Source organism: Ceratotherium simum, chromosome 5 (genome assembly GCF_057802395.1).
Source record: "Ceratotherium simum simum isolate JZ-2026a chromosome 5, ASM5780239v1, whole genome shotgun sequence".
Classification (NCBI taxonomy): Eukaryota; Metazoa; Chordata; class Mammalia; order Perissodactyla; family Rhinocerotidae; genus Ceratotherium; species Ceratotherium simum.
The window spans coordinates 43,790,001-44,710,000 of NC_141904.1; the positions used below are offsets into that span (position 1 = coordinate 43,790,001).

At 40.9% G+C, this 920,000-nt stretch overlaps 4 protein-coding genes across 19 annotated transcripts; 2 read left to right on the forward strand and 2 right to left on the reverse strand.

The window, feature by feature from the left end:
* The first annotated feature begins 22,380 nt into the window (after positions 1 to 22,380).
* Positions 22,381 to 59,592, forward strand: CTNNB1 (catenin beta 1). 2 transcript variants are annotated; one of them, XM_087430784.1, is made up of 16 exons: positions 22,381 to 22,548; positions 45,783 to 45,843; positions 46,283 to 46,510; positions 46,718 to 46,971; positions 47,099 to 47,337; positions 47,426 to 47,627; positions 48,775 to 48,919; positions 52,544 to 52,647; positions 52,727 to 53,065; positions 53,341 to 53,499; positions 54,997 to 55,116; positions 55,756 to 55,906; positions 56,000 to 56,121; positions 57,182 to 57,242; positions 58,300 to 58,520; positions 58,826 to 59,592. In XM_087430784.1, exons 2-15 carry the CDS (start codon positions 45,831 to 45,833, stop codon positions 58,506 to 58,508), a joined length of 2,346 nt encoding a protein of 781 aa, XP_087286910.1. In that variant the 5' UTR covers positions 22,381 to 22,548; positions 45,783 to 45,830; the 3' UTR covers positions 58,509 to 58,520; positions 58,826 to 59,592. The 2 variants fall into 2 exon arrangements, with proteins under 2 accessions (XP_087286910.1, XP_087286911.1); XM_087430785.1 differs by having other exon boundaries at positions 58,985 to 59,592.
* Positions 59,593 to 65,273: 5,681 nt separating this feature from the next.
* On the reverse strand, positions 65,274 to 599,159 carry ULK4 (unc-51 like kinase 4). Of its 4 annotated transcripts, none has more exons than XM_087430781.1 (37): positions 598,752 to 599,159; positions 593,897 to 594,090; positions 590,403 to 590,502; positions 587,919 to 588,058; positions 585,048 to 585,210; positions 580,343 to 580,444; positions 579,692 to 579,775; positions 578,048 to 578,123; positions 575,750 to 575,842; positions 573,613 to 573,728; positions 573,388 to 573,457; positions 571,947 to 572,043; positions 562,622 to 562,726; positions 559,954 to 560,014; positions 558,231 to 558,412; positions 557,312 to 557,358; positions 545,075 to 545,153; positions 520,537 to 520,644; positions 514,445 to 514,528; positions 501,154 to 501,315; positions 486,654 to 486,836; positions 463,774 to 463,901; positions 430,061 to 430,194; positions 428,498 to 428,619; positions 427,970 to 428,026; positions 420,278 to 420,329; positions 420,081 to 420,175; positions 401,241 to 401,292; positions 401,007 to 401,151; positions 387,031 to 387,123; positions 358,993 to 359,041; positions 303,902 to 304,007; positions 242,403 to 242,569; positions 236,191 to 236,289; positions 179,258 to 179,443; positions 68,444 to 68,529; positions 65,274 to 65,473 (listed from the first exon to the last, which is right to left on the reverse strand). In XM_087430781.1, exons 2-37 carry the CDS (start codon positions 594,032 to 594,034, stop codon positions 65,410 to 65,412), a joined length of 3,825 nt encoding a protein of 1,274 aa, XP_087286907.1. In that variant the 5' UTR covers positions 594,035 to 594,090; positions 598,752 to 599,159; the 3' UTR covers positions 65,274 to 65,409. The 4 variants fall into 4 exon arrangements, with proteins under 4 accessions (XP_087286907.1, XP_004419609.2, XP_087286908.1 ...); XM_004419552.3 differs by having other exon boundaries at positions 573,613 to 573,731; XM_087430782.1 differs by lacking the exon at positions 179,258 to 179,443 and having other exon boundaries at positions 573,613 to 573,731.
* Positions 599,160 to 692,351: 93,192 nt separating this feature from the next.
* TRAK1 (trafficking kinesin protein 1) lies at positions 692,352 to 808,011 on the forward strand. Of its 12 annotated transcripts, none has more exons than XM_014790916.2 (16): positions 692,352 to 692,635; positions 723,819 to 724,013; positions 763,683 to 763,759; positions 770,269 to 770,385; positions 772,682 to 772,782; positions 773,678 to 773,786; positions 775,694 to 775,772; positions 776,789 to 776,919; positions 777,580 to 777,654; positions 778,213 to 778,350; positions 782,224 to 782,300; positions 783,765 to 784,001; positions 785,006 to 785,322; positions 792,033 to 792,377; positions 801,914 to 802,016; positions 805,049 to 808,011. In XM_014790916.2, exons 3-16 carry the CDS (start codon positions 763,709 to 763,711, stop codon positions 805,845 to 805,847), a joined length of 2,679 nt encoding a protein of 892 aa, XP_014646402.1. In that variant the 5' UTR covers positions 692,352 to 692,635; positions 723,819 to 724,013; positions 763,683 to 763,708; the 3' UTR covers positions 805,848 to 808,011. The 12 variants fall into 12 exon arrangements, with proteins under 12 accessions (XP_014646402.1, XP_014646376.1, XP_004419610.1 ...); XM_014790890.2 differs by lacking the exon at positions 692,352 to 692,635 and adding an exon at positions 696,358 to 696,463; XM_004419553.3 differs by lacking the exon at positions 692,352 to 692,635 and adding an exon at positions 696,358 to 696,463 and having other exon boundaries at positions 792,033 to 792,251.
* A 16,835-nt stretch (positions 808,012 to 824,846) lies between these two features.
* On the reverse strand, positions 824,847 to 829,633 carry CCK (cholecystokinin). Its single transcript, XM_004419556.3, has 2 exons — positions 829,423 to 829,633; positions 824,847 to 825,251 (listed from the first exon to the last, which is right to left on the reverse strand). The coding sequence occupies exons 1-2, from the start codon at positions 829,631 to 829,633 to the stop codon at positions 825,118 to 825,120; spliced, it is 345 nt and encodes a 114-aa protein (XP_004419613.1). The 3' UTR covers positions 824,847 to 825,117.
* Positions 829,634 to 920,000: the final 90,367 nt, after the last annotated feature.

The following is a 920,000-nucleotide window of genomic DNA, read 5'->3' on the forward strand; positions in this document are numbered from 1 at the left end:
ACAAAAACATTTTGACTAAATTCAGATATTAATGTCTGAGAAAGTTTCTTAGCCTGCTCTCTCTATGTGAAAACAGAAGAAATACTCAAGGAACTTCTTCATGGAGAAGGAAAATGATCACAAATGGGAGGGAGTATAGGAAGAAATGCAATACTGCAGTAAGTTAAGGATGCATTTTGTCGTTTCTAGACTAACCACTAAAAGAATGATACTATGAAGCATAACAGAAAAGCTAACACAGGAGATAAAATGGGAGGGAAAAAAGGAAATTAGTAAAGGCGTGTTACTGAGGTAGAAAAGAGACCAGCGCTAATCTGAGACTTTGGTAGATCTGAGAGAATCTTGGAAAGAAAATAAGGTTTGTGGTTTTGTTTGTTTGTTTTCGTGAGGAGGGCTAGCCCTGAGCTAACATCCGATACCAATCCTCCGTTTTTTTCCTTGAGGAAGGGTGGCCCTGAGCTAACATCCGAGCCCATCTTCCTCTACTTTACATGGGACGCTGCCACAGCATGGCTTACCAAGCAGTGCGTCGGAGCGCACCCAGGATCCGAACCTGCGAACCCTGGGCCGCCAAAGCAGAGTACGCGCACTTAAGCGCTTACGCCACCGGGCCAGCCCCAGCTTTGTGTTTTTGATTCAACATTTTCTAATGCTACATCAAGACTCACCTGAAAGCCCTTCCTCTATCCCCAACGAAGTGGGTACCAGGCTCTGAAGTCTGGTCTACCCGATGGATGTAACAAAGGCTATCCCATTATTAGGAATGGTGCCTGGAGTTATGTGTCCATGCCCTCCTCACTTTTCTCATGGGACAAATGTCAGAGCAGAATTGGGCTCTGCATCTTGTATATTAAGGAACCAGATACCACTTCTAACCAGAGGCCTTCCTTCTAACCAGTAGCTCTCAAGTAGGGTGATTTTGCCCCCCAAAGGGTATTTGGCAGTTTGGAGACATTTTTCATTGTCAGAACTTGGGAGAGGAGGACTGCTACTGGCATCCAAATGCCAGAGATGCTGCGAAATATCCCACAATGCACGGGACAGCCGCAAACGACAAAGAATCATCAGGCCCAAAATGTCAATAAGTGCCAAGGTTGAGAAACTCTGCTTTAGGGCACAAGTAATCACAACACCGAACTGGAGGCTTGAGTTGAAGCCAAGAGGAAGGGAGTTGGCAACATGGATGCACCTGCCCTGAATTCCACACTGGAAGAAAAATTTTCAGCCCCACCTCCTGGGGCTAGAATCAGATGCATCATTAACACTAAAGCTCTTCTCAGAGAGTTTGGTGACTGATTCTAGAACACAGAAAGAGCTCTAGTTTCACAAAGAAGAAATCCTGGAAATAAGGTAAAGGCCTCTCCTAACATCAAATCCCAGAGAAACAGCATTGTGGAAACAGACTAATACAATTAAGAGATGCTATTTTGACGTGGCACGTCCACAAGATCTATGATGAGTAAATAAATGATGTCCCTAACTACAGAGGACCCCACGGTCAATCTTGTGCCTCAAGCAGGTTCTCAGGGAGACTGAGTCACTTTATCCAGCTTTGTTTTGCTTGGTTGTACAGGGCACAGCCTGATGTGTTTCTCTCTTTCCTTGGCAGCTGTGGATTGCACCTCCTAATACTCACCTGTGAACGACCACCACGCACGGCTGCCATTCTCGCCTCCTCCTTTGCCAGACCAGAGGCTCCTGGAGCCAATGTGCTTCCTCCACAGTAGTGCCAAGCCTCAGGTAATGCTGCCCTTCTGTCTCCTGCTGACAGCCAGGGCTCTGCAGAGCCTCAGAGGCGGGAAAGCAAAGCTCTCCAGAGGCCCAGTGCTCCCCAGAAGGCATCCCCAGGGATTCAGAGCAGGCAGAGAATTCTCTCAGGGGCGAACTTGCCTCCCACTTAATGGTGGCTCGTGCAAGGGAATGGGGAGAGAGTGGGACAGCCATGTGCAAGGCTGGGCACCAGAGGGCTAACACTCCCCTGAGACTACGAATCTCCCCAACCGCTGGCCCTGCATAGAATCTCTCTATTGCTTCTCCTCGAAGCTCTCCAGAAGCAGCAGCCTGGACCCCCTGAGAACCCCCAGAGTGGGCAGTACATGGCCACGGAGAGGCCATGCTGATTTGTCACTTGGCTGGGTTGATATCAAAGCCATTGCTGTGTTTATGTATGTTTTCTCTCCCTGGGCAGCTCATCGACAGCTGGAGCTAACCACCCTAGTGCAGATCTCACCACGCTCCGGGCCCACATCTATAGACAGGAGCTGCCACTGGGGCCTTCCACAAGCACCCAAACTCAGCATGTCCAAAAGCTCATCTTCTTCCAAACCCGCTCTTCATCCTGCCTCAGGCAATGTTATGTTCAAGCCAGAGTCTTGAGAGCCGCTCTCCACCCTGCCCCACTCATGCACCCAAGCATTCACCAAGCACGGCTGATTCTTTTCCTTGATCTCACTCAAATCCGTTCTCTTCATTCTCCCTCTCAATTCCCACTGCCCTGTCTTGGTCTAGGGGGGTCATCTCTTACCTGAATGACTCAGGAAGCCCCTACTGTTCTTCCTCACTTTCTGGCTCCTGACTCACTATATAGCCCTGAAACCTGACGATATGACCCCATAAACCTGTTGGTAAACAATGTTTCCCTTGTGATTTTCCAGAAACATAGATCTCATCCTACCACCCTCCTGCTTTAAATCTTTGGAAGGCTTGTCCTAGCTTCTAGAGAACTCCAAATTTCTTCATGTTGGCCAGAAGGTCCTATTGGAATCCGGCCCCTCCTTTTCTCTTGAGCTCATCTCTGGTCAGTCAAACCCCAGGGAGAGTGACAATTAGACAAGTCAGTCACAAGGAGAACAAAACCTTCTGCCCCATGGCTTTGCCCATGTGAAAGGTCATCCAGGCAAAAGCAGCCATCCATGCCAGGGAGGCTGGTCAGAGTTGAAGCCTCCAGGCATTGACTCTAAAGGGCAACAGCATTTGCTGCTGGGCCCAGTCCTCTGTTCATGATCCTGCACCCTTTAGGAGAGCATCTTTCAGGATTCCAGGCTCCCATCAAGCTTTTGTCTCTCTCTCTTCCAACCACATCCGAGTAATGGGGTAATGACTGACATTCACTGAGTTCCTACTGTATGTTCCAGGTACCATGCTAAGCCCTTCACTGCCCTGTCTCATTTAATCTTCACAGCATCCCTATGAGGCAGTACAATTATTATCCCCATTTTACAGATGACCAACTTGAGACCCAGAGGTCAAGTAGCTTGCCCAAGATCACACAGATGGAAAATGGCAGCACTGGGACTTATAATCGCAGGTAAGCCCTACACCACCAGGCCCTACTCTTTCTTAGATTCAGGAAGCCAAAGCTGCTTCAAAGCTCGGAATGGGGAGGGCACTCTATAGCACTTTTGTGTATGCTTCTAGCACACGTTAGCAGCTGCTGACGTGGCATCTCTTCTGAAAAGATGTTTTTGCCCCCTTTGAGGATTTATACACCCTGTTTCACGGAAAAGATTCAGAAGGACCTTAGTGGTGAGTTGTAGCTGGGCCGACCAATCCTGGAAGAACTCGTCTTGGCCAAGTTTGGAGAGAAAAGGAGGAAGCTCTACTTGGCCACTCAGATCTCAGAGGCTGCAGGAAGGGAATTTCAGCTCAGAAAGTAACCCCCCACCTGCCCAGAATTGAGTTTATAATTTTAACCTCATTGCAAGGGCTCCACTAGGGATGGGAGGAAGTGTGCTTTGGCATCTCAGAGATGGCAGCTAAGTGATGTGGGTGCTGTGTCCCCTCCAGTGCAGAGAAAGCCTTGTCACCTCCTACGGACAACAGGAGGTGATACCATAGCCCAAAGGATGCTGGATAGGGAGGGTGCCAGGAGGAGTTGTTTAAGAAGGATTGTATTAGACGGGAAGACCTGAACTTGGGAGCAGAGATGAGACTTCACAGATGCAGCTGATTCCTTAAAAAGTGACTCTCTCAGGCTGCCTTTCTCATCCTTGCGGCTGTTCTTCATCTCTTCTGTTTTGGTTTTAAGATCAGTGAAAAATACAGCACAGGTTATTCAGGAACTACCTCTGAGGATGTGGCTGCTTCTTTCAAAGTGGTAACACGTGTTATTCCCCACTCCCGGCACAGAGCAGAGGAGCCGTGCTTGAGGATTGGAGATGGAGGCGAACCTGACTGAGGGCAGTCCGCTCTGGGTGGATGGGTATTCCTGGCATTCAGGAGAATTCTTCTCCCTCAAGACTTATGACTTCATTTTATGTTTTAATGCCTTCTGTCAAAATTTTAAGAGGCTATAATGACTGATGAGAAGCAAGGAACAGGGAAGGATACTCCAGGTTGTGCAAACAGCCCAGACGAAAGTTTACAGTGAACAAGCACTAGTTCAGCGAATGTTGACTGAACACCTACAGCACGCTTCTGGCTGATTCCCAAGTAAACAGAGTTCGGGGCCACATCACTTTTCTTTTTTTCTTTTTTTTTTTTTTTTGTGAGGAGATCAGCCCTGTGCTAACATCTGCCAATCCTCCTCTTTTTTTTGCCGAGGAAGACTGGCCCTGGGCTAACATCCGTGGCCATTTTCCTCTACTTTATATGGGACGCTGCCACAGCATGGCTTGCCAAGTAATGCGTCGGTGAGCACCCGGGATCCGAACCAGCGAACCCAGGGCCACTGCAGTGGAGGGCGCGCACTTAACCACTTGCAACACCGGGCCGGACCCAGGGGCCACATCACTTTTAAGGACACCTTGAAGGCTCTTGCCATGTCTGGCCCCTCTGGGAGAATGAAGGCATGTTGTCAATTCTTCCAACCCGGTGGTAGGAAGGGGCATCTCAGAGAAACACCAGATCATGCCAACCCCTCCCCAACTAGCAGTAAAGCTTCAGAAAAGCCGAGCCCATGACCTGACCCCTGGCAGAGATAGAAGCACATGGAACTGCTCTTTGCTCTTTCCTGGTTCTAAATCCTGCACGTCCCACGCCCCTGGCACAGTCAAACACCCATTAGATGTGATTCTGGCCCTGCTGAGGTCTGCCCAACCTCATTTCTCTGAGACCAAAACACTTGTCCCACAGGCCACCTAGAACCTCTTGCAAAAGAGCCCAGAGGCGGCCCCTCCTTGAGCGTGGTGCTCACAGCAGGCCCTCTGCCCATTTCCACTCTCTACACTCCAGCCTCTCCTTTGAAATAAATGTATTCAATACAAAGGTACAAAATGGATGAAACAGTTGTTTTTAAATGCTGATTTCATGCCCCTCCCAAAGGCACTCTTTTGTTCTTCTGTTTAATTTTTATATCAGGTTGGTGATAACAAACTCTAGGGCGGATTCTTCAAAGGAAACTGATAATTACTAACTCTGTACATTTTATTTTGTTCATTATTTTGTTAACACCTGATTCTGAAAAATACTCCTTCTGAAGGGGCTGGAAGCTGGCATAAAAATTATTCTCACTAAAGAGATTTTTTTTGCATAGAAATAGGTTTATTACCTGCCAGCTGCAGTAAGTGTGTGGGACTTGCTTTGTGGCAGCCAACATCTAGCAAGAACTTTTCCACCTGCCTCCACCTGGCTCCAGGTAAACAAATACCTTATAACCCAAGGGCTGGGTTATATTTTGCTTTGCAGAAACGTACCCATATTGTCCCGGTTGGGATTCCAGGTGGGTGGAAAATAGAAGATTACCAGGGAGGTGGAGTCAAAAAGTGGGCCTCAGGCAGCTCCAAAAAGAGCAACAAGGAGTAGGCTGTCCTAAGGATTGGTTGGGGGTACACACTGGAGACCCCAGAATCACTAAGAGCAGCAGAAGGTGTGTACATCAACTGACTTACACCACATTTATGAAGTACTTCCTATTGGCACAGTCCTTAGCAGAATTCAAATGTATATAAGTAGTGAGTATTGGATATTTCTGGATGCCTCCCAACATCATTAAACCCCCTTTCTATCTTTGGGGAAATTCCCTGGTTTATGACCCCCAGGCCTCCTCAAGGTAGAAGCTGAGATCTCTCTTGCCCACCCATTCCTGTTGCTAAGGTGCAGGCAGGAGATAGGCTTCACCAATCTGACACACCCACACGAGACTTTGATTGGGAAGCCAGTGCCATGAAGAAGTTGGTGGCAGAATGGGGGCTCCCTTCTGCTGAGCACAGCGGCAGTGTATCCAGCTCCCAGTGACAGAGATTCCAAGCAGCATCCAAGTAGCACCCAAGCCCTGGACTCAGTGGCATGAGCACAGTATTTGTGCCTAGGGGTGTATTCTATTTGTGATAGAATCTGGCAACTATTCTTTGCCTTTGCTGAGCCTTCAGGTTTGTTCTTCCAGACCTCTCAGATTTAGATTCTGTGAGTTATCTGATATTCTTGAACAAACTCCTTTTCTGCCTAAACTGGCTAGAATGAGTTTCTGATGTTTGCAACTGGGAAGCCAGACTGTGATCATAGCTCTATCAGCTGCAAATGAGAGAAGCCCAAAGGAAATTTGTCGGATTGTGAAACCAAAAAAATCCAGAAGCATGTAGCTTCAGGTATGGTTAGATCCAGGGACCAGGACTAGCTGCATAATTTGCAAGGCCCAACACAAAATGAAAGTGCAGAGCCCTTTTTCAAAAATTATTCAGAATTTCAAGATGACAATGTAAGAGCATTAAGCCAAGTGCAGGGTCCTTCTAAGTGCAGAGCCCTAGGTGACTACACAGATTGCATGCCCATAAAGCTGGCCCTGCCAGGAGTGCAAACAGTATCATCAGGACTCCCACGTCTTTCTCTCTCGTCCTCTTGGTTCTGCCAAGTCCCACCTGATCTCTCACCTGCCCATGACTCCAGTGTTCCCGAGAGAAAGGCCTTTCCAGATCCACACAGCCAGTTGAGACTCATAGACCAGTTGCACCTACAGCGTGCCCAGGCAGGCTACCTCAAGCACACTGATTAGCCTCATGTCTTCCCTGTGGCCTTAGGTCAGGCCCCCAAAAGCAGCCTCTGAGATGAGGATTGGGGTGCAGGTGATTTCTAAAGGAAGTGCTCCCAGGGGAGACCTGTAGGGAAACGAGGAAGCAGGACAGGGACAGGGAGGAAGCTAAGCAAGGGTGTGATCCCCTGCAGAGACCCTCGGAGGCGGGCCTTGCCTGATCCCACAGGGAGCTTTAGAGTGTGAGTTATGCCTCAGAATTGTCTGGACCTGAGTCAAGGAAGCTGACATTTCAACTCTGCCCATGCGCACCCCTCAGTCATGGATTAAGTGCCACTTCCCGTATGGGTGGGCATGTAAATTCCCTGCTGGCTCTCTGTGCATGTGAACAACGTGGGCCCCAAAAGACAGAGGAAAATCTTCTAAAAAAGAAACTGAGGTGCTAGCTCTTGGAGGTGAACACCAAAGTGGGGGGAGGGGTCTCAAATTGGTACGGGCATTCTGAGATGTGGGCAGAGCACACGCCCTCAATTCAGTGACATCCCAGCACGCTGAACCTACCCACGGCTGCCCTCATAAAATGCTGAAGTACGTGACCCCAAAGTTCCATTGGGAATGTTCCTGTGTGATCGCTCCAGCCAGCGCATCAGGAAGTACCAGGTGATGGGCAAGTAGTAACGATAAGATTATACGTGTTTTTGGGCTTTTATTTACCTAACGTTTTAAAAATTAATCTTAGGCTATCTAAGCATATAATATGACACTCAAATTCCCTATTTTGAAATGAATGATTGCATAGCAACAGTTGTAAAAACTATATGAACTTCTGAGTCTGTCACAAGAATAAACTTTGCACAAACTCTGCTCATATCTTTTGACACCTGCACTTAGTCACAGGACTGCATATTGCCCTTGAAAGATGCATATCATTAGATTCATTAAGGATGGGATACTAGAAGAAAAGGATTAATTATCAACAATAACATATAAATTTTTATAACAGCTTTGTTGAAGTATAATTCACAAACCTTACAATTTCCCTATTTAAAGTGCATAATTCAGTCTATTCACAAAGTTATGCAACCAGCACCACGATCAATTTTAGAATATTTTCATCACACCCATATCCATTAGCTGTCATTCCTCATTTCTCCCCAAACCCTGTTTAGATCTAAGTAAAAAGTAGATAGGGCTGGTGGACCATCCCTCTTGTTCTTAATTTCAGGAACCATCCAGAAAGCCATACAGGAAAGACTAGCTCTGGAAAGTCCCCCATTATTTACTCGTGCTTGGGAGAGGCATGACTTTGGAGTGCCTTTGTGATTGCCAGGCTGAGTGACTGGCGAATCAACAGAAGAAAGAGAAAGGCTGTATTAGTTCAATTAAGCCACGCTAATGAATCTGGCCCTGTGTCACAGTCCAAGAGGAACGTGAGCATGTGCATACATGGCTATCCTGAGAGTGGCAGTCACCTCTGGCACACGAGGCAGAGGTGTGGGCTGTTTCCTTCGTGAACATCTAGGGGATGTCAGGTTGCTCCCTACAGAGGTCCTGCATCTCCAAAATCAAGCTTAGGAATATTGGGGCATTCCTTACACAGGAAGATGGCAATGCTCGTTGAACCAATTTATATATGTCTATAAAAAATTCACCTTTTAGGAGAAGAAAAGGGCAAGTGAACACCCAGCTAAGCATGTTAGAAAATCCTTTAGAAATAAATTGACAACATTACTAAGGGATTCATGTTTGACCAAACATTTTTTTATTCTTCTAACCGAAGCAAAGAGTTTAGAAAAAATCATCTATGAGACCCAAGATTATGAAGTGAATTAAACATATACCTGCATGTAACTTAGCTGCATAAAAATCTTGACTAGAGTGTGGTGTTACCAAGTTAGGTACATTAAGTAAACACTCATTTGAAGACCTTTTCCACTGGAACATAAGAAACAGGCAGTGAAAAGAATACATTTTCTGAACATCATATCGGCCCCATTAGGAGGGCTCTGTGATCACATTATGTGCTTTGTCTTCAGAGACTTCCCTGTCTTTTTCACCCATAAGTAGAAAAAGTCCTCTCCATGCTCATTATCAGGCTCCCGAGCCCGTTCTTTCTGATGTGCCTCCCTCCCTCACTTTGGAGCTCGACTTCCTTGAGATCTGTCATTGTCACCTTTATTATAATGGAGTCTTACGATCCCACTGCTAGTGACACTCAAGGGAGGAGTATTCTGATGAGGAGGGTGGAGGTTCCCAGAGGAGATGTCTGTGATGGAAGTTTCCACAGAGGCTACAGACTGAAAACTCAAGAAGAAAAAGGAAGACTGGTAGGGAGATGGGCATTTTGCCACTCAATTTCACTCCCCTGGTCTCATGCAAGAAAAAGCCAGAAAGGCTGTGGATAGCATCCATGGAAGTGGATCCTCCATTATTCTAGTTGCAGCAGGCAGGAATATTCTCTTCCCAGGCAAAGCAAGAAGAGTCTGGTACACACAGAGGCAGTTGAGTGAACAGGTAGGGGTGATGCATTGTCTTTGTATCATATGTGGACCAAAGGAGCTTAAAACACCGGTGGGAGGAAAGAATTGTAGCTGATTTCCTTTCTCACATTCAATAGAATCTCTGACTCAGTAGTAGGACAGTTAACCAGGCCAATAGAACATGACAGGCTTCTTTCATTCTAAGAAGAGACTAGGCCTCCATGGGTGTTACTCAACTAAAAGGTCAAAGATCAGTGAGTATGATTCTCCCACATTTGGGGGATAGAATTGGCCTACCACATCACAAAAAGGCACCAGAAGTGCAAGAGCAATATTTTTAGAAACACATCTAAGAGATGGCCAAACAGATAGGTTTAGCCCTTCCAGTTTGCCTGCTTTGGCCAAAACAAGAGAATCTAATCAAGTTCAGGAGCAGATGTGAATTGTGTGACTTGTTTAGCATTCTATAGATGAATATAAATCAGATCTGTCTATCTCCCTATCAATCTATCTAGCTATCTATCTTATCTATTTATTTTTGGTATTTTTCTCCCTAAGAATGAACAACTATCAAGGCAAAAATAAATTTAAAATATACACATCAAAGTACTGAGTTGCAGAAGGACCCCACAGATTTATCAAATTGTTAGTGGCACTCTCAATCTTTTTCATTACTTTTTGAGCCTTTAATTAAAAACATATTGCAGTCTTCGGAGAGATTGGGTCCCACACCGTATGAAAATGGCACACAAGTTGCTCTGCCATTTTGAACAGAATAAAACAAAAAAATGAAGAGTTGTGGAAAAGGAAGAAAATATACACTTTCAGCTGAGATAAAATATGGATGGGTTTAGTAAAGTAAAAAGATACAGGGAGGTTATTCCAGATAGAGAAATGCTGCAGCAGGAACCTCTTCTGCCAATATGGGTAGTCAAGTCCAAGTTAAGGGGAAAGCCAAGAGACCCATAATAAAGAGGAAATAGGTTGGGGCAGTGAAATATGACAGTTAGCTCAAAGTAAACCAAGAGTAGTTTCAGAGCGGTGGGTGATTCTAGGAGAGATCATAGCGCAGAAAAGGCACAATGAAGGTAAAAGTTGATGAATATCCACTAGGATAAATTCCAAATGGATTGAAGATATAAATCTTAAATGTTATGAGAAAACATGGAATTCTTCTTCTATAACTTAAAATGGAGGAAAGCATATCTCACCATGACTCAAAATGCAGAAGAGACAAAAGAAAAGATTTATTAATTTGTCTACATAAAAATTTAAACTTCTGAATGGCAAAAAAAGAAAGAGGAGAAGGAGGAGGAGGAGAGAAGAAAACAAAAAAATAAAAAAACCAAAAAGACAAACAACAAACCGGAAAAACTATTGATATCACAAAGAGCTAATCCTCCTATTATAGAGAGATTTTATGTAAATTAGCAATAGGCAAAAGATATGACCATCAGTTCACATAAATAGAAATAAAAATAGCTCAGATGTATAAAAATATGCTTAACTTCACTCAAAAGAGAAATGCAAATTCAAATTACACTGAGATATCATTTATAAAATTCCAAAAGCTTAATGACAGACTGTTAGATTGGGTTTTCCCAGAAGCAGACCCTGAGACAAATCTTTTAGTGTTAAGTAGGTTATTTGGGAGATGATCACAGGAAACCTCACATCTTACTCTGACATCCAAAAACTATCAGATCTTGGTGCCTCACTTGAAACTAGTAGGGAAGTGAGGAGGAAAGGGAAAGGAGTTATGACAGAGTGTGTTATCAAGCCAATTACCAGTATGGGTACCTGGAGCTCAATTGGAGAACTGTGGGAGACAGTGTAGAACACACTTCAGAGTTATCCCCTCCAACAGCAAGAAAGCTGGGTATTTTTCCACCAATTCTCTGACCATCATTGGTTGGTGGCTGCTTGTGGGGAATTAACTCTCAGGCATTTCTGCTCTACCCATCCCCCATGCTCACAGGCAACCCAAGCATGCTTCCTGAAGCCAGAAAGAAGCCCTGGGTCAGAGTTGCAACTGTAGTGTAGAGATGACTGTCTAGAGAGTATGCGGGGGCGCAGCAGCATCTTCTCCACAGCCTCTATGGATGAGCTGCCAGGGAACAGGCACTTGAATACATTGCTGGTGAGAATGGAAATTATTACAACACCTATGGTAATTGGGAGTGCCAATTTGTTATTGGCAATCTGACAATATCTAATAGTGATTCTTCATTCCTGGTGCATACATCCTCTGACTCAGCAACCCCACTTCCAGAAATTTATCCTACAGTTAAGATTTGCACATGTAGTAAATGACATATGTGCAAGGTTATTCATGCAGCGCTATTTGTAATGATAAACTCTTGGAAACAACCTAATGTCCATCAATGAGAAGGGGTGAGTTAAATAAATTAAGGTACCATGAAATGCCATGCAGCTATAAAAGCAAATGAGTGCTCTGTATATTGATGTTGTGAGATTTCCAAGATCCGTTAAGTTAAAAAAGTAAAATACAAGAAGAATATATTCTCTTTTGTGTAGAAAACAGGAGTGGAAGGAAAGTAACACAAGTTCATATTTGCTTATATATGCATAGAGAAACTGGTAGGACACAGAAGAAATTAATAACAGTGTTAAGGTGAAGGTTGTAGTGGTGGTAACTCGTGAGTAAGGTGAAATATATACAAAACGTGAATACATTATTTAATTCAAAAATTTAGAAATGCTGATGGATATGGATATCTGGGGGGCATGGAATTATGTAGCACTGTTTCATCCTATGTTACATATTTCTGATTTGTTTGAATGTTTTACATGATGCATATATTACTTTGCAATATGAAAAAATGGTAGAGATATAATGACTAAATACAAACTAGGGAGATAGATAGACAACAGTCGAAAATAATCAAAACAGAAAAGTTTATCCGACCAGATGCTGAGTTATAAGGAATAGAAAATGACTGGCTGGCTAAAGCAGAAAAAGAATTTATTGGAAGGATATCTGATAGTTCACAGAACCACCAGGAATGTAGAAGCAAGGGGCTCCAAATAAAAGCAGAAAATTAAGGAGGCAAGGTAGCAATACCCACAGAACCATCTGATGAGGACTCTGCTGCCTTCACCCCCGCTGGACCTGGTTCCCTCTGACATCTCTAGGGAAACAGGAACAGGAAGTCAGACCAGAAGTTTCAAGTGAGGCACCAAGATCTGATAGTTTTTGGATGTCAGAGTAAGATGTGAGTCAGGTCACCAGGAAGAAATGTCAAAGCGATGACCCAGAACTGGGCACAGTGAGGACATTAAAGGGAGGAGAGACAGAGATTGGAGGCAGACCTTGAAGAGGACCCTAAGGTTGTGGAGCCCCACCACGCCCAAGGGAGTGGCAGTCAGAGCATTACAGCAGGGGAGCTGTCAGAGAACTCACAAAATGTCCACAACAGGGCCACCTTTAAACATTGGCTGGACCCAGAGAGTGAAAGCCTGTTTATGACAGTAACCAGTCTGTTAAGAAGTCAGATTCCTCTCACCTTTTCTCATGGCTCCAACCCTAGAAGGGTCAAAAATAGCAGCTAAGTGGTGGGGAGGATGTGATGGCGAGAGGAACAAGTCAACTCATCCTCTTTGCAGCCCTAGCTGGGACAAGGAGGAGAATTTTTATCTTTGACTGAAGATAGAAGTGTGAATTAATAAACTGAGACCATGGTTTGTAACTTAGTGACCACAGGACTTTGTTACCTGACAAAGACCAGGAAGGTCATGGGCCTTCATCTCATGTGGTATCTAGTGGTAATGACAGGACCACTCCTGTGGAGAAGGCTTAAGGGGGTGTTGGGTGGGGTGGACAAAAACAAAGTTGCTTTTAAGATTACCCATGGCAAGTCCAGTAAAGCGACAGTTGTGTAGAAAGTGGATATTACTGCTGCAGTCACTGAAATAATTAAATCTGCTTTGGCTTCTTCATGTCTTCTGCTCCAGTTTCAAAGTCCCAAGCAGAAGCATCTGATTGGCTGAGCTGAGACTTCATGCCCATGCCCAGCTGCCATGCTTCATGTTGCCCACAATACTCTACTTGATGAATTCACCTAATCTAGGAAGAGGGTTCAGAAAGTGGACACGCAAAAACTAACACTATAATGGGAGGCTCTGCATTCACTTCTGATGGATATTGCACCCTGCTAACTCCTAGGGGGCGGGGGGAAGGAGAAGAGGATTCCAAGAAGAGCAACATAGACCCTGTCCTCAACAAAGTAGAGTCCCACTATTGTAACAACTACAACAGAAAAGTATCTCACTTTTATCTAGAACCTTACAGCTTAAAAAGCTCTTTCATGTCTATTTCATTTGCCCTTGACAACAACACAGTGAGAGAACTCTCCAGTGTCCAACATGGTGCCTGACACATGGTAGGTATTTAGGAAATGTTTGTTAAACGGATGAGTAACGGAATGAATGGGTAAGGAAGAATTAAATCCAGGGGTAAAAGCACAGGCTTTGCAGTTGGTCACTCCAGTTCAGCATTGCCCAGTGGCACTTACTGTGATGACAGCTCTTTACCTGTGCTGTGCAATATTGTAGCCACATATGCTACCGAGTGCTTGAAATGTGCTAATGAGACTGAGGAATTGAATTTTATTTAATTTTAATTCATTTAAATTTAATAGCTACATGTGGCTAACGGCTACTGTACTGGACAGCACAGATCTAGAGTTCAAATTCCAGCTCTGTTTATCTATCTTATAATCTGAGCAAAACCCTTAATTTCCTTAAGTCTCAATTTGCCCAAACGTGAAATGGGGAAAATAATGTTCCCTACCTCATGGTTGTGATGGTTAAAGGAGATCTTACATGTGAAAGGTAAAGTTCACTGGGTTGTAAAAGGCAAGGCTTCACACCTGGCAGAAGCTCAACAGATGGAAGCCACCATTTGGATTACTGTGCCTCCCACTACCGTTGCTCTTATGCCACTACACAGGGGATGCCAGGACTCAGAGAGGTTAAAGAGCCTGTCCAGGTCACATAGCTAGTGAACAGCCGAGTGCGATTTGCATCTCCTGTTTTCATTACTGCAGTGGCTTTCTCACTACCAAGTTGAGCAGGGGCTGGAATACCCCATATGGGCGCTAAGAATTGTCTGTGCCCTGAAAAATGAGTCTTCCACATATGTTTGTCATTAGTATTCAAATTCATGTCGATTCCACTGGGATTAATAAAACATAAATTTGTTTAAAAGCATTACTTTATAGTAGCTACTTTATAGTGGCATTTTGTCATTATGCAGATTCTTAACACATACGAAAAGTACAGCTATTATCATGTGAACTATCTCAGAATCTTTTGACATTGAAAAGGCATCCTCATCCTCTTTGTTGAAAATGTTGTTAACATCTCCTTGTTAAAACATATTTAAAGAAAGGAAAGACACAGGATACACATACACACACACACAAATTAAATATCAAGAGAAAATGGTGATGCAAGAGATTACACACCCAGTATATACCCCAGGTACACTTGCTAGAAACATGAATGGTGGCATTTACCAAAGGGGGTTTATTTAAAGTCAGTTAACAGAAAAGATCAATGTGTAATTCCCTAAGGGATTCTGCAACAATCAGCAATTATAATAAATGAAGCTGAGTTTAGTTTTAAAAAATGAATTACACACATTCAGAATGGGTGAAACAATGCTTTAAAGGAGATTTTGTGAAAGATTCCAGAATTTTACAAGAGTGGTCCTGAGTGTGGTGAAGCTAACCCAAAAAGTGCCCACAAGGATCCACTGGGATGAGGAAATAAAATACTGCAACTCCTATATTTACTTTTTATCTTAAAAAACTAGACGCCAAGCTTCATTTTTATTTAATATATGCATTGACCACAGTACATGTAAATAATTTAAATAATATACATCTAGAGGGTGCGTACTTAAAATTATTTTACTAAGAAGACTGCATAATTAAAACTCTTTAGGAATTTTTGTTTTAGAAGACAAGCAGCTCAGGATAAACCTGAGGTATGATGTGATTATTAAAAACAAGCCAAAAAATGTATCATCTTAGTTATATTAGTTAGCTTTTCCATGTAACAAACCACCCCAAAACAAGTTGACTTACAAAAACAACCATTTTTTACTGTTCAGAACCTGCACGAGGTCACTTTCACTGACAATCTAAGAATAAGGGTTCTGAAAACTAAGTCCTAGGAGGAAGGGTTGAAGGAACTGAGATTGTTATGCTTCGAAAAGGGAACACAAATAGAAAAGAGGAATATGTGTGTTAGACATTTACTATCTTGATTTCTTACAGCTTAAATTCTAATACAATTTATAGTGGAAGGAAAAATATTTTGAATGGATATCCCTTGAAGCAATAGAAATTAAAGTATTTTTTATTTTTCCTAATTGATTTCATAATTTTAGAACTATATAATTTCAGAGTTCCATTTGTGTGGAACGACACAGTCGGCTGACACAGAAATTACTGGAAAATCCTAGAGGAGATGTATATATTCCAAACTTGTCAACTTTCCTCATTTTTATCAAAGAATTGGCTATTTCTATCTCCTCTTTTTAAAAGAAAAACAATATTGTCTTTTCTTTTGTTTCTTTTCCTTTTCCCCCCAACTCAAATTCTGTAATTGTAAATTCAAAATATGAGCAGATTTAAAAATGGATTACGAAGAAAAAGCTTTAATATAAACAAAAGAAAGATGGAGTAAAATGCATGTCCGTCACTGCCTGAGAAATGGTGTGACAAATGTACTTCCGCATAAAGAATGGTGGTGACTCAGAGCATTGCTGTCCACCTGAAAGGAATATGTGAAATAAAATATATTTTTAAAAAAACCCATACAAACGCAGTGTCCCTTCTGGGTACAGCTGGAACAGTGCTCTGTTTAAATAATTTTACATCTTCTCCTAGAACTAAAATTTCTGCAAAGTGAAATCAAAATACTACAAAAATCTATACATTGTATAAGAAACTAATCTAATTTATTGTAAGATTTAGAATTAAAATTTAAGATCATTCAATAAAATAAATTTTAATAACAGTAACCCTGAAACTTTAGACCAATGATAAAATTTATATTTTTTGGCTTTTTAGCAAACAACAAACTAAGACTTCCATGAAAACAAAAATCGCATTTCCTTCAGTGGCATTACTAGCAGAAAAATCAGAGATGACTATATCCTTACTCCAAGAGAATTTTTTAGTCAAGTAGCTAAAAAAAATCAATCTGTGTATTCCTCCACTTTTTTAGACCCAAAGTTATTTTTTGCTGAGTGGTGAAAAACAGAAAATGGACATTTGCTTCTGGCACTGTGACCTCCTCCAGGCCCCTGTCCATGCTGCCCTGACACAGTGTATTCTTGGCACACACTTGTGATATAATCCGCAACCATTCTCCATAAACACTCAACTTGACAGCAAGTGAGAGTAAAAGATCTCCCTTTCACATCAATGAAGATTGCCACACTACGAACACATTTCCCTCTTTTATGAGATGGATGACTTCTAAAAAAGATTAATTCAGATGGGCAACTGCTCAACACTTATTTTTCTTCTAGCTATACACACGAATACACCAACTTTTGTTTTAAAACCAATAGAGCTCTTAAATATTATAAACTATCTAGTTTTTAAAAAGAAATCTACAGCTGGTCCATACATTTTCCAACTAAGACAGCATAAAACCTCCATGTTTAAAAATGCCATACCCTCCACCTGCGTACATACACACTCATACACATACACACCCGATCCAACTCCACACTTATCCACTAATGACTAAACAATTTGAGATGCATTGATGGGGGACAGGGGGAAAGGGGCTGGGGAGGATTTTTTTTTTCACAACAGGCATGCATAATATTTACTGAATAAGACATTGTGCTCTGTATTTTTTCTAGCATGTGGGGGGAATCATAATTGTATTTAGACTTTATATGGCATGGGTTACTCAGTTCACAGCAGAGGCACCTGCAGCAAATTAATTTGTTGTAGCACATTAATTATCTCATAGCTTCTATTTAGGCTGCAGCTGTTGCTATTATGTTAATATTTTTTATCACCACTGTATACAACAGGTTATGGCAATAATAGAAATATCCCTTTTTTTTGGCTTTCCTTCCCTATCATTTCCATTTTTCTATGTCAGAAGGGAAGACTGAAAGAAATTTAGGCAAATTAAGCCCCAAAGTGCACTATAATTTTCTATTTCTGAACTGATTTGTAAGAGAATGGGTAACTGAAATTAGCAAAGAATCACCCCACACAAAGATGGCGCGTGCAGAATTTGTGAAAGCGAAAAAGAAGACGAAGGAGAAGCAAAAGAGGGACGGAATACTGCAGTGCTGGGGTGGTGAGTGTTTGGATGGGGGCGGGGAAAATGCTGCAGTTTTCATGAAATAATAAGGTGGGGGAAAAAAGGCATACAAAGAGTAGGTTTTTCATTGTTTGTAAAATATAAACACAGATGAATTCTGTCTTTGGTTTGTTCATGCTTTTCACTCTGCACAGCAGGGATGTTCTTAAGAAGTTGCCCTCTGCGAAATTTCACTAAATGGGAACCGTGGACCCTGCATGATGGGATTATAATCACACCAGCCACTCCTTTTACATAATTTTTTGTTTAAGATCCAGTAAGACTCCCTGTTTTTAATATATATAAAGCAATAGACATGTATATGTCGATAAACTGAGGGTTTGCGTGCCTATAGCCTGGTGCAAGCTAAAACAAAAAACCGGTGATACCACATCTACAGATCTCAATGGATTCAAAAACAATATGAAAATTTTTAGCTGACAAGAACATGTCTGCTGCCTGCAGTCCCTGCAATAGCTCACCATGTTGCCTACTAACCAAAAGATCAAAAATTATCGATTTCATGGCGCTGCGTGCTCTGGAAAGAAAAGCTACTTTAAAATTTGCATTGTTTAAGAAATGAGTTAAAAGAAAAGAATCATTTTTTTTCTGAAGACTTTGGGATGTGAAAATGGCTTGTTTTAATCTTACCCATGATTTACTATAATTCTATTATTTTTAGCAGCTGGAGTCCAGAAATGATTTTTTTCGATGAATTTAGGATTTTGCCGCAGTATACATCTGCAGTCCCAGAATCCTCCGGTAAGTTAATCCTTCTTGCGTTGGGAAACGCCTTTAACCTTCTTGTGAATGAAATATCTGCAACCATTTTGAAATTTTTAATAGAGAGGTGTGTGTGCATGTGTGTGTATGTACGTTGGGGGGTATGTCTCCAAAGCATTATTTCTTAGCAATGCAGCGGTAATTGTCTTAGTTCTTAGAAACATATACCTTTGTGTTCTATGAATATCATGGATGATGTCTCCATTGCTTCTCCTTCACACTATCTATGGTAGCCATTAAAATGTACTTTCTTAGTATGGCAATGACTGCTGTGTCAAACCAATGAAGGCCTGGAGAACCCATAACTCCAAGTATGAAGAGTGTTGCCGGCATAACCGCAGTGGCCATGAACAAAACTATCACTGCTGCTGCCACTGCCACCACCATGGCCATCGCCTCCCACCACCTTCACTGCCCCTCCCTCGCTCTGCAGTGCACACCAGATGCAAGCTTTCCACGGTGCCTCTCGGCCGAATGTGCCCAGTGGGTTCCTAGATTACTTCTGTGTGCGAGAATAGCCAACCATGGATCTGACAAGAGGTATTTACAACTACTTAGCCTGTTCAGCTGGAAACAAATCAAAAGATAACACTGAACCCTGAGATGATGTATTGCAAATCAAAAGTCCCAATCCATAAATAGCCCACTTGATGTGCTGCTAAATGAAAAGCTGATCCTGATTATTGTCCAGTGTTTTCAGGTTGTCAAAAAGAAATATTTTAATAGGCCTTCTTAGAGAGTTGGGATCTATTGTTTATAAATGCATGGAATATTATTTAGTCTTACCTTTCTGCTGGGAGAGGATTCTTCCCAAGGAGATTCAGATACCGAGTCCAGAGGAGACCACACCCTCATCTCACTGTTGTCTACTGTTTCTGTTTACGTTCGAGTAGGGTTGATTAACAATTACAATTATACATTAATTTAAGGGACCTAATCAAAAGGAGCCAGTCTTCCATTTCCCTCTCTCTAAAGGAGCTCATTGTCTTAGTGCTCAATAAATGTTTAATTAATGGATTCGATAGAGTTAACTATCCAAAAAGTGAACGGACCTTCTTTACAGTCTGGCTTGATTAATGTTTCTGTAGGAAGTGCAATAACAATCTGGGCATTTATTTCTTTGCCTAGAGGTGATTTAAAAGCATGTGTTTTTGTGAAGGACGCTTTACGTTCAGGTTCCGTGTAGCCCCTGCTTGATATGACAATGGTCTGCTATCATGACAAGCAATACCTCCTCCGCTAACCCAGCTGGAGACACTTTGGTTTCTAGGAACACAGCTTGAAATTTAGAACCATTTGTCTTTTGCAGTTTCACAAAATGGATTAATTTAGGTCACACCCAAGTGGCTGACTCTAGAAGGAAAAGGTGTAAAAAGATAACCCAGTGTTTTTTTATGAAATGTATTGCCCAAGGTCAATTTTTTAAAATCATTTCTACAAAATCACTTATTTCACCCACTCATCAGGTATTTTGATGCTTATATTTCTCGTTGGTTTAATGACAATATCTGTCTTCACTTCACACAAGTTATTCATCTCATATTTTTGATGAGACAATTGGAACAATTTCTGTTTTTTGAGAGAAGCAAATAAAAATTCTGAGCAATTTGTTAAATTCAACTAATTTGTTTTAATGTCACCCAGTAATTCTTCAGTACACTTAAATTTGACAGGAAAAACAGCTTGCTGCGTTGTTGCAAATTTTACATTTCCTTTAATAACATGTGTTTGCTTAAAGTATTATTATAGATTTAAAAATCTTAATTCTAAATTTAGATTAAGATATCTAAATTACAGAAAACGTTTCAATTATTTTGGCATCTGAATAGAGAAATACAAATATAGAAGAGTTTTTTATCTTTTAGAGGTTCTAATGGTGCAAATATTTCTTAACTTGATTTAAGTGTGCCTTATTTAGCAAAAAAAAAAAAAAAACCCAAACATAGAAAAAGGAAATATCCATACAAAAAGAACCTCTAACATTAATTAGTCATCTGATTTTACATTATGACTTAAATCTACTGTATATTCTTTAACTCTGCATATGAGTTTTAAAATTGGGGATCAGTACCTGGAAATGCCATTTTATACTTTTGAGTTTATATTAGAAACAGTGCTTTGATGAAATACCTTTTTCTGTCAATCTGTTTGAATTATGTCCAGCCAAGTTAACCACAACCGTTGGCCACACTTACTTCTACAGAATTACTAGCAAAAATAAAAATGAGAAAGTCATCTTAGACAATGGATTTCACTGAACATCATCGTGTGTGCACTTTTTCCACTGCAGGGGCCCACATGTGCAATAGTGACAGATAGCAGTTGACATTATCACTGTATATAGTAAAATATCTTTCAGGCAGGAAAAAAAATAGAATTATTTAAAGAACAAGTTGGCCCTTAAGTATTAACTATACCGAAAACTACATATCCTACCGCATGAGTAAAGGAGTAAGTAGGTTTCCTGCTTGTATCTATGTATAAAGACCTATTGTTTGCATGCATTAATTAGAGGGATAAAAGCCTCAAGATAACTTTCACTGTTGCTTTTTGTACTCTCTCTATTGTTTTGGAGGGAAAATAAGCATAAAACAATAGGCTAGAGAAAGTGAATCGATCATAATTGTTTCAGCTTTGACAAATGCCAATCTTGCTGGATTACAATGGAGACATTTCCAAGGGAAATGAAGACTCAACTTTAGCCTATTAAAAAGAATTAGAAAATGTTTTTGAAAAACAGAAAATGTTTTAAAAAAATTAAAAGCTGCCTAATCGATAGTTCCTTCCATAAACAACATACTTGGATTTCTCAAATAAGTAATACCGTAGAAATGCACCTTCTCCAAAGAAAAATCCCCACAAAAAGAAAAAACAAACCTATTGATATTTAGTAATACAGTGGAACCAAACACAAATGGACTCTATAAGAATTAACCTAACGGACAGGGCTCTAGAGCTAATCCATTTCCATCAGTCATTTGTTCACAGTAGGTACTCATAGGACTTGTTGAATTGCGGGCTAGGCGCCCACTCCAACGAGAGTTCACAGCCTTCGGGAGTGCGGACAGCAGGCGGCTCGGCCCGGTAGTTCACCCAGGTTCAGGCTGAGCAGCCGGTTAGGATGCGGGATGCACGATCCGGACAGTGGGGGGCTTTAGGGTGGTGAGCGGCTCGGCTGCGAGCCACGTCCTGCAGGGAGTGTGTAGCCCAGACCGCAGCGCCGGCAGAAGCCCTAACCCGCCCGAGTCCCCCGACCGACAGCCGGGCGGCGGCGGCGCCCAGCAGCGCCTGGAGCGGGGCAGGCCCCGACCTCAGCGCCCGCGCCGCCGCCGCCTCGGCCCCGAACTTCTGCCCTCTCAGGACCTGTGCCGACCGCCCGCGCGGCCCCCGAAGGCCGAGGCCGAGATGCAGCCTCCCGCGGGCGGCGGGAAGCGCGTGGCAAGCCCCGCGTCGGCTCTCACGGTTCGGGGCACACGCGGGGCGGGAGCGTCGCGCTCCGGACAGTGGAGGATCCTGGTGCGGCCCTCCCCCCACGCCACTCCGGCCCGCGGGGGCCGCGGCCTGCCCGCCTCGGACTACGGTGCCCTCGCAGGCCGCCCTCCAGCCCCGACCGGCGGGGGAGCCGCAGGGCTCTACCTAGGAGAGCGTCCGGGCAGCTAGCGGGCGCCCCGCCCCGCCCCGGGGCGTTCGGACGGCGGCAGGCGGCTCGGCGGCGCGGGGACTACTTTCCCCCGTCCACCCGCGCCCCGCCCCTTGTCCTCGCGCGGCGGAACGCTCCGCGCTGCGCCAGTGGCGGCAGGATACAGCGGCTCCTGCGCGACTTATAAGAGCTCCTTGTGCGGCGCCATTTTAAGCCTTTCGGTCTGTGGCAGCCGCGTTAGCCCGTCCCCGAGAGCGGAGAGCGAGAGGAGGCGGAGACGGAGGAAGGTCCGAGGAGCAGCTCCGGTCCCCGCCGAGCCGCCACTGCAGGCCGAGGACGGTCGGACTTCCGCGGCGGGAGGAGCCTGTTCCCCTGAGGTGCTTGGGCGCTCCTTTCCTTACCCTTCCGGGGCTGCTCCCGCTCCCTCTTCGGAGCTAAACTTCGTCGCGGGCGCGCGGTCCCGGCGGCAGCTGGAGCCCGGCTCGGCGCAGCCGTGGGGCCCGGGTTGGGGAGCAGGGGTGCGGGCTGGGGGCGCCGGGGAGGCGGCGGGGGCGGGCCGCGCCCGGGGGGGCGGAGGGCGGCGGCCGGGCCCGGGTTCCGGTAGCGCTGCGCCTCGGGGGCCCCGGGGGCGCCGCTTGCGGGGAAGGGGCGCCGCGAGGGCGCGTCCAGGAGCTCGGATGGCCGGTGCGGGGGGCCTGTGGTTTTCGTCCGGGGCTCCGGTCGCTGCCGAGTTTGGGGGAGGGACCCTGCGCCTCGGGATGCGCCGGGGCCGAGGTGGGGGGCGGGGTGGGGACGGGGGGCTCCGCCTTTCCAGCCTCAGCGGGGAGTTGGGGTCCGGTCGCTGGGCCTGGGACGCCACCCTGGGTCCCATCTGCCTTGCGGATAGGGCCAGTGGACTTTCTCTCCAGATTCCCTCTTTCGTTCTTAAGGACGAATTAAGGGAATTCTTAAGAGAATTGTGTTTTTTTTTAACGCCCTGCCTATGTGAGTTTGGCACTGGCGCTTGTTTAAATGGAAGCAACTTTAAACCTTCAAACTATTAGTGCAGACAGTGCGATGCGTCAGTAGGGTTTGCACACAGAAAAATCCCTGTCTTGCACCTATTTTTTCTTGTACCGTGCAGGTGAGGGACAGCGGCGATGTGCAGTGTACTGGAGTCTTCTGGATTTACCGCGATGGGTGTGAGACCCTACTAAAAATAAGAGTTGGGGGGCCAGGCCAACTTGCTTGTTTCTTACCGAGCGAACCTCGGGAATTCAGCCTCTGACTGCTTCGCGAATTTTGTTCGTAGAAATTACTTATTCAGATAGTTTTTATGGCAGCTAAACTTGGTTATCCGAGCACGTTTTCTTTTCAGCGGAGTGAATTTTTCCCTCGCCACGAAATTGGTGAAATGAAATTCAAGCATTGCAGCTTCCTCCAGTGTTTTGTCTGGGGAGACGACTTTGAACAGAGACTTTCGAAGTTCTCACAGGCCGCTTTTGAATCCGCTAAACTTGAAAGCTTTGGCAGTTGGGTGTAGTTGTTTCCTTCGTTTTCTCTTCCCTTTTGGAGGGAGCATTGTTTTATACTTTGCATCTTCCAGACATCTGTGGTCTCCCCTCCCCCCGGAGCTTGTGAGTGGTGAATGAAGAGAGACCGGCCTGCTGGTATGCAGAGGTCGGCAAAAGGAAATCGAGGAGTGGTTTTAGTGAAATGAGAGCTTTGTGTCATGAATAGCGGTGGCTTAGACTAGACATCAACTTGAAGAGACGGCTGTCCTTTGATAAGTCTAGGCTAATGTTTTTCGGATCGCTAAATTATAAAATATTTTGGCATTTAGGAAGCCGTTTCATTATTGTCACTTGGGAACATTCACTACCTTCAGATATCTTTGTGTTAACTTGTTTTCGTCCTAAGAAATATTAGACATAGCTTGAAATGTTACTTACATAATGCCGTTGTTTAGTATCTGCTTAAATTAGTGACAAACTTCTACTTTGGAGGCTTTTTTTTTTTTTTTGATCTGAACTAAGGCTGCTGCTCCATTCATTTTACTTTTTTTAAACTCAAAGTCTCTGGACTAAAAATACCATTAAGGTTTATTTGAGAGTATCGTTATACAAAATTTGATTAATTTGCACCCAATATTCATTACTTTGACCTAGTCTTTGTTCTGAAGGCCATGTACAAGGACGAGGCCCTAAAGTGATTGCAACAGTAACTTGAAAAACTTGCAGAAGACCATTCTAAAGGATTAAAGGAATGCTGAGACTATTCAAGTCTGAAGTCCTTGAGGGGGGAATAAAAACCGGCACCGGAAAGTTTAGTATAGCACAAAACTTACAGTCCTTGTGGAGTCCTAGGCCTGAGATTTTCCTGGAGGCCAGAGCAGTCATTTTAAATAGCTTTCAGGAAAAACCAATTTTTTAAAAATAAGGTGGTTAATAAAAAAGTGAAGCATTTAACAGCGTTCAAGTGGCAAGAAGCATTCGAGAGTTTTGTTGCTTATGAACTAATTGCTGACTACTTCCTTTACCAAGATTATGTAGAAAAATGTGTATTCCAGTATTAAAACTTATCAAACCATGAATTGAGCTTTCTACTGTGATGACTGAAATAAAACTTGTCCATATAAATAAAGTTCTGTATGCTTGTTTTCATAGACAGTTCCCTTTGCCCCCTCCCCAAATAGGAAGGAAAACATGAAGTAGGCAGATTTGTCTAAGGGTATTGAGATGTGATGCTTAGGAAAACTATCTGCAGATATCCTTTTTTATTGTTGGGAGGGGTGAGAAGAGGAGCATAAGTATTGTTGAAACTAGGGACGTGGAGAATTCAAGTTTGAATGTCACTCTTTTATAGTTATTATAAGTTAGCAGTGAAATAAAACCCCAGAAATGGACTACATAAGTATAGTTAGCCAAATGAAACTTTTATGTTATTGAAATGAAACAATTCATCTGTCCAGTTATAACATGATTTTGTTTCTCTTTCGTGGTTTACTAGTTGCTGATAATCCATAATTGTAGATGAGTAGGTGGTAAATTTTAAGTTTGTACTTTGAGCTTGGTTGGAAGCACACTTGATTGCTAACCCAGGGCAGCAAGTTTGAATGCTTTTCGAGCAGGACAAACTTCTAATAAAAACTATCAGCAACTCTTTTGTAGTGCTACATGTTGACTTGTGACATTGTTTTTGAAAACATTACTGTATTCACCTAGTTGTTTTCTTGTAGCCCTCTTTTTATTGGGAATACAATATCTTTGTTGAAACAGCTTGACTGAAAACATTTTTATACCATAAAAGTAAATAATAAATATAGACGAGGAGGCTGCTTCTGATTAGTCCAGACCACGTAGCTATTGCCTCTTGTACCCTCGTTGAGAGGATACTGATTGCAGAATCAGTTCTCATTCTTTAACAGACTATTGTTTATGTAATACTATTGTAATTGTGACTGTGATAGTTAACTAGGTTAATAGGCTAAAATAAATATATATTTCTCAGATTTCACAAAAGGAAAATAACAGTAGTCTCCCCTTACTTGAGAAGAATATGTTCCAAGACCCCCAGTGGATTCCAGAAACCACGAATAGTACCTAATCCTGTATATACTGTTTTTTCCTATACATACATCCCTATGATAAAGTTTAATTTATAAATTAGGCACAGTAAGAGATTAACAACAACTAAAAATAGAACAATTATAACAAGATGCTGTAATAAAACTTAAGTGCATGTGGTCTTTCTCACAATATGTTATTGTATTGTACTGTACTCACCCTTCTTATGATGATGATGTGAGGTGATAAAATGCCTACATGATGAGATGAAGTGAGGTGAATGAGATAGGCATTGTGATGTAATGTTAGGCTACTATCGACTTTCTGACCAAAGTCAGAAGGATCATCAAAAGGATCATCTGCTTCCGGACTGTGGTTGAGGACCATGGTTGACCGTGGGTAACTGAAACCAGGGAAAGTGAAACTGTGGATAAGGTGAGACTGCTGTGTGTGTGAGATTTGTGTTGCTTGAAAATGAGTAGGAGTTAATTCGTATAGTTTTTCATCACTTAAACTCAGGAAAAAGGTCTCTGTTTCCTCTGTTTACTTAAGAAAGCTGCTTTTGTGTTTCATGCAAGACTGAGCTTGACTCAGGTTTGAAACCTAGATCCATCTGTTGAGGCCTGAATCCTGCTGTCCTTGAAGTATGTATATAATCTGCTTTCTCCCTAAGGAAAGAGAAGCTCTTAAAAGAGAAAGTCAATCACGTTAGGAACTCCTTTTTAGAGTTTAACTACCTTTTGAATTTGTTAATTGTGGGCATCTCTTCTTTTAAGAGACATTCCCACTCCCAAAGTCACTCTCAAACCTGATTCAGCAGAGAGAGAGTAGTGTTAGGGCATGTTTTCATTGCACGCTTTGGTCATGTTGAGTGCCCTCCAGTGGATATAATGTAATGCTTGTGATTTTTCCCCCCTAGCAAGTTTGTTTGTGTGGAGTTTATTTATGAATAGTTCTCATGAGAAAGCACCAATCAAGAAATTGTTTGAATTTTAGAATAATTTATTCATATCAATACTGCTAATTAAAAGGTTGGCTTGAGAGAATGTCATCTCAACCAGTGTTTGCAAGAGACAGGTGAAAGTTAAATTAGGGATTACATTTTAGTTAAGTCACTTTAAACAGGCAGTTCTGTTTAAATATATCGTAATGATAAACCAAAAACTCAATATAACAATTTGGGGGTAAAAGATCGTAACGTTTAGCCATATTAATGAATTAGAGAAACAAATTCTTAGAAAAAGTTAATGAAGAAATGAATTGTCAGTTTATCTAACATCTGTTACATAGTAAAACATGAGTAAGTGCTCAACTCAGTTATATTATCAAAGAATATTATGTCTGTGTTAGGAACTAGATAGAAACTAAGCCAGTTGAGTATATGTGAACTCGAGAATATAATGCCCTAGTGACTATGGGTGTCATTTTGTATAGAGTTGTGGGCTATGATGATAGTCCACAAAATATCACTATACTGATATTTTGCCTTTTAAAATTTTCACTAAAAACCTTTCTCCATGCTCCTGTGTTAAAGTTCTTGCTATTTCTATTAGTGACATTATTTTCTGAAAATACTTGTTTCAAATCAGGTTCTGATTAGTAACAGAAATTCTGAAGCCTATTCTAAATTATCTTTTGGAAGTCAAACGGTCATTTTATGGAAAATTCTCAGAGTTTAGAAACTTATTTTTTCCTTTGTCTTCCATAATGGGTGGTTGAAATGAAATTAAAAAGTTGACAGAGTAGGGAGGGAAAATGACAGTATCACTGCTCCACTTTGCTCTTGGAACTCAATATAATTTTGTGGAAACATTGATAATGATTTTTGACTATTTAAGAAATGTATTATTGTTATATCTAATTTTTTTTCTAACAAGAAGACCTCAGTTTCATGTAAATGGTGATTTCAGAATGAATTGTGTTCCTTCATAAAGGATCATATTTGGAATTAGTAATGTCCAAGTTGATGCTTAGTATTTGCAGCATTTTCTCTCTATAGGTCAAATAGCTTCTGTTCTAATTTTCCAAGATTTTGATGAGCTATAAGAGTAGATTTGAAAGTTCTTTTAAAAATTATGTACATAAAGCTTACTGAGAAAAACGTCTACCTATTAGGGACTTAATTTATCTCTTGAAATTGGCAATATAGCATACAACAATTTGACATTCAAGATATGTGACTAAAGTAAGATTGCTTTCACAAGCCATATAGGTTGGTCTTACATTACAGTGGGAATGACTGCTCAGCGTCTCCAGGGCCAGGCAGGTATAGGGTAACTGGGGCACTGGACTAAACAAGTTGGAGAGCACATGTCCCATCTAAGCAGCCATCTTCAGCAGCTCCAGCCATTATGTGGGAATATAGTTCATGTTATCACATCATCTGACTCTTTTTTTCCTAAGAGAAGCAGGACATCTAGATTAATGTGCATCCCTTGATTTGCACATGTTGGTGAATGAAATTCATGTTTTAAGATACTATTCAGCACAAATTAAATATAACTATTAGCAGGCTACTGCCAGTTTGTAACATCTGCAGTAGTGCCATTTGGAGTACAGTTTTTTTTTTGTTGTTTTTTGTTTTTTTGTGAGGAAGATCAGCCCTGAGCTAACATCCAATGCCAATCCTCCTCTTTTTGCCAAGGAAGATTGGCCTGGGGCTAACATCCGTGCCCATCTTCCTCTGCTTTATATGGGACGCTGCCACAGCATGGCTTGACAAGCAGGGTGTTGGTGCGCGTCCGGGATCCGAACCTGCGAACCCCGGGCTGCCGCAGCGGAGCACGCACACTTAACCACTGTGCCACCAGACCGGCCCCTGGAGTACAGTTTTTTATGATGATGATTATGCTAAGTGACTGAGGATAATATGATTCTGTGGATTTCTATTACTTAAGAATTAAGATTGTTAAACTATTAGGTTCATATTTAGGTATTTGAAAAATGCCTTGTATCAATGGATTATAGATTAGGAACTTAAAAGCATGTTTATGTTATTAACTTGTTTGTGAAATCTGGGAAATCCACACTCTCAGGTTTAGGAATTAAGATGGTTTGGGTCAAGGAAAAGGAGGAGAAAAAACAACTTGATCATTACTTGATCATCTTAACTATAGATTTTTAAAGTGTAGTTTTAAAAGAAGTCTCAAAACAATCTCTGAAGGCACTTAAAATGCTGGACAGATTCTGGCTGTATATACACAATCATGCCAGCCTGAAATTTTAAATCATATCCTGGTTTTTGGCCAAAGTCTGCATTTCTAAGATAAACTATTATCAGACTAGATCCAAAACTGAAAAGCAAAGTTTAGATGATGAAAAATTAATTAAATATAAGTTTTACTTAAATTAGTGGCATACTGCTATTTGGTCAGAATAAATTTCTGCAGGCAATTAAATAGATTTTGGTTAAATCTTTTACTGCTAAGGCAGAGTTGTTCATTTCTAAAGTTTGAAAAGTTGGGTGTTTAGTCTTCAGACTACATGTTTAAATGGCAAACTATGTCTGGACTGAAAATGCAAAACCATAAGCCAACATTGGTTTTAAAAAGCATCATCTGAAAATAGTGCTGTAGGCTGCATTTGTTTTTATATGATATGGTGTAGAATGCAAGCAAAACTGATCAGTGGACTTTTCACATAACATTTATCCCAGAGATGCTTACCCCCTTGCCTATGCCACAATCCCCATGTAACTTTACAGAGCCACTATAAAGTTTCCCTTGTAGTATTCCAGAAATTTCCTGCCTCTGATTTCTTTTGAACTTGTTGAAAAGACTCTCCCCCTCCTCCAATAGTTTGAAGAGTGTCAACAGCTGGATTATGCTGGGGTGAAACTGCTTCATAGAACTTCCCATTTGCTCCCGTATTTATTTCCATCTCTTAATTTCCTCACTAATATTCCTGTGGTTTTACTTGCGATGTTATAATTCACATGTTGCTGGACTGATTTTCCTTTTAACTGATTTGTAACAGGTGTGTTAAACAATTAGTTAAAAAAATTAGGGGTGGGGGAGATGATATTTTTAAACTGTTTAAGTTCTTTCAAGTTCATCAGTCCTCATGGCGTACAGATCATATCCGTGATTAATAAATCTTATCTTGAATGCTGGTAGCTGATCTACCTTGGAAGTAAAAGATGTGCAAAAGCTGAAAGGTTAGTTTAATAAGTTTCTTTTATTAACAGATATTGCTATTATGATAGCAAAAATAATTGTGATATATATATACATATATACACACACTATTGTACATTAGCCATATAAAAATATGAGAAGTTAGATTTACTGCAAAATTTCTTGGGAGTGCAATTTGAAGATGGTCTTAAATGATTGTAGTAATTTCTTGCACTGAGGGGTGGTTGTTGTAAACTGACCCCCAATCCTGCTGCCCCTTTTTTTTTTAATATAATTAAGTGGTTTGGGGGTAAGGGTGTAGGGAGTGAGTCTGTCTGTGAAGTTTTCCATATACTAGATGAATGCCACATGTATAAGGGAGGAACAAAGGTTTCTTGGAAATATTTTTCAATCCAACTATGGAGGTTTCCAAGTAGAGTTCCATTCCCCTGTGTAGAAAGTGCTGACATAGACACTTAAAATCTTTTCTGAGCTACTTGAAAGAATGTAGCCATGTCAGATATTACTTATACCTAATAGTTCATTAGATACAAATGTAGACACTAAATGTTACATAGGAAACATTGTATGCTGACAAAGCACTCTTTAGATAGTTTCATAAATTTAGTCTTTCTGGCATTTTGCTTAATTTTAAAGTTTGTTTAGTGTTTTTTTGTGTGTGTGGGAGGAAGATCAGCCCTGTGCTAACATCTGCCAATCTTCCTCTTTTTTTGCTGAGGAGGACTGGCCCTGGGCTAACACCCATGCCCATCTTCCTCCACTTTATATGGGACGCCGCCACAGCATGGCTTGCCAAGTGGTGCGTCGGTGCACGCCCGAGATCCGAACCAGTGAACCCCGGGCCGCCGCAGCAGAGCGCACGCACTTAACTGCTTGCGCCACCGGGCCGGCCCCAAGCTTGTTTAGTTTTTAAGCCCAACTATATTATTAATTTTTTTATTTGCTATCTTATTTCTGTTGGAAAAGCCACATGAGAATATGAAATAAGGTTTATATTGTTCTAACTAATAGTTATGAGTATTCTCTGTGATCCATTCATGTAGTAAAACTGTTATTTTGTATCTGATAGTTGTCCTCTGTAGGTCACTATTTCCTGCCTTAATTCTGTCGTTGTTTCCTGGGTCCTCAATCAGAGTGCCAGCCATTTTATTCCCCATAGAATGAGAAATAGGAGGCTAGAAAGTTTAAGAGATTAGAAGTCTGGAATACCAGAAGATTGGGAGTCACTTGTGAGACAAAGTAATGATTGCTAAAATGGTATTGTTGATAAATAGAAGCTGGGAAATACTAAAATTGCATTCTTTTTTGTAAGAATACTTATTAATCATGCCTGAAGAATGCCCTGACTAGATGCTAAAAGGCCTCAGGTTTTTCTTTATTGCCATTTTACCCCAGATCATATTACATTTCTCTAGAAAGCTCTAAAACAGAAAGACTATTTAGTCTTCTCTTTGCTCCTCAAATTAGTCCCCTTTCCCCCATCAGAAGCTAAGCAGGAACTCCTGTACCTTCTTATCATCCATCTGCATGAAGGGTCCATCTTTATAATGGAGGAAGTATTATATGCTGGTCAGAGGCCAGTCCTGACACACGGCTTTTCAAGGACTTTGTTCATTTAGTTATACCTCACTCTTCTGTGTTACCCTTATCCCTCCAGATTCTAATCCCATTGCTTTTTTTTTGTCTCCACCTCTCACCTTTTATCATCTTCTGAAATCCAGTCATTGTGCCTTCTGGAACTCATAGTCATCAGCAAATCCCTTTTATTCTCAATCTATTCTGAGAATCTTCCTTCTCTTTCTTGCTCCAGTTGTAACTGAGCCTCTCCCCTGATAATGCTACTTCCCTTGCAGCTCTCTCAAGTTTTCCCTTCTTGCACACCTTTTACTGCTGAATCAAGAGTCTTTGTTCCTCATGGTCACTTCTTGACCCTTTTTTCCCAGAACTTCAAGCTTTGACTCTCATGTCATCAAATTATATCACTCACTACCCGTCTTTATTTTAGTCATCTACCAACTTTCCTGGGTCATTTCTCTCCTTCCTTGAACACTTTATTAGCTCCTGGCTTACTGTCTTCTTAATTTGTCATAATTCTTGGTGATACCAGTGTCGGTGTAGAGCAGTGCTACTCAAAATGTCGTCTGGGCTGTGAACTGTTTGTATCCAGTATGAATTACGATACGGAGTTCGTGCCAGAATGTAAATCACCTATGACACTAAGTTCACTATTTAGTTCAGTTCACTTGTGTGTGTCTGTGTGTGTGAGTGTGAGTGAGAGGAATATCAGCCCTGAGCTAATATCCGTTGCCAATCCTCCTCCTTTTGCTGAGGAAGATTGGCCCTGGGCTAACATCCGTGCCCATCTTCCTCTACATTATGTGGGACGCTGCCACAGCATGGCTTGACAAGCAGTGCATTGGTCCACGCCTGGGATCTGAACCTGCGAACCCCAGGCTGCCAAAGTGGAGCACGCCAACTTAACCACTACGCCACCGGGCCGGCCCCTCAGTTTACTTTATTTGTAGCAAGACTTTTTTGATGAAGGAAGCAGTATGTTGCTTTATAATCTGGCATAAGCTCCTGTGGTGTTGTGGTCTGGCACTTTGAGTAACATTGATGTAGAGGATGCTTCCCATATTCTGGCCTCTTAGTTCCTTCATTTCTTCTCCAATTGATCTTATTTTTCACTCTGATTCAATCACACATTCTCACTGTCATATCCTAGAATACCTTGTCTTTTACCAATAACTTCCGCCCTCCCCAGTCTCATTTCAAGTGTCCCACTCCCTTATTCCTGTAGTAAATACTTTCAGTTCCAACAGCCCTTCAGCCCCACTGGAATGTACAATCTATCTATCCATCTAAGCTTTTCAGTATCCCTCCCCATCACTTCTACCCAGCTGAAATTTCACATTGAATCACTTTTTTATATACATTGTCAACAGCCTTGTCCCTTCCTGGCTTCATGCCCAGTGGTCCCTGGTCTATTAGTTCACCCTCCTTTATGACTATTCCTTACTTTTTTCTCTCTTCTCAAACCTCCCAACACCTCCTCCCCTGTCCTTACTCATCTAATGCTGTAGCTTTCTGTTTTCATTAAGCATATTGAATAATTGGAAGAATTCCTGCACATTTCCATATCTGTGACTGTGCCCTTTACCTTGTCCTCTGTCACTATGGGTGAATTGTAATCTTCCAAGATAAGGACAGCCTTTTGTCTTGCTCTCAGGAGTATTACTCTGTTATTCTCCCTTCTCTTGCATCATTGGTTTTTCTTTCTCTACTGGCTCTTCCCATAAGCTTACAAACATACTGTTTATCCTACTAAAAAAAAAAAAAAACAACTCTTCTTCCTGTCTCCCCTTTCACTCACTACCCCAGTTGCTTTTCTTTACAATAAAACACCTTGAAACAATTCCTTATATGCACTCTCTCCCCTTTTCTTTTGAACTCCTACCAGTGACTACCATGTTACAAATTTCCAGTTCTCATCTCACTTAACCTATTAGTAGCATTTGGCATAGTTGCTTGAAAAACACTTTTTCACTTGGCTTCTAGGCCACCAGGTCTGCTAGCAGGTTTTCTTTCTACCTCATTGGCAGTTCCCTCTTAGTCTCCTTTGCTTTTTCTGTCATCTCTTAACTCTATGTTGGAGTGGCTACAAGTTTAGTCCTTGGACCTCTCCTTTTTCAGTTGTCTCATTGCACTTCAGTCTCATAGCTTTAAACAGATAGTGTTTAATCTATTTGCTGATGATTTCCAAATTTATATCCCTAGCCTGGGTTTCTTCTCTGAACTCTAGATCCTTATATCTAACTATTTTTTCAACATTTTAGATGTCTAAGAAGCATCTCAATTTATCTAAAACTGAGCTCCCAATTTTCCCTAAAGCTGCTTCTCTTAGTCTTTCCTAAATGTGACTCTAACTTTCCAGTTACTCCAACTTAAAACCTTGCTGTTCTTGACTCATCTTTCTCTCACACCCCATATCCAAACCCTGTCTGCAAATTGTGTCTGCTCTCCCTTTAAAATATATCCAAAATCTTTCTCACCATAGCCATGCCATCTTAATTTTTTGCCAGGCTTACTGCAAAGGCCTTCTAACTGGTCTCGCTGCTTGCATCTTTGTTCCCCTTAAATGTACTTCTAACACAGTAGCCCTAGTAATCCTTTTAAAGAAATAGATCATGTAACTTTTCTGTTCAGAAACCTCCAGGGGCTTACCAACTCATTCAGTAAAAGCACAAACTCCTGCATGTTCGAACCACTGTCTTTATTACTTATTACTTTTCTCCTCTCACTCCTTGTCACCCATGCTGCCCTTTTTGTTTTTCCTCCAGTTGGTCAAGCATGCTGCATACCATGGCTCACTTCCTCACCTCCTTCAGGCTTTTCCTTGCCATCCTGTTTAAAATCTCAGTCCTTCTCCAACTTCCTATCTCCTTGCTTGTTTTATGTTTCTCCTTAGTCCTCATCGCTGTCTAACATAATAGATATTTTACCTTTTTTTTTTTTTTCTTAGCATCCTAGAACATAAGCTCCAGGAAGAAAGGGATTTTTGTATTTCCTTCACTGCTTTCTCCCCAGTGCCTAGAATCATAGTACCTAGTAGTTGATCGATAAATATGTGCTGAGGGAATGACTTTGAAATCTTATCACCTCATTTGGGGTCATTCCTAGTAGCATACAAATGTATTCCAGACCTTTGCGAAGATGGTTTCTTCTTGTCATCTATGGCTCATGTCAGATAGCACTTCCACATTGAGGTCTTCCCTGTTCACCCATTTTTATTTTGTCGTATTATCCTCATTTATTTGGTTTGTGCACTTAATTATGCTCTGAAGTAACATTTGTTTACTTGCTTGTTCTTTTCACCTCTCAGAGTCTTGTCCTGATTTTGCATCCCTGATATCTTCAACAGTGTCTGGAAGTAATAGGTGCTCAGTAAAGGTTTGTTGAATGGGTGAATAGTCTAGAATTGGACAACTCTTTTTTCCCTCCAGCTAATGCCCCATTTATTTTTCTAATGCCACATTTATTTTTCTCCTATGGACATGGTCTCCACTTTTCATCTCCCATTCCAGTTCATGTTCTGCTTTCATTAGTTCAGTGAGTGTGCTCTTGCTGAGCTCACTATTGTACCTCCATGTTGACCAATCAAATGGATACTTTCTAGCTTTAGTCTTGCTGGACCACTCAGCATTTGGTGCGTTTTTTTACTTTCTTCCTTCTAGAACAGTAATCTCCAGTAGAACTTTCTGTGATGGTGGAAATGTTCTACATCTATGTTGTCCAGTGTGGTGGCCACCAGTTACATGTAGCTGTTGAGCACTTGAAATGTGATGATGTGACTGGAGAACTAAATTTTTAATAAAATTAAATTTAAATGTAAATAGTTGCATGTGACTAGTGGCTACCGTATTGGACAGTACAGTTCTAGAAGCACTCTTCTCTTTTTTCTTACATTGCACTGAGCTCAGTAAGTATCACAACCTAATTACTCAAGCCAGATGTCTACCTAGGACTCACCTTTAATTCCTCTCATCTACCGTAATTTTTCTCATTTACTGCAGCCAGTCCATCAACAGAGCCTGTTATTTCTACCTCCAAACTATTTCTCCAGTCTAGCTACTTTTTATGCCTAGTGCTACTGCCCCAGCCTAAGCCACCACTGTTTATCACCTGGACTATTGCTATAGTTGCTTTACTGGTTTCCCTTCTTTCTTTTTGTCCCGTTTCAGTTTTTTCCATTATAGCCAAAACCATCTTTTAAAAACTCAAATGGGATCTTGTTCTTCACCTGCTTGTAACCTTGCATGGACTTCCAGTGGCACTTAGAATATCAAGTGCATTCCTTACCAAAGGCTAGAGAGCCCTACATGTTCTATTTTCAACTTCATCTCATTGCACTCACCCTTTCCCACTGTATAATTGAACTACTCTGTCTCAACGGTTGGTTGGTAAAAAGATGATCAGGTCTTTCATGACTGGGTTTTTGCACATGTTATTTCTTGTTTCTGGAATGTTCCTGCTCTGCTCCTTACATGCTCTTTGCATCCTTTTTCAGCTCTCAGCTTGATGGCTATCCTCAAGAAGCTTGTGGCCACTCTAAGTAGGACCTTCCACTTGTCCTTGTGTCATTCCACTCCCTTCTGTCTCATGTTTCTTAGTTATACACTTATCAGTCCTTGTAATTGTTTGTCTCCTTATCAAGAATGCAAGGACATGTCTGTTTTAATCACCACTGTATACCCAGAATCTGTTACACCTTCTGGCATGTAGCAGTTGAATAAATGAATGAAATCTATACATACATTGCATTTATGCTATTGATATTGCTGTGTCCTGGAACTATTGAGTACGTAAATGAAGGAATTGTGGGAAAGCTTTCTTGTGGAATAGAAAATCTCTTTTGATTAACATCACAATTTGGTAAATTGAGAAAACAAAAAACAATATACCAATGGGGCATTCATGTATAGCTCCAGGTTATGACTCATTTGTTGGTGTATTTTTGGATTCACAATAGAACAGAGATTTAGAGCTGTTCCTTGAAGTTCGTTGTATTGAGATAAGTAAAGCAGTCAGATTTCTTTGAAAATAAATGCTTCCTAGCTCACTTTATTTTCTGTAATATTCTGCTGCTCTTCCTAAATATGAGAGCCTCATAATTATGAGACCTATTACTATGGTAAGGCTGTCAAAGGCAGCAAAATGTCTTTCTGTTTGGGAGAGTAACATAAACTTGATATGCGTGGTGGGGAACAGAAGGTTGCTCAAGATTAAGTAAGAATCTGTGTTGTCTTAATGAATAGAGGCTTCTCAAGGAGCTGATGCGAGGGTTACTCTGTGGGGTCAAGTGTGTTTTGTTGTTTTTTGTTAACTTGGGTTACTAATTAATTAATTGGTTAATGTTATACAGAGTTGGATCGTATGGTTTGTCTACAGCTGTAGCCCTTTGCTGGGGTTAGTGGCGTCTGCATGTATGTATGACACTTTAAACAAATAAAAAAATATAATTCCAAGGTCCTCTCCCAGCCCTACTGATAGAAAACCATGGGGATGTGAGCCTAGTCTTATGTATTTTTTAAAGTTCCAGGTTAGAACTATTGGAAAGATCTGATTGCCAGTTTAAAGGGTTCTTCAAGCAAGCCTGGAAATCTGTATAGTTAAAAAAGATTTTAAAAGGCCTGTATATGTTGAGTTCAAATTGTGGATTAGCACGTGCCTGGTCTTAATGACCTTAAATGTTTTCCCGAAATAACTGGTCTTGATATGGCTTTCATAGGTCATTCGGTCCAGGTTCATTTTCCACACAACCTATTTTTGAAGATACTTATGGGAAAAAAGTGTGTGACCTCTCTTAGTAACCTGTTAACGTACTTAAAAACTCTTTCTGTTATTGGTTTTCACATTTAGGTGTAATGTACTTAATTAAAATGTAAACTCACTTGCCTTTGGTTTGTTCTCAGTGAAAGTATGTAATAAACAGACGAGGGGTTGGCCAACGACTGCCTGCCACCTGTTTTTGTATGGCCTGAGAACTCAGAATGGTTTTTACATTTTTTTATGGCTGATGAAAAATCAAAAGAAGGATAATTTCTCATAACACATGAAATTATATGAAATTCCAATTTGCAATTTCCACAAATAAAGTCTTATTGGAACATAAGCACACTCATTAGTGTGCGTATTGCCTGCGGCTACTTGTGCTCTACAGTAGCAGAGTTGAGTAGTTGGAACAGAGAGCTTATGGCCTACAAAGGCTAAAATATTTACTATCTGGCCCTTTACAGAAAATGTTTGCTGACCTCTGTTCTAGATGAGATGCAGTCTTAATAAATGAATCCTTCATGTTCCTAAAGGCACTTAAGAAGTATCTTAGGTTGTATATAGTTGCTGTTGGCTATCTAAGCCTCTGTATTGTATGTTATTTGTTCTACTGTCTACTTTTTGAACATTTTTCCTATTGGCACATTCAGTCCATCAAATATTTAAGAGATTAATATATGCTAAGCACTTTGGAAACAGTGAAGAACTAAACATGCAGTGCTAGCCATCACAGAGTTGACTTATTGATGTTTTTTTCTTTTATTTTTTTTTAATGTGAGTGTGCTTGATATGGTGAGGAAGGGAAACTTGTAACAAGTGGAGAAGAGGAAGGTTATTGTTATGGGGTGTAAAGCAATGCATTACATTACTTTTGGAAGTCGTTGAGCCCCTGCCATTAATTCTGCCTATAGCCTGAACCTAGAGATTAACATCTGGAAACTTTCTTGAAGTAAAATCCTCCATTTACTTGGCATAATATACTCATGTTTGAAAATTCTGCATTTCTTGTCAGTAGTAGTGCTATCTAGTTAGGGGAAGAGTCAAAGTATGGACTATATAGTGATTCAAATCTTAGAAATATTAATTTTTTTTGCTGTGGTCACTGTTCAAAGAATGTAGTTCTTTAGTGTTACATATGATACTTTTATCAAAATTACTAAGCCTTCTCTTGCATTTATCTGCAACATTGATTATTAAATATTAATTGTAACTTTGGGGTGGTGGTAGGATATATGATTTGATTGAAAGGGCACATGACTGAGCTAAACAGACCTGGATTTGAATTTTAACTGAATAGTTTATTAGCTACACTCGTATTTTTAACTGCTGCTAGTTACTTTTTTCATCTGATAATTTGGGGAATATTGTCTACTTTATGAGGTTGCTGGGAAGATTCAATGAGATAACATTAGGCTCAGAACTGAAGTTGCCAGGTATTTTAATTATGCTACCTTGTTGAGTATGTCAAGGGCAAAATTAGATATTTACCTGGTATTACAAGGCAACATCCTAAAATTACACTGTAAAAAATATTATTTAAAACAATATAAGTGATTTAATCAGAACTCTGGCATTATTTCGTGATGCAGTTGATTCTTAGAATACTGCCACTTTAATAGAATAAGAATTGAATGAAAATCTCTATTAAATTACTAAAAATAGGAAATTAATTGATATAATGAAATAAAATGACACTTGCATAAATATCAAAAAAAATGCAATAAGTTTGATTTCCTTGCTTTTAGAAAACATAGGCACTTTTTTCTTTTTTTTTTTAGCAATTTGTTTTTGCCTTAGGATATCAATGGTTGGCTGAGTAGTTTCCATGTTTCTTTTGCAGAAAGTTCATTTTATAGACCACTTAGCTCTTATGCTTAGAAACATTTCCTTAATCCTGTATATCAGTGTTTGGCTAACATATAGTGGGGCTAAATGATTTGAGATATTTTCTTGGACAAGTATCATTTCTAATACTAATGTATTATTTCTATACATTTGCTTCTGCAAATGTATGTAAAAATACCTATAAAAAAGTATGCAAATGATTTGCCTATTAGATATATGTTGAATATTTTTTCTTTGTACTCTTTTAATAGCTACTTAGTAATCCACTACCCCCCTCACCTGGATGATTTACTGTAGCCTCCTAACTGGTCTTCCTGCTTTGCTTTTGCCCATCGCAGTTTTATTTTCCCTTGGGAGACCAGAGTGAACTTTGAAAAACCTAAATCACAGATCGTGTTACTCAGTGGCTTCTCAGTGCACTTTGGATTTTACTCTGCATCCTTATTGATCTGGTCCCCACCTCTCTTCGTGGTTCCCTGACTTCTAGTTTCACTGGTGACCTTTTAGTACCTTTACCAAATAGCTCATTCTTTCCTTTGCACTTGTTCTCTGAATGGAGTGTTCTGCCCTATCTTACCTGGCTAGCTCCTCCTCTGTTCAAATCACCCCCATCACCAAGTCTTATCTAGAGTAGCCCTCTTCTCCCACCAGTCACTCTATTCCCACCTTATTTATTTTCTTTGCAGTAGTTATCCTTAAATTGTCTTGTTTTTATTGCTTAATTCTGTAACAGTAGAATGCAGCTTTACCAGATATATGACCATGCCTCTCTGACTCTCTTATTCACTGTTATTGCAATGCCAGTAACATAAAAGGTGCTTAAATATTTGTTCAGTAGATGAACATATATTCCGTTTAATGGATAAATTATTTTTTATTCGCTCTCTTGTTGATGCACATTTGGGTAATTTCCAGCTTTTTCTCTATGAATGCTTCACCGTGCAGACCTCTTGGCATGATTCTTTGAACACATTTCTGTTATAAAAATGGAATTTTTAAGTCAAGCGTATTTACACTTATATTTAATGGATAGTGCTAACTTACCCTCCTAAAAGTTTCAGCCAGTTTAACTATATCCTTAACAGCAGTGGGTATCATTAATCTTTTCAATCTTTACCAGTCTCGTAAGCAAAAATAATAATAATAATAATAATGTTTTAACTGAAATGCTGATACGTAACTGTTTTTTTATTTTATTTTCATTCCATTATTTTTGCTATACAAAGTATAGAGAATAATGTAGCAAACAGCCATGTACTCACCACCCAGATTGACAAATATAATTTTGCTGTATTTGTTTTACTGAAAAAAAAAACAAAACACAAAAACTGAGAAGTTGAGGCCATCTTTAATACCCTTTTCCATCCTATTCCCTTTGCCCCCAAGTATTAAAAAGCTGGTATGTTGGGGGCCGGCTCCATGGCGTGGCGGTTAAGTGTGCGCGCTCCGCTGCGGCGACCTGGGTTCGCATCCTGGCCACGCACCGAGGCACCACTTGTTGGGCCATGCTGTGGCAGTGTCCCATATAAAATGGAGGAAGATGGGCACAGATGTTAGCCCAGGGCCAGTCTTCCTCAGCAAAAAGAGGAGGATTGGCATGGATGTTAGCTCAGGGCTGATCTTCCTCACACACACACACAAAAAAGCTGGTATGTATTCTTTGTACTTTTACTAAAGTGTTGTTTACTGAAGTGTTGTTTTGTTTTTTTAACTGGTATAAAATTATATTTGGAAATTATAAAAATGTGCCTGTGATAAAGGCTATTCAGTATATACTTTCAAATAGCTATGTTTTAAAATATCAATCTTTTTGGTTGCTTATGTTAATATAAGCTGGAGAAAAACAGTGTCTACTTTTTGTAGTAATTTGTTCTTAGAGTGAATAAAGTGAAAGTTTGTTTTAAAACATTCTCTTTTTTTCCCTGAAGGATCAGGACTATTTTAGGATTGTGTCACCAAAGATTCTGTGTGAAGTTACTCTGGTGAGACTATAATATATGGTAAATGTAAAGGATATTACCTTAATCTAATTATTTAAATAGTAAAATCATATTCTCTGACATACAGTTGGCTTAAATGTGCTGTATTAATGATTATTCAAGGGGCTTCTTATGCATAACATATACATGCACTCCATAAAAATATAACTGCATCAAAAATCTGGCAAGCCAAAAGTCTACATGTAGCCAAAAAAAAAAAAAACTTCAGAATTTAATCTTCTCAGAATTTAGAAAAATTTGCAGGGTGGAATGTTGATATATACATTAGATGGGTGACATAGTATTAAAAGTTGTCTGAGATAAAAATCGATGCTGATAAGCCCTTGGCAGGCTGGCCACTACTGCAGTGCCTTCTGTGAAAATTCTATCAACTTATCCTGCATCAGTATTTTGGAGCTATGTATCAAGGCCTTAAAAGTTCTTACCCTTTAACCCAGTAGTTGAAGCAATCCTCAGGTGGAAGAGAGGTGGAAGAAATTAAGAGAATTATTTATATGCAAAGATGTTTGGCATTGTCTGAAGAGCAAATTAAATGGGGAAGGACAGACTATTCAAGAATAGGAGATATAGTTAAATTATAGTATAGATATATAATACAGTATAGATGATAATATTTTATAAGGGTCTACAACACAAGGAATTGATTTTTATATTAAAAGAATACCTAACAGTAAGTTTCATATAATACCAAATATATCAAAATGTCATTAATTGCATATCATTATTATGGAACAACAGAGAAAAGTTTTAGACTAGGCATATATTATTTTATGGATGGGGTAGGAAAGATGGTAAAATGAAGGAAGAAAAGAGATCATTTGGCGAACATCCTATCCTAATTTTTCCTAGCCACAGAGAGTTCATATTTCTATTGGCCATTTTTATACCTACATATTTAAAGGTAATACCAAGGGCATTAATGTTAGGTGTTTTGGAGGAGCAAAAGTGTCATTAGATGTTTGTGTTTTTATTGGCCAGTCTAGGAATACTCTTCCCAGAACACACACAGTTGAGGAGTAAAAGCAGAAGGGAAGTTAGAGTGAATTGTGACTTAAAAAGTGTTAGTGTTGAATGAAAAGTGCTAGAACAGGAAGATCTTTTTAAATGGCGAGGTTTTAGTGACAGTTAATAAAAATGCATATATATGTGTTTTTAGAATTACAAAATAAATTTTACTAAGATTTTTTTTTAATCCCTGAGGATATATCAAAAGTTTATCATGCTCCTGAAATAGAGTTCCATGTTCTTACTTTAAAACAATAAATAATTGACTTTGGTTCTTCCAGTACAGATCATTGGAAAACTGAATTGTTAGCATGAACTGCTACTATAAAACTGTGGTTTTATAATAGATCTGCTTTATTTTTAGATAGCAAATTTACTCCGAGTTAGTAATACTCAAACTTTTTGAAATTTAAGGTAATTAAGATAATTTCGTCCTGATGGGAACTAGAGAAATAACTTGACTATGAAATCTATATCGTGTCAAGAATTCTCATGTGGACTTTGACAAAGGCCACTTAAAGTACAAAAGGTGAAGTAGAGGCTCCAATGCTCATTGTGAAATTGAGTATCAGCTAGTAATGCTAATCTTTTGTATTAATATTGTGGTATGTAAGAAAATACCCTTTTTTATAGTCACATAAGGTACTAATGGATGTAATTCACTTTAAAATCATTCTGTAGGAAGGCACAAATATGGCACGATATTAACAATTGTTAAGTATAGGTGATGTGTGTGTTTAATTATATAGTGTGTCTACTTTTCTGCATATTTGAAATATAATAAGAAAAAAGAAAAACCTAGCATCCTTAAGTGGTCCTATTAGAAAAGCTGAAGGAAAAATTACTCATAGTAATACTTTGAATCAGCTATGGTTCAGGATGAACTCCCTACTTAGAAATTAGTATATATAAAGATATTTATTTTTCTAAACCTTTATAGAGTTTAAATCAGAAATAGCAAGATGAATATTGAGATATTCTTTACAAAATACGTAATTTGAAAGATTATATGTTTAAATAGCAAAAAGAAAAAAAGGAAGGATGCATGTGTTCACTACCGCATTAGTCTGGATAAGTTGGCCATCCCCCAGCACGCTCGTCGTCAAAGCACTCTCCCCCCTTTAGCTTGATTGGTGCTTAGTAGGCTTTCCCCATTTTTGTTTCTTATAATTCTTTCTGAAATGCCTGTTAGTTGGAGCTTTGATCCCCTGGATCGATCCTCTTGTTTCTTCTTTGGTATTTTGTGTGTCTTTCTCCCTTGTGCTCTAGGAGTTTTCTCAACTTTAGTTACCTATTGAATTTTTTATTTTTATTTATTCTCTCCAATCTTCATGAGACTAATAAATTGAAACATTCTGTTTTCTTCCCCAGCCTACTCCTATTTTTAAGTTTTGTTTCTGTGGAGTCAGGTTTTCCTAAGTGTTTAGTAAGCCTTGGTTGATTGGGGGCTCATTGGGCCCTTAATGATTGGCAGGGCGTAGTGGAGGGGAGCCAGCCCTTGGCCTGAAAGCTCTGCACAGAGGAAGAATGAGGAAAGCTTTCCTTTTGTGCAAGATTCTGCCTAATTCTGTCTAGACAGTATATTAAATTTCTTTAGTGAATAATTTTCAGATTTTTGGTAAATTTGGATTTGTCTGCAGAGCAGTGTAGGGGTTAGTTGGTATATAGATCCCCATTTTCACTTACATTGCAACTTTGCTTAGGTAAATCCCCATTTTCACTCCTACTTTTTACTTCTCTACCTGCTGATTGACGCTTGCCCTCCCTCACCTCATAGGGTTGCAGTGAAGAGCAAGAATAATTTTTAGGTATGTTGCATAAATTTTAAAGTGCTATAAAAAATAAATAGTATTGAAAAGTCCCCAACATACAAATGGATATAGTAAGTTTGGAACATGAACTTGCTTTTTTCCATAAAATCGTTATAAATCATGGTCAAGTTTCAGCCCACATAAACAGATTTTATCCAATAACATGGCTAAAATGTTTTGCCTTTGCATCAACAACAAGGAAACAAGACTATAAATTTTTTTTCCTTGAAGCCAGGTATATCAAAGAAATTCTTAAATAGCTGCACAGCCTATAAACATGACTAGTTGGTTTCTGGGCCCTGTGGCATTGGCCAAAGGAGGAGCTCAGTGTAGAACATGTTTTAAGTCCCCTCTCCCAGAAATATACGGGGGGCTGGAGTGGAGAACTCATTTTCCAGCGAGGTGGAAAAGTAGCTAAAAGGGTAGTCATAAAGATAGGCAAAGGATACAAGCTAAAACACAGCATCAGCAGACAAAGAACCTGGGTTTCTTCCAGCATAGTGTTTATTTCTCAAAGTGTGGCCTGCAGATCACTACTTGCTGCAGCATAGAATGTTCATTTAAAAAGCAGGTTTCTATGCCCCACTCTAGTCCTATTGAATCAAAACATTAAACACATAATCCTGCTTAGTAAATTACTTTAAAATATAAGATTCTTGTTGACAGGAATCACCTTTACTATTTTCTGTCCTTCATTTTGCCTTGTACGTAAATTGTCGATTGTTTCTACTGTGGACCCTGAAACAATTGTATCCACAACTCTTGTCAGCTTTAGGTGTCAAGTGATCTTTGTGATTATAAAAATCCAGTGTTGGAAGAGCAATTTTAGGAATAATCAACACATGCTTCCTTTACATAGAGCAAATAGGACTTGAGAGTGCAGTTTCCAACTTTATTACATGTAATAACTCCTTTGTACGTTGACAGAAAATACAGTTCACACTTAAATATCTTTGTCCATATCTTTGCACATTGGTAAACACTCAGTGTGTTAATTTGTAATGCGGGATGAGCTTGTTTAGGGGCAGATTTTGTAATAAAGGAAATTTTGTTATTAGGAATAGCTAGAGGCCGTGAGCCCTTAAACCCAAACTATTCATTTGTGAATAGTTCCCTGTGATTCAGTGTTTTCCTGAACATATATTACACAATGAAGCCAAAAATGCAGACATAAATTAGATGCTAAGATTTGTAAATATATATGAATGATTAATTTTTTTATACTGATCAAAACATTCCAGTCAATAAGACTTGTATTTATAGTAAATCATTGCTATAAAATTGAGCTTAGAAAAATTTTACTAAAAAGGTGCTTTTAATTTGTGTTGCAAACTTTTCATTTGACAAGGAATTTTACTTCTTAGTAAAAAATGTAAAATCCACTGTTCTGATCCAGTCACCTAAATCCGCTTTATGATGGTATTTTAGATGGCATCATATTATATCAGAAAACAATTGACCTGTTTAATGAAAACTGGTGTTTTTTAAATCCCATTGGACCCTCTGCTGTCCAAAGAGGACCTATGAATTTTTCAGTGAGAGAAGTTGAAAAGAGAGAGGCCTTTTGGTACTGAAGGAAGAGCTGATTGTCAGTAGTTTTCTTCCCCTTCCCTGGCTTTCATTACTAGAGTTTTTCTGCTTTCTTCGTGGTCTTCAATAATTGTGCTTTTTGGTATCGTTGAATGTCTGTAATTTATATTTCTACGAAAAGAGGTGCTTGTTAAAGAGTAGTTTTCACTTACAAGTTCAGCAGTGATGGAACTCTGGATGAGGTGTCTGGAGGAGACCATGAGGTCTGCATTTTACTGTATCACATGGTAAAAGAGGGTATAGGGCTTTTTGTGGATATAGTCTATGGCGTTTAGCAGGCCATCCTAGTATGAGTATTAAAATCAAATTAATTTTAAATTCTAATGACTATTGATTAAATCTTCTAGGGTATCTGAAGTACACCATACAGCAGTTTTGAAAATCCTGCGTGGACAATGGCTACCCAAGGTTTGTATCATAAGTCTTTAGTTACTCAATTGGGGCTCTGCTTCTTTGCCATTAACCCAGTCTGGCTCAGATCCCCCTGCTTTCCTCTCTCCCTGCTTACTTGTCAGGCTACCTTTTGCTCCATTTTCTGCTCACTCCTCCTAATGGCTTGGTGAAATAGCAAACAAGCCACCAGCAGGAATCTAGTCTGGATGACTGCTTCTGGAGCCTGGATGCAGTACCATTCTTCCACTGATTCAGTGAGTAACTGTTAGGTGGTCCCCCAAGAGTGTAGATATTTCATCACTGAGCTAATCCTGGCTATCATTCTGTTATTCTTGGCTGTCTTTCAGATTTGACTTTATTTTTAAAAATATTTCTATGGGTCATATCACAGGTTTTTTTTAAATTAAGATAACATTTCCATGGTAGTAATGCTAATGGTGCTTGATTTTTTTAGCTGATTTGATGGAGCTGGACATGGCCATGGAGCCAGACAGAAAAGCGGCTGTTAGTCACTGGCAGCAACAGTCTTACCTGGACTCTGGAATCCATTCTGGTGCCACTACCACAGCTCCTTCTCTGAGTGGTAAAGGCAATCCTGAGGAAGAGGATGTGGATACAACCCAAGTCCTGTACGAGTGGGAACAGGGATTTTCTCAGTCCTTCACTCAAGAACAAGTAGCTGGTAAGAATATTTTTGCCTTACTGAAAGTCGGAATGCAGTTTTGAGAATTAAATAGTTATTCTTTTAAAGTTAGTGTGTAAGAACTTAAATAAAATGGTGTGGTAAAGAAAAAGGAGTGATTGCAATGTCACCTTCACCATTTAGGGTAGCAAATATTCAGGTGAATGCTGAACTATGGATAGTGAGTGTTGAATTTACCTTTTCCAGATATTGATGGACAGTATGCAATGACGCGAGCTCAGAGGGTACGAGCTGCTATGTTCCCTGAGACATTAGATGAGGGCATGCAGATCCCATCTACACAGTTTGATGCTGCTCATCCGACTAATGTCCAGCGTTTGGCTGAACCATCACAGATGCTGAAACATGCAGTTGTAAATTTGATTAACTATCAAGATGATGCAGAACTTGCTACACGTGCAATCCCTGAACTGACAAAACTGCTAAATGATGAGGACCAGGTAAGTAATGACATGGCCAGCTTTTTAATCTGCTTTGAAAGAAACTTTCAAGGAAGTAGTTTCAAAATGTCTGCCTAGTATCAGTATTTGAAAACTAATGACGTCTCTTAATTCCTATACATTATAGGTGGTGGTGAATAAGGCTGCAGTTATGGTTCATCAGCTTTCTAAAAAGGAAGCTTCCAGACACGCCATCATGCGTTCTCCTCAGATGGTGTCTGCTATTGTACGTACCATGCAGAATACAAATGATGTAGAAACAGCTCGTTGTACTGCTGGCACCTTGCACAATCTTTCTCATCATCGTGAGGGCTTGCTGGCCATCTTTAAGTCTGGGGGCATCCCTGCCCTGGTGAAGATGCTTGGGTAAGAAAACATGGTCAGACTGCTCAAAGCTAAGAAGGAGAAGAGTGCAATCACAACATTTCTGATGAGGGTTTTTTCTTCTTCCCAGTTCACCAGTGGATTCTGTATTGTTTTATGCCATTACAACTCTCCACAACCTTTTATTGCATCAAGAAGGAGCTAAAATGGCAGTGCGTTTAGCTGGAGGGCTGCAGAAAATGGTCGCCTTGCTCAACAAAACAAATGTTAAATTCTTGGCTATTACAACAGACTGCCTTCAGATTTTAGCTTACGGCAATCAAGAAAGCAAGGTAAAAGAATTGTTCTGAATGTAGGTGTCATGGAGCATTGGAGACCACCAGTGTCACGTCCTCCTGTGGACTCGTGCAGATTGATTGTATGCCTCACCCTTTGTATGTATCCTAGAAAAGATGGACATCTCTATTCTTTTAAACATTTGAGTGTCTATATGTAAAGCACTGTGCAAGGTGATAGAGATATAGCAGGCAAGCTTCTCTTAGAGCTTTCATTCTTGGGTGGGAGATAGACACTGAAATAATAGCCTAATTACTATTTAATGCATGCGTTAGGAGGAAGTACAGGGGCTCTGAAAGCATGTGAGTGAACCAGACCCTGTTTCGAGCATTCAAGGAGACCTCTTGGAGGAGGTGACAGTTGAGTTCAGCTCTGAAGGATGAGAAGAGATTGACTAGGTGAAGGTCAGGAAGAGGAAATGGCATCTTTGAAAGTCCTGCTGAGGAAGGAATATAGTGAGTTTTAGAAATTCAAGAAATACAGAGTAGGGAAGAAGAAAAGTTTGAGGTGAGACTATTGAGATAGGCAGGGCAGATCCTGCAGGGTTTTGTATAGAACATGTTAAAAGAGCAATGGGAAGCAATCAATAATTTTCAGCGGAGGCATGAAGTGTTTTTAGAAAATTTGTTTTTAGAAAATTGGGGTAGAGTTGGGAGATAGAGGCATCCAAGGAAGTCAAGGGCAAGAATGAATGATTATTTTATGGTATCTCTTTTTAAGGTGGATATGATTAGGAAAAGCAAAGAGCCAAATCATTAGGGGTTTTAAGTGCCCATTCTGGTTTAAATTTTCAACAAATCATCTTTGATATAACTTTCGTATCTGGGCATTACTGTTGCATACCGACATGGTTTTTTTTTTTTTCCTTTTTGCTATGATCAGTGTGGAAAGAAGAAAACTGGCCCAGAGTTGATATATTCTTGGTAGGACTGGGATGCCTATATTTGAGTGGAATGCTGTAGAAGGAGGGGTTAAATAGGGCCCTAATATGGGGGTCTGGGTAATGGGGTTCAGGAGTACATTTAAGCCAGTGGCAAGCTTGCTGAAATTTTTGTATAATAAAATAGGTAGGTAATATAATATGACATTTTTCAGGCATTTGACCAAGCTTCCTGACTAACAATATATATACGTGTCTTGTAGCTAATCATTCTGGCTAGTGGTGGACCTCAAGCTTTAGTAAATATAATGAGGACCTACACTTACGAGAAACTACTGTGGACCACAAGCAGAGTATTAAAGGTGCTGTCTGTCTGCTCTAGTAACAAGCCAGCTATTGTAGAAGCTGGTAAGTATGTGTGTCTCTATTCTGAGTTCTCATGTGTACAGCATCTGCAGTTCTAATTTGATTACCTTTCTTAGGAAAAGGGTAATAGAACTTGACCCTAACAGGCTGAAAGTAAGTGGTCCTATTTAGTTTGCAGGCAAGATCACATTCAGACAAAGTATGTTATGCTTGACACCTGCATTGGTGCTATGTAAGCCTAATTTAGGCAAAATTCTTATTACCCATCAAAAATGTTGGCTAATACTTGGCTTGATAAAATTTGTTTTTAATTTTGGTTTTGGGCAAACTCCCAAGATTTGCTTTGCTAACAGACTTGTGATTATATAGGTGAAATTATGTTGCAATAAATTTTATTAAAGTACAATTGTATGTAGCAAAGTGATTCCCTTGATTTGTTAGTGGATGCTCATGAGCAGTGTTCTGCACTGGTATTCTGTATTCTTGTTTTGGTTTTTGCTGAGGAAGATTGGCCCTGGGCTAACATCCATGCCCATCTTCCTCTACTTTTTTTAATGTGTGGGACGCCTGCCACAGCATGGCTTGATAAGTGGTGCGTAAGTCCACGCCTGGGATCTGAACCTGCAAACCCCGGGCTGCCAAAGCAGAGTGTGTGAACTTGACTACTACACCACCGGGTTGGCCCCAATATTCTGTATTCTTAGTGAACAAATGGTCTAAAGTGTAAAACAGTTTTTTCTGTTCCCTGTAAGTATTTTTAATGAAGCAACTTGTATGTGGTAGTTTATATTGTTTTCATGTTGGTGACAGAGGGAAGGAATAGATGGTCCACGTGAGGGCCTCCTGTTTTTCTGTCATGAAGATATAGTTACTCTTCAACTACCCAGCATCCTTTCTCCTTTCCATAACCCACTTAACAGCATTTACCTGGACTCTCAAACCAAGCTTCAAATCAAAACTGGAAGAGGAAAAATATAAAGGCATTTAATAGAAGAAAATATTGGGAGTAAAGTGTAGGGTCGGTAACAGCTATTTTTTTCACTAGTTGAGAGTAATTTTATTTGAGAAACTATGAGAGAGAGGGGGATTATGATTGCCCAGGATAGCTGCTGGCAGTGGGACAATAGGCATGGGAACAGAAGAGTGTGGCTGAGTTCATATAGAACAAGGGGATGTAAATTCTGCTAGCTATTCCAGAAATATCTGGAGTGCTTGTGAAAAATACAGGTTTTTAGACTTATTTAATCAGAATCCCTGGAGTGTTGAAGTTACGAAGGTCAGTAGGTAGCTGGAAATGTATGGGAGTGGAGGCCTAGGAATCTTCATTTAAGAAGTTCCCCAGGTTATTCTTATGTTGTTCTGAATTTCAAGCACTGTAACAAGCACATAGTATACACTGGGTAACAGAACATGTATGCTCCCTATATTTATTCTTACAGTCTGGTGAGGGTGACAGAAATATGCAAAAAGATGGGGTGATTACAAATTGGAATGAGTGTTATGAGAGAAACAAACAGCAAATAGTGATACAGAATTAATGGGGAGAGAAGGGGCTTCCCTGAGAAGGGGATGTTAAATGGGATTGCAGGATGAAAAGGCACCTACCTAGTATCTATATGAGAAGTAGGGATTCAGCACTTTCCAGGCAGAGGAAAGAAATATCATGTGCTATGTCCTGAAGGTCGGAAACAGATTGTTGAGTTCTAGGTGCTGAAGAGAAAGTCTGTGTAACTAGAACTTAGTGAGTAATGGGATGAATAGCCCAGGATGAGACTGATGAGCTAGGCAGGGCCATTTCATGCAGGACTTTCTAGGCCCCTGTAAGATGTTTATTCATGCTTTATTTCAGCTTTTGAACCATAGATGTAGAATACTGAGGTCAGTTTGGAATGCTAGGTAGGATCCAAATTCTGAAGGGTTCCTTAAGGTTATCGTAGAGAGTTTGGCCTCTGTCTTATAGACAATGAGAAGCTATTGATGGTTGCTGAGCAGTGGCATAGCATCACAATGGGGTGTTTGGAATATTAATGCTGGCATTGTATGACAGTTTGAATGACCAAAGGCAAGCAGACCAGGCCACTGAGATGTGTTACCGGCTTCCAGGAATGAAACAGTTTGGTATTAAAAATAATATGGCAAAGGATGAACATTTGAGACTTCTGAAAGAATTCATAGATTGTAATAATCTAAGGGCTAAAGGTGCAACTAAAAGTTGTTTGCGGTGGAGAGAACATTGGTACCATGAAGATAAATGGAACTACCAGATTGGGTTGTTTAATTTTTGGAACAAGATAATTTAGGAAGCTGATATATTCAAAGTGACTAAAGGGTCAGTAGGTAGCTGGAAATGTATGGTACAGGAATGCAGGGGAAGACTGGGGTAGAGATTTGGGAGTTGCCCTCTTAGTGTTTGGGGGTTGTGGCCACAGGGAAGTGATCTGGGGGTGGGCGGTTTGCCTCAAAGTCATCTGCATGGGACTTTTACCCTAGACCTGCTGAATCAGAACATGTGTGTTTTTAAAGTCTCTACAGGCTATTCTGATGGGATAGGAGGGAGGGAATGAAATCTGTGAGGGAGATAAGGTAGAGCGGAATCTAGTCATTTAACAAATACTGAGTATCAGCCTGTGCAGGTCACTCTATTAGTAGCTGGAGCTCTATGAAGAAGGAACCAGGTGGGGATGATCTTTGTCTTGTAGGGGAGATAGACTTAATTAATAGTTGTGGTAAATGCTATGAAGGAAAAGTACAGGGTGCCATGAGAATTATAGCAAGTAGACCTAACCTAATTTGAGGCAATAAAACAGACCTGAAAAACCGAACACGGAGACAAGGGAAGGTCTCTCTCACTGCATTCAGAAGTGATTTCAGTAGGAGAGAGATGGGGAGCCAGTAGGTGGGGAATTGAGCTTCCATTTCGACTTTTCTGCCAGTGTAAATGTCCTTCATTAGGGTCCTAAATGATGGAAGGTTGTTTGCTTTGGAGCACGTTTCGGAGTCAGTACCTTTTATACAGTCCTTGGCAATAAGCATTCCAGTGCCTTCTTTTTGGATTCTTACCCAGGAGTTTACATAGCTCCTTCAGGTCTTTGCTCAGGTGTCATCTTCACACTGAGGTGACTGAATTATCCTACATAAAATTGTAGCCCCCTCCCTTGTCTTGTGTAATTTTTTTCCGTAGCACTTAACACCATCTGACATACTACATAGTCTTAGTTTATTAATTGTATATTTGTTTATTGTCTGCCTCCAACTAGATCATGAGCTCTATAAGGGTAGGAATTTTAGAATAGTTTGCTCACTAATATAGCTCCAACTCAAAACAGGGCCTGGTATTGAATAAATATTTTTGAAATGATTGAATGGGTGAAAGGAAATAAGTAATAGGAATATTACCTACAGGGGGGCAGTGGAGATGATAAAGGCTATTTCCACATAGGGAAGGAACAATAGATATTTGACAGAAGTTGTCACTAGTTGAGGTGAACTGGAAAAGAAAAGGAAACTGAGCAGCATCCTAGAAAATGAAAGGAAGTAAAGGACTTAGATGGAGGGGATAAGCCTTAGCAATAAGGAGGGTCACCCTCTAAGACTAGAGAAGGCACTTAGTGTTTATAGGAATTGCTAGCTAATGGGCATTGCCTTATATCTTTTTTAATTTTCTAGGTGGAATGCAAGCTTTAGGACTTCACCTGACAGATCCAAGTCAACGTCTTGTTCAGAACTGTCTTTGGACTCTTAGGAATCTTTCAGATGCTGCAACTAAACAGGTAAATTCTGCGTAAACTGGTGCCTTGGTGATAAGAATCAAGATGAATACATACTGAGCATCTGTTTTTATCTCCATAGGAAGGGATGGAAGGTCTTCTTGGGACCCTCGTTCAGCTTCTGGGCTCAGATGATATAAATGTGGTGACCTGTGCAGCTGGAATTCTTTCTAATCTCACTTGCAATAATTATAAGAACAAGATGATGGTGTGCCAAGTGGGTGGCATAGAGGCTCTTGTGCGTACTGTCCTTCGCGCTGGTGACAGGGAGGACATCACCGAGCCTGCCATCTGTGCTCTTCGCCATCTGACCAGCCGACACCAGGAAGCAGAGATGGCTCAGAATGCTGTTCGCCTTCACTATGGACTACCAGTTGTGGTTAAACTCCTACATCCACCATCCCATTGGCCTCTGATAAAGGTAAATTGTCAATCAAAGTAGAAGGTTGCAGAATTGAAAATGAACCACCTCTAGCTATTGGATGGCAGTCTAGGCATAAGGGATTGATAAGTAGGAATTCTATTTCATAGTAAATAGGAAGTATGGCTGGGATGGGGGTAGGGTTCCAAAGTGTTTGTGTAGTCAGTGCTACTTTCAAGTGATACCAATAGATTTGGTGTGGTGGGAATTTTAGGCTAAGAAAATGATTTTGTTGAGTTGTATGCCAGTTCTTTATTCTTCTTTCTTATCTACAGGCTACCGTTGGATTGATTCGAAATCTTGCACTTTGTCCAGCAAATCATGCACCTTTGCGTGAGCAGGGTGCCATTCCACGACTAGTGCAGTTGCTGGTTCGTGCACATCAGGATACCCAGCGCCGTACTTCTATGGGTGGAACCCAGCAGCAGTTTGTGGTAGATAAATCTTAATAGTGACACCTGGCTGTTTAAAAGTAATGCATAAATCCATAGGATCCTGAACTTATTTGGTCCTTGGCTCCTTCCCTTCTCCTTCCTGCCTGAAGAGCTGCTTACTAATGGCTAAAAAAACTAACATGCTTCTGTGGCTGCAGAGAAGATAAGGAATAATGTGGCCCCTAGAGACATCTCCTTGGACACGTTTGCATCGTCAATCTTACAGAGGGAGTTGGGCATGTGATTTACCGCTGTGGGGTTAGCACTTCATGTAGTGTTCTCATTTAATCTATACAAAGATTCACCTCTTTTAGGAAGTAGCAGAGCCATAATTTGAATCTAAGTTTGTCTGATTTCAGAGCCTCTTATCCCCCACTACAACATGGTTTTTACCTATAAATACTTAACATACCCTTTACTGTCTCTTCCAGGAGTGGTTTAAACTATTTTCGCATACCCAAGAATACCAACAAATTTCAAGAATAAGCACTAGCATTTCTGGAATTTGACTGATAATCTCAGCCTAAGGCTTTGATGTCAAGTTTGCAATCTTAAAACTAACTTCATTACAAGTATCTAAAAACATTTCTGATTCCTCAGAATTTAAGACAGACCTTCAAAGAGTTCTCTCTTATTTAATTAGGTTACTTTAGAAAACAAAGATGAACCCTACTAGAATAGATTTTGGGACTCCCTTATTGCTAGCTATTAGGTATATGCACTCATGAGGGGGCTTTGGCTTTCTCTCTTCATTACTTTTGGTATTGGCCCATGTCCATAAGATGGCTTAATAGAAGCAAAGAGTACCTTTTATTTTAAATTTCTTCTCTAGGAAGAAAGGAGTTGTTATGTCCTTATAAAAATCAAGTTGTTTATAAAAGTTGCTAAAAGTAGAATCATAACATTTTTAAAACTCAGAAACGGGGAAAGCAGACAGTACTATTTTGCAAAAAAGCTAACTTCTTTCTCTCATAGAGGCTATCAGTTGAATAGTCTTGGAGGATTTTCTGCTAGTAGCTCAGTAGAATTTTAGCAGTTGGTGATAAAACTTTGCTAAGTTTTCACTGCATATACATAGATGTATGAAAGTAGAGGGAACATATGAAAGAAAAACATTGACATAGTCTGAGCATTACTTTCCCATCTTTGTGTATCCTTTCTTTATATATCCCTTTTACCCAGAGTGGTTGGTGCCCTCACTGTAAGAAAGTTATCTTTGGGATTCAGAGGTGTATCGAAGCTGTACTTCACTGTGCACAGCACTGTGTATGGGGGAGGGATGCTACTTGAAATTAGTGCTGCCATGAGGCCCCCTTTCAGTGACATTCAACTTAATGGAATCCTCCTTCATTCCTGTACTAATTGCAGATTCTGGGGAATTTGGGTGTATAATGTGAATAACTAGTCTAGTAATTGGTACTCAGAATAGAAAGCCATTCAACTTTATAAAGTTAGGTGAGGGAATGCCCTCTTTGTTAACTGTGCTTCTTTTGGTAGGAGGGGGTCCGCATGGAAGAAATAGTGGAAGGTTGTACTGGAGCCCTTCACATCCTAGCTCGGGATGTTCACAACCGAATTGTAATCAGAGGACTAAATACCATTCCATTGTTTGTGCAGGTATGTTGGTTTTAAGTGAGGTGTTCTAGATTTTGTGTGTCCATAATATTTCAGGATTTTAATAATAAGCAAAATTTCAGGAAATTAGGGACCAAAATAGGTGCACCAACATTTAAATTTTCATCTACGATCACCATTTATAAAATGACAACACTGCCCATTCCCCCTGCCACAGTACGAAAAGTAGAATCTCAATGTGTAATGTCCTTCGAGTTGAATACATTTAATTTTATGAAAATTCCCTTCATTATTCTTGGGCAGTAGGGGAAATATTGGGAAAAGAGCCTTAAGAAGAGGGTGGAGACTTTATATTCCACTTTTCAAGGTGCTCTGTTTTGGAAGGAGGAGTGCTGGTCTGGGTGCCAGAGCACAGACCTCCAACCACCTCTGGGTTTTCCAAATCTTAGCTCCACTAAAACTGTCTCTGAAGAAAGGATTTATAGCTAAAAATATTCTAGAAAACCAGTGCTCCAGAGCATTAAAAACCCTAGAACATAAATTTTAGAGAATATGATTTAATACAAGTAGTGTGAATGCTGCTTACACTCTGAATTGGGAATGTTTGCATCACAGTGGGGTGCTTGCCTTGTTTTAACTTTAGATTTAATTAGGTTTTGTTTGTGGGTGTTTTTTCCTTAGCTGCTTTATTCTCCCATTGAAAATATCCAAAGAGTAGCTGCAGGGGTCCTCTGTGAACTTGCTCAAGACAAGGAGGCTGCGGAAGCTATTGAAGCTGAGGGAGCCACAGCTCCTCTGACAGAATTACTTCACTCTAGGAATGAAGGTGTGGGTAAGTAGAAAAGGAACCAGAGCTTTTAGCTGGTGTGTTCAGCGAAGCCTAAGCTTTTCCTCAAGGGCCCTTTTCTCCCCCGTCCTCTCTCAGCAACATATGCAGCTGCTGTTTTGTTCCGAATGTCCGAAGACAAGCCACAGGATTATAAGAAACGGCTTTCAGTTGAGCTGACCAGTTCTCTCTTCAGAACGGAGCCAATGGCTTGGAATGAGGTAGGCAGTGTGAGCACATTTATTTGGTTGTTTGCTAGAGCAGGTAAGGCAGTTTGTGGTTTCCCTTCAAAATACATTTATTTGCATTGACTACGTCCTTGGCTTGAATATTCATCCTTTATGCTATCTTAGCAACTGCTCTGAGGAAGAACAGCTTTAAACAGCCTGTTCAAAACAAACAAGTTATGCTGCTTAACATTAGAATTCATAAGGGAGGTAGATGAAAAAGTTATCAGGTTAAAGAATATTTTTCAAAAGGGTGTAAGGAAAGAGGCAGTGTAGTTGGAGGTCAATTTATTGATACTTGTTTTTAAATGCTCAATTTTTTCATCTACTTTTCTGCTTCAATTTCTATGTTTGTCTTCAGTATTTATCCCCAGTACAGAGTTGTTAGTTGAAACATTTGAACCCCCCTGAAAGTTTATTCAAGTATGGTACATATAATACAGTGGATTATATTTGTTGAATGAGTAGAAAGAGATCCTATATATTGTTAGGTGGGGAGGAAAAAAGCAAATTGCCAAACAGTAATGTATTAGTTGGGTTTTTAATAGGCAATCTTAACATGTTCTAACTTGAGCTCTAACTTCCCCACCCACCCCCTTCCTCAAACCTATTCCTTTCATAGTCTCCATCTCAGTTAATGGCAACTTTGTCCTTCTAGCTGCTCAGGGTAAAAATCTTTCCTATAATATATCCTGTTTGTCAGCACCTCCTGTTTGGGGTAGACACTGCCTGTTTTGTTTCCAGTTGTATCTCTAGCATCTAGAACAGTGCTCTGGCACATAGTAAGTGCTTATATATATTTGCTGAAAGAATAAATTAGTGAATGTTTTTAATACTATGTGCAATGAGAAAACATGTTTCTCTAGGTACCAGTGGTTAGTCTTTGAAGAGTGGAGTTGGAAGTATTTCTGTATTGTACACTAATGTATTTTGAAGTAATTCTGTATTTTCTAAGTATTTCTGTAATATTTGAGTTCTTTGTTCCTTTCGTAATCTGAAAATAAAGTATACTTTCTGAGAATTTTCATTTTGCTTCTTGTACCTGTTTATCTAGACTGCTGATCTTGGACTTGATATTGGTGCCCAGGGAGAACCCCTTGGATATCGCCAGGATGGTATGTGTCTCATATTTCTCGATTAACTCCAGATCAAGCTAAAGTTCCAAAGCTTTATCAAAAGAGCTGGTTTGCTCATTTGGGAAACCAGTGTTGGCAGGAAAGTAGTGGCAGCAATTAAAGGCAATTCTTAAATTCCAGAGTCAGCAGCAGTATCGTTAATGGAGCATAGGGAATTCTGAGCCACACACTGAGCAAGCAACAGGATCACACCAGCAAATATGTGTCACTGCTGCCAGGCCTCTGCAGTGCAGGGTGTTATAAGTCACCTGGCTTTTTATTCACTTTTCTTTGTCAGAGAATCCATAATACCTGTGTCTACAACCTACCCAGGAAGTGAGACTATGAGAAACTTCTGTCCCCAAGCTCAGATCTAGGGTATTTACATAGTTGTATTTTCAGAGTTTTCTGAAAAGCTAATTCAAATTTGGGTAATAGAGATGGAGCATGGGGTAGGCCAGTAACAGCTATAACTATTCATCTTAAATTTATAATCTTAACTGGTTTTTCCTAATTACTAAACCACCAAAGCTCATAAGGTTCTTACCTTGACAAGATATGTAAATGTCAGCCCTTAAGATAAAACAGGAAAAGGTTTAATTGGAAACAGTATCTTGAGTTTTCTCAGTACTTTTGTGGGTATCTCCTGGACTTTTCAACAGATAGATTACATCTGCCGGACCTCCTGTTATTACCTTTATCTCCTACCCATGACTTGATGCCTAGGTGGTCATGCGTAGTAGATTGCTGCCGCTCCTCCTCAGGAAACTTAGGCCTCTGCCTGGGTAAATGCAAACATTCAGGGGTAAATTGATGGCGTGACTAGAACCTGCTCATCTGCCTCTGGTGGAAACAGACTTGGTCTGTGTAGCCTCATGGGTGGCCTGGCACTGGATAATTACTTGGCTGAAGAAAGCTAGATGTTGAAAAGGTAGAAAGCAGTGCTTTCTAACAAGTGTGCTGTCCTTGGATGCCCCTAACCTCAGTGTTAACTTCTACGTCTTTCTCCACTTTTTCTCTCCTTTGCCCATTTTGTCACCACCCCTGACACTTCTAGATCCCAGCTATCGTTCTTTTCACTCTGGTGGATACGGCCAAGATGCCTTGGGTATGGACCCCATGATGGAGCATGAGATGGGTGGCCACCACCCTGGTGCTGACTATCCAGTTGATGGGCTGCCAGATCTGGGGCATGCCCAGGACCTCATGGATGGGCTGCCTCCAGGTGACAGCAATCAGCTGGCCTGGTTTGATACTGACCTGTAAATCATCCTTTAGGTAAGAAATTTAAAAAGCCAGTTTGGGTAAAATACTTTTACTCTGCCTACAGAACTTCAAAAAGACTTGGTTGGTAGGGTGGGAGTGGATTAGGCCTTTGTGTAAATCTGCCACATAAACAGATACATACTTTGAAAGGAGATGTCTTGGAACATTTGAATGTTCTCAGATTTCTGGTTGTTATGTGGTCATGTGTGGAAGTTATTAACTTTAATGTTTTTTGCCACAGCTTTTGCAACTTAATACTCAAATGAGTAACATTTGCTGTTTTAAACATTAATAGCAGCCTTTCTCTCTTTATACAGCTGTATTGTCTGAACTTGCATTGTGATTGGCCTGTAGAGTTGCTGAGAGGGCTCGAGGGGTGGGCTGGTATCTCAGAAAGTGCCTGACACACTAACCAAGCTGAGTTTCCTATGGGAACAATTGAAGTAAACTTTTTGTTCTGGTCCTTTTTGGTCGAGGAGTAACAATACAAAATGGATTTTGGGAGTGACTCAAGAAGTGAAGAATGCACAAGAGTGGATCACAAGATGGAATTTATCAAACTCTAGCCTTGCTTGTTAAATTTTTTTTTTTTTTAATATCTGTAATGGTACTGACTTTGCTTGCTTTGAAGTAGCTTTTTAATTTTTTTTTGCAGTAACTGTTAGTTTTTTAAGTCTCTCGTAGTGTTAAGTTATAGTGAATACTGCTACAGCAATTTCTAATTTTTAAGAATTGAGTAATGGTGTAGAACACTAATTCATAATCACTCTAATTGTAATCTGAATAAAGTGTAACATTGTGTAGCCTTTTTGTATAAAATAGACAAATAGAAATGGTCCAATTAGTTTCCTTTTTAATATGCTTAAAATAAGCAGGTGGATCTATTTCATGTTTTTGATCAAAAACTTTATTTGGGATATGTATGGGTAGGGTAAATCAGTAAGAGGTGTTATTTGGAACCTTGTTTTGGACAGTTTACCAGTTGCCTTTTATCCCAAAGTTGTTGTAACCTGCTGTGATACAATGCTTCAAGAGAAAATGCGGTTATAAAAGTGGTTCAGAATTAAACTTTTAATTCATTCGATTGTGTCCCTTTTTTTTCCTTTTTATTAAGTGGTTTATCAGGGTAGTAAGTTTGTTCAACTCAACTTCATCATGAGGAAAACACATAGTGAAATAAGTTGTAATGATAGAAAGAGCCTTACTTCTAGATGGGATTGTTGCCAAGTTTCTTTAGCACTTGGCCCTGAGTTAAATTGCACCAAAAAGTGTTTCAGCCTTGAACATGGTGATTGATTTCTGAGCTTGTGTCAGAGGAGAGATTCTACCATCTCCAGCTGAAGGACACTGGGCTTACAGCCTGTGGCCCAAGGCCTGGCCTCTTGCTGTGGTCATGTGTATAATTTTGCCCAAGTGACCAAAAGCCACCTCAGTTCAAAGGCATCTAGCCTTTGGGCTACATAGAGCAAAACTGAAAGCCAGATAGCCATCCTCCACCCCAAACACCATCAGATTGTTTCATTCCATTAAGGTAATAATGAATTAACTACCTGGATTGGGACTTCAAGCACCTTAACATAAGTGTGACTCATTTGGAGAGGGGAATTCCTTCAACTCCACTTTGAACTGATAATTAAGATGGTTTAAGTGTCAATGTTTATCTGAAGATAATCAGAGAGACCCAGAATGGGCCTTCTTCCACACTGTCTGCCAGATGATCCTGTGATCCTGGTGGTGGGTCTGACAAGCTTAGTTCATCCTTTAGGGCAGAGTTAGTAGACCTGTTAAGACTTGTGTTTTGGTCTTTGAAAGTATTTTGTGCTTAGGAGAGCTGATTCTGATTTACTGTGTATTTTTATTATAAGATCATAACTACTAGGTAAATATATATTCAGTTCCTTTTTGTTGAAGATCAGCTTCATCTGGGAAGGATCTTTTGTGAAAGCCTCAAATTCTTCACTGTGATCTGAAATGTAATTGGGATTGAAGAAATGTGTGTACCTGGTGAGGTGGTCTGTCTGTAGGACAGACAGAACCAAGTCACTAGTGCAAGAAGCTTAACATAACCATAGCAGGGTGTTTCATTTAAAGAACTTTTTTAAAACTAGAAGATATTTCAGAGCTTTGCCTAAAATCATAGTTTGAAGTTCCATTTAAAAACTTAATATGAAAGTTAATCTGAGTCAGCAAGGTGGTTCTGCATTGTACTTAGAAGTACAAAGGGCCAAGAATAACCAAGACACTTGTGGAGAATAAGAGAGGAAGACTTGCTCTACCAGCTGTCTTGTCTACCTATAAAGCTAGAGGTAGTTAACACTTACTGGCATAGGGACAGAAATACAGATTAAGGGAACAGAATAAGATATAGACATAGACATTACTTTAGAGGAAGCACTGGAGGTCAGTGTGAAAGTGAGGGACTTTATAGTAAAGGTGTGGAACTGACTAGCCATATGATAAATTGAAATTAATGCAGGAAAAAAAATCCATGACCAACAAAATATCAAAATTTTAAGTAAAAACAGGATCAGTATTAATGATTTTTATTTTGCCTCAAGCTCCAGTATGGCTTGGTGTAGGGGACTATGTGACAGCCCACACTGGAAGCCCATGTGTCCAATAATCACTTTATTATACAAGAGAATGGCCATACTGCAGTAGAAAAATGACAGCTTTACATACTACTACAGGTATATCAAATATAATATTGAACAAAAGCAAGTCACAAATGCATGCCATAGGACTTCATTGATCCAAAAAAAGCAAACTTATTCAAGGCCATCATCCTTGGATGGTAAAACTAAAAAGCAAGGGAGTGATTAGATTACTACAAAAATCAGAATAGTGGTTACCTGGGAACGGAGGTACATAGGACATTTGATCCCATTGCAGTGGCCACCATTGAGCTAAAGAAAAGCTTTTCCATGTTGGAGCAGATGTTCTAGACATGAGGCTTTGATCTGATTATTTGAATCTTTGACAGTGCAAGATCTTGAGATAATTATGCTCTTTAATTCTTGTTTTGATTACTGTAATAAACACAAAATATCTGAATTGTGCTGTTTGGTGTATAAAGCAAAGAGAGCCAAGTCAATTGACTGGAGTTGTTTTGTTCTAGTAGGCGAGAATCCGCCTGCCTTTCCTTGCTTTTAGTGAATCACCAACCAAATGCAACTGCAAAATTATGGGGAGAATGAGGATGGGGCTGAAAAGGTAGTGCTTCCTTTTCCTTATCCATCAGCATCCTATGTGCCTGTGTGGTGTCCACTCTACCTCCCCACCCCATGAGACTCCAGTAAGTTAGAAGGAGGTGATAGGCCTCCTTTACCACCTCCACGTCAAGCCCCCAGTAAGAGGCCAGAAGTAGGATTTAAAAGGCCACTTTTCGTAGCGGTTAAGTGCGTGTGCTCTGCTGCTAGCGGCCCAGGTTCAGATCCCTGGCACGCACCGACGTATCACTTGTCAGGCCATGCTGTGGCGGCGTCCCACATAAATTGGAGGAAGGTGGGCATGGATGTTAGCTCAGAGCCAGTCTTCCTCGGCAAAAAGAGGAGGATTAGCATGGATGTTAGCTCAGGGCTGATCTTCCTCACACACACACAAAAAAAAAGCCAGTTTTCCTTCTAGGTCACATCGGGACTCCACACTTCCCTGATCCGCCCTGATCCTTGTTCTAGGTCATGGCTTCTTGCTTCTTGTTCCCACACTTCCCTCCTCTCAGCCCTACGGAAGCTTGAGGCTGTTGAGGCTTCCTAAACTTTGGGTAGTCTTGTCCCCACCCCACTTCAGATAGCTCTCCCAAGGGGCCAACCCCTCCTTCTTTGGGCTTTTGTAGCTTCCCTCCTCCCACTCTTCCATACCAGTTCCTTCCCCAGCCCCTGCATATATCCATATATCAGATTTAGTTCTCCATCATATTTTTCTGTTGCTACGAGAGGGAGAAAAAAGGGCATCTTGCTTCAAGTGGAGGCAGGAGAGACTCAGTTCCTCCTCTCACCTTAGGAGCCTTAGCCACTAGAGCCCACAGGGATAATGGGTGCCTTGCATTCACAGAATTGACCTGAGAACCTCATGAGGTAATATGGGAAACATGAAAAACTAGACAAGTGCAAAGAATTGTAAGACAGTAAATTCTGTTGCTGCATCCTACAGACTCACCTCCTCATCTGCCCCAGATGATTATCAGCTCCTCTCACAACACCTGTGACCAGAGTCACCCCCAAATGGCTCTTCACAGGGACAGCTCACTGGACACCTACCCTCAAGGTGTAAGTTAAGGCAAGGTCTTGAAGCTTTGGGCCTCCTGTTAGTGGAGGGAAGGAAAGAAGGTAGCCCTGCGTAGCGACTCACCTGGTCCCCCCCTACTTGCTGCCTTGCTTTACCTCCTGCCTCTTCTACTTCAGTGACACCGTCTGTCCCTAGAGAGGCTCCGCCAATGGGCTGTAGCCAATTAGCAAATAGCTGAAGCTTGGAGGTGGTGGAAAGGGGAGGTGCCAGTAGGGGAGTGCCTGGGTCTGGCCCCTTGCCACTGCCAGAATCCTCAGAGCTCTTGATTAGGGAGCCAGGGGCCAGCTCTTCTCAGAATTGGAGCCAGCCTGGGAAGCCAAATACAAGGGTATGGGCATCTTGCATGGGGAAGGCAGGGAAGGGTTACTGCCCTCAGCCTCCCTCTGCCCATCCACCCAACTTGCTTATGTCCCTGCCTCTTAGCTCATTGGGACTGGGGCTGCTGCTGTCCATCTGGCACCTTTGTGAGAATGACAAAAAGGATCCCCTGACTCCAGGAGGACATAGCCTCACACCAGGGTGCAGGCTTGGCATGGGCTGGCTTTAGTGGCCCGGCACTCTGGACTGAGCACCCTTGGCAGGGCAGTAGCCCTGCTTAGGAACATCATCTCCTTGCCCTTTGCCTACTTAGATATGCCTTGCCTTAAACAGACAGTGCTGTGGGGCTCATGGTCAGGAGTGGTCCACTCAAGAAAACAGTTCTGGAATGTTAATACCTTCGTGTTTTACCTTAAACAGCAAAGATTCCTCCCTGCTCAATTGAAAAGGGAAAAGAAGAATCTTCCACTGCTCTGAAATACCTTCTGGGAGGACTCCAGGCAGGCCCAGAACTTTAGGGTGGTTCCCCTAAGAAGTGAATAAAGGGAGAGAACAGATTTCCTGGGAAAGCAGGGAGACCTGGGCCTGTTCCAGCAGGCCAAGCCAACTGGAGCTGAACGCCAAGCCTCCGGCTGTTCCATTGCTTACTCCACCCCCACCCCCCCTTCCCAGGACCACAGGCAGATCCAGCCAGGCCAGAGCCACATGGGGGCAGAGCCTGGTCATGGGCACACCATCCTGCAGGACTTAACATGGGGCTTCCTCACCATGGGCAGTAAATAGGCTATGAGAGATCAAATGAAACGGCCTGCTCCTGGGTAGGACACCCTCTTATACCCCAACTATTTACAGCTGAAGCTCTGGACACCACTGTGAGACACACGGGCTCTGGAGTCAGAGTCCCAAGTTCAACTGAGCAAGTGGACTGGCTCCTCTGAGCTTATCTTCTCATCCATGAAATGAAGCTCAGAAGGCCTGCATTACAGGTTGTGATCAAATAAGGTAACTGACATACATGCCTTTGATGGAGATGGGCACAGAGCTGCTGTTTTCATTATAAAGCCACGTGGAAGTCGCAAACTACCCAGATCCCTGTGGCAGAGTGGGAGCTGTTGGTGATAGCATGACCAGCTTCCTGTGATGCAGATGGGGCCACCTGTGCACTCACATGGATACCACTTCTGCCTGTCCCATCCATTCCACCTGCACGGCAGCTGCTGCCTGGAACAAAATCCCATCTAGGCTTGGGGCAGTGTTTATTATGGGGCAAATCCCCTCTCTAAGAACCACAGAGCTTCTGGGGCCGAGAGAGGGGGAGCAGCTATTGATTGGTCTAGCCTTTTCATTTTGCAGATGGGGAAACTGAGGCCCAAGAGAGGCCAGGGAATGGCCTCAAACTTGCTTACCTGGTTCAAGCTGCCCAGGACCCACCCTACCTTCCAGTCCAGATTTAAGAATAAGCCTTCCTCAGTACAACAGTCCCTATGCCTTTCTGCAGTGTCCACCAAATACTTTCATGGGCTTGACTCTTACATAGGAGGTTCTAAGGGCATATGTGTGAGGGAACATAAAAAGAAGCTGGAAAGGTTTCAAGGATATAAGGGGGTAATTGGTAGAAGTTGAGGGGACAATTCTACCTTGATGCCATCATCCCATCTAGATGGGCATCTTCCTTCAAGGAAGCTTGTGTAGCTTGAGCGTTTTGCATTCCTTTAGGCAAACTTTTAACTACCTGAGCCTGTTAGTGGAGTCTTGCCCAGTCTTCCCTAGGATTCTTGGAATCAGTTTGTCCCTGAAAATGAAGAAATGCCAGGTAGGTAAAAGTGGGAGGAAGACAAGAGGCTAAAACGGCTTCCAAAAGCTTGCTCTGGAGCTGCAGCTGGGAGAGCATTCATGCCTAGTCCCACCTTTTAAATCTTCGGAGGAGAGACAAACGTTTACAGGCGCCAGCAGGCTGAGGACTGCGGTTTATCATCCAGTTGATTAACACAGGCAGCACAGGCTTTAGAGGAGGCCTACCCGGCCCACACAGAGAGGAAAGGATATTCTGAACAGCTAGCAAACCTGGGGTTCCCGGATGGATCCCATAGGAACTGAGGAGGTCTATTCTGAGTCAGTTTTCTAGGGCCCAGAGTTAGTGAGAGAAGCTCAGCCGGAAGGTTCTGGGTTCAGCTGACTTTATTACGCCCAAATGCAGCTGTAGGTGGCCATGTGGCGAATGTGTTTGGGAGCCGACCTTGTCTTTGTAGTCAAAAGTTGGTGCCATAGGGCAGGCTTGTGCCAAGTGCCTTCTTGCCTAGTGTCCAACAGCTTGGAGGATTTCCAGGGCCAAGGAAGCCACCGCAGTGTCAGCAGATGAACTGTGAGAAAAATCAGAGTAGAAACACTTTGACATCTCCAGGGTATAAATGCCTCCTCTTTCAAAGGGGCTGGCCTCTCTTGCACCTGAGGACCAGCTGCTTCCTAGAGCTGCCCCTGTGCATCATCATCTTGAGAAGCAGAAACAGGATTCCCAGGCTCTGGGGCTGTGAGGTGAGAACCCTTCAACCCACAGACCCAGTGGGGCTCAGAACTGGCCATGCCAGCACCCCTAAGCTAGGCTGAGCTCCTGGCCTCCACTCCACGTCTGAACCACCTTGGGCAGGTACACTGACGCTGAGCTGTAAGGGCAAGCTAGCAGCCAGGCCCTGCCCGGGTCCTGCAGTGGGCCTGCAGCTGACTTGTGTGAAATGGCAAAGATCCAGACCCACTCCAAACACTGACTCTCCCTGTTCCATGTTGCCACTTCCTGGCCAATCAGCCAGGAGCTTTGGGTTTCTTATTCTCATAGGTGTAAATGTGCAATTAAGAGCTTAAAATGGAAACTTTGTTACTGGAGCAAATTGTTTGAGACACATTTAAACCTGTGCCTTAACAACTGTTAGCAAAGAAAAGAATGACACACAGCAGTGTGCCTTGAAGTATAAAATTAGCTTGTGGCACACTCTTGATACACAGAAATAGAGCTGTTGCCAAATAACCAGAGATGGGGGTGCTGCATAAAAGAGGTGGGTCGCAATTGAACGGGGCTGTGGTCAGGAGATGGTGCCATGCATTCCTGCTCTGTGCATCAAAGATCCCGAGGGACGGCGGGAATGCGTTTGAACTTGGCCTGCTCCCGTCTGATTCCAGGCTACTCTGGTGGAGTCATGCTGCCCACCCTGTCCACCAGAGCAGCCCCAGAGGGCCCAGTGACCGGTAAAGAGGGCACACCAACCTCTGGCAGAGCCACATCAGAACCGAGAACCCTGCCATCCACTCAGTCTTGGTCAACATAAGAAAACCTTTTCTTGTTGGGCCATCTGAACAAGCCCAAACAAGACAACTTCAGAGCAGCAACCGCCCCACCCAACACACAATCTGCCCAGTATAGACATTTTAGTTCCTGGAGTGTTGGGTGGGGGTGCAGAATAGGCCACCAACTTCATGGAGCACTGAGCCTTGTTTTGACATATTTAGTCCAATTTTGGGTCCAGCTCTCCCAAACTGGTGCAGCATGAGGATGTGCTGGCTTTGGCCTAGAGGCAGATGGAGGACCCTGCTAGGTGAGGAGTCCCACAAAGGCAGGCACTTGGAGAGGAAGGCTCTCAGGAGCTATCCACTAAACCCCACTTCTCCCAGTGGCTCTCCCATTCCCTCCTCAGCATAAATCTGCTCAGAATGGCTTCATCACGCTGTCTGCACAAGGCCAGGATCCCTGGGGATGGACATCACAGGCTCTTCATAAACCAGTCTAGCAGAAGGCCTGGGGCCCAGCCCGTGGAGTTGCTGTCCATGCCTTACACCACAGGGGTTCAACAGGGTGAGAAGGGGCCCTTCCCATCAAAGTCAGCCTGTCCTTTTCCTTGCCTCACAGGAACCACGGATAAGAACCTATTTCTTTGGCTTAAGCTAAGAGGAAAGGGGGTGGGGTAGGCCAGGAGATGGTGTCACCCTCCCCCACCCAGAATTAAAGGTAAAGTTAAATGCAAAAAGGCTGGTTGGAGCTGAGCCTTCTTCACAGATTAACCTTCTCAGCAATTCCTCAACCATGTATTTTTCTTCAAATTAATACTAAACCTAAAACACCAGGAAGCAGATTTCACAGAACACTGTGGTTCTGAAAACAGAAGCTACCAGGAAATGCCAGGCACCATTCCATGGCTTGCATGCCCAGTGAAGGCCACGTACCCCTTAGGAGGTGTGGCCTTCTCCCCAGGGCGGGGAGAGCATCTGGGGCTCAGGGGACTGTGGCCACCACAAGCTCTGGCCACCTCCCTCAGCTCTGGGGACAACAGCCTGAGGGAGGAGGGGTGACTGCATTCACTGAGTCATTAGTCAAACCTCCCAAACCCCCACCACATGCCAGGCTCTGGTGCTGTCATATGCAGTGAACCATTAAATGGCACCAGCTGACTGAAGGATGGGCACCTGGGGGCAACTTGCTCTTTATCCCATGCAATTTTTCTTTGGTCACTTGGCACTAATGTTTTAAATAAACTAAGACTTGTAAGCCCTACCCCCACCACCTGCTGCCACTTCTCAAATTCAGGGGGGGTGGGAGGGGTGTCATTGTGGGATGAACCCTTCCTGTGGCCCTCACTCCACCGAGCATCAGTGTCACTGTGGGGCTGGCTAGATGCTGGCTCCTACCTTCACAGTTTGTAACACTCCTGGGTGACAGGGCTGCCCTGGTCTCTGCACCTCAGTTCTAGGACCTTCTAGACATATTGACTGCAGAGCTAAGGACTGGGAGGCTGACCTAACCTCACACTCCCAGATTCTGGGTGTCAAATAGTCTGTTCTGTAGGTTCCAAGCTTTCCCTCTGAAGATCTGGCCAAGGAAGGCAGCCTGGAGCTGTAGAGTGGGCTGAGCTGTGGATTCTGACCCCAGCTCTGCCCAGACCTCCAGACCATCTTCAAGGTGGTGGTAATGATGCCTCTGGCCTAGGTTGCTGATGGGGGCATGTGTGGACAGGCATCTCCCACCTGGTGTCCCCTCCCACCTGATCATAATCCACCCCCTCCCCATCTCTATTCCCTATAGATGGGAATATTGCCTCCCCTAGCAGGACTAAGACATTCTTCTTTTCTCCTTCCCCGTTTACCCCACCACCTGCACAGTGGGGATTCCCAGGGGGCAGAGGGGCAGAGTGGTCCTCATGCTGGGAGGGATCTCAGTGGGCAATGACAGGCTGGAAGGTGGTGGTCCCTGGTGTGTAGGGGGAATGGGAGGAGAGGAAGGGAGAACAGAATGGCTCAGTGTTTGCTGAGCCCAAGTAGACAGCACTGCTCCTCCTGGACCTACTTACCCACCAGCCGGGGCCAGCCACTCCAGAGCCCGCAGGAGGCTGCCCGCATTCTTGAGGCTCTCCAGGTGCTTCTCATTGGATGTGATCTGCAAGGGAGGGAGAAGAAAGTGGTTGGCTGGCCCATCCCTGACTCATGCCCCATTGGATGGGCACACCCTGAGTCTCAGGCTACCTGTGGCACTGGGCAGTGTCCCCTGAGCGCCACCCCCCCAGGGGGCTGCTGACCATGGGGAAAGAGGCAGACAGTGGTGACCCTTGGAGATGAGCACGGAGGAGTCCACTGGGGCTGGAGATGTGCCACGTCAGGATGGGGTGCCTCTCATGGGTCCCTCAGGAGAGTCTGTATTCGGAAGCCTGAACTTTCCAAAGCAAATTACAAGTGAGTGAACTTTCCAGTTGTCAGGGCCAGGACCCAGTGGGTCCTTGTGTCCTTGGGGCTCTGAGCCCAACACAATCTCTTCATATGGACAGAAAGATCATGATTCTGGGTGCCTGGTGATCTGGGGAGCCCGAGAGAAGAAATACTAATAACCAAACCAGAGTACACACCCCCTTCCTGGAGGCCCCGGGAAGTGTGCCCTTGCTAACTGCCTCAGTCCTGGGAGAAACAGGAAGAACACTCAGGCATCCGTGACTCTGCAGCACCTATATGCAGAATCATAAATTCAGGGCTGGAAGGGTCTCGGATGGGTATTGACCCAGCCCGGGCTTCCAGAAACATCCTAAGTCAGCCTCTCCATAAAACAAGTCCATGTCCTGCGAGGCAGAGAAGAGAAGGCTTTAGAAATGAACCTTGATTCTAGGATTAGACTTGCTCCTCTTAATTCACCATTCATGTCCTATTTTTATCTTTGTTATTTTAAAAATATTTTGTAATAAACACTTGTACAGCACTTTGCATTTCAGAAGGCTCTGCAGTTTTCTGTACTTTTCCCATTTATTTTCAACAGCCTCACCTTGCAAGGTAAGCATGTGGTGTGTTTTACAGATGAGGTAACAGAGGCGTAGTGAGATTAAGGGCCACTACACTACACGTGGAACCTGATCTTATCCCCACCGTGAAGCTGGAACCAGGCTGGCATCAGTTGACCCCACTGCTCAAGTGTTCTGTCTTTCCACTTGATATAGCAACCAAGGCTGCATTATGATCTCCCTGGTTCTCAAGAAGAGGCTGAACATTTCTTAATCAATCACTCATGGCGATAGGAAGGTCACGGGGGTAATTAAACTTTAATGTGGACTCTGAATTACATGTGAATGGATTTGCACCTCCACTGAGATCCTATCCCACTTCCTGAGTGTGCCAGAGACCAACTGCCAGCTCAACTGCATCAGGTGTGATTTCTGCAAAGATTTGCATCTTAAAAGAGCTGCATGTAAATTTGTTCTGAAATTACACACAACTTGATGAGTTCAAAAGGCTGCTGTTTGAAAATGTCAGCTGTAGTTCAATTATGTCTGAAGTAAGCACAAACTTATACTGACAGAGTCTTCAGTGAGGATTCCCACCTGATTTTTCTCAAAACTGTGCCTCATACAGCTCAGTTGACCTACATCCAGACTCACTGCCCTGACCAGCCCTACTGTGGCATTGTGTGTAGAGAGAAGGAAATCACCCCAGGAGTTGCAAAGAAATAAGACTATATTCACTCACAAGGCTGGTTAGAAGGTGCAAATAGAAAAATACAATGAGAATTATGTGATCAAAGGAAGGGACCAAAATAGCATCATGTGCAGCTGACATAAATGTAGGCATAAACAAAGCCAAAAGAATTAATTGAAAATGATGTGATTTGGCCACTTAACTGAACTCTTGCTAACGACATCAACTGTTGTCCTGTATATAAAGATGAGTTAATTAGAAAATAAAAATTTAAAATAATATCAATCATAGGTTCTAGTTCTGAGTAAGACAGAGAAAACACATGCCACCCTCTCTCTCCCTCTGAATGCAACTATAAAACCTGAACAGAATGCCCAGGACAGCTATTTGAGAACAATGCAAAGTAAACAGCAGCAGGCAGATTGGGGAAGGACACTGAATTCAAAGCCCCACCAAATTGGTGGAGAATTTTACCACTTCTTTCCCTCCAGTGTAGCCCAGCTTGAACTCAACAAATTCAAACTCAGAAGTGAGCACTATGGGGCAGAAGAGAGAGCTCCAGAAGCCAGGCTTGAGGAATGGGAAAGGAAACTCCCAAGAGCTCAGAGAGTAGATGCAAATCCCCAGGTTTTTCCCTTTCCTTTTGCTCAGTGCTCTTTTGCCCTAGGCCCCAGGCAATTCTGTGGTGGCAGTGGTGGCAGCAACAGCAGCCAGCAACAGGAGCCTGCAGCCAAAACTTTTTTCTTTGTCTATTCTCCCAATGTTTGGCCCAGACACGACAATTGTGGAAGTAAGCAGTTTATGGCCAGACAGAAAATGGGAGACGCAGGGAACCAGAAAGTATAAGGAAAATAATGAATAGAAAAGAGCTCAAGAAAGCAACTCCATAAAATTGTTTATGAACTCCTAGGCTCACCCTCAACCTGTGCATGCATGGAACTGATCCACATGGCATACCAAAAACTCAGAGAACTGAGCTAATAAACCTCTGCACAGATCCCAGACCCACCCCCTGGAGGATGGACACACAAGATAGATCCAAATAGCATTGCAAATGCTTTGAAACTGACCTGACATTGAAATTACACTTCCAACCTGCAGCCTGAACCTAACCAACATAATTGCTTGCTAAAACAAAAGTATCAACATTCTCTGTAGGGTTTCAACAAGGCACAGTGTCTCAGAATATAATATTTAAAATAGCCAAAATAAAATCCAAAATTGCTCAGCATACAAACAACCACAAAAATCTCAACTCACATGAGAAAAGACAATCAACAAAAGACAATAAATAATAAGGTGACACAGATCATGGATTATCTAACAAAGATTTTAGTGTTATAAAAATGCTAAAACAAGCAATCACTAACACTCTCGAAACATGCATTAAAATAGAATGTAACACACTTGAAACAAGTATCAAAATAGGATAGAATAGTATTAAAATAGAATAGAATGTAAAAAAATAGAATAAATAAAGGAGAATCAAGTGGAAATTTTAGAACTAATAATATAATAATACCAAATTTTTTTTAAAAACCACAATGAATGGACTCATTAGCAGATTGGAAAGAGGCAGTGAACTTGAAGACAGATGAATAGAAGTGATCCAATCTGAGCAACAAAGAAAAAAAAGTTGAAAATACAAATGTGCAGAGCCTCAGGGACCTGTGGGATAATAACAAAATGTTTATGTCATTGGAGTTCCAGAATGAGAGGACAAAGGATGAATGGATGAAAAGGTATTTGAAGAAATCATAGCTAAAACTATTCCAAGTGTGATGAAAGACATAAACCTACAGATTCAAGAAGCTGAGAAAATCTCAAACAAGATAAACCCAAAGAATACACACTCAAACACATCATAATCAAACTTGCTGAAGACAAAGAAAGAATCATGAAAGCAGGCAAGAAAAAAAAAAGGTGCATTACTTATAGGGGAAAAATGATTTGAATTGCTGTGGATGTCTCAATCACACTGAGGTCAGAAGAGAGACCCAACATTTTTTAAGTACCATAAGAAAAGAATTATCAGGGGCCAGCCCGGTGGCTTAGCGGTTGCGTGCACGCGCTCCGCTACTGGTGGCCCGGGTTCGGATCCCAGGCATGCACCGATGCACCACCTCTCCGGCCATGCTGAGGCCGCGTCCCACATACAGCAACTAGAAGGATGTGCAACTATGACATACAACTATCTATTGGGGCTTTGGGGAAGGAAAAAAGGAGGAGGATTGGCAATAGATGTTAGCTCAGAGCCGGTCTGCCTCAGCAAAAAGAGGAGGATTAGCATGGATGTTAGCTCAGGGCTTATCTCCCTCACAAAAAAAAAAAAAAAAAAAAAAGAAAAGAATTATCAGGCCAAGCCCCAGTGGCCTAGTGGTTAAGTTTGGCGTGCTCTGCTTCGGCAGCCCAGGTTTAGTTCCCAGGCACGGACCTACACCACTCATCTGTGGCCATGCTGTGGTGGCAGCTCACATACAAAAAAAGGAAGATTGGCAGTGGATGTTAGCCCAGGGTGAACCTGTCTCAGCAAAAAAAAAAAAAAAAAAGAAAAGGAAATAATTATGAAACTAGAATTCTATATCTAGCAAAAATATCGTTCAGGAATTAAGGTGAAATAAAGACATTCTCAGATGAAGGAAAACTAATAGAAGCAGAACTTCTCTAAAAGAATTGCTAATGGAAGTTCTTTAGAGAGAAAGGAAATAATACCAGAAGGAAACTTGGAACATTAGGAATAAAGGAAGAGCAATAGAAATCATAAATATCTGTGTAAACATAACAGAATATTCTCTTCCTTTAAAATATGTTTGATGGTAGAAAAGCAAAAAATATAATATTGTCTGATGGGGTTTTCAATGTATGTAGATGTAATATATAAGACAACTGGAACACAAAGGGGGAAAGCCAAAGGAACCTATAAGGTGGTAAGATTTCTATATTACAACTGAAGTGGTAAGATACTGGTTATAAGTAGTCTGTGAAAAGTAAAGTATTTTATAATCTCAATAGCAACCACTATAAAAAACTTATATAAAGAGATAGTAAAAAATACAATAGATAAAATGTAATACTAAAAAATATTAAATAGCTTAAAAGAAGACAATAAAGAAAAAAATCAAGAAAATACAAACAGAGGGGATAAACAGAAGTCAAATAAAAAGGCAGACTATATCCTAACATATCATGAATTACATTAAATGTAAACAATCTATATGCAGCAAAGAGATTTTCTGAATGATTATAAAAATGTACCAACTGTATACTGTCTACAAGAATCTCAATTGAAATATAGTGAGATAGGTTGGTTAAAAGTAAAAGGATGAAAAAAGGGATAGTATATCAAATGAATAAAAAAAAAGCTAGAGTGGCTATATTGATATCAGGCAAAGTAGACTTCAGAATAAAGAAAATTACCAGGGATAAATAGGGACATAACATTTTGATAAAAGGGTTCTGTCACCAAGGAGATGTGTATGCATCTAAAAAGAGAAGTTAAAAATACGCAAAACAAAAACTGATACAGCTGAAAGGACAAACAGACAAATCCACAATATAGTTGGAGACTTCAAACCTACTCTCATAGTAATACATAGGGTGAGTAGACAAAAAATCAGCTACAGAAGAGTTGAACTACAGCATCAACCAACCGGATCTCACTGACATTTGTAGAACACTAAATCCATCAACAACAGAATATACATTGTTCCCAAGAATCCAGGGTAACATTCACCAACGTACACAATATTCTGGGTCATCAATCAAATCTTAACTAATTTAAAAGAACTGAAACCATGTAAATTATATTCTCTGATCATAATGGAATTAAACTAGAAATCAATAACAGAGAAAACAGGAATATCATCAATCACTTGGAAATTAAACAACACACTCCTAAATAATCCAAGGATCAAAGAGGACATTCCAAGGAAAATTAGAAAATATTCTTAGCTGAATGAAAATGACTATTCAATATATCAAAATCTGTGGAATGCAGTTAAAGCAGTGCTTAAAGGGAAATTTATACTGGTAAATACTTATATTAAAAAAGAAAGGTCTCAAATCAATAATTCAAGTTTTCATGTAAAGAAACTAGAAAAAGAAGAGCAAAACAAACCCAAACCCAAAGAAGGAGGGAAAAAAGAGCAGAAATCAAGAGTAATGTGATAAATGAAAGCCTAAATATATCAATATTCACATTAAATGTAAATTTACCAAATACTACAAGTAAAAGACTAAGATTTTCAAACTGGATATAAACAAAATAAAACACAACACAACTACATGCTACTTACAAGAAACATACCTTAAATACAAGGGCACACAGAACAATTGAAGGTTAAAGAAGAGATAAAGGTATGCTACACAAATGATAACCAAAGAAAGTTGGTGTAGCTAATATTAGACAAACTAGACTTTAATGTAATAATCAAAACTAGAGATAAAGAGGGACACTTCATATTTATTAAAAGATCAATTTACCAGGAAAATACACCAAGTCTAAATTCTAAATTCACCTAACAACAGCCTGAAAATACATAAACCAAAAAATAATAGAGCCAAAGTGAGAATCAGACAAATCCATAATTATGGTGCGATACTTTTCAACCTCTCCAAGTAACATGCACACAAAAATCAGAAGGAACATAGAAGTTTTATACAAGATTAACAAACTTGACCTAACTGACATATATACAAAAATTCAAGTAACAACTGCAGAATATGTATTCAAGTGTGCATGGAAAATTTTCAAAATACATTATATGCTGGGTCATAAAGCAAGTTCTGACAAATTTCAAAGATATCAACCTAACAAAATGTGTCAGGATCTATAAGCTAAAAACTACAAAATGCTGATGAAAGAAAAAAACCTAAATAAATGGATATACTATGTACATGGATTGGAAGACTCAATATAGTAAAGATATTAATTCTCCCAAAATATAGGTTTAATGCAATTCCTATCAAAATTCCAGTAGGATTTTTTGTAGATATAGAATAGCTGATTCTAAAATTTGAATCTACAAATCTTAGGAACTAGCACACCTAAAATAATTTTGAAAAAGCAGAATAAAGTTGAACGAACCATACGACCCTATTTTAAGATTTACTATATAGCTACAGTAACCATGACTCTGTGGTACTGGCAGAGGGACAGACACATAGATCAAGGAAATAGAATTGAGAGCCCAGAAATAGACCTACACAAATAGTTTCAAAGTTTTCACAAACGTGCAAAAGTAATTGAATGAAGGAAAGACAGTCTTTTGAACAAATGGTCCTAGAACAAACAGATGCCCATATGTAAAGACATGAACCTAGACACATATCTTACACCCTATGTAAAACATAATCCAAAATGGATCATAGATCTGAATGTAAAACATGAAACTGTAAAACTTCTAGAAGAAAATACAGAAGAAAATCTTTGTGACCTTGAATTTGTTGATGAGTTTTTAGATACAACACAAAAGCATGATCCCTGAAAGAAAAAAAATTACATATTAAATTTTATCAATATTAAAAACTTTGCTCTTTGTAAAATACTGATAAGAGAATAAGATAAGCCACAGACTGGGAGAAAATATTTGCAAATCACATACCTGATAAAGGACTTTTATTCAGAACATATAAGGAATTCTTAAAATTCAGCAAGAGAACCAACTGAATTTTAAAAATAGGCAGAAAATATAAATAGACATATCACCAAAGAAGGTATATGGGTGGCAAATGAGCACATGAAAAGATACTTAATATCATTTGTCATTAGGGACATGCAAATTAAAACTGCAATGCAATACCACTACATACCTATTAGAATGGCTAAAATACACAATTCTGACAATAACAAATGCTGGCCAGGATGCAGAATAACAGAAACCCTCATTTATTGCTGGTGGGAATGCAAAATGGTACAGCACTTTGGAAGACAGTTTGGCAATTCCTTATAAAATTAAACATAATCTTATCCTATGGCCCAGCAATTACACTCCTAGGTATTTACCCAAGAGAATAGAAAACTTATGTCCACACAAAAACCTGTATGCAAAAGTCTATAGCAGCTTCACTCATAATCACTAAAAAGCAAAAGGAACCAAGATGTTCTTCAACAGGGAAATGGAAAAACAGTAAGGAAAACATTCATGCATTACTTGGTATATAGGTCTGACTTGATTTTTAGAATGAGATATTAGTAAAGATAAGTCTGGGTAATTTTTGAAAAGAGTTTTAATTTGCCTTGCTAAATCATTTTGTCCTATGACGCCAATTTTCTATAATTAGTCAAGCTTGCAATATTAGGATTTCAAGTGACTCCTTCTCCTTCAGAGTGAATTACTCCTTTCTCCCAGAGTTTGGTCTCCTCTTAGGCCACTGAAGGTTATAAATGAAGATGGAAACCAACCTTCTTTTAGAAACATTCCACTGTATCTACCAATGTGGCCTTTAACTTTCTATTTTCTTGGTACTTAAACTTTCTTAAAAACCCAATTGTGGGTCTGCTCAAAAGTCATCCCACCTACCTCTCTTTTGAGCTATCTAAGCAGAGAATGTTTTGTGCTCACCGAGACCTATAGAAAAATCTCCTTACCATCCTGAATGAGGTAGGAGTAAAAGTGACACTTGTCCACTATGACACTGAATTCACGGCTATGCAACTGTTGGCAAACTTCTCATGGCTGTGATTATAATAGTCAAGAAAGAACATCGCAGTGAGTCTTTAAGAAAATAAATAATGCAAGAGGAGACTGGCGAAGAGTGTGAACACAATACCTTCTTCTGCAGTTACAATTTTCATTACTAGCAGTCAGTTAATTCCCATAAGTCCAGACAAGCAGACTCCATTTTATTTTGCAATACTGTACTACAGCAGAGGTTCCTGGACCTCTAAGAGTCCATGAGTGGATTCATTATTTCAAAACATCAAATGGCAGGTGTCCATTTCCTGCAAAATGAGTCATGCCTGCCTCACATTTCTCTGCTTTATGCTGAAAATATATCAACCAAATGTGGACTGCTAGTCATTATCTCATGCTGCTAAGACATCTGACTGGTAGCTGTGTGGCTAAAATCAATCTAAATGGAAACGTGAATTATACTAAATACATGCAGTTCACCTGGTAGACAGGGATCATTCAACACATGGGGTCTTTAAGGGAAAAGTCATTTAAAAGTTGGGAATTTGAGCTTAGAATTAAGATCACCTCGGAAAGATAGTTCCTCCACTTCTGTTTAATTGAGGACATATACAAAAGCTGATAATGTGCTTTGGGTAAATATGCTACTTTATTCAGTCTTCTGCTATAGTCGCTTTAACATGGCAGTCTGTCAGTTGGCATTCATGCATCACTTGGTATAAGCAAAACATTGAAAGGAGATGCTAGTGTCCTGCAGAATCATCCCTCAAATTCCCTCCCAGGCTCACGAATTATAAGGTAGTGGCTTTATACACAACACCCTGCAGGACAGTTTGGGTTGACTCTTTTCTTCAGCTTCCCAAATGCAAACTAACAAAAGAAGCCATCTCATGCCTCCACCCCATGACGGCAGGACCCTGAAGTCAGCCATCCTCCTCAGTTTGCAGGTGAGGCCGTGAGAACAGAGAGGACAGTGGCTTGTCCGGAGCAAAATGGCCATGGAGGGACAAAGCCAGGCCTGGTGCCTACACTCCTTATCTAAGGCCTTAAAATACATGTAATTCAGAATGTACTTTTATTTTCTATCATCGTGGCATGTGATGAATTAATGCTCATAAATATGACTCACAGCATCATCCTCAAGAAGCTAATAAAATGCTCTGGTGCAAGCTTCTCTATTTAGAAATGGTTTTGGGGATGGAGAGAGATTTGGCTGTAACTGAGTCAGGTGTAGGCAGGCCGTGGGACTTTGTTTATGGGTGTGTAATGATACATACATCTATATCTTCAGTGATCCTGAATGCGTGTGGCAAAGTGAAGCCAAGGTAACTTTAGTATTCTAATCCTGAGTTCCTCTCGACAGGCCCAGGCAACACTGACAGACCAGAAACAAAATCAGGAGATGAAACTGACAACAGTGAGCGCAGCCCAGGTGCTCCTTGGTGCTTGTTATTACAGACACACACCTCACACAGGGGAGGATTATTTTAATTCCGTGGCCTTCAGATCTCATAAATACAAGTAAAAACAAGCAGGTAACTATGACAACTCTACTTCAGAGAGTTTAAATTTCAAAAATAAACCTGTCCATCCAGCCCCTTTATTTTGTTCTCTTAACATATACTTTCGTCTTCTCTTCAGCTGAGGTTTTTGTGTTACTTCAAAGCCATTTCTACCAATTACGTATCGAGACTTGCTATACCCTTGCCATCAGACACCAGAGTGAAGTCCGTGGAAGAAGCTCTGGTCGGCGTGATGGAATCTGGCAGGTCCTCCCCTACTTTCTACCTGGTGTTGCAGTGATCATTCCGGGTCTCTCTGGAAACTTCTCGAGCTTTCACTTTCAGATTAAAGCAAGACTATATTAACACATGCTGCTCTGAACCCAGGCTCATATGCCCATCACGTCTTCCACGCGATGCTGAGTGCATTCGGGGCGGAATGGACTAATTCTCATGCACAGCCTTCAGCTGCCTCATGGCATCTGTGCCTTCCCTCGAGTCCATTTAGAAACTTGATGTTCCTCAACAAAAGCAGGTGGGGCCCATTCTGACCAGGGCTGGTAAGCAGGGGGATAATCTAAAAGAAATCTAGAGGTATCCCTAAGGATTCCTGTCGGTGGATCTGCTGATCACCAAGGAGTGAGGGGGTCCAGCTGGAACCTACACTGGGGCATTTCAAGGGAAGAGACAGGCTCTTGCAGATGAGGCAAGCCTAGTCACAAAGCCTTGCTCCCCTAGAGTTGGCCCAGATCCCCATGAACACAGGTTCTCTGGAGGGGACAGAGATATTACACTGAACACCCTGAATGGTATTGGCATAAGCAGCACCATCTGTGGGTCTGGGTAGACCACTATGGAGGCATTCTTCCATGCTCTGCGTGAAGCCCAGGTTAGCTTTAACTCACTGTGAGACTCCAGCAGCATTGAGGCCTGGGGAAGTGGTGGCATCTGGAATATAGTGATTTCTCAAGTTGAAGAAGGCTGGGGCAGCAGAGGAAGAAAACGGCTGACTACCTCTTGTTCGAGAGCACCCATGCATTTCCAGGTTGCATACCCAAGAAGAACTAGGGGGAGAGAGGGAGTGTGCATGGGGCATTAGCAGGTGTGTGTGGGCACAGCTAACAAAACCTAGGTTTCAGGTACAAACTGTTGGGATTCACCTTTGTCTACAGGACTAATTGAGCCAAAAGGCCTTGGAATAAAAAGAGCTTGGGATTTGGGTCAAGAAAGGAAACTAACATTTATGAGTACCCACTATATTTAGGAACAGAGTTAAAGTGCTTTCAAATATATTGTCTTTTTTTTGACAAACTTGAAAAGTAAGTATTACTATGCTCATTTTACAGAATAGGAAACAGGCTAACAGGGCTCATGTGACTTGGCGAAGGTCACCTGGCCAGCAAGCAGTGGCACTGAGATATGACCCAGTCTCCCCAACTATAACATCTGTGCTCTCTCAAGAGATCACTCCATCCTCACATATGCCTCTAAGCACCCTGCACAGCTATTGGCTGACTGGCTGATTGGCTGATTAATAGTAATAAGTGACTGACTGACTGATGAAACAATGTTTCACTTGTAGCTCCACTGCCTACATGCTGGTGACCTTGTGTGAAAGCTTACCCACTCTGTGCCACTGTGTGGGCCCCCCTTGTAAATTGCATGGCACCCTTTGCTCCCCACCATTGTTGCTGTTGATCTTCATCATTTCCAGTGGGAGCAAGGATCTTAGACAGAACCAGGAGTTCCAGGTCTTGACTGAAGGAGTCTGGATCCTACGTACTGTCCAGTAAACAGTTCCTGATGTGGAGACCACCACTCATTGGGCAATTTCTCTCAGCGTCTGGCTACCAGAAGGCTTTGCACATCCCTCCTTGCACCCTTAGGTGGAGGTCTGTCCTTGCTAGTGATGGCAAGTGAATTAACAGTTTGCTGGGTAGCCATCGTGGACCACTGTCTCCTGTTCTCTTCACAATGACCCCGTGAAGAAGGTCCTCTAGAATCCCACGGTAGAGATGGGGTGGTTGCAGGTCAGTAGTAGAGCTGGAATGGAGACTCAAATATGGCCGACTCTCACTATTGCCCCCCTCAGCCCAGTCACCATGCTGCCCTTTGCCTCCCCATAAAGGTCTGGCTGCAGGAGCACCCAACACAGAAACAGAGCTAGTGTCTCTGTGGGACAGTGACGAGGACAGTGATGCCTCTCATTAGTAATGAGGAGGCTGACATTCTGCCATGAGGAGGAGCCAGCCCCAGCTTCCAGGAGCCCAGGTCCCTGAAGGAATGGCTTGGCTTGCAGTGTTTCAGACAGCAGCCTCTAGAGCTGGGGTCAAAGTGCACTCTCCTCTCCACTGATATTTCCAGAGTTGGAAAAGCAGCAAGCAAAGGAGGATGGATGGTAAACAAACATGGGAATCATCAAATAGGATGGGCAAACTGACTTTAGTGAGAACACAACAGTGTGGAAGGATTTTCTTCCTTGACCTTGCTTTCCTCCTCCTGGGGTCTATATGCTCCTCAACTTGGCCAGACACCTTCATTCTCCTCTCCTGCCCAAACTCCTGACTGTACCTGGGGGCACCTGCTAAATCCAAAAGCCAGGGAAATGACCTGCTGAGGATTTGGATGTTTTTCTTTTTCACCCCATAAGATATAATTATTTTCTAGAAGAAAATTATCCATATCTACCTTCTTCATTTTATGCCAGCCAATTCTCTCAGCTCTCTGTGGGGCAGTAAAAATGCCCTTATTGCTTAGAAACTGTTCATAATTACATCAGTTTCTGGCCATTAAATCCACTAAGTTTAAAATGTTGAATAGAATATAGCTGGTTTGGGAAATCTTTCAGGCCTGATCCAACTAACTACAACAGCCAGTGAGGAAAAAGCAGTTTTAATTGGCAAAGAATTATGACTGTGGACCTCTTGTGGATATAAGAGTAAACTAGAGGTTGGCCCAAAGAAAGTTCTCGTGAAATACAAGATCAGGTCATAGTGTTTTCCCCAGAGGACCCAATCCAAGTGCTTTTTCTAAAGGCAAATGTGAGAGAATAGATTTCCAAGGCAGCAGCACTGGGATGTCAACCATGGGATGCGGCTGGAATCATTTCCTCACAAGAGAAAATATTCAAGGTAGTAACCCTGGTGTGATTTGGTAAGTGTGAGAACATGGGTTATAAGAAGTGAAGAACTGCGTGTGTAGATATTATGTGAACCTGATCCATACAAATCTCAGCCGATCCTTAGGAATAGTACCTGGGGTCACAATGAGGTGTCTATTTGACAATGGAATCTCTGAATGTGTAATGTGGGGGGTGTGTGTGTGTAATGGCAGGGCTTTGAAGTGGGAAAGAAGTACCTGAGAAGTGGCTTAACAGTGCCTCTTTCCAACCCTTTCTCTGAACTTTCTATTGGATGTGGGGGAGCAAAATAGAGCGATGTCAGGTCAAAAGGCTAAGCAAGCCCCACAGCTTCCTTCCTTCCTCCATTCCTCACTCCACCAAGTGACGACACTGCTGCTGGTCACCAACGGCTCTGCAGTGATGCAGCCATTATAAATAAGGACATCAGGAAAATGCTCATAATGTAACATTAAGCAAAATACATAAAATATAAAAACACGTGTGGAACACAACCGCAATTACATGAAATGAGTATGGGTACATCATCAGTTTGAGGTCTCCAGTGTTATAAGAAAATTACCCACCCAATCCTCACTCCCAAGGCCCGCAGTCCCTGAGAGGCAGGCAGAAAAGAAGTCACTATCACGCACAAGACGAGTACACATGAAAAGCTCTTTTGGCAACTGTAACAGGTCCTACAAATATTAGTTGGGATGATTCTGTGGTAGAGAAGACAGGGTGTAATGAGCACCTACTGTATGCTGGACCCTGTTTAGATTCTGGGGATATAATGTAGGGAGGGTGTCAAGTCAGAGCTTCCACTGTGAGAAATAATTAAAAAGTAAACAGAATAATTTGAGATAGGTATCATGAAGAAAATAAAGCAGGGGGAGAGGAGAAACTGTGGTGTGAGGATGGTGGCCAGGACAGCCTCCCTGAGGAGAAGACACTTGAGTTGAGGATGGAATGAGAAGCAATAACTAGCCATGAGACTATTTGGGGGATTTGAACTCTACAGAGGGGCAAGAGCAGCAGCCACACAGGTCCTGAGGTGGGAACAAACCTGGTGGAGATTGGGAGGCTGCAGAAGCAGGGACCAGCTGGAGGCAGGAAGCCAGCTAGGAGGGACTGTAGAAATGGTCCCGGTGGAGGCAACAGGGACGAGGGAACCACATCCAAGAACTCACCTGACTTGATCCCTCCTGCCCTCCCTTCTACTGAGCTTTCAGTTAAGCCAAGACAAGACGCTGCCTGGACCTGCATCCTCAATGGCAGACACGACACCTTAGTGGGGGTGTAAGGCAGCAGGTGACTGTTGGGGTGAGTGTGCCAAATGAGCCAAGCACTGACAATCCTTTTTTGTAGGGAAAGTGTCTAAACAGTTCCTCTCCGGGGAATGAGAGAAAAGTCTACATCCTAGACTTCATGATATGGAAACGGAACCCTTGAGATTTCTGTCAGAAATAAAGTAGCTCAAGTACTCTTCAGAGAAGAAGAGTAAAGGTGGGCATAGAGAGCTTAAATCTGGAAATGGGTAACATGATTACATATTAATTCTCAGAGTGCAGGGGAGATAAACTAATTGACAATTATTAGTAATCTTTTAAACGGATTTATCAGATGAACATTTTATTTTTTGGTAAGCAACCACTTTTTAATACATGGTGAAATTGTCACCTAAATGACTGAAGTCTTCAACTTCTTTCTGAAACATGTCAAAATGTGGGGAGAAAGTCAGTCGATTACGGCTGGTTGTCATTTCTGCTCATGATAACATGCTCTGTTGAGCAGAAACACCTCTGCTGCTGTGAATCCACTGAATTCACAAGTATAAAAGGGAGACTTGGGAGATGTCATGGGGTTGGAGCCTAGTACCTGGCCTGGACAGGCCCTCAGGGAAGCCATGACAAAGGACTCCAAAGGCATCAAGTTGGGATTTGTAGGGTGGGAAAGATGGCCTCAGGGATTGAGGGACATGAGAGGTCAAGGTGACCAGGCCTGGAGAATGGGCCAACATCCTGGAATCCTCAGTCTGGGCTGGGCCCTGGACCTCCACCTGGAGGCGGGGGTGAGAAGCCACATCAGGGCCACTGGGCAGATCTGCAGCCACAGGTCGCCACAGCCAGCACAAGTGTGGATGCAGGGAGTGGCCCACTTTGTGAATGATCCACATGCTTCCTGGGATGGCTCCCAGAGGCAGGTGCCTCCATGAGATTCACCATCACCTCCACAGCCTCCTCAACATGTGTCAGAACAAGGCTAGACACAGTCAGGCAGAGCTGGTGGGGATCCTTCAGCTAAGAGTCTACTCATTGCCTCTTCTGCCTCTTACTAGTGTCCTCCAAGCTTTACCTCAAACTTCTAGGACTCTCTAGTGAAACACTGGGGGCTTCTAAAATTTCCTCAAATTGCTAGAATTGGGAGGAAAATGAAATAGAAAAGAAAATTAAAGCACATTTGGTTTACATGATTAAAGCCATCAGGCACCAATTAGTCAAAATTTAGGCCAGATATTGACTGCTGGACAGCTGAAAATTCCCATGTTGGCTGTTATTTTTGTTGGGGGACTTGATCAAATACTGAGAAACTCTATTTGGAAACATTTTAGTAATGACCATTTTGAGAAAATTAGCAGCCCCTTTGAGACATCTTGCCCTCCCCTCCCTCAGGCCAGACCATAGTTTGAGGACATTCTTTGTGAGGCCTTTGAGAAATGCTGGCTCCAGGAGGAGGAAGGGGGTTCATGAAATCCCTGGATTTTCACCTCAGAGAGACAGGTCAGCTGTCAGCTGACCCCAAAGCGTCCATTAGGCACAGCTGGGTGGTGACAAGGAGCTATGTGTGTGTGGTGGTGGTTTTGGGCTTGGAAGACTCCCAGGAGAAGTCTGCTGACCCAAACATTCCCTGCTCTGGGGCGAGCCTGATGGACCACACAGAGCTGAGCAGAACTGGTATGCACAGGAAACAACTTCCTGGACAAGAGTCAAATTGGCCCTGGGATAAAATTAACTGAAGCAAGGTCTCAGAGGCTTCCGGGGCAACATCAAAGAGCCTGGATATTCCTCTATAAAAGGCTTTGGCAGGCTGAGTTGGCCAACCTCCACAGGCCTCTGCCCCTCATCCTTGTGGAGACCCAATGGGGGAAGGGGTGGATGGGGGTGAGGAGTGGCTGCTGCTGGTGACAAGACAGGTTTTAGGGTCCTGGACTCAAGGGAGTTGTGACCACCACATGGCAATCACTCTTGTGGCCTCCTTCTGGGTCACCCTGGGCACTTAAACAAACAGGATGCCAGACCCTTGGTCCCAGTGAGTCTCTAATGGGTGGGTCAGAGGCTCTAGAAAAGCCTCAGGTTAGCTGCAGACTCTGCTCACACTTCTCTTTAGAGCAAAGAGGAACACAGAGAGGGCCTTGTGGAGTTGAGATCCCAGAGCTCTGAGACCAAGAAAGACTCTCTCCCAACCCAGGCGAGCTATCCTGGGGGAATTCTCAGGAACGGGTGGTTTCGCCACAAACAGGCTAGACCATTGTTTCTCCACATGGTCCTTAATGGCTCATAATACAATGTCAGGCCTCTTGGAAGCCTAAGAGCACATCTAAGATGAAAACCATTCAGTGATATCAGATGAGGTAGAGTACTAATGACTTACAAGTGCTTCATGAGCCCCATTCAACTGCAAAAGTATCCTTAGAAGATTTTAGAGGCAGGAAAATAAACTGAGACTGAGAAAAGGATTTCACTAGAGGGGAGAAGGTGGAACTCCTAGTCCTCCTTCTAGCTAAAGAGCTGCTATACCATTCCCCCCAGTAGCCTCCTCTTACTTCCGTGGTCCCTTTACAACCACTCTGCTCTGGAATCAACTTACACAGAGCAAAGGCAGTGCTAACAGGAGGGTGGGGCTGCCTCGACATCTTCTAAGTAGACAATGTAACCCTTCTTGCCACCCAGCCCATGTGGCCGTGTGTGTGTGTGTGTGTGTGTGTGTGTGTGTGTGTGTGTGTGGAGGGGGAGTCTTAAAGTTTTTTAAAACTTAGATAGACACACTTATCCTGAAATGGGAAACATGGCAGATGGCAAAAAGGTAGAAATTCTACATACCTATAATTTCTACATGACTTTTAGGGCTTAATTTGACAACAGCCATAGTGAGAAGTCCTTTACATGCATTACCGCAGTTGACCTCAGAGCAACATGGGTCCTATGCTACTCATTTTCTAGACAAGAAAACTGCCACCTTGAGAGGCTAAGTGACAAGCCAAGGTCTTCCTGACTCAGAACCCTTGATCTCAACCATCAAATGATACTGAGAAAAAATGAAGGGGCCTTCAAGTCAGGAGTGTGAAAAAGTGATCTGTAATACACAATAAAGACTACCTGCTCAAATAGGGAGTCCAGAGAGAAGAGGTGAGGAGGAGGCACAGCCAGCTGGGGAGGACACAAACCCCCAACAGGAGAGGGTCTGAGGGTCGGGACTGGACATTCAGGTTCGGTACTCACTTCACCCTCATACTCCACCCAGCCGAGGGGCCCTGACCTTAGAGCAAGCCCTCCTCTCTCCACAGGACCCAAAGAATCGCCCTGTGCTTTTGTGGGGTCTCGGTCCTCAGAGTCAGGATGGATAAACGGAGATCTCGAGCCCCTTCCCATTCCTCCCTATCTCTCTTCTAGCTTCTGTCTTCTCTGCGTCTACAGAGATGGGGAGGAGTCACCGGCGCTCGAAAGCTCAACCTCCCGCCTTCCCTTCTTGGATCCAGGGGAACCTTGCAGCCACATTCTGTTAGTAGCTGGTAATGGTAGGAGCTAGCATGTATTGAGTGCTTACTGTATGCCAGGTACTATTCTAAGCACTTAGGAATGAATTAGCTCATTTAAGCTTCTAAGAGTTAAACGCTATTAATGTCTCCAGTTGTATATGAAGAGATTGTGGCACAGAAAGGTTACATTTCTAAGGAAGTTATTAAAAACCTGAAATAGATCAATTGAAATTTAAATCCAAAAAATGACAAAATCTGAGAATAGAGTGTATTTTTAGTCTTCTATTCATTTTTGTATTATTAAAACAATTGGTAAAAATTATTACAATAACTCTTTCTTTCTAAACATAACTATCTTCCTAAATTATTTCTTTTTAACCATCTATATGACATGTAGTTTTTACCTAGTTGATATAGGGTTTATCCGTTTTTTACATTTTTCTATGTCCTTCTCTCTTTCATTCTGTCTTCATATATTAATTTTAACAGCTTTATTGAGGATTAATTGACATGATAAACTACACAAACAAGTTGTACAATTTGCTAAATTGTACATATGTATACAATTGTGTAGATGGGTGAAACCCACAGCACAATCAAGATGGTGACTATATTCATCACCTCCAATGGTTTCCTCATGCCCATTTGTAATCCCTCCCTTCCTCTCCTTCCTACTCCCACCTCTATCTCCAGGCAACCACTGATCTGCTTTCTGTCACTATATGCTACTTTGCATTTCATAAAATTTTATATAAATGGAATCACACAGTATATATTCTTTTTTGTCTAACTTCTTTCACTCAACACAATTACGTTGAGATTCATCCATGCTGTAGCATGTATCAATAATTCATTCCTTTTTGTTGCTGAGTAGTACTCCATTGTATGGATATAGAAGTTTGTTTATCCCATCACTTATTGATTAACATTTGGGTTGTTTCCAGCTTTGGGCTATTACAAATAAAGCTACTATGAACTCTTATACATTGCTGGTGGGAATGCCATTACCACTTCTGATGATCTTCATTCCTTTGTGTAGATACAGATTTCAATCTGGTATCATCTTCCTTCCATCCGAAGGGCTTCTTGTATTGCGGGTCTGCTGGTAATACATTCTTTCAGCTTTTGTATATCTGAAAATGTCTTTTTTTGCCTTCAATTCTGAAAGATATTTTTTGCTGGATATAGAATTTTAAGTTGACAGTTTTTCCCTTTCAATACTTCAAAGATATTGCCTCATTGTCTTCTCTCTTCCATTGTTTCTAAAGAGAATTATTTTTATCTTTGTTCCTCTGTATGTAAAGTTTCTTTGTCCTCTGGCTGCTTTAGAGATTTTCTCTTTATCACTGGTTTTGACCAATTTGTTTATAAAGTGCTTGGTTTAGTTTTCTTCATCTTTCTTGTGCCTGGGGTTCATTGGGCATATTGAATCCCTGGGTTTATAGTTTTTTAACAAATTCAGAAAATTTCCACAATTATTTCTTCAAATATTTTTGCTCTCCCCCCTTTTTTTTCAGGGACTCTAATTACATATCTATTAGGCTACCTGAAGTCATCCAAAAGCTCACTGACGCTCTTTTTTCTTTTTTCATTCTGTGTTTCATTTTGGAGAGTGTCTGTAACTATGTGTTCAAGCTCACTAATTTTTATTCTGCAATGTCTAATCTGCTTTTAATCCTATCCATGTATTTTTCATCTCAGATATTGTTGTTTTCATCTCTAAAAGTTCTATTTAGGTCTTTTTAAAAATATATTCACGTCTTTGCTAAACTTTTTAAGCATATGTAATACAGTTATAACAACATTTAACATCCTTGTCTGCTAATTCTAACATCTGTTTCAGTTCTGGATTGGTTTTGATAGACTGTGTTTTTTTGCATCTTTGCATACCTTATAATCTTTGATGCCAGATATTATGAAATTTACCTTGTTGCTTGATATTTTTTTATTCTGATAAATATTCTTGATTTTTGTTTTGGGGTGCAGTTGAATTACCAGAAACATTTTGACCCTTTTGGGTCTTGCTTTTTTGATTTTTAGGTGGCCACTACGGAGGCAAGACTTTTCTATGTAGTCTACCCCACGTCACGTGAATCATGAGGTTTTCCAGTTAGGCTGGTGGGAACACTATTCCTGGCCCTGTATGAGCACTGGCCACTGTTCCCTTTAACCCCTTTAGACGGTTCTTTCCCTGGGCTCACACACATGCACTGATAGGTATTCTGTTGAATATTCAAGGGGGACCATCTGCAGACCTCCAAAGTTCCTCTCCATGCAGCCCTCTCCTCTCCAGCACTGTGTCCTGTGAACTCTAGCTGCCTTGGTCTCCCTGGACTCCCAGCTCTGCCTCCTCCACTAAGGGAATCTTCTGGGCTCCACCTCAGTTCCCCCTCCACATGCTGTGGCCTGCAAACTCTCAAGGCAGTAAGCTAGGGTAATCACAGGACTCACCTCTTAGTGTACTGTCTCTCAGGGATCACTATCTTTCACTGCCTAACGTCCAGTGTCTTAAAAACTATCGTTATATATATTTTTTCTGTTGTTGTTGTTTCAGGCAGGATGGTAGATCTGTACCCTATTACTCCATCTTTCCCCAAAGCAGAAGTCCTCATGTATTAATTTGTAACACTTATATGCCCAAAATGTATCTAACCATTTCTCTACTGTTGGATACCTGGAATGTTTCCAGTTTTTCCCTTTTTGTGCACATGCATTAGTTGGCAGTATATTTTAAGGTTGCACAGCAACACAGACAGCCAACAATACACTGAAGTTCAGTCACAGTGGTAATATTTTTCTTCAAAAAGCATAGATTAATTACCTTAAAAAAAAAAAGACCTGGGGACTGACTCATGGACTTAAAGATGGGTGGCAACCAAAGAATATTAAATTATTATTCCTAAGAATATTTTGGCACAGATATAGCCGAATTAATTATAGGCCTTGCCCCAGAATACACGACTCTAACTATATTGAATCAGAATCAAAATTCTAGTGGGCTCAATTCCCTGCACTGCACTTAGATTTCTGAAACCTCAATAAGCAGTGCAGTCAATTACATCCCATGGAGCTGTGTTCCAATGTGATACTGCTCCAATGTGTTGGAATTTCTCTGAGTCCTTTATCTCATGGCCGCATGTGTCTAGGACTGCTATCTGCGTGGTGGTAGGAAAGGTAAAGGGTGAGGGGAAAAGATGTCTCCATCATAGCTACCCAACTCTGATAACCTGGATGTAGCACTCTGTCCACTAGTAACTCTGTGTGGGGATGCCTGAGATGTCTGTGTTCTGCTGAGACCCGTGTTCCAATGGGGCCGAAGTAGAGTGAACCAGGTCACCCTACAACCCTCCCAAGAAAGACATGGGCAATCCGGCACATCCTGTGGTCCTGGTGAACGCCCTGGGAGAAGCAACTTCTCTACTACTTCCTATAAGGAATATTAGGACAAGGATGTGACAAAGCAGAGTTACTGATGTGTCATTTGCTATTTCGGCTTCGGGGATCATTAGGTCAGTGATCCCCTGTTACAGAGGAGACCTGGGAAGTTCTCCTCTTCACCTCATGCCAAAGAACAATGTAATAGCACTTTGTAGGAGGTTACAGTAAAGCACTGGTATGCTTTTGAAAGTATTAGTCTTATTTGACCTGATATTTAGGTGATTTTGAAGCAGATCATTAAGTACATAGAAACAAAACATTAGATCAAAAGATTAAACTTAAAAAGAATGCCTGTAAGATCAAAGCCCCTTGTTCATCTTCTCTTGCTGCAGGAGTGTCTAGCAGAGGGAGAAAACATTTCTATTGAGAAATACTCTTTTCAAAGAAAGACTAGAATCAGGCTTTAAGAGGATGGCCAAAGGGTGGAGAGAGAAAGCGTGGGGAAATGTCAGTAATGGCTTTCAGAGTAAACCTTTCGGCTACTAGTCCAGACAAGTTGGTAGATCTGTCAGATGTTTGAACGCTCATAAGAGAACAACCCAGCTGCTACTGAACTTGCTCAGAATCTTTCCTAACATCTGCAGTGTCCAGGGTGACACCATGTGCCCAGGAAATGTGTGGCTCTGATATGCCCTCCCACCAAGACTGACCCAGCTGCTGCTGCCATCGGTCCCCAAGCAGAGCAAGTGGTAGTGAGCTGTCCTCACTGGGCATGGGCTTTGCCACAGCTGTACTGAGAAAGGGACACCAATGCAGAAAGGATCAAGAATCAGCCCCTTTCCCAGCCTGATTGCAGGATTCCACATGACAGAATATGTAACAGGTGAGACTGCTGTTGATCCACAGGGGCCTGGCTTATCGTCTAGGGGAGAAAATGAGCTAGAGAAGGTGTGTCTATGAATGGCAGACACCTGCCCCAATGGCTGACTTCAAACTGTGTGGATTTCAATTGACTGGGTTAATTCTCTTATTCTCCTACAGCTGTCTGATGACAATAAGTGTAGAACAGGCTTGGCACCATCCGTCCAACCTCAATTTAACAAAGGACTCCTTTCTCCCGACCTCTGAGGAATCCCTGTGTTCTGGTCACCTGGACCTTCAAGCTTGCCCTCCAGGGCAGCCCTTCACTTCAGATCTCATCTGAGTTCTCAATCTGTCCCAACACTCCAAGTTTCGGACTGTCCCTTGCTTCTCTGGACTATCCCAGGTCAAAGCTCCAGCCCTTGCACCTTTCCTCAGCTGAGGGAGGAGGTCAGAGGATAATAACACATGGTAGAAAGAGGATAAAAGCTCAAGACAGACTGCCTGAAAGGCAAACGTCAGAGCCGAACAACTCTTTGTCTTCATTCTTTCTTTCGAAAGAAAATGACAGAAATTTGACTACATAAAATCAAAGTCCACATGGAAACAACCAATATGAACAAAATCAGAAGATAAACAATAAAGAAAATAGTTGTGACATATACCACAAAGGGCTCACTTCTCTCGTAAAGAGCTTCTACAAATCAATAAGTATCGGGTCAATTCAAAACAAAAAAAAAACAAGGCAAAAAATACAAAAATACAGCTCACAAGAAAGGAAACTCACAGAGAGTTTCGACAGGAAATTGTGCTTAATCTCACTTACAGTAAGTAAAACACAAACTAAAACTACAGCAAAATACCATTTCCACCTATCTGATTGGCAGAGATAAAACAAGTGGGGACGAAGTGGGAAAGAAAGTTAAGCTACCATTTGTGTGAAGGGAGGAGGAGAATGGATAGCCAACGCTGACTTGTATAGCATAAAACATCTCTGGAGTGACATCCACAACATGATAATACTGGCTGCCTCCAAAGAGAATTTGGTGACTGAAGAATAGCATTGGATGGGAGATTGTTGACTCTATATTCAATCGATATATTATCGATTGAAATTTGAACCTGAGATTGCCTTAAAGCTGAACACATTTTGTCAATATCTAGGGAAAGAAGATCTTTTCTGGGACCCCATTTTGATGACCGTGCTGATGTGCCAAGTTGAATGAGAGGCTCTGTATCTGCAGAAATCGATATATAACGATTTCCTTTAAAAAGATAATAGATTAGTGCATTATGATTTGTGAAGGTCTTATATTTTTGACGCCTTATAATAACCTCTGAGGTGGGCAAGACTTTTCTCTCTGTTTTTCAGAGAGAGTGAGTGAGGGTCAGAGAGGCAACTTTCTTGAACCAAAGAGTGAAGTTCCAGAGCCTGGATTTGGCATTAAGTTAATCTGGTAGCTGCATGAGGTTGCATTTTTAGATCTGCCCAGCCCAGGACTCAGAGGCCATGAACCTGCCATCAGCCATGGGGGAAAGCAGATGAGGGAGTGAGTGAGGGCAGCTGGCAGGCTGAGGCTGTGGTGACCAGCAGAGGGTTGTCCAGACCTTCAGGAGGAGGAGGCAGGGCACATGGTAAAGGCAGGGAGAAAAGCATCCCCAGGGCCCAGGCAACACCTCAGGCTGCAACCACAGCCACAGCTAAGCAGGAAGGGAGGTTGGAACCAGGCAAGGAAAGTTGGCCCCAAGCATCTGCCCAGGAGTGGCACAGGAACACAGACGTGGGGCATGGCTTCCTGCTGAAACCGCAGGGCACTTTCCTTCTATTCCATGCTTAGGCCTTGTCACACTCAGGGCTTTCTTATCTCTCCACTCCATCTGTCCCTGTCTCTTGCCTTCAGTCCCTCTGCAAGACTTCACCCTAGGAGTGACAGTTTATCCAGGGCACAGAGGACAAACAACTCCCAAGGACGTCCATTATTTTCACCCAACTCCACTTCTCCAGCGCCCCAAGACTGCAAGGCCTGGAGGCTCAGACTGGGTCTTTTTCTGTAGTAGAACTCTGCAGTTCCTCTTGTAATGCACTGTTCATGCAAACCACTCACCAAAGATGGTCGAGAGGCCGATGCACGAGGCCGCCAAAGTTCCTGGTCGGCGCTCCCCGCGCATCAAAGAGCCTGGCCATAACCCTAGGAGCTCGTGGTGGAAGTTGGTCAAAATCTCGATGGTAAATGGCAAGGTCAGGGTAGGGGATGCATCTGAGGGAAGAAAAATGGGAAGCCCAAGAGCAGAGGTGAGGAAGGTCACCCAGCAGGCAAGGCCAGGGGGTTGAGAAAGGCTAAGTAGGTCGAAGGGTTAGGGACTTCTTTCTCCCACCAAGTGGAAGAAATTGTTCCTGTTTAGCTTGGTGGAAAAGAAGGAAAATAGGACTGAGTGGCAGAGAGAGGGATACAATTTCCTGCTGGCTCATGAACTGAAACGATGTGAAGAGAAAAAACAACGCAGCTTCCTCTGTTGTCTGCCCCTGGGATGTGGATTTTGGCTGTGAAAGGAATATGATGCTTATCTTTATATTGACTTTTCTTAGTCCAAAATTCAGAAGCAAAATAAGATCAAATGGGGCCCCTGTGGGGTGAAATTTGGTTGTGTAATTTCACTTTGCAAAGAACAGGTCGCAGAGCTGACGGAGGACACATTTATATCCTCCTTTCACCCCTGAGACATCAAAACTCGCTGGGGGTTTGGGCACTCTTCAAATAGAGGGCTGATTTTCCGGCTGGAAATTTGGGTCTTGTGGAAGCAGAGTTTTTCTCTCAGCCAAATCCTCACAGTAAGATCCTCAAACCCTTCTAGGATGATGGTAACATTCACCAGAGTCCAAATACCCGAAGTACAGTCATCCTGGAAAGTACTGCATGAGGCCGAAGTCATGTTTGTTCATCAAGTTTAGTTTAGTGAATCTGAATCTGATTATTTATCAGGGCTACATGTGGGGACATTTGGGGACAGGGCATGAATGGCTTGTTTTCTTAAACTAGGTTAAAACTTCCTTAGGATCTTGATCCCATGAGCCTGTGTAAATATAACGTGATTGGGTTAAATGTCTTCAGAGTTGCTTTCAGGCTGCTTGAATCTGAGATGGGCGTGAAAAGACCTAAAGGGAAGATAGTGATTTCTTTGATGAGGATGAGAAATTATTCTAAAATTCAGTTTGAGTTTAGTTATTCTTTGTACATAGTTTTGTGGGAAAACTAAATTTCAAGTAATTTCCCAAACAGAAAAAAAAAAGAAATACAGCATGTAGTTTTTTTATGTCATCATAAGAAATCCATCTTCCATTTCCCTTCCTAAAGGAATCCCCATTTTGTTCGGATGTGCACTCCTCTTCCAGGCGGCTTCCTCAGGGAAGCCAAGCCCACGCAGCACCAGGGGTCTTGTTTCTGACTGGTCTGAGCGAATCCTGGTAGACTGATTCCCAGCCAAGGCACTGACCCAAATCTGGTCAATGAGACTTTAGGGGAAGTCTTCTGGGGGCTTCTGAGAAAGGCTCCCTTCTCTAAGACCTAGGCAGGACTTGGAGAACCATCTATCTTGGTATAATGTCTGGAACTACTGCAAATGTCCTGCTAGAGTCCAAGAAAGAGCTCATGTAAGGAGGAGGGCAATTCAAGAACAAGGAGCAAGCAGAGCGGAGCCTCCTGTACCTCTGGGCTCCTTTCTAAGAGATGTAACACATTTACTCCCTGCTTAAACCAGTTTGACTTGGAGTTTTTGTGATTTGCTGATAACATAATTAATGCATGACCCTAAGAATGCTTTGAGGGACTCTAACTTATCACACCCCAATGTATCAGCAGCCAGAGACCTGCCAAACCCATTCATGGACCTGCCTGGTGGCTGTGTTCACTCAGAGAAGAAACTCTCCTCCGAGTAATTCTTTGAATAGCCACAATTTCCTACCTGGTCTTGAAATGTTGTGATGGTCAAAGATGGCGAACCTTTGGGCCCCACTTTGTTCCAGTTCCCAACAGAGCAGGCACTCCCAAGCGGGGCCTCCCCTCTGACTGTCGGGGACCCACAGCACCGAGCACACTGTGGGTGTGGAGGGGGCTCCATGTCAGAGAACACTGCGGGGGGAGCATCTGAAACAGCTGGGCAATTCCTGAGGCTTTCTACCTTTTTCTATTATAGCTGCATCTCCCATACATTTTTTAAAAATTTAGTTAACCTATTTGAATTGTTTTGTTTTGTTATTGCTGTTATTATGGCAATTGTAAACCACAGACTTAAAAATGTTCCTAATTTTAGAATAAGACATCAGCATCTGAGTGCACCAACCATTTTAAAATCATGGCTATTATTTACTGAGTTGACTGTTTTGGGTATTAGAAGGAGAAGACACAATGTACTAAAATGACTGGAATAAATGATTAAATTCCCAAGGGCGACTCTCTCCTCTGAATTCTTAATTAGATTTTACAGTCTTCTGGACCCCATGCCCAATAACAATAATCATAAATACTGTCACAAAATTCCCTCAATACTTTGGCATTATTGAATATATTCACAAAATACAAGGTGAGTTTAATATGATTTTGGTGCCTGAAGACAAATATTTTATGCTGACTAAAGGCCAAGGCTGAGGTGAACTTTCACAAGGATGAGAACCTGAGCAGAATCCTACAGCATCCCGCAGAATCTCAGGTTGAAGGTGGCTGCAGAGTCCGAGGTCAACAGAGCAGGAGGAATCTTGGGGCATATTCATACAACCTCTCCTCATTGTACAGAGGAGACTCAGAGCTCAGGACTAGAGGGCAGAAGCCCAATGAAGAGAGCAAGTCAGTCTAACACCAGAGACGACCCTGACCCTCATCTTCTCCATTACAGCAACCTTATTTTGGTACAAGATCTAGTAAGGTCTCACTCTATGTTATTACAGGGATGATGATGATGAAGGTAATGACAATGATGATGACAGCTATGTTCACTGAAGACTTACTATGTACCAAGAACTTTATATGTATTAACTCACTTAATCATTCAACTGGATGCAGAAGATACTGTGATTATGTCCATTTAACAAATGGGGGAAATTGAGACAGAGGTTAAGTAACTTCCACCCAACTGAGAAGTGGAGGAGCTGGGATTTGAACACTCACAGTCTGGCTTAAAGCCTCTGCTCTTACTCTTTAGGTTATATTGCTTTTCTTCTAGCTTCTGTCATCTTTAACTGGCTTCCACTTCTCAATGAGCCCTTTCTAGCTCTAGGGTGGTATTAGACTAGAGGGCTTGCACTGGGAGGGGTTCAGAGAGGGCCAAGTAACTGGACTGAATTGTCCTGCTGAGGTACTGAATAACTGGGAGGCAACATTACAAAACATGTACCAGGTACTGCCCAGAATTATTCACACTCCTCTAGGTCATGAGCTCCCTGTGGGAAAGGACTTTGGCACATGTATGCTGAATAGCATCCCTTGATACTCAGGACCATCTCTACCCTTCCATGTTCTTGCCTGTATGCAGGAACCCAGGAAACTACAATCCCCAGACTCCCTTGCCAGCTGCTGCCAGATTAGATTTGCTGGTGAGATCAATCACACTAACTATGGAAGGCAGGCAGGGAGAAGCCATTATTCCCCGGAGGCAGCACAGGCAGTCGCCTGGGGATTAGCAGATGACAGGTGTGAGGTAGGTGGAGAAGGCTTCAAGGAGGAGGTGACATTTCATCTTCATCTTGAAGGATTAGAAGCAGTTTTCGAGGTGGAGAGAAAGCAAAACAACTCCCTGTAGAGAGGACAGTGTGAACCACGGACTGAAGGTGTGAAGGGGCGTGGTGAGTCCAGGCCCCAGCCCAGGGGCATGTTGTTGCTGGTGGAGTTTGCAGTGGAGGATGCCAAGAGATGCAGGTGGAGAGAGAGTAGGGGCCAGCTGTCATAGCTATGTTTTGTGTGCCATGCTAAGGAGCTTGCACATTATTCTGTCCGTAGGAGGAAATCATGGGACTTATTATGGAAAAGGAAGTGATCAGATTTGTTTTATAATGATAATATGACTTCAGGTCAATGTGGTCAGCAGTAGTGATGTGAAAAGTCCCCCGTTTTGTCGAAACACAGTGAAACGCTGGGTAGAATACAACCAAAATTACAAGGAAACACATTTCTCAGTCTGAAAGAGAGGGAAAGGATCCCTCGAGAGTAGTGGAGAGCAGGGCAGGAAGCCAAAGCCCCCGGGGATCTTGACCAGGGTGTCCCCCGCAGGGCAAGCTGTAGCACAAGGCTGGTGGGTGCTCGACGGCACAGGGCCCAGACTTGCTTAACCAGAGCTTAGCTCCCTGGCTGAGGCTGGAGTCAAGGTCTGTCCTGCCTGTAGAACAGGCATGGGAAACTCTGCCTGCCAGCTGGGGACAGTGTGGGGAGGCTGCCATCTCTTAGTGCCATCGGTGGAAAAAGAATTACCAATGAGACATCAGAGGCCTTTGGTGGGGGGTGATATTTGTGCTGAGGCCTAAAGGAGAAAGGGAGGCAGCCACACAAGGAGCCAGAGGAAGAGCAGAGCTCTATAAGCAGAGGGACCCCAGGCCTAACGGCTGCAGGATAACAAGGGGCCAGAGCAAGAAGCTACAGTGCTTATGGCTGAAGGCTGATCAGTGATGACGCAGCGGGAGGAGACGGGGCCAGGAGGCAAAGGGCCTTGAAGTGACACTCAGATGGAGTTAGAATACGCAGAAAGGGAGTCATGGAAAGAAGAAAAGAAGGAAGGAGGGAAGGAGGAGGAAGAATCAGGTTGGGGAAATGGAAAGTGAACACAGGGGCAGTAAGATCTAATCCCACAATTTTTCCTGAGCAGAGGCCTATCAGGCTTCAGACCTCTGCAAATGGGGCCTGAGATAGTAAGAGGGACAGTGCCCTGGGCGGTCTGATGTGCCACTCACCCGCCGGGAATGTGCTCTCTCCTCGCCTCACTGAAGCCCATCCATCCTTCAGGGACCCAATGTCTCCAGAAATTTCTCTCCCTCCTACAGCCTCTATTAGGGCCTGGTGTGCTTATTTATGGTCAGCACTTATTTGCTGCTTAATTTTCCCGTGTATGAGCTTTGTGATCCTGGATTCCTTCTGGAACCCTAGCTCCTGCCTCTCTGCCATCTCTGATGCCTGGCACAGGCAGGGTGTGTGTGGGGAGGTGGCTTCCTCCTGCTACAAACGCTTTGAAAGCAGAACAGAGGGTATACCTCAGTTTTTGATTTTGAGCCCGATGCCACACCATATGAGGGTCCCATGAAGTTTTTCAGCATATCGCACTGGCAAAGGAGGAGATCAAAGGATGCTGATGTTGTACCCTCTTGAAAGGATTGGCAGACCTTTCTTCCTCAGAACACAGGTCTAATCCAAGGGGTCTCACCCCTTGCTACACATCAGAATCACCTCTACAGCTTTGAAAAACACAGCTTTCCAGGCCCCTCCAGACCCAGCAAGTCAGAATCTTCAGGGGCTGGGGGCCAGCGCTGTCTTAAAGCTCCATGAGTTAAGAGCCACTGAAATCAATTGAAGCCAAAGAAAAATTCATACTATTAACTGATTTGTTTTCTCCAGTACCTGAGGTGCTTTCTGAGGGACCACTGCTGCTTTCAAAAGCAAACTGCCTTCCAAACACAGCCTCTCTCACCGAAAGAGGCTGAAGATGGGGAGACTGCTGGAAGTTCTTGGATGGGCTAACGCATTATCATATTGCAGAAGAGCATAAACTTCAGCTCAGTACTCCAGCTGACAAAGAGAATAAATGATGCTTTCCTGGCAATTTAATACCCACACTTTTAGCACCTATAGGTCAAAGGCCTAACACAAATCAATATGTCCTCAGTCAACAATAGACTGGGTAGCATTTTGCCTTAAGGGTTTACAGCAGACAAAAAATTGCCCATCTCTACTGAGGATACTGCATCTATGATTCTGCTAATGAATGGAAGGATCACACACCCAAATAGTAGCATACACCATATACCACAAGTGATTTTCAGCTTAAGATACAAGAGATGGAAAAAAATATTTGGCTTTCAAGGCTAATACATAAACTCAAACCAGAAAGCTACTGGGAATACTTTTAAAAATTGGCTTTTGGGTTTCCCAATGGGGGAACTTTTTTAGTTTTTCTGTCAATAAGGAGAGATAACATTGGGATTCAAAAGACAAAAGTATTAGCTTTTTCTAAGGGTTTAAAGATAAAAAAGTGAGGCGGAGTCAAGATGGCGGCGTAGGCAGACTCTGAACTCACCTCCTCCCGTGGACACAGCCAATTTACAACTACTCGTGGAAAAATTACCCCTGAGACAGAACTGAAAACTGGATAAGAGGAACTCCTGCAACAACGGACAATCCTAACTGGGGTGGAAGAGGCAGAGACCCCCTTCCGGAGAGGAAAAACGCCGCCTTCACAAGCCGCCAGCTTCACGGCCGCCGGGAGCAGCTCACAGGTACGCAGCCTCCCTGGAGGCGCGGGGCCCTGAGCCAGGGAGCGCCCCCGCTGTGGGCATTTTGTGGACCCAGCACAATCGACACCAGCGGCATAATATCTGACTTTGCCTGCTACTAAAGCATTGGGTAGCACCCCCAGAAAACCCGGTTCACAAAGAAACTAAAACTGGCTCTTAAAGGGCCCACGCACAAACTCACCCGTTCCAGAAAGCATCCTAAAATCACCAGAAAGAAAGGTGCACAGTGCTTCGGTGACAAGAGACTCACCTAATAGGCCCTGAATGCATCTCGGTGAGGGGTGAGACCTCTCCAGGGACTGGGACATTGGCGGCGGCCATTGTTGTGGCCTGGTGTGAGCGTGCTGACACAGACGCCATTGGAGTTCTCCCTGAGACCTGCTAGCCCAGGGTCAGCTCCACCCGCTAGAGCACCGATTTAATCCAGCTCAGCCAGAGCAGGCAGCCCACCCTAGAGACTGGCCCCACCCAACAACAAGCCCTCAGGCAACGTGTGGGCCTGCATAGATTGGTGACTGGATTCTCTGCAGCCTGGCATCTGAGCTGACTTGAGCGGGGCAGGGTGTGCACAAGGAGCGGGTGGAGAGTGTGGGGTGGTGGCGGAGTGTGTGGGGCTCCCGCCGTGGAGAGACTGGGTCCGCTTGGGGAGGTCGGGGCGCTCACACGGGGCAGGACTGTGTTGACTGTGTGTGTGGACCTGTGGGCAACAGGGCTTGTCAGCTGCAGAAGACTTGTGCTTCTCAAAGACCCACATAGGAGGTTTGCCCCACCTTCCAAAGCCTGAAACAATTGGGTGCTCCTGTGCCTGAGGGCAGCCCCACCCAGCTGCAATCCTCAGAGAGCTGACAAGAGACCTAATAGGCTAGAGGTTTACAGCAGTTGTAAGGCCCTGAGCCTAACAACCTGCCACACTGGGGGCCTACTCACTTAAAAGAAATACTGCAACACAAAGGTGGTATTAGAACTTACAGCCAACTGTGCTGGGGCTCCCCACACCTGATAAAGAGACTGAAGGGCCCACAACAACTACAAGCAGCTGAGCATTACAACAGCTGGCCAGGAGCATAACTCAGCCTCCCTGGGCGCCTATAGGGAGAGTTAACAGGCCACAATAGAAGGACACACGTAGCCCACATAGGGGCCACCCCTGGAACACTGAGAACTGAGGGAAGCACACTGGAAGCCTCCTAAGGCATCACTTACATAAGGTCACCTATCCAAGAGCAGGAGACGTAGCTGACCTACCTAATACGTAGACACAAGCACAGGGAAAGAGGCAAAATGAGGAGGCAAAAGAATACATTCCAAGTAAGGGAACAGGACAAAACCCCAGAAAAGGAACTAAGTGAAACAGAAATGAGCAACCTACCTGACAGAGAGTTCAAACTAAGAGTGTTAAGGATGCTCACTGATCTGGGGAGAAGAATAGATGAACTCAGTGAGAATGTCAACAAAGAAATGGAAGATATAAAAAAGAACCAATCAGAAATGAAGAATACAATACTGGAAATGAAAAATTCATTAGAGGGACTCAAAAGCAGAGTAGAGGATACAGAAGAACGGATCTGTGAGCTGGAAGAAAGACTAGAAGAAATTACCCAAGGTGAACAGGTAAAAGAGAAAAGAATTAAAAACAGTGAGGACAGTCTAAGGGACCTCTGGGACAACATCAAGCGCACTAACATCCGTGTTATAGGTGTCCCAGAAGGAGAAGAGCGAGACAAGGGGGCAGAGAATCTATTTCAAGAAATAATAGATGAAAACTTCCCTAACCTAAGGAAGGAAACAGACATCCAGGTACAGGAGGCACAGAGAGCCCCAAACAAGATAAACCCAAAGAGGCCCACACCAAGACACATCATAATCAAAATGTCCAGAATTAAAGATAAAGAGAGAATCCTAAAAGCCGCAAGAGAAATGTCAAGTTACATACAAAGGAAACCCCATAAGGCTATCAGCTGACTTCTCAGCAGAAACCTTACAGGCTAGAAGAGAATGGCATGATATATTTAATGTGGTAAAAGGAAAAAACTTACAGCCAAGAATACTCTACCCAGTAAGGTTATCATTCAAAATGGAAGGAGAGATCAAAATTTTCCCAGATAAGCAAAAATTAAAGGAGTTTGTCACCAAGAAACCAGTGCTACAAGAAATGTTAAAGGGACTGATTTAAGGGGAAAAGAGAAGACCACAAATAGGAAAAATTATCTATTTCCACGATTAGAACGTAATGGACACAAATGCACAAAAAAGAGGTTAGATATGATATCAAAAACATAAAAGGAGGGAGGAGGGGAGTTAAAGAGTACAGGTTTCAGACAGAGGTCAAACTAAAGTGACCATCAATTCTGTATAGAAGAAGAAAAGAACAGAGAAGGACTACTAAAACACTGAGGAAAAAAAAAAAAGTTAAAAAATGGCAGTAAGTACATACTTATCAATAGCTGCTTTAAACGTCAATGGACTAAATGCTCCAATTAAAAGGCATAGGGTGGCTGACTGGATAAAAAAACAAGACCCATATATATGCTGCATACAAGAGACACACTTCAGACCTAAAGACACTCACAAACTGAAAGTGAAGGGATGGAAAAAGATACTCCACGCAGATGGCAATGAAAAGAAAGCTGGGGTAGCAGTACTCATATCAGACAAAATAGACTTTAAAACAAAAACTGTAAAAAGAGACAAAGAAGGGCATTACATAATGATCAAGGGAACAATCCAACAAGAGGATATAACACTTGTAAATATCTATGCACCCAATGTAGGTGCACCAAAATATATAAAGCAATTATTAACAGACATAAGAACAGAAATAGACAGTAACACAATAATAGTAGGGGACTTTAACACTCCACTTACACCAACGGATAGATCATCCAAACAGAAGATCAATAAGGAAACATTGGCCTTAAACGACACACTAGAACAGATGGACCTAGTAGATATATACAGAGCATTCCATCCAAAAACCGAAGAATACACGTTCTTTTCAAATGCACATGGAACATTCTCCAGGATTGATCACATATTAGGCCACAAAACAAGTCTCCATAAATTTAAGAAGATTGAAATAATACCAAGCATCTTTTCTGACCACAACGGTGTGAAACTAGAAATCAACTATAGGAAGAAAATCAGAAAAGCCACAAATACGTGGAGATTAAACAAAATGCTACTGAACAACGACTGGGTTAACGAAGAAATCAAAGAAGAAATCAAAAAATACCTGGAGACATGCCAGAATTTATGGGATACAGCAAAAGCGGTTCTAAGAGGGAAGTTTATAGCGATACAGGCCTATCTCAACAAACAAGAAAAATCTCAAATAAACAATCTAACAATGCACCTAAAGGAACTGGAAAAAGAAGAACAAACAAAGCCCAAAATCAGTAGAAGAAGGGAAATAATAAAAATCAGAGCAGAAATAAATGAAATAGAGACCAAAAAACAATAGAAAAATTAATAAAACCAAGAGCTGGTTCTTTGAAAAGATCAACAAAATTGACAAACCTTTAGCTACACTCACCAAGAAAAAAGAGAGAAGGCACAAATAAGTAAAATCAGAAATGAAAGAGGAGAGGTTACAACAGACACCTCAGAAATACAAAAGATTATAAGAGAATACTATGAAAAACTATATGCCAACCAATTCGACAATCTGGAAGAAATGGATAAATTCTTAGAATCATACAACCTTCCAAAACTGGATCAAGAAGAAGTAGAGAATTTGAATAGACCAATCACCAGTAAGGAGATCGAAACAGTAATTAAAAACCTCCCCAAAAATAAAAGTCCAGGACCAGACGGCTTCCCTGGTGAATTCTACCAAACATTCAAAGAAGACTTAATACCTATCCTTCTCAAACTCTTCCAAAAAATTGAGGAGGGGGGGAAGCTCCCTAACTCATTCTACGAAGCTGACATTACCCTGAGACCAAAACCAGACAAGGACAACACAAAAAAAGAAAATTACAGGCCAATATCACTGATGAACATCGATGCGAAAATCCTCAACAAGATACTAGCAAATCGCATACAACAATACGTTAAAAAGATTATACACCATGATCAAGTGGGATTTATTCCAGGGATGCAGGGATGGTTTAACATTCGCAAATCAATCAACGTAATACACCACATTAATAAAATGAAGAACAAAAATCACATGATCATCCCAATAGATGCAGAAAAAGCATTTGACAAGATCCAGCATCCATTTATGATAAAAACTCTGAATAAAATGGGTATAGAAGGAAAGTACCTCAACATAATAAAGACCATATATGAGAAACCCACAGCTAATATCATCCTCAATGGTGAAAAACTGAAAGCTATCCCTCTAAGAACAGGAACCAGACAAGGATGCCCACTGTCACCACTCCTATTTAACATAGTATTGGAAGTCCTAGCCAGAGCAATCAGGCAAGAGAAAGAAATAAAAGGGATCCAAATTGGAAAGGAAGAAGTGAAACTGTCACTATTTGCAGATGACATGATTTTATATATAGAAAACCCTAAAGAATCCACCAAAAAACTTTTAGAAGTAATAAACGAATATGGTAAAGTTGCAGGATACAAAATCAACATACAAAAATCAGTTGCATTTCTGTACACTAACAACGAAGTAGCAGAAAGAGAAATTAAGAATACCATCCCATTTACAATTGCAACAAAAAGAATAAAATACCTAGGAATAAACTTAACCAAAGAAGTGAAAGAGCTGTACACCGAAAACTATAAAACATTTCTGAAAGAAATTGAAGAAGACACAAAGAAATGGAAAGATATTCCGTGCTCTTGGATTGGAAGAATTAACATAGTTAAGATGTCCATACTTCCTAAAGACATCTATAGATTCAATGCAATCCCTATCAAAGTTCCACCAACATTTTTCACAGAAATAGAACAAAGAATCCTAAAATTTATATGGAACAACAGAAGACCACGAATAGCTAAAGGAATCCTGAGAAAAAAGAACAAAGCTGGAGGTATCACACTCCCTGATTTCAAAATGTACTACAAAGCTATAGTAACCAAAACAGCATGGTACTGGCACAAAAACAGACATACAGATCAATGGAATAGAATTGAAAGCCCAGAAATAAACCCACACATCTATGGACAGCTAATCTTTGACAAAGGAGCCAAGAACATAGATTGGGGAAAAGAAAGTCTCTTCAACAAATGGTGTTGGGAAAACTGGATAGCCATACGCAAAAAAATGAAAGTAGACCCTTACCTTACACCATACACAAAAATTAACTCCAAATGGATTAAAGACTTGAATGTAAGACCTGAAACTGTGAAAGTTCTAGAAGAAAACATAGGCAGTACGCTCTTCGACATCGGTCTTAGCAACATCTTTTCAAACACCACATCTGACCGGGCAAGAGAAACAATAGAAAAAATAAACAAATGGGACTACATCAAACTAAAAAGCTTCTGCACAGCAAAGGAAACCATCAACAAAACGAAAAGACCACCTAACAATTGGGAGAAGATATTTGCAAACCACACATCTGATAAGGGCTTAATCTCCAAAATATATAAAGAACTCATGCATCTCAACAACAAAAAAACTACCAACCCAATTAAAAAATGGGCAAAAGACCTGAACAGACATTTCTCCAAAGAAGATATACAGATGGCCAACAGACACATGAAAAGATGTTCAAAATCACTAACTATCAGGGAAATGCAAATCAAAACTACAATGAGATATCACCTCACGCCCGTCAGAATGGCTATAATTAACAAGACAGGAAACAACATGTGTTGGAGAGGATGTGGAAAGAAGGGAACTCTCATACACTGCTGGTGGGAGTGCAAACTGGTGCAGCCACTATGGAAAACAGTATGGAGATTCCTCAAAAAATCAACGATAGAACTACCATATGATCCAGCTATTCCACTGTTGGGTATTTATCCAAAGAACTTGAAAACACCAATTTGCAAAGGTACATGCACCCCTGTGTTCACTGCAGCCTTATTCACGATAGCCAAGACTTGGAAGCAACCTAAGTGCCCATCAAGGGACGAATGGATAAAGAAGCTGTGGTATATATACACAATGGAATACTACTCAGCCATAAGAAACGACGAAATCCAGCCATTTGTGACAACATGGATGGACATTGAGGGTATAATGCAAAGTGAAATAAGTCAGAGGGAGAAGGTCAAATACCGTATGATTTCCTTCATTAAGTAGTAGATAATAACAACAATAAACAAACACATAGGGACAGCGATTGGATTGGTGGTTACCAGAGGGGAAGGGGGGAGGGAGGAGGGTGAAAGGGATAATTCGGTACATGTGTGTGGTGATGGGTTGTAATTAGTATTTTGGTGGTGAACATGATGTAGTCCATGCAGAAATAGAAGTACAATGATGTACACCTGAAATTTTTACAATGTTATAAACCAATGTTACTGCAATAAACAAAAAATTAAAGATAAAAAAGTTAAGACTTTAAGGATCTCTATTTCATCCACATTGGTCAGTCTCCAAAGTGAGAGAGAACTTCATGACCACGCCATTGCTGTCCCTGTCCACTCACGTTTTTCTGTCTTTAACATAAATAAATCAATTAACCAGAATTAGTGCTGTTGGGAAATATTTAGATCTTCCTATTCTCATTTTTCTCCCCCTTAATCTAAAAGAAACAAGATTTTGATCTAAAAATCAGAAATAAGGGTCCCAGCTTCCACAATTATGCCCTCTATCATTGAAGATTAAGTCATTCAACAATTAAATTCTCCTTCTCTAAACTGTTTATTAGGAGAGTGATACCCTGGGAAGGTTGTAAACTTTCATGCATCTTGGGGTCCTCCAATCAGAGAGGGTCAAACAGAAGAGAGATTCAAAATACTTAAGAACTGGCATGACATGGGCCTGAGCAGTCAGAATGGGCACCGTGGCCAATCCCAAGTGGTGCACACTCGAGTGTTTGGTTGGATCTCAGCCTGGGGTAAAATATTGGGTTTGGAATACCCCAACTCTAGAGAGTCCCTGAGAGTGATAAGGAACCTTAATAACTCAGAGAGTTGGTGGGGTAGAACATTTGCAAAAATGACTACAGATATTCTCCTCTCTGTATCCACACCTCTGACGATGTGACCCTGTGGCTCCTCCCATCAAGAGGTGGAGTCTATTTCCCACCCCTGAATCTGGGCTGGGCTTGTGACTTGCTTTGGCCAACAGGATGTGATGGAAGTGATACTGTATCAGTTCCAAGCCTAGGATTCAATAGGCTTTGCACACTTCTATTCTCCTTCTTGGACCTCTGTTTATGAGAACAAGCCCAGGCTAGGCTGCTGGAGAAGAAGAGGCCATGTGGGGTGGAACTGGCCCAATTGTCCCAGCCAAGGCCCCAGATATGTGTGACAGCCCAGCAGTCCTGCAGAGCCACCTACCTGGCCTGCAGCTGACCATGGATGCATGAGAGAGCCCACTCAAGATCAGCAAAAGAATCGCCAGCAGCTCCCAACCTAAATGGCTGACCTGCAGAATCACGAGCTATGAAAGTGGCTCTTGTTTTAAGCCAGTAAGTTTGAGGGTGATTGGATGTTCTGTGATCCTTTGCTCGGGAGGAGTAATTTGTAACCCCAGTGAACATACTAATTTTGTATGCTTTACTTCCAACCATCATAGCCGACATATTTTCCCACATTGTTAATCTGTATTTATTATAATAATTTCTAATGACTATAAAATATTCCACTGAAGGACTATAATCTAATGTACCTAATCATGCCCATGTTGATGAACTTTTAGATTGCTTGTAATTTCTGAGAATTATATTTTATACATACAACATTTCCCATGATTTCAGATGATTTCTTTAAGATAGATTCTTAGGAACAGAATTACTGAGTCAAGGTTATTAACAGTAATATGGCTCTTGAAACATGCCATCAGATACTTTCCATAGGGGCTGAACCAATTTTCTCTGACACCAGCAGAGTATGAGCACTAGTGTCATCACATACTTGCCAGCATTGGATTTATTTTTAGGAGGTACAAATTTAGTAGATGAAAAATTGAAAAATGAGAGCTTTGGTTACATTTCTTTGACTGGATGAAAGCCTGGGGCAACCATAGAGCTGTCTGATTTATATACCACTGGATAAATGAGGTTGGCATAAAATTTTGAAAATGCAGAGAACTAGGAAGAGGTAAATGTGACTCAGATATTTATTTCTGGAACATTTATAGCAGCTCTAAATTGTGAACACTGGTGGGTATTTGCTTTTCTAGAATGAGTTTTTAGAGGAGGAACCTTCATTACTACAGGTATAGTATTTGACTATGTGTAACTTTCCTCTAAATGTATGTTCATAATGGGCATTATTTAACATAATGATATTGAAGGGATAACAATAAATTGACAACAAACAAACCCTACAGGATTTTGCAATGTTTTCACTGATTTCTGTATTAAAATTATTCTGCGATTGCAGAACACTTTCCATATATTACGAGCACACCTGGGAAAAGCTCTATCTTAATCTAGATCTAAGGATGCACGCACACAGCCACAAGACAGCCTAGTGGAGCTCACATACACTTTCACAGCACACTCAGATGGTGGTGAGAAAACACCACATAGGTCCCAACTAGGAGAATGCCATGGTGACACCCTCCCAGGCATCGTCCAAGTGGTTTGTGGCTAATAGCAGTTAAAGCACTGACATTTATAGAAGAGTTAATTTTCTCTTCTTAGAAAACAAATCAGAGATTCAAGTTTACCATCTAGAAATGTTATGCTCACTTGCTTGCATCCTGGTAGGGTTTTGTGTGGCAAATTAAGGGTGGGTTATAGCTAATGTTCTAGGAACTAACTCAGTCTAACTTTCAGCTAATCATATCCGTGCAATAGCAAGGAATTCCAGAAGTTTCTGAGCCCCTGCACATGCCTAGCCAAGATCAAGTCAATACCAAGACTGGAAGGAAAAGTCAAATTATGCCAGTGGGACATCTACCTGAATATGTTATAGGGATCTCGAATTTAACATGTCCTAACCTGAACAACTGAACACCCGATCTTGCCCTCAAAATCTACTCTACCTGCAGTCATCTTTGACTCTTTTCTCTCTCTCATGCCCCATATCCATTCTGTCAGAAAATCCCCAAATCCAATCCCTCTGACCACACCCACTGCCACCACCCTGGACCAAGCCACAGTTATCTTTCTCCTTGATACTGAAACAAGTGACCCGACCTCACTTCTACCATTCTCCTCCTCCCTCTCTCCACTCTATCCACACTGACCCCCTGGTGTTCCTTGAACCTGCCAGGCCTTGCTGGTTTGTGAATAAGTTAGGCACACTCCCATCTCAGGGCCTTTGCACCTATTGTTTCCTCTGCCTGGATTGTTCTCCCAGACACCTACATGGCTCACTCCCTCCTTCCAGTCTGTACACAAATGTCACATTCTCACTTGCAGCCAAACCCCTTCATACCTTATACTCCCATTCCTTTGTTAATTTCCCCTGTAGCATTGATTACTTTCTGATGTACTACATAATTCACTTATTTAGCGTGCTTGTTGTTTACTCTCTACTTCCCCCCACTAGAATGTAAAGTCCAAAAGAGCAGGGATTTATGTCTGTTTTGTTTCACTAATGCATCCCCAGTTCTTGGAATAAAGTCTGGCATATAGTAAGCGAGTAAGTATGTGTTGAATTGACTTTTTTCCTCCCTTTAATTTTAGACCCTGGGATCAGGGATAAGAAAGAGCAAAATGATGAAACCTCCAACTCCCAAAAAGGTCATGCTAACATGGAGCCATAAAACAATAAAAGAAAATATTATTAATATTGACACAACCCAGTGCTTTGCACAGAGCTGGCGTTTCTATCCTCAGTCCGACTATAGATAAGCTAGAAGCACCAGCAGAGTCCCAAAGAAGGCTCAGGAGCTCAGATCTCACAATACAGACTGAACACTTTCTGGGCCAAACATAATTAAATATCAATCACTTTACAGATTTTTTTGGCTCCTGTATGATTTAGAATTCAGGGCTTGAAGTCCCAAAGAGAAGTAGCTGAACTCAAATTGAGAAGGAAGATCATGAAAATGTTTGGTGTGACAGAATTCCTCAGGCTCAGGGACCGGTCCAAGATCGTGCAGCCGTGTGGATGGAACAGGACCCAGAAAGGGTCTGAAGAGGCTGTTATATTTCACTCCAAAATGAAAAGCCATGATTTCTGAATCATTCATTGCCCAGGGATCATCCACACTGCCTGCTGCCTTCATTAATCAAGACTGAGAGCCGAATGAAATGGGGAGAAATCAATACCATACAGGGATGCTGCCATTGATGCAAAGAATATTATACTAACTAGATTTTTCTCTTTTAATCAGCTGGCATTTTATTTCATTTTTAAATGAAATGCTATTCAATCTTCTAAGATGAGGGGAAATGTGCATTTCAACATAACGACAGAACACAATGGACTGAATCTTCCCAGGACCCAAGACACCTACTAATTAGCTCTAACTTACACACCAGGAACTGATGGAACACGTGAGCCCTCACTTATCTAATGGTATACACCCAGCTGAAAAGATTTCACACAACTTTCAACTAGACAATAGCTTAAGCACAGGCTGGAATGGTCGATCACTATTTTCTACAGAAATAGGCTTTCTAATGTGCTACATTTACTGTATTGCAAAGAAATGCATCTGAGTAAATGCATCTTTATTTTAAGTATCTATTAATACAAATGAAGATCAACATGAAAAACCATAAACATAAAATCAAGAGTTTGGCTGCCATTTAATGCACATTGTCAGATATGTCATCACTAAAAGATTTCACAATCAAAATACTTACAAGGACAAAACATGTCTGTGAATAATAAGTCAGTTTGAATCCAGGATGAATGTAACACCCCTTGGTAAGGGGCACTCTAAGAGTTATTTGATGTTTATTATCTACAGTAAAACTCAGTTTAAAGTTCTAAGACAATCTTGGCCTCTTGATTAATAAATATTTTTATAATAATAATAAATTTAAGATTTCCTATTTAAGATTGACACTGAAGCCTAGGCCTAACTGATAACAAATAGTCACGCTGAGGATGTCAGAGTTGAAGGAAGAACATGGGAAAATTATAATCATCAGAAGCTCTTGGATGAAGAAAGAGGGCATTTCATATGTTCTCCCCAGGAAACTACATATATATATACTCATATATATGTGTGTGTATATATATATATATATATATACACACATGTATGCACACACTGTAAAGAATGTTTCGCTAGTGGAGAACTGAACAGACATATTTAAAGGGTTTGACTATCAGTTTGAAATATGTTTAACTTTTCTCTCAGAGATAAATGGAGTAGTGAGTGGAAACAAAATGATATTCGAATCAAGACTTAATGAGATTGTTTAGCAAGTTAGTAAACAGGGCTTTTCACACATCTGGAATCCAGGAACAAGACAGAACAGGGTCGCCACTGGCTTTTATTTGGCTTTTAAATGTCTGGTAGCCTTTTGAAGAAAGAAGACAAAAGAAAGATGGCTGACGGGAACAAAGCAATGAAAGATTATTCTCTGAATAGTCAAGTTTGTGATCTAAAGAGGTAGTTTTACGAAAACTCAGCATGTTGTAATGAGCCACTTATTTTAACCTTTTTTTTTGGTGAGGAAAATCAGGCCTAAGCTAACATCTGCTGCCAATCTTCCTCTTTTTGCTGAAGAAGATTAGCCCTGAGCTAACACCTGTGCCCATCTTCCTCTATTTTATATATGGGACGCCATCACAGCACGGCTCGATGAGCGGTGTGCAGGACCACACCCGGGATCCAAACCCGCGATCCCCAGGCCGTGGAAGCAGAGCATGTGAACTTAACCACTGTGCCACCGGGTTGGCCCCTAGATTAACTATTTTCAAAGTACCTGAAATATTCAGAATATTTTGCCCAGTTGCAGCACAGGCTTATTTACTTCCCAATTATCCTCCAAAAAGTTCAGATTCCAAGTTGCAAAACAGTCCTTATTTAAAGTGCACAGATAATTTTGAAATGAAGGGAAATAATAAAAAGCTCTGATTCCAAATAAAAAAATTTCACAATAAATGTCTGGGGAGTATGAAACATTTCAGTGATCTATGTTATTAGCTAAGCAGTTGTCTTTGGCTCTATATGTGTCAAATTTTAGGTAAACGAGTTTATTTAAATATTCAAAAATCTAAATAATCTATCCCTGACTAATTCAATGTAGACATCATAAGAGAATTTTATAATATTAAAGTGAAATTTTTCTTAAAAATGGAATATGCTAAAACAGTCTGGAGCAAAAGATTGGAAGACAGAATTGTGCATTTATGCTTGAAGGAATAAAATCAATATCATACTAAAAATTCATAAAACATCAAACATTCAAATACAAATGAGCAAATGTTATAATTATTCTTAAGTCATTATGATTTTTAAAAATTATAGCATTGCCTTTGATAATAATTATTTGGTTCTTAGTGGATTTTGTCATCATTGACTTCTCAGGGTTTGGGAGAAAAGATTTTCCTATTCTTGAAGAATTTACAGAGCTTCCAGTTCAGGAGCCTACACTGTGATATTTTATTCCACCTAAGTCAAGATTAAATCATTGAAGGTGTCATAGCAAGAAGTGAAACTCTAGGGAGGCTATTAACAATTTAGCATTTCTAGTTCATGCTGCAGTGTTAATTCCACTTCCCAAAGAAAACGAGAGAAGCAGTATTCATTAAAATTAAGATCTTGTGACTGCAGAAATGTGCCACCACATTGATATTAGAGCACATGTGGAGTAACATACAAACATTTCTGTGGAGCCAGTAAGGTCAGGGTCTCAGCTTGATTTCTCCCTAACTTACCTCTTCACACAGAAAAATACAGACAACCGACTTCCGATTATTCACCAATAGAAGTGAGTTTCTGCATACATGTCAAGCAGTGTCCTCTGAGATAAGGGGTTCTCTGGGCCAGGGAATAGGGATGGTCTTTAAGACCTCATCCATATATTTGTCTTTTCTGCATTGTAGTTTCCTTCTGACATGCTTAAGTCTGTAACTCCGGGTCACCTTGGGTAGCAAGCCCTGTGGGTATACCTGTGCTCTGAGGTAAGCTGTGTTGGGGAGGACAGCAGCCAGCAGAAATGCCCTGGATTGAATGTGCGAGCCACATGGTAGAGCACAAGGTGAGAGGTGACAATCGAGAGGTACTCAAAGATCTTCCAAAATTCTCGGGAATACCTGGGAGGGGACTGGATATCCTGCAGTCATGCCAAATGGGTGCTACTGCTCATATCTGGATACTAAGGAAAGCGGCACATTTGAAGGTTTGAAAAATGGTGGGGGAGGGGTACTCAGTATCAAGTGTAAAATGGTGAGCAATCTGTCTGGGGTTTCCTTCTTCAAGAGAACATGGACTTGTTGGCTCAGCAGAAATGAAAACTTTTAACATGGATAAATATAACGCTTGGAGTTGTAGTTTTAGTAGCAAGCTACAGAGATCAACCCTGGCTGATTTAAGCAGAGAAAGATATTGGGGACTCACAATTTTGAGGCGAGCTGGAAGACTTGAGGCTAAGCTTTCAGGGACAAAGTCCACACCAGTCACCGCCACAAGGTACTCCAGCTGGCACCAGGGCCACTGCTGACTGGGAAGGCCCTTATACTGCAACCATGACTGAAACAGCCCTGCTTCTGCTCAGTAGCGCCAGAAAGGCAATCCAGCAAACTGGGATCCTATTACTTCTCTAGAGAGCAAACTCGCCATCCCTTGCTTCTTATGTCACTAGCTCCTGTGTCAGAGTATGCAATGAGGAAATCTGAGAGGTAGAGCTGAAACCCCCACCTGTGGCCCAGCTGCAAGGAAGGCTGGAATAGGAGTACACAGCGTTATCACTAGAGGCAGTCTTGGCAGCTTCCTGCAAAAGTTATAAGGCGGGGAGCATTCCCCTGATATGAAGAGGGGTGCACATGCTGGGCCATCAAAATGACAGGGCCAGGCCTGGAGGGGGAAGATTTATACCCTGGGGAGGGAAACTCCAGCTCTCTGCAAAGGTGGGTGCTTTTTTTTCTTTTAAATTAAATATATTAATATTTTTCCTGATGATAAAGATGCATTGTGAGAGACTTCCATTTCCAATAACATAACATTAAGGCCTGGATAGACTAAAACTCTCACACTATAAAAGCCTAGATGTGCTGATAAAATATAAGCTACATGCCCTTAAATATATAGCTGAACTAGCAAGGAAACAAGGGAAATCCCCAGTGGGAAAACACAAGGAAGAAATTAAAACCTGAAGCTGTGGTTGCTGGTGTGGCTGTCTCAGAACGTGCCTATTTTGGTACCCAAAAGCTTGAGTTTCCATTTCTCTTCTCGTATTTATCCAAGGTCTCACTTTCTGTCCTTATATACTGTGGAAACTCAATCTCTGTACTAATCTCATTGTGAACTGGTACAAAAAAGTTCTTGGGTTGGCACCAATCTGTGGTCCATGCTTTGAGCAGCACTGCTTTAGACTTTGTTAAATCAATTATACCTGTTAATTTTTAAAGATAATTACTAAATAAAAGAAGCAGAATGTATACCTTTCAAACCAAAAGAACAGGAAAAAAGGCATATATTTATTTAGCTTACAACCAATTTATTAGAAGCTAGAAAAAAAGGGAAGGGGAAAGAATCAAAAAAACACAAAATAAAATGGGAGAAAAAGTTAATCCCAAATATGACCACAATAAATGCAAATGGAATAAATGGACCAGTTAAAAGACAGAGATTGTTAGATCGGATAAAAACATCAAAATCTAACTTTATGCTACTTACATGAAACTTAACTAAAGCACAAAAGCAGAGAAAGGCTGAGAGTAAAAGGATGGCAAATGAAATAATTATGATGGTTAATTTTATGTTTCAACTTGGCTAGGCCACAGAACCCATATATTTTCTCAAACACTATTCTAGGTGTTTCTGTGAAGGCATATTTTAGATGAGATTAACATTTAAATCAGTATACTTTGAGCACAGCAGATTACCCTCCAGAATGTGGATGGGCCTCATCCAATCAGTTGAAGGCCTTAATAGAAAAAGACTGATCTCCCCAGAAGAGAGAATTCTGCCTGCAGACTGCTTTTGGACTTGAACTGCAACTCTGCCCTGAGTCTCCAGCCTCCCAACCAACCCTGCAGATTTCAGACTTGCCAAGCCTCCACCATCATGTGAGCCAATTCCTTAAAATCAATCAATGAATCAATCTCTCTCATACATCTCTCATTGATTGATTAGCACATCTCACTTTGATTGGTCCATCAAGCAGCCAAAATCACTGGGAAGATTATAAAGATAGGAATGTAACAGAACCAACAAGATTAATATAATGAATATACAGAGTCCTGTACCCCATAACCAAAGCATACATTTTTTTAAACACTGAAAACTTTTCAAAATTGACCAAATCTTAGACTACAAAGATAGTCTCAATGAACAGCTAATAACTTTATCATATAGATGGTATTTTCTGACCTATGATGCAATTAAAGTAGAAAAAAATAATTAAAAGACACTTTTAAAAAACCCCATAAATTCTGAACATTTAAAACATACTTCTAAACGACCCAGGGGTGAACAAATGGAACACAGAATATATTTAATGGAACACAGAACATATTTAGAACTAAAAAAAGGAGACAAAGATTACATATTGAAATTCATAGTTTTTAACTAAAGGGCTACTGAAAGGATAATTTAAAGCCTTAAGTGCTTTAAATTATTAAGAAAATACAAGAAATTTTAAAATTAATGGAGAAAGATGGTAAAATTATAAAGAAAAGCAAAAGAATGATTATCATAAAAGTGAGGAGAGTGGTTACATTTAGGAGGAGAGAATGTAGAGTGGTTAAATTTAGGAGGGGAGCATGGTTACATTTAGGAGGAGAGAATGTGGTTACATTTAGGAGGGGAGCATGGTTACATTCAGGAGGAGAGAATGTAGAGAGTGGTTACATTTAGGAGGGGAGCAGAATGTAGTGGGAAGGGGGACACAAGCATTCCCAAGGGACTGGCAACGTTATGTTTCCTAAACCTCATCGTAGTTACCCATCTGTTTGCATTATAATTATTCTTTAAATTATGCAAATATATTTACACACCCTTCTGTATGAAAGATATTTTACAATAAAAGAGTTAAACTAAGAAAACAATTGAGCTAAAAGCGTAACTGATGAAGTTACATAAAGAATAGCAAACAAAACAAAATCCAGCTCCATGCTCTTTGTAAGAGACAATTCTAAAACATAAGGATATGGAAAGTTTGAAAGCAAAAATATGGAAAAAGACCTACGAGGAATGCAATAATCAAAGAAATCTGGTTAGATAACTTAATGGAGAGATCAGGCAAAGAGACAGAGAGCCTGCTAAAACCATGATCATCCTGGGATAACTGTGCATATGTGCAAGGCTGCACTCCTTGAGGAGCAACATCAGAGGCTTCATGCTGTGGGGAGGGTGGGGGAAAAATGGACTCCACTACAATAATCTTGCCAGTCACTGAAAAAATAAACAATCAAATAACAATAACAAGCTCTGGGGGAAGGGGACTAGTAACCAGAGCTGCTGTAACATATTATCTAAAATGTCCAGTTTCCAACAAGAAATTATGAATATTCAAAGAAACAGAAAGAATATGACCTATACACAGGAAAAAAAAAAAAAAAAGCAGGCAACAGAAACAGATACGATCCAGATGCCTGATCTAACAGACATAAACTTCAAAGCAACATTATAAATATGTTAAAAACCTTATGGAAATCATGTTGAAAGAAGTAAAGGAAAGTATGATGACAATGTCTCATCAAATTGAGAATGTCAATAAAGAGAAATTTTTTTAAAAATGAAATTCTGGTGTTGAAAAGTATAATAAACGAAATGGAAAGTTCACTAGAGACACTCAACAGCAGATTTGGATGGGCAGGAAAAAGAATCAGCAAACTTGAAGATATATCAATAGAGGTTATACAATCCAAAGAACAGAGAGAAAACAAGAATGAAGAAAAATGAACGGAGCCTTAGAGAAATGTAAGACACCACTAAGTGCACCACCCTGTGTATAATGGGAGTACCAAGAGAGAAGAGACTGGAGCAGGAAAAATATTCAAAGGAAAAATGGCTGAAAACTTCCCAAATTTGATGAAAAACAATCTACACATCCAAGAAACTCTCCAACTTAACACTGACAAGGTTGAATTCTTCTCTAAAATTGCAGCTAAAATTGCTTCTCCCCTCGGTGGTCATCATCTAGCCAACTACACATGCAAAACCTAGCATTCCTCTCTATCACCTCTTTCCCTCACACCCTATATCCAACACAAGAGCTAGTCCTGCAGGCACTACCTTGAAAGTACATCTCAAATCCTGTTATCTCTCCGTCTCTACTACTATCACAGCAGGCCATCATCATCTGTACCTGTATCTAGTGTAGTAACCTCCTAACTAGTACCCTGCTTTAACTCCTGCGCACTCCAATCCTTTCTTCACACAGCAGCCATAAATCAGAATCATTTCACTCCCCTGAGTAGGACCCTGCAAGAGTTTCCCATTGCAATTAAAATTCAAACTGTACCAAACTAACACTTGCTCTAGTGCCCAGTCACATCTCTGTCCTCATCTCCTCCCACTCCCCCATGCCTTACCTATGGTGTTTTGGTTTCACTGACCTATCTGTTCCTTGAACAAGCCAAGTTCACTCATCATAGGTACACTTGGTGCCCTATAGGCCCAGAATACTCTCCTAATCTTCTATATGACCAGCTTCTTCTCAGCATTCAGGTCTCAGCTATCAGAGACGCCTTCTGTGACCATGCCTCCCCCAGTATTTTTCAACCAAAAAATGGGTCAAGTATCCGAATAAACATTTCCCAAAGGAGATATACAAATGGCCAATAAGCACATGAAAACATGTACAATATCGTTATCCATCGGGGAAAAACAAATCAAAACCACAGTGAGATACCACTTCACACCCACTAGGATGGCTCTAACAGACAAACAATAACAAATGATAATGATAAGGATATGAAGAAATTAGAACTCTCAAACATTGCTGGTGAGAATATAAAATGGTGCAACTGCTTTGGAAAAGAGTTTGGGAGTTCCTCAAATGATTAGAGTTATCATGTGATCATGGGTGAACTGTATAGTATGTGAATTATATCTCAACAAAGGTGTTATTTTAAAAAATCCTGATATGCTGTCCCTCCTCCCCGCAATTGGTGTGCAAGCTCCATGAAGGCAGGAACCTTTCTTATTTGGTTCACCACCATTATGTCAGCATCTACAACAGTATCCTCACATAATAGGCATTGAAATCTTTGTGAAATGAATGAGTTAACATCTCAGAGGATTTCCCTCTAGTCTTTTGCTCTTTGCCCATATATTTTTCTATGCAATTTTTTAAACTTAATATAATATCAGGCATTTTCTGAAAAACACTGAAACTCTCCTTAAACATTTTAATGTTTGAATGATTGAATATTTTCATGTAAAATAGTCAATTGTATCTATTTTCTTGGCAATTCCAACTCATTTCTTCTGATTTTGAAATACTGTCATTTCACTTTTTAAGTTTTTAGTCCCTGCACAGCTGATTATTTATAAAGGTAAATAATCCAACACAAAGATTTGTTAAACTTCTATGACAGAAGAAGAGATGACACAGTCCAATTCCAGCCTGATGTCCCCCTTCCCACACACACATATTTACCAAAACACAACAACCATTTTTTTCCTGGTCAAATACCCATCCTCTAAACAACAAATGACTGATTTTATTATATTGGGAGTCTCAGGATAAATGGCTGATGTTGAATAGAATTGGCAATTCCGATGGATAAACTTACTGAAATACTCTAGGAGGCATTCTGATTTATCCCACAGCACAGTGCTATCCAAACCACAGCCTGGGGCTCTGCCACCCACTAGAACAACTTCCAGTGATTACAGACAAGAAAGATTTACTCTCTGGTCCTGAGGTTGGGAAAGTTGCTGCCAACTTCTCTCCTTTGCGATCTGCTTATTGTTAACTCACAGACGCCGCGGGGAATTAGTCACTTGACCTTCCTCCTCCTGTTGATGCAGTTTTATTGACCCTTTAACTAATGGGTGCGTCCAATGCAGTCATCCCAGGGGTTAAGGTAAATTATTAACGAGTTTAAAGGCAAAAATTGCTCTCAACATTTTATCTTACCTCTTGAGAAAATCCTAATGGGAGAAAATATAGGTGAAAAAATAAGATGGAAAAAAAAAATCCTTGTTTTAGTTCTTCCATTCCATGAGTGTTGTGAGATATAAGTGGTAATACGTGGGATTTTTCTCTGGCATAGAGGGTTGAGAAGATAATTTTAAAAATTTATGTCTCAAAACAAAATTTCAGTTTGTAGAACAAGTTTAATATTCTAATTTAAGAAGTCCACATTGGTTTGAACTGGGTTATTAGGTTAATTTTTAAAAAATGGTTGTTACGTATTTTAATAAAAATGGATACTTGGGTTTGGTTTTAAATTCAGTAAGTAGGCAAGGATATATCTAGTATTTAGTTGAAAACTTTAGTTTTCTTAAGTATAAACATAGTACTGAGGGGCAAAATAGAGATCTGGAAGCAATGTCACAAATGAGGATTTGTCTGTGTTTTGGATTATAGCTACCACTATCCTAAAACATTTTAATGAGAATCTTCTATATAGTTAGGGTACTATGCAGAGTGCTGGTAGGAAGAAAGGTCTAGGATGTGTGTGTCCCAAGGGAAATCCTGATGAACAGGGTCAGGCAGCCACCTGAGTCATCTGGAGTGACAGAAGCAGGCAACCAGGAGTGTAGTCTACAGGGTCAACGCAAATTTAGAAAAACAACCTGGACATTGTTGATCAACACTTTGTGTCCAATCACAGCTTACAGAGAAAATGGGCAGCATTTGTAATGAAGAAGTCTTTATCAGTGATGCCCCCATAACTGGTAGAAGACAGATCCATTTAGAAAATTTACTTCCAGTGTATGTTAATTCTGTTTTGAAAGGAACTATGGAGGAGTCAGTACCACTGATTACATTATGGTGGATTTTGAGGAATTAAGAATTTTGTCTGAAAAGGAATGATTAGCTGTAACAGGCTTATGAAAATGAATTTACATATTTCTTACATGATTTCTAGAAATAGGATTCTTATTTTACTTAAATGCAATATTAAAGCTAGTACAAGATGGCCCCAGAGACATTTAAGTGGCTGTGTGTAGACTGAGGCAAACTTGGGAAGGGACCTGTAGGCTGGATTTCTCTCTCAGGTGTCTGTGGGCATCTCCTCTGGGATGTGGGCTCTGTGCACTAGTACAAGGGAGTGCTCAAGACTGCAATTTACATTGCAAACCAGAAAGTTTCCATCACAAGAGCTGTTAGGACACCTCGTTTCCACTGAGATCTCAATGGCTCAAAAGATCGAAAAGCACTTTTCATGTCATATGTACATGGCTATCATAACTCATCAAGAATGAGCTGGATGTTTAAGTGTTGTCAGTTTATGGAGAGCCCAGATCAAAAACGAGAACCTGCAGGTCTGTGGCTCTCTTTGAAATCTAGGTTCTACTGAATAAGAAGAAATCTTTGCACGTATTGTTTTACTAGACTAAACATATCCTGGTATATGGTCAAAGCAAGTACATCTCCAACCTGCCAAGGCAAATGCCATCATATCACCGCATTCAGTTTTTAAAACATCTAACATGTTTTGGGTGTTTTACCACGTGCCTGATACTTTTCTAAACACTTTGTATATATTATGTCGTGCAATCCTCCTAAAAACTACATGAAATAGGCATTGCTATTACGTCTAATTAATAGCTCTGGAAACTGAGGTCAGAGAGGTTAAATCCCCAAATCACTGAATTAATAAGTGGGTGAGACGGAGTCACTGAATTAACAAATAGAGAGTCCAAGCTTTTATCTAATGATTCTATAGTGGTTTCTTCATGCCTATAGATACAAAACTTTCTCATAACTTAATAAAACTTAGTAGTAATATAAATATGCTATATTTTAACTAAGATTTTAAATAAAAATAAACATATTTTCTTTAAATTATGGAACAGGCTGCACATGACTGGAGAATCTGCTACTTGAACTCTGATTCTAGCTCGGCTGCTTACTGGTTTTGCGACTTAAAGGAAATTCTCCTAGTTATTTGAGCCTCTGTCTCCCCAACTATAAAAGCACAGACTTCTTTCTTTTTTTTGTGTGGGGAAGATCAGCCCTGAGCTAACATCCATGCCGATCCTCCTCTTTTTGCTAAGGAAGACTGGCCCTGAGCTAACATCCGGCTGATCTTACTCCACTTTATGTGGGACGCTGCCATAGCATGGCCTGACAAGCAGTGCGTCGGTGAGTGCCCAGGATCTGAACCCCAGGCCGCCAGCAGCAGAGCGCGCACATTTAACCGCTATGCCACAGGGCCGGCCCCAAAAGCACAGATTTCTTGCAAGGATTAAGAGTAATTTATTTGTGACAACATGGATGGACCTTGAGGGTATTATGCTAAGCGAAATAAGCCAAAGACAAACACTGTATGATTTCACTCATACATGGAAGATAAATGAACACGTGACTAAGGAGAACAGATTAGTGGTTACCAGAGGGGAAAGGGGTAGGGGGAGGGTGAAAGGGGTAAAGGGGCACATGTGCATGGTGATGGATGAAAACTAGACTATTGGTGGTGAGCACGATTATACAGAAACTGATATACAATAATGTACACCTGAAATTTACACAATGTGATAAGCAAATATGACCTCAATAAAATAATTTTTTAAAACAAGAGTCATGCATGTAAAGCATCTACTTTATTGTGGGCACTCGACAGAGGGCAGCCATTATTATTATGAGATAATAATCTAGGGGAAAGTCCTGTGTAAACCACGCTATATGAATCCAGAGGGCATCACCACTATGACTCTGATAACAATGAGGAATGTGATCATACAAGTCAATTGTTGGGATCACCACACACTTTCTAATAACAAGGAGAGTGGTTGGGTCCCCAGGAGCCTAATAAACCTAGCATAAGTCCCTCCAGTGTCTGTGGGACCGAGGGAACCATCCAGTTGCCTTGCCCAGGCCCACAACCCAGGCTGGGCCCTGAGAACAACTTCTGCCTGCCACTGTCCTGGACAAGAATCCTTCTCAATTTTGAATACACTCCTGAATTGATCCTGAGAGGCCCATCCTTTACATAAGCCATCTAGACTGCTTTGGAACAAGTTTTAAGATTCAGTGATTTAATGCACTTATATCTTACTGCCATTTTTTTTAAGACTGGAAACTATCCATGGATCTTAACTGTCAGGTCTTTCTGGCTCTTACTTTTTCCTTTTATAATGCAGCAAGCTCAGACACCGGGAAGGTGCTTCCTCCCAAGATCTCACATTTCCATTACTACTTCAGGGGCCCTTGAAAAGAAGAGAGGTGTTAATTACGGTGGTAATGGATTCTGAAAAATATTTTCTCATCTCCAGTGCCCGGCATTAGTGTGAAAAGGGGTAGGGGTATAAAATATCCAACAACACATGCATATAGAAGCCTTGCTTCCTCACACCCAGTGACACCCCCACTCCAATGACTGCTGTACCCAAAGGCTGCACTGGTGTTGCAGGGACATTTTCCATTGGATTCTCTTTGCTCAAAGTCCCTTATTTGGATTGTTGTGGATGGTGTTTCTTGAAGTGAGGGACCTGCCACGATTGGATCCACTGTTAGTGTCTCTCAAAGTACCAGCTACAGACCACCTGCATCCGAATCATCTAGACCTGGATAAGAAGCATATTCCAGAGCCCACCCTAGACCTAATGAACCAGAATCTTTGGCAGGGATCAAGAATCTGCATTTCTACAAAGCTCCCAGGTGATTCCCAGGAACACTAAAGTTTGAGGACCACTGGTAAAAGAAATGATGGATGCTTACTTCTGGCCAAATTATCCAACGCTCAGCATGTACTGCTTGCTGGACTACACTGCAAACACATTAAAACTATAGTCAACATTTTTGTTTCACTCAAATTAAAAGGAACAGAAATAAATGTGCATCAAAGATTTACAGGATGCCATTTCGAAAATTAAGGTGAAAAGGAATCCTTGTAAGAGGTTATCTTTATGACCAGGGATCAGGGAAAGACTTCTTAAGCAAGGGTCTAAAAGTACAAACCAAAGCCAAACAGCTGATATTTTTCTGGTCAATGAAGGACATCACAGACGAAGTTAACAAACATGACAGGCAGGGAGATAAGATTTGCCAACTTTAGATCTAGATAGAAATAGCTAGAATATATAAGCAATACCTGCAAATCAATCAGAAAAAGCCATGGATCCCAACAGAAGAATGGGCAAAGAATATGAATAGAAAATTCACAGAAGCAGTTATTTGCAGAGAAAGGCAAATTAAATTTACAATGAGATATTACTTGACATCCATCAGAAAGGATATAAGTGCCCAGCAAGCAGAAAGGTGGATAACATCAAATGCTGACAAGGAGCCAAGAACCCTCAAGAATCACTGTGGGGGGTTAACCCAGTGCAGCCACTCTGTCAAACAATCCGACAGGACTTACTGAAAGAGAGAATGCCTGTGCTTTATAGCCCAGCAAGTCCGTTCCTGGATCTATGTTCTAGATGCAGAGAACTACATGTACATATAGTAACATGAATGGAGTTTAAAAGTATAGTGTTAGGTTAAAAAAGTTTTTTTAAAAAAAGAACAAGATCAATAGTACAAAATCATCTGTGTAAATTAAAAACAAACACACACACATACATATATAAAAGAGCTCTCTGTGCATGAGTGGATATTGGAGAGGAAGAAGAAAAAATTAAATCCTGACCCCGAGCTGATTAACAACGAAAAATAGTGGGCATGGTACATCTATCTAGAGAGAGAAACGTTAAATTCAGCTCTAAAACAATGAAATGAACATTTTTGTTAATTAGGATTTAGAGGATTGACTAAATTACCTCCAGTGGTCTCAGGGCTCTTGTACTATAGAAAGCTAATTCTTCACCAGCTGGCCAGGAGCTGACATCCAGAAATCTTGTAGCCATGCATGCGGCCTTGCCTGCAGCCCACTGGGCGGGGCTGGTGGCCAGGACATCTGCAAGTTTGCGGAGCATGCACCCCCCCCCACCCCAATCTCATTCCCATGAGCACTTGCAGATGTGTAAAAGGCAGATACGGTGCAGGGGGATTGCATTCAGGGCGTTTTTACTGAGTCAACAAAAAGTAACAAGCAAAATAACTGCAATTCAAGAGCACTAAGGAATAGAGAGACTTTAGGATAAAAAAATAGAAAAAAATAGATTTGAAATGTTTCCCCTTTCTTGTCAGTGGTGTAGGTTAGTTACTTCCCTGGGTTCATAAATGGGGAAGGCAGCAAAGCCTGCACCTGGTTATCTTGAGCTGTTTCATGACCCAGCAGCATTTCGGTTATTTCCCTTTGAGGAATTATGACTGACTGTCACTGCGGGCTGAACCCAGCAGGAAGCCAGGCCAGCCTCAGCTCTGGGTTCTGAGGTTGCAGCTATTTCAACTGGCCTTTGCTTCAAGAAGGCAGCCCTTTCTCTTCCTTTCAAGTCAGCAAGCAAGTTCTGATAATCTCTGGTGTGCCTGGCCTATGCTAGGGACACAAGGGGACACAAAGAAGGTGCAGGCCTGGCCCGTGGGGAGGAGACATCTAGTTAGTGTCGCTATACCACCTACTATTCAACAGTCATTAATCAATTCTCTGTAGAATAAGAAAGCTCAACAGAGTGAGGGGGACTGCTGAACATCTGCTTCATTTACGAGACCCTTTATCAAATTCATTTACTGAGTGTCTCCTCTGCACAAAGCTATACAAAGGCATGTAATATAGGATCCCTGCCTTAACTTGGCAGGCAGAGAAGATGAAAAGTTTAATAAGAACTCAAGAATGAGAGAAAACAAGGCACAGAGAACTACCATGAGGTACAGAGGATTAAGTGCCAATTAGGGGAGCAACCACTCAGTACGCAGACAGCAGAGGAGAGGCTGATACAGCTATTGAGAGAGCAGAAATGGCAGTGGTGTTTGGACAAATGGAAAGAACAATGGGGGACAGCATAAGCAAAAGCAAAGTTTGCGGTGAAGGGCACCCTCTCTCTGGGCTCCACTTGCCAGCATTTTCCTCTCCATTTTATCAAAGCCATTGTAAGAGCATTCTCCTCCTTCACCTGTACACTGCAACCTTAGGAGAGTCTCTTTCGGTCTTTTTGTTTTCCAACCAGCATCTCATGACAAAAACTATGCACGTTCCACTCTTGAGTGGAGGAAGTGTTGTACTAAAACACTAGGTTGGAAAAACACTGGCACCACAAGAGTAAAAACAAATGATCATCTTTCCAAAGGAGGTAGCTACCAGCCAAATGAGATCATCTTCCCCAGCAGGGAGAAAGAGAAGGACCCGTAGGCCTTGTTACAATGGTAAGAATGTCCTTCATTTCTTCACAGCATAACCTACAATTTTCTGATGGTTTAAATGATATGCTTTTCATTAAAGTGCAGCTTGACACTGTATGCTAATGACTAGAAGATGGGAATAATGGCAATATTCTCCCAAGAACCCCCAAGGTAAAGCTCTCTTTTCAAAAAGTGACAATATCAGTTTGGTCACTCAGAAAAATCAGAGCTTCTGAAAGAAGCCCAGGAGGTGGGGGTGTCCTGGGGAGGATGAAGAATTAAGATCAACCACAGGAGGACTAGACACAGAAAAGACTTTTCAAAAAAATATTTATACTTAAATATAAATTATTCATTGGTTTCTTAAAAGAAAGATAAGAGTTAAACTCTAATTAAATATAAAAAAAGAAATCAGATTTTACGTTATTATTTAAAGCAGACACTTTCAAAGCAAATACTTATCCATTCAGTAAATTCTAGAATTTACGTTACTGTCTTGGTTGAAAATGGTTTTCAGAGACACTGAACTTGCATGTGAGGAGAGAAATTCCTGGCACTGAAGAATGTGTTTTTTAATGAAACAATGGATTTTATTTTACATACAAAAAATATATATATATTATATATAATTGTACGTATATACGTGCATGTATATGTATATGTATATATCTATACACATATACACATATTATAACTATACGGATATATGTATACATATATATAAAATAATGTATTTAATGTAATAAAATAAAGCCAAGACTTTATCATACCTCAGTAAAAATCACTGTACACAGTGACTAGGCTCCTGGACCACCCACTAGTTGGGTCCATTTGCTTCAGCACAGCTTGGGCTCCCCAAAAACAGACTGCTCTGATCTGCTCTCTCATTCTCTCTGCAGGCAGCAAATTCACAGCATTCTGATCACGAGAAGTACCATATACCCCACAAATCAATACGGACAGCTCTTCAAATTCGATTCTTGAATACAAGTTTGCAGCTAATTCCTATAAGAATTTCATTATTCACTAAAGTGCAATTTAGAATCTGTGATTGAAACGCCTGCCTGCCACAATTCCCAATTCTCCTCTTCAACTAGATTACCCTACATTTGTTGGAAAATATATTAAGTTAAAGAAAGCTACATTTACATGCTTATATATACACAGGAATATACATATAGTAGAATAATATTATATATTACCTCCTCTGTTAAAAAAGAGTAAAAAGAAAACTATTAGGTCAATGGTAGACTTAAGGCAAAAGCAGCTTACAGTCAATAGGGTACAAGTTTGGGGATTTTGGAATAAAAGAAAAACGTCACATGAAATGTATATTTTGGTGGTCATGTGTAAAGTCCATTTTGTAAAAGTGTTAAGCTGTTTTTAATGCAGTGTCTTCTTTTCTCTCTCCCTAAGTCAGTTTACCCTGATTGGGGTGGACAGAGTTTTACTATTCCAAGGTCATTTAGAAATGGTCCTCTTGGGCAGTGTCTGCTGCTCTGGTGGGACAAAGTAAAGGACACAGAGGACAGGGGCATCATCAGCCACACTAGGAATCAGAGGGGCCACTGACCCAGAAGCCAGATCCCCTCTCACCCCATCAAGAGCAGGGCCTGCAGAACACGGTAGCAATGTTTTATGCAAGGGCTCCAGAATGCAGTCTCTTGACCAACTAGTTTAGGAATAACTATATAAAACAGATCAGTGTTTGATAACATTGCATTTATATGTTAGGCTCTCTGTCTTGGTGTTTCCGCATATGATAAGGTGGACCTGCCCAGAATTTTTGCTTTGGGCTGAGTTATTTTCTTTTCTTTTGGTGAAATGAGAAAAAAAAAAAAGTTTGAAAATAAACCCCGGGCTTCTGGGACGGGAAGAAGAAGACAGTCTAGCATCTTCTCCATTTACCCGCACATACTGAGGAATCTGCTGGAAGAAGGCGTCTTGCTGGACCAAGTCCATAGGGCACGTTGTTCAGAAGCAAATTACTCCAAACCCCTGGCCTACGTAATGTACCTCATTACATCAAGTGCACTTTTCAATCACGTCCACAAATTGCCTCGATGACCACTTATATTCTGCTTTTCCTTTAGATATTTTTCTCACTTTTCTCTGTAGTCTCTACTTCCTTTTATGTCCATTTGCTCTCACACTGGCACCAGGTCACTGGCTACTCGCCTTCTCTGTAGTCTCCAGAACCCACTAAGAGAAGCTGCTTCAGAATACCTGATTAACATAATTAACACCTTTTCATTCTAGAACAGGCCAGTAGTCACCTTTCAAGTGTAGCAATTATGGAAATAAGACATCCAGATGTGTAGTAATTTCATATAACTACACACCTATGAAGCGCTAGAGGAGGCCTCGAGGTTTCAAACACACTTAAGTATGCAGTGATGCTAATTAGGATGATAACTTGTATTTACATGGCGCCATCCTGCCCCAGCAACCTAAGCTAGCATCAAGGCCTACAATTAACAGTCACACATAAAGAGTGACAACATTTGGAACACAAGAGGAATCTTTTCAGAAAGGAACACAGGCAGAGGAAACCTTAAGGCACATTGGCATTTCTTTTCTTGTGGAACAGGCTAGCCCAGTGAGTCAGAAGTGATGGGGCAAAAATGAAGATCAGACATCTCCCTTCCTCAAGTCTTTTAGAAAGAAGGACCATGCTACTGACAGAGATGAAGACTTGGTATGTCTGAGCCCGAGGCTGGGAAGAATGGTGGATGTGCCAGATGTCAGAACCCTGCGGGATGCAAAGTGATCTGGATAGTCTGGGACGGCCACCCTGTGAAGATGTAACTGAACAGGATAAATGTGGAATTCTGCAGTGAAAGGCAAAGAACCTACTCCTGCTGAACCTGATGGGGAGATGAGCCTTCCCAGCATCATATGTGGAAAATATAGTGCTTGCACACTTCGAGTCCACAGAGCAATATGGCTCCTAGAGATGGCCATGTGACCATCAGTGTCATTAACCAAAAAACTGTGTTAGAATCAGCAAGAGGAGGGACTGGCTCTGTTCTCTATTGTCAGACCACAGCCAGAGAAGCACATTCACTTCTAGCCAATGCATTTTCAGAGGGACACTGACAATATACAGATGTTTCTGGAGCTGTATGATAGAAGAGGGGATAGATTTATTTTACATGATGCCAGTGAGCAAAATCAGATTCCACTGGTGGAAGTTACAGAAAGGAATTATAGGGAGGAGGTTACAATAGATGGCCATATATAGAAATCCAATACAAAGTCTTGAAAGATGCTGAGCTTCCAGATATGGGATTTGCTCAAACAGAAACTGGACAATCCCTTATAGTTCCTGGTTGAGGGAACTAACGCCCTAGGCAGAGGCGAGGATGAGCTTGCCTCTGGGACTCAGCCAAGGAGAGCAAGCCCTGCAGAATGGGTGGATATGTCACGCTGAAAAACTAGTAGACCATAGCCATGTTCGTAAGGAGGGACAGACACAATCTTCTTTGGTTCTCTCTTCCTTTATTTTTTTGCTTTTTAAAAATTTTTATTTTTTTAAATTAACATACAGTAAAATGGACTTTTCTGTGTATAGTTTTACGAATTTTAACACGTTAATAGCATGTTCGCCACCACCACAATCAGGATACAGAATGGCTCCATCACCCAAAAAATTCCCTTCTGCTGCTCCTTTTCCCAAACCCCGGTAAGCACTGATCTCTTCTCTGTCACTACAGTTTTGTCATTTTGAGAAAGTCAGATAAATGGAATCATACTGTATGTAACCTTTTGAGACTGGCTTCTTTCGTTCAGCCCAATGCCTTTGAGAACGTTCCAAGTTGCTGCGAGTTCAAATTCTTAAACAGAGGATGAGGAATATCAATTGGCTACTTTGAAATTTCTTGTTTTTCAGGTTTTCCAAAATTCTTGGCTCAATTTGGGGAGCACTGAATTCAACTTAAGGAAATTATAGTATTTGGTGCCTCTAGTGATTTTTTTTCTTTCTATTGGTGTTTAATTTTAAAGGAATCTGAATTGCAAAAAAAAAGTGCATGCTCACTGTAAAAAACACAAATGCTACAGATCAGTACATATATACATGAATGAGAAAATGAAATTTTCCCACAACAACTTTCACCATTAGAGCGATACACTATTACTGGTTTGATGCCTATTCCTTATAGACTCTTTTTTAAACTTATATAGTCACACATATTCAATACTTATAAAAATGGGATCTTATTATAAATATAGTTGTACAACCTGATACCATAACATCTCTCCCTATCAATACATTTAGTTCTACCTCATTATTATTATTATTATTATTATTATTATTATTATTATTATTGTTATTTGGTGAGGAAGATTGGCCCTGAGCTAACATCTGTGCCTATGGGATGCTGCCACAGCACGGCTTGATGAGTGGTGTGTAGGTCTATGCCCAGGATCTGAACCCACAAACCCTGGGCCACTGAAGCAAAGCACGCAAAGCCATTGCGCCAGCCCTCTACCTCATTATGTTTAAGAACTGCGTAATATTCCATTATACAGATGGACCAACATTTACATGATAGGTCCCCTACTGACGAACATTTAGATTGTTTCTAAGTTTTCACTAATGCAATGTAGTAATAAACACCTTTGTTTATATATCTTAGGGTTTTAAACCATTTGAATGAAAAAATAAAGCTCTTCATAAGAAAGGGTATTTATTGGAAGAGCACATTAGATTTGACAAATGGTATTGCAATACGGAATAAAAATACAGAAACATATAGGATTATTAAAACATAAGCACCAGAATTATTAAAGTTCCCTACTTGTATGAGCATGAAGATGGTTCAGATTAATATCACATTAATTGGCCTCACCTCCACAGGCCCAGTGGTTCCTCCATAGGCAGTTAAATGTGTTTCTCCCCTGAAGCTAAGAGCTGCTTCCTGCCACAGATTTTACAATCCTGCCGTCGTTGAGCTTTCTGGACTCAGTGCACTGAAGTTGATGCCAGAGAGATTAGAATTTGCCAGCACAAGGACGCCCTGCATCTCTCTAATCCCTGCATGCCTATTTCCTCCTTGTTCCATTCAATCAACTTCTACCAGCTTATCTCCTCCCCCAAGCGTCTTGAGACTGATTTTGCTTTCCCAAGGAAACTGACCCTATACTGATTTCTTTTTACGAGTTTTACAAATTATCTGACAATCTGAACACATTTGGACATTTCCCAAGGCTGGCCACTGCTCACACACTGTCCCACTTCCTCAGGCAATGCTTACCTCAGCAATTCTTATAGGAAAACCATAGTTAGATTAGGTCTGACTACTCCCCTACTCTTCTCCAAACCCATCCAGGAACAAGGGTTCAGGGGCCCCAGCTGCACATGGACAAGCAATGACGCTGTAAGCAGCGTGTGTATCATCAAGGTGACGAGTGGCTGGGGAGTCAGAGGCTCAGAGCCGAGTCATAGACTGAGAGGCCTGTTCACCTGTAAGTCATCTAAAAACTCCAAAGAACTCTTTGTCCCCAGGACTTTGTGGCTTAAAAGGACTCTTATGCCCACAGTTTCACTAGGGCCTCATAATAGTTTCAGGCAGCAGAGCTAAGCCTACGGAAGCAGTCCAATCATGGCCACAGAAGTAGTCTGGGGTTCTGGGCTTTTCCAGGCCATGCTGTTATGCTCCCAGTGGCTGCAGAGGTCAGAGAAAAACAAGGTGAGGAGATGAAAGGGAAGCCAAGAGGAATGGCCCATCTCTGCCAGTCTCTGTAGGGACTCACATGAGCTCTGTGGCTTAGTACTCGGCATTGTAGTTTCCCAAAGACTGAAGGGTCTGCTCACCTAACACATACACACCCCCACCCACCACGAAAACACCAAAGCAGCCTCTGGTCCCTGCTCTTGGACTATTACTAAACTCCCTAATGAACTCTTTCAGGCACAGGAGCCATTTGGGTAAAAGAAGGGAGTTGCCCCCAGATCAACTTAGGTATCTGTTAGCTCTGCTGGTATGGCTACAACCATTCATTAGGGTAAGGGATCTAGTTAGTCTGGACTGCATCAGGCAAGACTGCCCACCAGGAGGCGGGGAGCTCCTTTGGGCCAACAACTGAGGAAACGGCACAGCACTGATGCATGTAAGGGAATCATCAAGACAGCAGAAACATTTGGGGAAGTCAATTCAAACTGGGCATGTACTCCAGAGTTCCCGACAGTTAATCTATTCCAATTACCTAAAGAAAATAGAGTGTTCTTGAGATAATAACATGTGCAATTATAGAATAAAACTTGACTGTTTAATATTGTTCCTTGCCTTTAGATTCTTGGGGAAAAAAGTAAAAACAACAAGAAAAATATCTACCTAAGTTTTTGGTTTTCTGTCCACTTCCCCAACTCCAGAGTACCAAAAGTGTGACAATGTGATTTAGGATTCCTCAGTTCCTCATTTTTCTATATATTTACTTATACTTTTTCTTAAGTATGTTACAGATTCGAGGTAAAAATGAACGCTTCCTCTGCAATCCACTTCCCTCATCACTCCCAACACCTTTGCCAAACTCGTAGAATATCTAAAGTTGTTCGAGACAAATTTCTTAGCACTTTGTTTTATCCATTTGGATTTAATGAGAGTTCCCTAATAATGTAATTGATCTCTGTTTGACTATCAATAACTTATGATTCTTCCTTAGTGCCTGATAAAGAGCAAGTGATCAATAAATTTGTTAATATGGAATGAGTAGATAGATGATTAGAAAGAAATATACTAAAATTATAGCCAACAATTTATCTGGCATTATAATTTTTCTTCCCACTTAAATGTCTTTTCAAGTTATCTATAAGCTAAAATAAATAGCTTTTAAAAATAAAATAAAATGTGAAAATGTGTATATTGAAGCAGATCAAGATCATAATTAAATGAAGTAACATCTTGGGACGTCAGATCTTAAAAGATCATAAGTCTTTCTTTAGTACCTACTGGAAATCTGAGCATGACTACTGTATGGCTATCAGAATAGGGCTGATTCCTCCAGTAAGCAGAGATTCTCCAGCCAAGAGGAAAAAGTTAAAACACAAACCAGCAAACCTATATTTCCATTTCAAAGCTGATCCACTCCAAAAGCACCAATTACAAAGTGGATCTGGGGGCCACATCAACATTTGTGAATTCCAATCAAATATTCAAATGATTTTAGGAAAATTCTGGAAAATAGTCAAGTCCAAGCAAGAATCAACTTGATTTCATCATGATTAATGACAGTGCTACAAAAGGACGGTATTTAGAGCTTCCCGTCTTCCCAATGATAGTCTTGGTCAGAAGCCAGAAACCTCAGCTGCTCAATGGACTAAGCCTGCACTGTGCGGCATAGATGGCCAGATGGTACAGCAGGCAAGACAAGAGTAGTTTAAGATCTTTCCTTTAAGAAGGTTGGTATCAACCTTTAAACCAACTTTAACCAACCTTTAAAAATATTTTCTAGTCATCTCATCCAGAACTTCTGAAACAAATTATTTTTTCCTAAGCAAACCATTATGCATTGAGATCCAGAGGGCAGGATGATAACATACTTCTGGATAACTCATGCATGGCCACCAGAAATCCTGACAACATGAGAAAGAATCTCTCTTGAAGGTTCCATTTCAGATTGTTTCAGAGTCAGAATAAACTGCAAAGACATCATCCGTAGATGTTTCATATCAAGTCACTAAACTGAATCATACAGACGAGTGTGACCTGGATAATTTCAAACTGCAGACTGATTGCTAGTGGTATCTATGGAAGCCGATGTTATAACAGCAAAACCCGACAGCACACACAGCCTCAGCAGGCTGCATTCACAAAGGGAACCGCTGTCTCAAGGTTCCCACTTGTTTCTGTCCGTGACTGAGATACTTTCCACATCTCTTTTAATGGAGTCGCACCGTAAATCATTGCAAAGTTCATGCTGAGGAGTTGGATACACAGTCAGAACTGGAGGATCTATCCTGGGCATCCGCTTGGGGAAAGAGAGCCGAAATCAACAGATGTTTCACACCAATCTTGGCCTGCATTACTCTTTCTTTGCCTTGGTGTCTGGTACATTTTTAGTTCCGAAATCTTTCATGTCTTACCTAACGATAACTAAGGGTAGTGCCATCTTGTGATAATCCTTATTTTTCTTTGAAACAGTTCTTGCAGTTTCCTTTTGTGATCCAGGCAAGGTTTGAACTGAGCTGTTTTACTTTTCATCTCTTTGCTATATAGAACATATAGCCAGGGTTGGGACCTGGCTATTCAAGACAGGGATGGTACAAAATAACCCATGATTGGCAAACCTGGCAGCACTTCAGAATCAGTGAGAGCATTAAGAATGCAGACCCCTGAACACCACGACTAGAGATTGTGATTCAGCTGGTCTGGACAGGGGCCTAATTGACTCCAAAGCAGCTGGGCCACGGATTGGTACTTGGGAACCACTGATCTAAGTGAAATACTGAGTGCCAGGTTATTAAAGCTTCCAGGCCTGACTTTCCTATTTTAGTGGCCAGGTGCCATTTATTATAAGATGTTAAGATCCTCAGAGGAGAACAAAAGTACACAGAATAGGACAACTAAGAAAAAAAAGCCACACACACTGGCAAAACTGAGGATAGGAGAAGATCACATTTGCAGAATTGCTTCTTTCCCTCTAGTCGTTTATTAGAAGTGTGTTGCTACGGTGACGGGAAGAGGGCTGAACATGGAGGTTTGTGAAAGGGGTTGCAAATTGGAGGCGGCTTAACCTACAGAAACCTTTGTTAAAATTGTTTCTGTGAGTTGGGTTGAGGGGCTGCCTCATCTACTCTCAGTTGGAGGCCTGTCAAGTCTCTTCAGGTTCTATTAGCCACTCTTTGTTTCCTTGCTGTCATGCTGGGGGAGCCCAAGCCTTGGCTACAAAGAGAGGGTGTCCCACTTGATAAGCTAGGTTCCTTCCAGCTCTAAATTTCTGGACCTCTATGTGGCTTTGGGGGATTCTTTACAGGCTATTTTTCTGTTTAGGCCATAAATATATATAAATATAAATAAACATATATAGAGAGATTTTTTTAAATTGGTACAGCTGTTTTCGTTGTCTTTGGAGGTTTCCTGCTTGTCCCTACAGTGAGCCATGGGAGCAACACTGATGCGGGCTCTGCAGGTGCTTCTCTCTCTGCTCTCCTCCCCCTCCACCTCCACATGGTGGCAGGAAGTCCCCTTGTGGGGCTACATGCCATTTAAACAAAGAAAGAGTTCTGGGTCTTTGAAGTTTACTGCCTAAAGAAAGATATCTGAGATGTGTATATTAATCTATGAGAGTAGATTCGAATGTTTGTGGAAAAGAATTAACTACAAATAGTGAAAAAAAATAAAGTTTCATGTTTAATTGATTTATATTTTAATTTATCCTTTGCAAGAGTAGAGATAAAGAAGATCAGACCAAGGGGAAAGTAAAAAACGGAACATGGCTGAAACTGCTCCAGAATGTCATGGCTGGGAGGAACGGGACAGTCAAAATGATGGCCCATTTCCTAGGGACAGACAATGTAAGGCAGGATGAAAATTTAGAATTGAGGGTGAAAGAGAGGAAGATCAACAAAGGTAAATTGATATTTATACGGAACTGCTGGTCATACAAATGAAAGAAACAAAACTTTGACAATTCTAAATTGATTTTTAAAAGGTGTTCTTAATGATGGTACATGATTCCTTCTTTATAATAGTGCCCTTTGCAAGACAAGTAGAATGGATAATTAAGTCATGAAACCATAGTATTAAGTACACTCATTAAGAGTGGAGTTTTAAATTAGCTTAATTTGAGTTAGGAACTAAGACACAGGTCGTTTAATGCTGGTTAACTTCATAGTAAGATGATCTGAGTGTAAAGAATCACATTTCATGACCTGAGACAGACTGATGACAGAAATCATCAGCGGCTTTGAATATTTATCCATCTCTATTTTCATTTATTTAATAAATTCCTAACTAGTTGGGTAAGGATAGCTTCATCTTCATATTATCATCAAGTTTAATGGGATTAGAAACTAAAATAAATATCTTGGTGGTAGCTGATGTTTCTTGGGAACAGACTAAAAATACAAGAAATAATAAGATAAAATGAAAGACTTTTTCCCTTTTGCAAAAAAAGTCACAACCACTAATGACACAAGATGCAAGAAAATTGTGGCCTGTGACGTGTGTAAGCAGAAAATGATTTTGTTAAAAAATACTGCACATAATGCTGACACTATGGAAACAGGTCATTACAAAACAGGTGTGTCCTGGAGGCATAAGGAATTTATGGGCGTTGGATGTCAGAAGCATGAGGACAGAAAGAAAGGATGTACTTGGTCTTTGGATATCACCTGCATTCTCATTTCAAATGATTTCTTATTTTAGGTATTTTAAAAGTATCCATCCTAAGCCTCTAAAGGAATATGCAAAAAATGGAAAGGAACACATCAACATGAGGTAACCCAAATAAAAAGTGCTCTACATTCTTGTAAAGAAATACTTAACCCGAAAACAGGAAAAACCAGAACAAGGCTTCCCGATAGAGAGAGAGACAGAAAGACAGAGAGGGAGACAGAGAGCGAGACAGAGACAGAGATACACAGAGGGAGGGAGGGAAGAAGGAACCAGCTATGCTGGCTGACTGCATATACAGTCTTTGCCACGAAGAACATAAGCCCGTCCTCCACCCAGACTCGCTCAGCTCCTCCTGGAGAGCACCCCAGCGGGTGAGTGGGAGGACCAGGCTGAGTTCACCATCCTCTGCCATAAGCTGAGTCCCAGCCTCAGGTACTCCCAGCACGACCCCAGTACTGTTACCAGGAAAACCACCACAATAATGAAACTGCCTCTGGAGGAAAGCACTTGCTGTACAAAAGAAACAACCAGCAAGAGCTCTAGGAAAATAACATGCAGTATAGGGCCCTCCACACTAAGTTTAAAGCTTGTAAGAAAATGTAACAGAAGACGATGGCAACATTACTGGGGTCTGGCTTAGGAAAGAAAAAGCAGTCAGAGGAGTGCCCTATGGACTTCTGTCCCATGTCACTTCTGCACAAGCACAGAAGTCCACTTCTCCTCAAGGAGAAGGAGTCAATGCATTGAAGGTTTAAGGAGAGACCTTGCTGGTAAAGGCAGGCATACTGCTGACTCAAAGGTGCAGAAGGAGAAACTGTTATTTCACCCCAAGTCCACACCCTCTCCCTTTTACAAATGCCCATGGTCTGTCCCCTTATTGGCCATGCCACCAACTCCCTCAGTAGGTCCCCAGCATTTGCACTTACAGAGCCTGGCATTGGGGGGTACCAGGCAGGACTGGGCCTCTGGGCAGCCTGGGAGACTGGGAGGCCATGCCCTCCTTGCCGTTCGTCTGCAGCACACAGGATGCACTGCACAGGAAGCCGTGGGGTGACAGCTCCATCTTCAGTAACTTGCTGGGGGACCATAGAGGAGTGTGGAGCTCTGCTTCCTCATCCATGAAGTAGAGATAAAGATGCAGCTCCAAACCGCTTTACTAAGTATGCTGATGGTATTAACTCTGCATGAGCAGTGCTCTATAGGTCACAGCGTTTTCCACATGTCATCTTATTTTTTTTGAACTATCAAATGGTATTTATTTATTTATTTTTATTTTTTGTTTATTGTGGTAACATTGGTTTATAACATTGTATAAATTTCAGGTGTACATCATTATACTTCTATTTCTGCATGGATTACATCATGTTCTCATGTTCACCACCCAAATACTAATTACAATCCATCACCACACACATGTGCCTAATTATCCTTTTTGCCCTCCTCCCTTACCCCTTCCCCTCTGGTAACCACCAATCCAATCTCTGTCTCTATCCACATGTCATCTTATTGGATTGTCACATAATCCTTCTACTCGAGCCTTAGCCCCATTTACTAGATGGAGAAACTGAGGCTCAGAGAGAATGCATGCCACATAATGAGTCAACAGCAAATTCAGGTCTCAAATCTATGTCATTACTTAAAATCCAGATATGATTCAATTTTTATTTTGAATTTTACATTTCTGGACTCTAAAGTACTACTATACATTTATTATATTTATTTAAAAATAGGAAGTTAGACAATTTTGGTAAAATAGAATTCACATCGTTTTGACAGCCTTCTTGGATGGGCTGGGCGTGGGGGAGGGGTTCAGGATTAAAAGCCATTGTCATCCCCCTCTCTCACTGCTGCTGTCTGGAAGGGCTTGTGTGAAGGAGGGGCTCCTTACTTCCCTTGTTCTGTGGGGTGGGCTGGGGCAAGGGCTGGTACCTGAAGGACCCATCAATACCAACTGCTCTTGCTAGAATAGGAAAAAGCACATACGTGCACATTCATACACATACACGTGCACACACACAGAAGTCTCAGGTCCTGAGGCCCAGAATTCACCACCACCAACTAAAATAGCACAGCACTTGACAGTTTACAATGCACCCTTCACACAACGTGCAGAGGTGTTGCCGTCTTCACTTCATAAGGAGGAATTTTCAAAGCCATTTAGCGGCAGAACTAGCCTCAACCACAGACAGTAAATCCAAATCTGGTTCCTCTCCCACTGTATGGGCTCCAGGCTCAGCCGCCTCGGTTGCCATCCTAATAGAAATCCTAGCATCTCAGGCAGCTCTGGATATGGCGGCCCTTGAAGCTCCATGATCAGGGGTCACAGAGAGCCACGGGGAGAAAGTGCAAGCCTTTCTGTCTAGCCTTGTCTCTGAAAACCAGAGGGAAAGATGATGGGAGCTAATCAAGTCCTCATAGCCCCACACCTTCTCTCCTCTCAGAGGCAGAGAGGTTTCTCAAATGGAACAAAGCCATCTCTCTGCCAGGAGAGCTTTTATGTTCACCTTCAAAACAGCATTCCTGCTTCGCAGAGAGAGCCTATCAGCGGAACACCTTCTCTGAAAATGAGGAAGTAAATATGAGAGAAAGTGTCTGGGGCTCCAATTTTTCTCCAATAGGATCTGAGTGCCTTGACGTAAGGGCAGCCGGTACGTGGCATTCCAGTTCCTGCCCCCTGACTGACGCAGGTATGCGGAGGCTGCTGCAGAAGCAGCGGGAGGGCCCACAGGAGACGGTCTCTGCTGCTCAGAGATCGGGCCCTGAACGCTCTGGCCATGACAAGGCAGGAATCACTACAGCATGCCCAGGCTTTATAAGGAAATCCCCAGATGCTGGAGAGAGAACGCGAATCCTTAATTTCTGCATTATGTGGGTTCCTTTTTAACTGGCCTTGCCTGTGAGTAGCTCTCTTGATCTGAACATCTGCCTCACTGGCCTTGCTGCCAATTCCCCCCACTGCTCACCCCTGTTGAAAACTCTCAAGACTGCTGTTAAAATACCAATGTGATCTGACGGAATAAAAACCATTATGAAAAAAATCCCAGTTGCCTGGAAATAATGTACCAGGAAGCTTTCTAGTGCCCCAGGGGGATGCCAGGGAAGGCATGCCAGGGAAGAGGAGCAAGGTGGAGGTGCCAACTGTGGGCAGAAGCCTGGGGTGAGGTTCTGGTGGACACTGCCAGTGCTCTGCCCAATCCCCTTGGGTCTCTTTTCCCAGGTCTGCGTGTCCTGTCCACGGGCCTGCACCCGCGGCTCTCATCAGAGGACTGCTCTCAGCCCACCAGCGCCTCTGCCTGCTTTCCCAGAGAGCTGGGAATTCACATCCCACAAGATGACTCTTGTCAGTGACTGACTGGAGCACCACGTATGAAAGCCCAGCCCCCTGGTCTCAAGTAGGGACAAATCCTGAGGTGTAACTTACATCCAGTGTCCCCTGTGGAATCAGGATGAAGACACTTACAGGATTCTGTGAGAGATTCAACTCTTGTTTGGCTTTCTCTTCTTCTGTTTCTTGTGTCTCCCACCCCTTTATAGGTTTCTCCTGGCAGCACTTCCTCAATACACTACTTGTACCCAAATCTTCATCTCAGGGTCTGCGTCTGAAGAAGCCACCTAACACAGAGTTCCTGACTGGAAGGGCCAGTGGAATGGGGCTCCTCTGGTGAGGTGGGGGCAAGACAATCTATACCAACTCTTCAGTTTTCACTTTGGGCCACCTTTAGAGCAAAGCTGGGAATTAAACTTTGGAATTTAGAATTCTGTCTGCAGCTAGTGGAAAACACCCCTTTCTGAACACAGCAGCTTTGCTTACCAGTTTATTTATCATTTTCGTAGCTGAAGACCCATCTAGTGCTGCTGCCTTATTGTGGGCAGTAGGGGTGGTAAGGGTTGCTGTTTTTCTCAACAGTTATTAATATGATTTGCATAAATTTGTAGAGGCACTTATCACAAAGAAATAAAGCATCCACCGAAGCAATGCATGAAAATCAGCATAATATTAACCAAAAGAGGAAATTAAAAAGGAAAATGTCACTGGAAATTTTAGCTTATCAATCTTCATTCTTCCCCTTTAACACTGTTTCACTGCTGCTTATATCATATTTGCATAATTAAATTGCTGGGAGCGTGTGTTTTAATTTGGATGGAAAGTATATATTATTTCTACTGGGTAAAAATTATTTGATGTTTGATTGAGTTTTTTAATGCTCACTCTTCAAATTACTAAAGATAGAAAAACAGTTTTGTTTTTCTGTTCATTTTTTTCTCCAACCTATTTGACTGTGAGGTGTTCAGATATTGTTAGAAGTTTCCAAGTACAGAAGTAAGGCCAACTGATGTAAACAGGTACAGGCCTCGAGGCGGTGTGGTGGGAAGTGCCCAGGCCAGCCTGTCCATGTCTCACGGTCTTATTTTGGCTTTGCCGTAAATTTGCTGTGTGACCTTGGGTGGGGGTCATTTCTCTCTTTCTCATTCATTTGATAAGTATCTACTGATGTCTACTCTGGGCCGACAAGGGATTAACTAGATCTACCCTGTCTAATATAGTAGTGACTAGCTACATGTGGCTATTCAAATATAAATCTAAATTAATTAAAATTAAATAAAATTAAAATTCAGTCCCTCAGTTCCACTAGACACACTTGAAGTGCTCAACAGCCACTATGACTAGTGGCTACTGTATTGACAGTACAGATATAGAACATTTCCAACTGAAGAAAGATCTACTGGACAGTGCTGAACCAGATATCTCCAAAGTCTTTTCATCTCTAATGTGCTATGATTAAAATTATGTGAAAATAAGCCCAAGTTCATACTAGTAACTACTTGCAGTGCAAAGCTGAAGTTTCTGCCATTTTATAGGCATTCACTGGAAGTCTTTTATAGAATTGGATGGGGATGAGGTGGAATATAGGCGACAAAGGGACTAGTTTCTCCTCTTGAAGGAAAGTAGACCCCCGTGGAGGAGACAGACACATGTACAAACAGTGCACTGAGAATGAGGGTAAGAGAATGGTTCCTAAGCTGAGTAGAGGACCACCCTCCTCACATTTCAAAATGGAAGCCCGGCTGTTGTGCCACCCTACTGCTGGGAACATCCCAAGCCAGTGTCATAACTGGTGTTCCCTCTGGGTTAAGAGCCTGTAATGTCCTCTAACACGTGAGTTCTTAATGCTCCTGCAAGTACTGTGGTTATACCATCAAGGTGTTAAGACTCTTCAACATGGAAAGGGTTCTGTTTCAGCATAAGTGGCAAAAGAGGAAAAGTAGACCAATATGGGATTGACCTTATGTGGCCAGACCTGGTGATGGTGTGATAGTTTATCTTATTTTTCAACAAATATTCACTTGGGCTCAGCCAAGCGACTTGATTTGGCTTCACAGTGGGTAGAGATACTTTCCATCTCCTTGATTTGGGGCTTGACCACGTGACTTGATTTGGCCAATGGGACATTAATGGACGTGACACAAGCAGAGGCCTGGAATGTCCTCACATGGTTGGGTTTGGTCTTTTGTGTTTCTCCCACCAACATGAGAAGACTTGTTCTGACTAGTCCCACTGGCCCTGAGGAATGGAGCAGAGCTGAATCCAACCCATGGGCTGGCGCCGAGCCTAGCTCAGCCTAGCCTAGCTCAGCTCAACCCACGTGACCTGCAATCTCATAATCAAGAAATAAACTCTTATGATGCATGCTACAGAGTTTTGGGGTGGTTTGCTGGATTATTGTGCTGTACATTATGGTAGCAATAGCTGACCATTACAGATGGCAACAAAAGGGAGGGCTAGGACCAGTTCAGAAAAAATACACAGTTTGAGACTGAGATTTTGTTTGGTAGCTGAGCTCTCTGGAGGAGCTGGCCTGGCAACATCACATTAAGCATGATGAGGACAGACCAGGTAAGCTTTGACAACCACAGCCCCACATGTGAACGTTTACCTATACCACGGAAACCTGCCAAAACCAAAACAGCAACTTAAAAAGAGAAACACTGATGTTGGAACCATCATTATCACTATATCATAACTTTGACTTCACAAAAGACATCAGTGCTAAGCCATCCTCATCAAACACATTATTTGCCTCCATTGTAAATTCTTTATACTCTATAACTGAGAAGGAAAGGGGAAACTTTGAAAATAATCTCATCCCTCAAAATCTTCATTTTTCTCTCTTACCTCCCACCAACTTTATCATCAGATAGGCATAAAATCACCAGCATGTGGCAGTGTCTGGCACAGTAGGACAGACAGACAAAGACACACATGAATGGCAGACGTGAGCTGCTCCCCACATTCTGCCCCCCGATCCATGGTCTGCTCCCAGCAGAGCAGGCACCACCTCTCATCTCTGCCCATTGGACTCAGGGCTACTCTTCCTGAGAATCAGTTTGTAGAGGTTGGCTGCATCCTCTGGTGGAGACCAGAAAGGAGCAGGACAAGAGAAAGGAAGGGTTGGGGGCTGCAGCCTACAGTCGAGAAACCAGGACAACTGACTTTATAGCAGCCCTGTAGGCTTCGTGGTAGAAAGCACTATTAAGCCTCCCCATGGTGACCACATTTACTTTCCTATAAAGGATGATGCTGTCTCTCTGAGGACCAAAACAAATAACTATATGAATTGCGATAATGTACTTTAGAATTTGCTTCTCATATTGTTTTAGAAATGAAATGGAAGACAAACCATCTGACGCATCTGTAAACTAGTTCCATATATCAGAAGAACATTTCCTGAACTAAGTATAAACAAATTTTGCTATATTAAAAGCCAAGAAAGCACAAAATTTCAGCAGATGTGTTACACTAAGTAATGTTTGGAGAAAAATTTTTAAACTATGGTTTGTGATAAGATGTGGATGAAGTGGAATAAACTGCCACGATGGTTTACTAAGTTTCCTTCCCTCCTTCTAAGTTCTTGGTCAACACTGAGTACACAAGTGTGTAGGGAGAGTATATTAATGAGTTGAAGGTTCAGAATCAAGCTTCTCTATTTGAGTTTTCATGCGTGGAAATAGGCTAACGCAACCAGTCATATCAGAAATGCAGAGCCACGGGCCACTTGACGTGCACAGAAGAGAGATCAGAATGGACAGGAAAAGGGCTACCCATGAGGCTAATGTCCTTGCGTTACAATCTCATGCTTCCATCTCGAGTATCTATTGAGCCCGAGGTTTCAAATAGATTTTCCTTGTCTATGTTGCAATCAAAGCTGATTTAGAGGCCCCTAATAATGAGGATGCTGCTACTGTTATTAGAGCTAAAGTCATATAAGAAACACGCAAGCAGCCACTGCCTAATCGAGAGTCAAATGATCAAAAAAGTAAACCACCACCGACAAGCTGTGGTCTTGTTTTAATTTGAATCCTCACGAATTCCCATTGCATTGCAATTGCCCATAACAGTGAATAAGCCTCTGCCACCGTGGAAGCTTCTCCCACAGCCTAATGCTAATTATCTTTCTCTTCCCCACCCCAGCCTCTGAGATTACTGATGGGGACATCAATGGGAAATGAGGAGCCGCAGCACAGCTGATGTGCTCTTCTCTTTGGTTTTACACAATTTACATGAAAAAACAGTGACTCACTTAGGCAGCAATTTGGGCATCTTTATCTTAGCTTTATATTTTTAAACACTTTAAACAGGATAATATTTGTTAATGCCCAAGTTTGATAAGTTTGTGTATACTTGCCCATCTGTATTCTTTATTACAGCAGCATCACAGCAACCGTGGAAGTTGGGCTAGCTCTGGGTAGAGGGTAAACTCTCCTCCTTCAAGGGGTTCATCAGAACAATACTAATGCTGGAAGGGCCCCCTCCCTGTTTCTGCAAGAGAGAGTGCTGGCAGCAATCAGAGGAGGGTGGTCCATGGCACTTTTCTGTGATTTGAGGCATGTAAGTCCAGAGATGCTCAGAGCGTCCCTACACAAAGCACAGGCTTGATCCAACCGTCCCAAGAGGGCGCAAAGTGGGTCCTATGGGCACCTATGGCTGCAGATGGCAAGCTCGTCAGCCAGCATTCTATCTAGGGCAATCTCATCACCCGACTGTCTGGTCCCACCAGTCGTAGCCCCCCGCTCCCAACTGGGTCCTGAAATCTGTAGCAAGGCGTCACTCTCATGCTCGGGAGCTGCCCTGAGGGGCTGCAGGACACCTGGTTTGCACCAGTATCATATGCTTTCTCATGCTGTATTTTTAATAATTTAGTATGACTCTCTCTTCCCCGCTAGGCTGCGAGCTCCTTGTGGGCAACGGGAGTTTTTAACTCACGTTTTATTTCCAGTGCCTGACTCACTCTCTTGCAAGCATTCAATTCTCTCTTTCTTCATCTTCCCTTCTTTCCTTCCTCTCGTTCTTCTGTCTTCCCTCTCGATGTCTGAGTGTCTTTTATTATGCATGTGTGTTCCATGCACTCTGCTAAATGCTAGCAGGGTGTGCACAAGACATTCCCCAAAGATCATGTGGTCAACACGCAGAAATTAAACATAACGATGCCATGAAATGCTACGATGAGGTGAGAACAAGATGTTATCCGACTCTGGTCAGAAAAGGCTGTAAACTGAGACCTGCAGAGAGAGCAGGATTTGCCAGGGAAGAAGGTGAGGACAGGAGGTAGGGCTGAGAGGGAACACTGCTCCAGGTAGAGGGGACAGCTCAACGGTGAGCAAAAGTACAGGCAACGAGGAGCACTGTTAGTGGTCAGAGGAGCCATAGGGCGAGTCCAAGGAGGGAGGAGTGAGGAGCAATACCAGAGAGAGGAGCAGAAGTCAGCAGGGACGCCATAGCCATGTTTAGGACTCCAGACTTTATCCTGAGGGCAGTGGGACCCGCTGATGGGCTTTAAGCAGGGCAGTAAGGAGCTTTCAAGAGGCGCTCAATAAATGTTTACTGAGTGCTTACCTGATGCACTGAGGACCCAGCATGGTCTTTCTTGTCAGCTTCTACATAACCCACCGCTCACGTCTGGACACATCATGACATTCAGAACTTAGTTTCACCTGCCCCTTGGAGGTTCCTAGCATCTCCTTCTTGCATGTGCCTCACAAGTGACACTAGATTTACTCTTCGATAGCATGGATCCTATCCTTTTTGGCATATTGAGGTCCCTGGTTCTTTCTCTGCAGAAGGTGAGCTCAGCAACCACTGGCTTAGTGCTCCTACCAGTGCCCAGAGTGTGGGGCCTAAGAGGGCCAGCAGCAGGTCTACTACAGTAGATGCTGGAGGGGGGAGCGGTAAAGAAAACACTCCTGCCATTTAATTTTTTTAGGCTTAGTTTAATATTTTCAAGCTTTTGGATTATGTTAATTTTCATTGTGAATGACTTTTCACAATAACTGCAAAATGAATAAGGAAGAAGTACTTTTTTTTTTTTTGCTGTGGAAAATAAATCTGAAGTAAAATAACTGAAAAAGATGACAGCAAGCAGAGATAATACATCTTTGGGCTCTCTTTTTCTAAAATAATTCATTTAAAAAATCATTTCCAGGTATTCTTGAGTACACAGCATTGAACGTGACAGAAGAGTTGCGTCAGTGCTTTGGACGTGTGGGCTCTGTCACATACAGACACGCTGATTTTTCTGATGAGCTTCCAACTTTTCTAATGGCTTAAAAATAACCTATAATACATGAGTCATTATTCAGGATTTATCTTCAAAGAACTCCAACTACAGAATTTAGGCTCTGGAATGCCCCTTTTTCAGACATAGAAACAAGTATTTAGGAAAAAAAAATCACAGGATTCACAAGTAAAGATTTATATCTTTTTCTGAATAGAACAGGCACTAAATAAAGGTACCATCACTGCATCCTAGCTGAGTTCAGAGACACACTGTATCAGCTTTAAAGTTCATCTCAATAGTAGACTCCATCCAAAGTTACACACGTGCTAACTAGAGTTGTCACGTGTGTATTGCTTTCAAGTCTTTAGCATGCAAAATGCCTCTTCATTTTTGGACAAATCAGAAAATAAAGAATTCTTATTCTGAACATAGAATTCATAATCTAAAAAAGTGAGACCTGAAAGCCGACAACATTGCAGGAAACAAGTAGGACAGATATTTTCCCCAGCTCTCAAAAATCAAAAGTTAGCTAAACCCCCACTGGATCAGGCTCTGATTCATCTCGCCAATTTCATTTCTTCTTCCCCTTCCCTTCATGCCTTTAACACTCCACCTGGAACTTCCTTTCCTTCTCCATATATGGCTCTCCCTTTCCTGCCTCCACACTCTTGCAAATGCTCTTCCCTCTATCTGGAATGCTCTTCTCTCCATGTCTGCATGTCCAAAGCATACACATATGTTAAACTCACCTCAGATACCACCTTCTCTAAGAAACCTGCCCTACTATCTCCAGAAAAAGCAGCCTTTCCTTCCAGTGGACTCATTCCAGTGCACGGACCACGTGTTGCCTTCCATTGCACTGTCTACTCCAGGCTCAGGGAGGGCAGGATAACCCCTAGTGAATTGCTTGGTTTACAACAGGCATCAGTCCCTGTTTCCTACAGGAGCAGTAAGGTATTGGGAAGATATGAACAGGCAGATTTGCTGGTTTAATATGTTAAAAAAGACAACGGATTGCAAGGAGGTAAAAAGAAGCATAAAGTCTCAAACTTGAAAAGATGAAGTTTCAGCACAGGTGTGGCATTCACCTCCAGCAAACACAACTCAGCATTTCTAGGACCTACGTGAGGTGTCCTAGCCACCAGGGAGAATGCCTCTGAAAGGCCAGGGCTTGTGCAAGTGAGTTACTTACACTGTTTTATTTATTTCTCGAGACAATTCTAGAATGTACGTATTATTATCCCTGCTTTATAGACGAGGAAATGGGGGTCAGAAAGGCTAAGTGAGCTCAGAAAGGCCCAAATAGCTAAAAATCCTTCTGCCTCCAAAGTCTACGTCCTACTCCTTATGCTGCCCCAAGAACGTTATATTCTTTTTTGTGTGTGTGAGGAAGATCATCCCTGAGCTAACATCGATGCCAATCCTCCTCTTTTTTATTTATTTATTTATTTTTTTGCTGAGGAAGACCGGCTCTAAGCTAACATCTATTGCCAATCCTCCTCCTTTTTTTTTTTCCCCAAAGCCCCAGTAGATAGTTGTATGTCATAGTTGCACATCCTTTCTAGTTGCTGTATTTGGGACGCGGCCTCAGCATGGCCAGACAACCGGTGCGTCGGTGCGCGCCCAGGATCCGAACCCAGGCCGCCAGTAGTTGAGCGTGCACACTTAACCACTAAGCCACGGGGCCGGCCCCAGAACATTATATTCTAAGAAAGAGAAAAATAACTGAACACCAAGCCGTGGGAAAACAAGGGAAAAGGTACAGGTGAGACTCTTTCAAGCGCTGCTCATTTTACAGCAGGAAAAATCGAAACTGGTTAACACAAGTCCCTTACATCTACAGAATGCATCATACTTCCCAGAGAGCTTCCACATTCCTGAATTTACTCACCTTCTAGATTTGGCATAATCTAGAAGTAAGGTATGAACAAACAGGTTTTGGCTGTGCCTTGCCAGAGAGGGCAGAGTCCTTAGTTCTCAGCTTCTGCAAGACTCAGAAAGCTCAGTGACTCGAGGGAAGTGGACATCTTCTGTAAGGCCACCCAGAACCAGGTCTCCAAGAGACGCAAGGAACCAAAGCGCCCTCGTAAAGCTGTGGTCTGAGTGGTTCACTCTTCCCCAAGTCAGACTCTAAGATATAGATCCAAACAGAGAGGGGGTGGTGGACGTCTGAAGCGCTGCAGTCTGAGCACGTCTGGAGAACTAGAGGATCTCCAGGGGTCAGGCCACGCTAAAGGTCACACGAGATGGGAGGCTGAACTCCTACTGAATTCACCACATACCCCTGCTCCCAATGTATCCTTCATAGAGCTTACTTTTCACACAACGACAAAAATATCCATCCATTCTTCCATCCAGATCTAATATAGCTCCTAGAAGGCAGTCACAGACGCTTGAGACTTCACCAGGGGCAAAATAAGTACCTGCTAAGTAATGTATGCTCAGAAACTGCAGATCTCTGCAGTCATCCTTAAGGAAGCCTGATTATCTAGGTTGGTTCCTGAGAGATGGCCTTTAAGTCCATTCAGCTTGGGATGACTTAAGCCAAACTCCTCTGCCCTCAGCCCCTGCGCCTGAGACTTCCTCAGGGGCCAGCATGGAACTGCCCCATCCACCAGCACCCAACATTTCATGGGCAGACAGATGAGGGGCACCTGTAGTAGCAGTAGTAGTAGTAATAGTAGTACTAGTAGCAGCAGCAATAGTAGCGGCTGCATTACTAGTAGTAGTGTTACTAGTAGCAGTATACTAGTAGTAGTACTAGCAGTACTGACAAGCAGCAGCAGCTTCAAAATTCCTGCCCCTTATATAGTCCTGCCCATGAACTCCAGGAGTGGCAAAGTCAGGCCTCTGAAGGGCAAAACTGGAAGAGGGTCTTTTCTATCCTCATCCCATTTATCAAATATAAACATAACCTGATTTCCCCTCAGAGCTGTGGGCACACATATAAGGCACGTAAGTTTCTCCTTGGAGGAGTCTCACTATGGAATGTAGGGCCCAAGGTACCTCATTCCTACTTTGAATGAAACAGCATAATTTTTCTTTATGTAGTTTTTTTCCTCTGTAAAGTGAAGGAAATATCACCATGGCACCACTGTCAAGGCCACACATATCTTTCTGAAAAATAAGATGTAGATTATTTTGTCCATCTTGCCATTATTAATATGGACATAAATTCTCTATACTATTTCATGGGTATATTTCCAGGCACACGGTATATATTTTATAATTTAATATTACATTATGATAAGTGTGATTTGTGAAAGTCATTCCATCACAAACACAGATCTTTTCCATATTTTATGCAAACCTACTATTCATCATATTTAGCATTCTCATACTAAACCTAAAAAGATAATAAAACTATAAATGGAAGGAATCATTTTATAAAATTCTAACTTGGCTGTCTCTTTGTCCCCTACAGAGGGGCAGCCTGTTCTTGATCTTTTTGTTTTTGATTTCGTTTTTCTCGTTTTTTGTTTTGAGTCACGGGCCTTTTAAAAAATAAAGTTATGGATCCCTTCTCCAGAAAAATGTGCATCAACAGAAATACAAAGTTTTAATACAACTATTTCATTGCAAGTTTATTTCCTTAATGGAACACAATGTAGAAATGACTCTTACAGAGAATTATATATCTTTCACTATCTTTTTCATGTACTTATTGCGCATATAAACCAAAAGGTAATCCTGTTTAAGAATAAACTTAAATTTGAAGGCTTGCTATTATTTAGTTTAAGTAAGAAGCTGAAATTAAGGCATGGTGTTTGATAGTCAGGTGTGGGTGTAGGTGTGTTTTCATAGTAAACAAAGCTAGGCTTGCATCAAGCAACTCCTGAATCTTTCAGTATTCTTTGCGACGAATTCATGGTTCACTCTTCACTATGTCTTTCAAGAAATGTCTGTGTTTGGCAAGGTCTGCCTCACTGGGGCTGCCTCTGTCATCACAGAAAAGATCCAGAAATCTGAAGTTCCATTTTGAAGTCTCTGAGCAGGAATAGCCCTCAAAGGAGTTGTGTGGTGTTGCCAGAGGTGCGCAGAGTTCTTTGTGTGGAGAAATGAACGAGGCTTCGCCCTTGTGGAGACTAAGCTGCAGGGCCTCTTCCTCCAGCAGAGGGAGGCTCACAAGATGCCTGCCTCCACCCTCCTCTTCCAGAATGAAAGCTCAGACGAAAGAACTCAGGATTTCTCAGGAGCATCAGTAATGGAAACTTAGGACCTTGTAATGAAAGATTTCCTCATTCATCCGGGAAAAATCAAAACAAAACTTCTAAGTGTATCACGTGATAAAGTTTTCCCTTTCAGATCACTCTCAGAGCAGCTTCCTTTTCACTCCAAACAGGACTGCTTTGGGCTGAAGATGAGTCAAACCACCTAAGAGCTGTTCTCTAGAATGCCAGGAAACTGGTAGTTGAGGGGAACTTTACATCCTGCATCACCACTTGACAAAGCCCTTTAGAAGCTGGTGAGTCAAGGCCTTGGCTCTCCTAAAAGACAACTTACCACCGCAGGCAATACTTATGCAGGATTGTCGGTGGAGGGTTTGGTGCCGGAGCAGGTGGAGGTAGAGACTAATGGCCCTTCCTTCTTCACAAGAGGAGTCAAACCAGGAGCTCTCTGGTTGAAACAACACACACCTGATGGACAAGAGCCACGGCCTGGTTTCTCAGAAATACACAGGAATTTCATCCAGTTGCAGCCAACGAAAAGCGCCATAACTGCCAATTCCTCCAGGATGTATTTTGAAATAATTAGAAATTAGAAATTCCAGGCATTCCAGAGTGGACAGTATTTGACAGGGCACCGCTTCATTCTTTCTCTTCTTCTTCAAGCTATAAGCTGTAGACTCCCCACCCCCCACCATCACCAGGGTACTGCTACAAGAGCCTTACTAGCTGCTTAGAGATAAGGCTTTCCCCTTGGGACAAATCCAAGTGTCCGCCTTTTCGAATGGAGCCACCTTCTTGCAGAGAAGATCCGTGCCACCTGGTGAATCTTCAGGCCAGAGGGACAGGTGCTCCTTTCAGTCTGTTGTGTCCATTGTCAGTCACTCAAGTAACTACCTGGGTCACCCCTACCCACGGGGTAAAGGATCTGACCGTCCTTCCTTTCCAGGTCCACGCACTCTCAACAGGGCGATATTGCTCCCAAATGGGTGAAAACAGGCTGGGGCGGCGGGGGTGGGGGTGGGGTGGGGCGTGCGTGTGCAGGACTAAATCTTAGATATTACAATAATTTGTGACCCTCCAAAGGACCACAATATATAAACAGACAGTATATTTGTGGTATTAAAATTTTATAGGAGGGGCAGTCCTGGTGGTGTAGTGGTTAAGTTTGCGTGCTCTGCTTTGGCGGCCCAGGGTTCACCGATTCAGATTCCAGGCATGGACCTACACACCACTCATCAAGCCATGGTGGCGTCCCATATACAAAACAGAGGAAGATTAGCACAGATGTTAGCCTAGTGACAATCTTCCTCAGGCAAAAAGAGGAAGATTGGCTACAGATGTTAGCTCAGGACCAATCTTTCTCATCAAAAAAAAAAAAATTTATAGGGAGAGGCAATTAAGAAAAATGTCTAAAAAGGTTCCTTTGGGGGCATAATAAAAAAAATACTGACAAACACTGCTCCAATGTATTTGAAGAAGGGGGTTGGGGTGTCTCTGGACTGTTCCATGACATCTGGCTGTGGCCTCGCACTCTTTACTTGGCTCAGGCATCCTCTGCCTCAGCTCCTGGTTACCACCTGGATTCAGGGACCACTGAGTCCTTCCCCCTTAAATGCTCCAACCATCATTGTATCCACAAAGGAATGGTGAGGGTCACACCTCCAGACTGCCCCTGCCAGGGTGCACATTGCTCCCCCTTCCTCTATCCCTCAAGGCACCACTGGCTTGACTAGTATTTACAGCAATATTTATTAAGAGAATCAGAAGGGATTTGCCATTCAAAAAAGAAAACTTAAAACTGTGTATCAAGTTTTGATGTTCCTCTAGAGGTCTTAGCTCGTCCCACTGTTGGGGTTCCCTGTTAACCATTGCTTTCCCTCCCCCATTCATATTGCTGGGACCCCTCTCTCTCAGGTATGAGCTCATTCTCCCCAGGCTCAGGACTGTCTGACCACCAAGCAGCAGCCAAAAATGTTTAACACCATACTAACTTCCCCTCCCAGAACAACGCCCTTTGATTTGCCCAGCAGAGCAGCTTAACCTCCCTCCTTGGACTAGGTTCCCAGACTTGGGAGCCCAAAGCGCAAACAGGAAACTGTTTCGCATGGAGGAAGGCAGATGATTCAGGGGACCTAACCTATAGTGCTGGTTAACAGGGGAATGTGCAAGCCTTGAGGTCAGACAAGGCCAACTCACAAGAGAGCAGGGCATATGCATTTTTAAATCTCAAGAAAAATAGATCATTAGTGTCTTCCACAAACTTGGGTGCCCACGGACCTCAGAATCTGCCTCTTGCTCTTTCCTCCCCAAGCTTTTACTCAGCTGGACTTGCTTTCAAGGCCAGCAGTGTCTGGTAGCCTTCCTCTTGGGGCTTGGGGTATCTAAGAAACAACTTGACTTTGGCCTATCCCAGGGACACTGTCTCCTGTTGTCTGTGGAATTCTAAGCTTGGTATCCATTGCTCCTGGGTCTCCCCTCCTAGAACCCTCTCTGGACATCAGGTTCCTAAAGGCTAGAACAAGCAAGGCCTGCCTCCATTAAGCACTGACTGTATTGATGTATTTGATTAACATTTGGAGGAGCAGAGTGTTAACATGAAGTCAATAAAAACTAAAGCAAAACAAAGAAAGGCTGTGTTACAATTTTCCATCTTATTTCCATAGGGTAACACTTACTATATTAGTTAAAATAACAATAGATTAAGTATCAGATAGTTCCCACCACCCCCTCCACCCAAATCTCAGTGGCTTAACATCTTAGAAGTTGATTTTTGTCTCCTCTAACAGTTCAATGCAAGCTTCAAAGGTGGCCTGCTGGTGCCTACCTGGTGCTTCAGAGACTCACGCTCCTTCCATCTTGTGGCTCCACTGTCCCATGGGGACCTCAGAGTCCCTTGTATCCAGCTGGCAAATGGGCAAAGGGAGGGTGGAAAAGGCACCTCTGCCTCCTAAGGAACCTCAATCCAAAAGCCACAGACACCTGTTCACACATCTTTGGCTAGAACCTGAACACAAGGGAGGCTGGGATATGTAGTCCAGTTGTGAGCCACATGAGAGGATGACTATGCTTGGCACATTGCTGGCCACCCTGTCGTCCCTCCTTCCCCATCAGTCCAAAGTGGCTGAGCAGACACTGTGCTGGGATTATGAACTCAGGGGAGGGGCCTCATGAGACCACAGAGTCCAGTCTCCTTTTATTGAAAGCTTGAGTGACTTGGCAGGGGCTTCTCTTTCCCAAGCTTTACAGCCCAGCATTTTCACAGACTGCACTCATTACAAATCAAGCCTCTCTGGCTGTTTCAGATATTTCAGTGGAGATTAGTTTTCAACCAGCTATGTCATTTATAGACCACATTTGCAGGTAATTCTCATTTTTATTGAAGTTTTTCTTGATTTCACTTTCTAATCATGAACATTGTATGGTAATGCCTCTTGCCCGTTAGACTGGGAGCTCTCTGAAGTCAAGACACAATAGAGCACTCTTCACTATACTTTCTACTTTTCACTGTACTTTTAAGTTAGGGACTACACAGAAGCCTTACAGAGGCCAGCTTATAAAAGGGTCCTGGAAGCTCAAGAAATGAGGGCCCCCCACTCTGAGATAGAGCAATCAAACTCCACTAGGTTCAGGCCAGCCCATTAAAGAAGCTGTGTTTACTAGATTATAACTTGTTTTCCAAATCTGTATTCATTAGAGACATATGTAATTGCAGATGAGATCTACTATGCAGTCTCCTCCAGGTAAACACTTGCCTTCTGTTATATTGTGGAAATTCAGAATAGCTTCCTGGCCCCACTCCAACCTGTGGATTCCTGACTCCCAGTGATCTGGGTCATCCTCCTTCCCTTCCCCCAGCACATGTATCAAGGCACTGCTATATTCCTATTCTGTTCATCGTTCTTGAAGGAGTTGCTGTCAGCTCTCTACCATGTTGGAAAGCAGCTAGAAAACTCATATTTGCCAAGGAACTAACTGTGCTAAGGGTAAAGACATCACCTTTCCAAGAGTGTCTGCCTATTAATGAGGGCTTGTTCCCCAAAGAAAGATCTCTAGTGATGGAATTTTAGGAATTGAGGATGACTTTCAGGGAGGACCTGAAAGACAGAGAAATACTTTGAGGTGGAAAGCATTTCTAGTACTCTTCAATCACTCCAGAACGGCAGTTTTTGGTCCACCCACATCTGAGATGCACTCTGGGAGGAGAGATCCAACTCTGGGTTGAATCTCAATCTCCAAACCCAAGAATGCCCTTGGGCTTAGCAAGAGCCTGCAAAACCTGACTTCTGCTCACAGTCCAATTATTGCAGCCACCGTGAAGACACAGTGATGTGTTTTTTAGTGTCATCCTCTCTACGGATACATTCATAATCGAGATTGTACGGGAGAAAGTCTTCAGGGCAGTATTCATAATCAATCAGCACTTCCTTATTGTAAGAGAGCTGATTGTCAAGATTGTTGTTTTGGAAAAATAGTTTAGAACGTCTCAAATCAAACTGTATAATCAGCACTCGTGTTTTATGCAAATTAGAAGATATATTCTTACACTGCATCATAGGAACTAATCATCTCGGCACCAACACTCAGAGAAAGCATCTGCCACCCGAAATTTAGAACAATAATTCACAGCCCATGGAACAGTGCCTCATCACAGATTAGACTTGTTATAAATTTATAATGATTTCATATAAAAACATTACATTTTAATAGTTTCAAGAAATGACAGGGTAGGGCTGGTATAAATGTTTAACTAGCACTGTCTCATATTTCACACTTTGTTTGTTTCATCACTGGAGATGCTAAAATGAAACAGCCAGCTTAAAAAAGTCATCAAATTCAAAACAGGAAAGTCATGAACAAATATTCTATGCAAACCAGATTTCTAGCCCCAAGGATATCCCACAGCCACTTTTAGATAAACACTTGGATATTTCATTTAACTATCAAGTAATTTTTCCTTATAGATAATTTAAATTGTTTACCATTCTTACCTTGGTGAAATGAAAAATAGGTCATGGCCCTCATAATTAAATTTGTGTCCATATTTGAAAGCCACCATGGAGGGGCCCTGTCCCCTTGTGTTCTCCATGCTAAACTGCTCATCAGCTCTACTGTGACTTTACGTGTTTTTCTATAAAGGAAAGAGTACCACTCAAAAAGCATCAGGCCCTGTTAATAGCAGATTGAGATGTGACAGTCATTCGGATACGTCAGACACACAGACGGGACCTGAAGCTGCCTGGAAGGAATACATTTCATGTGTTATTGTCAGGTGTGTGTCATCTAATGCCCTTTTCTCTCGACAGTCTCTCTGTTTTTCCGAATTCTCAGTGATTCTGACTGTTCTTTTCTGATACAATCACTCACAGAGGACGTGGTGGTATTCCAAATCATAGCATCAGCAACTATATCCTTACTATTTGTTAATTATAGACTAACCAGATTTAAAACTCCACCTACAAGTCAGTGCAAAAAGGCAGCTGTGAGACGGTATGTTTAGTATGACACCTTTTTCTGGGATTTTAACTTTCTTAATCATTTCTGTAATGCTTGAATTATTTTCCCTAAAAGTCACATGTTGCTGGTACAATCAAAAACTAAAAATAAAAATTTAATTTTGCTATCTAAGAAAAAAAATTGTTCCTCTGGTCTAGGTGGTCCACAAGGAAGATAGGATCAGGGTGCAAGGTAAGGTAAAACCAGGCAAAGCCCACAAGAGCCAGGAGCCTGGGAAGCTGCTTCAAGTGGCAGGGGCAAGTCCAGGGAAAGAGACAGGCAGAGGGAGCAGGAGCTAAAGGGAGGGGGCAGCCTGGGAAGTGGGGTGCTAGGTAGAATGAGGCCCAACATTTCAAGGGAAGTGGAACTTACAGGGATGAAAGAGGGAGGCTCAGGTCCAAGCTTTGGGCAAGGCGGGGAGAGAAAGGACAGCAGCAGCAAAGGGGTGATGGTGAGCAGAAAGCAGGAATTTGGGGTGTGAGTAACCAACAGAATCTATGCCCTTCCACTTCTCAGGCATCCTCTGCAACCGCCGGGGAATGCTGGACCCTAGGGCATACAAATCATTTTATTTGAAGATTAAAGGAAATGATGACCCTAAAAGCTTGGAATATGTAAGGACATTTGAGGACACATTTGATCTTCATTGTAACCTACAAGGCAGATGCTGTAATCTCTAGTTTATGAATAAAGAAAAGAATGTATGAATAAAGAAAAGAATGTTTGAGGAAGTTAAGTAACTTGCCCAAGGTCTCCCAGTGTAGAGCCGAGACTTACACCTAGACTTGAAATTAAACTCCTGCCTCCTCATGAACGCTATCTTGGAGGGAATAAGCAACAGCCTCAATCAGCAGCTTGGAGCCAACTCTGAGAATGTGTTGGTGGTGTGTGGGGCAGGACGCTTCTCTGAGTGCCGGAGCATTGGGCTGGCAGGAACACCACAGCAGCCTCGGGGTGGGTGGGAGCCAGTGAGATGAAATAACACATTGCATTTGGTCTCCTTCCCTCGTTGTCAGCTTCTCAGAGTGAGAGAGCTAAATAGGGCAGGGCTGAGAGCTCCCTGAGATGGGAGACGGTTGCCTGTGTTTGCTCATCACTGTTTGCCCAACGCCCAGCACAGAGCCCGGCACAGAGGAGGGCTCAGCATGTTTGCTGAATGCATTCATGAGATGGCAGTGGCTCAGGTATAGGTCTGCTGCTGCCAACCCAACACTCTGCCCACTCTTCCTTGGGTTGTCCCTCGACAGGAGACACGTGGGTTTGATGACTGCCCATTTAATTCAGCCAACTGGGGCAGATGTCATGGCGGATCCAAAGATAGATAAAAACAACAGAGCTGACACTTAGATAGTACCACCATGTGCTGGGCACTGTTCTAACTGCTTTTGCAGAAGTAACTCATCAGACCTTCACAACAACCCTATATGAGGACAGTACTATTAGTAGCTCATTTTACAGATGAGAACATTAGGGCACAAATAGGCTAAGCAACCTGCGGTCACAGTGCTAGTAAGTGGAGCCAGGTTTCAAACTCAGCTATTTTGGCCCCAGAGTCATGCTGTTTACCATTATGCCATCCTGCCTCTTACACAATCTCTAGCCACAGGGCTTTTGGGGGGCAAACACACCACAAAGGAGTGGGCTCTGCAGGACAGCTTGTGGCTTGAGTCCATCCAGGGAGGAGCAGGTGCATAGTTTACAAAAACCATTCATTTATTTAAACAAACCATATGCCCAGTACAATTCTAGATGCTAGGGATATGGCAATGATGCTAAAAACAGACAAACTTCTTATCCTCATAGTGCTTATATTCTAGCAGGGGAGATAAATGATAGAAAATAGACAAGCAAATAGAAAAGACACCACACGAAAATGAGTGTCATGGAGAAAAAGAAAGCCTTAGGAGGCAGAGGATGCAGAGGCAGAGAAAGGGGCACCTCATTCACTTAGGCTGGCCAGGGAAGGCCTCTCTGCCTGTATGATAACTGAGTAAAGACCTGAAAGAATAGGGGAAGCCACGAGGGTATGTGGAAGAACCTTCCAGAAAGAGGGAACAGCACTTTCAAAGGCCCTGAGGTACAAGCATGCTTGGTGTGTTTGAGGAGAAGCAAGTGTGTCTACATTGAAGTGAGACAGAAGAAAAGTGGGAGGAGAGGAGAGGAGACGTGTCAGGAGTGGAGGCCAAGTTGCAAGAGCCTTGTATATAAGATAAGGACCGGGATTTTACTCTGAGATGGAGAGCCATAATCTCACTTAGGTTTTCAAAGGATTGCCCTGGCCGCTGTGTTGAGCATAGACCGAGGTGGGCGTGAGGAGCAACGGTGGAGCAGGAAGACTAGTTGAGGCAGTTACAATAATTCACGAGAGAGGTGACAGATCAGGATGGTAGAGGTGGAGGTGGTAAGAAATGATCAGGATCTTGATATGTGTAGACAGCAGAGTCAACAGAATTTGTGGACAAATGGGGGTGGGGTGAGAGAGAGAGAAGAGTTAAAGAAGACTTGACTTGTTCCCTCACTTCCTTCAGGCCCCTGCTCAAAGGCCGCCCTGCTGGAGAAGCATTCCTTGCCATGCAAGGTCTGACCTGAGACACTTGAAGCTGCCATGACCGAGATGGGGAGGGTAAGTGGAGGGGCAGGGAGTCTGAGATACGGGGCCACTGACACTATCAGACTTGAGTCCAGGGGCCTGGGGGGCTGAAGGTGCAAACACGGAGATGACGGGAAAGGCAAGGAGCTGGCCGAGCTCCCCGAGGAGCAAACGCAGATGGAGAGGAGAAGGGGGCTCAGGACAGAGTCTCCAGCACTGCAGTGTTAGAGACACCAGCAGAGGAACGACCAGTGTGTCAGGAGGAGAAGCGAAAGAGGGTGGTGGCCCGGAAACCGAGGGAGGAGAGTGTTTCCTAAGAGAGTCGCCGGCTGTGCCAAAGGCCCAGGGAAAGGAGGACGGAGAACTGATTCTTCACCAGCTACCACGACAAGAGCTGTTTTGATGGAGGGTGGGTATGGAAGCCTGACTAGCTGGTCCCAAGGAGTTTTGCTGGGGAAGGGAGCAGAGAAATGGGGCAGCTAAACAGGGATGTGGGTCAAGAGAGCTTTTTTCTCTTTTTAAAGCTGGGTGATACAAGAGCATGTCGTACCTGATGGGAATGACCCAGCTAAGGGGAACAGTGATAGATGATGCAGGACAGAGAAAGGGGAGAAATGCTAGAGGATGTCCTTGAGCAAGAGGGAGGAGATGGTCTGCTGGAGAAGGGGAAGGGGAAGGGGAAGGGGAAGGGGAAGAGGAAGAGGAGGGCGAGCGGCACAGATGCAGGAGTGGAGTGTCGGCCGGGAGCCTGGGCAGCTGTCTCCTGATCACTTCCACTTCTCAGCAAAATGAAGAAAAGTCATCAGCTGAGAGAGAAGACGGGGAGAAAATGATGGGTTTGGATATCTTTTAAAAGATTTTAAATAGAAAACAGTAAACTTAGATTTAATTGAGAGAAAACTCTGATTTGCTGAGATAAAACTCAGGAAAAAATATACAAAATTACCGAAAGTACTAATTCCTGACCCTGCTGTTTGAAAAGTGCTCTCGGACACAAACTCATCTTTTGCTGGGATCAGGGCTGACATGGGCCATTCCCTGAGGAAGCAGGAGACTGAATCCATCAGAACTTGTTACATATACTCCATAAAACGGCTTAAATGCTCAAAAGCTATACTGTTGAAAATACATCATTACTTGGGGATTATTTGATATTACAACATTACCATAAATTTTCCTATCCTAGTATGACTAAAACATTTTCTCAAAGCAGCAAATTATTGGGTGGTGGGTTACATGAGCGTTTATTATTTTGTTCTCTGCTCAATTCTGTTGAGTGTGAAATATTCCTAATGATGATAAAATGCAGCACTTTACTCAAATTTTGATATAATGGATTTGCATTAAATGCAAGTTTCTGTCATGAAATCTTTAAAGATAGATTCTAATGCTTTGGTGTTGTTGCTAGGGAAGGTTGCTGTTTTTTGGATTTACATCATTACGAATTAAGAGCTTCAGCATTCTTGTAAAACAACAAAATAATCAAATAAGCCTATACTTGATGTTTTGTTGTTCATAACATCATGTAGGTCTCTGTATATTTAGAATGGAGTTCTAAACAGTCAAGTGAAGATTTATTTGTATTTAGAAGAATTTTGCTGATAAACATGTATTACTGTATTCTAGTTTCCTGAGACACCATTACTCAGATGCCTTGATTAACCGGAATAGCCCACTTCTCAGCCACATCAGTCAGCAGAGGGTTAGCTATAATAAGATGGTTGAGACTAGCAAATTCATTTCAGGTGTGAAATCCTAGGGCACAGACCTGTGGATTAAAGAGCATGGAAAATGCAACCCGTCAGAGTACTGCTGACTGAAGATACAGAAAGTTCCTAGGTATGACAGCACTAAATTGTTTTTGCGATTTTTTTTTTAAGAGAAAAAACAGAATTGTGATGGAATTAGAGATTGACATATTCAGGCTCTTGATAGAGCAGAGATCAGAAACATTCAAATCAGCAACACCTTTATAAAAATAGGCTCCCAGAGGAGTTTGCCAATTCTTTCTTATTCTTTTCAATTCTTTTTTTATTGTGGTAAAATACACACAAAAATTACCATCTTAACCATTTTAAGTGTACAGTTTCTCCCCTATTTGCAGTATATATGATACAATATACACTATTCATAATGATTAAAAATGTTAAGTCTGGGTTCAAATCCTGGCTCCACCACCTACTCACCTGGCCTCTGGTGCCCATTTCCTCAACCGGAAAAAACAGGGGTATTAATACCTCCCCTCATAGCGTTGCTCTAATACTATCCAGATCAATGACACAGCTCAGTGGCCAGCCCAGAGAAAGCACTCAATACATGTTGGCTTTCACATCATTATTAAGAGGGTGGTCAAAGAGTAACTTTGAAGAAAAGTGTTTCCCAGTCTTTAGCGTCATTAGAAGCCTTTAGCATCAGAGAACATTCCAGCTTCGCAAAGGCTCAGAAGCTCAGGAGATCCAGGCACCAAGAGAACTGAGCCCTGCTCTGGCTGCAGTGTTCCTGGAAAGTTTTCCTGCAGGGACACAGTCTCGGGCGTCATTCACTGCAGCTGTGGCCCTGACAATGTGCAGCATGGCCACCCTCCAGCCTTTGTAGTGGTAATGGAGGCAGCCAGCCTGTGCACTACCTCACAGTGGACTCTCTGAGCCACACTGCCCATCCTCAGAATGCCCCGGGGCCACTGATGAGACTGATACCAGAGGCTCCAGCTCTCAGTGGCCACGCAATTAAGCCTAACAAGGCACAAGGAGCTCCTTGGGGGGCACAGAGAGATGCCCACAGTAATTGGCAACGGGACCCTGGTTCCCCAGGGGCTGAGGATTATGTGCTGGCAGCAACGAAGGGCCAAGGAAGGGTCAAGACCTTGAGGGAGGCCAGATGGGATCACCCTGCTTCATGCATAAGTCATGAGCAGCTCTGTTGACTGCTCCCAGCTCTCCTGAGCAAGACACAGCAAGGCTGATCCTTGGTTTGGGGAAGCAGACAACAGAGGCCTCTTCTGTGCTGGGAGACTGCTGCTGACCCAGGGTTGCTTCCCCACATCTGACTGTGGCTCCAATAAAGCTGACTTCAGAGCTCTGGATTCTTGCAGAGGCAAGCAATAAAAATATGTGCGTTATGCAGTGTGCATTCTAGTTCAGCCATCACTGAACCCCTCAGCAGAAGGTGTGTGTCACTGATGGGAAGGATGTGCATTCTCAAACAGAAACGGCCTTCACTGAGGAAATAAGTAGGATGAAAGTGTATTATCTGGTAGGGACATATGCCTAGGTCCTGGATATTTATGAAGACACTTGCCATTTTCAAAGTATATGTGTGCATGTGTGTGTGTATGTCTTTTATGATGGCTTTCTCTGTGCCACGATAAACTATGTACTGTACTATGATAAACCCTTTGCATAACTATCTCCCAGAATCCTTACATAAGGGCCCCACCAGGCAAATTAATACTCAGCTTTGAGATGTTAAGTGACTTGTCCAAGGACACACAGCAAGTAAGGGACAGAGTGAAGGTCTGAACCTGCCTATCTACGTCCAAGTCTTTTCTCTTTATCCAGTCACTGGTACTGACTGTCTGAAAGGGCTCACTCAATACGCCCCCATCCCCATTTCCTAGCCTCTGCCCCTGAACTGATCGATCAGCAACAGCATTGGCTCAGCTGCCCTCCACAGACCCGGAGCTGGGCCCTTTGCCCACGTTACTCCATTATTAATGCATTAGTAGGTGGATATTATCATTTTAACAGATAAGAAAACTCTTGTACTTTCTGCTAGGCTGTTTCACAGGTTTATTTAATCAATATTCTCTTCCTGATATTTCTCTTCTAGTGCTGCTCAAAGATTCTCCCCTTGTGAATTCTTTCCTAAATAAATCAGCCTTTTAGAGATAGAACCTATGCAGTTATGTCAATTTAGAATATTATCATTTTCAAATATAAGAAAAATTAAGAAATAAAAAAAGATCTTCAAAAGTAGGTGTTAGCAGGACTTCCAGAAATAAATGGACGAAAATAAATTAGAGTTCAGTGCTTCTCCCCACAAGCGTAACTGAAAGTACTATATGGAACTGGCTAAAGACAGACTGGATTCTGAAAAGGAAATCGCTCAGACCCAAATCTTTTTTATGGCGTCAGTAACTACCCATTCTAGATTTCCAGGAGCAGCCTCTAGAGCTTCTCAAAGGATGCACACAGGACCACCTGGGGGACCATGTTAAAGCGCAGATTCTGATTTGGCAGGCACATGGCGGGGCTTGAGATCCCGCATTTCAAATAAGCCTCCTAGTAACGAAGCTGCTGCAGGTCTGGGATCACATTTTGAGTAACAGAGGGCTAGAGGTCCTGTTAACTCCATCACACCATCAGACTACCCTGAGAGGACATTATTTCAGCATTTTCACTACACTCTGGATTCTGAATCCAGAAACGCTTTTTACTGGATAATCTCAATATCTGGTCTGGAAATCTAGTTGTCCTACTAGGGCATGCCATGAGTAAGCGCTTCTTCACGTCACAGTAAATAGTGACACTTGCCTCATTTAAGAGAAAGAAGAAGGGAATAAACTTGACAATATGTGGCAGCCCTCACAACTTTGAACTTCAATGCAAGTTCGGTGAAGCAAATTCAAAATACCCTCAAATAACCAGAGGATATTTTTCATGTCCTAATGTTTTTAGAATTATGTGGGCAGAAAGTAATACAGATTTGGGAAATAGGACAACTAAACTTTCCGGTGAAGCCAGGAAATTAACATAATATAGGAATAAAAACGAGGATGAGGATGTTGATGATAATGCCAACAGCACTAGTTACCACTTTTGAGCAGTTATGTGCCGGCACATGCTGAGCACTTAGCTTACACTCTCTCATTTAGACCTCACAATGGTCTTACGGCGGAAATATTATTTATATTTTTTATATCACCAAACTTGACACTCAGTGAAGGTAGGTTACTTGTCCAATTGTTTACTAAATAAAAGAAGTGAGACTTGAACCCAAAGCTGCCTAAACCCCCAAGCCTCTTCACCATTATGCTAAATGAGCTCTTTTACTATGAATGCAGAACAAGCACTTTGTAAAAGTTCAGTCTTCATCTACCTCAATGTAAAGACAACTCCATCATAAGGTTATATCAAATAAACTAGAGGCTTTTAAAAATAAAATTAAGACAACTTTCTTGATTAAAGACACAAATCAAGTTGGTTTAAATCAAATACTCCATAATGAAAAGTGAATCATTCAAGAACCATTTGAATAGATTCACTGTTTATCTCAACAAAAAGTGATCCGTTAATGACACATCTGACAGGCTGCACAGGTTAAATCTTTTAATCTAGAAAAAATGGACAGTCTCACACACCAGGCTAACAATAGTACCATTGCAAAGGCTGGAGATGCTCTCAAAGCAAACAGCAAGCAGCATTTAGGGTATTCAGGCTCCCTATAGCAGACAGTCCCTAGGACCAGAGAAGGAATCCCAGTCAAATGGCTTCATGGCTTTTCTAGGAATGCATTTCCATTCTTGAAATCCTCTTAAGACTTACTTCAATGGAAACGGAAGGAACCTTGGGCTAACGAATTTGCTGGTGGTTCCCATTAGCTCAGCAAACAAAGAGAGACCAACCATTTAAGTTAAATATGAGGGAAAGAGGGTGAGGTGGTCTTTTATTTGTACATTCTAATATTGGAAATATATGGTAACTCCCCAGGAAATATGTACTTCCATGAGTAATATTATACATTTTATGTTTTAAACAGTACAAAACAATCATATTTATTTAGTCTAAATAAATAGGTGAAAGCATCTAGTTCAATAGATTCTACACATGAAATATCCAAAACACCTATCTTTGGAAAATATGGCCGAATATACATGTACACACACACACACACACACTTGTGTATACACTTACTTTATACTTATTTACACTTATATATATACTTATTGTGTGTACATTACCTCCACAGGAGAACAATTTGCATTTAGATATACAAGAAGTATATATATATACACTTACACATATACCCTATAAGCAATTTGGTCTCCTGTGAGAGATGTTCACGTGTCACAGTTTGAATGTTCTTTTTTCTCTATGCCAAGAGGGTATTTAATTTGGGTGGATCACGAGACCTGTGGTGCTAATATCCCGTTCCCATGAAGGGCTGTTGGATTTCCTGTATCCATCTGCCACAATTCTCAACATTTCTCTCACTCTGTGTTCAGAAAGAACTCTTCAAGTTGGTTTTATAAATAATTCACTTGGCTTTTGTCAGAGTTTATTCTGTTATTCAATCCCTCTACTGGGTTTTAAAATTTGAAAGTCATGTTTTGTTTTATGGATGCAATAATATTTCAAGTCTTTGTGAAGATACTAATTAGAATTTTTTTTACGTATTATTTCATTTTTTTTCTGCGGCCATTGGCTTTTTTGGTTCACCTGTGGTCACTCTTTGGCTATGGACTTTCCTCAAATGTCCAGTGATTCTTCCTTGCTCATATTCATAAATGAAGATCTATATGAGTGAATACTGGTAGCCTGATGAGCTACCTCAGGAATTTTTAGGATTTCACTTTGATTTCCTTGGGGAATTTCCTCCTAAGTGGATGCGGCTGAGAGCTGTGGGCAGCCTGGGGGGTTGGTAGTGAGAAAAGAAGGAAAAATAAATCAAGACTTAAATTCAAAGGAAGAACAGGGACAGAAAGTTGAGCATCCACTTTGGTGGAGGGCAGTGGCTCTGGGGAGCCAGGGCAGCCCAGCCCAGAATTCAGTTACTCTTGTGCCCACCATGGTGTACCTTGGGGAAGATCCTGTGGTGAGCAGCTCCAAGAATGGGGCTGGGGCTCTGCCCTTCCTCTGAGCCTCTGCTGTCCCTGAGCCGGGGATTCTTCCAGAGCTTCTCAGTATGCCTGTTTCTTTGCCTACGGTGGTCTGTGGTCTTCTCAATTCCAAATACTATTTCTGTTAAACTGATTGCATCTTCTAGAAATTTCCCAAATTAGGCATCTATTACTGATAACTTTCCTTCTTCTCAAATTGTGCATTTTCACTTATTTTTATACTTATTTTGATCATTTCAATGGAATTTTGGGAGGCAATCAAGGTAAACACATGAACTTTTTTTTTTAAATAATTTTATTTATTTATTTATTTTCCCCCAAAGCCCCAGTAGATAGTTGTATGTCATAGTTGCACATCCTTCTAGTTGCTGTATGTGGGACACGGCCTCAGCATGGCTGGAGAAGCAGTGCGTCGGTACACACCTGGGATCCGAACCCGGGCCACCAGCAGCAGAGCGCGCGCATTTAACTGCTAAGCCACAGGGCCGGCCCAACACATCAACTTTTCACCATCATGATTTAAAATCTCAACTCATTTAGAAATATATATCAGTATACGGTACGTGTTTATGGACATGTGAGTATACACATACATATATGTCGTGTGTGTGTCTAGAAAGAAATAAAACCAAATGTTAATTATGGTAATGTATGGGTTATAACTTTAAGGATGACATTATTTTCTTCTTAAATATTTCCCCAGTTTTCTACCATAACTGTATATTTCGTTTTATTTGATGCTGTAATTTTTTATAACAAATTCACATACCATAAAATTCATCATTTTAAAATGTACAATTCCGTGGTTTTTAGTATACAGGCATACCTTGGAGATATTGCAGGTTTGCTTCCAGACCATTGCAATAAGGCAAATATCGCAATACAGCAAGTCACACAAATTTTTTGGTTTCCCAGTGCATATGAAAGTTATGTTTAAACTATACTGTAGTTTACTAAGTGTACAATAGCATTATGTCTAAAAAACAACAATGTATATAACTTAATTAAAAAATATTTTATTGCTGGGGCCAGCCTGGTGGCGTAGGAGTTAAGTTCGCGCACTCCGCTTTGGCGGCCCAGGGTTCACAGGTTCAGATCCTGGGCGTGGACCAAGGCACCACTGGTCATGCCATGCTGTGGCAGTGTCCCATATAAAGTAGAGGAAGATGGGCATGGATGCTAGCTCAGGGCCAATCTTCCTCAGCAAAAAGAGGAGGATTGGCAACAGATGTTAGCTCAGGGCTGATCTTCCTCACAAAAAAAATCTTTATTGCTAAAAAATGCTAACCATCATCTGAGTCTTCAGCAAGTCAAATCCTTTTGCTGGTGGAGGGTCTTGTAAAATAACGCAGTATCTGTGAAGTGCAATAAGACAAGGTATGCCTGTATTCACAGAAGTGTGTAACCATCACCACAATTGGTTTTAGAACACCTTCATCATCCCCCCAAAAAACCCTGTATCCATTAGCAGTCACTCTCCATTCTCCTCTCTCTCTAGGCCTGGGCAACCACTAATCTTTCTGTCTCTATAGATTTGTCTATTCTAGTATTTCACATAAATGGAATCATTAAGTATGTGGCACTTTCTGTCTGACTTCTTTCACTTAGCATAATGCTCTCAAGATTCATCCATGTTGTAGCATCTATCAGTTATTTCATTCCTTTTTATGGCTGAATAATATTTCATTGCATGGATATACCACATTTTATTTATCCATTCATCAGTTGACGGACATTTGGGTTGCTTCCACTTTTTGGCTATTATGAACAATGCTGCTATGAACTTTATGTACAAATTGTGTATTATTTTTATAATTAAAAAAAGCTTCAGAAAAATTACAAAAATATCTTTTCAAAAATAGTCAATAAGTCAAACTTTCCATTAATGTAAACTGGCTTTGCTCCTATTACTCTAAAACATATAGTTTTACTATACTCTTAAAATCTGTTTAATACCTGCAAATACCTCGATAGAATAAACTAACTAGGAATAAGCAGACATTCTTGCATTAATTGCTGGTCCACTAATAAATCAAATCTTTTCAACATGGTGAAGGTACATTGACGTTAACAATTTCTATGGTACTTACAATCATTATTTCAGAACAGTAGGCCTTCCTTTTAAGAATATCATCTTAGAATATATTTCATTCTGTCACATGCAACACTCAGAAAACAATACTTGTGCACTAAATTAAAACCTACCCAGGCCACGAAAAGAGAAAAAAAAAAATCTATTTCACCACCCACTCATAGAGTGCAACCTTTCGAAAGCGATTATTTCCATTACATTTTCATCAGGGACTGGCAAAGAAAAGTATATCATGTTATTAGAGAGCCTGGAAGTGTAATGACTTCCAGGTTGCTAAGCAACGCTGCAATGGTAAAGGCCCCGGTACCTGTGATCTCTAGAGACACTCTCAAATTTCATTAAAACCCACTCATAACCACTACACAAAAGGTCCATGTGGAGTTTATAAACAGGCTTTGTTTCTTGACATAATAATGATGGCATAAAAAAAAGCCAAGTGGCATCAAAACTTTTGTGGTACTTAAAACCAAATATTTTGGAGGCCCAATTAACGAAATCTATAAGGCTTCTAGAGGTTTTTCATAGAAAAAAAGCAAGTACTATCAGTTTACAGTAAATAGAAGTATTTAATATCCTGAAAAAAATTAAACTCGGTAAAACTCTGAGATTCTCTTTGAAGAAAGGATAAATATGTTCAGTGTACAAATGGGGAAGGGAGGCAAGGATAATTTGAAATGATAGTCCCAATCATTATTTGCTTCAAGGAGGGTCATGAGAGTGGCATGCTTTCAAATGAAATAGGAAAGCAAGATGCCACAAGAAATAATTCTCAGGAACACTTTCAAAACATTTTTTTTAGGAGCTGCCCCAGTGGCGTAGCAGTTAAGTGCACGCACTCCGCTGCAGCAGCCCAAGGCTCGCAGGTTCAGATCCCGGGCGCGCACCAACGCACCACTTGGCAAGCCATGCTGTGGTGTCGTCCCACATAAAGTAGAGGAAGATGGGGACAGATGTTAGTCCAGGGCCAATATTCCTCAGCAAAAGGAGGAGGATTGGCATCGGATGTTAGCTAGGGGCTAATCTTCCTCACAAAACAAACAAACAAAAAAAAACATTTCCTTTAGCAATGGTGTTGGAAAAAGCTAATCCCTGAAACAGAGAAAGTTATGAGAGGTCTCAGTAACAAACCCATGTCTATCACCGGGATGCTGGTCTAGGATGTTTGGCTCAACTCCCTGAGATGCTAACGAGACTTGGTTTCTCTGTACTGTACATGCGGGCCACCTAACCTCCTCATCTAGCTCCTAAAGTTCTAAGGAGAAATAGCGGAAGGAGATCATGTGGTTGGCTCAGCCTTACTTTTCAAATCTATAAATCATAATATTAAAAGATCAAAGTAAACTGACAAAGATCAGAAGAGTCAGTTATTGTGATGGTTGATTTTAAAGGCAAATTCTTAAGAAGAAACTATGCCTGGATGTGGGATCATCAGATTTGCTAAGCTGAAAGAGTAGTTACAGAGTGGCAGAGGGTTCTTATTACCCAAATATTTATTTTCAATATCCAAGACCCCAGAAACTGACTGACTTGGGAAGCACATGTCCTTGGGGCATGAATAAGTTCACTGATAAATTGATGGATGGTTCGCTCTCAAGCACTCACCACAGAAGTGCCTATCCAGGCCTAGGCAAAATGTTTTTTATTAGTCAGCATCTTTGTGATACACAAATAAATTGCAAAGTGAAAATTCAAATCTTGCAAAAGACAAGGAATTTCATTAAATCATTGCCACTGATGGTGGAATAATCACACCCAAAGCCTTTGATGAGTGAAGATCTGACAGACAAGACGGGGTGATCACCAGCTGAAGAAGAGAAAAATCTCTTCAAGAACAGGACAGGCATTTCAAAAGGGTATACTAATTTGAATAGCAATGGAAAATTAATGAAGACCTTAAACAGTTATGCAAAAAGTACCCCATTTTATGACGGTGCTGGGAAGGCTAAATATGAAGGCTGTTATAATGTGCCATCATGCAATTTTGATAATGTGAAAGATGACACACAAAAAAGCCTAGAATCACTGGTCGAGCCCCATGCAACAGAGTGAAAGGACTTAGCTACAGGCCACTTGGCAGGGTTCAGGTGGGAACTGCACACTCAGAGTAAGACCAGCCCTCTGCTGACTCTCATGGGCAGTGGGATGTCAGGACACAAGCACTCTGGGTAGGTCACCTCTGTCCTAGATGGAGTCAGGAGAAGTCCCAGAACTCTGCAGGCTCCAGCAAGGTTCCCGCCCTCACTCATAACCTCACCCATCCTGTCTTCCCCAGAACAGTCGAGGCCAATCTCATGACGCACTTTATCCTAGTTTATGGTGTTCACTACACAAAGCCCAGGTTTCCCAGGTCACCCCCCTTCCCTTGGGCTCTCATCCCCATTGGGCTCTGTGCACCCCTTTCTTGGACCCCTTGTTCACCCCTCCTCTTGAACCTTGTCCATTGTGCCCTTTGGACAGTCACCAGCAAAATCTCCTGCATCCTCAATCTCTCCCCAGGATGTTCCCTTCACTTTCTTGCTCTCTCTCACACTGTTGAACCACTGGGCCTGGAGGTGGCTTCTCGGTTCTCATTGCTGCTCCCTGATCATTCTCCATCCCTCCTCTATAACGCACCACCCCCCACCCCCAGCTTTAAATCTAATGTCACCAGAGAATACCACCTGCTACTCTTCCCTGTTACCGTTATCTGTGGATCACTGGGAACCCAGCTCCCTGTCCTTGTCTTCAACACTACTCATGTCACAGCACTTGGTCCTTCTAGCACCACTCAGTTCTTTGGCTTTCCCTCCAATGATCTTGTCCTCCTCCACACTTCTGACACTCACTCCTGTGGTTTTACCCTAGACTTGGTCATTACCATTAACTGGCAGCCCTCCAGAATCCACATTCAGACATCCCACATTCTGATCACTATCTCCCACTGTTCCTCTCTCCAGTTCAGACCTCTCTTACTTGGAAATCCAGACCTATAGATCAAACAGCCAACTCGACATTTCCATTTGGATGTCTGACAGGTATCTCAAACATAACATGTCCAAAACTGAGCTCCTGACTTCCCCTCACCTCCTAAACCAGCTCCTCCTAAGTTTTAGCCATCTAGGTTTTGGCAAGGCCAAAATCGGAATCATCTTTGACTATTCTCTTTGTCTCACAGCCCATATCTAATTAGATTAGATATTCTGTTGCTCTACTTTCAAGATTTATCCAAAACACAACCACTCCAAGCCATGATCAGGACTCTCCTGGGTTCCGGTAACCTCCTGACATCTCTTATCCCTCACCCTCTTCAATGACTATTCTCAATTCAGCAACCAGATCATCTCAACCCCCTGCTCAAAACCTTCCAAAGGCTCCCATCTCACCCAGGACAAATGCCAGTCTTTATAAGGGCTTACAGGGCCTTAATGAATTCCTCCCTCCACCACACTCCCTTCCCGTTATCTCCCTCACATCTTATGTGTCTCCTACCTGCTCACTCTGCTCTGGACACACTGGCTTCCTTGTGGGTCCTAGCACATGCTGGGTATGTACCTGCCTTGCAGCCTTAGCAACCGCTGTCCCCTGCCCAGAGTGCCCTGCTCCATATATTCTCTGGCTGCTTCCTCTACTGCCTTTAGGTCTTTACTCAGATGTCATCTCACTGTGGCCTTCCCTGGCCACTTCATCTAAGGTTGCAAATGCCCTGCTGTACTTCCTGTCTTTCTTTCCTTCTATATTCTTCTTCTTAGTGGTGTCACTATCTAAAATATAACATAGTTTACTTAATAAATGTGGTTATCATCTCTCTCTCTCCCCAGTAAGCCCCAGCAGAGCAGGGATTTTTGTCTGTTTTGGTCACTGCTGTAGCCCCAGCATCTAGAACTTTGTCTGCCAGCAAGCAGGTGATCAATAGCTACTTGTTGAATGAATGGTCACTCTGTCTTAGTGAAGACTTTTTCTGCATAGTATTACAAAATGCTAAATAACTCATTATCAGAATGCCTTCACAATGTTGTTAAAAGACAAAATCAATTCATTTTAATAAATTTTAGTTTTAGTTTTCGAGATCAAGTCCCAACCAAACATTTTGTCATTATTTGCCATAATTGTGAGGTGGCTAGTTTAAATGAATTTACATTAAATGGTTAGTTTTCCCGTATCACTTATTCTGGAACAATGTTGCAAAACCATATACCTAAACCTAGTAAAGTACTTCTTTGACTGAATTCAAAACACTAGCTTCAAAGAGACAAGAGGTCATAATACATCTTTAAATTCAACTTATCTAGCAGCTTGAATTTAAAATACTCTCTCGGATAGATATTTTAAATATCAACTGAAATATTTTTTTTATCTTTAGATTTTTCAAGGTTCTTTGTTACATACAGTGTATCTACTTGAAAACAATCTTTTTAAGGAAAGAAACGTATTCCTATGAATATAATATAGATATGAACTATTGTTTCTTTCAGCAGATGGAATTCATTTCTTAAAATTAATATAGATTATGTAAAAGAAAATTATATTTTAAATATTATTTTAAAAATAAAAAATTAGGAACATTTAATGTAGGTGTTCATAAGGAAAGGGCCCCCAGAAAAATTTTCTTTGCTGTCTGCATCCACAAGGAAGTATTTTTCAAACATGTTCACCCTAATACTTAACAGGCTTTGAATGCTCACTGTTTTGAGAATGGTCTTGTTGAAAGCATGTCATTAAAGAAATCCCACTTTACCAAGAGAGTCTGTAGCATTCTGCACGGCAACAGCTGCACAGTGGGGTTGATGATGGTCAGAATGATCACTGAAAATCAGGAGAACTCCATAGTAACTCATAATCACCATAATTCGAACCAGATAATAAGGCCCTATTAATAGGAATATTAAAGGTTTAAATAAACAAATGATTCCTCACAGTAAGCTACTTTTTTTTTTCTTTTCTTTTTTTCCTCCTTGGTTGTTAGAAGGCTATAGAACATAACGTTGGGGACACTCCTAACGAATTAATCTTGTGGAAAGAAGCAGTATTCCTGGCAAGTCTTCTCTCTTTTTGAGGGATATTATATCTGTTACCAAGGAGAGCAGATTGGCCCTGTCGAGATTTTAAATGTTCCCTCTCTCACACTTAAAAATTAACTATCTCTTTTGCTTCATGAACGTTATTCCATTTTTATAGTATTTACCCTTTGCTTTAAAAAGTTGTAGGGAATACAGATATTCACACAGTGCCAGTGTATCTCTCCAAGGATTACCTAGTAATCGCAAAAGGAAACATGTCTCTGCATGATGGAGAGATGTGGCAGACATCCCCTTAACCAAGCAATCAAACTTAGCATCACTGAAAGTGGGCCAGCCTGGCATCACATGCTTCCTAATGGGATGCAATCTGAGGGACCATTACCAATGAGATATTTCAACCAAAAATGTCAGGAGGAAACAATCATACTATTCCAGAATGCTAGACATTCAACCAGACAACTGACTCTGGCTCTTCAAAAAGTTAATTTCATAGGGGGAAAAAAAAAAAGGCAAAAAGACACTGCTAGATTAAAAGAGACTAAGAAAACAATTAAATTCAGTATGTGAGCTTTCATTGGAATATGGCTTTAAAAATAGCTCTAAAACTCATTTTTTTGACAACTAGGAAAACTAAATATGAACTGGATATTAATATGAAATTGTTATTAATTTTCTTGGGTGTGATAATGTTATTATAGTTAGGGGCCAAGTGTCATGATGCCTTTATATGATTCAGAAAACACACACACAAAGAAATAAAAAGTATGGTAAAATGAATGATAATTCTTGATTGCACAGGTGTTCATTGTACTATTCTTTCAACTTTTCTGTGGTTTTGAAACTTTTCATAGTAAGACGGTGAGTAAAACTATTATCCATGACAAAGGAAATCTGAAAAAGGAGAAGGCTCTTTAGAGACAGTAGGGAACAAATTTTATTTGCCAGAATTTCTGGAAGAGGGCAGGGGAGCTGAATCTCTTGAAACAAGAAGTCAGAGAGAGGTAAATTAAGCTGCCCAGGGACCACAAACATCAGATTGAGAAAGAGGACAGGAAGGCAACCAGCCCAGTCATGAGGAGCCTCCTGTGAAAAGGGGAGGATGGAGCAGACGCTTGTAGGAAATGTGAGGGAGAATGAGACATACTCAAAGTGGATTTTAAGGAAGGTTTCTCTGTGACTGTACATCCTCAGGAAACCTATGACAAAGATCCACATGCTTCCTTAGGATCTTAAGGTGGACTGTTGTTTCACTCAGTTCACACAGAATCAACACAGAAGTCTCAGTCCTGAGAGTGACTGGCCATAAATGACTCTATTCCACTGGCCATTTGCTTCCTGATTCTGTCTTGCTCAAAATCTCAGGAATGTTTCCTCAGGGAATTAAGAAAAATTCTAGGCCAGATATTTCTTTTCTTTGTTGGAAAGAGACAGCTAAATCATTCAAAGAGTTCCCAATTAACTTGTGATCCTATGGCAATCACTGGTAGAGAATGCTTATCTAGTGTAACTACATAGTTACAATGTAAGTATGGATTTTGGGAATACCCCTCTCAGAAACTCTTAAGAGCATCCTCATAGGGTTTCAGGAAACCTTCTAAGGGACCAGATTTCACAAAAATTGATTACATTTACTTTTTACTCTTTTAAGTATATACTGTTTCTTTTAAAAATTTCACCAGTTTCACACCAATCTCCCTGTTTTTCCTTTAAGAAAATACATCAAGAACAGAAGGTCTTACCATGAGAAAAATAAGCTAGGAGGGAGAGAGGAATCATTTTGCCTTTCTTATACGTCAAGGAATATTTCCTTTTTTTTGCTGAGGAAGATTTGCCCTGAGCCAACATCTGTTGCCAATCTTCCTCTTTTTGTATGTGGGTCACCACCACAACATGGCTGCTGATGAGTGGTGTAGGTCTGCACCCGGGAACCAAACCTGAGCTGCTGAAGTGGAGGGCACCAAACTTAACCACTAGGCCACCAAGGCTATTCCACAAGGAATATCTCTTTACTTGTCTAAGGAATTTAGGTCCTATCTGATTCTATATCTACAACTCATCCTGATCTCAAAATAGAAAAAGAATGGCTTTCCTCATTGGTCTTGTCGAAGCTTTAAAGACTCTGTACGTGAAGAAATGCTGTTACGCTGATTTTCAGCAACAGAACAGCTCTGTTCCCATGTGGAATGAAAAGGACCAGGGGACCTACATGAGAATTTGGAAGGAAAATGATGGTGAGCACAGTAAGATTTTCTGAAAGCCATGGGGTAAAGGGTCTCCAAGAGATGTGGCAGATATTTGTAGTAATCTTTAATACTAATCATCTTCAGAGAGTGAGCCCAAATCGCACTCCTGCTGCCTCTACTGATGGGCAAGCAACAGCAGTTAGTAACGTCAGCATGTTACAATCACCCTCCCACAGATCGCTTCTCTGCTTTCACAGAGTAGTCAACAGTATGTGCTTAGGCTAGTTTTACAGAACAAGTTTGTGGTGGTTTATGTGTAGTCAATATTTTGAGTGTCGGAGTAAGCTAGCTTTAATTAAGAGACAAGTAGCTAATCTACAACCATTATTTGGGGAAAACTCCCATTGATATCAAGTTTAAGGGATAGGTGAACTTGGGAGCGACTTGAAGGATTGCCATCACACTTTTAAAGCTAGAGCACAAAGTATAATTAAAAAGCCTCCCAGCTTCCTGGTAAATTACAATAGATAATTAAATTCTTAGGTTTCCCCAACATTCTCTGGATGTTCTAAATACAGACCAAATAAGGAAGAGTGCCCCAGGGGCAAAACATATCCCAACTCCATTAGCACAAATTCAACATCCTATTTCTTGAATCTGTTAGTGAGACTTGTGGTTTTAGAAAATAACTTATCACAAGATTGAGACTTTAAACAGATATTTCAAGAATCCATGGCCTTTTGTGTGATTCATAGGGAGAGATCTGCCACATTATTCCTCAAGACAGCTCTCTAATAACCATGGTTTGCCAGTACTGACATACTCATTACCTGGCCTTGTAAACTATGGAGCCAAGTGTACCTCAGAGTCACCCTCTCTGAAACGATCCATGCTCGTTCAGCTTCAGGGGAAGGAGGGCACTCCTCCATCAGGGTTTAAAAAGAGATGGCCCCACAGTATAGCACCTTCTTCTGGGTGCTCCTGGAAGTGCTCCTGCAGGCAGTGTGCACTTAATGAATGTCCTTTGAGGTAGGTCTTCAAGGAACTTGTCTTTCCCTCCTAACTCTTACAATCAAGAGGCTGCATTTATCAGGACTCCTTAATCCAATTATTGACACCAGGTAACAAATCTAGAATGTTTCTACGTCTCCATCAAATCTGGTTCCTCCAGTCCACGGAGGCCAGCCTGAGAGACCAGCCTCCTTAAAGTCACAGGAAATCTCTGCTCACATTCTTTACATCTCTCAACTTCCTGTCCTGTATGCATCTGCCTATCCAATCTCATCCACTCCTCAGAAACTTGGCAGGGATACTGCAGAGAAGACTGAAACATCAGACTGTGGACTAACTAAATGGCTTTCAACGTCCCTCTCAGTCTGACCTACACATCTATAAAGCACTAAATTGAGCTCACAATATACACTGAAGACCAAAAATGAACAATTGCCAATAGCAGAGTGTAGATTTTACAGACACTTCTAATTCCACTCAGTAGATACTTATTAAATACCGATTAGGGCCGGCCCCATGGCTTAGTGGTTAAGTGCGCACGCTTCGCTACTGGCGGCCTGGGTTCGGATCCCAGGCATGCACTGATGCACTGCTTGTCCGGCCATGCTGAGGCTGCGTCCCACATATAGCAACTAGAAGGATGTGCAACTATGACATACAACTATCTACTGGGGCTTTGGGGAAAAAAAAAGGAGGAGGATTGGCAATAGATGTTAGCTCAGAGCCGGTCTTCCTCAGCAAAAAGAGGAGGATTAGCATGGATGTTAGCTCAGGGCTGATCTTCCTCACAAAAAAAAAAAATAAAGAAGAATGAATTCATTATAGAAATAAAGCTTTGTCATAGTACTTGGCATATAATCGGTATTTATTTTTATTCATTTATTTTTTTGTGAGGAAGATCAGCCCTGAGCTAACATCCATGCTAATCCTCCTCTTTTTGCTGAGGAAGACTGGCTCTGAGCTAACATCTATTGCCATTCCTCCTCCTTTTTATTTTTTTCCCTTTTTCTCCCCAAAGCCCCAGTAGATAGTTGTATGTCATAGTTGCACATCCTTCTAGTTGCTGTATGTGGGACGCAGCCTCAGCATGGCCGGACAAGCAGTGCATCAGTGCATGCCTGGGATCCGAACCCAGGCCGCCAGTAGCGAAGCGTGCGCACTTAACCGCTAAGCCATGGGGCCGGCCCCTACAAAGCTTTATTTCTCAGTAAAGATCACTGGAATTCAATTGAGATGCTGCCACTGCCCTTTTGTTTCAGAGACCAGAATTTCCTAATTCCAACAATAGTGTCAAAACTCCAAATGCTATTAAAACCCATGTTTGGTACCCTCTGGCTTTTCATGGCCCTTTTCTTACATCTCCCACTCTAGCCCCATGGATTTTGTGGCCTTTGCTCAGGATGTGCTTCTTCCTGTTTCATGCCTGGATAAAATACATCCTTCTCCACTCAGCTCAAACACCATGTCCTTGCCAACTTCCTCTCCAAAGGGATTGTTCCTGTGGAATTTTGCTGGTTCCTCCACTGTAGCACTGATTGCATTCTGCAGTGTAATGAAGCTGCATGTTTCTCTGTCTCTCCAGTTAGATATCCTTGAGAGCAGCGAATAGGAAGATCACGTCTTACTGTCGCAGTATCCCCAGTGCAGTGCTTGCACATAGTGATAACTCTATTACTTATTTTTCCATGAATGAAAGAATGAATCTCTTAGGTGCCTTCTAGACCAAAGTTCAGTCAAATTCAGCTTGAGGAATGCCCTTAGAGTCCAAATCAGTGCTGGGCAGAGCAGCTGCAAGGCAGCCAGTTACTTGGAAAGGGCATAAGCTAGGGGCAATTCAACTTGGGCTGATACCAGCTCTGCCATTTCCTACTTAGTGACCTTGGGAACGTGACTTAAGCTCTTCGAGCCTTAGTTTTTAACCTAAAGAATGGGAATAATCACTGGAGTTGACCTCTAAGGTTGCTGTGAAGATTAAATGAGATAATGCACCAGAAGGTTCAAAAACATATTTGGGGGCAAAACCTGACCTAACACAGGGACTATCACACAGTTATAAACAACATCTGCTGACAACCTTTTTTTTTTTTAATTTTTTTTATTTATTTATTTTTCCCCTCAAAGCCCCAGTAGACAGTTGTATGTCATAGCTGCACATCCTTCTAGTTTCTGTACGTGGGACACGGCCTCAGCACGGCCCGAGAAGCGGTGTGCCGGTGCGCGCCCGGGATCCGAACCAGGGCTGCCAGCAGCAGAGCGTGCGCGCTTAACCACTAAGCCACGGGGCCGGCCCTGCTGACCACCTTTTATGGGTCAGACACTGTAACATGTTGAAGATACAATGATGAACAACACCACATCACTACCCTCAACAAGGGTAATGTGAAGGTGAGAGCAGAAAGTAAGCCGACTGCTACAAAACAATGTTTAGGAAGGACAGGGAGCAGTGAGACAGAGAGGAGGAAGGACCAGATGAGTCTGGGAGTGGGGGCTGGCGTCATTCAACTCTTTGGGTAAGCTGCTGCTATTTCTCTCCAAATGTACCGAACTCAGTACAAGTTTAAGCAGAACTGAGTTTCAGGATAGGCAAGTTCAAGGCCCCAGCTGAACTAAGTGGGCCCTGGAATCCTTGATTGTGTGTTTTGTACAACTCGAACCCAACACTGATTGACCCAAGGGTAATCTAGAAAGCTTTCGGAAGATTTTAAAACACTTATTACAGGGGCTGGCCCGGTGGTATACTGGTTAAGTTCACGCACTCCACTTTGGCAGCCCGGGGTTCACGGGTTTGGACCCAGGTGTGGACCTACACACGGCTCATCAAAGCCATGCCGCGCAGCACCCCACACACAAAATAGAGGAAGACTGGCAACAGACGTTAGCTCAGGGCCAATCTTCCTCACAAAAAAAATAAAATAAAAACACTTATTACAGACAGCTGGCCTGCAAACATTATGGGAATTCTTGAACAGGTAAATTAGAAACGTCCAGGGCTTAGAGTGACCACCTGGAGTATCCTCCATGACACAGTAGGAAACAGTGTATTTGACTCTTGGGACTGTCCAGGCTGTTTTTCTTGCTAAATAATCACTGTAATTTCAGCCTAGGACATTTTTGTATCTTGCTTTCTAAATACTGCATGAAAAGGTTCCATGGTTCCTTGGAGGAACAGTTGATTCCAGGGCTGGTGCAGAGAAAAGGCAGAAGATGACCCTGGAATATCATGTTAAGATGGAAAGTGCTCAAAAAAAAAAAAAAAAAAATGATGAGGGCACATCAAAAGACACAGCAGATACCCAGAAAGGGTTCCCACTGGCCAAATATGGGACAGCAGTGGATTACCACTCACTGAATAAAAGAAAAATCTGAGTCTGAGTTGATCCTGATAAAGAGAGAGAAGAAAAAAATAAATGGGGCAGAAAAGGTGGAAACAACCCAAATGTCCATCAATAAATGAATAGATCAAAAAAAAAAGTGGTAAAAACACAATGGAATATTATCAGCCTTAAAAAGAAATGAAATTCTGATACATTCTATAACATGAATAAATCTTGAAAACATTATGCTAAGTGAAATAAACCAGACATAAAGGGGCAAATATTGTATGATTCCATTTATATGAAGTACCTAGAGTAGTCAAATTCATAGAGACAGAGAACAGCGGTTACCAGTGGCTGGGAGGAGGGGAATGAGGAGTTACTCTTCAGTGGGTAGAATTTCTTTTGGGATGACAAAAAAGTTCTGTGGATGGATGGTGGCGACAGCTGCACAACAATGTGAATGTACTTAATTCCACTGAACTAGATAATTAAAAATGGTTAAAATGGTAAATTTTATGTTGTGTATATTTTATCACAATTAAAAAAAAAAAAGAGAGAATGAGCAGCACCAGAAACTACGTCTGTTTTCACATACACAGGTAAAAGTCACTTGGATTCAACTTTTCTTCCACAAACAAACGCTACCTGGCTCCATATGTAGCAGGTCAGAAACCATAAGGAAATCATTTTAGGAAGTAAAATAAACTAAAGGATGATGAAGTCTGGTTACTTTGACCTGTTGGGGTCTAATTTGTTTTCTGCCTGATACATTTGATCAGTGTTTTAGAAAATGATGTAATTTATATCCAAAGACAGGTCCATGATCCACAATTCTGAAACCTAGAAAGCTCTGAAAAGCAAAACTTTTTTTCATAAGTTTGGTTCCAAAACATATCTGGTGGCAAAACCTGATCTAACCCACATGGGGCCATGCCTAGTCTTTATTTACCCACTTGATGTGAACGTTCATACATTTTACAGCAGAAATATTAGCATGCTTGATGATGGCACGGCCCAGTGTCACCTATGAGAGTCATATCATATTATGTATGACATACATGGTGACATACCATCTCCAAGATTTACTGTCCCGAGAAGTATTTATCCTACACTTTGGGAGACTCGCCTAGAACGTCATCGTCCTGTCACTCAGGTAATGACTCCGTTGACCCAGTCTCGTTAGGGGAGGGGGAAGACATGGCTGTACAAAAGCATAATATAGTGGGGAGGGTAAATCTCTGTATCTCCCTTCTAGTTCTGTCACTCATAACCTGTCACATAGATTTAGCCGGGTCATGCACAGCAGCTGTCTATTTATCAAATCGGCACAAAAGTCATCTTGAATATAACTCTCCGGAGGATCCATAGCCTCCACTGCCGAAGGACCCCTCAAGATAATTGGATCTAGAAGTGAACACAGACAGACAAGCCAGAACACGACACAGACTAACGGGACCTCCACTCCTGTATTAATTTCAACAATAGCTACTGTAAACAATGGCCTTCAACACCAGTAGAATGAGATTTGTTGTAAAAAGAAAATAAGTCAGTCTTCAAAAGTACTTTCAAATAAATATCAGTTATATATATTTTTTTAAAAGGTAAAATAAATGAGGCAAAGGGAAAGTTTTTCCTGATAGTAGAATACTGGGAGTTGTTGGGAGTTAGAAAATCTTCATTTTGCAACCATTACAAAACTAAAAATAACTACATATTGATTGGACCAAGTGATCAAAATTAACATCACCAGTAAGGGGCAAATAGACATCGTGAGCCTCTGAATGTGACAGATTGAGAAGGACATATCTCTTCTGGGGCTTCCTGACTCTCATCATCAGGAACCATCAGATAGACCCAAACTGAGGGAGATTCTACAAAATACCCAGCCTATATTCTTCAAAAATGTCATGAAAGACAAAGAAAGGCTGCAGGACCATTCTAGATTAAAGACACATGTCTACTAAAATACATGATTGTGGACTGGATTCTATACCAGAAAAAAAAGCTATAAAGGACATTATTGGGACAGTTGACAGAATTGGAATACGGACGGCAGATTAGTGAAAGAACTGTATTAATATTAAATTTCCCAATTTTGATTACAGTAGTTAAATTACAGTTGTTATCTAAACATTCTGTTAGATAATACACACTTATGTGTTAAGGGGTGAGGAGGCACAATGTCTCTAAACTACTCTCCAATAATTCAGAAAAAATATGTGAATATGCAGATAGGCAGAATATGGTAAATGTTAACAATGCGTGACTATGGGGAAAGGTAACTGGGAGTTCTTTTACTGATATTAGATCAAAGAGAACAACTACTCCCAGTCCACTGGCTGCCACTGAAGCCACCCATCCTGGCCCTGGTTTCTGTGTGGACTCACCATTCTTCTGAGAATCCTCAACAGAAGCTTCTGCTCCTTTGGGTCCTCCTTGAATGTCAGTAAATCAGCAAAGTTCTCTGCATTTTCAGGAGACAGGCTGTCTGGGTTTTCACCGCCATACAGCTGCACCAGTATAGACAGACACTTGGATGAAACCTCAAAAATTTCAGGATCCTCATTAGGAAGCTGAAAATTAACAAAAGGACTACTTAAGTTTCATCAAAGATGGTGTTGGTATTCCTCAAGAACTACAGTAAAATTTGGCTTCATGACGGAACATCAGTCTGAGTACAGAGTTTGACTAATTTGAATATTTTTTTGAATGGATCTTTTTCAAAATGCATACAGTAACTCAAACAAGGATAAAGTATAAAATCAGAAGAAAGTCCTGCAGTCATTTCTCTAATCCACTGTAAAGAACGATCTGTAACAAGCAGAGGATCAACAAATATTTTATATGCATATCCAACACATGCATACCTACATACAGGTGTGTGTGTGTCTATGCGTGTGGAAACAGTCTAATTTTCAGAGGCACATCCTTTACGTTTTTGCTTACTATTAACTTGCTTAGGAAAAATCCACTTCCTAGAAGATATTAAGGAATATTTTGAACTTGTCTGTGTCCAAATCATTACTGACTAAACAGATGGAAAGAAAGCACTTTTTCAGTATGTATTAAAAGATACGATATAAAATAATAATTATACTATAAGCATTTTAACCTTTTTGTTTTATTTGTAACAGCTTTATTGAGATATAATTCCCACGCCATACAATTCACTCATTTAATGTGTACAATTCAATGGTTTTTAGTATATTCAGAGTTGTGCAATCATCACCACAATCAACTTTAGAATTTTTCATCACTCAAAAAGGAAACCCCAAACCCTTTAGCAGTCACCTTGCCATCATCTCGTCCTCCCCACCACCAGCCCTGTGCTGATCTGCTTTCTGTCTCTCTGCATTTGCCTATTCTGGACATTTCAGATACATGAAGTCATACAAAATATGATCCTTTGTGACTGGCTTCTTTCACTTAGCCTAATGTTTTCAAGATTTATCCATGCTGTAGCACGTATCAGGATTTCATTTCTTTTTTATTTTTTTATTTTTTTTAAACTCTTTTTTTGTGTGTGTGAGGAAGATCAGCCCTGAGCTAACATCCATGCTAATTCTCCTCTTTTTGCTGAGGAAGACCGGCTCTGAGCTAACATCTATTGCCAGTCCTCCTCCTTTTTTTCCCCAAAGCCCCAGTAGATAGTTGTATGTCATAGTTGCACATCCTTCTACTTGCTGTATGTGGGACATGGCCTCAGCGTGGCCGGAGAAGTGGTGCGTTGGTGCGCACCCGGGATCGAACCCAGGCCACCAGGAGCGGAGCGCGCGCATTTAACCGCTAAGCCACCGGGCTGGCCCCAGGATTTCATTTCTTTGTATTGCCTAACAATATTTTGTTGTATGGATATACCACATTTTGTTTATCCATTCACCAGCTGATAGACATGTGAGTTGTTTTCACTTTTTGACTATTATGAATAATACTGCTATGAACATTTGTGTATAAGTTTCTGTGCAGACATATGTTTTTTTCTCTTGGGATATACCTAGAAGTGGAATTGCTGGGTCACATGGGAACCCTATGTTTAACCTTTTGAGGAACTGGCAGACTGTTTTCCAAAGCTGCCATTAGCACCAGCAATGTATGAGGGTTCCAGTTTTTCCACATCCTCACCAACACTTGTTATCATCTGTCTTTTTAATTACAGCTATTGTAGTGCGTGTGGAGTGGTACCTCATTGTGGTTTTTCATTTGTATTTCCTTGTTGGCTAATGGTGTTGAGTATCTTTTCACATGCTTATTGGCCATTTGTGTATCTTTGGAGAAATGTCTGTTCAGATCCTTTGCCCAATTTGTTCCTCCACTGAATTGCTTTTACACTTTTGTTGAAAATCAGTTGGGCATGTTTGTGTGGGCCTAGTTCTGAGTTCCTTATTCTATTCCATCAACCTAGGTGTCTATCCCTCCATCAATAACACACTGCCCTGTTATTGTAGCTATATAATAAGCCTTGACACCAGGTAGAGTGTTTCTTCCCACTTTATTCATCTTTTTCAAATTATTTTAGCTGTTCTAAGACCTGTTATTTCTATATAAATTTTACAATAAGCTTGCCTATTTACAAAAAGCCTCGCTGAAATCTTAACAGGAATTGCCTTAAAACCGTCTATCAAACTGGGGAGAATTGACATTTTTACTCTGTCGAGTCTTCTAATCCATGAACATGCTATGTCTTTCCATTTATGTGTGTATGTCTTTGATTTCTTTCATCAGCATTTTGTAATGATGAGGATATAGATTCTGTACATGTTTTGTTATATATATATATATATATATATATATATATATATGTAAGTACTTAATTTTCTTTGGAGCAATTATCAATGGTGCTTTTAATTTATGTTTCCACATGTTCATTGTTAGCATATAGTAATACAATTATTTTTGTTTGTTAATCTTATATCCTGCAACCTTGCTGAACTCACTTATTAATACTAAGAGTGTTTTTGTAGATTCCTTGGAATTTTCTACATGGACAATTGTGTCATGTGCAAATAGGCATAGTTTTATTTCTTCCTTTCCAAACAGTATGCTTTTTATTTCTCTTCTTGCCTTATTGTGCTGGCTAGAACTTCGAGTATTATGTTGAATAAAAGTGTGGGGAGCAGCCACCCTTACCTTGTTCTTAATCATAGGGAGAAAGGATTCAGCCTTTCACCATTAAGTATGATGTTAGCTGTAGGTTTTTCATAGATGCTCTTTGTCAAGTTGAGGAAGTTCTCCCTCTAGTCCTAGTTTGATGAGAATTTTTATGGTGGGTGCTGGATTTTGTCAAACACTTTTTCTGCAATAATTGATATGATCATGTGATATTTCTTCTTTAACTTCTTTATATGATAGAATACATTGATTTTTGAAGGTTGAACAAGCTTTGCAAATCTGCAATAAATCTTGCTTGGTCATAGTGTTAATTCTTTTTATACGTTGCTGCTTTCAATTTGCTAATATTTTGTTGAAAATTTTTTGCACGTAAGTCTATGGGAGATAGTGGTCTATAGTTTTGGGTTACTTTTTGTCTTTTTTGGTTTTGTTTTGTTTTTGTAATTTCTTTGTCCAAGTTTAGTGTCAGGGTAATACTGTCTTTACAAAATGAGTTGGGAAATATTCCAACTCCTCTTAAAATTGGTGTTAAAAATTCTTTAAATGTTTGGTAGAATACTCCAGTGAAAGCATCTAGGCCTAGAGATTGCTTTTCAGGAGCTTTTAAATTACAAATTCAATTTCTTTAATGATTATTAAGGTGTTCATCTTGGTTGAGTTTTGGTAGTTTTTGAAGAATTGGTAAATTTATTCTAATTTATAGAATTATGAGCATAAAATTGTTTAGAATACTCCTTTATTATCTTTTCAATGGCTGCAGATCTATACTGACATGTCCTGTTTCATTCCTTATATGGGTGATTTTTGTCTTTTTATTTTTCTCAATTTGCTAGTGATTTTTCAATTTTGTTGATATTTTTAAGTGTCAGGTTTTTGTTTCATTGATTTTTCTCTATTGTTTTCCTGTTTTCAATTTCATTTATTTCTGGTTTTATCATTATTATTTCCTCCTTTTTGCTTGCTTCAGGTTAATTTTGCTGTTCTTTTTCTAGTTTCTGGAGGTAGGCACTTAGATTATTGATTTAAGACATTTCTCCTCTTTTTTTTTGGCCAAGGAAGATTTAGCCTGAGCTAACATCTGCTGCCAATCTTCCTCTTTTTGCTTGAGGAAGATTCGCCCTGAGCTAACATCTGTGCCAGTCTTCCTCTATTGTGTATGTGGGTCGCCGCCACAGCATGGCCACCAATAAGTGATGTAGCTTCTCACCCAGAAACTGAACCCGGACTGCTGAAGCACAACATGCTGAACCCAACCACTAGGCCATGAGGCCAGCCCATTTCCTCTTTTCTAATGTAAGCTTTTGTTACTATAAATTTTCCTCTCAGCACTGCTTTAGATGCATCCCACATATTTTGATATATTTTCATTTTCATTCAGTTCTATGCATTTTTAAGATTTCCTTTGAGGCTACCTCTTTGACCCATGGATTATTTAGAAGTGTGTTTTCTTTTTAAGTGCTGGAAATTTTTCTACTGTCCTTCGGTTGTTGATTTCTAGTTTGATTCCATTGTGGTCAGAGAATACACTGTGTATTACTTGCATTTATTTTACATCTGTTGAGGTTTGCTTTATAGCCCAGGATGTGGTCTATATTGGTGAATGTTCCATGGGTACGTTAAAAAAAATGTGTGTTCTACTGTTGTTGGGAAGAGTGTTCTATATATGTCAATTATATCCTGTTGGTTGATTGTGTTGTTCAATTTTTCTATATTCTTGATGATTTTCTGTCTGGTTGTTCTATTAACTGCTAAGCATGGGGTTTGAAGTCCTCAAAGTAATTGTGGATTTGTCTATTTATCCTTTTAGCTCTATCATTTTTTGCTTCATGTATTTTGAGGTTCTGTTGTTTGGTGTGCATACATTTAAAATGGTTACGTCACCTCAATGTGTTGCCCTTTTATCATTATGTAATATTCCTCTGTCTCTAGCAAATTTTTTTGCTCTGAAGTCTACTTTATCTCATGTTAAGATAGCCACTCCTGCTTTTTAAAAATTAACATTTGCACGACATATACTTTTCAACCTTTTACTTTCAGTCTGCCTATATCATTATATTTGAAGTAAGTTTTTTGTAGACAACATATCATTGGATCATGTTATCTATTTAGCCATCTCTGTCTTTTAATTAGTGCATTCAGACCATTTATATTTAAGGTAAAAATTAAGATGCTAAGGCTTAAGTCTAACATGTAATTTTATTATTTTTCTTCTGTTTATTTCCTCTTTCTTGTTCTCCTGATTCCCTCTCTCTTTTTCTTAACCTTCCTGTAGATTACTTGAACATTTGTTTTATGTTTCCAATAACTATGATTAAAGTTCTCTTTTACTCCCAATATTAGTTTCCTAGGACTGCCATAAAAAGTACCACAAACTGGGTGGCATAAACAACAGAAATTTATTGTCTCACAGTTCTAGAAGCTAGAAGTCTAAAATCAAAGAGCAGGGCCATGCTCCCTCTGAAATCCACAGTGGAATCCTCCCTTGCTTCTTTCTAGCTTCTGGTGATTTGCTGGCAATCATTGGCATTCCTTAGATTGTAGCTGCATAACTCTAATCTCTGCCTCAGTCATCACATGGCATTCTCCCTGTGTCTCTGTCTTCACATGGTTGTCTTCTTATAAAGACACCAGTCATATTGGATTAGGAGCCTACCCTACTTGGTTATGACCTCATCTTAACTAACTACATTTGGAATGACACTATTTCCAAATAAGGTAACATTCTGAGGTACTGAGAGTTAGGACTTCCACATATCATTTTTGTGGGGGACACAATTCAACCCATAACACTTCCTATCAACTTCGTTTCTTCTGTGCTCAGCTGTTTAATGACGTTGGTTTCTCTGCTTCTTGCTGTTATGCTTCCCCAAATGTCTGGTAGTCTTTGATTTTCTATTTTATGAAAGAAAGATTGGGTAGATTACTATAGGCAGCTGGGTTGCATTTCCTCTGCATTTGTATATATCTGCTTCTTCAAGTGGGGCTTCCCTGTGTTCTGTGATTTCCTCAAACTCTGTGATGTTCCTTTCTAGGCCCTAACCCCACACTAGAAATCACATCAGATAATCAGTTCATCCTCTTTATGGTGCAGTTCTTGACTTATTATGCTGGAAAAAAGCAGGATGAAGTGGACAAGAGGAGGGGCCTGATTGGCCTGCCTATTCTAAATGATCTTCTTCAATTAGCCCAGTGATTGCCTAGGGCCTCTATCAGTTTTTCACCTCACTCTGAGTTTACAGATCTTCTGTATCTGTTCCTACCTTCTGGTTCGTCTTCTCCTATGTGTCTTCTGGGAAATATGTTTCTTCACTATTTCCATTCAGTCCCATCTGCTTTCTATCATCTAGTAATTGCACAAAATTTCTTTTCCATTAAGAGCTTCTCTTTCTGTTTTCCCAACATTGTAAAGTATATTTAACCCAGTCTCTATTTTCATAGATTTTGGGTAGTTGGTGAGATAGGCACAGGTACTCAGATTTAAATCTACTGTAACATTTCTCCATCCTTGAGTTAACTTTGCCACATTGTTCAAATAATTGGAGGATGTTTATCATAAGTAATATTTTCAAGGGTGGTTTATTTCCTGGATCCTTGCAAATCTGATAAAGTCTGCCTTCTTTTGGCCAAAAAAAAAAGATTGTGACGGTATAAAAATCTTCCCATCTTCCCTGGAATAACAGGGAAAGGATATACCCAACCGCCTGCAACAACAAACTAGCAGACGAATATACACAAAACAATGGTTTTTAAGATACTCCAATCTCTGCAGAACTCCAATCTCTGCCTCTGTCTTCATTGAGTTCTCTCGTGTGTCTGTGGCTTTCTGCGGCCATCTTCTTTATACGGACAACAGTCATATTGGATTAGGGAGCCCACACTACTCCGGTACAACCTCATCTTAGCTAATAACATCTGCTATGACCCTACTTCCAAATAAGGTCACATTCTGAGGTATTGGGGGTTAGAATTTTAACATATCTTTTTTGAGGGATACAGTCAACCCATAACACCATATTAAAAACTAAAAAAGAAAAACCATATGATCATCTCAATAGAAAAAGTATTTGACAATATTCAGCACCTATTCCTTACAAAAACTCAGCAAATTAGGAGTAGAAAGAAATTTCCTCAATCTGATAAAAGGCTTGTCAGAGACTGAATGCCTCACCGGGAGATCAGGAAGACAGGGAGGTCTGCTCTCATCACTTCCTTTCAACATTGAATGGGAGGTTCTGGCCAGTGCAATCAGGCCAAAAAAAGGCATCCAGATTGGAAAGGAAGATGTAACTGCTTATTTGCAGAAGACATGATCCTCTATGTATAAAATCCCAGGGAATTTACAAACAAATCACGAGAGCCAAAAATGAGTTTAACAAAGCTACAGGATTCAAGAACGACATACAAAATCAATGATATTTTCATACATAAGCAACAATCAGAAATGGGAATTAAAACAAATAATACTACGTACAATAACGTCTAAAAAACTGAAATACTTAGGGATAAATCTGACAAAGATGAAAGATCTGTACACTGAAAAATACAAAATACAAAATATTGCTGAAGGAAATTAAAGAGGACCCAAATAAATGGAGGAATATACCTCGTTCATGAGTCAGGAGACTCAATTTTGTTAAAATGCCAATTCTCCCAAAATTAATCTACAGATTCAATGCAATGCCAATCAAAATCCCAGTAGGTTTTCTTTCTTTTTGGTAGAAATTGACAAGCTGATTCTAAGTTTCATATGGAAATGCAAAGGACATAAGATAGCCAAAACAAACTTGAAAAAGAAAAAAGTTGAAAGACTAACATTACCTGATTTCAAGACTTATTATAAAGCTAAAGTAATCAAAATAACATGGCATTGACATAAAGTTAGACACATATATCTATGAAACAGAATATAGAGCCCAGAAATAGACCCACACAAATATAGTCAACAGATTTTTGACAAAGGTGCAATGGCAATGCAGTTGAGAACACATTTTCAACAAATGGTGCATAAACATATGCAAAAACATAAACTTCAATCCATACCTTTAACCATGTACCAAAATTAACTCAAAATGGTTGATAACATAGGTCAATTCTAGGGCTAAGGCAGCCCAGAATCACCAGGGAATATCCACACTCAATGAAAGAAACCCAAGTCCTCAGGAATCCCTGAAACTCATCTGATTCTTCAAAAACAAAAAAGTGGTTGATAGACCTAAATATAGAACCTAAAACTACAAAACTTCTAAGAGAAAACATGGGTAAAATTTTTTGACTTTGGATGAAGGAAAGATTTCTTAGATATGATTGCAAAAGCACAATTTACAAAAGAAAAAAAAGGTAAAATGGACTTTATCTAAATTAAAAACTTCTCTTTGAAAAACACTGTCTAGTTCATAAAATGCCCAATAAAAGGTAGATATTACCACCACTACCTGCATCACAAAGTGTCCCTTTAGTGGAGATGCATGAAAAAATGTTCTTTCAAATTCAAAAACTAGAAAATGTTTCTTGCCCCAAGGAACTGTGTTCCTCCCACTCGCCCTACTTCCTGGATAATGTACATCTTGTAAATGATGATATTTCTATTTTTGTCCAGCAACCAGGACTCTCAAGGCCAAAACTATGGCCCAACTTTAGATGTCATATTTGTATAGAAATTTCACCCTTATTGTCATTGTTTTATTCATGTTTTCTATTTTATTTAGGATTGTCAGACTTAAAAAAAAGGAACACCCAATTAAGTTTGAATTTCAGATAAACAGTGAATCTTTTTTAGTATAAGTATGTCCATTTGGCATCTTGTATTTTATCTGTCAACTCTAACTTTACTGCAAACATTCTTATTAGCCATTCAAATGCTTTGTGGGAGAGATGAGACAATATATAAATACACACACACACACACACACACCAGTTGGAAATATATCAAAGCAAATTTACACTTGAATTTTACAAACTGTTTTAAAACAATTTAAAATCACAGCTGTACTGTGTTTACTTCCCTTTAGTCAATCTACACAATATAATGCATTTCAAAATCTTTCTCATTTTATATTCTATTTTAAAAATATTGCCTGGTGCAGTGTTTTGTCAAAAATTAGATTGGAATACTTATTTTCAGAGAAGAGAATATATTAACCAAGAAAAAAAGAACACTTAATACAACGTTTTATGCTATCTAAAAGGACCTCAAGAAAAGACTCCGTCTTCACTGTTAGGTCATCTTTAACAAGATTTCACATTAGGCCATCAATTCCTGTTCCTATTCATTTTAATATATTACTCCTGCCCAAACTCAACTGAAGCGGCAGCAGAAAAGATCATTAAGCTGATGAATGGTGGTAATTCCAGATGACATCGCCCAAGGAAACACTACTGCCCATGGCCCACGCCCCCTTTCCCTTGAGAAGGATACTCTTTAGTTTCAATGACCACCCCCCTCAGCTCATTATATTCTTAAATGTGAAAATTTAGAGGAAGAAAACCTGCCACTACCATTATTGATTTAGTTGTAAGACTATATATCACAGACCAGAGTACCAGGATTAAAAAAAAAAAAAAACAATCTGAAAACAAGTTGAAAGCCACTGGTGGGTCAAATCAGCCTTGACTTCTGGGCCTCCTATGCTGCTCTGACTAACTCAAAATGAACTTCACATTTTCCTTGTCAATAACTAAAGCCTAGAAAGACATAGCTCACTAGAAAAATCATAAGTAGTCAATACAGAAGGAAATTTAAACAATTCTACTGAAGTAGCAAAGTTGCAGAAAGCATAGAGGGTAAATATGTCAACACTGTCTGCTGAGATGCTGGGGTTTGCGTAAAAGCTTTGGTCTGACCATATGACACTGTCTGCTCTTTCTCTGTCTCCACCTTAGATGTTCAGATGGATTCTGTTGCCATTGGATGAGAGAAGAATGTTCAAGACAGCCACCCAAGAAGTACCCAAATGTTCCACCATGCTTCCCCTTGTTCTTCCTACAATCTATTTTCCGCACAGGAGCCAAGACGATTTTTTTAAAAAACTTTAATCAGATCATATCACTCTCCTGCTCAAAACCTCCAATGACTTCCCAGTGCCCTTAAAATATAGTCCAAACACCTGAGTATGGCCCACAAGACCCTGTCTGAGCAATGCGGCAGCATGACTGGAGTGAACATGCAAGAAGAGGCTAGCCAATGAGGTCAGAGAGGAAAGCAAGATGATACAGAGCCTGCAAAAACCTAAGTCAGATGTTCATTCACTGCTTGAACCACCACTGGCTTAGATATTCTTAAAGAGATATTACAGCTAGTGGATATATGAATACAGAGTTCAGGGGACAGGTCATGGCTAAAGATACAAATTTGGATATCCTCCAAGTACAGATATCACTGAAAGCAAAGAGTTGAATGAGATCACTTGTGGAGAGGGTGGTAGTCCAGTACACTGTGGGTGTGGAGTTTGGATAGCTTCTCTTTAATGAAGCCTGACCATCACTTCTACCACCACCACTCCTCAGAAAATTCAGGAAAGCTTTAATCTAGGGTACTGTCTGATTTCTTCTCAGCTTCAATATCTTTAGAGAAAAGTCCTGGCATCATTTTGGGGGCACGTACTTGGTCTTCTGCATGTGGAAATTGGAGAAGAGCACAAGAGGGATCAAATGTGGAGCTGTTCTTCATATAGACTTTTGAAAATGCCCCCATTTTCATCTCCTCCTGAGGCCAGAGGTGCTGTGGTGTTTCAGTGGGAAGGCCAACTCCCACCGCCATCTGGCACCCTCACAGGATGTTTTGGGACGAGGCTTCCTCTGCCCTATTTAATCCTTCTACAGGCTTCCTTCTGTCCTCCAGAAAGATGTTGAAATCTTAATCTGCTACTGACTCCCATTTCCCCTTGCTCTCCACTGTTATAAGTTTATTCCTTTTTGAGTTCCTGTACTTTTCCTTTAAAGGCATCTTGTAAGAGACAGGAGATGAGGGTGTGAAACAGAATAGTAAAAACAGGCGTTCCTGCTCAAGACTTTTTGGCAAATCTCACATTTACTCCAGAGGATCACTTTAATGAACTAAAATAGTGTAGATAGAGTGATAAAAATTACCTTAAATTTGTATCTTAATTTGGGAAGAATTTAATTCATATTTTGAGTCTTACCATCAGGTGCCTGGCATGTCTCTGCATTCGTTTAGGTCATATTTTATGTCTTTCAAAATGTTGTACAGTTATATGATCATAGGACTTGTATTTTCTTGTTACACTTATTTTTGGCCTTTTTTATGCAGTAGTTTTAGTCACTACTGTGATAGGGATTTTCTCCCATTTCTATCCAATAAATGACAGCATAAAGAAAAGCTATATTGTTTTTTGTGTATTATATACCACCAACTTACTGAAATTTGCTTTTTAGTTACAACAAATTTTTTATTTCAATCTCTTTTTTTTCCCTAGGTATAAAAATCTTATTAACTGCAAGTAATGAGCATTTTTAGAGTTAATATTTTTCTTATCTTATAGCATTATGTATAACACCCCCATCATTGTTGATTATTATTGGTAGTAGAAGGCCATTCTTCTTTTTTCAATTTTAATGAAAATGCTTTCAGTGTTTATTTAAAATGTGTACTGGGCCGGCCCCGTGGCTTAGTGGTTAAGTGCGCGCACTCCGCTGCTGGCGGCCCGGGTTCAGATCCCGGGTGCGCACCGACGCACCGCTTCTCCGGCCATGCTGAGGCCGCGTCCCACATACAGCAACTAGAGGGATGTGCAGCTATGACATACAACTATCTACTGGGGCTTTGGGGGGAAAAATAAATAAATAAAATCTTTAAAATAATAATAATAAAAAAATAAAATGCGTACTATTACTTTCTAGGAAATAACTTACAACATGTTTGGAAGATTCACTATCTTAAATGGAGTTTTAAAAAATGAAGAATGGCGAGTTGAACTTTTTAGCATCAATTATTATTGTCATGTTTCTCCTTCAATTGCTTAAAATATTAAATTATGCTTTTATAGTGCTTGAAATATTCTTGAATTCCTGGATCAAACCCTATTTGGTTATATTGGTCCTTTAATATATTACTAGATTTGATTTACTATTTTTTTTCTTTTGAAATTTTCTTGCCTATATTCCTAAGTGAAAGTGAGCTTCAGTTGCTCTATTTATTTTAAAGCAGGTTATGGTGTTAGACTTATTATTGCTTTATGAAAATGAACCAGGAAGCTTTCCATCTTTTTCTATATCTGAATTATTTAAATAATATAAGAGTTGTCTATTCCTTGAAAATTTAGAGCTCATATGTAAAACCACCTAGGCCTGCAATATTTTAATGATAGATCTTATAGATGCAAAATATCACATCAGTATGATCCAGTTGTCTGTCTGTCTCTTTTTTTCCTCACATAAGTTTTTTCTTTCGGCAGTAACTAATGGAATTCTAGTATTTACCCTTCAAACTGGCAGCCCTTCTAACTGGTTGTGAAAGAAATCTTAGCAGGATAACAGAGAAAAAAAAACGTCCCTTCTTTCCCTGCAGCTGCAGAAAAGCAGATTCTATTCTGTGTCATAAAATAGTCCTTGACAATGTCATTTCTAATAAAGAAGTCTTGTAAGATATCTAGAAGACAGAGAGGGTAATCATGTCTTGTGAAATTGATGTTTAACTTCTAAAACATAAATAATTCTGATTGGTTATCTTGCCTAACAATGTTTGCTTTGGTGATAACACATATTGACATCTTTGAATTTCTATATGATATACATACTTTTAAGATTTCTTTGTTGGACTGGCATATTCCTCTTTTCCACCTGCTTGTGGTGAAGACAAATTAGACCTTATGGATTCCTATTTAAACAAAGAGGTTGACAGACACACATCCTTAGATGATCAAACTTTAACAACTTTTGAAGTTTGATATTTTTATCTATTCTGATGCCAATTTCAGTAATTTATAATTTTCTATAAATCATCTACTTCTCTACATTCCCAAAATTAATGTCTTAATGTTACACATATTTCACATTTTGGTGGCTGTATTTCCTTTCTCTTTCCTAATGTTATAGCCATGAAATCCAAATTAAAAGAGTGAGATATCATTTTTTCCTATTAAACGGACACAAAATTTTAGAAAGGTTCAAAAGATACAGTGCTGGTGGAGATGTAGGAAAACAGATACATTTATACACCTTTACTTGAATATAAACTGCTAAAATTTTTTGGGAAGTTATATGGTAATTAATATTTATTAAAATATAAAAGCACCTTTTAATCCAGTCATCTCTCTGACCAAAGGAAATGCAGAAGTACCTAAAACCATACAGAGATGTGTATTGTATCATGCTTATAAAAGCAAATAAGTGGAAACAACCTGAATGGCCATCCATCGGGAGATGTTGAATTGAATAAATAATAGTACATTCATTCTATGAAATATTATGCAGCTATATTAAAAAGAATGAGCTTGATGTGTAAGTACTGACTTGGAAAGATATCCATAACATTGAAATAAGCAAAAAGGAAAGCAAGTTACAAAATAGGCATACTATGGTCCTATTTTTAGAAATGAAAGCAAAAACAACAACAAAAATAGAAAATCAATGATACGAGTGCATGTGATTGTAAGCAAAATGAAAAGAGTGCAAAGACACAAGTCAAATGTGAACAGTGGTTACACCGAAGGGTAGCGCCATCGTACAGGGAGAGGGAGATTTTAGTTGTACTTGAATCACTTCCACACTATTTGAATTGTTATAATGTGCTCATGGCACCTTTTGTAACTCAAATATCTGAAGTAAATCTGCCTTTCCAACCCTAAAATTTTAAAAAGGGGAAATTTCCTGGGCATCTTGTGTAATGACCTTCATGTACTGACATGAGTCAAATACAAGACTCACTGTAACCAACGATAACGGCTGGAGATGATGTGAAGGGCTAAAGCTGCCTTCAACAGCTCTAATAATAGGCTGTCAAGATTTCTTACCACCATCAAATAAAGAACAAAGAAACTCAGGATGTGACTTTTTGGTTATAAGATTCAAAAATGTATTACAGAATTAAATAGTTTAAAAGTCCATTAAAAGTACTGTTTACTAAATCCAGGATATTGAGAAATACCCGAAGTCCTCTTCACACTAAAATAATCCCTTTCAGAAGAGCTCATATCTAAATAATATTGGTTTGAAGTAGAGAATATACCCCAAAGGAAAAAGAATAGAAGATAATACATTTATCCCTAAAAAGGATTTTTATTTCCACTAAAAGAATGGGTATTTTATAATAAAATTGCAAGGCTAATAAAATTAAAAAACACTTCCTAACAGTAAAAACTTATCAAACCAGGAATTTTTTTATGACTGGAAGAAGAAAATTCTCTGTATAAAATTGGTTAAACATCATTAAGACTTTATTATCTAGATGTTCAGCATAAATTCCATAAGGTAAAGTCTCAGCTTTATAAACTAATGGTTCATTTATTCAAAGAGACTGATCCAGAATTAAAATTAAAATGAGATTGTTTGCCTAAAATTTTCTGCAGTAGGACTTTGTTGCCCCCAAAGCACCTTTACTGGGAGCTCCGCCCCGTGTACCTTTGTGATCTGCAAGGCGCTGCAGAAGACTCCATCATTGGAGCGCAAGTTGCAGTTTTCCCACCAACACAGCGGTTAGGGCAGCTAATTTTAGAGCTACGATGAAATTGTTGGAAATACCCCCGGGTACATTATTTCAGCGCATTAATGAGGCTGTTCACAAAGAGAGTTTATTACAATAAGAGATAGATGTTTATTAGATCAGTAATATGATTACAGAACACGCTGTATGGGAAGGGCCTCTGGGAGCCATAGGCAGGATAATTCTGCAGGCATTAAACAAAACAAAAAAGCCAAACATCATTATCAAAACTGCTAACTTCACTGTATCACAGTTATGGGTAAATATCTACACTATTAAATATCCACATTATTTTCCTGCTTCAAAAATGATGCATAGGCATGTTTTCTGAGTTTACATGAAATCAAAGGGCTTTGCACGGAGTGGCAAAAATAAAACAAAGCAAACTCAAGGTGTTTACTGCTTATCCTAAATATGGTCCATTTTTAAAGACACCTGGGAATTGCATTTCGAGACTGTAGCCATAATGGGTTTTTCACCACACATTACTGTACTACTCAGCAATAAAGACAATACTACCATAAATAATGATATAACAAACAGATAAAAGCAAACACGAGTGGAGGGGGTTTACTATGTGCCAAGTGCTGTGCTGAGTCTTTCATGCTTTGCTCCTTTAGTTCTTCCAACAACCCTGTAAGCTGTTAATATTTTCTTTTTTTGACATAGAAATGGAGACTTACTAACTCGCTCACGGCCAATCATCTGATAACCAATGAAGCCAACTCAACCACAGTTAAACGAATGGCTGTTCAGGGATGACCCAACTGAATTATGGAAGTGCCTCTGTGTCTTGCCAAACAGCCTCTCATGGTTGTCAAATCAATTAGATAATGTTGTTTTATTTCACTTTTTAGAGACGCAACGATTTCTCTTTTTGTTGCTTTACCTGTAAAGGCACAGCTCCATGCCATGAGGCTATTATCCCTGCTGACAACATAGCCACAGCAGTTGCCACAGTTTAAAAATCTAGCATACATTTTAGGAGGCTGAGATCTTAAAGACCAGCATTAACAAAGTAAAAAGCAATCAGTATGACCTTGAAGTAGAGATTACATATATATAGGCATCTGTTATCTATCTGTTATCAGTTATCTATCAACAACTCAACTTAATGGAGTTTTCTTCATCACCCCAAAAGAAACAACGTGACGTCTTGAGTCTGACTGTTTTACTCTGATGAACCAATGGAGAAAGGTGTTTTTCCACAGAGGAAACCAGTTTTGAAAATGCAGCTTTCTCTGGACAATCGCATAACATAAAAGCAAGGCTATTCTGTGTAACCCTTGGGGAATATACCAGAATAGCTCTCCCACTTGGCGGCCACTACTCACCTCCATTTCTGTGGTATAAAAGAGTCACTATGGTTTTTCCTCTTTTGTTTAGTTTTATTAAGAAAACATCAAATTAGGTCCAAGAGATGATATTTTCATAGGATATGCTTTGCTATTATCTCGTAGGACACAAACTACTCCCAATTATCTAATCTATCAAATATGATTATCGAATATGATTATGGTGCAAAGAATAAACATAACCAATTGTATTCAAAGAAATGTTATTTTCATAAGATATGCAGATACTCCTCCCACTTATCTAATAATTATATGGCAAAGGATAAATAAAATGAAACAAAATCTTAATAGTCCTTGATGTTTGAAATCTTTTACAAATATACCACCACATAGATGTCCACCCTACTTCTTACAAGAAAGTAATCCTGAATAAATCAAACATTTAAAAGTAAAAAAAAAAAAAAAGGCAAGAAAGTACCAGAAGACAATATGGGTGAATATATTTATAATCCTAGAATGGGAAGACCTTTTAAAACATGACATAAAACTCAAAAGTCGTGTAGGAAAACACTGATAAATTTGACCACTAACTGAAAACTACCTTTATAGTTAAAAGTACCAATAAAAATTAGAAATGCAGAGAAAATTAAAAAATATATTTGTTATGACAAAATGGTAAGCTTCTTAATATACAAAGAGCTCTTAAAAATCAATAGAAAAAAGGTAAACCAAGCAGAAAAAAATGGGCAAAGATTACACTAAAGCAACTTATAGAAAAAGAAACACAAATGGCTAATTAACCCATAAAAAATGCTAAACTTCATTCACAATGAAATAAATACAAAACATCAAAGATATACAAGGCTTCATGTATCAGAATGGCAAAAGTGTCACAATTTCATAAAACTCATTATCAGCAGGGCTATGTGAAAATAGCTTTCTCTTTAGTGAGAATGAGAACTGATACTCTACCTTTTGGGGAGGACAATTTAGTAATATATATCAAAATTAAAAATGTACAACCATTTTACCTGGTATATTAGACAGGATTCTCCAGAGAAACAGAGCCAATAGGAGATATATAGATACATAGAAAGAGATTTATTATGAAGGATTGGCTCACACGATTACAGAGGCTGAGGAGTTCCACCATCTGCCATCTGCAAGCAGGAGACCCCAGAGAGCTGGTGGCATTGTTCCAATCCAAACCCAAAGGCCTGAAAACCAAAAGAGCCAATGGAGCAAATCCTAGTCTGAGTCTAAAGACCCAAGAACCAGAAGCTTCAATGAACAAGGGCAGGAGAAGATAAATGTCCCAGCTCAAGCAGAGAACAAATTCGCACTTCCTTAGCCTTTCTGTTCTATTCAGGCCCTCATCAGATTGGGCAATGCCCACCCACATGGGTGAGGACAGTCTTCTTTACTCGGTCTACTGATTCAAACGCTAATTTTTTCCAGAAACACCCTCACAGACACAGCCAGAAATAATGTTTTACCAGCTATCTGGGCATCCCTTAGCCCAGTCAAGTTGACACACAAAATTAACAATCACTCCTAACAATTCTATTTCTAGGAATTTATCCTATGATTGTGTAAGTACACGTAAACATCAATATATCCAACAAGGACTTTCAGTGCAGCTCTATTTGTCAGAAAAACTACCCCCACACATACACATACCTGGAAGCTTAAGTATCCATTAGGGACATTAATAGGGGAGCTAACTAACTTGATTATGGTATATTCATCCAGTGCTACAGTCATCAAAAATAGTTATATTTATATGTGCTGATACAAAAATTTTGCTTAAATATGTTAAGAAAGGGGGGAATACCAAATTAGAGATCTGTATGTATACTATGATCACATTGAATAAAATGGGGCAGATATACATTCCTTTATACACACATTTATACATATAATTATAAAAGCATACATTTTTCTTTTCTGTGGGTCTAGACAGGAAGGAAGATGTTTATTTTTCATTTTTTAACCCTCTGAAGAGTTTGAATTGTTTTTAATGTGTATATGTAATTTTTATGATTTAAAAAAGGACATTGGCACATAGAATCTCTCTGTCAAACACTCAAAATATTTGGAGAAAAATGTAAAATACTGTAAATCATGCAGATACATTAAAAACTCAGAAGGGGGAGTGATGTCAGCATCATGGCACAGTGAGCTTCCCCCACTGAACTCTCCCCCTCTAAGACACAACAAAAACGATATTCATATTCCAACAGAAGCTATTCACACAACACAGGGGACATCTGAGGCACCCAGGCACCCATACACCCAAGGACTGAGGTGCTGGAATCTCCAGAGTAAGTGGAAGGAGGTAAGAGGAGCTCCCTTCCTTTCCCAAAGACTGCAACCCAGAGACTGAGACCATGTGGCTCTCAGAGGAGGGGGAGGTGGCTCGCTGCATGAAAAACGGCGCTCTCCAAGACCCATCACAGCCAGAGGGGGATCCCCCTACGGAGGGAGTGGAACTGTTTCGAGGGTAGTTTCAACAAGCTAGCCCCTCAGGAGAGCAGAGAGTGACAGCGAGGCAAGAAACCTCTGAGATTGGGGAGGGGAAAGTAAGCAGCCCTCCCCGACCTGGCCCGCCTGACTGGTGCTTCAGCACAGCGGCGCTTCAACTCAGCCCCGTCCCCAGAGGCAGTGGCCCCCAGGTGCCTGGCCCAACAAGCAGTGGGGAGAGCCTGCACCCCGCACCAGAGGCAGTGGCAGCTTAGTCCCCACCATGCCACAGCTCCAGCTGCTCCAGCTGGACCAAGCCATGGCCCCAGCTTCCCTGGGTCCACCATGCCACGGCCCCAGCTCTTTCAGCTGGAACGTGTCCCACCCCCAGCTCCTTTGGCTTGACTGCCCACCCTCCCCCCAGCTCCAGCTGCTTCAGCTTGGCCTGTGCACAGGCTCCAGCTGACTTGGTGCCAGCAACTCTGGCCCACCGCACTCCAGTTCCAGATTCTTTGCCCCAGCAGTGCTCCAGTTCCTCCTTCTTCGGCCCAGCACACTCCAGTTCCAGCTTCTTTGGCCCAGTGCACTCCAGTTCCAGCTTCTTTGGCCCAGTGCACTCTAGTTCCAGCTTCTTCGGCCCAGCGGTGCTCCAGCTCTCCCTTCTTTAGCCCAGCACACTCCAGTTCCAGCTTCTTTAGCCCAGCGGCACTCCAGCTCTTCCTTCTTCAACTCATCGCACTCCAGTTCCATCTTCTTTGGCCGAGAGGCGCCTCAGCTGCAGCTGCTTCACCCACCTGCACCCAAGCCCCAGGTGCTTCAGCCAAGCTGCGCTCCAACTCCAGCTGTTTCCATGCTTCCCCCCCAGCAGCCTCCACTCAACCACACCACAGATCAGCCAGGGGCTGACAAGACTGCCCAAGGATTGAGGTGGGCCAGAATACACACTGGTGACCCCCACCTAGTGGCAGCAAGTAGAAACTGCGACCATATATTTTCACTATGAGGAAAGGTAAGCCAACACCAACAGGCACCATGCAAAAATATATTAAATCTCCAGAGGAAAAGGAAAAAAACAAGCACCCAGAAGTCAACCCGGAAAGCACAGAAATGTATAATCTTAACGACAGAGAATTCAAAATAGCCATCATAAAAAAGCTTAATGAAATACAAGAAAACACAGACAGACAATTCAGTGAAATCAGGAGTTTCTTCACAAAAGAGATTGAAACTATAAAAAAAAAACCCAATCAGAAATCTTAGAGATGAAAAACACAATAGAGGAGATAAAGACAAATCTGGAAGCCTTAAGCACCAGAGCTGACAATATGGAGGAAAGAATTAGCAATATTGAGGACAGCAATGCAAAAGTGCTCCAGATGGAGGAGGAAAGAGAACTAAGACTAAAAAGAAATGAAGAAACTCTCCAAAAAATATCTGACTCAATTAGGAAATCCAAGATAAGGATTATAGGTATTCCAGAGGGAGAAGAGAGGGAAAAAGGAGCAGAGAACTTGTTCAAAGAAATAACATCTGAGAACTTCCTGAAACTGGGGAAGGAGCTGGAAATACCAGTGAATGAAATCAATAGATCTCCTACATATATCAACATGAAAAGACCCTCTCCAAGGCATATAGTAGTAAAGCTGGCAAAAGTCAATGACATAGAAAAAATATTAAGGGCAGCTAAACAAAAAAATAATAATAATAATAACATACAAAGGATTTCCTATCAGGCTCTCAGCCGATTTCTTGACAGAAACTTTACAGGCTAGGAGAGAGTGGAACGATATATTCAAAATTCTAAAGGACAAAAACTTTCAGCCAAGAATACTCTATCCAGCAAAAATATCCTTCAGATATGATGGAGAAATAATAACTATCCCAGATAAACAAAAGCTAAGGGAGTTCATTGCCACAAGACCCCCACTACAAGAAGTGCTCAAGAAGGCCCTCATCCCTGAGGAAAAAAAGAGAAAAGGGATTCAAAGTTTTGAATGAGGAGGAAAATACATCGACAAAACCAGAAAAATTGCAGTCCTCTATCAAAATAGATTAGCAAACACTTCATTATAAAAGCAAAGATCAAGGGAAGGTAAGCACCAAGCATAAATATAACCTCATCACGTTGAACATGAACTCACGACACAAGAAGGAATAAGATGTGACAACAATAACATAGAAGGGGAAGAGGAAAGGGATCGAATCAACTTAGTCTAAGGGAATAAGAGGGCATCAAAAAATGGACTATCACATCCACGAGATTTTTTATACAAATGCCATGGTAACCACTAACCAAATAATCAGAACAGAATCACACACGATAAAGAAAGAGAAAACTAAGAGAACCCCCATACAGAACTAGCAAACTGTATTGGTAGTCCGAAACACATGGGACAAGAAACAAAAGAAATGCAAAAGAACCGGAAAAAGAGTGATAAAATAACAAGAACAAGCCCCCATATATCAATAATTACCCTACATGTAAATGGACTGAACTCTCCAATCAAAAGACACAGAGTGGTGGGATGGATTAAAAAACAAGAACCAACAATATGCTGCCTCCAGGAAACACATCTCAGCTTTAAAGACAAACACAGGCTCAGAGTGAAAGGATGGAAGACAATACACCAAGATAATGACAAACAAAAGAAAGCAGGTGTTGCCATACTTATATCAGACAAAGTTGACTTCAAGATAAAACAGGTAATGAGAGACAAAGAGGGGCAATATATAATGATAAAAGGGACACTCCACCAAGAAGACATATCACTTTTAAATATATATGCACCCAATACAGGAGCACCAAGGTACATAAAGCAATATTAACAAACCTAAAAGGAGATATTAACAACACAATAATAGTAGGGGATCTTAACACCCCACTCTCATCAATGGACAGATCATCCAGACAGAAAATAAATAAGGAAATAATGGACCTAAATGAAAAACTAGGTGAGATGGACTTAATAGACATATACAGAGCACTTCATCCAAACACAGCAGATTACATATTCTTCTCAAGCACGCATGGAACATTCTCAAGAATAGACCATATGTTGGGAAAAAAGGCATGCTTATATAAATTTAAGAAGATTGAAATCATAACAAGCATCTTTTCAGACCATAATGTCATGAAGTTAGAAATCAACTACAAGGAAAAAACTGGGAAAGTGACAAAGCTGTGGAGACTCAACAACATGCTACTAAACCACCAATGGGTCATTGATGAAATTAAAGGAGAAATCAAAGCATATCTGGAGACAAATGAAAATGAAAATACACCGTACCAACTCATATGGGATACAGCAAAAGTGGTCCTGAGAGGGAAACTCATAGAAATACAGGCCCACTGTAACAAACAAGAAAAATCCCAAATAAGCAACCTCAAACTGCGCCTAAAAGAATTAGAAAAAGAGGAACAAACAAAGCCTAAAGTCAGCAGAAGGAGGGAAAAAATAAAAATCAGAGCAGAAATAAAGGAAATTGAAATTGAAAAAACAGTAGAAAGGATCAATGAAACAGAGCCGGTTCTTTGAGAAGATAAACAAAATTGACAAACCCTTAGCCAGACTCCCCAAGAAAAAGAGAGAGAAGGCTCAAATAAATAAAATTAGAAGTGAAAAAGGAGAAATTACAACAGATACCACAGAAATACAAAAGATTATAAGAGAATACTATGAAAAACTATATTCCAACAAATTGGACAATCTAGAAGAAATGGATAAATTCCTAGACTCATACAACCTCCCAAAACTGAATCAAGAAAAAATAGAGAAACTGAGTAGACCAATCACAAGCAAAGAGATTAAAACAGTAATCAAAAACCTCACCAAAAATAAAAGTCCAAGACCAGATGGCTTCTCTGGAGAATTTTCCCAAACAATCAAAGAAGACTTAATACCTATCCTTCTCAAACTATTCCAAAAAATAGAGGAAGATGGAACACTTCCTAACACATTCTACAAGGCCAACATCACCCTGATACCAAAGCCAGGCAAAGACAATACTATGAAGGAAAACTACAGATCAATATCCCTGATGAACATAGATGCAAAAATCCTCAACAAAATATTGGCAAACCGAATACAACGATACATTAAAAAGATCATACACCATGATCAAGTGGGATTTATACCAGGGACACAGGGATGGTTCAACATCCACAAATCAATCAATGTGATACACCACATTAACAAAACGAGGAATAAAAACCATATGATCATCTCAATAGATGCAGAGAAGGCTTTTGACAAGATCCAACATCCATTTATGACAAAAACTCTCAACAAAATGCGTATAGAAGGAAAGTACCTTAACATAATAAAGGCCATATATGACAAACCCACAGCCAACATCACACTCAATGGGGAAAGACTGAAAGCCATCCCTCTGAAAACAGGGACAAGACAAGGGTGCCCACTCTCACCACTCTTATTCAACACAGTACTGGAGGATCTGGCCAGAGCAATTAGGAAAGAAAAAGGAATAAAAGGAATCCAAATAGGCAACAAAGAAGTGAAATTCTCACTGTTTGCAGATGACATGATCTTATATACAGAAAACCCTAAAGAATCCATTGGAAAACTATTAGAAACAATCAACAACTACAGCCAAGTGGCAGGGTACAAAATCAACTTACAGAAATCAGTTGCATTTCTATATACCAACAACGAACTAACAGAAAGAGAACTCAAGAAGACAATCCCATTTACAATTGCAACAAAAAGAATAAAATATCTAGGAGTAAATTTAACTAAGGAAGCCAAAGACCTATACAGTGAAAACTATAAGACATTAGTGAGTGAAATCAATGATGACATAAAGAAATGGAAAAATATTCCATGCACTTGGATTGGAAGAATAAACATAGTTAAAATGTCCATACTACCTAAAGCAATCTACAGATTCAATGCAATCCCAATCAGAATCCCAAGGACATTCTTCACAGAAATAGAACAAAGAATACTAACATTCATAGGGGGCAACAAAAGACCCCGTATAGCTAAAGCAATCCTGAAAAAGAAGAACAAAGCTGGAGGCATCACAATCCCTGACTTCAAAACATACTACAAAGCAATAGTAATTAAAACAGCATGGTACTGGGTCAAAAATAGACACACACATCAATGGAACAGAATTGAAAGTCCAGAAATAAAACCTCATATCTACGGGCAGCAAATCTTTGACAAAGGAGCTAAGGACATACAGTGGAGAAAGGAAAGTCTCTTCAATAAATGGTGCTGGGAAAACTGGACAGCCACACGCAAAAGAATGAAAGTAGACCATCTTGTTTCGCCATTCACAAAAATTAACTCAAAATGGATCAAAGACCTGAAGGTGAGACCTGAAACTATAAACTCCTAGAGGAAAATATAGGTAGTACACTACTCGCCAACAGCCATAAAGGGATCTTCTTGAATTCCACGTCTACTCAGACAAGGGAAACAAAAGAAAAAATAAACAAGTGGGACTTCATCAGATTAAAGAGCTTCTACAAGGCAAATGAAACCAGGATCAAAATGAATAGGGAGGATCTCAAGTCAAGATGGCGGCGTAAGCAGACTCGGAACTCACCTCCTCCCATGGACACAGCCAATTTACAACTACTCATGGAAAAATTACCCCTGAGACAGAAATGAAAACTGGATAAGAGGAACTCCTGCAACAACGGACAATCCTAATTCAGATGGAAGAGGCAGAAACTCCCTTCTGGAGAGGAAAAACGCCACCTTCACAAGCCGCCAGCTTCACGGCCGCCGGGAGCAGCCCACAGGTACGCAGCCCTCCCTGGAGGCGCGGGGCCCTGAGGCAGGGAGTGCCCCCGCTGTGGGCATTTTGTGGACCCAGCACAATCGAGACCAGCAGCATGATATCTGACTTTGCCTGCTACTAAAATATTGGGGAGTACCCCCAGAAAATCCGGTTCACAAAGAAACTAAAACCAGCTCTTAAAGGGCCCGCGCGCAAACTCACCCGTTTCAGAAAGCATCCTAAAATCACCAGAAAGAAAGGTGCACAGTGCTGTGGTGAAAAGAGACTCATGTGATAGGGCCTGAGTGCATCTCAGTGAGAGGTGAGACCTCTGCAGGGACTGGACATTGGCAGCAGCCATTGTTGTGGCCTGGTGTGGGCGTGCTGACACAGACGCCATTGGAGTTCTCCCTGAGGCCTGCTAGCCAAGGGTCTTCCCCACCCGCTAGAGCACCGATTTAATCCAGCTCAGCCAGGGCAGGCAGCCCACCCTAGAGACTGGCCCCACCCAACAACAAGCCCTCAGGAAACTTGTGGGCCTGCATAGATTGGTGACTGGATTCTCTGCAGCCTGGCAACTGAGCCGACTTGAGCGGAGCAGGGCATGCACAAGGAGGGAGTGGAGTGTGGGGCGGTGGCGGAGTGTGTGGGGCTCCTGCCAAGGAGAGACTGGGTCTGCTTGGGGAGGTCGGGGCGCGCACATGGGGCAGGACTGTGTTGACTGTGTGTGTGGACCTGTGGGCGGCAGGGCTTGTCAGCTGCAGAAGACTTGTGCTTCTGAAAGACCCACACAGGGGGTTTGCCCCACCTTCCAAAGCCTGAAATAATTGGGTGCTCCTGTGCCTAAGGCCAGCCCCACCCAGCTGCAATCCTCAGAGAGCTGACAAGAGACCTAATAGGCTAGAGGCTTACAGCAATTGTAAGGCCCTGAGCCTAACAACCTGCCACACTGGGGGCCTACTCACTTAAAAGAAATACTGCAACACAAAGGTGGTATTAGAACTTGCAGCCAACTGTGCTGGGGCTCCCCACACCTGATAAAGAGACTGAAGGGCCCACAACAACTACAAGCAGCTGAGCATTACGACAGCTGGCCAGGAGCATAACTCGGCCTCCCTGGGTGCCTACAGAGAGAGCAAACAGGCCACAACAGAAGGACACATGTAGCCCACATAGGGGTCACCCCTGGAACATTGAGAACTGAGGGAAGCACACTGGAAGCCTCCTAAGGCATCACTTACATAAGGTCACCTATCCAAGAGCAGGAGACATAGCTGACCTACCTAATACGTAGACACAAGCACAGGGAAAGAGGCAAAATGAGGAGGCAAAAGAATACATTCCAAGTAAGGGAACAGGACAAAACCCCAGAAAAGGAACTAAGTGAAACAGAAATGAGCAACCTACCCAACAGAGAGTTCAAACTAAGAGTGTTAAGGATGCTCACTGATCTGGGGAGAAGAATAGATGAACTCAGTGAGAATGTCAACAAAGAAATGGAAGATATAAAAAAGAACCAATCAGAAATGAAGAATACAATACTGGAAATGAAAAATTCATTAGAGGGACTCAAAAGCAGAGTAGAGGATACAGAAGAACGGATCTGTGAGCTGGACGAAAGACTAGAAGAAATTACCCAAGGTGAACAGGTAAAAGAGAAAAGAATTAAAAAGAGTGAGGACAGTCTAAGGGACCTCTGGGACAACATCAAGCGCACTAACATCCGTGTTATAGGTGTCCCGGAAGGAGAAGAGCGAGACAAGGGGGCAGAGAATCTATTTCAAGAAATAATAGATGAAAACTTCCCTATTCTAAGGAAGGAAACAGACATCCAGGTACAGGAAGCACAGAGGGCCCCAAACAAGATAAACCCAAAGAGGCCCACACCAAGACACATCATAATCAAAATGTCCAGAATCAAAGATAAAGAGAGAATCCTAAAAGCCGCAAGAGAATGTCAAGTTACATACTAAGGAAACCCCGTAAGGCTATCAGCTGACTTCTCAGCAGAAACCTTACAGGCTAGAAGAGAATGGCACGATATATTTAACGTGGTAAAAGGGAAAAACTTACAGCCAAGAATACTCTACCCAGTAAGGTTATCATTCAAAATGGAAGGAGAGATCCAAATTTTCCCAGACAAGCAAAAATTAAAGGAGTTTGTCACCAAGAAACCAGTGCTACAAGAAATGTTAAAGGGACTGATTTAAGGGGAAAAGAGAAGACCACAAATAGGAAAAATTATCTATTTCCATGATAAGAACATAATGGATAAAAATGCACAAAAAAGAGGTTAGATATGATATCAAAAACATAAAAGGAGGGAAGAGGGGAGTTAAAGAGTACAGGTTTCAGACAGAGGTCAAACTAAAGTGACCATCAATTCTGTATAGAAGAAGAAAGGAACAGAGAAGGACTACTAAAACACTGAGGAAAAAAAAAAGTTAAAAAATGGCAGTAAGTACATACTTATCAATAGCTACTTTAAACGTCAATGGACTGAATGCTCCAATTAAAAGGCATAGGGTGGCTGACTGAATTAAAAAACAAGACCCATTTATATGCTGCATACAAGAGACACACTTCAGACCTAAAGACACTCACAAACTGAAAGTGAAGGGATGGAAAAAGATACTCCACGCAAATGGCAATGAAAAGAAAGCTGGGGTAGCAGTACTCATATCAGACAAAATAGACTTTCAAACAAAAACTGTAAAAAGAGACAAAGAAGGGCATTACATAATGTTCAAGGGAACAATCCAACAAGAGGATATAACACTTGTAAATATCTACGCACCCAATGTAGGTGCACCTAAATTTATAAAGCAATTATTAACAGACATAAAAAGAGAAATAGACAGTAACACAATTATAGTAGGGGACTTTAACACTCCACTTACACCAACGGATAGATCATCCAAACAGAAGATCAATAAGGAAACATTGGCCTTAAACGACACACTAGGACAGATGGACCTAGTAGATATATACAGAGCATTCCATCCAAAAACCGAAGAACACACGTTCTTTTCAAATGCACATGGAACATTCTCCAGGATTGATCACATATTAGGCCACAAAACAAGTCTCCATAAATTTAAGAAGATTGAAATAATACAAAGCATCTTTTCTGACCACAACGGTATGAAACTAGAAATCAACTATAGGAAGAAAATCAGAAAAGCCACAAATACGTGGAGATTAAACAAAATGCTACTGAACAACGACTGGGTTAACAAAGAAATCAAAAAATACCTGGAGACAAATGAAAATGAAAATACAACATGCCAGAATTTATGGGATACAGCAAAAGCGGTTCTAAGAGGAAAGTTTATAGAGATAAAGGCCTATCTCAACAAACAAGGAAAATGTCAAATAAACAATCTAACAATGCACCTAAAGGAACTGGAAAAAGAAGAACAAACAAAGCCCAAATTCAGTAGAAGAAGGGAAATAATAAAAATCAGAGCAGAAATAAATGAAATAGAGACCAAAAAAACAATAGAAAAAATTAATAAAACCAAGAGCTGGTTCTTTGAAAAGATCAACAAAATTGACAAATCTTTAGCTAGACTCACCAAGAAAAAAAGAGAGAAGGCACAAATAAGTAAAATCAGAAATGAAAGAGGAGAGGTTACAACAGACACCTCAGAAATACAAAAGATTGTAAGAGAATACTATGAAAAGCTATATGCCAACCAATTCGACAATCTGGAAGAAATGGATAAATTCTTAGAATCATACAACCTTCCAAAACTGGATCAAGAAGAAGTAGAGAATTTGAATAGAGCAATCACCAGTAAAGAGATCGAAACAGTAATCAAAAACCTCCCCAAAAATAAAAGTCCAGGACCAGACGGCTTCCCTGGTGAATTCTACCAAACATTCAAAGAAGACTTAATACCTATCCTTCTCAAACTCTTCCAAAAAATTGAGGAGGGGGGGAAGCTCCCTAACTCATTCTACGAAGCTGACATTACCCTGAGACCAAAACCAGACAAGGACAACACAAAAAAAGAAAATTACAGGCCAATATCACTGATGAACATCGATGTGAAAATCCTCAACAAGATACTAGCAAATCACATACAACAATACGTTAAAAAGATTATACACCATGATCAAGTGGGATTTATTCCAGGGATGCAGGGATGGTTTAACATTCGTAAATCAATCAACGTAATACACCACATTAATAAAATGAAGAATAAAAATCACAGGATCATCTCAACAGATGCAGAGAAAGCAGTTGACAAGATACAGCATCCATTTATGATAAAAACTCTGAATAAAGTGGGTGTAGAAGGAAAGTATCTCAACATAATAAAGACCATATATGAAACACCCACAGCTAATATCATCTTCAATGGTGAAAAACTGAAAGCTATCCCTCTAAGAGCAGGAACCAGACAAGGATCCCCACTGTCACCACTCCTATTTAACATAGTACTGAAGTCCTAGCCAGAGCACAGGTAAGAGAAAGAAATAAAAGGGATCCAAATTGGAAAGGAAGAAGTGAAACTGTCACTATTTGCAGATGACATGATTTTATATATAGAAAACCCTAAAGAATCCACCAAAAAACTTTTAGAAGTAATAAACGAATATGGTAAAGTTGCAGGATACAAAATCAACATACAAAAATCAGTTGCATTTCTGTACACTAACAACGAAGTAGCAGAAAGAGAAATTAAGAATACCATCCCATTTACAATTGCAACAAAAAGAATAAAATACCTAGGAATAAACTTAACCAAAGAGGTGAAAGATCTGTACACCGCAAACTATAAAACATTTCTGAAAGAAACTGAAGAAGACACAAAGAAATGGAAAGATATTCCGTGTTCTTGGATTGGAAGAATTAACATAGTTAAGATGTCCATCCTTCCTAAAGCCATCTATAGATTCAATGCAATCCCTATCAAAGTTCCAACAACATTTTTCACAGAAATAGAACAAAGAATCCTAAAATTTATATGGAACAACAGAAGACCCCGAATAGCTAAAGGAATCCTGAGAAAAAAGAACAAAGCTGGAGGTATCACACTCCCTGATTTCAAAATATACTACAAAGCTATAGTAACCAAAACAGCATGGTACTGGCACTAAAACAGACACACAGATCAATGGAATAGAATCGAAAGCCCAGAAATAAACCCACACATCTATGGACAGCTAATCTTTGAAAAAAGGAGCCAAGAACATACAATGGGGAAAAGAAAGTCTCTTAACAAATGGTGTTGGGAAAACTGGATAGCCACATGCAAAAAAATGAAAGTAGACCCTTACCTTACACCATACACAAAAATTAACTCCAAATGGATTAAAGACTTGAATGTAAGACCTGAAACTGTGAAACTTCTAGAAGAAAACATAGGCAGTACGCTCTTCAACATCGCTCTTAACAACATCTTTTCAAACACCATGTCTGACCGGGCAAGAGAAACAATAGAAAAAATAAACAAATGGGACTACATCAAACTAAAAAGCTTCTGCACAGCAAAGGAAACCATCAACAAAACGAAAAGACATCTAACAATTGGGAGAAGACATTTGCAAACCATACATCTGATAAGGGCTTAATCTCCAACATATATAAAGAACTCATGCATCTCAACAACAAAAAAACTACCAACCCAATTAAAAAATGGGCAAAAGACCTGAACAGACATTTCTCCAAAGAAGATATACAGATGGCCAACAGACACATGAAAAGATGTTCAAAATCACTAACTATCAGGGAAATGCAAATCAAAACTACAATGAGATATCACCACACGCCCGTCAGAATGGCTATAATTAACAAGACAGGAAACAACATGTGTTGGAGAGGATGTGGAGAGAAGGGAACTCTCATACACTGCTGGTGGGAGTGCAGACTGGTGCAGCCACTATGGAAAACAGTATGGAGATTCCTCAAAAAATCAACGATAGAACTACCATATGATCCAGCTATTCCACTGTTGGGTATTTATCCAAAGAACTTAAAAACACCAATTTGTAAAGGTATATGCACCCCTGTGTTCATTGCAGTGTTATTCACAATAGCCAAGACTTGGAAGCAACCTAAGTGCCCATCTAGGGACGAATGGATAAAGAAGCTGTGGTATATATACACAATGGAATACTACTCAGCCATAAGAAACGATGAAATCCAGCCATTTGTGACAACATGGATGGACATTGAGGGTATAATGCAAAGTGAAATAAGTCAGAAGGAGAAGGTCAAATACCGTATGATTTCCTTCATTAAGTAGTAGATAATAACAACAATAAACAAACACATAGGGACAGAGATTGGATTGGTGGTTACCAGAGGGGAAGTGGGGAGGGAGGAGGGTGAAAGGGATAATTTGGTACATGTGTGTGGTGATGGGTTGTTATTAGTATTTTGGTGGTGAACATGATGTAATCTATGCAGAAATAGAAGTATAATGATGTACACCTGAAATTTTTACAATGTTAGAAACCAGTGTTACTGCAATAAATAAAAAATTAAAAAAAAAAAATGAATAGGGAACCCACCAGCTGGGAAAAAATATTTGCAAACCGTATATGTGACAAGGGATTAATCTCCATAACATATAAAGAACTCACACAACTGAATAACAAAAAACAAACAACCCAATCAAAAAATGGGCAGAGGAAATGAACAGACACTTCTCCAAAGAAGATATACAGATGGCCAATAGGCACATGAAAAGATGCTCATCACTAGTCATCAGGGAAATGCAAATTAAAACCACACTAAGATATCACCTTACACCCGTTAGAATGGCTATAATAACCAAGACAAAAAGCAACAAATGCTGGAGAGGCTGTGGAGAAATGGGAACCCTAATTCAGTGCTGGTGGGAATGCAAACTGGTGCAGCCTCTATTGAAAATAGTATGGAGATTCCTCAAAAAAATTAAAAATAGAAATACCTCATGGTCCAGCTATCCCACTACTGGGTATCTACTCAACGAACCAGAAATCAACAATCCAAAGAGGCTTATGCACCCCTATATTCATCGCAGCATTATTCACTATAGCCAAGACATGGAAGCAGCCTGTGTCCCTCGACTGATGAATGGATAAAGAAGATGTGGTGTGTGTGTGTGTGTGTGTGTATGTGTGTGTATATATATATATATATATATATACACACATACACACCATGGAATACTACTCAGCCATAAAGAAAGACAAAATCGTCCCATTTGCAACAACATGGATGGACCTGGAGGGTACTGTGTTAGGTGAAATAAGCCAGAAAGAGAAAGACAAACAGGGCATGATTTCACTCATATGTGCAAGATAAACCAACATACACACAGATAGAACTGTTTCGTGGTTACCAGGGGCTAGGGGGGTGGGGGGTGGGCACAAGGGGTGGAGGGATACACTTATATGGTGACTGATCAACAATAATGTACAACAAAAATTTCGCAATAAAAAAAAGAAAAAAAAAATAACATGAGAGGGAAGTGGGGAGGAAAATAAACAAAATAAGATTGGAAAAAAAAAAAAAAAAACTCAGAAGGGAGCTATTCTGCCCATACATAGGATGACTGACTAATCTTTCATTTTTCATTTGCACTTTTTGGTATCATGTATGTGAGGCCCAGCATGAAAATATATTACTTCATTTTGTTATTATTTTATATTTTCCCAATGTTGATAGTCAAAGTGTTTTAGTTTGAACTGATTCTTAAACAATAACCCACAGAAAAAAAGAGTTTAGTTCTTGAATATTCAATTTATTTTTCTCTCAGTGATAAATTAAGAGAAACTGATCACTGGGTTAAACACTGAATTTTCTGTATTTGCAGTGTTTTTCTGCATGATGGATTTTGTAATTATCTTGGCCTCCACATTCCAAATAGCTTTGAGGTTTCATTTACATGAAAAGTGAGCTTCCTATTTTTGCCTCAAGTGTATCTTTAATTATGTGCTAAACCATAATTATAAAAAAGTTATGAGTTGAAGATTTTACCCTTCAATTCACACTGACAAAAAGAAAGATAGGAATAGCTTAATCCAACAATTTATACTTAAATATACTTCTCTGTAAAATGAGTGATTGTCCACTGCATTTGAAGGCATGCGGTCCAACAGGCATGCTCCTGATGGGAGAATGATTGCAGGAAATGAATTCCACATGCCAAGTCTTTAGTGATGTCACACTATTGCTCCTGAAAACGGCTTAATCCCAAGGACAGAGAGAAATTATGGAAACCTAAATGCTAGTGACCATAGGGATTCCAATCAAAGTGAAAATTACAGTACCTATTAGAAGATACACATATCTGCTTACAATTCACAATAACAATACACTGATTTCCAAGAAGTATGCTAATGAGGTCAAGTCAATCAAGAGTGATGTTTCTCAATTTGTTTCACCAGATCATGTAGGCACGGCCTAAAATAAGTCAAAAATTAAGTAAAATTCTATGTGAGAATAAATTCTCACACTGAACTAAATAGGAGTCCAAATACTTTTTGGCCCAAGCAATACTTTAAAGTAGGAAGAGGGAACTGCATGTAACCAATATTCCTTAAGAATATTTTTGGTTGACACTTTTTAAAAACACTATACCATTTCACACTGATACTAGGTATTTTTCACTATCTCTTAAGTGAATTTTTAAATGATGGAACTTAAAGAGGCAAGCAGAGCTCTTCTAGCCCAACCACTGGCTTGTAGGCAGGAAATGGTCATTTTAATTTCATGGCGAATCTTTCAGATGAACTAGATGAAAAAGGTGCCTTTATACATTGTGTTAATCAGCTGCACTGGGTCACTGGATAAGGACATATTAGGGGCCATCTGCCCAAAATAGTTTGCCTGGGAAGGGGAACCAGGCAGCCAGGCTCTTTGACAGTAATTAGAGAGCAGACTCAGGGGCTGCTGCTGGTGACGTGTCTCTGTAGAGAGGGACACAATCCAGCTCCCTCAGGAAGGGCATCAAGAAGTAATTACGATTCACAACCTAGAAGAAATGGATAAATTCCTAGAAGCATACAACCTACCAAGACTGAATCATGAAGAAACAGAAAATCTGAACAGACTGATTACTAGTAATCAGTAATCAAAAACATCCCAACAAACAAAAGTCCAGGTTCAGACAGCTTCACAGGTGAATTCTACCAAGCATTCAAAGAAGAATTAATACCAATCCTTCTCAAATTCTTCCAAAAAAATAGAAGAGGAGGGAATACTTCCAAACTCATTTTATGAGACCAGCATTACCAACACCAAAACCAGACAAGGATGTCACAAAAAAATTACATGCCGCTATTCCTGATGAATGTAGATGCAAAAATCCTCAACAAAATATTAGCAAACCAAATTCAACAATATGTTAAAAGGATCATACACCAAGTGAGATTTGTTCCAGGGATGCAAGGATGGTTCGACATCCACAAATCAATCAATATGATACGCCACACTAACAAAATGATGGATAAAAATCATATGATCATCTCAATAGATGCAGAACAAGAATTTGACAAAATTCAACATTCATTTATGATAAAAACTCTCACTAAAGTGGGTATAGAGGGAACAAACCTCAACATAATAAAAGCCATATATGACAGGCCTACAGCTAACATCATACTCAATGGTGAAAAGCAGAAAGCTTTTCCCCTAAGATCAGGAACAAGACAAGGTACCTAGTCTTGCTACTTTTATTCAAGATAATATTGGAATTCCTAGATAGAGCAATTAGGCAAGAAAAAGAAATAAAAGGTCTCTAACTCGGAAAGGAAGAAGTAAAATTCTCACTATTTGCAGATGATATGATATTATATACAGAAAACCCTAAAAACTCCACCAAAAAACTGTTAGAACTAATAAAAAAATTCAGTAAAGTTGCAGGATACAAAATCAATATACAAAAATCTGTTGCATTTCTATACACTATTAATGAACTATCAGAAAGAGAAATCAAGAAAACAATCCCATTTACAATTGCATCAAAAAGAATAAAATACCTCGGAATAAATTTAACCAAGGAGGTGAAAGTCCTGGATCCACACTGAAAACTATAAGACATTGATTAAAGAAATTGAAGAAGACACAAATAAATGGAAAGGTATTCCATGCTGAAATGTTCATACTACCCAAAACAATCTACAAATTCAATGCAATCCCTATCAAAATTCAAGCATTTTTCACAGAAATAGGACAAACAATCCGAAAATTTGTATGGAACCAGAGAAGACCCTAAATAGCCAAAGCAATCTTGAGAAAGAACAACAAAGATGGAGGCATCATGCTCCCTAATTTCAAACTGTATTACAAAGCTATAGTAATCAAAACAGTATGGCATTGGCATAAAAACAGACATAGATCAATGGAACAGAATAGCGGCCCAGAAATAAACCCACACATATATGGTCAATTAATTTAAAACAAAGAAGCCAAAAATATACAATGGAGAAAGGACAGTCTCTTCAACAAATGGTGTTGAGAAAACTGGACAGCCACATGCAAAAAAATGAAACTGGACCACTATCTTACACCAAACACAAAACTAACTCAAAATAGATTAAAGACTTGCCCATAAGACCTGAAACCATAAAACTCCTAGAAGAAAACATAGGCGGTAAGCCCCTTGACCTCAGTCTTGGCGATGATTTCTTGGATTTGACACCAAAAGCAAAGGCAACAAAAATAAAAATAAACAAGTGAGATTACATCAAACTAAAAAGCTTCTGCAAAGCAAAGGACACCATCAACCAAATTAAAAGACAACCTACCAAATGGAAGAAAATATTTGCAAATCATATCTGAGAAGGGGCTAATATACAAAACATATAAAGAACTCATACAATGCAATAGCAAGAAAACAAACAATCCAATTAAAAAATGGGCAGAGAACTGAATAGACATTTTTCCAAGAAGATACACAGACACCCAGCAGGTACATGAAAAGATGCTCAACATCACTAATCATCAGGGAAATGCAAATCAAAGCCACAATGAGATATCACCCCACACTTGTTAGAACGGTTATTATCAAAAAGACAAGAAATAAAAAACGTTGGTAAGGATATGGAAAAAAGGGAACCCTTGTGCACTGTTGGTGGGAATGCAAATTTGTGCAGCCACTATGGAAAAACAGTATTGGAGGTTCCTCAAAAATTAAAAATAGAATTACCATGTGATCAAGCAATTCCAATTCTGGGTATTTATCTGAAAAAAATAAAACAATAATTTGAAAAGATATACACACCCCGCTGTTCACTGCAGCATTATTTACAATAGGCAAGACATGGAAACAACCTAAGTGTCCACTGATGGATGAATGGATAAAGAAAATGTGGTATATATATACAATGGAATATCATTCAGCTATAAAAAAGAATGAAATCTTGCCATTTGTGACAACATGGATCTCAAGGGTGTTGTGCTAAGTGAAATACGTCTGACAGAGAAAGGCAAATACCATATGATCTCACTGATATATGGAATCTAAAAACAAAAGAAAACAACAAAAAAAGCAAGTTTGTAGATATACAGAATGGATTGGTGGTTATTAGAGGTAGGGGAGGGGTAGAGGTGGGGTGAAATGGTGAAGGGGGTCAAAAGGAACCAATTTCCACTGATAAATAAATCATGGAGATGTAATATACAGCACAGAGATGACAGCTAACAACACTGTATTATATATTTGAAAGTTGCGAAGAGAGATCTTAAAAGTTCTCATCACAAGAAAAAAAAATTTTGTAACTATGGTGACAGATGCTAAGCAGGCTTACTTTGGTGAACATTTCATAATACATACAAATACAGAACATTATACACCTGAAACTAATATGAAGTTATATCTCAATTATACCTCAATAAGAAAAGAATTTATTATGATTAGCAATCATCACAAGTACTACAGATCCAAAAAACCTCATCTGCTTTTTTCTAAAAGAAAATCATACTCTTATCATTTAATGGATGTAGCACAGGTGCCAAGACACGGAACTTACTGGGTCTGCCAGTGGAGGAGCACCATTTTTAAATTCAACATACAATCTCACGCTCTGCTAGACCATATCTGGCTGCTTACTCTGGAGGCACAAAAAACAGTTTATGACAGCACTGCAGAGCCAATTTATTGCCGCAGGAAATCCAACCAACATGTTCTTAGTCTCCACTCAACAGAACAGTATGTTGACCTTTACCTTCAGAATTAAAGAGTGAATTCTGTTGACAGCAGCTACTGTGCGAAACTTAAAGAGCTGCAGAGCTGGCGAATATTTATGAAATCTTCCTACTTGTGCTGGCCACTGGCAGAGAGGGTGGGAGGGATGTATGCTTCTGAATCATCCAGGGAGCTTGGAGTTACCTATCAGATTTGACTCTGGAATTTCAAATACTAAAATTAGAAAAAAATTCACTATTCACTAAAAACGAACAGGTGTATTAGGAAAAATGCTCAAGATTCTGAAGGTAAAATTACCATCCAGATACTTCCCTCCATCTGCTAGAGAACATCAGGTATCTCTAGAGGGGGAAGAGCTGGCAGTGGGCTGCTGCCTTGCTTTGCTTCCATGCCTTACACAACACACACTCTGGGCAGAGCAAGAAGACCCTCTGGTCCCCACTGATGCAGGGGGAGACATGCCTCTGAAGCCACCTTCTGGCTACTCCTGAGTGGAGAAAGGTTTCTGAGCTGAGGCTGAACATCACTTGTCCTGTGCTCTCTCAAGAGCATCCATGCCCTAGCTCATTACACTAAATCTTTCTGTTTTATCACCCATATCTCAAATCAAAACAGAAACCATACTAATGTCATCACTGACTTGCCAGAAATGCATGCACATTAGTGTGTTAACTCTCCCAAGGAGACAATCCAAGCCTAACACTTTTATTTTCTTTCTAATTTTAAAAATCTCAAGGAGTATCAACCAGATGGAATGACTTTTTGAAGGGATGTGAGGATGAGATTCTGTTTATTTTTAAGCTCTTCTGGTCCTTCTAGAGTACCTAAGAGTTAGGTCCCGGAGAGGGATTACAGAAGATTATGTGCAAACAGGACTTGGGACATGAGAGTGGGGAATGGGGGTGGGGGGCAGTGCCTCAACTGAGGGCAGTTAAGAGTCAAGATCTGTGTTCATTTGTTTACTTTTTTCAAAATGAAAATAACTTTACCGTGTATTCTATAATTCATGTTCACTGTAAAAAAAAAAAAAAAAAAAAAAAAAAAGAGGGGGAGGAAGACAGCAGAGAAAGGCTTTTTTTTTTTTTAAATAAAAAATTGTTGAGAAATACTCTGCTAAGCCCCTGGCATAGATCACCCCACCCTCACTTCTTTTTGTGCACTTTATATACACATACGTAGAGCACGACATAAATCAGCTCATATTATAATTTTGTTTTGTAATTAGATTTTGGCACTTAGTATATCTTATTCATGCAGCCCACAATGACTTATTGAGAACTTGTCATGCGAAGCATTTTGAAAAGTGCCAGGGATAAGGCTGCGAACTAAACAGACATGAGACTTCCAGTCAAGAAAGTGTATGACTTCAAAATTTGCACCACCACCTCCATAATAACTAAAATAACAGAAGAATTTAAAGATACAGATCAATATCGCTGTGGACCAGAAATGGAACAAACACACAGAAGCTTGAGGTTCAAAAGCAGTTAGAAGTAGCAACCAGGAAATGGAATCTTCAGTGTAACTGGGGCCACCACCCCATGTAGGGCAAGGACAAAAGACAGGCACAGAATGTGAAATGGGGGTTGTGGTTCCTGGCCACAAAAGAAAGAAGAAGCTGTTCCAGCCTTGGGGCTCCCGCTAGTAACTGAAGCTCCACTGTTGTTGAAAACAGCAGCAACAGAATCTGGGCCAAATCCCCTGCAGGCTCAGTGGCTGGATTTGTAATAAACCCACTATCACCATGAGATAGAAATTTGGGCCTCGTATCTGTTTCTGGATTCGGAGGCCCAGGGCAGAGTCAAGGTAACTGTAGTACCACTGGATAGGGAAGGGTCGGTGCAGAGAAAAATGAGAGCATCACAAAGCACAAATAACTTCCACTCTTGATGATCCTGAGTTGGAAGGAAGCCTACAATGGAGAAAGAGAACCACCAAACAATGACTACCAGGTGAATTCACTCTGGAAGAAATGAAAATAATAGAGCAACCTCAAAATGAGTTATTCTTAAGTTTTCTTGAAGAAACATAATTGGCATGCAATAACTGCACATAAAGTGTATAGTAAACAAGATAATGAACATATCCATGACCTTTAAAAGTATCTGTTCACCAATATCTCACTATTTTGATTTTAGAAGCTTCATAGTAAGTCTTGAAGTTAGGTAGTGTTAACTCTCCAACTTTGTTCTTTTTCAAAGTTCTTTTGGCTACACTGAGGTCCTTTGTATTTCATGTAAACTTTAGAACTAGTTGATCAATTTCTTCAAAAAAGCCTGCTGGGATTTTGATTGAGATTGCATTGAGTTTATAGATCAATTTGGGAAGAACTAGTATCTTAACAATATTGAATCTGCCACTCATGAACAAGGTATATCTCTCGATTTATTTAGAAGTTCTTTAATTTCTCTAAGCAATGTTTTGTGGTTTTGACAACCTTTGTCAGATTTATTACTACGTATTTCATATTTTCTGCTATTGTAAATGGCATTAACTTTATTTCAACTTCCAATTGTCCATTGCCAGAAATAAAATAGATTTTTATATATTGATCTTGTTTCCTGCAACATTGCTAAACCCTTATTATTTCTACCAGCTATTTTGTAGAGTTCATTGAATTTTTGACAAAGACAATCATGTCATCTGGGAATAAAGACAGTTTTACTTCTTACTTTCCAATCCAGATGATTTTTATTCCTTTTTCTTGCCTGATGGCACTGGCCAGAACCACCAATACAATGGTAAATGGAATTGGTGAGAGCAGACATCCCTATCTGTGTTCCTGAACTTAGAAAGAAAGCATTAAGTCTTCACGATTAAGTATGATACTAACTCTTGGCTCTTCACAGGTGCCCCTTTATCAGGAATAGATGCTGGATTTTTATCAAGTACATTTTCTGCATCAATTGACATGATCATATGGTTTTTTTCTTTTTTCTTTTTCACATGTAGTGTATTATATTGACTGTTTTAAACCAATTCTTGCATTATTGGGATAAATTCCACTTGATCATGATGTATTATCCTTTTAATGTATTTATTGGATTCAACTTGCTAAAATTTTGCTTAGAATTTTTGCATCTATGTCATGTGGGATATTGGTTGGTAGTTTTCTCTTGTAAAGTCTTTGTATGGTTTTTGGTATCAGGGCAATGCTGGCCTCTTAGAATGACTTGGGAAATAGTATCTCTTCTTCAATTTTTTGGTAAAGTTTGTGTAAAATTTGGTAAATCTTATTAAATGTTTGGTTGAATTTACCACTAAAGCCATCTAGGTCTGGAGGCTTCCTTATGAAATGTTTTAAACTAAAATTTCAATTTAATAGATGTGGTTATCTATTCAGGTTACCTATTTTTTTAGGGCTTTTCAGGTTATCTATTTTTTTCTTGAGTGAGCTTTGATAGTTTGTGTCTTTAAATGAATTTGTCCATTTCATCTAAGTTATTGAAATGATGAGCATGATGCTGTTCATAATATTCTGTATTATCCTTTTAATATCTTTAGAATTTGGGCTGATGTCTCTCCACATTTCCCTCTCATTCCTGATGCTGGCAATTTGTGTCTTCTTTCATTTTTCCCTGATCAGTCTGGCAATGAGTTTAACAATTTTGTTGATCTTCTCAAAGAACTGGGTTTTGGTTTCACTTATTTTCTCTACTATTTTCACTGATTCCTACTTTGATCTTTATTATTTCCTTTCTTCTGCTTATTTGGAAGCTGAGTTCATTGATTTGAGAACTTGCTCCTTTCTCACATAGGAGTGGCTGTAAGTTTCCCTTCCTCTAAGAACTGTTTTAACAGCATCCAATAAATTCTAACATGTAGTGGTTTCATATACGGTGCCAGCCCTGGTGGTCTCATGGTTAATGTTTGGTGCTCTCACTGTCATGATCCATGTTCATTTCCTGGTTAGGGAACCACACCACCTGTCAGTTGTCATACTGTGGTGAATGTGTGTTACTGTGATGCTGAAAGCTATGCCACCAGTATTTCAAATACCAGTAGGGTCACCCATGGTGGAGAGGTTCCAGCAGAGCTTCCAGACTAAGACAGACAAGGAAGAAGTACCTGGTCACCCACTTCTGAAAAAATTGGCCATGAAAACCCTATGAATAGCAGCGGAGCATTGTCTGATAGAGTGCCAGAAAGTGAGAGGATGGTGCAAAAAGACTGAGCAGGGTTCCACTCTGCTGTACACAGGGTCGCTAGGAGTCGGAATTGACTGACTCTAAGGCACTAACAATGACAAAGTGCTTTCATTTTCATTTAGGTCAAAATACTTTCTAATTTCATTTTTGATTTTTAATTTGATGCATGATTATTTAGAAATGTTATTCAGTTCCAAATATCTTTTATTAATTTCTAATTTAATTCCACTATGGTAGGAGAATATACTTTATATAATTTGAATCATTATTAAATTTACGGAGATTTTTTTATGGCCTAGAATATGGTCTATCTTGGTAAAATGTTCAGTGTGCACCTAAAAGAATCTGTTTTCTTCTTTAGTTAAGTACTTTATGAATGTCAATCAGGTCAAGTTGGATGACAGTATTGCTCAAGTCTACCAATACCTTGGTGATTTTCTTTAAACTTCTTCTATCAATTATCAAGAGAGGAGTATTGAAATCTCCGACTAAAATTGTAGATTTATCTTTTCACCTCTGCACTTCTAACACTTTTTTGTTTCATGTAGTTTTTTTAGGACTATTACGTCCACTTGATTAATTGACCACTTTATCATCATAAATATGATGATATTCAATTGCAAAAGAATTGCAATATTCTTTGCTCTGGAATCTACTTTGCCTAATATTAAAACAATCACTCCAGCTTTCTTTTGACTAGTGTTAGCATGGCATATCTTCTTCCATTCTTTTTCTTTTAACCAATTTGTGTCTTTATATTTAAAGTAAGTTTCTTGTAAGCAGCATATAGTTGAGGTTTTGCTTTTTACCCAATATGACAATTTCTGCCTTTTAATCAGGGTGTTTAGACCATTTACATTTTACTTGATTGTTGATACTATTCGGTTTAAGTTTATCTTCTTGCCATTTGTTTTCTATTTGTTCTAGAAGTTTTTGTTCTCTTTTCCCTCTTTTTCTGTCTTTTCAATGAATTGAACATGGCTATTATTTTGGTTTAAATGGTCAATTATCCTTTAGAGAGATACGAGACATTGTGAATTTTACCTTGCTGAAGCTTGATATTTTTGTATTACTAAAATTAGTTGTGAGTTTTTTTCTGGAAGGCAGTTCAGTTACTTAGAAATAGTTTGGTCCTTTCAGATCTTGTTTTTATGATTTGTTAGGTGGGTCTGGAGCAGTGCTCAGTCTAGGACTAATTATTGCCCACTACTGAAGCAAGATCTTTCTGAGAATCCTTTCCAATGCTCCATCAATTAAGAATTTTTTCCAGTCTGTCTGGTGGTAAAAAGAACTATTGCTGGCCTTGTGTGAGTAACCAGCACTATTCTCTAATCCTTACAGGTTGTTCTGTCCCTGGCCGTGGGTTGTTTCCTCACACACATGTACTCTGCTGAGTACTTGAGGGAGACCCTCTGTAGATCTCTGGGATTCTCGCCCTGGGCAACTTCCTGTCCTGTGCACTCGAGTCACCCTGTTCTGTCCCTCCTCTCTGCTCCATCTCAATTCAGAGTCTAAAACACAGACCTGACAGCAGCATATTCTTGTTTAAAACCCTTCCACAATCCACTATTTACAGAATGAGACTAAATACAGCCATACTGGAGACCCAGTTGAGAAGAAATGATGTCTTAGTTTCCTGTAGATTCCTCAGCAAAACCCAAGAGCTGACTCTCTGTGAAACACAAAACTCGAAGAGTTGAGAGACAGGGAAGTGGCCAGTCTACAAAAGGGGTTTACAACTGGAAAATAATAAGCAGGAGGTACAGCAGCAGGTTTCAGAGGTGACCGACAGGGGGTGGTGCCTAGCTGCTGTGGACATTGAGCTCCAAGTGCCACAGCCTCGGGGAGCAAGACAACCTTCAAGAACTCTATGGGGGAAAACCAATCCAAGGAGGAGGACTGAGAGTTTTATACTAAAAGGGGTGGGTGGCACTTGGGAGCCAGATTTATTCCTGTTTTAAAGTCTTTCATTTTTAACTTTTCATTTTGAAATAATTTCAGACTTCAGTAAAAATAAGTTCATCGCACTTCCCTAAATAGTAAGATCTTATAGAACTATAGTATAGTTACTAAAAATAAGAAATTAACATTGAGATGTTAGTATTAATTAATCTACAGACCTTACTCAAATTTTGCCAGTTTTTCCACTAATGTCCTTTTCTGGTCCAGGATCCAATTCAGGATTCACATAGGATTTAGTTGTCATGCCACCTTAGTCTCCTCCAATTTGGCATAGTCCATCTAGTCTTTCTGGGATTTTAATGACCTAGACACTTTGGAAGAGTATTGGCCAGTTAGAATGCAAGATGCCTTGGTTTAACTGATGTTCCCTCATAATTAAATTTAGGTTACGCATTTTTGCCAGAAAGCCATGGAAGTGATGTTGTACCCTTCTCAAAGCATTATACCAGTAGGTATAGGATGGCAATATATCTTATTACTGGTGATATTAACTTTGATCACTTGATTAGGGTGGTATGTATCAGTTTTCTGCACTGCCAAAAAAAAAAAAATCACAATATTTTCTTTTGTAATTACTTAGTATCTTGTGGAGAGATAATCTGAGATTTTGTTTCTTGTTTCTCATTATACTTTACCCACTAATTTTAGCATCAACTCATGGTGCCAGATTTCATTTGACTTAGAAAAATAAAGTGACATTGGTTACATTTATTTATACTTAATAAAAAGGCTTATTTTTTTTTTTTTTACAATCTATCTCTGACAGTTTCTCAAAGTACATTTCATGTCACTACCCAGGCACACCCTAAGTTTCAATCCCACCATTACCTGCAGAGCCCCAAACTTCCCACAATCTTTTATGGCTATGAGTATGTCCTCTATTTGAGATGCACAGCTCTGTAGCCCTTCTCTGTCCTATCCTCGTACCATATCTACTGGCACACTGTTATCCATTCTTCAAACAAAATTCAAAAAGCCCTGGAGGATTCTAGGAAGATGGCAGAGTAGGAAGAACCCACCTAGATGCAACTATTTTGGAACTCCAGAGTCTACTGAAGGCTTGCAACCTCCAGGAGAAGACTTGGACAGTAAATTGCTGTTAATTTTGGTCAATTCCAGCTCTTAGCACAGTAGTCGTCACCCATTCCCACCTCGAACCCCATGGAAGGCAGCAATACACATGTTCCTGGAGCAGCTTGCACAAAGCTTCCAGGAGCTGCAGAGGGCAAAAACGACTCTGTCCTTTAAATATGAGGAATCTGTTCTCTTTTCACTGATTGCTGCTTCTAATCATAGAAGTGTAGACAAAGAGGCAGGCATCCACTGTTGTTGCACCTCCCTCATTGTTGCAAGTCCTTCTCCCTCCAGATGAAGTGACTTCCAGATTTACAGGGACAGTGCCCTTCTCCCCCAACCTCATTTTTCTCTTCTTCCTCTTTTAAGATCCAGACATTAAAGACTAGGACATTCAAAAGCAACTGCATATGTAAGAAAAATTAGAAAGTAGCCACACATGCCCAGGGAAAGGCACAGGTTCTAAAAATATCTGAGAAGACCTTACATTTATACCACAGGCCGATCCTTGTCATGGAGAGAGCCTACAACAATAATAAAAAAATAAAAGTAAAGAAAACAACAAGAAAAAACAGGAAATCCTGGGGAAGGCAGAGAATCTGATTTCCAGAGTTACCACATTATTAGATTCAAATGTCCACTTTTCAACAAAAAATTAAAAAATCAAGGCATACAAAGAAACAGGTAAGTAGGCCCATTCAAAGGAAAAAAGTAAATCAACAGAAACTGTCCCTGAGAAAAACCTGATGGTATATCTACTAGAAAAAGACTTTAAAGCAACTATCTTAAAGATACTCCAAAGGAACTAAAGGAAGTTGTGGAGAAAATCAAGAAAACAATGTATGTACAAAATGGAGACATCAACAGAAAGACAGAAAAATCTTAAAAGAAACCTGAAAGAAATTATGGAGATGAAAATTATTATAAATGAACTGGAAAATTCACTAGAGAGATTCAAAGGCAGATTTGAGCACGCAGAGTAAAGAATTAGTGAACATGAATATAAGCAAATGGAGATTATCGACTCTGAGGAACAGAAAGAAATAAATTGAAGAAAAGTGAACAGAGCCTAAGGGTCTTGTGGGACACTACCAAGTGGATTAACATACACAATGTGGGAGTTCCAGGAGGAGAACAGACAGAGAAAGAGGCAGAGAGAATATATGAAGAAATATTGGCTGAAAACTTCCAAAATTTGATAAAAGAAATGTATATAAATATTCAAGAAGCTCAAGGAATTCCAAGACGAACTCAGCGAGCTATGCTCTGACATATTATACTCTAACTTTCAAAGGGCAAAGACAAAGAGAGAAGCAACTTGTCACAGTAAGATTATCAACAAATTTCTCAACAGAAAATTTAGATGCCAAAAGCCAGTGGGCAGATGTATTTAAAGTACTAAAAGAAAAAACTGTCAACCAAGAATCTTATATCCAGCAACATGTCCTTCAAATGTGAGGGAGAAATTAAGATATTCTCAGATAAAAAAAAGTTGAGGAAGTTCATCACTACTAAACCTGCCCTGCAAGAAATGGTCAAGGGAAATCCTGCAAGGTAAAGTGAAAGAATACTAGACAGTAACTTGAAGCCGTATAAAGAAATAGAGATCACAATAAAGGTAAATACATGGGCAACTATAAAAGCTAGTATTATTGTAATAACTGTTTCCAACTCCACTTTTTTGTTTTCTACATTATTTAAGAGACTAACGCATTTAAAGGGCATAAACATACTAGTTTATGTTTTGGGGCACACAATGTATAAAGATGTAATTTTTTGACATCAACAACTAAAAGAAGTGGGGATGAGGCTGTAAAGGACCAGAGTTTTTGTATGTTATTGAAGTTAAGAGGGCATAAATTCAAATTAGAGTGTTATAACTTTAGGATGTTAAATGTAATCTCCATAGTAGTGACAACAGAATAAACAAAATAAAATAGCTAGACAATATACACAAAAGTAAATGAGAAAAGAATTTCAACATTTCATGACAAAAAAAAATCAACTAAACAGAAAAGAAGACACTAATGCAGAAAATGAGGGACAAAAAAAGCTATAAAGAATACAGCAAACAAGTAGCAAAATGACAGAAGTCCCTCCTTATCAGAAATTACTTTACCAGTTGGAGATTTCAATACTCCACTCTCACTAATGGAAACAACAATTAAACAAAAGATAAGGAAATTGAGAATTTAAAAAACATAACAAACCAACTAGATCTAACACATATACAGAACACTCTAGCCAACAACAATAGCATATACATTCTTCTCAACTGTACATGGGATGTTTTCCAGGACAGACCATATGTCAGGCCATAAATTAAGTCTCAACAGATTTAAAAATATAGATATCATACAAATTATCTTCTCCACCCAAAAGAGGATGAAGTCAGAAATCAATAACAGAAGGAAAACCAGAAAATTCACAAATTTATGGAAATTAAACCATATAATCTTATACAAACAATGAATCAAAGAAAAAAATCTCAAGGGAAATTAGAAAATACTTAGAGATGAAGGAAAATGAAAACACAATATACCAAAACTTATGGGACACAGTGAAAGTAGTGCTAAGGAGGAAATTTATAGCTATAAATGCTTACATTAAAGAACAGAAAGATCCAAAATCAACAACCTAATTTTACAACTCAAAGAACTAGAAAAAGAAGAAAAAACTAAGCCTAAAAGTAGCAGAAGGAAGGAAATAAAAAACACTGGAGGGGCCAGCCCCACGGCCGAGTGGTTCAAGTTCCATGCACTCTACGTTGGCAGCCTGGGTTCGCAAGTTCGGATCCCGGGAGCAGACCTACAACATTTGTCAGCCATGCTGCGGCAGCATCCCATATACAAAATAGAGGAAGACTGGCACAGATGTTAGCTCAGGGCTAATCCTCCTCCTCAAGCACAAAAAGAGGAAGATTGGCAACAGATGGTAGCTCAGAGTGATTCTTCCTCAGCAAAAAAAAAAAAAAAAAAAAAAAAACACATTAGAGCAATAAATGAAATAGAGTAGAAAAACAACAGAGAAAAATCAATGAACCAAAAGTTGGTTTTTTGAAAAGATCAGCAAAATGTACAAATCTTTAGCTACACAGACTACAAAAAAAGTGAAGAGAACGAGAAGACTCAAATTACTAAATTCAAAAATGAAAGTGGGGGGGCTGGCCCCATGGCTTAGTGGTTAGGTTTGGTGCCCTCCAACTTCAGTGGCCCAGGTTCGCATGTTCAGATCCCAGGTGCAGACCTACACCACTTGTCGACCATGCTGTGGCAGCAACCCACATAAAAAAATAGAGGAAGACTGGCACAGATGTTAGCTCTGGGCCAATCTTCCTCACCAAAAAAAAAGAAAGTGGGGACGTTGCTACCAATTCTACAGAATTAAAAAAGATTATAAGAGAATTCTACGAACAACTGTACACCAATTAATTGGATAACCTAGACGAAATGGAAAAATTCCTAGAAAACACAAAACCTACCAAGACCAAATAACAAAGACATAGAAAATGTGAATAGAACTATAATTAGTAAGGAGATTGAATCAGTAATCAAAAATCTCCTGACAAAGAAAAGCCCTGGACCTGAGGCTTCATTGGTGAATTCTATCAAACATTTAAAGAACTAATACCAATCCTTCTCAAACTTTTCCCCAAAATTGAAAAGAAATGAGCACTTCCTAACTTGTTCTATGAGGCCAGCATTATCCTTACACCAAAGCCAGACAAAGACACCACAAGAAAACTATAGATCAATATCCCTGATGAACACTGATGCAAAAATCCTCAAGAAAATACTAGCAAACCAAATTCAGCAGCATATTAAAAGTATTATACACCATGAACAAGTAGGATTTACTGCTGGAATGCAAGGATGGTTCAACATATGAAAATCAATCCAATACTACCCAAAGCAATCTACAGACTCCATGCAATCCTTATGAAAATCCCAATGATGCTTTTTGCAGAAATAGAAAACCCACCCAAATATTCATATGGAATCTCAAGTGACCCCAAATATCCAAGACAATCTTGAAAAAGAACAATGAAGCTGGAGGACTCAGATTTCTTGATTTCAAAACTTACTATAAAACTACAATAATTAAATAGTGTGGCACTGGCAGAAAGACTGACATACAGAGCAATACAATGGAACAGAGAGCCCAGAAATAAACCCTCACATATGTGGTCAAATGATTTTTGACAAAGGTGCTAAAACCATACAACAAGAACAGAACAATCTTTTCAACAAACAGTGCTGGGGAAACTAGATATCCACATTCAAATGAATGAAGTTAGACTCTACCTAATACCACATACAAAAATTAACTCAAAATGGATCAAAAACCTAAAATGTAAGACCTAAAACTATAAAATTCTTAGAAGAAACATAAAGTAAAATCTTCATGATATTCAATTTGGCAATAATGTGGATGTGACATTTCTTGGATGTGACACCAAAGGCACAGGCCACAAATGAAAGATTTGCACAGGCAAACTGGGCTTCATGAAAATTTAAAAATTTTGTGCATCAAAAGACAGTATCAACAAAGTAAAAAGGCAACCCACAGATTGGAGAAAATATTTTCAAATCATATATTTAATAATGGATTAATATTCAGGATATATAGAGAGCTCCTAAAACTCAACAACAACAACAACAAATAACCTGATTCAAAAATGGGCAAAGGATTTAAATAGACATTTCTTCAAAGAAAATACAGTCATACCTTAGAAATACTGAGGGTTTGGTTTCAGACCACCATAATAAAGCTAATATCTCAATAAAGTGAGTCACAGAAATGTTTTTAGTTTCTGTGCATATAAAAGTTATGTTTACACTATAGTCTATTAAGTGTGCAATAGCATCGTCTAAAAAAACAATGTACATACATTAATTAAAAAATACTTTATTGCTAAAAAATGTTAACCATCATCTGAGCCTTCAGTGAATTGTAATCTTTTTGCTGGTGGAGAGTCTTGTAAAAAATGCAATATCTGCAAAGCATAATAAAGCAAAGCACAGTAAAATGAAGTATGCCCATATATGAATGATCAATAAGCACATGAAAAGATGCTCAATATCACTAATCATTAGGGAAGTGCAAATCAAAACTACAATGAGATACCACCTCACATCCATTAGAATGACTACTATCAAAAAAACAGAAATAATAACAAGTATTGGTGAGGATGTGGTTAGAAATTGGAACCCCTGCACACTGTTGGTGGGAATGTAAAATGGGAGAGGCACTATGGAAAACAGAATGGTGGTTCTTCATAAAATTAAAAATAGAATTACCATAAGATCTAGGAATTCCATTTCTGGGTATATATTCAAAAGAACCGAAAGTAGAATTTCAAAGAGATATTTGTACACCCATGTTCATAGCAGCATTATTCACAACAGCTGAAACTTGGAAGCAACCCAAGTGTACATCAGTAGATGAATGGATAAGCAAAATGTGGTATATACATTATACATAGAAAGGAATGTGGTATATACATACAAAGGAATATTGTTTAGTCTTAAAAAAGAAGGAAATTCTGACATATGCTACAACATGGATGAACCTCGACGACATTATGCTAAATGAAATAACCCAGTCACAAAACAACAAATACTGTATAACTCCACTTAGAGCTACTTAGAGCAGTCAAAATCATCGAGACAGAAAGTAGAATGGTGGTTGACAGGGGCTAGGAGAAGGGGGAAATTGCGTAGTTATCATGTAAGGGTACAGACTTTCAGTTTTACAAGATGAAAAAAGTACAGAGGTGGATGGTGGTGATGGCTGCACAACATTTTGAATGTATTTAATACCACTGAACTGTACACTTAAAAATGGTTAAGATGGTAAATTTTATGTTTATTTTGCCACAGTAAAAAAAAATTGGAAAAAAATTTCAAATAGCCCTTCTTCCTCTGCCCACGTCATGAGTTATTTGTTCCCTTCAAATAGCCCTTCTTCCTCTGCCCACGTCATGAGTTATTTGTTCCCTACCCAGGGCCCCATGGCACGTATAAGTATATCACAGTATTTGCTATACACTGTATTGTGTGATAAATTTGCATGTTTGTGTCCCCAGTGGCTGTTCCTGGATCTCATGTATGACACTTATAAAGGTATATTGGAGATCCTATATATTATTGTCTATGGAGTATATGCTGGATCTCTGTAATCCAAGAATTTGTTGTCAGGAGGCTGCAGGTTTACAGATAAGAAGAGCTGCTAGACACTTCATTGAAAGAAAAGCTGTCCAGTGGACATTATAGAAGATTAACAATGGACAGAGACTTAGCAGTAAGACTATAAAAAAGCCTAAAGTAGATGATCACTTGTTGGCTGATGGAAAAGGAATGTCACTGATTTATTAGAGGATATTATATTAATACATATTCTGATATTTCATTTAACTTTATGTGCAAATATTTTCCCACATTGTTAATATGCTTGGGAAATATGATATTTAATAGCATCACAGAATTCTACCCTAATAGAATTTAATTAACCTCCAAGTGAGCAACATATAGGCTATTACCAAAGTGTTTGACACTGAAGATAATGCTGTGAGAATATGTGTTTACACAAGTCACTCTGTACTTCTTTATTTCCTATGCATAAATTTCTAGAAGTGGAATGACTACATTCAAGGATATAACTAATTTTAAGGCTTTTGAAACATATCAATTTATATTTTTATTTACCAACTTTATCCCCCAAATCAGCTTCCAACTTTGAAGATTGTATTGCATTTCTTTAATTTAATTTTCCTTTATTACTAATGAGCTTAAATGTGTTTGGTGAAATTAACATTGGGCATCTGTATTTTTGTTGCTCTGAACTGCCTATTAAGTGCTTTGTTCACTTTTCTCTTGGGATATTTGTCTATTTCTAAAGGATTTCTATGACCTCTTTATATATGTCACTTCCTTACAGACACTGTGCCTCAAAATGAACAAGTTCTGGAACTCCAAATATCATGGGTTATTACTACCTTCCTATTAATTCCTTACATGATAAATGAGTTGTGTAAATACGAAATCACACTAAACTTCTGATGTGTTTTTACCTGGTTCTAATGATTAACCTTTAGATCTGGTTATGAGAGTCCAATTACCAAGACTCACTCTCCTCATTGAGGCACATAAAAATTCGACCATTAACTATGGAAAAATATTGTTAACTTTTGTTTTTAAATCAAGGCAAGTATGTTGGGAACAGACAATAAAGTACATCCTAAAAACACTTTGTTAACTAGACTTTGCTTTTGGCATGACCCATGTTTCACAGTTGCACATTTAATACTTTCTTCTATCCTTCTAACTCTCATTTCCTCTTTTTCTTCTATCCGCCTGCCCTAGTCTTCTTTTGTGAAACAAGTGACATACATTCATATGAAAGCATTACTATTTGAAAGAGGGCTTGTAGAGAGAATAATAATGTGGGAGTTTGGGTCATCAAGGAGTGAGAATGATGTTCTAGAGAAGTTGCTTTCTGGCACCACTCATATCTCACCGCATAAGTGAATGCTTACCTATTCAACTTCGAACAGGCAGCTGTGGCCAATAACAAGTTATACTTAAAAAGCATATTGCTATATTATAACCACTTTAAGAAAAAGATATAAGAAGTAATGGGAGAAAACAGACCTGTCATCCTGGGACCTTTCTTTCCTACAGCTATCCAAATCCAAACACTGAACGTCAGAGTCCTGGGGACTCTCCTGTCAGAAAAGGTAATGATGCTGTGGCTTCTATTCTGACTGCTCAGAGGCTTTTATGCTCACTACTGCTGCTGGGATCCTAGGGCTGGGTTTTTAGATATTGTAGTTACTACAAGTAGAGCAATTTTCCAAAAACACAGAAGTCCCTGGGCAATGATAGCTACCCTTTTGTATCCTTTCTTATCAATCAAAGGTAGGGTATGGGTTGTTTCAGGAATATAGGCTGCCCAATGAAGGGCAGGGCAAACCCTGACAAGAAGGAGCCAACTTCCAACCAGAAATCCAGATGATGTGATTTTAAAGCTAGCGAGCTGGTGAGCCACCACCACAACCACCCCCAGGAGGGGCTGGCTTGACCAGGGCAGGACAGCAGGGGTGCAGACAAACTGTCTGGATAAATTTGTACTTGAATCTATGTCTTACCAGACTTGGTCTCTTCTCAGTTACATTGAGGAAAGGCAGAAAATATACTAGATTTGTTAGCACTTTGCTCCCTTTCCTGCACAAATATTAATTGAATCCCTTCTCTGCGCCAGGCCCAAAAGTGAAGGAAATAAATATGGCTCCTGTCTTTCTAGGGCTTAGAGTCTAGTGGGAGAGACAGAGACATAAACAAGCTATTTTGGCACCATTTAATAATAAGTGTTAGGACTGAGGAAGCTGAGTATGCTATTGGAGCTGGGAGCAGGGGCAATCTAACCCAGTTTTGGTGGGTCTAAGTGGGCTTTCTGAAAGAAGTGACATCTAAGCCAAGACCTGAAAGCTAAGGAAGAGTCAGCCACGTCAAAGAAGGAAGAGCATGTTCTAGGCAGAGGTTAGGGCAATCATGGCACACTTAAAGAACTGAAAAAAGTTGGGGTGCAGAACACAGAGTAGGACAAGGAGAGTTAAAAGATGAGGCTGGGACCATATGAAAGAGTCAGATTATATATGGTTTTGTAAACCCGTTAAGAAGTTGGAGTTTATCCAAGAGTAGGGAGGAACCATTCGAGAATTTTAAGTTAACAAGTGACAAGGTGAGTTTTGCATTTTAGAAAGATCACTCTGCCTCCACTGTGAATAAGACAGTGGAGAAGGCAAGCCTGGGCAGAAATCCCAAGTAGAAGGTTACTGGGGCCCTACAAGCACAGACGACAGTAGGGGCCTTCACAATGGTGTCCACGGGAATGAGGAGAAAATGACAGTCTGTGATGAGTTTGGGTGGCTTGATGGGATGGGGTAGGGTGGTGAAGGAAAAGAAGAGGCAAGGACGATGCCTACATTCTCAGCTTAGGCAACCGAATGGAAGTTAGTTTCATTCCCTGACAAACAGAACACAAGAGGAGGCACACAAGAGGAGGTGACTATGAGTTTGTTTTAACCCTGCCAAATCTGAGGTGTTTAAGGTGCATCCAGTGGAAACACCCAGTAGACAGATGGGCAGCGGCTAATCGGAAAGAGGTGTATTCCCTATTAAACGAGGTGGTGACTCCCTAGAGCAGCTGCTGAGTATAGAACTAACAAGATGCCCAATCTCTTGGGGCTGACTTGCAAATGGACTACTTACTACCTCTGGGCTCCATCATCATAAACCATATTCACCATAAACCATTACCTATATTTCACACCACTGACTTTAAGGCAAGAGGCATGGGAAAGAACAGACGAGTCCAAGTCCATTACTATTTAAAGAGAAAAATCTCCTCAGTTATTTCTTCAGAGGAAAAAATTAGAAAATGAAAAACAGAAACTGTTTTTTCCTATACTTTGTGGCCCATAATTTATTTTTAAAATTTGCACAGTGATCACAGAAACATGAATTGGTAAGTGTCATGTGGACATAGGCCAGAATCATTAAGTGTTCAGGCGATGGCTCAGTCTCTAGTCATCTAGCACAGGAAGAGCTCACACTCTGATGCTAGATGAGGACTGTGATCTTTTCAATGGCTGCAAAAGGCATAGCTAAGATGAAACATACAAACCAGTCTAAATACTGGCATCTTTGACACATAATAAAGAAAAATGCTTTTTAAATCTCTCATAAATTTGCAAATAGTATAATTTCTTATAGCAATTAATTATCTAGTTACAAAATTCATCTAGGATATATAGACTGGCTCCCCATTTTCTCTTCTTAAGAAATAAAATATTTAGGTCAAACAATTACCTTGCTTTTTTTCTTCAGGACACATGGTCAACTTGTTTTATCTTTTATGAGCCATACCTTATCCTATGGTTACCAATTGAGGGTTCAAAGATCCCCCTGAAATTGTGAATTGTGTGCAGAACTTTGCATGTAAGTGAGTCTAGGCATTTTTCTGAGAAGAGGGTCTAGAATTATCAGATTCTCTACGCAATTCACACTCAAAACAGACTAAGAATCACTGTCTTATACCCACATTTCACTATGATTCTCCTACAGTGTATGGTATAAATATAGGTCATAAATTATGAGTTGACAGGTTTCATATTCTCTTAGGGATAAATATGTTTACTTTTATAGGACCATATCTGGAAAGAACCTCAAAAGCTAACAAGTTTACTCTCTTGCCTTTAGGCAAAATACCTCCAAAATTATCCAAGTCAGAAAAAACCGAAAGTCTGTTTATTTTTCCCTGTGGGAAAGCAATTCAGCACCTCATTCTGCAACCTATTACATTTTTTAACAACCACTGTAAAATTTATCTTTGGTCTGTATGTGCTCTAGTTTAGGCCCTCAATAGCCTTATTACTATTTTTCTTCACTTTATACACAGCTATAAATGTGTGTTAACTTTTCCAGAGAAGATATATTGCAATGTTCTTGTCACAGGCCATTTTTATACCTAAAAACTCCAGTGACAAATGTGTATGTACACAACGCAGTTCACACACATTAGGCAGACGTCTGGACAATATACTAAAACCTAAGTGTGATCAAGTTATTAGCAACAGGAGTTCAGAGCCCCAAAATGCTAGGAAAAATCTCACAGAAAACACACTGCAGCAAGAAGGGGCTCTCCTGCTGTTTCTGGCAGCTGCACTGTCGGTCAGAGTGGGGTATAATGGCATTTGATGGAGATCTGACCTAACCATGTGCCCAGAAGGTGTGGGCCCTCAGCAACCCTCACCCCAGCCTGGCCCGTGGTCATGGTCCCATTGCCCTCCCCAATGGACACTGCACACTCCAGGCGTCACATGTGCACTGGCAATCCAGCTCCCCCTGCTTGACTGTCTCTCACATAGGTTTGTCTCCTGTGGCCCTCCCTACACAAACACTGGGCACTCCCGGCCTTCCACCAACAGTGGCACCCTGTCTTCCTCTGTATGTCTATCCAATGGCTAGGATTCACCTATACCATGAAAGCTTGCTTCCTGCTTTCCACTTTCCTAGGGACTGTGGACCAGCTCTGGCCTGGGCATCCCAGCAAACTTGTCCACTGTCCTGGAGGTTGCAGTCATGCCTTATCCAATGAGGTCTGATCTGCAGCTTTGGGGAAGGAGTGCCCCTTTCAAGTCTGTCCTTCCTTGGGTACTCTGCCTCAGCTTTAGGGTAGCATACAGTCTTCTTAAATCTTCTATCTTTTTCTTCTATCTACTTCTTCTTCTATCTACTCTTCTATCATAGTTTAATAATTCTTTATATTAAAATACTCCTGTTTAAATCACTGTGTGGTTTCTGTCTTCTGATTGGACCCAGACTGATACAATCACATGTCTTATTCTTTGATTGCACTCATTGATGGTATTTGCTAACAGTACATCTTTGATTGTTTTCATTTTTCCTTCTAGTTTAATTGTATTATGGTTAAAGAATGTAGTCTATACAATTCCTACTTAATGGAATTTATTGATATTCTTTTAATATAATGCATAGTGAACTTTTTAAGTGTTTTTGGAAAACTGAAAAAAAGGTGTGGTTTATATTTTCAGGGTACAGAGATGGATATATTTCAATTAGATCAATCTTGTTAAAGTTTTCATATCTTCTATACCAGAAGTCAACAAACTTTTTCTGTAAGGAGCTAGACAGTAAATAATATAGGTTTGTGGGCTGTAAGGTCTCTGTTGTAACTCCTCAACTCTACCGTTGAGGTGCAAAAGCAGCAATAGACAATGTGTAAACTTATTGTCTGTGTGGCTATGTTCAATAAAACTTTGTTTACAAAAATAGGCAGCAGGCTAGATTTAGCTCACAGGCCCTAGTTTGCCAACCCCTGCTTTATATTATTATTTTTATCCACTTGATCTGTCAATCAATGAGATAGATATGTTAAATCTCTCAACACTAATGTGTTTTTTGGATTTCTCCATGTACGTTTTTGGTCCTTCTTGGTTTATATAATTCTGTGCTCTGATATTTGTCACAAAAAGGTTCATAGTCACTATATCTTCCTGTGGATTTTATTCCTTACCATTGTAGAATCCTTCTCTTTGTCCTGTTAAAGATTTTTTTTTTTTGCATTAAATCTTATATTTAATATAGGAAAACATTTAGAAAGAAAATATAAAATAAACCAATACAATTAAAACCAAAGATAAGTTTAACAATAAATCCAATTGGAATAAATCTACCTATTAAAAGAAAACATATCTCAGAATACGGCAAACACCAAAACCATGTCTATAAGATATATATGTAAAATAGAGTAGTCCTACAAGTTTTACCTATAGTGGATTCTTCATCTGTCTTTCTTAAGCTATTTTTCTTTTTTTAATCTTATTTGCTATAAATATAATTATTATCCTACATATCATGTCTTGCATCAGTTTATATATATATATATATATTTTTTTTTTTTTTTTTATTTAACAGCGCCATTTTAAGTCTTTTATATAAAAGAGCATGTGGTTTGTGTTAGTCTTTTCTCTCTGTTCACTGGAGCCTCATCTGTTTCCTGCCCTTAGCCTATGAGAGTTCTGGCTGTCAGGTTTCAGCCCTCATGCTCCAAGCTGGAGCAGTTAGTCAGAGTTGCTTTTTACCCTGTAACTTCATGCAAAGTTCTACACCAAAGATCCTTCCACTCTGTCAGGGGCATGTCCAGTTCCCTGGGGTTTTGGGTTGTTCCCTCACTTCATTGTGAGCCCACTGCCACTTTTTTGTGACAGCTCTAGTCCACATATGCCATTATTTAATATAACCCGGTATTGACTGATTTTTTTCCCCCTCTTTTTCTTTCTCACTCAGTTAAACAAAACCCTTATTTGCCAAATACAATTGAGTCTATAGAATTATTCATCCAAACTACATCTGCCTCCCTTTGAGCCACAGGGCAGAAAAAGACAAATCCTAGCACCAACTGAAGAGTTATTTCTCTACCCCTTTGAAGGGCGGAAGCCACAAGTGATACATCCCCTCAAGTTACTTGTACCCCTAGTCCTAGGATCCACAAATACAGAGAGAATTTTGGAAGGCTTTATAGAATTTCATCACCTGACCCTCTGACTGACTGCTTTGTCCAAGAGTGGGAGCCATGTGTCTCTACGTTGGGTCTTCTTTAAGTTTGGTTACAACTATTTTTGTGGGTCCAAACTCTGAGTTTCTGCTGGGCTCTTTTCATATATTCAGTGGTCTTGTGTAGTCTTACCAGTTTTTATTTAATTTTGCTTATTTCATTCTATTTCTATGGAAATTGAGGGGAGTATGCTCTAGGTCTGTGTCTGTGACTTTAGGGAGTCCTGCATGCCAAGTATAACTCTAAAGGATTTTTTTGAAAGAGAATTGATTCCCACAATGGATTTCTTCTTTCTTCTTGAAATTCATTTCTTGAATTTTTTTAACTCACATTCATTAAGAAGGATTTGAGATTCTGCCTTACTTAAATGTGTATTTAAATTAATGATAAGCCACCCGGTTTTAAAATAAAGTAGAAATTTAGTATTTCCAGGCCAAATAATCTTCTGAAATTTCTTTTGGTTCTAGTTTTAAAAGCAATTAAAATAGCATAGAAACTCAAAACATCGTGAAACTCAAAATGACGTCAACGTCAGCAATGTTCTGATAGACACACAAACAGGCGAGCTCTTACCAGCGGAATGAGCAGGCTAATGAGGTCTGTCAGAGGTTTGCTGAGCAGCAGCAGGTCCTCCGCGGCCTGAGTGTCCCCTCCTGAGCCAGACTTCTGTGCCTTGAACAGGGGAAGAGAAAGAAAGGGGGTCTTGGAGGTCAGTCAGCTTGGCGATAAGAGACAGGTGCACTCAGTCTAGCAGGTGAAGGGTGCTGAGGAAGCATTTCACCTCAGTCCCCTGAAGAGAAGTTATGCTTCGTTATAATATGACAAAGAGTGCACACACTGCCACCGGCTCAGACTACAGAGGCAGACCTGGGTGGCCCACAAATAAAGCAATAACTAGGGCTGTCGTTGGAGGAATGATGGTGATTTTCACATACCACAGTGGGTAAGCACTTTCTTTCCAACCATCCTAAGACTAGGTGCCGTTATCCTCATTTTTCAGGTGGGAAAACTGAAGTTCAGAGAAGTTAAGTAGTTCGTCTAAAGTCCCACAGATAATGGGTGACAAAGCCAGAAGATAAACAGGCTATATGACTCCAATCACACATGCTCATCTCTCCTGGGCATTTTTATGCACACTGTATGAAGCACACCAAATGCCTTCTGCTATGCTTTCCTTCTCTATATGCACACACATGCTGAAATAACCTCTAGAATATTTTTCCAATGTACTACTGCTTGAATAGGCTTCAGATACGGGTCTATGCTGCTTAGGACGCGTGGGCTTAAACTGCAATGGAAATAAGAAATGACAAGTGAGTGACTTTAATTTTAAGCGTGTCTTCTCCCGGGAGTTTCACAGAACTGTCTAACTCCAGAGAAGATTTCTATCATAGAGATGAATAATTTTATACTGAAAACAGGCACTGATTGTTTACTCTGTTTGCTACAGTATATACACATTTCATTCTCATATTTCCTCTGTTTTTAATTTTACTCAGAAGAAACAAAACTTTTAGGTAATGACCTTTGCCAAAGCCTTTAGAGCAGGCTGCAGGCTGTCCTGCTTCAGGTCATTAAGCTGGACTCCAGGGCCCTTCTCACAAATGCCAAGTTTCCTTCTGCACTTCAGGCCTATGGACAAAACTTGAGTTGCCTGCTTCAGTTCAGAAGGACTTGGTTGAAAATCAGACACCTGCCTTTTAACAACGTGCACCTCTCTATAGCCAAGGAGAACAATGTTATCATTAGCATCAAGCTTCCCTCTCTTCTCTCTCCCTCTTTCCCACCCCCACCCCCATCCCTGATCCGCCTGACTGACTTTATCAGAAACGTAGAATTTCTTCCCAGGAAACAAATGGGTGGCACTATCCTAGAGGTCTGAACCTTTCTGAATGTTGGCTATTGATTCTCACCTTCTGAAGCACGATGTGAGATAGAATATTGGCCTTTTCACATTAACACATTACCCTTTAGAGTAGATTGATGCTCTCCTGGAAAAGATAAGGCAATCTCACCCCAGGCAGTGAGGGGCATGATGCCACTCCTTCCTTTCCAAACACATGTGAGCAAGCAGATGGGCCCCAAGCACAAGCTCCAGCTGTGGGGCGTTCCTCACAAGGATATCCAGTGGTCCTCTAGATCCTCCAAGATCTACACAGTCATTTGTTGCTGTCACCAAGCAACATCCAGACTCTGCCCACCAGTACGCAGGTACCGCCTCCTTGCAAAGTTGCCCAGAGTTCCAGAAAAGGGAACACTGCAGCTTTGCACAACAGAGGGGTTCACTCCAGGAATGTATTAGAAATTCAACTCTCCTCACAAAAGGATGGGCCCACATTGGAAGCTCTGTGCACCAAAGGGATGGATGCAGGGGTAAATATAGAAACTGAGAAGCAAGAGAAGATGGTAGACTGAGCTGGGAGGGTAGCAGTAGGATTTGAGAGAAGTGGTTGGATTTGTTTGCTATTTAAGGTAAAAAGCTACATTACTTGGTGACAGATTAGATGTGGAATATGAAAAAGAGGGAAATTTTAAGAATGACTCCCAGGTTTCTGGTTTGCATGGCAAGATGAAGATGGCAGGGCTTGCTGGCAGGAGAATGGTTTTGTGAGGTGAATCTTGAATTCAGCTTTGGACATGTTGAATTTGAGGTGACTATGAAGCATTCCAGGTGTCATGTTAAGGAAGCTGCTGGATATACAAGTATGGATCTCAGAGGAGAACTCTGAGTAGAAATATAAATTTAATAGTCTAAAACATATAAAACCTGGGAATGTCAACTTATGAGCCATATTTAATACTAAATGGCAGTACAGCATTACCCAAAATGAGATAAACGCATACAGCTGTATTCCCGGCATTAAAAATAAAAAAAAAGGCCAGGGAGAACACAATTCTACTAGATTTAGCATTGCTACATGAATCTGGTGCACAGGGGTAGGTACTCAACAGAGGTTTGAAAGTAAACACAGAGGTAACACATCTGGAGAGAACAAGAGACAGTCAATTCCTCAAGCTCTTGTTTTCTGCTGTTCCAAGCAGGTTTAAGCACACAAGGGAGCACAACTTGCAATGGTGCGGCCCTGACCAATTCAATTCAACACTCACTGTGCTCCACAGACACCATCATGCACATGCTCGCGATGCATAGCTCATACAACTCAGTCCCCACTCTATAGGACCTCAGATTTAATTCAAAGGTTGACAAGCTTCCAAATAACTGTGCTAAAGGCAGAGTGTGAAAACTGCTATAGAGGTGGAAACAGAGTTTGGGTGGTGGGGGAGGTAGGAGAAGGTGGCATTTGGTGGGTGCGGATGAGGTCTACAGGGAATAATATGGAGAACAGGTGTTTCAGGTACTGGGAATCTGACGTGGAAAGACAAGGCAGTGCATAAGGTGCAGGATCCATCTGGAAAATGCCAAGGCAACCATTTGGTATGGGTACGGTAAGCATGGAAGACTGGCAGACGAGTCTGGAAAAGCATCCTGGGGCCAGATCATACAAGGCCTGGAATGTCTCACCCATGAGTTAGAAAATTATATCATGGATAATGAGATGTCACTGAAATTTTCAAAGGAAGGGAGAGACATGATGAGGACTACAGGCTATGACAGAAAAACCTCACTTGCATTCAACTACCAGACGGAGGGTAGCTCATGGGGAAGAGCAACAAGGGGAAGGACATGGAGGAGTCAAACTGGATGATTCCGAGAGAGAGTAAAACAGAGAGTACAGCCCTCACGATGGAAAGCCTCTATGTGTATATGAGACTAAGGAGGACTCAGTGGCCACATTTCAGTCTTTCGGCAATACGAACACATCTGCAAATGAACAGCAGTTTAACTGTCCTCCCACCAGGAGAGCAGTCTATCAAGCTCCCCCATCACTTCAGAAATGACAGACAAGGCCCAGATTGGGAAGTCAGCTGACCTGGATTTTAACACTGAATATGTGCCTTCCCTAACCCCAAAGCTGGGTTAGGTTCCTCCACTCCCATATTCACTCTGCAGCATCCTGTACCTTTCAGTGATTACATTCTCACAAATGTAATGAAATAATGATTCGCTTCACTATTTGTGTACTGACGATCTTCCCTATCAAACTGTAAGCTCCCTAAGAGCTAACACCCTTCCTCTCTTGATCCCTGCTGAAATCACAGGTGCCTAGCCCTGTCCCAGGCTCATAAGTGCAAAATAACACCATAAATTTATATCTCTTAAGCCCGCTAAGAGTCAGTATAGTCACGAAATACGAACTGAGTGCCCACGAAATACGAACTGAGTGCCCTCCCACACACCAAGACACAGAAGTGAGGAAGTCTTGGTCCACAGGAAGCCCCCTGTAAACAGGAAGGTGAGGTGAGCACCTTTCTTCTTGCTGTTGCTAATGACACAGCAACCATTTATTGCTTACCTTTCCTGGGCCAGGTATGTGTAAGGCACTTCATATTTACATATATTCACATACATTTTATTCTCTCATTTAAGTTCTATGACAACCCTGCACAGTAGTTATTATCATATCTACTTTACAGATGAGGAAACTGATACTAAGACAGGTGAAGTAACTTGCTCAGGATCATAACGTTGAAAAGTCACGTGGCTGGCATTTGAATCCAAGGCATTCCAGCCTACAAGGCCCACGTGTCCCCACACCAGTGAGTCTTGAGCATGTATTTGTTTCTTCTTCCACATCTTTCACACACAATCCTCAAGGGGTTAACTTAAACCAGGACCAATTCTGAATCACAAGGCAGGTTAGGGTAAAGATTGAACTCCTAAGGGAGATTCTGACACCTGCCCCCACCCACTCCTCACCTCCCTGGTACACATTCCTGCAACCTATCACTCTTCTCCCTGAAAAAGAAACGTGCTTCATAAATCTAAACATTATTCTGATTTTAAACACTGGCAACCCTCGATTCTTCTACTTTAGAGACGGTCCTTTTAGAAGTACACAGAGGCTTTGAATGCAGAAGAATCCCCAGTGTGGAGCACGTTTATAAATGGAAGAGGTGTCTTATCGTTTGGAAAGTACTTATTGCTCAGTGTTGTAGGAAAATGTGTCTTTGATGCACACTCTATTTCCTTTCCCAATCCTTTCCCCTAATTCAGTCTCAAGGACTCTATGTCTTTCAGAGAGACACCAGGTACCATGGAGATCAAAGTCAGTAGTCAAGGTCAAAGAAATACATGACAGATATTACAGGGGAGGAATTAGAAAGATGATAGCAGTAAAATATAAAATGGTGCTGAAGAAAATGAAAAAAAAACAGTGATCTATTGGTACACTAGCAAATTGAAAACAGAGAATTAGAAAATATTTTGTATTAAGGAGTTTTCTTTTAAACACCCTTGAATATGTACCTAATCACTTGTAATAAAAGAGGATTTCTATTGCGTCTGGAATTTTTAAACTTCTGATCCTTTTTATCTACAATCTACATAATCTTTCACAGATTGACACCATCAAAGCATCTTGTGAGAGTAGCTCTCGACTACACCTTGAAGAATTATATAAAACTACCCACTAAATTGAAGTAAGAAACAATGTTCTCTAAAGAGATACTTACCAGAAAGGAGAGGAAAAACTAAGAGAAATCCATAATTCAGGATTCCATAAGTACTTAGCAATGCTTTACTGTTAATTTAGAATAATAGATGAGCAAATAAAAACAACTAGATGGTTCAAAGGCCATTTTCATTTACTGGCTTTATAAGTTTGGGTTAAACACTTGCTCACTATCATGTTTGTTGAGAGAATCTTGGAATTATTTATTAAACCACACCAGACAAGCTAAATACTTGACCAGCTTAACTGTGGATAAAAGATACCATTTATCATATTGATGAATAGCAGAGACTAAACCAGAGTCTAAGGATTCATTCTTGGCTCTGCTACTATAATTCTTGGCAGAGTATCAAAAACAGTTTGGTTTCAACTTTAGCTTCTGCATCTATCCAAGCCAGGATGCTACCATTTGATATATATCTCTTGCAATTTTACCAGGATTCTAAATAGCACAATGAATTTATATTGGCTGTGTGCTTTCACATGATCTAAGTATCAGTTGACTTGGTTAAAGAGAACATTAAATGAAATAGGCATTTCTACTAACATGAAAAGTACTCAATAAACTCACATGCCTTTCCTTCCTTAGAGCATGCTGCTAAGTAAATCCAGGTCATAGTTTGGGGCAAAGTGACGTTTCCATAGCCACTGAATACATTTCTAGTCCTCAAAACCATCTTGCAATTCCATATTATTGGTCATAAGGGAAAGCAAGTGATAGAGTTTATGTTTTGCATATGCATGTAGATGTGTGTTTATACCTATGTGTATACATACACATATACGTATGCGTATGTATGTGTGTGTATGTGTATACGTGTGTGTGTGCCTAAAATCTCTCCATTGTTCCTAGCCAGCTAATCCATCCTGTTGGGGGTGGGAAGGAGCTCCATCTCAGGACAGGAAGACTGGACACTGCTTGGCCAACCCCAACGTGCACGTAAGGCAAATGATCTCTTCAGTCGGGAGCAGATCCCCAGTTAGTGCTCGCTAAGTCTTTGCTTAGGCCTCTCCTCTTTCCTTTCAGATTTTGTGATCAAATTATCAGTTCTTGATATGGGTCACCCAAAGATGGCTTATTTGGTACTCTCTATAGAATCATATGTTCTTTATCAAAAATAAAGACACATTAGAGGAAGATTAGAAAGAAGAGAATGAAGGGAAGTGTGACATGGAGCAGGGTTGTTCAAGACACAGGAATAGGTCCTCTACCTGCAAGGCCAGCCGTACAATACTGGATGTGTAGGTCAGCATGCCGTGCAAAATATCAAGCAGTGAAAATAGCAGCGCGGCTGCCGTCTCGTTGTTGTTTTTATTGTCCACATCCAAGCACAGTGTGGCAGTTTCGGTGAACAGGTTACAGACATGACGGACCAGTCCTGAGGGTAAAAAGGAAAAGGGTAAAATATTCATCATAAATTATAAAAATAATGTGTCATATAAACCCAACAGAGCAGGCATTTGTATTCTACGTTGCATAAACTCTAAGCAGTCCTTCAACTGTACTCTGTACCAGATACATGTGGGAAAGTTTTTAAAAATGCAGATGTCCGGGGGCGAGCCCAGTGGCATAGTGGTTAAGTTTACTGCTCCACTTTGGCGACCCGGGGTTTGCGGGTTCGGATCCCAAGTGCAGACCTACACACCACTTATCAAGCCATGCTGTGGCAGGCATCCCACATATAAAGTAGAGGAAGATGGGCACAGATGTTAGCCCAGGGCCAATCTTCCTCAGCAAAAAGAGGAGGATTGGCAATAGATGTTAGCTCAGGGCTAATCTTCCTCATGAAGAAAAAAAAAATGCAAATGTTCAGGCCTCACTCCCAGGATCTGCTCAGGAGCCTGAGATAGGGCTTAAAAATATACTGTTAAACAAGCTCTCCAGATGGTTTTGATGCAAAAGTTCCCCAAATAACACTTGGAGAAACACTATCCTATAGGGACAGGCTTCACAGGGACAGAAGACTCCGTGACACTGGAAGAAAATATGTTGTATATGAACCTACTGTTCCCAGGTTCTCTGTTTGAAGGCACAGTTCTTCATGGTATGGATCAGGGACCACCAGTGAACCCAGGAGTCTATCAAGGGTCTACAAGTAATTGGGTCATCTCAAGAAGATAAAGCAATAAAGCAATTTTTCTCTCATGCATTCCTAAGAATTTGAAATGTAAGATTAATCATGATTTTAAGAAATCTGAAATTTAGAAATTGCCAGCTTCTATCATTTTGTCTATGTGAACCTCATATTAACAGTGCAGTTAGTCTTCATCACTTTTAGTTTGATGTAATCTGTAACAACAAGCACATTTTCACATTTGGGGGGCATTACTTTTTACATTTAAGTTGGCATTTTTATTGTTACTAGTATGTAGCATTACACTTTAAATTCACCAGATGTGGGGCCGGCCCCGTGGCTTAGCAGTTAAGTGCGCGCGCTCCGCTACTGGCGGCCCGCCTTCAGATCCCGGGCGCGCAGCGACGCACCGCTTCTCCAGCCATGCTGAGGCTGCGTCCCACACACAGCAAGTAGAAGGATGTGCAACTATGACATACAACTATCTACTGGGGCTTTGGGGAAAACAAAAAGGAGGAGAATTGGCAATAGATGTCAGCTCAGAGCCGGTCTTCCTCAGCAAAAAGAGGAGGATTAGCATGGATGTTAGCTCAGGGCTAATCTTCCTTACAAAAAAAAAAAAATTTTAATTCACCAGATGTAAATGTGGTGAAAACATAACAGGAATAATGTTATAAACCTAAATGGTAAACAGGACCTTCGGCATCAGTAGATCATCTGAATGTTCTAGAAAAAGTGAATCTTCAAAGATATATATTTTACACAAGCAGATGGAAAAAAAAAAGCATGGTAAGGAAGTATGGCATGTATTGTAAGCTGGATTTTATTGGACCTGCAATCCATTTGTCCCTAGTCCCCAGATGATCAATTGGAGGGAAATTCTGACAAACACAGCCATCCAAGCTTTGGTATCTCCTCCAAACAGTGCACGTTGTCATTTCCAGTAAACCAATCTAGTTTTCCTGGACACGTGCAAAGTAATTCTCAGAGTACGAAAGTAATTAATTTTGTCACTAAAGGCAGAGAGAAACCAAAATTACAGAGGCATCATTCAAAGTTGTAATCCTTGTGGTAAAAACAGGTATAAGTCACAAAGCTGAAGATAAATATACTTGAAGGGAAAGTAGAATGAATTATTGTCAAAATTTCTTTATCAAATGACAAGGTTTGATAGCACATATCATCAGTGACACATAGTACAGAAAAACAATTATTATGACACGTGCATTACACCACCAGGCATTCTCCTTAGAGTTAGAACGCATTACTCATGTGCATGCTATGAATCAGCATTTGGCATTCGTGAGCTGCAGACAGGGTAGAAGGGCTTCACAATGTAGTACTTGGTGAACACACGCTGCAAGAGAAGATGTTTTCCTTTTGTCGGTTCATGATTCCTTTGTGACACATCATGTAGATGGCCAGGGGCGTAGGGGGGTCAATACTGGTGAAGCCTAGCTACATGTACAGCAGAGAAGGACATGGCTCTTCAGAAGGTGGAGGCGGACCCCTGAACATCCATCTACATGCTGCTGGATACAGACTAAATGGCTGGTGAGCAACGTGTTGTTCGTGATCTTCACTCAGTCTTCAAGGAAGGAGTGCAAACAATGAATGCAGTCAAATCCCTGCTGGGAAGGAGAGTCTTTCCAGCCTGCTGTGTGAAAAAAACAGGCAATGAATGCCAGGCTCTGACTTTACACACTGAAGTCACCAGTGTCAGGGAAGGTGCTCTTATGAGATTAGAAATGAAGTATGACATAAAAATATTTCTTCACAACAGTGATAACGCCAGCAAAGCCCATTAATATGATGTCAAGTGGCCTATCTCAGCCATATATTCGGTGCTCTTCAAAGCCAGAACTTTCACTTCAGGGTCAAAATACATGTTTTTCTTGTCTAAACATTTTATTATGAAAACGAAGAAAGTCATGAGATAGTTCAGTAAAACGAACCCCTATCATTCTCTTCAATAATTACCAACATTTTGCCAATCTTCAATCTATCCCCATCTACATTTTTTTAGTATTTTACAGCAAATACCAGACATCATCTTATTTCTGCTGTAAATACTTCTGTGTAGTCTAACAGATAAAGACTCTTTTTTAACATAACCACAATGCCATTACCACTTAATAAAACTAACATACTTCTTAATATACTCAATACACAGTATATGTTCAAAACGCAACTGTCTCAAAACTGTCTTTTTTGTAATTCGTTTAAATCAGGATATAAACCAGGTCCACACATTCCATTTGGTTGTAGATCTTAAGTCTCCTTCAACCCCTAACAGTCCTTTCCCCATCCACAATTTTTCATGCCATTTATTTGTTGGAGAAATTAGAACATTCTTCCTGTAGATTTTCTTGCAGTGGTGTTCCCATATCCCTGCATTTCCTGTAAACTGCTAATTAGACCTAGAGACTCAATTTAATTCAAGTTCAAGTACTTTGGCAATACTGGGGGCTGGGTACTCTGTATTTCCTGTTTCATTATATCTGGAAAGATATATTGCCTGGCTGGTACACTCTTAATGATGTTAAAACTGATCCATGGGTTCAGAGGTTGTTAGCCCAACCCATCCATTATAAAGTTCCCCATCAAATGTTACCTACCAATGACCACTGTCTAATCCCATTATTTCATTAGATATGGCAATATGGTCATTTTCAAATTCTGTCATTCCTTCTGTATTTTTCAGCTGGTTTTCTTCTATAAAGAACCCTCCTTTATCATCTTATTTGATCATCATAAAATATGGTTTGTAAAGGAAAGGCAAGATAAATGTTTGATAAATGTTTCTTTGTTGTCATTTGCCAGTTTACAGAACAATGGTTTTGGAGTATTCACAAGTACCAAATGTGACCAAGGTAGGGTAGATAGGGAAGCTAGAAACTACCAAAGCTTATTAATGAGTTCATGTTGTAGCATCATTGTAAATATAATGAATTTTTAATAGTTTATGGATTCCAATTGATTTTAAACATTATTCTTTCTTATGCTCAACTTGTTCCATATTTGGCCACTGAGAGCCCCTTGAAAGTGTCCTACCTTCTGCTATGATAGTATGTCCCAAGTTCATCTTACAAATTCCTGCCTCAGGCTGGGCATTAGCTACTTCTCAGGAGCCCTGGTTTCTTTTAATGAGAAATGGTATTTAGAGACCATGATCTGAGGCACCAGGAATGCTCATGGCTACTGGGTCATTGATTTGGTGGATAGAGATATGAAGTATACATCTTTTAGACAGAGAAAAATAATGAGTTCAGACAAATATTTCCAATTCTAGAGTCCAGAAATGGATCATCATTTATAAGGTCAAATGATTTTCAGCAAGGGAATTCTTTAGGAAAAAAAAAATTCTTGACCATTATCTCACACAATATGCAAAAATTAATTTCAGATGAATCATAGATCTAAACATAAAAGCTAAAACTGTAAGGGTTCTAGAAGAAAATGTAAGAGAAGATCTTTGCAACTAGGAGCTAGGGAAGATTTCTTAGATTCAAAAAGTACTGATCATTTAAAAGTGGATATATTAGACTTCACCAACAATTAAAACTTTTGCAAATCAAAAAATGCTATAAGAAATAGATAAGCCAAAGACTAGAAAATATTTATGACATATATTTCTGATAAAGAATTTATATCCAGAATATACAAACAATTCCTACAACTCAATAATAAAAAGATAAATGATCGAATTTTAAAAATGGGTACAAGACAAACAGCTCACAAAAGATATACGTCAATAAGCATGTGAAAAGTGTTCAACATCATTAGTCATCAAGGAAATGTAAATTAAAATCACAATGAGACACCATTACACACAAACAGGAATAATTATAATGAAAAAAACGGACAACGCCCAATGTTGGTAAGGATGTAGCGTGACCAGAACTCAAATACTTTGCTGATGGAAAACAGTTGGCAATTTTCCATAAATTTAAATACACATTTACCATATTACCCAACTACTCCATTCTTAGGTATTTATCCAAGTAAAATGAAAACATATGCCCACACAAAGACTCATTAGAGCTTTATTCAAAATAGGCCAAAACTAGAAATAGCCCTGCTGTCCATCAAAAGGAGAATGGATAAACAAATTGAGATATATTCATACAATGGAATACTACTCAAAAATAAAAGGGAATGAACCACTGAATCCCACAACAGCATGGCTGATTCTCAAAAACAATGCTGAGAGATAGACGCCAGAAACAAAAGAGGTATATGAACTCAGTTGTATAAATACATTTAAAGAAAACTTGTCTTATGTTGATTGAGATCAGAACAATAGTTGCTTCTGAGGAAGGGGCAGGACAGAACTTTCTAGGGTGATAGAAATGGTCTATACTTTAACAGGGTGTTAGTTACAGGAGTGTATGCATTTTTCAAAACAGATTGAACTGTATATATAGGATTCGTACATTTCACTGCATATAAATTATACCTAAATTAAGAAGTGCAGAGTTGAAAAAACAAGTTGGGATAGACTAGAGCAGCACTGGAGTAAGATAAATGGGTGGGTGCAGTCTGTACTAGGATGATAGCAGCGTTTACTGAGTACTTGCTTTGTGCCTGGAACGGGGCCTTTACTTGGCTTTTTACATTTAATATCTCACCTGAATTCTGTAACAGCTCCAAAAGGCAGATGACGGTATCTCCATTTTGTACATGGAGAAAACAAAAACTCAGGGTATTTAAGTAACCAGTTCAGGGTCACAGAGTAAGTACGAGTCATAGAAGTGATTGGAACCCACATGTAACTCCGAAGTCCATGTGCTTTCATCAATATCATGGAGCCTCTAGGAACAGCCACTGGGGAATTGGACCAGAAGGCCAATGAGGAGGCTGCTGCGGTCACACCATAACCACGTGGTGGTGTGGTGGCGGGAAGCAAGGAGAAAGCAGCAACATCAGTAAACAAGCGTGATTTGTAACTTCTGGGCAACAGTGGGGTGGGGCCAAAAGGTGTCCATAAAGAATAGGAAAACTATACCATCAGTGGAAGAAATGGGCAGGTGAGTTTTCTAGGACCTATAAGTTAGCTTTTAAAATATGCCGAGTTTGAGATAACATCCAAAAGCCAATGCTCAAAGGCAGTTGGAGATTAAGGCTTAGGAACCAGGTGGCAGTCAAGCCTGGAAAAAGAGAGGTGAGAGATGATCAGAGAGAGTGGAAAGTTCCCAAAGGACAGGCAAGACTGGAAGGGGTACAGAGTCAAAGACTGAGGGCAGAGGAAATCCCAGACAGAGGCAGGGATTTATAGAGGAAATGGAGGCAAAGGTGCTGATATAATAGAGAAAGAAGCATGATATATAATGCCACGGATATCAGGAACAACCAAAATCAAAAAGAAAAAGGGTGTCAAGGACGTCTAATTAACACAGTTCAAAGCCTGAGAAAAGTTCACTGACTGCGTCATTTCCAGGTCACTGATGCCTGTCATTGGTAGAATTTGTTAGGTACTGTGGCCTGAAGTCAGAGTTCAAGTTGCCAGATCTTCCTCTCTGCATTTTCCCACACACCGTGTAGCTTCTGACATATTTGCTTCCATGCTGTGTCCAGAATTTCCCCATAAAGGAAGTTAGGAAATACAGTTTCTTGGAAGAAAGGAAGGCTTGAACCTACATTTGCATAAGGCTGACAACACCAGTTGTCCATATCCACCACGGAAGCAAAGGGAGGTACTGCAATTTGTCCCCTCACCTTACCCTAGGGACTTGAGGATTAGATGGCTGGTATTGGCAAAGCTCTGTGAACGGACTAACATATGATGCATTTTACTAAAGCGAAGGAATAAATCTAAGAAGGAGACAAAGGGAAGGAAAGGAAGTTAACATTCCCCTGTCTCTGAACTTTCATTCTTCTGCACAGACAAGTTCTGATGAAGAGAAAGATACTCCACCTCCATACAGATGGAGTGAAGTTCAAGGATATTGCCAGGGCTATGTTCTCCAGAGTGAAAACTTTCCAAGTGATCAAACTGTCAGTGGGCATGGGTGTATGGCTCTTTCCCACCTTCCTCTTCCACTAAGAACATTAGTGACAACAGAGCATAGGCAGAGGCCCGCACCTCTGGGAAGAGCCCAGCCATTCCTTTCTGCTGTTGTTTTTTGGGTTTTATCCCCTCCTATCCTGTCTCTCCTTTCTCCATCCAGACCCAGTCTGAAATGCAGTAGCTACCCGTGGCTTAGGTCAGCTCTGCTCCAGACACCCTGGGCAAATGCACAGCCCCTGGCCATGTCTCCTGCCTCTCTCTATGGGTGCTAGCTGGTATGCATCTGTGTGAAGGGGAGAGGGAGGCTTTCCTGCATGACAGTGGTAAGATCCAAGACTGAAGGTTTAACACTGAGGCAAAAGCACAGGGAAGGCCACAGCCAACTCTGTCTCCAGACTAGCAGGTAGACCTAGTATAGGAAGTGAGGCTAAAAGCAGCCCTCTACATCAACCAGCGTAATAAAAAGGGTTTCTGTGCTTTGCTTGCCGGTCATCTCCCTCAGAGATGCTGTCCAAGGGCATCTGGGATAGCGTTCTAGTATTTCCCAGTCCTCTGGTCAAATGCCATCATAACAACTTCTTAATACTCCATCCCAACATCTCTAAAAGAAACCAAAATTCATTAAGCCAGAGAATCCAAGAATTATTTTGCACTAATTATAACCAACTCATCAAAAAAAATCCAAGAATTATTTTGTATTAACTATAAGCAAATCTCTAACGGGGTCATCCCCATAAGTTATTTTCAAGCGTTCAATTCCCAGGAATATTGATATGCATGAGCTGTTCCCCGCTCCAGTCACTGTGTCCTTACTATATTATCACTTTTTCAAAATGTGTCAGAGTAGAGAGCAAACAGAAGAGTACATTTTGAACTTCTAAGCATCTGAAAGTACTTTATATTTCTATCATTAATGATTTGAATACAACACTCTAAATCTAAATGCCTCACCAAATAGAGGCTTCCTTCTAGATAACTTTACACTTACATCATACAAGCATGGTCATTTTCACTAGGGTTCATTCAAGTCAAACTAAACCAACAAGCCGGAAGAGGAGTATAAAAGCATCTATGAAATTCAGTGTGAGGAAATTGTTCTTTCCCCAATTGATCAATGCTTGAACCACCAAAACCAGAAGTTATACCAAGTCAGCCGAGTGAAAAGTCTGCTTTTAAGTAGAAAAACATGGTGGGTGAAAGTGGCAATGCCCACCCTGGACACAGTGACAGGGTAAACGGAGGCCCCTGTGAGCTGTGGGGCCCTGAGCCTCTTCTGGCCGAAGGTTATGAGCAGCCACCCACACAAAGAAATGACCCCAGAAAAAAACATGTCCAAACATCTCTGAGGTTAAAAATTTCTGGATCATCTCAGTGTGGGTTTTTGTTATTCCAGCCCCGTTAAGCATGTGTCCAACAGGCTTGCACAGGCTGGCATAGGCGCTTCATAAGAGGCCTTGGGGGTCTTCACTGTGCCCAGGACCAGGCCAACACCTTGCCCCGGCCATCCTCCTCCTCATGCATGTGCCCTCCCTCCGCCTTGGAACTTTGGCTTCCCTTCTCATCTAAAACCCTCACCCTCACACCTGGCCCAAACACTAAGGGCCATGGGGTTTGGCTTTCCCCAGCCAGCAGAGGGGCACTGAATAAGTTTCACTCGATGAGGATGACTAGCCAATTCATAATTCTGTGCACTGCTGAAATCAAGTAACTCACCAAACCTGAAACTGAAAAGTACCTCATGGATCATAGGCTGGGGGCTTCTCAAATATGACAGAATGCTAATGTTTTAATTATATTTTTTCTTCCAAAAATCTAACGAGACTGTATTCAGACGATTCATTTTGAATTACTTTCCTAAGAAAACTTTTTATCTGAGAGTATCTTAAAAACAAACTGTCCCCAGCTCCCTGCGCCCACAATAGTCCCTGCATCCTATAATTGACACAGAAGCAGTTCAGCACTTCCTTCCACAGATAGAGGAGAGCACGATATTGAATTATTCCAAGTATATAATTTAGTCTGGTCACCTGTTCCAAGGGCTACAATGCCCTTTTCTGGTTTAAGCAGAGACCCTGAAATTTAGCAACATGTACACCTACTTCTATGTGGCCAAAAAGAGGCTCCAGTTGCATACGTGAGAGGTAGAAGTTTTGGACAGAATGAACTCAACTATAAAATCCCCGAAAGGAAAAGTTTAACACGTAAGGGATTTATGCACTGAAGAAACACTACTTTCGATTACTCAGAGACAGCTAAAGTAGCTTAGAATTGCTTTAAACAAATATACCTGGAAAAAATTTTATAAATGGGAATATAAAAAGTAGATAGATGCTAATTTCATACCCAAATCTTAAGATACAATATTGTTTATGACTAATTTAAAAAGTAAATTTTATTAACTCCAAAGCGCATAAACTTTCTGATTTCTGCCAGGAAATGGATGAGCAATGAACAACTGATCATATATGTGCGATGCCCAGGAAAGCACTGGAAGAGAGTGGGGGGGGAGGAGCAGGGGAGGAAACCCTCTCGGAAGGGAGGGTGATCCTCACCAGCAACACAGCCCAAGGTCTGCTCCAAGAGCCTAAAATCTATGTCTAATTCAACTCTGACTTTAATGTAGCACTTGCTGAATCATGAAGGGGCTTTTATGAGCTGGGCACTGGGATAGAGCACCTCCTCTAGAGCCCCACACCCTAGAAGATCTTCAGTCCTTCCCTTTCTCCCTCCCCCATCCTGTCTCTGAGAAGGTAGGTAAACACTCAGGAGAAAACATGCATCAGTCATTCATTCACTGATTCATTTGCAATACACTGAGCATTTATAAAATTTATAGTGCTAAACAGAATAAAATGCCAGCGTGGTGCTATGGGCCAGAAGGAGTGATGATCAATGGGAGGGCAGAGAAAGAGCTTGTGGGGAAGGAGGGACTTGAAGTGGAGAGGCAGAGGGAGGAAGAGGGGCACACTAGGTTTGGTCAATAGACATGAGAAAGATTTGCAGTGGGGATTTGAACATGCTGTATTCAAGCAATTGTCAGAAGGCTAGAATACAGGGCCTGTGAAGGAGAGCAGCAAGAGGAAGGGGAGAGAGGCTGTAGTCAGATCCCTAAGGCTCCTAAAGGACAGAAGACCTTAGCCTGTATCCTACAGGCAATACAAAGTGGCCAAGATTTCTCCCATCGGTTTCTTATTATAAAAGCAATATATACTCATTATACACAAATTCACGTTTCATTTTTTCTTACACTGTAAAAATTCAAATAATACAAATATATGTATTTGAATGTAAAATATATGACACAGACAATAAGAGGTTCACTGACTTCCATTTCCTCAAAACTCACCATACATAAGAGTTTGCTATAGATTCTTTCCAGGCATACGAAATATATGTAAATACACACATACATATACGCATGGAATATATTCTATAGCTTGCTTTTTTCACTGAAGAATATATCAGATATCGTAGCACATTATATAGATATAGTGCTATCTCATTCTTTTAAATAACTGCACAGTGTCCATTTTTAAAATAAAATTCCATGATAAAATTAACAATCCCAAGAAGGAGAAACTGTGAAGTTCAGGTATCACCCGGTTACTGTACAGCAGCCACTCTACACAAGGTGACTGTGTCCCCAGCCACAGTCCACTGTTTCTTTCCTCTGGAGTTCCAGAAACCGGGCAGGGAAGGTGAGGGTGGCATCTCTCTGAGGAACACATTTTAACATTTGACACTGGGGAGTAAGGATGTAAGTGGTGACGCATCATCTCAAGGATCAAGGAGCAAGGATGCTGGGCTACAGAAAGAAGGAAAAGGAAAACAATGGGCAAAGAAGAGAAATGGGGAAAGGGGCTTCGGGTGTCACATTTGAGGCCCTGGTTCTAGCTGTTTCTGGGGCCTAGGAATGATTCTTCCCTTGAGTTCCCTCAGACATTTGTAGACTGATGCAGCTAGTTGGAGTTAAGTTTCTGATATATGCAGGTACGAGTCCTAACCAACATAACAGACTAGGAGTTCTCTGGGGTTTTCTTGTTTTTGGTGTTTTTTTGTTTTGTTTTGTTTTGTTTTTTGGTCTTCTTTTAATAGGATAGAGCAGCACTCTCCCAGTTGTCAAGTTTCAAGTTACTTAGTAATCTTCAAAAACATCCTTTCTTGACTTCTTGAATTATCTTACCTCTCTTCCCTTTCTTTCAATCTGTATTTATTTTTTTACTTTTATGAGAGTTAGAAGTCTTACTGCAATCCCAGGTCACCTTCTCCCCGGAGGCAATTAGTTTTACTTCTTTTACTTGATTATTTTATTACTTGCCTACATTTCTAACTAACACACTTGCATTTTTTGAGTTTTAGGTACTATCTGTTGACTTCCTACCATTCAACAATGAAGATGCAGCTCTCTTTCCCCACTCCCCACCTCACATGCACATAATTCCCACCCCTCATCCCCCCACTATGGTTATCTCTTACTTTTAACCAGATTGATATTCAGTGATTAGGTTGCTATGACTGTGTAACACTATTCCCAATTAAATCTTGTAGAAAACTACCATTATTTTTACTTTCCTGGGCAACTTCTTGTTTTTCCTGGAGTTAATAATTTAGAAGACTTGATTCTCATTTTAATGGGGCTTTAGGAGTGTGGTAGGATGAATAATGTCCTCCTGCCCAAAGATATCCACATCCTAATCCCTGGAAACTATGAATATTACCTTATATGGCAAAAGGGACTTTACAAATATGATTAAGTTAAGGATCTTGAATGGAGAGAGTATCCTGGATTATTCAGGTGTGTCCAATGTCATCACAAGGGTTCTTATAAGAGGGAGGCAGGAGATCAGAGTGAGTAGCAGGAGACGTGATGACAGAAGAGGCTGGAGTGATGCAAGGAAGGGGCCATAAGCCAAGGAATGCAGGCAGTCTCCAGAAGCTCTTCAGCTTGGGTTTTCAAGGCAAGGAAACAGAAGCCTCCAGAAAGAATGAAACCCTTCCAGTATCTTGACTCTAGACTTCTGACTTCTAGAAATGTTAGAGAATACACTGTTGTGTTATTTTAAGCCACTAAACTTGTGGCTTTGTTACCTTGGCAATAAGAAACTAATACAAGGAGGGAGCAAAAGTAATTCTCTTGGCTTAGTCTGTCATCTTTACCAAGAAGTCCTCAGCCACTGTTCCTAGTGAAAAGATGCACTTCCCAGTTTGCATCAACTGATAGATCAAGACCTCTGAGAACCCAATTTGATAATATTTGGTTTTTACACATTTTCATACTTTTTTATACTTTATATTCACTACATTGTTTTGTGGGAAAAGCTTATGAATTGGCTCATTTTTGGGTGGCGAAAAATAGAGAGAGAAACTATATAATTCAAATTATAGCAGAGAAAGCACATTGGACTGGGAGCCTGGAGATGCACATCCTGGTCTCAGCCCTACCAGAACCTAACAGAGTGACCGCGGTCAACTCACTCCATTTTACTGAGCCTTAATTTCCTCATTAGAAAATGAAGAAGGAGCACTATATGATGTCTGAGGTGTCTTTTAGCTCTGACATTTTATAATTATAAGTCAGAATGCGGCAAATGAATATTACTTATCCCCAAACCTATAAAACTCAACATGGAAAATTATTTCCATACACTTCCAATAAAGATGCATGTGACTATTATTTATAAATCAATACTCTAAAGCTAAAAACTAGATATTATAATAAATGAGTGCAGAGAAACAGTGATAACAGAAAAAATCTATTTGGCTCTTGTCATGTACCAGGTACTATTCTAAGTGCTTTAACAGATATCCAACCAAAATCCCCTTAACAACTCCAGTTCACAGGTGATGAAACCGAGGCTCAGAAAGCTTAGATAACTTTCCCAAAGCCATCTGGCTCCATAATCTCTGCCATTACCCACTATGCAATATTGCTTTTCTGTAACTGAAAAGACTGAAAATGAAAAAGGAGGAAAATAAGACTATCAAGTCTAATGAGTGAATGCAAAAAAAAACACAAAGATTTATTTAAAAAGATATAATTAGGAACAGATAAGGATAAGAAGGGTAAGAAAGAGGGCTTCACATACCAAGTTGAATCTTTCCGACCACTAGAGAAATATAAAGGACTAAAAAATAAGTAAACAAAAGAAGGGATAGAAAATTGCTATGGCATCAAGACATTCTGCCTTGGAAATAAATCTGCTTCATTAAAATCTTATTTTGCAAAAGTTATTTTAGCATTTGGACACAGCAGGTCTATTATCCCATGACAATCTTCTACTTCAGTGACATCTTTCAGCATTAGTTAATTAACAGGTGCCACTCACAGAGTGAGCCCATTCTAGCTGATGTAGCAGGAGATGCAGAGCAATATTAGATATTCAACATCAGTGCTGTCAAGTAAATGACAACAATCAGCAGGGAATGCATTTCATTTTCAGTTTTCTGGTGGAGAAAATAAATATTAGGAAGAATTTGATACACAGCTTTTACAAATACAATTTCTGAAAAATTTGAAGTCACATTGGAAATCAATTTAAGCTATAAAGGGACTTATAAATGCTCACTTAAACATGAACATAAAAGATGAAGCTGGAAGAAATAACCATAGAGGAAAATAAACAAGGAAGCATGGTTAAAACAGAAGAGCGTAATACTCACTCTTTACTTCCTTGCACTTGACTTCTTGATGGCTCTTGACACATTTTGGAAACACTACCTTTTTACAGGGCACCCCATTTTCTGGGTGTCCTCCCTGCCCGCTCCTTCTCAGTTTCCTGGAGCTCTTTGCTCTTTCAGCCCACAATCAAGTGTGTGTACGTATCTGATGAATGTCTGTCTTCCCTACCAGACCATAAATTCTACAAGAGTAAGAAAGACATCTCTTTGGGTTATTCCTATCTCACTTAAGCCTAGCACAGTCCCTAGCTCATAGTAGGTGCTCAAGAAACATGTGTTGAGTAACTGATATTACAATATGACCAAAAAAGGGCCCATTCTAGAAATTCAATGCTGATTAATCATTAGAAAACCCATTAATGAAAAGTATACTTAGTGTGTGGAAATAAACAAAGATTGTCCAAATGAGAACAAGCAGAGGCTATTCAGAGCTTGCTAGATAGCAAGGGAGTCAGCCACCATCACCTGCGTTTGGCAGAGACTCAAAGGCAGGCAGAGGAGGGAGAAAGTTTTATAGTGAAGAGACAGGACAGCTTTGGGTATGCACTGAGGGGAAGTTGTTGGCATGGGGAAGCTGAAGACGAGTTAATTAGAAGAAGGGCACCTTATGTTATTGGTTTGGGGAGCATATTTGGCTTTCTGTGGTTGGTCCTCAGTTGGAAGCTGGGGCAAAAATTAAGGAAACTGGCAGTTACTGACCAAGTGCTACAGAGGTGGTGGTTTGGCATCCTGGACTGGTTGTTGCAGAGGTTGTGAGACAGAGTTCTCTTCTCATATATGATCTGGCCATTGTCCATATATCTGTATAGCCTCTCAACCTCGAGGCATAGCCATTGAGGTCAGGAACCAGAAAACGATGTCTGCTCTCACAACTTGCACTAAAAATTCTGTTGGATAATCTAGTCAAGGCAATAACAATAATAGTTAACTACTTTGATAGTTAAGTTAATAGGGTTCGTTAAAAGCCTACTTAGAAAGGGAGGGGAAACAATGAGATTTGAAATGATTAAAAAAGATAAAATAGAATTGCATGTACTGACATAGAAATATGTCTATGACATATAATACGGAAAACCAAATTAAAAAACAAAACATATAGAATAATAGCATATATATTATAGGCATTTAAGAATAATTTTTTTTACTGAACACTTTCTACTTTTCAAGCGCTGTGCTGTTTTATACACATTGTCTTTACACACATTATCTCATCTAATCCTCCATGGCCATACAGTTATTATTCCTATCACTTTGCAGATAGAAAGTGGGCACCTTCCAGAGAACTGGAAGTAAGGTGTGAAGTCATGCAAGCTAACTTCACACCTGGATTCTTCCTCACTACCTATCTCTGCTTGGTAAGTTCTATACACACGGATAACTCAGGTCATCTAAGAGTTGGGGAGGGGTAAATTCACTTTTAACTTCATACACTTCTGCATTATTTAAATTTTTATAAAGAATATGTGTTGCTTGTATGATAGGGAAAGATACAGATATTTTACATCTTGTAAAAATTAAGAAGAATGATTGACAGTACTTTTATTATTTTTTTAATTGGGGTCTGAAACTTACAAATTTGCTAGCAGAGAGTAAAGGCTTCTGCTCAGGGTTCAGTATGAGCCTCTGTAATGCCAAGTGAAATTCTTCTTCCATTCTGACACTTTTGTGAGGTTTGCTCCACCTTGAAGACAGTTTCAAGTGTCTCAACTCTGAGAAAGCTTGATACCAAGAAAAGAAACACTACTTGGCAGCTTGTGGGACATTTAAGTGCTGGGTTTGCTTATCTAACTGGGATGGCTTTGGCACAGGCACAATGTAAAAATCAAGGATACAGAAAATGGAGATGAGAAAATGACATATTCAAGTCATCCTTCCTGGAGGTCTCAGAGCAAAAGCAGTCTCATTCATTTTCAGGACCCATCCCTCCTATTTAAGCCCTATCCCAGTCCCTTCTGCCTTCTCCAAACCTTCTACCCCCTAACGCCCCATCCAAGTTCACTTTCATGTAAGTTTCCTTCATCTCTACCTTTCATCTGTCTTTTCCAACTAAGCCAGTTTCTCAACTCCAATGGAAACCTTCCACTGGCCTTGGTGCCCCCTAAAAAGTACCATCCAATCCCTTTCTTTTACTGACAAGATAGATAAATCTGTTTCCTTTCTACTTTTTCTGCTATTAAAGTCATCATTAGAATTTTCAAAAAGTACTTTACTGTAAGCACTTCAGCATTTGATTATCTATTCTCAACAGTGGCTTATTCCTCATTGCTCTGCTAGGTTCTCTGTCACTCATCACCAGCTGGTTGGTAATAGGATACTTTATTGAGCACAATAGGATGGTAACAGGTTCTTTCTGAAGACCGGAGCATCTACAGGGCAGAGTGTGTCATACTTTCATTCTCTTGCTTGGCCCAGTGCTTCATAATCAGTAAGTGGATCTCCTCTAGTAATGGAGCCAAATCCTACTAACAAGTGGATGAGACGAAGAGCAGCACCATCTCCCCTCCTGGCATGATCTTTTCTCCCACTGACTCCTCCACCCCACGTAAGAGTGGATGCTTTCCCCCTGAGCTTCATCTCCCCTGGCACCACCCGCAAAGTTCTTCTTTCCAGTACAAGAAATGCACCTACTTTGCCGCTAAGCTTTCAAGGCAGTCAGCACTAACACCCTGAGATCCAGTAAACACAAGTTCTACTGTGGGTTACTTACTCAACTCATCCCACTCATGGAAGACTGTCTCTCAGATGTCACCTCCCATCCATCTTGGCTAGCAAAATTCTAGTCACTAGATTCTAATTATAAAGGCTAAAACATAGAATATTAATATTAACACCCAGGATATGATTAGGATTATTCTCACATATGAATTTTCACTTTCCAAACTTTACTTATTAATGTAATTCAGAGGACAGGACTCCCAAACTGACATCTTCAGGAGGAGGCCAAAGGCATGATGAGTTTTCCTATCCCTGAGATTTGAAACCTTGGTGGCAATGCCAACTTCTCCTCCCTCTCAACCCAAATGCCCGCTACTCAGTCCTGGCTGTGCCCCTTTTGCCATGTCTCTGGAATGACTGTATGCTACATCAGTTCCTTTCCTGTTCCAGTTTTGACTTGTATCACCACATATCTAAAGTTACTGTTTTAGCCTCCTGTAAGTTCTCTCTGCCTCCAATCTCTGTCCCACAAGTGGGGCAGCGTAATCTTGCTCAGCATCACTGATGTAATGTTCCCTGACTGCTAAAAGAGCCCAAGTGCTGTGCCGTCACTTACCTGACTGAGTCAGAGTCCAGCCCAGCATTTAAGGCCCTCCACACTCTGGCTCCAGGCAAGCCTGTCAACACAGACTCACGCCTCCAGCCAGGATGTACAGTCTCGGCCCCCCGTGCCCTCATCTTTCACTCCTGCCTCTGTGCTCTGTTCCCACTGCTCTTTCTAGCTAAGGTAGCCTCTCTTCCTCATCTTGCCTACAGCCTCTGCTTTACTTAGAATACGCGTTTCCACTCACTACTTTCTCCTTGGAGAGCTTCTATTTATGCCATCCATCCATTTTTGCAACATCATCTTGTATTGCTACTTATCCTTTCACATAAAATGTTTCTCCCCAATTAGACTGCAAGCTCCTCAAAGAAAGAAACTATAATGGAATGAAAAATATTTTTAAAATGTTGAATATATACATTTGAATGGAACAGGGTGCTTTTTGAGAGTTCCACAATGTCTATCATGATGTTCGGAATACAGACGGTGTTTGGTAAATACTTTTTGAATGAATGAATAAATAAGTTAATTAATTTAGATAAGACAGATTATAAGACCACTGGCGCTGGAGGGTACAGACTACATCATGTGCATCATTCTACCCAGAGCCCATCTCGGTAGCTGATACCCACCAGTACTCAATAAATGTCTGTGTGAATGACAGTGAGAAAAGCAGACAGAGGAAGGGGACAGTATTTAGGTTAAGGTTATGAATATCACAGGCTAGAATGTGTTGTAAAAAGAAAAATATTCAGTAGAAGAGAATAATAGCCAGTTAGAATAGAAAAGATTTCACTTACAATAACAACAAAAGAAGATGAGATATCTAAGAATAAACTTAACAAGAACTCTGCAAGGTCTACATGAAGAAACACTTACAATACTATCGAGGGACACTGAATCAGACAGGAAAACAAATAGAGAGTCATACCATGTTTTTGGATAGAAAAGCTCAAAATTATAAAATGTTGATTCTTCCTAAATTCATCTATAAAGTCAAAGTAATCACAATAAAGATAGGTAGACATTGTGTTTTTTGAAACTGGACAGGTTAATTCAAAAATATTGTGGAAAAAATCAAAAAGTAAAACAGCAAGCAACAGAACTCTTAAAAAAGGTAAAGTAACTAGAAGTGGGAACTACTCCAATCAAATATTTAAATACATAACAGTACTACAAAAATTAAGAGAGTTTGGCACTGACATGAGTAAACAAAATCAAAGGGAATATGAAGAGACCTGAAATCTACACAAAAATACATAGGAATTTAATACAATGGCATTTCAGATCAATGCAGAAAAGACGGAACATTCACTTAATAGTATTGGTACTACTGAGTAGTCATAAAATAATAAACCCTGGTCACGCAACTTAAAACCAAATAAATTCCAGGTGGATCAATGATTTATAATCAAAACTGAATCCATACAAGTAATAGAAAAAAGTAAAGAAGAATTTTTTAAGTTTAGAGTTGAGAAAGCATTCCTAATATAATACAAAACACGGAAGCCATAAAAGATTTACAAATAATACTTAATAAAAATCCCTTATTTCTGTAGCAAAATACAACATTAACAAAATTAAAAGTCCAACAATGAAGTGGTAAATACTTGCATAAAATAACACAGGGATCAATTTTCACTTATTTGTAAAAAACACTGACAAATCAATAAGAAAATACTAAAAACATAGGAGAAAAGTGGTCAAAGGAAATGAACAAATGTATATCTCAAAGAGAAGGAAATACGAATAGCTCTTAAATAAATGAAAAGATGCTCATAATAAGTAAACTTCAAATTAAAAACAGACTTATATAGGACTCTGACATCTAGTCATGACGGTATAACTGGTACCAAACCAGTCCTTCTATCATAAATAACACTAAACCTAGACAAGATATATGAGGCAACTGTTTTTCAGATGTTAGACAACAAGCAGTACAGGACTCTAGTTCCTGAAAGAAGGAAAACAAATGAAATGAACCCTAGTCAGCTTGGCATTCTGCCTAGAGGAACTTTCCAGACTAAGGCCAAGGGTGGTGGCACCCAGGCAGAGCATAGCAGTCTCACTTAGCTGAGGAAGAAGAGACAGGAGTTAGGGTTTGCTGAGGCAACTAGAGTTTGCCAGGAAGACTAATGAAGGGAGGGGAGCAGTTCAGAAAAGGAGCTTCAGAAATCTACACAGTGGTTCCCTCAAGTCTTTGGCCATGTCCTAAGATGTTCATTGAATGAGATTTCAGGAGCTGCGATAGAGAACAGCCCCCTGGAAGATGTGAGATGAACAAAGAGTCTGAAAATTGCCCAGAGCTGGGAGACAAGGAGTTCTGAGATCCCAGAGAGAAGAGACCTTGCTAAATACTCTGAGTATTCAACCAAGACCTCAGAAAAGCCACACCTTACTAACAGACTGATGGTAACAAAAACTTAAAACAAGCCTTGAAAGAATCAGACTGAACCACCAGTAAATTAAATGACAGCCAGAAAAGAACTCAACATCTTTAAAGGAAGATAACAATTCAGACTCACAATGTAGCCTCCAGAGCTAATGAAAATATGTTGAAAGACATAAAAGAAAATATGGTCATAATGAATTAAGAGATTAGTACTCTTTAAGAAATAAAAACTATAAACCAAATGGAAATTCTAAAATTAAAAAGTACATTATCTGAAATGAAACATTCACTGTTTGGGATCAGTAGCAGACTTGAGATGGCAGGAAAAAAGGTCAGTAAACTTGAACACAGATCCATAGAAATTATCAAATCTAAAGAAAAGAGGAAAAAACAAGGTTAAATTTTAAAAAATAGAGACTCAATGATATGTTGGACCATATCAAGTAGATTAATACACATAATATACACACATATCTTATATATACATAATAATTAGTGTTCCAGAGGAAAAAGAGAATGGGAGAGAAAAAATATTTGAAGAAATACTAGTTGATAGTTTGCCAAATTTGGTAAAACAAACAAAAAAAATGTATATTTGTAAATTCAAAGAGCTCAGCAAAGCCCAAGCAGGAAAATTATAAATAAGACCATAACCAGGCATATTAATAGTCAAACTTCTAAAAACCAAATATATTGTACCAGAGATTTAAAAAAAAGACATCCCATATTGATATAAGGGTCAATTTATTAGAAAGACATAATCATAAACGTAAGAGCACTTAACAACAGAGTTTCAAAATATGTAAAGCAAAAACTCATACAACTAAATAGAAATAGACAAATCCAGTCATAGCTGGAGAGTTTAACACTTCTCTCAGTGATAGAAACACTGGAAAAAAATCATTATACAGAAAATCAGTTAAAGAGAATCTCAAACAGTCCTACCAATCTCCTTGAGAACAATGATTTGTACAGACTACTATACTCAACAACTGCAGAATACATGTTTTTTTCCCAGTATACATCAAATCTCCAAGATAAACCACATGCCAGGCCAAAATAATGAACCTCAATAAATTTCAAAAAACTGAAATCTTACAGAGTGTGTTCTTTCAATACAACTGGAAATAAATTAGAAATCAATAACAATAAAGTATTTAGAAAATCCCCAAATGTATGGAAATTAAACAATATACTTTCTAAAACACCCATGGATCAAAGAAGAAAACACAAAGGAAATTAGAAAATATGTCAAAATGAATTATAATGAAAATACAATAGTGCTTAGAAAGAGATCTATAACTCTAAATGCTGGGAAAAAAAAGAAAGCTTTAAAATCAGTTCTACAAATTCCCAAGCTAGGAATCTAGGAAAAAAGAACCAGTTAAGCCCAAAGTAAATAGAAGAAAAGTATTAATAAAGACAAAGGCAGAAATCAAAAAATAGACAAACATTAGAGAGTTTCTTCTTTTAAAGACTAGTAAAATTGATGACAATTTAAATATCAGGCTCAATTAAAATGGATTCTGTTACACGTCCTTTTCACGGGCCCACTCCATTCATTCATTCTGTAATTCTCTTGCCAATACTTTTATTGAGCTAAGAACTCAATTCTTATAGGTAAAGTGCAATAGAACATTGGTTTTCAGGTTTTTTAATTGATGAAAACTCTTCTGCTAGGAAATATCATGAAGAACCCCAATATACAAAACAGTAGAGGTGCTCTGTCGAAATGAAGAAAAGGGTGCCTTGCTGTGATCTACCCTTGAATGTCCCCTCCCAACCATCCACTTTCCCCTTATGGTGGCCTGGACAATCAGGAGTTGACTACATTGAACAGAAAAATCTGAATTAAATATTTGCAAAACCTCCGAAGCACCACAATGGAATCGTAGTATTTCTTGGCAAAGTGGCAGCTTTTTTACTATGTGCAGTGTGCTGAGGGCTGCAGTATGCCGTGGGCAAATTTTTAATGATTGGCATAAAATATGTGGTGGACTTATACATTGGGTACAATCCACTGCAAGATGCAAAGGGTGGGAGTTCCAGTTTTAACTTCTACATAAAGTAGTGAAACTGGAGGATTTTTTTCAGTTGTCCCATTTCACTTTTGACTTTATATATCTGGCAAAAAAAATAATGCATTGTAAATTTAATTAATGTATTAATTCCACAAAAGCTTGCCAAATTTATGTTTAGGAAAACGGCACATTCAGCGGGACAATAAGATAACACCTGCATGGCATAGTAGAGTAAAACAACAAGGTTGTTCGTGGCCAGAGACTCCCTGCCTAGAAGCCCACCACCCCTGTCTACCCACTTGCCCTCAGGGTGAAGAACCAGTCTCTCCAGTCCATGTAATCCATGTGCAGCACAGCATAACACATGCCATGGCCAGAGTCTGAGGTCTCTCCTTTGTCTCTGCCTAGAAGATTCCTACGTAAGGATTCAGCACCTCACAGGGGCACCTCCAGCCAAGGTCTGCTGGACACTTGGTAGTTGTCTGACCTTGTTGCACAGTCCTATTTGCCCCTGCAAAAAGGGTTAAACTCTGAAATTTGTTCTGCTGTCTACTTTTACTTTTAGCTTTCAACCACTTGGCTAAAGCACTTATTAATTCCTCCATCCTGTTGCTGCTTTCATTTGAGCTCCCTGAGTTGAATATTTGATCCATTTATCTTCACTTTTCTTATTAATAAAAGAATTCAAACCTATTAAATTTAATCTGAGAAGAGGTTAACTGAAAACACATCATGTGATACATATAGTTTTCCGAGACATTATTTTCTAAATAATCTGTAATTGTAGCTCTGATTTTTTATTATTAATTTTTGTGATATTTTGATAATCAAAAGAATATTGGCATATAAATAAATTATGAAGCATAATAATAAAATGAACACCCATAAATGTTACATTCAACTTAAAAATTAGAATATCAACAACTCCATTTAATCTGCCTGGATAATCCTCTCTAGATGCATCCCCTATTCTAGATTTTGAGTGTTTTATTCCCTTGCTTTTGCTTTCACAGTCTTATTACATGCATGTGTCTCTAGATGTATTGTTTAATTTTGTTTGCGTTTTATAAAATTGGTTATTATACTACTTGTAGAACTATGCTGCTTGCTTTTTTCTCACTCAATACTTTTTTTGGCACATATAGCTTCGGTTCATTCATTTCAGTGCTGGAAAATATTCCAATGTATGATGTTACCACATTTATATGTCTATTTTCCTACTGATGTTCATTTGGGTTGCTTCCATGCTTCTGCGAATATTTTTATGTATTTCTCTTGACTCACCTAGACAAGAACTTCTCTAAGATATATTTGTAGGAGAGGAATTGCTCAAAGCATATACAAATGTTCAACTTTGCAAGATAGTGTAACTATTGTCCCTAATAGTGTTATGAATGTATGCTTCCACATAGGTGTTCACTTAGATCCATAACTTCACCAGTAATCTAGAGCTAATCTAATAGGATAAAAATGGCATCTCATTTAGAATTTAGTTTGTATTTCCTTATTATTAAAAAGGTTAAGTTTTTTCATATTCATTTGCAATTTCATATTTATTTGCCATTTATCTCTTCAGTAAATATCTTTTTTTTTTTTTTTGCTTAATTTTCTATTATGTTGCTTGTCTTTTTCAATTCTTATTGCATTGAAGGAGTTCTTCATATATACAGGAAACTAATCCTACATCAATTACATATATCAGAAATAGCTTCTCTTAATTTATGCCTTGTCTTTTCACTTTCCATATGGTGTTTTGTGATGAACAGATTTTAAAAAACTTAAGGTACTCAATCAATCAACATTTTCTTTTGTGATTAGTGTTTAAGAAATCTTTACCTACCTTGAGATCATAAAGACATTATCCTACACTTTTTTCTAAAAGTTTTGAAATTTAGTCTTTCATATTTAAATATACAAAACACCTGGACTTGGTTATTGTGAATGGTATGAAGTTTCACGAAGTCCAATTTCTTTTTTCTCCATACTGAGAAATAATTATTCCAGGACCATTTATTGAATACTCCATCATTTCTCCAAGATCTGGAATGCCACTTCTGTCTCAGACCAGGTAGAACTCTATTTCTGAGCAATCTTTCTGTTCCACTGGTTTATTTGACCATATCTGAACCAAAACTCCACTGTCTTAGCAGAGTGTGACCATATATGGCCTTTATTCTTCGACATAAATCCTGGAATCAGATAATCAACTTTCAATAACAAAAACCAAAACTCTGACAGTATAGTTATTTTAATTGTTCATAACTGAGTTCATAAACCAATTTGGGAGACTACTGGTATCTTTGCTATATCAAGTCTTCTAATCCATGAACAAGATATCTCTCTCATTTATTTAAGTCTTTCCTAATGTTATTCAATAAAGTTTTATAATTTTCTACATTAAGGCCTTGCACATTGTTATTTAGATCAATGTATTGGGACTTTATTTTTTATTGCTATTCTGTCATTTTTTTTAATTATATTTTTGATATATAGAAATACAATAGATTTTTTTATATATTGATTTATATCCAGCAAACTTGCTCATTTCTCTAATTATTTCTAATGACTTTCTTGTAGATTCCTGGGCTTTCCATGTAGACAATTATGTCATCTGTAAATAGCAACGATTTGTTTCTTTAAAATTGTTATACTTTTTATGTTCTTTAATTGCCATTCTGTGCTGGATAGGATCTTGTTGAGTATATGGGCAATAGTCTTGTTCCTAATTTTCAAAAGTAATGCCTCCTAAGCATTACCTTACATTTTAGGTTTGCTGGATGTTTTTGGTAAATACTCTTTATCAAGTTAAGGAAGTCTCCTTCTGTTTTTATTTGACTAAGTTTTTTTTTTCTTTTAATCCTAAAGGAGTGTTGAATTTTATCAAATGGCTTTCTGCAACAGTTGAAGTTATATTTTTCCTCTTTAATCTGTGAATGTGGTTAATGACATTTTATAGCTTTTCTAATCTTAAACCATTCTTAGACTACTAGATAAAAACGAATATGTTCATAACCTATCCTTTTCCATACTTCACTGAATTCTGTTTGCCATTTATGTTCATATACGAGATTGATTTATAATTTTTTGTTAATGTATTATCCTAGGCTAGTTTCAGTATGAGGTTATACTGACCTCATAGAATGAGTTGGAGATATTACCTGTTATTCTATGCAATGGAAGAGTGTAAGACTGAAATTATCTGGCCTTTGAACTCTGGTAGAACTCCCTTGTAAAAGCATCTGAGCCTGATGTATTCTTTCTAGGGAAGGTTTTTTAATTGCTTTAATGGTTATAGTTAGGGTAACTATACATCCTGGATAGTCTGGAACACTACTGGCTTACACATATTGAGCATAAATTTCAAAAGTATCTAAGTTTGAATGAGAAATTATATACTCATTTTCGTTATAATACAATTCACACTTTCCATTTCTTCTTGAGTCAAGTTTGATAAGTTATATTTTTCTAAGAGCTCTTCTATTTTTCCATGTTTTCAAATTTATTGGCATAATATTTCCATAATATTCTCTTATTATTTCTTCAGTCAGTCACTGCTCTATCAGTATTACTTCTTCTTTTTCATTCTTAATATTGTTTATTTGTATCTTCTCTCCTTTTTCTGTTGAATCTTTCTTGAGTTTTATCAATTTTATTAGTCATTTCAAAGACCTATTTGTTGGCTTTGTTGATCTTCCCCACTGTATTAATGAATTTTCTGCTTCATTCATTGCTCCTCTTGTCTTTATTATCTCCTTCCTTCAGGGTTTTTTTTTTCTTTTCTTTTTCTAACTTCTTAAGTTTGATCCCAGCTCATTAATTTTCATCTTATCTTTTTTTTATTTCCTACTGAAACGATTTAAGGCAGTGGTTCTCAATCCTGGTTGACACCTGATATTTAAAAAATATCAATGCCAGGGGGTCCCAACGTACAAACACTTTAATTTCATTGATCTAAGGTGCGGCCAGGGAATTAGCTTTCTTATTAGTTTTTACCATCTCTGGTGGCTGGAGGAAGGGTCTGTGTAGAGGGTAAGGAGAGGCCAAGCTGATCAAAGGCAGGTAATCTTTCTTCAGGAACCAGGGAAACAGAGCTAGGGTCATTATGTTCCCTGTACCTTCTGCTGCAGCTCTAGGATCAGGCCAACTTAGGAATTTCCAGAAATGCTGGTGCTGTCCCAGAACTTTCAGTCTGCCACAAACCTCAATATGACATTAAAAAGGAAAAAGAAAAAAACTATAGGGACATAAAAAATTAGTGGTTCCCAGCGGCTGAGGGTGGGTAAAGGAATTCACTGCAAAGGGGCACAAGGAAACTGGGGTGATGGAAATGTTCCATATCTTGATTATGGTGGCGGTTTCACAACTCATCAAATTGCATACTTAAACAGAGAGCATTTTATTGTATGTAAATTATATCTCAATAAATCTGGTTAATCTGGTTAAACACACATACACAGCATCTACTCATCAATTGCCTTAAAAATGCAATGCCTTTTGACACAGCAATACAACTACTAATAAATTAATCTAAGAAGAAAATACCTGTACTTTTAATGGGCTTTTCAATAGTTGCAAAAATTCAAACAAGGTACTAGGATGGTAACCAATCAGCTGCCTGATGAAGAGGACAGAAAACATTTAGCCCCATACAAATCTGAAAAAACATCTCACATACCCAAGACTAAGTTAGAATTATGAGTAGATGTCAATTGCCCAGTGCTTCAGTCTTCTAGAAGCAAATAAGTCTTTTCTCACCAAGCCACCATTTAATTTCATAACTCCCACAAGAAATCAGGTTAGGGCAACAAAACTATCTCAGGGAGCTGGACATCTCTTAAGATCTAATTGATGACCCGAAGGACCATCATTGGGTGCATCATAGCTGTGCTACAGGGAGCACAAAGGCAAATAAAGCCAACAAGAGATCAAAACTTATTTGCTAACAAACTAAATATGCATAAAACATTTCCAAGATTATTTATACAAACAATCGTGACATCAGCTCTTCTTTATACTACAGGCACACTGTGAGCTAGAGCTGACCTAGGAAGCAGAGAAGAGGACATTGGTTTTGAGTCTGCAGATCACAGCTGTCTGCTCTAGTTTTACAGGGAACCTCACCTTCCTCCAGATCTCCTCACTGATGTTAAGGAATCAGATTAGAAGAGCTTTAAAGGTCCTGTCCACTCTAAAATTCTCTGAGAAAAATTCCTGCTAATGTCACAGGATATCTAATTTTTTAGAAATCATCTATTTAGATTAGAATGTTGAAAAATATTGAAAACACTGAGTTCTGAACTGGCTGAAAAATTAACCTCAATAATGATGTCTCCTTTTCACATTATATTTAAATTAAAAATATAACATATATATAATTAGTACACATCCTTTATGAATCATTGGGTATTTTTTTGGTCTTTAAAAAAAACAACAAACCTGATGATTAACAGCTGACATTTGAATGTTCTAAAATGACATAAAACAACACTCTGTTTTTCTGAAAACAAATTTGAATCTTACTTGTGATGTAAATGCATTTTAAAAGCAAGCAAGGACTCTGAAAAGGGGAGCTAGAACTGGGAACATTGAATTCCAGAACCTCGACACTTAGAACTAGTCATTTGAATCAGTGCTTTGATTTCAGCAACAGGAAAGCCCATTCAGTTGAGTCCAAATATACAAAAACAAAGCAAACAAAACAAAATACAGCAAAAACACCCCATTGAAGTAGAGGTTTATTTTTATTCTTTTTATTTTTCTTTTTTTATAATTTTATTTATTTATTTTTTTCCCCAAAGCCCCAGTAGATAGTTGTATGTCATAGCTGCACTTTCTTCTTAGTTGCTGTATGTGGGACGCGGCCTCAGCATGGCCGGAGAAGCGGTGCATCGGTGTGCACCCGGGATCCAAACCCGGGCTGCCAGCAGCAGAGCGCGTACACCTAACCACTAAGCCACAGGGCAGGCCCGAGAGGTTTATTTTTAATATTTTTATTTTGGGTCATTTGATTTTTTTGTGTGTGTGTGAGGAAGATCAGCCCTGAGCTAACATCCGATGCCAAGCCTTTTTTTTTTTTTTTTTTTTTTGCTGAGGAAGATTGGCCTTGGGCTAACATCTGTGCCCATCTTCCTCTACTTCATACGGGATGCCACCACAGCATGGCTTGACAAGCAGTGCGCTGGTGCGCGCCCAGGATCCGAACCTGCGAACCCCAGGCCACCAAAGCGGAGCGCACAGACTTAACCGCTGCGCCACCGGGCCGGCCCCCTGGGTCATTTGATTCTTGAATTAAGACTGGGATATTCAGTTGGTCAGGCAGAGAATGCTCACCCCTTTCACATTGGTATGACTCTCCTTCCTTCACATGTCTGCTCAAATGTCATCTTAAAAGAGAGGCCTTCCCCCACCATCTTGTACACAAGAACCCCCATCTCCCAGGTCTTACGCTCTTATTGTACATGTCATGATCTGACATATATTTGACACAGATTATTTACTGTCTATCTCCTCTCCAATATAATCACTGTTAAAACAGGGGCCTTTGTTTTATCTACTGCTGTGACCAGTGCCTAGAAGAGTAGCCAGAATTAGTCAGTGCTCAATGAATATTTAAATAAATGAATATGTAAATGACTAAGTGAATGGAAATAAAAGCCATTTCTGTAATTTTGGACTATAAAATGGCTCTGATCTTCAAATCAATGTATGTAAATATAGAAGTGTGGAGCATAACTTTGAATTTCATTTTCCATCAATGTGTGATTACCTACTGATTAAATCTGACAAGCTGCAAAGGGAGAAAAATCATTATTAGATCCCAACTTATCATGTATAACAACCTAAATGTAACTAATGATACGTTTTATTATACATAATAGCTTTTAGAGGGGAAAAAAAGTATATGGCCACAATCTCATTGTAAAAAATTTTCAATGAACTCTGCTCTATATTTGAACATTCTTACATAAATATATAGTTATACTTAGGTCTATAAAAGCAAACTGTAAACATATATTTAGAGATAACATTTCATTTGCAGAAAGATCATTTTGAATCTAATCACGAGTTGTAATATAAAATTCACTGAGTTGTTGCTTTCTATCACAGATATGTGTGTATGTGTATATATACATATATTTATATGTGTGTATATATACATATATATAATTTTTACACACACACAGCAGCACACATCGTGTCTTAAAAGGAAGAAAATGAGCATATTTTCAATGACATCTATGTGCCATATTAATTCTCAATATAACTAAACAATGATGATATTATTCCCATTTTATAGATGAGGAACTAGTTCACATATGTGCTCTAGCTGGGTGCACAAGGTCACACAGCCATTATGTGGCAGTGTCAAATGACAAACCAATCTGACTTACTGAATCTAAGGGACACATATACCCAACGTTAACCTACTATCTGCGTATATAAGCAGTAATACACCTTTTTAGATAAACTTTTTATTGATGTGCAGTAGATACATAAAAAAGTATAACTATAAGTGCACAGCTGGATAAATTTTCCCAAGCTGAACACACCCACATAAATAGCCTGCAGCTTGAGAAAGAAAAAATCACCAGCACCCCAGAATCCTCTCATACTCCTTCCAGACATTATGCCCCTCCCCAAAGTCATTACTACTCTGACTTCTAACATCAAGGATTAGCTGCCTGGTTTTGTAGTTCGTACAACTAGAATCACAAGTTATGTTCATGAGATCCATCCACACTGTTCTAACAGTAGTCGTAGTTATTCTCATTCTATGTGCCTTCCATTGTGTGACTACACCACGGTATGTTTAAACATTCTAATGTTGATGAGCATTTGAGTAGTCTCCATTTTTTTGTTATTATAAATATTGTGCTATGAACATCCTTGTACATGTCTCTCAAAAATGTTTTATGACTTTCAGTATAGACATTTTGTCCATTAGATTTATTCCTAGTTATTTGAATTTTTAGATGCTACCACAACTGTAATCACCCTCAAATTTTTTTGTTTATGGTTGGTAAAAACATGATTGATTTTTTACATTGATCTTATATCTATTGATTTTTATATTGACCTTGTAATTGGTGATAGATTTATTATTTATTAGATTTATTATTTATTAATATTAAATATTAATTCTAAGTTCTAAGCTCTAAGTTCACATTCATGTCATCTAAAAATAATGGTAGTTTTATTTCTTTCCAGTTCTTATGCATCTATTTCTTTTTCTTACCTTATTACTGGCTAGGACCTCCAATACAATGTTTAACAAAAGTGATGATGGTAGACATGGACATCTTTGATTTGTTTCCAATCTCGGGGTGAAATTCTCAATATTCCAATATTGAATAAGATATTTGCTTAGTTCATTTTTGGAGATAATCTTTATCAAACTAAGGTAATTAATTCCCCTCTAATCTTAGTAAACCAACCATTTTAAAATTATAAATAGCTGTTATATTTTGTCAAATGTATTTTCCGTAGTGTTATTCTTTTAATTGTCCATATAGCTAGAAAAACTAAACTAGAAAAGCCTGTCTCACATAAATAGTACATATATTAATGCAATCATCTTAAAAATTAAATTGCAGAGCACATTAATATTTTTTTACCAGTTTACATTATAGCTCCTTCATCCTACACTGCTGGCCCTGACAATAATTAGTGCAGAGGGAGAAAGCCAGATGAGAACACCTCAGGCCTCCAGCACACAGAAACAGAAACCAAAGAGAAGGCGCTGCAAGCTGCTCTGTGTATCTTCCCCATCATATGTGGACCCTGGAGACAGTTACTCCAGAGAGCCAAGCAAGCTGAGAGGACGGTGAGGTGGGTTTCCTAAGTGTAGAAACAGTATATACTAGAGGAAGAAGGGTGAAAGCGGACACTGACTCATCCAACATTCTTTTCCAAGTTTTGAGACACGCGGCAGGCCCGTGTAGAAATCCTGGATGAGGGCCATTGTTTTCTTGCTGCTGCTGCTGTTTCCTCTTCTTCCTTTTTGCTTCCTCTTTGAAATCTTCTCTTTAAGATTTTTCATTATATTTCCACAAATTTATCAACTCCTCTGTTTCTCTGTTTATTTTTCCTCTCAGATCAATTTTCTTCCCTTCCAACTCCATGTTTTTCACTAATGAATCATTTCTGTGTTCTCTATTCCAGAAGCTGGTGTTTTTGGTATTTTAGACCATAGTGATCTAAACTCCAAAGTGTTCAATTGGAGCGCAATGAAAAATATTAGAACTTGAATTATAATTATTTTTATCAAAAAAATAACACCAACAACTGGTCTTTTCACTGGATCCAGGCATCGCCTTGCTGCACAGAGTAAGTGGTGCTTGGGTATCCAGAGGAAAGAGTTGGGCAGCACCACTCAGGGAGGCAGAGTGGGCAATCCCATGACTTTTGTAAAATTTCAGCACACTGGGACATAATGGCAGTTCCTGTGCATCTGGTTAAATGGATGCACCAATTATATTATTCAGTTTTAACTAAATTATAATCAAAAAGCAGACAAGTACCTTAAAATGATTCCCGAAAAAAAGAAATGGAATTGAAAGTAATACAATAACATAAACACAAACAACCAAACAAAAATTCAGAGAGATTCTGTTCCTACAGTCTTCCTCACCCACAGTATGATGTTAAAAACAATGACAACTTAATCAGATCTGAAAAGTCAACTAAAAAAATTGAAATTATGAAAACTACTACTGTTAGCTGCTATGTATTTTGCCTTGATATTTTAGCTAGAAATGATATGAATCCATCATAATTAGAAAGAAAATTTAAAACTAAGCACCCACCATAGAAAAATAAAATTCTATATTTCATGTGATTCTCAGTCTAGTATTTCTCAACATTTTATGAAACTTAATAACAAATACACAAAAGCCTCTATGAAGTTTCATACTTTACAGTAAAAATCAGAAAACTATAAATCGTTGGGGAAATACTTTTCTTCCCATGATAAAAATGCAACCTTAAAAAAGAAACCTGAAATTTAATCTTTATTAATAAATATCGCTGGCAACTTTTTAAAAGTAGTGCTGGAAATTTGAAGCAGCGAGTATTAGAACAAATTACATATTGTGAGAGGTTGTTCACAATACAGCTATCTCAAAATTGAGTCTACTCACGGTATTTCTAGATTCTGTTCCTGTCAAGAAATATTCAAATAATTACTTTCTCTGTGAGTCACTAAAGAAAAATGTGCTGGAGAAGAGATATTCTTGACAGTAAATAATTTATTTACTAGAAACGTTTTTATTAAAATCTGTGTAGGTGAAACCACTGATCGAATACCTGCTTTGATTTGAAGTTTTTTAGAAATTATTCTCAGGGTAAGGTTTCAAAGAAAACCCCACAAGTAAAATTTGTTCCCAGCATCATTCACTGGCAAACTACTCCACTAGGGTCACTGAAAGGCAGAAATATGTAATGTGCTAGAGGAAAAATAACAAAATTAAATTATCACACATACATACATGACTATACGCATATATAATACTTATGAAGAACAAACAACTTTGTGCAAGACAACATTCTGATCTCTTTACATTCTTTCTCCTGTAATCCTTGCAACAACCTCCTATGCTGGATATTATAATAAAACCTATTGTTACACGTGAGGCCACTGAGGCACAGAGAAGTTAAGACTTGCCCAAGGTCATAGCGGATATAAATTTTGGGACCAGGATTTAAAACCAGGAAACCTGGGTCAAGAGTGTCCATTCTCAAACACTAAGCCAGTGATGTGGTTAATTTTATAAAAATAAGATCTTGAAAAAAGGCAAATCTTTATAATATTTTGTAATAAGAGGTAGAGTGATCAGAAAAATACATGGATTTACTGCTTATCTCATGGCTCAGATCTTAAAGGAGCTGCTAAACTTGAGGATGACTTATGCATTTTTTTCTTTACAAAAAGATACTTGCTAAGGTTTTGTAGAGTAACAAACAAGTTGTCAATATGCTATCTAGCAGATAAACACGTGCGCACACACACCCCTCCTTAACATTCACACTTCACCTTTGCCTTCAAGGGAAGGAGAAGTTTTAACATTGAGTGAAAAAAGTTAACTACTATAAAGAGAGCATTTTGAAAAACGATGTTCAAAAAAGTTTCTAGCACCATCTGATGGGGTGACTGAAAGTATTGTACGATTATTCCCTAAAAATCTCAAAGCTATACCATAAGAAAAATCAGACAAAGAGGAAAGGCCTTTAAATAAATAGTGCAGAAGATAAAAAAAGAGCCAAGACCATTATATCACACCATACACAAAAATTAATTTGAGATGTGTCATAGATCTATACATGAAAGGTGAATAATAAAGCTTGTAGAAGAAAGCATAGGAGAATATCTTTATGACTTTGGCACAGGGAAAAATTTCTTAAACAAGGCACAAAAAGCATTAACCATAAAAAGTATAAATTAGATTAAATTAAGAACATCTGCTCATTGAGTTTACTATTTAGGGACATAAAGGCATGCAACAGAATTGAAGAAAATATTTGCAATACACAAATCCGACAAAGGAATCTTACCTACGATACATAAAGAAACTATAAATCAATAAGAAAAACACAAATAAGCCAGTTTTAGAAATGAGCAAAAGACACACACAGGCACAAAAGAGGATATCCAAATGGCCAATCCATGTAACACATGAAAATGTTACAAATTAAAAACACAAGATACTACTACACACCAATAGAAAGACTAAAGTTAAAAAGACAAATACCAAATATGTAGAGCAACTGGAAATCTCTTACATTGTCAGTTGGCATAAAAATTAGCACAACATTTTAGAAAACTGTTTGGCAAAATCTACTAAAGATTAATACAGATCCTCCTCAACCCACGATGAGGTTACATCCCAAAAAAAGTGTCGTAAGTTGAAAATATCGTAAGTCAAAAATGCATTGAGTAAAACGTTGAACAAGATCAATGTTCTCAGATTTTTTAAAAGCAGTAGAAACCTTTACAAAAACACAGTGTCATTTCACAAGATGATTTAAGAGTGTATTTCAAAAGTAAAAAAGAAAAAAATGAAACAGTCCATTACAACGTGGACATATTCATTCTTCAGTAAATCTTTGAAGTAAGATGAATCCCAAAGCTGACCTCATCTCGGAATTGTGCAATTCAACAATAGATTTAAACTCCCATGCTGGAATCCACCATGGTAAAATTGAAAAATTGTAAGTCAAACCATTGTTAAATTGGGGACCTTCTGTATACGTCTTCCCTATGACTCAGCAATTGCACTCACAGGTGTATGTACATGTGTGTGTCTGTGTGTATGTGTGTGTGGTTCTGCATGTATCTAAAACAAACAAGAGGATATGCCCACAAGGAGGCATGTACAAGAATTTAATAGCTGCTTTATTCATAACAGCCATAAACTGAAAACAAGCCAAATGCCAATCAACAGGAAAACAAAGAAACTACAACATACTCATACAACGGGATAATATATAGCAATTTTTTAATTAAAAAAAATTACTTATAAAAGGAACAAAGTAGATGACTCTCACAGAAATTATGCCATGAAAATAGCTGGATAGGAAAGTGGATATACTTTATATTTCTTTTGTATAAAGTTCAAGAACACACAAAACTAATCAATGGTGACAGAAATCAGAATACTGATTAGCTCTGGATATGAGAATGGGCTGGCTAGGGATTTGAAGGAACTTTCTGGTGTTGTAAAAATGTTCTTTATTTGTATCTATGTGTGGGTTTTATATGTGTATACATATGTAAAAATTCATTAAGTTGTATGCTTAAAACTAGTGTATTTTATTACCACATGTTAAAGCTCAACAAAAAGTAAACAAAATACGACAAAAAATCGGAAGCTATTTTCACACCCATTTAAATGCTTATCAAGTAAATCTCAGTAGGTCTTGAAGCTATATAAGAATGCAACATGTTCCAATTAGTTTGTAAGAATAGGCAATGTCCTGGGAAAACGAAATTTTACTAGACAAATTATTAAAAGCTCTTTGCATAACTGGTATATGGTTTTGAAAATAAGTATAATTTAGGAAGCAGAGTCAATAGCACATTTTCTCCACACAGATCTACGCACTGTTTTGAGGTTTACTTTTCAACTATAACAGCCATTTAAACCAAGTATCAAAACTAACTAAACCAGAAGAAAATAAAAAGACAGGCCACAGACTAGAAAAAAGATACTTGCAAAACACATATCTGAGAAAGGACTTGTATCCAAAATATACAAAGAATCCTTAGAGCTCAACAATAAGAAAACAAACAACCCAATTAAAAAACGGGCAAAAGATCTGAACACGTACTTGATCAAAGACACAGATGCCAAATAAGCACACGAAAAGATGCTCCACATCATATGTCATTAGGGAATTGCAAATTAAAACAACAATGAGATACTACCACAAACTTATTAGAATAGTGAAAATCCAAAACAGTGACACCAAATGCTGGCAAGCATGTGGAACAACAAGAACTCTCATTCATTGCTGTGAGAATACAAAATGGTACAGCCACTGTGGAAGACAGTTGGGTGCTTTCTTACAAAACTCAACATAGGCTTACCATACAATCCAGCAACTGTGCTCCTTGGTATTTACTCAAATGAGTTGAAAACTTAAGAACACACAAAAACCTGCACATGGATGTTTATAATAGCTTTATTCATTATTGCCAAAACTTGGAAACAACAAAGATTTTTATCAATAGGTACGTGGATAAACTACGGCAATCCAATGGAATATTAATGGAAAAGCTATGGTAAATACAATGGAATATTATACAGCAATAAAAAGAAATGAGCTATCAAGCCATGAAAAGACATGGAGGAAACTTAAATGCATATTGTTAGGTGAAAGAAGCCAGTATGAAAAGGCTACATGCTGTATGATTACAAGTATATGCCATTCTGGAAAAGGTAAACCATAGAGATATTAAAAAGATCAGGGGCTTGGGGTGGGAGGGAGGAAGGAAGGAATACGTAGAGCACAGGGATTTTTAGGGCAGTGAAACTATTCTGTATGATACTGTAATGGTGGACACATGACAAGGTACATTTGGCAAAACCCACAGAATTGTACAATACAAAGAGTGAACCCTAAAGTAAACTATGGATGTTATATAAGAATAATAATAATGTATCAATATTGGTTCATAAATTGTAACAAATCTAACACACTAACGCAAGATGTTAATAAGACGGGATTCTGTGCAGGGTGGGGGGACATACAAGGGCCTCTCTGTACTTTCTGCTCGACTTTTCTGTAAGCCTAAAACTGCTCTGAAAAATAAAGTCTACTAATTATGAAAAAATAGACCAAATCTGTAAACTGCTCTATCATAAAATGCTAAATCATATTTTCAAAATTAATGAAGCATACTCGATTAAACTCTAAAAGGTATTTCATACCATTAAAATAAATAAAATTGGTTTAAAATAATGTTTATTTCATTTGTATGTCATCATAAGGAGATCCAAGGATCCTGTCCCCACAAGGACACACAAAGCACCCCTGTGGATCCAGATTCTGTTTTAGGGAGGAGAGAGAGGGGAGAAACTGTCCTAAGGGGGAGCTGGATTTTGAACAGACTGCAAATTGACTTACAATCAGGCCATTTTAAACTAGAAAAGAATTAGACACATTTAATTGGAAAGTTTATGTTTGGGGAGGAAAGTTTAAGTTTTTTTTATTTTGGTTTTGCTACACAGTTGAGATAGGGGTTTGTGGAAATGTTTACCTTTATATACCTGTACATTTTTGCCCCTTCAACAATATATGAGTCTACAGCATCATTAGCAACACACCTTGGACACTTCACCTTTAAAGTAAAATAACCCACAATGCCGAAACCAAGTTTCTACTTCCATGTTGCCATTCTGAAAACCCCTCTGTGGGCTCTCTGGATTTGGATGACTGGTTTCCCTCAAGGGACATCCACCTTGCCTGGTAGAGAACCTGACTCAGAGGCCAACCCCATCAACATTGCTCAACGCAAGATAGCTCAGTCTTTGGAAAACAAATGCCATTTTGGGTCCCATTTCTTCTTCTTCTTCTTGTTATTATTGCTAGTATTATTATTATTATTACTACTAACAGACCTAGTTTTTCTCTTTTTGCCTGATTCACAAGCACATACCATATGCAATTATCTTTAATCTAATTTTTCAAGTTCATTTGTTCATTCCTTCATTCATTCATTTAATAAATATTTATTGATCAAAAATGACATGACTGGTATTGTACCATAGGGATCTGAACAAGTATCCCTTCGTCCAATAACAAGCACCTGATTAGGCCGAGTAAAAACCCTTTGGATTGGCCATCCAGTCAAGACATGATTAGGAGGATTAAGCATTGCATGGTCATGCCACCAACCTGCTTACTGCTTCAATTTCATAAAATGGACCTATCCCCAAACAACTATCATTTCTTCTTTATTTCGAATATGACAGCGCCTCTCTTTTTAGATTGTTATTTGAAACTTCTCTTTAAAATATCAGGTTTCCCATACCAGTTGCATGTCAGAGCATTAGAGTGAATGCCATCTCCAGCTGGAGAGTGCAGCTTCCACTAAGAAGCCCAGAATTAAAGAACACATGGCTTTATTCTCTAGGCAGAGATGCCTTGTCTAAACACTGGTCAGATGTCTCAAAAAAAATAAATGCATGCCATTGGTCACCAACGACATCAAAAGAGAAGATGGTGAACCATGTCTATAAAGGAGGGACCTGGAATCATCAGTAATATTAGCCTCAGAGAGGGCAGTGTTCCAGTCCATGTATCAATAACAAGCAAAACTAAAGCAAAAGCTTGGTTCCAAATGAGAGGCAGAAAAGAAGACCTAATGTTGCCTTGGCTAGCACTTGCTATTCTGAAGACAGAGGTAAGCCAGCCCTTGCTGAAGGCATAAGGAGGGAAGGAGGCTCATGTTAGAACCTCTGCACCTCAGGGTCATACCAGCGGCTTTCCAGCTGGGGGACCCCAGGGCAAGTTTCTGTACCTTGTAGGTCTTGCTTTCCTCATCTGAATAATGAGGCGTTTGAATAAATGATTTTTAGGAATACTCCAACTCTAAACACTCTGTGATTCAAAAAAGGGATACTGAATGAAATCGAAGGAAACAAAACCCAAAACAGAACTGTCTGCAACAGGAAAGGATGTATTCTGAGCATGGTGCAGTGAAAGAGAACTGTTAGGAGGGAGGAGAGGACAAACTATAAAGCCCAGAAAGACTTGATTATGGTTAAAATTATTAATAGAATAGGAATAAATGGCTTATGATTTATTGAGCTATTTATACCTAATCTCCAAGAGACACCTAGAGAAAAAGACTGGACTAAATCCAAAGTTTGGTGCTTATATAGACAGAAGATCATTTTATTGTTTGCCAATCACTCATTTATATATCTGTAAATAGAAAGAGCTGATACCTTACATTTCATTAAAAATGTTAATGCTAGGTCATTGCTCTTTGGGGACTCATTTTTTATGTGTGCAAAATTCTACAGGCTTTTACAATAAGATGCACATAAAGACATTTGAAATCTAAGTGATCTCTTGACATTTGACTAAAAGTCAAAGTAGTGGACCACAGGACAAATAGAACACTTCACCCATGAAGGTTGACTATTAGCTTTGTTTCATGGTCTGTAAATGAGTTATTAAACTCCTCTATAAAGTTTTATTACTGTTCTAATCTCATTAATAACTGTCCTCACTTTAAATGTCCTACTGTTTGCTGAATATGGCAGCAATGTGCTGCAATAATTGCTCCCTGACATTAGATTTTTTTTCTCTAAAACTAAGGATATAAAAGAGAAGGCGTTAGAGACACTATGCAGCACTGATTATATCATTTAAAGGAAAAAAGAAAGAGCCAGATGTTAGCTGTCTCTCCTTGTATGAGTATAACCTGCTTGATTCCACATTTCCATCTTTAGTTCCTGAGTGTCAGCAGCCTAGACATAAGGGAATAAAAGTGAATGTATGTTTCAGCACATCGCGAAAGCACGTACAGAGAAAACAATTTACATCTTAATAGCTTTCTTTCATTACATTAACTCCTCCTCTGCTTTTCATCTTGGAGACTGCAGGAATGTTTGCAAACATTGGCAAGTATAAAAAAGAATCACAGAATCTCTAGAGCTGTTAAGGGGCACCAGGGACCATAAGCCAACCTCCCAGCAGCACTCAAATTGCATCTCTGCTAGATCTCCCTTGGAGACGTGTCACTCACAGTGCAGAGCACTCACTTTGTCCAGGAGATGACCTCTCCATACTTGAGTCTTCAAGCTGTGGGGAAGATCTTCCTGACATTGAACAGGAAGTGGATGCCCTGGAACTTTCACTAGGACTCAAGGTCCCGCCTTTTGGAGCGACTCACAACATGAACCTCCTCCCATTTCACAGGAGAGGTGGACACATATCTGAAGACAGTGCGGAGAGCTCTGATTAGTCATCTGGCCTACAAGCCAAACATTCCAGCATCTTCTGCCACTCTTCAAAAGGAATAGTTTCCATTTGCCTCACCATCATAGACGCTCAAAGCTAAGCAGCCTCTAGTTTTATCTGCAGTGTTTCTTTAATGTTTCACCCAGAAGTGAACTCAACATTCTTCCCCACACAGAGCAGACATTTGACACCCCCACGGTTGGGACACCATACAGTTGTCCCCTCCTGAAATGCAGTGTGGTAGAGAATTTGAATTTGAAGCATATATAAACATGTGAGGAAAACAGGGACAGGAGAATCAAAGTAAATTAATGAAAGCCTTAATAAGAAGACCCAGAACACACACTAATAAAGAACCATTTGTTTTAAATATTTCATTCATTTTAAATTAGTAAAATGGGAACTTTAATATTTCTTTTACCTGGCTCATGTTTAATAGGAACTTTTCAGGATCTTTTGATCGATCCTACAGTTTCAAGGAGTTGCTTGTAAATTTGATGTACTATATTGCAAAATACATATACACTAAAAATCATTTTTAAATTTGGTCTTTGTGGCCAAAAGAGCTGGCTGTCCACAAAACAGATGTGCTCTTCTTTCCAAACTGTGGAATCATTGCTGGGAAGTGGCTGCTCAGTCAGGCATTTCATTGCCCAAACTCTCTGCATCTTAACATGGCTAAGACACCAGTTCTCACTCATGGAAGGTGAGCAAAAGGGACGTGTGTCATTTCCAGCTGGGTTTCTTTTTTAATTGTGGTAAAATATAGATAACATAAAATTTACCATTTTAACCCTTTTTAGTACAGTCATGCACCACTTAACGATGGAGATACTTTCTGAGAAATGTGTTGCTAGGTGATTTCATCATTGTGCAAACATCATCAAGTGTGCTTACACAAACCTAGATGGTATAGCCTACTACACACCTAGGCTATATGGTACTAATCTTATGGGACCACCATCGTATATGCGGTCTGTTACTGAGCGAAACGTCATTATGTGGCACATGACTGTATACAATTCAATGGCATTAAACACATTCATCATGTTGTGTAACCATCACTACTATTTCCAGACCATTTTCCTCATCCCAAACAGAATCTCTGTACCCACTAAACAGTAACTCCCCATTACCCCTTCTCTCAGCCCCTGGTAACCACTATTCTATTTTCTGTCTCTATGAATTTGTCTATTCTAGGTATCTTATATAAGCGAAATCATATAATATTTGTCCTTTTGTGTCTGGCTTCTTTCATTTAGTGTAATGTTTTCAAAGTTCATCCATGTTGTAGGATATATAAGAAGTTTATTCCTCTTTATGGCTGAATAATATTCCATTGTATGTATATACCACATTTTGTCATCCATTCATCCATTGATGGACACATGGATAGTTTCCACCTTTTGGCTATTATGAGTGATGCTGCAATTAACATTTGTGTATAAGTATCTGAGTCCCTGTTTTCAATTCTCTTGGGCATATACCTAGGAGAATTGCTGGATCATACAGTAATTCAATGTTTAACTTTTTGAGGAATCACCATACTGTTCTCCACAGCCACTGCATCATTTTACACTCCCACCAGCAATGCATGAGGGTTCCAATTTCTCCATATCATCACCAACACTTGTTATTTTCCTTTTTTTTTTTTAAATAAGAGTCATCTTAATAGGTGTGAAGTGCTATTTCATTATGGTTTTGATTTGCATTTCCCTAATGTTATGCATCTTTTCATGGGCTTATTGGCTATTTGTGTATCGTTTTTTAAGAAATGTCTATTCAAGTCTTTGCTCACTTTTGAATAAAGTTTGGTTTTTTTGTTGTTGAGTTGTAGGAGTTCTTTACATATTCTGGAAATTAATCTCTTACCAGACAGATGATTTGTAAGTATTTTCACCTCTAGCTGGGGCTGTTCAGAAGCAGGTGTGCCTTCACCATTTTTCTCTTCTGCCTGCTGGATGCAGAGGATTCCAAGACCCAGGGAAATGATGGAGCCATGAAATAGGAGATGGGTACCACATGGAAGAAAGCCACCCACTGACTAGGAAGGCTGCATATTCTACTATTATAGAACTGATAAATTTCTCTTGTGTTAATCCACTGAAATTTTGGCTTTTTCCACAAGCAAGCATTACCCAACCTAACACAGTCCTCTGCTAAATGTTCACAGTCTTTCTGATTGTATGATCCAGGAGTTCATGATTTGCATCTCCCAGATCTCATGTCCACTAGTGTCTCTTAAATACGGTCTCAGGCCTTCCCTGATTAGACTCTCCTTTTTCCAATTATCACAAACTAACAGCATCCTCATTTTGTTGGGAAAGATTTACTTATCTATAGTTCCGAAACCCCTCCACTGCTGTTTTCGTAACTGAGATATTTTCTATCCTAAGATCTTAGGCACTTAGGCACTCTTATTTCTTTGTAACTTCTTAAGAACAATGGGTCTGGGTATAAACTTGCAGTTATAAGATGAATAAATTCTGGGGAGCTAATGTACACCATGGTGATTATAGTTAATGATACTCTATTATATACTTGAAAGTTCCTAAGAGAGTAGTGTTTAAGTGTTGTCACCACAAAAAAGAAATGGTAATTATGTGACGTGATATAGTTTTGCAATATATTAAGCATATCAAATCAACACATATAGCTTAAACTTTGTATAGCTTAAACTTACACAATGTTATATGTGAATTATATCGCAATACAGAAAGAAAGAGAGAGAGAGAGAATCCCACAAATAAATATGTAATTACTTTTAACAAATGGTTCTGAGATCATATTTGTGGATTGTTCAGTACTCTGCACTGTAACGTATTTGAGGTGGTAAAGTTTAACTCATTTAAAATGACTGATACTGTCTTAGGATCTAATAACTCATCTTAGGCTTCATTTCTCTTGTTCTAATGATCTGTTTACATGGTCCCATGAGAGGACCACTTGGCTATTTTTAGTTCTTACTTTTTAAATACTTATGCTAATTTTATTATACATGACAAATTTACATATATTATCATTTAATACTCAAAACAAACATATGAAATAGGTTTATTTCATTATCCTAAAGAGATTAAGACCCAAAGTATCTCACCAAATAAATTGCAGACTCAGGATTCACACCCAGCTATTTCAATTACCATACCATATTACCGTCTTTCACTCACGTGCTAACTTCTCAAATTCTTTCCTAAATAATGGACTTAACATCTTTTTTTTTTGGAAGATAGCTTCAAAAGTCTTGCAGTAGCTCTTTGAGATATTTATAGGAGGCAGAACTCATTGTGTGCTACTATCTGACACTAATATAGATTCCCACGTTCTATGTCCCTCCTTCCTATTTTTAACATTTTTAATCTGATCTAGTCAAAAAGCTTATTGAATGTCTTCCTCTTTTCTTTTATTGAAAAAACTTTTCTTGATAAGTGATAATATGGCTCTGATATTTAAGAGTATTTCAGACATTACCAAGCCTACGGGAGCACTGATGAGGAGACTCTTGGGAAAGAGAGTAATGATGCACGGACCTATTCCACCTCAATGAAACATTAAAGAAAGAAAAGTGGACAGTTCTGTCAATTTAACACATAGTTCTCCATATTCAAAATTAAGGTCAGATGAAATGTAAGAAACAAAAATAACATCACTGCTTGTAAGTTTTTAGCTCCCCAAAATTGCTCTACTAAATCCGAGATTATGGTCTCAGTCACTGCCAGTGATTTTCATTGTGCTCCAAAGTGACAAGATCTGCCCCTCGGAGATTAGCCAGTTGGGTTCCAAAAGTGAGCAACTGGGTGAGAACTGATGAAAACTCAGTCAGCAGCTCAAACTTTACTCATTTCGGTGACCTTAAAAGAATCACATAATTTTTTATGTATATCAAGTTCTCAGTAAATATAGGTGGAGGGAAGAAAGATACGAAGAGCACATCACTACAGATGAGGTCAGAAGTCGGACAACATATACGGTACAGGGCATTCTGTGGCTGAGATTGTGAACAGGGTGCAGAGACTCCAAGCACTTATTCTAGAAACGGAACATGAACACTACACTGGGAATCCACTACCATTCAGTCAGTCAGTGCATGTTTACTGAGAAACTAACATGCACTAGGAACTGTGCAGTGGATTCAGTTGTGAATGGGACAGGCAGGCTCCTGTCTTCCCGGGGCCTTCACTCTAGCAGATGACACAGACATTAACCAATTAACTGCAAATAATTCAAACTGTAATTAAAATTGTGATCAGTGCAATGAAGGAGAATATGGGATATCAAGGAAGGTTTCCTTGAGAAAATGGTGTTTGAGCTGAACACTGAAGGAAGTAACAAGGTGAGAAGGGTGGGGAATGGTATGTGGGAAAGTGAGGGGTGGAAAGAAGCATGGTACCCAGCAGAAACTGAGAGAAGGTGAATGTGGCTACAGCATAGACAGCAGAGGGAAAAGTGGCTCGAGTTGAAGCTGGTGAAATAACGGCTGTATGCTTTGTTAATGAATCCAGTCTTGCTCCTAAAAGCAGTAGAAAGCTAGTACGATAATAATATGATAAGATTTGCCCCCTAAAATGATCATTCTGGCTGTCGCTATATGAAAAATAGATCAGAGAATTCTCATCTCCTACTCCAACGTTCTCCTGTTCCCAAGGTCAGTCCCCCACAAATCATCTCTGAAATTCCTAGTAGACAGCAATGCAGTTAAAACATTTGAAATTTTATGAAGTGGGTGGGTGGATGTATTATTATTACCCTCATTACATAGTAGAGAAAACTGAAGCACAGAGACATTTAGCTGGCCCAGGGTTACGCAACTGGCCTGTGCAAAGCCAGGATTTGAATGTAGGCAGTCTGGCTCCAGATCCCTGCTATCAACCACAGTGTGATATTGTCTGGCCTATTCTCTAATACTAAACAGGTAGATTAATGAATTTAATATCACACATTTATACAGACAGCTTTGGCTATTTAACACCACCTTAATATTTGTTATTGTATTGTATCTTAATAATACTTCTCTTGGGCAAGCATAAGGAAAAATTTATAAAGTTATAAATTTCTTTTTTGGAGATTTGTTATATTCTTCAAACCTGGATGATTATACCTTTCTTTTAGCACAATTATATAACTACGGTTTCTAACAACTTCTAAAGAACACATTTTATAATACTGAATAGTTTTGTGTTATTTCCTTAAAGAAGATGTCACGTCAAAACTGAGGTGAAATGCTTGGGACCATTAAGGAAATTAAGCCAAGGCAGTCACGTTGCTGCACTGGGGTCCTTGTGTCACGAAGGACTAACATGCTTATTTTGGTGGCATTGACCATGGCCACTGAATGCATTTAAGGATCGGAAGGACTTAATCAAGAATAAACGGAACTGTAGTGGAACCCAACTTCATTGGGGTCCATTGGAGTTGCCCCAACTTAGGCAATTTGTTAATGCTACGTTTCCACGGTCCAGTCGAGAGCTACGCCCCCAGCCAACCTACAGACATGAGAGTCAAAATAATAGATGATTTTTGTTTTAACTGATTGAGTTTTGGGGTGGTTTGTAATCCAACAACCACTGATAGAACTTGAAAATAAACACACTCTAGAATTAATAGGTATAACCGAATAAATTCTCCTCAATAATGGATGAAGTAAAATGAATGTCAAAATCAAGGAACACCAAACCTTTTGACAGATATGTTAACAAAGGATACTATAAACAGTTACACAGGGTAGTAAAGAAATAAATATGGCTCTCGTCAATAGTTAGCTGAAAAAAATCAATAAAACATTTCTGGCATCTTAAATGTAAGATATCATAAAACACCAATTGTGACATTACTATAATCTAAACTTTACTTGCACACCTAATACTGTATGGTGTTTTATTCCTCCTATAGGTAAACTGAAATAACAAATGTTGTCTGAGTAGTTCCAGAGAGGAAAAGTAGAATCAACTAGGGTAAAAATTACAGAGAGGCTAGCTTCAGGTCAATATAAAGAAATACTTTCTAACAATTAAACTTTTTCAAAAGTGGAACGTGCTGCCATGTGCGAAAAAGGACTTTCTAATTCCAGACCCATTCGCACAGTAATCTCTCAAGGTGACAGCACACAAGGGATGCCAGCTTGGGTGGCAGCTGAGTCTACTGTGATGCTTTTCTAACCTGGATTATCATTAGCCTCACCTAGGAAGTTCTTCGGCCCCCTTCTCAGAGTCTCAGTCCCAAACCACTGGTCTAATCCTTACATGCTAGCCAAGAGAGAGGTAAATAGGTAGTCAGTTACTACCAACCAATTATCCAATCCTCAAAACTGTGAAGTGCATTCTAGCCATAAGTTTCCAAATGATTTTAATGCTTTCAATAGCTTTTGACAAAAATGACCTTGTGCCCACTGAATGCACCAACCAGTTCTGCTGATTTTTCCTACTGCTCTTCCCAGTGTTGACTGTGGCCACATGGGCCTACCTGCTGGTCCTTTGCCAGGCCAGGCCTGGCCCCACCTGGGTTTTGCATTTGCTGCTCTCTCTGCCCATCTTCCCCAACATATCTGCAGGGCTTGCTTCTTCACCTCCTTCAAGCTTTCACTTAATCATCTTCACAGTGAAGCCTTCCCTAACTACCCCAATGTAGGATTTCAACCCCACTCCCATCCAGACATTTCAGGCCCCTTTCCTTCCTCATATTTTTTTCCTCAGTATTTATCATCATGTAACATCCAACATCATCTAATACAAACTTCAATTCATTTATTTTGCTTGTTCATTTTTTCCACCAGAATGTAAGCTCCATGAAGTGATTTTTTTGTCAGTTCTGTTCATCTCTGTACTCCCTGCACCTAGAACAATGCCAGGCATACAAACACTTGTTGAAAGACTGAATGAACTGCATCAGGGGTAGCAAATTATCTGTGCTTGTAAATAAATTTTTATTGAAACAGTCATGCTCATTTATTTATGTATCATCTACAGCTGTTTTTGTGCCACAAGAGCAGAGTGGAGTAGTTGCAACAGAGACTATGGCCCACAAGCCTAAAATAAGTCACATCTGGCTCTTTATAGAATAGTTTGCCGACTCCTGCTGCACCAGTTGTGGTCTCGGGTAAAGCTCTGATTCTAAATTTCTAGGTACCTGTACTAGATTAAAGATGGTCATGTATTCGTTGCAGCTCCTGTCCTTAAGAGGCGGAGCCTCTTTCCCTACCCCTTGAACCAGCCCGGCTTAGTGATTTCCTTCAACCAATAGAATGTGATGGAAGTGACACGAGATTTTGGACTCCAGGTAGCAAGGGCCTTGCAGCTTCCACTCGGGCTCTTCCTGAATGCTGCCATCATGTTAAGAAGTCTGAGTGAGCCTCCTTGAGGATGAGCGGCCCCCCACCCCCTTGAGGCTCCAGGCACACGAGTGAGCCCAGCCTACGCTGCCAACCACACAGAAGAGTGAGCAAATGACTGTTCTTTTAAGTTATTCAGCTTTGGGGTGGTTTATTAGCTAGCAAAGGCTACTTGACACAGTAAGATTTATTTATGATTTTTAGGTTAAACCCCTAGGGCAAATTTTCCACTTTTTCTTCATATCTCTTCATAGTACTATAAAGCCAGCAGCTTCTTTCTTAAGGTATTTGTATTTAACTTTCTGTTATTTCTTGAGTTGAATCATAGGTTTTTTTTTTTGTTTTGTTTTTTTTTTTATGTGGGACGCAGCCTCAGCATGGCCGGAGAAGCGGTGTGTCAGTGCTCGCCCGGGATCCGAACCCAGGCCGCCAGCAGCGGAGCGCGCGCACTTAACCACTAAGCCACGGGGCCGGCCCTGAATCATAGTTTAATAACTAAATTTTACAAATGTGGTGACTTGTGAACATTTGAGAGTAGTTTTTTTGTGTGTGTGTGTGTGTGAGGGAGATCAGCTCTGAGCTAACATCCGTGCTAATCCTCCTGGTTTTTTTTGCTGAGGAAGACCGGCTCTGAGCTTAACATCTATTGCCAATCCTCCTCCTTTTCTCCCCAAAGCCCCAGTAGATAGTTGTATGTGATAGTTGCACATCCTTCTACTTGCTGCATGTGGGACGCGGCCTCAGCATGGCCGGAGAAGCGGTGCGTCGGTGCGCGCCCGGGATCCGAACCCTGGCCGCCAGTAGCGGAGCGCGCACACTTAACCGCTAAGCCAGGGGGCCGGCCTTGAAAGTAGTTTTGAGAAAGTACAATGGGGGTTAGCAAAGCTTGGCCGGTGGACTGGCCACCTAATTTTGTAAATAAAATGTTATTGAAACGAAGTCATGCCCATTCACTTATAGATTCTCCGTGGCTGCTTTCCTGCTATATTGACAGTATAGAGTAGTAGTGACAAAGACCACATGACCTACAAGCTTAAAATATTTGCTGTCTGGTCCTTTACAGGAAAAGTTTGCCAACCCCTACCATATAACATTATTTTGAATGTTATTCATAAAGGTAAAAGAATCTAAAATAGCTATTAAGTACACTTTCAAAGCCCAAACAACACTCATAGTGATTTTCCGGTCTCTTGAGGAAACACCAACTTAGGCAGTTTTATAATAAACCTATTAAGAAATGAGTATTTTCTGGCGCTCCATAAATCAATGGAGACAAATATAATTTCTTCAAATGCTTCTTTGGAGGTGCTACAGGTTTTTGGCTGCTTCAGTGTGTCACGTAAATCCATTTTGCTGATAGCTCTGCTGGTAAAACTGAAGCTGGAATTAATATCCATTATCGAAAGGTCATTGCACAGGGACGAGCCAGAAGCCAGTTTTAAAATGTTAATAACTCTGATGTTTTTCAAATATAAACAAAAGGTCTTCTTTGTTTTATAATTCCTTCCCTAAACGTTTTATTTAAAAATGAAAACGTTTAAGCTAAAAACCTGAATTATATAATGCAGGTGTGTGCTGGTGATATGTCAATGACTCTACCTATCAGTTTGTGCACTTTGTGGCATGCCTATCAGGAGGCAGACACTACACTGAGGTCCTCTCGTATATTACCTACCACACTTCATTGAGTCTAAACATCATTATTTTATATACCACTAAGAAAGAAAAAGTGCTGCCAATTACATTATGTCACATGCTTTATCACTGAGATCTTCATTTTATACTCAAAGCAAGTGTTCTTTGAGACTTACTTTGATATGGTTTTTCTCATATATTGCCTTTATGCATATATAAAAAGGAAAATATAAGTAAAATTAATTGGTTTAGGTTTTCTAAAAAGTTCTTTTCATTTGGAGGCTGACTCTCCTAACTTTTCAACTCAGAATCATGAATGTGCATGTTGTTCTACATGCTTCGTTCCATCAGAGCAGTGGTGCAGGAGAGCATCACTGAGGCACACTCTCCTAAGGGGTTTACTCCCGGGGTACTCACACCCATTCTGCAAGGTTCAACACGCACGTGCCAGCAGCAAGAACTACGTCAGGAACGCCACATGGATAGCAGTGGTTGATGGACTGGTTTCAGAGATATTAAAATGTGAGGAGAAAAAATGTGTGCCTTACAATTCATCCTACCGCTAACTATTAGTGTGTGGTCTGAGGATGAAACTCAGTTTGACACTGGCCTAATATAGGACTGTAATGAAGCACTTAAAGAACAATCATTTCTACTTTATCTATATTACAGTTCACTTAATACCCAATGGTGATTTTTAAAGTATCAATATTAGAAATAACTCTGTGTGTTTGGAATAAGAACTTAATCCTGTATGAAATGTAATGTAGGAAATTAAATGTAATGAATATATAACCAATGATTGAGCCAGAATTGATCCAAAATAAAGATTAACAAGAAGACTTTATTCCAACCAAGTGCATACATTCAAGCCCATACAATGGCAGGTCATCAGTGACTCTTCATGTGGCCAGGCTCCACTGAATCTTAATCTACTCTGGGTTTGCAAACACCCATCAGACCCTTACTCAACTTTGGAAAAAATCAGCCCACACATTAAGTGATCAAGGAGTTTGGAGAGCATCAGAGTATGATGGCAAGTCAGACCTGGTGCTCATCTCTGGAGCCTGGAATCAGATCATTCTGCAGGCCACATGGGCCTCCCCTCCCCTCCCCTGTAACCTCCACTAGCTGGGGCCAGGAAAGAGTTCCCAATCTCTGTGTACTCCTGGAATTCCACTAGCCTTCCTCACCCTACCACAGTGGCAGCCTGACCACCATCCTCAGCCTAACCATCTAGACTCATCATGCCCTTTGTCTCTATTTATGCTGTGACAAGAAGCTCAGTACTCCCACGTCACCCACAATCTCCTGCAGTCTAAACAGCAAGGCCTTTCAGAGGCCACATCCCACCCATTCCCAACCTATGAACCCCTTCCTATTGTGACATTTAGAGCCATATAGTAAATATTTTAGGCTTTGTGGGCCATGTGGTCTTTGTCTCAACTATTCAACACTAGCACTATACAGCAAAAACCAACCATAGACAAAATGCAAATGAATGGACATGTCTATGTTCCAACAAAACTTTATTTGTAAAAGTAAGCAGACAGCTGGCAGGCTACATTTTACTGAATCTCAGATCAACAGTCTGTACCACCTACTTCCTCTCCCCCAATTGCCATCATTCTCAGACCACTAACTCACTTCCCCTTATTCCCCAATCCCAATGTTACCCTAACACTACTCTTGCCATAATTATTTGTGTGATTTCCACTTCACTCCACAAAACCTGGAATGGGGCTAGGTGTTATGAGAACTGAAGCTTATACAGTTCAGGGGTGGCGATGGACTACAAGAAGAAAAAAACAAAATGATGAGTGTAAATTTGCCTCTGTATAAATGAGGGGCCTTGACACTTAAGCTTCATGGCAAATATACCTGTGCTTCTTCTGGTGCTCCAACTCTAACAGTCCATTGAACACAAAATTTCAGTAGCCACCTCGATCACCTCATAGACAATCCTTCCATGCCTGACCTCTCAATACCCTAAGCTCCTGTCTTCCAGAATTTTGTCTTTCATCCTGCCTAAACCATGTAATACCATGCTTCATGGGCCAGTAGCTGCAACCTCTGTAATCTCAGTGTCAGGCATCTTATTCCCCATCCACTCTCTCAGCTAGCAAACAGAGCTACTAAGAATCCTACCAGCATTATTCCACAGTAGCCTGATTCTCAGCCCAAGTTAGAGAGAAGAAGGTTTTGAAGAGATACATGCATGTACTTTTAGTTTAATGGAATGAACACCAATAAAATTTACAGGAAACTAACAAAGATTTTGCTGAAATTGTAATCTCAAAAGCACCACTAGCTTGGATTAAAAAGAACAGGGAAAAAAAATTCTCTTTCAGAAGGAAAAGCGGTCTTAGGGCCCCAAACTTCTATGGACAGGAATCAGGCTGGGAAACATACTCAGCTACAAATATCAACCATTCTTATGGAAAAGGAACCATGATTCAGATCTTTTAATAGTTTAAGCAGTTTTAATGGTTTGTCTTTCTAGAAATTTCATCTAAGTTATCTAATTTATTTACATACAGTTGTTCATACTATTCACTTATAATCCTTTTTAGTTCTGTAGGGTCAGTAGTGATGACCTATCTACAAATTAGCTGATTCTTTTTTCTGCCAATTCAAATCTACTACTAAGCCCCTGGAGTGAATTTTTCACTTCAGTTATTATACTTTTCAACTTACAAATTTCCATTTGGTTCCCTTTTATAATTTCCTTCTCTTTATTGATATTCTTTATTTGGTGAGACATCATTTTCACACTTTCCTTTAATTCTTTAGACATGGTTTCCTGTAGTTCTTCACAAGTATTTGTAATAGCTGATTTTAAATCTTTGTCTAGTAAATTCAACATATGGGTCCCCTCTGAAACAGTTTCTATTAACTGCATTTTTCGTGTGTATGGGCCATAATTTCCTGTTTTTGTTTTTTAGCATGCTTCGTAATTATTGATGGAAAACTGGACATCTTAGACAATATAATGTGTGAACTTTGGAAATAAGACCTCCCACACACACCAAATTTTTTAGTGGTTGCTGTTTTGTAGTTGTTAGCTTGGTTAGTGACTTTCTTGTTCTAATTCTATAAGTCTGTATTCCCTGTAGTGTCTGGCCACAGAAGTCTCTGTTTATTTAACTCACTGGCCAGGTAATGACTGGCCAGAGATTTTCTTAAATACCTTGAATCAATCAGTCTTCCACCCTTGGCCAAGGGGCTCTGTGTGTGTGTTGGACAATGCCTTCGACATTTAAGCAGTTTATAGCTCTGTGCTGGTCTCAACATCAGCCAGAGGGCTTGCTCTTCTTCCTGAGATTCATTCTTCAGTTTTTCTTGAATAAACACTCCCTATATTGTTGCAAGCTGCTCGCAGTTTGGTAGTTTCCAGAGTTCACAAAGTTAATCGTCAAAATTTTTTCCAGTGTTTCACGGGACGAGAAACAAAGGAAATGCAAAAGAACCAGAAAATAAGCAATAAAACAGCAACATTAAGTGCTCATATATCAATAATCACTCTAAACATAAATGGATTGAACTCCCCAATCAAAAGACACAGAGTGGCAGGATGGATTAAAAAGCAAGACTCAACAATATGCTGCTTCCAGGAAACACATCTCAGCTCTAAAGACAAACAAGCTCAGAGTGAAAGGATGGAAGACAATACTCCAAGATAATGGCAAACAAAAGAAAACAGGTGTTGCCATACTCATATTAGACAAAGCAGACTTCAAGATAAAACAAGTAATGAAAGACAAAGACAGGCAATATATAATTTTTTATTGGGCGTTTTTTTTTATGGTGTCTTAATAGTTTATAATATTGTGAGATTTTGTTTGTACATTGTTGTTTGCCAATCACCATATACATGTCTCCCTTCACTCTTTGTGCCCACTACCCCCACCTGCTTGCCCTTGGTAACCACTATACAGTTTTCTCTGTCGGTGTGTTGGTTTAATTACCACATATGAGTGAAATCATGTGGTGTTTGTCTTTCTCTCTCTGGCTTATTTCACTTAACATAATACCCTCCAGGTCCATCCATGTTGTTGCAAATGAGAGGAATTTTGTCTTTTTTTATGGCTGAGTAGTATTCCATTGTATGTATATATACACCACATCTTCTTTATCCAGTCATCAATTGAGGGACATTTGGGTTGCTTCACTTCTTGGCTATAGTGAATAATGCTGCAGTGAACATAGGGGTGCAGAAGCCTCTTTGGATTGTTGATTTCAGGTTTGTTGGATAGATTCCTAGTAGTGGGATAGCTGGATCATAGGGTATTTCTATTTTTAATTTTTTGAGAAATCTCCATACTGTTTTCCATAGAGGCTGCACCAGTTTGCATTCCCACCAGCAGCGTATGAGGGTTCCCGTTTCTCCACATCCTCTCCAACATTTGTTGTTTTTTGTCCTGGTGATTATAGCCGTTCTAACGGGTGAGAGGTGATATCTTAGTGTTGTTTTGATTTGCATTTCCCTGATGATTAGTGATGTTGAACATCTTTTCATATGCCTATTGGCCATCTGTATATCTTCTTTGGAGAAGTGTCTGTTCATTTCCTCTGCCCATTTTTTAATCGGGTTGTTTGTTTTCTTGTTCAGTTGTGTGTGTTCTTTATACATTCTGGCGATTAACCCCTTGTCGGATATAGATTTTGCAAATATTTTCTCCCAGCTGGTAGGTTGTATATTCATTTTGATGCTGGTTTCATTTGTCTTATAGAAGCTTTTTAATCTGATGAAGTCCCAGTTGCTTATTTTTTCTTTAGTTTCCCTAGTCCGAGTAGACATGGCATCCGAAAAGATTCCTTTATGACCAATGTCAAATAGTGTATTGCCTATATTTTCTTCTAGGAGTATTATAGTTTCAGGTCTCACCAAGAAGACCTATCAATTATAAAGATATATGCACCCAACATAGGAGCACCAAAGTACATAAAGCAACTATTAACAAACCTAAAAGGAGATATGAACAACAACACAATAATAGTAGGGGATCTTAATACCCCACTCACATCAATGGATAGATCATCCAGACAGAAAGTCAATAAAGAAATAATGGACTTAAATGAAAAACTAGACAAGATGGACTTAATAGACATATGCAGAGCACCCCACCCAAAAACAACCGACTACACATTCTTCTTAAGCACACATGGAACATTCTCAAGGATAGCCCATATGTTGGGAAACTAGGCAAGCCTCAATAAATTTAAGAAGATTGAAATCATAACAAGCATCTTTTCATACCATAATGCTATGAAACTAGAAATCAACTACAAGAAAATAACTGGGAAAGTGACAAAGATGTGGAGACTAAACAACATGCTACTGAACAAGCAATGGATCACTGATGAAATTAAAGGAGAAATCAAAAAATATCTGGAGACAAGTGAAAATGAAAATACACCATACCAACTCATATGGGATGCAGCAAAAGCAGTCTTGAGAGGGAAACTCACAGCAATACAGGCCCACCTTAATAAACAAGAAAAAGCCAAAATAAGCAACCTTAAATTACACTCAACAGAACTAGAAAAAGCAGAACAAACAAAGCCCAAGTTCAGAAGAATGAGAGAAATAATAAAAATTAGAGCAGAAATAAATGAAATTGAGACCAAAAAAACAGTAGAAAGGATTAATGAAACAAAGCGTTGGTTCTTTGAAAAGATAAACAAAATTGACAAACCCCTAGCCAGACTCACTAAGAAAAAAGAGAAAAGTCTCAAATAAATAAAATTAGAAATGAAAGAGGAGAAATTACAATGGATATCACAGAAATACAAAAGATTATAAGAGAATACTATGAAAAACTATATGCCAACAAATTGGATAATCTAGAAGAAATGGATAAATTCTTAGACTCATACAACCTCCCAAAACTGAATCAAGAAGAAATAGAGAATCTGAATAGTCCAATCATGGTAAACAGATAAAAACAGTAATCAAAAACCTCACCAAAAATAAAAGTCCAAGACCAGATGGCTTCTTTGGTGAATTTTACCAAACATTCAAAGAAGATTTAATACCCATCCTTCTCAAACTATTCAAAATAATAGAGGAAGATGGAACACTTCCTAACACATTCTACGAGGCCAACATCACCCTGATACCAAAGCCAGACAAAGACAATACAAAGAAGGAAAATTACAGGCCAATATCGCTGATGAACGTAGATGCAAAAATCCTCAACAAAATATTGGCAAACTGAATACAACGATACAATAAAAAGATCATACACCATGATCAAGTGGGATTTATACCAGGGACGCAGGGATAGTTCAACATCCGCAAATCAATCAACGTGATACACCGCATTAACAAAACGAGGAATAAAAACCACATGATCATCTCAATAGATGCAGAGAAGGCATTTGACAAGATCCAACATCCATTTATGATAAAAACTCTCAACAAAATGGGTATAGAAGGAAAGTATCTCAACATAATAAAGGCCATTTATGACAAACCCACAGCCAACATCATACTCAACAGGGAAAGTCTGAAAGCCATTCCTCTAAGAACAGGAACAAGACAAGGGTGCCCATTCTCACCACTCTTTTTCAACGTAGTACTGGAGGTTTTGACAAGAGTAATTAGGCAAGAAAAAGGAACAAAAGGAATCAGAATAGTCAATGAAGATGGGAAACTCTCACTGTTTGCAGATGACATGATTTTATATATAGAAAATCCTAAAGAATCCATTGGAAAACTATTAGCAATAATCAACAACTACAGCAAAGTAACAGGGCACAAAATCAACCTACAAAAGTCAGTTGAATTTCTGTATGTTAATAACAAACTAACAGAAAGAGAGCTCAAAAAGATAATACCATTTACAATTGCAAAAAAAGAATAAAATATCTAGGAATAAATCTTACCAAGGAGGTGAAAGACCTATATAATGAAAACTATAAGACATTATTGAAAGAAATCAATGACAACATAAAGAAATGGAAAGATATCCCATGCACTTGGATTGAAAGAATAAACATAGTTAAAATGTCTATATTACCTAAAGCAATCTACAGATTCAACACAATCCCAATCAGAATCCCAATGACATTCTTGAAGGAAATAGAACAAAGAATACTAAAATTCATATGGGGCAACAACAGACCCCAAATAGTTAAAGCAATCCTGAGAAAAAAGAACGAAGCTGGAGGCATCACAATCCCTGACTTCAAAACATACTACAAAGCTACAGTAATCAAAACAGCATTGTACTGGTACAAAAACAGACACACAGATCAATGGAACAGAACTGAAAGCCCAGAAATAAAACCACACCTCTATGGACAGCTAATCTTTGACAAAGGAGCTAAGAACATACGATGGAGAAAGGAAAGTCTCTTCAATAAATGGTGCTGGGAAAACTGGACAGCCACTTGCAAAAGAATGAAAGTAGACCATCTGCTATCACCATTCACAAAAATTAACTCAAAATGGATCAAAGACATAAAGGTGAGACCTGAAACTATAATACTCCTAGAAGAAAATATAGGCAATACACTATTTGACATTGGTCATAAAGGAATCTTTTCGGATGCCATGTCTACTCGGACTAGGGAAACTAAAGAAAAAATAAGCAACTGGGACTTCATCAGATTAAAAAGCTTCTATAAGACAAATGAAACCAGCATCAAAATGAATATACAACCTACCAGCTGGGAGAAAATATTTGCAAAATCTATATCCGACAAGGGGTTAATCGCCAGAATGTATAAAGAACACACACAACTGAACAAGAAAACAAACAACCCGATTAAAAAATGGGCAGAGGAAATGAACAGACACTTCTCCAAAGAAGATATACAGATGGCCAATAGGCATATGAAAAGATGTTCAACATCACTAATCATCAGGGAAATGCAAATCAAAACAACACTAAGATATCACCTCTCACCCGTTAGAACGGCTATAATCACCAGGACAAAAAACAACAAATGTTGGAGAGGATGTGGAGAAACGGGAACCCTCATACGCTGCTGGTGGGAATGCAAACTGGTGCAGCCTCTATGGAAAACAGTATGGAGATTTCTCAAAAAATTAAAAATAGAAATACCCTATGATCCAGCTATCCCACTACTAGGAATCTATCCAACAAACCTGAAATCAACAATCCAAAGAGGCTTCTGCACCCCTATGTTCACTGCAGCATTATTCACTATAGCCAAGAAGTGAAGCAACCCAAATGTCCCTCAATTGATGACTGGATAAAGAAGATGTGGTGTATATATACATACAATGGAATACTACTCAGCCATAAAAAAAGACAAAATTCCTCTCATTTGCAACAACATGGATGGACCTGGAGGGTATTATGTTAAGTGAAATAAGCCAGAGAGAGAAAGACAAACACCACATGATTTCACTCATATGTGGTAATTAAACCAACACACCGACAGAGAAAACTGTATAGTGGTTACCAAGGGCAAGCAGGTGGGGGTAGTGGGCACAAAGAGTGAAGGGAGACATGTATATGGTGATTGGCAAACAACAATGTACAAACAAAATCTCACAATATTATAAACTATTAAGACACCATAAAAAAAACGCCCAATAAAAAAAATTTTGTTTCAGTGTTTTTGTGGGTTTTGTGGCAGACAGGCTTACTAGGGTCCTCAATCCACCATTCTGAAAGCCTGCCTAGTCAGTTTTCTTTTAAAGACTATCATGGAAGAGGAAAAAAAGATATTCTTTTATATTAAGCACATATTTAACTTTCTTGCATACTTTATTTCATTCTGTAGATTTGAGTTTGAGTTTTCCTCAGGCATCACTTCCCTTTAGCCTGAGAATTTAATTTACCCTTTATTGCAAGGCAGACCGAGTGGCGACAAATTCTTCTACCTTTCACTTATCTGAAATGTCCTTATTTGACTCTTATTTAAAGGAAATTTTTGTTAAATATAAAAATCTAGATTGGCAGCTTTTATTCTTTTGCACTTTAAAGATGTTTTTCTGCTCTTCTAGCCTCCACCGTTTCTGACATGAGGTCAGCCATCATTTGCAGTGTTTACCTCCTTTATGTAATGTGCCATTTTTCTCTGAACACCTTCAAGATTTTACTTTCATTTTCAGAAGTCTGGCTATTATGTGCTTAGGTGGTTTCTGTTTGTTTTTTTACTTTTCTAGGGGTTTTCTCAGCTTCTTGGATCCATAGGCAAATATTTTTACCAAATTTGAGGACATTTCAGGCATTATTTCTTTAAGTTCTCTTTCTGCCCCATTATCTCTCTTCTGTTTCTGGGATTCCAATTACACAGATATTAGAATGCTCGATTATTGTCCCACAGGCCACTGATGCTCTTTTAATTTTTAAAAACCTTTTTTTCTCTTTGTCCTTCAGATGGGAAAATTCTATTGATCTTACAAGTTTAGTGGCCCTTTCTTCTGCAGTTTTTAGTCTGCTGGTAAGCCCAGCCAGAAATTTTTCATTTCAGATATTGTACTTTTCAGTTCTAGACTTCTACTTCGTTTTTTTTTAATATTGATTCTATTTCTCTGATGAAATTCCCTACCTCTTCACATATTATACTCATATTTTCTTTTGGAGCCTTGGATATATTTATAATAGTCATTTAAAAAGCCTGGTCTATTAATTCCAACATCCGGGTAATCCTGAGTTTTGTCTGAATTGACATTTTATTATTGTTATGGGTCCTATTTTCCAGCTTCTTTTTCATGTCTGATAAGTTTTAGTTGTATACTGGTTATTGTGGATAATACGTTGCAGAGAGTCTAGATTGTATTGTCATCATTTAAGTCACATTGACTTTTGTTCTAGCAGGCAGTTAAATTCTTGGTGAATCTCTTGACTCCAAAAGGCCTTGTTTTATTCTTTGTTAGGACAGGTTTGTAGTGGTTTAGTCCTTAGTCCTAGGGCTTAGCCCTTACTGTAGGACATGGTCTAAACTGTAAGGCAGGTATAGAGTAGCCCTTGAATTCAGGCTAGCATAACCTCCCTCAGGTGCATAACAAGGTATCTCCCCTGGCTAGGCTGGAATTCCTACACTCCTATCTCATGATGCTACCTTTACTCAGCTTTCCGCCTTACGGCATCTGCTCTATCCTCTGCTAGACCTAACAGAATCTTGCTTTGTGCATGTGCAGCCCAGTCGTCACCAAGGACCTGTGGGAAAACTCCACATAGATTTCTGGACCCTATCCCTCTTTGCAACTCTTCTCTTATACTCTGCCCTGTGAATACTCACCAGTTCACATCCCTGAACACTGAACTTTTCCTCCCCAGCTCAGCAAGACCTCTGTGTCCTGCTTGGACAGTGTTTCCGCCCCCATGCAAAAAAAAGCCCACAAAACCCAGAGTGTCATGAGATGAACCTCATGTGTTTCCCTTCTCTCAAGGATCACAGCCCTAATCTGCCTATTTTCCAATGACTAAAAACAATTGCTTCACATATTTTGTTGAATTTTACTGTTGTTTATGGTGGTAGGGCATGTTAGTATCAGTCATTGTCATGAAAGAAACCCAACATGCACCTTTTCAAGTGCACATAATAAATCATGAAAATTGACCATATATTAGGTAAGAGAAAACCTCAATAAATTCTAAAAAGTAGAAATAGTGATGCCAACCAGTTGCTGATCACAGTGCAATAAAACTAGAAATAACAAAATTAATAAAACAAAATATACCCTCACTTCTAAACAATTCTTGGCTCAATGAAGAACCATAAACCAAAATTGAAATATATGTAGAAAACAAAAATGATGGAAGCACTACAGATCAGAATTCTGAGTAAGGCATAGCTTTAAATACTTTTATTAATTAAAAAACAAAGAGAGATAAATGAGCTAAGCATCTTTACTCAAAAACCTAAAAAAAGAATGACAAAACAAACTCAACAAAGGCATAAGGAATGAATTAAAATATAAAAGCAGAAATTGATTATTTTTTAAAAGTAGGACTAAATTCCCAAACTAGCCTAAAAAAATTATACACACACACACTAGTAACACCACTATCTTAATTACTCAATAAAAATACAAAAGTGTAAATACATAATACAAGAAATGGTAATGGGGAAATAACTTCTGAAACCTAGAGAAATAAAAAAATTATGAGAACCTATTTTGTCCAACTCTATGAACATAGATTTGAAAGTGTGTATGAAATGAAAACTTTCTAGGAAAAAAAAATGTATAATGCTGACTCTAAAAGAAAGGGGAAAATGTAAAAAGATTTATTATCATTGTAGAAATAGAGAAAGGCGTCAAAGAGCTACCACTACTACCATACTTCTGAGAAACAGCACCAGCCAGATGGCTTTACAAGGGAATTCTACTAAACTCTTAAGGAGTAGATAATTTCAGTCATACTTGAGCTATTCCAGAACCACAGAGAGAGAAAAAACTATTTTTTTAAAGAAGCAATACAATGTTAACACCAAAATCTAGCAAAGGATGTATTCCATCAAAACCAAACAAGAAACAAAACTACAGACCAATCACACTCATGAAGGGCAGTGGGAAATCCTGAATATAACATTAGTAAAGAACTTAAGCAGCACAATTAAAGAATAATATATCATGATTAATTGTGGTTACTGACTCAAACACTAGGATGGTTTAACATTAGGTAATCTATTAAATATAAGCCATTACATGAATAAATTGAAGGAAAAATTATTTGATCATTTCCATAGACACCAAATAGGCATTTGACAAATGTCATTTATTCTTGATTTCAAAAGACAAAATTAAAATAGATAAGTACTTCCTTAACCAGGAAAAGAAAAAAGATTCTGATTCAATACCAAGATATACTCCACCTCATCCTCTTTAAACCTTACATTTGGACAGGAGAGAAAAAGTAGAATTATAAAATTGGAAAGAAAGATTATCACTACTTGCAAAGGATATTACTATGTAACTGGAAAACCAAGGAGAATCATTTAAAAAACCACTACTACGGAAAATAGTAAGAGAATTAACAGGTAGAAAGTTAGACAGAAATCAAAAACTTTCAAATATATACTAAAAAAATAATTGGAAGATACATTGGCAGAAAATTCCTTATCTCTAATAGCAAGCAAAAAAGATAAAATACTTGGAAAGAGACAATCTTAATAAGAAACACATAATGCCTATATAAAGAAAACCATAACGGACACAATAAAGTCTTGAACAAATGGGAAAACATAACATGCTTTTAGATCTGAAGACAAGCAATGTTAACGTGCCTTCGTGGAAGTATAAATTGGCACATCACTTAGAACAACTTGTCAATATCTATAAAAGTTACAAATGCATGTACCCTTTGATCCAGCAATTCTAATCCCAGGAATTTACCCTATAGATACTCTTGCTCCATGTGAAAGTATGTACACATAAGGTTATTCACTGCAGAACTGTCTGTTAATAGCGAAACATTGGAGATAACCCATATCCATTAGAGCACTGGTTAATTACGTTATATCCATAAAACAGAAGAGGATGCTGCTGTATAAAAGAATAAAAATATCAGATTTGTGGTTACCAGAGGCGGGGGCGAGGGTGGGGATGGGATAAAGGTGGTCAAAAGATACGAACTTCTACTTGTAAGATTTAAGTACTAGGGATGTAATGTACAATAGGATGACTATAGTTAACACTACTGCATGGTAATTTGAAAGTTAAGAGAGTAAACCCCAAGAGTTCTCATCACAAGAAAAGAAACATCTTTTTTCTTTCTTTCTTTCTTTTTTTTTGTATCTATATGAGATGATGGATGTTAACTAAACTTATGGTGGTAATCATTTCATAATATATGTAAGTGAAATCATTATGCTGTATACCTTAAACTTAAACAGTGCTATATGTCAATTATATCTCAATAAAACTGGAGAAAAAAAGAATATACATCTCTATGTAATAAAGCCCCTCAACTGTTGGCAATTTTTATTATTGTTGGGAATGTACATTTTCCTTAGGGTCAGAAAAAAATATCACCAACATTCAAGTATAATAACTACATAGAAACAGAACTCCAATCTGAGAAGGCTACATACTGTATGATTCCAACTATATGACATTCTGGAAAAGAAAAAACTATGGAAACAGTAAAAAGATCAGTGGCTCCCGGCGGGGGAGGCAGGGGCAATGAACAGGCAGAGCACAGAGGACTTTTAGGGCAGTGAAAATACAAATACTCTGTATGATATTATAATGATAAATATATGTCATTATACATTTGTCCAAGCCCACAGAATGTACAACACCAAGAGTGAACCCTAAGGTAAACTATGGACTTTGGGTGTCAGTGTAGATTCATCTTTGGTAACAAATGTACCACTCTGGTGAGGGATGCTGATAATGGCAGAGGCCATGCATGTGTAGGTGCAGGGGTTATATAGGAAATCTCTGTACCTCCCTCTCAGTTTTGTTTTAAACCTAAAACTGGTCTAAAAGAATAGTCTTAAAAATTGTGTTCAATTGTAATATTGCAGATATGTATAAGATGTAAAGTAAAGCCACCCTCAACCCATCCAATCTCATTTGACAAGCTGCTTTTGACCACATATGTTTTTATTTTGATTGGCAGCAATAAGTCTAAATACTATGCTCACACTTCTATTTCTTGACTTATCATCTCTAAGCAGTGCCTATCGACTTTGTGCCATAAAAGAGAATGAATGAACTTAGGGAAAGTATCATGATCTAACCACACTTTTCATTTTTGCTGGTAATATTATTACTCGTAGACCCTTCAACATCTATTTTGACTGATCAACTTTAAATAGTACTTCTTGACTCTCTACTATGTAAGATGAGGAAACTTACAAATAGACCAAACTCAACAGAATCAAAGACTAATTCTAAGAAGCATTTACCTTGTTCATAAAGTAGCTTCATATTCAAATCTTTGCAGGCAACCAGATTGTTGAGCAATGCAATCACACTTTGCATGGTGTTACCCAGAATGTTATCCTGATGTTCCTGTAATAGATCATAATTTTCATCATAACTATATAGAAATAAAATTACATCATAATAAAGACAAATGATCAAATGACCTCCATCCCTTCATTCTTTGCACGGGGCTAAACCATTATCTTTTTGCACTTTAACGAAGCAGACCCTTCTGTGTTAAGGCACTTCCCCTCAGTGAGTTCAGTGAGCTGGGAGGCAGCATGAATCATTCAGAGCACCAGTGCTGCTGCACATAGTCCCCTGCCAGAGAGCTGAGGGACAATCACATAGCCCTCCATGCTTTAGATGGGCAACAAAGGAGACAGAGTGACCAGAAATCAAGTATATGGACCTGAGGAGACCACATTTGAAAGTGATGTTGAGATCACAAAAGAAAACTACTTACACAAAGAAATATTTCTACAGTTTCAAGAGTAACCTGGCACTATTATTTTCCTACTTTAGTCTTGTACATTGATGGTTATGTTGGATATGACTTATTGCATCACTGCTCCAGTGTACTGAACTACACTTGTGACCTAAAAGAGTGAATTTTGCTTTCTTCAATACTTAACACCCTATAGCAGAGAGTAACTTTGGTCCCAAAGAGAATGAGGAAAATGAGTAATTCTCTAGTCTTAATTTCTCATTTTAAAGTGATGAAGATAACTTCTTTGTAATTTTTAAAGGATTCCAAAAATAACTTGCTTTATTTCTGTTTTTCATGTCTCTGAATTTTTAAAAAAATTAAACAATTAACCCAGATTATAACTGAAATTATAAAATTCCAAATAATATAAAAATAAGGAAAAAAGTCTTTAAGCTCCTGGACTAGGAGCAGTGAAAGCCAATGCTTCTAGGTGTGTAGCTTGCCTCATGCTAGTCCTGGCCTTGCTCCTTGACACTCTGTTAATAACTAGTCTCATCCTAAAAAGTGACTGGTATATCAACTCAGTAGGCTCCATCTAGACCTCTTCCTAGTCATTTTACACATACATACACACACAGAAATATATGGTTTGCTATTTTTTAAATATAAATGATGTCACATTTATTAATTCACACAAATAATTAATGAATAGTTATTACGTGCCAGACACTGTTCTAGGCACTTCAGGTATGTTAGTGTACAAAACAAGGTCCCCTGTCCTCATAGAAATAGACAACAAGCAACAGGCATAATAAATAGGTAAATTGTATAATGTGTTAGAAAGTAACAAGTGCTATGGCAAAAAAGAAAAGAGAAGAGCAAGAGAGGGGGATTGAGAATTCAGCACTGGGGCTGCACATAATTTCAAATTGTGTGGTCAGAGTGGGACTCATTGAGAGGGTGTCATTGAATAGAATTTTTATTTTACTTTTTAAATGCTGAAGTATATTAGAATTTTTTGGATTAATTTCTTTTTTTTTTTTTTCTTTTTGTGAGGAGATCAGCCCTATGCTAACATCTGCCAATCCTCCTCTTTTTTTGCTGAGGAAGACTGGCCCTGGGCTAACATCCGGGCCCATCTTCCTCTACTTTTTATGGGATGCCACCACAGCATGGCTTGCCAAGCAGGGCATCGGTGCGCGCACAGGATCCGAACCGGCGAACCCCGGGATGCCGCAGTGGAGCATGTGCACTTAACCGCTTGTGCCACCGGGCCAGCCCCTGGATTAATTTCTTTTTAATAAACTTTTCTTTGGAAATAATTTTAGATTTACAGAAGAGTTGCAAAGACAGTAGAGAGTTTCCATATATCTATCACCCAGTTTTTCCTGATGTTAATATCTTACCAAACAAAGGCACATTTAACAAAACTAAGGACTCAAATACAAACTACCAAAACTGAATCAGGAAGAAACAGAAAGTCTGAATAGACCACTTACTAGTAAGGAGATTGAATCAGTAATCAAAAATATCCCAACGAAGAAAAGCCCAGGACCCCATGGCTTCATTGCTGAATTTTATCAAACATTTAAAGAAGATTTAATGCTCAAGAGTTCTCAAACTCTTCCAAAAAACTGAAGAGAAGGGAATACTTCCACTCATTTTACAAGGCCAGCATCATCCTGATACCAAAGCCAGAAAAGGACACTACCAGAAAAGAAAACTACAGATCAATATCCTTGATGAATATAGATGCAAAAATTCTCAATAAAATACTAGCAAACCAAATTCAGAAGCACATTAAAAGAATCATTCACCTTGATCAAGTGGGCTTTATACCTGGGATACAAGGAAAGTTCAACATGCGCAAAATCAATGTGACACATCACATTAATAGAATGAAAGAAAAAAATCATATGATCATCTCAATAGATGCCGAAAAAGCATTTGACAAAATTCAACATCAATTCATGATAAAAACTCCTAACAAATTAGGTATAGAAGGAAAGTACCTCAACATAATAAAGGCCATATATGACAAGCCCACAGCTAACATCATACTCAATGGTGAAAGGTTGAAAGTTTTTCCTCTAAAATCAGGAACATGACAAGGGTGCCCACTCTCACCACTCTTATTGAACACTCTTATTCAACATAGTACTAGAAGTCCTTGCCAGAGCAACCAGGCAAGAAAAAAGAAATAAAAGACTTTAGAATTGGAAAGGAAGAAGTAAAATTATCTCTATTTGCAGATGACATGATTTATATGTAGAAAATGCTCAAGACTCAACCAAAAAACTCTTAGATCTAATCAACAAATTCAGTAAAGTTGCAGGATACAAAATTAACATACAAAAATCAGTACTGTTTCTATACACAAACAATGAATTATCTAAAAAAGAAAAAAAGAAAATCTCATTAACAATAGCATCAAATCAATAAAATTCTTAGAAGTAAATTTAACCAAGGAGGTGAAAGATCTCTACTTTGAAAATTACAAGATATTGATGAAAGAAATCATAGAAGACACAAATAAATGGAAAAGTATCCTGTGCTTATGGATTGGAAGAATTAATATTGTCAAAATGTCCATACTACCAAAAGCTATCTACAGATTCAATGTAATCTCTATCAAAATTCCAATGGCATTTTTTTTTTTACTTCTGTAAAATTTATGGAACCATAAAAGACCCCAAATAGCCAAAGCAAGCCTGAGAAATAAGAAAAAAGTGGGAGGCATCACACATCCTGATTTCATGCTAACTATAAGTTTATAGCAATCAAAACAGTGTGGTACTAGCATAAAAACAGACAAATAGATCAATTAAACAGAATCAAGAGCCCAGAAATAAACCCAAGCATATATGGTCAACTAATATTTGACAAGGGAGCAAGAATACTCAATGGAGAATAGACAGTTTCTTCAATAAATGGTGGTAAAATTGGATATTCACATGTAAAAGAATGAAACTAGATCCCTATCCCACACTACTCACAAAACTTAACTCAAAATGGATTTAAAGACTAAATGTAAGATCTGAAACCATAAAACTCCTAGAAGAAAACATAGGGAAAAAACCTCCCTGACATGGATTTTGGCAATGTTTTTCTGGGCATGATACCTAAAGCACATGCAACAAAATCAAAAATAAACAACTGTGACTACATCAAACTAAAAAGCTCCTGCACAGCAAAAGAAACAGTCAACAAAGTGAAAAGACAACCCATGAAATGATTAAAAATATTTGCAAACCATATATGTGATAAGGGTTTAATATCCAAAATATAAACTCATACAACTCAATAGCAAAATAATAATAATAATAATAATCCAATCAAAAAATGGACAAAAGACCTGAATAGACATTTTTCCAAAGAAGATATACAAAAGGCCAACAGGTAAATTAAAAGATGCTCAACATCACTAGTCATTAGAGAAATACAAATCAAAACCACAGGGAGATATCACCTCATGCCTGTTAGAATGGCCATCATCCAAAAGACAAGAAATAACAAATGCTGGGGTGGATGTGGAGAAAAGGGAACCCTTGCGCACTGTTGGTGGGATTGTAAATTGGTACAGCCACTGTGGAAAACAGTACAGAAGATCCTCAAAAAATTAAAACTAGAACTACCGTATGATCCAGCAATTCCATTTCTGGGAATATATCCAAGGAAACGAAAACACTAACTCAAAAAGATATCTGCATTCCTATGTTCATAGCAGCATTATTTACAATGGCTGAGACATGGAAACAACCTAAGTGTCCACAGACAGATGAATGGAAAAAGAAGTTGTGAGATATACACACACACACACAATAGACTATTAGTCATAAAAAATGAAGAAATTCTGCCAATTTGTGACAACATAGATGGACTTTGAGGGCATTATGCTAGTGAAACAAATCAGGCAGAGAAAGACTATAAATACTGTATGATCTCACTTATATGTAGAATCCAAAAAAAAAAAAAAAAAACCAAACTCATAGAAAAAGAGATCAGATTTGTGGTTATCAGAGGCAGGGGGTGGAGGGCAGGGGAATTGGAGAAAGGTGCTCACAAGGTACAAACCTCTGGCTATAAGATAAGTAAGTACTATGATGTAATGTACAGCAGGATGACTATAGTTAACACTGCTGTATTATATATAGAAGAGTTAAGACAGTAAATCTTAAGAGTTCTCATCACAAGGAGAAAAATAATTTCTCTTTTTATTTTATCTTTATGAAATGATGGATATTAACTAAACATTGCAGTAATCATTTCACAATATTTGTAAGTCAAACCATTATGCTGCACACCTTAAACTTATACATTGATGTATGTTAATTATATCTCAAACTAGAAAAGAAAGATTAGAATTTTCTGCTTCACTCAATAAGCATCCAATATATTACCAGATTATATTTTCTAAATTCCTGGATGCTGAGCTGCACCATGTGTTATTCTCAAAGTGTATTACCCATAGAGATCAATTTTCTCATAAAATAACTAATGCTTTCACCCCAAGTTACATTACTAAATGCTTCATTTAGATAGAAGCAAGCCTCCAGCAACTCGAAAACATCATATAGAATGATGCTGTCTTCACCTTGAAGTTTAATAGACCAAACACAACCTGAGTTTGAAATCTATCTTCTATTTAACATCTCTTTTAAAATAAAAAGTGCATTAAAAATGAAAAAAAAAACACTAAGGAATTAACACTGGTACATCATTAATAACTAATACAGACTTTATTCAAATTTCACCAGTTTTCCACTAATGTCCTTTTCTGTTCCAGGATCCTATGCTGCATTTAGAATTAATTCATTTTTGCAACATATATTTACTAAGTGTCAACTGTTCTAGATACTTGGCTTATATCAGTGAACAAAACAGACAGAAAAAAGAAAAAAAAACAACCCTGCCCTTGTAGAGTGTATCTTGTAGCAGAGGGAGAAGACAAACAATAAACATAATAAATAATTATATGATATGTTAGAAGGTGACACACGCTGTGGGAGAAAACAGAAGAGGACAAGGTGGTTTGGGAGTGCTGCAATTTTAAACAAGGCAAGTAAGGCACACTTCAGAAGGTGACATTTGAGCAGATTTGAAGGAGGGGAGAGAGACGCATTGATTCTTTTAATATACTACTAGGTTCTGTTAGCCAATTTGTTTTAGGATTGTTGCATCAATGTTCTTAAATGTTATCAACCTATGAGTGACATCCTCACCTGATTTTAGTATCAATTTCACACTAGCCTTGTCCATCCGTTTTATTCCACAAATATATATTGTGCATCTAACTGTTTCTGGGAGATTTGGTAGAACTCACTAATAAAAGGAACTGGGCTTGGTATATTTTTACGAATAAATCTTTAAATATTTTTTGAAAAACATCTTTCTGCTCAGGAATCTACACCTTGACCCAATTTTGGTTATTTCCATTTTCCTAGAAAATCATCTACAATGTACAAGTTTTCAAACATATTTATTTTATTAAAAATCACACATAGCATTCTCTTATACCTTCACAAATCATCTCTGAACCTATTTACCTCATCTTTTACACTGTGTCCTCCCTCTTTCTTATTGATCAGACTCAAAGCTTTGTCTATTTTATTGGTCTTTTCAAGGAATCAGCTTTCCATTTTAATGATCAATCTATATTTTTTGAGTTAGTCACTATGAATGTACACAAATGTCCCATTTCTCTCTCCTAGGTATGCAGTAAGATGGCACTTCCCTGCTCACTTGTAATGAGAGATGACCATGAGACTTGCTTTGGCCAATTAAACTCACTTGGGCAGAAGCTTTAAGGGCCAGTGAGGGCTTCATAGTCCTATGTTTCTCTCTGCCCCTGTGACCAGTGATGGTCCAGATGGTAGAGGCTCCAACAGCCCAGGTCTCAGAAACAGGACACGCAGCAGCGCAACTGGGAGCCCCTTGATGGACACATGGTTTCCAAAGCTTACAAAAATACTAACAACACATCTGGTTCTTAAACTGCTCTGTCAACAGATTTGTACCTGCCACTGATGAGAGCCACTTGATTTCATGAGTCTTATCACCTATGTTTTGCTTGATACAAGAGAAGAGGTTTGCTTTCCAAATACTAATGACCCCAAATTTCTAACTTTCTTAGAAATGCATACTGAAGAGTAGATGTTAATATTTGAAAGTTTCACTGACACCAGCTTAAGAAGATTAATGTGGACGCGATGGTCTGCCACCAATTTCATCTAATTATTCTTACCGTTGGTTGGAAGGAAAGAGTGATTAATAAGCACCAAGATGACATGACATGTTATTCATGATAAAGTAACTAACAATACATAGGAAACCTATTCTCGTGAAGAAAAGAGAAGCTAATAAATCTTTTTTTGGTCCCATTCAATAAAATAACACATACCACTCCTTGTTCAAAGACCAGTCTGTCAGCAAATATAGATCAGTTTTACTGGAGGTAAATCCATTGTTCCTTCAATATACACATTTTTATGGTAAATGCATCTTTTCTATGATGCTCCTGGCAATATTTTTGGCTTTTTGTGAAGCCAATGGTTCAATTTTTCCTTGTACTCATGGGGCGAGTGCCACTTATTGATATAGACATTTCCTTTGGAAGAAAAGCCCAACTTTCCAAATCTCCATTACCCCTAAACACTAAGAACCCAGGATGGGACCCCAGTCGACCAGGTTCTGGGACTGCTGGCCTGAAGGTCCCATAGTCACTGCAGAATGAAGGCCTCTGCCAGCCCCACAACTCAATCTGCAGAGGGGCATAAAGCTAAGGTACACTCCGATTATCAAAAGCCCCCACTAATATTATTACTGGGAGTACTCAGGACAAAATATTTGATGCAGAGCATAAAGAAGAGACCAATAATCCTGTAACCAGACTGGGAGAAATGATTCCTTTTCTATTCTAGCCATTATCAAAAACATTGTTGTTTTTTAGTTTTTTTTGTTGTGGATTTTCAAACCCTTCATAGACTGTGAACTCTGTTCAATATAAAGTGGGGGCTTCATAAAAAGTATATTATGTCACTGTAGTTCTTTACTCTTCCTGCTTGTAGGTATATATGCTTCTTACATAGTATGGAGGAGGGAGGCCGCAGAACAGTAATTATTCCTCCTCAAGATGACGACATGGTTCTCTGGGGGAACTATGACAGCTACTGCTGTGGCCTAGATCATAATTCTCCCCAGAACAAATGCTAAATACATGCAAAGAGCAGTTGAGAAGGTGTAAATATGAATTAAGAATACTTCTATTAACTTCTATCCAATTGAGTTATTTCATTTCTCTTAGCAATTTTAATAAGATTTGTTCTTGCTATTCGTAACCATATTAGCCTATAGGGGATAAATTATGCACTGAAAAATATCATATTTACTTCTTAAAGTCAGAGGAGAGGATTATATGAAGGGAGAAAACATGAGGGTAAATATGTGGGGCCACAATTCCTGGGCACTTCTGGAAGACTAGTGTAAAGAGAAAAGGGAACCACAAGTTTGGTTCAAAGACCATGGGCCAGAACTGGAGGGGAGGGATGATTCTAATTAAAGACTGTGTCCTCATTAGATGCTCCTCTAGGACAGCCCCTCTCCCCAAAAAGGTATGCCTGAGTGCCAGGGTGAAAGGACTGTAACAGAAGGCGAGGTAGAATCTGATGCCTTTTTTTTTTTTTAAATCCCTCAGCTTATTAATAATGCAAGGAGTCCACACCATTGGTGCCCCAGCACATGCACAGAAAGCAGTACTAGGACAGACGGAAGCAGGGTAAGGGTCAGGGGCCCAGGCACCAGCAGCATCTGTACTGACCTTGGCAGGCCATGGCAGAGCAGCCATGGCGGCCCGAGCCAGCACAAGGCAGTAATGACCACTTACTGATGGGGTACTATGTGCCATGGCCTGTACCCCAAGCACTTTACTTACATCATCTCATTTAATCCTTACAAAAACATGGAAAGGGCTACAGTTCTCCCCTTTTAACAGATAAGGACGCTGAGGTTAGTGAGGTGAAGTGTAACTTGCCAAGGATCACCCAGCAATGCAACGGTGAAGCTGGGATTCAGTCTGTGAGATAGCAGAAGCCATGCCCCTGCTCACCACGCAGCCTTGCCTGGTGACTACAGCATCCAGAGCAGGAGAGAGGAGGGAGGGGTATCAGAGTCACCAGCCCAGTCATCACACCCAGGTTAACCAACACCCCTGAAGACCCATGGGGTTATTTGGGAGGATTTTAAAGTAGTCCAGAGTAGGGGGTGGAAAGAAGTAGAGAAATACTGATTCGGGCCTATTGTAATGCTGCCCTCCCTCCTTTCATGCCACAATGTGCCCTGTCCCTTGCCACCACTGCTGGGATCTCCTGGCTTCATAAGAGCTTTTAATGTATATCACTCTGCTGTAAGACATAACGCTCAGGAATAGGCAACCGCAAGAAAAGAAAGAATGAGCAAATTACCCCAAAGAATGAAAATATACCAGAGTCACCATTAATAGCCACATTATTCAGACACTGAGAGTTAGCATTGGCTGATGAGTGAGAAGGGAAGCTGAGCCCGTGGGATAAAGCACACTGATATCTCACAAAGCCACAGAAGGTGATCCTACCGCACTTTAAGATTATGACGAAAATATTTAACTCGTTCATCCATAACTCATCAATAAGCACGGCTGACCTAATTCGTGTGCCTAACACCATAGCATATGAACACTTAATAAACAGAGCACTTGAGAGTTCTAATAAAACATAGCATTTGCCAGTAGAGATAATTAGAATTGAAGCAGCAAAATTCTAGTGTTTGGCAACATAGATGAAACAACTTCATTAAAATGTACAGCTTCAGCAAATGAAAGGCAGGCAAGCACTGGACCCTGAAGAATCAGCCTTCTCAAAACTAATTGCTTCAGTGCTTAAAGAGGACAGCTCTGAAATACCAAGGGCACAGCAAGGAAACACTGCTGAGAAATGATCAGCCTTCTCAAAGCGGTTTCACTGTAAACAGAGTATTATACTTTATTCTAATATCTGAACATGTAAATGGCACTAAAAGACTTCAGATGTCTGGATTAAAGTTTGGCAGGGGTCTGAATAGTCAAGGTAGGAAGTACCTTTAACAATCAAAAGTCACTATGAACCACAGTCACTCTCTCCTGCCTTTGGGGTAGGTCAGAATTTACAAGACACTAACCAATCCTAGGGAGGATAGAAACCACTGAGAGAATGAAAAGCAGAAGCACACAGTGCTGTGCACGTGAAATCTACAATCTCTCAGAAACAAACACATAGCACATCCTATTCAACACCCATTTAGAATACATTTCAGGAAAAAAAAATTAATATTGCTCTGCAGGATGCTAGCCTACTGTGCACATGCTGGCACATGGTACAAAGGTGCTGCTCCAGCAACATAGTAAGGGGTCCCCTCACTTTCGTTTCATACATTCTCTCGCATGGCTAGATTCCTAGAGATATGGAGCCTGCAGAAAAGAATCTTCAGAGAATTCAAATGAAACAAACATATTTGAGGGGAAGAGGACACTTTTTCATATTATTGATTTTTCACAAGACTTTCCCACAGGCAGCACAAACTCAATGGATCTAAACTGAATTCACCATCCCCTTTCCCTCACAATTCCTCCTTTTTGGTTTCCTCTCTCAATAAATGGCCCTACAATCTGACGAGCCACTCAGTCATAAATCTTGGAATCACCCAGGACTACTGCCTCTTTCTCGTCTCTCACATCCAATGAGCCACAAAGTCCCCTTGGTTTTCCCCTGAGCCCCTCCTGAATCTACGCTATGCTCTCCATCCCCACTGCCACCACCTAAGACCAGGCAGCAGTCATCTTTGGCTGGGGCCACCACAATCTCCTAATGGTGTCTCTCCTTCCAGCCTCACTGGACCACCAACCAGGCTCTTCTTTCTAAAGTGGAAGAGACTTGCCTCCATTCCTGGGGCTTAAATCTGGGGGCTGCAGGCCTGGGGAGTACATTCGAGTCTACAGTAGGTCTAGGATGGAGGGTCATTGCTTCCCACAGTTCAGTTTGTGTCCAGAGTCCCAGTGGGATTCAGAGGCCTGAAGGGAGGGGAGGCCACAAGAGCCAGGAGATGGCAGAAGCAAGGGCATTGTTGCTCCAATGCTCTCAGTCCCAGAGAAGCACTGCATTATGATTTTCTCACGACTTACTGAGCCAAATACTGACACCTGGGGGTGAGGAACAGGGAGGGAAACAAACTGGATTAAACCGAAAGGGCACAGATTAATTTAAAATTAATTCACTCATTTACCTCACAAATATATACATGGGATTTCCTGGGAAGACAGACCAGAATTTAGGGGTCCAAACAGGGACTGTTGGGGGTATGATGAAGCGGGCCTAGGGTAACAGCCACCTGGCATTTGCTCTGCCAACAGTGAAGCAGTTAAACAGCTCCTCTGCTCTGTGGTCAGGGCTTCTGAGGGCTTAGCAGGCTCTGACAGGGGCTGAGAAGGCAAGGAAGAACCTAGAAGCATGCTCTTCTCCCACCTGTAGCCAGAAACGTATGGCGCGCTCACCCTACCAGCTTGGAGGTATAGAATTAAATCCCTTCTTTGATTTGGGTCATCATCATTCGAAGGCCTCCCTCCATCTTTCTGATTAAAGACACGAGAGAAACGAATCTAAAATTATTTTTAAATTTGACTGACAGATATTGTAGAGGCCCTCTAGCAGCAGCGAATACAAGTTATTATTAGTGATACATTCTAGCTGGCACAGAGGGAGGCTTTGGATCGACTGGTCCCATTTCCCAATCAGTATGCTGAGCTTGGCTTTCCAGTTCCAGTCGTCACTCACCACCAAGGGCCGTGTGCTGCGGGTGCCCTTCTGGCAGGTTCATTGTGTCACTTGGCTTTCCCACCCCTGCCCTTTCACATTGTTTAGGTTTCTAGCAGGAAGCTTCTGTGCTCCTGGCTCCTGAGAGGGCCCTATGCCTCAAGGCAGGCGCAGCGGGCCAGAGCCAATGCTGCTCAGGCAGGAGAACCCTGGCAACGGAGCCGACGAAAGGAAGCTGCCAGGACCAGTGCCCCTGAGGTGAATTGTGCCCCTTTCATGAGTCTGCCTGGAGTGTTGCAAGACAGGCCAGTCTGCCCCACAACACGCTATGTGAGCTAAATATAGGCCCGAGGTAGGCAGGACATATGAGAAAAAGCAAGTGTGCATCCAGACACACAATACCTTCTGCCTTCTGCTGGCATCCCTGCCACTGTCCAAAAGTAAAACAACAACAACAATAATAACAACAACAATAACAACACTTTGGCAAACTAATATTCACTCTTAAAAATTCAGGCCAGATGTTTGCTAAAGCTGGGGGCTGTGGAGAAGGCTGTCCCTCTCTGTTGCACAGCATCTTCATGACCTTCCTGTGCCTGCCTTCATCACAACACCTACCACATGTACTGTAACTGCTTGTTCATCCAGTCCTCGCCTGACGCCGAGCCCTTTGAGGGCAGAATTGGGACTTTTAACCACGTCCCCACTGCCCAGTAGCAGTGGCTTCTGGTAAATTAACAAAAAAAAAAATCTTGCTCTAAGTCGCTTGGGTGTATACAGCTGGGGAAGGGATACAGAGCTTGTGAGATTCTCCTTCAAGAAATTGTCAGCAACTAGATTTGCTTTCAATTACATAATCAATAAGTATTTATTGAGCACCTAAAATTTGCTACATAATGATGTGAAACAGAACCACAAAAAGACAAAAATGATCTTTCTCAAAAAGTTTTCAATAGGTATATATTTACTTTTGAATAATATTTGCAATAAATGATAAATTCAGATCTTTTTACTTCAAATAAAATACACAAAATCTCTCACATGCTAAATATTTGTCAAGGACTCATGAAGCATTTGCATCAGCGTGAAAAATATACACTCCAAAAATTCTGAAAGACCCACGATTTTAATGGGTCTCCCCGTTAAAGATAATTGCTCGCAATTTAAAGAGGTGTCTTGTTCTAAAGAAAGAAAATACTAGATATGGCAAAAAAAAATGCAAAGGTCAATACACAATTATCGTAAGACCGTTTTCAATTAGAGCTATATTTTACCATAAGTTTACAAAGTTTTCACAATAGGCATTTACCAGATGTTAATACTCATGGTCCCTGTCTCTAAGAGGTACTAGTAAATCTTGCAGGAAAAAGATTTTAGTGGGAATTGGCTAGAGTTTATTTTAACCTAAGGTTTTGTGTGTGTGTGTGTGTGTGTGTGAGAGAGAGAGAGAGAGAGAGAGAGACAGAGACAGAGACAGAGACAGAGACAGAGAGGAGGAGTAGCCCTGAGCTAACACCTGTTGCCAATCTTCCTGTTTTTGCTTGAGGAAGGTTGGTCCTGAGCTAACATCTACGCCCATCTTCCTCTACTTTGTATATGGGATGGTGCCACAACATCGCTGGATGAGTGGTGTAGCTCCGCACCCAGGATCCGGGCCTGCGAACCCTGGGCTGCCAAAGTGGAGCACGTGAACTTAACCGCTACGCCACGGGGCCAGCCCCTAACCTAGGGTTTTGAAGTGCATGAAGGAATGGGGCAGCAAGCAGAAAGAAAACGAGGCTGAGAAAAGATAAGAGCTCCTTGGCCTGCCCCAACCAGGTGACAAACCTGGAGCAAAGCAAAAATCACACTACTAGGCTTCGGAAGAATCTTGGAGAACACTCTAGTTCAATCCTTTGATTTTAAAGATAAAAGAATTGAAGTCCCAAGAAGGGACTATAAGGAATAAGGCCAGGATTTAAACTCAGAAGGGCATCTCCCTTTCCCATTACCTCATTTTGCACTCACAATTCTAATAATCACATCAGGGTATATAGGGTCAAGGAGGTTTAAAAACCGATAAAAAAAAATGTGCACACAGGTGTAACCGCCATAAGCCCTGCTCCCTGGAGCTGCCCACTGTTGCCCTCAAACACCTGCTCTGGTAGGTCAGCTCTTATCCCTGAACAGTATGTGGGAAGTGGGCTCTTCCTGAGGAAATAGGAACACCTCAGCATGACGCCTACTGACCCCCAGCCCCCAAAAGCAAAGACTTTCTGGATCTTTCTGAAACTCTGATAGGATTCTTCAACCAGTTTTTGTTGCAAAGGGCTATCTCTAAAGAGGTGATAGGACAGCCTAGCTGTCTCACAGTCAGAGCTGAAGTATTAAACAAGGAGCATCTTTTCCAATAAATTATTCTGAGCAAGTAACAAATCAGACACCAGGGGAACTGCAAACACGTATATGAAATGTTTAAAAATCAGCAGCATAACACAGCCCAGATCTTTGTCACTCACTCTGGAACTTGCTGCATTTGGTATTTTATGCACGATCACACTTCTGTTCTCAATCTCCATAACTGAGGGCAATCAGCTTTCCTTTTCTTAGACTCTACTTAGATAATAACAGTTATGTTTGTATAATCACTTTGGAACATTCAATAAGCTTGTTTTTAGCCACACAATGATAGAAACTATACCATCTTGGAGAATAAATTGGTTGCACTGGGATAAAATAATCTCAGGAATTTTCCATCACCTAGATAACATTGTGTCCTTACTGGCTTTTTTTTTTTTTTTTTTATGAACTGGAACTAGAAGATACCCTAGATACAAGCATAATCTGGGCAGTGTTGATGTGGGTCATGCTGGACAATGATAGGAAGGGTCAAGGGGTCTTGCGCTGGGAAAAGGTTTGGGAAAAGGGATCAAGAAACCCACAGACCCTGAGCATAAGCAGGGCATGTGCTGGGCAAAAGTAACCATATACTGGCTGGTCCCCATTTCTGAAGTCAAGAAGGGAAGACTTGACTTATTGAGAGCTTAAAATTATTTCTTAGGCCAAGCCAGGCTGGGCATCTCCTAAGGATCTTGAGACATCAACTGAAACCCGACCCTCCTCTCAATATCTATTCTGGGACAAACACCTATGGGGATCTTTGCTATATGCTAGGCATCCAAGACTCATCTGTGGAGTGCCCACTGTTTCTGCATCAAAGCAACAGTCCTACCCCTCCATGAGAAGTCCTTGGAGCTTAGGAATGAGGGAGTGGGGAGGAGGGGAAAGGGAAAGCTATGGTGTTTTCATATTTTTAATTCTTATTATAGAAGAATATTATACTTGTCATATTTATAATTCTTTCATATTTTTAATCCCAATAAATGGGCTTCAGCTTTAAGAGCTTAGATGTCAAGATGGCTTCATTACATTCTCCTCATGCAGGTCAAAGAGAAAACCAGAAATCAGAATGAATGCTAAGAATGAAGGGAGGGAGGAAGGATGGGAAGGAGCAAGACTAGAGAGGGAGAGAGGATGAGAAGAAAGAAAGGAGGGACAGATACTTCTCCTTCATGGGGAAACCTGAGGCCAGTAGGGCTGAGCTCAGGGTGTAACCTGTGGTCTGCAGGTGTTAAATCAAAAGGTCTCTGAATCACACGGCAGCTGTTCACCTGAATCTGGAACTAAAAGTGAGTCCAGTGACATCGAATTTGTCCAGCCACTGGGTGCCTCCAAATGCTGACCAGCGTTTCAAGGGGCAGTGCATAGAGACAGCAGCTCTTGTCCTTGCACATTAGCACTGCCTAGTGTCAGCCCCCATGTGACCCATGCCATCCTCAACAGACAGGGAGCAAAAAAGCAAGTGCTTCCCTTTAACTCCAGGCACTTCAAGCTGTTTCTCGATTCATGGAGCACACGTGTTGGGACTGCTTTCTTGCTACCACACTCTCACCTGGCCACCCCTCTGTGAGTATACAGAGTAAAGGTGTCACAGCCCCCTCTGCATGTGAATTTTGATGAACAGCAAAAGACTAGATGTGTGGCTTGTACTGAATCCTTCCTGCTGTTGGCCCGCATGACAACAGACAGGCACCCAGTGATGGCTGTCATGAGCTTGTATGTGCATGGCGTGAGCAGAGAAGGAGTGCTGACCTTTAGGAGACATCCCTGAACTTCAGCAACATACATAAACCGTTCACTCTCGACTTGATTTTATTATTCACCAATCTTATTGGCTAATCTTAGAATCTCATCTCTCAGGGCACAAGTAACAATTTAAACAAGCATACCAAACAAACAAACAAAAAACCTGTTTTGGAAGCAGAAGAAGCAATTAACATAGCTTCAATTCCGAAACATTTCATGTCACCATGCTCTGAAGTTCAGCAAAATGTAGGCTCTGCTCCACCAGGGCTCTGTACTCCACCAGAGAGAGAGATGCCGACAGCAATGACTCGGAGCCACAGCGTCCAAGTCATTGTCACCAGATTTATCAAGGTCAGGGAAAGAGGCAAAATCTCAGGCAGCTGGAAACACGCTGTTTAAAGACATACAGATCACAGGGAGCCTTTCCCCCACAGCAACTGAGAGGGGCAGAGCGCCCAGCTGCATCATTTGGCATCAGCTGCCGCATCCAGGTGCACAGCTGGGAGCTCCACTGGAAGCAAGCAGCAGAAGCGGAAGCGATGCCCTTGACAGATGCCGACATGGGTGCCCAGTGAGAACTAATACACCCGGAGACTCAAGCTAACCTCCAAGGACCTTTTCTGCTCTAACACCCTTCAATGCTAAATCCAGTGCTGTGTCTTTCCAAAAGAATATTTGAAGGAGAGGTTAAATAATGTCAAATAATAACAATTTCTAAGCTTTGTGACTATATTCAAACAAAACAGTTCTGCATAGTTTCAAATATTTATTTGTAGACTGTGGTAAAGTTCACTCAAATATTAGTTTTAGCACAAGATTGGTGTTCCCCATCCACCCCTTCCCAGCATGTACACTAATCACCTAAGAACGATATAAAGTTGTGATATATTGTGGGGGAAAAATGCTCAGAATCCTACCTTTCTTCAGCCCCTTAAAAGAATCTTATATACCAGAATCCAGCTGAGTTACCATGAAGCCCACCTTCATCACCATGAAGTCCAACTTCATCACATAAATATTGGGGGGACGGGGAGAAAAGAGTATGCTTATGAATTAATGTCCTCTCAAACACAGGGTTTTACAATATTGAAAACAGAGAACCGACGTGGACAGAATGAATGGATTGTAGCTAAACTCCCACATGAAAAAAAAAGAGGTTTTAATGTGAAATTCTGTAAATTTTAAAACATACACACACACAAACACATGCATACACACAGACATACACAAACCCTTCACAAAGTAATATGTGAATAATTTTTGACTAATCATCATTTTGAATAGTCTGCCTGGCTGATATTCTTTCATATTACAGAAAATGAAGTACACTATTTTGAAGAAGGTAAAAAATGAATAATCTCCCCTGCACACAACTGAATTTCATTCCTTCAATAAGCTGTATTGAAGACCAGCATATGCCAGGCCCGCCCCAGATCCTGACGAAGTACCCCAAACCTGCACCAAGATGCTTGCCCTTGGGGAGCTTCCCATCCAGTGGGTGGGCAGGGCAGACAGCCACTACAGGCTAAGGGGCAGTGCAGCATACTGATCAAGGCAAGCTGTGCTCTAGGCACACCAGGAGTGAGACCCTGGTGAACTGAGAAGATCAGGAAAGATTTTAGGAAGGAGATGGGAATGGAGCCGGGAGGATGAACCAGCAGACTTGGAGAGGTCTGGAACTTGAGGAAGAGCACAGACTGGGGACCTAGGAATGTGAGGTTGAGAGAAATGGGACGTTACAAAGGCACACTGAGGCCGATTACTCTCAACACTTGGCTAAAACTTCTGGAATCCACACCAAATCTCAGTTAATAATGAGTGCCTCATACGCACAGTGACGGATAAAAACTAGACTGTTGGTGGTGAACACGCAGTCTATACAGAAACTGAAATATAGTGATGTACATCTGAAATTTACACAATGTTGTAAGCCAATATGACCTCAATAAAGTAAGGGCCTAAGTTATTAATTTCTTTTGGATTCAGCAGAGTTAAAAGCCAACTAGAAATATACTGTCATTATAAATCACATTTGTCATTGTAAATCACATTATAAATCGGTTATGTCATCTCTGCATAGAGTGGGCAAGAGCTGTACCACGTCACCCTCATGGTCAGCTCCACAGGGCCTCAGTCCCTGCCAGCTTCTCAACCCACCTCTGACCAGCCTCCATCACCTGACCTCAACACCTCACTTTCTACTCTCACTTGGCCCCGTGGGCCTCTGGGTACTGACTTCAGATGGAACCTAAATTAACTAGACTCTACCTCTCTGGCTGGAAAGGCCAGCACACATCTTAGTCACATCAAACAGAGGTGGCAATACTTTCTGGTGGTTTTTAAGGTGTATGGATCCTTAACTATCCCTATCTACAAGTTCTACAATGTGGAAAAGGCCGATACTATTACTGATTCTATTATTATCTGCAATATGATTTAGCTGTGGATCTGCTTGAAGGCAAAGGGATAACTAGAGGAACTGTTGATCCTCAGAGCCTCTGCACTTTAGGGACATTCATCAGTTTTGTTTTCAACTCTACAATCAAACTTCTTTTATATGAAAGCTCTTAGATAATGATACTTATGGCTTTCAAGAGATGGAGTTAGGAAGAAAATATATGAAACTCTGGATGTGAGACATTGATATCAAATAGCAAAAATGAAAGAACAGCATATTATTAGCTATTTTTGTTTTTTAATGGAATTCGTAGGCTTCTATGTGCTTCCCACAAATGCCTCAGAGCTGCAGTGTGGCCAGAAGCCTAAATGAGGTCTCAGAAAAGATAATGGTGCTTTAATGATGGAAATAGTAAGAAAATTAAATCCAATCATGTTCCATTAAGCATACTCTTAGCTCCCATTTTTACTAAATTATTTTATTATGATCTTGCCTCTGTCTATTGAAATAACCTTTTATGGCAATTTGATTTGGAAGCATAAATAAGTCTCATTTATTTTCCACTATGAAACCCTGCAGGACTAATAAGAAGAGATGGATCATCTAAAATTTTACCCATTCTGCAATCAGGAAGTAGCCATTCAGAGAGCTGAATACTTTGTTTTACGTTTATGTTTGTGAGGAAAGCATTACTCTATACTCAGAGGCATATTCAACAATAACGTATCACCTGCTAGAAAGACTACCTTCAACCATGCAGCTCCTTCTACACCAGCCTTGAAAGCCACAGTCGTCCCCACTTCACATGCTGGTGAGTCGTACACTACCAGTCACCTCATCTCCTCAGGCCTTAGTCCTCACACTCGTCCTCCTCCTCCCACTCTTTGATGGACTTTTCTCATGTTTGGACTGCTTTGTTATTATTGACCGGAACTGCCAGACACTTTGCTTCCAGTAGGACACTCCACTATAGCCATCTAGGTGTGAATCCTAGAGTAGGGCGTGGTGAATTATAAACAATCATACAATCTGTTAAGGGCCTTGCAAATGTGGAATGCAGCAGAGGAAGACAAGAAGAGAAACTGTTCATTCTGGTCTCCGCAGAGAACAGAAGCACAAGTCAGAATATGCAGGTGGGGTTTTAAATATTCTTTCTAAAGCATATTTACTTCCAAAAAGTGTCACGATGGAAAAGCTATGAAGCTTAACTGGAATCACAATTCTCTAATTAAATGAATTGGGCCAAATCTCTGGGCCAAATCTTGATTGAGTTTATTAAGAATTAAAGGATTTATGAGGAAAAATTCAGAGTCAGAAAGTATGATACCTATGGGAGAAGAGGTTGGGAGAACATAACGACCAGATATAAATCCATACCTATTTTCCATTATTACAACTTTGTATTAAGGACTGAAGAGAAAGAACAAAAACATTATAAAGGATAAACTCATGAAACAAATCTTAACTGGAGATCATAAAATTTAATAAGAAGGGGCCATCCCAGTGGCACAAGCGCTTAAGTGCATGTGCTCCGCTGCGGCAGCGTGGGGTTCACCGGTTTGGATCCTGGGCGTGCACCAATGCACCACTTGGCAAGCCATGCTGTGGTGGCGTCCCATATAAAAAAGTGGAGGAAGATGGGCACGGATGTTAGCACAGGGCCAGTCTTCCTCAGCAAAAGAAAAAAAATTTAATAAGAATATAATAATTATTAATATGTATGCACCCAATAACACAACTACTACTCTCATAAACCAGGAGAATTGAGGAGAAATACACAGAAACACACTAATAATAGGGTACTATATTCACTTCCCTCAAACTAAGATGAAGGAAAAAATTAGTAAGGATATACGTGACAACATGCTCAGATATATCTTATAGATATATATCAAACCTGAACCCTATAAATAATGAGAGAACAGTTTTCAAATGTGCACAGAGAATTCATGAAATGCACCACAGCATATACAAAGAAAATACCAAAAAAATTCTCCCAAAATAGAAATTTACTCAATGTACTAATACTAGAAATTAATTTAAAAACCAAACAAGCTTTTATTAAATGCTTTTTAAAACCTCTTGAGGGAAATACAGACCAAAATAGCAAAATTTATGAAAATCGAGATAGTGAAAACATAATATATTAGAATCTAGGAGATACTGCTAAAGCAGTTTCAGAGAAAAATGTATAGCATTAGATGCAACAATAAAAATATTAAAATAAATGAAGGACTCAATTTTTAAAAGCTATAAAAAAAATTAAGTTACCAAAAGAAGTAAAAGGATGAAATTCAAAAAGATAAAAGCCTAATTTAATGAATTACGAGGCTTCTGCACCTATTAGGATATAATGGATCATATAGGCCACTACTACCTCCTTATAACAACTAGAAAACTCCAAATAAATTACAAAATCAAATTTGTAGAGATATCAGAGAGCTACACTAGCACCAAGAAGTAGATGAACTAGAATTCCAGAACGGAGAGAACTTTCCCAAGGTCAACTGATGCTTCCAATCATTTTTTTTTCCCCTAGAGCATTTGTTGGTTCTTGATGATGGCTGAAAATTAGGCCTGGAACATGCAGGGGGCCTCCACCAAGGGCATGAGAAACTAGCAATGGATTTAAAGGTTGTATGGGGCTGGAATGACAAACAGAAAATTTGAGGGGCCTAAATGCAAAAGCAGTATCTCCAAAAAACATTTGATGGGTTCTGCAGCTGCAGAAGGCTAGTGAGCTAAACAGAAAGTCTGTAAAAGGTGAGTAAAATCTCTCACAGCCAGTGGCACTTAAGAAACAATGATCAGTCAGGAGAGGCAATCCATTTCAAACATTCAAATGGTCTCTCCTTTAAGATATTTGCCAAATTTTGAAAGTACATGAGGCACAAGATTAGGTACGAGAACTAGGCTAGGACAGTCTGAAGGGTAGAGCTGAATCCCCCAGTCTTTTAGGACTGAGAGCACAGAGACCTACCAGGCTTCAATCAAAAGTCCAGAAAAGCCACACTAGAAGAACAGGATTGTACCAGAGTTAGAACCAAGTCTTAACAAAACAGCCCTGACCTAGCTTACTTTCTGATTGGATTAAGTTGATCAGCCCGTCACACTAAATGCTTAAGAAAAAAGGGGACACGGTCTCTCTCTGATGGGAGATGTAATATCCATAAACTCCACAGTTTTCACATGTAATATCTAGCATACAATAAAAAATTGCCAGACATGCAAAGAGGCAAGAAAATCTGACCAATATTAAATGAAAAAAAGATGTTGGAGTTATCAGAAAAGAATTTCAAAATAACTATGAATAATAGAATTTTTAAAAAGTGGAAAGGGGTAAAGGGATACATATGTACGGTGATGGATAAAAACTAGTCTATTGGTGGTGAACATGATGCAGTCTATACAGAAACTGAAATATAATGATGTAAGTCTGAAATGTACACAACATTATAAGCAAATATGACCTCAATAAGTTTTTTTAAAAGTGGGGAAATGAATGAAATAACGGAGAAATTCACCAGAAAACTGGGATCTTAAAAAAATCAAATGGGACATTGTAGAATTGAAAAAATATCTAGATTAACAATATCATGGATAGACTTGGAAAGCAAGTTAGATGAAACTAAATATTTATTTGTGTTCCATACAACAGGGTAATAGAGAATTAAAACTAAGCAAAAAGGAAAAGAAACGATGGAAAAACACAGTCCAGTCTATAAGGGACAAATGGAACACTCTCAAAAGATCTAACATGTGTAATTTCAGCCCAGAATGAAGAGGGGATGACAAGAATAAAGAAGCCAGAAGAAATATTTAAAGAGACAACAGCCAAGAAATTTCTGCAACTGATTAAAAAAATAACAAAAAAACCTTAACCCACAGATTCAAGAAGCTCAGTTAATCCAAAACAGGATAAAAATGAAGAAAACAACACAAAAGCGTATCAGAGTAAAACTTCTGGACACCAAAGACCAAGTGAAGTCTTAAAAGCAGTCAGAGACAGGGGCCGGCCTGGTGGCATAGCATTTAAGTGCCCATGCTCCGCTTTGGCAGCCTGGGGTTTGCTGGTTCGGATCCTGGGCGCACACCGACACACTGCTTGTCAAGCCATGCTGTGGTGGCATCCCATAAAAAATAGAGGAAGATGGGCACAGATGTTAGACCAGGGCCGGTCTTCCTCAGCAAAAAGAGGAGGATTGGCATCAGATGTTAGCTCAGGGCTGATCTTCCTCACACACACACACAAAAAAACAGTCAGAAACAAAAAGACATGAAGACATGAACTTCACAAGCACAACACTATAACTAACAGCTAACTTCTCAATGGAAACAATGAAAGTCAGAAGGCAAAAAAATACTTTAAAATAACGTAAAAGGTAGGGAAAAAAATCTGCCAACCTAGAATTCTATACCCAGCAGAAATATCTTTCAAAGATGAAAGTGAAAAAAAGTTTTCAGGCAAATAAGCCAAAAAAATGGGGCGTGGGGGGGCGGGTGATATTCCAGCAGCAGACTCACACTAAAAAACAAAAAAGAAAGGGAAATCTTTAGGCAAAAAGAAAATGGTACCATATGGAAACACAGAAATAACAGGAAGAAATGAAGAAATCCAGAAGTGTTAATATGTGATTAAATAGTATATATACAAGAGAAATTGTATATCTTGTAGTTTAAATTATATGTAAAAATAAAACACAAAAGCACAATAAAACAAATGATGGAGTATAGGGGTTCTAAACATCCAGCAACATCAAGAAAGTGGTAAATGTAATAATTTGCAAGAGATTGGAATAAGTCAAGGATACATACTGCAATCTCCAGTGTAATCACTAAAAGAATAGTAAAAGAATGTTTAATTAACAAATCAATAGAAGGGAAAAAAGAGAATAAAAAATATTTGATTAAGCCAAAAGAAGGCAAGAGAAGAAAGGAAATAAAAAAGATAGGACAAATAGTAAATGAATGGTAGGAAGGTAGATCTAACTCCCATCATATTGGTAACTTATATGCATGTGTGTGTGATTCTAAATACTTTATTTTAAAGTACAAAGATTGGCAGATTGAAGGAAAAAACAAAATAAATAATTATGCACTGATGCATATGAGACATATATTAAATATAAGGACACAAAACAGTTGAAAAAAGGCTGAAAACAGAAGGTTGGCAAAGACTGACCGGAAGAAAGCTGCTGTGACTACGCTAATATCAGATTAAGTAGAATTTAAGGCAAGAAGTTTTATTACAGATAAACAAGGACATGTCCTAATGATAAGGGAGTCAATCCAGCAAAGGGGTGTCTCAAACCTAAAGCCACATGTACTAATAAAAGAGTTTCAAAATATATAAGGTAAAAACAGAAAGAATTAGAAGGAGCATTAGAAAATATCTAGAGTCAGTGGGAAATTTTGACATACCATTTTCAATAATGATAGTTAACCATTTAGAGTGTGATCCTTTGTAAAACGTACTTGTTAAATTATAATTTTGAAATCTAAAAATATATACTTGTACACAAACCTGCCTCCAAAACATAATTTTTAAAAATTATGTTCAATTCAAAGATTAAGTTATCATGATTTGAATTTTCTTCTTTTTCTAAATTTTACAGAGAAGTAACAGGAAAAATCATGATATTTGGTGCTAGAAGAAACTATTAGGATTCTGTTCACCACTCTGAAGTTTCACCTATGTGCAATCTGAGGCTCAGAGAAGTGATGAAGAGGAAACCACAGAGCAGCAGGGGAGGCCCAGGTCTCCCATCTGCTCACCACTCAGGCCTGGCTCTACACCACACTCGCTACCTCTACGTTTGCCTAAGAACAGAGCAAGTCCAGGCCCTCTTTAATAACAGGTATCAGAGCTTATCATTCCCTAATGCATAAAGCCGTATATATCTTTTTTATAATGATTTTATATCAATAAAAAACACAGAAGATTGTAATAACTTCTATAGATATGTGAAATTTAAAAACATATTTAGAGTTACAGTTCATAAACAGAACATCAAATAATTTAAATGAATGTAGGTATGCTAGTCATATTTTTTAAAGTCATTGTGATAAAAAAAAAAAAAACACAGTCAATGAACTAACGATGAGTTTGAAAATTTCAAGATGGTCCTAAGATCTCAACTACCATCTTCATTTAGCAAGTCCTCACTGAGCAACATGTGTCAGGTCCTGGCTAGTGCTGGTGATGCTCAGATACTTGGTCCCTGCCCTTGTGTTATTCACATTCTGGAAGGAGAGTGAGACACATAATAAAACAGAGTCTTAGGATTCATCTTCTAGCCATGAGGGATTAAGAGGATTACCCACCAACCATAAAAAACTAGAAAACAGGACAAATACAGGAATCTCCTGCTATATCAAAATAAAGTGTTCCTATGAAAACTTTCATAAGCAGAAATGGCATAAAGTGAAGAACTAATTTGCATTAATTTTACCACTCATGGGAAAAACTTTTGAGCATTCCCAAACCCAAAAATAACCTACCAAAATAAATTGAGACAAAGCACAAACGCTCACTGACACAGTTCAAAGCTACGGCAGCTTGATGCTGAGTGTGGCTCTGGGAGCGTAGTTCTTGCTGCTCAGGGTATGCACTGCCTTTATAACGGCTCACTGGAAAACAAAGGCTGAATGCTATTTTCGCTTATCGCCTTTTCTAGTAAAAGCAAAAATCTTCTTCAAATTTCTTTCAATTAGTGAAAACAGGTCTAATGTAGGCCTTTCATAAAAGTGAAGTGGTGTAAAGCGAACTTTCAGGTAGTGGGGGAAACCTGTACAATAAATACATAAAATATATTAAAAAAAAAAAAAAAAAACTACTTTTGGAAATTGTAAAACAGGTAGCCCTGCACTGTGATCTCTGAAAGAAGAGAAACAAACGAGGTGAACCTACCACTGACCAGGTTTTCTGCTACGAGGCAGTTTTCAGACAGCAGCACAGTAAGAGGGAACCCCTACGGAGCCCCACAATCTAGATGAATTAAGGAGAAAGAGTCTGGGGTTTGGGGATGTCAAGGCAGTTAGAATATATGAGGTAGATTTCCACAGAGAGGAAATGTCTTGACATGAGTACAGCCATGTTTGGCCGCTCCATTGACCTACAGCCACCAGCACAAAAAGAAATATAAAAGCTGCTTTCTGCGTGGTGGGAACTGGCCTTTTCCCGGGAACTGGCCTTTCTCCCACGGAGGGAGTTGCAAGTTGTAACAGTTCAAGGCTCTTGGAGCGTCGTAGCATGGGATGGACTGGCCATCTGTGCCGGGCTAAGACGATAACCAAAGAAAACAATGCACATACACGACTACTGGGCTGGGACATTAGCCAAGGGGCTCAGTGCACGTACGCCACTGATAACTGTTTTGTGCATGGGAACACTAGATGCTTGCTCTGTAAACTCTGTAACTGCTTATATAAACTGCTGGAAGCTGAGACCTGGTGAGAGTTCCACCTGTGGAAGGGACACCTTGCCCAGGACGTGTGATCCTTGCCCAGCCGCGTTGATTGACAGGACTCTCCCAGCAGTGGGGCGTGGATGTTGTGAGTAACTGATTTGATGTGAGTAAGTGATTTACTGTGAAGTAACTGATTTGATGTGTTCTCTTTTCGGTCAACCTGGTGTTTCTCTTTCCGGTTGATTTGTGTCATTTCCCTTCAGTCGATCTGGTGTTTCCCTTTCCGATCGATCTGATGTTTTTCCCTCTTATTATATGACCTATTCGGATCTGCTGCTATCTCAGCCGATGTGGATGTTTTCCCTTTCCAGTCGAGCTGGTGTTTTTTCCCTCTTATTATTTGACCTATTTGGATCTGTTTGCAGACTATCGCCTTTACTATCCTCTATATAATAAAATATACGTTCAGTCCATTTGTTTGGAGTGGAAAGTGTCTTTTACATCTCCGATCGAATCCCCAAACCTCTCATAACGGGAAAGAAAGTTACAGAGAGAAAGAATTTGAGAAATCTGTATAAAGCTCTCTGTGAATCTTTGAAATCTACCTGCATATGTATAGGAAAAAACACCACAAAGGCCAGGCAAGAAAAAATTCCTAAGAAATACAAATTGCTAGGGAGCAGGAAGAGAAACAATTCCCAGGACTCACACAAGGCCGGGAAATCATTCATGTTCTTCTAGCCAGACTGGAGAGGCCACGCTGAATGTACAGTGTGCCTTTAGTAAAAGTAATTCAGGAGGGCAATGCCTTAGAAATGGGACACCATTAACCCTAGAATAAAGTCAATTCTAAACATGCCTTAAAAGAGCTTGAAAACAAACCACTAAAAAGTCAAAATAGTCTACAAGTAACTTTATTGCATAAAAGAAAAAAATCCAAGTCTTTAGAAAATCAACAAAATAACAGACTTAGTGCAAATTTTCCAATGTCAGGAGTCAAATCAACTATTGTTAGATAGGGGCCGGCCCAGTGGCGTAGTGGTTAAGTTCATGCGCTCCGCTTCGGCGGCCCGGGGTTCACAGGTTGGGATCCCAGGTACGGACCTACGCACCGTTTGTGGGGCCATGCTGTGGCAGGAATTCCACATAAAGTAGGGGAAGATGGGCACAGACGTTAGCCCAGGGCCAACGTTACTCAGCAAAAAGAGGACAGGCAACGGAGGTTAGCTCAGGGCTAATCTTCCTCACCAAAAAAAAAAAATTGCTAGACAAAAGAAGAAACATAAAAATGTGACTCATAACAAAAATAAAAAATCGGGGGACTTTAACACTCCACTTACACCAACGGATAGATCATCCAAACAGAAGATCAATAAGGAAACATTAGCCTTAAACGACACACTAGAACAGATGAACCTAGTAGATATATACAGAGCATTCCATCCAAAAACCGAAGAATACACGTTCTTTTCAAATGCACATGGAATATTCTCCAGGATTGATCACATATTAGGCCACAAAACAAGTCTCCATAAATTTAAGAAGATTGAAATAATACCAAGCATCTTTTCTGACCACAACGGTATGAAACTAGAAATCAACGATAGGAAGAAAATCAGAAAAGCCACAAATACATGAAGATTAAACAAAATGCTACTGAACAACGACTGGGTTAATGAAGAAATCAAAGAAGAAATCAAAAAATACCTGGAGACAAATGAAAATGAAAATACAACATGCCAGAATTTATGGGATACAGCAAAAGCGGTTCTAAGAGGGAAGTTTATAGCGATACAGGCCTATCTCAACAAACAAGAAAAATCTCAAATAAAAAATCTAACAATGCACCAGAAGGAACTAGAAAAAGAAGAACAAACAAAGCCCAAAATCAGTAGAAGAAGAGAAATAATAAAAATCAGTGCAGAAATAAATGAAATAGAGACCAAAAAAACAATAGAAAAAATTAATAAAACCAAGAGCTGGTTCTTTGAAAAGATCAACAAAATAGACAAACCTTTAGCTAGACTCACCAAGAAAAAAAGAGAGAAGGCACAAATAAGTAAAATCAGAAATGAAAGAGGAGAGGTTACAACAGACACCTCAGAAATACAAAAGATTGTAAGAGAATACTATGAAAAGCTATATGCCAACCAATTCGACAATCTGGAAGAAATGGATAAATTCTTAGAATCATACAACCTTCCAAAACTGGATCAAGAAGAAGTAGAGAATTTGAATAGAGCAATCACCAGTAAGGAGATCGAAACAGTAATCAAAAACCTCCCCAAAAATAAAAGTCCAGGACCAGACGGCTTCCCTGTGAATTCTACCAAACATTCAAAGAAGACTTAATACCTATCCTTCTCAAACTCTTCCAAAAAATTGAGGAGGGGGGGAAGCTCCCTAACTCATTCTACGAAGCTGACATTACCCTGATACCAAAACCAGACAAGGACAACACAAAAAAAGAAAATTACAGGCCAATATCACTGATGAACATCGATGCGAAAATCCTCAACAAGATACTAGCAAATCGCATACAACAATACGTTAAAAAGATTATACACCATGATCAAGTGGGATTTATTCCAGGGATGCAGGGATGGTTTAACATTCGCAAATCAATCAATGTAATACACCACATTAATAAAATGAAGAACAAAAATCACATGATCATCTCAATAGATGCAGAGAAAGCATTTGACAAGATACAGCATCCATTTATGATAAAAACTCTGAATAAAATGGGTATAGAAGGAAAGTACCTCAACATAATAAAGACCATATATGAGAAACCCACAGCTAATATCATCCTCAATGGTGAAAAACTGAAAGCTATCCCTCTAAGAACAGGAACCAGACAAGGATGCCCACTGTCACCACTCCTATTTAACATAGTATTGGAAGTCCTAGCCAGAGCAATCAGGCAAGAGAAAGAAATAAAAGGGATCCAAATTGGAAAGGAAGAAGTGAAACTGTCACTATTTGCAGATGACATGATTTTATATATAGAAAACCCTAAAGAATCCACCAGAAAACTTTTAGAAGTAATAAACGAATATGCTAAAGTTGCAGGATACAAAATCAACATACAAAAATCAGTTGCATTTCTGTACACTAACAACGAAGTAGCAGAAAGAGAAATTAAGAATACCATCCCATTTACAATTGCAACAAAAAGAATAAAATACCTAGGAATAAACTTAACCAAAGAGGTGAAAGATCTGTACACCGAAAACTATAAAACATTTCTGAAAGAAATTGAAGAAGACACAAAGAAATGGAAAGATATTCCGTGCTCTTGGATTGGAAGAATTAACATAGTTAATGTCCATACTTCCTAAAGCCATCTATAGATTCAATGCAATCCCTATCAAAGTTCCAACAACATTTTTCACAGAAATAGAACAAAGAATCCTAAAATTTATATGGAACAACAAAAGACCCCGAATAGCTAAAGGAATCCTGAGAAAAAAGAAGAAAGCTGGAGGCATCACACTCCCTGATTTCAAAATATACTACAAAGCTATAGTAACCAAAACAGCATGGTACTGGCACAAAAACAGACATACAGATCAATGGAATAGAATCGAAAGCCCAGAAATAAACCCACACATCTATGGACAGCTAATCTTTGACAAAGGAGCCAAGAACATACAATGGGGAAAAGAAAGTCTCTTCAACAAATGGTGTTGGGAAAACTGGATAGCCACATGCAAAAAAATGAAAGTAGACCCTTACCTTACACCATACACAAAAATTAACTCCAAATGGATTAAAGACTTGAATGTAAGACCTGAAACTGTGAAACTTCTAGAAGAAAACATAGGCAGTTCGCTCTTCGACATCGGTCTTAGCAACATCTTTTCAAACACCACATCTGACCGGGCAAGAGAAACAATAGAAAAAATAAACAAATGGGACTACATCAAACTAAAAAGCTTCTGCACAGCAAAGGAAACCATCAACAAAACGAAAAGACAACCTAACAACTGGGAGAAGATATTTGCAAACCATACATCTGATAAGGGCTTAATCTCCAAAATATATAAAGAACTCATGCATCTCAACAACAAAAACTACCAACCCAATTAAAAATGGGCAAAAGACCTGAACAGACATTTCTCCAAAGAAGATATACAGATGGCCAACAGACACATGAAAAGATGTTCAAAATCACTAACTATCAGGGAAATGCAAATCAAAACTACAATGAGATATCACCTCATGCCTGTCAGAATGGCTATAATTAACAAGACAGGAAACAACATGTGTTGGAGAGGATGTGGAGAGAAGGGAACTCTCATACACTGCTGGTGGGAGTGCAAACTTGTGCAGCCACTATGGAAAACAGTATGGAGATTCCTCAAAAAAGCAAGGATAGAACTACCATATGATCCAGCTATTCCACTGCTGGGTATTTATCCAAAGAACTTGAAAACACCAATTTGCAAAGGTACATGCACCCCTGTGTTCATTGCAGCGTTATTCACAATAGCCAAGACTTGGAAGCAACCTAAGTGCCCATCAAGGGACGAATGGATAAAGAAGCTGTGGTATATATACACAATGGAATACTACTCAGCCATAAGAAACGATGAAATCCAGCCATTTGTGACAACATGGATGGACATTGAGGGTATAATGCAAAGTGAAATAAGTCAGAGGGAGAAGGTCAAATACCGTATGATTTCCTTCATTAAGTAGTAGATAATAACAACAGTAAACAAACACATAGGGCCAGAGAGTGGATTGGTGGTTACCAGAGGGGAAGAGGGGAGGGAGGAGGGTGAAAGGGATAATTCGGCACATGTGTGTGGTGATGGGTTGTAATTAGTGTTTTGGTGGTGAACATGATGTAGTCCATGCAGAAATAGAAGTACAATGATGTACACCTGAAATTTTTACTATGTTATAAACCAATGTTACTGCAATAAACAAAAAATTTAAAAAAATAAAAAATAAATAAATAATAAAATAAAAAATAAAAAAATAAAAAATCGGTCAAAAAATCAAGATGCAGAAATGACAGAAATAGGCAGGCAAAAATGCTATTAAAATTGCTATTATAAATACACAAAATATGCTTAAGAATGTAAAGGACAAATGAACATAAAGAGGAGAGACATGGAAGATTTTAAAAATAAATGAATGCAACTTCTAGAGATAAAAATATATCTGAAATAAAAATTTTCACTAGATGGGATTATCAACAGATTAGACATAGACAAAAGAAACAGTGAACTGGACGATCTAGCAGTAAAATATACCCAAAATTAAGTACAAAAAGGAAAAAAATACTGAAAAACAAAATGAATAGAGCCTCAGTGTCCCATGGGACAGCATCAACTGCTCTAACATACATATAATTGGAGGCTCAAACAGGATAAGAAGAAAGGGGACAAAATGCTTTTTGAAGAAATGAGCTCAAAAAATTTCTAATTTGAGGAAAATTATAAATTCACAGATCCAAAAAAGTTCAATAAACCATATTATGGATAAACATTCACACACACAACACACCAAGACAAATCATAATCAGATTACTGATGACCAGGGATGAAGAGAAAATTTTAAAAACAGTCAGAGGGGGGAAAAAAAGACATTGCATAGACAAGAATAAACAAAAATAACAGCAGACTTGTCATCAGTAACTGTGCAAGCCAGAGGTCACCAGAACACCATCTCTGAAGTATTGAAAGAAAAAAATAACTAAATATTATAGTCAGTGAAAATATCCTTCACAGAAGGAGATGAAAAGAAAATTTTTCAGGAAATAAAAGCTGAGAGAATTCTTCACTAGTATACTTGCACTAAAAGAGATGTTAAGGGAAGTTGTTCAGGCAACTTTTTAAGAAGAAAAGATGAAATGGAAAACAAAATTTAAAGGTGTGGTACTTTCACTAGAATAGAGGTTAAATCAATTAAGCAGAGGACAAAGATTGAAGAGAGACCTAAATATGTATATGACTTCACATCATGTTAAAAGCGGCTTTTTCCAGGGGCCAGCCCGGTGGCGCAAGCGGTTAAGTGCGCGCACTCCGCTGCGGCGGCCCGGGGTTCGCCTGTTTGGATCCCGGGCGCGCACCGAGGCACCGCTCGGCAGGCCATGCTGTGGCGGCGTCCCATATAAAGTGGAGGAAGATGGGCACGGATGTTAGCCCATGGCCAGTCTTCCTCCACAAAAAAAAAAGAGGAGTATTGGCAGATGTTAGCGCAGGGCTCATCTTCCTCACAAAAAAGAAAAAAAGCAGCTTTTTCCAAACAGTGGAAATGGATGACCTATTTTAAAAAAAGGTGTAGAGATGACTATTTAACAATCAGAGAGGCACTAGACTTTAGTGGTTAACAGACTCTGGGGCAAGGCAGCACCAACTCTTACCAGCCTGTGACCTTGAGCAAGTGTTTAACATCCCTGTGCCTCTGCATTCTTCATCTGTAAAATTGGGGGTAGGGGGAGGGAAAGTACTTCATAAGGTTGTTATGAGGATTAAAAGTTAATATGTATAAAGCACTGAGAATAGCATTTTGTATAAACATCTTAAGTGTGTGTTAAATAAATTATCGGAGAAAAACAAATTTAGATCTTTATTTCAAATCACACTCCAAAGCAAATTTTAAGTAGATTCGAAAGCTCAATGTTAAAAAATAAAACCAAAACCATAAGAAAGAGAGAAATATTTTTCAAATTAGGAGTGGTGAAAGCATTTTAAAGACTAGAAGCAAAGACAAAAATTTTAAAGTAGGTAGATATAACTTCAAAATTATTAAAAATGTCTCTGTCTAAAATCAACATAAATACAACTAAAAATCATATGACAAACTAAGAAAATATGAGTCATACATGATAAATTTAACGTAATTAATATGTAAAGAGCTTTTATAAATCACTAAGAAAATAAATATTTATATAGAAAAATGGGCAAAGGCCATGAACAGGCAATCCACAAAATGTGGTAAAATTTCTAGTAAATGCGTTCATAGAAAACTTTATTGGGATTCAGAGAACTGCAAATGGAAATAAGATTTTGCCTACAAAATATTAAAAAATTTATATACTGAAGATTTATATATGAATGTGTATGTGTGTATAATAACTGTAGCCATGAATCTCAGAAATAGATTATTTCATAAACCGTTCAAAGGAATATATTGATACACATTTTTCTAGAGGTCAATTCATACCAGGCATTAAATGCCCTTTATAAAATGAACATATCAAAACTCAGAAATTCTACCTTTAGAAATTTCTCCTGAAGAATACGCATAGAGATCTAACTATGTTTTTAATCAACTATCACCTATAATAACCCAATTTCATTCATTCAACAAAGAATATTTATGAGCATCTACTAAATGCCATATTGAGATAAGGTCTGTGAATCTAGTAGTCAACAAAACAGGCATAGTTCATGCCTTCACAAAGTTTATAAATAAGTGGAAATGAGAAAAAATGGAAACTCACATCCAATGATTGCTTAAAAGCAATGAAACAGAATTGTGTTTATTAAAAGGGGAAAGATATTTGTGATAAACGCAAGTTAGAGAACATTATCAATATAAATTTATACATACAAGCATATGCATGATTGGAAGGTAATATAACATGATTATGCCTGGGTAGTTCGGAAAAGGTGATTTTCATTTTCTTCTTTCACATTTGAGCATTTAAAAATTTTTTCTATCACAAAAATTTTATACTCGGAAAAATATATAATTTGAAAAGCAAATACAACAGATCTTTGTTCATTAATTCATTCAATAAGTATTTAATCCACACTAAGGACACGCCCCTCGCTGTACCAGGTGCTGGGGTTAGAGTGATGAACGTGACAGAGAATGTCCCTGCTCTCATGGAGCTTAAATCTTAGTGAGAAGAGACACAAGGTTGATCAATAAGCTAGAAAAACATCAAAAAGTGTTAACAGCACATTAAGAAATAAAATTGGGTGATCTAATAGTGACTAAATAAGTACTTTAGTTGGGGGGAGAGAGGGAGGCTTCCTAGAGAAGGTAAGATTTAGACTGAAACTTGAATGACAAGAGGGACCAGCCATGCTAAGCTGAGGGGAAAACAATCCAGGCTAACGGAACTTTGTGTGAAGATCCCAAGTGGAAATCAGCTTGACAAGCTGGAGAAACAGGATGGCCGCTGTGGCCAAAGTGTACAGGTGAAGGGGAGAGTGCTGAGAGATGCAAGGGACAGATGACGTGGGGCTCTGCGAGTCTGGGTAAAGAGGTTTGGTTTTACTTTCAATAGGATGTTAAGCCGTGACAGGTTTTCAACTAGTGAGGGACATATAATTTTCATCTTAAGAAGGTCAAATCTGGCTGCTATACAGACCAGAGACAGTAGGAGAGATAAAAATAGAAACGGAGATAAGTCAGGACACACTAGAACAGTCCAGGTGAGACACGATGCTGGCTTGGACAGGGTGGTGGGAATGGAGATGGAAATAAGCAGGCAAAAGGAAGTATGTTTAGGAGAAGAAGAAAGCATGATCCCAGATTATATTACATTACATGGGTGGAGAGACATATATGTTACAGAGGTGGAAAAAACTATGGAGGAAACATTTGGGTATGTGTAAGGAAGGGCAGTGGGCACATAATCAAAAGACCTATTTGGCTATGTGAAGTTTGAGATACATCTAAGACAGCTATGTGGAGATTTCAAATGGTCAGTTCAACACAAGACTCTAGGGTTCAAAAGAAAGATCAAGGTTGGAGATACAGATCTGGAAGTCTGCAATATATATAGATAGTTTTGTGAGATTACAGATGGTGCGGTGATCAGATCAGATGACAGATGGCATCTCAAAAGGATTTTACTGAAAACAATTTAATGAAGGGACTCTTTACAGACGTACAGGCAAGCTGAAGAGAGCCAGCAAGGGGTGGTGAGGTACCCAGGGACCAGGAGACACTACCACCCTTAGGCCTGAAGTGACCTTCAGGGGAAAAAATGGTGTTGCCACAGCCCAGGAGGAGCTGGCGCCAGGGAGGAGGGGACCTCTAACAGAAGTTGTACTTATAAATGAATTCAGCAATTGCCAGAACTATCATCAGGCAGGGAAGGAATGAGGAGAATAAATACTCTGACCTCTTTCTCTTCCTGCCAGCCAGAGGGCTAAGGGGACCAGTGATGTAGCTGGTTGGGTCAGCCTCCGGGACACTGAGCAGGGTAAAAAGGCAGCTTATTAATCCTAGAAACCGAGGTTAATGGAGAATTACTAATACAGTATTATTTGAAGCAATGGTCATGGAGAGATTTACTTAAAGGAAAGTATGGAGGTAAAAAAGAGGAGTGGTCCAAAGACAGAGCTCTGGGGCTCTCTGAACCTTAGAGGTCAAATACAGCTTGAGGAGTGTGCAAAGGAGACAGAGAAGCAGTAGCTGGGGGGTGAGAGGAAAACTGGAGAGTATGGCACCACAGAAGCCAAGACAGAAGACTGTCTCAAGATGTGAAGGTGGGCAATTTTATTAAGAACTGTTTTCAGATCAAGGAAGTAACAACAGAGAAGTGACTACGGGATTTGCCAATGTGAAAGTCATTGGTGACATTCATAGCACAATCTCAGTAAAGAAGTGAAACCAAAACCTATGGAATAACTGAGGAAACACTATAAGGCGAAAAGAGAAGACAACACCAAAGACAACTATTTCAAGAAATTTGGGTACAAAGGTGATTAGAAAAATTAAGTAATAGCTTGCACAGGAACGTGGGGTTAAGAGTATGCCTAGTATTTCCTAATAAGAGAGCCCAAGAAGATAACTGCTAGAGGAAAAACCTTACAGAAGCAAGAGGGGATGGGCCCAACGCACAAGTAGAAGACTTGGTTTGCCTTTGATAAAAGCAGGGATATTCTAATCATGCCATCAAGGAAAAAAAAAAAGGAAGACGAGTACAGGTGCACTTGTGCCTGTATGCTGGCAGATGTGTTGGGAGGATGTGGGAATTTCTCAGTGAAGCTTAAAGGAGTGGGGCACTGGGGGCAGTCACTTTAGAGAGCAGGAATCAAACAAATGAAGCAGCATGGATTCCCAGTTGAGATACAGCCAATTAACTTAAAGAGAAACCAGTTGGTATGGTTGTGTTTTTCTCTAGGAGACTTTAATTTATTAAGCGCTGATGAAGAATAGGAGGAGGAGAGTTGGGCTTAATTGAGGCTGTGGTTCTGACAAGCGAGTAAGGGACAAAGAAGGGAGTAAGGGAACTCAAGTGTTTTCAAGGATATGAGATGGATGGCTCACAGAGCTGAGAAAGGGAAGTGAAGACATAAAGAGGTTGGCAGACAGTGCAAGTAGCTGGGTCAACGGTCTGGACATCTCCGTGAGGTTGAAGAACTCCTGAGAAGCTATATAGTAGGTGAGCTGGAAGGATAGGAAGGGCAGTCAGAGTGTGGCCTGCTCAAAGCAAGATTGTGAAGGTAGTTCACTTATGAGGGATAACAAGGTCAGAAACATGTCCCCGGACTGGGTACATGAGATGTGTGCAGGGGATGGCACAGAACATTAGAAGGAAGACGGCAGAGGTACTGAATGGGCAACCCTATGAAAATTGAAGTCACCAAAAATGATGACGCAGTCGTCATAGAAGGGAAGAAAGTAGGCCAGATTCCAAAGCAAGGTTTCTCATATCCCAGCTTGAATTTTTTAAGCAGATAGTCTAGTCTCCCCCACAGTCAAGTCCCTGCTGACACCCAACAGTGAACTCAGTGTAGGACCACCTTGTGTTGTCCTCCGGGTTCGCGGCGGGGAGTGAGTACTGAGGTTCGGCCACATTTGAAAACCCATGGGGGAGGGACCAGCTTCTGGGCATGTCCTGAGGAGACAGCACTGCCCACATTCAATCGCTCCTCTCTGATGACCATCCTGAGATAACTGGTTTGCCACTGGGCAATTTTAAAGGAGGCCAAAAAAAAGACTCCTCGATACACAAACAGATTTTTTGTGGGGTCAGAGAAGCAGCTCTGCAGAGTAGAGGAGCTCAAAGGTCAAGTCTATAACTCATAACACACCACACGGAGAAAAGTGAAAAACAAAACAAAACTCCTAAGCACAGCAGGTACACTGAACCCTCTTGACATGTATTTCCCTAAGTTTAAAAAATACTACCACCTTTCTAAAAAACACTCATTTCTGAGCATGCCTCTCATTACTGGCAGTCCCTGACTTCCCAAGGGCTCAAGCTAACAAATCTTAAGAGTTCTAAGGCCCCTTAGGGATGACTGGACCCATTGAACGTTATGAGAATCCCCACTATGCAAAACTGATCAAAGCAGAGATGTCCTGGTCCCAGCTGACCAGTGCCTCACTCCCTCCCTGAGGAGGGTCCATCGCAGGGAAGAGCGGAGAGACCCGACCTCGCTTCAGCCCGCCACCCCCACCGTCTATCTAAGCAGCTTTATGACACCACGTACTTTCTAAACTACACTGTCTAAAATATTAATTTTTAAAAAGTAGCTCAACTGGAGCTATGGAAAACTATAAAACATTTTATAGTGAAATAAAATAAAACTCGAGTGCTTCAACAGATACAGAGCATCTCAGGAGACCAGACAGAGAGAGGGAGACATATGTGAGCAATCTCCCAGAGCACACGAGTAATATATTTCACAGGAAAACCTGTCACAGAGAGCAAAATGAATCATTTTTACAACAAAACCTAGAAATTGCCATAGTTATATGGCGCAGCAGGAATTATTCACATGTGAATCATGTGGGGGCAGCATCATAATTAAAAAAGAACATTATTTCTGCTCTCACCAATTTAGATCAAAAATCATAATGTGAATTTTAATCTAAGAAAACATCAGATATTTGTGGATATTTTTATCAATCACCAAATACACAAAAACAAAAGGACCCAAGCAGATTTCATAGTTAATCTCAGTTGTTGCTTCTACAAAGATGGCTTTGTATCGTTTCTCATGATCACTTACACGGTAGGCTTAGTATAAAATACAGTAAGCGTTATTCTGTTAGTATCCCATCACTGCTGAAACAAATTACCACAAACTTAGAGGCTTAAAACAACATAAATTTATCATCTTACAGTTCTGGAGATCAGATGTCCGAGACGGTTCTCACTGAACTAAAAATCAAGATGTTGGCAGGGCTGGATTTCTGGAGGCTGCATTCCTTTCTTGGGGCTTTTTTTTTCTTTTTTTTTTTTGCCTTTTCCAGCTTCTAGAGGCTGCTGCCATTCCTTGACCTGTGGCACCCTTCCAGCGTCAAAGCTAGCAACGACCAGTTGAGCCTTTTTCACGTCTCATCACGTCACTCCTCCCTCTGCCTCTTTCTTCCGCATTTAAGGAGGCTTGTGATTGCACTGGGCCCACCTGGGTAATCCAGGCTAATCTCCTTTTTCTTACCAATCAGCTCATTAACAACCTTAATTCCATCTGCAACCTTAATTTCTACTTGCCAAGCAACCTAACGTTCACAGGTTTCAGGGATTAAGACATGTACATCTTGATGAGTGGAGGCAATATTCTGAGACACAGACTCTAAAAAGCATTCTTAACTGTAGCACAGAAGAGAATCTACATAAACATATAAAAAGACTGCTCAGAAAAGGCATTTTCAAAATGGGATGGTTAGAGAATAATTACTGGTTATCATTTACAAAAATAAGAATTATCTACTTGTTAATGCTGCTTTACTCACATGTTCTAAAATGTGCTTCCCACACAAATGGTTCCTAGGTAGATCTTTCTAAATTAAATCTGATCACGTCAAACCCTTGCTTAATATTCTTCTAAGGTTCATCAGAGGACATGAGGTAGAGTCCAAACTCCTTGGCATGGACATAAAGCTCTTCACAGGGTGGACCCAGTGCACCTTACATCTATCACTGCTCCCCTTATACACTCACTCATTCATGCAGGCATTTCCTGAGCGCCTACTATATGCCAGTCAGTGATCTAAGTGCAGGGATACAATGGTGATCAAATATGACACAGTTTCTGCTGTATGAAGTCGGTAATTCAGTGGTAGAACTTTAATCAACTCATCACCCAAAACAAGCATAAAACAGCAAACGGCAACAAGTGCAATAAAAAGGTACAGGGTGCTGTGAGCACCTGTGACAAAGGCATCTCACCTGGATGCATAGAAGAGAAGCATAGAAGATCCTCATGAAAGGCAGCTAAGAGAGAAGGGGAACCATTGGTAGTTAACCTGGAGAGGAGAGCAGAAAAAGTTATGCAAGCAGAGGCAGGACTGGTGCATACGCCCTTTGAGGAAGGGAACAGAGCAAGTACACACTTCTGCTGGTGAACAACACTGTCCATCGTGCAAACGGCAACAGTTCCTGCTCAGCACAAGTGAGTCCTCTCTCCTGAAGAGGCTCTAATCACCCCATGTCAGAGAGTTGGCCCACTGCGTGTCTGTTATAACTTACACTATTCTGTATTGTAACTGTTGAGTTACATGGGCCTCTACAGTAAACTGTGAGCTCACTGAGGCCAAGACTTGTGTTTCATTCTTCTCTCTAAACCCAGCAGCGCCTGACGGACCAACTGACTGAATAACAACGATTGCCACAAGTCAAACACAAAATGTCCACATGATAACACTTTCCACTTCTCTCTCACACACACTCTCAAGAAACAGAGGTAGCTCTGGTTGATGCCATTATTTCTCAAAAGGAAAACCGATAAATGGATAAAAGCACTTAAATCAAGAGATAGGGAAAAGAACAAAATAATTCTAATGCAAAAAGAGAAAGGAATGACCAATGATGTTTTGAAAAAGAATGTAATAGAATAAATCAGTAGAATTGGTAATATAAAAGAGCCAGTGATTGGGGGAAAAAATATAAAATAAAACACTAGCTATCTTAATGCAGACAAAATGACAGAAGTCAAAATATACCAAATTAGGGGGCCGGCCCCTTGGCGTAGCAGCTAAGTGCACATGCTCCGCTGCTGGCGGCCTGGGTTCGGATCCCAGGCACACACCAATGTACCGCTTGTCAGGCCATGCTGTGGCGGCGTCCCATATAAAGTAGAGGAAGATGGGCAAAGATGTTAGCCCAGGGCCAGTCTTCCTCAGTAAAAAGAGGATGATTGGCATGGATGTTAGGTCAGGGCTGATCTTCCTCACAAAAAATAAAAAAATAAATAAAATATACCAAATTAGGAAGAAGGCAGGGTAAATGACCATATATATTAAAATAAATATTTATATGATGCTACTCTAATAAATAATGGATTGGATGATATTTCAGAAAAATTCAAATTTCCAAAATAAATTAAAGAAGAAAAAAATTTTTGAAGAGATAATAACTAGGAAAGAAATTTTAAAAGTTGTCAAAGAGTAAACAAATAAATGAGAAGAGATAAATCTCCTGTATAGAAAAATTCCAAATAATTTATGTCGATACTCTCCCCTCAAGAAAATAAAGCTTAATTTCCCAAACTTTGAGGGCCAGATGTGCTCAGTGACTTGCTTCCGAAGAGTGAAGTATGGAAATGGGAGAAAAATAACTTTACAGTGGAGAAACCCAACAAACCTCAGCCACACAATCAAGGTTAACAGATCATGTTGTTTGCATGTACCCTTGCTATGACATGATGAAAATGGCACTTCACCTCTGTGGTATTCCTCCTCCAAACCCACAACTGTCTCATCATGAGAAAAAAAAATGGACACACTCAAATTATGAAACACTCTTCGAAACCCCATTAATACTCGGAACTACCAAGGTCATCAAAAACAAGGAAAGTCTGAGGAACTGCCACAGACCAGAGGAGATTAAGGAGGCACGATGACTATAATGTAGTATTCTGGATGAGTCCTGGAAAAGAAAAGAAACACTATGGACAACTAGTGAAATTTGAGTTAAGTACTATGTCTTTAACCGTGACAAATGTAGCATAGTAATTAAGAATTTAACAATAGGCAAACTGTGTAAGGGTATACAGGAACTCTCTGTACTACCTTTGCAACCTTTCTGTAAATCTAAAACTATACTAAAATAAAAAGTTCTTTTTAAGTGACCAAAGGAACTAGAATCTCCTTAAAATGAACCATGACCAGATAGTTTCAGAGCTGAATTTTTTAAACAGAAAATTTTCTGTAAAGGGAGACAAGGTTCCCACACTTTATTCAAACCGGTAAAATGAGGCAACTAGTAGATTATGTTATAATGTATGCATATGTATATAAGTTATGTATGATACTGAGAGTAACCACTAACAAATCTGTACAAAGAGATACACTCAAACACACTATAGACAAATCAAAACGGAATTCTAAAAAAGGTTCAAGTAATCCACAGGAAGGCAGGAAAAAGAAAACAGAGAAACAATAAAAAGGGGAAAAATAAAAAATAAAGTGGCAAACTTAATACTTAACATACCAATGATTACATTAAATATAAAAGGTCTAAAAATACCATTAAAAAGACAGATTTTCAGAGTGGATTAAGAAAAAAAAATGACCCAACTATACGCTGTCTACAAGTAATTCATTTAAAGCATAATGATAAAGGTAGGTTGAACATTAAAAGGATGAAAAAAGATATACCATGCAAACATTAATCAAGAGAAAGCAGGTGTGGCTATACTAATAGTAGAAAAAATAGACTTCAGAGGAAAGAAAACTAAATGGAACATAGAAAGACATTACATAATGATAAAATGATAATGATAAAATTACATAATGATTCAGATCACCAAGAAGACATAACAATCCTTAAACATATATGAACCAAGCAACAGAGCTGCAAAACATTGAAGCACAAACTGGGAGACAAGAAAGAAGTAAAAGACAAATCCACAAGTATAGTTGAAGTCTTCAACACCCCTCTCTCCTCCATTGATAGAATAACTAGAAAGAAAACCAGCAAGGATACAGAAGAACTCAACAACACCATCAACTAATAGGATCTATTCCACATTTATTCAACACTCCAACAAATAATAGCAGAATACACATTCTTTTCAAGGGTCCACAGAACATAAACTAAGATAGACCATATCCTGGGCCATAAAACAAACCTCAAAAAATGTACATAACTGAACTATGCAGACACAGTGTACCAACATAGATTTTCTGGTTTTGATATTGTACTATAGTTATACTAACTGAGTGAAGTACATGGGACCTCTCTGTACTACCTTTGCAATTCCTTGTGGAAACTGTAAATATTTCAAAATATAAAATTAAAAAAAAAACAGTAGTGGTTGACACAAAAACTACAGACCAATTTCATTTACAAATACTCATGTAAAAATCCTAAAAAATCTTTTGCATATTAAACCTAGCACTACTTTAAAAATAATAATGTACTGTATCTTAACTACTCAATAGATATGTAGTACGTGGCTACTTAATACCTAAGGCTACCTTGTGCCACATGATAGGCGAGGCTAGAGAGACAGGCATGGCCCCTTATTCTTACAGGACTATTTTAGATGAGGCAGAGAACAAAGGTCTCTCTGAAATCTGAAGGATGAGATGCACTCAGCCATGCAAAGAGATGGGAGAAGAACATTCTGTGGAGAGGGACTAACACAGGTCCTGAGGTAGGAGAAAAGCAGCACTTGCATAGCCTATTCAGTAAACTAAGAAGTCAATATGGTGAAAGCATAGTCAGGAAGGGAAAAACAAGTATGACACAAGGCAGGAGAGGCAGCCACAGTCAGATCAGGTAGGGTTTTGCAGGAGTTTGATTTTATGATTGATGTAAAGGGAAATCACTAAAACTAGAAGTATACTGCTGTAAGGTTCTTACATAAGATATGAAGTGGTCTTATTACTTGAGAATATTTAATTCTGACACAGAAGAAAAGAAAAAAATAAGATGAAGCCTATACAATGTGACATGTATAGACAGGTAGAGCATATGTGTGCTAAACATGAATAAAAATGGATGAAAGGACCAAAAGATACCTAGTATTCATGAGTCATTAAACATACATGAGACATCTGGACCCTAAATATTCCTCAGACACTAAATATTAACCTAAATACTAAAACAGGAAGCACCAAATATTCAGTATACATGAAGTTTTAATTAAGCCACACACTGGTGACATCTATTCAGGTCTCGTGTGTTCTTTGCTTAAGAAACACAAATACAACCCATGGATGTTCAGCAAGCTCATTGTCAAGCTACAGCCAGGGCCAACTGTACCTGTCCCCACATCTCTCTCATACAGTAAATATGTGCTGTGGCCTGAGATACCTTCCGTCAGTGGGCCATCTTTCTAGATTTCACCTCTGAGGAAGGCTAATGCAGCTGAGTGGGGGCAATATGAATACATTGTTCCCCAGGATTCAGGTGCTGTGTACTTCACCCTGCCTGCACTCTATTTAAAATGTGTTAATTTTCTTTATCCCTTGCTCCTCACTGTGTGCACTTAATTGATCCAATAAATCATGTGACGTGAGATTTTTTAAATTTGATCTGTGATCCTTAATGTTCAATGAGCTCTTGGCTACTTTGTCTGGTAGTATATTTGGCGGTGACCATTATATCAAGGTACAAAAATACTCAAGTGGGGGGCCGGCCCCGTGGCTTAGAGGTTAAGTGCGCACGCTCCACTACTGGCGGCCCGGGTTCGGATCCCAGGCGCGCACCGACGCACCGCTTGTCCGGCCATGCTGAGGTGGCGTCCCACATACAGCAACTAGAAGGATGTGTAACTATGACAAACAACTATCTGCTGGGGCTTTGGGGAGAAAAAGGAGGAGGACTGGCAATAGATGTTAGCTCAGGGCCAGTCTTCCTCAGCAAAAAAGAGGAGGATTGGCATGGATGTTAGCTCAGGGCTGATCTTCCTCACACACACAAAAAAAGAAAATACTTAACCGATCCAAAAAGTGGCTGGAAAAGACAGAAGTAAAAGAGAAAGAACAGAAGGTACAGTAGAAAACTAGTGCAAGGTGGTAGATTTATATCGAAAATTACATTTAATAAAAATGATCTAAGCACCTCAAATAGAAGACTAATATTGTCAGATTGGATAAAAAGGCAAGCCCCAACCACATCTATCTTTAAGAAAACAACTTTAAGTACAAAGGCGTAGATTGGTTAAAAATTAAGGGATGGAAAAAATATGCCTTACTAACACTAATCAAAGAAAGTTGCCATGAGGATATTATCATTGAAGTAGATTTTAGGACAAAGAATATTCCACGGAGAAAGAGAGGCATCTCATAATGATAAAGAGTTCTATTCCTCAAGATGAGATATAATCCCAAATTTCATGTTTACATGGAATAACAGCTGAAAAAAAACAAAACTCATAACTGAAAGCAAAATAGCCAAAGCCACAATTATAGTCAGACTCTCTTATCTCTCTCTCAGTAAGAGACAAACAAGAAGCCAGAAAACCTGTAAAGATATAGAAGACTTGAACAACAACAACAACCAGCTTGACCTGACATTCACAGAACACTCCAACCAAAAACAGTAGTTACACATTCTTCACAAGTGTACAAGAAACTTTTACCAAAAGAGACCATATACTGGACCATAAAATGAGTCTGAAGAAATGGTACAGGACGCAAATCATACAAAGTACGCTCTCTAGCCACAATGAAATTAAATTTAAATCAATAAAAATATATTTGGTAGGCTCCAAATATTGGAAAGCTAAATAACAAACTTCTAAATAATCCACGAATCAAAGAAGAAATCACAAAGGCAATTAGAAATGATGTTGAACTAAATGAAAATGAAAACAAAACATATCAAAATTGGTGGGATGGAACTAGGACTGTGGTTAGAGAGAAATTTACAGTACTAAATGATATTAGGAAAACAGAGAATCACAAACCAATGATCTCAGCTTCTATCTTAAAAAATTAGAATAAGAGCAAAAAATGAAACCCAACGGAAATAGAAAAAAGGATATAATAAAGATCAGAAATTAATAAAATATAGGGCTGGCCCCGTGGCTTAGCGGTTAAGTGCGCGCACTCCGCTGCTGGCGGCCCAGGTTCGGATCCCGGGCGCGCACCGACGCACCGCTCTCCGACCATGCTGAGGCAGCGTCCCACACACAGCAACTAGAAGGATGTGCAACTACGACATACAACTATCTACTGGGGCTTTGGGGGAAAAAATAAATAAATAAATAAAGTCTTTAAAAAGAGGTAAAGGGAAATAAAGTTGGAAATAATTAAGAAAAAAAAAGAAATTAATAAAATATAAAACAAAAAAAAAGGAAAAAATCAATAAAACCAAAAGGTAGGTCTTTAAGAAGGCAAATAAAGGAAGTAAACCTCTAGGGAGTAGATCAAGAAAGAAAAAAGAGAGAATATTCAATTTCTCATTGCTGTTCAAATAAGCAATATCAGAAATGAGGAGACATCACTATAGATTCTTAGATACTAAAAGGATAATAAGGGACTATCACAAACAACTTCATGCCAATAAACCTGACAACTCAAGTGAAATATACAAATTCCTTAAAAGATACCAAGAAAAAATAAACTGAATAACTCTATATCTATTGGCTAAAATGAATTTATACTTTAAAACCTTCCCACAAAGATAACTTCAGGCCCAAATGGCTTCACTAGTGATTTTTACTAAACTTTTAAGGAGAAAATAACTCCAACTCCAAAAAAAAATCTATTCCAGAAAACTCAAGAGAAGGGAACACGTTCCAATTCTTTCCTTGGGGCCAACATTACCCTGATACAAAATCAGAAAAAAATTACAAGAAAAGAAAACTACAGACCAACATCCTTCATGGACATAGCCACAAAAACTCTTAAAAGTTTTACTAAATCAAATCCAACCTTATATAAAAAGAATAATACAGTATAATCACATGAGATTTAACCCCAGGTGGAAATTTGGTTTAACATACAAAACTGAATCAATAAGTTCACCATATCAGTGTCTAATTTAAAAAAGAACTATATGGGGGCTGACCTGGTGGCGTAGTGGTTAAGTCCATGTGCTCCACTTCAGCGGCCCAGGGTTCGCAGGTGCGGATCCCGGGCGCAGACCGACGCACCACTTGTCAAGCCATGCTGTGGTGGCGTCCCATATAAAGTAGAGGAAGATGGGCACGGATGTTAGCCCAGAGCCAATCTTCCTCAGCAAAAAGTGGAGGATTGGCATCAAATGTTAGTTAGCTCAGGGTAATCTTCCTCACACACACGTACACACACACACACAAAATTTAAAAAAAAAAATGAACTATATAATCATTTCAATAGATGCAGAAAAAATCCATCACAGTGAAATTTCTCAGCAAACTAGTAATGAAAGGAAACTTCTCAACCTACTAAAAGATTCTACAACAAGCCTACAGCTCACATCAGACATAATGCTATCTCCCTTGAAGAAAATAACTATGCTCAATAAAAGAAGCCAGGAATCCATTAAAAAGAGTCCATACCTTATTCCTCATTTATATAAAATTCTAGAAAATACAAACTAATTTACACTGACTGAAAGCAAATTAATAGTTGCCTGGGTCAAAAATGGGGGTAGCGAGGGATGGATTACAAACAGACACAAGGAAATTTGGGGGGATAATGGGCATGTTCATTATCTTGATTAAATATACATAAGTAGGGGCCGGCCCCGTGGCTTAGCGGTTAGGTGCTTGCACTCCGCTGCTGGCGACCCGGGTTCGGATCCCGGGCGCGCACCAACACACCGCTTCTCTGGCCATGCTGAGGCCGCGTCCCACATACAGCAACTAGAAAGATGTGCAGCTATGACATACAACTATCTACTGGGGCTTTGGGGGAAAAAATAAATAAATAAAATTATTAAAAAAAAAAAAATATATACATAAGTAAAAACTCATCAAATTATACATTTTAAATATATGCAGCTTATTGTATGTCAAAACAGACAAAATATGGAGATATAGCGAATGAATGACAAATATGATATTTCAATGCATCGTAATGATGGATTACATTCAACCAACACTATTGTAACAACAACTCGATGACAGTGAGAAGAAGCTGGAGAGAAGAGAAAAGCTGGATTTGTACTCATTCTTTACAAAAAAGTTATTTTAAAGCAAAGATTTAAGATTTAATCGTGAAACCATAAATGTATAGAATAAAAGGTATTAACCTGGTTGAGGAGAAGTCCCTTCCTAAGCATGTTGGAAAACACAGAAACTATAAGCAAAAAATTTGATAAATTTGACTCTGATATTTAAAAGCAAACAGATCAAAATACTGACAATTTAAAAGACCAATAATACTCAGTTGTAAGTGTGACAAAGCAGCTGTTGTTTTATACCACTGCTGCATGGAAAATTTTATATTACTATTTTGGTGAGTAATATCAAAATACAAAAGATGTATACACTTTGATGTAACAATGCAACTTTCAAGAACTTATCCTACAGAAACTCACAGAGATGTGCAAAGATACGACAAAGATATTGTGTTCAGGGTTGCTCATATGACAGAAAGTTAGGGAAAAAACTTGAAATGCCCATCAGTGGGGATTGGCTAAATAAATTATGCTAATACAATGAAATATTATATGGCCATTAAATAGACTAAATAATACATATGTACATGCATACACATTTCTGCCGTGGACATTATGAAGCAAGATACATACAAAACAGAATATTTAGTATGGTCCCATTTTTTAAAAAAAGAAGCTAGAGATATACTACATGTGTGGAAAATAATGAGGAGAATATACGTTAAGCTGTAAGCTATGATATTACAGAAGACTTTCACATTCTACATTAGACATTTCTGTACTGTTTGAACTCTTTAGAAGTAGGTATTGTTTTTGTTACCAGAAAAATAAACCTAAAAATCCTATGAAATAACTTGCCCTTATTGGCTTCTCATCACAGTCTTTCTCCAATTTGGTACCTCTAATAAATCCAAAATGCAATTTCTCTTGCAAAAGCTATTTAAAAAGCTCCTCTTTTCCCATAAATCTGCAAACTGCTTTAGTGCATCATATTTCCAGGCTCAGTCTGAAATCCTTTGCAGCTTTGGGTAAACGCATCAATTCTGCTTTTTCTTGCTCATCCAAGAAAACAAATGCAAAGAGCATCAAAAGTAAATGCTAATAGATGTTTGCTGCTTTATTTAACTTTTTGCTGACATTTCCACTTTCTTAAAAAGTAGGTATTTTCAATTGTTTTGTTTGTGAATAAACTTTATGGGATTCTACATTACCGAAAAAGTTTGAGAAAAAGGAACACTCAGTGGTTACACATTGAGAATGAGCAATCACTGACTTTACACTAAGCTCTTCCAGGGATTCTCTGTATTTACCATGAGTCATTTTACTTTGTTCCATCCATCAAAAGGCTCCGAAGACACAGGGCTTTGGAGTAGTAAGACCGGGCAATGCCTGATGACCACAGTGGGCATTTCATTTTCTTAACACAAGCCTAAACCCAAAGGTGGCCAGTGGCCAATGACTGGGCATTCCCAGGTAGTCTAGAGTGAGGAAAGAAGTAAAATCGAGTGGTGTCACCAGTCATCGTCAAAATTCAGGGGAGTTACAACCAAATTGCCTTTTGTGAGTATGTTACACTGAAGAACACTGGCCCTTCCTACTATTTCCTCTTCCAATCCACCATCCAGGGGAGAAAGGTCGGCTGTGACTGCAGTCTAGGAAGGCAGGGTGGAAATTCAACAGCCATGCCTCACCCTTCACTAATAAATCAATGCATACTAACAGGGAAAACACAGGGAGGGCAATGTGCTGGGGGCAAATGAGGTTGTACATGGTGTGGTTTCTTCCCTAAGTGAAACTCACAGTGTAACCGAGGATACAAGACAGGAAATCACCTACTGCAGCACTATCCAACAGAAATTTAATGCAAGCCACATGTTTTAAAAGTTCGGAAAGCTGCAATTAAAAAAGTAGAAAGAAACAGATGAAATTAATTTAAATAATATTTCACTTAGCCCAAAATATTATCATTTTAATATAAAACCAATATAAGAAAATTCATCGCTACTTTACACTCTCTTTTACTTTTTCTTGGTTATCTAGTATGTATTTGCCAGTTAGAGCGCATCTCAATTCAGACTAGCCATGTTTCAAGTGCTCAATGTGCTTTCTGTGGCTACTGGCTACCATATGAAAAAGCGCAGGTCTACAGGGGAAATCTAGTCAATCTAATCATAACAGGCAATGAGATGACTGCAGGAGAAGCTCACAGAAGCACCAAGATCCACAGACCTTCCAACAGAAACATTGACTTTTCTTTTAGTATCACACTCATTTTTTGCTTCTTCACAATTGAATCTAACGGTTTGGTTCCTCTTGCTTCTCCTTCACTCCACCTTACTGGACCGTGCCTCTCTCTTCACTTGTCTGTAGCTCATTCTCACTGAGGTGTCACTCACTTGCTGAGCTGAAATTTTACCCTTACTTCTTCACAAGTGTAATTCCACAATCAAGAATAAAAACTGAAGGGGCCAGCCCCGTGGCATAGCGGTTAAGCATGCGCACACCGCTGCTGATGGCCCGGGTTCAGATCCCGGGTGCACACCAATGCACCGCTTGTCAGGCCATGCTGTGGCGGCATCCCATATAAAGTAGAGGAAGATGGGCATGGATGTTAGCCCAGAGCCAGTCTTCCTCAGAAAAAAAAAAGAGGAGGATTGGCATTGGATGTTAGCTCAGGGCTGATCTTTCTCACAAATAAATAAATAAATAAAAGAATAAAAACGGAAAAATACAAAAGCTTACACTCTTGGGAAGTACATTATTTAAAGTCCTATCACTTACGTAATTCTATGCTTTTTAACTAGACAGCCTCCTCAGAGGGAAGGAAGAAGGAATATTATCTGTTTCCTCAAAGTGAAGCCCAGGACCTAGAGCAGAACTAGAAACAAGAATGATGGTGATAAAACTCAAGATTCCACTGGCTTAGGAGAAGCCATATGTAGCACACTCCCCATATGTGCCCTGTGACTGGCCAAAGATATCCTAAGCTCTATTTTAGCATTTTTTCAGTAGGTACAGGATGTGGTTTTTATCTTAACAAAGACCATCTTCTTTCAAACCAATTAGGCTGATTACGCAGAAACAAGTTATGTGTTAGCCCAAGTTTACGGATACAAATTTATTTTACTTAGCTTTAGCCCATTTATTCAGCAAACCAGGTAACATGGTATTTATCAGATTAAAGTTATTTGTTCAGTTATTATACAGACAACTTCACTTCATTCAATCCAGTATCAATAGAGTCCACCCTAGCCCTAGAGAGTTATTTTGCAAATACAAATTTATGACACGAACTATCAAGAATAGATCCATGCAAATCCATTTCACCCCCCTAAAAAATAAACCTCAAAGCACATACTTTCATGGCAGTATATTAGCAGTGTGTGAAGTCATCTTTGTATACCACAGGAATTGGTTATACAGCTCCATTCTACAATCTACAGAAGCCGTGAATAGGTATACATGTAGGCTGAAGAATTAGATTTATCTCCTGCATCCAATAAGTACTCTTTGTATAACTTTGAAATATCTTCCTAAGTTAAGCATTTTGAAATTTTAATCGAATCTTGTTTTCTATTTTAGAAATTTATGCCTATATGCATAGCAGAATCTTATTAATGGCATATTGAATACAAGCACGCAGATTCTTAAACTTACAAGGAACTTGTCATTCTAACATACCCTAAGAACCAATTCACATTAGATGGGTTGCAAGCAGAATGGAGCAAAATAATTTTAAAAGCCTGATGAATGCACAGGATTGATAACATTCCTCCAATGTAACGTGGCTGCCAGTCTGTACTACGTTGATGTCTCAGTGATTAAATATTTTTGGCTCCAAGGGTCCATAAAGAGGCTCTTTTCTAAAGACACAGTTGACTTAAAAGATTTACTAAAGCTTGCTTCAACTGCTATCCAAGAGAATTATTAAAACAATATAATTGTCAAACTAGTGTATTGCTAATCCCATTTTTATTGTTAACATTTGCCACTGAAATTGCTCTTTAATTGTTTGTTTTGGAACAGACATAAAATATCATGACAGCAATATTTTGGCACATATTGGAAAATCCGCAATGAATAAAGATTTTTTTCCAACAAAATACAGTTTGCCTATATTACTTGGCATCAAAGTGATTTACTAAAATAGGCCAAAACATAAACTACTGAAATAAAATGAAGAGAGATGAGACTTATAGCAAAATCAAAAGGCTGATCCATCCAAATTCATACTTAAGACACATTTAAAAGCAACTTCTACTCTTTGGAAAGTGGCAGAGGGGGAAAAAGAATGCCTTCTCTCCTGCTCATCCGGCAACTCTGCACTCAAACACCAAGCCACAGGGCTCTTTCGATGGCTGACGTTCTTCAGAACCCACATTTATTAGGCAGATCCAGACTGCCTTAGTGCCATAGACCCTGAAGACTGTATACAGGAATCCATTCAGCTTAATCCAATGCATGCTGCTGAACATCCACTCCCCACCCAACACAGCTGCCTGTTGCCAATGAAAACGCAGTGCTCTCACCAAGATGGGCCCTCCCAGGGAAGAAGTGCTCAGCTCCCGCGACAGCTCCTTTTTGTAGGCAATCAGCAACCTGGCTTTCCCCACCACTTAGCCTGCCAAGAGCAGGAACACTTGTGGCTGGAGCTCAGGATTAAAAATGTTCTGCCTGCTCCCTGCCCTGAAGGTGGTGTTAGAACTCCCGGGCCCTTAGATCAGACCTCTGAGACCAGCTCTGGCTTTTATGCTCGCTTCCCCACGGTCCCTTTGGCTGATCTCAAAAGCCTCACTGAGGGAGACTTGCAGGAAACTCCCAGAACCCAGCTTTCAACCTGTTTCAAGTTTCCAGTACAATCCCATGACCCTAAGCCTGATTCTCTCTGAGTCCCAACCCCGTGGCTACTCAGCCACACTGCATATAGCCCCTGAAGCATAGGGGCTCTAAAAGTTTTTCTTTTTAAGATACTATGTTTGCAAATATCTTCTCCCAATTGTTAGGTTGTCTTTTCGTTTTGTTGATGGTTTCCTTTGCTGTGCAGAAGCTTTTTAGTTTGATGTAGTCCCATTTGTTTATTTTTTCTATTGTTTCTCTTGCCCGGTCAGATGTGGTGTTTGAAAAGATGTTGCTAAGACCGATGTCGAAGAGCATACTGCCTATGTTTTCTTCTAGAACTTTCACAGTTTCAGGTCTTACATTCAAGTCTTTAATCCATTTGGAGTTAATTTTTGTGTATGGTGTAAGGTAAGGATCTACTTTCATTTTTTTGCATGTGGCTATCCAGTTTTCCCAACACCATTTGTTGAAGAGACTTTCTTTTCCCCATTGTATGTTCTTGGCTCCTTTGTCAAAGATTAGCTGTCCATAGATGTGTGGGTTTATTTCTGGGCTTTCGATTCTATTCCATTGATCTGTGTGTCTGTTTTTGTGCCAGTACCATGCTGTTTTGGTTACTATAGCTTTGTAGTATATTTTGAAATCAGGGAGTGTGATACCTCCAGCTTTGTTCTTTTTTCTCAGGATTCCTTTAGCTATTCGCGGTCTTTTGTTGTTCCATATAAATTTTAGGATTCTTTGTTCTATTTCTGTGAAAAATGTTGTTGGAACTTTGATAGGGATTGCATTGAATCTGTAGATGGCTTTAGGAAGTATGGACATCTTAACTATGTTAATTCTTCCAATCCAAGAGCACGGAATATCTTTCCATTTCTTTGTGTCTTCTTCAATTTCTTTCAGAAATGTTTTATAGTTTTCGGTGTACAGATCTTTCACCTCTTTGGTTAAGTTTATTCCTAGGTATTTAATTCTTTTTGTTGCAATTGTAAATGGGAAGGTATTCTTAATTTCTCTTTCTGCTACTTCATTGTTAGTGTACAGAAATGCAACTGATTTTTGTATGTTGATTTTGTATCCTGCAACTTTACCATATTCGTTTATTACTTCTAAAAGTTTTCTGGTGGATTCTTTAGGGTTTTCTATATATAGAAGATATTTGCAAACCATACATCTGATAAGGGCTTAATCTCCAAAATATATAAAGAACTCATGCATCTCAACAACAAAAAAACTACCAACCCAATTAAAAAATGGGCAAAAGACCTGAACAGACATTTCTCCAAAGAAGATATACAGATGGCCAACAGACACATGAAAAGATGTTCAAAATCACTAACTATCAGGGAAATGCAAATCAAAACTACAATGAGATATCACCTCACGCCCGTCAGAATGGCTATAATTAACAAGACAGGAAACAACATGTGTTGGAGAGGATGTGGAGAGAAGGGAACTCTCATACACTGCTGGTGGGAGTGCAAACTGGTGCAGCCACTATGGAAAACAGTATGGAGATTCCTCAAAAAATCAACGATAGAACTACCATATGATCCAGCTATTCCACTGTTGGGTATTTATCCAAAGAACTTGAAAACACCAATTTGCAAAGGTACATGCACCCCTGTGTTCATTGCAGCCTTATTCACGATAGCCAAGACTTGGAAGCAACCTAAATGCCCATCAAGGGACGAATGGATAAAGAAGCTGTGGTATATATACACAATGGAATACTACTCAGCCATAAGAAACGACGAAATCCAGCCATTTGTGACAACATGGATGGACATTGAGGGTATAATGCAAAGTGAAATAAGTCAGAGGGAGAAGGTCAAATACCGTATGATTTCCTTCATTAAGTAGTAGATAATAACAACAATAAACAAATACATAGGGACAGAGAGTGGATTGGTGGTTACCAGAGGGGAAGGGGGGAGGGAGGAGGGTGAAAGGGATAATTCGGTACATGTGTGTGGTGATGGGTTGTAATTAGTATTTTGGTGGTGAACATGATGTAGTCCATGCAGAAATAGAAGTACAATGATGTACACCTGAAATTTTTACAATGTTATAAACCAATGTTACTGCAATAAACAAAAAATTTAAAAAAAAAAAGATACTATGTGATTTTGAAGAGTATAAATTATTTGCAAAGCCAAAAAACATGAAACAACCACAGTATAAAGCCTTGCAGGATCTGGTCCCAAACTACCACTCAGCCTCACTCCCTACACTTCTCCACGGTCACTGGTCCAGGCCCACCTAAGTCCTCACCATCCCCAAAAGCTGGAACGCCCCCTCCGCTCATGACAACTCCCTCAGGGCCCTGTCCAAAGGTTACTTCTTCTGTGAGACTCCCCTCCCTGCACTGAGCAGAGTCGTCACTCCCTCCTCTGGCATCCACAGCCTCTACCTCTCTCCCTAACAGTGCCTACTATGCTCCTGTCCAATTCCATGCTTACACATGGCCCTCTCCTTCACCGTGAATCCAGGGACCCACATACTAGCCACCCAGACAGGAGGGAGCACTGTGCTTCCCAAACAAGCAGTTACAATTGGAGACTTTTTTTTTTTTAAAGAATAAAAATTACTTTCAATTGGTTATTTAACCCATTTGATCCATACTTGGAACTCTTGGTTCTACCACAGAGCTCCAGAAATGTTTCTTTCCTTAAGATTTGTACATGGCTATTCTGTACAAACAGGACATCAAATTCAGAGATCTGCTCCCTTCATCTTCACTTTCTGTAGGCCTGCAGGAAAGACACAGAAGCTGCCTGCCATTCCCGCCCATCGGAAGAGACAGGTTTGCTTTCTTAATGAAAAACATCTAGGGGAGGATGCAGTGCTGGTAAGAGCACATCATACGAGGAACTCTAGAAAAGAAGAAGGAAGTTCCAAAGCCTGTAATCAGGCTTTAAGTACATCAAACAGAAGCTGGAAAACAGTTATGGCCTAAGAGTGATGAAAAAAGTCATCAACAGGTCACAGCGACCACTGGAGGAATGAGTCAAATGCTGTTTTGTTTTTTTAATGGGTGGCTAGAAGACATAAGCAGTAGCCAAGTGTGTGGGGTCCCCATACAATTTTTTCATTATGTCTCGTCCTGATCAAATCATTGCTAGAAGCTGCTATATAGACTAGACACCACACAGGCCCTGGAAGTTAGAAACCAAACCTAACTGAAGTACATACTGTGTTTCCTTGAATGCAGGAATCTATCGCTTCTATTACTATTACTTTATCAAGCACTAAGAAAGAAAAATGCAGACAATTAAACCGCAACATTGTTTCTTATTACTTAGAATTTTCATTTTATTTTTATTGAAAGAGCTCTTTTAGACTTATTCAGACATATATATATAGTTTTATAATATACCACTCTTGAGCACTTACAGAAAGAAAAAGAAAAGGGAAATAAATTGGTTAAGGCAATGACGACCAGGTCACCCGGCTGAAAGCAATTGTAAAATGCCATTGATTTGGAAAGTACATCCCAGTTTCAGAAATGTTAAAATCTGAAAAAGATGTGCATCATAGAATCAATAAAATACTATATTATGTCTAGCTCAGTGACAAAAATTTAGAAAGGACAAGGATAGTTCACAGGATAACAGTACGATGACATTTCATTGATTAAAAAACGCATTTATACAGAGAAAAAAAGTTGAGATGATTCAACTCAAGAAAGACAAAAGTAAAATAGGAATTTAATAAAGTTCTTCGAGGACATCAAAGTCGTGTCCCAAAAAGCAGTTTTTGGTAAAGGCAGATAACCCACCCAGGTACAAGAGAACATTTCTTTGGCTAAGGGCACTCCCCTGCTATAAGCACCAACTTTCTTTCTATATTATATAACATATCATTTAACTCAACAGAAATAAAATGCAAAGGATTTGTGAAAAGAGGACGGGTCATTAAGCAATGTCCCTATACAACTGCAGAGCTGGTCAAGACTCAGACAAGGAAACCGAAGCCCAGTAAGGTTAAGTGAGATGATGAAGGACACACAATCCTTCCGGGCAGAGTTCGGGTTTGAACCCAACCACACAACATGGTTAAAACTCTAAAAAATTTTTAAATTTCACTTCAATTTCAGATGCACATTTCCATTCTTACCAGAATTACTTGAAAAATGAGTGGGATCAGTTTGCTTTCTTCCACAAGTCTGTTAAAAAAACAAAAAGATAACCACACATTAGATAACTCATATTTAAACTGCTGCCCTGATATGGAGCACTGCAACCCCACGTTTTATTGCCTAAATTCTGTGACCGAGAAACATATGAATAAATATTCATTTTTAATACATCGAACTACACCTATTAAACATAAGAAATATGGGGCTTCTTTGCAAGCGACTATTAGCTTAGCCTTATTGATCGGTAGCAAGTATAATCTCAAATAAATTGATAATATAAAAATTGATAGATTGATAAATGTAAAAATTAATTAAAATTCACAATTATAAAGACCATCAAAACAGTCAATGCCAGCTTAAATAATGCAACCAACTCTCACTGTACAGTTAAATTATAAGCATGCCACACAGTAATCTTTCATATATGCCTCATTAGCTATCTTCTCAGCATTAATTAATGTACAATGATTTTTAATGATCTTTAAATTTAAAAAAAGTAGACACCAGGGCCCTGCCCAGTGGCATAGTGGTTAAGTTCGTACGCTCCGCTTCAGCAGCCTGGGGTTTGCATGTTCGGATCCCAAGTGCAGACCTACGCGCCACTCATCAGGCCGTGTTGTGGCAGCATCCCACAAACAAAATAGAGGAAGATGGGCACGGATGTTAGCTCAGGGCCAATCTTCCTTACACACACACAAAAGGTAGACACAATTACCCAATAGACTCTAAGCACTTTCCCTCATCAAACCTAGTGGTAAATCGTCATCTATCATAACAGAAAATTTTTTCATGCAATTTAAGAGAAAATGGCCTTGATTCAAAAGTGACAGTTTTTACTAAGAATAGTGCTTCAATCTCTAAATATTCCTTTAGTCCAGGGATCAGCAAATTTTTTTCTGTAAAGGAGCAGGTAGCAAACATTGTAGGCTTTGCAAGCCACATGAGTCTCTACAGCAACTACTTAACTCTGTCACTGTAACGTAAAAGCAGGCATAAATAATACATAAATGAATAGTCAGGGCCGTGTTCCAATAAAATTTTATTTACAAAATCAGGCAGTGTGCCATATTGGGCCCATAAGCAATAATTTGCTGACTCTTCCTTCAGTTTAAGAAGAAAAAATCAGATTCCTTAATTTTATTAGCATTTACTTTGTAAGATAAACTACAGCACTTAAGACAAGCATGTTGCCTTCCTCGTAGGTATGCGCAGTTTATCTATTTCAGAGAAAATGCCAGGTGGATAGAAAGGGAATTTATCATCCGGCCTCCCCAGAGCTTGTCTGTCTGTGATAATACCTTGATAAAAGAAAAGCCTATGAGACTAGCCACAAAAAGATCACAGCATTTAGGGATATGTGTTTAGGGAAAGAGAGATACAGAGAGAGTTCCCAAAGATTGAAGCACTTGGTATCTTAAACAAACAAATGTGATTATTTCTGTAGTTTCAGTGTATTAGAGGGAAAAAGATTTTGATTACAACTATCAAACTCATTTACATTCTCTCACTTTCCTAGGAATTGAAGGCTCAGATGTGAAGATGAAGGTCCTTATACCGTGCCTGGGTGGGATTCAAGACCAAGCACAACTTCAGGCCAGAACATTCCCAATCTTCTTCCGCAGCTTCCTGGATGTTAACCATCTCTTTTCCTAAATTGATCTTTTTAAATTTTTATGATATATACTCTTATTAGGCCCAGGCTGAAATAGCCAAGCATATACATCTCAGAGTTGCCCTAGTAATCAAAGCTAAGAAAGTCACAGGGACACAGACACCACTACTTCTCCAATGGTACCTAGGAGTTACAGCTCCCTCTACCACAGTCTACCCCAACATTCAGATCCAGAAGCACCCACTCACAACACCAGCCCTTTCATGATAGTATTTTAAAATATATTCTATTATTAAGATATGACGACACAAACTACCTTAATACATTCTTAAAAATTACGACTAGTTCTTCTGCAAGTCTCTCTGCACGATGAGCAGGCTGGCCTGGACTATGTCTTAAGTGTCCTTTAATTCTAAATTCTAACACTCCAGTCCTTCCACTCTTCTGAGTACAATCAACCATGCCAATTTTTGTTCTTTGATTTGACTAACATAATTTAGACCCACATCTGGTAAATAAAAAGGGAACTCAAGCTAAATAATGTTTAGTTTAAAAAAATTCCTAAGACATTTTCTGTGACTCATAACTAACCTCAAATGCAAGTCCAAAAAAACTCTAAAGCAAGTATGGAACAAGGGCAGCTGCAAACGTTTACAACTATCTAAGGCAGTGTTCTTCCAAAGCGTGGGAAGTGACCAATAAGTGGGCAATGAGATCAGTTTACTGCGTATTGACTAGCATTTTCTTATTAAAAAATAATAAAATAGAGAATATCCAAGGGTGACACACGTAGTATCATTCCGTCACATTTTTGCTTCAGTGATAGGTCTGCATATGTGTACCACATAGTGGTGTAAAACCCATTTTTCTTATGTGTGGGTTGTAGATAAAACATCTGAAATCCACAGATTTAAGATTGCTTTGGAGACAATATTCATTTGACCTCAGTATATTCTTAAAATCTGAATTTTTTAAAAAGATTAGTCTTTTTTTTTTTTTTTATGGTGAGTAAGACTGGCCCTGGGCTAACATCCGTGCCCATCTTCCTCCACTTTATATGGGACGCTGCCACAGCATGGCTTGCCAAGCAGTGCGTCGGTGCGCACCCGGGATCCGAACCGGGGAACCCTGAGGTGCCGCAGCGGAGCACGCGCACTTAACCGCTTGCACCACGGGGCCAGCCCCAAAAATCAGTCTTCTTAACTGGAAGCATTTCCTCTCATACCACCGTAGGTCCAATTAGTGGCTCAGGTCTCAAATGATCAAACCCTTCATGCACTCTGAGTCACGGAGCCATCTACTTGGAGCTCTCTTCCTCTGATTTGGTACTCTGGAGAGCAGCTCCAGTGCTCAGGCCTCTGTAGGCCAGGGAGGACGAGGTTTACCTCTAAATAAAGTTGACGTGGCTGAATCTCAGGAAATTATTCAGGCAGCAAGCCTTAAATCATCATAGTAGAGTTTGGAAAATCATGATGCAAAAGGCTACCCTATTTCTGGGCTCTGTTGTGGTTGGCCACCAGGATGTATTTAAATCCGCAGTATTATTTTACTACAAGAGCCTATTATATTCTAAATTCCGAAAGAATGAAAATTTCTATGGCTTATGGACAGCCTGAGGTACAGGAAGTAAAGAGATCTATCTGAATTTTTTTAAACCACAAATAAACAAAATAGGTATCTTTTTGAAATTATCCCTAATCTTCAAAGGATTGTGAAGATATTAACTACATCACAGTATACTTTTCTTCCTTTATGTTAGCCATCGAAGCACACGGCGTTTAAGTAATTCCAGATGAGTAAATTCCCAAATGCAGCTCCTGGGACCACTTTACCTTGGATTTTTCATTTTGTTTTGTTTTGGTTTTTTCCTTAACAGTACGATTTAATGATAGATTGTGTATGGTTAAAGAGTTTTCCTTACTAGGCTTTGTTTGGGAAGATTCACTGGGATTTTGTATATCTGTGGTTTACATTATTAACAAAGGAGGTGCTGTTTGAATTAGAAAATTTTGAATAAACTTATGGAAATCTCTAGGATACATTATTTGACACTTTAATTCCTCCTTGTGCCTAAAGTAAATGTTGCTCTTAGTGTTGGGAAATTTTTTTAAATTTTTTTATTGATGTTTGATAGTTCAAGCATCAATGATACTATGTAAAATATCATGTATTTAAATTTTGATAATTATTTAGTTGAGATTTATCTATGTAAGCTACAAGCACAAATTGATCTATAACAAGATTTTATCACAAAATGTGCTGTGATTAATAAAACAAAACATTTACTTTAAATAATAGGTCAACACTTTTTTTTTTTTTTCTGTGAGGAAGATCAGCCCTGAGCTAATATTCATGCCAATCCTCCTCTTTTTTGTTTGCTGAGGAAGACTGGCCCTGGGCTAACATCTGTGCCTCTCTTCCTCCACTTTATATGGGACGCCACCACAGCATGGCCTGACAAGCGGTACATCAGTGCACGCCCGGGATCCGAACCTGGGCTGCCAGCAGCGGAGCGCGCACACTTAGCCGCCACGCCACGGGGCCAGCCCCAATAGGTCAACACTTTTGATGTAAGAAAGAACAATTGCTTTTGAGGTAAAGTCATTATCAGTGGCCTATGGAACTATGATGGCCTTGGTTTTCTTTGCTGCACGATTACATTTTACACACATTGAAAATAAAGGCTAACTATAAAGTAAATCTAGCAATATTTAGATATAAATGACTGGTTACAACTTAAATAGGGAAAGTAGGAATAGAGAGATTACTCTGCTTCTGTTCAGAGAGCTATAGAAGTAGGTTGGGCCAAATTTCAAACCATTATTAACATTTTTTTAACTTTCCTTTAAAACTTAAGACATTTAGGGATGCACCAAGAACAAGAATTAAAAGGAATTAGAGTCCCCCCTGCTCCACTCCACTATACTTCTATTTATTCAGAAAAAAGAGGAGCCCTGAGGAAGTGCAGAGAGAGGAAGGCAAAAGATCTCCACCTGCTCTGGGCTCAGTTTTACAGACAAAGAAAGGAGTACCCAGGAGTCTGTGATAAAACAGATCTACGAGACACCAGGGTTGGTCCATGGAGCTGCACCGTCTTGATTTTGCTTGTGTGCAGTTTTTATCTACCCATGTGGGTAGAGACAATACACATGAAGCTAGGGCCAGAAGTTGAGATCTACAGGTGACTCTATCCATCAGGGACACTATCCTCCCCAAAGGGCTTCTCCATCCACCATCTCTCCATCTTGTCATACAGATCTTACTTAGTACTGGAGACTTTTTTCCTGGAAACTATCTCAACTGATTAACACGATTGAGCCCTTGCTATGGGCTAATCTTATAAACTCAAAATTCATGCCCTCAAACTCAGAGGCAAGTGGCTTAACAGATACATAAGCAAATATAAAAACAAAATTAAACTTCTACGAGAGACATATGCACAGGATATAACAGAATAGACATGGGGAAAACTTAGAGAGCCCAGACTGGTGAGAAGAGATGTTTAGGAGCCTTGAAAGACAGTAGGAACTGGCCAGTTAGTGTGTGGAGGAGGCAGGTGTGCCTGTATGGAAAGGGTGGTAAGCATTCTGAGCAGTACAAGGACAACGTGAAACATAGCGTAGAATGACATAGCAGTGAAAGTCATGCAAGTAAGTTTGGATTTTACCCTGAAGGTTTATGGGGACCCTCTGAAGGACTTTAAGCAGAAGAATAACAGTTGGATTTTGAACTTTGTGGCAGTTTTAAAACATGACTCCACCAAAATACGATGAAAAATAGGATAGTCGCATAGTCTTAAAAGACTTCCCCACAAGATATTTATAATGGAGAAACCTGGCAGGCACCACCTTAACCACGTGAGCACTTTACTCTTTATAAAACACCATCTGCCACAGTACTGTTCTGCAACACACTGAAATTTCAAAGACTGTTTCTTCACCACAGTTTGAGAGTACTAGTCTAGAACCAGACAGACTAGTTAATAGGCTACTACAGTGAGCCAAAGAAGTCCTGACTGGGGCCTCATATTAGTTTTCTATTGCTGCATAACAAATTACCACAAATTTAGGGGCTTAAAGCAACATCCATTTTTTAGTTCAAAGTTCTGTAGGTCAGAAGTCCAGCTCAGCATGGCTGGGTTATCTGCTCAGCATATCACAAATTTAGAAGCCAGGTTTCAGCTGGGCTAAGTTCTCATTTGAAGGCTGGAGGTGGAGGGGATACGTTTTCAATCTCATTCTCATTGTAGACAGAATTCAGTTCCATGCAGTTGTAGGCCTGAGGTCCCTATCTCCTTGCTGGCTGTCAGCCAGGGATCCCTCTCAGGTCCTGAAGGCCACTTACATTCCTTGCCATGTGGCCTCCTCTATCTCTGAAACTATCAGTGGAGAATCTCCTCCATGTTGAATCCTTCTCAAACATCAAATCTCTTTGACTTCCCTGTCTCTGACCTCTAGACCAGATTCAAATGGCTCATATGATTAGTCAGGCCCACTCGGATAATCTCCATATTTTAAGGTCAACTAGTTTGGGACCTTAATGACATCTGCAATATCCCTTCACAGCAGCACTAAATTAGTGTTTAACTGAACAACTGGTAGAAGGTATGTATACACCAGGGGCTGGGAATCTTGAAGGTCATCTTAGAATTCTGCCCACTACAGGCCTGAACTTACCCTCAGTGCAATTCCATCTTACCCCCACCTCTTAAAAAAAAAAAAAAAATCATATTTGATTCTTTGAATAAGCTGCTTCTGGCCAACTTGTGTACAAACTCAAGATAGATGCTGGACATTTTTTAGCTTTCCAACAACACTGGTTAGGAGTTTCAGATTTCATATTTGTTGTAACTGAGCACTAGAGTACAAACAAAGCTTTTGAGTTTCTTACCATAATTTACCAGTCTAGTGGACCAACAACCGTCATTTTAAACAAAAAATCTCCAACATCAAGCTGAATTTAAAATTATTGGTTCAATGAATCAGCTTCAAAAAGAAACGAGTTCATAATGTTTAGTTACAGCATGATATAATGTCTATCCTGAAAGCAAGAATATTTGTAATGTTTCTCCTTGAAATGTTTGCCCTTGCCAGCGATGCCTGCTAATCCTCTTGCAGAGAACTGCAGAAGTCTTACCAATAAAGGTACACATATGAAAGGTTTTTTTTCTTTTTTTTTCACAAAAAAAGGGCAGAGTTGAGATTTTAGCTGCTTTAGCACAGAGAATTTCAGATCTGGTCATTTTACAAAGATCTACAAGAGTCCTCCTTATGGGCAGGCATTATACGTCTTCCCTGAGGAAATTTACACCCCAGTGGGCACAAAACATACACAATATAAAAATAACTTAATCCAAGTTATAAAGCTGACTGCTTCATTTGCTGAGAAAGTCTTAGAATTAAGTTAGCATATGAGGCTATACCAGAATGCACCTCTGATATACGGAAATCTCCCATTGTCTAAAACAGCATGAAAAAAGATAGGAATTTCAGCAAGAGAAATTTGGTTAGGTAAAAAGCAAATGTTTTCCAATAGAAAGGAGATTTTAGATGGAAATATAAGAACTTTATGATATATAAGATATATAAGAACTTTATGATATATATTAGCAACTTTTGCAAAATGCTTTTCTACCTACTACCTCAATAGATGCCCAATACAGCCCTGTGATAACCCACATCTGTTGAATGAAACAAGGTGACACAATGTTTCTATCACAGAAAGTATGGAAGGTGAGATAGAAGAGCTGTAGTCAAGAGGATCTCCACACAGTGTGCGGAGCTTATTTACAAGACAGTTCTGACTCCTTCTAACTCCAGATGCTACAATATGCCTGAAAGTCCCATTTTGTCCAGGGCTTTACAGGAACTGTCCCTGCACAGACAGCAACACTCTCGGTGACCAGCCAAGGGCTCCAGCCCCTCCTTCCCACATCCTGCCCAGTGCTTTCTGCTCTGCCTGGTCCTGATTCCTCACCCTCTGTCTTTCTGAACCTTGTGGCTCTGCAGCTGGCCTCCTTTCTCTAATAAATCTTTGAATCCTTGGTGCTCTCCCCAAGACATGATTCTGTATTGGTCCCACAGCTCCACACCTTGAAACTACAGATAAGAAGCATGCTCATCCTTGCACCAGAGCAGGGAGGGAACTGAACAGAAAGAAATGCTCAGTAAGATAGAAGATTGGTAGGGGCACAAACCAGAAGCAAGTCCGTAAGAGGACCATTAGATTGTACATGTGGCCAGCATTGCTTTTCTCCTACAGACAGGAGCCCAACACTAAAATACAGCAATTATATAAGAGATGTTTTTTAAATTCTTGTCAATTTAATGAACCTGCTTATTTTCTATGGTCCCTTTTTGTCCTGTTACTTAAGAAAATGCAAGAGATTTTTGTTTTGAATCTACTTGAAGTCAGGCTAAGATTTCTCTCTCTTCTCTCTCATTCACTCAGTAAACATTCACTGGGAGGCTATTATGTGCCATGCATTGGGCTGAGAGCTACACCAAGTACCGTAAGTGCTAGGACAGACATCTATAAAGGGTACAGATGGGACAACAGAAATAGTCTTTTCTATCTGAGGGGCATAACAAAGGCTTCAAAGTGTAACGAACAGTGACTACAGTGGTAAATATGGATCACACAGTCACTATGTGGAACACACGGTTCCCAGTGCTATACATGTGCTAACTCATTGGACTCTAACAAATAAAAAGAAAAATCCTATGAGTTAGGTATGATGATGATGATTACTTTTTTTTCAAATGAGAAATGAAGGCACAAAAAATTGGTCAAGTGACAAGGAGTGGGGCTGAGATACAAACCCAGGCAGCTTAGATCAGCGTCTACATTCCATAGTATAGGTACTGCTTGAGCTGAACCTTGAAAGAAGAGTAGGTTATTGACAGGTAGGGGATGGAGGAAGGGGTAGGAGGGAAGAGAGGACAGGCAGGGATGAATTGTGTCCTGTGCAAAGGGAACAGCGTGATAAAAAGCAAAAACAGGATGGCTCGTTAATGGCAGTGAAAAGGCAAGTTTATTGCATTAGTGTAAGAGGTAAAGAGAAGGTAGCAAAAGATCAGGCTGGAGGAATAAGGCAGGGCAGATCACAAAAGATCTTGACAGCCAGGCTGAGGAGCTTGCCCTTTATCCTCTAGATGGGGTTGGTAAACTACGCCTGCAAGCCAAACCTTGTCAGCCCCAGTATTTGTATGGCCCACAAGCTAAGAATGGTTGTTAGGTTTTTAAATGGTCGAAAAAAATCAAAAGAAGATTACTTCATGACACATGAAAATTGCAGGAAATTCAAATTTCGGTTTCCACAAATAAAGTGTTACTAGAACACAGTGACACTCATTCATTTACATATTGTCTATGGCTGCTTTTACACTACAATGGCAGAGTTGGGTAGCTGCAACAGAGACCACACAGCCTGCAATGCCTGAAATACTGATTATCTGGTCTTTGCAGAAAAAGTTTGCTGAGTTAGCACATGTCCCTCCTCTAGGTGACTGGGCACCACTAAGGGGAGGATTAGGCAAAATGATGTCGTTACCAGCTTTATATTTTTACAATGATTATTCAGGCTGCAGTTGAGGAGGATGGACTGAAAACAAAAAGGACTGGGAACAAGAAGATCAGTTAGCTGAAAATGACTCAAGATAAGAGGTGATAAGAACCAAAGCAGGAGTAAACAGGAAAAGACAAAGATGAGCAAGATTAACAAGGTTGCATCAACAGAATTTGAAAATCTATTGCAGCAGGAGAGAGAGAGGAGGGAAGAAATACAGAATGACTCCAGGTGCTGGTTTTGGCCTACCTGGAAGCCACCACCATGACCACCACCAGAACAATAAACATCACAGCAAGCAATCTCATTTACAGAAGCTCCCTATGCCCTAATGCACTGGGCTTAGTGCTTTAGCTCTCATGTAATCCTTACCATGTGGTAGGAATGAGTAACCTTATTCTACAAAGAAGAAAACTAACATTGAACCTTCCAAGGTAACACAGCTAATTGGTTTCAGTGTTCATGATCTTAACTGCTCTAAGATACTATACTAAGATAATGTATAGAGGGGAAAAGCTAGTTTGGAGAAGAAGATGAATTAAGTTTGGAAAGAAGAGTGAGAAGTGGGCTGAAGGCAGAAACCAAAGGTACACCAACATATAAAGAGTTGGCAAGACAAAGAAAACCTGGTGGTTGCCATGTTCACGTGATGTAGGAAGCAAAGATGTCAACGTGGGTGGAATAGAAGAGGGTAAAAAAGAACAACTTAACACCCTGCTCAACCTCCTTGATGTTCAGATCTTAGGTTCAGTCCCAATTCCTATAAATTATACTTTTATTTTACTGAGTAACTTTAGTGTCCCCACGCTCATTTCAGAAGCTACTTCTAAGATCAATCCATGACATTACGGTACTGAGACAAAAATAGAAAGCGAGGATCAACTTCAAACCACTGAACCAAAGGCTACCTTACTGACCATGAAAACCATAACATGGGTTATGGATTGTCATTAACGTTAATGTTTGATAAGAACCACCAGCCTGTGTGTGTATGTGTGTGCTTAACAAATTTACGGGTTTTGCCTGATTATAGAAAATAATTATTAAAAGTCATAATAATTTTACATAGCTAGTTACATAAAATTATTTATATAAAATGTATAAATACACAAGAATAAAATATAATATTTTTTTGAATGTTACATTTGGGAAAAAGAGAAAAGCATTACAAAGAAAATATTATAATCCCAGCACTCTAAGAAAATCATTAATAAGTTTTGATGTATTGTCTTTTTTCTATTCATATAGGACATAGGATCAATTCATCTCTAAAATAATAGCTACCATTTCTTGTGCATGTACTCTACGTCACTTGGACAGCCACGCCTCATTCAATGTCCAATAACCCTCTGAGGTTAAGTCCATTTTACAGAGGAAGACACTGAAGATCAGGCTGGTGAAGCAATCCGTTCATAGTCACTTACAAAGCCAGTAACGGATCTGGGATTAGAAGTGGAATCTGCCTAATTTAAGAGTTTATTAGAGGGCCGGCCCCGTGGCTTAGTGGTTAAGTGAGCGCGCTCCACTGCTGGCGACCCGGGTTCGGATCCCGGGCTCACACCGACGCGCTGCTTCTCCGGCCATGCTGAGGCCGCGTCCCACATGCAGCAACTAGAAGGATGTGCAGCTATGACACACAACTATCTACTGGGGCTTTGGGGGGAAAAATAAATAAATAAAATCTTAAAAAAAAAAAAAAAGAGTTTATTAGATATATCAGAATAGGAGGTGGAAGAAAAAGTTCAAATCATACTACATATATTGGTTTTTTTTTAACACATTAAAAACATTTTCCCATGTAATTAAATATTCATTTAAAACATGAGTGCTTATATCTACACCATTTCTAATCTACAGTGTATTTAACTCATCCTCTATTGATGGACCTCCGTTTTTCACTTTCCACTAGTATACATTAGGGAAGAAAAACAAATGTACTGGTTAAGGGATCACTTCAAACGAGTTCAAATCCGCACTCAATTCAAATCAACTCAACTCTGTGCTCCTGGTACAGTACATAAACTCTAAGGGATACTTTCTTCATATGTAATACCCCTGCCTACTTCACTGCAGGATGGTGAGGAATAAATAAGGGTAGAGCATCTAGCACTGGCTAGTACATAAAAAGGTCTCTTTGAAGACAGATACTAGCTGTCTTTACTATTATTATTAGTGTTATTTTAAATAATATTTTAATGGACATTCTTAGATACAAATATTTGTGTATATTTTTACTATTTTCTTAAGATGTATTCCTAGAAGTGGAATCAAAGGATATTTAAAGTTTAATACATAATGACAGTTTGCTTGCCACAAAAGATGAACTAATTTATGAAAGTACACATTTCACTAGACTCTCAACAAGTGCTATTTTAAAAAAAAACTATCAGAACGATTTTTTTATTATCTTAATGGAATTTTCTAAATGAGGGTTCTTCTTTTTCATGTTTATTGTTAGGAATGGCCTTTTCATGTCCTTTGCCCATTTTCCCTTTGGGCCTACCCTACTTTAGAATTTCAAGATGCCTAATGAAGACTGTCCCTAAAAGCTGACCATTTTGTTTACTTTGTAAATAGCTGGGTTAAGCTGGATTATGACTCCAAGCAGAGAGAAGAACTGTACACACAAAACTGGTGCATTCTGAGGGTACAAGGTGTCTCAAAGGCATTTATCTCACTGAAGAACCATGGTTAGCCTACTTGACTGCCTGCGTTTTTTTCCTATGTAATATGCTATGGCAAAGAATGCTAAGTGATAACACATGTTCAAAATGGTAATAAAACTGTGCCAATGAAGTCACAGAACACTTGAAACTCAGACCACTGTTTAGTCTGGCAGCTCTCATGTTCTTTAATTATATGACAAAGGCACTGTCTGTACAGCAAACTCTGTAATATATTCTGACAAATAACTGTCATCACATAAAATTAGAAGACCTGATATGGAAGAGGATTTGGTGTTGGGACGTGAGAAATGAGTTGGGAGTCTGCCCTTTATGCCTCGTGTTACAGCCCATTCAGCTGGGCTTCCCTTTGTTCTATGGAGTTGACTGACAGTGACAGGTGCCTGCAATATAGTCACAGACAATGCATGGCTTTATCAAGAGTAGATCAACAACAACAACAAAAATGAGTTTGCAGCAGACGTACTTTGCTAATTCTAAAATGGTAAATTACCTTGGTAAATAACCAAAAGAAAATGCAAACATTACAACAGAACTGTGATGCTAAGACCTGCCAAATACTATCACGGGATTGATTCTTTCAGACTTTAGAAGGTACGCTGATCACACCTAAAGATTTTGTTTAGCTATGATTTCTACAGTTAGGATGCCATGAGCTGATGGTTTTGCTGGCTGTAATAACCAAATAAATAAAGGTTTCTGAACTAACTATATGATTTGTAAAGAGACCCAATAACCATATAAACACAAATTATAAGGGCACTGCAAAAATGCTTTATTGCAAGACAATGTTATTTTTTTCCCTTTTGCCATTGTTTTCAGTGCTGCACATTTTAACACCATCAGAAGTAAAATAAATTTGTTTTACAAGTATAAAATAACCAAAAGGTATTAACTGATGGGTTGAAAAGCAAAGAAGCCAATAAGAGAAGTTGGAAACTGCCACTAAGCAGGGACGGCCCGGTGGCACAAGTGGTTAAGTGCGTGCGCTCCGCTGCGGCGGCCCGGGGTTCGCTGGTTCGGATCCCGGGTGCGCACCGACACACTGCTTGGCAAGCCATGCTGTGGCGGCGTCCCATACAAAGTAGAGGAAGATGGGCACGGATGTTAGTTAGCCCAGGACCAGTCTTCCTCAGCAAAAAAGAGGAGGATTGGCATTGGATGTTAGCACAGGGCTGGTCCTCCTCACAAAAAAAAAAAAAAAGAGCTCCCACTAAGCAGAGATAAATAAATATATCAGTCAAAACAAACATTTTACATTAATATTGTGGTCCAAGGCAATTGGTTCAACTGTCATCTTTACCATTCCTTAACGAACCAGTAAAACAAAGATGTTAATATGATGTTAAATAAACACGTAATTTAAAGAATGTTCCTTTTAAATCCTGAAGATAATGATGCCTATGATAACTGGATGAAGAAATGGAAAACTATTATGGGAAAGGATAAAGTAGATGGCTTTGATGCCATACCCTATATGTATATGAGAAACCAACTGTTCCACTGAAGGATATCAACGTTCAGATGGCAATGGCCTATTAAAGCTTGTGAAGGGTTGGGTTGTACCAATGCCACCATGACTGCCATCTAGTCACAGGCACTGACACTCTCACCCTAGCACTGCCCAAAAGGAAGATCTCATTTCAACTGGCACACAGGCCATTTATAGCTTTCACCTTCCCAATGAACTGGCTGGAAAAGCTCATTGTGTACTCACTCATACAAAATTGTGTGCACAATCTCATAGAAAGGTTGCTCTACGCAACTGAGTCACATCTTAATAATGACGGGTGAATTGAAGAGCCTGCCACTGAACTAAGCCCAGTGTTTAACTTGCCCAGGAGGCAGGGAATCTGGCCCTGGAATTCACATCCCACTCTGATAGCCCAGGCTAGACCCCCTGCACTAAAATAACTATGGTATTTGAGCACTACTGTTTTCACAATGCTTTCGTGTCATCTCCACAATGGCCACAGAGTTTGTAGAATAGTCTCTGGCTCTGTCTAGCGGCCCAGGAAGCCCAGGGCTCTTGACATCTCCTCTGAGGAGGAGATGACCAGAGACCTATGGGCTGCACGCAATGGCAGTGCCCACTCCCACAGGGCTCTGTCAAGCTTCACAAGGAAAGACATGGAGAATCAGAGCCCCAAAATGTGTCTCAAGATGCATAAGTCTGAGCAAATAACAAGCAGATGATAAAATATGGCCAAGGACATAGCACACCTGAGATTTAACCAACATTCTAGATATATACATAGCAAAGTACCTGGATGACCTCACTTTAAGCAGGAGTTCAAGGAGAAAAGGTAACTTATAAAAACCACTGTCCCTGAAGCGTGGAAGACCCAAGCTAAAATCTACCTCTAGGAAGGGTTCCAGAGAGAACTGATAGACCCAAACAGGTAAGTTCCTCTGTCCTATCAGAAAGAGCTAAAAATAAATAGTAATTCTGAACATGCTTAAACAGTCTATTAAGAAAAACTTAATACAGTTTTCCACAGGAAAAAATAACTATGTCTTAATAATTTTTTTAAAAGGAAAGGGTAAAAAGAGGAATTCATAAAAATAATGACCACAATAATACCTACCATGTTTACTATCTATTTATCTTAAAGTAGGAAACAAAAGATAGTAGCAAATGACAACAGCCTCAAATAGAAATACATAAACAATAAACCTTTAGTACAGTGTTAGTATTGTTTTTATAAATATTCTAAAAATAGGAATATATAATATAGTTTCCAATTATTCAGATAAGAATTCAATACCTTGACCTCTCAATTCATTGACCTCATCACTTCTAAACTCTTTTCTTATCTCAGGCTCAGGCACCCAGTTTCTAGACAGGTTTATGACTGCTAAGTGCACCACTTCAAAAGTCTCACATGCAAGCATGCCAAAGGCAGAAAACCACTTCCTAATTTCCCAGCTCAATTCCCCCTCCATGGGCACGGGATTCTAACACTTCTCCCTGAAGGAATTTCGCAGGGCATATCCCCAAGGGGGCAAGCATATCAGTCTAGCAAGCCACTACTCACCCTCTTGCTTCAATAGCTCCTACGAGATCAAGGGTTGGGAATCTTTTTTAGTAAAAGGTCAGAAGTAAATACTTTTGGCTTTGCAGGCCATATGGACTCTTTCAAAACTACTCAACTCTGCCACTGCAATCAATAGAAAAGCAGCCACAGGCAATAAATAAACAAATCAGCATGGCTATGTTCTGATAACATCTTATTTACAAAAGCAGGTAGGCTGGATATGGCCTGTAAGCTGTAGTTTACCAACCTCTGTACTAGATCATTCTCATTGACATAGAAACATCACTAAAATATTGCTCATCTTAAACAAAAAAAAATTCTTTTGACTGCATATCTCCCTCCAGCTCCCCATTTTGCAGCTATCTTTTATAGCAAAATTCTCTTTAGAATTATTGATGTTCCTGTCTCCATCTCATCATTCCCTCCTCAATGAACCCCACCAGGCTTTTGCACTCATGTGCCACCAAAGAAAACCCCTAAAGAAGTTACTCCTGTTGCCCACTACGATGGTTAATTCTCCATCCTCCTCCTACTGACACTCTCAGCAGCATTTGACACTAACATTATTCCCTTCCTCTGAAAATCCCTGCAAATCAGAGGCTTGCTTCTTTAATAATATGGCTAGCATTAACGCAGCTAGTCAACTCCCTCACCTCAATCCTGTATGTCACCTTTCCAAAGAAGTTCTGACCACCCTCTCCAAAACAGCTTACTCCAGTCCATCACTCTCCATTCTCTAAGCCAGCTTTACTGTTCATTACATCACTTATCACTAGCTGAAATTATGGTTTTTTAATTTATTTCCTTGTTTATTGTCTATTACCCCCATGTAAACACAAGCTCTATGAAAACCAGGACCGTGTTTGTTTTGTCCACCTCTGTGAACACAACTATTTGTGGAGTGACTCAATGAATGAATGAATGAATGAATAATATCAACTTTCTTGCAGGTAGAAAAATATCAAAGCTGATTCTGCTCTGAAGTACGGTGATCCCATGGTGGAAATAAACTGCAAGACTTCAAGAAACTCTGTGAAGAAGAGAAAAGCAGCAAATGAATTTTCTTATGGGCAAGAAAAGAGATACTTTAGGGGAAAATGCTGGGTAGCATTCTGTTCAAGATGATGATCTCTGAACTTCTATTTAAATACAGAAGGAAGTATGAATTATTGTTGATTGTAGCCCCCAAAATACCAGGGCCACTCTGACCAAAGACTTCAACCAGATGCTGGCTTCCGATGCAACATGTAGTGAAATGGCCCAAATGTGGGCACCATGTAACCAAAGAGACATCAGCATGTAGGGCTCTCTGCCAGGCCCTGGCTGGTACTCCATAAAGCTGTCACTGAACCCACACGAGTCAGAGGAGGAAAACTGAAATGACCAAGCCTCCAGTATATAGGGCTGCTATGAGATTATGGATTCAAAAGATTAAGTTGTTTCTGACTGAGATGAACAGTCTCAATGGACCCAACTGAACTCCATACAATAAAGACAGGCAATGAAATGTTTACCAACTCACCATGAACTTAGGGGAGATCTCTGTGATAGTAAGCAAGATAAAGGAAGAAAATAAGCAGAAGTATTTACTATCACCTGTAGCAGGCAAAACTCACATAAGAGTGTTTTATTTCTGAAAACATAAATAACATCAAAACAGATTTGGGTCAATTACTGTTGATTTTCCTCACAAATCACTAAGGAAAATAGAACGCCTTGGGTCAAACTGCTAAGGTTTTAGATTGGTGTCCCTCCATAATTCTATCAGAAACAGAACGCTAGGGTGGATGGAGAGAACTCTATGAGTGCTTACGTAAAGGCTTACATTAGCTCCTACATTAGGAGATGTGTTATATCACGATGAACATAATGAGGAGGGGTTTCAACCCTGTCCGTGTGGTTTAAGTCATGAGTAGAAAAGGGTTCAAAACCTAGGAGGATGAGAGAAGGAAGAGGTTGAACTGAACAAGGAACCAGGATCACATACTAACCAGACTGTGCCAGGAGCTGCCATGGTAATGACAATCAAAGAGCAATGGGAACCAGAACCTAATGATGATGGCAGAGGGAAACAAAGGAGAACCACGCTTTTGCTATTACCAGATCCACATGACACTGAAGATGACTATGTTGAGGAACCGGACCACTCATAAGTAAATGTGACACAATGTAACTTAAAACAGTTTGATTTCAAAGTCCATTGCCCACTTGGGTTTCTTTAAAAAAGTGGCTCTGCTGAGTAGGACAAAGAACAGTGGACCAGGAGGCCTGGATCCAAAATCTCATCTTGCTTCAAACTGACTATGGGGTTTGGGACACACAAATTCCCTCTAAGGCCTCAATTTCCTCAGGTACAAAATGAAGACTTTGGGCCAGTGTACTAATCGTGTCTTTTCATTTTGTGTTTTCGATTCTTTGACATCTCGAGGCCTTGCTAACTGGAGAGAATGACCCAGGGCCAGCTAATTCCCAGAGATGGCAAATGACTCTTCTTTGAGCTTGTCTTTCCTATGCAAACCAATCAATCCAGAGCCCATACCCCCAGCCACCTCCTTTACAGAGCTCTTAAACTCCAGGCCACTATTCCCCTGCCCTAATCACCCCAGGGCCAGGTGTCAGACAGCCAAGGACAGCCCCTACACACCAGAGCCCAGAGTAATTGTGCAAACTAGCCAATCATGAGCCTGCTTACCCTGCCTCACCCATTCCTTCATTTGTAAACTACAATAAAGGCTCTTGCCCTTTTCTTTTCCCCTTTTTTCTTTTCCCTTTTCCCCCTCACTGCCTCTGCCTACTGACTGACCCTGGGGCTTTCCCACGTGGCCCCTGGGGTGTGGTGTGGCCCCTCCTCTTGAGATCTGTGAGAACAACAAATGATCTTTTCAAGATCATTCCTGATCACGATACCTGAATAATAATAAAACCTACATTTTAAAACACCCAGATCATCTCCAAAGTCCCATACAGCTCTCAAATTCTAATATTTCTATATTCACAGAAATAAAGACAAAAAAGTTCTATTCCTTTAGATCAGGGGTCAGGAAATATTTTCTGAAAAGGGTTAGGAAGTAAATATTTTAGGCTTGCCAGACATAAGGTCTCTGTCTCATATTCATGTATTTATTTGTTTGCAAAGTTTACAACTCTTCAGAAATGTAAATACCACTCCTACCTCACAGGCCACACAAAAACAGGCTGCAAGCTAGTTGGTCCTGTGGGCCATAGTTTCACCATCTCTGCTTTAGACAACAAGGGAAAGTCTATAGACCAAAGGATGCCTTGAGAAACACAAAAAGTTTTATTGAATCCCTACTCAGATTTAACACCACAATATACTACTGGGGAACCACTATTTGTAAAGGTGTACATAAACTCTAAGTGGTTTCCTTGCAAATGTCATACCAAAAAAGTAATCTGAAACCATTCACTTCTGGACCCAGAAACAGCTGCTAAGTATTCATGTGACCATGAACTCACATCTCTGTTGAAAGAAAACAATGAGAAAAGATCACTTTGGTGAGGGGGGGGCCCGTGGCTTAGCGGTTGAGTGCGCGCGCTCCGCTGCTGGCGGCCCGGGTTTGGATCCCAGGTGCGCACCGACGCACCGCTTCTCCGGCCATGCTGAGGCCGCATCCCACGTGCAGCAACTAGAAGGATGTGCAACTATGACATACAACTATCTACTGGGGCTTTGGGGGGAAAAATAAATAAATAAAGTTAAAAAAAAAAAAAAAAAGATCACTTTGGTGAAATAACCATCCTGTCTAGAGTTCAGCAAACACAAACTCAAAAGGGTCACAAATCAAAAAGTCCTTTACAAGAAAGCATATGGCTATTCTACCACATTTATAGATTCTGAATTTCTCTAGAACCAGACAACATAAAATAAACACACCCAACTATAAACTCTTCCTTTTGAATGGAAGATGCTATTACTAACAGTTTTCAAAGATGGTTAACAACCACTAGCAGTTGAACCAAGAAAAAGAACTTTCCCAGAAAAAAGAAAATGCTAAACTTTCCAAAAGTAAAATAAAATTTTATGCTCATAACTGTTAAAAGGATAATCTCAGTGGAAGTACACAAAATACCTCAGGCAAAGTTGACAATTTGGCCAATTTTCATTTAATTTACAAATTCTTCTTAAGTAATATTTAAGCACCAATAACACATGTTGAACAACCACTACAATCCTAAATCAGGATCCTAAGGCAGAGAGAGAGATTGTAAATCTTTTACATGTGCTTTATCCCCTGAAATTACTCTACTTTAGTAAGAAGTGTAGATATGTACCCAACCTGAACAAGTGGCTGAGAACACTGCAGCATGGGCTATGTCCACAGAAGAGGAAGGAACAAGGCAACAATGGATGCTCAAAGGCTCAGTGCCTGTTGGAGACACCTTGTATCTTTTCTGCGAGTGCTATTAGAGAATAAATGGGAAAGCCATGTTAAGAGTGACCCTAGAAGGAAATGGGAGCCTTAGAGACTCAGAGATTGACTTGCTTCTCATTATGAGGCGTTTTGATATCCATAGGCACCCTGAGAAGCAGTAAATTATTTCTGGGGAAATCAATTCATTCTAATTTTAACAATAAAGTTTTACTTTATTACCTAATTTTATTTCACTTATTGAGATTTCATCAGAGGAAATATTTAGCTGTGTAAATTCAGCTAACTGAGGGGAAAAAACACCTAAGTGGCTTATCTTAACAACAAGGGAACATTTCAAACATCTCTGAAATCTCTAATGATTAGGGCTTTTAGTTTTACCAGACTACAAAACTGAAATTAAAATACACCAGAATATGGCAAAATCTAAGTTTATTAAGATATAGAAATTGAGAGGCAAAGGCAGATGGAAGCCATCTTGTGCCTGGGGAGTTCTCTCTGGCTTCCACAGTCTTGTTATCAAAAGTGAAACCAATAAGACGGCCCCAGGCAGTTTCTTTCTGTTATTGAAAAACTTTTTTTTTTTTCAATTCTTTGTAGGGTGTTGGAGCTCTGGTGCCAAACAGTATCACCAGACATTTCTTTCTACTGTCAAAGGGGTTACCTCTCCTAGGAATACCTTCACTATTCCTTCCTCTAATCATAATAAAAAGGAGGAGGAGAAGAGAAAAGGAGAAAGGGGAGAGGGAGGAAAGGGAGAATACTTACACAGCATTTTCTGTGGACAAGATGCTAATATTACTCCCATTTTCCAGATGAGGGAACCCAGGTACAGACAGGTTAAGAAACTAAGCCAAGATCATATAGCCAGTTGGGTAAAATTCCTTTACGTGCTCCCATGACCTTCTGGACATGACTGTACCATTTAAATCACGACACTGTTTTATAAAAGCCTATTGATAAATCCACCTCTTCCACTAAATTCTAAGCACCTTGAGGGTGAGAACTTAATCTTAATTATCACTTATCCTTGCATCACTCAGTGGTTGCTGATTAAATGTTTGATACGTAAATGAATGAATGAACAAATGAACCAAAAACCAGTGAGGCAAGTCAGCTGAAGACTGGCGACTGTAAGGACAGAGTATTTTTCACTGAAGGCTACACCATGGATTCATCATGAACTTCACTTAAGAGATAACTAAAATTTCATTTTTCCAAAAGGCATTTTTGCAAATCTTGCCATGAAACAAATAGCTCTAACAATTTTTGAGCAAACTAAAATGATAATTCTTAGATACAGAGCATAAGCAATTTTTTTTTTTGCAATTTAGGAAAAGCAATAAATTTTGCTCCAAAAGAATTCAAGAAGTTAAAATTTAATTTGTTTCCTAAGGGAGATTTGCTGAAAGCTAATTAGGTCTTAATGGAAACAAGCTACTACGGTATTGCTCTCTCTAAGAGCAATCGTTTGGTGCAACCTACTGTAAAATTAAAGAGAGAGAAAAGGGCAGAGCTCAGGGGAGTTAACATATTCCTTCTGATAGTAAGATTAGACCAACGTGGCAAACAATTTACCTTTATCCTATAAACCCAATAATAAACTAGAATTACTAGGGCAGTGGTGTTTTAAAAAAATCCCTGTCAGGTACAATGCAGATTTGATCACGCTCTTGCCCCTTATTGGAAGCGGAACAATAAATTTTCAATTGTACAGTGACTAAGCTTTTGAAGACTTATTTATCCACTAAGAATTCTATAAAATAAGAATAAACACAGTAAAATAATAAATGTTACATTTGACATAAGATGGTTTAATGTTCCAATAGTTATTACTCGGTACTCTAAACTCTTAATATATACAAGCTAAACTAAGATGACTATCCTTAAAGAACACGATGCTGAAGGATCCAAGAAGTTTTATTTATAACAAATGGTTCATGATTATTTTTATATCACTAGAAATCTATCTGCACGTAAAAATTAAGGCATTCTACTCTTGATATACACTTACAATCAAGCATTTTGCCCAAAAACCACTGCTATGACATCACTGGGGAAGATCTCATAGGTTAATGAGTTACTATTAAGGCACTTGCCGCGGGGCCGGCCCCGTGGCTTAGCGGTTAAGTGCGCGCGCTCCGCTGCTAGCGGCCCGGGTTCGGATCCTGGGCGCGCACCGACGCACCACTTCTCTGGCTATGCTGAGGCCGCATCCCACATACAGCAACTAGAAGCATGTGCAGCTATGACATACAACTATCTACTGGGGCTTTAAGGGGAAAATAAATAAATAAATAAAATCTTAGAAAAAAAAAAAAAGGCACTTGCCAAAATTAGGGGTGGGTGACATGCTTCTCAGGGTGAGGTTTAACTTTGTTTTGGTTACAATAAGTAATTAAACGTAGAACATTCACAAAAACTGATCACCTATTAGATCACAAATAAAATCAAATAATGAAAATTAGAAATAGAACAAAAATACGATCTGATCACAATGCAATAAAACTAGAAATTAATAAAACAAAAGGACAATTTTCACCTATCAGAATGGCAAAGATCAAATACTTGTGTACACTAATTTGATAAAGGTTTGGCACAAATAGGCACTCTCATTCACTGCTGGTGGAGAGTGAACTGGCACAACCTAGCCTGGGGGCAATCTGGCAGCACCTTTCAAAGTTACACATGTTTACACGGTGCAGTTCCCAAACCTGTTTGCACATTATAATCCCTTGGGGAGCATCAACAATTACTGATACCTGTGTCCAGCCTGAGAGACTGTGATTTAATTGGCCTGGGCTTTAGTTTAAAAGATCTCCAGATAATACTAACATACAGACAAATTTAGGAATGGCTGGTTTACGTACCCTTTGATGAAGCAATTCCATTTCTCATTATTTATCCTACACACGTGTATTCATGCACATGATGAATGACCTATGTCATCAATTGTGGCTTTGTTTTATAATATCAAAAGAATAGAAAAAACTAGATGTTCACCCAAAGGGGACTTGTCAAATAAATACAGAATATTCATAAAATGCAATACTATGTATCCGTTAAAAAGAAGTACAGATAGTATGTGAATCATATATCAATAAAGCTGTTATATATATATTTTAAAAAGAGGTGCAGAATGGTACAGACAGCATACTACTGTCAATGTGAAAAATAATACACACACACACACACACACACAAACTGGTAAGAGTGGCTATCTCCTTGGGTGAAAATATGCTTTTCTCTGTATACTCTTTCAAATACTGATATTTGTAATGTGTTATGTATTAACTCAAAAAATAAATTTTAAAAATTAAAATGAAATATAAAATCAGTCTGGTCCTATCATTCTCCAGGCAAATAGAATTTTTATAAACTAACATTCAAAGGGACGTGAGGGAACATTTTGGAGTGATGGAAATACTATTTATCTTGATAGTGGTGGTGGTTGCACAATTGTATATGCTTCTCAAAACTCAGAGAATTGTATACCTAAAATGAGTGAATTTTACTCTATGTAAATTATATGTCAATAAACCTGACAAAAAATTTTTTAAAAAAGCTTACATGACAACTGGACCTCTCGAACAATGCTAGTAGGAACATAAATTGGTACAACCGATTTGGAAAGCAGCTTGGTGATATCTACTGGATCTGGACAAGCACAAGCTCTAGCAGCCAATGGGCACCCAATGGAGACACATACATGGATTCACCAAGGAGTATGCAAAGGGATATTCATGGCCGCACTATTCATGACAGCAAAAAATAGGAACAACGTAGACATTGCTAAAATTAAAATGGATAGCAGACTGTGTGTATTTGTGCAATGGAAAGCCAGGTAGGAGGTGATTCAGTTTGAATATTAAATATTGAGGATATACTGTTAAGTGAAAAAAATCAAAAGGGCAGAAAATGTACACAATATGCTATTTATGTGTAAACGGAGAAATGAGAAAGTACATATTCACATTAGCTTGTATTTGGACACAAAGTAAATAAAAGTAGTTAACCACATGGGAGAAGAGGAAGATGAGGAAAGAACAGAGTGGACAGAGGAAGGAATAAGACTTCTCAGCATCTATCTCTTTATATATATTTTTTTCCAATAGAAATTTATTACCAATTCCAAAATGTTACACTTAAAATACATTTTAAAAAATCCGGTTAGGGAAATAAAAACAAACTCCAAAGTCTAATTACATGATACTTTCCTCGTCCCATCCCTTCCGCCAAGGTGTGTGAATGAACTTTGCAAGATACACAAGATTGCTAGAGCCTGTGGGGTCCAGGACTCCCTTTAAAGGTGTGTGTGGGAGGGGGCAGGTAGGCGGTAATAGGTCTGTAAGTCTTCGCTCTTAATCTCTGGAGCCTCGGCCAAAACGGCCTGTTTCATGAGAAAAGGCAAACAAAACAAAATAGTGAATCCAGAGACTTTACACACAGCAAAGGTGGCATTTAAATGGGAGTTGAGACGTGATAAGTAATTTCAGTTAAAATTATTTGGATATCTTTGTATATCAGTATTCAACATCTATCTTGCCGTTTCAAACTTATGTAGTATTATATATTATGGTTATATCACAATTTAATTTTAAAATTACTTTTGTCATTTTGAAAATTATTTGCCTAGGTGGAAATCTTCGTGTATATATGAGTTTTTCTCTAGAACAGATACTTAGAAGTAGACTGAAGGTTGAAGGCTATGCACCTTTTACAATTTAAATATAGTGAATAAAACATTAAAAGATGCAAGTTATCAGTAGATAAGTGAATACAAATTGAAATTGCATTTTCATTCATTAGTTTGGCAAAGATATTGCCAAGAATATGAATAAATACTGATATGAAAAAATCTCCAAATAATTTTAATAAATAAAAAAGCATATTTCAGAAAAATACATACACAATGATACAATCCATGATTTTTTTTAAAATCAACAACCACAAAGCAAAGCTATTTATTTCAGCATATACATATTGAATTTAAATAGCCAGAAAAAGTTTAGGACACACACACACCAAAATAATGCCAACTATTGCCCCTGGGGGAGAGACCTGTGTGGTAGTATGAGTGGGGAATGAGGAAGCCAAGGGGACCTCTTGATTTTATTGATGGATCTTAATACAAAGACAATATATTCCAATATTACTTGTGCAATTAAAGCAAAGGAAAACTTTTATAAAAATTAGTCCATTAAATTCTACTTGTAAACTAAAAAAAAAAAAAAACAGTAAATCGAATCCTAAACCTAGTCTCTAATCATTTTTAAAATCAATGATTATATATAGGTCATCTACTTCACTAGGCTTTTCCCCTCAACATGAGGAAATTCAGACGAATTTAATAGCGAGTTAGCAAAAAGAGAAAGTAGCCTAGAAAACATGCCACATGAATAATCAAGAGTCAACATTAAAAAAGTAAATGCAATCTGTTCAATCTAGTATGCAGTATTAGTATTTGGTATCAAAGGTCCATGAAGGAAACAACTATCTGAATTTGTATTCAACTTCTAATATGGATTCACTTTTTAGAATTAAATTTCTTCCGTAAGAAGAGAGAATGATGCCTTCTGAGTAATGAATCTGGAAGGCTCATTGGTCATTCTTTTTAAAGACATTTTTTGTTATTGAGGTAACATTGGTTTATAACATTATATAAATTTCAGGTGTACATCACTATATTTCGATTTCTGTGTAGACTACATCATGTTCACCCCCCAAATACTAATTACTATCCATTACCACAAACATCTGCCCTGTCACCCCTTTCGCCCTCCTCCCTCTCCCCTTCCCCTCTGGTAACCACCAATCTAATCTCTGTATCTATGTGTTTATTTGTTGTTGTTGTTCTTATCTTCTACTTATGAGTGAGATCATACAGTATTTGACTTTCTCCGTCTGACTTATTTGACTTAGCATAATATCCTCAACATCTATCCATGTTGTTGCCAACGGAAAGATTTCATCTTTTTTTATCTGAGTAGTATTCCATTGTGTATATATATATATATATACCACATCTTCTTTTTCCATTCATCCACTGATGGGCATTTAGGTTGCTTCCAAGTCTTGGCTATTGTGAATAATGCTGTAATGAACATAGGGGTGCATATATTTTTACGCATTCGTGTTTTCATGCTCTTTGACTAAATATCCAGAAGTGGAATAGCTGAATTGCATGGTAGTTCTAGTCTTAATTTTTTGAGGAATCTCCACTCTGTTTTCCATAGTAGCTGTATCAGTTTATACTCCCACCAGCAGTATACAAGAATTCTCTTTCTCCACATCCTCTCCAACACTTGTTATTTCTTGTCTTGTTAATTATAGCCATTCTGACAGGCATGAGTTGATATCTCATTGTACTTTTGATTTGGATTTCTCTAACAATTAGTGACGTTGAACATCTTTTCATGTGCCTGTTGGCCATCGTATATCTTCTCTGGAAAAATGTCTGTTCAGATCTTTTGCCCATCTTTTAATTGGGTTGTTTGTTTTTTTGTTATTGAGATGGAGTTCTTTTTTATATTTCAGAGATTAACCCCATATCAGATATATGGTTTGTAAAATATCTTCTCCCAATTGTTAGGTTGTCTTTTCATTTTGTTGATGGTTTCCTTTGCTGTGCATAATCTTTTTAGTTTGATGAAGTCTCATTTGTTTATTTTTTCTTTTGTTTCCCTCGTCTGGTGAGATACGGTGTTCAAAAAGATGCTGCTGAGATCCATGTCAAAGAGCATATGCCTATGTTTTCTTCTAGAAGTTTTATGGTTTCAGGTCTTACATTCAAGTCTTTAAACCTGAATTCAATCCCTACCAAAGTTCCAATGACATTTTTCACAGAAATAGAAGAATCTTAAAATTTATATGGAACAAGAAAAGATCCTGAATAGCCAAAGCAATCCTGAGAAAAAAGAACAAAGCTAGAAGTGTCATACTCCCTGATTTCCAAATATACTACAAAGCTCTACCAACCAAAACAGCATGGTACTGGCACAAAAACAGACACACAGATCAAAGAAACAGGATTGAGAGCCCAGAAATAAACCCATACATCTACAGACAGCTAATTTTCAAGAAGCGAGCCAAGAACATACAGCAGAGAAAGGAAAATCTCTTCAATAAATGGTGTTGGGAAAACTCGACAGCCACATGCAAAAGAATGAAAGTAGACCGTTATCTTACACCATACACAAAACTTAACTCAAAACGGTCAGACTTTTAAAAGGCTACAGAAACACAGGATTCAGAATTGGCAAGGATAAAAAGGGTATTAGTTAAGTGCTCCTCAAACTCTTTTGCAACATGGCACAGAGAGTACAGGGCAACATTCACATGTCACTCTCTGGAAACGAATGAGGCTGCTCACACAAGAAGGAAATGGGCCTGGAGCTGCTACAGCCACAGCACCGAGGATGACCTAAAGTCCGAGAGCACCTTGGCACCCCTGCGACTCAGCCACGGCACACCCCTGTGCCCTGGCACACCCACTGGGAAGGTTGTTTTGGTTCAGCCTTTCACTCAGTATGGATACTCTCTACAAACAGCCTTTCTTGTTCACTAGCAACAACAGTGATAGTGGCTCATCACCATGCAGTACCTTCTGTGGTAGGACAGAAGACCAGATGCAGTCAGGGTAGTTGGTACCGTGTCATTTAGTTCTCTGTTAAAGACCAACCAACAACTCCAGAGGGGCACTGCACTTACAGGTGGATCCAAACCCAAAAGGTCCTCAGACATCACCTCCACAACTAAAACTAGCGTTCTTGTTTGAAAGCAAGGAGGGCCTCTTCTCTGCCCCTTCTGTAGACCCGGGGCTCTCTGATAAACTCTCCTTTGCAAGACTGAATCAGTTGCCACTATCCTAGCAACTAGTTCTAAAAAATTTGTCATTATCACATGTAATATCTTCAGTAAAAGCAAAAACTCTCCACTACTTAATAAAAGCATGTTGACTAAATAAAATGGTGGAAAGTAATAATCTATAAATACTATAAAGATCTAATAAACAATTGTTCGGTACAACATGAGGCACCAATTGATGTTTTTTAAAGTATATGTGTTAATTTTTTCTCTTTAAAGAATGTATAATCTTTTTATTTATTTATTTATTTATTTATTTATTTATTTATTTATTTATTTATTTATTTATTTATTTATTTATTTATTTATTTAGTGAGGAAGATCAGCCCTGAGCGAACATCCATACCAATCCTCCTCTTTTTTGCTGAGGAAGACCGGCCCTGAGCTAACATCTATTGCCAATCCTCCTCCTTTTTTTCCCTTTTTCTCCCCAAAGCCCCAGTAGCTAGTTGTATGTCATAGTTGTACATCCTTCTAGTTGCTGTATGTGGGATGCCGCCTCAGCACGGCCGGACAAGCGGTGCGTCGGTATGCACCCGGGATCCGAACCCGGGCCGCCAGTAGCGCGGAGCGCGTGCATTTAACTGCTAAGTCATGGGGCCGGCCCCAAGAATGTATAATTTTAAAGCATCATAAACTCTACATTATGCAAACTCCAATAAGGGTCAAAAATATGAGAATAAGACCAAAGATAGCATATATGACAGATATTACAAAACATAAAACATGAAAAATTACTACTTCGGTGACTCAAATGTTAGTCTTTTAGAAGCTCATCATCTTTAACAACATTTTCAGAACACATAAAATTCATTTTACAGATAAGAAACAAGAAAAAGAAATCTGAACTTACAGTACCTGGTAAAAGTTGGGTTGTGCTCGGTCATGGCAACTAGCAGTTTCAGAGCATACGCTGGTACTGGGTCAGGCTCCGAGAGAATGTGCTCATACCTGAAACGATCAAGTGATTACAAAGAGTACTCACTGGTTTTCTCACTTAAATCTCCTCCAAACAAGAGAAATAATATACTATAAGGTACAAATATCTGGAGGAAAAAAAAGATACTGAAATAAATGCAGGAGCTATAGGACCTGCACAGGTTACTTAATCTCATAAAGCTTCAAACAGCTTCATTTACCAATGATGATGATGATACTGACCCACCCCACAGAGGACTGTTGTTGGGAAGATCTAATGAGACAATCCATGTAAAATGATTAGTACTGAGCTGCACACATAGTAAGAGACCAATAAACATCAGGCATTTGTGCCGGGGATCCCCAAGATCACCCTTACATTCAGAGATTCGCTAGAGGACTTAGAGACTCACATACAGTCATACTCATGTGAAGATTTAGTATAGCAACACAGCAAGGACACACAGCTGAATCATAAAGGAGAAGGACACAGGTGGAGAGTGGACACAGGAGGATTCTATGTGCAGGCTCCGCTATGCTCTCTCCCTCCCATCAGGGGTCAGACAGAGCACAAGTTTTCCCCCCAGCAACAAAAATATAGCACATATATGTGATGTTTCTGCCCAAGGAAGCCCATTAGAGACTCAAGTGACCAAGATTTTTATTGGGGGCTGGTCAAGTAGGCAACTTCTGTCTAACAAGTATCAAAATCTCAGACTCCCAGAAGGAAAATAGGCACTCAGCATAAACCATACTGTTTGCACAAACAGTCTAGGCACGATGAACTACCCTTATCCATTAAATGTTGACTGGGACCACTCTGAGAGCCAAGTTCTAAGATACTAGCCAAAGGCCATCTTTATAAGCAGGCCTTTCTAAGGATAGCAGTTTCAGGCCTGCTATGTCACCTCTTTTCTGCACAGCATTTTTCTTATTAAAACCTTAAAATTCTGAAATGAAAATTATTACCAGAGAGAATAAAACTCAAAAGGTCTTTATCAAAAGTTTCCACAACAATGTTCAGACTCTGCCCCCATGTTATTTGCTAGGCAGGGGCGGGTTTATATAGTGTGTCTTACCTATTTAGGTTCAGTTATCTAGTATATAGCAGCACATAGATGCTCAAAAACTAAGCAGTGGATGGATGGATGGATGGATGGGTGGGTGGATGGATGGATGGATGGACGGATGGACGGATGGACAGACAGACAACAAACCAACCAATCAACTTTATGACTTAATTCTCTGGAACAACCAACAACTAAAGAGAGAGCCATATATCTCCAAAAATCCAAAATGTATATTTAAAACTCCATGACATGAAGCAGATGCTTTTCATCTAGAGAACAGGGCCCCAGGCTCTTACTCAGAGCCTATTTACTCTCATTTTGGAAATTATTATAGAACAAGTTTAATTAAGCAGTCTCTAAGTGCACAGCCATTAACAAGGAGCCAAGTAAACGGAGGAGAGGGACTACTACAGAAAGGCAACCTGAGAATTACAAGGAATGAGATTTGAAAGCACGAGAAAAACAAAAGCAAACCCAAGAACTTCAGAGAGCCGTCCGGGGAGCACTCAACGTAAAGGAAGAAGCTGCTCGTACCTCAATGAGACCCGAGGGCCCATTATGCGCCATAATGCTCAAAATAGAGGTAGTGAGCCCAGAAAATGGCAAGTTGGGTACACTGCTCTGTTTAAGGAGGCAGGAAGTACCATATTTTAGAAAGTTTTCTTATAAAATATTTCTAAATTATAACAATTAACGGTTTTGCCCATGTATGACAAAGAAAAGACAAAATACCATTCATAATAAAATCATAAATAAAATATTAATAAATCAAAGAGAACAGTATGTTAAAAAATACAGCACAACCAAGCATAAGTAATTTTAGGGATGAATAAATCAAATTTAGGAAAACAACACATTTTATCATATGAATAAAACAAAAATCAGGGAAACATTTTTAGAGGTGATAAAAATGTATTCATAAGATTTAACGTCCAATTCGATCTTTTTTTAAAAAGGAACAATTCTTAGCATACTAGAGAGAAATCATTATTCCTTTCTCTGACTAATAGTCTTGTAAAATAAAAAGCTCTTATCATCCTTAATTGGGGGTACATAAGACCACCTTCAGGTTCAATGATTTGCTAGAAGGACTCACAGAACTCAGAAAAGCTGTTATACTTCTGATTATGGTTTATTAGAGTGAAAGGATACCAATTAAAATCAGCAAAGATGAAAGACGCGTGGAGCCAAGTCCAGAAGGGACCAGGCTCAAGCTTCCAGTTGTCCTCTCCCAGTGGAGTTGTGTGGACAGGACTTAATCCTCCCAGCAACAATATGTGACAACACACGTGACGTACTGCCAGCCAGGGAAGCTCACTGGAGCACTGGTGTCCAGGGTTTTATTAGTGGTCAGTCACATAGGAATGGAGCACCTGTGTGGCTAACCCCGTTACTCAGTCTCCAGCCCTTCTGGAGGTCAAGCTGATACGGTGTGGCCCAAGGCCCCCACCATAATTCATATTGTTAGCATAAATTACCCGGCATGGCCCAAGGCCCCACGTATACAGAGACTCTCTTATCAGGTGGGATATTCCAAAGGCTCAGAAGTTATCTCCCAGAAGGCGGTGAAGGGCCAGTTTCTTTGTAACGTGCAGGGTTTGAACACCCCACACCTGATTAGTTAACACTTCAGGACACACATCCTTAATAGGGAAACTGAGGCACTGCTGACTTTAAAGTGAGGCATTAAAGTCAGAGATAAGAGAAGAATGTGCTCTTCCACTGCTTACCAGTATTTGGACACTGTCAGCCAGAGAAACTCCCGATGAGTCATTCACATACTCAGGGTAAGTGGCTCCCCTTCCCCTCTCCCAGACTCAGCTGAATCACTGAGGAAAGGACCACAAGCCTATGCATTTAAAAGAGCTTCCCATGTGACCTTCTTACTCAAATGCTTGTGTGGAAAGTACAGGAGAAAATATGGACAACTAGCTAGAAATGTAACAGAGAAAACAATCTCAATAGGACTAAAAAATAGGAAATGTTCTAAAATAGACTTAACAAGAATATGTAGAATCTACATTTAAAAAGAAATCACTGATGAAACTTTACTGACTGAAATACAAAGGTCTTGAGGTTGTTTGAGGTTATCTAACTTTGCAACTGGAGGGGAGGATGAAGCCCGTATCAGCCTGGGCATGAGAATTTCCCCAAAGAATATTATGTCTCTCTCCCCGTGGAAAAAGAAGGGTAAAATTCATAATGGATATGTTTAGAACACAAATATTTAATATACCGAATATATTTTAGTTTAATCAAAGATAGGTTTATACTGGTCAGCAAGAACTAGCCAAAAGAATGCTGTGATTTATTAAGCTTGTCTTCTAAAGAGAGATAAAGCAGCCAAGCTGATAGTAATTGGATCTCACACTCCTCTGAATGCAACTTGGCAGAAAAAAAACAGTGATAAGCCCGGACTTCTGAAACAGCCTCGAAGGAGAGTGACCAGTGAGGATCTGGCCCATTTTGATGGACAGGGGCTGGAGAGGAGCACTTCACATGCCCTGAGCCTGGCCACAGACTGAGATTGCTATCGACATAAGAGCATCTTGCCCAGATAGTGTCCCAAGACCCCACTCTTCTACTTCTAGGATCCTCCTCAAATAAGGGGTCTTTGCTAGGTCCCAAACAGCTGGAACCCAAGCAGGAAAAGCTATTTGTACTAAATTCACATCTACCCTGAAGGAGACAAAACTTCCAAAAATCACATATTCAAGGATCCAAGGGATGGGCTCCTCCCTATCTTGTCAAGCGCCTGGTGTAACCAGTGCCCAGTTAGGTAAGCTGGTAGAAAATTGAAACAGGCTATCTAAATAACTCTGGAGTATTGCAAGAAGCTATTCTGGGGATGTGACCAAAGAACCAGTGAAGTAGAAAGAAGTGCCTATTTTGTTGGGGGTAAGGGGAGGCACTGTATTATCAAGTGGTCCAACTACTGGAATGAAGCCACAAACTCACATTTCACATCTCAATGGAGTGTACTCGAGAATTTGGGGGGAACAGTGATTCCAGAATATCCAAGGAACTTTAGGGGGAAATACAATGAGGAAGATCCCACTAAATGAAAAGCTAAAGTACTTTAAAAAACCACAATAATGATTAAGCGTAGGGTGGGATCAAGAATCCACATATAAATTAAAAGGAAAGGAACATGGGACAACAAAGACTAATCTTAGAAAGAGAGTTAGACAGAATGGTCAGGCCATACCTTGTAAAAGTATATCCCCAATAAGTTAAAAATTTAAGTAAAAATGTTTAATTTCATTAGAATACTAAAATAAAATGAGTAAATATTCACATAATCTTGGGTAAGAAGGCCTCTGTAGCATGACAAGTAAGAAATGAAACAAAAAATACTTATAGCTTTAAAGTGTTTAAGTATTAAATACTTCTCAATGGCAAAGCCATCATAAAAAAATCAAATGAGGGGAAAATCACCTGCAAAGTGTTGGTAAAACAAAGACTTAATATTCTTTTTTTTGTGACGAAGATCAGCCCTGAGCTAACATCTGTACTAATCCTCCTGTTTTTGCTGAGGAAGACTGGCTCTGAGCTAACATCTATTGCCAATCCTCCTCCTTTTTTTTTTTTCCCCAAAGCCCCAGTAGATGGTTGTATGTTACAGTTGTACATCCTTCTAGTTGCTGTAGGTGGGACGTGGGCTCAGCATGGCTGGAGAAGCGGTGCGTCGGTGCGTGCCCAGGATCCGAACCCGGGCCACCAGTAGCGGAGCACGCGCACTTCACCGCTAAGCCACGGGGCCAGCCCAAGAATTAATACTCTTAATACATAAAAAGCTATTGCAAACCAATGAACATCCCACCAAAAAAATGGACAGAATCTACTCAAGAAGAATATAAACGGCTAAGAAGCAGAGGGAGAAATGGTCAACTTCATTAATATCTGAAGGAACACAAATTAGAGCTAACAAGGGTACAGCAAAATAGGCAGTTTCATAAAGGGAAGCTGGTAGTATAAACTGTTTGTCATCTTGGGAAAAAATTTGCCAAAACATGTCAAATGCCCTCACAATATATATAATTTTTAACTCAGTGAGTCCACCCATAGAGAGTCAACAAAAGGAAATATATACCCAAAGATGTATCCCTGAAAATGGTCTTTGTAGCGATACACATAATAGTGAAATACTGGAAAAATCCTAGATGTTCAGTAACTGGGAACTGTTTAAATGGTTTTTAATACATTTATAAATGTAGGTGTAGACGAGTAGATTACAAGACAGTCAACAAAATAGTGTTATATAAGTACAGATATGGATATTCACAGTATGATGTCTGGGAATAGACAGGAGAGACGGGTTCAAGGAGGAAATTTCAGAAATTACTAAATCATACTCACCAGGAATGGAGAAACCATAAAGGGCAGCAGACAGATATTAACATAAAATGGTAGGCAAGAGGCAAAACACTGAGAGTCGTGAATGGCTGGGTAAGTACTGTTAATGTTACTTTCTACAATCTAAAGGTTTAAAGGCTTCTGAGCAAGGGAATGACATGAGGAAGGCAGTGTGTTAAAATGCATATATAACAGAGTGCAAGATGGATTCAGGCTTAAAGAACCTAGAGGTAGGATGGGTGGGGTTAGATAAAAAGAAGGGCGCCAAACAGCAAAGACGTGGAAGTGAAATCTACCTTTGAAGAAGCGTGAGACTTTGCCCTGGATGGCTGTAAGAAAGGGGTAGATAATCTACTCTTTTTAAAGGCATGTTCTGTACAGTCTTTTCCAAAATTTGAACTAGGTGATATCTTGAGTCAACTACAAAATTTTATGAAATGAGAGGGTATAAATCAAATAAATAGTTGATATCTTGAGAACGTTCTCATCTTGTGATTTTATGTGACCTGAATTCTACGTGATACTCTGCTGTCTTGCATGGATGCACAGGTATTTAATTACATCATACTTAAATGGATACATAAGTGGACGGAGAAACAGACAGGTGAGAAGACAGGTTAGATAGGTCGGTAGGTAGGTAGATAGATAGATAGATAGATAGATAGATAGATAGATAGATAGATAGATAGATAGATAGATAAATAGATAGGTAGATAGATAGGTAGATACATAGGTCGGTAGATAGATAGATAGATAGATAGATAGATAGATAGATAGATAGATAGATAGATAGATAGACAGACAAAGATAATCTTTTTTTCTAAGTGAGAGAAAGATAGACATGACTTCAAAATGTGTGTTAAATGTAATTTCAGATATAAATCCTAATCTCTTCTGGACTCTTCAATAAAATCAACAGCAAATTTTCATTATGAAGGCCTACAAGGCTAAAATAAACAACTTCAGAAAAGCAACACTCAAGGTTTACAAAATATTATCCAAAGAACTGGAGTGCTAGAACTATCCTAATACAGAGAGATGAAAGAATATTTATCCTTATTTAACTCTCCAATTATCCCAATTTAGGTTTCTGTAGGTTGTACCTGAGAGGGGGAAAAAAATCACCATATCTAAATGCACTGATTTAGGTACACACTCAAAACATAAAAGGATTAGTAAAAGGAAAAAAGCAGAACATTATGATGCTTCTTTCTTGTGTAAAAATATTTGTGAATTAAATTTTATCTGCAAATAAAACTATCTAAGGAAAGGCCAAAATGAAATACTCTTCTCTATTTTAATTCCCATCAAAGATGGCCAAGTTCATGCTGATTTTAACATAGAAGGCTGTGGTTAAGGGAGACAAAGATACAATACAGAACCATCTGGATGTCCTTTGATCCACCAGCACAGAAATCAGGTAGTCAAACTCATGGCTTTTGCTGGATATTTTTCCAAAGACAGATAAACAACTCTACAGTGTGTTGCCACTAATGGAATCCATTTATAAATTCCAATTTATAAAGGGAAATACAATTCTAATTTGTAAGGAATATAGTCCTTTCTCAGATTCTAAAAAACAAAGCCTTAATAATTTATGAAGTCATTATGGCCCTGATGATTGTACAGGTCACAAGAGAATTATAAAAAAAGAAAGTCAGTACTCATTTTCCCCAGGAGAGAAATGCTGAATGCCATACTACCATAAAAACATTATAAGCACATTTATGTCAGCATGATCTCTTTTCAATACAGAACACTCAAAGCTAAAAGAAAATATGAAAACTAAAATACTTGTTGGCAAAGTGGTTCCAGTCTACCAAAGGCAAATTGCATAGTAAATTTTTCCCATAGCCTGCTATCTCCCCTAAAGCCTTTCCTGACACTCCCATCTAAACACCCCCCCATTCCCTTGACTATCATTCTCTATCCCCTTACACTGTTTCATGTTTTATTTTTCTTCACCACACTCCCAATTAACTGAAATATTCTTACATATTTATGTGTTTCCTGCTTTGTCTCACCCGCTGGAATGTAAACGCACTGAGGGGCAGGAATTCAATCTTGCTCACCATGGTCTCCCCCGTGCCTGGCACTTGGAAGTCACTCAACACATATTTATTAAATGGATTAACTAAGAAAGAAAGGAGGGAAGGAGGAAGAAAGCAAGGGTTTCAGGCATCGTAGGCACAATCACAAAATGTAGTACAAATTACATTATTTACATTTGTATGAATATTAAAATTTCCTCTTCCCCAAGAATAGCAATGGTGTGTTTCCTGAGTGAAGGATCTAGTCTCATTTACAGTTAAATATTGAAAGAGAAATGCCCTCACCCCATGTAACAAGTCTCAGAAAAAAATGTTCAGTCAGCAGAAGACTACTTTCAGTATTAAGATTTCATTGATAATGACTTTGATATTAAACTTCTGAGAGGTGCCAATTTTAATTAATAAGGTCACTCTGGGCTTAAATTTCATTAAATATTGCTTCTTCTCTTCTGCATGAATCTTTAAAATTAAATCTTGTCTCTCTGCTGGAAAAATCATGGTAATTTTCTGAGTATGTGTGGTTATCTTTCTTCCCAGAAAAAACTTTTCTCATTAATCAGACAGATAACTCAGTTATGTTACTGGCATTCCAACTATCTTGAAGAAAGGAGGAGACACTAAAAGAAGTAAGGGGAAAAGGAGGACGTGCGGGCATACACACCAAATTGATGGCAGAGCCAAGATTTGAATACAAATACACTCTAATCACAAAACCAGATTACCAATGGCCAACATCACCAACTTTAATAAGCAGAGAGTTTTCTGAAGATGGTGGCAGAAGAGGAAGTCAGAGAGATTGCAAGCAGGAAGGGGATTTGACAAACTGCTGCTGACTTGAAGATGGAGGGGCCATGTGACAAGAAATGCAGGATGTAAGGAATGTAAGGCAGCCCAGTAACAGGGACTTTGGTCCTACAACTGTACATTGGGTTGAAAAGGGCCCCCAAAAAGATATGTCCAAGTCCTAAGCCCAAGACCTAGGAATGTGACCTTATTCGGAAAAAGGGGTCTTTGCAGTTGTAATTAATGACCCCGAGATAATATCGTCCTGAATTTAGGCTAGGCCCTAAATATAATGGCAAATGTCCTTATAAGAGAAAGGTAGAGGCAAATTTGAGACAGACACAGGGGAGAAGGCCAAGGGCAGAGATTGGAGTGACGTCGCCATAAACCAAGGATTGCAGGCAGCCATCAGAAGATGGAGAGAGGCATGGATTCTCCCTCAGAGTCTCCACTGCTGACGCCTTGATTTCAGATTTCTGGCCTCCTGAACTGTGAAAGAATAAATTTCTGTTGTTTTAAGCCAGTCAGTTTGCGGTAATGTGTTACAGCAGCCCTAAGAAACTAACACAAACCACAAGAAACAATTGTCCCAACAACCCAAACGAGCTTGGAAGCAGATTTCTCCCAGTCTTCAGACCAGGACTCAGCTCAGCAGACACTTGATTTCAGTGGCATGAGATCCTGAGCAATGACCCAGTCACACTGTGTCAGACTTCTGACCTACAGATGCTGATTCAAGCCACGAAGTTTGTGTTAATTTGTTACGTATCAATAGAAAACTAATAGAATATTTAGAGTTTAATTTTTTTGTATTATTACATCAGTTAATACTTATAATCCAAACGTAAAGTTTTGATGGTGAGCCTCCTTTTCTTGTGTCTGACACAAATGGGAATGCCCTTGATTGAGTAGTATTTTGAGGCTGTGATCAAAGGAGCACTAGCATTCTGGGAGATGTTAACAGGTAGGCCATGGGAGACAGTGTCCTAAGGTCATATAACGCTGAGAACCCCCAAGCTTTAGAAAGTTAAATGGGTTAACTGTGAAACTCAAAAGCAAAGGAAAAGCACACAGAATATTTCAGAAAGACCATGTGTTCCACAGCAGGTTTATGAACATTGCATAGGCCCACAGTTCAAGAAAAGGGTTTCAACATTTATTTAATTTATATTTTAAACATTTTTACTTGCATGACTTACAAACTTCTTCAGTTAAAAAAATTATTAATTTCTGAAATACTTGGCTCTAGCAGACAGTACGTTCCATAAAGGCAGAGGCTGTGCTATCTTGGTCATTATTATATTCCCAGCAACTAGAAACATGCCTGTGAGATAAGATGTATTCAGTTAGCATTGGTGAATAAATGGGCTGAATAGGAGAGAAAACGTTCTCTCCCAACTCATTTCACATATCTCGCACATGCAGATTTCTGCTGGAAATAAGCTGGTCTGCTTACTGCCCACTACTCTGCCTCTTCCACACCTTTCCTTATGCCATGCTTGCCTGGGGTACCCACTGCTTTTCTATCCAATCATACCCAAGTTTCAAAGGCTAACTCAAACACTATCTCCCTGTAAATGGTATTAAAATCCTTCAGGTACAAAAGGCACTAAATAAATACTTGTAACTAAAGTTCACCTCTTTAGAAAGCAAAGTATGTACAGAAAAGAGGTAATGGTTCTTTGATATTAATTCATAATTTATATGGTAAGCAACTCATTCCTTCACAAAATTATGATAGACGTGGTGATGGTTAATTTTATGTGTCAACTTGACCGGGCACAGGACACCCAGACATTTGGTCAAACATTATTATGGGTGTGTCTGTGACAGTGCTTCTGGATGAGATTAATATTTGAGTCAGAAGACTGAGTAAAGCAGATTGCCCTCCCTAATGTGGGCCTCATCAAATCAATTGAAGACCTGAATAGAACAAAAAGGCTGAGTAAGAGGGAACTCCTCCTGCCTGACTGCATTGAGCTGGGACATTGGTCTTTTGCTGCCTTTGGACTTGAATTGAAACATCAGCTCTTCTTGGGTCTCCAGCTTGTCAGCTTCCAGACTGGTACTTACACCATCAGCTCTCCTAGTTCTCGGGCCTTTGAACTCAAACTGGAACTACATCATCGGCTCCCCTGGGTCTCTAGCTGGCAGAATGCAGATCTTAGGACTTCTCAGCCTCCATAATCACGTGAGCCAATTCCTTATAATAAATCTCTCTCTATATATATACATCCTATTGGTTCTGTTTCTCTAAGAACCATAACTAACACTTATTTTAATAGGATATTTAGTCTTACAACTGTAAGATAGTTAGTCTTACAATTGAGTTTTCATTCATATCACACAGTAGTTCTGATAAGCACCTGGAACACAGGTATTACATGGTATTTAACAAGATTAAATCATTGTCCTCCCTGAAAATTTTGCCAGAGCTACTAGAAAAGACATCCACTCTTTCTCTAGGACCACCACCCAGGAGCGATTTAACCACCAAGTAGAAAGAGCCTCTCTAAGAACAAAGCCACATAGATGTAAACCTAGTAGAGAGATGGTGAGAAAGACACACACATAGTACTGGAGACATAACTCAAACCCCTGATTCCAGCTATATCTGATGCCAGCACAAGTCTCTGACTTCTCAGTCATGTGAGCAAATAATCATTTTCCAAGTTAGTTTGAGTTGAGTGTTACTGTTTGCAAATAAAACAGTCTTAACTAATACAATACTTCTGTGTAAAAACTGGGGGCTATGAAAAGACTGTCACCTGGGCTTTACCCAAAGTATTGTTTAAGGTCAGAGAAGGATTAGAACTTTAACAAAATTAAAAGTATCAACATTATTATGTCTATTTGCCAAAATGAAGCAGATGTCATATAGCTCCTACAAACTCTAGAAACTTCTTAATTCTTAAGCCATTATTATATTTACATACTTAATGGAGAACATGAATTTTCCATTATTAGCATTTCTAAACTTATAATTACCAAGAGTTTTCTTCATAGACCACACTCTTTGCCAAGGTTTCTAGTTTTCCAGAGTCAAAGATAAATGAATGTATTACTTACATTTCAAATTTTTAAATTTTTACATAACATTTATTGAGCCGTTACTATACATGCCAGGTAGGCACAATGAGCATTATCTATTTAATATCCACTTCACTTCTATGAAGTATGTACTATTATTGTACCATTAAAATCTTTATTTTAAAGGTTAATGGGAGAGATTATAATAATGTACTTAATAATAACAGTAGCATTGCTAAACATTTGTCAAGAATGTACGCGGTCCCACACACTGTGCAAGTGTTTTAAAGAAGTATCCCATTTAATCTTCACAATTATCTTCTGAGTTAGGTACTATTATCCCCATTCTATACATGAGGAGACAGAGGCTTAGAATATGCAATGCAGAGCCAAGACCTGTGCTTTACATCAGAATCAGTCCACAGGCTTTGAAAACATTCCACACCACATCCCAGTAAATCCCGTAACATTCTCCAAAGTGCATTTCAATTTGCTTAATAAAAACCTGAACTCATCTACATCACTCTTGTTCTTGAATTGCCATGTGGTTTACATTTGGATTTTCCTCTTTAGTTCCTCATCTCTGGAAAAGGTAAAGACGCACATTAAAGGAAATACATATTCTTTATTCCAGCTCAAATGAATAAATAGGAGCACTGAATTATAGATTTAACACTTTTTATTTTACAAACTGTTCCAAAAGTGGGCAGACTTCAGATATGAAGAAATTGTATTTCAAATCTGTATGGATGTTAACAAGCTATTACTTAAACTGTGAAGTCCTGTTGGAGGAAGTCCTATCCCTATTGTGGGGGACAGCTCAGGCTCTGAAAAATGCTTCTCTACAAGTTGTTAAACAGCAGACGTCCAAAGCACATCTTTTAAAAATCACAAATTTTACACAAAAACTACATTTTTAGGCACTTTCTTGTCAGCAAGATGCGTATGATTACATACAGTTTAGAAGTATAAGATGGCACTGAAAGCATTCATTAATCTCATGAGAGAAGGTTCTAATCTTACACTTACTCATATAAGCACAAACCATACACACAAAAACTCATATATAACAAATGCAACCAGAAATATATTTATTGATAGTTTATCACTATGAAAGCTCCACAAGACAAAGTCTTAAATTTTTTTCAAATAGATAACCATTTTCTTACTTTGGGCATCAAAAGTATTCCTACTGGATATATTCATTATCAGGAGTCTCCCTGAAGCCAACTGCAGAAGCACAGGAAGAAGAAAGAAACAAGAGGTTGGCCCTAAACTCAAGCCATTACGGATCAACTCCAGTCAAGACAAGCTCCCTCAGCAGGTAGAAGGGCTGACACACACAGGCCTCACACTTTGTAAAATGTACCCTCCTCAACCAACTAGGAGAGGTTGAGTGCTTCAGAATATAATTAAATCTGGTTTCTACATTGTGAAAATTAACTTTTTTTCCATCAGAACAGGGGATCTTGAGAAGTTGAACAAATACAGGGGAGCATTTGGTGAAACCACCATTCTTGAAAACCTGTTGAACTGACCCAGACTGCAGCCCAGGCCCTGAAGGAAGCCAGGGTCAGGCATGCGTAATAATGCGTGACACACAATCCAGTATTTGCTTAATTTTGTAAAAATTTCTTTTAATAAAAGTGATATATGGCAAACGCTTTTTTGTGTGTGTGTGTGAGGAAGATCAGCCCTGAGCTAACATCCATGCTAATCCTCCTCTTTTTGCTGAGGAAGACCGGCTCTGAGCTAACATCTATTGCCAATCCTCCTCCTTTTTTTTCCCCCCAAAGCCCCAGCAGATAGTTGTATGTCATAGTTGCACATCCTTCTAGTTGCCGTATGTGGCATGCGGCCTCAGCATGGCCGGAGAAGTGGTGCATGGGTGTGCACCCGGGATCCGAACCCGGGCCGCCAGTAGCAGAGTGCGCACACTCAACCGCTAAGCCACGGGGCCGGCCCAAACACTTTTTTAACTTTAATTACTTTTGTTTGATAGAATTCACAGTGTTGCCTGAATCACAAAGCATCATTTTAGAGTTTTGCATGTTTACGTTGGGTGTTCTCCGTAGCCATCCTACTGTGTGTTTGCTATCGAGCAATGGACTAAAAGGAAAAAGATAACCCCTTTCTGTTAATTAATACTCATTACCTGTTCTGCCACTATCCCCCCAAAAAATATCCTGTTTGTAACTAAACTTAATTTCCATTCCAAGAGTTTGAAGGGAAGGAAGATTTCTTTTCATCTCTATTATTTCTGAGTGGGGCCAGAAAAAGTCCCAATTCCACGTTTCAATAGTCTTGTAACATTGACCTTGAATAATAAATCTTACCTCTGTTGCCATCAATGCCTTTAAATCTGTATAACCTCAGTCATGTGCCTTGTAGAAGACAGACAAGGCTCTCAATGAATGTTTTTGAAGACGGACAGGGATTCTCCCAGGTCCTCTGCAGTGTAGTAGTTACTGCCTCTGTTTCTAGATCTCTTTTAGAGTGAGTACATAAGTGTATGTACAAAAAATATAAGGACACTGAGATCCTGACCCTATCATTAGACCGAGTTTGACAGAAGAATCCTAGACACTCAACACTTCTCTGCATGAGTGTAGCACATGGAACTTACTGGGGAAGTAAAACATCTCTAATGAGAGCCAGAAGATTGCCGTCAGAATCGACATTTGCTTCCTTCTTGTCATCCCCAACCTCCTGGTTCACAAGTAGACATGTGGTTTCTGAGAGCAACCGCAAGCTGAAGAGTCTCCACTCCACTTGAAAGAAAAAAAAAATGCTAAGAATGTGACTACATGAAAACAGTATGTGTAACTGATGGAATTCTCATTGATGTGGTCACACTTACCATTTTGGCTTTGAACCAAGGAGACCAAGGGTGGCAAGATATAATCAACAACCTAAAAGAAAAGATGTAAAAGACTTGGTTCAAATCTCTATAAACACAAAACTGATATCAACCGCTATCTACGCCTTTTCCACTGACAGCATCACTAATCAAAGGAGTGAAAAAAAAAAAATCAAGATCTAAATTTATCCTGGATTTAAACTCTGTATGACATTTAATAAACCACCAAGATCATTTAACTCTGAAAAAGTCCTCAGGTCAAAATGATATTATGATCATCAAAACAGTAATTTATCAAAACCTTCTTTAGTATATAATGCAAAATCTGGTTGGCATGGGTTGACATTAAACCATCAAATTAATACACGTAAGCTGGTGCTTATTACTCAAGTTTAAGCTAAACAATGATCAAAATGTTGGGGGGGAAAGACACATAATCTTCATGTTTTATCAAATACATCAAAGAGCTATGATAAATTAATCTTTATTATTCTTAGAAATAGATTCAAAAGATGTATATCCACTATACAAACCACCTCTGTGATTTCCTAATTATATCAGACAGAGCACAATCAAATATAGTTTGAAACCTACTCCAAAATAACAAGTTTTTTCCCTCAAATGAAAACAGACAATGAAGAAAGGACAAATCACTTCCACAGTTAATCTTGAAACCCACTATCTCATTTGATGAACTACTTTGGCAACAATAAACAAAATTCCTGTTGTTCACAACAGAATTTATTCCTAATCCTGAAATGCATGCTTGTTCTCTCTACACTGATAAAAGGGCAGGAGAAGCTGTTCAAAGTCCAACAATGCCGTCTTGCTGCCCAAGCCAATGCAATGATGGCCCACACAGGTAAGGATCTCCACGCACAGGTAGTGGCCCATTAGCGTTCATCTGTTCTATCTCCACTTCATGTAGTAAGTTTATACATAACATTATATCTAAAGATTTTATTTATTTATTTTTTCCCCCCAAAGCCCAGTAGATAGTTGTATGTCATAGCTGCACATTCTTCTAGTTGCTGTATGTGGGACGCGGCCTCAGCATGACCAGAGAAGCGGTGTGTCGGTGCGCAGCCGGGATCCGAACCCGGGCCGCCAGCAGCAGAGCGCACGCACTTAACCACTAAGCCACGGGGCCGGCCCCATAACATTATATCTAGATATTTGTACAAGAACCCTAAGAACCAGGGATGTCTTGTTTACTCTATTCCTCTAAGTGAGGTCACATCACTCAAAGTATCAGATATTACACTCCACTAAGGAATTGTGAGAACTCTAAACTCCCACTTATGTCAAAAGCAAAACCTATGCAAAGAAAAGAAATATATCCCACTATCAACACCTATCAACATGATCAACATCTATCTTAAAATTTTAAGTGTATATTAAGAGAGGAGTGGGACTGACATAAATGATCTAAGTGTCTAACTCAAGAATTTCAAAAAATAACAATTAAGCATGGTCAAAAAAGCACGATTGTCAGAAGACAAACACACAAAAATCAATAGTATTCCTATATACCTACAACAACCAATTAAACAACATAATTGGAAAAAGAAACCATGCAACAGCAATAAAATTCTAAGGTACTAGGATATCATGACTTTTACAGAAAAAAATATATAAAATATTTACAAGACAGCCATTGATGGACTTCTGAAAAAAGCTTGAAAGTTGTCACAACTGTCCTTACAACAAGAAAAAAGGTAAAGAAACTGAAAATCAAAAACTCTTTTCAGATATATCAGAGAACTGAAGTCACAGGGCAAACTCATGCCCCAAAAACTGAAGAGACATGTGAATACAGAGTACCACAGCTTAGAGGGAGCAGAAGCCATCACTGGAACGAGCAACTGAGACAAAAACTTAAAGGATAGTTGAGTAATCGTTGGAGCCTGACCTTAAGAGAGAAAAACACCTGGAGGCCCGGCTCAGGGGAGCCCCCACACCCCCAGGAGTTTTATCACCCAAAGCCCCACCAGGTTCTGAGGATGAAGATCAGAGAAAAATCCCCTCATGCTTCTGGCTAAGGGAGGGGAAAATTAACCATTTTGAAATATGCTCAGAGCATTCTTTCCTCCTTAACAAAAGCCTGGACTCAAGGGACACGATTTCACCAGAGCCTAACCTACTGGGGTTTTACCAGAACCTAACCTACCTGGGGAAAAGAAATATCCAACTCCAGCCCCTCTGAGCCCTCCTGTCTCACCTATGGGGAGAAAAGCTGAGAAGCAATTGTGAAGGTCATAGCCTAGGTGCACAGGCTCATGAAAAGAATGAGACCTAATTGTAGGACCATGGAACACTTCCCCTCCCCACCATGCCTTACCACAACATCAACAGGCTCTGGTATAATAACACAGGCTTACAACCAAGAAACTGCAAGACACAGATTTTATTTAAGGAGTTATTAGGGAAACCCAAAGACAACAGGAGTGACAAAAACAAGGACACTAGAGGGAATTTAAGCCTCTGAAACCTACGACTACAGCAAACAGTAAACACAGCCTGGCTCCTAGCCAGATAAACATAAAACTTCACGCTAAAGGCTCATTTATCTCAGTTCATTTTATCTGATACCTCATGTTGGAGTGAAATATTTAAAGTGTTGAGAGAAGAAGAACCACCAACCTAGAATTCTGTACACAGTGAAATTATCCCTCAAAAGTAAAGGAGAAATACTTTCTCATACAAACAAAAATTAAAGAAAATTTTTGCCAGTAGACCTCCCTTGCAAGAAATGTTAAAACAAATTCTTCAGGTAGAAGGAAAGTGATACAGGTCAGAAACTCAGGGACCATTTATAAACATGTATACACACAAATATAAAATAACAGTACATAAATTGGGATGTGTAGTGGAGCCAGAGTTCTTGGAAAAATGGAAGATATGTTTTGTTATTATTGTAGTTGCCTTTGAAACAAATAGCAGCTAAGAGTTAGATTTAAAGGCTTAAAGATCCATCGATGACTTGGGCCTCTTTTTACATTTTGAGATATTTAATTTACTTTGAATTTAATTTGAAAACTAAAACAATCGTCTAGATATATAATCTAAAGACACCAATCAGAGATGAGAAAGCAATTCTAAATTAAGAGAGAAGATTGGCTCAAGATGACAGATTGAGCAAAAGTTCTAGCCTCAGTCTCTGGTCCCAAATTCCTGGAGGTCATATCCACACACACAGACGCACACTCACTTACGGGGGGACTGCTGTAAAATAAGAGAATAGCTCCAAGGGTGCCTGAAGTGATGCAGCAGAGCACACTTGGAAGTTAGGAGAGAAACACAGAAAAGGGCGCTTGGAAACACAGGAGTCATGATTACTTGGGCCCAGCAGCAGAGCAAACTTATTCTTTTCAAAAAATATTTTGATAACTGTATTTTGATAGGAATGGTTTCCTATATAACCCTATGCTTTTTATTTATTTTGCTTTATGCATTTAAAAACATCATTCTGAGAACGAGTCCACAGACCTCACTAGACTACCAAAGGCTTCCAATGTACAAAAACTCAATGAAATAAACACAGGAACAAATCAGAGTCCAATGCCAAGATCACCACTCCACAAGGCTAACTGGATTCCTGTACCCTTCCCTTAGAAGGGTGGGCCACCTGTACAATATTCTCTAGGTAATCCACATGTCTTTTAAAAAGGACTAATTTCACCAAAGGAAAAAAATCTTTCTAACAAAAGGGGCATCAAGATAAAGACATCTCCAAAGTGTGAACTTCTGATTAGAGTCTTTCAAATGCTAACCAACCACCCTTGGAAGGTATATTCTTGATAATGTACTTCACATATAAACTAACCTCTCCTAGGGCAGCGATTAAAACCAACACATGCGGGCCGGCCCTGTGGCTTGGTGGTTGGGTGCGCACGCTCCGCTGCTGGCGGCCAGGGTTCGGATCCCGGGCGCGCACCGACGCACCGCTTCTCCGGCCATGCTGGGGCCGCGTCCCACATGCAGCGGCTGGAGGGGTGTGCACCTACGACATGCAACTATCTACTGGGGCTTTGGGGGGGGGAAATAAACAAATAAAAAAATCTTTAAAAAAAAAAAAAACCAACACATGCATATAATTTCACACCTCTATGATGAAGTATTTTCAAGTAAATTACTCTAAATATCTCAAAATAACACTGGGAGAATGCAAACTGGTGCAGCCTCTATGGAAAATGGTATGGAGATTCCTCAAAGAATTAAAAATAGAGATGCCCTATGACCCAGCCATCCTACTACTGGGAATCTATCCAATGAACCTGAAATCAACAATCCAAAGAGGCTTATGCACCCCTGTGCTCATTGCAGCATTACTCACCATAGCCAAGAAGTGGAAGCAACCTAAGTGTCCCTCGACTGACGACTGGATCAAGAAAATGTGGTATATATATACAATGGAATACTACTCAGCCATAAAAAAAGACAAAATCGTCCCATTTGCAACAACATGGATGGGCCTGGAGGGTATTATGTTAAGTGAAGTAAGCCAGAAGGAGAAAGACAAACACTGTATGATCTCACTCATATGTGGAATATAAACCAACACATGGACAGAGAAAACTGTATTGTGGTTACCAGGGGCAATGGGGGTGAGGGGTGGGCACAAGGGGTGAAGGGAGACATATATATGGTGATGGACAAACAAAAATGTACAACCCAAAATTTCACAATGTTAAAAACTATTAAAACATCAATTAAAAAAATAATAACACTGGGAGAAATCTTAAAATGACTTATGAAATCATTTCACACTTCTCTCCCTTTGCATGCGTGATTCTTTCTGCCCGTAACACCCACTCCCCACCCATGAGCACACCCGGGAGTTAACTCCTACTTGCCTTCAAGATTTAGTTCAAGAATTGCCTCCTCTAAAACTCATCTCCAGACCCTGTTAGATTGAGTAAGGCCCTTAACATACCCCATACATACCCTCAGTACAGCAGTCTTCAAACTACGGTTCAATCTTTGCTTTTCATATTGTTCTCTTCCTCCTACCCCTACTGAACCTATTCAGAGCAGGGCCTGATTCTAGCTCACTAGTGTATTCTCAGTGCTGTGTTTAAAGAGGTGGTTTACAAAAGGCACTTACTGTGAATATATGAGTGATTAATACTTAGATTTTTTGAGGCCACTTTTTATATCACTGCTATAACTCTATTCATACTAATTTACCCAATTAATATTAAGATGTAAAAAAAGTTTTGACATCTAAAAAATTTATTTTACCAATTTCTTCAAAACAAAACCTAATTTGCTTTTGTACCTAGTTGTCAACTGAGGTCACCCCAAACTGTGAGGCTTAAATAAAACTCTCAGCCCTGCATGCTTATAAGAAATCTAGTGTTCTCTCCAAGATTTCGGGGAATGCACAAGGCCTTATTTACTTTCCTATGGTTCATTGCCAGCTCTGAATTTTTACCTCACTTACTCTAGTATTTTATTTGCTTTTCACCTTCCCCTGCTGTTTACTTCTGAGATACTGAATATACAAATCAACAGTGGTCAAACTATATGTGACAATAGAACTCTGACCCACAACCTCTGCAGGAAGCAGCCAGAGAAGCCAAATCACAGCGTCTGCAGCAGCTCATGCAGAATGCCTAGGAAATGGTCCATGACTGCCGGCTTCACTATTTTTTGTACCCTGCCCCCTCCAACTCAAGACCAACCAAAGAAAGCCAAATACGCTCCCCTAAACCAGTCACATAGGATGCCCTGCTTCTAGTTAGCACGCCTCCAGCACCCCCTCTCCCCACTGCCATGCCCACAGCCTCCAATCAGGGCATCCCTGAAGCCTTCCCTTTTTTCCACCCTAAAGTTTTTCCTCTCTTCTGCCTGCTTTTCAGTCTCTGCCAAATCCAAGTGATGGTGCTGACTCCCTTACTATAGCAAGCTCTGAATAAATAGCCTCTGTTTGTTCTCACTTGGGTGGGTGGTCTTCATTAATTTCTACCTTTCCCACTGTACCATACCAACATGGACACAGAACACAGTCCCCTCTTAAGGATTGAATTGAAAAGTTTCACAAGATCTTGGTCTGTATACCAGATTTTACTGATGGTTTGGAGTGATGCAGATTTTATAACAGCAACAACCAACAATTCATTTTTTTAATATATATATATATACTTTTTTAATGAGAACTTTTTTTGAAGAAGAAGAAGATTGGCCCTGAGCTAACGTCTATTGCCAATCTTCCTCCTTTTTTCCTTTTTCCTCCCCAAAGCCCCAGTAGATAGCTGTATGTCATAATTGTACATCCTTCTAGTTACTCTACGTGGGAAGCTGCCTCAGCATGGCTTTATAAGCAGTGAGTAGGTCTGCCCTCAGGATCCAAACCGGCACATCCCAGGCCGCTGCCAAAGCAGAGCGCACAAACTTAAACACTATGCCACGAGCCAGCCCCAACAACCAACAATTTAAAATTCAGTATTAAACATTAATTATCTGCATCTTTGACTCTTTTCACTAAACTTCTTCCTCCACAAGCTCTGGGCTCCTGCCCTGTTGCCAAACTTTTTGTCCTCCAGGCCCCCTCTTTGTTCCTGCCTTTCCTCTTTTCTTACCTCCCCCACTACCCAATGCCTGCTCCTTTTGTTTGCAGACACATTTTAGTTACCCTGCCACCCCCATCCCCTCTGTCCATCCAGGTTTGTAGTCCAGTCCTAGATCCCTACCTACAGAAGAAATGGGAGCCCAATACAGACCCATCTATGGCCCAATGGTTATATAAAGGCCAGGAAGATGTTTCAAGGTGACAGTTTTTCTCTGTCTTCCACCAGAACATATTCTGAGGAGAGGAGCACCTACATGCAAAGAGAGGTTCCCCTCCACATATTCCGAGACCCATACCTCCTCCCAGAGATGGGGGATTCTCTCTTCCAAACATACTTTTAAATCGTATTCATTTTTTATTTTCTTCCTTGAACACTCATTGATTTATATCTAAAATTGTGGCAAAGTTCCCTTAGGACCTGAGGAATTTCAAACCCTATATCACACCAACACAAAGAATGAGTTAATACTGCACTTATTGATTAATCATGTTGCAGAATGTTTCTTGATTTAAAAATAATATTTGGGGAGTATAATCTGACTCATGATGAACCTCAATCTGCATTTGGAGAAGTCACATTAAAATAATACACTTCAGGGCCAACCTGGTGGCATAGTGGTTAAGTTTGCACACTCTGCTTTGCCAGCCCGGGGTTCACGAGTTCGGATCCCGGATGTGGACCTACACACCGCTTATCAAGCCATGCTGTGGCAGGCATCCCACATATAAAAAGTAGAGGAAGATGGGCATAGAAGTTAGCCCAGGGCTAATCTTCCACAGCAAAAAGAGTAAGATTGGCAACAGATGTTAGCTCAGGGCTAATCTTCCTCATCAAAAAAATAATAAAATAAAATAATATGCTTCAATGACAACCAATGCCAAATAGCAACAATGTAGCATGACAATAAAGAAGAAGGGAAGAGGACAAAAACCTAAAAACCGTCTTTACGAAATCACTTCCAAGTCACAGTGAGGAAACCATGATGACAAAAATCTGACACAGCGTGTGACAAAAAAAATGTTCCAAACTTTCAAATTGGCATGGCCTTCCTCATTGGAACTAGGTCTCCTTGTTAAAAAGAAGAGACTGAATCATCCGAGACAAGAGACAGTGAGTACTCTCTTGCTGCTGTGGAGTTAGTTGATTTGTTCATCAGTGCTTTCCCATTCTAGAAACTTCTAGAGAATTTATAAACAACATATACACCATTAAAATAAATACCATTGAAACTTTAATCAGGGCCGGACCTGTGGCTTAGCGGTTAAGTGCGTGCGCCCCGCTGCTGGCGGCCCAGGTTCGGATCCCAGGCGCGCCCCGACACAACGCTTCTCCGGCCATGCTGGGGCCGCATCCCACATGCGGCAACTAGCAGGATGTGCAGCTATGACATACAACTATCTACTAGGGCTTTGGGGGAAAAATAAATAAATAAATAAAATTATTAAAAAAAAAAAACTTTAATCAAGCTCCCATGCACTAATGACTTCTATCGTAAAATTCCATCATTCGTTATTTATTTTAGTTGTAGAGATAATACACCTACATGGAGCAATCCAAGAAATATTAATATTCAATGCTAGTGGTATTGCTTTCTTAACTAAAGACATTCAGCTGTGCTAAAGGTCACTTAAGGACATGTCCTAAAAACAGAGACATAGTGAACTCTTTTTGAAAATGCAGATTCCCAAATCTAGGGATTTTTTATTTCTTGGCTCAAAACCCAGGACCCCATTTTAAAAAAGTGTGTGTGTATGCATATTAGTTACTGCTAATGATCCTCAATGGCATTTCCTAAAAGAAATGAATGCCTGTGACTTAGATACTAAAGATAGTTCTGGGACATTTAAGCTAAACAATCACAAACGCATTGAAAAATGTAAATACTTGCACCGCTAAATCTCACTTCGTTCTTAAACAAACCCACTGATGCCCAACATGATGCTTTGTTTATAATTTAACAAACTTATTTTCCATTTTAGGAAATGCTGAACATAAGATACTGAAGTTCAGCAGTGTTAAACTATAAGTAACCATGTGACCATACCCAAATTTTCTTCTTTTCACAAAGGAAAAAGCAACAATCTTATAACCTATTGAAAAGTGCATTTCTAAAATTTAATCATTTAAGATTAAAGTATGTTTTATACTCTTCTTTTTTCAATTTTACTGATGAAAGTAAATCATTTCAAAACTGAAGTTTACTATTCTAAGCACCCAACTAAAATTCTTACTCTACCTTTGAAAACTAGTCATCACTTCGCTCACTTCAGTAGACCTTAAAAAATCTGGTATATCTGACAGCACAATAATTAACATGTTCATACCAACTGCCAGGTCCCTTTTCTCCGCATAGGTAATGTCAGACATAAAGAATAAACATGCCAAGGGCATGAGTTCTACCTCCACTAATGGCAGAGCGGGTCATTCAGAACACCCCCTCTGAGGAGAACAACTAAGAAAACTAGACACAACATTGTTTAAATCTTCCTTTTACAATACTAAATACCTAAAAAGATGTTAGGGAATTCCAAAGGCCACATGGGATTGGCATAATTTCAAAATTTTGTGGAGAAACAGGCACTCTCATATACTGCTGGTAGGAATGCAAAATGGTAGACCCTTATGTAAAGGACCCCAGCAGGATCTAACAAAACTACATATGCATTTGCCCTTTGATCCCACAATCACCCTTCTAGGAATTTGCCATGAAGAAATACCTCCAACAATAGGAAATTGCATATGCACAAGGTTATCTATTGTTTGTAATTGCAAAATATTAGAAACTACCTAAATGTCCAAACATAGGAGATTAATTGAATACCCTATGGTATATACACACAATGGAGTACTATACTGCTCTAATAAAGAATAAAGAAGATCTCTAAGAACTGATATCAAGTAATTTTCAGTATTCATTATTAAATGAAAAAGCAAAGTGAAAAGAGAAAATGTAGTATGTTACCTTTTGTATAAGAAAGAAAGAGAAACAAGAAAACATATTCTCTTCAGAAAAAGAAACATTAGAAGGATAAAGCAAAAACCAATGAAGTTGGTTATCTATAAGAGTAGGGAGGGTATGATGGAGTGGTGATGGAGTGGAAGGGATATATATCCAGGGGACGGGAGTGACAATGCTCTGAATACATCTTTTTTCTATAGTTTTGACTTTTGCAAGCATGTTAACGTTCTACATATTCAAAAAATTAAAATCAAAAAGGATAGAAAGGGGAAAAAGGAAAGCTAAAATTGAAAGCAATTTGAAACAAATCAATTGTACTTCAAATGACTATTACAACCACACTAAAAGGGGAGGAGAAAGACTAATACATGTGCCTTATGAACACAGTATTGATGATACCTCCTCAGTCTTGCTTGGGGGACATCTGGGAGGCAGAGGTGAAGGGTGAATTCTGCAAACAAATCCTGATTTCATTAGGTTTGTTTTTGTATTGGTTTGGGTGAAGTAATTCTGCAACAATTTCAGATGTACTATAGGATTAAGCAAATGAGAAAATGTGCTGATGTTGGAAGCCAGAATTTTTACAAAGGAAGAAGGGACCTACAAATATGGAACAGGGGAAGGCCAGAAAGAACGATGTGGGGATAGATTGGATTTGAAATATCAGTGTGAACTCATGATTTCAAAATATGTACATTGTGTGTACATGCAGGGATACGTAAGTATGCATATGAGTGTACCATATGTGTATATACACGTATATATTTCCTAGCTCTATTTCTTAGAAGAGCCTAGAACCTAAGACAACCAGGAGACAGGAGCACACCTAGTGCCTGATCTTGGTCTCTAACACCACTTCCGACAAAAGGGAACTAGGGATCCTCAGAAAAATGACTGATTCCAGGGCTGGACAGGGAAGTTACAAACTGAGGCAAGAATATCTTGTTATGCCAGAAAGTGAAGAACTACTAAAACAATGATGGGATATGTCACAAGGACACAGAGCCAATGTGAAAGGGTTTATGTTGGCCAAATCTGGTATAATTGGTGCACCAACATAACTCTAGTGATGAAGCCATTGATAAAAATAGGAATCTGTGGCAGACAGAATGATGGTAGACAGAAAGACGTCCACAGCCTGATCCCTGGAACCCAGTGATTTGTGACCTTATACGGCAAAAGGGACTTTGCAGATGTGAATAAGTTAAGGATCTTGAGATGAGGTGTTTATCCCAGATTATACAGGTGGGCCCAATGTAATAACAAGGGTCCTTATAAAAGGGAGACAGGAAGGTCAGAGCCACAGAAAGATATGTGACAACAACAGCAAAGGTCAGAGAAAGAGATTGATGATGCTACGTTGAAGCTTTGAAGATGGAAAGGGCGGCCCCTAGAAGCTGGAAAGGCAAAGAAACAGATTCTTCCCTTAAGCCTCCAAAGGAACACAGGTATACTGACATCTTGATTTTAGCCTCCAAGACCCACTTTGTACTTCTGACCTGCAGAACTGTAAGATAATAAATTTGTGTTGTTTTAAGCCACTAAATTTCTGGTAATTTGTTACAGCAGCTGTAGGAAACTAATACAGAATACAAGTTTTCCATGATTGATAGATAGAGAGAGAGATATACTAATTCATATTCATTAACTTCACAAAAAAAAGAAAGGCTTACATGTACCAAGTACTAAACATCCCTTCTTATTTATGAAAAAATATTTTCATACTTATGTAAACATTTTAATTAAATACAACATACATACACAAAGACGTGTCAATCCTAGGTATAACTTTCATAATATGAACACGCTCATGTAACTAGCACCCAGATTAAAAAAATACATTACGAGCACATTACAAAGCCTCCTTGTAGCCTCTTCCAGTCACACCTGCCCCAAGAGTGACCATTATCCAGACTTGTAATAGATTAGTTCTGTCTGTTTTTAAAAACTTTATGCAAATGGATCATGATATTTTGTATTTGCTATCTTTGCTTCAGTATTACCTTTGTGAGATTTACACACACGTTAAGCCTAACTGTAGATCATTCATTTTCTTTGCTGCATAGTATTCCATACAACTAAGCCATAATTTATGTCCATAAGACTGTTGACAGGCATTTGGATAGTTTCTAGTTTGGGGCTATGAGCATCCTTGTGTATGTATTTTGGTAAACATATGTTCACATTTCTACTAAATGTGTATTTAGAGGTGAAACTGCTGAGACATGGTATATACATATGTTCAGCTTCAGCAGCTATTGCCAAACAGTTTTCCAAAGCAGCCGTACCAATCTACACTCCCACTAGCAGTTTCTGAGAGTTCTATTTGCTCTAATCCTCACCAAGTCTTAGCATTAACTCAAAAATTTGGTTTAATTAAAGTTAAATTACTCAATATTTATTAGCCTCCAGCTTTTAGTTTAAAAACTTACAAAAGGACAGGCTTTTCATGAAAAAAGGTATTATGGTTTAGCTTTTTTTTTTTTTTTTTTGGTGAGGAAGATCAGCGCTGAGCTAACATCCAGTGCCAATCTTCCTTTTTTTTTGCTGAGGAAGATTGGCCCTGAGCTAACATCCATGCCCATCTTCCTCTACTTTATATGAGATGCCGCCACAGCATGGCTTGACAAGCGGTGTGTTGGTGCACACCCAGGATCCGAACCTGCGAACCCCAGGCTGCCGAAGCGGAGTGCATGCACTTAACCGCTTGTACCACTGGGCCAGCCCCTACTTAGCTTATTTTTTAAGTTAAAGAAATAGAAATATATTTTAGGCAAATTATGTATATTATTGCCAGAAATTTCTAATAAAGAAACCACCTTTATTTTCCCCTTTGCTATTAAAAACATTTTTTCTTTTTTTTTTTTTTTTTGAAATCAACATGAATGGGACCAAACTCTCTGTATAAACCAAATCATTGTGATATTTCTGAGTGCTCCATAGGCCACACTGACGATTTCCAACTCTGAGGCTCCAAATAGTCAAAACTCTAGGAAAAATCTGAGGTAAGCACTTGCACTCAGCAAGAATTAAATGCATTTAGCTACTTCCATATAATAAAGTATTGATCAGTAGCCTTGGACATAGGTTGTGCTAACATTTCGAACAATGTTATGCTCCTTGGGGTCCTGGATGTTCAATTTCGTGTATTCCAGTCATGCTTAAGAAGAGGTAATTAGAGGATTTCCCATGAGTTACAGCACTAAAAAATATTTTTTATAAAGCCCGTAAGTTGCAATGATACCTTTTCTATCACAATACAGTCTGCAGTTTCAATGAAAATAAACTAATTAACTGTCTATTTAAATGTAAGTATAGCTATTTGTAAATGCTGAATCTTAACAAATTAGCCATGGGGCTATTGTTCATTAGGGAAAAGAATCAATATGCAACACTCAAGCAAGTAATATCTCAGTGGTAGACTGAGAAATCACTACTAAGAAAGTGACCATAACAAACGAGGTTTCTGGCATTGGTGGGTATGGTTATCTGGATTAACTCTCTCACTGAAAACAATGAAAAATGCCACATAAAATATAAAAAAACAAAACCTTAAAAATATTTAAGATCTAAAAAGCCATTGGGGGAACTCTCAGACCAATTTCTGAATGAAAGCCTTGACTAGAGAGTTGAGTAGAACATATGAGCATGGAACTGATTGTACCCTGATTCATTTACCAATAACACAAACACAAGGCTCCACTGGGAGCCTCAGGGGCCAAAGAAACCGAGGTCTGAGTCGAGGTCTTCCCAGTATATGGAGTCTTGTGAGTCTCCCACACTGAGCTAGGCACTGAGGAGAGGGTCTACACTCTCAGAGTAAGGGAAACCCAGATCCAATCACCAACCCCTCCACACGCATTCACACTCCTGGAAACTGCTGAGAAGGGTGCCGTGGGAAATTATGATTGCAGACCTATAGCCTCAGGGATATGCACGCTGCATACAAATGACCTTGGTCTGAGGTAGCCCTGACTGGCAGGACCCCAAAACAAACAGGAAGCCTCTAGGAGGAGGGAATATCCACACTAGGCTTCAGGAATGCCCACAAACAGATTTCAAGGACAACAACCAACCAGCAATAAATGTGAATAAGGTCTCTTCCAAGAAAACAAGATGAGCTGGGCATGAATAAGATATAACAGACACCACATCACATGATATCACAGTCTTCTGGTTTTGGAATTATCATATATAGTGTAAAACAACTATATCTAACAAACGTGAATAAATAAATCACAAACTGGAAGATATCTATAGGGAACATAAAATTTAAAAAGCAATACAGTAGATTCAAAAAAACAGACAAGCAGAATTTCTAGTGATAACAGAACTTCAATATATAAAAAATAACCAAAATTAAAAACTCAATGGCTATATTTGGCACTAGACTGGATATAGAAGACAGAAATAGACCAAACAATTATCCAGAATATAGCACTGAGAGAGAAAAAGATGGAATATACAGAAAGATAGTAAGTATAAAAAATACAGTGAGAAAGTTTAATGTACATGTGATCTGAATTGCTGAAGGAAAGGAAAGCGAGAATAAGCAGAGATGATGGCTAGGAACTTTCCAGAACTGATGAAGAAGGACAATCCACAGATTTAAGACACACAGAAAATCCTAAGCTGAATAAATAAAAGGAAGTTCACATTTAGTCACAACATAGTAAGTCTGGAGAAAACCAAAGACCTTCTCCTTTCCCCCTCAAAAACAGTCTTAAAAGGGGATATGGGACAAAGAAACAGATTATCTTCACAGGAAAAACAGACTATCAACTAACCTCTCAATAGCAACAATTCAGAACATAAGATAATGAAACAATATCTTTACAGTACTAAATAATAACAAAAGTAACTGCCAATCTAGAGTTTAACACTCAGCAAAAATCTCCCTCAAGAAACAACGACTTTAATCAAAGAGTTTGCCACCAGCACACTCAAGCTAAGGAAAACTGTGAAGTTTGTACTTTAGTCAGAAATAAGTGAAGTCAGATGGAAGAAGTGAGACCTAAGAAAGAAAGAAAAACAAAAAAAGTAGTAAATATGTGGGCAAAGATAATGAACATTATGTTATAGCAGTAATAATGAGTATCATTTTATTATTCAATAATAAAAGAGTTTAAAAAAGAAACAAGCCAAACTTTAAAATATCAGGCAAAAATAACATATATACCATGACAAAACTAAATGGAGTTAAGTTGGCTAAGATCTATATAAGATCGTTTCTTTTTAAGTTCAGCTTTTAATAAGTAAGTAAGTAAATTTTAGGGTAAGCAGTAAAAAAAATATAGAGAGAGTATCTAAATACCAACCTCACACAGAGAAAAAAATTAATGCAAAAAAAATTTATTTTATAGAAAAAAAGAAAGTGGAGGTGGGAAGCAAAATATGTATAACAAAGTTTGAAAGAAGATGGTAGAATGAATCCAAATATACTAACAATTACAGTAAATGTAAATGGAGTAAATACTCCAGTGAAAAGTTAAATATTGGTCAAATTAGATTTTTTTAAATACTATATGATATTTACATGACATAGATCTAAAATATAAGGATCAAGAGCTGTTGGAAGGAAAAGAAGGAAAGAAGATATATCAGGCAAATATTAAGCAATAGAAAGCATGTGTGATTGTATTAAAATGGGACAAAAAAGACCATAAGGCAAAAAGTGTCACTAGAAACAAAGGCCACTTTACAATGATAAAAAAGGTCAATTTTGTAAAACGACATAATAATTTTTAATTTGCATGCACCTAATAACATGGCTTCAAAATACATAGAACAAAAACTGACAGAACTACACAAGAAAAAATAAACAAATTCATAATAGCCTTAAGGGAGATTTAGTCGTCCCTTGGTATCTATGGGGGATTGTTCCAGGAGCACCTCCTCCTCCCACCGTAAATACCAAAGTCCACAGATGCGCAAGTTCCATATATAAAATGGCATAGTATTTGCATATAACTTACACATCCTCCTGTATACTTTAAATCATCTCTAGATTACTTATAATACCTAATACAATGTAAATGCTATGTAAATTATTGTTATACTGTATTGTTCAGGGAAGAGTAACAAGAAAAAAAGTGTGTACATGTTCACTACAGATGCAATCATCGTAGGCCTTTTGATCAGTGGTTGGTTGAATTTGTGGATATGGAACCCGCAGATACGGAGGGCTGACTGTATACACACCTCTCTCAGTAATTTATAGAAAAACCACACAAAAGTTAGTAAGGATAGGAAAGATTTGAAGCAGATGACAAAGAAAGTTGACCTAACAGACATCTATTGAATACTACATCTAAGAGCTGCAAAATGCATATTCCTTTCAAATGCATACAGAACAGCTACAAAAAAATAATCTTATAACGGGCTAATGACGCAAGTCAATAAATTTCAAGACTGAAATTACAGAGTATTTCTCTAACTTCAATGCTACAAAGCAACTATATAAAAATAGCTAAGAAGTATCTATATGTTTGAAAACTTAAGTATATATCTTAATAACCCATGAATCAAAGCAAGTCTTTTAACTGAAAGATAACAAAAATGCTACATACCCAAACTTGTGGGATGCAGCTAATGCAGTACTTAAAAGGACATATAATCTTAAACACATATATTAGAAAGGAAGAAATAAGGAAAATCAACAAACTAAATATTTACCACAAAAAGTTAGAGAAAAATGCAAAATAAATCCAAAGAAAGAAGAAAGGAAACAAGGATTAGAGCAGAAATTAATGAAACAGAAAAGAAACATACCATAGAGGAGATTAGCAAAACTGAACACTGACAGGTTCTTTGACAAAGTTAGTAAAACTAACAAACCTCTGGTTAGATTGCTCAAGAAAAGATAAAGAAGGAACAACATAAATAGCAAAAATTTTAAAAGGAGATATTATTAGATTATACAAACAGTAAGAAAATATGGCAAAAAAAAATTATGAACTTCTTACGCTAATAAATCTGAAAAACTAGAGAAAAAAATCAAAATCATAGAAAGACCTGAACAAGTACCATCTAAGAGAGTATTCCCAAGTGGCCAACAAACATTTGAAAAACTAAGCGGCCTGAACAGCAGTATCGATCATACAATTTAAAACTATGGTGAAAAATCACCACATACCCATTCATTAAAAGTCTGAAATAACAAGAGTTGGGAAGGATGAGGAGATCAGATACTGCATTGCTGGTGTGAATGTAAACTGGTACCACCTCTTTGGAAAACACTATGGCATTTTCTAGACAAAATGAGTTTGCATATATCCTATAACCACTAATTCCATTCCTAAGCATGTACCCTAGAAACAATGCATGCTTATGTGGAGCAGAACACATAAATGAGAATATCCATAGCAATATTGTTTGTAAATTCCAAAAACTAGAAGCAACCTAATATCTATTAAGCATAAATAAGTAAATTGTGATATATTCACATATTCAGATTTTTTTTTTTTTTTTGGTGAGGAAGATCAGCTCTCAGCTAACATCCGTTGCTAGTCTTCCTCTTAGCCCTGAGCTGACAGCTGTGCCCATCTTCCTCTCTTTTGTATATGGGATGCCGCCACAGCATGGCTTGATGCGCAGTGCGTAGGTCCACGCCTGGGATCCAAACCTGTGCACCCCGGGCCACCAAAGCATAGCACACGAACTTAACCACTATGCCACCGGGTCAGCCCCACATACTCAGATTTTTACGATGGTATACTACACACTGATGAAAATTTAAACCATAAAGATACGTAACAACATGGATGTCTTACAAACACTGAGTAACAAAAGCAAGTCACAAATGAATACATGTCATATTGCACAAAGTGCAAAAGCAGGCAAAACCAATCTATATTACTTAGGAATGCATATGTAGGCCTACAAAGGAATGCACGAGAATGACTACTGTCCTGAAAGTCAGGTTAGTGGTCTTCTCTCCAGGAAGGAAAGAGTTGAGGGGACTTCAAGGCTGTGGTGATGTTCTATTTATTTTTAACTGAGTGGTGATTTCTCGAGCTCTTGCTTTACTATTTGTTAAACTACACACATTTTAATGCACTTTTCTGTATTTTATATTTTACAATAAAACAAGAAGAGCAAAAAAAGAAAAAAGAAAGAAAGGAAAGAAAACAGCCATCAAGAGTTGGTAGAAATTTCCTACCTTCAAAAAATAATTACCTGCTCTCTCCTGAGACATGTCTTTAGAGTCCTGAGCTGCCAGGTAGGCAGTCAGGCCACCCTGAAGTCACTCTGCTGGAGAGACTAAATAGAGATGGAGAGAGAAGCCGGAGAAGTCCCAGCTGGAGGCAGACAAGTGAGTGACTGAGCGTTCACATGATTCCAGTCCAGGCACCACAAGACTGGAACCACTTGAAAGACCCTGAGGGAGAACTGCCTTGCTGAGCTCAGTCAACCTCTAGAACCACGAGAGAGAATATGAAAAGGACTGTTATAGTTCTCGTCTTACCTGGCTCCTTTTCTTGAGAGCTTTCTGCTGATCAGAACATAGTCACAAAGCCTTTCCTCCCTCCTCAAAGTCTCACTCAGCTCTTGTAAGGATCACTCCAAGGCAGAGGTTCTGAAATGGGGGCAATTTCGCTGCCCAGAAGACAGCTGGCAATGTGTAGAGACCTTTTTGGTTGTCACAACTGAGTGGGGAAGGAGTGGGTGCTACCCACATCTAGTGGGTAGAGGCCAGGGATGCTGCTAAACATCCTACAATGCCCAAGACAACCCCCACAACAAGGAACTGTCCATCCCCAAATGCCCACAATGCTAAGGTTGAGAAACTCTGCTCTAAGAGTCTGTGCTATTGGTTACAACAAATAATCAGGCAAGAAGTAAGAAGGAGCAAGCTGGGGGTAAGGTGTGGACCAGAAGGGAAAGAGAACAATGAGCAAAGAAAAATCCCAAAAAGTCAACAAGGAAGGAGGGGATTTCCTATGTTCATCCTATCAAGGTGGCAGCTTTTCTTTTTTTTTTTTTTATTTTCCCCCCAAAGCCCCAGTAAATAGTTGTATGTCATAGTTGCACATCCTTCTAGTTGCTGTATGTGGGACACGGCCTCAGCATGGCTGGAGAAGCGGTGCGTCGGTGCACGCCCGGGATCCGAACCCGGGCCGCCAGTAGCGGAGCACGCGCACTTAACCAGTAAGCCACGGGGCCGGCCCTATGTGGCAGCTTTTCTGAATGGTTATCTCATGTGAGGAACATACATGAGCCAAGTACATGTGAACTAAGTCTCTTTATATACAGAATTAACAAGTAAACAAAAAGGTATCTTCTTCAAAAGCTACCAGGACTGACCGTAGAGCAATAGTCTTTCAATAAAACAGGATACTGTATTATTGCTTCAAAAGCCGACAACGTGATCTTGATAAATTCTTCCGATGCCATTGGTCCTAGGAATACAGTTAATTACTATAGGTATTTATTTATATGTTCAAAATCACAACATCAAAGAACCTCAAACAAAGATATAAAATGTCCCATGGTCTACTCACCTATGGCTCCATCTATGTTAGTTTCTCCTGAGTCTATCGATTTAATATGACTCTGTAAAAAATAAAAATGTTAATAAATGGAGATTTCAAAATAACTCTGAAATAAAATATAGATAACATTTTGCCCAAAACTGCACCTATTGTCCTTAATGGAATAACTCATGGAAGGCATTAAATACTATAAACATATTATGAATACTATAATCATAGTTTTAAAATATGCTCATATGAAATAGTATATGTATTATAAACTATAATCACTTTTAAAGACACAAATCACTATCAATGAGATTTAATGTTGGAATAAATTCAATAGTAATATAAGCACAGAAAGATCAACATACAAAAGTGAGGATAATCCAATTGTTACATAACCATTTCCAATATGCCACACTCACTCACTCACTCACTGCCTTGGAAGTTAGTGCGGACGGCACCTAATCAGGTGAAATAGTCCTCACCAGTTTAAGGCTGGTCTTCAAATTTCACCACTGTTCTTAGTCCCTCCTAGATACTTCCTACCCCAACCCCAACTCCCTTATCTGTGCCCCCACACACCATGCCCATGCCTTCTTGTAGAATGACCTCCAATACTGTTTTTGAGGCAGGCCTGAGCAGCTCAGCTATGAGCATCCTGGGCGAGCTTCCCAGTTCTGAGCCGAATGCTCCAGACAGAGGGGGTGCCCCGTGAACACGATCTGAATGAAACAATCAGCGCCATGGCTATAAGGGGCAGAGCGCTCGTGTTAGTGATGTGCGGAGACACTGCACCTGAGTTCTGGCCCCTAGCTCACAAAATAATGCATATATATTATTTCGTATATGATATTAAATAGCAAATAAAACATAAGATGACCCTGCAATAAAAAAATAATTAAGCAATTAGCTTGGAGTGGAAAATGGGTCTACTGTGGTCCAATGGTTTTTCCTAAAATTTTTGGTAAATATAAAAGACTATATATAAAATACACAAAAGAACATATGTATAGATTTTATGTTATAAAGAATAAAGAAAACCCTTAAATCCACCATCTGAGTAAGAACTAAGACATTCCCAATTCCTTGCATGAGCTTCCCCCATCCCACCTGCCTATCATTCCTCCAGAGATAACTAGTATCATTTCCTTGCCATTTTTTAATAGTTTTACCACATATACGTGTGTCCCTAAATAGTCTATTGTTTATTTGGGCATTTTGGAACTTTACAGACATGATATCAAACTGTATACAGTTCATACAAATAGGACAGTATGTAGCCATTAAAATGTGGAAAAAAAAGAAATTTTTAAACATATGGGAAAGTACTTATGATACAATGTGAAGTGGAAAAAAGAAACAGAATACAAACCTATATTAATACAGCATAGTCTCAACCATACGTACCAGTATAAGTCATATACATGTTATACATATATAGTTTTTCTACACACAAATGCATATATATGAATTGAAAACTATAAGTAAACAACAATATGTTAACCATGGGTGTCTCTGAGAATAGTGGAGTTACAGGTAATTTTTTCTTCAAATCTCACTATAATTTCCTACATTTTCTTAAGTAAGCATGTATTTTATAATTTAAATAAAATCATATTGCCTTTGAAATAAAAGAAAATCTTAGATACACGCTCTTTGAAAAGTGAATTGTAAAACAGGGCACCTTGAATTCTTTTTTTCAGTCTATGACTAAACAAACAAAAAAGACTAAAAAAGAAATAATGTAATAAATAATAAAAAGAGGCAACGTAAGGCTTTCATGACAATGTGATTGAAATAATTTCACAAAATTCCCAAAGGGGGCATGTTAACTTTTGCTGAATAAATACAGATTTGATGCTGAATACAAAAGTTCAGAGAAAGATGTCTTTTGACTTAAATAAATCTACTTAAACGTCTGTGGATTACTAAGTAAAGAAAGAAGGCACAATATGGTATTTATACTATGATCTTTCCTGCAAATTTTTTAAAAGAATATATAGTGAATACACAAATACAGAACAAAAATTTTCGAGGAAGAAATCTCAGGAAGCCACTAGCAGAGGCTCCCCGTGGGGAGCAGGAACGCTGACATGGGAGGTGTGCCTTCACTTTTCATTGTGTGCTTTTCTGCACTGTTGGAATTTTCTAACCATAGACATGTATTAAATATTTTTCTTTTTTAATGTCAAAAAAGGTTATCTAGATGGCAAAATTATGGACTTCTTTTAACTTATTTTCTTCCTTATACTTACGCTGTTTTAATTTTTAAAAACAATCCCTACTGAATGTTTCATTGATTTACCAATTTTAATGTCTTTTGATATATTTCTTCATCTTCATTCTCAGTGTAATAGGAATTAATCAGGTGAGAGTGAGGACAGGGTAGGAGGCATTAGAGATTCAAGGAGAAAAGGGAATGTATGAATAGTCATCTAGGTGAGCGTGAAGGTATATAAATTAGGAAAATGAATTAGATGTACCAGTCTACAGAGAGGGCTCACTTGAGATAAGCAGTCATGAATTTAAAATGAGACCAGTTATTTTCAATGTGTTTTTCTCTAGCCATATTTAGCCATTCAAAGCAGGGGTGGGGTAGGTGGAGAATTTAATTGAACCAGGGTTAGGGTTTGCCAGAGGAGGACAATGGAGGAAGAGACAGGAAAGGGAGTTATGGGTGTATGCGACACAGTGATAGGGGCTGGATCAGGGACTCTAAGCTGAGTAAAGAGAAAAGTGAAGTCATCAGGCCATGGGAGGATGGGATGGTGAGTGGAAAATGATAAAACCAATTTAAGTCTCAGAGGAATCAAAGGGCTGCTGGAGATGAGGAGCAGAGGAAGCCAGCTGAAAATTAGGGGTGGTAGCCAGACAATGTGATGCTGATAATAAGGTCAGAGGTGTAGGCAGCTGAGGGAGGGAAAGAGACGAGCTCATGGGGAGAGAGCTGGTCAAGGAGCTGAGGGGCTGAGGTGTTGGAAGGATCCTCCATAGGGATATCCGATTCTCCAAGAATGATGACAGGAGCAGCATGGACAGATTGACAGTGAGCCCAATGTTAAAAGATTTAGAGGAATGAGGGGTGTTGACCCAGAAATCTGTAGATGACCACAGCACAGAGGGTAACACAGGCCAACTTCTGATGGTGCGGGCTTCAAAGGTGGCAGTTTTAGCATGGGAGCAAAGAGAATGGACACCTGCCCCACAGCTAGGCTCACTGGGTGGAGGAGTGTGGGGCAGAAAATGGCCCCATCTAAAGGGAAAAAGGGAAAGGTGAGCCTCGAGGGCAGGCCACTGCTCTTCAATGTCATTCAGTACTTCAAAGAAGCTGAGAATAAGCTCCTGGAGCAAATGGGGCATATGAATTCACGGTTCATAAAAAAATGAAAAAACAACTCATAATAAGACCATTTGTGTGGCAGAATAAGAATATAGTATCATATTTTTAAAAATATAGGGCCGGCTCTGTGGCTTGGCGGTTAAGTGCGCGCGCTCTGATGCTGGCGGCCCGGGTTCGGATCCCGGGAGCGCCCGGAGGCACCACTTCTCCGTCCAACGCGAGGCCGAGTCCCGCGTACAGCAACTAGAAGGATGTGAACCTATGACATACAACTGTCTACTGGGGCTTTGGGGGGAAAAAGCTGAATAAATAAAATCTTTTAAAAAAAAAAATATATAAGAGTGCACTCTCTTTGCTTTATTCACACAATTAAAGTCAAAATCTATCAACTAATATTCACTTAAAATAAAAATCTGCAGAGAGCAGGAAGTTATGTCTTGTCTTTTAATAATTATCTCAATGCCCAGTATGAGTAAAGATTTACTAATGATGAAGATTATAATTATATTCTTGCATGAAAATCTACCAGGATAATTTTCTCATTTCTTTTATTTGAAAATTTGAATTGTGATGCCTTTTTGTAGAAAACTGTAACCACCACACAACCGCTGCACTTTTATAAACTAATGAGGCTAGAATTTAAGAACAAACACAACAAAGTCCTCTTTCTCAGCTCATTAATCGAGAGCATTTTCAAAAGGACACAAAAAAGACAGTGAACATTAGGTTAATACACATCATAAGTTCCCGAACATATTTCCTTAATGTCATTACTTCCTGTTTCCCAGCCCAATTCAATGGAGGCTCAAAAGAACTCTGGTAATCAAGACACAATTTCCCCAGATGCTTTACTGCTAAAAGTATCCTTAGATACTTTTTTTTACTGGAAAGGGAAACAGGTATGATGACACACTGCTTTTGCCAATAAAGAACTGAAAACAGCAACTATCAGCTGTGTATTCCACTTTTGCCTGGACCCTCTGTAAGTTTAATAATGATTTAAAAGTGTCTTGGGGCCCGCCCGGTGTGCAAGTGGTTAAGTGCGCGCGCTCCGCTGTGGCGGCCCGGGGTTCGCTGGTTCGGATCCCGGGCGCGCACTGACGCACTGCTTGGCAATCCATGCTGTGGCAGCGTCCCATATAAAGTGGAGGAAGATGGGCACGGATGTTAGCCCAGGGCCAGTCTTCCTCAGAAAAAAGAGGAGAATTGGCAGATGTTAGCTCAGGGCTGATCTCACATAAATAAATAAATAAATAAATAAATAAATAAATAAATAAATAAATAAATAAATAAATAAATAAATAAAAATAAAAGTGTCTTGCTAAATTGTTTCCAAACACTAGCCTCTTTAAAATATAAGAGGACCAAAACTTCATTTTACTTGGGAAAAAATGTTTACAAAAAGTTAATTTCTATACTCATACCTCCATATATAACAAGTATCCTGTATTTTTCCACCAAAAAAAAGATGTCTATAGATCAAACAGGCAAACCATGCTAAACTTGGTGCCAGTATGAAAACTGAAGACAATAGGAAGCACAATTCCAACGCCCCCTCCAGCCTGCTCCTTCAGGACCCTTCTAACGTGTAGAGATCACACCAACCCCGACAGCTATCTCCACACCCACCCAAGGCAGGCCAGCAGCTCCAGGAGAGCTGCGTTAGCGGGAGCCCAAGAAGTTCTTGGCAGCAGCTTGCTGCTACTGGATAGAGCTACTAAAAGTGGACCAAGCTTCAATATCTCAAATTAAGGCATATTTTTAAAATATAAAAGGACAATAGGCCTGCCATAAAACATTAGCTGCTCTACCAGATAGATTTTGAAAAATACTAAAAATAATATTTATTCCAGATAGAACAATCAGGCTTTCAAAACACAGAACTAAGTAGATACATATGAACGGACTGCTCCCTCATGCGACCAGGACAAAAGATGCACTGTGTTCTGAGCAGTTTCACAAAGCTATTCTACAGAACATTTATAGCTCTGCAGCCCCCCACCCCCTAAAAACAAACAAACAAACAAAACTTCTCAAACAAGTTCAGGAAACCTTTGCCTAAGCAAAATTAAAAAGAATTCTTTTAAAGCAGAAAACTCAAGAGGCTGTAACGTGCTGATCTGCACTGTGAATTTCTAAGGAGTTGTAGGATATTGGATGAGTTGACTGTGTCTCGTGGCATCAGTACGGCACTGTGATTCCGGGAATATTTCTGGCATCTCTGGATAGATTATGAATCAACTCATAGAAGTAACATCCAACTCTTAGCTAGTTCATGATAACGTGCATAAGAACTGCGTGGGTAACTAAATCTAACTCCCTAATTTTAGTCAATACTTCTCTCCCTTTACTAGTATTTCATCAGTGTCATCAACACCGAGTATAAGAAAGATGAACACACAGCTAAGGCCAAATAACAGATGGGGTAAGAAAAATAATGAAAGAATTCTGGGACTGGCCATGATTCAAACTAGGAAAATAGTCTGAAGAGAGCCAAAAGATCTCTTCCATTTTATTTGCCTGAACTCCCTCTACTTGAGTGAGATTATCAAGGAGAAAAACTGCTAAAGAGTTTTCAATATCATAATTATCTTTGAACCAGATAAGTAATTTTCCATTCCCTAAAAGGGCCTACATTAGGAAGACCCTACAAAAAAACACCTAATCCGCAAAGAGTACACCACTCCCAGGAGGTGAGAAGATCCTTAGTGTGGCCTCCTTCCTCGTTTCTGAACATAGCATTACAGGGAGCAGATGAGTTCTCCCTAAAATACATACATGTAATTCCTCAAAGTCCATACAGACTTGTATGTTGGAGAGAAGTTCCTTGAAAACCCAAAGTGTACTCAAAGAAAACCCAAAGTGTTAATGTAGGCAGAGAAAAGTACTACACATGGAAAAAAAAAAAGTAAGAGAACTAATAGAGAACAATTATACCTATCCCAAACAAACAAATCTGTACCAAAATATTCTAAGGTGGGCTGCAAGGGCAAAATTACTATTTTCAGGTACCACTATGGAGTGCAATGGAATTATAAATATAGAATTACAGTCATGCTAAAATGATACCCATTTTGTACTTAAAAGCAAATTAAAGAAGGTGATAAATGAAATTTTAATAATTTGCAAATTCATGAATGTATAACCAAAATTATGTACTTTGTAGAATTTGAGATTCAAGGCACCAGGATGATAAAGATTTGAAATTGAGTACAAAAGGACCCCTACTGTACTGCCTGAACACACTTCTTACAAAAAGTCATGACCTCCACTCAACATTCATACTTCAAAACTTGATACTTCATCCTATGATGAACCTTCTAGAAAACTATATTCTCACCTGTAGGTGACAATCATTTTTTTATTCCAAACTAACAATAAAATTGAGATGTTTACTTCATTTTAACTAGATAACTCTACAGCATTTTGAAAATCTGAGTTCAGTGTTTATTATTAATATCAAAGTAGGACTGGAGGGGCCGGCCCGGTGGTGTAGCGGTTAAGTGCGCATGCCCCACTGCAGCAGCCCGGGGTTCACAGGTTTGGATCCCCGGCGTGCACTGACGCCCCGCTTATCAAGCTATGCTGTGGCAGCATCACATATAAAGTAGAGGAAGATGGGCACGGATGTTAGCTCAGGGCCAGTCTTCCTCAGGAAAAAGAGGATTGCCATTGGATGTTAGCTGAGGGCTGATCTTCCTCAAAAAAAAAAAAAAAAAAAGTATGACTGGAGATGCTGTGTGAGGAATGTCTTAGCTCTCCCTCTGTATAGCTCCCCATCTTATCAATAATATATACTGTAACTATTCTAGGCAAGGAGAAAAGATAACATGATGCATGAGCCACAACCTGAACAAAAGGACTTTTTTGTGTGAGCAAAAACTGAAGTGAAAGATAGTGCAATGATTTGTTTTTCATTGCTACTCATCTCATCAAAATTAAATTAAAGAAAAAGTTAAATTTAGTTTAACTTAGAGAAATATCGTCATAAAAAGAGATACTGCACATAACTGGACAATGTGAGCCAAAGTAAATAATGATAATAATATAGTCCCAGCATTCCATTTTCACTACTTTTATTATTTTAAATTTTTTCAAGAAGCTTAATGCCAAAATCTATGAAAGTGTTTTCAATGGCCTTATTTACCCTAGTTGGGGATGTCTCTGAACAAAATACATTATCAGGAGAGAACGTATTTTTCTCCAAATGTCAAATTTTATTACAGTCAACAGATAAAAATATAAAAAGGTCACTTCCCTGGAGACAAATAAATACCACAAGGATTTTAAAATTACCTCATTCTGACACCAAATTCCACAAACAGTAGAGACAGTCACATTTTTATTAAGAACATGAAAAATTCAGTGTTACTCACAAGAACAGTTCCGTAACTGAAAAGGAACTCTTCTGTTACAACTTGAGGTCGAAATACCTGTGTGATGAGAGTTTCCATAGATTAAATCCTGAAAGCAATGTACGAGAAAAGAAAAAGAATGAAAATATTTTGTCTGACTTGATGTTTCTCAGCTTCAGTTTACAAAGAAGGGAGTCTCATTTATATTATTTTTTTCCCATTAAGATAGTACCTGGGAGGGCCGGCCTGGTGGCTTAGCGGTTAAGTGCACGTGCTCCGCTACTGGCGGCCCAGGTTCGGATCCCAGGCGCACACCGATGCACCGCTTCTCCGGCCATGCTGAGGCCGCGTCCCACATACAGCAACTAGAAGGCTGTGCAACTATGACATATAACTATCTTTGGGGCTTTGGGGAAGGAAAAAAGGAGAAGGATTGGCAATAGATGTTAGCTCAGAGCCAGTCTTTCTCAGCAAAAAGAGGAGGATTAGCATGGATGTTAGCTCAGGGCTGATTTCTCTCACCAAAAAAAAAAAAAAAAAAGATAGTACCTGGGAAGTTACGAGGTGAAGCACTATAGGCATCAGGGGTAGACACATCTTCAGCTGCTTCGCTTGAACTGTTGATGGGTGTTTACGACCAGAAACATTAGCCAAGGCATTAAGAACGTCACCTGCGAAGCACATGCCAGGGCATGCATGGAGGTTAAAGACCACAGATACTTAGGCACCACCGGCCATTGCTTGAACACTAATGGGACTGCTGAGGGAATTAATCTCCAAATAAAAGAAGTGGGTAGAAGCTGTGTTATTTTACTCACAAATATTGAGATTTTAACAGAAAGTTGTGGCCTCTGGGGACAGAATGGATATAAATTCGATCTCTCATCTAGAAATTTAAAATAAATTTTATAAATGGTTATGATAGAGTGGTGGTTTTAGAAATGATTTTTCTTCCTTTTTTTGTACTTTCCAAATTTCAACCATGAGCACTTATTACTTTTTGTAAACAAGAAAAGTTTTATTAAAAAATTATAAGTAAACAGATTATAGATCACAATTTTTTAATAAAAGAATAGTATGCAAGTAAAAAGAGATCAATTCCTAAAACTTTTTATTGGATGATAAGTCCAATAATAAATAAAACTTGCATTGTAGACATCTGAATCTTATCATCACATCCTAAAACAGGATGAGTCTGGTAATAAGAAACTCAACTGCCAACTGACCAGATCGTGGCCTTGAGGATGAAGATTTTTAAAAGCTTACAATCCCAAATAAATTTTGAAGTGCTCTATTTTCAGTCATTAACAGGCAAAAAATCTCCCAAAGTATTAGTAAGGAGCAAATAGGTGCTGTTAATTAGCCATAAAGATATTTTCATTACTCTGATTTAATATTCTGAATTTCTAAGTATATTTTACCATAATAAGTTGGATCAAATTTAACATTTTAAACATTTCTGGTGTATAGCTACATCTGCTGGAAAAGCATGGAATGGGATTTAAACTAAATGTACGCATTCCTTAAACTATTTTAACTTCTGCAAATAACGATGAAATAAAAGATGAGCAGTAATAAGCATCCTTTGCAAATCATTATTAGATATTTTTATTTTAAATTTTTCAAACCAAAGAAATTTTCAAACTGTGAACTTTAATATCAAAATTCTTTAATATTAAATGTTAATGCCCATGTATTTTTAAATTCTTTTAACAATAAATAAATTTATGGCTGTAATCTGAAAGGAAAATTTTTTTCTTCAGATTTAGGCAGAGAGAAATCTCGAGAAAAGTTACCCAGAATAATAGTGTAGGTCAAATTTTAAATAATTAAAATGCTTTCCTTGTATTTATTTTCCAAAATTGCCAGTTTACCACAGATAACACCTCAACATTACCTTTAGTCTGCTCATTGCCTCAATCACGTCATTGATGAAAAATAATTAGAAAACAGATAAGGCACATTTGAATCTTAAAACTACACATTCAAGAAAAGGTGTCATTGCACTCGCCTGCAATAACAGACCAGCAAGAATAAAAAAGAGCTGATGCCTAAAAGCCAAGTCACAGAAAGGTAAGCAGTGAAGGGCCTGAGGACGCGACTCCAATTTACCCAGGACTCGTGGCAGTTCCTGCGCGATGTGACGGATGAGAAGGCCCAGGCATTTGGACAGGTACTCATTGCCGCTTTGCTGCTCCTTGCCTGGAGTGGTCTTTCTGCTGTCTCTCTCAATGTACATCACCAGTCTACACGCAGGAAAGTGCAAAAGATTAACTCTCATGATAAAACAGTTGATAGCATCTGTCCAAAAACGCCGCCAAGGCAGGTGTTTCCAGGGGGCACAGTCCCAATCATGTTGACATTTAGATTTGTAGCAACTTATCAGGCACAGTCCATTTTTGCCTTAGAAAAATCTTAACGTTTATGCAGAAAGAAAATAAGGCAACTTTGAATATCTCTGCCATTGTATTACAAAACATGCCCTGATTTCATTTGCCCTTGGCCCATGAAAAGAAACCACACTCTCCAGACAATAGATGAAAGGCACACAAAGGCATCTGGACAGAAGAGGGCTCTTGGTGTTTCAAAGATTCAAAGTAGAACCACAAGTTGTCTGCACTTTTGTTGGTTGTTAGTATTAAACTTGCTTGGAACGTCAGGCAAGTCACATGAATTCCAGTTCTTTCAGTAAATTGCATACATAAATCCAAAAAAAAGGTTTCATTTCAACACTGAGTTACATAGATAACCAACCCTATCTGAACATCTGGTTTTCACATGTGCTTTTGTCCACCGGTTTTATGATATCTGCCTTTTAAAAAACTTATTTCTTCTTCAAACCACTGGCATTCAGTAAACATTAATCTCTGAACCAACTGTTTCCAACCCCGGACTAGGGAACATATTGGGCCATCACCCTAGATACTTAGGAGTGTTGTTGAAAAGTTTTAGGCCCACATTTCATCCTCTTTGCTGGACCCACCGGTCATCTTCCCAAATTCCCATTCCTCCCAACTCTCTAAAGGGCAAGGAGTTCACTGATTTCATCACGCTAAAGCCTGTTTACACACTCTCCCTTCCTGTACTCCCTTGCCATCATCCCTCTCTCCGGCTCTGTTGAACTCACATATCCCACCCAACTTCTACTTCTCACAGAGAACTTCCAACCAACTCCCACTGTAAACTGGAAAGAGGTGGTTTCGTACTTAATACATATATGTAAAGTATACTGAAATCTTAATACGCAGCACTTATGTGGCTCTCTTAGATTTAGTCATGCTTTTGTCTTTTTGCTTACTATTATTTGGAGCCCTATTAGTGAACACATGGGGATAAAACCAAATCAAAAGTTTAAGTCCCATGTAAGCCAGTTAGCATCTTCTGTTCTAGTCACTGATTACAGCCCTGGCCATATTCTAACAAATATATGACACTGGTCAAAATGCAGAGAAAATATTGACGAATCAGCAGAAATGTATCAATACGACTTGAAGAATTCAGAGCACAAAACTTCAGTCACATAACATGTGATGAAATGACCAGGACCAGCCTGGTCAGCCAGCCAGCCTGGAGCTCTGCAGCACCACACACTATCACTGTTCCCTGGAGCTTCCAAGAGAAGAGCAGCGACTCCAAGAACCTCTCGATTAGTTGGCACCTGTTCCATCAGCCCAATCTAAGGAGCGGGACCAGAAAATACGAGGGACATGGAAACCCGTCTGGCTTTTCTGCTTGCCTGACATCTCTTTGCCCAGTCTCACCATCTGCAGAAGAGGCAAAGTTAAAGATTATGGCATTTAGGGGGCCAGCCCAGTGGTGTAGAGGTTAAGTGCATGTGCTCCACTTCAGCAGCCCGGCGTTCACAGATTCAGATCCCGAGCATGGATCGATGCACTGCTTGTCAAGTCATGCTGTGGCGGCGTCCCATATAAAGTAGAGAAAGATGGGCATGGATGTTAGCCCAGGGCCAATCATCCTCAGCAAAATGAGGAAGATTGGCAACGGATGTTAGCTCAGGGCTAATCTTCCTCACGTACATACATACATACATACATACATACATACATAAATGAAAAGTTTAAAAAAAATTATGGTATTTAACTGCATCTTCTCCAAGATATGTATTTCAAACACCCCCTCTGACCATAACCTGCTCTTGTTCCTACTTATGTGTTCTTCTATTGTGACAGTTCCTCAACTTCCTAGGAACTTCTACTAATCGAATCCATAATGTTTCCTCCCAATCCATCAGCCTTTTCTTTGCTTTCACTTACTCCCCCCTTCGATTATATCCCACCATCTATCTACCTATTCAGCTTCAGCCTGCTTTCTCTCCCCTCTAGTCACACTGTTCTTTCAGCCACTCAAACTCAATAGCTCCCCTAGCAACAAGCTATTGCCTCTCTGCCTGCACGGCTCCTCTTTGCCCTCCTTGCCAGTGAACTCCAATACATATTTCACAATTCACTGCAGTTTTCACTGACTTCCCTAAATTTCTCTGTGATATTGTCCCATAGCATAGAACACATTAAGGCCCTTACCCAACTGCAGTTTTATCATATATTTTTGATTATCTGATAATATTTGTCATCCCAGTAAATTTAAAAATACCTAAAGCCAAGGATTATATCTGATTTTGCTCACCACAATCTTTCCACTTCTGGGCACAGTTCCTGACATGAAATAAGTGCTTAGACATGAAATAAGTGCTCAATAAACATTAGCTGAATAGATACAGATTGCTGTTGAAACTGCCATAAGATTTTATCTAGTTCTCGACAGTAATTCCTCGGTCCTCATTTTTCCCAAGGCCTTTTTCTTAATTCTACTGTTTGATGTGTGCTTGACATTTATACTGCTGGATTACATAAGAAGTAAAAAAAAAAAAAAAACTGCTTAGAAAAAGATACCATGAGCAAAATTAAAAGACAACAAATGGGGGGGGTTGGCCCTGTGGCATAGTGGTTGAGTTCGGTGCATTCCACTTCGGTGGCCTGGGTTCGTGGGTTCAGATCCCAGGCCTGGACCTATACCACTCATCAGGCATGCTGCGGCGGCGACCCACATTCAAAATAGAGGAAGACTGGCACAGATGTTAGCTCAGGGCTAACCTTCCTCAAGCAAAAAGAAAAGAAAAAAAGAGGAAGATTGGCAACAGATGTTAGCTCAAGGTGAAGCTTCCTCACTGGGAAAAAAAAGACAAATAAATTGGGGAAAAATATTTCCCCATTTAGTCCATCAATGGATGAATAGATACAGAAGATGTGGTATATACATACAACGGAATAGTATTCAGCCATAAGAAAGAAGGAAATCCTCCTATTTGTGACAAGAAGAATGGAATTTAAGGACATTATGCTAAGTGAAATAAGCCAGACAGAGAAAGATAAACACTGCATGATATCATTTATATGTAGAATCATAAAAAAAAAGAAGTACAACTCATAGAAAACTGAAAGTACAAAAGTGGTTGCCAAGGGCTGGGGGAAGGGGAAATAGGGAGAGCTTGGTAAAAGGGTATAAACTTTCAGTTATAAGATGAACAAATTCTGAGGATCTAATGTAAAACTTGGTGAGTATAGTTGATAATATGACTGAAATTTGCTAAAAGAGTAAAACTTAAATGTTATCACCAAAAAAAAAAAAGATAAATATGTGAGGTGATGGATGTGTCAATGAACTAGATAGGGGAATCCTTTCACAGTGTATATATATATCTCAAATCAGCACAATGTACACTTTAAATATCTTACAATTTTATATGTCAATTATACCTCAATAAAGCTGAACTTCTTTTATAAAGACAATTAAATTGGGGAAAAATATTTACAATTCACATCACAAAAAGCTATTGTATATATATACACACACATACATACATACATATATATGCCTGCCAGATATCAATTAGAAAAAAACTAACAAACCAAGGGAAAAAATGAGCAAGGGATAGAAAAAGGCAGTATATAGAGAAGAAAATATAAACGGCCAAGCAAAATGATACTTTGCCCATAATAATAGAAATATACATTAAAATGATATTTTTTTACCCCTCAGATGGCCAATAGTCACAAAGTTTGATAGCAAAGACTGTCATCAAGGCTCGGAGGATACTGATACCCTAGGTACATTGCTGGTGGAAATGTAACTTGGTGCAAATCCCACGGAGGGTATGTTGGCAATATCTTCAAAATTAAAAATCTAGTAATTCCACCTCTAGGAAGAAATTATTCTCTATAAACTTGTATACATATGATATGATACATATTCATATTTTCCTGTTTATAAGACCAAAAAATTGAGAGGGAAGTGTCCAAGAATAGAAGACTGGTTAAATAAAATATGGCCCATCATTACAACGTAACTATCAAAAAAAATGAGGAAGCTATCGATATCATGGAAAGAACTAAAAGATACATTGTTAAGTAAACCAAGCAAAGTTCAAAATAGTATGCTTTTTGTGTAACAAGAGAGGAATATAATCTATATTCACATTTGCTTGAATAAACAAACTCCGGAAGGATACATAAGCCATAAGCAACTAATAATAATGCTTGATTTTGCATGATGGTGATCTGGGGCCACGAAGCACAAAGTAGAATATTTTTTACTTTTTGAATTTTTTTTGGTTTTTGAACCATGAGTATGATCAATACTTAAATTTAAATGTTTTTAAAAGATGAAGTAATATCATCATCCTACAAAGCCAATTCTTAAAAAAAAAAAAATTGTTTGGGTGAAATAATGCTCAGTTACACAGGCTACCCTACCAAATGATAACTGCCGAGTGCAGGCAAACAACAACTCCTCTTTGCAGGATCTGTGTATCTAGGCTTTCTCACAGTGCTGAGTGTCAGGCTGACCTTAAAAAAGAAGTAAACCAACAGCAGTGCTACAGCAGTACCCCAACACCTTATTATGGTCTGTGGCCCAACGGGATTTCTAGATTTGTTTGCTCCTTTCCTTCAGCAGGATCAATCTTTTAACTTGATAATATTTAAAAGACAGAGGTGCCACCAAACCTATATATAGTTCCCAGCTCTAGCACTTCATAATGGTGTGATCTTCAACAAATTTCTTAAACTCTTAAAAGCCTCAGCTTTCTAATTATAAAATGGGATAATAATGCCTGCCTTGTACGTCTGCTGTGAAGGTTAAATGAGATAATAGCTTGGGGCATGACACGTGGCAAATACTCAAGAAATGGTAGCTGCTACTATTAATTACCATTATTATTATTATTATTATTATCACCACCACCAAACTCAAGATACCGCTTTCTTGAGTGCACAGACCTTAAGAGAAAATTCCCAGAGAAGGCTACCCTGTTTCTCATCTTACTCTCTGATTCACAAAGCAGCATGGTCAAAAATCCTGCCTCTAGCTTCCCCCACATTTTGGAGCACTGTCTCCAAAAGCGGAAAAATGAGAGGGAGTATGAAGTCTTTCTGTAGACGGGGTAGAAATATATATCACTGAAATTTTGCTACTCCTTTTGATGAAAGAAAAATATAACATTTTCTTTAAGGAAATAAATATCTGGCCAGTTTTGTTTTAAATGAACATACAGAATATACCACCATTTAGTTACCCATTCTTCTACTAAAAGACATTAGGGCTGCTCTCAGCTTCTGTTCTTACAAATGATGCTCCCCTGGACACTGCAGCGTCTTTCTCCTGGAGTGCAGGTGCAAGAGTTTGTTAGGGTACACACAGAGGAATGGAGCCTCGAATGTTCCACTTTCTGACACCGTCAAACCATTTCCCAAAATGGTTGTCCCAATGTACTCCAACTAGCAGGGTTAAAGTTCCCTCTGAATTACAACCCCATCAATATCTAGTGGTAGAGATTTAATTTTTACCCACCTATATCTTGTGGTCTTAACTTGAATTTTCATGATTATTAATATGGTAAGCACATTTTGATAGTTCCTTGCCATTCACATTTCCTTTTTTTTTTTTTTTTGTGAGGAAGTTCAGCCCTGAGCTAACATCCATGCCAATCCTCCTCGTTTTTGCTGAGGAAGACTGGCCCTGAGCTAACATCTGTGCCCATCTTCCTCCACTTTATGTGGGATCCCACCACAGCATGGCCTGACAAGCGGTGCATCAGTGCGCGCCAGGGATCCGCACCCGGGCCGCCAGCAGCAGAGCGCACGCGCTTAACCGCTACACCACGGGGCCGGCCCCCACATTTCCTCTTTTGTGAAATATCCTTTCAGGTCTTTTGCTCATTCTCCCATTGGGTTGTTCATCTTTTCTTAGTGATCTGTGGGCATTATTTAGATGGTCCCAATCTTTCCTTTTCCCCTTCTTTTTCCTGCTTTCTCTTTTTTCTCCTTTTTGTCTTTCACACTGAAGTTCTCAATCCCCTGGAAACTGATTTATCTTACGGATTGTGGAAGGAATCTAATTCCATTATTTTTCCAAGTGCATATCCACTTGCCTGATACTATTTACTGAAAAGGTACTTCTAAAACTAAGGGTGAAGGAGGAGGGGGTAAAAAACAAATATTTAGCAAAATCTGATTAAAAAGTAGTTTGATCCCTAGATTACTTCCTCTACCCAATGAATCTAAGTGACTGCCACTAGACTTGCACTCAGGCAGAAATCTAGACATTTATTCCCCAGAGAAAGAAAAACAGAAAGTTTCTAGACTGGGAGAAAGCAGGCCAAGTCAAAGAGAGGACTACCAAACAAAAGAGGGAGACTAAGTGAATTTCCACACAATGAATACTGGGACTTCCAGCCCCCTTCCCTAGCAGGCTCCCAGAATTCTGGCAGCCAGGTCCCTGCCTTGCAGACTGATGACTGGACTACTCTTCATGTTCTCTGGTGAAACTAACTGGCCCAAGAGAAACATCCTAGAGATACTGATGCTCAAGTTCACATAAAAAAAATGCCCACACATGGGCCAGCCCCATAGCATAGTGGTTAAGTTTGGCATGCTCTGCTTCGGCAGCCCATGTTCACAGATTTGGATCCCATGTGTGGACCTACTCCATTCATCAGCCATGTTGTGGCGGCAACCCACATGCACAGTAGAGGAAGACTGGCACAGATGTTAGCTCAGGGCTAATCTTCCTAAAGCAAAAACAGAGCAAGATTGGCAACAGATATTAGCTCAGGGCAAATCTTCCTCAGGAAAAAAAAAAAAAAATGCCCATACAGATGATCTTAGTATGAAGCTCAAAGTTAACAAAATTCACCCATGCACTGAGAACTTCTAAAACAGGTTGTTTTTCCCTCAATTCTTAATCATGACCAGACAAACCTTACCAGTTCTCTGGCTTCTTTGCTTGACATTTTATTTGCTGATATTTATCTATGTTCTTTTTCATTGCTGCATACTATATTCCTATGTGTGAATATAGCAATTTATTCATTTACTGTCAATGGACATTGGAGCTGTTTAAATTTATGAATAGTGCTAAGCATATCTTATGTTGGATACATGTAAACATTTCTATTGGAATATATACTTGGAAGTGAAATTGCTAGATCACAAACCATTTCTAGATTCAGTTTAATAGACACTGCTGATAATCAGTTTTCCAAAGTGATTAGCAAATCAATTTATACTCCCAACAGGGAGGTATAAGAATTCTAGTTGCTCTACATTCTTCCCAAAACTCTGCATTATCAGGCTTTTCAATTATAGCCCTTCTGGTGGGTATCAATGAGTATCTCATTGTGATCAAACTGAATTTTCCTGATGACTAATAAGGTTAGGCATCTTTTCATGTGTTAAATGGCCATTCGGAGATAACCACTTTTGTAAAGCGCCTGTTCAAGTCTGGCGCTCATTTTTCTATTGAGTTATCTGCCCTTCAGTTCTCTATATATTTAAGAGCCCACTGTTGATTACATATGTGGCAAATACCTTTGCCTACTCTATGGCTTGTCTTGTCTCTTAATGATGCCTTTTGATGAACAGAAGTTCCTAATTTTAAGGTAATAAAATTTATCAATACTTTCCTTTATGATAGTGCTTTTGTGTCCCATTAAAGAGTCTTGTTCTCAAAAAATAACAAATGTTGGAGAGAATATGGAGAAAAGTGAACCCTCATTCACTGCTGGTGGGAATGCAAACTGGTGCAGCCTCTATGGAAAACAGTACGGACATTCCTCAAAAAATTAAAAATAGAAATACCTCATGATCCAGCTATCCCACTTCTGGGTATTTATCCAAAGAACTTGAAATCAACAATCCAAAGAGGCTTATGCACCCCTATGTTCATCGCAGCATTATTCACTATAGCCAAGAAGTGGAAGCAACCCAAGTGTCCATCGACAGATGACTGGATAAAGAAGATGCAATATATATATACAATGGAATACTACTCAGTCATTAAAAAAAGACAAAATCGTCCCATTTGCAACAACATGGATGGACCTGGAGAGTATTATGTTAAGTGAAATAAGCCAGACAGAGAAAGACAAACACTGTATGACTTCCCTCATATATGGAATATAAACTAACACACAGACAGAGAGAACAGTTTGGTGGTCACCAGGGGGAAGAGAGTTGGTGGGTGGGCACAAGGGGTGAAGGGGTGCATTTATATGGTGACCGAAAAATAATGTACAACTGGAATCTCACAATGTTATAAACTATTATGACATGAATAAAAAATAATAATAATAAATAATAAAAATAAAAAAAAGTCTTGGTCTACTCCAAGGTCATGAAGATAATTGCATTTGTTATCTACTGGAGGCTTTATTGTTATATTTTTACATTTAAACATGCAATCTACCTGAATTGACTTTTTTGTACAATGTAACTTAGAGATAAAGTTTTATTTTTTTCCTAAATTGATATCCAAAAAGATCCAGCACCATTTATTATAAAAACCATCATTTCCCCATTGTTTCCCCATATGTCTCTTCTGCTCTTCTCCATGTTTTCCATCCTCTTTTCTCTCTATACTGATCTCAGATGACTCTGGTATATTAATTTTCTATTCAGCTGTGTCTAATCTGTTGCTAACCCAAGCCACTGAGTTCTTACTTTTGGTTATTGTATTTTTCAGTTCTAAACTATCCATTTTATTTGTTTTCATAGTTCTAGTTCTCTACTGAAATTCTTCATCTTTCTAATTCCTTCAATATATTGGTCATAATTTTCTTAAGGTCATATCAGATAACTCCATTGTCTATAATCTCTGTGGACACTATTGTTTATCTTGTTGTTTGTTTTTTGGGTTTTTTTAATCATATCATCTTATCTCCTCATAGGCCTGATTACTTTCTATTGAGTGTTAGACACATGAAAACTGGAAGATATTTTTGAGGCCTAGGATTTGACTTCTCCAGACAGGATTTACATTTGCTTCTGGAAGGCAGCTAGGGTATCAATAATCCTGGATCACCACAATCCAGTCAGAGATTGAGATGATTCAAAAGCCGGCTTCTTTCCCTGTTCCAGGAAATCCTCCACATAAATAACAGGGATCCCAGAAACAGAGAACGGAGAACATGGAAATGTTTATCTTTTGGAAATCAGGGAATACAAAAGAAATCCCACCAAAATTTAGAGTATAAAAAAGCAAATTCAGGCTTGTCTATAAGGAATCAATTTTTCTCTAAAATTTAAATTATCCATTACAAAATTTAATAATGTGCTGCTTAATTACCATAGTTTGAAATATCTTTTCTTTAAGGCCAAAACTACTCAGTTTTCAAACACTAGTACAGACTGTTAACACGTAAGAAAATATCCACTACCTCTGCTGGGAGAAATAAAAGACTGAAGGGATCCATAACAATATAAAACTAACTCTAGAATGATGCTCCATTTCTTCACGCTCTCTCCCAATGCCTTCCCATTAAAGGATGTATTTAGACAGGCTATAGTAGAATAAATTGACTTTACTGACAAGGGAACATTAGTTACTAAAAGAATTCACATTCTATGAAGGAAATAAAATGTGGAAACATTTGAGCATGGTGTCCATAAACACTTTACAATTGCTCTACAACAAAACTGCAAATGATATTTCTTAGTGTTCTACAAGGGTATCAAATTAAAAAGACCAACAATCTGAACAGTAATCAAAGTAAACTACAAATAAATGAGATCCATTCTTCTTTTTTTCTCTCATTACCTTTAATAGGATTATTTCTCCCCAGAACATGTTTATTTCCCAATTTACTGCCCCCCATTTATCTCTATGATTCATTCCCACTAATCTGACCACAATTTTCTTACTCCCATCGCCATAGGAATCCTTATGCTCCTTCCACACACATCCACCTTTATGCGTCCCTCACCTGCCTTCTATTTGCCCTCCTGCTGTACCCCCATGCTTCCGTGGCCAAACTCGCCATGTCCTGAACTTGTTCATATTGCTAATGCCTACACCAGTGCAGCGCCTACAGTAAAATGAGCTCGATGAGTACAAGGATTATGACATTCATTTATTCATTCCATAAATATTTACAGTGCCTACCATGTAGGCACTTTTCTAGTTGATGGGGATACAGCTCCTGGAATGCATATTCAAGTGGGAAGAAACAGACAATTAACAAATAAATAACTAGAAAAGTTAAGGTGGTGATAAGTCCTATAGAGAAAATCAAACAAGAGTAAAACAATTAGTCACTTGTCAGAGAAGGCTTCTCTGACAGGATGTCATTTAAGCAGAGACCAGAAGGAGTGAAGAAGCAAGCAATGTGGAAACTAGGGCAAAACATTCCAGGCAGTTGGGAAGGTACATGCAACATCTCCAAGGCAAGCACTTGCTTGGTGTGCTCCTGTGTGGCTGGGAGCACAGTGAAAGAAAAGATCAGAGAGATTAAAAGGCTCCAGACCTTGTAAGACTTTGTAGGCCATGGTGAGAACCTTGAATTTTACTCTTAATAAGAAGGAAGGACCTTATCTGGTTTGTAGTTAAAATCAGCCCTCTGGATACTGCGAGGAGGACAGACTATAGGAACACAAGAAGACCAGTTAAGAGCTAACTGTAACAGTTCAGGTAACAAATTATGGTGGCTTTGGCTGGGGTGGTAGTGTGGAAATGGTGTGAATTGATGAGATTATAGATATCTTCTTAAGGTACAAATAATTAGATTTGCTACTGACTGGATGTGAGATGTGAAAGAAAGGGAGGAGCCTAGAGTAATTCCATGCAACTGTGCAACTGGAGGAACAGAGCTGCCATTTATTGAGATGGGTAAAGACTGCTGGAATAGTAAGTCTAGGGTAGAAAAATTATTAGACATGGAAGTGTAGATATCATCTTGGCAGTTGATATGCAAGTCTGAGTTCAGAGGAAAGGTCTGGGCTGATGATATTAATCTGAAAGCGATCCATGGGCAGATGGTATTTAAGGTCATTAAACTAAATGAGATCACCTGGGGAGTAGATAGCCAAGGACTGAGCAATGGAACTACTATAGAACTGGATCATGAGGGAGGACCAGCAAAAGAAATTAAGACAAAGTTACTAGTGAAGGATGAAGAAAACCAAAAAAAGTGGCCTGGCCGCCAAGTAGAGAGTACTTCAAGAAAGAAGGCAGTGGACTTCTAGTTTTGGGTAAAGGCGAGTTAGGTTATTCAGACAAACTTTCCCACCATAAACAAACAATAATGAAAAGCATTGAATAAAATATACATCCACTTAATATATAATCACATCAAATTATGTAGATTATAAGTAAACACAGGAAAAATGTCTAATGTCTATTGCTATACAAGAACTTACAGTTCTGATAAAATTTTCAGTGCCAGCATCATAAATTGGCGCAAAAAGTGTTGTCTCTGAAACAATTTAAATGCAAGAGAAGTGATACACTCTGGAATACTGTGTCAGATGATGCAGAAGAAACTCAAGGAACTGATGTCAAACATGCTGTGGCGACACTCAATGAAGCAGTTTAAAAAGATAAATGTTAGTGGGACTTTATCAGATTAAAGAGCTTCTACAAGACAAACGAAACCAGAATCAAGATGAACAGACAACCCACCAGCTGGGAGAGAATAGTTGCAAAACATACATCTGACAAGGGGTTGATCTCCATAATATATAAAGAACTCACACAACTGAACAACAAAGAAACAAACAACCCGATCAAAAAATGGGCAGAGGAAATAGACACTTCTCCAAAGAAGATATACAGATGGCCAATAGGCACCTGAAAAGATGTTCAACATGATTAATCATCAGGGAAATGCAAATCAAAACAACACTAAGATATCACCTCACGCCCATTAGAATGGAGAGGATGTGGAGAAACAGGAACCCTCATACACAGCTGGTGGGAATGCAAACTGGTGCAGCCTCTATGGAAAACGGTATGGAGATTCCTCAAAGAATTAAAAATAGAGATGCCCTACGATCCACCCATCCCACTACTGGGAATCTATCCAACGAACCTGAAATCAACAATCCAAAGAGGCTTATGCACCCCTATGTTCATTGCAGCATTATTCACCATAGCCAAGAAGTGGAAGCAACCTAAGTGTCCCTCGACTGATGACTGGATTAAGAAAATATGGTGTATATATATATACAATGGAATACTACTCAGCCATAAAAAAGACAAAATCGTCCCATTTGCAACAACATGGATGGGCCTGGAGGGTATTATGTTAAGTGAAGTAAGCCAGAAGGAGAAAGACAAACACTGTATGATCTCCCTCATATGTGGAATATAAACCAACACATGGACAGAGAAAACTGTTTTGTGGTTACCAGGGGCAATGGGGGTGGGGGGTGGGCACAAGGGGTGAAGGGAGACATATATATGGTGATGGACAAACTAAAATGTACCAAAATTCCACAATGTTAAAAACTATTAAAACATCAATAAAAAAAAGATAAATGTTGAGTGTTGAAATAAATTTATTTTACGAAATGCAAGAACAGAAAAAAATTCTAATTCAGTACATTATTTTACATATGTAACTATAAGCACATATGTGTAACCACAGTAATAAGTTAAATATTTAGAGTTAACGGATGGATATTTGTCTATTTCATCAAATTTCTAAAAAATTTATATATTCACCATGGTCCTAAAAAACCTTCTTTTTGGAACTTCCATTGAAGAACTAGGCTTTCCTATTATAACCAAGATTGCCTTGAATTTAACTACCTCCAAGAATTTTTCATCACATTATTCTAGCTTTTGTATAGAAAATGAATTATGGGAGAGTGAGAGTGAGATGCAAGACTAGGAGAGAGACCACTCATGATGCTAGCATCATAGCCAAGAAAAGATGCTATTGGCTTGGCCTAAGGTAGGGGCAGTCTGGATGGAAAGAAGTGGATAAATGGGGGGCGGGGGGGGGATCTTTTGGAGAGAGAGGCAATATGATTTGCTGATGAATTGGCTTGAGTGATAAGAAAAAAAAACAACATGGGTTACTCAGAGGTTTGTGCCTGAATAACTGGATAAAGAATGCTTCCGAGAGTTTTTGAGTGTTATTGAGATGAAGAAGCATGGGAGCGAAGATGGAGTTAGGAAGCAGATTTGGTTTGTAAATGTTAACTTGAAGATTCTTCTTGGGCATGCCGTTGAATATGTTAAGATAATATAAGCCTGGAGTGGGAAAAGGTCACATAGGTGCATATCAGCACATAGGTGGTATTTGAAGCTACTGGATTAGACGAAATCACCTTAGGATAATAATGACAGAGAGAAAAGGAGAGCCCAGGATGATGCAGAAGAGGGATAATCAGCAAAGAGACTGAGGTGGGAAGAAGAAAAGGAATGTATGTTAAATAGAGCCCTATAACTACAAAGGTGAATTCTGGTTGAAGTCGGGAAGTTGAACCCAAGCATTTTACTTCCCTTTTTTGCATATTCCCACAGGAAATCACATTAGCCCTAAAAACAGGAAATTGTACCATTCACAGCCAGAACTTTCAAATAATTTCCTAAAGGTGATGGTGCAGATATAAGTGGATTGAGGGAAGGCCCAAGCACACACAAGGGAAAAACCTGCCTGAGAAGTAGGTGGAGCCCCAGAAGCACCCTAAGCACCAAGGGTAAGGGAACAAGACAAGTTCAGACTTAGGAACTGAGAAGAAGAGGTGAGTTTCCCAACCCTATGAACAATTTTTTAAATGAACTGCATACCAGACAACCTGGTACAAAGCCCATGCTAAAAGGAAAGAGATCACAGGGAGACTGCAGGAAGGAAAATTTTTAAAGCAAAGGAATGACTTGATGAAAGTAACATTTGAGGAATACTAATCTGATAGTGGCATAGATAAAGGATGAGAGGGAGGAAGCCAGACAGGCAATTAAGAGTTACAAGTATGCAGGTGAAGAGGAGGAACAGAAGTGAACTCAAGAGAAAAGAATAGACTGCCTGGAAAGGGTGTGACTAGAAGACAAGATTCCAATGGTCTATTATTGAGAGAATGACATGTTTGGTTGTGAGAAGTCAATTATAACGGTTTTAGAAATGGAAAAGCCACACTCCTTGCTTTAACTTAATCCGGGCTCCTCCTTGAAGACGCCCTCACTCCTGCCCCCCGCCATTCATACCCCAGGGGACACCCTCACGCCCTTCCAGTTCTACTGAGCTCACTGTGCCCATCAGTGGCCTGCTCCAGTCTATTTCTACTGCAGATATCCCCATGTGCAGTATGCTACTGGAATACGATGTCAACTGTAGATATCCACCCCATTGGGAATCATCCTGGACAACTTCACAAGTGGTTCCCTGCTGTAGCTATACACTATTTCCAGACAATCACAACACCACACTTTCCTTTGCTTCACTTTACTCTAAGCCCATTTTTATCTATCTACTGCACATTCTTTAACTTATAACTGTTGTTTTCCCCCGTGCAGGAAAAATTTGTACTTTAAATATGGGATGCATTTTTCCTCTCTCCCATCTCCCTGTCAGAATCCTCAGCAAACTCATCACCCAATTCAATACTTGTGTTTGTAATTAAAGCTATTGTGTCTCAGCTTATTACCATAAATGGAGTTTTGGCCCAAATTCAATTACAGTGACCCGGTGTATCTACAGACCTACTCTGTGATTATTTCTTCAGTTTCTAAATGTATGACTGGAATACACATACTTAGTGACCAGCAGAACCCATCCACTGGCTATCTGATCTGTGCAGTGAGGGCTATTATGATAAGAAGGGATAAATGGAAGTCCCTGGCATGTCCCCTCTCTAACAAGATAGTAACCCATATCAATAGAAAATCAAATCATAGAAGTTAATACCAACAGCAAAAAATTGAAAAGGGCAGAGGTGATAAAATTTACGTCCCCATTTAAATTGTCTACTTGGCCTGTGTAGAATATTAGAACATTACTGTGATAAATCTTGAATGACTGTAGATTATCAAAATATAAACAGGTTGTAAGTCCAATTGCAGCTGCGATTTAAGATTTAGTATATCCACTAGAGCAAATCAACATAGCCCTGACATCTTAGTTGCTACTGACCTGGCAAAGGCTTTTTCTCTGTATCAATTTGGAAGAACCACCAGCACGTGTTTGCCTGAACTTATCAGGGTAAAGAGTAAATGTTCGCTGTCTTGCCTTTGAGCTATGCCAACGATCCTGCTCTTAGCCATAAAACAGTCTGCAAAGACCTGGATCATCTTGATGTCCCACCAAACATCACCCCTGTATAGTACTCTGATGACATTAAGCTGATTGGACCTGAGGAACAGTTAGCAGCAAGTACTTTAGTTGGTTTAGTAAGACATAGGAGAGACAGATAAACCCCAAAAAACTCCATGGGGTGCTCAGTGAAGTTTCCGGGGGTCAATGGCCTAGAGCATGTGGAGACATCCCTCCAGGTCAAAGACAAGTTATTGCATCTTCTACTGACTACGACCAAAAAAGTGGGCTTTTATGACTTAGGAGGCAGTATACACCATCTTTGAATGTGTCCCACTGATTCATTTTCTGAGGAACCCATAAACTTTCTAGTTTTGAGTGGAGTTGGAGAGAATAAAGGTTCTGTTGTAACTCCAGTCTACAGTGCAAGCTGCTCTGCCACTTGGGCCTTGTGACCTAGCATATCTAGTGATATTCTGAGTGTCTGTGGAAAACAGGGATGATAGATGGAGCCCAGGGAAGCACCAATAAGTGAATCACACAGATCTTTGGGGTTGCTATGGTCTGAAGGCTTGTGTCCACCCCAAAATTCAAGTGTTGGAATCCTAACACCCAATGTGATGGTGTTAGGAGGTGATTAGGTCATAAGAGTAGAACCCTCACGAATGGAATTAGTGCCCTTATAAGAAAGATCCCCCAGAGCTCCCCAGTCCCTTCCTCCATGTGACGATACAAGGAAAAGGTCTTCATCCAACCATGCCGGCACCCAGATCTCAGACTTCCAGCCTCCAGAACTGTGAGAAATAAATTTATGTTGTTTATGAGCTACCCAGTCTTTGGTATAACAGCCCAAACGGACTAAGACAGAGGTTTTAGAGCAAAGCCACTTTCTCATCTGGAGATTACTATTCTTTTGAAAAACAGCTCCTGATAGAGAATGAACACATGACTATTGACACCAAACGATCACATGATCTAACTTACCTATCATTAGCTGTATCATTAACCTGACACACCAAGCGACTAAGTTGGGTATGTGCAGCAGTAACTCATCATCAAGTGCATTGATCAATATAAGAGACTGAGCTTAAACAGGTCCAGAATGTATCAGTAAGTTGCATGAGTAGGTGGCTCAGATTCCTTTGAAACATACTCTTCTGCATTGCCTCCTCTCTCTTGATCCCGATTTAAGAATTATTTATGGTCAGTAGACAAAAGAGGAAAAGCACTGAGCCCGGTTAGTGAATGGTTTAGTACAATATGCTGGCACCAAATCGAAGCAGACTGCTTCAGCCTTACAAACTGAATCAGAAGAGTGCCTGGAAAGGAAATCCTCCCAGTTAGCAGAACTTCAAACAACACATTTTGCTGTACCCTGTGTTTAAACTGAGATAAGGCTAGAAATACAGATGCATGCTGATTCATGGGCACTGGCTAACAGCATAGGATGGTCAGAGACTTAGAACAAGAGTTGAAGACCGGTGACAAGAAGTTCTGGGAAAGGGATATGTGGGTGGATATCTCAGAATGGGCACAAAGCATGAAGACCTTTGTGTACCATGTGGATGCTCACTAAAGGGCATCCACTTCAGAGGCGGCTCTCAATAATCAGGTAGACAAGATGACAGGTTCTGCAAATGTCAGTCATTATTCTTTCTCCAGCCACCCCAGGGCTTGCTCAATGGATCCATATACAAAGTGGCTAAGGTGGCAACAATGGAGGCTATGCATGGGCTCAGCAAAAGGAATCCTCTCATCAATGATATTGCCACTCCAGCCAAAAGAAGAAACCAATGCTGAGCCCCCAGTTTGGTCCCATTTCCTAGGGAGAACAGCCAGTCATCTAGCAACAAGTTGGTTTATGGAAGGGGCAGTAAACTCTCCTCACTGGACCAGTTACATATCCTGGATATGGATTTACTTTTCCTGCCCATAAGCTTTTGCCAGTACCATTAAGTATGGACTTAAGAAATGCTCTACTTATCATCATGGTAATCAATATAACACTATATCTGATCAAGGAACTTATTAATAGCAAAAGAAGTATGGCAATGTGCTCAAGCCCATGAAATTCATCTCAGCAAGTAACCCATCACCCAGAAGCACCTGGCTTGACTGAAAGGAGGAATGGCCTATTGAAAACTCAGTCATGGTGCTTGCTGGGAAACAACACAATGAAAAATTGGGTTCTATCTTACAACAATGAAGTATATGTTTTGAATCAGCAAACAAAATATATGCTTTTGTTTCTCCCATAGTCAAAACACACAGGTCTGGTAATCAAGGGGTAGAAGTAGGAATGACCACTTCTCGCTATTATACCTAATAACCCATTCACAGGATTTTTGCTCCTAGTCTCCATGACCCTAAGCTCTGTTGGGTTGGTTTCAAGGAAGGAAAGTTACCACCAGAGGACACAAGAACAATTCCATTTTGGGGAACGAAGAAGGTTATTCTACTGGCTAAGAGTGAGTGATCGTGACTATCAAGAGAAAATTGGATTGCTGTCAAATAGCACAGACGGGGCAACCAGAACCCAGGGGATTCTATGAAGAGCCTCTAGGTACTTCCATACCCAATAGCTAAAGTTAATGAAAACCACAGACACCAAGAAATGGCAAGTTCAGGTCTTTTAGGTACTTGACATCCCCAGAAAAGTAAAAACCTGTGATTCAAATTTATTTACAATAGTGGAACTACTGAATCATAGGGATGCCTGATATATATTTTCAAATGCCCTCAAAAAGGTAGCCTCATCAACTGGTTAAAAGTTGTCCCTCTGTCCGTACTTTGGATATAAGATAGTGGTAGTTTCTTTTCTTTATTTGACATTATAATAGGTAGAAATAGTACTTGGTTGTCATTTTAATCTGTATTTCTTTGATTACTAATAAGGCTGAACAACTGTTCATATCTTTATGAAATCTCTTTACAGTATATAGGTTAATTCTTTGTTATAGATGGTACAAAAATTTACAGATTTTGTTAGCATGAAATTTTATTTATGATTTTGGGGGGATATAAAAATTTCTAATCTATATATAGCCAAACTATCAGTATTTCCTTTTATGGTTTCTTTCATTGCTTTTCTACTCATAAAGGCTTTCCTTGCTCATATTTAAACATATTTTCTTCCAGCTGCTTATAGTTTCTTTTTGGTACATAATTCTTTAATCCATCTGGAATTGACTTTTGTATGGTGTAAGCTGAGAAAATAATTTTTTCCCACACAGTTAACCAATTATACAGAGTAAATGTTTCTTTAAAAAAAATCTTTCTTTTAAGATCAAAGCCGTTTTTTTTTATTTCACTGATTACCATACTAATAGCAATGTTATGGGGAAGGGGAAAAAAAAACCTCTAGGAAAACCTGATCCATCAGGAGGCACAGACATTTCAGGCTCACAGCAAACCTACACAATGAACTTACGAGACTATTCCTCCTCTAATGTTTCTAGAGACACAGGACCCTATTTTATTGCCTGTCACATTCAATATGAGTATGAAGCCATTTGGAGAAATAGGTGGACATTTGGTGGCAATTATACGATATTTATCTGATCCTGATAGCTCAATCTTACTGCCTGTAATGTGAGACAGATTTGAGAGCCGACATCACAGAAAATGTGCTGAAATTTAATCCATAAAAGGCCAGTGGTGACGATGGTAAGCAGGAAAAAATATCTACATAATGTAGCAAAGGTTTCATGGGCTCTTGTGAGGTTTCAGTTCTCAGGCAGTGCCGTGGTTTCCTCAGAACTCCAGCTGCTAGTAGAGTTCCAAGGGATAGGTAAGGAAGGGAGAACATTTTTCCATATAAACTCATCACAGAGAATTTTAACATCTCTGTAGCCTGAAGTCAGCCTCCCTTCTGCAGACCTTTATACTCAACCTTGCATTTTATATGCACACTAATGTAATACCCGGGCTGCAAAGCACAAAGGAACAAATACCAACCATTTTCCATAGTCTCGACTGGCTACCCTATTTCTGAGAGTAATTTATATTACTAAATTTACTCTACAAAGTATGAAAAAATTTGAGCTTTGACTGCCTCAAGGATTCCCTTAATCCTTCAAAATCAGCTGGTGCCTATTGCTAACATTTCTTTTAAGTTTTTATTTTTGGGGGCTTTTTTTGCTTCATTAGATTTTTTTTCTTAATTATAGGAGTGAAATATGTTTATTATAATAAAGCTCAAAATAAAGATAAATAATCTCCCTATCTCACCCTCCTCATAACCAATTTGGTATTATCCTTCCATGTCTGTTTTTTATTAAATAAATTTTTATACACATATACACAAATAGAAGAGTTCTGCCATTTTTATTTGTTGTTTTATAAAAATAACCTCATAATTAATAGATAACTCTGCCCTTTCATTTTTTCACTTATCTATATATAATAAACATACCTCCAAGTTAATCAAGTGAATCATTTACTTATATTATAGCTATATCATCATTTATTGAAGCATTTCAATACCAATGGGTATTAACTATATTTCCAAGTATTGATCACTGGAAACAATGCTACACTGGACACCCTCAAGCATATATCCTGAATAATTCATACTTCTGTTTCTAACAGTTAAACACCAAATGCAGGCCTGTTACAACCAAAGTTATGAATATTATTAATAGTCATAGATGTTTCTAAATTACTTTCCAAAAAGTTGCAACAACTCTTATTTCCACAAGCAATGTTTAAAAGTGACTTTGGATTTCCAGTCATGCCAAGATGGAGTAGCCCTGTTCCTCCCAGGTCCTCCTTGTTTGGAGGTTCTCGCAGGGGAGCGCAGCTACTCGTATACCCTTGACCGAAGAACGGTCCTCCTCTATCGGGGAAGGTCGTCCTCTTCGACCGAGCGTGCAGCTTCAGGAGGGACGCACATGGAGTGGTGAGGGAGGAAGGGGACACCGGCCTAGCCAGCCAGATCAGCCGAATCAACCCTGGCGATCAATGGGGTGACAGATGTTGCAGCCAGATCGCCCTCACATCCACCAGGTCCTCCCTTTTATAACTAAAAATCCCTAGACATAATATAAAAAGCATAGGAAGATGCTGAAAGGTAGAAAAAAGGAGGAGGACTGCCTAGAGAATAGGGGACCTGAGGAACAACATGGCAGTGAGTCTCTTCAGTTTCCTTATTGCCTCTCACACATTCGGAAAAGGATGCTACAGAAGCCTCTAACCAGAACTGCCCCCAAAAACAAAAAGCCTGTTTCTCCTAGCCAAAGAACCAGTAAAAAGATGGCCTAACAGAAAACTTTTTTGAGAATATCTGCCCTCTCTGGCAAAACACCAGTGGAAAACTGCACACAACCCTCTCCCTCTCCTATAGTTTCAGTAGAGCCAACTGGGGAGTTGATCTTCCACCTCAACCCTCACTCCAGGGAAGCAGGTGGCAGACTCCAAGTCCCTAGCTGGGAGTGTGGGCAAGGCCAAACAAAGAGCTAATCTTCTATCCTCTGCCTGGGGGAAGCAGGCAGCAGTGACCTTATTCCCCTGCAGGGATAGTATCCATGAGACTGAGCAGGCAGCTGGTCCTCCATTCCCTGCCCAGCCAAAGCAAGCCACCCCCCATTTTCCCTCCAGGGATAGTGTCAGCATGTCTGAGCAGGAAGCTGATCTCCCATTCCCCAACCAGCAGAAGCAAGCAGCAATGTGATTCTCCCACCAGGTTAGTGTCAATGGGGTCCTGTGATGAGCTGGACCTCCACCCCTTACCTAGCAACTTAATGACACAGAGGGAGGTGAAGACACAGAGTCTCCTAAGATGATAGGCAGAATGTCCAGGATATAATAAAAAATCACTAATCATAGCAAGAACCAGGAAAATCACAACATGAATCAAAAAAGGCAATCAACAGATGCTAACACCAGTCTGAATCAGATTCTAGAATGATCTAATAAGAATTTTAAAGCAGCCATCATAAAAATGTTTCAAATTCTCTTAAAACCAATGAAAGAACTGAAAATTTCAGGGGAAAAAAGGTTATTAAAAACATGTAAAGTACAGAATTGAAAAATACAACAGCCGAAATAAACAACTCACTGGATGGGCTCAATAATAGAGTGCAAGTGACAAAGAACATAATCAGTGAACTTAAGGAAGATTAATTAAATTTACAAAATCTGAAAAGCAGATAAAAAATAGACTTAAGAAAAAAGGAACAGAGTCTTAGCGACCTGTAGGACAATAACAAAATACCTTATATTTGCATCATCAGAGTTCCAAGAAGGGGAGAATAGGGAGAATAAAACTGAAAAAGTATTTAAAGAAATAATGCCTAGAAAATACCCAAATTTAGCAGAAGACATAAATCTACAAATTCATGGGGCTAAACAAACTAAAAATAGGGGAAACCCAAAGAAATCCACACCAAAAGTGTGTTACAATTAAACTTCTAAATCCTAAAGACAAAGAAAATATCTATTAAACAGTCAGAGAGAAATGACCCATCACTTATAAGAACACCAACTGAAATAAAAGATTTCTTATATGAAACTATGAGGGCCAGAAGAAAGCAGAATATTTTTCAGAACTTAAAAAAACTGTCAATCACAGTTTTAACTGCAGTGAAATAGTTTTCAGGAATGAAGGGGAAATAAAGATTTCTCAGAAAAAATAAAATTAATAGTTCCTTTATAGCAAACCTATCCTTAAAGAATGGCTAAAGAAACTTCTCTAAACATAAAGGAAATGATAACATAAAGCTAAAAAACACCAAAAAAGTAAAGAAGAACATCACAATGGGTAAAATTAGGGGTATGTGTAATAATCTAACCTACTTTTCATGAATTTCTTACATCATATTTGATGAACGAAGCAAAAATTATAACTCCCCCTGATAAAGTGCTCAATGTATGTAGAGAACATACTTAAGACAGTTATGTTTTTTAAGTGAGAGGAATAAATGGAAATCAGGTCTTTATCTTCACTCAAAGCGGTAAAGCACTGAAACCAGTAGACTATTACAAGTTACATGTGTATATTGCAATACTTAGAGCAACCATTAAGGAAATCATGCAAAGTGATATATTCAAAAGTACTATAAACAAATCAAAGAATCCTAAATATGTTCAAATAACCCACAGGAAGGTAGGAAAAGAAAAACAGAGAAAACAAAGAATAAAATGTCAGACTAAGCCCTAATATAGCAATAATCATCTTAAATGTAAATGGTCCAAATACACCAATTAAAAGACAGAGATTGTCAGAGTAGATACAAAATTATGATTCAGCAATATGCTGTCTACAATAAACTTACTTCATACGCAATGATATAGGTAGGTTTAAAGTAAAAGGATAGAAACAGTTATAAAATAACTGTTATAATTACATAATATAACAATATATGTAATATATTATAATATATAATATTAATAATATACATTAATATGTATTATATTTTATGGTATAATAATATTATATATAATACTGTATAATTATATACAATATTAATTGTATAATATTGTATAACTATAATATTAATTGAAAATAAAGGCAGAAGTGGCTATATTAATACTAGATGAAGTAGTCTTCAGAGAAAAGAAAATTATTGGAGACAAAGAGGAACTTGCATAATGATAAAAGCATCTATCCACCAGGAAGACATAATAACCCTAAATATGTATGCACCAATCAATGGAGCCTCCAAATACATGGAGTAAAAATTGTTAGAGCTGAAAAGAGAAATAGACAAATCCACAATTGTCATTTCAGACTTCAATATCCTACTTTCAGCAATTGATAGAAACACTAGAAATGAAAACTGTAAGAATACAGAATACCTAAACAACACAATGAAACAACAGGATCTAACTGACACGTAGAGAGCACTCCATCCAACAAGCAGCAGAATGCACATCCTTTTCAAGTACCCATGGAACATTCACCAAGATAACCCATATATGAAACCATAAAACAAAACTCAACAAATTTTGCAAACTGGAATCACACAGAGTATGTTCTCTGACCATAATAAAATCAAACTAGAAATCAATAACAAAATGACAGCAGAAAATCTCTAAACATGTAAAAATGAAACAACACATTTCTAAATAATCCATGGATCAAAGAGGAAATTTCCAAGAAAATAAAAAAGATACATAGAACTGAATGAAAACAAAATTCTTAATAACATAACAAAATATATACAAAAGCAGCAAAAGTGTTGCTGAAAAAAAGACTTATAACACTAAATCTACTTAAGACCTTTTATAAAGAGAAAAGTTCTCAAAACAATAATCTGTTTCTACTTCAAGAAACTAAAAAGAGAAAGAGAAGAGCAAAACAAGCCCAAAGCAATGAGAAGAAAAAAATGACAAAAATCATAGAAGACATTAATGACACTGAAAACAGAAAAGCAATAAAGAAAATTAATGAAACAAAAAGGTAGCTACCAAAAAAAAAGAACATTGATAAATCTCTAACAAGACTGACAGAAATAAAGAGAAGGCACAAATCACCAATATCAGGAATGAAAAGGGACATCCCTACAGATTCCTCAACAGTTACAAAACAATCAAAGAATACTAGAAAAAACTTTATTCTCAACCTCAACAACATACAAGAAAGGGACAAAATCCTCAAAAACCATAAACTACCAAAGGTCAACCAAGACAAAATTAATAATCTGAATGGCCCTGTGATCAGGAAATAAATTCTTTATAGTTAAAATGCTCCAAAAAAATAAATCTCCAGGCCCAGATGGATTCACTGGAGCAATCTACCTAACATTTAAAGAAAAATTAACACCAATTTTACACAATCTCTTCCAGAAAATAGAAGAGGAAAGTACATATCCCAACTCATTTTATGAAGCTAGTATTATACTGAAACCAGAGAAAGACAGGGCAAGGAAGGTAGGAAGGAAGGAAAGGAGGGAGGGAGGGAGGAGGAGGGAAAGGAGAAGGAAAGGAAGGAGAGAAAGAGGAAGAAGGGCGAGAGGGAGCAAAGTACAGACTGATCTCTCTCATGAACTTAGATGCTAAACTTCTCAGCAAAATACTATCAAATCAAATCCAGCCATGCATAAAAGAATTATACATGATGCCAAGTGGGATTTATTCTAGATTTTTAAGGCTGGTTTAACATTTGAAAACCAATTAATGTAATGCACCATATCAACAGGCTAAAAAAGAAAAATTACATTGTCATATTAATTAGTGCAGAAAAAGCATTTGACAAAATCCAACACCCACCCATGGTTAAAGAAAAAAAAACTCTCAGCAAACTACCAATAGAGGATGGGAATAAAGGGGACCTTACTTGAACTGAGAAAGTAGCATCTACAAAAAATCTAGCTAACATTATACTTAACAGCTGAAAACTAAATACTTTCCCCCTGAGATCAGAAACAAAGTAAGGACATCTGCTCTCACCATTCTTATTCAATATAGTACTGAAAGTTCTAGCCATTTCAATAAGGCAAGAAAAAGAAATAAAGGGCACACAGATTGGAAAGGAAAAAATAAAACTGTCCATATTTACAGATGACATGACTGTCCATATAGAAAATCTCCCAGAATCTACAAAAACAAAAAACAAACCAAAAAAACACCTAGAACAGATAAGTGAATTCAGTAAGGTTGTAGGATACAAAATCAATACACATACACAAAAATCACATTTCTGTATGCTAACAATTAACATGTGGAAACTGAAATTAAAAACACAATATCATTTACAATTGTTCCCCCCAAAATAAAAGACTTAGACATACAATTAACAAAACACATACAGGACCTGTACACTGAAAATTACAAAATGCTAATAAGACATAAATAAATGGAAAGACATATCATGTTCATAGATTGGAAGATAACATAGTAAATACAGGAACTCTCCCTCTAAATTGATACATTGGTTTAATGCAATTCCCATCACAATTTCACCAAGGTTTTGGCAGACATAAGCAAGCTTATTCTAAAACTTAAATGCAAAGGCATATAGGCCGTAGAATAGCTAAAACAATCTTAACAAAGAAGAATAAGATGGGAGAAATCACTCTACCCAATATCAAGGCTCACCATACAGTTACAGTAATCAAGACAGTGTGGTATTGGTGGAGGAATAAACACATAGATCAATGGAACAGAATAGAGAACCCAGAAGTAGGCCCACACAAATATGACCAACTGATTTTTGACAAGGAGCAAAAGCAATTCAATGTAGGAAAGACAGCCTTTTTAACAAATGATGCCAGAGCAATTAGATATTCATAGGCCAAAAAAAAAAAAACAGAACCTCTACCTAAACCTCACACTTTATACATAAATTAACTCAATATGGATGACAAACTTAAATGTAAAGCATATAAACATAAAAATTTTAGAAATAAAACATTGGAGAAAATCTTTGGGATCTACATAGAGTTCTTAGACTTGATATTGAAAGCATGAAAGGAAAAACTGATAAACTAGACTGCATCAAAATTAAAAACTTTTGCTCTGTGAAAGACTATGTCAAGAGAATGAAAGACAAGCTACACACTGGGAGAAAATATTTGCAAACCATATATCCAACAATGGACTCATATCTAAAATATATAAAGAACACTCAAAAACTCAAGAGCAAAAACAATCAATTTGGAAATAAGCAAAAGACATGAACAGACATTTCTGAAGACATATCCTGAAGAGGATATAGAGAAGGAAAATAAGCACATAAAAAGATGTTCAAATCGTTAGCAATTAAGAAAATGCAAATTAAAACCACAATGAGATATCACTACACACCTATGAGAATGACTAAAATAAAAAAAGGCAACACCAAATGCTGCCGAGGGATGCAGAGAAACTGGATTACTCATAAATCACTGGTAGGGATGTAAAATGGTAAGCCACTCTGGAAACCAGTTTGTCAGCTTCTTAAAACACTTAAGGAGTTACCATATCAATAGTGTTGGGAGAAAATTTTCCATGGGTCTTGCATTTCTGCACGTCTTGTGAAGAAGCACTGACAGTTTTTGTTCCCAACTATCTTTCTGGTGATGTCTGTACAGCAAACAGCTCAGGAAAATATGTCTCCCTCCAGGAAGAAGGCAGATTTATTTATTGGCCAAGATAATAAAGATAATATCTCCTTCTGGAGGTACATGTTGGGCAGGTTTGCTAGCACCCCTTATAAAACTAGGGGTTTCCTTATCAGGGGCTCCTCAGCAGTGACATAAACCACTTCATAGTGTGCACATCAGCTACCTGGGCCTACCTCCACATTGCTCCCCCCACCATGGGTCTTGGGATTCAAGGGGAAACAATTCAAAGATAACCCTCATGCTGACTGCTGTGCCATGGGTGATAAAGCCATTTGTCTCTGACCCAGGAGTCTCGTGTCTTCTGCCTGCATCTATGAAACTGGCAGGGTCACTTGTTAGCTTACAAGTAGGATGAAACCTTTCAGTTCTTAAAAAATATTTATTGCTAAGTAGTTATTGCTAAGTATTCCCTTGTATAAATATGCCACAATTTGCTTATTCATTTACATTTGGACATTTCTGCTCTTTGAAAGACACTGTTAAGAGAATAAATAGACAAGTCACAGACTGCGAGAAAATATTCACAAGTCGCATATCTGATAAAGGACTTATAGCCTGAATATATTTTAGAAAACTTGCAAAACTCAATTTAAAAAAACCCATTTTTATGAAAGGGCAGAAGATTTGAACAAATGTTTCAACAAGGAAGATACAGAGATGACAAATAAGCACATGAAAAGAAGTTCTAAATCATAAGTCACTAGGGAAATGCAAATTAAAACCAGAATAAGATAGAACTATACAACTATTAGAATGGCTGAAGTTAAAAAAACTGACCATACTGAGTCAGCAAGGATGTGCAAAAACTGGAATTCTCATACACTGTGGTGGGAATATAAAATGGTACAACTACTTTGGAAAATTCTTTGTCTGTTTCTTAAAAAGTTAAACACACACCTACCATAAGACCCAGCTAAAGTCTACTTCTAGGAAGTTACCCATGGGAAATGTTAAAGAATACATCCAAAGATTTACCAAAAATGTTCATTGCTTTTTTTTTTTAATTAATTACATTCATGAGCTTAGGCGTTTCAAACTAGATTTCCTAATTCTATCATTTCTCCTCTAAGATATGATACTTCTATAAATAAAAACTGCCTAATCAACTATTTGATTATTCTGAATTAAAGTCTGTATGTTATATGCTGTATAAATACAGATTTTGTCCCTTTATTGAACAATTTTCAGGATAATGATTGTATGCCCTAGCAATTCCCTAAAAGTGACTAATAAAGGCTGTTTGTTTAATAGAACTATGAACTCAAGAATTTTTTACACTGATATTTTAAGATATTCCAGTCATTACTTCTTTTAATGCTCAAAATTCCGTCTTGGGCCAGTAGAAGCTCCTTCACGATAGCTCTTGGGTTCTTTTGACAAGACATTAGCAGTTTCTGACAACTTCCTTGCTTTCAGGAATGACATGTCCCAGGCTCAATTTGTTCATCTCCTGCCTGAATGCGTAGCTGTGCCCAAGACTTATACAAGAGGCCATGGTTTCTTTTAGTGGAAAATGGCATTTACGAATTAAAATTTGAGTAATGAATTTTCAGTATATAAAACTATAAAATAAGTAATTTCTTTAAAAAGAAAAAATAAATCATGAGTTCATTCTGATAATTTTGATTCAAATTAAGAATGAGAGGATTTAAGTTAATTTTTATTTTATAATTGTATGGAAAATCTTGGTTCCTATTACAATCAGGATAATCAAATGGCAATACAATTATCAACACTGACAACAAGAACACAATGCAGTTTCAGATTTTTTAACGGGGCTTTTGTCGTCCCCAAAATAGATCCCAATAGACATGTACTGGAAATACTGTGATTTTAAAATTCTTTAATATCTCTTCTCGGGGGAGCTATACCACAAACTTGATACACAAGTTATTTTTCAATTTTTAGAGACTTTTATGTTTATCATTTTTATTTAATTGTATTTTTAATTATATAAAACATTTACATGGTTCTCAAATCTAAATCATAAAACAGGTACATTCAGAGAAGTATAGTTTTCATCCCTGCCCCTGCTCCCTATTCTCTTCCTCCCCTATAAATTATCATTCTTGTTAATTTTTTATTTATCCTTCCACTCTTTCTTTTTGAAAATACTAGCAATGCATATCTCTTTTCTGTTTTCACCCCCTTTCTTATACAAAAGGTAGTATACTATATTACTGTTCTGCACCTTGCTTTTTTCAAGATAATAGTATATCTTGGATATCACTCCATGGCTGTGTACAGAAATCCTCCTTGCTCCCTTCACAGCAGCAAAGTCCACCATTATGGGGACTGTGGTTGGCAGAATTCCAAAGATGCCCCTCTCCCAAGATTCCCACCCCTCTGGCTATCCAAACACTAATCTAGGTACTTCAGCGACGGGAGTTTGAAGATGTACAGTAGTCCCGCCTTATCCGTGGTTTCACTTTTTGCAGTTTCAGTTACCCATAGTCAACCACGGTATGAAAATATTAAATGGAAAATTCCAGAAATAAACAATTGATAAGTTTTAAATTGCACACCATTTTGAGTTGCATGATAAAATCATGTGCTGTCCCGCTCCATCATCCACCTTCTGCCTCCAGAAGTACTCCTACTGGCCTCCAGGAAGAAAGCCAATATCTGCTGTGAACTGCCAATGGAGAGGAAGAACAGCCTCTAGAAGCTGAAAGCAAGCCCCAGCCAAAAACCAGCAAGGAAATAGGGACTTCAGTCCTACAGCTGCAAGGAAATGAATTCTGCCAACAATCGGTGAGCTTGAAAGAAGACCCCAGCCTCGGATGAGAACTGCAGCATCAGCCGACACCTTCACTTCAATCCTGTGAGATGTGAGCAGAGGGTCCAGCTACGTGGAGCCAGGACTCCTGACCCATGGGAACTGTCAGATTAATACATGTGCTTTGTCTTAAACCACTGAGTTTATGGTAATCTGTTATGGCAGGAATACAAAACTACACAAGGATGACCACAGTTCTCCAGCCAGTCTCTTGCTGATGGAAATTTGGGTTGTTTATAATTTTGTGCCATAAAAAAATAATGTCTAGTGCATGTGGCATTTCACTTCTTTGCTAATAATAGCTCTTTGGACACTGTATCCTAGAAGTGAGATGACTGGGACAAAGGGTAAAAATATGTAAATTTTCTAGATATTGACAAATTCCTCTTCATAGTAGTTACAATGTTTTGCATTCCCACTAGCAATGTATGAGTGTGCCAGTCTCTCCACAGCCTCACCAAGAGAACGTGTTTTCAGATATCGCCAATGTATTGAGTGAGAAATGGTACTCAGTGTAGTTTCTCTTATAATGAGGAATAATGATGTGCATTTCTCTTATGATGAGGAAGATTTAGCATTTACTCATAGGCTAAAGGGTCATCCTCATTCCTTTTTACATGAACTGTCTCTTGATAACTTTAGTCTCTGTTTCTGCCAAGTCCCTTTTATCACTGGTGAGTTTTCATTTCTGCATTCCACGTTAGAGGCTTCCCTTAAATATCTGGTGATTCTTGGTTGCCCATTTATATTTTTAAATGATGCATTCAAGTGTTGTTGGAAGGTCTGTGTGTGTTGCAGGACTAGGGCTTATGACTGACAGGCTCCACTGCAGGAATATTAGGCAAGGTTTCACTAGCTGCAGAAAGGGACACTCAAATGTCAGCCCCTAGGGGGCTTTGATAGGGAATCAGTCAGCTTCCCTGACAGTTTCCAAACTCCAGCCAACAGTATGTAATCCAGGCTGCCAACAGTCTGCAAGCAAAGTAGGGATAGGGGGCTGAAGCCCTTCACCCTTCAAAATAAGTAGATTTTCATACAATCCTCTGATTTTTCACAAGGCACCTCATCTCCCACTTATCTGTGTCTAGAACCCCCACGTCTATAGCCTTTCCAGTTCACACTATCCAGAATACATTTCAAGTCTCCTACGGCAGTGGAAGAGGAGGAGTCTCCTGGATGTTCAGGGTCGGGGAGGAGGACTGGGAATCAAATCTCCATGCAATTTGCCCATCAATGCTCCTATCTTGAGTCTCATCTCTCTCTCACCACTGCCTTCAAGGGAACATAGCACCCCCTAATTCCCAACCTTTCCAGAGTTCTGTCATGCAGTAATCATGTCTCATCATGGCCTTTCCCCTTGCAGACAAAACAGGATCTCAAGAATCTCCATCCTGCTAAATTAACAAATATTCATCTGTCAGCTTTCCAGCTTCCAAAATACAGACAGGTGACAACACCTGTCGGCTTTAGCCATCTTCCTCTTTGCCCTTGTGGTTTGTGACTTTTTAATTCCTTTACTCAGAGTTTGACAGAGTATCAGAAGAGAGCATGTTCAAGCACAAGATGACTGCTATTATTTCTTCAGTTAGAAATCCTCCTCCATCTGTTCCCTTCCTCCTCCCGGAATTCCTGGCACCTTGCTTGTGAGGTCTCCTGGACCTACACTCCATCTTTCCTATTGTTTTCACACAAATTTTCCATGTCTTGGTAATCAGTTCTGTGTGATTCAACGTGTTGTTTCATATTGCCTTTCAAAGAACTAATGCCATCCCCAGCAGAGTCTGTTCTCTTTCAGTTCTTGTGCTGAATTTCAAAAAACCGCCTCTCCATAAAGTTTTCATTACTTGTCTGTTAAAATTCTGTCTATTCCATTAGTTCTGCCTCAGTAAGAGCTGCCTGTTCTTCTCATTCTTCATCCTTCAAGTACTGTGTCTCTCTCAGTGGACTATGACGCATCTCTGCTTACTCACGCCTTCTTCACCTACTCAGCACCCGATCAGGACAGGCTGTGGCAAAGAAGCAGGTGGTGAGAGGGAGCTCTTCTCTTCAAATGCAGGAAAAGGAGGTCTTCTCCCTGCAATCTCACAGACTGCGGCAGACTGGCCCCCATGTCAGTCCTGCTCCAGATCTCCTGGGAACAGGAGTGCTGGCCCCAGCAACCGCACCCAGAAAGCATCTGCATTTTGGACCCTATGGAAGCCCCAAGGTCTGCTATTCACCCAGGCTTAGAAGATAGGGCATCATCTCTGCCACACAGCACAGGAAGAATGGGGCCTGCCCTTATCTTTCCTTCAAAGCTAAGCCTCATCTTCCATGGCCCCCTCTATACTCATCCTGTGTGTTGTGTTGCTCCAGAGAGAGAGCAGAGTGGAAGTCGGGGTCAGGGTACACATTCAGGCCAATATCTTCCCACCACTGCTAAAGTTTCTAAATATTCATTCAGAGACACAGAAATCACAGCACTTTCCTGGGAGGACCAAATGCATCATGCCCAGGCTCTGAGGGCCTGAGTCTTTTAGTTCTGTCCAGTTAAGGAGTTTCTGAAGTTGGAGTTATAAGGGGTATTTTAGATAGGATGATCAGAGAGGTTCTCAGAAGAACTAACTCTTAAACTGAACAAAAACCTGAATGACCTGAGGAAGCCAGCCATGCAAACATCTGGGGGAAGTGCATTATGGGCACAGGGAACGGCAAATGTGAACAGCCCCAAGGTGAGTGTAATAGGTTTAGTGTGTTCAAAAACCATGAGAAAAACTACATGGCTGGAATGGAGTGAGTGCAAAGAAGAGTCATAGAAGACAAGGGCTAAAGGTAGGCAGGGACGAGATGAAGTGGGCAGAGTAGGCCATGGTAAGGAGCAGGGGTATTATCTCAGCAGGATATTGTTAGAAGAGTCTGAGCAGAAGAGAAACAACAGCTGATTCACACTGTGTAAGAGAAACTCTAGTTGCTACATGGAGACCAGACTGTGAGTCCAAGAAATGACGTAAGAACATCTATTAAGAAACTATATTATCTGTCCTGGTGAAAAATGATGACAGACACAAGGAGAAATTAGAGGCAGCAAAGTCAGCGGTGAGGCCTTCAAAGATAGATAAGAACAACTTCTGCTTCCAGCCCTAATGGACTAACAGGGACAGGATTCACCTTCCCAACTAAAACAACTAAAAAACAGACAAAATGTATGAAACATCAGTTTTCAAGACACCAGACATAAAACAACGGAGGACAGTGGTCCTGAGAGATGGAAAACAAAGGATGCTTGTTAGGAGCTTCCACATAACCTTCAGTTAGAAGTGATTAATCTGCCATGTAATGACATGCTAAAAGGCAAGTATCAAGGAAGAATCTGACAGAATCCTACAAATGCCCTCCAAGCAATGAATATGCTCAGTTAAAATCATGTGTTCATGAACTGATACTGGTATGTGGCAGTACCTATCTGTGTGAAAGACATTTTCAAAGACAAGATACATAAAATTGCATTAGAGATCAGCACTAACATGAACATTTGCAATCGCTTATGATGGGAACACTAACTTTGACCCCTAATTAAGCAAAATGTTATCTTTCTCCCCAAAAAAGAATTTTATTCTTCTCATTAGTAGACCTGTATTACAAAAACTATACATATTTAATTATTAGTAGTATATTTTTCATTATGTCAATAAAAAATTTGTGGAAATTTTTCTCTCTGACTATATAAGTATTTACATAATATCCACTATTTTGCCTTTTGACCTACAAATCCTAAAATATTACTCTCTAGCTATTTACAGGAAAAGTTTCCCAATCCCTAATCTAGATCAAACTCAACAATGCCAGGCTCTCCTCCATATTCTATAATAAGCAAAAAGCTACATCAAGAAATAGACGTTAAACTATATTTTCAAGGTTCCCCTGGGTTTCAACAGAGGACAGACCGGACAGCTCAGAAGATATTAATCAGGAAGCATCACAGCGTGAAGGGAACCTGAGGTGCACTGAGGACAGCTTCTGGGAGGTGAAACCCAGAGAGAGAGAGCTCTGCCCAGTCCAGGACTTGTCCATAAACTCCTGATCCCTGCCCTGCTCCTTCCTCTACTTCACCAGGCTGCTCCTCTGGGCTTTCAGCTACTCATCCAGAATCTTACAATAATGAAAACTACCACCAAACCACTGGGCCAGGACTGCCTCCCAAAGACGCAAAGCAGACCAACTTGAACACCCTGCATTGGATTGTCCTCGGATCTAGGAAACTCCAGGTATTTCCTACTACCCTGCGTCAGTTCCAGAGGTCTTCTCTGGGTCCTCACTGTTTCCAAGCTGAGGTTATAAGTGAAATATTAAACCCTTGGAAAAGTCTAGAAAAAAAATTTCCATACCAGGTACATGGAGGCCAAGAAATACTACTAATAAAACAGGACAGGTACCAAACTGAAGTTATTGATGAAACCATCAGAGAAAAACATACCTTGCTTGGCAGCTGAGCAGCAGCATCTCGTGGTTATGAATCAAAATATATAAAAGAACCAGGAAGGCTTTTGCTCTAATGGAAGTCGAGGGGCTGTCAAGTAAACGGATAACTGTAGAGACAAAATCCTGTGGAAGACATTAAAAATCTTTCTGAGAAAACATGAAATAAATAGAGTAGTCAACTCTCAGGGTGAATAGATTATAATAACCAAAGAGGTGGCAAGAAATAAAATAACATCAGTTACTGTTTCTGAATTCTTAACTTGTGCTGGATTCTATACTACATTTTTAATATGTATTATCTCATTTAAACCTAAGAATTAGCCATAAAAAGTTAAGAATATTATCCTCATTTTAAAGAGGAAAATGAATCTTGAAAAGTTAAGCAATTTGCCCAAATTCACAGAGTTCGATTCAAATCCAGGCCAGCTGAACAACAAAGCCTGCCTCTTGACCACTCGACCACATCAGTGGAAGTGTGGAAATAAGTAAGTAGAACAACTAGAAGTTACAACTGCAAGTAGATATGAACCTCTGAGCAAATCTGCATATACAGAAATCACATCTCTAATCTATACATCTGAGGTCACACAAACATAACATAAAAACAATACCCAACACACGACACAAAACAAAAACCTATATTCCCATATTATTCTTTAATTAAAGGTATAATTCAACAGAGAAGAATAAGCATTGACAAGTATTAGTGTTATTCTCCCTTTCAACAGTCAGATTGTACATTGTTTCAGGTGCCTATCAATTTGCAAAGAAGGAAACAGACTCACAGACACACACACACACAAAAACACACACATAATGTTAATAAACGTTAAGCAGGCAGGAATATGGAATTGTTTTGTTAGCAAGGTGGCTACAGAGCGCAGGAATATAGGTTCCCAAGACTCCTTAACAGAGGTAAGCACCTAGCAGCGACACTGTGTGTCCAAGGTAGACTTAGGAAGCTCAACTTTTTGCGATGTCACAGTCCTTTTACATTGGGTGCTATATTGCCAGGTGGGAAGAATTTACAGTCATGTATATGATTCTATTTAAGGATGAGGACATATCTATATATTTATATGTATGCATCAATCTCATCTAGTTCCTGAACCAAGTAATCAAGCTAATTCATCACCTGGAGTAAAAACAGAATCAACACCAAGGTGTCCTTGAGTAACAGGTCTGTTTCCACCTTTCCAGCATGTAGACAGTACAAAGGCCATTTCTCCACAGTCAACTCCCAATTCTGATTTATACTCTGAGGTCCAAGGACCACAATCACAAATCTGTTTCCCACACAAGGACCCCCCACAGATACAAACACATAATTCCAAAACTATTCAAATTTCCACTAGCCATAGATGAAAAACTGTTCTAGATTATAGGAGACGAAAGAGACATGATAAACTGACTGCAATTCGAGATCTGGAAGTTTTGTTTCCCATAAGGAACGTTACTGGGACAATTGCAAAATCTGAATAAGGTCTGTGGGTTAGCTAATAATAGTAAAACAATGTTAATTTCTCAATTTTTAAATCCATGGCTTGTTTTCAGGGAATATTCAGTGAAGTAATTAGAGTTAAAGGAGCATCAGGTCTGCAACCTCTTCTCAAGTGGATAAGAAAACACACACACATTCATGCATGTTCAAGGCAAGAGAGATAGACAGAAAGATAGAAATTATAAAGCAAATATGATAAAATGTTAACATTTGGTGAATGTGGGTGAAGGGTGTATTGCAATCCCTAGTATTGCACACCCAACACTCAACCCAGCACCCACCCTAAACGTGATACTCCTACCACTGTCATTGCCTTATTTCAATGCACCATATATCTTCCCTGAATTACTGTAACAAGCTTTATCTAACTTTGCTTTCTTCCATCTATTCTACAAGTTGCAGCCACAGTGATCTCCTATAACAGCAAATATAATTAAGTTATTCATCTATAGGGGCCAGTCCCATGGCTTAGCGGTTAAGTGCGCGCGCTCCACTACTGGCGGCCCAGGTTCGTGTCCTGGGCGAGCACCGACGCACCGCTTCTCCGGCCATGCTGAGGCCGCGGCCCACATACAACAACTAGAAGGATGTGCAACTATGACATACAACTATCTACTGGGGCTTTGGAGAAAAAAAAGGAGGAGGATTGGCAATAGATGTTAGCTCAAAGCTGGTCTTCCTCAGCAAAAAGAGGATGATTAGCATGGATGTTAGCTCAGGGCTGATCTTCCTCACAAAAAAAATAAATAAATAAATAAATAACAATAAATAAAAAAATAAAGTTATTCACCTATAAAATATTCTCAATAGATGCTGCAACCCTAGAGATGAAGCTAAATTTCCTTATCATGGCATACAAGGTTCTTCCTGATCTGGCTTTTTAGCTTCTTTCCAAAATCACTTACCATATCACCACTCCTCTATATACACCCAACACTCACCATGAGGAAATAAATATTGAACACAGGAAAGAGGCAAAGGGAATCCAGGATGATTCCAGGGTAATAGCTACTATAACCAGGCACAGAGGGCTACCTATCACAATTGAGTTGGTCAGAAGGCTCCAGGAGAGATCTCTTTAAGGAGAATAAAATTGACAGAATACCCGATGCATTCAAATGCAACTTGAAAATAAAAAGTGATGTAATAAAAGAAAAGTTCACTAAATGTTAATCTAACCAAAATTAATAGACTGAGTGCATGTGTGTAGTGGGGGCTGCCTTGTGTCCTACTTGAAAATAAATCCCAGACAAATCTAAGATTTAAAAAATAAACACAAAATGATTAAAAGATCTAGAAGATATCATAGGAGATAGAGATACATACATACATATATACATACATACATTTTTATACATACTTCAATCTCAGATTGGGGAAGATGTTCATAAATAATTTATTAGAAAAGAAGAAGAAAAGCATGAGAAATGTGAATGCAAAAAATGTTAAATTCTATATGGAAATAAAACACCATAAATGGAAAAAAATTATATAAATTAGGGAATATACTTGTAGCACATTTTATGGATAAAGGGCTAATTTTCTTGATATATAAATATTACTAACAACAACAAAAAAAAAAGAACCAAGACAAAAATCACTAAGAACCCTAGGAACAACTGAAATCTTTGATCTTTTCTACATAGAATCACATTAGCCCAGGATAATTTAAGACATTTCAAAACATACAGTACAGGAGGCAAGTTTCATATAAAGCTATTCTAAGATGACAACAAAAAATGAGAATCGAAATATTCCAGCCAAGGAAAATTCTCCAACTCCACCCAAAACAAAAAGTGAAACAGAGGTAAACTGTAATGTAACAGCTCAACCAGAAGGAAATATCATTAAACAAGCATTTTTTTACATAAAAAAGATCCAAGACAGTTACTTATACAAGAAAACAAAGAATAGGCAATATACCCTAGGATCACACATGTAGAAATCCTCAACAAAATACAAGCAAGTTGAATCCAGCAATACCTAAAAAGTATAATACATCACAATCAAGTGAGGTTTATCCCAGGAATTCAAGACTGGTTCAATATTTGAAAATCAATCAGCGTAATTCACCATATTAACAGTTTAAACAAGAAGAACCACATGATCATATCAATTGATAATGGAAAAGCATCGGACAAAATTCAACATCCATTCATGATACAAACTCTCACCAAAATAGGAATAGAAGGGAATTTCCTCAATCTGAAATGGGGCATCTAGAAAATACCTACAGCTAACAACATACTTAATGGTGAAAGACTTGATGCTTTATCCATCTTTTTGCTATTATCCATCTTTTTCATTTTGTTGAAATTTCTAACTCTGAGTTTAGAGCAAATATTAATGAACACAAATGACAGCCAATTTAGAAGGAGAACCTTTCTAAAAAGTCTAGTATTACTTAACAGTTATCCAAAGTTTTATGAACAAGATCATTCATCCCTTATTCTAATTTATAAAGAATTAAAAAAGGATTCATGAAAAATCAATGAAAAGAGGAAATCTATATTTAAATAGATTTAACTCTCTAACAAAGAGCACAACCTAAGACTTCAGTATAAATGGTAAGAAATCATGAAAATGAAAAAGCATAAAAAATTTAAAGAAAATACAATCTTACAAGTGATTTGAATACTCTTTTTAAATGTTTATGTATTTTTATTTTTTATTTTTTTGTGAGGAATATCAGCCCTGAGCTAACATCCGATGCCAATCCTCCTCTTTTTGCCGGGGAAGATTGGCGCTGGGCTAACTTCCATGCCCATCTTCCTCTACTTTATATGGGACACCGCCACAGCATGGCTTGAGAAGCCGTGCATCAGTGTGCACCCAGGATCTGAACCTGCGAACTCCAGGCCGCCAAACCGGAGCATGCACACTTAACCACTGTGCCCCTGGGCCAGCCCCTGTGTATGTATATTACAATGCTTTTTATTACTTTTTAAACATTTTCTTAAATATTCATAGGTTTAGCATTTATGAATTCAACTCCAAAAGCAACATGCTAAAAACATTATTAGTGCTTTCTTTCTTTTTCAAGTGCCTAGTAAAGTGACCAGATAAACACGACTGAAAACTCCAGTTTCACTACACTATGTCATGAATAAAATAATCCCTCTGATAAAAACAACAAAAATATAAACCATTTAAGAAAAAACTTAGAAATGTATGACTTACACAAAGAAAACTACAGATTTTTATTGCGTGACCATAGAACACTTGAAAAAATTAAGTAGCAGCATAATAAATTGGCAAAGAATTTGGGATCTGGAGTCAAGAAAACCACACAAATGCACATTCCCTGACAAAACAACTTCTCTATGATTCAGTTTTCTCTACTTTAAAAAAAGTGGAGATGATTACACTTACACATTTCACAGGCTTAATACAATGATTGAAGGCTTTCATCCAACTAGGTACTAAAAAGTATCACAAAGCATAAAGCTGCAAGAATTACATCTTTGAAATTTGTATGGAAAAGATAAATAAAACAATAGAAAGAGGGAAACAATCACAAGTATATTTAGGACTTCAGCAAATAAAAACAATAACGGACAGATTATTCATTTAATGATATTCTTACTTTACTACTTATACCTTGAAAGACTCCAAATAGGTTGTTAAAAATTTAAATGAGGGAGAAAAACAACCTTATGATAGTATACATCTGTCAAAATAAATACTCTTGGGAAAAGTATTTGAAATATTTGAAACCTTTGGCAAAGAATGAATATCTTTATGTATAAATAACTTTTACCAATAAACAATTTATGAACACTCAAGTTAAAAAAAATTACATGAATAAGCAAACAACTGATGGAACTCTGAAATGCCTACAAGCAAGTAAATCATGTACCCTCACAAGTAGGCAAAGAAATGCAAATTTAGGAAGAATAAGAATCCATTTTATTGCAAAGCAGACTAGCAAAGATAAAAATGGATGGCAGCCAGTGCTGGCATGGTCATGGGTAAATGGATAAATCTTAACGATAGCTCGTATGAAAGTAAGTGTTCAACCTTTCCTCCAGCTGATAGGAAAGTGAGTTGTTATTTCTCAAAAGCCTTAAAAATGTTATTTTCTTCTGACACAGCTGTTATATCTTAAGAAATTTATCCTAACAAAGTAATGAACAAATGAGCTTGAAGTACAAGAATATATTGTTTATAAGACAGAAAAAAAACCCAGGAAACAATCTTAACATCCCAAAATAGGTGATTTGTTAAGTAAATCATAACTGTAGCAAAGACTACATCTACCGCATATCCAGTGTCACCTTCTGCTTTCATTATAAACACTAATGATACACGTGGGGAGGGGAGGTGGAACGGGGAAGGGGAGCGGTAGAAGGGACACTACATGACTTCTAAAGCCGGGTTTGAAGAGGCCTGTGCAGCTTCTGCCCGGTTCTCTGGGGACACTCTCTTGGAACCCAGCCCCTATGTTATGAGGAAGCCCCAGCAGCCTTTACAGGCCCACATGGAAAGCAACGGGGGCTCCCAGCCCACAGCTCCAGTAGGGTTCTCAGCGAACAGCTAGCACCAACTTGCCAGTCACACTCATGAGCCATCTGGAAAGTTTACTCTCCAGGACACTCAATCTTCCCCAGGGCACACAGCCTTCCCCGAATTACAGACCTGCGAGCAAAATAAATTATTGTTCTTGTTAAGCCACTACATTTTGAAGTAGTTTGTTACACAGCAAGAGATAAGTGCAATATAGCTGAAGCATATAATGAAAGAGGAAATTTTTCCAGGCATAAAAAAAAGTTTTGTACAGCAACAGTCATAATTTTAAAAGACAGACATGTCCACAAATAATAATGAGAGGTCTATTGTGTTCTTGATGTAGCCAGCCATTATTAACAATCTTGCAAAACTAAAATAATATGTTTATGATTATTTTTTTTATTTATTTATTTTTTTGTGAGGGAGATCAGCCCTGAGCTAACATCCGTGCTAATCCTCCTCTTTTTGCTGAGGAGGACCGGCTCTGAGCTAACGTTTATCGCCAATCCTCCTCCTTTTTTTCTTCCCCAAAGCCCAGTAGATAGTAGTATGTCATAGATGCACATCCTTCTAGTTGCTGTATGTGGGACACGGCCTCAGCATGGCCGGAGAAGCGGTGCCTCGGTGCGCGCCCGGGATCCGAACCGGGGCCGCCAGTAGCGGAGCACGCGCACTTAACCTCTAAGCCACCGGGCCGGCCCTGTTTATGATTTTGAGTGAAACAAACTAGACAAACTATAGCAAACACCAAATATAAAAAAAGAAGTATACGTGACTTGTCCATAACACAGTAACTCCGAGTCCCTTAAGAAGACACAGTACATTACAGACTACAATTTTTTTTTTCGCGAGGAAGATCAGCCCTGAGCTAACATCCATGCCCATCCTCCTCTTTTTGCTGGGGAAGACTGGCCCTGGGCTAACATCCATGCCCATCTTCCTCCACTTTATATGGGATGCCGCCCCAGCATGGCTTGACAAGCGGTGCGTCGGTGCGCGCCCAGGATCCGAACCCAGGCCACCAGCAGCGGAGCGAGCACACTTAACCACTAAGCCACGGGGCCAGCCCCCAGACTACAATTTTAATCTAAGCCTAAGAGCATCTTGGACCCTAAATAAATTCTCAGTCATTTCAGAAAAACTGAATGAACAGTACTGACTGACGCCCTACAACTAATTGCCCAGGGCTCCATAGTCAATCTTGAGCAACACGCACCACACCTCTAGAACAGTATTAATCTTACAACACTTGAAGAGGGAAGATTACAGGCTGAAGGCAAAGACTTTTGCCAATGATGAATAATCAAAACTACCTTTAGAGCACCAAAAATGACCTCAGGTCACTTCAGTTTGCAATCCACTATGTATTCAGCTTTGATTTAAATTCATCTTGCCATGCAGCTCAACATACCTAAATTTTACTTGTGGAGAAAAAAAGCAGAAGCTGTTTAGGTCTATAATCCAAACCACAGCACAATGAGTCTGTGTCCAACATTCAAATGGTACTTGACAGTGATTTCAGTATGGACATATCCATGTAACATAAAGACGATATGATGAAATAGTGAAAACATTAGGGATTTGTCCAAATATATGAAGCTTCCATCACAAACAAAATGATATCTTTATGAAAAGTAAGCAAAAGGATAAAACATCCCTCCAGTACATATCGAAAAGACAAAATTATGAGACGAATAAAAAATAACGATGAGGTAGAGAACTTCAAAATTATCTCTTGCAAATCTCAAGAGGTAAAATTGATCTGTTTCAATCAGCTGTCACAGTTAAAAATCAGTGAGTACAGCCTGGCCATCAACTGATAACAGCCTCAAGGAAAAACAATGAGAAATCGTGTGGTTAACTACACTGACACAATTTTCCGATTTAATATTGATGGAGAGGGAAAATGTACTGATTAAATTTAAAATTGTTTTTTGGATTGCACTTTCCTTAAAGAAGTTTAGCCAATTATATAAGTAAAATGTCTCTTATAGAAAACATTTACGAATGTAGACAGACTAAAAATATCACAATACAAACTCATGATCTTATTAACATGCATAAATTACCATATTTTAAATGCTTGATTAGCAACTATTGAGTCAGTATGTCTAGTGACTCTGTGAGAAAGAAAACCTGAGTAGACTCAGCGGTCTCAAAATTTTACATGCATGAAATTTCATGGTGTCTTCTGTAGTACTTCCAAACAACATAGAGATCTGCAGCTTCTGGTTTATTATTAATCTCTATTGTGCTACTTGGTTAAAACACTAAACCTGAAGCAATGGTTTCAGTCAAGCCAGACTGCTAAAATAAAAATGGGCAGCAGCTATTGTCAAAGTTAATAAGCAAAAAATTAAAAAGGCAGTATTTCTAGTCAATTACACTCAGAAGGAAGTCGTCTTACCAGTGAACATGAACAAACTCACCTATGAAATATGGTATGGCTTTAAAAATTAATGTTTAAATCTTTAAGTAATCCCCAAAGAATATGAAGTCCAAAGTATGCATTACTGATTATCCAGCTATGAAGTACATTCAAGGTCACACACCTTAAGAAAAAAATAACTGAGGCAGATGTTTGATTCCAGGTAACTTAAGTCAATGTGAGTTTTCTAAGCTCAATTAATTGAAATATAGCAGAGTAGGGCTCTAGGAATTTTATATGCTTTCGATTTTCTAACATCAAGAATCTGACACCGAGTTTTTAATGTAAGCTTTTTTTTAAGTCACACCAGTGATTTATTTATAAAGCAAGACTAGTTTATTGCAATTTTCATATACTTTCCCCCTTCTCCTTGTATGCATTTATACACATATACGTGTGTAGATAGATATACAGTCACTGTTTAGAATGACATTCTAACACCCTTATTCTCATTACGTGCCCTTAGCTTACTCAAACGTTTCTTATTTGTCTGAAGCTTATTCTCTGACAGATTCCTCAGGAAGAGCTCATGGGAACTGATCTCTTCCATGTTCATACATCTACCTGTGATCTTTATAACAGAAGACCTAAGGTAATTGAATATAAACCCTTGGCTAACATATTCTTTCATGAAAACCTTAACTACCTTATTGCACTTAATTCCGGCATCAAGTGTCACTGTGGAAATGTCTGATGCCAGAATAATTGTCTTTTTCTTATAAGTGACTTGGTCCTTTTGCTTAGATGCTCAAAGGACTTTGCTTCAGAACATCCTGGTGTTAGTACTGTAGGTTGATTTTCCCAGACATACTGTGTGTCCTCTGATTTGCACATTCAAGTACTCTATTCAGAAAAATATTTTATGGATTATACTTTTCAGTATTTGTTCTGCTTCACTGACTTAGTTTTCTTCTTTGTATGTTGGATCATCTTTGTCTTCTATATCTAAGACTTCCACTGGGATGCTTTTAATCTTGTCCTTAATTTGTTAGATCTTTTTATCATTTTTCTCCTTTCCATTCCTATTATCCTTATAAGACAAAAGTATTAGTGTCTATTTCCTTTAGCGTTCCTTATAAAACTGTCTTCATTTCTGAACGTTTTTCCTTTTATTTCTTAACCTTTCCTGAGATACGTCACCTCTCTTTTTGTATCTTCCTACAGTCTAGTTATCTCTTTTCCTGCTTTTCTCTTTCTGATTTATGCAGTTCTTTCATAACCTCCATTAATTTCTCAATTTGTTTCAGCTTTTTAAAATACTAGTTTCATAGTTTTCACATGCTTTGTGGCTCTATTTTTTTTAAAAATCCTTCATTGTCCATTGGAATGTTATTCAAAACCACTTATTCTTATATAACTGCCCTCTGTTACACTATCTTTTTATGGGTTTGACCACAACCCTTTTATGTTGTTGGTGTCTAAATGAAACGGATTTTCTTGTACTCTTGAGAAGGTTCTAATGTAGAAAGTGAGGATAGGCCAGAATAACTTTCTTATTTTTATGATTCTAGGGCTCCTTCTTCTGTTGTGACTATGACATGTTCACAGACGTGGCCTCTCAGAGCCAGCTCTACAGTACCTTCCCAGAGCTGCCTGATTGGTCCCCTCTACACCTTTTCTCTCAGGGTTCTCACCACATTTCATTTGAATTCTAGTCCCAGCTTTTCCAAGATGGAGCACTGCCCTTCCAGGAAAGAGTTTTTCTTGGGTATTTCTGAAAGTTTTGAAGGACTTAAGTTACTCTTGCCTACTCTGGTCTCCCCAGTCTTTTTGTACTCAACCACACACTAGAACCTGTGAAGCATCCTCAAGTTTCAATGACTAATCTAAGCTGCATGCCACATTTTCCATTTTGAGTGGGGAATTTTCCTTTACAGAGTAAGCACTTGTTGGAAATTCTTGGATTGTCCAGTTTCTAGGATGGTCAGAATTCACCTTCTCCTTCCCTCCACAACCTCCCAAATGGCTGCTGACTCCACACTGCCATTCATGATTTGACCCCATTTGCTCATATTCTGGAGTTTGTGGAATAACTTGACAGCTTATTTTTATAAGGAGACTAAAAATATACATACATAGGGCCGGCCCTGTGGCTTGGTGGTTAAGTGCGCGCGCTGCGATGCTGGCGGCCTGGGTTCGGATCCCGGGTGCGCATCGAGGCACCACTTCTCTGTCCATCCTGAGGCCGAGTCCCACATACAGCAACTAGAAGGGTGTGCAGCTATGACATACAACTATCTACTGGGGCTTTGGGGGCAAAAAATAAAATAAATAAAATCTTTAAAAAATAAAAATAAAAAATAAAAAAAATAAAAATATACATACATATAGCAGCATTTTTCCTCCTCAAATCTACTCCCACAGAAACTCACTGTTATATAATATCTACCCTTTAGTTTTTCTTGGTTTTAATAGAATTCATAGGCAAGGAGTCTATGATGTTAACTACATCATCTAAATAATCCTGTCAGTAAGACATTATAATCTAAAATCAATTACAGAGCTACAAGCTCGAGCACAGAATATCCGGACAGGCCAGAGACTATACACATATTTTAAAATGAATAGTTTAAGTGTATATATGTATGCTACTCAAAATCAACTCATTGCAACAGGTTGGCAGCACTCTGAATAAGCATAAAATGACCAGCAATCCGATGTATCATTTTATACCACTAAATGAAAGCACCAAGGTCTTCCTAAACATCAATCCAAAACATGGGCCACCACCCAAAAGACCAAGAAAATGAAAAAAGAAGGCATACGCAAAAGCCGTGGCCAACCTGACAATCTCATGAGTACACCACAAGATCCAGTGTTAAATTTCTCAAAAATCCCACAAAAATAATACACCTCTTTCCTGAGAGCACTCTTTCCTACCATAGAATAATTTCCCTAATGTTACAGAGTGCAAGGTTGTCCTTGAAAGTTGTCTAATTCATATGTGACATTTATAGAATGATATTTCCTGAATCACAAGGCAAGAGGGATGCTTGGTAGACTTTTAGATGGGGAATATTGCTGTTTTTGAAAGTTAAACTTCTTTTTAAAAAGTGTTTTTTAAATTAACCTCAAATTCTCCCCTAAACTAAACAAGTATGCCTAAAATCATCCATGAAGACCTGCAGATTAAAAAAAGATGCCTAATTATGTGATTTTTATAAAGACGGAATAAAAATGATGATGACACTCTTTCTTATATCTTAAACAAGCGATACTCCAGCTAATAATATAGCCAGCTCAGCCCACTTCATGGCTCCCTTGCAGGCCTACAATCACATTCTATCTTTGTCAATCCTAAAATTCCACATTACTAATCTGCCAGAATATTTCCATTGAAATATATGCGGTAATGTTCAGTTAGTTGGTTTAATAATCCATATTCTCTTCAATGAGGGATAGAGTTCCTAAAATCCAGCATATTCTGGAACTTTTTGTAAGCTTTAAGAAGAAATTAGAAAAAGATACATGTTACAGTGTTTCCACCTTCAAATGCATTTCTAAAGAACAAAAGGAAGCTTAGGATACAAATGACGTCAAAACTTAATAAATGTAAACTAAAGATTAACACATTTCATTGTTATTAATATTGTTAGCAAACACCAGAATTTCTGAAGTAAGAACTGTTCCACTTCAAAAAAGAATTCACAAATGAATACCTATGAGATGTTACACTGCTTTTCCTTTCAAACCATACTGCATACGAGTAAAACCTACCCAAGTGGTAGGTAGACTATAATACCTAACATCATCACCACAACCACGCCCCAACACACACACAGACACAGAGACAAATCTCACAGAGAAAACTGCCAAAACTTCCCCAGAGATCAAAAATTTCAAAAGTGAGGTAAAGAAAAAGTATGAATTATAACTCGAGTGCTATAATATGAATCCTTTTATTTAAATTATCAAACATTTCAAGGATACAGAAAAGTAGAGTGATTTTAAAAATCCATTCAACTTTATCAACTCAGTATTTTAAAAAAATAAACCCAAATTCATTTTTTTTTTTTTTAAAGAAACAATGTATTACAGAGACACAGTTGAAGCCACTGCCCTCTCCTCATCCTAAGAGGTAAGCACCCTCTCACTCTGGTGGTTACAACATAATTCTGTAGCCATAAAAAATAAAGAGAAAGATTTTTACATATTTTAAACTTCATGTGTATATTATTCTATTGTTTATATCCTTTTGCAGCTTGCCTTTTTCACTCAAAGTTTTATTTATGAGATTTATCCATGTTAATACTTTTCAGTCTAGTTCATTCATTTTTAAGTGCTGTATAATGTTCCACCGTATGGATATATTGCAATTTAATTAGCCAGTCTCTTGTTGGTTGACTTACACGTTTCTGTGTATACAAGGACATACTCCCAACAGAAATATTTATTGCTATGCTATGTGCATCTTCAACTTTACTAGAGCTTATGAAATTGCACGCCAAAGTGATTATACCACTTTACCTAGGAGAGTTTCCACTGGTCCATATCTTTGCCAACAATTCTTACTGTCAGACTTACATTTTTGCCAATCTGAAGTGTATGAAACAGTACTCATTTTAGCTTTCATTTTACTCATTAACATTAAGTTAGAGCATCTTTTCCTGAGATTACTGACCATTCCAGTTTCTTCTTCCAAGAAGTAACTCTTGACATCCGATGTCCACTTTGTCTTGTCATTTCCTTTTTATTTGTAGGCTATTTTTCATATGCTGGAAACTAATCCTTAAGAAAACCTTCCTAACAACAAGGTCACAAAAATCGCCATTTAAATTTTCTTTTAAATTTGTTTCAAGTTTCCCTTTTCATATTCTAGTCTTGGAATATAAGAAAAGAGATCTAACACCCAAATACCTGTCAATAGCAGACCAGTTGAATGAAATGTGGTACATCCACATTATGAAGTACTGTTAAAAAAAAAAAAGGATGAAAAACATATCTATAAACATCTATGAAGTGATCTCTTAGATATACTATTAAGTAAAAAAGCAAAGTGCAAAATGGTGAAGGCTACTGTTTAATCTAAGGAAGGGACAGAATATTATAGCACCCACCAAAGGTCTTTTTAGAGTCAACTTAACCTACCAATTCAAACAACTACCACAGATCACATTTTCTACCAGTTTGCTCAGGAACCAGAGCTTGTTGGCAAGGCAGCATCAGATGCTCCTCTCCTCCAGGAAATCCTGGGAGCAGCCCGGGCAGCACACAGCTCAGGTGCAGTGAGAGGAGAGCCCACTGGGTGGTATGGGAGCCACCTTGGCTTAGAAGCTTCATATCCCACAGGGACCGATATCTCTTATAACAATTCCACAGGCACAGCTTCCAGGGCTTCCACAGAGACAAGAGTCACTGCACTTGGGGAAGCCCAGAGTGCTTCCTACCAGGTATTTAATTAATATCCTCCCAGCCCAGGTGCCATTTACCAATCAGGGATCATTTTACCACAATCAGTGCTGCTTACCAATATAGATAACAGCTAAATGTATATCATGTTGGTGGCTTAAGAAAACAAAAAAGGATTATTTGAAAAAAATTCATAACATATTAATCTGATTGCACAATTAGTTGGAAATACCCTAAGTACTAAAACTGCAAAAAAATCATAAGTTGTATTCAGAAATCATAATGTTATTAATATTGGTGTTATTCTGAAACTACTAAATAAAATAAATACTATAAAACAAACAAAAATTATGTTAATGTCATAAGAAACCAAGATTTTCAACTTAAGAGGAAAAAATACTAATATAAAATAAATTAGGTAAAATTCTGAAATTGGAAATACCACTATGAACAGCTGATGTATTTTTTAAAACATTTCTTAGTTCTATCTATTGAAAAGGTCGAGAAATAATAACCAACCCAGTAGCAATGAGTACTCCTGTCAGATTGTGGTCTCTAAATATCACTTCCCACTAAGGAACCAGGCTCTTTGGAGAAATGAATGATTCCAGATCCAGAGCAGAAAACATACAAAATAAGCCTGGAACATATGGTTATATCAGAGAACAAGAGAGCAAAGACTACTGGAGTTATGACAAAACGACCCAGGAGGCAACCTGTAGGGGCTTCCACTGACTAAAGAAGAGACAACTTGATTACTAAAAAGAATAGGGGGCCGGCCTGGTGGCGTAGCGGTTAAGCTCTGCTTAGGCAGCCCGGGGTTCACAGGTTCGGACACCGGGTTCGGACTGACACACTGCTTGTCAAGCCATGCTGTGGCAGCATCTCACATAAAGTAGAGAAAGACGGGCACAGATGTTAGCCCAGGGCCAATCTTCCTCAGCAAAAAGAGGAGGATTGGCATCAGATGTTAACTCAGGGCTGATCTTCCTCACAATAAATAAATAAATAAATAAGTAAACAAAAAGAATAATATCTACAATGGAAACACATTAAAATATTAAAATCTGTGAGTTCACAAGGAAACTAAAAGCACCAATCCTTAACGTATCAATGTTTGGGGACGGCTAGGGAACCAACTCATTATTCTGAAAACCGGTAAGTGAATCAAGCATTTATCCTGCCTTTGCTTATGTAACCTGTACCTCAGGGTAACCAAACAGTTGATAATTAAAGAGTTCTTTTCTGTAATTTCAATTAATAAATGAAGAAAGAATGATAAAATTAGAATATCAGCATATTTTAATCCATAATAAAATAATATACCTAAGCAATTATCACTGATGGCTGCTAAAACCATTAAGTAGAAAGCTGATGGGGAAATTTATAATCAGTGGATTTAAATGAAACTGTCTGAAGCTACTGCTCACTCTTTTTATCAGAAAAGGATGAGACAAGTAATTAGCATGTGTCTTCTATAATGAAAACATATACTACCAATGAAGTAGCTTTGAAAATAAATCAAATTTGAACCTGATCAAACCTGTAAACCTACCAGTTTACAGAAATACAGGAGCAACATGCTAAAGGACACCATACTATGTTGTTTTCTAGAGTTAATCACCAAAATCCAAATGCAGAAAAGTCTATGGAACTATGGCCAGTTTCCTCAACAAATTCATTTCAAGGACTGAAAAAAAAGATATAAGGCAATCTATATACTTAAAGAGAATTAAGAGATAAATCAACGTGAAATACAAAGGAGATACATAGACCTTGATTTGATCCTGATTCAAACAAATGATCTAGAAAATAATCATTTATGAGACAGTCAAGGAAATACGAACTCTGACTGGATATGTGACTATATTAAGAATATATTGTTTGATGTTTAATGATATTGTGAATATATTTATTTTAAAAGAGTCCCGATCTTCTAGAGATAGATATGAAATAATTACAAAGGATATGATGTCTGGGGTTTGCTTCAAAATAATTCAGAGGGAGAAGGAGTGGGTATAAATGAAATGCAAGTGAAGAGGGAGGATAGATAAAACAAAATTAGCCATGTACTGAAAATTGATGATGGGTATATGTAGAGCACTTATATTATTCTCTCAATGGTTTTCAGCTTTGAAATTTCTTATTGAATATAGACCCACACACACTCGCGTCCCTTGATAACCGAGGCTGCCACCCCATTACTCTCACTGTAGGCCTTCTCATTTTCATATCATCTTCATTATTAGTTTCTGGATATTTCTATTATTTTCTTGCAAGTTCAGCTTTGTCTTTGCAAGAACTATCCAGCATTTCTAAGTTTGTTATAGTGAGAGAGTTTGTAGGATATCTACTCAGCCACATTGGTATCTTTTTAGATTTTGTTCTTGTTCTGTTCAGATTTTCTAAATTTCATGAGCAGTGACCTTCTACCAGAGACCCTGATATCAGAAGACATAGAAGATTTTGTAACTAGCATGATTTCTGGGCAAAAATAACAGAGGCACAAATTTCAACAACTCAGAAATAACTTACTATGGTCCACTGAATTTAAAAAGAGAGATTATGGAAAATAGGAAAACAATTTACCACGTGACCTCTAACTATCTTGGCTGAAATTTTTAAAGGTAGAAAAGTAAATCCAAAGAAATGATGGGACTGTAACAATGCAATTAATAGTGCTCTAAACCAAAATATTTTGGCATATGTGAAAGATATATAATCAGGGTGCAATGTTATCACACTTTTTACTGGCACTGTATCCATTTACTAAAATATATATAACCATAGTGTTAAATAAAAACTATGAAGCAAAAAGGACTTTTTAAAAATGAGACTAACCCAGTAATTTTATTTAAAAGTTTATCCTAAAAGAATAATTAAGCATGTCCCTGTAAAAGCATTTAGCCATAAGAAAGTTCTCCCTAGCAAAACAATGGAAATTCTTAAACATGCAATAGTGAACTGGTATAAATAGCTGGTATAAATTGTGATACCTTCTTATGATGGAACGTTATTATTCTTTAAAAATGATGTTGAAGAGTTTTATTGACTTAGGCACACATTCCTAACACATCATTGAACAGGAAAAATATAGATTGCCAAACAATACACAGTTAATCCAATTTCTGTAAAAAGACTCTAATAGAACGTGTGGCAGCAGGGAAGAGAGAACATGTGAATGTACGTGTATATGTGCATGTGTATGTATATATATGCACAATAAACATGAATTTGAAAGGTATATATCAAAACTTTTACAGAGACTACCTCAGGGAGGTAAGCACTTCACTTTAGTCTTTTGTATTCTGTATTCCATATATTCTAAATTTTCAATACTAAACATATAAACCTTAAAATTCATAAAAGTTATAATCTTATAAAAGTGAAACTAAATTAGCTTTAGCTACTTTAAATTTCTAGATATTATAGTTAAGAAAAATTGCAATGAACTCATCCAACATCTTTTTCCCCAATAAAACAGCAGGAAATACATTTATGAACTCCCAAACTCCTCCAGCCCCAGATCTTGAAGGATATTTGTAGGACACATTAACAGCCTGGAAGAACCAGAAAAATAAAACTACAAAGCAAATCAAGAATTTGGGGGGGGAAAAACAGCTTATAGGGCAAAGATTAGTAAATAAACTCACACCTAAAAAAGTTTTACAAAGTTTTCCCTTACACCTGGTCAGGCCTTCCAGAAGCCTCTTTTTCATAGTCATTCAAGCACCTGAATTGTGAAAAGGTTACCAATTCCCTACATCTGAGCAATGATGCAAGAATTACATATAAGGTATCTTCTACTAATAGTTCAAAAAAGTATCCTGTTGGGGCGGGCCCAGTGGCACAGTGGGCCCAGTGGCACACACTCTGCTCTGGTGGCCCAGGGTTCACGGGCGTGGACCTACACACCACTTATCAAGCCATGCTGTGGCAGGCATCCCACATATAAAGTAGAAGATGGGCATGGATGTTAGCCAAGGGCCAATCTTCCTTAGCAAAAAGAGGATTGGCAAGATGTTAGCTCAGGACTAATCTTCCTCACCAAAAGGAAAAAAAAAGTATCCTGTTGGGGGTGGGGGTGGAAAAAAGATTTGTCACTTTTTGTTTTGCCCAATTTCTCCAGTTACTGCAATATGCAGAACAGATAATTTGTAACTCAAACGAGTCTCCTGTCACCACAGCTGTGATCACTCACTTTTCGCATCACAGTGTATGGAACTAACACTTGTTTTGGATGAAGGAATCTTCTGGCATTTAGGATATCTATGGGCAAGCAGATCCTTTTAGAGATGATCACCAAAATAAATCAAGCACCACTGATGCACATGGCTGCTGGATAACGGTCATCCAGGGACACTGATACCCACATGTAGCTAATGTAGGTGATAGTGTGAACTGAACAAATTCCCTCAATACAGCAATATCCACTCAAGAACATGAGCACGATTCAGAGGGAATACTACCACCATCTAGTTAACTGAGTTTAAAATGAAAACCTGGATACAGTCACATATTTCAAATGGAGAATCAGAGAGATGAATTACTAACTGCAAATAACTACAAAAACATGAAGTATGCTGCTAATTAAATAATCCTAAACTCTAGGTTTTATTATTGAGAAATATGGCATGAGTCTTAAATGACTGCTGGTTAAATTACAGGTAAATGGCACTCTCATCATCTACCTTTCTAGAGAACAGTCTAGCATTCTTTATATGCAGAGTCTTCTCAACGTAGATAACACCTGTGGTAATCTATTAGAGGTGGACACAGAGATGTATGTAACAGGATGTTCACTGCATCAGAGGGAGTAGAAACCAAAAAATGAGAGGCAAAGAGTTCAATAGTGGGGGGAGAGTTAAATTTCTGTAGCGCCACAAAAGGAAAAAGTATATAATAATTTTTTAAATGTTCTTGGGGAATATTTAACGACACAGTACCATATTCATGAAAACAGCAAGATAAATCAACACTTTTTGATCTTAATTTTATAAATGTGTGCATAAAATACACAGACAAAAGACTAAAAAGAGAGAGACCCAACATGTTAACAGTAATTATCTCTGGGTAGTGAGATTACAGCTGATTTTGCTTTCTTCTTTAGCTTCTCAATTTTCTGCAGTAAAGAGTAATTTCTTTTATTTAAAAGAAATGGCGTGGACCTCTCTTGGGGACTGAATTTCAATAAAAAAGACCATGATATACAGGCATCTGTTCCCCAAACAGAAGAACATATGTAGTTCTTTCTCTCTGTCCAACAGGAAGCAGTAAACCTTGTATTTGTTCCTGGGTCCCTTCCTCTTCCACTCATTCTAACCTATCAACAAAGAAACACTTGGAAAAAACCTCAACGTAGCAATAATAAGGTTAGTAACCTTGCCCCTGAAACACATATGTATACCCAAATACATTTTCTTTAAGTAAAAATAAAACAGTGGCCACTGTGTCAAAACCCCTAAGGAAGGCCAATATCACAACCCTACTCGATCCAAGTCTTGCTCCTACTTCCCAGCCTCCTCCCATGTCCCTTCCACCCTGTTTGCTATGCTCCAGCTCCACTGGTGTACTTTCTCCTCCCAGGTCTCCCCAAGATCTCTCTCGAAAGACCTCAGGGAAGCTGAACTACAAAGTTCTTCCCCCAGACCTTCACATAGCGAGCTCCTTCATGTCATTCAGGGCTCAGCTGGAATGTCACCTCCACAGAGAGGTCTTCCCTGACTTCCCCCGGCTAATGATGTCTGGCTCCACTCCCTGCACACTGCCCTATGCAGACACTCTACACATTACCCTGTTTAACGGTCTTCAAAGCACTAACACTATCCAAAATTATTCTGTTTCCTTGTTTATAGTCTGGCATGAGCATGAGCTCTATATCCTCTATGAACTTGAGAAAATTGCTCAACACACTATATCTCATCTGTGAATAACCCAGCGTTGCAAGGCACAAAGTGTCTGGCCCATATGAATGTTCAATAAATGGTAAAATTTTTAATTAATAAAAAATAGAACCTTACATTTTAAATGAGAATTCACTGTATATTATTGAGCGGCCATAGAGACATTTTAAAAATTATAGGACAAGAGAGAATAGATTCACTTTTCCCTACTCCTCCCAGTAAATACAACTAAAAACTCCGGGCATTATACATAAAACAAACATTAGAAGACTCTGAAAGGTGGAGAGAAGAAGGCAGAATGGTTAGGGAACGAGGCACTTGAGGATCAACATGGCTATGAGTTGGCTAGGTTTTCTTTTTGCCTCAGATATCTCAGATTGAGTGCTAGATAATCCAGGAGCCTCGAAATACCAACAGGTGCACACACACAAATACCTAAGGAAAATCAGCCCTCTCAAGCCAAAGGACCAAGAGAGGGGCAGCCCGGAAAGACCAAAAACTTTTAGACAACAGCTACACTGCTCCAGCCAAACACCATGGAGAAACCATGGCCTCATCCCCATCAGCAAACGGCAAGTGGATAGCCTAGACTCCCACCCTCATGTGACTGTCACGAGGCACCCCAACACCATCCCCTGCCAGAGTGATACCAGAAAAGACCAAGTGGAGAGCTGGGACTTCCATCATAACCTGGTAATAACAAGGCATCCTCACCCCAACCATGGTGTTGGTAGAAACCACGAGAGGAGCCTGGACCTCCACTCACATATAGCACTAACAAGGTTCCCCTCTGTCTCCCTGCTGGCATGGCGTTAGAGAAGGCAAGTGAGAAGCCTGCATCGTTACGACTTTCCACCAGGAATGAGGCACCCAGCCCTACCCCACCAGTGTCAGTGGAGGCAGTAACCAAGAGCCCTTCCCTCTACTGGCCAAGAGGGCATCAGACAAGGCCTAGAGAAAAGCCTGGACTCCCACTCCTGCCTAGCAGTAAGGCGGGTCTCTTCCACGCCCCTGGGGTGTCAAAAGAAGTCCACTGGAGAACCTGGACTTTCACCCCAACCTGACAGAAACAAGGCAGCTCTCTTTCCTCTGCCAGTTCAGTGTCAGAGGAGGGCTACTAAAACAGAAGATTTTAAATAAAGTCCAGAGTCTTAAAACATAACACACAAAATGTTTAATGGGTATAGAGTTTCAGTGTTGTAAGACGAAAAAGTTCTGGAGATCTGTTTCACAACAATGTGAATATACTTAACACTACTAACCATACACTTAAAAATGGGTAAGATGATAAATTTTATGTGTTTTTTATGACAATAAAAAAAAATTTTTAAGTACCTATACTAATCATAATCAAAAGATAATTTATTATTCAACACATCTAATTGCTCGATCATTTGTTTCTTCAAGATACATGGAATATTAGTTATGTATTATAAAACAATTACAAAATCATATTAATTAATGCATCTTATTTTACTACCTTGGTGAAATATCATATTTGAAACTAAATCAATTCACGCCTGTGCTGAGGTTGAAAGAAAAACAAACTGTGAAAACTCTCAGCTTCTGTTTTCACAATTTACACAGTAAAACTACTCATGTGGAACTTTTTCTAACACAATGTAACAACATTTAATGACCTGGAAATTTTAATAGCAAAAATTAGATACACAGACTGTTAGAAAAAATATTTTCTCTGAGGCTCAAATTTCTTAGAAGAATCTAAATCAAACTAATCAGAGTAAAGGCAAAAAGTGGTTTACTCTCCATTTTGACTTTCACAGATCAAGTTTACTATGTAAACACGACAACTATTCATAATAATTATTGAAATTTTAACTTATTTATTATAAAAACCAAAATTTAACGTGTTGCACTTAACACAGAAGAACCATGGCAAATACGGTATTTAAGTCTACACTTCCTAGCAGTGCTACCCTCAACCCGTTCTATAAAACTCCAATTTGACAGGTATCTCCCCTCCCCTCAAAAAAGGATAACTGATCCAATAAGTTTAAAGAACACTGCACACTATATTCCCCTCATGAAGATTCGTAATACACAGGAGCATGTGAAAAACTGGGAAAGGTTGTACAATTGAAAAGATCTCTAACTTTGACTCATTGCTTTCCAAACGTATATACAACCATGGCCCACTTTTTCCACGTCACTGGAAACTAACATTCTAGGGCAGGGATTCTCAAACCACAAAGTTCAAACAAATCACCTGGAGAGCTCACTAAAATGCAGATTCTGATTCAGCAGGTCTGGGCTGGGGCCTGAGAGTCTGTGTTTCTAACACACTCCCAGGTGCTGTGATGCTTCTGGTCCAGGGATCACCCTTCTTCTTTTTTTTTTTTTTTTTTTTGGTGAGGAAGACTGGCCCTGAGCTAACATCCACTGCCAATCCTCCTCTTTTTGCTTGAGGAAGACTGTCCCTGAGCTAACATCTGTGCCAGTCTTCCTCTATTTCGTATGTGGGATACCGCCACAGCACAGCTTGATGAGCAGTGTGTAGGTCCACGACCAGGATCCAAATCTGCAAAGCCTGGGCCACTGAAGCAGAGCACGCAAACTTAACCACTACGCCACCAGGCCGGCCCCCAGGGATCACTCTTTAGTAGGCGGCTAGAGAAGACACTTTGAGGAAGGCTATAACAGAGACTTCTTTATAGCAATACTTACAAACTCTACTGTACATAAAATAAAGTAATACCAAAGGATTAGAAGGGCACTGGGTTAAACACAAAAGAAAGGGAGTTCTGAAGGTGATCTGTATTGGCAGAGTATTAGCCAAGAAAAGGAATAAAAGATGAATCAAAGTAAGCAGACAATATAAAGGGGCCCCCACCAAGGAAGGTAAAGGATATGGGAAAAGAGATGGGGCCTGAGGAGGAGGAGGCATAAGAAATAGTAGCATATAGGACAGACTCATAAATTTTCCAACTTTTCATTACTAAAATGGGACAAGCAGGCAGAGCCATTTACTGGATTTCTATTTTAATCACTAAAAGACTCTTACAACATCTTCAGATGAATGGCCGGTGGTACAGAAGTTTGGCAAAGTTCAAAAAGGCCTCGAGATGAAAAATAAATTCTAGAGATGATATTGCTTGTTGAGCCACTAAAATTGCAGGAGAAAACAATTTTTCAAGTAGAGTAATAGGTGAAATCTAAGATCAAACCTTTTCTTGGATTAGTCTCTGCAGATGAATCCCACAGGACAGCATGGCGGTGAATAAGGTCAACATGTACTGCTGAACTTTGCAGATGGCAGAGGCCAGGGAGTTGATCACCGAGTTCAGTCCCACCTTCTCAATAACATTCTGGAAGGCAGTGGGAGAATGGCGAGTGATTCTACACAAGGCCTGCAGAGAGAGGAGAACAGATCTGTCAGACAGCTCCAAGTGCATTAACCACGCCCCAGAAAGATAACACACGCTTCTGTGTAAAGAAGTAGAAGGTGCTTACCTTGCTCCTTTGTTACTTATTCTGGCATAAGAAAGTTGGAAAATTTCAACAAATTCAAAAACAAAACAATAAATACAGCTGCCAATAAAAACTAGAGTTATTTTAAAACATTAGAGACTGTTACTATAATAATCATATAAATTATGATGAGCTAACTAAAATCATAAATTCATAAGTCTATAAGAAAAGTTCCCTTTAAGTAATAAGAAACATCATTAAGCACCTTCCTTGTGCAAACACCAAGCTAAGGACTAAAAAAATAGTCAGAAAAGTAAATAATCTAACATTTATTGTTTAGTATGTGAAGAACACTATCTGAGACAATATCTGAAGACTATCTCATTTAATTCTCCCATATAAGAAAGTATTATTATTAACTCCATTTTATAGGTGATAAAACTAAGGGATAGAATATTTAAGTAACTTGCCCAGAGACATATAGCTAGTAAGTGGCAAAGCTGGAATTCAAACTGGGGTAATCAGATCCCTGAGCTTTACCTAAATTACTCATAGACTATTAGAGATGAAACCTATAATTAATAAACTAGTAGAACTTAATAAGTGCTGTAAGAGAAGTGGGATCAATTAATTATGCTTGGAAAGGCAGGAAAAGTAAATCAATAAAAGCTACATAAGGATGATGATATTGAGCCAGTTTTTGAAGGATAGGTGGGAAAGGGACAGGCAGCAAAGTAAAGAAAATTCTAGATAGAGAGACAAGAACAAATATTCGCATGGAGACATGCAGATGCTCTGGGAAGGGCAAACTGTCTGACGCAATTAGAACATACTTGAAGTAAAGGAGGAGAGATAGAGAGTAGGAAAGAGGAAAACATCATGAGCCATCTAAAAAGATAGGCTGGAGCCCGAGTTGGTCACCAAGCTAGGACCTTTAAATTTTATGCCATAAGCAACGGGAAGATCTCAAAAGTTTTAAACAAGAGAGGGATGGTCATACTCCATGTGTACATGGGAGACTACAAAGAGAGAAATAAGCCAGAAATACTTTTACAAAACATACATTATAATTAATGTCACATAACCTCCTTCTTCCTGATTTATATTTTAAACAGATCTATAAACTTAATAATGAAAAGATCAAATATAAGATGAATCGTTAGAAATATTATGATGTCAAAAGAGAGGGAGGAAGAGGGGAGAGAGGGAAAAGATAAAGACTTTGAAAAATATTTTCATTTTCTTGAAAGTCTCAGGAAAAAATTAAGTACTTTTTCTATCTCCAAGAATGAACTTCCTTTACAAGTTATTCCTATCGATAAAATAAGGAAAACAATTTTCTTAAATTTATGGAGACTTGTTTTGTGGCCTAATATGTGACCATCCTGGACTATGTTCCATGTGCATTTGAAAAGAATGTGTATTCTTCGGTTTTTGGATAGAATGTTCTGTATATATCTACTAAGTCCATCTGGTCTAGTGTGTCCTTTAAGGCCAATGTTTCCTTATTGATCTTCTGTTTGGATGATCTAGCCATTGGTGTAAGTGGAGTGTTGAAGTCCCCTACTATTATTGTGTCACTGTCGACTTCTCTTTTTATGTCTGTTAATAATTGCTTTATATATTTAGGTGCTCCTATGATGAGTGCATAGATATTTATAAGTGTTACAAGTCTCCATAAATTTATGAAGATTGAAATAATACCAAGCATTTTTTCTGACCACAACAGTATGAAACTAGAAATCAACTATTGGAAGAAAATCAGAAAAGCCACAAATATATGGAGACTAAACAAAATGCTACTAAACAACGATTGGGTCAATGAAGAAATCAAAGGAAAAATCAAAAAAAACCTGGAGGAAAATGAAAATGAAAATACGACATGTCAGAATTTATGGGACACAGCAAAAGCGGTTCTAAGAGGGAAGTTTATAGCAATACAGGCCTATCTCAACAAACAAGAAAAATCTCAAATAAACAATCTAACAGTGCACCTAAAGAAACTGGAAAAAGAAGAACAAAGCCCAAAATCAGTAGAAGGAGGGAAATAACAAAAATCAGAGCAGAAATAAATGAAATAGAGACTGAAAAAAATAGAAAAAAGATCAACGAAACCAAGAGCTGGTTCTTTGAAAAAATAAACAAAATGGACAAACATTTAGCTAGACTCACCAAGAAAAAAAGAGAGAAGGCTCAAATAAATAAAATCAGAAATGAAAGAGGAGAAATTACAACAGAAACCTCAGAAATGCAAAAGATTATAAAAGAATACTATGAAAAGCTATATGCCAACAAATTGGATAATCTAGAAGAAATGGATAAATTCTTAGAATCATACAACCTTCCAAAACTGAATCAAGACGAAATAGAGAATTTGAATAGACAAATCACCAGTAAGGAGGTCAAAACAGTAATCAAACCTCCCAAAAAATAAAAGTCCAGGACCAGATGGCTTCCCTGGTGAAGTCCACCAAACAGTCAAAGAAGACTGTCCTTCTCAAATTCTGCCAAAAAATTGAAGAGGAGGGGAAGCTTCCTAACTCATTCTACGAAGCCAACATTACCCTGATACCAAAACCAGACATGGACAACATAAAAAAAGAAAATTATAGAACAATATCACTAATGAACATCGATGCAAAAATCCTCAACAAAATACTGGCAAATCGGGGCTGGCCCAATGGCACAGTGGTTAAGTACACGTGCTCCGCTTCAGCGGCCCGGGATTCACAGGTTCCGATCCCAGGCACACACCAACACACCACTTGCCAAGCCATGCTGTGGCGGCGTCCCATATAGAGGAAGATGGGCATGGATGTTAGCCCAGGGCCAATCATCCTCAGCAAACAAGAGGAGGATTGGCATTGGATGTTAGCTCAGAGCCCATCTTCCTCACAAAAAAAAAAAAAAAAAACTAGCAAATCGAATACAACAATACATTAAAAAGATCATACACCATGATCAAGTGGGATTTATTCCAGGGATGCAGAGATGATTCAACATCTGCAAAACAACGTGACACACCACATTAACAAAATGAAGAATAAAAATCACGTGATCATCTCAATAGATGCAGAGAAAGCATTTGACAAGATACAGCATCCATTTATGATAAAAACTCTAAATAAAATGGGTATAGAAGGAAAATACCTCAACATAATAAAGGCCATATATGACAAACCTACAGCTAATATCATTCTCAATGGTGAAAAGCTGAAAGCTATCCCCCTAAGAACAGGAATCAGACAAAGATGCCCACTCTCACCACTCCTATTTAACACAGTATGGGAAGTCCTAGCCAGAGCAATCAGGCAAGAAAAAGAAATAAAAGGGATCCAAATTGGAAAGGAAAAAGTGAAACTGTCAGTCGCTATTTGCAAATGACATGATTTTATATGTAGAAAACCCTAAAGAATGTACCAAAAAACTTTTAGAAATAATAAATGAATTTAAAGTTCAAAGAAATAATAAATAAATACTTTAAAGTAAAGCTGCAGGATAAAAAATAAACATACAAAAATCAGTTGCGTTTCTATACACTAACAATGAAGTAGCAGAAAGAGAAATCAAGAATACAATCCCATTTACAATTGCCACAAAAAGAATAAAATAAAACCAAAGAAGTGAAAGATCTGTACACTGAAAACTATAAAACATTGCTGAAAGAAATTGAAGAAGACACAAAGAAATGGAAAGATATTCTGTGCTCTCGGATTGGAAGAATTAACATAGTTAAGATGTCCTACTTCCTAAAGCAATCTATAGATTCAGTGCAATCCCTATCAAAGTCCCACAATATTTTTCAAAGAAATAGAACAAAGAATCCTAAAATTTACATGGAACAACAAAAGACCCCGAATAGCCAAAGGAATCCACAGATAAAAGAACAAAGCTAGGGGTATCACACTCCCTGATTTCAAAATACACTACAAAGCTATAGTAACCAAAACAGCATGGTACTGGCATAAAAACAGACACAGATCAATGGAACAGAATTGAGAGCCCAGAAACAAACCCACTTTTCGACAAGGGAGCCAAGAACATACAATGGAGAAAGGAAAGTCTCTTCAATAAATGGTGTTGGAAAACTGGACAGCCACAGGCAAAAAGATGAAAGTAGACCATTATCTTACACCATACACAAAAATTAACTCAAAATGGATTAAAGACTTGAATGTAAGACAGGAAACCATGAAACTTCTGGAAGAAAACATAGGCAGTATGCTCTTCGACATCAGTCTTAGCAACATATTTTCTTTTTTTTTTTTTTTTTTGTGAGGAAGATCAGCCCTGAGCGAAGATCCATGCCAATCCTCCTCTTTTTGCTGAGGAAGACCGGCCCTAAGCTAACATCTATTGCCAATCCTCCTCTTTTTTTTTCCCCCTTTTTTCTCCCCAAAGCCCCAGTAGATAGTTGTATGTCATAGCTGCACATCCTTCTAGTTGCTGTATGTGAGACGCCACCTCAGCACGGCCAGGCAAGCGGTGGGTTGGTGCTCACCCAGATCCGAACCCGGGCAGCCAGTATTAACCTCTAAGCCATGGGGCCGGTGCCCTATATTTTCAAGTACCATGTCTGACCGGGCAAGGGAAACAATAGAAAAAAGAAACAAATGGGACTACATCAAACTAAAAAGCTTCTGCACAGCAAAGGAAACCATCAAAAAAACAAAAAGACAACCTTACAATTGGGAGAAGATATTTGCAAACCATACATCTGATAAGGGGTTAATATCCAAAATACATAAAGAACTCATACATCTCAACAACACAAAAACTAACAATCTCATTAAAAAATGAGCAAAACATTTGAATAGACATTTCTTCAAAGAAGATATACAGATGGCCAACAGGCACATGCAAAGATGTTCAACATCATTAACTATCAGGGAAACGAAAATCAAAACTACAATGAGACATCACCTCACTCCCGTCAGAATGGCTATAATTAACAAGACAGGAAACTACAAGTGTTGGAGAGGATGTGGAGAGAAGGGAACTCTCATACACTGCTGGTGGGAGTGCAGACTGGTGCAGCCACTATGCAAAACAGTATGGAGATTCCTCAAAAAATTAGGAACAGAACTACCAGATGATCCAGCTATTCCACTGCTGGGTATTTATCCAAAGAACATGAAAACACCAATGCGTAAAGATACATGCACCCCTGTGTTCACTGCAACATTATTCACAACAGCCAGGACTTGGAAGCAACCTAAGTGCCCATCAAGGGACAAATGGATGTGGTATATATATACACAATGGAAAACTATCCAGCCATAGAAACGATGAAATCCAGCCATTTGTGACAACATGGATGGACACTGAGGGTATTATGCTAAGCGAAATAAGTCAGAGGGAGAAGGTCAAATACCATATGATCTCACTCATAAACAGAAGATAAAAACAACAACAAACAATTACATAGAGACAGAGATTGGATTGGTGGTTACCAGAGGGGAAGGGGGGAGGGAGGAGAGCGAAAGGGATGATTAGGCACATGTGTGTGGTGACGGATTATAATTAGTCTTTGGGTGGTGAACACGATGTAATCTATGCAGAAATAGAAGTATAATAATGCACACCTGAAATTTATATAATGTTATAAACCAACGTTACTACAATAAAAACAGAAAAAAAAAGAAAAGAAATTTGGAGCAAATATGACCTAATGTTTCATTTGTTAAATCTGAAAAAAAAAGAAAGAAAAACAAGTGCTGAAGGGTATAAAACTCAATCTTCCACCAAAATGAAATGTTTAAAGTAAATGTGTTTACTTTATGCTAAACCTTACTTTCAATCTTTATGAAAATGCTAATGTAACCTTATAACCAGAAAGGAAAAGGTAAATGCAACCAGGAACAATGAAAATCTAGAAGGACCCTCTCCAAATGCTATCTCCTGGGAGTGAGACTGAGAGGTGAGTCAGAGAGAGGGCAAGGAGGAATCTTCAACTTTTTACGTCTGTGCTGTTCAAGGTTTTCAAATAAATGCATATTATTTTGTAACAATTTGTTAAACTACATTCCAATACCATGACTATATTAGACATTTTTTTAATTATATGAAAATAAACATTTACAGAAAAGTTCCCTTTATTAATAAAGTATATATTTACTACTATTTCTGAAGTTGCTGAGTAAACAAATATACTGAAACATGGGCACATGCAAAGCACTATATATACACTGTTCCCTAAAACCAAAAAGCGTCCCTTTCTTCATGGAACTGATTATCATACAGGATACTTATTAAAAGTCCTGTCTTAATAATCACTGACAAATGAAAACAAGAGATATCTGCACTCCCACGTTCACTGCAGCTTTATTCACAGTAGCCAAGATACGGAAACAACTTAAGCATCCATCAACAGATGAATGGATAAAGAAGATGTGTTGTATATATACACTGGAATGTTATTCACAGCCATGAGAAAGAAGGAAATCCTGCCATTTGAGGCAACATGGATGGACCTCGAGGGATTATGCTAAGTGAAATAAGCCAGACAAAGAAAGACAAATACTATATGATCTCACTTATATGTGGAATCTAAAAAAAAAAAAACCAAATTCATAAAAAGATCAGATTTACGGTAGCTAGAGGCAGGGGGCAGGAGTAATGGGGAGATGTTGGTTAAAGAGTATAAACTTCCAGTTTAAGTTTATGTTCTGGGAATCTAATGTACAGCATGGTGATTATAGTTACTAATATTGTAGTATATACTTGAAAGTTGCTAAGAGAATAGATCTTAAATGTTCTCACCACAAAAAAGAAATGGTAGTTACGTGATGCGATGGAGATGTTAGCTAATGCTACAGTGGCAATAATTCTGCAATATACAAGTGTATCAAATCAACATGTTGTAGACCTTAAACTTACACAATGTTACATGTCAATTATACCAGAATAAAGCTGGAAAAAATAATAACAGTCATTGACTCCACTTCAAACATATACAGGGATTTGTATTCATTTACAGATAGAGCCATACCAGAATAAAGTTCCACGATATACTTAAACTCTACTTGGACACCTTTCAAGTGACATTTCAGTCTCTCCTCTTTCATCCAAGGGAGTTATAGATGGGTAAGTTACACATCACAGTTTAGAAACTATGAAAGTAGGATTCTTCAAGTCTAAAATCCAAATTGTGTAAGTTTTAGTAAAAATAGGAATATGAAAAATGAATTCACTAAAAACAAAGCTGGTTTGGAAAGTCTAAGTTTTAAAAATTCATTTGCAATGAGTCTAAGTTTTAAAAATTCATTTGCAATAAATCTAAGAAAATTGCTGTTTATGAAACCAAAACAGAACAGAATTGTTTCATTATTTTATTTTTTAATCCCAGGGTTAAAAGATAGACCATTTTTTTGTGGGTGTGAGGAAGATTGGCCCTGAGCTAACATCTGCCAATCCTCCTCTTTTTGCTGAGGAAGACTGGCTCTGGGCTAACATCCACGCCCATCTTCCTCCACTTTATATGGGATGCCGTCACAGCATGGCTTGACAAGCGGTGCATCCGTGCGCGCCCGGGATCCAAACCGGCGAACTCCGGGCCGCCACAGCGGAGCACACGCACTTAACCGCTTGCACCACCGGGCCAGCCGCCCCCCCCTTTTTTTTGTGAGGAAGATCGGCCCTGAGCTAACATCTGCCAATCCTCCTCTTTTTTTTGCTGAGGAAGACTGGCCCTGGGCTAACATCCATGCCCATCTTCCTCAACTTTACATGGGACGCCACCACAGCATGGCTTGCCAAGCAGTGCGTCGGTGCGCGACCGGGATCCGAACGGGCGAACCCCGGGCTGCCGCAGCGGGGCGCGTGCACTTAACTGCTTGCGCCACCAGGCCAGCCCAAGATAGACCATTTTAAATAGAGTCCCTAAAGATCATGCCACAATTTTCAAGCAAATTAAGGGTTCTCCCACTGTGAGTTCAACATAGAGAAATAGTAAGTCTCATCAGAAAAATTGGCCGTCGATATAAAATCCCAACCAATCATAATGGGGACATTTCTTAATAAAAGATGTGTCCAGACTACTTCTGGGCAAATTCGTATTCAAAGCAATACGAGGGCAACTAGAATTTCTCATCTTCAGAATGCTGCTCAGAAACCTAACAGACTTTCCACTTAGAAAAGTTCATGCAGAAAATAACCTTTAACTGGTCACTTCTGGGTATCAAACACAGTTGAGAGCTTCACGGAGGCTTAACAGCGCATTAGTGCTTGTATTTTCTGAATCAAAAAAAACAAATCTCAAGTCTGATCTTCCATGATTTGGTTTTAAAATACTTACTTATTAAAATAGAGTTTGCAAGCCAGCCCTGATGGCCTAGTGGTTAAGTTTGGCACGCTCCACCTCGGCAGCCCAGGTTCAGTTCCCAAGCACAGAACCACACCACTTGTCTGTCAGTACCATGCTGTAGTGGCGGCTCACATAGAAGAACTCGAAGGAGTTACAACTAGAATATACAACTATGTACTGGGGCTTTGGGGAGAAAAAAAAGAGAGGAAGATTGGCAACAGATGTTAGCTCAGGGCGACTCTTTCCCAGCAAAAACAATAAAATAAAACAGAGTCTGAGACTACATTTTAAAACTGGAAAAAACAGTTCCAGTTCAAAATTCGCTTCAAAATTTGCTTCAAAAAGAACATTGTGGGAGTATTTCTCTACTGGCTAGATGGATGCTGCCCAATTCATGAATCATTTAATAAAGCCAATTAGATCTTCAAATTAAAAAGAAAAAAGAACATTGTCTTATCTCCAGAATTTCTGACAGTTTATTTAATAAAAGCCATTTCTAAGAAATAGACTAATTCGGAAGTGAAGGCTACATATCTATTAGAAACATGAACAGAATCACCACGAAATAAGAAATTTAAGAACCATGTCTTTTTTGTCTTTTCAATGATTTTTTTGATGTCATATCAAAATAACCTTGAGAGCTTTTTCAAACTACACACACTCTCATCTGACTCCTGAGAGATTTTAAGATACCTAAGAATAGGGTCCAGGAATGGAAGAAGTAGTCAATGTTGCTTGAAAAGCTCCCCATCAACCCCAGTGAGAACCACTACCCTGCAAAATTCCTCACATTTTACACCCCTCATCTCAGCACTTCAGTAATTATGATTTCCCCAGTTATCTCCCTCATAGGAGCCATTTCACTCAATCTAATTCTACAGATTTCTCAGGTTCTCACTACAGTTCACAGAGATTCCCTGTAATCCTAATAATTCTAGGAATCTGTTTTATCCATTCAATACATTTCCCAAGTCAGGTCCACTCTCTCCAAATACCAATCCCTAAGCAACGGATGCCGCTCCTAAGTAGAAAGGAGAAATGAGCCATCTTTCACTTCAAGCCACTCCAGTGTTTTCCAAGAGCTCCAAGGTCTAGAGCAGTGGTTCTCAAATTTCAGCAGGCATTAGAATCACCTGGAGGCTTATTAAAATGCAGATTACCGGGCCTGACCCCCAGAGATTCTGATTCACCAGGTATTTCTAACAAGTCCCCAGATGATGTTATGCTGCAGGTCTGGGGACCACACTGGTATAGGGGAATCTATGGGGCCAACAGATGACTAGGAGAAATGGGTCAGAAAATCAGTGACGGGGGCAGCAGACACAGACTGTTACAAGTGGAACAAGGAGCAGGTTGGTGCCTCAGAAATAATACCACCATCCTCTAGCCAGTGCTCATTCATTCATTTGGTCAATGGGTAATTACCCAGCATCTGCCACGTGTGCTCAGGAAGGGAACAAGAGGTTCAGGGCTCTTATCTTCCTGGAATTGACACTCTAGTGGGAAAAACTGTGCATATATAAATTACACAAATGCAGCTGTGTCCACTGCTATAAGGGAAAATACAAAGAGATATGAGGGGGCAGGGATGTCCTAACACAGGAGGTGACATTTAAGCTGAGACCTGAAAGATGAGGACTCAGCATGTGAAAAGCCAGCAGAGAGCATCCCAGGCACAGGGAACAGCAAGGAGAAATGTCCTGAGGCAGAAAAGAGCTTGGAAATTCTAGAAAACGTCAGATCATAAGTGTGGTTGAAGCACAGTGAGTGAGGGAATGAGCATTATGAGACATGACAAAAGATGTAGGCAGGGGACAAATCACCCAAGATCTTGAAGGTCATGTTAAGAATTCTGATCTTTATCACCAAACAGGTACATTAACCTCCAGGGTACGTTCCTGAGAGGTAAACATGGAAAAAGCGATAAGGAAATTCAGCTCTGTAAGCCATGCTGGAAAGGAAGCAATTGTCATCCCTGCCGGGAATCTGTGTTTAGTGTCCTCAGAATGCATATTTTCAGCTTCTGTAACCTCAATAAATCCTCACGTACGTCTGCTTACAGGGCAGGTGCAATTTTCTTAAGATTATGATGCTAGAATAACTTTGTTTTAGGATTCCCAAACAATGATCTCCTACTATACTCCCCTTTTTACTATTAGCAGGAACTTTGTGGCCTATTTTTCCTCGTCTCTCCAATAAAGAGGGAAGTTTTATTAACCTCTTGCACTCTACTCATGATGTGGAAAAGGAGGCTCCTTCCCAACCTTTGCAGGAAAAGTCCTAACTTGCAATCAAAAGACCTGGCTTCAAACTGATAGATGAACAAAACACTGTCCTGGTTTTCAGGAGTTTACAATCTATAAGGAATTATAATAAAATAAGCTAACAACTAATTTACTATACAAAACGTGCTAACTTCTTTAAACACTAAATATTTTCCTAAAACTAAAAGCACTCGCCAATTCTTAACTTCCACCTAGTACTTTGCATGAAGTACTATCAATCCTTTAAAAACAAACGGAAAGCTGTTGAAAAGTTTCAGCAGTGAAGAGAGAGGAGGAGATGTGATTTTATGATATTGAAATTCACTCTGTGTGGAGAATAGTTAACAGAGCATCAAACTGGCCGTGGGAAGACCAGTTAGGAGATCCATCCAGTGGTCCACATGAGAGAGAGTGGTGGTCTGGATTATGGGGGTAGCAACACAGCTGCAGAGAGAGGTAGACAGATCTCAGGGATACCTATGAATTAGAATCACAGGACAGGTTAACTAGCTGGATGTAAACAGTGAAGTGCAAGGAGTTAAGGGAAGAGAAAGTATCAAAAATGACACCTAACCCTTCGTTTTCATTAATTCATCTTCCCTTACCTTCCCCTCCCAAGGTCAGTATGTCAGAGTCTGAGGAAAGGAGGCAGCAAGGGGAAAGGAAGTGCAGAGCACAAGGAAGCAGAGTAGTAGTGGCAAGGGAGATGGAGGATGACACGGAGGAGGTGGCCAGAGCAGAGGAAGTCTGTTACACTGAATAAACAAACTGATTGAACGGATCAGTAAATATATTAAGAATAATGGAAACCAGATTTCTCTCTGTCTGAGAAGGGATTTACAAACATGGAAAGCAGGAAGGCTAGAAAGAATCCTAAGGTATTGGATTAAAACTGGAAGTATCAATTTGAATGCAGGAGTTTTGTTCCAAATACGTACCACGACATATGTAAGAACAATTATAAATGTAGATGTACGTATGGGTACATATTTTTTTTTCTAGCTCTGAATATTAAGAAGGCTTAGAAACAATGATACCCCATAGCAATAAGCACAAAGAGCACCCAGATCTTGTTTTCTAAATATCAAAAGTTCCTCAGGGAAATAACTGATTCCAGGGCTGGCAGAGAGAAAGTATGAAATTAGCCCAGAACATTGTGGGGTGTCAGAAAGTAAGACATGCTCAATGATAGAAACAGGTCAACAGAACACAGAAGCCAGCTTAAAGGGATCACACTGGCTATATCTAGGACGACTTGAGCATCCAAACAATAAATAGTAGTAGTAGTACTAGTATCACATTACAATCCACTGAATAAAATAGATATCCATGACCATAATGATATAAATAAATACATATGTGTGGGAGAAAGGAAAGAACTTTCTTATAATAGAATTCCAAGCAATACCAAAGGTCTGTCTTTGCACAGCTCATGAGCTGTACAGTAAGAATGGTATTTACATTTCTAAAGGGTTGTAAAAGACAAACAAAAAGAATATACAATAGAGACTGTATGTGGCCTACAAAGCCAAAAATATTTATTATCTGGCCCTTTATAGGAAATATTTGCCAACCTCTGATATAAAAGGAACGCTACCAAGAGATGATCATCATATGGCAATCATCACAGAAGCGTCTGGTACAGGTAGGAGTCCTCAATGGTGCCAAGGAGGTTTCATGAGGAAGCACCAGATAGACCCAGGTTGAGACTCACTCTACAAAATAAAAACTCTGTAGTCTTTAAAATTGTAAATGACATGAAATACACAGAAAGACTGAGGAACTGTTTCATACTGGAGGAGACTAAAGACATATGAAAACAATATATAAGACATGATACTGAACAAGATCCTGACAAAAAGAAAAAAAAGAGACACTTTGGGGACAACCGGCAAAATTTCAGTGAAAAATTAATCATTTAGATAAATGCTAAGAACAAAATATAAGAGACCCAAGATGAAAGAGTGAAGCTTAATGTGTCAGATGAAGAAAGGGCTAGAAGGTACAAGACTTTGACGGGAACAACTGGAAAAAACTTTGTCAAGGAAAGAAACCATACAGAGTATAAAGATGAAAATGATAACATAAACCCAATTAAAGCAAGACGGATTTTTTTAAAGGCCCAGGATTAAAACAGACACCTTCAGATATGATGCAAAGATGCCTCAAGAAAGTTCATGGGTATACTTTGTAACATTTTCTGATGGTTTCTCTGTAATGACTAATACTATAATGAGGGTTTTATTGTGATTTTGAAATCATGTGGTTCCTGAAGCAGATGTGTGTGTGTGTGTGTGTGTGTGTGTGTGTGTGTGATGGATCCTTTGCTTAATGATATTCAGTGAGCAGGACTGTTAGCCCTGATCTTCAAAATTACATAGGTAAATATTAGAATTGAAAAATATCCAAAAATATCCACAGGATTTAGCAACAGGAAGGTCATTAGAGATCTTAGCAAGATCAGCTTCAGTGGCATTTTTAGGACAGATACCAGATGGGTTGAAGAGGAAAACAGGCCAGAAAGGAACAATAGCTGGTGGCAATAACTCTTCAAAGAAGTAATGCTGTGAAAGGGGATGTGCAGCCTAGAGACCTTTTAATACGTTTGTATGTATGTGTGTTTTTTTTTAATAGGGCAGAGTAAAGAATACCTGAATGCTGATTAGAAGGATCTAGTAGACAAGGAGAGGTTAAAGATTTAGGAAAGAGTAAAAATAACCATTTGAGTGAGGTCCCAAGAAGGGAACAGGAAAAAGATCTAGAGAAACATGGAGAGGCTTGTCTCTGACAGGAGAAGGGACAGTTCATGAATTATAACAAGAGGAAAAGAACTGAGAGAGGATAGGTGTGGATGTAAATACAACTGCAGATATGGCAGACTTAAGTTGGGATAATTCCCATTGGATGTCTTCACTTTTCTCTGGGAAGTAGGGGGGAAAGTCATTTACTGAGGATGCAGAGGAAAATGTGGGATTGCAGGTTTAAGGAAAGAAGACAAGTTATGAAACCGCCACAGTGGGAAATGCAAGAATGAGCAGACAAGAGAAACACAGTGAGGCCGCCACATAACGTTGAGAGTACGATGACATTGGTGATCAAAAAGAGTATTTAAATAAATCATATGAGAAAGGGTTGTATTTGTTCAACAGACTATTAAATTGATACAATCATGTTAACACATCTTCACACATAATTATCCTTTACACTAAGTCATTATAACCATGTGAGCAAAGCAGCAGACAATTGATCAAAATACAAAACCTGCAAAACCACAGATGGCTGAACATTAAGATGAATTCATTTGAACCACATGATAAACCCATTTAACATAAAATCTGAAAGAGGGAGCTAACAGGAAAAGTCAGGGAACACTAAAAGTAAAACAACCCAAATCCTGTATCCTATTCACTGCCAGTTTTCCACTATTATCTCCAAATCGTTTTTGAAACCATAATGTCATGGTCCCACAAGGTCCTACTGGAATTTCCTGAAAGTCCCAAGGTTTTCCAGCCGCAGTTTTAAAAATTCTGCTTTAGGAGAAAATCAAGTTGTTGTTCTCACCAACTATTACTTTGAGATTTCTGTTTCCTACCTATCCAATTAAATTGACTCTATTTCTAACACAGTTCTTCAAACTTGGTATTTAAATACACCCAGATATATCCCCCAAAAGATGCTCCATCTTACCGATATTGCTGTTATCCTAAGAGAATCAACAGTGGAATGTTTGAATAGGTACCATAAAACAGGTCCAATTTCTCCTGTAATAAAGCCCTGGGCCTGAGCAGAAAAGGTAGTGCAGACGTTTTCAATAATCTTTGCTGCCATGTGATTCACAACACGTTCTTCCTAGAGAATGAGAGAGAGCAGAGAACAAGAAGATTAAAGGGTGTTATTTAGTATGAGAAATATATACATGTAATTTATTCATAACAATTGCAAGTAAAGGCTTGATACCAAGAGTGTATCATCTGACCGTGGATGTGTTAGGCATTTTAGGAGGTTTGATCATTCTTTCAGGCTATTATGAAACTATTACAAATAATCATGTGGTATAACAGTTTTAATATGTTTTAATAAAAATAAAAAGGCTGAAATAATATGGAAAATACACAGTATAAGCATAACATAAAAACTGGAAGATAATTTTAAAATCATAAGGAGCAGGCACAACAATCCTCAGAAATCACTCAGAGATGGGAATAACTAGTGTAAGAATCAGCCAAAAACCACCTAAATATAGAGCATCAAAGAAAGTCCCAAGAAAGGTATTGCCTCAGTGGTGGGATCAAATTAACCCTAAAGGCTATTCTGGATTATCCTAACAATGCTTAAGAGCTATCCTCAAAAAGGATCAAACTATTTCCAGCTAACTTAAATGAGTCCAAGAAAAAGCATCAAAGTTCTTAAAAGAATACAAAAACTCCAGCACCCAACAATATAAAAATCACAATGTCTGACATCCAATTAAATATTATCATACATGCAAAGAAGCAGGAAAATATGACTCATAAGAAGAAGAATATTCAATCAATAGAAATGACACAGATGATAGAATTAGAAGAAACATATGTTAAAATGGCTATTAAAAATATAGTCCATATATTCAAGAAGAAGAGGAAAGCATAAGCATAAGGTGAAAAACAGAAGATATAAAATTGACCCAAATGAAAATGCTAGAGATTACAATGTCTTATATGAAAAACACATTAAATTGGATTAACAGATTAGACTCAGCAGATTAAATGATTAGTGAACTTGAAGACTTAGCAATTAGCAATAAAAACTATCCAAAATAAACACAGAAAGAAATAAGGTTGAAAAAAAAAATGGAACAGAGCATCAGTGAACTCTGGGACAACTTCAAATGACCCAATGTATATGCAATGAGAATCCCAAAAGGGGGTATGGAGAGAAGGAGGGGGCAAAAAAAATACTTGTTTGAAGAAATACTGGCTGAAAAATCTTCAAATTCATGAAAACTAATAACTCTAGATCTAAGAAATTCAATGAATACAAGCAGAAAAAACAACAATCACACCAAGGCACATCATAATCAAATTGCTAAAAACCAGTAATAAAGAGAAACCTTTAAAAGCAGCTAGAGTAAAAAAGACACATTATGTAAACAGAAACAAAGATAAGGAAGACAGGAGGCTTCTCATCAGAAACAATGCACACCAGAAGACAGTGGAGCAGAATCTTTAAAGTACTAAAAGAAAAAGAAAAAAAGATAACTGACGACCTACAAATCTATACCCAACAATAACACCTTTCAAAAACAAAGGAAAATGTAAGGGAAATAGAGAGAGGTTTATAAAAGGGTAAAAATTTTCAACTATAAAATGAATAAGGTCTGAGGATCTAATGTAAAACATTGTGACTATAGTTGATAACACTGTATTGTATAATTGAAATTTGCTAAAAGAATAGAATTTAAGTGTTCTCACCCAAAAAAGGGGAGGACACACATGTGAGGTGATTGATGCGTTAATTAACTCAATGGGGGAATCTTTTCACAATGTGACCATATATCAAATCATCAGTTTGTACACTTTAAATACCTTACAATTTTGTCAATTATACCTCAATAAAGCTGAAAAACAAAACAAAAAAACATACACAGAATTAAAATGTACAACAACAAGAGAAAAGCTAGAAAGGGACTATAAGATGCATTCGGGTGTACGGTTATACAGAATTCTTATATAGTATATATAAATTTGTATATCATTATATACTGTTAAGTTCTGGTGTAAGATTCTTATATAAATTTCCTATATATTAATCTATATATCATTACTTGAAGGTCAACTGTGATAAGCTGGAGATATATACAGTTGCCCCTCAGTATCCATGGGAGATTGGTTCCAGGACCCCTTGCAGATCCCAAAATCTATGTATGCTCAAGTCTCTTATATAAAATGGCATATAACCTACACACATTTAAATCACCTCTAGATTACTTATAATACCTAATACAACGTAAATGTTATGTAAATAATTGTTATACTATATTGTTTAGGGAATAATAACAAGAAAAATGTCTGTACATGTTCAGTACAGATGCAACCATAATAGGCCTTTCGATCATGGCTGGTTGAATATGTGGATGTGGAACCCACAGCTACGAAGGGCCAACAGTATTGTAAAAAAAAAACAATATAATATGCCAATAAAAGAGAGAAAATGGAATCATTAAAAAGTCTATTAATCCAAAAGAAGGCAGGAAAAGAGAATAGGAAAGAAAAAACAGATGGACAAATAGAACACACATTGCAAGACGGCAGATTTAAAATCAACTATTTCAACAATCACACTAAATACAATAGACACATTAATTAAAAGGCAGAGAGTCTCAAGTTAGATTTTTTTAAACAGCAAGACCTACATATAGGCTGCCTCCTAGAAACCCTCATAAATTCACAGATAGGTTAAAAGTAAAAGAATGAACAAAGATATACCATGCTAACATGAATCAAAAGAAAACTACAGTGGCTATATTACTTCAGAAAAGTAGATTTCAGAGCAAAGAATACCTCCAGGGATAATGGTCATTTCACAATGACAAAAGAGTCATTCAACAAGACGATATAACAATCCTAAATATTTATGCCCTAATAACAAAACTTCAAAATACCTGAAGCAAAAATTGATAAAATTGACAGAATAAATAGACAAACCTACAATTTTAGTTGTGGAATTCAACACCCTTTCTCAATAACTGACAGAACAAGTGGCCAGAAAGTCAGTAGGATAACACTATCGACCAACCCGACATTTTAACACTCCACTCAACAATAGTAGAATATATATTCTTTTCAAGACCACATGAAATGTTACCATGTTAGACATGGTATATTCAGGACCATAAAACACATCTCAGTAAACTCTATACTCACAAATTAATTTTAGATGAATCACAGACTTAAATGCAAAAGCTAGAACCCAAAAGCTTCTAGAAGAGATCATAAGAATATCTTTGCTATTATGAGTTAGGCAAAGCTTTCTTAGGGAATAAAAGGCACTAAGCCTAGGGGCTGGCCTGGTGGCACAAGCGGTTAAGTGCATGCGCTCCGCTGTGGCGGCCCAGGGTTCGCTGGTTCGGATTCCGGGTGCACATCAATGCACCGCTTGTCAAGCCATGCTGTGGCAGCATCCCATATAAAGTAGAGGAAGATGGGCATGGATGTTAGCCCAGGGCCAGTCTTCCTCAGCAAAAAAAGAGGAAGATTGGCAGATGTTAGCTCAGGGCCAATCTTACTCACACAAAAAAAAAAAAAAAAAAAAGGCACTAAGCCTAAAATTAAAAAATTGTTAAATTACACATGCCAGAGAGAACAGTTTGGTGGTTACCAGGGAGAAGGGGGTTGGAGGTGGGCACAAGGGGTAAAGGGACGCACTTATACAGTGACTGACAAACAATAACGTACAACTAAAATTTCACAATGTTATATACTATTATGACACCAATAAAAAAAGAAAAATTTTAAAAATTGTTAAACTTTATCAAACATAAATATTTGCTCATAACGACACCATTAAGCCTCACAGTGTCTTAAACTGGAAGAAAATATTATCCACACTAAATATCAGAGCATTTATATAAGTTATATGTCAAATAAAATATAGAAATATACATTAAAGAATTATATGTACAATATAATCCTGTATTCGTTTAACAAGAAAATATATATATGTAAATACATAATTAAAGAAAGGGCATACAAAGTTATAACATTGTGTTAATAGTGATTACAACAGATGTAGGTTGTGGGGGGGGTCCACTAATTCTACTTTAGACATTTTTACAGTTTTACAGTTTTACAGTATGCATGTATTACTTTTCAACCCAAATTTATGTATTTTTCATGAAAAAATGTAAAAAAACAATGAGAAGACATTGGGCTATATCTACTTTCACTCTACTAGCTATACATCTTGGGGCATTTTCATTTCTGTGCCTTAGCTTCATCATCTATAAAATGGAGATAATAAAACCCAAAGCAGTTTGGAAATTAAATGAGATAACATACAGGAACACTTAATCTAGGTCATAAAAAGTAGTAAACTCTCAATATGTTAGCTTTTCTTCCTATTATTATTAATATCATATAGTATGAATTGTAAGTTGCTAGAAAAGAAATTTTAAAGATACTTGAATTTCTTCAGACTTCGGCACATTTCATTTCTCTGAATGAGTATTAGAGAGAATGCTTCCCCCACATCCCTGATGTTTCCTTCCATGTAGCTAGAATAAATTACTGTAACACTTTTAGCCTCTCACTGTTCCTGTATTCACTCTACCCAAAGGGAAATAAAATGCTTCACCCAGTTGGCAAATTTGAAAAGAATAAACTGGGCACGTCTAAGTGCTCACCTCAACTCCTCCCCCTTTACCTTGAAGCCAGGCCCACCCACAAAGAGTTGTCTTCTCTTATCCCCCCATCATAAGTCTTACCTGCATAGGGACTCCACTTGGAGAGTGCTGCTATACCAGGAGGATGCTAAGATTCCCTAACGTGGAAGCTCAATATAAGGAAGTCTATTTGTTCACAGATATAAGCTATGTTCTCCACCCTAGCTCTCATTACATACACATATGGTATTTTTGTCCCACGTGCCTTGCTCTTTGTCTTATTTCTCATTAGGTTCTGAAACCTTTCCCCTGAATGTAGGGGGGAAGGTGCTATTTATGGGGGCCCTCTCAAATACCTTAACATGTGCTTTACATCACAACTGTCAATCAATTTCTAGAGGACTCATTCCTAGTACTAGAAAACCACAACCATTTTAGCACCTAGCTTGGACAGGGACCATGTGTCATCCCAGTGTTCTATAAACTCAGTGAGGCTGTCAGTTCAGCACCTGAAATGAGCTATCCTAGTCCCTCTGGGATACCCTGTGGGATATCATACAAGCAATAAAACTGGCCCTATTTTCTGCTTAATTAACTCTTTGGAAGAGATAAGTGGACTGAACTAATATCTGTCATTTAAATCAAAGACCTATTTCATCATATCATGAGGATAAAAGCTATGATGATTAGAAAATAATCCTATGAAAACAAGCCTATGATGATTAGGCTTATGAATAAAGAGCTATACTATGTTTTAATGGTGTTAAGTTGATCTAAAGCATTGTAGGCAGTCAACAAAAAAGAAAGTTTTGCTGCCAATATAATTTTAATCTACGTGCCTACTTTTCCAAAAAAGAGTACCAAAATTAACATCTAAAATATTGACATTAATTATTTTCACATTTACAGATTTAGTAAAACTATGATTTTTCTTCTAATGGTTTCAAGGTACCTGGAGTTTATTTTGCATAGTTTATTGTTTTATTAACTCTTCCAGTCAAGAAAATGGGATTTCCATTTCTTACAATATAGTGGGCTAGATATCTGGACAAGCCTATCCCTCTAAAAGCAACTAAAAATGCTAGATGTAAAATAAGAAAATACACAAACCCTCTTAAAAGCATCGATGAACTAGCACCAAATTCTTAGGCCAGTGACCATGTAGGCAAGAACCCCGGCAGGTGCCCAGAGCACTTAAGCTGTTTGTCCCAAGAGCCTTTGTGCAACAAGGTGAACAAGAGAAATGAGAAGCAAGGCTGAGGGCCCACGCAAGTAGGGAGTCAAATGAAGACTCCCCTCCCCCGCCCCAATTATAGCTAGAGCTCCCTGTGGCTACAACCAAGTATAATAAATGTGAACAAGAAATAACTCTCCCATTTCCCTTACTTCCCACTGATCTGAGTTGGAGGCTGAAGGTGTATATTGGGGAGAGCAAACTGCAGAAGGGGAAGCCACAAAAAGCTAAAAGAAAAGGAGCCACAGTTGCTCTGACAGCTGACTTCTTAACAGCAACAAGTGCAGCCAGAAGACAGTGAAACAATATCTTTCACTGCTAAAAGTGTCATCAACCTACAATTGCATTCACAGAAAAAATATATTTCAAAAACAAGAGCAATAGGGGGCTGGCCCCATGGCCTAGTGGTTAAGTTCAGCACACTCCGCTTTGGCGGCCCGGGTTTGTGGGTTTGGATCCCAGGTACAGACCTACACCACTCCTCAGCCATTGTGTGCTGGTGACCCACATACAAAGTAGAGGAAGAGTGGCACAGATGTTAGCTCATGGTGAATCTTCCTCAAGCAAAAAGAGGAAGATTGGCAACAGATGTTAGCTCAGGGCGAATCTTCCTCAGCAAAAAAAAAAAAAAAAAAAAAAAACCACAAGATCAATAGAATAATCACTAAAAGAATAAAAGAAATTATAGGGTGCCAGCCCGGTGGCATAGCAGTTAAGTGCACACGCTCCGCTTCAGTGGCCCGGGATTCACAGGTTCGGATCCCAGGCACCCACTGACACACCACTTGTCAAGCCATGCTGTGGCGGTGTCCCATATAAAGTAGAGGAAGATGGGCACAGATGTTAGTCCAGACCAATCTTCCTCAGCAAAAAGAGGAGGATTAGCAACAGATGTTAGCTAAGGGCTGATCTTCCTCACCAAAAAAAAAAAAAAAAGAAAGAAAGAAATTATAAAAAAAAAATCAAACCAAAAAGAAGGTAAAGAAAAAAATAAACACAAAACAGATGGAACAAATAGCACAAAATAAAAGGGCAGCTATAAATCCAACTATACCAACACTTACAATAAATTCAAATGGACTAAATACTATAGTTAAGATAAAATGACTATAAAACAGAAGTTTTTAAAAATATAACTATATGAAGAGACAGATCAAAAATATAGTTATTCAGTTAGAAAGGCTGAAAATAAGATAATGGAAAAAGATACAGAGCACAGTACAATGTAGTTATACTACATTAATATCAGGCAGAATAGGCTTTGGGCAAAAAACATTACTGGGGATTTCTTAAGGTCACAACATAATGATAAAAATTCCAATAAACCAAGGGAAAAACAATCTAAATTTTCTATATACCTAATAGCTAATACTCAAAATACATAAAAGCAAAATACAACAAAATTGTAATCCTACCAAAGAAGGCAATTGAACCATATATATCAGTAGCTGATGAAACAGACAAAAACCAATCAGCGTAATAGAAGATTTATATCTATCTACCTATCCGTCTATCTATCAGATTAAAAGCTTGACCTAATAAGCAGTAAAAAACAAATTATCCAACACTGGCAGAATTCACTTTTTTTCCCCTAAGTACATACATGCTGAGTCATGAGAAAAGTCTTAACAAATTCCAAAGGACAAAAATCATACAAACACCATTCTCTCTAACCATAATACCATTAAGCTAAAAATAATAATAAAAAGAAAAATAGAAAAACCATAAGGACAGGTATTAAATGAGAAAGAAACAGAAGAGCTATAGAATTTGTTAAGAGTACAAAGCGTATAATGGAATCAAACAGTCAAAGGAATATGAAAGTTTACACAGAGATCCAACCAATATAAACCCTTGAAAGGTATTACTGATACCTTTAACTGATATTTAATCAGTTCTTACACACCAAACCCAGCAAAGTCACACCTTGGAGCCTCCCCTGTGAAGTTCCCTGCCACAGGAGAAGAGGAAGTGCAAACCTCACCCTTGCAGTGCAAATGCCATGCTTTGTGCTTCTTACCCCATCACGTCTCTGGAATCCGGTCTACCCCACTCAGTGCTAACTCTGGATCGCTTCCTCATGCCATTTTCAAGGTTCACTTCAAGACACATTAGGTAACTCCATTCTTGGTAAGCCCTTTTGCATTCTACTAATAATAGCATTCAGAATATTATGAGTAGTAATATTAAAAAAAAACACTGCATCATTCCTATTGCACATATATGTTGTCCACTTTCACTGATAAAGGCAAGGAGAACTGTGAGTACCCACAAAGAACCTGATGTTGAGGCATACACATTTCTTTACTAGGAAGATTAAACCTAGATTGTGACAATAATAAAAACAGAATATAATTGTACATTTTAACTTTTATCAAAAACCAAGAATTTGAATTCATTTCTTTTCTTGTTTTAGGTAACTAGTATCTAAAACATTTCAAAGATAATACATATAATAGCTAATATCTCTAGTACTTCTTTTTAATTCAAACCCAGTCTTTTCTAATTAAATACCTAAGCAATTTACTATGTTTTCTAAAAAACAAAAAAAGCTCTAATTAAAATATGAAAATTAGGGCCAGCCCGGTGGCGTAGCAGTTAAGCATGCGTGCTCCGCTTGAGTGGCCCAGAGTTCACAGGTTCAGATCCCGGGCACAGACTGAGGTACCGCTTGTCAAGCCATGCTGTAGCGGCGTCCCATACTAAGTAGAGGAAGATGGGCATGGATGTTACCCCAGGGCCAATCTTCCTCAACAAAAAGAGGAGGATTGGCATCGGACATTAGCTCAGGGCTGATCTCCCTCACAAAAAAATATATATATATATGAAAATTAAATTTCCTCTTAAAAGAATTTTGTTACATCAAAATTATCTAATAAGCTATTGTTCAGAAATTAATAACAAAGCCAACAGTTTATTTCTTGAACCTCACATTTTAACTACAACATATGCAGGTGTCAGTTCAGCACCCACAATTATACAGGGACTATTACTCAGACTATAAAAAAAGATGTGGTTGATTAAATACAAATGTATAAATTAATCTTCTCTAAACATGTGGAAATTCTCTAAGAGCTATTTCCAGCTTTTATGGGCATTGTAGAATAGGCTGCTACCTATCCAGATAAAAATAAATACCTCAAAGAAAAGCCAACTTTCTCAGCCTCCCTATTCCATACACATATGGAACATACAAAATGTATATTCAATGCCAAATATTCCTGAGATCAATACAGCAATAATCCCAAGGGGAGAACTGCTCTTTGCTATTGTGTACAAACATGAAAGTCAAAGCAATGGAAGGGAAAGTTGTCAGACTTAGAGGGGGCCCAATTCAGAAGCACAAGGAAGATTATGGAGAACAGGTACCTTTCTTTATAGGAGACACCACCAGGTGGGGCTCTCAGGGCTTGGCCAATAACAAACTACTACAGAGCGGCACAGCTGAGGCTGAAATCCACATCCTCTGACTTCCAGCTCCGGGCCTCTGAAATGCCAGCCCCAACTCGGAAAGTATGATTCAGTATCATCATGGATACCTCTTCTTCTATACTGCCACACTCTTTTTTTAAACAGTTATAACAAATCTTCCTATTTTTTGTGTGTTCCACCACAAGTCTCTCACTCTAAATACTTCCCCTCTTTCCACACGAGTATTTACATCTGTAACAAGGACAAAAACGTCTGACTCACATCTCTATCACCATTGTTAGAGTTACAGAAATCATGTTCCTGAAGCAGGTGGACCCGTTTGGAAAATAATGTCATAATTTCTTAAGTAATTTTAAAAAGAGAAAATCTACTGAAAACTATTTTAACAAACTCATTACAGTCTCAGTGTAAGACTATAGCTTGCTCTCCCAAAATGGATCCCACCACATGGCACAGGATAAGGTAGGTCTGTGACCAAATAACTTTGCAAATGTTACGTACAATATCCCCCCAAGTACATTCATAATTAAAAGTTCTGAAAAGTACTAAGAACAAACAAACAAAACTGTTCAAGCTTGTTTAACCCAGTACACCCCAATGTATTTGACTAGAAAACCCTTTATTCATATAACACCTATAAATACGCCAGGGCAAAGCTAGTTTTCTATGCATAATGAACAAAAAAATATTCTATAATTAAAACTAAAATTGCCAGGGAGGGCCCGGTGGCGCAGCAGTTAAGTGTGCGCGCTCTGCTGCAGCAGCCCAGGGTTCACAGGTTCGGATCCCGGGCACACACCAATGTACCGCTTGTCAAGCTATGCTGTGGCGGCGTCCCATATAAAGTGGAGGAAGATGGGCACGGACGTTAGCCCAGGGCCAATCTTCCCCAGCAAAAAAAAAAAAAAAAAAAGGAGGATTAGCAATGGATGTTAGCTCAGGGCTGATCTTCCTCACACACACACACACACACACACACAAAATTACAAATAGATTAAAGTTCTAAATGGAAAAAGGAAAAATAATAAAACTTTCAGAAGAAAATGTAACAGACCATCTTAATGATGTTGGAGTAAAAAAGCATTTCTTAAGATATAAAAAGCACAAATCATAAAGGAATAGATTTATAAGTTTAGCCACATTAAAATTAAGAACTTCTGCTTATCAACAGGCACTGTAAAGAAAATGAAAAGCCCAACCACAAATTAGAAAGTATCTGAGACATGGATAAACAACAAAATATTAATACCCAGAATACATAAAAAATTCCTATGGATGGAGTGTCATGACATCTGCAATTTTTTCAAATAGTTCAGAAAATAAATGAATGAATAAATGAATAATAAATAACATACTTATGGATATATACATACACACATATATTACAAAAAAGCAAAGAGGGCAAAATGTTAAAAACTGTTGAATCTAGGTGATAGAAAATAAAGCTGATCATTACAGTTTTCTTTCCTTTTCTAATATTTGAAATATTTTCTAACAATAGGTGGGTGTTGGAGGGGACAGGGCAGAATTCCTACAAAGCAATGGAAAAAACTGGTGTTCAAAAGAGGAAATCCAAAAAACCAAGACAAATAGAAAAAGGTGGTCATCATCATTAATAATCAGGAAAATGCATATTAAAACCATTATGAGAAACCATTTAAAGTGCACGAGATTGACAAAAATTTAAAGTCTGACTATATCAAATGTTTGAGAAGATGTGGTTAATGGGTACCTGCTGGTGGGAGTATAAAGTGATCCACACACACGCGCGCATGCGCACGTGTGTGTGTGTGTATTGAGGCATATTCCAACAACAACATACAATACAGTGGTATAAATGTGCTATAGTTTACACAACCAGCATGTATCAACCGCAACCTAACTGAGCAAAAAAATTAAGTCTCAAAAGGATTTGGTGCCATTCCATTTATATAAAGTTCAGCCTTAGGAACCAATCAATGAAATATTTAGCAATACATTTAAAGATGGAAACATGATAAAGAAAAACTTGGGAATGTTTATCACCAAAGTCAGAATAGTGGTCTCTCCTTGAGAGAAAGAACAAGCTGCAATCCAAGAGGGACAGGGAAGAACTCCCTCAACTACCAGCCTTGTTTTTTTTTTAAGAGAGTGAGTGCGTGCTTTTAACCATACACATACATTTCACATGCTCTTCTGTATATGAGGCATATTTCACAAGAAAAGAACCTACATTCAGAAACACCAGTAGGTGCTGAGACAACAGTTTTCTACATGGGAAAAAAAATTTCAGTTGTGAAGATAAAAGGCTCAAACATTATTTACCTTCAACTATGTCCTGAATACATTAAACATATATGCTAAAGAACTGCGACTAGTGAATTATTTTTGTAAGAACAGAAATCCTTTTTTAGGGGAAATACTTGCCCCCTAATTTACTGTGTTATAGGAACAATATTAGTGTATATGTTGCCAAAGTACATGCTTAACTGCCTTTCAAATATACAACATAAAATTTTCATAAATTAGAGAGTTCTAGACTTTCCTCCCTCTTTATGAAAAATACACAAGATTTGCCATACATACCAAGACAATAAAAGGCAAGTATGTTACTAAAATACAAAAACAATATCATTACTTCACAATTATTAACAATAATTATTTAATAACAATACACATGGATATCAAACATTATTCTTCATATTATGCATACAATGAAAAACATGGGAGGGGGTGGGGAAAAGATATTTAATAAAAGATACAAGCTCATGGACTACAATTAATAATCTTTTACTAGGCATTAATCTAAGTTTTAAAAATAAAGATAAAAAGTTTTTACAATTTCTTTTACACTGTTAAAAGAATTCCTAGAAGACTCTTTTCTCTTTTGAGTTCCTATATTTTGTTCTTTTTTATTTAGTTTACGTACTTGACATATTCCACTTTAGGTGGGACCTGTGTGCGAAGAGAAATTTCACCTTCTCCATCTGTGTGCCCCCAAATATGCCTAGCTTAAGGCCTTGAATCATAAACCCAAACACATCTTGACCCTAGAGAAACAGGACCTAATTCTCATATTATTGATAAAGTACAATTTGCTGGCTTCATTCATATCCCATAATGACAACTGACTATGTATTCAACGCTACAGGCTAGGAAGTGTTCAAACTTCACTTCTGGATCACCAGGGGAAAATCTTGCAGAGCTTTTCTACACTTGGAACATTATTCCATTACCATACAACGCAGAAGTAACAAGCTCAAAAGGAAGATGATTATTGTGACATATTTTTTTTCATTCCTTAAGGAATGTTTTTAGCCTATGGCTTTGCCTTGGGAAAAACAATGTCAAATGGTTTAAAGCAAACAGAAAATGCCAACCTTTCAGGTCTGCTACTAAACCCTTTACATAGTTACACATAGAAGCTACATATACGAGTTAGATGGTTGGCCAGCTGGCTGGTTTTCAGCCATTAACAATAGCATGAGAAGGGATGTGAATAAATTGAAAAATCACAGCACATAATAAATACTACATAATATTAAAATCAATGGATACTAGTAGGAGCTTCCCTGTTTCCGAACCAAAAAATAGCAACCTGACAAGATAATCATGAGGCTCTTGAGGTTCATAGAAAATTCTCTGCATATACCTTGCTTATTAAACTGGTATATCAATAACTTCAAAAGAGGGGGAGGATTAAAAATGTTATTAAAAGCTACTTACATTGTTTATATTTGCTATCATCTTTTTAAAAAGCAAGACACTTTAAAAAGTGAATGAGAAAGCCTGTTCATTTTTACACATGCTCCACTGTAGGTCACTTGTTCACGGTGGCTTGTCGGGATTATTTAAATTCAGGAGCAATACTTGGTTGACAAGTTTCTGCACTGCTGCAGGCTACAATCCTCACACAGTGCCTGAAGGGTTATTACAATTGCAGGAGTCTACAGAGGACAACAAAGGAGCCTTACCCCTTCCCGAAGGCACCTCATTAGCACTGTGTACGCAGCCAAGGGAACAGCCCAGCATTCTCTAGGGTTCTTTTTTTTTTCTTCCTAAAATGAAGTGGAAGGAAAGGTAGTGAAGCGAACAGCACAAAAGACATTAACCCATTCAAGAAAAAGGCACAGTTTCAAATACACAAACTATCTGAAACTTCTTAATATTCTTTTTTAAGTACTACTATCTGACAATTATGATATGATTAGGGGTCTTTTACTACATTGTACATACAAGGTATTTTTCTCCTATTTCTCATTATACTATACATGAAGTTGATTAGATCCCCTCATTAGAAGCTAGATTAAAAGAATTGAGAAATGACAATATGATCTGGTTGACGGAGAAACCATTCTATTGATAATTAGAGATGATAATTCAGATACTCCTACCTAAAAGGTAATACATTATGTGGAATAATTTGAAAGCACAGAACACATAGCTCTGAGGAATTTCTCAGGATAATCCATAAGCACAAGTAAAAGGCAGTATGTTACCTAGTATGACAAGGTGCTAAATAAAAATAAGCAATTACGATTAGCAGATGCACTGATTTAATGACATCAGTACTAATTCTCTCACAGAAGAACCAAATTAGTGCAATAACCGTAAGAACATTCCTGCAACCTATCAAATAAAATCACAAAATATATCAGGTGCCACAAAGAAAGGTGAAAAAATTAATCTCTTTAAAGCAGAAGAAATTAGGTTCTATTTAGACAAAATATTTCTTTAAGATTGTCCAAATGTTAGAATTGGTACATTACCAACCCAAATGTATTTTACACTCATGATGAGAACCATGACCCATTAAAATTGTACCCTTACTTCATCACAGAATTCCACATCTGGTCATAATCTAGACATCATCATCAGGAACTGCTCCAGCTCAAAAATCAGTAACTCAGCACCCAATTTAACTTTCAAACAACTTTCTCCCCCTCCAGCTCACTTATTCAAAATGTCCACCACAACCCTTCTTTAACATCATTGGACTCTGCCCCTCCCTTCCCACCCACCTCTTTTCTTTCCCCCAGTCCACCACCTCCCCTCCCCCCCAGCCACTTAGAATCTCTGGTCCATCATTCAATCACTCCTGCCAAAGCCTGAATGACCTCTCCCTTCTGCACTCCCTTTTCCCTTGTCTGGGGAACTCCAACCTTGGAGGGAGCCAGTGGCTTGTTTCTTCCAAGCCTGCACTCAGGCAGCCGGGCTCTTAGAGAGGTGACACCAAGAACACAGAGAGTCCATGAATGACTTAGGGTCAGCTAGCCCAGGGACCTTCAATATCACTCTCCAGGCCAACTCTGTTTCTCTCTTTGACCAGTTCCCTCTCCAAAGGACTGGTTCAAACCTGCGACCCTCCCACCACTTCACCTACTTTCCTCATTCACAGAGATCATGGAAGTCATGAGACAGGAACTAACTCACTACACCTGAAGCCACCTGCTGCTTATACCCAGTGCTTATAGCCCGACAGGCTCCTCCACCCCTTCCACGGGGGCTCGGGATCCCATTCCCATCCTGCCTTCCTCAGGGCCATTAGGTTATGGACGATCCCTTACTGCTCCCAGATTTTCAATGTCTTGTCTCCATTGGATTCTTTCTGCTTCCACTACAATAGGCTCACTGTCTCCCATTTTCAAAACAGGGCCCTCTTCAGCCCCTTACCCCTCTGCTCCTCTTCACAACCGATCTCAGTTCACATTGGCTTCCTCAGTTTTCTTACCTCCCACTAAATCCTTGACACTCCAATCTGACTTCCTCTGTCTCCCTCACTCCAAGTTAAATAAATAAATATATAAAACAGCTCTTGTTCAGTTACCAGTGACTTTCATGTCACTCAATCCAGTGGGCTCTTTTTATGCCTTTTTCTTGGACCGTAAGCTACATTCAGCCCTACTGACTTTCTCTTTCCTGAAATACCCACTTCTCTCCCCTAATTTTGCTCCTACTTCACTTAGTCTCATTTAGGTACTCAGAATCCTCTCTTACCATTTTCCAATCTATTCTCTGCATTTAAACCACAGTAATCTTTTTGGCATTTAAATCAGATGACATCATTACCCTTCTTTAAAGTCTTCATGATATCCCCTTGCTCTTAGTATCAAGACAAAGACATCCGTCTGACTTGGCCAAGGAGCCCTTCATGATCATATCCCTGCCAATCTCTCCAACCCTGCCTCCTTGCTCATTTCCCTCCTGTCCCACTGGCCTTGGTACAGTTCACACATGAAGAAAAGCACCTACTCTGTGCTAGGAATTCTTCTAAACAATGGCCACACAGTCATGAACAAGACAGATAAATTTTCTGCCTTAATAGTGCTTAGTGGGGACAGAAATTTTTTTTAAAAAGTAAATAAAAAAAATAAGTCAAGATAGTGATAAGTGCTATAAAGAAAAACATGGCAGAGTAAGGGGTTAGAGGAAGAGTAGAGACAGGGTGGCTCTACTTCATATTGCTTGTAGCCGGGAAAAGGCTCTCTGAAGGGATTCATTTGAGCAGAGAGAAAATGCAAACATCTAGGGGGTGCAAGCAGGAGGAACAGCAAGCGCAAAGGCGCTGAGGCAGGAGCACGGCATGGTGCTTCAAGGAACTATGGAGAAGTCAGTGTGGCTGGAAGGAGTAAGCGAATAGGGGGTAGTGAGGGTTGAGGTCATACAAGTACCAGGGAGGCAGCCCACAAGGCCTAGAAGGCAACTGGAGGGGTTTCGCTGTGACGCTGAGCAAGACAAGAAGCACTGGAGGGCTCTGAGGTGTGACACTGTTAGTCTCTCATGTGTTTTAACAGGCTCACTCCGACTGATGTCCGGACAATAGACTTAAATAGTCACAAGAGTAAGCAAGGAGACCATTTGAGAGTTCTTACAAGACTTCAGGTGAAAGATAATCATGGGCTGGACAAAAAATGACAAAATAAGAATACCTGGACTCAAGCTGGTACGTATCCTTGACAAAAGTAAGAAAAAACGATACATAAACTGTGAATAATAGCCTCATAATATTCTCTGTGAATCACACTCTGGTCTTCTGTCCTCAAGCTTGTAACCTCGGGGTGTTACCAGAGAACCAAGAGGGTTAGGTTTGTATATTATGTACAGTGCATACTACCACTTCAGGTCAGTCACACTAGGTCAGCACTGACCTGAGATTTCAAGGTTTACCTACATTCATAGTGACAATGCCACAAAAGCCCTCATCTTATGAAAAAGTGTGATTTTTGTGGATCCAGGGACATAACTTCCTTTTCTGGTTTGCTGTCATAAGATGTGGTCAAACATCATGGCCACAGAATCATCCCTTTATTCAAACAGCCTAGTTTATATCCAATTAAAGAAAGTAAATACCAAGGAAAATGATTCTCTAGATCTACTTTTAGAAACAACTAGGAATATGATTCTGTATGATTCCACTTATGTAAGATTTTAGAAAATGCAAACTACTGTATACGACAGGAAGCAAATCAGTGGTTGCCTGGGGGCAGGGAGAGGGGCAGGACAGAGAGATTACAAAGGGTGCCAAGGAAACTTCTGGAGATGCCAGATATGTTCATTATCTTGATTGTGGTGATGGTTTCACAGGTGTATGCATATATCAAAACTAATCAAATTGTAATCTTTAAACAAGTGCACTTTATTCTATGCTAATGATACCACAACTAAGATAGGGAGAAAAGGTAAAAAAAAAAAAAAATAGGACAAACACACAAAAAGAATTAGACTAGATTCCCATCCCTGATAAGATGGCAGAGTAGGCACCTGACCACTCTTCTAATGAAAGCAACTAATTTTACTCTGACATCCTTAAAATGCATCAGAGATCTGACAAGAAAACAAAGAATAATCAAGCCAAAAATTAGATAACTGTGAGCATGGAGGGCTAAAATGAGCATTGAAGTTTACTTTTACTCTGAAGGCCTGCAAAACTTGGTAAATTCGAGCTTTGACATTAAGGCCTTGAGGGCCCATGGTAATGGTAAAGTAGAAATAAACTCTCCAGCCCCATCCCAAAGAACAGCAAGAAACACTGCCTTTCCCATAACTTGGCACACAAGACAATGCCCCAGGACAAGAAAAGGGAGAGAGGGAAGAAGGGAGGGAGGAAGCCCTAAGTATAGATTAAGAAATACATCCATCAGCCAGCCCCAGCGGCCTAGTGGTTAAGTTCGGCACTTTCCACTTCAGTGGCCCAGGTTCAGTTCCCAGGTGCAGGCCTACACCACTCATCTATCAATGGCCATGCTGTGGCGGTGGCTCACATACAAAATAGAGGAAGACTGGCAACAGATGTTAGCTCAGGGAGAATATTCCTCAGCCAAAAAATAAGAAATACATCCATAATAAGAAACGGCTCCAGTGTATGTATCTCCATACACTACTCTTAATAGTGTATAACTATTAAGCGAAAAAAGCAAGTTGTTCTTCCTGATATGTAAAATGAGACAAAACAAGAATCTAGGTTTCTATTTGCTCACATGTACAAAAGTAACTCTGTAAATATAAGTATGAAAGTAATATAATGGTTATTTATTGGAGAACTGTGCAAACGGGGGTCAAAAATAGGAAACTATTCCCTGTACACTTTTCTTTATTTCCCAGTTTTCTAGCTTCGTGAATGTGTTGTATCTTCAAAGTATAAAACTACCCAAGAATTGGGCCGGCCCCGTGGCTTAGCGGTTAAGTGCGCGCACTCTGCTGTTGGCGACCCGGGTTCGGATCCCAGGTGCGCACTGACGCACCGCTTCTCCGGCCATGCTGAGGCCGCGTCCCACATACAGCAACTAGAATGATGTCCGGCTATGATATACAACTATCTACTGGGGCTTTGGGGGAAAATAAATAAATAAATAAATAAATGGCAAAGGAGTTTAAAAAAAAAAAAAAAAACTACCCGAGAATAAATTCAACCAAAGATAGATGTATGAAACCTTTATGAACAGAAGAAATACATTTAATGAAAATAATTTTTAAAATATAAATATATGGAAACACCATTTTTTCTGCATAGGAGGACAAAATATCATAAATATACCAATAACTTCCTAATGAATACACAGATTCAGTACAATTCCAAACATACACTGGAAGAAGCAAAATCATGTAGATATAGTACTTCCCAAATTGATCTGAATAGGCAATACAGTTTTTTTTAAAAAGTTGATTTTCAGAATCAGACAAGATGATTTTAAAATTCATTCTGGCATGTGAAGGGCCAGGAATAGTCAAGACATTTATGAAAAACAAGGATGAGGAGGAGAGATCTGCTCTACTGGCTATCAATACTAATTACGAAGCTAAATGATTTTAAATACTGATGTTTTACAACAATTATAGTAGTTACCTTAAAACGATGATTGTCTAGAAAGTCAGTTTAATTTAATTACTAATGATACTTGGGTTATATAACATTTAAGCAAGTTCTATAACCAAAACAAATATGAGAGAAATTTCTGATTAATTTATAACTTACTGGTACTTATTTAAAATTCTCAGAGTATCACATGAAATGAATAACTCATAACTTACCCATATCTACTCAATAATATTCTTAAAAGTCACATTAATGTAATATTAAGTTTTCTCTGTTGAATCCAATACCACTTCCATATTGCAATTTTAAAAACAAGAAGTCAAATTCTGCAGCCAAAATTTTCACAGCCATATTAACTGCAATATTTGCACAAAGTGTTTTAAACTGAAGTGGAGCTTTTATACTTGGACAACCAATGGCTTCCTCTTGCCTGAAGGAGTCAAAGACAGCAGCAATCTAGGAAATACTTTGGGGATTTTCGGTCCATTGGTTTTAAAACATGGCCTGAGAATCTCCTATACTTTAAAGGAAAAGAGGCACTGGGAGAAAGACATAAGAAAGAGACAGGCAGGGAAAGAGAAAGAAACGGAAAGACATTGAGAGCCTCTCTCCTCCAGAGGTAAAGTTTCTCCTAAGTTCCTGAGGCATGCTCTAAGGGGCAAAGTCAAAAAACTTTTATAGGATACTAATACTTGTCAGCCAGGATACATCAGAACATGTCAAACAGCGATAGAGTTAATCAGACAGTCTCACCTGGGTGGCTACAAGATAGATCAGCTCTCCAAGGGTTGGTAAAAGGCACTGTTTTAATTTGCTGTTCCTGAAGTTTTCCCTGATTAATTCAGTTAAGAGAGTAATTGCCTAAAAAAGGAATAAAATATATTATTTCATATTTATCTCTCAGTTCTTTAACCTGTATTTCATTTTCCATTTTTAAGAAGTAGTTTCCAAATTATTTTCAAAATATGGGCCTTATTCCTGAAAAAAATAGTAACTCTCCCAGACCAAGGTAAAAATATATCCAGTGAAATAAACTTACATACATATAGCACTTATCAGTTACCAAGCAGTTTCACTGTATCACTGATCCTGTGAGGCAACTGTTGCTCTTTTTTTTTTTTTTACATTTATTTTTTATTTTATTTTTTTTTAATTTTTTGTTTATTGCAGTAACATTGGTTTATAACATTGTATAAATTTCAGGCGTACATCATTATACTTCTATTTCTGCATAGATTACATCATGTTCACCACCAAAATACTAATTACAACCCATCACCACACACATGTGCCGAATTATCCCTTTCACCCTCCTTCCTCCCCGCTTCCCCTCATGTAACCACCAATCCAATCTCTGTCGTTATGTGTTTGTTTATTGTTGTTATTATCTACTACTTAATGAAGGAAATCATACGGTATTTGACCTTCTCCCTCTGACTTATTTCACTTTGCATAATACCCTCAATGTCCATCCATGTTGTCACAAATGGATGGATTTCATCGTTTCTTATGGCCGAGTAGTATTCCATCGTGTATATACACCACATCTTCTTTATCCATTTGTCCCTTGATGGGCACTTAGGTTGCTTCCAAGTCTTGGCTATTGTGAATAACGCTGCAATGAACACAGGGGTGCGTGTATCTTTACGCATTGGTGTTTTCAAGTTCTTTGGATAAATACCCAGCAGTGGAATAGGTGGATCACCTTTAAAGACAGGAAACTGAGGCTGAGAGAGGTCCAGCAACTCTCCAACCAGTTCACTCGGACAGCCAAGACCTAAACATAGACTTTACCAGGCCAGATGCCTAGTACACGCCAGCACACTCAAGTTTGAAAAATTCTCACATTTCATTAAACTTTTAAATGATTTCTTCAAAAATCTGAGAATAGGAATTCAGCAGCATATTTTATCAGATCTAGTTAATTTCCTGGGAGTCATGCTAAGAAAATCACACACACTCATTGCCAGAATCCATACACCAGAACAAAGGTTATTCATATCACAGTGTGACCATGAAGTACGGTAGAATGGTTTCAAAATGATACACAAAGAATGGCCCCATTCTGAGATGGAAAAAAAAATGTATATAAAATAGTGTGGAAGCACTGCTCTAAAACAGTGTGACTGAAAGTGTGGTGCACAGACAAGACCATTTCTTACTGTCGACAAAGATATAAGTATAAAAACTGAAAGTAAACATTTAAAAACTTCCAGAGCAATTTGATAATGCTACCACATCCAAGCATACAGTCAATGGTCTCATTTTGTGAACAAGAGTGTGGATGAGTCAGAGCTGCACATGGGGTAGCTGCACAATAGTCTCGCACTGGAGGAACACTTGTTGATGTGTTATTTTTTTAAACAGCTTCATTAACTTATAACTGACATACAGTAAACTGTATATACTTAAAGTGTACAATTAGATACATTTGACATATGTATACATCTGTGAAATCATCACCACAATCAAGATAGCAACACCCCCAAGTATTTCCTCAACTTCCCCCTGGCCATCTCTCCATCCCACTCCCTTTCTTTCCTCCCTAAACAGCCAGCGATTTACTTTCTGTCATTACTTTGCATTTTCTAGAGTTTATGTAAATGAGTCATATACTATGTATTCTTTTTTTGTCTGGCTTCTTTAACTTAGCATAATGAACTTGATTCATCCATGTTGTAGCATGTATCAATAGCTCGTTCTTTTTTATTCCTGAGTAGTACTCCCCTGTATGGATATTGCTGAGTAGTACTCCCCTGTATGGATATACAATGTGTAACTCCCACTACCCACTGCCTTACACACAGTGAATCCTCTAAATAAGGTGGTTGAAGAGGAAAAAGAAATCATGTACACCACATCAGCCCTTGTGGCAGGTGACTTCTACATACAGTCTTCCTTTTCCTTCCACCTTTACTGATCACCCACTAGGATTACATTAAACCATCTGAAATTAACAATGTTCAGCTATTTTTTCCCCTACAAAAACAGCAATTTGTCACCAGCACACGTACCCTAAAAAAAATAACTACAGGAAGTATTCAAAAGAGAAAGAAAACGATAAAAGAAAGAACCCTGGAATATCAGGAAGGAAGCAACAACATGGTAGGCAAAAATATAGGTAAATACACTAGGTTTTCCCTATTAACTTTTCTAAATATGTTTGATGGTTGAAGCAAGTATTATAAAAATGCCTGGTATGGTTCTAAATGTCTTTAAAGGACGTATTTCAGACAATTATATTAAAATGAGGGAAGTTAAAGAGTTGAAAAAGGAGGTAAGTTTTCTATACTTCACTTGAACTTATAAAATGATGACGCGCGTAGACTGTGATAAGTTATATATAACTAGATAACATATACATTATACGTGTTAGATATATAATACCTAGAGCCACCACTAAAAATCTATACAAAGAGATACATTCAGAAACACTATAAAAAATTAAAAGAGAATTATTCTAAAAAGTTCAGTAACTCATATGAAATCAGCAAAAGAGAAATGAAAAACAGCAAGAACAAATGAAAAATAAAATGGCAGACATCAAATATATCAATAATTACATTAAATTTAAATGGTCTAAATGTAACAATTATAAGACAAGGGTCAATTTAAAAATACGACCCAAGTATATGCTATCTACAAGAAACTCATGTCAAGTACAGTCATATAGGCAAACTGAAAGTAAAAGAATAGAAAACTACACATCATGAAAGCAGTAATCAAAGGAAAGCAGGAATGGCTGTGTTAATATCAGATAAAGTAGACTTCAGGGCAAAGAAAATTACCAGAGACCAAGAGAAACATTATATAATAACAAAAGGGTCAATCCACCAAGAAAACATATCAATCCTAAATGTCTATGCACCAAACAAAAGAACTATAAAACATGTGAAGCAAAAACTGATAGAACTCTAAGAAGAAACAGACAAATCCACAATTATAGTCATGGTCTTTAAAACCCCTCTTTCAACGATTGATAGAACAACTAGACAGAAAATGAGCAGACATCATAACTCTACACGTACAAATTTAGCAACTTGCACGAAATGGACCAACTGCTCAAAAAACACAAACTATCACAACTTACCCAATATGAAATAGATAATTATTTGCAAATGACATGATTGTCTTCATAGAAAATCCCAAGGAGTTTACAGAAAAAAACTCCTAGAACCAATAAGTGAGTTTGGCAAGGTCACAGGATACAACATCAACATTCAAAAATCAATTATATTTCTACATATTAGCAATGCACACATGGAAACAAATTAAAAATGCCATTTACAAACACAAAAAAAGAAATACTTAGGTGTAAATCTAACAAAACACGTATAGGATCTGTATGCTGAAACCACAATGTTATTTAAAAGAAATCAAAGAAGATCTAAGTAAACAGTGAGATGAATTGTGTGTGTGTGTGCGTGCGTGTGTGTTATCTTCCATGTTGCCCTGTGTGGCATGCCATGCCTGTCCCTAGGACCTGTGAGTATAATAAACTTTGTTTTCCTGAGCCTCTTTTCTGTCTTGCCTTGTGGCCGCTGCTGACTGATCATCTCATAAATGAATACAAAAGAGATATACTTGTTCATAGACAGGAAGACAACATAGTAAAGATGTCAATTTTCCCCAATATGATAGCCCCGTTTAATGCAATTCCTATCAAAATCCCAGCAAGATTTTTTTACAGATATTGACACAATTATTCTAAAATTTATGTGGAATGACACAAGAATTAGAATAGCCAAAACAATTTTGAAAAAGAAGAATAAAGTGGTTGAAATTATTCTACCTGGTTTCAAGACTTATTATATAGGTACAGTAATCAAGATAGTGTGGCACTGTCAGATAGATAGACATATCAATGGAACAGAACAGAGAATCCAGAAATAGCTCTACGCAAGTATGGCCCACTGATTTTTGACAAACGTGCAAAGGCAATCCAATGGAGGAAAGTCAGTCTTCTCAACACATGGTGCTGGACAACTGTCTCTCCATAGGAAAAAGACAAAGTAAGCCTCAACCTAAGTCTGACACTGTATATATAATATTAACTCAAAATGGATGACAGACTGAAACGTAAAGCATAAAACTAGGAAAAAAACATAGGATCAAGTCTTCAGAATCTAGGACTAGATAAAGAGTAGACTTGACACCAAAAGCACAGAGACATTGTACCAAAGAAGATACACAGTTGGCAAATAAGCACATGAAAAGATGTCCAATATCATTAGCAACTAGGAAAATGCAAATTAAAACCACAATGATATATCACTACACATCTATCAGAATGGCAAAAATAAAAAATAGTAACACCACCGATTGCTGCTGAGGATGGAGAGAAACTGGAAAATTCACATATTGCTGGTGGGATGTAAATGGTACAGCCACTCTGGAAAATAGTTTAGCAGTTTCTCATACACACACACACAAAAAACAAAAACACTATACATGCAATTACCGTAGGACCCAGCAACTGTACTCCTGAGCATTGATCCCAGAGAAACCATGGTTTAGCAGCAAGTCTACCCTTTACCTAGCCCTAGATCCTGAGACTTTACCTCTATCCTAGAGAAATGAAGACTTTCATCCACACAAAAACCTGTACATGAGTGTTTATAGCAGCTTTATTTATAACTGTCAAAACTGGAAATAACCCAGGTGTCTTTCAACAGGTAGATAGTTAAATAAATTGTGGTACAATCATACCATGGAATACCATTAAGCAACAAAAAGGAATAAACTATTGACACATGCAACAACCTAGACAAATTTCCAGAGAATTATGCTCAATGAGAAAAGTCAATCCCAACAGGCAACATACCATATGATTCCATTTATACAACATTCTCAAGATGACAAAAGTACAGAAATGGAAAATAGATAGGGGGGGCAACATGTGATAGAGGGGAAGTGTGGTTATAAAAGGACAATATGAGGGACCCTTGCCTGATGAAACTGTTCTGCTCCTTAACTGTTTCAATGTCAATATACCGGTTGTAACATTGTACTATAGTTCTCTAAGATGTTTCCATTGGGGTAAACTGGATGAAGTATACACAGTCTCTCTCTGTATTATTTCTTACAAATGCATGTGAATCTACAATTATCTCAAAATAAAAGGTTTAATTTTTTTTTAAAAAGTCAGCCTCATACTAAATTCAAAACCCAGATCCAGCTTTCTGCTTCACAAAGTTAGTGGCAGGAATTTATAGCACTTTTTCATTCTATAATCCACTGGCATTTTGTATCAGTAAGCGTCACTGGAAATTAAAAACATTTTAATGCTGCAGACCCTTAAAGAGATAAAACTGTCTGAACTGCCTCCAGCATAACAGAAATTGCTTTGGAGCTCAGTGTCTTGTAAATAGACACACATCATATAATCTACACTAATAATGCCACAGCAACCTGACATCTTGCCTGGAAAAGTTAAATTTGGATAGCATTAAAGAGTACACAACAGGTAATGCTTCTCTTCAATGTTATTTGTATAGATTTACCACTTGCTATTTTAAAAATTTAAAGAAATATTAACATTAAAAAGGAAAACTATAAAAATAATAAGCAAACATACAAAAATAAACAAATGAAGAAAACTAAGTTTTTGTTGATCTAGGTACAATGACATTAACAAAACAGTCAGTAAACTATTGTACCCGTATATTAGGGTAGAAGATCATTTGTGCGGCAGCTAAGACCTGCCATCAACATTTATGTCATGGAACTGACACCAGGATTGCAAAGCACCAATCGCCAGAAAAGCAGTGTATGAAAAGAATACTGATGAAATCTTGCCATGCAGATTAAGTTAAGAGATCGGATGTCAAATTGTAATAAATCTGTAGTTTGAAACCAGATTAACTATTAAAATTCTCTTGTCCATTTCTGATAGAAGGCAGACAAGATATCCTGAATATTGCTCTCACTGAAAATAAAAAATGCTGATTCACATACGGATCTGCATGGTATTTAAGCATCAGCAAAAAGTGCACTTCACTGCAACCCCACTCAAAGGTGGCCCACAAAGACAATGGTGAAAGGAAATCCTCCAAGTGGGCAGAATTCTGGGCAGTACATCTATAAACAGAGAGAGATGGACTAAGAAATGGATCTATACCAACTTAGAGGCAGTAGCTAATAGGCTGACCAGGAGGTCAAAAAACTTAGAGAGGACAAAACTATGTAAAAAAAATTAAAGTGTGAGGGACAGAGATATAGATGGAGCTCTTGGAATGGGAATGAAGGGTAAAGACATTCATAATCTATCCACATACATACCCACCAGAAGGCATCAACAGTCAGCTGGAAGAGCAGAACTATCCTGTGGATGTCAGTCAACATTTTTCACCAGTTACCCTGGTGCTTGTTCAATGAACCTGTGTACAAACAATGCAGCATGGAGGCAAGGACGGAAGCTATGCATGGGCTCAACAACATGGACTTCCACTTATCAAGGCTGGCTTGGTTACTGTCACTGTTAAGTGCCCAGCCTGCCATAAACAAAGGCCAACACTGAGACTCATGTAGCTCCACTCCCTGGAGGGGCCAGCTGGCCACTCAATGGTAGGTTGATTACATTGGAACTCTCTGATCATGGAAGGGACAACATTTTGTCCTCACGAGGACAGATGGCAATTCCAGGTATGGATTAGCCAACCCCGCCCCCTGCATTTGTGCCAACTCCACCATCCATGGCACTGCCCCTTTTAATCAGCCTCCCAAATGCAGCTCCTTCTGGATTCCAGGAACCACACCCATCCCATCCCCCTTCTTCTCTTCAGACTGAGAGGTAAGAACAACTCCACTATTACTAACCCTGGGTAACTGCACTATCCCTTGTAGTTAATCATCCCTTTGTAAATAAACCATCTTTGAATTATCCCAACTCAAGTGTACCATGTGTTAAGGACTGTAAATTATAAAGTCCCCTTTGAAAAGCTTCCTTTTCCAGTCTTTCTCTTATCAGCTTGGGAAACCAATTAATATTGGAAATGACAGCATCCATCCCGATAGCTGGATTCATCCTTTCCTCCTTGGAAAAGAAGAACATCAGAACACCATTATCATACACTTAGAATGACCAATGAATAAGTTGTCAGGTTTCATTTTGAGTAACAGCCTTTCAAGACTTCACAATTAGTTTTATACTTTTAATTTGAGTTAGTTTTACTGAAATTAAAAAAAAAAAAAGAAAAGAAACTGTTGGAATCGGCAGAGACAGTGGATTCATATGTCATCTCACTATCAGAGAATTAGCCTCTGAATTACGGTTCTTGACTACTCATCAAGCAACAATGTTCACCAAGGGCAACTGGGTGGCAGCGGCTAAGAGAAGGTGGTACGAAGAGATACCAGCAGCCTGCAGAGGCCTCAATGTAGAATCTACCCATGATGATGAGATGAGTAACACTGTTCTAACAAATGTCTTTTTACCAATGTAGGGTTTGCAGCCAGGACTCTTAGCAGCCATACTGGAAAGAGATGCATACTCTCTCTCCACGCTTCTCTACTTCCCTCTGGCAACCACAAACGAAACCTGACAAAGATGGAGGGAGAGGCCATCCCAAGCAGAGGAAACCAAGCCAGACATATATTCTAGGTTCTGCCAACTGTTGTGGCAAGTCCCCTTTTCTGTACCTCATGTAAGCATCTGCTGGGGTCAGAGGATACATATACATATTTATAAGGGTTAAGTGATATTTTTATTTGGGAACAGTAAAACACAATTATGCTCAATACATAAATGTTTTTCTTAAGAAATCAAATTACCATTGTCCTTTATTAAAACTGAGTCTTTTAGGTGCTGGAATAATTTAAAAGTTATGGCACAAAGAACCTAATTCCAATACTGCAGTTTTGAGCTTGCTATATATAACTACTATTATTTACTTGTTACTATATTCTTGATTGTCTTCTCTTCAACACTCTTCAAATAGTAGAAATACAAAGGAAGCTCATTTTAAATTGCATTTTTCTGCCTCAGGGATCAGCTCTGATTAGTTGTGTTTTGAGCAATTCTTTCCGTCACCAATTCTCTTTCCATGTTTCTTTCATCTAATAGAAAATTAAATGTGATGCTTTGCTAGGTTCCCAAGGATTACTAAATTATATCACATTCAAATATAGAAGCCGCACAACTGCTGCTCTAAAAATATTATAACAAAGGTACATTCACAGCCCAGGTAAAATGAGCATAAAAATTAGAGCAGAAAACACAGAAGCTAAGAATTGTTCTATAAGATGTCAGGTAAGAAATTAAATGAATCCTATCATTATAAGAAATTAAGAAGCATGCCTTTTAAGAATTCTTTGATGTGAGATGTTTAATTTGTATGTGAAACTGATTCAAATATGGCAATTCCCCAAATGATATGCACTTCAGTATCATAGCTTAATATAACAAATCTAGAATGTTTCACTTCAGTCTACACAAGATGTGAATATTATTCAACTCTTACTTTATCATTTTCAATAAATTTATCTCTCATGCTGTCCAAAAAGTAACAGGAAAAGAAGTTTGTTTAGCAGGGAGGTACAAGGGCAAATTCACTGAAAATCCTAACAATATGGAGGATTACAAATGATATCAGCCTCAGCTCAGGGCTACAAACAAACCAGAAACGGTTATCAGTATCTAATGTGAAAGATGACATCTCACAGCCTCTCAACACAAAAACCACTGAGAAGACTACACCGATGCAGCAGCGGGGTACAAAGCACTCCGCAGGGCTATTTAATAGCAACGAAAAGGGGCAAAATATAAACCCAACAAGGTAGAGGTGGTTTTTACAAGAAAGGACCTAGTGTCATTTTTTAAATTGCCATCAACAAGAAGATCCTGCTCAAATGCAGGTTTTAGAAAGAAAAGTATTAACAGAAACATGGTTAATTAATTTATTACAAGTTCTTCCCACCAGCAACATTTCGGCAAGTGCTTTGTCTTGAGCTGTAATACATACACTGGCAAACACACGACATTGTTGTTAACCGAGTCCTTATGATGGGCCAAATTTAAATAGCACTTTATCCAAAGAAGAGACAGATCATTTTCTCTGAGATTCTGGTGGAAAATCAACATCTCTCTATGCTTCCTGTTGCCCTGCCAAGCAGCAAATGTAACCTTGAACCTAATTCAAAGTGTACTTTGAGGTGAGATGAGGCTCGTGTCCTTCTCACTCCTACAAGCACTCCCAAACCCTTTGTCTTGCAAAAAGACCTGTGATTTTGAGGCTTACACCATCACATTACACTCCTCTCCCCTCATTGCTCTTGGCTACTGACCCCCTGCTCACTGTTCTTGTCCACCGAGGACACTGGCTCCTTGCCCACCACTTCCTTCCCACCTGTACTCCTGTCCTCACTTTCATCCACCTTCAACTTGAACATCCATGTGGAAGACACACCCAGCATCCTGACCACACAGTTCCTTGATCTCATCACTCAGTTCCTTGACCTGTTCCTCCACCCCAACTCAGTCATTCACCCAGAGTCACACCCAGTACCTCCAATACTTCTCAAACTCAAACACTCTCTAACTTCCACTCATATCTTTTCAAGTTTCCTTATTCAAAGCCCTTCAACAATAATTTTTCTTTAACTCAACAAGACTATCCAAGCCAATGAGCTTACCACCTCTCACAGCTTTTCTTTACTTGCTTTCCTACATAGCCTAGATTCTGGAATGTAAAACTCAAAACCACAGGGCCTTATGCAAGAGGGTTTGGAAGTGGCCATAATCTCCCTCCAATAGATCAACTCCTGCCGTCATTGAAACCCAACTACCTTCTGGAGACCATCACACAACTAGACGGGTTTCTTTCACCTTAAATTCTTTATCACAAACTTGATTTCTGTGAACCCCATTCTCTTTCCCTCCTGAGCCAGCTTTCCCACTCTCTGAGATGACAGCTTCATATCTTCTCCTCTACCTCAAATCTCCTTGGCACTCACTCCCCTCTTTCTGATGGTGACCTAGAGGTACTCTGTTGTCAGAGACATTAGATACAAGATCCCTCATCCTCCCACCACCAGATTTTACCCCCTACTCTATTTACATTTATTAATCCTTTCTTCCTGTTACAGTGGATTAAGTACCTCTTCTCTGATCTAAGGCCAATCACCTTGGGTCATTCCCCTCTATCCATCTTAAGGATTATATACCTCCAGTTAGCCACTCTCTAGCCTCTATCTTCAATGCTTCCCTCTGGATTGAATCTTTTTGATTAGCATTTAAATCTGCCTCACACTCATAGCTAAACTTCTTTATCTAGATACACATCCACCACTTGCTCGCCTCTGGTTTTCTATACAACCACTCCAGTCTGGCTTCTATAGCACATAAACTGCTCTTCATGAGTCACTAATAACCCTCATCCTGTGAAATCCAATAGAAATATCCATTGTGAACTTAACCTAACTCAAAGAAGCAATAAAAAAGATGACCATTTTCTCCTTCATGGCACATGGTTCTCGCTTCCCTTCCACTAAAGCAACTCTACTGAGTTTCTTTCTACTTCACCACCAGTCCTTTTCAGTCTCCTTTACTACTTCCTCTCTTTCTGTGTTTAGTATCCTTTGTTCATGAAGCTCCATGAGGACAAGGACAACGTCTGTTTTGCTCATCATTGTGTCTCCAGTGCCCACCCAATTACTTGGCTCAGAAAAAGTGCTTATTAAAATATTTGTTGACTAGATGTGAAAAAAATCAACCTAAACCCATACATAACACCCTATACAAAATTAACTCAAAATGAATCATAGGCCTAAATATAAAATTTAAAACTGTAAAAATTTTAGAAAGAAACATAGCAGAAACTTTTTGCAACCTTGGGTTAAGCAAAGATTTTTTTTAGATAGGACATCAAAAGCATGACCCATAAAAGAAAAAAATCGATAAACTGGACTTTATAAAAATTAAGAATTTCTGCTTTTGGATGACACTACAAAGAGAATAAAACAACAAGCCACAGACTGGGAGAACATATTACAAACCATATATCTGATAAAGGACTTATGTCCAGAATATATAAAGAACTCTCAGATATAGATAGATATTTAGACAGACAGACAGATGGCTAAATAGTGATAGATAGATCAATAGATAGACAGACAGACAAATAGACAGAAAGATAGACAGACAGATTATAGGATGGCAGATAACATTCAAAGTTAGGTAATAAGAAAACAAACGATTTTAAGAAATCTTAGAGATAATGCTTTCCCCAAAATGAGTTGCTCTATACCCATCCAGTCTCATCTCTTTCGACCACATGCTTCCCAGGTGCAAACTGACTTGGATTTTCACTGTTACACTTACATCATGAGACCTCTACTATGCTGTTATCACTCATGCTATGCTGTCTATCTTGCACTTTCTGAGAAAGCCAACTAAACTTGATGTTGAATGAATATAAATGTAAATTAATATATATTAATGTATATACCATTACATATGTATATACTAATAGATACAGGGTGAATTCACCAGTGAAGTCATCTAAGCCCAGAGCTGTTTTGGGAGAAGGTTTTTAACAATGTATTAACAGACACAGGGCTCTCCAAATTTTCCTGTCTTCTTTGATCAGTTCCAGAAAGCTGTGTCATTCAGGCAACTTGTCTATTTCATTTAAGCTGTCAAGTATGTAGGCATAAAGTTATTCAGAATATCCCCTTAGCACCTTTTAATAGATATTGGATTTATACTGTTGTTGTCCCTTTTAGTCCTGATATTGGTACTTTTTATTTTCTCTTTATTTACTTTTGATCAATCTGGCTAGAGGTTTAATAATTTTAAGTTATCAAAGGATGAACTATTGGTTTCACTAGTTTTTATCTATTGCTACTTTTCCAGTTCATTGATTTCAGTTTATTTTTATTATTTCCTTTATTTTAATTGCATTGAGTTTCATTTGCTCTCCTTTTTCTAGCTTCATAAACTGAAACTTAAAACATTCTTAATTTCTAAGATAGTGGTTCTCAAAGTATAGTCCCTTAACCAGCATGAAAAAATCACACAGGAAATTTATTAGAAATGTAAATTACTATGCCCCACTCCAGACCTAATGAATGAGAAACTCTGGAGGTGAGATCCAACAATCTGCATTTTAACAAACCTCTCAGGTAATTCTGACACACACTAGAGTTTTGAGAACTACTGTTCTAATACGAGCATTTCAAGCTATGGAATATTTCCCTCTTACTCCCACTTTGGCAGCATCACAAAATTTTTGATGTGTTAGGTATCCCTTACCATTCAGTTTAAAATACTATCTAAATCCTCTTGAGAGTTCTTCATTGACACATGAGTTACTTATAAGTATTTTGCTTAATTTTCAAACATTTGGGGAATTTTCTAGACTTCCTCTCGTTATCAATTTCTAATTTAATTCCATTGTGGTCAGAAAATATATTCTAAACTTTAATTTATTTTATTTAATTAATTAATTCAATTTATTTTAATCCTTTGTTATTCAGATATGTTTTGTAGCTGAGAATATAGTCTTAATGAATATTCTGTGTGCATTTAAATAAATGTGCCTTACAGTTGTTAGAATTAATGTTCTATAAATGTCAACTAGTTCAATTTCATTCATATCATCCAAATCTTATATGTTCTCACTGACTTTTTGTCTGCTTATTTAAAAAATATTAAACAGTAATAACGGATTTGTCTACTTCTCCTTTGAGTTCTTTAGTTCTCCTTTTAGTGCAACATCAATTTTTCCTTCATCTATTTTAAAGCCCTGTTAGTTGGTTCATACAAATTAAGGATTGTTAATACTTCCTAATGAATTGAAACTTTCATTAGGAAATACTCCTCTTCATCTCTGGTAATACTCCCTTAATGTCTACTTTGTTATTAATTAATACAGCCACACAAGCGTTCTCATTATTAGTGTTTCCATGCTATATCTTTTTCTGTGTTTTTTAGCCTATCCTCTTGTTAGGATAACAGATAGCAAGTCCATCATCTTGCTGTCTGCTTTCTATTTGTCCCATTTGATCTTTATTCCTACTTTACCAACTTATTTTGGATTGAGTATTAATTTAGTATTCCATTTTATCTCTTCTACTGACTATTTAGCTATAGCTCTTTAATTTTTTTACTGGATATTCTTCAGGTTACAATAGCATCTGTAAGTTATCACAACTTACCTTAAATCAACACTACATGATTTCACATAGAATGCAAGAACACATACAACATATACATACAACATAAAATATAGAATCAGAGAGAAGAAATATTTGATGGGATAATTCTTGAAAATTTTCCAAAATTGATGATAGACATCAGCTCACATTTCCAAGAATTTTATTGAACTTCATCAAGATACATACAAAGAGGACTATATCCGGGCATATCATACTCCAACTGCTGAAAATCAAAAATAAAGAGAAAATCTTGAAAGCAATTAAAGAAATACTATATATTACATACCAGGGAACAATTATATGAATGAATGCTGACTTCTCATCAGAAACCATCAATAAGCCATAAGACATTGAAACAATATTTTTAAAGTGTTGAAAGAAAAAAGAAATTGCTATCCCAGAATTCTATATCTATGAAAATAGTTTCAAAAATAAAGGAGAAATAAAGAGAAAATGGACAAATTAGTCTCCAGAGAACTTAAGAAATGTTAAAGTAAATCTTTCAGGTTAAAGGGAAATGAATCTAGATGCAAAACTGGGTTTATAAAAATAAAGAAAGAATACTATAGTAGTAAATATGTTAGAGAATATAAAACACTTTTTCTTAATTATAGACTCACAGGGAGCAGCAAAAGTAGTACAGGGAGATCCCATACTCCCCTCCTCCAGTTTCCCACAATGGTAACATCTCACACCATCTCAAAACCAAAAATCTGACATTGGTACAACATGTGTATATAGTTCTATATCATTTTATCATGTGTAGATTCATGTAACCACCATTGCAATCAAAACACAGAACTATTCCATTATCACAAAGATCTCCCTCACACACTCCCTTTATAGTGAAACTCTCCTTCTTCTCTCAAAATCCCTAACCCCTGGCAGCCACTGGTCTGTTTTCCAGTTCTATATTTCGTAATTTCAAGAATGATATATTAACATGGCTCAGCACAATGCCCTTGATATTCATCCAAATTGTTGTATGTATCAATAGTGTATTCCTCTTTACTGCTAAGTACTATTACATAATAAAGATGTACCAATGTTTGTATAACAACTCACAAATTGAGGGACATTTTCGTATTTTCTATTTTTGGCTATTATATATAAAGCTGGTATGAACAGCCATGTATAAACTTTTGTATGAACACAAGATTTCATTTCTCTGAAAGAAAGCCCCAGAGTGAAATCACTGAGTCACATAGTAAGTGGATGTTTCATTTTTTACGAAACCACCAAAATGTTTTCAAGAGTGGATGTACCATTTTACACTCCCACCAACGATGTATAAAGATCCAGTTTCTCAGCATCTTTGCCAGCATTTGGTATTGTCACTATTTATTATGTTAATTGTTTTTATTAAGGGTATAGATGCAGTCTGAGTTTGCTTTTCTCTAATGAATAATAATGCTAAATATCTTTTCATGTACTTATTTGCTATTCATGTATCTTCTTTGGTGAAATGTCTCTCATGTCTTTCATCCATTTTCTAATTGGATTTCTTTTTTTACTGTTGAAGTTTTGAGAGTTCTTCACTTAATCTAAATATGAGTCCTTTGTCAGATATGTAGTTTGCAAATATTTTCTCCCAGTGTGTAGTTTGCCTTTCCATCATCTTAATAGGGTCTTTGGCAAAGCAAAAATTTTTAATTTTGATGAAGTCCAATATATTGATTTTTTTTCTTTTATGGATCATGCTTGTGGTGTCAAGTCCAAGAAATCTTTGTCCAACCCAGGGTCACAAAGAGTTTCTCCTCTGAACACTGGAAAATACATACTAAAGACTCTGGATCTCTGGATAATCTTATTTTCCTCTAAAGAGTGCTGAGTTTTGTTCTTTCAAGCAGATAAAATATCAGCCAATCACCTCAATCCTGTGAAGGCAGTTTATAGGAAATTTAGGGACTAAAGGATCAAGTTTAACAATACCAAGAGAAAACAAGCAGATGAAGCCAGAATGTGGAACATTCTACAAGATAAGTGACTTGGACTCTTCAAGAAATCAATGTCATGGCGGGGGGGGAGAATGGGGAGACAAATCTAGAAGAAATATTAGCAAAAACAATCCAATAGCCCATTATAAAAATATAATGTATCATGAGCCAAGTGGAGTTTCTTCTAAAAATGCAAGAGTAGTCTAATTTTGGGAATGCCATTAATATCATCCACCTATTAATAGAGATGGGGGAAAAACTGTACGATCATCTCCATAGCTGTCATATAACCAAATTCAACACCCATTTGTTAAAAATAAAGTAGAACTTGGTAAATACCCATTTAACAAGATTTTATACCAAAACCAAGTATGAAATTACAGAGACTACAGAGCACTGAAAATTCTCTTTTATTGATGGAAGGATTTTAAGTTTACACGACTTTTTTGGAAAACAGTTTATATTACCCTCAAAAGTTGAACATAATGCATACCCTATGACCTACCAATTCTAACATCTAGGTTTACCTAACAGAAAGCTCATATAAGGGCATCAAAATGTATGTGCAAGAATTATTTACAATAGGCAGATAAATACGGAAGACAACCCACATGTCCATCACCAGTGGTGTGATATAATTATTTAATGAAAATGAACTACCGGGACCTAAAACAAGGATGAATTCCACAAACATAACATGGAAGAAAATAAGTCAGATACCAAAGAATACATGTCATATCATTCAATTTAAATAAAATTTGAAAGCGGGCAAAATAATGATAGTACTAAAAGTTATGGTAGTAGTCACCTTTAGAACAAAGGGAGAGACCAGAGATTGGGAGAGGGCACAGGGGGTCTCCTGGTATGCTGGCAATGTTCTATTTCTTGACCCAGAGGCAGTTTCCTGGGTTTTCACTTTGTGACAATTCATTGAACATGACATTTATGTTTCATACACATTTCTGTATATTTGTAACTCTTCAATAAAAAAGCATGACAATTTTTAAACCAAAAAAAAGCACAGAGTAATCCCTAAATGCCTAATCCCTAAATATCCAACACAAACTGAAAAAACATAATTATATATCATATTGATGACAGAAGCCCAAAGTGAAGAACTATTTGAATTGACCTGAAAACTCAGTATTTTGATGGTACCTATCATCCAGTGAATTATATCACAAGGACCAAAAACAAAGGAAGTTTGTTTAAAATCTTAAACTTAAAAATCTTAAACTTAAAATAAAAATAAAAATCTTAAACTTCACTTTGTAGTTTTATCGTTAGTAATAATATTGGTATTATTTTTAAACTATTTATCCTAAACTATAGGTTAAAGCATACAAGTAATTATGTTAATGTCATTAGCAGCCAAGATTTTCCGCTTATGAGAAGAAAAATAAAAATTTTATAATTTTATTTATTTATTTTCCCCCAAAGCCCCACTAGATAGTTGTATGTCATAGCTGCACATCCTTCTAGTTGCTGTATGTGGGACGCGGCCTCAGCATGGCCAGAGAAGCGGTGCGTCGGTGCGCGCCCGGGATCTGAACCCCGGGCCGCCAGCAGCAGAGCGCACGCACTTAACCGCTAAGCCACTGGGCCGGCCCGAAAAATGAAAATTTTAAATCAAAAAGGTAAAAACTCTAATTTTACATTTGAATTTGAAGTATCAGTATGAATGAACTTGTGATTTTTCGTCTTAAGAAATAATATTTCCTAACTCTAACCCTTGAAAAGTTCTAGAAGAAATGACAATCCCAGTGGCAATGAGCACCCCTACCCAGACTGTGTTCTCTAAGTATCATTCCCAACTAAAATTAAACAAGGTTCCTTCTAGAATTGACTTCAGAACTAGGGCTGGCTATTACCAAGATAAGCCTGCGAAATCTTGTTGACAGAAAGCAAGCAAGTCATCAGAGACAGTAATAGGGTCATGTTGAAAGGAGAGAGGAGTAAACTCAAAAAGGCTCCCATTGGACTGAAGTGGAACAATTTAAGCATCCAAAAGACTAATGACTGCAAAAGACTGAAATATGTAATTATAAATATATATAAATCCATAAGTCCTTAATAACACAAAAAACATCTCATTAGACACTTATCAAGATTACTAAGGCACCAACTCATTATTCTGAAAATTCGTCTATAAAGGGAAACAGTCATTTATCCTGCCTGTGCTAAAGAAACTATATTTTAGGATAACCAATTAGTTGATATGGGAAAGTTTTCCTCTAAGAAAAACTCCCAGCTGTAAATGAAAAAGGAATTATAGAACGAGAAAATTGTTATTTTTGCAACCCTAAAGGACTAATGCATCTAATCAATGATCATCAATGGATGCTAAAACTATTAAGTAAAAGAGTGATGGGGAAGTTCATAACGATAAGGCTGACAACCCCTGAAGCCAGGGAGCATCGTAACTTTCCTCACAGTGAGGCTACCAGACATTACATGCCTCTCCCTATGAGGCAATAGGAAATACACAGCACCAACTATAAAGAATTCCCACTCTCCCTCCATAAAACTGAACTTGAATCTAATCAAGGCTCTATATCTAGCCAGCAGTGCACAGGGGATACAGGTGACCACGTTAAATGACACCAAAAGGGTAGAAGAAAATTTCTAACATGTCAGCTTTGGCTAATACAAATGACAATTTTTCTTTAATAAATAAATGGCACTAAAAAATAATAGGGAAATGTTTGAAATTAAGAGATTTAAGAGTCACATTATCTAAACAGAATACAGGACCTTGATTTGATCCTGGCTCAATGAAAAATTACAAGGTGATGTATATGAGACCATCAGGAAAATCGGAACACTGGGTCTTAGATGATATTGAGGAACTGCTGCTGATTTTCTTGGGTATGATAATGGTATTGTGATTATATTTTTAAAAATCCTTTTCTGTTAGATATATATACTGAAGTATTTATGAGTAAAATACAATCTCTGGATTTTTTTTTTAAATACTACAGCAAGGGGAGGGGGAGAGGAGAGAGAAGGAGGGAGGAAGAATGGGGGAAAAAGACGAGGGAAAAGGGAGAAGGAATGAGATGGGGAAGGTGAGAGAGAGAGAGAGATGACAGATTGGCAAAGTGCTGATAATTGTTGGAAGTGAGTAATATCTTATTATTTTAGTCTCTCTACTTTTATGTATGTTGAAATTTTCCATAATAAAAATATGTAATGAAAGGATCAAACTAGAATGTCTGATGATATTCCTTCCAGTTCTAAATTTTAGGGTTCTATATTCAATTTCCTAAAATATATCCACTGCATGCTTAAGATGCTATATGTAGCATCATATCAGGATTATTTCTTAAAAATTATTACACATAAGAACCACAATGATTACAGGGTGGTAAATGTGTTATCTAGGAGGAAAAGCTTAAGAAGCTGTAGAAAAGATGAAGAATTTAATAAATGCTTCTAAATACATACAAGAGATCATGACCAGCTCTTTTCTGTAGCCACTGATGATAGAAGATGAAAGAGACTTAAATTATATCATAAGGACAGTAAAATAGATTTTTCTCCATCTCTTATGTCTCTTTGTAACAAATTACACTGCCATACTTTCCTACCATTCTTTTAATCACTTATTAAATCTTTCAACATTGACTGATGCCTCAAATACACATGTTACTCTGCCGGCTAGGCACTGTGGGATACAAAGACGAATAACAAAATGAGGTTCTATGCCCTTAAAATGCCTATAGGATCTTCAACCACAATTTTTATTGTCCACTAGTAGTAAACCTACTGGAGAAATCAGAACTCATCTCACACTTGAAATTTTATTAACGACTTAGTGAAAAATTATCTACAAACACCCAGTTGTGAGTTTTACAGAAACCTGGTCTCGAGTTTTCAACCTCAGGTTCACCAATGGACTCCACAGGGTTCCCAAATCCCTTGAAATGACTCTGCATTTTTCTGGGGAGGACGTCACAGCTTTCATTAATCTTAAATGGTAATAATCTCCAATGGAATGGAATCACACTTCATGCAGCAGAAGCTCCAAAAAACAGGGAAAAGATTATACACAGTACCATATAGCTGCTAAGCCGGCTTCCTCCCGAAGTTAAAAGATAAATTCTTAAACTCGTAGAACTTTGCTTCCAGTGTTTGAGTGACCTCTAGTGGCTGCTCCAATTGTCACAACCAATTGCTCACAGCAGGAATTAAAGAACTAAAAAGTGTTGTAGGAAATAGAATAAAAGATGGCATCACAAAGGAGCACCTGGCACAGTTTCCAGTTATTCTGTAAACTCATTATCCAACAGAACTTAATTCACAATACAGTATGCTTAATTCAAAACAGTTTCCTAGAGGGCTAAATACATACTATTACTTTTTTTTAATGAAATAAGTATGATTTTCCCGAGTTTCACTTCAAACTAATAAAACATCAGCAAACACCCAGAAAGGGAACAGTGCAGGAACGAAGGACAGAAGAACCTCAGGAATTAACAACCACCCCTCCTCTCAATGGAGGCAGCATCAAGAATGCAATGTTTGACACGGGGCAACAGAAGCTAGGAAATACTTTGAGAACAGAAGGTACCCAGTCTCTGAAGGGAGGCAAGCACTGGCCAAAGAACCCAACCTGAGTGAGCACAGGGACAAGAAGTGCCGGGCCAAACACTCTTGGGGGCAGTAGCAGCAGCAACGGCAACTGCCAGGGGGGACCAGGCCACAGGCATGGAGCTGGGGTGAGCTGAGCACATCACCCAGGGTGACCCACAGGTCCCGGTTACCGCAGTTGCCTTCTGCCCAGACTCGAGGGAATTCCTTCAGCAGCAGGACATACTGTCTCCAGTCATAGGCAAGGGGGTCCCAAACACAAGGACCCCATAGAGGGTGTGGGCAGCCCCTCAGCTCCAACCTTGACCACTGGCCTGTCTTCCCCAAACACTATACCACAGCACACCCCTCATCTCCAAACCTTCCATGACTTCTACTTACATAAACCTCTCCCCCATGATGTCTTATGACACCAAGGGGGAGCTGACCCTCTACAGAAGAATCATCACAGCCCCAGGACATTTCTGAATATATAGATCAGTCTTTCCCAGGAAATGTCCTACTCATGTCTAGGACAACTATCTATGACTATGAGATTCATTCAGGCTTGTTGCCCAATGCTGTAGTTCATTATTCACAACGGTATTTAGTATTCCATTGTGTGAAGGTGACAGACTTTGTCCATTCTACTGTTGACAGACACACACATTATTTCAAATTTAGGGCTGTCACAAATAATGCTGGTAATATATATTCCTGTACATGTCATTTGGTACATGGGGTTATAGGGTATTACAGGGTAGAGATGTGCCCAGTTTTCAGCAATACTGCCAAGCAGTTTCCCAGAGCAGCTGTGCCCATTTACATTCCCATCACCAGTATTATGAGCATTCCGCTGCTCATTACTTGCACCAACATTTAGGATTGGGAGGCTTTTTAATTTTTGCTAATTTGGTAACTGTCTTTATATTTCATTTTGGTTTTGATTTGCATTTCTGTGCTGCCTCAGCACTTCTCATATTAAATATTAGAATTTAAATTGGCCAGACTTGCTTATTATTAAAGTTTCCCTTCAAATATCAGAGCAATCAGCAAATCTGTCAACACTCTTCAAAATCTATCCAGAAAGAAAGCATATATCCAGAATAAAATCATTTTTTACTATATCCACCACCACAAACCTGGTCCAAGTCACCATCACCCCTCATCTAACTACCACAGCCTCCTAAACTGGTCTCTCTGAGTCTACCTTGCCCCTATTCTTATAACAGACAGTGATCCTTTTCAAACATAAGCCACATCAAAGCACTCCTCTGCTCAAAATCCTCCAATGGCTTCCCAAATCATTCAGTATAAAATCCCAAGTTCTGACCATGGCTTACGACAAGGCTCCGGATAACCTGGCCCCTGGCTACCTCACTAACCACATCTCCTACCACTCTCCCTCTCGCTCAGTTCCAGCTATACTCACCTCCTTGTTCCTCAAAACGTGCAACCACTTTTCTATCTCCAGTCTTTTGCAAGCACTGTTCACCCTGTCTGGAAGACTCTTCCTCTAGTTGAGGGAATTGCTGCCTCAATTCCTTCAGGGCTCTACTTGGATGTTCCTATCAAAGGCTTTTCCTCACCAACCTATCTAAAATAGTACCACCACCACCTCATCATTCCCAAACCCCCCCATCCTACTTTAACTTTTCCATTGCATTTATCACCACCTAACATTTTATATATTTACTTATTATCGCTCTCCTCACACTAGAACACAAGCCCCATCAGAACAGGGATTTTTATCTACCTTGTTCAACATTGGACCCCCAGTATCTACACAGTAACTTGTATATACATAGGTTGACAAATATTTGTTAAATAAAGAATAAAAGATAACAATGCCAAGAATAAAACAGATTACCAATGTCAAGAATAAAATAGTATCTATGAACTTCTTCTAGAACTAGATAAGAACCTGCCTGGAGTGATGGTCTTACTGCACGTAACAGTGCTATGCCCACAATGATCAATAAACATTCAATTAGTTAAAGAACAACAAGAACAATATTGTCTTTTCTTTTCCTATTCCCTTCTCCCTTGCCCTTTTAGATCTTCTAAAATAATGCAGAATTTACTTCCACGCTATTATTAACTATTTAACAGTATGTATATTCTTTTTCAAGAATCTATTACTTCCAGATTATACCTCACAACATTAACAGCTACAATTTAGACTTAAATTTTAAAGGATTCATTGTTTACATTTGTTTCTTTTTACAGTGCCTTAAAATTTGTTTTTTTTAGGTAGACACAAGTAGCTTACTCAAGTAAATTTTTTTAGAAATGCTGGTGAAATTCAGATTGAGTCTGTGAATTTCTGAAAATATCTTTCTTTTGTCCTCACAAGTAAGCAATATGATGGCTGTACAGGGGAATTTAAGGTCACGTGATCTTTTAAGTGTTGTTCCATTTCCACTGTTTTCTGTATTTTCTAGCCTTTAGTGTTACAAGTAAATTAAAAGCAAATCTAATTCACTTTTGTTTATAATCTGGTTTTCTGTTTTCTTTTTCTCTTTGAAATTATAAATTTCACCAAGATAGATCTAAATGTGCATCTTTTCTCAATGTTTTGTCTGACTTTGGTGAGACCTTTCATCTAAAGATTTGAGTCTTCAGCTCAGGGCAAAATTTTCTTCTATTATTTCTTTCACTTTTATTTCACTTCTGTTTGCTTTGATCTCTCCTTCTGGAAATCCCAGCATGTTTATCTTAAACAAGTGCTATCCAAGAGAAATACAATTCAAGCCACAAAGGTAATTTAAAATTTCCTAGTAGCAAGATTAAAAAATAAGAAGAAAAGTGAAATTAATTTTAGTAATATTTTATTTATCCAAATATATCCAAAATATTATAATTTGAAAATATAATCTATAAAAAAAATTATAGTTGAGACACTTTACATTGTTTTTTCTTTCATATTGAGTCTTCAAAATCTGGTATGTGTTCTGCACTTGCAGCTCATCTCAATTCAAACTAGCTGCTTTTGAAGGGCTCAGTAGCCACTTTTGGCTGATGGCTACCATACTGGACAGTGTAACAGATCTTCTGGAACTGTCTTCTATGCCTTCTTAGTTCGTAATTTTTATCCTTTCTCTTTTTCTTCTGAATCCTAAGAGAATTCATCCAACTGATCTTCAAATTCACTAACTCAGCTTCCTAAGGTACCCATCCTTCTTATTACTGCATCTGTTGAACATTTTAAGTCAATGGTCATTTTTCACACCTTCATAGGCTCTTTCTTCATGGCACACTGCTCGTGAGCAATGACTGCCTGTTCTGATTATTCAGCAATGTCCTCTAGAATCTCAGGACTTTGTCTTTGAATTTTCTCTCTCATCTCCTACAGTCACTCTATTTCATTGGATGCCTTTTGCTCTGAGTTCTCAGAAGACTTTGGACGACTCCACTTTGGAGCTCCTAAGCCTTCTCCTCTGCCTAATGATACTTCCCTATCTGCTTGGCTTTTAGGTGAAAATCTAGTTTATATATCTCTGATAGCCAAGTTGAGTACCATTAGTGATCACATAGGTCACAATTAATTTTTCTTGGTCTCAGAAAGAAGAAAGGAAAAGTTTAGACTTAGTAACATTTTCTTTGGTGGCTCAGAGATCTAACAGTTTGCAGGGAAGGGGGATGGAATTATAAGCGGAGGAGATGCAGTAAGCTTAAATTAATCTTCCTTTATGTCCACCTAGACAGCCCAGGGCTAGCTGGGATACCATCCCAGCAACTGGCTACCATACTGGACAGCAGAGATATAGAACATTTCCATCACTGCAGAAAGTTCTATTGGACAGTACTCAGCTAAACAATTCCTCTTAAAGCCCCAAATAACACACCACCAAGTTCTGGCTCTAAAAAATCTCCTCTTCTTACCACTTTCTCCTTCTTTCACGAGTTCTTGCCCTTTCCTTTAAAAGCCTTGGTTCTTTTTACCTATTTTGACTCTCGACACTCTTAGTCCAAGGGATAAAAAATCTATTACCGATTAGGTGCGATACATATTTAACAGGATAGTTAGAAAGTAGTGTTTAGCATTCAAGGACACTCAAAAAGGCAGTACAATGGTAGCGTTCACTTCCTGGGACTTGGAATTACTAGGTAACTAAGAAAGGCTTCCCAGTATCAGTATTTGAAAGAAATAATTGATACTTGAAAATACCTTTAGCGCATGCATGGCCATTAAATATTGGGATCATTGTCAGAAATAACTGACAAGCGGTGAGGATGAAAACACTAAACTCAAGGTGTAAAGGCAAAAAAATTTTAATTTGAATTATGAGCTGTGTTTCAACTAGAAAACAGTGGTTATAATAAAATGCTGAGAAGGCTACAAGAAAACTAGTGAAACAAGCCTTATCCAAAAATTATTGCAATAATGATGAATGGAGCCCACAAGCCTTGTAACTGCACCATACCACCTTTAATAACAGAGTATGTCATAAACGAGTGGCTGTGTTTTAGCCTAAAGGTCTAATAAAGTTATTTTACAATAATTGCCACAATTCCACAAGGAAAACTTAAGTGAAGGTCGATGAAAGCTGCATGTTCTAAACTACAAAACCAAGAACAATCTTTTTTGTCATTCATAACATTTCAGTAATAAAAGAAATTACCTCAATAACAGGTGTATTTTCCTGGAGCTCAGTTGTGTGCGAGGCCAGTAAACCAATCACCCGAGCAATCTTGGCCCGTCTATAAAAGGAGAGAAAATAGGCTCTGAAGAGGAGTTGGGACCGAGGAAACCAACCCACTGATTACATTACCCAATTATAAGCATTAACATGAGATAAAAACGGGATGTGATGGAAGAGTATATGCCCACCCTATGTATATGGCCCTGAGAAACACTCCCTCGTGGACGCGGGGAGACACGAACAGCAACGCCCTCCGCAGTATCATTAGTAATAGTAACAAAAATTGAACAAGTTGTGCTTTAATAGTAAAGTGGAAAATAAATTTTTAAAAGGCCCTCACCAGAGAGAAGAAGGAAATAGTAATTAACCCTTTTATTTCTGAGTGCAGTGGTATTTCACTAACGGTTTCTGTTCTACTTATTAGGAAACCAATGATTTTATACCTAAGTAGTAAATAATTAATATCAGAACAGTTAAACATATATTCACTTTAATAGAAATTTTTACAATCATAAGTCTTATGAATATTGTTCTAAAAATACCAGTTTTAGTGAGATGTTTCTGTTTCATTATCCAGCAGAAAAAGAAGTTGATAAATTATTAAATATCACTTCACGTGATTTGGAAAAGTTTATTTCATTTAGAAAATTAATTTTGATAAGATTTCTTTAATTGGGGAAAAAAAGTTGAACGTGTGAGTCGATAAGAACCATACTCTTATTTAGTGATGCTTGCGTGTTCTCTGGGCTAATCCGTGTGTAGATCAGCCAGAGAGCCTCTACTTTTCAGGTTCTTAAACTACGCAGGACTCATGGAGGGAAACAAATCAGCCTCAGCAAAGTATCACAGGGAAGCCTTCATGTCGTCAGAACTCTAACATACAGAAATAATTCTTATGGATTTAAACACTTTTTGAATTAGCCATTCAAATCTCTTAACATACACAGATTAAGAAGTCCTAGGGAATTGTATGATTAGCATCCTGCCTCTGAATAAAAAGATTACACTTTAAAAGTGATCATTTTGAAAAAGATTTGGGAGGACATTGGACCAAAAGTTACAAGACAAAGCTTCCAGTCACAGCTCTGCCAGTGACCAGTTTTGTGACCACAGCCAAGTCAATTATGCTTCAATTTCCACATGTGTGCAATTTAAAGGGACAGATGGATTAACCTCTAAGTTTTCACAATGGTAAAACAAATGCTTATTACTAAAAACTCACTAATGAATTAGAGGATACAAGGCAAAACTTATCTCGTTTCAAAGACAAGCCCAAAATACTTATGAAACACTGAATCAATTTTTCAATCTACAAAATTAAATAATGGCTACCAGATTTACTCAACTAAAAGAAAAATGTATCACAACATGCTAATTAAATATTTTCCCCAATCTCACCAGAAACAATTCCCATCAGAACAAGAGAAAACATATTACCTTAAAACTCTTATAGTTTCAAATTATAAACTATTTAAAGTAATAACGACAATGTTTCTCAGTTTATACCAAATACTTACATACAACTATATACTATATACAATGCCCTACAAAACCGGCTCCTTCTCATAATTCAGGTTTCTTCTTAAATGTCACAACTTCAGGTGGCCCCAATGACCCATTACACTGTATCTCAGAACCATCCCCATGTCCATGACAGCATCTAAAACTGCATTGGCCAATAAACCTTCGTGCAATGACAGAAACATTCCATATCTGCTTTGTTCAATACAGTATCCACCAGACGCATGTGACTATCAAGCACTTAAAATATGGCTGGTGCAAGTGAAGAATTACATTAATTATAAATTATATATAATATTTGAAATTAGTTTTAAATTTAAATAACCACATGTGGCTAGTGGCTACCATATTAGACAGAGTAGATTTAAAATGTTGTAGTTACTTTTTCATGTGTTTATTTATTATCTGTCTCCCCTAGCAGCCCATAAGGTCCCTGAATGCAGGGCTTTGTCTTGCTCCCCACTGCAAGCACCAAGAAAGTACCTGGCATAAAGTAGACTCTCAATAAATGTTTGTTGAATGAATATAATATCAATATCAAAAACAAAGTAACTAAACACATTAGTAGGAAAGGAGCGGGTAAAAATATGATTGCACAAGGTAAACAAAAGTGGAGCAGGATTTCCGACGTAAATCTCAAAGTAGAATTTAAGGCTAAAATCATTAAATGAGAAAAAGATTTCTTGTAAACTAAAAAAGTGGCATGACCTACAAAGGCTATAAGGTGTGAATCATTATGCACCATATAACAAAGAATGAAAAGTGAACCTGATAGGAATAGGAAACTTCAGTCTACTTCTCTCTCAAGCATAGCAAGAAGGCCACAATGAATACATACACACAAGCATCCGTAATAAAACTAGCCAAGTCAAAGTAAAGATCACAGTCTACAATCTACAAACAGTGACCACACTTACTCAGTGGGAGGCTGTAGAGGGTGGTGTTTATGACTCTGGAATGAATGTCCTGGGCCCAGTCTTGTGGGGGAGGGCGTACTCATCCTTCATGTGCCTGGTTACCTTGTATGTTAAGTAGGACTAACGACAATACGCACCTCATCCAGTTGTTCAAAGAATCAAAGGAGCTAACTCATGTGAAGAAATTGCCATGGTGTCCAACATTTAATATGTGCTGAATGAGTTAGCTATTATTATCACATTATGTACTACATTCATGATATATTTTTAAAAACTATTTTATATTAGACCACAAAGATAAATTCATAGAATTCCCAAAGGTAGAAATTATACAGGACACATTATGATATAATAAAAGTGATGTAAGAAATATAAATCAAAAAAGCGTAAGTACTTGTAAATTTAGAAGCATTTCTGTATACCTTATGCATCAAATGAAAAATGAAAGCGTCCATCAATCACAATCATGTAAATAACACAAGTCAAAACTCAAGAGACTATTTTTTGCTTTACGATAGCAGACTGGACCCCGACACCCACGTTTCTATTCCCTCACAAGTCTGCTAAAATAAAAAATTGTGTATAATTAAATGATAATTAGAAACAGAACAAAGGACTGAAAGCAGACCTGAGTGTTTGAGGAAATTCCAGATGACACACATAGATGGAATTATTTTGACAGAAAATGAATAGAAGAAATTCCTGACTAAGAACCACAGGTAAATATATATCTTCCCAAGGAAGCCCCAGAGACTTGAAATAAACTAAAACAGAAAGCAAGGATAAACCATAGAACAATCATCAGATTAGAGAACTGCACAATGAACAGGTGAGCCGATTAGGTCCTGCCTCCTTCCCATCTCCCTCCTTGGTACACAGAATAAACCCTGCAGTCCTGGCCTCCAGAATAAAAATGGAAAATTATTCCTACACTGAACAATCTACCCTGGGGTGAAATACAGGTGTAGATGTGGAGAGCAGAGACTGTGGTCCTTCATACCAGCTACTAGAGCAGAGAAAGGAGTTAATGGAGCTCTATCCCAAAGAAAAACCCATCCTGCCAATTGAGGAGGCCTCCAGCCTGCCTACCTGTCTTCAGCCAGCCAGACTCCCAACACACAAGTCAACCAGTCAACAGTATCACCCACTCACACTAGAGATCTATAGATTTGATGCAATTCCAGCCCTTTCCTTTAAAGATGAGGTTGTTGCAAAAACAGTCTTAGAGAAGTATAGAGGAAATTTGTATTGCCAACTTCTATACTGATCAATTTAACCATTTATTCATAATATAAACTAAGTACCAAAGATCACCAAGCATTTGAAGGACCAAGAGAATTAAAAAGCAGGACCATGATGAGAAAGCAGTGACCCACAGGCTAAAGAGACAGAATAGAATTTTTACAATCCTAATGTTTAACCTTAATATTAGTCATAACATTTAACCCTAAATTCTGTTCCAAAACAGAATTTTTATAATCCTTTAATTTATCCTCAAATTCAAAAGTATATTATAGATCAAATATACGCAGCTAGGAAAAAGGACCAACCAGAAAACAAGAAAATCAACAAAAATTTTAAAATATAATTGTTGAAATAAAATAGAGATTCTTAATAATAAAATGAGCAAAGATAAATATCAAGCTTGAAAGCTCAAAGATAAAATTAGGGAATAGCAGTAAGAGACAGAGTTTGGCAGTTCTTCAAAAGGTTGAACACAAAATTACCATATAACCCAAGAAATCCACTACTAGGTATGTACCCAAGAGAAATGAAAACATACGTTCACATAAAACCTTGTATACAAATGTCCATAGCGGCATTATCCATAAGATCCAAATGTCAAAACAACCCAGTGTCTATCAAGAATGGATAAACAAAATGTGGTATATCCATACAACAAAATATTATTCAGCCATAAAAAGAATGAAGTACTGATACACGCTACAACATGAATGAACCATGAAAACATTATGCTAAGTGAAAGAAGCCAGTCACAAAAGATCACATTTTTTTATATTTCATTTATATCAAATATTCAGAATAGGCAAATCTATAGACAGAAAGTACACTGGTGGTTTCCAGGGACTGGGGGGAGGGTGCAATGAATACAGGGATTCTTTGGGTGATGAAAATGTTCTGGAATTAGATGGTGGTGATGGTCACACATCTTTGTGAATATACAAAAAAGCACTGAATTGTACAGTTTTAAAAAGTGAATTACCATCACATCAACAGACTGAAAAAGAAAAGTCACATGATCATATCAATAGATACAGAAAAAGCATTTGACAAAATCCAACACCCATTCATGATAAAAATTCTCAGTCAACTAGGAATAGAGGGAAACTTCTTCAACTTGATAAAGATTATCTACAAAAATCCTACAGCTAACATCATACTTGATGGAAAGAAACTCCAAAATTTCCCACTAAGATCAAGTACAAGGCAAGGATGGTGACTCTTACCACCACTCCTTTTCAAAATCATACTGAAAGCTCTAGCTAATGCAATAAGACAGGAAAAGGAAATAAAAGGTAAACAGATTGGGAAGGAAGACATAAAACTGTCTTTGTTTGCAGATGACATGATTGTCTATGTAGAAAATCCTGAAGAATTAACCAGAAAAAAAATAAAACCTCCTGGAACTAGTAAGTGATTAAAGCAAGGTGCTAGATACAAGGTTAATATATAAAAGTCAATCGCTTTCCCGTATACTAGCACTGAACAAGTAGAATTTGAAATTAAAAACACAATACCATTTACATTAGCACCCAAACAAAAGAAAATACATAGGAATAAATCTAACAAAATACATACAAAAGCTTTATGAGGAAAACTAAAAAACTCTGATGAACAAAATCAAAGAACTAAAGAAATGGAGAGTATTCCATGCTTATGGATAAGAAGACACAATATTGTCCAGATGTCAGTTCTTCCCAAATTGATCTATAGATTCGATGCAATTCCAACCAAAATCTCAGCGAGTTATTTTGTGGATACCAACAAACTGATTCTAAGGTTTATATGGAGAGGCAAAACATCCAGAAGAGCCAACACAATATTGAAAGAGAAGAAAAAAGTTGGAGGACTGATGCTACCTGACTTCAAGACTTAGCATACAGCTACGGTAATCAAGACAGTGGTATTGGCAAAGAATAGACAAATAGAGCAATGCAACAGAACAGACAACCCAGAAATAGACTCATATAAATACAATCAAATGCTCTTTGACAAGGGAGCAAAGGCAATAAAATGGAACAAAGATAGTCTTTTCAACAAATGGTGCCAGAATAATTGGACATTACACGCAAAAAAAATGAATCTAGACACAGATCTTACACCCTTCACAAAAATTAACTCAAAACAGATCACAGACCTAAGTGTAAAATGCAAAATTCTAAAACTCTTAGAAGATAACATAGGAGAAAACCTAGATGACCCTGGAGGTGGCAATGACTTTTTACATGCAACAGCAAAGGCATGATCCATGAAAGAAATAACTGATAGGCTGGACTTCATTAAAATTAAAAACTTCCGTTCCACAAAAGACAACATCAAAAGGATGAGACAATATGCCACAAACTGGAAGAAAATATTTGCAAAGACCCATTTGATAAAACAGTGTTTTCCAAAATATACAAAGACTTCTTAAAACTCAACAATAAGAAAACAAACAACACAATGAAAAATTGGGCCAAAGACATTAACAGACACCTCAACAAAGAAGATACACAGATGGCAAATAAGCATCTGAGAAAATGCTCCACATCATGTCATCAGGGAAATGCAAATTAAAACAAGAGCAAGATACCACTACACACCTAGAAGAATAGCCAAAATCCAGAACACTGACACCACCAAATGCTGGCATGGATATGGAGCAACAGGAACTCTCAATCATTGCTGGTGGGAATACAAAATGGTAGAGCTACTTTGGAAGACAAGTTTAGTGGTTTTTTACAAAACTAAACATACTCTTACCACACGATCCAGCAACCATGCTCCTTGGTACTTACCCAAAGGAGTTGAAAACATTTGCCCACATGGATGTTAACAGCAGCTTTATTCATAATTGCCAAACTTGGAAGCAACCAAGACATCCTTCAGTGTGTGAATGGATAAATAAACTGTGATACACACAAACAATGGGATATTTGGTACTAAAAGGAAATGAGCTATTAAGCCATGAAAAGACATGGAGGAAACTTAAATGCATATGACTAAGTGAAAGAAGCCAATAGGGAGAAGAGAAGGCTATATACTACTGTAGGATTCCAATTATATGACATTCTGGAAAAGGCAAAACTATGAAGACAGTAAAAAGTTCAGTATTTGTCAGAGGGATGAATAGGTAGAGCACAGATTTTTAGGGCAGAGAAAATACTCTCTACAGTACCATAATGATGGATACATGTCATTATACGTTTGTCCAAACCCACTGAACGTACAATACCAAGAGTGAAATGTAATGTAAACTTTGGACTTTGGATGATTATGATGTGTCCATTTAGGTTCATCAGCTGTAACAAATGTACCACTCTGGTGGAGAATGTCAATAATGGGGGAGGCCATGCGTGTGTGGGGGCAGGGAGTATATGGAAAATCTCTGCACCTTCCCTCAATTTTGCTGTGAACCTAAAACTGCTCTAAAAAAATACAATCTTAAACAAAAAAAGGTGAATTTCATGACATGTGAATTATATCTCAATAAAAGATAGTGAGAAAGCAAAAGAAAATGAAGAGTCAAGAGACACGAAATCCTACACCCATCCTATAGGAGTTTCAGGAGCAGAAAACGGATGAAATAGAGATGAAGAAATAGGAAAGCTAAAGAAAGCCTGAAGCATTTATTAGACCAACTGCCAAGCAAATTAGCAAAAAGAGATAACTGAGCACATTCTAGTAAAATTTTGAGGGCCTGGAACAAAAAGAAACATTCAGACACTGAGAAACAAAATCCAAGTAGTTACATATAAGCAGAAGAAAAAGACAGGTGGGGCTGCTGAGTCTTCCAGAGCTTCAGCCAGCACAGGAGAGAGAGAGAGCAAACTCTCTCTCACAGCATGGAACAAGGGTCAGGATGCCCCAGGGTGAAAGGTCTCATTCAGTCCGTTACGCCTGGGCCCTAAAACCACAGAGAGACTTAAGGAGGCAACAACTCCAGAAGCAGCGCCTCTGAGAGAGCTTCTTAAAGAAAAAAACTACCAAATAATTAAATCCAATCAACCAATAGGCAAAGTAGAGCAAAGAATTCACAAACAGAGAAACTGTAGTTAAAAAATTGATGATGAACATTTACTTTACTTAAGTAAAATTTATACCAAAAATTGGAAAAATCCTTTTTAAAATTCACACGAATCTCAAGGGACCCCAAAGAGGCAAAATAATCTTGAAATAGAAAAACAAAGTTGGAGGTCTTACGCTTTCTGATTTCAAAACTTACTATAAAGATATAGTAATCAAGACATTGTGGTACTGGCATAAAAACAGATATATAGACCAATGGAATAGAACAGAGAGCCCAGAAATAAAGCCTCACATATACGATCAAATGATTATCAACAAGGGTGCCAATATCGTTCAGTGGGGAAAGGACAGCCTTTTCAACAAATGGTGCTGGGAAAACTGGATATATCTGTGCAAAGAAATGAAGTTGGACCCTTTACCTAACATCATATACAAAAATTAACTCAAAATGGATCAAAAACTAAATGTAAGAGCTAAAACTATAAAACTCTTAGAAAAAACATAGATGAAAAGCTTTATGACATTGGATTTGGCAATGATTTCTTGGATATGACACTAAAAGCACAGGCAACAAAATAAAAAATAGAAAAACAAGGTTTCATCAAAATTTAAACCTTTTATACATCAAAAAGCACTATCAAAACAATGAAAAGGTAACCCTCAGAATAAGACAAAATATTTGTAAATCATATATCTGATAAGGAGTTAACATCCAAAATATATAAAGAACTGCTACAAATCAACAAAATAAAACAAACAACCCAATTAGAAAATGGGCAAAGGACTTGAACAGACGTTTCACTAAAGAAGATAAACAAATGGCCAATAAACACATGAAAAGATGCTCAATATTACTAGTCATTAGTGAAATGCAAATCAAAACCATAATGACATACTGCTTCACACCCATGAGGATAGCTACTACAAAAAAAAAAAAAGGGAAAATACAAAACAAGTGTTGAATGGGATATGGAGAAATTGGAACGTTCGTGCATTGCTGGTAGGAATGCAAAATGGTGCAGCCGCTATGGAAAACAGTATGATGGTTCCTCAAGAAGTTGAACATAAGATTACCAAATGATCCAGCAACTCCACTTCTAGGTATATACCCAAAAGAACTGAAAGCAGGGACTTGAACAGATATTTGTACACCAGTGTTCACAGCAGCATTATTTGCAATAGCCAGAGGCAGAAGCAACCCACATGTCCATCAACAGATAAAAAGATGAACAAACATGGCATATACATATATGGAACATTATTCAGCCTTAAAAAAGAATGACATTCTGATACATGCTACAACATGGATAAACTTTGAAAACATTAAGCTGAGTGAAATAAGCCAGATACAAAAAGGACAAATATTGTATGATCCCACTTATATTAGGTACCTAGAATAGGCAATTCAGAGACAAAAAGTAGAATAGAGGTTATCAGGGCTAGGAGGAGAAAGAATGGGGAGTTATTGTTTAATGGGTAAGACCTTCTGTTTGAGATGATGAAAAAGTTCTGGAAATTGGTAGTGGTGATGGTTGCACAACATTGTGAATATACTTAATGCCACTGAATTGTACAATTAAAAACAGCTAAAATGGTAAATTTTGTGTTATGTATATTTTACAACAATTCACAAAATTTTTTAATTAAAATATTACGCATTATTATATGTGAATTATATCTCAATAAAGTTCATTGGCAAAGGTTATAAAATTTGATAAATATCCACTGTTGAAAGTTTTAACAAAAGGGCATTTTTATCCACATTCATTGGGAATGCATATTGATACAGTGTTTCTGAAAAGCATTTTAGCAATTTATCAGAAGTCACAAAAATATTTATTCCCTTCTACCCATTTGATCTAATTCTATGAATCTGTCGTAAGGGGAAAAAGAAAAAACAGATTGGTACAAAGATTTAAGCACAAAAATGGTCAGCAATATATTGTTTACAATATTATAATACTATCCAAAAATAGGGCATGATAAATAAAATGATCAAACATTCACAGCATACTTTTTAAAAAGGTATACCTTGAAAAAGTATCTTAGACAAATAATTAATGACATTAAAGATACATAACATGTTATATAAGGGGAGGAGAAACATAAAATTATGTCACGTTATTCTATTTTGTTTTTCTATATGCTGAACAAAGCCATAAATATACCCACTTCCACAGTGATCATCTCCGAGCTAAGTGAGGGACCTTCATCACACGCCATCAAGGTGAATGACCTGATCAGACAGACCTCACCGGAACAGGGTGCGTGAATGGAGAGAGAGAGTAAAAGAAGGCTCCAGGCAGAGGACTTCTCTACCTTACTACTTATCATTTTCCCTGATCAAATGGAGAGAAGGGAACTCTCATACACTGCTGGTGGGAGTGCAAACTGGTGCAGCCACTATGGAAAACAGTGCGGAGATTCCTCAAAATATCAAGAATAGAACTACCATATGATCCAGCTATTCCACTGCTGGGTATTTATCCAAAGAACTTGAAAACACCAATGCGTAAAGATACATGCACCCCTGTGTTCATTGCAGCGTTATTCACAATAGCCAAGATTTGGAAGCAACCTAAGTGCCCATCAAGGGACGAATGGATAAAGAAGATGTGGTATATTTACACAATGGAATACTACTCAGCCATAAGAAACGATGAAATCCAGCCATTCGTGACAACATGGATGGACATTGAGGGTATTATGCAAAGTGAAATAAGTCAGAGGGAGAAGGTCAAATACCGTATGATTTTCTTCATTAAGTAGTAGATAATAACAACAATAAACAAGCACATAGAGACAGAGATTGGATTGGTGGTTACCAGAGGGGAAGGGGGGAGGGAGGAGGGCGAAAGGGATAATTCAGTACGTGTGTGGAGATGGGTTGTAGTTAGTATTTGGGTGGTGAACATGATGTCATCTATGCAGAAATGGAAGTATAATGATGTACACCTGAAATTTATACAATGTTATAAACCAATGTTACTGCAATAAACAAAAAATTTAAAAAGAAACTGTTTTACAATTAAACTTCAATCAAAAAAATAGAAAAAAAGTTTTAAAACAGTACTTGGAAAGGATTAGGAATGTCTATTTTTAAAAGTCAGCAGGGGGGGGCCGGCTCCGTGGCTTAGCGGTTAAGTGCGCGCGCTCTGATGCTGACGGCCCGGGTTCGGATCCCGGGAGCGCCCCGAGGCACCACTTCTCCGTCCAACGCGAGGCCGAGTCCCACGTACAGCAACTAGAAGGATGTGAACCTATGGCATACAACTATCTACTGGGGCTTTGGGGGGAAAAAACTGAATAAATAAAATCTTTAAAAAAAAAAAAAAAAAGTCAGCAGGGGGCACCCCATTCACAGATATAATTTAAGTTTTAGCTGAAGTGTTCGATTTGTTGGTTTCTTTTTAACGAGCATACCACAAACCTTCTCAAAGTTTACATGCTCAAAAATTACCTAAAAATTCTATTTTGTAATGCCAGATTTTACCTTGGGAGAGTAACAACATAAGAATAATTACCCAAAAAAGCATTTTGTTTTTGGGTAATTATTGTTTCCTATTGTTTCCCCCTATTTCTCCAGCATGGAAGAGTAATTACTATCTTACTACTATCACATTTCACAAAACCCCTTCAACTTCATGTTTTCATGTGCTTCTCTTAACAGTAATACAAGATAAGCAAACTTGATAATAATAATGACAGCTTCCACACCCCCAACCTATACTAAGCACCCACTAAGAACCAGGCACTCTGCAAGGTATTTCATACACTTATCTCATTCAAAATTTAATTATTACCAAAAATCTATGAAATAGATACACTATCCCCATTTTACAGATGAGAAAACTGAGGCTCAACAATTAAAGCAATTTGCCAGAGGGCAGATCTATGATCCACACCCAGGTCTGTCTGAATCCGAAGCCTATACAATTTCATCATCCTACACAGACTCCCCAGGAAGCTGAGACTCAGAAAGAAGCAATCATCTGGCCAAGCCTCATTGGCAACCAGAGCGCAGAACTTTCTAACACTTTATCTAATGTGCTTTTCACCAAGGCATGTCGCCTCCATAATACGCAAGTACAGGTCCTTCCATCAAGAGCTTACAGATCATGATCCCATTAAATTTTAAATAACCTCATAAGAAAGCTACAGACTACATAAGGGAAAGATACAGTGGCAAGGGAAAACTCCTTAGGAAGCGTAACTAAATTACAACACAGGGATCAAGGGTAAAGTATTTGATAAAGCATACTCAAAAGAATAACAGTCAATAAAGTTTCCAGATGCAGTTTATATAATCCTAGAATTATGTTTATAATATTAGAATAAGGACTATTTTGAAATCTTTTTAAAGTTACAATTTATGCCTATAGAAATTGCCTATTGACTCAGAGTCATCATTACTTCAGAATATTTTATGATTAAATATTTAGGACTATGTGCTTTTGATAAATACGTATGCTGTGACTACTTAACAAAATAATGAAGAATGAATTATTAAGATATAAATGTTACTTACATATCCCAGTTTGGAGCTATTCGCAAATGCTGGATTAGCAATTGGAACTAGAATAAAAAATTAAGATGTAGATTTCATTCATGAAACAACACAGAAAGTGACTGCTAAGTTAACAAATCAGATGTGTATACAACTGAAATGTGAATCTTGCACCAGGGAGATAAATTATTTACAAAAATGCAAAATCACTGAGTATATGGATAAGATAAAAATAAAAACTAAGAACAGTACTCTCAGTTTCTCCTATCCAGTTATATTCCCTAAATGCACCCCACCCCCAGAAACACACACCAAGTACCAAAAAAGCAACTTTAACACTATCCTGAAAGCCAATGAACTTAAACTTCTTTCAAATCAGTTCCCAAATGAGGGCCCACTATGGAAAACACCCCAGACCACTGTTAACTCCTGTCTGAGAATGACTTCAAAAGCTCTGTCAAATCCTCATAATTTTACCATTGAACCAAGACAGTCCAAGAAATAATGTTCCCAGGGGAAAAAGAAAAAAAATCTTAGAGACCTACTGTCTCCCTTAAGTGTCACATCAGAAAACTTGGAGTTTACCAGGTCAACCCAGTAAAGGAGCCCCTATTCCACATGGGCAGCTCACTCCAGCAGGTGATGAAAGGTCTCTGTCTTATGATTTCAGATGTGAAAAATGTCTTACAATTATTACAAGTTAATATAAAATGCAAGCTGGAGTATTACAAAATAAGTTCAAAATCATTGTCTATGCAACTGCTTTTAGTCCTAAGGATTAAACAGAAGATAAACTGTGGCAAACCTATAATCTTGATAAATCACTTTTTTTATTGTAATTTGAAATCAAATATGTTAGCACTCGTTTTAATCTCTATAGAAATCCTGCATGCTGCAAGGACCGTGAAAGGAGTCTTGTCTTTACAGTTTAACTACCTACCAGGGGAGAATGGAGGAGCCTGGTGGCCACCTCCCTATGACCAGCCACCACACACAGATAGCAAAGGAGGTTCAGCTTGGCTCGGGAGGCTCCCGTGTTCTTCTCAGTGGAGTCAATCTGAGAGCACACTTGTTGCAAAAAGTCATTCCAGTCTTGGTCTTTGAGAAATATTAATTTATCCACTGAAGAGGAAAGAAAATATTAAAAGTGAGTATCAGGGCGGCCCGGTGGCGTAGTGGTTAAGTGCGCGCACAGCTGTTAAGTGCTGCAGTGGCCCGAGGTTCGCAGGTTTGGATCCCAGGCACGCACGGATGCACCGCTTGTCAAGCCACGCTGTGGCGGCGTCTCATATAAAGTAGAGGAAGATGGGCACAGATGTTAGCGCAGGGCCAATCTTCCTCAGCAAAAAGAGGAGGATTGGCAATGGATGTTAGCTCAGGGCTGGTCTTCCTCACAAAACAAAAAAGTGAGTATCGTGAAAAAGGATTGCTGACTATATTACAAGAAAAATAAAACAGAACATAGAATTTCAATAGCTAAGATGAAGACAAAGAAAATTGTGACTTCACAATGCCAAAACCAAAAATACTCCAAAGTTGACACTATTTTTGTTTACTCTTCTATATTCATCTCTTTTTCCACCTATGGAGACTTTTTAACTATGTCAATGGAAAACTGTGCTTAAAAAAGAAAGTAGATGCCTAAAGGAGAACTATCCCGAGAATTTACCAAAATGCAAAGTTAAATAAAATTGTATTATGAAAACACAAGATAACATTGTATAAATAAAACAATCTAGACTTAAAATAATGGAAACGCCAAAAATTTTACAGTTGTTAAAAGGTTCCAATGAAATTACTGTTAAACATAACCAGGTTAATGTGACAGCTGAAATCATCCGAGAGTCAACCTCCAAATCTCTACACAAACACAAGACAAAAACTAGGAAACGAGATGCCATCTAAAATAAACATAGTTTCAGCTGATCTCCATCTTTAAACAAAATAAACTGTCATAATAATTTCCTAAAATAACTTAAAGTAAAAGGGAAAAGGGAAGGAATATTATTTTGAGATAATAATCCTCTCTAGGTTTTCATAAATAGTGGTTCTACTTGACACAGTTTACTAAAATATGAATATTTTATTTTGAATTTACTTTGATTTGATTTCAAATCATAGATTCTACTCTAGCTATGATGAAGAAGTTTTTCTGAACCTAGCATAACAGCTTAAACCATAACTCATCAAACAAAATACATCAAAATTTAAGGTATAAAAAAATTTCTGATGTTCACCCTAAATAAGACTTTCTATTAGGTGAAAGGAAATGTAACAATCATGCTTTAAGTATCTCCACTCCCACATCATCCCCACAAAAGTGAACCATCTGGCCCTGTTCTCAACTGCCCCCTTCCCTCAAGCAGAATCTTGATTCTTCATTGTGGTCTCCAACCCTCTGCACCCACAAGAGCACCATAAATGTTGGAAATTCCCACACGAATACAGGGCAGCCCAGACTCAGTTAAGTAAGGACAAAGGCTAGCAGAAATGGATTACAGGCTGTTTATAACTTACAAAACACTGCCCCAAGAATATAGCCAGTTAGCAAGAAAATAGAAATTTAGCTATTCATAAATAAAATATTCCATTTGCTATTAAATTTCATATTTGTATCTGTCCACAAAGTGTCTACATGTTGGATAAGTCTTTTAGGATCCTACCTGAATGTACTGGTAGATGCAGTATTTTTGGATCAAATTTAATTGGTGGTTGTTTCATTATCTGTGGTTAAAAAAAAAAAAACCTTTTGAGAAAGACATCTGTCTCCTGATATATCTCCTATATCAGATTATAAATCAATAAGGACAGAAAAGAACACTGTAAAATTTGTCACCAAAAAGAATAAGAATTCAACGGTGCCCTTTCAGATTAAAATATACAAATATGGATAATAATTTATAAAAAAACCATTTCAATTGATACCTGCAATAAAATAAGTCTTCACAGAAAAGAGTCACCCTATCTTGGCTTACACTTAAGCTAACTTACCTCTAGGTTAGAAAATCAGTCATTCAACAAATATTTATTGGGTACTGCCAGGGTGAGGTACTATGCTAAGTGTTAAGGAGGATATAAAGATATAAAAGACATGATCCTACTGTCAGAGAGCTGATACTCTGGTGAATAAGACAAACATTTGTTAAAAATTTTTTTAAAAACATAAAATATTTAGGTAACAATGCAAATCAGGCATGACATAATTACAGACAAAATATTTCACAGACAGTTTTTTTTTAATATTAGAGAATGCAGCAAGCACTTTAGGCTGATGTGGTCAGGACAAAGTTTATGGAAGAGGTAGAAGGTGGGCTGAGGTCTCAAAGAATGGTCAGGACTTGATGGTTGAATGAGAGAAGACACTAGGAGGCTGTAACAGCCTGAACAGGAAAGTACACAATTTTTTTGAGGAAAGTGAAGAAAACATGTAGTTGGATCCATGAGTTTGGAACAGCCAGGGTACTCCATCTTGAGACTTTTAATAAAAAATTCAACCATCATTTCTATGTCTAACTTCTCCAAAATCTCTCTGTAGATCATTTGAAACACCTTTGCTGGGGCCGGCCCGGTGGCGTAGCAGTTAAGTTCTCATGCTCCACTTCGGGCGGCCCGGGGTTCACGGGTTTGGATCCCAGGCATGGACTGACGCACTGCTTGTCAAGCCATGCTGTGGCAGTGTCCCATAAAAAGTGGAGGAAGATGGGCACAGAGGTTAGCCCAGGGCCAATCTTCCTCAGCAAAAAGAGGAGGATTGGCAGCTGTTAGCTCAGGGCTGATCTTCCTCACAAAAAAAAAAAAAAAAAAAAAACCTTTGCTGGTAGTATTCTTGCCAAAAATGCATAATCTCATTGTAATCAGAAGAAACCTTTAGAAAAACCCAACCTGAGGGACATTCTAGAAAATACCTGACCAGTGTATAAAATATCTGACCACTTCAAAGTGTCAGGGTCATGAAAGACAAGGAGGTTGAGAAATTACCACAAGGCCATGAAAGACAAGGAGAGACGGTAAGAGAGTAAAGAATCATAACAACTAACTGTACCATGGGATCCTGGAACAGAAAAAGGACATCAGCAGCACAACTGGTAAAATTCAAATAAGTTTAGTAGATTAGTTAATAGCACAGTACCAGTGTTAATTCCCTGGTTTTGCTAATTCCCTGGTTATACTATAATCCTGTGAGATGTTAACATTAGGAGAAGCTGGGTAAAAGGTATTCAGAAACTCTATTTTTGAACCTATCCTGTAAGTCTAAAATTAGTTCAAAATTAAAAGTTAAAAAAAAAAAAACTGCTACTGGCTAAGGTTTCCACAACTAAGTGCAGTTATAAGAAGAAATATAGAGAGAATATGGTCAAAAGATATCACAAATTGTTCTAGAAGGTCCACTGAGAAAATGCCCCATTACACATTAAATTTGGCATGATGTGTAGTTACTCTGCCAGAGATCTAAACTCATAAAAAGAATTAGCTCCACTATAAAAAACAGCTGAGTAATCTATATTAATTGTTGTTAATCTAGTCAACAAAAATGCAGCCAAGAAATCATTTGTTCTAAACTAATGCTCTCCAATGAGATGAGAGGAAACCATCATAAATTAACACAGAAAAAAAATTTAAAAAAAAACAAGAAAATTAAAATACAGACTAGGAGGTGAAATGTGAGCATGTTGGAGACTGGAAATCAAAAGAAAACAGAAGGAATGAGAAATGAATTGTTTTTCAAGGAGAGTACTCATCATCCCCTAGAAATACAGTATTACAGTCCAAAAGACGTGAGGCAAAAAAAATCACACTAGGTTAGAAGAGCATTATGAACCACGACTCCCCAAGCTCCCAGTGTCTTCCCACTGTCTACCCTGCAGTCTTGACAACCTGTGACAGGGTATGGTCTCTGTGATCTGCCCACCCACCCCAGCCTGGTGATCAGTGCTCACTGATAAATGCCTTCGTAGCACATCAGCTACTAGAATATTTGGAGTAATTCACCTAAGTACATGTGGAGAAATGAAGGAACTGAGGGCTAAGGTCTCAGGTGTAGAAGTCAGCAGCCACTCCTCAGCAGATGGACTGATAAGAGGCAGAGCTAATGCACAAGAGGAAGAAAACTCACCACTCCAGTGAAGTGGAAGGCAATGCAGGAAGAAGAGAGGGTTACAGACAGGGTGGGAGTCAGAAATGCAGACATGTGGCATGAGTGAAATAAAAGCAGACAAGAGGATCAGCAAAAAAAATTAGGCAAAAAATATTTAGACGGAAAATATCACCCAGATTTCTGCCCTCAGTGAAGTCTAAGACTCAGCCCTTGGTTCTTAGGGCATCTTTCCGCACCTTTGGATTGTCAATAATTGGGGTGACAACAAGATCTGAGTCCATGTAGATAAGCTCTCTCATCTGGGATTCCACATCCTGCTGACTCAGGTGTCCACTTGTAATCTGAAACAAGAACAAAAATTAGACTTTGTTTCTGTAACTAACGAAGAGCTTTAAAAGACTGAGCGAATAAGATGCGAGGTAAAACACCACTGAAAAAGGTCACCTATATCAATGTACCTCAACTGCTATTCAAAACACTTTCACAGATAGTCTCATTTGATCATCACAAAAACCCTAAACCATATGTCTCATTATTCCCATTTTTACAGATGACAAACAGAAGGCTCAGAGAGAGTAACTGACTCACTCAGGTTTACCACAAAGGCTGGTTAGGACTAGAAAACAGATCTTCTATAGTTTGATGTTCTAAACTACGATGAGGCAAACCCAGTTTTGCAATTATCAGCATGGTTTTTAATCTTTCATCCACCAAACACTAATCAATTTATTTCTGCTTTACAAAATATTCAATATAAAGTTAAGATTATAGCATAAAAAAATTACATCAACGCAACAAGACCTTCTCCAAGGCATATAATAGTAAAATTGGCAAAAGTCAGTGACAAAGAAAAAATATCCAGGGCAGCAAGGCAGAAGAAAATAATCTACAAAGGAACCCCTATCAGGCTTTCAGTGGATTTCTCAGCAGAAACTTTACAGGCTAGGAGAGAATGGAATGATATATTCAAAATACTGAAAGACAAAAACTTTCAGCCAAGGATACTCTATCCAGCAAAACTATCCTTCAGACACGATGGAGAAATAAAAGCTTTCCCAGATAAACAAAAGCTGAGGGAGTTCATCACCTCTAGACCTCCCCTACAAGAAATGATCAAGGATGCCCTTATACCTGAAACGAAAAGGCAAAGGTTTACAAAGTTTTGAGCAAGGAAACAAATAGACAAAATCAGAAAACTGCAATTCTCTTTCAGAACAGGGTAGCAAATATTTAATTATAACTTAAAAGATAAAGGGAAGGAAGGGGCCAGCTCGGTGGCATAGTGGTTAAGTGCACATGCTCTGCTGCGGCGGCCTGGGGCTCGCAGGTTCAGATCCTGGGCGCGCACTGATGCACTGCTTGTCAAGCCATGCTGGGCGGCATCCCATATAAAGTGGAGGAAGATGGGCATGGATGTTAGCCCAGAGCCAGTCTTCCTCAGCAAAAAGAGGAGGATTGGCAAGAGATGTTAGCTCAGGGCTAATCTTCCTCACAAAAAAAGAAAAAGGGAAGGAAAGCATCAAAAGTAACTATAAACACTTCAAATTAGTCACAAACTCACAACAGAATACAAAATAATTTGTGACAACAATAACTCAAGAGGAAGAGGAAAGGGATGGAACCTTCTTAGGCTAATGGAGATAAGAGGCTACCAGAAAACGGACTATCTCAACTACGAGATCTTTATACAAACCTCATGGTAACCACTAAACAAAAAATCAGAGCAGAGCCACAATTCATAAATAAAGAGAAAACTGAGAAAACCACCAAACTGAAATGGCAGTCAGAAATACAAAGGAAGAGAAACAACAGAAATACAGAACAACTGGAAAACAAGAGATAAAATGGCAGTATTAAGCCCTCATATACCAATAATCACTCTAAATGTAAACAGATTGAATTCTCCAATCAAAAGACACAGAGTAGCTGGAAGGATTAAAAAACAAGACCCAACAATATGCTGCCTCCAGGAAACACAGCTCAGCTCTAGAGACAAACATAGGTGTAGAGTGAAGGGATGGAAGACAATACTCTAAGCTAATGGCAAAGAAAAGAAAGCAGGTGTTACCATACTTATATCAGACAAAGCAGACTTCAAGATAAAAAAGACAATGCAAGACCAATAGGGGCAGTATATAATGATAAAAGGGACTTTCCACCAAGAGGACATAACACTTAGGAACATATATGCACCTAACACAGGAGCACCAAAGTATATAAAGCAACTATTAACAGACCTAAAGGGAGAAATTAACAGCAATACAATTATAGTAGGGGATCTCAACACCCCACTTACATCAATGGATAAATCATCCAGACAGAAAGTCAACAAGGAAATAGTGGATTTAAATGAAACACTAAATCAGATGGACTTAATAAATACATATAGAGTATTCCATCCAAAAACAGCAGAATACACATTCTTCTCAAGTGCACATGGAACATTCTCAAAGACAGACCATATGTTGGGAAACAAGGCAAGCCTCAATAAATTTAAGGAGATTGAAATCATCTCAAGCACCTTTTCCAACAACAATGCTATGAAACTAGAAATCGACTACAAGAAAAAAGCCAGCAAAGTCACAAATATGTGGAGACTAAACAAAATGCTACTGAACAACCATTAGATCAACGAAGAAATCAAAAGAGAAATTAAAAAATACCTGGAGACAAATGAAAATACAACATACCAACTCTAACGGGATGCAGCAAAAGTGCTTATAAAAGGGAAATTCACAGCAATACAGGCCCACCTCAACAAACAAGAAAAATACCAAATAAATAATCTTAAACTATACCTAACAAAACTAGAAAAAGAAGAACAAACAAAGCCCAAAGTCAGCAGAAGGAGGGAAATAATAAAAATTAGAGCAGAAATACATGAAATAGAGACTAAAAAACAGTAGAAAGAATCAATGAAACTAAGACCTGGTTCTTTGAGAAGATAAACAAAATTGACAAACCCTAAGACAGAACGCATTAAGAAAAAAAGAGAGAAGGCTCAAATAAATAAAATTAGAAATGAAAGAGGAGAAATTACAACAGATACCACAGAAATACAAAGGATTATAAGAGAATACTATGAGAAACTATATGCCCACAAATTGGATAACTTAGAAGGAATGGATATACTCTTAGACTCATACAACCTCCCAAAAAGTCATATAAATCAAGAAGAAATAGAGAATTTGAATAGACCAATCACAAGTAAAGAGACGGAAACAGTAATCAAAAACCTCCCAAAAACAAAAGTCCAGGACCAGATGGCTTCTCTGTAGAATTCTACCAAACATTCAAAGAAGATTTAATACCTATCCTTCTCAAACTATTCCAAACAACTGAGGAAGACGGAACGTTTCCTAACTCATTCTATGAGGCCAACATTACCCTGATACCAAAACAAGGCAAGGACAGCACAAAGAAGGAAAATTATAGGTCAATATTGCTGATGAACATCGTTGCAAAAATCCTCAACAAAATACTGGCAAACCGCATACAGCAATACATTAAAAGGATCATACATCACGATCAAGTGGGATTTATACCAGGGACACAAGTATGGTTCAACTTCCGCAAATCAATCAATGTGATACACCACATTAACAAAATGAGGAATAAAAATCACATGAACATCTCAACAGACACAGAGAAAGCATTTAGCAAGATCCAATATCCATTTATGATAAAAACTCTCAATAAAATGGGTATAGAAGGAAAGTACCTCAATATAATAAAGGCCATACATGACAAACCCACAGCCAACATCATACTTCACAGTGAAAAACTAAAAGCCAGCCCTCTGAGAACAGGAACAAGACAAGGATGCCAGTCTCGCCACTCCGATTCAACATAGTACTTGAGGTGTTGGCCAGAGTAATTAGGCAAGAAGAAGAAATAAAAGGAATCCAAATTGGAAAGGAAGAAATGAAACTTTCACTGGGGCCGGCCCAGTGGCGTAGTGGTTAAGTTCACGCACTTCACGTTGGCAGCCCGGGGTTCACAGGTTCAGATCCTGGGGGCAGACTGACGCGCTGCTTATCAAGCCATGCTGTGGTGGCATCCCATATAAAGTAGAGGAAGATGGGCACAGATGTTAGACCAGGGCCAATCTTCCTCAGCAAAACAAGGAGGATTGGCAACAGATGTTAGCTCAGGGTTAATCTTCCTCAAAAAAAAAAAAAAAAAAACTCTCACTGTTTGCAGATGACATGATTCTGTATACAGAAAACCCTAAAGAATCCATCAGAAAACTATGAAAAATAATCAACAACTATAGCAAAGCTGCAGGGTACAAAATCAACTTATAAAAATCAGTTGCATTTCTATACACTAATAACGAACTAGTAGAAAGAGAACTCAAGAATATAATCCCATTTACAATCACAACAAAAAGAATAAAATATCTAGGAATAAATTTAACCAAGGAGGTGAAAGACCTATATTCTGAAAACTATAAGACATTATTGAAAGAAATCAAAGATGACATAAAGAAATGGCATAAAGACATGTTCGTGGATTGGAAGAATAAACATAGTTAAAACGTCCATATTACCTAAAGCAAAGTGCAGATTCAATGCAATCCCAATCAGAATCCCAATGACATTCTTCATGGAAATAGAACAAAGAATCCTAAAATTTATATGGAACCACAAAAGACCCTGAATAGCCAAAGCAATCCTGAGAGAAAAGAACAAAGCTGGAGGCATCACAATCTTTGACTTCAAAATATCCTATAAAGCTATAGTAATCAAAGGGGCACGGTACTAGCACAATAACAGACACATAGATCAATGGAACAGAATTGAAAGCCCAGAAATAAAACCACACTCTGTGGACAGCTAATCTTCCACAAAGGAGCCAAGAACATACAATGGAGAAAGCTAAGTCTCTTCAGTAAACCGTTTTGGGGAAACGGGACCAGCCACATGCAAAAGAATGAAAGTAGACCATTATCTTACACCATACACAAAAATTAACTCAAAATAGATTAAAGACTTGAAGGTAAGACCTGAAACCATAAAAATTCTAGAAGAAAATATAGGCTTTGACATCAATCTTAGCAGCATCTTTTTGAATACCATGTCTACTCAGGCATGGGAAACAAAAGAAAAAAAATAAACAAATGAGTCTACACCAGACTAAAGAGCTTCTGCTAGGCAAAGTAAACCAGGAACAAAACAAAAAGACAACCTACCAACTGGGAGAAAATATTTGCAAATCATATATCCAACAAGGGGTTAATTTCCAAAATATACAAAGAACTCATGCAACTCAACAACAACAAAAAAACAACCTGATCAAAAAATGGGCAGAGGATATGAACAGATATTTTTCCAAAGAAGATATACAGTTGGTCAACAGGTACATGAAAAGATGTTAAACATCACTAATCATTAGAGAAATGTAAATCAAAACTACAATAAGATATCACCTTACACCTGTCAGCATGGCTATAATTACCAAGACAAAAAATAATAAATGTTGGAGAGGATGTGGAGAAAAGGGAACCCTCATACACTGCTGGTTGGAATGCAAACTGGTGCAGCCACTAATCGAAAACAGTATGGAGAGTTCTCAAAAAATTAAAAATATAAATACCATACAATCCAGCTATCCCACTAATGAATATTTATCCAAAGAACTTGAAATCAACAATTCAAAGACACTCATTGCAGCATTATCCACAATAGCCAAGATGTGGAAGCAACCCAAGTGCCCATCAACTGATGAATGGATAAAGAAGATGTGGTACATATATACAATGGATTACTACTCATCCATAAAAAAAGACAAAATCATCCCACTTGCAACAACATGGATGGACCTTGAAGGTATGATGTTAAGCAAAATAAGCCAGACAGAGAAAGATAAATACTGAATGATTTCACTTATATGTGGAAGATAAACAAACACATGGATAAAGAAAACAGATTAGTGGTTACCAGAGAGGAAGGAAGTCAGGAGGTGGGCAAAAGGGGTAAATGGGCACCTATGTATGGTGACAGATAAAAATTAGACTACTGGTGGTGAGCACGATGCAGTCTATACAGAAACTGATACATAATGATGTACACCTGAATTTACACAATGTCATAAACCATTATGACCTCAATAAAATAACTGGCCAAAAAATGCTTAAGAACACGGACTTTCAGGGCCGGCCTGGTGGCATAGCAGTTAAGTTCCGTGTTCCACTTTAGCAGCCCAGGGTTCACCAGTTCAGATCCTGGGCGTGGACCTACTCACCTCTCATCAAGCCATGGTGAGGTGGCGTCCCACAAGAAGAATCAGAAGGACCTACAACTAGGATATACAACTATGTACTGGGGCTTTGGGGAGAAAAAAGAAAAAGAGGAAGATTGGCAACAGACGTTAGCTCAGGGCCAATCTTCCTCAAAAAAATAAAAGAATATGGACTTTCAACACAAAAAGACTTGCAAGAAAAGCCAAAATGAATCAACTGAAAAATTATCAAAATAATATAAGATTTAGTAAGGTAGACCAACTAGAAAATTTATATGTAAAAATTAATTTCCTATATATAAACTGTATGCACAAATAACAGGTTATAAAAATGAAATATCCCATTCACAATAACAAAAAATGAACAATTAAATAGAATAAAATGCTCAAGAGTAAACTAAGTAACCAAAAATTGCAACGAGATCTCATTTACTAAATGAAAAAAATTAAGTTGTAAAATTATGTTCCCTTGTTTGGAAATGAACATATACATATAGAACCAGAAGTAGGGATACCAAAATGTAATCAGTGGTTACTCCAGGTAATTAAATTATAAGTAGTTTTTTAATTTTCTTTGTTCTTGTCTACATTTTCCAAGTTTTCTACAGTTATTATGTAATTTTTGTAACTGAAAAAACGTATTTAAAAAATTATAACATAAACTCCCTTATAGTACTTACATAATTACTGCTTGAATATTCTCAATAAAATGATTACATATGCTCCTCTACAATAACCATCTGCCAGAAGAGATTCAACATCTAACGCATTTCAGAACGCATATTTTACTTTTAAGCTAATTTGCCATCTCACATATAACTAAACAATTTTTAGCAAAGTGAGATTTAATTATTACCCATTTACATTTCAGTTCAATACAGAAATAAGTTTCACATGGTCCAAATGCATTTCACATTACATAAAAATTACAGTAACAACTAAAAGCAAGTATATCCATCAAGTAATAAGTACAATAAAAGATAACTTGGAAAACTTTTTTAATTCAAAATATTTCTGCATTCAAAACAATTATGACTGAAAGAAATAATAAGAAACAGAAAGACATCCCGTGTTCCTGGAGGAAAACTTTACATTGTTAGGATGGCAATACTCCCCAAACTGACCCACAGATTCAACGCAATTGCTATCACAATCCCAGCTGGCTTCTTTGCAGAAATCGAAAAACTAATCCTAAAGTTCATATGGAAATGCAAGGGACCCAGAAGAGCCAAAACAACCTTGAAAAAGAACAAAATTGGAGGAATCATACTTCCTAACTTCACAACTTACTAAAAAGCTATAGTGATCAAGACAGTGTGCTAGTAGCATGAGGAAAGACATATAGATCAATGGAATAGAACTGAAAGTCCAGAAACAAACCTTCACATTTACAGTCAATTGATATTCAACAGGAATGTGAAGACGATTAAATGAGAAAAGAATAGTCTTTTCAACAAATGGTGCTGAGATAACCCGACATCCACATGCAAAACAATGAAGCTGGACCCTCTACCTCATGCCATATATAAAAATTAACTCAAAATGGACTAAAAACCTAAAATGTAAGAGCTAAGTAAGTATAGGCATAACCTATTGAGTAGGCAATGGTTTCTAAATTATGACACCAAAGGCACAAGCAACAACAAACACACACACAAAAAAAATAATCTGACCTACATCAAAATAAAAATTTTTGTGCTTCAAAGGACACGATCAAGAAAGTGAAAAGACAACCCACAGATTGGGAGAAAAGATTTACAAATCACGTATCTAGAATATATAAAGAATTTTCACAACTCAATAAATGGGCAAAGGGTTTAAATAGACATTCTTCCAAAGAAGATATACGAATGGCCAATAAGCACATGAAAAAATGCTCAACATTATTAGCCATCAGGGAAATGCAAATCAAAACCACAATGAGATACAATTTCACACCCACTAGTATGGCTATAATAAAAAAGAGACAATGCAGCATTATTCACAATAGCCAAAACGTTGAAGCAACGCAAGTGTCCATCGAAAGATGAATGAGTAAATTGGTATACACACACAGTGGAACATTATTCAGCCTTAAAAAGGAATGAAATTCTAATACATGATACAACATGGATGGACCTTAAAGATGTTATGCTAAGTGAAATAAACCGGACACAAAATGACAAATATTGTATGATTCCACTTATATGAGGTTACTAGGCAAATTTATGGAGGCAGAAAGTAGAATAGTAGTTGCCAGGGCTGGGGGAAGAGGGAAACAGGGAGTTATTATTTAGTGAGTAAAGAGTTTCAGTTTGGGATGATGAAAAAGTTCTGGAGATGGATAGTGGTAATGGCTGCACAACAACATGAATGTACTTAATGCCACCGAACTGTACACTTAACAATAGTTAAAACGGTAAATTTTATGTAATGTACATTTTAGCACAATTAAAAAAAAGAAAGACAGACGATAACAAGTTTTGGTAAGGACGTGTAAAAACAGCAACTCGCATACATCACTGGTGAGAATGTAAAATGGCACAGCTGCTTTGGAAAACAGTTTGGCAGTTCTTCAAAAGGTTAGACATAGAGTTACCATATGATGCAGCAATGCTACTCCTGTGATATAAAGAGAAATTAAAACATATGCCCACACAAAAACATGTACACAAACATTCATAGCAGCATTATTCATAATAGCCAAAAGGTGGAAACCCAAATGTTCATCAGCTGATGAACGGAAAAATAAAATGTGGTATATACAATAGAATATTATTTGGCAATAAAAAGGAATATACTACTGATACAGGCTACAATTTGGATGAATCTTAAAAACATTATATTAAGTGAAAAAAGCCAGTCACAAAAGATCACATATTATATTATTCCATTTACATGAAATGTCCATAATACGCAAATTTATAAAGACAGAAAGTAAGATTAGTGGTTGCCTAGGGTGAGAGGGGAGAGAAATTGGGGGAAAATAGGAGAATGACTGCTAATGGGTATAGAGTTTCTTTGTGGGATGATGAGAGCAGCCTAAAATTGACTGTGGTGATGGTTACATAACTCTGTGAATATGCTAAAAGCCATTAAATTGTACACTTTAAATGGGTGAATTACACAGTATGACAACTATATCTGAATATAGCTGTTATCAGAAAAACAACTGTGAAGCAATTCTCTTAAGAGTACTTACTAGGAAAACCAATGATAATCAACGAAGATGACTTAATTGTAAATTTTGTAATTATGAACATAGTTCAGAGATCAACTTGCAATTGTTCTTCTAAGTCTCTATATCTTATGTAGAAAACAAATTCCATCTCTGCTCACCTCGGTCAAAGGAGAGGTCTTCTGTGGTGAATTCTGACTCATATCTCCACCAGGACTTAATTCCACTGCAGTGCTAGTTCTTGGAGTAGGACGAGAACTGAAAAATACACACCAGTTAACGTTTTTCAGATTTTAGAACTTTACCTTCTGATTCCTATTTTCTGGGAAAAAACACATCTCATGAAAAATGGTAGAATATGGTGATTCTATGTGATCTCGTATATAAAAAAAGTTTAAACTCTAATTTGTGTTTATATGACACTATTATTTTTGTAACAGTTTTTAAAGCAATTTCCTGACTATAGTTTCTATGCTATATACAGTATTTTGTTTTAACTAGAAACCTTAAGACATTGATTTTAAGATTTTTTAAATGCCTGCTGGTGTAGGCAGGATTAACATAATAAAATAGAGCAAATATTCTACAAAGGATGAAAAATATTTACAATTTTGTTTCACAAAATTTTGAAATGGAAAATTACCTTGGTACCTATTTAAGATAAGTAACAAGTAAGTTTTCATATGCATCTATTTACAATGATTCCTCCTGCACCTACAAATGGTTGCCATATTCTATAGGTCACTCCATTACTCTTGGGTCTCTGATTTTGAGTTTTTCACATTTTAAGAAATTCTCCCACTCAAATCATTAGGGTCTTTTTTAATAAATTCTTTCAAATTTCCAAATATCAGGATTCTCACCTCTCTTTCACTTATCTATTTATTCATTCATTAAACAAGTACTTACTTAGCTCACAAAAGATGCCAAAGATTATCCAAAGTTTTTTAAAAACTGAATTTCAAACGCCTAAGATGTAGGTAAATAAATTTAACATATTTTATATTTCAATACGGGTAAAACAAATCAAAAAATTTTAGTTTATTGTTATAACCCCTATGTAATTAAATAAAACTATTTCTCTATGAGACTAAAACCATAAATAAAATATAACACAATATTTATGTATTATTAAATTTTTAAATACATTTTTCAATCACATTAAAATACTGTTCTGATCTTTTATTATTTCAATGATTTCATTGAAATAATAAACATTGTTTAAGCCTCCATATACAACAACATTTGAAGAAAAACACATGTTCTTTTCTATAAGTCTACATCCAACAAAGAAGCTGGACTTCCGAAATTTTAAATTCAATTCTATTTGAAGCGAAAGTACAAAATGAAAAGGTTTAACCCTTATAAATAGGAAAGATAAGGTGGTTTTGTTAAAACTTTTTTAAAATACATAGCAAAATCTACATTCCATTGGCTAGCACTTAATGGTGACTTTGAAAGCCGAGAGTGACACTGGAATTTGGCATTCATATCTGCCCTTTCTCTTTGTGAAATATGGTTTGCCACCAGGACAATAAATGCTTTGAGAAGATTTAACTTTCGTCTCCCATGGACTCCTTACTGCTCCGTCATTTTACATACCTGAGAAGAAACATGGACTCACTCGGCTGACCCCCAAGAGTACTCTTAGGCCGCAACTTCGTTGGATTTTCTGTGGCAGGAAAGTTAAACGTTATCCACAAAGGAAGAAAAACATGATGAGCAGGGCATAAGGCAGACAGAGATTTGAAGAGAAAGATAAGACAAACTAAGAACTCTCAGAAATAGCATCCTAAGCAGCATGAACGTGCTCCAGTGAAAGCTCACCCAGTCTGAAAGAGTGACTTAGTCGCTGACCACTCTTCTCCCCTTTTGCTTGTCCACTCTGAGGGCTCTTCAAAAGCTCCTTGGAATCTTGTGTACCAGAAGACTCCATCATGTTTCTGCTGTTCAACAAGAGAAAGCCAACAGAATCAAACTTATTTGGGAGCTCTGTATCGTTTTCTGTATAGAACAAGAGGCTGGAAAAGATAATTAAACTATACACCGCATGTATATACTAAGAAGTCTATAAACCTTATCCCTGAAAAATAAATGGCAGTGGGCATATTGGGGAAGTAAACCAGAACTTGAAGTACCAGTTAACCAGCAGTGGGTTTCCCTTTTATTTTCTCCCTTCCAGTACTGCCCAACCTGGACTCAAAGGTGAGTACAGACAGAAGGAGCCTCAAGAGAAGCCCTCTATTTCTGTTCCAAGGAACAAGAAAGGGGAGCCCTCAGGGTCAGAGCAGCGGAAATCCTCTAGTTTTTTTTTCTTTTTCCATTTCGTCCTGCTCCAGCCTCCAGGCAATCCTGCAGCAGCTGGCTGGGGACAGCAGCAGCTTCCAGCCAGTGCCTAAAACTCTGAGGGAGGGGCCTCCTCTTCTCTAACCAGAGAGCTATTCTGATCACAGCTAAGAATGTGAGGCAAATCCCTGTTGCTCTGCTCTCCTTTTTTCTCTCTCTTGCCGTCCTCCTGCCACTAGGCCCCAAACACATCCAGGAAGACATAAAAATAATATACCATGACAAAGTGGGGTTTCTTGTGGGAATTCAAGGCTGGTTCAATATTTGAAAACCAATTTATGTATGACTCCATAATGAGAGTATAAAGAAGAAAAACCACATGATCATATCAACTGATACAAAAAGGCTTAGACAAAATTCAACATTCAAACTGAAAAAGAACAGCTGCAAAAGCCTCCAGCTCATCATACTTAATAAGGAAAAGCTGAATGCTTTCGTCCTAAAATCAGACACCAGGCAAAGGTGTTCACTTTCATCACTCCTGATTCAATATCTTACTGAAAAGTCCTAGCAAGGGCTATAAGGCAAGAAAAAGAAATAAAAGGCATAAGAATTAAAAAGAAAGATGACAAACTAAGGTCAGAGGTGTTCCATGACTTGCTGACACTGACAGATCAGGACCAGAGCCCAGTTTTCTGTGGTTCCCATAGAGCCTAATACAATGGTGAGTACACCTAATACAATGGTGAGTACACCTAATACAATGGTGAGCACACAGTTCAACCTCACTGGATCACAGAAGCCAAAGTTTGAGAGAGACCTCAAATAGAATCAGACTTCTCTATCCAATACACTGAATTTGCCAAGACTAAAATTAAGAATCAGACAACCATTTACTACTGAACGAGTTGAGGGGGAAAAAGTCAATTATCAGGACTTGACCTCTATCTAACTACTTCTCACCTTGTTCTTTCCAAAATACCACCACTTTTGTAAGTATCCTGGGCTAAGAAGATTTTATAATAAAAATAAAGTATATCATTCAGGATGGGCCAGGTTATGCTGTGGTAACACACATCCCACAAATCCTAGTGGCTTAGATAAATCTCATAACTCTATGTCTCACTCATTCACATAGCCATTGAAGGCTGGCAGGAAAGCTATGCTCATTGTAGTCACTAAAGACCCAGCCTGACAGCAACTCTATTTGGACATTTTCTTCCCAATTACCTCATCAGGAGGAAGAAATGCTCCTGAAGAAATGTGGCAAATCACATACTGGCTCTTAAAGTTCCTATCCAGAAATAACACACATCTATTCTATTTACATTTCATTAGTCAAAGCAAGTCACATGACCACATCTAACTTAAAAGGAGGAAATGAGATCCTACCATGTGCTTGTAAGTGGGAAATTAGTTATATCTGGTAAACAGAACCAATGACTATCATCCTAAATCACTGACTGGAGAACAAACAGCTGATCAGAAAATGAGCAAAATCAAGAACATAAAAATATCATGACTAAACTCTTTAAGCAACTCTTAATTAAACAAATGCTTGATTTTCTCTGATAATGAAAGCATAGAAATTCATATCATTGATGCTGCATTATTAGAATAGTAATGGGAATGAGTGTTTAATAACCATGCCCCACACACAAAGATAAGCTTATACTACCTGACGTCGGAATCCTCAGTGCTTGAGTCCTGATCTTTTCTAGTGAAAGCATCCTTCCAAAATGAATGCTGTAGTAGGCCTGCCCAAGTTAACCTTTATAAAACATAAATGTTAAAATTCTATTTTAACATGTTTTACCATACAGAATTCCCAGGACATGTCCCAGTTACATATATCAGATTTTACAATTTATACATCTCTATATAAATGTACCTCTGCAATTGTTTCACACTTTACCCTTTCCTTTTAGTATGCAATTTATCTCTCTTAGGCAGCAACACCAGAAAAAATAATTCAGAAGTCTTAAACGGTACAGAATAAAAGAGTCTGACAACTAAGTATTAGAAGTCTCAGGTTCACATTCCGGGGAGCCTTTGGGTTCTCAGAACAGTCTTTGAAGGGAGTCTGTAAATAATCTAAAATTTTAGAGTAAATATATCAGATATTATCAATCTACAATTTTGTCATCCTTTATGTCCCAAGAGAGGCTAGATTATTCTAGGTGCCCTGCCTATTTCACACATTTAATTTTTGGAACTTCACTTTTAGAACTTTATTCAGAAATAAACAAGAATATCAGCCTCATGTATCAGCCTCATACAAAACCACACCTCTGTTTAGGAGTCAAAATGTTATCTAGCTAGTTCACTCACATCAAAATGACTTCAGGCTGTATGTATCCAAAACCCAGACTCACTTTCACAGCATTAAGTTTTACTACTAATAGAGTATATACCTCTAAGTATACTCATCAGACTGAGAATGGTTAAGCCTGACTGAAATTTAAAAACAAAAAAGAAAATATTTATATTTGATTAATTTACCTATTCAAAATTTCTGTATTGAAATAAAAACTACTTCGATCAAAATCAAAACACAAATGATAGAGAAAGAATTTGCAATATTTAATATCCCTTTTATACAAAGGGCTCTTAAAATTCACTAACAGAGAAATAAAAATTGCCAATAAAATGGAATTTCTTTTTCATCCATTAGATTGACAAAAATTTATAAGATCAACAAAGCCCACTGTAGGTAATGGTGGGAGGGAAGGAGCTTTCTAATGTTGCTGGAAGTATAAACCAGCACATGCTCCTAGAACGCAGCAAATGCATCAGACTTTTTAATGTTCTTAGCCTTTGGCCAGCAACTCACTTTGAAAAATTTATCCAAAGGAGATAACTGCCTAAGTGAACAAAAACAATAAAAAATACACAAAAGGATATTTACTGTAGCAGTGTATAAGATATTCTAAATCAAGAAGCACTGTAAATGTTTATTGTTATTATAGGTTATTGCATTTACATTCTGTAGCAATTTAAAATGACTAAGCAGAAAGAGAAAAAACTAGGTTATGGAGTGGTAACTTACGCAACAGAATATAAAATGTAGGGATATAAATATGTGAAAATGTGGATATGTATACCGTCCTAAAAAAATTAAAGTATATTTGTATCCTATCAAAAGATGTCTGGGAGATTATCCACCAAAATAACACTAATCCTAAAAGCATTCTATTGTAAGCATGGGAGGTTTGTCCTACAACTTATACAAGAATCAGCATTTCCTTCTGCAGTTTTTCTGTTATATTTAATGAAGAAAGAGAATGGATTATTTTATACGCTACACTAAACTTATTCTTCATTTTACATCCTGAAGCAGAGACCTCAAATACTTGCCTAAAACCCCCCAGTTACCTAGTGGCAGAACCAGAACTAGAAACCAGTTGCTTTTGTTTCCCAGGCCAGAGAGAGCCCCTCCCCACTGCCCACCTCCTCTGCCCTCCCCTATCCTATGCCACAAGGTTTTCTAACTTTCTGCCGTCACTGCAACACAGAAAATTCACCCTGTGCCTATTACTCTGCTGCTTGACATCCCCATTATGACAGGATTATCATAAAAACACATCACATTAAAACACCACTCAGTTAGTCGTTAGTACATTAACTGTCTTGACAGTATCATCCCTAGTTCAATCATCTAAGACAATGTTAGCCTGAAATCCGCAACAGAAAAAAATGCACTTCTTGGATTTGGGAGTTACAAGAAAATCTGCCAATCTACTAGGCAACTATTTAACATACTAAAAGAGAAACTGACTTTAAAAATTCCTCATGATTAAAAACACCTACAAACAGAGAAAACACAATGTAAACTCAGATTTCTTCCCTTTTTTTAAAAAACAAAAGAGGTAGTTTGAAGAGCTCTTTGTATATTAAGAACAGTACTATTTTAGAAGTACATGCAAGGAAAAAAGATTCCACTATTCATTCATATTAAAATACCATCCATCCATACCTTTTCTGAGGATCTTTTTGAAGTAAACCATCAAGCAAATTAATAAAATCTGAAGAAGCTTTAGGAAGAGAAGAATCTACACACAAATTCCCAAAAGGAAAAAAAAAATAAGTAGATGAATACATACGCTACATCAACACTTAAAGTAATAGTATTTTAAGCACATAAATTATTTTTAAGAGAACACTGAATTCATTAATAACAACTACAGCCTCTATGTAATGGGAGAGGGGCATAAAAATAAAAAACATTTTTTCTTAGACCACAAAAAACATAATCTCAAAAACTAAGTTTTGACTAACCCCTAAACTTTCTCTTTATTGAATAACCCCAGTAAGGATCACCAGCCTGACTAACTCAGACCCTTGTCTTCAACTACGAACTATGCCTCATTTTCTGAGGCATTCTTAACTTGATCAACTTTGCTTTATAATATACTATGATTAGAATACTTGCAATCCCTCTTTTCTTTACTTTGAAGATTTTTAACAGGAAAATAATAAATATCACAATATCATGATACTGTCCACTTCCATTAATCTCCAAATGTTCCATCTTTTTAAAATCGGTAGATATATACTACGACAAAATTATCAATCTATGGTTAAAAGAAGTGGCCATGAAGACAATGGCCAAAGACATGGCCAAGCACCCCTGAGACAAAGCTATCCAAACAGACGGTGCTATCGGGCACTACGGCCACAGTCTGATGAAGACCCTGCGAAATAAGCAAGCTTGGGCCACCAGGGGTATCTTGACCAGATCTTTGACACCTTCATCTTCAGATTTCTCTTCTCTGCATAAAAATCTTTAACTTACAAGAGAAAACAATAATCAATACTGGATTTAAAAAAATAAAATCAGAAGTCATCATTATACAAATATGAAACGACTGATTTCTACAAAAGCTAAGACAAAGTTAATGAAAAAAAAGTCTAGCTTTTTGTTTTAAGAAATATAGACTATTTTTAAAACATCAAGAGTTTTTTTTCACTTAAGATGATTCTTGAAATACTGAAAATATTCTGTATTCCTATTTCTTTTATTATTTACGTCCAAAAATTTTTTTCTGTTAAAAACCCACAACATTATTTTTTGAAAAGTCCTGTTTTCATTTATGTGTCTTAAGATTCACTTTTTTTGTGTGATGTACAGCAAAGTGTTTCATTATGTTTGTGCCTTTTGTTTTTCTTTTCTTTCCTTAAAATCGTTCAAGGTAGATTGTTGTATTAATCACAATTTGTATGATTAAAGTCCAACACTTTTAAAATACTACAACTATATCTAGTTTAAAGACTTTAAAACTTGTCAGGGTAGCATTCTGATTCATCAAGATAAGGACTGAGAAATGCCTGATTTAGTCCTATTCAAACACTAAACAGAAATCTACATGAGACATGAGTACAAATAAAGTAAATGAGGGAAACTATTAGTAGTATTTTGTTTTCCATTTCAGTATCTTAAAAAAATGGCAAAGGGAACAATAACATTTCTCAAAATATCAACTTGGGACTATTAAAAACTATAAATTTGGGAGGTTATGAATCAGACTTTGGATAAAAGAAAAACAGACTTTGGATAAAACTGTACCTTTAGTCAATGTAAAATGTAAACTAACTGAATTTATAGCAAAAAAAATCCTACCTTTTGGAATAGGTGGCAAAGGATCTTCATAAAAAATCTTTTCAATTAATTCTGAATAATTTTCTGAGAAGAATGGAGGTTTTCCTGAAATCACACGAACACTTGCAAAATTAAAGAGTTTGCTATCACCAATAATTCTAAATAAATCTCAACTACAGGTAGTTCAGGATTACATAGTTTACAGAAAAAAAAATATAGCAATAAGTAATTCTTGAATGCCTAGTACACACCAAGCCCACTTTCCATAAATTTTTATATTTTTATAATTCAAAACTTATCATCCTAACAAATATACAAATTCACAAATGGACACCACCATGATCCAAGGGCTGCATGGGCCACTGGACACATCTGAATAATTCACAGTCACAGGTACCTTTACAAGAATTTCTACTAATAATCACAGTTTTTAATAGTTAGGCACATCTCAACATTCCAGATGATTATCATGAAAAAGAACTATATGTCAAAAAGTTCCTAGGAATCTGCATGTGCCTAGACACTAAGCAATTCAGTCAAAATCAGTATATATAAAAATTTAGAAAAACCAGCTTTTTCACATCATATAGGTAAAATATTTGCAAACTACAAATTTAACCTTCTTTTGTGTGTGTCCAGCTTTGATTTTAAACTGAACCAGAAAGTAATCACCTGAAAACATTTCATAGAGCAGACAGCCCAAAGACCAGAGGTCACTGGAGACGGAGAAGTCAGTACCCCTCACAATTTCTGGTGCTGTATATATAAGAGATCCTAAAAACAAAGTAGAAAGAACAACTTTGTTAGGCATTTGTATTGTTCTCAACATAAATCTACTTGGGAGAAACCGGGTGAGGTAAAAAAAGATGGGAATAAAATATGCACATAAATATAACTCATGTGAATTTATATTTTTTAATGTTTTCTAATTTTAAGGTTCCATTTTACAAGGATATGTAAGAATACAAACAGATTTTGAAAATCCACCTGAGTTAGAGGTGTGGCAATTTAGGTATATTCTTTTTTTAAATTAACCATTTAAAGAGTCAAAAGAAAAGAAACTTTGATTATAATATTTTCATTAGAATAGGTTAAGTTACATAGCAGTTAACAAGCACAAATTCCCACTGGCTTAACAAGAAAGGTGTATTTATGACTTAAACTCCACGTCCACCACAGGTCAGCTGAGGGGCTCTGATCCTCACGGTCACTCAAAGACGCCAGCTGATAGAGGCTCCACCTCAACACACATTTCCTCAGTCACCAAGGCGGGGAAAGAATGTAGCAAATTGCACACTGGCTCTTAAAATTCCCACCTCAAAGTGACTCACATCACTTCTGCTCACACTTTGCTAGCTTTGGCAGGAGGAATATACAATCCTACTGTATATCCAGAAGAACAGGAAATATTTAGTGAACAGCTCTAAAGTGTATACTTTATACAAAGTTTAGTATTACATAGAAACACCAAATTCTGGAGCTAGAAAGTTCCCTTATTTACTGATGAGAGAAACTAAAGCTTAGCAGGGTACCCTCACATTCCCTAAGTCACACAACTGGGCATTTGCACTGCACCCACCAAAACCCAGAGTCCTCATCTCTTTCCACTCTACCTAAAAGCCTCCTATCTTCCAATGAGAATGTTCTTTCCATGAAGTGAGTAATCACCAATCACTTGGAAAACAAATTCCACTGAGGCAAACCTTCCAGCAAATTATATCTCCAGGGCCTATTACAGGCAGATCAACAATCTCATGTGTCCTGGTGCGTGGTTTTAAAGTCTCCTGTGACATTTTTGCTATGCTATCACATTTCATGCACACACTCATTCAACAAACACTTATGAGGGCCTATTTGCCTTCACTTTGCCAGATGCTGAGAAAGCAAAGATAAGTAAGACCCTCAGGATGCCCCGGTATCCTGCCCAACACTTAATAGGCGCTTCACTAATGTTTGTTGAATGTGAATGTCTGCGTGTCCTCCCCAACTAGAAATGTAAGTTCAGTGAGGTCAGGGATTTTTGCCTGTTTATTCACATCCTTATTCCCAGTAGCTAGAATATGCCTAAATTTTTGTTGAACAAATAAACGTTGAATTAATAAATAAATGCACTAATGAACAAATGAAATATAAAGTCCCTACTTTCACAATCAAATGGGGAAAGACAAACATATAAAAATACTTATATGTGATAAGCTCAATGATAGATTTATACATAGTTATTATAAAAGTAACGGAAGGGGCCGGCCCCGTGGTGTAGCGGTTAAGTGCACGCGCTCCACTGCTGGCAGCCTGGGTTCAGATCCAGGGCGTGCGATGCACCACTTGTCAGGCCATGCTGTGGCGGTGTCCCACATAAAGTGAAGGAAGATTGGCACAGATGTTAGCTCAGGGCTGATCTTCCTCACCAAAAAAAAAAAAAAAAAGTAACAGAAGAACCAACGTTTAAGTATTCAGTCCAATAAGAGCCTGTCAATCATGGGAAGAAAGGTTTCCTCAAGACAGCTGAATCCAGGAAAGAAGAGCAGAAGGGGAGATGCATTCCAAGAAAAAGGAACAGCAAGAACAAGGGCACAGAGGCTAGCAACAGCCTGACCTGTGCAGGAAACTGTAAACATGGCGTGCTGCTGGAGCATAAAGCAAGAGGCAGGGAATGGTGGGAAGAGACGAGAACTGTGTTAGTCTGGGTCCTCTGAAATGCAGACACCAAAACAGGATTAACCATGGAAGGATTTTACCACAGGAAACACCTGCAAGAAAAAAGGGGTGAGCTGGTCAGACCACAAGCACGTTGGACCCGCAGGGAAGAGAAAGAGAAGGAAGGTGGAGTGGAAATATCCTAGACTGCCATGCAGTATAAGAAAAGGTCAGCAAGGTCAGAGAGAATTCTCAAACCAACACTGGCCATCAGAGTGTCTCCCAGGAATGGGCCTGCCTTAGTATTCCTGCCAAGCTCAGTTGTTAGCTGGGTGCAGCCCATGGGAAGTGTGTCCTCAGAGCAAAAGTAGCAATGGATTTCCTCCTCAAGTAGCTAGGGACCTTGGTCAATTACGCTCCCTATAGTTGAAGAACAGTGAGGCGCATTCTCATGGCCGCCACAAGAACAGAGAGGCAATCAGGGACCAGATCTGGAAACTTGAACTCTAATCTGCAGGCAGTGGATTCTAAACTTGAAACTCAACTTCATAAATCAGCCCAGATTTCCAGCTTCTCTCAATCAATCAAAAACACTGAGCCAGAACTGAGCCCAGCTCAACATAACCCCCATCACACCCTCTTAAATGAGGCCACTTCATTTATACAACTTTCCTGTCCCTGAAGTTTGGCACTCATGATCCAGTCCAACCCTCTAACTTTACACAAGAGGAAATTAAGACTCCTAGAAGCTATGTGGCATTACTCTCAAGGTCACACAGTTAAATGCAAAGGCAGGACTAGAATTCAGGTGTCCTTATAAGCAGCTCTTTGCAATATTACCTTTATGTAACCCAACCAGTTCTCTTCTCTCATTGTGTTCATCAGTATCTCAAGTCAGCACCAATGTTAACAGATTCTTTATGGCCATACACCACTTCTAGAGACCAATCGTCAACCCCACCACAACACCCAGCCAATCGCAGTTGTCAAAAGGCAAGATGTTTATTTCCAGTGCTTTCTTCATCACCACACTTAGACTGTAGGTTCTCAAAGGCTCCAGAGAAACAGAAGTGGTTTTACTTTTCACTTTTATCTTTATATCAGAGGTAGATGAAGGTGAGCGGCCTATGACATGGGTGATCACCGATGGTCAGGACTGATGGTTACAAGGGTCCTCCATCCTTGGTCTAAGAGGCTAACCTGCCCCATCATGAGGTGTGTTCTTAGATTAAGCTCAGAAGTTACTGAGAGTCACTGCTAGAGACTCTAACCTATTTCTCCACAACATAGCCCTCTCCCCCTTACTAAAGGGGAATATTTCAAATATGCATTCCTGAAATATAGCACCTTTCTTGTTGTCAATAATAAAAGCATAAATAATAATTCATAACTTAATATTCTACTAACGGGCCGGCGCTGTGGCTTAGCGGTTAAGCGCGCGTGCTCTGCTGCTGGCGGCCCGGGTTCGGATCCCGGGCGCGCACCGACGTACTGCTTCTCTGGCCATGCTGAGGCCGCGTCCCACATACAGCAACTAAGAAGGATGTGCAGCTATGATGTACAACTATCTACTGGGGCTTTGGGGGAAAAAATAAATAAATAAAAATTAAAAAAAAAAAAATATTCTACTAACATAGTCCACAATATTCATTTTCATAGAATGCCAGTCATTCTATAGAATGATATTTGGGGATCTTAAAAGCCTTCTTCCGGCATGAAATTTTACTGCATATAAGACTGGTCTTGAAAGTTAAATTTCCTTTGGTCATATTTATAGGGCCTACAGTTAATCAGCTGCTCCCCATCCCTTTCCCTCATTCCTCTCATCCCGGGCCACATGACTACCAAGACCTAGGACGCATAGTGCCCTTCCCTCCATGGTGAGTATACTAGAGCTTCAGTGGGCCAAAGTCTCAAATATCTGCACAGAGAACTTGAGGAAGAAAGATCTCTACCACTTATCTCAAAAGTTCTGGTATAAAAAAAATCACTTCACACTCACCGCTCAGGTGCAGCCATTCTAACACCCCAGACCCCATCTCACTGCCAAACCACCTCCCAGGGAATGCACCCCTATAAATCTTCCCTAATTGCAGAATATCAGTTACTCAACAATGTTGAACAAATATCTACTTGACCCACTAGAATGTGACAGGCACTGATCTAACTGCTGAGGAAACAGCAGGAATCAAGACAAAACCCCTGGGCCGGCCCCGTGGCGCAGCGGTTAAGTGCGTGCGCTCTGCTGCTGGCAGCCCAGGTTCGGATCCCGGGTGTCCAGCGAGGCACCACTTCTAAGGCCATGCTGTGGCGGTGTCCCATATAAAGGGGAGGAAGATAGGCACAGATGTTAGCCCAGGGCCAGTCTTCCTCAGCAAAAAGAGGAAGGATTGGCACGGATGTCCGTTCAGGGCTGATCTTCCTCACAAAAAAAAAAAAAAAAAAAAAAGACAAAACCCCTCTCCGTATGTTCTAATGAGAGGTCAGTGACATATAAAGCTAAGGAGAGGATACAGGCGTTGTTAGAAGTATCCCATGCCTTACACAGTATTAGATCCCCATGGAAGACTTTAGACCATGGACAAAGCCATCCCTATATCCAGACTTCTCCAGACTCTCCTGGTCATTATTATTTCCAATACATTATTTGACTGGTAAAATAAAAGGTTGACATTATCTCCTAAATACATGACTTGGGCGGCCCACAACCAGAGTTACGATCTTTAAGCTCTCCACATACCTTTGACTCTACTTTTCATGTTTTTCTTCAGTACATTTTCCCCACTATCACCTCCTCCTTCTTCTGCTGCCACCAAAGCAAAGAATTCTTCCAAATTTTCACCTTCCACTTTTGCCAGGCAAAAATTACTAAACTTCAATGTGCCAGGCCCTTCCAAGAGTATCTACAAAGATTAAAAAATGCATTCAGAAGCAAACAATTCAATTTGCATTTCCATCAGTACCTCTTAAAATATCACTAAAGAACTCTGAGCACTAGCTTTCTTGCTTCATCACAACTCAGAAAATTAAATGCTCACAATTTTTTTAAAAAGCAGTTAAAGAAAAATAAATCCAACATGTTAATAATAATAGAATCAAATATTAAATTGTCCATTCTCAGATGTATATCATGAACACATCACATAACCACCAGAGGGAAACCTCAGGCTTTTGGGAAAGAACAATGCATATGGAACAATCTATACTTGCCAACCCTCAGTGACAGCTGAAGGAGGATTTGAGAACGCACCTGCCAGAGGTGTTGTTTATTCAAGGGAGGAAGTATAATGTAGGACTAAAACTGGGGTTTTGAAGTTAGAGATCCGAATTTGAACCCTAGGTCCACCCTTTACAGCAGTCTAACCTGGAGAACTTAACTTTTCTAAATCTCACTCTCTTCACCTATAAAATGGGAAAAATAACACAACTCTTCAGACTGTGGTGAGGATTAACTGAGGTTATACATGCAAAAGGCTTTGAACAGTGACAGCCATGTGATCAGTGCTCAAGTCTGCTAATATAACTTGTGATTAGAAGTTATCTGATGGGGCCGGCCCCGTGGCTTAGCGGTTAAGTGTGTGCGCTCCGCTGCCGGCGGCCCGGGTTCGGATCCCGGGTGCACACCAACGTGCTGCTTCGCTTGTCAGGCCATGCTGTGGCGGCATCCCATATAAAGTAGAGGAAGATGGGCACAGATGTTAGCCCAGGGCCAGTCTTCCTCAGCAAAAAGAGGAAGATTGGCAGATGTTAGCTCAGGGCTGATCTTCTACACACACACACACACACACACACACACACACAAAATAAATAAATAAATAACTTTAAGAAGTTATCTGTTGATTGCTGAAACCATGCCAGGAAACAGTGTTCTATTACTCTTATCTTTTCCTCCTGAGTCATTAAAAATATTTCTGGGAAATTGCAATGGGTCAGGCGGCTTTTTGTTTTTAAAAGCAATTTAAAGTCTACCCTAAACGTCTCCTCACAAATACTAAGGATGTCTGTCAGTCTACAACAGTAACTTTTAAACTTTTTTGAGCACCAGAATCCCTTGGAGGACTTGTTAAGAACAACTACTAGTCCCTACCCCCAGAGTTTCTGATTCAACAGGTCTCCAGTGGGGTCCAAGAACCTGCATTTCTAACAAGTCCCAAGTAATGCTGATGATGCTGGTCCAGGGAACACACTTTGAGAACCACTGGCAGGGGTCAGCAAATTTTTTTATAAGTTAGTAAATATTTCAGCCTTTGCAAGCCATAAGATCGTTGTTCTAAGTACTCAACTCTGAAGCCACTGACAATACACAAACGAAAGGGTGTGGCTGTGTTCCAATAAAACTTCACCTACAGAAATGGGCAGGCAAACACTGCCAACCCCAGTTCTAGAATAAAGGTTACATTACAAATCAGCCTGAATGTCCTAGATTATAAACAGCTGATACTAGATCTCATTAAACAACTCCCACACAGAGGGTGGCACACTACAGCCTCTGGGCCAAATTCCAGCCACTACCAGCTTTTGTAGGGGTATGAGCTAAGCATGGTTTTTATATTTCTAAATGGTTAAAAAAAATCAAAATAATATAATATTTCTTGATATGTGAAAAATTATATGAAATTGACATCTCAGTTTCCACAAATAAATTTTCATTGAAATAAAGCCACACTCATGCATTAGCATACTGTCTATAGCTGCTTTCAGGGCTGTAACCACAGTCAAGTGGTTGCAGGCTTGAGGCAAGTATATGAATATTGCAAACAAGAACTTCTATGCATTATACAGAATTATTATGGAGTTTTTTTAGGTTTAATTATGTTCTCTACAGATGGCCTAAAATAATGTTTACCCAAGGATATTATTCAATTTTCCATTTCATTGTGTACACATTAACAAAGGAAAAGAAGTAGCAATTCAGACCAGTAATAAGTACAATCTCTACAAATATTTACTTATAAAGGTAATGATAGACGCCACTGATGGAGAGCACACTACCTACCAGAAAGTGTCCTAGAAGCTTAACCTAAATATAGTATATAATCCTCACAATTACCCTGAAATATCTATCTCCATATCACAGACAAGGAAACCAAAGTGCAGAGAGAAAGGTCAACTTGTCCAGGGTCACACAGCTCCTAAATGTCCATGTCAACTGTGACTCAGAAACTAAGCAGGTTTTATGACTCTGCTACACTGAAGCACATTTAGTTATGTATCATTAGATTTACCAAAAATGAAGATATTTGATCCATAGTATCAGGAATCATACATGGTGCCATGAGTGCAATTATCAAACTAAAATAATGGCTCACAATTGTGTACTATAACTTAAGAGTTTAGAGTCTTAATTTATAGATCTACTGAGCTCATCATTCACAATGTACCTCTGCAGCAATAACAATTACTCAAAGAACCCTGCAAGGAGGATAGACTTCACATTCTAAAAGCTACTTCAACAGGTAGCTAAAAAGGTAGCTAAAATATACTACTGTTTTTTATTTTAAAAAATGTTAACAAAATTTCAAGATATTCTATATAAAAATAAAAACACCTTTGATAAAGCATTATAAATTAAGGCATAAGCAGTTAGGAAATCAAAAGTTTCATGAATTACCTTCCCAGGAGAAATGTCACAAAAGAGAATGCCAAGTTGATGAAGATGATGTAATCCAGTAAGCAGGTCAATCCCAAATTCTCTCACAACATCTTCCGGGAGGTTTTCATCTTGAGCAATAACCATTTCTAAGGAACCACCTGCAAGTTGTTTAAAATCACCCATTTTGGGCCGGCCCCGTGGCCTGGCGGTTAAGTGCACGCGCTCTGCTACTGGCGGCCCGGGTTCGGATCCCCGGAGCGCACCGACGCACCGCTTCTCCAGCCATGTTGTGGCCGCATCCCACATACAGCAACTAGAAGGATGTGCAGCTATGACATACAACTATCTACTGGGGCTTTGGGGGAAAAATAAATAAATAAAATTATTAAAAAAACAAAAAAATAAATAAAATAAAATAAAATCACCCATTTTAACCCACCAACATCACACAATGCCTCCAAGAAGTTCCATGCTGGGAGATACCAAGCATTAAAAAATGATCTAATCAGTACACCTAGACAGTCTGGCTGAGGAAACACACGTGTGAATGAACAGTGCTCAAAGCAGTCTAACAGAAATCTGTGTCCACTCGTCAGAGCCAGCTCCCGAGAACAACTGCTTGGTCTGGAAAAATGGTCAATAAGTAAGCAGGTGGGATGAAGGGGGAATAACTCTGGTGCTGAGATTTCTCACTCTAGATCCCTCAGGAATTGAACACCTGCAAAAATTAGTGGTAAAGACTACCCCAGACTGTACACTGAAATCACATTATGCAAAATATAGTCATGTTTACTCCTGTGCAAAGTTAGGTCACACTCTGTAAGTACTGCAGGCGAAAAAGATGATGCCTCTCTTAACAGGTAGAGAATTGCAGTCCTTAGTGTATACTCCGATGAAATGAAAGGCCCAAGGCAGACAGACTGTGATTTCTATCTCTACACCCTTCCAAGGTCCCAGTCACATCGCCAGCATCTAAGAGCCAGAAACACTTTTTTTTTAAAGGGTAAAGATAATAACAGAAGCTAAATTCAGAGAAAGTGAATTCTTAGCGGGCATCTGAAAGTTCAGTGAGAACTACTGTGATGAAGGGAGAAGGTATCTGGGATTTTTTTTTGTTTTGGTGGGTGAGGAACCACTCCAGACATAGGCATAAATAAGAATTAGGCTAAGAAAATGGTCAGGGGTCAGAAATAACTGCTGAAGCAAAAAGCAATACAGGGCAAGTCCCCTGATCACCTCAACAGTGTGTACATCCATGGGAGTAATTAAACCACAGTACCCTCCTATTGATTCAGAAAGCTAAAATGCGAGTAAGTTATTATTAGGCACCCCTGGTGGTCTAGTGGTTAAGATTCAGCACTCTCACTGCCATGGCCTGGGTTCAGTTTCCAGTTGGGAACCACACCACCCATCTGTCAGTTATCACACTGTGGTGGCTGCGTGTTGCTGTGATGCTGAAAGCTATGCCACCAGTATTTCAAACACCAGCAGGGTCACCCATGGCAGACAGGTTTCAGCAGAGCTTCCAGACTAAAACAGACTAGGAAGAAGGACCTGGCCACTCACTTCTGAAAAAACTGACCAGGAAACCCTATGAATAGCAGTGGAGCATTGTCTGATAAAGTGCCAGAAGGTGAGAGGATGGCACAGAAAGACCAGGCAGCGTTCCACTCTGCTGTCCACAGGGTCACTAGCAGTCAAAATTAACTCAATGGCATTAACAACATAAGTTATTATTCCAAATAACCTCTTTCATGATTCAGTTTTATCAATTCTAAGTGCCAATATAATAGGTAAGATTCATAAAGCTAGAAATAATTACAATATATCTTAATATTTAATAATCTTTTATTGTTGCTCAATATATAAACAGAAGTATACTAATGGTGGTACTTGTTACATTTTCCCTGAAGACAATGAAACTAAAATCTTACATAATATCTATGTACTTAGTCACCTTTCTCCCTGTGTGTAATCCTAGAAAGTTGTATCAAGCAAGAGCTATCAATGTAATCTCTAATTATTCCTATGTGGTGGTATTTGTTGATTCATCTTTATATTTTTCCACATTGCTTAAGTTTTTATTAAGAGCAAGTATCCTTTTCACAAAAATAAAAAGACGATCACTTTATAAACTAATTAAGCTATAGCTAGGTGACCTAAAATACTTTGTTTTTATTGAATGGGAAAACTTGTTTGATAAATTAATCATCACTAAAAAATATTTCTAGATTTTTATGTAGATGACTTAGTAATATTTATACCAACGTAAAGTTAACCCCAAATCAAATTGTACATTAAGTCTTCCTCTTACCAAACATCTTTGCTCTTTATCCTTCCCCAATATTCATCAAACAATAGATGTTCAAGTTAATGTAGTCAATAGTATCAATACTGCTTATATTTGCAACAGAAGAAAAAAGGAAAATAACAAAACCTACACCATATGTTTTTTCAAAAGTATATAAGATGGCCACATTTGCAGCACTTATAAGCTCTTACCTGTGCAGAGTTCAACTACTAGCCAGAGATGATTGCTGGTTTCGTACCACTCATGAAAAGTTACAATATTCTTGTGTTTAATTTCATGGGTGAGACGTACCTATAAAAACACACAGCATTCACACTAAAAAAAAAAAAGTTCTTAAAACCCCTGCATCCATTAAGAAACACCTAAAAACACAATTGGGAAATGGATAAGAAAATAGTGGAATTTGTTTGGTGGAATTCTACACAGACATTAAAATGATGGTTATGAAGGCTGGTGACATGGAAAAATGCTAATTTAATGTACAATCTAAAAAAAAAACAAACCTTGTGCAATATAGTTTTGTGTATTTGTGTAAATACAACATTGCAAAAAAAATAGTCATTGCAATAACATGGATGGAGCCGGAGGGTACTATGTTAAGTGAAATAAGCCAGACAAAGACAAACACTGTACAACTTCACTCGTATGTGGAATAAAAACTAACACATGGACAAAGAGAACGGTTTTGTGGTTACCAGGGGGAAGGGAATTGGGGGGTGGGCGCAAGGGGTGAAGGGGTACATTTATATGGTGACTGACAAATAATAATGTACAACTGGAATCTCACAATGTTATAAACTATTATGACATCAATTAAAAAAAAAAAGTCGTAAGAAAATGACCAGAAGGTATACATCAAAATAGCTGCTGTTATGAGTAGAATTACCAGTGTGCTTCAATTCTTTCTACTTCTCTTTTTCTATTTTCTATTTAAGTACACACTACTTTTACAATCAGGAAAAAAGAATAAGTTAAAAAAAAGAAATCTTTACTAAGTAAAAATAACCTAAATGCTCAATAATACAGTAATAGTTAAACAAGTTGTATATCAACTCACAAAATATTAGTCCAAGATTAAAATGTTTACTTAATTTTATAACAACACAGAAAAATTAAAATGTTATAATGTTAAGTGAAAAAGGTAAGAAACAAAATTATATAATACCATGATTAGAAAATTAAAAGATCTTACAGAAAAAAAAAACTAGAAGAAAACAAACCAAAACAGGACAGTGATTGTCTTCAGGTGATAGAACAACGCTGCTGCTTTGTGTCTTCTATCCATTTTTCTATACTGTCCAAAGTTTCTCGAACGATGATGTAGCACTTTTACAATATTTAAAAGAACTCCCAAAGAATTTTACAATTTTCTTTTTAAAAATATTTTTAGTGAATCCTAATCTCAATTCACCCAGATTATTAAAAGAGGAAACATTACAATGAACACACTGATCTTAAAATGTACATTTTCATTAGATCATAAGAATACTTATGCACCAAAAACAAAAGAGTGAATTCAAAACTCAATAATAAAGGTGCAAAAGCCTATCAGTTAAAAAATGCTAAGTTGCTTTGGGGACTTTTGCTTTCTTCCTTTAAAATCCCATTAAATATGGGAACTAAAACTACAAAAGTGTGTGATTAGCAAACCATCACGACCCAGAATTGTCGAACTACCAAAATGCTTTGGATCCTTGTTTTGCAATTTTCTTTAACAACAAAAAAAAATCACATACAAATTCTACTGTCACTCAACACAGGCTAACAGGTTCATAGTTTACAGAAACACAGAGCTCCCTATTTTAAAAAGGGAATATGGTACACTCTGGGAACAACTAGGTAGGCTCATAGTGTAACACAAATAAAGGAAAATGAATCCACATAACTTAGAAGACAGATGAGGAAAAAGCCAAAAGTCAGAGTGACCAAGAGAGAATCTGAGGAGCACCCTGTAATAAATTACCCATAATAAGGCCACTAGAGAATGTGAAGGACACTTGGTGAGCTTGTTTAAACAGATACCCACTGATTCAGGCACAGGAAGGGGAGGTCCTGGTGAAGAAATAAAGAAGGTATGGAAATTTCAACAGAATTCAGCCCACAGCGCACCTTCCCAACACTCTCCATCATTCAATATATGCCAAGTACCTACTCTTCCAGACTCTGGGCCACCTTAGCTCTCTCAATCTCTCCCTCCACCCTCATCTCAATCACCCATCTGTGACCTGTGCTGTCCCATACGGGAGCCACTCACCATAGAGGGCTTCTGTGTCCTTGAAAAGAGCTAGTCTGAACTGAGATGAGCTCTAAGTGTAAAATACACACCAGGATGCTGAACACTTAATATCAAACTAATACATATATCTCATTAATAATTTTTATACTGATTGCATGTTAAAATGATAATACATTGTATATACTGAATTAAATAAAATATATTAATAAAATTAATTTCATCTATTTATTTTCCTTTTCTCAGTGTGGCTACTATGAACTTTAAAATTAGATTTGCAGCCTCCATTATATTTCTGTTGGACAGCACTGCTAGATTTTTACCAATAATTGTATTATCTCCAAAATCTCTTTCACACATCCTCGTCCATGACCACTACTCTTTCCAGCTCACTCATTCTGGTACTGCAATTCTGGTTAAGTTCACCCCTGCACACACTCTGCATATACCCAAGGAGCTGAAGCACACAGAAAGCATGCTGAGTGATCCACCTTCAATTTATGATCCCCAATCCCAAACGGCCCCAGCCAGTCTGTGCTCCAAGAGACTATTCACACCTCCTCTTTCCTAAAACACTGCGTTCCCCTCCTCCCATTTCCAAACTGATGACTTAGCTTCTCATCTCAAAGAAAACCTAATCAGAAGAGAAATTCCTCGTGTTCCCAGCACTGAATCTGTATCTTGTCCCATATACCTGTCTTCCCTCGACTGTCCACACTCCTTTCAAAAGCCAACATCTCCTCACACCCATTCAAATGGCTATTACAAAAAAAAAAAAAAAACAGAAAATAAGTGTTGGCAAGGATGAGAAATGGGATCCCTTACACACTGTTGGTGAGAATGTAAAATGGTACAGTTTTTGTGGGAAACAGTATGGCAGTCCTCAAAAAATTAAACAGAATTACCACAGGATACAGCAATTCCACCTTGGGTATATACCCAAGAGTCTCGAAGAAATATTTGTACACCCATGTTCATAACAACATTATTCACAAGAGACAAAAGGTATAAGCAACCCAAGTGTCCACAGACAGGTGAATGGATAAGCAAAATGTGCTATGTACATACAATGGAATATTATTCAGTCTTAAAAAGAAATGAAATTCTGACACATGCTACAACATGGATGAACCTGAAGACATAAAGCTAAATGAAATAAGTCAGTCACAAAAAGACAAATTCTGTATGATTCCATTTATATGAGGTACCTTTCAGAGACAGAAAGTAGAATGGTAGACGCCAGTTTATGTTCACTAATAACCATATGACTTCAGTATGTTTATTAGTCTTTATTCAGGATTGGTGGCACTAAACAGATAGAAGGAGGTCCACTCCAGATTGAAAATGTGGCATTTGCTATAGTGAGTTCAATGGCTTCTGTTTACATGCTACTTATTCTATCTGATCACAGCTCTGTCTTTTCCCAGAGGGAGGGAAACAGACTTGACTTACCCAGTTGGTTATTTCAGGCCTTTTGCACTTATCAGTACAAAGAATAGCTACAAAATTGATTGTCCCCTTCCGTCGCCCTTTATAGACAACGGTCTTGCTTCCTCTGCCAATCTCCTCATACAGAATGAAGTTTTCCATCTCTGGCCCGACTTCTCACACTCCATAAAATGACAGCCTAATAGCATCTCTAGCTCCTAAAAAGTAGACAAAAACGACACCTATAAATACAAGCTAGTTGCATGATTAATTAGCCTAGGATATTTATTATAAAAATAAGTCTAATAATTCTATAAATTCAGAAAATTCACCTAATAAAGTTTTGGCTACTTGTGTCTTTATTTTTATAAGATAAAAAAAGCTAAGGGAAAAATAAATAAAACAATGTACAAACCAATCTTCAACTTCCTATCAATAAGAGCCTAACAAAAATAATGACAATGACAGCTTATTTCCAACATACGTAACAAAATCAGGGAACGAATGAGATTTCAGCCAATTATACTTTTCTTACTTTCTCTGTTACAATCGAAAGCACATTGTGTCAGGGCCGGCCCCATGGCTTAGCGGTTAAGTGCGCGCACTCCGCTGCTGGCGGCCCGGGTTCGGATCCCGGGCGCGCACCAACGCACCGCTTCTCCGGCCATGCTGAGGCCGCGTCCCACATACAGCAACTAGAAGGATGTGCATCTATGACATACAACTATCTACTGGGGCTTTGGGGGAAAAATAAATAAATAAAATTATTAAAAAAAAAAAGAAAGCACATTGTGTCAACATCTGTATAGCAATTGGAGCAATATATGCCCCACTTAAACCTCAAATTATGAGAAGCAAATGAGACAACATATGTAGAAACACTTTATAAACAAATATGGAATAACAGTATTTCCACCGAGATTCCAAGAGTCAATCCAAATATTATGTGAAGTCAGGAGTCAGCAAATTACTGGTTCCTGGGCCAAATCTAGCCTGCTGCTGTTTTTATAAATAAAGTTTAATTGGAACACAGCCATGCCCATTCATTTATATACTGTCTAAGGCTACAATGGGAGAGTTGATTAGTTGTGACAGAGACCCTATGTCCCGCACACACTCTAAAATATTTACTATTTGGCCCTTTACAGGAAAACTTTGCCAACTCTTGTCTTAAATCAATAATCTTTTTAACCAATCACTTCATCATCTAGGATATAAGCAGTTAAAAGAGTTCATTTTCTTAAGCAACAAAATCCCCTAATTTTCATGAGTAAATAAGAATTTGATGCCGTCTTTTATCAGACTAGATTTTATTTAGAATTTAAGTAAAATAGTGGATTCAGTATCTTAACATATTCCCAACAACATAAAGTATTTACTGGACTAAAAATATCTTTTAAATTGGCATCTCTTTGGGAGGATTATACACGCTAGACTATAGAAAACTTCCCAGAAATTATCCAAGCAGTAAGATAGTCTCTTTAAAAACAGCTTATGTTTCTATATGGTACCCAGTAAATCAGAGCCTATGGTAAAATCCTTCTGAAATAGAGAATGTAAAAGAGCAGTAAGTTAACGGGTATGCGGTTTCTTTTTGGGCAAATGAAAATGTCCTGGCATTAGATAGTGCTGATGGTTGTATAGCTTTGTGAATACACTAAAAATCACTGAATCGTACATTTTAAAGGGGTGAATTTTATACTATGTGAATTTTGATACATTTATATATTGTAATATAATTACCACCATAGCGTTAGTTAATACCTCTATCACATCACATAATTATTTCTTTTTTGTGGTGAAAACATTTAAGATCTATATCTTAGCAACTTTGAAGTGTACAATACATTATTGCTGACTATAATCACTATGATGTACACCAGATCTCCAGAACTTATTAATCTTTGGTTGCAGGCCATACAAAAACAGGCAGAGCCAGATTTGGCTGGTACACAGTAGTTTGCTGAACCCAGTCCTGGTATAAGGAACCAGCTATCTAAGAATCTAGGAATAATTCTAATTCCATAATTCCATCTTCCAATGAAATTAAAACTTACTGCAAAATGGGAAAGATTCTACTATAAAAATTTCTAGGCTAGTAATTACATTTAGTTATTTGGATTATAAACCTGGTATCTAGATCAAATCAGAAGAAATCAGACTATTGACAGTGAAATTTTTTAAATTCTAAGTAGAAAAGATGTGGGAGAGTTTTGAATTTACATAAATGGAAACCCAAAAAATGCACAGATAGTATCTGTTTCTTTCAATCAGTTTTACTAAGTTCCTTTTACATTCCTCTCCTCCTAAAACCCATTCATTAAAAAGAACCAATCCTGACTCCTGACCCACCAAAATACAGCCTTAACAAGAGTAACTACGTGGCAAGAGGTCAACAATACACGACACATAATATAACCAAAATAAGTTTAAACTGACAATATGTTAATACGGAGAAACTATTAAGACAGAAGAAAAATAACAAGACCTTAATTAAATGTTCACAAATTGGCTAGATTAGAATATATCAGGATAAGTTGTTGAAATAATAAGTTTTTATGTAAGATGAATAATTGATTCCTTGAAAACAAGGTTTTAGGCCACAAGAAATTTTAAAAATCTTAAAATTTTAAATGTGATTCAGTCCAAATTCATTTCTTCAGTCTTTTACTGAGTAGGGGCATCTGAGCAGACTAGCAATTTGAAATTAACAAAACACATCAATTATAAAGTCTGCTTAGATAAGGTGGTTTATTACCTTCAGCACTTCCCCTCTATGGGGATGTTTTCTTGGAGTAAAATAAGAAATGGATCAGATGATCTTCTAAGTTATCTTTCAAGTTTGAAATTCCATGACTTTAAGATACTTTTTGACTCATTCCAAGGATGTTCCTCACCTTAGACTTCTTGATATGCATTTTAATAAATTTGTAACCTCTTGGGAGCCAGCCCCGTGGCCAAGCAGTTAAAGTTCTGCGTGCTTGGCCGGCCCCGTGGCTTAGGGGTTAAGTGGGCACGCTCCGCTGCTGGCGGCTGGTGTTCAGATCCCCAGCGCGCCCCAACGCACTGCTTCTCCAGCCATGCTGAGGCCGCATCCCACATACAGCAACTAGAAGGATGTGCAACTGTGGTGTACAACTATCTACTGGGGCTTTGGGGGAAAAAAATAAATAAATAAAAAAAAAAAAAAAAAAAAAGTTCTGCGTGCTCCACTTCAGTAGCCCTGGTTCTCAGGTTCGGATCCCAGGCGGGGACATACTCTACTCATCAGCCATACTCATCGCACATACAAAGTAGAGGAAGACTGGCACAGATGTTAGCTTAGAGCTAATCTTCCTCAAGCAAAAAAAGAGGAAGATTGGCAATAGATGTTAGCTCAGGGAAAATCTTCCTCACCAAAAAAAAAAATAATTGTAACCTTTGAAATTGTAAAATAAAACACAAGTACAGAAAAACCCACAAAATAAATGTATAGTTTAATGATTATAAAAGGGACACCCTTGGGCCAGGCCCCGGCCTAGTGGTTAAGTTTGGCGCACTCCACTTCGGCAGCCCAGGTTCAGTTTGCCCCGGCAGACCTACACCACTTGTGGGCAGCCATGCTGTGCCAGCAACCCACATACAAAATAGAGGGAGATCAGCACAGATGTTAGTTCAGGGCAAATCTTCCTCAAGCAAAAGGAGGAAGATTGACAACAGATGTTAGCTCAGGGTGAATCTTCATCAGCAAAAAAAAGAGGGACACCCTTGTAATCACCACCATGTCAGGAATAGCACTTTGCCAGCCATCCCATAAGCCGCTCTGTGAGCCTACCCCAATTGCAACTCCTCATACTCCCCAAAAGTAATCACTCTCCTGACTTTCATAATTATCACTTTGTGTTCCTTTATAGTTTTCTCACCCAAGTGTGCATTCCCAGACACCACAGTTCAGTCTTCAACATTTTCTAAAAGCATGATGCATCTTTTGAGTCTCTTTTAATCTACAAGTTCACCTAGGTATTATCTGAGAAGCCAGAAGTCAGAGGAAATCACATAAGAGTAAATGAGGCATTTAAGATTCAGGGTGCAGGGCCTTCATACGACAAACTCTGAAACAGACCAGGTGACAGGGGAACGCTGGTAAAGACAGGAACACTCCCCTCAGTCATCCCAATCTTCAGATCATTAACTCCCGCACTAGCAGCATCGGCAACAGATGGGAACTTGACAGAAATGCAAATTCTCGACCCCCAGCCCAGGCCTACTGAATCAGAAACTCTGGAAGCGGGGCCTCCGGATGCAAGCTCACTTTCACAGCCGCAGGGTGGCAGACACTCTACTAAGCACTGAATAGGTGCTCCTCCTCGCAGCACTTTACAGACCGAACTAACTGCAGGCTCTGAGCTTGGTCTGACCTCGAAAGTGCAGACTACGTAGTGTAGCTCCGTAGACACTCAGCCCCCATCCCTATCCCCCACCCCAAGCAGCTCGCAGCCAGCGAACTGGCGGCTTCCACGGACATCAGTCAGCGAGGCTGGCTTAGAACCTGAGAGGGGCCGCCAGGGTTTTAAGAGAGAAAATTGAGAATCTGGGGCGTCCATAAAGCGCATCTCCTGAACCCTAAAGGCCGAGCGCCCCGTACGCCCCCTGCACCCAGGTCCTAGAAGAGGTGTCCCGGGTGCCCTGAACTGAAGCCCGGAAAAAGTTGTGTGGGGTTTTTAGTTTAACACGAGCACAAAGCAGAGCCGGAAGAGAGGGGCGGACGGAGAGAGAGCGCGGGGGGCACAGGACCGAGGGAGGGCAGGTGAGCGGGCCTGCAGGCCTGCAGTCTCTCCCGCACCCCTGAGGAAGACACAAGCCCAGATTCGCGGCCCCTAAAACTGCCTCTGCCCCTCACCTGGTCGCTTGATGGAGAAGCAGCAGATCCACTGGACGGCTCCCGCCAGTGCGCGCGCCTCGGCCCCCACCCTCAGGACGGGTCCACTGGCCAAAGGCCAGGGGCGAAGCAATGGAGTCATGCGGGACGCGCAGAAGAAGCGGAAGGCCGTGCAAGTCTAGCGCCCCTCCGCGTTTGGATTCGTCCACCCCGTCTCCAGGGCAGCACGCAGAACGCCGGAAAGAGCGCAGGGCACTGACTGGCTGAGCAGTTTCGGCTCCTATTGGCTGGAGCCTGGCAGTGAGGCCGGTAGGGCGCCTCCCTCAGCCCTAACGGCCTCGAACCCAGCCTTAGGACGGGTCCACCGACCCTAGACCGGGGCAGGAAGTGCTGGAGGGAGGCGAGATTCATAGCGTAAGCGTGAATTCACGCGAGTTCAGCACCCCTCCGCGTTTGGATTCGCCCATCCCGTCTCCAGGGCAGCACGCAGAACGCCGAAGGAGCGCACGGCGCTGACTGGATGAGCAGCTCCGGTTCCTATTGGCTGGGGCCCGGAAGTGGGAGGCCGTGACGGAGGGTTCGTCCTCTCTGTGTGGATGTGGGGACTGGGGTCTTAGGAGGCTGGAGGGGTGCTGCATCAGCAGTAGTACCACAGTTGGTGCCTATGGCGCTCTGGGCTCTCGTCATTTCTTTCCGCCCCCACCGTCCTCCTCCGTTTCCTTCCATCCTTTTTGCTTCTGACGCCCTCCCGAGCTCAGGTGGGCGTGGCGACAGTCTGGATAACTAATGGCTCAAGCTGGCTCCTCGGGTTCCTCACCCTTGAGAAAAGAGAAGGCTGTGGATTGTCTTTTTTCTTGTCCATGAGAAAACAGACCAGATCCTCTGATCTCGAGTTGATTGTGACTTTCAAAACTCCACGCCCTCAAATTCCAACCACCAGTCACGTTAGCACCAGCTCCCCTCTTCTTCCTTCCATTCAAGTTGACGCAGTGATTCTCAGACTTGAGCATCAGAATCTCCTGGCGCTTGTTAAAACACATTTCTGGGCCCTAGTCACATTTCTGGGCCCTAGTCACAGAACTACTGATTCTGTAGATCTGGATGAGGCCCAAAGTTTTGCCTTTCTGTCAAGTTAACAGGTGATGCAGATGTTGCTGATCAAGGACCACACTTTGCAAACCTGTGTGTAGAGGAACTGTGCCTCTCTCTGATCTTAGTTGAATCACATCTCCTATTCTTTGACTTCTAACCCTTCCTACCTTCTCAGGAATCTTACATTATCCATTATTGTCTGTTTTATGTATTTAATAGCTTTGATGTGGAAAAAAGTTTCCTCATAGTTCACTCCCTAATTAAGACATAAAATGAAATACCAACTAGTTTATTCCAAGTTTTGATAAATAGCCTAAGCATTAATGTCAGAAACAATATCAATTCCTGGTGCTTCTTAGCCTAGGTTTCTTGGATGCTTCCAGGCAATACATAAACCTGCTAAGACAGTTTAAAATTTTGTGTGCATGTCTATTTTTTCTGGCTAGAGAGTCCATGGATTTGATTAGATTCTCAAAGGTACCAATGACCCAGAAAAGTTTAAGAACTCCTGCAATAATAGATGTTAGCTCAGAGCCGGTCTTCCTCAGCAAAAAGAGGAGGATTAGCATGGATGTTCGCTCAGGGCTGATCTTCCTCACAAAAAAAAAAAAAAAAAAAAAGAACTCCTGCAATAGACAGTTTAAGACAAAATCACGAACACAAGCCAGAGAGTACGTAGACCTGTCTCAGTGATCACCACCGGTCCAGAGGTTAGACCTGGACCTTAGTTCGACTTCAAAAAACAAAAAACAGTTGAGTGCAGTTTAGGTTCTTGAGCAGGACAGAGAGCTGAAACACTATGCTTTGAATGCTTCAATTCCTGAGCACTTTCAGTGACCTTTGCCTTCACCTCAATTTTAGATTTTCATTCTCATTATAGCTGATAAGAATGAATCTGACATGAAGGATATCAAATGCTGAGTTATGCAGACAACCTATTCCTCTCAGAAATACCTTATGCCTCATCTTCCTCATCTCTAGATTTTCACAGAGAATCTCTTCATTCAGTCACATAGAAAGTTTCTTCTTTGGACAAAGCACTGTGTTAGATGTTGTAAAGGAGAAAAAAAATCATTTATTAGTTATTATCTTCATTCAGAGAAGCACACAGAGCCAGCCCTGATGGCCTAGGTGTTAAAGTTCACTGCTCACAGCTCGGTGGCCCAGGTGCACTTCCTGGTGGCAGAACCACACCACCCATCTGTCAGTTGCCATGCTGTGGTGGTGGCTCGCATAGAAGAACTAGAAGGACTTACAGCTAGGATATACGACCATGCACTGGGGCCTTGGGAAGAAAAACACATATATTTAAAAAAAAAAAGAAGCATACAAATAATAGGAATACTACATGTAAAGTTAGCAGAAACAATTTTTTTAAGGAAGGAGAAAACAAATTAAGAAAATTCACTTGAATCTTGGAGAGAAGTTAGAACAAAAAATGCATATTTTGAAGGCTCTGAAGGGCTGCAGATGCTCAAGGTGGGCCCTAAAATGGGCTTTATGTATCCTCGCTGCTATTAGAGAGAAAAGCATGACCCTTAAATCTTCTCTGGCTGCGAAGTGAAAGCAAACCATTTAGTCAGGAAAAATCTAACTATTCCAGAAAGAAATGCATCCCCTGGGTCTTCAATGTGTGCTGTGAAGAGCTGTGCCATTGTAAACACTGTGAGGAGTTCATAGGCTGATTCCTTTTTGTGTTCCTTCCATATAAGCAGATAGCATCTTGTCGCACTGGATTCAATAACATGGGCTCTGCAGAAACGGAGATGCTTCTGAGGATGGGCACTCAGCCCTCTTAGTCTGTTTAGTCTGGGGAAGCTTTCAGAGTAGAGGATCAGCAGAGAAGCTTCCATAGACACTGCTGTACTTAGATCGCAGCTTTTTTTGTGTGTGTGTGAGGAAGATCAGCCCTGAGCTAACATTCATGCCAATCCTCCTCTTTTTGCTGAGGAAGACCAGCTCTGAGCTAACATCTATTGCCAATCCTCCCCCTTTTTTTGTTTTTCCCCCAAAGCCCCAGTAGATAGTTGTGTGTCATAGTTGCACATCCTTCTAGTTGCTGTATGTGGGACGCGGCCTCAGCATGACCGGAGAAGCGGTGCGACAGTGCGCGCCCGGGATCCGAACCCAGGCTGCCAGTAGCGGAGCGCGCGCACTTAACCGCTAAGCCACGGGGCCAGCCCCTAGCTCGCAGCTTTTAAAGGTAAAAGAAATATAAATCCAAGTTTATCTCTCCTGGTCAATACGTAGAGTGCAGCTCTTCCATAAAGCCAGTTAAATATGCAGCCTCGTGCTAAAGGAGAAGTTCTTATACTCTCTGACAACTGGGGAACCTAAGAAAGATGCTCTGCTTCTACCTAGAAGGGAGGTAAAACAGGACACTTGGGAAAGGCTATAACTGTCCTCACAAAATAATTTGGACTCACAATTCAAGATGAGGAACTAAATATGCAAATTTACCATGCAGCCTCCCAAAACCTCACTGAAATGAGTGAATCAAGATTTAAACCGTAACAGCACTCAAGAACGAGGAAGAGAACCATCAACAGGTGGAAAATCTGAGGAGTTTCTGGAACACAAAAAGCCCTTGGCTTCAGATAAGCAGAGGATCTATAGCAGAAGTAACCCCAACTCAGCGACGTATGTGTGAGTCCTGGGGCATTTCATCCTCATCTTGGTAAGGCATGAAAGGAATTCCCCCTCTACCACCATCTGACCTTGCCACCCAAGCAGTGTCTCCATGCAGTGGCTTCTGTTTTCAAGATAAAACATGGAAATACTTTCTAAAAGACATGAACAAAGGGCCTAGAGCAGTGGAGAATGGACAATGCCTTCTGAATCACGAGGCCTTTCCTGCTCAGAATGATGGCAGCAGCTAGTGTTCTCATCTTCAGTGAAGAGATTGAAAGGTTCCTTGGTGGGAATAGAGATTTGCCGAAGAGAATAAACTAACATCTGGCAGAGGGGAAGGTCTCCTAATGAAGAGCTATCTTAGTGCCTTATCACCACAAAATGAAGTTCACTAATCAATAAACCCCCAAAATGTGCAATAAACAGTGAATGAGGGCCGGCCCTGTGGCTTAGCGGTTGGGTGCGCACGCTCCGCTGATGGCGGCCCGGGTTCGGATCCCGGGCGCGCACCGACGCGCCGCTTCTCCGGCCACACTGAGGCCGCGTCCCACATGCAGCAGCTAGAAGGATGTGCAGCTATGACACACAACTATCTACTGGAGCTTTGGGGGGAAAAAATAAATAAATAAAATATTTAAAAAAAAAAAAAAAAACAGTGAACGAACCTTTCAGTGCCTTACTCCTGCATACAAACACATAGCCAGAAATATCAAGGTATCTGTGGAAAGACTAACAAGAAAGAGATTAAAATAAGCGAACCAATAAAAGTAACTCAGAGGAAACAAAAACAATGCAGAAAGCATCTTCTTCAGAAAGAGGATATATTTTTTTATTTGTTGGGTTCAAAATTTCATATGCATATTTTCAAAGCTTATTAACTGACATGGTCAAATCTTCTAGATCCTCTTTTTATGTTGTTTTGTCCTGCTTGCTCTGCCAGGTCCTGAGAAAGGTGTTTGTTTGTTTGTTTTTTGGTATTTCAAATAGAGCAAATTTAATACAGGGAGTCAGTTTCAAATGCGTTAGAAAAACTGGAGGACCAAGAATGAAGAGGAGGGTCTGAAGAGCAACAAGGAAGGAGGGGAGGTTCACAAAGATCAGAAACTGAAAATACCCTTGGGCTGGTTTAAGCCCATGATCCTGAGCCCCCACCTGCTGTTGACTGTTGTTTCTGGATCTACTGAAGGGGTCTTGCTACCGGGTTGGCACCATTAAAGCGGTCACTTCCTGAGCTGCTGAAATAGCTCCACACCCTACTGCCCCCTTAATTGCCAAAAACTGCCAGCGACTGCTGCTAAACAAAAGAATTCTCTGCCTCAGATTAGGGCTTCCTTCTGACAGGACCCACCAAGGATCGAGTTGACAAGAGAGTTTGGAGAATATAGTTTGCAGACTTCCAGCCTCAGTGGTACAGAGAGCTGAGTGTGGAGCTGAGAGACAGCAGTCACTAAGAGACTTCCAGTATGCTGCTCCTGGGAGCTCCCAGTTTGGGAATCCATGTGCTAAATATGCATACTGGAGCTTTTCAGCAAAACAACACTGACTGATTAAAAAGCATGAATGTGAACATGTCAAAGATGTTTCCCTCCTGCCTAAAGACATGCTAATCAAATTTACCTCTGACACAAAAATGAGGAATAGGAGGCAACTCTATGAAATTCATCAGAATTAATGTCCAAAATTATCTCAGTAGACTAGAACCATGATTCACAATTCAATGAGATAAAATCTAACAGGAAAGAAGGAAGGCAATTCTGACACGTTACAACACAGATGAACCTTGAGGATATTATGCTAAGTGAAAACAGCCAGTCACAAATCTTTATGATTCCACTTATTTGAGATACCTAGAGTAGTCAAATTCATAAAGTGTAATGGTGGTTGCCAGGGGCTTGGGGAGGGGAGAATGGGGAGTTAGTGTTTAATGGGTAAAGAGTTTCAGTTTTACAAGATGAAAATAGTTATGGGGACAGGTGGTGGTGGTGGTTGCACAACCATGTGAATGTATTTAATACCACCAAACTGTACACTTAAAAATGGTTAAGATGATAAATTTTACGTTATGTGTATTTTACCAATGAGAAAGGTGTTTTGAAATTACTCGTTATGGTTTTAGATTTGCCAATTATTTGTTGTTGGGTTTAGTTCAAGGACAGTGAGCTTAGAAAAATAACAATAAAATGATCCCAATGGAAATAGAAGGAAAGCATCACTAAAGATAAAAATGAAAATGAATGAAACAGAAGAGGGAAAATCCACTCACCAGTGGTTTAAATTCAGAGGGCAGGAGATGATTTCCATGGTGCTCTTCCAGGTTGTAATTTCCCCAGAGAACTAGACACAGAAGCTGGCCATGGTCATGGGGTCTCCAGCCCTCCCTAAGATAATGATGTGCTCCCCTCTCAGGTTACCAGCTCAGGGAATGGATTCTCCTGGAGACAGATGCTGAAGTCTGGGAGCCTCAGGACTGATGCACCCATCACTCTGGAAGGCCTGGGAGGAAGCATGGTCATTCTCCCAGCACCAGCTTGCTAGTGTGAATACACTGAAAGAGCCAGACACCACCTCCTTCCTGGATGGGAGATTTTCAACTTATAATGCTAACCTAAGAGCCCTTAAAATTTCTGGCCTCCTGGCATGTCTTTTTCCTTTAATAATAAAATTAATCACTCTAGCGTCCATTACACATACTGTGGCAACTCCAGGATGGACTAGATTTCCAGGGAAATCATATTTTTTGGTCCCTTCTTGCAACAAATTCCTTAATGCTTGGTCCCTCCTCACCACCTTATCTCCAGCACATCCTATTCGCCTCTGACCCTGCTTTCCCTCGTGTACCTGACAGTGCTTTTCTCTTCTTCCTCCCGCAAAGCCCCTGTTACTGTGTGAAGCAAATTTTAAATGAAGATGTGGCAGTAACAGGGAGCTTATAGCACAGAAAGGAAATAACTTAAAACTGAGTGTTAGTCGTGGTGATAGTAAGGGTGTTAGAAAGCAGGCAATTTCCCATTTCTGATGGGAGAGCAATTTGGCAATATTTATCAAAATGACCAATGCACATCCCCATTGACCCAGCAATTCCACTTCTAGAGAGTTATCCAATAGATATATTCTTACATTTACAAAATGACATATGCACAAAAGTATTCATTGCAGCCTTTTTTATAATTTTAAAAAATTGGTAGCAACTCAAATGTCCATCAGTAGGAGATTGATTAAATTATAAATGGATTTGCTCTTTGTATATTGATATGAAAATATCTCCAAGACTAGTTATTATGGGAAAAAGCAAGATGCCTAGCACTGAGTATAGTATACTGCCATTTGTGGAGACAAAAGAAGAGGGGCAAAAATATATGTAGGTGTTTGCTTATATATGCAGAGAATAGCTTCAGCATTTCCTGAAGGAAGCATGAGAAACCAGTACCTGGTGACTCTGTGGAGGGAAAGTGGGCGGGTGCAGGACCTGGTATAAGAGATGTATTTTGTGCAATTTGAATTTGGAACCATATAACTGTACTATTTATTCTATCTGTACATCATATAATTTAAATGAATATGTATTTTAAAATTATATATTATATATGTGTATATTTTATATATATATACATATAATTTAAGTGAACAAAATGGAGTGTGGCAAATCTATGTTCTGCAAGCCCTCCCACAAGAAACCATGAACCCCCCTCCTCCCTAGGACTCTACCTGTAGCTCTTTTTTTTTTTATTTAATTTATTTTTCCCCCAAAGCCCCAGTAGATAGTGGTATGTCATAGTTGCACATCCTTCTAGTTGCTGTATGTGGGACATGGCCTCAGCATGGCCGGAGAAGCGGTTCCTTGGTGCGCGCCTGGGATCTGAACCCGCCAGCAGCACAGCGCGCGCACTTAGCCGCTAAGCCACGGGGCCAGCCCCGTATAGCTCTTTCTGTTTTCCCTTCTCATCTCTTCTACCCACTCCAGTACTCCCCCAACCTTCAACCCCCACATTCTTCCTAGTCTTCAGAGAAAAATTGTAAGTCTCACCACGTTATCTGGTGGAACACCTGAATTCTCTACCCATTAAGCACCTCTCTCTAGACAGAATTGACCTAATCTAAGCTTTCTTCATCAGCACGCTCATTAAGGAGTTCGCCTAAACAAATGTCACCCACTCCTGATTTTTATCTTTAGAAATTCAAAGAGTCTGCAGATTTTTTTAAATTAGAGTGTTCTCTTACAAATCTCAGGCCAAATTATTAGGCAAGCCTCCCTAAAAGTCTCTGATGAGGAAGGAAGAGGGACATTCTCCTTGTCCAGAGTAAAAGCCATTTTTTCCTCTTTCCTGATACATAGCTGACATGAAATGAACATTCTTGTACATCTATCTCGGCAAGTACCTCCGATTTTTTGCCTGAGGATAAATTCATATGTGATAGGGTGGAGTCAAAAGTTTAATATTTCCTTTGTGATTTTTTAAAAAATTATTTTTAAGCTTTAGAAAGGCATTGCCCGTGTGGAATTAGATATTCACCTATTTTTCTACTTTTATTGTTTCAGTTTTTATATCAGATGATTTAATTCATCTGGAATTTATTTTGGTGAACATTGGAAAATTAGGTTATAACTTTATTACTCCTCAGGATAGTTAACCAATTATCCCAGCACTGAAATTCTCCCTTTCCTCAGAAATTTGTGGTACCTCCTTCATTATAAACCAGTTTTTTAAATATGCACATTAACGTCTGTTTCTAGCTTATTACTTTTGCTCTGTTGAGTTCTCCATTTTTGAACTAGTTGGAGATGGTTCTTAATAATTTTCATTTTAAAATTTTATAATACAGAAGAAAGAAAAAGTATCTACAGTGAATGAAGGGGCAAAAATAGCAATTGAAACATAAAGGGAGGGAAATGGTTAAGACAAGGCAGTGAGTGTGTGTGACTGAGAACCAATTAGCACCGAAGCACTGAAGCACTGAGCTGCACTAACAGCCTGGCTCTGGCTAGAGAACATCAGATTGTGATGAGAGAAAAAGTCTGGCGTCGTAACTATCTGAAATCCACAACAGTCTAGGAGCAGGATCAGAAGAGTTGTATATATTATACATCCATTCATTCACCAAGTATATATTGAGGGTCTACGATATGTCAGGAGCGACATTAGCTCCTGTCTAAAGCAGCAAACAAAAAGATAGGCTTCTGCCTCCTAGATCCTACTGGACGTAGAGAGAGAAATAGTGTCCCTGGAGTGGGATATGTAGTCAGTGGGGGTTACGAATCTTGTTTTCTTTTGTTATCGAGATAGGCATTGTTGGGCTGACCCCGTGACTTAGTGGTTAAGTGCACGTGCTCTGCTGCTGGCGGGCCGGGTTCGGATCCCGGGCACGCATCGACGCACCGCTTCTTGGGCCATGCTGAGGCCGCGTCCCACATACAGCAACTAGAAGGATGTGCAGCTATGACATACAACTATCTACTGGGGCTTTGGGGGAAAAAATAAATAAATAAATAAAATTATAAAAAAAAGAGAGAGCTAGGCATTGTGGATGATTGTCAGTTTTGGACAGCTTAGAATGTGAATCTTGTTCTCATATTTGGGTTATTACTCACTGTCTTCGATTGAGTTGCCTAGAAGTAGAACCTAAGAAGGGGATTCTTGTGCATATGATTCACTGGGGAAGTGCTCGTGGGAGGAGGGGAGTGAGGGAAACAGGACAGGGCACAGAAAGAGCTAAGCAAGGAGGTGGTGTAACTGGAGACCAGATTTGGCCTGAACCCACTGGGACCTCTGAACCGTAAATTGCAGCCAAGAGTTGGTCCCACCTTGAGGCAGGGGTGTCACTTTTGAATACCTGTAGCAGTAAAACATTGGCTGCAGGCTACTAGAAATAGGCAGCCTAATTTCCAGGGTTGAGGGTGTTACTATTCAGATAAGAGTAAATTTCAGGAGAAGGAAGTAAACGGAGGATGAGTGCACTAGCCCAGTAAAGAATACCTGGGTGAGAAATCAAGAGCATGTGAGCTTTACCTTAATCCTAACTATAGCACTGGATGTAGCCCCAGCTCTAGCCCTATGGCTCTCTTTGTCCCAAAGTTAACAAAAGCCATAAGCTTAGCCCAAGCCATAACCCTAAATCTGACTCTGTTTCAACCCGAGACCTAACCTTAGCCCTAAATCTAACCCCAGCCCCAATTGTAACTCTGATTTTAGCCATATCCCAAACATAACTCTGGCACTAGCCTTAGGCTGAGCCCTAGCCCTAACCCCAATCTGAGCCCTAACCAGAGTCTAACCCTAACCTTAACCCCAGCCTTAGTACTAGTCTTATGGTTCTCTTTATCATTTCCGGGATTTTTTTACCTCAATTCTCCAATCTTTCCATTACAACTGTGAGCTGCCCAGTATCTTTGCAATATATTTCCATTTTGCTTAAATTAATTAAAGTCCATTTTTATTGCTTCTGGTTAAAAGCCCTGACTAGTATGGAAACTGTTACCAAGAGTAGATGCAGGCTAAAGAAAGAGCCTAAAATTTCAGAGGAAACTTGGAGTGGATATTAGGTCTGCCTGGGTACGTCCAGCTCATTTTAAGGGATGGGAATTTGGCAACCTATAGCAGAAGGTGGGAAAAAAATGATTGAAATTGTCTGTAGTCACCTGGAATAAATACCCATTAGAAAAAAGGCTTTAGAGTAACAAGTGATTGGTGCAGGGGGCACACACACACACATACCACAAAGCACAAAGAATTTAAGACCCACAACTTGAGATATCTTCTTCTAATGGGTTGGACAGTGTTAAGTTCCTCAATTCTTGATTGGAGGCATGGAATAAAACCTAGGGAATCTATATGACTGTGACAAAAGAATCTATTACTTTAAAGCTACAATGCTTAAGTAAAAAAAAAAAGTTTAATCCTATGGATTATAAACTACATCAGTTGAATTTAGTCTTCTCTATTTTCTTAGTTGATTAACTGAAAACTGGACTCAACAGTGATCTGTTATGTTGTGATGCCAGAAGTTCTAAGACATAATATAGACCAGAGGTTCTCAAATGTTTTGGTCTCAGAATGTCCTTACACTCTTAAAAATTATTGAAGACCCCAAAGAGCATTTGTTTATGTGTGCTATAGCTACTGATATTTATCATATCAGCAATTCAAACTCAGAAACTTAAAAATATTTATTTAATACTATTTAATAAAAGAAGAATAAACCCATTACATTTTTGCAAAAATAACATATTTTGATAAAAAATAAATATATTTTCTGAAGGAAAAAAATGAGTGAGGGAAGTAGCGTTGTTTTGTAAATCTGTTTAGGGTCTAGCCTTATAGAAGAGAGTTGGATTCTCATATCTGCTTCTGTGTTCAATCTGTTGAGGTCTTGAGAAATATATTAGGAGAGAAGTGTAAACATCTTTTAAAAGCACTTGAGTGGCTTTTCTCTGTAGGGTGTAGATACCAGTGGGCAATGTTACAGTTGAAATGGGCTTCTTTATTTCAGTGGGAGCAGCAGGATCTCAGGAAGGTCTGACCAAACAGCAGCTCTCGACTGTGAGAGACAAGGTAGGCATGGTTACCATAATAGCCAGCAGAGATGGACAGATGAACAGAATGTGCTCACCCACAGGGATACTTAAGAGGGACTATTTGATAATGTAATCTCTAAAATAGACAACAGTACACTAAAATTCTATTTGATTTGTATGACCTCCAAAAAAGTTCAGATCTGGAAAACAGAGGTATAATTTGAGACACTATGATAAAGAATCATTGCTCCTCATCCAAGTGCCAGACCTAAGACAGATCACAACATTGAGTCTTTGAATGAAAGGGAGGCCCAAATGCCCATGAGAAAAAAATACTTCAATAGAGTACAGAAACTTACTGTGTATCTTCCTCCTGGTCTTTCCCAACAAGACGTGAAGCCATTGATCAAAGTAACAGTACACCAAGGAAAGAGAAAGGCCAGACCGTTGGGGGAATATTGGGCACTAGCTTTGAGATAGCAGTAATACCAGGGGTCCCAGAATCCACTGTGGTCTGTCAAACAGTATGGGACTTCTGGGTCTTAGGTGATAAATGGGGTTTCCCCAGTGTCCATCTCACAGTAGGCCCAGCAGGACTCCAAACATATCCTATGATTATTTTCCCAGCTCCTGAGTGTAAAGTCAAAATATACATATATATATTTATATACATTTATGCATATATATATATATATTTTTTAGAAACTGCAGAATATATACTCCTTAACCTCTAGAATGAGGAATATTTTGGTTAAAGGACCAAGTAAACACTCTGTTAGCTACTTCTACCCATTGAAATAGCAAATACTGCCTCCATGTGGGATCTGCTACCATCAAAGATTGAAAGAAGCGTGAGTAATAATTCCGATCACATTCCTATTTAATTAGCAAGATTGACTAGGACAAAAGATCTTGAAAAATGATGATGGATTACCATAGGCTTCATCAGTTGGTGACTTAAGTTGCAATTGCAGGGCCGGCCCATGGCGTAGTGGTTAAGTGCGCGCGCTCTGCTGAGGCGGCCCAGGTTTCGGATCCCCGGCGCCCACTGACACACTGCTTGTCAAGCCATGCTGTGGCAGAGTCCCATATAAAGTGGAGGAAGATGGGCACAGATGTTAGCCCAGGGCCAGTCTTCCTCAGCAAAAAGAGGAGGATTGGCGACACATGTTAGCTCAGGGCTGATCTTCCTCACCAAAAAAAAAAAAAAAATTGCAATTGCTCTTCCAGATGTGGTCTCCTTACGAGAATAAATGAACCTTCCTAGCATCTTGTTATTAGCAAATGCGTTTTTCTTTATCTCAGAATGTAGAGAGCTCAAGAAGCAGTTTTCTTTCACCTGATAGAATGAGTAGTATACTTTTAATTTTGCCTCAGGATTATGTCCATTCTGGCTCTGTGCTGCAGTTTAGCCCATAGTGACACTGACTATCTCATCATCCTACAGGGTATCACACATGTTCACTATTGAGGCCATCATGCTGAGAGAATCAGGAAAGATGGAAGTAGCAGTTTCCTTAAATTCCTTGGTTATATATATATATATGTATATATATATACCCTCTGAGGGTAGGAGATAAATCCTAAGAAATTCAGAAGCCTTTTATCTGATTGAATTCTCTAACAACCCAGGGTCCATAGACATGGACATATTCCCTTCAAAACAAAGAATAAATTGCCATACCTTGTATCCTTATCATTAAGAAAGATGCAAAATGTTTGGTGGAAGTCTTTGGATTTCTGAGGCAAAATATATCACATTCAGTTGTGCTACTCTGAATTTGCTAAGTGATGTAAAAAGGATGCCAAATTTGAGTGGGTTCCTGAACAAGAGAGGTTCTCCAGCCAGTCCGGGCTAATGAGAAAATAGCTCTGCAATTTAGTCCACATGCTCCAATGGATGCAGTGGTATTCTAAGTGTCCATATCAGATCCACGTGGATCCTGTAAGTCAGCCCTGACACCACTATCACAGGAGCAGTCCCTATGGTTTTTAAATGGAGCGTCCTGTCTTCATTGAGTAACCCCCTTTGAGAAAACGTTCTTGCCTTGTTAGAAGGCCCTAGTAGATACCGTTGGACATCAGGTGCTCTTGGGATATGAGCTGCTTATCATGAACTGAGTCATATGATCCACCAAGCCATTAAGATGGGTGTGCCCAATGTTACTACATCTTTAATTGTAGGTCCTGAAGGTATGAGTAAGTTGCCTGAGCAGGTTGGTTACACTTCCAGCATGCCTACTATAATGTACGTCCACTGCTTCCTAACCCAAGCTTTTTCCTCTTGGGGAGTTCCCTTTGACCAGTTGACTAAGGGAGAAAAATTCAAGCCTGGCTTACAACTCGCTCTGCAACATTGCTTGGAATCAACCAGAAGTGGACTGCTTTGGCATTATAGACATGAAAGACAAAGAGAGAGAGCTGTTGAAGACTAAAGGAAAGAAAATCCGCCCAGTGGGGGAGCTTTTGAATAGCATATCTACTTTTCTTGATAGAGAAAAGGCCTAAAGTAAGGAGCAACAAGATTCATAGGTAGTTACTAATGGCCACAAGAAGCGAAAGCCTCCTAGGTCATCATTCCTCTTGTATTATTATACTGATACACTCAATGCAGCAATCTCCCACACACCCTTCCACTGTGCCCTTCCCAACCCTTCCATCATACCCTCTGGACTTACAGTCTATCATCAGCCAAATCCACTGGCTGTTCCCTGAAGACATTGCTTCTCCTATAACCCTCTCAAAGCATAGCTATTTTTTCTCCCACACCTCAAATGATTTTTTCATTGTCCACCACTTCCTTCTTGTTTTTACTTTCCCAGTCATTAAAACTACTCTCCTGTGTGTACTCTAAACTACCCTGCCCTCTCTTTCTTCCTTAAACTCATCTAGAAAAAACCAACCTTGGTTAAACCCAACTTTCTTCCTCCCTTTTACGCCAACATGGGAGCAGAGGATTGTGGCTGGAGAGAAAAACACAATCATGCTGATCTAGCCCTACTTTAAACTTATAACCCACAAATCTCAAATGGCCTCTGAGGCCTCCAGAAAATCCTACATTTTCTTAGACAATTCACTTTTTTCCTTCTTTGAACTATTTTACAGTTCTCTCTCTTCCAAACTCTGATATTCTCATCACTTCCCTCACTTTCAGCAGAATCACTAAATCAACCCATTTACATCTATCTGAATCCATGATTTCTGTCTTCCCTCTTATACAATGGATGGGCTGCTTCTGTTTAAGGGCAGCCCCCCCATTTGGTTCTTGGATCCATCCCCTCTCACCTGTACACAGCCTTTGCTCCTTCAGGTCTCTTTTTCTCCTGCCTTGTCAATTTGCTCCTCTCGCATCAACTTGCCATATTCTAAATTTTTTCTCTTGCTAGATGCAATTTAATGAAAATAAATTAGAAAATATGAGGAAATTGGTATATTTTTAGCAAAATTCAAACTAACAATATGGCTTCACACATAGAGAGCAAATTATAATAAAACAATAACCAAAGAAGAAATTGAAAAATTTGTGGAAAATTTCCAGTCCCCCAAAAAGCCAAGTCAAGGTAAGTTTTGTCAACCCAACTTTTGTCAACCCAACTAATAATATGCACATTTTAAGTAACTTGTCAAAAAAGGACTTCTTATCTTTTAGAGATACACACTGAAATATTTATGAATGAAGTTATATGATGTCTAGGATTGGGAATTGATTCAAAATAATTCAAGGGATGAGGGAATTGGGTGAGGATAGAGGTAAATTGGCTCTGCACTGATAATTGTTGAAGCTGGTGATGAATATGTGGAGCTCATTATGTGATTCTATTTTTATGTTTGAAATTTTACATAATATAAATTTTTTAAAAAACTGCTGAATGTATTGGTGATGGCTGTTAATCTTGGAATATCAAAGGATGAGGCAAGTCTCCTAGACATATATTACCAGGATCCTCTCCTCAAAAAGAGGAAGAAGAACAAAGAAGAGATTAGAGAAGAATGGAACCCTTAGAGAATCTTTTTGAAAAGTGTTTTCTCTGGATTGTCCCAGGATTTTACCTAAAACCCATGCCACAGTGGGCACATGATTAATAAAATTTTTTACAGTTTTCTTCCAGCAAAACAGTTTTTATTTGATTATTCAGGACCCCAAAGAATCTAGACTACTAAGATGAAGGGAAAATAGTGTCATGCTAACCATAAAGCTAAATTCTCACAGATACATTATTCTGTTTTTCAACTCTCAGTTCTGTGCAGTTGGTGTATTGTCTATTCCTATGATAGAAATAACCCCCAATTACTGTCACTTGATGTTATATTTTGCTTTCTGGTCAGGATTAGTACCCCTTGATTGTTTTTTTTAATTGTCTTGAATATTATTATGTATTTATTCTTCCATATGAACTTTAGGATACATTGTTATTTCCTTAAAATAAAATTTCTTTGGCATTTGATTAGAATTACATAAAATTCACCTATTAATTTGAGGATAAATAACATATCACAACATCAAGTCTTTCCATCTGGTTAACTTGGTTAACATGTAATTACTATCCTCAGGTTTTAGTCAACTCTAATTAAACAGGACAGCCTTATGTTAGCTGTGCTTGGGCGGACAGTTGGGGGGCCTCAAAGGGGCATTGAATAGAGAGATCTGCAGAGGCAAGAGGCTGCAATGAGTCATTTAGAGGCCCAGCGCAAGAGGTGACAAGAATAACAGGGCGGAATTTTGCAAAATGTAAATATTTTTCAGGATGCTCAGATTAACTGGGGAAAAGGGCAGAGCTTCTGGCAGCAAGCAGGCCTGATGTGGACTCAGGTTGCGTGTGAGCTCACTGAGACAGGCAAGTGCAGAGAAGTCGAGGATGCTGCTGCTGTATTAATGGTGTCACTACACTTTCTTTCTATTTTTTTCTTTTCTTAATTTATTGTGCGTTCTTTTGTTATATTTTTGCCCCTCCTATTATTTTCAATTTTTTTTTTTAAAGCTCAAGTTCTTTTTTTTTGAGGAAGATTGGCCCTGTGCTAACATCTGTTGCCAATCTTCCTCTTTTTCTTTTTTCTCCCCAACGTCCCAGTACATAGTTGTGTATCATAGTTGTACAACTGTAGCTCTTCTATATGGGACACTGCCTCAGCATGGCTTGACGAGCCATGGATAGGTCCGCGCCCAGGATCCAAACCGGCGAACCCCAGGCCGCTGATGCGGAACGTGAGAACCTAACAGCTATGCCACCGGGTCAGCCCTGTATTATTTTCAACTTTTTAAAAATCGTGTTCTTTCAGGTATGTCTTTTGTAAATGCCAGAAAGCTGGACATTCTTTTCTTCACCCAGTCGGATGGTCTTCTCTTTCTAACGGAGGATTTAACCTTCTAATGATCCCTTTGATCATTGATTACTCATTGACCTTATTCTTGTCATATTTTACGGTTAAACTTTATTATGCTTTATCATTTTCCCCCTCTGTTGACTTGAATATTCTACAGCTACCTCAGTTCCTCTAGCATTAACCCAGAACATCTAAAAAAAATTTATATTTCCCCATCAAAATCATACATTACACAAGATGAAACCTTTAGACTTACCTACTTTCTCCATCTTCTTCCCTCTCATAATATTCCAGATTTTGTGGAAATTGCATTTTAGTTTCAAGATATTAATTTTGTTTACATTTAAATAATCTTTAATAACCAGTGCATTAAACATTTTCATCATATTATTAAAGAATATTTAGACTTGAAATTATACCAGTTTCAATGTTTACCACTACGTTTTAAACAAACTTATTATTTTAGATTCATAGAAAAATTGCAAAGATAGTACAAAGAGTTCCCATATGCCCCATATTCAGTTTCCTCTATTAATATCTTACATTAGTATGGAACGTTTGTCACAAATATTGATAATGAACAAATACTGATACATAACTAAAGTCCATATTTTATTCAGATTTCCTTAGTTTTTACTGAATGTTCTTTTTCTATCCAAGGCTCTCATCCAGGAGACCGCATTACATTTAGTGGTATCTCCTTAGGTTCCTCTTGGCTATGACAGTTTCTTAGAGTTTCCTCGTTTTTGATGACCTTAACAGTGTTGAAAAATACTGATCAGGTATTTTTAGAATGTCACTCAATTGAGATTTGTCTGATATATTTCTCAAGATTAGACTGGGGTTATGGGTTTTGGGGAGGATGATCCCGGAAGTAAAGTGCCAGCCTCCTCACATTATATCAAGAGTACACACTGAGCCAGCCCTGATGGCCTAGCCGTTAAGTTTGGCATGCTCTGATTTGGCCGCCCGGATTCAGTTCCTGGGCACAGAACCACACCACTCGTCCGTCAGTAGCCATACTGTGGCAGCAGCTCACATAGAAGAACCAGAAGAACATACAACTATATACAACTATGCACACTGGGGTTTTGGGCGGGGGAAAAGGAAGGAAAAAGGAGGAATAATGGCAACAGATGTTAGCTTAGGGCAACTCTTCCCCTGAAAAAAAAAAGAGTACATACTATCAACATGACTTATCACTGTTGATGGAAACCTTGATCACCTGGCTGAGGTGGTGTTTGTCAGGTTTCTCCACAGTAAAGTGACTCCTTTTGTCTCTTTCTATACAGTACTCATTGGAGGGAAGTTACTATGCACAGTCCACACTTTCGGAATGGGGAATTACGCTCCACTCACCTGAGGGTGGAGATCTACGTACTTTATTCGGAATTCTACGTGGGAAATTTGTCTCTTCTTCCCCATGTGTTTATTTACTCAATCACTTATTTATGTCAGTACAGATTCATGGATATTTATTTTATACTTTGGTTATAATCCAATAGTGTTTTATTTTGTTACTCATATTGTTTCAGCTTTGGCCGTTAGAAGCTCTTTCAGTTGACTCCTGTGGCCCTTTGACGTATCCCATCACTGTGGGTTTTGTTTTCTTTTGTTTTTTGAGCACTTCTTACTTTCTGGCACTACAAGATACTCCAGGCACTTGTTTTATTTTATCACTGTGTTTTGCATATGATCATTTACCCTCTTAATTTGGATTTATTTTTGTTTGTTTTCCTAGAGAACATCCTCAAGTAAGATTAATGTTTTGTTTTGATAAAGAAATATAAATTTGTTAAAATTTTAAGGGTAAATATTAAAGAAATAAAAACAGGTTGTAAAACTTTCAAATCGATTGAGAGGGAGAGGAAAAAAATCAATAAAATACCTTCTATCCAGCACATGTTTGAAATGGATGGGAAAAAAGGAAACCATGACTTCATCAAGTTTCCTCAAATTGTGTGTCATTTCTTCTGCTTGGCTCTGGGATATGCAACCTTGAAGGATGCTTCAGCATAGAAGCTGACTCAAGGTTGAGTTCTTTTCAGGAAAAAGATCCACCCTTTCTGCAGCATGTCCAAGATGATCCGACATAGGCGCTCCTGCACTTGGCTTTGTCTTTTGTTGGCAATAAAGTCATCCTCCGTGGAATGAGGTGGCTTTTGTGTCCTGTCCCATGGGGTGATTCAAGTAAGATGAGATGCATGAGCACTTTCCTCTTCCTTAATGTCCTTCTTTGTCAACTCAGCTAACAAATAGGCCTGGTATCTTCCTTTAAGAGCCTGCTGCTGCTGTGTCCTCAATTTAATTGGTCCATGTGGGGAAGAATAAAGTAAACTGTTCCCTCCACCACATTCCCTTAGCTAGCTCAGCGTCAGCTTTGCCAAGATCTTACACCCTATGTGGAGTTTGTTTCTTATTGGCTTATTTATTCCTAAGGCCCTGTCAGAGAAACAGGAGTCTATTCATATTAGGTCAACTGCTTTATTTTGCTAAATGTGATAAATTTGTTAACACCCAGAGGAAAACAGTCTCCTTGCTGACGCTGAGCAGTGCAAGATTGTTACTTTTGTTTTCTTCTCATAGTCCTTGCAGTGCAGAAACAGCTGACTCTGCCTCTTGTCACTTCATTTCCCAGGGTGACATAATCACAGAGTATCTAAAGAAGTTTCCTCAGACGCTCTTTGCTTTGCTTTGACAGTTTCCAACACAGTCTGTGCTAAGCACAAACACTGACCAATATGCACAATAGTAATGGCAGGATAAGTGTCTCAGTTTGCATTCCCCCAAAAGAAGCCCCAGAGATATGCAAGCAATTTATTTGGTGATCCCAGGAAACATGGGCAGGGAAGCAGAGAAGTGAGACAGGGAAAGGCCAAGGAAGGATGTTTTATCAAGCAAAGATAACTGGAACTTAATCACATGGAGGAAGTCTGGGAGCCAGCATAAAACATACTTTGCCCTAAGGACAAAGGAATAGGGACCTCTGACAAGGTCTTCAATTCCTCAGAACTTCCAGGCCACTGTACCAAGCAGAGCAGCCTTCAGTGGCCAGAAAGAGTCAGCGAAAGAGACACAGGTGCTGGCAGCTGGTACTGGCTGCGCAAAACTGTAAGGCCACAGGGGATACGGGTGGAGCCCCAACAGTGTCCCTCACAATTGGTTTTTCTCAATTCTTATTAATAAGAAATTATTTCAGATGTCATAATGTGGTGTGATGGTGTGATGGTGCTTGTACCTTGCCAGATCATATGTACTGGCATCTTTCCTTGGTAACAGATGCCAATGCTTAGTCCTTATAGTTATATGACCCAGCTGGGCCGATGGTATATATAACCTCATGCTTCCTAGAGAAGCATAAAGTGAAGTCATGTGAAATCATAAACTTATAATTTGAACTGATAAAGGAATGTTTTTCTTTATAATTTTCCAACTAACAGAAAATAAATTGAATAAAAGAATATATTTTTTGTGTGTGCCCATTTCTCAGACCTCTGTGGCAAAAAATGCTACCTGAGCACCAAAATCTATTCTCTACTTCTTCCTGATTGCTCAACTAGACTATATTTCCCAGTGTTCCCTGCAATTAAATATGGTCATGTGACTAAGACCACCAGCCAGTGAAATTTGAAAGTGACATGTGTCTTCCTGCCAGGCCTGGCTCATAAAACCTCCCAACCTCCTAGGCTCTTTCCCCTAGCCTCTAACTGAGTTAGCCATGCCCCGGGTAACCTAAAATGGCAAAGCCACAATTAGCCCAAGTCTTTTAACGTGTATATGAACAGAGCTCCTCCAACAATCTGGAATCACTCCAGGCTGTTACTTGAGCAAAAAATAAACCATTGTGTGTAGCCATTACATTTTAGGTTTTCTTATCACATTAGTTTAGTCCACCCTAACTAATCTACCCCCTGACACTGACCCTTGGGCCTCCAACCCTGGATGAAGAATTCTTTCTCGGGGGAAAATGAAAGAAAACATATACACATAATGCTAGGAAGCAGGCACCTAGGAGAATATTGGCCACACTTAAAAATATCACGTACAAGAAACTCAGAAAGCCATAGGAATTTGAAAACATTTAGAGAGGAGCAACTAAAGAATTAAAACAGCAGAGGTAGTATTCTATCAGGATAAACTGAGATCAAGACGCCTTAGCTTAGAAAGAGGATTAGATCAGCTCAAAGTGCATGAAAGCCTGAGGTTTAGTGATGTCAGCAGTCATCCAATGAAACATGGAATCCTAGAACCTGGAGATAAGAAGTAGTTTTATGACAAAATAAGCCAAGATGAACATGAACAAATGTACCATAATCAGAAAGTAACATAGGACACTCATTACCCCAGGAATAATATTGTAGATCTTGAAAATCTAGCAGGTTTTGAAAGATGGTCACCTCATAATGGGTTGTGGAAGGGAAGTTAACGATGTTCGGGACATATTCTCAAGATCTTTTAACTGTGATATAAAACCCCAAAATTACTACATTCTCCACCCTCAACTAGACAGTAAAATATTAATCAGTGAATGCACTCTAGGTCAGATGGATCTTTGGTTAGGTTCTGAAGGATTGATCATTCAACAAATATTTATTGAGCTACTACTATGTTCTAGACATTGTGCTGAGAATACATCTGGGAATAAGACAACCTCGTGAATCAAGAGGGAGGATATGGAAAAAAATAATAAATAAATTTTATAATATATTGAAGTGTGATAAATAAAAAAAAAATGTAGAGCAGGCAAGGGGAATTGAGATGCCAGGGGAAAAGAAGTGGCATTACTAACCAAGATGGTTCAGGAGGCCTCATTGAGAAGGTGAGGGAGGGGCATTCCAGGCAAAACAGACAATGCAAAAGTGCTGAGGTGAGAGTGTCCCTATATGTTCAAGGAACAGCAAGGAGACCGTTGTGCCTGTGCAGTGAAGTGAGTGAGTTGGAGAGAAGAGCACAATGAGGTCGGGGGGCAGACCATGTATGTCCTATGGGCCATTGGAAAGAATTTTGCTTATTTTCTGGGAGAACTGGGGAGCCACTAGAGAGTTTTAAGAGAGGAGGGCCATGATATGACTCACGTTTTACAAGAACATTGGCTCCTGTGTTGACAATGGACTGGGGGGAGATGGGGGAGCAAGGGAGCAAGCAAGGATTTAGGCGACTCTTGCAGGAGTCCGGGAGAGATGACGGTGGTTTGGAGTAGGATGGAAGCAGTGAAGGTGGTGAGAAATAGATTCCAGATTATATTTTGATGGTAGAACCAACAGACTTTCTGATAGATTGGATGTGAGGTGGAAAAAAAGAGAGAAGTTAAAAATGGTTACAAGGTTTTTGGCCTGAGCAACTGAAATCTAGGAGACTGGAGGAGTAGAACTTGGGGAAAGACCAGCAGCTCAGTTTGAGATGCCTTTTAGACATCCAAATGGCTACTATCAAGTAGGAAGTTTGTTTACGAGTCTGGGGTTCTGGAGGGAAAGTCAGGGCTGGAAGTATAAATTTGGAAGTTATCCATGCATAGATGGTGTTTAAAGCCTTGGGATTAATAACACCGGATGCAAGAAAGAAGTTATTGGTATTAATACATTTTTTCTTCCAAGGAGTTCATGAGCAATGGGTCAGCATTATAAACATAAGGCTACATGTCTTAATCCTAGGATTCCTTTACAACCCCAATCCTCACTTCTCCATTCTTCCCATCTTCCAAGACTGAGACTGACTTTACTTTGCAGGGGGACAAAAGTCAAGTGTTTAATCAGTCATATGGGGCTAGAAGCCTGGATTGAATTCTGACCTTGTCAATAGTGTGTGACTTTGAGTAAGTTAATTAACCTCTCTGAGGCTCAGTTTCCTTGTCTATAAACTGCAGATAATAATAGCTATCCCATAGAGTTGCTGTGAGGATTCAATGAGCTCATATTACTAAAGCACCTAGTACAGTGCTTGGTGCATATATGTACTCAAGAAAGGTTATATTAAAACCCCTGGATAAGACATTCAGTGCTCATGTGAATGTGGATATAATGTGACTGAACCTTTGCTCTCCTTCTGGAATGGTGGCAGGTCCAAGGTCTTTTGAAGATGTATGTGCAGGAGGTGGTTATAAGTGAGTAGCCTATGATCATTTAGGGTGCTCTCAGTTCAGTTTAAGATGATGTTTTATTTGTAATAATTGGTCTATTTCCTACACATTTATTAAACGAATATAAAATATTTACCTTTTTTTCCCCCACACAGTAACTGTAAGATTGTCTGACAAACATTAGTTTTAATCAACCTTCAGTTATGCAACCCTATACTCTACCAGTTGAGTTTGGTAGATGCTAACCCCTCTTATGTTACAGTGGGGTTTCAGCACATTGCTGAAGTATTACTGATAGCAGTGGTGGAGGTGGAGGTGGAGGCCACGGAAGCTAAGCCTCCTGACTGGCCCTGAAGTGGTCTGGTCTTCCTCACACCCTCCATAGCCACTGACTGTTCTTGATTATCCACTTGAATCCATCCTCCTCCACACAGTGGCTGGAGAGGGCTTTAAAAACGTGCATTTGACCACATCACTCTCTTACTTAAAACTCTTTTCTCCTTACCACAACTGTCACAGACCCAAGGTCTGGCTCTGCCCCACGGCTCCAGCCTTCCAGTGTCTTGGCTGCCTCTGGGTCTTTGTCTGATGCTGCCCCCTCCTCTTGCGTGGTTGGCTCCTGTTCCTCCTCTAGGTCTCAACGTAAATGTCTCCTCCTTAGACAGGTCCTCCCAGACCAACTAGTGTACCATAAATACTCCTGTTACCTACTTCTAGTGCCTGCATCCTTTCCTTCATAGCACTTGTCACAAGCTAATTGAATATGTGTGTGTGTCCTATTATCTGGCTCTTATCCAAGACTGAAAGGTCCAATACAGCTGGGCCTGTACCTGTTTTGTTCACTACACCATCACCCTCGCCTATCCATTACGTGGCACAAACAGGCACTCACAAATTGTTGAAAAATGATTTATGCACTTTTAATAATTTCTTCAATTGTTGATCTGAACTAGTATTTCACTCATTCTGTATCTGCTGATTGGGCATCTCCTATGAGTCAGGCACTGTTTTTGGTGCTGGGAATGCAGCAATGACTAAAGCAGACAAAAATCCCTGCCCACAGGCTGCTTTTTTGCTGGTGAGTGAGGCATCATTTTACGTACATATGTTTTGTGTCACATCCTCTCAGTTCACTTTTTTGATCAGCGTCCATTTGACCAACGGGAGATAGGGGTTGGTGGAGAAATGCTCCCTCTTTCTCTCTTGTGTTCTGTGTGGTTCCTCAGAGGGCCCCAGTGGGGCTGAGCTCAGTTGCTGACAGAGGTGACCACCTAGATTACACACTCTTGGATGGGATTTCTCTCCCTCCCTATTTCGTTCTTTCTGGTCCTGATTCCCTTTTCTACCCCTGATACATGTGATCACTTCCCCAAAGAAACTACTTGCCCTCAAGTCCTTCTTCAACACTGCTTTTGAGGAGAACCAAGCCAACAAAGCTAGCATTTTGATTATTTTATCAGGTCATTTTCTACATTTCCATCTTGGGTGCCTGACTATATCTTGGGTTCCTAAAGGGCAGGGATCAAATATTCTTTTTTGTGTTTTCCCACAGTTACTAATTCAGAGCCTGGCAAATATTAATAACCATATGTTGATTTTGATTTGATTTGACAAAAGGAAAGAATACAGTGACTATCTGTGGCCCAAGGGAGGCCAGAGTGGCTTCTGGTGCAGAGACATCTGCCTGATATTAAATAAGGCTGGGATCTGCTGGGGCAATTCCTCTTTTCTCTTCTGTGTACCCATCCTTCTTCCCTCCCAGCTCCCTGCACCTTGACTTCCAGCAGCAAGGGTCACCAGCAGCTCCAATTAGCTCAGGGCCCATAGCTGGGGGGCTCACTCACTCCAGGGGCTCCGCCTGCCACCTGCTCCCTCCAAGCTGAGAGTACAGGGAACCCAGCCCCTCCTCCTCAGGGCTGGGATCCACTTGTCTGTCATCTGGTGCTGGAAACCAGATGTCAGGACTCTGCTCCCACAGGCCACTGTCAGGGGCTCAAAATGAATGAATAAATGACTTCAAAATTCTGTATCAAACTTGACTGAATATCATGGATACAGAGAGTGACAGGTGGCTGGTAAAGGTGCAAAGAGCATTGGACATATTCGGCAGACAAGAGTTGTAGTTTCGGGTCTACCACTAATTTGATGCTCCTCTGCTCATGTACCACTTTTCTGCCCGCAGTTTCCTGAAAATGAGAAGGTTGGACTAGATGATCTCAAAGATCCCCCAGCTCTAGGATTCTTAAATTACAGAACTGGAAGGAACCTGATCTGTCAGTTATGCTTCAAATAGTCTTTTTTTTCTTAAAAACCCCTCACTATTGGTAACAGCCCCATGTCTACTCTAAACCCACTAGGAGACAGCTCTAGCACATCTGCTCTTGCAAAGTCCCAGGCAGCCATGCTCATGTATGTACAAACATGCTTTTTGATCATGTTTTTTGTAATTGAAATTTTAATTGAGATAATTATAGATTCAGTTGCAAGAAATAATACATGTTGCCCCATTTCCCCCAGTGATAACATTTTGCAAAACCTTAATATGATATCACACCAGGATATTGACACTGATACACTCCACTGATCTTACTCAGAGTTCCCCAGTTTTACTTATATTTATTTGTGTGTGTGTAAGTTTTATATACATTTTATCACCTGTTCTAAAACTACAATCTCTAAAACCACAAGGATCCCTTGTGTTGCCCTTTTATAACCACATCTTGCCTTCTTCCCATCCCACCTCATCCCCCACTTGATGGTTTTTCAAAATCTTTTTTTTGGAAATAATTTTGAACTTCTAGAAAAGTTTCATACATCCTATACCCAGATTGCTAATCTTTTGCCCCATTTACTTTGTCATTTTTTTCCTATCAACATGTTGGTTTTTTTTTTTCCTGAATCACTTGAAGGTAAGTTGCATACATACCATGCCCCTTTACCCCTTCACAGTACTTCAATGTGTATTTCCAAGAATAGGGATAGTCTTCCACATGACTGTAGCACAAATTATCAGCATCAGCCAATTTAACATCGATCCACAACTTTAATCTAATCTCAGGCTTCCAATTTCATCCACTGGAATGTCCTTGATAGCATTTCCCCGTCTCCAGTACAGGATTCAGTCTAGGACCAGGAACCACATCTAGTTGTCATGACATTTTAGCACCCTTTAATCTGGATTTTATGACACTGACATGTTAGAAGAATACAGCCCCTGCCCCTTTAATAGATGTTCCTCATTTTGGGTTTGTCTGAGGTTTCATTATCATTAGATTCATGTTACGCATTCTCCCCAGGAACACTGCATAGGTGATGTGTTCTGAGGATATGATATCCATCTGCTCTCATTGGGGATGTTAATTTTGATCACTTGGCCAAGGTGCTGTCTGTTTGCCCCTTTGTATAGTGAATATTTCCCTCTTGCTACTAATAAGCCTTAGCTATCTATGGGGAGACACATTAACCCAGGCAAATATCTGCTCCCCAATAAAATTCCCCCTGGTGTTGGCGTCTGTCGATGACTCTTGCCTGAACCAGTCTTTACTGTACGCTTGGTGTCTTCAAGTCCTCTTCCAACATTCCAGGTTGTCTCCAGTTTAGTTTCCTTGCATCTTTGGTTCTGGTCTGTCTTCCCCTTGTCCTCCCAATGTCCTCTGCGACCTTTGGGCAGACTAGGCCAAAGCTGTAGCCTCAGCAGGCTCAACTGGAAATGAGCTAACGTGGGTTGTTCCCCGTTAAACCGTCCACCAGTGATTTGCATAACAGAGTGGCCTGTGAGCATTTACTTCCTGGATCGTTTCCTGATCCCCCCACCCGCCTCCTCCCTCACTCTTGGTGGCATTTTGTTCAGACTGCCCATCCACATCTTTCCCATCTCCCGGCTCTGTCCTCCCCCAGTTTAAGCCTAAGGGTTGCTTTCCTAGGGGATGGCCCCGGCTGCAGGAACAGAACGCCTGGACTTTCACTGCGTTCACGGCAACCAGTCTCCCCGCGAGTCCCATCCTCCCCTTTAGATTGACTCTGGACGGACACCCAGAAGCGCTAGACGTAAACAGCGCTCCGGGCGGGTGTGATAGCTTTTCCCGAGCCAGGTATTTCGCCGGATACTTTTCTGTGCCCGGCAGCGCGGGCACAAGCGCAGGGGCGGGCCAAGGGTCGCGGCAGGAAAGGTAGGAGGGAAGCCGACCCGGGCGGCTGGGACGAGCTCGCCCGCTGGGCATCCTGGAGGGCGGCCCGCAGGTGGCGGCGCGGGGCGGCGGGCGGGGCCGGGGAAGGGGAGGGCTCGGCGCGCGTCGGGCGGTGACGGCAGCGCGGAGGGGAGGTGCGAACCGCCCGCCCGCCGGGGAGCCATGGCGAGAGGCCGCGGCGCAGCGCCCGCATCACTGCCCGCGTCCCCAGCAGCATCCCCGTCCGTCGCCCCGCGGCCCACCCGGCCGCCGCCCCCGCGTGCCCCGAGCCCGTGACGCCCGCGCGAGGCGAGTGAGGCGCCCCCCGAAGAGGGGCTGCGCGCGGGAGGGAGCCGGAGCACCCCGACGACCCCCGTCCCGGACCTCCGGACCCCGGGAGCGCCAAGTTGGCGGGCGGGCAGCAGGAGGAGGAGGCGCCGAAGCCGAACCCCGCCGCGTGCGCCCCAGTGCCGCCCGGCCGGCTGCTGCGGAGGGAACCGGAGCCGCCGGGCGGCCGGGGCCGGGCCGAGGACAACGAGGAGGAGGCGGCCAGGAGAAGCGAGCGCCGGGGCAGCCCCGCGCCAGAGGCCCCCGGGACCGCGCCTGCTACGGGGCCGCGCTCCGTGCGCCTCTCGCGGGTAAGCCCGGGTCCGCTTACCCGTGCCTCCGCGCATCGGGCCCGAGGGCTGGGTGGGGAAGGACACGGATGTTGCGGGAGTGTGTGTGTGCGTGATATGGTGGCGGTGGGAGAGGCCGGGCGCTGGGACCCTGCGGGGGCAGTCCCCTCGTGCATCGGCCGCACCTGCGGGCGGCCCTTGGGGGCCCAGAAGGGTGCCCATAGGGCATCGTGTCAGTCACGCCGCGTGGCCTGGATTCCGGGCTCCGGCACTCTGAGGTGACAGTGAGGCGACCTTCAAAGAGCCCTGAGCTGAGCCAGGCCAGAGCGCCAGCAGCACCCCGATTCCCACTCACCTGCAAGACTAATGTTAATTACGTCTTCTGAATTTGTCTGGGACCGGACAGATGGCTTTTAGGCACCCCCCCACCCCCTTTCCATATGGAGAGTTAACAAGTTCACTTTGTCATTTTTTTTGACATGAGTTTTTAAATTCTTTTCGAATCTCCAAGGTCAGCCTCTTGCAGGTAAAAATAAACATAATGAAATGTATTGTTTCTTCTTTTCTAAAGTTGTGTTTAGGGAAGCACAAGTCAAAAGCTCAGCTGCTGCTGTGGTTGGTGCTGGATGTCCGCCACTCCTTAAGCCCCCGTGTTGTAGAAACCTTCCCTGCGCTTGTTCAGAAGTTGAAATCAGCGTCCACTTGGAGCCTCTCCTAAGTATGAGCGTTTAGACCTCTGATTTGTTAAAGAAGTTTTTTTTTTGATAGGCTTCACCAGAACTTAATTGCTTCAAACGAATGTAAACGTTGTCAGTGTTTTCTGCGAGTGTGTAAGCAGGATAGGTATCCTTTTGTGGAGCGTCTTTTGGTTATCTGTGGCAGGAGGTGACAGACACCACAGGGAAACAAGCTAGGAACAGGGTCCTTTCCGGTTTCCAACTACAAGGGCAGCAGAGAGGGAGGTGGCCAGACTGAGCAATGCCGAGCCCTGGGGCAGTCTGCACTGGGGAGGGTGTCCCAAGTTCCAGGGGAGGATGACAGGCAGGGAGGTTGGCTAGCAGGTTCACAGTTGGACCTGGAGTGACAGATGGTGCCTTTGTCTCTCTCCTGGTCTGGAAAGGTCACGCTTGTGTGCCTTTTGATCTCTGACCCCTGCTTTATCACAGAGGTGCTCAGACAAGTGTGGACTGAGCCACCTGGAGAGTGGAGCCAGGCTAGGGGATACTGAGCTAGGTTAGAAAGCCCGGGTCCACGGGCAGCAGGTTTGTTCAGCTTGGCCCCAGTGCGAGCTGTTTCCTGTTTGATGCCCCAGGGACCCGTGGGATTTTGTTTCCCATCCCCAGCTCTCCCCGGAGCATGCCTCCACCCTGGCTGTGTTGCTTATGTTCCTTCTCTCTGGTGTGTTAACAAAAGGACACTGGCCTTGGAGTGGGAAACCTGGATTCAAATTCCAGCTCTGCTTTCTCTTTGCTGGCTATGTGACCAGCCCTTATTTAACCTCTCTGACCTGGCTCTCCCCTCTCTGGGATTATTGCTTCATTACCCCCTACAAAACAACCCTCACTGGACTGTTGTAAAGATTAACGAGTATTTTAAGTGAAAGTGTCTGTAAAAGTTTGACTGAATGACCTGGAACGCTTTTCAGGTCTCATTCCAACATGACTAGGTTTGTGATTTCGTAACCTTTTTGAGCCCCAGAGGGATAATAAAGTAGATATTGAAATATTAATTATTATCTTTCTTATAGGTTTATTGTGAGGGATCAAATCAGATCACATAAAAGGGTTTTGAAAATAAAAGGATGTTATTCGCTTTGAACTGAGTTCTTAAACTTTCAGTTTCCAAATTAACAGCATCTTACTGTTTGCCATCTGTTGTGGACTTTCTTCCTATCGTTGCATTCTGAGCCCCTGCCTCGGACCTTGCACAGAGTAGGATTCTGTAATTGTTAGATGAGTCTTGGGTTAACTGCCCGGGCTCCCATCTTGGCTGTGTGCTCCAAGGTGGAGAGCAGCCCTTGGACTTTCTCTGCTCCATCAGCTGGTAGTGTTTTCATAGACATGATTGTTCTGGTGCACCATACAGCCTCTTCAAATATATGATGATATATGATGATTAGGTGACCCTTGGTTTTGAAAATGGATCCTGATCTACATTTGGTATGCACCATGATTTCTGTGGGGGAGAACAAAGGGGTGCTCCTTTTAGGAGATTAAGATGTTTGGGGGAGAACTGTCTCCCCCAACCCCGGGGCTCATGTGGGTTCTTAGATTTTGTTTTATGGTCTTGGGTAAGTGTTGTATAGAGATACAGTTTAATGGGTCTTGTGGTTCCTCACCCCGTTTTTCCTTCTTTCTGAACAAATGTTCCCTATTCTGACTTGCTTTCTTATCAGGTGTGTCCAAATGGAGGCCACCTGCAGTGTTGAAAAGTTCAAAGTTTTAGCGAAGAGACAGTCACTACTAGCATATGTGTAAATCTGGATGCCTCTGAGCTACGTGTAATACCAGATGATGGGCAGCTGTTTAAAGAAAGGCTTTTTTTTTTTTATGAATTTTATTTATTTATTTTTTCCCCCAAAGCCCCAGTAGATAGTTGTATGTCATAGCTGCACATCCTCCTAGTTGCTGTATGTGGGATGCGGCCTCAGCATGGCCAGAGAAGCGGCGCGTCGGTGCACGCCCGGGATCCGAACCCGGGCCGCCAGCAGTGGAGCGCGCACACTTAACCACTAAGCCATGGGGCCAGCCCTAAAGAAAGGCTTTGACAAGTGTTTTATGAAGGGCTGTGTGGCATTATCATTCATTGAGAAGCTCATTTAATTATGTGTTTGTTAATAGTGCTCCTGAGGTGGAAGAGGGTGGAACAAGGGTGGAAAGTGAGCTCTAGTTTGGACTTCTGGTCCAGCATTCTAGGAAGGACTGCTCCCAGCCTCTCCTGGTTAGTGGTGAGAGCTTTTCTGAGCTGTACATCTCTCTGATGAAGACCGATGCTGGTGACTTCTCAGGCGGCCACTCACAGCCTGGGGAGTCTTTTGGCCTCCATGTTTCCAGTTGTGAGATGGATTATGCTGATGCTTCTTAAACTTGCCCCCATAACCCTCAGGGCAAAGGAACCCTGGAGGGAGGGTTCGGGGAGCTCAGCCTGAGGTTTCCAAGGTCAGCCTGAACTTTTCAGTGTTAGTTCAGTGTTTCCTTTGATGAAGACTAGAATGCAGGATTCATCTTGTTTGTTTTAATGTAAAAATGCTTTAAATTGGTGTCTGAGTCAGAAAGCACTGGAGGAAGATGTGCCTCATTTTCCCCGAGGCTCTGGGGTCCCCACAGCATAAATATGTGTGCCTCAGTTCCAGAGTCTTGGAGCTGGATTATTTCTAGGGTCTCTTCTAGTTCCAGACTTTATGATATGTCAGGACGTTTAAAAGCAGAAAGTAATCTCATTCCCAGAGGAAATGGATTTTGTGCTGCCATCTGAAAAGTATACTCTCCAATATCGAGGGGAAATACGTATATTAATAAATTAAAGAACCACCAGAATAAATTATCTGGATTTAAATGTTAAGGAAGACCATGCTCTGGGTATTCAGGGGACTTTGAAATCTTTTTTTTTTTTAGTATAAGAATTAGTTGAAAATAACTGTGAATATGTGGATTAGGTGGTTTGACTTTTTCTGAAAAGTATCCCTTTAGCGTGTGCCATTCAGGACGCTTCCCTCTTTATTGTGCTCCTTCTTTTAGTGACTAGACTTAGTTACTAAATAGTGTGATTATATTGACTAAAAAATGCTGCTGTCTCTTGACTTGTGTTCACACAGATTAGCTGTTAGCAAATCCTACATTTGATTGCATAGATGCAGGTGTATTTATGTCACTTAAAATGAATATTAATTAGAACAGGGATATGGGATTTTGTTTTGTCTTTCTTCTCTCTCCAGGTTTGGAGAGACAAAACATCTATGCATATGCAGAACCGTAGGATTTTAGAAGTTCTCCATCAATTCCTGTGGTTGTTTTGGTAAAATCAAAAATCCTTCCGGGCACTTCGGTAACATCACTGCATACGCTGTGGGCCTGGATTTTTTTTGATGGTAACATTCTGCGAACTCTCGGTTTTGAAGTTTTGCAAAAAGTAGAGGAGGCGTGATCCTAGTGTAGGCTCACTTCCTTTTGTTATGGGCCTTATCAAATAGTTGCCAGTTTGGGGTGTGGTCAAAGATAAAACGTCTCCCTAGAAGGTTGGAAATGGTTTGGCTTCACTTATATTATTGGATCGTGAATTTGAACCAGAAGGAGCAGGTGAGCGATGAGTGCAGAAGCCATCCTTGAATTTATGTTTGTCTGAGGACCATTGGGAAACTTTTCTTGGAAGGTGGAAAGAATTTCTTTGACCTCCAGGAGCATCGATTGTCCTCAACATGATGAGAAAGGCAGGGAGTGAGTGACTGCAGACAGCTCAGCTATTTATGCCAAAGGGACTGAGTCCAGATTCATGGTGGAACCAAGTGGCCGTGGCCTGGGTGCAGAATGGCCTTGGGAAGAAGGTGATGCTCATGAGAGGGAGACCCTGGCTGTTGCTGTTTCTGCCTGACTTTTGGTCCCTGCTGTTGTGACTCAGGCTGGTTGCAGGAGTGGAAGGCCTCACTACTCAACGTGTGGTGGGTGGGCCTGCAGCATCAGTGTCCCCTGGGAGTTGTTAAACCTGCAGAATCTCAGACCCTGCCCCAGACCTGCTAAATCTGAAGCTGCATTGTAAACACATCCCCAGGTGGCATTAATGCTCAGACACTCCGTGGTTACACAGAATGTTCCTCTCCAATGCACAAGACCAGGCTTGGCATATGTTGGGAAGAGCAAGTGGCCAGCGCACACTTGCTCCCTGCCTTGCTTGGGAGAGTTGGTGCTCAAAGTTGGATTCAACCTCTTGCCCTCCACTGAAAGGAAGGGGACTGGGGTTTTCAGAAAAGATTGCTGAACCCATTCCTTTCCCAACGCCCACCTCTTCCCTTCTTTCAGTTGTGTGCAATGAACTGTAAAATGGGAGGACCCAGGGCGGAAAGGGATAAACTGTCATTCTAAATCAGTAGTGAGGAAAAGCAGTCGAGAATCCAGCCAGTTATTTACGCTTCCTACCCCAACACACCTGAAACATTGGGCGATGTTTTGAGTTCTTAAAAATATGCCAGAGCGTGTGGCCAGCGTGGTGACATAGGGGTTGGGTCCGCCTGCCCCGCTTCAGCTGCCTGGGGTTTGCAGGCTCAGATCCCGGGCGCGGCCCCGTGCACTGTTCATCACGCCATGCTGTGGCAGCATCCCGTATAAAAAATAGAGGAAGATGGGCACAGATGTTAGCTCAGGGCCAATCTTCCTCAGCAAAAAGAGGAACATGAGTAATTGAAGCATCCACCCACCCACCTACTCTTTGTTGAGCAAATCTGTGTGCGCTATGAAGGTGGGAGATCACAAGACAGAGTGACAGGATGGAAGCTAGATAGAAGATAAGTGGATCTGTCCCCAGTATATGTAACCTCTTCCTCAGCCTCCTATCTTCCCTCCTGCTTTCCTCACAGGTACAGAGCTCTCCACCTGCCATGCTTCTTCCATAACCTTGTGTGCGGGTAGGAGCAGGAAACCTGTCTTTGCCAAATTTTGTTTTTTTGCCACAGAGATGCCCAAGTCCCCCAGTGTGAGAGATGAAAGGAAACCCCTAATGCAATGACATTTTTTATTTCTTTAAAAAAAAATTATGGTAAAATAAATATAACATAAAATTTACCAATTTAGCCATTTTAAAGTGTACAGTTTTGTGACATTAAGTACATTCACATTGTTTTGCAAATATCACCACCATCCACCTCCAGAACTTTTTCATCTTCCCCAACTGAAACTGGACTGACTAGAAACTGACTCCCCATTTCCCTCTTCCTCCAGCCTCTGGTAACCACCATTCTACTCATTCTACTTTCTGTCTCTATGAATTTGACTACTTTAGGAACCTCATATAAGAGGGATCATACAATATTTGTTTTTCTGTATCTGGCTTATTTCACTTAACATAATGTCTTCAAGGTTCATTCATGTTGTAGCATGTACCAGAATTTATTATTCCATTGTATTTATGTACCACATTTTGTCCATCCATTCATCCATCTTTGGGCGCTTGGGTTGCTTCCATCTTTCGGCTAATGTGAATAATGCTGCCATGAACGTGGGTGTACAAATACCTGAGTCTATGCTTTCACTTCTTTTGGGTCTATACCCACAAGTGGAATTGCTGGATCCTATGGTAATTTTATGTTTAACTTTTGAGGAATCGCCATACTCTTTTCCTTAGTGGCTGAAACATTTTATATTCCTACCAGCAACGCACAAGGGTTCCAGCTTCTACACATCCTTGTCAACACTTTTTATTTTCTGTTTTTTTGATGATAGCCTTCCTAATGGGTGTGACGTGGTTATTTTGAGTCACTTTTCTTCCTTCATTCTGTTATTCTTCCAGCACTAGCCATAGTCTTTGCCTTACTTTGAGCTGTGGGGAATTCCTAAAAAGTGGTAGATATTAGGAGCTCTTCCTTCAACCCTTGCTCCTGATTGCTGTTTAACTCTGGGGGCGTCCCATTTTTTTTTCCCCCCAAAGCCCCAGTAGATAGTTGTATGTCATAGCTGCACATCCTTCTAGTTGCTGTATGTGGGACGCGGCCTCAGCATGGCTGGACAAGCGGTGTGTCGGTGTGCGCCCGGGATCCGAACCCGGGCCGCCAGCAGCGTAGCGCGCGCACTTAACTGCTAAGCCAGGGGCCCGGCCCCTGGGGGGCGTCCCATTTAATTTATTTAGTAAGTGTGGTGGGACTCAGATTAATAAGGTTTTGAAGATGCTAGTGTTTAGGGTCTGCATGTTTATGATCTTTCCCTCCTTTCTTCTCTTGCCTTTTTTATTTTGAATGGAAATTGGAGTGTGTGAGTCGGGAGATCAAAGAGAATACAGTAGCAAGGCAGCTTAGTAAAACAATGCATTCTATCTTGTGACTCTAAATACAGGGTTCCAAGAGTAAATTTGGTTTGCCTGTTGGACATTGACTTTGAGTAGGGGTGTTTGGTGGTCTGACATCTGCAGAGACCTGGCAGCACTGTTATAATGTCAAGGGCCATTTTTTTTTTTTTTGTGAGGAAGATCAGCCCTGAGCTAACATCTGATGCCAATCCTCCTCTTTTTTGCTGAGGAAGATTGGCCCTGAGCTAACATCCGTGCCCATCTTCCTCTACTTTATATGGGACGCCGCCACAGCATGGCTCAACAAGCAGTGCGTTGTTGTCGCCCAGGATCTGAACCGGTGAACCTCGGGCCGCCAGCAGCAGAGTGCGCGCATTTAGCCACTTACGCCACTGGAATGTCAAGGGCCATTTTTATTCAACGAGGGATCAAAGACATGGGCCTGGCCTGCATTGCAGAATTTCAAATCTGGGAAGAAAATTGGAGGTTTGCTTAAACTAAAGGGACAGGCAGATTCTTGTCATGTTACAAAATTGGAATTGGTAAGCTTTGCGGGGGATTAAAAACACCAAACAAACAAACAAAAAAACCAAACCTGTGATTCAGGAATAGCAGTATCATGATTTAGAGGAAAGGTGGGGAGAAGGAAAATGAGCAATTTGTTACATGTATGACTCACTGGAGCTGGGTCTGTGACTGTTAGATTTGGGTGGAATTTCTGAGACAATGGCTTCACTGGCTCTCATAGCAGAGAAGAAAAGGATGTCATCCAGGGCCGGCCCCGTGGCTTAGCGGTTGGGTGCGTGCGCTCCGCTACTGGCGGCCCAGGTTCGGATCCCGGGCGCGCACCGACACACCGCTTGTCAGGCCATGCTGAGGCCACGTCCCACATACAGCAACTAGAAGGATGTGCAGCTATGACATACAACTATCTACTGGGGCTTTGGGGGAAAAATAAATAAATAAAATTATATTAAAAAAAAAAAAAAAGGGATGTCATCCAGATGGTGGGTATTTCATTTCAACCTTTGCATCTAGAATGTTTTAAATAACATGCTGAGTACTATGGGAATTGAACAGTTCTGCTTTATGTACCCGAGTGGAGTGTAGCCTTGTTTTCATGCATTAGTTAAAAAATAAAAACCTTCAGATTTAAAGTCTGTCTGGATAAAACACAGCACACCATTAATGTGTCTGAGGCCATGTTCTTTTTTTTTCCCCTTTAAGCTTGGTGCTTTGTCAGGGTTAGGTGTGTTGAACCCAGCAAAGAACTACTGTTTATGACAGCCAGTTCCTGAATTATTACCTATGTAATAACCTCATATGGTTATTAAGAGGATTACATGAATTAATATGTATACTTGGCTCAGAGTAAGCATTTTGTGTTAGCCATTATTGTTGTTGTTGTTACTGAACTCTTTATGAGGCATTCATCTACAAGTAATTTTGGAGCACGTATTCTGTGTCACGCCCTAGGGGTATGTGCTGTTCTTTGTCTTTGTGGTACTCACAGGACTAGCCCCTAGACTGAACACAGTGACGAGGGCTATGGTTTTTGCTCACCTGACAACTAACTTCCCTGCTTTGGCTTTGAGGAGAAAGGGTTAACTCTGCAAGGATCCCCAGTCATTAGAAAAATTCCTTTGGACTTGATATTTGGACATTTCAAAAGTCTCTTGTGGAAGAAGTGTAGTTTGGTGTTAAATATTTGAGAAGTTTGAGAAAACATCTATTTGAGAAAACAAGCAGAATATTCTTAGTATTACAATAGTAGATAAAAGGTGTGACAAGTAAATTAGTGGGAAAATAGACTAAAATGTTGACTGATGCAGTAGATGTGTTTATACTGTACTTGGAAGACAGGAAAATGTTTGTATTATTAAAAGAAAAGAGAAATTACTTTAGTACAAGAGGAATGTCATAGCAACTATTGAATGTTAGCTTGAAAAACTTTTAGCTGGGCCGAGTCTCTTGATATTAGAAGAGAGAAAATGCTCTTATGGCAGGGAATAAAGAAAATAAATATTCCTGGGGATGTGGTTATCTTATCAGACTTCTATCCTTTATGGCATGCTGAATTCTCTATTGGTGAGAAGCAGCATGGCAAAGAATGATCAGCATAATCAAGTCTGAAAATTTCCCTCACAAACTCAGAAGCTGCATCCACATTTGGTCACTAGGGTGGAAAAGGGATGCAGTTGGTAGACTTTCCAGAGAGAAGGCCCGTGGCAGGTGGGAGGGTGTCTTTAGGAGGAGTGGCTGGCTTCATCTTGATGAACATGCCTCAGGCCAGTGTGTGGTCCTAGACCTCGTCCACCTCTGGAATGACTGAGCCCTGCAGTGGAAGCTCTGGCTTTACTTGAGGTGAGAGAGGGTGATGACTTCAACTGAGGTAGGTAGTGTGGATAGAAAGAAGTAGATTCCTTTGAATGACGTTGAGGAGATAAGGGTTGCTTGTTGAAGAGATGACGGTAGGATGAGGGCGAGGCTGAGTCAAGGATGAGGCTGAGATTTCCAAATTGGACTAACAACTCAGTTGTGCAGGGGTGAGGACCCCTGGAGGATTCTGTTTTGAATGTGCTGAGTTTGATGTGCTTGTGAAATTTCCAAGTGGAGGTGTTTAGGGCAGTGGGACATCTGGGCCTATTGCTTGGAAGAGAGATCAGAGTGTGAGGTAAGGGTTTGGGGCCCGTCCGCATGTAGACAGTAGTGATGTTGTGTGTAGAACTCACAGAGGACTGAGCAGAGATTGACCAGGAGGAAACCGGAAGTGCTGGGGGAGAGAGTGTTCTTGCAGCAAATGGTGGGGTTCATGGGGTCACTCTGCTGTGAGAGGCCAAGTAAGATGAGGGCTAAAATGTTCTTGGGGTTTGTTTATACATAGTAGGTTTGCAAATATTTGTAGAGTTGTATCACTCGGTTTTCCATGGTTCAGAAGAGACGCTGGCTTAGCCTTATAGTAACATGTTGACTATAAGGATTCTTGTGGTGTTCATGAACATTTGGTCATTTCCTAGCCAAGTATCATGTATGCTTGTCTCACGGGTGTCCATATTTTATGAATTCCTGAAATTAGTGAGCTCTGACTTAGAGAAGCTACTGTACTTTCTTGTGATTCTTATACATCTTACTTGAGGTTTTAAAGTTTGTACTGTTGGAGCTGTAGAATCATGGTAAAATTGGAGGGAATTAGAAATCTTTTTGTTTTTAGCAAAGATACCTCTGCAGCCCCATCAGAATGGATAGAGTAAGAAATTTGACAACCAACTGTTGGTGAGGATGTGGAACAACTGGAAGCCTCATGCACCACATACGAAGCAGAACAACCACTTGGAAAATTGGCAATATTCACTAAAGCTGAATGTATATGTTATGACCCAGTGAATCACTGCTGGGCATAAAAGTAACAGAAATGAGTCGTATGTGCTTAGTTCATAGCAGCTTTACTCATGATAGCCCCAAACTGGAGAAAACCCAAATATCCACTAACTGGTGACTATATAAACAAATTGTGTTATATCCATTCAATGGAATACTACTTTGCAATAAAAAGGAATGAAATACATGCAACAAACGGATGAAAGTTACAGACAAAATCTTTAGCAAAAGAGACCAGACACAAAAGTATATGCTGTATTATTCCATTTTTAGGAAGTTCAAAACAGACAAAACTATCCTGTAATAAGGATCAGAATAGTGGTGGTTACCTACGAGGGAGTGTTGACATGGAAGGTGTATATGTAAGTAAAAATTAATGGAGCTGACTGCATGAGATAATTTAAGGATCTAGTTAATTTGGCAACTATTAGATTTTAATGCAACATGATGTAAAATATTTGGTCTACAGAATTTAACTGTGCTCTAACTCATGGTTTTCATCTCATCCCTTTCCCACCTGGCCCCTGGAATCATTGAGAACACACACACACACACACACACACACACACACACACACACACACACACACACACACTCTCTCTCTCTCTCTCTCTCTCTCTCTCTCTCTCTCTCTCTCTCTCTCTCTCTGTCTCTCTTGCTCTCTCTCTCTCTCTCTCCTAGTAGATGATCCTTAAGGTAGCTGTTGTCCAGTCTTTGGGGGCAGTTAATGAAGCCTGGGTGTTTATTCTTTTTTCCTTGGTTCACCCAGGGTGTATTGTCCAGGGCCAGGGCCCGGACTAGGGTGAAGTGACTGAGGCACTTGCCTAAGGTACAAAATTTAAGGGGGGACGTTGCCAAAAAATTTAATCAAGATAAATAATATTTTGAGGCGATAGTAAGAAAAATCTAAATCAATGCATAAGAATTTTTGATGAACAAAATGTCAAAATTTTTGACAAAGACAGAATTGGTGTTACTAATTTTTCCTTTTGCCTCTGGCTCCGATGTGGCTTGGCAAGGCACTCTTGTGGGCCCGAAGGTAGAGGCAGGAGGCTTCTCTAAGACTTGGGAACCACAGACTGGACCTGATTGTGTGACCTAAAAAGAGAGCAAGTGCAAGGACAGGGTTGATAGATGAAGACTGAAGTAGCAATTGATCCTGTTACTGCCTTTAGTGTTTCGTGAATGGAAACAGCTATGTTGTGTCTTGGAAAGGATTGTCCTCAGTACATTAAACATTCCAACCAAAGGAAATAATGTATAAAAGTACTTACAGTCCTTGAGATACTGTTATTGTTCTTTAAGTTTTTGTGAATTTTGCCGTGTTACCTGACGGCAAGAGTGGCTTTGGCGATATAAATCAAAACAAGAAATTGTCAAGGCTTAGACAACTTATTCATAGCATTAACAAGGTATAAAACAGTGTCTTTTACTGTGTAACAGTGTTTAACAGTAGGAAAAGTTAATGATTTGCCCACCTTTTAGCTAATCATGTGATTGCTATTGATATAATTACCTAGTAGGCAGGGATAGAATCTAGTAATTTGCTGGCCTCGGCGCTGCATGCTTACAAACACATCCGTGCTATTGTACGTTACCAAGCACGGTTCCTGAAATGTGGCCTTCTTTGTCTTTTTCTGGTGAATAAGCCCCATGTATCATGTCCATTTCACTCTCGTTGCGGTCAGGATGTGTTGCCTGGACTGAGACAGAGAGAGATCCTAGATTTTTCAGCTCCCCTTCCAATTGCTATGGCTACGGTATCAGTGCCAACTGGAGTCCCCTCTCTGTCCCTTTCCCCGAGGCTTCCCCTTAAAGCTGAACTCCTTCTCCGTCCTGATGACAAGGTGCAGTTTCTTCAAGTGCTAGAAGGCTTTTAAAAGTGTGCTGTGATGGGAATTAGTTTCGAAAAAATTATACCAGAGAGGGTTAAAACTTCCCAACTTTGTAAAACCTCACTTCTTTGTTCACATCCCCCTGCCCCCCTTTCCAGTTTTGCTGTGCATGGTTTCCTCCTAGCAACACACCGAGGTCAGTGGGAAAGTCAGGCCTGGCTGAGGGCCTCCCTATCAGAGACATTCCTCCCCAGACAGTGAGTCACCAGGGCTCCTGCAGGGGCCTACACCCTGTATCCTGGTGGCAAGTGCACTTGGTGGCATACTGGCCTTTCGTTGTATGTGGAAAGGTTTCTTGTTAGGAATTCCATTTCTTTAATAGATATTGGGCTATTCAGATCTTTTCTTTCGTCTTGGGCTAGTTTTGGTAAGTTGTATATTACAAGGAGTTTGTCTATTTCATCTAAACTGTTGAATTTATTGGCATAGCTATTATCCTTTTAATGTCTAGAAGATCTGTAGTGATGTCCCCATCTTTTATTTCTGATATTTGCCTTTCATGTTAAGAACATGTCTGTTCAAAGGAACTGCTGGATCCTAATAACTGAGCTCAGGAAAATGGGTGGGGGTGGTTTCAAGAAAGGGAGAATGAAGGCAGTGGAGGAAGTGAAGCTTGGATGTGGGGAGGGCCAGGAGTGGGCCTGTCCCTGTTGTTGGCGCTGCCTCTCTGGAGGAGCGGTTGGGGAAGGAGTGGTCACGTGGGCGGGCGGTGAGCTCATTAGGCTGGGGACACCAGCTGTGCTATTATTAGGGCTTTTAAAGTCCGTGGCAGATGTTCTTAGGCAGAGTTCCAGCCTTGTTCACTTCCCACATATGGCATAATACAGTACATGGAAAAAGAGCGACTCGGGAGCAAATAGCTTTTCCATGAAGCACATCACACTACTTTTTCCCATGAACTTTTTCCTTCTCTTTCTCTTTCTCTCTTGGTATCATTTTCTCTCTCTGCTGTTCCAGCTGTCTTTTTATGTCTCTTTCTGTTTTCTCTCTGTGTCTTTTTCCCTGTCTTTGTCTCTGCAGTTTGGTCTGTCTTACACTCCCTCCCTCTCTCTCTTCTTTCCTTTCTTTTTCCCTCCCTCCCTCCGTTTCTGTCTCTGTCTCTCTCTTTCAGGCTCGCTCTCCTCTATTTCTATGTTGCTCTCGCTCCCTTCAGCCCTCTCTCTAGCCCTCCCTCCCATACTTCCTTCTTTTCTCCTTTTAGGCCCCTTTATTTAACCTTCTGTGAAACTAGGAAAGGGCGTAGTGGAACATGAAGGAATTTTGCCCATTTTAGGTTAAAAGTGAACCTTGGCGTTTCATAGAAAGTGTAAGGAGTCCAGCTAAGTCTGAGGGTGATCGTACACTGGAGATTGTTTGGACAAATGCCTGTTTTGAACCGCATGGTTAGCTTACTGCCCTCTTCACTCCTGGGGCACAGCAGTGGCTGTAGGGCTGCTGTAACCCAAACAGACTGATGAGCTGGCCGGGGCACTGATTTTTTTTGCGTATTTTTGCACACAGTTTGTACGTTGTTAGTTTGGCTGATGACTTCTCCTGCCACTGTTGTCCTGGATCTCTTTGACCAACTCTTATCAATAAGCTTCCGTGCCACCCTTCCCTTTCCCCTCATTTTTGTAGTAACCCACACCTCGGCTTGGAATCACAAGGTGCAGTCAATATCAAATTGACTTAAATTATTGTTCTGGGGGACTGAATTTCTACAGGAAATGTGTTCTTGTGTGATATGACCTCAATGTATATTTTTTAAAGTGCAGAGTGATGCAAGCTTCCTTATAGAAGTTTCCTACTGTTTGTTTCAAAGTGCTGATATTTTGATATATTTACAGTAATTTTGTAGCTATGACACAAAATTAATTACCTGATCATATTTTTATTTCAAAAATAAAGAACTAATACATGCATACATTAGTGTCATTTCTTACTCTAATGATGGCTACAAGTGTCAGAAGTAGATTTTAAGAAAAGCTTCTATAACCTGGGCATTTCTTTTCAAAAGGAAGTAAATGTAATTACTTTAGAAAAAATTCTTTTTTGGATTTTAAAAATTTAGTTGTAAATAAGATTGAACAAAAGCCCCAAACCTAAGCTATAGAGTGAGATCAGCATGAGAAGAGAGATACTGAGCTGGGCAGCTAATTATCCACATTGATTTCTCAGCTACTTCAGAGATTGGGAAAGAAGAAACAGGAACAACCATTTTTCACTTCTCTAAATTTATCTGAAAAAGGGGAATCATAAAGCTTTTAGAGACTGGGGTGATGTGTACATGCCGCATCCCAGTGTATTGGCTGAGTGGTTTATGTGTATTCCAGAAACGTGTGGCTGGTTCTGATTTCGTAGGTCTTTAGCAGGTAGGAGTCACCGTTGGTTGGTATCAGGTGATTCCTGGCAGAATGGGCAGCTGGGGACCTACTGAGAAGAATGGTTGCTAAGTGTGTGTTGAGTGGCTTCCCTGGGCCAGGCATTGAGCTGTGACAGTAAATGAGACAGTCCGGGGCTGGGGGCAGGTGAGAGAGAGACAAAGGAGTAACAGATGTAGGATGTAATGCCAGGTAGTGACTAGGAGACGGCAGTAGAGAGGGAGGGTGGAGTGGCTGTAAAGGCATCTTTAGGGAGGTTATTGCTGAGCAGACTGAAGAATGGGGGGCAGAATGAACTATGGGAAAATATGGAGGCACAGCGTCCCAGGCAGAGCAAACAGAAAGTACCTAGGCCTCTGCAAGCAGGCTAGTGTGGCTGGAGTGGCAGGAGCCCCTGGAGAAAGTGGACACGGTTGAGGGGGATGGTCAGGATCCCACTGGCCTGCCGCATGTGCTCAGGAGTTGAGATTTTGATCTGTGTATGATTGGAAGCTGCTGGAGGATTCTGAGCAGGGGAGTAATGTGAATTGATTTATTTTTTTCATGCAGCCCCCAGCTGCTGTGTGGAGAGCCAGGGTCTAGGAGCAGGAGCGGAAGCAGGGAGAGTGCTGAGGGTTTTGTGTTGGTCCAGGCGCAGGGAGAGTGGTGGAGCTCAAGGCCGGTGGAAGGATGTGCTGTGCCTGGGGCAGAGGCTCAGGACTGCTGACTGGAGACAGGAGGAGTTGTGGACAAAGAAGAGTGTAGTAGGGTGATGCCTTAGATCTTACGTACATTCTAAATGGAATTTTTAATATCAGAAAGCATTTACATAATTTAGAAATCCTGGTGTTAAAAGTCCTTACCTGTAATTTGTTGGTCAAGCCGTTAGAATGGACTCCTGGGGTTAGAGTGTTCCCAATACCAAAGAAATAAGTGCAGGCATCTTCATCTCAAGCTAGAGCTGAAGGGTGAGAGGAATGAGAGTGCTGTTTTCTTTTATAGCTGGCAGATTACTGTTCTTGGCAGAAAAAAGAAGGTAAATCGCAAACTTCATCCCAAATCAAAGAGCATGAAGTAACTGTTGAACAGATTAAAAAGAAAAAAAAGGAACAATGTGCCTCAGAGCACATCATGTGCCAATAACAATTGATTATAGTTAACCTCAGAAATTTGAATTTTCAAAGTTGAAAAATTTCTGAAGATTCTTAAAATGATTTCATAATATTTTCTCAGTGTATATGGTAAATTTGCTTAGTGTGTGTCTGGATACAGTGCCCCATTTGAAATGTACTGTTTTAAAAATGCTTCTCTTATAAATTAGAGTGGGGTTGTCTGAGGTGCATTTCCAATTTCCTCTTGTGGATGAGAGCATTTCCCCCAGTGAGGATCAGAATTTCGGGGACTAGGGAGATGATAAAAAGATTATCAGCTGATCTAAGTCTCATGGTTATCACTCTTGCTCACCTCAACAATCTGAGATTATTTCCCTCCCTGCAAGGCTGCTGCCCTTGAGGACTGCAGGGGTGAGAGAATCCGAACTCTGCCAAGGCTCCTGAGAAGTGAGGGAGGAGATTTGACTCCTTGGGAGAGGACTTGGGGGTGCTGAGTTAGGAATGCCTGTTAGCAGGTTCCTGTAAAGCATGTGCTGATGCTTCAAGTGCGTCTGAGACTGAGGTTATCCCTAAAGAATCTGGAGGGTGCGTTCTCTTGGAATCTGAAGTGTTTGAGGACAGAAATCATGCTGCTTTCTGGTAGAGTAGGGTAAGAACAGTCAACACGAGAGGTAGGCTTATTTGGGGATTGCAGTAAGTGAGGATGAGTGGGGCATGCCTGGTTATTCCAGAATGTGCTGTTGCTTCCCAGGCAGTGGCCACAGGGCTTGTGTTTCCTCTGTGTGCAGTGCAGAGGGGCTGCCCATTGCCCTGTGCTGTTTATGACCCGGCAAGTCTTGCCAAGTGTGGTGTGAAGCCCCAGGATATTGCTCAAACTCACTTAGAGTGTGTCAACCTGAAAAGACTTCTTCCCAACCTCTGAACTCTTCTAGGCCTTTCCACCATGTCTTATTGGCATCTGAATAAATAAATGCCAAATTATTAAGAACCAAATTAATGCTGATGGCCATCTTGCTTATTAATGCTGGCTGTAAGACTGTTGTCCTATTTTATTTCCTCAGGTTTCTATCACCCTGAGAACCAATATTTTTTAACTCCTTAACACAAGTGTGGTAGGCTGCTGTCCTTCAAATGAAACTCCATTGTCATTGGAATTAAAACACTGACTGCTTTGTTTGGAATGTGGGAAGGAAGGGATTTTTCCTGTTGAGTATGATCAAGTCAGCTCTTTTAGAAATGTAAATTCTGAGCTGGTGTTTCCTTAAAAACTGATATTTTGATGTGTTTGTCTGGAACTAGTAGCACATCACCTTCCAGGCTCTTTTTAATGGAGCTCTGGGTAATTACTGTGGCCTCCCATTTCTGTGAGTACAATAAGCCATTCAAGAGGACAGCCTGTCGCTTATTAGCCAGCAGCCAGCGGCCCCTGACCCCTCCTCCGTGGAAATGCTGTGAGGTGCAATTAGAGAGCCCTTGCATGTGGATAAGTGATTGCTGGGGCATAAATAATGCAATCTACCCTGTCTCTCTGTGCATGTGGTGGGGCTGAGTGGATTTGGTGTTTGGAAGCCTGAACCTCAAATTCTGGGTCCAGCATGTTTAGGCTCTGTGACCTTGGGAAAGTTCTTAGGCCAGTGAGCCTCAGTCTTTCCAACTATAGAATAAGACTGTGTAGCATCATTGTGGTGATTCAGTAAGGTGACGTATAGAGAGGTTTGCCTTGTTCTTGCTTGTTGGCAGCACATAGCAGGCATTTAGTGAAGAGGAGCTCAAAGGTCCATTCCTTTGGGGCTGGGGACATTTCGGTGTATCATCATCTCCTTCTACTCCCAGGCTCTCTGCCTCCATCATGGAAGAACTGGGCATTTCGCTCAAGGTTATCTTTCCCTGACCTACTTCTGCATCGTTCTGGATTCCGATGACTCACCTAGCATCTTGACCATCTCCCCTCCGGTGGTGGCCTCTCCGCCCTACTTCACCCACTGCCCTGGTCACAGCCCGGACTGTGTCATCTCCTGGAGTTACCTGTTCTGCCTCTGAAATCCAAAGCATAACCACCCTTCTCTCAGAACTCCAGTCCTCCAGTCCTCTGTGCACGTTCCTTGGCCCATCCAGGTTCCTGGTTTCTCCCCCTCCACCCCATCTTGTCACCACTGAGCACCCGTTGTCCTTCCTTTGCGCCACCTGGTAGAACTCTGCTGCTGCCTTCTGAGGGCTGCTGGAGAAAGTATATAATCACCTATCACCCAGCATGATGACTCTGTAAAGCAGTTGCAACCAGGCCATAGGCTCTGCCCAGTGGTTCTTTTGTCTTTCCTTAGGCTTCTCTCTCTGCCTTTTGCCACAGTGACTATTCTAGACTTTTCACGTCTTTCTCGAACACTTTGCCCATGCCTCCCCCTTGCCTTTAGTAGATGCCCTTAAGACAGTGAGCAGGAGCGGCAGACCTGCTGCTTCCAGACTTCATGCCCAGCCGTGGAGTGCCTTTCTTATGTCCTACTTCCTGTTAAGCAAAGGAGTGACCATCTTCCTCCCTGAGGCTGATTTGCATCATTCTGTTGGGTCCCATCCTCTCCTACCTCCTCAGCAGTGGCGCTTGGTCAGTTAGCCCTTCTCTCTGTCTCTCCAGCCTCATCCTATCTGTGGACTCCCTCCCACCGTCCTGTAACATGCTCAGTTCTCTGCCATCTTTATAGAGCCCCTGTCTCCCCTCAGCCATAGCTCTTTCCTTCCCTTCACTGCCAGTCTCACTGAAACGTCTGTGGCCTCCTCTCCCTGTCCCTGTTGCCACCAGGACCTGAGCCCATGACTCCAGCACCAGTGACACAGTGAATTTGATGCTAAGTCCAGGGCATACCTTCTAGTCCCGGACTTCTTGACATTTGACAGGCAGCACAGTCTGCATTACTCCCATCCTTTCCTTCTCGAAATGCTCTTTTCCCTTGGCTTCTGGGAAGCTCTGCCCTCTTGGCTTTCCTCCCACTCCTCCCACCACCCCTCCTCGTTTTCCTTGTAGGCTCCTCTGCCCCCACGCAGCCTTTGAACGGTGGTGTCCTTAGGGTGTGTCACCTCAAGTGAGCACCTTGCCTTGCACACTGCCCCTGGAGGCCCCCATGCCTATGACCTTGGTTACCATAACTACCCAAATCTTGTCTCCCAAGCTCTAGACCCATTTACTTATCTGCCCACTGCACACTTCCGTCTTAGGGTGCGCAAACACTGCCCATCGCCACCACCCTACCTGGTCCCTCTCTGCCCCACTTCTTTCCCCCCCACCAAAAAAAAAAGGTCTGCCTGTGAGCCCAGTTGCATGGAGGGCACCACTGTTCTTAGCTGCCCGGGCAGGAGCCTGGACCTTTTCCTGACTCTCCCTTTCTCTCTTTCCCACCCCTTCTGGGCAGTTGTCTTCCAGATCTCCCTGAATGCCCTGTTGGGCTTGGCTGCTCCGATATTTTCTCTACTCTGCCGCTAAGGTGACCTTTCTAAAGTGCAAATCGAATTCCGTCACTCCCTGCTTAAAACCCGGTTCAGGGGCTCCCCACGGGGCCGCAGAGTCTGCTGCCCCTACTTCCCTTGCTCAAGCCTGCCAGAGCTTTTTCAGTCCCGTAACTGGGCCATGCTTTCTCTCCCTCCTCTGGGGCTTTGCCTCTGCGGTTACCTCTGCCTGGAGAGCCTGGCCACCCTGCTGCCACCTTCTCTGCACAGCCTGTTCTGGCAGCCTGGCTAATTCCCGCTTACCTTTTAGGTCTGACCTGACGTTGGCCGGGGGAGCCTTTCCTGACCCCAGGTTACCCATCTGTATCAGCAGTTTTTACAGTGGCCTGTCGCCACTGATATTTTTGTCTGTGGTCCCTTGAAGGTGAAGAGCGTCCGTGACAGGCTTCAGTTGGACAGTGGAGAACATGCAGATGTCTGACGGGGCATTTGGTGCTTGACCCAAAGGGCTGTTCTTGTCTGTGTATTATGGAGGCGGAGCTTGTAGAGATAATTAGTCCCAACAGATCACAAATTCCATGAGGGCAGGGATTTTTGTTGGATTCACTTTCTGCTGTATTCTTAGTATTATAGAGGCACGCAGTAGTGCTTGGCACATAGTAGGTGTTCAATAAAAATTTGTTGAATGACTGAAGAACAAATGTGATCTTTTCAGTCTTAACTCGGTCAGTTTTCATGATGCTGATCTGAGTTGCTCTGTCCCTCTGCCAGAGTGATAGAAAGGCACGGATTTGGAAATGGGAGCTGGCCTGCTGGAGCCTATGTTCTCTGCAGCCTCTCTGTGCTCTCTTTTATCACACATGTTTGAACCTTTTAAAATTGCAAGTTGTAATCACCAGAGCCGTGTAACAGAATTCCTGGGTCATGAGACAGCTGTGGCTGCTCTGACTCAAGTCACAACTGGGGAAAATGGACGCGTTTCTGGTCCTGAGAATTAGAGGCAGAGTCTGTCTTCTGACTTTCAGACCTGGCCTGACTCTGTACGTTGAAGTGCTTTTCAACCTTCTAGGGAGTTTATGCTACTTTGAAATTAACCTGGAAGAGCGCAGTAGATAGCACTGTGGTACCGTGGAGCAGAGACGTGCTGTTGTGGGGCGATATAAATGAGAGCTGCTTTTACAATTTTAGGATTCAAGTAACTAATTAGATAAGGTTGTTCGTCATCATTTAATGGGCAAAGATTTACAGCGTGCCCATTTTCTTTTACGATCTTATTCACTGGTTTGTGGGTTTTGTTTTCAGCCTTCTCCCTAAGTAGAATGGAAGCCGCTGGAGGTCAGGGGCCTCATCTGTGACATTCACTGGGGATGCTCAGGACCTAGCACAGTGCCCGGTACAGTGTTTTTGTTGAATGAATGGCAGACAGGGTGCTGAGGATGGTGAGCAGACACGCAGCCCTGCCCCCTGGAGTTTACAGTCTGGTTGTATAGATGGACATTAACGCAGTTTCACAAACAAATGTAAAGTTATATCTGTGACCGAGAGGCCACTGTGCTCGAAGGACTAACATAGGAGCTTTTGGCTTAAGGAGTTTGGGAAGGCTCCCCTGAGGAGCTGAGGGTTAAAGGAAAAGTACCTAGCCAAACGGAGGGAGCAAGGCCATTCCAAGGGAGGGAGCAGCATGATCCGTGTTGGGAGAACGTGTTAGAGGAACCACCCAGAGCGAGATCTGGATAATTTCTTTCTGTCTCTAAAATTGGGCTCTAACACCTGCCTCTCTTTTCTTAATGATAACAACAGATAGCATTTAGTGAATGTTTACATAGATTAAAGTATTTATCCTGCAAGTGGCCTCCCTGAGGTGAGTTCTGGGAAACCATCTAGAGATTGAGTAACTGGGCCAGGTTGCTGAGCCGGCTGGGTGAGGGGTTCGAGTCCAGGCGGCCTCACAGTAGAGCCCATACTTCTCCTTCCTGAGATGAGTTGTGTGTGGTGTGCTGTGTTGAAGATGCCGTCAGTCCTGGATTCTCGAGAGGTGATTTGAAGGGATGCTGCAGGGAGAGCTGCTGTACCATGTATAAGTGAAAGATAGGGTTATAATATCTTCAGCAACTTGCCTGACAAGGGTGTGGATCAGAAAGGCCAAATTGCCTTGTCTAATGGGGACCTCAGATGGAAGGGAGGCCGCAGGTCAAAGTGTTGCAGAGCGGGGCCAGCCCCATGGCTTAGCGGTTAAGTGCGTGCGCTCCACTACTGGCAGCCCGGGTTCGGATCCCGGGCAGGCACCGACGCACCGCTTGTGCGACCATGCTGAGACGGCGTCCCACGTACAGCAACTAGAAGGATGTGCAACTATGACATACAACTATCTACTGGGGCTTTGGGGAGAAAAAGGGAAAAAAAAAAGGAGGAGGGTTGGCAATAGACGTTAGCTCAGGACCAGTCTTCCTCAGCAAAAAAGAGGAGGATTGGCATGGATGTTAGCTCAGGGCTGATCTTCCTCACACACAAAAAAAAAAAGCGTCACAGAGGTTTACAGCACGCCGGATAACACGAGAGTTAAGTCTTTCAAATAGAATCTCCTTCTAGAGCTGGTGCAAGGGTGTTGGGATAGTGTTAGGAATGCTGCTGTACTGTATATACCTGGACCAAAATACCAAGGGTACATTGATTTTTTTTTAACAGCCCTGAGATATAATTCACATACCTTACAATTCATCCAATTTAGTGATTTTTCGTATATCACAGGGTTGTACAACCATCACTGCAATATAATTTTAGAACATTTTATCCCCTGTAAAAGAAACCCTCTACCCATTAGCAGTCAATAGTCAATCCTAATCTCTCCCCTTCTTCCCTCTCAGCTGCCCCAAACTCTCCCCTTCCCAACCCTAAGCAACCACTAGTCTATTTGCTGTCTCTGTGGATTTGCCAATTCTGGACATTTCGTATAAAGGGAATCATATACTGTGTGGTCTTTTATGTCTGGCTTCTTTCACTTGGCGTAATGTTTTCAAGGGTCATCCATGTTGTAGCATATAGCGGTTCTTCATTTCTTTTGTGTGTGTGCGTGTGTGTGTGTGAGGGAGATTGGCCCTGAGCTAACATCTGTTGCCAGTCTTCCTCTATTTTATATGTGGGACACCATTACAGCACGGCTTGATGAGTAGTGTGTAGGTCTGTGCCCAAGATCTGAACCTGTGAACTCTGGGCGCCCAAAGCAGAGTGTGCAAACTTAACCACTACACCACTGGGCCAGCTCTTTTTTGCCAAATAATATTCCATCATATGGATATACTGCATTTTATTTATCCATTCATCAGTTAGTTGATGGACCTTGGGTTGTTTCCACTTTTTGGCTTTTGTAAATCTGCTGTGAACGTTTATGTAGATGTATGACACATGTTTTCATTTTATTTGGGTATATACTTAGGAGTAGAATTGCTGGTCATCTGATGACTCTGTTTAACTTTTTGAGGGACTGCCAGACTTTTCCAGTGTGCCTGCACAATCCCGCCAGCAATGTATGAGGATTCCATTTTCTCCAACATTGCTATTCTCCATCTTTTTGGTTGTAGCCGTTCTAGTGGGTATGAAGGGCTATCTCATTGTGGTTTTGCATTTTGCTGGTGACTAATGATGTTGAGCATCTTCTCATTTGCTTATTCGCCCTTGGTCTGTCTTTGGAGAAATGTCTCTTCAAGTCTTTTGCCCTTTAAAATTGTATTATTATTACCGAGTTGTAAGAATTCTTTATATATCCTGGATGTAAATCCCATATCAGATATATGATTTGCAGATATTTTCTCCTATTCTTTGGATTGTCTTTTCACTTTCTTGATAGTATCATTTGCAGCACAAAATTTTTAATTTTGATAAAGTCTAATTGATCTTTTTTTTGGCCACTTATACTTTTGGTGTCATATCTAGGAAACCATTGTCTAACTTAAGGTCATGAAGATCTATTCCTGTGTTTTTTCCTAAGAGTTTTATAGTTTTAGCTTTTACATTTAGTTAGGTCTGTGATCCATTTCGAGTTAATTTTTGTGTATTGTGTGAGGTAGGGGTCCAACTTTGTTGTTTTGCATGTGGATGTCTAGTTGTCCTGGCACCATTTGTTGAAAAGACTGTTCTTTCCACATTGAATTGTCTTGTGAAATGATTGACCGTAAACATAAGGGCTTATTTCTGCATTCTCACGTCTATTCCATTGATCCGTATATCCTTATGCCAGTGCCACACTGTTTTGATTACTATAGCCTTGAAGTATAGTAAGTTTTGAAATCAGGCAATGTGAGTCCTCCAACTTTTTTTTTTCAATATTATTTTGGCTGTTCTAGATCCCTTACATTTCCATGTGAATTTTAAGATTAGCTTATTAATTTCTGAAAAAAAGCCAACTGGGATTTTGATAGGGATTGCATGGAATCTGTAGATCAGTTTTGAGAGTATTGCCATCTTAACGATATTAAATCTTCCAGTTCATGAAAGTGGGATGTCTTCTCATTTATTTATTCTTTTACTTCTTTCCACAATGTTTGTAGTTTTCAGTGTACAAGTCTTGCACTTCTTTTTGTTAAGTTTATGCCTAAGTATTTTGTTCTTCTTGATGCTATTATAAATGAGATAGTTTTCTTAATTTCATTTTTGGAATGTTCATTGCTAGTGTATAGAAATACGACTGTGATTTTTGTATATTGTTGATATATCCTGCAATCTTGCTGAACTTATTTGTTATTTCTAATAGGTTTTTAGTGAATTCCTTAGGATTTTCTATATACAAGATCATGTCATATGGAAATAGAGATAGATTTACTTCCTCCTTTCCAATGTGAGTGTTGTTTTATTACTTTTTCTTGACTACTTGCTCTGGCTATAACCTCCAGTTCAATGTTGAATAGAAGTGGACAAGAGTGGCAAGAGTCTTATTTCTGATCATAGGGGAAAACATTCAGTCTTTCACTATTAAGTTTGATGTTAGCTGTGGGTGTTTCATAGATGCTCTTTATCAGGTTGAGGAAGTTCCCTTTTATTCCTAGTTTGTTGAATGTTTTATCATGCAAGGGTGTTGAATTTTGTCAGATACTTTTTCTGCATCTATTGAGATGGCCATATGGTTTTTGTCCTTTGTTTTATTAATATTGTATATTACAATAAATGATTTTCAGATCATTACTTCATTATTTTTTTATATTATTTTTCGGGACTTCCATTAAGTGAAAATACTTTTTCCTTTCAATGAAATAGAGACTTCTGAGTAGAAATTGCTTCTGCTTGCAAATTGTTCTTCATTGAACTAAAGTTCTTTGTTCTTTTTCTTTTGGAAAATGAACCCATGAAAGTGATTGCTTCACAGTATATGTGCCAGAGAAGGAATAAATTTTTAATTTTGATGGCAAATGGGCTTCTCTACTCTCTGGGCTGATCATCTATTGTGGCCACTGCTATGATTACTCTCTCTAATATTTAAGTAGACCCTGACCTGTCATGGTCTGGAAGTGTTGCTAATTATGCTGATCTCCTTGTTTCATCTTTTAAAAAGCATGATGATCCTGGGTTCTTATCACCGGGGAATGTTGGCCTCTTTTGTAAAGAATACGTTAGCAAGGATGCTTATGTGGAATTTGATTGCGGGAACTCTGCTTTAAAGTTCTTGCTGATCCTCCCTCCCCCTTTTGGGGTAAGGATTAGTGTATCTGCAACCGTTGTTGTGGGTTTATGGGCAGCAGCTTAGCAACCATTTCATGGCACTCAGCTGTCTGTTTGTCTCTGCTTTTTGTTCTCTTTCTCCTGCCTTCCCTCTTCTCCCTGTCCTCCACCTCACCCCTCTCCTCCTCTCCCCTCCCCCATTGCCTCTCCTGCTGTCCCCTCCCCTCCCTCCCCGCACCCCCTCTCTCCTGGCCCTTTCTCCTTTTCTCTTTCTACTCCTCTCCTCCTGACCCCTGCCCTCCCCCTTCCCCCTTTGTCTTGGGAGTCCTTTTTCCTTGCTCTGACCCCAGCCCCCTCCACAGCCCAGGCGTGTGAGCAGATCTCTCCAGCTTCTGGTGGATGTTGTCTTTGGGTTTTCGCCTGTGGGTTTCTCCAACTCAAGACCCTCTGTCCTGTTTCCTCCGTGGAGGTGGGGATTAAAGGGGATCGCAGTTTTCATGATCTCAGACGGGCTCTGTTTATAGGGTCTGGCCATTTCTGAGCCAGCCCCTGGCTTTGCTTCTTGGTATCCCTGGTTTTCACAGTGGCCTGTTGAGGGTGGCAGGAGTCCCTCCTCCCTCCACCCCCAGGCGACTTGGATTTGGAAGAGGATGATGCTTTGGCCTCTAAGAGCTCTTGATGGACAACCTTCTTCTTAGCCCTTTAAAATGCCTTTGGTTGGTGGAAGGCAGTATATTTTAAATAAAACAACGGTGGTTATGATCATAGTTTAATATTTTGAAAATGGAAACCCAAGTGTTCACCATCCGGTTGTGATTCTGTGTCCTGAACTCCAGAAGTGGGTTAGTTTGGGATGAAAATGGTGGCCTACTGACCAGTTCTCTTGACTTGCTAGAACCCAGATGCCCTGGGACCCTGGGCTGGGTAGAATCCCACCATTCAGGTGGCCCGAGGCACTGAGTTGTCTTAGATTTTGGACCTTAAAACTGATGTTGGAATTTTGAAATATTGTTTTTTCAGTTCCATTCAATGTCTTACCCTCCCCCTGGCTACTTTTCAGGATTTTTTTTCTTTAAAGGCCATTTGAATATTGTTTGTGTCATGTGGAAGGAGTTTTCTCCGTTCAAGAGAGCAACTTTCCTAGAAAGCAGAGTCAATAAATTGGATTTGCCAGGACAAGTTTCATCTTGTGCCAAGAGGTTGGGCTCCAGAGCCAGACCGCCCAGGTTCAAGCCCCATCTGAGCCGCTTGCCAGCTGTGTGGGCTATTTCTTAAGCTTCTGAAGTTGTGGTCTCCTCCTCAGTAGAACTGAGATGGGATGCCTTCTTCATCAGGCAGTGAGAGTAGGGGGAGATGCTACAAGTTAGGTGCTTATTAATAAATGCTGTCTATTAGTTATTAAGAATATTTAGTAGCAAAGGTCAGCCATTGAAACAGCCATGAGCCTGCTGCCAATTTTCTTTATTTTCTTTCCTGCGCTCTGTTTTTTTACTTGAATTACATGATTTCTCTGGATTTTTAAATTAGTCCAGTCAAAGAAATTAGAGCTGTAAAACCAGTTTACTTGAAGAAAATAAAATCTTTATCAGCTGATGCCAGTGTGTTTCTTAAAAAAATTTTTTTTAAGACGTGGCAATTTTAAAATGTGATGATTAAAATTTTTCAAAGCAGAAACCTATTGCTACCATAAACTTCTGCTCAGGAGGACACGTTGTATAGTTTATTACATCTCTATAAATATATACCTTTTCATTTTATAGCCTTATTTAGAAGCTGAACTCATTTCTTCATTTAAAGGAAATCTACTGTGGAAACTTCCAGAGTAGAAGTTTCAAAGGTGGGATCACGTTGCTATTCAATTCACTTCAGCAAAAACTGAATGCTCTCTGTGAGGTGGGAGTAATCGTGGGTCTAATCTGAGGTAAGGGAGAGTGCCCTCTGCCTAATGCTAATGCTTAAAGTGAAGACTGGACTGCTGAGTCCCCTAGGCTCTCGATTCACTGCCATGGTCAGGCGCAGACTGGGATCCAATTCTCTCCCCAGCCTGCAATTGTGCTGTGATCCTGAGGCCTTGCCATCTGGCTTCCACCCTTAGCCAAGACTCCTTCACCTGGGATGGTTAGAAATCAGGCCATTGTGCTTAGTAAATTGAAACACTACATCATGTACTCCTTATTCAGAGGTATTTCTGAAAGAGGCCCATACTCCAGGCCATTGTTATAGTTGTCCATTATATATAAAGGTAATTTAAAAAATCTGTTTATTGGAGCTTTTTGGTTATGCGAACTGTAGGTCATTGAACGATTTAGTATATCATATAAGTGGAGTTCTTGTTTCTGCACGTCCCTGAGCCTGCAGAGAATGGCCCTCCTTCCCTTTCACCCTCCCTCCTATGCCAGGCCAGTATCTAAGCCAGTAATGTGTGTTCTTGCGCAGTGGTCCCCAAACTGAATGGAAAACAAGTAAAAACTGGGGACTCACTTGGGTAGCAGATAATAAATTTGAAACTGGAAGCTTTGCATTGTGACTGAGCAACTTTGACAATTTTATTTCTTTTTATTGATTCAAATCTGCCATAGAACACGTTTGGAAAAAAAAAAACACACATAATTTTTGCACCATTCAGGAACTCCTAAGCGACACTCGGAAGGCCATAGCTTGGGAAGGCAGCGTGGAGACTGCCCGGTGAGGACAGATGTGGATTCTGATCTGCAGCCCCTCTGCTGCCTCGCCTGGCAGCTGGTACAAGACCTTCCCCCTCTGCAGGAGATTGTTGGCTCTTCCTACCAGCCAGGAGAATAAACCAGCTTGTGCCTGGAGTTGCTCTGGCTCTAATATCCCACTCCTGGGAAGATGGAATTCAGAGGATGTTTACCGTTGCTTGAAGCCCTTCTGAGAGAGGGAAGATGAATCCATGTGTTTACAGTTGTTATGTTTGGATTTAGGCTAGAAGGTGCAGTGTCTGCTAGAATTTACAGTACTTGTTTTAGGAGGAAGAAATGAAAATGTTTTCCCCTACGACTAATTCCCAATCATAAACCCATAAAGCACTAATGGGTTGTATTTCTGGTGCTAATTGAATAGTTTTCTCATCCTTTTCAGTAAATGTATGCTTTTTCTTTTTTTTTTTTTTTTGTGAGGAAGGTAGCCCTGAGCTAACATCTGTTGCCAGGCTTCCGCTTTTTGCTGAGGAAGATTGGCCCTGGGCTAACATCTGTGCCCATCTTCCTCTACTTTTTATATGGGACACCGCCACAGCATGGCTTGACAAGCGGTGCATTGGTCTGCGCCCAGGATCTGAACCTGCAAACCCCAGGCCGCCAAAGCAGAGTGCATGAACTTAACCGCTGCACCACCGGGCCGGTCCCAGTAAATGTATGCTTTTCTTTTTTTTTTTTTTTTTTTTTTTTTTTTTTTTTTTTTTTTTTTAAAGATTTTATTTATTCAGTTTTTTCCCCCCAAAGCCCCAGTAGATAGTTGTACGTCATAGGTTCACATCCTTCTAGTTGCTGTACGCGGGACTCGGCCTCGCGTTGAACGGAGAAGTGGTGCCTCGGGTCGCTCCCGGGATCCGAACCCGGGCCGCCAGCATCAGAGCGCGCGCACTTAACCGCTAAGCCACAGGGCCGGCCCTGTATGCTTTTCGATTATCGATTCTGAATATCATGAGTTTTGGGATTTCCTGAGGGCCCTGAAATAACTTTATCTCTTGTTCATGAGGATTGCCTTAATTTCATTTAGTTTTTCAGGGATGATGGAAACTTTGACTGAAATTAAAGATACTCATATGTACATCTTACCTAATTCACAATCACATTTTAGTGCATAATATTTAAATTCATTCTTTAAGTTAAGCGTGGCCAAGGTATTAGATTGCTTTTTTTAAAAAATTATTTTATTGAGGTCATATTGGTTTATAACATTGTGTACTTTCAGGTGTACATTATTATATATCAGTTCTGTATAGACTGCATCTTGCTCATCCCCAGTAGTCTAGTTTTTATCCGTCACCATAGGTATGTGCCCCTTTACCCCTTTTGCCCTCCCCCCCAACCCCCTTCCGCTTTGCTAACCACTAATCTTTCTCCTTATCCATTTGTTTATTTATCTTCTACATGTGAGTGAAATCTTAGGTGTTTTGTCTTTCTCTGTCTGGCTTATTTCACTTAACATAATACCCTCAACGTCCATCCATGTTGTTGCAAATGGGACGATTTTGTCTTTTTTTATGGCTAAGTAGTATTCTATTATATATATATACCACATCTTCTTTATCCATTCTTCCAGTGATGGGCATTTGGGTTCCTTCTACATGTTGGCTATTGTGAATAATAGATTGCTTTTTTTTTTTTTAACAAAGTAAAGCAGTTTTAAAAATGCATAATTATTATGTCCCTGAATTATCTTCATATATTTAATGGAAACAAGGGGGACTATAAATAGTTCCATATAAACCAATCTTTTGGTAGATCTGGAAGGTAGGAAAATGGGCTCTTTTAAGATTTCCTTTTTACCATTTCCGACCTTCAGTTCTGGGTTTGACAGTAGGGAGGAAAGAAGAAAGCTCTGGGACCTACAAATTTGGAAGATAGCTCGCAGATACCTATGGTTGACTTTTTAAGTTTAAAATAATGACTATGTTTTTTGTGAAATGGCCAATTTTTCTAGTTCTGTGATTTTGGAAAAAACGGAGATGAAAGCAAGAAACCATCCCAAATCATACCACTCAGAAATACCCAATGTTGATTAACAGAGAACGTCTTGCCAGAAAAATCTTCTGTGTGTGTGAAGTGTATTTGACTTTATTTTTAAATAATTCATTTTATCGAGACAATAACAGGCACATAACTTAAAAAAAAAACCTTTTAATTATAAAATCAAACACACAGGAAACCACATAATACAGTGAATAGCATAGTGAATTATTATTAGATAAATACCTTACATAGCAACCATCCAGGTCAGGAAATACGACTTTGCCAGCTTCTGCAGAAGCCCCTCTCACCCTCCCTCCAAAGGTAACTGCTGTCCTGACTTTTATCATAATTACTAATGTCAAACTACAAAACTAGAAACCAGTTTAAGAGGCAAAGCGTTTATTTGGGATCAAAGGATTGCAATTCGGGGAGCACAGATTCAGGTAGAAACCCAAATAGTGTCCCGATTACAGGAGAGGGGCTCAGGGTTTTTATGGGAGAAAGGGAGGAAGATGAGGTAAGTTGTATTAAGGAAGGGTTCATTGGTGCTCGATGAGGTGAGGCTGGGTTTGTACTTCATAGATTGTGTTGAGATTCCGTCATCAGGCAGAAGGCTAGACCTGTGCTTCATTGATTGGTTAGCAATTCGGTCATCAGCAAAATCCAATTTCAGCAGTCCTTACAAACAGGATATTCTTGTCCTTGCTGACTTCTTGGAACGTTGGCGGTTTGGTCTGGTTTGGAAAATAAAGAAGACAAGACGTGCAAGGCAATTCCTCTGAAGTGGCTGCTCCTGCTCTATTTTAATCTGGCTCCATTTATGCCATCTTTCACACTAAGCAGCATAATTTGTTTTTGCCTGTTTTTTAAATACTTGATATGTATTTTGTCTCCTTTAATATATAGGTTCCCCCTTCCATCACTTTCTTTTCCTCACAGTTTATCTATTGAAGAACCCAGGCCGTTGGACCTGTAGAGTTTACCACAGGTCTGAAGTAACTTCCTTTTGTGTGTACTCATAGCGCAGTCCAACACAGTTTTCATTCCGCTGTATTTCCTGCTAATTTCATGTACGTAGTTTCAAAAAAGATCAAATAACACTAAAAGGCCCATTAAAATAATTGTAGTTTTTTGTTTTTGTTTTTTTTTTTTTTAAACTTTTAAGATCTGCTCTCTTTTTTTTTTTTTTAATTTATTTACTTTTTCCCCCCAAAGCCCCACTAGATAGTTGTGTGTCATACCTGCACATCCTTCTAGTTGCTGTATGTGGGACGCGGCCTCAGCATGGCCGGAGAAGCAGCGCGTCGGTGCGCGCCCAGGATCCGAACCCGGGCCGCCAGCAGTAGAGCGCACTCACTTAACCACCAAGCCACGGGGCCGGCCCATAATTGTAGTTTTTTATGTTCTACCTGCTCAACCCTCAGTCTTGTTCCCCGGAAGTCACAAGCTCTAACTATGAGCTTTGTCTGCTGATGTCCACCTCTGTAGTTCTAAATGATATCCTGGCATGTTGGATGGTATCTACCCTACTCTCATGCTTGATTGGTAGTGGACTGGGTTAGAATTCTTGGTTGAAATAACTTTCCGTCAGCATTCTGAGGGCCGTGCTCCTTTGTCTTTTAACCTTCAGTAGTGCTGTTGAGAAGTCCTTTCCCATCGTGATTCCTGTTCCTTTGTCATCCATTTTTTTTCTCTCTGCAAGCTTTTAGAGGCTTCTGAAATTTCAGGATGATGTGGGGGACGTTTTTCATTCATTGTGCTGGGCCCTTTCCAGTTAGACTCATTCACTGAGTGGGCCCTTTCCAGTTAGAAATTTATATTTTTCAGTTCTAGGAAATTGAAGGAAATAATTTTTATATATAATTACATAAAATATAAATATAAATAAATAAATTTTATATAAATCTATTTATGGATATTATATAAATATATATAGATGTTTATTATATAATATAAATGTAAATAAATATAAATTATATATAATATACATATTATACATATACAAATTATATATAATATACATATTATACATAAATTTTTATATAATTTCTTTGATAATTGCTTCCTCTTATTTTCCCTCTCTTGTTTCATTCTGGAGCTCCTGTTTATTAGCTGCTGTACCTCTGGGGTTGATTCTCTTTTGTCTTATCTTTTTTGTTCTAGTCTTAATTCTTATTCTTTTTTTTTTTTAAAGATTTTATTTATTTTTTCCCCCCAAAGCCCCAGTAGATAGTCGTATGTCATAGCTGCACATCCTTCTAGTTGCTGTATGTGGGACTCGGCCCCAGGATGGACGGAGAAGTGGTGCCTCGATGCGCACCCGGGATCCGAACCCGGGCCACCAGCATTGCAGTGCGCGCACTTAACCACCAAGCCACAGGGCCGGCCCTTAATTCTTATTCTTTTATTTTCTTGGAGATTTCCTCATTTTTATCCTCAGTCCTTTTATTTACTTTTTTTTTTTCTGCTATCAATTAATTTCCAAAGGCTCTCTCTTGTTTTCTGAGTGTCCCCCTCCCATTTTTTTTTTGAATAGTGTCCTATTCTTATTTTTTGGGTGCAATGTCTTCTCTCTCTGAAGTCATTAACGATAATATTTTGAAATTTTCTTCTGTTGCCTGCGTTGTCTCTGTTTCCTATGAATTCTTTTTTCTGTTTGCTTTGGTGTCTGTCTACAAGTTAGAGGCTGTTCAAATGTCTGGTGGTCTTTGGTTGTCCATATTTGAGGAACTAAAATCCTACAAGCAGAGTGGTGCTTGTTGATTAAGCCTGTATTATGAGTGCTAAGACACTTAGCCTTTTTCACTGCGGACTCCGAGTATCTGTAGCTTTTTATTTGGGGCCGGTCAGTTTCCCAGAGGGGAACCCTCCAGTCTTCTTCCTGGCTGCTGGTGTTCTGTGAGTTGAGTTGGGGAAGTGAGCCAGGGGATTGCATACACACTCCTTCCCTGTTTTCAGTCCAATTTCAGGCCTGCCTAGTGTTCCACAGCCCAGAGCTTCTGTGGTTCAACCTGTCTGACTCCAGTTTTCTGCTGGAGCGGAAAAGGAACTGTTGCCTGATGTTCAGGCAGTCCCAGAGGATCTGTGGGGTTGGGAAGGTGTCATATTGCTCATTTATATGAACCTTCTGCCAGTCCTTCTGTTTTCAACCCCAAGTTTGATTCCCCTCATCACCCCCTAAAGTACAGTTCCTCAAGCCCTGCACCTTCCCAGAGTTCCTCGCTTCTTCTTGGGACCCCCATGCAGGCCCTTGTAGTTGCCTTTGCTCCACCTAGTCAGGTAAAGCCTTTTCATCGTGTCCAGCTGCTTTTCATCTTCTGAAAGTTTGTCGAGAACTTGCATGCTCTCTTCTCTTACATTTACTTTGTCCTTGTGGTTTATTATATCTTAAAAAATTTCCCTTATTGTCTTTCTTTTTGCGACTTAGGGAAGTAAAGTTGAAGGTCCCCTGGATGTCTTTTTTATTTTGAAGGTGAATTTTTATTTTTATATACAGAAAAGCTAACATTGTACAGGTAATCCAATTTAGTAGCAACTTTTTTTTTTTTTTTTTTAAAGATTTTATTTATTCAGCTTTTTCACCCCAAAGCCCCAGTAGATAGTTGTATGTCATAGGTTCACATCCTTCTAGTTGCTGTACGCGGGACTCGGCCTCGCGTTGGACGGAGAAGTGGTGCCTCCGGGCGCTCCCGGGATCCGAACCCGGGCCGCCAGCATCAGAGCGCGCGCACTTAACCGCTAAGCCACAGAGCCGGCCCAGTAGCAACTTCTTTAGCTTTTGCCGGCCAAGTGGCTCTCAGCATATCTGTCATCGTAGTAGCCCCTGATGCTTTCACCAGCCTAGCCAGAGCTCTTAGTCTTCTGACTTAACCTCTGAGGAGGAGAACGGTGCAGATCTTCCTGTGGCTTTTCCTTGATAATTCAGTAGGGAACCTTCATTCTATGCCCAAGCCAGGCGGAAGACAGGCAGCTAGTGGGATCCATGTCTTCTCATTTTTCTCCAAAGCAGGGGCGGTATTAAACCTGTTTAAAGGTCACGTGCTCTCTTAGTGAGGACTTCCCCTTATCTGCAGCTTTCTTTTCAGCCTGGACCGTCTGCTGCATTTTCTGTTGCTTTGGCTCTGGTCTGTACTCGTGGACCAGCTTGAACAGCTGAGTGGCTGTTTGATGGTCCAAGACCCGAGTGAACTGGCCTTTAAAGTCTCAGAGAGGGTGACTAGGTCTTTGACTCTGTGGTAGGATGAGCCAAGTAAAAAGGGAAGGACAATTATGGGTGATGTGTATGTGACCTTGGAGATTCTGCAGCCTCCACCTTTTAAATCATGAAAGACAGTGGAGCTCTGGCTGCTTCATCCCTGGTTCCCAGAACATTGTCCTGGTGGCTGTCCAAATATGGCTGAGATTTTTTTTTCTTATTAAGCTTTTCCGCCTTCTAATCTCGTGCTCTTTATGGCCTGGTGACACTCTGGTGACTCATTTGGACGCCTTTCCTGATTTGAAGCTGCCCTATGGTCTCATGATATGATAGCTTAGCACGTGCCCAGCTATTGAGTTATTAAATCTGCAGGTTCCATCAGAAGCAAGGAGTCATCAGTGAGGTTCAAACTCACAAAGAATTTAAAGATGATGAAAAAATCAAAAACACCCTCTCCCAGGTAGGGCTCTCAGGGGCGTGGCGTGGCATGGCATCAGCCCTGTGCTGAAGAGTTCAGTGTGTTGGTGGTGTCTTAGGATGTGTTTGGCTTGAAATTACCAATTGGTTTGGAGCAGTGGCCCTCATTATGGTCCCCAATGAGCAGCATCAGCCTCACCTGGGAGTTTGTCTGAGATGCAAATTCTTGGGCCTTACTCCAGACCACAGAAACTCAGGCGTGGGGCCCAGCAATCTGTGTTTTAACAAGCCCTCCAGAGGATTCTGATGCATGCCAGCTGGTTTAGATGATCTTCTAGACTGACACAGAAGTCAATTATTGTGGGTTTGGGGGTTCGTCCCATAAAGCCTGGAAAGCTGTCTCCCCAGGGAGCAGTAATCTCACTTGAGGTTTCCTGAGGGAAATAATCTCGCCAGCATCACTGCCTGAGGCCCCTTATGCCATTGTTGAGCAGTTTCAACCTCTGGTTTGGGAAAGTAGCCGACTGGACCAAAAGCATGATTAAATCTTTTTTTTTTTAAGATTTTATTTATTTATTTTTCCCCCAAAGCCCCAGTAGATAGTTGTCTGTCATAGCTGCACATCCTTCTAGTTGCTGTATGTGGGACGCGGCCTCAGCATGGCCGGAGGAGTGGTGCGTCGGTGTGCGCCCGGGATCCGAACCCGGGCCACCGGCAGCGGAGTGCACGCACTTAACCGCTAAGCCACGGGGCCGGCCCAGCATGATTAAATCTTGAGGGAAAAAATAACTTGTCTTAATCTGCATCATGTGAAGAACTAACAGGCTTGTGTGTGTGGACTCTAGTGATAACAGCAGTTGGGATTCTGGGTGTTTCCTCCCAGTCTTTATTGTGTGTGCATATGGGTATGGGATGTATATTTAACCTAGTTGAGATCACACTGTATGCGTTGTTCTATATTGTGTGGGTGTGTGTGTCCTCGCATCATGAAAGAGCCCTAGACACCACTGCCTAAGGACTGAGGGGGTGAGGGCCCCCAGGATTTTAGTTACAGTTGTCAGAGGTCCCTGTGCCCTGAGAACATTGGGGGCCGGGTGCACAGGCCCTCAAGAAGTCCTTTTCCCATGGCATTTGGAGTTGCTGGTGCTCCTGGCTCCTCTTGAGTCTTCTGTTAAGGGGGAAAGTCAGGGGGAGCCGACTGACCGGGCCAGTCCATTGCCGTTTAGATTCCCTGACTCTGCATGCTGCTGAATGTTGCTTTTTCTTGTGCTGCCTGGGATAAAGCCGTCTGATTCTTTTCTCCTGAACAATGGCTGTTTTTGTGAGTTCTTGCTTCTCCCAGGCAGTGTCCCACACAATGAAATCTTTTCCATTTGTTTAAGCTGCTGGACATTATGGACTCGGTCTGGTTGACTTTTATGTAATGTTTACAGTTCACGTAGTGTGATAGCCGAGCTCATTCTTTGCACAGAAGAAAAAGAAAAGGTGGATGGATGATGACCACCCCCTCCTCCCATCCCCCGGGGCAAAAAAAAGACACTGTATGAGAGAAAATACTGCAGTCCCATTCAGAACTAGGGATCAAGCTGGTAGCAAAGGAAGAGGGTAGAAGACCCTTGGGGCAAGTGCTGCTTTGGGGGGATGGGGAGTCTCTCCTCTTGGTGGGGGAGCTGGGTACACTCTGCTAGGTCCCCATTCTGTGCTGTGGTCTCCTTTCCTCCTGGACCCAGGTGAAGACTGGAGAAACCCTTGTCACAGGAGCCACTGCCTCCCCATCCCCGCCCCAGGATCCAGGCCCAGAGGAGCCCATATCAAGGGCTCAGCCCTGCCTGAGCTGAGTTCACACTGACCCTGCTTAGCCTGGCTGGTCAGGTAGAGCGGGCTTGAACTGGCCCAAGCAAAGAGATGTCCAAATCCAGGGATACTGCCTTTCCTTCCTCCCTGGTTTGTCTTCCTGAGTGAAAAGAGACCCAGATCCCTGTCTGCTGAGGGTCCCCTTTGCTTTTTCCATGACAAGTGATGCAGTTACTGCTCATCCCTCACAGTTGGGAAACCACATCTGTATCCCTGCAGACAGCCTACCCTACCCTGACACTTAAACTGTGACAAAAGATAGTGGGAGGCACAAAGGTCTGCTTTCGATTTTAGTAGAAAGTTCTTTAAACACTCCGGCTCCTGCTGAATCTTCCGGCTGTTCTCTAAGACCAGTTTTGCGGAGTTAGTATGTTTCTTGGGCGTCTGCTGTTGTTGCCATTTGTGTGTTGAGGGTACAGGGTAGACAGAGACCTGTCGTTCTGAAGCTAACTTTCCTGTGTGTCTGTGAGAGAGTGTAGAGCTGTGTGTGTCTGTAACAGTAACATAATAGCTACCATTATCCAGGGCTCCTTGTGTGCCAAGTACTGTGCTGAGCACGGAGTCAGCATGTTCAGTGAATCCTGTGGAGTGAACAGCCTCCTTCAGACCTCTTTGTCTGGAAGGTCAGGCCTGGCTGGTTTCATGGCCCATCCTGCTGTCTCGCCTTGCCCTTGCTCCCAGCCTGGTACAGAGAAGCAGATGGATGCTGCACGGTGCGAGCCTTGCAGGCCAGAATCAGGAGCTTGGGTTTTATTTTGGCAATGATGAGAAGTTATGGGTGGGTTTAAGCTGGAGGATCAGAAATAACTCACCCCAGGTCACCTGCTCACTAGCTAACCAGTTGTGTAGCCAGACCAAGAATCAAGGACTTCCCACTCCTAGCCTGGTGGTTGGAAGAAGCAACATTGCATCAGACTCCGTATTTCCTATAAAAATGGCCATCTGCTGTTTTGCCACCATCATACTTGTTCCCAGCATGGTGGAAACATTGTGAAGGTATGTTACAATTTATGTATGGTGGAAAGTGGAGATGACTTGGTTATTTTATTCACTGAAGCAAATAGAGCCAAGTCAGCAAGGGGTGAATCATTCCCCTTTTTACAGACTAATCATTAATGTGATTCTCTCTGAACCTTCATTCATAATATATCGGCTGTGGATGGCAAAGCCATAGACTTGTGAAAAAAATTGTTTTTAAATTGTCATACAGCAAAATAGACTTTTTTTGGCAGCCAGTTCTGTGAATTTTAACACATGTATAGATTCGTGTAACTACCATCAGGATACAGAATAGTTCCATCACCCCAAAGAAACTGCCACATGCCTCTCCCTTTAGTCACTCCCTCCCTCCCATCGACTTTTTAAAATAGCTTTTTAAAAAGTAATGGCTTGGGCCGGCCCTGTGGCTTGGTGGTTAAGTGCGCGCGCTGCAATGCTGGTGGCCTGGGTTCGGATCCTGGGTGCGCATCGAGGCACCACTTCTCCGTCCATCCTGAGGCCGAGTCCCACATACAGCAACTAGAAGGATGTGCAGCTATGACATACAACTATCTACTGGGGCTTTGGGGGGAAAAAATTAAATAAATAAAATCTTTAAAAAAAAAAAAAAAGTAATGGCTTTATTGAGATATAATTCAGGTACCATATAATTTACCCTTTTAAATATAGAATTCAGTGGTTTTTAATGTATTCACAGAGTTGTACAGCCATCACCACAATCAATTTTAGAACACTTTCATCACCCCGGAGAGAAACCCCATACCCATTAGCAATTACTCCACATTTCCTCCAATCTTCCAGCTCCTGGCAACTGCCACTCCACTTTCTGTTTCCATGGATTTGTCTGTTCAGGACATTTCATGTAAATGGAATCATACATGTGGTCCTTTGTGTCTGGCTTCTTTCACTTTGCATAATGTTTTCGAGGTTCATCCATGCTGCAGTGTGTATCAGTATTTCATTCCTTTTTATTGCCCAATAATATTTCATTGTATGGATATACCACATTTTATTTATCCATTTATCAGTTGATGGATTTTTGGATTGTTTCCACTTTTTGGCTAGTATGAGTAATGCTGCTACGAGCATTCACAGACAAGTTTTTGTGAGAAATGTTTTCATTTCCCTTGGGTATATTCCTATGAGTGGAATTGCTAGCTTATATGGTAACCTTTTAAGGAACTGCCAGACTGTTTCCAAAGTGGTTGTACCATTTTACATTTTCCCATAAGTAGTGTATAAGGATTCCAATTTGTCCATGTCCTTATCAACACTTGTTGTTATCTGTCTTTTTGAATTTAACCATCCTAGTGGGTGTAAAGTGGTGTCTCGTTGTGATTTTGATTTGCATTTCCCTGCTGCTGCAGTTTTGATGGCTGCTGATGTTGAGCATCTTTTCATGTGCTTATTGGCCATTTGTCACACGAACTTTTGAAATTATTTTAATTGAACTATATCTTGGATAAATATTCTTCAATAAATGCTTAAAATATTTCAACATCAACAGAAATACACCCTTTTCTCTTATATCATTGATTTAAAATTATATTTAGTGTTCATATTAACTGACATTAAATAGATTATTTCACCCAGGTGAATTTCAGAAGTTGTAAAATTTAAAAGCATTCTTTTTTGTTTTGTTTACTCAGAAATCTTGTGGAAGCAGGGTAAGAATTCTTGCTTTTTAATGTCTCAAATGCAATATAAAAGTAAGCATTTTTCATATCTTAAGCTTTAAATGTGCCACATGAGGATATAATATTGAGTGCTCAGGATATATATATATATATATATATATATATATATATTTTTTTTTAATTCACAAGTCCTTACTTTTTTCTGTCCCTGAGTGTAGTAATAGACTGTTCTGCATCCTTTTTAATACCTTCAACATCGCCGTTTCTATTTCTACTACTAGGGTTTTAAAAATAAAAATCGCATGTGAGAGACAAAGTTCAAAATTGCCTCAGTCGGAGGAGCCAGTTTTATATGGATTTGAACCAGCCTGTAACCTGAGTCACTCACAGCTGCTATTAATAGAAGAGGGGCCTGGTGAAGGGCACCTTCTGCTGCCTCAACCGATTCAGATGGAGCAACTTCCTAGCCAGCAATGATCACGAATATGGAAAGTAGGGCACTGGTGCATTTTAAGGTGCAGTAACTAAAATCACTTTAAAATGAGTAAATTTGGCATTTAGACCACCTAGGATATCTAGTGCTTTGCATATCAAGGAAATGGAATATTCTTATGTAAATATGTCTGCACTATAAGATTCTGGAGGGCTAGAATCCAATTTTGGGCAAGTGTTTTCTCCACATAGACTGACAGCAGGCTCACAGTGGTGCTTCTTGAATGAATGGATGAACGAATGAATGAATGAATGATGGGAGTAGCAGAAACTGATTGCCAGCCCGTGTGTCCATCTTCTGCCACACTTTCCTCCTTTGTAGCAGAATCTGGATTTTGTTCCACTCTTCAGCCTCCTTTGCTTTATGAGGGAGTGGAGGTGGGAGGGGGTAGGAAGCAGGCGGGTGTTGATTGGTCCAGGCCCATAATGGTGGTCCCGTGCCCCTGCCACGGTTTTGACATGGGCATGGGCCATTGCAATTAGGACAAGTTGGCTTCGGTCTCCAGAGGAAAGTTCTCCTTGTGGGTGAGAAGAAGACATGTGAAGACCACCCCACTCCTTTCCCTGGACATTGTCATGTCTGCAAGTGTGTCTGCTGTCCTCACCTTGTGACCAGAGGGGAACCAGCCTGCCGGCAAACACTGACACGCTGTGTGGCCTCATGCAATAAGGAGGGACAGACTGGATGATAATGGGGTTGGCTCTATCTCTCATTTGCATCTCAGGCAGGCCATGTACTTCCTCCATAAAGTGTCCTATAACCTTGAGAATTCACCCTTTTTAACCTGCTACTTAGCCTGCCTCTTGTTAGTCTTGAGTATTTGAAGAAACTAGAAAATACAACTGACTGAAGACATTTTCGTTTTAGATGCCAATAAACCTCGGTCATTTAAGGCCAAGCTCAAACTTCACTTCCTTCTTTACTCCTCCCTATGTCAGCCTTTTGCCTAAGTCGGGATTGTTGTTGCACCATTGAACCCTCCTGGTTGGGCTCGCATCTCTCTTCCTGCTCTGCCACAGGCGGCATTTTGGTGGAAGTCAGACCTGTGTCCAGCTTGTGGGCAAATTACCCCTCCGAGCTTCCCTCCTCATCTTTAAAATGTAGATCATATTCATGTTGCCTGGCAGTTACAGAGATTACATGAAATAAAGTTTGTTTGTAAGTATCCTTTTACCCTTAAATTCTATTTTATCATGTTCATCTTTATTATGGTAACTGAGGACCAGAGAAACCCTTAAAGTCACCCTGTCCTATGTCCTGCCTGATGCAAGGATCTCCCTAACATCCAGTGTGTCCTTGCCCATCGTTTTTTGGGCCACTTGAGTTGCTGAGCCAACCTTGCCCCCACTTCCCTCCCCTCTCCCCCCTTCCCCCAGGAGTTTCTGGCAAGTGACTTAACATGTATTTAAATGATTCCATTTGATTCGGTCATTCCATATCTGGGAACCTGTCCTCTGCTTTCGGGAATGCATGAAGCTGTTTGTCCAGGGACATTCATTGCAGTGTATGGCAAAAGATTTAAAACAGTCTCAATTACCACTGCTAGGCAACTGGTTAAGTTATGATTTGTCTATTCAGTGGATTCCTGTGCATCTGTAAAAGTCGAAGAGAGATCTCTGCGTGCATTGATAAGAAATAATCCAAGATAACACTGCCAAGCAAGAAAAGCAAAGTGCAGAACTGGCTGTGTAGTATGCCTTTTATATTACAAAAGTATGGATCTACCATATGTCACCAAAACTGAAGATATCACAGATCGTAAGACACGCATTACATTATGTACCTCTAAGAAAGAAAAAAAAATGCTGCAAAGTGATTGTAAGGTACCCTTGGTTATAAGACACACCTAGATATCAGAGATATTAAATTGTGAAAAATGTGCATCGTAGAAGACTTACCCTTTACCATCTACCCTTTGTGCTGTGATTTTTTTTTTAAACAAGTGCACATTCACCCAATTTAAAAGAAATCCAGGTGTGTGACACATACACACGCACGAGATGTAAGTAAGCCTTGGGCTTCAGGGAACTTTCACGTGTGCTTCTCTGTAATACACAGACTGAGATTTCTTGCCTCACTGCCCACCCCAGGATGGTAACTGAGTTAACCACATCTTAGAAAGATATATACTTGTCTCGATTGGTAGGCTTTCTGGTAGTCTTTATGAATTCTAACAAAATTCCCGGTTAGAAACGTGGCCTGTTTCTCCCTGTGCCTGGCAGTAGGGCCAGCCCTTGATAAGTTGGACCACGGGTTTTTCCTTCTTTCCTATCATGCGTATTTCCATGCATTTTCCTACCAGAATGTATGTGGTAGGTCATGTATAATTTTCTTTAATATTTATGTTTTGTTTAAAAAATTATCCAACTCAGAAATCTTACTATTTTCTAGGAAAAAATTTAAAGTGACTGATTTCAGGGTGTTTTTTTTTTTCTTCCTACACACAGATAGCTGCCTATGGTGGAAACCATTCTAGGCAAAGTGTTGGGTAACTTGAATTCTTTTCTGGCTTCACCATTTACTTGTGATGCCTCAGTTTCCCCCTCTGTGAAATAGGAATGATAATACCTGCTCCTCCTACTTCACAATTTTGTGTGGAATGAATGAGATAATTTACAGTAAAGTGACATATACTCAGTATGGACAATAATACAGTATCTGAAAACACGAGGGACAGTGTTACATGCACATAGCAGTGATTCAGGAAGTGCTTGATTGATATTAATCGCTTTTTTTGTGTGTGTGTGTGTGAGGAGGACTAGCCCTGAGCTAACATCTGATGCTAACCCTCCCCTTTTTTCTTGAGGGAGATTGGCCCTGAGCTAACATCGTGCCCATCTTCCTCTACCGAAGTGGAGCACGTGCACTTAACCACTTGCGCCACCCACCCTTAATCGCTTGTTTTTTTTTTTGCATAAGAAATGTCCTTTCTTTATTTAAAATGTTTTGTTCTTTTCTAGTTGATCCCAGAGAATCATGTCATTAAGTCTGCTAGGGGCAAGCCCATGGAGGGATTTTTTTTTTTTAACATGTTTAAGGTTTTTAAATTTTTAAAAATATACTTCATTTTTTTAAGAGCAATTTTAGATTCACAGCAAAATTGAGAGGAAGGTACAAAGATTTCCCATGTACTCCCTGACCCCACACGTGCATAGTCTCTCACATGATCAACGTGACTCACTAGAGTCATACATTTGTTATAATTAAACCTATATTGACACATCATAATCACCCAAAGGACACATTTTACCTTAGGGTTCACTCTTGGTGGGGTACATTCTATGGGCTTGGACAAATGTATCTATCCTTATAATATCATACAGAATATTTCACTACCCTGTGTTCTGCTTAGTCATTCCTCCTCCCCACCTCCCATCTCTGGCAACCACTGATCTTTTTATTGTTTCCATAGTTTTTAGTGTCTCCATAGCCTTTTCCAGAAAGTCATATAGTGGGAATACAGTATGTAGTCTTTTGAAAGATTGGCTTCTTTCACTCAGTAATATTCATTTAAAGTTCCTCTCTGTCTTTTCATGACTTGATAGCTCATTTTTTTTTTTTAGCACTTAATACTCCATTGTCTGGAGTATTTATTAATTTATTATTTACCTGAATTCATTAATAAATTCACAATTTATTAATTCACCTCCTGAAGGACATCGTGGTTGCTTCCAAGTTTTGACAATTATGAATAAAGCTATTAACATCCATGTGCAGGTTTTCATATGGACATATAAGTTTTGAACTCCTTCGGGTAAAATGCAAGGAATGTGATTGCTGCATCGCCTGGCGAGAATATGTTTAGTTTTGTGAGAAACCATCAAGCTGTCTTCCAAAGTGGCTGTACCATTTTGCCTTCCCACCAGCAGTGAATGAGAGTTCCTGTTGCTCTGTATCCTCGCCGGCATTTGGTGGTCATTGTTCTGGGTTTTGGTCATTCTAATAGGTATGTGGTGGTATTTCATTGGTAGTTTTAATTTGCATTTCTCTAATGACATATGATATGGGGCATCTTTTCATGTGCTTATTTGCCATCTGTGTATCTTCTTTGGTGAGGTGTCTGAGGTCTTTGGCCCATTTTTTAGTCACGTTGTTCATTTTTTTATTGTTGAGTCTTAAGAGTTATTTGTATATTTTGGATGACAGTCATTTATCAGATGTGTCTTTTGCAAATATTTCTCCCAGTCTTTGGTTTGTCTTATCATTTTCTTGAGATTGTCTTTTGCAGAGCAGAAGTTTTTAATTCTAATGAAGTCCAGCTTATCAATTATTTCTTTCATGGATTATACATTTGATATTGAATCTGAAAAATCATTACTGTACCTAAGGTCATCTAGGTTTTCTCCTGTGTTATCTTCTGGGAGTTTTACAGTTTTGTGTTTTACATTTAGGTCTGTGATCCATTTTGAGTTAATTTTTGTGAAGGATGTAAGGTCTGTGTCTAAATTAATTTTTTTTTTTTTTTTTTTGATGAGGGAGATTAGCCCTGAGCTAACATCTGTTTCCAATCCTCCTCTTTTTGCTGAGGAAGATTGGCCCTGGGCAAACATCCGTGCCCATCTTCCTCTATTTTATATGTGGGACGCCTGCCACAGCATGGCTTGATAACCAGTGCACAGGGCTGTGCCCGGGATCCGAACCTGCGAACCCCGGGCCACTGAAGTGAAACCTGCGAACTTAACCACTGCGCCACTGGGCAGGCCCCTAGATTCATTTTTTTGCCTGTGGATGTCTGGTTGTTCTAGCACCATTGGTTGAAGAGACTATGTTTACTCCATTGTATTGCCTTTGTTTCTTTGTGAAAGATCAGTTGACTGTGTTTATGTGGGTCTATTTCTGGGCTCTCTGTTCTGTTCCATTGTTTAATCTACTCTTTCGCCAATACCACACTGTCTTGATTACTGGATTTTATAGTAAGTCTTGAAGTCTGATAGCATCAGTCCTTCAACTTTGTTCTTGTCCTTCAATATTGTGTTGGCTATTCTGGGTCTTTTACCTCTCCATATAAACTTTAGAATCGGTTTGTCGATATCCACAAAATAACTTGCTGCTATTTTGATTGGGATTGCATTGATGCTATAGGTCAGGTTGGGAAGAACTGACATCTTGACAATATTGAGTCTTCCTATCCATGAACTTGGAGTATCTTTCCATAGAGGGCTTTTAAGAAATCCTATTAGCTGTGAACAAAACATACAGCAGCCCCACCCACATGGAGTTTAATTTCTATTCAGGGGAGATGGACACTAAACAAATGAGTAAATTATAGTATGTTAGAAGGAATAACTTCTAAGGAGAAAAATAAGGAAAGGAAGGAGATACTGAGTGTTGGGAATGGCATGCAGTTTTAAACAGGGTGATCAGGAAAGGGCTTGCTAAGGGGTTGACATGTTGGCCAAGATCTGAAAAAAGGCGGGAGAGAAGGCCATGAAGATACCTAGGGGAGGAGATTCCAGATAGAGGGAACAGCAAGTATAAAGACCCAAGTTTTGAGGAGTAGAGAAGGCTAGTATTTAATCACATCTTTTGAAATATTTACTTGAAGGCAAATGGCAACTGCATGAAAACAAAATAAAAATTATGTTAGGCGCACTTAGAATGATAAAGGGCAACCAAAGGGCCATACATCAGTATTTGCTGTCCCTTTACATTTGGAAAGGTGGGAACAGGGTAGCATTGAAAATGCGGGATGGCATAGTAACATAACGAGTGGATGTCTGCCTGTTCTCCAGGCGTGTCTTTGCTTAGCAGTCTCACTCGTTTATATTTGCAATCTGTCATTGCGGGGGAAAGCCTTAATGTTAATGTTGGATATTCATAAAACGTTAGATGTATTTTGCAGCCTCTTGGGGATCTCATCAGCTTCATTTCAGGCCTAAATAAACCGACTCTCTGAGGGATTTAATGACTTATGTAGAAGGAGCCTGTGAAGACGAGAATGGTACGCTTCAGGCCTTCAAGCTGACCTAAAGTTTATTTCATTTTTTAAACAACTCTTTATTATGGTATAATTTTAGTTTTACAGAAAAGTTGCACAGAGAGTTCCCATACACCCTTGACCCAGCTTCCCCTAAAGTTAAAATCTTACGTAACCATTGACCTTAAGTGATGGGTTTGTGTGTACATACGAAAGCAAATAGGCGCACGTGCGTGCGTGCTCACACACACACACACACACACACACACAGCGTGTGAGAGAGGCAGCTCTGTTATCTCTCTGTCCTTTGGTAGCTCATCACACTCACACCTCCTGGGTACAGAATAGACTCTGGCCATGGCAAAAGCAGGGAAGGAGCTACTTTGAATCTCAAGTTCCAAAGCAAGAGGTATGGGGAGAACAATCAGCTGTCTGGAGAGCTCCGAGTATCATGTGAACTCAGTGCCACTTGAACTTTATTTAGTAGAAGATTGGCCTGAGATACTTAATATAGACATCCCAGCTATCATGTGAAAATTCCATTCTGCTCAAGTACAGATACAAGGGAATTTGGGAATGTTCACTTCTGCTTCTCTTCACGCTGTCATCTCACTTCTTTCCCATCTAATTTATGAATCAGAAGACCAACAATATATACCAATTTATTAATTTATGGATCAGGGGCAACAAGTCCATCCATCCATCCATTTGCCTGGATTTTAAGTTTTTTTCAGTAGTACTTTGCCCTGGAAGTAGTCCAGGCTGCTTCGGAAGAGGACATTCAATCCAAATGATGACAGCCATTAGCACTCTCTCTGGGGCTTAGGAGGGAGCCCACGCCCTTCTAGGATGTTGCTGATGCCATCCCTCCAGAATGCAGCTGTCTCTCGTGGAGGCTGAGACAGCTGCTTCTGCCTGGGGCTGCCCAGCTGTGGGAGAAGGGGCCGCTGAAATTGCAGGAGGAATCATGGCCGAGATCCTGCTCATGCGTGTGCAGCAGGAAAATCCTACAGTGGAGAAGGTTTGACAGTGGGCAAGTCACTTTCCTGTGGATGAAATGGAATTTTCCAAAAGCGGGAGTAGAATGTTGCCAGTTATTCATGTGGAAATCTCTTATTCTCTTAGAGGACTCTTGGTGTTGTAAAGGGCTGCCCTATTAGTGGAGATGCAAACAAAATACTTTAATGCTTTTAATTTCTTTTGGCTAAGGATAGATTTTTTTTTTTAATTTTGAATATATTTTTTTCTACCAGGGCCAATTTCAGAAAAATAAAGCTTCCACTCACATGTTAAAAAAAATTTCAGTTAAGCTTTTAGCTTTTTTAAAAAATATACTTGTCTCAGAGACTATTTTTTGTTTCATCTTCCAGAAGCTACAAAACCAGCTTAAATACATTATGATTATACTGCTGTGCCTCTGAACAAACTTTGTGTTTGAGTAATCACATTTCTGAGGCTTGCTTATTTTGGTATTTTTTTTTTTTCCTTTTCACTGACCATGTATGCTACTTGTTTGTGAAATACCAATTGTGTCAATGTTGTCTGTATGCCTTAAAACAAGGTATTTGGCTACTGAGAAAGGGCAAAACAGTGCCAGGTCTTTAACAAAGACTGTTCAGTCTGCTGCGAAATATAATTTTCATCAGTGAAGTTTCCATTTCATTGGAGAGTAGTGCTGGACATTCCTTTTTCTCCTGCCCTTTTCTCCCTCCTTTTCCCTATGACCCCCTCTGAGGAGCAGTTCTTCAGGCCCTACAGGGTAGAACTGAGGCATGTTTGTCTTACGGAGGGAGTGTGTTGTGCACTTTCATGTGTATCGGTCCCTGCAAGCACCTTGGGAGATGGATGACATTATCCCTGTGTTTTAGATGTGGAAGATAACTTCAGCAAGTTTGAGAAACTCAACCAAGGTCATATTGGTAGTGAGTTGTAAAGTCAGAATTCCAGGCCTGGTTTTCCAATCCCAAATCTAGTAATATTCTCCTAGACCTGGGGTCAACTCCTGTGGGTCAACTCTGTCCCACCACTTGTTGTTGTAAGTGAAGTTTTATTGGAACACAGCCACACCCATTTATTTACATATCATCTTTGGCTGTTTTCCTGCTATGACAGCAGAGTTGAATAGTTTCGACAGAAACCATATTGCCATCAAAGCCTGAAATATTTACTATCTTGCCCTTTTACGGAAAAAGTTTGCCAACCCTTGTCCTTGACCACAGCTGAAGAAGCATTTGAGTTCTTTGTGTTATCAGACTTTTCTTCCAAGAAAGCTTTTATGATGGAGTTCTTGCTCTTTTGAAAAGGTGTGAACCACACAGTGAACAAAGAGAAAGCAGGCAGGGGCAACACAGCTGTGCCTTATTGTCCAAGGGGACTGATACTGTCTGGCCATGCAGTGGCCACAGATTCTTGCCACACTTCTATGGAGAAGTGGAGTCTCTATCCTTTCTCCTTGAATCTGGACTGGGCTTGTGACTCAAATTTTTCCTAGTAGATTGTGGCAGAAGTTGTCACCAGACCAACGTGAGTCCTATCCTTGGTGAGTTAGTCAAACTACACCAGAAGTGGTTGTCACACAAAGCAAAAATTTTATTTACAGCACACAGCAAATAAAATGGAGACCATTGGGAATAATTTCACAAAGCTATGGCTCCCTGAACAAGAAGAGTGGGTGCCTTTTATTTGGGGTGGAGAATGAATATGCAAGAAGGAAGCCTTGTCATTCCATGTGGAGGCGGGCATGGGCTGGCACATGTGCAGTTCAGTTACATTCCTCCACATATATCACATGTTATGTTAGTAGGACTTCAGCTCCTCCCTGGGCAGTGTTTTTAATGTTATAACGAGATAAAGGTTACTTTTGTATGCTTTTCCATTCTTTTGCACAGGTAGCGTTACTGCAGTATGGTTTGGACTGGTCTGAGCTGGTTCAAGCCAGTGAGTAGCTGTTCATTCTCCTAAAGAATAACTTTGAGGAACTGTTGAATGCTGATGGCACTTGTTAAGCAGTTGTTTAAGCTACCAAACAACAAGCAACTCTTTAAGCAACTCAGAGCAGGTAGCCAGTGACAAAGTGACATTGTGTAACTTTCAAGACTGGGTCTAAAGAGATCTGCAATTTCTGCCTCATACTTTCGGAGCACCTCTTCTTGGGGTCCAGCCACCATATGAGAAGCCCAAGTAGCCACGTGGAGGCAACATGTTTCCACATGAGAGAGAGGTCCCCAGTCTTCCAACCATCTCTGTCAAGGCACTAGACATCTGAGTGGACCCATTTTAGATGCTGTGTCCTTGTTACCATCTGATGCAACTTCATGAGAGACGCCAAATGAGAACAATGGAAGCCTCAGCACTCAGCTGAGCCTGTGCCACCCTACACAGTTGCGAGAGATAGTAAACCGTTGTTGTTTTTAGCAACTACATTTTGGGGTGGTCTGTTATACAATAATAAAAAACTGAAATGCCCCAAGATCGAGGTGAGATAAGACCTGGGGGAGATGCCACAAATGCCTTCTGGATTGAGTGGTAATGACACATCACAGAAATGTGAATTCTCTCACAAACAGTCCCATGTCAGCTTTGGAGCCCTTTGAGGTATGGAACAAATTTTTAAACTTGCTGTCTGAGTTACCCAAATGTAATTCCTAAGAACTCTAAAATATTATCAAGTGGAATCTGGGAAGCTCCCATGTGATTCTAGACTAATAAGAATAGAATGAATGTCACTTTATTGTTAACTTATCATGGAAAAGCGAGTGGATAATAAACATTTTAGGCAGCTTTCAGAACGTTTCCTGAAATACTGAAGTTAAAATGTTTGTGCTAGCCTTCCTGGAAATGAAAAGCTTTTCTGAAAATGATTTATGACTTGATTTTACCTTAGAATATTAAGATTATTTTCAATGGGTTAAATAGCTGTACTTTTTTTTCCCCAATAGTTCTGTTGGGTAAAGGCTGTTCAATTTGATATTGTTTGATTCTAATCAGAGGTCACAGAGTTGTGGAAGTACAGGAATAGGTTTTAAAACGGGGGGCTTTCTGCGGATCTGAATCTGTGGGGCTTGCTTGTGCTGGGCATTCCTGACCACCAGGCAGTGAAGCTCTCTCATCAAAGCCCGTGGTTTCATTTAACTCATTGAGTGTCTCAGGATGGACTTTGCAGCCCAGAGAACGTCTCCCAGGGTGGATTATTTGCCTACTGGGTAAAGGCCAGGCTCTTTTTAGCATGGAGTACAAGGCCAGGGCCATCTTAGTGTACCATTACATAGGTTACAGTGCAAGTGGTACCCCCTGGAGCTGCGTGATAAAGCCGCCTGCATCTGCCTCTCCAGCTTGATCCCTTGAGTCTTAAGTTCCACCCACACTGAACCTTGCCAAACATGTCTTCCCTGCCCTTCCAGCTAAACAAACAAATGAACAAAAAACCCGCAAACCTTGTTATAAACAACATCTGGTTATAAACAACACCAGTATATTTACATATTGTACCCAAAATAATTTAAAAATTGGCTGTACCTATACCGCTGCCGTCAACAAACCTACTAAATAAAATTCAAGATTTGCTTTTTGTAGTTCTTTTTTTTTTTTTCTTTTTTTTTTTTTTTTTTTTTAAAGATTTTATTTATTCAGTTTTTTCCCCCCAAAGCCCCAGTAGATAGTTGTATGTCATAGGTTCACATCCTTCTAGTTGCTGTACGTGGGACTCGGCCTCGCGTTGGACGGAGAAGTGGTGCCTCGGGGCGCTCCCGGGATCCGAACCCGGGCCGCCAGCATCAGAGCGCGCGCACTTAACCGCCAAGCCACGGAGCCGGCCCTGTAGTTCTTTTTGACCTTAGAATGTATTTCATTGAGTGTGTACAGAGTCTTGTGTGTAAGAGCAACTTTGATGCAGTCTTTTCTTCTGAGTGCTGATGTTACCAATTTGCTCTATGGTTATGTTCATTTCTTTTTGTCTATATGTAGTATTCAAGTCCCTCATCTTTATTGGCTTAATTTAATTGTGAGATCCAAAGTCCAAAGTGTAGATCTTCCTCATATATATATTTTGTACTTACTGCTGCATAGTATTCCATTGTTTGGTTGAACAAACTCCTGTATATAAACATTTAGGTTGCTTCCAATATTTAACTCTTATAATTCATGTCATAATGAATAACTTAGTGTGATTTTTTAGTGTTTTCCATGTTTCTTTAGTTTATTTCTGAGTATTTTATTTTACTGTCATATATGAAATTTTGTTTTCCGTTATACCTTCTAAGTGGTTATTGTTCATGGATATAAAGGCTGTTGATCGCTGTGCTAATATAGCCTGCTACTTTACTGACTTCCTTGTTGTTTGAGTAGTTTTGTTACTATATCTGTTGGTTTTTCTAGATGTATGATTATATCATCAGCATTTTTAAGCCACTAATTGTTTTCTTTTGTCTAATTGGATTAGCTAACATCCCCAAAACATTGGTACATAGTGGTGGAGAGAGTGGGCGTCCTAACCTCGTTCCTAGCCTCACTGAGAATGCTGCTAGTGTTTCCCCATGGCGCAAGATGTTGGCTTTAGGACTGTGGGGTGTGTGTGTGTTCATGTTGAGGCAGTATCCATCAATTCCTATTTTATGGAGTGTTTTTGTAAGGAATAGGTTGTTGAATTTTATTGACGTTTTTTAGTATTTACGGAGATAATCGTGATTTTTCTCCTTAAAGCTAGTAATATGGTGGATTATATTACTGGATTTTTAGATGTTGAACCATCCTTACAGTCCTGAAATAGGTCCCATGATATGTGTGTGTGTGTTTAATGTGATAGTGGATCTTGTTTGCTTATGTTATATTAAGAATTTTTTGTTGATATTCATGAGTGAGATTAGTCTCTAGTTTACATTTTTTGTGCTATATCCATATGGCTAGATATCAGTGTTATATTTGTTTCATAAAAAGAAATTGATTTTTTTTTTTAATTTCCTGTGCTCTGAAACAATTTAAGTGTAATTGGGATTATCTGGTCCCTATCTAATAGAATTTCCCTATGTAATTCTGATTGTAATTGAACAATAGAATTTGATGGAGAAAATTCTCATTGTGTGAAGTTTAAAGATGTCTTTTTGTGTATGTGTGTGAGGAAGATTGAACCTGAGCTAACGTCTGTTGCCAATCCTCTTTTTGCTTGAGGAAGATTGTCGCTGAGCTGACATCTGTGCCAGTCTTTCTCTACTTTATATGGGGCACCGCTGCAGCATAACTTGATGAGAGCAGTGCTTAGGTCCGTGCCCGGGATCCAAACCCTCGAACCCTGGGCCGCCTAAGCAGAGCGCGCGCACTTAACCACTACGCCACCGGGCCAGCCCCTTAAAGATTTCTTAATAAACTTTTATGTTGAGTTATGTGTTCGCAATTGTAAGTATAGACAATAAGCTAACCAGAAATTTATCTAAAGCCAATTCCTTTTCCAGAGATTCTCTTTATTTTTCCCTCCCCAAAGCCCCAGGACATAGTTATATATTGTAGTTGTAAGTCCTTCTAGTTCTTCTATGTGAGCCGCCTCCACAGCATGGCTACTGTCAGATGAGTGGTGTGATTCTGTGATTGGGAACCAAACCCAGGCCGCTGAAGCGGAGCGCACCGAACTTGAACCACTAGGCCATCAGGGCTGGCCACTAGAGATTCTTTTTAACTGGAATTTTGCAAAACAACATTGATATAACAAAGGGGACCTGCCAAGACTGGAATCATTCTGCATTAGTGGGAGCAAAGCTATTCCAGGGCTTTGCCTTTTTTTCTATATAACATGCTAGTAGAGGTCAGGCAGATAACACAAAGGGTTGAAACTAGCTGGGTGTCAGGTATTAGGGAGTGGTGGGGACTAAAGGCGAGGGTAGCTGCTTTCTAACACCTGACCAAGTGTTACTTCTCAGCAACATCTCAGGTTTGTGAGCCTGATGTTGCCTGATTCCCAAATTTACCAAGAGAGGCTGAGAAATCTAGATTTTTTGTGTGTGAAAACTTTTGACTTTTAAGACTTGGCAATTGGTTCAAAAATTAAAAATACAGTGTAGGCCAAACATAACACAGTTTGTAAAAATGTGACCCCATCAGCTCTCCAGAGGCTACGTGTCCTTTTGAATTTGTGAGCAGGTGGTCTTAGTTGGGTCTGCTGTTAAACTTACAGTTGTGAAGAGGAAGCTCCGAGGTGTATTAGACTTACCAAGGCCTTGGAGAGAAGTCACTTGCTGTGTGTGGGAAAGAGGATGGAGAGGGAAAGAGAGAGCCCAGCTTGGGAAAGCTGCATGTGGGTAGTGATCCGCCTGAGCAGGGTCATGAACAGTGCATAAGGGGTGCCTCTGTGGGACCTCCTGCAGTTGGCATCCTTGGGGGTGGTGCCTGGTGGGGACCGGTGAGGCACCAGTCCCCCTTTGCTTGGGGATGATTCAGTCTCCCTGCCCCCAACCCGTCTAGTTCCTAGCTGATGCATTTCCTCCTTTCATTTCCTGTCTTGCTATTGCCTTTATGCGTTGTGCGTATCGTGGCCTGCACCCCCTAAGGAGATCTTGTCATCCCATGAAACTATGTGACTGAAGGCCCAGCTGTCAGTATTCACTTGGTGTGTACATGGCTGTTTTGACCAGTTGCCTAGTAACGGCCCTGTTAATTTCAGTGAGAAAGACTAATTGAGTGCCTTTTTTGGTGGTGGTGGGGGGGCAGGAGCAACAACAAAAACGTGCTTCCTTCAGCCTCTTGGTGGCTCTGGTCTCTGACCTCACTGTTTCCTGGGATGTTCTTATACAGAGACTTTTGGTTTCTACCCTCAATACCACACATTCCTAATTATTTGTGCTACTTCTTGAGTAATCTTGAGGTCTGTTTTGGATTACTTACTAAAAGTAGATGATAAAAATTGAACGATGGTTTCCCATTCCCTTCTCGTCCTTTCCAGATGCCTGCTTTAGTGCTTTGAAAAGCGTTTCTTCTTTGCCATCGAGCTGGTTTAAGTCCAAAATGTGGACCTAGTGAATCCCACTTGCCTCTGGGGGATTATTTAGAAGTAGTAAAATCAAGAATAGGACACTTTTTTACACCGCTGCCTGTAGTGTCAATTGTTAGCTGAAGGAACTTTTATATGGTACAATTTGTCTGGAGAATTAGGAATTCAAGGGCTTTATTTATTGCTTACGGTGAAGCACATTTTATTGAAAAGAGCAATAAATGCAGCTAAGTAGCTGAGTCCGAGCTGAGAGGTCTCTTCTCACTTGATCCTACAGTGAAGTCAGAAGGTAGCGACAACTTCTGTTTCCATAGCTGCGGAATCTGTTTTCAAAAACACAAGGCTATGATTTCATTGTAGTTCAGCGCACATTGAGAAGCTGATATGGAAATGGACATGACGCTTTATACAAAATACAATTTAAAACAAAAACTTCCTGTCCTCCTTTGATGTTAGGATGAGATTTTTTTTTCCCTCTTTCAAGTTTCCAGGTTTTGCAGGTTAATTTCAGAAGCTGACCGTGGTTCTGTCACTCAGGAAGCCCCTCAAACGTTCCCTTCTCCCTTCCTAGTATGACACATGACTTAGTGGAAGTCCGTTGTGCTTCATGGTCACACAACGGTGATTAGCCTGCTGTGTAGTGTAATTAAGACGAGAGCTGGGTTGGTTATAGCCAGCAGGCTTGGGTATAAAGGGCAAGTCATTTCATTCATTCTGCACTCATTGAACTTCTACTATGTTCCAGGCACTAAGGACACGACAGTGAATGAAACAGGCAGAAATGTGTCTTTATTTTAATCAGCTTCTACCTGTACAATATGAGGTGTGCAATAAACGTCATGCATGCTTGAACTTTATATATAGCCTGATTATAGGAAAATGCCTGTTGAAATTCCCCAACAGGTTAACTCCTGCTCATGGGGAGTTTTCTCAGGTACGAGCAGGGCTGTTGTTTGTTGAGCACTTACTCTATGTGCTTAGAGTGCATTTTACTTAGTGTGTTATCTCATTTAATCTGTACGACAGCCCTGCACTGTTAGGTACTCTTTTTTTTTTTTTTTAGTTTTTTATTTATTTATTTTTCCCTCAAAGCCCCAGGAGATAGTTGTATGTCATAGTTGCACATTCTTCTAGTTGCTGTATGTGGGACGCAGCCTCAGCATGGCCGGAGAAGTGGTGTGTCGGTGTGCGCCTGGGATCCGAACCCGGGCCGCCTGCATCGGAGCGCACGCACTTAACCGCTAAGCCACGGGGCCGGCCCTGTTAGGTACTCTTATCACTTCCCGTTTTATAGATGGGGACACTGAGGCTTGTAGAGGTTAATTATCTTTATCTTGCCCAACATCACACAGTGACTAATGGTGACTCTGTCTTTCTGTCCCCAAAGGGGTTGAGCTTGTAGTGGAAATGCTTTAGGAAATGCATTGTTGCCTGTGTGGCTGTGGTGAGGAAGTGTGCTCCTATCCAAGCTGTTGGAAAGTTGTGGGCGGGTAGAATTGTGCAGCGGTGCTAAAGCTCCACCGAGCCGTCGAGAGGTAAGGGCTGGATTGTCCTCTTGAAGGACAGCCAAGGACCGAATAAGGAGGAGTAGCAGAGGACTGTTGGGTGTAATTCTGCGGGTGGGAATGGGATGCTTGTGAAAATGAAATTCTACTAGAAACGGACTTTAGTTATATTTGTATGTCATATTGTTATTAAAACAGAGACACCGTATTCTACACCCTGTTTTGTGACCTGTCCTTTTCCCACTCAGTCTATCCTGAGCATCTTTGCTTGGCCACCACATGTTCTCCGCAGTATCTTTGGATATAGTGTTGTGGTGAGAAGTGTACAGATATGTTATATGGATGGACCATGCTTTATTTAATTGAAATCTATGTTATTAGACGTTTTCATTTTCCAGTTTTCCACTGTTATGCAATGCTGAGGAGAAGAAAAGAAAATCTCTGTATACACTTATGATTTTTCCTTAGGAAATAATTGTGAAAGTGGAATTGCTTTCGACGCCCGTTTCTGGGCGTGAGCAATCTCATCATCCGCACCCTGTCAGCAGCCCAGGTCAGAACTCAGAAAAAAAGAAAAAGCGGGCCGGCTTGATAGACAACAAGATAATATCTCATACTTGTTTTAATTTTCATTTCTTTGATTACTGGTGATTTTTCTCCTGAAAACTAATACTGATTTTTTTTTAAATAATGATTCATACATGAGCATTTTTATTGGGGATTTTTACATTTTTCAGTATGAAATGATCTTCATGATTTCTTGGAATGCATTTGTCTTGAAATTGACATTATCTTATCTTAAAATTTTTTTAAATGTAGGATTGCTCTTTTTATGTCCTAGCTGTTTTGAAAAATTTCAGATCTCCATAGTGGTAAGAGAAGGCGGCCATGAACTAAGTTGGTATTCACTTTATGCATTTATTGGCGTGTTTGCTGGGTGCTATGGTATTAAACAGGCTTGGGTTCAACACCGGCTCCACCTCTAGGTTCTTGGGACTATATAGGCAGGTTATACTTCCAGCCTCAGTTTCCCCATTGGCAATCTGAGGAGGGCCATGATGCAGGCCCCGCAGGCTGCTGTGAGTTTTAGGTCAGCATTCCTTGGGATAATGCACCCAGGTCTGGCCGGGCACACGGTCACTGCGTAGTAACCGAGAGCCATTAGTGTTCTTTTCCTTGTGGGAGATATTATGGTTTTTTAAAAGCCAGGCTCCTCCCAGGGAGTGAGTGCAGTAAAAGCCGGCACCTAAGGAGGGGTCATGTACAAAGGACCGTTCTCTCCCCCTCACTTCCTCTCCCACCCTTGTCCCACATTCCTGGGCCTCTTTCTCACTCTGGTTATTATGTTAACTTTATCCTGGAGTGTGACAGCTCGGCAGCTGCTGGTCTTGGCTGAGCGAGGCTTCTGACTGATTGAGGCCTGCATGCTGGGCGGGCAGGCGTGGGCTCACTGCTTGCCCTCCCTGTGGATCTCGACTCTCTTGCTCCCCAGAGACCCCATACCCCTTTAGAGTGACAGCACAGGCAGTGTGGCCTGCAGGCCTTCCTAATGTAGGACATCTGGTTCTCAGGGAAAGTTTTCCTCTTCAAAGCAACAGCTTTCCAGCCTGGAGTCTCAGAGATTTCCAACAAGCCACCCCGCAGGGATCTGGGATGACTATTACCACTCCTGCCACCCTCCTGGGCTTTGGCCAGCCTCGAGAATTCCTCCCGGTGTCCTGGGAATGTGCGGAGAGCTCTGCTGCAGTTTCAGATCTTCTGGTGGGGGTTAGAAGTGGGGCAGGGAACATACAGCCGTGGTGCTGCACTGAGAACTGCCACCTGCCAGGCTGGCCTCACTCTCCCTGGCTGGTGGGACGGAGTCTCCAAAGGCCACTGTTTGTCCTGAGCTGATCTGGGAGCACAGAGCAAGCCCTGGTGTGCTGAGGAAGCCCCTCTGCAGAGTGACATATGGTAGTTTCCCTGCCCACGCTGGCTGGGAGCGCTGTCTCTTGGGATCAACAGCCAAGTTTTGAATGTCTTGCCCAGCTTTTAGGGTCTCTCAGGTGACACATGTCTGCACTGGGCCTGGGCCAGCTGCTCTCACTCGCTTTGTGCTGGAAGGCACATAAAGGTTCCGTTGCAGGCTTAAGAGGAGAGGCAGGCTATAAGGGAGGCTCTGCAGCTCAGCCCTGAGCCTTGTCTCCTCTCGCAGGAGAGGAAGCTATTTATGGTGCGTTATAAATCTGCCGCCGCCAGCGAGCGAGATGGGGACTGTTACGTAAGGCTGTCAGAGTGCCTTGCCTCTTTATTCTCTTTTCTTCCTTATTCTGGGAGACAGGGATGGGCTTACAGAAGGCAGCGTGGCTGAGCATTTCTCTTCTCTCAGTTGCAGCAGAATTATTTTTGGAAACTGGGGAATTTGGTCACATGACAGCAGTTTTCATTCATGAGACCTGATCGATGAAATGGATTTGTCCTGACTTCATAGGAGTTTTCTGGGGGTAGTGCGTGGGCCCGTGCGTTTGCTTCTGTCCTAAGCAAGGTTTATAAAAGAGAAGGCTGAGTGATGGATCTGAACTGGGTCAGAGTCGTTTTTCACTAGTTGCCCTGAGTTATGGAAATTTCCTTTGAATGTTTCTTGATTTTTAAAAAAATTTATTTTGGAGGATTCACTTTCTTCAGAGCCAGAGAACGGTATACCCTTTAAAATGGTATTTATTTCCCCTGCGTACATGTGTGTGCATGTGTGTATTTGTGTGTGTGTGTGGGCATGAGAGTGTGGGAAAGTGAGAGCAAGAGAGGAAAGACGCATGACAGGCACACGAGTGCAGCCCCCATTCCACAGGCAAGTCCTTCCTTAGGTCAGTCTAGTGGAAACTGTGGTGGTGTCTGCCTGTAGTCCCCAGCTGTCCTGGCCTCTTGTTTTCCAGGTGCTCTCATAGAGGTTCACAAAAGAGGCCCTGATAGTCGTCCTTGAGACCATATGGCATCTCCTTTCCTGTGCCTTTGGTTACCCCAGTGTGACTCTGACATTCTGGCTGTAGTGGCTGATGTCGGCTCCTCCAAGTACTCTTTCTCATTCTATGGGTGGCCACATGTGCCCTCTCCCAAGATGCTCCTTCCGTTTGCAGTGTGGTGTAGCAGTAGTTGAAATTTTTGAGTAAATAAGAAATGCTTCCCAGTCCTGCTTCTGCCATGATCTGAGATAAAACTTGGAGTAAGTCACTTAACCTTACCCCACCCCTGCCTCGAAAAATGAGAGTGTTTCTACCAAGCCATAGCGGGGATTTGTTTTACGGGACAAATGACATCCACGCGTGAAAGCCCCTAGCGAGCCCTACATCGTGTGCGGGGCCAGTACTGCTTCTTGGTGGCCTTGCTCTTTCTCCCACCTGGCACCGTTGCTGTCAAACTGCTTCTCGTCTCCTGCTCACCCTCCAGCTGTTCGACTTTTGCATGATATTTTCCACTACTTAGCCACTTGTCCAGTTATTTAAGGAGCTGGCCTAGACTGATGGGAGTGCCAGAAAGGTCAAATGAGGTAGGACAGTGATCAGACGAAGAAGCAGGGGAGGAGCAGACCTGCATGGTCGCCCATCAGCTGTCCGCCAGCCCAGCATGGCCCTGGAGGTCGGACCCCATCTTTGGGCCGGCTGGGGTGTGCATATTTCTTATTATGGACTTGAGTGGTCTCATTGGGGTCTTCACTCTGAGTTCCTTTGCCCCTGTTATGGCAAGAGGGTTGTTTTGAGAGACAGTAGACAGATGTAGGAGAATGGTCAGTGGTCCAGGATGACATGGAATGTGTGATTCTTCACTGGACTGTGAACAACTTTAAGCACAATATTACAACTCTAATAGAGCAGCATCTTTGGAGCCATTCAAATCTAGGTTCAAATCCTGGGCAAGTTATTTAACAGGCCTCTCTGAGCCTGTTTCCTCTCCTGTAAAAAGCAGACACTGATAATACTTCATAGGTTGTGAGCCTTAAAGGAGATCACTCATGTAAATTACTAAGCCCAGGGCCAGATCTGTAACTCATTTTACAATTACAGGAGTGCTGGGGCTGTCTGCACTTTAAAATAGCACGGGTTGGTCTCATCACCTTCTAAGCAGGCAGCAGTTTGCTCAGAGAAGTAGCTATAAGGTGGCAAGGAAAAGAATCTCCCAGGCCAGAGAGCGAGAAGGCCCCAGCGCTGTCACACTTCAGTCAAGGCCTTTCGTGAGCAAGTCGGCCTCAAGCAAGCGTCAAGGTCCTGGAGTGCTCACCTTCATTCCCAATGGCTCTTTTCCTGTAGGACCCATCCACAGCCTGCAAGCTACCTGGCCTTCTCATGTGATTATTCCTGAGATAGAAACAATGCGTTGAAAACATGCCTCCGTTGCTTGTTCAGCTGCTAAATGCTTAGGATCCCTAGGGCAAGTCTCAGACTTTGGATTCAATCTCAGGCCTCCCATCCTAGGCCGGACAGGCCATCTGCTTTCATGGTGTCTGCTTCTTCCAACAACTTGACAACCAAGAGATGGTACCTACATTTTGTCGATGAGAGACGTTGCAGAACCTGACCACGGGCTGCAGTCAGTAGGTTGTGGCTGACCTGGCACTTAAACCGGGTCTGTCTGGTCTCCAGCATTAGATCTAAATCATCTAGGTCCTTGTAGGAGGCAAATTCTAAAGTATCCCTTCAAGATTTCTGTTCCCTGGTTGGTCAAGTACTAATCTAGGTACTGCTATGAAGGGGCTTTGCAGATGGAATTAAGGTTATTGATCACATGACTTTAAGATAGGGAGATGATCCAGGCTTATCTGAGTGTAATCACACAAGCCCTTAAAAACAGAAGAGAAAGAGAGGAGGCTTAAAATTTGCAGCAGAAGGGGAAGATAGAGAGATTCCAAGTGTGAGACGGATTTGACACGCTGTTGCTCTGAGATGTGGGAGCCGTGTGCAGGGACTGGAGAGAGGCCTCCAGGAGCTCATGGAAAACATGAGAAGGAACATGGGCAGCCTCTGGGAATAAAGACTGGCCCTGGCTGACAGCCAGCAGTGAAATGGGGATCTCAGTCCTGCAACCACAAGGAACTGAATTTGGCTGACAACCTTAATGAGCTTGGATACAGGTTTTTCCCCAGAGCTCCAGGAAGGAGCCGTAGCCCCACTGACACCCTTACGGGGGCCTGGTGAAACCCATCTCAGATTGCTAACCTTGAGAACCGTGAGTTGATAAATGGGAGTTATTTTAAGCCACTAAATTTGGGGCAATTTGTCATAGCAGCCGTATGACTGATATAATCCTGGTGAACAATTTGTTCCTTTTTGAAAACTTGTGCTGTACTTGGACCTGTGTGTTCAGAATTACTGAACTGTCACAGTCCCCAGATGTCTCAGATTCCTTTGCCCAGAAAAAGGAACGCTTGAAAGCTCAGGCACCTGGCTGGCCACAGAGGGGGTCACCAAGGACCGGTTTCTCTTTGTGTCCCGTGGGGGCTCCAACCTGGAGCTCTGTTCTGGTTTTCTCCTGACAACCTCTGAGTTTGTCCTGGAGGAAGCTCCTCTTTTAGCCCTTGAGAAATAGGTGATTTGTGTTCACAAAAGGCAGCTTGGTCTGCACAGGCTCTCTTGGTTCTCCTGCCAGGAGTTGTCTACGTGTGGGTGGGAAAGGGTTCATGCTGATAGCACGGGGGAGTGGGGGACAGGCTGTTGAGGACGCAGAGGCCTTCCTGCAACTCCACTTGCCTGCTCCGGCGGTTCCTGGCATGGCTTAGCTGTGAGGAGGCTTGCTGATGCTCACTCAGTCCTTCCTTGTCCAGATAAGAAGGCGTCTGAGGCCCAGAGGAGCAACACCATCTCCTCAGTGTCACACAGCTCTTTGGGTTTTAGTTCAGGTTCCGAGCCACAAAAATCATATACTGGAGGGGAGAAAATCTTAGGAATGCCCACGTGTACTTTTGTCAGCGGAGTTGAGTTCAGCACCAAACTGGAATAAGCTTGAGCAGCCTGTCAAGGCCTCTTTGACAACCTGGGGGCTGGGCTGAGTTGGTCGGCCACACAGTTGAAGAGGAGACCAGTGAGGCAGGGGACCTGGGCCAAGGGCCCCAGGCGCGAGACAGGGGCATTCTCCCAGCTCGCATGCAAAGCCGCCTCTGTATGTCCTTCCTCCTACTTCTTTTCCTGGCACCTCTTTTGCTAACAAATTGACCAGGTTGCAGAATTTCTCACTCCTCTGCTAAGAAAAATCTCTCCTTCTCGCAGACTCACCAAGCAGAATTCAGTAAATGAAACAGAGGCGCTTTTATCTCTTAGGGCCATCCACTTTGACTTTGCTTAAGCCTCGTTTGTTTCCTCTGCCTGAAAGAGGCCTTTTGCTTGATGTGCCAGGATTTGCTGGAGCCAGAGAGCATCCTGGGCTGAGGCTGCTTTGTTCCTGAGCCCCCTGTGAAGCCTCAGAAATGCCTGCGTCCATTAGAATGGGGGAGGGGGAGGAGGCGGGAGACACAGCAAGCAACTACCTGCCAGGAATCTTTGTCGCATTGGATTCCCATCACTTGTCTCAATTCAGACCTGGATGCCCCCTTTTGCTGGTTCTGTGACCTTTGGGAAGTTACTGAACCTCTCTGAACGTTCTTTTCCTCCATTGTAAAATAGGACTGGTAACAACACCCAGCTAAGAGGGAGGTGGTGGCAGTGGGTGGTGTAGGTGAGGGCTTCCAAAGTGCTTGACACAGTGTTTGCACGCGCTGTGAGCTCTCAGTAAGAGTAGGTATTGTTAGGATTTCATAGATGTGCACTGCCATACAGAATACTAGTGTTCAAAATTGTGCAAATTTAGGAACATTCAAGACTCACTTCTCTTAGACAATAAATGAATAATTTTGAGGGAGGATGACCAATTTGAAAGTTTATAAAATTGGAGGGTTTCCTGTATGCTTAGCACTGTGGTGGGTACTTTTTTGCATCTGTGTCAGTAACGCCTTTTAACAGTTTGAGAGGTGTGGGTATTATTACACCATAGAGGAGGAAACCAAGGCCCAGAGACCTACAGGAACTCAGCTCTCTCCTCTTCTCCTCAAATGATGTTGTGGGGTTGTTGGGGCCGTGTGTCGGGCAGCCTCCTCTGCAGTGGCCGCTTGCCCGCTCTGAGCTCTTGGAGATCTTTAGTTATCGGCAGAAAATGCGTTGTGAGTAAAAACACTAATAAACAGTTGTTCTGGGAAAATCGATTTTGAATCGTTAGGGTGTCTTGCACAGCACCACTGCAGCCTGAGGAAAGGTCATCACCCCTCCCCTGCAGAGGGCACGTGCTGTGACTCTTTCTTTAGACACTGGGTGAGGGACTTGCAAACCAGACTTTGAGTGGCCTGTGAATGAGGCTTCCTGATTCCTGAATTGTTGTATGTGGGTCATCTTACACGTTTAACCAGGAAATCGCATTTGGTGTGTATAGGTCTGTATTGGAAAGGTTGAGGTGAGGTTGAATTGGAGAGCCCATGGGGCATGGTCTGCACCCCTGGAACACCTCAGGAGTGCTTCAGAAGGTTTCCCATTGCTTTCTGTTAGTCCTCAAGGTCAGCAGTGTGAATTTGGGGAGTTTAGACCCTTTGGTTCTATATGGATCATAGAACCACAGCTTCATAGCTTCAGGAGGTCCTCAGAGTCAGTTGGACAAAACCCCTTGTTTCATTCCTTATTGTTTATTCTGCAGATATTTACTTAGTACCTGACAGCTGCCAGGACCAGCCCAGGCTTTCAAGGAGCTCACAGCTTGTGGGAGAGATGAGTCCTGGACAAGTGGTGATGAAGGCATGGAGGCTGTGTCAAATACGGAGAGGCTTTCCCAAGGGCACTCCATGAGATAAATGCCATGTGCCCAGGGGACTTGTGGAGCAAGGCTTCACAGTGAAATAGGTTTGGAAATGCTGCCATATGAATATTATGGTAGAACCAAGAAAGGTGCCTGATTCTGAGAATCTGGAAATTATAATGTCAATAATAATGATTATTTTGAGAACTTATTATGTACCTGACACGGAGGTAAGCGCCTTACATGGATTATTACATTTTATAGAATTCAGTGGTTTGGACGTGTTATATCTTATAACTGTTTTTCTACTGATAGAAATTTAGGTTGTTTCCCACTTGATTTTAATGTGCTAAAGATTGGTCTTTTCATTTCCAGAGGGGCCTCTGGGCACAGTGGAATATTATTCAGCCTTAAAACCGAATGAAATTCTGACCCATGCAACAACGTGGAGGAACCTTGAGGACACTATTCTAAGTGAAATAAGCCAGTCACAAAAAGACAAATAAAGAATGATTCCAGTCATATGAGGTACTTAGAGTAGTGAATTCATAGAGACAGAAGGTAGACTGGTGGTTGCCAGTGGTTGGCAGGAGAGGGGAGTAGGAGTTGTTTAATGGGTACAGAATTTCAGTTCTGCAAGATGAAAAGAATTCTAGAGATTGGTTGCACAGCAATGTGATGTACTTAACACTACTTAAAAATTAAGATGGTAAATTTTATGTTGTGTGTTTTTTAACTGCAGTGAAAACAAGGAAAAAAAGTACCACTTTGACAAAAAAAGTCATATGGTGAGAAATAAAATTCATAAATTGTGGGCTATGATGTACCTCGGGTGTGGTATGCATGTGAATGCACTCACCTATGTACTTAATTATTTTAATTGGGGTTTGAGATGAGAAGATTAGTGGGAATAGTTCTGTTCTACTGAAAAAAACAAAAAGGCCTTTTGAGCCTTTGAAGGCTTTGCCAGTTGCTGCATATAAAGAGTGTACTTTGGACTTCAAAATGGTTGCTTGTGTTCCCTTTTGAGACTTGAGTGGGCATTTGCTGGTGTCTCCAAAATTTGATTTTTAGAAAGTGCTTATACTTACTTGAACTATTCATTTCGTAGCAATATGTATCTGGGTTAAGTGTGTGACAACTGTAAATTGAGGCAAAGGTACTAGAAAGAGGGCCAGTAGCAATTTAGGGCTAGTGATCGGGATCTAGGCCAGCTTCCTCATCTTCATCTCACACGATGAAAGCGAAAGTTGTATCATGCGTGGTTGAAGTCCTCTTTAAGAAATCTTTGTGTTTTAGGCTCTTTGTTTAAAAAAAACACATTGATTTGAACGGAATTTTCTTAGTTTTCAGTAGAACAACAGCATTTTGCAAAGGGAGAAAGCGTTTCAAACTTCTGTGTAAGGATCATACGGAATGCGTCTAAGTACAGATTAAAAAAGGTGATCTTTTTTTTATTAGATCACCTTTTATTAGATCACATTAACAGAACTGTTAATGGGTTAATGGGTTAACCCTGTTAATGGGTTTTAAAACCTTTTGAAGTCCATGTTCATTAAGGTTCTTTAAAATGTTTGGTGTATTTGTTATTTCTTTTTTGGGAAGGGTGGGAATGCCCATTTTTCTTTTGGGCTGTTTGTTTCAGGTTTGTGAGTCATGTGCCTTATGTAGACATTATTAATTTCACTGCCATTTTTCCTTGAGCATGTCTTTCTCACCTTTGAGTTCTTTATGTCCATCTATTCACTGGTGATCGATCTATTTACCCATGGGGTGTGGTCAGCAGGCCTGGAGCTCCTTGGGTGTATTGGGGTCTTTAAGCTTTTAAATATCTGACAGTGTCTTTCTGTTGTTTGTGTACATAACAGTAGCTTAATTGGTTCACTTCTGAAGGTCTGCTAGTTCACCCCTTGGGTCTCTGCTGCCCAGAGTGGTTTGGGGGTTCTGCTGGGAATTCTAGGCTTTTTCTTGCAGGCGGCTTTTCCATTTGCCTGTATTTGAATTGCTGACTAGATGCTACAATCCAGTTTTGTCTCTGGTTACCTGTCACTTTTCACCAGGAATGTATGGTCTCCTTGACCCCCTCCACATTTTATATTTATTTGTCCATTTTAATGAGGGCAGGAAGTTTATCACCTAGGCTGCGTTCATTTATAATAGGTACTCTTGGTGTATTTTGGTAAATAAACTCTTGTTGAGGGAAAATGTCACAGAGTCAGGGCTGTAGTTTTGTTTCAAAACTGTACCATGTTGGGCCGGCCCCGTGGCTTAGCGGTTAAGCATGCACGCCCGCCTGGGGTCGGATCCTGGGCGCGCACTGACGCACTGCTTCTCTGGCCATGCTGAGGCTGCGTCCCACATACAGCAACTAGAAGGATGTGCATCTATGACATACAACTATCTACTGGGGCTTTGGGGGAAAAATAAATAAATAAAAATTAAAAAAAAACAAAAACTGTACCATGTGGGTAAAATGTCTGCTGACTTTCCTTTTTTTGTTGTTGTTTTCTTTCCTTTTAAATGAACTGTAATGCATCATTTTCTAGAGCAGTAGTTCTCAAACTTTCTTAGTCCCAGGACCCCTTAAAATTATTGAGGACCCTAAAGAGCTTTTGGTTATATGGGTTGTATTGATTCATATATATTTTCTTAGAAATCAAAACAGAAAATTTAAACCACAAAGATGCAGAAGTACAGATTCCATTAATTAGCCTTCAAGCAAGGGCGTCATCACACATCACGTGGTCTCTGGAAGGCTCCTTTGTACATCTGAGAGTGAAAGTATCTTAGAAAATCATTTGACCTTGTGGACCCTTTAAACTGATCTTGGGGAACCCCAGGGGTTCTCAGGCCACACTTTGAGAACCGTTATGGTAAAGAATGCTTCTCAGTCTTCCTGCCGTGTTCATTAAGCTCGTGTTTGACATTTTTGCTGGGTGTGTGTGTTCGTGTACACACATTTGGTGTGTTTGGGCGTGGGCTGAGGGGAGAGGGGCCATTGCTGAATTAAAAGCTAACTTCTAAGACAGTAGCCCTCTTCTGAAATGTGTGGAGAAATCCCCTGTCTGTGGGGATTTCTGTTACTGGAGCTGAGTGGAGTCCTCAGTAGCCTCTGTCCTGCAACATCCATTTTCCAGCAGTTGATTGTCTTTTAGTTGCAGTCAATTTTTAAATGGGGGTGTTTTAGTCGCAATCAGATTTTAAATGGGGGTGTGAATTGCTGGGTTAGGCTGATGTTGCTGGAATGGCTCCTAGAGACAGCTTGACCTGCCAGGCCCGAGGATCTTAACCTGCTGTCCTTGGTTCCCCCAGTGCCTATAAATGGGCTGATTTTCCTGAAATTGCACGTGTGTTTTTGGAATAAGGTCTGTAGTTTTTCATCATATTCTTAAAGGAATCGCTTATTAGGGGCATGCCTTAAAGTTCCTGGAGAGTTGAGAATGTATCGTGGTTGAAAGGGCTTAAGAGAAACATCACATCTTACCTGATTCAATATATGAACAAAAATGTATAGAAATTCTGTAGAAATAGATCGATGTGTGTCTTCCCCAGAATGTGCAGCGCAGCTCTTCTCCCCTGGTGGGGCTGCCAGGTGTTGTGGATGTGTTTATTTCAGGGTAGGTGTCATCAGTTTAGCTGTGGTCCAGTTTATTTGCTTAGAGCTGCTTCAAGACAGGTTTCAGTTAGTAAACGAAGCCACGCGCTCCGTGTTTTCGTCATATTGATACCTGAAGTTGAATGGAACTTCACTGCAATTCCTTTATTGACACGGGAATTTGATGGGAAATACCTTGGCTTGAAGGAAACACTTTGCAGAATTTGTAATCTGAGCCCACATCATTTTGGAAGTGGCCCATATTTTCTAAAGATTTTGTCCAGTTTATTCAGAGACTCAAAGTAACTGTGCTGCTCTCTCTGCATTGTCCCGTAGGTTCCCTGTAAGGAGCCCCTGCTGGTGTGCCAGACCTACTAGGGGCTGTCCACCTGACTGCCCCAGATTCCAGCAGCAGGACCCCCGATGGCAGTGGGCACCTCCCCTTGAAACTTGCCAAGCTGGACGCCACAGTTCTGCACGACGACACTTTGGCCAACTCCGTGCCCCCTTCGGAGGTGTGCAACCATGCAGTCCTAGCCTGCGGCCTGGGCATCCCTGAGGAGCACTATGTAAGCGAGGCTGTGGAAGATGCTCCCAGCTGCAGAGGGTACCGGGATGCCTGCACCATCACCGGTATGGGGCCTTTCCCTGCCAGGAAGGGAGGGAAGGGGGGAAGGGGGAAGCCTCAGTCAGTGAGGACTGGGGAAGGGTGCGGCCACAGGAGTGGGTCTGGGGGTGGTAGGTGGGGGATGGGGAGGGACCACCAAAGTGCAGAGTCTGAGCTTTGGGATTATAAGACCCGCTACCCAGGACTGGCTCTGCCAGTGAATAACTCTGTGGCTTGCATTAGTCACTGACCTGTCAGAGATGAAGACAGCACCTCGTAGACTTGTCGTGAAGGTTAAAGATGGGAACGTTGAACCTCGAGCAGCGTGCATGGCCCATGGCAATGTTCAGTGCGGTTTGGCCCCTTCCCTCTCTCTGAGGCTCAGGTTCTTCAGACATAAGAAGGTGTAATGGAAATAACACACTGCGGCATTGTGGGGTGCAAAAATGGGGAACTATGTGCAGTGCTCTTTGTACACTGTCAAGATTTGCAGACATCGGTTCTTAGAGGTGCCTGTGTCAGTCGCACCTTCCCAGAGTAGTCCCCTCCCAGTCCACTGGCAGTGTCTGCTGTTCAGCACGTTGTCCTGAAGCTTTTGCTCATTTTTTTTCCCCAAGGGAACGTTGAGACAAGTGCTTGGGGCCGGTGCAGGAGAGGGCTCTGAGTGGAAATGGGGTAGCATGGTGTGTGGAACAGCAGTGAGGAACCTAGTCATTGTTAAATCCAGTTGCATTCCTGTCGAAGTTTGCCCTGTTTCTCAATTTCATCTGCGTTGTTTGCTTTTCTCCTCCTGTTTGAAATAATGCCCGGTGACAGTTTAATAGATGCAAATTGGCCTCTAGTAGCTGTTCATTGTTCTCTCTCACCAGGTAAGCATTGAGGACTCCATGTGTCTGGAGTTTCCTGAGGACAGCGGGACACAGAGATGGCCTGGTGTCCCAGCCTGGGTGCCTTGCCCCATGCTGAGCTCCCATCCCCATGAGTGGCCCTCCCTCCGCTGGTGCACTGAATCCCACCCCTGCTTGCCTGCTCCCAGCAGACACGGTTCTAGCATCTCCCCTCTCTCTACCATGTCATCTGTTTTCCTTGCTCATGGATCTTCACTTTTAGCACAGAACATGCTCTGATCTTCCCCTTCTTAAAAAGAATCCTTCTTGGCCCCCCTGTCCCCACAGCCTGTGTCTTTGCTCCACATTTGCTGACTCTAGTTTCTCTTCTCCTGTTCTCTCCTGCGTCCACTGCTAGCAGGCTTGTGACCATCCGCGTTCCCCCAGCACAGATGGCCTCGTTCACTCCAGGGGTCCGTCCTCAGCCTCTGTCTTCTTGCCTTTTTAGCAGGAGTTGACACTGTCGTCCACCCACATCTCCTGGAAATACGGTCCTCCCTTGACTTCAGATCCCGACTCTCCTGGTCCTCCTAGCTTGCTGGCTGCTCCTCCTCTTCTCCCAAGCTTGGGGGTGTTGGAGGGCCTGGGACTCAGACTTTCAGCCCCTCACTCTCCCGTGTACACCCACGCCCTAAGTGATCTCACCCGGTCTCCAGGATGTAAGATCTCCGGTTCCTAACCTCAGACTGGACTTTTCCCCTAAAGGCCAGGTGTGATGGTCTAACTGCACATAAAACATTTTCACTTGGATGCCTAACAGGCAGCTCAAATGTACGTGGCCAAAAATGAGCTCCTGATTTCCACCTCCACCTGCTTTCCACATGAACATCCCTGTCTTTGTAAGCGGCACTTCCGTCCTTCCAGGTGCCAAGGCCAAAAACCTGGGAGGCATCCTTTGTATGTCTTTCACACCTCAGTTTTCTGGGAAGTCTGTTGGCTCTCTCTTCAGAGTGTGCCCAGAATCTGACTGTTTCTCACCGGCTCCGCAGCAGCTGCCCGGTCTGGGCCACCTTCGTCACAGCCTGGGTTACTGCAGTGGCCTCCTGTTTGGGCCTCCTGCTCCTCTGCTTGCCTCCCTGCAATCCGTTCTCCACCCAGCTGTGAGAGTGGCTCTCTATAAACACAAAGGCGGATGGTTTAACTCCTCTGCTGCAGACCTCCACTTGGCTCCCATCTGACCATGGCCTATGAGGGTCTAAGTGACGGGGCTCCCCCCACCCCTCTGACCTGTCTCTCTCTGCCTGCTCCATTCCAGGCAGACTGGCCTCCTTGCTAATCCTTGGACACACCAGGAACGTCCTACCTCAGGGCCCTTGCTCTTGCTGCTGCCTGGCATGGATCTCCTTAACCCCAGATGTCCTCATGATTCCCTCTTCACTTTCTCTCTCAAATGGTATTTAGTTAGAAGCCTTCTGGGACGCCCTAATAAAGAGTGGTCCACCACTACCGCTCCCCGTCTCCCTTTCCTGCTTTACCTTTCTCCCAGACTTAGCCACAAGCTTCAGTGTGCTTTTATTTTGTCTGCCAAACTTGCGGTAGAATATAAGCTCCCCCAGGCAAGGACTTTGTGCAGCCCTGAATCCCAGTGGCTGAAATAGCGCCTGCATGTGGCCAGCGCTCAGTAAACGTTTGCTGGATGAATAAATTGTGTCATTTAACTATTACTGCATCCCCATGAAGTGGGTACTGTTACCCCTTTATACAGGTAAAGAGACTAAATCACGGAAGGTTCAGCATCCTGCCTACAAGCCCTGAGCTCTGAGGGGCAGGACTAGCATCCAGGTCATGACCCTGAGGCACGTGTTCTCTGCCGCCCAGGAGTACAGTCTAGTGGGGTAGACAGAGGAGCAAGTGGAAATTGTCTGTGCCCTGTGGTTAGCTCAGTGATAAGCACTAATATACAAGAGAGCACCATAGAGGGGGCCTGGCCGAGCCTTGGAGGGGAAAGAACAGGGGAGAACCAGGGGGGGCTTCATGGAGGAGGCAGTGTCCCAACTGCGTCTTCACTTGTCCCAACAGGTGAACTAACTCCTGGGATTCTAGTGGCGTCTGTGCCAGTGAAATCCAGGAAATATGCAGCCTGTTAAAGTAGTTTCACTTTCTCTGAATGTGACAGCCGAGGGCAAAGAAATGGCAGAATGCAGTGCTGACGCTTTAAACCCCACAGGGCGTGGTAACTGGAGGTTCTTTGCTGGGGCATCTGTAGCAAGCGCCGTAGGACAGCTGAGAAACAGAGCTTAGTGCTGTCGTGTTTGGCGGCAGCTTGGTAAACAGGAGGGTAAACACAGACAGTGTTATGCGTGTAAGGTGCTGGGCAGCCAGACGATGCAGAACATGCTCAGGTTAAAGTCTCATTAGGGGGTCACTGAGAGGAAGACACAGAAAGAAACACATTCCTGGAGAGACCTGGAGTGTCCCCGAGAATGCATATGTGGACTCCAAGGGCTCTGCCAAGTGCAGTCCTAGGAGACCACTTGGCATCAGGCCTCTGATGAATACACTCTGCCCCCGGCTTCCAGTGAGCGCTGAGATGAACAGCAGACTTTTTGTTCCTCTTTAATTTTTAGGCAAAGCCAAATGCCCGTCACAAAGCCTGCTCTGCCACCACCAACCTAGGGATATCACATTTTAGGTGCGTCATTTTATGTTTGGGGCGGTTTAACAAGATGAGCCGATAGGGTGCCCAGGCGGCCTGGCGTTACGTAACCCATTGTGCTTCCAGGGCAGCTCACAATCTTAGGATTTGCCCCAACAAGCAAGCTTAGAAAACTGCTAAGGAAGGCGCAGGAGGGTGGCTGTGCCGACGGACTGCCCGGCCGGGCTCTCATGGAGAATCGCTTCTCTCTCTGAGTCGCCCTTGGAGTTTGTTTCTGCACATGGCAGTGGTATTTCAGTTCGGGCAGCCCGTCAGGGCGCAGCCTCTGCCAGGACTCTGCCAAGCCAGGCTCATTCGGACCGACTCGCATGGTAAGTGTGTCTGCTGGCTGTGCTGGATGTTTGTTCTCTTTGTGGTGTGGCCGGAAAGGAGAAAAGACCACAGGAGAAGTAGTTTCTCTCCTGCTCTGCTCTGTTCCGCAGGTTGTCCTTGGCCATGCGGTAGGGAAACTGCAATACTGAATCATTGGCAGCCAGAGCGGAGGGACCGTAGAGGCTGCTCAGCCCTTGTCCCCTCACCCAGGCTCAGAGGAGGCAAGTGACCTGTGGGGCCATGAACAGCAGGTCTGAATTGGGACCAGGCCTGCAGGACATCACCACCTTTCCCTTCTCAGTTCTTTGCAATGGCTGACCAGGGCCTCTAAGGTCCCCTCTGGCGTCTCCAACTCTGCGATTTTCCTAATCTTGTGTCTTTTTCCTGGTTTCGTAGAGCCTCACCTGGTGTCTGGGTCAGCAAGGAATTTTTCAAAAGGTGAAGAGTAGAGTTAGACAATGTCTCCCTCCCTCCTTCGCTCTTTTCCGCCCTCACTTTCTTTTGTTTCCTCTATTAAATGTGCTTGGCCCTGTACCTCCGATCCACACCCCAGTGATGGAGAGCTTGCTAATTACTTCTGCTCTGGCTTGTCTCCCTTGCTGTGGGGGTGACGTGTCTCCTCACTTCCTCTAAGCTGATCAGAGTCTGATGGTTGATGACCCATCTGGTTTCTGTCCTGTCTATACGCTGTTACCCGAGGGCTGTCTGGGCCAAAACCCAGTAAACTCCTGAGAGGCGTGAGCTCCTCTTGTCCCCTTCCAGTCAGTTTTAGGTTTCAGGACATGTGAGACTTGAGATGAGAGAAGATTATGGAGATGCTGTGAATGTGTGTGTTTGCGTGTGTGGCTTCAGGCTTATTCAATAATTGTGTTCAAGATTGGTGGTTACCAGAGGGGGAAGGGGTGGGGGGAGAGTGAAAGGGGTAAAGGGGTACACGTGTATGGTGACGGATAAAACTAGACACAATGCAGTCTAGACAGAAGCTGAAATATAATGATGCACACCTGAAATTTGTACACTGTTATAAACCAATGCAGCCTCAATAAAATTAAAAAAAATTCTGTTCAACCAGTGTCTGTTCAAGGCTAGCTTTTTGCTGGGGTCCATCGATGAGAACTGGTCTTGCCCTCAGAGCCTGGGAGGTGGGCAGAGGTGTAAATGACTGGCTGTGACTCCCGTGAGGTTGTTCCAGGTATGTGTACAGGAACAGTCCTGCCTGAGCGTCCTCTTCATCACAGGGCCACCATTTAGGATTGGTTCCTTTTCTATCACTGAGTTAAGCCACCAATCTTGATGATTTTTGCTCTGAAAATATGCTCAAATTATTATGGACTTTTTTTATAAATTAAATTTAGGGTCTCATCAATTCCTGTCTAGTATAAAATTTTTAATGAGTTTTCCATTGAAAATTTATATCTAAATACTACTTACTTGGCTAAATGAAACAGAAAAGAATGTGCAGTGAAATATCCCTTCTTTCACAGAGTGAGAAGATGTGAATTAGAATCTAGGGCATTACAGTTTTTTTTCTAAATTCATAACTTAGGAATGTTTTTTGCCTCTTCTCTCACTGGAATCTCTTCTGTTTAATGGTTGATTTGTTTTTGCAGTTGTAATCCAGTTATTATGCTGATTTCTAGAGCTAATATTTAATCTTTAGCAAAAAAACAAACACGTTCACCTCTGTCTCTTAAACATGCTAGAAATGATTTTGGGGGCCACCAGCTGATCTTGCTGCCCCTCGGTTCCTCATCATTAGGTGAGTGGGTAGAGTACTTATCACACAGGGTTTTTGATATAAATTGTAAAATTTAGTTAAAAGGTGTTAGTAAGATTCTTGACATGCGATTGGGGGGCTACAGTGCCAGGTGCCTGATATACTTTTATCCTCTTCCTACTTGGTTTTTGTTCTGAATTTGAGACAAGTTTTTAATGTATCTAACATATTCGTGTTACTCTTTGCCCACTTCAAACCATTTTAGGAAGCTGGCAAATAATAAATTGTAATAAAAAAAATTAAGGAGTAATCTTACTAAAGAATTAATCAGGGGTTCCTTGCAAGGGCTTCAGAAATAGCATTCTTAATGGTCCTTTAGATGCCAAGTTTTCCTAATGGATTTACATTAATTTGATGTGCAAGTATTGGAGAGAGCGTCACTTCAGAAGCACCCCCGCTTTGTCAAGGCGCTCTTCTTTCAGTGTGGCCAGACCAGGGTTCAGAGGCAGTTGCTGGCTCAGGGGCCGGGCCTGGGTCTCTGCCCTTAGTGCCCTGTTCTTCCCACACAGCCGAGGGCTGCTGTAGGGGCTCTCCAGGGATCCACTGAGAGAGGGTGGGTGCAGGGTGCACTGCTGCCAGGGTCAGGCGTCGCCCTGGCCACACGGTTCACTGGTGACTCCAGGACTCGTGGCCCTGTGAGGAACTTTGAGTCAGAAGCTTGTCTGTATTCTCTGACCCCTGCTCTTGTGTGAATACTGACAAACTTGAGCAAATCAAGCTGAAACTATCACGAACTGCAACTTTATAAGTTGCGTATTAGACCTGGAATGAGTCAGATTTCATAAATCCTGTATTAGGGCTCTCTAGAGAAACAGAACTAACAACCGGGGTGGGGGGGGGGGAGAGAGAGAGAGGGAGAGAGGTTTATTATGAGGAATTGGCTCACATGATTATGGAGACTGACAAGTCTGAAGATCAGTAGTCAGCACGCTGGACGCCCAGGGGAGCCAAAGGTGTAGTTCCAGTCCACAGACCAGCAGCCTCGTGACCTAGGAAGAGCCGATGCTTCAGTTCAAGTCTGAAGGCAGGAAAAAGCTGATGTCAGCTTGAAGGCAGTCAGACAGGAGGAACGCTCTCTTACTTGCCAGAAGGCATTCAGACCTTCCACTGATTGGATGAGGCTCACCCATGTTAGGCAGGGCAGTCTGCTTTACTCGGTCTACCAATTTAAATGTTAATCTTATTCAGAAACACCCTCACAGAAACACCCAGCATAATGTTTGGCAAAATATCTGGGCATCTCATGGCCCAGTCAGGTTGACACATAAATTAGCCATTACGAATCTGAACAAAAACTGACATGTATTGAGTAGTTGCTGTATGTCTGGCAGGCTTCCAAGCACTGCTCTGGGACTCCTTTTGTCCCCAGCAAACCCTGCCAGGTTGGTGCCGTGATCACCACACCTTTAAGGAGGGGCAGAGTGAAGCGGCTTGTCCTCTCACGTAAAACGGGTCCTTGGGTTGTAGACTCAGCAGTGTTGTTTTCTGACTCTATTTAAATTAACTTCCTTCATTCTGGATTTTTCTTTGTTAATAATTTTGTTTAGGGTTTTAAATTATAAAAGTAACACATGCAAGTGGTAAAACTTGAAATTGTACCAAAGCGTAGTCAGTGCAGAGTAACGGTTGTTTCATTACAGTACATACAATGTTGCCTTATTCTTTAAAATAGCCACCTAGTCTCCCATTGTGTGGCTGTATCATCATCATCATCACCCTTCATTTATTTAAACCAGCAGTTCTCAATTGTAGAAGACATAATGTTCCTTTTTATAACAAACATTTTGTAATTCCTCTATTAATCTGAAATTAATAGATAACTAGTCCTAGTAAACACATAATTTTTTTTTTTCCTGGGAAAGATTTGCCCTTAGCTAACATTTGTTGCAAGTCTTCCTCTTTTGCTGAGGAAGATTAACCCTAAGCTAATGTCTGTGTCAATCTTCCTGCAACGTCTGTGCTATTTTGTGTGTGGGTTGCTGCCACAACATGGCCTCTGACAAGTGGTCTGCGTCCCCGCCCAGAAACCAAACCTGGGCCACTGAAGCAGAGCGCGCCGAACTTAACCCCTACGCCCTGGGGCCGGCCCTGTAAACACATAATTTTAAAAGAATCAGTGTAATGCCTTACTGTGATATAAAGGAGAAACTAATGCAAATGATGTAAGCTGGATTTCAGTTGTAGCTGCTTGGACACGGCCTCGTGAGGATGTGTAATGAGCAGTCAGGCCCCGCCCTGCGGGTGGAATTGCTCTGAAGGTGGCAGCCACTGAGGCAGCTAACCGTGCTGACCACTTGAGGGCCAAGAAAGAGCTGCTGCCTTCACAGTCCCCTCCTCCGGGATGCTTTAAGTTGTTTCCAGTTTTTGCTTTTTAGGCAGTGCTCCAAGGAACGTTCTTGCACGGATAGCTTTTGGGTCACTGATCCCACCTGTCTGTAGGCTCCCAGGGGCGTCTTGTGCCCTTGGGATTTGGCAGGCATCACAACATTGCCCCCAGACAGCCTGCGCCTATGAAGTGCCCAGCGCCAGCGTGAGAGAGTGGCAGTTTCTGGCAGTTATTTGCCAACTCTGGGCATTATCAACCTTTTTCATGTTGGTTGATCAGATAGTCATGGAAAATGTTGTTTCATCTTGTTTTGTATCTTTTAAATCATGAATAAGCCTGTGCCTCTTTTCTGTTGTATTTCATTTTCTGCAAACAGCCTGTTTTTTGGTCATTGTTCATTTTTCTAGTGGGTGTTTGGCCTTTAAGAGGTATTATTGAGGGGCCGGCTCCGTGGCTTAGTGGTTAAGTGCGCGCGCTCTGATGCTGGCGGCCCGGGTTCGGATCCCGGGAGCGCCCTGAGGCACCACTTCTCCGTCCAACGCGAGGCCGAGTCCCACGTACAGCAACTAGAAGGATGTGAACCTATGGCATGCAGCTGTCTACTGGGGCTTTGGGGGTAAAAAACTGAATAAATAAAATCTTTAAAAAAAAAAAAAAAGAGGTATTATTGAGTTTCTGTTATGTGTACAGAGGATAGGGCAGTGTGCCAGGTTGAGATTCTTTTATATTTCAGAAGAGGAAAAATGTCTTAAAAATGGTTATACAAGTTACTGTTTAACTATGACTATGTTTGATATTTGTAAGAGAAGTACAGGGTGCTAAGAGATTGTGTAAAGGGGATTTCTGAAGTGTCATTTCCAAGAAGGCTTCTATGGAAAGCAGTATTTAAGCAGAAATCTGAAGGATATGTAGGAGTTAGCAGAGTAGGGAGGGAGGGAAAGAGCATTCCAGGCAGTGAAAACAGCATGAGCAAAGGCCCTGTGGTGGGAAGATATTGATAATAGTAGCTAATATTGATAGAGTACTTACTGTGTGCTAGACATTGTACTAAATGCCTTTAATGCCTAATAACTTCATTTAATTCCTGTATATTATTTATCTATTGCTATGTAACAAACTTCCTCAAACCTTGGCAGCTAAAAACAACAAACATTTCTAGTCGGACATATTTCTGTGGCTCAGGAATTTAGGAGTAGCTTAGCTGGGTGGTTCTGGCTTCCAGTGTCTAATGATGCTGCACTCAAGATGAAAGGTTGCCACTGTGGAAAACAGTCTGGAGTTCCTCAAAAGGTTAAACATAGTTACTGTATGATTTACCAGTTCTGCTCCTAGTTATGTACCCAAGAGAAATGAAAACAAGTCCACACAAAACCTTATATGCAAGTCTGGGCAACATTACTCATAAGAGCCAAAAAGTAGAACCAACCCAAGTGTCCATCAACTGATGAATGGATAAACAAAACGTGGTATATTCACACCATGAAATATTGTTCAGCAATGCCTGCCACCACGTGGATGAACCCTGGAAGCAGGTTGCTAAGTGAGAGAAGCCAGACACAAAAGACCACATAGGAAATGTCCAGAATAGGCCAAATCTATAGAGACAGGAAGTAGATTCGTGGTTATGCAGGGCTGGGCACAGGGAGAATGGGGAGTGGCTGCTAATATGTTCAGAGTTTCCTTTTTTTGGATGATGAAACTATTCTAAAATTAGTTAATGTTGATGGTTACATAACTCTGAATATACTGAACCCTACTGAATTGTATACTTCAAAAGATGCATTTTCTGATATGTAAGTTATATCTTAATAAAGCTGTTATTTATGAAAAGATGAAAGGTTGCCTGGGGCTGGAGCATCCACTTCCAAGATGGTTCACTCACATGCCTGGCAATGGTGCTGGCTCTGGGGGGGCCCTCAGTTCCTTTCCACAAGGGCCCTCCATAGGGCTACTTGAGAGTTTTGACAGAGATGTGGCAGCTGGCCTTCTGCAGAGTGAGCAATCCAAGAGCAAGACCAGGGTAGAAACCTGTGTCTTTTGTGACCTAACCTCAGAAGTCGCATAGTCACTTCCTTCATATTTTCTTGGCCTCATGGGCTAGCCATGGTTCAGAGTGGGTGGGTGCCACACAAGGCAAGTGAGGATCATTGGGCGCCATCTTGGAGGCTGGCAGTCACACTGCACAACATCCCTGTGAAGTACATCTTATCTCCATTTTACAGATGAGGAAACTGAGGCACAGACAGCTTAAGTAACCTGAGCAATGTCACACAACCTAGGTTATCTGACACACATCCTGTGAAATGAAGGGGCTTCATAATGCTCATTCAGGAGGCACTGGGTTTAGCTAGAAGCAGGAAGATTAGTAAAGGTGTTACCCAGATATCAATGGTGAGCTCGCAGGAGTGTGAATGGATGCGAGGAGTGACTGCTCCGTTAGCACTCACTCAGCGTACAGTCAGGTCTTCTGAATTCTTAGGTGGAGTTCAGTGGGAAGGGAAGGTGAGCGTGTGAATGAAGTGAAGTGGGAGGCCTGAAGGCTGTGAGTTCTGCAAGTCTTCAGGAGGGAACCTGACCACTGGGAGAGAGAGCAGAGTGAGGGAGCGAGAACACACAAGGGAACAGCCAGCTCACCCTCTGGACGACTGGAAGCTGTGCGGAAGGCAGTTTTCCCCTAATTGACCGCCCTGCTGAGAGGCTGTTTCCCACGTTATCCAGCCCCCCTCACTTCCTCCCCTGGCCCCCTGTACCGTGTTGGAGTAGGAGACGGAGTGCCGAGCATGGTGGGCCCCATGAGGTTGGGAGTCCACGGCATCACTGGGCTCTCGGTCAGCACCGTCATTTCCCCTGGTACCTCTGGGAGCCTAGCTGCAGGGCAGAGGAAGGTGGACAGCTGGTTTTGTCCAGAATTGGGTTTTGCCCTGTGGATGCCAGGAAAGTACTGTGGAGTGAGGGAGGGTAGTTGAAGCAAAGGGCTGTGGGATTCAATCTGGATGGGAAGGCAGCGATAGAGGCAAAGTGGAGGGATCAAGGGGTGCGGGTCCTGAGGTGGTATAGTGGGAGTAAATGAGGGAGAAGTATGGGGACTGGGGGTAGTGGTCAGGGAGGGGGGCATCTTGAATTTCAGATTTCAGAGGTGGCCCAGGTGTGGCTGGCAGAGGTGGGGTGCGAGGTCAGGAATTGAGGTTGGGGAGTTGGATGGTGTCCAGCTCGGAGGTGGTGACGACAGCCTGGAGGGCCAGCTGGGCTTGGTGGGGAGGACGACTGTGAGCCTGATGCCACGGGGTGGGCGGGACTGGGAATTGGACAAGTGAGCATAAGCAAGGGCGGCGTGAGTCTCAAGTGAGCAAGGATTTTTGAAGGCAGATAGAGAAATTGAACTGGATGTGGCCGGAGGAGCCAGAGGATGCCGATACTACCTCCAGCCCTCGAGTGAGCCAGCTCAGAGCAAGACTCGAATCTTCATCTTCCAGGAGGTTTTCAACCCTAGCTGGATTTTGATCTATATGATGTGCGTGGGCCAAACTGAACCTTCTTAGTGGGAGAGAAGGAGGGTCTTGCTTCTTAGTGGTTGGAAAGACGATATGAGGCTAAGCTTGTGGGCATGGGGACCCTGACATTCCTTCTCTTCTCTTGCTATGAGTTCTGTCCTCAGTCCCAACCCAACATGTTAGGTTTCAGCTTATCTGATAAATAGAATTATACCTTTTTTTCAGTATCGAAAAAACCTCACAATAGATAGTTCAGGTTGTCATAACTGTAGGTTTGAAGTCCATTGTTGAGTGTTATTTCAGCCCTGTTTCTGTTTATGTGGGGGTCTGTGGTGAGTAGAAATGGAAAGGGGCAGATCTGAGTTTGAGGAAGGGCCTTGTGGTGCCCACTCTGCTTCCTTTCCCTGGACCAGGAGGGAGGGCATGGGCCTGCCCAGGTGCGGATGCAGCACCACCTAGTGGGCCACGGGAGCACTAGCAACAGGAGTGGCAGCCATAACCTTGAGACCAGATGCCTGCAGCGCCCTGGGTTTGCCCCCTTTGAAAGGGATTCAGGGAAAGGGAAGTTAATTGTCCCGAGAGTCTGACAGGTGAGGCAGGCTACTTTCGTTGTGTGGAACAAAAGAAATCCGCCCCTCGGCCCTTCTCCGGCCTCCGTCATCCACCATTATTGTATTCTGTCCCCATCTGCTCTTTGCTGGAGCTAATTCCAGATGTTGTTGTTGTAAGGAGCACATTATGAGAGCTGAGTGTGGCCATGTTTTTCTTGCTTAGACCGCTTGTTAGGAGATGCCGATAATTTCATTCCCATGTGGTGCACTTTATTCTAGCTATCAGCGGTGGTACTTTACGTGGTTTTCAATTGGGTGTGTATTAGTCAGGTTTTGCTGTGGAAATGCTGGGTAGCAAACAGCTCCCATATCCGTAGTGGCAGCATTTATTCCTGGCTCGTGGCTGTAGGTCACCTGAAGCTCGCCTGTGCTTCAATGCAGGTCTGCTCCACTTGTCTCTCATTTGAGGATTTGGGCTAAAGGGGCAGCGGCTGTCTAGGGCCACTCTTCTCCTGGCAGAAGACAGGAGCTCAGAGGGCAAACTCAACCACACAGGCACATGCACAGCCTCTGGTTGGACACACGGTAAGTTATGTCCACTCACATTCCATTGGCCAGAGCAGGTCTGTGGCCCGGCTCAAGGTCACAGAGTTGTGAAATGATACTTTGTTCACAGTGAACCATGGCAAGGGTGGGGAGTGAAGGAAGAATTGTGAACAAAATGAACAGCCTGGATTTTAGAAGATCCTCAGGCGACAGGAGCGGCCTTGAATGGCCAAGATTTGTGGGTGGTCTTCAAGAAGACCTCGTGGTATCCGTGACCTCTAAGCCCTTTGCTTATTCTCTTAGCCCTGCTGGGCTAGAGAGCTGGCGTGGGGGTGGGTGGGGGAAGGACTTGGCTTTTATGGCCTAGAGCAGGGCTTGGCAGACTTTTCCAAAACGGCTGTAGAGTGAATATTTTAGGTTTGCAGGTCCCATGGTCTCTGTCACAACTATTCATCTCTGCTGTTGTAGCTGACAGCAGCCATAGACAGTACCTAAAGGAATGAGCATAGCTGTTTCCAATAGCATTTTTATTTATAGAAACTAGTGGGAGGCAGGATTTTGCCAGGGCTGTAGTTGGCAGACTCCTGGCCTAGACCTTCAAGGCCTGATCTGTATCAGGATATCAACTTAACAATGAGAGAGAAATACCTCTTTTTCAGTTGGGAAGCCAAAAAAATTTCAAAGGGCTATTGGTGAGCCCAGTAATACCCCACCCACTCAGCAGAGTCAAGCTGTAAACAGTGATTCCGTGTCTTTGAATCCTCTAGGCAACCAAAGCTTATTGTTTCTAAGCATGAACTCTTATTTTGCTTAACCATTTTCAGTGGAAATGTCTCTAAAAGGTATTAGAAGCTCCTTGGGCTTTCCAAACAGTTGATGGGAAGATGATTTAACTTTTCTGGGGGATTCAGGTTTTTTTCCTGTCCGGTGTCTATTTTCCAGAGATTTGGCCATGAGCCTAGAGGTAGTAGGTGTGCTCAGCAACACTACTTTCACATTCCTTGTGGTTGCGTTTTGTGTGTGTTTGACCGCTTCATTGAGATGTAATTCACATACCATATAATTCACCTGTATCAAGTGTATAATTTGGTGGTTTTTAGGATGTTCACAGGGTTGTGCAATCATCACCACAGTCAATTTTAGAACGTCTTCATTACCCTGAAAAGAAACTCCATACCCTTTAGCTGTCACCACCCCCCCATCCGCTCTCATCTCCCCCAGGGTGGCTGCATGTTTAATAAGCTTTCCAAAAGTCACTTCTTGGTTTCTGCTGTCCTTGCTCCTCTCGGCTCTCACGGGCTCACCCCTAGCCTTGGAGAGCAGAGGGAGGGATCCTCCCGCGCAGCCATCGTGCCTTTCAAGTCTACACCGAATAGACACTTTAATTGCCCCCGACACTTGTGTATCGTAACTACGTCACCTGATGAGATAACTTTAAAATTTTCCCTTTATTATAGCTTTATATTTCTTCATTTATATTCTGCTCTGTAGGAAGTTGTCTTTTGTAACTTTCTATATTTTGAATTTACCTTTGTGTTGGCTTGAAACCTGGTTCAAGTAACATGGAATCATTTCATTCTCAGGTTTACTATTTTATCTGTTTTGTTTAACTATTTATTGTCAGGCTGCAGTAAAATTTTTTTTGGATGAGTTTGAAGTCTTTTAATATCCAGATGATCTCATTTGATGTTTTGAAACAGTCACCATTGTTCATTTATGGACAGAATTTCCTGTTCAGGAAATAATTTAGAATAACAATAAAACAGTTGATTGAATTGAGTGGTGGAGGCACAGTAGGTATCATGATTTCACCAAATTTTGTTCTATTAATATAGTTTCCTGATTCGGCACTTAACTCTCTATCTCAGAGCTTGCCCCTTGATGCTGACTGACTTCCAGAGAGCTAACTTGGGGAGAAGAGGATGGGTGGAAGGATGTGGGCCCTGAAGTCTGACAGCTGCTCAGGCTGCCTTGAAAGCCTTAGAGAGTCTAACTAAATATTGGGTAAATGTTTTTGGAAAACGGAAAGCAAGTGTAAGTGTAAAAAGTTAATAATTTGGAAACAGGAAACTGGATCTGAACCCCTAGATTATAGCAACAACACCCAAGAGGTGGGAGGGAGATTGGTGAGATGAAGTGCAATCAGTTATCCTGTTTTTGCTGTGAATAATTAGAGAAATATAGATTTACCTCCTAGTAATTTAATGGTAAGTACCTGTATCAGTAAGGATTAGATTTGGCTGCATAAAACAGTGGCTTCACTTGATAGGATTTATTTTTCTCTCTTATTAAAGAAGTTCAGAAGGAAACTCTGCAGTGCTGGTGCAGCCTTGCTGTCCTCAGGGGCCCAGGCTCTTCCTGTCCTTCAGTTCTACTATACTAGCTGTGTTTCCGTCCTTAAGCTCATCTCATGGTCTAATAAGGCTGCTGAAGTTCCAGCCATTATGTTCAAGTTCCAGGCAGCCTTTCGGAAAGTTTCATATACCACTGCTGATATCTCATTCCCCAGAACTTAGCCCCATGGTCACACTTGGCTGTAGGGGAGGCTGAGAAATGTAGTCTTTCCACGGGGCTCAGGGCTTTGATACTAAGGAAAGTAGAGGAGTTTGGATAGTGGGAAGCCACTAGCAGTGTCTACCCTGCCTCCTTGGCCAGAAGTAATGTTATGACACGAACCTTCAACATGAGTGTTCTCTCATCTTTCATATCATGACCCACACAAGAAAATGATGGTGTTTGCATAGCACGAGGGGTAAATAGTGATGGTAGCCTGGACACTGCCTGGCATCCTCCACTCCCAGCACTGGTTCAGGAAACTCTGTCCTGAATCACTAGGAGAAAAAAGAATCTGGTGGTACATATTCTACAAAACAAAAGACAGCCAAGTAATGAAACCTCAAGAAAGTGGAACCACCAGGAGGCATGACAGAAGTAAGATCAGTCACATCTAATCTGACCGTAATGCTCCTGTTTGAAGACAAGAGTCTCAGAATGGGTCAAAAGGGAAGTGTTAGCTATGTGCTGTGTTTAAGGAAGTCTCAAAGCAAAGTACTCAAGAGAGTGGAAGTTTGGAAATAGGAGAACAATTTAGAGAAAAGAGAGTTATGAAGAGAAATTATTTAATCAGTGAGACCACGGTCTTTAGGGCCGGAGGCAGCATGGTGGTGGCTGCTGGATCCGGACTCTGTGTTAGAAAACCAGGTCCACACAGTTACTAGCTGTGTGATGTGTGTCCAGTTATTCAACCTCTCTCTGCCTTAGTTTCTCCTGTAAAACAGGTTGGGAGGATTGAACGAGATGTAAATGCTTGGTGATGGTAGCACTCCATAAATATTTGCATTATTATTGCATTGTTATTGCTGTTGTTTGTTATCATTATAAAAAGTACAGCTAGAACCGTACATAACTCCTTCAAACCCAATAAAATCCAGATGGTTCAAACATAATGTTAAGAATGAAGCCATAAAAGTGCTAGAAGTAAATATTGCTGGATATTTTAATAATCTTGAGGTGGGGAAGGCCATCCTAAGCATGACACAAAGGCTAGAACATATAATGTTAAGAATGAAGCCATAAAAGTGCTAGAAGTAAATATTGCTGGATATTTTAATAATCTTGAGGTGGGGAAGGCCATCCTAAGCATGACACAAAGGCTAGAACTATAAAGAAAATGATTGATCAATTTGACGATGCAAAAATTAAACTTTATACAGGCATTCTTGCTATAACACAATATATTTGTTCTTGAAAAACTTGTGTGTTCTGCAAAATTGAACACTAAAAGTAACAGGAGTTACACCACTTTGTAACCAGAATAATAACAAAAACCATACAATGGGAGATAACGTGAATAGCCCAGGCAGGCAGCTCCACCCCGCTTCCTGTGGCTGGAGCCACACAAACATTGCAGGGGAAAGGCTGTGAGGCATGCAGGGGGTAGAGGGTCTCTGAGCCCCTGTGGCTCCTGGTAAGGTGGGCACAGGAGGAAGTGTGACCATCTGCAAGCCAAGAGCCATGCAAGGCTGGGGAGCACCTCCCTGGGGATGGAGCCCTGGATGCAGAATTTATCTTAAATTTCCTTCAGAGAGCTGAAACGGCTCTTGCCTGTGCGACACAAGAGCTGAAGGGCTTTTTCTTTTCGTTGAAGGTTGTCATTATTCTCATTATTTGGCTCCCTTTGCCTAGGAAAAATTGTATGTGAATCAAATCAACATCTGTAACGCACTGACATCACTTCCCTACTTCCCTGTGACATAGGAGCTCATGGTAGAAAGTCCCGTTGCGGGAGAGCAAGGCTGTGTGGGGAAAAATATGAAATGTGAGTAGGGTAGCAAGACAGGTGACAAGCTGGGGAGAATAATTGCAATCTATTTGATACACAGAGGGTTAATACAAAGCTCCTCTGTATTATCAGTAATCAAGAGTTGAACACCCCCAGAGATAAACAAGAAAAACGGCATGTCTAAGCAGCCTGGGAAAGAACTATAAATGGTCACTATGTCTGTGAAAAGATGTTGAATATTAAGAAATAAATGCAAATAATAAAATACAAATTTTATTATTAATAAAAATAAAATTATGCAAATAATAAAAGCAAGATACCAATGGTTGTCTATTAGATTGGCAGAACTTAAAAAGTTTACTAAAACTCATGTATTGAGAAATTCTGCTATGCTCTTTGTGGGATATAAATTGGTACAGGGCAAAATCAGTGAGAATCACTGCTTCATAGCAACAGAAAAACAAAACAGAACTTTCTGGTTCAAGATCCAGTCCAGGACCACGTGTTGCATTTTGTCGTCCTGGCTCAGCCTTTGCCTTTTGCAGGTGGGGTGTGAGCTCTGCCATTTGGCGGACAGGCCTTTGAGGCCCAGGGAGGTTTTCAGAGCAGGAGAGAGGAAAGCAAGTCACCTGTGCATTTGTGTGACCAGGAGACAGGTGTCGTTTTAGTGAAAGCCCCGGGTCTCCTGCAGGTATTCAGTGGAGGTTCTTGCCACTTTGCCCAGTGTTTGTGGAGGATTGGTTTCCCCAGTGCAAGAGGTGCCTGCTCAGAACCAGATTCATTCCTCATTTTATTCTGCAGCATTTAGTGAGTATCTGCTCTGAGCAGACCCTGTCCTTGCTCTCATGGGGCTCTCACCCAGTGGAGGAGACAGCTGGTAATCAATCACCAAATCAGTGATTACAAATTGTGATTGGTGGAAAGTGCCAGGTGTCGAGAGAGGATAATTTTGAGGCATCCCTTGGCCTGGGATTTCTAGGAAGGTGGTCCTGAAGAAGTGACTCTTTCTGGGGTCTGAAGGCAAAGGGGTAGTTGACAGGTGAAGGAAAAGTGTTCCAGGCAGAAGGCCTAGCATGAGCAAAGGCTCAGAGGCAGGAGGGAGCACAGTGCATTTCAGGATGGAAAGAAGAGCAGCATAGGTGGGGGACACAGAGCCTGGGAGTGAGCACGTGCGTCTGTGTGTGTGTGTGTATGTGTGGGTGTGTGTGTCTTGTCTGTGCAAGGTGGTTTAAGGGAAAGAAGAGAGTTGGCTGGTGAGCATGGTGAGGTCGGCAGTGGCTGGGGGGCCAGGCATTTGGCTGTGTGTCCTGGTGTGTTGGGCACAGAGTGGACAGGAGGGAGGGATAGGCTTGAACCTCCTTTGGAAATAGCAACAGCAGGAGGCCAGTTTCAAGGGAATCACCGAAGGTGCTGGTATTGGAACTAAAGTTTTGGGGATACATCTTTTTTTCTTTACTCTCTGCTTCATGATGGAGAATGAACACTGGGAATGTAGGATGGATGGGAATAAATCCAGAAGTCAAGAATTACTACTTAAGGGACTGGCCCGGGTGGCATAGTGGTTGAGTTTGTGCGCTCTGCTTTGGCGGCCTGGGGTTCACGAGTTTGGGTCCCGAGTGTGGACCTACACACCATTCATCAAGCCATGCTGTGGCGGCGTCCCATATACAAAAAATAGAGGGAGATTGGCACAGATGTTAGCTTAGAGTCACTCTTCCTTAAGCAAAAAAAAGAGGAAGATTGGCAACAGATGGAAGCTCAGGGTCAATCTTCCTCACCAAAAAAACCCAAAAAAAACAAAAACAGGCTCAGCAGGGCAAAGTGATCGTTGTCTTTGTAAGGACTCACCTTCAGAGGCTCTGGGCTCTTCTGGATGGCATTGTCAGTGCTGACACGGTTTTACAGCCCTTCAGGTTATTTTATGTGGCAAACCCAACACAAAAAAGTAAACAAACAAATTACACCATCTAGCAATATTTACTTTGTTGTTTTTTTAAGCCTAGAAAAGAGTTTTCACACTTTTTGAGCCTTTTTCAGGAGCCTTGCCCCAAGTGGTCCTGGTATCCCCTGTGCTGCCTGTGTATCCCCAGCGGTACAAGGGAGCCCCCACTCCTTGGAGTGTGCCGAGACTCCGAGGAGAGTTTGGGAAGAGGAATTCTTCTAATGGCAGTCTATCCCCCCCGCCCAGTCCTTACTTGGAAGGAAACAATTTTGGTTTGAATGAGTAAGCTCTGGTGTATTTAATTTTTATATAATCATTAAAACAATCAATAATGTAATTTTTAAAAAAGTATTATATACTGCCCTAATGTCCCAAAGCCACTTCTTATCAATGAATAATTTGAAAAACCATCTAACAATTAGAGAAATGTGATAAAGTGGTTAACAACTTACCTAAAACCTTCACGTAGAACAATTTTTATAGATTGATGTAATTGTGTAGATTCCATAAAAATGGACCTACTTAAAAAAGACACAATGCATGCATAATTTTTGCATAATTGTAGTCAATCTAAAAAGTCCCATTCCCCACTTAATTTTATATCATAAGCATTTTTCTCTTCGGCTGTGTTGTCTTTACAATTCCATCCAGTCCATCAGCTGTTCCCTCTACCCTCACAGTATTTCCTGAATCCAGCCACTTCTCCCAGCTCCATCATTCTGGCCTGAGCCACCGTCTGTTCTTGCCTGGACTGTGGGGTAGCCTCCTCACCAGCCCCAGACCTGTAGCCCCTTCAGCCTGTCCACACAGCAGCTGGAGTGACCTGTTTAATCCTGAGTCAGATCGTGGCCCTCTTGTGGAGTGGCTTCTCACTGCAGACAGAGTAAGTTCAGGCCCCCTGCCGTAGCCTAAAGCCAGTTCTGGGTGCTGAGGCCTCTCTTCCTTCATCTTCCTTGCTCCCCCTCCCCACGCCCCCACCCCACCCTGGCTCCAACCACACCAGCTGCCTCAGGCCTTTCTTTATATTCCCTCTGCGTGGAACACTGTTCCCCCAGATCTCCATTCCAGTTTCTGCCCAAATGACCTTTCCCCAGATATGAACAAATAATTGATTTCATGGCTTTATTATGTTCCATTAAGTTGATATGACTGACTTAAATACTGCCCTTTTGCTAAACATGGAGGTTGTATTTGGCAATGCAATAAATGTCTTTTAAAAAATGTATTGACGACATGACAGCTAACATACAGAAGTGTGCAGAATTTATAGATACTATGACCCCCATTTATATTTAATAACCTTTTGTTGTTTTGATTTCAGAGGCCCTAAATGATTGACCAAAGCTAGGGTGATCATTGTTCAAGCAAGGACAGTTTTTAAAAAAGCAGCTTTATTGAGGTATAATTTGTATACCATACAATTCACCTACTGTAAGTGTACAATTCAATGGTTTTTTCAGTAGATTTACAGATTTCTACTGCTGTCGGAGTGGCTGTACCATTTTTCATTTGCATCAGCAATGTGTAAGGGTTCCAGTTTCCTCACATCCTCTCTGACTCTTGTACTGTTGTTGGGCTTTTTTATTACAGCTGTTCTGGTGAGGGTGTAGTGGGATTGCATTGTGGTTTTTCAGCAGGGACACTTTTGTTTTTTAGGTTTTTTTTTATTGTGTTAAAATACACATAAAATTTACTATTTAACCATTTTAAAGTGTGTAATTCAGTGGCATTTAGTATGTTCAAATGTATGCAAGCATCACCATTCTCTCGTTCCAGAACATTTCATCACCCAAAAGGAAACTCCATACCCGTTAGCACTCACTCCCTATTCCTCCCTTCTCTTAGCTCCTGACAACCACCAATCTGCTTTCTATCTCTGTTGGTTTACCTATTCTGGACATTTCATATACATAGAATCAAATAATATGTGGTCTTTTGTGACTGGCTTCTTTTACTTGGCATAATGTTTTCAGTGTTCATCCGTGTTGTAGCATGTATCAGTACTTCATACCTTTTTATGGTTGAATAATATTCCACTGTATGGATATACCACATTTTCTTTATCCATTCGTCCATTGATGGACATTGGGTTGTTTCCACCTTTTGGCTACTGTGAATAGTGTTGCTGTGAGCATTTGTGTAGGAGTTTTTGTTTGAACACCTGCTTTCAGTCCTTTGGGGTATAAGCCCAGGACTAGAATTGCAGGATCTTATGGTGATTCTGTGTTTAACTTATTGAGGAATTGCCCAACTGTTTTCCAGAAGGGACACTTTTGAGAATGAGAGAGGGCGATATTAATAATAACACTGGAGCAGCAGGTATAAACTGGGTCTGTTCTGGGCAAACCAAGACGAATGGGCATCCTTGCTCAGCCTAACTCCTCCATCTCCTCTGCTCCCTTCCCTCCTGGCGTTAGCCACGTCCTGATGGTGTGTTTGATTCCTTTGAATATTCTTAAACTTTTACTGTGTATCTTCTTATCTTGTCCTCGAGGTGCCCAAGTGACCCAGTCTGAGAAAGGAAAGGAAATCCCTAATGCAGTGACCATCTTTTATTTCTCTTTTTTAAAAAAATGGAGGTAAAATATACATAATATAAAATTTACCATTTTAGCCATTTGTAAGTGTACAATTCTGTGGCATTACGTACATTCATGTTGTTGTGCAAATATCACCTCCATCTGTCTCCAGAACTTTTTCATCTTCCCCAATTGAAACTCTGTACCCTTTAAACACTAACTCCCCATTCCCCCCTCCCTCCAGCCCCTGGCAACCACCATTCTACTTTGTGTCTGTATGAATTTGACTACTCTAGGAACCTCATACGAGAGGAATCGTACAATGTGTGTCCTTTTCTGACTGGCTTATTTCACTTAGCATAATGTCTTCAAGGTTCATCCGTGTTGTAGTTTGTATCAGAATTTCCTTCCTTTTTAAGGCTGAATAGTACTCCATTGTATGTATATACCACATTTTGTTATCCATTCATCCATTGATGGACACATGGGCTGCTTCCACTTTTGGCTGTTGTGAATAATGCTGCTATGAACATGGGTGTACAAATATCTGTTCAAGTCCCTGCGTTTACTTCTTTTTGACATATACCCAAAAGTGGAACTGCTGGATCATGATGTAATTCTGTGTTTAACTTTTTGAGGAACCTGGTTATGCATGTTTTTAACTTTATCAGACACACTATAAACATGCTTTTGTGTTTTGCACTTCAGATTTTTTGGAATCCTTTCTTAGATTTCATCCGATGTGTGAGATTACTGGTTTGAGGGTCATGACAAATTTTTGGTTCTCCAAACATGCTGTCAAACTGTTGACTGCAAGTGTTGTTCCAATTTATACCACCTCCATCTGTCTAAACACTAATTCAGCTGCGAGCACTTTAATTACAATCATACTGACACCGACTATTTTCATGTAAAAAATGCTTCCCCTGTTAGTTTCATAATTATGTACACTTTTAAGAGAAATTATCAAGAAAATTGGAAAACTAAAGAATTTTTTCTATTTATCTCCTTGTAAAACAAATTCAAATGAACAGTAACACTCCCATTTTTTGAGCCTTTTCCTGGAGGTTTAACTCTGGGCTGGATTTATACACATTAATTTTTCCTTTTAAAATAAAATAAATTTCTGTACAGTTCTAGCTGTATGTCTTCATATTAGACTCAGTCTAACCTGTAGTTATCATCTGCTTTTGTAGATTTCTATACAAAGCCTATTAGAGTCACTGTTTCTGAAAAACACTGAATTTGGTTTTGACATTTTTGGGGATTCCGTAGCAGGATCCTTCCTTCTTTGCTTTGCCCTGCCTCTTCTTGCCCTGTCTTCTTACACAACAGACTGGTGCTGTCCCAGTGGACTGTGCCACCCTCAGTTGCACAAGATTGCACTTTAGCCTCATGTCGGAGACCCTGTTTCGGAACGAGACGTTGGGCGGCTTGGCCGTCTCTGCTCGAGTGCTCCTGTCGGGTATGTATCCTTGGAGCTGGTGTTCGTGTGTGATTAAGCGAGAGCTCAGAACCTGACACCCAGTCTAACTGGGTGTCAGTTGAACCAGTGTAATTGTTTATCCTTTTTCTTAAAAAGAGTCGCTTCTGGTGGCAATCAAGGCCACAGCCATTGCAGAGAACTCCCTATTGGTGTTTGTTTCTGTCTCTGAATCGTAGTTTCCTTGATCTTTTCTTTCTGCTTCCGTGCGGGTTTCTCTGCCTGGCCTTCCCTCTCTGGAGACCCCTTTACTGCTCACAGCAAGTGAACTAACTGTCCCTTAGTGGGGCAAGGCAGAAAAGGAAGAGAAAAGATGTGTGCCTGTCCCTGAGGGGCTGGACTGTGAGCCAGGAAGTGGCGCAGGAGGAATTGGGCTGAGGGGAGTGGGTCGGAGATCCTAGTGTTGCATCCTGCCACTGCTTAGCCGTGGGACCTCTCGAAGTCCCTTCTGTAAGCGGAAGCGGTGGAAGAGGACTGGCTCCGGGGTGAGCTCACACCAGCTCCCGTGAGGGGTGTGAGAAGTCCTATGTGGAAGCAGGGAGAGGGCAGATGTGTGGGTGGGGCAGAGCTGGTGGGAGACTCCCACACCCTTGTATACTTTGTGAATATTGAGCCACATGCCTTTTTTATCGATTTTTTTTTCTTTTTTTAATTAAAATCACAAGGGGCTGTCAACTCGCAAATGTTGATGTGCAAGAACCCCTGGAGGATGCTATAAGAGCCAGTTCCTGGGTCCCACCTGTGTAGATCCTGGCTCAGGAGGCCTGGGGTGGAGCCTCAGGAGCATCTCAAGACCCCTGTTACGGAAGCCCAGGGTCTGCGGTGTGCTGATGCCTGCCCCATGGCACCACCACCTGCATGCTCAGTTCTTGGGAGGGTTCCTCAGTTCTACTGAAATGCCTACAAATTAGCGAAGGCAGGAGAAATGCTTTCTTGCAGGTTCTTTCCCTAGGAAATCCTTGCAAGGGGCCGCAGACAGTGGGAGCGAGTCATGTGTGAATTAGGGTTGGGAGGAAGCGGGATAGGATGTAGGGTCCGGCTCAGCCAGTTACTGGTGGAGTGACTTGGGCTCCTCACCTAATCTTCAGGACCTTGGTTTCCTTGTTTGTAAAATGTCTTCCCCATCCTCACCCTGCCCTGCCTGCTGGTTGTGAGAGTGAATGAAATGCAGGAATAGATGCAGGTGCTTTGCATCGACCAGCAAATGTTTGTTGAGCACTAACTGGTTACAGGCAGGGTGCTGGGTAAACAGTGAAGAATGAATCAGCATCCAGGGAGGCATTACCACTTCCTGAGGCCAATTGTGTGGCAAGCTGTGTGCCAGGGCCATGCACTTGGGTCTGTTGCTGGCTGCTCTGTGACATTTGGCCACCTCCTCAACTTTTCTTAGTACACTGTCCTCTTCCATTAAATGAGGTGGTTGAGCCAGTAATTTTTGGCTTTAATGTAGTTTGTGAAATCACAACTTTTGTGGTGTGGAGAGTAATTACTAACACTGAGTTCCCTGAAGATGCGTAGGTAAGGCTTTCAACTATATGACCTTATGATAGGAGTTTTCTAGAAGGACGTCTCTCAGACACCAGTTACAAAGTATCACGTGTGTCTCCGGCACCAGTATGGCCTGTGTCTGGGTATTTGAGTCTGTGCCGTTTAGTCCTAATAATTTCAAGAAAAAGGAGTTGTTTCCAAGTCTGTACAGAATGGTTTGCAAGTGGCCGAGTAGGAGATGGGTCTTGTCTTGTGAAGTCTTCAAAACATTGCTATGGGTTTGCAGTCATTGCCAAGGGTCATGCGTGATGAGAGAGGCTTACTACCTCCAGCCAGAACTTCCTCACAGACCTGGGGTCACGCTCCTCACCCACTGCCCTTTTGGCCAAGTGGAAACTTGGTGGGTAAAGAAATGGAGTGGGGTTGGGACAGGGAGTAAAAAATAGAAAAAAGATGGGCTTTTGGAATGTGGCTAGTTTTGATGAGTTTAGGTTCCTTTTCTTTTTCTTTGATTGTTACCTTTAATGTAGTCCAGAATATTCTCCCGAGGCTCAGAGTAAGACACAAGGATGGGAAATCCCAGCGTGCAAGCTGGAGGCACACATGTTTAATTTGGCTCTCGAGTATTTATAAAATTCTAAATTAGCGTCCAACATTGGGGGAATCTCCCATAAAAATACAGATCCCTGGCCTCTCGGAAGACGTCAGCATGTCTAGGGCCAGGGGCACCTCCTCGGTGGAGCAGGATGTGCTATGCGTGGTGGCAGTCCCCAGACACAGCCCTGGGTCTAGCTGCTCAGAGACATTTAGGGTAGGAAGAGAGCTTTTCTGCGTCCCGATGCTTTTGTTCTACAGATGAAGAAACTGAGTCCCAGACAGACGAAGATGTGACTTGCTGGGGTCCCGTTCTCCAGACTCTTGAACAGTGATCTTGCTGCACCCAGGGCCTCTCGCTCCTTCCAGCAGGGGGCAGTCATGGTGTTTACGTGCCTGACTTTCTGTCTGTTCCCTGACTTTATGCTTTCCTCCTTTCCCCTGTACCCTTCTGTTCTGCTTTCTTCCTCTGATTTTGCCAGTTTTCTCTCACTAAGCTGTTCTCTTTGTCCAGCACTGCTCTCTCCCTCCTTTTATTCTCCCCTCTCCCCTGCTGTTTTCCCAGCATCTCCTGGAGCCTGGGTGAGTGTTTAGGATACTTCCTCTGAGACAGCTCTTCTGCACACTCCGCTCCCTTGCAGCTGTGCAGTTCTCTGTTCTCCTGGGCCCAGTGCCCTCCACTCCCGTGTGCAGGCAGCTATCCGGCACCCCATCTGGGGGCGGCCACCACTCGGAGTATGTAACTGCGTGGTCCTAGGTATGCTGACTTCTTCCTAGAACCCAGGGATCTGTATTTTTACATGAGACTCTCTGATTTTTAAATTCAGAGCTACTGTTTCTGCTGTAAAATGTAAGCATCGTCTTGGGCACCTGGCAGGTTTCATGAAGCTGGCATGTCACCTGGGCATCAGTGTGAATTGTAAGATGGAAGGGCCTCCTTCTAGTCCCACTCTGGGGGTGCGGATCTAGCCCAAGTCAGACGTAGAGTGGACGTAGCTGCATCTACAGTCCCAGACTCTCTAGCCGCTGAGCCGGCTCCACACCCTCTCCCACCTCCCAAGCAGCCCTAAATGAAACCCTTATCCTCAGGTAGGAGGACCCATGCAAAACCTTACGCCTTGGAGAAAACCTAGGGAGGGTTATAGCTCTGAAGAGGTGAAGAGACCTGTTATATTCTGCTCCCAAAGTGGTGCCTTAAGAATGGTGGACATTGGATTGGATCGGTGTTCGAGGAGTGGTTAAGGGGACGTCACTTCCCTGTGGGACGTTCCTCCATGCTGGACGAAGACCTAGGGTGATACTGAGAGGGGCTTGAAAAGACCTTGACGTTAGATGGCTTGACCTCGCCTGTGCTGAAGGCTGAGTGTCCATCCTCAGTGGGCAGAGGGTTGACAGACTAGACCTGCCCCCCATTGCTGGTTCTTCCTTCCTGTTCCATTTTTCATCTAACACTCACTGAGCGCTTACTGTTGCCTGGCACGTGCGAAGGGCTAGGCTAGCTGTAAAAGTGGGTAGTTCAGAGCTCTGTCTCCTGGGGGCTTGTGGAGAAGAGACTGTAGAAAACACTTCTAACATTGTAGTGACATAATCCATATACCAAATACATAGCCAGGGGACAGAAGTCAAGGAAGACTTGAAATACAGAGTGACATTTGAGTGATATTTTGAGATGGTGTTTGCTGGGCAGTGAAGGACATTCTAGGCAGCTAGAACAGCTGGTGTGAAAAGCCAAGATTTTGCAAAAATGTGTGTGGAGAAGGGTGAGAAGTTGGTATGGCTTAAGTGAGGAGGTATTGGAGAAAATAGCAGAGGCTGAGCTAGATAAGAAAGGCTGTTTGGGTATTGATTTGGCTGCGTTAACAGAGACCACAACAATAGTGACTTCAGTAAGGTAGATGTTTATTTCTTTGTCTTAAAAGTCTAAGTGGAAGGTGGCTCACGAGTTCTCTGCTCCACCAGGTTGTCCTGGGCACCCAGGGTTGTTCTGGTCACCCCGTAGGTATTGCTGTTACTTGTATGGTTGAAGAGGGCTCCAGTACTGGCTCCGTCTCTGCAGTTCGACAGCTGGAGAGGGCATGACTTGGAAGTTCTGATTACGTCCTGTTAACCAGGCATATGGACATACCTTACTGCAAGGAAAACTGGGAAATGTAGTGTTTAGCTGGGTGGCCATGTGCCCAACCACACCTTGGGGCTTACCAAAAGGAAGAAGCAGAAATCAGACATTGGGAAAGAATCAGTAGCCTCTGTCCTAGGAGGGTGTGGGCTGAATCCTGAAGCACTTTATAGGGAGCTGGGAGGCTTTTAAAGCAGGTCAATACCATGATTTAAAGAAGCATCTTTCCACAGATGGTGCCAGCAGCAGCATGGCCAGCAACCCTGGGGCTGTTGTAGTAATTGGGGAAGGGGGAAATGCTGAGGGTAGATTCTCCCTGACTGCCTGGGGGAACCTGGCCTTTTGATAGTTTGACAGGCTGGAGGTCAGTGGGTACTGGGCTGCATATCTGCCAGAAGCCACGGACCTGTTGGGGTCTGGGTTCAATCAGCAGGCTGATGCCCTTCATTTCAGACTTATCCTAGAACAAATTTTATAGCTTATTAATAATGTGAATTGCAGCTGTGGAGAAATGACCATACAGAGCATAAAGGGTTCTTTTCCACCGGGTTGGGCCAATAGTGTCCTTTCACACCAGGAGCTTGAATATGCTCCAAGAGAGGGGGCAGGGCTGTCCTTTTCAGGCCCCTGATCCTTCATGGTTCTGCAGACAAGTTACTTCAGTTCTTGGCTCTGCTTCCTGTGCTCTAGAAGGGAAAATCATTCTGACACCTCCCTAATTTGTCAGTGTGTTTAATAGAACATCCCTACCACACTTAAGAAGTCTTCTGCCTGTTTAGAACAAAAACTTCCCAATCAGAATATCCTGGGACTTCTCCAGCATTTCTAGTGTGCCCGCCTGGGAGATGGGCAGCAGATGGCAGGGGCAAGGGCACAGCTTTCAGTCGGACAGCTGGATCTGCCACTTATTTAGCTGCGTGACTTTGACCAACAAGATATTCCACAGCCCCTGTGAATCTCAGCTTCCTTATCTATAAAACAGAGCAAATATTATCCACATCTCAGGTTGCTGGGAGGGTCAGGGAATGCTCCGAAGGCACTGGCTTGGTGCTTGGCATGGTGACAGCATTCCTGGGGAACTCGCGAAGGTTCTCATATTATGTTTACCCAACCTCAGGCCTTGGGTATGTCTTCTCCATGAGGCCAATGTGGTGTTCCCTTCCACTGGAGTTCCGTGGGGCCTCTGGCCCTGCAGTCAAGGTCAAGGAGAGCTCTCTGGGTGGTCTCTAGAATCCTTTCCTATGCCCTGACTCTCTGAGCCTTCCAGGCAGCTGAAAACTTGCTGATGTTTGTATGGCTGGTCACGTTATGGAAAAATCAAATATAGAGAGTTTTTTAAAAAAGACATTTTGGCACCACCTCAACTTTTGATACTTTATCTCACTGGTCATCATATGCTTTAAGGAAAACAATCTCTCTTGGGCACAAGGACCCACACTGTAAATAGGTTGACTTTCAGCCTTGAAGGTGGAAGGACAGGTCAAGTCTCACCGATTGGGCTGCTGCCAGCATGCTCACAAGTGACAGGTTATTTTAGGAGGGGTATGCTTTTTTTTTTTTGGCAGTCTGTTGCCTTCCCCACCACCAAATGGCAACAACACCAGAAGATTCCAGCCTGTTGTGTGGGTGCATGAGGCGGGAATGTGTTGGTTCCCTGCCTGTTTTCCTAGGGACAGGCTGGCACTGCCTTTTGTGGAACCACTCCATGTTTAGCTGAGAGATGGGCAGGTTGAGTGTCAGCCCTCCTTGACCCTGTATTCCCTCAGTCAGATGGCAGCCATTTTATAGCTGTCAGGCCTCTCCCTGTGATGAGCTTTGTGGGAACTCAGTCTTCACTTGATTGTGAGAGGAGGAAATATTTGCTTAATTATGAGCCCATCTTGAACTTTTGAGATGGTGTTTTGTTTTTAGTGGGAGATAAGAAGAAATATGAGACATCTTCTGTCTTGAGGTGGGGCTGTTGACTCTAGCCTAGGGGAGGACATAACTTGTGTTCATGACGGACCTTTGCAAAGTGGCAGAGCAGCTCTGGTGTGGTTTCGGCTGGCTGAAATGCCAATGCGCTTGCTGTGACATTTCCCATATTAGACAGAGAATCCTGAGCGCTCGAATGTTGTCCCCCCTCCAGGACTGAAGTGCTTCCCTAAAGCTCTGAGTAAGATTTTGAATGTCTTCACCTTCTACTTTTAACTCTTTCCTTAACACTTGAAAAACCATGCTGGCTTCCTGAATCAAAATGTTCTATAGTGAAGCTTTGCGTATTGAATTGAGTGAGAAGGGGTGTTGTGGAGTGGTAGGTGGTAGGACGTGGGAGAAGGAGCCTACAGGTGCTTTCAGTGGGCTCCTGTCTGGAGGGAGATAATTGGCCACTGAACTCTTTATCTGTGATTCCATTTTTTTTTTTTTTTTTTGCCTGCTTTGTGGCCTTCTTATTACACACGAAGGAGACAGGGATTTTGGTAAGTCTCTGTCATAGCCACTGTTCTGGGCACAGGCGTCTCCACGGTCCCTCTGAGTGTGAGCGGCCCTGCTGTCCCTGCCCTGCTGCCGCCTCTGCCTTAGTTCCAGCAGAGAGAGGAGCGAAGGGACTGGTCCTCCCTGCTGTGCCTGCTGTGGTTCTCCGGTAACCGCCTGCTCCTTCCTGCTCTGTCCGTCGTCCCTCCCTGCTTGGAGCACCCTGGGGTTTGCTCCCACCATTTGCACCATTCGTTTCTCCTGTGTGTGTTTAGGGTTGGGCCTTTCTCCCTTAATTAGATGCCAACTTCCACCTTTTAGAAACACCTGGTAATTCTCATCTCTTGCCAGCACCTCCTCCTTACTTCCTGTTGCTGTTATGTGGTTTTATTTATCTTGAGAGTGGTTTTGCTCCACTCTTTCTTGCACTTTCCAGAAGGATGGGAGACTGAATCACATGCTCTGTCCTCCGCCTTTGTTTTCTACTTCAAGGCAAGAACATGATGTAATAGCCTTCTTAAGAATTGACTCCCACTGTCTTATTTTCTGAATGGTTTTTCTCGTTGAAGGCTCATTCCTAGAATGAAAGACTGAGTTAACTCTTCTCTCTTGTGCAGCTGTGTGCACCACAGTGCCTTGGTTTTTATGGGTTGACGAGACCACCGCCGCTTGCACCTGTTTACTGTCATAGATCCCGAACACTTTCTGTGAAATGGGCTGAAATCGTGACTGATGTCAGAATTAGTTGATAGATAATCAACACTCACCCATAGCATTTATTTAATTCATTCTTCCTAGGCGTACAGAAGTTATGTAAGACCTGTCTTGTCCTGGATACGTTTGCCACGTTTACAATTTAATTAACAAGGCTGCTTTAATGTGCCTCGTGTGGATTGATTCACCTTCCTCCACAGTATCGTGCACCGCCTGAGCACAGTCTGGGCCAGGAACTGTGAGGGGTACGGGTGGTGGATCGAGGACAGCCGTATATGGAAGTTTGCCATCTCATAGGAAAATGAGTAGGATACTAAAATACCCAGAAGACAGAACTTAATGAGTGCAGTAATAGAAGTTCTGACAAAATGCTATGAATTTAGAAGCAGGAAGACAGGTTAATTCTGCTTGGAGTGCTCAGAACGCCAGTATGTCGGGGCAGGTGGTATTCAAGCTATGCCTTGACGGAGGGGCACCTGTTGGTCTAATGGTTGGAAGCCCCAGGAGAATACAAGTGTGGCAAGGGCAGGACCACCACTGTTGTGTTTACCATTGTGTCTCCTGTATCTGGTACTCAGGATGTATTTGGATGGATGGATGGAAGGAAATGTAGGTGGATGGACAGATGAATGAATGAATTAAATGAAGGCAAAATCCTAGGTGGGGCAATCGCTTGCGTAGTAAGAGTGGCAGGAAGAAGTTAGGCATATTGGTGAAATTATAACTAGTTCAGCTTAAGTGTAGAGTGATTGAGAGAGAATGGCCAGAGAAAGGATTGGAAGGAAAGACTTAGCCCAGATAGTAAAGGCCCAAGAATTTTGGCTTCACAGAAAGTGGGTAGTTAAACAACAGGAACTATTTCTGGTAGGTCTTGGCAGTAAGCATGCATAATTCCGAGTTTCAAGAATAGAATTTAAATTGGAGAAAGACCCCTGGTATGCCTTATCTGTCCTCTCCATGCTGTGGGTAAGTAGCTGAAGACATCGCCAGTAGGCCACAAGGTTAGTTAACTAGCAGCAGCAAGGCCATAACCAGTTCTGGGCTCTCATTTCTCTGTCATCTTCTCCCTAGACGTGTGCAACAGCACTGATCTTCCGGAAGTCGAGATCATTAGCCTGCTGGAGGAGCAGCTGCCCCATTATAAGTTAAGAGCCGATACCATCTACGGTTATGACCACGACGACTGGCTCCATACACCCCTCATCTCTCCAGATGCCAACATCGACCTCACAACCGAGCAGATTGAAGAAACACTGAAGTACTTCCGTAAGTAGTTCCCCTTTCACCTGGTGACGGCACTATGGTGACCAGTCCTTCTCAGCCGTGGCGTCAGACGAGATCTTGTACTGGTTACCAAGTTTTGTGGCCTGCCATCCATGGAAAGATGCTCAAAGAAATGTGGCTGTAGGGTTTACCCACATAAAAGGCCTCGATTTTAAGTCTTTTGAATAGAAATTTTAGCGTAATGGGGACAAGTATGGGTTTTCATTGGAACTAGCTTTTTCTTAACCATACAGGATTTGAAAATACTCCCATTTTCCCCTCTTACTAAAAGTACCATTTGAGTCCTTAGAAACTCATTTTGGGAAGGAGTTTGTCTGCATTTAAACCAAAGGTATTGGGACTGTCTAGACTGCTCAGTATTTATATGACGTAGCATGACATACCAAGGCTGATGATTTCTGTGTGAAAGCCCATGAAGCTGATTATTTGGGGGAGTCAAGATATTGCTGCAGCAGCAAACTAGTCATGCCACGGGCTGCAGAGCTGACACCTGGCAGGATGAGAAGTACGCTAAGTGGGTTTTTTTTCAGTGTGTTTGTGATGACAAGGGGGTGAAACCTGATTTTGCAGACTTGAAAAATACGTGATAATTTTAAAAATTCACACTAATGATGTTTCTGATGTTCATCAAGAAGTGCCTTTTTTGAAGTAATTTTTCCCTTCAGAAGTTTTTGGCAGCCCTATGAGATTGGCAGGACAGACCAGTTCTTATTTTGACACCTCTGACTTAAAATTTAAGTTCATTTGAACCTAGTCTAAATGATGTCACTTCCAAAGACATCATTTACATATCTGTGTATCATTATATCACCTTAAAAAAAATACAGCAATCCTGCATCTACTTGGAGATAATGTGGTTCAAAACCAGCTTATCCAGCATTTATGAAGTTTTCTGTAATTATTTTATCTAATATAGGCCGATCTCCAGTTTTCTTGAATTTGTGAAATCATTTATAATAAGTCACAACTGTAAGTTTCTTCTTTAGAGTGTATCTGGGCCTGTTTTCACATATTCTTTATTAAATATTAACAGGAAAGGAATTTTGTTTAAGTTGACCTGTATTTTTATACCTAATGCAAACCTTACAGTCTTTTTGTGAACACTGCAGATAATCAGTTTCAGTAGGATTAAAAATAGAGTAATCCACCCCAGGGCAGATAAGAGGCACGTCAGGCTTGTCCTAATGTTCAGGTTGAAGCTTCAGAACTTCAGGTGTGTCTTGTAGTGTATAGGAAGCTCTTTGTAAGTCACTTATGTTTACTTATCGTATCTGTACTGCCAAGGAGATGTGGTGTGTGGAAGGTGGAAGGTGTGGAAGACCGTGTCCTGAGTAACCTCCCTGGTAGTTCTATGTTTGGTTCCTTCAGACTGCTTCGTAGTAGAATTATTTTTCCAGAAATCCCCGTGTGTTACTTACCCTTCTTTAAGAGACCTTCCTATGATTCTGCAGGACCCCTTCATGGCCGTTTCCACTGCAGGAGGCTCCTGGTCCCTTCCCATACACACTGACTAATCACTTACGTTCATAGTGTAATTGGAGCACCATTCATAGGCAGTACTTCACTGTTTTTGAGGAACTTTCATATGAATTGCCTCATTTTGTCCCTATAAAATGTCTACTGTTTGGGCAGGACTGGTTTTATTATCAGGGAAATAGAAGTGTGTAGGGCTCATAGTATTTATTCCACACCACTGCTCTACAGCTTCTAAATTCCTTTTAACAGTAGACTTGAACAGACATTGTGGCTTGCTATTGCGTGTTTGTTTTGCTTTTAGTTATATATTTGAGAGAGAAAAAAAGTCATGGTGGATTTGGCAGTGGATAATACAAATTATAATAAAACCGAAAGAACCAAAATAAACATTGAGCAGAGATTCTGGAAGTTCTTAGAGCATGGTTGCATCCAGGTCTTACCTTAATTCCCTGGTTTCTTCTGTGCTACCTGTGCTTAGAGCAAAGTAGGTGTTTGCTAAATATCCATTACATGAATGATCAGTTGTTAACTCTGAACTTAAACACAGCACCCTGTAGAGCAAGGCTTTCAAACTGAGGTCCTGGGACCCCCAAAGGGTCTGTAGAGAGAAATGAGGAGTTCTATGAACACGTAAAGGAAAAAAGTCACATCTTGATTTTCATTCTATTCTAAATAAAATGCAGCCTTCCCTTTCATTATGAGCATAGAAAACAACACACAGTGGTATTGGCAGGACCTGGAATGTGGTCACCAGTAGAAAGCACAGGTATTTGCATGTCGTGCTACAGTAGAAGCAGATACTTGAAAACTCATCACTGCTCTGAAATTACTTCATGATTAGATGTGCTGCTAGCTCGTGTTATCTCCTGCATTGATAAGGAAGCACTTAGCACACCACAGACTTAAGTTTTAGTAAGTGCATTATCATATAATTGGTTTCATTTGTAGTCCTTGTATTTTATTTTATGTCTTCCAGTCTTTCTTCTGAGGGGGCCGTGAGCCCTGCCAAGCTGGCTGAGGGGTCAGTGGAAGCACGGGGTAGGAGCCCTGCTCTGTCCGTGGTGTCCTTTTTGTGTGTCATTTGTTTACACGTGTGTCACCCAGGAGACGCCGTGGCTCCCAGCCTGTGACTCACTGTGTGTCCAGTCAGTTGTTGGGTGTGTGAGACGACAACATAACCCCTTGTTTCATTTTAGATTGATTTTCTGCCTTGACTGGGGCAGTGGTTCTCTGTTGTGGGTGGGAGTCGGGGGAAGGAGTGCTCCAGGGGGTTCTGATACACTCCCCCAAGTGAAGACCACTGGATGAGAGGGTTGTCTACACCACTGCTGCACAGAGCAGAGCAGACGCCTCGGATGTCAGGGGGTGGGATACAACTCAACCCCCTTTCCTACATGTCATCCCCAGAGTGGAAAAATGACACTTTGCCTTTTAATTCTGGCCCTCACCTGGCTTGTTGAGAAGAGGCAGGAAAGCTTTGGGGTCCACCTTTATCAGGTGGTAGATTGACCTTTTCAGAAAAATTTCAACACTTTCCATAGTCAGGTGGGTTTTTTGACTTCTGATAAGGCTGCGAAACAGAAAATGATAATGACTAGCAAAGCAAATGTACCAATGAATATAAAATAGGGAGAAAAAAGTGAACATTTAATGTTTACTGTGTACTAGGCATTGTTCTTTTCTTTAATCTCTATTTCTTTTCTTTTCTTTTTTTTTTTTTGAGGAAGATTTGCCGTGCGCTAGCATCTGTTGCCAATCTTCCTCCTTTTTTTCCCTTTTTTCTCCCCAAGGCCCCAGACAACAGTCATAGTTGTACATCCTTCTGGTTTCTCTGTGTGGGGCGGCACCTCAGCATGGCTTGATGAGCGGTGCATAGGTCTGCTCCCAGGATCCGAACCAGCGAACCCCAGGCCGCTGAAGCAGAGCGCAGGAACTTAACTGCTACGCCGCTGGGCCAGCCCCTAGGCATTGTTTTGAATGCTTTACGTGTATCTCAGTTAATTCTCACAATGACATCTGATTTAAATAGTCTTGCCATCCCCATTCTACAGATGAGGACACAGGCTCAGAGAAGTTAAGAAGCTTGCCCAAAGTCATACAGCCAGCAAGGGTAGGTTGCCTAGTTTCAAACCTAGATTGTCTGGTCTGACTCTCTGTGTTTACTCTCTCAGAATAGGTAAAGGAGAAAAGAATTCTAGTTTAAGAATAAAGCTCATTTGGTAAAAATGAAAAAAACCAAAGCCTCAGTTTCAGAATATGTCAATAGCTTATTTATTTAGAAAATATATGTCTAACATATCCAAAACTCATTTTTTTTCACTCAAGGTCCCTGTCCCAAGTGAAACTTAGCCTGATGGATCTAATTTCAGATGAGGTGTCCTCCTGCTCTGTGATTTTTGCCTCTGCCCTGTGGTCTGTAGGTCGCACGTCCCCGATCTCAGGTGGAGATGACTGTGTGTGCTGCAGATGTTTCTAGTCATGTAACGTTCCGCAGACACCGGACTTGAAGCTTGCTGTGTCGGTGCCTCCATGGCTATGGCTTCTTCTGGTTCCTCCTTCCCAGGGGCCATGCTCTGTAACTTTTTGGTTAAGGAGTATTGGTCAGGAAAAGAAATCTCTCTGTGTCTCAAGTGCATGTGATCTGCTGACCACTGAGTTTACCTGGAAAAGTCTTTTTCCCAAGGAGAAGAGAAGGTTATGAAGCAAATCAGAGTTTCACGACATTATTCCACTATTTGCTTTTACTGTAAAGTAATATTAATGAATCGGCCAACGAGCACTTATTGAGTGCCTGGTATGCACCTGTAATCTTTTGTGCAGTTGACTCGTTTGAGTTCCAGCTGAGGTTTTCTGGCTAAGGAAGTGAAAACATCTCCTGGATTATTGATTTTTTTCCGTTCCCTACCCAGGGACTTTACACTGGGTTGGGCCAACGCAGGAAGCTCTGGAGGCCTTCAGCTGGCGTCCTGCACTGAGTTGCCTACCTTGCTTGTGTGGGAGGAGGGAGTGGAAATTAATCCAGCTCCCCGTACCCTTTTAATGTTTTAAATTTTAATTTAAACAAAAAAATTAAAGATCATTAATCTAGTCCAACCCAGATGGGGCACGTGAGGCCTGGGGTGAAGTGAGTAGTCAAGGTGGTGCAGCTGGCTTGCACAGGACCGGGGATCATGTGTAGGTCTCTATGCTCTTCACCCCAGCACTCTAGAGTTGTGCCCATAAAGTGGCACATACGGTAGATGCCATACGCCCATTTCCGCCTTTGTTCCTTCACTTGTGTCCCTACAGTCACAGTGATGAGCGTTTGTATGAGCCTGATGTGTTACAGTTTTCTCACATAGAACTCGTCCCAGGGAATCTGCCCAGGATAAGGCACGAGGACACAGCATGTGGCCTGGAGGTCTAACTGGTGAAGCATGGGCTGGACTCCACCCTCTCCCCACGGTCCATACCTGGAGGTTCTTTCTCTCCTGTCCGACGTGCCCTGGAGCAGGGTTGACAGAGTGGCCACTCCCTCCTGGCCGCTCGCTCGACTGGATTCCAGGGCCTCACTTGGTCCCAGATTTCCCTCCTGACTCTGGCTAGTCCTTCCAGCCTCTTTGCCAGTTTTTCCTCCTCTTATTCTGAGCTTCTAAGTCAGTGACTCTCAACCTGATGCACCTTGAGAGCTTTTAAAAATATACCCTCCCCAGGCCCCACCCTCAGAAATAGTCACTTTGAGCCTGTGATTCCAGTCTCCAGGTAACTAGGATGTGCTGCTCCAAATGGTGGAGCGCCCTACCTGCTTCTCCTCACGTACTCTCTTCCCAGGGCTTTAAATACCAGCCACGTGCTGGTGACTCCCAAATTTATGTCCCTCCCTGACCCCCTCTCCTCCTCCCCCCTCCCCAGCTCCAGGCTCACATACCCAGTCATTAGCTTAATGTGTCCACTGCCAAAAGTGGAGTTTTTTCCTCCATACACATTTGTTTTGATAAATGTGACACTGCTTACTCCATTTCCATATCGTCCTGGCCAGCAGCAGCTCTGTTAATTCTTCCTCTGGGGATGTCCCGGATCCCCTCTCTGACCCTGCTGCTACCGCCCTGAACGAAGCCACTGTCATCTCATCCCTGGGCTGCCATAACTGCTCTCCTTGCTTGTCTGCCATCCTTTTTGGACTCAGCAGGCCAGCTGGCCTTTTTTTGAGATAGAGTTGGGTTATCTGCTCCTCTGCTTCCCATTGCTCTTTGGATAAAATGCAGAGTCTTCAAGGACCCAGTGACCTAGCCCTTGGCTCTCTCTGCACCCAGCCTCATCCCACCCCCCTACCCTCCACCAGCCACACTGGTGAACACTCCAAACTTGCCTGACGGAGGCTCCCTCTGCCCACCTCCACTTTCTTTCCTGTTCTTTGGTTCTCAACACAAATGTCCCCTCCTCAGAGAAGCCTTCCTAGACCACCCCATCCACAGTGTCCCCAACTCCTGTTACCTTTCCTTTGTCCTGCCTTCCTAGCTCTCATCACTCTCATTATTTGCTTACATAGTGGTAACCAGTAATAATAATGATTCGCATCTTTTGAGCACTTCCTGTTTGCCAGGCTTGTGCCAAGTGCTTTACCTTCCTGAGTGCCCTAGGATTCGTAGACTAGATTTGCAGTACATGACCCCCTTTTTGTTAAATGATGTTTTCTAATATGTTGCAATTGTTTCATCCAAATCTAATTGGCCGCTTAATCCTTAATTATGTCTTTCAAGGTATTAACTTGAGCTTTCATAGAAACAACTCTCTTTTTATACTGTTCATGAAATAATAAACACAATTATATAATTACATTAACAAGCAGAACGGACTCAAACAGGTTTGGGAACAAACACAAATGACCGTTGGTAGGGAAAGAGCTCAATTCATAGGAGCCCAAATGCCCAGGCACACGAACCATTGATCTGCTGGCGGGCGGGGTCGGCAGGCGGTGGGCATCGTGCAATGGGCTTTACGGGGGCTGTGGCTCCTCGTTTTGGTTAGAGGTCAGCCAGATGGTCTTCTAAGCTCTCTTGTTGGAAGGATACCAGGGTGATGATTAAACAAGAGAAGTCCTTGTTCAAAGTATCTCCCACTGGAACTTCTATTGAGAGCGTGTATACGTGTGCAGTTGAATTGTGCGTGGCGATATCCTAGTTCTCCTCTTCCTCTGACCAGTCACCTCTGTTTTTTTTGTTTGTTTTCATTTTTGATACACGTCTTTTCTCCTTCAGCTGCTAACATGCAGACGTTGTCAGTCGTCTGTCTGGGGCCTCCTCTCGCCCACGCCTCCTTTGCTCTAGCCTTGGCCTCTCTGCAGACCACTTCTCCGTTTCTCTCTCCACCCACCGGTGCTATTGCTAGAATCTCACACAGACGGAACAGGTGCGTGTCATCCTCACATCAACTTTTCTTAACCACCTGCCCGGCTTCCATGGCGGCCCCAGGCGCTCAGCAAGGACCCTTACCCGCTTCCCATCCTTCCCGTTCTTGAAGGCATCTTCTTCCCTGTCCTAAATCCACGGGTACCAGACTTGCATTTCAGCCCTGGCTCTGAAATCCTGTGCTTGTTGTCACCATGAGGAAATCATGGAACCTCTCTGTACCTCAGTTTTGTTTTTTTGGTTTTAAAAAAAGTTCTGTGACTCTTTGTTGGTGATGCCATGGCATTGGGAGATGGTGTCCATTTCTGATTTTCAGAGTGAGTAAGCAGGGATGCCTGTAACTATTGTGCAGGATCGTGGAGCCTACCCCACTTGCCAGCTCTGAGCGCCTGGCCTTTCAATGAACATAAATGATCTTTAAAAGGAGTTAAGTTTTAAAAATAATGTATCTTCTGGTCATAAAAGTATGCTGATATTAGATAATTTAACAAAAATAAACAGAGACAAAATGACTAACTTAGTAATCACTTCTCATTTTTTTGTGAGATATTTCTAGTTGTTTTTTCCTCCAAAAAATGCATTACATATTTGGGAACATAATACTTTTTACCTTAATGGTATATGTCGACCATTTCTCCATGGCATTAAAATTCTTAAAAAATATAGTTTTCACCATTGCTTAATATCCTATTATTTATATCTAACCATTGGTCTACTGTTAGGAATCTAGGCTATTTCTAATTTTTCCTTGGATAACACATGAGTGAACATCCTCCTACATAAGTGTTTGTCCACCCAAGTCATGATTTCCTTAAGGTATATTTCTCGAAATGGATTTTCTGGGCTTGAAGATGTGACAATTTTTAAGTTTCTTCGAACTGTATTATTACTAATTTTTAGATTAAATATTTTCTTAAATTAATGCAATAAAAACTGCTTAATCTTGGTTAGCTTATATTGAGTCAAGAAATTAGTAGGAAGCCTGATGAATAAATGTTGAGTCAGGGAATGAATAGGGCACCATTCCATGAGGTGGAAAGAGCTGATAAACTTCCTGATGTTTTCCTCCCCTGAGAATGTTCGGTGGAGATTTGGAGATTGTTGGATGCCTCGTTCTTTGGGTTCAGAATTCTTTGTGGGTTCCATCTCTAATTTCTGCCGGATGGTTTGTAGGTGATGGTGGTTAATGATGAATTAAAGGGACATCCATTGAGTGTTTATTACATCCCCAGCACTGAGTCCTCTCAGCAGCCCTCAGAGGTGGAGACTTCTTATCCACATTTTTAAAATAAGGAGGCCAGGGTGCAGAGGGACCGTCTATTGCCTGCCCAAGGTCACACAGGCAGGGGGAGAAGCAGGGTCTGAGCCCAGCTGGATAGGCCCAGCTCATTCTCATCCACAGTGTGGTATCCTCAGGTCCAGCCCATGCCTTTTCTTTCTTATTATCTATGGTTTGAAAAGGTCTTATGTGCTGTTGACATACTTAAAATGGACAGAATTTCACCTCTCCTGAGTTCTGATTTGTGATCTTCTCATCTTTAACCAAATCTTTTTACTTCCAAGACATCAGGCCATGCAGTACTTAGAAGCAATTTGCTTGAAAACACCAAATTTGTTCTTTAAGGATCTGAATACGTCCTACATATTTTCTTACAAGACTCCTGAGGAAGGGTGTCTGACCTTTTTCTTAGTTTGTACAGGTTGTTATCCATAAGTGAATTTTTGGAAAATGATAACAATAGGTGATGGTCGTGAAGGAGATGACTGAAGTTTATGAGTATGGTAAATCATTTAAAGAAATGTGTGTGTGTGTATTTAATTCAAAGTGTTATCAAGGAATCAAAAACTTTTTACCAAAGGCAGCTTCCTGAAAGAGAACAGTAATGCATGTTATCTGTAGATGTAACTAGAATTGAGAGATGCAGCTAATCCGTGTGGGGTAGGCCATGTCTGTTTGAGGCTCAGGTAACTTCTCTTTACAGTGAAGGTTTTCTTCTTCTGAGTGGTTCTCAGGGAATAACAGTCATCAGAGACGCAGCAGTCGGTCCTGTGTGAGAGGGCCACGCCTCCCTCACCTGCCAACTACAAGTGTGACCTTGGGCAAACCACATAAGCGCTTTGGGAGTCAGATTTATTATCTAGAAATTAGTCAGCATTAAACATTCTGTGACTCTCTGAAATATGTCTTTGAGAGCTTTCCACTCTCTCGTCAAAGGTATCCCACGATGAAGTTCTTTTCTTGTTGTTGTTTTGTTTTCTGGCAGTTTCTTTTTTGTGTTTTTCTGTATTGTATAAGTAGGAATTAAGAGACTTGGGACTTGAATTTTCAGTTTTTAAAAATTGTAGTTTTGCTTTTTCAAATAAAAGTGCTATTAAGTTGCTTTCAGGTGATAATTCTGGGAAAATTTTAAAGAATTCTCCAACAGAACACTATAGAAATATTCACCTAGCTCTCTAAGCATGTTTTAAATTGCCTAGAACTTTTCTCATTAAGATTTAGATGTGTGCAAGGCTTAAATTCTGAAAGACTACCAGTTGTTGAAAATAATTTCCATATTCATCGAGTAAATCCCACGAAGGCAGAGAAGCCGCAGCTGCACAGTCACCCCCCATGTGTTAGCTTCACCTGGTCATGGTGCCTCTATCCGAGTGTGGGCCTGGGCACCAGGTGCTGGGGGGAATTGAAGGTACCTATCTCTAGGAGGTGGTCCAGAGCAACTGCATGCCAGGGTGCCTGACAGCACCAGGAGCCCTGGGCACAGTGTCTGGTGAGCAGGGCAGCCAGGTACTCATCTCAGTGGGCAGATCTACCCACGTGGCCCCTAGGCTTGCTTTCTCACCTGCTAGCTTTCATTCTTTCTCATCAAACCAAATTCCATTGTTGAGTACGTTATCTTTTCTTTTTCTTTTAAGAACAAAAATGCTTGGCAAGCAATTCTATACAGATTGACCGTTTTCCTTTTCATGTTAATCCAGCATGTCTAAGACAAAGTTGGAACGGATTCAGGTGAGAAACTGACGTGACGGCTCAGCTCCCATCCCATCTGCTCCTCCTGGGTGATGGGCTCGGGTCACAGGGCTTCAGAGTTGTGGCAGGAGCAGAATCGGGGACTGTTTGAGCTTCTGGTTTGTGTTTTGAAGCCTGTGACATCTGCTACATGACCTGCTGGTCCCAGGAGTGAGAGGTCCCATGCAGCCCTCCCAGGCTGCAGGAAGCAAACTTGGACTGTGCGACACATGTTAACTCAGTCTTGTCTGTGTCCTTCTTACACGTACGGGTGATTTTAATGGGAACTGCATCCAGGCCAGTGTGCACTTGCTCTGCGGTGCGCTGTTGTATGCTGTCTCCCTGCTTTGGGATGTATTTCCTAAAAGCCAGGCTTTGTTCTGCCCCCGCCTTCGTCCTGGAGGTGGGATGGATGCCTGCTTTTCCTGTGCCTGAAAATGAGGTGGGGATGGTTTGGGAGGGGGTAGTTGACAGCAAGCTGTTTGCCAGCAGCCCGCCTTCTGCCGCGGGAGCTCAGTGACTGGCAATGGCAATGTTTTAAAAAATAAAGATCAGAAAGAGAACTCTGCAGAAGCATCCTGTTAATTTTCTATAGCAAGTGAAGGGAAGGCCTGCTTGTAAGGTTGTATTTCACGCGAGCCTCCCTGGGCCCCTCAAGAAAAGAAGATTAGGAAGCCTCTTTTGGGCCTTCCCCTCTTCTGTCTTAGGCTCCTGGCTGCCCTCCGGTGCAGGTAGAAGGCCAGCAGGCAGTGCTTCCTGAAGGGAGGAAAGCTCTGGAGACTAGGGGCCTGTTGCAGAGCAGGGCTGGGGCTGCTGAGTGATTCTGCCTCCAGGCAGGAGGGAGGAGTACAGGGAGCCATTGTTATACCAACCTGCTTGTTCTGTCAGCCATGCTAGGGCCTGGACATGGCCTGTGCTGATCACCTGTGGGCATGGAGGAAGGTGGCATGCGGCAAGATCTGTGATGTCTGAGACACTTTGGGGCAAACTCATAAGTGCATCATTAGTAATTTAATCCAAATTGTTAGTGTTTATTCATTTTTCAAATGTATTGAATAACAATTTATTTAAAATTATTATATGTAAATGATATATATATAAAATTATATATGTATATGAATATTTAATTTGTATACTCACCCAGCTAATAATTAGAAACTTAGAAATTTTATTAAATTCTTTTAAACATTTAATTTGATCGCAACTATATTTACTTAGATTCTTCTTAACATTGCAGACCAAGTCTGTTAAATTCTCTTAAATATTTACAAAAGAGAATACATAGCTAACCTTGCAGCCCAGGATCCCACCCTCCTCCTGCCTGGGTGTGGTTGGGACCACAACATCAGGTCTTTCTGTTCTTTTATCTGCCTCCTCATTCCATATCCGATTGGCTTATTCATAGCCACCCCACTTAGACAAATGTTCATACAATGCTTTATAAAAGATATTAGTGGCAGAAACAGAACAGCCATGCACACCCACTCTCTCCTACTTCTTAAGATGGATTAAAAATACGTTCCTATTATATGATCCTTTCCTTTATAGATCAGTGGCCTTGTTCACTTGTTTGCCTTTTCGTTTTAATACTCATTGATATTCATCGCCATTACAGACTCAATTTGTTCCCTTTGACTGTTATTGACTGTATTATCTTTTTGGTGTTTAAATTGTCACAACCTGGCCCGTGATCGTCCTTTTAAGCTGGCTCCTACGCCTTAGAACTTCTACATCAGACCTTTTGGAGTGGCCTTTGCCTTCTTGCAACCTGGTGTTGCAGGCCCATCTTGATTTTTCCTGCCTCAAGGCATGGAATCAGCAGCTCTCTAAGGAGCCCTGTTAAGGTTTAACCCAAGTCTGGGCACCAGCGTGTTGATGTGCTGGTGATGGGTGCAGTGGTGTCCTTGTTGGGCCACTTTCTTGACAGAGCTGGAAATAATATTTGTTCTTAATATCACAGAGTCACAGTGATATTTTCAATTTAACTGTTACCTTCCTGATTATGTTTTATTTTGTTCTTAAAATTTTTTTTTGTTTTATCTGTGAGGTGCCAACTTGAGTTTTTATCTCCTTTAGTTGTACCCTTTCATTTTTTTTTTTTAAATTTCGTTTGTACATCATCCTTGGATGTTTTCTCCATTATTGATGGAGTGAAGAAGGCTTTGGAGGTGGACCGAACCTGGGTTATATCCAGATGCTCTTGGTATATGCTGGGCGATCCTGGACAAGTGACTCAAAGCTTTTGAGCCCCCTTTCCTTGTCTGCACAATCAAGGGGGTAATTAGGTAGCGGGGTCTGAGGAGCAAGTGGAGATGTAAAGTGCTGAATGCCTGTGTGCAGCCAGCATTCTCTAAGTGGTGATGGTGAAGGGGAGTGGGAGGGAGAGGTGGCTGACAGATGGCAGCGAAGCTTCTCTGAGGCTGCTCCTGGGACCTGTCCCTGTTCCTGATTCTCCAAGGGCGGGGCAGTGATGGGGGAGCCCAGGACCATGGGGGGAGGAGTTGTTTATTCAGCTGAGGTAACCCTGGGCCAGGGGAGGGCTGTAACCCTCGGGAGTCCTGGAACTGTTGGAGGAAAGTGTCGATTTGAAGGCAGATACACCTGGATCTTAACCTCGGCACCATCTCTGCAGAGCTGTGGATGGCTTACTCTATCCTTCTGAGCCTATAGAATGGGAGTTTTGGTGTAGATGTTCATTTTGAAACTTACTCGAAGTCCATAAAATTCACCCATAAATGATGCTGTTTCCTTTGTGTTTATTTATACACACTTCGTTTTCTTTCTCTCCTATTTTCTTAGAAAGTAACTTAGATATGTGTAGTCTTTGGACTTGATGTCACTTGTGTTCCGTAATATATTACTGTTTGGAAATGTTCCCCCACCCCCACCTCCAGACTGTCACTCCTGCTCATTACTGTGAACTCAATGCCTTTTAATTAATTATGCTAGGAAAAGCTAATAAATGGCATTTCTACCTCATTTCCCTAATTATAGCTTAGAAAATTGTGCTCTCTTTTTAATTGCTCATACTGGCTTATTTTCTTTTTTAAAGAATTAGAGTAAGGATGATGATGGAAACTAATATTTATTGCAGACTCACCTTGTCCCAGGCACAGTGCTGAGTTCTGGGCCATGCTTTAGTTAATTACATAAAGCCGTGCCCCATCGATGCAGCAGGTATTATAATCACCCATTTAGCAGATAAGACTCAGGTGTCTAAGAAGGTCACTGAGATGGCAGATGAGGAGCCTGGACCAAACCTCAGGTCATCTGAGTCCTAAAGCTCATGCTCTTAACTATGAAATTAAACTGCCTACCATTAGTCTGTCTGCCATCTGTCTGTGTGTCCATCCATCCACCCATTATTTTTTGTTTTTGTGATGATATGATATGAATAAAATATTTTTGAAAATTCATAGCATCGTAAGGTAAATGTGCCAAGCTTTTGTTTAAGGGGTTTCCGGCTTCATCTGACTTTCTGTGATGCTTTGTGGAGTTTGCATTTCCTGTTCCTTTATTTACATCTTCATTTTGCAAATTCATATTGGACTCTCCTCCCCCAGCATATTGGATTGAACCTGTTGAACATACTGATTTATGAGGAGTCTGTTAACTGCTGATTGATTTATTTATGAGGTCTATAGTCATCTTTTTAGAAACACCTTAAGGAACTTAAACAAAACCTGGGGATACCTTGGGACACCAGCCTCTGCTCACATGTCATGAGGAATGACATCTGAGAGGGCTGCTTGGTGGCTTGCCATGGGGCTGTTGAGAGGTGACATCGTTGACAGAGACACACATGATAAAGGACCAAAGGGAGATATGAGATGTGTTGACATAACGGGGTCAGTTATAGCAGGAATTAAAATCATTGGCTGCTGATTTTAAATAGGCGGATGTCCTAGAAACTTTTAAATGTGTATCCAAGTCGGGGTCAGGGAGAGGGAAGGGCAGGAATTGAAGGAAGTGAGGGAGGCGGTGGGGTCTGATCTCTACTTTGACCAGGAAGAATCTGGAGTTGGGTTGGGGATGTCTTGGAGGAAGAGGGGAGAGCAGAGGGGCAAAGGTCCTCCAGGGTATAGGTGACAGCCAGGGGACAACGTGGCCAGACACAGTACCATTCCCTTGCCCCCTTCATTTTCTGAACTTTCCTGAAAGCCTGTTTACAATTTGAGCCAAGATTCGTTGCCAGTTGCCTTTAACTTCCCTTTCCCCTTCTGAGACTTGAGGAGGTTCTGCTATTTGATGGTGCTAAAGGGGTAGGAGCCCTGCATTTCACAAGAGGACGACCTGCTCTTGCAGTGTAAAGCCTGGGCCAAATGGGCTTAATTGGCCACCTGGCAAGTGGGATGGTCTGCTTGTAGCATCCTGTACTGGTGTACAAGGACAGCCTGGTAAAGAGTCACAGGACCCTAAAGTTAGGAGGGAGTGCCCTGGAGCTGGAAGAGGCTTCTAGAACACAGGTGGGGGTTAGGAAGCCAGCTTTGGGGACCCCACACAACAGCATTAAAGGCTTGTCTGCTTCCAATGATTTAGGAAGGTTGAGATAGATTTATGTATGGTATAGATTCTGCCCAAGATTCTGTATATGGGTGTGTGTGTATGTGTGTGTATTTATATATATGCATGTATATACATATAAGTATATATATATATACACACATATATATAGTTTTCCTCTTAGTTTTCTACTCACACACGGACACACAGATAGACAGACACACACACATACAGACAGGCACTATATAGATGATCTTCCCTCCTCCCCAATCTATCCATCCTATTGAGGAGCCTCACCATTTGAAGTGTGTGGTCTGGGGACCTGCAGCATTGCCAACATGTGGGAGCTTGTTAGAAATGCAGAATCTTGGGGCCAGCTGCAAACCTGCTGCATCAGAATCTGCATTTTAGCAAGAGCTCCAGGTGATTCACACACACAGTAAAGCCCGGGAAGCCCGGCTCTAGTGGGATGCCTTTTCCTCCAGATTTGTTCACCGTGGCATCATATGCCATTGGAAGAATAGAGGGAAATCGTCCCTATTTGGTCACTGTGGAAGGAAAGAAGCATGCCTCCTAGTAGTGGTAAAGAGCCTTTTGCTATTACTCATTTGCAAATTATACAGTCTTGAATAGAAAATTAAGAGGAAAACTGAAAATTAAGAGTGTGAGCTGAAGGCCACACTGCTGCCATTCATACAACAGAGAGTTACAGTAGTCTTCCAACAGGCTGGTGAGGTTCTGTAGGTAGTTTTGCTTTAGGGCAGTGGTTTTCAAGGGAGATTTTGCCCCCAGGGGACAGTTGGCAGCATGTGGACACATTTTTGGTTATCAAGTCTGCGGGGAGAGAGAGTGGTGTTTCTGGCATCTAAATGGGTAGAGACCAGGGATGCTGCTCAACATCCTACAATGCCCAGGACAGACCCCCACAACAAAGACTTATCGGACCTTAAATGTCAGTACTGCTGAGGTTGAGAAATCCTGCTTTAGGGGATGAAGTTTAACCTATAGTAAGTGTAAAATCTAATTATCCAGTACCTCATTTTTATGGATTATTGCAAACATGCCAAACACTTAGAATAAATGTTAACTACATTTTTTTAAGGAAACAAAACATTACACGTGCATTTATAAGGACAGTTTCGAAGCCCCATTCCCTCACTCCTTCCCGGGAGGTAACTACCTTCCTGAAAGTGGACTGTTTCCTCCTGGTGTGTATTTTGTACTTTGATTTACACATGTGAGTGTCCATGAAACAGTATATCGTATTGCATGTGCCCCTTTGTAATGGTGTTCGCCTCTATTTGTATGTTGCAGGCTGTTTTTCCAGAAGTTTGAGCAAAGGCTTGAGCAGAGAACAGTACTGTATCTAAATGAAAACGTTGCCATTTTCTAAGTAATTTACATTTCCTTTACGTGGGGGTCAAAAATTTTAAGAAAAGATGTTTGATGTTTTAAATCAGGTTGGGGGAAGAAAACCAGAAGTAATGGTTGTAGATTTTAAAAGGTGGCATTTTTCAAATGCAGACTCTGTAGTGGCCCGGAATCTAGCAAATAAACTTGCCCTGCCATTTGTTGGCGGTGATGATGGTGGTAAGGCCCCCGGCTCCCCACCCGCCTGCACTCTCCTTTCTCCTTGTGTGGCATCTCTCAGCCCCTGCTCCCAGCATCCTTGGAAGACATTTCCTCCACCTCTGCATCATTTTTCAGAGCTGGCCAGTTTCTATGGCAACAGTTAGATTGAAAGATGAGTGGCGAGCGGGGGGGCGAGGCTCCAGAGAGACCTCCGGGTGGTGGTGTGTGTCCCTGACGTCACCCTCCGAGCGTCTGGATAGGACGATTCCAGCTACTCCCATTCAGGGCTGCTGGCCGGTGCTGCTTTATTAGCAGGGCTGCCAGGGTCTCTGATAGCTCTGCAAATTGCCTCCCTTTCTGCTCCGCCTATCCCCCTCACTCCCCCCAGAATTTTTCTTTTCACTGCCTGTTTTCTGTTTTGGCTCCAGGCTGTCATTAAGAATGCACAGCTTAATTTTGGCGTATTTCGGGATGTTCTTCTGCCCAGTGTTCTGGAAGGGCAGGGAGGCATGGCAGCGTTTTACTTGACGTTGATGGCGCTGTGAAGTCCGTTCTTTCCTCTGCAAGAATCCTGACTATGCAGAAATTTATTGAAGCGGATTATTATGAACTAGACTGGTATTATGAAGAATGCTCGGACGGTAATTATGGCCCCTGCAAAATAGAGCAGGGATATGTAGGGGCATTGTCTCCCTCGGGAGGGGGGTGGTGTCCTAAAACCGTTGCGGGGAGACGGGCAGAAGGAGGGGCACAGGAACCAGCACAGCGGGCAGACATGCATGGCTCGGACGGTTTTGAAGGCATGGTTGAGGAGATGGCGGGTGGGCAGGGCTCGTTACCTGGGGAGACTCCTTTGCCGTTTGTCCAGTCTTTGCTCTGAAGGGGAGGTGGTGTTGGTGTGCTGGGCTTGTGAGCATACTTCTGTTGGATTGAATGAATCCATTCAATCTGGGGTGAGGCGTGAGTGTGGTATTGATGTGTGTGTGTGTCTGTGTGTGTGTGTGTGTGCAAGCAGAGATGTGTTCATAGTGTATTCAGGAGGTGGCTTTATGGACTGTCAGCAGCAGGCCTGGAAGGATCCACCCTTTCCTGAGCCCAGCCCTGGGGACCGCCGGAGGCTGGAGAAAATGCAGAAGCAGTTTCCTACCTAGCAGGCAATTCAAATGAATTTTGCTTGTGGGGTCCCACAGAGATGGGGGTGGGGAAGATGTTGGGAAGGGCAGGGAAGACTGTATCCGTCCGTCACAGTCTCAGTTTGTGCAGGGAGGGTGTGGCACATTCCAGAGGAGACTGGGTGGAGTTTGTGTGGCTGGACAGACCTCAGGAGGTTTCAGGCCCACGAAAATAGTACTGAGGTGCATTCTCAAAGAGGCCACAGGGGAGGGGCCTCAGGCTCCTGTGGTGTTGGGCATCAAAAGTGTATATGTCTTCTTGTAAAGAAGACAGTTTAATTTTTTCTTTAAAATGACCCTTGCATCATATGCCTTTACGCACACACACACACACACACACACACACACAAAAGGGCACAATTAATATATACACTTTGAGGGTCTGTTCCCCAGTGATGATATGTTCCTAGCCCCACATCAGCCATTAATAGGTAAGGTAACTGCTTTTTAATTGAATCGAGAGTTTCAGATTGCTCTAACTGTGACTACATTTGATTAACCTGAATGATGTCACAGACTCTGTGCTGGCCTCATTAGTAAGCTGAAGAACTGCATAATTATCTCTTATCCACTGATTTCTGCTTTGACCATGGGCAACAGGAGAGGAGGGGCCAAGAGGCTTTCTTGGAGGGAGTGATGGGTATTTAAATTTGCTGAGAAACTTCCAGTTGAGCGCCGCTGTCCCCCAGCATTAGATGAAGACAGTGTCATGTTGAGTCCATGTGTGTCTTGGAATATCTTTAGTAATGAGGGCAGCTCCCAGGGTCTGGAGGGGAAAAGATGACTGAATTCTTATTTTCTTTCGGATATATTATTCTTGAAGCAAGTTCCCATCCTGTTATCCAACTCCCAGAGGCAATTGTAGAGATGCTTCTTTTTGGAAACAATCATTGACCTCTGGTAATTTCCTTGGTGATTTGTGAGTCACTGAACCCTCTGTTACTTTTTAAAGTATGGACCTCGATGGACCACCAGATTAGGGAGCATTGGCTAAGCAGAGCACCTGTCCCACAGCCTGTGGATGGGTTGGGTGTGGCCATGGCTCCCACGGATCCATTTTAGAAGTGGAGGAGAAACGTTTCTTACTGTCTTGACCCAATTGCCACACTGTCCTGCTCTCTTTATACCCTCGTATATGGAAATGAAGCCAGTCACTCTCTGGTGGTCAATCTGAAGAGTGAGAGGAAGCCTGCTCTTATCTGGATATCTGTCAGAAGGATTCTCTTACCTAGCAGTTTCTCAGTTGAGAGCCTTTTGGCCCTGAGGCACCCTGATCTCTCTTCATCCAACAGAAAAGGAAAATGGAAGAAGAGGCGGCTCATCTGTCCCAGGGTAAATAAATGTGATTGCATTTACTGTCTGAATGTGTGTTGAGCAAAATACTTGCCTTTATCCCCCATCCCAATTTGGAAGAAGAGGAGAAGGCCATTGGGACAGAATTTCCTGGGACAACTGGCATTTTCATAATCCCATTTTGAAGATTGTTAGCAAAACAGGAAATAAAAGAAACAGAAGCCCAGAAATAACCTGGGTTAGGAAACCCACAAAGGAGGGGATTTCAAGAATATGTTAATTTTGTAGTTACTTGTTTATACATTTCTAACTAGTTGGGTTCTTTCCTGGCCTGGGCAGGTTAGTCTGGAAATGCAATTTACCTCTGATTATATGTATCTTTAAAATAGGAAATCAATCTTTGAATAGACCTTTCATCTCCCAGTCCTGACCTTCCCAGTGAGGAGGCCAGGTAGGAGTAGATACACAGCATTGCTTTGTCTCTCTTATCGTTTGGAATTTGAATCTTGAATGAGGGAAGCTTCTAGGGAACTTTCCATACTAATAATAAAAGATGAGTCAAATGTTTTGAAAAATATGCAAAATCATCATTTATGTCAGAGTTACTGACTCACTCTTAACTTGCAGAGTTGGCACTGAAAAAGTAATATATACGTGCAGGCATATAGATTGCGGGAAAATTAGGACCCCTCTTTTAAAGTTGGGGTTCCCTTTTATCTTTGAGGTTTAGGAGAGCTTTGTTCAGTGTTGAATGACTGTATCCTTCCCCCTTATCAGTTTTAGGGAGTAGAGTTTTAGTGGAGTCTTATACTCCATCCTCCCACCCCCCAAACACACAACAAGACCCCAAGAGTATAACAGGGGGCATGGGGCAGGGGCTTAGAATAATAAGAAATTGGAAGGGCCGGCCCCGTGGCTTAGCGGTTAGGTGCTCGCGCTCCGCTGCTGGCGGCCCGGGTTCGGGTCCCGGGTGAGCACCGACGCACCGCTTCTCCGGCCATGCTGAGGCCGTGTCCCACATACAGCAACTAGAATGGATGTGCAACTACGACATACAACTATCTACTGGGGCTTTGGGGGAAAAATAAATAAATAAAATCTTTAAAAAAAAAAAAAAAAAAAAAAAAGAAATTGGAAGAGTCAGTTGCCCAATACCTTAAAGTAAGTTTTAGAGATTTGAAATAGCCGGCTATCAACACAGACTTGGGTGGCCTTCGCAGACTTTGCACAGATATGCTCAGTGTTTACAGTTTAAACTCGGGTGTCAAACAGGGTCGTGGTTACCTACACTGGTTGTGTCTCATCTCTAATTGCGGAGCCTCTAAAACCTGGCGGATCATGAAAATCACCTGCTTATTGACAAAGCAGATTCTCAGACTCTCTCCAGACCAGGAGAGGCCCTGATAAATCTGAATTTTTAGCACATGCTTTAGGTGATTGTTTACATCGGGCGTGTTTGGGAAATTCGGTGCCAATGTCAGTGGAGACCAGCCACAGGCACAGGCGTCTGGAAAATAATTCTTTAGGATGTCATGGAATCTCATGTTTCTTGGCTACATTGGTCACTTAAAAATAAAATGTTTTTATAAAGAGTGTGAGAAATGTTCAAAAAGGCTTGAGTTCAAGTGTGTGTCTTTAAGAAACAGAGCTCTGGCCTAGAGTCTGCATTTTTGGCCTGTTTTTTGGCTGTGTGGTTGGGGCACATCCTGGGACCTCCATGAACCTCTCTCAACCCAGATCCCCATCTGGAAAATGGGGATAACCACACTGTCCAGAGCCATTTTGAAGAGTGTAAATTAAGTCAAAGCTCTTTGTAAATGGTGAAGTGCCAAGCCAATGCTTAATTTTATTTCCTCAGAAATAGTGGTACTGCACAAACATGGCGTTCTCTTGCCCGGTCTGGATAAAAAGCCAATTATTACAGCATCAGCTTTTGAGAAAAGAAAAAAGCTTCATTGCAAGGTTGACCTGCAAGAAGACAGGAGGCAGAAGCTCTCAAATCTGTCTCCCCAATCTAGGGCCTAGGGCAAAATTTATGGGATAAGGGGCAGGGCGGTCTGAAGTGTGGAGACAGATGATTGGAGGTAAGGAGAAGGGAGGTAATTGATGATCTGCTCAAGTGTAGTCAAGCTTCACGGCTCTTCATAGGACGCATGTTTGCAAAATGGTGGTGTTAACGTGATCTGAGGGTGGAGTTTTTGGCCCCTTGACGTCAAAAGGGTCACTTATTGGGCATTTGCACAGGCCCAGTTGATGGGTTGGTGGTCTCAACCTGCCTGAACTGGACAAGGGGTCGACTCTCAGTTCCTGAAGAACAACTCTTAATTACTCTGTTGGTAAGATGGGGTCAGTTGAATTGGTCCTATTGAGCCTGTGGTTACAGTAGTACTTGTTATTAAGTTCTTTTTAAAAATCCCTTCGAAAGGTGACTGGTATTTTGAACAAGGTATATTGCTTTGATGACCTGTTTCTTGCCACAGTTTCACTTGTAATCATCCACCCTCACCTCCCCCTTTTATAGCATTACAGATTTGAATGTCGGGGCAGGAGGTGGTCTAGTTCAAACTGATTTTCTAGATGAGGAAACTCAGGTAGATTGTCACAGAAATTGTTCTTATGACTTCTTTCTCCATTATGAAAATCCATGACCAATACACCAGGACAGTCAATCACATGTGCTCTGTACTCAGTTGATTGCAGTGACCTCTGAAATGCCACCCCAAGGTGGGGGTGGCTGGTGTGAGTGAAGTTTTGTTAGAGGTATTTTAACTGAAAAGCTGTTACTAGGCTTTTGAGATGATTTTCTCATTTCCTGCACTTTGTGTCAAACAGTGTAAACAGACCCCCATTTTTCATCTGTATTTATTGTGGGTGTGCCTTTGGAGGTAGAGACACAGCATTCTTCTGAATGGCTTTTTTTAAGATGACTTAAAAAAAAAAGAAAGAATTAACTGTAACTGTAATATAACTGTTTTAGACAAGTGTTATGATAGCTTTGGTGAAGTAGAGATAATGTCCTCCCTCAGACGTAGAGGCGGAGGACTGGACAGATGATGAGAAGGCTACAGCAAGCCCAGAGCCCAGGCTTTTGGAGCTTCATGTTTCTCTTACTGATTTATTTTAATGGCATAAGTGAAATCCTTGGGGAAATGACCCTGAATAATGGGCACTCTCCTCCGTGTGAGCAGAGAAGTGACGTACCAGGGAGGCGCTTAGATCATTGAGAGAGGAGCTCGGCAGCTGGCTCGGGGTAAAGAGGAGAGGAGGAGCGTCATGGCCGAAGGGTGGGGGTCAGGTGGGGACCGCAGCTGCAGGGGAGACGCAGGCTGTGGGGACCAACAAGTGTAAAGCTCACATCTTGAAAAGAAGGGGCATCCTTTAGAGTGCGGCTGTCCAGTGGAGCTTTTAGTGACGATGGAAATGTTCTGTCCCGTGCTGTCCTCTGTGTTAGCCACTAGCCACATGTGGTTATGGAGCACTTGAAATGTGGCCAGTGTGATTGAATTTTGGATTTTGTTTAATTTTAATCAATTTAAATTTAAACATAAATGGCTCCAGTGGCTTGTGGCCACTCTGGACACTGTAGGGTAGAGCTTCGGGAAGATGACTTCTATGGCGGTACGTTGATAGGTATGGAGAGGAACACTCAGACAGATGTCCCTCTGCCCTGCAGGAGGCGAGTGACACCTTCCTCCTGTGGCCTTCCCATTCAGTGTTCCCAGAGACAGGTCAGTAACTCACTCCCTGCTCTGGGCCCTGGTGTCTGGTCCTCGCCTCTGGTGCAGCACACACGACTCTGGGGTGAGCAGCTTCTCGAGGGCAGGGCCAGGCCACCCTCAGCTCCACCCTGAGCGCCATGCTCCATGTCAGTGTCCGGTGGTCCAGGACTTGAGTCAGGTCTCTCCATCTCTCACTAGAAGAATTCTTGGGGTTTCTTGCTGGTTTTTAGGGGTCGTGTTTTCCTTTGGCTGTTGGAAAAACTGCTCTGTCAGAGAGGATGCTCTTTGGCCCTTCTCTGCCTTTAACCTTGAAGTGAGTGCAGTTGAGGATGAGGTTTGAGAATTCCCTAACATCCCCACGGAGGGAGGGAGTGGAGGAAAGAGGAGAGGTTTGGGATGGGGGGCAGGGAATATCCTGAAGAATGACAAAACCCAGAGGAATGGGGTGATATGAAGAGGCTAGGGTGGTCTTGTGTTCAAAATGCCTCATCCTAAATGTTTATTGGATTTATACATCTTCAAAATTTTTATTCTATAAGATATATAGACTTGGACATCATTTGTTAAATGTAACCTAGATTTGAGTTAAAAGATGAGTATAACCAACTTGGTTATGAGTAAAATCACTCAAAAGTATTTTCAAATATGTGAAATCAGCTTTTGTTTTCATTTATGTACACTGTGGCCTAGCACAGGATCCTACACATCTTATAGTCAATCTGGTACTTGCCGAATGAATAAAGTACAAGGTGGAGATTCTCCTTCCCTCCCTTCCCAGGGCTTCAGAGTCACTGTCATTTGAATTGAATTAAGAAGCCCAATTTGATAACATTTACTGACATTAAAGAAAGATTTTTTTTCTGACTGTGCTTCTTTATAAACATGGTATTTAAAGCTTATGAAGATTTTCAAAATGTGATTTTGAACTCCCTGCCACTGAATTTCTACTAAACCTCCTTTCTACAAAGAACACATCTTTAATGTTGTAAAATGTAACAATCATTTTCAGGTTCCAGAAAACTACCCAGGCAGTGCATGTGTATCTGGGTTTTAATTTTTTAATAAAATCTTTATTATATTTGGTTTTTCTATTTAGAGGTAGTCATATATGGTCTTATATTCAGGTAGCGATTCAATTTAGCAGACATTTTTAGCTGCCTGAGCAGGATCTTCAGCCCTAAGGATTCAAAGATGAATGAGAGCCAGTCCCTGAACTTGTGTAGAGAATTCTTTATGATGGTCTTGCCTCTGCTAAAAGCATCCCTCTTACCTGAGGGTTACTTGAGGGAGGTGAATTGGCAGAGAGGTGAAATAGATCTCCTGGTGTAGCTTTTAGGAGCAGGGAGACCTGCCACAGTGTAGCTGGGTTGTGGCTGAAGCACAGAAATTGCAGAATGTGCTGTGATTCTCTGAGACGCCAGCGCTCCAGGCCACCTTTCAGTGGGTTTGATGGAAAAACCTTCCATTTTCACCATTACAGACAAAATCCAGTACAGAGGAGTTGGTATCGAGATATGCAATTAAACTGTGGAATCTTTTTCCAGGCAACATTGCAAGCTATTAGGCTATAGATTTTTTTCCCCTTATCCTAGTGATTAGAAGAGATCTTTATAAATTTGGCCCTGTGAATACACAGATTTAGGGTGAGAGTGAGATTTATAAAATGCAGTTTAAAAAAGAGCAGATGTAATATATTATTACCGAAGAAAGACTGGGATGAATTAAGCTTCACACAAGTAATGGTTATTGCAGGGTTTTTTTCCCTTTGCTAGAAATCAGGATGATCACTTCCTTCCCCATTCAGCACTGTGTCAGGCTGTTGTCACAGTCAGATTTGTCTCAGCTTCTGAAGCATGCCCACAGGAAATCTCTCATCTGAGGGTGTTGGGCAATCATTCACCAGGGCAGCTTCTCCACTAGGGCCTCACCTTTAGGCAGGTGTACCTGCTTAAGGCTTGGTTGGTATTGCCCCATACAGTTGCTATGCAACTTCTGGGAAGCTACCATTCCTCATTGCTTCTGGGGGGAGGAAAAGTGGAGAGAAGAATCTGGAGGCAGAGAGCTTGCCTGAGGTCCTGCACCTGCCTGCCCGCCTCCCCTCTGAATCAACAGCTCCTGGCAGGGTCACCCCAGGGTGGGGCAGGGCATTCCTATTCCAACAGATGCTTCTCCCCGCCCCACCCCTCCTCCCAGCTTGTGGGAGCCACCCCCTTCTGGGTTGGTCCTGGGTGATGGCTAGGCCAGTTGCCCTGTGCACACGCTCCACTCCAGCCAAGCCAGGGCATGTCCACGGCCCCAGCCAGGGCCCAGCGTGTGGCCCGGGGGCCAGGGTCCCAATGGCTCCTCCAGGCAGGCAGCCAGGAGCTCCCCCAAGGACAGCCCCTTAGGGCGATGTTTTGGCTTTGGGGTGACTTCAGCAATGTCCCTCAGAGATGTGGGAGGGGAAGAAGAATATTTTGAGTACGACAGCCAGAATGAAGAGCGGAAGCCCTCTCGTGAGCAGCATGAAGCCCTGGACCTCTTGGAAGAGGGTAAATTCTGTACTTTGCTCAAATCTGATCCTTTCCCTGTTATTGTCTAAATATGCTGGCTGTATATTACTGATCTCACAGCACTCTTTGATTTTCTTATTGAGGTATAACGTCAAGTACCCAGATCTTACGTGGTGAATGGCTTAATGACACTCCTGTGAAGCCACCAGGAGAAGCAGCATTTCCAGCACCCTGGAAGTCCCCTTGCGCCCCTTTCTAATTTACACCTCCCTCCTGGAAGACCATTGTCCAGACTTCTTTCACCTTAAATTTGTTCTGTCCGTTCTTGATCTAAAATGGAATCAAACAGTGTGTATTATTTTGTCTGGCTTCTGTTGCTTAGCTAAGGCCTTTGAAATCCTTACATGTTGCAAATATCTGTAGTTTTTTTTTTTTTCTCCTTTGTAGTATTCCAGCACTCTGTTTTAAGAGTTTCAGTTGTTGTCTTGTGATTGAATGGGTTTTGGTAAGTTAATGGACTGGAGACTGATCATTATTAAATAAAGCATGTTTTTTGTGCTGGCATTATTTATTTTTAAAAAATTATTAATCACTGATTTGAAATAGGGATTTTTTTTTGACTTAGAAATATTTCAAATAGAAAAGTACAAGAGCTGACATTGAAATTGCCTGGGAATCCACCACAGGCTGTATCAGAGGGATGCTGCTTTTGAAGAAAAGGGAGGGTGTTAAATAAAGGTATGCCCAAGTGCTGGGTGTGAGTTTCCTAGTTGGGCTTGTACAGGAGGAAGAAATCTTCCTCTGCCCTCTAGGTTTTTCTGGCTGGTCTAAGAATTAAATTGATATGAGATTAATAGGAGAAAATCAAATTTAATTTTGTACGTATGGGAACCCCACATACATGAGAGGTTCAGAGACAGAAAGGTAAAGTGGGGTATTTATGCCGTCTTGAACCAAGGAATGGGATAGGGGCATGGGGCTTCAAAGGGGAGGAGGGTAATTCACAGGACGATAAAAAGAGGAGATGTTCACTAATTAGAGGTTTACCCTGCCATACAGATATCTCATAAAAACTTATGTCTGGTAATAACTCTTATTATGGGCAAGGGACCCAATTTAAATTCTTTAAGGGAGAGGTAAAAGTTCCTCAAGCCCGCGGGGTATTGTTTGCCTTTAGCTCAAAGTATTTCACATGTGAAGCGTTGTGTGTTGAGGAGGCCTGTTCTGAACTTTCACCTACAGCCCAGAGACAGAGATTTTTGGGGTGAAACAGGATGTTGAAACAGTGACTGCATGGATGTCCTTTAGGTCTGGAGTAAAAATAATCAGAATACCTTTTTAAAACTCACTGTGATGGTCTATTTTCATGTCTCAGCATAAGTTTTATTTTTAAAATTATTTATAAGTCGCCATATACCGAAAGTGTTTTTGTTTTGAGGGTACTCTCCTGAAAATATTAACACTTCACCTACAGGACAGTTAAAAGTATTTAATTGGAAAAAGTGGGGGAAACAGTGGGAATGGCCAGAAGAGAGGAAGGGGGCTCAATGCTGAGGCCTGGTGCCCCGCCTGGCCTGGCCCTTTCATGAAGAAGGTGATGGAGGTGGAAGGAGAAAGGAGTGGCAGACCAATGGGGACTGTGCATTTGCTGGCTTCCTGGAAGTGCCCAAGAGAAAGGCATCCATCTGCTCTTGTAGAACAAGGGCCAGCCCAGATTTCACTGGATCAGCTTGTGTCCCACATCACCCAGGAGCTTATTCAAAATGCAGACTCTCAGGCTCGACCTCAGACCCACTGAGTCAGAATCTGCATTTTAATAAGATCTTTAGGGGATTCCTGTGTACATTCGAGTATGGGATCAACTGGTGCCTTAAAGCATAGTAAGATGATTTTAAAAACCAATCATTGAACCATATCCTACGTTAAAGGCTATACAAGGTTCTGGAGCAGTGTCATATATCCTAGTCAAGAGAAGAAAAAATTTGTAGGGGCCGGCTCCGTGGCGTAGTGGTTAAGTGTGTGCACTCTGCTGCTGGCGGCCCGGGTCCGGATCCTGGGCGCGCACCAACGCACCGCTTGTCAGGCCATGCTGTGGCGGCGTCCCACATAAAGTGGAGGAAGATGAGCACAGATGTTAGCTGAGGGCCAGTCTTCCTCAGCAAAAAGGTGGGGATTGGCATGGATGTTAGCTCAGAGCTGATCTTCCTCACAAAAAAATAAAAAAAATAAACTGAAGTGGAATTTCTAAAAAGAAAAAATTTGTATTGCACATATTTCATATATATGTGTCATGTATCTATATGTCTGTTTTTAACTTTTTTAAAAAACTGAGAGCCAGATGATGATGATGCTGATGATGCTGATGCTGATGCTGATGCTGATGATAGCCAATGTTTGTTGTTTACTTACTATGTGCCAGGCGCTGTTTTAAGTACTTTATGTGGATTCATGCATTTAATCCTTCAAATAATCATATGAGGTTAAATACTATTATAATTTCCATTTCATAGCTTTATAAGAGGAAAGTTAAGTTAAATAGCTGGTTTAAAGTCACACAGCTAGGAAGTGGTTTCAACCTACACAGACCGGCTCAAGGGCCCTCTGCTCTTAAACCACTATGCTAGCTGTTCTCAAAGTGGGGTCCTGCCCAGCAGCACCTGCATCACCCTGGAACATGTTAGGAAGGCACATTCTTGGGCCCTGCCTCAGGCCTGCTGAGTCAGACACTCTGAGGTTGGGCCCAGCAATCTGGGTTTGCACATGCCCTCTGGCTGATTCCAGTGCACATTGTCCTGTGCTGGTTCACATCTCGATACCAGAGTCTGTACTTGGTGATCGCATTCAAGGAGGGTGACCCTGTTCTGTATTTGCCATCTTAAGATAGACTATTACGTTTTCTTCCTTCTCTCTTATTTGTTCCCATCCAATTTTCCTCCTTTCTCCAACAAAATATTTTTAAGATATTTTTAGCTGTCCTGTAGGTGAAGTGTTAATGATATTTTCAGGATAGTATTCTCAAAAGAAACATACTTTATTGCCAACATGCTTAGTTTTCTTTGTAAAATAAAATTCACAAGGTTTGCTCCCAGCCTGAAGGAAGTCTTGTGGCATCAATCAGAAAGATAGAGGTTTGGTTTCAGTGGCTGGTTTTGCTGGAAACCTGTTCTTTGTCCCAGAGCAAGCCGTTTGCTGGACAGGACCTTGTTTTTCTCTGATGCTGTCACACCACACTTGTCTTGCTTGAGTGGGAAGCAAGTCCCATGTGTGGAAGAGAAGTGCCCTGTGAATAGTGAAAATATGTGCAGGATGTGGACATAACCGTGTTCCCTTGCATTCTGAGGTGGTTTAGGTGGTTTTCTACACTGTTAACTGGTCTAAAAGAGGTGCTTTTCGTTGAAAACTGAAGGACAAAATTAGTATTTGCATTTCTCTGACAGATACTGGAGACGTTTGTTGTTCTCTCCCGGTCACCTTGTGGGGGTGATAGGCACTTTCTAATGTCAACCATTTAATCTTCACAACAGCCTTTGAAATAAATGCTATTCCCATTTGCAGTCAAAGCTACTGAGGCTCAGATAGAGTGACCCGGTCCAGAGTCCTGCAGCAGTAAGCACAGACCTTGCCTTGGGGTCTGCCTTCTGCCACTCCCAGGCTCTAAGCTAATAGAGTCATCGGCCCTTTCCTGGAATTATCTCGTTAAATCCTCATAACCCAGGAGATGGGTGCTCATGAGGAGACCGGGCACCCAGGAGAAGCAACTTGCTCGGATCACGCGGCTGTAAGAGGCAGCTTTGCTCTTACTGTCTTCAGGGAGAGGAAAGATGTATCCAGGCTCGGTGTCTTCTGGGCACTGAAGACTTGCACAGTGCAGAAATGGAACTGATCTCAAGCAGTTCGTGCTGCCTGGTGTTCTTGGAGGGGGGCTTTGCTTGCTTTCCCCGGTCCTGTCTGCTCAGGGTGAGACCAAGCTGGGGAAAATCGCAGAGCTACTGCTCGTGAAGTTGTAGGTCATGTCCCCTCTGTGCCCAAGCAGCGGCACTGGCGCTAGGGGACGCTGATGAGGAGTGAAGTTTTGTTGTCAGTTCCTTGTGGTTCATTGTGTGGCAGGGTCCCACTACTTTCTCAAGGAAATAAAGAAGCCCGACTTGGTAATTTTTTCTCTCCTGGACACTTCTTAGGCTGTTACCCAACTGCAAGATTAGTCACTCAGTTCCTGGCAGGTGTTATTCGGGATTGCTCTCAGGTGGCAGGATTTGAAAAGAGCATGTGGAACGGTCTGGGGTTTACGAGTGCTCTCCTAGCAGGTTTAGGTTTTCTGAGCCCACAGACTGCAGGAGAGCGTGCCTCCCGTCCTTAGAGGTGGCTGCTGACGGCCAGCATGTGAGTGACAGCAGTAATCTTTTGCACAAAAGGCAGTTTTCAGGTGTTGGAGCAGTAACTGGAAGTTATCTGGAAAAGCAGAGATTAAAAAAACTCCAGTTGGCAGTGGGAACCCGGAGCCTGATAGAGTGCCCCGGGCCAGCCTCGCGTGTCTTTGTCTGTAGCTGCACCGTGCTGGGCTGTCCAAGTTTCAAGGCAAGCATGAGAAGCAGCACAAATAGAGCGCGTTCCTCCAGTTTGAGAGGGAAATCCTGCGCTGCAGGTGGAGGGCTGGGCCGTGTGGAGAATGGTTAGATCCAGATATGCTGAGTCCCGGAGGTGGTTGTCTCAGGCTGCTGTGGAGTGGGAATGTCTGCCCCAGGGAAGGGGCCATGTGGCCAGGCCCTGATGTCTGTGTTGACGCAGTATGGCCAGCAGCACACAAGGGTGCTCTGCAGGACTCTCTCCCGCATGGTCATGGATGAGGAAAGAGCTGACCTGGCTTATCAGTACTGACCTCAGAGTTAAGCACTGCTACAAGGTCTCCTTGCTCATGGTTTTCATTACCTAGGTCTCTAGCCTGGGGTTTGGTTGTTAGTATCTTTGGCTCCCCCACACAGGCCTCCAGTGTTGTCAGTTGCTCAGGGAGATTCTCTTACTGGGCTTCAGGTACTGCTGTTCTCCCCAGGGCTGGCCATGGGCAAAGCTCACGCACGGTCTGTGTATTTTGGGGTCCCCTTGCTGCTCTGCCCACTTCTGGCACCTGTCTCCTGACCCCCTGCCATCCCCAGCCTGCATGTGTCTGAACTCCCAGCAGCATCTCTCACCTGGCACTTCCCGCTTCCTCCTCTGTATTATTTATCCATGTGTCTTACCTTTTCAACTTGACCAAGAATTCCTTGAGAGTGAGATTCATTTACTTATTCAATGGACAGTGGGTAAGAGCCCCAACTTGGATGTCAAAGAGATCAGACCCTCCCATAATAGCTCTGTGACCCTGGGCAATTTCTTCATGTCTAAAATGTGGACGGTAGTAATACCTTCCTCATGGCATGCATGTAAACGCTGAAGGAGATGACAGACATCCAGCACTTAGCAGAGTGCCGGGCACGTGGAGAGCAGTCGTAAGGGAGCCATTTGGCTACCACCAGGCAGGCCCTCATTAACTGTCCTAGCGACGAATGGCCACTGTAGATTAACAGTGAGTGTTGCATTCTAGGGCGGGGTGGATGATTATGGCATCCAGCAGATGAGGTTCAAGTCCATGGTCGTGTCCCACCTGACCTTGGACAAGCCACTTGGCCTCTCTCCCTGTCTGGTGTGTTAAATGGGGATCATATTTGTGTCAGGGGGTTGTTTTGGCTTTTAAGTGAAATAATATTTGCAAAATGCCCAGGATAGCAGTTGGCATGTTGTAGATACTCAGTAGTCATTTCATTTCCTCTTCCCTGCCTCTTCAATAACTTGCTTTGGTGCCCTGCTCTCAGCCTACCTTGGCAAGGGAAAGTGAGCCAGTAAAATAGTCACACTCAAGTTTCAGTTAATGATGCTGATGAGCAGTAAAATGGAGCCAGAGCTGTGCTGTCAGGTCTCTGCTCTTGGCGCGTGATGCCTGTCTCCTACCTTCCTGTGCACAGACCCGGCACCATGCAGATGCTGGTAACGGCTGAACAGACTGCTGTTCGTGGTGGGCTGCCCTCTCCCCCTGTGCCATCCCAGAGGCTGCCGTGGTAAACCAGCACCTTTCATCTGAGAGGGGTGATAGCCTCAGTCTGCCCGTTTGCTTCTGGCTTAAACCACAGCTGCTTGTTAGTTGATGCCTTTCTTGTGAACGTAGCTTCTTTCTTAGCAACTTCCTGCCTCATCATCTCTTTGTGTCACATTAGACTTGAGATTGCCCTTTCTAGATGGCTTCTTTTTTATTTTTCCCCAAGAAACTGGGAGGAGAGGTGGAAGGTAACTCTCCAGGGCATTTGCTTATCATGCTTGATAAGATATACTCCAGGGCTTTTATGTTTTCACTCCTCTATGAGTTGTTGGTTAGAAATGAGTCTTTTTTTGCAAAGACTGGTCTGGGAGTAAAAAAAATCTTCTGTTTTGTTAAGTATCAGCTATGCGTTGGGCCCAAGATAAGACTCAGCTGCCTTCAGGTGACTTGTCCCTTCCCGCCTGGGCTGTGTAAGCCCAGGTGGGAAGGGACAAGGGACATTTGTAAGAATTAGGTTCCTGTGGCTGAAGCCATTTTTGGTGGGCCCTCACCCTATCCCATACCCACTTCAAGGGCTGCATCAAAATAGTTATGTTTGTTTCTTAAACCAAATAATTGTGTCTTATGGGTCCTAGTAGTTAATACACTTGGGCTATTGGGCCAAGTCTGAATGTTTTGAAGATAGATATTGAAGGGCAACAGCTAAGCGAGGGACTTGGCTGAAACTCCAAGAAGTGGCTGTAACTTGGGAGAAGGGTAGAAGGGTCTCTCCTGGGAAGAGTTCAAAGTCAAGCTCTTCTCAAAAACTTGGGGAGAGTTGGCTCTTAGTTTTCTCATGGATGTATCATGATATTCTGCCATCTGAGCAAATTTTAATGGCAATTATCTAATTAAAAATAATCTAATCTATGCGGGGCAGACTAGCATGGTTATGTGCTTTTTATCAGTGCTGGTTTTTGAATGGGTGATTTGCTGTTGAGCGGTTTTGCTGTCTGAGAACACCATTGTGGTCGGGGAAGGCTTGGTCAGGGACTGAGATAATAAAAGAATGTTTTTATGTTGTCCTGTAATGGGGAAGTGGTTGGAATAGGGTGTATGTAGTTCAAGGTTCCTTGTTTGCAGGTTACTTGGTAACTTAACATATTGAGATATAACTTGCATACCATAAAATTCACCCATTTTAAGTGAACAATTTAATGATTTTTAGTGAATTCAGTTGTGCAGCTGTCACCATAATTCAGTTTTAGAACATTTGTATCCCTCTCCCCCCATGAGATCCCTCATGCTTGTTTACAGTTAATTCCATTCCCACCCCTAATCCCAAGCAACCTCTGGTCTGATTTCTGTCTCTAATTTGCCTATACTGGATAGTTTATATGAGTGGAATCATATAATATGTGGTCTTCGGTGTCTGGCTTCTTCTGAGCATAAGGTGTTTAAGGTTCATCCATGTTGTATTGTTTATCAGTACTTCATTCTTTTTTATGGCTGCATAACATTCCATTGTGTGTACATACCACATTTTGTTTATTCATTCGCCAGTTGAGAGTCATTGGGGTTGTTTCCCCTTTCTGGCTATAATGAGTAATGCTGCTGTAAACATTTGTGTGCAAGTTTTTGGGTGGACATACATTTTTATTTCTCTTGGGCAGATACCTAGGAGACTTTTAAAGTCTTTGTGACCTTAGGCAATTCATCTAACTTCTCAGAGCCTGAGTTTCCCTGCCATAAAGTGTGGGGACACATGTGTCTACCCCACCAACACTGTGTCTGGCTGAGATAAGTGGAAGTTGCTGCTGTGCAGTTGAGTCTGAACAGCTAATTAAAGATGTCCACCTCAGGCCGGCCCCGTGGCTTAGCGGTTAAGTGCGTGCACTCCACTACTGGCGGCCCGGGTTTGGATCCCGGGCACGCACCGACCACCACTTCTCTGGCCATGCTGAGGCCACGTCCCACATACAGCAACTAGAAGAATGTGCAACTATGATGTACAACTACCTACTGGGGCTTTGGGGAAAAACAGAAAGGCGGAGGATTGGCAATAGATGTTAGCTCAGAGCCAGTCTTCCTCAGCAAAAAGAGGAGGATTAGCATGAATGTTAGCTCAGGGCTGATCTTCCTCCCCAAAAAAAAAAAAAAAAAAAAGATGTCCACCTCATTGAAAGTGCTTTGCCAAATCGGCCCAGTCCGGATGTCTGCTAGATATCTTCCAATGGAAGGCTGACTATGAAAGGCAGTTTTTACAGCGGTGGACAGAATAGCCGAGACTTGGGTAGAGTGTCAGTTACATGGAGGCACTGTCTTTCTGCTGGGCCATGGGGAGGAGCAGGAACTCCCCAGTTGGGAAAGTGGGAGAAAGACAGTCCCTACAGAAGGAAATAGCAGGCACACACGCATCAGGCCAGGCATCTGAGAGTGGCATCATTGGGTGTGGTCGAGCTATGGTGGAGAATGGGCAAGGGTGGCAGGTGAGGAGGTGAGAAAGGTGGGCTGGGGCCAGGTAAGGATGGTTTCTGTGTGTCTTATGTGTTGAGACTGCTGCTTATAGGCAGTGGCAGAACTGGTGAGGGTTTTTAAGCAGAACATTGAGAAATTAAATTCAAAAGCATATAGACAAAGCTTTAAAGGACATCTATTTTGTAATGCCTGGAAACTTAACATCAGTGGTGACTCATTTAGAATTTATGGGAAGCTTTTTAGCTGTGGCTTTCAGGTTCTGAACATTCCACCCCTTGCCCCTGTGAATAGGGCAGACAGTAAGTATTTATTAGGTTTACTTCCTGGAGGATCGGGGCCAAATGTAGGGATGTTTTTTCAGCTGACAACTGCTGCTACTGATCAGAGTGAGAGGGATAATCCACTGGTTCGTGGACCGTTCTTTTCTCTGTACCAGCTCCTGTCTTGACTGGGCACATCAGAATTTCCAGGGGGTACATGTCTTTTTTGAAAGTTTATTCAATATGCATATAGTTTTATAATAAAAATGATAGAAAATAGAGTTTACTTGAAAAAAATGATGCTAAGTTACAGAAGAAAAGAGGAAAAATTATTGGGGAGGGGGAAGTGGAGGTTGGGTTCTAAAAAACAAGTTGAAAAACAATGTTCTAATTAATTAAAGAAATGACCTATAAGATAGAACACATAGCCAAAACAATCCAAAAAGCAAATAGAATGAGCAGTCATGAATATCTTCTTGCCAGTCAGTGTTGCCTACTTGATCTTTGAGTTATGAGGAAACCCCTCATCCTGAGGGTTTGGGATGTGTGTGTATACACACACACACACACACACACACACACATATAAATAGATATACATACACATTTCTATATATACATATATTTTTATATACATATACATTTATGTATATACACACACGTGTGTGTAAGATATTCATTTATTTGCAAGGTATGTAAAACTGACACGGGAGAAATGTTATCAAAATTAGGTTAAGAAGTGATGAGAGCTAATTGTTCTAACACCTTTATGAGAATCTTTCCACCAAAATACAGTACATGAATGAGAAATGAGGTTGACGCACCATAGTTCCTTGGAGAAGACTGACAAGGCCAGAATGTCACAGGGCCCTTATCAAGCCTGTTGACGTGAGGAGAAGACGCAGGTTCCTGAGGAGAGCAGGGTGCTGTGCTGGAACCTCCTCACCCTCCACCCATCCCGTCAGGCTCATGAGCTCTGCCTCTGACTTTCCTGCTCCAGCCGCTGCTACGACCTGAACTGTGCAGCAGCCCCTGCCCGCTTCTCCCACCCCTGCCCTGTGGCTCAGTCAGATGCCCGTGTCTGATTGGTCCTGTCAAAACCCTGGATGCTCCCCTGCCCCGTTGCTTTCTTCCCTGTGGGGGTTTCTCTTGGCCTTCAATTCCAGTCATCCCTGAGCTTCCCACTGGTTGAACCTCCTTGGCATTAGGCAAGGACTTGTTCCTGTTCAGGGCCTGTACCCTGTAGATATTTGGGGTTTCTTGGCAGGCATCTCATGTCTATGAACAGGAGCTGGAAAACGGATACCAGCATTTATTCTCAAAATTGTTGTGGGCGCAGTTTAATTCACATAAAAGTGGCCTTACTGATGTTCAGCCAAAAGCCGCCTGCGGAGTCCCCCCCATACATCCCCTCACCCCTTAGTTGTGACGGCCCAGTCACAGGTCTCCCTCTCCCTGGTCCAGGGCCACTCATTTGGATTTGGCTTCATGATCCCACCTGCCATCCCTCGAATAAGCATTTGATTCTCTTCTCACCTCAAAGTGGATTCTTCCAAACCATGATTTAGTACCTCCAGCTCCGGGGAGGGCATCCCTGCAGGCGGGCCTCCTGCTGTGGAGGGTTGTAGACAGCCCTCTGCCTGGCACGCTATTCCACGGTGACCTCAGTGGCTGTCCCTATGCCAGTGATTGCGCTGGGGCAACCCCCTCGTGCTTCTGACCTTCAGTCTCACGTGCCTGTCCCACTTGGGAACACTAGGCCCAGGAAATGGAGTGGTCTTGTCCCCTTTGTCCCAGTGAGCTGCCCAGATCCTATACCTTTTGATTTACCTCCCCCTAGTCTTATCTCTTAACTCTCTCAAGAAAAGAGACCCCTCCTCTCCATCCCACTGCCACCCAGGATTTCCTTGGGTTAATCAGCAGCCTTGACCCCCTCCCCTGCATTTCTCTGCCCGGTAGGCAGAAAACATTCCCCCTTTGAAAACCCTCCAGTGGCTTCCCCCAGTCCTGTGATAAAAGTCCACACTCCTTAAAGGGACCCCTGCCTAGGGTTGGGCATGTGCCCCCAGGAGGGCAGGTCTCCTGCCCTGTTCAGCGCGGAGCCTAGTGCGTGATAATGAACATAGTTTATTGCTGGACTTGTGCTGTGTGTACTGTATGTCTGCTTTCTTACTGTAGATGTGTTATACTGCTTTTTCTAGGACTTGGACCCTAGTTTTCTCATATTAATTTATTATAGAAGGTTATGGCTGTTTGTTTACTTTGCTTTTTTTTGTACACCTTTTTGGGTGGAAGTGGATTTATTTGGTCAGAAGTGGAACCTCTGTTTGGAATACTATTCCCACAGAGAGAGAAATTTGACCATGGTTTATTGTAGATTGAGTATCTAGAAAGTTGGTGCTTGAAAAGTGCAGCCTGTATCTATCCTACCGTTTAAAGGCATCATTTGCTATTTTCCCACCCTCATTGATATCACTCCTGCCCCCTCATTTCCTGGAAGAGAAAACCCAAGATACACAAGTACAGGGCTTGCCCAGGGCCTCATGGCCTTGGTTGAGTCTCCTGTGAAAACCTAAGCCTCAGAGCCCTGGGGTCAGGGATCTTGTTTTCCCCTACACCACAGATGCTTCTTGCTCTGTTTATGCTTCCTAAACCTTGTTGATTTGTGCCAGCCTCAGCCCTGCCCTTGCATCCTTTGTGGCTCCCTAGTTAGTACAGGAGCCTTGGTTCAGTCCCTGCCATGCAGCCTCCTTAGCTGTGACCTTGGTCGGATCCTTAACTTTTCTGAGCCTCAGTTTTCTCATCTGTGGAGTAGTCATCACAACAGCGCCGGCCCTGCAGGGTTGTCGTGAGGATTAAAGAGAAAGCACATTAAATCCCGCACATAGCAGGGACTCCATAAACGCTAACTGCTGCTCCTGCTCAGACTCTCTTGTTTGAAATTCGCCATTTGCTGGCTGTGTGACATTGGACGAGTTATGTAACCTCTCAGGGCTTCAATTTCCCATTTGTAGAATGGAGTTAATGTAAGTGCGTGCCTACCCTATAGTATTTATTGCTCTGAGGATTAAATGAGATAATCCAGAGAGAGGCTGTGAACAAGGGCTGGCTGTAGGAAGTGTGCTCTGCGAAGGTCTGCTGCTGCTGTTACTAACTTCTTGTCAAAGTGACCTCAGGGAGGATCCCAGGACCCTATATTCTAGTCAGCTGTATATTTTCTGAAAGGTATTTTAAGTAATTTCTTTCCCATCAGTGCACAGTCACTACAAAAAAAATTTTTTTGCAGGCATACACACACAAAATTAAAATTTGTAATTCCGTCCAAATGTCAATATTTTTATGGCTATCCTAATTTTTTTCTCTGTATTATAAATTTGCACACACACCCCCATTGGGATTATATGTGTTTTTAAAACCATAAGTGGAATAATAATGCCCATACTTCAGAGCTCAGAGTCCACAGCGATTTTTCAGCTGTGCCTCTGACCTCTGTAGCTGGGCTCTGTCAAAGACCTCAGGACTTCCAGGAGGTCCCTGCATCCCTGTACCCATAACAGCATGTGAAAGGGCACACCTCGCCTCCTGTCACTCTGTGCGTGGTGACAATATGTGCCTGACTGGTTACTGCTGGAAAAAACCACTGGCCCAAGTGTACATTTTATTGGGTTCAGTTGTTAAAGTATGGTAAAACCTTTTAAAATTAGCTTTATAAAAGGGCAACATGAGGGATCTTTGTGGCAGTGGATACATGAACTTGCATAGGTGGTAAAATTGTATAGAGCTTAGTATTCACATGTGCGTGCATACATGCCCACACAAATGAATACAAGTAAAACTGGGGAAATTAAGATTTGTGGATTGTATCAATGTCAGTACCCCGGTTGTGATATAATTTTACAAAATGTTACCGGGGGGAAAACTGGGTGAAGGGTAGAAGGATCCCTGTATTATCTCTTACATCTGCATGTGATTATCTACACATGGTTAATGACAATTGTCTCAATTCAAAAAATTAGCTTAAAAAATGTAAGTGTAATTCTGATTAATATAATTCCTGAGAAAAAAGCAGCTCCAAATCTTGTTCTCTTATGTTAGGGTGACATTGAGCCAGATTAGTTAAAATGTAGCCCAGTTTTCTTTTTTTCCAGGACAGCAGAAGACTTGGTCCTTTGAGAGCAAGGGGGGCGCTAGCAGGCCCTCGAGTCACAATGCAGGTTTCAACACAGAGGCCTTGGTAACTGCCGTGGTCCGTTTCTGGTTGATTGAAATGGGCATGCTGATGCTTTCCTACAGGCAGCTGGCTGGCAGGCTCCAGTGTCTTTATCTGCACTGTTGCAGAGCACCACAGCTGTGTAGCCTGAAAACTAACTCCTGTCTGCGGCATAGGAATCTTCACTTAAGGATTTCCTGTGACCTCGAGCTGATGAACTATTCAGAGCAATTTGAGCTAGACTCCATCTACATCAAATTAAATTCTGGTTTAAACCAACCCTTATAAATCTCCCTGGCCTTTCCCGACCTGGCAGCTCTGGTGGAGGAGAAAGGAAGGAAGGTGCCTGAGGTAGTGAGGAGGGTTCCTGCCTGAAAGTGTTGGGTAGGGGAGAGGCCCAGAAGAGGAGCCCCCTCCCCTGGCTCTGGGGGCTCTGCGTTGGTAGGGTTTCAGATTTGGAACCAGATTTCAGGTTTCCTCCTTAAGCTAGAAAATCATTCCAACAGATCAGATTTCTCTGAGCTCATTCACTGGGATGATCTCGGCTTGCATTTAATAAAATATTTAGAGACCTATTGGATTCCAGTGGCAGTTTGTCATTAGCAGTGCTGCTGAGTTTGGCTTAATAATGCACTTCAATTCCCAAATGCCTTGCATAGGCTCTTACTGAAAGTGGGTCATTGTGAGAGCTGAACTAAGTCTTCGACTCTTAAAGAATTATTTTCTAAAGTCTTCGTAATAAAGAGTTACTAAGACATTATCGCAAAGTGGCAGGTTTCAAAAAATTTTACACTTTGGCTCTAAATCCATTTACATTCACTCCTTCCTCCACAGAATAAAACCCATGCTACCTTCTTGGTGTTTGTTGAACTGCAAATCAGTTCCTTGCCATTGATTTAAAATAAAACAACCCTGAGGTTTTTCATCGGACTAAAGCTTTGTTTCATGGCACAACCTTTTTCTCCAGTGGAAGGAGAACAAAGACACACAGTCCTCGAGAGGCCTGCATGCAGCCTCTTATGATCACAGTAAATTATATTTGTAATGAAATATCACTCCATGTGTGTGTGTGTGTGTACATATGTACATACTATTAGTAGTCTTCTCTTTGGGGTGGATTTAAAAAATCTATCACCCTTGGGTCGGCCCCGTGGCTTAGCGGTTAAGTGCGCGTGCTCCGCTACTGGCGGCCCGGGTTCAGATCCCGGGCACGCACCGACGCACTGCTTCTCCAGCCATGCTGAGGCCACGACCCACATACAACAACTAGAAGGATGTGCAACTATGACATACAACTATCTACTGGGGCTTTGGGGAAAAAAAAAAGGAGGAAGATTGGCAATAGATGTTAGCTCAGAGCCGGTCTTCCTCAGCAAAAAGAGGAGTATTAGCATGGATATTAGCTCAGGGCTGATCATCCTCACCAAAAAAAAAAAAAAAAAAATCTATTTCTTGGTATGGAAGGTGGGTGCATAGCCTTAGAATCTAGGCCATTTGGGGAGGGTAGTGCGTTGTACTATGGTACCATTAGGAAATGATCAGCTAAGACTGTTGTTTAGTAATTATGCCATAGCTGCTTTCTGAAGGATTCCACTCTTTCCGTGTGGTTGGTTCTCTATGGTTAGTGAGGCGTAGATCCTGCAGGTCTTTCTGATCATTCATGCATTGGTAGCTGTGCTGGTGGCTCATGTCAGTTTGCTGAGTTTATATGAGGCCAGACCCCTTCTACTCAAGCGCCTCGCTCTCAGCACCACCTCTAAGTATGCACATGTGTGTGTGCACACGCACGCGTGTCAAGGCTTTGCAAGGATTAAAAGTCGCCTTCAACCCCTCACCACCTCAAAGCTTGGGGCTCTTCCCTGGAACTGTGAAATGAAACCCCGTGGTGCTGAGTACAGTGTGTATTGAATTCAGCAAAACCAACCACCCTTTGTGCCTAAGACACAGACACAACTTTAGGGCCACTTTTTTAGATGGGTCATTTGTTTGGCAGGTTTGTGGCATTGATTGTTTCATTGTCATTTTTGTTTCTTGCAGTTTTATGTGCTGAAAGAGTTGGCCAGATGACTAAGACATATAATGATATAGATGCTGTTACTCGGCTTCTTGAGGAGGTAAGTGTTTCAGGGGATGGCAAAGAGTCGCTTGTAATTGATTATAATTTATGTTGATTAAAGCATACATTATTATCTGTCTCGGTGAGGAATCTCAGAAATTGGGCCCACCCAGGATATCATTTAGTGACTTTATTTTTTGAACTGGTAGCTATGTAGGTCCTGGTAGCTGTAACTTTGTACAAGTATTTTAGGTTTTAAAAGGAATGTATTAATGACACAAAATAGGGTAGCACTGAAATACTTCCTAGAATACCCAGTTTAGGATTTTAAAAAAATCTTAGACATAAAAATGGGGTAAAAAGATGCCCCCCCAAAACTCTGGGTCCCACCTCTCCTGCTTGCTCCTGTGTTTCAACCTTGTCCTACCACCGGCTGAAAATGATAACAATGATTTCTATATCATTCTGCTCTTCCTGGAGAAAGGCTAATGAAGAGGCACATGACCTAAAGTCATTTTGTATTCTAGAGCCGAAACAAGCGTCTGAAAGTTAGCACCTGATCATTCATACATTGGTGGCTGTGCTGCTGGCTCATGTCAGTTTGCTGAGTCTGTATGAGGCCAGACCCCTTCTACTTGAGTGCCTTGCTCTCAGCACCACCTCTAAGTATGCACATGTGCATACTAACAAAATATTTTACGTGTATCTAACAAAATATTTTGTGTATCCCAAAAATATCAGGAAAATACATCATTATCCATATCTTTGTAACGTATTTTTTAACTTATATCAGTTTAAAGGGATATTATTATGCATTGTCAGCATGGAAATAACCAAAATAAGCATGACAAGAAAAATTTAGGAAACTCGCTTAGGATTAAATGAGCTGCTGGTATTATAGGAGAGACTGTAGTTTTTTCAGTTTCTTCTCAGCACTTTGGCAGTTGAGAATTACAGTGCTATGAAGGCCTGTAGAAACAAGTATATGTGTATCCCCACACCTAGAACGGGCCAGAACATGCTAGGTTGTTAGTAAGTATTTATTGAATAAGTGCCCATCCTTAAACACTATCCCCTCCCCTCACACATACACGTATCAGGCCTTAAATGCACAGGCGCTAACTTTCAGACCTTCGTTTCTGCTCTAGAATCAAGAATGACTTTGGGTCATGTGCCTCTTCATTAGCCTTTCTCCAGGAAGAGTAGAATGATGTAGAAATCATTGTTATCATTTTCAGCCAGTGGTAGGACAAGGTTGAAACAACAGGACCAAGCAGGAGTGGTGGGACCCAGAGTTTTGGGGGGGCATCTTTCTACCCCATTTTTATGTCTCCCTCTTCCCCTGTGTTTTTCTCTTCTGCACATCCAGCATTCTCAGACTTGCTCTGAGGGCTGGACCCCTCTGATTCTCCCGAGCTCCAGAGGGCTCACCTGCCCAGCAACCCACTCTCCTCCCGTTCTCCTGAAGGCCAGCCACCCACTGAGAGACCCAGCCGAGCTGAGTGAGGGCAGGAGCTGAGACCTGCTTGACCACCTGCATGTCAGAGAAGTTACAAATTCCTTAGCCCCAAATAAGCGATGTTAGGTTTTTGGCTGTGTGACAGGGCTGTTGGTGAGGCATTTTAGGGCACAGGCCTGCTGGTGGCGCTCCAGTTGCAGCCATCTTGGTGGCTGGCGTTAGCCACCTGGTAGGCTAGCTTGGTTGGCACCACTGACTTTTGAAAATGATTTATTATGGACCCCTTCCTGCTATGTCCATTTACCCCAACAGTGCCACCGCTCTCTAGATCTTATGGTGTTTCTAGCATCCCCTCTTCACCCCATACCCAGTTAGTCATCAAGTCTTCTCTGGGGCCCTACGTCTGTACCTTTACTTTTATTCCAAGGCCACCACTCCAGCTCCTGGAGCCTCAGCAGTGAGATTTTAGCTCCTCTCTGCCCTAATATTCCTTGTGCTACTATCGTCCCAAGCCCTCTGTAATCACCTCGCCCTCCCCTTCTCAGAACTTGGTGTGGCATTCAGGGCCACACACTTGATCACATTCTGAAACCTCCTCTTCCTTGTCACTGGGGACCTTTCTCCTGCTCTCCTACCCTTGACCTTTTGCACCATTTGGCCACCTCTGTCTTTTCCTGGCTTTTAGTGTTGTGCTGTGGGGCTTGCCAGGACCTCTGAGGCTGACAGCATCACCATGGCTGGTAGTCTGTGCCCTGGCCGAGCCCTGAGCCCCGAGTCACCCTGTAGTTCTATTTGGTTTGTTCATCCCACTTGATTAGTTAGAAGCTTTTCCAAGGTGGGAACCCTGTTGGATGATTTCTCCCTTTAACCTTGGAAATGATAAGCCTTTGATAAATGTCTAGCTCTGTTGTCATGCTTATTATTAAGGGTAAAATTTCACTGAGAGCTGTGTGTTGTCCATGTATCATCTCATTCATTCTGCGATTGCTCTCAGAAGTAGATGGCACTATGCCCCCCATTCTGTAGTGAAGGGACCTGAATCTGAGAGGACAGAAAGTGCCCAACTTTGCACAGCCGCATTCCAACCTAGGCCCTTAACTGCGATGCGTGCGACTCCGTTGCTTTTGGCTACAGTGTTTATTTAGTTTTCGGGAATGTGATTAATTGATTGTCAGTGGGACGTTTTTACTTTAAAAACATGAACCAGGTAAATTTTTTTTATGAGATGTGGCCCACAGTTCTTGGCTCCTGCTGAGTTTGAGCTGGCAGTGCTGGGAGATGCCTCCGCAGGGCAAGACCTGGCTCTGCGTGGACATGCGAGGGCCTCTTCAAAGGAGCCTGGGACCCCAGCCCTTTATGCAGATACTGGTTATCAATAGCTCACATTTCCCCCAGCTAATTTCCTACACGGATGTCAGTGTATAAAACGTACGTAGCCTATTGTCTTTTTTAAAAATCGAGTAACTGAAACAATACTCGTAGGGCAGTTTTTTCAGGTGGCTCTTTGTTGTGCCTTCCTTGTTTTATTTTTAGTGGCTCATGGCAGTGATCTGTGTGTATCTGTGTGTTTGATATTTGCCATTCTTTTCCTTGTCCTGATAAGAATCACGTCTGAGTTCCTGCCTTTCTTTGGAACTAGGCAGGTTTCCCAGTCAAACTGCCCAGTCAGGTGATAGTTGTACTGTACTGTGTTGTGCTTTTCTTGGCTTTGGTTCCATTTCCTCCTATCATTTGCTTTTGTTTGCATGCCTGCCACATGCAGGCCGGGTGCTGGGGAGACTTGCACAGAATGCCAAAGCCCAGCCCTTGGCCAGCGTGCAGTTTGCTTCCGGGTTTAAGAGGAGGAGGATTCTACAGCTCACTCTGCTGTTCAGAATTTACCTTTGGGCAAAGCTGCCTCCTCCCCAGTTATGGAGAGGGTTATTCCTAGGGCCCCTTAGTCATGCTTTTTATCCAGAAACTGGTGAATGAGATGAGTCAGCTGCTAAGTGTTGGAGGCAGGCTGCCCTCCATCTCCAGGGCTGTGTCAGGCAGCACCAAGTGTTCGTTGGTAAAAGGGGCTGAGTGGCAAGTCACAGTCTTTTCAAGCAGATCCACGAAGAGGGAGCAGGCAGAGTTAGAGTGAGCTCCACTGGCTGCATTTCCCGGGGAATAAAAGAGTCGGTTCCTTTAGTAGCTTATTTCCAAGGGCCTAAATATTTATTTATAGTCTTGTGTTCTCACTGTAGTTTAATCCAATGGTCATTTCCTAGCTGGTTTCCCATTTTTAGAAGTAAATATTGATCATATGTTGGCTAGTTGTAAAAAATGGAAGTTTTTTCATTCTTGTAATTCTCAAAGAGAAACCCAACCAGCCTGTTGCCGTAGTAAAATTAGAGAGAAAGACCAGAGACACTACAATAACTTTTTAAATTTTTTTATTTCATCCATAAATATTTTTACTATAACTTCCTGCTTTTTTTTTTTTCCCCCCGGCAGAGAGTTATGCCTGTGTTACTGTGAAGGTTAGATTTTTGGTATAGACGAGGTGAGAACTCCCCGTCAGTGAGCCAGGGAGAGGTGAGGTTTGGGGGGTTGTGGGAGGGGTGAGGGGCTTCCACCAGCCTACTTGTTTTTCTTCCCTGGCCTGTTCCCATTTCTCTTGGGCTCTGGCCTCGGTGTGCCCTGGGAAGTGTCCAGCATTCTTCCAGTGCTCTAGCAGTGCCTTGCCTAGCCGGACTTCATTATTATACTTTTTGCTTGATTTGTTTGCAGTGGAATCTGCATACAGGATGTGGCTAAGGCACATAACATGTCTGTGCTTGTCGGAACGTAGCAGCTTGGATGCACGATGGCGGTGCAGAAGAGTGAGGCAGTGAGCCGATGAGCATGAAGCACCTGCTGGGTATTCAGTCTGAGAGCTTATTCTAGTAGAGAAGGTTGGTGGACTTGAGTGAGATTTGTGGAGACCACACTTCCAAAGGGAAATGGACATGGTATCGCAGTTTTAACTGAGTGTTAGCCTGCTGAACCACTTGCACTGGATGCTAATTCTGAGTCGGCCTCTGGAGAGGTGGGTGTGCAGGTTCCCTCACACACTTCCTTTGGGTCCTTTCCTCCAGGTACCAGATAAGCACAACTTTTGAGTCTGAGAAGTGATAAAGGACCATGGAGATAGGGACCTGCCTTGGTAGACACTGTAGCCAGCATGGATGAATACACAGAGATGAGCATCTCGGTTGATTGGGCAGACTCACTGGCCCCCCTTTGTTCCATTAGAGGGCATGATGGGGAGGCACAAATTGTGGGAATGAGTTGGAGATATTTATGGTTCATTTGATGTGACACCCAGCTGGCTTCTGGGACAAAGGTGACAGCAGTTACAGATCTCAGGACTGTGGAAGACCTAGGGGAGAGAGACCATCATCTGTGCAAGGAGAGCAAAATTGTTGTTGAATTCAGTCTTCCCAAACTGTACTTTGACCTCCAATGCTCTGCTTGTAATTCAGTGAAACTCCTGTGACGAGCAAAGGCAGGCGTGCTACATTGCACAGAATAATGTAGTGGATATGAGAGAAGTTAGAAAGAAAAGCTGCTTATGTTTTTTTATCGTACAACTTAATGAATCATAAAGCTAGATTTTTTCCAAAGGTATCTAGTCTGCCCCTCAACCCTAGCCCATCTAACAGATGAGGGAACTGGGCCCCAGGGATGTTCAATCGGAACCTGAACGCGCATGTTTTAGAGTAGAACAGTTCACCTGGTGTGGGTAAACTTTTGACCAGTACCTGCTGTAAGAAATGCATCTTGGGTTGTGACTCAGTACTCACAGAAGTAAATATATGACAGACAAAAGTTTAATTGTGAAATAATACTCTCATTACATGGAATGGACTTTGGCATTTTCAATTCAGTGCTGTTGAATTTCATTTAAACCAAAATGTTGCCATTACTAAAGTGATCCTTAACCTACTAACAGGTTATAACCTGTCTTTTCAAAACACTAATCTAGAGTGTACCTGACCCTTGGTAAAGGAAGCCATTGGCCCAAGGCCACCTGGTTAGTTAATAGGCCATCAGAAACTAGGACTCCTCCTCAGTTTTTTTTTTGCTTGAAACTACATGTTCTCCTTTGTCTGCTTTTTACGCCAGGTGAACAGAATAATTAGCATAGGCTTCTTAAATGATTTAGTTTTCCAGACATCTCCTCCCCTTGCCAACCCTCATCTAAAAGTGAGCCAGTTGAATCTAACCACAGTGGCAAACAGGCTCTTCGTCAGGGATGGATGAGCCTGCATTTGGTGATGGCGTCTGCCCGCCGTCTCCACTGTCAAGGGGCATCTTTCCTCCCGTAATGGCAGCTATACCTTTATAGGCCACTAAAGACTTTCCTCTGTATACTGCTCTGCTCTAAGTGATGTCATCAGCTGAACTTAGAAAATTCTGTGTCCTTAACACAGTCTTTGTCTCTGAAGTAGGGCAATTTTATGCATTATCTCTCCATTTTGAAAGTACTTTTTAAAAATAAAGCCTAAGTAGCCTCTTGTTAAGTGAAAGAAACATGTAATTGTATTTCAGAGCAACTTTAAACATTTTTGTTTCATGTGAGGCAAATATAAGGAATTCAGTAAATTCCAGCTTAACGTGTGCTCAAGAGCCTGCCTCCCTGTGTCAGCTCTTGGCTTTATTGTAAGAGGGCTTTGGAATTTCTGGATTCATTCACTCATCCAGCAAATAGTTACTGGGTGTTTCCATAGGGTGGGTCCTGGCGATACAAGGTAGCCCAGCCCTCAGGTGGAGAGACAGGTTATCAAATGATTATGCAAACACCAAAAGCAGTGGCAGAGAAATGTTTTTGGAAGCGTGTTTTTCCTGTAGGAACAGAGACTTGTTTGCATTAAATTTTAAGGTTCCCTCTTGTTGAGTGAGGTCTGTGTAGCTCTGGCACATTATGTGGGCGAAGGATACTCCTCTTTGAAAGGTATCAAATGCTGGTGAATGGATGATACCTTATTAATTGTTTTGTTATTTCTAAATGCCCTTGCTTTCGTCAGTTGACACTGAGCACAGTCAGCTCCTTCAGGAAGCTCGGGTTTTTGACTCTCTGCTCTCACTTTTGCCTTTCTCAGAAAGAGCGGGATTTAGAATTGGCTGCTCGGATTGGCCAGTCGTTGTTGAAGAAGAACAAGACACTAACCGAGAGGAACGAGCTGCTGGAGGAGCAAGTGGAACACATCAGGGAGGAGGTAGGACCTGGCAGCAAAGGCTTCTGAGGCACTTGGGCACCACAGGTGTGGTTGAAGATGATGTAATGGGGCCCCAGTCTCGAAGATGATGTAATGGGGCCCCAGTTGGAAAGGCCCTTCCGAGGGCACGCCCGCGTCCTGAGCCCGGAGCTGCCTGTTCTTAAGGGGCCATCTTGGGGTGGAAAGCTCCTTTCTGTACCTCCTTCTGTTCCCTGTGTCTCCTTCTGACAGTGTGGACAGGGCCGTTCAGAGTGGGAACAGGTCTCACTCAGTCAGTGGGCCCATTGTGCCCAGTCCCAGGGCAGGCCACGATCCCAGTGCTCCAAGAGTCCAGATCACCATGCAGGCTGAAAAAGACACTCAGCACTTGGCAGAAGCACCCGCAGGCTAATACAGCAGTAAACAGGGCTTCCTGAGTGAGAGTGGGCGGGCCGGAGAAGGAGCCCTGTCAGGAGACTAACGCAGGCTGCAGAGTCAGACGGCGATTGCACATTCATCGTTACAATATAATTTTGTGTTTGTAAAACAAAACAAAAAATAGCCTATTGTTTTCTTGATAGAAATCCTATTATTTTCATGATACAAATCTTGGCTGATGGAGATCGGTGGTGAGAGGGAGGATGTGAACATTTTAGACTTGTCTTAAGGGGCCGAGGTTTTGGAGGAGCAACACTGATTTTTCTGGAAGGGATGTGGTATGGGCAGGAGAAGAAAGGCTGCAGAGTCAGGCGGTGTTGCTAGAACAAAAGGTAGACCAGGCCCCACTTTGTAGCTTCTTTCCCATCATCTTGTTCTTTTAACAGGGAATTTTAACTCTGCAGACTTTGATTTGATTTCCTTCTGCTCCCTTATTTTCCATCAGATACTTTCTTAGTGGGCGGAGAGGCCCTTATTCATGTCCCTAAGATATATTCACACCTTTTCCTCATTAAAGCTATTCCCAGCTAGTGTCTTCTGGGTTTATTAATAGTTTTAACATGATGAAATAGAGTTGCCACTAGATGAGAAAAGTTTTAATCCCGGGCTTTCTTGAAGAGATGATAAGGTAGAATACGGTTGTGTAAAGTTGACCCCTGCTTTCCCTGCCGCCAGCATCATGACCTGATTCCCCTTCTCTCAGGTTGTAAAGCATGCCAGGTCAGCCTGGCCCCCTTCTCAGCCCCTTCCAAGCAGGGGGACATGCCACCAGGAACCGGTAAATAAGGTCATCAGTTGTCCCTCATGTGCTGCTTCTCCACGTTACTGCTCTGGCTTGGGGTTTCCTCGCCTCCCACAAAGAGCATCCTACACCGTGGGGGCAGAAATGCCTTTTTCCCCCTTGGAAAAGCTTAGAATTTGAAAGCTGTGATATGTGCTTCTTTGGCACATCACTCAGCGATCAGTCAAGGTGTTGAAGCTAAAGCCTCATGCACATAAAATTGGCCTCTTTGTGGAAAACATAAGATATTCACTGTGCTGCATAGGAAAGTTAGAATAAACCGTAGACCCCAAGTCAAATTAGAAACAAAGAATTAGAACAGAATTACAATTCTCGTTTACAGCACTGGTTCCCTATTCATCAGTGCTGAATGGTGAGAGGGCAAGGGAAAAATTTTATGGCACGGGGTTGTTATAAATCGCTGTGATCTGCAAAACCACCCTAGCAGTAGTCGGTATGACCAGTTCCTGATGGTTGCCTCTTTTCTTCCTGTATCTGAAATTTCTATCTTATAAGTACAAAGCAAAGTCTGGCCAGGCTTGCCTCGGAGCCCTGTGAGGGGGCAGCAGTCACAGGGTGGGGCCGTGAGGTTTCCCAAGTATGAGAGCAAAGGTTGACAAGCTGCTCGTAGCTGACCCCCCCAGAGCTGGCATCCCTGGGTCCTGGTCCGGGTCTTGGTCCCAGGTGGGGTTTGGTTTCAGCAGAAGTGAATGGCCTCCTCTTTCATGTGGTAATATGATCCATTTCTCTGGCTGTTTGCCCAGCTGGTCATCTGGCTCCTTGCAAAGCCCATATGCTGTCTTCTCCCCCCACAACCATCATTCTAGAGTCTTGTAGTCCCCCCTCACCACTCCTCTGTACCAAAGTAAAGATTATAAATTTAGGCAGAAGGGTTTCTGCCAAAAGGTAATTGGTTGTATTTTTCTTAAATGGGATCAAACGCAGCCCTTTGTTTTCTTTGAATAGCACAAAATCGATTACATGCCTTTTCTTTTAATGAGGAATTTAGAAACTGTTGTCACTAAGCAGTAGGTGGGCCCTAGTGGGGATGTTGTCGCGTTTGGGACGTGAAGGACGGGCCCGGCTCTGTTTGTGCAGGTGTCTCAGCTCCGGCATGAGCTGTCCATGAAGGACGAGCTGCTTCAGTTCTACACCAGCGCTGCGGAGGAGAGCGAGCCCGAGTCCGTGTGCTCGACCCCGTAAGTCACTGAGGGCCGGGTCTGGAGGCCGGAGCACAGGCTGCTGTTGTCCCCGTCCTTGGAGTTGCCTAGACAGGGTCACTTGCACCCAGTGCAGGTCAGCTGCTCTCAGCCTTCCCCAGACCAAGCATCTCTGAGTGTCTCAAACAGATCGACTTGACTGTTAAGCGGGATTTCAGTTTTTCTCTGACTGGGTCTTATTGCTTCTCGGTCACTTTAGATTGATTTGTCCTGGGACGTTAGTGGGTAACGGGGTGGGCTCTGCTGTCAGAGGAAATAGAGTTCTGGAGACAGAGGTGCCGTGGTGGGTCCTTGGGACAGAAAGTGTGGGGCTTCTCTGAGAGTCAGCAGAGCCTCATGTTAGGGGCATGAACTTAGAGCCTGATGGCCTGAGTTCAGGTCTCGGCTCTGTGGCTTGCTAGCTGTGTGCTCTTGGCCAGGTTACTTAACCTCTCTGTACTTGTTTCCTCATTTGTAAAACAGGGATAATAATAGTACTTAGTTCTCAGGGTTCTGAGCATTAAATGAGTTAATAAATGTAGAGTACTTAAAACAGTTCTTGGCACGTAGAAGCTCATTATAAGTATTAAATAAACTCCCAGGCATCTGGAATTGTGTAAGCTTCAAATAGAGTTGATTCCTCTGAATTCTGAGGCAATGTGGCAACTGCAAATTGGGGACAAAGGGTTGGATGTGTGTCTGAAGTGGTGGTGTGCCTGTGCGTGGGCGGGTTTTCCTGGGGGGAGGGAGCAGCCTGATGGGTCCTTGTCACACCTGCACGTCATGGACTCTCCTTGGAACAGCCCTTTGCGCTTCCCCATGGTCTGCCAGGCGGTGGGAGGAAACGTTGCTGTGCCTAGAAAGTGATCGTGCTTCCCCTCCCGCCACATCCCAGGTTGAAGAGGAATGAGTCATCCTCCTCAGTCCAGAATTACTTTCATTTGGATTCTCTTCAAAAGAAGCTGAAGGACCTTGAAGAGGAGAACGTCGTACTTCGATCCGAGGTGAAGTGCACTCCCTGCTCTTGTCACCTCTGGAAGGGTGGTGGCCCCGTCTGCCTTATTGGGTGAGAATAGCCATGGTGACAGCCCCATCCTCCAAGGGCTAGGCTGTGGAGGAACCACCTAACCCTTGGCTCACAGCTGCCCCGAGGGCCCCGCAGGCTTGCCTCATTTATGTGCTGGGCATTGCCTTCCAGGGCAGCTCACGCCATCCACCCGTGCTGGGCAGATGAACTGGTGAGTTATGCACTGTGTGGATGGGCGAGTGGCCAACCCCTCCTCCTCCACAGTCAGGGCAGATCTCCCGCAGTGGGGTCTTTCCACGGTGTTTTCCAGCTCTGACATACAATGATCTGGACACCCGGTGTGAAAGCCTTACTCGCATGTTGCTGCAGGTCAGATATGCTGTAAAAGGAAATAGTACATGAGAACTTGGAGACATGCTTTAATTAACTTAAAAAGGCCAAGCTGAGGTAACTTGGGAACTCAGCTTTTGAGTATTTCTGATTGGCTCATCATTGTGCTAGGCACTTGGCCTGCATTCTTTTTTTAAACTCCTCACAACAAAGCTGGAAGCTGGTTACTTTGATTCTCATTTACAGTGGGAAAACCAGAACCCAGGCTGCTAGGTGTTCTGATTTGCCAAGATCGTGCAAGTTAGTGAATGACAAAGCCAGGATGTGCAAGTCTCTGTGACTCCAAACTGCACATTATTTCCCTTCACCTACTGCCCCTATCTAGAAACACGGATGCGTGCAAATTGAGTGCATTTTGTCTGTATTCTCGGTGAGTTTGTGTGTCTAGCCAGAGGTATGGGGCAGCCCTGTTTATTAGGCCCTTGGTTGTCAAGTTTAGTCTGTCAACCTCAGCTGGCCCGGGGCTTCCCGAGGCCCCTCCAGTAGGGCAGACCACTTGTCACCTTGAACTTCCCCGCACCTCGGAAAGCACCTCATGTCTGGGCTCAGCAGGATGCTCCCATGCACAAGGACATGATTAGATCTCACCTCTTCCAGGCCCCTGTTGACTGATGGGTTGCTAAGCTTTCTCTGCCAGCCAGTGGCTGAGCCAAGACTGCTGCCCAGTGTTCCCCATTCTGAGTCCAGCGCTGCCCCTTCCAGCATCTGCCCCAGGTACATGCTCTAGTCCTGGGCACAGCGATTGGTCCTTCTCAGAACCTTCGCCTAAAGCAAGCTGAGGGACTCTGATTCCAGCCACAGATCCCGGCCCCTCCACCTCGGCTTTTAGGAGTGCAGTGTCTCTCTGGGGCCAGGACCCCAGGGCTCAGAGACACCTTCTCTCTAACTGGGGCATTTTCTTGGGGTTTCCCACCTTTTTGCTGGGATCAAGCTATCCAGAGACCTGGGATAGCTCTTGTGTCTCTAAATTTTAATGCTTTCATATCGTACCTTGTTTTACTAAGCTGAATACAAGAGAGTTAACAAACTCAGAACTTCATAGGACCGTGCAAAGTAGGTGTGAAAGTGTTAGCCATTCTTGTGGGTATCCTTAGAATGCCTGCGGTAGGCAAAGCTGTGTCCTAGCCACTGTTTGGGTCACAAAGGGTTCCATGTCTGTGAGCCGAGACAGACACAAATGAGTAAAGAGAGAGACTGACACAAGGGTGGTGCTTACAGGGTTTTAGCAGAGCAGGGTGAATAGCTCTTGTGCACATTGCTCTGTGTGGCGCCCTCTAGTGGTACACATTTTCAGCTTTGAGAATCTGAGATTCATTAACTAAGCAGGGAATTTGGATTGTCTTTCTGTATTTGAGGGTGCAATGGGTGACAGGTGGGGAGATGCTGAAGGGTGGCTTCCCAGACCCAGGTTAGCTCTTGCTCCTTGCCCCAGCGTTGCCTGTCTCACCAGTCCAGGTGTGAATGCAGGGCCTCTGACGTGAGCCTTGTTCACAGGCCTGCCAGCTGAAGACAGAGACCATCACCTACGAAGAGAAGGAGCAGCAGCTGGTCAACGACTGTGTGAAGGAGCTGAGTATGTCCTGGCCCTCCTGCCCCACTCCTCTTCCCTCTTTTTGCTTTCTGCATCTGCCCTCATTATGACTAGGCAGATTGTCATCACCCTTGATAAAGTGCAGTCTCCCTGCCAACCTGGGCTCAGTGGCATTTTTCTTAAGACCAGAGACCTCCCCTGATCTTGTGTGGCACCCCTCACCCTGATTTATGAGAAACTGAGTGTGGGTTGTCAGCCATACATCATCTCAATTTCTCACTAAGATAGATATTTAATTTTAATTTTGGCTTTCTACAGGAATTCTTTAATGGCTAAGTTAGGCCCAGCTTCAGAGTCCTGTGTTGAAGATGTGGAAAAACTGCTTTCTAGTAATTTGATTTGTGAAAGTTGAGGCCAGATTTCTCAACTTTGCAAATAAGTACTTCTCTCCACCCTCTCCATTATAAGTTTACAAGTTAGGGTCAGACAAAAGGGCAAAGGGAGTATTTTGAGTTTCAGCAAAATACTAAGTAAATGAAACCCTATGTTCAAATCTAGTAAAATGAGTTATGGCTCTGAATATGGGTTGAAAACACCCGAGGGAATTGTATTGTGCACGGCCATAGTTCCTTCTTAGAACAGGGTGCAGCAGGGGTTCCTGTTAATGACGTGGATCTGTTCATGTGGGGATTTGCCTGGACACACCTTTGTTTTGGTGTGGTATCTCCTGGCTGACTCCTGAAGCCTGCCTGATTTCCTCTGGGAAGGCAGCCTTAGTCGGTGGGGTCGGGCCCTCATACTGAGCCTGGGAGCCACAGCTGGGGTAAGGTTCCTTCTCATGACAGAGACTGAACCCCAGGAAACTGCTTTGTATGGCAAAATCGGTGCTCTAAGTTCCTTCTTCATATACACTCTCCATCACCACCACCCCCACCCCCCGCCACATGTCTTGTAATAGAGATATTTTTTCTTGTACAAACCACAAAGAAACTGTTCTCTCTTGGTCTGCATATGAGGTTTTCTGATTTATTCTTATGATTGTCATTTTTTGCTCAAAGGGGATGCCAACGTGCAGATTGCCAGTATCTCAGAGGAACTGGCCAAGAAGACGGAAGATGCTGCCCGCCAGCAAGAGGAGATCACACACCTGCTGTCACAGATAGTTGATTTGCAGAAGAAGGCAAAAGCTGTAAGGCTTCCGTTTCTCTGCCTGATACAAAAGTGGCTCATCTGAGATCAGGAAGGGGCATTTATCCCCAGAAGACAGTGCCCTCTGGTTTCCTATTTTAGGAGTTTGTGCTCCCCCTTTGGAGAAGAAGCTTAGCGGATTCAATAGTATAAATGTGGTTGCCCCTTAGTTGGGAGGGAATTATATTTTTCACCACTTATCTCCTAAGAATAATCTGCAAATTAATAGAATTCATTAAGAAAGGTGCTGCAGATATGGAGTTTTGGAATTTAACTTATGAATCATCTAGTCTAGTATTTGTTCTTACACAGTACATCTGGTATGTTCTGCAGCAGAACAATAACCCCTTTAGATTTAAGATGAAGCAGCAAAAAGCAGTTTAGTTTCCCACATCAGACTTTGGCTATGAGCATGAGGTGAGATGCTTTTGGAGGGCAGCTGTGACTTTGCGGGTGGGGAGTGGCTGTAGAGAATGAATAGGGATGTAGGAAACCCTTTACCTTCAGGATTATATAGAAGATGAAATTTTACTCCAGTATAAGGTAAAAATCTCATTGTAGAAATGTGATAAGATCATAACAGATCAGGTAATAAGAGGAAAGAAGTTAGACTCTTCTAATATCTTAAAAGAGAAGCTGATTGACCTCTGCCACCTTTTAGTGCACCGTGGAAAATGAGGAACTGGTTCAGCACCTGGGGGCTGCTAAGGATGCCCAGCGGCAGCTCACGGCGGAGGTGAGTGTCCGTCCCCCATTTCATCAGGGCCCCCGATTCCAGTTAAGGTCCATCAGCTCCCCCTCTGACAAGCTGTGGGTCACGTCCTTCTTAACAGCCGTTTTTATATTGAATTGAATGTCATTCTTACTCCTACGGCAATTTCTAGTCCCCGCTGACACTGTTACTGGTCGTGAGGGCCTGGGAGGCTGGGCTCTGCTGGTGTGTGCAGGCTCCCGATAAACGTTCCAGTAAGAGAAACGACATGTAAAAGGAGCCCCGTTCAAAGATGTGGCTTGAAACAAGGGTGTGACGATCTGCTCTCCCGTTTGTTTAAAGTTGTTTCTATCTCAGTTGCTCGTTGTTAGTATTCTAGGAGGTTTCTGAGGCTATAAACGCACCCCAAGTGAAAGAAAAGCTGAGCCTTGAGGACTCTGGCGTTTGGCCTCAGGCCCCAGGGCAGCCTGTCCCACGGGGTGCGGGGCCTCTCCTAGGTGCCTGTGTCTTTCTGCTCTCGGGGTGGGTGACTGTGCATGCTCATGAGATCCTGCCCCTCTGCGCTTCCCTGGTGTCCCGCAGCTGCGCGAGCTGGAGGACAAGTACGCAGAGTGCATGGAGATGCTTCACGAGGCGCAGGAGGAGCTCAAGAACCTCCGGAACAAGACCGTGCCCAACACCACCTCCCGGCGCTACCACTCGCTGGGCCTGTTTCCCATGGTGAGTGCTTGCTTGCTTCCCGCCATCCCTCTTCCCACCCTGAGGGCAGCAGAGGGGCTCATGGTGGGAAGGCGGGGTCTCGTTGTGCAGCTTGGATCTGGATCTGAGTTGAAGGTTTATGAGCCCAGCTGGTGGCTTCCTAACCACATGAGACAAATTGGTTCTTTATTTTCCTTCTCTCTGTAGCTGTCGTCTTTTCTCTTCCTGCCCTTAAAAGATAAATTTAATAAGAATTAGATTTAATAGGAACCTCAGATATTTGGAAGATGTTATTTATACATTATTTTTTCTGACCTTATTAGAATACATGCTATTTTGGCCTCCCAAGTGCATTCCAGAATTCTTAAATCGCCTGTGGGGTTCTGCTGGTTCTTTGTATGCTTATTAATCATTCTCCTGGTAGCTTTTAGTATCTGTGATCTGAAAAAATATTTACCTCTGTGCTGGGTGTGGCATTTTTATATTTTTCATATTATTTCCCCACAGTCTTACTTCCCCTGGCCTGATTTGTTTCATGTCTGGGCGTTGGGGGAACATGGCTGAAAAGGGATTTTCCAGGAGGTTCCTCATAGTTTGGGCAGCACAGGGCAGATTTCCTCTGCTGGTCATTGCCCTGTGACATTTGGAGACCTTACGCATTTACCACCTTCTTTCAGACTAATGCCCCTTGGAGCTGGGGACCATGTCTTATCTGCTCTTTTCCTCCTTCCCTCTCTTTAATACTCTGCACCTGGCACAGCGCTTGGTATGTTGTAGCCTGTAGATGCTTGATAGATACTAGATTTGGATGGGTGGATGGACAGACTGAAGAACAGACTACCAAGAACTTTTATTCTATTTCCATGGTTTCATGGTTCCAGGCACTATTTCCATGGTTTCATGAAATACCAAATTCTCTCCAAGGAGAGAAGAACTTTTGGAAAAAACCTCCCCTAAATGAGATGGGAGTGGATGACTGTGTAAATGCTTGTGAAACTCGGTCCCTTCCGAATTTGGCCTTTCCTTGGGGCTCTTTCCCTTAACCCTCTCCCCCTTGCTGACCCCCAGCAGACACTGTCTCCCCACCCCTTGTTGTCTGGCCCACTTTTCCTAAATCACGATCTCTTTTTCTTCTTTGCTTTCGCATATCCAAGTCAGGCTAGAACTCTCTCTCTCTACTTGATGGAAATCGAAGGGAAACCAAAAAGAAAGGTGCGGAACATAAATAGTCAGCTTTCCAAGGGGCAGATTGGTGACCCAGTGATTCCAGGAATCCCGGGAAAGGCAGCAAAGAACATTCTGTCCCCCGAATACCTCCATTTAAGCTAACTACACTCAGCTCCCAGACTGGCCTGTGTAGCTTTGCACGCTTTGTGCCTCGGTTTCCCCTCTTCCTGACTTTTCCTCTCGGTGCAGTGGTCTTCTGGGGCCGTCTTGTTTCTTGTGCACCTTGGATTCCCTCCACTGCATTGCCCACTCCCAAGGACAGACCTGCATTTTAAAACTAAACCATTACATAAGAAAAATTGAATTGAAAATCTGCATGTGGGTTTCTTCTGGAGAGATTCTCAGCTTTCGTATTTGCTGAGGTAAAGCTTTTGTTTGCCTTTTTCTGTAGCTGTTGGCACAGCTCAGTTTTGGAACATGGCTATTTTTAAGGTGCATTATGCATTACAAGTATTTAAGGCAATCTAAAGCTTGTATCATGCCCATGTTTCTGGAGCAGAACGCCCAGATCTGCCTCTTTTGATCCCAGCCCTTCTAATTGCTGAATAAAACAGTGAGGAGCAGTTTTTGCTTAAGTATGTCCTCAATTCTCTTGCCTTATGGCGGGAGTTCTTAATCTGGGATCCACAGTCAGGGTTCAGGGGGCCCATGAACTTTGGGAGAAGATTATACCTTTTATTTCCATTAATCCCCAACTGTACACAGTGTTTCCTTCTCGTATGAAGGTAGGCAACAAACCACAGTGATATTAGCACCTCCGTGACGTTGTCACAAGTCAAAATCACAGCTATTTTCATAGCACGTTTCAGTGGCTGCAAATGACTCAAAATACCATTTATGTTCATCTCCATTTCAAAATGACAGTAATTATCAATCCTGAAGCCAGATCCCACACATTATTATAATTGCTGTCATTAATATCCTAGTAACTAGTTCAATATATCTGGCTTCCTTTTTAATGCTAATTATTTTATTCATTTAAAAATATTATTCTGAGAAGGGGTCCGTGGCTTCCCTAGACTGCCAGAGGGCATCATGGCCAAAACAAGTCACAGACTCTGCTTGTGACTTCTTCCCCAGCATGGCTTTGTAATTAGTAGCTTGATATCTCATTTCTCTTAAGTTGTATGAAGGTCCTTTCCTCATGCAAAACTCTGAATGTAAACTATATGGTGAAGACAGTATTAACAAAAATAAATTGGCTTAAAAAAATGTGAAACTCACCTAGGGAAGCCCTTTACCATGTATGTTTCATGGCAATCTGTGGGTGATAATTACTAACTAAAACTGCATATTTGTGAATAGGAATTGAAAACAACCCCACTAACCCTTTACTGATCAAGCTTCCTTCTGACTCCTGTCGAGTCTCCCCGCTTGGTTCCAGCTTCCAGACTGGAGCATCCTGGTGGCCTGTGAGGCCGTGGAGATGGATGCCCTGGTGTTCCCACGTGCTGTCTGCTGGAAAGCCACTGGCCACAAGTGTCTATGTAAATTTAAATCAATTAAAATTATTACAATTAAGAATTCAGTTCCAGGCCAGCCCTGGTGGCCTAGTGGTTAAGTTCAGCGTGCTCCACTTTGGCAGCCCAGGTTCGGTTCCTGGGCACGGACCTACACCACTCATCTGTCCATGCTGTGGCGGTGGCTGATATACAAAAAGAGGAGGAGGATTGGCGACAGATGTTAGCTCAGGGCAAATCTTCCTCAGCGAAAAAAGAAAAAAATTCAGTTCCTTAGGCACACTGGCCACATTTCAGGTGCTCAGTAGCCGCCTGTGGCCGGTGGCTCCCATATTGCACAGTGCAGACAGAGAACATTCCTATCATTGCAGGAGGTTCTGTTGCTTAGCACAGATTTAGCCCTTCCCTTCAGGTTGTTCTACATGGTGTCTCCCTCGAGGCCTCAGCAGGTGCCTTTCTGCACACACTTGGTCCTGCTGGCATCTACGAGTGTGAGCGTGAGGAGTGGTTTGTTAGGCTCTACCTCATATGGTGAGGAGTGGCGGGCAGTTCAGGGGGAGGGGCACTCATCAGGCAGCCTGTATTATTGAGTCTCACTTCCCACTGGGGAAATGAGAAGTCGTCAGTGCCCAGCTTTCCCCTGATCCCTACCTAGACAAAGACATACGTTCGGAGAACTCGCAAGGACTTAATGTGTTTGGTGTCTACTTGGGGAGGAAATGGAGGATTACCGGTGGCAATGAGATGTGAGCTGGTTGTTAAAGGTGGGTGGACCACAGATTGTTGGTGGAGAGAGGAGCTTTCCTGGCATGGGGGTCTGGGGGGCAAGAGAACAGAGGCCCACATGACAGCGCCCACGATTCAGGTCCCCCCTGCTCCAGTAAGTTCTCCAACTCTCCTTGTGGTCACAGTTGCAACTCCGAGGTTTGGCCAAGGGAACATAGGGTTTGCTTTCAGACTGTTAGCTGCATGGATGCGAAGGGGCTTTACACTCGTGCCCATTGGTGCCTGCAGTGTTCAGAACCCGCTCTGGGGATTGCTCAGCGAAGGTTTCTAACAGGCGAGTGCTGTCAGCCTTGTGTTGTGGGAAGTACTTGGCCCTTGAGGCCACAGTTTCGCTCCTGTGGCTAGCCTGGCCGTGCGCCTCTTTGGAGACAGAGCATTTGAATTGCCGCTCACTCGGTGTGTGTCTTCTGGCTTTTCCCAGGACTCCTTGGCAGCGGAGATCGAGGGAACGATGCGCAAGGAGCTGCAGTTGGAAGAGCCCGAGTCGCCAGACATCGCGTACGGCCTTAGTTCTAAGCTTCCCAGAGACTGCCTGTGACCTGTGGTGATCCAAACTAGCAATGAGAGGGACCGGCCCGGTGGCGCAAGCGGTTAAGTGCACATGCTCCGCTGCGGCGGCCCGGGGTTCGCAGGTTCGGATCCCGGGCGCGCACCGACGCACCGCTTGGCAGGCCATGCTGTGGTGGTGTCCCATATAAAGTGGAGGAAGATGGGCACGGATGTTAGCCCAGGGCCAGTCTTCCTCAGCAAAAAAAGAGAAGGACTGGCAGATGTTAGCACAGGGCTGATCTCCTCACACACATACACACACACACACAAAAAAAAACTAGCAGTGAGAGCCTCAGACACCCGCAGTGATCACTGTGGTTCTTTTGCAGATTAAGGTCCAGATTAAGGGAAAGATGAGAACACAGCTGACAACACGCCCAGCCCCTCTTGTTAAAGATATGAGCTTCCAGAGAAGTGGGAAAGGAGAAATGTGTTTCCCATCTCTCTTAACACGAGCTCCGTCTGAACACCACCACTCATTTTTATCTTTCCTTTCAGTGGAAAACATTACAAGTTTTTAACATCTGTTAGGAAAAGAAAAATAGGATGCAGGATGAGATACGGAGGGCTCTTCAAGGGATGTGAGCAAAGGTTCCATTTCCTTTCTGGATCCACTTAGGGATGTTGGCCTCTACCATCTCTCTTCCTAACTGGAGACCTTGCACTTGGCCTGCCCTGAGGTTTATAAGGAAACTGTGGATCTGATTTCATCGTGTTTTCTCTGTACCCAAACCCCACTGACAAAACCTGAATAGGATCCTGGGCATGACCAGTGTTCCTGAGCCTCAGTGCATGTATAAAGCCCTCTGCATCCCACAAAGAAGAGGCTGTTATAGCAACCTGCCTACCTTTTTCTCCTTAAAAGGGAACAAATGAGCATCAAAATGTGGTTCTGCTCTAAGAAATAGCAGTTTCCAAAAAAAAGGTTAATCTGGTGTTTATCATCTCACTATAGAAGTTTAAGACTAACTTCAAGGCTGCTTTTTTTTACATATATGAATGGTCAACAAATATTCATTCTACAAATATTTATTGAGCCCTATTATGCACTGAGCAGTGAACTCTGTCCTCTTCGAGCTTGCGTTCTAGTGACTAAGAAGAAAACTAGGTGGGAGACAAGAGTACTACTTAAGTATTTTTATCTGTAGGTCAGGCTTAAGGGCAGTGGAAAGCAGGATCCCTCTTGCTAGCATGACCTTTAGGACACAGCCATGTATTAGAGCCCTGGATTCAGTGGGTGTTATCTCTTGAATTCCAACCAACTCCCTAAGAAACACATGGAAGGCACAGGTTGCCTGGGGGCTCACTGCCCAGTTGCCTTTTGGCTCGTCAGTTGATAGTTTTTGGAGTGTTTAACTCCAAGGTCATTCCTGCCTTTGCTTATTCATGGATGATGATGTGCATTCTCCCCAGTCACCAGAGGCGAGTCTTTGAGACTGTGAGAAACATCAACCAGGTTGTCAAGCAAAGGTCTCTGACGCCCTCCCCCATGAACATCCCCGGCTCCAACCAGTCCTCGGCTGTGAACTCCCTCCTGTCCAGCTGCGTCAGCACTCCCCGGTCCAGCTTCTACGGCAGTGATGTCGGCAATGTCGTTCTGGACAACAAGACCAACAGCATCATCCTGGAAGCAGAGTCGGCCGACCAGGGGTGAGCCAGCCGGGAGCTTCTAGCTTTCTGTTTTGGGGAGAGGTGGTGTGGATTGAACACAGGTTCAGTAATCAGAAGAGGGAAGCTGATGAGAATCGCCTAAAAAGTGTAGACCTTTCAGTTCTCAGATCTGTTTTACCAACCCGCTGAACTCATGCTTATCCTTGATCCTGATATTTTAACCAGTTTAAAGAGATATAACAGGATGCACCAGGATGTCTGCTTTTCTGTCAAATGCTGAAGGGGGAAGGATAAATGAATATTTTTTCTCTTACTCTTCACTGTTAGTCTACAGAATAGACATTTGTTTCATGAACCCTCTGTAGCTTAGATGCCTGAAAGACTGAGGAGGACTCAGGCTCTTTCTTGTAACTAGGGTCTAGTTTGCTTCAGAAGGTGGGGTGCTGGGTGCCCAGAAAGTGCCTATCACACCGCATGTGTCTCTTGGTCCTGAAGCTCTGCAGAGCAGCCCCCCTCCCCCCACTGTCCACTTTGTGCATCCTTTTCCTGTGACAGTTAAATTGGTTCTTCTGACCGATTGGGTCAGATGGTTGGGAAAGTGCTAGAACAGAACTGTACTTGAGCTCTCAGCTCCTTTAATTTAAGAGGAAATAGAGGCCTCCCTCAAACCAGCTGCCCTCCTGGTGACTAGGAGCTGAAGCTCGAGAAAGGCTTCTTCCTAAGGGTTCCTGAGGGAGATGTTAATAGGGACTGGGTTTTTTCTGGAGTGTGTGCAAATTTTCATTCCATCTTAGTGCTCTCTCCTCTCTGCCCACCCCTCTGCCCCCCAAAAAAACCCGACAGAGGGAATTAGTTCTTCTGGGGAGGCATTTGTTTTTCCATTTTTCACTAAATTTCAGCTACTTGCCTTGGTTTCCGTAGAAAACCCCGCAGCCACCTGAAATGCCCACCCCTGTACATTTAGCAGGAAGGCCTTCATTGTACATCGTGCAGCGCCCCCTGCTGGCATTCCATGCTGAACCCCCCGTTTCCCCTCCTTCCAGAAACGACGAGCGGAGTAAGAAGCCGGGGACGCCGGGCACGCCGGGCTCCCACGACCTGGAGACGGCGCTGAGGCGGCTGTCGCTCCGCCGGGAGAACTACCTCTCGGAGAGGAGGTTCTTCGAGGAGGAGCAGGAGCGGAAGCTCAGGGAGCTGGCGGAGAAGGGCGAGCTGCTCAGCGGCTCCCTGACGCCCACGGAGAGCATCATGTCCCTGGGCACGCACTCGCGCTTCTCCGAGTTCACCGGCTTCTCCGGCATGTCGTTCAGCAGCCGCTCCTACCTGCCCGAGAAACTCCAGATCGTGAAGCCGCTGGAAGGTGATCACAAGGGGCCTCGGCCTCTCTCTGCCCTCCTCAGCGACTCCCTGTGGGCTCTGATCCACCACCGGAACGCGGGGAACCTCTGTCACGCCTACTCCTTCTTCTTCAGAGATAGCCACCCGCGCTGCTGGTTTGAGTTCCTATGAGGGTAGCCCAGCGCAGGCCTCCGTCCCTCCCGGTGCAGGTTTGCAGTGCACACACAGGCAGCCAAGACTAACCTCAGCCAGCTAAGCCAAAGAAAAGGAAAGAACATGACGTTGGTTTGTTCGTTCTTTCGTTTGCCTTTAGAACCTTAGAAATAAAAATCTTTTTGAGAGGCAGAGGCACTGCTAAGATACTTAGAAATTAATTAGGTCATGCCTGGGCGTCTGAGAATTGTCAAGAATTAATGCTCTGACTTCTCAGATTTTGGTGTCAGGGAGGCGTGCAGAGCAAACGCTCTAAGTTGTTTTTTCAATAACCACATGAAAGCGATTTCCGATTTGTCGGCTCACATGTTCTGCTTTGATCTTCAAATAAAGAGGGTGTGGCTTTCTTCCAATGAAATGTGTTCTGAGCAAGGCTCCTAGACCTCTGCAGTTTGCAAGTGAGTTTTGTGCTTCCTTAAGCCTGCCTTTTGCAGGGCAGTTCACTTTTTAGTACCAGAGATACCCCAGATGATTAACCTCATGGAAAAACTCACCTTTTTTCTTTCTGTTTGTTTTAGGCATTATAAAATGTCTTCCCTTAACACTACACTGCGAAGAGCCACCAAGTGTTTGTAATTTTCGTGTTTTTATTCCTTTAGTTTGGAAACCCATGAGAGTTTGAGAAAGTATTTTAGAATTCTGTATTACATATCTGATGCAAAGCCAAATCAAAGTTTCAGTAAGGCAGTATTTCTCAACTTTTTAAAAAATTCTCTTTAAGGAACATTTTAGACATTTATTCCTAATTGCTCCTCCCTCCTGAACATTTAATGCCCCAGATATACTTTTTATGTACTATATGTATATCTGTGGTCTGTGCCCAAAAAGAGTACAATTATTTTCACCCCCATAAGAACCCCTTTTCAGCTCGTTAGGGGCAGTATCACCCCTGTTGAGAATTAGTGCTGTAACTGAGGTTGTGCTTGTTAAAGACCCAAGACATGCTAGGTCCCATATTCTCTGAAGGAAGAAAGAGGGTGGGCTAACATTCTTTTTTCATGAGTATTTTTTAATTGTATAATTTAGGTCCTTCTTAGATTTCAGAAAAGGGATGGCTCATTCTTTTTTTAATTGTTTATTCAGTTGTAAGCTTGGTGATTGTTTTCTGACCCACAATTATGTCTGTTTTTCTTTCAATAAAATCTTCCATTTCTGCAATTTTACTTTTTGCCTTTCTTTTCTTTTTTCTCCTTTGCCTCTCAAAGGTCATTGGAATTTATCATCTCTATCTTGTCTGCTTTCTATATTTTACTTTGTGTTTCATTAGATCATCTAAAAATATGTTTTTGGATTCATTTTCCAAGCATATTGCAGGAATAGATTTTTTTAAAAATTTGTTTTGACCAGCTCATCTTTTTTCTTGTAATCTTGTGACTTAGATAGCAGTATTTTTGTGATAAGTGAATAGAATAAGAGGAAATCCCATTAGAGTTGCAAAACAAATTTCACCTATAGTACCCTGCTTACCAGGAAGTTACATCACTACCATTAAGCAGTCATATCTTATCACTATGGCCTGTAATGCATTCTCATGATAGAGATCACTCTGGCTCCATTTTGTAGTTCTCTGACTTCTTAGCTGTTTAAAATAAAACCAATATTTTTTTTTTCTTCCTCCTCTCCCACAATTCTTTTTTGTGTTACTGTGTTTAATTTGATAAGGTGGAGTGCTGACATGGAAGTCTGCCCAACACCGGGTTCAAGACAGTTCTAACTGGGGTGTTGGATAAGTTACTTCACCTTTTCAAGCCCTGTTTCCCTTATTTGTGAAATAGGACTCACGTCTGCCACACAAGGTTGTGGTGAGGAGTAAATGTGATGTGTTCGTATTGTGCCCGGCATCTCATAAGTCCTTAGTAAAACGTAGGCTCCCCAGACTTGCCCCTCTTTCAGCAGCTCAGGTCTAAATGGTGGCCTTACCAGTGTTGAGACCTGGACCAGCATTGTGCTGGGGCTGTGTTCTTACACCATCCTTTTCCACTAAGAAGCTGATAGGATTCCTGTGATCTCCAGTCACCCAGGTAAATGTAGCTGGGGTGAGGCCCCTGGAGAACGTTAGCTGGGATCATAGCAGAGAGCCAATCAGTGTCTTCCATCTATGTCTCCCTTACCTATTTAATTAGTCTTGCTATCTGCTTATGGGTGTCAGCCAAAATAGCTGGGCAAGGTGTTTAAAAATGCCAGCACTCATCTCTTCATCTTACTTTACTCATTTTAGGCAGGTGAAGAACAAACAAAAAAGTTCAAACTAGAAAGAGTTATATTTGCATTAAAAAGATGAGCCAGGCGGTATTGTTTCCCCTGTATTTTGCTCTTCCTTTCTGATTAATCATAACCAGATAGTATTTCCAAATAAACAAGTTAATATGTAATTAGGGAAAACCACACGCTTGTAAGCTGTGCATCATCCAGCAGGTTTAGTTGTAACGTTTAAGCCCCAGGTGCTCCACTGACGTAAATGGATTTGGTTTTCTTCTCCTTTGATGACATGAAAACTTTTTAGTTAGAACAGTGGGGTGTGGAAGGAAGGCAAACAGAAGGAAAGGGGGCAGTGACTGTGATGACGTTTCCACGCTGTCCTTGCCCTGTTGCATAGAATTTCAGCTTGGTGCCAACAAGGAACACGAAGGTTCCTCTTTGTCCCTGCCTGGCCCCAGCCTCATTCTCATGGGAGGTAGCTAACAGTTCAGTGATTCTTCTGCTTAGCGCCTGACAAATAAAGGAAGCCAGGCGGGGAATGAGCTGGGGAAATGGGGGGACAGGAAAGAGGCAACAAAGGCTCTGAATAAGATGCAATTCATATTTAATTTTTAATTTGTACACCGTCTTGTATCAAACGAAGGACTTCAGGCAGCCAGGAGATCAGTAGAATTCCTACGTGGTGGTCCAGGCAGTGGCAGTGGACAGGAAGTGGGGTGTGAGGTGTTCTGCCCAGGTGTTGGGCTCAGCAAACCCTCCTGGGGCTCAGAACCAGTCAGGAGAGGAGACGATCCACGAGCCCCACTGCATGACATAACTCAAATGTCAGGTGTGCAGAGGCTGTCACCAGCATTCCCTTCTGCAGAATAGAAAACACCTGCATGAGGATTAGAAAAGCCATTCAGGAGCGTTATTGACCTGATTTCTGAGACTCACACACGTGAGTCTGCTGGCCGAAAGGCAGTATATGTGGTTAAGGAGGTGGACACTGGAGCCAGCCTGGGTTTGAATCCCAGGTTGGCCGACTGCCAGCTGTGCAACCTCTGGCAAGTTACTTGGCCTCCCTGTGCTCAGTTTCCTCATCTACAAAATGGGGATGACAGGGTTATCATGACAATTAAGTGAAGTAATAAGTGTAGACCTCTTAGAAGAGTGCTGGCACTTAGTAAGTGCTCAGTAAATGTTGGCTGTTCTAATGGGAGTTGGGGAGACCCAAGGCGTGAGCTAAAACTCCAAGCACCGTGCATCTTGCTGCACAATCTATCAGTTGTAACCTCACTAAATTTCCTTGGCTGTGCATTTTCAGGGAATGCAGATAACCCCATGCACTTCTGTAGCCTCTTCAACTCCAAACAGCAAAACTTTTGTAGCCTCATTTCCCTCTCGAGACTGTACATGGGGTGGGGAGAGATAGGGGCAGTCTGTTGAACAGATGGGGGATCAAGGCCCGTGGGGCTCTGGGGGCGCCCAGACTCCCAGCCTCACTGAATTCTTTCCCAGTGCATTGTAATATCTCGAGCCCCCTTCAGAAGGATGAGGAGATTCGGCACTTCCTTGACGTGGTTCTTCACTTTCCAGCGTGTTGACTTTCCCTTTCTTCCCCCTCCAAAAGTAGAGGTGGCGTGGTCATACCGGGGATTTCACATCCTTCCGAGACCCGTCCGTGCAGTCACCAGCTGGAGGTCGTAACGCCTTATTTCAGACTTCCCCCCACTGCAGTTTTGTTGCCAGGAATGTGCCTGTGTGTCAAGTGAAAAAATGAACAGGGAGCACATTACGGATTATGGGGGGGGGGTCTCTGGGGGTGGCATGAGAAATCCTACCAGCAGGAGTGTGTGTGTCTCCTGGCAGGCTCTGGACAGCCACCCAGAAGTTTCACTGCCCACTATCTATACCTCTCGCTTAGCCCGGTTCCTGGCTGGAATGCTGATGTCCTTGCTTGTTTTCAGACCTGTGGATTTTGGGAGCTGGGCAGTGTGAGATTACCGAAAGAACCTGGCCTTTAGCACTGATCCCTGCCTCTGCGTCCACTAATTCAGTGACTGGAAAATGATCTAACTTCAGTGAACCTCTCAGTTCCCTCCTCTGTAAAGTGTAGGTAATACTACTCACCTCATGGGGTGTTTTGAGGAGTCAGCTGATGTGATACATGTAAAATAAGCTGCCATCTAAGCATGCCTCCGTGCAGGGCAGCCTTTTTTTAGAAAATGATGCTGTGGCACCTGGGAATCAGGATCCCATGAACTGGTTTCAGCACGTCTGCAAAGTCCTGGCTGTTTATGCACAGTGTCACTTGCATGTGAGCTCCCTTTGGGGATAGAGTCTATCACTTACTTCCTCCAGATTCTCAAAGGATCTGAGAACTAAGAACCACAGCTCCAGGTGAGGGTTTCTCAATCTCGGCACTGTTGACATTTGGGGCCAGATCATTCTTTGTTGTGAGGGCTGTCCTTGGCATTGTAGAATGCATAGCAGCATCCCTGGCTCTGCCCACTAGATGCCGTTAGCGTTCCCTCTTCCTCCAAAGTTGTGGCAACCAAAAATGTCTCCAGGCATTACGAAATGTCCCGTGGCGGGCAAATTCGTCCCTGGTTGAGAACCACTTCTCTAGATGTATCTTACCACCTAGAGACAGAGCAGGTATGCGATGCCCTCTTTCATTACATACACCTCTTTATTCTTTTCTTCTTTTGCACTTAGAACGTTTTCTATTTATATTCAATAGATTCAGCTTCGGTAGGTTCTAGTGAACTTGTGCACACTTAAACCTGGGACAGGCCTCAAAGTGGGTGTCTAGGAACTCTTCTAAACCTGTATTGGCAGTGTGTACAATTTTTTCTCTTTTAAGTAGATTTGAAATGGCCTATTTACAAAGTCCTTTCAAGACTCCTTGGCTGAGATTGTCCCCTGAGGAGTCACTCCCCTGCGGTGTTTGGAGGTGGTGCAGTTACTGGGCACACCAGCGGGTCGGGAGCGCCTGATGATCGCAGGTCCTCCACATCTCCTTCACATTCCTGACTGCTCCCTGACCCCACCACCTGCCCTCCTGCCTTTCTCTTTGATCTTGACTCCTGAGCTGCTGGCTCCTAGCATCGCTGCTTCCCCTTTCTGCCATTCCCCAGGGCAGCCTGGCAGCCTGGAGGGATTCTTGGCCACCCAACAGCGGACACCCTCTGTAAACCAGTGGTGACTGTCTGGGAGGCCGTTTGTGCAGGAAGGCTCTTGCTTTCCCATGCTTGAGGACCTCTCTCAGAGCCTCTCTCGAGTATGGTATGTTCATATGTGTGGCTAACTTCTGTAGAATGGGGATAGAACGCCCAGCCCACAGGCCGTGCACACGTAATACCAGGGCCACAAGAGGTGTAATAAGTGTTCCAAGGGGAGGAAGGGTTGCTCTGGCCCACAAGTTGGGCAGGATCCCAGCACATGGGACATACTGAAGGTTCTGAGATGCTCCTCAGTAAATGCACTTCTTAACCCAGCTTTCCTAAGCACACTCGGTCTTGGAACGCCTCTCTTTGTGAGCACCTGTGACACCTTGAGGTCCTCAGGGACGCAGGTGGTGTTATTATAGATCTTGCACAATGTCATCTGAGTCCTGGGGTCTGGTGTCACCGAGGAGGTTGGCTCCTCTGCTTCACTCCTCTGTGTGGACTTACTGTGTCCTTCAATCACCCCTCTTTAGCCCGATTTCCTCTCCCCAGACCTGCAGCCTCTCAAGGTTGCTGGCAGAATACAGAAACCTAAGTAAAGGAGGTGACAGTGGTGCCTGCCACTTTTCTCTGTGTGCTACTTGAACTTCTTTTTGCTCCTCTCTCATGTGGGTCCTGGGGTTGGTTTGACGTGGTCCTGTTGTGCCTCTGCTGTGTCTTCCCTGTGCCTAGCAGTGTGTACTTGGCACAGAAGCAGAACACGTGCCCTGCCCCGGCCCCCCTGTGTGCTTGTCTTGCTGATTTTTTCCTCTTCTATTTCTAAAGTGATTCTGTGTTGGATTTGGGGGTTGATGTTGGTTGATTAAAATAGTTTGTCACCAAACATTCTTGGCACACAGTATGGCATTAATTTACTTTTTAAAAAAATTAATTTTTGATTCCTTAGGTTGGTGCCCCTTCTGGGTGTGGTAGGGTATTAGCTCCCGTTGCACAGAAGGAGGGGCGAAGGCCACTCCACCAGTGTCCCTACCGGCGTCCACCTGTGGAGCTCGGGGCTTGCTGGGCTTCACGCTCCACACTTTGAGGGTGGTGAACAGCCGTCAGCTTAGACTTCCATCCTAACCCTCTCTTCTCCCTGTCCCCCCTTCTCTGCGCTTTCTCCTGCAAGGTTCTGCCACCCTTCACCACTGGCAGCAGTTGGCCCAGCCTCACCTCGGGGGCATCCTGGACCCCAGGCCCGGTGTGGTCACCAAGGGCTTCCGGACACTGGACGTTGACCTGGACGAAGTGTACTGCCTTAACGACTTTGAAGAAGACGACACAGGTGACCACATTTCCCTCCCGGGCCTAGCTACCTCCACGCCAATTCAGCACCCAGAGACCTCAGGTGAGAGGTCCCGAGCACGCGTGACTGTCTCAGGCAGCAGAAGTTACCCGAGCCGGCCTCAGGCTTACCCAGAGGAGATGCAGGAGCCGCCAGCGGCCACAGAGGAGGAGGAGGAGGAGGGGTCTGGTGAGGGCACTGCGATAAGTCCTGTAAACCTGGCACCTTTACCGGAGGCAGAGCTCTGGGCCATTCTCACCTCTGTTCCGAGCACCATCCGTAGTGGCTCTCTGTCTGTAGCTTCCGCTCGTCTGTGTGGGTGACGATTAAAGCATTCCCATTGTGCTGTTCTGTTTTTTAGCACGGAGTCTGAGCCTCCTTTTTGTAACAGATGGGTGCAGCTCCCTGCCCATCTTGGAGGTGCATGGCCCAGCGGGGATTTCGAAGCGGGAGCAGGAAAGGCTGCTAAAAAGAAGTGGATTATTGCCCCCTGCCCCGCCAGGACATTGGCTCCCCTCTTCCTGTTACGGGTCTCTCCCCACGTCTAAGGGGCAGATTCTCGAGTCCCCTGGGGATTTCCAAACTGAGCTGAGCTGAGCTGAGTCGGGCAGTTTTAGGGGACATTATGAGTGCTGGATCGTTCAGAAGGTGAATGAGAGAATCTGTTACCTACACACTGTATTAAAATAGGAAGAAGCCCAGAAAGTGTTCAGAATTTCAGACAACACTTGATAGATCAGCCTTTTCACTTTTCTCACTTGAATGAAGCTATATATATTTTCTTTCCAGCTTACGCATGTGTTCAAAGTGGATTTTTAAAAAGTATTTTAGCAATACTCCTTAATCAAACAAACCCTAAGAGACTGTCAGTACGCTCTTCCAGAGACAGGAGTCTCCATGAATGTGAAGAAGAGCTCAGTCTCTTCCCCCCGAACCTCCCCTCAACAAGCATTAAAGACATGACTACAAGTTCGCAGAACTACCCACATCCTAGGCGCCACTGGGATGGAAAGCTTTGTGCTCAGGGCCCTGGGATCATGGGGTCACGTGGTTGCACTTTGCCCCAGACTTCCTGGACCTCCTGGCTTCCTGTGCTGAGAAGACAAGGAAGCTCTTATGGGATGAGGGGAGAGACCCAGAAAAAGATGAATTAACCCAATATTGTCATCCTCATGACATTCCCTAGTCACCAGGTTTAAGAAGAAGACATTCATGTTTGTGGTTCATAATTCTCATCTGTGGAGGCCACAACAGTGCCCATAAAATACAAGGCAGCAGAGAGCTGAGGTTTGTGGTGGCGTCTCCCGTCCCCTGGCGAAGTTCAGGGGCCTGTGGCCAAGGGACTTCATTTGGGACCAACTTTCCCTTTTTCTTCGATGTAAACTTTAGAAGTATCATTGAGTAAAAAGGATTTTTTAAGCATGTAGGTTTACTTATGGTTTAACTCTTTTTTTTAAACAATTAAGTTACCAGATGAAGCTTGCAATGGAATGAAAATGTTTGTTATTTAGTATCTTCACACTTAAGAAAGGGACACCAGCTGCGGTATCGTTACCTCCCTTTGTTATCAGCACCAGTGACCATCTGGAATGCAGACAGTGGGACAGGAAGCACAAAGCCTGCTGAGTTTTGTGGCTGGAGAGGTTGGCATCCTGTCAAGTGTGAGGACCCTCCCTGTGGTCTTACAGGTAGAATAGAAGGAGAATCCTGTGACTTGAAAGAAGCACCATTAGGTGCATCTTTGAGAAGTTGTACAAAGCTTATCAAGTCAGCTAAGAACTTGTCTCGGAGGACAGAGGAAGAGGGGACCAATTATGAGGACCTAAGTCCTGACCACTTTCCTTACCATAAACAAAGACATATTTATTGCTTCTTCCCTCCTTACTCAAGCCTGCAGCACATTCATCCCAGCAACTTTATTTGAGGAGAGGCACACAGATTTGCAGTTGGAAACTGTAGAGGGGTCAGGTTGGAAGTGTGTGATCAAAAAGAATTATATAGATTCCTGGGGATAATTTAGTAAAGGTCTGATCATTTAGACAAGAGTTCTCTTCAGCTTGTTTTCTGGGTAAGACTTATTAAAAGCTCAATGCAGAGGTGAAAGGCGCAAACAATGATTTGGTCTTTTTTCTCTATTGGGAATGACAGGACCATTTTGAACTCTTGGAACATAAGAAGCATATCACTCTAAATAAGTCCATCCCAGATGCCCCAGGTGGCACCATGTACACAGTCGGAGTCACAGGCAGACAGATAAGCCTCAGCAGGAAGGCCTGGGGCATCTCTATCATGGGATTTGAATCTGGGCTGGTCTGGTCCCTGCCTTGGTCCACCCTCAATGATTAGGCTTTTCTGTTGCCAAACAGCACAATCCCAGCTGCCATCTGCCTGGGAAGACTTAATAGGGAGAAACTTGGATGACAGAAGGTGATTAACTTTTTTTCTTGCAAGTGGACTGATGGGAGGAAATTGGGAAGACTTGTATATTAGACACTTTTGTCTAGACCCTGCTATCTCATGGAGAAAAAGTTTTGGTTACTGAAAAAAATTTATTAATATATTTTAATGTATTATTGTATCATCATTTGCTGATTTTTATAGTCCTGTCTTAAAAAGGATGATTCCATGTTATTTTATTGTAAATAATTTAGATGATTAAAACGGATTGTTTACAACAATTTTTAGATTATAGTTTTACTTTATTTCAGTGACATTTTATGTTTTAATTCATATAGAAAGCATACTTTATCAGAAATAGTCATTATCTTGTACTGTCGGTGTTCTGAATTTTAGGTATTTATGTGTAGGGAAGAGCCTGCGTGTGGTAAGGGATTGAGATCGAGCTTTAAGTCACACAGTTAAGTTGGTAGGTGGTTAGTTGGATGGACAGTTCAGTTGAATTATTTTGGATGCCTTGGTCCCTAAAGAGGAGGAAGAGGTGGGCTTAACACAACACAGAGAGAAGAAATCGAAGGTCCGTTTTAATCTCATACACCTGGAGACCATTTCAAGTGGGGGAAATATTCTAGAACAGGCTCAGGCTGCCATGCTTTGTGTAGACGGCAGTGGCCCTGCTGTGGGGCTGTGTCATCTTTGGGGCTGAGATCCTCAAGTAAGTGTGGAGGGAAAAACCACAGTTGGTCAAAACAGCCCTTGAAATTCCCCTGAAGCTGCAGCCCCAGGGCCCCCACAGGCAAAGCCAAGAATTCGCTTCTTTTGTAGCTTCCTTATTTGATACATAGGTCTAGGTTCTGTTTAGCAGCAGTGGCTGAGCAAGGAAAGGGAAGGGAACAGCTCGGAAGGAAAGGAGCCAGACGGAAAGTTTCGGGAGCCAAGTATTACTCCAGCTTCGGCTCGAGGGTTTGAGCAAAGCCACACCAGCCCGCATCCTGTTGCACTTTCTATCCCATCACAGAAGCAGGACCCAGATGGCTTGTGTGGAAACGTTGGCCGTGGGGGCCTGATGGATCTGGAAGTAAAGTTCTGGTACATTCGATTCACAGACTCTCAGGTTCAGGAAAGTTCCTTCTTGTCTCCACGGAGAGTTGACGACGAGTTCCCACTCTGATGGGAAGACTTTTCAATTCAGCCCTAGTTCTGTCGCAGTTACAGGAGTTGGTTGTATGGACAGAGCAGACGGTCTGCTCGCACCCGCTTGGATTATGAGATGCTAACGCAGTCTTTGTGCTCTTGCATCAGAATGCGTATTAAACTGGAGCAAAATGGGCCAGCTGCAGCCCGGAAGTGGAAAAATGAATGAAGAAGGAGATAATTGACTCCTCAGAAACAGAGTCGAGTCAACTCTGCTTAAAATTTCCCAAATGAAGCCCACTTGTGGGAGCACTTTCTTTATGGCAACCTCACCTCTGAAAACCATAGGAGAGCCCTCCTGTGCTCCTAGGGTCGCCCAGGTGGACTGCTGAGGAGTAGGTGTCCTCAACGTGGAGAGGCCCTTGAGGGAGCACAGGGTGGGTGCTGAGGTTTGGGTGAGGTGTCCAGCTGCACCGCCTAGTGACGCACAGGAGAAGTGCGCTCGTGAACTGGCTTCAAGAGGACTTGTGGGGAGAGGTCCTGATGCAGCTTAGCCTGGCTGGATCCTGGCGCCTGTCAGTGTCCACCACAGAAGGAAGGACAGGAGGACAGAGGCCGTGGGGTCCAGCTTTGTTGGCTTTTGTTGCATTTGTCCTGTTGACATTTTAACAGTATTCTAAAAAATCCCTTTTTCTCCAGAGGATCTCCCCGGTGCCACTTGAGGGAATTTCTGGCCCTCTCTGCGTGATGCTGTGAGATTGTTCATCTGTTAAATTGTGTACTTTTTAGATGAAACAGAGAGTAGACAGCTTGGTGTAGTGGGAAGAGTAGACTTATACATTTTTTTAATTTTGCAGGAACCAAAATAAGTTGTATAGAAAGATCTATACCTGTAGAAAAAGATCTTGTGATGTGGTTCAAAATCTCAGGGCTAGAAACCCTGCCTACAGGCCGATGTCTGCACTGAGGGCTCGGGGTTCCTGTAGAGCTGCAGGGCCTGATGAGGATTGTTGAAGAAATGCTTAAGAAGCAGAGAAAAAGAGTTACCAGGCCCATGTTAAGCCTGGAACTAAGGACTTTAAAAATGTCATCTTGTAACACTGTGTAGTTTAAAATAACTTTTATCATATTTTTTTTTAAAAAAAGAAGAAAGCTGTGCCACTGTATCTGAAACAGGTCTTGATTCCCCAACCCCTAGAGAGGAACTCTTGTTAAAGCCACATTAGTCCCAAACAGTATTGAATGATGAAGTGCGGGGCAAAGTTTCACGGAGGTTTCTTTTCCCATGTGAGCTTATCATAGAACTTTTTTTTCTGAAAAATTCATGGACAGGGTTATATAAAGAAGTGACAGAAAAAGTCTTTAAAGCATTTTTCTATCCCCTGATATTTTAGTCTTTTAGGAAGAATTCTAAAGAATTGCTGTTTGCCTCTTTTTGCTTTTTTTTGTGGGCATGTAGCTGACAGGCAAAAATATGCCGCCTTCCCCACCCCCACCCCCACTCCCACCCCCACAATGGTTAGTCCTTGAGCAAAAGGCAACAAAGTCCTTAGAAGCTGATAAAGAGGTAAAAAGAGGATACTGATGTTCTCAGGGCTTGTTCAAACCATGCCTTTAAGCTGGATGGACAATGGCTTTTATTTTCAATAGGTTTGTTTTTGCTTGGATAGAAAAGGCTGGCCCGTGGGTGCCACTGCTGATGTGGTGGCAGCTACTGGAATTAAAGGGGGGGGAGTGTGTGTGTGTGTGTGTGTGTGTTGATTAATGAGTTTATAGAAGTTGCAAAGCAGAGCTTAATCGTGTGACAGCGGCTTCACATGTTTGAGTTAAGGAAAGGAGAAAAGGCCAGGGGCATTTTGTTTATTTAACACAAACTGGCTACTTCCCATGAAGACTGGGGAAAAGAATATGGACGGAGGCTATCAGTGCATCGCAGAGAATCCCTTTTTCCAAGGTTTTGGGATGCATTTGTCATTTTTTAATGTATATTTTGAGAAGTTACTTATGTGAGCAAAAATAATAGCTCTGGTGTGCGGCACAGCCAGCATTTCTCTGTCCTCGGAGGTCCCCTGTCAAGCAGCCTTTACGTATGTACATCACAATTCCCCATAGAAGCCAGTGGGGGCAGCTGCTCTCTGACCTCTGTGTGGGCTCACGTGAGGGTTCTTTAAGGACTGGGTGCTACAATGCCTTTAGAGAGGAAAGTTTCTGTTCTCCCAGCACGTTTCCAGCCTACTCTTCCCTGTGGGTGGGGGAAGGAAAGCACCATTGGATTGACTGAAATGCATGAGCTGGTGTGTACACATCATATGGACGGCCAGACTAGCAGAGTCACAGCCGTCCTTCAGGTCCCCACCAGAGCATCCCGGCCTTGTCTCTGCTCCTCTCCTCTTCTCACCATTGGAGCAGTGGGCTGTGGGAAGAGAAAGGGGCCCATCTTCCCTGGAGGCTCTAGCGTTCCACCGAGCAGTAGTCACCCTGGTCTTCATAGCACACTTGCAGATAATCCCCAGCTCAGTCTGCAGAGGCATCCAGGGAGGAAGCCCCAACTCACTGGAGACTGGGGGCTGTGCCAGGGCACCCCCATGACTGCAGCAGCAAGATCCCAAGCACCCAGTTTTCCAGTCACGGGCCCCCAGAGGAGCACAGCCAGTCAGAGCCATTTACCAGGTGCCCCTGCTGCCGACAGAAAGCACATCAGGGTCAGATCAGGGAGCAGCTGAGCCGGGTGACTCCCGCCCTGATAAAGTCCTCGGAGCCCCCACCTGCAGCTAGCTGAAGGGTGTGTGCTGGCATGCTGTGTGTTCTCAGAACAAAAAATCTGCACACTAGCCACCGGTATGTAGTTCATCAACGAAGAAGATCTTGAATAATCGAGGATTAATTCATTTAAAGATTATGTTTGCTAGATTAGGATTTTGTACCAGTGTCAGACCCTGGGGGAGGAGGAACACATATAAATAATAAAGGAGAGGCTGGCCCGGTGGTGCAAGTGGTTAAGTGCGCACTCCGCTGCGGCGGCCCAAGGTTCGCTGGTTTGGATCCTGGATGCGCACCGACGCACCACTTGGCAAGCCATGCTGTGGTGGCGTCCCATATAAAGTGGAGGAAGATGGGCATGGATGTTAGCCCAGGGCCAGTCTTCCTCAGCAAAAAAAGAGGAGGATTGGCAGATATTAGCTCAGGGCTGATCTTCCTCACAATAAATAAATAAATAAATGAAGGAAGGAAGAAAGGATTAGGGTGGTTTTTTTTTTTGGAAATGCAAGTTCATTCTTAAATAAAATATGTGATGAAAGCACTTGTCAGTGTTAATACCTGTTTGCTCTCTCCTCACAACACTGTGAGGCCCTCCAGTCAGACTGAGAAAAAGAATAAGGATTTAGGGGCCGGCCTCATGGCTTAGCGATTAAGTGCGCGCGCTCTGCTACTGGCGGCCCGGGTTCGGATCCCGGGCGTGCACTGCCGCACTGCTTCTCCGGCCCTGCTGAGGCGGCGTCCCACATACAGCAACTAGAAGGATGTGCAACTATGACATACAACTATCTACTGGGGCTTTGGGGAGAAAAAGGGAAAAAAAGGAGGAGGATTGGCAATAGATGTTAGCTCAGGGCTGGTCTTCCTCAGCAAAAAGAGGAGGATTGGCATGGATGTTAGCTCAAGGCTGATCTTCCTCACACACACACACACACACACACACACAAAAGAATAAGGATTTAAGCAGGAGGTCAGAGCAGTAAAGCCAGGAAACCCAGTTGTTGGAGGCCCCGAGCGAGCAGCAGGAGGGGAACACACAGCACCTGGGCAGGGCATCAGCATGTGGTAGGGACAGGGGACTTCAGTAGTGAGCCCTCACCCTGAGCCCCCTACTTTTGCCCAGGAGAACGTGTCGTGTGCCTCTTTCTTTGAGAAATTGGTCTCTCCTACAGGCAGGGCTCTAGGAATCAGCCCTTAGCTGCACTGTGGCCACTCACTGTCTCTGTATTGTGTCCCAAGGAGGGGTGGTGCTGCGGCGGCCCGGCAGGCGGTGGTGACATGCGGAGAGCTGGCTGGTCCAGGCGTCCCAGTGGTATTTCGGAGGGGCCAAACCTCTGGCTTTGGCACTTTTGACACTTGTTGATCTTCCTTGGTCTTTTAAAAGCTATCCATTGCTTCTGGGGAATGATGACTTCTGAATTTTAGCAGCCTTTTCCTGTCCCCAAAACCCATTTGCATAAGATGGGTTTTGCTTCTGCTGATGCAACTGTGTCTCCACAATGTCCATCTTACACTACCTGTTGCAATCGAAGATCCAGTATGGAATGGGGTGGAGGAGGAAGTGAACATTTGTGACCTTTTGATTTGAGATTCTGGCCATGTGTTGAAATGGGGTACGCTTCTGATTTTAAATCCAGTCTTGCTTTTGTTTGATTTTTTCAAATATCTCTCTTTCAACTGTTTTGTCTTAATTCTGTTTCCTGCACTTTTGTTTCCTCCCTTCCAAATAACCCCTCACGCCTGTTATTTGGGATGCTTTTCTCAGGCGTTTTGTTGCTTTTGTTTCTAGACTTCATTGCGGTCAGAGAATCGTGATTGTTTGGTTGCCTTTTCTTCAGAGCTTATTCTTTCTTTGTTTTGTTTGCAGCAATTTCTCAGTTACCTGAGTTCCTAAACCATTACATTGATTGGTTGAGAAACAAAGATTCATAAAGGCTATTTTTATGTGTGTTCCCCCACCACCACTTTGCCTGGAGCTCCCGTGGCTGAGAGCTTGCTCTTGTGGCCGTGGTGCTGGCTGCCACGCCAGTGGCCGTGGGAGCTTCCTGGACATGGAGAGATGGGTCAGACCATCATAATGGGCAAACCAGGCTAGCTTTGTTCCTCTGGTCACCACCACCATTTTTGTGCTCTGGCTTTGTCCTGCCTGCCTTCAATTTGTGTGTTGCCAACATTTTTTTGTTTCATCTGGTTTCTGGGTTTTATTTTTTTAAAGACACAGTCACCTGTGAGTGGATCCGTAGGTTTGGGGCACCAATCTCTTCTGTTTTGTTTTCTTTTTTTGTCAAATCCAAGAGAAAACTTGCCATAAAGAGCTAGAATATTCTACTTCACAACCTTTTGAATCTTCAGAGTGCTCATGGCCTCTGACATCCTAATAAGATTTCTCCCAGGAGGTCTCTGGGGGCTGAGCTGCTGCAGGGGCGCCAGGGTGGGGGGGTGGGAGCATTATCCCAATGCTTCGTTGTGCATGCTATTTGAAGCAGCATCTTTTTTTTTCTTTTTCTTTTTTTTTACGTTTGAGTTATGAATGAGGATGACCTCTACAATCATGATGTCTCCCGTAGACTCTATTGCCTATTACTTATCACTCACCAGCTCTCTGATGCATGCTCCTAATGCTTCTCTGATTTATTTTGCTCCAGATCATAGTCTTCAGCTGCCTTAACAACAACTCTTCAGAGCTTTAAAAGGAAATAAATAGAGGACAGCTTGTTGCTGTCTCGTTTTCATTAGAAATCAGACATCCTAGAGATGGCAAGAAAGCAGCCCGGAGGGACTGGTGCTGCTCACAATGCTGTGTGTCAGACCAGACCTGATCCCAGAGCTTCAGCCGCAGACGGCCCGGGCTCTGGGACTCTTGCCACGTTGTTGCTGAGGCAGCTGAGGTCCCCTCTTCCACCCTGCCAACCACAGACAGACAGTAGTGGAGCCAGCTTCCCCAAGCCCCTTTCTGTGTAAACACAAGAGGGAGCCCCATGAGCCTTGCCCTGTTTCCAGGTAGCAAGCGCCTCCCCTTGCCCCGCACCTCTCCTCTCCCTTTGGCAGAGTTTGGCACCTGTTTGCCGTGAAAAGAAGCATAAAGCAACAAAAGAAGGAAGCCGATTCTGACCTCTGAGAAGGGAAACCAAATTTACCCCCAAGGGCCCATTAGGCCTCAAACTGGATCCACTACTGGCCAAAGAACACTGATGGGGAACCCTGTCTGGATTGGGTTGGAAGCTGGAATTCGATGCTCTGCACACCAGTGCTCAAAGGTGTGGTTGTTTTTGAGGGACCACCTTCAATCCAGAACATTTGCGTTTCACCTTCCTCGCCCAGATCCAGCTGACAAGGTAGCTCCTCGCTTCTTGCATCTGTTGAGGGCCCGGCTGGGTTTGCACTTTTCTCCTGGGTTTACTTGGATGCAAGGAATATGTTTTGTTCCCCTGATCTAGCACACCACCCTGGGAAGTGCATGTCACAGACCAACTCCACCTTCACCTTCACCACCTGTCGCATCCTGCATCCTTCAGACGAGCTCACGCGGGTTACGCCAAGGTAAGGGGCCCCGGCCCCGGTGTGGGCAGGGTGGGGTGAGGCTGGGGCAGTCCCTGCAGGACATACTGTCGAGGAAGGCAGAAGTGGAGAGGCTCATGCAAAACCAACTCCAGCCATCTGAAGCATCTCATAAGCCCTTGTAGTCGCCTGTTCTGGGTCCCATCTTTCCCTTGAATCGAGGCCCTTATTGATTCGGATCCAGCACAGATAGAGAGATCTGGAACCATTTTGAATTGCCCTTTGAGTTGGCCATGGAAGATTCTTAGGCCCCTCCTTAACCAACTGAAGCTGACACTACCACAGGCCCTAAGGCCAAGTCTGTTGGCTTTTTCCCCTGAAGTTTGCCAGTAGAGCATGGAGTTCTTTCACAGAATGGAGTCACTGAGTCCTGTGGAAGCCCTTGTGCCTCTGGAATAGACTGCAGGAATGCGCACCACAGCCACACTATAATGACTGAAATGATAAAACTTGAAGACCGAACCACATTCCCAGCGTGGTCTGTTTCCCTCTGGTGCCTCCAAGAAGTGATAGAGGTTGGCACCATCTGGCAAGAGGACTTGTATGGCATGAGGTGGTCTGCTTATCTTGATTTCAGGGCTCCCACAGCTTCCAGTGAAAGGGAAATGGTCTCCACCAATGTGGTGGAGTGACCCCCCTCAGCCATTTTCTGTATGGTGCCAGATGCCGGGGTAAATGGAAGGTAAAGCAGGAAGGGAGGGAGGTGAGCTGGGCCAGCTCGGAGGGAGCGGCCGCCCCAAGGAGCGCCTTAAACTCTGAATAACTCTCCGCAGGTCATGTGAGGAGGACGTCGAAGCAGCCCTATGCCCTGTTGAGCTGAGAGGAGATGTAGGGCAGAGAGTGAGCCCACAGGCGAGGCAGGGGGTGAGCACACGGCCAGCAGTGCCTGCCCTGGCAGGGCCACGTGGAAGTAGCTGTGTGTGCACGCGTGGCCGCCACTAACCCGGGACTCAGGCGTGGATGTGCCTCTGTGGTTGTGCCTGGCTAACGTGGCCTTGACAGTGGATACCCCTAACCTGTCTAAACACCCCAGTCAAGCAGCCAAGTGCCAGCACTAATACAAGCCTAACCAAAGTTCTCACCTGAAGGGGATCTCTAAATTTTAGCTTGTCTTCTCCGTCTCCCTTTCTGCCTCTGGAGAACCCGGCTTCCCCATCACATGGCTTTATGTTTGGAAGAGAGTATGTTGAAAACCATGGGACAGAGCTTCTCCCAGGGAGAGCCTGGCGTCCTGGCGCTCTTCTGACTGTAGCCGTAGGACTTGAAACTACATACCTATCTTCATCTGTAGGGCCTTCTCAGGGACACGAAAAGCCTGGGCAGTCAGTAGCAGGAGAAGGCTTTTTGCCCAAGTTTGAAAGAATGACAGCTTGAAACAAAATTGAAAATCTCCCTAGAAATGGCCCTATAAGTGAGATTTTAAGTCCAGGAAGTTTTGGCCTTCTATTGCTTGTAGATCAGCGTTTTGTAGAATTCCACCTGTGCCTTTCGAAGAACCCACCTTTTAACCTTAGGAATCTGCTGTGGTTTCTAATCTTGTGTTTCTCTGAGTGCTCCCGCCCCACCAGCATCCTCACTCCTGAGCTTGTGTGAGATGGGCCTGTTCTGTGTTCCTCACCCTGTGCTGACCAGCCAGCGGCGAGGTCATCTGAGTGTGCAGCCAGATGCTGCCTAAGCTTGTATTTGCTTTTGAACTGTCCCTCCCGCAGAAGGGGGCCCCTTCTCTGGTCATTCTAGAGACCTGCTCCAGAGCCCGGTCCCCCAGTTGGTACTTTGCCCGAGGTATCTGGCCTTCCCGCTGCCAGGCCGGGGAGGGCGCCCTGTCCCCTAGGTCCTGGGGACCACCCAGTTGGCCTGCTCCAAGGGGCACCTGCAGCCCCAGCCATGTCTTTGGGCGACACTGGGGCGGGTCTCATAGGACTGTTAGGAGAGAGGTGTGGCTTTGCCCCCTCGTGGCTCGTCCAGCAACAACAGGGTTTCTGTGCCTATGTGGCCTCACCCCATCCCTGCAGCAGCTGTTAAAAGAGGCTTTCCTGTTTTTTTAATCAGACAGCAATGCCTTTCTCCCTGCTGCCCCTCTGTTATACTTTTCTGCCCTAACTCCCTTCACTGCTGGATCCAGTTTCTGGAACATAGTGGGTCCTCCCTCAGCATTACATGAGAGGACAAAGGAATCTTTCTGCTTTCCTTTAGTAACACAGGGTTCACACACCCACTGGGCCTTTTTCTAGGTAGCTCCACAGATGTAGATCTGCTAATACATGACATGGCTTCCTCTGACCCCATAACACCACTCATAAAAATGGATTTAGACAACCACGGGAAGAGGACTAAGGGGCAGCACGGTGCAGAGGAAGGAGTGCTGTACTGTGAGTCAGGAGGCCGGGATCTGCCTCTTATGTGAGGTACACCTTCAGCCTCAGTCTCCCCATCACCCACAGTCCCTCCACCTGGGCTTGTCCTGCCTGCTCTGGCCATTCCTGGGGAAAATTCTCATATCCCGTAGTCCTGGTTAACGTCGTGCCTCAGGGAAGTTCGCATTAGGAAGGAACGCTGGAATTGGAGTGAATATGGTAGGGAAAGAAAGCCTTCTGCCGAGGGGCTTCCTCCCCTCTCCTCTGACGGTGACCCTTGGGGCCACTCAGACTTGGGTTCGAATCCAGGGTCTTCTACTTAATGGCTGGGTGTGACATCGAGTAAGCCGCCTAACCTCTGAGCTTCGGTTTCCTCACCTGCAAAGGGAACAGTTATACCCGCCCTCTAGGGCTGAGCAAAGGGAATTGTGTCCAGGTTCCTGTTACCTTAAACCATGCCCCCACTTTAGGAAATCCAGGGCCTCCACGGGTGAGAGGGAGGAGCAGACATGGAAAGAGGCATCTGGGGGCCTGGGCTGGGAGAGTCCTCTCATCGTGTCCCAGGCCTGCCCTGTGTCCCTGCAGGAGACTGGCCACTGACCCTTTTCGTGGTACTTGTGGACATTTTCTGATGAGTGACCTGTTCTCTTTTCCTATCAGCCTTAACTCGGCCCCGACTCCAGCTTGTGGCAGCGCCAGCCACTTGAAGTCCACGCCGGTGGCCACACCATGCACTCCACGGAGACTGAGCCTGGCCGAATCCTTCACTAACATCCGGGAGTCCACCACCACCATGAGCACGTCCCTGGGGCTGGTGTGGCTGCTGAAGGAGCGGGGCATTTCCGCGGCTGTGTATGACCCCCAGAGCTGGGACAGGGCTGGCCGGGGCTCCCTCCTGCACTCCTACACCCCCAGGATGGCTGTGATCCCCTCCACTCCACCCAACTCGCCTATGCAGACGCCCACGTCTTCCCCGCCCTCCTTCGAGTTCAAGTGCACGAGCCCCCCCTACGACAACTTCCTGGCTTCCAAGCCAGCCAGCTCCATCCTGAGGGAGGTGAGGGAGAAGAAGAATGTCCGGAGCAGTGAGAGCCAGACAGACGTGTCTGTCTCCAACCTCAACCTCGTGGACAAAGTCAGGAGGTTTGGTGTGGCCAAAGTGGTGAACTCAGGGCGAGCCCACGTCCCCACCTTGACTGAGGAGCAGGGACCTCTCCTCTGTGGGCCCCCAGGCCCAGCGCAGGCCCTCGTCCCTGGAGGCCTGGTCCCTGAGGGCCTGCCCCTTGGATGCCCCACTGTCACCAGTGCCATCGGCGGGCTGCAGCTCAACAGTGGCATCCGACGGAATCGCAGCTTCCCCACCATGGTGGGGTCCAGCATGCAGATGAAAGCCCCTGTGACTCTCACCTCAGGCATCTTGATGGGTGCTAAGCTCCCCAAACAAACTAGCTTACGGTGAGGGTGGGAGGGGGGCCCTTCCCCTAGAGGAGACCAATCTTGCTCCCGCCTCCCCATCTTCCCCGCTGCACTGCGCGCTCTCCCTCTTCCTCCCTCTGTCCATCCCCTCCTGAGTTAGACAAATCAACCTGGTGCCTAACGGGGGAAGAGGGGAGACTCTGTAAAATGTGTACATAGGACCCGGAGACCTGGTATCCACCCTGCCCTTTCTTTGGCCCCAGCACTGTCATCGCTCCCATGAGGACTTTACCTGTGCTGGCCTGGGGGCAGGGGCCGACGGTGTCCTTTTCTCTTTCTTTCCTTGGAGAAGCACTGAAACTCCCAAGTGTGTTCTTATCCCGTGGATACAGAACCAGTGAATTCATGGCTGGCTGCCCGTGCTGCACATCATGAGCTGTCACGCAGCACGGAGCACGACGCCTCTGCCGCCCGGTATCCTTGGGCACCTCTCCCCGCCAGCCCTGTAAGAGCGTCAGGAGCCTCTGGCTGCAGCCACACGCAGCTGATGTAGCTTTCAGGATTGGAGAGCTGTTCTTTCTTCTATGGGTGGCCCAAGAAGACTACTTTCACTACTCTGAGTACTTTCACTACTCTGCCTCAATGGATGGTCGCTTCACAGTAGTGTGACTTTCTTCTCATGCCTTCAACCTGAAGTCATCCTTCGATGTTTTGCCCGATGTCTGACCCGAAAGAGAATGTATTTACACTCCGCTGCACGGTGCAGCAGCCCCTGTTTGTTCTGTGTGATTTGTGTTATTTTTCCATTATTTGTATGCAGGGAAGTAACGGTACTAGATAGGAAGTCACAGTGTATGTTCTCTCTGTGGTTCTAAGACACCGAAATACAAGTTTCAAACACACCAAGACACTAATGAGATAGCAGCTTATTTCTGAGACCTAGTGTCACAACCAAATTGATCAAGACCAGACCCAAGTCAATTTTAACAATAGGAGTAAAAGGAAAGAGGATAGGGGAGAAGGTGATGAGTGAAATTTGTCAACCGTAGAAGTAAAAAGAACCACAACCAAACATAATACCAAACTGGTTCATGGGAGAAACGAAGCTTTGGCATCCTGCTGGTGCCAGTCCTTCCTCGGAAGCCCGAGACTGGTCTGTGTGCTTTCACACACGTGGTCTTTTGTTGCAGCCATTCGATGCCCACACATTTTGCCCTCTTGTTTCAGAACAGAGTAGTCACAAGATATGTTCTTCCCCCCAAAGCCCTTTGTCTCCTTGTGCCAACTTCTTGTCTTAGGAACAGATAGGGGTGCTCGTGAGAACCGTGAATGAACAAGGGAGCCTGGTCCTGTTGCCGTCGCCAGCTCAGTTTTGAACCTTTATTTATTATTTGTGTGCCGTATTTTAAACAAACATCCTCTCTCCTTTAGTTCCAGTCACAGTGTGTCTGTGGCATTCCAATCTAAGCAGCTAATTTATTTATTCTAATCTGAGGACTGCACTGTACGTCGTGGTGTTCTGTGGCCATTTGTTCCAGACATTTATGGAAGGATAACATCACATGCAAATGAAATTATCATTTTGCATCCCCCTTACCCGCCCCCCCCCCCTTGGCAAAAGATGTGACCTTCAGTTGAGTGAGTGTGATTTCACGTCCATCATGAGATAGTCCCCAGGAGCAAGCTTGAGTCCCATAATTTCAAACTATTTATTCTCTGAGCACGAGAGTGTTGGTTAATTATGTTTTCAGCTCTCCTTGCTGTTGTATGTGTGCCCTCACTGCAAGGAAGTTATATCTTTTTATTTGAATGTATTTTAAAGCAGTAGGTAGAATAACAAAGGAATATGAAAACCATGGACTGAATGGACCACTTTATATATTCAGAGAGAGGAGCCACCCACCATCACAAAGGAAATACCAGTGTAAAAAACGACAATTCGGAGGTTGCAGTATTTAGTATAGTAAATAAATAAATGATCAACATTGTGCAACCACTACCAAAAAGTGTGTTGTAATGCATCAAACATCAATAAAATTTTATTCGCTAACGAATATCAATAAAATAAGTTCAAATGATGGAAACCACACTGTTATTCTGATTTGTATTTTATTTTTATCTTTTCATCCAGGAGATAATCACTTTATGTAAGACTTGAAAGGTATTCAGCTTTTGTGGGAAATTAAATGAAAGACATATACTTTGTATACTGTTATATCCCTCCTTTCTTTTAACATAATACGATACCTTAGACAACTTGCCAGTTGGAACCTGAAGATCTTCCTCACTTTTCAGGGCTGTGTACTATTCTACCATGTGCACACACCCACTGTGAAGACATACATACCCTTATGGACTAGTCCCTTACAGTGGGGCATTGAGTTAATTCTAGCACATGTGAGCACATCTCTGAGGTAAATTCCTAGAGAGGTGTTGCCAAATTACCCCCCATAGAGTTGTATTAAGAGACTTTTAAAAACCAAGGACAGTGGAGGGTCACCAGATGGAAAATCGTGAGAACAAAAGGATAAAATAAAACTTATTCTACCACCTCAATATTTGCAAGCAGTGGAATTATGCAAGCAAACACAGTAGTGGGTGATGGCAGCATGGATTTTAAGTCAGGTGCTACTATTCTGTAGTGGTATGACCTCGGGCAAGTCACTTATCCTCTTTGGAGCCTCCCTTTGTTTAAGCTGTAAAGTGAGAAGAGTAATACACCTTAAGGTTAGTTAGTTGAGTCAATATATTTTGAACATCAACCACATACCAGGCCTTGTTCTAGGTAATGGGGATCCGATGATAAAGTGAGCAACTTCTGCTCTTAAGGAGTGTACGTACAATCTGTTAATAGGGGAAAGATGACCCCAAACATGGCATAGTAAGGGCTGTGCAGAGAATTTAAATAGGGTGAGGGAGTGGGTGGCTACTTGGGCAGTCAGGGAAGGCCTTTCCAGGGAGGTGGCATTTGAGTCAACCATGTGAGATCTGGCACAAAAACATTTGGGCGGAGAGAGCAGCTGGTGCAAATGCACAGAGGTAGGAAAGCATTTGGTGTGTCTGAGGGGCAGAGAGAAGGCCTGTATGGCTGTGTGCTGGTAGAGAAGGGGAGCGTGGCTGTTGCAGAGGAACCACAGTGCTCACCAAATGGTGCATCTGATCTCCATGTTTCCCAGTCACTTTGCAGTGGGCAAGGCATATGATTAATTCTGGCTAGTGGGCTGTGAGCAGGGAAAAATCCACGCTTGATTTTCCATGCTCCTCTCTTCCCCTGAAGCCATGTATTGAAGTGGTGGTGTCACAAGTTGGTGGAGCCTCCATCATCCTGCGTCTCCAAGGAACCATGTGGACCAGACTCCCCACCCACCCACATTTGACATATGATCCGAAGGAGAAACATTTGCTGTTAAGCCAGTGAGATTCTTGGGTAAGTGCATCAGAACCCCTGGGCGTAGGGCCCAAGTATCTGTGTTTTAGCAAGCCTCTAGGTGATTTGGGGCTCCCTAAAGTTTGGAAACCACTATGCTAGAACAGGTGGAATTGGGGTGGGAGTCCTGCCATGGGAGGGATGGGGTCCCCTCGCCAGTCTCTCCCTGTCTCAAGTGCTCAAGAAGGCCAGACAGCTGCAGCCCCCTTGCCCAGCTGGGGCAGGGAAGGCTTTGAGACAAAATGACCCCGGATCTGGGCTTCAAGGATGGGCAGGATTTGCCAAGTGGGGAAGGCATTCCAAGCAGAGGGTCAAGGTGTAGAGAAAGGATAGGAAAAGGATTCTAGAATGCCTTCTTCTAAGCTCTTCCTTACAGTGGAATGATAAGTGATAAATATAGAAGGGACAATAGAGTTAGAAAGACCACCATTTTGCAACCATAATACTAACTTTTAGACAACAATGGATGCTAAAACCAATGAGTAACAATTTGTTAGGTAGCAGGATATTTACACACATTGTTTCCTACAGAATGTTTATTAATTTTTAAAGAGGGGGAATATACCTTTGCAGTGGAGAAACCTATCAGGCACCATTTTAAACAGGTTGTCAAATGTAACATTAGCCAAATGGGACAAACTGATATCAGGTGCCTCCCGATGTGTGGTGTTCTGGGAAGGACACATCACATCTGTGCTGTTCCTGCCAAAGATGCAAAACCTGGAATTGGGAGATTGACAACTGACAAACCCAAACTGAGGGACATTTTATAAAACAATGTGCCTGTTCCTTTAAAAAATGTCAATATCCTGAAAAGAAGACTGAGGAACTGTTCCAGAATAAAGGCAGATAAAGAGACAGGACAACTAATGCAATTCATGATCCCGAATTGGAAAAGATACTATAAAAAACAATATTGGCAGAATCAGAGAAATTGGAATCTTGAGCGTATATTTAAAAATATTGTATCAATATTAAATTTCCTGAATTCAGTTATTGTACTGTGGCTATGTAAAAGCATGTCCTGTTTTTTAGGAGGCACTAGCTAAAGGAATAAGATAAAGGGGCTTGATGTCTGTCTGCAAGTCACCTTCAGATGTTTCTGAAAAAAGCAAATAAGAATTTTTTTAAAAAGGAAGATGCAAGAAAAGGAATCCTCAAAAGGTGGGAAGCACCCTAATGCTATATGTTCAGTAAACTATAAAAGTAAATGCATTCTTCTGTCTTGTGGCTCTGGCAGGAGGATGCTCGAGGTGGTTTGGTTTTTTCTCCCTGTTCTAGGCTGAATTTCTTCATGTATATCCGACCCCTGCCTCCAGCCCAGGGATCTCGACCAGAGGGCAGCAGGGCCCAAGGGAAAGTTGACATAGAGGCAGGTGATGGGACCAGGAAACAAAGATGTCAAATTCTTCATTTTTAATTATGAGAAAAGAAAAAGCTGAGTATGTGTTTTGGCATAAGACCAAAAAAAAGAAAACCTACTGAGCCAGTTTTTCTTTTTATTGCTTTCTTCCCGCTCTGTTACTCCCATGGCCCAAACAGATTCTCCCAGCTGGCATGGGAAGGAAGGAGTTGGAGAAGCTTCCAACCCACGATGGGTGCAGGCAACTGCAATTTCCATGTCCCCTGGGCAAGCCCAGAGTCTTGGGAGAAGCCCCAGATGAGTCTGGCGATCCAAGGACAGATGAGCTAGTTTTGCAAGGGGGCCCGAGAAAGTGGAAATGTTCCAGAACCCCACCCCAGCTCCTCACTCCCATCACAAGGCAGTGACCACACAGAATACAGAAAGTAGAAATGGCAGCAAGTGGGTCTCAGGGGAGAGATCCCCAGGAGATCCCATAGTGTCTGGGCCCAGACAGATGTGAGACTCCCTTCCAAACATAACCTGGTAGCAGAGAGGCAGGTGTGCCCTAGGGAGCCTTTCCAACAGGACAGAGACAATGGACACATGCCTCCCCCACAGCCTGAAGGAGAGCCGGCACCAGCAACTTAGATGCCACCTGGGGAGAAGTTAGTGGAGGTGGAAAGTTATTCTGGATTATCTGAATTTGTTGGGGGCTCATAATAGGGATTAAGTCGAGATTTAGAAAAAGATAAAATTAGTTTTTTTTGCACATTTGGGTTCATGGCTGGAAAACATCATATCCTGGGAAGATTTATTTTCTGTAGCCAGTAGAGGGCACCTGGAGACAGCAGAAGCCCTGAAGGAACCTGCCGTGAGGATTCAATCCTAAAATCAGGTGCGTTTGCACCTATTAGTCACATGCTCAGACTATGTGGCAATGTCAATTGCTGGGAAAACATCTGACCACTCACTGCCCATTTCTATTACTATTTCACTGTGGACAGTTCATGGACTGGGCATCAGCCCATAGACCACTCTTTGAGAAGTGCTGGTGTGGAAGACTCCTTCCGTAAAATGTACCTTTCTATTAAAAGTAAAAAATCTCTTGTTGTTAAGTGATCTCGTTCTTTAAAAATAATTGGAATTGTTATTTTTGCTTTTAGCAAATCATCCTCATGGCACAGAGGGGTGGGAGGAAGGCAAACAGCCATCCAGAAGTGGGGAGAATGTGATGCCTTGGAATGGGCCCCAGGGGCTCCTCTCTTTCTCAGAACAATGCCCTCTCCACCGTTTCCCACTGGACAAGCAGTTCCCTAGCAAACAGACTCCCTCACATCCTTGACCTCCACCATCAACAACCCTCCACATCATGCCACCCAACCACGCCTGGCTGGTCCCTGAGAACCAACTCCCCATAGCCTCTTAGAGGAGATTCTCACTCCCCACTCCCCACATTCCTGAGAGTCTTGCTCCTCTCTCTTGCTCTTTGGCTGGTTCTTCTTTCATTATCCTCTTTCAAAACCACTGCCGTACTGAAGTCCATGCCTCCTGACCCTCAACCTCCCTCCCTGCAAGGCTGTCCTTGGCCATATTCCTGGAAATCCACGCCGCCCCCCATCCCCATTCTTTGAAGATGTTAATACTGAACCTGTGGTCTTTTTCTCCACTTACGTCTTGCTCTCAGCCTGGGTGACTTCAGCCGCCATGAAGATGACCCTTTGACTGTGGGCTCTCAATTTCTCTACCTCCTCATCTTTGCTGGCCTTCACTACCACTCCATTTCTGCTAAGCTCTCCCAAAGCCACATCCTTGATCTTGTTATTACCTAGAATTGCCCAACTCCTGAAATTTGAAATGCAATTACCCTGCTTTTTTTTTTGGTGATGAAGATTGGCACTAGGCTAACATCTGTTGCCAATCTTCCTCTTTTTGCTTGAGGAAAATTGTCCCTGAGCTAACATATGTGCCAATCCTCCTCTATTTTTGTATGTGGGATGCAACCACAGCATGGCTTGATGAGTGGTGTGTAGGTCCGTGCCTGGGATCTGAACTCCCAAACCCCCGGGGCCGCTGAAGCGCAGGGCGCGAACTTAACCACTATGCTACCGGGCCAGTCCACAGTTACCCTGCTTTTTGACCACAACTTGTTGGCACATGGCTCTCTGTCAGTTACTCTCTCTCCATGTGTTCATAGACCTCCTTGTCCCTGACTCCTCTGTTTCTTTAATTTGCCATCAACTCCACATCTTCTCACTTTTTTCCTATCTAGCCTGGACTGTGCCCTATCATTCCAATAGCCCCAGGTCCTAAGTTTTATTGTCCACCTGTTGCATCCATCTGTCAAAATCCCAATTCTGGATCATTCAACTATTTACCTTCTTTTTTTCCTGACCATACCAGGACTGCTGGCTGCTAGTGGGCAAAATAAACCATGACTGTGGGTGCCAAATTTATTGTCTGCCACCTCAGCTGGGACTTCCATGTGGCCAGACAATTCTGTGTTTTCCTAGTCAGCTGTCTCTCTCATCCTCTGTGCGCACCATTTCAGACTTTCCCCATTCCTCACATTCTACTCCATAGAGGAGGAGACTCATTGTCTCCCTCACTCTCAACAAAAGACCTTCGTTCTTCCGTAGAGAAAATGCATCACACAGGAGCACTCTCAATTTTCTGTGACCAAACCTGTAAACTTGCTGCAGGCATATTCATTGTTTTCTTTCTCCCATCTGTTATAAAGCAGATGGGTTCTTCTTCCTGACTGGCCCGTTTCTCCATCAGTTCCATGGATCTCAGCCCCTCCCAACTCACCTGGGGCCTTATTCCATCCGTTATATCCTCACGCACCTGTATTTTTATAACATTCTTTATGAATTATGTATGAATTGAAGAGAACTTCAAACTTAGAGATAAGAGTAATATAGCAAACTGTGTTCTCACCATCTGTATCACTTAGGGCTCTTAGTTACAAACAAGAGAATCCTGCTCAAGATGGTTTCGGGAGAAAAGGGGCTTATTAAGGTATAATGAGTAGATTACAGAATCTCCAAAGGACAAGGATCAAGGGCTGGAAGACACAGAGGTAGGAACGTGCCGAAATCATGCCACCAGCCCATTCCAGGAGAGCCATTGACACTGATACCCATACTACTGGTGGTGTGAGTGATTGTTGGAGCCAGCTCCACGAGCCTACGCCCCAGCTGCAAGAGAGATTGGGGGAAAAAGTTTCTGGCTCCCACATTGGGAATGCAGAGAATTCCCAAACAGAAGAAGGATGTTGAAAGGTGCTGAATAGACAGAAAGAATGTTGAATGTCCGCTACAGTCCACCCCTTGGCTGTCCAACACCTAATTACATTCTTCTTCCTTGCTTAACTTCAAAACATAAACATCATCACCAACAACCACCACTTCCATTTAGCACAATACAGCCACCCCTCCTACAAACAAAAATAAATGCATGGTCTTCTCCAAAGAGAAGTTTAGAATTATAGGAGATGTCCGGACATCATCTTGTACCATCAGGATCCTGTTTTGATGTGCTGGAATCTGTGGATGCATTGTACTGTTTACCATTTAACACATCCTATGTAAAAGAGTAGGGGAAAACCACTGTGCTGATTATTAGGTTATTGTCTCTAGCTCCAAACTCACCATTTTATACCCTGTTGGGGCTGGGACTTTGCAAACCACTTCCATGCGAGATGCTGCCAATAGGAGCACCACAACAGGCTGGAAGAGGGAGACGAGACTTGTCTCTTCCTGTCTGTGTGCTGTTCTCATCAGTCTTGTCCCAGCAATGCTTCTTCACCCCAGCAGCAGCAGTTGGTTCCAGTTTTCAGTTTTTTCCCTCTGTCCCAGAACCTCCCTCATCTCACACACACACACACACACACTCACACACACACACACACAGCCCACACACCCCTCTCAGTGATAACAATCAGCTAGCACTCTGTCCTCAGAGATCTGGGTTCCACCTCCTCAGCACCACTCGTTCCAGCTTCTAAATTTTATGAATCCCAACTTCTTCCCTGTGTTCCTCCAGCCCTGCAGAGGTAGGAGCTCTGTTTCCTGCTGTTATTGTCACTGTGTTATCTCAATGTTCCTTTTGCTTTTTCAGTCTTCCAACACCTGTTTAAACAATTCTCTGTTTCCCTCTGTTGAAAAACCTGATGTGGTAGTCCTTGTTTCTGGTCAGTAATTGCGACTTTATTCCCCCACCAACTATTTCATCTTCCCTCTGTCCTCAGCCGGTTGGAATTCTTTACCTAGTGAGCATAATGCAAATTTTCATTTTGGGAAGCTCTGAATGGTAGATGGCCATGTCTACATGGGCTTGCAAGGAATGTGGAATGTTTATTGAAGGAAGGAAATCGTGATTACCAACTATGGCCTCGTGAGCTGTTCAGAAACAAGGACTCTAGTGTCTGCCCACACTGCTGTGAGTGAGTGTGTAAACTGTAGGATAGACGCAGGCAGACCCGGTAGGGGGCTATTACAGTAATCCAGGTAAGGGGTGGTGGTAGCTCAGACCAAGGTGGTGGCAGTGGAAGTGGTAAAAAGTGGATGGATTCTAAAGACATTTTGAAGTTAAGCCAACAAGATTTGCTGATGGGTTTGACGAAAGGTGTGAAGGAAAGAAAGAAGTGAAAGACTACAGCAAGGATTTTGGCCTGAGCAACTGGAAGGATGGAGTTGCCATCAACCGAGTTGGAGAGGACGTTGGGTAGAGAAAGCTTGAGAGGAAAGGTCATGAGTCCAAATTTGGATATACTGAGTTTGAGATGCCTATGAGGCATCCAAGTGAAAATGATTCTGAAGTCTTTGCCTTTGGACCCAATTTGTCACCTCCCACTAGAGAGGGAAAGCTCTGATGTCAGTGCCTGTGCCTCTCACTTCAGTTCAGCCTCTCTGGGGCTCAGCACGGGGCTTGGACCACAATCATCTCAGTAAATAGCTTTTGTATGAAAGGATGAAAAAATAAATGAACAACTTCAGGGGTTTCCCATACAGGCCAAAGTGTGTCTTACCCAGATTCCAACCCCGTAATCTTTTCCAGACAGTGGAAGAGAATAAGAATTTTATTCTGCATGCTGCAGCTAGTGTTCATTGGAAACCTATCTCATTAATTCACTGATCGTAGATGAAATCTTCCTCCCTTGAAGTGGAGAAACCCCTTGAGAGACAGGAGCTTCTCCTCTCTTGGTATAAGCTTGCCCCAGCCCGGATTCAGCTGGAGACTGGTTCAGGTAGAAGATGGGGCTTTGACAATGGTTTTGGCTCTGGTGAGGCTGAGGGGACTGAGGAATATGTAATAGATGCCCCCACCTCTCTTCTCTCTTTGAATGTGGGGATGTTTTTTGTGTTGTGGTTCCTTCTCACAGGATCCCTGAGGTGGATTCCAGAACAACTTCTCTTGGGACTTCCCTCTCTGCTCAAATTCAAGTTCAAGTAATTATGGAGCCCATATTGGGTACTCCTGATGGGGATCACAACCAGATTCAACCCCTCCCTGGGGTCCAGCACAGAACAGGAGAATTTATACATTCACCCTAATTCAGCCTTAGTTAGGACTTCTGCTTAAATCTGACTCTGCAGTGAGCTGCATATCCTCCTGCACCCTGGCCTCTGGTGTCACCTCCTTCAGGGAGACTTACTTAACTCCCATTTTGGGTTTATGAGTCCTCGTTACACAAGGAGAGACACAAAAGGTAAAGGTGAAGATGGGGAGAAACTGATTTTCTATCAACAAACTTCTGTATCTCATTCTTTATGTTCAAAATACAAGATCACATGCACTCAATGGAACTTAACATTTTTACTTATTTGGAACTGTTTTCCCTCTTAATTTTCCTCCGCTCAGATCTGGAAAGCATAAAGTGCTCACTAATTAGAGGTAACCATAGTTACCAAGTTGTCTTCAAATATATCTAAGAGTTCTTTTTTTTCTCGGTTTTAATTCTACAAACAACATCTCATTTGTCAGTCATTCTTGCTCTGTCTTCAGTTTCACTGGGTGATTTTCCAAACCCTGGAGCCTTTTGGCAGGCATGTTAAAGTTTCAAAATTAAAATAATGAAATAAACCACCCATTCTTAGAAAACAGTCCCATGCCTTGAATTATCTAGTTTTAAAATTTCAGCTGACTGGGTGGTATCTCCAACAGGTTGGCAAGGAGAAATGGGCCTGAATCCTGCAGATTTCAACGTGTGCACAATTGTTTCTCTACAGAGAAGCTTGGCACCCAGAGGTATGTTTTTAAAAACTGTCCACTGGAGGGTGCTATCGTCTTCTGGAGGGGTGCGACCAACATCCATTTCTCCAGTTAGGTAAGTTACTAAGTATGAAGAACTTCACTGACACGGGGTTCCAATTTGCTGCAATTTGTGGTGATTAGATGTCACTTAGAGACTGGCACCCCTGGGCAGCTGCCTGGCTGGCCTGCCCCTAATTCAGGCAGCTCTGCTGCTCTGCTCGTTCCCAGCATCTGCATATTACCAGTCATAGTTGTTGGTGCATTGCTGTATGATTTCCTGAATCTCCCACTTGGACTCTTGGTCTCTGTGCCACATCCACATAGTGCCTGGCACACAGGTGCATTTCTGTGCATGTTGTTGAGCCAGTGAAGGGCTTGTAACAGTCCACACAGGTTGATACAAGAGAGCAGTTAAATCCTTCCCAGAATGGGACTTAGAGAAAGATCAAACACATTGAAGTCATTCTGGCTGCAGTCCAGATGTGTTTGGGCAGGTAAAGCTTGAACTATTGCTGATTCTGCCTGCTTCTATTTGCCCAGACCAGCATGTGAGCCATGGGAGAGGAAAGGTAGAAATGTGCTAGTCTTGGAGCTTGATTAGATGTAACTTATTCCAGTTATCAGTATGTCTTGTCCTCTTGAGATTTTTCAAACCAGAAGCCTCTTGGGAGTCATATTAAAGGGTTCAAAGTTAAGATGATAAAGTAAGCCACCCATTCTTACAGAATAGCCTGATGCCATGAATGACTGGGTTTTAAAATTTCAGCACAACCTGAAAGATTCTAGGTTTCCAGCAAAAACTTCCAGGCCTGGCAGGCTAAGAGAAGGCAGGGGCAGGCCCTGCAGGCTGTGGGTGGTGCCTTCCTTAAATTTAACGCAGCTGGAAGCTAGAAGAGGGACCTGGGGCACAGACAGCTCTGGGAGATGCCTTTTAGTTCTGGCTCGAGGAGTGAAAATGGGAACTCGTCATGCCCAGAGGGCATGAACATTCCATGAACACTTCTTTCTTCCCTGTCTCTGTTCTCTCATGCCACAGCCCCCAGGCAAACCCACAGCTGCAGGGGTGGCAGTTGGCAATGAGACTGGCAGGAGCCAAAACTCTGAGGAAGGGGAACCTTGCTCTTTGATCAGAGGAGCTATGATCTCAAGAGTGTGGGGCCAACGCCCCTTACTTTTTTTCTCTCTCTGTTCTCCTGCCACTTGGGCCTGAACAGGAACTCAAACATGAAGTGTGTGGCAGAACAGCATAATCAGACTCCCAAGTTTCTCGGTAGAGGACCAAAAAGGGGAGCCCCAGGGAACTGGAAAGTACTGGGGAGACTGCAGAGGGGGAGGAGCTCAGGAGAGTGACCCCATATAGTTGTTTATGAATTCCAGGGCTCACCCCTGAGTCATGCATGTCTGGATCAGGTCCTAATTAGCATACCAAGACTCTGAGGACTGAAGTAACGCATAGATCACCACCCCACTCCCAGACTGGTCACTGGGTGGTGCACACCTGAAATGGAACCAAAGAGCCATTTGAAAACTGAACTGTCATTGGAACCACAGCCCACAGAAGGTAGGTTAGAAGTTGCAGACTGATTCTAACCAGGTTGATCACCTGCTAAAACAAAAATATCTGCATTTTTCATTAGATTTAAACAAGATCCAGAGTCTCATAATGTAATAATAAAATTGTTCAGGATACAATCCAAAATTACTGAATCTACAAAGAACCATGAAAATTTTGATTTCTCTCAGAGAAGACAATCTGTACCAATGGTGACATTTCACAGGTGTTGGAATTATCAAAGACTTTAAAGCAGCTACTGTAAAAGTGCTCAAATGAGCAACATTTGAGCCATTTAACATTTGTGTCATCAGAATCCCAGAAGGAGAGAAGAAAGAGTGTGATGCTGAAAAAATATTTGAAGAAATGATTGAAACTTCCCAAGTTTGGTGAAAGATATAAACTTACAGATTCAAGAAGCCAAGCAAGTCCCAAACAAGATAAACTGAAAGAAATCTACATGCAAACACATCATAATAAAACTACTGAAAGCTAAAGGCAAGGAAAACATCTTGAAAGACACCAGAGACAAGTGACTCATTATTATAAGGGAACAAGGATTTGAATGACTGCAGATTTCTCATCAGAAGCTGTGGAGGCCATAGAAATGGTACCATATTTTTTAAGTGCAAAAGAAAAGAACTGTCAACCTAGAATTGTAAATCCAGTGAAAATATCCTTTAGGAATGAAGGTGAAATAAAGACATTTCTCAGATGAAGGAAAACTAAAAGACTTCATAGAAGTAGATCTGATTTTAAAGAACTGATCAAGTTCTTCAGACAGAAGGGTAACACCCTGGTTCCACCCCAGCAGCTGAAGGAGTGACTCCTTTGCCTCATCCCTACCCTGAGGAACCTAAAGTAGCCACCAGGTGTAAAGAATGGACTACTCATGTGATGTGACTCAAGCTATCGTTTTCAATTTACAAGGTGAATGCAGAGACTCCATATATACAAAGTGACCTTCAGAGGCTAATGATGTTTCTGGAAACTCGTGAGCAGAATAAAAGATTTGCACACTCAGGGGAGGCAGTATAGCCACCTGGCTGGGGCAACTGGCGTCTTTGACGATAACTGCTTATTGGAAAGATTTCCATGGCCTCCAGGCCCTACAGAGTGCTGCTGAGAGCCAGTGAGAACCAAATGGCAGCAGCGTGGCCCAGGCTCCCACACTGAGGACAGAAAGTAGCAGAAGACTCTAGACACTGGGCCTGAACCTAGGGGTGGGCACAGCGGCTAGAATACTCTTATCTCCACCAGCAGAGGTGGCATCTTCAGGGAGCCTCCATGACCTTAGTGAAAGGGAGTCAAGAAGGGTGAAATGGTGGACACTGTAGGTGGCCACACAGGTGACAAGCCTCACTGATTGTCAAAAATCATCCAGGGAAAAATGTGGATGTTTCCTTGGTAAAAATGGCTGAAGAACTGGTTTTGTGGCTTTTTTTAGGACTCTGTGTCTCTGTAGACTGGCACAGCCTGGAGCTACAGTTGTTACAAGGATGATCTACAAATAGTACAGGAATTTTGGAGAAGAGTAAGAAAAATACCTGTGATCCTATGACCCCAACATGACCATCTTCATTTTTACGTGATCTTATTAAAAGGCAAGTAAACTTAATGTAATCAGAGGACTTCACTTTACGTGGATCACAGTCATTTTCCATGTTCCTATACCATCCTCACACTTACTAAATAACTGCTTAGTGGTGCATCAACCGGATGTACACTCATTTCTTTAACATTCCCCTCACTGTGGAACAAATTGTTTCCACTTCTTTGATATTCTGAGTAAAGGCAACAAAACCCATCAACGCTCCTCTTTTTCCTTGATATTGCTCTATTCTTTATGGATTTTAACTGCAGCAAAAGAAATAGGGCTGGACACGTGTGTGTGTGTGTGTTTGGGGTGGGCTGTATTTTACAGTGTACTGTCGCTCTCCATGGATGCTGTCATGCATGCTGTCAGCCATTTTTGCGTGTGCATGCTCTGTTTTCCAGTTTGTCATCCTTATGCCTAACTTGGAAGGACGTGGCCATGTCCCTGAGCCTGCTTTCCTCTCTGATTTTTAAAACAAATGGTTTGATGAAATTGCTTCTAAAACCACTCTGTAGCTTGAGTAGCAGGGATGCAGAGATATTTTTCCCTTATTGATTAATTAATGAATTAAGTAAATATTTCCTGAGTATCCACTGTGTGCCAGACACTGTGGTAGTATTGGGAATATAGAAATAAACAAAACAGACGAAAATCTCTGCCCTAATGGAGCTGTCATCCTAGTGGGTGAGACAGAACCAATAAATAAACAGATAAATAATATAATGCCAAGTGATGATAAGCACAAGGAGAAAAGTGAGGAAAGAGGATTGAGAGCCATGGAGGAGTCTTTTCAGAGAGGATGGTGAGGACAGCCTCTGAACAGGCAATGTTGGAGCTGAATGAGCTGAGAGGTCCAGTCATGCTTTTTGGTGGAAGAGTGAACCAGGCAGAGGGAACAGCAGATGCAAAGGCCCTGAGGTAGGATTGAGTTTAGTGTTTTCAGGGAATAACAAGGAAGACAATGAGACTGGAATGTAATGAGTGAGTGAGGAGGTGGCAGGAAGAGATGAGATCAGAGAGGTGGGGGTGATGATGAGGTGGTCTGGGGAAAGTCTGTTCATCAGGGGTCCTCAGAATAGTGGGGAATTGGGGCAGGTGCTCCCTCACCTGGGACTCCCTGATCCTGGTTCTCTGGGAGGACATAACTCAGAGCAGGAAACAAACACCAACAGATTGGTTTGATAAATGCTTTCCGAAACCAGAGCCCACGGGAAATTAGCAAGCAATAATTTTCTCTCTTTTTGCTTGACTTCTGTTTTATTTATCTTCAGGACTACCAATAATTTGAAGATGCTGAAAAAAAAAAAACTCAAGGTTCCTGGAACTCTAGCTAGGTGGTCAAGATTCTTTCCTTTGGCCCTTCAAACCTGATACAAAAAAAAAAAAAAGGGTAGTGCTTTTGGGTTGTTGTTTGTTAATAGAATGAACATAGAATGTCTTTCTCCCATCCTCACTTTCCTTTTATCTGTGATTGGCTGAGCCTGAGAATAAAGATGCCATTTGGGTTCCATAGGTTGGGGTGTAAAATTTCCCTCACTTTACAGGAGAGATGTGTACAGTCAGGTATTGGTAAAGTAAACCTTGGGAAACTGAATTCCGTCCACCCTGTGGCTGCTGGCCATATTGAGACTTGAGGAGGCACCAGTCAGGGCAGGCCAAGCCTCTTAAACCAGAGTCTGGAGGTAGCAGCAAGTGCAGGGACCACCAGGCAAGTCCTTTATGTCTCAGCCTGGCAAGGAGTTAATTCCAGAGAGGGATGCATGTTCCATCACTAATTCATTGTGTGATCTTGAGCAAGTTCATTATTTCTAAGATGAGCGTGGGGGTGGGCTAGAATGATAGTCATTGGCCTTTTCAACTTTTAAAGTCCAGTGAATCAACAAAAAGGAACCTTAAGAGCAGACTTACTTAGCAGAGCTGAGGGTGCAAACAGCAGGAGGAGCTGCAGGAGGACATGGCCTCGGGTGGAGGTCCTGTAAGCTGGAAAGGTTCAAGAGGGGCAGTTGGCAAAGGGGGGGCGGATGAAGGAGAGGAGCGGGGTGGAGAGGAGTACCTGGGGGAAGAGGAGTGAGTGGGGAGGAGGGGAGGGTGAGAGGAGGAAGTGGGGGAAGAAAGGAGAATCACGGCTTTCTGATTGTGTGTGCGTCCCCAGGCCTCTTTGAAGTAGAGCTTGAGGAGCTGCTGGCTCTTCTGTGAGACTCACTCAGCTCAGCTGCGGAAGCCTGATGTGATCCCTGAGGAGGGGCTAAGGAAGACCGGGTTGTATGTCCTGGTTCCTGGGCCCCCATGACAGCAAGTGGCACAGAAATGAGAGCAGGACACTGCAGTTGCCAGGGGACCAGCCTGGATCCAGTGGTGGTGCTGAAAGCGCTGGGGAGACAGGTCTCGAGGCTCCCTCCCACCCTGCCTGTGAGCTCCACCAGGTCCCCTCAAAGCCACCATAGATGACCACATATGCTGATTCAGTCTAATTCAGACTCCTCGTGTAGATGTAGCTTCCAAACAAGTCTCCAGGCCCCTTCTCTGCTGACAGCGGCTCCAAGTGACCTCATAAAAAGTTCCAGAACCAACTGCTTCGATCCTGGCACTGCCACGTGTGGGCGGAGTGCAGCCACAGTCAGCTCTCCAAGCTCCAGCTTTCTCCTTGAAAAGTAGGGTCACAATTACTTGCAGGATTGGGACAGCGTCCTGAGCTGCTGCTCATGAGACTCATCATACGGGGTCCTGCACCCAAGAGGAGGCTAGGAAATATTCTTTCCTTTCCCTTTCCTGAATTAAGAAAAATTATGAAAGACTTTGAAATGGACAAAGAGGATTACTGGGTGTCCTTTCAGTGGAATGCTGGGCATTTATCTGATGCTGTTGAGATCTGCGTCTTTGGGCCACTTATAGTCTGTGAGGCATAGAAACCTGATGGCAATGCAAAAAATTCCTGTCTGTAGAAACGTTAAGTGAATATTGTCCCCTAAAGATACATAAGAGATTATTCCAAACGTCACATTTTATTGACCTATAGATATGAACTGCTTTTGTATCTATTAGCAAATTCATTTCAGCATTCTTGACTGCCTAGATGTTTCTGTCTTTCAGATTCTCCTTGCAAATGATGTGACATCTTGCTGGTCCCTTTATTAATCAATGAGTTAAATGACATCTTTGACATGTGTTCATTTTATATTTTTATGAGTCATGGCTTTACCTTTGAAGATGATATTTTAACATCCACTTCCCTGATGATTTCTAAATCACTAATGCAGATCAGGACTTTATCCATTCCCCCTTGCTGGGGGGGAATGAATTTATATTAAATTCAAAGTCCCTCATCATCTCCCACCCCTAACACACAAACAATACACACACACACACATACACACACACACACACACACACACACTCACAGAGGCACACTCTCATCCCCATAGATACACTGTATCCCCCACACACACCCAGAAAAATAGTGTCTTTTGCATGATGTGCGTGTGTGTGCTAAAGACATAGGCATCTGGATATTTTGGACTGAATGGGGATTGGACACCTAGGATATGAAGCAGTCTTGGAGATCAAATTGTAGGGACTGAATGGGGTAACAACCTCAGGAGAGAACAACAGAGTGTGTTTTCTACCTGGAGTCTAAGTTTTACACTGAATCCTAACTTCAGCTTAAATTGAAGAATTGCACCAACCCAGTCTTCCTCTGAGGACTCTCCTAGCATCCTCTTTCTACCACCAAGGAAGACGGCACTGAGTGTCTAGCGTGGGTGACCAAGGGCTGAGTAGGGCCCCCCCAAGACCAGTTGTAGATTTGCTGACATTTTTTTCAACGTCTGTCCCCTTTTGGGCTGCATGTCCTGCTGCATCGGGCCACCTGGGGCCTTTGCTGGATGAGAAACCAAGGTTCCTGGAGGCTTAGCCAGGAGGCACAGAAAGGCTGCACTGGCAGTGGCTGGTATTGATCCTCTCTGAGTGTCCCCTCGGGCTGGTCCCCTTTACTGATCCCTACAGAGAGCCAACAGAGGAATCGGCCCACGAAACTACCAGAGTCACCCCAATGTGCCCACTGTCTCTGAAATATGCTGGAAGCCAAGAGAGTGTAATCACAGGCTCTTGTCTACACCATTGCAACTCCAAGTGTGGTCCAGGACCAGCAGCACTGACACCACCTGGAAGCTTGCTCAGGCCCGGCCCAGACTTGCTGAATCAGAATGTGCAGTTGAACAAGATTCCCCGGGTGACTCATGTGCATCTAGAGTTTGAGAAGTGCTAGAGTGATGGTCACACTAACTTATGAGCAATAAGCCCTCAAATATGTGAATCTCTAGCTGGGGAACCGTGGGCCCGTCCTTTTCACCTCTCAGAGCCTGTCTCCTCATCTTTAAAATGACAATAACCTCTGCCAGAGGCCATGGAGAGATCAAGTGCATGTAAAAGTGCTGCCCCATAATTTGTTTAAGGGCCAAGAGAACCCCAAGGGAACCTTGGTGTGGGACGGGGTTGGCAGACGAGAACATCCTGTGGAGATGGGGAGATGAAGGCTCCATCCCAAGCTGCCTCCCTGGGCTGAAGCCTGACAAATGAGTGCTCACTACCAGCAGGGCAGGTTCTCCTTCTGCAACGGAGCCCAGCTGGGGCCCAGGGCCCAGGGCCCAGGGCGGCCAGGGCTGGGCCATGGAGCTGACACAGAAGGCCCTTTTTCTGGCCACCTTGCCTGCAGCGGGGAAGTCAGCTCTATGCTCAACCCTCATTTCTCAAGCCCTTTCTGGGACCATCTACTGCAGGGATTCATCCTTGGGCACCGTATATCCCTCCTTGAACATTCCAGGACTCAATGGAGCCCTTTGACTTTGGTAGACACGGGGAACAGGGGGGCAGAATGAAATCACTTTAATCGCATAGCAACACTTTAGGACCAGGAGTCACAGATGAAGGAAACATTTTGTCTCCATTTGTACAATTCTGCTGAGGTGCACGGTTGAGCTGGACAATCTTACAGACAGATTTTTAACATTGAGAACTTAATAAATAGATATTTAAAACGTCAAACTTCAGAGACAATGAGTTATGAGCATGATTGTTTTCTTATTCAGCCTCCTCTGAGTCAGGAGGACACCTCCTGTCGCGCTGACCAAGTCTGGGGCCCCTAGGATGGGTACTCGTACTCCTCGGCGCTGCGCCGGCCAAAGTCCATCCAGCCCATGTAGTCCCGGTCGCTTATCCTGTGGCTGGGGTCCAGGCTCTGCATGTTCTTGATGATGGACATTCGGCCAGAAGGAGCTACCAGGGCAAGGAGGAAGGAAACAAGGGCGTTATACCTAAGAGCATCGCTATTTCAATTTGCAAAGGAGAACAATGGAAAAATCCAGACAATATGTAACATGCAGCTTCTTAAAGGTCTCAAAGAGCTATCAAGAGAGGGAGATTGCTGCACCAAAATCTGAGAGGAGAAGGACCCACATCTGTGTGACTGGAGAGAGGGTAATATTTACTAGTCATGGATGTGGTTTGTGATCTGTAAGGATTCAGGTGGATTCACTGACTCCAGCCTTTCACAGCCTGGATCTGCCCAGGATTTCCTACCCCTAGGGCTGTCTTCCTTTATGTAGCTGGCCCTCCGCAGAAGCCAACCAAGGATTTCCCAGTACTTACCCATTTCTAAAGCTCACCCCTTAATATCTCCCAGCATACCTGACTATTGTTAATGTAATGCAATGACAATATTTTGATGTTAGGAAAAAATGTTTAAAAATGGTAGCAAGTCCTATTGCTAGATAAACACTGTCTAAAAATTATTAATTTGAAAGCTACCTTCTTTTTAAAAAATGATATTGAGAAAAAGGTGAGCTGTTAGATTGAAATCAGCACATAAGCAACACTCAAAGAAGGGTGGGCAGAAAGGAAATAAAAAGGTCATTTTAATTCAGCCATTTTGACCAAAATGCAATAACTGAGCCTGAAATGGGCCCTTTGGGCTGGAGTTAAGTCCTCAGGAACAAGATGATTCTTGTGTATGATTCGCATTGAGTGAGCAGGGACGTGAAGAGGTGGTTTCTTAAGGGGCATGTGACAGTCCCAGCCCACAGATCACAGACAGTGGCCTGTGGGGTATGAAATCAACATAGCGTCTTCTCTTGTGCAAACTAAGGGGCAAGAAAGGTCCCTCAGGGACCTCGCTGGGCAAAGCTCAGGTGGCTTCAAGAGTAGAGGGGTTGAGGAACACTTGATGGTTCCCATTGTATTTGGGGCCACTGTGTCCCCACCTCTCATGATGCTGGCATCCAGCCCTTCTGCATGAGGCTGCTGTTGCCAACTCCTGCCCACAGGCTACACCAAGTCAGACTATGGCTTATTTATTAATAAATGACACTGCAGAAGCAGTTACTCCGTCTTATTGGATAATCAAATAAAGCTAGCTAAATTAAAAACCAGTAACAACTGTACAGAACAACGTCACCACCCTTTCTTCCTCTTCCTGAACCCCAATCCCTTCCCAGCCTTGGAACTAAGAGTCAACCCAGCACCTTCTAGCCCTTTTGCAGATCTCTCCAGCCTATGCAGCCCCTGCTGTTTAACTGTTCAACCCCTTTCAGGTGAAATAGTAGTCCTTGCATTCAACAAAACCTGCAGACCCACTTACTGTACACAGTCACATGGAAATAGGACCTAGCCTCCTGCCTGCTGCTGATGAATCCTCACTTTAAGGGTGGGGCCATTTCAGCTAATGACAGGAAAGTGGGGCAGCTCTGATATACACAACCAGCCTCAGTTGTTGGTGGGGCACTGTGTGCAGCCATGGAAGCTGTTACACACCTCAATTTCCCCACTCCACACACAGTTCTGTGCTCAGGTTGGTGCATTTCCCAGGCTTCTCACTCACTTCCCCAGTGCGGACACAGAGTAGTGTCTTGCAACTGATGAAATTGAATTGAAGGTACTGGCTCCTTGAAACTTTAAAACTCTGAATGAGCAGTACAGCTGGGAGGCTGAAGGGCTCCTTCTGGGGAGGGCCGGGCGTGGACAGACTCTCAGCCCTGCTGTGGCCCAGATGTGCAACCTCTTGTAGGTTACCCACCCTTCTAGAGCCCCAGCTTTCGCAATGACAAAATGAGGATAACAAAACTTACCATGCAGGGCCATTGTGAGGACCAACAGAGACAATACAGATGTAGCATTGGGGCTTTGCTGGGTATGGGGCAGGTGTACACTAGACGCTCCCCTGCCCCCCCAGTAGAACTTCTTCCCCTCAGAGGGTTGAAAGCTCTGCAGACAATTCCTAATGATAAACTCTTCATCACTGCCCAAAGAGTGCATTATCTTGTTTAGAATCTTTAAGCATAAAATATACTATAGTTGAGTTAAAAAATCTGATATGATCTCAAAATATGTAAAATAGTCAAAGAAACTGTATCGTATTTATATATGTAAATATTAATTCCTCGTTCATATTCACCAAATAGAAGAGTATGATTGTTTTCCAGCTAGCACTGACCTGAATGCTGGCAGCTGAAGTTCCAAGTGACCGCTATTCCCACCCGGGTTTGTTTGGTACCACAGGCAGAGGGAGAAGGGGGCTGAGAAGAGGTGCTAGGAAGACTCTTCCAGCTAAGATTTGTGGTATAAAGCTACTGTCAAGTGTCAGTTCTGGGGAAATAGTTGAACTGGTTTTCTTTCCCAAAAGTGTGTCTTGTGGATCTTTCCTGAAGGTGGGGAGGGGATTCCAAGATTATGGTTCAACGAAAATCTAGGATATTTCAGACTGGTCTGGCTAAAATTCAACCCACATCCAAGGACATATATTTAAATTACTTTCAGACAGACAATCAGCAGGAACCCAAAAAGTTTTCCAGACTTTCTCTATCATCTGATTAATGCTTCCATCTCTTTAACTTAATTAGCAGGAAAACAAAACAAAAGATGGTAGTTGGGACAATTTCCCAAAGACAGGAAGAAATATAACAAATCATCTGTTCTTTCCTTCTGAAATCCCCTGGTCAAAAAGATCCCAGTCTCACCTTCATATGAAACCACAGGAGACTTTGGAGAGCTAAGTCCTCCATTTTCTCCCCATCTAGTCAGGCCATGAGTTAAGGTTCAAATCCAGGCCCTGGTACACCAGTAGGGCAAAGGAGACTCATGGGAAAGGAGCCCATCTCTCACCCCTCTCAGCAACATTTGCTGTGGTTTATTGCCCAGCAGTGGTGGTCCAGTCCAGCACACTGCCCCACAGCCAACGTGTTCACCATCAGTGTCACTGTGGATAAAGTTGGTAGGAAAAAATGCCCCAGTCCAAGTCATGATTCCTAGCACCCTAGGGATGAATGAGCCTCCCTCTGCATCACCCAAAGAGCTGGAAGGGGCGGAGGAGAACTCTAGCCTCATCCCCTCTTTACAGATGAGAGTCAGGCCCAGGAAAGGGACAGGGCTGTCTGTATGCTGCTTAGCTAGTGAGCTGCTGAATCACCTTATTCTTGGAGAAAGATTTTGATGCTGAGAAAACTGTGGCTTTTCAGCTCCTGCTGCAGTGGGGACCACCTCTTCAATAGCAAAGTAAAAACAAACAGGTCTCTTGTTGGGTAATCATTTTAAATCACTGCCAAGGAGAACTCAAAACTGCTACTGAGTCTTTCTTCCTGTTACATACTTTCATGAAAATGGAAACATTGTCACTTCTTTTTAAACTGTTGCAGTCAGATCTCAAGCATTCCCAGCATTGATCAATTTCTGCTAGAGAGTTTCTGAGTGTCAGTATCTGGGTGGCCCCTGGTTCCTTTGCACTTGTTTAGGGGATCTGCAAATCCTTTTTCAGTCAGTAATTTGCTCAGTAGTTATCTTTTAATATCTCCATAAAATGGTGTTGAACTTAAACAGCAACACCATGCCAAAATTAGTTTAAGGATTTTTTTTTTTTTTTTTTTTTTTTGGTGAAGGAAATCAGCCCTGAGCTAATATCCGTGCTAATCCTCCTCTTTTTGCTGAGGAAGACCGGCTCTGAGCTAACATCTATTGCCAATCTTCCTCCTTTTTTTCTTCCCCAAAGCCCCAGTAGATAGTTGTATGTCATAGTTGCACATCCTTCTACTTGCTGTATGTGGGACCCGGTCTCAGCATGGCCAGAGAAGCGATGCGTCCATGCGCGCCTGGGATCGGAACCGGGGCCGCCAGTAGCAGAGCGCGCGCACTTAACCGCTAAGCCACCAGGCCGGCCCCCAAAATTAGTTTAAAGAAAGCTTTAAAAAAGGATTTTTGTTAATAAATTAAGTCCAGAAAACTGTACTGCCCTGTGCAGTACAACTCCGGAAAAGAAAGAGAAAAAATCTTTCAGCTTAACGTGTCCCCTGTTCCCTCCGGAGGGGTCACCCACCTCCATCAGCAGGACGCTAGAGAAGAGGTCAGGATTGGGAGCCCCACGCAGGGGCAGAAGTGAGGGATGGGGAGGCGGCTTCGATACCTTTCCGGGTCTGCTGGATGTATCTGGCCAGCAGCGCACCCAGGTGCGCTCGGGGCTCGCTGTCCACCCTCCGCACTGCCCTCAGCTGCCTCCGGGACGCCTCCTCCTGCTGTGCCCCAGGGCCGGCGGGGTCCGCCAGAGGCACGGGCTGCGCCAGGGCGCCCGCCGCCAGCGCCGCCATCAGCATACACAGGCACACGCCGCTGTTCATGGCTGCGGAGAGCAAAGGCGGGAACGTGAACGAAAAGGTGGGGCATCCGCGCGCTCCCGCGGAGGGTCGGGGCACCCGGGGTACGGAGAAGAGCGCTCAGTCCAAAGGCGCGGGGCTCCAGACCCGCCAGGCTGGTGCAAGGAGTAGGGCTCGCCAAGCGCTGACGCCCCCGGGGTGGCCACAGCACGCGCGTCCGGGGGCGCCCCGTTTATTTTTTGGGTGAACCACACCCGGTGCCCGGGGGACGGACAGAGACCCTGTCTTCTGCCTTGTTTAGCAGAAAGAATGTCTTCTATGTTCCTTTAGTTTGAGGAAGAGCGTCTCTCTTCTCCTAACTGGGAAAGCAAGAGATTAAAAATAGTGTGAAAATATCCTAAAGGGAAGGCTCCGTGGGAGAAATGAGACCCTTGAAGAAAGGTAGCATCTTTCCAGATAGCTAAGAAGCTTTCAATAGGGAAATAAACGGTGAAAAAAAAAAAAAAAAAAAAAGAGAGAGAAGCAGAGTGTAAAATGTGGGAGCAATAAATAAAAGCCATATTTATAAAGTTTCCTCGAGGTGTACATGGGAATTGGCAATAAACCACTACGCAAAACACAGGCAGGGTTTAAAAAAATCAGAAATACACGCTCAGTCCTCTGTCGTTGGCAAAGCTCCGCTGGGTTTTAGATCCACGAGCAGATACAACACCCGCACGTTTCTATCCCCAAAGCCTTGATTTTTTCTGCAATACTTAGAAAATAAATTTAAATCTTAAAGCCTCTCGGTAGTTTATTTGAAAAGATTGCAAAGTACAGTGCACCTCTGTGTACCATCTAGCAGATCCCAATTTGCAGGCTAATCCTAGCAAATAGATGTTCCAGCGTCGCCGGCGTAAGAGAAGAACAAAGCAGGCGTGTGGAAGTCTTTCAAGCAGCTCTGCCCACCTCGCCCTCACTGTCATTTCTGACTTTAAGAACTGTCTTGCAAGCTGTCGGGAAGAAGACGCAGAAAACAGAAAAATAAAATGGAAGGGGCACAAAACTTCAGTATTCTTTCAGAACACTTGACACCTGGATCCCCCTCCGGAGAGCGAGCGGAACCTACCTTCGGAGTAGGACGCAGCTGGATTCGCGTTTCAACCAGAGAAGCCGGGGAGCAGAGCCAAGTTCAAGGTGGGCGGGCTGCTGCCTCTTAAATAGCCCCGCCGGCAGCCAGTCATCTGTTTACCCAGTGCTGACGCAGACCGGCAGCAACACGTGCTCAGAAGGCGGCCACTGGGGCGACAACCAGTTGAAGTGGCTCCTGGGAGAGGGGGCAATGGCCCAGTGGAGTCGGGTTAACTCCTCCCAGGCGCGGTGTCCGGTGCCCAGGCCCCTCTCTGTCGGAGAAGCTGGGTCCAGCTCCCTCTCCGTTGCCCAGTCCAGCACCGAGCGCTCCAGGGTGGGAAGCCCAGGAGGCGGGAATCTCCTCCGGAATGGAGAAGCTGTGCGCGTTTTGGTCCGCTTTGGGGACCAGAGGGTCCGGAAAGGAAACTAAGGGGACACTGGACGGGGTTGAGTGTCAGTAAAGTATCATTCTGAGAAGGAAGGGGCGACGGCCCCTCCCTGAGCATCCTGGGCGGCTCTGGTCTTTCGACCAGTGAGTGGGCTCCCCAGGGGAGGAAGGAAGGGTCCTCACTTTCTTCTCAGCCCCATGAAAAGCCCTGGAAGTTCTCCAGGATTCAGAGGGCAAGTGCTCCCGTGTCAGTGAAAGGGCTCCGGCCACAGCCGGCTGTTGGCGTCCTGGGCCTCTGTTCACGCAGCTGTAGAATGAGGATGATAACATCGGGCTTTGCTCGGAGTTTGGGAAAGGGTTATGTATTCTTACGGGCCCAGTTACCTCCTGCCCGAGGCACCCGCGGCTTCTGGTCGCCGACAAGTGGCGCCAGCCCGCGTCCCAAAGACCCTCCCCCTCCCCGCTCCCCGCAGGCGCCAGCAGCCGCTCTCCTACCTTCCTCGAGTACCCTAGTACTTACATCCCGGCCCGGTCCCCGCCAGAACTCCGGCTGCTGGGTTTTGAGATAAGGACCTCGCCGCTTGTCACTCAGCCGCAGGACCGGGCAGGGCGAGCCCCGAGGACGTCATGCTCCCTTCCCTGCGCGGTCGCGCCCCTGGCTCTGGAGCGGAGCGACCAGTGCGCAGTGGTGGTCTACACCCAACTCCACCCTGAAGCCGTTTGTCTTGGAGTCCGTAGGCGGGTGCTAGAGTTCGCCACGTCCCTGCAAAAGGCCCTGCAAACCCCATTTCACCGACGGCAAAACCAGGCGCGAGGAAGAGTGGCGCTTTGCCAAGGCTCCACCGCGTGCGCCTGGCCGCCTCGGCGCACGGAGACCTCCCAGCCTGAGATCTGAAGGTCACCAGCCATCTCCCGTCCGGTCCCATCCCGTCCCGTCCCGAGGCCCTCCCCTCCCCCGCCTCCTTTCCCTCATGGAGAAAGATTTGGAAGCACTTCTTTCAAAATTGGAATCTGTACTCAGCTGTGGGACTCAGGGAGCGGCGGGACTGTGAGGACGCTTGCGTAGGAGTCGGTCGGGGTAGGGGCACTGGGGGAACCTGGCGGGGAGACGCCTATGGTTGCCCCCCTCCTCTAAACTCGAGAGGCTGCTGTGTTTCTGCAACCTAGAGGCAACATTTTTGAAACAGAGCAGCAGATTAAATGCTTTCCTGTGGTTTTCCCAGGAGCCTGCTAAGGTTTGTGCAGTTCAGCTGGGGAGACGTTTTATTTGTGACCATGGCCAAGACGTGTCTGGAAGCAAACTTGTTATAGAGTAGAGTCACCTAAAGGGCTTGTTCAAATACCCCCAGTTTCTGATTCAGCAAGTCTGGGGTGGAGCCCAAGAATCTGCATTTCTAACAGGTTCTGGGTGCTGCTGATGCTGGTCCCCTGACCACACTTTGAGAACCATTGCTTTAGAACTTCCCTACTGTCAGCCAGTTACCTAACTCCCTTCTCTCCATCCATTTAGTTAATATTTATAGAACACTTGCTTTGTGCTAGGCACTGACAATGCAATATAAACAAGGGCTCGCAATATAATGGGGTAATGGGGGACAGAATAAACAAATAAACAAACACCCCCAGATGATTCTGATGTATTTGGAAACTATGGGGGTGACGATCCCAAAAAAACGTTTGGATGAGGGGAGTGATGGTTTTAGAAAGGTGAGTCTGGTTGTGATGTGGAAGGTGTTCCAAGGGGAGAGAGACTAAGGGACTGGTTAGGAGGGCCTCTGGGTCGGAGAGGTGCAGGAGGAATCAGGACAGATTTATATTTAGGAAAATGAGCCATTATGAAACATAATAAACATGAAAACAAGTGTTCATCAGAGAACATTCAGAAAATAAATAAAAGTAAAGAAAAGAAGAAAAATTCCATCACCCAGGGGCAGCCACTGTTATTAACCTCTTGGTGTTCAAGAGACTGGCAGAGGCAATGAGACTAGGTGACTGAGGCTGACCTCGAGGTTCCAGGTTGCGAGACAAGGGTGGGGGGTGGAATATTACCCAAGACAGGAAAATCAGGAGGAAAAGCAGGTTTGGGGTATGGGGGTGGTGTAGGTAAAGAGTCCAACGCGGGATTGAGCTCATTGTTTGTATGTGTCCAGGGGGAGGTTGGGAACCTGAGTTTAGGACAGAGGGGCACTGGAGGTGTGCACCAGAGTCTTTGATGTGTGGGTGGTGGCTGCCAGCCTGAGAGTTATAGGGAGTGCCCAGAAGAGCAGGTAGCACGGGCTGGGGGCAGCTCTAGGCAAACCCTAGGAGTGACAGCAAGAAGGTGTGAGTGGAGGAAAGGGAGTCAGTAAAGAATCAGAGAAGGAGTGGCCAAGAGGCCAGAAAAGAAATGCCACAAGCAGAAGCCAAAGGTGACGAGGATTATCAGAAGCTGGAAGAAGGGCTCGTGTGGTGGACCTTTTCAATTTGCAATAAAATGGTAGCCACTTCCCCTCCAGGAATGAGAATTCTGAGCAAGGATGTGTTATAGAAGATCCTCTGGGAAAATAAAAAGTCAAAAGGGGTCTGAACTCCTTGGCCATAGTAACAAGTTTTCCTTCTTACAGGGTCACTGGGTACTAATAATTCTGACCATTGTTCTAAAGTAAGATAGGCCTGGGGCTGCACTTTTCCTATGGTGCATATGCTTATCTGCCTTAAGGAGAATCCCTTCATTCACTAAAAAATATTTGCTTAATGCCTCCTGAGGCAAATGATTTTGATGCCCTTCACCACAGCTACACATCCCACCTCTGACTCTAACTGCAACTGAGCTGGGCAGTTTTGAGCTCTCAGACAGTCTTCCCACCTCCAGCTTCCAAAGTGCCCATCTGCACTTCTCTGCTTCAAAGCTCAGCCCAGCAGTAGTTCAGCCTGGAAGTTCAAGGGTCTTAACTCCCCAGAGGACAATCCTCAACCAGTGGAAACCCAGTTTCCTACCCTCTTAATGGACCAATCCAGAAGCTTCTGGAAGCTTCTCAAAGGTCATTTGCCTGCAGCAGTGACCTTGATAACATCCCTTTAGTCAGCTTGTCCTCCTTCCTGTCTTATTCTTCTCATTTCCTCACTTCTGCTATCTGGGATCATCTCCCAAATAAACCACCTGCCCCCAAGGTTTTGTCTAATTTCAGGATGATCCTACTGAAGACATCAACTGTTTATCAGGTACTGTTGAGATAGAACAGGAAGCAAAACAGACAAGATCCCTGTGCTCATGGTGCTTCTATTCTAGTAGAGATCTCAGATAATAAACAAGAATAATACATAACATATGCGGTGGGTCATGGATGGACACAAATGCTGAGGAGAAAAGGAGAACAGAGAGAGAGTACAAGGAGGGCTGGGCAGGAGGTTTGCATGAACATATGCAAACCCCTGCTTAAGGTCCCTCTGTAGGGCTGGCCCTGTGGCTTAGCGGTTAAGTGCGTGCTCTCTGATGCTGGCGGCCCGGTTTCGGATCCCGGGCGCACACCGACGCACCGCTTCTCCGGCCACGCTGAGGTCGCGTCCCACATACGGCAACTAGAAAGCTGTGCAACTATGACATACAACTATCTACTGGGGCTTTGGGGCGAAAATAAATAAATAAATCTTTTAAAAAAAAAAAAAAATAAGGTCCCTCTGTAGGCTCTTCATATGTAGACCTCACTATGTATGTTAAGGAGAAGTGGTTTTGCTTCTCAGTACGAATAAAGACAAGGGAAGTTGTAATGGGCTTTACCTTGTTTGGAGGTTGTTTTGTATTTCACCAAGTATGAGAAGGTATTTATATTTTACCCCAAGCCTATCTTCCTGTCTCAGGAAAGGAATAGTAAAGGGCAGTGCTGTCTCTGCCTGCCACCACCTGGCCGCCCAACTCCCACCCCCTTGTCACTGAGTGAGACTTGCCAGCTGGGGCTTATGATGTGGAAGGCCCTTGCCTACCTGCAGGGGACTGAAAGTATGGGAACCATATCCAGATATGGCATTTGAGAGGGAGTAGTGGTGAGAGGAAAATTGTGACTGTTTACTTGTTTTGGAATCTAGAAATTTCCATCTGATTGTGATAAAAAGAATTTAAGTGAGGTCCCATTTAGAGTTGGGGAGGGATCCCCAAAGAGCAGTCCCTGAAATAGATACGATAATTTCAACGTAGGAATTTTTTTAGCCATGGGAAGTGTCTCAAATACATATGTCCATTTTGCATTTGTAGATAATTTAGTGGGATTTTCAGGGACATACTAGAGCTTCCTAATTTATTGTTCACAGAGTTTAAACTTGTTACAAGAAATCCCATTTAAAGGAAGTCAGGAGACTGTTTGCTGTGGTTAGAAATTTGTTGGTTCGAAGGCTTCCATTTTGGGTCTTGAGTTTTTTCTCTTGAATATGTGTTAGAAATGCCATTATCTGTCCTGGGACTTTTCAGAGGCCCACATAGCCAATGTCATCTGCCATTACATGGAACGATCTGACTGAAAAGAGGGAATAGCTGTGGTCATTGTGAACAGTGTTTCCTTTTCCTAAGGATGACTTCCCTTAGAATCTCTTGTCTCAGTTTGGGTGCTGACAAAAGCAGGGCTGAGACAAGCATCTGGGTTCAGGGACTTTATTTGGGAGTGATCTCAAGGAAGCAGGAGTGAGGGAGCAGGGACGAGAGAGAAGACAATCAACTGCATGTTAGTGAGTGGGTTATTGCTGTGGACTCAATCCCACCGTGAGATACCTCTTGGAACATGGCTCATAACCAGCCAACCTGAGGTCAGGAGGAGAGCTTGGGGCATTTACCCGCCAACTCCCATGCTCCTTGGTTGAGGGCTGCTCCATGGGTGTTAGCTCTCCCTTCACTTCTGAAGAGGCCTCCTGTTCCTGCAGCGGCAGAGAAAGCCCTTGGGCAGAGAAGAGAGAAGCAGATGGCTGAGGTGGGAATAGCTACAGGGGAGCTGAAGGGAATAGCTTGGGCTGCGATAACAAAATACCATGGACTAGGTGGCTTAAACCACAGACATTTATTTCTCTCAGTCTGGAGGCTGAGAAGAGCAAGAGCAGGGGGCCAGCGTGGTTGGAGTCTTGGTGAGAGCTCTCTTCCTCTCAGATGGCTGTCTTCTTGCTGTGTCCTCACATGGTAGAGAGAGAGAGCAAGTTCTATCGTTTCCTTCTTAGGGCACTAATTCCATCATGAAGACCTCTCCTAAACCTAATTACCTCCCAAAGTTCCCACCTCCTAACACCATTGCATTGGAGGTTCAACATATGAATTTTGGGAGGACACAAACAGTTAGTCCATAACAGACTGCAACATATCTGTATTTGGAAAATTTCTTATTCTTTCACTGGCATTTCTGTAAGGTTGGTGGAATCCAGGAATCTTAGGTCTTGGAGAACCTTGAAGACTCTCTCATTCAAGGGTCACAAGTGCAAACACCACCAGGTGGAGTGAAGCAGACTATGTGTAAGAAGAGAACAGCAAAATCACAATGATGAATGTCAGTGACACACGTGGGTGGTAGTTCACCCCTCTGGGGAACTCTGGGGTCCAGTGTAGAACGTGTGCTTCAGAATTATCTCACCCGAGGGGCTGAGGGAGCGGGAGTACTCACACATCAACTACACTTAGTCACTGGTTGAGGGTCGTTCTGGGGAGGGTCTTTAATTCCCTAGCACTTCTGGCCTGCTGGGTGTGTGGGCCAGAGGGGTTTCCAGCCCCCAGTGGAAGCCCTCAGGGAAAGAGCTGTAGCTGCTCGGGATGGGAAGCTGGGTCTGCAGGTGGCAGCAACGTGGCAGATCCACTTCTCTAACGCTTGGTAGGTACTCAGTGTTAGAGCTCACCATGTGTTACCTTGATTTCCTGCAGCAGTTCTTGGTACATAGTGATGTATCAATAAATATTTGTTGGCTGAACTCTTCATCTGTATGAACATCTCATCTGCCAATATGCCAGAGGACAGGAACTTATTCACCCAACGCAAGGATTATGCTGGACACGAGCTAAGTGATCAATAAATGTTTACTGAGTAAACAACTCTTAGTTTAGTTGACTGGATTTACAAGGTGTGTAGCGGGAAATGAAAAGCCATTTGCTGTCCCTTGGCTGGGTCATTGATTCCCAAATAGCCATAGGAATTGTTTTTAGCACCATTTCTTTTAGCTAGGGATGTAAGAGCCACCAGAGATGGGAGGTGGCCTCATGAATAGGTGACAGGAATGAGGAGAGGTCAGCTCTTAGCTGACTGATCTCCATGCAGAACGAGTCTTTTGCTTTTTCAAACTAATACTGAAAAGCTGACGAAATGAACTGTAGTTGCTGAGGAAACTGGCCACTGGTGTCCTCGGGCCTGTCCTGTGGCTCACTTTCCTTTGTAGAAGGTTTAGAAGAAGCCTCTATGGCCACACTTGGGAAAAGTTAACAACAGAGTGGTTCAAATTCTTTGAGGAGCAGTCTGGAGCCTTTGTGGTCCTGCTGATCCTTCTGATCAAACTTCCTCATGAAGCCAGGGACCCTTGCAGCAGAGGACAAGTGTGTCTCCCTGCAATGTCCCAGACTCCAGGAGAGACCCATCCCACCAACAGCCCACCTAGTACTCAATGGTGGCCATTCTCCCTCCACTGAGTTAAGGCTGGGGGACACAGCTGTTCCAGGACAACCTTATTGGGGAAGGCTCTTAGTTTTAAAAATTAAATTAAAATGCTTTGAATAAGTAGTAAATGTACATAATTCAAAATTGAAAGGGTATATAGTGAAAACTAAGTCTCCCCTTCAGCCCTGTCCCTCCACCATCCAGATCCTCCTCCCTAGAGGCAAAGAATGCTCCTAGCTTCTAGTAAATTATTCCAGAAAGAGTCCATGCACATACAAGCAAATAAGTGTCAAACACACACTACACATATACCCCCCACAGATATGATCTCCAAATGGAAGCACATAATATATAATGTTCTCTGCTTTGATTTTTTCACTTAAAATATATTTTTGAGGTCACTCTATATTGTTGGCATAATTCTACCTCAATATCTATAAAATAGTCCATTGACTAATTCATCGAGCCAGTGCCCTATGGATAAAAATTTAAATAGTTCCCAATATTTTCCAGTAAGTACTGAGGCTCCTCGAATGTACATCATTCTGCACATGCACAAGTTTACTGTGGGATGAATTCCTAGAAGTGGAATTGCTGAATTAAAGGGTATGTACATTTTAAATTTTGATAAAGATTGCCAAAGTTACCCTCTGTGGTGGTTGTTCCTGACAGTCAAGGACAGCATATTTATTTCTCTTGCTTATTAATACTTCAGCTCCAGCTACTTGGCCAGCTCCTCAGCCAAGCCCACTGCCTGAGAGCGTTAGCTCTGAGGTTGGAGAGCTGGCCTCACTGAATGACTGGGGTTTAATCTTCGAGTCACAGTTCTGTTTGAACTCCTGTGGCCTATGCGTGTAGGGGGCTAAGGGTGGGCGATGCTTCTCCTTGTGCCTGATACAGCCCTCTAGGTGAGGTTTTGGAAATTTATGGGGACTTTTTTGGGTGAGCACAATAATAGGGGTGCCTACTGGCATGGTGGGTGGGGGCCAGCTGTCTGGCAACCTGCTGGATCAACAAGCATGTAATGTTGAATGACCCATTGGACATACATGTAGGTGAAAAGCCTGTCTATATTAATCCAAGCCTAGAAGCTAACCTCATGTAACATTTAAAAAACCAAGGTGTTTTGGCACAATTTTAACATAACTGAACTTTCCAAGAATGTGAGGACTGTTAAATCAAGTGAAGATGATTTTGCTCGGAATTTTAACAGGAGATGGCCACTATTTTGAAAAATTATGTCACCAACCCCAGCGTTGCTCAGGTGTTTGATTTCCCTCTGTGACACGTCTCTATTGACCCATGTAGCTGGCTGTCCCACTCACAAAATCTTGTGTTTATATTATTTAACTTTTATTTCAAATTATCAAATGTCAAGAAAAAATGTCTGTAAAATTCAGTTACAAATTGTGTTACTTGTCTTAAACCGAAACTTACTCATTCTGAGTAAGTGCAAACATCTGACGATTTCCTGTCTTCTACTTAGCTGTGACTGACCATTTACACATTGAGATACATATTATTGTATTCTAAATTGCTTTCTTTTTATATTATAGAATATACTTTATATTGTATCTGGGATATTATATTGATTTTTAAAAATATTACGTGTGTAGATATATTATAAGAGTTATAAATGGTATTTCAAGATGGTAAAGGGAGAGTGTGAAATATCTGTTTTCCAAAGCGGGTATTGAGTCAGATGGTGTTGGGGGTCCAGGCCTTAAGAGCATGGACATTTAGGCCTAATCATGCTCTACCCATTCCTTGCTATCCTAACTCAATCCTAGGAAAGTAGGAAGACAATAGTTGGGAGCAGGGACTCCAGAAAGATGAGATCGAGTGTGCGGATGTGTGGAGGGCAGGGAGTCAGGATGTGGTCAGCAAAAGAGAGAAATGGTCAGAAAAAGCATTGAGTACGCATTTCTTCTTCCTCCTTACTACTCGACTTCCCGTAGGGCCTGACCACACCATCCAGTCTGCACTGGCTTCTCCTGGACAAGCTTCAGACCTGAGGGTGGAAAGGAGGGTGGACCGTGAGCCCTACAGGTCCTCTGGAGGTTCAGAGTTCTTATGAAAAACAGGTTTAGGGCTACTTTGCACAGGAACAATGCAGAGCAGTGTTCAGAGCCCATCTTGGTGAGGAAAGTAGCCAAAATAAAGAGAGAAAATTATTTTATGCTAAAAAGTAGTAGTATTTGGACAGTGGGAATTTTACCGTGAAAGTAAAAGTTCTGTTTAGATTTTCATGACATCCATTCCTTAAGGAATAGCACGAACCTGCAGCTTGTGTAACAAAATGCTAAAAATTGGCCTGGAAATGAGAGATTTGTGCATGTATTTTCCTAGCACCCAGGATGATGAGTGAAGGAAGGATTTTGTTTACCAGCTTCCGAGACTTCCCTGGAGACAGCTGGTACCAGACAGGCCCCCAGCTGAGTGGGGAGCTTCGGGGTGCTGGCCCCAGGGGCTGCTGAGGACTTGCAGAGGAGTGAGAATATGATTTTATCTGCCAGATTGTGTTTCTTATGTAAGTTTCTGGAGCTTGGAGTAGGGAAGAAAAAGAGACTCAGTCTTCAAGCAAGAATGTTGGCTTGTATTTGGGTCCCTGTCTTAGTTTGGGTCCCCCCCAAAAACAGACCCTGAGATAAAGACATGGATGCAGGTGATATGTTTGGGACGGCATGCCAGAGAGCTGAACTGGGAAGATGGGGAAATGAGACACGGACAAGAGAAAAGTGTGGGTGAATGAATAGGTTACTGCTAGGAGCCACTGGAGCTCAGTCTTGCTGAGAAAACCCCTCAGAATTGTCCGCCTAGAGCACTTATCCATGACTCCATGTCCTACTGTTTGAGGGTTCCTGTGGCAGGTGGGGACCTAATGCAGGCAGAGAAGAGAGATGCAGGTACTTGTGGGAAGCCATCAGCCTGTACGGGAACTGTCCCCAGCAAGAGCAGGTGCATTCAGGTGGGCTGAGGGAGATGGGGTGAAGCGTCGACAGGGTCACCTGCAGCCCCTAAGTACAAACCTCAGGAAAGACCCCGTTACATTCACAAACTGTAAAAACATGTCTCCCTATTTTGTTCTTGTTCTTTGGGGAACACGTGCACCAAGGGCTACAAATATTTTGATCTGGAGAAATGTTCAAGAAATGTGTCCTCTTTCTCATGCTGGGCACTGTTCTCTTTCTTCTCTGACCCTGGAAACTTTGTAGTGAAAACGATACTAGATTTAAGTCCTAGGTCCCCCACTCACTGTTTGTGTAACCCAGATCAAGCCACCTTGGTTTCCTGACCTGTGTTTGCACAACTATCGAATGAGGCGAGTAGGAATCACATTCTAGAACGCTGTGAAATATCAATGCGGTAAACCTTGGCTGTGTGAGATGAGGCCTTGGGGACAGCAAACTTGTGTTTTCAGCCCTTTCCCACATTCAGCTCTTCTTGGAACAAAAAGACTGGTCTCTAAATTAGATACAGAGGAGGAGACAACCCAGGGGAGGAAAGAGTAGAGGTGAAGGCATCTTGGGATTGTCCCAGTTACACAGATCGGTGCAGGGCCCCTGAGTGTTAGCACTCACTCTCTTCCCTGAGAACAGTGGCTCCACTGTAGTCAAAGAGGAGGGAGAACAACACTAAAAGCTCAAGTCCACTAGCACCGTCAAGTTTTAGGAGGTTTATTCTGGGCTCTCTGTGGATAACCTCTTGTCTAACAAGATGCTAATTTTAAAGAGAAATCGTGGATGCAGAGAGTGGGAGCGAATGTGCAGTGATTTCTTGGCAACCCTAATTGCCACAAGAGCTGCCAGGCTGCTAAAGGCATTCGCCTGTGCTGTACACACAGCTGGGAAACTGAGAGGCAGGGAGCTGGGTTTTTACCAGCCAAAGTCCAGGAACGCACTAAGCAATCTGTTTTCCTTGGGAAGATACAGATGGGTCTAAAGGATTCGTCTAGAGAAATGCTACTGGTTTCATGGCTATGGTTGTGTTTCTTTTTCTTCCACCCATAAGAATTTGCTTTCTTGCTTTAAGAAGGACCATGCCATAGGCACAGGAAGAAGTTGCCTGCACAGAGCTAGCCCTCATATATCAATGTAGGTGCCTCATCAGACACTGTGGGAGCCCTGCCTGTGTCTCTTCAGCACTTACTTTCCTGTGTGTCGGTCCAACTTCCAGCTCCCGGCCCCTGCGACTTTTTGCCAGAGTGTTCTCTCTGGTAGGGGGGAGCCTGCTTCAAGCGCTGGGGAATGAATGCCCCATAGGAGCAGCCCTCCATCAGTCACTAGCGGGAAGTGGTGTACACATACCCCAGCTCTCTCACTCTGAGCCGTGTTCTGCGCTGGTTTCCATGGTTCCCCAGCAGGGTGCAGCCCTAACAACCCTTGGTGGTGTCATGCAGAGTGATGCACCCTTTGTTGGCTGCCTTCCCCGCCCTGTCTCACTTCCTTATTTCCATACTCATGTCTCCTGAGATCACCTCTCAAATAAACCACTTGCCCTCCAAGCCCTTGCTCAGGGTCTATTCCTGGGAAAATCCAAACTGTGATGGTTGAATTTTCAGCTTCCATCAACCTGAGTCATATTCTTGGATTAAGAATATTCCTTATGCTTACTACCCCTGTCCATGGGCTGTAAACTTCCTGCTGGCTGTAAGGCTGAGAGACCCGCACAGTCCCGGGATGCTGTGGTAGCTAGGAGAGAGGTGTTGGCTTTGAGGAGTCTACTTCTTCCAGGAGCCAGGGGCCGACATGTGAATGTGAGCACTAGGGTTTATCTTGGCAGGTAGCAGAAGCTTCCTTTTGCACAACTTGGCAAAGCATTTGCTTAATGCTTCATGGCCCCTAATCCATAGGGATGGCCTTACCCCAGCATCCAGACTTTCATCCTTTTTTAGGACCATCAAGTGTGGTCCTAAAAAACCCCAAGTGTGCATTTCCTTGAGTCTGAATCCCTTATTTTGGACTAGTCATCTCAATGTGGAGTCCACTGACTGATCCTCTACTTCAGAATCATCGGGGATGCTTCTTAAGAAGGTAGAGTTGGGGCCTCATCTCAGAGCTACTGCATGAAAACCTTTGAAGGTGGAGCAGGGGTCTGCTTTTCAGCAAACTCCTGGAATGTCATGACTGGGCTCCCCAGAAGCAGATCTGAGTGATGCACCAGACAGTATGCCCAGGGGAGACTAGTAGAAGAGCAGGGGAAGCAGGACAGGGATGGGGGAAGCCAAGGCAGGGTGTGATCCAAGACAAAGGCCCCCAGCGGGTGGCCCCCGCTTGATCCTGCAGGGGAGCTCTGGCATTTACATTACATCCCAGTAATGTCCCTACTTGAGGCGAGGCTGAGCTTTCATACTCCTGCACCTGTCCGTCATTGGCTAAGGGCTACCATGGGCAGGTAAGCTCACTGGCGCTTCTGGTTCTCTGTAAGTGCAGGCAAAGAGACCCCAGTAGCCTGAGCACAGCCCTCTGGATAGAGTCACAAGTGGAAGCCATCAGAAGCTGGGGGAGGAGAGCACAGAAGCAACAAGAGGGATCCAAGGGCATCTGGGCAGAACACAATGTCCACTACAGCAGGTGATTCTTATGTGAAATCAGGACACTGAACTTGAATTAACTCCATGGAGTAGATATGGTGGTGGGAGTGAGGGGGGGAAAGGGGGTGTGGTTTGGGTGGTGTGGTTCGGTTGGACAATTCCAGGTGGGCTTGGCTCTCTAAGCCAGCTCCTTCTGAGATCTCCCCACCACTGAGATGTGCAAACATGCCTTGTCATTCTTGCTGGTTGCCTGATGGGTAACTTTTAGCACACACATGTGCGTACACACACGCTGTTAGAATAAGCATAACAGGGTGACACCTTCAAAGCCTCTCTCTGCGGAAGGAAAGGAGGAGCCCCAGGGCTTATTGTCAAGTTCCTTCCCTCCCCACAGATTCTACACATGACATCCCAATCCCCTGTGGTTTCTGAATGGAGAGGCCAGGTGTAATTATTTGAATGACAGGAGAGAGTCACTTCACAGGCTTCTTTTAAGGAGCTGCCTCGATGTCAAGCACTAGGATTGTCCTGAGAAAACCAGGCTTGTTATTATTTCTTTTGGGTGGAGGAGGGATTATGTCCACACAAAATAAATGAATTTTTGAATCAGTATGTAAGGCAAACGAGAACAGACCAATCTAGGGAAGGGAGGGAGGAGATGCCAGGTGCTGCTAGGCCTTGTTACACAGTCTTCCCCTCATACACATTTTCATTCGTTCCCCGCGGCAGCCACATCTCAAGAACACTCCTTTGAACGACTCCTTTGAAGCTTCTGTGTGGCTAGAACCTGATCACCACTGCGAATGAAAACACGCTCTTCCCTTCAGGGAAACGTTACCAAGAGTAGACCTTTATCGGGGCAGTGACCCAATGTCTGACGGTTTGTTGTCCAATTTGGAAGGCTTCAACAGTGAAATTCTGGCTGCTGGATTCTTTGCATGTCTGTCAGGGCTTAGAGGCTCTGGGCTTTCTGGGTCAAATCAAAGGTGAATTTTTTTTCTCTCGGTTCCTATAGTTCAGGTCCTCACAGGCTCTTACTTGGGCTGCTATCATAGTCTCTGAATCCAACCCTCCCTCCTTCCCTTCCTCCACCCTTCTTTCCAATGTCTATTGCTACAAGACAAATCGCCCCAAAACTAGCCTGTTCAGGAGCTCTTTCTGGCAGTGACCTTCACGTTCCCTGGACTTCACAGTTTCCCCACCTGCATCTGTCCACTCTCTCTGGGCCTGAGATCTGGGGCCAAAATGGAGTAAAGGCATCTAAGGAAAAATATTTCTCCAATCAGGTGCCACCCATTTTAACCCTGGAGCTTCTCCCTCTCCCTACTCACTATTAGCTGAATTTTACAATTTTACCTTTCATACTTGGAGCCAAATGTGGCCCAAGAACACCTGAGGGCATATTCCCATTTCTACTTTGAAGGCTAACATTAATTTAAGGAAAAGGGATTGAGTGAGTACTGGAAAGCTGGTAACCTTCACTTTGTGGGATGTTGGCAAATCAGGTATGGACCAAGCCTGCTGTGTTCGGAAAATGGCATGCCAGCTGAGCTTCTCTCCCTCCTCTGGGGGTATAGGGCACTTACTGCCAATTGTGGGCTCACTCTGCACTCTGAGGTGTGAGTTTAGCATTTATTCCTCACCTTCTTGGGCAGCCCCTTGGATGGAGCACTATTTTTCATTGAGATGGCAGGTTATACTTGGAAGGGGTTTGAATGGAGAGGCTGGGGAGTTAAGGGAGGACATTCTTTGAGTCGTAAGAACACAGGCTTTGGTGTCAGACAATCTCAGGTTTAAATCCCTGCTTTGCTGCTATTGGCTATATGACTGTATGTCTGATGCTCAGTTTTCTCATCTACAAAATTAGTATAATAATGGCACCTACTTCTCTTGGTAGCTGTCAGGATTAGATCACACACAGGAAGTCCTAACACATAACCAGCACATCACATATGCCAACTATTGCCATCATCACCGAAGATTAAAACATGCTTTTTGCTTGTTGGGATTTCTTCAATCTTTAAAAAAAATTTCCTGGAAAATTGGAAAGTCAAAAAACAACAACAAATGATGTTGCACTTTCAGGGTTGGCTCTGAGATAGACTTTCACCTTGACTAAATAGTTTCCAACTTTAGAAAAGTTAAATGCACTGAAAGCCAGTTTTAAGAAGACTGTATCACTCATGTCTGTTTCCAGGGTTGAGGGTGGGAGAGAAGGTGTGGCATCACGCTCATCTGCAGTGTCCCTCCCTCAGGACCCAGCCAGAGCCTGGGAACTGCCTTGGTCCTGCTTCCAAGAGAGGCTACAAGTCCAAGAGCAGCGTCTGTCCCCCTCATCCTTGAGACAGAGACATTCATAGTAATTACTGTGCCTGAGAAGCCCACCCTCCGCTAAAGTCAGTCCCTGCAGTAAAGGGATGCATTTAGGATGATTTACACTCTCCCAGCTGGGTGTGTGGTGAGAGCAAGCGATGTCCTTCAGAATGCCCACACTGTAATTGCTTTCATTTTATGAGAAGTGTGCTTAAATTGTAGTCCAGTTTGCAAAACTAGGCCAACTAACAGGTCAATAGTGATGCAACTATGTAGTGCACTTGAAGTTGTCAAAATGGGAACATCAATAAGAAGACCTTTGTGAGCAAATTATTTCCTTTTAGACATGGTTTTATGTCATATAAGCATGTGTATACATATAATTTGTTACCATATTTTATCAATTCTAAGATGTAGATTTTTTTTTCACATTGGATATCAGGATATGTGTCACAATCAATGGCATCTTACAATCATTGGAGACTAGATGGCCTGTGATTGTCATTGAAAGCAGATGTGCAAACTTGACCTTGGTTGTTCATATTGATATCACTTCAACTAAGTAAAGTGCATTGCTGCGTATTGACTTTAAATGCTATTTAAAATGTCTTCAGAAAGGTTACACTACAATTTAGCATTGAAATGAAAGGTTGTTGTGTGTAGTAGAAGAACACAGAAACAGCAGTAAAATCTAGACATGTTGTCAGTGAAGCAAATATTCATCGTTGGAGAAATAATTGTATTTCCATATTTTCTCAGCAAGCAATAGTCATGTACGTTATATAGGTCATAAAAAGGAAGATACCCACAAGCTGTGTTGGATTTGTATTAAGATACTTGCAAAAGGATTGCCCAGGGGCTGGTCCCATGGCTTAGTGGTTAAGTGTGTGCGCTCCGTTACTTGCGGCCCGGGTTTGGATTCCAGGCGCGCACTGAGGCACCGCTTGTCTGGCCATGCTGAGGTGGCGTCCCACGTACAACAACTAGCAGGATGTGCAATTACGACATACAACTATCTACTGGGGCTTTGGGGAGAAAAAGGGGAAAAAAAGGAGAAGAATTGGAAATAGATGTTAGCTCAGAGCCGGTCTTCCTAAGCAAAAACAGGAGGATTGGCATGGATGTTAGCTCAGGGCTGATCTTCCTCACAAAAAACAAACAAACAAACAAACAAACAAACAAACAAACAAACAAAAGGATTGCCCAGTGCCCTCCAAACCATGCAACTGAAGGCCTGAGAGACTGACAAATTCTTAGAATAAATGGAAGAAATTTCAAAGCAACAAGAGGTGAGTGTGACTGATATACCCACCATGCAGGATGATTATCAAGGAATTGTGTTTAATCAACAGCATTTTTTGCTTCGGTGTTCCTAAAATAATGTGCATTTTACAATCAATAGAGTCTTAAGAGTCCTTGAAATAGGATACATTGAAATGACACATAAGCAGTTCATTATCAGCAAGTGCTGGCATTATCTAGAAAATATGTTTTGCATATTGCAATGCTTAGCAAATGACAGGTGCACACACTCCAAAAGTACATACTTCCTCTGTTTTTTGGCCCCTCTTGTAAACAGTTCTAAAACTAGACAAAATACATGAGGCAACTGTTTTCAACACAAGACAACAGACAGTGCAAGACTCTGAATCTTGAGAGAAAAGAAACTCACATTTTCCCTGGCCCTGCGCCTGAGGTCACTTTCCAGATTGGAGAAGGGAAGTTGAGTTCAAGTGGAACACAAGGGTCTTGCTGGGTAGAGGAGGCAGAGAATGGAGTCTGGGGTCACTAGGGTGGCTGGAATTAGTAGAGCAGGAGGCCAAAGAGGAAAGAGTGCACGAGGGGGAGCAGTCTGGACTGTGTACGTGCAGGGCAAGACTCTGCTGGAATGCGGAGAGCTAAATCAAGATACTAGAAGTTGGGAAGTTCTGGGAAATATTAAAGTTCCCACACAACCAGAGTTCAGAAATCTTGCTAAGCACCTCGAGCATTCAGTTGAGACCTCAGAAAGGCCACTCTTTAGGAGTAAGGACCAACTCCTAGATTGAGGGCCATATCTCTAGGACATAGACAAAACTAGATGGCCCTAACAAAGCCTAAATCAAAGCCCGACAGGATCAAGAGGATGCACCAGTAATTTAACCCCTTGTCAGAGCAAACCCTAACACTCTTTAAAGGAAAACAACATAGTCCAGACTTCCTACAATGTATCATTCACAGCTTTCAGCATAAAATAAAAAATTACCAGACATGTGAAACCGGAAAATAAGAACCACAACCAATTTTAAAAAATATTAAATAGATATACACCCTGAAATAACCCAGATGTTGGAATTAACAGGCAAAGACTTTAAAACAAAGATTACAAATATGTTTAAGATTTAAAAGAAAAGATTGACAGAATGAGTGAATAGTTGGGAAAGAAGACAAGGACTGTAATAGTTATTTAAAATGTGTAAAGATTTAAAGGACAAGATTGACAGAATGAGTGAATAGATCAGTAAATTGGAAAGGGAAACAATAAAATTATAAAAAATGGCTCTGGGTTACTTAGTTACCAGGAAAGTGCTGCGTAGTGCTTAAGAGCACAAGCTCTGGACCCAGACTGCTTAGGTTCAAATCTTGGTTTTTCTCCTTAGCTGTGAGACCCTGGGAAATTTACTTACCCTCTCAGAGCCTTAGTTTTCTCATCAGTAAAATGTGAATGATGGTAATAATAGTGCCTACCCTTTTGGGCTGTTGTGAGAATTAAATGAGATAAATGTAAATTGCTTTTTTCAGTGCCTGACATATACTAAGAACTTATTTTTTATTATTTCAGATTTTATAGGGTTCACCTCAGAACTCCAGGACAGTACTCTCTTTTAGAACTGAAAAAAGGACTTATAATTTGAGGTCAGTTTGTGGACCTCACCTCTTACTCGTGGGGTTAGATCATACTTTTACAAACAGTTGATGTAGGTACATTATTGTTGTGTGGATTGAACCAGGAAAAGTAAAAGCAATGGCCAAACACTTGTTAAAAATTTGTCCAGAGTTTTTAACTTCGTTCAACTTCATGTTTTCCTCCATAGGCTGAAATGGGGATAGGAATTAGGTGAGTAGGGGGTAGTGTTGGTGAGGGGAATAAGAAAGAGACAGAGAAAAGAAGAAAAAATCCACAAAGAAAATGTGATTCTACTCTTTCAGTTGGTTTTAAATTGAAAACACTTAAAATCACTTCCAATTTGAGGAGGACTTATTATTTAAAATGTAGATCCAAATTCTTCTTTTCCAAGTAAATGTTTCAATTTCACTGACTCCCTTATTTGATGGCTTTGGGTGACTGTGAAGTCCCCTGATATTAAAGTTGGTCACATTGTTTATGCTAGTCATAATTTGATGATGTTATCAGAGACTGTGTTCTGGCTGTAGAGATTAATAAAATAATGTTAGGCCACCTTATCATACCTTAATAACATTACTGACTGTTGAGCCAGGCAGAAATATTAGTTTACTAGAGAAACAGTTGTGCTATAGAATTTCTCAACTGAGGCAGAGATTTTCCAATGGAATTAAATGAAATAAACTCTACAGGTAGGTGTAGAGGTGCCATTTTCTTAAAAATTCTGTTAAATTTCCATAAACACAGTGCAGCTTTCTTAATCACCCTAGACCATCGTGCATTTATCCTAGTTTTTCTTTATCTTTTAATGTACTATATGCATTTTTAGATCAAGATACTGTCTGTCCAGCTCCTGAGAACAGGGACTATGTTTTATATCCCTTTCTATTACAGTGCCTAAGTGCCTGGCATAAAAATATCAGTGCTATTAATGCGTTAAAAAATTTCTTTATTAATATTATCATTATTAATTACAAGTAGTGTCATTATTTCAAGTTATAAATGTGATAGATCACCTGCAAAAAATACTTATTATGGCAATTTAGATTTCCAATTGGCTGATACCCTGACAAATTCATTTAAGATTTATAAAGCTAACTAAATGAGTAATTTCATAATTCATTAAGAAGTTGACATCATCTTTGTTTAGGTGGCTATAGAAGAACAACCGTATTTTTCAAAGAAAAAAGGAGCAATTGTGATGGTGTGGTTCCAGCATTCACTTTGGAGTCATACAGATGGGACATCAACATTTGGCTCTTCTTAGCTCTGTGACCTTGGAGGAGTTAGTTTCCTCTTTTGTAAGTTTTTGCTTTAACGGTTTCCTTCCTCTCTAAAGAGTGATAAATAAAATGTAAAAAGTTCAAATTAAAAGGTATAGCTTCAATTAAAAACAAAATCTACATATCTATGCACCAGAAACATACAATAGTATACTGAGACTAAAGGTATGGGTCTGGGGCCGGCCCCGTGGCTTAGCAGTTAAGTGCATGCGCTCCGCTGCTGGCGGCCCGGGTTCGGATCCCGGGCGCGCACTAAGGCACTGCTTCTCCAGCCATGCTGAGGCCGAGTCCTACTTACAGCAACTAGAAGGATGTGCAGATATGACATACAACTATCTACTGGGGCTTTGGGGGGAAAAAAATAAAATAAATAAAATCTTTAAAAAAATAAAGGTATGGGTCTGGTGCCTCCAGGAGCAGAGGCAAGCAACAACAGGAGTTCATACCATTCAAGGGTGTGGAGGCTAAAAGTGCTCCATGCAAGGCAAGGCACCAGATCTAGACTCATCAACAGAAGCCACAGGCTGGGCTGGAGTTCCCTTGCCCAAGAAAAGAGGTGAGGGAAAAAATTCACATCCCACCACTTCCTGGAGCTGTGAGTTACTTAATCTACCTTCCCAGGGCAGGGGAAGTAAGAAGACAAAGCTTCACATCCAGGATCTTGCCCAAGCCTGTGTAAATGGATATGCAAAATCTCTAATATCATCACAGAACTGGGTGTCCTGGGAGGCTGAGTGTAGGCAACAGCAAATCAGTTAATAGAAAGACATGAGCTTGAGGGGTGGAAAGACAGGAGAAAGAGAGCAGAGAGACATCAATTCAAGATAAGTTAAAAATAAATTCAAGGGCCGGCCCTGTGGCTTAGCGATTAAGTGCACGCGCTCTGCTACTAGCAGCCCGGGTTCAGATCCTGGGCTCGCACCGACGCACCGCTTCTCCGGACATGCTGAGGCCGCGTCCCACATACAGCAACTAGAAGGATGTGCAGCTATGACATACAACTATCTACTGGGGCTTTGGGGGGAAAATAAATAAATAAATAAAATCTTAAAAACAAAAAAATAAATTCAAAAACACATGAAGAAAAACTAATTCTAACAAAGGCAGTCAACAAAATCAATAAGCAAAAAATGAATTCATACCAGATAAAAGGAAAATAATAGAGGAATCTGAAAACTACTTTATGCTAAGAATTCTCAGGAGATGAAGAAATAGTCATAAAAATGAGAAATTACTGAACAAAAACAAACAGAAATGAAACAAGACCAGGTAAGTGTGCTAAGGAGCCAATTAGAAATCTTAGAAATAAAAAGTACAGTCATTGAAATAAAAGCTCAATAGACGAAATTCTAATATTAATCAATTGGAAGTGAGTCATGAAGGTTGAACTCAGAAGTTAGCTCAGAAAGAGGGAAAAATAAAACACAAAAAAAGAGATTAGATTGACAATCTTAAACATTTAAAAGGAGTCCCAGAATAAGTGAATTACAAATGGGCAAAAAAATAATATTCTAAGAAAATGCTGCGAATTTTCTAGAATTAAAGAAAGCCATAAGTCCTTAGATTCACAGTATGTGCTAAAAGCCATGCAGGATAGATAAAGATAAATCCATATATAGACACATTTGGGGAAAACTGAAGTACCTTAAGGGTAAGAAGAGAATCTTAAATGTTATCAGAGGAAAAAAATAAAAATCACCCACTGCAACTTTACTTCTTCAGAAACATTTTGGCTATTCTAGATTCTTTGCATTTCTATACGAACTTTAGATTCAGCTTGTTAACTTCTAGAGAAAAGGCCTTCAAAGATTTTGATCAGGACTCTGTTGAATCTATAGATCAGTTTGGAGAGGACTGTCCAATCTATGGCATGCCCTTGAGAGAACAGGCTTGGGGAGATTAAAATACCAGCCCAAGGTCATGGAGCAGGTAATTGGCAGAGCAGGGACCAGGGAAGTAGGGGCTCAATTGTAAAAGCAGAAGCTTTACCGCAAGCTAAGCTTGCTTTTGAACTACAGGGACATCAGCTAAAAATTCCTTTCTTTTAGGTGAAATAGCACTGAATAAGGGAGGGAGAGAAAGAATGTCAAACTGTGGACTTTCTGAGAACCTAACCTCAGACATATAATAGAAGGTGATTTTAGGTGCTCCTTTCCTCCATGAATGTCTATCACTATATGTCTAAGTCTTACAGGTCAAGGCCAAGAATGATGATATTTTATTCACCAATACTTCCCGGCCCAGAGCTTTTTCTTCTCTGTGAAGGTCGAGTTTCTCTCTGCTCTGAATAAATTACAAGCTGGCATCGTTATGTTCCTGTTAGTGGGGAGGGAAGTCCAATGGCCTTTCCTCCTGCTGCAGAAGCAAGATAGCACAGGCAGAGGCAGGGCATTAGTCTTTCCACCAGAGCTGAAGAATCTCCTTTAGCCCCAGATGAGTGAGAACCACAGAAGTTCAGGAGAGAAGACAAGGTCTGTGACCCTCCAGGTGGCTACAAGTAGGAGAGAGTTTTTGTCCTTCAGATAACAGCCTTTCTGGTTGGGGTGTGAGCTCTTTCTAGTGGACTGTGACAGCTTCCCACAATGCCATTTCCTCTTCCTGTTCTGCTAACAGGGCTCATCTTTACTGTGGGAAAACCTATCCATGTGATTTGGATGGGCCTGCAATTCCCCTCCTTACCTGCTCCCTCATGGGTGGGCCATAACAGTAGGTCTGGCCATTCTCCTGGTTGCAGTGATTGGTTCACAAATCAGCACTAACGCAAGCAGAGCCAATCAGAGTTCCTCTATAAGACTTGATATATTACCATTGAGGGAGCTGGACTCTGTCTTTATCCTGGATAAAGTATAATCAGTAGGGGCCTCTGTAATCAGGAGCTGTGTGTGGTAATCTTTCCACCAAAAGGCAAGAGTCTGCCTGAGAATGCAGCCGGCACAGAGGGCTGAGAGCAAGGCGCAAGAGAGAAAGAGACAGAGGTTAGACAGCACACTTTAACACCTGGATCCATCTGTGCCTGAGGGGATTTCCTAGCGCTAGTAGTCAATAAATTCCGGTTCTGTGTAAGCTTATTTGAGCCAGGCTTTGGTTACATTCAACTAAATCTGAACCCTGACTTCTATAAACTCTGTCCTGCCTTGTTTATCCGGGTGAATGGAGGAAGAAATATTTTTTCTTGGGCTAGGATCTCTCTTCACTGCTCCCCCGTGGAGGGGATAGGAGAAAAGGGCTGATGGGGACTGATGTGGAGGAGAGAATCTTAGATCAGCTTCCCTTTAAAATTCAGCTGGGGTGCTGCTGGGAAGAAGACACTGGTGAACCCCAATGCAGCTCAACAAACACATTCAGAATGAATAAGACTTAGTCATGGTCCTGAGGAGGTCTTGGTGGGGGTGGTGATCCATATACAGGAAGTTGAATATTCAGAATATTCATCTACGAGATGTCCATTGTACTAAGCAAGGTCTGCCTCTCCAGTGTCACAGAGCGGCCCACGTCCAGCTGAACTGTGGTGCTCTCCGGCAGGAACAAATTGCAATCTACTTAATTTCTCCGAGGCTCATTGACAGTGAAGTGGTTACATGATTACGGGGAACTAAGGCTGATTTACAAAGCAGGGCTCGTGTGAGGATGGTACTGCTATGGTTTCCAGCTCTGGCGACTGGGGAGACAAGCTATTGACCAAAGGATCTCGCTTTGCAAATTAATAAGACAAAGCTTCTGAAATTAGGCTGGGTCTGTTGAACTAAGAGCTAATAAGAATTCATTAAACAAATTTATTAGTTGTAATTAAAGTACAATAAACAGCACATATTTAGAGTGTACAATTTGATCACTTTTGACATATGCCAAACCCTTGAAGCCGTCACCACAATCAAGATAATAAACATTTGCATCTCCCTGGAAAGTTTCCTGGTGTCCCTGCCCTCCTTCCCTCTGCATCCCCAGGCAACCACTGATCTGTTTTTGTCACTATAGATTTGTTTCCATTTTCTAGAATTTCTAATAAGAATTTTATTGTGAGTTGAAAACAGTGTCTAGATAGAACAGTGCTGCCTCCTCAAAACAGGTAGGGAAAGCTCCCCTGAATTAGTTGAGTTGGGAGCAGAGACCCTCTCTGCCCAGCAATAAATTAACAGATGTTTTCTTCTCACTGTCCCTTGAGAAACCAACAATGTGCTGGCTGGGGTGGTGGCATGTGATTTGAAAAATGCGCAACAGGAGTTAACGGAGTAGAGCCAAGGGTCTTAGGAGGATGGTGTATGGGATGAGGGTGGTAAGAAGCCTTAGTGTCTGATCCTGGGCACTTCATCTTTGCTGAGATGAGAATCAAGCTTAAACTGAAGCACAAGAAATGTAAGATTGCCTTTAAATGCCAATGTCTCTAAACAATGGAGCAAATTAGTAGCAGAAATGGTGAAATCGCTCCTTGGGGCATTTATCATTATCACTAATTTTTTTAAAAAAAGATAAATTCTTATCTTTATCAGTTGAAGTAGCCATAGTCCAGTCTAAAGACAGAGGAATGGACTGAAGACATCCTAAATTCTCATCCAGCTCTGACTCAATCATAAAGAAAGCTTTAATGTGTTTTATATAAACATCCTTTGAAGAGTAACTTGTCAAGTGAACATTTAAAAGTGTCTGAGCCTAACTTGACGAGCTTCTTTTTGAGACTGTGAGCAGTAAGCTATTGCATCGAGAAGGATCAGCAGTGAGCAGGTTCTCTAATGTAGGACATAGGTCTGCTCACACACCTTCTCCTGTGTGCTTGCTCGGCTGCCAACCTGGGACCTACCACTGCCATGAAGTAATCTACCTTTGGGACATAATTTTAGGCTCAAAGACAGTAAAAAGGCATCATTAAAAACCGAAATGATTTACATCTACAGATAAATCATGCCCAATTTTCCCCCATACATCCTCTCTCAGGCAATTAAAACTTGATGGATCCAATTCCATTGTTGAACAAATATCATCTGCCATACCTTGGCTCTCTTCAATGTTTCAGGGCTGCAGGTGATCAATATGTGCTACCTGAAAAATCATTTTGTTTATCTTTTATAAAACCACATTAGAAATTAATGTCAAATGAACTGGAAATCAAGTCTTGAGTCCCTCCTCATCTGGGGCGGTGGTGGGGCACTGGGGGAAGTACATTGAAATCATTGACGATGGGAAATCATCCCCTTTGTGTTTTTTTCACACTGTGAAGTAAATGTCTGTGTGCTTGCTTGTTCCCTCCAGCAGGTCCCTAGGCGGGGGCCATGCCATATTTGTTTTTATGTTCCTAGTCCTTAATCCCGTGTCTAACACACAGTAAGAGCTAAATAAATGTCTACTGAATAAAGGAATGAACGAGCCAGAGTTACTACTGATGAACATTCATATTGTTTCCAGTTTTTTCTTAAAAGAGATAAGTGCCTAAAATCTTCATGAAGAGATTTTTTTCCTTTGGGTTCATTATTCCCTGAAAACATAATTCCATGAACGGGATTATTGGATTAACGAATATCAATATCTTTTTATCTTTCTTATGTATTTTATATTGCTTTTGAAAGTGATTTTTAGATCAATTTACAATTCTAACATCTCTAATATTGGGACAACCAGACTTTATGATGCAATATGAAGCACACAGTGTCATCTATGACATGCTCTTGCCCCAAATTTTAACCTAAATTTAGAACTAAATTTTAGTCTCAGAAGATGACTCATTCTATAGGACATCTGATCGTGTCTCTTCAATTGGTCAGTGTTGTGAAAGAATAAAAAAGAGGAGAGGGAGACTATTCTAGATTAAAAGAGATTTAAAAGCTGTAACAACAAAAGCAACGTGTGGACCTTGATTGGATCATTTTTCAAACAAATTAGCTAAAAAGTCACGTAGGGGACAATTGGGGAAATATAAAATGGAATGAATATTAGATAACATATTAAGGAATTATTAATTTTGTTAATTGTGATCATAGTACTTTGGTTACGTAGGAAAATGTCCTTACATTTTAGAGGATGCATACTGAAGAATTTAGGGATGAAATGGCATGTATTTAGAGTTTTCCTTAAGATATTTCAGCAAAAAAAAAAAAAAATAGACAAGGGAAATATGGCAGCATAAAACAAATGTTAAATACAGGTGATGGGTTTATATGGAGGGGTTTACTACAGTAGTCTCTATCTTTTGTTATGTTCAAAACTTTTCATTGTCTTCAACATGTGGCTTCCATTTCATGATCTAAGATGGTTGCTTTAGCACTTGCCATCCATTTGCATCCCAAAGAGTTCAAAGGTGAAATGGGTCAACCACTCATTCCTTTTAAGGGTATGACTTGAGGTGACTTACATTGCTTCTGCTATCATTGTATTAACTAAAACTCGGTCATATAATTTCAGAAAGCTGGAAAGAAGGCTGGAAATTGTCAACTCTAGTTGGGAAGCCCTGTGACCAACTAAAACTCAGTGTTTTCTTATTAAAGGAAGAAAAGGAGGCTGGGTATTGGTAGTCACAGCATTCTCTGCTACAATCCACCTCTCAGGCCACCCAAATATCTATATGCACCCTTCACCCCAGAGAGCATGGCCTATCCCCAAGTGCAACAAACATTTGGTGACTTCTTCCATTTCCAAGTCTAGGATTGCAACATCTCCACTTGGAGGTCTAGTAAGCACATCAAATCTCACGTAACAAAAATCCAGTTCTTAACTCTAATATCCCAAAGCCAGATCTTCCCTGAGTTTCTCCATCTCAGTTAATGGCAATCCCATTCTTCAGGTTCCTCATGACAAAAGATTGGAGTTATCCTTGGCCAATCTTTTTTTCCTCACGTACAACATCCAGTCCTCCCTGTGGGAGGGATTCCCTGACTCTCCTGGATGTGGTGGGGGATGCTCTCTGCCACCCAAATTTGGATGCTTTGGGGTTTTACCCTGTCTATTATAGGTCTAATCTTTTATGAGAACATCTCTGTTTTCTTCACTCATAAAAGACAAAACTGAGGAGTACAGAGTTCTTAGCTCACACATTTCCTCTCAGATGGCTGTAGATGTTACTCCACTGCCTTCTGGAGTAGAGGGTTCTAAAGAGGAAGTTGGAACGTTTTGTCCCTTACGATTTGCTGTTGTTGCTTGAAGATTTAGCCTATTTGGATAAAATGCCTATTGGTTTGATAGCCATATGATATCAGAATTTACCCCTCAATGGTGATCCAATTTATTTCAGGGGGTGCCCAGACTGTTGCCTCGTATTGTTCACAAACTGACATATGGCGTGGTCTTTGTCTTACTCCTTCTTCCTATTTGTGCCCATCCGCTGCCTCCAAAGCTGCCTGGAGAGGCTCCTTGGCTGGCAGGGCCCACCATTGGTGGTATTTGAACTTGCTTTCTATCCTATACACTGTCTTCTGGGATATGCACAGGCCTTTCTAAAACACATACACGCAGAACTCAATTTTTGTGACATTTGCCTATTTACATAAAACTTACCTGATTTTGTTCCAAAGCTAACTAATTTCTAAATCTCTAGAGATCGACTAATCTCTAAAGTAGTGTAATGAGTCAGAAGTCACTTTGGCTGGAGACAGGACTTGACATTCACAGGAAGTACACTAGAACCCTCAGCTAGATGGATGAACTCAGTGGGTGAATTAAGTAAGTGTAGAGTGAGCCAGTCTGGGGAAGCTCAGGTATAGAAGTTGGTTCCACTTTGATCTGGGCACCTGTGAGCATCAGTTACACAGAACTGCGAGTTGCTGAGTAAGACCTCCATCGCTTGCCACTGGGAACATTCTTCTTGCTTCACAGGATGGGAACCCAGGCAAATTTCCCTTGAGTTACGGATGTAGGGAACATGCCTTCACAATAACAAAATGTACTCTGGGTGATGCTTCTTTACTTTACTTTCTTTTAAAAAGCACAGGTCTGTATATGACAAAAGTAATAAATCTTTATCATAGACATTTTGGAAAAGACAAAAAAGTATCAAAGAAAACAACAGTCAGTCATAACCCACCGTCTAAAGATGACTGCTCTTAACTTTTTGTATATTCTTTTACTTTTAAATGTGAATATATGTGCTAGATGTCTGATAAAAGTGTGATTGTATGGTTGTGGAGTTTTACGTCTTCTTTTTGTCATTTGCATACCTTGAGAACTTATCCTTCTAGAACCTGATTTATTTTTTCTGAAATGAAAAATCCCCTGTCTTCCCAATCTCCTTTTTGGAAGTAACCACTGTAGCAGCTTGGTACATATTATTTCAGATGTTTTCTGTTTATACAGATATGAAAAATAAATATCTTTGAACACATATATCCCTTTTTAAAACAATAAATGGAATTGTGTCCTATGTATTATTTACTTTTGATCACTGAACAAGGTATCCACTTAGTCATTTAATAATCGTTGATGCTGCCTCTGTGCAGGTGCTAAGAACCGTGGACACCTTCCCAGGGCATGGCAAGAAACTCCTCATTTTTAAAAATGGGTACGGATTCCATAAATAATATATTTAACTATTCGCCTACACTTTCAGGTTGGTTCTAATATTTTTGCTTTGACCAACAATGTTTCTCCTGTTTGTCTAATACTCTGCTAGCCCAGATGATGAGGAAAGTGGCAATTAATTCAGCAGATGAGTTAATTACCCTCTTATATTAGCTACCACCTGTCTTCTGGATATGTCATTTAAAAAATACTAATTGCTATTACATATCATTAGTGCTGCATTGGGGTTTTGCGCTATTATCGTTTTAAAAATTCACGCAGTTTCATGTTGGTCAGGAAGCTTTTAACGCGTAGAGGGGAATGGGGATTTGATTCACAAGTCCTGGGACCCATCTGGGGCCCTTTTCTCCCACTGCTGGCAAACCAGTGATTGTTGTCCCCGCCCATCTGTTCCAGTCTTAAGGGTGGGAGCTGACATGTTGACTCCATTTACCGCTTCAGATGCCATTTTTGATAAACTATGGTGGAAGGTCATATTATTTCACATTAAGTCAGTTTTTAATATCTTGAAACGTCTTCAGTTATAGTTTGTAGTTATTGAGTAATGAAGAAACTTGCCAGACCAGCCCTAACTCTGCTCCACGTCACCCCTTCTTCAGCGTCAAGTTCTTCTCTTCCCAGCCCTCCCTGACACTTGCTCTCATGTCCTTGCCATGGGTAGACCCTCGGCTTGGGCACAAGTCCCCTCCTGACCTGCCTTCGATACTGCTCCTGCCTCAGGTAGCACACCCCCACGCTCCCCTCCCTTCGGTCATGTTGAAACTGCAGGTCCTGGAATGAGCAAGAAGTTCCCAACGTTCTCTTTTAACACAGACTGTTTCCTTAACTGGGAATAAACCCCCTTCTCCCTTTCTGGGCCAACTTTCTCTTAAGAATATTCAAATTCGTGACTATACTGAAGTAACCCAGCTGGTGTATAATCGAAAGAATAGTTCAGTTAACTTGAAACAAACACAGGGTACCCTGTCTCAGGGAGTGGTCAGGCTCCGAAGCCAGTTCATATGGGGCAAAAATCCATGTTTAGTTAAAATACCAAATACTAAGTAAATACATGTACTAAAAACTACATGATAAGTTGAACAAAGTTACATCCCCTGGAGAATTATAGAACCATTAGGAGGCTTGTTAGACAATGCTCTTAGTACAACACTCATAGGCTATGTCATGATTTTTTTTTTTTTTTGCCTTATCCCCTGAGTTTGGGTAATTTGTCTCATCTCTCTCAACATCTCAGTTTCTTCCTGTGTAAAATGAAATAGTAATACTACTTCCTATCTCCTAGGTTGTTTTGAAGATAGGATGAGTCAATATGTGTAAAATGAGTAATCAGTAATGCCTCAGCTAATTTATTCAACTAAGAATACTTTTAAAATTAGTTGTTACCTACTAGAAGATCGATAAGTTGCACATGATTTCTGCCCAGCAGAAAGGATCACCCCAAAAGTTACAGGTCTAGTGCCCGTAGGACATTGAATAGTCTTGTGTCTAACTTTGCAATTGTACCCATGGTGAGGTATTCAATAAATGCAAGCTCTTGTTGGTAATCAGCAGTGGTGACCAGGATCATGTTATGTCCTAACTCTTGAAATCAGTCCTCAGATGTATTAGAGCAGGAGACAGTGGCATGATGCTCAGGAAGGGCTGCTGACAGTGCACACGCTCAGCTGAAGGGTGATGGGAACCCATGCCAGGCTGTGTCCTTTGGGGAAGGTCAAGTGATCCTCACTCATTACATGTCAGACTCTGACATTGGGTTTGGCCAATTCCCTTCCACTTACAGCCACCCCAATCACAAAAACGGCAGGGAAAACTGGTCTGGTGGCTGCAAATGCGAAACTTTCAGATGAAGCCCAGACAGCAAAATACAGTTTGTTCCTCCTGAAGCAGGATCCCCATTGGGCATCGTTGCTTGAATTTCTCCGCCCATGTGAGTGACAGCACAGCAGATGGGCTGCACCACAGGATCTTTTCCTACATAAGAAGTGACCCGTTCTCCAGAAGGACAGGAGTCTTCTAACCCTTGCTTCTTCTCCCTGGGCACTTCAACACAGAGGACAGCCACTGGGCCTTCCGGGCGTTGCTACACTTCAGCTTTTCATCTGTTTGCCCTATGTCTTTGTTCCCTTGGCTTAACAATCCTAGAATTTTCTTTTTTTTTTTTTCCCCTGAGAAGAGGAATAGTCCTTTCTCTCCTTTATTTTTTTATTTTCTTTTTTCCTTCAGTTATTTTTTTTTAATTTTTTGTTTATTGCAGTAACATTGGTTTATTACATTGTACAAATTTCAAGTGTACATCATTATACTTCTATTTCTGCATAGATTACATCATGTTCACCACCCAAATACTAATTACAACCCATCACCACACACATGTGCCTAATTCTCCCTCTCGCCTTCCTCCCTCCCCCTTTCCCCTCTGGTAACCACCAATCCAATCTCTGTCTCTATGTGCTTGTTTGTTGTTGTTATTATCTACTACTTAATGAGTGAGATCATACGGTATTTGACCCTCTCCCTCTGACTTATTTCACTTTGCATAATACCCTCAATGTCCATCCATGTTGTCACAAATGGCTGGATTTCATTGTTTCTTATGGCTGAGTAGTATTCCATTGTGTATATATACCACATCTTCTTTATCCATTCGTCCCTTGATGGGCACTTAGGTTGCTTCCAAGTCTTGGCTATTGTGAATAACGCTGCAATGAACACAGGGGTGCATGTACCTTTATGCATTGGTGTTTTCATGTTCTTTGGATAAATACCCAGCAGTGGAATAGCTGGATCGTATGGTAGTTCTATCCTTAATCTTTTGAGGAATCTCCATACTGTTTTTCATAGTGGCTGCACTCCCACCAGCAGTGTACGAGAGTTCCCTTCTCTCCACATCCTCTCCAACACTTGTTGTTTCCTGTCTTGTTAATTATAGCCATTCTGATGGACGTGAGGTGATATCTCATTGTAGTTTTGATTTTCATTTCCCTAATAGTTAATGATGTTAAACATCTTTGCGTGTGCCTGTTGGCCATCTGTATATCTTCTTTGCAGAAATGTCTGTTCAGGTCTTTTGCCCATTTTTTAATTGGGTTGTTAATTTTCTTGTTGTTGAGATGCATGAGTTCTTTATATATTTAGGAGATTAAGTCCTTATCAGATGTATGGTTTGCAAATATCTTCTCCCAATTGTTAGGTTGTCTTTTCGTTTTGTTGATGGTTTTCTTTGCTGTGCAGAAGATTTTTAGTTTGATGTAGTCCCATTTGTTGATTTTTTTTATTGTTTATCTTGCCCTGTCAGACACGGTGCTTGAAAATATGTTGCTAAGACTGATGTCGAAGAGCGTATTGCCTATGTTTTCTTCTAGAAGCTTCATAGTTTCAGGTCTTACATTCAAGTCTTTAATCCATTTTGAGTTAATTTTTGTGTATGGTGTAAGGTAATGGTCTCCTTTCATTTTTTTGCATGTGGCTGTCCAGTTTTCCCAACACCATTTGTTGAAGAGACTTTGTTTTCCCCATTGTATGTTCTTGGCCCCTGTGTTGAAGATTAGCTGTGCATAGATGTGTGGGTTTATTTCTGGGCTTTTGAGTCTGTTCCGTTGATCTGTGTGTCTGTTTTTGTGGCAATACCATGCTGTTTTGGTTACTATAGCTTTGTAGTATACTTTGAAATCAGGGAGTGTAATACCTCCAGCTTTGTTCTTTTTTCTTAGGATTCCTTTAGCTATTTGGGGTCTTTTGTTGTTCCATATAAATTTTAGGATTCTTTGTTCTATTTCTATGAAAAATGTTGTTGGAACTTTGATAGGGATTGCATTGAATCTATAGATTGCTTTAGGAACTATAGACATCTTAACTATGTTAATTCTTCCAATCCAAGAGCACGGAATATCTTTCCATTTCTTTGTGTCTTCTTCAATTTCTTTCAGCAATGTTTTATAGTTTTCAGTGTACAGATCTTTCACCTCTTTGGTTAAGTTTATTCCTAGGTATTTTATTCTTTTTGTTGCGATTGTAAATGGGATTGTGTTCTTAATTTCTCTTTCTGCTACTTCATTGTTAGTGTATAGAAATGCAAGTGATTTTTGTATGTTGATTTTTTATCCTGCAACTTTACCATATTCGTTTATTTCTTCTAAAAGTTTTTTGGAGGATTCTTTATGGTTTTCTATATATAAGATCATGTCATCTGCAAATAGTGACAGTTTCACTTCTTCCTTTCCAATTTGGATCCCTTTTATTTCTTTTTCTTGCCTGATTGCTCTGGCTACAACTTCCAATACTATGTTAAATAGGAGTGGTGAGAGTGGGCATCCTTGTTTGGTTCCTGTTCTTAGGGGGATAGCTTTCAGTTTTTCACCATTGAGGATGATAATAGCTGTGGGTTTGTCATATATGGCCTTCATTATGTTGAGGTACTTTCCTTATATACCCATTTTATTCAGAGTTTTTACCATAAATGGATGCTGTATCTTGTCAAATGCTTTCTCTGCATCTATTGAGATGATCATGTGATTTTTATTCTTCATTTTATTAATGTGGTGTATCACGTTGATTGATTTGCAGATGTTGAACCATCCCCACATCCCTGGAATAAATCCCACCTGATCGTGGTGTATAATCTTTTTAATGTATTGTTGTATGCGATTTGCTAGTATTTTGTTGAGGATTTTTGCATTGATGTTCATCAGTGATATTGGCCTGTAATTTTCTTTTTTTGTGTTGTCCTTGTCTGGTTTTGGTATTGGGGTAATGTTGGCTTAGTAGAATGAGTTAGGGAGCTTCCCCCCTCCTCAATTTTTTGGAAGAGTTTGAGAAGGATAGGTATTAAGTCTTATTTGAATGTTTGGTAGAATTCACCAGGGAAGCCATCTGGTCCTAGACTTTTATTTTTGGGAGGTTTTTGATTACTGTTTTCTACAGTACAGGAAACATTACTTTGATTACTCCTACTGGTGATTGGTCTATTCAAATTCTCTATTTCTTCTTGATCCAGTTTTGGAAGGTTGTATGATTCTAAGAATTTATCCATTTCTTCCCAATTGTCCAATTTGTTGACATATAGCTTTTCATAGTATTCTCTTATAGTCTTTTGTATTTCTGAGGTGTCCATTGTAATTTCTCCTCTTTAATTTCTGATTTTACTTATTTGAGCCTTCTCTGTTTTTTTCTTGGTGAGTCTAGCTAAAGGTTTGTCAATTTTGTTTATCTTTTCAAAGAACCAGCTCTTGGTTTTATTAATTTTTTCTATTGTTTTTTTAGTCTCTATTTCATTTATTTCTGCTCTGATTTTTACTATTTCGCTTCTTCTACTGATTTGGGGCTTTGTTTGTTCTTCTTTTTCCAGTTCCTTTAGGTGCATTGTTAGATTGTTTATTTGAGATTTTTCTTGTTTGTTGAGATAGGCCTGTATTGCTATAAACTTTCCTCTTAGAACTGCTTTTGCTGTATCCCAAAAATTCTGGCATGTTGTATTTTCATTTTCATTTGTCTCCAGGTATTTTTTGATTTCTCCTTTGATTTCTTCATTGATCAATTGTTCAGTAGCGTTTTGTTTACTCTCCACATATTTGTGGCTTTTCTGATTTTCTTCCTATAGTTCATTTCTAGTTTCATACCATTGTGGTCATAAAAGATGCTTGGTATTATTTCAATCTTCTTAAATTTGTGGAGACTTGTTTTGTGGCCTAATATGTGATCAATCCTGGAGAATGTTCCATGTGCCTTTGAAAAGAATGTGTATTCTTCGGTTTCTGGATGGAATGTTCTGTATATATCTACTAAGTCCTTCTGTTCTAGTGTGTCATTTAAGGCCAATGTTTCATTATTGATCTTCTGTTTGGATGATCTATCCGTTGGTGTAAGTAGAGTGTTAAAGTCCTCTACTAATATTGTGTTACTGTCTATTTCTCTTTTTATGTCTGTTAATAGTTGCTTTATATATTTAGGTGCTCCTATGTTGGGTGCATAGATATTTACAAGTGTTATATCCTCTTGTTGGATTGTTCCCTTGATCATTATGTAATGCCCTTCTTTGTCTCTTTTTACAGTTTTTGTTTTAAAGTCTATTTTGTCTGGTATGAGTATGGCTTCCCTAGTTTTCTTTTCATTGCCATTTGTGTGGAGTATCTTTTTCCATCCCTTCACTTTCAGTTTGTGAGTGTCTTTAGGTCTGAAGTGTGTCTCTTGTATGCAGCATATATAGGGGTCTTGTTTTTTCATCCAATCAGCCACCCTTTGCCTTTTAATTGGAGCATTTAGTCCATTGACGTTTAAAGTAGCTATTGATAAGTATGTACTTGCTGCCACTTTTAAATGTTTTTTTCTCAGTGTTTTAGTAGTCCTTCTCTGTTCCTTTCTTCTTCTCTTGCTCTCTTCCCTTGTGGTTTGATGGCTTTCTTCCTTATGAGGTTTCCTTTGTATGTAACTTGTCTTTCTCTTGCAGCTTTTAGGGTTCTCTCTTTATCTTTAATTCTGGACATTTTAATTATGATGTGTCTTGGTGTGGGCCTCTTTGGGTTTATCTTGTTTGGTGCTCTCTGTGCTTCCTGTACCTGGATGTCTGTTTCCTTCATTAGGTTAGGGAAGTTTTCAGTTATTATTTCTTCTAATAGATTCTCTGCCCCTTTGGCTCACTCTTGTCCTTCTGGGACACCTATAACATGGATGTTAGTGTGCTTGATGTTGTCTCAGAGGTCCCTTAGACTGTCCTCACTCTTTTTAATTCTTTTTTCTTTTACCTGTTCAGCTTGAGTGATTTCTTCTAGTCTTTCGTCAAGCTCGCAGATCCATTCTTCTGTATCCCCTACTCTGCTTTTGAGTCCCTCTAGTGAATTTTTCATTTCCAGTATTGTATTCTTCATTTCTGATTGATTCTTTTTTATATCTTCCATTTCTTTGTTGACATTCTCACTGAGTTCATCCATTCTTCTCCCAAGATCAGTGAGCATCCTTAACACTTTTTGTTTGAACTCTCTGTCAGGTAGGTTGCTCAATTCTGTTTCACTTAGTTCCTTTTCTGGGGTTTTGTTCTGTTCCCTTACTTGGAACGTATTCCTTTGCCTCCTCATTTTGCCTCTTTCCCTGTGCTTGTGTCTGTGTATTAGGTAGGTCAGCTATGTCTCCTGTTCTTGGAGAGGTGACCTTATATAAGTGATGCCTTATGAGGCCTTTCAGTGTGCTTCCCTCAGTTCTGAATGTTCCAGGAGTGACCCCTACTTGGGCTACATGTGTCCTTCTGTTGTGGTGTGGTTGCTCTCTCTGTAGGTGCCCAGGGAGGCTGAGCTATGCCCCTGGCCAGCTGTTGTAATTCTCAGCTGCTTGTAGTTGTTGTGGGCCTTCAGTCTCTTTATCGGGTGTGGGGAGCCCCAGCACAGTTGGCTGCAAGTTCTAATAGCATATTTGTGTTGCAGTATTTCTTTTAAGTGAGTAGGCCCCCAGAGTGGCAGGTTGTTAGGCTCAGGGCCTTACAATTGCTATAAGCCTCCAGCCTTTAGGTCTCTTGTCAGCTCTCTGAGGATTGCAGCTGGGTGGAGCTGGCCTCAGGCACGGGAGCACCCAATTGTTTCAGGCTTTGGAAGATGGGGCAAAGCCCCTATGTGGGTCTTTGAGAAACACAAGTCTTTGGCAGCTGACAAGCCCTGCTGCCCACAGGTCCACACACACAGTCAACACAGTCCTGCCCCCTGTGCATGCCCCAACCTCCTGAAGTGGACCCAGTCTCTCCAAGGTGGGAGCCCCACACACTCCACCACCGCCCCACACTCTCCACCCGCTCCTTGCACACACCCTGCCCTACAGAGTTGGACCCACTCGCCAGGCTGCAGAGAATCCAGGCAGCTCACTTAGCAGGCCCACAAGTTTCCTGAGGGCTTGTTGTTGGGTGGGGCCAGTCCCTACAGTGGGCTGCCTGCCCTGGCTGAGCTGGATTAAATCGGTGCTCTAGTGGGTGGGGCAGTCCCTGGGCTAGCAGGCCCCAGGGAGAACTCCAATGGTGTCTGCCAGTGTCTGTGTCAGCACACCCATACCAGGCCACAACTATGGCCTCCACCAATGTCCCAGTCCCTGGAGAGGTCTCACCTCTCACCGAGATGCACTCAGAGCCTATCAAGTGAGTCTCTTTTCACCAAAGCACTGTGCACCTTTCTTTCTGGTGATTTTAGGCTGCTTTCTGAAATGTGTGAATTTGTGCGTGGGCCCTTTAAGAACCGGTTTTAATTTCATCGTGAACCAGCTTTTCTTGGGGTATTCCCCAATGTTTTAGTAACAAGCAAAGTCAGATATTATGCCACTCATCTTGATTGTGCTGGGTCCAAAAAATGCCTACAGTGGGGGCGTTCCCCAGCTCAGGTCCCTGCTCCTCCAGGGAGGGATGCGTACCTTTGGTCTGCTCCCAGGCAGCCGTGAAGCACTGCGGTTTGTGAAGGTGGCGTTTTTTCTCTCCAGAAGGGAGTTTCTGCCTCTTCCACCTCAATTAGGATTGTCGTTTGTTGCAGGAGTTCCTCTTATCCAGTTTTCAGTTCTCTTTCGGAGTAATTTTTCCACGAGAAGTTGTAAATTGGCTGTGTCCATGTGAGGAGGTGAGTTCAGAGTCTGCCTACACCACCATCTTGACTTCCAGGCCTAGAATTTTCAATACTAGTTCCAGGAACATTTGATGTTGTTTTGTGTTCCTCTAAGAGCAGATTTCCCTCCCTACTTTCACTGAGATATAATTGAATTATATAAAAATAGAAATATAAAATATATAATCATATAAAATATAGTATAATTTTCAAAATTTATAATTATATAAAATATAAATATAAAAATTGCACATACATATAGTGTACAGTTTGATCAGTCTGACATATGTATACATCACCATAATCAAGATGGCAAACATTTCCATCACTACCAACTATACTAACACTTTAGATGAGTTTCCATTTTCTAGAATGTACATACATATATAATTGTATATAATGTATAAATTGTATGTAAATGGAATCGTGCAGTGTGTGCTTTATTTGTCTGGCTTCTTTCATTTTGTGTAATGATTTTGAAACTCATCCACATTGTTACATATATCAAGTTTGTTCCTTTTTTACTGCTGAGTAGTAGTCCACAATATGGCTATTCCACAAATTGTTTACACATTCACCTGATGATGGACATTTGGGTTGTTTCCAGAGTTTTTTTTTTTTTTTGATATTACAAATAAAGACTTGCTATGAAGTGTGTAAGAGTGAGCATAAATTTCATTTTTCTTGGGTAAATACCTAGGTGTAGAGTGGTTACTTCATATGGCAGGTGTATGTTTAATGTTTTAAGAAAATGTCATACTGTTTTCCAAAGTGGTTACATCATTTCACATTCCCACCAGCAGTGTGCAAGAGTTCCAGTTGCTCCACACCCTTGCCAACACTTGGTATGGTCAGTCTATTTAATTTTAGCCATTTTAGTAAGCATTTAGTTCTTATTTTTGTTTCCCTGATGAGTAATGATGTTGAACATCTTTTCACGGGCTTATTGGCCATACATATATCTTTTTTTGTGAAGTGTCTGTTTGAATATTTTGCACATTTTCTTATTGCATTGTTTGTCTTCTTATTATTGAGTTGAAGAGTTCTTTATATGTTTTGGATGCAAACCTTTGTCTTGTATATGTGCTGCAAATATTTTCTCCTAGTCCGTGGCTTGCATTTTTGTTTTCTTAGTGGTAATTTCAAAGAGAAAAAGTTTTTTACTTTGTTGAAGTCCAATTTATCAATTTTAACTTTCTAAGAGACTTTTACCAACCCCAAGGTTACAAGGATTTTTCTCTTAATGTTTTTCTCTAGAAGTTTATAGTTTTCAGTTTTATGTTTATGTCTTAGATCCATTTTGAGTTAATTTCTGTGTGCTGTGTGAGTTAATTTTAAATATGTTCATATTTTTCACATGGATATCCAGTAGATCCAGCACCATTTAAAGGAAATAAGACAAGGTTTTGAGATGTAACCACCTTCCTGGTTAATTTTGTCTGGAGGTATCTTGTTTGGTAATTGTGTCTCAAGGGACACAGTGCACAGGGTTGGACACTACATCCCAGAAAATATTAGACCTGAACTAAGTGAGGGATGGAAGAGGGCATACTTCTCCTTATGCAGCCTTATATCGAACTACTTGTTTTTATTGTGATTGTTGTTCTTTAGTCAGCCACATTGCACTATGGACTCATATTGAGTTTGGAGATAACTAAAACCCCTACACCTTCCTTATATGTTCTACTCTTTCATCACATCACCTCTTTCCCAACTGAATTTTGCAATTCAGGTCCATGATTTTATGTTTTTGAGCATTAAATTTTATCTGGCTTGCCTTGGACCATGCTTGCAATCTATTGATTCTAGTTTTGTCAAGCAGCACAGTTTGGCGTCATCCACAATTTCCATGCCCAGGTCTCAGTCATTGTGGCACACAAGTCATCTGTGGCAGGTGCAGGAATTCCATGACATTCCAAAGAGTTACTCATTCATTCTTTACCTTTCAGGGGCTTAGGGTTCACAGATGAGCAAATACAGTTCCTCAGCCTGGGAGCTCTCTATCTAGAGAGGGAGGCAAGAGTGAAGCCAGCTATTGCAGTAGAATGTGGTCTGTGACAATAGAGGAAAGTGTTCTGATGGCACAGAAGAGAAGCCTCTAGTCATGATGGGATGGGGAAAGGTCACAGAAGACTGCCAAGTATTTGCTGCTGATCCAATCCCCTCCTTTACGGTAACACTCACTATGGAGAACCTCTCTCCCCCATCCCTATTCAAGCTATTGGGGAGGGATTGGCCCCACCCTCAGCTCCAGGGAGTGTTCCCCAGTCACCAAACTCCAAACCCCAGGCTGCCAGCCTCAGCATGGAGCAGACGACATGGAAAGCAGGGAGAAACCAGTATTTCTAACTGATACATGAGTGCATGCACACTTTTTCCCTCTGTTTTCCCCCTTCTCTTCTTCTCATTTAAGTCAGCCTGGTGCTCATCACTTCAAGGAAGGCATGTGGCAAGGCAGAAAATAGACCTACTCTGAAACTCCTTCTGGTTTGGTTTTACACTTAGAAGAAGTGAATTCCTGAGAATAATCATAGTCAAAGAAACATGAAAGGAGAAAGATTCCCCCTAGACTGATAATAGCTTGTTCCAGACTGGGAAGAAGAGGAGGAAGGGTGAGGCTCTGGTCCCAGGAGTGGAGCTGAGGAGGTCGCAGAACCCCAGGGAGAGACACACAAGAAAGTCTCCTGGCACCAGTGTGGCTAAGAGCTGCCCACCGATGTCATCATGACTCTCTGTGGACACTGATGACTAAGGACCAAGTGGATTTTCCTTCCCCTAATGCCTTCGCACTGTGCAAGACTCTGGGATTGACGGACCACCTAGAGGGTAGGGTTTCCAAGAAAGGACTGAGGTTGTTTGTCCTGTAGCCCAGCAGAACGGGGACTTGAGTGAGAAATTAAGTAGAGTCATGGAATATAAAGCAAATTCTAGCTCTCGAATTTCTTAGTTCATGAGATGAAATTTACACTCATCACACACCTGCAGATATTAAACTTCTCTTCTCCTGTCCCTACTCCATCCCACCTCCTTTCCTTGCAGATGGTGTCTGAGACAGGGTGAAGAGTCATCGCTGCGGTGCTCCACCTGCTTTGCACTAACTCATCTGTCCACACCCTCAAACTCTCCCTGTCTATATAGCCGTGTGCTCAGTAAAGCGAGGTCTGACAAGCCCAATGCTGTGGTAGAGAGAGGCTAATCTTGCCCTCCTAAACACCACTGGACACTTGCCAAAAGATGACTTTGGGGGCAGACAACTGGAATAACATTCTAGGACCATTTTTTTGGTATCAAAGTGTCAAAAGAATGTTATTTAGGTGACTCAAATAGAGATTAAAGACTTTATTTAACTGAGGCACCTCAGAGAGTACCCAAAGGACAGGTGCATTAAAGCAGGGTCATGGTTTTTATGGGACAGGTGAACGTGTGGCATGAGTTTAGACAGCAGTTTTTGACTCTAATTGAGACTCACGGTTTGGAGGTTGTTCCTGGTTTTGTGCCCCTTGCTCAGGGTCATTGATGCAATCCCAACACCATCAGAATAGTGTATTCCAAGAGGTATTTTTGCAAGAGCTGCAGCTCATCGTCTAGTCAAAGTTCACAACATGAGGGAGGTACATAGAAAAAGAGAAAAAAAAGTGGGCAAGTTCAGAAGGCAAGAAGGAAATTGGGCTGTCTATCATGTGGATTTTAGTGCTTTTATTCAAGAATTGCAGATTACACTCCAGATGAGAGCTGCAGGCAAGAACACCTAGGAAACTGGCAAATGCCCCTCGCAGACTCTCCTGTAGGCTCTAACTTCTCCCCGCTCTGCTCAGGAAACATGCCCGTCCCTCTGCTCAGACACAGGGGCATCCTTGGCTGCCATCTTTATTGGAGCCAATAGACAATGCTCACCTCTGTAAGGCTCAGGGACAGAGATAAAGATCTGGAGACCTTGTGGCCCTGCCTTTCTCCGTCAGCCTCTTTTCACCTTCCTGGCCTCTCTTCCGGATGTGTTAGGTCACTGTTTATCCTGCCCCATCCTGCCGAGTGAGCTTCACTAGCCTGTCATCTGTTGTCTTCTCATTTCTCCAGGGTGCTCCCCTTGACTGTCGTCCTGAACTGTTCACTCAGGGAGTTGGTGGTTCCTTCTGCTGGCTCTTCATGTCCTCATGTCTCCCATTCTTCTATCAGCCCCTTCTCCCCTTTCCTCTCTTCCTGGACATTCTCTATCAAGGGTATAGCAGTTCCATGTGGAAAATCCTAGTTGCCCTCTGGCAGTTGTCTACATTAGCCTGGCACGTGTTTCTAGGATGTTGGAAAGGTAGCCTTGGAGATGCACCTGTGGAAAGCCCGAGCATCAGGCTTGGAAATACTCCCTCCTTCTTAAGCCATGGAGGCTTTCTATCTACTGGAAGAGGAGACACCACCTCCTTTTCCAAAACAGAGATCTGACAACACTCTACTGGTCTCCACTTTAATTTGAGTAGCATGTCTTCTGGGAGCAGAAAACAACTTTTGGATTCTTTCAAGTTCAAACAGTCTGTATACTCTTTGCTATTTTATGGTTGAGGAAACTTAACACCACCTTCCTGGACAGGAGGCATGGAGGTCATGATGACTGTGATGTTCCCCTGTCACCTTGTCCTTTCCTTCCTGGCCAGAGGTGTGGGCAGGGTCCCAGTTAGCACCCTTTCTGGGCAGACATATTGCTAAAAGCTCCCCCTTTGGCAGTTGAATTACAAAAAGGAGCCCCTCAGATGACAGACTTTAAGCATAGGTGGGATATCCACCCACTCACCCCCTCTGTGCCTGGTACAAATTGCACAATCCTACTAGCAACCCTGGTGGGAGACAGTGCTGAAGTTCAGCTTCCCTTCCTTTCATGCTCCAAAAGTCTTCCGTCCACCTAATCATGGCAAAGTTCTGAGGGGATATCAACGCTGAGAGATAGGAACAATGGGCCATCAGAGCATAGTGTGGGTAATTTGCTTAACATTTCATCAAGATGAGGTCCACATTGATCAATTAAGATTATTCCAAGCTTACATAAAACACATTTTCAGGACACCTAACTTAACCAGCAGGTTAGGGATGCCCCACGCCTCCTTCCTACCTTCCATCCTTTATCTTGAAGTCTGCCTTTCAGTCTTTTAACAAACTCCCTCTTCTGACCTAGTACAGCCCTGAAGGCCGTGGGAAGAACAGAGTATCAGGCTCTGGCTTCTTGCCCCATTTCTCTCCTCCCGCTATTAGCTCCTCCATTGGCAAGACTCTACTATAGGCCCCTCCATTACTGTCCTGATACCGCAGTCAAAGAACTTCCCCTCCCTCGGGCAGTTCTCAAAATCCCTATCACTCAAGTCTCCTTTATTTAAGTTTTCTTAAGGCAGTAATTTCTTGTGTTTGAGGTTCTAGTCTGCCCCCCCTTTATGTTAATCTGGGGCTCAGGACAGTCAATAATATTAACAGTAATAATGATAATAATGGCTACCAATTGTTGAATGATTGCTCTGTGCCATTGCTTTGTGTTCAGTGCTTTACATTATCTTATCTAATCCTCATGAAAATACTCTGAAGTAGGTACTCTCTTTAGCCCCATGTGACAGGGGAAGGGGTTAAATAGGTAGAACTTATGGCTACTACATGGCAGAGTCAGGGCTGGAGACACGTCTGTCTGACTCCAGAATCCAGGCTCGAGCACCACAGCCTGGTTCTCATTCTTCAGGGAGCCCAGGAACACGGTAGGGGCTGAATCCAGCCAGGATTTTTTGGCCCAGATATTGGAGACATTTACACTCCAGGAAATGTCTCTTTAGGGGCAGCTCAAGGGTTCAAAGAAAGAAGCCATTTGTTCTCAGCATCTGCTTACATGTTAGTTTTTTTTTGTGTGTGAGGAAGATTAGCCCTCAGCTAACATCTGTTGCCAATCCTCCTCTTTTTGCTGAGGAAGATTGGCCCCGGGCTAACATCCATGCCCATCTTCCTCCACTTTATGTGGGACGCCGCCACAGCATGGCTTGAAAAGCGGTGCGTCGGTCCGCACCCGGAATCCAAACCTGCAAACCACGGGCGGCCAAAGCGCAGCTCACGAACTTAACTGCTACGCCACCAGGCAGGCCCTCCCAAGTTAGATTTTTTTTGTTAAATTTCGCGTCTCTCGACTATAGTGTCATCTTCATGAGGATACAGACTTGGTTTTTTTCACTGCTGTGTCTCTAGCACCTAGGATGTACTCTGAGTTAGATGGGGTCGTCAGAGAATTTCAAGAAAAGAGAGAACATGATCTGACACATTTTTCAAAGGATCATTCTAATGACAAGGGTAGGAGCAGGGAGTGCTTGTAGGAGGTTGTCCCAAAAATCCAGGCAAGATACAATGCTGGCTTAGACCAGCACAGGTGTCGTGAGGGTGATGAGAGAGGGTCAGACTCACCCAGACAGTGAAAGGAGATCTGATAGGATTTACTGACTGATCCAAAGTGGGGAGTGAGGAAGAGAGGTCAATATGCCTCTAAGGACTTTGAGCTGAGTAAATGGAAAGCTGAAGTTGCCATTTACTACAGTGAGATGGGGGGCTGACGGGTTTGGGTGAGGGTGCCCTCAGACATCAATGGGCAGAAGTCTGGCAGGAAGCTGGAGGTGAGGGTCTGGAGCTCAGAGGAGAGGTCTGGGGTGGAGACGTAGGTACTAGGATCATCAGCAGATAGATGTATCTAAAGTCCTGACAGGACCCAATGACATTGCCATGGGTGTGAGGGTGGACAGAGAAACCAGGGCTAAGTCTGCTAAAAAACAAGTCTAAACCCCATTGGCCCCAAAGCACAATCTGAGCTTCTATAAGAGTAAGGATGGAAGGCATCATTGAAACACATCAAATATACAACAGTCCATGAGTTTCCAGTGACACTCACAAACTCACAGACTCAATGTCACAGTCCTCTTTACCTTCTAATTTTTAGGTATTCCTCATTGTTTCTCATCCAGGAGAGTACTCCTTCTTGTTGTTCTATGCAAATATGGTTGTATTTATTTTTCTGTCATTTCTAAGGATTTGAGCTGGTGAGGGAGATTAAGCATGTGCTCAGTCCAACGTGTTAATCTAAAACTGTGAATGTTGTTAAATAAACAAAGGGATTAAGCTATGCTATCGTAGAAGAAGATTTTTTTCAATCTGGGCTCTCCAAAATCAGGCCATAAACGTTGCCTTCCCTGACTCTCACTCACTCATTTATTTATTGGATAGCAAACACTTACTGGTTACCTATCATGTACGACATCTATGCCAGGCACTAGGAATAAAAAGGTGGATGGACACGGATGGATGTGGTCCTGGAATTTCATGAAAGCACACTCCAAGGGGAAAGATGGATTCAGAATTACACCGTTGCATGGGGAGGCTGTAGGGGCAGCATCAGAATCTCCCTGGGGACTCAGAGAAGGCTTCTAGGAGGAGATGGGATTAAAGCTGAATCTTAAAGCACATTTGGATGTATCTAGATAAAGGTAGGAAGAGAGAAAGTCATGGGCATTTTATTTTATTTTTTGTGAGGAAGATCTGCCCTGAGCTAACATCCGATGCCAATCCTCCTCATTTTGCCAAGGAAGATTGGCCCTGGGCTAGCATCCGTGCCCATCTTCCTCTACTTTGTATGGGACGCCGCCTCAGCATGGCTTGACAAGTGGTGTGTTGGTGCGTGCCCGGGGTTCTGAACCCATGAACCCCTGGCAGCCAATGCAGAGCGTGCGCACTTAACTGCTGTGCCACCAGGCCAGCCCCCTGGGCATTTTAGACATAAAGAACAGCACCTGCTAATGCAAGGAGGCATGAAACAGCCTGGCTTTTCTGATGTCTGAAGGCAAATTTGGTATCAGCAAAGCCAAAGATAACTGTGAATAGTGGCAGGAGGTGAGGTAGGGAAGTCTAGATATTGGATGAGTTTTGGAGTTAACCCAAAGAGTTCCTGAGGAAACAAGGGGTCATTGAATGTTTGCAGGCAGGACAGTGACATAATGAGCTTTAGAAAAATCACTCTGGATGCAGAGATGGGGAGGGAGATGGAAGTGGAGGAGATCACTTGGGAAGCGATTACAGTCATCCAGTTGCAAGGAAATGAGGACCTGAACTGAGGCAGTGACAATGGGGATGGACAGCATGGGACAGATCAGAGGTGTCCAGCAGGTAGAGTCCACAAAACTCAATGACCAATTGATGTTCAGAGTGAGTAAAATGGAAGGGTATAAAATATTTCCAGATTCCTGGAATGATTGAATGGTTGAAGGGTAATTTACAGTAATTTGTTATGTTAACCCTGGGAAACTACTACACTGGTGAATTAAGATTTGGACTTTTTGTTCCTGAGTGTATTAGTTGTCTATTGCTGCGTAACAAATTACCCCAAACTTACTGGCTTACAGCAACGAACATTCATTATCTCACATTTTCTGTGGGTCAGGAATTTGGGAAATTCTTAGCTGGGCAATTCTGTCTAGAGTCTCTCATGAGACTGCAGTCAAAAAGTTGGCCAAAGATGCAGTGTTTTGAAGGCTTGACTGGAACTGAAGGATCCACTTTCCACTTTCAAGATGGCTCACTCAGATGGCTTTTGGCTGAGAGACTCAGTTTCATACCATGTGGGCCTTTCCATAGGGCTGCTCACAACACTCTGGATTCCCCCAGAGTGAGTGGTGAGAAAGAGCGAGAGGCCAAGATAGAAGCCATGATGCTTTTTATGACCCAATTTCAGAAGTTGCACTCTTCTCCTTCATTCTATTCATTAGCAGCAGGTCACAAAGTTCAGTCCATGCTCAAGAGGAGAGGAATTAGAGTCCACCTCTTAAAGGAAGGGGTTTCAAAGAATTTGTGGATGTATTTTTAAAACTGTCACACAGAATGAAGTATCTGTGGGAATTCCTTATGGAGATGCCCAGGGAACTTTTGGCTCTACGGGTCTGAAGATTTTCAAAGTGGTTTGGGCTGCAGACATGGATGTGTGATAGAAGTGAGGACATCAGAGGTTAAAGGACAGGAGGATGGGGTCACACAGTTTAAGGCTTTGGAGTTAAAGCAACTGCAGGTTATGCCAAATTCTACAGTGTGGACATGATGTTGTTCCTAAAGCCTTAGGTTGAACCACATGAAATAACTGATTTTGTAGGTCACAAAGTGTAGAATATCAGGAGTTCCATATGGTTCAGCCTACATAAACATTGGTGAAAGTCTAAAGTTGAAAAAAACTAAAGTTGAATTTCTGAGTTTGGTTTCAGGCCAAAGAACCTTGGTTATGTATTCTCTGTCCTTCTAACAAAAGGACTAGCTAGTTTTCCCTTTTCACTTTGTTGTGTTCACTTCACTTGACCGCTTGTTCGCTTTCAGAAAGCTGGCTGCCACGTTGAAAAAAGTGGATCTGGTCTGTCTTGGTCACTGGAAAACTCTCTGAGCTTTCCCCATCTCAGCTGGGTCAAAAACCATGATCTTGAGTAAGTCAGTTAGTCCATGTGATTGAAATCTAGGAGCTATCGCTCCTAAACTGAGAGTCAGAAATAAAATTTAAAAACCATTTCCTTAACAAACATATTAAAAATAATTACTTTTAAATGACAGCAAAATGTATCCCTGGTGTCTGAGCCAAAGTTAGTACATATACATTTGAGAGCTCCTGCTAAGCTGACTATTGCATTTGCTGGAATATTGCATGAACAGGAGGAAAGGCATTCTCATAGACCAGATACTAAATGAAAATCATCCCAAAGAATTACCATAATATCCTTTATATCCTATAATTTTATGGGCTGACGCAAGCAGCTTCTTTCTGTCTGTCAAAGACTTTATAAATGGCATGGAAAATAAGTACCCCATGGCTGGCATCTATTAACAAGATGAACATCCTGGGCACACTTTTTCATAACTCCCACTGGCTCTCAGAGGCATAATTAGGGTTGAATTTTTCATGAACACAAACATCATATTCTTTGTCCACTATGCTGTGCTTTGAGCTTGACTATTTTCAGCACTCAACTCAGGAAAATAGAAATAGAGAGAAGAGAGTCATGTCCCCAGTGAATAGACGCAATTCTGGGGCTTGCTGTAAGGGTCCCCCAGGCACCTACCGTGTCACTGGGCGCCTCGTGAAGGTAGAGATCTTCCTGACCAGGTCTGCCCACTCTGGCTCCTGCTGAGGTCAGATGAAGGCTCAGCGCAGTCTCCTGGAGCTGAATCTCCCTAGCAGGACTCTCAGGTTTTGGAGGTAGAAAAAATCCTTCATGTTTAATCCTAAGTAGATCTACTTACTCCACACTTTTTAAGTCATTAAAAAAAGTGACATGGCTGGGATTTTTTTTCTGAACCTAACTTGTTCTTCCTCCTGGCTTATTCAGTTGGGTAGTGTCTTGTCTGATTTGCAGTCATGTTTGAAATGCTTTGTCAATGGAATTCAACAGCCATTGTCCCCTGAAGAATCTTACTAAAATATAAGTCAAATCATGTCATCTCCCTGCTTGAAACCTTTCAGTGGTTTCCTATGCCTACGGAGGAAAGTCCAAGCTCCCTAGCACAGCCTGTGAGGTCTTCATGATCTGCCCCTGAATGGTCTCCAGCCGCACTTCCTGCCTCCTGTAACAGGCAACCTACCCTCCTGCCACTTAGAATTCTATAAAATTACTTACAATTCTCTAACTGTGTGTTTCTTTTTTGCTCAATCTTGGAACACAATTTACCCTAATTCTCCAGCTGGTTAAAAGAATATTTCAAAGATTATGTCAAGTTCTGACAAAATAGCTATGTTTCAACCCTAAGGCCAGCTTCTTATTCAATGAGAAAATACTGAAAACATTCCTGCTAGACAGGAACACGGCAGGGATGTAACTATTGCCAATATTCTTTAGCATCAAAAAGATAAAATATCTAGGAATAAATTAAATATGAAATGTGTAAACCTTTATGTGCAAAACTCTAAAACACTCCTGAAAGTCAAAAAAGAAGACCTAAATCAATGAAAGATAAAATGTATTCTTGGACAGGAAAACAACATCATAAAGATTTCAATCTTGTTCAAGTTATTTAAAGAATTTAATGTGACTCTCCAAAAACACCAAGTTTTTTCCCTCATGGAACCTGAGAAGATGAATACGAAGTTCCCGTGGAGAAATAAAAGGGTAGAATTGGCCAGGAAAACCCTGAAAAGAAAAAACAAAACTGAGGAATAAGTTTTATCATATATTAAAGCAAACTAGACGTCTTCGATATTTAAACTGATATTGTATTGGTGCCTGAAAAGACAGAAGATGAATGGAGCAAAATAAAAAAATCTGGAGTAGACCCAAGTACATATGTCAGTCCAGTACATGATGAAGGTGGTGTCTCAAATTACTGGAGAAAGAGAGATGTTTAATAGTTGGTTTTGAGACAACTGGCTAGCCATTTGGGAAAAGATCACACTGGACCTATACTTCATGTGTATACTAGGATAAACTTTAAATAGACCATAAATCTAAGTGTAAAAAATGAAATCATAAGAACTAGAAGAAAATATGGATGAATTCCTTTAAAAATCTGAAATGGATAGTGCCTTTCTAACTATAACTTTAAAACTCATGTGCAATTTTTTAAAAGATTAATAAATTTAACTTAATAAGAAAAATTTTGTTTTGAATCAATAAATAAAACGAACACCAAAGGCAAAGTCAAAAGACAAATGACAAACTGGGGAAAAATATTTACAATTTGTATCAGGCACAAAGGGCCTTATGTATAATTTGTAAATTTAATATGTAAAAATTCTTAAGATAAGAAGAAAGTCCAAAAAAAATTAGGTAGAAAAATAGGCAAAAGACGTGGGCTGACAATTCACAGAACACAAAATGCAAATGATATTTAAACATATGAAAACATATTCAAGCTCATTCATTATAAGAAAAACTCAAATTAAAACTACACTGGGAGGAATGGTATAAGCAAAAATAGCAGAGTGAGGACTTCTGAAAATTCTCTCCTCCATAAAAGCAAGAAAAACACTGGGAAAAAATTGTCAGAATAAACTTTTTCAGAACTATGAAAATTAACAAAAGGCTTGCAGCAATCCAGGGGGTGTTTACTCAACAAAAATGATGGAATCTTGGTAAGATATGGCACTTTATGACATTTTAACTTGCGTATTTCCATCCTGCCTCCCCAGCTTCATGGTCACCTTGTAAACCAATACTCCACAATCATGGTAAAAACCTGTAGCCTGGCAGCTGCTGGAGGCAGCAGAAGATTGGAGCTCCTTCAAAGCCCCATTCTCAGAGAATTGTCATTATTTGACCGGTCTGATGATTGTGAGGAAGACCCCCCTCATAAGAGTGTCTTTATTTGACCTGACTCAGAGCTTACCCAGTATAAACAGTCTTTTCCTCAAGTACTTTTGTTGAAAACAGTTAAAAGCAATTGTTTAATATCATAGCTGCCTGAGGTGGTGGATAACAGTGGGACAAAAATAAAAAGGCTAACCAAAAAGCTTAAGAGGAAAAACTGGAGAATGAGATGTCCACAGACGGCTTTGACAGGCTCTAAAATATTCCTGGACTTGGGCTGAATTATACCACCAGCTTTCTTGGTTCTCCAGCTTGCAGATGACAGGTCAAGGGACTTCTTGGTCTCCATAATCACATGAACAAATTCTTATAATAAATTCCCTCTTATATATATATCTATATAAATCCTATTGGTTCTGTCTCTCTGGAACATCCTGACTAATACAGACACCATTAAGCATAACAACAGAAAAAATATTTGAAGAAATAATAAAAACTTCTAAAATTTGATGAGAAATATGAATCCATACATTCAAGAAGCTTAATGAACTATAAGTAAGATACACTCAAAGAGATCCACACCTAGACACATCATAATCAAACTGTTTAAAGGCAAAGAATGAAAGAATCTTGAAAGCAGCAAGGGAGAAGTGACTCATTACATACAGGGGATCCTCAACAAGATTGATAGCTAATTTCTCACACAGAAACCATAGAGGCTAGAAGGCAATGGGATGACATATTAGAAGTATTGAAAGAAAAATACTGTCAACTAAGAATTCTATATCCAGTGAAACTATTCTTGAAAAATGAAGCCAAAATTAAGATATTCCCAAGTAAACAAAAACTGAGAGAATTTGTTGCTAGCAGACATTCCCTACAAGAAATATTAAAGGGAATTTTTTAGGATGAAATGAATGAAGACTATACAGTAACTCAAATCTACCTGAATAAATAAAGAGGACCAGTAAAGGTAACTATATAAGGGAATATAGAAAACAATATAAATGTTTTTTTGCCTGTAAGTCTTTTTTTTTCTATAAGATTTAAAGACAACTGCATAAAGCAATAATAAATCTATGCTAGTGGGTATACAATGTAAGAAGATGTAATTTGCATGACAATAACAGCATAAGAATGGGGAAGAAGACAGAATTATACAGAAGCAAAGTTTTTGTAAACTATTGAAATTAAGTTGGTACTAATCGGAACTAGATCATTATAAATTAAGATGTTAATTGTAATCCCATAGCAACCAGTAAGAAAATAACTCAAAAATATATATTAAATGAAATTACAAGAGAATTAAAATGGTACACTAAAAAAAAATATCTATTTAACACACCAGAAAGTACTAATGGAGGAATATAGGAACAACAACAGCAGCAACAAAAGATGTAAAACATAGAAACTAAATAGCAAAATGACAGACAAATCCTACTTTATCAGTAATCACATTAAGTGTAAAACACTGAACAATTAAACTCCCCAAATAAAAGGCAGAGATTGGCAGAATGGATTTAAAAAAAACATGACCCAACTATATCCTGTCTTTAAGAGACTCACTTTGGATTCAAAGATACAAATAAATTGAAAGCAAAATAATGGAAAAGATAATCCATGCAAACAGCAACCAAAAGAGAGCTAGATTGACCATACTAATATCAGGGAAAAAAATGGACTTTAAGCAAAAATTATTACTAGAGACAAAGAAAGGATATATAACAAGAAAAGAGTCAATCCATCAAGAAGGTATAACAATTATAAATATATGTGCACCTAACAAAGAGCCTTAAAATACATGAAGAATAAATAGGATTGAAGGGAGAAATAGAAAATTCCACAATGATAGTTGGAGGTTTCAATACTCCACTTTCAATAATATATAGATTAACTAGACAGAAGATCAGAAAAGAAATAGAAGACTTGAACACCACTATAAACCAACTAGAACTAACAGACATCTATAGAACACTCCATCCTATAATAGCAGAATAGACATTCTTCTCAAGTAAACATGGAACATTCCCCAGGACAGACCATATGTTAGGACATAATACAAGTCTCAATACATTTAAGGGATTGAAATCATACGAAGTACATTTTCTGACTACAATGTAGTGAAATTAGAAATCAACGATAGAAGAAAAATTTGAAAACTCACAAATTTTTGGAAATTAAATAACATAGGCCTGAATAGCCAATAAATCAAATGAGAATCACATAGGAAATTAGGAAAAACTTTGAGGTGAATGAAAATGAAGACACAACATGCCAAAACTTATAGGATGCAGCTAAAGTGGTGCTTAGAGGGAAATTTTAGCTGTAAACACCTATATTATAATAAAAGAAGAAAGACCTCAAATCAATGACCTAAACTTCCACCTTACAAAAGTAGAAAACAAAGGGCAGAATGAATCCAAACAAGTGGAAAGAAGGAAATAATGAAGATTTGAGCGGAAGTAAATGACATGGAGAATAGAAAAGCAATAGAGAAATCAACAAAATCAAAAGTTGGTTCTTTGAAAAAATCGACAAGATTAACAAATCTTCACCTAGAATGACCAAGAAAAAAAAGAGAAGATTCAAATTATTAAAATCTGGAATGGATGAGAGTACATTACAGCTGATCTTACAGAAATAAAAAGAATTATAGGAAAATAGTATGAACAATTGTATGCCAATAAGTTAGGTTACTTAGACGAAACGGACAAACCCTTACAAAGACAGAAACCGCTGAAACTGACTCAAGAAGAAATAGAAAGTCAGCTCATTCTATGAGGCCAATATTACCCTGATACCCAAGCCAGACAAAGGCATCACAAGAAAAATATTAAAGACCAATATCTTTTATGAATATAGACACAAATATCCCAAAGCAAATATTAGCAAACTGAATCCTGGAATATTTGAGAAGGATTATACACCATGACTAACTGGGATTTATCCCAGGTATACGAGGTTGTTTCAACATATGAAAATCCATCACTGTATTACTCCATATTAGTAGAATTAAAGATAAAAACCACATGACAAAATCTGACACATCTTCCTAATGAGAACATTGAACTAGAAATAGAATGGAGCTTCTTCAAACTGATAAAGAACATCTATGAAAACCCAACAGCTAGCATCATGCTTTATGGTGAGAGACAGAAATCTTTCCCCATAAGATCAGGAACAAGACAACTGGTCCGCTCTCACCAGTTATATTCAACATTGTTCTGGAGGTTCTAGCCAGGGCAATTAGGCAAGAAAAAGAAATAAAAAGCATCCCGATTGGAAAGGAAGAAGTAAAACTATATTTGCAGATGACATGGTCTTATATATAGAAAATCCTAAGGAATCCACAACAAAACTACTAGAACTAGTAAAAGAATTCAGCAAGTGTGCATGACACAAAATCAATATTAAGAAAGTCTATTGTGTTTGTATACACAAGCAATGAACATTCCAAAAATTGAAATTAAAGAAATAATTCCATTTACAATAGCATCGAAAATAATAAGATACTTGGGAATAAATTTAACAAAAGAAGTTCAAGACATGTATACTGGAAACTATAAAACATTGCTGAAAGAAATTAAAGAGCTCTAAATAAATGGAAAAACTTTCCATATTCATGGATTGGAAGACTTCATATCATTAAGATGGCAATACTCCTTAAACTGATCAACAAATTCAATGCAATTCCTACCAAAATTGTAGCTGGCTTTTTAAATGAAATTTACGAGCTGATCCTAAAATTTGTATGGAAATTCAGGGGACTCAGAATAGGCAAAGCAGTCTTGAAAAAGAAGAACAAAGCTAGGGAACTTATACTTCCTGATATCAAGACTTACTACAAAGCTACAGTAATCAAAATGGCATGGTGCTGGCACAAGGACAGACATAGACTAATGGAATAGAATGGAGAGTCCAGAAGTAAACTCTTATATTTATGGGCAAGTGATATTTGACAAGAGAGCCAAGACAATTCAATGCGGAAAAAAGTCTTTCAACAAATAACTTTGAGACAACTCAATATCTTCTTGCAAAAGAATAAAGTTGGACTCCTATCTCACATTGTATAACAAAGAATAACTCAAAAGGAATCAAAAACCTATATGTAAGAGCTAGAACTATAAAACTCTTAGAAGATAACAGAGAGGTAAATCTCTGTGGCCTTGGATTAAGTATTAGTTTCTTAGCTATGACACCAAAAGTAAAAGCAACAAAAGAAAAAATAGATAAATGGGACTTCATCAAAATTAAACACCTTTGTGATTCTAAGGACACTATCAAGAAAAAGGAAAAAGATAACCTACAGAATGGGAGGAAATATTTGAAAATCACATATCTGATGAGGATCTAGAACCCAGAATGTATAAAGGACTCTTACAACTCAACAATAAAAAACAACCCAATTAAAATTAGGCACAGGATTTGAATATACATTTCCCTAAAAAAGGGATATAAATAGCCAATAAGCACATGAAAAGATGCTCAACACATTAGTCATTAGGAAAATGCAAATCGAATCACAATGGGAAACCACTTCACACCACTGGGATAGCTATAATCAAAATGATAGACAAGAACTAGTCTTGATGAGAATGTAGAGAAATTGCAACTCTCAGACATTGCTGATGGGAATGTAAAATGGTGCAGACACTTTGGCATACAGTTTGGCAGTTCTTCATAAAGTTAAACATGGAGCTACCCTATGACTTAGCAATTCCACTCTCAAAGAATGGAAAACAGATGTTCAAACAAAACTTGTACATGAATATTTATAACAGCATTATTTGTAGTAGCCACAAAGTGGAAACAACTCTAATGTCCATCAACTGTTGAATGGATAAATGTGGTACATCCATACAATAGATTATTATTCAGTCATATAAAGGAATGAAATATTGATACACACTGAAACATGGGTGAACCATGAAAACATCATACTAAGTGAAAGAAACCAGACACCAAAGGCCCCATATTGTGTGATTCTGTTTATATATGTCCAGAATAGACAAATCCATACAGACTAAAAGTATGTTTGTGGTTGACAGCAGCTAGGGAAAGAGGGGAATGGAGGGTGACTACTAATAAGTATTAGGTTTCTTTTTGAGGTGATAAACATGTTCTGGAATTTGATAGTGACGAAGGTTGCAAAACCTTGTGAATATACTAAAAACCAATGAATTGTACACTTTAAAATGATAAATTTTATGGTACGTACATTATATCTCAGAGAGAAAAAACCACCCTGAGATACCATTTCTCCCCTCTCATATTGTCAGACCTTCAAAAGTTCAGCAACACACCCTGTTGTTGAAACTGTAGAGGAACACTGCCCGAAGAAATAAGAAAAGGTATGACCTCAACAGAGGAGACTACGACAGTATGTGGCATTTTGTACTTTCCCTCTGACCCAGCAATTCCACTTAAAGATACACCTCCACAAATGTGAAATATCACACATACAAATTATTCCTTGTAACATTATTTGAAATAGCAAAATATTGGAAAGAACCCAAATGTCCATCAATCTGAAACTGGTTGAATGAACTATGATGCATCCATAAAATGCAGAGATCTCCAGCTGTGGAAAAAAATGAAGCCAATCTCTATGTACTAATACGGAGTGATTGCTAGAAAAAAACTAAGCAATAAAGCAAATTCAAGTAGGAAAAATATGCTATCTTTTTCTGTAAGAAATAAAAGGAAATGAGAATACATGTACTTATTTGCTTATTTTTCTAAAAAGAAATACTGCAAGGAAAAGCCAGGGGAGAGGAAGAGGTTGCGGTGACTGGGATAGAGGGGAGACTTTTCTGAGCACTTTATCACATAGTTTTGAATTTTGAACTATGTAAATATTTTACGTATTAAAAAATGAAATGAGAGAGAAGAACAAACCCTAAAGTAGCAACAACATGGGCAATATTAGCACACAGGAATGAAGTATCAAGTGACTTTTGAACAGGTACTCTGGCTATATATCTTAGTGGGGTATATTACAATAACAAAAAGATGACAAAGTCATCTTAAACTTCATTTAGTCATTTCATTGTTAAGAGTAAAATTAGAGAGTAAAAATTTTTGAGTTCCTCCCAGAATACCTTCCTTCTTTTTAAGAATCCTCTCCTTTGCATGTTTTGGGATTTGGTTTCCTCCTTCGATCTGTCCCATTCGCCTTCTGACTTGCAAGTCTCCCTCGCAATTTCCACTGATGGCACCCTCTCTTGCTTTCCAAAATAATTATGAATTTTTTAAGGATATATTTTCTTAAATTTCTAGGGATTTGTGTAGGGAGACTGCAGTGAATGCATATGATTCTCTTGATTCAAGAGATGTACTTTTTAAAAAGTAAGCAGGCAATTAGGCAGCATTGACAACGATGTCCTTGGGTTCCCAGAGCAGAGATACGGAAATTGCAAAATTAGGATCTGGACCATTTCCCACTAATGATCCTAAGATGGAAAGGAAGGACTCCAGGGAATGATTGTGTTCTTGAATCCCATTCCTGCCAAAGGTTCATCTATTAACCATTGGAATAGCAATGACTTTGTCACCATTTGGTAATGCTACTGTTGGCTGGAAAACATTCAGATCCATAGTGCTCGGAAGCTAAATCAATTTCATTGATTGTAAGATGATAAATGATCCAGAGACACAACAAGTGTACCCAATAATTGTCACTTTATCAAAGGAAGATATCTTTAAACAAGCTTTAATAAGAATGTTAAATGTTTTGCAGGTAAGAGCTTGAGAATTACAAATGGGAAGGAGTCACTATTATGGCAAAAGGTTGAATTTATTTGCAAACTGATAGGCAGCTGTGTGACACAGGAGAAATTGCCCATGAAAAGTCGTAGAGATGACAAGAGTACGCATACTATTCTGCCTTCCGCAGCTCCTCTGAGAAGAAGCAATGGACAGCATTCCCCACCACCCGTGGGCTCCTCCTTCCTGTTTCCTGCCCCTACAGAAGGTAAGAGTGGAAACCTCAGCACTAAGGAATTCTTGACTTCCTTTGCTTGTGGTGCTGGGGCCTGGGTGAGCCCCAGGGACCTGCATGTCTCTAACTTCTATCACATTGGCTTTATCCGAAGTTTCTTGTGCCAAGGAAGGAGGATCCACCCCTGGTGGAGCTCCACAGTGTCCCAAGAGTATGAGCAGTTGTCACATAAAAGTGCTGTTTTTATCTGGAGCATCAATTTTTCCAGAAAACTTCAGGGAAAAAAACCACAATTTTATGTAAACAAGCAAACATAGGCATATGATAGAGTAGACGGCAATCTTGACATTAATTTTTAAGATAAAACATGAGACGCCAAAGAAATGTTAGAATTGTGGAGAGTGCTTTAGACTTTGTCTTCACACCTTTCATAGTATTTATTTGATTCTCCTCTTACCTTCTTTCTTGAAAGTGTCACTGGAAGAGCTTGGGCAGGCCATTCTTATAGGGGCAGACACTGTAGACAGACTCATTAAATGTCCACCAAACCCTGCCCTCTTTAGCTTGCCTTCCTGTGCTGCGGCCTCTGGAAAACTAAAAACTGCATTTCCTAGACTTCTTTGTAGCAAGGATTCCTAAGTTTTTCAGAGCTAATATACCCAGTAGCTCTGTCTGAAATCAAGGATCAGGATGGTCTACTTGATTCTCCTTTTGTTTGTGAACTCCAGGACAGTGCCATGGTGGCTAAGGACCTTATATCCCCCATGCCAAGACAGCAGAAAGAGCATGGATAAAGACTCAGTTCCCATCATGGCACCAAAAGCCATTTGTGGCCTGCTCCCTGCCTACCTTCCTAAGATTATCTATCTTCTTATCATTCAAGGAAATGCCCTAAATTCATTCACTTGGAAGTATCCAGGCTGTGAGTCTGTTGTCAGGATCCAAGAGAGAGATGGTGATGATTTTAACCATCAATGGTCATCAGATTGAAGAGAGTGAATAGATTCCAGAGGTGTTCGGGAGACAGAACTAACTGAGCGTGGGGACAAAGAAGTGAGGGCCAGAGTGATGACATCAGGGTTTCTGACCTGGCCAATTCCCAAGTCAGGTAATATAGGACAAGTTTGAAGGAAAATTTTAAATTCAACACTGGAAATGCTGAATTGAGTTTTGTGAGGAGAATCCCAGAGTGGAGATGCCTAGTAGACCAATGAAATAAATGAAATATAGACTTAGAACTGGGGGGACATATTTAGTCTTGTGAAGTGAATTGAGAATCATATGCACATACAAATTAAATTACAAGTCCCCTCATGGAGAAGTAAATGACCTGGCGGGCTTTTTGGTGTGCATTTCCCATATTCATTATAAGTGACTAGTGCTCACTTTGCATCTTCAGGACCCTAAGCTGAGTTAACTGCTCAACGGTGTATAATTTTGCTGGGGGGTGGGGGGGGGAGAATACATGGTTGCAGAATTTAGGTAGGATCTAGGCAGGAGGTTTTCTCCAAAACCACTCTTTTAAAATTTAAGCTGCCAAAGAAGTACTAAGTCCGGAACCTGAAAAGAACAAAGCAAGGCAATAGAAATGAGAAAAATTCTGTTTCCAGGTATTGCTCTATGCAGTTTTCATATCTACCAGGGATAAATAACGTGTGGGGTCAGAAGGAGAGGATGAAAGTTTATCAAGTGTGCCTGGCCTTAGACTAGATGTGTGCTCTCAAGCAATCCTCCCAATAACATGGCTTTACAGGGACCATCAATGGATCAGTCAATCAATCAAATAATCAATCAACAAATACTCTTTGAACTCTGAGTCCAGTGCTTGGCCATACAGAGCAAGACCAGCCTAGATCACAGGAGTAGACCACGTCCCACTAGATGGGGTTGGTCTGCTCCTCTTCCTCCTCTGAGCCCTGAAATCTGCAGGAGCAGGTCAAATGTTCCAGAAGGTTTCTGACCCCAAGAAAAAACTCACCAGAAGGCCCCCAGGATTAGACTGTCTTTGGGGGACCTTACCATCCCCTCCCCCATAACAACCACTAGCCTGTCACCAGGCCAATCCAGATGAACAATCTTAAGTAAAAAGATTGCCCTTGTTATACAAACACACTTCACACAAGTTCCTTAGCTGACCCTCACTCCATGCCAACGAAATTGCTGCCCTCTCCTCCCCCACCCACTGCCCCAGTCAGCTCATGGAGAAATTCAGAAGCCACAACAGTGAACAGTAGTAGTCAGCAAGTTGGGATCATTTATGATTATTTTATTGCTCATTTTCACTTTTTATCATGGAATATTTTGACCACATACAAAAGTAGAGAAAATAGTATAACAAATTTTCATTTACCCATTACCTGAGTCCATTCTTTATTTTTAAGCAAATTCCAGAGGCTTATCACTTTACTAGTAAATCATTCAGTATATGTTTCTAAAATATAAGGATTCTTTTATTAGAAGCATAACCACAATACCACTATCCCACCTAAAAATTCTCAATAATGATCTAATATCATCAAACATTATTTATGTTTGTTTCTACAAAAACAAGCATTACATTTCCATCCACCGTGTCTTCTCTCTCCTGGCCTGGAAGCAGCCCCTTGCTGCTAAGGTAAACCACCTCGGCCCCAGTGAGGGATGATGTCCTCATTTATGTCCCTCCCCATGCAACTCTAGTCCAGGGACAGTCCTTTATTCCCTAACTTGAGGTTGTTTATTACATTTAAGAGAAATTCTGAGTTGCTTTCATAGCTCTCAAGCTGGATGGAAAATAATTATAACAGATTTGAAATTCCAGCCCTGACTTCAAGATCCCTCCAGGGTATTCATTATTTTATTTTCACTGTGGACTTTAAACATTGGATCCTTTACTTAAAAGGCACAGTTGGGTTTTGTTTTTACCAACAGCCCAATAAGTCCAAATACTGAAATACAAAACCAACATTATTTAGAACAGCTTGTTAACAAAAGCCTCCTGCAATGAGGCTGGGAAGACATTTGAAAAGAAAACTCTACCCAGTGGCTTCATCTGCTCAATGGAAACATTTCTTGGGCCCCAAGGACATTATTTATAGCTGGCGTTGCATAAGGGCTGTGAGGAAAGTGCTTTCAGGGACTTTCTACTCTAGTCGAGAGGTGAGACATTTGCACAAATCGGGTGACTAACACTCACGGGTAATCTGGGGGCTCAGGGAGCAGCTCAGATCATGGTCTGAGCGTTGTTCCCTCAAGCTGCAGTGGGCTGGGCAGGCTCCTGGAGACGATGCGGTGGGAATTGTGCCTGAAAGGCTAGGACCGGCTCTGACAGAAAGAAGAGTGGGTTACAGCAAGTGCAAAGAGGGCTTGGGATAGTGAGCAGGCCTGTCTGGTGGGAGCAGAGGCGGCATGGGGACAGTGACAGTGAGGCTGGGAGAAGTGGTGGGTTTCGGGCTCCCAGCTGTGGGGTGAGTTATAGTGGAGGGCAGAGCTCTGTCATGCAGGGCGGCTGTTCTGGAGGTCAGATGCCAACTTCCAAATGCAATGGCCAGGTCCAAAGCCAGAGCATGAGAGCCCAGCACTGGGGGACATGGGGGCCAGGTCAAGATGAGAAGAGAGCCCTCAGGAGAGCCAGATTGGGGTGTAGGAAGAACTGGCCCCTCACTCTCCCTCCAGCCAGGAACTCCTGCCTGTGACAGGTGGCTCTCAGCCCAAAGGCAGAGCTTTGCGTGGCCTTCCTGCTGTCCTTGAGCTCCACCTGGTTCCAAGGCCCCTGTCCCCTTCCTGACCTCTGCTGACCCAGACCTTTGTCCAGCTCCCTAGCTTTTTATTCTCTAGCCTCCTACCCAACGACCCTCCTTCCTGCTTTCGCTGAAGCCCTGGATGCAAGACCTTATTGCTGTAGTGCCTTCCTCTTCTCCCACCCTTGACTGGCCTTGGACTCCTCTTCCAGCCTGCTGAACTTCAGAGACCTTTCTTTTTCTCTCCATTTTTGCTCTCCTCTCTGAGCTTGATCCCTGCCCGTCTGTCTGCAGCCCTACATCTACCTCAGACCCTCACTTCCTGACAAACCCAAATTTAAAAATGTGACTTCAAATCTGCTCTAAAGTGAATAAGAAGATGGTGTTGGGCTTGATTAAGAAAGTGGGATTGTGGAATAGTTATTGCACAGACAATCCATGACATCTGGCTTTTCGTGCACCCGAGGCTTATTTGGAGTGAAATAGGAACTTACTACTACTATTTCAAATTAACAGGAAGGAAAATATTTTTCTTTTTCTTTTTCTTTTTTTTAGTGAAGAAGATGAGCCCTGAGCTAACATCTGTTGCCAATCCTCCTCTTTTTCCTGAGGAAGATTGGCCCTGAGCTAACAGCTGTGCCCATCTCCTTCTATCTTATACTGGGATGCCTGCCACAGCATAGGTTGATAAGCAGTGTGTGGGTCCATGCTGGGATCCAAACCTGCAAATCCTGGGCCGCTGAAGCAGAGCGTGCAAACTTAACCACTACTCCACTGGGCCGGCCCCTTCTTTTCCTTCTTTTATTAACTCAGTTTGTAAAACAGAAGCCCCTGAACCAGATAATGTCATAGATTTCTTCCAGCTTAAACATTTATATTTATGGTCTCCTTTTGAAACTGAGAACAAAGAAGTTAAAAAATCTTCCCTAGAGCAAGAACTTTGAGATACGCTTTGCTAACTGTAGCTGTGCATATTCAGCATGATCAACTGTTGTTTAAAACCAATCAGGTCTTTCTGTCCTCCTTAGTATATGAGTGAGCTGTCTTTCCCAGGAAGTCAAGGTCCAGACATCAACATTCAGCTTCACAAGGCCAAATGCAGGCTGAAGATGAAAACTGACCAGAAGAGTCCAGACAATCAAGGGAAAAGAAATTCAGTCTTCAAGATCAAATACAGGCTGGTGGGAAGATGCCAACCAGCAAGGCCACATGCCCTCCCTCCCTACCTAAAGCCCCAGATAAAAATCCCTACCTTTTTCCCTTCAAGGAGGTAGATCTGAGTTTTATCTCCCATCTCCTTATCTGGCTGCCTTTCGACAATAAACCTCTTTCCTTGCCATAAGCCTGACTTTCCAGTTATTGGCTCTACTTGCGACAGGTAAATGAATCTGTGTTTGTGTCCGGTAATGCTTTTACTAAATTGGATAACTTCAATAAATTTCACACAGCTTTTTCCAAAACTGACTGGGTTTTGTGTAAATTTTTATCCCCAGATCAAATATTTCATGGCTTTCACTTACTTTACACTTCGTGTCTGAGGCATTTTCAAATAAGAAGTGGAAATTGGGGGGCCAGCCCAGTGGCATAGCGGTTAAGTTTGCGCACTCCACTTTGGTGGCCCAGGGTTCACAGGTTTGGATCCTGGGCGCAGACCTAGGCATGCTCATCAAGCCATGCTGTGGCAGGCATCCCATATAAAGTAGAGGAAGAAGTGCATGGATGTTAGCCCAGGGCCAATCGTCCTCAGCAAAAAGAGGAAGATTGGCATTGGATGTTAGCTCAGGGCTAATCTTCCTCACAAAAAAAAAAAAGAAGAAGAAGTAGCAATTGGAATAGCCACCCCTGCTACAAAATCAGCCTTGTGTTACAGGGGGACCTGTGACTACAAGCCCTGGGACACTGGGCTTCCAGACCTGCTTAGCCCTGGGTGAGGTGTGGGCTCTGTACAGATTTTCTCAGGACCCAGCACACCTGTGTGCAGAGTTTGACACCTCTTACTCCCACTGAGGTTTATGTAGCTGAGAAAATTCTGGAAGTCATGTTCTAAAGTAGAGTTGGATTCAAAACCAAGGTAAACTCTACAAAACCAGGTTGCCCATCTTGCTATAGAAGTCAGGATATTTTCAGTTGTAAGGAGAGAAACTAAAAATAAAATTTATTCAACAGAGCAAAGGAATTAATTGGTTCACAAAAAATCCAAAGAGTATTGGGCTTCAGGCACGGCTGAATCAGGGTCTCAAATAATATCTATAGGAAACTTTCTCCACATTTCTCATCTTTGCTTTCTTTTGTGTTGGCTTCATTCAGAGATAGGCAAATATTGCCACTAACAGTGTCAAGTTTTTATTCTACCAGCTTCACATCAGATGAAAGAGAGCAACTCTTTTCTTTTCTTTTTTTAAGAGCTTTCTTTAGATATAATTCACATATTAAGCAGTTCACCCACTTAAAGTTTACCCACTTGTATAAGTCAATGGTTTTTAGTATATTCACAGGGTTATGCAACCATCATCACAATCGATTGGGAACATTTCCATCATCCCAAAACAAACCCAAATCCTTTACTAGTCATTCACCATCTCCCCCCAGCTCCCACCCTGAGCCCTAGACAACCACCAGTCTACTTTCTGTTTCTACTGATTTTCCTATTCTGAACATTCCTTATAAATGAAATCATACAATATGTGGTCCTTTGTGACTGTCTCTTTTCACTGAATATAAGACTTTCAAGGTTCATCCATACTGTAGCATATATTAGTATTTTTATTCCTTTTCATTTCCTAATAATATTTCATTGTATGGACATACAACATTTTATTTATCTATTCATTAGTTGATGAACATTTGAGTTGTTTCTACTTTTGGCTATTGTGAATAATGCTGCTATAAACATTTGCATACAAGTTTCTGTGAGGACATAGGTTTTCGTTTCTCTTGGGTATACACCTAGGAGTGGAATTGCTGAGTCATATGGTAATTCTATGTTTAACTTTCTGAAGGAGTGCTAGACTGTTTTCCAGAGTGGCTGCACCATTTTACCTTCCCCTCAGCATTGTGTGAAGGTTTTAATTTCTCCACGTCCTCACCAATACTTGTTGTTATCTGTCATTTTGATTACAGCCACCCTAGTGGATGTTAAGTGGTGGTATCTCATTGTGGTTTTGATTTGCATTTCCCTTGGGAAGCAAAAGGGGTAAGGAGACTCCTTGAGAGTTGAGCATCATCATTTCAGACAGGAAGTTTGAACTGAGAATTAACTGAATATTTACACAAAAGAGACATTCAGATTAGAAGAAGCAGAATTACCTTTAATTGGTAATTGTAAATGTTTTCTGTCCTCAGAGGGAAATGACTCTAAAGCAAGATGTGGTGATATGTATACCCCATATATATATCATGCACACACACACACACACACACACACACGTATACATGCATACACACACACAAAGAAAATTACATTTTATGCCTATCTGAGTTTTGGTGGATAAACTTTGATGCAGCTACATTTGACAGAAATGATACACCAGACACTTTATTATAATATCATTCAAATATCTTATTTTATAGGTTAAAAAACAAAAACAAAAACAAACTGAGACCCAGAGCTGTTAAGGAACAGAAAATGGGAGACAGGTCTGGATCTTCCAGTTTTCTGCCCAGTGCCCTCCTCACCACATCACACGCCCATCCCCTGAATCCTTGCGTGTGTGCTGTTCCTGGTTGATACGATGAGTGGTGTCTGATACATTTCTAATCATGAAGTGCTGAAAGGTACAAAATTGCATAGGAATAAAAGCCTAGGATGATGACAGAGACAGAGTGATGATAAATGCTAACTCTTACAGGAGAAAATGTTTCTCATTTTTCCTGTATGGATAATCAACTCCCACAAGCCACTGCATGAATGTACTCTTTGTTTGGGTCTCCAGCCTCATGCATTATGGATGAAGACTATCGATGTGCAGACTGCAGGGACTTTGGCTCCTGCAAAGCAAAATCAACTCTCAGCTCAACCACCACCTACAAGCAGCTGTTGTCCAGGGCTTGGAAGACAGTAAAAATGAATCTGTGATAAGAGGTAGGCTTATCTTCAGGGCTTCAGGTCCAAGGGTGAGGCTGAAGGTAGGAACCCCAGCCTGGATTATCACCTCACATCCTATGATCCCCTGGGTTTCTCAGCAGAAGATAAAAGCACCTGCTAAAGCAGCCATCACCCAGGAGGTCAGGAGCCCCGCCCTGGCTCTGCATGGAGTTTACCTGGTAAAAACGTGCACTCAACTCGTGCCTGAGAACGCCCCTCCTCTCCCTCCACACTTTCCTACACATCTGGAGAAGGATGGCTTGTGAGATCCTGAGGACTTCAGGGACAGACCACCTGTCTCTGGCTTCCCGAGTGAAGGGAAACGGGGATTTCCCGAAATAGAGTATACCAGCCACTCTGATACTTCAGATCTGCCTCAAACTATCCCTCAAGGCACCATATGAGATTTCTGGAAGGTAGCCATGTGTATTCTGAGGGGAACATGTGCCACAGGAAAATAAATTTGGGAAACATGGCATACTGTACTTTCTTTTTGGAGCTTCATAACTCATGTTAGGAGATTAAAGGTTCTGAGACGTCTTTCACTTAAAGACCCAAACTTGCTCACTTTTATATAAGCCAGCTTTTCCAGACTTACCTGAGTCCAGAGCACAATTTTTTCATAGAACTTTGGTTAATCCTCCACTGATTTGACCCTGCTGTTAGTGTCTGGCTGTCAGTCAGTCTCCTACACTGGGGTGGTTACTGTGAGGTTAGGGGTAGTTCCCTCTGTCAGCTCTGGGTGATGTGCATGGGGGGAGGAGGTTACAGCCCTGACTGCTCCCAGCCGGGTCTTCAAACATCCCAAACCAGGAAGAGTCAGACCGCTTATTGTCAGGGTGACTAAATGCCCTGGTTTGCCCATGACAGTAGGGTTTATGCCCATTTTTCCAAGCACAATTATTAATAGCCACTTTCACTCTCAAAAGTGTCCCAGTTTAGACAATAAGTTACACAGCTCCCTGCCATTGTGAGCATCAGGAGAGCCCTTCCAAAGGCTGCCATCTGGCTGAGACCCTCAGACTGGAATTGAGTGAGCTAATGGGGTCTCAGACGTATGAGCCAAGAAAAGGGAGAAGCTTCAGAGAGGCTCAGGTAGCTCCAAGAGGAGCAAGATATTGTCCGGAAGCTATGGACAGATCCAGGCAGGGAGGAGGGCAGGAAGCCAGAGGCGTGCCTCAGGGTAGCTCCAAGCAGAAAATCCCAGGACCCTAATGCGGCTTTTTGCTACTTCTCCTGGATTTTTAGGAATAAAAGCCATACTTGAGTGTGATATTAATTTTTCTCATGTTTCTATTTAGAGAGCTCATTCCCTTTTACCCCTTGTTTTCGGTAAAATTCTTCAAAATGTCAGTCTGCACCAGTTCTGTGCTCAAGGGGAAAACTGTTTCTATTGACTACAGTGTTTGAAGGCCAAAAGAGCAACCAGAGGGCCTGGGCTGTGGAAGCTGGGAATTGTGTTTAAAAATTGCCAAGGGGTGGATGGTCAGTCGGGGGCAGAGGCAGGAACAAGTGAAGTTCCATGGCACGAGGTGGCACCTTAGCCAGGCATTGAAAGCATAGGAGGCTTTGTGGAGATGAAGGTGGAGGAAAAGAGGCTGTCCCGCCAGAGGGAACAGCACAGAGCAAAGATACGGTATTCGTTTCCTGTTGCTGCTGTAACAAATTACAGCAGGGTTACAACACAAACTTACTATCTTACAGTGTTGGAGGTCAGAAGTCTGAAATGGGTCTCACTGGGCTAAAATCAAGGTATCAGAAAGGCTGCATTCCTTTATGGAAGCTCTAGAATCCATTTTCTTGTCTTTTCTATCTTCTAGAGACTACGTGATTTCCTTGACTCATGGCCCTCTTCCATCTTCAAAGCCAGCAATGGCATCATTCTGAACTCTGCTTCTCTCATCACATTTCTGACTCTCCTGCTTCCCTCTTTCACTTATAAGGACCCTTGTGATTGCACTGGGCCCACATGGATAATCCAAGATAATCTTCCCATCTCAAGATCCTTAATTTAATCATACCTGCAAAGTCTCTTTTGACATATAAGGTAACATATTCACAGGTTCCCAGGACTAGGGAGTGGACATCTTTGGGGGCCGTTATTTTGCCTAACACAGGTACTAGGGAAGGAAAGTGTCGCTGCAAATCAGGAACAGTGAATGGTCCATTTAACTGAACTGGAAGGGATGTATGAGGGAAGACGTGGAGGTGGAGATGCAGAGAGGGAGACAGATGTTTCCTGGATTCTCTTCAGAGGGTACAAGTGACAATGGACCACAGTCTTTGCTCAGGCAGCAAGAAGCCAGGGCAGCTATGTGATGCCAGGGTGGCGGCCTTGGGGCAAGGGCAGCAGACATCTCCCGTGAGGCCCTACGCGGTGGCATCCCACACCCTGGTGGGCCGGCCAAGGTGCAAGCTTGCAAACTTGGAATCCTGAGGACCTCAGCCCATTAACAGCAGATTCTCATGTCGGGGTGAGTGTTGGGCTTGCTCAGTGGTTGTCACCTTTTTTCCTTCAGCAGCAGTAGCAGACCCCTTCTTCAGATTAAATCCATGTGTAAAAGAGATTAAAGCAGAACTGTTCAGGTTGGTGCAGGGTGTGGGGTCCGCAGAACTACCTACTCCCCTGCCCATTGAGGCTCCTGAGGCACCTCCAAGAATCCAGAACACAGTGGAAAACCTGTAGCCAAGTTCAGAGGCTGAGTGGTCAACAAGGACTCAGAGGAGCTGGTCAAGTGGTCAAAGGTCAAATGTGTGGTGGTTTAAGGACGGAGCTGTTCCAGCAAGGTTCGCACAATGGGTCTTGGTTTGAGCTCTCCCAGAAGAAGACCTTGAGACAAGGATTCAAGTGCAAGCAGTTTATGTGGAAGGTGGAAAGAACATGGGAAGGTGAAGGAGAAAGGTATTTGGGTAAGGGAGGACAGCCAGTAAGGGTGTGCCGTTCAGCTAGCTACTGCAGTGCACTGCTGGAGATTCATCCTCAGGGGAACTCTGGGAGATGGGGACCGGGGAGTGATGGAGCTGGGGATTCACATCCGTCAGTCATTGCCTAAGTGCTGGCCCAGGGAGATGTTAATTCCCTGGGTCTTCCCATTCCCTCCCGGATGCAAGCCAAATGGGCTCCCAAAGGGTAGCACTTCAACAAAGATGCTGGTGGAAGTCAGGCTGACGTCATGCCCAGAGATAGCAAGAGTCTCCAAGGGAATATGGTGGACACTGACACACCACCTAGAGATGGTCTTGTCAACGGGTGTGGGGACAGCTGAAGTGTCCATTCTGCCTATTTCTCCATCACCATCCACAAGCAGGCCTCTTACCAAGGGTTCAAGAGCATTCCATGTTCATTGTGACAGCACCCTGCATTCTGCTCTGCAGCTCTCAGATGAACTCTGTCTGTAGGGGACGGTTGTTACTTTTGGCTGCCTGGCAACCATGGCCCCCACTACAGCACCACATTTTTCTGTCACAACGTGACTCCTCCCCCGTTGTGTAGGGAGAGGAAAGCCCTTTCCCAAGTCTCTGTCTCCTGGTGTTCTGAAATGTCCACCTCCGTGTCATCAAAAGCCCTCCAAGTAAATCTGAGCACAGAGAGAAGCAATTGTAAATTCAGAAGCTCCTAATAGGACCAGACCAGCTTTCTGGCAGAACAGGGATGTGACCTCAATGTCCTCTGGGAAACCAGCTTCACTTCTGTACCAAGAGCCTGTAATTATAGCAAGCAGGCAGGGATACTTGAAGTGATGATTAAGACATGAATGAAAAAATAAAAGATCCCTTTATTTTTATGCTCATTATGTCTCTTTTTGATGACTATACAAAAAAGTGCCACTCAGACAATTATCTTAATTAGCAGATTATATAAATTGATGGTTTTCTAGTTTCATTCCAGGCCTTAAGCCATGCCCAGCTCATGCCCAGATCATAGCTCAGTAAGGATGCACTTGTCAGGCCAGCCTTCCTCCTCTCGCTCACTTCCTTTTCCAGGAACACGGTGCCTGGGGCTGGCCATTGCACAAAGAGAAGGGCAGAGAGGCTCCTGCCTTGGCCCATTTCTGCCTCTGGGCAGAGCTCGTCTCAGGTCTGTGGGGCCCAGCTCTGCTTGGACGACCATCGCTCCTCGTTTGGGGGAGGGGGCAGGGGTGAAGGTGGAAGCCAAACTCCTTAGCCTGAATAATCAAAGTCCAGCCTAATCCGGCCCCGATCTATGTGCCAGGTCCTTCCTGCGAGGGCTCCATATGCCCCTCCTGAAGCCACCACCACTCTACCTCGCTGCCTCTGCGCTGTCATCTCCTCTCCTCCCACACTTCTGCATTCTAGGTCCTACCCATTGCTCAGGGCCCTGCCTCTCCTCTGTGGGGCCCTTCTTATTTCCTTTAAGACCCTTTGCTTGCACTTCTCCTATGATCCTCACCACTTAAAATTATTTTAATTTATAAAGCAATACTTTAATTTATTCTTAATATAAAACATTAAACAATGCACAATTATATAGAATAAAATACGAAAATCCTCCACCATTTCCTCTCTCCCTCCCAACCGCTTCGCAGAGGTCATCACAGTGAACAATTGACAACACTCTGAATGTTGTTCAGTGCTTGCTCCTTGCACTTTATGTAACGCAACTCGGAGATTTTCCATGTCAGAACTTATAGGTCGACTTCACTCTTTTCAGCAGTTGGTGAACTCCTGATGTGTTGCCAGCCCGCTACGTGGGGTTACAAGGAATTGGTAACTGATGAAGTTAAAGCACAGGTGTTTGAGAATGAAGTGACTCCTTTTCCTCTCCTCCTCCCCCTCCTCCTTCCCTCCTTTATCCTCCTTCTCCCCTTCCTCCTTTATACAAATTTGAGAAGTTTTAAGTCTATTCCCGTAATGTCATTCTCACTCTTTTGCATCTGACTTTCTTTTCACTGTTTGAAACGTATATGCGTACAAATATCTCAATTCTGGAATATTTAAACTGTATGAAAAAATGCAGAGAACAATACAACAAGCATCCATACACACATTAAACAAATGCTAATATTTGGACATTTTTTTTCATATCCTTGAAAACAGAAAAGAGAAAGAAATAAAAGTAAGTTACAGGTAAAGCCAAATCCTCTCCCTGCATATCATTTCCTTCCCTGTTTGCCATTTTAAGTACCCACCACTCTAATATTGTGTACTTTTCCCAACCTTGTTTTCACAGTTTGCCACTGCTGAAGGGGAACACAATATTAAAATACTAACAACCTGTATGGTTCATGGCACCAACCAGGGTGGTAACCAGCCGTAAACCATCGGCTCTCCCAGCATTGCCCCCTGCACACAAATCCTGCACATACATTTCCGTGAACGAGGTATTGTTCTGTGGGTCTTCAATAGAAACAATCATATTCTGTTCCTTTTGCACTTGTTCTTTCACTCAACATTATGCTTTGAGACTGATTTCTGTAAACACTTATAAGTCTAGCTCATTCATATTAACACCATGCTTTCTTGAGTGGGAGGAAGGGGCAGAGTTACATCCAGAGCCCTGGGGGTCACACCAGCACAGCCTGTCCTAGCAGGGCTGTAGCCAGGCCTAGAACCTCATGTAGCTGAACGAGACGTTTCCATGAGGATTGGGACAAAATGATTGTAATGCCAATTGTTTTATTTCCTTGCAGAATGTGTTTGGGGTTTCATGAAATCTGAGTATGCCTATGAAAATGTAAATACTACATTTGCTGGGAGGAAAACAAAAAATTGAAAACAGCTGAACTAGGGAGGCCCTCTGTTACTTTGTAAATGGATAAAGGGGTCCCCTCCAGGGTTTCCACAGTCCTAAGCAGAGAAGCATGGTGTCTCGGTTAGAGGCGAGAGGCCTGGGATGGAGGAGGGAGGCCCTCTGGTGCTGTCCAGGTACCAGTTCAACAACCCAGACAGGCTAAGAGCCCAAAAGGGAAGACCTGAGTAAGTGAGAATGCCCTGTGTTAGTGAAAGAGGGTCTGGGTGTCAAAAGAGAATAGGTGTTGAAGTTGGAGGGCTGGAATCTCCTGTCTCACTTGAATAGAGTATCAGAGTGTGAGAAACCCAGACGGAAAGCCCAAGCAGAACTAAGATGCGGGGAAGAGAAGTCTGGATTTAGGGCTTCCCACAAAGACGTCAATGCATCTTTTCCTCCCTACCTCTTCTCCTACTATCAAAACCATTAGGAAAGAAACAGATGTTAGTCATTTATACTACCTGGAAATAGATCTCAGTTACCTGTTCCCTTTCTCAGGGGTGTTTGCATTCTTCTTCCTAAGTATGACATGAGATGTTCTCTCCCTGCTGGGTCAGGTCCAAGTACTGGGGCAAATAATGGGAGGCAAAACAGGACAACTTCTACTTCTGTGGAGGGGAATTTGTCAACCTCTAACAAAACCACAGATGCGTTTGCTCTCTAACCTAGCAATTCCACTGCCAGACATCTACCTTTAAGATATACATCCACAAATGCAAAGCGATATATACAGGAGGTTTGTTATTGCGACATATTTATAATAGAAAAACATTGGAAATCATCCAAATGTCTATCCTTAGAGGACTTGACTGCATGACCAACTTGTCCCAGTTTAAAAATGAAAGTCTTACATCTCGGGAACTCCTTCAGTAGGAGGCAAACATTGTCCCCATCAGTCTTTAAGCATTTCCTTGTTTTCTGGACCAAGAAGATGTTTCAGACTCCCCTTGTGGTTCCCTGCCCCAGCCCTAGAATCAACCATTTCTCTAAGGAGCCCTGCTCCTTTTGAGTGGGGAGTGGAGTTTAGAAGCAAAGATCTAGGTGCTTGGTGGGCCAGTCTGGTGGTGCAAGCAGTTAAGTGAGCGCCCTCCGCTGTGGCGGCCTGGGGTTTGCCGGTTCAGATCCTGGCCACACACCGACGCACCGTTTGTCAAGCCATGCTGTGGTGGCGTCCCATATAAAGTGGAGGAAGATGGGCATGGATGTTAGCCCAGGGCCAGTCTTCCTCAGCAAAAAGAGCAGGATTGTCAGATGTTGGCTCAGGGCAGATCTTCCTCAAAAAAAAAAAAAAGATCTAGGTGCTTGGTGTGCTCATTGCTTCCCGGGGTGTTATTGCTTCTAGGCCCCTTCAGTGGATAGAACTATAATATATAAATAGATACATTTCATATATAACTGAGGGAGTTCCTAGGACATGGGTCTTTCAGTTTTAAAACTGAGACAAGTCACTCTATCAAGTCCTTTATTGACTTCATACATATGCATATACATACATACATGTATATACACATATATAAATCATGGGTTCATATTTACTCCAATTTAAATTTAACAATTCAGGTTTTCTATCAAATCTGTTTCATTTTGTATTTAAATCTCTTTTCTCTTACCCTGAAAATGTTTGGTTCTTAATAATATTAGAATATATTTAATTTATTGCTTTATTCTATAATATACATAAAATAGTTTCAAGCATGTATTTACTTCTCTGCTTTATCTTACAATGTACCTAAAATTGTTCCAAATTTAAACACCGCTATTACTGTTACTAATAAAACTACTAAGAGAAGTCGAATATTTTCTTGCAGTTCTTTTTGCTTTGAGAATATATCTCACAAAGGACATACAGCCAGAAAAACATGCCAAAGACGTCTGAAAAAATTTTTTTCTTTACATGGGTATGTTACTAATTTTATATGCAGTGAGGTTCATTTAGCCTAGTTTGTTTTCAATTTTTTTTAAATAAACTTTTTTCTTTTTTATTAAATTTTATTTTGTGAATATGTAAATTTTTTATGCAGTTAAAGTCAAAATTATATAAAAAGCTATATGTGTGTGTAATGTGTATATATGTGCGTATACATTCTTTTTTCTCCTCTTTCTTTTACAAAAGGTAACATCCTATATACACTGTTCTGCACCTTAATTTTTCTTCCACTTAACAATATGTCCTGCAATCACTCAATATTAGCACATAGAGGTCTTTTTTTTTTTAACTCCTGCAAAGCACACCATGAGTGCAGGTACTGTGGTGTCCTCAACTGTTCCCAGTGATGGCCTCCAGGAAGAGGATGGGAGCGAGAGAGAGAAAGGGAGGGAAAGAGGAGGAGAGGAAGGAGGGAGAGACAAAGGGAGGGAGGGAAGGACAGAAGGAGTGGTGAAAGATTTTTAAATTTTATTCTTTTGTTATCTATAATTATTAACGGCTTAATGTCTTATAATAAAAAATTAATGTTTTACTTTTTAAAAAAATACTTTATTTTTTAGAACAATTTTAAGTTCACAGCAAAATTGAGCAAAAGGTACAGACAGTTCTCATATGCCTCTGTCCCCACACATGCATAGCCTTCCCAACTATCAACTTCCCACAACAGAGTGGTACATTTGCTAAAATTGATGAACCTACATTGACATGTCATATCACCCAAAGTCCATTGTTTACATTGGGGTTCACTCTTGGTGTGTTGCTTTTTTAATTAAAAGAATTTTAAGCAATGAGGATCATGGTGAGGTGTACACTAGGACAAGCCTCAGGACCCAGTTTGAAGGGCCTCCTACTGGCCAAATTTGAAACAATTTGAGCATCCAAAAACAATGACTGTAATGTATTATAAAACATTGAATAAAAAAAGACATATGAGTCCATAGTAATAACTTTTAAGAGAGAGAGAAGTAAAAAGAAAAATATCAACTGCCACCATTGGAGGTGACTAATATATCAAGTCCTTGTTCTGAAAATTGATAATTAAAGGACAAAAAAGACTTTTACCTTGCTTTGTTTGTGTAGGAACTTTAGTTCATCCCCACTTGATGAGGAAAAGCTCTTCCTTACAGAAAAATGTCAGCTAATAAACAGAGGAGTATAGACTTAGACAAGCACCATTTTGCAATCCCTAATATAATAACAGATCAGCCAACAACTATTCTTGGATGCTAAAACCATTTGGTGAAAGGCTGCTGGAGAAAAAATAGTCACACTGTGCCAAAGTATTACCCCATAGACTACTTATTAATCACAAAAGGAAAATGCACTTTTACAATAGAGAAATCTGGTAGTCACTAACTTACCTAAGTGATTAAATGCAGCATTCGTTACAGTGGGACCGCCTGACATTATGTGTCTCCTGAAAAAGTGCAGTATGAAGGATACAGCATTCCCTGTGGATGCCAAAAATGTTTATCTTGGGGGCCAGCCCCGTGGCCTAGTGGTTAAGTTTGGCGCACTCCACTTTGGCTACCCAGGTTCGGTTCCCAGGCGTGGACCTATACCACTTGTCAGCTGCCATGCTGAGGCAGCGACCCACATACAAAATAGAGGAAGATTGGCATACATGTTAGCTCAGCAACAATCTTCCTCAAGCAAAAAGAGGAGGATTGGCAATGGATGTTAGCTCAGGGAGAATCTTTCTCAGCAAAAAAAAAGTTTAACTTGGATCCAATCAAGTATTTGGACATAATTTGAATCTAAAAGAAATTCATGGAGGTAGAAGAATAAGTCAAGTGAAACATAAAGAAGCAGATTTATCCAGAATTTGAGACATTCTATAAGACAATTGGCTTAGTCTCTTAAAAAAATCAATGGCATGGGAAAAAAGTAGAGGATTATTGTAGATTAAAATAGACTAAATAGGGGCGGGCCTGGTGGCATAGCGGTTAAGTTCTTGCCTTCTGCTTCAGCAGCCCGGGGTTCGCTGGTTCGGATTCTGAGCACGGACCTACTCACTGCTCATCAAGCCATGCTGAGGCAGCGTCCCACATAGAAGAACTCGAAGGACCTACAACTAGGATCTACAACTAGGTACAGGGGTATCAGGGAGAAAAAAGAAAAAAGGTGAAGATTGGCAACAGATGTTAGCTCAGGGCCAATCTTCCTCAAAAAAAAAAAAGACTAAATAGACTTAACTAATGTAATGCGTGAAATTTGATTGGATTCTGGTTTTCTTTTGTTTTGTTTTTTAAAAAATCTGCAAAAGACGTTTGGGGCACAATTGGAGAAATTTAAATTTTACTCTGACCTTGGATAATGTTAGGGATTAATGCTAATTATTTTAGGAGTTATAAGGGCATTGTGTTTATGTAGCCAAATATTTTTATTCGTAGGGGATGGATGCTGAAATAATTAGGGCGAAGTATCATGATTTTTGCAACTTACTTTCAGCAAAAATAAAATATATACAAACAGATAAAGCAAATACAGTAAATGTTGACAGTTTTTCTATCTAACTGGTGAGTATAAGAGCGTTCATAGTACTATTCTTTCAATTTTTCTGTATATTTCAATTTTTTAATAATAAAATGTTGGAAAATGCAGTTGTAAAAATCAAGCAGTAATCCCACCTTTTCAGTAGGAACTTAATTTCAGAGGAAGCAGAGAGCCTCAGTTGCTGAGGGAAAGCTTACTTCACAGAGAACGCCAGCTAACGATATAGAAGGAACGGCAGACAGAAACACATCATTTCACCAACACTATTAAAACAGTTGATTCAGTAAAGGATTGTCCTTTGTTGCCACTGTTATCAGAGAAACGGTTGATGGGAAACTAAACACTCATACAGTGCCATAGGAACATGACGTGGGTCATTTCTAGTGGAGGATTCAGACTATCATCACCTTCGCCCAATATTCAGACTTATGATCACTCAGGAAGGTGTAGGAAAACAGCTCCTCCATGGGTCATGGTGACCTCAAATGTATCCACACAGGCAAATGCTTGCGCAATAGTTAATCTGGTCTTTGCAGAGCGCTTTGTGATCTTCCTGGAATGTAGGATGGAGGCTTGTAAGGAGCTGCCATGGGGCCATCTCCCACTTGCCTATCTCCCCTGGGAAGCTGTCATGAAAGAGTTTCTCGTCGCCTTCCAGGTTCTGACGAGGTATGGGGCCTTCTGCTCCACCCTTGTCACTCTCAGCAATATTCTGAGGCAAATAAGAATATAACTTAGCTGCAATCTACATTTGACTCCTCAGCAACAGGGTATTCCACCATTTGCACTGCAGTCATCCAGCCCCTTTTGTTTCAGTGTCTTCCTTTTTGGTGTGTGAGACAAGGATCATGCAAGCTGGCACCTTTGGCACACTTCCTTTCACTGTCTATGTACATAATATTGTCTAAATCTAAAGTAGCTTATTGATCTTTACTGATCAAATCAGTCAGGTCTTAGCCTTAGCCTTGGCCTTGTCTTATCTTATATGTGAGAGTTTGACAAAAGGGTCATCCAGACACTATGGTCTCCCAAAGTGTGTACTATGAAGCACATGGCATCACCTATACTCTAGCCAAAAACTGTTCAACTTCAACATCCTAGTGCCATCCAAAAGGGGACTGTGCTAGAGTAAAAGAGATATAAGGACACAACCAGATGCAATGTCAGATCCTTGATTTGAAACTGGTTTAAATAAACCAGGTGTAAAGGATAGTTTTTGGTCAATTGGGGAAATTTGAATATAGTTTGAGTATTAGATAAAATAAAAATTTATCTAAATAAAAGAATGGAAACAACTGGCTTACAAAACTGCATAGTATGATCTCATTTTGGTTAAAAAAAAATATGTATAGGAAAAGATCTCAAAGAGTGTATCAGTCTTCAATTGCCACAATAATGCTGTGTGACAACCCCCACCCTCCCAAATTTCAGCGGCATGCAATAACAAGCATTTATTTTTTGCTCTCTCATCTGCAAGTCATCTGGAATTATCTAGATTGGCTATGGCTGGACTGCAGGTTGAGCCCAGGTCTATGCTATGTGTCTCTCATCCTCTGTGGACCAGCACCTACCTGAGGCACGTCCTCTTCTTGGTGAAAGGAAAGAGTGCAAATTAGCAAACCCAGCCACATGGGCACATTTGCAAGCCTCTGATTGCTTCTTATCTGCTAACATCCCATTGGCCAAAGCAAGTCACATAGCCAAGTCTAAAATCAAGAGGTAAGGTAGTTTAGTTCACCCACCATGAAGCCATGACAAGGTGTGGATATGTAATACCACTACAGGGGAGTGGAGAGTTGGGACTGATAATTTAATCTATCACAAAGGGTATGTTCTAGACCAAAGTTACAACAGTAAACTTTATGTGATAGAAATGCAATGTTTTACTTTTTTTATTTTTACTTGCTGGCATTTTCTAATTTTCTGCAATAAATACATACAGTTTATTGAAATAATGAAAAAGTTACTTTAAAAATTAATAAGCAAACAAACAGCTACTCATATCTTATCCCTCCAATCCCCTCATCCCCAGCAGTATCAGCTGGGAAGATCACATTCTATTTAAATAAACACACTCACTTTTTTGGAGGCTGCTCTGTGGCCTGCACTGGAGGTCGGTTGGGGAGTATTGTGGGAGGTGGAGTAAGGGGATGGGGAAGGAGACTTCTCTCTCCCCAAGCCACTTGACAAAGGTCCTATTTGTCCATACAGGAAGGGGTGATGGGAAGTAGGGATGCCAGATCCCTGGTGGCCTGTCCCTGGGGGCTTGGCTCAAGGCGTCCAGGAAGTACTTCTGAATTGGGGGCCCTCATCTGTGTCTCTCATGTCAACACTTTGACCTGAGCCTTTTCGAATCCATCTTGTAAGGCATCAGCCTTGGAAGCCACTGCCCAAGGCCCGGGACTTGGAGAGTGAGCAGTGAGAACTGAGCTGGCCTGGGGCGGTCATTCTTACCTGGACAAGCCCCTTGAGTAGGGGGTGATGTCAGGCAGAGCTGTGCTGTTGCTGCACTGGGACTCTCTCTCCTCAGCACGCCTCATACTTCATGACTTTGTTCCCGCTGTTCCCCTGCCTATGACCCTCTTCTCCCCTCTTCCTCTTCGTCTCTCCCTCTGCGGGTGGAATAGTCTCTACTACCCCTCACGCCAAACTAGTCCTCTCCTTCCTCTGTCCCCAGCTTTGGTGCCCAGAGGGCTTTGTTCATGCCTCCATCCCAGCAGCCATGGCCTTACATTTTAGAGTTACTCGTGTATGTGTCTCCCTCTTGGGATTCAAACCCCACCTGCTGATCTTCCTGTTTCTAGTTCTTGGTGCAAAGCTATGTTTACAGGAGGTGCATAATCATCGTTTGATAAGTGAACAAACAATAACATGTTGTGCACGGCTGGTGTGTGGATATGGTGGCCTCATGGCCTTAGACTTGTGTCCTGGAGATCAGCCCCTTCTCGCTAGCTGTTCAGTCTCAGAAATAGTCAGTGCTTCTCTAAGCTCAGGGCTGAGCCTTGGTTGCCCCAATGATCCTATAACGTGCCCCCCACGTACACATACCTCCAGAGGACAGCCAGCTGGCCACCAATCCCCCACCAGGACCCTTAACCTTCTGACAAAAGTGAGTATGCTAAGGGTAAACTTGTTCCCAAGGAACGTAATAATAACAAATATAAATCCCTCATATGACACATGGGCCCCCTCCCCCAAGAAGCAGATGTGCAGATCAACAAGCATTTATTAAGCACCCACTGAATGCCAGGCAAATGAAAGCTCCTCCCCCAAGGAAGCACGGAGTGACAGGGTCGGAGGGAGGTAGGGAAGCAGCAAGTGGGCACAGACATGGAAAATTTCAGTATAGTAAAAGTAGAAGTCATCAGAGGGATGGGCTCCTAGCTTGCCCAACACTGGGGAGGAGGGACGAGTCAGGAACAGGGTGTGAGAACTAGCCAGGCAAAGGAGGGGCGAGGGTGTTCCCAGCACAGGCAACAGCAAAGGCAACGGCTGGGATGCCTGTGTTTGGGGAGGAGGCAGCTAAGCCGCCTAGTATTTATAACGAAGAAGATGCCCACGGGAAGCCCTACTTCCCCAGGGCAGGATATGACGAGTAATTACCTAGGCACTGCTCATTCGCGGGTGTGCGACCTATTCTGCCCTCAATCCTGCCATGCACAGCACTTACTATGCTACTTTCTCTGATTTTAAAATAAATAATTTATATGTTACAAAAGCAATACATGTTTATTGTGTATCATTTGGAAAACGCAAAAAAACATAAAGAAAAAATAAAAGCCACCAAGCGTTAACAGTGTCTAATATTTACTGAGCTCTTGCCGAGGGCCAGGCGCACAGCATTTCACAGGCCTTGAAAGAACCCTAAGATGTAGGTACTATTATTATCTCCTTTTACCAGATCAGGACACTGAGACAGAGGAAAGATATAAGCAATTTTCACAGAGTCACTCATTAGCAAACGAGACAGCCCACATTCAAACACAGGCAGCCTGGGTTCCGGAACTTAACACAAGTAACACTCTGGTTTATAGCCGCTGCAGATCCAGAGTACGTGCTGAGGAGCTCAGGGCACTTGAGTCCATCACAGGGGTGCCACAGGGTGTTTTAAATATTCCACGGAAACATGGCAACATCTGTCGGAGACTGTACGAAAGACTACTGTTAAGTTGTTTGGACCAAACTACTTATTAACTGAAATTGTCAGGTTTTCATTTTGGATGCGGTGGCGGGGTGGGGGGAGAGGGGGGCCAGTGTCTAGGGGCTCCACAAAAGAATTACTGAGACACTAAAGGTTCCATGAACTGAGAAAGTTTGGGAATCTTCAGCTTACAGTATTCCGTGCAAGTATAAACAACTTTTTCTTCATTTCATAAAAACGGACTCAAAGTGTATGCAATTTAATAATGTGCCTTTTCCTTTTCATAATCTTGAGAATACTTTTGCATGTAATTAAATGATTTTTTACTTGACTAATATCCCATTGTTAGATAGATATTTTTTCAAATTTCTCCGTTTTCATAAATAACTCTGTGTGAACATTTTTGTAAATAAAGACGCCACACTGCTTGGCCAAAATGTGTATATATGTTTAAGACTTTCAGTATGTGGCCAAATTGCTTTCCAGAAAGATCTTCTCTAACTGCATTCCATCCAACAGTGGGTTAAAATAGTAGATTTAGTGCATATTTGCCTATCTTGCATATTATCACTTAAAAAATACTTGCTGTTTAACAGATTAAAAATGCTTTCTCGTTATTGTTTTAATGTATTTCCTCAGTTGCTAATGAGTTTGGAAATTTTTTCATTTGTTTATTGGCCATTTGTGGTTCTTTTGTGAATTGCCTATTCATGTTCTTTGCTCATTTTTCACTTGGAATGTTCGCCTATTCCTTATTGATTTGCAAGAGTCTCCGTCCAATTTTAATGAAAAGTTTAAATCCCGATGCAGCTGTCAGAAATGCTGATGGCTGCAGTTCTCTGCAGATCTAATTGTTTTCATAAGTTCCACTAATGACTCAGAGGCTAATGAAGGTATAGATCTGATTGATGGAGCTTAGAAAAGCGATGTAATTAGAAGTTTCCTCTCCCAATCAAAAGAGCCAACTATATTTATCAGTTCAACTTCCTACTTTTTTTCCCATTTTGAAAAATACATTTAAATATATCCCACTGGTCTTGGCAGGATAGCAGGGAGGACATGAGAACCATGTCTGGTTGTTATATAACCCTCCAATTAACTTACCATCTTATTTCCTCTTTTAGGTTTCACATTTTGTCTTTAAATTGGAAGCTTCAGATCTCTTTGGTTCATTGCTGCCTCCTGAACCAGGAGCGAGTGTGTCACCTAGCAACCAGGGCTCTGCTTATAGAAACATAAGCCTCGGCCTGACCAAGAGAGGAAAATCACCAGTTGGAATGAAAAGTTTTAGCTTTGAACTGCAGAGCAGACAGAGGCACAGCACCTACTGAGTTGCAATAGCCAAGGTGTCCTCCCAGAGGAAGCTAAGGCTCACGGAGCCCTGATGCAGAGTTGGGGTGGGGATGGTCCAGGTGCAACCTCTGGAAGCTTTGCCCCCCACCCTGAGGGGTGAGGAGAAGCTGAGTGCTTTCTACTTGGGCCCAGAAAGGAGTTTCTAACTCCCTGATCCCTCACCCCTGAGTGATCTGAGACAGGTAGCTTAATCTCTGGGAACCCCTGGTGCTCCCCAGTGGTCAATATTAGGGGGCCACAGGGCTGAAGGCTTCATTCAAGAATTTGGGCATGAAGGCTGCTCCCTGGGGATTCAGCTTTATTGTTTGGGTCTGAGCAGGAATGTATAAAACCACTCGAGGGGCTCCCACACTGTGAGGCTAGCGGACGATATTAACATCTCCAGGCTGTTCTGCCTCTATTCAGAAGGAGATGAGTGTCCAGAAGTGGAGAAAAGCTGGAGTCCATGAGGCTCTGAGGAGAGCAGGGCGCTCCGGCTGGCTGGCCTCCACTGTTGTAATCCTACTGGCAAAACTGCCCCTATTTAGTAGTTACAGTATCTTTCCTTGAAACTACCCCCCTCCACACACACATACACATACACACCCCTCATGGATTCCCACTTTCTTATTTATCCTTCTTTTTCTCCATGGGACTTGCTCTGGCCAATGGAATATTACTGGGCATGGCAGGAGCAGAGGCCTTAAATGTTCTTCTGTGGTTTGGCTTGCTCTTCTGTCCTCTGTTACAAAAAGACAAGCCCCAGGTAGACAACAGTCCAAGGAGAATGAGGAGACATGTTTTGCGTTCCTGAACTTAGCTGTAGCCTGAAATAGAGCCATCCCAGCCAACCCCCAGGGCTATAAACAAGAAAAATGAAAGGTTTGTTGTTGTAAGTCACTGAGATTCGAGGACTATTTTTTAAGAAGCTTTGTTGCAGCAATACCTGACTAATACACTGTTCATTACTCCCTACCACTGTTTCCTTCTAGATGTCCTGGTTCCTGTATTTTCTGAGGCCCGGTTGGTCAGCTTTTCCTTCAATTCTGCAAGTTTATCGTATCCTTCTAATAAGTTCTTATCTTTGCTAAAGTTGATTTCTGTGGCTTGTAACTCAGAACACTGATGGGTGGAGCTCATCAAGTCTCCTCTACAGAACTGCCTGCTCCTTGGTCTGAATTCAGAAGCTTTCTCATATGATCTGCCCAGTCATTTCCAGCCTTTTCCCCCATCCTTTTCTTCTCAGAAACAATTTGTGCCCTGGACAATGTCTGGGCGAAATTGCATACATTTGCTTTGCCTGGAATATCTTCTTCCCATCCCCAACTGCTGAAGTCCTGTGCACCTTTCAAAGCTCCACTCAAATATCACCTCCTCTATGAAGACTTTGCTTATTCTCCTGGGAGTCTTCTCTCCCCTCTGCAATACTGGAAGCAGTTGCCCTTAGTCCAAATGGAGCTTACCTTCCTCTACAGAGCTGCTATGGTTTATTCCCCTACTAAAGGGAAATTCATGGAAGCCATCACTCAGGGGAAGCAGAGAGAGCCCAAGTTCTTTCCATCACACTCCTCCCTGTTAATCACTTTCCAGTGGCATTTTCTGATATTTGGGGTCAAGGGCTTTGTATTATCTATTTTTGTATCCATGGTGCCAACCTCAGGGCCTAGAACAAAGGTATGCTCTAAAGAGTTTTGGCTATTTGAATGCAAGCATGAACAAATGTCCATCTTTTCTAGAATCTTGGGCCAGATTATGCACATAATAGAAATATACTTTTGACCAATGATGTGTTTCCTTTGATCCTGAAATGGGACATGGCTATCATCTTACTTACCCTGTCCAAGGATGAAGTTGGGTCTGAGGTCAGCCATTGGCCAAACAGTATGGGAAAATGTCCAAATGGAGCACCCGACGCTTAAAATTCACTCGGCCCTTCCAGCTGCAATTGACGGGACCATGTCGGCCTGTGATCATAGATTTAGCGCATGTAACCCAGGAAACCAAGGTCCAGTGTGGGGAAGTGAGAAGCCAAAATTCACGCAGACAATAGAGGGAAGGGTGAGAATCAGAAGCCTGATCTCCAGATTTTTAGTCCTCTATTTCTCACGAGTAGAATATGTCCAAGCTGGGTTTTTCCACTGGGTCTTCCTACACAGCTTGTTGATGGGGAGGGCATCACCACCCCTGTGCCAACCCCCACAGACTCAAAGGATGCTATTCTGTGCCCAGGAGGATTCTTAAAATAATAGTGCTGCCTGCCTCTGTGGGCTGGAGCCAGCTGTCTTGGTACACCCGGTTCCTGAATTACAATTTCCTGCTCTTTACTTGTGGCAATAATTGATGTCACAGTAACTGGTCAGCCATGCCCACTTCCGAACTGGTAGCCAACGCTTAATCAGGCAGGAGAGAGATCCAGGACTGAAGGAATCAGGTTAGTGTCAGGTGATGGGACAGGCAGGACTCTTGGAGCCAGAAAGATCTGAGTTCAAATCCTGGCTCTGCCCCTTGCTGGCCCTGTGGCCTTCATCTTCTCATTTGTAAGGTGGGAGTAATAATCGCACCCACCTCAGGGTGCTAATGTGAGTTGAATATCGTGTCTGACACATTAAGGTGGTTAGTGAGTATTATCTTACTCTGTAGGATAAGAAAGAGGGCTCTCTTATGCTGGGCTCCCCCAGAAGCAGAACCTAGTCAAGGAGTTTATTTGGGAGGTGATCCTAGGAAACACCAGTATAAGAGTAGGGAAGTGAGTCACAGAAGGGGAGGTAGCAATATCAGGTGCTGTAGTGTGTAGGTTACCCTTGTGAGCAATTGGAGTTCAGCCCCATTGGGGATCTCTGAGAGAGGAGGTGAAACACACTTCAGAGATGTCCCTCCAGTAAGGGGTAAGGAAGTTGGACTATTTATTCACCCCAACTCCCATCCATTGTTAGTTGAGGGCTCCTGGGGGGCGGAGCTTAACTTCCCAGCATAGCTTGCTCCTTGCGCCAGCTCAGTGGGCTGAAGGAGCCAGAGAAAGCCTTCTTCAGGCAGCAGGTTGCAGCTGCTGCAAATTGGACATCATGGGGTCCACTTGCGTGGAAACAGTCAGGGCGAGGCACCCACAGCATCTGCTGCCAGGGCCCAAAACGCATCAGGAGAAGCCAGGTCAGTCATATCAGGTCAGAGCTTGGGCTAGAATTAGGATGCAAAACCTAAAAGTCATGAGCTGATGTAGGTGGCCCTGGGAGGTGGGGAGTGAGTCAGGAACGATGCGAAGGGTCCTGGACATTTGCCATCAACTGTCCTGGAAGCCCCAAGCCCTGTGTTCCTGGGCGCTGGCCACAGTGTGCGGCAGGTCAGCTTTGTCTCTGTTGGGATGACCTGGGGCTACTTAGGACTGTGTTGAGAGACTTTCTCACTCTTTTCAAAACATTAGGGTCCCTGTTTCCCACACAGCCCCTTACCAGCACCTGGTACCAGCTCTTCAGCTTCAGCCCTAGCATGGGAGTGGGGAAGAGTGTGCACGTGTGTGTGCGGGTCCTGGGAGGAGAGCTAGAGGACGGCAGGTTTTCTCATCAAATGCAGTGATTTCAGACTGGGCTGAGCTGAATAGCGCAATAAGGGATGGGCAACCTGGATGGCGTGGAGAACAGAATCAAGGAGCTCTGTGCATGAGGCAGGGGCTGAACTCTGTGTGAATCCTCGCAAGGCGCAGCCTCCCTTACAGGCCCGTGGATAGAAGTATTTGGAGATGTTGCATAAGTTAAGTGTCAGCAATTTCCACCAGATTTGGATTTGAACACATTACCTGAGATCCCTGAGGGCTTTGCAGATAGAATTACAAAAAAGCGCTAGGCTTTGTGACTTCCAGATGTCAGTATAATGAAATGAGAAAGCAACGTCAAAGTGCCTCAGCATCCCCATGGAAAAATCAGCCAGGAAAAGACCTTTTGGAAGCCAAGTTCCATTAGAGCTTTCCCTAGGGTTTATAAATGTAGGTACTGATAATAATAATTATCATTATTGTCAATGATAACGATCACTATGTCTATTTTAGCAAGCACCATTTCTTGAGAGCCTCCCATCTGCCGTTGATCTTGCTTTTCATATCTTATTGCATTGAAACCTCACAAGAATTCAAATAGGAGGAAATAAAGGCACCGAGAAGTTAATTGATTTGCTCAAGGTGCACAGCAGGTAAGTGGTAGAGCTGGGATGCAGCACCAGATTTCCCAGGTTCCGAAGCCTGCTCTTTAAATTCCTCACTCCATGTGTGAGGTGATGTATTTGAAATTGATTTCCTTTTAGGGGTAAAATGTTATTCTTGTAAGTCTTGAGGTCATTTTTTGACTTCTTCATCATAATCAGAATTTGCAGACCCTTACTGCACCACATGGAATCAGTGGTTTTTTTATTCGACTTCCAGATTTGGTGATGCTTCCATGCCAACCAAATGTTAAGGCTGCAAATTTATAGGCCAGATCTAGCGTGCAGATTTGTTTAGATTGGCCTACATGGTGTTTAAAAGTAATTTGAAGTTACACTTACAACTTGGGAGATTTGACATCAAAATTAGGATTTCTAGCTCTTTTTGAAAAATCAGAGGATCTACAACACTGATGGCAGCTCCCTCTTCTCCACAGTCCCCACCTGTCCCTACTGCATCCCTGTCATTGGTGCCAGGAATCTCATCACATCACGCTTTGCACTGTGTTTTTTCTTAGGGTAAATTAGATTTTTCTAATTCCTTTACTCCCTCAATTGTTTTTCTCACCTTCCTGGCTTCTGTAGGCATTTGAGGTTTTGACACCGGAAAATCAACTTCCTCTTGTTCAGATCTTTAGAGACACCAGAGACATCCTGGGTTTTATCCTGTCCTCTCTCCTGTGCTCTTATCCTGCTAAATGACAAAAGGCCCAACTCAACTTCAGACAAGCCTTTTTAAAATTATGGACCTAACACTTGGTATTGTGACCTTAGGCAACTTCTTCAACTTCTCCAGCCTCTACTTCCTCATCTGGAAAATGACTCCAGGTCACTTCACCTAAAGACAGTTAGCGAAAGCCAAGCCAAATGACCGGTTCAAACACTGAGACCAGTTGACCACTTGAGCAATCCACCAAATCATTTGATTCTTTGAAGCATTCTGTTTTCATCCATCAGCTTTCATTTGTCTCCATAACAGGATTTTACAGAATATTCAAGTATTGTCTGCCCCAGCTCTCTGCTGCTGCAGCTGGAGATTGAAGCACCAAGGGCAGGGGTGGGGGGGAGGTGAGGGAGAGTGAGGGGACTAAAGAGAGGCAGGCTGCATAAGGAGAATACGTTCGTGAGAATATGTCATTTATTATGAAGACATAAATACGTTATCCTTATGAATAAGAAAACGTGAATGAAGAGTATGCTCACAAGAATTCTCCTTATTAAGGAAGATATTATACCTCTTTCTTTCCCTCCATCTCCCTTCTCTCCACCCTTAGGCTCCAGCAGCAGCAGCAGAAAATGGGAGCAAGAATACACTGAATGTTCTTTTTAAATGCTGATATAAAGACAAAATGAAAACTGGTCAGTTAAAACTAAATAATTAAACAAAGCAAGTAAATTTATCAAAATTGCCATTCAGCCAATTGGGAAATATACTAGTACTTTCCTCATAGGATCGTTGGGAGGACTAAATGAGCTAATGACTCTGAGGTCCTTAGCACAGCACTCCACAAACAGGGACTATTGTTACACTGATCAGAATGGCACTGCCACCCAGCCTGTCACCCAAATCTACAGTCTGAGTCAACTTTAACTCCTCCCTCGTCCCCACCCTGAAGTCCAGCCAAAACCCAAGATTCTGCCCACATGAAGGTGACTAAAGACCCCAAGAGTGTGGAAAGGAAGGAATTAAGGATGTCCTGAGAGTTAAACCAGGAAATCAGCTCATGATCTAGTGAGCCAAAGTGCAGGGGCCAGAGAATAAGGCCTGCAATGGAACTAACACTTTGTGGGGAGAATGGGCCCCTCGATGAATATTGCTGAGCCAGGGAAGCCCGAAGGAGGGGTAGAGGCTGCACGTTGGCAGGGCCTGCCCACTCTCTGCTCAGGAGAGGCTGGTGCCACGAAAAGTTCCCACTCCACAGCTGTAGCCCTGCCTTCTGAGTTCATGCTCACCAAGCCACCATTGGACAACTTGGCTTCCTGATGCCTCCAGGGAGAGAATGTGCTCTTCCTGCTGATCTGAACCTCCAGGTTGCTTGAAATTAGTAAATTGTCTTTCTAGTTTGTTCTCAGGTTCCTCATTGGGTACGTTTATTCAAGAACCCCATAACTTCTGGGACTTAAAAGATTGAACTTCTGAGCTCACATGGCTGAGGGCCAGACCTGAGGAGTGATTCATTCTCCAAGGTCGCTGTCCCCTGGTGGGGGCCTCTCTATATGTCCAGAACCCAGCCCCCGCTGTGACTGTGGGCTCTTCCCCCTGGCAGCCTCAGCCCCCTCAACAGGACACCGGAAGGTAGGACGCAGTACTGCTGCAAAAGAGAATCAGAGTTGAAGTTCCCTGTGAGGCACCAGCAAATTTTGTTCTTAATCAGGATTTATGGCCTTTCCTAATGTTGTTGGAGAGGAAGGGGGAAAGTTCCTCCCCATATTAGCCTTAAAATCTAATTGAGGGAAATTCTGTTGCCTAGACAATGGCATATTAAATTGTTCAGCAAAAGTAAGAATTTATAAAAAATTGTCCCTGGTCTATAGAACTGGGGAATGTAATAAATCTCTCAGGATAGTTAGCCATGCTTACGATATATCATGCTCAGAAATTGCATTAGCGTGTAGATGAGATGAGCAGAGGGCTGCAGGCTCCTGAGCAATAGGACGATACTCCAGAGCAGTCTGGCCACTTGTGGTAATGAGTGTGTCTCCCGAGCACGTACCCAAGAGAAGGAAAGGGGGAAGGGAGACGAGGTATGTGTTGAGTGTACTGACAACCTGTGTCGTGCAGGCACAGGGCTGGTAAGCTTGACTATATAACATCATCTCTTTGAACCCTCACTGTGTGCCCAAAGAGTAGATCATTTGCTGTTTTTTGTTGTTGTTGTTTTTTAATCTCCATTATATTAGATTTCTTAGGGTGGCACATAAGAGAAGCCCATTCTGACTAGCTTAAACAAAAAGCAGTATTGATGGTGTAAATACTGCTGGATCCCACAGAGTAAAAATGAAAGGCTGGAGAAAGGCAGGAGCTATCAGCAGGTCTGTGGACTCAGCAGCAGGTTTGCTGACCGCCTCTCTGGTGTACTGACATTACCATGACTCAGCAACCCAAGATCTGGGGCCCTCAGCTCAAGGACAGAGAGTGTGACGGACGCAGCCAAGGTTGGGTTCTCACCTGGATCTGTCAGGGATGGTCAGGGGGATGGGCACATGCAGTGTAGATAAAACGTACGAGGGCTCATCCACATGGGATTCATGAGCGGTTCCAGAGGTGCAGTGGTGGCAAAGTCCCCAGGGTCCCAGCAGGACGTACTGGAACAGATGCAAAATCAGCCTGCTTGCCTCCCCAGGCTTCTCTGCTCCTGGGGCCTACACATAGGACACGCATTTGGGGGCAGCAGAGAATGTGGCTGATTTGAAATTTAGCAAGGTGTGATTATTTGACCCCCAGCGGCCTCAAGTCATCAGCAGCAAGTGTCTCCCTTTCTAAAGTTATATATCTGGTCTGTTGTTGTCATTCTGCTTTCAGGTGGCCAGTCCAGCTTGCCTGGAGCTTGTCTCCTTCTTGAGGCATTTACTAAAGTCTGCAGATGATCTCCAACCCCTGAAATACTCTGACATTTTGCTGATCTGCCCCACGTGCTTCACCACTGGCCACGTGGTCCGGTTCCTAGTCAACAATGAGAGAGAGTTACATGGACTGTGTTTGCCCTGCATGTAAAAGGTCTGCCGGTGCCCCATACCGGGCTCAGGTGATCCTCACTTCTTCCCACCCTGCCTCGACTCAGCTGATTCCACATGTGAAGCTCTGTTACCTTGCAGCCCATTTCCAAAACCCATTTCTGTGTTAACGAGAACGAGAATAGCTAACATGCGCAGATTCAGTGCTCGCTGTACTGGGAACTACGCTAAATACTTTACATGTATAATCTCAATTCTCACAGCGACCTGATGAAAAGGGACTATTTTTCTACTTCTCTCCTCATTCGACAAGTGAGAAAACTGCAGTGCAGAGAGATGTCACAATTGACCCAAAAGTCACACCTAGCAAGTGGCAAAGCAGGATTTGGACCCAAACAACCTGAGTCAGATCTAAGTGCTTAATCTCTGTGCTGCTGCTCTTCTGGTTGTAAGCAACAGAAAAAAAAAAACTTTAGCTGGCTATTCCATTCATCTATTGCTACATAACCAGCCACTCCAAACTGAGTGGCTTACACCAACAGCAATCATTTATTTTGCTTACAAATCTGCAATTTGGGCAGGGCTCAGCAGGGACAGCTCGTCTCTGCTCCACGTGGCATCAACCGGGGCAGCTAGATTGAGGCAGGAGGATCTACTTCCTGTGTGGCTCAGTCATATTGCTGGGAAGATGGTGCTGGTTTGGCCTTTCCCTGAGCAGCTAGGGCTTCCCCTCAAACGGGGGCTGGGTGCCAAATGCAAGCGCCCGTGAAAAAGAGTATAAGCTGCCAGTTTCTTAAGGCCTGGGCCTGGAAAGGAGAACAATGTAGCTTACACTAATAGTCATGCAACTAGTAATTAATAGGCTCTGGGGAGGGGCACAGACCCTGCCTCTTAAGCGGAGGAATGTCAAAGAATTTGAGGGCTATATTTTCTTTTCTTTTTTAAAATTTTTTGTTTATTGCAATAACATTGGTTTATAACATTGTATAAATTTCAGGTGTACATCATCATACTTCTATTTCTGCATAGATTACATCATGTTCACCACCCAAATACTAATTACAACCCATCACCACACACATGTGCCTAATTCTCCCTTTTGCCCTCCTCCCTCCCCTGTTCCCCTCTGGTAACCACCAATCCAATCTCTGTCTCTATGTGTTTGTTTGTTGTTGTTATTATCTACTACTTAATGAGTGAGATCATACGGTATTTGACCCTCTCCCTCTGACTTATTTCACTTTGCATAATATCCTCAATGTCCATCCATGTTGTCACAAATGGCTGGATTTCATCGTTTCTTACGGCTGAGTAGTATTCCACTGTGTATATATACCACTTCTTCTTTATCCATTCATCCCTTGATGGGCACTTAGGTTGCTTCCAAGTTGGGTATTGTGAATAACACTGCAATGAACGCCAGGGTGCATGTATCTTTACGCATTGGTGTTTTCATGTTCTTTGGATAAATACCCAGCAGTGGAATAGCTGGATCATATGGTAGTTCTATCCTTAATCTTTTGAGGAATCTCCATACTGTTTTCCATAGTGGCTGCACCAGTCTGCACTCCCACCAGCAGTGTACGAGAGTTCCCTTCTCTCCACATCCTCTCCAACACTTGTTGTCTTGTTAATTATAGCCATTCTGATGGGTGTGAGGTGATATCTCATTGTAGTTTCGATTTGCGTTTCCCTGATAGTTAATGACATTGAACATCTTTTCGTGTGCCTATTGGTGGGGGCCATATTTTCAATCTCAAGCAAAGGGAGAAGTTTATTGAAAGTAACCATGGTATCTCATGGATTCTAGAGCAAAGACAGAAGCCAACAGAAGACCCAGGTGCTTCAGCACTAGGAATGATGTCCTTTTTCTCTAGAACTCTGCCGTCAAAGTGACTCAGCCCTGCTGTCTTCCAGCCTCTGTGCTTCTCATTGCAACATCCCAAACTCTTCAAAAATGTAGTCAGATTGGCCCACTGCGGAGAAGTATCCACCCTGGATTCATCACCTACGGCCAGAGGGCCCAAGGCTGCACTTCAGACTTACTTTCCAAAGAAGGGAAACATTTACCGCCCTGTTTTATAGATGAGTAAACTGAAACCCAGTGAGTGTAAGTCATTTGTCCAAAGCCACGTAACCGGTAAGTTGCGCAGCCAGGATTTGTGCTCATGATCTTTCTTCCCCTTTTTAAAGAGGCTTGGAGTAAATAAAATCTTGGAGCTAGGCAGCCCTTGAACTTGCCAAGTTACTTTGGTGAAAGTGGTTGGTGGTCAGCTAGACCACATTAAATAATATTTCCCTCTCCATCTGTGTTAAAGTCAAAAGAGCAGAGTGTTCGGGCCAACCTCGTGGCATAGTGGTTAAGTTCAGTGCGCTCTGCTTCAGCTGCCTGGTTTCACAGGTTCGGATCCCAGGCATGGACCTACACCACTCTTCAGCCATGCTATGGTGGTCACCCACATACAAAATAGAGGAAGATTGTAGAGAAAGATGTTAGCTCCGGGCAAAGCTTCCTCAGCCAAAAAAAAAAAGGAAAAGAAAAAAAATGTATTAAGATTATTCACATCAAGTGGAATAAATAAAGATTAAAAAAAAAAAGATCAGAGTGTTCTTTGTATATATGACTACCCTATCATTAAAGTTTCTGATTCAGCAGGTCTAGGGTGGGGCCCAAGAATTTACTTTTTAATCACTTCCCAGGTGATGATGC

Excerpts from the sequence above, each read along its gene's own strand:
- CTNNB1 (XM_087430784.1), top strand. Across the intron at positions 46,511-46,717 it reads CACTCAAGAACAAGTAGCTG|ATATTGATGGACAGTATGCA; the intron begins GTAAGAATATTT and ends TACCTTTTCCAG. Across the intron at positions 48,920-52,543 it reads GCCAGCTATTGTAGAAGCTG|GTGGAATGCAAGCTTTAGGA; the intron begins GTAAGTATGTGT and ends TTAATTTTCTAG.
- CCK (XM_004419556.3), bottom strand. The coding sequence starts at position 829,633 with ATGAACAGCGGCGTGTGCCTGTGTATGCTGATGGCGGCGCTGGCGGCG. Across the intron at positions 825,252-829,422 it reads CATCCAGCAGACCCGGAAAG|CTCCTTCTGGCCGAATGTCC; the intron begins GTATCGAAGCCG and ends TTGCCCTGGTAG.
- ULK4 (XM_004419552.3), bottom strand. The coding sequence starts at position 594,034 with ATGGAAAACTTCATTCTGTATGAGGAGATTGGCAGAGGAAGCAAGACC. Across the intron at positions 572,044-573,387 it reads GAGTCCATGTTTCTTCTCAG|TTCTCGTCCTACTCCAAGAA; the intron begins GTATGTAAAATG and ends TGTATTTTTCAG. Across the intron at positions 501,316-514,444 it reads TGAGGTGCCTTCGGGAAGGG|GAAGAACGTGTTGTGAATCA; the intron begins GTAAGGCTCCTT and ends CTCATTCTCTAG.
- TRAK1 (XM_014790890.2), top strand. The coding sequence starts at position 696,373 with ATGGCAGTGGTATTTCAGTTCGGGCAGCCCGTCAGGGCGCAGCCTCTG. Across the intron at positions 782,301-783,764 it reads CCCGAGTCGCCAGACATCGC|TCACCAGAGGCGAGTCTTTG; the intron begins GTACGGCCTTAG and ends CATTCTCCCCAG. Across the intron at positions 785,323-792,032 it reads GATCGTGAAGCCGCTGGAAG|GTTCTGCCACCCTTCACCAC; the intron begins GTGATCACAAGG and ends TTCTCCTGCAAG.